At 38.9% G+C, this 1046183-nt stretch overlaps 11 protein-coding genes, 6 long non-coding RNA genes and 1 pseudogene across 101 annotated transcripts; 11 read left to right on the top strand and 7 right to left on the bottom strand.

Annotated features, from left to right (window-relative positions):
* Positions 1–61897: 61897 nt before the first annotated feature.
* PPM1A (protein phosphatase, Mg2+/Mn2+ dependent 1A) lies at positions 61898–113455 on the bottom strand. Of its 16 annotated transcripts, none has more exons than XR_014820225.1 (8): positions 108940–109015; positions 108628–108668; positions 77435–78288; positions 74513–74630; positions 70310–70418; positions 68799–68856; positions 68626–68721; positions 66690–67899 (listed from the first exon to the last, which is right to left on the bottom strand). XR_014820225.1 is itself a non-coding variant. In XM_084982750.1 (7 exons), exons 3-7 carry the CDS (start codon positions 78266–78268, stop codon positions 67870–67872), a joined length of 1149 nt encoding a protein of 382 aa, XP_084838876.1. In that variant the 5' UTR covers positions 78269–78288; positions 108628–108668; positions 108928–109015; the 3' UTR covers positions 61898–67869. The 16 variants fall into 16 exon arrangements, 10 of the variants coding, with proteins under 10 accessions (XP_084838876.1, XP_084838882.1, XP_084838884.1 ...); XR_002335517.2 differs by lacking the exon at positions 108940–109015 and adding an exon at positions 81511–81562 and having other exon boundaries at positions 108628–108776; XR_014820220.1 differs by lacking the exons at positions 108628–108668; positions 108940–109015 and adding exons at positions 105109–105199; positions 107968–108371.
* On the top strand, positions 107075–122170 carry LOC110259569 (uncharacterized). The gene is made up of 5 exons (XM_085020712.1): positions 107075–107079; positions 108120–108384; positions 108455–109699; positions 110959–111095; positions 116561–122170. Exons 1-3 carry the CDS (start codon positions 107075–107077, stop codon positions 109292–109294), a joined length of 1110 nt encoding a protein of 369 aa, XP_084876838.1. The 3' UTR covers positions 109295–109699; positions 110959–111095; positions 116561–122170.
* A 2138-nt stretch (positions 122171–124308) lies between these two features.
* LOC102157689 (uncharacterized) lies at positions 124309–187518 on the bottom strand. 2 transcript variants are annotated; one of them, XR_014820275.1, is made up of 6 exons: positions 187345–187518; positions 185114–185243; positions 173752–173845; positions 170773–170939; positions 150249–150476; positions 124309–127862 (listed from the first exon to the last, which is right to left on the bottom strand). It is a non-coding gene; the product is annotated as an uncharacterized LOC102157689 (long non-coding RNA). The 2 variants fall into 2 exon arrangements; XR_002335512.2 differs by lacking the exons at positions 124309–127862; positions 185114–185243 and adding an exon at positions 158722–158819 and having other exon boundaries at positions 150367–150476.
* On the top strand, positions 187318–206689 carry DHRS7 (dehydrogenase/reductase 7). 5 transcript variants are annotated; one of them, XR_014840050.1, is made up of 8 exons: positions 187563–187788; positions 194327–194479; positions 196760–196866; positions 197761–198000; positions 200043–200165; positions 201386–201601; positions 204001–204729; positions 205802–206689. XR_014840050.1 is itself a non-coding variant. In NM_001244160.1 (7 exon segments), coding segments are annotated over 7 exon segments (1020 nt in total). In that variant the 5' UTR covers positions 187318–187655; the 3' UTR covers positions 204049–204232.
* On the bottom strand, positions 205940–247654 carry PCNX4 (pecanex 4). 4 transcript variants are annotated; one of them, XM_084982477.1, is made up of 12 exons: positions 247185–247654; positions 236408–237152; positions 233446–233625; positions 232840–233354; positions 232493–232593; positions 232245–232367; positions 228396–228756; positions 225346–225449; positions 220063–221099; positions 219222–219408; positions 216975–217118; positions 205940–207978 (listed from the first exon to the last, which is right to left on the bottom strand). In XM_084982477.1, the coding sequence occupies exons 2-12, from the start codon at positions 237094–237096 to the stop codon at positions 207727–207729; spliced, it is 3693 nt and encodes a 1230-aa protein (XP_084838603.1). In that variant the 5' UTR covers positions 237097–237152; positions 247185–247654; the 3' UTR covers positions 205940–207726. The 4 variants fall into 4 exon arrangements, with proteins under 4 accessions (XP_084838603.1, XP_084838608.1, XP_084838610.1 ...); XM_084982482.1 differs by lacking the exon at positions 216975–217118; XM_084982484.1 differs by lacking the exon at positions 236408–237152.
* Positions 247655–276399: 28745 nt separating this feature from the next.
* Positions 276400–391561, bottom strand: LRRC9 (leucine rich repeat containing 9). 50 transcript variants are annotated; one of them, XM_021062222.2, is made up of 34 exons: positions 391407–391561; positions 385297–385411; positions 384884–384948; positions 384406–384624; positions 375585–375725; positions 374688–374751; positions 374314–374384; positions 370603–370785; positions 365454–365609; positions 359808–360004; positions 358746–358877; positions 351311–351487; positions 350858–350975; positions 346396–346528; positions 344440–344562; positions 343699–343814; positions 340469–340675; positions 333498–333617; positions 328784–328975; positions 327504–327629; positions 325718–325852; positions 324522–324699; positions 322253–322473; positions 314408–314530; positions 309092–309222; positions 304278–304386; positions 303470–303609; positions 298598–298734; positions 292377–292594; positions 290467–290535; positions 284781–284921; positions 280354–280498; positions 278686–278854; positions 276400–277768 (listed from the first exon to the last, which is right to left on the bottom strand). In XM_021062222.2, exons 3-34 carry the CDS (start codon positions 384929–384931, stop codon positions 277729–277731), a joined length of 4479 nt encoding a protein of 1492 aa, XP_020917881.1. In that variant the 5' UTR covers positions 384932–384948; positions 385297–385411; positions 391407–391561; the 3' UTR covers positions 276400–277728. The 50 variants fall into 50 exon arrangements, 36 of the variants coding, with proteins under 36 accessions (XP_020917881.1, XP_084838472.1, XP_084838412.1 ...); XM_084982346.1 differs by having other exon boundaries at positions 384406–384545; XR_014820061.1 differs by having other exon boundaries at positions 277625–277768; positions 327504–327625.
* A 40582-nt stretch (positions 391562–432143) lies between these two features.
* Positions 432144–656986, top strand: RTN1 (reticulon 1). Of its 3 annotated transcripts, none has more exon segments than NM_001244640.2 (9): positions 432144–432581; positions 537156–537929; positions 547732–548463; positions 646012–646219; positions 649013–649151; positions 650554–650623; positions 651135–651181; positions 651267–651325; positions 656114–656986. In NM_001244640.2, coding segments are annotated over 9 exon segments (2313 nt in total). In that variant the 5' UTR covers positions 432144–432340; the 3' UTR covers positions 656157–656986.
* LOC146406954 (uncharacterized) lies at positions 612902–617148 on the top strand. Its single transcript, XR_014820282.1, has 2 exons — positions 612902–615896; positions 616203–617148. It is a non-coding gene; the product is annotated as an uncharacterized LOC146406954 (long non-coding RNA).
* Positions 623017–623675, top strand: LOC146406953 (microtubule-associated protein 1 light chain 3 beta pseudogene; annotated as a pseudogene).
* LOC146406952 (uncharacterized) lies at positions 636126–649801 on the bottom strand. Its single transcript, XR_014820283.1, has 2 exons — positions 648960–649801; positions 636126–647657 (listed from the first exon to the last, which is right to left on the bottom strand). It is a non-coding gene; the product is annotated as an uncharacterized LOC146406952 (long non-coding RNA).
* A 12539-nt stretch (positions 656987–669525) lies between the features above and the next one.
* CCDC175 (coiled-coil domain containing 175) lies at positions 669526–743435 on the top strand. Its single transcript, XM_013985897.3, is given in 21 exon segments — positions 669526–669724; positions 671408–671493; positions 673611–673722; positions 678377–678512; positions 681119–681347; positions 690327–690449; positions 694057–694166; positions 701493–701574; positions 703156–703292; positions 705703–705813; positions 706627–706698; positions 707750–707885; positions 708443–708574; positions 711332–711470; positions 715481–715560; positions 729139–729291; positions 731083–731182; positions 734979–735022; positions 736606–736768; positions 743334–743404; positions 743406–743435. Coding segments are annotated over 21 exon segments (2412 nt in total). The 5' UTR covers positions 669526–669558.
* A 581-nt stretch (positions 743436–744016) lies between these two features.
* JKAMP (JNK1/MAPK8 associated membrane protein) lies at positions 744017–763145 on the bottom strand. 2 transcript variants are annotated; one of them, XM_021102711.2, is made up of 7 exons: positions 763063–763145; positions 760983–761074; positions 760284–760438; positions 754313–754519; positions 750697–750878; positions 746995–747071; positions 744017–744903 (listed from the first exon to the last, which is right to left on the bottom strand). In XM_021102711.2, exons 1-7 carry the CDS (start codon positions 763064–763066, stop codon positions 744685–744687), a joined length of 936 nt encoding a protein of 311 aa, XP_020958370.1. In that variant the 5' UTR covers positions 763067–763145; the 3' UTR covers positions 744017–744684. The 2 variants fall into 2 exon arrangements, with proteins under 2 accessions (XP_020958370.1, XP_020958375.1); XM_021102716.2 differs by having other exon boundaries at positions 760983–761056.
* Positions 745084–756882, top strand: LOC146406951 (uncharacterized). Of its 3 annotated transcripts, none has more exons than XR_014820271.1 (4): positions 745155–745291; positions 748816–748922; positions 755873–755952; positions 756792–756882. It is a non-coding gene; the product is annotated as an uncharacterized LOC146406951 (long non-coding RNA). The 3 variants fall into 3 exon arrangements; XR_014820274.1 differs by lacking the exon at positions 745155–745291 and adding an exon at positions 745573–745670; XR_014820272.1 differs by lacking the exons at positions 755873–755952; positions 756792–756882 and adding an exon at positions 745610–745670 and having other exon boundaries at positions 745084–745291; positions 748816–750009.
* A 97-nt stretch (positions 763146–763242) lies between the features above and the next one.
* Positions 763243–777295, top strand: L3HYPDH (trans-L-3-hydroxyproline dehydratase). 2 transcript variants are annotated; one of them, XM_021102703.2, is made up of 5 exons: positions 763243–763826; positions 766695–766864; positions 769835–769957; positions 770046–770183; positions 775274–777295. In XM_021102703.2, the coding sequence occupies exons 1-5, from the start codon at positions 763319–763321 to the stop codon at positions 775397–775399; spliced, it is 1065 nt and encodes a 354-aa protein (XP_020958362.1). In that variant the 5' UTR covers positions 763243–763318; the 3' UTR covers positions 775400–777295. The 2 variants fall into 2 exon arrangements, with proteins under 2 accessions (XP_020958362.1, XP_020958364.1); XM_021102705.2 differs by having other exon boundaries at positions 773746–777295.
* On the top strand, positions 777295–781001 carry GPR135 (G protein-coupled receptor 135). The gene has a single exon (XM_021102702.2). The coding sequence runs from the start codon at positions 779233–779235 to the stop codon at positions 780718–780720; it is 1488 nt and encodes a 495-aa protein (XP_020958361.1). The 5' UTR covers positions 777295–779232; the 3' UTR covers positions 780721–781001.
* A 5246-nt stretch (positions 781002–786247) lies between these two features.
* Positions 786248–871555, top strand: LOC102167425 (uncharacterized). Of its 3 annotated transcripts, XR_014820277.1 has the most exons (5): positions 786248–786517; positions 790442–790523; positions 859881–860170; positions 861882–861970; positions 869890–871555. It is a non-coding gene; the product is annotated as an uncharacterized LOC102167425 (long non-coding RNA). The 3 variants fall into 3 exon arrangements; XR_014820279.1 differs by lacking the exon at positions 861882–861970; XR_014820280.1 differs by lacking the exons at positions 859881–860170; positions 861882–861970; positions 869890–871555 and adding an exon at positions 841837–847952.
* On the bottom strand, positions 849730–1025442 carry DAAM1 (dishevelled associated activator of morphogenesis 1). Of its 5 annotated transcripts, none has more exons than XM_021102688.2 (26): positions 1025198–1025442; positions 954280–954498; positions 931934–932023; positions 905196–905267; positions 899435–899529; positions 896431–896764; positions 895406–895516; positions 895185–895288; positions 894004–894070; positions 893679–893796; positions 893104–893242; positions 892768–892826; positions 890885–891072; positions 890088–890384; positions 889674–889781; positions 882866–882895; positions 881514–881620; positions 874026–874110; positions 868946–869052; positions 866595–866683; positions 865561–865729; positions 862369–862476; positions 860433–860493; positions 857515–857646; positions 853785–853955; positions 849730–852485 (listed from the first exon to the last, which is right to left on the bottom strand). In XM_021102688.2, the coding sequence occupies exons 2-26, from the start codon at positions 954460–954462 to the stop codon at positions 852276–852278; spliced, it is 3234 nt and encodes a 1077-aa protein (XP_020958347.1). In that variant the 5' UTR covers positions 954463–954498; positions 1025198–1025442; the 3' UTR covers positions 849730–852275. The 5 variants fall into 5 exon arrangements, with proteins under 5 accessions (XP_020958347.1, XP_084838620.1, XP_020958345.1 ...); XM_084982494.1 differs by having other exon boundaries at positions 931934–932070; positions 954254–954498; positions 1025344–1025442; XM_021102686.2 differs by having other exon boundaries at positions 1025344–1025442.
* On the top strand, positions 1008809–1019146 carry LOC146406950 (uncharacterized). Its single transcript, XR_014820281.1, has 2 exons — positions 1008809–1013584; positions 1017131–1019146. It is a non-coding gene; the product is annotated as an uncharacterized LOC146406950 (long non-coding RNA).
* Positions 1025443–1046183: the final 20741 nt, after the last annotated feature.

The raw sequence follows: 1046183 nt of genomic DNA, 5'->3' as shown, positions 1-1046183 counted from the left end.
GTCCCCTGTGTCAAGCATTAGTTATCACGGCAGGATCATCACTCTGTGACTAAAAGACTGACAGACCTTTTGGTTTTGTTTTGCTCTTTAGGGCTGCACCCATGGTATATGGAGGATCCCAGGCTCGGGGCTGATTGGGAGCTACAGCTGCTGGCCTACGCCAGAGTCATAGCAATGCAGGATCCTAGCCACGTCTGTGTCTACACCATAGCTCACAGCAATGCTGGATCCTTTACCCACTGAGCGAGGCCAGGGCTTGAACCCACAACCTCATGGTTACTAGTCGGACTAGTTTCCCCTGTGCCACAATGGGCACCACAACTCCCGACAGACCTTTGTTTTGGGAAGTAAGATTGGATCATCAGCCAGTTTCTCTGTCCTTGATACTACTGCATTCAAGATGAGACTCATGGTTTGCTGAGATAGTCTCAAGCATCTGATTGGCTCTACCACAGTTTGGTTGATCTTTTTATCTTAACATGGCTTAGACATGGCATAGCCTATCCACATAGCTATTTCTCTCCTCTTTACCTTATGACACAGAAAGTTCCTGCAGAGGGGAGCTAAGCCACCCTGCATTCCTGCATTCCATAACCTCTCTGTTGAACATCAGGCAAGTGCTGGCCCTTTCACAGTTATAATCCTCAGTCACAGGATTAAATCTTCCAGCAGAGAGAGACACTTCACCACTTAGTACTATAAAGTATAATCATAAGAAAGGAAAGTTGAGTTGATGTGAGAACAGAGGAAGGGCATCCAGTTCAGAGTTGGGGGCCAGGGGTGGATGAAGTCTCAGGAGAAAGACCTGAGACCTGAAGGAGGAACAGGAATTACTCAGAGTGGGAGTTCCCATCGTGGCACAGTGGTTAACGACTCAGACTAGGAACCATGAGATTGCGGGTTCAGTCCCTGACCTTGCTTAGTGGGTTAAGGATTTGGTGTTGCCGTGAGCTATGGCATAGGTTGCAGATGCGGCTCGGATCCCGTGTTGCTGTGGCTCTGGTGTAGGCTGGCATCTACAGTTCCGATTAGACCCTTAGCCTGGGAACCTCCATATACCAAGGGAGCGGCCCTAGAAAAAACAAAACAAAACAAAATAGGAAGAATTACTCAGAGTGAATGGGCTGAGGAAGGCTAAAGGAAGAGGTAAGACAGGTAGAAGGAATATCACAGGAAGGGCACTGAGGTGAGAGTACACACACATCCATGGACCTGGAAGGGGTCCATAAAGCTCTTTGTAGTCACTGATTTTTCAGGGTAAAGATTTTATCCTTATTTGACTGGGGTTTGGAAATATACAGCCATAATCAAAACCAAGTTACAGGAAATGTGGTAGGAGTTACCTGTTCACATCACGTGCTGTGAGGTGTGGGGCTCTATGTGCACAGGAAAGGCTGTAACACTTTAGTGTAAAAGCAGCCTTGCAGTGGAATGCCTACTTAGATGCCTTCTCCTGCGTGATGACTTGGATGTCTGGCCTTAGGCTGCAGCCCCCATCTTCAAATTCTATCAGTCTCAGGGTGGCCATAGCCTGTTCACCTGCCAAGGAAGGTTTCCTGCTCTGTCCACATCCGGGCAGTGGTGACAGTAGTGACAGGTGTGAGAATAAGGTATTACTCAGGCATCGCCTCTGTGGAAGTCTAGAGGCTGGAGGGAGCATCCTGGCTCAGGTGGCAAAAGAATGGGTATCATTCAGTATGTGGTATTTGGGTAAGTGAGCTTGCTGGGGGGCCCAAAATGAGCAAAAATAAAAGTAGATTCTTTACGAGAACACAGGTATAGGGTATAGGGGCACCTCAGCCCTGCTGGCACCTTGCTGGGTGCAGGATTAGAATTTGTTGGATCCTAAGACTGAGCTGTGACTTGACCACCACCAGCAGCAAGGGACTAATGGGACTACTTTGTGGATACCTGTATGGAGCTTGGGCATTCCTAGAGGGGACTATGTAAAAGAAAGTGTGTTCTATGGCCGAGTAGGGAGAAGGGGACTTGGAGCCACTGAGATTTGGGCACAGATGGGTTTACATCCCTTCTCACCAGCTAGGGAAGGCCGAGATGTAAGTTCCATCCAGAAGCCACCAGCAGCATGGCTTTACATGATAAACTCCTAGAGATTAGGGTAGTGTGTGGTTGAATCCTCTGTGGTAATTGTTACATGTCTTCCACAAAATTAAGTTTTATAAATTTTTGACAATTTAATGACTGACTGCGTGTCTTTCTGTTTGATCTTTTTGGAAGGAAAACCTCCAGTCACAAAGGCATGAGGATTATGGTGACAGAGAATGAGATATGTATACCCCTAGGCATGTACTTGGAAAGAAACTCCCTGCGGCATTAATTTTTCTTAGAGATCTTTTGGACAAAAACTAAACGTTTAGACTGATCTGGTAAATAAGTTAAAACGTTTTGTATTAGAAAAAGCATGGCTATATTAAGGAATAGCATATTGAAAAGTAGGTTGAGGAATTCCCCTTGTGGCTCCGTGGGGTAAAAACCTGACTAGTATCCATGAGGATGTGGGTTTGATCCCTGGCCTCGCTTAGTGGGTTAAGGATCCAGTGTTGCTGTGAGCTGTGATGTAGGTCACAGATGTGGCTCAGATCTGGTGTCATTGTGGCTGTGTAGGCTGGCAGCTGCAGCTCCGATTCTACCACTAGCCTGGGAATTTCCATATGCTATGGGTGTGGCCTAAAAAAACCCAAACAAACAAACAAACAAAAAACCAAGCAGGTTAAATCTATTCATACTGTATAAGTGATAATGTGAAACAAAATATAAAGCAAAGATAAAGCAAGTGATTTCCAAGAAATATCAGACTTGCACTAGGACATTTAGAACCTTGCTTCCCTTTTCTCCTGGGGTCTGCATCTGCCCTGCCTTTAGCCAGTAGAGATACTTGAGGGGAAAAGTCTGAAAAGGCTCTGTTAGTGGGGAGTGAGAGGGTTCAGGAGATACAAGTTCTAACTTTCTGCTTTCATCATCATCATCATCATCCATCTTCTCCTTGCTGATAATAAGAGCAGCAATGAAAACAACTGCTAGTTTCATCAAATGCTTACTAAGGACTCTCTAGTTTTAATACCTTGTATATGCTGCAGCCCTCCACACACACGTACATCTTTTGAGGTATGTACAATCAATTTTTCAATTTATGATTGCAAACTGATGCACAGACTGCTGAAGTTGCATAGCAGCCACAGGTTGGAGCTGACTTTCAAACCCCTACAGTCTGGCTTCAGGCTCCACATCCAGCATTGGGACCTCAAGATGCTGATGAGCTCTGCTGCCCCCTGCTGGGGAAATAGGCTCTTGGTCCTAAGCCAAAGCAACCAGCTTTGTTTCAGTTATTGTATTTTGCATCTCTTCTTAAGTTTTATATCTTGTATCTCTTTGCTCAGTGTTTCCTGTATATTATCCATCTTTGCCTCCAGTTTATTTCCAGTGTCTTGCATCATCTTCAGCATCAACAGTCTAAAGTCTTTTTCCTGGAGGCTGAGAATCTCCTGATCACTTAGCTGTTTTTATGGTTTTTTTTTTTCTTTCTCCCTCATCTGAGTTATAGTTCTCTGTCTTTTCATTTTTATAGGTTTTTGGTGTGGTGACCTTTTTACAGATAATAGAGTTGTAGCCTCTCTTATTTCCAGTGTCTGCCCCCCTTGTGGCTGAAGTCGGTATGGGGGCTTGCTGTAGGCTTCCTGATGGGAGGGGCTGATGCCTGCCCACTGGTAGGTGGAGCTGATTCCTGTCCCTCTGGTGTGTGGGGCTTTGTCTCTGGGTGAGATTAGAGGTGGCTGTGTGCCTGAGGGGTCTTTAGGCAGCCTGTTTACTGATGGGTGGGACTGTGATCCCACCTGGATTATTAGTTGGCCTGGGGCTTCTCAGCACTGATGGGTGGGGCCAGATTTTCCCAAAATGGCCACCTCCAGAGAAAGGCATGCTGCTGAATATTCCCAAGGGCTTTGCTTCTGATGTCCTTCCCCCACCACAAGCCACAATCACCCTTGTTTTCTCAGTAGGACCTCTAAGAACTGCAGTCAGGTTTGACCCAGATTCCTATGGAGACTTTGCTTTGCCCTGGGACCCAGTGCACATGAAAGTCTGTGTGAGCCTATTAAGAATGGGGTCTCTGTTTCCCCAAGTCCTGTGGAGCTCCTGCGCACAAACCCCACTGGCCTTCAATGTCAGATGCTCCAGGGGCTCTTTCTCCCAGTGCCAGATCCCCTTACGTGGGAGTTTGATGTGGGGTTCAGAACTCTCACTCATGTAGGTGAGTCTCTGTGAAACAGTTACTTTCCAGTCTGTGGGGCTTCCCACCCGGGAGGTATGAGGTTGCTTATATCACGTATATCGCTCGATCGCCCCTCCTGCCTCTTGATGTGGCCTCCTCTTTGTCTTCTGGAGTAGGATATCTTTTTGAAAGTTTCCGGTGCATTTGGGTGAAGATTGCTCAGCATTTGGTTGTAAACTTTGTTGTTTTTAGGTGAGAAGTTGAGCTCCAGTCTTCCCAAAGCAACCAGCTTTGAATAGCACCAGTGGGGTAGCTGGGCAAGAAAACTCGGCCTTAAAGTTATGCTTTATATTGGCCATGCCCAATGAGCCCGTTAGTATTTTCTTGAGGAGAGTGTGAATGTAAAACAGAAAGAGGATAAAAGAGGCAGAGGCAATAAGGAAACAGTTCGAGGGGAAGCAAAACCAGAAAAAAGAGGCAGGGGGTGATGTCAGAGGAGGCACCAGTGCCCCAAGCCCCTGGGAAAGATGACATGGTGGCCGGGTCCCTGGAGGGCTCACATGTGCTCAGTATGCAACTGAGAGCAGCGTGCTATGCTTCTCCATTAGGCCTGGCTGGGCCACCCCTGATATGTTTCCTAGTTTTCCTCACCTTCCATGTAACCTTTCAGTCATCCCCTAGTACTCAGGTAGTTTGGTGCTCTCTTTCTTTTCAGTCTGGAAACCTGGTGTAGGTCCTTGGGCATATCCCTTCTTTCTGGATCTCAGGTTTCTTTTCAGTAAGTAAGGCAGTTGTGCTCTCAAGTCAGGGCAATACTGCCCACTGAGGGCAGTTGAATATGTGTATGTGCAGGGAAGGGGACAGTTTGATTGTCATAAAGACTTGGAAGGGGTTCCATTGACATTAAGCACAAGAAACCAGCCATGCTAAACATACTGCTAAGGCCATTAGTACCCCTGCTGAGAAACACTGCATGATTCAGAGTCTATACATTTGTTTCTTCTTATAAAAATATAGGTAAATCCATTTTAAGTTTTTTGAAGTTCTGTTAAATGGGCTTCTTAGAGTTGAATGTTAAAATGTTCAAGAGAACTGAAAAAGTAGCTCATGATTTATACAGAGCTTTCCAAACAAGCATTTAAATACTGGGTGATTTTCTAAAGGAAACAGCTTTGCTGTGACTGAAAGATTTCTGGCATGTTTCTAATGCCTTTGAGCTCTAAAGATCTAAAACCATGATCACAATAAACACAGATGTCCTGTGAGCCAGAAAGTGTTCTGTTGATAAAATTATATGGCATCATTTTCTTGAGTTGCAGGAAAAACAAAAAACAAAAAAAAAAAAACCAACATTCCTTTTCCTTGAGTCATGGGTACCTGATTTTATTATTTCTGCTAGTGAGGATGGATGGAATGTTTGACAAAGTCAGTTTGCAGCAGACTTCGTTAGGTGCCCTTTCTGTAGGTCCAGCTGTGGTTGCCTTTTTTGGCCCTCCTGGATCATCTATGAACCTATGACTTAACTTTTAGGCATTCCTTTGCCTGTGTTATATTTGTCATTTCTCAGTACTATGTGCATTATAATTAACAGTATTTTTTTATTGACTCACTTTTTTGATGGGTTTTTAAAAAAAATTTATTGGAGTATAATTGATGTACAATGTTGTATTAGTTTCAAGTGTATAGCAAAGCAAATGAGTTATACATATACACATATCCATTATTTTTTCCCATGTAAGATTTTACAGAACATCAAATATACCTTGTGCTATACAATAGGTCCTTGTTAGTTTTCTGTTTTATATATAGTAGTATGTATGTGTTAATCCCATCCTCCCAATTTGCTTCCCCCCAATCCCCACGGTTTCCCCTTTGGTAACCATAAGCTTGATTTTGAAATCTGTGAGTTTCTTTCTGTTTTATAAATAAGTTCTTTTGTATCATTTTATTAGATTCCACATATAAATAATGTTTGTCTTTCTCTGTCTAACTTCATTTAATATGATAATCTCAAGATCCATCCATGTTGTTCCAAATGGCATTATTTCATTCTTTTTAATGACTAAGTAATATTCTATTGTATATATATACCACATCTTCTTTATCCATTCTGCTGTCAATGAATAGATTTTTTCCATGTCTTGGCTATTGTAAATCATGCTGCAGTGAACACTGGGATTCATATATCTTTTAGAATTATTATTTTCTCCAGATATATTCCCATGAGTGGGATTGCTGGGTCATATAGTATTTCCATATTTAGTTTTTTTAAGGAAACTCTATGCTGTTTTCCATAGTGGTTGTACCAATTTACATTCCTGCCAACAGTGTAGGAGGGTTCCCTTTGCTCTGCGTTCTCTCCAGTATTTGTTATTTATAGACTTTGAAATCATTCTGACTGGTGTGAGGTGATACTTCATTGTTCAACTCACTTTTTAAAAACTTGTTTGCATCCTGAGTTACTTCTGTGAAATGATGGTTTGATAACTGATTTATATTTTTCAAACATGCATACTATGAAAAAATTTAGGAGTTCCCATCATGGTGCAGTGGTTAATGAATCTGACTAGGAACCATGAGGTTGCCGGTTTGATCCCTGGCCTTGCTCAGTGGGTTGAGGATCCAGCGTTCCTGTGAGCTGTGGTGTAGGTCGCAGACGTGGCTCAGATCCCAAGTTGCTGTGGCTCTGGTGTAGGCTGGTGGCTACAGCTCTGATTAGACCCCTAGCCTGGGAACCTCCATATGCCACTGGTGCAGGCCAAGAAAAGACAAAAAAAAGACAAAAAAAAATTTAAAGTTCATTTATGCACTACCTTAAATCATCTTGAATAAGTGTAACCATAACCATAACCATAACCTATAACAATAATATAAAGGATTTTTAAAAATCCAGATTCTGGGCTTCCTGCTGTGGTGCAATGGGTTAAGAATCCAACTGCAGCTGCTTGGGCCATGGTGAAAGTGTAGGTTCCATCCCCAGATGGGTGCACTGGGTTAAAGGATCTGGCATTGCTGCAGCTGTGGTATAGGTTGCAGCTGTGGCTCAGATTCAATCCCTGGCCCAAGAACTTCCATGTGCCGCAGTGCGGCCATTAAAAAAAAAAATCCAGATTCTATATAGAAAACAGAGGGATTAAAAGAGAATAAATAAACCCATGTTTGTAAAATGGGTACATATAAGTTTATGATAGAATTAAGCATGAGTGAGAATGTATGAGTTTGTGTGTGTATGTGCAGTCAGTTACATCTAATATTCATTGCAGCTTGATGTGGCATTCTGGCATTGACTTTCAAATACTTCTTAATAAGTAACTGGTGAAATACTCAGCCAGTGTCACCACAATGAATCACTATCGCTGTATCCAAAAGCAAAGAAATTTGACATGTGGGTTAGTCTGTTTTGGTTTATCTAGGGTGGATATACAACTTCTTTTAGGCTTTGGAAACCATTGAAACAGATCCTGTAGCAGAGACAAGGGAATAATAATAATGCTTGGCCATGGAATTGAAGGTGGGGAAGGAGGGAAGTGAGGACATGCAGGGGTGAGGGAGAATTAAAAAGGGTAATAGATTGTGGTCCCAGTGAAGGTGAGATCCAGAGGCTGGGCATTTCCTGTCTGACCTAAGAGTTCCCAGGAATGGAGACAGAAAGTCCAAGTTCCTTTAAGCCTCATAGTCAAACTCCTATTCTACCCATAGACCCACATTACTTGGGAAAGGTTTGAATGTGGCCGGAGACCCCTCTAGCAGATAAGTTCATAAGAAGAATTTAGACTTTTCTTCTATTTTTCAAATATGTGTGCTCCTCCATCAGCTGTGTCTTTCCCCTCAAAATTACTAAATGCAATAATAGCTTCACATGTATAGAAGACCCTCAACATGTCAGAATTCTTCCTAAGTGAAAAGAAAGGATCCTATTTACAGGAAACTAGTGTCAGCTCATTGTCAGGTTGACACTGTCTGTAGATTTTTTTCGACTCGGCTTCCTCTTGAAAGCTCCAAGCAGGCAGGGATTCTCACATGCTTTGCTCAGAGTCTGAGCACCAGAATTCAGCACATAGAAGGCTCTTAATAAGCATTTGTTGAATGAAGAAATGAACCTCATTCTTTCCTAGCTTCAATGAAAAACACTCCGGGCAACAGAGAAGAAAGTAAGGGAGCCTGGGACTCTGACACGAGTTGATGGAGAGACCAGAAGTCCCAGAGGGGTGGAGTCAGGAAGCTTTTCCACGGACTCTGCCACACAGGCCTGTCGAAGATTGAAGGCCAGACAACTTTACACCTCAGTTTACAGTAAACTGTAAAGCTTATCTGTAAAGCAGTAGGAACTGTCTCCTGACAGAGAGGGCTAAGGTTCTAAGTCTCTGAAATGAGGACAAGAATGACCCCAGGGTCTTGTTTCAGAGACTTAGAACCTTAGCCCTCTCTGTCAGGAGACAATTCCTACTACTTTACAGATAAGTGTAAAGTTGTCTGGCCTTCAATCTTCAACGGTCTTTGCAGCTTGAAAAGTATAGGAATGTTTGGCTGTTCAGTCCTCAGGCTCCCAAACCCCTCCCTTTTGCCCCAAGCCCAACCACAGCTCAGAAGCCTAACTCCATGGAAACAACCCAAATGTCCATTGACAGATGATTGGATTCGGAAGATGTGGTATATATACACAATGGAATACTACTCAGCCATAAAAAAGAATGACATAATGCCATTTGCAGCAACATGGATGGAGCTAGAGAATCTCATACTGAGTGAAATGAGCCAGAAAGACAAAGACAAATACCATATGATATCACTTATAACTGGAATCTAATATCCAGCACAAATGAACATCTCCTCAGAAAAGAAAATCATGGACTTGGAGAAAAGACTTGTGGCTGCCTGATGGGAGGGGGAGGGAGTGGGAGGGATCAGGAGCTTGGGCTTATCAGACACAACTTAGAATAGATATACAAGGAGATCCTGCTGAATAGCATTGAGAACTTTGTCTAGATACTCATGTTGCAACAGAACAAAGGGTGGGGGAAAAATGTAATTCTAATGTATACATGTAAGGATAACCTGACCCCCTTGCTGTACAGTGGGAAAATCAAAAAAAAAAAAAAAAAAAAAAAAAAAAGAAGCCTAACTCCCTTGCCCTGTCTTTCAGGAAGCTCAGCCCACTGATAGCACTGTCCAATTTTACTTTCATTATTTTAATTAAATTTTTGTTTAAACTGTATCTCTAGGAGTTCCTATTGTGGCTCAGCAGTAACGAACCCAAATAGTATCCAGGAGGACACGGGTACAATTCCTGGCCTAGCTCAGTGGGTTAAGGATCTGGCATTGATGTGAGCTGTGGTGTAGATCACAGATACCACTCTCAGATCCTGCATTGCAGTGGCTGTGGTGTAGGCAGGGCCGCAGTTCCCATTTGACCCCTAGCCTGGGAACCTCTGTGCCACAGGTGCGGCTGGAAAAGAAAAAATCTCTGTGACAACTTTTCTAGCTTTGTAAGATTTTTCCCATCTTACAAAATAATTCCAAATCATTGAAAAAAGTCATTTGACAGGTATCAGAAGGTAGTATAGATTGATTTACGGTTTGGAAAATAGGTTTACCACATGGAAATCATAGCTAGGACCCATTTCATACAAAATTAACCCTCCGATGTGGTTCCGCATCATCCTTAGTGTGTGACAGCCATTTCACTAGCCACGCGGTGAGAATGGAAGAGCACGTCCGCGCACACCCCTTCTGGGCGCCGAGCTTCGCAAACCAGGATAATTAGCCAGCCCCTGGTAGCCGGCAGAACTGGGTCCAAGTCGCGAGTGGGGAGCTGGGAGCCACCCCTCCCACCCCGTAACGCCGCCCGGGGCTGGGTGCTGGAAGATGTGGAAGATGTGGGAGCGAGTGAATTCGCCGAGAGCCCCGCCTCCCCTGCACGAGAGTTAGATCGGCCGCGAGCTGCCAGGGTCCAGCGCCCGCTCCGCTCGGAGCCCGGGCGCGGGCAGGCGGTGAATCCTGCAATCCCGAGCCCTCGCGGGCGGCAGCTGCACCCACGCCCGCCGCCTCCTTCGCGCACCCCCGAGCGCCCAGGGGCTGTCCGGGAGATTTGTCAGTGCGCCCTATATAGCCGCAGACAGCTGCCATCTGTTATGTTTAGAAACAACCCCGCGCCGCTCCCCCTTCCCGGTGAATAAGCCTGCCTCGGTCTTATTAAGCCAGGAAGTTATTTTTTAACGACTCCCACTCCATCTCGCAAGCAGGCTTTGCCCGTTAGGCAGCGGCTGTCTTGAGCGCGGAATCTTCCTTTCTCCCTGCCTCACTGCTCGGAGCGGGAAGCTGGATTCACTGCTAGCCTGGGCCTACAGGCAGGTGCTTCAGTGAAAAGGCTGAGTGAGAGAGCGCTTCCCTCCATGGGTTCAGTGAAGAGAAAAATCTGTGATGTGTGCACCATTTTAATGCATCGCATTTCAGTTCTGCAAATGCGAAGTGTAAATTGGGCTAGAATATGATTGTGAATCAGACCAGATGTCATGATTAATTTATCACCGTGCTCCAAATACATCAGCTAAAATAATATGATTTTAAAGTAATGGTTTCCCCTGCCTTTGTCTTTGTTGATCTCTAGAGAATACATCACCAGAGAAATAAACTAGGGTTCCAGTCTCTTCTTGCATTGGCAACGCATAAATATAATTAAACTGTTCTCAACCATGTTTCTTCCACCAATTGAGACTGAATTTGCCCACTGACACTTTACATCAGCTTGCGTCCCAATCTCGTTGACACACCGTGAGCTGCTGATAAACATTCAAGTGGAAATGAGCTTTTTCATATTTCAGGCAACATGTGAGATGCCTAAAGTTCTGGTTCCCCAATGACTGTTAGAATTTCCTAGGGCATTGCCACTCAAAATATGGTCGGGGAAGCAACCTAACAGCATCAATTTCAAAATTATTAGAAATGCAGAATCTCAGGCCCCACCACACAATCCTATGGAATCTAAAATTTTAGCAAGACCTCTGCATTAAAGTTTGAGAAGAATTGTTCTCATTTTTTTTTTTCAAACCGCAAATACTAAAACATCTATATGTGTTTAGTAAGTAGACAAGGTGATTCTTAAAAGCTGAGTAGTTAGGTTTGGAGGTCACGAGTCTGTAAGGTCTAGAGTTCAGGTGACTTTTATGCTTATGACATTAGCCAAAGTTTTGAATCAGTAAAATTGTCTTTAAAAGTTGGGTACAGGTGAGTTTATCTGTTTGGTCATCCATGAGTTACAGATACATGAGTGGTTATGAATTGTTTGGTTAAATAGCAACACATTTATTGCTCCAGTAGGGGAGCTCAAAACTGGGAAGATGAATTTTCTCCTAGTATAACTGGCTCATTCACTCCCAGACTGTGTAGGCATGAGAAAATCTTTCGCTTGGCGGTTAAAGCTGCCCTTCCCCCACTCCCCATTCACATAGTCTGATTTTTATTTATAACAGTACCTTTCATTCAGGACACAAAAGTCCTTTATGCTGATGCTCAGCACTGTTTACAGCTGTGCTAGATGACTAGGTCTAGTTCTGGACTTCACAGTAAAAGAGGGATGTGGATATCTTGGTAAAGGTTCAGAAGAAACTCCTAATGGTTATTTTTAGAATTCAAAGTGGGAGTTCCCATCTTGGCTCAGTGGAAGTGAATATGACTAGCACCCAAGAGGATGCAGGTTTGATCCCTGGCCTCACTCAGGGGGTTAAGGATCCGGTGTTTGTATGGTTGCAATGTAGGCCAGCAGATGTAGCTCTGATTTGACCCTTAGCCTGGAAACCTCCATGTGACATGGGTGCAACCCTAAAAAGACAAAAAATAAAATTCGAAGTGCATCTTGAAAATGTGTGGTATTATCTAGAAAATGGTCATCTGTCCATTGACATAACAACATGAAGAAATGAGCCTTCACTGCAGCTTGAGAGATCTTCACTTTCAGAGAAATAAATATTGTAGGAATACACAGAGGAAGAGAAAACAATGTCTCTGGAGCACAAGACCTCCACCTTGGTTAACCATTGCCTTCACCTTGGGAGGTTTTAAAAATCCCAGTGCTGGAGTTCCCGTCGTGACACAGTGGTTAACGAATCTGACTAGGAACCATGAGGTTGAGGGTTCGGTCCCTGCCCTTGCTCAGTGGGTTAACGATCCGGTGTTGCCGTGAGCTGTGGTGTAGGCCACAGATGTGGCTCGGATCCCGCGTTGCTGTGGCTCTGGCGTAGGCCGGTGGCTATAGCTCCGATTCAACCCCTAGCCTGGGAACCTCCATATGCCGCGGGAGCGGCCCAAGAAATAGCAAAAAGACAAAAAAAAAAAAAAAAAAAAAAAAAAAAAAAAAATCCCAGTGCTGATTAAACTGGGATTATTGTGAGTGGGACCCAAGCCTCAGCTTCCCAGGTGATTCTGATGTGCCGCTGAGGACGAGAACAGTGCTTCTCCAAGTGTGGTGTGCCTTGGCACCACCTGGGGATTTTGTTAATCTGCGGATTCTGATTCAGTAGGTCTAGGGTGAGCCCAGCATGTCTGTAATTCCAGCTAGTGCTCAGGTGATGTCCAAGCTTGGTTCATGTGCCAGGCTTTGAGTAGCAAGAGGCTAGAGGCCTTTGAAACCAGACTAAACTCTCTCCCAGGAAGAATCCAATCCACGATCTAATTTTTCAGGCCATCTCAGCATCCCTATGGCTTTATGATATTTGTCAACATGCAAGAAAGATAACTTCAAGCATCATATAAGCTGATGAAAAGAAAGTCAATATTAAGAATGCTGCTTTGGATGAAAATCTTTAACAATGGTCAATATCTTCCTGAATGGGAAAGTAATAGCAGAATTTAAAGGACAGAAATTTTCCCAGCTTTCCTGGACAGTACCACCATCCATTTTCTCATGTTATTATTTCCTTAGGGTGGCTTTGGTAGTAGCAGAGTTGTCACTGTGGTGTCTGGTCAAGTACAGATACAGGTGGTGTTGCTGTATCTGTGCTAGTAACATCTGGTCCAAAGTGGAGCCATCTCAGAACCTAGAGATTTCTCTGAGTTCTGGGCATAGGAGAACCAGCCACTTTGTCAGGAGATGCTATTCAGTTGTCAACATGATGGAGCAAGTAAGTAAAGCAAAGTTTTTAATTTAAAAATTTTAAACATATCCATAACCTAAATGTCAGGGCTTTACATGTACTATCTCATTTAGTCCTCTCAACAATCTTATGGGCTGGTTTCTATTATTATCTCTACTTACAAATAAGACAACATAGCTTGGAGAAGAGGAGACACTTGCCTGAGGCCACACGACTCCATTACTCAAAAGCAGCAGAGCCAAGATTGGAACCCACTTCTGCTTGACTTCAGAATCCCCAGGCCGAGGTCATCCATGTGATAACAGATCTTGCTTGCTGTTTGGAAGATTCTGTGCCACTATAAGCAGTGTGTTCATGTTTTCCCTAGGCTGTGGTCTAAATATTTTTTAAAAGCAGACTTTCAGTTTTTTAATTAGCCTGGTTCCCCAAAGATAAAGCTCTTTAAAGGTCAGATGTTAACTTAATCCTCTTTGGGTTATCACTGAAAAAGATCAGCCGAATTGACCTTGACAAAAACTGCCTCAGAGGCCTGGGGACAGACAGGCCTTCGTATCAGTGAACACAGACAAGCGCTATTATGGGAAGGGGCATTTTCTTTGCTTTTGATAGCAGGCAGATTTGTTTTTTTTGACAAGATTCTGAGTAAAAAGACTTAATCTCTGTCTTCAATGTGAATCGAATCCTGTCCTACTAACATTAGATCCTCAGCCTTGGGGAACACCAGGCTGGCCGCCGAGAGGCTGCATTAAGCCAACTCAGTGACCGTGAGAAGCGTGAGAAGCAGAGCGTGACAGGAGATGAATCATATCGCCAGAAAGGGTGGGCTCAGCACCTGCTCACTGGCAGAGCCTAACCAAGGACACAAGTCAGGAAAGGCCCAAGTCATTGTTCAGGTGATACTTTCCTAAGGACGGCCAGGGTTTCTAAGACATCAACCTAAAATTCAGAGTTTGCCAGAGAACAAAAATGAGTCAAATAGTAAATAACAACTTTATCCATGACAAACAACAAAGTATTACAGTTCTGGGCCTGTGGTAGGATAAGGATGTGGGCCTCCTGTCTCACCTTGGGCCTGCAACTCCCCCTGCATGGCTAGAATGGGAACAGCTATGACCACCATCAGCTGGTTGGACGCAGGCCCCAGCCTGGGCTAATCAGAGTCCTTTCCCGGAATTGCCCAGAGTCCTTACAGTTTTTTAAAACTGGAAGCAAAGAAAGGAATTTCTGCCTTCCCAGTGTTGTTGGAGGAGGGATTTAGGCTTTGGGGCTTCCAGCAGCCATTTTGCTTACCATAGGGATGAATCTGGTCCTCCCAGCACAGGATAAGAAAGGCCCGGGAGAGGTAGGGAGAGTACTCAGCTGTTCCTTCAGCCTGGGTGCCTTCCTAACCAGCCACGACTTAATTCTTCAACCATAGTTGCCTAACCTAGTTTGGTTAAGTTGCTATGGCTTGCCACCAAGAAAGTCCTGACTAGTGCAGGGGAAGTGTGTGAAACGTGACATTAGTCCTCCTCTTCGTTTTCAGTGTCCTCTCCTCTAAAGCAAACAAGTGGTATCTTCCTGCAGGGACATTGTTTTTTCCCATTCCAAAACCAGCCAGCTGATGGCTCCTTCCCAGAGGATCTGGCCCTCAACTCTCTGCCATGTGGCTTTAAGAAAAAGGAGAATTTCAAAATGTCTCCTTTGGGGAAAATCCACATTTTTTTTTTTTTTTTAAGAATGGAAAAAGGAGTGTATTTCAACTCAGTAAGCTGATGGATGCAGGTGCCTTAGAAGTAAGCAAGTCTTCCAGCTGTTGCTCCCATGATATCAGTGTTGACTTGAGAGGTTTAGAAGTGGAAAGGGATGGGCATTTATCAGATGTGCCTGACAATGTGTGAGGCACATTTTGCAGACTATCCTTTTTCATTAATCCTCACAATCACAGATAAGAGCTGCTAGTCCATTTTGTAATGTAGCTGAGAAATACTACATTAACTATTTTCTAATCTTTTACCCCTGTCCTTTCTCTTACCACTTAAACATCTATGGGGACTTTCTCAGTGTCCTCTCTATAGGGTAGAATCACTATCCCAGAAGACAGAAGGAAATTCTTAGTGTATGAGTTCAAAGGTAGATTTTTTTTTTTTAATCTGTAGCAGGTTCATCTGTTTTTCAAATATAAGAGCCATGCACTTGAATAATTTTTCTTTTTTTTTAATTCTAAAACCTTGTTTCTTAATACTAAGGGCTAAAGACAAGAGGACCTAGAGTCCAGACTGTATTCCATAAACTGGGGTCAGCAAATTACAGCTGATAGGGGTGAAATTTTTGTGAATAAAGTTTTGGAACACAGTCACTCCCATTTGTTTATGTATTGTCTGTAGGTGCTCTTGCACTAGAACAGCAGAGGTGAATGGTTAAAACAGAAACTACATGGACTGCTAAGCCTAAAATACTTACTATCTGGCCCTTTTTGGAAGGTTTGCTGAACTCTGCATAAACTGTGTAAAGGAGGAACACAAAAAGTGGTGTCTTCTCTCCCCACAAGAGATAAAGTTTGCCTTGCAGGAGGAAGGAAGAAATTTAAGAATGGCTGACTAGTGCTCAGAGCTTTCTGGGCTCTGGAGAATGGGCACAGAGCCCACCATCCTGAGCTAAGTCCAAAAGAAAGAATGGGAGATAAAAACCATAGAACAACTTGAATGAAATTGGAGCGCCAAGGAAACTTGGCCCACAGGTGTCTACATGAGGGGACTGGGGGCAGCCTCAACATAGAATGATGCATCTGGAAGTTTCCTGTGTGCCTAAAAAGGGCTGGAGGTGACTGAGAGGGCTAGTAGCCTGGACGAAGTCTCTCAGTTATGACATGGGAATGCTGTCAACAGATGGGACATAGATGTTGGAGACCCCAGCAGGACAAAAGCATCAGCAGAGTCAGAGCCAATATCCAAATGCCACCAAGGTCAGAGGCTGTCACATGTCCTTGATGCCCCACTCTGAAAGCCAGGATAATTCTTGGAGCCTCTCTTTCATCCTTGGAACTCAGGCTATATCCTTGGAGAGAAGATAGAGGATGGGGTCGTTGTCTAAGTGGTTTCCTAAAACCATTGCTGAGTGGCCTCTCTGGAGGGTTTATATTTACCTCACTGTTAGTGTCTTTTAGCTCATCCTTCCGAAGTTCTGTCTCAGTGAAGTGCCATCAGTAGGACAATAATACTAACTCATCTTACTCTTGCCACTCTTTAGCTGCTGTTGTCTGCTGTATTTCTTTCTTTTTCTTTTTTCTCTTTTTTAGGGCCACACCTACAGCATTCGGAAGTTCCCAGGTTAGGGGTCAAATTGGAGCTGCAGCTGCCGGTCATAGCCACAGCCACTCCAGATCACGACAGGAACTCCTGTTGTCTGTATTTCATTTGTGGTATTTCTTTGTAGTACACCTTTACATACCTGACCCCAGGAATTTCTTGAAAGAGGGGTAGATCGAGATTGTGAGGATTGCGGAGAGTGTGTAGGTATGGAGTGTATGGTCAGGCCCCCCAAGATGGCAGTTCTCTTGCTCTCTGTACATCCCCTATTCAATCAGTCCCTGCTTTACCTGTGTACCCTATTCACCTGACTCACCTTCCTTTTTAATTATAAAACTTAATCAGTAAGTGCCTTGTGTTCGTCCCCTGCTCCACCTGGTGATTGTTCTAATCCTTAGCCCAGAAAGGCTCCACTATGCTAGGTTATCAAAGGGAAACATCTGCCCAGGTGAGGATCCTTAACCCAACGAGCTATGAGGAACTGTGCTCCTCTGCTGGATTCCCTGGTTACTGATGAGCTAACCTGTTGTCAATTCCCCCTATAAATGGCAACCTCCTTCTCCTCAACCCTCCTCTCCCCAGGATGCCATGTTCTGCCTGCTGCCTGCCCTGCTCAGTGGGGTGTTGCTCTAGGACTTTGCTTCAAACTTGTAAGATTCCCTAATCAATAAATCTTTGATGTCTCTGTCACTGTCTCCAAGCACTTTCTTTGATCTCTTGGTTGGCAGTCATAAGACCTGCAGGCCTGTGAGGCACAGCCAAACATGTCCAGCATGATTACTACTCACCGTGGGTGCTTACTGAGCACTTGAACAAGGGCTGTGCAACTGAAGAACTGAACTTTTGATTTTATTTCATCTTAACTAAGTTGTAATTTAACCATAGTACTGGTTTAAGAGTCTAGATTATTTCTAGGTATCAAATGTACTAATGACACTTTTAAATTAAAAGGAGTAACTGAAGAAGCCTGGTTTGAGGGACAGTGGACATTGTGACCTCTGCTTTCTAGTCCCTTCAGCCTTGTCTCTGGAGTAAATTCCCAGAGTGTTTCTGGCAGGCTCTCATACATAATACAGATCAGAGAACCCAAATGAAGAAGCAAAACACAGATTGTTTGGCATCCGGATGCCTCAGGAGCTTTTATTTTGATCCTCACAGGCCATCTGGTGCTGGTGTGGAAGATGGACAAAGATCTGAGATGAGGAAACACACAGATCCACCCCTGCCCCCAAAACCCAAGGTAAGGAGCAAAAGGTGGAGGGGCAGGGTTGAGGCGGGGGCGGGGGTCATGAACATCCGCAGCTGCCTGGCCTCTAGGTTCCCTGCCCGAGCTCGCTGACGGTCCTGAGCAGCTTCCCACATGCAGCTGTACTTGCCTGCCCTCATCCCTTCTTTCCTCCCCATCGGAGCCTGTAATTACTGACACCAGGTGCACAGCTTCCACTCATCTCCTGTGACTTCATCGTGCATGGAGCTGTGAGGGGTAATTTGCCAACCTACATGGAAGCTTCTTTTTAAAAGCAGGATAGGTGGGGTGTAGTATTACATCTCTAGGAATCCTTAGACCACAGAAAAGGAAATGAAATTCACCTAGGGAACAAAGGAGTCTACAGCTCACTTTTCTTCAACCTTGTGGAATTGTATGTAGCACTTTGGGGTACAGAGGCTGTGCCCAGAATGAAGAAGGAAGTGTCTTGTTGCAGAAGTTTCTGGGGTCATAGCCCCAAGTGGGGCATTTGCTCCAATGCCAAATCGAGATTAAGGCAAGGAAGGAAAAGGCTGTGGTTCATGCACTTGGCAGATTGCCAGTGGGGACCAGAGTGGCTAAGTGCCTGGACTTAAAGACAGACTTTCTGGGTTCAAACCCTGGGTTTACCAGTTAGCAGTAGTGTGTCTGAATAGCTCAGGCTCTGAGCCTCAGTTTTTCATCTGAGCAATAGGATGATTATCAAGCCTATGTCATGGTGTTATTTGGAGGATTTAAATGAGATACTGCATGAGAAGCACTTGGTGTAGTACCTGGCACAAGGCACAAGGTGGTGCTTGTTTGATTGACCTTGTCTGGCTCTGTTTCAGAAGGGTTGTGGGAGAGAGTAGCCATGCTCTTTGAGGCATGTCCTTCTAAGCCTGTCACCTTCTGTATCTTGAAGGAGGGATTGATGCATCTAAAACTGGTTTCGTACCTCTCTGGCTTCTACGGGCCTCCATGCAAGCCTTTTTCCTTAGAGGGGTGGACTGAAAGAGACTTCTGCTTCCCTACACACATTTTCCTGGTCACAGGGCTGGGATAATGAGGTACAAATCCTAAGGGTCCCTGGCAGGTTGTCTGATCCTTTTTAAGGCAGTGCATTTTCCAAGGAGCCAATTCTGGAGGATCTGACAATCCTATTTTATTTACTTATTTTTATTGAAGTAAGGGTGATTTACATATTAGTTGCAGGTGTACAGCATAGTGATTCAGTATTTTTATAGCTTATACTCCAATAAAAGTTATTACAAGTTAATGGCTACAATACCCTGTGCTATACAATATATCCTTGTTGCTTATTTATTTTATACAGAGTAATTTATACCTGTTAATCTCAGACTCCCACCCGCCCCCTCCCCTTTGGTAACCATGAGTTTATTTTCTAGATGTGTGAGTCTTAACAATCCTGTTGTAGATATTGGGTTTCCCTGCCACCCATCCCCACCTGCCCTTCTGCGGCCTAAGTGCCTTTGATAAGTTTTCAGGATGCAAGTTCCTTGGCCATGTTTCTCTCTCTCAGAGAGACTTAGGAAGGATTTAGCTGCTCAAGGATTTTGGAATAAAGTGGAGTGGTGATGTGGGCCTGGAGGACACGAGAGAGGTTCAGACACCTGCCCTCAGATGAGAAGTGTGATGATCCTAACTAGTCCATAAGACTTCACCGTCATCTCTGGTAACAGATGAAAATATTCCCTACCCTCCACTTGAACAATCATGGTTCACAAGTTAGAAACTGGGCCAAATTTAGTCATATGGATACAAGCCATTCACAGCCCTTGAAAAGGCCCCCTGGCCAGTGCAGGCTATCACTGAGGGTGGCCTCTGCCCTCTTTTCCTCGTGCATTGAAGTGAGACCCCGGTACTGGCCTTTGTACTCCCAAAGGCTGAGAGCCTGACAGAATACACTGCAAAGGTGATTTCGGAAGGCATGCTTACATGATGATCATGAGATTTTGTGGTGGAAAAACTTATTTGGCCAATTTGAACTTAAGACCCAAATGGACTTTACAAGCAATGTCTGTTTAAAAATGCTACATAAACCATTCCTTGCCGCTCATTCACCCAGGTCTCATCCTTACCTGGGAAGCATACATCTGAGGCCGAGGGCTCACCCTGCCCGCAAATCAGTGGATGAAGCCCCCATATGAACCTTTCTCCTGCCACAGGGATCATGAGATTCCTGCATCTATCACTGTTCCAGAAGATCTCTGTTAGGGCTGGGGGCCCCTAGGGAAATAGCCACTTGCTGTTTAGGGGGCACTTCCAGCCAACTACTATGGTTTGAAGGCATTGAAGCTGCCTCAAAGAACCCAGCAAAAGAAGTTCATCTGAATTAACACATTCCAAGAAAGATAGCAGAGCTATGCCCATTGAGGGTGGTGTCAGCTGCTGACAAGCCAAGGAAGGTGGGGGGACTAGAGAAGTGAGTGCATCCAAAGCTTTAGGTTCCAAGTGAGCACCTCTCATTAGTGCAGCCAAAGTGCTCACTGGGCTCAGGCAGCCCTGGGGGAATAGTTAGTGACAGCTCCTGTGAACACTGCCCCTGCCCTGGTCTCTCCCATTTGCAAAAGCAGCTGAACCTCCTCAGACTGGTTGTAGCTGCTCTTGAGTCCCACCCAGTTCTGCTGGCACAGAAGTGGGTGGGACACAAGAACATGCTTGGGAGGCTGCAGGATAGGGCTTGATCAGCTATTTATTGGTGACAACTACTGAGCTCTCCTGAGGGAGCAGGCCCTGAGTTAAGCGGTTGACCTGAGGGCAGAACTAACAGTTAGTGTTGCTGGACACTACCATTTTTCCACTCCCCTGTTCATTCACTGGCTTGCCTTATAACCATGTGTAGCATCTATCACTGTTCCAGAAGATCAAGAATCAGGTCTTTTCCACACCTTTATCTCCTACACAGATTAGCTCAGGCACTTGCTTGTACTGTTGAGAATGTGAAGTAACATCCCCCACTAATGTGCTGGATATGATCTGAGCCCCTGTCACACTCAGAAATAATCTTGACTTTTCCTGCATGACCTTGCTACCCTGGGTCAGAGGTTGGCACTAGAATCTAAGGCAGCCATGCCACAGCTCAGCAAGGCTCTTGAGAATGGATGTTGACTGGCCAGCCAATCAGATCCTCTCTTGAGGAATGCAGATTACAGGTCTAATGGAGGGAGTTCATTAGTTGGAAGCAGCAAAGGTTGTAGAAATAAGCAGAGTCATGAATGTAATGGAATCTTGAAAGTGGCTGCTCATGAGTAAGAGGCTGGAGCTATTCTATTCTTGAATGATGTAACCTTGAGGCTTTGTCTACCTAAAATTACATGCTATATTTAGATACACATTTACTCTTCAACCATCATCCAAATGTATAAATACTCTTAAGAGTTTGGGAACCTAAACCAGAATGAAAAACAGCCAGTGTCTTAGCGAGCGCACTGTTTTGAAATTCAGGACAGCCAAACACCCCACTACCTGCACTGTTCATCTCCTTTCCCTTCCTCACACGATCTCACATGGCTGACTGGAATGGGGTTTCTGGCCACGCGGGCCAGCAATACCTAGACCAGAGGTCATTGCCTTGCTCTCCAGAGGGGCTGAGTGTTGAGAAATGGAGCAATTGGATAAGGTGTATCTCTGGCCAGGGAGGAGCAGTCCCATGTTATAGTAGATTCAGTATGGGGTCTACTGCTCCCATGTTGTGCCAAATAATAGATGCCTTCTAATGTGTAAGTGCTTTCTGTCATGTCTTAGGCATTTAATTTTTTTCAGATATGCGTTGTTGTTTTCTCATTATAGTTTGCTTGTTTCCAGATAATTGGGAATTGACTATGTTCAGTGAATCTACATATATCCATACGTTTCCACGAAAAGATACAAACATGTTTACATGTCAGGCATTGTCAACAAATATGACATTATAACCAACAATGACCGTATTCTAGAAAGTAAAGGCTTTGATCCAGCTAATAACATGACCAGTTAATGACATGATTAGCAAGAGGGGTTTAAAAAAATCAATTGATGCTAAAACTGGTGAGTGAGAGTTTGATGAGGAATTGACTATTTACACAGTCTCAATCTCCCCCAAATTATTACATTAGCTACATTTGGGAACACAATGACCCAAAGGGAAAAGCAATGACCTCACATTGGAGAAAACCGGCAGGTGTGTCACCCTAAGTGAATAATCAAAGGCACTTTCACCAATAATGGAACAAATTTGTAACATTTGCCTCCCAAAGGCATACACTAAGGAGGCTTTGACCTCAGTTCTCTGGTGGTCCTGTCAAAACTGCATAATATGAAACTAATAATGAGAAGATATTGATCAAACCCAACTTGAGGGATAGTCTCAGAATGATTGGCTTCTACTCCTCAAAAGTGGCAGTCATTAAAGACAAAAGTAGGCCAAGGAACTGTTCCATAATGAGGAAATTATTTTTCATAATTGGTTTTGTTGCTAGCTTTACAGTAATCTTTTTATTGAGGTGTGACTGATGTACAGTAATATATACATTTCAGGTGTACAGCACTGATTTGCAATCGTTAAATGTTATATTCCATTTCTAGTTCTTATCAAATATTGGCAATATTTCCCATGTTATACTATGCATCCTTGTAGCTCATTCATTCTGTACATGGTAGTTTGTACATCTTAATCCCCTATCCCTATATTGCCTCTACTCTTGTCTCTCTCCCTGCTGAAACCTCTAGTTTGTCTATGAGTCCGTTTCTATTTTGTTATATTCATAGTTTGTTTTACTTTTTTAAATTCCATATATAGCTGATATCATTGTAGAATTTGTCTTTGACTTCTTTCATTTAGCATAATACCCTCCAAGTCCATCCATGTTGTTGAAAATGGCAACATTTCATTCTTTCTGAAGGCTGAGTAGCATTCCGTGTTGATATATCCACCACATCTTCTCTACCCATTCATCTGTTGAGGGACATTTTGGTTGCCTCCATATCTTGGCAATTGTAAATGCTGCTATGAACATGGGGGGCATGTATCATTTTTATAATTTTATTAAAGTATAGTAGATCTACAATGTTGTGTTAATTTCTGCTTTACAGCAGAGTTACTCAGTTATAGATAAATATATATTTTTTCATATTCTTTTCCAGTATAGTTTATCTCAGGGTATTGAATATAGTTCTTTGTGCTGTACAGTAGGACCTTGTTGTTTATCCATCCTATATATACTAGTTTGTATCTGCTAATCCCAAACTCCCAAAGCTTTCCTCTCCCAACATATCTCCCCCTTGGCAACCACAAGTCTGTTCTCTATGTCTGTGTGTCTATTTCTGTTTTGTAGATATGTTGATTTGTTGTATTTTAGATTCTACATGATATCATATGGTATTTGTCCTTCTGACTTACTTTGCTTAATATAATCATCTCTAGGTACATCCATGTTGCTGCAAATAGCATTATTTTGTTCTTTTTTATGGGTGAGTATTATTCCATTGTATATATGTGGCACATCTTTTTTAATCCATTCATCAATTGACAGACATTTAGATTGTTTCCATGTCTGAGCTATTGTAAATACTATTACTGTGAACAAAGGGGTGCATGTATCTTTTCAAATTAGAATTTTGTCTGGGTACTTGCTCAGGGAGTGGGATTGCTGGACCTTATGGCAACTTTATTTTTAGTTTTTTAAGGAACCTCCATACTATTTTCCATAGTGGCTACACCAATTTGCATTCTCACCAACAGTGTTAAGAGGGTTCCCTTTTCTCCACACCCTCTATAGCATTTGTTATTTGTACACTTTTTAATGATGGACATTCTGACTGGTGTGAGGTAGTACCTCATTGTTGCTTTGACTTGGATTTCTCTAATAATGATAATTAGCTATTATGAGCATCTTTTCATTTGCCTGTTGGCCATCTGCATGTCTATTTAGGTCTTCTGTGATTTTTTTTTAAAGACTGCACCTGCAGCACATGGAAGTTCCTGGGCTAGGGGTTGAATCAGAGCTGAAGCTGAGGCCTATGCCACAGCCATGGCAATATCAGATCCAAGCCACTTCTGTGACCTACACCATGGCTTGCAGCAATGCAGGATCCTTAACCCACTGAGTGAGGCCAGAGATCAATCCTGCATCCTCAGGGAGACAATGTCAGGTCCTTAACCCACTGAGCCAGGATGGGAACTCCATTCTATGTATTTTTTGACTGGGTTGTTTGTTTTTTGTTTATTGAGTTATATGAGCTGTTTGTATATTTTGAAAATTAAGCCCTTGTTGGTTGCATCATTAGCAAAGATTATCTCCCAGTCTGTAAATTGTCTTTCTGTTTGTTTTCTTTGCTGTGCAAAAGCTTATAAATGCGATTAGTTCCCAATTGTTTATTTTCGCTTTTATTTCTGTTGCCTTGGGAGTTGGTACAATTTATGTCAGAGAATGTTTTGCCCGTGATCTCTTCTAGAAGTTTTATGGTGTCATGTCTTATGTTTAAGTCTTTAAGACATTTTGAGTTTATTTTGTGTATGGTGTGAGGGTGTGTTCTAACTTAATTGACTTACATGTAGCTGTCCAACTTTCTAAACTGCTTATATCCTTGTCTCCTTTGTCAAAGATTAATTTACTATAGGTGTGTGAATTGATTTCTGGGCTCTATTCTGTTCCATTGATCCATATGTGCTGTTTTCTGAAGTCTGGAATGATTATCCCTTCTGCTTTATTATTTTTCCTCAGGATTGCTTTGGAAATTCTGGGCCTTTTATGATTCCACATGTGTTATAGGATTATTTGTTTTAGTTCTCTGAAAAATGTCATGGGAAATTTGATAGGGATCACATTAAATATGTAGTTTGCCTTGAGTAGTATGGTCAGTTTAAAAATATTAATTCTTACAACCCAAGAGCATGGGATATCTGTCCATTTCTTTAAATCATCTTCAATTTTCTTTATTAATGTTTTGTAGTTCTCAGTATATAAGTCTTTCACCTTGTTGGTCAAGTTTATTCATAAGTATTTTATTATTTTTTGATGTGATTTTAAGAGGGATTATTTCTTTACATTCTCTCTCTGATATTTCATTGTTAGCGCAAAGAAATACAACCAATTTCTGTATGTTAATCTTGTATGCTGCTACCTTGCTGAATTTGTTTATCAATTCTGGTGGGTTTTGTGTAGAGTCTTCAGGGTTTTCTGTATATAGTACCATGTCCTCTGCATATAATGACAGTTTTACCTCTCTCCCACCAATTTCAATGCCTTTTATTTATTTTCTTTGTATTATTGCTATAGGCAGGACTTCCTAAATTATGCTGAAGAGAAGTGGTGAGAATGGGCAGCCTTGTCTTGTTCCAGATTTTCCTGGGAAGGCTTTCAGCTTTTTATTATTGAGTATTCTATTGGCCGTGGGTTTGTCATAAATAGCTCTTATTATGCTAAGATATGTTCCCATTATACCCATTTTGGTGAGGGTTTTTATCATGTATGGATATTGAATTTTTTTTGTTGTTGTCTTTTTGCCTTTTCTTGGCCGCTCCCGCGGCATATGGAGGTTCCCAGGCTGTGGGTCCAATTGGAGCTGTAGCTGCCAGCCTATGCCAGAGCCACAGCAACACAGGATCTGAGCCGCATCTGTGACCTATACACCACAGCTCACAGCAATGCCGGATCCTTAACCCACTGAGCAAAGCCAGGGATCAAACCCACAACTTCATGGTTCCTAGTTGGATTCGTTAACCACTGCGCCATGACAGGAACTCCTGGATGTTGAATTTTATTGAATCCTTTTTCTGCATCCATTGAGATGACCATGTGGTTTTTGTCTTTTCTTTTGTTGCTGTGGTGTATTACATTGATTTGTAAATGATAAACCATCCTTGTGAACTTGGGATGAATTCCACTTGGTTGTAGCGTATGATCTTTTTTTATGTGTTGTTGGATTTGCTTTGCTAATATTTTATTGAGAATTTTTGCATGTATATTCATCAAAGATATTGGCCTGTTGATTTTCTTTTTTTCTTTTTTTTTTTTTAACTTTTTGGGGAGGCTTTTAACCCAATGGATTTTATTTATGGTTGTACAACAATCATCACAACCCAATTTTACAGCATTTCCGTCCCAAACCCCTAGCCCATTACCCCTCCACTATCTATCTCCTTTGGAAACCACACTGTATTTCAAAGTCTGTGAGTCAGTATCTGTTCTGTAAATAAGTTCTTTGTATCCTTTTTTAAAATATTGCACATATAAGTGATAGCCTATGACTTTGTGTCTCATTTTCTAACTTCACTTAGCATCATAATTTCTTTTTTTTTTTTTTTGTTTTTTTTTTTTTTTAATTTTATTTTCCCACTGTACAGCAAGGGGGTCAGGTTATCCTTACATGTATACATTACAATTACAGTTTTTCCCCCACCATTTCTTCTGTTGCAACATGAGTATCTAGACATAGTTATCAATGCTATTCAGCGGGATCTCCTTGTAAATCTATTCTAAGTTGTGTCTGATAAGCCCAAGCTCCCGATCCCTCCCACTCCCTCCCCCTCCCATCAGGCAACCACAAGTCTCTTCTCCAAGTCCATGATTGATTTTCTTTTCTGAGGAGATGTTCATTTGTGCTGGATATTAGATTCCAGTTATAAGTGATGTCATATGGTATTTGTCTTTGTCTTTCTGGCTCATTTCACTCAGTATGAGATTCTCTAGTTCCATCCATGTTGCTGCAAATGGCATTATGTCATCCTTTTTTATGGCTGAGTAGTATTCCATCGTGTATATATACCACATCTTCCAAATCCAATCCTCTGTCGATGGACATTTGGATTGTTTCCATGTCCTGGCTATTGTGAATAGTGCTGCAATGAACATGCGGGTGCATGTGTCTCTTTTAAGTAGAGCTTTGTCCGGATAGATGCCCAAGAGTGGGATTGCAGGGTCATATGGAAGTTCTATGTATAGATTTCTAAGGTATCTCCAAACTGTTCTCCATAGTGGCTGTACCAGTTTACATTCCCACCAACAGTGCAGGAGGGTTCCCTTTTCTCCACAGCCCCTCCAGCACTTGTTATTTGTGGATTTATTAATGATGGCCATTCTGACTGGTGTGAGGTGGTATCTCATGGTAGTTTTGATTTGCATTTCTCTTATAATCAGCGATGTTGAGCATTTTTTCATGTGTTTGTTGGCCATCTGTATATCTTCCTTGGAGAAATGTCTATTCAGGTCTTTTGCCCATTTTTCCATTGATTGATTGGTTTTTTTGCTGTTGAGTTGTATAAGTTGCTTGTATATTCTAGAGATTAAGCCCTTGTCAGTTGCATCATTTGAAACTATTTTCTCCCATTCTGTAAGTTGTCTTTTTGTTTTCTTTTGGGTTTCCTTTGCTGTGCAAAAGCTTTTCAGTTTGATGAGGTCCCATGGGTTTATTTTTGCTCTAATTTCTATTGCTTTGGGAGACTGACCTGAGAAAATATTCATGATGTTGATGTCAGAGAGTGTTTTGCCTATGTTTTCTTCTAGGAGTTTGATGGTGTCCTGTCGTATATTTAAGTCTTTCAGCCATTTGGAGTTTATTTTTGTGCATGGTGTGAGGGTGTGTTCTAGTTTCATTGCTTTGCATACAGCTGTCCAGGTTTCCCAGCAATACTTGCTGAATAGACTTTCCTTTTCCCATTTGATGTTCTTGCCTCCCTTGTCAAAGATTAATTGACCATAGGTGTCAGGGTTAATTTCCAGATTCTCTATTCTGTTCCATTGGTCTGTCTGTCTGTTTTGATACCAGTACCACACTGTTTTGATGACTGTGGCTTTGTAGTATTTCTTGAAGTCTGGGAGAGTGATGCCTCCTGCTTGGTTTTTGTTTCTCAGGATTGCTTTGGCGATTCTCGGTCTTTTGTGGTTCCATATAAATGTTTGGATTGTTTGTTCTAGTTCTGTGAAAAATGTCATGGGTAATTTGATAGGGATTGCATTGAATCTGTAGATTGCTTTGGGTAGGATGGCCATTTTCACAATATTGATTTTTCCAATCCAGGAACATGGAATATCTTTCCATTTTTTTACATCTTCTTTGATTTCTTTGATTAAGGTTTTATAGTTCTCGGCATATAGGTCCTTTACCTCTTTGGTTAGGTGTATTCCGAGGTATTTGATTTTGTGAGGTACAATTTTAAAAGGTATCGTATTTTTGTATTCCTTTTCTAATGCTTCATTGCTGGTATACAGAAATGCAACTGACTTCTGAATGTTAATCTTATATCCTGCCACTTTGCTGAATTTATTAATCAGTTCAAGGAGTTTTGGGGTTGAGTCCTTAGGGTTTTCTAGGTATAGAATCATGTCATCTGCATACAGTGACAGTTTGATCTCTTCTCTTCCTATATGGATGCCTTTGATTTCTTTTGTTTGTCTAATTGCTGTGGCTAAGACTTCCAAAACGATGTTGAAGAGCAGTGGTGAGAGTGGGCATCCCTGTCTTGTTCCAGATTTGAGTGAGAAGGCTTTCAGTTTTTCCCCATTGAGGATTATATTTGCTGTGGGTTTATCATAAATGGCTTTGATTATATTCAGGAATGTTCCCTCTATACCCACTTTGGCGAGGGTCTTGATCATGAATGGATGTTGAACTTTGTCAAATGCTTTTTCTGCATCTATTGAGATGATCATATGATTTTTGACCTTTTTTTTGTTAATGTGGTGTATGATGTTGATTGATTTGCGTATGTTGAACCATCCTTGAGAACCTGGGATGAACCCAACCTGGTCATGGTGTATAATTTTTTTGATATGTTGTTGGATTCGGTTGGCTAAGATTTTGTTGAGAATTTTTGCATCTATATTCATCAATGATATTGGGCGATAGTTTTCTTTTTTGGTGGTATCTCTGCCTGGTTTTGGAATGAGGGTGATGGTGGCCTCATAGAATGTCTTTGGGAGTATTCCTTCTTCTTCAACCTTTTGAAAGAGTTTAAGGAGGATGGGCACCAATTCCTCTTTATATGTTTGATAGAATTCACCTGTGAAGCCATCTGGTCCTGGGCTTTTATTTGTAGGGAGTGATTTTATGACCTCTTCAATTTCATTTCTGGTGATTGGTCTGTTCAGTTGGTCTGTTTCTGCTTGATTCAGTTTTGGCAGGCTGTAAGATTCTAGAAAATTGTCCATTTCTTCCAGATTGTCAAACTTATTGCCATATAGTTGTTCATAGTATTCTCTTATGGTTTTTTGTATTTCTGCTGTATCCGTTGTGATTTCTCCTTTTTCATTTATAATTTTGGTGATTTGGGTTCTTTCTCTCCTCTTTTTAGTGAGTCTGGCCAGGGGTTTATCAATTTTGTTCACCTTTTCAAAGAACCAGCTCTTGGTTTTATTAATTTTCTCTATTGTTTTTTGAGTCTCTATTTTATTGATTTCTTCTTTGATCTTTACAATTTCCTTCCTTCTGCTGACTTTAGGACTTCTTTGTTCTTCTTTTTCTAATTCATTTAGGTGGAGGGTTAAGTTGTCAATTTGGGATCTTTCTTCTTTTTTGAGAAAGGCCTGTATTGCTATAAATTTCCCTCTGAGCACTGCTTTCGCAGCATCCCATAGATTTTGAGAGGTTGTGTCTTCATTATCATTTGTTTCAAGATAGTTTTTAATTTCCTTCTTGATTTCCTCATTGACCCATTGGTTTTTTAGTAGCATGTTGTTTAGTCTCCATGGAGTAGGTTTTTTCTCTTTCCTTTTCCCATGGTTGATTTCTAATTTCATGGCATTGTGGTCAGAGAAGATACTTGAGATAATTTCTATGCTCCTAAATTTATTGAGATTCGCTTTATGTCCCAATATGTGGTCAATTCTTGAGAATGTTCCATGAGCATTTGAGAAGAATGTGTATTCTGATTTTTTTGGATGTAGTGTCCTGAAGATATCAATTAAGTCTAACTTTTCTATTGTTTCCTTTAGGATCTCTGTTGCTTTATTGGTTTTCTGTCTAGAGGATCTGTCCATTGATGTGAGGGGGGTATTTAGGTCTCCTACTATGATTGTATTCTCATCAATATCTCCCTTTATGTCTGTTAATATTTGTTGTATGTATCTGGGTGCTCCTATGTTTGGGGCATATATGTTGATGATAGTAACATCCTCTCCTTGGATGGATCCCTTAATCATTAAATAGTGTCCTTCTTTGTCTTTCTTTATGTCTTTTGTTTTAAAGTCTATTTTGTCTGATATGAGCGTTGCAACTCCTGCTTTTCTGTCATGTCTATTGGCATGAAATACTTTTCCCCAGCCTTTCACTTTCAATCTATATGTATCTTTTGTCCTAAGGTGAGTTTCTTGTAGGCAGCATATTGAAGGTTTTTGCCGTTTTATCCACTCAGCCATTCTGTGTCTTTTGATTGGGGCATTCAGTCCATTGACATTTAAGGTGATAATTGATAGATGATTATTTATTGTCATTTGATCCTCGTGTTCCAGTTGATTCTATGGTTCTCCATTCTTCCTTTCTTTTTTTTTTTTTTTTTTTTTTTTTTTGGTTGGATGGTCTCCTGTTATTATCTGCTTGAGTGTTTTTTTTTTCATTTTTTGCAAATGCAATATTTGGTTTTGGCTTGTGGTTGCCCTGTTTTTTAAGTATGCTAACCCCTTCCCATAATTGTGTGTTTTAGCCTGATGGTCCTGTAAGTTCAAACACTTCATTATTATATTAAAATTAAGAAGAGAGACATACATACAAACAAAAAGGATTATTTACCTCCTAACATCCCTTGCCCACATTTTATGGTTTTGATGACTCTTTTATTTTTTTCTTTTTAATTTTATTTTGTTTGAAGCATGTTCATGATTAAATCTGTATGCTGGCTTATTTGAATGACTGCTCTCTGATTGTATCTTCCTCTGTCCTAGTTCTTCCTCTTCTTCTTCTTCTTTTTTTTTTTTTTTTTTTCTTTTTTCTTCCCTTTCCTTCCTTTCTTTTGGTTTAGAGAAGCCCTTTCAATATTTCCTTTAACCTGGGTTTTGTGTTGCTGTATTCTTTAAGTTTTTGTTTGTTGGGAAAAATTTTTATTTCCCCTTCTATTTTAAATGATATTCTTGCTGGATAAAGTATTCTAGGTTGCATATTTTTTCCTTTGAGCACTTTAAATATCTCTTGCCATTCCCTCCTGGCCTGTAGTGTTTCTGTAGAGAAATCAGCTGATATTCTTATGGGGGTTCCCTTGTAGGTAACATTCTGTTTTTCTCTTGCTGCCTTTAGGATCCTCTCTTTATCACTAACTTTTGCCATTTTTATTATGATGTGTCTTGGTGTGGGTCTGTTTGGGTTCAGTTTGTTTGGGGCCCTCTGTGCTTCTTGTATCTTGAATCCAGTATCCTTTAGATTTGGGAAGTTTCCAGCGATAATTTCTTCAAATATATTTTCCATTCCCTTATCTTTTTCTACTCCTTCTGGAATTCCTATTATGCGTAGATTGGCTCGTTTTATATTATCCCATAGGTCTCTTATATTGCTTTCCAGTTTTTTGATTCGGTTTTCTGTCTGTTGACCAGATTGAGTGATTTCCATTATTCTATCTTCCATATCACTGATTCGTTCTTCTGCATTATTCATTCTGGTTTTTACTGCCCCTAGTTCAGTTTGCATCTCTGCAAATGAATGTTCTAGTTTTTCTTGGCTCCTCCTTATATTTTCTAGCTCCTTTCTGAGGGTATCTGCATTGCTGTTCATATCTTCTCTTAATTCCTTCAGTATTTTCACTATTTCTCTTTTGAACTCCAGGTCTGTCAGACTGCAGAGATCAGTTTCATTGTTGACTGTTTTAGGTGAGTTCTCCTGTTGGTTTGACTGGGGGTGGTTTCTCAGCTTCTTCATCTTGCTTGTTGTCTTCTTTCTCCTGAGGGAGTTGTACTCTCCGTTATCGGGTAGTGTTTGCCTTGTCACTGCCGTGGAATATTTCCTGAGGGCTGTCGTTGTTGGTCAATCTTTTTTTGAGGCAGTGTGGCTTTTCTGGAGTGTTGATGGGACTAACAGTGTTTCTTTGAAGCAAAGGAGGACTTCCTGAGGGCAGACAGGACTGGGAGGTCCACCCCACGATGGTAGCAGATTTCACTTGGTTCTCAGCACCCCCTGGGGTCTTGGGCGGGTAGCAGGGCCCTTGGAGACTCAAGAGGTTCCTCCCCAGGGCAGCCCGATTCAGAAAGACCGTCTGAGATCTTTTCCCGATTCCGCCAGGCTTGTTGCAGCTTTTCTGGGCTGCAGGGGGTCCTGCCTGGAGCTGGCAGTCCTATGCAGCTGGTCCACTAGGTCTCAGCACCCCTTGGGGTCTTGGGCGAGTAGCAGGGCCTTTGGAGACTCAAGAGGCTCCTCCCCAGAACAGCCCGATTCAGAAAGACCGTCTGAGATCTTTTCCCAATTCGGCCAGGCTTGTTGCAGCTTTTCTGGGCTGCAGGGGGTCCTGCCTGGAGCTGGCAGTCCTATGCAGCTGGTCCACTAGGTCTCAGCACCCCTTGGGGTCTTGGGCGGGTAGCAGGGCCCTTGGAGACTCAAGAGGCTCCTCCCCAGGGCAGCCCGATTCAGAAAGACCGTTTGAGATCTTTTCCTGATTCGGCCAGGCTTGTTGCACCTTTTCTGGGCTGCAGGGGGTCCTGCCTGGAGCTGGCAGTCCTATGCAGCTGGTCCACTAGGTCTCAGCACCCCCTGGGGTCTTGGGCGGGTAGCAGGGCCCTTGGAGGCTCAAGAGGCTCCTCCCCAGGACAGCCCGACTCAGAAAGACCGTCTGAGATCTTTTCCCGATTCCGCCAGGCTTGTTGCAGCTTTTCTGGGCTGCAGGGGGTCCTGCCTGGAGCTGGCAGTCCTATGCAGCTGGTCCACTAGGTCTCAGCACCCCTTGGGGTCTTGGGTGGGTAGCAGGGCCCTTGGAGACTCAAGAGGCTCCTCCCCAGGGCAGCCCGATTCAGAAAGACCGTTTGAGATCTTTTCCCGATTCGGCCAGGCTTGTTGCAGCTTTTCTGGGCTGCAGGGGGTCCTGCCTGGAGCTGGCAGTCCTATGCAGCTGGTCCACTAGGTCTCAGCACCCCCTGGGGTCTTGGGCGGGTAGCAGGGCCCTTGGAGGCTCAAGAGGCTCCTCCCCAGGACAGCCCGACTCAGAAAGACCGTCTGAGATCTTTTCCCGATTCCGCCAGGCTTGTTGCAGCTTTTCTGGGCTGCAGGGGGTCCTGCCTGGAGCTGGCAGTCCTATGCAGCTGGTCCACTAGGTCTCAGCACCCCTTGGGGTCTTGGGCGGGTAGCAGGGCCCTTGGAGACTCAAGAGGCTCCTCCCCAGGACAGCCCGACTCAGAAAGACCGTCTGAGATCTTTTCCCGATTCGGCCAGGCTTGTTGCAGCTTTTCTGGGCTGCAGGGGGTCCTGCCTGGAGCTGGCAGTCCTATGCAGCTGGTCCCCTAGGTCTTAGCACCCCCTGGGGTCTTGGGCGTGTAGCAAGGCCCTTGGAGACTCAAGAGGCTCCTCCCCGGGGGAGCCCGTCTCAGAAAAACCGTCGGAGAATTAGGTCGATCTATTCACGGCCTGGCTAGGCTTGTTCTAGCTTTTCTGGGCTGCAGGCCTTTTCTAGGGGGCTGGTGGTGTTTGGTGCTGCTCTGTGGAAGTGTAGCCCCTCCAAAGGGCAAGCAGGCCTGTGCAGGGAGAGCCCCTGCGGTGGTAGGCTTCAGGCAATTGTTGAGGCCAGCCCTCCTGGATGGCAGGCAGCCCCAGGTTTGGCGAGAGCGTAGGGGGTGGCGGGGGTGGGGGGAGGGAATGCACTGGGAAGCACAGCTTTCTGCTAGCTAGCGGGCCTGTAAGCTTGCTGTGGCGTGGGGGGTATTCTATGGGGACCCACCCCTTCTTCTCTCCCCTCCCCAGCACGGGCGCAGACCAGGCTCTTCTCCCAGGTTCCCTCTGAGGCGGCTTTCCACTTCCCCGCCCCTAGAGTATTGCTCCCTTCCTCTGCGACAGCTTTGTTTTCTAGTCTCCCAGGCAGTCTCTGCCCCGTCAAATGGTTTAGAGACCTCCCAAGCAGTTTCCGCTCTTCCCCGCCCCCCTAGCCCGGGGACTAATCTCTGGAGCCGAGGTCTCGGTGCCCAGCCCCCACCCAGGCGGCGCCCCCCGGCCCTTTCTTGGGGACTAACCTTCGGAGGCGAGGTCTCGGTGCCCAGCCCCAACCCAGGCGTCCCCCGGCCCCCTCTCGGGGACCAACCTTCAGAGCTGAGGTCTTGGTGCCCAGCCCCCACCCAGGCGTCCCCCGGCCCTTTCCCGGGGACTAACCTCTGGAGCCGAGGATTCGGTGCCCAGCCCCCACCCAGGCGTCTCAATTTTTGGTGACTGTGCCCGTAGTTCAGATGGTCCGTTGGGTTCTTGATCGTTTTTCCGTACTCCGACTTACTGCTACACTCTTCTCTGCATCTGGAGATTCCTCCGGTTCGTTTGATCTTTCCCCCGGTAGGAGACTTTCCAGGGTGCGGGATCCCTTTCTCCTCCGCAGTTCCCTTTCGGGAGCGCCCGTCCCGCTCGGATTCACCTTCTCTCACTCTCCTCTTTTCTCCCGTTCTGCCCAATAATGTCACGAACTTCTTGCCGTTATTGGAGTTTAGGTTCCTCTGCCAGCGATTGGTTGTTGTTCTGTGCGAGTCATTTCTTCTGTAGATGTGCTTTTTTTGTTGTGTTTGTGGGAGAGGGCGAGCGTGTCCCCCTACTCCTCCGCCATCTTGTCCTCCCGCCCCCGATTTTCTTTTTTTCATAGTGTCTTTGGTTTTGTATCAGGGTGATGGTGGCTTCATAGAACGTCTTTGGGAGTGTTCTCTCCTCTTCACTATTTTGGAAGAGTTTGAAAAGTATAGGTATAAGTTCTTTGTATGTTTGGTAAAATTCCCCAGTGAAATCATCCAGTCCTGGACTTTTGTTTGCAGGGAGCTTTTTTTTTTTTTTTTTTAATCACAAATTCTATTTCACTTCTAATAATCAATCTGTTCAAGTTATCTATTTCTTTTTGATTCAGTTTTGGTGGTCTGTTATGTTTCTAGAAAGATGTCCATTTCTTCTAGCTTGTTCAGTTTTTTGGCATATAAATTGTTCATAGTATTCTCTTTTTTTTTTTTTTGTATTTCTGCAGTATTGGTTGTTATTTCTCCTCTTTCATTTCTTATTTTATTTGGATCTTCTCTCTTTTATTCTTGGGGACCCTGGCCAGAGGTCTGTCAATTTTTTTTTTTTTTTTTGCCATTTTAAAGAAGCAGTTCTTGGTTTTATTGATTTTGTTACTGGTTTTTTTAAACTTTTATTGAAGTATAGTTTGATTTTTATTGAAGTATAGTTGATTTACAATGTTGTGATAATGTTGTGATAATGTTTTCTGTACAACAAAGTGATTCAGTTATGTATATACACACATCCATTCTCTTTCAGATTCTTTTCTCACATAGATTATCACTGAATATTGGGTGGAGTTCTCTGTGCTATACAGCAGATCCCATTGGCATATCATTCCATATACCTCAGAGTGTATATGACAATCCCAAACCCCCAGTTCATCCGTCCCACCCCCACATGTCCCCTTTGGTAATCATAAGTTTTTCAAAGTCTGTGAGTCTGTTTCTGTTCTTCAAATAAGTTAATTTGTATTCCTTTTTAAAAAACTCTACCTACAAGTGATATCATATGATGTTTGTCTTTCACTAACTTCATTTAGTATGATAATTTCTAGATCCATGTTGCTACAAATGGTATTAATTCATTCTTTTTATGGCTGAGTAATATTCCATTGTATATATGTACCACATCTTCTTCATCCATTCCTCTGTTGATGGACTTTTAGATTGCTTCCATATCTTGGCTATTGTATATAGTGCTGCAGTGAATATTGGGGTGCAGGTATCTTTTTGAATTATGATTTTCCCTGGATAGAAGCCCAGGAGTGGGATTGCTGGATCATATGGTAGTTTTATTTTTAGCTTTGTGAGGAACTTCTGTACTATTTCCCATAGTGGTTACAACAATTTACATTCCTACCAACAGTGTAAGAGGTTTCCCTTTTCTCCACACTCTCTCCAGAATTTATTGTTTGTGAACCTTTTGATGATGGCCATTCTGGCTGGTGTGAGGTGGTACCTCATAGTAATTTTGATTTGCGTTTCTCTAATAATTAGTGATATTGAGCACCTTTTAATGTGTTTTTTGGCCATCTGTATGTCTTTGGAGAAATGTATATTGAGAGTTTTTTCCCATTTTTGATTGGGTTGTTTGCTTTTTGATGTTGAGCTTCAGGAGGTCTTTGTATATGTTGGAGGTTAATCCCTTGTCAGTTGTTTCATTTGCAAATAATTTCTCCCATTCTGTGTCTCTTCATTTTGTTTGTAGGTTACTTTGCTTTGTAAAAACTTTTAAGTTTATTTAGGTCCCATTTGTTTATTTTTGTTTTTATTTGTATTACTATAGGATGTGGATCTGAGAAGATACTGCTGCAGTTTGTCTTAGAGAATGTTCAGACTATGTTTCCCTCTGAGTATTATGGTATCCAGTCTTATATTTAGGTCTTTAATCCATTTTGAGTTTATTTTTGTGTACAGTTTTAGAGAGTGTTCTAATTTCATTCTTTTGCGTGTAGCTGTCCAGTTTTCCCAGCACCATTTATTGAAGAGACTGTCTATTCTCCATTGTATATTCTTGCCTCTTTGGTCACAGGTTAGTTGACATAGGTGTGTGGGTTTACTTCTGGGCTTTCTGTACTGTTCCGTTGATTTCTACTTGTGTTTTTGTGCCAGTACTGTACTGTTTTGATGCTTTGTAGTGTGAAGTCAGGGAGCCTGATTCCTCCAGTTCCAATTTTTTTTTCTCAAGATTACTTGGGTTATTTGGGATCTTGTGTGTTTCCATATAAATTAAAAATTTTTTCTAGTTTTGTGAAAAATGCCATTGGTAATTTGATAAGGATTGCATTGAAACTATAGATTGCCTTGGGTAGTATGCTCGTTTTGACAATATTGATTCTTACACTTCAGCAGCATGGTATATCTTTCCATCCATTTGTGTCATCTTTGATTTCTTTCATCAGCATCTTACAGTTTTCAGAGTACATGTCTTTTGTCTTTTTAGGTAGGTTTATTCCTAGGTATTTTATTCTTTTTGATGTGATGGTAAATGGGATAGTTTCCTTAATTTCTCCTTCTGATATTTCATTGTTGATATATAGAAATACAATAGATTTCTGTGTATTAAATTTGTATCCTGCAACTTTACCAAATTCATTAATGGACTCTAACAGTTTTCTGATAGTATCTTTAGGATTTTCTTTCTTTCTTTCTTTCTTTCTTTCTTTCTTTCTTTCTTTCTTTTCTTTTCTTTTCTTTTTTCTTTCTCTTCCTTTCCTTTCCTTTCCTTTGCTTTCCTTTCCTTGTCTTTTTGCCTTTTCTAGGACTGCTTCTGCAGCATATGGAGGATACCAGGCTAGGGGTCCAATCAGAGCTGTAGCCACTGGCCTACACCACAGCCACAGCCATGTGGCGTCCGAGCTGCGTCTGTGACCTACACCACAGCTCATGGCAATGCCAGATCCTTAACCCACTGAGCAAGGCCAGGGATTGAACCCACAACTTCACGGTTCCTAGTTGGATTCGTTAATTACTAAGCCACAATGGGAACTTCAGGATTTTCTATGTATAGTGTCATGTCATCTGCATGATGACTTCTTCCTTTATAATTTGGATTCCTTTCCAATTTGGATTTTTAGTTCTTCCTTTCCAATTAAATGCCTTTTATTTCTTTTTCTTCTCTGCTTGCCATTGCTAGGACTTCCAAAACTATGTTAAATAAAAGTGCCAACAGCAGACATCCTTACCTTGTCCCTGATCTTAGTGGGAATTCTTTCAGCATTTCACCATTGAGAATGATTTAGCTGTGGGTTTGTCATATATGGCCTTTATTATATTAAGGTAGGTTCCTTCTATGCCCACTTTCTGGAGAGTTTTTATCAGAAATGGGTGTTGGATTTGTCAAAAGCCTTTTCTGCATCTGTTGATAAGATTACATAGTTTTTATTCTTTAGTCTGTTAATATGGTGTATCACTTTGATTGATTTGCAGATATTGAAAAATTCTTGCATCCCTAGGATATATTCCATTTGGTCATGGTGTATGATCCTTTTAATATATTGATGGATTTGGTTTGCTAGCATTTTCTTGAGGATATTTGAATGTATGTTCATCAGTGATATTGGCCTATAATTTTCTTTTTATGTGGTATCTTAGTCTGGTTTTGGTATCAGGGTGTTGGTGGTCTTATGGAATGAATTTAGGAGTATTCCTTCTTCTGCAGTTTTTTGGAAGAGTTTCAGAAACATAGGCATTAATTCTTCTCTAAATGTCTGATAGAATTCACCTGTAATGCCATTTGGTCCTGGATTTTTGTTTGTTGAAAGTTTTTTCTGTTTCTTCCTTATTTAGTCTTGGAAGATTGTACCTTTCTAGAAATTCACCCATTTCTTCTAGTTTGTCCATTTTATTATCATATAGTTGCTTGTAGTAGTCTCTTATGATCTTTTTTATGTCTGTGATGTCCATTGTAACTTATCCTTTTTCATTCCTAATTTTATTGATTTGAGTCCTCTCTCTTTTTCTTGATGAGTCTGGCACACAGTTTTTCAATTTTGTTGATATTTTTAAAGAACAAGCTATTAGTTTCATTGATCTTTTCCATTGTTTTATTTGTTTCTAATTCATTTATTCCTGCCCTGATCTTTATGATTTCTTTTTTTTTTAAGATTTTGTGTGATTTTATTTTATTTTTATTATTATTATTATTATTTTCCCACTGTACAGCAAGGGGGTCAGGTCATCCTTAGATGTATACATTGCAGTTACAGTTTTTTCCCCCACCCTTTCTTCTGTTGCGACATGAGTATCTAGACATAGTTCTCAATGCTATTCAGCAGGATCTCCTTATAAATCTATTCTAGGTTGTGTCTGATAAGCCCAAGCTCCCGATCCCTCCCACTCCCTCCCCCTCCCATCAGGCAACCACAAGTCTCTTCTCCAAGTCCATGATTTTCTTTTCTGAGGAGATGTTCATTTGTGCTGGATATTAGATTCCAGTTATAAGTGATATCATATGGTATTTGTCTTTGTCTTTCTGGCTCATTTCACTCAGTATGAGATTCTCTAGTTCCATCCATGTTGCTGCAAATGGCATTATGTCATCCTTTTTTATGGCTGAGTAGTATTCCATTGTGTATATATACCACCTCTTCCGAATCCAATCATCTGTGGATGGACATTTGGATTGTTTCCATGTCCTGGCTATTGTGAATAGTGCTGCAATGAACATGCGAGTGCACGTGTCTCTTTTAAGTAGAGCTTTGTCCGGATAGATGCCCAAGAGTGGGATTGCAGGGTCATATGGAAGTTCTATGTATAGATTTCTAAGGTATCTCCAAACTGTTCCCCATAGTGGCTGTACCAGTTTACATTCCCACCAACAGTGCAGGAGGGTTCCCTTTTCTCCACAGCCCCTCCAGCACTTGTTATTTGTGGATTTATTAATGATGGCCATTCTGAATGGTGTGAGGTGGTATCTCATGGTAGTTTTGATTTGCATTTCTCTTATAACCAGCGATGTTGAGCATTTTTTCATGTGTTTGTTGGCCATCTGTATATCTTCCTTGGAGAAATGTCTATTCAGGTCTTTTGCCCATTTTTCCATTGATTGATTGGCTTTTTTGCTGTTGAGTTGTATAAGTTGCTTGTATATTCTAGAGATTAAGCCCTTGTCAGTTGCATCATTTGAAACTATTTTCTCCCATTCTGTAAGTTGTCTTTTTGTTTTCTTTTGGGTTTCCTTTGCTGTGCAAAAGCTTTTCAGTTTGATGAGGTCCCATGGGTTTATTTTTGCTCTAATTTCTATTGCTTTGGGAGACTGACCTGAGAAAATATTCATGAGGTTGATGTCAGAGAGTGTTTTGCCTATGTTTTCTTCTAGGAGTTTGATGGTGTCCTGTCGTATATTTAAGTCTTTCAGCCATTTGGAGTTTATTTTTGTGCATGGTGTGAGGGTGTGTTCTAGTTTCATTGCTTTGCATGCAGCTGTCCAGGTTTCCCAGCAATGCTTGCTGAATAGACTTTCCTTTTCCCATTTGATGTTCTTGCCTCCCTTGTCAAAGATTAATTGACCATAGGTGTCAGGGTTTATTTCCGGATTCTCTATTCTGTTCCATTGGTCTGTCTGTCTGTTTTGATACCAGTACCACACTGTTTTGATGACTGTGGCTTTGTAGTATTTCTTGAAGTCTGGGAGAGTTATGCCTCCTGCTTGGTTTTTGTTTCTCAGGATTGCTTTGGCGATTCTGGGTCTTTTGTGGTTCCATATAAATGTTTGGATTGTTTGTTCTAGTTCTGATCTTTATGATTTCTTTCCTTCTACTAACTTTGGGTTTTCTTTGTTCTTCTTTCTCTGGTTGCTCTAGGTATAAAGTTGGTTATTTTAGATTAATTCCTGTTTCCTGAGGTAAACTTGTATGCTATAAACTTCCCTCTGAGAACTGCTTTTGCTGTACCCCATAGGTTTTGGATCATTGTGTTTTAATTTCATTTGTCTCCAGGTATTTTTTATTTCCTCTTTTATTTCTTCAGTGTTCCATTGGCTGTTTAGTAGCATATTGTTTAGCCTCCATGTATATGTAGGGTTTTTGCACTTTTTTTTTTTTTTTTTTTTTTTAGGGCTGCACCTGTAGCATATGGAAGTTCCCAGACTAGGGGTCGAATTGGAGCTGCAACTGCTGGCCTATGCCACAAAAGTGCAGGATCCAAGCTGCATCTACAACCTACACCGCAGCTCACAGCAACACCAGACCCTTAACCCACTGAGCAAGGCCAGGAGCCAAACCCACATCCTCATGGATCCTAGTCAGGTTTGTTAACTGCTGCACCATGAAGGGAACTCCTCACACTTTTTTCTTATAGTTGACTTTTAGTCTCATATTGTTTGGTCAGAAAGGATACTTGATATGATTTCAGTTTTCTTAAATTTATTGAGTCTTTTTTCGTGGCCTAACATATAGTCTATCTTGGAGAATGTTCCATGTGCACTTGAAAAGAATGTGTTTTCTCCTAGTCTCAGATGGAAAGCTCTATGAATATCAGTTAAGTCCATCTGGTCTAATGTGACATTTAGGGCTCATGTTTCCTTGTTGATTTTCTGTCTAGATGATCTCTCCATTGATGTAAGTGGGGTGTTAAAGTTCCCCGTTTTATTGTATTACCGTCAATTTTTCCTTTTATGTCTGTTAACATTTGCCTTATATATTGAAGTGCTCCTTTGCCTTATATGTATTGAGGTGCTTCTATGTTGGGTACATATATATATTTGCAATTGTTTTTTCTTCTTCTTGGATTGATCCTTTGATCATTATGTAGTGTCATTCTTTGTCTCTTGTAGCAGTGTTTATTTGATTTTTAAAATTTTTGCAGCATGCAAAAGTTCCCAGACCAGTGATCGAACCCACACCAGAGACAACATTGAATCCTTAACCCACTAGGCTGCCAGGGAACTCCCAACACTCTGTATTTTAAAGTCTATTTTGTCTGATATGAGTATTGCTTCTTCAGCTTTCTTTTAATTTTCATTTGTATTTAATACTTTTTTCCATCCTTCCACTTTCAGTCTGTATATGTCTCTAGACCTGGAATGCATTTCTTGTATCAGTCTTGTTTTTGTATCCATTCAGCTAGCTTATGTGTTTTGGTTGGAGCATTGAATCCATTTACATTTAAGGTAATTATTGATACGTATGTCCTTATTGCCATTTTGTTAACTGTTTTGGACTTACTTTTATAGGTCTTTTTCCTTCCTTTCCCCTTTTGTTCCCTTCTGTTGTGATATGATGACTATTTTTAGTGTTGTGTTTGGATTCCTTTTTCTTTTTTGTATGTATATCTGTTATGCATTTTTGGATTGTAGTTACCATGAGGTTTTACTATAGCAGTCTACACGCACACACACATGATTGTTTTACATTGCTGATCTCTTAATTTCAAATGCCTTTCCAATATCCTGCATTTGTACTTTTCTTTTCTTACAAATACTGGTTTAGATATATTTCCATGTGGATGATTTCCTACCTTTACTGTATGTTCGCCTTTACTGGTGAACTTTCCCATTCATAATTTTCTTGTTTCTAGTTGTGACCTTTTCTTTTCCACCTAGATAAGTTCCTTTAGAATTTGCTGTAAACCTGGTTTGGTGTTGCTGATTTCTTTTAGCTTTTGCTTGTCTGTAAAGCTCTTGATTTGTCTGTCAAATCTGAATTAAAGCCCTGCTGGTAGAATGTTTTATGGTGTAGGTTTTTCCCTTTCATCACTTTCAGTATGTCTGGCCTGCAGAATTTCTGCTGAAAAATCAGCTGATAACCTTGTGTGGATTCCCATACATTCCCAATTCCCTTGTATGTCATTTGTTGCTTTTCCCTTGTTGCTTTTAATAATCTCCATTTATCTTTGATTTTTCTGATTTTATAGTGTGTCTGTGTTTCTCTTTGGGTTAAACCCATGTGGGATTCTCTGTGCTTGCTGGACTTCAGGGACTGTTTCCTTTCTTAAGCTAGGGATTTTTTCAGCTGTTATGTCTTAAAATATGTTCTCATCCCTTTTCTCTCTCACTTCTCCTTCTTGGACCCCTATAATGTGAATATTAGTGCACTAATAATAATTTTAGTGTCCCAGAGGTCTCTTAAACTTTCCTCATTTCTTTTCATTCTTTGTTTTTTCTGTTCAGCATCAGTGAATTCTAGTATCCTGTCTTTCAGCTCACTGATCTCTCCTTCTTTATCCTTTAGTCTACTGTTGATTCCTTCTAATGTATTTTTAAATTTCAGTTATTGTTTTCTTTATCTCTATGTGGTGTTTACAATTTCTAACTCTTTGTTTAAAATGTGTAATTTCTCACTGTGTGTATTCATTCCTCTTCTGAGTTCTTTGATCATCCTTATGATCTTAACCTTAACTCTTTCTCAGGTACATTGCCTGTCTCCACTTGATGATTCTTCTAGAGTTTTGTCTTGTTCCTTCATCTGGAAATGATCCTCTGCTGCCTTGAATTGTCTAAGTTGCTGTTTGTATTTTTATGTATCTGTTACATTTGTTACATTTCCTGACCTTGGAGAAGTGGCCTCTGTAGGAGACGTCCTCTGCATCCCAGCAGCATATTCCCCTCTCCTCACCCAAGCTACATGCTTTAGGGGTTCCCTTGGCAGCTATGTGGATCCTACTCTTATGGTGGGCTGACAGTGTGGGTGGTCTTGTAGGCTTGATTGCCTGAGTCCCAGTTGGTTGCCAAGCCCTGCCTTGTGTGGCAGCTACTGAGTGCTGGTGATGAGGTGGTTGACTAAAGTACCCCTTGTGACTAGTACTGGATCATTGGTTTTGGACTTAAGGTCTGAAAGACTCCAGAGTTGTTGCCTGTCCACAAGTGGGTTAGGCCAGGTCCTGTAGTTAGTACTGGACTGTGAGCAGTCAGAGCTGGATCCTAGGGTATGGTAGTGGGGTCCAGGGATAGCAGAGTTGGTGTCAGATCATTGATGGGTAAGGACAGTTCCTGACACAGTTGGGTATGGGTGTGCCAAATCTTTTTTGGCTTACTGGTGGGCCCAGCCATGGCCTTAGATGGTCCTAGGACAGGGTCTGGCCTGCTGTAGGGAGGTGGGATCCACAGGTTGCAGGATTGTGGTTTTCTTGTATCTGTTGCCTGTTCCCTTTTGGGTAAATTTGGTCTAGAGGCTAGTGCAGTCTTCCTGGAGGGCAGGGCTTATGCTTGCCCACTGGTGGGTGGAGCTAGTTTGTGGCCCTTTGGTGGGCAGGGCAGTGATTAGAGACATGTCTAGAGACAGCACAGCTCTCAAGAAGTCTTTAGGCGTCTGTCTGCTGATGGGCGGGGCTGTGCCCCCATCAAGTTAGTTTTTTGGTCTGAGGAATCCCAGTACTGGTGCCTATAAGCTGTTGGGTGGGCCAGTTCTTGGCCCTAATGAGCTAGATGGAGGATCCATAATGGCACCCACCCATACCAGTGTCTATGCAGTAGTAGGAGCTCCCAGGTATGGCTGCTGCCAGTGTCTATTTTCCCAGGGTGAACTGCAGCCATCCCCTACGACTCCAGAAGACTCTCCAAGAACAGCAGGTAGGCATAGCCCAGGCTCCTATCAAATTATTACTTTGGCTCTGGTTCCTGGTTCGTGTGATGTTTTGTATATGTCCCTTAAGAGTGAAATTTCCATTTCCCTTATTCCCCTGAAATTTCCCAAATTAAGATCTGCTGGCCTTCAAAGTCAAATATTCTGGGGACTTTTCATTCTGGTATAGGACTCCCAGGCTGGGGAGCTCAACATGGGACTCAGAACTTCTATTCCTGTAGGAGAACCTCTGCAGTATAATAATTAATGCAGTTTGTAGGTCACCCATCTTGGGCTATGGAATTTGATTATATTGTAAGTCCATCTCTCCTACCTGGCCTATTGTGGTTGCTTCTTTATGTCTTTATTACTAGAAGATCTTTTCAGGCTGGTTTCTGTCTTTTTCCTTGCTGGTTGTTCTTCAAATTGTTGTGATTTTTAGTGTGCCTATGAGAGGAGGTAGGCTGAGGATGTTTCTACTATACTGTCTTGGCTCTTCAAATGTTTTTTTTCTGCACCTATTTAGATGATCATATGGGCTTTTGTCTTTTCTTTAGTTAATGTGGTATATTACATTGATTTGTGAATGTTGAACAGTCCTTGTGATCCTGGGATGAATCCAACTTGATCATGATGTATAGTACTTTTTATGTACTGTTGGATTCAGTTTGCTAATATTTTGTTCAGAATTTTTACATATATATTCATCAAAGATATTAGGCTGTAATTTTCTTGTTTTGTAGTGTCATTGTCTGGTATTAGTATCAGAGTGATGGTGGTTTCATAAAATGGATTTGGACGTTTCCTTCCTCTTTAGGTTTTTGTAATAGTTTGAGAAGGATAAGTTCTTCTTTGTACATTTGATAGAATTCCCCAGTGAAGCCATTTGGTCCTGGAATTTTGTTTCTAGGGAGTTTGTTGTTGTTATTGTTATTATTACAAATTATATTTTACTTCTATTGATCAGTCTGTTCAAATTAATCTCTTCTTGACTGTTTGGGCAGGCTCAGTGTTTCTAGAAAGTTGCCCATTTCTTCTAGGTTGTCCAATTTGTTTGCTTTTAACTGTTCATAATATTCTTTTATGATTTTTAAATATTTTTTCTGGTTTTGGTTGTTTCTCCTCCTTGATTTCATATTTTATTTATTTGGGTCTTCATGTTAAAACTGGCTAGAGGAGTTCCCGTCATGGCGCAGTGGTTAACGAATCCGACTAGGAACCATGAGGTTGCGGGTTCGGTCCCTGCCCTTGCTCAGTGGGTTAAGGATCCGGCGTTGCCGTGAGCTGTGGTGTAGGTTGCAGACGCGGCTCAGATCCTGTGTTGCTGTGGCTCTGGTGTAGGCCAGTGGCTACAGCTCCGATTAGACCCCTAGCCTTGGAACCTCCATATGCTGCGGGAGTGACCCAAAGAAATAGCAGAAAGACAAAAAAAAATAATAATAATAAAAAAAAACTGGCTAGAGGTTTGCCAATTTTTGTTTACATTTAAAAAAGAGTTCTTGGTTTTATTGGGTTTTTTCTTTTTTTCATTTTTTACGCTTATATCTGTGGCATACAGAAGCTACAGCTGCAGGCCTACACCAAAGCCATGGCAACTATGGATACAATCTGCATCTTTGACCTATGCTGCAAGCTTGAAACAACACCAGATCCTTAACTCACTGAGTGAGGCAAGAGATCAAATCTGCATCCTCACGGACACTATGTTTCTTTCTTAACCCACTGAGCCACAATGGGAACTCCTACTGATCTTTCTTTTATTTTTTTATTTCTATTTTATTTCCTCTCTTTATTATTTCCTTCCTTCTGCTGACTTTGGGTTTTGTTTGTTCATATTTTTCTAATTCCTTGAGGAGGTGGTAGGTTAGGTTTTTTGAGTTTTTGTGTTTCTTGAGGAAGGCCTGTATTATTATAAACTTCACTCTTAGAACTGCTTTTGCCTCATCCTGTAGATTTTGTAAAGTCAAGACAAAAGATCTTTTTTCTTGAGGTCTTTTCATATCTCTTTGATTTCATCATTGACCCATTGGGGTTTTAGTAGCGTGTTTTTTAGTCCCCTTGTGTTCTTTTCACATTTTTCTTTCTGTGGTTGATTTCTAGTTTCATACCATTGTGGTCCAAAAAGATGCTTGAAATAATTTTTGTCTCCTTAAATTTGTTGAGGCTTGTTTCGTGACCTAGTATGTAGTCTATCCTAGAGAATGTTCCATGTGCAATTGAAAAGAATGAGTAGGGAGTTTCCACTGTGGGACAGTGGGTTAAGAATCTGACTCAATGGCTTGGGTTGCTGTGGAGGTGTAGGTTCAATCCCTGGCTTGGCATGGTGGGTTAAAAGGATTCAGCATTGCCACAGCTGTTGTGTAGGTCGATGCTGCAGCTCAGATTCAATCCATGGCCCAGGAATTTCCATATGCTGTGGGTGTGGCCATTAAAGGAAAAAAAGAGTTGCCATTGTGACTCAGCAGGTTAAGAACCTGACATAATGTGTGTGAGGATGTGGGTTTGCTCCCTGGACTTGCTCACTTGGGTTAAGGATCTGGTTTTGCCCTGAGCTGTGGCATAGGTTGCTGATGCTGCTCAGATCTGTGTTGCCTTGGTTGTGGCACATGCCTGCAGGTGCAGCTCAAATTTGACCTCTAGCCTGGGAACTTCCAAATGCCACACGTGGAGCCATAAAAAGAAAAGCAAAGAATGAATATTGGCTTTAAGGGATATAGTTTCCTGTAGATATCAATTAAGTCCAATTGCTCTTTTGTGTCATTTAGGACCTCTGTTGTCTTATTGATTTTCTATCTGGATGACCTCTCCATTGATGTCAGTGAGTTACTAAAGTCCCCTACCATTATTTTATTTTCAATTTCTCCCTTTATGTATGTTAGTATTTGTTTTATATATTTAGATGTTCCCATATTGGGTGCACATATTTATGAGTTGAATATCTTTTTCCTGTATTGATCCCTTTATCATTATATATTGCTCTTTGTCTTTCTTTATGGCCTTTGTTTTAAGTCTGTTTACCTGATTATGATTATTGCTACCCCTGCTTTCTTGTAGTTTCCATTTTCACAAAGTATCTTTTCCTAGCCCCTCACTTTCAGATGGTGTGTCTTTTGCCCTGAAATGAGTCTTGTAGGCAGCATGATGTAGGTTCATGTTTTTAAAAATCCAGTCTGCCACCTATGTCTTTTGAATGGAGCATTTAGTCCATTGACATTTGATTATTGATAGGTATGTATTTATTGCCATTTTAATCCCCATTGTTCGTAGTTCTTTGTTCATTTATAATATTTTTCTTCTTTTGTGGTTTGATGATCTTCTTTTGTGGTATGCCTGAGTTCCTTTCTTTTTGGTTTTGTGAATTTATTGTATATGTTTTATTTGTGGTTACCATGGAATTCTAGTGTGTTGACCCATAACTATAGCTTCTTGATTTAAATTGATGGTCATTCAAGTTCAAACACATTCTAAAAGATCAACATTTTTATACCTCCCTCCCCAACATGTGATTTTTAATGTCCTTTTTTCATCTTCATGCTTATCCTTTTACTGTTAATTGTAGTTATAATCACTGTTACAATTTTTTGATTGCTTTTTAATCTATGTACTGGCTTATTTAAGTGATCTTTAATCCTTCTATATATTTGGCCTTTTTATTGTGATTTTCCCTTTCCTAGAGATTCTTCAATATTTCCTTTAGGATAAGTTTAGTATTGCCAAATTCTTTTAGTTTTTGCTTGTCTGAGAAATTATTTCTCTCTCATTCTATTCTAAATGATAATCTTTCTGGGTAGAATATCCTATGTTGCAGGTTTTCCCTTTCAGGACTTTGCATTTTTCATGCTGTTCTCTTCTAAGCCTGTAGTGTTTCTGCAGAGAAATAAGCTGATAGCTTTATGTGGGGTTCCTTTTTAACTGACTCTTTGCATTTCTCTCACTCCCTTGTAGAATCCTCTCTTTAACTTTTGCCATTTTAATTATGATATGTCTTAGTGTGGGTCTGTTTGGGTTCATATTGTTTGGGGTCCTCTCTGTTTCCTGTACCTGGATATCTGTTTCCTTCTTTAGGTTTGGGAATTTTTCAGCCATGATTTCTTCAAATACACTTTCAATCTCCTCTTTTAATCTTCTTCTTCCAAAACCCCTGTTATGTTTAGACTGGCACACTTTATATTGTCTTGTAGATCTCGTATGTTGCTTTCATTTTTTTTCCATCTGTCTTTCTGCCTACTTTTCTGTTTGGATACTTTTCCATTATTCTGTCTTCCAGGTTACTCATTCATTCTTCTGTGTCATTTAGTCTGCTATTTATTGCTTCTAGATTGGTTTTTATCTCAGTAGTTGAATTGTCTATTTTTGATTGGTTCATCCTTATAGTTTCTAGTTTCTTGTTACAGCGATATGCCTTTCTATCAATAATCTTTCTCAGTTCAGTTAGCATTTTTGTTACCTCCTTTTTGAACTTGAGGTCTGGTAGACTGGTGAGGTCTGTTTCATTATTCTTTCAGATGTCTCTTGTTCTTGTTTAGTTGGGAATATTTCCTCTGCCTCTGTTTTACTTTATCTGTGAATTAGGAAAAAGTTACCTACTGTGACCTTGAACGGAGTGTTTTTATATGGGAGAGACTCTTGTCACCTGAATGTATCCATTTTTTTTTTTTTTTTTTTGGTGCAAGAGCTGGTTTCAGTATAGATGCCAGACATGTCTTTCCTCACAGCATGTTGGCTGTTATCCCTTTGATACTCAATACAGGGTATTGTAGGTGTTGTATCTAGAGCTAGTGCTGGATGTGAGGTGGGGCTTCCTTTCTGCTCCCTGGCTGTTACCACCCTGTTGGGGTGGGGTTGGCTGCCCAACTTTTGGAGTGGAAGCCCTGAGGGCCAGGTTTGATCAGGCTCTGTTGCCCTTGAGTATGTGCCATGCCCCAAAGGAGGTGAAGCAAGTGAGACCTTAGTGGTTACAGTGGACTTATGTGCTGCTTGTGTAAGCATCTGAGATTCTACTCAGAAGCAGCCCAAGGTCTTGTTCCTTTTTCTATTGTGTTTATCCCAGATCTTGTGGACGGCTGTGATATAGATTAGGCTGGGGCTGTAGGTCAGGGCATTGTGGTGGCAGGAATTGAGGTAGCTGAGTTGCCACCTGAGATCTGGGGTGCCTCTGTGGGAGACTTCTCCTAGGACCTGTAGGTCCCAGATCCAGTGCTAAGCTGCAGTGTGGAGTGAGCAGAGCCAGGTGCTCTTGCTAGGAGACAAACTGTTCCATACTCATGCCCAGGGCCTTTCTGCCTGAGATTCAGCACTTAGCCACTGTGCATTCTTGTGGTGCATGTGTGCTGATAAATGTCCACTGCAGCACAACTCACAACCCTGTGCACAAGCTAACAGTGGGTACCATTTTCTTATCCACTGCCTCTTGCACCTGCTGACAGTGGGCTCTGTGGCCCCACCTAGATCACATCCTAGGCTTCCAGGCTGTCTTTGCCTAGCTAGATTGTTTCTTATCCCAGAGCTTGTCTGCCCCAGATTCAGCCCTTCACCTCTGCACATTCTTTTTTTTTTTTTTTTTTCTCTTTTCTTTAATGGCTACACCTATGGCATATGAAAGTTCCCAGGCCGGGAATTGAATCTGAGCTGCAGCTATGGCAACACTGAATCCTTTAACCCAATGCACCAGGCCAGGGATTGAGCCCATGCCTCTGGAGCAACCCAAGCTGCTGCAGTTGGATTCTTAACCCACTGCACCACAGCAAGAACTCCAACCTATGCATGTTAGTGCCACCCCATGCGTGGGCTGTCAGTGGTTTCTGAGGTCTGCCAGGTTTATACCCCTGGTGCCTTGGTTTGTCTTTGCGAAGCTAGACCATATCTTTGCCTAGATCACATGCCAGGCTGTGGTATGGCACGAGTAGGGCCAGAGTGTTTTCCCCTTCAGATTGGGAAGTGCCGTAAAGGGGCAGCCACCAGTGCAAGGCTCTCACTGCCTGATTATTAGAAAGCCAGCATATGTGTGCTCCTCTCAGGAATCTAGGTTTCTCCAGCCCTTCTATCTCAGTGGGGAGGCAAGGGGTTTGTCTTCTCTCTGCAGGACCCCAGAACAGAGATGCCCAGATTGTGGCTCAATCTTTCCCTCCCCAGGGTTGAATGCCCACCCTTGTGCACCCTCTCTTTCTTATACATCCCTCTCAGGAGCATAGGTCCCAACCTGATGATGCCTTTTTTTTCTGTCCTACCTAGTTAAATGGAAATCTCACTTGCAGCTTTAGTTATATAGGAGTACTTCTGCCAGTTTCATTTAATTTTCCATGAGAATTATTCTACATGTGGATGTGTTTTCAGCATGTTTATGTGGGTTGGTGAGCTTTAGGTCCTCCTACTCTGCCATCTTGATCCCTCTCTTAACTTTGGTAATTTGATAGGGATTGAATTGAATCTGTAGATTGTCTTGGGTAATATGGTCATTTAAACAATACTCTTCCAATCCCCAAAACATGGTATATCTTTTCATCTGTTTGTGCCATCTCCAGTTTCTTTCATCAGTGTCTTACAGATTTTGAGTACAGGTCTCTTACCTCCATAGGTAGGTTTATTCCTAGATATTTTATTCTCCTTGATGTGATAGCAAATGAGATTTTTTTCCCTTAATTTCCAATAGTTTGTTTTTAGTTATAGAAATACAACAAATTTCTGTGTATTAATTTTGTATCCTGTAGTTTTACTGTATTAATTGATGAGCTCTGGTACATTTTTGGTGGCATCTTTAGGATTTTCTGTATATAGTGTCATGTCATCTGTAAATGGTGAGAATTTTACTGCTTCCTCTTATTTCTTGTCCTTGTCTGATCACTGTGGCTAGGACTTCCAATACTACATTGAATAAAAGTGGCAAGAGTGGGCATTGTTGTCTTGTTCCTGATCTTAGAGGAAATGCTTTCACGTTTTCACCATTGAGTATGTTGTTAGCTGGGGGCTTGTCATATACGGTCTTTATTATGCTGAGGTACATTCCCTCTATGCCTGCTTCCTGGAGTTTTTTTTTTTTTTTTGGTAAATTGATGTTGAATTATATCAAAAAGCTTTTTCTGCATCTATTGAAATGATCACATGGTTTTTATTCTTCAACTTTTTTTTTTTTTTTTTTGTCTTTTTGTCTTTTTGCCATTTCTTGGGCCGCTCCCGCGGCATATGGAGGTTCCCAGGCTAGGGGGTCCAATCGGAGCTGTAGCTGCCAGCCTACGCCAGAGCCACAGCAACGCAAGATCCGAGCCATGTCTGCGACCTACACCACAGCTCATGGCAACGCCAGATTGTTAACCCACTGAGCAAGGGCAGGGATCGAACCCGCAACCTCATGGTTCCTAGTCGGATTCGTTAACCACTGCGCCACGACGGGAACTCCATTCTTCAACTTTTTAATGTGGTGTATCACATTGATTTTGTGGATATTGAGAAATCCTTGCATGCTGGGATGAATCTCATTTGATCATGGTGTATGACCCTTTCAATATATTGAGAATGAGAAAACTTTAAAGAGACATGGCAAATGAATGCAATGCATGATCCTGGGTTGCACCTTTAAAAAAAACAGCTATAGTAGATATTTGGGGGTTAGTAATAAAATTTGAATGTGGACTGTAGATTAGGTAACTGTGTTTTATCAATGTTATATTTCCTAGTTGTAATAAATGTACTGTGATTATGGGAGAAAACATCCTTGTTCTCAGAAAACAAACATTAAAGTATTCAGAAGTAAATAAGCATAATGTTTCAAACTTATTTTCACATGGTTAAAAACATATGTCTAGAGAGAAATTGGGGAAGGGAGGAAAAGGGAGAGAGAGGAAAAAAAATGGAGCAAAATGTAAATAATTGGTAAATCTAGGTAAATGGTATTGGACATTAACTATCCCTGGATAGTACACTGGTATTGTACTATCCCTGCACCTTAAAAAATTTTTTTATACACTATTACCAAAGTTGAAAGTGAATGATATTTTTAGGGTCACCAAATAAGTGTTGATTAGGTGGCTGTCAAGGTGGCCATACCAAAGATCATGTTCTTTTTAGGAATCACCAGACCCCTCTCCAGGGACCAAGGCCACTTTCCACCTTGCCTGAGGAAGACTGCATGCATCTAAAAGTCTTCACCTAAAATAATGAATCATTTCTGTGTTCTGTTGTGTTGTTAATGACTCTGAGAGAAAATAAGTGAAGAGGTGTGTATGGTAAAGCACTAGAAGGCATGGCTTTGAAAGCTCCAACACCCTATAAAGCTGAAGAACTAAGATAAGAGACAAACTTGCCTCCCTAATTTAGGTCCCCCTCCACAAGCTATTTACTATAAACCCCTCAAAACTTATAACTTGGAGCGTGACCCTGGATAAGAGGAAGCATCACAGTTGGCCCAGACTGCCATGGGTGAACCTTGTCCCCTGCCCCCCAGGGCTCAGCAGGGCTAGTGGATTTGTGGTATCTGAGATCCACAGGGTTTTGCAGCCAGAATTTGACCTCTGACAAATATCTGCTCTCACTTTAAAGCACAAGAAAGTGGGCTAATGCCCTAGGGCTGACTAGCTTATCACAAAGCCACCACCCAGAAGCAGCTAGACTTATAGAACAGTAGACTGGCTTCTTGAAGATCAGGCCCAAGACCAGCTGGGAGGTAGCACCTTAACATGGGGTGCTACCTTATAAGATTCTTTTTACATTCTGAACCAGTGACAATATGGTTCTTTCTTCCAAAGCCAAATATGAAGGTTTAGAACTGTGCTGTCCAATAAGGTAGCCACTAGCACATATGGCTCTTCAATTAAAATTAAGCAAAATAAAAATTTCAGTTCCTCAGTCTCAGTAGCCCCACATGTGGTTAATGGTTACCATATTGCATAGCAGTATAGAAAGTACTGTTGGACAGCATTGGTCTAGAACCAAAGTGAGAGAAGTAGACCACTTGCAAAAAATTTACTCTCAGTTCTCATGACTGCTAGTTAAGGAACTTTGGTTTTCAAAGGAGGAATTGCTTACACCAAGGTACCAAACTATAATTCCATTCAGCTGGAAACTAACACTGCCATATATTTGGAGCTCCTCATTTTACAGGGCAAATAGATTTTTTAAAGGCTGGGGAGGGGGGTGTTATTTGTTGATAAATTATGCTTTGATAAGCAACTCCCAACTCTTGGCTTATAACAATATAGGTTTGTTTTTCTTTTGCATTATATGTAATTATGAATCAATAATTTTGGCTCTGCCCATGTCTTCTCCTCTCAGGGGCCAAGGATGATGGGATAGCCCCTATATGGGGGAGTGCCAAGCTCATGGCAGAGGGAAAAGGGCAGAATCACATAATAGAAGGCCCTTCATGGAAGTCTCTTAAGCTCATATTTATTTGGCCACAGGAAACTACATGGCCATCCTAATAGTAGTGGGATGGGGAAGTATCATCTTCCCAATGGAGGGTCCCATAGGAAGCACCCTTGAGAGAGGGCCACAGAGTATTTTGAACAAAACACAACAGCCAGGTGATTCACCCAGACCATTAAGAGGAAATAGTGTTGCTGATACAACATATAGTGGTGTGTACATACCTAAATGTTTCAGGTAACTTATATTATTCATATCCCACCTTGCCTACTGAGTACTGATAGTTGTTGGTTCACCATTTTATATGTAAGTTACTGAATAGCAAGATGCGGCTGTAACAGGACTAAAGAGTAGACATTACAGAGATATACTGGACTTGGGACATTGACAACACTTTGTACTGTCTCCCTTTAGGGAGGTGTAATGCATTTTTGGTAATTGCATTATGGGAATCAGGAACATTTGGGGGAATAATATGAATGAAAAGCATGTGGATGTGGACACTGGGAAACCGAAATGATTTATAGCAGACAGTTGCCATAAATTGTTGCCTAGCATCTACTTCCTCTTCCTAACTGTGCTTGGATTTGGGGTGGGGTGGGGGAGATCTCTTAGCATTATGTATTATCTTGGTGCATCACAAAATTTTGGTGTCTACCCCATTGTGAAGCTAAGAGGATAGATCCATCCTCTAATTACCTTGGTTCCTAACTATTCCCAAGCCTGGTTTTTTAGCCTTCCTATAAGTTTGTGAGTTTCTAATGGCCTTTCTATAAATTTCACATTTTGCATAAGTTATCTAGAATCAGGATCTGTTGCTTAGAAAGGAACAGCCCTGGAGTTCTGCCATGGTGCAGTGGGTTAAGCCTCTGACTGCAGAGGTTTGGGTCGCTGTGGGGGTGCAGTTTTGATTGCCCAGCCCAGTGCAGTGGGTTAAAAGGAGCTAGCATTGCCACAGCTATGACATAGGTTGCAGCTATGGCTTGGATTCAGTCCCTGGCCTGGGAATTTCCGTATGCCAGGGTGTGGCCATAAAATGTTAAAAAAGAAAAAAGAAAGGAACAGCCACTGTGTGACAGGCACTGTGCTAGGCGTTTTGTATACATTATCTCGGTAATTCTCACAGCCACCCACCAGCCTCATGGGGAAAACATAATAGCAAGAACTGCAGAACCCATTTGTCTAGACTAATGGGGAATTTAAAATGAAGAATGTAAGTGCCGTTATTACTCTAGGAATCAGGGTTGATTCTCACCAGCCAGGTAATAGAAGGGGGAAGAAACAGTTTGCAAATTTTCTGTACCCATTGTCAGCTAAGACAGGAAGAGAAAAGAAACAGCTCGATCTATCATTGTACATAGAACTGGTAATCTTTTCAATAAATGGTGTTGGGGAAACTATATCCACATGCAAAAGAATGAAATTGGGCCCTTACCTTACACAATATACAAAAATTAACTCAAAAAATCGAGCAAGGGCAGATTGTGATTTCACTAATGTGAACTAACTAGAAGAGGCAAATTCCTAGAGATAGAAAGTTGCCAAGGGGAGGGGAGAAGGAAGAGTTAGTTATGACTTAATGGGTACAGAGTTTGTTTAGAATGATGAAAATGCTCTAGAAATAGTGGTGATGTACTTAATGCCATTGAATATGGTTAAAATGCTAACTATTGTTAGGTGTATTTTACAAGAAAAAATTCTCAAAAGATAATAAAGTGGTACAGTCTTCTCTGATAGGTTAATTCATGTAGCTAATATTGACCAAAGCTGTTTGAAAAAGTAATTTTTTTCCCAGCTTGAGGATTTTTTTTATGGGTTATTTTAAATCATGGGGAGGTAAATATAATTACTAATATTCTTTAACTTATGCAATAGTCCATATAGATGAGAATTTCTATTTATCTTTTCCCTATACCACAGGAAAATTACTGGAAAGACTGCCACCATATTTGGAGGCTTAGGGTAGTTTAACTCAAAATACAGTTTATGGCAAACACAAAATATACTCTGCTGCTCCCAGAAACACCTGAGAGATGGGCCTCATCGCTAGCTAATGTTCCCTGAGTAGCAGATGCTCAGGGACACACAGCAGAGAGAGCAAATGGTTTCCACCTGAATTGACTACCAGGTCACAAGTGCAGGTGGCAGTGGAGAGGTCTTCGGCAAGAGGAGTTAGGACATTTCAGGGTTAGTGTAGGCCAGGGTTATTTAATATTGGTGAATAATTCTCCCCAGCAACATTGGGCAGGACAGCTAGAGCAGCAGAAGATGAAGTATCCAATGAGGAAGCAGGGCCCGTGCTGTTAGGTCTTGCTTTTTACTTTTGGGTTTTTGTTGTTGTTGTTGTTCACTGCTTATATTCAGAGAATTTCTACTCCTAAGAATCACATTTACTAAGAAGAAAAATAGATCACTGTTTCCCTCATGTCCTAGCCACAGCTGGTAGAGGTGACTGCTTTAGAATGGAAGCATTCTGAGAAAACAGTGTCTTGCAATGTTTAAAAATCATCATATTCATCATGAATCAAGTTGGGTAATAGCATTAGAAGCGGCTCCAAATATGCATATAATTAATTATACATCTGCAGATAGTAACATCAGATATTAACTTATGTTTTTAAAATTATAAAATGTTGTTCATTGTAAAAACTTAGAGACTGATAAATTATCAGATACTTGACTGCTTCTAGCTCTAAGTCCACATTCTAAATGTTAATGTTATTTTGTTTTGGCTTGGAGGGTGGTGGCGACAAAGGGTAGCAGCAGCAGAGCTAGAGCAAACAGGAAACCTCAAAGAGCTTTTCATGTGGTCCCCGCCTACTTGCTCCCACACGCTCGCCTCAGAATGCACAGTTCAAATGACACCATGGCTCCTGGCTTATGCTGGGCAGGTCATAGCCAGGCCAGCAAGTGTTGAAGAATGCCTTCTCCATGGATTCGTAGGTCTGCCAGAACTACTGCCAAGGCTTACTATAGTCCCTCTTTTTCCCAGAGACTCCAGAACAGTCTGCTTGGGTAGAGGACATAACAGATGTTTCTGACTGAACAATCAGCTGAAATTACTTAAAGACGGAGGTTTGAGGCAGCACTACACTGGGTGGTATGTGAGGGAAGGACAACTCCATGTGTTACTGCAATGCCACTAAGTATCAAAGATAATTTGAGATAAGCAATGACATATTCATAACAAATTTAGTGAAAGCTCTTCTCAAGAAGCAAAGGACATAAAAAGCTGGCTTTCTTAGGGATCGACCTTTATCAAAACTTCTCTCCTGTCCTTCTTAGGGAGTCTGAGTGTGGCAAGTTCCTAAGACCAACCTTGTCAGGGGCCTCAGACACTTTAGCTACCCAGCATTTCTTTTCCTTTGCTCATCTTTTTCCTCTGCTTATAAAACTCTTCCTTCTTAGCTCTATGGAAATCTTACCTCATCCTCAACACCGGGTGTTCCAACTTCATCTCCAAAGATGCAGTAACATTGACCTCTTTCTTAATGATTATAAGCACTTGGGACACTGCCAGGTGGTCCCAGCCTCTCTGCTACCAGCACTCATCTCTGAGTGAAGTTCAGATAAGACCACATCTCCTGGCAAGCACCTAACACCAATCTCATTTTCTACAGGTGCACACACACACAGGCTTATCCATCAAATGCATATTGCACCCCCACAGTAGTAATTAGGGTTGTTCACAAATATTCTGGCTTGTTCCTTTTAGGTCCCCTTGACATTAGATGCAAATTGCTTTTTAGTCAATGAATCAGTCCAGCTAGAGAGAACAGGTAAAAGCAAGTGTCTTCACGACCTCATGGTTTGAACCAGACAGGCATGTTCTTTACCAGCCAGGAGACCAGAGTGGCTCAAGCAGAGGGAGGGAGGTGTCTGAGATGTCACAGGGACCAGGTCATTTCCGGGACTTTGTAGGGAGGTCATATAAGGACTTTATCTTTTGCTGAGTGAAATGGCCATTTCAGGGATCTGAACAGAGGATCTCAGGAGGCCAGGAGGGCATTCACTAGGGATGGTGGTGGGATAAATTTTCAACCTAACCTTCACTGCTTAAGGATTTTTTAAAGCTTCCCAAGTTATTCTGTCTTGCTGTCAGGTTGAGAACCACTGCTTAGGAAAAGCTAGATAATCGATAATAAATGGAAAATCTGCAATTCTTATCTTAAACCTCATTTTAATTGCTTTCTTAGTGGAACATGCAAGTGACAGTTGACAAGTGAAGTTGAATCATCCTCTTCTTCCTCTAATATAGGGCCCTTGGAGGCACATAACGGAGGGAGAAAAAGATACTTGACTAATCTACCAACTAGTAATACATTATTGACTGCTGTAAAAGATGATTTATGTGGACTAAATTGACTCCACTTTGAATTTTCTAAAAATAGAATTTTCTTAACTTAAAAAAAATACTTTACTCTTTACTTTAAAACAACCTCTTCTTCTTGCTCTTAGCATTTATCTCCTTTTCTTCCCCCTCCTCCACATTCCTTCTTCCTCTCATGTCAAAAAAAAAAAAAGCCAACCACATTAAATTACTTCAAGTTAATGTCTAAGAAAAGTCAGATTCTGAGATTAAAAAGCATAATCCTTTTCAGACAAAATACTCAAAATTTTACACCTGAACAAATGATTTTTGAAGAAAAGTATTTGACTTTCAGTCTAAGAAACTAAAATATCAAAGCAGTCCCAACAGCTTTAGAGCACCAACTATGTGATCTTCAAAAATTGCCACCACATTCTTCCTTATCTCAAATTATGGACACTTGCCCTCCACGAAGTTTTCTTGGGAGCCCTGATACTCCTGAGATGAAACTTTTACTGACACAGTGGTCCCGTCAGATGCCAAATCCATCCTGTGGTGAAGCAGGCAGACATCTCTGAAGGTCAGGTGGAATCAGTAGCAGTAGTGACAGGCACTGTGGAGTTGACCTTGAACAAGGATACTGATACATGCATATATAATACACCTATAACCATACTGTCATGAAACAGTAAAGGATATGTATGTTTTAAAAATCAGGATAGCACATGACAAACCTTTATGATATCCAAGGATGAAGAATTCAGTGCCTTCAGAGTTTTCTGAAAAATAATTACAGGAGTTCTAAAGCGGAATGTAGGCTAGGAACTTACTTAAAACAAAACCAAAGGGGAAAAAACAAACAAACAAAAAATCCAAGGCAATCATTTTGATTTCAGACAGAAAAGGAACTAGTAAGGAAGGACACCAAGCAGGCTTCTCTTCTGTGATCTAGGGACAGAAACAGTTTCATTGCTCTTAATAATACCTCTCTCTATTAAGGATCATTGCAGCCAAGAGTCTGTCAAAATGTATCAAGAAAGGAAGACAGTTATAAATATTGATTTTATAACAGATGCATGAAGACTTTTATTTGCCTAATGGTAAGATTAAATCACTTCCCATGTGCTTCTACTTTGTCCAACCACTAGAAAATTTTAATTTTTGTTAGGAATGTTCTGGAGACTTTGTTTAAAAAAGAGCTCTAAGTTTTGTTAGTATGCAATTAAAAGATCAATGGCTAAAATAACTGAGAATAACTCTGCTCTTATAATGACATAAATTACACCTACAACCCCCTTTGACCTAAAACAGTCAAAAGCTCTCCTAGCAAACCCTTTGATTTTTAAATACTGGGCAATTTTAGTTACTTGGTACCAAAACAAACACATAGAGCATTTTTATTTTTATTTTTAAAAGATCTTTAGGAAGGGCATAGCAATGGCTACAACCAAAGTCAGAGTATTATTGTCACCTGGAACAAAGTTACAGTCTTCATCCACCTTGAACAAGGACTGCACTTAAGAGTATTATCCTGAGACTTTGTGATGCCTCAGTCATAGCCTGAATTGGATTAATACATCTCAGCATCCTTAATACAGTGTTTGAAAGGAACTCTTCAGTTGCCTCAATTATATAATTAAAAACCCATAAACATCATTTTCCCTTCATATCTTTATGCTTTATTATAATTCTGCCTGAACATTTAAATTCAGTATTATTCTCTTTTAGGGTCACTGCTGGAATAACATTTCTCAAAACAATGTCTATGCAGCAAGTTGCTCTATCTTAGAGCAACTATAAGGGCTCTATGAAAAGTTGAAATGACAAATAAGGGAGTGCCCCTTGTGGCTCAGCGGGTTACAAACCCCACTAGCATCCATGACCAGGTGGGTTTGATCCCTGGCCTCGCTCAGTGGGTTAAGGATCTGGCATTGCTGTGAGTTGTGGTATAGGTTACAGATACAGCTCAGATCTGGCATTGCTGTGGCTGTGGTGCAGGCTGGCAGCTGCAGCTCCGATTCAAACCCTAGCCTGGGAACTTCCATATGCCACCCTAAAAAAAAAAAAAAAAAAAAAAAAAAAGACAATAAGTTAGTAATTTAAATAAAAAGTTATCTGAAGAGCTTTCATTTAATTTCCAGGTAGGAATTAAAAATTTGGTACTATTTATCACACTTCATATCATCATCCAGATCCAGGGATCAATTCTAAGGAGACATGATTAAGCTGACATACAATGAGAAGTACAGGTGACCCCTGAACACCATGAGTTTGAACTGTACAGTCCACTTACAGGTGGATTTTTTCCACTAAATATGTATTACAGTACTACCCAATCTGTGGCTGGTTGAATCTGCTGATGCATAAATGAGGATTCAGAAGGCAGACTGTAAAGTTGTACTTGGATTTTCAACTTCACGGAGGGTTGGCACCACTAACTGCCGCAATGTTCAAGGGTCAACCGTACTGACTTGTAATCAGATCATTCAGGAACTAATTTCAGAAACTACTGAATCAAACCAGATAAAACTGCCATTTTGGTAGCAAAATGATCAAATAGGGATTCCCTGGTGGCCTAGTGGTTAAGGATCAAGCATCGTCACTGCTGTGGCATGGGTTCTATTCCTAGCCTGGGAATTCTGTGTGCCATGAGCAGCACAGCCATAAAAAAAAGGCCAATTTTGAAAATTTCCCTGGTTCAAATGTCTGAAAAAAACATATGTGTAGCCATAAGGAAAGCCATAGAGAAAATGACTTATCTGGAAGCTGGCACCCAAAGTATAGTAGAGAAAGACACACATATAGTGTGTTTAGCTAATTTACTATTAGGTAACAATACTATATTAACATGAAACAATCTTACAGAAAGTTTTTTAGATACTCTAAATCACCTTGTAATAGGTGTGAGAATAAATAAATATGAATCTTATGTAGAAAACAGGCAGCAGCAGGGCACAGATCTTTTACCACTCCCTGGTTAGGTGGCTGAATTTGTCACGTAAACCAGGTCCTATAGAAGGCAAGACATTCTTCTGGGGTAGTTCATCTGGTAGACTTTTTTTTTTGTTTTTGTCTTTTTGTATTTTAGGGCCGCACCCGTGGCATGTGGAGGTTCCCAGGCTAGGGCTCCGTTCGGAGCTGTAGCCGCTGGCCTACGCCACAGCCACAGCAATGTGGGATCTGAGCCACGTCTGCAACTTACACCACAGCTCATGGCATTGCCAGATCCCCAACCCACTGAGCAAGGCCAGAGATCGAACCCACATCCTCATGGATGCTAGTTGAGTTTGTTAACCACTGAGCCACGACAGGAACTCCCTCATCTAATAGACTTTGTAACTAGAATCAAAGTTTCTGTGATTTGATGGGAATTTCAAGTCTGAGCTATTAAGTGGTAACAATGACAACAAGAAAATACTACCCCAATATCAGTTCGCAGTATGTGATCAATTAAGGGAAAAAAACCTGAAATAATTTTTACTAAAAACAGAGAACCAAGCTTCAGTGTTCACAATAACAAAAACAAAACTACAGGACACATTTTGACAACTGAACAGATACTAGTTATGCATTAGCCAAATTGTTATTTGCCTCAAACTTTGTTCTAAGACTTGCTACCTTTGGTTATGAAGCCTCATTCCCATTTTCATTATACATTTTACAACAAACGAAATAGCTCTTGCAGTTCATAGAACTTCGCTTACATCCCCAATTCAATGTACTCTAAAATCCCTCTTTTCAGACACGAACACAGGACAGAGGTAGTACAATCAATTTTCAGAATGAGCAGAAGAGTGATAACCATCCTAAGTACACATAGGTCTCCTACAGAAAGTGAGCAGTACTCTGGGGATACTGGCTAGGTGGGGAAGTCCTTTGCAGCCCCCTGCTCATGCAACCTCAGCTCTTCAAGGGGGTGGGGCAAAAACAAACAAACAAACAAACAAAAAACCCAAAAAACCACATCCGTAAGATGACAACTGGAAATGTTCTTGGCAAGAGGAACAACTTAGGGCTTTTATTTGTGGAATGTTTTCATGAAAATAACCATCAATCTGAATTTACTGGCTTCCAGTCATTTTCCTAAAATCAGGAAAGGACCAACTCTAGTTCAAATTGTGACTATTAGATATAATTTTTAAGCAATTTAACCAAGAAAATTTTCTTAAGGGCCTCCTAATACAAATTTTCCAAGTTTCTAGGCAGAACAAAAATGCTGCTTGCAGTATCAGACAATCATAGATACACACACATTGTGCAATTGCCTGTTTATTTAGTGGTACCAGTTTTGCAAACTAGAATTATTTCTACTTTTCATCTCATACAATCTGCAACCATTCACAGGCTGAATGCAATTTCTTCAATGGACTTGAAAAGAAAAAGTACATTCTTAAAGTTAGAACTGAATTCACATGTTTTCTCTGGACCAGGAAATGGTACATAATACAACATTTACATTTCTGGAATTTCTTTAAAAGTCTGGATCACATAAACTGCAAACAGTGGGTGAATTACTGTGGAGAATTTTGTTATACACTGTGTTTAGGAGATATTTATGCAATTGTATTAGATTTACATGTATGGAATTTAAAAAGTGAACCTATATAATAATTCAACATGCTTTTAATATGTATGTGGTCTCTCCACTCATAACATTTATACAAATGAAATGAATTATTTCAAGAGTAAAACAAATCAACAAGTATTTGGGCATAACCCTATAAACAAGATATTTTTCCTATAGATATGCCATTGACTTAAGGGCTAACCATGTAAGACAACAGTCTCCATTTCAAAATGTCCATAGATGTGAAATAAACTGTAACCGAACATCTCATTTTGGCAACAAAGCAGCAAGCTAATCAGTTTTTTCCATGGTAGTTTTATTTAACAGAAATGTCATTAATCCTATACATTGGTGGCTGTATGTTAGATCCTATTTTAAACATTCTGCCCCAATAACTGGGGGCCCACAAGTCACTGCCAATACTGCAAATTTTGGGGAGCTAAGTACATTATATATGCATTTTCCTAGGATTATTCAGTCTCAAAGGGTCTGTGACCCTAAAAGTTTAAGAAGTATTGCTGCAATGAATTTGTACCTAATTAAGACAGGACTGATTCTGTTCTGTAGCTATCCATCTCCTAACAAATCTAACTTCAGATAGTACCATACAAATAAAATGTTACTAAAAGTCCTTTACTATATCAAGAGGACTTCATAAAAAGGAAAAATTATAAGCAGTTTTTCTAAATAATTCAATGAGAAAGCTATAATAGAAAACTGGGGTTTGGAACAATGAAAAAAATGAAGGATTCGGTTTTGTGGTGAAGAAACATTGCATTTATTTTTCTCAGTTGTTTCTATGTTAGAGAAGCAATAATTTTTATCATTATCTGCCTTCCAGGAAAAAGCAAATTATCTGCATAAGTAAAGGTTGATTCTTGCTGGTTTATATGACAGCTAGATCCAAGGAAGACCTTCCTATGGCTTTTTTAAATAATAGTAGTCTTCCTCTGTCCTCATGGGCATCTTCCCACCTTTCCGGTTCCCACATTTTCTTATTTTTGACCCAATTTAATATAGTATTAATTGGCCTTGGTGAGGTAATGCACTAAGCTTTCTTGCTCAATAAAATGGAATTGGCCGTATTCGGTCTAAAAAAAGAGACGCCACCAAGAGGGTAGTAGAGGAAATTAAGCAACATTTCCTGCAGGATAAGGGAGGAAAAAAGTCACGCCGTTGTTATATAAATTTAAACAACCTTTCCCTCCCCATCTAATAAAAGTATAAGTTGTCAACTACAGTTTGTTTTAATCCATCTGAGTGTTTTCTAATTGGCACACTCCTACCTGTTGGTACTATAATTAGGAAAACATGAGAGCAGAGGCCACTAAATATATTAGGCAGGTAAAAGGGAAAGAATCTGTGGCAAAGGGCACAAAAGTGGAACCCGGTGCCTCTCATCATCTCTGTAGTGTTCGATCAGTATTAACTAACACTTACCTGAGACTGACTACTCTCACCAACAATACAGTATTATACCGATAACATTTAGAAAATGCATTCTTAAATAGTTCAAGCATATTCTGAAGTATTGTATATAACATTTAAAACAATAAAACCCCCATTTCATGGCACATTATTGAAGGAAATTAAAATTAGGCTTCTAAAATTTAAAGTAAAAAGAATCTTTCTGATGCCAAAAAGAAAACTTAATTAAAAAATGTTCAGCAGTATTTTAAACAAAAGGATATGAAGCTCTAAAAGTTCCCTTTGAAGAAAAACCTCAAATGAGATTTATATACTGAAATATTTACATATTTTCAAATACCAAATCCTAACAATACTGTACAAATGGCAATCAAAACATTAGTTTAAATCTCTCAAACTTATGAATTAAAATTGTACACCATGAAGTTCAGAAATTAAAAAATCATAAGCAATTTCATCAGTTCTTTCAAAAACCAACTGAATTTCCATATGAATTTGTCCATAAAGATGGGCAATTTTTTGTTGGTTGTGCCAATGGCCTGCGAAAGTTCCTGGGCCAGGGATCGAACTCGTGCCACATCACGACCCAAGCTCTGCAATGACAACGCCAGATCTTTAACCTGCCATGCCACAAGGGAATTCCTTATCTTTAAAAATTAAAACACAGTACTCATTTGGTTAAAACTGGATGTTAACACTGGCAGTGTGTTTTCAGGAAAAGTTTTACTTAAATTTAACTCTCTCTATATAATTTTTTAAAAAAATGCCATAAAACTCCACCAGTATTTCTAACGCTAGAGACTTCTAAGAAATTCATTACCTATTTCTCTGATTATTTATTGTCAGCAGGAAGAGTAAAGGCCATTTGCAAAAGGCAACCAAGCATTCTGAAAAGAGGCTCATTAGACCAATTTTATTCCTATGTATTAAGCAAAAGTTTCTTGTAAATGAGATTTAACTTTGAGAAGAAAAGGGTTTTCAAGTGAATAAAGGAACTGCAAATGAGCTCCTTAGGGCAGAGACCCGCCTTGTTCAGGAACAGTATCTGGCAGACAGTAGGTGGGCAATAACTATTTTTTGGATGAGTGACCCAGTTATAATATTAACATACATTAGATTATAAATTCTATTCACATGTAAACTCCTTGCGAGCAAGGACATATGCATTTGTAAAAAAGGTGAGTTACTAGCTGTATTAATATATGGTCAACTGGATGATCACTAAAAGTACTGCTACCATTCAGATTATGTGAATTATATAGCTGATTTATTCTTTAATACAAATTTCTTAATGTTATGAAGTTAGTAAAAAAGTGGTTGGAGCAGTACACTAATTACATATCACTCTAGAAGCAAGTTAATGCATCATAATTAAAAATAAGTTTGAAACAGTTCTAAAGCTAAGAAAAATACCACTTGGATTGTTTAGCATTAATGCTAATATTAAGAACTGCTTCTCTTATCTGTAAAAGTATATTCCCTAAGAAAGTGGAGATTAAGAGAGTTCACCTTTCTAAAACAATAAGAGATCAGTGAAATTTTTTAATGTTAGGGTAACAAGAATCTGCTATACAAAATGAATTTCCTATTAAAAGCAGCAAAATGGGTTCATCCTGTTAAAACATTTAAATGAAAGTACATTTGAACAGTATATGATCACACAAGAACGTTTCCCCCCAAAGAAAAGAACATACAACACATTAAAAAGTCATTGCCCTGAGATGCTAATTAGCACACAAGAGGGGGGTGGGAAGTTAAGAATTTAAGTGGTACAAAAATGTAGTGCACAACAGTGGTGCAAAAGTGCCTTTTAAAAGTGTGGCTGGTTCCCCACCACCATTAGCCCCAGGAATCAAGAACACGCACAGTCTGCAGTTATAATGTATACTTCCTTCCTATATTTTTATAATGAAAAACTCTATCTACTATGGCGATGCTGACCCATGTAGAAAAGATTTAGTCTTCTTAGATTGTAATTAATAGTTTCCTCTCACTTCCAAGCCTAATTTCCACACTAATAATTTTAACAGAGGAATATGTGAACCTCTTTTTTAAATACTGTCAAAAACATCTCTAAATATGCCATTATGGTTTGAAATACAACTTGCCATCACATATTTTACTTATTATGCAAGATTTTGCATCTCAAAATCCAAATCATTTTTCAATTAAAAACTTCAGTCTACTTAAAAAATTAAACAATTATAGTAAGAATTTAGTTCAGTACTAGTCTGTTCATCTATTCTAGAAGTAATGGTATTCATTAAATGTACATTTCGATGTTTGCAAAGTCACAACTCAGAACATTATCATACTTTGCACTCTACCAGACTGACATTAAGCATTTATTTGTAAGTACGGAATTGGTTCTGTAATTCCAACTGTTATATGAATTTCTAAATATAAATAGTACTTGTTTTTCTTCATGCTGGATTAAGATATAAATTAAATACAATTAGGTTACATTTAATCACCTCACAAATACGAGGGATAATGAAAAAATTCTGCTGGTATGTAGCTACTTGTCTAAGACACTTCACATTTTCCCACTACTTTCCTAACTTTACATTAGGTTTAAGGCTATATATACAAATATGTGTATTTCCAACTTAGGGAAAAATAAGAGTTATACTACCTTTTATATACAAAGTTTTGATTTTGTAGTCCATGTTCTATTTAAGTCTTACATTTTAAATGTTTTCTAGTAGGGAATCTGCCTACTGAATGATTAAATTACATGGTGATTAAATACAATATTCAACCTAAAGAGAGAAAAATATCGAAGGGCACAGAACAGTAGTCTTTTCAATGTGACAGATTTTAAAACTTACTGTCACATGCTTAATCAGGAATTTAAGCCTAAATTAGATTAGGTTATTTGTACATCTACAATTCTTTAAACTTTTGAAAGTTACTTTTAAAGACCAACAACTAAATAATATCAGCATGCTATATTTCAGATCACTAAATACATCTTAACTATTGGGATTCTAAAGACATGGGCCAATTAAAAATCACAAGCACACACACAAACACACACACACCTACGATAGAGTGTTAGATTGTCAAGCTTTGACAATTATTTTAATTAAATGATAGGCAAATTCAGGCTGATACACACCTTAATGAAAAAATAAGCAGCTAGAAAGAAACCCATTAAAATATATTATGGAACAACAGAGACTTAAATCTTTTATAGTCATTCTAATAGAAGGGAAACAGTTCCATCTATGCCTTTGAGTCACAGTATTTTCCAATTAAAAGAGACTAACATCTTTCCCCATGAGAAATTTCTCATTTACAATGGCATGGTGTCTTAAAATAAGGACCGGGAAAAGGAGGAATTACACATACATGATTAAATGTCTTGTTTGTTAAATCAAGCTTTATTGATAAAATGGAATTCAGAATATCTTACTAGGAACAGCAGCAGGCCCAGCCAATCATGATAGCAAAAATGTGGCAGTCTCCCACTATTTGTAGGAAGCTGCTGCTTATCAATTAGTAATTAAATGTAAGACTTGTAAAAGAGGTGCAAAGAATCAAGGCATTTTAGCCTCAAGATTGATATTCTTATGAATATATTGTATTACCTGCAATACTCATGGCAACAAGGAGAGAACAACCTAAAAGAGAGTTAAATGTAGGGACCAGCTTTATCAACAATGCCAGTCCCACTGCTAAGAACATTGAGATAGTTTTTGATTAACTCCATGGGTGTTCAGCTTTGTAAAATTTTGGAATACTTCTCCAAATCACATGCACTTTTGAATTTCTAGCTGATATGGCTGCTGCTCTCCCTGTCCCAACCCCAAGGCCAGACACAAAATGACTTGAAAAGGCTATATATCTGTTGCATCACACAACAAGCCAAACATTTCTTATAACTTTGATAGTGATTTAAAGCAGTTCATAATTAAATATGAGCATTTTGTACAAGGACAATTATACTTTACAAAAAACAAAATCATACAACAAAAATTGCTGGAGTCTGATTTACAACATGAATTATGATTTAAAATCACGTTTACATAAGTCGCAAATTTACAAAAAAAAAAAAAAAATCAGCTCTGGGCTAGCTGTTGTACTGCTGACGTTCTCTGGTGTAATCATTCTCACCCACGTCATATATTCCTTACAAGTTGAGGATGGATGTTTAAAAGGTTCAGTGAAGTTGAGCTGTACTTTGCTTTGGAGGTGAAGGTAAACTTCATGGCCAGATGAGCAGTTTTACCACATATCATCAGTTGATGTAGAATCCTTCATAGAAAGGAAACAAAGCAAAACAAGAAACTAAATTAAAGCTTAGAGGTGCATTATTTTCTGGGTAATGCAGAAAGGTAAGGTTTTGTAAAGTTGAGCTTTAGAATATGTTTTCTAAAGTATATATAATAAGTATGTGTATGTGTGAATTGAAATATCAATATTTAATCTGTTCAAAGAATTGTTAACTTTGTTTTGTTTTGGAATAAAATATTTGAAATATGATTTTACCATGGGGCTGACCAAATATACTTCTAAACCAATAAAACTACTAAGGATTTTTTCTCTTCAATAAAACCCAATTTGTTTTTAAAACACTACACTACCTTTATAAATTTTAATTGCATAAAAGAGATTAAGACCAAGTAACAAAGAGTTTTGAGGAAGCTTCATAATGCAATGTATAAAATATTTCAAAGCCAGGCCCAAATGATCTAAGTGTCTTTATATAAACAGAATTCTCCACTTTAATATTTAAATGAAGTATACAGGGTTCTTCATAAAGCTATTTCCAACCAAAAAAAACTAATGGAGATGAACATTCTGAACTTCTATTGCAACTGCTTATAAAATTCAGAATAGTTTAAGATTCTGAGCAGAGATATTCCCAACCTCAAAAAAACAGTTAGTGAAGAAAACTGTGAAGTTGATTGCTTGCACAGGCATTAAAAAACCAGAATAATTAAAAGGGACTCCTCTTTTTTGAGATAAATGGCCACTCACCATGATTATGTCCTCAATCACTAGAACTGTGGTGCAGGCAGATTTCAGAGCAATCAATCAGGGGTGTGTGTAAGAGAATGGGTGCAATGAACAGCTCTGCAAAAACAGGTAGGAAGGATATGCATTTAGAGTGGAGGGGAAGGGAAAGCAGAGGGAGCTAAAATGTTACTTACAGTGTCATCATTTTTGTAAGGATTCAGTCTATTGTAAACGGCTTCAATTACATTCCGCCTAAATTTAGAAAAGAGCAGAAAGTTAATTCTTCAGAGTACAAAACTGTTTGATAATTCACAGGCCAGGTGTTCACTGAAATGTCAAAGATAATCATACACTTAAATTATTTTAGTTCTGTTTCTTACTGTCAATAAGTGAGCCTTATTTTAAAATGTTTGGGCCCCACAGTTTTAATTAGAGGTGAATTTATTCTAAAATGTAACATTCTACTAACGGAATTAATAGAAGACTAAAAGTCATAGCTTGAAAAAGAAAATCAGTCTATATGATCTATTTCTATTTGAATTGGTATTGAGTGGCTATGAGTCAGAAATGACAATGCAGTTCTTAAGATATAATACTAATATATTCTGGTTAAGAGCTGAATGTTAGTTTTGTAATAGAAATAACTTCAACATCTGCTGTAGTAAAATAATTTAGATATTTTACATTTAAATTTCTGCTTTTCACAACACCCCTTTTAAAAAGCTCTATTAAAACAAATGTCAAATATGAAATTTCCCTGGCAAGTCTAGGAATTTGTTTCTGAATACTATTTCATTAAAAATAAAGACTCAGTAATGTTATTTCTAAGTTACAGCCTCCATACTTCGAAAATTGATCTGAAGCAATTTTACTGGCAGTCATTTCACAGAAGGTCATTTTGGAAGCAACAATTTCCAAAAAACAAAAGCTTCAAACAGGAGGTTTACAATTACTAGTTAGTGAAGTGATGACAAAAAACATGAGGCTACACTTACAGAATACAGTGGAGAATCAAGGAAATTAGTCAATATATCTTTGTAGGTCAATTATAGGAATATCTGAGGTAAAAATGATTTAAGCCTTGAATTATAAAATTGCTTGACGTCTCCGTTTTAGTTTATAATGATGTAAGCTTAATATTTAACATGGATTAGTCCAGTTCTATGAACTAAAGTGCAAAGAGAAAAGAAGCAAGAAATGCATCCTATCTACTCTCACACCAAAACCCAACCAACCAGAATCAACAACCAAAAATACTTGGAAAAATCAGAGATGGAGAGAAATGGCCCACATGGAGGAAGAGAAATATGCTTATTCATGGGATGTTCAGTTATCCAAGTATTAACAAAATCAAATTATAATAATTAGTAGGATTAATACTACTTAGAATTTTATAGTACTAATTTAGTTTAAAAATTCTTTCACTGTATTATCTCATGTACATTATATGAAGAAATCAGTATAATCCAAGCCTCCACTAAAGAGAGCCTTCCATGTAATTAGTTACAGTGACATTCTGATATCTATTCTAAATAAGCACCATATATCATTAATAGTAAAAAACACTGAACTACAGGTTAAACATTTTTGAAGACAGAGATAACCATATCACTTTAGAAATTAGGTAAATACACATTTGACCAACAGACACCTAACATTTTCACAGACTGAGATAAATGGTTAGAGTACACAGACTGTAACTTACTTGCTTGCCAATTCACCCCCTGGTGGGAGGCTGGGGATGTTCTCACTCGCTAATGTGCGCATCACATGGACTAAGTCAGGGACGCCTTCCCCCTGCTTCTTTATGATTTCTGGGAATCAGAAGTACTTTTTTTGTAAGTGTTATCCAAATTTAATAATAGCAAAAACTGAAACAAAGATAACTTAGGTTTTTAAAGATGGCATTTACCACATCTGAGATTTTCTAAACTATTGTAAGAAAAAAAAAATCAAGTTGACCTTTGAAAATTTATGACAAAGGGATGTACAAAAAGACGCAAAAGAGGAGATACTTTCCAGATTAACTTCAAAGAATGAAAATAAACAAGATAAAAATGTGAATTTTCATATTAAAATCAATGTATTATATAATCAGGGATATGTGTGTACTAATGAGAATATTCCTCTTAAGATGCCAACTAATTACATCTGAGGAGATAACTCCTCTCTTTAAACTGGAAACATGTTTCCTGAACTTTTCCCTGAAAATACCGTGCACAGATTTTTTTAAAAATATTAAAAATTTCAAGATTTGAAAAAAAGAAAACTTTTAAGTATGATGGATTTATTGATTATATAATAACCCAAATCATATTTACATGTATGTTTATATTTACAAAATGATACTTAAGAAGTAGCATGTGCAGCATAAGTCATATACTTGAACACCATTCTCAGCCTAACTTTTGTCTAAAATATCTTTAAATATATACCATTTCCTTAGCTGATTAATTTGACCAGAGCCTATAGATTGGAAAAAGTCTAAATTACATGACAAATTTTTAAAAAGAAAAAGGTTGATAAACCATTAAGCTATATTTAAAATTAAAACAGTTATTAAATGGGTAGAGTGATATCTGCAGTGTTGCCACAAAGATGCATATTGTTATTTATACTACAGAATACCAACAATTATGTGCAGACAACTTAAAGTGCTCTCAAACTGTTAAGTACAAGAAGTCTTTACCTGGAGTTTTAGCATATTTATTCTAAATGCAAGATCATGCCAAAGGTATTTGTAAATTATATGTTCAAGTTCAGTTTTTTGTTTTTCAATGTTTACACTAAGAAATTTTCTTTGTCATCGCTGGGGATCATTCTAGTTCTCAATTTGTAAATACCTTTGAAAATAATGTATATAAAGATCTTTCAAACTTTGATCAAGTTTTAAAATATTAACTCATCATTAAAGCCACATATTAAAAGACAGAACATTGCTACCCGTATTTCTTTAAATGGCTCAAATTGTCCTTTTAGGATTAAGGCCAAATTTTACCGTCTTTTATTTTTTGCCTTTTTTTTTTTTAAACCAGTCTTAAATCTGAACAAAAAGCAAGGATCTCAGATTTGGTTTGCCAAGTTCCTTTATTGCATCATCTTTAACATCTAGTTTATTTATTCTACATGATTCTAATGCTGGAAATCTGCTGTACAAAAATAAAGAAATTTGATGTTTACCTAAACTGCACAATTTCACAATTTAAAGCTGTAACACACTTAACATACAGTCTTTGCTAAGCCAATACAATTATTGGGTAGGTAACTAGGTACAATATAAATGAACACTGATGATAAATTCAATCAATGATGGTTTCAGGCCTAAAAACATTACTTTGAATCATCTATATTTGACGTATCTTACATCTCCTTTGTTAAAATATAAAAATTAGGATATTTTAACTGTAAAGTAAATTACAGGAAGACAAATTCTTTAAAAAATAAGGCTTTCAAAACAGTTAAATCACCTTTTCCACACGGGACAATACATTTAAACTAACTGATCATTAATACTACTCTTGCTCCTTTCTGCTTAAAAAAAAAAGAAAAAGAAGTTTTAAGAAATATTCCTTTAATTGTTCTTGGACTATACATTTTAATTAGAATTGTAAAAAGACTGAATGCTTTTATTAACGAATATATATGTATAGAAAATCTATTATTTCATGTATATAAACACATTCTCCTCCCCATTGCCCTCCACAAAGTCCGAGGGATTCTATCAGTTATCTCCAAATTAGCAACTTTAAAGCTTGGGCAGTCAGAAGCAAATGAAAACACATACACACAGATATCCTCTTACATTGGCTTAAAGGGACCACAACATTAAGTGGTATGGTTTAAATTATGAGCTGAATTTTTTCATTAACACTAGAGTCAAGTATTTAAAAGACTACAGGAGGAGAGCTGAAAAGCCTTTGTTCTTTTCTGTGGTGTGGACAGAGAAGCCAAAAGTATTCAAAGCAAATAAAATGAGGTTTAGTAGGTCACAGCAATATAGTGAAGGCATGTATTTAAAAAAAGAAAAAAAAAGCTACGAAGTGCCCGTTTTGGAAGCTGAATGCAGTATTTATCACTTTTTAAGATATATAACAACTTTTACAATGCAAATAGTTACATTCTTTCTATGTTTTGAAATATAGTAATGGATTTAATTAATGTAATATTTATTCTCAAGTTGCAGTCTCATCAAAGCTATCTCAGTAAAGAATATTGTACTTAATTTATGACATAATCATCTCCAATTGAATGGTACAAATATAACACTTCTACATACCAAAAATATTGAATATTAATGTAAACTCTGTTCAGATGTCAATTCTGCTTGATAATAAGCAATATAAAACTTAATATAACAAAAGTATGTATCTAAAGCAATTATTTAGAATTATATCAAAAACTTAGAGTGTACACTAAAGAGAAAAATTAGCAATTCATTTCTAAAGTTTGACCTCATTTCATAATAAATATAACTAAAATACTTATTTCTTTAAATCAATAAACAGGTACACCCAAGTTAAAGTGCCAATAAATGAACTATCAACATCTCCCAATACAGAGTCTTCTTAAGGATTTATTTTTTCCACTAACAGTTTGAACCAATATGATATGACTTGGTAGCATTCTATTTTATCTTACTGTATTATATATAAATAATTTATATTGAAATGTATCATTTAAAACAAAAAAATTTCCAAGACCTTGGTAATAGTGAGGAAACGAACTCACTGAATAGTATGTCCAATGAATGAAATACTAAATAGTACATACACATACTAAATATATCACTATCAAGTAGGGGAGAGAAATGAAAGACAAAATATCAGCCCTAGACAGTAGTGAAAATCAAAACCAATCTTGATTCTAAACCAGACTAATTATAATTCACATAAAACAGTAAAAAAGGGAGAAAACAAAATTAAAGTGCATATTAATTTAAATAATGCAGGCACTGCAGGATATAATAGTGTGTAGGTCAATGTTTACATGCTATCAGAGGTCTTTAAAGTGCAAAGTAATGACATTAGGAGCCAAAATGTTTTTTAACACTATTATAGGCATGTCAAGTGTTCTGCTTAAAGAAACTGCATAATCTATATGCTTACTGTATATATGCAGTAAATTGGAATCCTCTGGGGAGACTTAATATTCATATCAGAGAGTAGCTGCATCAACGATCACTTAAAAGTTTTTCAAATGTGTAAAGGCATTATACTTGAGAGTTACAAACACCTTTCTAATTGTCTCAAAGTAATTTGCAGAATTATGACAACTAAACTTCTTGAATTCCCAACTCAATTCTTTTCTTCAGCGCTTACATTTCTGCCAGGTAGAGACCTAGTATGTCTTCTATTCAGGTTTATGTTGTCTAGATGAGGCAGTTTAATGGCTTAGGTAAGAAGCTTTCAAACAGTTTAAATTTTTAAAAGCTGGGGCACATGAAAGTTGTTAATAACCAGGCTATGATCTTTATTTTTTTAAAAGTCCAAAGATCTTAAGCTAATACACACAGCTTTTCACAGATAGTTTTCAAATTGTCACCATCATAAATAATCTGTTTATAATTAAATAAACCACAAATGAGACTTTCCTGGCATGAAATTATTTGTGCCGATGAATTAATTCATCAAGAATTTGAAAGCATATAAGTACTGTAGCCTTTTTAAACAAAAGTATCCTGAACAGAATGTACTGGGCCATACTAGTTATTATTGCAAATAAAACTGTGATAGGAGAATAACATATCCAAGCAGCTACTACAGAAATGCCCATTCCCACCTTGATCCACTGAACACTAAAGGTCAATCAAAGGCGTATATGTAAAGATCTAAAAGCTAAAATGTTAAAAGTTTGATTATGTTGAGGTTTTTCTTTAATAAAGCTACTTATTTTTTGTTAAATGATCCACCTTCTACTCTGCTTTCCAGGTACTTGTCCAACTCTGCCTCCTTCTTCACTGCTTCTGGTGATACTTTGGGTGCATTTGGAAAACAGATCAATATCACACTCATGTTGTCTCGACTTCCCTGGGAAGAAAAAAGTTTGAGAGAGTATTTTTCTTTTTGCTCTTCAAAGCCTTGAGAACCTTTACGGCCATGCCAACTATAACAACAATTGTTCTAGTGAAAATATATATTGTTTTAAAGGAGAAAAATATATTTATGCATATGTGGATGGGCACCCCGCATACATATAGAGTATACATGGTATACAGAATAACCAACACTCCAAATGACAGGAGAGAAACACTACAGGTTAAATTCTACTTCCACAATCATTTACAAAAATTCTATAAAACAAGTATTTCTGAACATTTACTGGTGGCCTTCTTAATGTGGAGAGATACTTAACACAAATACACATACACACATACATTCATCCAGTTCAATAAGATAGAAAATTCTTGTGGTATTCCTTACAACACTGTTTGACCTGTATATTTGACAAATTTACACTTAAAATGAAATAAATTGTGGGACTAATTAGTTTGCTTCATAGTAAGAAGTAAAACTACATATTTAAAGTTTACAAACCAGCTTTTTAACTTTCATAATTTAAAAAAAAGGCTTAACTTTTAGGCAATACATTCATTTTTTAAAGACACATAAGCATTCAAAATGCTATAATTACAATACTTGGATCAATTTTAGCTTCCCACAAATCAGACTTCCTCTTCCTAGTAGAAATTGGAGTTAACTTTTTTTTTTTTGTCTTTTTGCCATTTCTTGGGCCGCTCCTGTAGCATATGGAGGTTCCCAGGCTAGGGATCAAATCGGAGTTGTAGCCGCCAGCCTACACCAGAGCCACAGCAATGCCACGTCTGCGACCTACACCACAGCTCACGGCAACGCCGGATCCTTAACCCACTGAGCAAGGCCAGGGATCGAACCCGCAACCTCATGGTTCCTAGTTGGATTCGTTAACCACTGAGCCACAACAGGAACTCCTGGAGTTAACTTTTAAATTTTAAGTAGTTAATTCCCCTACACAGAAAAGTTGATGTATACCATTAGATTAAGCAAACAGTACAAAGAATTTAATATTAAAAAGAATTTTGGGAGAAATCTATATAAAATGTGGCAAATGATAAGGTACGGCATAATTTTTAAAATGGACAATGCAGAAGAGAAAAGGTGGAATCTGAATCATAATTTACTAATATCTGAATCTGACAAGTCTCTCAAGAAACCAGGTTTTAATTTATTTAACAAGCATTTAATTCTCAAGTATATAAAGAATAAACTTAACAAATGAATGCTATTTTATCCTTTTTTTAAGACTAAATGGGACAAAGAACATACGCATATTGTTTGGTTCCCCCCAAATTCAGAAATTAACAGTGTGCACTATTAAGTTGTTGCTCTATTGATTTTTGCAGGGCTGTACCTGTGGCACACAAAACTTCCCAAGCCAGGGATCAAATCTGAGCCACAGCTGCAGCTGGAGCCACAGAAGCGACAATGCCAGATCCTTAACCCAAAACACCACCAGGCAACTCCTCTATTGATTTTTTTTTTTTAACATATGCATTGGATGTTACATAAACTTGATTTGTGCTGTATGTTACATAAACCTGCTTTTTAATTAAGATTTTAAGTAGAGCTGTCAGTGTGAATGTAAAATTAAAAAGAATGTTATGTTGACTTTCTATTTCTGCATGCTAAAAGAAAGTCAAATACATAGCCTCAAAAGAGTTTTATAAAATCAGCATTTGTTAAACAAAAAAGCAGTTAATGAGCATTACTGACAAAACAGAACAGTGTGGTAGAAAGAACAGTTACCCTAAGTCAAGGGCTTAGATACTAGTTTTAGTGCTTCAACTAAATAAAGTAAATTGTATAATATTTTTTAACTTCTCTAGAAAAGGGAGCAGCGCATTGTTTACTAAACTAGGCACTTCATGTGTATACATTAACTCATTAATTTAATTCCCCGACAGTCTTATAAGTTAGATACTATTTTCTCCATTTAACAGCTAAGAAAGGAATTCCCTTGTAGTGCTGCAGGTTAAGAATCCGGCATTGTCTCTGCAGTGGCTCGGGTCACTGCTGTGGCATAGGTTCGATCCCTGGCCCAGGAACTTCTGCATGCTGCAGGCATGGCAAAAACAAAAGCAGCTGAGAGAAGTTGAACAATTTGTTCAAGACCATATAGTATAAAACTAACAGAGGTAAGATTTGATTACAAGAGTGACTCTTAAGCCTGTAGAGCCTTCTCTTGCTTATCTGTATAAACAATCCAATTTGATCATCCCATCACTCTGAGACAAGATAATAATCTTTTATTAAAAAAAAAAAGCTGATTTTCCAGATAGTTTAAAGAGCTTACCTGAAGTCATACAGTCTCATACCAAGTTCTTCTGACTCCATGTCCAAGGCTATTTCTAGTACATCACACCAAATGATCACTAAATTCTCTCTGTTGGTACTACAGATTCATTATACCATAGTCTCAAAGTACTTCCATAAGTGTACTGAGATATCACATGGCAAAAATAAATATTAAAATTCTAAAATGCTTTTCATTTATAGACACTGAGGTCTCCCCATTCCCTTTTTTAAACATGCACTTTGATGTAATATTCCACAGTATTAAAAAGCTCAAGTAGTCAAGATTATTACAAGACTAAACATTCAGATTACAACTATTATATTTTTGGTAATTGGGTAATTTATTTCTAAGAAGTATTACTATATTATTTTCATAACGGATGAATAGTACCAAAAACTTATTCCTGAGAAGTATTGGTTCTAAGATGTTAATATACTAGGATAATAATTAAGATGACATAAAATCATTTTGCCTTAAAAAAAAAAAAAAGTCTAGCTACCTTATACAAACAGGTGTCGACTACTTCATTGCAAACTTTCTCAAGGTCATCAGTGACTTCAAGTCTGGATCTTACAAAATCACAGAGCTCTTCATTTCCCATAACATCCCAAATACCATCACATGCAAGAATAATGAACTGATCATCTTCTTCAGATCTTTCAATATCATGGACTTCAGGCTCTGGTGAAACAAGCTGCTCGGTAGGACCTTTTCCATGGACACATTTGTAATCAAAGTCCCCAAGGGCCCTTGACACAGCCAAAGAGCCATTCACACGCTGAATCATCACAGAACCACCTGCATTCTGAATTCGTTCTTTTTCCAGCGGATTACTTGGTTTGTGATCTTGTGTGAAGAAGTGAACTTTCCTGTTCCTACAAAGTAAACCTCTCGAGTCTCCACAGTTAATGAAATAAGTATGCTGAGGAGATATTAAGACACCTACAGCTGTTGACCCACTTCTATCAGCACCATGTTTCTTCTCTGACATGACTCTCATGTGTTCATCAATTTCCAGAAAACCTGTTCTGATTCCATTCTTCACATTTTCCACAGAAGGTGCTCCTGCAGACCCTTTAAAATCCTGGTTATTGGTGATGTGATCTAACAAATGCTCACAGCAGTATTTGGCAACCTGAGAACCAGCATGCCCATCATATACAGCAAAGAATGACCATGTTTCAAGTCCACTTGGCAAACCAATCACAGCTGTATGTGCATCCTCCATTTCAACTCGCCAGCCTTGCATGCTGCTTAGCCCATATCGCAACCCATTACCCTGGCCTTGGGCGTTATGTTTTTCCATCTTTGGTTTGTCTAAAAATGCTCCCATTATGTCTTGATCCTCTAGGTCTGCAAAGGAAGAGAAACAGGAAAGTTAATAACTATCTTATAAACAAAATACATACACAACCCTTTTAAGAATGAAGGAAATAAAAAAAAAAAAAAGAAAGCTTTAAATAAGAATTCACAACTCTTGGAATAAGCAGACACTCATTATACTGTAGAACTGAAACCTGATCATTAACAAGAAAGAAATGGGGGAGAGGCTCAACAGGCATAGCTCAAAATGTCTTAACAGGTAAAGTATCTTGATAAAAGTAGTTTATCTTACACTTTCCCCAGAGAACAACCATTTAAGATAGAAAAGACTTGGCAATGGCCGTCAACTTATGAACCAAGTCAAGTGGTTAAGGATGCAATGAAAATGTGAATCTCTTAAGAGAATCTCAAAACTAATTTGTATGTGTATATTAGCCAAGAAAAGCCAAATGAATTCACAGGACATATCAAAAGCCTACTAATTTAGACATCTTAGTTTAACATTCAAGATTTCTCAAAGTTTGATTCCAAATGTCTAGTTTTATTCCTACTTATATGAACCCTCTGAAAAAGTAAAAAACAATATACTCACAACAATCAAAATTTGCATGATCCTTCAAGGCTTTGCTCATGTCAGTTCCCTTAACTGGAATCCCTTGCCTTCCTTCCCTACTTAGAAAAATAAGTACACCTATCCTTTAAAGTCTAGCTTCAATTCTACATTTTCCATAGGTTTTTCAGCCTTTGAGAAAGCCAGTAAGTTATTATATTGCTTAAGTGGTCCAACCTCAACTTTCACATTGCAAAGCAATTATATATACATGTAATGAAGACTGTTATATGGAAATGTTAAACAATTAATCTACTGTAACCTAATCTAGTTGTAATAACATGTATCATTATTATGCTACTCCATAACCATTAGATATAAAAAGTTTTGATAAGAAGATCAAAAGGTCTAGCACAACACTATGGACAAGCTTGAAAGCTCAGCTAATCTAATCCTTTACCAATAATCAAAAGCAAAAACCCAGAGTTTCTGTCATGGCTCAGCAGTTAACGAACCCAACTAGCATCCATGAGAACATGGATTCAATCCCTGTCCTCACTCATTGGGTTAAGAATCTGGCGTTGCAATGAGCTGTGGTGTAGGTTGCAGACATGGCTTGGATCCTGCTTTGCTGTAACTGTGGTGTAGGCTGGCAGCTACTGCTCTGATTAGACCCCTAGCCTGGAAACCTCATGCTGTGTGTACATCTCTAAAAAGACAAAAAAAAAAAAAAAAGCAAAAACCTCTGGTCTGGAATGAGCTTACACAAGGCAGGAAGATGGTCAGGATTTAGGTTGGTCTTTACTTGAGTAAGCCTAGTAATGTAGACTTGAGGGCCAAGTCATCACATGAGTCACAACTTAACGCAATCTGAAAGAAGGATAGAATGAGATTTAATGGAGGTAAAGGGGAGATAAGTAGGAGTGGGGAAAAGTACCTAAGTAAATCAGGATGCACTTAAGACACTAGGAGACTGATGACACTAGTGATGCTAAGCTCTGAGAAGAAGCTGGGAGAGAAAGAGGAAGAAGAAAAAAAACTCAGAAAGGAAACAGTTTCCTAGCAACCCCTCACCCCTTCTTTATCCTACCAGGACCAAACTATTATCCAGCAGAGAAGTCTGGCTGGCTGTGGTGTGATAAAACGGATCTCTCGCCTACTTGTCTGCCTCCTATGATAATTCCACTACTAGAGGGTAAATAATGAAAACTGGCCATGCTTCATTCCTTGTAGTGGTATTCATCAGATCACTTTTCTGACATCAAGTTGATTCACAATATGGCAAGGGTCTGTGTTTTGAGTTCCTGTGGCATAGGAGGTTAAGAACCCAATATTAGTGTTCATGAAGATGTGGGTTCAATCACTGACCTCACTCAGTGGGTTAAGGATCCAATGTTGCCACAAGCTGCAGTGTAGGTCACAGATATGACTCAGATCCAGTGTTGCTGTTGCTCTGGCATAGGCCTCAGCTGCAGCTGGCATAGGCCTCAGCTGCAGCTAAGATTCAACCCTCCTGGGAACTTCCATATGCCTTAGGTGCAGTCATTTAAAAAAACAAACAAAAAAACTAATGATACCTTAATAGCAGACAATGTTTAGGATGAATTCTAAATCATTCTGATGAGTGTTTTTATACAAGCATTACCTCAATTCACTCTCAACAACACTCTAAAGTGGGTAATAATACTATCTGCAATTTATAGATGAACTTTAATAAGACAAAAGAACATGGCCAACATCACTCAAAAGGTAAGTTTAGGAGAATAAGGACTCTAATTTAAGGCTGCCTGACTGTAACATACCATTTATATTAAGGCAATGGTCTCAATTATGGCTATACAAAAGAATTATCTATGGGCCTTTTGAAAAATGAAAATTAAAAAAATCAAATTTCCACAGTAGGTGTGGAACCTAGGCATCTGTGTATCTGTGGTAAAGATTAAATGGAATGCCTAGATAGATAGTGGACAGAAGATGATTAAGCCATGGTGAGGTTAAGTCATCTGCTGAAGGTCAATGGCAAGTTGCCTCATCTCTGTACCTCAACTCCTTTAGCTAGGCTAAAGCAGTGGTTGGAGGTATTACAGTTAGCCCTCCATATCTTCAGGTTTCACATCTGTACTATGCTATCTTATAGAAGGGACTTGAGCATTGGTGCATTGTGGTATCCACAGGGGCTCCTGGAACCAATCCCTGCAGATACTGAGAGATGACTGTATGCTTAAGACATTTGATACTACTAATCCAACATTCTTCATCTGTACAATGGGCATATTAATGCTTACCTCTGAATGTTGCTGCAAGCTTACATGAGAGAATGGATGTAAAGCAGCCACATGAAAGATGACAAAGTGAGGAACTCAGCAAGTGGAAACTATTTAATTATTACTACATTCCCACATACACAGCCATGTCTAGATTCTAATACTACCTAACAGGGGTCTCTTTTTATAGAAAAGTCCAGTAGTTATTTTCCACCAAACTACCAAACAATTCTTTGAAAATAAACAGGGCATGCTTTCTAAAAACAAAACCCAAACTTTGGAAAAATATATATTAGACATGTAAAAATAACAAACCAAGTCAATCATCTAATAAAATTTTAGGTCCAGCTCCACTGCAAATAGAAAAATACAGTTAAAGGCAAATTAATTTGTGGCTGGACTTTTACATACTGAAAATAAGTGATTCAGAAATCTTACCTCCTGGGATTCTGAGTAATTTGTAGAATCTTGGTCAAACAGCCAACTATTGCTACATAAATATAGCAGATAGTTATAGTTATTAGCAGAAATTATTTGCTTATAAATACTATGTTTACATAATCATTTCCCATAAATAGACTACTAATGAGCATTTTACTTAGTCAAATTATTAAATTGGCATATATCTACAAATATTAATAAATCCCAAGGGGATTCATCTTGTCTGTGAAGGGTTAAGTTTATTTCTAAGAGAAATTCTAGTTTTGGCCTAGTCTTAAAATCTCCTCTGAGCTCATGGTGCCCCCCAGAGTAGCATTATCAGCTGATCTGAACATTTCAATACAAAGTACTATGACAATCACAAGACTGAATTAATCTTTGATATAATCATAAAATTTGGTGACCATTTTTGTATTTTAAAACCAAACAAACTCCCAAATTGAAAGGCTGAGTTGGGAAGTATTCATTAAAGTTCAGCCACTGCCTTTTATTAGGCAAAACCGCTCTCACAATCATAACAAAGAGTCTTGAACCTGGTCATTTGGTTTAACCCACTCAGTAATATCTCAAGTTAAAAAAAAAGCTCCATATATAATTCCACTGTTAGGACTCCTAAGCAACACTTTAGCCCTGAAACAGAAGTTATTAAAACAACCATTTTGGCAGAGTCCTTTAGTAAAAAATTGAAGACTAAAACCCTACAGAGTTTTCTTCTGCTTACCTATGGATACACAGTCTAATATAGAACCCCTCCATGCTCCATTAGCAGAAGACAAAACAGACACATATAAACAATGTGGAGAAAATTATATTCTCTTAGTAATTGATATCAGAATTCTTCTTAGGGCAAGCCCTATTTTTTCTGAGAAACACCACTTTGATCAAATATGTTAAGGGAGGTAAGGATCAAAAGATATATTCATATAACAAAAGGTCACTGCTAAACAGGCATTTGAAGGAAAATAGATACTGTTAACTGAAGGACCTTTGTTTGATGAGCACTGAGACAAGTTTAATTATAAAAACAGGCAAGGAAAATCTGGATTAGATCTGCATAAAATAAGAAATCTAAAGGTTGGGGGAAGTCCACAGGAAAAAAACCTATATAGCAACAGACTCAAAGCATCTCAGGAGGGCAAGAGAGAAAAAATGGAATGCCAGCTAACAGCATTGGTAGCAGTGTATAATATGGTAATACCTAAGTCATTTGCAGTGTGGGATGGGATGGAAACTCTGCTGCTATGAAACCTTTGATATAATAAGCTACATGGCCCATTAATGCTTATATACAAATAGATTTTGTCAAATATGAGGACGAATAGTTAGCTGACCTCTGGAATGCATACTTACTAGATGATCGAACACTAAGTACTATATTGTATAGCTGGACTACAGTGAAGAAACACAAAGTCCTTGTGGCCATATCTCTCTGCAAAGGATAATCTAAGCTATACGAAATACTTTTAATCTCCCAAGGTATGAGACATGGTAATTTATAAACTGTATCTTGTAACTTAAGGCAGCTATCTCAAAGTTACCTATGGTAATGACAGATGAGCACATTATAAAACTTTAGAGCAATATGAAGAGGAAAAATGGTCAATCTTGGGTAATTTTTCTCCCATTTGAAGCCTGAAATGTCCCATTAATCATTACAAAAAAATAGTCACATATTTATATTTGCAAATTTGATTTTGATAACCTGTATAATTAATCAGAGCCAAATCAATCATAGAACTAATCTGTCTAAGCCTATTTTACAAATGAGAAGGTACAGAGAAATAGAACAATTGCCCAAGGTCATAAAGCTAGTTTAGCGGTAAGGCCAAGAATAGGACCTGGGTTTCTGGACTCACTCTTAATTCTCCTACACAAGCCATCCTGAATGCCTGCAAATGAAATCGTGGAAATCTAAAAATGCAAGTTTTTAAAAAGACAACACATAAGGCAGATAGGCAGGGAAAAAGGTCACAGAAGCAGGCAAAAAAGAATAGCATCATTTCTTTCTCCGTCTACTCTATATGTTTTCTAAACTTCTAACCTACTAAAGGTAAATGACCAAAAAAAGAAGAGAAAAGAAAGGAAGAAAAGCAAAAAGTCTAAACTTTTATTTTTTGCTTGGCTAACAGAAAATGCAGTGAACTAACTGCAATTTCTGGCAATGCAAATTTTAAACTAAATGAAATATACTAATGAGCAAAGAATAGGAGGAAGATGTATTTTTAAAGGTTCAGGAATTAAAGTGGGGGCAGGGAGTGAACTCAGTATTCATTGCTCTAAACTAGAAAATACTCAACAATTCATGAGGTGACACTGAATTAAAAAAAAAAAACACACTCTGAAAGTAGACTCATGGAAATGAAAAACAATTACTAAAGTAAAATTTTCAATAGAGACAATGATAGCCAAACAGACACCACAGTTAATACAAAAATCAACCAATAATGAGATCATGTCAAGGAATCCTTTTAGAACACGGGTCTTTCCCCATCCTGTTGATTCCAAACATACAAACACACCCATGTCTGTACCCATCCTATCCTCATACCTTTGTTAAAACAGAGTACTCTCTCTCCTCTCACCTAAGATAAACCCCTCTTACTGCTTTGGAGCCCATGCTTCAAAGGAATCTTAAATGACCTACTTGTCTTCCCAGGACCCCAACACAATCCTCTTTTACTCCTTTATATTCAACCTCTCCCTTTCTATTGGAGTAAAACTTCTAAAGACACTCAAATGCTAACCATTAAAAATAAGTCTTTGGGTGACTCATTCCCCTTTAGCTACCTCCTGCCTCTTCCTTCCCTTTATAGTTCAAGGTCGTTAAAAAAAAAAAAAAAAAAAAAAAAAAAAAAAAAAAAGGTTGATGCTCCAAACTGTTTTCTGAAACCAAAACAAGCTCCTCCAAGATGCTTAATCCAACAGACATTTTAGTCTTCATCTGACTGACTGCTTACAGCAACATTCAACACAACACTTCCTTTTGGAACACCCTTCCCATTTGCTTTTCAAGATGCTACACACTCCTAGCTTTTCTCCTACTCCTAGCTTTTCCATCCTTGTCTCAACAGGCCCATCCTCATCTTTTAAGCATTCAAGGCTTAGACTTAGGCCTTCTTCTCACTCTATGCTAGCTCCCAAGGTACTCTTTCACGTATCTTTTTTTCTTTCCTTTCAGTTTTTGCCAGTGGCACCATCATTCATCAAAGTGAATAGAAATCAAAAACATATTTTGGACACCTCTCTCTACTTCATCTCCCATCAGTCCATCATTAAATTCTATGGATTATACTTCATAAGTATTCTCAATTTGGCCAGTTTTTTCTCTAACACCACAGTCCGAGCTACCATCATCTCTCAATGCTGGTGTTATCAGTATCAGCCTCCCATTTTGTCTCTTCACATGCATGCTGCCCTCCCTCCCATTCACTCCACAAACTGCAGCCTAAGTAAACCTTTCATAATACAAAGTTCAGCGGTGATCACTTTGCAATATACAGAAATATCAAATCACTATGTTGTGCACAAGCAACTAATAGTGTTGAGGGTCAATTATGATTCAAACAAACTCAGACATGATTAATATAATCAACACTGCTATAATGTTATATATGAAAGTTATTAACATAGTAAATCCTAAGAGTTCTTGTCACAAGAAGAATTTTCCCCTCTTTTTTTATATCTACATGAGATGATGAATATTCAACTAAATTTACTTTGGCAATCATTTCATGATCCATTTAGGTCAAATCATTACGCTGTATGCCTTAAACTGATACTGTGCTTACATCAATTATATTTGAATAAAACTGGAAGAAAAGGGAGTTCCCATCATGGCTCAGGGGAAATGAATCTGACTAGTATCCACGAGGATGCAGGTTCAATCCCTGGCCTTGCTCAGTGGCTTAAGGATCCAGCATTGCCATGAGCTGTGGTATATAGGTCACAGAGGCAGCTCAGATCCAACATTGCTGTGGCTGTCGTGTAGGCCAGCAGCTACAGCTCTGATTCCACCCCTAGCCTGGGAACTTCCAAATACCATGGGTGCAGCCCTAAAAAGACAATGATATAAATTAATTAATTAATTAATTTAAAAAATTGGAAGAAAAAATATAATACAAATTTTACCTTTTCACATCTGCACTAAAAAGTTATTCAGTGGCTTTCCATTGTTTTGTGGAATAATGAACTGCTCAATATGGCTCACCTGAAAGCCCTGAGAGGTCAGGCACCCATCAACTTTCTCCGGACTTTCCTTGCTTCATAATGTTTCCCCCTTCCCAACATTTTCTAACACATCAGGGCTTTCCTTACAGTATCTAGTGATATAGCACCCAGTACTTGTTTGTCATGTTCTCTTCCTCCAAATAATATAAACAAATGCTACATCCTCTATTTAAAAAGCTATTCATTCATCTCTTACTCTTGTTAATTCATACTCAGCTCTTCAGATCTTAACTCAAGTAACTCAATTATCAGTTCTTCAGGAGAGCCTCCTTCAAATATTCCCTGGGTCAATTCTCTCAGGACAGAGCATACAGTAGATCTTCAATAAACACTTGCTGAATGAAGAAATAAAAGAAAAAGCAGGTGCAAATAATAAAAATTTTTGCAAAAAGAGTACACTCAGAGAACATAAAAAATAAGATTTTCTGATGGAGAAAACAGAAGCCATAATCAAATAAATAAATTTTTCCCTCAGTTGAAGTCTTCAAACTTACAAAGCTCACTGAATATCTAGCAGGATTAATTACTAAAACCTACCCTATTTACCCACAACTGAAGACATTCAAGGAAAACTTTAAAAAAATACTGTAATATAGGCTTCTAGGAAAATTTTGGATAATCTTCAATGGAAAGAGTATCAAATTTGTAGTCCTAGTCACCACCAAGTGTAAAACTGAATCCTAAAAGACAATAGAGAATAAACAAAGTTCTAAGAGTAAAGGTTAATGAACTTAAACTACATAATTATCTAAACTATTATTCATGTTTAGAGGGAGAAAGATATTTTAAGATATACAGGAGTTCCCATCATGGCTCAGTGGTTAACAAATCTGACTAGGAACCATGAGGTTGCGGGTTTGATCCCCGGCCTCGCTCAGTGGGTTAAGGATCCGGCATTGCCGGGAGCTGTGGTGTAGGTCGCAGATGCGGCTCAGATCTGGTGTTGCTGTGGCTCTGGCACAGGCCAGCGGCTACAGCTCCAATTCGACCCCTAGCCTGGGAACCTCCAATAGCCACAGGAGTGGCCCAAGAAATGGCAAAAAGACAAAAAAATAAAAAATAAACAAACAGAAACAGATTCACAGAACAAACAAGTGGCTGCCAGAGGGGAGAAGGTTGGGGAGGGATGTTGAGTGAACTCGGTGAAAGAGATTAAGAGGTACAGACTTCCAGTTGCAAAATACATGAGTCACGGGGATGAAAGGTACAGCCTGGGGAACACAGTCAATGACAAGGTAATATCTTTGTATGATGACAGATGGTAACTAGACTTACTGTGGTGATCACTTCATAACATATAGAAATACTGAATCACTCTGTTGCATACCTGGAACTAACACTGGGTTGTAAGTCAATTATACTTACATAAAAAAAAAATAAATAAAAATTTTAAAAAAGAAAGATATTTTAAGATATACAAAGATTGGAGGCATACATTCATAGTTTATGGAAAATTCAAGAAAAGGAGTTCCCGTCGTGGTACAGTGGAAACGTATCCGACTAAGAACAATGAGGTTGCAGGTTTGATCCCTGGATTTGGTGTTGCTGTGAGCTGTGGTGTAGGTCACAGATGAGGCTGGGATCTGACATTGCTGTGGCTAACAGCTGTAGCTCTGACTGGACCCCTAGCCTGGGAACTTCCATATGAAATGGGTGTGGCCCTAAAAAGAAAAAAAAAAAAAAAAAAAAAGGAAAATTTAAAAAATTCCAAACAAACAAACTTCTATTATGTTTTAAAACTAAGTTCATCTCCATGATTTGTCATTAGTTTAACTCTTTAATAACATTACACGAAAAGAAGTAACTTGCTTCTTAAAAGCAGTGATCTAGAAAAACAAAATCCCATATATATAACATAAAAGAATTTAGGAAGTGGCCCAATTAACCAATTTAATACTAGGGAGACACTGCTTTCATGACTTCAGAATTCTCATCAATAGCAAAACACATATGAAACATCAAAAAAAAAAAATCCTTTTAGTGACATTAAATGATCCAATATGTGATTCTGGAGAAGTCCTTTAGCTTAATGTCAAACTTTCCTCATTGATAAATAATCAACCTTGATTAGTTAACAAGGTAATTATTCTGAGAAATATATAAAAAATTAAGTGAGAATTAAAGCTCTAGGAATACCTAGGTAAATGGCATTACTACAGCAATACTTTAGTCTAAAATTATGCTAATGGATCCCCCCTTAAAAGCCTATTCTCAATACTAAAATGAAGATTCTAAGAGATAAACAAGATTATTTTACTACAGAAAAATCAACTTTTAAGGAATTAAAAAAAAGAAAAAAGCAGCTACCAACTAAGACTGCAAAATGATAGCCTGAATTTGACCTTTACATATATTCTAGCTCCTCTCCCCAAACATGCATTCTCCAGAGTCCTCACTACTCCTTATTGACCATATCTAGACCATTTCATCCACTTTTCCACCATGGCATCTTAAGTTTGCATCATTTGGTAAAGAGGATGGTACCTGTGATTGTAACGGCATACAATCCATGAGGATTTACTCTAATCTGATCTTTTGCTAATATGGCCACTTCATCCCAAAGTTGCAACATCTGTGGTGAGCAGAATAATGGCTCCCAAAGATATCAGGTCCTAATCCTGTAAATGTTTACCTCATTTGGAAATAAGAGTGTACAGATGTGATTAAAAAACTTCTGATAGGGTATGCGTGTGACGGGTTAATAGGGCTTAATGCTGGTGTCTCTAAATGCAATCACAAGTGTCCTTACAGGAAAGAGGCAGAAAATTTGATGCATACAGAGGAGAAGGTGATGTGAAGACAGAGCAGAGAGAAATCTGAAGATGCTGGCCTTGAACATTACAGTGATGTGGCTACAATCCAAAGAATGCTGACAAGTACAAGAAGCTGGAAAGGGCAAGGAATGCATTCTTCCCTAAAGCTGCCAGACTGAGTACATCCCTACAGACACCTTGCTTCTGGTCTGGTGAAACTGATTTTGGACTTGTGACCTCCAGAACTGTAAGAGGATAAATGTGTATGACAAATTAGAAACTACAGTATAAAAAGTATTAACAGAGCTAAGGAATGAAATTTAAGAAGTAAAACATTATTGTATTATTTTAAATAACATGAAAAGCAATAATGAGAGCAAAGAACCTACAGAAAACCATCTCCAAGGTGTAAAAATGGAAATAAGAGAAAAATCATCCAGTATGCAGATAATAAGAAGAGATAAGAGTAGATTAAAGATAGAAACACTGTAGATCCAACAGTTTATTAGTACACAATAAAAGGAAAATCAAATAATGGAAGAGAAATGAAATTTCAAAAAAAGGAAAAATTATTCTTAAACTGGAGGAAAATTTGAACTTGAGAATTGAAAGCATTCATCAAGTCTAGATAATTTTAGTAGAGACTGACCAATACCAAAGCATAATTTGGTGAGGATAATGAATTTTAGGAATATGAGAATTTAGACAAATATAACACGCCAAATAATAACAAAAACAAACCAGAGTGGCCTCGAACTTCTTTGCAATGTCAAATGATAGGCAACAATGAAGTAATGCCTACAAATGTGAGGGTAAAGGATATTTCAAGAACTCTAGACCTAGCAAAGTTGGCATTTATTATAAAGATAACAGGCATTATATGCCAGCACTAAAAAATTGTATCATCCATGTACAATTCCTGAAAAATCTGTTTAAAGACAGAGTTATGCTATCAAGTGGTTAATCAAAACAAGAAACTCAATAATGGAGATGTCCTAGTATTATATAGGGCTTTGAAGTGGGCAAAACATACTAAGCAAATATAACCAAAAAGAAATCAAGTGTTGCAATTTTAATTTCAGACAAAGGAAAGCATAAAGAATAAAGCAAAAAAGAGGATGGGTATCCTTCTTTAACTGATGAGGGTGTTGTCTAAAATTACAATTTTACTTACAAATTTTATGTGCTGTATTACTATTTTTTTGTCTTTTGTCTTTTTCTTTAGGGCCATATGGAGGTTCTCGGTCTAGGGGGTCGTATCGGAGCTGTAGCTAATGGCCTAAGCCATAGCCACAGCAACACAGGATCCAAGCCATGTCTGCGACCTATACCATAGCTCATGGCAACGCCAGATCCTTAACCCCCTGAGCGAGGCCAGGGATGAAACCCACATCCTCATGGTTCCTAGTTGGATTCGTTAACCACTGAGCCATGATGGGAACTCCTGTGCTATATATTTTTATGCCAGATAATTCACAGCAAACTTATCAAAAATACCATATGCTAAAATCAAAATGATATATTCTGTTCAAACACACTGAAAACATTAATTAAAATGAAAGCATTTATTGGATTCTATATTGAAAAACAAAAGCTTTAGAGTTTCCTAACACACCCCCACCCACCTCACCCCAGGGACCAAGTAAAAGGAAAAAAAGGAAATAGATGATACCACATTAACTGACTTTAATATAAAAGTAGATACTAGCAACAATAAAACTTCAAACATCTCAAAATTTCTTTAAAAGGCATGCTTTTTTATCAACTTTGCATTTAGTTTGTATATTTTTACAATTTCAGAATACTTTGAAACAACAGTAATGAGAAAAATATCACATCAAAGTCCATGAGATGTGATCAAATCTTCTTCAGGGAAACTCATACTCATACTTAGTAAAAAAGTAAAGGTTAGTATAGTAAATATTCAAGAAGTAAAAAGAATAGCCACGCATATACACAAAAAAAACCTAAGGAAAGCTAATGGAATACTTTATGAAAGATAAGGTAAATAGGATAGAGAAAAGTGAGTAAAATAATAAACTGCTAGTTAGCCTAATTAAGAAAAACTATTATTCAAACTTAGAAACCAAATGCTATACTCACCTCACAGATAGATATTTTTTTGTTGTTTTTTTATGAAACACACTGTAAAAATCTTTGTCAATAAATTTGAAAACATGGAGGAAATTGACAATGTTCTAGGAAAACAAATGATCAATTTTTTTTTTTTCAAAGAAGGAACAGAATAAAGATCAGTAACTCTGGAGCAAAATGAAAACATTATCAAAAAACTGTCCCTCAAAAAAGCTCTAGGGCTCATGAAAAACAAAAGCAAATAGGCTGAAGAACCATTCCAGGTTAAAGACAAAAAGATATGACAAGAGGAGTTCCCACTGTGGCTCAGCAGTAATGAACATGACTAGTATCCATGAGGATGCAGGTTTGATATCTGGCTCTGCTCAGTGGGCTAAGGGTCCAGCATTGCCATGTGCTGTGGTGTAGGCTGCAGATGTGGCTCATATCCTGCAATTCAACCAACCCCAGCCTGGGAATTCATATGCCACAGATATGGCACCCCTCCCCCCCAAAAAAAGATATGACAACAAAATTTAATGTGTGATTGTGTGTGGCTTATATGTATTTGTGTGTGCGAAGAGGACCTGCAAGTGTTGTGCAGAAAGGGAAAAAAGTTTATAAAACAAGTGTGGCAAAATGCTAACAACTGGTCATTTGGTAAATATGGAAGTTATATTCTATTTTTCGTATTTTCTGTAAGTTTAAATTGTTTTCAAAATAAAGTTATTAAAAATAAAACTGCATGAGGCAAGACAATTTCACAACCAAGATCTTTTTAAGCCTTAAAAGAATTACCTAAACTACTTAAAGAACAGAGAAGAAAACTTGCTGCTTTTTACGAACACATAATCTTGATATAAAATTTGACAAAGCACTAAAAACTAAAACTATAGTCCAGACACAAAAAATCCTAAGTAAAATATAAGCATATATTATGTAATAAAAACATGTAATGCTAGTTACTTACAAATTTACTGAATAGGGTTCATTTTAGGAATTGACATACAAGCCAAGATTCAGCAGCCTATTAAAATACAAGTAACTTCTCTAAAGTCCAAAGGAGAAAAACTATATGGTCATCTCTGTAGAGGCTAAAAGGGGTCTGATAAAATTCACTCCAAGACATGATAATACAAGTCAAAAAGGAAGCATATTGACTAAAACAATTCCCAAGAAAGAAGAAAAAGGATACCTGCTCATATCTCTATTACTCAGCAATGTCTAGAAAGTGATCAAAGTGATAAAAGATGCATAAAATTATGAGATCAAATTATTACTTACAGATAATGACTATATGATGGCAAACTCAAATCTAATATATTATTAGGAGAAAAGAAAGTTCGAGAAGGTTATCTGACTAAAGAAAATCATTTAAGAAAGCTATTAACAATAATCATTTAAAAATAAAGAAAAAATGCCAGTAAAGTTATATCTAAGAAATTAACAAGAAATATTCAGAACTTTTAGGAAAAGAGTCTCAGAATACAAGACACTCCTTTTCTTGAGCTAGGAAGATTCAATATTGTCAGGACACTTTTCATCCCTTTTACTAATAAGAAATTCAGTATCCTTACAACTGGGTCATTTTTGTTCCAAGACTTTGATGGAACAATTCCAAAATTCATATAAATGATTAAATGTTTGAGAATAGCCAAAAAAATTCTAAAAAACATGAGAATTTGTCATGCCTAATATTAAAACAATTTCAAATTATGGTAATTAGGAGTGAATACTATTGCAGGAATAAACTGATCAGTGGAACAGAGGAAACTCCAGAAAGAGAGCTGCAGGAACAAAAATTCAATAATTGATACTAGAAGAACTGGCCTATTCTACCCCTGATTTCCCATGGAGGGAAGCTGAATCCCTATTGCACATCTTAAAGTAAATACCAGGTGATTAAAGATTTAAGTTTGAAATACTAATAACAAAACCATACAAGTACATCTAGGTAAATAGTTCTATAATCTTATGGTTGGAAAGGACTTTCTTAGTATGATACAATAGCAAAAAGGAAAAGACTGACTCCAAAGGAATAAAAAAGTGACTCCAGAGTAATAAAACCTTTGCATTATAAAAAGAAAGCTCATAAGCTTAAAAGGCAAATATCTTTAAGTATTCATGATATACATGATAAAATTAATATTCGTAAAGTAACAAAAGTCTCATAACAAAATGAACACTTTAAAGAAATGGACAAAGAACATGAACAGACAATGAAATTCATAAAAGAATGTAAGTGGCCAATAAATATATGGAGCAAAGACCAATCTCACTAGCCATTAAAAATAAATTTATTTTTCACTCATTACTTTATCACAGATCAAAAATGAATAACATCCACTACTGACAAAGGAGTAAAAAAAATATACTTCTCATAGGTACAGGAGCAAACTGGCACCTTTCTGAAGGACATGTACAATATATACATGAATTTTAAGTGATAACTTCCATTTAAATAGTTTTATATAGTCACACTTTGAAGTGCTCTTCTATTCCAATATATTTTTTAAATGTTACTATAAAACAAAAAATTAAGATGACCAAGCCACCTGCTAAAGATAAACTCTTGAAATAGAAAGCACTTTGAGAAGCTGAAACTGTCTCAGTATAAGTAATAGAGATGCACAGTCCACAACCTGCAGGGATAGTAACTAAGAGGAAGTAAAAACACCTCCATCAAGGCTGGGGTAGAAACTAGACTCACTGAAATCAATTCCTGTGGCGGAGAGATTCTCTTTGCCTGTAAAATCAGTAGGGAAAGGTACTTATTAACCACTGCTGGGGAATTTAGTTTAAATGAAGTTACCTGCCTCTACAGCATAAGCATAGACCTCCTTTTGGTCTGTGTTTCTTGAAGAGATAACCCCAATCCTGATGGTTTCAGACTGGACATACCAGGGCCAAGACATGCAAAACAGCACTGAATGAGAAGGGTAAAAAGATGGGAGATCCCTGGTGGTCTAAAATTTAGGATTCAGTGCTTGGGTTCATTCAACCCTTGTTCTGGGAACTGAGATCTCACATTAAGCCACTGCATGCAGTGGCCAGGAAAAAAAAAAGTGAAAAGAAAGAAAACAAAAAAGCTCCCATTTAACAAGAGAAGGGAAAACCAAACTCCTAAACAAAACATACAAGAAAAACAAACTAAGATGCAGGGCCAACAAAAATCAACTGTAAGATTTCAATCTACAAGTAACAATCAGAAAATAACCTAAAATGTATATGTTTAGGGTCTTTCCGAAACTAAAAAGAGAGTAATAGACATGAAAGGGAAAAAAGAATAAAAAATAGCCAGAAAGCAAACCAGAATAGGTGGCAATGAGTGACAGAATCTGAACATGAGAAAAAGTAATCACTAAGAAATAAAAACAAACCGAGGCTGCATAAACTAGCTGAACAAAGTCAAGGTGTTAATTAGCAAATTGGAAGATGTTCCTAGGAACTGCCTAGAACATAACACAGGGATTAAGAAGAGTGACTGGAAAAGCAGTATTCAAAGATATAAAGGCTAAGGAATTTTCTAGAACTGAAGGAAGATGTGTATTCAGATCGACTATTCATTTCAAAGAGTACGTACAGATAACACAACATACACATACCCTAGGCACATCATGGTAATGTGTTCAGAACATCAAGTATGGTACAACAAACAACAAATACTAACATTTATACCACACTTGAAATATGCAGGGCTCTAAATGCTTTACGTATACTAATGTAATCACCACTACAACCCCTATGGTACAAATACTATTTTATTACCTCTCATTGAGAACTATCACAGTATATAGTGGTGACAGGATTCAAAAAAAGGATCTTTTTAAAAACTACCAGAAGAAAAAAAATACATAAAAAAGCATAATACTTAGGTAGAGACCATACTTCTCAGAGTTCCAAAGTTTGCCAAGTTTCCTATTTCAATGAAATATCTTGAGGGCACTGATAGGAAGGGGGAAAAAACTATGACTCAAGAATTTTTTATTTGCCAAAAAAATTGTAAAAATATACTTTCAGACGAAAACTAAGGACACTTATTATAAGCTAGTCTGTTGCTAAAAAAAATTACTAAAAAATACAGAGTTCCCATCGGCGTGCTCAGTGGTTAGGGAATTTGACTAGGAACCATCAGGTTGCAGGTTTGATACCTGGCCTCGCTCAGTAGGTTAAGGATCCGGCATTGCGGTGAGCTGTGGTGTAGGTCACAGACTCGGCTCAGATCTGGTGTTGCTATGGCTCTGGTGTTGGCCAGCAGCTACAGCTCTGATTAGCCTCCTAGCCTGGGAACTTCCATGTGCTGCAGGTGCAGCCCTAAAAAGACCAAAAAAAAGATAAAAATTACTAAAGAATATACTTTAGCAAGACGAAAGGTAAACCCAGGAGTGAGATACATGGAACAAGCACAGAAAATGGTAAAATATACTGGCTGATTTAATTAGGTATTAATTATAGGAAATGAAAATTTTTATGCTACAAAAAGAGGAAATAAAATTGTGGGCAATTATACATGATGGAGGAATGTTTGGTGTTTAATCAATTATAAGCTCAAAAAAAAAAAATCACCAAATATACAAGGAAACAAGTTGCCATGAATAGGAGTCAACATATAACAAATATAACTCCCTTAAGACTTCAGATATGGAAATCAATAAATATAAGATATAACATAACTATGTATGAAATGTTTAAACAAGATTTTTCAAAAAATACACAAAATATGAGAAATAAATTATTTTTAAATTACTAAGCAAATGGTAAAGAATTAAATGTCACTTTTGGAAATTAGAAAATAATTGTTGATATTAAACAGTCGACGGATGAGTCAAAAGATTGGAAATAAATGTAGTAATTAGCTCATTGAGTTAAAGAAATAAAAGTTGACTTCAAAAAACCTACAAGCAAAGGATGAAAGAGAAAGGTGAAAAAATTAAATTCTCCAAAAATAGTAAATAGCATAAAAATAGTGCATAGATGTAGGCTCTAAGAAATTTAAAACCTGGACATAGCAGTGCTCCTGGAGGCCCAAAACTATTAATTAATGATTTTTCTGTTCACGTTAACTCCCTGGAACACAGGAGTCATAGAGTTCTCTAGACTCTATTATTAACATTTATTCCACCAAGAGAATCAGAAGACACTTGCAAAATAATGGGAACTTCCTCTATGTAGCAGAGTTTTTTCTTTTTTTCTTCTTCTTTTTTTTTTTTTTTTTTTGGTCTTTTTAGGGCCACACCTGTAGCATATGGAGTTCCCAGACTAGGGTCCAATTGGAGCTGTAGCCTCGGCCTACACCTGAGCCACAGCAACATGGGATCCAAGCCAAGTCTGCAACCTGCACCACAGCTCACAGCAACACCTTATCCTTAAACCACTGACCAAGTGCAGAGGTGGAATCCACATCCTCATGGATGGTAGTCGGGCTCCTTAACCTGCTGAGCCATGACAGGAACTCCTCCATGCAGTAGAGTTTAATCTCATTTAACAAATGTTCCTCTGGCATCTCATATCTTTTAAATATACATAAATCATAGAACTCTTTAAATTTTCACACCTTACATTAGTTACAGGAAGAAGTTTCTTATAGGGTCCGTTTGCAGTTCACAGGGCCAAGTACTCTACAACATTCCTCCAATCTTCTTTAGTACTGAAAATATTTTCACAAGTTTCTCATGTTAAATATTCTTTTAATAAAAGCCGAATCATATAGACTAGTCAGTTAAATCAACAAATACTCAAGTTTCAATTCTACAATAAAAATAACCTATAAAATAGAGATTTATATAGAGGAGTTAAATTTAAAAATGCTTGTTATTAAAGCAAATTATACACAGATGTTTTGTAAACTTGGTTTCTAATACTAAAAACATCCATTTAAATCAGACAGCATATTGTATCTGTTAAATAATGAATCTCAATTGTTCTCAAGAAAATATCACCTATCTTCAGCTGTTCCTTAAAATATTTATATATAAAATATTGTAGGCACATTTCTGGTAAGGAGCTGAATATAGGATTTTAAACATATCATTAAAGTGGTTCCCATTGGTTTGCATTCCCTTCCTCCCAAATTTCCAGTTTGCTTATTACAGGACTTTACTGACTTTAAAGCTGTATGTGGGATTGTAGCTCTCTGGGGGCACTTTTTACTGAGTATCTCTAAAATCTCACTAACAATTCTAATCCAATCAGAAGTGCCTGATCTATCAAATCAGTTAAGATTTTCTTTGGCAGCAGCAATTTCTCTGGCTAATTCCAGAATTCTGAAGCAGCCCAGTATGCAGCACCCAGAATAGGATTCTGCCTCTCCAATTAGGAAACCCCAGGGGCACAGTGACATTTTCAGTCCCTATGGGATTCCTCCAAAGAATAAGCCCAAGGTGATAGGAGTTTCCCACTCTACACTGGTTCAAGCCTGAGGATCTTTGCAAAAACTAAAAGCAATATAAGACTATGGTTCAGCTTCAAAATTCCTACAAAGTTGTGCAAAGAAAAGAGCATTAAACCTCATCAGAAAATGGAATCATCATTTGTGCTTCACAGACATATGACTAAAATTCAAAATTAAGAACTGGAAATTTGTGAAATTTGTTATAATACATTGTACATTTTTGCCTTTTGTTTGTTCCCTCTAGGACTTAATGGTTTTTTTTTGTTTTTTTGTTTTTTGTTTTTTTGTTTTTTTGGTTTTTGTTTGTTTTTAGGACCATACCCATGGCATATGTAAGTTCCCAAGGCTAGGGGTGGAATCAGAGCTGCAGGTGCCAGCCTACACCCCAGCCATAGCAACTCAGGATCCGAGCCTCATTTTGACCTACACCACAGCTCCCGGCAATGATGGACTTTTAACCCACTGAGTAAGGCTAGGGATTGAACTCGCATCCTCAGGTTCACTACCTCTGAGCCATAATGGGAACTCCCAGGACTTACTATTTCTAAGCAGCCTCCAAGTCTTATACTTCTGCCCACAAAACCAAATCTTGAAAATTTTATACCATTTCTATTCTGGCTCTTTACTACCTTGTCCTTCCCAAGCCTGAACAATCTCCTCTGTTTTCCATCTCTTGCCTTTATTTCTTCCTAATTCTTAGGTTTAGGGGAGTAAGAAGGAAGAGTTCAGGCAAGCCATTACAGAGGAAAATATTACAGTGAATTCATGCAAATCTGAGTTTGAGAGGTAGAGAGAAATGACTACTAGAGCAATATATTAGGGAAGCTGAGGGGCTACTGAGCACTCCATAGTGAAAATCACCACTGGTGGTAAAGACCAATGGTACATATTCCTTTGAGGTGATAACACTAGTAAAGAGCCTGATTTTGGTTTAAATTTGGGTAGTGTTTCTAATTACTGAATAAATTTTTCCAGTCACAGAAGGAGGAAATAGCTATTACTTAAGTTATGCAAAAAAAAAAAAAGGTGAAATTATTCATTGCTGGCTATCTCATGAGATATACAAGATGTTTATAAAGGCTAGATAGAAATCACTGATCAAAAAGTTATCTAGAACCTATTTATATGAAATAGCCAAAAGGCAAATCTATAGAGACAGAAGAGATGAGTGATTAACAAGAGCTGGAGTAGAAGAGAATGGGGAGTGATCACTAATGAGAATGAGGTTGTTTCTGGGTGTGATGAAAATGTTCTAAAATTAAAATGACTGCACAATCCTGTTAATATAGTGAAAACTACTGAGTGGTGAACTTCATATGGGTGAGTTTTATGCTATGTTACATCTTAATAAAACTTTTTAAAATTTTATATGACTTTCCATATCTATATGATTCTGCATTAAAAAAAAGGTTTAAAAAGATGACTGTACATTATTTGTAGTAACATGGAAAATACTATATATTAAATTTGTTTCAAAGATTAAAAATGTTACCTTAAAATTTATCAGCTGCCCAATATTTCTACATCTTACAGCTTTAACTAAATATTTACTTCACCTATCCAATTAAATATTTACTTAACCTCCTTCAACAAACCAAATTTCATCCAAATAAATTCTAATGCAAGACTGCTATTGAGTTAAATACCCTAATTTAAATGCCCTAAATAAAAACCTTAAAAATGAAATTTCAAAAAATAAACCAAAATCAACCAAACTAATGAAAATGTCAGATAAAGTTCTTTTAGGCTAACTAGTATTTCCATAAACTCCATGACATAAGTCATTTTTTTCTACCAAAAATTATCCAAAAATATTTAGTCTGATGAATTAGGTAAAAATTTATAAGAACCCAAACCACAGTCAGTTTATATATATAGCAGCAGCAGTTTCAATTTCACTAAGTGTGTGTGAGACCAAGCTTGCCCCTTTTGATGTTTCCATCATGTTCCATCATTTTTAAATGTATTGCCATCTTCTAAACATGTGCTGTGATCTCAATCACATACTCCATAAGGTAGTTGTCTTAAATTTCTATAAAGGTATGTTCTGCAAAATTTTTAAGAATAAACTTTATAAGTACACAGTTGCCTGAAAAATAGCTAAGCTTAATGTAGTTGGTGAGTTCTAGTGACTCTAAAAATTACATACTGACCTACTTACCTGTACTAAAAGTTACAGTATTAGAAAAACATTAAAAGATTTAGACGACATAAAGCTATTTCATTTTTAAAGTTTTCTAAAAATGTTCTGGTATTCACAATCTCAATTTGCATCATCTATAAACTATTTTAAATTCTCAGTTTTGGATAACTTGTCTACATATTGAGAAGTGGATTCAATTCCAAGTTTTGTTTTTTAATCCTTGCATATTTGAGGATTCACTCTGACCCAGAAAACAATTAACCAACTTCCTCAGCCAATCCATCATTTCTCTTTTGCTTAAAGCAAACAAAACCCCTCATTTGTAAGTGTTTGCGAATAACCCTATATATTAAAGTTGAAAGAAGGGAAAAATAAAACATTAAATATGCTGGAAAAAAGGACCAAAAAGCCTCTAACACTTTTTAAAACAGCATCATTCACTGAGTCCATAAATTGTGATGTGAGATGTTTTATGTGTATGGAAAAGTAAAAAAAGGTTTTTTTCAAAGGTGAAAACTCTCTATATATACATCTATATGTATATGTATATAAAACCCCTATACTCTATTAGCCACATCTCAAATAATATGGCTCAAATTGTGTTTCTCCTACCACTCCTCCTACTCAGTTCCCTGTTTCAGGAAATAGATCTACTGTTAGTCATGAGCTCAAAGAATCCTGTGTTTTCCTTATCATAGCACATAAACCCCTGTGAATTGTCTCTCATTTTAGATTTTAAGATTCATGAGGAAGGAATCATGCCTCTTTTGTTCATAAGTACTTAGTACCTAGTGACACTTGATTAGTATATAGAACATCATCACGACTTCTCTGTCAACAGTTTGAAATTGTTCTCTACCCAGGAAAAAAGCTGACCTGCAAACAAACTGGTATCCTACCATTTCCATTCCGTTATTCTAAAGAATACATAGTTCTAATTTTTAAAAATTTCTACAGAAATAAATACTGGACCCTGCAAAAATGCAGTTTAACAGCCAAAATAGTGTACCAGAACATTGTTCATTCATGACCTCTAAAGGTTTCTCAACTTTTATAAGTTTCTCTTAATGAGAAACTCATTACTGGAAAATGACACGTGAGATATGCTGAAGGGGACAAAAAAAGAAAAGATGTAGTTTTGACCAGAGGTTAGAGCCTCTGCATTCTCCTTCTCTGGGCTATTTACTTATTTATCTTCTCATTCATTCAACATTCTGAATGGGTAATTTTTTTCAGTCTTTTCTATGTGAAAAGCAAAGTTTAAGGTAATTTAGACCCAAAAGAATAATTTCTGGGAGCTAGGAAATCCACTTTCAATGTATTTTAGACAAAAAATATCTTGAATTTAGTCTGGGAGTTTTATTGCATAAAATGAACAATCCCACTTGCACTTAAAGGAGCTCCTTAATTCTACTAACTGTAGCAAACCAATACGAGATCACTCTAGATGGGTGACTAGTTGTTAAAGTACTTGCTTATAGTATCAGAGAGCATTCATACAGAGACAATGAAGGTAAGAGATATGGAATAATACAGGGTTAAGTTGTGGGTTGATCATAAAACAAAAGCTGCCATTTCTAAGATCAGTCCCTTGATGTCCAAAACAGCCTAAAAGACCCTTGGCAAGGATGATGTTCTACTGCTTTATAAAAAGTACAAATTTTGTTTACTACCTATTTATATTCTGAAGCATAGTGGAATACTACAAAAATATTTTTCTAAAGTCTAAGTTTTGCAATTCTGTTTGTAAAACAAAACCCAAGTATCAATACACAATCAGTCCTTGCTTATCCTTATTGTTAATACTTTCATTTCTAAATGTAACAAAGTAGCTAAGCTGAATCTCCTATAGACAGAATATCAAATATGTCACAATTTTCTACCACTCATACTAAAGAAAAGGAGCAGTGCTAAGAAGCCAAGACATTCAGAGTTGGTAATGAATTACATTCTTATTCTTTAAAGCAGTACAACATGTCTTGAATAACATATTTTTAAATAAAATAATTAAGCCACACACAGCATGACTCAAAACAAAACAAATAAAAAACCTTTTTATCTATATCCCTGCCTGAGACAATCATATCACAGATGAATACAAAGCACCGGCCTAAATTTAAACTGGATTATCTGTGACCTATGCTCTTTCATAGTCTGCTATATTTCTGGCTCACATTCAATTCCTTGCCATGTGTTCATCAGAAAATGATCAAGGAGACTACAAAGATTACACAATCATATACTAAACACCAATTTAAAATGAATGAAAACTGGTCCTTGCTTTCAAGGAATTTAATAAATCTTAACATTGATATGTTCCATTTATAGTATAATCTCTATTGTAAGCCTCATTAGCTTGTATTTAAGACTATCTTCTTAACCTCATCAAGAATTTCATTTGAATAAAAGACTGATGAAATCACTTATGTTCGTGGGAGGAAAAGAAGTGAACATGAATCAAATAAGCGTAGTTAAGACAAAGCTGTGTATGGCTTGTAGTACTAGTTGCCTTATGGCTGTAACTTATATGCTTTTTATATTAAAAATTTTAATAGTTCTTGGTGAAAAGTTCCAAAGGGAGCTGATAGGACATGTGGTACTGTACTTTTCAAAGTTTAGTGTTACACTTCCACCTCAGATCCCAACTCAATCACAAGATTCACTCTCTGAGTACAATGGAACTATAGTCATACCCTTCACATACAAAGATTTTTCTAACGTATCTCAAAATGCTAACAGATTTACTTTCAGCAGGAGCAATGAAATTGCTGTGAGCTACATATATAATTACTTTGAAAAGTCCAAGGACAAATGTTTGCTTCTGTTACTAGATGTGAAACTTAACCTCTGTCTTAATTTCCTCATCTGTTAAGATACAGGCAATAATAGTATCTATCTCATATAGATAGAAAGATTTAATGAGATAGCACTTGAAAATTTCTTCCCCCCCCCCCTTTTTTTTTTTTTGTCTTTTTGCCATTTCTAGGGCCACACCTGTGGCATATGGAGATTCCCAGGCTAGGGGTCTAATCGGAGCTGTAGCCGCCAGCCTATGCCAGAGCCACAGCAACTCGGGATCCGAGCCGCATCTGCAAACTATACCACAGCTCATAGCAATGCAGGATCCTTAACCCACTGAGCAAGGCCAGGGATCAAACTCTCACAACCTCATCGTTCTTAGTTGGATTCATTGACCACTGAGCCACGACGGGAACTCCCTGAAAATTTCTATGATAATGTAAGTGGTCAGTAATGGTAGCTATCACTGTTACTTGCTAATGTCAAGGCTAAAAAAACTTAAGAGGCATACATGGAATCAAATTCATGATTCTGCTCTCATTACTATGATATGCCAACAAATGGATCTAAGCAGCCACAGACTGTCTAAATAAAATCATCCATTTAAAAAATTCAATAAAGGAGATTTTCACTATGCATTTTCTAAATACTGGAAATGGTTTAACAATTTGATAAGATTTAAAGTTTAGCTCAGAGATTTATATGAACAGACTATTCATATATTAGACATCTGTTTGACTCAAAAGTTGATAGTTATCTTCCTTTTTAAACTAATACACTGTCTAGTTACTGTGATTCCACAATTCCTGTTTAAAAGGATGCCTAGTTCACAATAATATTTTCAAATAATATTTTCTTGATGGTTATGAATGTCCTGTTAACCCTCAAAGCCAAACACAGTAAGTTAAAATCCTTAGGTCCAGAATCAGTCAACATAATTTTATATACCAATATAACAACTCTGCCACCTTTCAGATTTGTATCATCTTCACACTTAAAGTCCACGTTCAGCCAAAAATAACTCATAAAAAGAGAATCAGAAGTATCAGACATATCTGCCACCAGAAAGCTATTAACTTCTTCCACCACCTGCTACATCAATCACTCCCCTTCTCAGGTAGATTTTGCCTAATACTTACGAAGTATCTGAATGGCCACTCTCCATAGGCACTCCGCTAAGGTTTGGGCATAATAAAAAGGTTACGGCATTTTCCCCTTCCAAATTTTAGAATAAAATTGACAACATAATTATAATTAAAACACAAATACTTAGGAGTAAAGTATATGATCAAAGCTATACAAATAATAGATAACTATTGTAGAAGCACAGAGAGAGGAGAAATGAAACACTGGTGGTCAGGAAAAGTTTTGTAGAGGAGAAAACAATAGAAATGAGCTTTGATAAAGAAGAAAACAAAAGGTGGAGAAGGAAAGACATAATTCTGAGCTATCAACTAGCACGAGCAAAGATCCACTGAGAGAAAAGTACAGAGTGTGCTTTAAGATGGCAAGTGTACTAGTTTGGTTGAAACATCAGTCCTGAGTCTAATCATGGAAAGTGGCAGAGCCAAACCAAGAATTATAAAATTTATTCTATAGGTAAAAGGGAGTCACTATGTATACCAAGCAGAGAAGTAATGATGAAAATAGTATTTTAGGAAGAATTTTGTGATGATTTATAGAATGGAGGAGGGAGATGCAGCACAAGATGCTAGTAGGGAAGATCAGTTGGAGTGTTAAAACATGGTTTGGGTGTGAGGTAATAAGACCTGAACTATTCCAATACAAGTTTTCAACCTTAAATAACCCAGGACCCACATACAAAGCCTTAACACTTTTTATGAAGACTCCCTATTTTTTGTTTTACAAAAACTGAGTTAATTAAAATAATTTTGCATTTTTTCTGTAGTAGTATCTTCTTGTCCATTTCCAATAATGAACTGTAACTCCTCTTCAAAACACCAACCCATGTTCTTCCTCATTTATCATTCTAGTCTGAACATTCACCTTTGTTTTATTACTCTTCATCCTTTATTTAACCATCAACTCTCACATTAACCTAATGACTTCTCTCCAGTTTCTTAGTCAAATAAATCTACTCATACTCAACTCTCTTCCCATTACCTCTAAACTTTCAGTCTACTTACATACAAATTCTATATACCCACAACCTGTACCTCTTCCAACGTACTCAACCTCTTAAGAGTTTGTCTTCAAGGCTCACTGCTAAAACTATACTGAAAGACAACCCTTTCATACTCACTAGTTTCTATTCAGTGTGTCTCAAAATCTGATATACTCAGCAACCATTTGTTATTTCTTGACAGTAGAAAATATGTCAAGTGCCTTATGTGATTATCTCATTTAATCTTTAAGACTACTTAACGAGAAAGGTTTTTCCATTTGTCAGATAAAGAAATCTAAGGCTTAGAAAAATCAAGTAGTTTGCTCAAGATCACCCCACTGTGAAGTTTTACCACATTGTCTGGAGCCTTCAATGTGGCTCCATTGACTGTGTTTACTCAGAAAAAGTTCTGAGTCGTCCAATACAGACAAAAACCATTTGAGAATTAAATGGTTCTCAGTCTGAACAATGATAACTAAAGACATAAAATTGTTTATTTCTGTTGACTTCTGAAACTTCAGGAATGAGAAAAAGATCTTAACCTCTCAAATTTTAATGAATGTTTTAGAAGGGATTCTTGCATTGGTAGACATTAACTATATAAATTTGTAAAGTCCTTTGTAATTCTAGGAATCTGAATCAGAAGTGTTAACATTCAGCTTTTCATATTTTGCTTCCTAGGAACAAGGCTAATCTAATTGTGAGAAGTCTACTCTAGGAATATCTTGGAAATAATTTTTAATCTACAGATCTGATTTCTGGCATGTTGCTTAGCCTACATCTCTACATCTGTAACAAAGAGATAACATCATATGCTTTAGAACATTGAGGTGAAAATTAAAGCCTGCCACAAGCAAAAGGTCAATAAATTACAGCTTTTATTATTCAATTTCTTCCATATCTAGAAGTAGTTTGGTATCTTAAGATCTTAATTCAAATGACATTGGCCAGAAAAATCCAGACTTTCAATCCAAATCCTAAATATGAATACTACATAAACAAAATCAATGGAGTCCAAATAACCATATTAAGAACTATAAAACTCTATTTATTACAAAAATAATCATAAAAATCTATTTATTACCTAGACAGCTAGGACATACAAAGGTTAAAATCATCAAGGAATATATTCTGGAGACTCATAAAATAAAAACATCCATGGGGCACATCAGACACTGGAAAGAACAAAGGAACAAAGAATATAGGTAATCAACCTTTTGATTCTGATGTAATTTAACCCAAGCTACTTTCATGTAAGAGTGGTTAATAATCTTTGGTACAAATTCATAAAACTTTCAGGCTAATAGTGAAAAAATAAAGTAACTCAATTTTTAAAATTTCATCACCAACACATATGAGATGGAAGACAGAACACATTCTGGCATAAAGTTACTACCTTAGGTACAGGAAGGTGCAAACTTTTACCCAGTTGCCTCATAACACCTTTCCCTTCCCCCAAGGTCCACATACTTCTCTGGGCCACACCCTGTTATATCATCTTTTAACTCTAGGACTCTACTTGAGCCAATTTTCTTACAAAGCTGCTTCTTTCCTCTGATTTGACTAAGGATGGAGAGTAGTCAAGAGTATCACCCAGAGTCAGGTGCCCAGGCAAAAGTCAGCCATTCAAGGGATCAAATATCACCTTATAATTATTTCTACATGATCACAAATTCACATCATAAGAAATTAATCCAGCTCTCATGCATGAGCATTTCAGGGATAACAAGCTCTCTATGGACACATGCCAGTCTTTAGTTTTAAATTATTAAATAAATAAGCACTCATAGTTGAACTAGAATTAGCTACACATGCTGTTAGCCACTATAATAAAAACACATATAACAGTCTATGTGTTATCTCAACAAATTTAAAGACTGTAGGTTTTCAGTTACTGCTTGACAATATTTATCTTGTGACAATATGATGTTACTACAAATTTCTTTGGGGGGGGGGAAACAACCCTGTATCAGAGAACAAATTTTCAAGTGAAGGTTTATTAACAAGTCAAGATAAGCAAGACCCAGCTTGAACTGACACAAAAACCTTCACAATGTGATCTTAAAATGCCCTTCACGTCAAACTACCAAGGGTCTGTGCTTGTTCAAACCTGTAGTCTCAACCACCCTTTGTCTCTGTGGAATCTCTATCTGCCTTCCTCCCAAGAGTTTTTCTAGACTTCCCACTCCCAACAGAAAAAAAAAATCCATAAAGGCTACCTACAGAAATACCTTTTCTTAACAATACTGACCAACTTAAAATTTCTTTTAAGTAAGATACAATCCAGGAAGAAAATCAGCTTCAGAATGCTGAAAGACCTAAGTGCCTGGCACGTAACAGGCATTTAGTCAAAGCATATTGAATAATGTTAAGAGAATAAAAAAATGTAACAACTGTATATAGTACATTTGACAATATAATCTACCCCTTTGGCTTTGCTGATATTTTGGAGCATAGCCATGACTAAATAATTCTTATCCCCTAGTGCACTATTCCCTTCAACAGCTTATACTGTAATTATGGACATCGTTTTAGCTCTTCAAACTAAAATATAAACCACTTTTATATTATATGTTAACACACACACGTCCCATGAAAAAAAAAATCCTGATGATACCAGCATTCAACCATTTTTTTTTCAAATATATCTGAGGTAGATAGCCAAACTTTACCAGTTTTAATATACCTCTCCCATGATATAACTACTTCACCAATATGAAAAATGTTTAATGATATCTAATCAAAAAAGTCTTAAGATAGAGTTCCCGTTGTGGCTCAGTGGATTAAGAACTGACTAGGATTGGTGAGGATGTGGGTTCAGTCCCTGCCCTCACTCGGGTTAAGGATTTGGTGTTGCTGCAAGCTGCAGTGTAGGTCACAGATGGGGCTCTGATCTGGTGTTACCTTGGTTGTGTCTGGCATCTGCAGCTCCCCTTCGACCCCCAACCTGGGAACTTCCATATGCTGCAGGTGAAGCATTAAAAAGAAAAAAAAAAAAAAAAAAAAAAGTCTTAAGCAACTCCCATGTGCAGTTCATTATAATTTCCATAATGCGGTATTGCTGTAACTTGCAGGTTAAAAGTAATTGTCCCTATATCATTAAATGATTAAACAGATACATGTGAGTTACACATTAGAACAGAACTAAAACATTAAACAAGGACTGTTACTTTGTGCTTCAAACTATTGGCAAAAGAAACATTAAATCAATGAAGTAACATCTATGCTTATAAAACAGTTAATGGGGTGGGTCACTATGGCTCTTGTCAGTTTCCTAAACTGTAAAGAGTTACAGAACTACACTTTGGAAAAGGCCCAATATGTAAAAAGATAAATATATAAAAGTGAAGTTGTTCGAGTTAAATAGCAGTTGGAGAGCAAGCCCTGCTGGATTCCGGAGAGCTCTGGGACCCCTAAAGGTTCAGCAGAGCACTGTTAAATCAACCCTCTGACTCTTCAGAGCTCTTTGCACCTAAAAAGCAGTTGTGTTTAAAATCACAACGTGCAAGTTTGAAATGATTAAGCCTTTTTCCTCAAAATATTTTTAAATTTCTAATTTTCTTCAATAATGTCAAAATCATTTACTTTGAGAAAATAATAACATAGATTTTTTTACATTGCCCATACTCTTCCAATCACTTCACTTAAAATGCATTCGGCTCATTACACCAATCAGCAGGAAATTTAGGGTTGGGGTGGACAGGGCGAATAGCTTTCTTGGCTTGGACAACTTAAGTACGACCTTTGTAAATTTTTAAGTACCATGCGGTGCTTGAGGAAAAAAAAAGAAATACCTCAAGCGATGAAATTTTCAAAACATATCTAAAACCGCTGTTGGTAGAGGCCCTCCAGAGCCAGCAGTCTTTCAAGAAAATATTAAAAATCTACAAGCAGAAAAGTATCATACCTCGACCAAACTCTAGCATCAAGAACTTTTACTCACACAATTAACACGGTTTAAAAGACGAAAAGAAATCAGTACCATTTACTTCAATGAATTTGTTCAATGCTTTAGGAATGAATGAATTGGAGGTATCACTGACTTGAGTTCTAAAAAAGCCTCACTCTAAGCTCTACCCTCTATAAAACCTGAAGCAAAAACTCTCCAGAATTTGGTGTTTCAAGGCCAAGTCCGGTCCAAAGGAAGCTTCTCCTCTTCTTTCTCGCGGCCTCCCTCCAGGGGCTGGAGCCCGGGGTGGCCGGGCGGTTGGGGGCGCCGTACGCCCCCTCCCCGCTCAGGGAAAGTTCCGCGGGTTCATCTCCGGTCGGGGCAGGCCTGGCCCGCCGACGGCCCTACCCGGCCGAGCGGCCGCAAACACCCCGCCCGGCATCTGCACCCGGAGGGTCGCGCCCCCTCCCCGCGCAGCCGCCACAAACACCCCGCCCCCGCCTGCCCGCCACCGCCCTCGCGGAACGTTAACCCCTCGTAGTCCACCGCCCGGCTCGGGGGAGGAGGCCGGGCCAGGGGGTGGAGTTGTCGCGTCTCCTCCCGGGAGCGCCCGGGCAGACGCCCGGCTTGTTTACAGGCCCCAGGCTTTAGGCCTGGCCGCTGCCGCGCAGGCCCGCGCCGCCCGCCCGCCCTCGGCCCCAGCGTCGCGCTTACCCGGAGCAGCCGCGGGCAGGCAGGTCCCTGGTCGGCCGAGGCTGCGGCGGCCGGGGAGGGGGCGGGAAGGGGGTCACCGCGGCGGCGGCCGGCCAGGTCAGGCCGGGGAGGGGGCGGAGGAGGGGAGGAGCCGGGCTGCGTCCGGGCCCCCGGCTCTCGGCGCCCTCGCGGCTCAGATCATCCGGGCGTTGGAGCGGGAGGCGGAGAGCGGGTCCCGGAGGAGGAGGAGGAAGAGCCGAAGATTCATCGCTTACGCACCCCACCTGCCTTAGCGCCCCCCCACCCCCCCTCCCCAACCACCGGCTGCCGAGCTGCCGCTGCCGGAGCACCCGAAGCTGCGGGCCGGGCCAGTGCGGAGACCACAGCTCCCTCGCTCCCGCGCGCGCTCCCGCCCCTAGCGCCGCCGCCGCCGCCGCCTCCAGCGCGTCCCCGCGCAGGCGCGCTCACGACGGTGCCGTACTACCCCTCCCCCACGCCTCCGCCTGCCACGCTCCGCCCCGTGGGCTCAGAGGCCCCTACAGCTGCGGCGCGGCGGAGCAGCTGGAGAGACCCGGATGTCGTTGGGCAGGAACTGCAGCGCGCGCTGGCGAACGGGGGAGGGGTGCAGGTGATGTCACTGCCCTACCCAGCTTCTCTCGTAGCAGTGGCCTCGCCGCCCGGCCCCTAGGCAGAGCCACAAACGAGCGTCCGAATCCCGGAACGGAACCGGGACATGGGGCTTCCTGCCCTGGCCCTGGGGACTGGACAGAGGTGTGACTGTATGAGCCTCAGGAATGGGGATACTCTCCGAGCCCGGACTCGGCATCCCCCCTAGGGCGTCCGCGCCTCCTTTCGCTGGGCTACCGTCTGTCTGCAGATAGATACCCCATTCCCGGGGAAGACGCAGTCTACAGAGGCCGAGGACCGACCTTGTGCTGTCGACTTCTCTCCCTTACAGTTGCGGCCTGATCGCGGCCTAGCTGCTGCGGCTCTAAGGCATGCTTGTTGTCAGGCCACCGCCAGATCCCTCTCCCTCAAGCCTCCACACTTCCGGAGCCATCCTTGCCCCAGCGACCTCGGGAGACCTACGCAGGTGCTCTAGCCACACATCTCGGGTCCCAAAGGGCAGCAACACTCTCACCCTACTACCACCCACCCACACGCGAGTGCCCCTGATACACGCACAAGGCACATGCTCTGAGTTTCTGGTGGTTTTTCGTCTGTAGCTCGTGGGGTTCCACATTGTATTTATTTGCACTTATTAGACAGTCACGTGATTCTGTCACAGGGGACATCCAACCACCTCCAGTGAGGTTAAAGGAACGAAGGATTTTTCAAAATCTGGAGGATTATCAAAAATGTGGCAGCTGCTGCTATGAAAATTTAGAGATCTGTTAAACCCAGTTGCACGTGCAGGTGGCCAGAATCCAGTTTAGCTAGCTAGACTGCAGACAACCCGACCCACGCCGTTTGCAGACGCCAGGGATACAATGACAAACCCTAGGCGGCCAATGAATCAGAACTGGAGAGCAGTACATCACCAGCAGGGTTTCCCATTGGCTGGGATGCTTTCCCTCTCTTGTCAGAGGTTTAACCTGCTCAGGGATTTGACTTATACCACATTTCCAGGCACAGAAGTTTAAAAGAAAAATCAGTGTTTAAAAAAGATGCTCTTGGGAGTTCCCTGGTGGCCTAGGGGTTAAGGATCGGGTGTTGTCACTGCTGTGGCACGGTTTTAATCCTTGGCCCAGGAACTCCTACATGCCTGTGGGCACTGCCAAAAAAAAAAAAAAAAAAAAAAAAAGAAGAAGAAGAAAGATGCTGTGCTACATATACATAAAGAAAAACAAAATACTTCATTATAGGAGGCAGGTACTTTAAAAAGAGCAACCAGGAGTTCCCACTGTGGCACAATGAGACTGGGGCATCTCTGGAGTGCTGGGATGCAGGTTCCATCCCTGGCCAGGCCTAGTGGGTTAGGGATCAGGTGTTGCCACAGATGCCGTGTAGGTCACAACTGCCACTGGGATCTGATTCCCTCTCCAGGGAACTCCATGTGCTGCAGAGCAGCCAAAAAAGAAAAAAGAACACCTGAAGATGTTAGTCATAACGTGTTCCAGCTGATAAAAAAGTAGATTTGTGATAAGGCCTCTCCATTTTATCCTAAGAGCTTGTACCCTGCTACTTTGTATCTCCTAAAACCACTTTGTTGCTCCAACTCTTAGATCTAAAGCAACCTATTTATTCTGTCTCTGTCATTCAGCAAGCATTTAACTGCTTTTAAAACTGTAAATGCTATCTCATTTTTCCAACATGACTTTTTTGTGACGGTTCTGTTCCTTTCACTTTTAGACATGGGATCTAACAACAGGATCAAACAATATCACCAAAAGATCACTGGCAGGCTGCTTCTTCAAGGAACCCCCAAATCACCCAATATCTTGGAGGTTAGAATTTCTTAGAGTAAGATGAAGATGGATCATTTCCAGGTATATAAAGTAAAAATAAAGTTCACTTATGCATTTGGTCTCAGTATCATCTGATGACATATTTCCTATATTTCCTAATTCTCCCCATGCTTGCCAAAAAAAAAAAAAAAAAAAAAAAAAAGAAAGAAAGAAAAAGAAAGAAAGAAATGAAATTAGATCAAAGATCTTTGAAACTTTGCCTTATTGGAATTCTTAATACTTTGGACAAGTAGCAGCATGATTAGCATGCTAGTGGACTCATTACCATTCTGAAACAGAAAAACCCATGTGAAAACCACAATTTGAAATGCCCTTAGAAAACAAATTTTCTTATTCATAAGGCAGAGCCTGAGTCGCCAGTGGCACTATAGGAACATAGTGAGCTTAAAGGTCTTGCCTGTCTTAACCGCTTCCTTCTTTTAAATTTCCATATCTTTCTGCTCTCTGCTTTACACTTGCAGGAGAATCTGGGTCAATTATAGAAGAAAAGGTAGAAAAATAGGAACTATAGTATAAAGAGATTTTTAAGGAGTCTGCACAGTGTACCATAGACTGCTGATTAAGTTGTGCCTTTCTGCTATTTCTTATTTTTGAACACAAGTTACAGGGACATTTTGGTATGAACTAAGAAATTCATGGGGATAAGATTAACATTTTAAAATTTGGAACCAAGATTCTTAATATTGTCCAAGTAAAAATGCTTGATATAATATGCCCTTCCTTATTATTATACTGCATATTATATTCTCTAAATATTATGCTAACTATTCCCCAAATATTATGTTAAGGGAAAAATACTTAATTATTTAGAAGAGAGATATAGGAGTTCCCTGTTGTGGTTCAGTGGATTAAGAATCCAATATAGTGTCCATGAGGATTCGGGTTTAATCCCTGGCCTTGCTCAGTGGGTTAAGATGTGGCTCTGACTCGACTCCTAGCCTGGGAACTTATATAATGCCAAAAAAGAGAGAGTAAGAGAGACATGACACTGAAAAAAAAGAGGGTTAAAAGTTTTCTTTTCTTTTGAACCTACAAGGCTTTGTTTGGGCCTCCTACACATATTTGGTAAGTTCATAGTGAGTTTTTGCAAAACATCACAGAGACTATATTGCCATAATTGTACTTAAATAATTTTATAGGTATATTATAAAACTTTTTTTTTTTTTTCTTTTTAGGACTGCACCCACAGCACATGGAAGTTCCCATGCCAGGGATCTAACTGGAGCTGCAGCTGCCAGCCTACACCACAGGTATAGCAATGCCAGATCTGAGCCATGTCTGCAACCTACACCACAGGTCATGGCAACACTGGATCCTTAACCCACTGATCAGGCCCAGGGATCGAACCTGAACCCATGTCCTCATGGATACTAGTCTGGTTTGTTTCCATTGAGCCATAACGGGAACTCCCTATTATAGAACTCTTTTACTCTGCTTTGGAAATCTGTTTATTATTTCAGTTACAAAATAGGAAGAAGAGTTTCTGAAAGATTGGCTTTCAAGTCCTAAATATAACTGTTTGCCATTAGCCTAGTAATGGGAAGACCTGGGATGAGGACAGATGGTGAGGAATCTGAAGCTTAGTCCAATCAGTAGTACTCTCTCCTCTTTTCCTCCACAATCATAATTTTTTTTTTTAACAATTACATTTTTTTGTGAAACCAAATTACCATTGTGAATCTGTCCAGGAGAGTCACACTTGAGACAGCCTTACTTGGGCCTCTCAAAAATTACTGTAATTTTTTTTTTTTTTTTTTGTCTTTTGTCTTTTTAGGGCTGCACCCACTGCATATGGAGGTTCCCAGGCCAGGGGTCTAATCAGAGCTGTAGCCACTGGCCTACGCCAGAGCCACAGTAACACCAGATCTGAGCCACGTCTTCGACCTATACCACAGCTCATGGCAATCCGGATCCTTAACCCACCGAGCAAGGCCAGGGATCGAACCCACAACCTCATGGTTCCTAGTTGGATTCATTTCTGCTGTGCCATGATGGGAACTCCCTGAACTCAGTGATTTAAGTGACCCACAGGGGAGTACCTGAGAACCCCCTCAACTGAGTCATCCATCCACATACCACACCCAAGTCAGTCACTACCAAGAACCACAAAGCCAAGCAGATCACACATTCAACTCTTCCTCCTCCTCCTTCACTACCTGCTTTATGTTTTTTTCTTGCAAATATCCTCTTCTTTTGTCCTCCTCTTCTCTCTTTTCTCCTTCTTATTATTCTTCTCCCTTTCTTATGTTCTGTTTTTATCTCCTTTTCCCGTCTTTTCCCCATTTTTCTCTTCTCCCTTTTCCTTAGTGTAGTCGAAATTTCAGCTTCTTCTACCCACTTTCTCCTAAAGCAATACATATGAGCTGATAGTGCCCCTACACTAATTGTGTTGTGGGGAGTGTACCCCCACGTGGCCCTCCTTCCTCCATCCCCCCCCACCATATCAGGTTGTGAAAAACAGCTGTTTAAAGGACCATCCCGGAATGAAAAGGACTAGAGAATCTAGTCCTTGTGACATCACTGAGGCAGCCCCACTGGGGGGAGGAGCCAGAAGCCAGCAGTCTCCTGCTGCCACTGTGGCTCCTCCTGGGCCTTGAGAGAAACTTGGGCCACCATGAGCACACAGGTCAATCCCTGAATTATCTTTAGGGTAGGTTCTTGCCTCCAGAGAACTACAGAATGGCCTCAGCCCCATGACATCAGTGTGAATCTTGTCAGACATGTTCATCTGTTCAACAGCTGGTTATTGTGTGCTAGGCACTGTGCTGGATGCTGGGGGTAGTTAACAACATCCATAGGCAACATCCCAGCCCCCAAGGAGCTGATATTGTAATGAGGGATACAGACAAAGAAGTAAACATGGAAATTGTAGATTGTCATCAGTGCTATGAAGGAAATAAGGAAATAGATTGGGGAAATGACCTGAAACAAGTGTACAGAGAAGACTTTTCTTAGAAGGTAGCATTCAAGCTGAAGGATAAGTAGTCAGTTTTGCAAAGAATCAGGGGAGAGCTTTATAGGCAGAGGGATCAGCATGGACAAAGGGCCTGATGTGGGGAAGAGTTTGGCAGAAAATCTGCCCATGGACCAAAGAGAAGTTCAGCAAACTGAGGTAAATATCTCACAAATTTGCTCAAGTTTAGAACTGTAACGTAGAATATCTTGGGGCAGTTAATCCAATTTACAGTTAGGAGGCCACCTTGAGTAGAGGGGCACAATCCATACAAAATAACTTACTGAATTATTCCAGTCCCGAAAGCAAAGTAGCTTGAGATATCAAAACTAAAAATCATAGGACTTTAATTCAACTGTTGAAATTAAGAAGCATTCCACAAATTCAGAGAGGGGTCCCTTCAGACAATCCAATAGCAGCTATAAATGAGTAGAGTTGGGGAAAAAATGCTTTCCTCCCAATATAGAGAGCTATTCTTAATGAGTAAAGACTAGCAAAAATGTTGGACTTCTTGAGAACAATTTTTTGGGTGTTTACTGTCTATTGTGGGTACACTGAAGCTCTCAAACTAAAGCATGTTTTAAAAGTCCCAATATATTTTGTATCCTCAACAGTGATGGCCTGGTTGAAAACCAGTGACAAAATGGCCGTCATAATAAAGGATTTTTTTGTTTTTTGTGTTTTTTTTTTTTTTTTTTTTTTTGTATCTTGCTCTACAGTTTACAAAGACTATCACTTAAACCAATCAATGAATCAATGTTATCCTCACGACAACGCTTGGCAAGGGGTGGACTGTTCTCGTCTTTTACAGAAGAGAAAACTGAATGTCAGAGACCTAGCAATTGCCCAAGGTTATCAGAGTGTTAACTGGTACCCAGGTTTTGCCCTGTATCCTACAGATCATCCCTAGCCTTTATATGCCAGTAATAGGTAGCAAGGAGAGTTAGGAGTGGAATGAGCATGGATTTAGAGTCAATGGTGGCATCTGGAAGTGGGTTAAACTAGCTCATGAGGGCAGACATTTTTAGGATTTTTGCCAGTTGTTTATTAAACACAGCCACTATTAAAAATTAAATTATATAGGAGTTCCCGATGCAGCAGAGTGGAAACAAATCCAACTAGGAACCATGAGGTGGCAGGTTCGATCCCTGGCCTCACTCAGTGGGTTAAGGATCCGGCATTGTTGTGAGATGTGCTGTAGGTCACAGATGTGGCTCAGTCTGGCATTACTGTGGCTGTGGTGTAGGCTGGCGGCTGCAGCTCTGATTTGACCCCTAGCCTGGGAACCTCCATATGCCACGGGAATGGCCCTAAAAAGCAAAAAAAGAAAAAAAGTATATATATATATATAAAGTATATATATAAGTATATATATACATACATATATACACACACACATATACACATGCATACACACACAATTTATATATATAAACCCACAAATAAAATTTTTAAAAAGATCATATATTAAAACATAGCATTTCTAAATTATCTTAACATATGTTACTATTATCTATGCCCTTGAAGTACTTGAATGTGTTGTGTCTGAATGGTGGAATATCTCTTCCCAATACCACATTCAGTGACTTCACTTTGGGAGCTTGAAACTGGCTTCAGAAGAAGTATTCATAGAATGGAAATCAGCAAGTACCACAAAGTAGGTCTTGACTTATTGCTTTGTTGGTGGTCTAGACTTAAGAAAATGACCAAATTTTAATAATGGAAATCAAATTTAAAAGGCATATTGTGTCTATATCTGGTACATGATGAATGGCACCAAAACATTCAGTTCAGCAAAGTCATTCATGTTATTGGCAAGTAAGTTGCCATATACATCTTTGTTGTTTCATTTTTATCTTAAATGAAAATATTAACCAACAGGCATGTCAGAACTACATTTGAAGACCTGATTGTTAAACATCAGCACACCATTGGATCTGCTGCACTGTGCCAACTGGGCCAACTTATTGGCTCTATGACCTTAAGCAAGTCACTTATACTATTAGTCTTGGCTTCACTCTCCACAAAATAGTTCCCCTCTACTGTGAGATTTAGAATAAATGAGGTGCTCTTGACAACCACATCCTTCTTCCTCCTCACCGGCAGGCCCTTCTCTCACTAGAGTCTGTATATGGATACACACTCTCTCAGTCTCCCTCATAGCCTAGAGCAGCATCCCAGCCTATAGGCTGGCACACCCTGGTATATCTCAGATGGGTTATAGATGTGACAAGGGATTAATCCCTTAAGCCCTAGGAACACTCCAGTGAGGCTCAGCTGCTGAAACCTGAGATAGTCCCATCTGGCCACAAGCAGCCACAAGCAACCCCACGCAGGCATCAAAACGTTATTTTTTTATTTGTGTCCTGCTATGAAAAAGTTGGGAAGCACTGGCTTAAGGCATGGATGTGTGATGCAGTTTTGACTGACGGAATCTCAGGAGAAGTCATGAGGGGTTAGATCTCACAATGATTTTCCTCCCAAATAAAAAGAATGAAAGTCTTTTTTCAATTCTATGTTGTTATGTCTGTAGGTGCACCTGGAACTTCTGGGCCATCTTGCAAAGAACCAATGTAGGGAGAAGGGGAATGACAGCAAGTCTGGATCCTGCACATTGTTGAGCTATCGAACCATCCCTGCCTACTTTGGGAATTTCTATTTAAGGGGAATAATAAATTTTCCTCCTCTTTTAAGCTACTATTAAGTTTCTATTCAGTTATTGTAGCTAAAAACACCCAAATACATAGAAGAGCTGGTCCATCCCCAACACCTAGTGAGAACTCAGTAAGGTTAGTTAACCACCAAATTGGATCCTTTGCCTATATAAAAGCCATATGGTCAGATGTAAACTTATTCTTTAAACACTTGAGGGACCTTTTCAGTACTTAGATTCACTTTTAAAGTTCATCTTGGTTCTTTCTTTAAAGTGTTTTATTTTTATTTTTTATTTTTTTGTCTTTTGTCTTTCTGAGGGCCGCACCTTCGGCACATGGAGCTTCCCAGGCTAGGGGTCTAATCAGAGCTGTAGCTGCTGGCCTATGCCATAGCCACAGCAACACCAGATCTGAGCTGTGTCTGCTACCTACATCACAGCTCAGGGCAACACAGGATCCTTAAGCCACTGAGCGAGGGCAGGGATTGAAACCACAACCTCATGGTTCCTAGTGGATTTGTTTCTGCTGTGCCACAATGGGAACTCTGGAATTACTTTTCTTGAAGGATCCTGACAAACTAGAGCTTCATCACATGAGAAAGGTCATAGAATCCCTTCATGTTCTGCAGAGTAGTACTAGGACCAATGCATGGGAATTACTGAGAAGACAATTTTAGTTCAGTATAAAGGGAAGGGAATGAACTTGGCCTGGCCTAGGATGTACCAAACTCCATACCAGGGTTAATTAATAACCAGTGTTACTTAATTCTCACAATAACTTTGCAAAGAAGATAATATTTTTCCAATTTAAAAGAGGAAACTAAGACTAAGTAAATGAGCTCATTTGCAGACCTAAGATCTTCAGATTCCAAGGTCTCTGCTTTTTCTGTTGCCAAAGCTGACCAGGCCCTCTTGAGAGGACTTTCTTTCCCTTTGAGGCCCTTTCCACTGCATTTTCCTATCCAGGAAAACAGAACAATGGCAACAGTGGTGTCCTAACTGAAGATGTCTTGGGAGATGGGAGAGGAGTTATATTGCACATTACAGAAGCAGAATATTTCTAAGCTCCATGTAAAATCACCCCATATTCTAGAATTTTGCTTCCTGCTGTCACCTCTTTCATTCTCCTGCCTTTTCCCCTCTAGGAAAACTTCTCTCTTCTCTTCTCCTAACATACCCTGCTTTCTTTTGGGCACAGTCCTTACAAATCCCACATAGCAAGACAAAAACTAACATAACACCCATCGACCCCCATCCCACAAGTCCTTGGAGAGCCTCTTCATACTGCAATTGGTAAAAACAAGGCAGAGGCCTCTTTGTGGAGAAGTAGCAGATAGTCGGAAGAATCAGGTTAGCATCATAGACTGAAAACTTAAGAGCCTGGGACCAGGCAGGTGTACTCTAAGTGTGATATGAGGCTGGGAATAATACAATAAGCAGTGGTGAGAAATGAGGACAAGGAGAGCATATTTATTTCATTTGAAGTCATCTAAAACAATAATTGTTTAATGTTTTAAAAGTTTTGGAACCAAAAAGGACACTCAAAGCCAACCTCAACTCTGTGTGTTCTGTGGACAAGTTATTTAACCTCTTTTAGCCTTGGTTTCCTCATCTGGAACATGGGAATAATCACCTTGCAGAAACAGATGAGATCCTACACTTAAAGAACCCACCATTTTGCCCTATACCATATGTGTAGACACATAGGAAATGTAACCATTCCTTTTTTTTTTTTTTTTTTTTGGTAACCATTCCTTTTAAGCACTTTTTTTCTTTTTCTAGTTTTAATGAATCCACTTCCTTTATTGCAGTAAGCTCTGTACAAAGCAGCATCTGCAATACTCAATGTTAAAACCTTAGAAAAGCATTTGTGTGACAGTTATAGTACAGTATTATCAAAATAATACATTTTTCAAACAGTAGATAAACATCCACCAGACCTCAAATCTTTCTTTCTTTATTCATTTATTTATATAATTTTTTGTCTTTTTAGGGCCACACCTGTGGCATATGGAGGTTCCCAGGCTAGGGGTCTCACTGGGGCTATAGCTGCTGGCCTACGCCACAGCCATAGCAATGCCAGGGCTGAGACACATCTACAACCTACACCACAGCTCACAGCAACACCGGATCCCTAACCCACTGAGTGAGGCCAGGGATTGAACCTGCATCCCCATGGATAACTAGTCAGATTCATTTCCACTCAGCCACGATGGGAACTCTTGGACTTCAAATCTTTAAATTATTCTCCTATAGTCTTTAAAAATGTGTAATGTCAGAAAGCATAAATGAAGAATGTAAAAAGAAACTTAAAATACAAATGAAATAATGTAACAAATAAATATTTGATTTAATAATCAGCTAAAAACACCACCATTCTCTAAACCCAGTGAATTTTTACCTATAGAGATAATGAACTATCAGATGTCATTGCATAATTATTTATTTCCAAGTTATCACCAATGATTAGAACTAAAAATAACTGGCATCAAAATAATCAAATTCAGCATAATAGAATACAATAGTATAGCTTCAACACTAGCTAGGATCTCTAAGAATTAATTGTTGAAATTTATTAGAGCACTACAACAACCTTGAAAATTTTGACCTGATGTCTAGTGTTAAGTGAAAGTAATGCATTTTTTCTTTAAAGTGAAAAGCTTCTTACATTATTTCACAGACAATATTGCCCTCCCCCCATTATGCATATTTAGATATATTTTATGTACATTATATACATATGTATGATAGTATCATTTGGTTCCTATAGTATAGATCACAACAATGTTTTCCTGAATGGGAAAAAAAAAATAAGTGTACCTGTTCATATTTCAAGATAGCAGCACTCAGTTATACTCTATTATCCATTTAAAAAGTTCAAACATGGGGAGTTCCCATTATGGTGCAGCAGAAATGAATCTGACTAGTGAATGAATCCATGGGCACGTGGGTTCAATCCCTGGCCTCGCTCAGTGGGTCAGGGACCTGGCGCTGCCATGAACTGTGGTGTAGGTCACAGACACTGCTCAGATCCTGTGTGGCTGTGGCTATGGCCGGAAGCTGCACCTCTCCTCCAATTCGACCCCTAGCCTGAGAACTTCAGTATGCCACAGGTGCAGCCCTGAAAATAAAAGTTCAAACATGATATTGTCTATCGAATAATATGACATTTCTACTGTCTTTCCCCCAAATACTACAAAACCTCCAATAAACAGTACAATGCTATAAGTTATAAGCATATCATATATTTTTAATAATAACATACCTTCCATACAACATCTCTCCTATATCCCTAGATTAAGGTTCACACTCTATAGTTGCCAATTATAGGACTAACATCATCATTTTCAAGATTTTTTTAAACTTTCACTTCTTTGGCTTCGTGAGGCCTATGGGATTATATACATGATCTATGACAAGGATCTTCTGCTGGAGTGTCTTGCCTCCCTCACCAGCACTGACCCTTTTTGTGTATTTCATGCCACCTGCACTGAAAGTAATCAACCATTGGGTTATGAACCTAAACTCTAGATTGTTCTTCTCATAGTGTTCAAAAAAACTTCAAGCCCTATATTACATGTATTATAGCATACATAATTTTTTTTTAATTATATACTTGAGTCACCACACATTTTATCCAATCCATAGGTATTGAGCACCTGGAATATGCCAGACACTGCTCTAGATCCTGGGGATATTGTGGTGAAAAAGCAAGGCAGTTTTCATGGAGTTTACTTGGGGTCAATAGAAAACAATACCATAAAGTATGGAAAGCAGAGTGTGAGGTGGACAAGCAGTATAGGAGAGGGGGAAAAACAATTAAAAAAAAAATTTTTTTAGCCACACCCACACCAGGTGGAAGTTCCTGGGCCAGGGATGGAACCCATGCCAGTCGGTCAGCGAGAGGCTGTTAGAGAAGGTGGCAGTTGTACAGGCCTAAATGATGGGAGGAAGCCACCATGTGACAATCTAGGGGACGAGTGTTCCAGACAAAAGCAAAGGTCCTGGGGTGGGAGTGAGCTTGGCATTTCAAGGAACAGACAGGACTCTGGGATGTCTGGGGAGTGGCAATGGAAGGAAAGAGCTATGTAGGCAGAGTGACATTAGGCCACAGTAAGGATTTTGATTTTCTTTTAAGTGTGAGGGAAAACCACTGGTGGTTTTTTCCAGGGGAGTGATGTGATCTAATTTGTTTTGCTCTTGCTGCAGTATGGAGAAGAGATTTTCAAAAAGCAAAAGTGGAAGTAGAAAAATCCTTTCATATCAGTTTCATAAATCCTTAAAGAGGAAGTGAAATTGGCTTTCGGCTTTAAATGGCACAGAGTGATTATATTTTGGTGGTAGGAATGTTGTCTTTTAGAGAGCTCTTGTTACTATGGTTCATGTTTTCATTTTCTGAGAGCTATACTTAGTTATTTTTACCAATGACTCATCACATAACCTTCCTTTGTAAGTTTAGTGAAATGCAGTAAAGAGTACCTTGTAGGAAGAGCCAAGAGTAGGTAAAAGAGACACCCATGTAAGTGGTTCAATTTCAGGTGACTACTTAGTGTCCTCAAAAATATTCTCTAAGAACCTCATTACTCTCTCCCTTTCCACTCACCATTTTCCCAACACGTATTTGAAGGCTGAAGACTAAAATTCTACCAGTTAATTTACGCCTTGTGCTATCCAGTGAGGATGATAATTTAGGTGCCCCTTATCTCAGGCACACATTTACATCTTAATATGCTTTTTTTTTTTAACATCTTTTGCAGAGTAAAGTTTTAATACTCTAGGAGCAAGTTGCCTTGACATGCATTGGTGAGATAGAGTAAAAGAAATTTAAGAAAGGATTTGGTAAAGACCTTGATAACACCAAAGATGAATTCTACTTCCATAACCATGCCCAAGTTCAACCTTGCTCATGGAGCTATGAAAGAAATACATACACTTCACATATTTAGTCTTATGGCTATTGGGTTTTCTTCATTTCATTTAACGGTCACAGACTGGTAGTCTTCAAAGTAAACCTAGAATAAGCCTTTGGGAAAGGACGATGATTACATTTATGTTTAATCTTATTACCAGTACATTATAGATGCCCAAGAAATATTTAATAATAAAAATTATTATGGCTACTATGTTACAATTATAGAATCTACAGTCTCTAAATTGATGTGCCAAATAACAATTTCTGCCCAGAATGCCAAATTCAGCCTAAATACTAATGGTGTAAATCATAAGCACAGGAAAGAATAATCCATCATTCGAAACCAAGTACTGATTAATATCCTACTATGTGTCAAACACCATTAAACATGGAGAGGGAATGCAAATAATAGTTGCATAATATATTGCAAACCTCCTATTTACTAGACTATTAAATATGTTATAACAATTCTGTTAAAAGTAACTGTTGGAAATACTTTGTTGTTCAAATTACCTTTATGGAAATTTTAAGTTCTTGAAAGAAATATTGAATAAAATATATGAATCTGTACTTTTAAAGAACCATGTGTACATCTCTTTGGGATCAGTAAAATACTGACCTTTATCCAAGTAGGCAAGACATACAAAACTCTTTTGTGTTGTCAATCACAACAAAAGCACTGAAAGGTTAAAGGGAACAATGTGAGTACTTGAAACATGCGATGCCAAAAGAAAAATCTTGGCTTGATATAAAATACCAGTGACTTATAAGGCCTGGTGAGTCATGTGTATCATATCTAGGTTATGTACCCATAAACACTGGCTTAAAGGCAGTCAAGACTATTTAGACTGTCATCACTAAACTCATCATCACATGTCAGCCCTGCCTGAATTGAAAAGCAAAAAGCTAAAATACATAAACCCATGGAATTGACAACATATGAAATTTCTGCTGTCCTACACTTAAGTTCCCAAAGGCAATGTTACAAAAATGTGCTTAAAAGCCCAAGATTGTAATTCTATCTAATTTGGATTAGATAGATATTTCTTGGCTATTTAATATTTGTTTGAAGCCTATGAAGACAAGAACTTTCACTGATTTCTCAATAAAATGTTCTAGGTGATGTAAATCATAACCCCCACCTGTGAAAAGAATTGTTAGTCAAATACCAAGTACAGCCACTTGTCCTAATTCACAGAGCAAGTGAGTAGATAAAATTTGACTGCATGTGACTGTGGGGTTTTTTGTTTGTTTGTTTTATTGTTTTCTTGCTATTTTTAAAAATGTAAAACCAAAGATTAACATATAATCTTGGTGTCTATTCAGATATGAGGCTATACAAAGAGCCTCTTGCCTTGGGAGTTAGAACACAGGGTTTAGCCTTGGCCCTGATGCTATGCCATGATGAACTACTCAGGAAAGTCATTCCTTTTTTGAATTTCAAGTTTCCACATATGTAAAACAAAGGTGGTGAGCAAAATAATCTTTACAGTCCCTTCCAGCTTCAATATTCCACCACTCTAGCAAGGAAAAATCCTGACTCTGGAAACAGATGACTATTTTCCCCAGACTGGTAACAGTAACCCACATTTTTTTCTGGGGGAACTACTACTTCTCTCTCAGTGTAATTCTCCCCTCGGACTTCAGAATCTGGTGCAAGTTTGGGCACCTAAGTGGACCAATTAGAGTAAATCCCAGGAATTGTTTGGGAGACAACAGAGGAAAGATACCCTATTTCTCTATGATTGCTCGAAGTAATGGTGATGAGTGTTTCGAGCTTCTAGGGGTATGCCCAAAGCCAGCTCTTTTTCTGGAATGTTCAGTTTCTTGAGGCAATACCTTCTCTGTTCCACTAAGTCAGTTTGAATTTGGGTTTCAGTCTGTTGGTTCATAGATGGCACTGAAATTTCACACTCACATTAGGACTTGAACCCATGGGCTTGGACTCTAACACAGCCAAAACCCAGATTGGGACTTGAACTCACTGTTTTTTAAATTAAAATCACATACCCAATTTTAGGATTTACTGAAGTTCAGGTTCTCTATGGTTCAGCACAGAAGGAATTTAGTAAGAGGTAAATTGGTAGGTAAGAAGTAGATTTATCAAGAGAGATAGACCAAGTATGGGCCATCTCAGAGAGGCCCTGAAATGGGGGTGATGGTGGAGTAGGGTGAGTTTTTAATGGGATGAATAACTTCATAGGCTAATGAGTGAGAGGATTATTCCAACTATTTGGGGAGAAAGGGTGGGGATTTCCAGGAATTGGACCACCACCCACTTTTTGCCCTTTGATGGTTGGCCTCGGAACTGTCATGGAACCTAAGGGCATGTTACTTAGCTGCTGATGTACTACAATGAGCATATAATGAGGCTCAAGATCCACTGGAAGTTGAATCTTTGCCATCTTGGACCTAGTTGGTTTCAACCAGTTTTTGTTGTATCCTTAATGGCTATGTCATCATTTTTTTAAAAATTGTACCCTTCCCCCTTCCCTCCTGTTTCATCATGATAGGGGTAATCCTTGAAAGATGGGTTAGATTTTGATTAGTAGGCTGCTTCTTAGTGGGGAGAAAGCTATGCCCAGGATCCTTGAGATGGGAATGACTTCCTTAACTGAACTGGAAGTGAAGTGTGAAGTGACAATTAGGTATTTAGAAGGAAAAGTAGTATGAGACCAAATTGTTAAAGATTTTGAAAAACTCTAGGAGGACTTGATTTTTGCTTTTAATGAAAAAAAATTTTTTTTCTTTTTACAGTCAAACCTGCAGCATAAGGAATTTCATAGGCTAGGGGTTGAAACAGAGCTGCAGCTGCTGGCCTACAACACAGCCACAGAAATGCCGAATTGGAGCTGCATCTGTGACCTACACCACGGCTCACAGCAACGCCAGATCCTTAACCCACTGAACAAAGCCAGGGGTTGAATCCAAATCTTCATGGATACTTGTCAGGTTTGTTATCATGGAGCCACAGTGGGAACTCTGCCAGGAGGACTTTAGACTTGATGGTTATAGCAGACTTATTTTTCAAAAAAGGCCTTTATGATATTTATTTTTTGAAAAGTTCTCCCTTTCCTCTTTCAAACCTTGCCATTCTCCTATCAAGATCTTGGGTCATAAAAGGCAATACAGTTTCTACTTGATTCTCTTTCAGAACATTTACCCTTAGAACCACACTACCATGTTGTAAAGTAGCCCAAGTAACTTGGAAAGGCAATGTGTAGCTATGACACGTGTGTCCAGTTGACAGCCTATGTAATAAAAATTTGGCCTTTGTCCTCAGTTCCTGTGAAGTAGCCTCTAAATCCTTGGAATTTCCCAAGTAATAGGAGAGTCTTTGTTATTTGTCATGTTCCCTGATATCTTTTGCTGATGTGGTGACTAATTGTGGGCTCTTACACAGTTAAAATAAATTAAATGACTCAGGATAGAAGCTGCCCATGCCAGCAAGACCAACCACGTAATTAGAGGGTTAGAATTTTGAATTAGGTGACATTATTCCAACCTAAGGGGAAGGGAAGAGAGCTAGAGATTGAGTCACATGGCAGATGTTTAATTAATCATGCCTATGTTGTGGAATCCTAATAAAAACTCTGGACACTGAAGCTTGGGTAAGCTTCCAGAGTTGGAAATACTCTGCATATCTTCATACAGTGATGTGCTCAGAGAATGACATGTACTAACTCCAAGGAGTTAGGAAGCTTCACACTTGGAACTCTCCTCAATCTCACCTTATGTGTCTCTCCCTTTGGCTGATTCTACTTTGTATCCTTTAATTTAATCACAAATATAGCACTTTCCTGAATTCTTCAAGTCATACTACTGAGTCATACAGCCTGAGGGGCTGGTGGTAACCCCTGAATTTGTAGCCAGCTTATCAGAAGTGAGGATGGCTTAAAGATCCCCAAACTTATGACTACTATCTGAAGTGAGGGTAGTCTTATGGAGAACTGTACCCTTAACCTGTAACTTTGGCCCAATTCTGGGTAGCTGGCATCAGAAGTCATTGCATAACTGTAGCTAATGTCGAAGTTGACAGCAAGAATCAACCATCAGACATGTGAGGGAATAAGTCTTTAGCTGATTTCAGTGCTTAGCCATCTAGTTACTCCTACCTCTGAGCCTTCTAACTGAGGCCCTAGACAACCCTGTATTTGAGGGGTGTAGGGAAGATAATTTGACTGTTTAGTTTATAGTTCCTTAGATCAAAAGATCAAAGATACTCAAGGAGGAGTTCCCATCGTGCTCAGTGGTTAACGACTTAGACTAGGAACCATGAGATTGTGGGTTTGATCCCTGGTCTTGCTCAGTGGGTTAAGGATCTGGCATCGCTGTGAGCTGTGGTATAGGTTGCAGGCACAGCTCGGATCTGGCATTGCTGTGGCTCTGGTGTAGGCCAGTAGCTATAGCTCTGATTAGACCCCTAGCCTGGGGACCACCATATGCCATGGATTTGGCCATAGAAAAAAGACAAAAAAAAAAAATGATACTCAAGGAGGCATGCCCAAGAAGCAATACACAGGAAACATTATCCATTCATACAGATGATTTAGATAATGAAATTATGAACTTTAAACCTGATGCTGATGCCTTAATGGTATAAGACTTTAGGGGTTCTTGGGGAAGGGGTTAGAGGATTCACATGTGGGAGAGTCATGAATTATTTTGGTTAGAGGATAGACTGTGGCAAATTGTATTTTCCTAAAATGACCAAGACAATACTTCTAGTCCATATCCTCTTCTTGAACCTCACCATTTCCCCAATGAAGATTCTCTATTTCCTTGAAATTAGGAGTGCTTTTATAACTGCCTTAATAAGAAAATATGGCAGAAGTGACAATAAGTCTATTGATTAAAATGATAATCTTAGGTCTCAGAAGGTGTTACAAGATGACAGTGAAAATGGTAGAGTAAAAGCCTCTGAAAATCTTCTCCTCCATAAAAGCAATGAAAACCCTGAGAAAACTGTCAGAATCAGTTTTTTTTTTTTTTTACATGTGCAAAGAACTAAAGGAAATCATGTCTGCTAAAGTAACTAAAGGAAAGTGTATGAACAAAGACTCACCAAACAGAGAATATTAATAAAGAGACAGAAAATATAAAAGACAATGTACCTAAAATAGTGGATTTGAAATATACAGTAACAGAAATGAAATACTGACTAAATGGCTTCAATGCAGATTTCAGTAGGCAAAATAAAGAATCAGTGAACTTGAATATAGGTCAATTGAAATTATCCAGTCTAAGAAAAAGGAAGGAAAAAAAAAAAAGAAACAGAGCCTCAGATACCTGTAGGATACTATCAAACATAGAATATATTCATAGTGGTAGCCAAAGAAAAAGAAGAAAGAGAGAGAAAGGCAAAAAAAAAAAAATTTAAAAGATGATCTAAAACTCCCCTGACTTGGTGAAAATATTAATATGCACAATTAATAAGATTTGGAAATTCCAAATAGGAAAAACACAAAGAAATCCACACCTAGACAGAGTATGATAAAACTATCAAAAGCCAAATACTAAGAGGAAGTTTGGAAAGTAGCAAGAGAGATGACTTGTTACATATAGGAATTCTCAATAAGATTAACAGCTGATTCCTTATCAGAAAACTTGGAGGCAATAAGGCAGTGGAAGGCATAATCAAAGTGCTGAAAGAAAAGATCATCAACCAGAGTTCTATATCCAGCAAAACCATATTTCAAAACTGAAGGAAATTTTAAGGTGTTCTCAGATTAAGGAAAAAACAAAATTGAAATAACTCATTGCTAGAAGCTCTGCCCTATAAGAAATACTAAAGGGAGTCCTTTATGAAATTAAAGGACACTAGGCAGGAGCTTGAATTCATATACAGAAATAAAGAGCACTGGTAAAGGTAACTATATAGGTAAACATAAAAGACAGTGTATTTTTTTTTGTTTATAAATTAATTTGATTAAACATGTCCACGAAATGATAGAAATTGGCAGAATTTCTATTGGCCAATAGAACAAAATAACATGATCCACCTATATCTGTCAATAAGAAACACACAAAAGATTTGAAGATACAAATAAGTTGAAGTTAAAAGGATGGAAAAGAGGAGTTCCCATCATGGCTCAGTGGTTAACGAATCCTACTAGGAACCATGAGGTTGCTGATTTGATCCCTGGCCTTGCTCAGTGGGTTAAGGATCCAGCATTGCCATGAGCTGTGGTGTAGGTCGCAGGCGTGGCTTGGATCTGGCATTGCTGTGGCTCTGGCATAGGCCAGTGCCGTAAGCTGGCAGTGTAGGCCCTGGAAGAGACAGAAAGACAAAAAAATTTTTAAAAATTAAAAAAATAAAAGGATGGAAAAGATATATTGTGCAATCAGTAGGGGAAAGCAAGGTGAAAAGTCTCTACTAATATCAGCTAAAATAGATTTTAAGACAAAAAATATTATTAGGGAAAAAGAAAGATATTCTATAGTGATAAAAGGGTCAATCTATCAAGAAGATACAATGATTATAAATAAGTGTAAATTTAACTACAGAGCCCTAGAATACATGAAGCAAAAATTGACAGAATTAAGGGAGACTTGAATACTCACAATAATGCATAAAACAACTAGACAGAAGAGCATAAGAAAATGGAAGACTTGAACTACACTATAAACTAGAACTAGAAGATTTGAAAGATGCTATAAACCAAGTAGACTTAACATATATCTATAGAATACTCTACCTACCAACTGCAGAATACACATTCTTCTCAAGTACACACAGAACATTCTCCATGATAGACCATATATTAGGCCATAAAACAAACCTCAATAAATTTAAAAGGATTATAATCATGCCAATAATGTTTTCTGACCACAATGTAATGAAATTAAATTCAACAACAGAAAGAAATCTAGGTAATTCTCAAATATGTGGGAATTAAATCACACACTCACAAACAGCCAGTAGTTCAAATAAGATATATCACAAAGGAAACTAGAAAATACAATGAGATAATTGAAAACAAAGTACAATATACCAAAACTATAGGATTCAACTAAAGCTGTGCTTATAGAGAAATTTAGAGCTGTCAAGCTTATTTATACTAAAAAAGAAGAAAAATTTTAAATCAATAACCTGCTCCTCCATGTTAAACAAGAAGTAAACTAAGCCCAAGCAAGTAGATAGAAGAAAATATGGAAATAAATGAAATAGAGAATAGATGAACAGTAGAGAGAACTGACAAAATCAAAAAATTGTTTCAATGAAAGGATCAACAAAATTGAAAACCTTTAGGTAGACTAACCAAGACTCAAATTATTAAAATAAAGAATGAAAGAGAGGGATTTCCTATTGTGGCTCAGCAGAAACAAATCTGACTAGCATCCATGAAGATGTGGATTTGATCCCTAGCCTCAATCAGTGGTTCAGGATCTGGTATTGCCATGAGCTGTGGTGTAGGTCACAGTTGTGGCTCAGATCCCATGTTGCTGTAGCTGTGGTGTAGGCTGGCAGTTGCAGCTCTGATTCAACCCCTAGCTCGGGAACTTCCACGTGCCACAGGTGCTGACTGAAAAAGCAAAAAAAAAAAAACAAAAAAAAAAAAAGAAAAAGAAAAAGCAAAAGATTGAAAGAGACATTTCTGAACATTTTATAGAAATAAAGAGGATTATCAAGGAATACTATGAACAGTTGTAGATTAATAAATTAGATAATTTCTTTTGTTTGTTTTTCGTTTTTGCTTTTTAGGGCCACATTTGTGGCATATGGAGGTTGCCGGGCTAGGGGTCAAATCAAAGCTGTAGCCGCCGGCCTACACCACAGTCACAGCAACACAAAATTCAAGCTGCATCTGCGACCTACACCACAGCTCACAGCAACACCGGATCCTTAACCCACTGGGCGAGGCCAGGGATTGAACCCACAACCTCATGGTTCCTAGTCAGATTCATTTCCATTGAGCCATGATGGGAACTCCTAAAACAGATGATTTAGATGACATGAGATAATTCCAAGAAAGACACAGTTTAATGAAACTGATACAAGAAGAATTAGAGAATCTGAATAGATCGAGATTGAACTGGTAATTTTAAAATACCCTACAAAGAAAAGACCAAGAAGAGATGATGTCACTGATGAATTCTACCAAAGAGTTAAAGAATGACCTACAACAAATACTTACAGACATAAAAGGAGAAATTGATGGGAATACAATCATAGTAGGAAACTTTAACACCCCTCTCACATCAATGGACGGATCCTCTAGACAGAGAATCAATAAGGCAACAAAGATCCTAAAGGACACAATAGAAACATTAGACTTAATTGACATTTTCAGGACATTACATCCAAAAAAAAATCAGAACATACATTCTTCTCAAGTGCACATGGAACATTCTCAAGGATTGATCACATCCTTAGGCACAAAGCTAACTTCAACAAATTTAAAATATAGAAATTATTTCACGTATCTTCTCTGACCACAATGCATGAAACTAGAAATCAACCCCAGGAAAAGAAATGAGAAAAAACTGACTACATGGAGATTAAACAACATGCTACTAAAAAACCAATGAATCAATGAAGAAATCAAGAAGGAAATTAAAAAAATACCTCAAGACAAATGATAATGAAGATAAAACAACTCATTGGATGCCACAAAAGCAGTGGTCAGGGGAAATTCATAGCAATACAAGCCTTCCTCAAAAAAGAAGAAACATCTCAAATTGACAACTTAACCCACCACCTAAACAAATTAGAAAAAGAAGAACAAACAAAACCTAAAGTCAGCAGGAGGAAGGAAATCATAAAGATCAGAGAGGAAATCAGTAAAGTAGAGATTCAAAAAACAATAGAAAAAAATAAATAAAACCAAGAGCTGATTCTTAGAAAAGGTAAACAAAATTAACAAACATCTGGCTAGACTCACCAACAAGAGGAGAGAAAAAACTAAAATAAACAAAATAAGAAATGAAAAAAGAGAAGTCATAATGGATATTACGGAAATACAAAATAACATGAGAGAATACTATGAACAATTGTGTGCTAAAAAAATTTGACAAGATGGAAGAAATGGACAACTTTCTAGAGACTTTACAGCCTGTCAACTGAATCAAGAAGAAATTGATCAAATGAACAGGCCAATCACTAGAAATGAAATTGAATATGTCATAAAAACACTCCCTACAAATAAAAGTCCAGGACCAGATGGCTTCTCAAGTGAATTCTACCAAACATACAAAGAGGAACTTATACCCATCCTCCTCAAACTTTTCCAAAAGGTTGAAGAAGAAGGAACACTCTCAAAGACATTCTATGATGCTACCATCACCCTAATTCCAAAATCAGACAAAGATACCACCAAAAAAGAAAGCTATTGGCCAATATCTCTGATGAATATAGATGCAAAATTTCTCAACAAAATTTTAGCCAACGGAATCCAACAACATATAAAAAAGATCATACACCATGACCAAGTGGGATTCATCCCAGGTTCACAAGGATGATTCAACATATGCAAATCAATCAATGTCATACATCACATTAACAAAAGAAAAGTCAAAAACCACATGATCATCTCAATAGATGCAGGAAAAGCGTTTGACAAAGTCCAACATCATTCATGATAAAAACTCTTACCAAAGTGGGTATAGAGGGAACATACCTTAACATAATAAAAGCCATTTATGACAGACCCACAGCAAATATAATACTCAATGGAGAAGAGCTGAAAGCCTTCCCACTACAATCTGGAACAAAACAAGGATGCCCACTCTCACCACTGTTATTCAACATAGTACTCGAAGTCCTAGCTACAGCAATCAGACAAACAAAAGAAATAAAAGGCATCCAAATAGAAAGAGAAGAGGTAAAACTGTCACTGGATGCAGATGACATGATACTATATGTAGAAAACCCCAAGGACTCAACCCCAAAACTGCTTAAACTGATCAACATATTCAGCAAAGTAGAAGGATATAAGATTAACATTCAGAAATCAGTTGCAGTATACTAACAATGAAATATTAGAAAAGGAGTACAAAAATACAATACCTTTCAAAATTACACCCCCAAAAATCAAATACCTGGGAATACACCTGACCAAGGAGGTAAAAGACTTATATGCTGAGAACTATTAAACATTAATCAAGGATACTAAAGAAGATATAAAGAAATGGAAAGATATTCCATGCTCCTGGGTTGGAAAAATTAATATTGTAAAAATGGCCATACTACCCAAAGCAAACTATAGATTCAGTGCAATCCCTATTAAATTACCTATGACATTTTTCACAGAACTAGAACAAACAGTCCAAAAATTTATATGGAACCACAAAAGATCCAGAATTGCCAAAGCAATCCTGAGGAACAAAAACCAAGCAGGAGGCATAACTCTCCCAAACTTCAGGCAATATTACAAAGCCACAGTCATCAAGACAGTGTGGTACTGGTACCAAAACAGACATACAGACCAATGCAACAGAATAGAGAACACAGAAATAAACCCAGGTACCTTTGGTCAAATAATCTTTGACAAAGGAGGCAAGAACATAAAATGGGAAAAAGACAGTCTTTTCAGCAAGCATTGCTGGGAAACCTGGACAGCTACAAGCAAAGCAATGAAACCAGAACACACCCTCACACCATGCACAAAAATAAACTCAAAATGGCTGAAAGACTTAAATATAAGACAAGACACCATCACAGTCCTGGAAGAGAACATAGGCAAAACATTCTCTGACATCAACCTTACAAACATTTTTTTTCCGGTCAGTCTCCTAATGCTACAGAAATAAAAGCAAAAATAAACCAGTGGGACTTAATCAAACTGACAAGCTTTTGCACAGCAAAGGAAACCAAAAAGAAAACAAGACAACTTACAGAATGGGAGAAGATAGTTTCAAATGATGCAACCGACAAGGGCTTAATCTCTAAAAAATACAACAACTTATACAACTCAACAGCAAAAAAGCCAACAACCCAATTGTAAAATGGGCAAAAGACCTGAATAGACATTTCTCCAAAGAAGATGTGCAGATGGCCAACAAGCACATGAAACAATGCTCAACATCCCTGATTATTGGAGAAATGCAAATCAAAACTACCATGAGACACCACCTCACACCAGTCAGAATGGCCATCATTAAGAAGTCCACAAATAACAGATGTTGGAGGGGGTGTGGAGAAAAGGGAACCCTCCTGCACTGTTGGTGGGAATGTAAGCTGGTACAACCACTATGGAGATCATATAGAGATACTTTAGAAAACTATACATAGAACTACCATATGACCCAGCCATCCCACTCTTGGGCATATATTCGGGCAAAACTTTCCTTGAAAAAGACACATGCACCCGCATGTTCACTGCAGCACTATTCACAATGGCCAATACATGGAAACAACCCAAATGTCCTCTGACAGATAATTGGATTAGGATGATGTGGTATATATGCACAATGGAATACTACTCAGCCATAAAAAAGAACAAAATAATGCCATTTGTAGCAACATGGATGGAACCAGAGACTCTCATCCTGAGTGAAGCAAGTCAGAAAGAGAAAGACAAATACCATATGATATCACTTATATCTGGAATCTAATATATGGCACAAATGAACCTTTCCACAGAAAGGAAAATCATGGACTTGCAGAATAGACTTGTGGTTGCCAAGGGGGAGGGGAAGGGAGTGGGATGGATTGGGAGCTTAGGGTTAATAGATGCACTCTGTTGCCTTGGAATGGATTAGCAATGGGATCCTGCTGTGTAGCACTAAGAACTATGTCTAGCCACTTATGATGGAGCATGATAATGTGAGAAAAAAGAGTGTATACATGTATGTGTAACTGGGTCACCATGCTGTAGAGTAGAAAATTGATGAAACACTGTAAATCAGCTATAATTTTAAAAAAATAAAAATCACTATATGTAAAAAAAGAAGAATGAACACAAATCCTTCACAAACTCTTCCAAAAAAAGAGAATAGCTGGGACACTTTCCAGCTCATTCTTTGAGGCCAATGTTACCATGATACAAAAGCTAGACAAACACATCACAAGGAAAGAAAACTACAGGCCAACATCCCTTATGAGTAGTCAAAAAATCCTCATCAAAATACTAGGAAACCTAATCCAGCACCAAATAAAAAGTCAGTCATTATTATTATAGTTATAATAGTTTAGAATGCAAGTTTGTTTTAACAGCTTAAAATTAGTCAATGTATTACACCACGTTAACAAATTAAAGGCTCCAAACCACATTATCATTTCAAAAAAACATGAAAAAAGCATTTGGCAGAAATCCAACACTCTTTTATGGCATAAAAACTTAAAACTAGTAATAGAAGTGAACTTTCTAAATCTGATAAAGGACATCTACAAAAACCCACAGCTCAAATCAAATTTAATGATGAAAGACTGAATGCTTTGTCTCTAGGATGGGGAACAAGACAAGGAAATCCATTCTTGACACTTTAACATTGTGCTCGAGGATCTAAACAGGATAATTAGGGAAGAAAAAGAAATAAAAGCATTCAAATTGTAAAAGAAGAAGTAAAACTTTAAAAAATATGATATGATCCTATGTATGGAAAATCCCACATCCTTAAGAAAGATACCAGAACAAATACATGAATTCGGGAAAGTTGCAGGTTATAGGATCAAGAAAAAAATTAGTTGTGCTTCTATACACCAGCACTGAACAATACTAAAATGAAATTAAGAAAATAATTTGATTTACTATAGCACCTCCTTCCCAACAGCTCTTGACCTCCCTTTGGGGGAAGCTTTGGTGTAGGCTAGGCAGGAAGAAGTACTTGTCTCTTGCTGCAGAGGCTTAAGGGCCAGGTCCCCTCTGGCAGAAGAGTTGACATAGATTGGTCAATTTGCAGAATTGCAGAACTCTGAATTATTAATAAATACTAATGCTAGTCCAAATTATTTCCCTGGTTTTGCACCTCCATTTTTCCTTTTGTAAAGTGGAGACAATATATCTTTCCATGGTGTCTAACACTCTGCTTCACAGGCATGTTTGTTGTTGTTGTTGTTGTTGTTGTTGCTGTTGTTGTTTCTATTGTTGTATTTAGGGATGCACCTGCAGCATATGTTAGGGGATAGGGGTCAAATTGGAGCTGCAGCTGCACGCCTACACCACAGCCACAGCAATGCAAGATCCAAACCATGTCCAAGACCTACACTGTTGCTGTGGTAACGCTGGATCCTTAACCCACTGAGCGAGGCCAGGGATTGAACCTGCATCCTCATGGATAATAGTTGGGTTCTCAACCCGGTGAGCCACAACATGAACTCCTGCAAGCATGTTTTATTAATTGAGAATCCACATTGATAAAACATTTTGAGGTTACTGAGAGGAAAAGCACTATTATAAAACACAAAATATCATTGCTCTTGAAGTGGAGTTCCTAAAAGACTGTATCTTTATGCCAGTTTTTGGCTCTAGGTACTTTAAAGTGAAAAGCTGGCATCAAGGGAAGGCTGCATTTGCAATCCAGTACAGGCAACCATCTATGTCAATCTATGAGCATCTTTATATCCTGATTAAATTCTCTGTATCTGCTTACAAATGTGGTCCAATAAATTGTGCAAGCAAGGCTGGCATCATGACCATGTGGAGCTGTGTGGTCACACAGTTCTGCGGTGCCGTTTTTTTTTTTTTTTTGTTTGTTTGTTTTTTTGTTTGTTTGTTTTGTTTTTTTCCCACTGTACAGCAAGGGGGTCAGGTTATCCTTACATGTATACATTACAATTACATTTTTCCCCCACCCTTTCCAGTGCCGTTTTTTAAAAAGCTCTGAGCTTGATTTGATCCTTTGCTGTCATTGACTTGGAATTTTTAACAACTTTTTAACAAGGGCCCCACATTTTCACTTTTGTCCTGGGCCCAGCAAACTATGTACCTGATCCTGTGAATAAGACATATACCTAATTTTAAGAATCACATGCAAATGCAAAATTCCAAGATTAATTGTTTTTGTATATAATTTTTATTCATTTATTTTCTTAGAGAGAGTTAGTCACAAATATTTATTAAACTCTTACTATATGCTAGGGCCAGGAAATAATCAAGAGCAAGACATAGTCCCAGACCAATGGCATTTACATTTAGAGTTTTTCCAAACTTTTTTCACCATGCCCTAGCACAAACGGGTGTGTGTGCGTGTGTATGTAGAGAGAGAGTGAGCGAGCAAGAGAGAAACAGAGACAGAGAGAGAAAATTGCCTCATTTACACATAAATATATGACTTTTTTTGGGTTTTTTAGGGTCACACAAGTGGCATATGGAAGTTCTCAGGCTAGGGGTTGAACTGGAGCTGCAGATGCTGGCCTACACCACAGCCATAGCAACGAGGGATCTGATCCACATCTGCAACCTACACCACTGCTGTGGCAATGCCAGATCCTTAACCCACTAAGCAAGGCCAGGGATCAAACCCGCATCCTCATGGATACTAGCTGGGTTCATTACCACTGAGCCACAATGGGAACTCCTAAATATATGACATTTTTTAATATATCAATTTGTATATTATATACATTTATATAAAAAATAAACTGAAGAAAAATGAAACACATTGACACCCTTACTATATGAGATGAACTTTGATTTTCTTCATTTTTTTCTTTTTTTAATTGAAGTATATTTGATATAAAATGGAACTTTGATTTTATATATCAGTATTTTTAAAACTTTTGGTTATAATTTACTAATTTGATTTTACAACCCACCAATAAGTTGTAAAACCTTCTTGGGAGGAGTAACTAATGAATAAGTGAGCAACTACAATATACCCAGTATGATAAGATGGGGGGAAACTGAGTACTATAGGAGATTGTAAAATAAATTGCAGATTCTTCTGAGATCAGAATAAATCAGTCACATAAGTGTATGACTATTATTATATAAAGTGCCATGACAGAAATATGCACATAATACTATAGACTGAATCAAGTTAACAGGGAGGAAGCTGCTGGTGGTGGGAGAGGGGTAGATTTGAAGTTCTCAGGCAACTTAAAGTAATTCAATAGTGAATTGTTATTTTGTGTGGGAAGGTGGGTAAAGTAGTAAAAAAAAAAAAAATTATGGGGGAGAGGTGGGCCTCAGATGGTAACTGAGGTCCTTGCATGCCACGTCCAAATTTTACTGAAGGACATCGATGAGGCATGCAAGAGTAAGGGAAGTGATGGGTTTGGATCAGCATTTTGGAAAGATTATGCTGATGGAAATGTGGGATTTGTCCTGGAAGGCAGCAATCCAGGAGGTGCAGCATTATGCACACAGCTGGAAGTCACTGAGGAGTTTATCAGTATCTAAAAACATAATTGGAAACTGACAGGGTCAAAAAGCTAGTTGCATCCATTCCTGTAGCAATAATGACAAACCCAGTGTGACTAACAGCTGGAATTAAGGAAAAAGTCATAAAGTAATAAAATAGGAGGAGCCTAAGAAGCCATCTGAAGTAGATCCCTATCTTTGAACTTAACATATGTAGTAGACAGCCTTGCAAGAATGGCCACAACAATCACCACCTCCTGGTATTCACATCCTTGTGCAATCTCCCCACCTCCAGCGTGGGCTGGATCTAGGGACTCCTTTCTAACAAACAGAATGTGGCACAAATGATGTGATAACACTTCCAAGATTAGGTTACAAAAGACTGGAGTTTCTGTCTTCCAGGAGTTTTCTTTCACCCTCTAGCTTGTTTGCCCGAAGAAGAGAGCTGGCATGGTGCACACTGTCCTCTATATAGAGAGCTCCATTTGGCATAGAACTAAAGGCAGGCTTCAGCCAACAGCAAGCGAGGAACTGAGGCCCTTTGTCCAACAGTCTGTGAGAAACTGAACCCTGCCAACAACCACATGAATGAGCTTGGAAGGAGACCTATCCCCAGTCGAGCCTTGAGATAACTGCAGCTCCCGCCAGCATCTTGATTGAAGATCATGACAGCCCTTGAGCTAGAGAACCCAGCTAAGCCTCACTCAGTTAACTGACCAGAAACTGTGAGATAAGACATGTATGTTGGTTTAAGCCCAAGGTTTTGGGGTAGTTTTAAAGCGGAAATAGATAACAAATACAGTATCTAAGCCTATGATTTCTACCCTACCTCCCAGCAATATTATAATGTATTGGTACTTGAAAAATTTTTTTGCAACACAGTTCTTTCTATCTCCCAGATATATATGACATTTTTAAAAATCAATGTAAAGAAAAATAAATTCATCTTGATACAGTTTTGAAAATTTAACTACATTCTTTGATGTAGTTTGAGAAATCCTGCAGTGTCTCAAACTGAGGCTCTGTAATCAAAAACTAAAATGGACTGAAAAGAGATTTTCTTTTCTTTTCCAAAGACATCCAACTAACTAGAAAGTTTATTCCAAAACTGCTACTTGTGAATTGCCAGCTCTTAACTGAAAATCAGAATGTAGAGAGGACAGCCCTGCAAGTTACCATAGGCCTAAAAAGTCCAGAATTGTGAATAAGGAGGGCGTGCCATTAGTGTCTTACAAAATAATTCTTTAATTACATATAATATGAATATGTATGTATGTGTATATATGTATGTGTGTGTGTGTGTGTATACACATATAAAGTAAACATTCTCACACGCTTATAAATAGAATAATGACCCTGTGGAAATGTTAACATCTAATTCCTGGAAACTGCAAATATGTTACTTCAAACAGTAAAAGGAACTGCACAGATGTCATTCAGTTAAGAGTAATAAGATGAGAAGATTATCATGGATTGTCTTACTAGGCCCAATGTAGTTGCAGGCGTCCTTACAGGATGGAGGCAGGAGGGGCAGAATCAGAGAAGGAGATGTGATAATGGAAGCAGAGGTCAGAGTGATAGGAAGAAGGGGTCATAAGCCAAGGAGTCAGGTGGCCTTTACAAGATGGAAAAGGCAAAGAAATTGATTCTTCCCTGGATCTTCCAGAAGGAACATGGCACTACAGACAGATCTTAGTATTTCTCACCTACAGAACCATAATATATATATATAAATACACACACATATATACATATATGTATTTTTTTTTTTTTTGCTTTTTTTTTTTTTTAAGGGCTGTACCTATGGCATATGGAGGTTCCCAGGCTAGGAGTCCAGTTGGAGCTGTAGCTGCCTGCCTACACTATAGCCACAGCAATGCGGGATCCGAGCCGTGTCTGCTACCTATGCCACAGCTCACAGTGACGCAGGATCCTTAACCCACTGAGTGAGGGACTGAACCTGCATCCTCTCGGATAATAGTTGGATTTGTTTCCTCTGTGCCACAACGGGAGTTCCCTAAATTTGTGTTGCTTTAAGCCACTAGTTTATGGTTATTTGTTACAGCAGCAATAGGGAACTAATACATATACTTCTTTAGGATACTGGCTTGCTTTTTATTGCTATCAGGTGCTATTTTCTTTCTTTCCTTTCTTTTTAAAATTAAACTATAATTGATTTACAATGTTTCTTCAATTTCTGTTGTACAGCAAAGTGACCCAATCACACACAATTCCCTGTGCTGTACAGTAGGGCCCCATTGCCCATCCATTCCAAATGTAACAGTTTGCATCCCCAAACCCCAAACTCCCCGTCCATCCCGCTCCCTCCCTCCTCCCTGCCTGTCAACCACAAGTCTGCTCCCCTTGGCTGCAATATATTTCTGTTTTATAAATAGGATAATCTGTGCCATATTTTAGATTCCACAAATAAGTGATATTATATGGTATTTGTCTTTTTCTTTCTGGCTTACTTAGTATGAGAGTGTCTAGTTCTATCCATGTTGCTGCAAATGGCATTATTTTGTTCCTTTTTATAGGTGAGTAGGGTTCCACTGTATATATGTGCCACATCGTCTTAATCCATTCATTTTGTTGATGACTATTTAGGTTGTTTCTTTGTCTTGGCTATTGTGAATAGTGTTGCAATGACCATGTGGGTTTTGAATGAATATTTTGTCTAGATATACACCCAGGAGTGGGATTGCTGGATCAAAATGTAGTTCTATATTTAGTTTTCTGAGGTACCTCCATCCTGTTTTCCATAGTGGTTGTACAAATTTACGTTCCTACCAACAGTGAAGGAGGTTAGATATTTTCAAATCTAATTGAACAGTGTCATTTTATTACAGAAAACCAGCTGATTATCAAAATCACTTGGAAAGCTTTTTAAACACACATTTCCCTGAGCTTCATCCCCAGAGATTCTAGGCTGAGAATTACTGTTCCCGAATAAGCATTAATTGAAGGGAGAGCCCACTCTCATAGGATGATGGTTAAAGTGTAAATGGCAACTTTAAGCTCATATTTGGTTAGGGTATATTTGTAATGAGACTTTTAAAATTAATGAGACATTTTAAAACCCAGGCTCTGGACTTCTCCAGCATACACAGACTTTCCTTATAATCAGCTTTCTCTAATAAGTGACCTAGCAGCAAGAAAGCATCACTGAGGGCAGCTGATTGCAATCCAGTGATGATAAAATATACCTTGAGGGGATTGTGGTTAGGTACTGACACAGGAGTACCAGGGCCACACTGGAGAGGGGAGCGTGTTACAGACAGGCTGACTGAAACAACCAAAATTTATTGTTTTACAGTTTGGGGACCATAAGTCCAAGATCAAGGTGTCAGCAGGCCCATTCTCCCTCCAAAGGCAGAGGGAAGGATCTGTTTCAGGCCCTTTCTTCTAGCTTGTGGCGGCATAACTCCAGTATGTACGTGGTGTTCTCCCTGTATGTGTCTGTGTCCAAATTTCTCCTCTTTATGAGGATACTAGTCATATTGGACAGGGGTCCACTCTACTTCAGGATGATCTCAACTCATTACATTTGGCCTATTTCCTAATAAGGCCACATTCTGAGCTACTGGGGGTTAAGATTTCAACATATGAGTTTCAGGAGGATGCCGTTCAACTTGTAACAGGGATGTAGGTCCCAGGAGACTAGAAACAAGGCTTGACAAGGAGGTGGGCAGGATAATAATAATAGGTATCTTTATTTTCATAGGGACCTTCCAAAGTAGGTATCTTTAGCTCTGCCTCAGACATGATGAAACTAAGGCTGAGAGGGGCTAGGTAATTTCTCCAAGTGCATGCAGTTAGAGACGGCCAGAGCTGGGAGCATACCCAGGTCTGCCTGGGTTCAAAACCCAAGCTTTTAATCGCTTTGCTCTGCTTGATTCGCTTTGATTTCCAGGAATAGTCAAAAGAGCAGAAGACCTGGTTTCTAGGTTCAGCTCTGCTACATAATGAGCATAAGACATTCAATAAATCATTTAACTTCTCTAGGGCTTAGTTTTCTCTCCAGTAAAATGAGCCTAATAATAATATATGGGGAAGTACAAATACTTCATAAACTGTAAAGCATTCTGCAACTGTAATAAATGTTATTAAGAGCAACATCAGCACAAGGGAAAGATAATTAACTTGTTCTCAGTGGAGAATGATGATATATTTGTTTTCTCTAGGTTTCTAGAGCTTATGCTGCTTTTATGACCATCCATCCTCCCTGTGTGGTTCTTGCAACAGACCACATACCTGTCTTCTGATCTTTCCCCCATTTCAGACTTCCTGCCTTGAGTAGCTAAGTGAATTCCAGGTTGCTTTTTTCTTTTTTTAAACCAAATTTCCTAAGTTAAAACTATTGTTTTATTGAAACAGATCTTTCAACAACTGTGAAAAAATACAGTATCTTAGTTCAAGCTGCTACAACAAAGTAGCTTACAGCAGAGATTTATTTCTCAGAGTTTTGGAGGGTGGGAAGTTCAAGATCAAGGTGTTAGCATATTAACTGTGAGGGCCTGCTTCCTGGTTCACAGTCACCTTCTCACTGTGTCCTACCTGGCAGGAGGATTTGGAGAGCTCTGTGGGGTCTCTTTTACAAGGTACTAATCCCATTCATAAGGGCTTCACTCTCAAGACCAAGTTACCTCCCAAAGACCCCACTTCCAAATATCATCATTTTGGGACTTAGGATTTCAACATATGAATTTGGGGGGGTTGCAAATATTTAGTCTATAGCATAGAGAAATGGAGTTTAGGTCTCTTGTTAGAACTGTTCCTGACCTTTGCAAGTTGAAGATCTATTACCAAAGTGCTAAAAGCAAACATCGCAGTCAAACAAAAGACCAATTAACCCACTGGAGAATTTCACATAAATCTACTTTTTTTTTTTTTTTAGGGCCACATCCATGGCATATGGAAGTTCCCAGCCTCGGCGTCAAATCAGAGCTACAGCTGCCAGCCTACACCACAGCCACACCAGAAGCGAGCTGTATCTGAAACCTACACCACAGCTCATGCCAGTGCGGGATCCTTAACCAAATGAGTGGGGCCATGGATTGAACCCTTGTCCTCATGGATACTAGTTGGGGTCGCTACCACTGAGCCACAATGGGAACAACTCCTCTTTTTTATATTTAACCTTTGTTTACCTTTCTGATATTGGCAAAATACACTTCATTATAAAGGATTAGAAGATACACACTAGGGATTCCTGCTGTGGTGTAATGGCATCAGTGGCTTCTCTACAGCACCAAGACACAGGTTGGATCCCAACCTGGTACAGTGGGTTAAAGGATCTGGCTTTGCCACAGCTGCAGTATAGGTCACAACTGTGGCTCAGATCTGATCCTTGGTCCAGGAACTCCATATGCTGCATGATGGCCAAAAAAGAAAAAAAAAAAAAAGATATACAATAAGTGCAAAGAAAATAAACCTCACTAATAATCCCACATCCCATATTTCTTTTCAAGAGAAAATGAATCGTTTGAACTATGGTTATTTACAAAATATTGGACTTTCGCTGAACATTTTTCTTTTAAATAGTATAATATATCAGTACTATTTTTACATCTTTTAATATTCTTTAAAAATGATTTTTTTTCTTTCTCAGCTACAGTGTAGCATATGGAAGTTCCCTGGCCAGGAATTATATCTAAGCTGCAGCTGTAACCAACACCACAGCTGCAGAAATGCCAGATACTTAACCCATTGCTCCACAGTGGGAACTCCAGGACATGACTTTTAATTACTATACAGTATTCCATATTACAGATGTATTGTTACCCATTTAACCAACTCCCTATGGTAGAACATTCAATCATTTGTGTTTGTGCTACTCTAAACAGGGCTTAGAAGAATATTCTTTTACTTAAATCTGCACATTTCTAATTATTTACTTTGGATATATCCAGAGAAGTGAAATTAGTATATTGGAGAGATTTCTTCATACATTACTATACCAGTCAAGCAGCAGAAACCACTGCAGGAATTTACTACAAGGTGCTGGGCAGCCCACAAACTTGTCAGAAAAGCTAGAGCCTCAGGGTTAAACAATGGTCAGGAGCTGAGGAAGGTTGTGCAGCCACAACTCCAGCCAAAGAGTCCCCACTGAGCCAGTGAGTGAGGACTCCTCTGCCATTGCCACTGAGGCTGAATGGAAGCCTGCACTTGCTCTGCTGTCACTGCTGGCACTGAGGCTGCACATTGGACACAGGACATCAGACACCATGCTGGCACCACTGTCCCCAAAGCTCCTGGAAATTGAACATTGCTGCTGCAGCCAGAAGGAGTTCTGCTCTGTCCCAGCTTCTCAGCACGATAAGCAACAGACACACAGTCTTGGGTCAGTACATCTGAGTGCCTCGGCCTAGGGGCTGGCAATGAGAGTATCTGGTGTTCTCACCTTTTACAGAGAGGTGAGCCCTGCTTTCCACCAAGATCTGGAAAGTGGGAGAGTCCACTCACTGCCAATTTGATGGCAAAAATTAGATTTGTTTATTTATAACTTGCATTTATTTGTTTGCTAGAAAGGATGGACATTTTGGATCAAACTATTGGTAGTGTGTGACTCCTCTTTTTTAAACTGCCTAATTGTATCTTTTGATGACTTTTCTATTGGAATAGTTAGCTTCCTGATGGGGCATACAGCTGTCTCTCTCTCTCTCTCTCTCTCTCTTTTTTTTTTTTTTTTTGTAAGTGCTTCTTTAACAGTAAGACTGTCAACTCTTTAACAGCCATATAGGTTTCATCTTTTCCCCTATTTGACCTTTAACTTCATTTAGGAATTTTTAATGTTAGCTTTTAGAAGTTTACCTATCTTATAAAGTTAAATCTATCACCTTTCCCATTATGTTTTCTTACTTTGCTTTCAAATTTAGGCCTTCCAAAATCAGGAGTTAGATAATCAGGAGTAGTTAGATTTACCTACATTTCCTGGATAATCCAAATAAATATGAGTTCTCAATCTTCAGGTGAACTGGTCAACCTGTCATAAAGTTGCAGAAATGAGATCTACATCCTAGAATGTGGAAGGAATCCATCAAAATTCAGTAGAGGCAGCACAGGAGGGATATTCATTCTCTTTTGTTGCTCCTGGGGGCATGTTAAAGCTCACTGCAGAAACTGCACACAGAAGTAAACTGCTCAGTTAATAATGCATTCTACTGTAACTATATTTTAGTCAGCTTACGTATTACAAGAAAGCAAAAATGTAAGTGGCTTCTCATTCAGAGTAGTGGAACTTTCTAAAGGTATACTACTATCTAACTACCTGACATTTGAGTCTCCATGGCAAAACCTCCCTTTCCTATCAGAATAGGTGTGGATGACCCTTGGGGTGGTGGGATGGGTGTATTAAAACCCTGAAGAGGATTTGGAGAACATTAATATTGCCAGAGAAAGAAAAAGAAATACTCAAATACGACTTTCTACTAACCCTGAAGATGTTGCTTCTGAATTTCTCCCATGTTGTTGGTGTTGTTAACAGCTGGTCATGTGGGAGTCCCCATCGTGGTACAGTGGAAACAAATCTGACTAAGAACCATGAGGTTGCAGGTTTGATCCCTGGCCTCACTCAGTGGGTTAAGGATCCAGTGTTGCTGTGAGCTGTGGTGTAGGTTGCAGATATGGCTCAGATCCCAAGTTGCTGTGGCTCTTGCGGAGGCCAGCAGCTACAGCTCCAATTAGACCCCTAGCCTGGGAACCTCCATATGCCACGAGTGCAGCCCTAGAAAAGGCAAAAAGATGAAAAAAATAAAAATAAAAAATAAAATAAAAGTTCTCATAAAAAGGAAGAAAATCTGTAACTATGTATGGTATGTGGGCATAGCTGGCTGGAAAGATAGATGTTAACTGCAGGTATTCCTCGACTTACGATGGAGTTTTATCCCAATAAACCCACCATAAGTTGAAAATATCATAAGTTGAAAATGCATGTAATACACCTAACCTACCAAATACCATAGCTTATCGTAGCCTAACTTAAATGTGCTCAGAATACTTAGCCTACAGTTGGGCAAAATCATCTAACACCAAGCCTATTTCAGAATAAAGTTTTGGATATCTCATGTAATTTATTGAATACTATACTGAAAGTGAAAAGTGCAATGGCTCACAGGTGCCCAGTATCACAAGAGAGTATCATAATGCAGGAAAAGGATCAAAATTCAAAATCCAAAGTATGGTTTCTACTGAACGCATAGTGCTCTCTCACCATCGTAAAGTTGAAAAATTTTAAGTTGAACCGTCATAAGTCAGAGACTGTCTGCAGTGACTTAATGCGGCGATCATTTCACAATATATGTAAATATTGAATCATTATATTCTACAGCTGCAATTAATATAATGTTATACATCAATTATACACCAATTGAAAAATAAGAGGAGGAAAGAAAAGTAGGCTGGGAGTTAAATGTTTGAGGTAAGGTGGATCTCACTCATGGTAGCAGTAAGGAGACTGCTTATTGCCCCAAACCAGCGCCCAGTATATTGAGTAATGGAGACAGCATCTGTCTGTAGCTTAACCTACCTTCTGAAAAAAGTATATACCCTTCAGTCAACAATGTGCATGCTGCACTGAGGAAAGAGGAAGAGAAAACAAATCCCATCAGCTTGGTCTCTGGAGACCCATGTATCCTGTTACCTAGGTGGTAGCAGCAATGGAAAGCTGCCAGAGAAATTTCTGGGGGCTTTCCAGTGATGTTTTGTCATAGTCTGATGTAAGGTACTACGTGGTACTTTCCAAAGAAGCCAGCATTAATAGGGCACAGGACTAGCAGCATAAAGTACAAAGTCCTATCTTGTTCAATATTTCATCAAGTATTTGATGACCCTTACCAAACACCCACAATTCAGTATCAGTTTGCCTAGGCCCAAATCTCTTTTCAAGGAGTTCCTAATCTTCTTGGGAAAAGAACATAATGTTTTAATGAAAAAGCAATGCAAGAACATGTATACATATGTTCCAAGATGAAGAGCCTGGAAATACGGTCCATTTTTCTTATGATTACAGTAGATCCTCTATATCCACAGGTTCCACATCCACAGATTGAACCAACCATGGATTTGAAAACATTCAGAAAAAAACAATCAGAAAGCTTCAAAAAGCAAAAACTTGAATTTGCCATACCCCAGAAACTATTTACATAATAGCATTTACATTGTATTTACAACTACTTACATAGAATTTATATTATATTAGGTACTTAAATAATCTAGAGATGATTTAAAGTATAGAGGATCACGTGTGTAGGTTAAGCACAAATACTATGCCATTTTATATCAGGGACTTGAATGTCTGCAGATTTTGGTATCCACAGGGGTCCTGGAACCAACATTCTGAGGATACCAAGGGGTGACTATATTGCTTATATTCTACACTTTAAATAACTTAATATACAAAACACATTATGTGGCAAGACACTTTCTTGACCTATGAGCTGAATGTCTCATGTACCCACAAACCAATAACGGCTAAAGTTTCCTATTGCTTTAGAATGTCCATTTTACTCCAAGTACATACGGGCACCATTAAGGCAGGTACAGCAGAGAAGGTTCCTCACTTGCTTCTCACTTTGAGAATGTTATTGGATAGCCCCTGAGCCTGGGAGTGCTCCATCTCTCCATTCCATCAGCCAGACTCGCTCTGGCCATTCTCCTTGATCTCTCCCACCCCCACCCCAGCATATGCTGAAAACACCTGGGGGTAACAATTAGAGGAACAAATTGAGTCTGGGTCATTTGGAGGGTAAATCAGTTAAATCTGGAAGGTCTAATCCAGTTGAAGACTTTCCTAATGTGTCTTTTCTCACTCCAGCCAAACTCCTGTCCAAGGGTAAAGTTTGAAGCTCTATGGGTAGATTTCAGCCCCTTCCATCCATAGAGCTTGATCCCATCAGCATAAGCCTCAGAGAGTTCTGCTCCAACTTGGGCTAGTCTTGGTCCCTAGGTCAGTGGTGGGTAGCCCTGGCCATCCCTCAGTCACTTGTAGGGGTTTTTAACGATACAGTCCCAGTTCCTGTCTTTGGAGTTGCTGATTTAGGGAGTCTGAGGCTTGTCCTGCAAAATCTCAGGAGTTCTCTTGTGGCACAGTGGGTTAGGGAATCAGGTGTCCCTACTGTGGCTCTGGGCACTGCTGTGGCACAAGTTCGCTTCCTGGCCTGGAAACTTCCACATGTCTTATGCATGGCCAAAAAAACCCAAAAAACAACCTCCCCGCCCCGGCGAACAAAAACCCCTCTATGTGTCAGGGTTGAGGTGAGTAGGCATCCATTTAATGTAAAGGGAAAACTTCAAACAATTAGAACAGATGGATAGTGTAATCCTTTCTGTAAACTCAATGTTACTGGAAGTTTTCTGGCAGCTACCAAATTTATGAACAGTTACTCCTCTTTCATTGTCATAAAACATAATTATACCCAAAAGCGACTTTCTACATTGCCTCATTAATCTGCACAAATGTCTGTGGGATATGGGTCATTATTTTTCTCATTTTGCAAATGAGAAAAGTGAGATGCAGGGAGTGATTTGCCTAAGATGAAGTATCAAAAAAAAAAAAAAAAAAAAAAGATGAGGGCAGGAGGACTGTGAGGATTATTCCTGATCAACTACCGCATGTGGCCTCAATTCTGAAGACAAGCTCTGGCCCAGGAAGGTGGCTGACAGCAGAGGCCACGTGTCAGTTCATTCAGAGACCCTGAGATTTAAATGGAGATCATCCTGGGAAAGGGTGGAGTCACCAGAGCCAGGGACATAATGCTGCAGATTTTCTTTGCTAGTCCTTCCTACTCACCCACCTCAGACCCTTGACTCCTTGGCGGTCACTAAGGAAATGACTGCTCTCATTTACTAAGTGCTTACCATGTGCCCAGGACTTTGCAAACTGACTTACATGAAGTCATTTAATCATTACAAGGATCCCAGTGGGAAGATGTTAGATCCATTTTACAGGGTTTTCCTAACCCTAACCCTGGAAACTGAGGCTGAATGTCATGCGCAGGGTCACACAGCAAGACCAGGAATCAAACTCAGATGTATGCACGATCAAAGCAGAAGGGTTGCTTTTGGGGTGGTGATGTTCTGAAGGGCAGGTAGGATAGAAAAGAATTAGTTGCACCCTTGGAGGCTCCCACTATCTCCCTGTATAGGCCAGTGGATATTTGCATGGTTAGTCCAAGGGACCATTCTCAAGGCTATTTCAGCTCCAAAGATGATATATCATTGGGGCATTTCCAACCAGACCCATTACCAGGTATAAAAAGTTTAAGGATTCCTGGAACTTAACTGGCTGATATAGTCACAGCAGGCACAAGGTACAATGTGCTGAGATGGAAAGAACGCTGTGTGTGTGTGCGTGTGTGTGTGTGTGCACACGCGTGTGTACTCATGCACATGCACACATACGCATATGAGTGTATGGTATAGAGTTCTGGCCCCAATTGCCACTCTACATTTAAGACAGTCCAAAGAGGAAGAAGAACCAGGGCCTTTTGAGGACATGCTTTACTCTACAGATGAGACAGGCCATCAGACGCTGAGATCTAAAGAGCCTTGAAACTAGGTGGGGGAGCTAGTCACCCTCCAGTCTTGAGCCTCTTTGGCAGACACTCTCAGGTCACATCTGAATCACCAACCCACCTCTGAGGGCCCTAGAGCTTCCTGGGCAGGTCTGGAGCCTACAGGCTTAGAGCTGTAGGGAGGTCAAGACCTTCAAAGGGTACTCTGACCCCCCCACCTCATCCCACTTGGGAGCGGTCTAGTTTATAGCACACAGCACAAACTGCGTCCACTCTTGGTACAGAGAACTGTACTTCGGGTCTTGGAAGATGTCTTTGGGTATCCTACTCCCATGCTTTCTAGCCCTGAATATGACATCTGTGTTTGTCATCCTCCACTGTGCCCTCCCCAGGGCGCGGAAGCCTATGGGAACTAGGTGCTCTGGGAGGAAAGGAATGATGTCACAGGCCTTCTGCGCAGACAGCTGTCTTCAAGAGGATGATAGTTTGGCTTGAAGTTTTGAACTCAGACAGCCTTGAGTTTAAATCCTGATTCTGGGAGTTCCCACTGTGGCTCGGTGACTAAGGAACCTCGACTAGTATCCATGAGGATGCAGGTTCGATCCCTGACCTCACTCAGTAGGTTAAGGATCCAGCGTTGCTGTGAGCTATGGTGTAGGTCACAGATGCAGCTCGGATCCAGAGTTGCTGTGGCTGTGAGTTAGGCTGGAGGCTAGAGCTCTGATTCAACTCCTAGCTTGGGAACTTCCACATGCCACAGGTGTGGCCCTAAAAAGTAAATAAATAAATAAATCCTGATTCTGTCCCTCAGTAGCTCTTGGGAAGGTCACATGCTGACATTTGTTTCCTTCTCTGGAAAATGGGGGCACTGATGCCTGCTGTTCAGGGACTCAACACAGCCTCTGGCCCAGACCTGGCAAATGCCCAGCTGAGGTGGGGCACTGACAAGGAGCCTTGGGCCAAAGCAAATCCCATCCCAGCCAACTTCCTGCCACGATCCGGGCTCTATTCTCCCCCTCAACTGCAACCAGGAAGAAAAAACTCCCATTCTGCTTCCTTGCATAGCACTGTGCTTTCTCCTGCCACCTAATATTTGTTCCCGTGTCCCCTCTTTCTAGAACATTGTTCCCTTCATACCTCCTCCCCATTCATCTGGTTAATAGCATCTGCCTCTTGATATCCTCAGTCATCCAAAAGAGAACCTTTCAGGGATGCCCTGGCTCGGCCTTGCTTGCGTGCCTATTTTATTAATGCTTATAATAAATTCTACAACAAAATGTAGGGCCAAAAAACTGAAGAAAGGATATAAGCTTCATGAAGGTGACTGATTCACTCTCTGGTACCTGGCACACTCTGGGCCTCAATAACGACTCGTTGAAAGAATGAATGAATGAGAGATGCATTCACTTAAAGAAACATGTCTGTCACAGTGCTAGCACCCCTGAATACGGTACGTTATTCTGAGGGCATAAAGAGGTCATTGGTCAAATAAGTTTGGGTAAAACACTTGGGGTAAAACAAAGTTGGGTTCCTTCTCTGTGGGACTTCTCTATGCCTTAATATGCTAATGTGGGTTGTGAATTTCCAGTAGGAAGAGGGTCAAAACTGAACAAGCAGCCACATTTAATCACTTACGCCCCCTTTGTGAATGAGTTTAAACAAAACCTTTACTCAGGGAGTGAGTAAAGGGGAAGAGAGGCTGTGGGCTCTGAAGGCAAGGAGCTCGGGTCTATCGCTTGCCTGCCTCCAAACACAGGGCCCCTGGGCTCCTGGGAGCAACATCAAATCAAGTCTCATGAAACTGAGTCAACAGGGCCATTCACAACTCACGCCCTGCAAGTGAATCTTGGCCCAGAAATCTCAACCTGGACCCAAGTTCTCTTTACTGCTATTCTTACCAAAAGACGTCTTCCATCAGCAATGGCGGGATTTTATCTGTTTGTCATCTTCAATAAAATGTGATTCTGGCAACGTGGTGTAAGGTTGATATGTCCTAGAAAACAGACCTGTTCTCTGTCTGGTTTTGTTTTCTTTTATTGCTTTTGAAATCCGGCATTCCCCTTTTGGTTGCTGGCTTAGGCTACAGGGCCGTGCAGGTTTCACTCAAATGGAGTATCTCTGCGGAGCTGACAGAAAAAAAAACAAAACTGGCTAAAAGAAGGGTCAGTCCAGACCTAAAGATAATTACAATAGACATAAAAGGGTGACATGTAAACCAGATGGGTATCCAAAACCTGATTGGTTTCTACAGCGCAAATATTGATTTTGATTGTGAGCATGGGCCAATGCCTGAAACCTCACAATGGATGCAAGCATGTGAATGAGGTTGAACAGATCAGAGCTGAGATGTTGGCTCTGACCGCTGGTGCTTCCAGGATGTCACCTCGGCATTGAGGAGGGTATTCATAGGCAGGGCAAAACTGCTAAACAGGAGGAGTTTGTCTCCAGCCCCTCTTTTCCACATCCAGTGGGAAACTCGGGTTGCTCCCTCACTAAAGGGGCCATAGGTACGTCCCATTTCAGCCCTGGCAGCTAACTTATGTCCATCCTATTCATTCAAGGTCCTGATCCTGCCTGTAAAACTAGTGCTTTAAACATGTGACTTTCTCCTACATAAAGTATTTGGATGTTAACAAGAGTCTTCTGGCCAAAACCAGGCGAGTCACTCTAGTGGTGGGAAGTCAGGCAGAAGGATAGATACTTCAGGGCAACTTGTCCTTCAGTTCCTTTCAAGCCCGACACAGACACAGCTGTCTTCTCTGGCTCTGTAGGACTGGCGCAGTTTCAGATCTTTGCTGTGTGGTAAAGGCAGGTTAAAGGGCAACAGGGCACCAAATGGAACCGAGAATAGAAAACAGCACACAGAGATGGTATTTTGTCCATGGATGAAGGACTACTAGCCTAGGCAGCCAGGATTTTTCCAGTAGAGTTTTATACAATAAAATAAATGTGTTCTGTACTTTCAGTGTTTAAATAAACATGGAGGATTTATTTCTAGACATAATGTAAATCAGTGACATGGAAAGTTATGAAAAGAGAATCCATGCTAAAACTTCAGACCTCCTGGTTCCTGTCACTGCTCTGTGTGCTTAAACAACACCAATTTCTACATAAATAACTTACTTCTTATGCACTATTTGTAAGATATTTTACTCTAAGAATTTCCCTCTTTTTTTAAAAAAGAGGTACTGTTAATGTGAACCCAAGTTTATGGAAACTAACATGAGTAAACCAAGGGCAAAGTGCAATATACTATTTATTTTATTCTAATTTTCCCCCATTGGAGCTTTTGATCGCCTATATTTGTGTTTAAAACTACAACTGAATACTGTGACCCAAGATATTCCTTCCTAAAAATACACCCTGAAGTAGTGGCTTTCCAACCTTTTTTGACTTTGACCTGTCATAATAAATCGATTTTACCTCATGATCCAATACACACACACACAACTGAAATCAAAGTTTCATAAAATAAAACTTATTCTTGTTACATGCAGTACTCTAATATTTTCTATTATATTCTCTATTTATGTTTTCTTTCTTCTTTTTTAAAAAAATTGTTATTACTAACCACCACAGTTTTAAAAACACTGTCTTAGAGAAACTCTTGTGTGCATGTATATAAGAATGTTCATAGCAACACTGTTAGAAATGGCCAAAAAGTGGTAAAATGCATATGGCCAATGATCGACATTGTGTATAGAGTAATGGCAGGGGTTTAACTTGGATTGCAATATTAGGAAAGGACTTTCTGAGGAAATGACATTTACATTCAGACTAGAAGACAAAGCCTGGCAAAGACGACTGTACACTGAGCAGGCCTTGAATAAGCAAAGGACTTGGCACCTTCAAGGAATTGGAGGAGGCTAATGTGGTTGGGTCAAGGACAAAGCCAAGGGCAGAAATGCATGATGAGACAGGGATGGTAAGTTGGAGATAAATTAGGCAATGCCTTGAAGGCAATATTAATGTAGTGGATTTTTATCCACTGCAGCGGGTAGCCATTGAAGGATTTAAGTTGGGAAATGGCATGATTAAGTTTATCTTTTCAACCATTGCCCTGGCTCTTGAATGAAGAATGGATTAGAGAAAGGACAGAGAAAATCAGTGAAGAAACTACAGCAAAAGTCTTTGGTGGTTTGGATTTTGGTTAGAGTGGAAGCAGAGAGAAGTGGATTGATACACAGGCTATTTTAGAAGTGTCATCTACGGACTTGAGGATGCCTTATTTCTTTGTTTGTTTTTTATTTTTTGTCTTTTTAGGGCTGCACCTATGGCATATGGAGGTTCCCAGGCTAGGGATTGAATCAGAGCTACAGCTACTGGCCTACACCACAGCAATGGCAATGCAAGATCCAAGTCTCGCCTGTGACCTACACCAGAGCTCATGGCAACACTGGATCCTTAACCCACTGAATGAGGCCAGGGGTCGAACCCATGTCCTCATGGATACTAGTCAGGTTCATTACCCCTGAGCCACGATGGGAACTCCAGGGATGACTTATTTGGGACTGAAGGAGAAAGTTGAGTTTGAAGATAAGGGCTATGTCAAGGGTGATGCACCCAGTATTCTAGAAAGCACATCTGAGTAGATGGTGTCCTATATTGATGCAGATGACCAAAAGAGAAACACATTTGAGTGAGTCAAGAGTAAGAGTTTGGTTTTGTAAATCTTAAGTCTGAAATCCCTGTGAACTGTCCAAGTAGAGAAATCAAGTCAGCAGTTATCTATACAAAGCTGGAACTCAGCAAGGAGATCAGACTGGAGATATATATTTGAGAGTCAGCGGTCCATACAGATGAGGTCATTTTGGGATGACAGAGCAGAGCACAGGAGAGGAGAGAGCCCAGGATGGAGTCATGAGGAGGCCCAACATCATTCAGAAGCAGCTAGAGAAGGAGGAATCAGAACAGGAGTCTGTGGAGCCACGGCCACAGGGGTCTTAATATGCCAGGAGTGTGTGGTCTTGTAGGAGACAAATGAAGAGAATGATTTAAGAAGTGGCCAGGAGTTCCCTAGTGGCACAGTGGGTTAAGGCTCTGGCATTGTCGCTGCAGTGGCTTGGGTCGCTGCTGTTGCACAGGTTCAGACCCTAGCCCAGGAACTTCCACATCCCACGGTGTGTCAAGAAAAAAAAAAAGAATTGGTCAGTAATCAACAGTGTCAAATGCTGCTAAGAGGTTAAATATGATGAGACTGAGAATCATCTGTTAGATTTAGTAACATAAACGTCACAGTGACCTTAGCAAAAGTTGTTTTTCTAGATTGGTGAGGTAGAGGAATGAAAGGAAATGAGAGAAATTGAGTTAGCGAGTGCCAATAACTTGTGTACCATGGCCTGAGAAGGAGAGACGAGCAAAAGGAAGACAGGCAGAAAATGTATTTCAAGGGAAGTTTTTTTTTGTTTGTTTTTGTTTTTTGTTGTCTTTTTTCCATTTGTTGGGCCACTCCTGCGGCATATGGAAGTTCCCAGGCTAGGGGTCCAATCAGAGCTGTAGCCACCAGCCTACTCCAGAGCCACAGCAACGCGGGATCTGAGCCATGTCTGCAACCTATACCACAGCTCACGGCAATGCCGGATCCTTAACCCACTGAGCAAGGCCAGGGATCGAACCGGCAACCTCATGGTTCCTAGTTGGATTCGTTAACCACTGAGCCAAGATGGGAACTCCCATCAAGGGAAGTATTTTTGTTTGTTTTTGGTCTGAGGATGTTTGAATGCTGTTTATAAGGTGTGGGTGGAGCATCGGAGGCTAGGGATGCAAAACATAGAGGACAGCCACCAGAGCCAAGTCCTCGGATGGAAGGAGAACCACAGATGGCTGAACGGCTTCGGGTCAGAGGAAGGATATTCTCCTTTATTGTGGTAAAAGGAGGGAGAGAGTGTGTGTAGGTCTGGGAAATCCCATGGGATTGATGGTGGGGAGTTACTGGCTGATGATGCAAAGTGAGTCAGTTTTGGATGGTTTGGCTGCAAGACACAGAACACACAGCCCGGAGTGGCCTAAACAAATAAAGGCTCATTTTTCTCCCTTACTATAAAGTCCAGGACTGATCACTTAGAATTGTTAGACTTGAATGTCTTCATCTGGGAAGTTCCTGTTGTGGCTCAGTGGTACTGAGCCAGACTAATATTCATGAGGACACGGGTTTGATCCCTCGCCTTGCCCAGTGGGTTAAGTATCCAGCATTGCTGTGAGCTGTGGTGTAGGCCGGCAGCTGGAACTCCGATTCGATCCCTAGCCTGGGAATTTCCATATGCCGCAATTGCGGCCCTAAAAAGCTAAAAAAATAATAAAAAAGAATATTTTCATCTGAAATGATGAAGCCAGCTTTACATCCTAAGTTGCATTTAATGAACTTATTGTCCCACACTTGCCTATTAAGTAGAACTTGTATTTTTCAGAGGGCAGTGGAATGTACTTTGTGAAAAGTTACAGAAAGTAAGACAGAAAGAGGGGCATGAGATAGTGAGTGTACACAAGGATCATTACTGATTATGGTTAACAGGACTGGCTAGGAATGGTGCCTCCTGCGGTTATGCACTGTTGCAGCACTAATTGTTAAGTGCATAGTAGAACTCACTATAAACTCCAGTTGGGATTGTCTAGAACATCTAAGAGGAGGGGGGAGGTATAAATAAACTAGCCAGGAACTGTTTGTTACTGACAGCCAGTAGGACATGTTCACTTAAGGAAAAATGAATGTAGATTTATAATATCCCATCGTCTTTTGGTAAATGTTAGGTCTTTGTGAATGAAAAAAAAATAAAACATGAACTTTGATCCATGTTCTTTTTACTCTGAACTGTATCATTCACCTTAGTAATAAGTCAGCATGGAACTTTTCACCTCTTCCTCCTTAAAATACAACAAAAGATGAAAGCCAGGCATATTTTGAGACATGGATAAAGGAAAGTATTCACCTGACACTTTCCTTACTACTCTGAATGATGAGGATTCAGAGAGACTAGCTCTGACGCAGATTGGTATTTGCTAGCATGCATTTTACAGTCCTGAATATATGAATTCCAAGATGGACAGAAATCCCAGAGATTTACCATGGATAAAATAAGGTACACCATCTCCAACATTTTTTCTACATTGTCAAATAAGAATTGTCATTACTCCCACTGCCAAACTCAACAATGTATCTTAATTCCAAACATCCCAATATAGGCCAAATGCCCCATTTCTAAAACTGTGCTTCACTGTTAATGGAAATATGGTATAAAGACATGAATCTCTATTACGGGCTTATGGTGCCTTAACTAAAGAAAGCTTCTCTGGGAGATCCCGTCATGGCTCAGTGGTTAGCGAACCTGCCTAGCATCCATGAGGGCACGGGTTTAATCCCTGGCCTCACACAGTGGGTTAAGGATCTGGCATTGCCGTGAGCTGTGGTGTAGGTCACAGATGTGGCTTGGATCTGGTGTTGCTGTGGCTGTGGCATAGGCTGACAGCTGCAGCTCTGATTCGACCCCTAGCCTGGGAATTTCCATATGCTGCGGGTGCGGCCCTTAAAAGACAAAAAGACCAAAAAAAAAAAAAAAAAAAAAAAAGAGAGAGAGAGAGAAAGCTTCTCTGACATCAACATTTCGAAACAGCCCTTGATTTAGTATATCAGCACTTTTACTGCTGTGCATTTCCCCACAGTAAGGTTTTTTAAACATATGAATTTCTTTTGCACAGTTGAAGAAGGGTAATTGCGAGACAGAAGGCAAGAACTGAGCACACTAGGGCATTTCCGAGATTTCATAAATCTCATTATTTATGAAAAATAGCTGAGAATCTGCGATGATATTCCCTTGGAAGGGCTTTGTGTTCCCCTGAAGGTTCACATAACACAGGTTAAAAGCTGCTGGTTTAGCCCAAATGTGATTCCCTGTCACTGAAATAAAAGTAGAATTCTGTGAACGAGGGCAAACCTACAATGTTTACAACAGGAGGGCCTCTGAGAGTGAGGGGGAAGGGAGTCAGAGAAACAGTAGTGGCAGAAAGTGGGAATTAAGTCCTCTAGAAAGCAAAAAGTAAGATTGCTGGGCCACATAGACCACCCTCCGAAATCTGTAATGAGATCTTTTGGTGATACCAGTCTGGAGTGATTGGAGATTTTTTTTTATGACAATATTCAGTTGCTCAGACATTGACATGGGAGGTAGATGGGGTCCTGCAGGCAGATGCTGTGAAAGAAGAGGTCAAGTGAACCAGTGCATTTGCTGCAGGATCATTCTAACAGTGGGTCCAGGAATCTAAGCTGGTGTGGGGGGAAGGAGGGCAAAGGGTATGATGAAAGGGACTTAGGATTGGTAAAGTTCGATGAGCCTAAGCAGGAGAGCTGGAAGGAGGAGGTTATGGATGAGAAAAGGGCAGTTAAAAGTTGTGATTTGCGAGGTGATGAGTTTTTGGTGGTAAAGAGGAGCAGGGTGTGCCCATGGGTGGCTGTGGAGGAATGGAGGAGATCTTCAGGAATCAGGAGGTCAAGGAAGTAGGATGCAAGGATATCGATGTGCCCTTGCACAATGAGATCTTCGAAGGTAACGGTGGGAACAACGTGGCGAGGAGGGCTGTGAGCCAGGCCCTCACAGTGTGAGCAGGAAACAAAGGGGTGAGCAGCAGATTATTATTCCAAGGTGGGCGGGCAGGCTGTAGCCTGAGCAGGGAGAACCTAAGAGAAGGGTTTTTTTCTTAGAGTATAGGATGGAAAGAAATAGTCTGAAAGTGGCCCTGGAGAGCAAAAAAGGTAAGTGTCCACTTTCCAACCCTGAGGGGTATGGTGCTCATCAGATTTCATAAACGTCCCTAGGCTAAACAGAATCCCACCTCCCTTCCTGAAGATGCTGTACGCTGCAATTTCTGGTAGCCCTCATGGGGCTCACCCTGAAAGTTTGCATCCCGAACACTGAGAAATAAAATCAAAGTGGAAAAGATCTTTGAAAATTCACATTTTCTAAATGTAGAGAGACATATGGAAATGTCATGTACAGATGCTTATTTTATAGAGAAAACCTGAAGGAGTTCCCTACATTTGCCAACTTTCAGCCACCTCTTTTGCACATTTTTTTCCTAGATTTAGGTGAGATTTGGCCTTCTCCCTCAGAGATAGTGAAATACAACTTATTTTCTTCAATTCCTACCAGAAGAATAATTGTGGATTCAGTGGCCTGTACCTACTTCTTCCTATTCTTAAATGAACACTCGGCGAATGCCAAGTACTATGGTAGGTGTGGGTCAATGGCTAACAATACACAATCCTTCCCTCAAAGAGCTTAACTGATTAAAAAAGATACTGTACATTACCATTAGATACTTCATCATTTTTTTTTTCTTTTTGGCTTCCTCCTCGGCACTAGAGCTGACACCTATGCCACAGCTGTAGCAACGCCAGATCCTTAGCTTGTTGTGCTAGGCCAGGGATCAAACTGGCACCTCCACAGAGACAAGCCAAATCATTAACCCACTGTGCCACAGTGGGAACTCCAGATACTTCACTAATTTATTTGTCCATCCATACACTGATTTATCCATCATCCATCCATCCACCCATCCATCCATTCATCCATCCCTCCCTCCATCCACATGCAATTTGGGCATAGCACTGCCTTAGCCACTTTGATTGTTGTGCATCTACAGGGATCTATAAACTATCATTGTGAGTCTGAACAATAAAGATAATTTACAGTACTCCTTAAGGTAAAAAGCACATTTTACACAAAAATGCTAAGAGGCAGTGTAAGGTGGCCAAGAACCTGGATCTATCTGAAGTCAGATAGATTTGGATTCAAATGGACTTCAGGCAAATTTAATCTCTATGCTCTTCAATTTTCCCATCTATAGGTTGAGAATAACACCTATCTCACAGTGGTTGAAATTCAGCAAGATAATATCTGCATAGTACTTAGCAAAAAAGTACTTACTAAATGTCATTGAAAAATTATTATTAAGGCAAGTAGAAACAGACAAGACTGGAAGTTCTCTGGTAGCCTAGCAGTTAAGGATTCGATGTTGTCACTGCTGTGGCTCAGGTTCAACCCCTGGCCTGGGAACTTCCACGTGTTGCAGGCGCAGCCAAAAAACCAGAAAGAAACAGACAAGACTATATATCCATCACTCCATCACTCCTTCCTTGTCCTCATCACTGTCAACTTCAGAAGCAAGCACTTAGAAAATAAAGTATATGAAAATGCACATATGTGCACACACAGACTGTACATACACAAATCTGTGAATCCACAGGCAGAGTGGAGCCTGACAGCCCAATGGCTTCATGCAACCTGACAAAAGGCTTTTTCCAGAATGAGCTGTTCAGAGTACCAATAGTAAAATCCAGTTGTCTAACAGAATTAAAATTCCACTGGTGAGATGCTTTACCTGGGAGTGAAAAAGCCACTAGTCCACAGTCGACAGTGTCAGAATTTTGCCATGTTTCAGCTAATAGGTGCTTCACCATAAGATGTCCTGGCTTCCACCTGATTACCATAACAATGAGAGGAAGTTAATTTCTGTGGATTAACTAACACATTAACTTTTCCTTGGGCAGAGGCTTTACAACTTACCTGCACATGGGAATGGCTGTGGAGCTGTTAAACAGCTTCCATGCCAGATCTCATCTCCAGAGATTCTGACTTAATTGGTCCAGGATACAGCTTGGGCAAAAGGATTTTCTGAAAAACCGCCCAAGTGAGTCTAATGAGCAGCTAAAGTGGAAAATCCGTGCCATAAAGCCCAAGCTACAGCTTATGTCACAGGAGAATTCCCATCTATATTGCATGAAACAGATGGGGCCTGTACACACACACACATACACACACACACACACACACACATTCTCTCTCTCCCTCTCTCTCTCTCTCTCCAGTCACCTGCTCTCCTTGGAACCTCACTAAGAAGCCACAAAGTCTGTGTTTGGTCCTTACAGAGGTGGAGTGCAAGGCTGACCGTTTCCCATCATTGTTTAGAGCCCAGGAGCAGAGCTCATGGCATTATCATTCTCAGGTTTTTCTCTTTTGATACAATTGCAAAAGTGCCATGAGCAACAGCAGCTACTCTTAGCATGTGGAAAGCCGACAGCGTCTCTTCACAGGCAATGGTGAAGATAGGGCATATGGACTGTGAGGTCCAGAGTAGTGGCAAGGGCCAGATACAGGAGGTGTACATTCACTTTGGCCATGAATGGGAGCCATTCTGCTTTGCTCAGAGCTAGACACAGTTCTTCCTGTGGTTTACAGTGGAAAGCTGCTGATCTTCATCAGGGTAAATGATGGCTAGAGTGGAGATTTCAGACAATTGTGAATGTAGAAATCTCTTGGGAGACTTGTTAGAATGCAGATTCCTGGGCCTCAGCCTCTCGTCCCATTCTGATTTGCTAGCTCTGGGACAAGGTCACAAAGTCTACATTGTAACAGGTACAATAGGTAGTTTTTAATGCATGTGGTCCAGGAGTCACTGATGTTGGAGGACTCTAAGCAAATCAGTCATCAATTATACTTAATATGTTGAAAATATGAAGCTGCTTTTAAGTAGCACCCAGTCCAGTCACTGTTAAGGATCTATGTGAACAGGTATTCACAAAAAGAAGTGATAGAGGTCTCATTTGCCACTAGATTTTCAGCACCTAGAATAGGAAGAATGAAGGAAGGAAGAAAGAGCAAGAAGGAGAGAGAAAGAGAAGGCCACAAGAAAACAAAGACGCACAGATTTGTGAAGTCTGCTTGGGAAGAGAGAAGATGCAGTTGATGTTAAGCAAGTATCTGCTGAGTTCCCATCAGTAGAATCTGTACCATTCTTCAGCAGCCACACCTGAACACTGTCAAGAACGATCAGTCTTTTGATTGAGATTTTGAAGACCCTATTCCCCTGACTCAGCACATTTTCTCTTTTTCCCTTTTTCTTTTCCTTCTCCTACTGATTTTACTGTGGGCACCATGACCTGATTCTCAGCCCAGTCCAACTTGGCCTGCAGTCCTGAACACATTAGGGCATAACACATCCTAATTTGCTCTAAACTTTTCCTGCTACTCTGTGAGTGGGGCCAATATATCTGGCCAGGTGCCATCCATACGATCTTGGTTGGGCTTCTAATTGCCAGCTCTCATTTATTAAGTCTGGCAAGGTTTAAAGGTACAACAGGCACTAAGGAAGAAGATGCAGCCACGTTGCCCACGAAGAGATTACACCCAAGACTTTGATCCCCCCATACAGTGCTCAACACAAAAGGCTGTCATTGGCTTCAGAAGTTGGAATCAGATTCTCTCATGTGGTTCAAGATAATGAAGCCAAGAAAAAAAAGTGCACTTTTCTCCCTCACTCATTTTCACCAAAACAGTCTTGAGGAAGATTTAATTATATGGCAATGAACACCGATCACACAGAGCCTCACTGCTGTGGTAGTCTTTTCATGTAGATTTCTCATGTGCCAGTATCTTGAGGTCTGATGCTCTTAGAAAGACTTCTTTAAGATCTAAAGAATAAAGGATGCCCCCAAATTTGAGAATCTCTGAGTTCCCTATTAACCTGACAGTTGATCGACTGATTGTGAAATGCAATCAGGAGCAACAGAAGTTTAAAATGATTCCTGATAAAAGCAGACCACCACCAAAAGACATGGCAAAGGATATAAATAAGAACTTAATATAAAAACATGTAGTAAAATTTAATATACATGTCATCTGGCTCAGCAAATCTTTTCCTAGGATATTAATACTCTTGAGAGCAATTAGTTCAAGGATGACGTATGATAGAAACGGTAATGACCTAAATATCCATCATCTGAGTTTGTTGAATAAATTATAGTACAGCAAATAGAGCGGAATGCTATGGAACCATTAATAAATGGTTATTTACTTGATGAGATGGAGTGCTACATTTGTTGACACAAAGAGGTGTCCTCAATACTGTGTTAAGTAAAAACGCCAATGGCAGAACACTGTGATACAACTTTGAAAAATCTGGAAGAGACCCCTTACGATGTGGTAGGGTGAGAGGAGACTCCCACTTTCTCCTTTTTCTAGGTCATTAATTTTTTACAGTAAGTATCCATTGCTCTGATAATCAGAAGACCCACTAAAATTGTTCCACTCATAATCCTCATAATAAGAAATAAAAAGGGTCTGAGTGAGCCAGCAAGCATTTATGTAAAAGGTGAGCCACAACCTTTCCCACCTGGTATTGGAATTCAAGGTCAGCATCACTGTGCCAGTGACAAGTAGGGGAAGGGTTGGTAGACATGATGTTTCAAGAACTTTTTTGAAGAAATTCATAAGCCTGAAGATGAGGGGAAAGACTAAAAAGCTGTCTCCTTTTATGGTATTGTGTGTGTGTTTGCATGCCCTTAGACATAGCTTCTCATGCATCTTTTCCAATGAACCTCAGAGCCTCTGGGTGAATGTCAAGGGTACCAACTCTTTTCACATTCCCTTCCTCCCACGCTGATCCCCAGAGGAAGTCCTCCTTTTAGAATGCTCAGCTGCACCCAGCACCAGTCCTGGGAAAACCTTATGTAGAGGGGGCCCTCCCCATATCCTGTCCACAGGACCCTCTACCTCCTCCCACCCTCCTCCCATCACCCTCTGTCACCCGAGGCTACCCTCCAACTACCCGCATTTGTCAGTTGAGGTCCCCCGCCCCGTGACTTTCCTCTCACAGCCCTCCTTCTCTTCAGCCCCCAGAACAGAATTGTCTTCTATCCTCATCTCCCTGTGGGACCACAGTACCTCCTGTTATGTTGGGGCTAGTCTCTTGGTTAGGAGCAAGTGAAATCACCCCCACAGTATAGATAATAAACATCCTGACAAGTATCATGTCACTAAAGCTACTTATGCCTTAGAGAGTTAACCTGGAGTAATGAAATCTATAATAGTGGAATTTGTGCCAGAGGTACAGACTAGTTAGGAAGATATTTTGGGTAGGAGGAAGCTAGTTAGCCATAAAACAAGGACAAGAGCTGTTGTTTCCCTGTCACCCAGTCTAGGACCCTTCCCATAATAGCCTCTTGTTTTCTCCTATGTTAAGATTCAGCACTTTTAGCACTATTTTATAATCTAAAGAAAATTCCATCTTTCATCACTTTAAAGGGAAACAACATATTGCTCTAGAAGATGCATACGAAGCTGATTTGAACAGTGTTTTCAGTCATCATGGTGTCTCAACGGCTTATCATATTATACTGGTATTTCCAGTTTAAAGCAAAAAAATCAAAATGTGAATCCCTGCTACATTGTTTGACAGATTGTGAGCTCTGGAGCCAAAATCTCTGGATTTAGTGAGTGTATCATACGCAGCAGCTAGCTGAGCCACATACTGGCTTTGTGACCTTGGGCAACTTTACTTCAACTCTTTGTGCTCCCATTTTCTCTTCCATAAAACATGACAGTAAAAATACCTACCCGATAGGGTCACTGCTAGCATTAAGTGAGTTGGTGCATTTAAAAACACTCAGAAGAGGAGTTCCCGTCGTGGCTCAGTGGCTAACAAATCTGACTAGGAACCATGAGGTTGTGGGTTCAATCCCTGGCCTCGCTCAGTGGGTTAAGGATCTGGCGTTGCCGTGAGCTGTGGTGTAGGTTGCAGACGCGGCTTGGATCCCGCGCTGCTGTGTCTTTGGTATAGGCCAGTGGCTATAGCTCCGATTCTACCCCTAGCCTGGGAACCTCCATATGCCACAGGAGCGGCCCTAGAAATGGCAAAAAGACAAAAAATAAAAAATAAAAATAAAAACACTTAGAAGAGTTTCTGCTGTGGTGCAATGGGATCTGCAGCATCTCTGTGGTGTCTCTGCAGCCCCAGAACGCAGGTTCGAACCCCAGCCAGGCCCAGTGGGTTGAAGGACTGGGGCTGCCTAGCTGCGTAGGTCCCAACTGTGGCTTGGATCTGAGCCCTGGCCTGGGAACTCCAATATGCCATGGGTCAGCTAAAAAAAGAAAAATCAAACAAACGAACAAACACAGAGCAGTGCCTGACACAATGCACTCAATAGATATTCCGTATTAAAATCAGTTGAAGAAATCTAAGTTACATGTATATATACATTTAGTTGGATGCCTAAGTCAGCGAAAAAAATCTGTGAAAATAGTCAAAAAAACCTTTTATTTATTTATTTATTTTTTTTTTTTTATGGCCTGAAGCATATGGAAATTCCTGGGCGAGAGACTGAATCTGAGCCACAGCTGTGACCTATGCCGCAGCTGGGGCAACACCAAATCCTTTAAGCCCCTGTGCTGGATGGGCACTGAACCAGGTGGGAATTGAACCTGCAGCCTCACAGCGACCCCAGCCGCTGCAATTGGATCCTTAACCCACTATGCCATGGCAGGAACTCCTGAAAATAGGAAAACTTTTAAAAGAACAGTAATAAAATGAAGGCTTGCATTTCCAGGCAACATATGATATAATATACTGTAATATGTACATATAATTACAATATAGAAATACAATCCATTAATACAATCAATAAAACAAAGTGAGACTTAATGCAACAGTGAACAAAACAATGGGACAGAATAGAAATCATTGAAAGCAATCCCCAAACACACAAGAATTTAGTATTTGACAAAATTGCTGACATTTAAAATTTGGGAAGAAAAAGTTTAGCCACTAAAAAAGTGATGGTAACTTTTTGAGACACCATGATGATAAAAAATGGTAAACAATTAAGAAAAGTTGTCAGATTTACTCTCTTTCTCTCTCTCTCTCTCTTTTTTTTTTTTTTTTCTTTTTTAGGGCTGCACCTGTGCTGTATGGAAGTTCCCAGGCTAGGGGTCAAATTGGAGTTATAGCTGCCAGCCTACACCACAGCCACAGCAGCGAGGGATCTGAGCTGTGTCTGCAATCTACACAAGAGCCCAAGGCAACCCTGGATGCCTGACCCACTGAGCAAGGCCAGGGATAGAACCCTCATCTTTATGGAAACTGGTAGGATTCTTTTCCACTGTGCCACAATGGGAACTCCCAGATCTATTCTTTATAATTTATACCAAACCCAGGTTGATTCAAGAGTTAAATGTAAAAACAAAATGAAAACATAAAGTTATCAAAAGTAAATTATGGATCTTAATTATTAATCAACCATCAGAGTGAGAAAGGACTTAGCCTGAAATTAACGGAAGAAGCTACAAAGAAATGACTTGATTTGAATACACAAAGATGTATTGGTAGATTAACATTTTTTCTAATTAAAGATTTGGGAGTTCCCATCGTGGCACAGTGGAAACGAACCTAAGAACTATGAGGTTGTGGGTTCAATTCCTGGCCTTGCTCAGTGGGTTGAGGATTGGCGTCGTTGCCATGAGCTGCAGTGTAGGCTGCAGATGTGGCTTGGATCTGGCGTTGCTGTGGCTCTCGCAAAGGCTGGCAGCCACAGCTCCAATTCAACCCCTAGCCTGGGAACCTCCACATACTGTGGGTGTGGTCCTAAAAAGACCAAAAAGAAAGAAAGAAAAGATTTGTAAATAATGAGGTTAAGAGCCTTGATATATAAAGCTCATTTACAAATCAGTAGGAAAATACAGTGCACAATGAAATAAAAAATGGATAAAGTACATGGAAGGTTAATTCCCGAAAGAAGCACTTTAGTGGCTAATATATATTAATTGAATTAATACGTCAAGGACTAAAAGTTTTAAATGAGATACTATATTAAATTTTATTGCTTTTTTGGACTATAAATGAGGAATATAATTTATTAAAAGTTGATTATTTTTTAAATTTCTTTTTTAGGGCCGCACCCACAGCATGTGGAAGTTCCCAGGCTAGGGGTCTAATCGGAGTGGCAGCTGCCGGCCTACACCACAGCCACAGCAATGCAGGATGCCTAACCCACTGAGCAAGGCCAGGGATTGAACCTGCATCCTCATGGACACTAGTTGGATTCATTTCCGCTGCACCACAACAGGAACTCCTATACTTTTTAAAATTTTACATATCTTCTACGGAGAGCATGTGTTATTTTAGCTGAAATGTTAGTTGAGATAACTGTATTCTCACATGCAATTATCACCATCAGGATATTGACATTGATTACAATCTATGGATCTTGTGCAAATTTCTTATTTTATTGTAATCATTTGCACACACACGTGTGTGTGTGTTTAGTTCTATCTAATTTATCACATCTGTAGGTTTGTCTATTCACCATCACAAGCAAGATACAGAAGAGTTTCTTTACTGTTAAGAAGCCTCCCTTCTGTTTTCCTTTATTCCCCACACCAACTGCCCTCTTCTCCCACCCATCCTCCTGATCCCCAACCCTGAAAACCACTAATCTGTTCTTCATTTCTAAAATGTTACATTAAATCCTTTAAATAAATGTTTCAATTTGTTAAATAATTTAAAACATGGAATGTTAAGTAAATGGAATGTTAAATGTTCAAATGTTAAAAAACATGTGTTGAATATTGGAATGTTAAATGCTAACATTTAAATGTTAAATAATTGGAATCATACTGCATGTAACTTTTCAGGACTGGCTTTTTTCCCCCCTCTCAGCATAATTCCCTAGGGATTAATCCAAGTTGTTGTGTATCAATAGTTTCTCTCTCTTCTTCTTCTACTTTTTTTTTTTTTTTTTCTGGGTAGTATTTCATTGCATGGCTGTGTCTCAGTTTGTTGAACCCTCTAACTGCTGAAGGACCTCTGGACTGTTTCCAGTTTGAGGCTATTATGAATAAAGCTGCTATGAACATTTGTGTACAGATTTTCATTTTGACATAAGTTTTCATTTCTCTGGGATAAATGCCCAGGAATGGAATTGCCACATCTTATGGTATTTGTGTTTAATTTTCTGAGAAACTACCAAATTGTTTTTCCAGAGGGCTGGGTCATTTTACATTTTTTTTTTTTTTTTTTTAGTCCTTTTAGGGCTGCACCCATGGCATATGGAGGTTCCCAGGCTAGGGGTAGAGTTGGAGCTCCAGCAGTTGGCCTACACCACAGCCACAGCAATGCCAGATCCAAGCTGCATCTGTGACCTACACCACTCACGGCAATGCCGGATCCTTAACCCACTGAGCAAGGCCAGGGATAGAACCCCTGACCTCATGATACTAGTTGGGTTCATTAACTGCAGAGCCACGAGGGGAAGTCCTTTTTAAAAAATTTTGTTTATTTTTATTTTTTCATTTTACATTCTCACCAGCAATGTAAGAGTGATTCAGTTTCTCTGCATTCCTCACCAGCATTTAGTGTCATTAAGTTTTATTTTCACATTCTGATAGGTATACAGTAATAACTCGTGCTTTTATTTTGAATTTCTCTGATAGCTAGTTATGATGAACATCCTTTGATGTTCTTATTAACCGTCTTCAGTGAAAAAGCTGTTCATGACTTTGACCCCTTTTCTAATTAGATTATTTGGGGGATATTTTTAGTGCAGTTTTATTTGCATAGATTCTAGATAGAAGTCTTTGCTGGATATGTAGTTTGCAAATATTCTCTCAGTTTGTAGCTTGTTTAACCCATTCACATAGGCTCTGTCACAGAGCCAAGGTTGGTTTGTTTGTTTGTTTTTTCTTTTGAAATTCTCATTGATTTAAAAACCTGTCCAAAGAGTATTTGAGAAACTAAGTATTTCTGATGGTGAGTCAGGTGTCCTCATTGGTCATGGCAAAATGGAGCAACAACTCTCTACTCTGTCATTCTAGATTCCATTTAAAATGGATGGAGTTCTTCCTCCAGGCGAGCAGTCCCTGAGGCAGTTTCCCCTTCCTCTCAGAGCACACTCATGGGGCACCAATCTCTATGAGCCAGGTAATACACATGCCTGTGTTCATGACTCTTCATGACAGCGATGGACAACTCTGATTCGGATCCAGAAGCTACAACCTTGACTTTTCTGTTGTCCAGAGAAGGCAATGATATGAACTAAAAGAGGACTCCTTCTCCCAGGGCAGGGGGCATGAGCATCCAGGACCTGCAGAGAGCTGTCCTTTCCACTGCCTGGAGCCTTTCAAAGGCAAAGTTGCTGGTGGTCTATTTAATACCTTGCTTTGGGGAATTCAAAGATTACATTTATTCATAAAGTAGTGCTTCCGAACCATGCTCCTGGATCACCAGATCCTAGAGGTGGGTCCATTTCATTAACCAAGGACTCAACTAACTTCTCCAGCCTTCACGTTCTACTTCAATAAACTGAAAGAGTTTCTGTTTCTAGAAAGGGTGATTCTTGCCCTGACACACTAGAGTCTCCTCTCTTTCTTTTTTCAATATAAACTATCACGTATGCAAAGAAAGGAGTGTAAAATACAAAGGTGAAACTGTGGAGTGAAGACCTGCAAAACACCCTTCATCAAGGAAGAACATTGCCAGACTAGAAGCCTCAAGGTTCCCTCTCCAAACACAGCTCTCTCCATCCCCAGAGGTAACCACTATCTTGACATATGAGTTCATCATTCCCTTACTTTACTTCCCTAGCATTTTTTTTTTTTTTGTTTTTGTCTTTTTAGGGCTGCGCCTGTGTCATATGTAAGTTCCCAGGATAGGAGTAGAATGCAGGCCTACGCCACAGCCATAGCAACGCCAGATCCGAGCCACGCCTGCAATCTATACCACAGCTCATGGCAATTCTGGATCCTTAACCCACTGAGTGAGGCCAGGGATCGAATCCATGTCCTCATGGATACTAGTTGGATTCATTTCCACTGAGCCACAATGGGAACTCCCTTTACTTCTAGTTTTACCAATTCTGTATGGATTCCTAAATAGCATAGTTTAATTTTACCTACTTTTAAACATTTTATAAATGGAGTCATACCATATATCTTGCCTCTTTCATCATTATCTTTATGATCTTCACAAATTCTGATGAGTTTAAATGTAGTTTGTATGCTTTCATTGATATATATATGATAACACCATATATTAACCCATTTTTTAATCCATTTTTACTGTCGATGAACAATGATAATGCTTTCAGTTTTTAGTGAATAGAAATGTAAACTATAAACTTTCTTGCATGTGTTTACTGGTGCAAATGTGCCAATAGTTTCTCCAGGTTAAGTACCTAGAATGGAATTTCTGGGTCCTTGTGTATGGTTACCTCCAACTTTAGCAGATAATGCCAAAGAGTTTCTCTTCTGTCTCAAGAGTAGTCCCATTACTCCATGGGAGCAGTTATGCTTTTAGAGTTTTGGTGGAAAGACCTATGTGGCTGATGCTTTCATAGAGTGACACCCTTTTCCTTTGCTCCTATAGATCTATGCAGGTCAAAAGTAGCCAACTTACCTAGACCCCGGACTGAGTCTAACTCTCCCCAAAGACAACAGGTATCAAAGTCATCCTCACTGAGCAGGTGGCTATATTACCACAATATCATGGATGTGTTGCCAAAGAAAAGACATAATTTGGAACACAAGATAATTTTGTAAAGCATAAAAATATTTGTTGCATTGAATGACATTAGCAGAAAACAAGAACAAAATATTTACCAACAATTCTGTTACTCAATGAATCATACTGTTTTTCTGTGTTTCCTTCCAGACCTGGCTCAATTTTCTATTTCAATTCTTGACATAAGTACAGTCACAGATATAATTTTATGTTTTGCTCTGTTCCCTTAAAAGGATGCTATGAGCATTTCTTCCTACCTTGCTAATAAGCTTCTAATAATTATTTTATTTACTGTGCAATATTCTGCTGATAGTGGTAGTTCTGGAGGAGATAGTTGAGGCAGTCCTATTCTTCATTCCCCGCAACCAGCCTCAAATAAATATTCAGTGTAAGGAAAAAGAGTGTACTCTGTCTAAATGCAGCTTTAGGCCCCTTGGCCTCCCTCCAACAAAATTGTGTATCCCAAACCCCTTCCATGAAGAAAAGCTGAGGTTCTGCTGACTACCAAGGGTATGCCATAACTGACTTAACTGCTCTTCTGTAAATGAGCCTTCAGATTGTTCCTAATTATTTTTTTGTTTTTGTTTTTGTTTTTTTTGTTTTTTTGTTTTTTTTGTCTTTTTAGGGCTACACCCAGAACATATGGAGGTTTCCAGGCTAGGAACTGAATTGGAGCTATAGCTGCTGAACCATAGCAACACTAGCAATCTACTGAGCAAGGCCAGGGATCGAACCTGCGTCCTCATGGATGCTAGTCAGATTTGTCTCCACTGAGCCATGATGGGAAATCCTGAAATTTTAAATCATGCCCATTCATAGGGCTATTTTCCTTCCTTTGGGCTATTTCCCTTAGCATAAATTCTTAGAAGAGGGTTAATGAGTGAGAGATGAATGTTTTTTCCTGGATCTTTTTAAATTTTTTAATTAAAAGATATATTTTTTTGGCCATGCCTGCAGCATGTAGAAGTTCCAGGCCAGGGAATGAACTCGGGCCACAGTGGCAATGCCAGATGCTTAACCCACTGCGCCACAAGAGAACTCCTAGATCTTGATATGTAATACTAAAACACTTTACAAAAACAAAAGTGCAAAAACATGAATGTACATACTATATCAATCAAGGTCCTTAACTGCCAACCAAGGAATTTATTGGTCCTTTCAGAGGTCTGGAGAGTATGTCTTGAAGGCTCCTCATCCATAAAGGATGCCTACACCACACTATGGGGTTGTTCTAGAGAAGATTCTGTTGTCGTCATCAGGAGATACCACTGCAGCTCACCTGCTGAGTCAGGGCACTGCTTGATGGTGGAAACTACTGTCCCCAAAGGTGGACACCTCTGCTGTTATTTTATCAGAAAATGACTTCTGTCATGTTTCCCCCTGTTTTCCTCTTCTATATCAAACTTTCAATTGGATAGTTACATGTCTATATCTCTGCTGCAAAGGATCTTGGTAAAATGAGTTCTGTATTTTTTTGTAAGAGGTAGGACTTACAATTTGACAACTTCCTCAAATATAAAAAGATTGTTCAAAAGATGCTGGTGGCCACAGATATAATATGTGTCTGCCTTGCCTTCCATAACTGCCAGCATGAGACAATTAACTTGCTTTTTGTTAATCAGTTATAAAATAGTTCTTTCAGAGTTCCTGTTGTGGCTCAGTGGTTAACGAATCCGACTAGGAACGATGAGGTTGCGGGTTTGGTCCCTGGACTTGCTCAGTGGGTTAAGGATCTGGCATTGCCGTGAGCTGTTGCAGACACGGCTTGGGTCCCACGTTGCTGTGGCTGTGGCGTAGGCTGGTAGCTACAGCTCCGATTGGACCCCTAGCCTGGGAACCTCCATATGCCACAGGAGCAGTCCCAGAAAAGGCAAAATGACAAAAAAATAAATAAATAAAGAAGTAAAAAAATAAAATAGTGCTTTTTTCATTTATCTGATTACTAACTACATTTCTTTCACATTTTTATATACTAATTTTATATCTACTCACGTAAACAACCAGTTCACTTTCTTCATCTTTTAGAAACACCTGTGAATATAGTTATTAATATATTTCTCATGGATGTATGGGAAATTTTACATATATAGAGATTAACCTTACCTGCCAAAGTTTTTCATTTTCCAACATCCAAAGGTCACAATCATTTCTATGTAAGGCAGAGGTCAGGTAGGCTCAGCTTTTTGGCCTTTGTGTCCTTTTATTGCCATGATATTTATTCAAAGAAACAGCTAGTCTCTTGATATGTGCCCAGAGAATTCTAAGTATCTCTAAAAAAAGAAGAAAAAAGAATCCAAAATCATAAATATTTGTTTTAAGCCTTTGCCCAATTCATGGTTATTCTAGGAGGCATGAGAACATTACGTATTTAAGTGACTGAGATGGATTCTCATCCTGTCTCAGGTGGTATTTTTTTAACAAGACAGAGATTTGACCCTGACATTTTTCTCCCATCTTCACCATAGACTGATGAAACAAAGGAAATAATATATTTTTTTTATGTCTAATCTTTCATCCAAGGGATTATTAGTCTATAAACATTGACCTCTAGCTGAACCCAAGCTTTTTTTAAAAAATTATTTTTATCATAGTTGATTTACAACGTTCTGTCAATTTCTTTTGTACAGCAAAGTGATCCAGTTACACACACATATATGTATATATACATTCTTTCTTCTCATATCATCTTCTATCATGTTCTATCACAGTTGATTGGATATAGTTCCCTGTGATATACAGCAGGACCTCACTGCTTATCCATTCTAGACGTAATAGTCTCAAGCTTGAAGTCTACCTAAGTGTCCATTTTACATATGGGGGGAAAAATAGCTATTTCATTAAGGTTATGGATACTTTATGAACAGAGTCAGGAATTGTCTATTTCTCAGTTTTGGTCCCTTACTATTAACTAAATTCCCATATGCCCTTAACATAGAATTGTGTAGCAGCCAAATCACATTCTCAAGAGCCAGGGCATTAGGCGGCACTCTTTGGGGGCACTGGGCCAGGATCTCTTCTCTACCAATAAAAGCATAAAAGGTGCAGGCTACCTCATAGACCCCTGGACAAATGCCTAAATCTTCCTGGGTTGATCTGCCCATGTTTTCTGACACATATAGATTTGCCCCTGCTAATGCTCCCGGGGATTGGGAATGTCTGTGGAAGGCCTTTGTGGGATGAAGGGCACTTTTCACTACTTGGTGAACTGTGCGCTCCCATGGATAATAAAAATAAATCCAACCGACAGGATTGTGTTTCACAGAAGGGGTGGTAGACAAGGGAGCCACCAATCGAAAGTATCTAAAGCACCAAATTATGCCCCTGAGGAGTCATCTTGCATATCCTCGGTTCTGTTTCCATGGTAGTAAGGACTGCTTGGGATATTCAAAGGCAATTTAAATGCATTTAGGCCACAGCTTACAAGGGGATCATCTTAGGGAAATCAGGAGTAAACATTAACAGCTAGTAAAATAAGCAGTATTAAAAATCATACTGCATCTTGCTTGCTTTATTTAGGTGAAAAATTAAAAAAAATTTTTTTTGACATCTGGAAACTTAAATCTGTTTCTAACTTGGGCTTAAGATGACTCATTTCAAGACAGTCACAACTGCCATATGCTAAAATACAGAAATTTGAGGCTGCTTATTTTTTAAACTTGATTTTTAAGCTCAAAAGTATTAATTTGCATTACCTTTCTCCCCAAGGCCAACCTCAGAAGTGTGCAGACCAGGTACAGAAGGGTCCCCCCACCTGAAAACACAACTCCTCACTGATGTGTCAGGGTTGGATATTCATTTCTTTAAGCTCTGGTGACTTCTCAGCCTTTGAGAGTCTCTGAGGAAATTCAAAGTCCCCTCTGAGAAGAAGCATAGACTAGCACCTTAAAACATTACCAGTTGTGATCTGCTAACACTTTGGTAGGAACCGGAAAGGGGACTCAAGATGAACATAGAAAAAGGAAGATGAACTTGAAAGAAGAAGTGCAACTAGGAAAGACAAAAAGCCTATTTCTTAATTTTTCTTCTAGGGCACTGCTTGATTGCAATAATGGGACCAAAGCCGCATGTTGCTTTATTTATTTCATAATTTTCTTTAAACAGATACTTTCATTGCACTTGCTAGAGACACTATTCTATGCACTTTATAAATATTTGCTTGTTTATTTCTCATAACCATCTGAAGGCACTTTTTTTTTTTTTTTTTTTAATGGCCTCACCAGTGGCATATGGAAGTTCCCAGACTAGGGATTGAATCTGAGCCACAGCTATGATCTATGCTGTAGCTATGGCAATGCCAGATCCTTTTTAACCCATTGTGCTAGCCAGGGATTGAACCAGCACCTCTGCAGTGACATGAGCAGTCAGGTTCTTAACCCACTTGCCACAGTGGGAACGCCTGAAGGTATTTTTATTATCTCAATTGGATAGCTAAGGAAACAGGCACAGAGGTTGAGGTGAGGTACTGAGGGTCCTCATGAACCAGTTAAGAGGCAGATTTGAGATTCTGGGTCCAGGTCCAGATCTGGCTCCAGAACCACACTCTTAACCACTCCTCTCTGATCATATTACAAACCAGGAATGTTTTCAACTGTCTCTGAAGCTTTGGTGATAGAGGATGTAGATGAAGAGAGAGGTCAGTTTTTAATGGTAACAGCTATCTCTCTGAATTCAGCTTTCCAGTAGAGAACATATAATAATGTCTACAGAGAACCCTGGATAGGAGTCCTGGAATTTGATTCCCCCTCTGCTTGTGCAGCCTTTAGAGATTTACAGCAACTCACTGCCACTGTTTCCATCTTTGAATGGAGATTCTAATGTTATGGTAAGAATTTAAATGTTCATATAAAAGAGAGGTTGAATTCCCCAAGAGGGTATTTGGGCATTAGCTTGATGACCTATGAAGGAAACTTCACTTTTTGCTTCTTTGAAACCAGAGAATAGTGGGATGGGAGAAAAAAGTAGGGAACTCAAAGTATTTTGTGGAATCTGAAGCTCTTCAGATTCAGGCACCATGGGAATTTTCTTGGCCTGTGCTGTGAAGGTAGCATAAGCCTCTCTCTATGAGGGATGTGAGTTACTCACAATTTCCAGCCATACAATTGCTTCATTATGTCCACACCCACATTTTTCTATTTACGGCCGAAGAAAAGGCTCATTGTTGACGCCAAATCAGCACCTGCAAACAAATGTATCATAATTCATCTGAAATATCTTAGACTGTTCTGAGGAACAGTATATTTTATTTGAAACTGGAAAGCAATGTTTTCTTTTTTTCTTTTTTTTCTTTTTATGGCTGCACCTGTGGCATATGGAAGTTCCTGGGCCAGAGGTCAAATGGGAGCTACAGCTGAGGCCACAGCCACAGCAACACTGCATCTGAGGGGCATCTATGACCTATACTACAGCTTACAGCAACGCCAGATCCTCAACCCACTGAGTGAGGCCAGGGATCAAACCTGCATCCTCACAGAGACAATGTCAGGTCCTTAACCCACTTAACCACAACAGAAGCTCCTGGAAACAATTTTCAGTCATTATTTATTTAAGAAAATGGTCTTAAATATTTCTAGGGTATTAAAATACTTAGGTCTTTAAAGGTATTTAATCTTTAAAGGAATTGCAAATAATCCTTCACTACCCTCAAAACTGCGTTTTCCTTTTTTAGACGTTATGTATTTTCACATATTAGTAGTTTATCCACAGAAGCCTGGGTTTCTGGTCTCTGAGAGCATCAGAGGACTGAAGTGGTTGTAAGCCATTTTTCAGAGACCACTGCATTCCAAAGCCTCAATGGAGAGTGATTTTGGTCCCTCAGGGGACATTTCCTTTGCTGTAAATAGAAAACTGGTGATGGGATGTTGTTACTGGCATTTAGTGAGCTGAGGCCAGAAATGCTGCTGGATATCCTACAATGCACCAGACAGTTCCCTACAACAAAGAATTATCTGGCCCCAAATGTTAATAGCACTGGGATGGATAAACCTTGAAAAAGAGATGTTCGAAATGTTATTTGTAGGACTTTTTACATAGGCCCTTCATTTTATGCTGCTCGCCTTATAAACCTCCTTTATGTACAACTAATCAGTCCATATTGGAGCTTCCCAGCTGGCAAGGGTTCCCGGCAGGACTTCATGTTCAAAGAGGATCAGGGATCAGAAAAGCTCTATTTCAGGGCTTAAGGTTCCAAACCACACTAGAACGAATTTTGTGAGCTAGCCCAAGAAGCTAACCTTCATTCATAACTTAGAAAAGGTATTTGTGGGAGTTCCTGTTGTGGCTCAGCAGGTTACGAACCCGAGAAGTATCCATGAGGATTCAGGTTCTAACCCTGGCCTCATTCGGCGGGTTAAAGATCTGGTGGCATTGCCTTGAGCTGTGGTATAAGTCACAGATGAGGGTTGGATCTTGTGTTGTTGTGGCTGTGGTGCAGGTTGGTAGCCACAGCTCTGATTGGACCCCTAGCCTGGGAACTTCCTTATGCCACAGGTGTACCTCAAAAAAAAAAAAAAAATCATGCATTTTCCTCTGCCTCTGATTCTACAGATAAGCAGATCTGGTCAAAGCCCAAGGATGAGCTTCCAGAGGCAGACCTTCCATTACTGATAGGCACAGCCAAGAAGTCACTTCCCCTGTGGGAGGATGGCTGCTCAGCACATCTTCCCTGATCTCCAGGGTCTAGAAATCTAAATTTGGGGGAAGGAATAAGAAGCCTGGTCCTAGCCTTTTGGGTTCCTGTGACATTCTCCATTTGACTCCTAACTCTATTGATCCATAGAGAAAATGGGTAAGATTACCATTTCAGGGAGTTCCTGCTGTGATGCAGTGGATTAAGGATCCGGCATTGCTGCAGTTGTGGTGTAGGTCACAGCTGTGGCTCAGACGGCATCCCTGGCCCAGGAACTTCCATATTACTATTTCTGAAACTCCAATAATTAGTCATTAATCCATACAGCAATTCATTATTTCCACAGCTGTTTTTCAGCATCCTCGTGTGGCAAGTACAATATTAGAACCTGGGGGTAAAATTTTGAATGAGACACAACCTCGGCTATAGAAGTACTCACAGCCCAGTGGGAAAGGGAACAAGTCACGACATGGTATAAGAGGCATATCTAGGGGGTGCCTTGGGAACATGGGATCAGGTCAAGAACTCAAGTCAGTCTGAAAGGACCAGAGAAATTCAGGCTCTTCTCAGGAGAGGTAACATCTACTGAGTCTTGAAGGCAGAGGAGTTTTTTACACATTCAGACATGGGCAGGAGGATAGCATCTAGGGTGATGTTCATGTGGCTGACTTGGACAATGAGATGAATAACGGTGGTAGTAATTAGGAAAGAGAATGTAGAAGGAGAAGAATTTCAGACATTTCCTTGGCCTGGGTGTCACCTGGAGTTGTCGGATAACCAGGTAGCTCTAAAAATTTGGAGGGAAATGGAAAAGAAAGCCATGGTTTTATGGAAAACCTAATACGTGCCAGATACTATATTAAATGATTTACATGCTTTATTTCATTTAATTTTCCTCAGATTCTGTGAATTATGTGTTTTTATCTCCACCTTGCAGGTAAGGAAAACAAGGTCTTTTCTCAAAGCCATCTAATGGCAGAGCTGAAATTTGAATCCACGTTGTTTATGCCAAAGCCCAGGATCCTTCCAGCATCTGAGACCGCTTCTGGAAGAGAAGCTGGAGGTCAGGATTGGGGAGTCTAATTTGGAACTTTTAACCCAGAAATGAGGGCTTATTCTGTCTTTGCATTTGTCCTATTAAGGCCACATGTGGGTGTTCTTGTTGGGATAATGTAGTTTAATTTGCATTAGGTTTTTCTCTTTTTTTTTTTTTCCCTTCCTTTTTTTTCTTTGTAAGACTTATTCATGTAGCAGTAGGTTTTAATTACTATTTATTTTTTTCTCGTAAGTCAGAATTTAGGCTAGATCAACGGGTTTTCATGCTGTTACTCTGCTGGATAGAGCAATTTGCTGGCTGACTCCCAACCAAACACAGTTTAATCTGCTTTAATAGAAGTGTAACATTTTCACAGAAGTCAAACTGATCATGATAGTTGACCAAGCTTACAGCTTAAATTTTGTCTCAAAAAGATAAAAAGTTTAACTTACGAGCTAGAATTAGCATGCACATTGTAAGAACTACAGCTGGTGATGTCATAAAGAAAGCATGTACTTGAGTTTATTTTTGAGGTTGCCAAAGTAGGAAACTAGTCCCTGTTTACTCTGAAGAGAACTGACTCTCATTCTCTGGCACTCTCTCCCTGTCTCTCTCCTTCATCTTCACATCTATCTTTCTGTCTCCCTGACTCTCTTTGTTTTTAATGCACTGGAATTCATTTTTTTTCAAAACATGCAATTCTCAAAATTAGAAAAGAAAGGCTTTTGTGAGGATCATTTTACCTGACTACATTAATAGGCATGGAGAAATATCCAGACAGCTCAGATGTCCTGGTTTCCATGCAGCTTTCACAGAAATTCAGAAAAAATATCTAAAATTCTATTTACATCACCTTGGACACAATTGAGTCATAAACACAGATTATCCAGTAGAGGGCGGTGCTGATTTATTCATGAATGCCTTCAATAGTGGATGAAAAATTTAGTAAAAACAGCCTTTTTTTTTTTTTTCTTTAAAGGAACCCCAGATAGACAATAGGTAGTTATACCTGAGATGTTCTGAATTCAGCAAAAGTGCCTTTACTGAAAAGAAGGAGCCTGGTCATCAGCTTTGTTCTCTGAACAGCTCCATTTCTATGCTACCTCAGCCCAGGAACATTTCTGACTGCTAAAACTAGACTAAGATAGTGAAGACATCGCATCTCACTCCTGTAGTCCAAGCCCCCATCAGGGTCCCTTTGAAGACTGGTTAGGAGCTTGTGCTGGGGAAGATGATTCAGGGTATCAATGGTGCTTGGTGTCGAGCTGGTCCTTATGCTGATCTGCAGCTTCTATGGAGAGAAGGGTTTGAGGCTGCTACAATATGATAGATTTTGTGAGATTGAGCACAGAGAACAGTACATAAGGCACGGGGGAGGAATGAGGTGCTTTCCTTCCTTCTTCAGGAAACCAGGGGCAGTCTTGCATCCTGCAGACTATAAAACTTGCGAGCAGAAGCCTGGAACACCAGACTTGATGTTCTTGCAATGGTGGGTGGAAGAAGGTGAGTTTTCCACAATTCATTCTGCAGGAATCAATTAAGGACAAGTGGAGCAGAGGCAAAAGATTAGGGCAGATGAATTGTGGTTGTTGCTGCCACTCTGCTTTATGGGTCCATGTGAATTTTTCTTTCGGGAGGAACACCCAACTATAGGTGAGAGACATCTTTTTTTTTTTTTTTTTCTTTCTTCTTCTTGTCCTTCTCCTCCTTTTCTTTCTTCCCACGTCTTCAGCATATGGAAGTTCCCTATCCAGGGATCAAATCCAAGCAGCAGCTGCGACCTTCGCCACAGGTGCAGCAATGCTGGATCCTTAACCCACTGTGCTGGGCTGGGGATTGAACCAGCACCTCCCCAGAGACAAGTTGGGTCACTAACCCACTGTACCACAGTGGGAACACCAGAGACATTTTTTTTTTATGAGTACATCACAATATTTTTAAAAATTGAGAAGTAATTGACATAAAATGTTCCATTAGTTTCTAGTGTACAACTTAATGATTTGGTATTTGTATATATGGTAAAAATGATCACCACGTTAAATCTAGTTAACATCCACCACCACACAGTTACAATTTTTTTTTGTGTGTGATAAGAGCTTTTAATATACACTCCTGGCAATTTTCAAATATACAATATGGTATAACTACCTATAGTTACCATACTGTACATTGAATCATCATGACTTATTTATTTTATAAGCGGAAGTTCACACTTTTGACTATCTTCACCCATTTCACTCACCCCCACCCCTGCCTCTGGCAACTACCAACCTATTCTCTATATCTACAAGTTTGTTTTTGTTTTTGTTTTTAGATTTTGCATATAAATGAGATCATATGATATTTGTCTTATTTCTCCATCTGACTTATTTCACTTAGCATATGTCCTCATTTCATCCATGAGTATTCCATTTCATATATTAGCACATTTTCTTTACCCATTCATCCATTAATGGACACTCAGGCTGCTTCCATGTCTTAGTTATTGCACATAGTGCTGCTATGAACATTGCGGTGTGCAAATTTTTTACAAATTAGAGTTTTCGTCTTTTCCAGGTAAGTGTCCAGGAGTGGGATTGCAGAATCATAGCATAGGTCTGTTTTTAGTTTTTAAGGAAACTCCATACTGTTTTCTTTAGTGGCTGTGCCAATTTATATTCCCACCAACAGTGTGAGAGGGTTCCCTTTTCTTCATACCATATCCAGCATTTATTATTTGTAGACTTTTTGATGATGGCTATTCTGACCAGTGTGAGGCAAAATCTCATTGTAGTCTTGATTTTTGTTTCTCTAATAATTAGAGATGTTGAGCATCTTTTCCTGTGCCTGTTGGCCATCTATCTGTCTTCTTTTGAGAAATGTCTCTTCAGGTCCTTTGCCCATTCTCTAATGCAGTTATTTGTATCTTTGCTATTGAGATGTATGAGTTCCTTATATATTTTTATATTAACCTCTTATCAGAGATATGGTTTGCAAATATTTCTCCCATTCTGTAGGTTGCTTTTTCATTTTTTTGATGGTTTCCTTTCCTGTGCAGAAGCTTTTTAGTTTGACGCCACCTCATTTGTCTATTTTTGCTTTTGTTACCTGTGCTTTCTTTTTCTTCCTATTTTTTAAATTGATATACAGTTAATTTATAATGTGTGAGTTTCAAGTGTACAACAAAATGATTCAGTTATACATATGCATATATTCTTTCTCAGATCCTTTTCCATTATAGATTATTACAAGACATTGACTATAGTTATCTGTGCTATACAGTAGGTCCTAGGTTTTTTCCCTGTTATATATATAGTAGCATGTTATGTTAATACCAAACTCCTAATTTATCTCTATCCCCCATCCCCTTTGGTAACCATAAGTTGTTTTTGACATCTGTGAGTCTATTTCTGTTTTGTAAATAAATTTGTTTGTATCATTTTTTTTAGATATAAGTCATATGATATTCCTCTTTCTCTGTCAGACTTATTTCACTTACTATGATAATCTCTAGGTCCACCTATGTTGCTGCAAATGGGTTTCCTGTGCTATTGGTGTCATATCCAAAAAATGATTGTCCAGTCCATCCTTTTACTTTTAATCTGTTATATCTTTAAATTTAAAGTGAGTTTCTTACTCATGTACTTGGAGAACAGACTTGTAGTTGCCAAGGGGGAGGAGAGGGAGTGGGATGGACTGGGAGTCTGGGGTTAATGGTTGCAAACTATTGCATTTGGAGTGGATAAGCAATGATATCCTGCTGTATAGCATAGGGAACTATATCCAGTCACTTATAATGGAACATCATGGAGGATAATGTGAGAAAAAAATGTATATATGTGTGTGACTGGGTCACTTTGGTGTACAGTAGAAGTTGACAGAACACTATAAACCAACTATAATGGAAAAACTAAAAATCATAAAAAAATAAAATAGAGTTTCTTATAGACAACATTTAACTGGGTCTTGTTTTTTGATCTAGTCTGATAATCTGTGACTTCTGGTTTTTGCTTTTAGACTGCTTACTTTCAAAATTGATATTGATATAACTGGATTAATACCCACCATATTTGTTACTATTTTCTATTTATTGTCCTTATTCTTTATTCCTAATTTTGTCTTCCACACTTTTTCTGCCTTTTGTGGTTTTAACTAAGCATTAATATGATTCTATTTTATCTCTTTGAGGGTTAATTTTATGTGTCAACTTGATTGGGCTAAAGGGATGCCCAAGTAGCTAACAAAACATTATTTCTGGATGTGTCCCTAAGGGTGTTTCTGGAAGAGACTGCATTTGAATAAGGAGATGCTCATCCATATCACCCTCAGTGATATGGATGAGCATCATCTAATCTGTTGACGACCTAAATGGAACAACAAAGCTGGGGAAGGGGAACTTGCTCCCTGCTTAAGCTGTGACATCCATCCTCCCCTGCCCTCAGACATCAGCGCTCCTGGGCCTTTGGGCTTGGGTGAGGACTCGCACCATCAGCTCCTCTGGTTTTCAGGCTTCTCCATAATTAATTTCCTCTGACACACAAACATCTTTTTGGCTGTTTCTCTGGAAAACTGACTAATATACTGCCCTTTATTAGCATATCAAATACGTATTTTTTTTAGGTTTTTAAAGTAGCTGCCCTAGATTTTGTAATACTTATTTATTTATTTATTTGGCTGCGCCGCTGGCATACAGAAGTTCTGGGGCCAGGGACTGAATGAACCCTCTCCATGGCAGCGACTCTAACCACAGACGTGACAACATGGGATCCTTAATTTGCTGAGCCACCAGAGAACATCTGTAATATACATTTATAATTAATCCCAGTCTACTTTCAAATAAGACTGTACTGTAATGCAAGCACCTTATAATAACAAAATACTCCTACTTTAAAATGATTACAGATTCACAGGACGTTGCAAAAAATGAAACAGAGAGGTTCTCTGAACCCCTCACCCCGTTTTCTCCATTGATGCCATTTTACATAATTTCAGAGCAATAATGGAGCCAGCAAATTGATATTGTCACAATCTACAGTCCTGATTCAGATTTCACCAGCTTTACACATGCTGTGTGTACATGTGTGTGTCTGTGTGTGTGCATGCTGGCATGCATGCACAGTTCTATGCAATTTTACCACCTGTGTATATTTCAGTAAATACCACCACTGGCTAAATCATTCACTAAGATACATAAAAGGAAGCTTGAAATGAAGACTTCAACAAGGGAGGGAGAGAGAGAGAGAGAAACAGAGACAGGGAATCATATTGTGAACTTTTCATGTTTAAGAGATGCAAGATAATGTTGAAGTCAGCTAATCTAAAGAAACAATCAATACAGTGATGTGCAAAACATCATGAGGCCAGCAGGGCACTGAGATGTTCCTGCTGAGGAATCCCATGAGATTACTCAAGAGAAGGAAAACTTACATAAGAGAAACAGGACTCCCCAGATAAGACTTGTCTGCCTACAGAATATCAGAATACTGAACAGCAATCTGAATGCTATACATGAAGTTATGGCCCAGCAGATGCAGAGGGTGTGGAGAATCCTTCCCTTGAGCAGGCACCCTGGGCATTTGGGGCCAGACAGTTCTTTATTGGGTATGTCTTCAAGTGCTGCTGGAGCTTTAGCACATCTGGCCCTTGGCCACCCGGCACTATGGAAACAAAGCACATGGTATACATTTCCACAAGTATCCAGTGGCTGGGTCATGTCTCCAACCAAAAGCCACAGATCCCTTCTCATTCTAGAGGGAGAATATTCTCTCCCCAGACTCCCTTAGTCTCTGTTTCCACTCATATGGTCTGTCTGTCTGTCTTTTGTTCTTTCTTTCTTTCTCTCTCTCTCTCTCTTTCTCTCTTTCTCTCTCTCTTTCTTTCTTCCCTCTGCCCTTCCCCAACCCCCCTGCCCCCCGCCACCTGCCCCCAGAGACTGCCAACCTTGGAGGATCTGGATTTTCTAGGTTATTTTTATATATGCTTTTGTTGTGGAAGGTGACAATCTTCTTACACATAACTGCTTACCTCTTAGCTGATCTACTCTGATGGAACCTGAGCCCACACTATCAAAAGTGACCGTGACTAAAAGCAAGGAAGGCGGGTACCGTTCTACAACTGCTGGAATTGAAAACCTTAGTTACCAATTATATAAAATGCCTTGCTTGGGACTTCATTCAAAGCACTTTAATTACATACAGAAGTTTGATTTACTAAATTCTAACAACTCTTATTCTAATACCAACCTGAGTTGAAAACGTCACAGAGGTTTACTTTCAAGGAAAGGAGAATTTAACTCAATTCAAATGTATTGTTTGTTAAGCTAAATACTGTAGATCCTTTCAAAGAAACATCAGCTTTGCTATTTCATCTTAAAGAGCTTAAAGTTTCCTTGGGGCAATAATATATTAATCCTGAAAATAATTAGAGATTTCAGACATAGTTCCTACCAGAAATAATTGTAAAAAGAAGCAAGACTAGGGAGGAAGTGATATGGTTCCAGATAGCCAGAAAAAAACCTTCAAGAGAAGGATGAGAGTGGGGGTGTGCTGCTGGAGGAGGTTTGCAATGGGACTGGAAAGGGAGAAGGAAGTGCTGGTTAAGGAAATTTAACTACTGCAAGCAACGTTCTTCAAAACATTTCCAGATGAAAGAAAAGGAAGTGTGGTAAGCAAGACTGGAAAATAAAACATTGAAGAGGGAAGCCACTATCTCGCTTTCATGACTGTTTTAAAAGTTGTATCTGGCTTCCGCTGAAGCACAGCCTTTGACATCAGAGCATACAAGGTATTGCAGGAGTCAGAGATGATGGAAGTTCTGTTGCATCAACACCTAGAACTTTCTCCATTTGACTCTCTATTGTCTTCAAGCTACGACCTTGTTTCTAAGCACTCTAACTGGGTCCCCATAAGGCTTATGAATTGAAAACCCTCTTGCTTTTAAATGCTTAACAGATAAGAAGGTTACTGCTGTTGATGCTTGTCTGACATACGTAGGTGTTTAGGAAGAAGCAATTAAATGCTCTGAAGCATATTTCTAGTGGAAATTAATCAAGAATAGTATCTTAATATTTTATGAATTAGACAGAGGGGTTTTGATTACTTTCTGTTTTCACTGCATTGTGTACTTCAGGATGTGAATCATGGCTCGGGTAGGGGGAGATTTAGCACCAGACTAGGATTTATTTGCCAAAGGGGATACTTTTGCTGCGACTGAGTTTGTGTGTTCTCAGAAATCATGATGTATGGTACTGAACTATAGTATATGGTTTCAGTCTTTTTCTCTAACTGTGAAAGGCCCCTGTTCCAACTGAGGAACCACTGCTTTAGGTCATGGGGCCTTGCGTGATGGCCCTACTCTTCAGTGCAGTCCTGGCCTCATAAAAAGATACTGAGACCTAAGGAGAGAATTGGCTGCTGCTCTTTCCAAGTGGGGATGGAGATGGGCGCTTACATGACAGTGGGTCTCTCCTTGACCCTTGGCAGTTAGGTTTCTCTCTCTCTTTTTTTTTCTTAGAGCTGCCGATCTATACCACAGCAATGCAGGATCTGAGCCATGTCTACAACCTACACCACAGCTCACAGCAACAGTGGATCCTTAACCCACTGAGCGGGGCCAGGGATCGAACCTGCACCCTCATGGATACTAGTTGGGTTCATAACCCACTGAGCCACAACAGGAACTCTTGAGTTTCTCTGTTGATAGAGAAAATACTGTAGCTTATGTTTGAATACTTTTTTTTTTTTTTTAATTTGAAAAAAATTTTTTTTTCTTTTTTTGGCCACACCTGGAGCATATGGAAGTTCCCTGGTCAGGAATCAAATATGAGCTGGAGCTATGAACTATAGCTGCAGCAGCAAAGGATCCTCAACCCACTACACTGGGCCGGGGAACAAACCACCTCCACAGAGACAAGCTAGATCATTAAATCACTGTGCCACAACAGGAACTCTCTAAGTGTTTTTTTGTTTTGTTTAATTATTGGAATATTATATTTAAATGGTTAAAATTTGGTCAGCGCATGAATGGACTGATTCAGAAGGGGCCAGCTTTCCACTGCTTTACCTCTTATGCCCCACCAGCCTCAGAAGAATCCCTTCATTTGTTTATCTGTCTTTTATTTGTTTTGAACACTTTGGCTTCAAGTTTTGAAGTCAATTCTAAGCAAAATGGAAAGAGGTAACCCTGACGGACACTATTTGTGAAAAGAACTTGCTGAGTATCTTCACCAGAGACAGCAGATTCTAAAGATGGATTTTTCTCACTCATGAACAGAACAAATGAGGACATTTTGTACTGTCAAGATATTAGTTATAACAGTTATTTTTTTTCTGATGATAGTAACTGATTCTTTAGATGTATACTTGAATTCCAAAATTAATTATGCCTCTACTCAGGTAAAATAAAAGTTTTTTTAATGTTAAATTTGTACAATAGTTTATTGTTTTCATTTTCTAAGGCAAGAACTGCTGGTGAGGTGAAATGACTGTGTGGTTTTATCACAGCTTATACATTAGCCAGGGTTCTCCATAGAAACAGAATCAATGGAGATATACATACATTAGAGAGAGAGAGAGGGATTTATTTTAAGGAATTGACTCACACAATTGTGAGGGCCAGCAAATCTGAAATTTGCAGGGCAGGCCAGCAGGCTAGAGACTCAGGGAAGAGTTGATATTGCAATTCAAGTTCAAAGGCAGTCTAGGAGGCAGAATTCTCTCACTTCTCTGGACCTCAGTGGGTTTTTTTTGTTTAATTAATTAATTAACTTTTCTTTTCTTTTCTTTTCTTTTTTTTAACAGCCTTACCTGCAGCATATGGAAGTTCCCAGGCCAGGGATTGAATTGGAGCTGCAGCTGAGACCTATACCACAGCCATGGCAACACTTGATCCAGGCTGCATCTGTGACCTATGCCACAGCAACAGCGGATCCTTAACCTACAGAACAAAGCCAGGGATCAAACCTACATCTTCACAGAGACAACATCGGGTCCTTATCCCACTGAGTGACAATGAGAACTCCCCCATTCTTTTTTACTTTAAGCCTTTAGCTGTCTAGATAAGACCCATCCACACTCTAGAGCCTTTACTCAAAGCCTCTACTCAAAGTATACTGATTTAAGTGCTAATCACATCTTAAAAATAACTTCAAAGCAACATCTAGACTAGTGTTTGACCAAAAATTGGGCACCATGGCATAGCAAAGTCAACACATAAAATTAACCATTATAGCTTGTAAATTAATAAATGTACATAATTTATAATAAGTACATACCCTGGCGTGAATAAGACCAAAATTATCAGATTAAAAGATAAAGGTACAGTTTTGAGTCTTAGATGTTCAGAGCTCACACAGACCTCTTACTCCAGGACTGGATAGATCAGAGATCATATTCTTTGGGACGGGTTTTCCCAGCACTGGGCCTGCTGTCTCAGCTCCCACTTCTTAACAGCTATTTGCAGATCTGTCCTACCCACCCACCCACAGCTGGAGTTTGTGATGGAGAATCCAGTGTTCTGTTCTGCACACAGCCCCCACCTGCACACCTCTGAAACATCCCAGTTTTTCCCTATAAAACCTTTCCCCTCTAACTGACAACTGGGAGATGGTTTGGTGGATATTAGTCTGCCATCTTCCCAGGTTGCCAGCTTCCTGAGTAAAGCATCTTTATTTTTCCATGAACCCTTGTCTCTGGAAACACTGACTTTTTAGCAATGAGCACCTGAACTTGAGTTTGGTTCCAGCTCCAGCTGGTAATATTACTTTTAAGTACCTTATTTGGAAAGTCAATTATAAGAAAAAAAAGAGTGTGTATAAATGTATGACAGAAATTGACAGAACAATGTAAAACAATTACAATAAAAAATAAGATTAATAAAAAAATAAAATTGAATATGGCTATTCAGGAAAAAAAAAAATAAAAGCCTATACTGCAAAGGCAGCAAGCTAATAAGAGTCACTCCTGAGCAATATTATTTCAAGTTGTGATCAGGATAAACCATTAGTCAGAGTCAAGGTTTAGCTAAGGGCACATCTTCCTCCAGGAACCCAGAACAACGCCACAATGAATTTTTTTTTTTTTTTTTTTAGGGCCACACCCAAGGCATATGGAAGTTCCCAGATAGGGGTTGAATCTGAGCTGCAGCCAGCAGCCTACACCACATACACAGCAACAGCAACCCTGGATTTGAGCCAAGTCTGAGACCTACACCACAGTTCAGGGCAACATTGGATGGCAGCAGACCCAGTGAGTGAGGCCAGGGATTGAATCTGCATCTTCATGGATACTAGTTGGATTTGTTTCCACTGTGCCACAGTGGGAACTCTCAATTTTTTCATAATAATTTTTATTTTTTCTATTATAGTTGGTTTACAGTGTTCTGTCAATTTTCTAATTCAATACAATGCAAACATTCTTATGGCTTTCAGGTATAAGGAGAACTAGAGTTGCAGAATGTAGAAGTTTATAAACAAAATCCCTGCTTTTCAGGTTGGAGTCCAAAAAATGATAAGTATAATAGAAATAATGAAGAATAATTAATAATGATAATTAGTTATAATAATTACGAAAGAAAGGATTACTAGGATTACTGCGTTTGAGTCACTGTGTCCCTCACAGGCATTTTCTCATTTAAATTACATATTCTTTATGGGTGCAGAAATAATTTACTCAGGATTGCTGAGGGCCCAGCTACCTGGACTCCAACTGAGTTGGCTCAAATCCCCAACTGGTACTCCTAGCATTACGCTCAAGGTCAAGTGCTGCCCAAGCTGCACTTTCTTATTCAGCAATGGGGCCAGGGTCACTTTCAAATTTAGGCCAATCCCACTCAACCCTTGGGCTAATTCGGTGAGGGGGTGGGCTGGGATGGAAAACAAATTGGTGCTTTGTTGGGCTCATCTAAAGAAAGTTAAGAAGTGGGGAGGAAGAAGCCAAATTTATTCGTTGTAATATTTGTGCTCTTCCTCTCGACACAACTAGATCTTCGAAAACTATTTGGCCTCAAAACAACTGTTAACCGTTCTTGATTACTGTACCAAATGCAGTATCGCCAAGCATCTGTCATCCACGCCGTCTGCTTCTACTGCAACTCTTTACTGGGAGCCCTGGCAGGCGAAACCTAAGGAGCGATGACAGCGTCGGCGTCCCCCACGCCCAACTCCCTGAGCCCAGGGCGGCTCCGCTTCCAGCCTGCACTCCCGGTCCGCCCTGGCCAGGGGTGGGCGGGGCGACGGCTGCGCCGTTGCACTCGCGCAGTTGCGCGGCTCAGACCAGGTCCGGAGGGTTCGTGGGTCGCTCTAGCTATCTCTATTAGCTGTCTCCGCAAAGCAGGGCGTGCGCGGCGGTGATGAGCTGGGAGCTGTTTCTCTGGCTGCTGGCACTATGCGTGCTGCTCGCGCTCGTGGTGCAGCTCCTGCGCTTCCTGCGGGCAGATGGCGACCTGACCCTGCTGTGGGCCGAGTGGCAGGGGCGACGCCCAGGTGAGGACCCGCAGCCGCCTTTCCGGAGTGGACGGCCGGGTTCTGTGCGGTCGGTTCTCCGCCTTTCTCCGCGTCCCTCCGGGTGCATGGAACTTCCGGGCGACGAGGTTGCGCCTTTCCCGGGGGCTGCGGTTTGGGGAGGAAGGGGCCGAGGCGTTTTGTCTTCTGTCCTGGACCATGTGGACTTGCCTGGTAGCCAGAGTTAAAGAGCAGCGAGAGCGCTGGAATTGGCAGCGCACCCTCAGCTTTCTCAGTTCCTAACCCTGAGGGATTTTGATGAAGTGTTGGAGGATAATACTTTGCGAAACTGCGTTTGCAAAGGAACCAACCTCCTTTTGAGGACTAGTTTTTCTACTTCGTGAGGTTGTTCATCTTCCATTTCTTACGCTAGTCAGAGTTGTGAAATAAAATTTGAGATATTCCACAGTCACCCACATACTTGCCTATTTATTGCGTTAAAAGTATAACTAGCAAAAACTGGATTGGTGTTTTGCCAGGAGCAAGACTGTCATACTAAAGGGCGTCCTGCCTATCTCATTTTTTATCTGTGCCCTGCTTCATATTTGATCGTCATTAACTAAACGCATTCTATGTGCTAAACAGTGTTCACACAGAACTGTTCATTTACAATGACACTTATAAAGCAGGCATTATTAATCTTATTTGCCAGGTAGGGAAACATGTTCGGAGAAGTTCAGTGACCTGCCCAGAGCTAGGCTTTGGATTCATAAGGGCTGGAGGGAAGTGGGGTTTCCCCGGACCTAGTTTTCTGTATGAAAGAAGGTTTGCTTTGAAGTGATAACTAATTTGCTTTAAAAACGGGGCCAGGGAAGGAAGGGGTGCATATAGCTTCTGCAAGGGTGAAAATTGATTCTTAGGGACCGAAAAAAATCTTAGATGGTGTAGTGTTTTATGCCCGTCCAAAGCTCAACCCAACCTGACAAAATATTATCCCTTAACATTTCAAATTTTTTCTTGGGCTTTTTTGGGGGCGGGGTGGTATAGCTAGTATACCTCTGACATTGAGCTTATGGAAAATACATAACATATGCAAGATCAGGGCTACAAAATTATGGCAAATATATGGTTCTGACTGGCAGACTTTCTCCTAGTCATTTGCTCCATCTCAACAGATGAAATGTATATGCCTGTTGGCTGCTTTGTGGATGTTTGTGCTTGATCCTTAGTACTTTTTTGTTAACTTAGACTTCGAAATTTACATAGAAATACTTTATATTTTATTGTTCTATGAAAGTTATTTAACTGATTATTCAAGTGCTGAAAAGGAAAAAAATGTTGACAATATCTAGCAGCTAGTTAAATTACAAGTTATTTTCACATATCAAACAAAAGTTAAAAGTTAAGGTGATTAAAGGTAATTTTTAACAAATTCATTCAGTTTTGTCAGTGTTTCACATTTGCTGGAAAAATATCAACTTTGAAGGATTTTTTAAAATACACTTACTTTGCTATGTAGTTATGTAATTTGCTAATTTACATGTGAAGCATGATACCTTACAGTTCAGGTAAATACACTACAAGTTACTCAGCAAATAGTTTTAAAGGTAAAGTAAATGTTAATAGCTTTAATTTTTTCTTTTCTTTTTTTTTTTTTTTCCTGCACCCATGGCTTGCAGAAGTTCCTGGGCCAGGGATTGAACCTGAGCTGCAGCAATGATAACACTGAATCCTTACCACTAGGCCACCATGGAACTCTAATTTAACTTTTAACGTAATTTTAAAATTTCACCATTCTGGACTTCCCCTGGGGCCTACAGCATAACTACATGGCATTGTTTCTGCAACAGCTCTGGTTATATCCTTGGCCCTGGAACTTCTGCATGCTGTGGGTGAAGCCAAACACTTTAAAAAATTCATCTTTTTTTTTTTTTTTGCTGCACCCACAGCATGTGGAATTTCCCAGGCCAGGGATCAAACTTGAGCCATAGCAGTGACAATGCCAGATCCTTAACTTGCTGTGCCATAAGAGAACTAAATTTTACCATTCTTAAGCCTGTATTGACTAAAGAGTAAACTTTATAGATCTCCTTTTATGTATAAAGCTCAGATAGATACATTTAAATACATAAACAATATACAATATATCTGTGAGATTAAGTAATGAAAAAAGTTAAACGAACAAGAAGATAGATTCAGGTTCTCAAAATAGTTCAGACTGGAAAGATGGGCAGACTTTACTAAGGATAAAAAAGATTATCCTCATTTTCTTCTCTATGGGTTTATAATTTTTTTTTGTTATTTTAAAAATAGACAATAGACTCACATATGATCAACTTTTTTTTTTTTTTTTTCTTTTTAGGGCCGTACCCAGGCATATGGCATATGGAAGTTCCCAGGCCAGGGGTTGAATCAGAGCTGCAGCTGCTGGCTTACACCACAGCCACAGCAGTGCCAGATCTGAGCCATGTCTGGGACCTACACTGTAGCTCACTGCAACACCAGATCCTTAACCCACTGAGTGAGGCCAGGGATAGAACCTGCATCTTCATGGATACTAGTCAGATTCATTACCACTGAGCCACAATAGTAACTCCCAAGGCCAACTTTTTTAAATGCAAAAGGAGGTAAGTTGACTAGTAAAGCTCTCTCCCACCCTTATCCCTGGCCACCCATTATGCCTCTTTGGGGCAACCACCATTTCCTCCTCCCTTTTATGTATCCTTCTAGAGAAATTCTCTTCATTTTCAAGCATGTGTCTCACATGGTGAAATTTAAGAGTGACTAATTTTAGGTATTGCATGTAGATCCAGAAAAGTCTACAGCACCAGTCCAGAGTAGGAAAAGTGTCAACAGCAATGAGGTGAGGAAAACTCAGATTTTAGTTGACAGGCACCTCAGTTGAGTCAGCAGTGAAGGGAAGTGCCAGAAAAGATTAGGCAATCCTGGGAGACTTTTAGTGTCTGATGGAATAAACTGCAAACAACAGATGTCTTCTCAATACCTGCCTGTATGTGTTGGCCTTTGTGCTGGGCACTGGGGACATGGCAGTGACTGAGTCAGTCACTGTATGGGCCCTCACAAAACAACCCTTCTGGAGGACCAGGGAAATGATTCAGTCATGTCACCTTACTCTGAACTGTCCAGACGCCATGGGAATCTGGTGTCCTGCTCTGGTCAGCTCCTTTCAATAGGAACATGGATTAGCTGGAGCTTGTGCAGAGGGTGTAAGCAGAAGAGGGAAGAAACCGGATGCCATGTCATCTGAGGGAAGGTAGCAGAAATTGGAAGTGTTTATTTCACCTTAGAGAAGCAAGAGATGAAAGGACTTAGGGAGGACATAACAGCTGTCTTCAAATAGATGAGGGACCGTCCTGAGTAAGACAGGCTTGATTTATTGTTCCCGTACCCTGAGGCAGAACTGCCACCCTTGGCTGCTGGTCCTTAGGTGTTAAAGATATAGCACATTAGTATAAGGAAGAATCCTTGAATCCCTGGGAGGATTAGACTTGTCCAAACAAGGAGCCAGTGCCTCAGAGATAACTGGCTTCCTCATCCTGTGAGGGAATTAATTAGAGACTAGCCTGTCAATAGCCTGAGGAGCGCATTCTCAAACTGGGTTGGGGGTTGAACTGTAAGTTTCCTTCCAACTCCGTGAATCTGCTTTCAGAAGCTCTTTATGGGAGGTCATTATGTATCCGATTCTGCAGAATTAGTAAACAAACAAACAAAAAAGTTGGTGCTAAATTAAAATGTTTTCTTCTCCAAGGGTGGGAAGAAGGGTACCAGAATTGCAGTCGTACTAAGCTAAACGTCAGCCTGGGGGTTTTCATTGTTGTGTTTAAATAATATTTGCATGTAGGTGTACAAATGAAGAAATCTTTTATTAGTTCTGTGCTAGTTAGTAGATGGTTACAAAGAAATTATTTTCACTGTGGAATCTGAGTATTGCAGGAGCAACAAGTAGTTGATGAATGAATAAATGACTAGCTGACTATACATTCTGATATTTCTGATTAAGTCCATCAGGAATATGGCTCAGTTGGGGCTTTCCATACAAGTACACCAGTTGATAGGAAACCATTGTAGCCCAGACACAGTTTTGGGGATATTTCTGTCCTTAGTTCAGATACTTACATGAAACTTCTTTCCTGAGGACAAGTTGCATTTTCTTGAATGGCTAAGAAACAGTTGGATTCTAAAATACTGATCATATTAAAATGTGGGCAGTGTATGCTATTGGCCAGAGCATGGGCTTTGGAATTAGATATACTTGGACCCACGTTCTTTGTCTGCCGGGGTTCTTGGGTGTTTATTCAATAGCGATTTTTGGAGTCCTTTCTCTATGCCAGTTTCTGTGTGAGGCACTGAGGAAACACTGAGGTGAACAAAGGAGACCAGGTTGCAGCCTTAAGGACGTGTACAGTCTAGTGGTACAAATTAATTTCTGTAAACAACAATTTCCTTTGTTATAAAATTCAGATAATTCCTGAAGGTTTTAATAAGGTAATGCATTAAAGCGCATAAGAAGCAGTTAAAAAAAATGTTAAGCCATTATAGTTAGTAACCCCATTGCACCTGGCTGGAGAAATTAGAACACACAAGTTAATGGAGTGAATGTGTTTTACTGCCAAAAAGTCCATTTGTTAAATAATTTTAGCAACAATTACAGTTGACATTTTACTTATTAAGCACTGAGTATGTGTCAGACATTGCAGTGAGTGCTTTACATGTTTTAACTCATTTCTCTCCAACAACCCTATGACAGAGGTTTTATTATTAATTACATTTTCCAGTTTTGGAAAATTAAGGCATGAAGTTGTCACATGGGAGCATTTCACTGCTGTGTGTGACACAGCTGGAATTTGAAGCCTGATGGTTTCCAGAATTCATACTGAAAACCCAACAGTTAGGTTTTAGGTTTGCTTAAAACAGTAAACTAGTTCCCCAATTTTAACTTTCCTGATCTAAAATCAGCAATGCATATCTTTTTTTTTTTTTTTTTTTTATTTTTAGGGCCACTCCTGCAGTATATGGAGGTTCTCAGGCTAGGGGTCTAATCAGAGCTGTAGCCGCTGGCCTATGTCACAGCCACAAGGGATCCGAGCTGTGTCTGCAACCTACACCACAGCTCATGACAACGCCGGATCCTTAACCCACTGAGCGAGGCCAGGGATGGAACCCGCAACCTCATGGTTCCTAGTCGGATTCGTTAACTACTGAGCCATGATGGGAACTCCAGCAATGTATATCTTAAATAATAGGCTTCTTTGCTATTTTCGATAAATTACACATTTTAATAAATAAGGCACGCGGGAAGATGGCACTTACAGTGACTCTGCAAATTCCAGTGGACAGTGACTACTGTGCTGCAGTGCTAAATAAGGTTTTCATTGGAGAGGAAACCATTTCTGTAACATAGTTACAATCTTTAACAGGATCATACTTGGGCAGGCAGAGTGCATTTTATCTCTCTCTCATATGTATTTCATCTTGGGTGAACTACTAGATTCTCCCAAGATGAAAGCTCAGGCATTTGGAGAGCACTTTTACAAAATGACCTTTAGTTAATAGGCATCAGATATGACTGACACATGGGGAGAATGTGACTTTAAAAATCCAGGATTCGGAGTTCCCGTCGTGGCGCAGTGGTTAACGAATCCAACTAGGAACCATGAGGTTGCGGGTTTGGTCCCTGCCCTTGCTCAGTGGGTTAAGGGTCCGGCGTTGCCGTGAGCTGTGGTGTAGGTCGCAGACGTGGCTTGGATCCCGCGTTGCTGTGGCTCTGGTGTAGGCCGGTGGCTACAGCTCCGATTCGACCCCTAGCCAGGGAACCTCCATATGCCGCGGGAGTCGGCCCAAGAAATAGCAAAAAAGACAAAAAAAAAAAAAAAAAAAAAAAATCCAGGATGCTTCTACCGTACCCCAGAGTAGAACTTGCTACATTCAGACTTGTTATCAGTACCTCCATTGCAAGAAATGAGAATAATGGAATTGAAGACTGGATGGGACTCTTAGTGATCATCTTATCTGAATCCCACATTTATGAATAAGGAAAGTGAGTCCAGACACTTTCTATTTATTTAGCCATCCTTTTCTCTATCAAATATACAGATAAATACAGCCTTAGAGTCAGACCATGGTTAGAAGGCTTACCCTGAAGTAAAGTCTGGAAAACTCACCAAAAGTGTAGAGTCTAGAATACACAAAATAATGTTTTGGTTAACCGTTACTAATGATTTGTATCCATGCTTTTTGTGGGAAATGTTTTCTTAGGATATTTAATTTTAAGAGTTTAATTACTTTATTGAATTATGATTGTCATATAAAAACTGTCCATATTTAATGTATACAGCTGGATGAGTTTGGGGTTAAGCACACACTGGTGAGACCATCCGCACAATCAGGCCTATGAACATATGATGTTTCAGTTTTTAAGCTCCATGCATTATGTCTTCATAGTCAGTGATATTGTTTAAAACGGACTATGAAGACATAATGCATGTCTTTTTGGTTAATCTTTGATGGCTGTAACCCATAGCTTATTTTCTACCCTCAATCCCCACTCCTTTTTCAATAGAATGGGAGCTAACTGATATGGTGGTGTGGGTGACTGGAGCATCCAGTGGGATTGGCGAGGAGCTGGTTTACCAGCTCTCTAAACTAGGAGTTTCTCTCGTGCTGTCAGCCAGAAGAGTGCAGGAGCTGGAAAGGGTGAAAAGAAGATGCCTTGGTAAGTAAATCTAAAATAGCAGCAGTGCTTCCTAGAAGTATATCAGGACCCAGAGTCAAAATTTGGGAATTTTGGAGTTCCCACTGTGGCTCAACAGGATCGGCAGTGTCCCTAGAGTGCTGCAGTGCAGATTAGGTCCCCTGGCCCAGCACAGTGGCTTAAATATCTGGCATTTCCATTCCTGCAGCATAGGTCGTAGCTGGTCCATATGCCTTCGGGTGGCCAAAAAACAAACAAACAAAAAACCCCCAAAAAAACAGAAACAAAAAAGCAGGGGGAGGGGGAAATTTTAGAGGGAAGAGGAGTATTCTTCTGGGCAGTATACCCTGGTTCCAAATACTCCAAGTGCTTTCATCCGAATCCTCTTTCTTTTGTCATTTCTTTGTTAGCTGATCTGTCCTTTTTCTTCTCTTTTCTGCTACCTTTCTACTTTTTTGGGGCACTGATTCTTGGCATTGGGGAGTTATCATCAGTGCTCTGACACGCTGGTCGATTTTTAGTGACCAAGTAAATATCTTATATTTTCATCTTAGGGAAAGAACAGTTTGGTTCTTACGTATGACATACATGTATGTAACCATAGAAATTTAATTGGAAAGGATCTGGACTTGTTTTGCTAAAATATCAGATATTAATGTCATGTGGGATGGCATAAGGTTTTTATTATAAAGGATGAATGAACAGGAATGCATGCAGTTTGAAAAATGCAACATGGAATAATATTTCATATATATAGGACAACAATGTCAATTTTTGTTTGGGTTTAGGTGTGGTTATGTTCACAGTGAAAGCAGCCTCAAATAATAAAGTTATTATTTCTCATGGGACATTTAGTATATAAACTGAAATAATTTTGAATTTTCCAGTAGACTATGTTTTCGGTCAGTGAAAGAAAAAAACCTTTCTTTCACTTTGCTGATGAAACTAACCACCCAGAAGTAGAGTTGCCAAGGCCACAAGACCTTTTTCACAATACTGCTTTCCAAGACCTTCTGTGTTTTCACACTGGGCCACTTCTCATGACACTTGCTGCTCTACTGTTGAGACTTGCACTGGCAGAAATGAGGCGTAACAGTGTTTCTTAGCTGGAGTAAGGCTGTTTTCCTTTTATCTGTCAGATCATTGTTGCAAACTTTTTTTTTTTTTTTTTTTTGGTCTTTTTAAGGCTGCACCTGCAGCATATGGAAGTTACCAGGCTAGGGGTAGAATCAGAGCTGCAGCTGCCGGCCTACACCATGGCCACAGCAATGCAGGATCTAAGCGGAGTCTGTGATCTACACCATAGTTCATGGTAATGCCAGATCCTTAACTCCCTGAGCAAGGCCAGGGATGGAACCCGTGTCCTCATGGACACTAGTCAGATTTGTTACCACTGAGCCACACTGGGAACTCCCAAACTTTTCTTTTAAAACACTTAATCTTTCACAGTTTAATTCTTTTCCCATAAAGCCTTTGCACCTCTTATGTTTTCTCTACAAGACAATTTAGTTTCAGTTCTTTTTTTTTTTTTTTTTTTTAATTGGCTGCATCTGTGGCACATGGAAGTTCCAGGGCCAGGGATTGAATCCAAGCCACAGCTGTGACCTACGCTGCAGCTGCCACCAATGCCGTATCCTTTCAACCCACTGTGCTGGGCTGGGGATGGACCCCCCGCCTCTGTGACCTGAGCCATTGCCATTGTCAAATTCTTAACCCACTGCACCACAGAAACTCCCTCAGTTGTTCTTTTGGTGAACAGAAAGAGGAGCCATTATAGCCCAACATTTTTCTTGATTGGGAATTTTAGGATTGTGTCCTTTTCCTTATTCCTCCTGGAATCCTTAGCCTCTGGAAGGAAATCTCTGTGTGTCATGTGACTGGAAGATTCTGAACTGATTTTTGGCATTTTTTTTAATGTACTTAAAAATCAGCTAGTGAACCTATCATATAATAAATGTACAGATTACTTTTGTACTTCTAAATAAATCGATCTAAAATTTTTGCTTATTTTAGTTTCAATATAATCTCGATTTTTTTGCTGCAGTCTGTTCCAATGTTAGCCTGTTTATATTCATGTAAAAGAGAGCCAGTCTGCTTCCTATATACCCAGCCAGTATTTTATCTCAAGATGTTGCCATATAATCACCAGTCCCCTTCTTGGTCACTGAGAGAACCTCATCCACAAGGCCGCCGAGAAATAAGTTCATGGCCGAGTGTGGTTGTAGAATGGATGTTAAGTAGCAAGGAGCTAAAGTAAACTATTGTATGACTTCCACATTAATTTCAAGTGTCTTTATTTAGAGAATGGCATTTTGAAAGGAAAAGATATACTAATTTTGCCCCTTGACCTGGCTAATAGAAGTTCGCATGAAGTGGCTACTAAAGCTGTTCTCCAGGAGTTTGGTAAAGTAAGTAGAATTTTTATTGGATAAGTGATGCTGCTGCTTCTCTCTCTCTCTCTCTTTTTTTTTTTTTACAGCCACACCTGCAGCATATGGAAGTTCCCAGGCTAGGGATCAAATCGGAGCTGCAGCTGAGGCCTATGCCACAGCCATGGCAACACTGGATCAGAGCCACATCTGCAACCTACACTGCAGCTTGCAGCAATGCTGAATCCTTAACCCACTGAGTGAGGCCAGGGATTGAACCCACATCCTCACAGAGACAATGTTGGATTCTTAACCCACTGAGCCACATTGGGAACTCCTGGATAAATCTTGCTTTGAAGTAGCTGCAAAGAGATTCCCATCTATGGTGCTAACATTCAAAGGGCTTTAGGTAAATGGGTTCATGCAGTGAGATGAAGGCCCATAAGTTAGACCTCTTATCTCAAAGTGGGTGGCTTTATGTAATTACTACTTTTTTTACTTTAACAAATATTAACTCCTCCATGTAGAACAAAAGAAGCTAAAAATCTGTGCCTTCTATTTTTGTGACACTTATTGCCATAAAAAGTCACTTAAGATGGGAACTTAGGAGTTCCCTAGTGGCTCAGTGAATTAAGGATCTGGCATTATCTCTGTTGTGGCACAGTTTTAATCCCTGGCCTGGGAACTTCCACATGCTGCCAGTGTGGCAAAAAAAAAAAAAAAAAAAAAAAAGAAAGAAAAAAAGAAAAGGAATTTAATTCCATAGGTGGATTCTGGTTTTCATTTTATCTTTTTTATTGCTGACTCCTGGAAATAAATCAATTTGTTCCATTGATTCATAAAGTTAACATATAACCAGCCATCCCAAGGAATTCCAGCTGTCCATGTACAGGTCATCCCTCAAGTGCCCCTTTTCTGATTTTCTTTAACTAGATCGACATTCTGGTCAACAATGGTGGAGTATCCCAGCGTTCTTTGTGTGTGGACACCAGCCTGGATGTCTACAAGGAGCTAATGGAAGTTAACTACTTAGGGACGGTGTCCTTGACAAAGTGTGTTCTGCCTCACATGATTGAGAAGAAGCAAGGAAAAATCATTACTGTGAATAGCTTCATGGGTATTATAGCTGCACCCCTTTCTGGTGGATATTGTGCCAGCAAACATGCTCTTCGGGTAAGGCTGCCAAAATTCACCTCTGATAGAACTGATCTGAATATGTATGGGGGGGATATGGCCATCATTGTAAGATATTGTGGGAACTGGGTAGTGATGTAAGGAGGCAGAAAGAGAACCCCAAGGAGACCTTGGGTAGAAGATTTATCCAGAAGATGCTAAAAAAGACTTGAGCTTCACCTGCCTCTTCCTAATTCAGCAAACACATATTGAGCATCTACACTGTGTTGTGCACTGCAACAGATCCTGGAAGTATAAAGATGGTCAGATATGCTCCCTGCCCCCAAAAAGTGTGTGATTTAAATGACATCACCCTTTACCTCATCCTCATTTCTGCCACATCTTCATGGCAAATCTGGGGTCTACCTCTTGTTTCTTCTGCAAACAGTCAGGATTTACTTGCCCTCTCATTTCTGTGATGATTTTTTTCCTTCCTTATTGTTGTTGGTGTTTATTTTACCTGCATTTCTAAATAGATATGTCAGAAATAGAATCTTCCCACTGGATGATCAGTCCTGGGCTTCATACCCCACTGGGACTAGCTTTGACTCTATTTACTCTGATGTCATTGGAAGAAGAAAAGCTAGTTCAGGCAGAGGCTGGGAGAAAGCTTGACTTAGCTTGTATACCTTAGGAGATATGAATATTAGAAATAAATGAATTTTTAATGTTGGCTTAAGAGTGGATATAAAGAAATGGTATTAAGCTATAACATGGAGCAAATTAAATCACATGACCAATAGGAAGAGAATGATTAAAAGAGACACTTGATTTATAATTAATGCTGTTGAAGGTCAGTTTAAGTAGGATGTTTCATTTTTGGAATAGCTGAGTGGTCATCACAATTTCATGAAAATTTGAAGCTCTGGTTCTTAAGAATCTGCTTTGTGCTGTGAAGAGCAGACAGTTGCAGAGGGTGATGTAACAAAATACTGCACTGATGATTTCCTCATACTTGGTAATGGGGTATCAGTTACTTCCTATAGAGCAGTCAGGAGAGTCAAGCAGGCAGGAGAGGGAAGGAGGCCACCTCATCTGCTTGGTAGCAAGTATCATGACATGCAGGAAGCTTTCAAACACACACAATGAGTTGTTTGTTCCATCCTGCTAGACTCCCTGTTTTATTACTGAATTTGATTGTCTGATGATACTATGTGGCAAGTTGAGACTCTAGTTTTACCAGTAGCTGAATTCTGAGACCAGGAGGCTTTTTTTTCTTTTTCGGCCACTCTGCGGCATATGGAAATTATTATTGGATCATAAATGAATGTACTCTGGGTTAGCTATTTAGGCTTTTCAATGTTAACTCAGATTATAACAGTATAGTCTTGGAATATTTCCTGATTTAGAAGAAAAGATGAGGGGAAGTAGATATTTACTCTGTTTGGTTTAGAAATGGCCAGTATCTTTGAAGTCCTGAGAGTCTAGCTTGTTTTTACAAAAGTCATGCGAGCAATCATATAACATTTTTAATTAACCATGTATTCTCTTACTACCCTAAGAAAGATAAATCTTGGCTGAAACTAATTGTCTGTTAAAATAGTCATGGAAAAAGTTGAACTGTTCTCTGTGACAGTTTCAGTTAAGTGCTAATCAATCCCCTCTTGCACCAACATCTGCACTTCAGGCCCCTTTGACAGATAAAAAGAAACCCAGCCTGGGTGATGATCAGTGGAGAACATGCAGTCCTAGAGTGGAGAGCCAGGGACTGGCTGAGAGGGTGTCTCAGACTTTCCCGGGGGAGCCTTCCACTTATCCAGCGCTTGCCTTCCATAAAAATCACTGATGGCATGGGCTGCCACTGCCAACGGGGTGAACCATTCATACCCAGAACAAGCCGAGAACCCTGTTCTAGATTGCGTCCAGTCTTAGAGTTAAAAATGCCTCATCTTGTGTAATTCCATTTCCTGTCCTTTACTGAGGCATTTCAGAACATATTTTGATAATGTGCTGCTATTGTCCTTCATAAAAAGTTAAAGAGTAATTTCATGCTAAAAGTAACCATGAGATATGTATTTGTACTTGATTTTTTTTCCTGATAGGGTTTTTTTAATACCCTCCGAACTGAACTTGCCACATACCCAGGTATAACAGTTTCTAATGTTTGCCCAGGACCTGTAAAATCAAATATTGTGAAGAATGCCCTAACTGAAGAAGTCACAAAGGTAAAATTTTCTAGTTGGGGAATAATCGGAATGCTTTAGTAGTTATATATTAGTGTTATAGTACTATGCCTCAGGGTTTTCACATTAGAACTGCTTATTAATTATTTATGACACTTAACTCATGGCATTAGGAAAACTGTTTAGGCTGGCTGATAGTGCTTTGGCATTCAGTTTTAATATAAGCTAAAGAAATCACCAGCATACTGCTTATATTAATCCACTATTAAAAGGGTTGTCAGTATTTTTAAAACCAGTTTCTATAAATTCACAAATTATAGCAACACTGAAAGGTTTTGTGTGGCTGAATTTTAGTACGTTAAATCTTACTGGGATTTTAAAGAGAGATTATGGTGAAGAAGCTTAGAAAAAGCCTTGCTGAACTTTGATAATTTTAGGTTAGCCTCACCCAGGCCTGTGCTCCCGGCAGTTCACAGATTACATGTAAGTGATCTATCAAATAAATAGTAAATGTCTCAGGAAGAATCCAGAATTACTCAATAATAAAAAATCTCTCCAAAGACCATGAAATTTTCCTTCTTTTCTATTAATATATATTTCTGCTGAGACATAAAGCTACATATGCTATGTAAATGTTTACATATACAATTTATATTTTCGCATTTCCTTTGAAGGGACTATGGTAAAATCGAATAAGCACTCTATTATAGGAATCAAGGACTTGGAATATAGACCTGGTTACTACTGAATGATCTGTATGAGCACAGATAAATTACTGCCTTTCTGGGCCTCAGTTTATTTATTTGTAGAATGGTAGTGGGCTAACTAGAATAGTAGTACCAGATTTGTTCAATACCTAGAAGCCACTTTTATCATCTCCCTCCATTTCATCCCCATGGGCTACATCTTTTATAGAATTTCATTTGCTAAATATGTTAAAAATTTGCTTAAAAATTTTTATTATTCAAGTGATGTGTATATTAAGATGGGTACAATTACAACTAAAAGCAAAGAACCTTTAATCTTTTATTTAGTCTGTGCAGCCTTATCTGGTTAAGTGTTATCAATTCCATCAGGCTTTTTAAAATATTACCAATAGCTTATAGACAATCTTAATACCCATGGGGACTCCTAAGGGGCAGGAGGCCACTTTAAAGGAGACCCTCATCTCAATGTCTTCTGGATCTTTTCTAGCTTAAAAGTTCTGTGAAATACCCTGGATAAATACTCATCATTCAATTACTTTTTGAAAATTTTCTTAGACTCTAGGCAGTGATGCAGACCAATCCCACAAGATGGCAACCAGCCGCTGTGCACGGCTGATGTTAATTGCCATGGCCAATGATTTGAAAGAAGTTTGGATTGCGGAGCAGCCTTTTTTGTCAATGGCATATTTATGGCAATATATACCAACCTGGGCCTGGTGGCTGACCAGCAAAATAGGGAAGAAAAGGATTGAGAACTTTAAGAGTGGTGTGGTAAGACCAATTTATATATTTCTTAATACCTATCCACTTTGTAGGAAAGTATGAAAGTTTCTAGTGCTTAAAAATTTCTTATTGATCTTCCACCAACTTCATGATATAAGTACAAAAGGTATACAAAGTTTTCTATCCTCCATGCATAACTGCTGGTTTACTATAAATTACTACTGGTCTTGGAGAAAGGTTTTCTACAAGGTAAATCAAAGACTGCCATTTTTTTTTCTACACTTACTGTTGGGCCAGTATATGTGCCACCAGTGCTCTTTCTCCACCATTTCTTCCTACAAACTCCTACTCACCCTACAAGTCTCAATATCCTACAAGTGTCACCTCTTTGGGTTGATACCTGACCTCTCCTCCCATTTCTCCCCAGGACTAGGTGCACCTTAGCCACTTCCCACACTATTAAAAGAGATGCACTCTCATGTGTAGTACTGCTTCCTTTGGTCTTGCTCCAGAAGCATTTTGCACATCTCAGATGTGCCTCTGTTCATGACTAGAAGAATACGCTGATCACTCATTCTTTCAGCCCTCGTTCTTACAGAAAAGTGAAGAATGTTATAAACTACTTCTGAGAAAATTGTGAGTTGAGCCAAAAATTATAGATCACATAGATATGATTATGCAAAGAAAGGTTATTTCTGTGAATGGTTTTTATTAAAATATTTCATTGATCACTACTTTCTTTTAGAAATGTTAGTAGGGATTGTATATAAAGAGAATTATAAGATGGGATCATGCCGCCTGTAACATTAGATAACCCCCCACTCTTTAAGTAGGCACAAAATGTTAGATATGTAATTTGTTCCAATTTTTTGAAGGACAGTTAAATGAATTAGTGAAAAAGCAAAAGAACAAAATACTTAGAGACTTAAAGGTTATAAAACTTTCATGATATACTAACATGTTTAGAGCTTGAAAAATCATGAAGGGGGCCATTCATTTACTATCAACTTGTAATGTGGGGTGCCTTGGGCCAAAACGTTTATAAGTATTTTGGTAAGGTTGAGACCTGGTCGTGTGGGATGGTTCTAAAGATCATCAGATACCATATCTGAGTTTGAAATATGGAGGACAACAGACATAGTGACATTGTGTCCAGTGATGGATAAGGGAAGGAAAGGCCACATTTTTAGAAAGGTGACACAGCATCCTGGTTAAGAGCATAGAGCCTGGTGCCAGGTTACCTGGGTTGAAATCCCAGCTCTACCCATACTCATCCCATGACCTCAAGCAAGTTATTTCTTGATAAATCAATCTCCCCATCTACAAAATGGACATTGCTGATGAAAATAGCACCTAGTCATAGGATTATTATGGGACTTAAATCAGTTGCATCTGGAAAGCTCTTTAAACATACTGTGGAGTGTTATGCCTATTAAGTATTAGCTGTTAATGCTTTTGTTTTGATGGCAGCAGAATGTTCAGTGAACAGATAGTAAAGATCAAAGAGTTAAGTAATATGGCAGAGAAAGAACACATTATAGAAATAATTATTTCAGAGGGAAAGAAACCAGGAGCTAGAGTTTCAGTCCCACTGTAGCAGTTGTTCTCTCAGGAATGTCCATAAGGTTATTTTGTTTACAGAATACCTAACTGTAAAATATAAACATCACTCAGTTAACCTAGGCATTTTATTATATCTAACATTTGCTAAAAATGATGATTTCTACCAGCATTTTAAAAATATTGCTTATTATGTGGTCTCACTGCTTTATCACTTTATGATAAACTGGACATTCTTTTGTTTCCCCAAAACTATTTCTTTACACAAAACCCTTTACACACAAAAAAAAACTTTAAAAAATTTTTCCTCACTTTTTTACTCAATTCTCTTCTTCCTCCTTTTCTCCCCACTGTTACTTTCTATTATATCCATCTCCTAAGATTTTATAAGTGTCTAAGAGAATGCCCGTATTATCCCAAACTAAATGGTTATCTTCCCAAATGAAATATCACCTCTTAGAGATTATTGAGCTGCCTTATTTTACTCTTCTGTCAGTATACTAAAAAAGTTCACAAATTATTTGAGAGTAATCTGTCAAATAATTTACTTCTAGATGCTCTGACCTACTCTTTGTATTTATTAAGGCAAGTCAGTGTAGGTGTGACGTGCTGATCTAGAAGAGTAATAAGAGATTTCAGCATTAGTGAAAGGGCATAAGCAGGTGCTAACCAATGACAGAGGAAATAATGATGCTAAGCCCATTAGAGATTTTTGTGTAGATCTAGAATTCTGACTGTGATTTTTATTCTAATTTAAGCATTTTCCCAGGTTTTATATAGATTCCCAGTAGTGAATCATAATGATATAGTTCCTCAAAACAGAAGGAATTAACTGTCAAAAACTGGGGTAGAAAGGACTGATTCATGTTTCCGTCACTCTGTTTTAGGATGCAGATTCCTCTTATTTTAAGATCTGGAAGAAAAAACATGACTGAAGGAGTATTTGCATTTTTCAAGCTACTGAACAAAGAAATGGAAAACATGAAAACAGTGATCTTTTAATGCACTGAAGACTAACTTGTGATTTTACTTCTTAACAGATACAACTTTGCTTTCAACATGTAATAAGTAACAAAAGACCATCAGAGCCTTGCAATAAAGATATTAATACATACTGCATTCCTGGGTAAAAGAGCATTTTAACATACTCTAGCATTTATGCTTAAAATCTAGGTTAGCAGAATGATAACCAAAGTATTATAGTAATGCATTTAACATAAATGCATAGAATATTACATGAAGCAGAGTGCTGGGTAGTGGGCAGATATAAAGATGCATTTGAGGAGTTCCCTTGATGTGCAGTGGGTTGAGGATCCAGGTGTTGTTACTGCAGCAGCTTGGATCACTGCTGTGGCATGGGTTTGATCTCTGGCCTGGGAACTTCTGCATGCCATGGGCACGGCACCCCCGAAGAAAGATGTATCTGAAATGGTCCTGCCTCCAAGGTGCTTACACTCTTAAAAGAGTTGACAGGTACAAATGACTATTTGAGGCAGTAGGTAGGACTCATAGCAACTGTAATTTATTAAAAACCTTTAATTTTTAATTAAAAAATTTTTTTTCCTTTTGTCTTTTTAAGGGCCACACCCATGGCATATGGAGGTTCCCAAACTAGGGTTCTAATTGGAGCTGTAGCTGCCAGCCTACGCCACAGCCACAGCCACAACCACGCCAGATCTGGGCTGCGTCTGTGACCTACACCATAGCTCACAGCAACACTGGATCCTTAACCCACTGAGCAAGGCCAGGCAATGAACCCACAACCTCATGGTTCCCAGACGGATTCATTTCCTCTGCGCCACGATGGGAGCTCCTTTAAAACCTTTCATATATCATTGCTCTGATGAGGTGCCTTGTATTTAGTTAGTCATTTATGCCTCATAACAGCCTTCTAAGGTAGATGGTATTATCTACCTTTATAGATGAAGAAAGAGATACCCAAAGCAAATAGGTGTTACTTTCCCAAGGTCACAGAACTAGTAAAGGGTAAAGCCTTGGTTAAACTCAACTCAGGAAGATTCCATTGACAACTGTTCACATTAGTTATTATTATTAATTTAACTTTAAACTTTAGCACCTTATAGTAGAGCATAGGCCACAACAGAAAATCAATAAATACCCCTTGACTACTTACTGTCAAGAGAGGAGAACAGGGGAAGAAAAACATGGCTCTTGCTTATTACCTATAGCCAAGGTAACACCCATAAAATAACCGTGAAATAGTTGTTGGAGAAGTTGGCAGCCACCAGGGTATCCTTGGGCACCAGGGAAGGTGTAAATGGTGGAGTGATACCCTGGGGACAAGTGTATGCATGGCAGCATGGGTATATCCTAGAAGCATGGTTATGAGTGAAGAAAGTAAATGATGAACTATAATACAATTCTGTTTACATACACCTACATTTATGTGAATAGAAGACAGTGCTCATTTTGCCCACAGGGGGTCCCAGATAGTGAAATTATTAAACACAGCCTCAAAAATTATGTTTGATTGGAGTTCCCATCATGGCTCAGCAGAAACAAATCTGACTAGCATCCATGAGCACACAGGCTTGATCCCTGGTCTTGCTCAGTGGGTTAAGGATCCGGTGTTGCTGTAGGTTGCAGACACTGCCGTGAGCTGTGGTGTAGGTCACAGACGCAGCTCAGATCCTGTGTTGCTAGTGTAGTGTAGGCTAGCAGCTACAGCTCTGATTTGACCCCTCGCCTGGGAACCTCCATATGGGTGTGGCCCTAAGAAGACCAAAAAAGAAAATTATGTTTGATACATTTAAAGATATAAAACACAAGACTGAGAATTTTCAGCAGGAACCTCGTGTCAACTGATGAATAGATAAAGATGTTTATTATATATACATATAAAATGAACCATTACTCAGTCATTAAACAAAATCCTACCACTTGAGACAACTTGGATGGATCTAGAGGCTGTTATGCTAAATGAAATAAACACCAATACCACATGATCTCACTTATATGTGGGATCTAAAAAATAAAACAAAAACAGACACAGATACAGAGAACAAACAGATGGCTGTTGGTGAGGGCAAAATAGCTTCTCATCTGTGATTTCAATCAACTTTGAACTGTGCAATACCTTAGTATTTACAATTGGAAAATATCCATGTTCAAGCGGACCTGTACAGTTCAAATACACGTTGTTCAAAGATCAGCTGTAATTGGTTTGACAATTTGAAGGTAGTGACCTTAATAAAAACTTTCTTTGGGGGGATAGTAGAGAAGGAATCCAGACTGGAAGGGTCTGAAAAGTCAATAAAGATATGGAAACTTGAGAAGAATGCAAGGTAAAGGGAAAGCATGGCCTGGCATTATTATAATAGTGAAAATCTTTAAACAACTTAAAATGCCCATTTGGGGGAGGGGTAGTCTAATAAATCGTTGTATCTATCGATGTTGTGCAGTCAAAATGATATTGCTTTCCCCCAAAATGACTAACACCAAAAATCTTGTGATTTTGTTAATTGAAATTAATCCAAAAAGCTATCCTTTAACATTACTGTATTGAACTGTTCCACATAATAAATGAAATAGTAATAAAAACCTAATTGGTACACATCCAGTAATTTCAATCATTTCTAAAGAGAATGTATTACTGTACTACTAACCTAGGATGCCACTATAGATCAAATAAAGGGTGCTACAGATGGCAGTAAAGTAAGGGGTAGAGGAAATTCATGTCTCAAATGATGTAGATTCATTGTTCATTCTCCTTACAAGTACCTGTAAATAGTTCCTAAGCAGTAAGAGAATGAAAATCCTAATCACATTCTGAAAACTTTTCTCCATCTCTTCCTGCCTTTAGTTCACCTCAGGACACAAGTAACTGGTAGTTCTTCAGAAGCAGTATATTCAGTTGAAAAGAAAGGAATAAAGGAGGCAGATCGACAGAATGGCCTCTAACAGTTATAATCAGATTACTCTAACATTGCTAATCCTGTGAGTATTCACAGGATGAATGGGAAGATCCCTTTTCCTTTTGGATATATAAAAAGGATACTTAGAAAAAAAAGAAAAGGAAAAAAAAGGGGAAGCTTTTATTAAAAATTTTTAAGGTTTCTAAATTGCAGTATATGTAAAGAAAATGAAAACGTATTAAATGTTAAAACAGCACAAAGTTTGAAAATACTATAAATTATATTTTAAATAAATATAGATACATAATGCAACCTTCAGTATGATCCATTATCATTACTTAAAAACACTGATATGTATATCTTTTAAGTATGTAAAAATTACACAGCTGTTGACTTCTCCAAGTCAAGTCACTTATCACACACTTAAAAGCATTAAAAAAATTCATTATATAATCTTATACAAATGTTTCATATTTACCAAAGCCCACCACAATCCATATGGCACAAATATTGGCCAACTACTTCTAACTTTTATGTTAGGCATAGAGTTGATGTTGTTTAAAACCATTAGCATATCTTAAAAAATGAGCTTTATAGAGCTTAGCTTTTTTCAGGCATCTGACTTGGGAGGAGAAGGAAGTTCAGTGAAGTTATGAGGAATCACACTGTTACATTTCTAAAATGAAAAAATAAAAACATCTCACTTGATGACAGTACATTTGCAGGGCAAAGTGGGCTCTAAAACAAATGTATATGGAGAGGTTTCGAAGAATAAATTGGATATCCCAGGGGAGGATCAGCTGCTTGTACTGTAAGGTTTCTTAAAAGTAGTGGATGAGCTTGTATACTGTAACGTTCCTCATCGTCATTTGTGGCGTAGAGCAATTCCCACGAAAGATTGGCCCACTGACCTCTAACTGCTTCAGCATTTAACTTCCCAACTTGGATCAATAATTCTTGAAGGGTAAGTACTCTCCCTGTGTAAACTCCCTGTAAAAACAAACAAACCAACAAACAAAAAAACAAAAAAAAACTTAGAGAAAAATTCCACTGTAGCTATTAGGCAAACTTAAACAGAAAGTGTATCAAAATGTACACACATGAACACATATACTGGGATACTACTCAACGTAAGCTTAAAAAAGAAAATAGTGCCATTCGCAGCAACATGGATGCAACCAGAGCTTATCATACTAAGTGAAAGTATGAGAAAGACTATACTATATGTTATCACTTACATGTGGAATCTAAAATATGATGCAAACGAACCTAAGAAACAGAAACAGACACATGGATAAAAACAAACTTGTAGAGGAGTTCCCACTGGTGTAGCATATTAAGGATCCAATGTTCTCTCTGAGGTAGTGAGGGCTCAACCCCCAGTCCCACACAGTATGTTAACGGTCTGGCATTGCTGCAGGCTGTGGCTTAGATTTGATCCCTGGCCAGGAAACTTCAATATGCCAAGGGTGTGGCCGAAAAAGATTTAAAAAGAAAAACAAAAAACAGACCTGTGGTTGCCAAGGCGGGGGGGGGGGGGGGGGGGGGAGGAGGGATTGGGGGAGGAGTGGACTAGGAAGCTGGGGTTAGCAGATGTAAGCTATTAAACATGGAGGGGATAAACATGAAGATCCTACTGAGAACTACAGTCAATATCCTATGATAAACCATAATGGAAAATAACAAAAAAAGTTGTATATGTTTATATATCTGAATTACTTTGCTGTACAGCAGAAATTAACATAATTTTGTAAATCAATTATACTTCAATTAAAAAAATGTACACACATGAGTTGCTTGTCTTCTGAATCAAGAATCCCTTCTGTTTGGTAACTTTCTGAGTAAGTATGAGAGAAAAAAATTCCTGGACAGCCACTGTACTCAGTTCTCTTTCATTTCTTCTATTTCCTCACCCTATCCAGCCTCAGCAATGTGTAAGTCACAAACATTAGCCAGTGAACAAGCATCCAATAGTCTCTTTTTAAAAGTTTTATTGAGACTAATTCACATTCCATATAATTTATTACTGTAAAATGTATTAATTCAGTGGCTTTTTTAGTATATTCAGGTATTTATAACTATTTCTACAATTTTAGAACATATTAATGATCTCAAAAAGAAACCCTGTCCTCTTTAGCTATAATCTTCCTACGCCTTAATTCCCCTACTCCTAAACAACTTCTAATGTATTTTATAATGTATAGATTTACCTATTCTTGGAAATTTTATATAAATGAAATCACATAATACATGGTTTTTTGTGACTGGTTTCTTTAACTCAGCATGTTTTTAGGGTTCATTCATTGCCGGAGTCCTGGTCCAGCCGAACCAGGCCCTCCTGAAGGATGAGCGGTGTCGGCGAAAGAATGGACACAGACCCAGAGTTTGTGTGGGACTGTCGTTTATTGTTTGAATCAACCAAGCTTATATAAAGTTTTTCTTTTGGCATGTGTCATACATCTGGTGATATTTACTAATTTTCCCCTCTGACAAATGTTACCTTATGACCTGGTACATGACCAGGTACATCTGGGAACACAATGTTCTTTTTGGGCTTTCCATAATTAAATGTACTCAGGTTAATGATCTAATTTTGTGGGTAGCAAAAGCATGAACTTACTAACTTTAAAAATGTTTTTATGTGTCTAAAACCTAAGGCCAAACTATATTCTATTAGTAAAGGTTAATCATATATATCAAAGGTTATTTTGATTCTTATAGAACTAGAAACCATAGCACTGACACACCTTAGGGTTGGGCCAATAGGCCTGGCATAGCAATATACAATTGACTGAAAGTAGGCAATTTCCTGACCTGAATTCGATTACATGGTGCAAACCGCACAAGTTTTTCAATAACTAAGGCCCAATATCTACCCTATTCATCAACTAGGCCCTAGCATAGAAAAGAACTACTTGCTGGAGCATGGAGACCTGTGCCTCAAGCCTCTATTATGCCTTCAAGATTCTTTCACAGGTTAAACAGTACCAGTCCAAATATGAAAGCATTCTATTAGGGGCTGTATTAGAGAGAAAAAAGGGGGAGTCTCAGAAATGGATGATGATCATAGAACAGGGGGATCGTAGGAATTTTTGGGTAAGCACTAGGCCCCAACGTCAACCCGCCTGGGATCTTTTTTTGGGGAACTTTATTTGACAGCAATTTCCCAGCTCTCACAGTTTTTATTAACAGCATAAGCAGGCAGAGAAGAATAAGCAGGACCATCGCTTTCCCAGACATGCTGTGCAGTCTGGGGTCCTTAGTCTCCTGGACTTTGTCAGCAGACAGACCTTCACGAATGGCTCCCAGCAATTCATGTTGTAGCACTTTTTGTAGCCAAATAATACTCCACTGAATGAATGAACCACTATTTGTTTATTCTTTCATCAGGTGATAGACAGTTGGGTGTTCCCATCTTTCAACAATTATGAATAATGCTGCTATATACATCCATGTACAAATTTTTGTGTGGATTTCTGTTTTCATTTATTTTGGGTATATGCTAATTCCTAGGAGTGGACCATGGTAACTCTGTGTTTAATTTGAGAAACTGCCAGATGTTTTCCAAAGCGGTTGTGCCATTTTACAGTTCTACTTATACTGTATCAGAGTTTCAGTTTCTCTATATCCTTACTAATATTTCTAACATTTTGATTTTAGATATCCTACTATGATGTGATATCTCACTGTGGTTTTGCTTAGCATTTCCCTGATGATGAAGGATGTTGAGTGTCCTTTCATGTGCTTATTGCTCCATTTGCATATTTTCTTTGAAGAAATGTCTATACAAGTCCTTTATTTTTATACTGGGTTAAGTTATTCTATTTATGGTCTAGCCCTCTAGCAAATTTTTCATTTAGTTCTTTTCTTATCATTTCTATCTCTTGATATTCTTTATTTGATATGAGATTGTCATCTTACCTTCATTTCCCTTTTTAAAGTGAGTTATAACTGAAATATATATTTATTTTAGGTATATAATAATTCAGTATTTTGATGTATTGTATAATAATCACAATAAGTCTAATTAACATCATCACTACACAGTTATAAGCTTTTATTTTTTTCTTGAGAACTTTAAAGATCTACTTTCTTGCAACATAAAAATACATGATGCAGTATTATTAACTATAGACATCATGTTATATATTACATTCCCAGGACTTATTTGTTTGATAACTGTAAGTTTGTAGTTTGACCAATTTTACCCACTCTCATCCCTCAACTTCTGGTAACCACATGTAAGATTCCACATATAAGAGATCAAATGGAATTGAGATCAAATGGATCTCTCTCTGACCTACTTCACTTAGCATAACACACTTAAGGTTTATCCATTTTGTCACAAATGATAATATTTCCTTTTTATGGCTGAATAATATTCTAGTCTGTGTGCATTTTCTTTATTCATCCATCCACAGATGAACACGTGAGTTTTTTTCCATGTCTTGGCTATTATAAATAATGCTGCAATGAATAAGGGGCTGCAGGTATTGTTTTTTTTGTTTTTGTTTTCCTTTGAATAAACACTCAAAATTGAAGTTGCTGGATCATATGGTAGTTCTACTTTTTATTTTTTGAGAACTGTAAATATTGTTTTCCATAGTGGCTGCATTCATTTTCATTCCTACCAAAGGTATATGGGAGTTCCCTTTTCTTTACATCCTAGCCAACATTTGTAATTTCTTGTCTTTTGATAAGAGTCATTCTAACAGGTGTGAGGTGACAGTGGTTTCGATTTGCATTTCCCTCATGGTCAGTAATGCTAATAAACTTTTCATGTACCTGTTAGCAATCTGTATATCTTCTCTGGAAAAATTCAGATTCAGGGTACTCAGATCCCTTGCTCATGTTAGAATCAGATTTTTTTTATTTTGCTACTGAGTTGTATGAGTTCTTTATACATTTTAATATATCTAATATACTGTATACTAACCCCTTATTAGATACATGTTTTACAAATATTTCTCCCATTTATATGTTCTTTTTCATATTCCTTTCCATTATAGGTTATTACAAGATACTGAATATAGTTTCCAGTGTGACATAGTAGGTCCTTCTTGTTTATCTATTTTATATATAGTAATATCTGTTAATTCCAAACTCCTAATTTATCCTTCCCCCCCTTTCCTTTTGGTAACAATGAGGTTTTTTTCATATGTCTATGAGTCTATTTCTGATATGTAAGTTCTTTTGTATCATTTTTTTTAGATTCCACAGATTCCACATGTTGGTCTTTACTCTGCCTTCCTTCACTTAGTATGATAATCTCTAGGTCCATCCATGTTGCTGCAAATGGCATTACTTCATTCTTTTCATGGCTGAGTAATATTTCAATGTGCATATATATTGAGGTGCTTGTATCTTTTTGAATTAGAATTTTTGTCTTTACTGGATATATGCCCAGGAGTGACATTGCTGGATTGCACAGTAACTGTATTTTTAGTTTTTTAAGGAAGGTCTATATTGTTCTCCATCGTGGTTGCACCAACTTACATTCCCACCAACAGTATAGGAGGGTTCCCTTTTCTCCACACCCCCTCTAGCATTTATTGTTTGTAGACTTTTTGATGGTAGCCATTCTGACTGGTGTGAGGTGATTACTCACTATAGTTTTGATTTGCATTTTTCTAATAATTTACAATGCTGAACATCTTTTCATGTACCTGTTGGCCATCTGTACATCTTCTTTGAAGAAATGTCTATCTAGGTCTCTTGCCCATTTTATGATTGGGGTTTTTTTGGTTTTTTGTTTTTTTTCTTGATACTGAGTTGTATAAACTTCCCTCTTAGAACTGCTTTTGATGCATCCCATAGATTTTGGATCATTGTAGTTACATTTTCATCTGTCTCTAGGTATTTTTGATTTCTTCAGTGATCCATCGGATTTTCAGCAGTGTATTGGTTAGCCTCCAGTGTCTGTGTTTTTTTGCAGCTTTTTTCTTGTAGTTGATTCCTAGTCTCACATTATTGTGGTTGGAAAAGATGCCCAATAGAATTTCAATTTTCTCAAATTTACTGAGACTTGTTTTGTGGCCTAGCATGTGTCCTATCCTGGAGAATGTTCCATGTGCACTTGGAAAGAATGTATATTCTACTGCTTTTAGATATAATGTTCTTACACATACCTATAGTCAATCTATTTAGTGTGTCACTTAAGATCAGTGTTTCTCTATTGATTTTCTGTCTGGATGATCTTTCATTGATGCAAGTGGGGTATTAATATTAGTGTGTTCCTGTCAATTTCTCCCTTTATGTCTGTTAATATTTGCTTTAAGTATTTAGGGGCTTCTATGTTGGGTGCATAATATTTTACAATTGTTATACTGTATATCATTTTGTTGGATTAATTCCTTGATATGTAATGTTCTTCTTTGTCTCTTGTTACAGTCTTTGTTTTAAAGTCTGTTTTGTCTGATATAAGCATTGCTACCCCAGTTTTCTTCTGGGAAAACAACCTCATTCATAATTGCATCAAAAATAATAAAATACCTATGAATAAATTCAAGTAAGGAGGTAAAAGTCCTATATTCATAAAACTCTAAGATATTGATGAAAGAAACACATGTCACAAAAGAAAGAGATACTGTGTTCATGGGTTGGAATAATTAATATTTTTAAAATAACCATATGACCCAAGGCAATCTACAGACTCAGTGCAATCCCTATAAAATACCAATGGCACTTTTCACATAACTAGACCATATAATTATAAAATCTGTACAGAAACACAAAAGATCCCAAATAGCCAAAACAATCTTGAGAAAGAATAATAAAACTAGTGGTATCAGTCCTTGAGTTCAAAATATATTACAAAGCTACAGTAATCAAACATATGGAAGTGGCATGAAAACAATACATAGATCAATGGAACAGAACAGAGAGCTCAGAAATGAATCCACACTTATGTGCACAAGTAATCTATGACAAAGGGGGCAAAAACATAGAATAGGAAAAAGACAGCCTCTTAAATGGTGTGGGAAAATTGGACAACTACATGCAAGTAAATGAAACTGGCATACTTTCTCACATCATACACAATTCAAAATGGATTAAAAAATTAGGAGTTCCCATTGTGGCTCAGTGGTTAACGAATCCAACGGAACCATGAGGTTGTGGGTTCGATCCCTGGTCTTGCTCAGTGGGTTAAGGATCTGGTGTTGCTGTGAGCTGTGGTGTAGGTCACAGATGTGGCTCGGATCCCGTGCTGCTGTAGCTCTGGCATGGGCCGGTGGCTACAGCTCTGATTTAACCCCTAGCCTGGGAACCTCCATATGCCATGGGTGCAGCCCTAAAAACACAAAAGACCAAAAAAAAAAAAAAAAAAAAAAAAAAAGACTTAAATGTAAGACCTGAAACTATAAAACTTCAAGAAGAAAATAAAGGTAGCAAGTTCTTTGACATCAGTCTTAGTAATACTCTCTCTTTTTTTTTTTTTTTTTGATATGTCTCCTCAGGCAAAGGAAACAAAAGCAAAATTAAACGGGACTACATCAAACTAAAAAGCCTTTGCACAGCAAAGAAAGTAATCAACAAAATGAAAAGGCCATATACTGAATAGTAGAAGATATTTGCAAATAACATAACTGATAATGAACTAATGTCCAAAATAAACAAAGAAACTCATACAACATCAAAAAAAACAAACGCACAAACAAAAAAAACCCCATGATTTAAAAATGGCCAGATGACCTGAATAGACTTTTATCCAATGAAGACATATAGATGGCCTACAGGCACATGAAAATATGCTCAACATTCCTGATCTTCAGGAAGAGGCAAATCAAAACCACAATGAGTTATCATCTCATACCTTTCAGAATGGCTATTATCAAAAAACAACAAATAACAAGAGTTGATGAGGATATGGAGAAAAGGAAACCCTCATACATGGTTGGTGAGAATTTAAATTGGTGCAGCCACTATGGAAAACAGTATGGAGATTCTTCAAAAAATTAAAAATAGAACTACCATATGACCCAGCAATTCCACTGCTGGGTATTTATCCAATTAGGAAAGATATATGCACCCCTACATTCAGTGCAATATTATTTATAATAGCCAAGATATAGAAGCAACTTGAGTGCCTATCAGTAGATGAATGGATAAAAGAAGATGTGGGATATACATATAATGGAATATTAATCAGCCATAAAAAAGAATGAAAGCTTGCCACTTGTGACAACACAAATGGACCTAGAGGCTATTATGCTAAGCACAATAAGTCAGAAAAAGACAAATATTGCATGATTTGCTTATACTTAGAATCTAAAAAACAAAACAAATGAACAAATGTAAAAAAACAAAAACAGAGTTATAGACACATAAACAGGTGGTTTGCCAGAGGGGAGGGGGAAAAGGAAGGGGAAGGAGGAAGAAGAGAATTAGGTGAAGGAGATTAGGAGGTATGAACTTAGAGTGACAAAACATTTTTTTTCTAGATATTTTACTCTTTTTGATGCAACTGTAAATGGACTGTTTTCTTAATTTTTCTTTCTGATAGTTTATTATAGTGTATAGGGTTTCTATGTATAATACCACATCATCTGCAAATACTGTGAGTTTTACTTCTTCCTCTCCAATTTGGATGCTTTTATTTCTTTTTCTTGACTAAACTGCTCTGTAGTTCTAATACTATTTTGAATAAAAGTAGTGAAAGCAGGCATCCTGTCTTGTCTTGTCTCTGATCTTAGAGGTAAAGCTTTCAGCTCTTCACTGTAGAGTATGATGTTACTTGTAGGCTGTCATATATGGCCTTTATTATGTTGAAGTTCATTCCCTCTTTCTCACTTCAGTGTTTTTTGGCCATGCCCATGGCATGTGAAGTTCCCTGGCCAGGGACTAAACCCAAGCCACAGCAGTGAGAATGTGGAGTTCTTAACCACTAGGCCACCAGGGAACTCCTCTTTATACTCACTTTGTTTTAGTTCTTTAATCTTGATTTCCTTCAGTCTTTTTAACATACATAGAATGGTTACTATGAAATCATTGTTAAATCTGATATTTAGTCACTCTCATAGGCCATTTCTGTCATCCCTTACCCCAGCACATGGATCAAATTTTCCTGTCTTTTTGTTTTGTTTTTTCCATGTTTCCTAATTTTTGTTGAAAATTGGACATTTTCGATAATACTGCAACAATTCTGAGTACTGATCCTCTCTACCCCCAACCCCAGGGCTTGTTACTGTTATTTGCATATTTGCTTAGTGAATGGCTTGGTGACTTCAGTGAAGTTAATCCTACCTTCCCTGCAAAGTGTAAAGTTTCTGAGACTGCTCTTCGGGGAGTGCAGCCTTGTGAAGGCCCACAGTTAAGAAGGGATGGCAATGGTTTGGCAGGGCTCTCTTTGTGAAATGCTTATACACAGCTGGTTGCTCTACATAGTCAACAATATCCCAGGACCTAAACTGCTCCAAAGAGTGATCCAATTCAATTTGGGACAAGAACTATTCTTTGAAAGAACAGTTTTTGAGGTCAATGTTTGTGATTTGTTTTGACCCCAGGAGGGCTCTTCTTTGCTGTTTCTTTCCCTAGTTCTCTCTGTTAATCTACCCAGCTTACAGTTTAGCTTAGATCTCAAATGATTTTGCCAGTTGCCTCTAATTACTTTTACCACAACCTCCACTGTTTTTGAGAACACCTTAAGCTTTAACACGTCCGCACTGTGTGCAAATGCCGTCAGCTCCTTTGGGAAGAGATCTGGAGCTTTTTTTTTTAATGGTCAGCTTCACCCGGGGGGCAAAATGTCTGACCTAGAGCTCTGGGACTGGAAGCTAAGACAATGGCATACTTCTGAGTGACACCTAAGCTTTATGACATAAGTGTTTGGTAGAAGAGAAGCAGTAAACTCAGCTCTTTCTGACTTGTCTCTCCCAGTGTGGAACCTCCACATGCAAGGGAGATCAGGGCCCCACCATTCTCAGTGGCACCATGTTTGGGTAAAGCCTCCATCCAACATGTTGGGGTGGCCAGAAAGAAGTTCTCACCTTTTGACTATACATGCCCAGAGTAAGAAGAGAAATGCTGAAGTTCTTCTTGTAGGAAAACAGCCTTTCAACTGGGAGCTGAGGAGAGAGGGAGCCCTGTGTTCTTGGCAATACCAGTCTGAGTGGAGTTTCTGTCTTGCTGAGCTGGGAGAGAATGGGTCTTGGTTCAAATAATGTGGACTCTAACCACTCTTCCTAGGTTTTAGATTTTTTTTTTTTTTTTTTTTTTTTTTGCTTTTTTTGGGGCCGTACTCGCAGCATATGGAAGATCCCAGGCCAGTGGTCAAATTGGAGCTACAGCTGCTGGCCTACACCACAGCCACAGCAATGTGGGATCTGAGACATGTCTGTGACCTACACCACAGCTCACAGCAATGCCAGTTCCCTGACCCACTGAGTGAGGCCAGGGATGGAACCCACATTCTAATGGATACTAGTCAGATTCATTTCCTCTGCACAATGGGAACTCCCTAGAATATTTACTTAAATAAATGTTTCTTTATTTGCTGTATGCCCTTAGAACCATTTCCAAGACTTTTTTGTTTGTTTGATTTTTGTTTGGTTTGGTTTTTTTAGGGCTACACCTGTGGCACATGAGAGTTCCCAGGCTAGGGGTAGAATCAGAGCTATAGCTGCCAGCCTATGCCACAGCCACAGCAATGCAGGATCCTAGCAGCATCTGTGACCTATAACATAGCTCACAGAAATGCCAGATCCTTAACCCACTGAGTGAGGCCAGTGATCCAGGCTGTGTCCTCATGGATTCTAGTCAGATTCGTTTATGCTGAGCCAGGATGGGAACTCCCCATTTCCAAGACTTTAAATGGTTGTTTTTTAAAAACAACTTTCTTCTTTTTCATTGGGAAGCACATTTGCAATAATACCACACATGGAACCCACAAAAAGTTCATAACACTGAATCTTTCATATTGTGTACACTTGATGACATTTTTTTTTTTTTTGGTCTTTTTGTCTTTTTAGGGCCTCACTCGTGGCATGTGGAGGTTCCCGGGGTTGGGGGCCAATTGGAGCTGCAGCCACCAGCCCACGCCACAGCCATAGCAACACCAGATCTGAGCCACGTCTGCAACCTACACCACAGCTCACGGCAACGAGAGGCCAGGATTTGAACCCGCAACCTCATGGTTCCTAGTCGGATTCATTTCTGCTGTGCCACAACGGGAACTCCTCAATGACATTTTAAATGTAATAAGAACAAGTACTAAATCTTAAAAAAGTCGTTCCTTAGAATCTCTCTGAATTTTCACAAGTCAGATTTCAGCAAAAGAAATATTTTGCCACTTAATGAATTAACTTTTTATCAAGGAGTCAAATCCAAAGTGATAAGTCATATACCTGAATTTCCCATGGAAATATGACTCATTTAGTCAAATATGCTATAGCAAACTACATTTACTTGACTATTTTACAGCTCAGTTACTGCAGAGTGGCCACATAACATTCTTTTTTTTTTTTTTTTTTTTTGGTCTGTTTTTAAAGTTTTAAAAATTTTATGTCCACACCCATGGCACATGGAAGTTCCCAGCCAGGGACTAAGTCCAAGCCACAGATGCCATGTAGCAACTGTGGCAACACCAGATCCTTTAACTCACTGTGCTGGACTGTGGATGGAACCTGCACCTCTGTGGTGACCGGAGCCGCTACAGTAAGTTTCTTAACGCACTGTTCCATGGTGGGAACTCCCACACAGCATTCTTTTTTTTTTTTTTTTTGTCTTTTGTCTTTTGTTGTTGTTGTTGTTGTTGCTATTTCTTGGGCCGCTCCCGCGGCATATGGAGGTTCCCAGGCTAGGGGTCGAATCAGAGCTGTAGCCACCGGCCTACGCCAGAGCCACAGCAACGCAGGATCCGCAGGATCCGAGCCGCGTCTGCAACCTACACCACAGCTCACGGCAATGCCAGATCGTTAACCCACTGAGCAAGGGCAGGGACCGAACCCACAACCTCATGGTTCCTAGTCGGATTCGTTAACCACTGCGCCACGACGGGAACTCCCCACACAGCATTCTTAATTGGCGTCTATTAAGTTTGCAAAAGTAAATAATCAGTCATTCTAGGACTGGATTATATTAGCCATAAAATCATAATTACAAATGCCTTAATACTGCAGTTAATTTTATTTATACCTAGAATGTTACCACTCTCACTAAATCTATTACTTTATAACTGATTCCTATTCTTTACGGTTAATATGTGAAAATGTTTAATGGGACATATTTAACCTTACCATATTAGGATCATACCCCAGAGAAAACAAGTATGGTTTTTCTTGTAAAACTGCTTCCTTCCACTTTTCATCAGACACCAAACCAATGTACCAGTCACTTTCATATTCTTCAAGACAGTCAGTCAGCTCTTTAAAGTCTTCTATTGGACCTAAACTTGCTTTATCAATCATTAGTTTCAGAGTATACCTAAAAAAAAAAAAAAAAAAAAGGAGAAATAAGGAATTTTAGAATTCTTAAAATCAACTTTATAGATAGATCTTGGGTTTTTTGGCTTCTTAGGGCTGGACCCACAGCATATGGAGGTTCCCAGGTAGGGGTCTAATTGGAGCTATAGATGCCAGCCTATGCCACAGCCACAGCAATGTCAGATCTGATATGCATCTGTGACCTATGCCACAGCTCATGGCAATGCCGGATTCTTAACCCACTGAACAAAGCCAGGGGATTGAACCCACAACCTCATGGTTTCTAGTTGGATTCGTTTCCACTATGCCATGATGGTAATTCCTCAATCCATATTTTATAAGACACTTAACTAAAATCATACACATTTCAGAAAAAAAGATCAGGGAGAAATGATAAGAGTTAAAGCAAAGAAATCCAGGAAGGCATGTAAAAACAGTTTCCCCACCTAACCAAGAAGTACAAACTAAAGGGCAATCCTGATATAATCATAATATATACTAAGTATTTTTTTCTTCATTTTTGGGAATGTAATTACTTTTTAAAATGATCACTTTTTAAAAATTAGAAATGGAGGAGCATATCCTTCTAGGTTATAAAAAAAATCAATATTTTTTCAGTCAATATTACAAATTGTATGTAACCAAAACAAATTACCTGAAAGCTTTCAGGACTAGTTGGAACAGTTCAGGCTTTTCTGTAAGCCAATCCAAGGCAACAGACCAAGGCAAAACGCCACTGTAAACTCTCAATATATGACCAGGACTAGGAGTCATATTGTCCACTCCAAATAAACTAAAATAACAAGTCACTACTGCATGAACATAAAATTCTTTCAATACTCTGTCCTTTGCAATTTCTTCCACTATACTTGAAGCATTTTCTTTTGAATGAAAACACTCCAAGTGCTTTAAAACAAACTGATACCAGTCTTCTGGAAATAACGATCTCATCTCCTTCACTTTGGAATTAGGCAAACAGTTAGACATCCATTCTTCAGGTAAGCTTAACAAGTGAGAATGAGAACAACTGAACTCCATGAGAGGGATATATGTCCGGTCTTCTTGCTCTCCTTTGTCAACAGCAGGGTATCCCAACACAACTGCTTGGTAAAGACTACTTTCAGTGACTGTGCTTGTAGAATGATTACCTACCCTCTGTGATTCTACTGATCCTGGTATAGGCAAATTTATAACTGGCAAAACTTTCACCTGATCTTTTTCTTCTTTTCCTTTTTTGATAGTTGGCTCCTCACCAAAAATATCATCAGACCAGTCATCCAAATTTTCTGAATTTAAACTATCTGTGTCTTCTAGGGATTCAGGTTGTGGTGAAGAATTCAAAGCAGGCAGGATTATTAGAGATGCTTTCCCTTTATTTTCAGTTTTTTGAACATTCTCCTGCATGCTGGATCTTCTGGAACAGAACTGAACAAGTATCCAAACAAGTACTTTAACAAGGTCACCTTTAAATTCTTTTAAGTTATCATGGGAATCTATTATGCCAGACAAGACACTCCTGGCATCAGAATAGAGTTTCACAGGCAAAACAGTACAGGGTGTCAGGACATTTCCAAAGTGTTCGTTAATGGAACATACTCTTGCATATTCCTCTTGTTCAAAGGCACCCTGAAAAACTTCGTCAACTCTTCGAGCTTCAGCAGTATGACAGGATGTTTCTTGCAATTCTAACCCCTAAGGAGCAAACGGAAAGTACTTCAGTTTATGATAATTTAATACACAGAGAAAAGTAACTAATTTTATAAACACTCATGGATTGAATTCTCATAATAAAAATATGAAAAATGCAAAAAAATTCTTTAACCCAAGAGCCACGCCCTAATTCAAATTTAATGACACTTAATATATTTGCCATTGAATAATTGAAAGATGCGGAGTTCTCGTCTTCGTGCAGCAGAAATGAATCCAACTAGGAACAATGCATTTTTGATATGAAAAATGCGGAGTTCTCGTCTTGGTGCAGCAGAAACAAATCCAACTAGGAACAATGAGGTTGTGGGTTTGATCCATGGCCCTGCTCAGTGGGTTAAGGATCCAGTGTTGCCGTGAGCTGTGGTGTAGGTCGCAGATGCAGCCTGGATATGGCACTGCTGTAGCTCTGGTATAGGCCGGCAACTGCAGCTCCAATTAGACCCCTAGCCTGGGAACCTCCATATGCTGCAGGTGCAGCCCTAAACAAACAAAAAAACAAAAAAAAAGAAAGAAAGAAAGAAACACTACATTATCATTTTAATAGTTATAGAAAGATCATTTGATAAAATCTATCACACTTTCATAATAAAGATGCTCAGTACACTAGCAATAGAAGATAACTTCCTCCACCTAATAGAGACACTTTACAAATGTTTTCTCAGGTCAGTCTCCCAAAGCCACAAAAATAAAAGCAAAAATAAACCAGTGGGATCTAATCAAACTGACAAGCTTCTGCACAGCTAAGGAAACCAAAAAGACAACCTACAGAATGGGAGAAGATAAGTTTCAAATGATCCAACTGACAAGGGCTTAATCTCTAGAATATACAAGCAACTTATACAACTCATCAGCAAAAACCAACTACCCAATTGTAAAATGGACAAAAGACCTGAATAGACATTTCTCCAAAGAAGACATACAGATGGCCAACAAGCACAGGAAGAAATGCTCAACAACACTTATTAGGGAAGGGCAAATGAAAACTACTATAAGGTACCACCTCACACCAGTCAGAATGGCTATCATTAGTAAGTCTACAAATAACAAATGCTGGAGAAGGTGTGGAGAAAAGGGAACCCTTCTACACTGTTGGTGGGAATCTAAGTTGGTACAATCACTATGGAAAACAGTATGGAGGTACCTCAGAAAGCTAAATATAGAACTACCATATGACCCAGCAATCCCACTCTTGGGCATATATCTGGATGAAACTTTCCTTAAAAAAAGACACATGCATCCATATGTTCACTGCAGCACCATTCACAATAGCCAAGACATGGAAACAACCTAAATGTCCATAGACAGATGAATGGATTAAGATATGGTGTATATACACAATGGAATACTACTCAGCCATGAAAAAGAACAAAATAATGCCATTTGCAGCAACATAGATGCAAACTCTAGTGACTCTTGTGCTAAGTGGAGTAAGTCAGAATGAGAAAGACGAATACCATGGTATCACTTATATCTGGAATCTAATATATGGCACAAATGAACCTTTCCACAGAAAAAAAACTCATGAACTTGGAGAATAGACTTGTGGTTGCCAAGGGGTAGGGAGAGGGAGTGGGATGGACTGGGAATTTGAGGTTTATAGATGCAAACTCTTGCCTTTGGAATGGATAAGCAATGAGATCCTGCTGTATAGCACTGGGAACTATATCTACTCACTTATGATGGAGCATGATAATGTGACAAAAAGATTGTATAATATATGTGTGACCAGGTCATCTTCATGACCAGTAGAAAATTGACAGAACGCTGTAAACCTATTCTTATAAATTTTAAACACAGTTGATTACTCCCCTAGAAGGAATCACTTGAAGAGGATACACAAGGTCATTGTTTACTATTATTTACTTATTTATTTATACATTTTTACAAAACTGCTAGATTGTAAAATGGTTGTATTATTATCCATGGAAAAAACATAAAATGTGACATCAGAACCTACTTTTAAGTTATGGCTCTACCAGATGCAAGTACGCAGTCTTAAGTAGGCCACTTACCCTCTTCAATTCCTTTGGCTTCTCTTTCAAAGAAAAATAATCTTAGCACATAGGGTTGTGAAGATTAAAGCAAGTAATGAAAGTGCTTTATAAACTTTAAAGTGTTATATAAATGTTAGTAGATGGTATAGTTAAGCAAGCCTGTATCCAAAACAATAAAGAAAGAAAGCAAAAAGACTGCCACCAAAAAGTATATCTTTATAGCATATATACCATGGCACACAAAAGATCAATAAAAGGACCCACATTTTAAGATATTATAAAACTATACCATTTAAAACAGAACTAAATTAAGCAATGAAAATGTCCTCCAAATTTTACATAATTTTTCTGCTTTCTCCTACTTGTCTATGTTCGACTAGAGTAGTAGTTCTAGAACATTAGGTGAGTCAGAATCAGTGGAAGGCTTCTTAAAACAAAGATTGCTGGGCACTCCCCCAGAGTTTCTCATTCAGTAGATCTGGGGTGAGGCCTAAGAATTTCCATTTCCAACAAGTTCCCAGTAGATGTTACAATCACTAGTCTGAGGAGATGCATTTTTAGAACTACTGGACTAAAGGAAGAGCGCTTTACTTACCAGCAATTTTATCTAATCTGCACTAAGACAAAAAAATTCACTCATTCGCCAAATATTTGTTAAGGGCCTATTATATGCCAAGCACTGATCCAGGGGGTTAAGATACATCCTCCAAATAAAAACAGAGATACTTGCTCTTGTGACATTTAAATTAGAGAGTGGAGAGACACGGGCATTCGACAATACAATTAATAAGTAAATTACATAGTTTACTAGAAGGTATAAATGCAATGAAAATGGAGAAAAAGTAAAGCACATAAGGAGGATCAAAATGCAGGCAGGGATGGGAGTGGGTATGCAATTTAAATAGGATGGCCATAGTAGAACTCATTGTAAGTGTGACATTTGAACAAAGCTTTAAAGGTGGTGAGGGAGTGAGCTGTGTGGTGATCCGAAGGAAGAGTATTCCAGGCAAAAGGAACAGCCAGTATGTTGGAGTAGAATGAGAGGGTTAAAACAGTAGATGAGACCAAAGAGGGAAGAGGGAACATTTAGGGCCTTGGCTTTTACTCCGAATAAAGGAAGAATATTTTGAGTAGGGGAGTAACATGATCTGACTTAGATTTTAGAAATCATTCCAGTTGATAACAGGTTGTAGGGGGGTAAAGGTGGAAATGGAGAGACCAATTAGGAAGCTATTGTAGCTATCCAGCAAAGGGATGAAGGCGGCTGAAAGCAGAGTGGTAAGAAGTGGTGGATACAGGACATGACTTAAGCAGAGCCGACAGAATTTCTTATTGGATTGGATGCAGGGTATAGAAGAAAACAAAGAGTCAAACACTACTGGACTAAAGCCCAAATGTTTTTGAGCTGGGCAACCAGAAGGATGGAGTTGTTAGCAAGGAATGGAGCACTCTGATATTAAGAGGTCAAGGAAGAGAAAAGGAATCATCAAAGGAGGCCGTGAAACAAGTCAAGAGATCACCTGTGTCAAATGCTGATGACAGATCAAATAAGATCTGATCTGAGAATTAACCACTGGATTTAGCAATGCGACAGCCATTGGAGACCTTGACTAGAGCAGTTTTTAGTGGGGTAATAAGTAATAGAGTCAAAACCCCAGAGCAAGTTGAAGAGAAAATGGGAGCAATCAAATGGGAGACATGATTAAAAGTGACTCTGGTAAGGCATTTTGCTCTGCAAGGAAAGAAAAAAACAAACAAAAAAACAGATTACTAGCAGGTAAGGGCAGTGGGATCAAAAGAAGGTTTTTGCTAAGTTGAGAAAGCTTATACGATACAGGAATGAAGAAAATACTACTGAGCAATGTTTTTGAGATGCTCAACTAGACAGGGATAAAAAGAATAAGACTGGATGAAAAGGGGCAAGTGTATTTTGTTACTATGCTCTATTACACGTCAAATACCAGTCTGCCTATCAATATGTGCATATTGAAATACACTTTAAAAAATCCCTAGGTTTTGAGGGCACAGTCTCTAAGACTAGCCTGCTGCGGCTCCCTTTGCCTGGCAAAGCTTTATTAGCTATCTTTTTCTCCTTCACTCCCCCAAAAAATCCCTAGGTTTTTTTAATAGGTAGTTAAAAGATACTCTTTCAAAGTGAGCTATTAAGTGTTTGTGTGTGCAAAACAAATAAAATTTTCACACATGTACTAGAGAGGTTTCAAATGCACACTGACCTTAATGTTAAGGCAGCAATAAGTATAGCCACACTCTAGAATCATTATCCATATCAAACGATCCTGAAAACGGCCCAAGTAATGAGATCCGGGTAAGATGAGACCTGAAACAAATTAGAAAAAAAAAAAAAAAAAAAAAAGTGAGTGACTGTTCAAGCTTATTTTATTTTACCATGTGAGTCTTTAAAATTGATAACACATGTGGAACTAATTCATATCTCTTTCTACCCTCTTTTTATATTAAGAATACAAAAAACTTCATTACATATCAGGGGGCATTAAATTAAGCTCTTTACAGGAACAGCTGGAAGATAAAATCTATACGTAATAATACATAAGAATTCAAGAATATATTTTCCAGAAAAACAACAAATTAGAACCTGCTATATAAAATCCTAAATACATGTTAACTATTTTAGGAAAACAAATTAAATATATTAAAGCCAACTTCACATTATTTAAAACATTTTGTACATTTTTACATACATGCATATAGAAATGTTTCGTTGTGTTAAAAATTTACATAAGGAGTTCCCGTCGTGGCGCAGTGGTTAACGAATCCGACTAGGAACCATGAGGTTGCGGGTTCGATCCCTGCCCTTGCTCAGTGGGTTAACGATCCGGCGTTGCCGTGAGCTGTGGTGTAGGTTGCAGACGCGGCTCGGATCCCGCGTTGCTGTGGCTCTGGCGTAGGCCGGTGGCTATGGCTCCGATTCGACCCCTAGCCTGGGAACCTCCATATGCCGCAGGGGCGGCTCAAGAAATAGCAAACAGACAAAAAAAAAAAAAAAAAAAAAAAAAAAAAAAAAAAAAAAAAAATTTACATAAAATGCTATCTACCAACTGTGTAAATGCTCTTAAAACTTAGTTTTTCTCTCAATACTGTCTCTGAGATATTACGTTGACTACAAACAGCCCAAAGTCATTTACTGTAACTGTACTGAGAATTCATTACATAGCTGAATTTAGTCATTTTCCTGTTAATAAACATTTCAAATGTATCCAATTTTTCACTGGCATAAATAATGCTGTAGAAGTGATCTCTGTGCCAAGTCTGTTTGTATAATGCATTATGTAGAGAAGAGCTAACATAGCAGAACTGACTGCCATCCTTTGAAAGGCCTGCTTACCAGGTTGTCCCATGGTTGGCACCTGGGCACTTGTATTTCAAGAGTTCTCACCACCCTAACTGGTAAACAGTCTCTCATTGTGCCTAGCCTGTGCAAAGAACACAGTTTATACTGAACACACTCGCTTTCCTTTTGGGAGTCTGGAATTTTGGTGTGTGGTAGGCAGAGGGTGCCTACATGACCAGCCTTCAATGAAAGCCTTAGGCATTGAGTCTCAAATAAGCTCCCTGGTAGTTAACATATCACACACACTGTCACAATGAATTGTGGGGGAATTAAGCATGTTCTGTGTAACTCTGCTGGGAGAGGTACCTGGAAGCTTTCACCTGGTCTGATTTCATGTGACTTTTCCTTTGCTGTATTTGCTCTGTATCCTCTTACTATAATAAATCTTAGCTATGAGTACAACTATATATTGAGTCCTATGTGTCTTCCTTGAAAATCATCAAACCTAGGAATGGTTTTGGGAACCCCCAAAATACATGTACGAAAGTTTCTCTACAACTGGAATCACTGAATCATGGATTCTAAAACTGGAATCCCTACGCCATGGAATACATACGTCTTTACTACAAACTATTATGTTTACTCTTCAAGGTGGTTGTATGAATTCACATATTCCCATCAAGCAGGGTTTAAGAGTTCCCGTTCCCCATTCCCTAGCCAATACTTGTTAATGTCAGCTCTATTTTACATTTTTGGCAATGAGATGTGTGTGACATGTTACCTCACTGTTTTATTTTCTCCAGGAAATACTTTATAATACACTTGTTGGTTGAATATAATTGTTTTGATGATAAAGTATAATTACCACTTTATTACTAAGGTATTTATTATTTCAGATGTGAATTTAACCTCATAGGTTATTTTTAAAGTGGCATTGCACCATATAATAAAAATATTGGAAATGGATAAAAGTATTAAAAGTGTAGTTATTTCCTATAAGGGAAAATGATTAGTTATAAAAAAATTTGTATCATAAAGTTTTTCCTAAATTATCTCACATAATAGATAATAAGCTCAACCCAAGTAAACATATCATTAAAATTCTAATTTTAAATTGCTACTCTCTGCCAGGAGTCAGTCTGCCAGGAAGTCATTGGACATATCTAAAACAATTTCAGGGGCTAAGGCATATGGAATGAGACCACACACTACTGTCATCAGCTTGTACCTTATCTAAAACCAACCTTGAGAAGTGTAATATAGTTGAATTTACAGTTAGTGTATGGTAAAATTAAAAGATTATCACAAAATTATATTTTCATTCTTTATGGATCAAAGCTATTATCTACTTGATATAGCTCATTATAAATTCATGGAAATTTTGAAAGATAAGGTGTTTTCATGTTTCATGGTGGGACTATAACCTGATTTTATTCAAGAAAATGTTTTTTAAAAAATTATCAAATCAGGAATTCCAGTTGTGGTGAAGCAGAAATGAATCCAACTAGCAGAAATGAATCTATGAGGATGTGAGTTTGATCCCTGGCTCCACTCGGTGGGTCGGAGATCCAGCATTGCCATGAGCTGTGGTGTAGGTCCAAGACATGACTTGGATCAGGCATTGCTGTGGCTATGGTGTAGGCCAGCAGGTTTGGCTCCGATTCAACCCCTAGCCTGGGAACTTCCATATGTTGCGGGTGTGGCCCTAAAAACCAAAAAAAAAAAAAAAAAAAAAAAAAAAAGGTCAATTCATCTTAATAAAATTTTCACTTAGTATTTCTATTTTATAACTTTATTGACCTTAAAATAAGGAGATATACTTCAACTTTGTGTTTAGTCTTTATGCCTATTCATCAAAGTATCAGAATCTGTATAACAGTTGGATCAAAAGACTGCTTTTCTATGTGTTTTTTTTTTTTTTTTGTACTTCAAATACATTACTGAGGATTTCTTAAGCACAACCCATTTACTTACCTAAACTTCCAGCTGCCATTGCAGACTGCAGTGCAGTGGTCAAACTTGGGACCATCTGGTAGTAATACACTGTATCTGCACACACGCAGGCTGTGGTGCCCACCACTCCTGGCCAACTCTGAACAGGTCGAGGAAACCCCACCAGGAACAAAGGAAGGGTGAAGAGGGGGAGTAAGGGGGATGAGAGTAGTGTAGAAAAAACTATTAAGAGCAACATGAATGGAGAGAAGACAATGTTGAGTATACATAAAGTGGTGGTTGATTTTCTACGTTTTTTCTCTGTCCAGGATGCCAAAAGTACAGTCACAGCAAACTGCAATTTAGAGATAAACTGAATCAGACGATCACGCATGATACCAACCTGTAGAGACATAAAAATAATTTTTTAATTCTTAAATACGTTTCATGGATCTTCAAGATCACATTAAGAAAACCTATGTAATTTTACTGTTGCTCCAATATTTTTGAGGAAATAACCCTTATATTAGATTCTTTGTGACTTGAAATAGAAAATCTGATGAGACCTATAACAAGAAGAGAAACTGAGTAAGTTATTTAAAAGATACCCAAAGAGATTAGCAATGAGATCCTGCTGTGTAGCATTGGGAACTATGTCTGGTCACCTATTATGGAGCATGATAATGTGAGAAAAAAGAATGTATACATGTATGTGTAACTGGGTCACCATGCTGTGCAGTAGAAATTTGACAGAACACTGTAAACCAGATATAATTGAAAAAAAATTAAAATAATTATTAAAAAAAAATACCCAAAGAGAAAAGCTGAGGCCCAGATGGCTTCCTTACTATGAAATACTACAAAATATTTACAGTACATACTCAATGCTACTAACATTTAAGAATTATTGGTATGAAATTCCAAACTCATTCTATGAAATCAGTTCTGTTATCTAAACCAAAGGTATGAAAGAAAAGAAACCTACAGATATTTGCATCACACAAAAATTCTCATCAAAACACTAGCTAATTAAATCCTGTAACATAAAGACAAGACTATGTACCAAGACTGAGTGAGATTTATTCCACATATGCAAAATTGGTTTAACAAGTGAAAATCAACATATTCCATCATGTTAATAGATTTAAGAACCAAAACCACATGACCATTTCTACACATAGAAAGGGCATTTGACAAAATCCAACCCCCTTCTTGATAAAAAGATTTAATTAGAAATGGAAGGGAACGCCCTTCCTGATAAAGAGCATCTATGAAGAATCCACAGCTGATGTCACATTTAATGGTAAAAGACTGACACCAACTTAATGGAGAACATAGTATTTCCTCATAAGATGTTCACACTTTTATGCATTTTGTTCACCTTTATACTGGAGGTTCTAGCCAGGGCAATTAGGTAAGAAAAAGAAATAGAAGACATCCGGATTGGAAAGAAAGAAGCAAAACAATCTTTACTGTATCTAATTTGCAGATGACATGATCTTATATACAGAACATCCTAAGAAATCCACTAAAAATCTATTAGAAACAATAAAATACTTCAGTGAGGTTTCATGGCATAAAATTAACAAGTCAATTGCACTCTATATTTGAGCAATAAAACCCCCCCAAATGAATCAGGAAAACAATCCATTATAACTAATTAAAAAGAATAAAATAGGGGATTTCCTTTGTGGCGCAGGTTAAGGATCTGGCATTGTCACTGCAGCAGTGGGGTGCAGGCCCCCCTTCCCTCCAAAAAAGAGTAAAATACTTAGGAGTAATGTTTGATCAAAGTATACAACTTATACACTGAAAACTACAAAACATTACTGAAAGAAATTAAAGAAGATATAAATAAATGTGAAGACATGTCATGTAGATAAGTAAGAACTAATATTTTTAAGATAGCAATATTCCTTAAATTGATTTACAGAACCAAGGCCATCCCTATCAAAGTCTCAGATGCCTTTTTGCAAAATCTGAAAAGCCTAAGCCAGTATTTCTACGGTAATGCAAGGGTACTAGAAGAGTCAAAACAATCTTGAAAAGAGAAAAAGTCGTAAGACTCACAATTACCAATTTTAAAACCTACTACAAAGCTACTGTAATCAGGACAATGTAGTACTGGCATAAGGACAGACATATAGATGAATGCAGAAAAAAAAATGGGAGTCCAGAAATATACCCTTACATTTGTTGTTTTATTTTTGATAAGGTGCCAAGAAAAGTCATTGAGGGAAGAATAATTTTTTAATAAATAGTGCTGGAACCATTGTTTATTTATATACAAAAGAATGGATTTGGAACACCAGCCCACATCGCATACAAAAATTAACTCCAAGTAGATTATAGACCCAAATATAAGAGCTAGAACTGTAAAACTCTTAGAAGAAAACATGATAAATCTTTATGATATTGGAGTAGGCAGTGTTTATTAGATATGACACCAAAAATATAAGCAATAATGATATCAAAAAAAGCAAAAAAAAGAAACACATAGATAAATTGAACTTTTATCAAAACTAAAACTTTTTTGCTTCAAAGGACATTATTAAGAAACCTAGATACTATAAAGATTATCAGGAAAGCAAGACATTATCAAGAAATCTAAACCTGGAGTTCTCGTTGTGGTGCAGTGGTTAATGAATCCGACTAGGAACCATGAGGTTGCAGGTTCGACCCCTGGCCTTGTTCAGTGGGTTAACGATCCAGAGTTGCCGTGAGCTATGGTGTAGGTCGCAGACGCGGCTCGGATCCCGCGTTGCTGCGGCTCTGGTGCAGGCCAGTGGCTACAGCTCCGATTAGACCCCTAGCCTGGGAACCTCCATATGCTGCAGGAGCGGCCCTACAAAAGGCAAAAACAAAAAAAAAAAACAAAGAAAGAAAGAAAGAAAGAAATCTAAACCTACAGAATGGAAAAATTTTTACTTATCATACATCTTACCATATATCTGTCAAGGAATTTGTATCCAGAATATATGAAGAACTCTTAAAATTAACAGTAAAAAGAAAAATAACTCAGGTAGAAATGGACAAAGAATTTGAATAGATAGTTCCTCAAAAAACATACACAAATGGCCAAAAAAACCTATGTAATGATACATCACTAGGATTCAGAAAAACGCAAAATCAAAACCATGAAGAGACAGCAGTTCCACACCCATGAAAACATTATAATGAAAAAGTCAGGCAACTGTTAGCGAGAACGTTGAAAAATTAGAATCTTCATACATTGTTAGTCACAATGTATTAATAGTGCAATCATTGTGGAAAATGTTTGGCAATACTTTGAAGTGTTAAAACATAAAGTTTATATATAACTGAAATTCCAATCCTAGGTAACTTACCTGAGAGAAACGAAATCTTATGTCCTACATAAAAACTTGCACATCAATGCTTATAGCAGCATTTATTGTAATATTCAAAGCAGAAACAACCTAAATGTCTATTATTTAATGAATGAATCAACTAAATCTGATATATCCACAGAATGGACAACTATGTGATAAAAAAGAATAAAATACTGATACATACTAAAACATGGATGAACCTGGAAAACACATAAGTGAAAGAAGTGAGATGCAAAAAAGACTACATACTATATGATTATATTCATGTGAAATGTCCGGAACTGGTAAATCCTTAGAGACAGAGAGCAGATAATGGTTGCTGGGGCTGAAGTGAGAGAGTGGATGGGATGGAAAGTAGAATGGAGAATGACTATTAATGTGTATGAGGTTTCTTGGGGTGGAGAGTGTTGCAAATGTGCTAAATTAGATCATGGTGATGGCTAAAAGGTTCTGAATATATACCACAGAAATTTATTCTTTAAGTGAATGGTTTTATGGTATATGAAATACATCTCATTAAAGCTATGAAAAACATATTTACCAGTAAGAGTCTGATTCCTGTGTCTAAGCTTCTGTTCCACCATGTGTCTGTACTGGAGATCAACAAGTGCACTGCTGATACAATGACTATCTCCAATAAAGCATTTTCTGTATTCTGCCATACCTGTAGTACACAAATTAACCACTTTATTAGGCCAAATTTGATAACCTGAGTAATCTCTCAGTGTAAACAAAATCCTAATTAAATTTGGGAAAAGGAAAATACTAATAAGTGCCTATTATGATTACCATTCTAAAAGCTCTTGTGAATCCAATGGAGACAGACACAGAGTGGAGCCTTTGTAAGGCACTGTCCATTGAAAGAAATGCTATCATAGCAAAAGGTGACACTAAGACAAGAAAAAAAAGAGACAAATTACACAAAGGCAAAATAACCCCTTATACCTTATTTTATTTTGGCCAATATGGATATTTTTATAATTACATTTAAGCAATTAACTTAAAAAACCCATAAACAAAGCAAAACATAAAATAAATACTTACATGCAATATATTATACAAATACAGAAATTCTGTAATATTTTTGTATACTTCCAAAATATAATCCAAGTTTATCAGATTTTTTATCTTCCTACCTATATTTATCAAAATCCGTCTGACAACACCAATCTTCACGAGCTTTGTTTGCTTCTCTAGGAATAAAGTCACAGTTTGCACATCCTTTGGATAGAAAGGGTTCCGGAAAATTCCAAAGATATAGACACTTTGAATTTCTTTAAGTATCCATAATATTATAAATAATATCATCAAAATATAGCCAACAATAGCCTGGGGACTGCTTTTGGAAATATGTGAGAAACCAGCAAAGTGATGTAATAAGCCAGTTTCCAAGAGAGCCAAGACTAATACAATGATGTAGAAAAGGAATTCCTTCCAAGTAAACTGTTTTTCCAAACCACTGGGTAAAGTCTTAGATTTGGTTTCAACTCTGTGTTTGGTCACACTGTGTCTGAAGAGAAAACTCATCCCACTTAGGTTAAGACTCAGTAAGAACCCAAGTCCAGTCATGAAAAGAACCACACCAACAGTGCTGGGGATGAAATATGATGTTATCACTGTTCCAGAGGAAATGATGAACATTATTAACAACCTGCAGAGAGAGAGAAAAAAGATTTGCTTGAAAAGAAAAAATGTTTTTTTAAGAATAAGTTACATATAACTTTAATATTTAAAATAATTACCGTAGGTGGGTTGACATAGATGAGCCTCCAAGGCCAAACTCTAAAACCTGCTCCATTGCCCATAAGAAAAGGGCGTCAGGTGGGGGTAGAGTCCCGAGTGCCCACAGAAAGGGTAAAAATACAAACAAGATGTGTAAAATCTGATTCATTTGTTCTAGAACTGGTATATTTACCATAAACCTACAATAAAAAGAAAATATTTAAATCATACAAAACAATACATAGAAGAGGATCTTTCCAGGAAAAACAAAACACATACACCTCCCTCTTTACCCCCACCTCCTCCCTGAAACAAAAGAACACTTACAGAAAGGCCCTAGTCCCAAACTGCAAAAGACAAACAAATATGTATAATAGCCCAGAAGCAACAACAATGGTTATAATAATGGTATAAATGTACTTGCTCACACAGATACCTGGATGATGCCAGCTAATGTACTCATAATTACATAATGTATGTCCTTCAAATTTTAAAAGCAGAGAGAATCAACACAAGGTTAAAAATGTGATGCTAAATCAGAGGATAATACTTTCTATAGTGTAGTTTTAAAATAAAATTCCTTTCATTCTGAGAAGAAAACACTCACATAACAAAAAAGAAACTCAAACTACACAAAATAAGCCATAGGAAGGTCAAGGAAAACATGTAGATTTGTACAGTTTTTTTTTTTTAGGACAACACTTCTCTTGCTAACATATTCAACGAAAGGATAATTTGTGCAAAAATAATGCACACTCAGGAAATATTTTATACAAGTTCTATTTTACCCTTTCCCCCTAAATCTTTTTGTTCATAAAGTAAACAACAGGCAATAGTATATACAAGTATTTACACACAGGGATATCATAAATAAATACAAGAACACGTAACTGAAGTAACCAAACACTGTGATTACTTTTGTCTACAATTTAGCCCCAAACAGATGATTACTGTGGTTATTTTATACAGAAAAAAAATGTTTAAGTCTAAAGTTTCTGATAATGAACTTTCTGATAATAAATACACATTTAAACCTGACATTATTGCTAAGTTTTCAAATTCGGGCATTTAACTGTAATATATTTTATAGTTAGTAAATGGTAGTGGTACTAAGAAACCACTCATAAAATAAATTCTCCTCTTACATCTTTGATTAGGTGAAGAAACACGGGGTATTATAGTGTCCTCTGGCCCATAAATGCAGCACGATTAGGAAAAAAATTGAGTTGGGAGTTCCCGTTATGGCTCAGTGGAAATGAATCTGATTGGGATCCATGAGGACGCAGGTTTGATCCCTGGCCTCACTCAGTGGGTTAAGGATCCAGCGTTGCCATGAGCTGTGGTGTAGGCCGCACTCCCATCTCTCTTCTTTTATAGTTTACTATAAGCAGTCAGGAGAAATCAAGCTGTTCCTTCCACACTTTGCTTAGAAATCTCCTTAGCTATATATTCAATTTTATCACTTTCAAGTTCCACTGTCCCCAAAACATTAGAAAATGGTTCAGCTAAGTTCTCTGCCACTTTACGCCAAGGACTGCCCTTTCCTCCAGTTTCTAATAACATGAGACCTCACTAAAATTGCCTTTACTGTTCACATTCTTAGCATGCATTTTAAAACTCTTCCGGTCTCTACCCATTACCCAGTTCCAAAGCCATTTCTACACTTTTAGGTACTTGTTATGAGAGTATCCCAACTTCGTGGTATCAAAATCTGTCTTAGCCAGCTCAGTTTGCCATAATGAAATACCATAGACTGGGTGATTTAAACAATGGAAATTAATTTCTCACAGATCGAGGATCTGGAAGTCTGAGATTAGAGTGCCCTCATGATCTGGGTATGATAAAAACGCTTTCTGGCTTGCAGACAGCTAGCAGCCTTCTCACTTTATCTCATATGTCAGAGGGACAAAACAGGCTCGCTGGTGTCTCTTCCTATAAGGGCACTAATCCCATCAGACCAGGGCCCCACCCTCATTGTCCTAATTAGCTCCCAAAGACTCCAAATACTACCACACCAGAGATCAGAGATTTAACATATGAATGGAGGGCTCAAACATACAAGGTTGCCTGTACATTTCACATTAACCTGTGAAAAAGAAAGCTGCAATCTATAGAACAGAGAAAGGTCAGATTTAGAAAAGGCAAAAAAGGAGTTCCCGTTGTGGCTCAGTGGAAATGAATCTGACTAGTATCCATGAGGATGGAGGTTTGATTCCTGGTCTTGCTCAGTGGGTTAAGGATCCAGCACTGCCGTGAGTTGTGGGAGCTGTGGTGTAGGTCGCAGACATGGTTCAGATTCTTAGTTGCTGTGGCTGTGGTGTAGGCTGGCAGCTACAGCTCCGATCTGACACCTAGCCTGGGAACCTCCATATGCTGCAGGTGAGGCCCTAAAAAGATGATTAAAAAAAAAAAAAAAAAAAAAAAAAAAAAAGCCAAGCAAAAGGAGTCACCAAACAATTCTGTTTAAAATTGCTATTTTCTATTTTACTCCTATAGCAAATTGATTTAAAAAAAATCATTATTCTATAAAGCTACTATAACAAAATTAAATAAGGTATTCTCTTTATCTTAAATCCACTCAATCTATGTATAGTATTTATGTGAAAACATTTTAAATTCTTCATTTTCCCCTCACAGAGATATTCCATCTCCTTTCACAGGTTTTAGCTCAGATGTCTTATAGAGCCATAGCTCCTTATTCAAAGTAAAACACAGGATTGAAATTTTGCTGATTTATCTTATAAACAGTTTTCTTTTTACTCTTCAATAAGATTTAATTACTGCTTCAGGATGAATGTTTAACAGAGATTAGTCCTAAGTGATTAATCATCAAAATAATGGTTTACTTTCAATTCACAGATTCACCCAATAGTTTGGTTACTTTTAATTCATAGACTCTTTGTTTTTTTAATACTAAGAAGAGTGCTCTTACTATACAAATTTAATAGTAAAGTAAGTTGAAAGTATTTGACAGCTTATTACCTGTGTGCAAGATCTACAGAAACAAAGACAAAAATATAAAGTGGTCTCATAAGAGGAGTGATTTCATAAGTATCCTGGGTTTGGAAAGTCGCAGTCTCTGTAGCTGTGTTTACAATTAATGAATATTCTCCTATACACAATGTCATCCATCCAAAGACAAATAGTAGAACAGTGCCTCCTGCACTGCCATACAGCTGTGTTACTCTATTTGGGAGCAAATACCATGTTCCAAGACCACACACTAACCCAGCAAGAACAGAATGAAAAACTGTATTGACTATATGCTTTTTGCCAGGAATTAGAAATTTGATGGTCTCAGCACCAACACAACTCGTAAATTCATGCTCGTCTTCCTCTGCTAAGATATTTGTGGTTAGCATTCTTTCTACTGTCACCGATTTGTTTCTGGCATATCTACTTGTGAACTGGATGACAAATGCAGTGAAAAGCATCAGTCCACCTGAAAGTGCTGCTGTATAATAATCTTCCAGGATGCCAAATTGGTACAAAAGTGTTCCTATTCCACCCAAAACCCATGGCATCAAAAAAAGGATAATCTGATTAACATATATGTAAGGAGGGGCACAATAGCCTAATTTGAGTCGAGGGCCTCCAAGAACAGTCTGTGGAAAGCGCTTCAGAAAGAAGTCCTGTTTGTAATCATTCAGCAGAGGAACATCTGGACTCATCCTTCTCACTCAGGATTATTCTGAAAGTCACATCCTTTTCTGTAACACAGCAGTCTCTAAGAAAAAGAAAAAAGTCGCTATTTGAAAATGTCATACTTAAAACATGGGGGAGAAAAATCCCACATTTCTCTTAGTTCCTTTAAGAGCAGGGTTTGTAACTTCACTTCTCTAGTTCCTTTCCATTGCCTGACACATACTTGGCACAAAATTAACAGTTGCTAAGCTGTTTTTTATTTGAAAAGAAATCACATTCACTATTAATTTACCTAGAACTTAGATAAACTTGCAATTTCTTATGTAACTCACATTTTCAGACTTCAAAGTCAAAGGAGAGTTCAAAAAGTCAGTACTCTCAACTCAACTCTGCTAGTGGTTTAACTGATCATTTCCCTGAGTGCTTCTGCTGTTTGTTTTTTAACTTTTTCCTCTATTACAAGGATGAGGAAAATTTTTCTACAAGGGCCAAAGAGTAAATATTTTAGGCTTTGTGGACCATATGGTCTCTGTAAGAATTACTCAACCCAGCTGGTGTTGCAGAAAAGCAGCCAGACTTAATACACACATAAGTGGGTATTAGTAATTATGTTTTAATATAACTTTACCGTATTTACCCAAAGAGGCTGTCGGCCAGATTTAGCCTGTGGGCTACAGTTTGCCAATCCTTGCTCTATACAGTAAGGATATTATCTACAATTCCTATGCATTGAAATGGAAACAGAAGTAGAAAATTGAAATACTAAGTCTAAGTCACAGCATTTAACAATTACAGTAAACTTACGATTCGGGGATAATTTAAAAAGTCAGACACTGCTAAAATAGTAGCATTTCAATAAAAAGCCATTGGTAGCTCAACCTGTAGTCGGAAGAACAATAAACTAGAAATCAAAAGACTCTGAGGGTTAGATTACATGCCTACTTCAGACCACTTCATGACTCAATTTTTAATCTTTCTGTTGTCAGTTTCCAAAATCTACCAGAACCAAGAAAACCTGAAATCATAGTAGTACTCATAAATGCTTTAGTCTACATTATTTTCATTTAAGGGACATAAAAATCTATGGATCAAATAATATAGATTCTCTTCTCTTCAAGTTTCCCCTTTCCTGGGATATACTCTTGAAAAACAGTGCCTGTCACAAGATCAGCCAGCAAAGCATTGTCTCAGGAGTTATATGTAAAGTTAGAAAAGAAAAATTAAGTTTAAAGGCATCTTCATAGAGGCAAATAGACCAACAGATTAGAATAGAGTGCAGAAATAAATTCTCATGTATATAGTCAAATACTTGAGAAGGGTGCCAAAACTGTTCAATGAGGAAAAAACAGTCTGCAACAAATAGAGCTGGGAAAACTGGGTATCCACATGTAAAAAGATAAAGTTAGATCCTTGCCTAACTAAAAAATTAACTCAAAATGGATCAAGGACTTGTGTATAAGACCTAAAGCAAAAAAAAACCCTTAGAAGAAAACATAGCATAAAGCTTTTAACATTAGATTTGGCGATGACTTCTTGGTCATGACACCAAAGGTACCCGTAGCACAGGAAAAAATGGACAAAATGGACTTCACAAAAATTGAAAAGTTGTGTGTATCAAAAGACACTATCAACAGAATGAAAAGGCAATCCACAGAATGGGAAAGAAAATAGGAAATGAATGTCCATAATACATAAAGAACTCCTAAAACTCAAGAACAGAAACACAATTTAATTCAAAAATTAACATAGAACTTGAATAGACATTTCCCCAAAGAAGATATACAAATGGCAATAAGCACATGAAAAAATGCTCAATATCACTAATATTAGATAAATGCAAATCAAAAATATGAGATACCACCTCACATTCATTAGGATAGATACGATCAAAAAATATAGAAAATACATGTTGGCAAGGATGTGGGCAAACGGGAACCCTTGTGTACTATTTGTGGATAGGTAAAATGGTACAACTGCTATGGAAAATAGTATGACAGTTTCTCAAAAAAATAAAAATCAAATTACCATGACCTTACAATTCCACTTCTGGATATATACCCCAAAGAACTGAAAGCAGGGACTCCAAACAATTTGTATGTCCATGGTAGCATTTTTTCACAATAACTAAAATGTGGAAGCAACTCAAGTGTCCACTGAAGGATGAATAGATAAACATCTATTCATGGTATAGTCATGTAATGGAATATTATTTGCCCCTAAAAAGGAAGGAAATCCTGAAATATGCTACATCATAGGTGAACCTTTAGGGTAGTATGCAAAGTAAAATAAGCCAATTGCAATAAAATAAATACTGTATGATTCCATTTATATAAGGTACTTAAAAGTAGTCAAAATCCTAGATAGAAAGCACAATGGTGGTCACCACAAGCTAAAGGGAGAGAAGAATGGGTAGTTATTGTTTAATGGGTATACAGTTTTACAAAATGAGAAGAGTCACACAGGAATAGATGGTAATGATGTTTGCACAATAATGTGAATGTACTGAATACCACTGAAATCTATACTTAGAAATGGTTAAAATGATAATATTTATGTTGTATGTATTTTACCATACACAGAAAATTCAAGCTATCTTAAAGTAAACTTTCTTCCAAACTTTCTTAAAAGAGTCTTTCTGCAATTCACTTCTACCCAACTAATATGAGTCCTGGAGAGAGCTTTTGGGCATCACGAAAGGTTTTTGGTCATTATTAAGAATTACTACTTTGAAGTACCTCTTTTTACACCATTGGAAAGTTCTTTATACTATAAAAACTTACCATCGTGTATCTTCTAGCTTCTGTCTTAGTTCTACACAGTAAGTCATAGCTTTTACTCATATGACAGCCCTACAAGTACGTACAACAGAATACTACCACAGGGCCGGGAGCTTCCTGGTGGCCTTGTGGTTAAGGATCTGGAGTTGTCACTGTGCTTGGGTTTGATCCCTGGCCCAGAAACTTCTGTGTGCTTGGCAAAAAAACAAAACAAAAACAAAAACAAAACCCAGAAATGGAACTTTATTGATTGATAGTTCAATTCTCTACTCAGTAGGTAAGTAAGAGTATGTTCCTGTGGGCGTGGGTAAACATTTTGATTTCAATTATCTAGGGAAGATGCTATCACACAGGAAAATGAGGTTGGATGGATGACCAGGGCATCTTGATAAACCTAGAAATTTCTAGGCATTTTGTGTCTGAAATTTCTCCAGGGCATCAGGTAAAAAAGCTGGTCCCTTCTCCATGGAGGCAAATCAGGAACAAGTGAGACAGCTCTCTGGGAAAGGAAGCCAGAAACTGAAGATACTTATGATTTGGCTGCACGTTACTACTCATGTTCATCTACCTTTGAGTACTTCTGAGTCGTCTGTAAATTTAATTTAAATGTTCTTACCCATTTGATGGAATACTGTGTGATTATATTTCAAACAGTGAAATATCCTGAAGAAGATCTACTGTTGTTACAGAAACACGGACAGATGCTCACAATATATTGAAAAGTAAAATAAACACACTGATGACTTCTTTCGTACTTTTAAAAACAAGGATGCATATTTGTGTGTATACATAGTCGTACTGTGTGCATAAGTAAAAAATTTCAGAAGTCATACACATTAGGCTGTGTTTGTATGTATTTTACATATAACATTTTGACACTTCTTCAAATCACCAAACATCCTCTAGAACTCTCGACCCATGCCCCACAAACACATCCTGTGCTTCTCCTTCTGGGCGCCTATGCTCATACCCTCTCCTTTGCCCAGGACGTCTTTTCCTTCCTTCCATAATTAGGAATATTAGTTAACTTTCAAGATTCAGTCTTTTTTGAAAACTGTGCAGAGTACTTAGACCAAACTGTGCCTCTCTTTTCTCTATATATCAAAACACTGCTTGTTCATTCTACTCATCCTGTAACGTGTAACAATAGCGGGCATTTATTGTACTGTTCACTTCATTATATGCTTCTTTTTATGTTTTTCTTTTCCCTACTAATAAGTTATTTGTGAGTACGGGTCAAATCTTGAGATACTCCTGATTCTCCATAACATTTAGAAAAATACTGTGGCACAGAAAGGCATACAGTACATTAATGCCATAGCTTAAATAAGGTGATCAAAAGTTGGAAAATATTAAATATTGCTGCTTAAAAAAAGGGAAGTTGGAAGTATTTACTGTTTTTGAAAACTTCTTTCAGTATATTGTCCCATTCGAAACAGCAAATCTATTATCTCTTTACTCTCAGTTTTTAAATATCTGGAAATTATCTTCATTTATTTTTCCTGTGGAATAAATACTGGCATCTATTGACAATATTATTGGCTCAGAGAAGATTCTGCCTAGAGTGGCATAGTATCCCAAAGCAATACTGGAGAGGATGGGCCTGAGGGAGAAACATGGCTGGGTTTTTCCCATGAGGAAATGGCCAGAGAGACTTTAACATGTCAGAAGTCCAGTTTTAATTTGCTCCTTGTCCCATGCTATACTTTAATTTCCTTCATTATCAGGAAGAAGGAGCTAGTTCTTACTGGGAGAGAAAAAAAGAGGAAGAACAGCAGGTACAAGAGGCAAAACAAGGCAGGAGTGATAATGAAGTGAGGTCAGAGCAAAAAGTATGAAGAGAATATAAGTTCCCCCAAGAAGGTGTAAAAGTGTTGGGGAGGACACTGGGATGGTGATTCATTTTAATGAGATATTAAAAGGCTGAAGGATATAGCATTGTTTGCCTGGCAGAACGTTTCTTGAAAAGGTGTTTATGGTCAAAGAAGTTTGAGAAACTATATACCAGACTGTCATCTTGAAGGTCACAAAGGATTTCCACAAACTAAAGACTCTGAGACATCTTTAGGTTAAGAAAGAATACCACTGCAGGAGTACTCTTTTGGTGCAGTGGGATAAGAAGCTAGTGTTGTCACTGTAGCAGCTTGGGTTGCTGCTGTGGCAGAGGTTCAATCTCTGGCCAGGGAACTTCCATATGCCACAGGTGTGGCCACCCCCAAAACCAAAAACACTACTGCAAACCTGCCTAAAACATGTCATTTGAGTTTTTCAAACTTATTTGACCTTGGGATCCTTTTCCCCCACGATCATGTGTGCACTGTTTAATGAGAACTGCTTTCAGAAACATCAGCCTGGGTTTCAATCAGGACATTAAAAATTTACCAGGTGTTGGAGTTCCCGTCATGGCTCAGCGGTTAATGAATCCAACTAGGAACCATGAGGTTGCAGGTTCGATCCCTGGCCTTGTTCAGTGGGTTAAGGATCCGGCGTTGCCATGAGCTGTGGTGTAGGTCACAGATGCAGCTCGGATCCTTAACTACTGTGGCTCTGGTGTAGGCCGGTGGTACAGCTCCAATTCAACCCCTAGCCTGGGAACCTCCATATGCCATGAGAGTGGCCCAAGAAATGGCAAACAAACAAACAAACAAAATTACTAGGTGAAGGAGAGTTAAAAAGATATAACAATTAGGGAGGAATGTCATGATCAAAAGAAAAAAAATTATGGAAATTTGACAGGTAGCAAGTACATCGGGTTGCACAGACTGATTTACAGTACAGGTATTTTTTTCTTAGTATCTTAAGGATAAAAGGGGATTGCATGACAAGTACTGGAAATTCATTCAGGCAAAAATGATAAATTGGTACTATAGACTTAATTACAGATCCTAAAATACTTAAAAAAAATTTTCTTTGTATGAAGCAACAGTTACATTTATATAGAGAGATCTTCTAAGTTGTAATCTTGATTGGGATCATTTAGCATGAAAACAATCGGAATAAATAAAACTAATTCCCTGAATGAGAATTTGGCATACACTCTGAAAGATTGTTAAAGACAGATTGATCCATTTATATGGCTGCTACCTCCAACATGTTAAGATGAAAAATGGCTCAAGGATTAGGGGAAAAAAATTAAAAACCTGTGAAAAGAGAAGTTAGGCATAAAGATGGCATCACAACAATGATTTAAGCCATATGGTTTCTTCATATGCTACTCTGAAAGCAGGCCAACAAAACAGCCAGAGAAATGTTGTTTTGTTTGGAATTCAAGTTACATTTCTTACACATTATCCAGAAGGCTAGGAAACACCAATTTGGCAATTACCCAGGAAGGAGTTCTTAGCTGCCAAAACTTTAAATCACATAAGATCTATCCTCTTACACTTTTAAGTGTACAATACAGTATTATTAACTAGTGACACAATGTTGTACAGTAGATATCCAGAACTTATCTTGTGTAACTAAAACTCCTGGTACATCATTTTACTCCCTGTTTCGAGGAGTCTGATGATTTTAGATACCTCATGTAAGTGGAATCATGCAATATTTGTCCTTCTGTGACTGGCTTATTTCATTTACCATGTCTTCAAGGCTCATGCATGTTGTGTCATATGGCAGGGTTTCCTTCTTTTTAGGGCTTACTAATATTTCATTTCATGTATATACCACATTTGTTCATCCATTTGTCACCTGATGGACACTTAGTTTGCTTCTATTTTTGGCTATTATGGAACAATGTTTTAGAGAACATGAAAGTGTAAATATATCTTTGAGATCCTGCTTTCACTTCTTTTGGATAAATACCCACAATGGAATTGCTGGATCACATGGCAGTTCTATTTTTAATTTTTTGAGGACTCTCCAAACTATTTTCAGTAGCAGATGTGCCATTTTGTATTCCCACAAATACCTGTGGAAAGGTTCCAATTCTACACACCCTCACCAACACTTGTTATCTTTCCTTCCTTCCTTCGTTTCTTTCCCTCCCTCCCTCCCTCTCTTTCGCTTTTCAGAGCTGCGCCCACAACACACGGAGATTCTCACCCTAGCAGTCAAACTGGAGCTACAGCTGCCGGCCTAGGCCACAGCCACAGCCACGCAGGATTCAGGCCGCATCTGCGACCTACACCAAAGCTCACGGCAATGTCTGATCCTTAACCCACTGAGGGAGGCCAGTGGGTGAACCCACAACCTCATGGTTCCTAGTCAGATTCATTTCTGCTGCACCACAACAAGAATTCCATCTTTTCTTGTTTTTATAACAGCCATCCTACAGGTGTGAGAAGTGATACTGAATCCACACATATTTACTGAGCACTATGGCACTGTGCCTCAACACTATTTTTGTTGTGCTTTCCAGAAACTTACTATCTTCTACTATACCTGTCAAATTTTATTAAATCTTTGCTCCTATATTTTTAATTTCTAAGAACACTTTTTAAATTCCTAAATGTTCCTTTTTATAGAATCCTACCATTATTTTATGAACATGGTCTATCTCTCTGAGAATACTCATTATTCATATGTACATGTGTGTGTGTAGATAAATGCCATTTATTTTTTGTAAACTGCTTCATAACCTTTACTTCTTTTCTACTGAAGTGTTCACTTTTTTTCTTTTTTTCAGTTTTTTGATTATAGTGGATTTACAATGTTCTGTCAATTTCTGCTGTAGGGCAAAGTGACCCAGTTATACATTTATATACATTCTTTTTTTCACATTATCCTCCATCATGCTCCATCACAAGTGATTAAATATAGTTAGTTCCCTGTGCTATACAGCAGGATCTCATTGCTTCATGTTTCTTATTAATTTGAAAAAAACTTTTACACATGAAGGAAATTAACTCTGATATATGTTACAATTCTTTTTGCCCCATTTTAATTTGCCATTGAAGCACAGTTAGAAGATGCCAGCGAGGATTAAAGATTATATTTCAGTAGTTTTCAGAGAAAGGTGGGCCTGAGAGGAATCTACAAATGTCAAAATAGGAAGCTGTTATTGGCTAAGCCAGCAGGGCAATGCCAGGTAGGACTGCTTGATAAGACAAAGAAACATAAGAGGGAGTTCCCATTGTGGCTCAGTGGGTTAAGAACCCAACGTAGTGTTTGATTCCTAGCCGTGCTCAGTGGGTTAACATCCTGGCGCTGCTGAAAGCTACAGTGTAGGCTGTAGATGCAGCTGGGATTCCATGATGCTGTGGCTGTGGCAGAGACCAAGGAATTCCTGGCCCAGGAATTTCCATATGCTGCAGGTGCGGCAGTAAAAAGAAAAAAAAAAAAAAAAAGAAACCTAAGAGGGCAAAGTGTCTAAATGAAAAGATTTTCACTGTCAAGAATGCAAAAATAATTCACAGAATGGGAGAAAATTTTGCAAATCACATACATGATAAGGAACTTATACACAGACTATAGAAAAAACTCTTACAACTCAATAATGAAAAAATATTTTAAAAGTGGGCAAAAGGATGTTAATAGACATTTCTCCAAAAATAATATACCAATGGCCAATATAAGCACGAAATGATGCTCAATAACATTACTCACTGGGGAAATGCAAACCAAAACCACAATGAGATGCCACTTCAAAGCCACCTGACTAGCTATCAAAAAGACTGACAGTAATAAGTACTGAGGAGGTTGTAGAGAAACCAGAAGCCTCAAGTGATAATTGTAAAATGGTGGTTGCTTTGGAAACAGTCTAGCAGTTTCTCAAAAGTTTAAACACAGACTTATCATATGACCTAGAATTTCATTCCTAGGTATTTACCCAAAAGAAATGAAAACAAGTCTATACAAAAAGTTGTACATGAACATTCATGGCAGAAATATTATTAGTAACCAAAAATGGAAACAACACAAACATCCATCAACAGATGAAATAAAATATGGTATATCCATACAAAGGAGTATTATTAGATTATAAAGAATGAAGTACTGAGGCATGCTGCAACATGAAAAGAACCTTGAAATCACAAATGCTAAGTGGAAAAAGCCATCACAAAAAAAGGCCACATATTGTATAATTCCATTTATATGAAATGTCCAGGATGAGCAAATCTATAAAAACAGAAAAGAGACTACTGTTTGCCCAGAGCTGGTGAGGATAATGAGAATTGGTGGTCAGGAGAGAGACTGCTAAAAGGTACAGTGCTTCTTTTTGGGACAATGAAAATGTTCTAAAATTGAATTGTATGGATTGTGAATTTTATCTCAATAGAGTTCTTAGAAAAGAAAAAGAGACAAGGTTCCCAATCTGGTTATTTTCTGTGACAGTTAATAACTAGTAGGCAGCTCTTAAAGTAGTAAATTTAAAAGGAATGGACAGGTGCCCAAATAATTAAATTACTAAAATGGCAACATCTGAACTAGGAGTCTGGCTTTGGATGCTATGATAAAGGTTTGGAGATTTCACATGGCTGGCAATGGGCACCCAATAATATAAAGGATGGTCTCTGCCCTAACTGCAAGAATGAGTTAACGAATCTAATATTATACAGCTGAATAAGAGAAATGATTGGTATAGTGCAGAAAATCAATTCGGAGGCCTGATAAATAACTTCTGATGGAGTAGACTGCATTGAAGTAAATGCTGGTCCTCGATCGACAGAGGGTTGCAGAGAGAGGGTAAAGATCAATGGAGAAGAGTTGTTCATGGTCAGGGGCCCATGATTTGACCAATTTGGGGGCAAAAGTGAAGATAAGGAGAGAATAAATACGGGAGTTTGTGAACTTCATTGGGATAACAAGGCCAACCCTAAACCATGACTGAAAAAGCCATTTTCCATTTCGCAAGTGTTATCTTAAAAACAGAATGCTACGAGTTCCCGTCGTGGCATAGTGGTTAACACATCTGACTAGGAACCATGAGGTTGCAGGTTCGATCCCTGGCCTTGCTCAGAAGGTTAAGGATCCGGCGTTGCCATGAGCTGTGGCGTATGTAGGTTGCAGACGCGGCTCGGATCCTGCGTTGCTGTGGCTCTGGTGTAGGCTGGTGGCTACAGCTCCGATTGGACCCCTAGCCTGGGAACCTCCAAATGCCACCAGAGCGGCCCTAGAAATGGCAAAAAGGCAAACAAACAAACAAAAAAAACAGAATGCTAAAACTCAAAAGGCTAAAGTAGCTTACAAAAGAAAGTTAAAAACACAGCGGATTGATACCTCTAGCCACTAGGTTTATCTCTTGTCTTAAAAAGTGTAATAATCGCACTTCAAAGTTTTATAATGAAAAATATAATGCACAGCAACTAGAGCTGCAAGAACAACGTGGCTCCGCACAAGCCTGGAAATTAAGGCGACCAAGAAGTTCCCAGGTGGGTATCGGGAACTGAACGTACCTCGAGTCACCCGAGGGAAGAGGCTACGCGAAGGCATCCCGGGGAATACATTTTTGCAGGTAAACCCACGTTGGGCGTTCCCGCCGGGAGGCTGCCTGCGGTCGGAATGTGGAGGCAGAGAAACTGTGGCGGTCGGGAAAACCAGCTCACTGAGGTGGCGTTGGGGACCGGCGGCGTTTCCATGGCTAACGTCAACTCCAGCGGGCGCCTCCCCGATAGGAATCCAGCGCGCTCGCGGGCGGGCCGAGCGCTCGGCTCGCCCCGCCCTCCGGCCTTAGCTCGCGACTTTGTGTTCAGCTTCCGGCTGGTCAGGCGAGGACGAGCTCCAGGAAAGGGGCACTTCGATCGCTCCAGGCCTTGGTCAACGCTCGCCTGGCAGGCGACCGTAAGAGTCATTTGGATTCTGGCCTCGCCTTGGGCCCAGGAGGGGCGGCCGAGATCCATCGCAGGACCATCTCTGAACTTTGACCCTGATCGCGCCCTACGCAAGAGCGTCGTTGCCCTGGTGACGACGTCCCGTCGAGGGGTAGTGCTCTCGAGCTGCGGGAGGCGCGGCCGCCATTTTGAGAGCGTGTGGTACCCCGGGATCGGACAGATGAGCCTGGCGGCATAGTGCAACCCCTACCGCTCAGGGTCCTCTGAAACTACGTTAACCGCAGCCTCACTTTAACCGTCAGCACCCAACACAGTGACGGTAATAAATGCTCTTTAGTATCAGCTAAACATGTACGTGTTCGCAATTGCACCTTTATTGCATTCCACGCCCCCCCCCGTGAGGATTTATGACTGCGTTTTAAAATAACAGGAACCAAAATATCCGTAAGTGAAAAATGCCACCAAAGTATCTGTTTAGTAATAAAGTAAGACAAAGTTACTGTGTTCCATCTGGGGAAAAAAAAAAAAGCTCTGGTAGACTGTTAACTAGTGGGATTGATGTCATCCGGGAATCTTTATGGGGTGACCACGAAGTCCCTAGTTTTGTCACTTTAAAAGGTAAACGTGTCCGTCCACCCACTGCCTCCATTTCCCATGAAATCCCCTAAATTCTGGATACTTTCCAAGTTCCTGGCAGGAGTTCCCCAGGCAGTTCCTGAGATCTTTAAATTGGTCTCAGATGATTTAGAGGCGCCAAAAGGGGAACGTGGAAGCCAATTTGTAGTTATCGAGGTACCCGAATTTCCCCAGGTGATTGATAATCTCCTAGTTTTGCATGCGAGAGACTGCTGATTGGCTTGGGGTCTTGTTTGGATCTCCTTATCTCAAAATTATTGAGTGCGCCCCTTTTTGTTTTTTCCGTGGCTTTATCGAAAGTGATGGTTTAGTTCTTAAGCATTTAGATTTGTAAGCCATAATGGGGAAAACCTTTTGGTGTTAATTAAAAGAAATCTGAGGCCTATAAAAAAGAAGATACAAATCTGTCCAGAGGAAAAGTGAGGTTTATTGAGGAAAGTGTCATGTGGAAGAAAACCCTGGGCAGCATTGATGGTGTAAGTATATGCTTATCTTCAAGGATACAATTTGCAGTGTAGTTGGGGGTGTGAAGAAGAAGTGTGCCCTTAGTCCATCCCTAATGTTTTCCAGTCTTTTGGGGACAACATAACCACAATCATCATTGGTCACCATTCCACATTAAGCATCTTTGAAGCATCAGCTACGACTAGGAAGTCAGCCTAGAATGGTTAAGAGCAGGGGCCTGGAAGCTTGAGTTGGAACTGTTAGGGCCCAGAGCAGACCACTCCAATGGCATATTTTGAATTAAAGTTACTTAAGAAATGGCCAATGCAAGAGGGACTTAAGAGCTTCATCTAACTGTCTCTGAAACCAGGAAATAAATATCTCATGTGAAAGGTACCCTCCTTGTACTGGGAAGTAGGAAGACCAAGGCCTTTTCAGAGGTAGGCCAGGAAATCTGTATAAACAAACCTTGTTATTTAATTTACTACCCCAAACCCAAACTCTATTTAGATTCTCCACTGATAAAGCACCCAAAGTGTAAGTTTCTTTGTCCTATTAAATCCTCACAAATGTATAACTATTGTGTCTTAAAAAAAAGCTGCCTCCTCTGGCCACTTCTTAGGGCCTATATCTGTGAGACCTCTGAGCAAAGGAATTAAGAGTTATTTCTTAATGACTGCTAATCTGTCTTGTGTCAATTTTATTATTAGTCCAGCCACAAGAACTCAAGTGGGATAGAGAGGGCAATTTCCCTCTCCCAGACGGAATCCTGACACTACTGTTCACTTTTTATGTCATGTTGGAGTTACTTAATATCTCTGGCCTTGTTTCCATATCTTGTAAAATAAGGCCAATAATAGATACAGAATTTGCCCTATAGGAAGATGTGTAGAGTGGATTAAATTGAATAATTGCTTAGTAAAGTAACTGGCATAGTTTAAGTGCTTAGTGAAGATGAAGCTATTATCTTTATGCAGAGAGGTTGTAGTCACAATGCCGATTTTTGCCACCCTGAATTACAAATGACCCAACCAGAATGAACATTTTTGTTGTAGAAATACCTGCTGTAGGAGTTCCCATCGTGGCACAGTGGTTAACGAACCCAGCTAGGAACCATGAAGTTGCCAGTTCCATCCCTGGCCTCGCTCAGTGGGTTAAGATCTGGCGTTGCTGTGAGCTTTGCTATAGGTTGCATACGTGGCTCAGATCTGGCGTAGGCCGTTGGCTACAGCTCCGATTAGACCCCTAGACTGGAAACCCCCATATGTCTTGAGTCCGGCCATAGAAAAGACAAAAAAAGAGACCAAAAAAAAAAAAAAGTACCTGCTGTAGGTATTTGGTAGTTAATTTTTTTCCCCAATATGTTAGTGCTGTGTACTTTCTTAGAATAAAATTAGTAAAGCTTATGCCACAAGCTTTTGGTTATTTGTGTGTAAAGTATTCAGTGTTTGTTGAAACAGTTCCTTGCCAGGAACCACACTAATTGCTGCAGATACAAAGTCAATTGAAAAATGATCCCTCTCCTAGGAGTTCCTGCCCAGTCGGTGGCACAGTGGGATGTGGGGGTGAGGTCTCTGTAGCACTGGGACACAGGTTCAACCCTGGGCCCAGTACAGTGGTTTAAGGATCCGGCATTGCTGAAGCTGTAGTGTAGGTGGTAACTTTGGTTTGGATCTGATCCCTGGCCCAGAAACTCCATGTGCCGTGGGGCGGCCAAAAAAAAAAAAAAAAATTATCCCTCTCCTAAAGAAATTTACCAAAATACAAGCTGGGAAACCATAAAGATGTCAGTAATTACTGAGAATGAGATAAGCAGATACGCACCTGAGCTATAGAAACACAGAAGTAGGACACAGAATTCACTCTGAGGAAGTTCAGATGAATGCAATTGAGTTTTAAAAAACAAGTAGAAATTAGCTTGATGAAAGTGTGGGAGAGGAAGTGTTCCAAGTAGGGGTATATTTATATATTCATTCACTCATTCAGCAAATATTTAGATCGTACAGATATTCAGGTACGTATGTACTTTTTAAAATCCTAACCTTATGCAGTAGCTTATTGTTATTTCAAATACGGAATCCAAACTTCAGAAAAGTATAATATGATAATATCTGGAATAGGGCATATATCTGTATGTCTCCAGGATTCATGTTTTTTTTCTGTTACCCTGCAGATTCTCATAAAACGAAACATTACCAAAAATCTGGAGCTGCTTCTTCAGCCAGAGAAGATGTTTTCCAGGCATTATCATGGCATACATGTTTTTATGTAATGACATTGTCCATTTTCAGTTCGTACCCAAGTCACTACTCTTGCCAAAAAAGTGGGGGGAAAAAAACGCCACCACCTACAAAAAAATATTTTGCCCCACTGCTCAGAGATCTTTGACCACAGGGCTCTGAAAATAACTGTGCAGAAATGCAGCACAGAGTAGGATGGGTTAAAGAGGAGGTGGAATGTCCTCAAGGAATTAGAAAGCTGACCTTCCAGGGCAAGGGAATAGAATTGCTAAAATTTGGTAAAGGGTTGAATTGGAGTAGGAGTGGGGTGCAGTGGTAAGGAGATCAAAGAAGAAAGATGAGCCCAACCTAGGAAAAGGGTCATCACAGAGTATTCTGAAATAAATAAGCACAGAGAAAGAATAGGTTTGGAAAGAAAGATAATTCAATTTGAGACGTGTTTGAGAGGCTTGTGGGCTATGTCTTGTTAGAAATATACAACTGGACCTTGGAAGAGAGGTGAAGTCACAGGAATAATACTTTACATTTAAAAAAAAGTGGAAATCACAAGATTTGAGGGGAATGCCAAGGTTTGGATATTAGTGGCTGCAAAGAAAAGCATCAGGAGAGAAGAAAGGGATTATAAAATGAATCATTTTTAATATGGCTGTTGAAATTCATCTTTTTATATAACAGTTCAGGATATGCATATAAATGCATACAAAGGCTAAGTGAATGGGCATGTGATGGGTAGAATTTTAGTATGACCCAGTCTATTCACAGGCATGTGGGTTGGGTGACATTAGGTAATGATATTAAAGATAAGAAGTAACCAATTGTTAATCTCAAAGTTTTGTACCGAAACTTCCTTTTATATAGAAGACAAATCTCATACCATACAAACATAAGTAGAACCATCAAATAAAATATAATCATAGCTTTGCCGTTAATTGGTTTTAAGCTTCATTATGAAATACAATATATTTTAAATTATAACTCTGAAAGTCTTACAGTAATACCTGTGAGAATTATAGGGTGAAAGGATAGAGTTTCTCAGGTTTTTGTGTTGATCAAGAATTTTGAATTTTCTTATCTAGCTTTTAAATTTAATTATTTCATATCAATAGTTCCTATATGAGATTTTTAATTTTAGGATATTTCAATTAATATTATTTTAGAAAGTTATCACTGATGGAATTTATTTTACATAGTTTAAAAAGAGAACACAGTAGAGTTATTGAGAGCCTGAAGATCACTGAAGGCTAGAGTTACATTTTTTAAAGTTATATTACATTTTGTAAAAGTTTATGAATATAACTTCACTGAAAAATTAAGTTTTAAGAGTAATCAAATTCTGCAAATATCCACAGGCATATTTTACAATTTGACTCTTTACAAAAATTATGTTACATGCAGATCTAAATTATGATGATTCCCCTTTATTTTGACATATAATTAAGAGTTGACTATGCAGATTTCATAATATTCATCCCCAGTGTTCTATATTAAGATTGTAACATCAATTAACCTCTTCTTTTGACAGTGTTGCTGAGAATATAGTATCTTATTATTAGTAATACTAATTTATAAAGCTAGAACCAAGGTTAGTAACCTCAAATTAAGTGTCCTTTTCCTGGCATTTGCCTGCTAACTTCTATGTTTATAAGTGTACAAATCACTTAGAATTGCGTGAATGTGATTTTCACTTTCCTATAGAATGAATATATAAGGAAATGCAATGAACAATTGCCTAGTAAAATTTCTGTTTGAAGTTGTAATTAAATAATAATGTGGGAGTGGAGGAGAGTTAGGTGTAATTTGCATAAAAATGGAGGAAAGCTTATATACCCTCTCATAATGTCTCCAGGATCACAATACCATTGCTATTGAATGGGAAAGTCCACACAAATTAGAATTACTTCCTACAGCTTGCATTGTGAGGCCCTCTTCAGGGCAATATATATAAAAACATGAAAATTGAGGGTTCCCAAAGTGGCTCAGCAGAAAAAAATCTGACTAGCATCCATGAGGATGCAGGTTCCATCCCTGGCCTTGCTCAGTGGGTTAAGGATCCAGCCTTGCTGTGGCTGTGGCATATGCCGCAGATGTAGCTACGCAGCTACAGCTCAGATTCAACCCCTAGCCTGGGAACCTCCATAGGCCATGGGTGCAACTCTAAAAAAGAAAAAAAGGCAAAAAATAGAAACATGAAAATTGGACGTTACTCCTAGATAAATAATTTAGGGGAAATGAAGCCACATTTGGCAACTAAGTTGTACATAAACTATAAATAACAATAATATCAATAATAACCAACTTTGATGGGATGGCCCTTTGGAGGGACATTTTGAAATTTAGCTTTGCTCTAACAAAATTTTAATTTTCCCTTTGATAGAGAAATTTTATCTTAGAAATAACACCTTACAGATATCTCCTTTTACAGATGTCTCACCTAAGTATGTAGCTATATTTGTCCAAAGATATACTTAGAACATTTGTAATAGCAAAATGCAAAATATTCTTAAATAGGAAATGGTTTTAAATGAATTTGATTAAAAAGCATGTACGTGTACACGGACTCCTGTGTAGGGATATCCAACTTCAGTAAAAAAAATTTTAAATTACATTAGTTTGTATAGTATGATCTTATGTGAAAACTAGATGTATGCATGAGCATACATTGCGTATACTTGTTTTTAAAGGTCATGTAAGAAACTAATAGAATTCAACCTCTGAGGAAGTTAACTCAGGTTTGATAGGAAGGGGACTTTTACTTTTTACCTTTACTCTTATGCTGGTCATATATATATATATATTTTTTTCCTCCCTTTCTGTGGGTTGTCTTTTCATTTTATTTAGGGTTTCCTTTGCTGTGCAGAAACTTTTAAGTTTCATTAAGTCCCATTTGTTTATTTTTGTTTTTATTGTCAATACTCTAAGAGGTAGATCTGAGAAGATGTTGCTGTCGTTTATGTCAGAGTGTTTGGCCTATGTTTTCCTCTAAGAGTTTTATAGTGTCTGGTCTTATATCTAGGTCTTTAATCCATTTAGAGTTTATTTTTGTGTATGGTGTTAGGGAGTGTTCTAATTTCATTCTTTTTCGTGTGGCTGTCCAGTTTTCCCAGCACCACTTATTGAACGAACTGTACTTTCTCCATTGTATATTCTTGCCTCGTTTGTCATAGATTAGTTGGCTGTAGGTGTGTGTGTTTAATTCTGGGCTTTCTATCCTGTTCCACTGATCTATATTTCTGTCTTTGTGCCAGTACCATACAGTTTCAATGATTGTTGCTTTGTAGTATAGTCTGAAGCCCAGGAGCCTGATTAACTCCAGCTCCGTTTTTCTTTTTCAGGATGTCTTTGGCTATTCTGGGTCTTTTGTGCTTCCAAACAAACTTTAAAATATTTTGTTTGAGTTCTGTGAAAAATGTCCTTGGTAATTCGATAGGGATTGCATTGAGTCTGTAGATTGCCTTGGGTAGTATAGTCATTTTGATAATATTAACTCTTCCAATCCATGAGCATGGTATATCTTTCCAGTTATTTGCGTCATCTTTGATTTCTTTCATCAGTGTCTTATAGTTTTCAGAGTATAGGTCTTTTGTCTCTTTAGATAGGTTTACTCCTAGGTATTTTATTCCTTTGGATGTGATGGTAAATGGGATTGCTTCCCTAATTTCTCTTTCTGCTCTTTCACTGTTAGAGTATAGAAATGCCGTCGATTTCTGTGTATTGATTTTGTATCCTGCGATTTTGCCAAATTCATGGATGAGTTCTGACAGTTTTCTGGTAGAGTCTTTAGGATTCTCTAGGTATATTATCATGTCATCAGCAAATAGTGATAGTTTTACTTCTTCCTTTCCAATTTGGATTCCTTTCATTTCTTTTACTTCTCTGATTGCCGTGGCTAGGACTTCCAAAACTATGTTGAAGAGTAATGGCGAGAGCGGACATCCTTATCTTATTCCTGATCTCAGCAGGAATTCTTTCAGCTTTTCACCATTGAGAATGATGTTTTCTGTGGGTTTGTCATATATGGCCTTTATTATGTTGAGGTAGATTCCCTCTATGCCCACTTTCTGGAGGGTTTTTATCAGAAATGGGTGTTGGATTTTGTCAAAAGCTTTTTCTGTGTCTGTTGAGAGGATCATATGGTTTTTATTCTTCAGTTTGTTAATGTGGTATGTCACACTGATTGATTTGTGGATATTGAAGAACCCTTGCATCCCTGGGATAAATCCCACTTGATCATGATGTATAATCCTTTTAATGTATTGTTGGATGTGGTTTGCTAGTATTTTGTTGAGGATTTTTGCATCATTGGTGAAATTGGCCTGTAGTTTTCTTTTTTCTTTTTTTTGTTGTATTTTTGTCTGGTTTTGGTGTCAGGGTGATGGTGGCCTCATAGAATGAGTTTGGGAGTATCCCTTTCTCTGCAATTTTTTTGAAATAGTTTTAGAAGGAGAGGTGTTAGCTCTTCTCTAAATGTTTGATAGAATTTGCCTGTGAAGCCATCTGGTCCTGGACTTTTGTTTGTTGGAAGTTTTTAAATCACATTTTCGATTTCAGTACTTGTGATTGGTCCATTCATCTTTTCTATTTCATCTTGGTTTAGTCTTGGAAGATTCTGCTTTTCTAAGAATGTGTCCATTTCTTCTAGGTTTTCCATTCTATTGGCGTATAGTTGTATATAGTAGTCTCTTCTGATCCTTTGTATTTCTGTGATGTCTGTTGTTTATGCTGGTCATATATTTTTAACAATGTATGTGTGGCTTTTATAATCTTTAAATCAAAAAATGCCCAACAAACAAAAATAAACTGACGATCAAAAACACTCCCTCTATCCTCTTCAGAACTCCACCAAGCTGCTATATAACCTGAAAACTGGCATAGTGGATTTTTGTTTTTATAATAATACCATTATCCAGATAATAATTTGGAAAACATAGTTGATAGTTTCTATGAATAAATGATTACAGTATTGATATTTTCATAGGCAGAAAAATGCTATATTATTTTTTAGTGTTGTATCACAGTTAAAAGTTACAGTACATTATTTAGTATGCTGGTAAATTTTGAGGTCTGGTAATCAGAGACTGCTTAGAATTTTGACTACCTCAGTGTTACATCAGTAGGAATTCTTAAAGTTAGTTCATTTTATACTAAATGAGAACTTACTGAATTTATGTATACATTCTCAATATTATTAGGATTTCTTTCTAATGTTGGATATAAAATCCTCACTTTAGAATATATGTAGATTATATATAGATTATATATTCATATAGATATATATGTAAAATACTTGTACATATTAAAAGTATGTTTTATATTACACATGAAATGAAAAATATGGGAATTCTATTTTATTGGACCAGCAATGTCTAAGTATTAAGTGGAAGAAATTTTCATATGTGGCTTGTCTTTAGCAATATAATTTTTAAAAGCACAATTTTTAATAAAATGTATACCAGTTATAAAAAAAGTTTACCAGAACGGCTTTTTCGGCTCTTAGTTTAAATGAAAACTAATGTATAAAAATGAATATCAGAACAATTATGAATCCTACCACATTAAAAAATTATTTCTATAAATTTCAAGCCGAATATTGGATTTATGTTTTCACATAGAAATTTTCCTCTTAAAAGACATTATAATTAGTAGAAAATGTATATACCAGTAAAGAGCAGCATGCAAGAAAGAGATACATTTACTGTGGAAGTAGCCATCTATTAAGAAATAAACAGTGAATCATATTTATCTGTGGTTTTTATATAAAACAAGCCTATGGATTTTTTTCCCTGTGAATTTTTTCGCTTATGACTTTTTCTCCTGGCAACAAAAATGAATAAAGTTTTAGAGACAAGCTTTCTTTTAAGGGCGTACATGCCCTGCCTAACACATGTAATAAAACCAAACCTCATACTCTCTACTGAAAAAAAATCAAGTGAAACCCACTAAGCAAGGGCAGAGATCGAACTCTCAACCTCATGGTTTCTAGTTGGCTTTGTTAATGACTGCGCCACAACAGGAAAGTGAAAACATTTTTTTTTTCTCCAATGGCCCAATTAGTGTAGAGGCATGCACTCTGAATTCCACAATCCAGTATTCCTGGACAACTTGTTCATCATTAGTATGCCCAAACATACTGTAGGCTAGAACACTGGGCTATGAAAATCTAAAAGTTGCATTTACTCTATGAAAAGACTTCCTTTGTTCATCTTTTCCTCAATAAACATTTTCCTTAAAATTATAATACATCTCAAAAATGCAAGCCTGAATGTGATGTAGATTCTTCCAGAGAGAATTTTTGTTCCCTTTTCTCCTGATGCACATAGCGAAGGGTTTGTCTTCTATTTATTTTTTATTTTTATTTTTTTTGCCTTTTTGCCTTTTCTAGGGCCACTACTGCTGCATATGAAGGTTCCCAGGCTAGGGGTTGAATTGGAGCTGTAGCTGCTAGCCTACACCACAGCCACAGCAACTCAGGATCTGAGCCATGTCTGCAACCTACACCAATATCCCATCCATTACCACCTCCTCCCAAAGAGAATGACTCGTTCTATTCAGAAACAAAAACAGCTCTACCTGTCAATATTCTGAAATACTTTGCCCTCTTTTCATAACCTCCATTTATTAGACAATATTTTCCTCACTCCTATCAAAGCATGAACTCAGTAACTTCTTTCTTCTTCCTTGTTGGATAAATGGACACAAGAACTTTTATTTCAGATGAAAATAGTGGAAAATTAAGAAAACAGTGCTCTGAGTGTGAAGGGCAAGGCCGGTGATTTTCATAGAATTAGAGAAAGCATATTTAATTGGAAATAATGAGATCTGGATTGTAATTTACTCTCTGCAACAAACTTGATAATTTAACATTGAACAAGTCACTTAAATTTACTGGACTTCACTTTCCTCCTTTAAGAGACTTGAGCTACATCTCTAAATTTCCATTTAATTTTGTATTTTTACTTTTGTATTATTTTGGTGTTAAACGTCTCAGGTATGGGTGGAAATAAAAACAGGCTATAACATTTTTGTGTGTGCAAATTTTTAAGGTGTTTTCTAAGTAACAATCCTTTAAAATAAAGAGTGAGGTTTATTTATTAAGCAGACGTTAAACAAAACTGACTCTCAGACTTAAACAAAACTGACTATCATCAGAAAACTAAATTCTGCTAACTTCAGCAGTATTGACCACTTTTCCTGGGAGAGAGATTTCTGTCAGTGTTAATGTAGGGTAATGTGTCACCTTAATCAGAGTTCATTAAGTGCCAACAGTTTACTTTCTGAGGAATCTGTCTTTAAGGTCAATTAAATAAAAATGTCAAAACCAGGATTGTTGAAGAGTTTTGCTATGTAATAGTCCAATTATTTTATGTTTAGCCTCTTTGATTAAAAGTAGTGGTCAAAAGATGTTGAAACCCTCAAAGGTGATTTTGAAGCTGGAGAAGTGCTGAAGCTACCCAGGCAGCAATCAGAAACAATTAGGAAAAATGTACCAAGTGCTTCATTCTTTCTCTAGGCTGCATTGCAAATTATATTTAATATTTCAGGCTTGTTGGCATTTTTAAATAAAGCCTCCAACTAAGCAATTTTCAAGACAGTCAAAAGATATTGCTTAAAATTTTCTTATTGCTATAGAAATGAAAAGAGTGATTGTCTATGTTGATTAGCTTGGAGATTGCTTTGGGAAGTTTGACAGTTCTAGTAGCATTCCCATTATAATTTACAGCCTATGAAGAATTGAATACTACATTGAACATCAGGATGGTTTAAAGCTTCTTTTTTATCTGATAATTTTATTCTACCACTTTTAACATAAAAAGGGAATCTTTGTAATGTGTATTTTTAAAGCAAATATTTATTTTTATCATGATTCTTTAAAAGTATTCTCAGATCAAATAGAAAATACATATGTAGCATAATAAATATACTAAAATATTTATTGATGCCACTTATGTGCAAATTTTTTTTGTGCTAGTTAGTTTGGCAGATACACTGATGAAACATTTAAAAAAAAAAGAAAAACATCATTTAATGTCAAAGGACTCAGAAAATTCTCAAGAAAAAAGAACAAAGAAAACTTAGAGCCAGCTGCATTTTGGTTGTGGTAAATTGAGTATGGCTGATACTATTTTATTTACTTATTATACATAAAACACTAAGTAGAGGCAGTAACCACCTAATGTTGTAAACAATGGCAAGTTAGGAAAATGGTCCCACAATAATATTTTATCTTTAGAAGGAAAGGTTATAATTGATGGAATTACATTACATTTGGAAATGATGAGGAAAATGTTTAAACAGTAAGAAAACCTACATACTGGAAAAGTATAGGAAAAGGTTATATACCAAGAAGACCTACATATTTTCATTTTTATTGACCTCTTAATTTGAGGACCAAATTTTTAATTGCTTTAAAATAAATAGTTTAAGCCAGTCCAGAATGCACTGGCTCTCCTAAATTAGCAAACAATAAGATTCAATGATAGTTAGGACTCAGTGAAATGGCATTCTCATTTGTTCATTAATGAATTCAATTAGTAAACATGTATTGTGTGTTTACTGGTTGATAAGCAATTTGTTAGAGAAGAAGGATAACATACCTCCCATCACAGCTCCTTCTGGTCAGAGTGCTGGGTTAGTACAAATCTGTATAATTCCTTTGTAAAAATAATTAGTGATATTTGTCAACAACTTTAAAAAAGTGCATACCTTTTAGTTGATTTGTGCATATGTTTGTTGCATATTTCTAATGATTTAAAATTGGAAGCAATTTGAATGTTCAAATGTTTGATGATTAAAAAATAGTAATATTTTCCTTAAGTTGAATGTAATTCAAACATTGAAATGATAATTATATTGAGTTTCTAATATCATGGAAAATGCTTAGATTTATAATGTGGAATAACCCCCAAATTATATAGAGTATAATTCTGTAAAAAAACACAAGTGAGAAAGCATTCAGATTTTTATAAAATGATAATTTTATTAGCATGTGTGGTATTTTAGATGAGCATTTCAATGCTTGTTTTTGAAACATGTAAATGAAGTGCATAAAGCAGTGTATTAAAAATTATAAAATATTTTTATGTCTAAAAGTATTCCCAAGCTAGAACCCTTGTGCATTGTGAATGGGAATATGAAATGGTGCAAATTCTCTGGAAGATGATACGGTAATTTCTTAAAAAATTAAACTTGGAATTCTCAAATAATCCAGAAATTCTGCTTCTGAATATTACCCAGAAGAATTGAAAATAGAGACCTGAACAGATATTTTTACAGCACTGTTCATAGCAGTATTGTTCACTATAGCCAAAATGTGGAGACCAACCAAGTGTCCATTGATAGATGAATGGATGAGGAAAATGTGATATTTACTTACAATGGAGTATTATTACAGTGGGTATAAGTTTTGCAAGATGAAGAGAGGTCTAGAGTAGATGGTTGCACAGCAGTGTAAGTGTACTTAATGCCAGTGGACTGTACAAATAAAATGGTTCAGATGGTAAATTTTATGTATATGTCACCAAAATTAAAAAATTTAAAAGGTTAAAAGTAAATTTTTCTTTTCTTTTTAGGGTTGCACTCACAGTATAGGGAAGTTACTAGGCTAAAGGGCTGAATCAGAGCTGCAGCTGCCAGCCTAGGCCATGGCCACAGAAACACCATATCCGCCAGATTTGAGTAGCATCTGCTACAGCTTGCAGCAGCACTGGATCCTTGATCTACTGAGTGAGGTCAGGGAGGGAATCCGCATACTCATGGATACTAGCCAAGTTCTTAACCTGCTGTGGAAACAGCTCAACTAGTATTCTTGAGGATGCTGTTCGATCCCTGGCCTCAGGCAGTGGATTAAGGATTTGTCCTTGCACTGAGCTGCGGTGTGTAGGTTGCAGATGGGGCTGGGATTTGGCATTGCTGTGGCTGTGGTATAGGTTGGCAGCTGTAGCTCTGATTCGATCCCTAGTCTGGAAACTTCCATATGCTGCAGGTGCAGCCCTAAAAGACAAGACACCCCCCCCAAACAAGAACTCCAAAAATGGTAAATTTTGTGTTTTGTATATTTTACTACAATTAAAAAAATACTAAGTGGTCCTGAAGTTATGGATAGATTTCTAGATATGTTTCAAAAGTTGAAAAGAGGGCTAGTTAATAGATTTGAGTATGAAACAATGAAAAAATTAAATGAATGAAGCAGTTTGAAAAATAATTTTTTTTTTTTTTGTCTTTTTGCCATTTCTTGGGCCGGTTCCCAGGCGAGGGGGTCCAATCAGAGCCATAACTGCTGGTCTACGCCACAGCCACAGCAATGCGGGATCCGAGCCGCGTCTGCAACTACACCACAGCTCACGGCAATGCCAGATCCTTAACCCACTGAGCAAGGCCAGGGATCTAACCCTCAACCTCATGGTTCCTAGTCGGATTCGTTAACCACTGCGCCACGACGGGAACTCCAGAAAGATAATTTTTAAAATGAATATCACCAAATTCAATTTTGTGTTATGCTCATACTAATGATTTGAAATCTGTCTTACTTATTTTTCGTGCTTTTCTTTTCTAACTGCATGTATGTTGATAGTAGGAAAACATGTAATTTTGAAAACAAAATGAGCTTTTTTCAGGACTGCACTCACAGCATATGGAAGTTTCTGGGCTAGGGATTGAATCCAGATCTTTTTAACGCACGGTGTGAAGGCTGGGGATTGAACCTGCAGTCATTCTGGAAGTTTGCCTTGTGGTGAGAACAGAGGTCCAGAGAAGTTAAGATTATATAGTAGGTAATGACAGATATGACTAGAATGGATCCCTTGACTTTTATTACAGTGTTATTTAAGCTTTATACCATATTGTGCAGGCCAGATTATAATATTTTTAAAAAATTAATCTTATGAAACAAATAATTCAACAAATAATTTTCTATTAAGAAATTCTTATATCAAACATGAATTTCCTATGGCAGGCTTATTAAATACTGTGTCTTTTACTTCTGCTTTTCATTTCCTCAAGCAAAACTTCTCAAACTTCAGCATTTTCTTTTCCCAAGTCATAGTTCCTTTGATGCTAAGAGAAGATGCATTTTCTTTACTTTTAAAACTAATCTATTTTATGAAATGATGGCCTAAGACCCTTCCTATCCCCACTGTAGGAAGTGAGGGAACCATATTTTTTCAAATTACCCTCTAATTGAAGGACTTAAAGTAGAAATAATATATCTTATGCATTGCATTAAGCCAGGACAGTTTTGATTGCAAATGACAGAAGTTGAACCCCTAAAAGGATTTATTAGCTCATGTAATTGAGAAGTCCAAGGTTAGATCTTAAGGAAAGATTGCATCCAGAGACTCAAATATCACTGTCAGGATTCTCTTCATCTCTTGGTTTACATTATTTTATTCTTCAAATAGATTCTCTCCTAGGGACAGTCAAATAACTTCAAAGGCTTCAAACTCAAATCCTCCCTATTAAGCAACTGCAGTGGAGGAAATAATTCTCTCTCGGTGTCCATATGTCAGTTTCGGGTTCTGTATGCCTAAACTTATCTGGCAGCCACAACAGTAACAGAGTTAAGGAGTTTCTCATAGGAATCTGAAGAAAGAGGGTGGGAAAATTTTCTGGGCAGACAAAAAACAGTTCTCGTAATATACCATAGCCACTTTGTAGTATATAAAGCTACTTAAAAAACTTCAGATAAATTAAATATCAATGTTCTGGTTCAACTCCATTAAAAAATTTTAAATTATTGAATGTATTCCACATTTATCTCCTTTTGGCTGCTTAGCATTTGAATCACATTCCTTTGTGGAATTTGCCACTGGGAAGGCAGGCCACATCTCCCACTGTGGAAGTTCAAAAATACAGGTGTTTCTTAAAAACTTTCATAATTAAAGTTTTGGCAAGCTACCTAGGTTTGGCCATCTTCCTGGAGATTTCAGCGTAAAGCATGAGAAGTGAAGAAGCAGGAATGGTAAGAATTCATTCTGATGGCAGCAGAAATGTCCAGGGCCCAGCAACACCTGTGTAAGGCATTGACATCCTAATTGAGTTGTTCCTGTGACATGACACTGCTTAAGATTCTCACCACCCAGCTCTCCTTGGAAATTACTTATTCTTTGAGCCTGATTTTCCAGCCTTCCCGTTGATTGTATGAGCTTTTCAACATCCTATCAATTCCTTTAGTAAGTAATTTCTCATCTAAGACATAGTTTATTTTATGCATTTCTAGTTCAATTAATTAGCATAGTAGAAACTTTGAACAGAAAACCAAAATAGTGCTTTTTTAGTAGTAAATTTTTTTGGTAATTATGCAGTTTTTATTATATAGTTATTACAATTGCCTGTGTGGAATGGTTACATTTCCTTACCAAAAATTGCTCTTAATTTTATTCTTTTCAAAATATGGCTTCATGATAAGTTCTCATAAAAGGAATGCATATTTTAGAATAAGCTATATTACTTGTAGATTATGTTATGAAAATAAAATAGAGAAGATTCCTAAGGTCTTCCTAAATTCCCAGTTTTATGTAGAATGTGTGAAATACAGCGGTAGTTGGGCTTACTCTCCTACACGTAGGCATCAGTAAAATGACAGTTTGAGAGGAGTTCCCATCGTGGCTCAGTGGTTAATGAATCCGACTAGGAACCATGAGGTTGTGGGTTCAATCCCTGGCCTTGCTCAGTGGGTTAAGGATCTGGCATTGCCGCAAGCTGTGGTGTAGGTTGCAGACACGGCTCAGATGCCACATTGCTGTGGCTCTGGTGTAGGCTGGTGGCTACAGCCTGGGAACCTCCATATGCCGTGGGAGCGGCTCTAGAAAAGACGAAAAAAAAAAAAAAATGACAGTTTGAGTCAGGAACATTGTCGAAATTTTGCGTTTCGAATTCCTAATTCATTTTTTTAAAGAAATAATTTTGAACATACAGAAAATTTGCAAGAATAGTACACCCAGCTTCCCCTAATGTTAACATTTTACATAACAGAAAAATGGTTGAAATCAAGCAATCAGCAATGATAAATGCTGTTAACTAATCTGCAGACTTTATTAAATTTTATGAGCTTTCCCACTAACGTCTTTATTCCAGTCCAAGATCCAGTCCAGAATCTCACATATTGAACTTAGTTGTCACATCTTCTTTTTTTTTTTTTTTTTTTTAAAAAGCATTTGCAGATAGGAGGAATTTACAGATAGAGGCTGCTTGAAGCTGGATGTGAGGAGAAGCAAGCCCTCTGTTTTACTTTGTTGTATGTTACCTGAAGGAGGGTTTATTGGGAATGCTGGAAGTTAGGGTGGAGGTGCTGAAATGGAGACCTTATCCAGATTTAAGATGAGCTAGAAACCAAGATTCCTAAAGAGGAATCATGTCACATTTTGAAGTAAGACCACCAGGGTAGAAGAGAATGGAAGTCCAGGTCAAGGAAAGAAGAGCACATGGGGTATCTGTCACATCTTCTTAGTTTCCTTCAATCTGTAACAGTTCCTCAGTTTTCATCATTCAGTACCTTTGACTTTTTTGAAGAGTTATTGGCCAGTTATATGTAGAATGTCCCTTAGTTTAGATTTTTCTGGTATTTTCTCTTGATCAGATTATGTATTTTTGGCAAGATTATCACAGAACTGATGTTGTGCCCTTATTAGTGCATCATATCAGGATATTGACATATCTTATTATTGATGATGTTAATTATCTTGTCAAGAAATTCTTAGAGATCATTCAAATATCCTTTTTTTTTACTGCCACTAATTTTAGTATCCATATATGATTCTTACCTGTGACAATTATTACTGTGGTGTTGCATAGACATGAGTATCCTTTACACATGTCAGTGTTTTTTTTTTTTGTTTTTTTTTTTTCCATAGTACCACCAAGCACTTCTCCAATTCTCAGGGGACACTAACTGGGTGTACTACAAATTTAACTTAATTCCGACACTGTCTGGAGATAGCATCAGATCCCACAGGGTAAAGACTCAGTCTCACAAGACTGGATGCACTTCAGACATCAGTTGCAAGTTTAGGTTGTTGCCTGTGCTTCTGACTGACTGGATATAAATTGCAGGTTCCTACAACTCCCTTGTCAGAATCAATTAATTTGCCAGAGTGGCTCATTCCACTCAGAGAATCACTTATGTTTACCAGTTTATTGTGAAAGATATTATAAAGGATATAGATGAAGAGGTCCATAGAGTGGGGTCTGAGTCCCAAGAGCAGGAGCTTCTATCCTCATGGAACTGCCTTAGGCCACCGTCCTATCACATGGGTATATTTACTAACGTGGAAGTTCATCAAAGTCTTATTGTTCAAGAGTTCTTATAGATCTTTAATCTCCAACCCCTACATCCCTTTCCCTTCCCAGAGGTCAGGAGATGGGGTTGAAAGATCCATCTCTCTAATCACCTGGCCTTTCTGGTGACCATTCTAGGTCATCTCATTAGCATAAACTTAGGGGTGCTGTTAAGGGGCTCCTTATCAATGACAAAAGATACCTCTATCACTTAGGCAGCCCCAGGCATTTTAGGAGCTTTATGCCTGGAACCAGAGAGAGAAACTAAATATATATTTCTTCTTATTCCACACGATCTATTGAATGGAGAAAATTATGTACCCTGATTAGAAATGAATATCTGTAAATGTGAACCTGATTGGAAATTCTTTTCATTAGTAGGTTGAAGAAATGACTGAGATGTTTCGTGAAAGACATAGGAAAAATTGTGTGGAAATGTTAAATTATTTGCAGCATTTTCTACTTCAGCTGAGAAAATCATATAATATGATTCAATTACCTCTTTTTGGGGGGGGGAAGTCAATATGATTCTTGATGGGAGCCAGGAACTACTGTTGTCAACTCGTAGTTTTTTGTTTTTTTGTTTTTGTTTTCGCCACACCTATGTCATATGGAAGTTCCCAGGCCAGGGATTGAACATGTGCCACAGCAGTGACCCAAGATGCTGTAGTGACAAAGTGACCTGCTGTGCCATAGGAGAACTCCTTGACTTGTAGTTCTAATCTCACTTTTCCTTTTGTGCAGAATAAAACTTTTTAGTCCATAGGTATGTAAGAAACAAGGAGTTAGAACTCCCTAAATCTCTAGCCAGTATGTATAAGCATATGTGTGTATATGTATATATTGCATTTCCTTTATTCATTAATCTGTTGATTGGCACTTAGTTTGCTTCCACATATTGTGGATATTGGATTAGTATTTTTTGAATTAGTATTTTTACTAATATAAAAATACTTCTGATATATACCCTGCAATGGATATTTTAGTTTTTTTTGAGGAACCTCTTTACTGTTTTCCATAGTGGCTGCACCAATTTATAATCCCATACACAGTGTTCTAGGGTTCCCTTTTCTCCATGTCTTAACCAACATTTTTTATTTTTATACATACATACATACATTTATGTATTTGTTTGTTTGTTTCTTTTTAGGGCTGCACCTGCAGCATATGGTTCCCAGGCTAGAGGCTGAATCTATAGCTGCTGGCCTATGCCATAGCCACAGCAACTCGGAATCCAAACAGTGTCTGTGACCTACACCACAGCTCACAGCAATGCTGGATCCGCAACCCACTGAGCAGGGCCAGGGTTTGAACCTGCATTCTCATGAATACTAGTTGGATTCATTTCCACTGTGCCACAATAGGAACTCCTATTTGTGTATTTTTTGATGACAGCCATTTTGACAGATGTGAGGTGTTATCTCTCTCTCTCTCTCTTTTTTTTTTTTTTTTTCCTATGCCTGTGGTATGTGGAAGTTCCTGGGCCACATATCAAACTGAACCACAGCAGTGACCTGGGCCACTGCAGTGGCAATGCCAGATAATTAACCCACTGCACCATAAGGGAACTCCCTCATTTTGGTTTTGATTTGCATTTCTCTGATGATTAGCGATACTGAGCATTTTTTTCATGTGACTTTTGACCAGCTCTTTACCTTCTTTAGAAATATGTCTCTGAAGGTCATTGGCCCATTTTATAACTATGTTGTTATTTTGATATTGAGTTTTATGAGATGTTTATGTATTTTGGATATCAGTCCCTTATAGGTCATATCACTTACAAGTACTTTCTCTCATATGTTGGCTATCTTTTCATTTTGTTGTTTCCTTTGCTATGTAAAAGGCTTTAAGTTTAATTAGGTACCATTTATTTTGACTTCTATTTTTTTTTGTCTTAGGAGACAGATACAAAAAAATATTGCTGTAATTTATGTCAGAGTATTCCATCTATGTTCTCTTCTAGGAGTTTTATGGTTTTAGGTCTTACTTAGGTCTGTAATCCATTTTGAGTTTATTTATTTTTATGTGGTGTGAGGAAATGTCCTAATCTCATTGTTCACATGTAGTTGTCCAGTTTTCCCAGCAACACTTATTAAAAAGACTTGTCTTTTTTCCATCGTATGTTCTTATTTCCTTTGTTGTAGATTAATTGACCATAATTGTGTAGGTTTATTTCTAGTCTGTTCTGTTCCACTGATCAGTATGTCTGTTTTCTGTGCTAGTACCACTGCTGTTTTGATTACTATAGCTTTGTTGTATAGTCTGATCAATTGAAGATTTGATAGGAGACTATATGTAACTGATTTTTTTGTTTTCCAAATGGTCAGGAAATAAATTTAAATTTTTATAAATTTAAAAGAATGATAAAAGTATGATGTCATGAAATAGAAGTGATGTAGTGTGTAGTAGGACAGCTTTTTGATTTATATCATTCTTTTTGTTATTTGTGTATTTACTAGGCTCTGCTATAACATTATTCATGTGTTTACCTCTTTAATACGTAGGCCATTTAGCTACAGTAAGCTCAATCACATATCCAAATGTATAAGTGGATTTATAATGGAATAGCACCTGTTTTTAAACACATAAGCTTATAAATTTTTAATATTTTTACAGACTTATACCTTCATTTAAAGAGTAGATTTGATTGTATAATTTTTTAAAAATCGTTTTTGTTCTTCTCTCCACAATCATCATGAAAAGACTCTTTATAATGAATGAAATTACAAAATTCAGTGGGAAACAAAACAGTAGGTAAATATCAGTAATTGATCTCAAGACAGAATAAACGGTTGTGATCCATTAAGGGAATTCAAGCTTCTTTAAATCAAATATGAATACAGTTACTATGGATACTAATATTCTGCTTTGTTTTCATTTGATTTTCCCCATCTAGGGTCACAATAGTATTCTTTTTTTTTTTTTTTTTTGGCTGCCCCATGGCATATGGAGTTCCCAGGTCAGGGATCAGATCCAAGCCGCAGTCGTGACCTAAGCTGCAGCTGCAGCTGCAGCAACAGTGGGTCCTTAACTCACTGTGCCAGTCCAGGGATTGAACCTGCATCTCAACACTCCCAAGATGCCGCTGATCCCATTGTGCCACAGCAGGAACTCCTAACAGTAGTATTCTTTATTTATTTTTGAATATAATTGAAAATAACTCATCAAAAAATATGTGGGATATAATATTAGAAATAAATACCTCACTTTTTAAAGTTGTTTTTGAATTATAAGAGAAAAGTGGTTTCCAAACCAAAACTAATTTCTTTCATTTTTGTTTACCCCATGCAAAAAGTTGGCTTTTTATTATCTTCAATAGCTGTCTATGGTGATGTTTAAATTCTGAAGTGACTGAAATAGTCATGTGGTAGGTACATATTTCCACTCTTTTTCTTAAGAAGCATTGGGAAAAAAAAATCTGAAAATTGCATTGTGTTAAAACAGTTCCATGATACTAGGAAATCTTCACTCTTTCTGAAGTCTGTTGCAGCTGTTGTTTAAATTCTTGATAAAGCTTAAAGAATATTTAGGTATTTAAAATTTTTAATAACCATTTAAGGATAACATTGTGTAGCCAACATTTTCATGGTTATTCTTTTTGAATGTTACCAATGGTCCAACTTGTTAATGTTAACAGGGCTTTAGTTTTATTCAGTTTCTATCTATAGAGGTTTTATTTATTTATCTGTTTGTTTGTTTGTTTATTTATTTTTTGTGGCTGCACCTGCGGCATATGAAAGTTCCTGGGCTAGGGGTTGAATTGGAGCTGCAGGTGCAGGCCTGTACCACAGCCACAGCAACTTCAGATCAGAGCCTTATCTGCGACCTATGCTGCAGCTTGTGGCAACATCTAATCTTTAACCCACAGAGTGAGGCCACCGACTGAGCCTGCATCCTCACAGACACTTTGTCAGTTTTTCGACCCACTGAGCTACAATGGGAACAATACTCTATAGAGGTTTTAGATTTATTTCCATAAAATATACTCATAGTTGCATTCAAAACTTAATATAACAAGATAATAATGCTTCAGTTTACTATACATGAAAATGTTACAACTTTCATCTAACTTGAAAAATTATTTCAGCATCTTAATAATTGAAGGAACACACACAAAAAGCAAGTCAGAATACAAAAGCACAAATCAGGAATCTTGGTCGTAAGGAATCTCCAAGGTTATATCCTTAATTCAGGCCACATTCTACACAATTTTCTTAGCTGCATTCCTACAATTGTAAATCATTCACAACTATCACCTGAGACACTGTAAATCATTGAAAATAAAATTTTATTTATTTTACTTACTAAAGCAGGAAAGTATGTCAATACATTTGACACAATTTTTCCCAAAACGTAGAATACAAATCTTCTGACTTCCAGCTAAGTAAAAAATTGCTATTCAATTATTCCAGAGTATCCTATTCTATGAGTTACATGTGTCATCTAGATTTGCTTTCTTTTTCAAGTTTTTATAATTATACATTTGTATTTTTGCCACTAACTTTAAATTAGCCTTTTTTGGGTTTGTCGTAGGAGGATAGGGAATTTTGACATAGTGTACTGATTGCTATGGACCATAATGTCAAATTGTTAAAATTATATGAGACCTATATGTTGTATTTTTACTTGCATGTGTATGTATATTGTGTATGTGGTATTGAGGCTACCCCAAAATATGTCTCAATGGGATATTGATAATTTTGAATTAAAGTTACCTAACAAATGACCTATACAAGAGGAACACATTGCCTCCCTCCTGTCTCCCTGAAGGCAGGAAATAAATCTCCCATGTGAAATGTGCCCTTGCTGTACCTGGAGGTTAGAAAGACATAGGATTCAGGGACCCTAAGCTTGTATAAGCAAAACCTTGTTTCTTTACTAATTACTACCCAAGCCCAAACTTTGTCTGAATTCCTTACTATTTAAGCATCCAAGCCCGAGTTTCTTTGTCCTGCCAAATTCTTACAAATTTATTTTTCTTTATGTAAAAAGATATAAAAGCTGCTTGCTTTTGGTCACTCTCTGAGCATCATTTTATAATCTCCTGTGTGCACAAGATAAAATGCTTTTCTACTGTTAATTTATCATGTGTAAATTTTATTAGTCTAGCCACAAGAACTCAAGGCAGGTAGAAGGGAAATTTTGCCCCCTCATCCCCGACAGTTGTACGTATACATTAAATTCATGATGAACACTATATTGTTGCTTAAAACCTCCAGTGGTGGCAATTTAAAGACTGTTTTGTTGCTAATAATGGTTTAATACCTAAAGCTGAACAGAGTTGGTCACAAGGTAAATTAACCAGGGAAATATACCAATTTTGACTTCATTTCCATCCTATTGAATGACTGCATTCATTCTCTTAAGATTTAAAGCTCTTCATTCTACTGTTCTTCAACACTCTATAGAATTCCAGCTTGCTTTTCACCTATCTTTTAACAGTTTAACATAGATGGCTGGATCAAGTCCATTGTTCCAATTGTATGTAGCTTAAAAAGCTCTGCAGTATTTTACTCTTTCCATTGTATCTGGCTTCCCTGAGTGCTCTGCTCAGGGCATTTTACTCCTATTCTGTTTTCTAAAGCCATTTATGCCTTTTCTTTCTGAAGACACTTGTTCCTCTGCGCACTCAAACTGACTTCTCCCCATTCTATTTTCTTAACTAAAAATGCACCATTAAGGTTGACTGAAATCATTTAAAGAACTTCAGAAAAAAAAAAGACCATAAGAAAGTAAGCTACCAGTGTTTGTAAATACCTGTTTTTAATCAAATTAATAGGATGAAATAAGAAATAATTGGAAACTTAAAAATGTTATTGATGTATTTTTTACAGATTAGTCTTTTTTGGTTGTTCTTTGAGAAACATAAAACTTTTGGGGACAGGAAGGGAATGGGGGCATTATCTTATAATTAAAGATGAAGTCAATAGTCTAAAGGTAGAGCCAAAATACTAAAATTATTTAAAACACTTTCTAGAAAAAAATTATATTTTACAATAAGCAAGATATAAAATAAAACATGCAGATCCATGATTAAAGTCTAGAGCTTTTAAGCCACATGACCTTAATATTTTTCTGTTTAAAATATATTGTTATTTAAAAATAAATGTAACCATAATGGTTTACAAAATCCTAAACTATACATGATTTATTTAATATCATCACTAACTTTTTTTTCCTTTTCATAATGGTTAAAAATGGAACTCTATTGATATGAAATATTTTAAACATTTGGAAGATCATTAGAATTATAAAATTAAAAACTGGAAGAAAATATAGAATACTATTTGTGCAAAATACTTCACATCTGTTTTCATTTTATTGTTTGATCAAAACACAGTTGTTCCCATTGTGGCTCAGTGGTAACAAACCCGACTAGAATCTATGAGGATGCGGGTTCAATCCCTGGCTCCACTCAGTGGGTTAAGGATCTGGCATTGTGAGCTGTGATGTAGGTTGCACTCGAGGCTCAGATCTGGCATTGCTGTGGCTGTGCTGTAGGCTGGCAGCTGCAGCTCTAATTTGATCCCTAGCCTGGGAACTTCCATATGCTGCACCTGCAGCCCTGAAAAAAAAAAAAAAAACAAAACACACACACACAATTAATTTTTAAAAGTTACCAAAATATTTTACCCTGATGGATTTTTATTCAGAGCATATAGAAATACTTTTATTTTTAATAATACAATATAAGGAAAATATTCTAATTTTAAAATTAGCACTGCAGAATCACCAGTATTTTATATGGAAAATGATATCAACGAATTTGTTTTTTGATATACCTAAAAGAGTATATAGTTAAGGTAAGGACTTGTAGATCACACATAAATGATAAATAATTTTATTTTAAGTAATTAACACTATCAAAGCTACTTCTAACTTCCTTTGAGTATATTATTCTGTTTTTAGGTTATAGAATTTCATGTTTTTGCTATAATATAATTTATTTTATTTTAATTATAAGGAAAAATCATCACCAAAACAAAATTTTAAGATTAAAAATGCAGATTGAACCTGAGAAATGTTTTTTTCTGTAGTTTATAAAAAACAATTTTATTTATAAATCAAAGAAAAAGTAATAATTCATAGTTTTATAAGATAAAGACTTGTGAAATAAAATATTCCCAATAAAATAACTGTGTACTTTTTGCCGACCTAGTTCTAAAAGGCAGCTGCAAACTTAAGTTGCAATTTAGTGTAGATTTTGCTTCAAAAATACTTAAATAATGTGGATGGATCTAGAGGATGTTATGCTAATACAAGTTAGAGATATAGATACCATATGATCTCACTTATGTGTGGAATCTACAAAACAAAACAAAATGAAAACAGATTCATAAATACAAAGAATGGGTGGTTGCCAAAGGGGAGGCATGTATGGGTAGGAGATGAAATAGACGAAGAAAAGTAGATTAAGAGGTACAAACTTTCAGTTATAAATAAGCCAAGGGACATAATATACAGCATAAGGAATATGGTCAAGAATATTGTAACAACTTTGTATGGGGTCAGATGGATACAAAACTTAGAGTGGTGCTCATTTTATAATGTATATAAATGTCAAATTATTGTGTAGTACACCTGAAAATAATATAATATTGTACATCACCTATACTTCAATTTTAAGAAAAAGACAGAATTTCAATAATGGAGGAAAGTACAGAGAGATGAACAAGAAGAGTGGTTAAGCACTTGGAGGTCATCCAAAGCTGTAGGTTTTATGGCAGGGGAATAATAATAATAATAAAAAAACCCCAGCTTCTATAGAAAAACAGACAGATTTGATTAGTTTCATTGAATAACCAGCAGAACTTGGCTGTAAGTGCTTGCTTCTACTCTTATAGAACCATAAATAATTTACTTTTTATATAAGTAACATTTAATTGGAGCTAAGAGCCTATAGCATAACAGTAAAATACATCATTTTAAAACATTAAATACTTCTCATAATGTATGATAGCTTATGAAAGAATAGTAAAATGACATTACTTAAACATAGGATTATTTTAAAACGTCATGAGTGTCTACAAAGACACATACACAGAGCCACACTGATTATTCTGTGCAAAAATATGTTCACAACCATAGTTAATTTTGTGTAAGTAGTAAAGAAATAAAATAAATAAAAGTTCTAATAAGCAGTTAGTTATAGTCAGTCTTCATAAATAGAGATCAGAAGATCACTTTGATATTATATATATTCAATTCAGCATTGTAGGCTCCTTGACTATAGTTAAAGTGCCCTAATTTTTAGCTTTCCAGGTTGTTTGTGGAATTGTCTTTAATTTAAAACAAGTCATATAATCATGGATATGACTACATGGAAAATAAATTTATCAAGATATTTTCTGGGAGGGGGTGCAAAGAACTAATTTTACAGTAGAAATCATATATTTTCCCTAATCTTGATATACTGAAAGAGAATGGATAGTTTACAGTTTTTATGCACATTAGGGCTCAATAACAGCTGATTTATAAACACATTAGGAATAATTAAATGTCAATTCATTTGTAGTAATCAAAACAATGAATTTAGGGTTGAAAAAAATCTAAGATTTTTAAAGCCAGTTTCTTGTAGTTCCTGTTCTGGTGCAGTGGAAATGAATCAGACTAGTATCCATGAGTATGCAGTTTCGATCCTTGGCCTTGCTCAGTGAGTTGGGGATCTGGTGTTGCTGTGAGCTGTGGTGTAGATCGAAGATGTGGCTTGGATCTTGCGTTGCTGTGGCTGTGGTGTAGGCCAGCAACTGTAGCTCAGATTTGACTCCTAGCCTGGGAACTTCCATATGCTACGGGTGCAGCCCTAAAAAGCAAAAATAAAAATAAAAAAGACACATGAAGACAATACATGTCAAATCTTCTTCATAGGTTTGTTAGTAGGATAAACCATGTAAAATAGACTAGTGGTTTATATATATTCAGCGTTCTTTTCTGGTTTTGTGATAATCAGTTGTGAAGTGTGTTATTAATAATTTAAAATTTTGCAGTTGGTGAATGGTTTACTAAAAAAAATAATTTAAAGCAGATCTGAAGTCATTTCTGTAAAAACACTTCTCGTTCAATTACATTTTCATTTATTTTGTTGACTAGCAAGGGGATGAAGTTATAGCTACTGCTTTAAGAAATGTGTGTAACCAATAGCTTAACCTACCTAGGCATTTACCTACCTAGGCATTCCCAGGGGAGTATGTTGTGCATCATGTCAGCATCATCTGCTCTCATGGCAGAAAAAAATTCAGAGCTACTGGGTCAAATTATCTTAGAAATCATCCCCTTCATTGCTTTTATATGGAATTATTGTATATTTATATTAAAATGTTCTTAAGGTTGAGTCAGTGTCTGTTTTCTGTGCAGCACCTAGCAATACCTAAATATATGTTTATTATTATTCTTAGTGTTACTATTAAATTATGTAATACAAATTTGCTTTCAAGAAGAAATTCAGATTAAAAAAAATTATAGTTCTCTTGTGACGCAGTGGGTTAAGGATCCAGCATTGTCACTGCAGCAGCTTGGTTTGCTGCTGTGGTATTGGTTCGATCCCTGGCCGGGGAACTTTCACATGCCGCTGGCATAGCCAAAAAGAAATTATAATAAAAATGATATTTCAGAATTTAACAGTATGTTCATAAAAATAAAATGATGGCTCTCAAATATATTACAAATGCATAGGAAAAATGGCTAAAAAAATGTCAAATGTTAAGTAGATACTGGATAATATACTGCTTTATACTTTTCTACTCTTATAAATTTTTCTCTGGTAAAAAACTGTTACTTTATTTTTCCCATCCAGTTTATTATTTACAAAGACACTTTTTATTATAAAAGTAGTGTATATTGAGTATTTCATTTACACATAATCATAAGAGAAAGAAAAAGCAAGATGATGCCACGTTACTAACAGATAGTGAAGAGCAGATACTTATCATAACACTGTACTAAAAGCAGCTGTCAAAATTAAAGGGCAACAAAGACATCTTCTGGACATCTTAAGAACTGCATAGTTGCTTTATAAACAAAGTTCTTTTTCTACCTTAGAGTAATAGTTGTTTAAAAACCACATGTTAAGAAGGGTAAAACCAATCTGTATTAGGTTTGAAATTTTATTTTATTTTTGAGGGATACACTATCGCGACATGGAAGTTCCTGGGCTTTGGGTCAGATGGGAGCTTCAGCTGCCAGCCTACACCACAGCCACAGCAACGTCAGATCCGAGCAACATCTGCGACCTACACTGCAGCTCATGGCAACAGTGGATCCTTAACCCCCTGAGTGAGGCCAGGGATCGAACCTGCATCCTCATGTATACCAGCTGAGTTCTTAACCAGCTGAGCCCTAATGGGAACTCCAGGTTTGAATTTTTAAAAATTACATGATTAAATTACAAACATACAGTATCTAAAGAAGAGAAAAGATACAAAATTGTTGCATACACATTGGAATTAGTTTCCAAAATATCCTTAAGACCATTTCCAGATAAATTATAAAATACAAATATTTTAGTAAAAATAATTTATTTTCATGTAGGGAACACATAAAATAATATGAAAATTACATGTAGTATTGAACCACCACTTGCAAAATTTAAATAGAATACTTCATGAATCATGGAGCCCATTGATAGAAAATATGATGGGCAATTTCATCATTAAGAACTGTGTTTAATACATTCAATACCATGTTTGATTGATTTTTTTCTATGCAGTGTATTTTAGAAAAATTATTTACAGTGAAATTCAGTTGAGTCCAAAGTTTATTTTATTTTATTTTTGTCTTTTTGCTATTTCTTTGGGCCGGTCCTGCGGCATATGGAGGTTCCCAGGCTAGGGGTCGAATCGGAGCTGTAGCCGCTGGCCTCTGCCACAGCCACAGCAACTCGGGATCCAAGCCACGTCTGCAACTTACACCACAGCTCACGGCACCCACTGAGCAAGGGCAGGGACTGAACCCGCAACCTCATGGTTCTTAGTCGTATTCGTTAACCACTGCGCCACGACGGGAACTCCAGTTGAGTCCAAATTTTAAATGTGTCCACTCTGTTTGAGCATGTGTTTTACTTAGCCTAAAATGCGCTTGTAAAATTGTATCACTATAGGCACATTTAATGAATTTTGAGTATAAAATAGTACACTTTTATTCTTAGAGCTTGAATGGCTAGGTGCACTCATAGTTTGGCACTTCCTTTAGGAAGTACTATTGTTGCCAGAATTTGGTCCTGTCTGTCAGTGCCGAATTGAAACACAGAGACAGAGTTCTGGGTAAAGGAGAAAAAAACAGCTTTATTGCTTTGCCAGGCTAAGGAGGGTCACAGCAGGCTAATGCCTTAAAGACTGTGCTCCCCTCCCCCCCAAATTGCGAGGAGTTTTAGAGTAAAAAGGAGAAAAACAGGTTTTCAGATAGGAATCAGGATTGGAACAAACATGCATTCTACTTTGGGGGAATCTTAGTCATCAAAGCTGGAGTCAGGAGATGTTCACGATGGTGTTTTTCTGGGTTATTGCCTAGAACAACAGGACTTGTGAAAAGGGCCTATTGATCAGAAATTAGAACAAACCAAGAACGTTCCTGGTAAACATCACGTGCTAATAATCTTTAGCGCACAGGCAATTATGCTCAGAGTGCCTAATCTTTACGGGTGATTTTGTTTAGGGTGCAATTAAGTCAGGAAGAAGGACAAAGAAAGACTCTAGGCTGTTCAGTTTTAAAGTATTCCTTTCTAAAAGAAGCATAAGGAATATAACTTTTCTCTTAGGTGTATAAGATGCCTATATTATTATGTGTATCCTTGAGAGGGAACCGGGATCCTGCCCCAAGGCTGTACTGTTGTTGCTCGACTGTTCCTCCCTTCCCTGATCTGCAACTGTCTGAAGCTGTCCCTAGGAACTCAGGAAAGGTCATGGTGGCCGAATGAGGCCCATTTCCTAAGAACAAGAAATGGGGGACATGGAAAGGCTTTTGTGCCCAGGAGCCCCACAGGCCCTGTCCAGTTTCACTATTGATGCCTATGATTTATTCTTAGGGCAGACCCAGTTTGAGGATTTTTTTTTTCCTGAAATATAGTCCTAAACTAATTTGTAGTTCAACTAGCAAAATTCAACCTGCATTAGTAATAGTGTGTTTTGTTAGAAATGTATGCTTTAACTTTAGGTAAGCCTAAATGAACAGATATTCTACAAATTAAAATATGCTTATTTCCTACAATTATGTTTTTTCGTATCTTTATATGACAAGCCAAAATGAGATTTTTGCAACTAAATGGTTTCCACTAAATATTTGATTTTTTAGACTTTGTTTTATGTCACTTGTATCTTTTCAAATTGTATGATATATTATTTCATGATTTTTCAAACATGAAATTCAAATGAATAATTAGGATAACCATAAAAAAGTTTAAGAGGGGGGATATAAAATAAAATTCACCAAGGGTGATAGAGATTATCTTCATATGGATCAGGTGCTTCAGTAACATAAGTAACATGATTGTCTTATATATATTTTTTCACTGACACTGTCTAATAGTTTTTGTACAACTACTAAACAGAAATAGGTTTCTTGGTGTATATTCATTTCTCTTTAGGCAGTTACATTCGATTTGATCTTGGAAAGTGGCTGCCGGGAATTCTGTCAGAAACAAAATAATTTATGAGTCAGATAATTGTGACGGTTTCTTAATGGATCAGCTAATTTAAGGTAATTCTTCAGTAAATAATTTTTATATTTTATATGTGTACAATTTAAAAAAGACAACACAGGAGAGAAAAATATCCTATTTTTGGCTATCTATAAATCAGGTTATCATGAGGATATAACCTATTGATATCAAAATATGATATCAATATAGTATACTCAATAAATATATACTCAGTGGGATACGACTGATTATAGCAGGGAAATCACTATGGCAGGAGCCAGGCCTAAGCTAGACCTGCTGCTAGATCACCTTTAATAGATGATCCAGAGCTTGGTTACAAAGAAGCTAGAGGACATGACAGCTGTTGAGCAGCAGAGCAAATTCTTAATGAGAAGTAGCAGGTTCTTTAGGCCTTCAGCCTGCCTCTAGGGCTTGGATCCAAACTGGAGGAAGGCAAGTGGGAATTATAAGGAGAAGTTTGAAGAATATACATAGTTCTCAGCCTTTGCGATTTCAGAGTTGAATTTATCTGTTGTTCAAAATATAAGTGAACTGATTTGCATATTCAGTGATTAGAAGTGACTCGGGAGAGAATACAATTAATAGTAGTTCCATAATTGTTTTAGTGTTTCCTTACCTAAGTACTGGGTGAACACTATTCTACTTTGATAGCCAACTCTAAAAAGCATTTTTTGAATTATGCTTTATATATACTGGACTTTGAGAAAGGTTTGGCAAATATGAGAGAAGAAGCCTTATGCTATCTGACAGTTTCTTCCCAGCTCACAGAGTAAATATGTGGTAGAATATAACAATATTTCCCATTTCTATACATGACAGGCAAATTCAGGGAGTTCTTTTTTATTTTAATGATGAGAAACAATGTCAAAACACAAAATAGCTTTACCTTTCCTCATCTTGGTTGCCCTGGTACATTTGTGCACTTGGAGATGCCATATTCTGATGTGATAAAAGAGATGGAGAGAGATTTATCCCTCTGAGTTGCCTAAAAGCTATTTCTGCATGGATGCTCCGAGGATTACTCATCAGAATCCCTGCATTCTTGTTTTGTTTGTCTGAAATTAGGAATTAGGAACCAATGAAAAGCATTAATAAATTAATAACTTCTGTTGTCCTTTAGCTGAATGTGTGCTATACATATTTCATAACATGAATTAAAAACTTTAAATAAAAATATAGAATTGAAATACATTTCTAGTACTTAATGCTGCTTAAATTTTTCTGAGCTAATGAACCAATTTGATACCTTTTTAGCAATTAAAAAATATAAATGTTCAGAGCTCGTGTGCTATTATAAATTTATAGAGAAAGTAACTATACTTTTCAAAACAAAAATTGGGGCAATACAGTCAGAAAATAGTAAAGAAACAGAACTTTTCCAGAAAATACTAAAAAGTAGTTGTACAATGAATCTTAATGAAAGATATTTGAGAAGAAAGTTATGGAGATGAATCCATGCCAAGAAAAAAGGTATTGAAGACATTACTGAAGATGACAGTGATGACACTGTACTATCAAGGAGGCCAATAACAATTTGGTATGTTCAGTTTTACTGATAGTTGTATCTATTGGGCAGAAGCATAAAAATTCTCACTGTGATTAAAATGTTGAAGCCATAAGTATGTAGGAGGATGAAAAATAAAAAATACATCTTAACATAGTAAATTATGTTTGGTTTCTTTTAACTGAGTTTCTTTTAAAAATAATTGGATAGAGAGATCTACTTTTTTTAGTAGGCTCTTAGATCATTTTATCACTATTGTGATGTTCAGTTTTATTGTCTAACAGTGGTCTGAGGTCAAGTGAAATGTTATAAAGAATGGAAGAGATGAGCCCTCAGAGAAGGAGCAGCTATTCCCAGTTTCCTGAAAATTATAGCCAGTGAAGATCTAGAATAAGGGAATAGCCTTGATCCAAACCTGAGCGAATATATATATATATATAATTCTATTATACCTGAGCGAATATATATATATATATCATTCTATTATATATATAATAGAATGAACCATTTCCATGCTCTGTCCTTTTAATATTCCCTTCCTTTAGAGAGCTATCTCTTGAAACTGTTCCCTATTGATAGCTTCATGAATATTTTACTAGTGGTTTCAAGGATAAAATTTGACCTTCTCCTTGTTAAGATATCCTTCATACTCCAAGACTCTGCTGTTACTAATATTTTTAAACCTCTGATTTCTTTTAGTAGGACATACTAATTAACTGGTTTTAGCAGTTAGTTCAGCTATGAAATACATAAAATGAAATAAAATAAATGTCAAGAAATAATTGTGCAAGTATCACAAAGTTCAAATTGCAAGCAAATGCTTAGTTACAACATATTGGAAGTTGAGCAAAACTAAAAAATACTATAGATTCTTTGAAATCAGAATGGTTACATGAAACGAACAAATATTCAATTTTAGCAAACGTAAATTTAAAATATGCAATTTAAGCAGTATTAGAAATGAAAGTGAGACTTTTGTTTGAAATTATGTGGGTTTTTGGTTGCCGTTGTTTGTTTTTTCCCATTCACTCAGAAATTCTGTCGAAATACCTTCAACTTCAGGAGTTAAAGTGAAGTCAGATCCCAAGTAATGGCTAAATCCACCAGGCGGAATTACATTTGTTATCTTAATGGGAGGAGCTTTCACTTGGCCAAAGGATCCACCATCCACAGGAGAGTTGGTAACAGGAATAAACTAATAAAATAAAAGTGAAGAATGCCTTACCTCCAAAACTCAAATCAATAGATTTAGCCTTTCTACAGCTCCATTTGGATAGTCAACTTAAATTTTTTTTAGGTCAGAGTTATATACTTGCCTAAACTCAGAGTTGCTATGAGGCAAAAACCGGGAAACAGATGATCTTTTGGGCTCTTAGCCTCCCTTAGAACCTTATGCTCTGTTTTTTTTCAGACTTCATTGTACTCATTACAGCAATCTAGTGTGGTGGCACCTCCCCCTTTCCAAAGGGTCTTAACAAGGTAAGTGTAGAAATAAGAAAATGAGAATTAAGCCTTTCCCCCTTTGTAATTTTTTTTTTTTTCTGAACAGTAATTTCTAGATGATAAAGAGTTTTGTTTTTGTGTACCTCACATTACCTCATCAGGTGTCTTACAGTTAATTAGTTTTTCAAAAACAAGTAAATAAAATGGGGACTAAGAAAAGCATCTTACAACAATCACTTTTAATCAGTGTGCTGACTCTCTAAATAGTGTTTACATTTAAAATTGGTTGAGGATTAAGAGGCTTTTAAAAGAATTTCAGGAATCAGCAAATGGAGGAGAGAAGTATTTTAGGCTGGAGACTCGGTTTTCCTAGAAATATAGGCCTTCTCTGTCTTGAGGAAGACTGACCTTGTTTTTACTTTAAAAAATATGAATCCTTAATATATGATTCAATTTATTTAGGGATATAGGCTTTTATCATTTGTGTAAAATTACTGATTTCCCTCATATTTCTGGAAGTGTAACCAAAATGCAGCTTCCTAATGAGCACTAAGGTATCAGGCCTTTTACTAAAGCTGGTCCCCAATTCCCTAATTCCTTTGTGGGAATTTCTGCCCGTCACTAATCTAGAATGTTGTCAGATTTTCTTCTGAAACCAAAGCACCAAAATGTTCTGGTTTAAAGGACAACTTTAGATTTCATTCATTCCCTCTTTATTTGCTGTTTAAAAAGAAAGAAGAGCAGCAATGAAAACAAAGAAAAAATACATTAGACTGAACTGATAAAGTTGAAAAGTATTCTGTTCTTATGTCTTTTGGATAGCTAAATGAAATAATAGCTTAATTTTGTTCTAGCCAGGAAAATAAAAATTATTAGTGCATCTTAACATAGATTTCTATAAGATAAAGACTTCATTTATCACCTTTATTTTACTACCATGTATAGATGAATTTAAAAAAAATCCCCATTTTTAAAATAAAATATTTATATATAGAATAAATGGAAAGATAAAGTCTTATATATGATACTGATTCACATGTCAAGACTAGGTATCTAGAATCACTTTAAACAACATCCTGGTATAGTAGTGGGAAAAATCTTAGTTTACTATATAAGAAATAGAAAGGAATCGCCAACAAGCAAAGCTTCTGAAATACTCATCCATCATTGACTAAAATTTGAGTTTATGGTTTTTTTTTTTTGCTATATTAATCCAATTAAAATATATATGGGAAGTGAGATCTTCAAAGTTGCTCTGAGTGATTTCTTTAAATATAATTTTTTTTTTTTTTTTTTGTCTTTTGAGGGCCACACCCACGGCATATGGAGGTTCCCAGGCTAGGGGTCTAATCAGAGCTATTGCTGCCAGTCTACACCAGAGCCACAGCAACATCAGTCAGAGCCGTGTCTGTGATCTATACCACAGCTCACAGCAACACCAGATCCTTAACCCACTGAGCGAGGCCAAGGATTGAACCTGAGACCTCATGGTTCCTAGTCGGATTCATTTCTGCTGCACCATGATGGGATCTCTGATTTCTTTAAATATAATGTAATGAGTATTTATGAAATTATATGGAATTTTTCAAATGTAGCCAACATTACCTTAAAACAGAATTTATAAATTTTAATGTGACAATTTGGATAGGTCTCTCACTGGAGGCCTCACATATGTGGTATGGTAGGCAGATGTCTATGTCCTAATTCCCCAAAGATGTTTACGTCCTAATCTCTAAAACTTGTGAATGCTTTATACAGCAAAAGGGACTTTTCAGGCATAATTAAGGATTCTGAGATGGGGCAATTATCCTGGATTATCTAGGTGGGCCCAATACAAGGGTCCTTGTATGAGGGAAGTAGGAGGGTCAGAGTGAAAGAAGATGTGATGATGGCATTGTTGGAAGAGGGCCTGGAGCCAAGGAAAGCAGAGATCCTCCAGATGTTTGAAAAGGGAAAGAGTACATTCTCTCCTAGAGCTTCCAGAAATTATGCAGCCCTGCTGATACTTTTGATTTTAGCTCTGTGAGACTGATTTTTAGACTTGTGACCTCCGGAATTGTAAGATAGTAAATTTGTGTTGTTTCAAGACATAAATTTGAAGTAATTTTTTATGAGAGTAATAAGAAACTAAACTTCCCCTCACTTTTCACTTCTGGAAGCAAGAAGTGACTTGCTCATGGAATATAAAAGCGAGAAAGGGAAGGAAGGCTTAAATCATTGAACTAAATTTTATTTGATTATTTGTTCTCTTTTTTAAAGACAATTGCCTGTGACAATTTTGGTAAATGACATTAGATACTGTTCTCTCTTAGTTATACAGATTAGTAGCTAAGTTTTTTTTTTTTACAAAGCATAGTTTTTAGGAAAACATTTGTAGATATAACCCACAAACAAACCAGATTCCTTTGCCTGATCTAGATAATCTTTATTAATACTGTAAAACTGTAAGTCTTGCAGGTCTCTGTAGCTTTTGGCAATAATAGAATCCCCTTGGTTAACTAAAAAAAGTGAGGGGTAATAAAAATTCAGGGAATAATAAGAATTATATATATAATTCTAGAAAATTTGAAACATGAAAGTACATATGCTCACCTGTCTTTTGATGAAGGGCCAAGGCCTATTCTGTAAGGAAGAGTCCCTTGATTGGGTATTTTATCTGACTGCTAAGTCCACCCTTAAGGTTTGTGTATAATTTCCAGTTTTAGTTTCTTTAAAGTAGCAAGAATTTAACATGTGGAGAAATTTGAATACAAGAAACTGTCTAGATTTTTAAAAATAATTTTCCCATGTATTTTGTCTGAATTTTTATAATTTTCCCCCTTATTTGGCAGTTTTTTTCCTCCCAACTTAATTTGACATTGTTTGTATAAATTGATCTTTATGCAGACTTTGCAAAGAATCCCATTTAGTTTTCATAGAAACATAGGAATAATAAAGTTTGTACTTATGTATCTATTTAAAATAAAAGACTAACATAACAAGTCTCTGAAAAAACAGTCAACTCTTAATAAATATGTGACTCTATTGCTGAAGGCAAAAGCGAGCTAGAGAGGAGCCTACTAGTATCAACCGTTCCATGTGTTCTGGGAATCAGTTTGTTTCATGAATGGAATGGAGAGTGTTGGTTAATCCAGTGAAATAAGTGAAAATATCTACAGTTGTCTTATCTCTTTCCTCTTCAATATAACTTTTAAAAGTAATCTTCGTTCATTGACTAGTGCCCTTATTCTCTGGCTTTCACTTATGTTAGTGATTCACTTATATTCTTACTGCCCCACCCTAGTCCATGTTGTCATACTCTCTTTCTTGGATTATTCTAAAAGCTTTTTATTGGTTTTCTTGCCTCCTTCCTCTTCTTCCTCAAACTTTGCAAAGGCACAGCTCTAGCAATGTTACTTCTTTGTTCAAAAACGAGAGCTTTTCTGTGTTAAATTTAGTTGTTTGAAGATGGTCATGAAGAATCCTGGTGGTCAGTGACAGTTTCCAAATGATACAGTTTTGTGGGTTCTTCTCTCTTTAACCTCTTCCCTGTTATGATCAGATACCCTATTAGGGTTCATGGGCAAAAGACCCAATTATTCTGCCAATATACAAGAAAAGAGACACGCCCCTCCCTTGTTAGATGAACTCTACATCTAGAGAGTTTGAGGTCAGTGTTCTTTCCTTCCCATCCTATCTCCTAAGTGGAAAGAGTGTGTTAGTTTTTGTTTATAAGAGTGTTATGCTGTAGTTTCTTACTTTCTAGGATTATCTGACATGGAGCAAGAGGAACATAGTTTTAAATGATTTGCTTTATGTCAAAGTATATTATTAGAATAGGGAGCTTTTCTGGCTATTCTGTGTGTGTACGTGCTCTGTTCACCAGATGAAGCTGCCTTTGACAGTAATCACTAAATATATACTAAAATAATCTTTAAAAACATTAGAGCTGAGGTTTAAACATTTAAGTAAAAATGCACAGGACATAGTATAGTGTTCATTTACTATTAAGGAATATATTTTAAAAGGAAAAGTGTAAATAATATAATTATTACCAAATTTTTCTTAGCTTGTAGTTCAGAGAAGTGAAATTCAGCTTTTGCCCTGTCATCTGAATTCACAGGGATTCCATCTAACATCTGTAAGTTAGGCAGTCGAAATATAAGCACATGGCGATGTAGCATTTTTCTACAAATCTGAATAAAGTTAGAAATAACAATTTATTCCTTTAAAAAAACTTTTTATTTCAAAGATTAACCTTTATAGAGAAGGAAATTTAGCATAGACAGCAAAGATGATAGATAACAGCTAATTTATAGTATTAAATGATACAAATATGAGCTCCCTTTTTAAAAGATTTCTCAATTCCATGTTTTGCCAAATGAAGATAAGAACTTTTTTTCCCCCTTTTTTTGGCCATGCCTGTAGCATGTGGAAGTTCCCAGGCCAGGGGTCAAACCCATGCCACAGCAGCAACCTAAGCTGCTGCAATGACAATGCCAGATCCTCAAACCCCTGTGCCAGAAGGGAACACCAAGAACTATTTTTTGATCTTTTTAGGGCTGCACCTGTGGCATATGGAGGTTCCCAGGCTAGGGGTCAAATTGGAACTGTGGCTGCTGGCCTATGCCACAGCCACAGCAATGCCAGATCCAAGCTGCATCTGCAACCTACACCATAACTTATGGCATCCCCAGATCCTTAACCCACTGAGTGAGGCCAGGGATCAAACCCACATCCTCATGGCTACTAGTTGGGTTTGTTACTGCTGAGCCACAATGGGAACTCCAGAACTTTTTTTTTAAACAAAGCTACCATTTGGAGGTTTAGTCTCTTTTTAGAGTATATAATAATTTTCATTGATTACAGACAATCCCAATTCATGAATAGGATTATATTATAAAAGTTCACTTATAAGTAATTAATTTGAAACTTGTATGATAATCTCCCAGAGGCACTATGGAGTTTAATTCAATATACTTCTATTGAACTGTGTGATTCATCACTTCATAGTGTTAACCTACTCTAAAAAAATTTGTATATGTGCATAATAAAGTGTGTAGAAAGAGTTACATGGTAGGCTTGAGGCTGTTATCTTAGGAAGAATCTGCTTGCAAGGATAGCTCCTGATAAGTGTTTGGTACTTGGATTTCGGAAGCTTTCTCACCATTCCTTAACTGATAAGAGTAGTTAATTATGCCCAGACTACTTAAATAAACAATACAATTTGTATTCAACCTGCCTTTCTTCTGGGAGTCTAGAATTTTGGTATGTGATAGGTATAGGGTATCTGTGTGACCAACCTAAACAAAAAAAATTTTTTGACCATAGTTGCAGCTTGTGGAAGTTCCTGGGCCAAGGACTGAACCCATGCCATGGCACTGACCCAGGCCACTGGAGGGACAACACCAGATCCTTAACCCACTGTGCCACAAGAGAACTCCACCCCCACCCCCCCAATTTTTGAATGCATTTAGGTCTAATAAGATTTTCTGGGCAGAAATATAACACATCTATTGCAGCATTTTTGTTGTTGGGTTAATGCTGTACACTTGTATGACCCCTTACGTGAGGGAAAGAGGATAAGGAGGCCTGCACATGGATTCCTCCAGACTCTGCCCATGTTTTTTTCCTTTATCACTTGGCTGCGTATCCTCATTATGTCACTGCAGTAAATCTAAGCCATGAGTTCAACTGTATGATAAGTTCCATGATTTTTAGCAAATCTAGCAAATTTCTGAATGTGTGGATGATATAGGGGGACTGACAACATGAAGAAGTATGCAGCAATATTTGAGATGACAGAAAGAGATGAAAGAAGGAAATTATCATCAAAAGGGAATGGATAAGCAATTTTTTTTTGTCTTTTTTTTTTTTTTTTTTTTTTTGCTATTTCTTGGGCCGCTCCTGAGGCATATGGAGGTTCCCAGGCTAGGGGTCTAATCAGAGCTGTAGCTGCCGGCCTACGCCAGAGCCACAGCAATGCAGGATCCGAGCCGAGTCTGCAACCTACAACACAGCTCACGGCAACGCCGGATCGTTAACCCACTGAGCAAGGGCAGGGACCGAACCTGCAACCTCATGGTTCCTAGTCGGATTCGTTAACCACTGCGCCACGATGGGAACTCCGATAAGCAATTTTTTAAAAATGTAGATGCATATACATTAATGGAGAGAGGTCTCTAAGACATATAAATTGAGTGAAAAAAGAGCACATTCTAGGCCGCAAAGCAAGTTTCATAAATACAAAGAATACATAACTAGATCATATCTACTGACAAAAATATATGAACACTAGAAATAAATGACAGATAACTAAAAATACCTCATAGATTTGAAAATAACATACATGTCCCTCAAAATTCAAGGACTGAAGAAACCTTTTGTAAAGCTGATTCTAAGAAATAAAGGATAGGAAAAACACTACATATCAAAACTTTTAGGAGTTCCTTTCATGGCTCAGTGGTTAACAAACCCCACTAGGACACTAGGATACATGAGGATGTAGGTTCCATCTCTGGCCTTGCCTAGTGGGTTAAAGATCTGGCATTGCCATGAGCTATGGTGTAGGTTGCAGACTCAGCTTGGATCCCACATTGCTGTGGTTGTGGTGTAGGCCAGCAGCTACAGCTCTGATTCAACCCCTAGCCTGGGAATGGCCCTAGAAAGCAAAAAATAAATAAATAAATAAAACTTTCAGGATGTTGCTAAAGCAGAATTTTATAACCTAAAATTTATCCATTTAGAAGAAATATTAAAAATTGATAAACTAGGAATTCTGCTTCAGAATTTTTTAAAAACTAAATTCTAAGAAACTAAAGAAGAAAATAATAATGGGTAGAAATTAATGAACTAAAAAAGGAAATATAAACTTGAAAAAACCAAAATATGCTTCTTTGAAGAGACTAATATGATGGATAAAACTTTAGCAAGGCTCATCAAGAATAGAAAAGAAAAAGGAGTTCCTGTCATGGCACAGTGGAAATGAATCTGACTAGGAACCATGAGGTTGTGGATTTGATCCCTGGCCTCGCTCAGTGGGTTTAGAATCCAGTGTTGCCATGAGCTATGGTGTAGGTTGCAGATGCAGCTCAGATCCCACATTGCTGTGTGGCTGTGGTGTATGCCGGCAGCCACAACTCCGATTTGACCCCTAGCCTGGGGACCTCCATGTGCCACGGGTGTAGCCCTAAAAACCAAAAAAAAAAAATAAAATAAAATAACACATTTAGGTCTAAAGAGGTGACAAAACACAGATATAGTACAGATTCTATAAATTCATGGAAGTACTATGATAGAAGTAAATTAAAACTTTAAATGAAAACTACAATTGTATTAAAAATTATAACTTTTCAATATTATCTTTTGAATAAATAGAAAATGACATTTATATTCTTTAAATAATTTGAAAAAGCAATTTAAAATGTAACTTCAAAAATATTAAGCCCAGATGGTTTTAGAGATAAGATCTAATTATCCTTCAAGGAACATATGAATCTTCTTTCGCATATATTAATTCATAGACTAGGAAAAGATGGAGAAATTCTCAGTTAATTTTATGAAGCAAGAACAGTCTTGATGAACTTGAATAGTGTAAGAAGACAAAATTATGGAATAATTTTACTTATTTCCATAGATACAGATATGCTACATGAAATTTTAGCAAATTGAATCCAATAATGTATAAAACATGACCAAGTAGTTTTCATCCCAGGAATTTAAGGATGGTTTAACATCAGAGTCTATTAATGTAATTTGCATATTAATAATTAAAGAGAAATACTGCATTATCAATTAGTTAAAATCCACTTTCCGTTCATTCTAAAAAACAAGTAGTAAACTGGAATTAAAAAGGAACTTCCTTAAACTGTCCAAGGTTATCTACCCATAACCTACAGCAAACATCATATTTAATAGTGACAGTTTAGAAGCATACTTTTTATTTATTTATTTTATTTTTTATTTTTATTTATTTATTTATTTATTTATTTATTGTCTTTTTGCCATTTCTTGGGCCACTCCCACTGCATATGGAGGTTCCCAGGCTAGGGGTCTAATCGGAGCTGTAGCTGCCAGCCTATGCCAGAGCCACAGCAACGCAGGATCCGAGCCGAGTCTGCAACCTACACCACAGCTCACGGCAACGCCGGATTGTTAACCCACTGAGCAAGGGCAGGGATCGAACCGGCAACCTCATGGTTCCTAGTCGGATTAGTTAACCACTGCGCCACGACAGGAACTCCAGAAGCATTCTTTTGAAGTCTGTGCGTCTATTCAACACTGTGTTAGAGGTTCTAGTCAGTACACTGAGAGAAGTAAAGGAAATAAAAACCGTAGGGATTGGAAAGAAATAGAGTCACTGTTCGCAGAGACTATGATAGTCTAAAGAGAAACGTCCAATAAAATTTATAATCCATTAGAATTAAAAAGAAAGGTCAGCAAGTTTCCTGGATAAAAAGTAATATGCAAGGAGTTCTCTTGTGGCTCAACAAGTTAAGGATCCATCATTGTCACTGCAGTGGCTCAGGTTGCTGCTGTGGGTGTGGGTTCAGTCCCTGGCACAGGGACTTCCGCATCCTGCAGATATGGCCAACAGAGGGAAAAAAGAGTAATATGCAAAAATCAGAATTTCTATACTCTAGCAACAAACAGCTAGAACAGTGTAAAAATATACTGTTTAAAACAACTATTAAACCAAATTAATTAGCCAAAGATGATTAAAACCTTTAGGAGAAAATGACACACCTTTATTGAGGACATTAAGTAAATGCAGAGGTATATGTTTATGAATAAGAAGACTGAATGCTATGAATATTAGGGGAGCTGCTTATTGCATTCCCTTGGTGGTGAAAATAGCTCTATAATGTGGCATTATTGGCTTTCTCAGTCCCTTTACCCCTCCACTCAGGGAAGTGGAGTGACTTAACTGATAGAACTGGAAAGATTCAACTGGGCATGTTTAGCTCCTCCTGTCTTTGCTCTTGAGGAGTGTGGATAGGAGAATGCCTTCTACTCCTCCAGAGAAGCTCTCCTCCCATGTGGAAAGGCCTCAGTCACTATTTCCTGTTACTGGGTGTTCAGATTACTCTTCTGGCATCTGTTAGCAGGCCCGTTTGTTTTTCTCACCAAGCTAAGGAAAATACTCTCACCTCTCCATCTGCCACTGTCATATTTCTCAATTTGTTCAGATGTTAGGTGAATAAGGGTGCTACGTTTTTGATCTCTTCAAAGATTCCAATTGGAAAGGTGGCAGATTTTCCCCCAAATTAATTTATAAATCAATGCAATTTCAATTAAAATATCAACAAGATTCTCATGTAACTTGAGAAGCTGTTTCCTAAAACTCATAGGAAGTGTAAAGGGCCAAGGATAGTCAAGACAGTGAAGAAAATAAAATGAGAAGGTGAAAGAGAAGGAAAATTAGAGGTGTTTACTCTACCAGACATCAAGACTTAATATAAAACTTTGGTAATTAACACAGTATAATATTGTTATAGGATTGACAACTAGGCCAATAAATACAAAGTGGAACCCAGAAACAGATCCTCTTGTATGTAACAGTACAGTTTATATTGTAATCAGGTAAAAGAAGAGACTAATCAATAAATTGTGCTTGGATAACTGTTTCCATATGGGAACAGATAAAATTAAATCATCATATTATATAAAAATAAATATATACAACTATAATTTAAATTAAAGTAAATTAACTAATAAGTTAGAAAAAAATAACAGACTCACCGGATTGCCATAAACTGTAAGCTCTCTGAGGGAAGAGATCCCATCAAGTTTTTCCAGTTCTGTCATATCCTATGTTAAGCAATAAGTTATTATTTGGTTAGACCCAACATCTTCAAATTATATGCTGATTTGAAGTAATTATATATTAAGTATGGATTGCAAGGAGTTTTTATGATTGAATCTTCTGAAGTGAGCTTGAGTGACAATATTCTATACTGTTGAGTAATGACAAATCTGTGTACTATTGATTCCAAATACATGATTGGTAAAGATGACATGCTAACATGGGAAATAGGCCATACATTTTGTTAGGAAGGGCCATATACTTTTCAAATGAATTATGATCTGTTCTAAAACTCAGGTTATATTGGTTAATTTCCAAGAGGATTGACCCAGTCACTTGGAAAAGAAGGTGAATCCAGTGTAAACAACTTCAAAGGTACATATTAAATACAACCTTAAACATAAAGGAGCATGTCATATTGAATGGGCTCCATCCTGACATTTGCTGGGAATATGTACAGTTGAAAACTATTTCTCTAGTTGAATGACTTGCCTTTGCTACTGTATGGGATTATTTGTTATCATTTATATAACATTGGTGAAAGTTTGCAAATACATTTTAGTTTTTGCAAAGTTACTTCTAAAATGCTATTTCTAACAAAATTGATTCAATAAGATCTGCTTAAGGTTGTTGCTAATCATAGTAATAAAACAAAGTTATTTATATGCTATTCCTATTTGGAATGTCAAATGGGCTTAGCTAGTTCATCTAGTAACTATAAAACTTTTTTAGACTTACTTTAGATCACTTGGAAGTAGAATTTGAGAAGCCACAGAAATGTGCCAAACCCTGTGTATCCTTGAAATTATTAGTAAATCTTGGTACTGGGTAAGGTCTCTGATTCATGTAAGTGTAATTTGACAAATACTTTGTATTAGCTCAGTGATATCACTGGAAGGAGTTCCCATAGGATAGCAATTTTCCTAATTTAGATTTCTTTGGAAGAATCATCACCAGTTTTGGCACACTTTATCTCAGATGAATATTGTATGAACCTCAGCGTATTGGTTATGTGTCATTTTCTCTGTATATATATTTCCTAGTTGCTGGTTGTAGAAAGGGGCATTGCACATGATTTCCTTGCAGCCTTGAACAAACTTTTATATCACTCCGGAAAAGGTTTCCTGAACTCTAGCAAATTGATTAAATATCTAATATGTACAAGGCATGAGGCTATATACTAAGACAAATGTGGTCAAGAAAGAATTGGTCCCTGACCTTAGGGCAGTTAGCAGTTCAATTTGTCTTCAAGCTTGCTTAGAGGTATGGGCAGAAATAGCAAAACTGATGAAAGGAGAGCCAACAAATCATTACCAAAACACTGAGAGAAATGTTAGGGCTGTGTAAGGTTACGTGTATACTGTTAACCCCCTTATCTGCATATTATCTCAGGAGAGAGTTTGGGCCAGCTCAGTTGGGATAGTGGCCTAATGGAAATAGGCTGAATTATGAGCAGGTGAAACAAAGGCAGAATACTAGCTAAGGAAGCTTTGAGTGGGGAGAGATGGAATATTAAAGCCAAGTCAAAGTCCATTATCAGGAATTGATTCAAATGTCAAGTACATATGTTAAATTTAAAGGGCCAGAGGCAGTCTGGGATTGAGATGCATAAATAGCTTAGACCAAGAGCAGTCATGAAAAAGAGATTTCTTAGAGGATCTGCAGGTGGATGTTGGTTGGGTTTATATCTAGAAGCAGGGTGAGTATTTATGCATTCTAGAGTATTTACATGTCATATAAATGATAAGTAATATACGAGTGACATTTTCATTGGAGTGTTTGGAAGCTTTATGTTCAAGGAAATAAGTCTTGTAAATCTCACAACAAAAAATCAAAATAATGTTACCTGGATTTTATTATATCCTAGGAAGAGTTTCTCTAGTTTTACCAAAGGTTGTAATTTACTCAGCTCTCGTAGTCTGTTTTCCTCCAGGTGAAGTGCCAACAGGGAGCTTGGTTTGGCAAATGCACTATCATTAAATGCCCTGATGCGGTTATGGTCCACTACTAATTCCTGAAGGACTTCTAAGTTGTCAAGCCCTTCCACTTGACTGATTTCATTTCCTGAAAAAAGATGACTCATCATGTGTCAAATGAGCCCAAACTTCCTGAATAAAAGTTACCTAACTTCATTTAAATATTTTTTATCAAATGGTTTTTAAAAAATGAAGTATTAAGAAGAACACATTTAAAGGAAAAACAGAGATGTAACTTACAGGAAAGTAGCATCATCATCAAATAATGTTTGGTAAAATTTCTCCTTTATGTGTGAAAGATTAAGATATGATGTACACACAGTGTACTGAATTGACCAATCTGTCCAGCAATTAAATGCTAAAATAGTTGATACTGACAAAAGTAGATTTATAAAAGTGCTACAAAAGACATGCTTCCTAAGTATATTGGATTATTCTAATTGGTATTCAAATAAGTATATCTAAATATTTAAAAAAATAAACTAATATGTTAAGTTAGAAGACTATACCTTGATTATGCTGTTCTTTCTCAGCTTGTTTTTACACTACAACTTAATTAAAAATTTAAGAATTCATTACATTCTTTAAAACCTCCATCTTTTCATTATAATCTATGGTTCCTCTCTACTATATCAATCAATAGTTTTATAAGTATGAGTGATAACTTATATAAGAAGAGAACCCTTGAGTTGACCAAGTACTTTTATACATGTTTTCAATTAGAGTCTCAAAATAGGACAGGGAAGATATCATTTTTTAATTATCAAAAAATTGAGGGTAAGAGAAATAGTCTTGCTCAATGACCTAAAAGTGGCAACACCAGGCCTAGCAGACCATTTACAATGCTGCTTCTATTATGCCATCCTATCTTTCACCACTATTTATCCTTGTTTCTTAAGGACTAATTCATGCACCCCCCACCCCCTAAAATCCATAGGTTGAAGTCCTGATCCCTAGTCCCTCAGAATGTGACTGTATTTGGGTCTTTAAAAGAGGTAAATAACATGCAGTGAGGTCACTGGGTGAGGACTAATCCAATATCACTGGTGTCCTTACATGAGGAGGAGGTTAGGATAGAGACATGGAGGGAAGACCATGTGCAGATACAGAGTACAATGACAAGCCGAGAAGGGAGGCCCTCAGAAGTGACCAAATGGACTTGGGCTTCTAGCCTCTGGAACTGTCAGGAAATACATTTCTGTTATTCAAGCCACCCAGTCTGTGGTACTGTGTTATAGCAACCCTAGCAAACTAAGATATTATTGAACATGTGATCCCAGTTTCTTGGAAGTCTTCTTTTTGAAATTTAACATAAAAATATTCCAAGAGATAATAGCTGAAAACTTCCCTAAAATGGGAAAGGAACCACTCACTCAAATCCAGGAAGCACAATGAGTACCATATAAAATAAACCCAAGGAGGAATACACCAAGACACATATTAATCAAACTGACCAAAATTAAAGACAAAGAGAAAATCTTGAAAGCAGCTAGGGAAAAGAAACAAGTAACATACAAGGGAACCCCAATAAGGTTATCGGCAGATTTTTCAGCAGAAACTCTGCAGGCCAGAAGGGAGTGGCATGATATACTTAACGTAATGAAAGGAAAAAACCTCCAACCAAGATTACTTTACCCAGCAAGGCTCTCGTTCAGATTTGAAGGAGAAATCAAAACCTTCACAGATAAGCAAAAGTTGAGAGAATTCAGCAACATTAAACCAGCCTTTACAACAAATACTAAAGCAACATCTCTAGGCAGAAAAGAAAAGACAGCAACAGGAAACAAAATTCCACAAATGACAAGGCTCACCAGTAAAGATACGAAATCATCCACGCACGATTATACCACCAAAATCAGAAATCATGAGAAGAGGTGAAATTTAACATATTTCATCAAATTTAAGACAACAACAACTGTTAAGATATGTTATTTTATGTATGTATGCCAAGAATGCCAAAACCCCCAAACTCCCCCCAAAAAAACTTGCTAGGTGAACTGTGATATGCCACCAATTAAGATATAATCTGATTTCAAGACGTTAAAATATAAAAAATAACTGTCTCTGAATTAATGAAATATGGGAAATTTACTTTATTTTTTAGAGAAAGTTGGTAATATCATAACCTTCAATAAAATTGCTTACAGAATTAAGTCACAGACTTTGAAACGTTACCAGTACCTGACTTATAAATGAAAAAAAGTTATCCAGGCTATATTGAGAAAAATGACTCAGTTGTGTTAATGTATTACTTTCATGAAATTATGTGCTTGGACCATCACTTTTAGTATTTAAGGGTCCAATGGTATTAAAAATCACATGAGATAGCTTTAGGTGCTGAATATTATTTATAGTAGTTTATTTTTGGCCATTATTCATTTTAGAATGCTCATTAAATATATTTAAGAAAGAAAATTCCAAAACAATGTTGGTAAATGTAATTTCAGGGATCTTATATTTCTATAAACTCAGCATTTGCCATTGTTTGAAAACTTCCCCTTATTTAACTAGATAATTACATTTTAGATAAATTTGACCTTTAATTCTTAAGATTCTAACTTGCTTCCCTACAGTCCCACCCTACCCTTTCCCAAAGACTTTATCTTTCCCACCATCTTGCAAATTTAATGCAACAGATGCAATGTAGGTTCTTAAATTCTCTGGTGGACCCTGGCTGGCATACCTCATCTTATCACTTGCTACATGTATGTAATCTCCTATGGCTTTTGCCCTCTTCCACCTTTAGAATGACTTCAGAATTATTTCCTCCTGTTCAGTATCTTTAACCTAACTTACCTCTTTTTAAAACCTTCAGATATGCTCATAACTTAATTAGCTACCATCTGATTTCTAACATTCTTTTCAGGGGCAGGTTTCTTGTGCATACAACCTCAGTCTGTTGTCTTTACTGTTTATCCAACCACTTCCTTCTAAGTTGTGTTCACTTTCGTTTTTGCTCTTCCCAGACTTCCAAACCTGATACTTTGAAAGTCTCCCTTTTATTGAATCCAATTGTCTACATCCAGTATTTTTTCATAGGTCTCATTCTTTTTGTCATCTGACTTTAGGCCTCTCATCCTCTTTTTCCCTGACATTTAAAGTCTACATTTCTTGGTTTTCTTTCAAAATTTTTTGTATGACTTCTTTGTTGTTTTTTTTGTTTTTTTTTTGGTTTTTTTGTTTTTGTTTTTGTTTTTTTTCCCTACAGCCTTCTTAATGCTGGAGGTGGGATGTGGAGGGGAGTTGTTAGGAGGCAGTGGGGTGGGGGTTGTGTCTCCACATCTCTTTTTGACTTTTCATTCTTTTGCTCTATTTATTTCTTAGGTAAGCACATATGCTGTGACTTCACCTGTCACCACCACTGAGATTATTCTAAAATATACATCTCTAGTTCTCACTTGTGGTCCAGTACTACTGCTTGAAAAAGTTCTTTTTTTTTTTTTTTGTCTTTTTGTTGTTGTTGTTGCTATTTCTTGGGCCACTCCCGCGGCATATGGAGGTTCCCAGGCTAGGGGTTGAATCGGAGCTGTAGCCACCGGCCTACGCCAGAGCCACAGCAACACGGGATACGAGCCGAGTCTGCAACCTACACCACAGCTCACGGCAACGCCGGATCGTTAACCCACTGAACAAAGGCAGGGACCGAACCCGCAACCTCATGGTTCCTAGTCGGATTCGTTAACCACTGCACCACGACGGGAACTCCAAAAAAGTTCATTTTTTTGTGTTTTTTTTTTTTTTTTTAAAGGGCTGCACCCATGGCATACGGAAGTTCCCAAGCTTGGGGTAGAATTAGAGTTGCAGCAGCCAGCTTATAGCACAGCTCACTGCAATGCCAGATCCTTAACCCACAGAGCAGGGCCAGGGATGGAACCTGTATCCTCACGAATATTAGTCAGGTTCATTACCACTGAGCAAAAACAGGAACTCCAAAGTTTTCATTTTTATGTCTCAAAGCTGTCACAACACTAACTAATCTTCACCTAGCTTTAGAACCTCCTTTTGCCCAATCTCTTATTGAAAGCTTAAAACATCTTGAACTCTTTTTTCTCTTTTTGTGTATCTAATTAGTCATTAAGTTCTAATAGTTCCTCCTTTTAAACTGCATTTGGACTCGCTTCTTACCCTTCCCACTGACACTACTGTAGCCTACACCCTTATTATATCATTCATGCTGGATAGAAAATGCATGTGCTTTGGAGTCAGAACTGTGTTTGACTCTGTACCACACCACTTACTAGTCAAAACTTAGGTAAATTATTTAGCCCACTGATATTGTTTCTTTTTTTTATAAAATGCATATAAAATTACTTATCATGTTGGGATGCTGTGATGTTTGAATGAGATAATCTTTGTAGAAGAACACCTTGCCCAGTGATTCAATAAATGACAGCCATTACTGTCAGAGTAAATTGCCTCGCTTCTTGCATAAGTCTGCTCCCTATTCTGATTTTTCATGTCTAGCAACAGGCTTCCCCTTTACATTATTAGATTAAAATACACCTTCCAGAGTCAGGTGTCTGCTTTTTGGAATGTCAGTGAATCTTTTAAAAGATCTGTCATTGTTATGCTTAAGTCTTGTTCTTTTAGGGATAAGTCTCCCTGTTCTTTAGCCAACACTTTTGATAGGCAAAAAGATGCATTCACTTTTTAAAATTTATTTTATTTATTTTTTTAATAATGATTTTTATTTTTTCCATTATAGCTTGTTTACAGTATTCTGTCAATTTTCTACTGTATAGCAAGGTGACCCAGTCACACATACATGTGTACATTTTTTTCTCATATTATCATGCTCCATCATAAGTGACTAGATATAGTTCCAAGTGCTATACAGCAGGATCTCATGCTTATCCATTCCAAAAGCAATAGTTTGCATCTTAACTTTTCAAAATATCTAGAAAAGACTGTCTTTTCTGGAAAGAAGTTACTATACTCAGATCATCAACACAGATACCTCTCCACATGTCTCACTAATGGGTCTCACAACGTTTCTTCTGTGTCCTTAAATAACTATTTAGGCTACTATTCCAAACCTTGTTTTTTCCTTATGTTACTTTTCTAAAAATTTACTATGCCTCCCTATTTCCAACTGTGAAGTAAACACTATCCATCATATTGATCATGCTTAGATGCTTCATAATTCTTAGAGAACAGCATACTCTCTGCTATCAGGTGTTGGCCCATGGACACCACAGTTGTGCCCTTGTGATTCTTCTCCTCCTCCCGTACTTGCAAAGCTCTCTGTCATGCTTACCTTTAACCTAAAGACTATCAGTTTTTCAAAGAGTCCTAGTTATGTAGAAGGGTTAATGTTTCAGTTTCTCTTTTCTCTAAACTTCTATTAAACTTAAGTTAGTAACACATAGTCAGAACTTAATTCATTTTTAGTACTTAATATTTTAAGTAGATATTTAACTGCGTTAGAGCAAGGATTTCAATTATATATAATTCCAATAATAGAGTATTTCTGGTGAGTTCCCTTTGTGGCTCATGAACCTGACTGGGATTCATGAGGATGTGGGTTCAATCCCTGGCCTTGCTCAGTGGGTTAAGGATCCAGTGTTGCCGTTTGCTGTGGTGTGGGTCGCAGATACAGCTTGGATCCCACTTTGCTGTCCTGTGGTATAGGCCAGCAGCTGTAGCTCCGATTCAACCCCTAGCCTGGGAACTTCCACGTGCCATGGGGGCAGCCCTAAAAAGAAAGAGAAAAAAAAAAAAGTATTTCTGTATCTTTCTTAGTACTTAGTACAGTTCTGGTGTTAACAGGTACGTCTATATTACTTTCTGGTTGCTTTCTAATTTTTTTAAATTTAATATGACATAAAAATAAATTATTATGTAATACTGTACATAGTCCTAGAATAATGTATTTTCTAGGGCTACAGAATATTGTCCTAGAATGCAATACTCTATAGCTCTAGAATGTTGCATTTATATTATTTATACAAATAACTCAAGAGAAACCCATTTGTGATTACTAAAACATTTCTGTCAATGAATCTCTTCTAATATTTGCTTTCAAAACAAGATACGAATCAAATCAGTTTTTAATAATAAAGACTTACTCATTAACATTGTTGCTACTCACCCTGCAGAAAGAGGAATTTTAAATTTCTTAGTCTGTTAAGTTGTAGCTGAATCAAATTACAAATTCCATTGTAGCCCAAATGAAGAACTTCTAAACTGTGCATTATTGGAGGCAAATTTTCACTGCTCATTATATCTCTGAAACACACATATAAGTTTGAGCCCATAAACTTCATTTCAAACCAGCTTTTTGTATAAACATAAAGAGGCAGTTTGGTATGTACTTACTATAAATTGAAATTAAAAAAGAAAAGGATGAATTTACTAATAAATCAGAATTCAACTATAATATGCTATCTCTATAATTTACATAATCACCTTTTCTTCTTTAAAAATAGTTTTATGTAGTAAAGAACAAAGAAGTTCAGAAAGAGTTACCTGAAATAAAAAGCAAAAGCTAGTGCAGTCAGACAAGAAAAGGAAAAAACAAATATATCCAGATTGGAAAGGAATTAGTATAACTGTCTTAATTCTCAGATGTTATGATCTTGTATGTATAAAATCCTAAGGAATCCATCAAAAAAACTTACTGCACCAATAAATGAGTTCAGGAAGATTACATGGTAGAAGATTAATCTACAAAATTCAATTGAACCTCAATGCAAAAGAACCTATCTACAAAATAGAAGTAGACTCACAGACATAATAGAGAACAAATTTGTTGTTGCCAAGGAGGAGGGGTGGGGGGAGGGGTGGAGTGGAAGGTTGGTTGGGATTAGCAGACGTAAGCTATTATACATGAAGGGGATAATCAACAAGAATCTACTGTACAGCACAGAGAACTACATTCAATGTCCTGTGATAAACTGTAATGGAAAAGAATATTTAAAAAGGGTGTGTATATGTATAATTGTATCACTTTGCTATACAGCAGAAATTAACACAACATTGTAAATCAATAACACTTCAATTTTTTTTTTTTTTTTTTTTTTTTTTTTGTCTTTTTGCCTTTTCTTGGGCTGCTCCCGAGGCATATGGAGGTTCCCAGGCTAGGGGTCGAATCGGACCTGTTGCTGCTGGCCTACGCCAGAGCCACAGCAACGCGGGATCCGAGCCGCATCTGCGACCTACACCACAGCTCAGGGCAACGCCAGATCCTCAACCCACTGAGCAAGGCCAGGGATCGAACCCGCAACCTCATGGTTCCTAGTCAGATTCGTTAACCACTGCTCCACAACAGGAACTCCAACACTTCAATTTTTAAAAAAATCAATTGAATTTCTATACATCAGCAATAAAATGAGAATGAAATTGACTTCCATTCACAATAGTATCAAAGGATTAAATACGTCACAAAAAATGAACGAAAGGAGTGCAAAATGTATGCACAGAAGAATAGAGTATGTTGCTGAGATAAATTAAGGATCTAAATAAATGGAGAAATATTCCATATTCACAGATTAGAAGACTCACTATTACTACTAAGGTGGCCCTACTAGTTCACCCAAAATCAATCAATAGATTCAGTGCAATCTCTATCAAAAGTTTTTGTTTTGTTTTTCCTCCAGAAAATAACCATCTCATCCTAACATTTATAAGTCCATGCAGATAACCCAGAATACCCAGAGCAATCTTTGAAAAAAAACCAAGCTGGAGGGCTTACATTTATAAGTTTTGATTTCAAAACTTATAAAGCTGCAATAATCATACTAGTCTGGAAATGGTGAAAAGACTGACACATAAATCAATGAAATATAATCCCATTGAGTCCAGGGAGTTTCCTAGTGGTTAAGGACTTGGCGTTGTCACTGCTGTGGCTTGGGTTACCACTGTGGCTTGGGTTTGATCCCTAGCCTGTATGTGACTGATGTGGCCAAAAAAAAAAAGAGAGTCCAGAAATAAACTTTTACATTTATGGTCAATTGATTTTCAACAAAGGTACCAGGGCAATTTAATGGGGGAGGAGGATAGTACATTAAACAGATGGTGCTGGGACAAATGAATATCCACATGCAAAAAGATGAATTTAGCCTTCATGTTTTACCTTACAACACATACAAAAAATTAACTCAAAATGGATCAGGGAGTTCCCATTGTGGCTCAGCAGTTTATGAACCCAACTAGTATCCATGAAGATGCAGGTTTGATCCCTGGTCTTGTTCAGTGGGTTAAGGATCTGGCATTGCTATGAGCTGTGGGGCTCGGATCTGCATTGCTGTGGGTATGGGTGTGGCCAGTAGCTGTAGCTCTGATTGGACCCCTAGCCTGGGAACATCCATATGCCATGGGTGTGGCCCAAAAAAAGCAAACAAAAACAAAAACAAAAACCCCAAAACAAAATGGATCATAGTCTTAAACATAAGAAAAAAAACTTTTTTGAAAAAAACATGAGAGAATCGTTTGATCTTAGGTTAGGCAAACAGCATTCTTAGGTACAACAACAGAGTCACAATTTGTATGAGAAAAAGTTGATAAATTGTACTTTATCAAAATTAAAATTATTTTAAAAGGCACCATTTATGAAATTAAAAAAGCAAGCCACACATTGAGAGAAAATACATGGGAGTTCCCATTGTGGTGCAGCAGAAATGAATCTGACTAGGAACCATGAGATTGTGCGTTTGATCCCTGGTCTTGCTCAGTAAGTTAAGGATCCGGTGTTGCTGTGGCTGTGGTGTAGGCCGGCAGTTGCGGCCCTCAAAAAAAAAAAAAAAAAAAAAAAGACAAAAAAATACATGTAAATCATTTATTTGATAAAGGGCTTGTATCCTTGTATCCACAATATTTAATGAACTCAATAATAAAAAAACAAACAATATAACTGAAAAATAAGAAAATTTAAACAGTCACAACATAAGATATAATAATGACTAATGAGCATATGAAAAGCTCCTCAACAACATTAGTTATGAGGGAAATGCAAATTAAAACCACAATGAGATACTTCTTCAACTCCACTAGACTGTAATCAAAAACACAAGCAAGTATTAGTGAAGATGTGGAGAAATTAGAACCCTCAAAACTTTTGTTAATGTGAAGTGGTACAACCACTTTGGAAAACAGTGTGGCAGTTTCTTAAAAAGTTAAACATTGGAGTTCTTGCTGTAGCACAGTGGTTTAAGAATCCAACTGCAGTGGCTTTGTTTGCTGCAGTGGTGCAGGTTGGGTTAAAGGATCTAGTGTTGCTGCAGCTGTGGCATAGGTCGCAGCTGTGGCTCAGATTCAATCCCTGGCCTGGGAACTTCCATATGCCGTGGGTATGGCCATAAAAAAATAGTTAAATGTTAAATTACCAGATGACTCAGGAATTTCACTCCTACGTATCTACCCCAGAGAAATGCAAACATAAGCACATACAAATACATCTACACAAATGTTTATAGCAGTATTATTCATACCAATCCCCAAAGTGGAAACAGCCCAAATGTCTACCAACTGGTGAATAGAGAAACATAAGGTGGCATATACTACTAACAGATGTTATAACATGGGTGAGTCTCAAAAACATGCTAAGTGTAAGAAGTCAAATTCAAAATACTACATATGATTCCATTTATATAAAATGTCTAGGAAACACAATTACCAAAAATGAATTAGTGATTTACTAGAGCTAGAGTCGGACAAGAGAACTGGCTCTAAATAGACATGAGGGATCTTTTTGTTGTGTGATGGAAGTGTTCTAAAACTGTACTGTGGTAGGTAATAGCTGCACAACTCTATAAATTTAGTAAAAATAATGCATTTAAAATGAGTGAATATGGTATGTAAACTGTACTTCAATAAAGCTGTTAAAAAACAAATACAAATAGTCCAGTATAAAGAATGTGTATAAATAAAACTTTCATAGCAGTTTTAATAAAAATAACTTCAAACTGGAAGCAGCCCAAGTGTTCATCAATGATAAATGGATAAACAGTATGTTGTATAATTTATATAATGGAATACTACTCAGCACTAAAATGAAATGAATTATGACACTTGCAACAACATAGATGAATATCAAAAGAATTATGCTAAGTGAAAGAAGCCAGATACAAAAGACTACTTAATATATGACTCTAATCATGAAATTCTAGAAAAAGGCAAAATGTTAGCGATAGAAAGCAGATCAGGGGTTGTCACAGGGTGTCGGGGGAGAGAATTGCAAAGAGATATAATGAAAGTTTTGGGGATGGGAATAGTTTGTGCCTTGACTGTGGTAAGGTTATATGACTAAATTTGTCAAAATTCACTAAATTGTACACTTAAATTGGTGAGTTTTATTTTATGTAAACTATACTTCAGTAAAGGTGATGAAAACCCAAGGAATGCCCCTCATTGGGAAAACTGGAATGGAAGTACTCTGACGTGGGGATATATATTTGCCTACCAAAAACGTGTGGGAAGATGGGAGGAATGTCTTCTTCATAAGTTGTTTTTCCATTGATCTTGGGGCATTAAGTAACCAGATAAATAATTTAGAAATAAAACAAAATGAAGGTTAAAAGAAACCTAAGTCCATGCTACTGAGTAGGGGGCATTTTTGTGGGTGGTATTGTTTTTGGGGTAGATGGTAATAATGATTGCACAACTTTTTGAGTATACTAAAACAATCAATGAGTTGTACATGAAGGTAAGTGTTATGGTATGTGAATTGTATTTCAATTTAAAAAAAACAAGGTCATAAAACATACAAGGTTTTTTCTTTTTCTCCCATTTTTTACAATATGGGTTAAAATGGAGGAAGCAGAAAAAAAAATGACGAAGGAGTATCTGGGCACCTTTTTAATTTTTTGTAAGTATTTTGGTAGCTTTTTATTTGTGAAGTTTGGCATGTAGTTATTAAATTAAGTATTAAAATAAACTAAAAGTATGCACTGCTGTCATTAATGTGACTAACTGCTTTTTAAGTTCCCAACCAAAATTATTTATAATCGTCAAAAAAGAATAATACCTGTTTATTTTTGCAGTTCCTTGCTGCCCATAGCCACTTGAAGGAACTTTCTGGTACAGTAGTTGTCTGTTGGTCAAATGAGTCTGAGGCTTTAGTCGGGGCATGATTGACTCAATATGATTATAGTTGAGGCATAAGACCTACAGAAAGAATCTGTTATTAATCAGCTATTAAAATATGAATGATGCTGTATGTATAGCTTTGGTTTGAGATGATCACCATCCTAACACCTATTAAAACATTATGGATAAAACTTGGACTATACAACAGAATTTAATATATTATGGTTAAAACTGACATAAATTTTTATGTCCCAAATTTTTGGGATTTGGCTTTACATGTGTTATTATCTGACATTCTGAGAAATGACATCATTTCTAACAAAATAATGGAGACCCTAGAAAGCTGCTCAGTTTCTCAATCTGTACTCCTGACTTCTCCAAGTCTTATTTAGATGACGTAATACTTTAGATGCAGAGATTGTGATTTCCCTAAGTTTGAAAGGTCTTAGCAGATGGCTCAGAGTTATAGGACTGGAAGCAATGAGGCAGCTTGGAGAATCGCAGTGTCCTCCCACTTCACACACTGCAGAGGCAACCTTCCCTCCCATATTGTAGGACAATTACATAGAACGAGGTCAACCAAAATAACTTTGGGAAGTAATACTTTTTTTTTCTTGGTGAAAAAATACTTTAGGAATAATTTATCCTCTTTAAAAACACAAATATACATTTTAATCCAAAGTAAAAAGATTACAGCTTGCGTTGAAAACCTTGAAAGGAAAAAAGGAAATTTGTGAGTGACTCACCTTCACATTAGGCAGATAAATTAATCCACTGAATGAGGTAAGATTATTGTTCTGTAGATTCACATTACACACATTTCTAAATTGGTCAACAGGAACCAAATCTACAGTTCTGAATTTAGACAGAGTAAATATAATTATAATTTTAATAGGCAAATTATATAGGTGAATCCCTCATGTATAATCTGAAAGGTGGTTTAGAAAATCTCATCTGACAAATTCTATCAGAAAGAATTGCCATAATATAAAATATGTGGGTCAAATGATCAGATAAATACACATTTTTATTGAGTATAAGTGTAAGAAAATGATAGACAATTTCATTGACTTAAAAACGTCCATTACCCACATAAACATAGCACTGTCATAAAAGAAACTTTAAAAATAAACATCTCCAATTTCTCTATAAATTCATATACATGTTCATGAAATTATAGTAAAGTCAATATGGTAAACCATAAGATTTTCAGGTTGTAAGCTGCAGAGGATATATATAAAATAGGTTATTTCTGAAAAGCCAGGAAGTGGTTTGGGATACGAAAGAAAAGGAGAAAGTAGGTAAGGTCTTTGAAAACAGTTTCTATGGAATCTCCTGAAAACTTTTATGGCATTCCACCTTGTAAGACTGTTTTGGTAATTAGTCAGAATGCTTGATTCCTAGCCCATAGCTTTTAAACTGTTTTACCTTCCTTTGAGCTATGAGGGAAAAGAAAATAAAACTAAATCATTTCATCCTAAGCATTTCTTTTTTTTAGATGTACCAATTTATTTCATTTGTTTATTTATTTTATTGAGGTATAGTTGATGTACAATTTTATTAAAGTTTCAGATGTAAAACAGTGATTCACAATTTTTAAAGATTATATTTCATTTATAGTTAAAATATTGGCTATAGTCCATGTTGTGCAATATATCCTTGTAGCTAATTTATTTTATATATAGTAGTTTGTACCTCTTAATCTTCTACACTTATCTTGCTCCTCCCCACCCCCTTATCCCCATTGGTAACCACTATTTGTTCTCTAGATCTGTGAGTCTTTTTTTTTTTTTTTTTTATTTTTAGGGCTGCACCCACAGCATATGGCATATGGAGGTTCCCAGGCGAAGGGGTCAAATCAGAGCTACAACTGCCGGCCTACACCACAGCCACAACAACACAGGATCTGAGCCATGTCTGCATCCTATACCACAGCTCACGGCAATGCCAGATCCTTAACCCACTGAGCAAGGCCAGGGATCAAACCTGAAACTTCATGGTTCATAGTCGGATTCATTTCTGCCGTGCCATTGTGGGAACTCCCTTGTGAGTCTTGTTTGTTTTATTTTTAAGATTCCATACATAACTAACATCATACAGTATTTATCTTTTATCCATCTGATTTATTTCACTTGGCATGATACCCTCCAAGTCCATCCATGTTGTGGCATTGCAGGGAGCTGAGAAGATGCAGGGACTCAAAGAAAGGACCTTGCCTGATGGCAGAAAAACCTGAAGGCAAATTCCTAACCAAGGAAGGGAGCTCACCTGAACGGTACATACCGAAAGTGGGCCTCTGGACAGAATAAAAGCTCACTTGAACGGTACATGCTGAAGGTGGGCCTCTTGGACAGGATAAAAGCTCACCTGAATGACTCAAGCTGAAGGTGGGCTTCTAGTCAGGATAAAAAGCCTGCCTGAACGGTACATGCCAAAGGTGGGCCTCTGGTCAGGATAAAAGCCTGCCTGCTCTGTACAAGCTGAGGGCAGGCCTCAGGTTACACAGCTCTCATTTTGATGTTTATGGGGAAGAATTGGGGCTTTCCTGGGAAAGCAATTTCCATGTTTGCGCTGGAGAACATGGATTGTTTCTCGGGTGACCTAGTCTTTCCTGTTTTATTTGTTATTCAGTTTTCCTCAGTCTTTCCTGATTACTTGCTTATTATTATTCTTTTCCATTCTTGTTTTCCTGTGGTGATTTGTGATTTAACAAAATTACAACAATAATATAATAAGAATTTTATCCTAAAGGACTTTCCCCTATTTTAATCCAACTTAGTTAAAACATAGTGTTTATCTATTAACTAGTTATATAGTAAACTTAAGAGTGAGGATTTTAATGAGGTTCATAGAAGTTAGACATATATTATTCTTGACCAAAAGACACCTAGCTATGAGTTATAGAAGCTTTTAAGTGATAGTTAGTTATATTTTCTTACAGTCTCCTTGCCATAACACTTTAAAGATAAGCACCAGTCTAAAAACAAGATTTGTGAATGCCTAATTCTTGTGTCCATGACCTCTTCAACTTGTGGAGACTTGCTGGCCATGGGATGATTTGTACTGAGTCTCCTTTCCACATGATGTATTGTACCTAATTGCCCTTAAATTGTACTCACTAAATTTAGTTAAGACAAAGATGTTAGAACATGATGTATAGCTGCTGTACCATGTAAAAGTTAACCAATGTACTTTTAACACTATGATATAATCTGTAGTGAAAAACTGTCTATATAATCAACCACTTATGCCAATAAAATTTGAGCAGTCCAGCACCCTGAAAGAAGGGACAAAGAGGCTGTCTCTGTTGCAAAAGCCGACGTCCGTCCCTCTCCTTTGGGAAAAAGTGTACACTCCCTGACCGCTGGAGCTGGCCTCCAGCAACATGGCATACATATATATTCCACATCTTCTTTATCCATTCATCTGTTTATGGATACTTAGATTGCCTCCATATCTTGGTAACTGTAAACAGTGCTGTTATGAACACTGGGGTGAATGTATCCCTTTTTTTTTTCTTTCTTTTGGCTGCCATGCCACATGTGGACCTCCCCGGCCAGGGATCGGATCCAAGCTGCAGCTGCAGCAATGCCAGATCCTTAACCCACTGTGGCAGGCGGGGGATCGAACCCACATCCCAAGATGCTGCCAATCCCATTGCACCACAGCAGGAACTCTGGGATGTATCTTTGAAAAACTGAAAAACTATTTTCAGTTTTTTTTTTTTCCCAGTTAAATATCCAGGAGTACAATTGCTGGGTCATATGGTAGTTCTATTTTTAGTCTTTTTTGAGAAACTTCCCTACTGTTTGCCATAGCAATTGCACCAATTTATATTCCCACTAGCAGTATATGAGCATTCCCTTTTCTCCACGTCACCAACATTTGTTATTTGTGTTCTCTTTGATGATAGCTGTTCTGACAGATGTGAGATGATATCTTATAGTAGTTTGATTTGCACTTCCCTGATGATTAGCAGTGTTCAGCATTTTTTCATGTATCTGTTGGCCATCTGTATTTCCTCTTTGGAAAAATGTCTCTTCAGTTCTTCTGCCCACTTTTAACCATTGTTTGGGATTTTTTGATGTTGAGTTGTATGAGTAGTTTATATATTTTGGATATTAACCCTGTCAATCATATAGCTTGCAAATATTTTCTCACATTCAGGAGCTTGTCTTTGCTTTTTGTCAATGGTTTCCTTTGCTGTGCAAAAGCCTAACCACATTTTTAAACAAATCCTCATTCCTGAAGTTACAATTATGTCATCCTTTATCCATTAATAAGTCCTTTATTCTTTTGACGTGTTTTCATTAGTTATTTCCTAAGTGCAAACAGTTTATGTTTGGAAAGGCTGCCACAAACATAAAAGACACTGTCTCTGTCCTCGAAAAATGGGATCCAGAAAAACTATAATAAAAAAGGGAAATTTCCACGATACAGTTAAGTGTGGTGGCATTTTAGATAAAGAAAAACCTATTTGAGAAAGTCAGGAATGACTTCACAGGGGAGAAAGATTGTAAAATGAGATTTGGAGAATTTTTGGCATTTGTCAGGCAAATTAGAAAGAAAGAGTTCCAGACAGAGGAACACCTGCAAGCAAAAGCAGAAACATCGAATAGCATTTTATGATTGGAGATTAAGAAACTAGAATATTTTAGAATTCCTGGGGTATAAAGAGTTATGGGGCAGTAAAGGTAAGGTCTTCTATGTCATACAAAGAGATTTAAAATTTTATTCTATAGATAGTAGAAAACACTGAACAATGTTGAAAAGCGAAGTGATCTGATAAAATTTGAAACTTAGAAGGCCGTATGGATAATGGATGGATTTGCAGGTAGTTAATATATGCAAAGAACAATAAGAAAAGTTTCTAAAATAGTTAATTCCCCTACTTAGGACAATGGCAGTGACTATGGAAAGAAGGGGGGTATTATGACATAGACTCTGTAGAATGTGGTGATTAATTAAAAATGTAGGACAAAGGAGAGAGAGAAATGGACCCTAGACTGGCTTGGTGAATATTGCAGTCTCCTAGAGGCTATCTAGAGAGCAACTGAATGTTCCTATCAGGAGCCTCGGTTTGGGGCTTAATCAGGGGGTCATTGTCATAAATTAAAACAATGGCTAAAGATGTCTGATTGTTAAGAATGCAGAAGAGAAAAAGAGAGGAGAGAAAAGAATTTGTAAACCAGGAGAGCAGTGACAACATTCATAAGAACAGTATCAGAGGAGTGGTGGCAGTAGAAGTCAGATAGCATTGGATTAGAGTGATACAATGTGAGGAACAAACTTAGTATATTCTAATTTCAAATGCTTAGCTTATAGAGAAAAAAGAATAAAGGGTCTTAGAGATGGATGACATTTTAGTTATAGTGCCTGATAATAAAAATTATTATGCATTTCAAAGATGGTCAAGTTAGCATGGGCTTTTGAGATATGGTAGATGATTTTCTGAATTACTGGTTATATTTTGATATGGTGTATAAATTATAAACCTTAGAAAAATAATAACTATATATTTAATGATAATATCAGATAGCATATAATGAAACGATTGTACCTGATGGATGATGAAGTCCAATTTAGTTCTTGCATTTGAGTGAAGTTTGAATGTCCCTGTCGTTCTGCAATCATGTCAGAAGTAAGTCTGCCACCAAACAAGTCTTTTGCACACTCAGTCTCTGATGGTTCCTATATATTAAGATATTTAGAAAATGATGTCCTAACAAATGACTAAATGACATGAATTCTTTCGTTCTGCGTCAAAGTGGAGTGGACTCAATTTCTATTTCCTACTAAGTGCAGCTAATTCCCTGGATATTGTATATAAAATAAACATAGGAGACTGAAAGGTGCAGAGAAGAAGGAAGACCAGCTAGCGACCTTGGAACCTTAGAAATGAGATGGTAGTGTTTTCTCTGGTGTGTTACTGTGATAATAATAAGAAATATCCACCCAGTCTTCCTGACCTGGCCATATGGTCAGGCAGGAGTGCAATGGAAACCTGACCTATTAAAAGGATGCCCATATGGGACACAGCCCTATGGAAATTTGAGGGGTAGGTTAAAGTAGGACACACTGATGCCCATCAGAACTCCCTTCCAATTTTGGAAGGTGATTGGAATCGACAAGCAGATAGCCCCATATGCTCACTTAAGGTGGCCACCTGGGTCTGTAAAATAGGTGGACATTGGGAGTCTACAGCAATAAGAAATGGACTGAATCTAGACGTGTTCCTCTTGCACCCTCTGAGGCACAAAATATCAACAAGAACTCTTTTGCCTGCCAGCACAAAAAACAGAGGCTGCAGATGGCAATGTGGCAGATTTCCTGTGGGAAGGCCCTGGATATAGCTGACGAGCCAGACTGAGGCTGGTAGCCCTGGGGGGCCACAAATGGGTCTTGACAGGAATAGATACTGACTCTGGACTGGGTTTTGCTTACCCAATGTAGATGCAAATGCTCATAGTGCTGTAAAAGAAATGGAACTGAAGATATTGCACCAATTTATACAGTTAATGTTATTTCTTCAGACCAAGGAATACACTGAGCCCATAATATCCAACAATGGGTAGAAAGATCTCCTCAGAGTTGTAGTTTGAAAGAATTGAAACAGGCAGTTAAAACGCTGGTTATCTCAGACAGTGGCAGATAAAAGCATGAAGGGCTGGCTTGTATGCCATCCTGAGAGTGCTCGCACTCCATGTGAACATGAGTGGGGCTAAAGGAGAATCCATGCTAGACATATGTATCTTTTTCTGGTAGATCTGGGGGAGAAAGGATGCTATATGCAGTTATTGCTAAGGGAGGATGAAGCTGATATAACCATTGTATCTATATATTTTTTTCTCTTCTTCCTCACATCACTTCAATTTTTTTTCCTACCTGATGTAGTGGTCACAGGACCACAGCTGTAACTACAAGTGCCAGAAACAGGGATGTTTCTTAAGAAAGAAACTGTAACTGTGTTTTTAAACCTTATGTCAGAATTCTTAAGGGCCTGATGAGGCTGGGTTTTACCTTCACCTGGTCTGCCAGAATTGGGGTCAACAATGGATGCAGCTGTATTTCCTGGTGTTGAAAAGAGACCACTAGTTTTGCCCCTATATAACTGTGCCCTATCTGAACAGGAGTGGGCTGAGGGGAGGTATTTGTTAGTCTGATATCACTGTCTGCAGTCTAGACCAACATAGTGGCTGAACCTAATGTCCCTTCCAAAGGTGTATGGGTATAAATGGAGAGGATGGGGAAGAGTAGTTATGGATAAAGGAATCAATAAATGGGTTATGTAATGAGGGAAATCTAATGTTACATTACCACATGAAGAGGCTTAGAGCAAGAGATGATATTATTTTAGTTCAGTTGTATCAGATGCCTAAAAGAGTAAAGCTATGTTTTCTGAGACCACTGCTGGTTTTAGAATCTGACAAGGTCTCCAGTGGAAGTCTGCAAGTCTGAGTGGCCTCAGCCTGGGAAACATTTCCATGATTATGGACTGGATAATGACTAAATGGGATTATAGTGATATTCCAGTCTCTTTTGAATTTTATGATCATTTTTGTTGTAAAGGATCTGTGTTCAGAGACCAGGGCATGGGCTGTGATACTGTGATTTATTTATTTTTGTCTTTTTGCCATTTCTTGGGCTGCTCCCACAGCATATAGAGGTTCCCAGGCTAGGGGTCTAATCGGAGCCTTAGCCACCAGCCTACGCCAGAGCCACAGCAACGCGGGATCCGAGCTGCGTCTGCGACCTACACCACAGCTCACAGCAATACCGGATTGTTAACCCACTGAGCAAGGGCAGGGATTGAACCCGCAACCTCATGGTTCCTAGTCAGATTCGTTAACCACTGCGCCACGACGGGAACTCCGATACTGTGATTTATAATAAGCAACATATATTTTGTCTTTGTCTACTGTTCCTGGCACATAGCTCCTAAAACTCTTCTATACAAGAGCCATAGGGACATCTTTTATTATAGTATTTGCGGGGTTTTTTGGTTTGTTTGTTTTCAGTTCCTGAAATAGCTCCAATATCAGAGTAACTCAATATTCACAAAAGGCTCCATTCAGCCACACCTGAATTTATCTTAACAAGGTACCTTTTGGAAAGTCCCTAAGAATGAAGGCTGGTTGCCATGGGAATCAACAATGCTTAGAGGGTTGGTATTTTCTTTTTTTTTCTTTTTTCGTCTTTTTGCCTTTTCTAGGGCTGCTCCCGCGGCATATGGAGGTTCCTAGGCTAGGTGTCCAATCGGAGCTGTAGCCACCAGCCTACGCCAGAGCCACAGCAACTCGGGATCCGAGCTGCGTCTGCGACCTACACCACAGCTCACAGCAACACTGGATCGTTAACCCACTGAGCAAGGCCAGGGATTGAACCTGCAACTTCATCGTTCCTAGTCAGATTTGTTAGCCGCTGTGCCACAACGGGAACTCCATAGAGGGTTGGTATTTTCAGTACCACTCCCTTCCCAGTATGATTATATATCCATGGAGCCTTAGTTACAGAATGAGACTCAGCTGGCCATGCTTTACCATTAAACAATCAAGTCACTTGGAATAAGTCATTTAAAGTCTCTTGAGTTCTTTGTGCTTATCCATAAAATAGAGGATTGGGACCATGTCATTTCTAAAGTGCATGTCCTTTTACTTCTCAAACTCTCTAGGTTAAATTGCTTTTCTACCTTCCTCTGCACCTACTTGTTGTGGCTTCTTTTCTTCTTTACATTTCCTAAATGGATGTATTAAAGCCCCACTTAGATTTCTTTACTTTCTCTACTCTTTCCTTATACAGTCTTACATATACATGTCAACTTTCTTCAGATTACTTCCAAATCTAAATAAATGTAAATTAAATGCCCCAATCTAAATTTAGTCCTGGTTTTCAATTGCCTACTTGCCATCTCCAGTCAGATGATCCACTGTCATATAGAACTTAGTGTGTCCAACACTAGTCATCTTATTCCCGAAGCTCCTTTTCTTCTTGTAATATTTGTTATAATGTCTCTTATTGGCATAGACCAAGCCTTGTAGACATCTTTTATTCTTCCCTTTCCTTCTTCTCAAATTTAATTGTTGCCAAGTTCTATCAGTTCTCCCCAGTACTTCTTTTAACCTTAAGCTCTCCATTTTAAAAATCATGCCCCTTGGTTCATTTCAGGGTATCATACTTCACATGCAGATTATGCTCCTAATAGTTTATCATCCTGTTGGTCTTGCACCTATTACTGTAAATACTACTGTTAAGTTTCCTACTATGTAGTTTTGAATATATTATTCCCTTAACTCAAAAATCTTCAGTGCTTTCCATTACCTCTCAATTAAAGTCTAAATTATTCAGTCTAGCCTTCTTGTCCCATTAGTTATATTCTAACTCATTCCACAAAGGATTTGTTTTATAGGAAGACCATATAATCAAATGGAAAATTGCAAATAATACATAGTGAAGATCAAGACTGAGAATTAGGAGTTCCTGTTGTGGCTCAGCAGTTAACAAACCTGACTAGCATCCAAGACGATGCGGGTTCAATCCCTGGCCTCGCTCAGTGGGTTAAGGATCCAGCATTGCCGTGAGCTGTGGTGTAGACTGCAGACATAGCTTGGATCCTGCATTGCTGTGGCTGTGATGTAGGCTGGCAGCTGCAGCTCCAATTCAACCCCTAGCCTGGGAACTTCTGTATGCTGTGGGTATGGTTCTAAAAAGACAGATGAAAAAAAAAAAAGGAGAGAGGGTGAGAATGATATAAGTTAGAATAGATCAAAACTAGGACAGATAGATCATAAGTCCTACAGGGTTTTATTATTGAACTATAAATTTGGCCCTGAGCTTTTAGGTAGTCAAAGTGAAAGGGAAAATAGGTAAATAATACTGTCCCTGAGGAGAGCATGACTTTTTCTCAGAGGAAAAAGTTGTTCCTATACTTGCTTCTAAAAGTACTTTCTCAGGTGGCCCTTCAAATGAGGGCATGGAGAGATAGGAAGGACAAGATGTTCAACAATACCACTGGAGTACATGCAATACTAGTTTCATATGACTGTTTTTAAAACATCCCCAGATGAAAGCCAATACCTAAATAAAACCCAGGATGCAAGATTCTAGAGAATTGTTAGTGTTCAGAGGAGAATGTTTTTGATTCTTTATTCTGAGGAAGGCCCTGAAAAAAGCAGGGTTAGAATTAGTAATCTTCTCAGAATACCTCAAAGTCCCAAATAACGAACTATCCCTCAGGTTTCTAGAAACTTTGATGAGTTTTTATTGTCTGACAGGGGCTAAGCAATGTTACACAGGGAACCTTTTTATTCCTCACACATTTGTTGTGCACTTAGAAGCCTGGTATGAAATTGCTTGTTATGGAATCCAAGTTTTCAGATATTGCTTTCAATTCAGTTCTATGTTCTGTGTTTTTTTTTTTTTTCACACAGTGTAAAACGTTATTTTTACTAGTATAGCTTACTAATAATGTTAGCATACAGTTTTTTGGTTCAAATGTGTTTTTTCTTAAAGCTTAACAACTGTATGTTTCCAGGTAACAGGAAGCTATTTTAGGCCCAGGAGGATGCAAGGTCTCTAGGGCAGTTTTTCTATCCTTATCATAAAATCATGCTCTCTGTTAAGCACTGAATTCAGTGGGTGCAAATGTAAGCAGCATCTTCCCTCCCCTGCCACCTCAATTTAAGACAATTAAAAATTGCCAGATGAGAAAAATTAAAAAACCCAGATCTAAAACGTTGCTTTGGAGACCTAGATTTTAATAAGCATAGTAAGTTTGGGTAACATACTAGTGATATAGTAACATTCAAAATGATTATGTCCTATGGATATGTTAATATGCACTTGGACCAAATGCCTGTAAGTCAATAAGGCAACTTACAATTGAGATTCCATCCAAAGCTTTTAGTTCTGGAAGATGAAATATTACAAACAACCGGTAGTTTTCTTGATTCCATACAATAATGTTTCCATACATGTCTAGAATGACCAGGTTGCATAAACCCTAAGTAACATAAATACATACATTTAAGGTGATATATATATATCTCACTCTAACAAGTTTTTTCCCCTTAAGAGTTTAATCAGCTTTGAATTTTTAACATTTGCATTACTCTATTATTTCATAGTGATTTGAGTGCTTTAAAGTGTACTTTTTAGTTCAGGGGTTACCTTTTCAGACTCTTAAAGTCTAATTTTGTGCAGTATTTCAGTGGTCTATTTTATTTGATCAGAATCCCTTTTGGATGCTGGTGATAAATGTGTTACCTGCGATAAAGGCTTGAGGAACTTAGCAAAGTTTAAAACATTATGCTTTATATAATAACAGTCTATTAAGTAGCATATATGTATTATATATAATACACACACACACAAATGTATATACAGATGTAACAATGAAATGAAACAGTTTAAAAACACAGTCTTCAGATGAGGGATAAAACTGAAGTCCTTCTGCCTTATAAAAGAGTAGCATCTCTTAAGAGAAAATGTACTTCCTTATTAGATAAGGTATTTTGATGTTCATTTATTGTGAAGGGAGGGCCCTGAGTAGGTATGGATGGGAGAGGTTAAGACAAGAGGGAATAAAACTGGGGATTAAGATGGCGGAATAGAAGGACTGGAGCTCAACATCACTCATAAAAACAACAAAATTAACAACCAAATGCTGAGCAACCTTCAATCAAATGGACTGGAAACTTTCAAAAAGATATCCTACTCCAGAAAACACAGAGGAGCCCACATTAAGAGGTAGGAGGGGCAGTTACATGATATAAGCAACCCCATACCTCCCAGGTGGGAAGCCCCACAGACTGGAAAGTAACTGTATCACAGAGACTCACCTATAGGAGTGAGAGTTCTGAGCTCCACGTCAAATCCCCATGCCTGGGGATCTTGCATTGGGAGAAAGAGCCCCCTGGAGCATCTGGCATTGAAAGCCAGTGGGGCTTGTGTGCAGGAGCTCCATGGGACTGGGGAAAACGGAGACCCCATTCTTGAAAGGTGCAAACAGACTTTCAAGTGCACTGAGTCCCTGACTGAAGTTCCTAGAGGATCTCCTGGGAAAACAAGGGTTGACTGTGGCTTGTTGTGGGGGAAGGGCATTGGAGGCAAAGCTCTTGGGATATGCGTCAGCATGTGTTTCTCTGGAGGTGGCCATTTTGGGAAAATCTGGCCCTACCTATCAATGCTGAGAAGCCCCAGGCCAAACAATAATCTAGGTGGGACCACAGCCTCACCTATCAGTAAACAGGCTGCCTAAAGACCCCCAGGCACACAGCTGCCTCTAATCTCACCCAGAGACAAAGCCCCATGCACCAGAGGGATAGGAATCAGTCCCATCTACCAGTGGGCTGGCACCAGTCCCTCCCATCAGGAAGCCTACAGCAAGCTCCCATACCAACTTCAGCCACAAGGGGGGCAGACACCAGAAGTAAGAGAGGCTACAACTCTATTGTCTGCAAAAAGGTCACCACACCAAAAACCTATAAAAATGAAAAGACAGAGAACTATAATTCAGATGAGGGAGAAGGAAAAAACCCCAGAAAAACAGCTAAGTGATCAGGAGATTCTCAGCCTCCAGGAAAAAGACTTTAGACTGTTGATGCTGAAGATTATGCAAGAAATTGGAAATAAACTGGAGGCAAAGATTGATAACTTACAGCAAACACTGAGAAAAGAGATACAAGATAAAAACTTAAACAAGAAGAGATGCAAAATACAATAACTGAAATAAAAAATTCATTAGAAGTGGCCAACAACAGAATACAGGAGGCAGAAGAACAAATAAACAAGGTGGAGGACAGACTAGAGGAAATCACAGATGCAGAACGATAAAGAGAAAAAAGATTGAAAACAAATGAGAGTCTCAGAGAACTCTGGGACAAGGTTAAATGCACCAACATCCATAATATAGGGGTGCCAGAAGGAAAAGAGAGAGAGAAAGGGACAGAAAAACATTCATAGAGATAATAGCCAAAAACTTCCCTAACATGAGAAAGGAACCACTTACTCAAATCCAGGAAGCGTAACGAATACCATATAAAATAAACCCAAGGAGGAACACCCTGAGACACATATTAATCAAACTGACCAAAATTAAAGACAAAGAGAAAATCTTGAAAGCAGCTAGGAAAAAGAAAGAAATAACATACAAGGGAACCCTGATAAAGTTATCAGCATATTTTTCAGCAGAAACTCTACAGGCCAGAAGGGAGTGGCATGATATACTTAACATGATGAAAGAAAAAAAATCTCCAGCCAAGATTATTTTACCCAGCAAGGCTGTCATTCAGATTTGAAGGAGAAATCAAAAGCTTTACAGATAATGAGAGAATTCAGCAACACTAAACCAGCTTTACAACAAATACTAAAGGAACTTCTCTAGGCAGAAAAGAAAAGGCCACAACCAGAAACAAAAATTCCACAAATGACAAGGCTCACCAGTAAAGGCATATATATAGTAAAGATACGAAATCATCCATGCACAATGATACTACCAAAATCAGAAATTGTGAGAAGAGGAGGGTACAAATGCAGGACACTGGAGATGCACTTGCAATTAAGAGACAAACAACTTAAAACAATCTTGTGTATATATATAGACTCCTGTGTCAAAACTTCAGGGCAACTGCAAACCAAAAATCTACAACTGATACACAAACAAATAAGAAAAATCAACTCAAATACAACACTAAAGATAGTCATCAAACAACAAAAGGAGAGAACAAGAGAAGGAAAGAAAAAACAGAAACAAAAACAAATCCAAAACAGTTAATAAAATGGCAATAAGAATATACATATTAATAATTATCTTAAATGTCAATGGACTAAATGCCCCAAGCAAAAGACATACACTGGCTGAATGGATACAAAAATAAGACCCATATATATGCTGTTTTCAAGAGACCCACTTCACTTCTAGGGACACATACAAATTAAAAGTGAGCGGGTGGAAGAAAATATTCCATGCAAACGGGAATCAAAAGAAAGCTGGGAGTAGCCATACTCATATCAGCCAAAATAGACCTTATAATGAAGAATATTTTTTTTTTTTTTGTCTTTTTGCTATTCCTTGGGCTGCTCCCGTGGCATATGGAGGTTCCCAGGCTAGGGGTCCAATCGGAGCTGTAGCCACCGGCCTACACCAGAGCCACAGCAACACGGGATCCGAGCCGCGTCTGCAATCTACACCACAGCTCACGGCAATGCCGGATCGTTAACCCACTGAGCGAGGGCAGGGACCGAACCCGCAACCTCATGGTTCCTAGTCGGATTCGTTAACCACTGTGCCACGACGGGAACTCCAGAATATTTTAAGAGACAAGGAAGGGCACTACATATTGATCAAAGGATCAATCCAAGAAGAAGATATAAAAATTTTAAATATCTATGCACCCAACATAGGATCACCACAATATATGAGGCAACTGCTAACAACATTAAAAGGACAAATTAACAATAACACAGTAATACTGGGGGACTTTAACACCCCACTTACAGCAATGGACAGATCAACCAGACAGAAAATCAATAAGGAAAAACAGTCCCTGAATGAAGCATTAGACCAGATGGACTTAATAGATATTTATAGGACATTCCATCCGAAAGCAGCAGAATACACATTCTTCTCAAGTGCACACGGAACATTCTATAAGATTGATCATGTCCTGGGCTACAAATCAAGCTTCAGTAACTTTAAAAAAATTGAAGTCATTTCAGGCATCTTTTCTAACCACAATGCTATACGACTGGAATTCAACAAGAAAAAAACTGCAAAGAACACAAAAACGTGGAGACTAAACAACATGCTACTAAACAACCAACAGATCACTGAAGAAATCAAAGAGGAAATTAAAAACTACCTAGAAGCAAATGACAACAAAGATACGACACTCCAAAACCTATGAGATGCAGCAAAAGCAGTTCTAAGAGGAAAGTTTATAGCAATACAAGCCTACCTCAGGAAACAAGAAAAAGCTCAAATAAACAAGCTAACTTTACATCTAAAGCAGCTCAAGAGAGAAGAACGGACAAGACCTAAAGTTAGGAGAAGGAAAGAAATCATAAAGATCAGAGCAGAAATCAATGAAATGGAAACAAAGAAAATCACACAAAATATCAATGAAATGAAAAGCTGGTTCTTTGAAAAGATCAACAAAAGTGATAAAACCTTAGACTTATCAAGAAAAAAAGGGAGAGGACTCAAATCAATAAAATTAGAAATGAAAAAGGATAAGCTGCAATGGACATCACAGAAATACCGAGAATCATGAGACTACTACATGCAATTATATGCCAATAAAATGGAAAACCTAGAAGAAATGGACACATTCTTAGAAAAGTACAATCTTCCACGACTAAACCAAGATGAAATAGAAAAGATGAATGGACCAATCACAAGTACTGAAATCGAAAATGTGATTTAAAAACTTCCAACAAACAAAAGTCCAGGACCAGATGGCTTCACAGGTGAATTCTATCCAACATTTAGTGAAGAGCTAACACCTATCCTTCTGAAACTATTCCACAAAATTGCAGAGGATGGGACATTCCCAAACTCATTCTGTGAGGCCACCATCACCCTGATACCAAAACCAGACAAAGATAGCACACAAAAAAAAAAAGAAAGAAAAGAAAACTACAGGCCAATTTCACTGATGAACATCGATGCAAAAATCCTCAACAAAATACTAGCAAACCGCAACCAACAATACATTAAAAGGATTGTACATCATGATCAAGTGGGATTTATCCCAGGGATGCAAGGGTTCTTCAATATCCACAAATCAATCAGTGTGACATACCACATTAACAAACTGAAGAACAAAAACCATATGATCCTCCCAATAGATGTGGAAAAACCTTTGACAAAATCCAACACCCATTTCTGATAAAAACCCTTCAGAAAGTGGGCATAGTGGGAACCTACCTCAACATAATAAAGGCCATATATGACAAACCCACAGCTAACATCATTCTCAATGGTGAAAAGCTGAAAGTATTCCCGCTGAGATCAGGAACAAGATAAGGATGTCCACTCTTGCCACTGTTATTCAACATAGTTTTGGAAGTCCTAGCCATGGCAATCAGAGAAGTAAAAGAAATAAAAGGAATCCAGATTGGAAAGGAAGATGTAAATCTATCACTATTTGCTGATGACATGATACTATACCTAGAGAATCCTAAAGACTCAACCAGAGAACTGTTAGAGCTTGTCAATGAATTTGGTAAAGTCACAGGATACAAAATTAATACATGGAAATCAATTGCATTTCTATATACTAAAAATGAAAGATCAGAAAGAGAATCCCATTTACCATCGCATCCAAAAGAATAAAATACTTAGGAATAAACCTATCTAAAGAGATGAAAGACCTGTACTCTGAAAACTATAAGACACTGATGAAAGAAATCAAAGATGACACAAACAGATGGAAAAACATACCATGCTCTTGGATTGGAACAGTCAATATTATCAAAATGACTATACTACCCAAGGCAATCTACAGATTCAGGGCAATCCCTATCAAATTACCAAGTACAATTTTCACAGAACTCAAACAAAATATTTTAAAGTTTGGAAGCACAAAAGACCCAGAATATCCAAAGACATCCTGAAAAAGAAAAACGGAGATTGAGGAATCAGGCTCCCGGACTTCAGACTATACTACAAAGCAACAATCATCAAAACCATATGGTACTGGCACAAAGAGAGAAATACAGATCAGTGGAACAGGATAGAAAGCCCAGAGTTAAACCCGTACACCTACAGTCAACTAATCTATGATAAAGGAGGAAAGAATATATAATGGAGAAAAGACAGCCTGTTTGCTAAGTGGTGCTGGGAAAACTGGACAGCCACACGTAAAAGAATGAAATTAAAACACTTCCTAACACCATACACAAAAATAATCTCAAAATGGATTAAAGACCTAGCTATAAGACCATATACTACAAAACTCTTAGAGGAAAACATAGCACAAACACTGTCTGACATAAATGACAGCAATATCTTCTCAGATCCACACTTAGAGTACTGACAATAAAAATAAAAATAAACAAATGGGACTTAATGAAACTTAAATTTCTGCACAGCAAAAGAAACCCTAAACAAAATGAAATGACAACCCACAGAATGGGAGAAAATATTTGCAAATGAATCGACTGACAAAGGATTAATCTCCAAAATTTATAAACACCTCCTACAGCTCAGTATCAAAAAAAAAAAACCCATCAAAAATTGGGCAGAAAATCTAAACAGACAAGTCTCCAAAGAAGACATACGGATAGCCAAAAGAACACATTAAAAGATGTTCAACATCACTCATTATTAGAGAAATGCAAATCCAAACCACTATGAGGTACCACCTTACACCAGCCAGAATGGCCATTATCAAAAAGTCTACAAACAATAAGTGCTGGAGAGGGTGTGGAGAAAAAGGAACCCTATTACACTGTGGGTGGGAATGTAAATTGCTGCAACCACTATGGAAAACAGTATGGAGATTCCTCAGAAAACTAAACATAGAACTACCATTTGATCCAGCAATCCCACTCCTTGGCATCTATCCAGAGAAAACCATGATTCGAAAAGACACATGTACTCCGATGTTCATTGCAGCACTATTTTCAATAGCCAAGACATGGAAACAACCTAAATGTCCATCGACAGAGGAGTGGATCAAGAAGAAATGGCACACATACACAATGGAATATTACTCATCCATTAAAAGGAAAGAAATAATGACATTTGCAGCAACATGGATGGACCGAGTAATTATTATGCTAATTGAAATAAGTCAGACAGTGAGACACCAACATCAAATGCTATCACTTACATGTGGAATCTAAAAAAAGTACACAATGAACTTTGCAGAACAGATATTGACTCACAGACTTTGGAAAACTTATGGTTTCCAAAGGAGACAAGTTGGGGGGTGGGGGGATGCACTGAGGCTTTGGGATGGAAATGTTGTAAAATTTGGTTGTGAGGATTGTTGTACATCTAATAAATGTAATAAAATTCATTAAGTAATTTTAAAAAAAGAGGGAGTAAAATTACTCTGTATCTAGAATGTAAAATGGTTTATTTTGTTGCTAGTTTTGATTAGGTTGACTCTGCAGCTCTAGAAGTAATTATATTGGGGGAATATGATGAAGATAAGACTGAAAGTAGGGAAAGATAAGAAATGGACACAAGTTTTTGGTAGGAGATAAAGCCCTAGCAATATGGTATCTATAGTAAAAGGAAAGAGGCCATTGCAAGAGACCCAGTGGTAGGAAATGGCTGTTGACCTTTAGGAACAATGAAGTCCTGTATTATGTTTGAAGTAAATTTCTCTTCTTTGCTGTAGTAAACTCCCATTTTATTCAAAACTTTAGTAAAACCTGCTATATAGCTGCCTTGAGTTAGACATTTCTTAGGGAGAATTAAAGAGAGCAAAGTTGGGCAGGAAGAGGATTGGATTATTTTACTTGAGAACTAAAAAAATTTACAAGTTTATCAACTTGGGGACATTATGATTACACATACATATAATTTGTATGTATACATAAGTGAATGCAAATACAGTATAATAACCTTGTTTTTCTTGATTTTTAATTTTCACATTTACATTTTTCTATATTTTCCAAATTCTGTATAGTGAACCTGCATTACTTTCATAGTATAAAGAAATTTTTTAAAATTCAGAAAAACAAAAACATTAGTACCCCAGATAGTCACCTTTAAATTGTAGATCTCCTGATTGAGAGCAATGTAGTTATTGCTTATGTATAATTCAATTAGAGTAAAAGCTTTTTGTAAACCACTCAGTGAAGTGATTCTGTTGTTCTCAAGAGAAAGGGAATGAAGATGAAGCATGTTATCAAAAGTATGCTTTTCCAGACCAGTGAGAAGATTATTATTTATGCTGAGATGGGTTAATTTAGTCAGCTTGGAAATACCTAGAAAAATAAGCAAATTTAAGAGAAGATTCAGATAGCACTGAAAGATTAATTTAAAAAATAACTGGTTAGTTGTTTTGCTGTTTGTGTTTTCCTAAGTTCAAATGGCTTTATGGATTTTATAGCAACAACCATGATTGTTTTCCCTTTGTTAAAAGAAGAATATAATGTGTTCTTAAGTCCTAGCTAATATATTAAATTCCAATTTTGGATTTCTAAGTACGGTCATTCTTTTAGGTGTTAAGGGAAGCAATTGTGTGGGAAATACCAAATGAAGCTTTCAAATAACCTTTAAATGATGTGCTTAATTAAGATTTTCACCATCACAATAATATAAAGCTCTACACAAAGCTCAAAATAACCAACAGCTTTCAAGGAACTAGAATATATTCTGGAAAGTACTCCTTACCATGGAATCATTTGTATTAAAAAGAACTATTTAGTCTACTTCTACTTTTATATGCTTAAAAGTACTCTAAGGCAGGACTTTAGAAAATGCTACTTCTTACCACAGCCTAATCCCTATATACATTATGTACTGGAGACATTTTATAACTCTAGGTAGGATGGTGCAGTTCAGAGATAAGAACTTTGGAGTCAAAGCTGGTTTCAAATGTGACATTACTAGATTGGGACCATAGGTAATTTATGTAAAATTATGTAACTTCTGAGCCTAATTTTCCTCATCCATGACATGGATATACTGAAATCTACTTCTGAGAGTTATGTAATTAAATGGAATGACATTTGAAAACTATCAGTTACAGCTTTTGGGAAATAAATAATCAGTCCTCAATGTATTTTATCCATGTTCCCCTTCAACCAGGCTTTATCATGGGACCATGAAATGCTGTAAGTAAATCAATCTAGGGAAAGTTAACAAAATCCTTAAATAGATATTAAGCCTATTTATTTCTGGAAAAAAGATGATAAATATTTGTTAAAGTTTACTGGGGTAGCTATCTTTGAAAAGTGGGTATAGGGAAAATACAGATTGAAGGATTCTTCCCTTCTATGGGTTTATGGAGGGGAATAAAAAGGAAATAGGGTTCTAAATTGTATATACAAAGCAAAACTAACAACCTGTTTTATGAGAAAGGAAGACTAGTGGTGGTTTCAAACACAGATACCTGAGCTACCTGCCCTCAAGTTTATTCAGCTGAAATTTACAGAGAAGCCTGTGAATCTGTATACTCAGTAAGCATCGTAAGTGATGCTTATGATCAAGCAAGTTTTAGAAACTATTGTTAACAGCCATTAAAATAAAGTATAATAAATGTTACACATGGTGCTTTTAAATATATTTAATACTTGCTTTTACATACGTAATTTTTTTTAAATAAAATTTTTTATTTTATGAAAAGGATAGTATACATATATGCTAAAAATTATTCAAAAGTGATTAAAGTATAATTTAAATCTCTTTCCAGGCACAACTTTCAATTCTTACCTTCTCTCCTTGACAAGGACAACCCTGTTACCCAAATGCACGTTCAGAAATATTCTGTACCTAGATAAGTATGCATGATGTATGTATGAACTTACCCAGGCATTAGTAAAGCTGCTTAATTTGTACTTGTCGTGGATCTAAATAAAAAGTTATATAGTATACTTGATTTTCAACCTCTAGTGAATAAAATGTTCATTTTGTTAAAAGTCTTCAAATTTCCAAATGTAACCTTAATTCCTCATTTTGATAGATGAACTGGGCTGGCTTATCTTTTTCAAAAGCATGCCTCATTCATTTATGTATTTACTCAGTTCCACAAATATTGATTATTGCCTAGTTTGTAATCTGTGAGGTTTGGTAACAGATGGTAAACACTGGTTCAGACAGGAGAGAGAAGGTGAAAGTCAGCTAGTTGAGCTTATTATATGTAGCAGCCACTCACAGATGCTACTAAGAATTGTTTAGAATACTTTAAACATTCTTGGAACTTCTCTGGAGATTTTCCTCTTCAGAAATTCCATCTTCAGTGTTACTCATTTTTTATACTTGTTAATGAGGCATTCATATTTTAAGACTTTCACATTCTCAAATGCCTTACCTTCTATCTTTGAGATGCAGTTTCCATCTAATGTGAGTTCTTCCAAGTTAACACAGGATTCCAAGCCTTCCATTTTAGTGAGATTATTGTTGCTGAATGATGCCCATTTCAAATTTTCCAATTTTTCTAAATTTGTGATTTCAAAGAGATGTTGCCCATCTAAATTTAAGGCAGTTATCTGTAGAATAATTAACATTACACGTTACTTCTGAATCAACATCAATAAATTCAGTCTTATAAAAAAGGCTAATGAATTAATTCAAATGTGGTAAATAACGTAAAAAAATTCCTTTAGGAACTAAAGATATTACAAAGCTCTTAGTTTACAGGAAAGTAAAATTTGACAAGATTATTACTCAAAGAGGGACTTGTATTATAGACACTGAGCTGTGCCAGTCAGATTCCCAGCAGTGAAAGTCTTATCTCAGCTGCTGGAAGTCCTGTTGGCAGAAATCCTTCAACTGTCAGTCCCTTCAGGGACAGCATCAGCTGCAGAGAGCTGCCTTGTCCAAGGTCACACTCCTTCAGATTGGCCCACATCCAGTGATGGAGGGAAAGAAACACCTATGCATCTCAGACTATTTTGGGACAGATTTAAAGAGCCATTCTAATTCCAGAACTCCCTGTGGGGCCAGTCAGGTCTGTCACTGTGCCTGCTTCATGGCTAAGTATCTATGTATATTCCATAATAAAAATAATGACACTAGGTAGCTTTCATTTTCAAGAGTCAGAATCTCTTAACTCAGTTGCTATCTTTGGCAAGAGGTATAAGGGTTCTTTATGAAGCAAGAAGCTGCTGGTGCCCGGTAACCTTTTCCCTTATCGTTGGTTGAATTCTGACCCATTCTCCTGTTCCCTTGCCTGGATTCTTGATTCCTTTTACCTTGCCATCCAAACTTTTGGCTTGATCTCTGGCTCTGAGAATAAGTAAGGTTCCTTACTCATTCTGATGTATTATCAGAATCTGCCCTTTGGTTTTGTAGTGTACTGTTATCCTAAATTTCCCATTCTACAGTGACCACCATCAAGGAGTAGCCCCTGTGACATATCTACTCACAACTTGATTCTCTTTTAATTCTAATTTGACCCTTCTAGCTTATTACCTATCTGTGCCTTCTTTATAATTCAAAGACCAAAGCCAACTAAAAATCAACTGAAATTAAGTTTTTATATTAGTTTTAAGAATTAGCCTTTACCTTCAAGTACCAGTTTCCATTTAGATGTGAATGTGGTCCTGATTTTGAAATCTGTGTCAGAATTTTGGCAGAAGGCCATATACTAAGAATCCGTGGTCTCTCCTCTTTAGTACTAGAATGCCGTAAGAGAGAAAACTAATAAAATAAAAAAACTCATGATGAATAAAGGAAATAGCATATAGAGATTCATTTATATATACTTAAAAGTATGTTTCCTAGATGAGTGGCCCAGTGAACAGTTTTAAGATATGACATTTTCTTTGCCTTAAAATGTTTTTAGTATCTAGATATACTTTGTATATTTTACCTATTTTTTGTTTTAGCAGACATTTAATCATTACAAAATAATATTTATAAAACTGTGACAGGAGTGTTTGTAATATAAACACCCATATAATCCGTTCATGAAGCCAGTTTAAGAGTTAGAATATTCCTACTACCCCAGAAGCTCCTTGCGTCCTTTTCCTCCCTTTTCCTTTTCCTTTTCCTCCCTCAGAAGCTCAACTGACTCATCTCAAGTGAGTCAGTCAGTGCCCCGAGAAGCAATCAGATGATCTCAAACTTTGTATTTACATTACTTGCTTTCTTTATAGATCTATGTTTCTATCCATAGATAAAATATTTGTCTTGTACATATTTGAACTTTATGTAAATTGAGTAATATGTATGTATTCTGTGATTTGTTTTTTTGTTTTTTAAGGTCCCAATGATAGTCTCTGATCTTTTATTCTAAAACACTTTTGGTTTTGCCTTTCACAATGAAGTCCTTAATGCACTTGTCCGGTGCCTTTTGTTGACTAGCCTCCCTGATCTGTACAGGCAGCTCTGTTATTTATCAAGTTTCCTTGTATGTGTTGGTCTATATTGGGCCTTTATATTCTGTTCTATTGGTCTATTTGTCTAACTCTGGCAGTTATACATTGTCTTAACAGGACTTCAGTAAGTTTTAATTTCTGGTAGGGTAAATCCCCAACTTCTTCAGGAGTTAATTATATTTTTATCAACAAAAATTTTCTTTCCTTCATTTTGACTAGGTCCAAAATTAAATATTACATTTTTTAAGGAATTAATATTCAAATACTTTATGAAAAGTAAATAGCTAGATAACTTGAGTGGAGATCTTTATGATCTTGAAGCTACTTTGACCAAAGTAGCATTCTTCTTTATTTTTTGGCCATGCCTATGGCATGCAAAGGTTCTCAGGCCAGGGATCAAACCTGTGCCACAGCAGTGACTATGCTGGCTGCTTAACCACTTGGCCACTGGAGAACTCCCAAAGTAGCCTTTTTAAGCTGGATAATATAGCTGTTTCCCCTCCCTCAAGTTAATAGGTTTTGTTTTTTCAGCCAGACACATATAACATCAATGCTAAGTAAATAATTTACAAAATGCTTTCTCAAGGCCTCTAAAGTTACCTTCTCCACAGAAAGTTGCTAATCTTCATGCAGGTTCTGGTGAGTTCAGGTTGACTAAGGAAAAAAACCAGTTACCCTAGAGGTATTTTGGGGGTAGTGTGCAGGGAAGAGAATCCATACTACCAGTTGGTATTTAAATGAGATACATTTAAACAAAAAAAATTTCAAGTGATATGATGCTTATAGGTTGATTTTTTTATTAGCACGCTAAAAGAGAATACAAAATTTCAATGGCAAAACAAAAGTGTGTTCAGTTTGCACTCAGAGCAAGTGAGCTGCCCTATGTGTGCAAATCATGACAGAAACCCTTTTTGGAAATATTATTTGTATATTCTAAATAGAACAAGAAATATTAAACAGTAAAATTCAACCTGAGTAATCTTTGTTCCAGCGATAAATTTCGTAGCTGCTGTTGCTTCTTCTTCAGAAACGAGGACTCCATCTAAATGAGTAAGAGTCTTTAATCTGCCAATAACACTCATCCTTAATGTGGCTGGCTTGGGAAAAATAACAAAAGTTAATTTTTACAAAATATTACATATGTTATGACATAGGAGTACTTCTTCATTCCTTCACATATAATTCAAATTATGCAACACCTAATTTATGTCTATAAAAATAAAGGCTTAAGTCTTTAAAATTAAATTATATTTAAGAATTAATCTGTTGTATTTGAATGTGGATAGTTGTACTCTTATAAAGGGAGGAAATCCTATAAGCTGTTGAAAAGTGACTGTGGTGAAAAGCGTTTAAAGAACAACTGCAGTGCCTCTTGTTTATCTAAATCAGCAGTTAGCTAGTCAGCTCCATGTGTGATCCAATACAGATCTTTAGCCTCTGACATTTAATTTGGCAATAGGGCTATAGCTGTACTGTGATCATTTGGGAAGTCTTTTCCTCTGGCAAAAGGAAAATATCCTTCAAAATACTGACCAAAAAAAGGAAAAAATACAACAATATAAACATAGTAAGATGGCCAATTTAATAGAACCAATCATGCTTTAGTCCCTTTTTAAAATGTTGAACCTAGTCTACACATTTTTGAAAAGCAAGGAAAAGAGTATTCTTTAAATTATAAAATTAGGGCTTATTTTAAGTACTTGCAGCTACTCTTCAACTATAACACTGAATACTGAAATTCTTAGCATGTATCTACATATTTTTGTGATGAGAAAAATTAGTGTTCAATCAAATTTTCTTTTATAACAGAATATAAAAGTTTATAATTCAGGTCTATCAGGTAATGTGAAACATTTATTCCCCTTTAATGGTATGTTTCTCTCATTGTATTCTATCCTTCTTTATTCCTATGCCTCATTACAGTAGGGTGGTTCCAGAACAATGAGCTATACTGAGCTATACAAATTCTCTGAAGGTTTGCAAATGGAATGGCATCTCAAAGTCTTAAAGTCATAATATTCTCAAACTATTAGAGGTCACAAAAAGTCTGAAATGAAATTACAGACTTTTTTCATAGTAACATTTGATTGATTTGATCCACTACCCTAAATTCAACTTATGAAATACTTAGAGGAAGTCTAGTGAGACAAAGATGGTTTGCCTATCTCTGGGTACTATTGAATAGTAGCAAGAAAGTGGCTTTGAAATAAAAATGACTGTTTGCTTTTTAATAAGCATGTGTGTTGCATACCTTTTGCCATGGATTGTGTCGAATATCAAGAGTGAGAAGGCTTGTAGTGTGTTTGCATAACACGTTTATTTCATCACCAGATTTCTTCAGTTGATTCCAGCTCAAGTCTAAGTGCTTAAGTTTCATCAGACCTCTAAATCCCTCAAGAGTTATCACATGGTTATGGCTTGCATCCAAATATTCAAGGTTATACTGCAACACATACAAAGAGAAGTAATGCTGTAAGGATCATGGTTTATATTTACATAGTTCTTTTCTCTCTGATTCTCCAAGTACTTTACATGCTTTTTGGTAATCTTCACAGAAAACCTAAAGAGTAGTTAACTGCAATAATGGTATAAATGTACATATTCTCCTAAAGAGCTACACATATTTTATTTTATTCATTCTCTTCTAATTCTCACTTCACCCTTGTGACATAGAATGGCAGTGTTTGTTTCCATGGATAAGAAGGCCGAGTAGAACTGGCAAGATAATTTGTCCCCAGCAAACAAAGAATTACCCTTTTTATATCTGGGCTTTTTTGTTTAAACCATTGAACCCATGGCCTAGTTAAAAATGGTTCTTCTTCAGAGGTAGAAACTAAACCTATTTCATTCTTTAAAAGTGTGTGATTTTTAATTATAATTTGTAAAAATCATGAAAGTAGCACATTCTTATTGGAAATCTGGGAAATATAGTAAATAAATAAAAAGAAAAAATAGAAAGCATCCATAGTTATATTGCTTAGAAAGAACTACTGAAAACATTTATTTTTTGCTCATGTATTTTTCTTGTGTAAAACAGATTTATTATTCTACTGTATAAATTTTTATATTCTTCTAACATGTTCACACATCCTTAAATATTCTTTAAAATGATTTTCATGATTGCATAGTATTTTAATATGTGGATTATTTGGATTGTTTTAAACATTTTATTAAGGATATTTATGTGGCTTCTAATTGTTGGCAATACTGCAGCAGATGTCCATGGTTATAAAACTTTAACTGAGACTCTGATATTTTTTCCAAAAAGGTTTTTAGAAATAAGATTACTGGTTTTAAGGATTTCTGCATTGTTAAGACTCTTGATAAATATTGCCAAATAGTTTTAAAGAAGTTGGTACCAGTTCAGATGAAGTAAACACATTAGTTAATGCTTTAAAAGAAATGGATGAAAATTTTAAAAATCAAATCAATTAAAAATTTAAATGAAGAGGTGAAAAGGACTCAAGAAAAAATGAAAACAGAATAAATATTTGACATATGGATAATGGAATCTTCTAAAGAAGGAAACCAAATCAAGGAAGGAGAAAAATTGCAAAACAACTTCTAGTTCAAAAAGAAATAAAAGAAAAAATGATTTAAATCTACATTTAAATCTACATTTTCAGATTTCAGTGAATCTGAAATATCTACCCAGGACAACCAATGCCAATATATAGTCTCATAAAACTATGAGAATTTAATGAAAACTAAAAAGTCCTTTGGACATCTAGAAGAAAAATAGCCTGTGACTTATAAGGGAAAAAATTACACATTCTCATTAGACTTTCCTACAGCAACACGTTATGCCAGAAGAAAATGAATAACATTGAAGATACCTAAGAAAAGAAATTGTGAGTCAAGGATTTTATATCTCACAAAACTGCCTTTTGAGAATAAGGACATAGATAAACCATTATCAACATGCAATAACTGAAGGGATATTGTTCCTATAAGTCCTTCCTGAAGAAATCTATAATAGAATATTTTTCAGACAATCAATGTGTTTGATAAAAACCTAAGCACTGGTAATGAGAACTGAATATACAATCACTAATTAAGAGAGAGTATAAGGGGTACAGTATGGTAAAAGTGAAAAGATACATATGTACAGTATCTTCTCTTTCTCACCATCCTGAACATCCTGAGTCATTTTTATTTAATTTAATTAATTTTTTTTGGATACTCCTGCAGCAGGTGGAAATTCCCAGGCCAGGGATCAAACCCATGCCACAGCAGTGACCAAAGCCACTGCAGTGACAAATGCCAGATCCTTAACTCACTGCGCCACAAGAGAACTCCCTCATAGTCATTTTAAGAGACACATTTATACATCAGATTCTTGATGTTTGAGGGGTTTATATCTAGCCACCTTGCTAATCCTGAAATTTAAAGACACCACTTGGGCATAAAATGAGTCCAGTTCCCTTATCTTCAAAAGGACCATGGTAGAATGTACATATATATGTGTGACTGGGTCACTTTGCTGTACGATAGAAAATTGACAGAACACTATAAACCAACTATAATGTAAAAAATAAAAAACATTAATAAAAATAAAAATATTACCACTCCAATAAATAAATACATACATACATACATACATACATACATACAACCATGGTAATATTCATCAAGTAAGTAGACTGTGAGGCTATGATGATGAAACAAATTTTTCTATTAAAGGAGAAGAATACTGCCACATTGTAAAATACACACTAGGCAGCTGGCCAAGTTTACTCATCTTGCATGACTTAAAGAGTTTACTCTTTAACTTTGTGCCTAAACAAAATTATAATGCCTATTATAACTTCTAGAACTGCTAGAAAATCATTAGAAAAAATTAAAAAAAAATGCCAATTTATATATCATCCTGGGACCTCTATTAAACTATCTTTTTTCCTCTGCTGCATACCAAATCCTATGAGCGATTCTGTTGAAAAGGACTTTGGCCTCATAGGCAAGTCTTTAATCCATTTTGCATGTGGCTGTCTAGTTTTCCAACACCATTAAAACTAGAAGAAATAGAAGCAGTATGCTCTTTGACGTTGGTTTTAGCAATGTCTTTTTAGATATGTCTCCTCAAGCAAGGAAAACAAAAGGGCAAAAATAAATAAATGGAGCTATATCAAACTAAAAAGCTTCTGCACAGTGAAGGAAACAAAATGAAAAGAGAACTTACTGAATTGGAGAAGATGTTTGCAAATCTGCAAATCATATATCTGAAAAGGGGCTGATATTCCAAAATATATAAAGAACTCACATAACTCAACAACAAAAAGCAAACAACCCAATTATGAAATGGGCAGAGGAGCTAAATAGACATTTTCCCACAGAAGACAAAACAGATGGCCAATAGGCACATGAAAAGATGTTCATCATTAATTATTAGGGAAATGCAAAACAAATCACAGATATCACTTCATGCCTGTTAGTATAGCTTTACCAAAAAGGCAAGAATTAACAAGAGAGGGTATGGGAGAAAAGTGAACCCTCATATACTGCTTGTGGGAATGCAAATCGATGCAGCCACTATGGAAAACAGTAGGAAGATTCCTCAAAAAATTAAGAACAGAACTACCATATGATCCAGCTTTTCCACTTCTGGGTATTTATCCAAAGAGTATGAAAACACTAATTCAAAATATGCACCTCTGTGTTCATAGCATTATTTACAATAGCCAAGATTTGGAAGCAACCTAAGTGCCCATCAATGGATGAAAGTATAAAGAAGATACGGTACATATATACAATGGAATATTACTCAGACATAAAAAAAGAATGAAACCTTGCCATTTGCAACATCGATGGACTTGGCGGTATTATGCTAAGGGGAATAAGTTAGACAAATACTACAAATACTGTATGATTTATATGGAATTAAAAAAACAAAGTAAATGAACAAATCAAACAAAAACAAACACACAGATACAAGGAACAGTGCAGTGGCTACCAGAGGGGTGGTAGGGTATAGGAAGAGTGAAATGGTTAAAGGTGGTTAACTGTATGGCGATGGATGGAAACTAAAGTTTTGGTGGTGAACACACTGAAATAAGTCGAAATGTAATATTGTATACATGAAACTTATATAATGTCATAAACCAATGTTACCTTAATTGAAAAAAAAAAGACTTTGGCTGACTAAAAGAAATAAAGGAGGAGGTTTAATACTAAAATGTATGGCCAAAAAGGCAAAGTGACAACTACCACAGTGACAGAAGTAGCAATGTAAGGGCCTGACAAGGTTGTGAGGGGGTAGAGAATGAGCAAGAGCTGAGAATGATGGTATAGTCTGAAAAGGTATGTCAGTGACCTGGGGCCTATGGAAACAGAGGATGCTGGGTTAGAGTTCTGGAACCCATATGTAATTATTTTTGTTATGTGATATTATATAGCAAGGAAAACAAAGCCAGACAAGATCCATATCTATGTGTACATGTGTATTACTGTATTTGTCCTATGATTTATGAGAAGGCAAACACAAGTCAAACAAGACCTATGTGTGTGTTTGGGTAAAAAGGACGAGGCAGAGAGAAAGAGAAAAAAACATACAGAAAATGAACAGACGTGAAGAACTGACAGCATTAGCTGTGAAGTGGTAAACTAGAAGGTGAAAAAATAAGAACTCACAAGAAGGAGAAAAAAGAAGTCAGAAAACAAGAGCAGAAGAAATTGGAAATGACACGTTAAAATGACATTTTAAAAACAAGTCTGGAGTAGTTTTACATTTATTTTAAAGTGGCTAGAAATCAGATGTGACCACAGGTATATATTTGGTTTGTAAATAGAATCTAAATCCTAAGACCCATTTTAGAGGAGTTAATATACTATAGTGTATGTCTGTCTGTTCCTGACTTGGACTGTGTAATCTTGAATATGGTATATAAGGTCATAATTACAAAAATAATTTATCCATTAAGTTAATAGTGTTATTTCACTTAAATAATTAAAAAAAAGACAGTTCTTACCAGGTGGTATATATCATCTAAACACGTAAATTCATTAAAGCTGATATTAAGTTTTCGAAGTCCTGTTAACTTAGAGAGATCTCTCAGTTTACTCAAGCTGTTTCCATGTAAATTCAGGCTCTGAAGTAAAATAAAATATAAATTAAAAAATAAGACAGGTTATATTCTAATCATAGTTATTTAAATAACATTAAGAGAGAACCAATGAGAAAAAAATCTAATTTTAAGGGTATAGTCTGGTTTTATAATCTAATTTTAAAAGGTGTAGTTTATAATGGCAGCATTGGACCTGGTTCTTAATTTGATTTTCACTTGGTCTAAGTTTATCAATAATTGGCACGAAATTCCTTTTATAAATAGTTAAATATTTTGTAAAGATATTCATTAGGGCAGATCTAGTTCTCAGGCCAGCTAGTGAACAATGTAGGCTCTGAAGAGAGAGGATAGCAAGAATACAGCCAGATGACAGGAAGTCACATGAGGGCACCAGCCAAAGGAAGAAAGGCTGAGGTGTTAAGTAGGAGGACAGAACATCAAAGAAGGAATTGAGAGAGTATCTAATAAGGCATTTCCTATATCAGAATTTGGCCCAAATTTTCCCTGCCCACTTGACCCTAGGCTATATAAAAATGAATTGTTATTATATTTTTATATTTACAGGAGACCCTGATATCTACCTATTTTTTTCTTTTAAAACTATATCATTATGAATGGTATCCAATGAAGATTATATGAAGATTTTATGTATAGGCTATAAAATAAACAGTGGCACAAGAAAATATACAATTGACCAAATTCTTCATAACAAATGGGTATTATGATAAAATCAGGTGTCTACCTCCCAGCCCTCTTCACTTACCACCACTGTCTTATACCCTTTTACACTGTGGGCAAAACTAAACATGTTGAATAGTGGTCAAAACTTTGCTAAAAGTAAGAAGGGCCAATTTATGTGGAATAGCTTACAGGTCACATACAGGTATGATCCACCACATGCATTTAACATGTCTACAACCTAATTCATAATCATCCCTTACCTGCTGGGAGGTCTATATTTTAAGTCCTGATTAAGAGTTTCACATCAACAGATGCTGCTTATTCCTTTTCCCTCTTTTTTTTTAATTGAAGTATAGTTGATTTACAATGTTTCTTCAATTTCTGTTGTACAGCAAAGTGACCCAATCACACACAGTTCCCTGTGCTGTACAGTAGGGTCCCATTGCCCATCCATTCCAAATATAACAGTTTGCATCCCCAAGCCCCAAATGGCCCACCCATTCCCACTCCCACTCCCCTCCTTCCTTGGAACCACAAGTCTGTTCTCCTTGGCTGTGATCTGTTTCTGTTTTGTAGATAGATTGCACAAATAAATGATATCAAATTGTACTTGACTTTTTCTTTCTGGCTTACTTCATTTAGTATGAGAATCTCTAGTTCCATCCAAATGGCATTAGTTTGCATTTTTTAAAAATTGTTATTTCCCCAATATAATTTATTTTTCTACTGTACAGCATGGTGACCCAGTTACGTATACATGTATACATTCTTTTTTCTCCCGTTATCTCGCTCCATCATAAGTGACTAGACATAGTTCTCAGTGCTACACAGCAGGATCTCATTGCTAATCCATTCCAAAAGCAAGTTTGCTTCTATTAACCCCAAGCTTCCAATCCATCCCACTCCCTCCCCCTTGTCTTTTTATGGTTGAGTAGTATTCCATTGTGTATATGTAACACATCTTCTTAGTCCATTCATCTGTCTATGGACATTTAGGTTTTTTCCATGTCTTGGCTATTGTGAATAGCGCTGTGATGAACATAGTAGTGCATGTATCTTTTTGAATAAATATTTTGTCTGGATATATGCCCAGGCATGGGATTGCTGGATCATATGGTAGCTCTATATTTAGTTTTCTGAGGTACCTCCATCCTGTTTCCAATAATGGTTGTACCAGTTTACTTTCCCACCAACAGTGAAGGAGGGTTCCCTTTATTCCACACCCTCTGCAGCATTTATTATCTGTTGACTTGTTAACGGTGGTCATTCTGACTGGTGTGAGGTGGTACCTCATTGTAGTTTTGATCTTCATTTCTCTAAAAATTAGTGATGTTGAGCATTTTTTCATATGCCTGTTGGCCATTTGTATGTCTTCTTTGGATAAATATCTATTTAGGTCTTCTGCCCATTTTTCAGTTGGGTTGTTTGTTTTTTTATTGTTGAGTTGTATGAATTATTTGTATATTTTGGAGATTAGGCCCTTGTCTCTTGCTTCATTTGCAAGGATTTTCTCCCATTTTGTGTTTTTTTTCATTTTTTAAAATGGTTTTCTTTGCTGTGCAAAAGCTTTTGAGTTTAATTAGGTCCCACTGGCTTATTTTTGTTTTTATTATCATTATTTTAGGAAGTGGATCAAACAAGATGTTGCTGTGATTTATGTCAAAGTGTGTTCTGCCTATGATTCTTAAGATATTTCTCAAACCAACTGCTCCATACCATCACCACTACCAGTGCCTTAGTTGAAACAATTATTGGTCCTCTGGACTACTACAATAGTTTGTACTAGATTTCTATCCCACCAGTCTGACCTCAGTTAAATCTAACCACAAGCCACCAAAGTTAGGGTCTTTAAAAACAGATTCTTAAAATAATCTAAACTTTTAAAATTGCCATCTAAAATCCATCCTAATGTGGCTATAATCTCCTGCTCTTGTAGCTAAGCCTCATGTATTTTCTTTGCATTCCAATCTAGGCCTCTCCTTCAGCCGTCACACCAACTATACACTAGCCACACTGAATTCCTCTGTGTTCCCTGAAGATAACCAGGATCTTTCAAAACCATATGCTTATAGATAGAATATTTACTCTGCTTCGAAGACAGAAACAACGAAGTCTCTCATAGCCTTCCAAATCCACACTAAATCCACATCTTTCTGTGGACTCCTTCCAGTAACTCCAAACTTCCTATATTTGTTTTACATATCTGTCTCCTTTACTAAATTAATATCCTTGAGGCAGGGAAAATAACTTATTCATTGAATCCCCAGTGCTTAACCTCATTGCCTACAATGTAGCGAATTCTCAGTAAATGCTAGATAAATAAATCAATGCAAAAGTCAGACTTATAACTGACAATGTAACTTTTAGTATTGTGCTGTAAGAAAATATAAAATTATATGTTACTGTTTTTTGTTTGTTTGTTTGTTTTTAAGGGCACATCTGAGGCACATGGAAGTTCCCAGGATAGGGGTGGAATCAGAGCTATAGCTGCCAGCCTACACCACAGCCACAGTAACACCAGACCAAGCCTCATCTGTGACCTACACCACAACTTGTGGCAATGCTGGATTCTTAATACACTGAGTGAGGTCAGGGATCAAACCAGCATCCTCATGGATACTAGTTGGGTTTGTTTCTGCTGAGCCACAATAGGAACTCCCTACTCTGGGTTTTATATTTCTATATATTTTATTTATTTTTATGGATGTCCTGGTAAAAATTTAGTGGAGAAAATTGAAAAGAAAATGAGGGTATTCCTGTCATGGCTCAGTGTTTAACGAATCTGACTAGGAACCATGAGGTTGCAGGTTCAATCCCTGGCCTTGCTCAGTGGGTTAAGATCCAGCGTTGCTGTGAGCTGTGATCTAGGTCGCAGACATGGCTCAGATCCCGAGTTGCTGTGGCTGTGGTATAGGCTGGCAGCTACAGCTCCGATTAGACCCCCAGCCTGGGAACCTCCATATGCTGCAGGAGTGGCCCTAGAAAAGGCAAAAAAGACAACAACAACAAAAAAGAAAAGAAAATGAGAAGTATGTACTCTGAATTTCTCTATAATGGCACAAGGAAAGGAGCAAAAAGGGTGTAATATCTGAATATTCTTCTCTAATATCTAGTATTCTTACTAGAAACCCTAGAAACCTTTTAAGCAATACAGGCAAATTTAAGATGAAAAAGCCCATCCATTCTTATATTGTGGGTGTTGACCAAATTAATACAGTCAGGTGGAGGTCACAGTTGACCAAGGTATTCTGAAGTCTTACTTTTCTCTTTGCTTTTTATCTTACAAACCAAAGATAGTGAAAAAAAGACCTACTCACTCCTGCTGTCTTTTTCACTTTTATTTAATGCCTTTAAATCTGTAGGCATACATGTTATGGAAGCTCAGTCCAATCAGAACACATTCATTTATTAAACCTTTCATTACCGAGGCCTTTTTATCAAAAATGTATTACTGAAATATGAAATCTTCCCATGTTAGGTCAGAAACAATTTCTCCATGTTATCTGCTAGAAGATTGCTTCTGTAATAAGTACACTGCACACTTATGAAAAAAAAAACTGTTGATGATATTACCTGCAAGTTATGAAGTTTTCTTTCCTCTCTAATAACTTTCTAAGGTAAAGACTTAATATCCTAAACTGGAAGATTCGGTGGATGCTAACACAGTTTTACCAAAGCAATCCCATAAACTTCCTTAAAAAGATTATCAAAATATTTTTATAAGCAGACTTAAAACTACTGACCTCACTTACTATTTTAAAAAATATTTTTGCATTCTCTGTTTTGCACAAGCACTTGAGAAAAAACTGTCATCATAAAAAATGGACTTAGAAATGTTACAATGGAGCAATGTAACTGACTTTCAAGATAGTTATTTATGAATTTTTAATCTGTATCTTAGCTTTCAATGCATACATAGAGAGTGCCACATAAGAATAACTTGTCTTCTCAAGTATTCATATTAATTTATCAACTAATATCAATTTGTTTACTACTTCTGCCAAATTCAGGCAAACAACCCACTGTCTCTGTAAGAACCACTTAGATATTCTGTTTTTGAACAAGTAACCAGTGAGTGTCTTTCATGCATGGTATTGTTCTAGATAATGGGAGAGTTGATGCTAGCCCACACAGTGTTTATGAGTAAATTAGCAAAAGGCATCCTTTCCTCAGGACACCTTTTATTTCCAGCTTTTAGAAAATGGTTACAAAAAGCTGAACTTTTTAGTACAAGAAATTTTAGCAGCAGTCATCAGAAAATTGTTGTAGTAAATATACTACTCTATATGTAAAAGTTGCTCCTTAGATGTGGTCCTTCTATGTGATGCACACTGCACGATCTCTAATTTTTGCCCTGATGCTGGAATATAAATGATTAAGAACAGCTATAGGCTCTGCCCCTGTGGAGTTTACAGTTTAGGAAGGATACAGAGCATATGACAAAGGAATCTTACCTAAACTCTTACATAGACCTAGAGGTAAGAGAAGGCTTTAATGCTTCAGTACAGATCCCAAATATGTGTGGGAGTTAACTAGGAGAGCAGGGTCAGGGGAGGACATTCCACGCAGAAGGAGTAGCAAGTGCAGAAGCTCTTTGTGGCTGCAAACAGGGTACATTTAAGAAAGAGAAAGGAGGCTGAGCACAAAAGCTAAAGGGAGGGTAATATGAGAAGATAACCTGGAAAGATAGGTCAGGGACCAGGTCATATAAAGCCTTATAGGCCCTATTAAAACTTTGGTTTTATTTTTAAAACAGTGGAAAATCATTTGAGGATTTCAAATAGGAGTGGTGATGGGTAACAAATCAGATTTGCATTTTGAAGACTGCTCTAGCTTCAACATGGAGAATGGATTGGGGCCTCAAAGTGGAAGCAGGACAGGGCTCTAGAACACACACACCCCCAACTCCCCAACACACACACATCTTATGTTGAGTTATACTCAGTTATATAGTGAATGGTGTCCTAAGAGCACATTAAAAGTATATAATGTGCATGTCGTTGTGCAGTGGTGCGATGGAGGAGGGAGTCCTATGGAAATAGTTTAGGTCATAGACAAAGGGTGTTTATACAGAATGGTGGAAGATTTAAAATGGACAGATAATCAAGATATGGAGGGAGGCTTAATATCTCAATTGAATTGTCTCAGTGTAAAGTAAGTTGCTTCAATAAATTACTCAAATTCTGTTGATTAATTTTGTAAAGATAAAGCTCCCATATTCTATGGTGATTAATCCTGGAAACTGTTTTGAAATTTACCATCTACATCTTAATCAGTTAAAGAGAGTTTATGTGTTATTCAGGGATAAAAGTCCTTGCAAATTAGAAGGCTACCTCTAGACCTACACTGTTCTGTATAGAGGTACTAGTCACATGTGCCTATTGAGCAGCTAAACTGTGGCTAATCTGAATTGAGATGTGTTGTGAGTATAAAATATGTTCCAGATTTCCAAGACTTATCATGAAACTATCTGTTAATGAATCTTCATAATGCCTGTATCCTTTTTTTTTGAAGTTGAAATACGTGTTTTATTTTTTGTTTTGAAGCCATTAATTTTAAAAATGTATTTTTAAAAATGAAAAAACATTCCATAGGAAAATAAGAGCATTAAATGTCTTTTTCTAGGCTGGAATGGTTACATTAAAAATCTAATGTATTAGCATCATTCAGTGATTTATCCCTCCATAATTTTGAACACCGTTTGCTATTTAACAGATGCAGCTGGTTGTTAAAATTTATAAATCACAAAAAGACACTGTTTTTTCTTGCTTGTTCTTGCCTTTTCTTCCCTCTATCTGTATAATAAGGATAAGAAAAACATCTCTTTTTAAAAATATTTTTTACCCCTAAAATGAAGAAAAAAGTAAGTATTTTTAAAAAGCGTCTTGAAATGAAAATATTTTGGATATATTGGGTTAACTATATTCTTAAAATTAATCTTACCTTGCAATTTAAAAAAGTTTTTTAACATGGCTAATAAAAAATTCAAACCTACATACATGGTCATAGTATGTTATTATTGGACAACTCTGATCTATAGAAGAAAAGGGCTGCGCTTAAGCATGCCTAGCACGAATAGCATGATGACTGTTATCATTAGATAGGTGGCTTAGTATCTTTAGATTTCATGTGAAAGCTTCTGACCAAACTCAACGTTTCTATCCCCCAATTAATTTATTCCTCATAATACTCACCACAATATGACTGTAAATGCTAGTCTTGGCAAGAGAAAGTATTGTTTTATCATCCAAACTAATAAGTTTTGGTCTGGGCTTGATCCTGGGATCCATTTTTATGACTTCATCATCAAATTTCAAATCCTGGGACAATAATGATCTTTCTGAACTTTTTTTGCTCTCTTCTAGAATAACGTTGAATGAAAATAAAGAGTGAGCCTTGACCTAAAAAATCCATTAAAAATATTGAAAATTTGGTTGCTATATTTATCATTTTGAAAAGTAATGGGCTATGTAGGAAAGATGAATTAACTTTACATTATATAGTTAATATCTGTAATGATAAGTATCACAAGTCTATGAGAATGGATTACAGTTGTGGGCTAAGAATGGGTGTGTTCATCCCCTCCTACTAAAAATTCCTTAAAACTGGCAAAAGACAATTTAAAAATATAATAGTGGCAAGGATACCAACAAAAGACTAGAAATTGTGAGACATAAATCAGAAGGGACTGAACTGACAGACAAATAGGAAGAGAAATGTGTGCACCAAAACATGCACAGCAGATAACCACTTCAAAGAGCAGATCCCAAGAAACTTGGTGATCAGAGTGAACAAGTGAAATAGCTGGAGGATGCTCTAGGTAATTATCAGTAACTGTAGTAAGAATTGTGGGTGAATGGTCAAGAACAGCATGAACAAACAGAAATGGCCCTAGAAAAACTCCAAATGGTTCATAAAATAATTTTTTAAAATTTGGAAGAAAAAAGCATCTATAAAAGAATAGGCTGCTATAGAAAATAATAGGGTAAATGTTTCAAAGTCAAAATAAAAACAACTAGTGAAATAGAAAATATTAAGTAAATGTATTGAGAAACCAAATGGATATGACAGCAAATCATATTAGCAATGTAGAAGCTAATATTGAGGAAATCTTACAAACACATAAGTTTTTTTTTTTTTTTTTTTGCCATACCTATGGCATGGAGAAGTTCCTGGGCCAGGGATTGAACCCGTGCCACAGCAGCAATCTGGGGCACTGCAGTGACAATGCTGCACCACAAGGTAACTCTACAGAACACAGAATTTTAAAATGGAAATGTAAAATATGAGAGAAAAAAATTAAGACATGGAGGATTAGTTTAAAATGTCCAATGTTTAACAAATAGAGGTTCCAGAGGGCTTAACAAAGAATGGAAGAGAGGAAATGATCAAAGAATTAAGAGAAGGACATTTCCCAGAAGTGAAGAAAGAACTGAATTTTTAGATCAAAAGAACTCCTGAAGTGGGCAGTTAATAACCTTACAATGGCCTCGTCAGTGTTCAAGTGAAAGGAAGAGTCACACACCTCTAACTTTAAATCAAAAGCTAGAAATGATTAAGCTTTTCAAGGAAGGCATGTTGAAAGCAGAGTTAGGCTGAAACTAGGCCACTTGCTCCAAAAATTTAGCCCAAGTTGTGGATACATGAATGATAAGAAAGCAAAATGGTCTTATTACTGATATGGAGAATGATTTAGTGGTCTGGATAGGAGGCCAAACCAGCTGCAACATTCCCTTAAGCAAAAGCCTAATCCAGAGCAAGGTTCTAACTCTTCAATTCTATGAAGGCTGAGGAAGGTGAGGAAGCTGCAGAAGAAAAGTCTGAAGCTAACAGAAATTGGTTCAGTGAAGCCATTTTCATAACATAGAAATGCAATGTGAAGCAGCAAGTGCTGTGGCACAGGTTCAATCCCTGGCCCAGGAACTTCTCCATGCCATAGGTATGGCAAAAAAAAAAAAAATGTAGAAGCTGCAGCAAGTTTTTTTTTTTTTTTTTTTGGTCTTTTTGACTTTTTTCTAGGGCCCCACCTGCAACATATGGAGGTTCCCAGGCCGGGGGTCTAATCGGAGCTGTAGCTGAAGGCCTATGCCAGAGCCACAGCAACATGGGATCCAAGCCACGTCTGCCACCTACACCACAGCTCATAGCAACGCCAGATCCTCAACCCACTAAGCAAGGCCAGGGATCAAACCCACAATCTCATGGTTCCTAGTCAGATTCGTTAACTACTGAGCCACGAGGGGAACTCCTAGATAAGATCATTAATGAAGGTGGCGACACTTAACAATAGATTTTCAATATAGATGAAACAGTTTTATATTAAAAGAAGATGCCATCTAGGACTTTCATATCTAGAAAGAAGAAGTCAATGCCCAGCTTCAGAACCTTAAAGGACAGGCTAACTCTCTTGTTAGGGCATCTTTTAGTTGAAGGCAGAGCTCATAGTTGCCATAGACAGAGATTCTTCTGAGGGATTTGGGCAAAGGGAAATTGAAGTTTTTTGAAAGGATTTACCATTTGAGATCCATTAAGAACATTCATGATATATGGAAATAAGTCAAAATATCAGTGTTAACAGGAAATTGGAAGAAGTTTATTCCGGCTCTAGTGGATGACTTTGAGGGGTTCAAGACTTGAGTGGAGGAAGTATTTGCATATGGTGGAAATAGCAAGAGAAGTAAAAGTGAAGCCTGAGGATGTGACTGAATTGCTGCAATCTCATGATAAAATTTTAATGGATGAGGAGCTGCTTCTTAGGGATGAGCAAAGAAAGTAGTTTCTTGAGATAGAATCTATTCCTGGTGAAGATGCTATGAAGACTGGTGAAATGACAGCAAAGGATTTAGAATATTACATAAACTTAGTTGATAAAGCAGTGGCAGGGTTTGAGGGGATTGACTCCATGTGTGAAAGGTTCTGTGGGTAAAGTGCTATCAAACAGCATTGCTTGCTACAAAGAAATCACTCATGAAAGGAAGAGTCAATCCATGCAGCAAATTTCATTGCTGTCTTATTGTCTTATTTTAAGAAATTGCCACAGCTGCACCAACCTTCAGTAACTACTATCCTGATCAGTCAACATGGAGGCAAAATCCTCTACTAGCAAAAAGATTCTGACTTGCTGAGGCTCGAATAATGCTTTTTTTTTTTTAAGCAGTAAAATACTTTTAAACTAAGGTGTGTATATTGTTTCTTTAGAACTTACTAGACTATAGTATGGTATAAAAATAACTTTTTATATGCACTGGGAAACCAAGACATTTATGTGACTAATATTCACTTTATTGTTGTGGTCTGGAACTGAGCCCACAGAATTTCCAAGGTATGCCTATATATATATTATAAACTTGACATAACATCATTAGACTTCAAATTACTGTTCTGTCTCATTTAGAGAATTCCAGTTTTAAAAATGCATTCATACCACTGTAATATACTCAAATTCTACGATGTATTCAGGCAAAACAAGGTCATGATCAAAGACAAACCACTTGCACTGCCGAACGCTGCAATCACAGTTTCTTTGTCCCATGATAGAATCTAGGGTAAAATCAAAAACAAAACACCACAACAAACAAACATTCTTCAAAATGAAACACAGTGTACTTTTTTCCCACTCTTAACATAGATTAATAAACAACAAACTCGGTGAGTTCCAAATACTATGTTATTGAATTTTTTTCCTCTTATATCTTCCCACCACCCTAGACAGTTTCTTAATTCCATGAATACTTATTAGTCACCCTGTTACTACACAGACTAGTAGAGTTTAATTTTACTCATATCTTTTTCCTTTTCATACTTTTTCACTTCTCTATTCAATGCTTGGCCATACCGTTTTGACAAATGTATTCCGCTAAAACTTTTGCTGTTCATAGTTGGGTGGGTTTTATATATTTTGAAATACATATAATATATTATATATGTATATGTATCTGTGTATATAAAATATAAAACAAACATAAAATTTCTACAGACACACACATATAAATGTCACTGAAGTAGGGAACAGAAATATGGAAGTTAATTTGTAGCTTGGAACAGTTTTTTATAGGGACGTTTATAAGCTTTGTTAGGTAGAGATTAAACTGTAAGCATCTGCATTAAATGAGAACATTTTGTACTCAGAAAGATGAAAAAAGATTCATCTACATGGAAGACATACTTAGTAAATATTTTCGAGGAATGAACACTGAATTAAGCATTGGATAATTGGCTTGGCTGATGGAATCCTGATCACGAGCTTGAACACTCTGGCCAAGGAAAACCTTTGTAATCAGGAGGATGCCTGGTATGAAAAAACAAAACATTTAAAACACTAATTCACTTCAGTAATTTTCTGTTATCACTTTATTTATTTGTTGCAAACTTGACTGTATATTCTGTAAAGGTAGAGATCCTGGCTATCTTGTTTGCCACTGTATAGCACATAGCACACTGCTTGATCTTTAGGTACTCAATAAATACTGAATAAAATGGTTATAAGAGAGGATCCACATGATTATATCAAGCTGAGCTTTACAGAAAAGGAAGGAAAGAACACAATAATTAATATTCTTATGAAGTAATTTAAGAAATTTGTTTTTCTTGTTACCTGGGTAAAAATTCATCTCTGTACCATCAGCACCTGGTACATAGCTTAGATCATAAGAGGCACTCAGTATATGGGTACTGAATGGATAAACATTTCCTTTTAGACCACTGGGAACCTTGAAATTTACTACATCTTAAGAATCTCTAGGAGTCATTGAATCCTATTAAGTAACTTCTAATTACTATGCATAAAGTATTCAGATGGCTTTTTAAAACCATGTATAAGTTACGAAATGTAAATTGGAAGAACATAATTGTTTCAGAAAGTACATTCCAGAAGGGTTAAGAAAAATATCATGAAGTATTTCTTAAGTGGGAATAGAGAGGAATTAGAAAAAAGGAGCAAATTTTTTTTTTCAAATAAGGAGTTCTTTCTAGATTCAATAATCTGCTTAATTTTCTGATTATTATTAACTGAATGAAAGACTGCAAAACACACATAATTTAGTTCAGCTTGAATCATCTTAGCAGAGCCATAGTCTGGAGCCCAGAGTATTACTCTTATAAAATTAATTTAACCAAATTACTGACTACCAAAATCTTCTGTAGATTGGCTCAGAAGAATATTGGTGTCCTTTACTTCCTGACCAGTTTTCTTCATTGTACATTCTTTGGTACTATGCATTAATACTTCATCTTTGTAGCTCTTCTGATAATTGTAATATTACATTTATTTGGATGATTATTAATGTTTATAAGCATAAAGAAGAAACTTTATCTAGTGTGCACTGACCAAATCCCTATCACCTAGCAAGTGCCTAATGCCTAGTAAGCATTCAATAAATACTGGTGGAGCTGAAGAATGAACAGTGGAAGAGACTGAGGCAAGAGGAGACATGGTGAATCCTCAATCTGTAGGGATCTGGGAACGTCTCTCAGAAGTGTCCTATAAACTGGCTCATGTACTTTTATTTATATATATTCAAGAGGCAAATAAAACACTAATAGCTGTGAATAAATTAAAATACCAAACATTTTTCTTCTATTAGGCAACTTTAAAGCTATCCATACATATCACAATTTGTCTTTAGCCCTGTTAGATTTATAACCAGCCTTTCTTATCTTCTTATATTTTGACAATTAAAAACAAATAAGGCCTACCTTCCTGAATGCTTTATATGATGATTATCATAGAAATGGGCTGAGTTTCTTTTATCTTTCCTATGAATTTGGGGTTTGGATGATGTGTGTGTGTGTGTGTAACATATTAAGTTTATTTTTAGAATGTGAACAAAAGGAGACTGTGAGAAGTGTTTATTTGATATAATTAGATTAAATACGAATAAGAAATGAGTCTCATCCTATTAATGCTGCTGAAAATAATCACTCAGTGAATATTTGTTGACAACCTGACTAAAGTAATACATCAGGAAATCATGTGTAAGTATAACTATATTGGTAAATTCTAATAAAATGGGTTTGAAAAAACCTCTCAGGTTGATAAAGCCAAGTATCAAAAATGTTATGAAAATAATAAATTTGAAGACTTAGAACTTAAAAGTTCAGAAACACTATATGTTTGTATTACCATGTCTGAAGAGCTCATGCTCAAAAGAGTTTATCTTCTCATCTTTGTACTTTTGCTGTAGAAATTCAATTCTGGGACACTCACACATACTTAGGCTGTTAGCAAGAATGACAGCCTCTTTTCTTAGAGGCAGCTGTAAAGACAAAATAAAGTCTGAGTATTTTTACAAGACTTATAATACTTCGACTTTAAGACAGATAGTTTATTATTTTATGTTTATGTGTCTGGACAAGGAAAATGCAGGTCAGACTCACTGAAAAGAAGTAGATAACCTTCATGTGCAACTTCATTCTGTAAAATCATTTATATATTTTTAATTTATGTGCAAATAGATTTATGAAAAGTAATACAGGACAATATTTGTTCCTGTAAAAGCAGCCAAAGTCAAAACTGACAGTGTGTGGTGTAGGAGCTATAGTTTTGCATATTTTCAATGATAACTCCACTAGCAATTGTGCAAACTCCCAAAAGAAAATTCTGTGAGAATTAGATATTACACTGAAGATTCTTATTTAAATAAATAATAGGAGTCCCCATCGTGGCTCAGAGGAAACAAATCTGACTAGTATCCGTGTGGACGCAGTGGGTTTAGGATCTGGTGTTGCTGTGAGCTGTGGTGTAGGTCACAGATGCAGCTTGGATCCTGCATTGCTGTGGCTGTGACATAGGCCAGCAGCTATAGCTCCATTCAACCCCTAGCCTGGGACCCTCCATATGCCACTGGTGTGGCCCTAAAAAGACAATCAATCAATAGTCTAAAAGTATATTTGGTCTAATAAATTCTCCAGATACATCTGATTTTGTTAATGCATGGAAATCTAACTAGAGTTACTTCTTTAAAGTGTTTTATAAGAAATATTCATATTACTTGCTATGAATGCAGATCTAAAAAAACAAACAAAAATCTCTATGCTTAGCAGTAGAATAAGCTAGAGCTAAGACAGATTATATGATCTATGCAAGGACTGAAGTAGAAATTGGTGAAGTCATTATTTGAACACAGGTTTATTCTTCCTTGTCACTATCTTGGAGTTTTGAAAATTATTACTAGTTTAATATTAGTAGCCAAATTATATAGAACTACATCTTTTCTATCAGTGCATTCTGAATTGCCTATATTTTTTGGCTGTGCCCACAGCATGTCAAAGTTACCAGGCCAGGGATTGAACCCACACCACAGCAGTGAACCAAGCTGCTGCAGTGACAATGCCAGCTTTGACCCTCTGTGCCGCAAGGGAACTCTGTGAATTTCCTATTTTCTTATTGAAACTTGTTATATAAAGAGATTTAAAAAAAATAAACACGAAAATATGACTGATATGACCACAAATTCCACCTTCCAGTAAGTATAACCTCATTCCAATGACCATTGCTAAATATCCATTAGGTAGAAGATATGTGCCTGGCTCTCTGCATCAGCCAGACACTGCCAAACTAAGCCAAATCCTCCTTCTAAACTGCTTACACAGCTCATCTTTTTAATCAGCTCTCATCTCTTAAATGATGCAGAACATAAGTATGTCTTTACTCACCGTGTGTACATCTTAGCATAGAAATTTAACTTACCTGATTTACATGCTACCTAGTGATTTTTCTAGCCAATTATGTTCCCCCATTTCTAAGATCATAACAATAAGAACAACTGATTGTGTGTGGAGAAGAAGGGCAGATTATTAAACTTTACTATCTGGTATTCTCTTGTTAAGAGGCAAGGTGAGGAAGGAAAAAGGAAACAAAGATGGGACAGTTAGAAAAATAGGAGGATAACAGTGTAGGGATGCTAAAGGAGAGTTTCAGAAAGGAAAGAGCAATCAATAGTATCAAAGTTTGGGGTTCTCCTGTAGTGCACTGGGGTAAAGATCTGGCACTGTCATCACAGAGGCTTGGGTCACTGCTGTGGCTCAGTCCCAGGCTCAGGAACTTCCTGCATGCTGTGGGCATGGCCCAAAATACATACATACATACATAGATACATAAAACCCTCAATTCTTCACTTCTTTCCTACTTCTCTTCCAGAAAGTACAGTGAGGGCACTCTCATTATACCACCCTGCTGAGACCACCATCATCTCTGGCCTGAGCTGCTACAGGATTTACCCTACACAATGCACCCGTCATTTGTTTGTACTCCTTCCAATCCATTCTCCACTGAGAGGCTGGAAAGCTTTTTTGGTGATTTTTTTTTTATTATTGTAGAAAAAAAAGCACAGGTAAAAGTTACCATTTTAACCATTTTAAGGTGTACAATTCATAAGCATTAAGTACATCTACAATGTTGTACAACCATCACCACCATCCATTTCCAGAACATCACCCCGCATTAAAGCTGTATATTCATTAAACAAGAACTCTGCATCCCTCTGTCCTCTCTGATTGGTAACCTCTGTTCTACTTTCTGTCTCTATCAATTTGCCTACAGTAGATATCTTATGTAAGTGGAATCATACAATATTTGTCTCCTTGTGTCTGGCTTCTTAGCATGTTTTCAGAGTTAATCCATGTTGTAACATGTATGAGAATTTCATTCTTTTTTATAACTGAACAATATTCTATTGTATATATATATATACCACATTTTATTTATCCATTCATCTATTAGTGGACATTTGGGTTATTTCTATTTTTTGGCTGTTGTGAATAATGATGCTATGATCATTGATATACAAGTATCCAAGAACTTTTTTTGTGCCTATCTCATTAAATCCTAACAACTTTGTGAAGTAGGTATAATTATTATCTTCGTTTTACAGAATGGATGAAACAGCACAGAGAGGTGAGGTCACACAGCTGGTGAGTAGGAAAACCAGAATTCTAATGCAGCAATATTTTCATTTTATGTGTGCCATGATGTGAAGAGTGAGGAAACACTGCTTTATACCATTGTGTTACAGCTGCTTCATCAAATGGGTGCAGGACTGACAGAGGTTGATTGGGTATTCTGGAGCTCAGGGATAAAGCAACATCTGAATCAAGACGGGGAAAATGAAGTTGATAATAGCACAGCAGTGTTAAGTGAATGAATTTTTTCAAAACGGAGAAGCCCTTGGAGAGTTTAAAACAGATTAAAGGGTGTATTTCAAGATCATCCACAAAAGGATCACAATATAAATTATAAGATGCCTAGAAAGATTAAATAGATAATCGTGAAAATAAAGTAATTCAGGATTCAACCAACTGTAGATTGAAAATATTTGAAAAAATAATCCCTTTAAGTTCCAAAAAGCAAAACTTGAATTTTCCCTGCTCCCAACTATTTACATTGTATTCACAACTCTTTACATAGTATTTCCATTGTTTTAGGTATTATAAATAATCTAGAGATGGTTAAAATTATACAAGAGGATGTACATTACTAATTATTAGAGAAATGCCAATCAAAACTTCAGTGAGGTATCATCATCATCCCACACAGGTCAGAATGGCCATCATTAAAAAGCCTACAAGTAGCGAATGCAGGAGAGGGTGTGGAAAAGGGGGAGCAATGTATATTTGTGCAGCCACTATGGAAAACAGTATAGAGGTTCCTCAAAAAAAATAAAAATAGAATTGCCATATGATCCAGCAATTCCACCCTTGGGCATATATTCTGGACAAACCTATAATTCAAAAATATATATGTACCCCCTATGTTCATAGCAGCACTATTTGCAGTAGCTAAGACATGGAAACAACCTAAATGTCCATGGACAGAAGCATGGATAAAGAAGATGTGGTACCTATACAATGGAATATTACTCAGCTATAAAAAAGAATGAAATAATGCCATTTGCAGCAACTTGGATGGACCTAGAGATTATCATACTAAATGAAGTTAAGCAAGAAGAGAAAGACATATACCTTATAATATCATTTATATGTGGAATTTAAAATATGATGCAATGAACTTACCTATGACACAAGCAGATTCACAGACATAGAGAACAGACCTGTGGCTGCCAAGGAGGGTGGGGTGGAGGAGGGTTGGATTGGGAGTTGGGGACTAACAGATGCAAGCTACTGTATACAGAATGGATAAACAAAAAGGTCCTATTGTGTAGCACAGGGAATTATATTCAATATCCTATAATACACCATAATGGAAAAGGATATGAAATATATATTCTATATACCTATATACCTATATATCTGAATCACTTTGCTGTACACTAGAAACTAACACATTATAAATCAACTATACTTCAATTAAAAAAAAGAGGATGTATATAAGTTAGATACCAATAGTTTGTCATTTTGTTTAAGGAACTTGAGCATGCTTGGATTTTGCTATTTGTGGGGGTCCCAAAACCTATGCCCCTCAGATACCGAGGGACTGTACCTTTCATGATAGCACCAAGCCTTTTGTGAAACAGTAGAAGTTTGCTATAGATATAAATGAAAAGATTGAGAATCAAACCATGCTTAATCAGTGGCAGGGCTTTCTTCACTAGGCAGAAAGCATTATTCTGAGTGACATTTTATGCTACCTTGCTTGTTTCACTGTCTTTGAATCCTTTTTCAAGTATTTGTAGCAGATGCTTTTTCTTCACTGTAACTTCAGGGTCAAAAACATAAAAAAGGCATTCCAACATCTTTCGATAGCTCCTTAAGAACAATTGAAACAAAAAAGTTTTAGAATTGATTTCTAAAAGGCTTAGTTATAAATAATATGACCAAATGCCCTGCCCAGGATATTTCCCATTTACACTGAATGTTTCAGTGTCATTATTAAACTTCAACTCCTCTTCAGTCTTAAAAAGATGTCCAATGTGGTTAAACTCTAAGGTCATTCTAGTCAAGGAAGATGAATGAAAAGGAACTATTTACTACAGGAATTTTTCAATATTGTAAACTTTTAAAACAGAAAGACTTTTTTTTTTTTTTTACAAAATAAAATCAGACTATTGTAAAAATGCTCCTTATGGAAATTAACTTCTTACTCTGAATCTTGCATATCTTCATTGTCCAAAAACTTTTGGAATTTCTCTTCAAATTTTAGTCTCAGAATACGGTTATTAACTTTGATGACACGTTTTACTTTCACTCCAGTAATACCATATGTTCTGAAGTCCCACGTACAAAAACGTGACAGAATTAATTCGTAGCAGGAATTAAACCTATGTGGAAATATGAAATATATACAAAGGTGATAATAGGCTTTCTTTAAAATGTTGAAAACACAATGTTACATAAGAAAAATTAGTAATAGCCCATATTTTATGTTTTTTGCTAAAGATACAATGTCATATAGTATAACTGTTTTGGGTCTTATTCCATCAACAAAAGAGATACTAAACTTTGAAACATAAAATAGTTATTTTACTAATTATTACACATTTATTCTGACTGAAAGTTGAAGCAGTTTTTATTTTTCACTTTCTTTTTTCTGGCTTTTGTCTTACTGGCTGCTTCTTTTTCCTGACAGACTTCTAAATGTTGGATTGCCCTGGGAATCAGTCTTTAGCTCTCCTCTTGTTTCCATAAACTCTATCCCTAGGTAAACTCTATCCCTAGGTAATTTCACCTGGCTCTTTGGCAATATATACTTTAAATATAATGTACATATTTATATATATGTATATATACATATTTATCACACTAATAAATTCTAACATTTTACTTTTAAGTTTTATCTTCTCCCCACTTAACTGATATGCCTACTTTTGATCATCTAACTACCTGCTTGATAATATTCACCTGGATATGTGATAGGCCTCTCAAACTTTAACTCATACAGCACACATGCCCCTAATCCTTCTCCTCCTGGGTGTTTTCCACTTCAGTACATGGCACCACCTTCTAACTGGTAGCTTAGGTTAAAATCTCAGTAATAAACCTTGCCTCTTCTCTTCCTCACTAATATCCAACTCTTTAGCAGGTCTGTTTGGCTCTGTATCTAAAATACATCCTGACTATGACCCTGTTTCATCATTGCCACTGCTATTCCCCAGTCAAATTCACCATTATCTTTCAGTGGGACTATTGCAGTAACTTCCTAACTAGGGATGTAGAAGTGAAAGAGGCAGGGTCTCTGCTCTCATGGATCATATAATTCAAGAGACTTGGCCAAAAATAAACAAGACAGACATAAAATCTAAACTGATAGTTGCTCCGAAGAAAGTGGCTAAGGACAAGGAATGGAGTGGGGAATACAAGATAGATCTTGGGTAAGACCTTTCAGAAAAGATATTTGAGAAAAGAATTGAAGAAGTTGGAGTCTGCTGTGAAGCGTTCAAGAAAACATACTTAAGTGCTCATTTACTCTCTGCTGCCCTCACCCGACCATGCTCACAATAATTCTGGCCCTGTTTTAAAGTAGCACAGAATTTAGATTAATTTGAGATTTAGGGAGTGGCCAACTGAATGCTAACAGATGGAAACTAAATTTTTAGAGGTAAGCACACCACTGTATACAGAAGTAGAAGTGTTATGTACACATTAAACATATAATGTTATAAACCAATGTTACCATAATGAAAAGAAAGTAAATAAAAATAAAAATAACTTTGGAAAAAAATGGATCAATTTGAAAATGAAGTTAAGTGCTCCTATATGGGATACATCTGCCTTTGAATGAGATGACTGGTCCTCACTGGGATAATCAGCCAGGGCCTGAGCATGGGTGTGGGCTAAGATCACATAGGTGAGCTTCCAGATGCGTTATCTCCCCCTAAGACTAACATTTACGCTCCTTATTTAGAGCATGTGCCTTTCTCACCAGCAAAACTGAACCAGTGCAGCTAGGAGCTGCCCATTTAATCCTTTCCTAGAGTTGATATTTAAACTGCCCAAACCAAACTAATCCCAGAGGAGCTCATTGTCTGATATAGGAGACAGAAATAGTGTTGTAATCCTGCATGATGTCATTAGCTAGTTCAGAGGTCTGGGTAACAACCAGATCATCATGTGAAGTGGGGAACCTACAGTTTCATATATAGAGGGATCATTTTCTGGATGGGCCTAGAATCAGTCCAAGTCACCTCTAAATAACATGTCCTGGAACCACTGAAGCTCTCACTATTGCTTGCACTATAATTATTGCTGCTACTATTATTATTGTGCTCTGATAGAAACTAGTGTTGTAGGCATTTTATGTAGATAAGGTTTTTGTTACATGGTAACAAAAGAGTAAGTAAGAATTGCCCTGGGAGGTAATCAAGAATAGACTGAAGTAATGAATGGACAGTTCCTAGCTTCTAGCCTGGTCTCCCAGGAATGCAAGAGCCAGGAATGGCACAGGAAACTCCAAGTAGTGTGATCCTTCCACAGAGCTTTTCTTTGGAAATTCAGCAGCTGATCCCTTCCTTACATGGAATTCCCAGCATCCTGAAGATAGTGCTAAGAGGACAAGGGCTCTGTGTTACCTGGGGGCACAGAAGTAAAGCAACTCATTCAGTCACCTGGCTCATCCAGAGGGCTGGAATACTGCTGGAGGAAGGAGAACAGATCTGTGCTGAGGTACTGAGACAATATTATCAATGCCTCATGGAGAATAACTTGTCACAGCATTGCTGAATATGTGCTACATGCCCTGGGGAGCATGTCAGTACTGGTTTGAGGTATACACATTTTAGTCTGAACCTTAAATCTTGAAACAATGACTCTCTAGGACTCTGTATAAAAAAATACTGAAATCTGTTATAACTTTCTTTCAAGGATTCCCATAGATTTAAGGGCAAAATTCAAATGACCTAGCCCTACCTACAAGACCCTTAAAGATCAGGCCCTTGTCATGTGGAACTCCTGAGTTCTTCAAACGTACTATACTATACAGAAAACTTCCTCTAACTTCCCCATTCTGCTTTGATCTTCACATAGCTGGCCCCTCTGACATTCTCCACATGTACAGTCATCCTAGCACTTACTACTGTTTCACTATCATTGTCTTCTATGCCAGATTGCATGCTTGATGAGAGCAGGAACTATATCTTATTTGACTTTTTTTGTTTTGTTTTTTGCCTTTTCTGGGGCTGCTCCCATGGCACATGAAGGTTCCCAGGCTAGGGGTCCAATTGGGGCTGTAGCTGCCAGCCTACACCAGAGCTGCAGCAACACGGGATCCCAGCTGCATCTGCGACCTACACCACAGCTCATGGCAATGCCAGATCCTTAACCCACTGAGCAAGGTCAGGGATCGAACCCACAACCTCATGGTTCCTAGTCAGATTCATTAACCACTGAGCCATGACGGGAACTCCTATCTTATTTGACTTTTATCACTAGCACCTAGTATAGAATGTAACTGATGGTAGAAGCTCAGTGGATGAATGCTGAGCAAGTGAACAAAGTTGAAAAGACTCAAAGATTAAAATGATGCAGTATCTATCTTCATTGAAACCAACGGAGTGAAAAAGTAATGGGTAAAAAAGTAAAACAGTATAATGTAGATGAGATACAACTCAGTGCTATGAAGATTCAAAAAGGATAATAATAACAGTGATGACTATAGCTGACAGAGATGACAAGAAAATTCTTCACAATGAATGACTTTTGATGTCAGCCTTGAAGATAAAGTTTTGACAGGCAATGATAGAGGGTTGACAATGTGAGGCATTCTGAGTGAGGAAACAAAAAATAAAACCACTTATGTGATGGTGTTCCAGGTATATTCCAACAGCAGTGAGGCACACACAGTTCAGCTACAGTGAAGGACATTCGATGTCAGGGTGAAGAGTTTGAATGTAATTTGGAAGGTAACAGGTTGCCACAGAGGCTTTTGTTTTGTTTTTACCAGAGTTCTCTTTGTGTAGGACGGGACCGTATGGGAAAATATTTAGGTATCTATGCTCATTGGCCAGTGAATTCCCAGTGCCTCCTACACACAAAGACTGTGCTTGATATAGCAATAATCTAAAAGAAAAGTCATGGGGGCCCGTGTGCAGGTGATTTTGGTTACAAAGGAGAGAATGAATGCAAGAGATATTGTGGTGAGAAGCTGTGAGTCTTAGATTGACTGGATGTGGAGATGAGGAAGAGAATGGAGTCAAGAAGGGCTTCAGTGATTGTTGTGCCTCCATGACTAAGAGGATGGTAGTGCCACAGACAGGCATGGAGAAGTGAGAGGGAAGGACTGGTCTGTGGGCAGAAAGAGGAAAACAAAAACAAAAAGATTAAGAACTAGGTATTTTCACATTACCTTGTCTAATCCTAGCAGTAACTTTTTGTGGTAGATTTTAATTTTTCTTATTTTACAGATGACATTCAGATGGGTTAAATAAGTGTTTCAAGACTATGCAGATAGAGTTTGAACCTAGGCTTTCTGACTCTAGCCCCACTGTAAATTTTATTACTTTATGGTTGAGTTCCCTGTTAAATGTGTTGGAGTTTGCCTTGCCAGTTGGACATTCACCTAGAAATGTCAAACAGGGAGAAATTTAGGACTGGGGTAAAGGAGAGAGATTATAACTATAAGTTATTTTTGAAAGTGCAGGAGTAGAAAATATTGTCAGGGAGAGTGTAAAAAGAAAATAGGAAATGTCTAAGTACAAAAAATTAGAGAGGTGACGTTACAAGGAAGGGATAGATAGCTAACAGCATCCAGAACTGCAGAGGTTAGGAGAGTGGGGGCCCCTCATTTCACTGGGTGTCCTCATTCACTCAATAAGATCTGAATGTGTGAGCATCCATAGTGGTGATATACATCATTGACTAAGATATTCAGCTATACAGAGAGATACCTACAAATGCTCATTAATATACAAGTGATGCACCCATTTAACAAATGTAGAATGCACATGATTTTAAATGGCTGCAGCTTACTAAAATCTATTAAAATGCACTTCAAAATCCTAAACAAGAATTAATAACTACTGTTAACTGACTTGCTGACTTAAACCATATCAAAACCAAAGATAAAACAGTATAAAACAAGTCTACATTTTTATAGCTCCCTAAGACAGTACAGCATGGAATGTTTATATATATAAAGTCAGATTAATTACTGAAAGTTATTATAGACAAAAGTGAACCTGTTAAATGAGTATCTATATAAAGTGATATAGAGACTGCAATAGTAGTTACCTATTGAGTTATGAATCTAGCTGGCCCTGTGCTAGATGTAATGACTTATAAGGCACATGAAACATTCTGTCTGTCCTCAAGGAGCTTGCAGAGTCACATATATTGTTTTGTGGTGATTGAAAGTTCTTTCTTTAAATAGTAAATGCCATGTATCTATAACCAGGTTGAAGCTTTTCAAGCACAAGGACAGTATTTTTGATGCTTTGGAGTCCCCACTTGATAAATGTTCTCTGATGTCAATAGATAACTCATTTGGCAATACATAGGTAAAGCATATGATCTGTAATGAAAATGCTATAGTGCCAACAATCTACGCAACAAGCAAGTCTCTGTAAAATAAGGACTTTTTAAAACTGAAAAATAAAGCCCTTTTTTTCATAAAAGAAATGAAGCTAAGAAATATTCAGTGATTTACAATTAGAGATCTGCAGTACTCTTTTACTGAAGAAATAAACATAGGCTTTTTTGATAGAAAACCTTTATGTTTTAATTCTAGCTTTACTCCAGTACTTTTATTTAAGTGCTAAATCATTGGCTTAAAAAATATTAATTAAAGTCAGTGTTTAATAAAATAACTAGATATGTACTACTCAGAGCAATTTAAAGCCCTTTTGTAGTTATTTCTTAATATACATAAAAGATCAGAGCTCAGGTGGCCAAGTTTGTAGTATGCTAAAAGTAACAAAAAGTCCTTGAAATTCCTCCAACATGTATTTGATTTTCACCTTAAAATGGATCGTTATTCTTATTAAAACCAAGTAGACAATTGTTAATGCTTATCAAAGTCCATCAAAGATATCTAACTACTATCAGGCTGAAATAATTACTTAAATGACTTTTTAGTTATTTTGTTTTACATATTTTTTTCACTAATCTACTTGTTTTGCAATGCATTAAAAAGAAACAAAATGATAAAAAACAATTCTGTGTAGGTTTAGTGAATATGAATGAAAGACTGTAGAATTATGCATACATCCTGCAGAGAGTTCTTATACTTGAAAAATCAGTTCATTCAGTTCTTATACTTGAAAAATCAAGGCCTCTACTTGTTTGCATGAGAACTGGGATGAACACCTTTTATACCTTTGTACATAAAAATCAAATATAGTGGGGAAGCAAACAGTGGTAAGTGGTGGGTAAATGGATGTACTGGTACAAAAGACAGTATTTTAAAAGATCCCTTTCTGCCTTGGGCAGAGTGCCTTACACTTTTCCACCAAATTACTCCGAAAGCCCTTCAGAACCTTTACTCACAGAGGTGAATTAGAGCCACATCTAATAGAATCAGGAGGCTTGGTTTAAAGTAACCCATTACAATCACATGTTTTTCTTTCCAAAAAGTTTATTGCAAGTTTTGCATTTTACTCCACAGAAGCAGTGTTTTTTAAAAACACTGACTGCGAGTAAAACCATCCTCTGGGGTGGTGATATGAAGTCCGTTCTGTAGCTTTATATGTTTCCTGGTTTCTTTCCACACACCCAAATTTGCAGTATGCTTCTAGGATTCTAGGGCAGTCTTTGGCTTGTTCAGTCTAAGGCCTCTTAATCTGGAGAAAGTGATTTCAGAAGTGTGAAAGTTATGATTATGATATTTTTTGTGCAAAGGATTTCTTTTTTAAGGATCTTTTGTTGTTGTTTTGTTTTGGTTTTTTTTTTGGTTGCACCCTCTAGTTGAGGCAACACAACCACTTCTTTGTTGCCTACCAGTAAGCCTTGATTTTAAGTGTGGATACCTGCTTCTTGCTTCTGTTTTGGGTGGCTCTCCCCATTTCCATCCAGATGGGCTTTTCACTGAATTTCTGGTTTTTCAGTGTATGCCTTGTTTTAGCTCATTAAGTCTGTGTGCTCCCTGACTCTAGCTAGCTCTAGACAACTGGTTTGACTTTGATCATGGACTCCCCTGGAAATTTAATAGGCAGCCTCTTCCAGTGTTTGAAGCCTACAATTGCCAATCCTGCTTTGCTATTCCTTCTCTGCTCTCACGTCTCACCCACTACTCAGAATCCAGGGCCATATTCAGTCCAGAAATAAACAGTATAAACATACATAAAATTAATACTTGGCCGTAAACTTCTAAATTATATTCTGCTATTGGGCAAAGGGAAATTGACTAAAGAGCAAAGAAATACTATTAGGGTGTTTTCAAGGGTTAGCTCATGGCAATAGTGTAAATAAACAAAGAAATGTATAGGTGCTAAAGTAGGTGACTGCCAGTTTTCAGTGGATGAATATTCTATATGGAAAGTGTTTTGAAAATGGGACATTTTAAGATTTTTACAAGTTGATATTTTGGTTGATGATCCTAAGCAATTAAAATTAGTTTTAAAGCTACAACTAAATTTCAAACAGATTTACCAGTCATCCGATCGAGTGCCTTCTTCAAAGTGGATATTTCCCACAGTCTCCAACTCAATTAACAAAAATGGGATCAATAAACTATGACTTTTCTTCTTTTGCTTTACTTCAATACGATAAATTGCTTCAATTCTATTAAAAAAAAAAAGCTATTCAAATGATGTAAAAACACAACATTAAAATTCATGATTGTTTCTTTTAAGCTAATGTAAGGCTTTTGCCAATGAATAGAGAAAGCTTGGTGTTACCAAACAGTTAAACCAAGTAAAAGACATTCTATTTTTGGCAATTAACAGCACTTCAAATTTTGTTAACTTCAGAACAAGTGAAGGTTAAAAGACTCTCCTGGCTCTGAAATGTATGGCTCTCATATCTTAGACAAGTCATAACATTTTTTTCTGCTTCAGTTTCTCAGAAAAATGTCAGTACTGATATTACCTATAACTGATTAGGCTTTTTTGAGGATTATATGCAATATATATATATACATAAATATATATATAAATCTTTTAGCAAAGAGTTTGGCAGAGTAAAAACTCAATAAATGTTAGTTATCATTTTGTTAGTATTATTATAGGGCAAACTAACTTATCACTTAGTGCCCTAGTAAATAAAAGAAAATTCACAGTATTTTTAAGTCATCTTGCTTTATGTTTCTAGTTGATAATCAACCTGAGTTTGTTTCTAAATGATTCCAAAGAACTGTTGTGTTTTGCCCAATCTCATCTATATTGTGAGTTTCTGCAACAGTAGCAGCTAATGTTAAAAAAAAACAAAAAAACAAAAAAAACTTAAATGTTTTTAGTTTGCAGATGGTAATGATGTGACAAGAAGCCACTAGGAAGTTCACTGTTCTTAGTATATTGCCTCTGCAAAACACTGTAGGCTAGATTTGAACCAGTGATGCTTATCTCTACTAAGAACTGGAGACACATTTCATGTTTTACTTCACACTGTAATTCTTTCCACTCCTAAAGAAGAGAACTGAATTCAACTAATGGTCAGAACATTCAATTCCCTCACGTTCCAGATTTGAACAACTAGATAATTCATTGAACATACTCATCTATTTTTTTGTTCCAGAATGTTACTCTTTCATTCAGGGCATTTAATTTGGTCACTATCTTCTGTTGAAGGCTTGGTTCTTCTGTGACAGTTTCACCATTCTTTGATTTTTCAAGCTCAGTTACTTTATTGTTATTAGATCTGTCATTGTGCACTTTGCCAGATCCTTTGAGTTCAGCCAGTTCCCGTTCCAACTGTTGAAATCATTGTGCCAGAGAGCAAAAGCTTTTAGTGATATATATTATTTATTAACTTAAGTTAGTAAAGTAGAAATCTAGATAATAAATAAGCTAAAATTCATAAAACATAGCAAGCATGTGATTATGACACTGGTATGGGTTCAGTCAGCCAATTTCTCTTGACTAAGTGAAAGACAATATTAAATACTTCAAACACAGCAATTCTCTTGATTGATAATAAAAAGCAAAAAAAAGATTTTTAAAATATTATCAATGAGTTAGCTTCTACTATAGCCAAAGTAAAATGATAAGAAGTGCTGGCTTTGACAGTAATCAAGACAGTGTGGTACTGGTACCAAAACAGACATACAGAGAACCCAGAAATAAACCCAGACACCTACAGTCAATTAATCTTTGACAAAGGAGGTAAGAATATAAAATGGGAAAAAGAGTCTCTTCCTCAAGTATTGCTGGGAAACCTGGACAGCTGCATGCAAACCAATGAAACTAGAACACACCCTCACATCATGCACAAAAATAAACTCAAAATGGCTGAAAGACTTAAATATAAGACAAGACACCATCAAACTCCTGGAAGAGAACATAGGCAAAACATTCTCTGACATCAACCTTACAAATGTTTTCTCAGGTCTGCCTCCCAATGCCACAGTAATAAGAGCAAAAATAAATCCATGGGGTCTAATCAAACTGACGAGCTTTGGCACAGCAAAGGAAACCAAAAAAACAACAAGACAATTTACAGAATGGCAGAAGATAGTTTCAAATGATGCAACTGACAAGGGCTTAATCTCTAAAATACACAAGCAACTTATACAACTCAACAGCAAAAACGCCAACCACCCAATTGATAAATGGGCAGAAGACCTGAATAGACAGACATTTCTCCAAGGAAGATATACAGATGGCCAACAAGCACATGAAAAAATGCTCAACATCACTGACTATTAAGAGAAATGCAAATCAAAACTACCACGAGATACCACCTCACACCAGTCAGAATGGTCATCATTAAGAAGTCCACAAATAACAGATGTTGGAGGGGGTGTGGAGATAAGGGAACCTTCCTGCACTGTTTGTGGGAATGTAAGCTGGTACAACCACTGTGGAGAACAGTATGGAGGTACCTTAGAAAACTATACATAGAACTACCACATGACCCAGCCATCCCACTCTTGGGCATATATTCGGGCAAAGCGTTCCTTGAAAAAGACACATGCACCCGCATGTTCATTGCAGCACTATTCACAATAGCCAAGACATGGAAGCAAGCCAAATGTCCATTGACAGATAATTGGATGAGGAAGATGTGGTATATGTACACAATGGAATACTACTCAGCCATAAAAAAAGAACAAAACAATGCCATTTGCAGCAACTTGGATGGAACAAGAGACTCTTGTTCCAAGAGACTCTAAGTGAAGTAAGTCAGAAAGAGAAAGACAAATACCATATGATATCACTTATATCTGGTATCTAATATTTGGCACAAATGAACCTTTCCACAGAAAAGAAACTCATGGACATGGAGAACAGACTTGTGGTTGCCGAGGGGGAGGGGAAGGGAGTGGGATGGACTGAGAGTCTAGGGTTAATAGATGCAAACTATTGCCTTTGGAATGGATAAGCAATGAGATCCTGCTGTGTAGCTCTGGGAACTATATCTAGTCACTTACGATGGAGCATGATAATGTGAGAAAAAATAATGTATACATGTATGTGTAACTGGGTCACCCTGCTGTATAGTAGAAAATTGACAGAACACAGAATAACACACAGTATTGTATAAACAGACGATTAGTGAGGACCTACTGTATATCACAGGAAAATCTACTCAATAGTTGGTAACAACCTATATAGCAAAAAAAAAAAAAAAAAAAAAGAAAGAAAAAAAGAATGGATATATTTATATGTATGACTGATTCACTGTGCTGTATACCTGAAACTAATATAGCATTGTAAACCAACTCTACTCCAATAAAATTAAATTAAAAAAAAAATTAGGAAGTTCTCGTCATGGCTCATGAGGATGGGGGTTCGATCCCTGACCTTGCTCAGTGAGTTAAGGATCTGGCATTGCTGTGAGCTTCAGTGTGGGTCACAGACATGGCTCAGATCATGTGTTGCTGTGGCTGTGGCATAGGCCGGCAGCTGTAGCTCCAATTTGACTCCTAGCTGGGGAACTTCCATATGTGGCCCTAAAAAAAAAAAGAAAAAATGCTGGCTTTGGTACAAAGAAAATGTTTAAACTTGAAATAATGTAAGTTATTATCACTCCTACTTTTAAATTTTTCAATATTTTTTCAACTACTTTGATATTCTTGGAAAAATTAACATAAAAATACACAAAAACATGGATATAAGGGTGCACATTTTTCTCTTTGCCTTAGTCTCCTATATGGCTCAGCATAGCAGTGTCTTTTTTTAAAGTTTTGATATTTGGGGGGGTTTGTTCATAATGGACTTTTTTGGCATTCATTTTTTTTTTAAATACTATATTAAAGTATATAACTTACCTTGATTATGGAGGTTTGGGGCCTTCCCTTAAATTCTGGGCCCAGGGTGGGTACCTCATTGGCCTCACACTAAGCCCAGCCTTGTATTCAGGATAAATTGTACTGTACACAGAGAGGTTTATACAAATTTGCTAAGTATCTGTACTCCTTTCTCTATAATGGTTATATCCAGCTGATAAAAAACTAAGTAAGCATATTTTATAAAAATGTCCATAGTTTATATAATCTATAGCTGTTATTTTTCACATATTAATAATCCATTTGCACATGAAAATGGAAGATATAAAATGATTTCCATATACTTGTTTTCCTGTGATTTGTATTCAAATAACTTAAATAGTGTTAGTATTTTAACTTTAAGAATATCTTTCTGATTATAAAGTGAATTTAAACCTGTTCATTTTAGAAAGAGTATTAAATATATTTAAAAGACTTGGTTTTTCAGAAAAGAAACTCATGGATTTGGAGAAGAAACTTGTGGTTGCCAAGGGGGAGAGGGAGGGAGTGGGATGGACTGGGAGTTTGGAGTTAATAGATGCAAACTATTGCATTTGGAGTGGATAAGCAATGAGATCCTGCTGGTATAGCACAGGGAACTAGATCTAGTCACTTGAGATAGAACATGATGGAGGATAATGTGTGAAAAAAGAATATATATGTATGACTGGGTCACTTTGCTGTACAGTAAAATGGACAGAACACTGTAAATCAACTATAATGGAAAAATAAAAATCATATAAACTTAAAAAATTAAAAAAATTAAGTTAGCATTGTCCTAACTCTTAAAAAAAAAAACCAAAAACTTGGTTTTTAATAGCTACATACTATTCTATTTTAAGAATGAAGAAGTCTTCCTCTTTTCTTAAACATTTAGGTAGTTTCCAATTTTTTTGTTATTAATAGTTCTGGGATGAATATCCCTGTATATAAATATTTATCCAAATATTTAGAATAGAGTGCTAGAAGTAATTTACTGAGTCAAAGGCTACGAGCATTTTTAGGCTCTTGATAATATATATGACCTGATTACACTCCCATCAATGATGTAATGAGTGTCACACTCATTCACCACGCAAAGTACTAACATGTGTCATATTATGACAAATTTATAGGTGAAAATGGTTGATTGTTATGTTATTTCATATTAAGAAATTAATAATCAGATTGATACCTTGTTTCAAATGAAGTAGTCAGTTTGTCAGTTTTTATTTCTTCTTTTGTAAAATGATAGTTTATGTATTTTTTTCAATTTTTCTATTTGGATATTTACTTTTTGTCCTGTTTTATTTATAAGCATCTTTATATGAAAGATACCACATTTGTCCATCATGTTAGCTGAAAACAATCTTTCAGATTGTCATTTATTGTTTATTTTAATTAATGATTCTTTTTAGTACAAAGCATTTTACTTTTTTTCAATCAAATCTAAATTCTATTCCTTGTGATTTTTTTTTACGGATTTATTTTTTATTTGTTTATGGCTACACTCGAGGCATATGGAAGTTTCTGGGCCAGGGATTGAATCCACGCTGTAGTTGTGACCTGTGCCACACCAGATCCTTTAACCCACTGTGCCAGGTCAGGGATCAAACCCAGGCCTCTGTAGCGACCCGAGCTACTGCAGTTGGATTCTTTTTTTTTTTTTTTTTTTTTTTTTTTGTCTTTTTGCCGTTTCTTGGGCCGCTCCCGCGGCATATGGAGGTTCCCAGGCTAGGGGTTGAATCGGAGCTGTAGCCACCGGCCTACGCCAGAGCCACAGCAACGCGGGATCCGAGCCGCGTCTGCAACCTACATCACAGCTCACGGCAACGCCGGATCGTTAACCCACTGAGCAAGGGCAGGGACCGAACCCGCAACCTCATGGTTCCTAGTCGGATTCGTTAACCACTGCACCACGACGGGAACTCCTGCAGTTGGATTCTTAACCCACTGCGCCACAACATGAACTCCTCTTCCCTGGGATTTCTAGTATTTCTCTTATTTGACAGGCTGAGATCAGTTAAATATATTAATCTATATATCTTTAGCTTTTTTATGTTTTCATTTTTACATTTGATTCTTTTCTCTCTACTGTATTTACTTTTGGTAAAGTAAACTAAGGATCCAGTTCCCCTACTCCCCTTTGTAACATCATTTTTTGAATAAGTCATTATTTTCTCATACTTTTAAAAAATTCAATAGGTTCTTATATATAAAAAGTTCTGTTTTGAGGTAAATAATCCTTCATTTTTCAGAATCTACTTTTAGTAAAGGAAATCAATTTATTCTAGATAAAAAAGCACATATAACTACTAAAGTTAGCTTGTTATAAAGTCTCCACCATGTTATACACCTTAATAGGTGTTTTTCTATACACCTTAGTAAAGGAATATTTTAGCACTTTAGACAAGAAAATGAATTTTAAGCACAGCCTGTTGGTATCTAATAAAAATGTGGTAAAATAAGGGGTTCTCATTGTGGCTCAGCGGAAATGAATCCGACTAGGAACCGTGAGGTTGCCGGTTTGATCCCTGGCCTCACTCAGTGGGTTAAGGATTTGGTGTTGCTGTGAGCTGTGATGTAGGTCGCAGATGCAGCTCAGATCCCGCATTGCTGTGGCTGTGGCATAGGCCGGTGGCTATAGCTCTGATTAGACCCCTAGCCTGGGAAACTCCATTTGCCTTGGGTGTGGCCCTAAAAAGCAAATTAAAAAAAATAAAAATGTGGTGAAATAAATCTAATAGATTCTATAATGCTGAATCATGTTAAATTATATTGCATTTAAAAACTTTATAAAGTAATAAGCCTAAACCTTTTTTAAATTGCAGATTTCTAAGCAGAGAATGAAGCTTAGTTAAACACCTAGAATCAAAACATTTTCAGGGCAAACTTATTTGAAACTTGGTATTGATTTTAAATGGTCACTGAAATTTTATAGTATTAAATCTTACATTTTTTTTCACAAAGCTGAATAATTTTATTCGTTCTTCTGGCAACTTCTGTAATTTACATTTTCGATCATTCAGTTTTTCAAGGTCTTCATTAAGATGCCTTTGAACAGTTTTTATGCGCATGTTGTAATACATTATTTTCTTCATTGCTGTGGTCTAAAAGTGAGAAAAAGCCAGAACATTAGCTGAAACAAAAAACATTACAGGTAATTAGTAATGGTAATATATGAGTGTGATATGTTGTATGTAACAGTTTAAAATTTTGCATGCTTAAAAAAATTTTGCATTTTTACTGATTATGATATTAGTTGAAATGATAATGGCTACGGAGATTTCTCTATTTTTTTTTTTTTTTTGTCTTTTTGGGGCTGCACCTGTGGCATATGGAGGCTCCCAGGCCAGAGGTCGAATCAAAGCTGTAGCTGCCAGCCTACACTACAGCCATAGCAATGCAGAATCCAAGCTGTGTCTGCAACCTCCACCACAGCTTATGGCAACTCTGGATCCAGTGAGTGAGGCCAAGAACTGAACATATGTTCTCATGGATACTAGTCTGATTTGTTAACCACTAAGCCATGAGGGAAACTGATTTCTCTAAATTTAATAAGCAAAATATATAATGTCAAAGATTTTCTTTGCAGATAATAGTTTAAGCATCATGCATATGTACATTTACTTCCAGGATGACAACTTAGAGACTATAGATAAAATTCAGGGAGTTCCCATCGTGGCTTAGTGGTTAACAAATTCAACTGGGAACCATGAGGTTGCGGGTTCGATCCCTGGCCTTGCTCAGTGGGTTAAGGAGTTGGCGTTGCCGTGAGTTGTGGTGAAGGTTGCAGACGAGGCTCAGATCCTGTGTTTCTGTGGGCTCTGGCGTAGGCCGGTGGCTACAGCTCCGATTCAACCCCTAGCCTGGGAACCTCCATATGCTGTGGGAGCGGCCCAAGAAAACGGCAAAAAGACAAAAAAAAAAAAAATTCAGTTTACAAAATAGTATCATTTAGCTAATGAGGCAGTAGTACTACTGAAGCTCACATATTCCTATTTGATTAATTTAGGGAAAAATAATTTTTCCAGGAAAAAATAGGAAGAAAAGCAAATGTAAATTATTCAGTTCATTGTTTAAAAACAAGACTGTGAAATAGGAATTCATGTAATTTTTTCAAATCTATAAAAGGATGCTCTAAGTGAACTTGTTTTATATTGAGCAAATTAGTAAACTGTCAATTCTAATCCAGTTATCTTGAATTCCTTAAAACCAGTGTATCATGCAGTTATTAACGTTTATCATGGTAAATTGCTTATACCCGCCATTAAGAAATACACCAGGTAAATGGCACTCATGAGTTATATTAGTCAAAAAGAATTAGCTGAGAAGAAAATAAACAAATCAAGTATATATTATAATGTGGCCCAGTTTTAACTATTTACCTGAAATAATGAAGGCATTTTTTATCAGGATATCCATACCTCAAAAAAGTTAGAAAAAAAATAATATGTAATTTATTTAGTAGATAGTCAAGATCCCAACAGAATTATTTGGTATAAAAGATGGAATGGAGGCAGTTCTCTTAAGGCACAGCAGTTAAGGATCTGGTGCTATCACGCAGTGATTCGGGTCAGTGCTCTGGCCTGGGTTTGATCCCTGGCCTGGGGAACTTTCTCATGCTATGGGTGGGACCAAAAAAAAAAAAAAGGAAGATGGAATGGAAACAAATATATGGTATGATGAACAGTCAAAAGAATCCCTTTTCCCACCCATATTTTGAAATTCTGAAACTGAAATCACTAAATTCTTCTGCAGAAAATAAGGCATTTATAACATGGAACAGTTTAGGGTGATGATTAACAGACTAAAAAGTCCTGATCAAGAAAATCTTGTTTCAGACTCACAGACATAGGTAACAAACTTGTGATTGCCATGGGGGAGGGGGAAGGAGTGGGATGGACTGGGAGTTTGGGGTTAGTAGATGCAAACTATTACATTTAGGATGGATAAGCAATGAGGTCCTACTGTACAGCACAGGGAACTATAGCCAATCTCTTAGGGTAGAACATGATGGAAGATAATATAAGAAAAAGAATGTACATGTATAAGTATGACTGGGTCACGTTGCTGTAATGGCAGAAATTGGCACAACTTGTTAAATCAACTATATTCTAATAAAAATTAAAATTAAAAAAAGAAGAGATTGTTTCTCAGGTACAACTAAGATAAAACTAAGGAAATGGCAAATTGTGTTTCTTGATTTGTTTGCCTCCTGGTGGTTAGTCAGGACCTACCTATCCAAGTGACTCACTTCCCTATCAACACCATTCCCTTGGTAACTCATCCAGTCCTTGGCTTTGTACCATCCTTCTGCTTTCAATTCCAGTATCTATCTCTCCAACCCAAGCAACTCTCTTAAATAGTAGTCTCATATATCCATCTTGGATGTTTAAAAGATTGCTCAAACTTTATTGTTTAAAATTAAACTGATTCTTCCTTCTAAACGTACTCCTCTCTTATACTCTTCCTCATCTCATCAAATAGCAACTCCTTCCCTCCTTCAGTTACTTGGGCCAATAACTTGAAATTATTCTCTACTTTTCCTCTCTATACTTCATAATCTATCAGCAAATCCAGAAGGTTTCCACCTTCTAACTACTATTAGAATCTGATTACTTTTTACTACCTTGTCTATAACATCCTCTATCAAACCATCAACATCTCTCATCCAAGTTTCTGGAATCTAACTGGTCTCTGCTTTCAGCTTTTCCCCCTAATCCTTTTAGTTCATTATCCAAAAGGATCCCTTTTGAAACATAAGTGGTCTTGTCCCTTCTCCATTCAAAATTTTCTAGTGGCCTCATATCACCCAAAGGAATAGCCAAAGTCCTTACAACGTTCTGTAGTCTCACATGATCTGCCCTCACCACTCCAGTATTCATTTTTCACTTCTTTCATTCCTCTTCACTTATTCAGCTCCAGTCATACTAATGCCCTTGTTGTTCTTAAGATATGAGAAGCATGCTCCTGCTCAAGGTCTTTGTACTTGCTGATCCCTGAAAAGCTTGCTCCCTTACTTCCTTCAGGTCTCTGCTCAAATGTCACCTTAATAATCCTTTCCCAACAACTTCATGTTAAAGAGCCAATAATCCTTCTTTTTCCCCCACCAACAATCTTGTTTCCTTCACCCTTGTTTTATTTTTCTCCACAGCACTTATCACCATCTGACATACTAGTTGTTTACTCATTTAGTTGCTTATTATCTGTCTTCTTTCACTGGAATGTAAACTCCAAGGAAGCAAGGGTTTTATCTGTCTTTTTCACTCCATTTCTAGTGCCTTGAACTGTGCTTCAAATGTAATGAGGCATTAAGTATTTGTTAAATAAATCAATCAGCCAATTAATTTAGTGAAGCACCTTTGCAGAAAGTACCTGATGAAAAACTATAGGAATGATCATGGAAATTTAAAAGACATGGTTGTCACTGCAAAGTTTTGCCATTATTTTGACTTAATATTGTTAGGGAAGACACTCCTCTCTGATTCCCCAATGGAGGACCTGCTGGTAGACAAGAACCCTAGCCCTTTACTCAATATTACAAGATAGTTCACTTCTTAGATTGGGGCAAGAGAGAGGATAGTCTCAGTTTTGAGAGAATAGAAGAGAGAATGGAACTTGAGAATCAATGCTCAGGCTAGCAAGAGAAGAGAAACAAGTTGATAAAGACATTCTTTCTTTCTTTTCTTTTTTTTTTTTTTTGTTTTTTGTTTTTTGCTTTTTAGGGCCACATCCAGGCTAGGGGCCGAATCAGAGCTGTAGCTGCCAGCCTACACCAAAGCCACAGCAATATCAGATCCAAGCCGCATCTGCGACCTACATTGCAGCTCACGGCAACACCAGATCCTTAACCCACTAAGCGCGGCCAGGTGTCGAACCAGCATCCTCATGGTTACTAGTCGAGTTTGTTACCACGGAGCCACAGTGGGAACTCCAATAAAGACATTCTTTATCTATGTTGAGATGATGGATGAGTCACAAGGAAAGGATGAGAGGGCTTCATGTGGGGGCATCTACATGCCTGGCACATTCTAGATACTCATAAACTATTTACTGAATGGTTTACTGAATGAACAAATGAGAATCAACAGACTAGAAAGAGTGGTAGAAATATAATGTGGAACGAATAGGAATAAACATGGTGATTCCTGCAAACTCTATACTCAAATTATAAAATCTCTGACCTCATGTCAAAGTAGCCCCTATACTGGGAGGTTGACAATTAGTGGCAGCCCAGCAAAAGCTCTCCTCAAGATTTCAGAGCTCTTTAAGATTTTTGGCAGTGTGGGTAGATCCATCAATATTTACAGAGAATCACAAAACATCTTTAATTAGATTAAAATCTAGCTAATCCTGGCATATTCAACCATGGATACTTGCTAATTTTGATATATAATATTCCAAATGAGAGGAGGTTACTACTTGTTTCATTTCTACTTTACTTGGGCTTAATTTGATTTCATATTATGAAAACAAAGCCTAAATAGAGTATATATAATATATAGTGTGTATATAGTGTGTGTATATATATATATATATATCAATAGTTCAATTATTCTTTTTTTTTTTGTGTGTGTCTTTTTGCTATTTCTTTGAGCCACTCCCATGGCATATGGAAGTTCCCAGGCTGGGGGTCGAATCGGAGCTGTAGCCACTGGCCTACGCCAGAGCCACAGCAACATGGGATCCGAGCCACGTCTGCGACCTACACCACAGCTCACGGCAACGCCAGATCCTTAACCCACTGAGCAAGGGCAGGGACTGAACCCGTAACCTCATGGTTCCTAGTCGGATTCGTTAACCACTGTGCCATGACGGGAACTCCTAGTTCAATTATTCTTAACACTCATGATAATTTTTTAGGCTTTCTTCAAGTTCTGTGTACATTATAAATGCTTTCTATTCACCTTCTAGTACTGTCATAAAAATGGAGATTCTAGTACTAATGTTTTCATTTGTATGAAATATCCAGCACATTGGGCAAAAGTAGAACTGGTGACAAGACTGACAAGATAATACTACCTACCACATGTTGACACAGCCAGAAAGAAGCAGTCAATTAAAGTTAGCTCACAGATATCTGATTAGGGATGCACTTACATCTGCCAGTTCCTTGATTTGCTTTGCTGATACATCAAATGTGTCAAGTCTTTGAAGGTAAGGCAAATGATATAACACATGTGTGGAATAATTACATAGCAGACAAACTGGATTGGTTTTATATTGAGGATCATTCAGACATAAATCCTTTAAGTGACGCAGCCTGGTTAAGTTGGTGAGGTCCTAAAACAACAACAAAAATAATGGTCAGTTAATTAATTGCAACTGTCCATTTCTTAAGGAGGCATTTGAACTTTTTAAGAGCACCCATAATTTAATATAATGCATTCTAATCATGTGCTTTACTATGTTGAGGTGATTTAAATACATAAAATGTTATTCTCTAGTGAAAAAGATGCTAAATACATGAAAAATAGATCAACAATAATTAAACAGCAGACTCTATATAACCATGCATATAACCTTTAAATATAAAAGGCCAAAGAATACTTGCTAAACCATGAATTCCACAGTAAACCTTGGAGCCCATTTACTCGTTAAGACACTGTTCCTTCTCTGCGCAGTCCCTTTGCGAACAAGAGCCCAAGTAGTAACAAGGCTGTAGGTCTGCAACACCCTTCATCATTCTTCACACTGACCATCTAGGAACACTGCTTGCTATCTTCCTCAGTCTCCAGGTCCGCTCCTCTCACCAAAGGCTATGCGACCTCTGTCCTGTTATAATTACCACTGAACCTACCGATTCTTAGGTTTTTTGGTTTGAGTTTTTTTGTTTGTATATTTCTGTAAATTTCCTTTCTGCCTATTAAGGGCAACTAAGAGCTAGCTAGCTTTCTCTTGAGGGCTTCATTTTCCTCACAGCCTCTCAGGGTAGGGGTTGATAATGCACTTCCAGAACAATGTGTCTCCTTAACATCTTTTCCCTTGAAGTTTAAGTCATTGTTTACACCTTCCTTTATTTGGCATCTGGCCCCTGCTCAACTCTAATCTTGTCTATTCTATTTAAACCCTGACAACCTGAAGTTTCAGAATGTGCCAGATCCTATTTTATCTTTAGACCTGCATTCACGCTGATGCCTTTTAGTGGACTGAACTTCACCCCAATTTTACCTCTTAATCTGTCAAGACTCAACTTAGGTATCATCTTCATCCCCTAGGCCTTCATCCCCCATAGATGCTCTCTATGAAGTCTCTTAGCCACTGGGCTTACCTTTATTATAGAATTTATTATACCCTATTGTCAATTATCCACAACATCTCACTGAAAATTAGTCTTGTGGTACCTGGAATGGATGGAAAGTGGCACAGAAGTTGTGAATCATGTTTTTATGAGATGTAACCATTATGATTACAGAAAGCCTTTCTAATTTAATGCCATACAGTGGATCTTCACAATCATTTTTATTCCTATTCTTTTGATGAGAAAATTGAAATAGGTTAATGTAATTAAATTGATAGTAATAATAATAAAATAGCTTATCTATTGAGTGCTTACTGTGTGTTAGTCATTATTTTAAGAGCTTTGTATTATTTCACTTCGACTTCATATTACCTTTGTATTGTGCTGCCTCTGGTTTGCGGCAGGGCCAGAAGTAAAAGACCTTTCTGTCTATGCAGCCTGTGCTCTTTACCACCACAACGCTGTCATGGCTGGCCAGGATGAGATGAACTTTAGCACATCTTCATGGCAGGGCGATACATTATCCTCCCAGCATTCTGCACTTTTCTGCAGCCTCCACTCATGTTTCTCTCTCTCACTGTTCCAGACACTGAGAATTTCTATTTTTTTTTTTACTTATTTTACCACTTAGGTCCTTCACAGCTTTGCTTGAAATATTCTTTCCCTAGGTTAACTCTCCTGCTTATGTCTCATTTGTTAGCTTAAATGTTACCTCCTACGGCATTCTGAATTTATTTTCATAGCTCCTTTTGATCTTTCATGCTGATGTTACTCAAATAAATCCCTTGATTTCTTATCTCCATGCTTGTGCATATTGTTTTTCTCATCTTGGGATGCCTACTTCCCACTGTGTTATAGGAAAAAACCCCTACAATGCTTGTTGAAAATCTGTTAACCCTTCAGTGTTCACATCAAAGATTTCCTCTTGAATTTGACCAAAAATGTTAAATTTTATTTAAATTTCTTTTCAAAGTGTGTATTACATTTCTGCTTTGTTCTGTTGCTTTTTGTTTTCTTATGTTCTTCTCTGGTTAAAAGAATGCCTATTTTAATATTGATCAATTCAAAATTATTTCTATAGTAGTAAATCTACTTACCTTTCTTCAATATTGTCTAGAGGAAATGTTTGAATATGCACTTTCAAATATTTTTACCCACATAAACATTGTCTTATTTGTTTTTTTCTCTCTCTCATATATGTGCTTCACAAATGTTTATTGAGATTTATTATAAGTCAAGTACTGCTTTAAGCATTGTGGATATAGCAGTGAACAGAACAGGCCAAGTTCCTGTACTCATGGAGTGTGTATTCTAGTAAGGGCTGTAGATAAGTGCTAAGAGGAGAAGTGAAAAAGGGGAAGAGTGATAGGAATGCTTCAGGTTGGGGAGAATAAGAGAGGCTGTTGCTATTTTACCTAAATTAGGCAGGAAGGGTGTCACTAAGAACATAACATATGAATAAAGTCCTAAAAGAAATGAGAGGTGCCATGAAGATGTACGGGGAAAGAATATTCTAGCAAGTGCAAAGGCCCTATGGTGTGTGTCCTTGATATATTCAAGGAACAGTGAGGAGACCAAAGTGGCTGGAATGGAGTAAACAAAGGGGAGAATGGCAGAAACTATGGTCAGAGAGACACTAGGGAGACTAGATTAAAGAGTTTGGTGGGTCACTGTAACTGGCTTTTACTCTGAAAGATGAGAAGCCAAGGGAGCGTTTTGAGCAGAAGAATGATTTGAGCTGACATATTTTTAAAGGAATGGGCTGCCATGTGGAGAACAGACTGAGCGTAGTGAAACAGGGGAGAACTGTTAGCAGGCTCTTTTTCCATTAGTGCAGGAAAGAGATGATGGTGTCATGAACCAGGCCGATAGTGATACAGGTGGTACATAATGGTCAGATTCTGGACATATTCTGAAAGTACAGCCAATACGATTTGCTGATGGACTGGATATAGGGTGTGAATGAATAAGAGGAGTCAAAAATGACTCCGAGGATTTTGGCTTAAGTTACTAGGAGAGTGGAGATGCCATTTAGAGAAGTGGAGAAGTCTGTAGGAGATGAAGATAGGGTGGAGGGGAAATCAGTTTGAGTTAGGCTAGGAGATATCTGTCATTCTGGGTAGTTGCTAGTGAAAGCAGAGATACCAATTTAGGAGTAATAAGTAGATAAAAGGTATTTATAGTTATAAGATGATGTGATTAGAGAATGGATGCAGATAGAAATGAGAAAAGATCTCAGACTAACTTGGGAAAATTAATATTTTAGATGCTAGAATAGGAGGAAAACCAAGAAAACTGAAGAGGTGTAGCCAGAATGATGAGAGGAGAACTAAAAGAAAGTGATATCCTAAAAGCCAAGTAAATAGTTATTTGTCTGGTTTTAATAGTATCAGATCATCAGAGCCAGTTTAGTCAGCTTATTCTAAAATTTCTGGGAGGAATACTGATTAGTCCAAAACAACAATTAAATTATTTTTTAAAATGGGAATATTTAGTCCATTTTCTGCAATAAGAGGGTTATGATCCAGGTTGATAAATTAAAAAAAATAAATTATTCCACTTAAACATACCTTGAAAGAACATATTTGGTTACCAGAAAGGTTTAATCTTTCCAGTTTTTCATTGGGATCAAGACATCGACCTTAAAAAAAAAATGAGAAAAAATTAAATTTCTTATTTTACCTCCTGCTCCTATCTTGTCATGTTTCTTAGTTGTATATGACCATCTTTTCTGGCATATAAATAAGACTAATGGTAACACTGCATGATTAGTAACTACTGACTGATCAATGTATAATACTTTCACATCCCATAATTAGAGATTTAGAAATGCTTTGCAAAGATATACAAAAAAGTCTAAGAGAAAGAAACCTAAGACTGTACTTTTCATTCTGATAAAAATTACCATAATACTGTCTCATATTCCAAATCAAAGTGTACATACCAATGCTGCTTATTAGATTTCCAGCAAGGTTGAGATCGCTTAAATTCTTCAAAGTTTGTAAGCCCTAAAAATTTAGACAGTACATAATTTAGAATAAATCATTAAAATCTATATTTATAAATCATCTAAGCTGTCTGGTTAGTTGTGCAGGTGTTCTCAGCACTTGGTGCCATTTACTTCACAAACACAAAAATAAATGGGTGTCTCAATGCAGCCACCTCTGTTTCTCTGGAACCCGGAGAGAATTACTGAAGGGGGAGGGAATGGGAAGCGGAGTGAAGAGGAAAGAGGAGGAAGAACAGAAGAAGAACAAAGCATATCACACAGAATATGTTTATAATCTGAGGCAAGTTATATATAAAACTTCTCTGGATTTTTTTTAACCTTCAAAGAAGAAATAACACCTTACTTCCCAGACATGGTGGAGAAGAAAATGTATACAAAATTCCATTCCTTCCTTCCTCTCTCCCTCCCTCTCTTTTTCTTTTTCTTTTCTTTCCTTTTTTTTTTTTTTTTGCTTTTTAGGCACACATGCACAGCATATGGATGTCCCCAGGCTAGGGGTCAAATCAAATCTGTAGCTGCTGGTCTACACCACAGCAACAGACAGCAGTGTGGGATATAAGTCACTTCGTCGACCTACAACACAGCACATGGCAACACTGTGAGCTGAGCAAGGCCAGAGATTAAACCTTCATCCTCTTGAATATTAGTCGGGTTTGTAACCCACTGGGCCACAATGGGAACACCTGAAGTTTTCTATATATTATATTATGCTACATACACATTAGTTCTTCTTAACAATAATTAAACTAGTTACAGATATTTCTTGGACATTGTGGTTAAACTTGCATAGGAATAATTGATTTTACATATAAAGCACTGAATTTATCTTACCTCAATGTTTTTAATTGCATTGTGGTTCAGCCAAAGAACCTCCAATCTGAATAATTTCTCTAAATTTTCTATTTTAGAAATTTTATTGTAATATAAATACAGTTTTTCTAAATTTCTGCATTCTTGAAGACCTCCAATTTTCTGTAAAAAGAAAGAGGGGAGACTGAATAGTGTTAACTTATGTTTTTGCATTAATCCCTTCAATAAAGTAGATTTTAACTACATTCTTTACAAATCAAATTTTCGGGGGTGGAGCAAGAGGTGGTGCTCACCTTCTCCCACAGATACATCAAAAAAATACATCTACATGTAAAACGATTGACACAGAATATCAACTGAATACTGGTAGAAGAACTTAAACCTACAAAAAGGGCAAGAAACTTTTGACATAACTGGGTAGAACAAAAGAAAAAGAGAGAAAGGAATCAGGATGGGACTGGCATTCCTGAGAGGGAGCTGTGAAGGAGAAAAGGAACCCACATCCTGGGAAGCCACCTAACTGACGGCAAGATCAGCCAAGTTAGAGGGACCTCCAAGTTGCCGAGAAAAGTGCAGCAGCTGGACTGAGAACTGCAAAGCAGAGTGAGAGCCGCACAGATCATCTGAACCACCAGCCAGGACACCACAGCCTGAGATGCTCGGGCAGGGGCTGGGCACTGAGACTTAGGCTCCAGAGGTCAGTCCCAGGGAGAGGACTGGTGCTGGCAGTATGGAGACAGCCTAAGGGGCTAAGGAGCAGTGTGCCACAGGCAGGGGAAAGGTACACAATGGGCTAGGGAGGGGAATGCCATGGTAGAGGGAAGCTGGAAGAAGGTTCGGGTCCCCAGGAGAGGCAAGAGGTGGGGAGGACCACCATAAGAAACTCCCTGCACTGGAGCATGAGTGTGCCTGCGGGCTCTTAGAGGGCGGGGTGGCTCTGCCACAGGCTACGGTTGGCAAGAAGCCTCTTGCTCATTTAGGGGAGACTGGGTACTCCTTGTGCAGGCTACAGGTGGCCAAGCACCTTTTGTGTGGGCTAAGGGCATGGGGGGGCTAAGTGTGATGTGATACCTCTTGCATGATCTACAGGTGGCAGGGACGAACCTCAGTGGTTGTCTCAGAGGCCAGAGGGAGGCATGGCTTGCCACCACTGGGGGCCTGTGAGTGGAGCCCAGTCACTTCAGGGGTTGACAAAAAAGAAAAAAAGAGGGCACTGCAACTAAGCATCATATACTATTGCTCTTGCTCCCCTGGGAACACACCTGCCCTGCAGCTGCCACTGCTAAATGCTCTGGGTGGCACCCAGACACTTGGTCACTGTCCCTTCTCAAGACCCTACAACTAGGAGCAGCTGGTGCAGCACCTCCTGCGTGGCCTAAGTGGAACAGGGTAATTCTTATGTGGTCTGCAGGTTGTGGGGGCAAACTGCCACAGTTATCTCTGACTCCAGAGGTGGGTGTGGCCCACCGCCACTGGGGATGCCTGAACAAAAATCAGTTGCAGCCCCAACCACCTCAGAGGGCACCACAGAGAAGAACATTGTGACGGAACACCACCTTTTGTTGCTCTCACTCCCCTGGGAGCACACCCATCCTGCTGTTGCCACTGCCAAATACTCTAGGCAGTGCCCAGACGCTTGATCATTGTCCCTTCCCAGAAACCTGCAACTAGGAGCAGCTTCTGCAGCACCTCCTGTGGGGGTGGCAGGATGAGGTGCTTCTTGCATGGTCTACAGGAGGTGGGGGCAAATCACCACAGTTATCTCTGGCTCCAGAGGTGGGAGTGGCTCGCCACCACTAGGGGTCCATGAACAGACACCACTTGCAGCCCATTCACCTCAAAGGCACCACAGAGGAGGGCACTGTGACCAAACACCACCTGTTGGTGCTCTCACACCCCTTGGAACACACCTGCCCTGCTGCTGCCCCTGACAAACACTCCAGGCAATACCCACACACCTGATCTCTGTCACTTCCCAGGATCCTGCAACTAGGAGCAGCCTATACAGCACCTCTTATGCGGGCTAAGTGAAACGGGTTTCTTTATGCATGGTCTACAAGTGGTAGGGGGAAACCACCACAGTTATCACTGACGCCAGAGGCAGTCGTGGCCTGCTACCACTAGGGGTCCTTGAACAGGCACCACCTATGGTTCCAGTTACCTCAGAGGACGGCACTGCAATCGAACACAAGCTGTTGTTGCTCTCACTCCCTTGGGAACTCACTCACCCTGCTGCTGCTACTGCCAAATGCTCTGTTCACCTTGGAGATCTTCCTAGAGCTCATTACCACATCCCAGGGCCCTGCAACTAGGAGAAGCCTGTGCCACCTTCCTGCAGGTCCTTGCTGCTGTTGAGAACCCAGTGACCAGGCACTGACTGCTGGCCCTACCCATTGCCTCCTTCTCCTTGAAAACACAATGAGCATCCTAGGGATAATAGCCTGCTCACACCAAAGAAAAAGAGAGCAAACATTCAAACTCCCACACCAAAAATAAATAGTAACCCCCCTGAAAAATACAAAGGGGTAGTACTCTTGCATAGAAGTAGCCTTACAAGACTACAGTTTGGCTTCCCCAAACTCACAGAAAAAGAAAAACACAAGCAAGATGAAGAAGCACAGAAACCATTCGCAGTTAAAGCAACAAGAGAATTCACCTAAAGCAGTCAGTGATGAAACAGACCTCTGCAGTTTGACAGACATTGAGTTCAAAAGGGAGACAGTGAAAATATGAAGGAATTAAGAGAGGATATGAACAGTAATGCAGATTCCTTTAGAAAGGAACTAGAAAATATAAGGAAGAGCCAAGAAAAACTAGAAAATTCATTTGCAGAGATGCAAACTGAGCTAAAGGCAATAAAGACCAGAATGAATAATGCAGAGGAACGAATTAGTGATTTGGAAGATAGAATAATGGGAATCATCCAATCAGGACAGCAGACCAAAAACCAAATGAAAAAACATGAAAGCAATATGAGACCTATGGGATGACATAAAGTGGGCCAATCTACACATTATAGGAATTCCAGAAGGAAAAGAAAAAGAAAAGGGGATTGAAAATATATTTGAAGAAATTATGGCTGAAAACTTTCCAAATCTAGAGGATACTGATATCAAGATACAGGAAGCACAGAGGGTCCCAAACAAGTTGAACCCAAACAGGCCCACACCAAGACATATTATAATAAAAATGGCAAAAGTTAAAGAGAGGATTCTAAAGGCAGCAAGAGAAAAGCAAAGTGTTAATAATAAGGGAACCCCCATAAGGCTCTTAGCTGGTTTCTCTACAGAAACACTACAGGCCAAAAGGGAGTGGCAAGAAATATTTAAAGTGCTGAAAGGAAAAAATTTGCAACCTAGAATACTCTATCCAGCAAGAGTATCATTTAAAATGGCAGGGGAAATAAAGAATTTCTCCAACAAACAAAAGCTAAAAGAGTACAGCAATACTAAACCCATTCTAAAAGAAATACTGAAAGGGCTTCTCTAAATTTAAAAATAAAAAGTAAGAAGAATTAAGAAGGAGGAAACCACAATTGGAAAGCACTCACTTAAATAAGCCAGCATACACATCTAAACATGAAGATGTTAAAAAAAAAAAAAAGACAACAAAATCATACAATGTGGGGAAGGAAAGTAAGAAAATACAGATTCTTTTTTTATTTAATGATGTGTTTGAGCCTATATGACTCTCAGGCTAAAGCAAGCAGATATAAGAAGGGGTTAACATACTTAAAAAACAGGGCAACCACAAATCAAAACCAAACATTACATTCACAAACACTGAAAAGAAAAGTACTCAAGCATAAAACAAATGGAATCATCCAACCAAAAAAAGAAGAAAAGAGAAACAAAGAATCAACTGGAAAACAAGGTTTAAAATGGCAATAAATACATATCTATCAATAATCACTTCAAATGTCAATGGACTGAATGCTCCAATCAAAAGGCACGGAGTGGCAGACTGGATAATAAAGCAAAAACCTTCAACCTACCATCTACCAGAAACTCGCCTTAGGGCAAAGGACACATATAGATTGAAAATGAGGGGATGGGAAATGATATTTCATGCCAATGGACAAGACAGGAAAGCAGGGGTTGCAATACTCATATCAGACAAAACAGACTTTAAAATGAAGACCATAAAGAAAAAGATGGACACTATTTAATGGATCCACTCAAGAAGAGGATGTTATAGTCATCAGTATATATGCCCCTACTATAGAAGTGCCCAGAAGCCTACAACATATACTAACAGACATAAAAGGAGAAACTGATGGGAATACAATCATAATAGGAGACTTATAACCCCACTCACATCAATGGACAGATCCTCTAGACAGAAAATCAATAAAGCAACAGAGATCCTAAAGGAAACAACAGAAAAGTTAGACTTAATCGACATTTTCAGGACATTACATCCAAAAAAATCAGAATATACATTCTTATCAAGTGCACATGGAACATTCTCAAGAATTGATCACATCCTGGGTCACAAAGCTAACCTCAACAAATTTAAGAGTGTAGAAATTATTTCAAGTATCTTCTCTGACCACAATACATGAAACTAGAAACCAACCACAGGAAAAGAAATGAGAAAAAACAGACTACATGGAGACTAAACAACATGCTACTAAAAAACCAATAGGTCAATGAGGAAATCAGGAAGGAAATTAAAAAATGCCTTGAGAGAAATGATAATGAAGACACAAGCACTCAAAATCTATGGGATGCCACAAAAGCAGTGCTTAGAGTGAAATTCATAGCAATAGAGACCTTCCTAAAAAGAGAAGAAAAATCTCAAATCAACAACTTAACCTACCACCAGAATTAATTAGAAAAAGAACAAACAAAACCTAAAGTCAGCAGGAGGAAGGAAATCATAAAGATCAGAGAGGAAATCAGTAAAATAGAGATTCAGAAAAAAAAAATAGAAAAACATCAACAAAACCAAGAGCTGGTTCTTTTGAAAAGGTAAACAAAATTGATAAACCTCTGGCCAGACTCATCAAGAAAAGAAGAGAAAAAACCCAAATAAACAAAATAAGAAATGAAAAGGGAGAAGTCAAAACTGATACTACAGAAATACAAAAAACCATGAGAGAATATTATGAACAATCGTATGCTAAAAAATTTGACAACCCGGAAGAAATGGACAACTTTCTAGAGGCTATACAGCCTGCCAAAACTGAATCAAGAAGAAATACATCAGCTGAACAGACTGATCACTAGAAATGAAATTGAATATGTCATAAAAGCACTCCCTACAAATAAAAGTCCAGGACCAGATGGCTTCACAGGTGAATTCTACCAAACTTACAAAGAGGAACTTATACCCATCCTCCTTAAACTTTTTCAAAAGTTTGAAGAAGAAGGAACACTCCCAAAGACATTCTATGATGCCACCATCACCCTAATTCCAAAACCAGACAAAGATACCACCAAAAAAGAAAACTATCGGCCAGTATCTTTGATGAATATAGATGCAAAAATTCTCAACAAAATTTAGCCAACTGAATCCAACAACATATAAAAAAGATCATACATCACGACCAGGTGGAATTCATCCAAGGTGCACAAGGATGGTTCAATGTATGCAAATAAATCAATGTCATACACCACATTAACAAAAGAAAAGTCAAAAACCACATGATCATCTCAATAGATGCAGGAAAAGCATTGGACAAAGTCCAACATCCATTCATGATAAAAACTCTTACCAAAGTGGGTATAGAGGGAACATACCTTAACATAATAAAAGCCATTTATGACAGACCCACAGCAAATATAATACTCAATGGAGAAGAGCTGAAAGCCTTCCCACTACAATCTGGAACAAGACAAGGATGTCCACTCTCACCACTGTCATTCAACATAGTACTGGAAGTCCTAGCCACAGCAGTCAGATAAACAAAAGAAATAAAAGGCATCCAAATAGGAAGAGAAGTGGTAAAACTGTCACTGGATGCAGATGACATGATACTATATATAGAAAACCCTACGGACTCAACCCCAAAACGACTTGCACTGATCAACAAATTCAGCAAAGTAGCAGGATATGAGATTAACATTCAGAAATCAGTCGCATTTCTGTATACTAACAATGAAATACTGGAAAAGGAATATAGAAATACAATACCTTTTAAAATTGCACCCAAAAAAATCAAATACCTGGGAATACAGCTGACCAAGGAGGTAAGACTTATATGCTGAGAACTATAAAACATTAATCAAGGAAATTAAAAAAAGATGTAAAGAAATGGAAAGATATTCCACGCCCCTGGGTTAGAAGAATTAATATTGTAAAAATGGCCATACTACCCAAAGCAATCTACAGATTCAATGCAATCCCTATCAAATTTTCCATGACATTTTTCACAAAATTATGAAATTCACAGAACAAACAATATGTTCTTGATTTATATATGGAACCACAAAAGATCCAAAATTGCCAGAGCAATTCTGAGGAACAAAAACCAAGTGGGAAGCATAACTCTCCCAGACTTCAGGCAATATTACAAAGCCACAGTCATCAAGACAGTGTGGTACTGGTACCAAAACAGACATACAGACCAATGCAACAGAATAGAGAACACAGAAATAAACCCAGGCACTTATGGTCAGTTAATCTTTGACAAAGCAGGCAAGAACATAAAATGGGAAAAAAGAGTCTTTTCCTCAAGTATTGCTGGGAAACCTGGACAGCTGCATGCAAACCAATGAAACTAGAACACACCCTCACACTATGCACAAAAACAAACTCAAAATGGCTGAAAGACTTAAATATAAGACAAGACACCATCAAACTCCTGGAAGAGAACATAGGCAAAACATTCTCTGACATCAACCTTACAAATGTTTTCTCAGGTCTGTCTCCCAATGCCACAGTAATAAGAGCAAAAATAAATCCATGGGGTCTAATCAAACTGACGAGCTTTGGCACAGCAAAGGAAACCAAAAAAACAACAAGACAATTTACAGAATGGCAGAAGATAGTTTCAAATGATGCAACTGACAAGGGCTTAATCTCTAAAATATACAAGCAACTTATACAACTCAACAGCAAAAACGCCAACCACCCAATTGATAAATGGGCAGAAGACCTGAATAGACAGACATTTCTCCAAGGAAGATATACAGATGGCCAACAAGCACATGAAAAAATGCTCAACATCACTGACTATTAGAGAAATGCAAATCAAAACTACCACGAGATACCACCTCACACCAGTCAGAATGGTCATCATTAAGAAGTCCACAAATAACAGATGTTGGAGGGGGTGTGGAGATAAGGGAACCTTCCTGCACTGTTTGTGGGAATGTAAGCTGGTACAACCACTGTGGAGAACAGTATGGAGGTACCTTAGAAAACTATACATAGAACTACCACATGACCCAGCCATCCCACTCTTGGGCATATATTCGGGCAAAACTTTCCTTGAAAAAGACACATGCACCCGCATGTTCATTGCAGCACTATTCACAATAGCCAAGACATGGAAGCAAGCCAAATGTCCACTGACAGATAATTGGATGAGGAAGATGTGGTATATGTACACAATGGAATACTACTCAGCCATAAAAAGAACAAAACAATGCCATTTGCAGCAACTTGGATGGAACTAGAGACTCTCATGCTAAGTGAAGTAAGTCAGAAAGAGAAAGACAAATACCATATGATATCACTTATATCTGGTATCTAATATTTGGCACAAATGAACCTTTCCACAGAAAAGAAACTCATGGACTTGGAGAACAGACTTGTGGTTGCCAAGTGGGATGGGGAGGGAGTGGGATGGATGGGGTGCTTGGCGTTAATATATGCAGACTATTGCTTTCGGAATGGATTAGCAATGAGATCCTGCTATGTAGCACTGGAAACTATGTCTGATCACTTACGATGGAGCATGATAATGTGAGAAAAAAGAAAGTATATGTGTATGTGTAACTGAGTCACCCTGATGTACAGTAGAAAATTGACAGAACACTGTAAATCAGTTATAATGGAAAAAAATAAATATCATTATAAATTTAAAAAAATCAAATTTTCAGAGTAGATTGCAAAATCAATACCCAGCAAAATGAACTAAAATTAAAAAACATATAATCTTTCCACCTAAATACAACTATTTGCAATTTTCATATTGTTTTTAAATTGTATTCAACTCTATACCTATTTGTATATGATTATACAATTTTATGGGGCTTTTTAAATTTATAGCCATCTAAAGTATTTTCATAATCTTTCAAATTATAATATTTAATAATTACAAAATATTTCATTATGTTTATAATAATTTTTTTAGAAATGACTGGGTAGCATATTCATTTTCAAGTTTTTAACTATTATAAATAATATTGTAACAAATAACCTTATGCCTACGTTTTTTTTCTGCTATTTAATTACTTCTCTAGGGTAAAAGTCTTAGAATAAAAATTTCTGAGTCAAAGTTATGTACCTTTCTCTGGCTCTTGAAATATTTTTTAATATTGCTTTTCAATATAGATATTATAATTTTCACACAACCAACAGTGTCATAGTGAACAATTCCACTCCTAAGCAATATTGGGTATTATTTGATCTGTTCTGATTCCTAAAAAATAGTGTCTGTGTTTTGGGTCTTTATTTCTATTTTCTTCTTTGTATAAATCTATTTTTATATTTTGTCCATTTGTCTGTTTCTGTTTGTCTTGTTTTACTGGGCAAAGGGTTTTATTGCAATTCATCATGAATGAATTCATCTACTTTGATCCATGCCTCAAGCATATATTTCAATGAATTATTTTTCTAAAGCCAAAGAATTCAGCAGAAATACTTCATGTAAGGTTATGTTTAGACTCACCTCTATGCAGCATTCGGCAATCCAAAGTTCTTTAAGCTGTAAACAAGTCTCTAGTCCTGAAATTTCTTTTATATCTTGAGCAACAATTGTGAGGCTTGTTAAATTAGGAAATAATGATAATCCAACTATACGAGGATACCCTGAGAAAAACATTTCCAATTTTGAAGTGTCTGATCCTTTTTGTCCGATCATCTCATAAGATAAACCATTGCATAAACACTGTTTTTAAAAAAGAAACTGGGTTATTACCTATTTAAGATAATAAAAATTATTTTTGCCATTAGAAATTATAAACTGTCAGTTTCACTGACGTCATTTTTGACTTAGAAAAAGAAAAGTAGTATGTGCATGACTTTCCCCTACTTCCAGAGGCTATAGAGTAGAAGAAATCTGTAGATAAGCTCCAGAAAGGAGTGTAAAAATGTTCCATTTAATATTCTTACAAATGTATTTGAAAAGAAACTTGGCTTTGACTCACCAGTTCTTTAATTATTTCTTCTTGGTTTAGGTCTTCACATTCAATCATCTTCCATTAATATGTCTCTTGAGGAAAATGAAAAGTTGAAATAAAATAAATACTAGAGCCATGCTGTATCATTGTAAAGGACCTTAAAACTACTTAGGTGGAACCACCCATCCGTGGCTTAAAATTTTCCAACAATATATTACCAACTATGTCTGGACCCCAAGGCAGTCCAATCTGTCTCTGAAGTTTTCCGTTAGAAAATTATTTTTCATTCTGAGTTTAATTCTGTCTCTACATTAATTCCTCCCCATTCGCTGTCATTCTACTTCTTGTATTCAAATAAAGCAAGTATAATTTTTCTTCCATACCATGAGCCTTTAATACTTGAAGAACATAATCATCTCTTGTCTGCACCTTTACCTTACCTCCAGTTCATGTCCTTTAGTTCTCTCACTAGAAAGATTCCTGTTTCTCTCCCTTGAACCAGCTCCAGTTCATTCTTCCTATTATACTGTGGTGTCCCAATCTGAACACAGTTCTCTAAGAACAGTTAGCAAAGAAGAGAATCCTCAGGGTTTGGTGATATACCATAGGCATGGTAATAAATGTATATTAAAATGAATTGATCAACTTCTTCTTCATTTTAGATGACATGAACTACTAAATACCTAAATAGCTTCAATAAAATTTAACCTAATTTTTCATAATTTTAATATAGTCATTATATTATTCCAGAAATATACTAATTTTAAAATATAGGAAGCATGGTTTTAATATGCAGACATGACAAAGCAAGATGTAGAAATGGTATGTATTTGTTTATTGTGATCTTACTTTTTATAATAACTCCCCTACAAATATGTGTGTGCATATTGTGTGTGTGTGGATATAGGTAGAGAGATATGTATGTGTGTATATGATTATGTATATGCAGGGAGAAAATATGTAAAGATACATACCAAGATGTTAACATGAGTTACCTTAGATACAGGTGAAAGCTGGTGTGGTTATAGTAGGCATGGGAGTTTGCACAGAAATGGATCTAGGCAAAAAATTGGAAAAAAAAACCCTACACTTTAAAAAAGCACGTTTAGTATTGTATAGTATGAATACATAACCATTTACTTATCCATTCCGCTGCTAGTAGACATTTGGACTGTCTCTAGATTAGAGCTAAATAGTGTTTCCCTGGACATTTTTTATCATGTAGGACATAGGTACATATTTCTTTGGGGTTTATACCCAGGAGTGGAATGAGAAAGAGACTGTTGTTGTATACAACATGGACGATTCTCACGAACACAATGTAGAGCAAAGAAAGACACATACATGATGAGAATATACTGCATGACTCTATTCCTATAAAATCTGAAAACTAAATCTATGGTATTACAAGTCAGGATAGTGATTACCTTTCAGGGATGATTGACTAGGAGGAGGTAAAAAATGGGTTCTGGAGTGCTGATGAAGATAACTATTTTGATCTAGGTGCTAGTTAAAGGAATTAATTCACTTTGAGAGAAAAAATTAGATATCTAATTAAGATTTATGTGATTTCTATATGTATGTTATACTTAAGGAAATTTTACTTAAATGTTTATTTTTTAAAGTATTTGCTTATTTTAAATCATTTATTCAAAATTATATACACGTGGTAGTGTATACATAAATTAAAATTTTAAGAAAAAAAAGATGATGACTTGAGCCTATGCGTTTACCTACCTTCTCTCCCCATGTCTTGCTAGAATGGTTAAAGAGCTAGGCAAATAAGAAAGGGACATGTAGCAGTGCTAGGATAAGAGCACTGGTGGCCAAAGATGTTGAGAAAGGTCTTTAGAATGAAGATAAAGCAGATGGCATTAGATTGAGAGAAAAGCCCACCAGTATAAACTAGCCCGAAATTCAAGGTACCAGAGAAAAAAATTTTACAAAACCATCCTAAAAAAAATCCCCCAAACTCAGAACAGGAGTAAATGGGAAGAAAGTGGTTGCGGACCATCCAGAATGAGCAAATCAAAGGATTTTGAGATCTGTATCAGGGTACTGCGAAGAGCCTATATTTGCATTCAGGCTTTGTATACTGGGGACATTGCCCCACTATGCTGAGGAAGGGACTTCAGCTAGCACCAGAGAAAAGTACAGCCAGAAAATTATCCTACTACATTGGAATATCTGCTCATTCACTCGGTCATTCATTTATGCATTAAGGGACTAATAGCTACCAGTTAGAGAATGATAGATGTGGGAGAAAAAAGTAGATTTCTTTGATAGGGTGGCATATGGAAAAGAACTGTGGGAAATGGAGGAGTATGGGCCATGAAGAATCTGAGGGAAAGGCATCCAAGCAGGGGGAAGAACAAAGGCAAACAAAGTAGGGAGAGAGTATACCTGGCATGTTTGTAGAATAGCAAGTAAAATGATGTATGTAGCTGGAGCCTAGTGAGGGAAGTGGATACTGGTAGGATGTGTGGTCAGAGAGGTACTGTGCAGCCAGATGGGGTGCTATCTTGTAAGCTCTCATGAGGATTTTGGGTTTCACTGAGTAAGCTGGAAAGCTAAATGAGGATTCTGAATGGAAGAATAACACAAGCTGTGTTAGGTTTTTAAAGGGATCAACCTAGCTACTCTTTTGCAAATAGGCTGTAAGGATTGAGGGCAGAAGTAAGGTCAGTCAAGAAGCAGTTGTAAAAACATAGGGATGGTGGCTGGAATAGGGTGATGGTAGTGAGGATGGGGAGCGGTGGTGAGATGATGGATCCGTACTGCAATAATACTGATTATTCCTTCCCTGCTTCCAGTTGGCATCTGTGTCTTTACCTTGTTCTTGGACAAGCCCCAGATCTCACAGCATAGGAGTGGCCAAACAAGGGAGCACTTAGCAAAGAACTACCTGAAGGAATTTAGATATTCCATCAGAGGCCCATACAGAGAGCAGGGCACAGTTTTCCCTCCTCAGGTTCATTTGGATGGCACCACAAGTAAAGGGGGGCTTTGCAGTCCCTCTTCCCATTGGAAGAGAAGCCCCTATATTTAATGTCTGTGAGCACCAAAGGAAAAGCCTTCCTACCACCACTCAAGATGCCCCCTTTTAGCACCCTTAAAGTCACCAAATAATGATCCAAGTTTTCTAGTCCCATCTAAGGATATCAAACTGCTCCCTTCATTACTCATTTAATTATCACATACGCTTGAGGTTAACTGTGGACTTTTTGTGTTTTGCCTTAGCTCTATCTATTCCTGTGGCATTATTCTATATTAATCACTGTGATTTATATTGTAAATTTCCACCTCATTTTCTTTTTTGGAAATTTCCAAGTTATTCTTTCGTATTTATTTTCCCCAAACATTTATGACTATTTTGCGTTTAGTTTTTAAAAATTCACTTGGGATTTTGATTGAGATTTGATTGTAAAGATTAATTTAGGGAGAACTTCCATCTTTACAGTATTGAGTCTTCCTCAAGAACAAGATAGAACTCTCCATTTATTCAAGGAGACTACTTTTTCTTGATAGAGAATTATGCATATTTGGGATACTTGCCTTTTCTCTCCCTTCAATTTATCTTCACCAATGCCCTTAGGAAAAACCTTATTGTAATTCAATAGTTAATTAGCAAAACAAAATTTAATTTAAAACCCCCAAATTCTATAATTTGCATAAATACATCTGAGTTATGAAATTATGCATAACTACATCTGAATGATGGTATTTACAAGTCTCACATGCTTTCTCTAGTCACAACTGGACCCAAAGTGACTTTTGATTCCATCAACAAGTGAGTGTCCTGACGCTCAGCTTGTAACCACTCTCCTGCACCTTGGGAAAGCTCTTTTCAGGGCCCACCCATGTAAGTAACTGCAGGTCTTCTCTAGCTCCTTCAGGGAACCAGGAGCCACTAGGAACTTCTATAGCTTTCACCCTTCAAATCTCAAATCCTGGACTGATCCAGACACCTCTGCTCTCAGCTCTGGAGTGCTCCTGGAATATTTCACATGACCAACTAGACATGTGAATTGAAGGCACTACAAATGCATGGCGTCTAACTTTAGCTGGATTCAACAACAGGCTTATATTTTCTTCTTCAACTTCCTCTCCTAGAGAGTAAGACCAAAGATACAGATCTGGGATTCAGGACATCAGAACTATTCTAACCTTTCACCATTCTTCTCAAGTTCTCTCTCTCTCTTAGCAGATGATCTTGTCCCCATATTCACAGAGAATAGTTATGCCATTGGATATACAGTCCTTAAATTCCCTTATTTCTTAAAATATACAGTTGACACTTGAACAATGAGGGTTGAATTGAAAGTGGGTATTTTTCCACGGTAAATACTAGAGTACTACATGGTCCATGCCTTGTTAAATCTTTGAGGATGCAGAAGAACCAAGGACAGGAAGGCCAACTATAAGTTATTTGTGGATTAACCCCCATGTTGTTCAAGGGTCAACTCTATTTTTTTCCCTTTCTGATTCTTGTTGTAGTAAAAGTATTCTTTCTCTTGTCCGAAATGAATCCCTTTTCCTGTGTACCTATCTCATCCTCTTCAGTCTCTTTCAGAACATTGGTCTGACAAATCCTCCTCCTTTTCATTTATTCCCATCTTTCCTTCTCTGAGGGTCTCTTTTCTCTCCAAATGTGAATGTTAGAGTATTACTATCTTTTTTTTTTTTAAAGTTCTCCAATCCTGTATTCTATGAATAGCTGATTTTAGATCCCTTTACAGAAAAACTTCTAGATAGAAGTCATTGGCATCATATTAGCATTAGCAAACATTAGCGAAGATAGTAGTAATCAGCAACACTTCAGTACCTCTATTCAGTTCTCAACTCAGTGCAATCTCAGTGGAGACACCTTAAGCCACCGCAGTTTCTTTTTCCAAGTCGACGATAATCTAATTGCCAAAGACACTGGACATGTGTCAGCTCTCAACTTAATCTGAGGTTGAGTTGGAATTTGCCGATGCTGGTGACTCTTTAAATTTTCTTTCTTTGGTATGATTTTTTTCTCCTTGGCTTCTCTCTACTTGTATTTAAAACCTAATTTTATGATTAATCGTTTCGTTCTTGATGAAAAATTGCTAATTTTTATCTTCCTCTTTTTTGTGCAACTGTCCCACTACCCACATGGAAAGCTCTATCTGAAAGTGTCTCAGATTCAGTTTGCCCAAAACTGGACTCATTATATTTTCCAGCCAGCCTCCTTCTCCTAATACATGTTTTCTCTTGGTAAATGGCACCATTCTTCTAATCATCCAAGTCAGAAACCTAGGACTCATGCTCAACCCCTCTTTTTTCTTTCTCCGACTTTTGCTCACTCACTGAATCTTTCTTCATATACTGCTTAAATGTTGATCAAGGTTTTTTTTCCCCCCTCCATTCTATCCAATTGCCTCTGCTTTGATTCAGGCTCTCATCACTTCAACTTAACTGATGCCTTTCTTGCAGTCCCACGTCCTGCCAATCCATCCTCTACACTACTGTGACAACCACCTCCTGAAAGGTAAATCCACTCACACTATTCCCCTTGGAAGGTATTCACAGTCTCCAAACTCGAACTCCCGCCTACCTCTCAAGTTCATCAACCACAAACTCCCAAGAGCACCTCAGGCTCAGGTCACAACTATAGTTCTCTGAACGGCTGGGATGTTTCTGTACTTTGGCACATACTGTTTCCCCTCCCTAACTTTCCCTGGACTTTATGGACATAAAACCTTTAAAGATTTAAGTCAAGGATCTTCTGAAGACTTTAATTCTCTCTAGTAGTATTATAATAATTCTCTTCCTCCCATAACTCCAGTTAAGGCCTGCATATGCCCTTATATACAGCACCTGTCCCACTGTATTGTGATGCTGCCAGGTCTTTCCCCCTTACATGTTCATTGAAGGCAAGGACAATGGACCCATCACAGTGCTTGGTGTTTCATAAAAATTTGTTTTTTTAATGGTTTGAATTAATTGTTATGCCACAGGGTCCTGTATGATACAACTTAAAGAAATGCTTTCTGTACATGACCAATTAGAGTATAACAATAATTCATTTCTACAAGACCATGTTTCTCTCTGCCATGAGAGCTGAGGAGGGTGTCATTGTGAGAAAAATCAAATTTCCTTTCTACAAACTAGAAGCCCTGTGTGGTCAAATTATTTCCTCCCTTGGGTATAAAGGGATCCAAATCCATCCATTATTACCGATGGGCCAAACAAATGCCTTTCCAGCTCTAGGTAAGCAGTATCAAGTTTGTCCAAGGAGTGCATCATTCCCTCAGTAAAGGCTGCACAGGCTGTGGGCCACCCTCCTTCTCCTCCTCCTCTTCAGCTTTGCTCCCATAACCTAGACTGGCTCAGATAAAGCCACGTTACTATCTCATTATCATCATTTACACTGCACCATTACCGGGGTCTTTTGACCTTAACTTTGCTTCTCTCTTGCCTTCCTCCTGGTGTGGCCAGAGAAGGAGGAGAGGGGAGCAAAGGACCCCCGGCGCCTGCCTACAGGTGAGATAAGCCCAGAGGCCACCAAGTGACAATCACTCACCTTATCTCAGAGAGAGGATGGATTTTGCAGCAATCCGAGACAGCAGACTCCACTCCCACCTCTTAATCCCTGTCTTGCTGCAGCAGGCACAACACCCTCTGTATCCTTGGGGCCTAGTGTGTACATACTACCCGCTGCGGTTGCCTAGGAAACCCACTCTCCGCCTCCGGCGACCTCCAAGTGAGGAGGGGATGAAAGGGGAGGGGAAAGCGATGGCCGACCCGCTTCTGGATCACGTGGCGGCGAGCTCCAACCAATCAGCAGAGGTAGGGGTCCACCCGGAAGACCCGCTGGTGCTCCTGGGAATTGGTGGGGAGCTTCTCGCTCACCGGTCTTTTGGTCCCTGCGTGCATCTTTTCACCTGCCTTCGCCGGACCTGAAGCAACGGCTTGAGTCGTTACCTCTTCCAGTTCTGACTCTTTCGCATTGAAAATCTCTGACTTTCGTGGCCGGGAAGAGCGGAGCCTCCTTGAACTTGAACCCCAAAGTCCTGGCGCTGTGATGTCACAAGGCAGGCAGATGGCCGGAACCGACCCCAGCCCTCCGAGTGCCGCCGTCCGCTGGCGGCTCGCCGCCTCCTCTGCCCTCCCTCAAAGTAGCTGAGTGTGGCCCGAAGTCGCTGAGCTCCAAGCCAGCCGAATCGAAAGGCAGAGCAGACAAAAGCCCTGGTACCCTGCGTAGAAGACATGGACCTTCTTAAGATCTTCCTGTCTTCACAGACAGGCTTTTGAGGGCCATTTAAGTATTCCAAAATATACAGGAGACAAAAAAATTTTACAAAATAAAGTATAAAAGAGGGAGAGGGAGGAAATTTTAAGAGTGGACAGAAGGGCTGGGAAATCAATGAACTTAGGCAAATCAAAGTATCTCCAGCTTTCGTTTCATTCCCTAGATCTGCACTCTCCAATATGGTAGCCATCCGCTTACCACAACTACGTGAAATGTAGCTAGTCTGAACTGAGATGTGCTATGAAACACACATCGTATTTTGAAGACCTAGTGTGAAAAAAAAGTATTGATTACGTTTTGAAATGATAATGTTTTTGATATACTGGGTTAAATAAAAATGTCATTAAAATTACAGGTTTTTTTAACCTTTTAAAAGCAGCGATTAGAAAATTTTAAATTACATATGTGATTCTATTATGTTTCCGTTGGACAGGACTACTATATTTTTTGAGATTAAGTTGATTTGTGTAGAATATTTATTCCTGCAAAATAATGTCTGTAGTACTCTTTTCCATCACCAGATGGCTGCCTCATTCAACAGACTATAATTTAAAACTTGCTCATGAAAAATAGAGTGCAGATTTTTTAATATATTTTCATTTCAAAATTTTTATCTGTAATATTGACCGTTGGTTAATGTATGTAAACATAGAAGATAAACGAACTTTATATCTCCTTTTTTAAAATAGAAATTTCAATTTCCATCTAAAATTAATTAAAAATTAATATTGTGGTTTAGGGTTTAAAAAAGTACCAAGAAACCTGATATTTATACTATTATTATTATCATCTCTGAAAATTTAGTTGAACAAGACGACCTCTCCGGGTAAATTTTTACCTTAGAGTGTAAAGTCTAAACCATGGTTTAGAAATTTAAACTTTTAGGTTAAGAAATCAGGTCAGAAATCAATTAGGTGAATTATCTATATCAATCTTCTCATTTTGAGAGATGCAGCTCTTTTACATTGAAATATAGAAATTATCTACTTTGATGTTAGTAATCCGTTGACTTTCCCAACCAGTAAAAGATGGGAAGAGATGTAACACAGTTTTCTTTATATTATATAAAGGAGTAATTCTATTAATGTATTTCTAGGTAAAGCTCAAGGATTTGGTCAGCAGTTGAGTCAGAGTTCCTGTACAGATTGATAGCCATTGATGAATTGCCAAACTAAAGCCTTTGTCCTTAAATTCTTAAAGGAAGAATTGCCTGTTGTTAGTTTATTCCAGGTGGTGTTTGGAGCAAAAGGAGATTACAGTTAAAACCATAGGAAGAATACAGAATCAGTTACCATTCTTGTTAATCTCCTTTTCTCATTTTAAAACTTCTTTATGGTGTGAAGTTATGTGTCTGTACAAGAAATAATAGAAATTGAAGGCACTAAACGTCAAGCAAAATAAACATTCTAAGTGAAATAATACTTCTTTTCATTCATCTCTCTGTTCATACTCCTCGACAAAAAAGCTAAAACATGTAAATTTAAATCCGCTCTATTTATGGATAAATGTATCTTGAACCTGAAAACAATTGGGAATGTACATCAGTACTGTTTACGGCATACTTACTGTGTCACCACCTGGATTAAAGAAGAATCATTTAAACAAAATAGAGGTGACTTTATAGACCTAAATAAGAAAATCTTTGTTAATTAAAACCTTTTGAATTGGTGGTTAAGTTGATTTCCCCAAAACTCTTTTCTTATTGGTAGCAAATAGTAGAGACATCTAATTAAAATCTGGCTTTGTAATGCCTTCAACTTTAATTCTGGAGAACCAAAAGTCTGGAGATTTCAAATGCTAATTTAATTTTTATATTCATATTGACATATGATCCTCATGGAAATTAATACTTTTCAGTTAATGATTTTATTAGATTATCTGTGAAGATTCACCGTCACATGTTTGAATTTAATATATCATGAAAACAGGAAGGCATCACAACTTTGGTAGTGGAAGAGATAATTATGTGGTGCTTATAATATAAGCAGGGGCCCTCTTATTACTAATGTCTGACAATGAATATATATTATTCAATTAAAAGTTAGGAGTTGTCATGAAATAAAGCTTAATTAGACCAACAGAATGCTATTTCTTTCTTCCTTTCTTTTCTTTTTATTTTTTCTTCTTGTCTTTTTTAGGGCTGCACTCATGGCATATGAAGGTTCCCAGGCTAGGGGTCTAATCGGAGCTGTAGCCACCAGCCTACGCCACAGCCACAGCAATGCTAGAGCCAACCTGCGTCTGCAACCTACACCACAGCTCATGGCAATGCAGGATCCTTAATCCACTGAGCAAGGCCAGGGATTGAACCCGCAATCTCATGGTTCCTAGTCGGATTTGTTTCTGCTGCACAATGATGGGAACTCCCAGAATGCTATGTCTAATGAGTCTATCTTAAAAAATGTTAATCTCTGTCCATGATTTGTTAAAATAATGCGTAAGCTTTTCTTAAAAGGAATGGAATGTAAAAAGGAACTTAACTCCATGTTAGAAAACATGGAGAATGGAATTGTAAAGAGGAACTTAACTCCATGTTAGAAAACATAACCTCCTCATTTTACCATCCTAGTTCTACTTGGATTTATCCTTTAAGGTAGCACATTGAAAGACAGCGAATTTAAGCAGAGATGGTCTTAATTCACTAGAGAGCTGACCAGTTCTTTGTGTGGGAAAATTCTTCCCTGTACCTTCTTTCCTTGTGTCTCTTATTTATACCCGAGGCTCAAAAAGTTGATTGTATTCCTCAGGTCAGAGAACATTATCATCATGTATCCTTATAATGCCCTTGTTTTATCTTCTATCCAGTCCCACCCCCATCCCAATAATAGGCACAAATCTATGTTTCTTATAAACCTTGAGTTGTGCATTTATTTTTGAAAAACAGGCAGCACTATTTTTATTTATGTAAAAGTTACTGTGCTGTAAATTGTATTCTGATTATTTTTCATTCAGTGCTATTTTAGGATCTATCTTTGTTTTTGAGTGTTCATGTAGTTCATTGTTTTTATATTCTGTACAATATTCCATAATGTATGTCTACCATGTTTTATTTTTTGTTTGTTCCTCTAGTGATGGGCACCTAGGTATCTTAAGGACAATGTCTTTGAGACATATGCCAGGAATAGAATTATTGGGCAAAAGGTAAACATACTTACATACTTCACTGAATACCATCTGATAACTCTCTAGAATGGCTGTCCCAGGTTTTCTTCCCACTAATAGTGCTTGAGAATTCTTATTCCCCTTGCTGGGGAAATATTATTAAAACCAAAATATCCTGGCGACCCAGAAAACCTCTCCACAAAGGTAGAAAGGAAAGAAAAAAAGTTGTATTACTGAATAAGCATTAAACTGAAATATGATTTGTATCACAGGTACTTCCCTGCAGAGATGGCAGACAGAAAGGAACCTAACCCTTTTATATAGCCAAGCAGATGCAACCCATCCCATATGTATTCTCAAATGATAACTATGCCTCAAACAAGAGGACTTGGCAGCATCATTAGTCATTGTTCATCCTAAATTCACCTGGTAATTGGGTCATCATCAGTGCTAGCCAACTGGCTTTATCCAAAGGAAAAATAAACTCATAATATGAATTTATTATAGCAGAGGTAGTTTTGGAACAAGATATTCATTGAAGTTAGCTCTTACCCGCTAACAGAAACTGGGAGATGGGGTGCTATGGAGAAAGACTCTTTAATTAAACTTTAGTAAGGCTGCCTTGAGTCATTTTTGATTAGGCCTCACCCTTGAGCCCTGTTCTTGGCTTTGTAAGACCAGTTTTAGCAAGAATCCTGCTGGATATCCTAGTGGGGAATCTCCCATCCATGACATCTGATCAAATATCTCCTCCTCCACCCTCAATATCTTACCATCCTGGTCTGCTTTTCTTAATAATCCTATTAAGTCGTTTCAGCCAGAAACCCCCTTATCCTTGATGTTTCCTCTAAGCGATATTTTATCCACTGACCCCTCCTAACCTTGCTCCTTGTCTTGTCCTCGCTTGTCTTTGTTGTATTCAGAGTGGAGCTCTATACTCAGGTCTCTCTTCCCCTATTGCAATAGTTCCTAAGTAAAATTTACCTTCCCGTCGTTAACTTCTCTGTAGCTCTGGTTTTCTTTGACGTTATCTTCCTTGATGATTCTATTTCAAAAACATGGCTCCTAGGTCCTTGAGAAAGACATTCCTGGGCTATAAAGTTCACAAGAGGCTTAGGTTTTTAAAAGGGACAGAGAGAGAATTTGCCATTACAGGTATTCTAAAGAAGTGCTCTTAAAAAAGAGGAGGAAAAGTCTCTTTAACCAGAGAAAATTAATTTTATACCAGAAAAAAATTAATTTTTTCTTTTTGAATTTGTATTTACCCTTACACCTATCTTTGCTGTTTTTTTTACTGTCTGCCTCTACCACTAGACTTCGAGCTCTGTGAGGGCAAGAATCACATTTCTCTCATTTCCCATTGTCTTCCCAGCATCTAACTTAGTGGCTGTCACACAGAAAGTGTTCAAGAAAGATTTGTGAAATGTTTGAATAGCAAGTGATATGCTAAGGGCTTTATATAAACAATCTCAATCTCATATTTTGATCACCTTGTATTAAGCCTCCAAAACATCCTTAGCATCTTATCCATCCTTCATTTTCTTTGGGAAGCAAGAAGTTAGCAAATAATTTTTTGTCTGCAAACTTACAGGAAATTCCATGTTTCTTCCACTTTAAGCAAACTAAGTGCTGTATGAAGACTGTGATTTATAAAACCCAAATTGATAATGATAATTTACTCTAAATGCCCAGTACCTTTCTCTGGAAGATAGTGTTTCTTCAAAATTCAAGTCCACGTGGAACCACACAATAGGATCTTATTTGGATTTACAGTCTCTATGGTTGTAATAAGATGAGGTCATACTAGATTAGAGTGGCCCCTAAATCCAATGCCTGTCCTTATAAGAATGGCATGTAAAGACACAAACACACAGAAAACCATGTGAAGACAGAAGCAGAGGTTACAGTGATGCAGTTGCGAGCCAGGGAATGCCAGGGATGTCTGGCAAACACCAGAAACAGGAAGAGGCGAAGGACTCTTCCTGACACCCTTCTGGGAGAGCATGACCTTGATCTCAAACTTCTTTCTTCATAGCTGTGAGAGAATACATTTCTGCTTTAAGCCACCCAGTTTGTGGTAATTTGTTATAACGGCCCCAGGAAACAATTGTAGGTGCTCTTAAGAAGGGAAAGTATCTTGCCCAAAGTTATACATACAGTAAGTGATCCAGAGCAGATAGAGCTAGAAATAAGATCAGAGTTGAGGGCAGAGCCAAGTTTGAGTCAGGCAGAGACAAGAAAGGTATCACCAAACCTATGAGGAAGGTTAACTCATAATAACATCCCTATACACACCATGACTGGTTGTCTTTTCTAGAACCTACCCCAGGTGGTCCAGCTCATTTCCTTCTCTCTATTTCTACATTACTGCCTTAGTTCAGGATGTAATTTCTCTTATCAATAGCCTCTGAATTATTTTTTAGCCACTAATCTCTGCTCACTACCCTATCTTCCTCATCACTTCCAGGGTTGTGGTCTTAAAAACCAGATCTGATAAGATTGTGCTTGGATAGACCTCTCTCACATCATCCTTTAATGTCTGTTCATTTGTGCATACATTCATTTGGCATATATTTATTAAACTTCCCCTGTGTGCCAAGCAATCTCTTAGACACTAGAGATACAATTAGTGAACAAAATAGTTAAAAAGTAAAGCAGAGAAGGGAGACAAGATGTGTAAGAGAGAGAGTGTGTGTGTGTGTGTGTGTGTGTGTGTACAATTTCAAATCAGATGTCCAAGGAAGGCCACTCTTAGTAGATGATATTTGAGTAATGACTAGAAAGAGGCAAGACATGAGTCATGATGATGCCTGGGGAAGAGGATACAGTACTGGATGTAGGGTGTGAAAGATAAGATAGTTCCAAGGGTTTTATCTGAGCAATTGTAGGAAGGACATGACATTTTCTGAAACGGAAAAGCTGCAAATAAAACAAGTTTTAGGGGGTGGGAAGATATTAGCACATAGACTTGGATATTTTAGGTTTGAGATTCCTATTAGACATGCAAGTAGAGAAGCTAAGTAAGAAGTTGGAGTTCAGGAGAGGTCCAGGCTGGAAATACAAATTTGGTTGTTATCAGCCTAAAGATGGTATTTAAAGTCATTAGACTGCATGAAATTTCCAAAAGAGTAGATGTGGGTAGAAAAGAGAAGAGACTAAAGGACTAAGCTGTGGGACACTTCAATATTTAAGTTAGGAGAGACAAGAAAGAAACAGCAAAGACTAAGAATCTTAGACAAAAAGGTGGGAGGAAAACCAGAAGTTAAGATATTATAGAGCCAAATGAAGGAAATTTAGTGATGATATGTCAAGGAAGATAAAGTCTGAGAATTGAGGTCTTCGAAGCTGCCAAAAAAGACTACGGAATGGGTTTAAGAAGAATGGAAGGAGAGAAATTGCAGACCATGAACATTACAGAAAACTCAAAGAGTTTTGCTATGAAAGGAAGAAAAGTGGGGCATGAGCTAGAGGAGAAGTAGAGTCAGTGAAAGTATTTTTCAAGATGGGATAATAATAGTATGCTTTTAGGCTGGTGAGAGCTATCCAATGGGGACCAAAAAGTGTCCAGGAGATAGAAGGAGAATGGTTGCTGCAACATCCTTGAGGAGTTGAGAGAAAGTGGATGTGCACAGGTCACAGGGTTAGTCCTAGCTAAGAGCTGGACAGGAGACCAGGTAGAGGAGCGTGGCACAGAAGTAGGCAGGTAGGTGTATGTGGTGATGGAGGTGTGTAAAGCCATATTCTCATGGTTTCAGTTTTCTCAGTGAAGTAGAAGGAAGGTCACCTGAGTGTAAGAATTTGGGAAGATTTTGAGGTTTGATGAGAGAGAAAAAAGTATGATTTAATGATCCAGGTGAGTGAGTGGACTGGGGCAACAGAGTATGATTGCCTAACAGTATTACTTTCTTATGAGTTTAGGGATCAGGAATTTAAGTGACACTTGCCAGTGTGGTTGTGATATTTCTCCATCCAGTGTTAGCTTGTGTATGTGCTACCATGGAGGATGGGAAGAGCTGAATTTGGCCAAATGTATATGCAGGAAAGTGAAAGAGGTCAGATAGGTTGAAAGTATATTCACAGGAAGGTTAATAGTGATTTGCAATTTAAGCTGGGTGTGGAAGGAAGTGACTTCATGAGGAAGATAAGGGGATAAAGGTGGTAGGATCTATGGCTTACGTATATCAGTAGGGTCACCCAAGAAAATACCAAAATTCTTAGTACTTCATAAAACACAAGCTCAGACTACCTCTTGCTTCCTCATCCCCACAACCCACTTAGCAGCAATGCTCTAGCCACACCTTACCATTTCCCGAACTTTGTGTGACCTTGTACTACTCTACTTTTTTGTATCCACTAGTTCCTAGGCCCTTAAAGCGCTTTTCCCCTACCTGCCTGCCTATCCTACAAATCATTTTCAATATCTTCATTAAGTACCCCATCAGAATAAGCTGTTCTCTCTTCCCAGCTTGCACCCAGATCTTGGTTCTTGCTTCCATTAAAGATGTAGCACCTTTATCTATTGTGAGTCTCTTCAACCAGACTGGGATCCTGATGAGTCAGGGCTACATCGCATTCATCCTTGCATTCTTATGGACTGTAACAAAGTAGAAACCCAAAAATAATGCCTGAATGAAAAAATTAGTGAATGAATATCACCAGGGCAAAGAACTACCACCGTAGTCTAGACCAAAATAGACTGTAAACCTATTGATTGTTGGCAAATCTATCTGATTATTAGAATCACTTGTAGAATGTTTTTAAGATTCTAAGGACATGTCCAGAGAATGTCATTTAGTAGGTTTAGAGTGAGGTTTACAAATTTATATTTTAAAAAGTTCTTCAGATTCTGTTAGTAATCAGTCATGTTAAGATATCCTGGCAAATTATCAAGCTCTAACCACAAGCCAATTCAATGACAAAGAAATTAGCTTCTTTATCCCTTTATTTTCCTTAGAATACAAGCACCCTTGGTAAAAATGTTCATGTTCTCACTGTCCTTCCCTGAAAAAACTGGTAAACAAATTAACAGTAAGATGATAGTTCACTCTAAGAATGATGGTTTTATCAATTGGATAACTGGAATCTCTTTCAATTATCTGGAAAAGATTCCTCTTCTGGCGCCATTTTAGGTTTCTAGGGAAAAAAATTTTTTTTTTGGCAACAGAGTTTATTCACCTTAATATCTTTTTGATATTAAGTGAAGAAAATCCAATTTAACTGTTCAAGAATTTTTTTTTTAAATATTGGCCTTCACAAGCAACAGATAAAATGTCCAGGGAAAGGAATAGGTTTAGGCAAAGCTCTACACCCAGGATTCATTCAAATGATAATATCTGGACTCAGAATTTCTCTATCATTCTGATCTGTGTTCATCTACTTCATTTTTTGTTTGTTTGTTTGCTTATTTTTTGGAGGGGAACATTTCCACATAGCTCCAGGCTTACATTCTGCCAGCTCAAGGACCCTAACAGAAAGAGGGTACCTCTTTCCCTAGCAGCTTCAATGCAAATTCCAGTATCCTGGCAGATAGTCGGGTCACATGCTCAACTAGAATGCCCCAATTGGCCTGGCTTGAGGGATGGGGTCAGGCCCACCAGAATCTCAGGGGCTATAAGAGGATTGATACCTTGAAGGAAGATGAAGATATTCCTACCAGAATATTGAATGCTGGGAAGGCAAAGTGCACAGACATGCACTGTGTAGAGAGAGTGGCTGTCCTCACAACCTTTATACCACCACATGTCCCCACATGCCCCAAACCAGGCCTGCGTTGACTGTATAGATTTATCCTCGTTTCTTTTCCATCTGTAGTATTTTACAATAAAATTTTTGAGCAGTTAATAGAGCAAGTGTGAGAACCTGCTCCCTACCCCCACCCTCACTGCCAACCTACCACAGGAGATTTGCTCCTCATTTCATCTGTTTGCCCAGCAATTGCTTAGGTGAATCTCCTGAATAGACCCAGACTTTCCCTGGGTGGGCTCTTGTAAGATCTAGTGAAAATAGGGGATGCTAGTAGCCTTTCTCTACAGATATACATCCATTCTCTCAATGACTTTTCCAGTATTGAAGCTGATATTTTAATCTCCATTTGTCTGCCTCATGTCTATTTCTCAGTTGGTTCCAAGCTTGGGAAAGAAAGAAAGGGGTATTACCTGCTTTTTAAAACCTAATTGTGTAGTTTGGGTTAAATGTATGTTTGTATAATCCAAATGTTTGAAATTTAAAATGTGTATTGACACTGAAAATGCCAGAGTATTCCATTACTCAGAAAAAGGAACTCTTCATTGTGGAAAAGTGAAAGTTTGCTATACTGTTACTACAGGTCTTCCTCTTAGCCACAGGTACACAAAAATGAAAGTATCTGTAGAAATTAGAGGCAGCCTGCTAGTAGAAACAGTTGATTTGCTTTACAGACCATGGTTAATGTGCATATCTGTGCACTTGACAAGAGGTCTTGGAAAGAGGTGTAGCACTGTTATTAAATACGGAGAACTGAGATAATTACTAGTTGTGGCCAGCACCATTTTGCTACCTATACCAGAATGATCATTATATAAGCCAGCCTGCAAACAACACCTGAGTAGAAGCAGAATTTTAATTGTGCATTCATAGGATGAACACCAAACTGAACATTAGATTTTAATGAACCTTTTTTTTACATTAAAAAATTAAAGTACAGTTGATTTACAATATTTTGAGATTATAATTACCTTTAAATGACCTTGTTAAATCAGATCCAGGACCTCAAAAATAAGCCATTCATGCCCTTGAAGATATTAGTAGCATGATAAAAGTTAATACATACATAATGATATTATTTCATAAGTATTTTTGTTTGTATATATGCATTTATAAATATACAGAAGAATTTACCTACGACAGTAGGTTTTGTATCAGAGTTACCAGAGGTAGTTTTTAAATTATGGTACTTCAGAGACCTTGACCATTAAACAGAATCACATTAAAAATAATCCAAGTTAGTCTTTCTTTAAAAGATACATTAGCAATCTTCCAGTCTCATTTTAAGAATCCCTGTTGGCAGAACGTTTACCTCCAAGCCTGACCTAAATCTGAAGTGCTATAGATGCTAGCTTCTTTGTCTTTATTGATCTTCAGTGAAGACAGCTACTGATTCCCATAATAAAAAGTTCATATTCTAGATCAGTCCTGTTTCGTACAACTAAAATATGGACCATATATATAATTTTATTTCTAAAATTATTTATTCATTGATTGATGTATAGTTAATTTATAGTATATCAGTTTCAGGGGTATAACATAGTGATTACATAGTCCCAAACCCCCAGTCCATCCCTCCTCTCCCACCTTTCCCCTTTGGTAACCATTAAGTTTGTTTTCAAAATCTGTGAGTCTGTTTCTGTTCTGCAGATAAGTTCATTTGTATCCTTTTTTTAGATTCCACGTGTATGTGATATTACATGATGTTTGTCTTTCAGTGTCTAACTTCACTTAGTATAATAATCTCTAGGACCATCCATGTTGTTGCAAATAGAATTATTTCATACTTTTTTGTGGCTAAATAATATTCCATTGTATACATGTACCACATCTTTTTTCTTTTTTTATTATTATTTTTTAATAGATATTTCTCCAATACAATTTTTTTTCTTTATCCATTTCTGTTTCAATGGATGTTTAGGTTGCTTCTATGTCTTGGTTATTGTGGATAGTGCTGCAATGAACTTTGGGGTGTGGGCATATGCATCTTTTCAAATTATGGCTTTCTCTGGATAGATGCTCAGGAGTAGGACTGCTGGATCAAGTGGTAGTTCTAAGTTTAGTTTTTTGAGGAATCTCCATAATGTTTTCCATAGTGGTTGCACCAGTTTACATTCCCACCAGCAGTGTAGGAGAGTTCTCTTTTCTCCACACCCTCTCCAGCACTTATTGTTTGTAGACTTTTTGATGATGGCCATTCTGTCTGGCATAAGGTGATACCGGCCAGATGGTAGTTTTGGTGGACATTTCTCTAATAATTGGCAATGTTGAGGATCTTTTCATTTTTTTTTTTTGGCCAAAAATAATGACTTTAAATAAATCCCAATTGCCTTTCCCACATCAAACTCTTTTTGATAAGTTTAATCATGGTTGTGATTCTCATTTAGAATTATTTCAGCAGCTCCTGGATTGGGTTTAGTGGGAAAATAAGTGAGAAAAGACTTAAGCTTCTAAAGTTGTAGATCAGTGAATGGAAAAGAGAGGATGAATGAAATGATTGCAGTTGAGATCTTTGTGTTCTTTAATTGTAGACATTTCTCCTTTCCTGACATGCACTTTATATCTTTAATTCTTCACATATTACTTTTTACTTCTTCTTAATTCAGTTAAGTGATCATTGAATTCATTGCAAACCTTGTTTCAAATGCTGCAGTTCTTTAAATTGCCATTACAATTTTTCCTATTGGATATTCCATTTAAAGAAAAAAAAGGCTTATTTTTTCAGGGCTTTAAAAAATATCCTTAGATTTTGCATTTTTTTTCTCTTGAGTTTTATTTCTTAGTTCAATTTAAATGAGTTGCTAAGCATGGGGAATGTTATTTGACCCATAAATACAGTGACTCACATAGAGCTATGCCAGACATTGATGAGCAGTGGTAATGAGTGACAGGTATTTCAAATCACAAGTTTATTGTGTTTATTTTCTTTGTAATAATAATACATTTGACTAACTTGTAGAATTTCCCAATATTTTCCAGTTTTCTCAAATATCAAAGCAATTTACCAGAGAAAGCTTTTAATTTAGAATTTCACCACAAAACTCTCTTAGTTATGACAGCTATACTCAAACATTTAGTCTCCTTTATACCGTTAAAAATTATTGAGGACCCCAAAGAACTTTTCTTTGAGTTATTTTGTATCAAATGCCAATTGATATTTACCATTTAATTCAAAATTACAACTCAGAAATGTAAAACATGTTTATTAAATAATTTAAAAAACACTTCATGTTGGAGTTCCCGTCGTAGCTCAGTGGTTAATGAATCCAACTAGGAACCATGAGGTTGTGGGTTTGATCCGTGGCCTTGCTCAGTGGGTTAAGGATCTGGTGTTGCTGTGAGCTATGGTGTAGGTCGCAGATGTGGCTCAGATCCCATGTTGCTGTGGCTGTGGCATAGGCAGGTGGCTACAGCTCTGATTAGACCCCTAGGCTGGGAACCTCCATGTGCTGCAGGAGCAGCCCTAGAAAAGGCAAAAAAACAAAACAAACAAAAAAATAAGAATAAAAATAAATAAATAAAAAACACTTCATGTTAACATAAACAACATGTATTTATGAAAAATAATTGAATTTTCTTTCTTTCTTTCTTTCTTTTTTTTTTTTTTTTTTTGGCTGCCCTGTGACATAATGGAGTTTCCAGGTCAGGGGTCGGGGTCAGGGTCAGGGTCAGGGATTAGATCTGAGCTGCAGCTGTTGGGGCAAAGTCAGATCCTTTAACCCACTGTGCTGGGTGAATTGTAGCTGTGTTCTGGCTCTGCAGAGATGCTGCTGATCCTGTTGTACCACGGTGGAAACTCCAAAAAATAACTATTTTCAGAAAGAAAAACTTTAATGAGAAACAAAGCATTGTTTTACATGTTTTAAAAATTCTTTACTGTCTAGAGTTCCTTTGTGGTGCAGTGGTTAATGATGCAGTGTTGTTATTGTAGCATCTCGGGTCACTGCTATGGCACAGTTCTGTCCCTGGCCTGGGAACTTATGCATGCTATAGACAGAGCACAAAAAAAAAAAAAAAAAAAAAAAAAAAAGAAAGAAAATTCTTAGTGTCTGATGTGAGGGAAGATGCATGGATTCTCCTGTCTTCTTTTGCAGTCAATATGTTATAGAATCTCAGACCGTGTAGCCTTATGCCCTCATGTGAAAGTGAGAGTGAAGGGCAAATAACATCTTAATATTGTTTTTTTTTTTAATTTTTATTTTCCCACTGTACAGCAAGGGGGTCTGGTTATCCTTACATGTATACATTACAATTATATTTTTTCCCCCAACCTTTCTTCTGTTGCAACATGAGTATCTAGACAAAGTTCTCAATGCTAATCAGCAGGATCTCCTTGTAAATCTATTCTAGGTTGTGTCTGATAAGCCCAAGCTCCCGATCCCTCCCACTCCCTCCCCCTCCCATCAGGCAGCCACAAGTCTCTTCTCCAAGTCCATGATTTTCTTTTCTGAGGAGATGTTCATTTGTGCTGGATATTAGATTCCAGTTATAAGTGATATCATATGGCATCTGTCTTTGTCTTTCTGGCTTATTTCACTCAGGATGAGATTCTCTAGTTCCATCCAGGTTGCTGCAAATGGCATTATGTCATTCTTTTTTATGGCTGAGGAGTATTCCATTGTGTATATATACCACCTCTTCCCAATCCAATCCTCAGTCAATGGACATTTGGGTTGTTTCCATGTCCTGGCTATTGTGAATAGTGCTGCAATGAACATGCGGGTGCAAGTGTCTCTTTTAAGTAGAGCTTTGTCCGGATAGATGCCCAAGAGTAGGATTGTGGGGTCATATGGAAGTTCTATGTATAGATTTCTAAGGTATCTCCAAACTGTTCTCCATAGTGGCTGTACCAGTTTACATTCCCACCAGCAGGGCAGGAGGGTTCCCTTTTCTCCACAGCCCCTCCAGCACTTGTTATTTGTGGATTTATTAATGATGGCCATTCTGACTGGTGTGAGGTGATATCTCATGGTAGTTTTGATTTGCATTTCTCTTCTAATCAGCGATGTTGAGCATTTTTTCATGTGTTTGTTGACCATCTGTATATCTTCTTTGGAGAACAGTCTATTCAGGTCTTTTGCCCATTTTTCCATTGATTGATTGGCTTTTTTGCTGTTGGGTTGTATAAGTTGTTTATATATTGTAGAGATTAAGCCCTTGTCAGTTGCATCATTCGAAACTATTTTCTCCCATTCTGTAAGTTGTCTTTTTGTTTTCTTTTGGGTTTCCTTTGCTGTGCAAAAGCTTTTTAGTTTGATGAGGTCCCATGGATTTATTTTTGCTAGTTTCTATTGCTTTGGGAGACTGACCTGAGAAAATATTCATGATGTTGATGTCAGAGAGTGTTTTGCCTATGTTTTCTTCTAGGAGTTTGATGGTGTCCTGTCCTATATTTAAGTCTTTCAGCCATTTGGAGTTTATTTTTGTGCATGGTGTGAGGGTGTGTTCTAGTTTCATTGCTTTGCATGCAGCTGTCCAGGTTTCCCAGCAATGCTTGCTGAATAGACTTTCCTTTTCTCATTTGATGTTCTTGCCTCCCTTGTCAAAGATTAGTTGACCATAGGTGTCAGGTTTTATTTCTGGATTCTCTATTCTGTTCCATTGGTCTGTCTGTCTGTTTTGATACCAGTACCACACTGTTTTGATGACTGTGGCTTTGTAGTATTTCTTGAAGTCTGGGAGAGTTATGCCTCCAGCTTGGTTTTTGTTTCTCAGGATTGCTTTGGCGATTCTGGGTCTTTTGTGGTTCCATATAAATGTTTGGATTGTTTGTTCTAGTTCTGTGAAAAATGTCATGGGTAATTTGATAGGGATTGCATTGAATGTGTAGATTGCTTTGGGTAGTATGGCCATTTTCACAATATTGATTTTCCCAATCCATGAACATGGAATATCTTTCCATTTCTTTACATCTTCTTTGATTTCTTTGATTAAAGTTTTATAGTTCTCGGCATATAGGTCCTTTACCTCTTTGGTCAGGTGTATTCCGAGGTATTTGATTTTGTGAGGTACAATTTTAAAAGGTATCGTATTTTTGTATTCCTTTTCTAATGTTTCATTGCTGGTATACAGAAATGCAACTGACTTCTGAATGTTAATCTTATATCCTGCCACTTTGGTGAGTTTATTAATCAGTTGAAGTAGTTTTGGGGTTGAGTCCTTAGGGTTTTCTAGGTATAGTATCATGTCATCTGCATACAGTGACAGTTTGATCTCTTCTCTTCCTATATGGATGCCTTTGATTTCTTTTGTTTGTCTAATTGCTGTGGCTAAGACTTCCAAAACTATGTTGAAGAGCAGTGGTGAGAGTGGGCATCCCTGTCTTGTTCCAGATTGGAGTGAGAAGGCTTTCAGTTTTTCCCCATTGAGTATTATATTTGCTGTGGGTTTATCCTAAATGGCTTTGATTATATTCAGGAATGTTCCCTCTATACCCACTTTGGCGAGGGTCTTGATCATGAATGGATGTTGGACTTTGTCAAATGCTTTTTCTGCGTCCATTGAGATGATCATATGATTTTTGACTTTTCTTTTGTTAATGTGGTGTATGATGCTGATTGATTTGCGTATGTTGAACCATCCTTGTGAACCTGGGATGAACCCAACCTGGTCATGGTGTATAATTTTTTTGGTATGTTGTTGGATTCAGTTGGCTAAGATTTTCTTGAGAATTTTTGCATCTATATTCATCAATGATATTGGCCGATAGTTTTCTTTTTTGGTGGTATCTCTGTCTGGTTTTGGAATGAGGGTGATGGTGGCCTCATAGAATGTCTTTGGGAGTATTCCTTCTTCTTCAACCTTTTGAAAGAGTTTAAGGAGGATGGGCACCAATTCCTCTTTATATGTTTGATAAAATTCACCTGTGAAGCCATCTGGTCCTGGACTTTTATTTGTAGGGAGTGATTTTATGACCTCTTCAATTTCATTTCTAGTGATCAGTCTGTTCAGTTGGTCTGTTTCTACTTGATTCAGTTTTGGCAGGCTGTAAGATTCTAGAAAATTGTCCATTTCTTCCAGATTGTCAAACTTGTTGCTGTATAGTTGTTCATAGTATTCTCTTATGGTTTTTTGTATTTCTGCTGTATCCGTTGTGATTTCTCCTTTTTCATTTATAATTTTGGTGATTTGGGTTCTTTCTCTCCTCTTTTTAGTGAGTCTGGCCAGGGGTTTGTCAATTTTGTTTACCTTTTCAAAGAACCAGCTCTTGGTTTTATTAATTTTCTCTATTGTTTTTTGAGTCTCTATTTTATTGATTTCTTCTTTGATCTCTATAATTTCCTTCCTTCTGCTGACTTTAGGACTTTTTTGTTCTTCTTTTTCTAATTCATTTAGGTGGAGGGTTAAGTTGTCTATTTGGGATCTTTCTTCTTTTTTGAGAAAGGCCTGGATTGCTATAAATTTCCCTCTGAGCACTGCTTTCGCAGCATCCCATAGATTTTGAGAGGTTGTGTCTTCATTATCATTTGTTTCAAGGTAGTTTTTAATTTCCTTCTTGATTTCCTCATTAACCCATTGGTTTTTTAGTAGCATGTTGTTTAGTCTCCATGTAGTAGGTTTTTTCTCTTTCCTTTTCCCATGGTTGGTTTCTAATTTCATGGCATTGTGGTCAGAGAAGATACTTGAGATAATTTCTATGCTCCTAAATTTATTGAGATTAGCTTTGTGTCCCAATATGTGGTCGCTTCTTGAGAATGTTCCATGAGCATTTGAGAAGAATGTGTATTCTGATTTTTTTGGATGTAGTGTCCTGAAGATATCAATTAAGTCTAACTTTTCTATTGTTTCCTTTAGGATCTCTGTTGCTTTATTGGTTTTCTGTCTAGAGGATCTGTCCATTGATGTGAGGGGGGTATTAAGGTCTCCTACTATGATTGTATTCTCATCAATATCTCCCTTTATGTCTGTTAATATTTGTTGTATGTATCTGGGTGCTCCTGTATTTGGGACATATATGTTGACGATAGTAACATCCTCTCCTTGGATGGATCCCTTAATCATTAAATAGTGTCCTTCTTTGTCTTTCTTTATGTCTTTTGTTTTAAAGTCTATTTTGTCTGATATGAGCGTTGCGACTCCTGCTTTTCTGTCATGTCTATTGGCGTGAAATATTTTCCCCCACCCTTTCATTTTCAATCTATATGTATCTTTTGTCCTAAGGTGAGTTTCTTATAGGCAGCATATTGAAGGTTTTTGCCTTTTTATCCACTCAGCCACTCTGTGTCTTTTGATTGGGGCAGTCAGTCCATTGACATTTAAGGTGATAATTGATAGATGATTATTTATTGCCATTTGAACCTCATGTTCCAGTTGATTCTATGGTTCTCCATTCTCCCTTTCTTTCTTTCTTTTTTTTTTTTTTTTTTTTTTTTTTTTTTTTTTTTTTTTGGTTGGATGGTCTCCTGTTATTATCTGCTTGAGTGTATTTTTTTTTCATTTTTTGCAAATGCAATATTTGGTTTTGGCTTGTGGTTTCCCTGTTTTTTAAGTATGCTAACCCCTTCCCATAATTGTGTGTTTTAGCCATTTACTTCCTAACATATCTTGCCCACATTTTATGGTTTTGATGTCTCTTTTTTATTTTTTTCTTTTTAATTTTATTTTGTTTGAGGCATGTTCATGATTAAATCTGTATGCTGGCTTATTTGAGTGACTGCTCTCTGATTGCGGTTTCCTCAGTCCTAGTTCTTCGTTTTCTTCTTTTTTTTTTCTTTTCTTTTTTCTTCCCTTTCCTTCCTTTCTTTTTGGTTTAGAGAAGCCCTTTCAATATTTCCTTTAACCTGGGTTTTGTGTTGCTGTATTCTTTAAGTTTTTGTTTTTGGAAAAAATTTTTATTTCCCCTGCTATTTTAAATGATATTCTTGCTGGATAGAGTATTATAAGTTGCATATTTTTTCCTTTTAGCACTTTAAGTATCTCTTGCCGTTCCCTCCTGGCATGTAGTGTTTCTGTAGAGAAATCAGCTGATATTCTTACGGGGATTCCCTTGTAGGTAACATTCTGTTTTTCTCTTGCTGCCTTTAGGATCCTCTCTTTATCACTAACTTTTGCCATTTTTATTATGATGTGTCTTGGTGTGGGTCTATTTGGGTTCAGTTTGTTTGGGGCCCTCTGTGCTTCTTGTATCTTGAACCCAGTATCCTTTAGATTTGGGAAGTTTCCATCGATAATTTCTTCAAATATATTTTCCATCCCCTTATCTTTTTCTACTCCTTCTGGAATTCCTATTATGGGTAGATTGGCCTGCTTTATATTATCCCATAGGTGTCTTATAGTGCTTTCCAGTTTTTTGATTCGGTTTTCTGTCTGTTGACCAGATTGAGTGATTTCCATTATTCTATCTTCCATATCACTGATTCATTCTTCTGCATTATTCATTCTGGTTTTTACTGCCCCTCGTTCAGTTTGCATCTCTGCAAATGAATGTTCTAGTTTTTCTTGGCTCCTCCTTATATTTTCTAGTTCCTTTCTGAGGGTATCTGCATTACTGTTCATATCTTCTCTTAATTCCTTCAGTATTTTCACTATTTCTCTTTTGAACTCCAGGTCTGTCTGACTGCAGAGATCTGTTTCATTGTTGGCTGTTTTAGGTGAGTTCTCCTGTTGGTTTGACTGGGGGTGGTTTCTCAGCTTCTTCATCTTGCTTGTTGTTTTCTTTCTCCTGAGGGAGTTGTACTCTCCGTGATCGGGCAGTGTTTGCCTTGTCACTGCCGTGGAATATTTCCTGAGGGCTGGCGTTGTTGGTCAATCTGTTTTGAGGCAGTGTGGCTTTTCTGGAGTGTTGATGGGGCTAACAGTGTTTCTTTGAAGCAAAGGAGGACTTCCTGAGGGCAGACAGGACTGGGAGGTCCACCCCACGATGGTAGCAGATTTCACTTGGCCATGCAGAGCTTGCTCTGGTGTTTTTAGGCTGTGGGGTTCTTGCAGGGGGTTGGCGGTGTTGGGAAGCTGCTCTTCAGGAGTGCATCACCCCCTGGGGGCTGGAGAAACTATCTGGGTCACTGAGAACCTAAGAAGCTCTTCCCTAGGGCAGCCCAACATAGAAGGACGGCCTGAGAATATAGGCAGATCTTTTCACAGTCTGGCCGAGCTTGTTGCAGCTTTTCTGGGCCGCAGGGGGTCCTCCAGGGGGCTGGTGGTGCTGAGCAGCTATTCCGCGGGAGTGGGGCACCCCCTGGGGGCTTGGGCGGATAGCAGGGCTGCTGAAAACCCAAGAGGCTCCTCCCCGGGGCAGCCTCTGGAGCCGAGGATTTGGTGCCCAGCCCCCACCCAGGCATCTCAATTTTTGGTGACTGTGCCCGTAGTTCAGATGGTCCATTCGGTTCTTGATTGGCTTTTCCGTACTCCAACTTACTGCTACACTCTTCTCTGCATCTGGAGATTCCTCCGGTTCGTTTGATCTTTCCCCCGTGTAGGTGACTTTCCAGGGTGCGGGATCCCTTTCTCCTCCGCAGTTCCCTTTCGGGAGCGCCCGTCCCACTCAGATTCACCTTCTCTCACTCTCCTCTTTTCTCCCGTTCTGCCCAGTAATGTCACGAACTTCTTGCCGTTATTGGAGTTTCGGTTCCTCTGCCAGCGATTGGTTGCTGTTCTGTGCGAGTCATTTATTCTGTAGGTGTGCTTTTTTTGTTGTGTTTGTGGGAGAGGGCGAGTGTGTCCCCCTACTCCTCTGCCATCTTGTCCTCTCTCACATCTTAATATTGTTATGAAATCAGTTTTGACCTCACAAACCCTGAGAGTCACTGGCCACACATTGAGAACCACTAGTTTAGAACAATATTTGGCCCAGGAAGAAAAAAATCTGTAATATTCATAATTGAAAGTAAATGAATTTAGAAATCTAAGCCTAGATGTTACTCCATTAGTTACTGGGAAACAATTTTACAATAATTTCTTTACTACTTAAGTTGTAGAGGTAGAGATTAGTTTTAAAATTCTGAAAAATTCCACATGTGTTTGATATTGTTGAAATCAAGTAATATAAGGATAGATACACACATTGAGCAGAACCTTAAATAAACAGTCTTTGGAAATTGTCATTTGTGATGTTACAATTTCAACTAGTTACCATTGTCATCTCGCTTATAGAGTCAGCACTGTACCGCAGAAATAGCTCAAGGTTTGAATTCTAACTTCAGAATTGACTTGCTCTGTGAATTTGGGCCAGTTACTTCACTCCTCTACTAAGCCTCTAAGCCACAGTTTCCTCATTCATGAAAAGGGAATAAAAGTGCCTGTACTGCAGAATTGTGAGGATCAGAAGATGTGTGTGTATGTGGGTGTGGGTGTGTGTGTGTGAAGTCAGAGAGCTAATATCTCTGACTATAACGATTAAGCCCCCATCTCACAGTGTGGGGCAGATGTTGATGGACAGCTACATTGAATTCCACGTGAAAACGGGTGAGGGCAGTGGTGAACTGCATGAGTTGGGAGGCTTTGACAAACCTTAGCTGGAAATGGACTTACAAAGATCCTGCTGAAAGAACATCAGGCCAAATCCAAGCAAGGTGCAGCAGTGGCATCAAAGGAGCATGCATATCAAAATTACTATGAGTACAGTGACACAGAAGCCAGACCAAGGTGAGCCCAGGGATGAAGGCCAAAGAGTAAGGTACCACATCACCAGAGAGGGGAGTCAGATGAAGTCTGGGAACTGGAAATAAGTAAGGACCTGGAGAGGGTGCAAAGAATCGTGGGAGAGAAACATCAGGTCCTGGTTGAATTTAGTGGGGGATGAAACCCTTTGAGGTAGTGGCTTGGCCAGTCACACAGCCCCATCCTGATCTGAAAGACAACCTGCCCCAAAGTTGCCATAGAGAAAGGGAACAGGTGGGGGGCTTTAACCATGCTTGCACCCAGGAACCAGACGGATCCGGCCTGTGTGAAGTGAACATTTCCCCTACTTCAGGCTGTCTTCCCTCTTCATTTTGTAACAGAAGTGCTCTTTCCTGTGGAGAACTCATTCCATATAAAAAAGTAAGGCTGACCCCACCTAAGGTGACCAGTCTTCCAGGTTTGCCTGGAACTAAGGGAATTCCCTCGTACATAGACTCTCAGCTTTAAAATTGGAAGAATTCCAGGCAAACTGGGACAAGTCGGTTGCCCTGCCTTACATTATAACTAACTCTCATTCTAAAGGATCTCACACATTATCCAAGTCAGACTGGTGAAAGTCCTCCCCAGGGCATTCTCCTCAGAGAATCATCAAAGATGAGTCTGTTGCTCCTGGCTGGACTAAGTTGGTGGGATGAATGTTATGATCTGCCAATGGTCATTTCACCCACTACGGGGAGAATTTCTGTCTGAGGGATAAAGATGAATCCTGATCCATGATGATCATCTCAATTTAGTTGAGCCTGAAGCAAGTCTAACCGGTGGCATGAACTTATAAATTCTCTCTTCAGTACAGGAGAGATGTAGAACCAGTGAACGGACCTTTGGCTTAATCTTTGGACAATTGGATGCTATTCGTTGTTGCAACAACCTGTTTTTTTTCATTAATGGAAACATAGCCCTCTTCCAGGTAATGCTTTCAGGCTTTCTGTGTTTTAGTGGGTAAGAACTTCATTTCCTGTATCATATAACTTTGGGTGGTTGGATGGGGCAAGGTATTAGGAGTGGTAAATTTGTGGATTAGGTTTGCGAAAATGCTGAATCAGGGCTAAGTTAGGAAAGATGCTGTTACAACTATAATTTTCAAGTTTTAGTGGATGCAGTGTCCATTAGGATGCTGGTTTGATCTCTGGCCTCTCTTAGTGGGTTAAGGATCTGATATTGCTCTGAGCTGTGGTATAGATCACAGGTGCGGCTTAGATTTGGTGTTGCTGTGGCTGTGCCATAGGCCAGCAGCTGCAGCTCTGATTCAACTCTCTAGCCCAGAAACTTCTGTATGCCACAGTACAGCCCTAAAAAAAGAAAAGAAGAAGAAGAAGAAGAAGAAGAAGAAGAAGAAGAAGAAGAAGAAGAAGAAGAAGAAGAAGAGGAAGAGGAAGAGGAAGAGGAAGAGGAAGAGGAAGAGGAAGAAGAAGAAGAAGAAGAAGAATTTGAGGTGATTCTTCTTCTTCTTCTTCTTTTTTTTTTTTTTTTTTTTTTGACATACCCATGACATATGAAAGTTCCCTGGGCCAGGAATCAAAACCAAGCCACAGCTGCAACCTAGGCCATAGCTGCTACAATGCCGAATCCTTAACCCACTGCCAAACCTGTGCCACTGCAAAGACAACACTGGATTCTTTTTTTAATATATATATATATACATAAATATATATATATATACATAAATATATATATACATAAATATATATATATACATAAATATATATATAATGATTTTTTTTATTATAGCTGATTTACAGTGTTCTGTTGATTTTCTACTTTAAACACTGGATTCTTAATCCACTGCACTGCAGCAGACACTCATGAGGTACTTCTTAAACTGCATATTCCTGAGTCTATTTTCAGTAAATCCAGCTCTGTAGGTCTGGGGTAGGGCCCGGGAATAAACATGTTAAGCAAGAGTGTCAAGTGATTCTGACGTAGTTGGTCTCTAGAACATGTTTTGAGAAACATTCCTCTATAGCATGTTCAGAACAATATGCTGTGGGGAGGGAAGGCCCTGATAGTAGTGGATGAATTAGAATTGACTCAGTGTGGAACATCCTTGTGATTTTCAAATGCCTTTCAGCCTTGATTGATGCTTGGCTTATGTTTCTTAAGCAGCTTGGGAAGCTTGGAAGTCAGGATGGAAAAATATGGCAGGAAGAATATTTATACATATATCCCTCCCACATCTATCCCATAATAGTCCATAAATCCCAAAAGTACTAGAAACTGTTAGAGCTTGGTGGTCTGCCCCAATCATGCATATGATGGAATGTCTTGTGGGAAGATGATTCTGGAGAATTGACTTTTACAGTCTCATATTTGGGTTGATTCAACTCATAAAAGCCAATGTTACCAGCAGTAATTCAAAGTCATATGAGAGAATGGACCAGAACTCCCTGGAATTGTGTGACAATCATCCAGAATATTATTAAATACCAATCCATCATGTAAAGAATGGTGTTTCTCAGTTGGGGCACTGTCACAAACTGGTTGGAAGGAAATCTCAGAACACCTGAATTTGTACTTTCAGAGGGATAAACATACCCCAGCAGAAGTGGGGCTCCCAGCACCAGGATGGTAGCTCCCATGGTACTCTAAGTATACTGAAGTGTCGATACTTCTAGCATATCTCCGGAATACTTTGCTTGGTTGTTGGTTTTTGGACAGAGTTCAGGAGAGCCATAAACCTTACTGAGGAAGCAAAATGCCAGCTCTGAGACCACAAATTATGAGACCTATAAGAAAAAGTGCAATATATATATTACATGGGATTACAGTCTTTTTTTTGTTTGTTTTGGGGTTTTTTTTTGTTTTTTGTTTTTCAAGGCCACTCCTATGGCATATGGAAGTTCCCAGGCTAGGGGCTGAATAGGAGCTATAGCTGCCGGCCTACACCACAGTCACAGCAACACAGGATCTTTAACCGACTGAATGAGGCCAAGGATCAAACCCACATCTTCATGGATCCTAGTCAGGTTTGTTAACCTCTGAGCTATGAAGGGAACTCCTGCGATTACAGTCTTCTAACAGTAGTTATCAGGAGTAGGTAGTTCTCAAGGTTGGCCTCTCATGTTTTCAGTTCTAGAGGGGCAACCGAGTCTGCTGCAGTGTTTGGCTCCTGGGGATGCCATTCACACAGAATGCAGTGGGCATTCAGCTCCATGGAATTTTCAAAGTATAATAACATTTGGAGCAATATTGGGTAGAAATAGATGTGGTCTTTAGTTATCAGTCAAAATGTATAGTTTTCAAAACTTCTTAGGTTGGTAGAATTTGTTGAGGAACTATGGAGTGACTGAGGCAGGTGCTGGATTCCTTCCTGATGAGATTCGTCCTTTGGTAGGGGCCTTATTATATCAGAGCTAGATTTTTCCGCTCTCTCTCTCCAATGGGGGCTTATAAATGGCATAGTGGCTTCCCAGACCAAATTCAAAGTGGAGGGAAAGATGGAGTCAGTTTAGCCTAAGTATATCATTTAAGATGGTGCTCAAGAAGGCCAACAGGTTTGAAAAAAATTGTAGAGACATCTGAGCTGGTATTTAAGGGGCATTGAATCAGCTTCAACCTGTAGGCACAGTAATATGGATAGAATCACAGCTATATCCTCTTAGGTAGCAGCCCAAATGGACTGATTATTCAGACTTTCCTTAAACTCGTTATCTAGAGTGGCTTTATTCCAATCCAAATGAGTGAGTTAATTTAAATGAGCAATCTAGTCCAAGATTAAGCTATGGCTTTAATATTGCCACCAAAGCTTTCAGACCTAGCCACCACCTCTAGGTGTCCTTCAAAAACCACCCCAATTAAGCTATGGCTTCTCCCTAGCAGCCAAGAAGGAGACTGTATTAATAACTGGGGATTTTAATCTCTATCCCTCCCGGAGAGATGATTTATGAGGAAGCACAAATTTCAAGGCAGCTGTGCTGAAGTCTTTGGGTCAAAGATTTTAGATAAATCTAGAGCCATGCCAAGAGGTTGGAGGGAGTCTTCTGTTTCTTTCCATTTTCTTTGGAAGGCTGAGGAGGAAAATTATAGAAGAAACAAGAGAAAACGGTGGTAGATTTCAGTCTTCAAAATATTTAGGTATGCTGTGACCTTTTACAGGGCCATGGGCTGGGGGTGGTATTCTTCTGTGTATCTTAGGGGTTAATAGGCAGAGTAGGCATGGACTTACAGAACCTAAGAGGTTAACTTTATTTTTAAAATATTTTTTATTGAAGTGTAGTTGGTTTACAATGTTCCTTCAATTTTTGCTGTGTAGCAAAGTGATCTGGCCACCCATACACACCTATTCTTTTTTTTTTTTCCTTTTCTGTTTCCATCATGTTCTAACCCAAGAGAATGGACACAGGTCCCTGTGCTGTACAGCAGGAACCCATCACCCATCTGTTCTAAATGTAAAAGTCTGCATCTACCAACCCCAACTCCCAGTCCATCCCCCCCTCTCTCTGCTCCCCACTAGCAAACACAAGTCTGCTCTCTATGTCCATGATCTTTTTCTGTTTTGTAGATAGATAGATCATTTGTGCCAGATTTTAGACTCCACATATAAGTGATATTATATGATGTTTGTCTTTTTCTTTTTGACTCACTTCACTTAGCATGAGAGTCTCTAGTTCCATCTATGTTGCTGCAAATGGCATTAGTTTTTCCTTTTTATGTCCAAGTAGTATTCCACTGTATTTATGCACCATATCTTCTTAATCCATTCATCTGTCCTTGGATATTTAGGTTGTTTCCATGTTTTGGCTATTGTGAATAGTGATGCAGTGAGCATAGGGGTGAATGTCTCTTTTTCAATGAAGGATTTGTCTGGGTATATGCCCAGGAGTGGGATTGCTGGGTCATATGGTAGTTCTATATTTAGTTTTCTGGGGTGCCTCCATATTGCTTTCTATAATGGTTGTACCAATTTACATTCCCATCAACAGTGAAGGAGAGTTCCCTTTTCTCCACATCCTCTCCAGCATTTGTTTTTTGTTGACTTGTTAAAGATGGCCATTCTAACTGGTGTGAAGTGGTACCTCATTGTAGTTTCAATTTGTATTTCTCTAATAATTAGTGTTGAACATTTTTTCATGTGCCTGTTAGCCATCTGTGTATCTTCTTTGGATAAATGTCTATTTAGTTTTCTGCCTATTTTTCAGTTGGGTTGCTTGTTTTTTGTTGTTGCTGAGTTGTATGAGTTGTTTATATATTTTGGATATTAAACCTTTGTTGGTTGCATCATTTGCAAAGATTTTCTCCCATTCTGTGTGTTTTATTTTCATTTTTTAAATGGTTTCTTTTGCTGTGCAGAAGCTTTTGAGTTTAATTAGGTCCCATTGTTTTATTTTTGTCTTTATTGTCATTATTCTAGGAGGTGGATCAAAGATGATGTTGCTGTGATTTATGTCAAAGGGCATTCTGCTTATGTTTTCCTCTAGGAGTTTTATAGTATCTGGCCTTACGTTTAGGTCTTTAATCCATTTTGAGTTTATTTTTGTGTATGGTATTAGAGAATGTTCTAATTTCATTGATTTACATTCAGCTGTCCAGTTTTCCCAGCACCACTCACTGAAGAGACTATCTTTCCTCCACTGTACTTGCCTCCTTCATCATAGATTAGTTGACCATAGGTGCTTGGGTTTATTTCTGGGCTTTCTATCTTGTTCCACTGATTTATATTTTTGTGCAAGTACCATACTGTTCTGAAGACTATAGCTTTGTAGTATATTGACGTCAGGAAAACTGATTCTTCCAGTTTTGTTTTTTTCTTTTTAATATTGCTTTGGCTATTCGAGGTCTTTTGTGTTTCCATACAAATTTTAAGTATTTTGTTCTAGTTCTGTAAAGAATACTACTGGTAATTTGATAGAGATTGCATTGAATCTGTAGATTGCCTTAGGTTGTGTTGTATTTTGACTATATTCATTTTCCAATCCAAGATCGTGGTATATCTTTCCAAGAGGTTAACTTTAGAGCCTACAGGTGCCACAGCTGCATAAAGGCTTCTATCCCAGGGCTGACAGACATAGAGAACATAAATCCAAAGACTGGAAAGCTAGTACTCTGGTTCATCTGGGAAGTAAGGTGGAGACTTGCAAGGTGAAAGAGGCTGAAGTGAAACGACGGAAGGCTGAGTCCCCAGAAAGGGAGCCATATCTGAGGGAGACACCAGAACAAGCAGGGATGGAAAGCTGAAGTCTCAGCCACTTTATCTCCAGAAGGAAAGTGTGCATCAATGCCAGGACCCAGGGTATCAGAGCATCTAGAGGTGCCTGGTGGAGACCTTAGGTGGATATCTCAGGACTTATGTGGAGATGTGTCTCATGGAGGTGACAGCCTTGCTTATTCTAAATAATCCCCAATGTGTCTTCTTCTAGTGGGAATCTTCACACTTCATTTGTTTGTTTAGCCATAATATATTCATTATCTACTACATGAGAGGCAATTCTATAAAATATGCATATAAATAAATGAGAAAAAAATAGCTCAAGAACTTAATGATTGCCTCTTTAACACAATATATTGGAAAAAGTTCATTTTTACAGGACCAAAATAACTTTTAGTCAACACGTATCAGTCTTTACAATGCTCTTTCACAACGGCACTCTTGGCAGCAGGAGTCAGCCCAGTAATGTTGTTTCTCAGCATTTCATAACCAAGCAGGGGCATTTTTGCCTGTGGCTCTGCATCCTTTGATTTTTTTGTTTGTTTTTTTATTCAGCTTGTGATTATTTCACTTTTTTTGTTTGTGTCAGAGCACCTACTTAAAATCTTGGAGCTATTCGTGCTTTATATGTGTCTTGCTCAGGTGCAGTGTTATATGCACCCTTATTTCTAGGATAATTTAGTTTTCAGAAGCCCAACTTTCTACAACTGTGTGAAAAATGTATCCCATTAATGGTAGTTGGAATGCTGGCATTTAGACTTTAGATAAACCAGTATTTATTATTGGATCAAAGTAGTCATTTTTTTTTTTTGCCTTTTTAGAGTCATACCTGCAGCAACATGGGATCTGAGCCATGTATGAGACCTACACCACAGCTCACGGCAATGCTGGATCCTTAGCCCACTGAGTGAGGCCAGGGATCGAACACATGTCCTCATGCCTACTTAGTTGGGTGTATTACCACTGAGCAGGAATTCTTGTATCAAAGTAGTCTTGAAGAGACACTAAAAACTTTCCCATTAGAATAATTTATAGCCATTTGTTGAGTGCTGACTATATGTCAGGCATTGTGCTGAAAACAAAATAATAGATAGTATTTATTAAGAACTCACTATACATCAGACACTATGCTAAATTCTTTATATTATCATGTCATTCAATCTTCACAACAGTTCTGTAGAAAATATACTATTATTCCAATTTTCCAGATAAGGAAGCTGAGGCACAGCTTACCTAAGGTTTCACAACTAGGCTATGGCAGAGCCAGTATCCAAATTCAAGGAGCAAGACTGCAGAGATCATGCTCTTAACCCTGAATGTATGATCCACTTCATGCAATCTTCACAGTAGTACTATGAGGTCTTCATTATGACTGCACTTGTACAGGTTATTATTTTTAATACAGGTATTAGAAAGTGAGGTTCTGGGGGAGTTATTTTCCTGAATTGGGTAGATTGGATAGTCACATATTGAACCCAGGAAGTCTGATGCCTCAAGGCCCTTATGCTTTTTCTTATTATACTGTGCTCCTAGTAAGTGATGCAATAGATATTCAAATCTGGCCTAATGTGAGAATCCCTAACCAATCCATTACTGTCCATCTGGAAATTCAGTCTCATGTGGTTTTGTTTGTTTGTCTGTTGATTTTGGTTAAGATTTGTACTAAGTGGGATAACTATTGTGGCCATTTAACATTTAGCTCTACCAGAGATATTGAAAAACTTTTAGAAATAGAATACTTTAAAATGCTTTGATGAAAGTTCAAGTTGATTATTCATTTGACAGTATTGCCTTCCAGAGAGAGAGAGCACATTAGGATGCTTTCAATAAAGAGCAGTCAGAAAGCTCTTTGTTAATTTTTGAATTCTCCATCTGAAGAATTAGAGTCTAGAAAAGCAATACAAATTGCAAATATTAGGCATACATGCAATCTTTCTTCTTCTGAAACCCTACTGTTGCCATCTTCATGCTTTGCAGATGACTCTGCCTTACACTTTACCACCTGACATGAACCCCCCTCATCTCCAGCTCCAACTTTTTCTCAATCGTCATTTCCCTTGTACCCTTTTTTTCCTATATCTGAAATAGAATTAGTTTCCTTACATTCTAATTTTTTTTTTGGCTGTGCCTATGGCAGGAGAAAATTCCTGGGCCAGGGATCAAACCTGAACCACTGCAGTGACAACACCAAGTCCTTAACTGCTAGGCCACCAGGGAAGTCTGCCTACATTCCAGATTTAACTCTTTCCTCCAGGGCCTATACCTTGTGTGGGGTCCTATGGAGAGACTAGACTGGCTATGGTATTTTTCTAGGCCATATGGAAGCTGGCAAAATTTAGATGTGGGTGTGAACTGTGGACCAAGAGGGAGGCCAGTGTATCAGAGGTTGGCATCAAGCATCTGCTTCAAGGAGAATCTTCAGGGCTCCAGGGAATCAGTCAGGATCCAAGGTAGTTGGGAACAGACCAGAAAGTGATGTTCTGCTCATCCAGAGGAAATGGCTTAGTATATAGGCAAGACAAAGAGAGGGGGCGGCTAGCTGTCTCTTTTGTGGCAGTAGGTACGGTAGGTAAGGAGAGTCAGGTGCTGATGCCATCTTAATGCACTGGCTGTCTTTCTTCAGTCTGCAGTTTTTTCCCTTCCCATTGTATCCTCCCCCTTAGCCTATACACTTTTTCCTGGGCTTTTCTAAAAGCCCGCACTTTCCTTTAATCCCTTTACTTCTTTAAGCAAGTATCACCTTTCTTCCCCATCACTCCTAGTGGTCAAATTTAGTGGCTGTTTCAGTTGTCATCATCGTCAGGCTCTCTGTGGGATTAAACACTGCTGAAGGTGCCCACACTTGAAACTCCTCCCTTGGATGTGATTCTCCCCCACTTTCCTAGATATTCTTTCTTTCTTCTTCTTAAATAAATATGTATTTCTTAAGGATGTGTTCTTGGCTGGCTTCTCAGCTCTCTATATACTGGCAGACTCATCCAACCCTATGACTTGGGTTGTTCTCTTTACCTAGATAACCCCTGAATCTCAATCACTAGCTTTGAACTGACATCCTTTTCAAATTTCTGTTTCTTAGATACCTTCACCTAAGTGTCACATCTGCACATTAAATTCTACTTGGCCAAACATTAACTAGGTATTTTTTTTTATAATCAGCTTTTCTTCCTGTGTTTAAAATTTTTCATTAGTGACATTTTGAATTATCTGTCCCCCCAAATTCTAGACCTTTTGGATCAATGTTTATTTTTCCTGCATTCAGTCAGGTACAAAATTCAGGTGACTGAAATATTTTTAATGCTTGTCTCCCCCATTTATATTATTATTTCATCTTTCCCTGTGCCTTTCATCAGAACAACTTTGATAGCCTGCTAGCCGGCCTTTTTACCATTAATTTTCTTCACTTCAAATCCATTTTAATTGATTATATTTTTTCCTGAATGATGTGTATTCCTATTGCATGTCTCATTAAAACTCTTATCTACAAAAAATAATAATCCAAACACCCTAACCTGGCATTCTAGGTCCTTCACAATCTGAGCTCAACCAATTTTTTATTTCTATTTCCCACTTTATGTACCTTTGCTCTAGAAATATATACTTAATAACTCTTCTCTGTAAGTGCCCTATAATTTCTTTCTTCCATGCCCTGGTTGTTCCTTAGAATAAAATAATATCTATTCATCAGCTCCTCATGTACAAATCCTATAACTTCCAAAGCCTACCTCAAATATCTCTTTTCCCAGGAAGCTTTTCTTAATATCTCCAGATGGCAATAGTGTTTATATCTTCTGATTGCCATAACACTTTATAAGAGACCTTTTCCTAATGCTAATCATCTTCTACTTTGGATTTTGATTATTCACAGGCACATTTTATTATCTCCATGCTGTGATTAGGAACATCTTGAAAAGCTGATTTAGAGAATTCTCTTGTGGTGCAGTGGGTTAAGGATCTGGCATTGTCACTGAAGAGGCTCAGGTTGCTGCTGTGGCTCTGGTTTGATTCTTTCCTGGTTCAGAAAAAAAATTGATGTATCTTTGTATTCCCAAAGTGTCTGGTACAAATATTTGAACAAAATTTATGGGACTAACCAAATATTTCATGTACTTCTTTATATTTCCCAGTATCCTCTGCCATTAGACTTGGAGCATATGACTAGTTCTGACCAATGTTTTATAAGAAGAAATATGTTAAACTTTCAGTATGAAGTATGTTGGAACAGATGAGAGTACTGCACTCTTTCTTCCCTTTTCCCCTTCTATGACAATTTGCAAGGACTGTGTTCCAAATGGTCTAGTGGCAAGTTGATGGAATTTCCATAAGCCTGAGCAATTATGTGAATCAGAGCTCCCCCTGAACTGAACTAGATGTGAGTCTAAGTAAGAGTTCTTTTGTGTTAAGCCACTGAAATTTCAGAGTTAATGTTACTGTAGCATAGCCTATCCTAACCTGACAAACAGAGGATGTGTTCAATAAATTTATAAATGAACAAATGAAGAGGATATCTACTGAATAAATTGTGTTACCAGAACTGTTCAAGAAGCTTGATTCACATTCTATAGGATATTCCAGTATCACGGTTGTCTGCACAGATTATAAGCAATCTACCATCTGATTACATTTTTTTCCTATGAGTATCTTAAAAATCCAGTTGGTAATTTACTATGTATGTAGTTTCATTTTTTTTTCAAGTATCAGAATTTGAAAAAAGGCATTAGACCTGCATTGCTCATTAAAGGGTATACATGAGGTTTTTCTGAGCAGTGAAGTATATAATCCTTACCTTCCTCTGGCTTACTGACAGCCTGTGGTGCTCCTTTAGGAACTGATCCCTAACATCTAAGACAAACTTGTATGTATAATTTACAAACAAAACTTAGTTGTATCTAAAGGATGCTGAAACTTTTAATATAACTTCTTTCTCAGATAATTTAGAAAAGAATAAAAAGTTTAAAGTGGAAAATAAGCATTTTCAAAATTGTAGAGATAACTCTGCTGCAATATTACAATGTACAGGGATTGTTGAGCATGTCCATAATTTGCGAAAATGTATTCAACCCTGGGGAAGTTAAAACATCTTCCTCTCTCTCTCTCTCTTTTTTCGTTTGGCTGCCCCTGCATCATGTGAAAGTTTCTGGGCCAGAGACTGAACTTATACCACAGCAGCGACCCAAGCTGCTGCAGTAACAATGCTTAATCCCTAACCCCCTGTGCCACAGGAGATCTCCCCTCTGACTCTTAACCCTGTGCAATTGCAACCCTGTGAGCTTTTCTCCCTAGGCAGTGTGACGTTTAGGCTCTAGTGTCTTCCTCTTATCAAAATCTAAGCTCAGCTTAATAAAGCTGTCTGACTACTCACTGTAAGATATTAATAATGTAAATACTGAGTTGCTTTTTGGGGGGATGCTGCCATTTACAGCAATATTAACCTTCCAAATTTATGAAGTCAAAATGTTGAATTTCCAGCACCAGTGACAAACTTGAGTAGGAGGAACATTTGGCAGTAAGATCTTTCTAAAGTCTCCAAAGTAAAGTTGCACAGGAAGCTACAATTCTGTTGAAGAATTATATTATTCCAGAGTATCATCTAGATGTTTCTGTTGATCAACTCTTTCTCTACATGAGATAGTTGGCTTATCATTTTAACAACAGAAAGCTAACCCCCTTGACTGATATTCTATAATGCTAAGTCTGTTTTAAAGAGACAGAGACCAGTGTTCTTTTTTTTTTTTTTTGCTTATTTACTCAAATGAAGTAAGTGTTTCTGTCTCTTTACTATGCGTAGGTATCCTTGACCATATTTACACTAGAGACTTTTGTTTGGAACCTTCTACTTTCATCAGGGCCTTCACTTAGATTATATTCCCAGGTATGATAGGATTATCTTGATTTTTCACTGTCTTGTACCTGTAACCAAACAGGGCTTAGTGAGATAGATGACCAATGACAGAACAATTCATAAGTGCATATAAGCCACAGAGTTTGTATGGTGCTATCTGCTCTGTGACACCAGTGGTCAAACTTGTATCATGGTGTATATGGAATTATAAATACAACTTGGCTCTGAGCCCTTTTATCTCAGTATTCCTCTTAATTCCCTTGGCACTCTTTTTTTTTTCTTTTTACAGCCACACCTGTAGCATATGGAAGTTCCTGGGCTAGGGTCCAATCAGAACTGTAGCTACAGCTTACACCACAGCTATAGCAACACCAGATCCAAGCTGCGTCTGTGACCTACACCACAGCTCACGGCAATGTAGGATCCTTAACCCACTGAGTGAGGCCAGGGATTGAACCTGTCCTCACAGAGACAACATTAGGGTCCTTAACCCACTTAGCCACAATAGGAACTCATCCTGTGGCACTCTTATGGAAAAGTAAGTTTTAGGTCCCCACTTATAGTGGAGTATCTATCTAGTTTCTAAATTTGATAGAAAGACAGCTTTATGGATAAAGAGCTCCAATAAAAGAGAGAAAGAAAATAATTTCTCCTCAGACCAGGCCAGCCCCAAAGAAGCCCCAGGAACCAGGGATTTCCTAACATATTTGTCAGGGCCAAAGATGAAGACCTACCATCTGACAAGACTACAGACTCTTGGAAGATGGTATGACCCTCTTCCCCAAGAGAGCTTGGTACCATATAAATAAGGACAGAGCCCCTTAAATGGGAACTAACTCCATAAAGTATGAGTCAACCACTAATATGGGGTTGCAGTGATTAGTCTAAAGTTAGAGGAAAACTGGTTTTTGGCTAATGCTTATACTGAGCTGTCCAGGGTTCTGACTTAAGCATGGTACCTCAGTAACTTTCCAACCGTTGGGCTTGATGCTGGTGATTTTGCTTTAAATTCTGAATACTTTGGATGTAGTTTGTGATCACTAATCTTGACTGCCTCTGTAGTTTACTTTGAGCTCTACTGATCTGGGCTACTGTTAATGACATACTGCATACAAACTCAAAAATTGACTTTATTGTGTCAGGACTTTTGAGTTGGAGAGCATTAGGTATAGTATCAGAAGATTTAGACTTTAATAACAGATGCATTAGCCATGTGATTTTGAGGAAGTCTCTGAAGATTTTTCAGGACCTCTATTTTCTCATCATTCTTGAAAAATAAAATGTGAAAATTATCTGCAACACAAATGAAAAGAGTACAATTCAAAGAGCATTTACAAATATTTGAGGAGTTCCCATTGTGGATCAGTGGTAACAAGGCTGACTAGTATCCATGAGGATGCTGTTTCCATCTCTGGCCTCACTCAGTGGGCTAAGGATCCAGCGTTGCTGTGAGCTGTGGTGTAGGTTGCAGACGTGGCTCAGATCCCAGGTTGTTGTGTCTGTGGTATAGGCCGGCAGCTACAGCTCCAATTCAACCCCTAGCCTGGGAACTTCCATATGTCTGCCACAGGTGCAGCCCTAAGTAGATAAGTAAATAAATAAATAAATAAAATTAAAATATTTGAGAAAAAAATACCTGATTAGAAAAGTAAACATGGGACACAAAAGGAAATTCACAAAACAAGAAAGATGAATTATCCACAAGGTATGTAAAAATTGATTCAGAATGGACCAAAGACCTAAATATAAGATCCAAAACTGTAAAATCATTAGACAAAAATATAGCTGTAGATGTTTTATATTGAGTAAGCAATGGTTTCTTAGGTATGATACCAAAATCACAAGTAACAAAAGATAAAATAGATGAATTGAATATCATAAAAATTAAGCAATTTTGTTGTACAAAGAACACCATCAAGAAAATGAAGTTACAGTTCAAAGAATGGAAGAAAAGTATTTGCAAATCATAGATCTGATAAAGGACTTGTATCCAGAACATATAAAGAACTTTTACAACTCAATATTAAAAGAAGAATAACCCAGTTTAAAGATGGGCATGGGGAGTTCTCTTGTGGTGCGATGGGTTAAGCATTCAACGTTGCCAGTGCTGTAGCTTGTGTCACTGCTGTGGAGAGGGTTCCATCCCTGGCCTAGAAACTTCCACATGCCATGGGTGTGGCCAACTCCCTCCCTACCCCCAAACCAACCAACCAACAAAAAAACCCCACAGTGTGATACTACTTCACACCCATTAAGACAGCGTAATAAAAAAAGACAGATAATAACAAGTGTTGGCAAAGATGTGAAGAAATTGAAGCCCTCACACTGCTGGTGAGATTTTTAAATGGGGAAGTTGATTTTTGAAAACAATATAACAGTTCCTCAAATAATTAAACACAGAGTTCCCATATTACCCAGGATTCTAGTCCTAGTTATATATCCAAGATAAAAGAAAAACTGCCTACAAAAACTTATATGCAAACATTTATAGCAGCATTATTTATAATAACCCCAAAGTATTGATACATAGTATAACATGGATGAACCTTGAAAATCTTATGCTAAGGGGCACAGATTATATGATTTCATTCATAGGAAGTGTCTAGAATAGGCAAATTTATGGAATCAGAAAGCAGATTAGTGATTACCAAAGACTGGATATAAGATGATGGAGGTGGAGAGCGACTGTGAAAGGGGTATGAGGTTTCTTTTTCGAGTGATGAAAATGTTTTAAAATTGATTGCGGTGGAATTCCTGTTGTGGTGCAGTGGAAATGAATCTGACTAGTATCCATGAGGATGCAGGTTCGATCTCTGGCCTCGCTCAGTGGGTCAGGGATCCAGCATTGCCATGAGCTGTAGTGTAGGTTGCAGATGTGGCTCAGATCCCAGGTTGTTGTGGTTGTGGTGTAGGCTGTCAGCTGCAACTCTGATTCCACCCCTAGCCTGGGAACTTCCATATGCCACAGGTGTGGCCCTAAAAAGCAAAAACAAACCAACAAACAAATTTTGATTAATTAAATATTGATTGTACAAGCATGTGAAGATACTTACAACCATTTAATTATCTACTTTAAATTGTACCATTTGGAAATTATACCTCAATAAAGGTGTTACTTCAAAAAGAAATACAAATTATCAAGAAGCACATGGAAAAACTCCAAATTCACTCGTCATTAAATAATGAAAAATTAGTAATTACAATGAGATACCATATCTTTTATCAAATTTTGGAAATTAAAAGTTGTGTGTGTGTATTAAATGTGATTGTAAACTGAAAAGAACTATTTGAAGAAAACTTACCTTTATCATATATATATTTCAGTTTGCTTCTCAAGCTCAGAATTCTTAAAAGATGCTTTGTGAGTCCAAAACATGGAGAATTCAAGTTACGGATCTCTGAATTCATGTTTTTGCCCAAAGAAATTAAAAAAATAATCAGTTTCCTCAGATGTGCAAATTAAGTAAGAAAACCAAAACTGGGTTCAATGTAAAGTAATCAGCTCTTCTTCCCACCCCTACTGGAGGACATTAGAAGCATCTATGTTTTATCCCCTTGGATGGCAGATTAAGTAAGAGCAGCCACTCCCCATGGACAGAAGGAGCCTGGTGTGTTTCAAATGTGCTATGCGACATTTGTGAATGCATAGTGGGCTTCTGGAGAAAACACGGCTGTCTCAGGCACCAGCCTGTAGCCTCTATAAATCAGTTTTAATCTAAACATTCTTTCACTGCATTGTAAATTGGCGAACTCTTCCTTCTCAAACTCAAGAGCTTCTATACATTGTGGAAGAGTGAAAACTGTGTTGCAGAATGAGCTGGATGCTCCATAGACAAGTTAAGTCCTGAACCAACCCCACACATAATGATTTAGGAAAAATTTCAGGCTCCAGTGTGTCTCGCCTTGAGCCAAATACTTATCTTACTAAGTTAATGGGAGTATTTCCACAATAGCATTCTTTCCTAAAAAGGTTCAAAAGTGGAGCCTTGGCTTGGGTGCTATAAGTTTTTAAATAAACCAGAGGAGGAAAATAATTGGCATATTCTCCCAAGCCCCCTTCACTTTCCTGAATGTAGCCATTGCTTATCTTTCTGGACACTCTTTTTTTTTTTTTTTTAAACTGAATCTGAATGTGATATAAGACTCTTTCTCAACATAGTGCCCAAGCATTCATTGTTAATCTATCATCGAACTCTATTTGCCATTCCTGATTGAGGCTATTCCAAGTTGAACTATGTGTGCTTGCTTACATGTGTGTTTTACTACTACTACTTAGAAGAACTTTTGAAGTATATTTATCTTTATGTAAAGCTCGCCTTTCAGAATATAAGAACAACTAGTAGAAACAGATCATTAGTCACTCAATATAGGGAATCACTCCTTATCTAATTTGCTTTGAATGCCTGAAGTGGTTACTGTTGACTTTTGGCCTTTACAAATATAAATACCCAGGTAAAGCTCTTGCCACTAGAAACCACTTTCTAGAAATAATTTTGCATGTGCTACTATTTCTTAATTAATAACATGCATTACCTATGTCAGTTCATTTACTGCTCCCCACATCCTTTGCAGAAGATACTATGAAAATATGAAGTTTACAGTTGAGGAAATTGAAGCACAGAACAATTAAGTAACTTTCATATTGAGGCTGGGAAGGACTTCATGTTGGTTAAAGTTTTACTTGTGGTATTCTTTCTGCTTGTCCCCACACCCTTTTCCCCATGGTACAAGGTTTGGTCTAAGTTAAAAAGCTAGTGTTAAAATAAAGGCTCCTCACCACATTCCTTCTTTTGAAAAAATGAACAAAAACTTCTTTTCCAAAAAACAATAGCTTCAGACAAAACCTGACAGTTCTTTTGTCTCAACTCTTCTTGCTGTGAATCCTTTAAAAGTGCCAACCCCATTTTTCTTTGTCTCAAAAGCATTTTAGAGCAACTCATAACTTAGAGCATTTATGCAAGCCCGAATCCCATTACTGACTGTGTACCTATACTTCTTCTAATTGGTCAAGCTTTTTCAGTTCACAGGGGTGCAAGTGTAAAATAAATGATACTGGTATACACTGATAATTTCAAACCATAGCATAAACTTGAAATTTCTTCACCCAAATAGGTAATTATTTGTATAATACAGTGGTAAACATAATGAATAAAGATAGTTGTGAAAGTTACTAAAACTAAACAGTATGAACACCTCTTTTCAGCAGAGCAAAATAGAATCATTTATCAAAATAGAATTTAAATGGGAAATGGAAATTAAAATTTTCAATCAAAATAGAAAATTTCAGTTTTCTCTAACAATTAAAACTTAAGTATACTTAACTGGCTATTTCTTCCACACATTCACAATTAGAATATTTGATCAGTATCTGACAAAATAAGAAAAAGAAGTAGAATCATATCCCCAGACTCCTTATCAATTTAGGCATAAGGAAGCTGTGATGCCTTCATAGTTACTCTGGTTTTTTTTTTTTTTTAATGATGACTTTCAATAGTGTTTCTCAGAGAAACAAAGTAACATTCTCCGTATTATTCTGTAGGTAATTCCCTTACCATAACAATTCTCAAGTGTTCAGTACCCACTGATAACCACTTAATATTATATCATTAGTTTTCTATGTTCTTGGCATGTTATCAATAATGAAACTTGGGAGAAATTTCCATCTGGTGTTTCTGATGCTTTGAGGTGTTCTAAACAATAAATTTGAAAAAAAAAAAACCCCAAAACCTCACAAATGTTATGTTTTGAGTAAGCTCCATGGAAAGACATCAGTGTAATAGCTTTTCACCTTAAAGGTTTCTTAGACACTCTCATTTTCCCCATGGAAAGACTTTGAAAACCAATGATTCATGATAATCAAGAATTTTTTTTTTATTGTTGAAAGAGTTAATTTTACAAAATAGCTTTATTTGGAGTTCCGCCTGTGGCAAAGTGGAAATGAATCCGAATAGTATCCATGAGGATGCAGGTTCAATCCTGGCCTTGCTCAGCAGGTTGGGGATGTGGCTTCGCGATGAGCTGTGGTGTAGGTTGCAGATGTGGCTCTGATCCCGAGTTGCTGTGGTTGTGGGGTAGGCTGGCAGCTGTAGCTCTGTTTTGATCCCTAGCCTTGGAACTTTCATATGCTGTGGGTGCAGCCCTAAAAAGCAGAAAAAAAAAAGGCTTTATTTAAGTATAATAGAGGTACACTAAATTGCACATATTTACAATAAATGATTAGATGAATTTTGACATATGTATACACCTGTGAAGCTGTCACCACAATCAAGCCAATGAACATGTCCATCATAATTTTTGAAGATATCAATAATATAAAATTTTAGTGAACATCATATCCTCAGGGGTATCTGTTACTAGTAGGCCATATTTATTGAGCCTACACATTTCCTCTAATTTATTGTCACTGAACTTCAAAGGATTGGGCAAAATTAGGCTTTTAACTTTAAGCATTTTTGAGGAGCATCTGCATGGTGCTGAGGTTAATCTTTGACTATATAAATAATAGGTACAAAACTCTCAGTATGCTTGTGATAGCTTAGCAGTTCCACAAAGCCTCACAGTTATCTTACCCCTTTGCCCTACCTTTTCTAGAGAAGGAGCAGTGGATGGGCCTATTCCTCCACCCTGTACGTTGGACTATGTGTTATTTTTTTCCAACCACATTGTCTTATAGACAGTTTAGGAACCAATAAATACAAATCTTGTTTGAAAAAAATTCATCTAAATAAAGGAATAATGAATTATATAAGCCAATTCACTTCCCTCCTCTGAGTTTGTTATCTGTGAAATATATTCCATCTTATCAGAGAGAGCTGTAAAAGAAAGTAGGGTGAAAAAAGCAGCAAGCTTCCTGGAATGTCCATCTGCTCAAATAGAATAGACTACACAGACAGTTTATAATATGGATTTGGCTCAGGGTTTCTGAAAGGAAACCTATGATAGCCTATTCGCCCTGAATGCTGGTAGGAATGAAGTTTTTGTTTTTTTGTTTTTTGTGGAACCTCTCCTAATTGCTCTTTCCTGTACTCCATTATTTTCAGCTGTTTTGGGAACAGTTTAAGGATGCAGCATTTAACCTTGGGGTTGCAGATTCTCTTGTCTCCATCTGTCAACACCCATCTCCTCCCCTGCCCGCGAAGACCAGGACCCTCCACAGATAATACTGATCACCCTCAGAACTGTGGGCTTGAGGACTCCAGCTTCCTTTCTTATCCTCAGGTCCCAGGACACCAGTCCGGGTTTAACTTTATGAGTTGGGAGGGCAGCTTGTCTAATCAGTCACGCTTCAGCTGGGAACTGCTTCTCTCCGCTCAGCCGCTCTGATTCCTCCCCAAATAAGAGGAAGGTTCAAGCGTATTTAGCACATCCTCCAATCTGGGCCTACTATTACAGCCCGGCGGCTGGCGTGAGCCAAGGAAGACTCGGACCAAGCAGGCCTTTTTCACCTGCGTAATAACAGCTTTGGGAGTAGCGAAGCGACAGCAAGAGCGGCGGCGCCGCCGGGAGTAGGAGGAGGAGCGCAGGCAGCGGCCGCGGTGGGGCCGGGAGGAAGAGGAGGGGGGAGGAGGAGGAGCTGAAGCGCAGAGAGAGACAGGCAGCAGCTCTGCCAGAGTTGCAGCAGCGGCGGCGGCGGCACTGACACCGCAGCTTCCCCAAGCCCCGAGTCTCAACGGGAACAACAGTAGGGAGCGCCTGCCCGCCGGTCCAGCCACCGCACCTCGGCTCCGCCAAGCCGCCGTCGCCCAGCCGGGGGAACTGCCAGCCATGGCCGCGCCGCCCGATTCCCAAGACGAGTTGCTGCCTCTGACCAGCCCCGGGTCCCAGTGGCTCGGGGACCGGGGGGAGGGGGAGGACGAAGCTGTGACGCCGAAAGGGGCCCAGCCGGCGCCGCAAGCAGGGGAGCCTGGCTCTGGGTTGGGCGCCGGAGCCAGGGAAGCGTCGCAGCTGGAACTGGGCTCGGGCCCCGCCCGGCCGCCGCCCGTTGCCATGGAAACTGCATCCACAGGTAAGGCGGGCGGGTGAGGCTGCCCCGCTAATGGCGTCGGGGGCTCGGGTCCCCCAGCTAGTGTCCCTCTCTGCAGCTCGTCTGTGCACCTACCTCACGCTCTCTATGTTGAGCACCAACCTTAATTCTTCGCCAACCAGCGACTGTAAATATTAGCGGACTGGTAGGGGACAGAAATTTTTTTTCCAGAGGCTCGAAAGAAAACAAAATACTATTGATTTTTTATTTCATTATGATTATTTTTCTGGCTTTCAAAATTGTCTTCAGAAGCAAACCACAGCATCCTGGCTGCTGGCGCGCCCGTGTACAAGTTCCTTCCTTCTGGCAAGGGATTGGGGGCTGTAGGACCCGCATGGCCAGTGGCAATGATTTTGGGGGGGCGTGTTTGCGCACAAGGCGCGCGCCACCGACTGAGGACGCTGACAACAAAGCGACCGGCAGGCCCGCTGCCCCTACACCTGGCCCCTAGACCAGAGCAGAGACGTGGCTTTATAGCTCTCTTAGCCTTTCCCTCCACAAATCGCCACACCCTACTCCCTCCCATTACCCTTCTCTTCCTCTAGCTCCCCTTCTCTCCCCGAACTAAATAGAAACTCCAAGGTGTGTCTAATTCAGGAGGGACAGTGTTGCAAAAGGGTTGGGAGTTGTGGTGGCCTCCGCCCAGAACCTTTCTTTTCTAATCGCCCGGAGGCTCCATTTCGCAGGGAGCTTTGAAACTTGCATCTAAAGAGTGGCCGGTCTGGCTGAGGTGTTAGCGGACTTAAGTGGTGGAGAGTGTAAGAGGCAGAGTTTACCATCAGTCTGAACCTGCTCGGGCGTTTGGAAATTGCCCTGAGGTGGTCCTCCCTTTGCCTGACTTTCCCTTTTGAGCTGGAGCGCGCGGGTGTCCAGCAGGAACCAGGAATCCTGGAGCATCCCGTCCATAGGATGCCTGAGGAGAGCTTTGGGGGAAGGGCTGCCGGCTTGGGTAGCTTTGTAATTCCAGGGGATGGAGTAGATGGTGCTGTGTTGTGCTGTTTCCCCAAGAAAGCTTTGCTGTGGTAGAATGAGAGTTGTGTAGTTTTGGAAATGTAGCTGTTGAAGGCAGGGTGCTAGTTGTTCCTGAAGAAGGGGAAGGGGTGCAGGACCTGGCATGCTGCTTTTGGCAACTGATTGGCTTTCCTAAGCCACTGCCTCTCTTAAGGGTCATGAGGAGTGCCTTAGGTAGTCTTATTTATGCTCTAGTACAAAAGATTTGAGCTGAGGAAGGAGGTTTAGGAAATGCATTAAATAAAACACATCAAAATTCTGAAGGAAAGAGAAAACGAAGGAACATATACAAGAAAAAAAAAAGACTCAACATCAGAAAACCAAATTTGTCATGTATTCGTTACTGTATGGGAGAGGGGAGGATTTAAGACTAAGAATGGCTGCCTAATCTCTCTCTCAACTTCACCTAAATGAAAACAAAACTCTTTATAATTGCAAAAGAAGATGACATAAGCTAATAGACAAAAGAAGGAGGTACTTTTTTTCCCGTTGGTTTACAATTACTATTCCTCACTGAGAATGTCGCATAGTACAGAACCTTTCATCACCATCACGGTAAATTATTTCTTTATAAACATTGTTCATCTCCCATGGGTGTCAACTAGGTGAACTAGGGAGTGGAAATTAAGTGCCCTCTGTTCAGTAACATACTATCCATTAAAATGAGCTGTTATATATAAAATGCTTAGACAAACTGTGGCAAAATAGGCATTTGTAATGTTTAATGTTATTATCACTATTATTGTAGGAGTATTTTACTTTATTTAATAGGGATTTCCTATTCTAGGCAACAAATACAATACTAAGTTTGGATAGAAGGAGAATGAAGGGAGGGGAAAGGAATTTTTAAGTTTATAATTGCTATTGATGGAATTTCTCATATAGTTGTTGATTAATGTTTTAAATTTGTATGTTTCTTATTTTGTAGACTGGATGGCTGTTCTAAGAGGCCCAGATACCAGAAATGATATCTAAAGAAATAACTAGATCTTGAAAAATCCAAATAAAATCTAGGCCAGCTTCCTTGTCTGTTATTTTGGCAGTTCTGTTGCAATAAGCAGAGTTAGCAGGTGCATCTTCAACTTAATCAGAGACAAAATCCAGAGGAAGCTTATTAAGTGCAGGGCTTTACTTTTAAAAAGAATGGTGCTCTTTGGGATTCAAATCAGTCTAAGAAATACTTTAGACTTTGAGTGTGATACACTGTAAACAGGTTTTGTTTCTTCTTCAAATGGAATTATAAAATGTAAGACATATATTAATGTTTTAAAAACTTTTTTTTTCTTCTGAAAAACACCACCAATCATGCCATCTGTAAAGAAATTCTGTTATTTATTTTTATACATCGATGATAATTAAAGTTCCTGAAGAAAGGTTTCCAAAATTATTTCTCAGTCATGTCCTGGAATGAATATATGTTTATACTTTATTAAATTTGTGCTGTAAAACTCCTTCAGTACTGTATTTCCAGGTATTCTCATTGCTTCTCTTGCTTTTGTGGAATGGAAATGTTCCTAACAGAAAGTAGCACTTTCTTCTAAAACCTGAATTTTTCATGTCTAAAGTTGATAATGGGCATGTGATATGATGTCTGTTGACAGGGGAACATTTAATACATCATGTGCAGGCTACAACATGTTAGATTGTTAGTCATGAATCAGTGCCATCATCTAATAACTTTATACAAAGGATGTTAAGAGAAACAGTTTTGTTTTTTCATGATCAGTTATTTTATTCCTGGAGACTATTCAAAAGGAACATACAATAACACAAGGATAGAAGAATGGCCCTTTGTTTAAAGGAAGAATTTAAAATAGAACATTTGAACAAAATGTAGTGGTAAAATGTTAACTCACTGGCCACTTTCGAAATTAGCTCATTGGAAGTTAACTCATTCATGCATGGAAGGCAAAATGAGAGAGTGGAGAATGATCTGGAGAAATTGGTCTATGTGATTTGCTTTAGTGATAGTGACTTATAATAATTTCATTAAATTTCTAGGTGATTGTGGAGAGGTATTTTCCCACTTTACTTGACCATAGTGCTCATAAATATATATTTTTCAAATGCTGAAGTTACTCTATTGGGAAAAAACTATTTTTAATTTATCGTGATTTAAATGCCTATCAGAATGTTTATATAATACTGTGTTTATTCTGTTTGATGTAATAAATGGTACCATCCACATTACCAATCTTCATCTAAAATCCATGGAGACAGGATTAACTCTCTAAAAATTTAAAAAAATTTTTAAAAATTTTGAGTCCTTCTGAGCAAGTCCCTTCAGAAGGTATAAATTTCAATCTTCTGTTTTCTTTCATCTTTTAAGAAAGCTACAGTTCTCTCAAAATGGGAAGGAACACTACTCTTGATTTTATAATATTTTACAGAATTTATAAGAAAAAATAGTTTCTAATGCACTTTATTTCTCTAGACATAGCCTGTGAATATAATCAGAAACATTTCTGGCAGTAACTGTAGTATGTGTCTTTTCATATAGGGAATTTAAATTAGGTTAAAATAAAATTTAGAAAGACATACTCTAAAAATACATTGATAAATAAATTTTATCAAAGCTTTCAGCATAACTTCCTCTTCATGAGCTCACTGTTCCAGGAAACCCATCCTACTCATTGTCCAAATACACCCTAGACCTTCCTGCTCCCATCTCTTTTCTAGGATGTTCATCTAATTCTGACTCAGAGTTTGGAATAGAGTTGTGGATTATTTTGCTCATTATACTGTCTATCTTGCATAACCTGGATTATGGAAAGTTTTTATTATCTTGTGATTCAATTCAGTTTAGCAAACATTTACTGAATGCCTTCTTTGTGTAAGGATCTCTGCTAAACACAGGTTGTGATTTCCTAGAACATGTGCACTTTCTGTTTCACATTATGATTTAGTTTAGTTGAACAGTTCCTTTTGTGTCATTTTTCATTGTCCTCATTCCCAAGTCATTGCTGGAAGCTTGATGAGAAAGGTATTATAATGATCTAACTACATGGGCATAAGTTAGTTTTCTGAGGTCAACATCGGATAAATAAATACCAGCATAGCTTGCTCAAAGTGCATAGCTGGGGGAAACAAAATCTGTCTGTCTGTCTATCTATCTCTCTATCTGTCTGTCTAACTCATTCTGTCTTCTTCATAAAAATAATTGTGACTGAATAGTACTCAGTGATCCTTGGATTAGTTATTTGTGCTTTTATTTTAAAGTTAAAGGAAATTATTATTTCAGTGGTGACTAAGGGACATTTGAAAAGGCACTGTAAAATATAGGTGGCAGTGAAAATAAAAGACATATTTCAAAAGACTAAAATATCCACCCAGGGATGCACTCAATAAAAATCAAGAATATGGTCAAAAGATGAAGGACAAACAACCAGTTTTATTTGTTTAAATAACATTCAAGGGCAAAAAGAATAAAAAGAGCATGAACTGGAGAGACTCACTGCTTGTGGAAGATGCTCTAGTGACGGTAATGGAAAGAGAGGAAAGAGCTTCTCAATTCACATTTAACCTGTGTTATTTAAAATATACTGTGATCACTTTGAAATGTGTAGAAATATAAAATCACTGCGTTGTGTAACAGGAACTTACATAGTATTGTAGGTCAATTATACTTCAAAAAACAAATGTATAGGAAAAGAGATCAGATTTGTGGTTATCAGAGGGGAGTGGGGGAGAGGAGGGGAATTGGATGAAGGCAGTTAAAAGGTACATACTTCCTTTTAAGTAAGTACTCAGGTTGTAATGTATGATAGGATAAATATAATTAACTGTTGTATGTTATATATGAAAGTTGTTAAGAGGGTAAATCTTCAAGAGTTCTCATCACAAGGAAAACATTTTTCCTATTTCTTTAATTTAGTATCTAAATGAGATGATGAAAGTTCACTAAAGTTATTGTGGTAATCATTTTAAAATAAATAATTAAAATGGACAGTGATTCTTAAGTTGGAAGATCTAAGACATATAGGATGAGAGACTGGAAGCCTAGGATAGGTCAATAGTGGGTAAAATCCCATTTCACTTCTCTGATAAGATTGGCTCTTTGAAGCCAACTTTATTTTATTTTATTTTCTTATTTTTTGTGTGTGTTCTTGCCATTTCTTGGGCTGCTCCCGTGGCATATGGAGGTTCCCAGGCTAGGGGTCGAATCGGAGCTATAGCCGCCAGCGTACACCACAGCCATAGCAACTCGGGATCCGAGCCTCATCTGCAACCTACACACCACAGCTCAAGGCAACACCAGATCCTTAACCCACTGAGCAAGGCCAGGGATGGAACCCACAACCTCATGGATCCTAGTCGGATTTGTTAACCACTGAGCCACGACGGGAGCTCCTGAAGCCAACTTTATATCTTATGGTATAGAATGTATATGGTGAGCATTTTACATATGATTCCTAGTATCTCTTGAGAATAAGACTAATTCTAGAAAAGTTGAAATGAGGCATGATTTTCAAAAACAGGAAAATAATGGATATTTAAAACTTATAAGCCAATATATTTGTTGCTGAGTGCTGGTAGAATTTAAGAATGCATTATTATGCCAAATACCTATAAACCCTTAGAAAAGAATAAATTCCCATTGGTTAACTAAAAAATAATGCCCATAAAACACATTTTACTGTTTTTCATGTTCTGAATCACCAACATATGCACAGCACTTACTATGCCCAGGAACTCTAGAAGGCAGTCAACTCTAATTTTGCAAATGGCACAACGTTTCAAAAGGTGGTTGATAATGGTAGAGAGTAGCCTGCTATTTAAAAACCTTTATTTTAATGTTAACCCCAAAGTGAACTCTTTTCATTAAAATCATTTTTTACTTTAATTTAAAAAATTTTGTTTTGGGTACATGCACATGATATTACATTTTTAAAGGTACAAAAGGGTATACAGAGAAAAGGAAGTCTTCTTCACATACAGCCTTCCAACCAACCATTGTCTCTCTTCAGTGGCAACCATTGTTATCAAATTCAGAAAGAGAACACTATTTAATTCATTCGTGATTGTATTATTATTATTGAACCCCTGCTATATGCAAGGTATTATTCTAAGTCCTAAGGATACAGTATGGAAAAGGACAAATGAAAGGCTATCTTCCATAATATATCTATCTGTGTGTGTGTGTGTGTGTGTGTGTTTAGAAAGGGAAATAAAGAAGAGGGAGGGGAGACAGAGAATAAAGAATATATGTCAAGTTATGATAAATCCTATGGAGAAATTTAAAACAGCATAGTGGAGTGAGAGGGGTAGTCAAAAAAGACCTCTTTGATTAGGTAGCATTAAAGCAAAGACTTGGAGAAGTGACAGGTCATGCAGATGTCTGGGAGAAGATCAGTTTAGGTAGAAGATATAGTCTGTGCAAAGGCCCTGGGTAAGAGTAATCCCTGAAACAGAGGGAAGTGAAGTGGAGTGAGCAAGGGAAGAAGGGTAGGAGATGGGCTCAGAGTGCAGGGTGAGGGCTGATGGGCATATTAGGTCCTGTAAGCTATTTCAAGAATTTTGGATATTATTCTGAGTTTGATGGGAGCCACTGGAAGGTTTACAGTAGAGGAGAAACTTGTTTAGAGTACAGTTTTATTTTAAATTTAATGACTCACTGTGTTGAGAATCTAAAAAGGAGGGGTAGAGGGGGAGGGATGTGGAACAAGAATGGCCAACTAGGAAGCTATTGCAACAATCAAGCAAGAGATGAGAGTGGCTTGCACTGGGGTGATAGCATTGGAGGAGGTGAAAGTGGGTGGATTCTAGATTAAGTGTAAAGCTAACAGTGTATCCCTAATGGGTTTTTTATGGTTTGTGATAGAAAGGAGTCAAGGATGACACCATTTTTGGCTGAGCAAATGTTAAGAATGGAGTTCCTATTAGCTGGGAGTGGGAAGACTTTGGCAGGGGCCGGTTTTAGGGAGAAGCCGGGAGTTTGGTTTTGGGAATGTTAAGTCTGAAATGCTTGTGATATAGCTGAGCAGAGATATCAATTAGGCAGAGTAGACATTGTAAATTTTAGAGTTGTTGGCTTAGATATAAGATCACCAAGAAAGAAAGGGTTTTTTGACAGCAAAGAAGTCAAAGAGTCCTGAGATACTCAAATATTTAGAGTTTTAGGAGTTCCTGTCATGGCTCAGTGGTAACAAACCTTACTAGGATCCATGAGGACGCAGGTTTGATCCTGGTCTTACTCAGTGGTTTAAGGATCTGGTGTTGCTGTGAACTGTGGTGTAGGCTGGCAGTTGCAGCTCTGATTCTTCCCCTAGCCTGGGAGCCTGGGAACTTCCGTATGCTGCTGGTATGGCCCTTAAAACCAAAAAAAAAAAAAAAAAATTAGAGTTTTAGTGAAGGAAACTGAATAAAAGTGGCCTAGTGATGTAGAGAGAGTTGAAAACATGTGATTCTGGAAGGCAGAGAAATATATGTTAAGAGGGATGGGTTGCCTCTGTCAAATGCTGCTTACAGGTTGGTTAAGATGAGGACTGAGAATCAACCATTGGGTACAATGAGAAAGCCATGAATTTGATGAGACTGTTTCATTATGAAATGTTGGGGGGAAAACTTTGGTTGGAATGGGGTTTTAGGGAAAGTAGGAAAGGAAAAAAATAAGAGACTGTCTTTAGATATAACTCTTTTGAAGGAGGAAACTAGAAAAATAGGACATAACTATCTGGGGTTGGAATCAAGAGAAAGTTTTATGTATTTTTTACTATTGGGGAAATTAAAGCATGTTTGTATGGTGACACAAATGATTTAATAGGGATGGAAAATGGATGGTACAGGAGAGAGAAGGGGCATTTCCTGCAACTATGTCCCTGAGTAGGTGAGGGGAAATGGATGAGAACACAGTGGAGGATTGATGTGAGATAGACAAAAGGACAGTTCATGGATATGACTGAAGAAAAGACAGAGAAGGGGACACAGATGCAGGGGTGGGGCTGAGTAGGGGTGTAAGTTCAGTGAGAGAGGAAACAAGGTCAATAGCAGAGTGAAGGCAGGAGTGGAGTTAGGAGGGGAGAAGGTATACAAGTTTTATGTAGGAGATTGGAAGAGTGAAAGGTCTAGGGGAAATTGTAAGAATTCTGAGCATCCCTAGTGCTCATGCTTGGGACTGATGGCCATGAGCTTAAAGTGAGACCAGTTATCATGCATGTGATCTTTTTTTTCCATCCGTGTTGATTTGGAGTAGGTAGACAGTTGGATTGGTTTTTGTTTTTGTTTTTCTAGCAGGCATGACAAGTTGAGCAATGGAGTTAAGAATGAGTGCATAAATGAGTGAGAATACAGACGGGTCATGGAATCTGGGGAGGAGGGAAGGACAGAGGGGGATGAAGCACAGTGAAAAGGTGATGTGAGCAGTGGGTTGTACGTGCTGACAGGTTGAAGAACAGGAGCCAGGGTATTAGAGGAAGGGAGCTGGAAGGAGAGGATTCTAGATAGAGCATTTGAAATGGAGATTAAGGAAGGGGTACAGTTATTGAGGGCATTGGGAGACTGAGATAGAGTGGAGGACAAGGTCATAAGAGGAGTGGTGTGCAGAGAATGACAAGGCCAGCTGTGAAATAATCACCTGCATGGTCACTGAAATCATGAAGAAGAACCATAGTAGAGATTGAAGAGTACAGTGAACCAGTGCTGATGTGTTTAGGAAAGGGCATAGTGACCTGGGCCTCAAAGCTAGGTGATTTTAGAGGGGAGGGAAGAATAGGAGCCTGTGAAATGATAAATTTCTGACCATAGGTTCTGCATATTCTTTTTAATATGTTCATAACTTAGAAGATGCAACTTAAAATAGTTCATTGTGGGGAATGGGAACTTTGAGGGTTTGTACTGAACTAAATATAAGCTAGAGGTATAGTGAAATTACTAAAATATTTCATGTAGTTTTAGGACATATTAATAGACGTCTTGGGCACACATTATATAAAGTAATAGTTCCCTAGATTCTGTTCTAGGCAGACCAAATTTGGAGTCTTGTACTAAGCAATGGGTGCCATGATTTGAGAGATACTATGGTGTGGTGAGCAAAAGGAGACTAGATCCATGTGGTTTCTAGAAAAAGTTTGTATTTGAGAAATGGTTGGAAAAAAAAGAATTTTGTCCAGAAGAGAATTAAAGGATATCTGAAAGTTAAATTCAAATATTAGAGAAAATGCTGATGAAGTAAAGACTTGACTGAGGTGATTTCACAGGGAAAAATTGGGACTGGTGGGTAAGTCAGAGAAACAGGTTTAGACTTAATGGAGAAAGTTCTAATAATTCAAATTGCCCAAAAAAGAGATAGATTGTCTCTCGGTTACTGATACTTAGGCAAAAGTGAGGTTGCTATTTACTGGGGGGGGGGGGGAACAAGAAAGTATTTGTTGTACCAAGATCTTCATTCTTTCATAAGAGAAAGTAATACTCTTTACCTTACCTGTGGTTGTTAAAGTATATTTCTCAAAAGTAAATAGCACACAAATGAAACCAGAAAGTGTTCATCACAAAAATCACAGTTAGCTTCAGATTGGCTTCTTATAAAAATGAAGTCTCCGCAGAATTTCAGACTTCTTTAAATTCTTCTCTAATTCTCCATTGTTGAGAAAAACTCCATAATGTAACACACTTGCTTCTTGAGAACTACAAATTTTATCCAACTTGATGTTATTAACAAAAGTGTGAAACATGATATTTGTAGGCATCTGTTTTATTTATTCTTTTTTCCTGAATTATATTTTCTATTTTTTACTTCAGACTCTAATTATATAAATTTTCAATATATTCTAAAATGTTTGGGAAAATCATTAACTAATACTGTAATGCTCACATCATCATATGATTCTGCCCTTAGTCCTCTGCCTCACTCTCTGTATATTTATGTCAAATTATTCATTGTAAAACTATGTTTGCTGAGTTACCCAATGATTTACATTTTTAGCTGAAAGGTTCTGCATCCTAACTTCCATAACCAATCCCCGAATGGATTTTTTAATTCATCTACTGCATGAGATTGTTATAAAACCATCTAGAGACCAAATTCTTGCTTCCTGAATGTGGGGAATTTGTTGAGTATCTTGCATCCTTAAAAGTACCAAGAATTTTGTTTTATGCATAGCAAGTCTTCATTCTAAAAAACAAATCTTGGGAGTTCCCATTTTGGTTCAGTGGAAATGAATCTGACTAGGAACCATGATGTTGCAGGTTCGCTCCTTGGCCTCGATCAGTGGGTTAAGGATCCAGTGTTGCCATGAACTGTGGTGTAGGTCGCAGATGCGGCTCAGATCCTGTGTTGCTGTGGCTCTGGCTCTGGGCTCTGTAGGCTACAGCTCCAATTAGACCCCTAGCCTGGAAACCTCCATATGCCATGGGTGCGGCCCTAAAAAGACAAAAAATAAAAATAAAATAAAATTAAAAAAACAACTCTTGGACAACAGAAAAGTGTGTGTATTCAAGTTACTGCTGATCTAGTTGATGTGCATAAGAATAAAAAGCAATGTCTTATGAACAGTCTTGTGGTTGTCTAGGGGGAGGGGGAGTGAGTGGCATGGACTGGGAGTTTGGGGTTAGTAGATGCAAACTATTACACTTAGAGTGAATAAGCAATGAGGTCCTGCTGTAGAGCACAGGGCACTATATCCAACTCTTGGGATAGACCATGATGGAAGATATTGTAAGAAAGGGAATGTATATATATATGTATGACTGGATTACTTTGCTGTATAGCAGAAATTGGCACAACATTGTAAATCAAGTATAATTTAATTAAAGACAAAAAATTTAAAAGAAACAAAAAAAGCAATGTTACATCTTCCTTTGACATGAATTTTTTTAACGGATCCTGAAAAAAATCAGGGCTTCTCAAAATATGGTTTGTAAACTACCTGCTTCACATGAAGCAATCCACAGACAACATGAAGCAAGCCACAGACTTTAACTCAAAGCAAGAAGCCTGCCAAATGCATGTTAAAACTTTAAGAATCACTGATTTACTGACTGTCCTCCTAATGTTCAGCATTTTGTTGGGATCTATAGGGAATGGAAGAGCATGAGCTTTGTCCCCTTTCTCCATGCCTCCAAGCTTACTGTCTACTTGGGATATGTGACTAATTCACATAAAACAAAGGTAAACAACTCAAGCCAGAATACAACCTGATGCTTAGATAGATGGTATAAGCTAAAAGCGCTGTAGGGATTTCATAATTTTATGGGTTCCAGAGTACCTGGTCTCTTGAAAGAGGTAGAATATAACTTATAAGGATGGACAGAATAGAAAGAAGCAGAAGTGGCAAAAAGGCAGTTTTAGGAGAGGGGAGAGACATGGGTGGTGATATGGAGATGAGCAATGACTAGGTCATTTTAACCCATCTCTTTGGGTGGGAGGAGACAGATTCAGGGCTTTGAAAGCTGTTCATGGGACTCTAGACTCCTTTTATATGGATTCTGGGACCTTTGAAGGAAAGTCCCAGAATCCATGTAAGAGGAGTGAGGAAAGTCATACAGGTGTCCCTCTCTATCTTTGGGTTCCATATCCACTGATATAAAGGGCCATTTTATATAAATGAGCAATCCATGGGTATTGGTATCCACACAGGGTCCCGAGACCAATTCCCAGAGAATACTGAGGAATGACTGTGTAAACCGTGTTAAGGAAGATTAGTCCAACAGTGACATACATGATGAACTCAACAGGGATGATCCTGAAACCTGCACTTTTGGTAAAAGCAGGCTGACTCTGTAACATCAGTTTCAGGACCTTGAGTAAATATCCTTGAGAATAAAGAGGAAGGTATCTGGGAAGAAAGAGGAGGAAAGATGAGCAGTTCACAGGAACATTCGATAGGACTTTGTGACAGGACAAGGGCGATGAAGGAAGGTATGAATTAGCTCTAAGGTTCTGTTCCTTTGGCTGGGAGAAGGATGTTTCTCTAGAGGGATGGGAGGGGAAACTGGTGGGAGAGGTGAGGATAATGCATTTGTATTTGTCATGTGAGGCTCAAAATGATGAAAAGCCATTTGAGTGAAATCTCCACTTGGCACTGTGGATAAAGGAATGGATTTTGGAGATGAACACAGGATTGTAGATACAGATTTAGAAAATTAGAAGAGAAGCCATAGAATAAATTAGTTTTTTGGAAAGATATTGTATAGTATGGGAAGAACGAAAGGCCAAGAATAGAGCAAGTGCTCCTTATCTCTTACTAGCTGAAAGGCATTAGGCCAGTTATTGAACCTCCCTGAGCCTCAAATTCTGTGTAGGTGGAACTAGGTCTTGTAGAGTGCCTGGCCATCAGATGATAACTACCCTCATTATTATAGGATCATGATGGCATGGTATAGAATGAGCCTAGATGGAGAAAGCACATTTGTCTAGTCATGGTTTTGGCACCTAATATCCTGTCAACGAGGGCAAATCTGCTTTATGTCTCAGTGTCTTCATATATAAAATGAGCACGATACCCTTGTCCTGGCTACCTTACAAGGCTGTTAAGATAAAATGAGATAACATGAGGAGGTACGTGCAAGTTGCAAATGGCTATGCATCTGTAAGGAACTGCCAAGAGGAAGCCTGGTCAGCTCTGTCAGATGCAGGAGAGAGGCCTAGGAGAACAAAAAATGAGAAACTAGAAGTTCCTGTTGTGGCTCAGCGGTTAACGAACCCGACTAGCATCCATGACGAAGTGAGTTTGATCCCTGCCTTCGCTCAGTAGGCTAGGGATCCAGTGTTGCTGTGGTGTAGGCCGGCGGCTACAGCTCCCATTGGAGCCTTGGCCTGGGAACCTCCATATGCCACAGGCGTGGCCCTAAAAATACAGGGAAAAGAAAGAGAAAATATTATGTCTCCTGGGCCCTAGGTGTTTTTTTAATAGAAAATGCTGTACTTAGCCAAATCTCAGTCAGACAGCAGCAGGGAATGGCAGGAGAGCAAGGGAGAATGGGGCTGGGGAGAAGTCGGTTCTGGCAAGCCACACTGAAAGACATGTTGGCTACGAAGACTGCAGTGGGAGTGGTAACCCCCCTCTGTTCTACTTGTCCTAAAGAGTGATCTGTGACTGGAGCAGGGCTGAGGTGTTCTCACGGGGGCCAGCTGGAGTGAGGGAGGGCAGCAGGTGGGGTCTATTCTGAATCTCCTGATCTGTAGAAAGGCAGTGATCCTAGGAAGCTGCCCCCTGAATGTGTGGAAGTCTGGAAGAGGAAGCTTCTCTCACAAAGAGGCTATCACAGTGAAAGGCAGCACCTGTACCCTATCCTCCCCTTTCACCCCAAGGTTAAATTAATGGCCCTCTGGGTTTGTAGGCTAGCTCTGTATGTTTAAAAGTCTTCTGTAAGTAGGAGTTCTCCTTGTGGCTCAGCGGGAATGAACCTGACCAGAATGCATGAGGACACAGGTTCGATCCCTGACCTTGCTCAGTGGGTTAAGGATCTGGCATTCATTGCTGTGAGCTGTGGTGTAGGTCTCAGACACGGCTCGAATCACACATGGCTGTGGTGTAGGCCAGGAGCTACAGCTCTGATTCTACCCCTAGCCTGGGAACCTCCATATGCTGTGGGTATGACTCTAAAAAGACAAAAAAAAAAAAGTTTTCCATAAATAGATTAACGGTTTTGGAAAGATGGAGTAGATGGCCATCTAAAATCATAGTAAATAAAATATTCTCTGATGTGAAAAATTAGTGTTTCTCAATTTCATAAAATGTAATACAATGTTTTAAAAAAGTACACTACTTTTATTATTTATTTATACACATCATCAAAGTAAAAACAAGGAGCTTCCTGTGCAAATGCAGCTTCAAAATCCTAAATCAACTGGTTTCTACTCCAACCAGATTGTAGCCCCTAAACACCATCATATATGGCAACTTTGGAGGTACTACTATTAGTGTTATTAATTTGCTTAGCAAACCTTTTATTGAAGATAATACAAAGCTAAGTTCATTCCAGCATGTTTGCATTATCAGAATTGAACTTGTGTGAGTTTATTTTTAGATTGAATCCATGGCATTAGGGAAGTGTTCCTATTTCATTTTACCATAAATATGAGAAAGAATAAATGCCCAGTATTGTTTCTTAGAAATTGTATGATCTTTTAAAGGCCAAGAAGTTCCCATTTATAATTTGGATGTCTGTATATCAGAAGTCTCAGAAATAAGAATTGATTTAATTTCTGTGAGTAATGTGGAGGAATTTTAAAATATTTTCTTTAAAGTAAGGTAATGCACTTTCTAGAAAAATGAGTCCCAGAAATATCCCTTCCTTAAGGTAAACATATATTAAGAGTAGGGATGATTTGCAGTGGGCAATCAAGACCATCTGTGTTACTTTTTTTAGTGTAGTAATCTCTGTGCTCAGTAGTTATCTAACTACTGGGTTATAATAATTTCCAGAAACATTGATTCTTAAAAGGATTCTTTATCAAAAGCTTTGCCATTATGCCAGATAGAGGACATCAAGGTCAACCTTTCACTGTCTAACTTAACACATAATGACTACCTTTGCACTGCGGTGGTTTGTGTGAAGATGTTTTTTGAATATTGAATTGATGTTGATATGTTCCATCATATAATCATATTGCTATGAATCTCGTGGAACATTATTTTCAGTTCATAAAAGGGAGTGTTGGTAATCAGTTGATCATAAGAGCCTAGAACTTCTTCTTTGTTTTTTTTTTTTCCCCTTAAGAAGGGCCCTGTTCTGCAAGGAAGAAAAAATCAGTAGATGACTATGTATAAGTAAAATGGGATTTAATTTAGTTGATTTTCGTAGTGAAATGAAAATGGTCAACCTCATAGCCTTGTTTTAAAGTTGTAACAATAATAGTAAAGGAAATGTTTGCAAGAGGAAAAAATTACTTATGAGCTCACTTTCTTGTAAAATCTCACTCTTTCTGCACAACTCTTAGTGCCATCCTTTTATAGTAGTTTAAGAACTGAATGAGCTAGTATTTGCAGTTTTTGACACATAGGGAGGGCTGTATAAATGTTTGCTATTCTTCTTACTGTTAATAATTCCTTATCAATTTTCTTTATTTGCATAATTACTACTAACATTCCTTAAGTACTTTAGAATGGATGAAACACTAATGTCCTTTATGGAGTGATCCTCATTTTACAAATGTGGATTCTGAACAAGGCCAAAGCCTCATCTCTGGCTCCCAAATCTCATGCCCTCTCTGTTGTACCACACTACCCTTCTGCCTTTGAAATCTAGTGAGAGGAAAAATAACACTTTTATAAAACAGTAAAGCCAGGACATGAGATTCAGCTTTATTTTTTCAGGGAGAGAAGAAAATAATAGGAGTCTCAGCTGGAAAGACTAGAGAAGAGAGGGGGCAACAGGGTTGGGAGGGGATGGTGATGGAGGAAGGAAGCTTGACTCCTAGAATGAACAGAGTTAGACAAAAGGGAAGGGAGTTGAGATGACATGAAAAAGGGAGAGAATTAAGGAACAGAGAAATACAAAAAAAACAACAACTGTATTTCTATTTCCATCTCTTTCTCTCTGTAAAGGAATGGATTTGTAAAAAAGGGGAAAAGAGAAGTAGGTAAGAAAGGTTTCCTAAATTCTAGAATCTGGAGTGAGTCCTGGTACTTGGTTTCACTCCCTTTGAAATTATAATTCACATCTTTTCAGTTGCTTAGACCCTTGACCCTCTAGTGACTTGTCTAAATGAGGAGACCCCAGCAGGCCTCTGGAGTTCAGGGGTAGGAGCTGTTCTCAGGGTGTTCTGTACAGGGCTGTCCAGAGCTTTCTCAGGCCCAGACCAGATGAAATCAGGCAGTGGACTGAGGCAGGCCTATGGGCCAAATGTTCCTTCCTCTGTCTGGGGATTTTCCCATGCACTCACGTTAACTTTATCTTATTTAGAGAAGAATTTAGCTCTGGGTTTTCCCTTAGATATGAGATTATTTGTACACTTTTTTTCCTATGCACAAAGAGACTGTGATTTGCAAATGCACTGGTCTGGATATGGATATCAAATGGTTAGTTGGTTTTTCTTTTACCATGCTCGAGTATAAAAATGTAAAAAGAGGAAATAGAGAAAAGTGAAGGAAGATAACATTTATTTAGCACCTAGTGCTAAGCAGGCAGGAACTATGACAAATACTTTATATACTTAGATTAGCTTAGGATCCACTGGCCTATTAATAGGTAGCAGAAGACTGCACTAATATTTAGTTAATCTGAGTAGTGGTGACAACTAACTTGCATAATTTTCCTTATTTGCTTCCAGCCAAGACCAGAAACCAGACATAGCTAAGGAGTCTTCTGGTGAGATCCTGCTAAGTTGATCAGAATTGGGGACCAGATATTGGGGTTCAAGTCCTGGTTGGTAACGCGTATGCATTTTCAGGAACGTTTATTTAAACCACACTCTTCTTGGGGCCTATTGAAGTAGTAAGCTATGAATCTGGGGGTCCTTCCTATCCTTGCATCAATGATGATTTGCATACACATACTTTTTTGTATTGTATCAAGTATAAGAATGTTTCTTTCCCCTTGTCTAGTCTGCAGGTCCCTTGGTATAGGTGTTATGTCCCCAGTAGTCTCTACAATCCCTAGCAGAAAGTCAAGTGTATCAGCGTCAGAATTTCATTGTTTCATTTTTTTTTCTTTTTACGGCCACACCTGCAGCATTTGCAAGTTCCTGGGCTAGGGCTCATATCAGAGCTGCAGTTGCCTGCCTACACCACAGCCACAGCAAAACCTGATCTGAGCCTCATCTGTGACCTATGCTTCAGCTTGTGGCAACACAGGAGCCTTAACCCACTGAGCAAGGCCAGGAATTGAACCCTCATCATCACAGAGACATTGTGGGGTCCTTAACCCACTGAACCATAGCGGAAACTCCTGATAATTTATTTTGTCTTTGATTACATAAATGGTCATAACACCATATTGGGATCATAGAACATTTTCATAAACTTTCAAAGTTCACAGAATCAATGACTTCATAGACATTAGAAGTAGGATTTGGATTTTTTGTGCATAATCCATGTGACCAATATTAAATCAATGACAGTGTAAGTTCTTGCTCCTGTTTTTATAAATTATAAAAAATAATCAGGAGTTCCCATCGTGGTGCAGTGGTTAACGAATCCGACTAGGAACCAGGAGGTTGCGGGTTCGGTCCCTGCCCTTGCTCAGTGGGTTAACGATCCGGCGTTGCCGTGAGCTGTGGTGTAGGTTGCAGACGCGGCTCGGATCCCATGTTGCTGTGGCTCTGGCGTAGGCCAGTGGCTACAGCTCCGATTAGACCCCTAGCCTGGGAACCTCCATATGCCGTGGGAGAGGCCCAAAGAAATAGCAAAAAGACAAAAAAAAAAAAAAAAAATCAGAAAAAAATTGTCTTATGTCATACCACTTTGAATTTCTTTTAAAAACTCTAGAGGAGTTCCTGTTGTGGCACAGTGGAAATGAATATGACTAGGAACCATGAGGTTTCGGGTTCAATCCCTGGCTTTGCTCAGTGGGTTAAGGATCCTGCATTGCTGTGAACTGTGGGATAGATCACAGACATGGCTCGGATCCCATGTTGCTGTGTCTGTGGTATAGACTGGCAGCAACAGTTCCCATTAGACCCCTAGCCTGGGAACCTCCATATGCCATGGGTGCAGCCCTAAAAGAAGACAAAAGACAAAAAACAATAAAAAATAAAATAAAAACTCTAGAATGTTAACTTAAAAAATAAAAACAATTCTTAACAGATTTGATTAAAACTATCTGATGATAAGTGAATTCTGTTAGCATTTTAAAAAGTTAATTGGATAGATGTCCTTAATAAGGCATTCAATTATCCTGAGAATTTACATAATATTATGCACTAGTTTGACATAATTGCCACTAGCAGTTCTTCCTTTTCAGCACCTGGCAACTCACCTGGCAGCTCTGCCCCCAAAAGTAGATGCTGCATTGAGGTGCAGACCATTACAAATTGGATCTTCATTTTCTGTTAGTAATAGGAATATTAATGGTGAATTAATTTTTCATTACTTTGTAGAGAACAAGACATTACAGTCTTTCCAGTTCAACTGTAGTCTCTTAAAGTCTGAGCAGTTACTTAAGATGAAAGAGGATCCAATGAAATGGAACTTAAAAGCAGGTTTGGGCCTGGTTAAAAATTTATTTCAGTAGCTCCCTGCAAAGACGGCCTGGCTAAGTCTTCATATGGGATTTGTAAATGAATTCAGGCACTGGGCCCACTTCCTGACTGCTGGGCTGGATGATCTGTGCCAGCTTCCTCCATCTCTACTCAGCCCTGCCTATGTATGTTGTTCTCTTTTCATATGGCAGGGAAGCCTGTGGTTCTTGAGTTAGAGCTGCTTGAAAGGGAATGTAGCATGAAATAGGGTATTCTCTGTTCCTGGAATGGTTCAGGGAGAGACTGCATGATTGCTTATCAGGGATGTTTAAAAGTAGGCTTATTCTTTTTTTTTTTTTTTTTTTTTTTTAAATTTTCCCACTGTACAGCAAGGGGGTCATGTTATCCTTACATGTAAACATTACAATTACAGTTTTTCCCCCACCCTTTCTTCTGTTGCAACATGAGTATCTAGACAAAGTTCTCAATGCTACTCAGCAGGATCTCCTTGTAAATCTATTCTAAGTTGTGTCTGATAAGCCCAAGCTCCTGATCCCTCCCACTCCCTCCCCCTCCCATCAGGCAACCACAAGTCTCTTCTCCAAAAGACAAAGACAAATACCATATGATATCACTTATAACTGGAATCTAATATCCAGCACAAATGAACATCTCCTCAGAAAAGAAAATCATGGACTTGGATAAAAGTAGGCTTATTCTTTAAATGAGAAGTTGGACTAGATTACTTCAAATAGCCTTTATACTCCTTTTGACTCAGGACTCCATGATTTTATGATAAAATCAGGGAAATGTTATATACTAAGCCCTGTGAATAACATTGTTAGGACACCTACATTTTTATATTGGAGCTTTATACCTTTGGCTAAATCTTGTATTTGAGCAAAACACTTGCAATCCAAATTAGTAAGTAATTTTAACAAAACATTTTCCATTTATTATTTTTATGGCATGCTTAGGTAAAATGCCATTGATTAATAAAATGGAAACATTGATTAATCATTATGTTCTATAAAACACTATTGGTAGACAAAAATATTTTACAATGTAGTGTTTATGGAGGACAACGGTAAAGAGACAGGAACTGATTATCCATTATTATATATGACATGCCAGGTATTATGCTAAATAAAGCATCAATTATATTTTATTGTGAAATATGATGGAAGGAATGTACATGATGCTATGTTAAGCATCTTACTGGAAGGGAAGGTTAGAAAAATTTTTTTACTGGAAGCAGTTCTGAAACTGAGATTTAAAGAATAAGACATGGGGAAGACTATTCAGAGAGAACAGCCCAACTTAAAACCATATTTCTCCCTTCTTGCTTTTTCAAAGAGGAACCCTTTACTTTTTGCCTCTCAGATTCTGGGTTTCTAGAACAATGATGAAGGGGTCCAGAGCTGTTTATTTGCATTTGTCTTTAAGCCTCTATTTGATTTCTGGTTCATAAGCAAAATTAGACTATGCAAAGTGGCTGCTCCTCTGAGAGTACATATGGCTTTCAGAACTGGACAAACTGTGCTTCTCATATAGGTATGCAGACACTTGGCTAAGGATCAAGGGCACTCAGAGATGGACTAGACAAAATCAATTTCCTCCAGTAGTAAGCCTTTTAAAACACTATTTTTGTTGTAAAATAAATGGCTGCACTGAGGAGAAAATTCACATGCAGTTTTCAAAATTGCGACTTTATTTATTTAGTTTTGCTTTCTAGGGCTGCACCTGAAGCACATGGAAGTTCCCAGACCAGGGGTCAAATTGGAACTGCAGCTGCTGGCCTACACCGCAGCCACAGCAATGCCAGATCAGAGCCGGGTCTTCGACCTACACTGCAGCTCATGGCAACACTGGATCCTTAACTCACTGCACGAGACCAGGGATCAAACCTGCATCCTTATGGATACTAGTCAGGTTCATTACCACTGAGCTACGACGGGAACTCCCAAAATTGAGACTTTAAATAAACTTCCTGCATCATATACCTAGGCTTCATCTATGAGCCCTTAGGATACATACTTGCTTTTCTTTTCCTATTGTGTGTACTTAGTTGGAAATATTTGAGAACTACTTGGCAGAAAGGTGCCTGAGTAGCTGTTCTTAGGTGAGTACTGAAACCCTCAGGAACAAGGTAGCAGATGAATGGGTGTGTGTGTGTGTGTGTGTGTGTGTGTGCACGTGCGTGCATGTACCTGTGTATGTGCATGCACTGACTCCTGGAAATAGGTACCGAGATGAGAAGAATGTTGGGATTGGTGAGTAATGTCTGCTATGGGTGAAAAATGGGGAGGAAGAGAAGCGAAGTTGGGCCAGGATTTATGCTTTAGATCATTCTATTTTCTTCCTCATAAAAGCACCAGGGAACCATGAAGGTTAGGGGAGACATCACAGTTCTGATCCCAGTTCTTTCCTTCCATCATCCTTGTTATGCAATACTGCTGACCTTCTATTATATCCTAACCTGGTTAATGGCTTGTAGTAACCCACCCCGGCTGGTTATGTACTGACATCTTATTACAGAGAGTTATCAGTGTTTTTGCAGTTGTTCCAAGTTCAGATGTTTAACTATATAGGCTTCGTCAATGGTATGGTTATAGTTCCAATTGCTGTTCCTAATCTACAGCTTTGTATGATGCTGGAATTTAGGAGATTTTTTTTTTTCTTCTCTGTTTTCTTTAGAATTGTCCATGGCAGTTGCCTGAACTAGCTTCTTTTTCTGGGTTTTGAAGGATGTCATAGGCTGGGAAATTGTGCAGGAGGACCTCTTAGGGAGAGAGTCCAGTGTTGTAAAGTTGACATGATGGGATAATGAGGGGTGGTTCCACCTGTGCCTGACCCTAATGGAGAAGGGAAGGGAGAATGGAGTGGTAGATAAGACTGGACTGTGAGAAACTTAAAGCTGTTGGATAGCATAGTAAGAGCCATAGATTTTATTCTTTTGACTGTAGAGAGTCATTTGAGGTTTTTTTCAGCGAGATAGGAGCTCTCTCAGATTGGTGTTAAGAAAGCACTCTGGCATGTGGAAGGTTGGAGTGGGAACAGGCAAGGAGTGGGAAGTGAGTTGAGAGGCTTCCACAGCAGTCCCGTGGGATATGGTAGGGCAGAAACTGTGGCGGTGGAGAGCAAGTTATGAAGTACAGATAGAACTTAGAGATGAAAAAGACTTAGAAATTATTTGTTTCTGGCTTGGACATGTGGGTGCATAGTAATGCTCTTAAGTGAAATATGGATACAGGAAGAGAGAATCAATGTAAAACACTTTCAAAGATAATAGCACTTCATTGCAAATGTAATGTACTAATATTAAAATTGTACATCACTGAGCTTATATTTAAGGTAATGGTCATCTGTAGGATTGATGATACACATATGGAGAAACCCATTAGGAATCACAAAGCAAATGCTTTTATGAATACTATAAAAATGCAAACTAGGGGTGCTTTGAATTTTTAGTTCTTAATTGATACAGGGAATCCACAGTGTCAAGGTCATGTATTAGGTGTTTACATTTAACTTGGGTTATAGATTTTACTTTATTAGAGCTTTATGATGTGGAGAAATGTTGACTAGTTCTACTGATTTTTTTTTTTTTTTTTGGTCTGTGTAGGGCTGCACCAGGTGGCATATGGAGGTTCCCAAGCTAGGGGTCAAATCAGAGCTGTAGCCACTGGCCTACGCCAGAGCCACAGCAATGCCAGATCTGAGCTGCGTCTGCGACCTACACCACAGCTCATGGCAATGCTGGATCCTTAACCCACTGAGCAAAGCCAGGGATCGAACCTGCATCCTCATGGTTCCTAGTCAGGTTCGTTTCCGCTGAGCCAAGATGGAATCTCCTCTACTGGTTGAATATAACTGGTTTGTACAATTGCATTCTTATAACCTCATTATCTAGCATCCATACAAAGTAACTGAAATTGTTAAGTCTTAGGAAACAAATGAAAGTTTGACAAGTTTTAATAAGATGCAAAAGAAACATCTTTGATAATATATTAACATATTTGATGATTTACTAAATAAAACAAAGAGGATTGGTTATTTATTCAATTTCCCCCGTGACTATCTTTTTGAAAATATTATTTATAATTGTGGAAAAATATACATAATATTTACCATCTTAACTATTTTTAAGTGTACAGTTCAATGGTATTAAGTACATTCACATTATTGTATAGTCATCACTACCATTTCTCTTTAGAACTCACTCTACCCAATAAATTCTAACTTCCTTTCCCCTCCTCTCCCCAGTCCCTGGCAACCACCATTCTATTTTCTATCTCTATAAATTTGACTATGCTAGGAGAGCTTATTACTTTTTGAGCAAGAGAAAATAACATAGTTTTCCTATAACCTGTTACTGGTTCTCTGGTTTGGCTCATATGTAAATGACTCATGATAAGAATAACCTTGGACAGGTTTTAAAGCATCATCGTGTATTGGGTTAAGAAAGTACCCAACACTGGTGATCTTTAGACAAGTCGTTCAGAGGCTGCCCAGCCTCAGTCAGGAGCTAAGGAAGAGTCAGCAGTCTCTTCTGAGAGGCTGCAGTCTGAGGAGCATAGTATCTGGGGTAGCTTTGCCTGAGTTTGAATCCTGGTTTAATACTTTCTAATCGTGCAATGTTGGCCAAGTCGATTGAACTCTGAGAGTCTCAGTTTCCTTCTTGGTAAATCAGTAGAACATGCCTTACAGTGTGTTGTTACAAGTAAAAGCATTTAGAGCAAAGCCTGGCATACAATAAGCATTTACTCGCTGTTAACTACTATCATTTCTCACGTGAGCTGTCACTCCAGATACCCTGTATTGTCAGTCTGAGCTGACCATGGATATGACTGAACCATGATTGTGGAACATTTTAAGACATTGCCAGTTTTTAAAGTCAGCTAAAACTGTTATATAAAATATAGTCTTGGTTAGTAAAGTTTCTAACGTTCTACTTTGGCCCTAATGTGTTTCTCCAGTCATGATAGTGGAAATATGAAGTAATGAACATTCTTGGCCTTAATATGGTGGCTTACAAAATTGAATATACTGTGCAGTCTTCAAAGACTGTGAATAAATGCATCACATACTAGAAGGATTGCTCAGGTTCCTCCATATCACAATAGAAACTGGGTATGAGAGAGAGAGAGTTGCTTTGTGTAAGGATTTTCCCCCTTCATTAGCTAGAATTTCCCTCGTCTTTCCCCAGAGCTTAAGTGGGAGAAACTAATTGCTCTAGTTGAAATATCAAGAGGTCTTCTCACCCCCTACCCCACTCTGTTAGAATTTCTCTTCCATTTTATATTCACAGATTCAGGGTTGTACTTTCTCTAAAAACAGAGGTTTTGACCTTTACTTACTCCCAGTATGTTCTAACTGACATGGTGAGGCAAGCAAGAATTGTATTAGCAACTCTGTATTCAGAACCTGGGGATAACAACTCACAAGTGAATACTTGATTCATTTTTCATGTTTGGAAGCTTTATGTTCCCTGAAGTCTCGCTATTATATCTCCATGGTCTAGAACAATGCTTGGCATATAAGAGTGTTCAGAACATGTACATTGAATGAATGAGGGAGGGAGGGAGTGAAAGAATGGCTAGTTCTCTTCCGTGGAGTCCTGGAGAGATTACAGGGAGACATCTAGAAGCAAAAAAAGTCTAAGCCCTAAAATTTCCAGGCACTTCAGTTAGTTCTTCTGTATTCAGAAGGTGTCATGTGCTTCATCACTGCACCTTGCTTCTTTCACTTCAGTGTTTTTCCATTTTAAAGCATGTTTTCTACATAATAATCACAAACTCCTCTTTTTCTTCTCAAATGAATAGCAAGTCCACTATTACAATCTCATTCACTTTCCTTCCCTAAAATTCTGTTTCTAAGACCTGCCTGATTGTGTTGTGAGAACACCCACAGGCTTTTTTTGTTCTTTTGCCCAGACAGGACTCACTCCTCCTTTGCTGAACCAGCCTGTATTCTTGCAGAGGCAGGGAGTAAGGGTGTCCCAGGAGGAGGCTGAGATTCTCAAAGCAGCTTTTTTTCATGGAGCAAATTAAGGACAAACACAAATCATTTTGGGATTTCGACCTAAATCTTAACCCATTTATTTTCTTAAAATAAATCTCTTTTTTTTCCCTAGTGCCTTTAAAATGTTTGTAAAAACAGCACTCTCCTGTAATCATTGCTTTCTAAATTGAAGACTTGAAAATAAATGACACTAGTGGCAAAACACCGATGTTATGCAGTTTATGAACGTTTTATGAAGTTTATCTAACCATTTATAGAACATAGATTCTACAAGTTTTGTGTTTCTTCCAATATCTTTAGTGACGTTTCACTCAGAATCTCTCTGCTCAAATCACGCATGCCTTCCTTTTTCAATCTGTTTTAGCTTGTCCTTCCAAGGGTGTGTAGAAACATTTGCTTAGTAGGCACTGAATAACAATAATAGCTATATTTATTAAACATCATCCAAGAGTCAGGCTCATTCAGTAATTTAACTTAATGATATCATTTAACCTCTCAAAAATACTGAAATGTAATTTATGCAGAAAAATAAACAAGTGTTATTTGTACAACTTAATGTATACACATCCGTGTAACCATCATGCAGATCAAGAGAGAATATTTCCATCATGCAGAAGGTTCTTTCATGCCTCTTCTCCCAGCCAACCCCCCTTTCTCAGAGGCAACCATTATTCTGGTTTTTATCAACACAAAATAGTTTTACCTGTCTTTGGACATCTGTGAAGGGAATGATGCTGTATCTGGCTTTTTTTGCTTGATAAGATGCTTTTGAGATTCATCCATGTTATCATCTGTAAGAGAGTTTGCTGTTTTTTTGCATTATTGTACAATAATCTGTAATATGAATAGATCACAATTTCTTCATTTGCTTGTTGATTGACATTTGGGTTCTGCCCTTGTTATTTGGCTATTATGAATACCTGCTCTGACCATTCTTGAAACATATCATTTTATGGATCTGTGGAAATATTTCTCCTGAGTGTGAACCTAGAAGTACATACTTCCAGGTATAGGGTAGGCCTGTATGCCTATATTTGGTTTTATTGGAAATTCCTAAACAGTTTTCCAAGGTAGTTATATCATTTTGCACTCTTATATGGATATGTGGAAGTTTTAGTTGTTCCACATCCTCAATCAGCATTTTTTTTCTTTTTTCTTTTTTGCTTTTTAGGGGCACAGTTGTGGCATATGGAAGTTCCCAGGCTAGGGGTTGGATCAGAGCTGCAGCTTTCGCCTACACCACAGCCACAGCAATGCCAGATCTGAGCTGCATCTGTAGCCTACACTGCAGCTCACAGCAATGCTGGATCCTTAACCCACTGAGAAAGGCCAGGGATCGAACCCACATTCTCGTGGATACTAGTTGGGTTTGCCCACTGAGTCACAATGGGAACTCTGTCAATCAGCATTTGTTCTGATCAGATTCTTTAACTTTAGACATTTTAGTAAATGTGTAGTAGAATCTTATTGTGGCTTTTTTTTTTTCACTGAAATGTATCAAGATATAATTTACATATAACAGAATACCCTCATTTTAAATATATAGTTTGATGAGTAAAACCTTATGACCACCACCCCAATCCATTTTTAAGTATAAATGTCTGTTGTTGCCAGTTATGTCAAGACATTTAATATGTTTCATATCATCTCTATCAACCCTTTGTAACTAATTCTGATTCTGTAGATAACTAAGCCCTAATGCCTTAAGATATTCATTGTTTGGATTTAGAATAGTGCAGGTTATGTACTATCTTTTGGAAATTTGAAAAAAAATATTGTTATTCAAATCATTTTTAAGTACTTAAATTTCTTGCACAGCTCTGGTTCTGAAAGGCTGTTCTGTATTTTTTTTTTTTTTTGGTCTACTTATTTTAATCATTCCTGAAAGAGGGATTTTAAAGTCTTCAATTATGATTGTAGATTTTTCTGTTTATTCCTAAAGTTTTCTCAGATTTTGCTTCATATAGTTGAAGCTTTGTTATTAGATGCATACACACTTATGATAAATTGACCCTTGCATAATTTTAAAACTATGCTGATACTCCTTATTTTGAAGGGTGCCTCCTCTACTTGCTTTCTTATGCTTATTGTTAGCATGTCTATCTTTGTCTACTCAACTTTTAATGTATCTTTATAAAGTATGTTTCTTATAGACAGTGTACCATTGAATCTGTTTTATCCAGTCTGACAATCTTATTTTTAACTAGAGTGTTTAGACACTTACTATTATGGTATTATTGATGTGGTTAGCCTTGTATCTGACACATTTTTTGGTTTGCTGTTTATTGGTCTCATCTGTTTTTTTTTTCTTTTGTTATTTTGTTTCTGCCTTTTTTTTGCATTAATAAAAATTTTATTACTGTCCGTTTTATTTCTCTTATTGTTTTTTTAGCTATTATTTTAATGGTTACTATCTAGCTAATCTCCTTAATTTATCAGATTCTACGTAGCATTTTAACCATTTAATCTTCTCATTTGCTCTATGATATATACATTATTATCCAGACATTTTAGATAGTTGAGGAAATAGGCCTCAAAAGAGTAACGAATAACCTATTTAAGGTCACATATAGGAAGAGGTAGATCAAAGACACCATATGAAGAATGCTAAATATAGTACTTAAATGGCTCTGATGATGGTTAGTTCAATGGGTCTATCTTTCCATATAGTTATTGTTTGTGCAAATTTTATTTATGAATGGCATTAAACAACTATTTGTGCTTATGACTTAGTGAAAGTTCCATGTGATTTGTCATCAGGTGTTTCTAATGAAAGAGATTAGTATTTGGGGCTGTAAGATTGGCTGCTTACTCATTAAAAATTTTCCTCAATCATGTGGAAATATTCTTAAGTTTCCGCTAGAGAGTAAGTCCATGGAAGAGGAATTACAGAAGAAAAATGGTGAATGTTCTGAAGGCCGGGCATGAAGACTATTTCAGTTTTTGGATTTGTTACAAGAGTGAAAGGCTGAGGAATTCCCTTCATGGTGCAGTGGTTAATGAACCCAACTAGGAACCATGAGGATGCGGGTTCAATCCCTGGCCTCGTTCAGTGGGTTAAAGAACTGGTGTTGCAGTGAGCTGTGGTGTAGGTTGCAGACGAAGCTCGGATCCTGCGTTGCTGTGGCTCTGGCATAGGCTGGCAGCTGTAGCTCCGATTGGACCCCTAGCCTGGGAACTTCCACGTGCCACAGGTGTGGCTCTTAAAAAAAAAAAAAAAAAGAGTGAAAGGCTGAAGTAACATAAAAATTAATAGTACTAAGTGCTTTTCATATATTATCACATTTTTTGTTTCTTTTTATTACTTTGTATCCATTAATTTGAACCTCTTCCCTTTTCTCACATTCTCTAGCTCCTGATAACCACTTTTCTACTCTCTGTTTCTATGAGTTTGTCTTTTTCAGATTCTGTGTATAAGTGAGATCCTGCAGTAATTGTCTTTCTGTGTCTGGCTTTTTTCACCTAGCATATTGTCCTCTGAGTTCATTCATGTTGTCACAAATGGCAGGTTTTCCTTATTTTTTAAGGCTGAATGATACTCCATTGTGTATATATGCCAAATCTTCTGAATCCATTTATCTCAGAGGACACGTTTTTCTATATCTTGGCTCCTGTGAATAATGCTGCAGTGAACATGAGAGTGCAGTTTTTTTTTTTTTTTGAGATAGTATTATTTTCTCTGAGTATGGACCCAGAAATGAGATTGCTGTATCCAAGTATTATCACATTTAATCCTTACAGCCATCCATGGTAGGTACTTTTTAATCTTCAGGTCGCAGATGAAGAAATGAAGGCACAGAGAGGATAAGATGTGCCCAAGATCACACCTCTGGAAAAAGATAGAGCTAATCAGGCTGCCTTGAAAGCCTGTGTTCTTAACCACTAAGAAAGTTGAAGGTGGCAAGGAGAGAGAATGGTAGGTTTTCGGTTTGTGGCTCTTTTGGATTCTATTTTATGTAAGCCTCACAGCTTTTTGAAGTCAATAAATGCAGTTATTACTTTAACGATAGGGAAGTGGAGACAGTGGTTAGGTAAGCTCAGCAACATCCAACATTGTTGTCAGTGAGGTCTGATGAGTCCAGATTTACTCCTGTGATGAGGCTGGACCCATCCTGGAGTGGAGCAGTGTCAGAAGAAACAGAACCATATCACATGAAGCACAAAGCAAGCAGTGATTTTCAAAGGCTGAAAGTGGTAAAGTTTGGAAATGATTCTGGATAGCTATTTTGAAAAATTTGAGACAATTAAATAAAAGATTAATTGTAGAATACTAAGAATTCAGATAAGGAGAGATAATAGAGAGGAAAAGCTAAGCTTACAAGGGAGTGAAAAACCAGTTAAGAGGGTTTTTTTTTCCCTCCATTTCGAACACCAAAATCAGATTCTCAGTTATTATTTGTATGAATTGAGAATTCTACAGGGGAAATTCATTGTGTAAAATGAACTGTATGTATTAGGGAGGAAAAAAAGCTGAATTTTTCCTGTGAGTCAGATTGAATTTGTTAAATTTTTAGCCTTAATTTATGGAAAAAAATTCCTGTTGCAGGATTGGAATTAATAAAGGTTGAGTCACTGGGTTTATTTCCATTGATTTTCTTGTAATTATGTAAATTGATACTTTGCAAAACTACAATACATTTTGCTGTAGGTCTGAACTTCTGCCTTTTTTAATCTTGTAAAACCAAAGTAAAACAAGTGTTTTAGAAGGTGCTAAAGAATAACAGGTAGTTGATCTGTGTTCCTCAGGTAAATTGAATTTGGGTGGAAGGAGGAAGATTATCAACTCTTTGTATTTCTCTGAGTTGTTTCACAGGTTACATTAAGCATGTATTACTTTGGAATAGCAATAGTTACAGTAAAATGAAAGGAAATCATAATGTATTTTATGAGCTGAAGCTAAAGACAAACTAATACATGTTTTAAATATTTTTAGAGGATGAACAGGGTTCCTGTAGTGAAAATACTTTTGTAGTAATAGATACACAGAATGTTGGTTTCCAGTGTAGACCTAGTTTTGTCTGCATGTATTTGTTAGGAATGTGAAAATATGGTAGAAAGCAAAAACAAAAACAAACCCCAAATATTATCTATTCAAATGAATTCACTTGATAATCTAATTCTATTGATCATTTTCAGTCTTTCTTTTTGAATCATATGAGGAATTTCAATGAGCAGTCTGGCAGATTTTGCCACTAAAAAAAAAAAGAGAGAGAGGGAGAGAGAGAAAGCCTCTCTTTATTTTTGTTGGGTGCTGTTTCCTTCTTTAGTAATATCTACTACACTACAAAATTGGTGGGAAGGGCTAAATAAATAAAACTGAACCATCGTAGAGGGTAATAGCAATATTTGTGACCGAGACAAGATTCACAGGCAATTTTCTATGTCAGAAGCACAGCTATGTTTTAGTGATCTCAATAAACTCAATCATATATGTCTGTAATGGCCAAAATGCTACATGTAATTTTTTTATGCACCCTCACAATTTTCACATGAAATCAAATCTTATTGTTCTGGTGACCAGTTATGTGCCCTGGAGAACTTTGATAAAAGAAGTAATCAATAGTTGTTTACACCCACACACATGACAAAACATTCATCATCATCTACTGTATACCAACTTATTTTTTCACTTTACTGGATATTTTTAACATCTTATGATAGTGCTAATTATTCTTCATCAGCATAAAGTCTACCTAGTATTCCATCCTATTCATGTCCTATAATACCAGGTTCATTATCATTGTAGATTTAGGATTTTTCCCTACTAAAATAAATATTCCTGGAATTTGAACATTATTGTATTTAAATCTTTGTGCACTTTTTTGGTTATTTCCTTTGAATGAGTTCTTGGAAGTGGAAGTTCTGAGCCAGAAGATGTGAATATCCTTAAGGCTTTTGATATAAATTGCCAAAGTTCCTTTCCGAAGGGTTGAACTAATGGGTATTTCCAACAGCACTATATGAGATTGTCTATTTATTCTTAAAGATTAGGTATAAGGTATTATCATTAAAATAATTTTATCAATTTATAGGTAAAAATGCAGCTATTTAATTTCTATTACCAATAAAGCCATATTTTTTGTTATGTTTATTGCCATCTGCATTTATTTATATATTCTTAGTTCAGACCTCTTTCTTGTATTTCTACTGAAGTGTTTCTCTTTATAAAAAAATCTTTATGTGTTAAGGACATTGACTTTTTCTGTTGCCTATATTTTATTAATATTTATCAGCTTTTTATTTGATGTTTTTATTTGATATTTGATATTTTACTGGTGATTTTGACATAAAGAAGTGTTATTCTGTGTGTGATCAAATCTATCATTTTCTTTATTTTTACGTTTAAAAATAATTTCTTTACCTTGAGATTAAATATATTCAATTTTTTTGTTTCTTTTAATGTTTCATTTTGTATGTTTCACCATTTAATCAATTTTGAATTTGTTTTGGTTAAGAAAACAAGTGGATGTAGAAACCCACCTTTATATCCAAGTTAAGCAGTTATCTCAGCATCATTTACTGATTATTTATTATCATCTTTTGATTTGAATTACTACCTTTACAATCTACGAATACTTGTTTTTTACTTCTATGAGTTTCTAAGCTTTCTGCTCTGTTATATTGATCTGCTTATTAGCACCTTAGTTCTGCACTATTTTAATTATTATAGCTTGGTTATGTATTATTATAAAATATAGTAAGGTGGTGTGATTTCCCCCTCAATTTTCTTTAATGTATACCTGGTCACATTGCCCTCTTATTCTTCTACATGACCCTTGGCATTTTTTTTCTTAGACTATAGATCATCCTTGATTTACGGAGGAGTTATATTGCAATAAACCCATAGTAAGTTGAAAATGACATGTCAAGAATTCATTTAACCTACTAAATATGGCAGCTTAGCCTCGCCTACTGTAAATGGGCTCAGAACACTAACATTAGCCTACAGTTGGGCAAAATCATCTAGCACAAGGCGCATTTTATAATAAAGCGTGGAATATCTCATTTAATTTATTGAATACTGTACTGAAAGTGGAGAACAGAGCAATTATATGGGCTCAGAATGGTTTTAAGTGTAGCGATAGTTTACCCTTGTGATCGCATTGCTGACCTGGAGCTGCGGCTCACTGCCCCGCCCAGCAAAACAAGAGAGGATTGTACTGCACATTGCTAGCCCAGGAAGAGATCAAAATTCAAAATCTGAAGTATGGTTTTTACTGAATGTGTTTCGCATCATTGTAAGTTTGAAAAATCGTTAAATTGCACCCTCCTAAGTCAGGGATAACCCATCCAAAAAAAAAAAGTCAATGAAAATTTTTTGATTGAAGTGGATATGTCTCTATTCAAATATTTTTTATGGTTTGTCAAGAGAATTTGACTTTCCTCCTTCTGTATATTCTGTACATTTCTGTGTGTTTTCCCTCTTCGCTTTCCTCTTTTTCATTTAGTACCTTTAAAGCTCTCCTATGATTGTGTCATCCCTGGGTTCACATTGACTTCTTGTCTCTGTAACCCACCTTTACCTAAATCCAAATGCTTATCCTCTTCCAATCCAGCTTTCAACCCCCGTTCTAATTTTATCACTCACGCTCCCCCAATACACCCCCTTTGCTCTGGATATACTGGACTTCTTGGCTTTCTTCAATGAGGAATTTGCCTTTCCTGTCTCCACCTCTTTATTCATATCATTTTCTCTGTCTGGAATGTCAACACTCCTGGTTTCATCAGTTTTTCCTGGTAGCAACAGATTGTAGCACACCCGGAGATGAAAACAAGAGAGTAAAACCCCTGGAAACCATGACTTAGGAAGAGTTCTAAGAGCTGACAAACTTTGGTGTGTTTCTTCTTGGAAGGTTTCTTAATGTCCCTAAGCCTCAGAGTCCTTATCTGTACAATGGGGACAACAATAGGACCCACCTCATAGGATTGTTGGAATGATTAAATGGGATGATGCCTATAACGTATTTGGCAGCATGCTTGGTACATGGTGAATGCAGAGAATGCTAAAAAAAAAAAAAAAAAGTTAAAGTTCTGATGTATGGGCAGAATAATGAATAACACCCATCCCTGAGGATGTCCACGTTCTAATGCATGAAAACTGTGAATGTTACCTTCTATGGCAAAAGGGACTTTGCAGATGTGATTAATAAGGACTTTGAGAGGGGAAGATGATCCTGTATTATACAAGTGGCCTAGTGGAATTGAAAGGGTCATTAGGGAGTCAGAGGCAGAGAAGATGTGATTATAGAAGCAGAGGTCAAAGTGATGGGATGAAGGAATTGAGGCAAGGATATGATTCTCTCCCAGAGCCTCCAGAAGGAACATGACCCCTGATGACACCTTGATTTTAGCCCAGTGAGACCCCTATCATAATAAAATGTATCATTTTATATTTGTGGTAATTTGTTGCTGCATTAATAGGAAACTAATACAATGCTGTGTAATTAATTTTGTCATCATCATCATCATCATAATTAAACCTTGAAAAAAACAATAGGATGTGAAGTTCCCATAGTGGCTCAGCAGAAACGAATCTGACTAGTATCCATGAGGACACATGTTTGATCCCTGGCCTCTCTTAGTGGGTTAAGGATCCAGCATTCCCTGAGCTGTGATGTAGATCAGAGGCGTGGCTCAGATCTGGCATTGCTGTGGCTGTGGTGTAGGCTGGTGGCCACAGCTCCGATTCAATCCCTAGCCTGGGAACCTCCATATGCTGTGAGTGCAGCCTTAAAGACACACACACAAAAAGTAATAGGGTGTGATCCAGTCTTGACATAACTAAAGAATTTTCATATGGGAGAGTTATTCATATGGGGGCAGAAGCAATGTCAATGGTTGGAAGTTCTAAGGACATTTTGAGACAGTTATAAAAAAGAAAACTTCCTAAGGTACAGTAAAAGCAAATTACTGATGTATTGGAGAAGTTCAAGCAGCCAAGACCTCTGTTGAGTTAGTTGTATGTGTATCCTGCAAAGGGTGGAATGACATTCTTTCATGCCTTCCCTTTCAGTTTATTTTCCATTATCTTGTCAGCAAAAGTAATCTCTCATGCACATTCTCTCAGCTTCATTCCCATTACTTTTGACTCAGGGTAATTATAAAATTCATTCATACTATGTGTATACTTATTTCACTCCTTTTTATTGCTGAGTCCATGTATGGATATACAATTTTTTTATCCATCTACTTTTTGATAGCCACTTAAATTGTTTCCAGTTTTTGGCTACTACAAATAAAGCTGCTATGAACATTACGAACAAGGCTTCATACAGATGTAAGCTTTCATTCTCTTGGGTAAATACCTGAGAGTAGACTGGCTGAATCATAAGGTAAGTACAATTTTAAGTTGTGATAAACTGACAAAATGTTTTTACAAAGTGTACTATTTTGCATTCCCACCATCTACGTATAAGAGTTCCAGTTCCTCTATGTCCTCATAATACTTGGCACTGTCAGTCTTTTTAATTTTGGTTATTCTAACATATGTGTAGTGGTATTTTATTGTGCTTTTAATTTTAATTTCCTTAGTGACTTCTGATGTTTAGCATCTTTTCTGTGCCTATTTTTCCATCCTCATATCTTCTTTTGTGAAGTATTTATTCAAATCTTCGCTCATATTATTATTTTTCTTATTGAGTTTTGAGTGTACTTTATATATTCTGCATGCAGTTCTTTCATCAGATATGATTTGTTTCTCACAGACTGTGGCTATCTTTTTACTTCTTCTTTTATTTTTGTTGTCTTTTGTCTTTTTTTAGGGCCATACCTGCAGCATATGGAGTTTCCCAGGCTAGCGGTCTAATCGGAGCTGTTGCTGCTGGCCTACGCCAGAGCCACAGCACCATGGGATCCGAGCCACGTCTGTGACCTACACCTTTACTATGTACCAGGTCTGATTCTAAGGGCCTTATATATATTAACTTATTTATTCATTACAGCCACTCTGTGAGCAGGGCCCATTACTATCCATTTGAACACTAAGGCACGGAGAGGTTAAGTACTTGCTGAGGTCACACCGCTAGTTAGGGACAGAGCTGCTGTTCAAATACAAGTGATCCAGCTCTGAATTAGAAAGGGGCTCAGAGATGATCTGGTGCATTCCTCTGATTTTAAAGATGAAGGAAAGGAGCCTGGAAGAGGGTAAATGATTTGCTCAGAGGCAGACAATCTCTAGGAGGGAGAGCTGAGGTTTGTCCTCAGGCACCTGTCACCCCATCCTGGGTTCTTTCCTGTGATGCTACCCCTGCTACCCTCTGTTGCCCAACTTGGGCTCCATAGTCCTCATTCAGCACTTTGCATTATAGCTGCCTGAGCCAGAGAACTCTCCAAGCTTCCTTGACTTTATGAGCAGACTCCATGGGTAAGAGAATTGGGTTGGTCTCATTGCAGCTTTCTGTTTGATCATTTCCTTAACAGCATACACTGAAGTCAGCACAAAACATCTTTAATGTTGGCACTGAAGATGTTAGGCTACTTTAAAATTCAGACTCTGATCCGATGTAGCTGAGAGTGCTTTCCAGCCAGCATTACTCACATTGATCCAGATTCCCTCTAATGCCTTCAGGAAGTCCTTCTCGTAAGAGCAGTCTGCTCTTGGCAGGCAGGCAGCTGAACCCGCAGAGAGGACCTCACACTTGCTCATTCTGTGGCTGACCAGTTTGGGTGACTGTATTCCTGTTAAATTCCTTTTAGAATTCCTCTGTTATAAGAAAATCACCTTAAGACCAAACATGTGCCCCAAATACCTGTAATTATCTTTCATAGAAAACTTTTCAAAAACCGGTGCCCAGTGATACAGTCTGTATTCTTGAGGACAGTTGTCATTACTGCTATTTGCCAATATGGTTGGTTTTCCTCTGGGCACATCTCTGCCCCTTAGAAGCTAAATATGGCTGCGTGATTTGCTTTGGCCAATTAAGCAAAGAGTTGTGTGTCTCTGCAGGGTGGAAGTTTTAAGAGCCAGGGCGTGGTTCACCACCTGTTATTTGTCCTGCTTCCTGGAGGCACAGAGGTGGAGCCTCCCTAAGCTTCTTGCTGGGTGAGGACCCCCAGAGCATAGCTAGCCTGCCTGAACATGTGGCATGAGCAAGAAATGAAATATTGGCTACCCCCTCACTCACATGTCTGCTTGTTTACTTGTTCTTTTCATACTGCAGTAACTTTAGATTTATAGAAGGTTACAAAAATTGTACCAAGAGGTTCCTTATACCCTTCACCCAGTTTTCTCCAATGATCCTATCTTACATAACTGTGAAGTGCTGCTATAAGTCATGTAGATTTGGGGGTTACCTCAGCATTATCTAATCTCAATGATAGTGTTTTTTTTTGTTTGTTTGTTTGTTTTTTTTGTCTTTTGTCCTTTTAGGGCCGCACCCACGGCATATGGAGGTTTCCAGGCTAGGGGTCCAATCAGAGCTGTAGCCGTCGGCCTACGCCAGAGCCACAGCAACACCAGATCCGAGCTGCGTCTGCGACCTACACCACAGCTCATGGCAACCCTGGATCCTTAACCCACTGAGCAAGGCCAGGGATCAAACCTGCAACCTCATGGTTCCTAGTTGGATTCGTTTCTGCTGTGCCACGACGGGAACTCCCAGATTTTTTTCTTTTATTTTTAAATGCCTACCATAACTGCAAGGACATGAAACTCTACCAAGCTCATATCACATTTTGATGGCCTCTCTTTTACCAAAGAGAATGCCTTCCTTTGTATTATAGTCAATCATGTATAATCTTATTCTCCTTCTGCCAGATCATAAGCTCCCTAAGAAAGCACATCTGATTTATCTTTGAATCCCTCCCAAACAGTACTCTCTGTATAAAAGACACTCTAAAATGTTTACTCATGAATGAATGATGGATTGCTGTGTAGTTGCTAGCCTCTTGAGGAGAAAGGATAGGAAATAAGAAGCTCACCTGGGGATCTACAAAGGACCAAATATGCTAAAATTCACCATCATTCATCTGCTTCAATATAGAGCTATGAGATCAACAGAGATATGGTGAAAGCCTAAGAGGTTGATGGAATGGGGTGAGCAGAGATAAGGCACTTACCATCCATCTGTACTCTGTTAGGCATAGGATTCCACTTGGTCCCTTTTTTAGGCCACCTGCTTCCTTATTGCTTATAGACTTTTAGTGCTTCAGAAAATTAATTTAGTACCATAGGTTTGTTTGTTTATTTATTTATTGGCTTTTTAGGGCCACACAAGTGGCATATGGAAGTTTCCAGGCTAGGGGTTGAATCAGAGCTGCAGCTGCTGGCCTACATCATAGCCACAGCAATGTGGGATCTGAGCCGTGTCTGTGACCTACACCACAGCTCATGGCAATGCTGGATCCTTAACCCACTGAGTCAGGCCAGGGATGGAACCCATGTCCTCATGGATAATGGTCAAGTTCATTACCACTGAGCCACAACAAGAACTCCCATACATCTCTTTAGAGCCAAGATTTTCATCCTGAAATCATAGTACTTCACCTCCCCCCACCAACTTTTAGATTTTTGTAACCAGCTACCTTTGGGCCATGGGGGTGAAAAATTACCTATCACTTGCAGTCAGCAGTGCATTTACTCCTGTAGTGTAGCAGCAAGCAGCTGGCCATGTGTTTCATGGCAAGGACCCTTCTGTAGCTGCATCTGTAGTAAGCCATTGCCTGAGACCGAAACTGGGAATAATTAGACCATTGGCATCTGATTTTAAGGCAGTTTTCAGTTACTCTGCTGCTGATATGTAAGTAGATGTTCTGTAGTCTTCCCTCGAGGCCACATAATACCTGCTCATCCTCACCAGTCTCTTCTTCTAGACTCTGTCATCTTCCCTCTGTGCTCCTATCCAGTGCCCTCCACAATTCTCTTAAGGTGGGCTTTGTTCAACCCAGAAATAAGCACAGCACTCCCAGGAGACTCAGACTAGTCAGAACATACTCTCTGCCTTCTGTTTAGGTACGACAGCTGGCCCTCTCTTTCCTTTCTAATGATACTTCAAAACTGAGAAAATGATTTGATCTTGGGCTAGACTTGATCATATTTGTTTAATTCTTTAGCTCTCCTTTTAGAATAAAAACCAAGGACAAATATTTGAAGATCTTCAGGACACGGTGGCAAAGATACAAAAAGAATGTCTGTGTCAGGAGAAATGATTCTGAATTATCGTTAAAGATGTAAGTTTACACTTGCTGGGCTACGTTCCAACGTGAGGGGAACAACGTAAACCTTGAACTCAAGAGCCCCCCTTGAACTCATTTACTGTAAGATAAATAGGGTGGTAACTTATTTTGGTCCTACATGGCTTATTAAACATGGAAATATCCTGTTCATTTACTTGTATGGGAAAACTTAAATTAGTTACCACATATGAGTGGAAGTAAACCATACATAGCCTGAAACTTTTAGGAGTATATCTTACAGAAATATTTGAAATCAAAAGACTAATTTCAAATGCAAATATATCCAGAGGGAGAGCACAGGGAATATTGAGTACAGAGGTGTCCTCAAAACAGTGTTGGGTATCAGACAGGGCTTTTATGGGTCATTTGGGTTGGCTGACCCTCGCTCTTTGTTGAAAGCAAGGTAGCAACTGGTTTAAGAAGGCCAAGCTTATTATTTGTGAAGGATAGGCAATGACTGAAGATTTCTCTTGAGGCAAGTCTGCCTGATTTATTTTCAGTTACAGCTGAATAGTCCTTGGAGCTGATGTAAGGAGTTATGGAGTCTATTGTGTTCTCAATAATGTTTCCATGACTAGTTGCTAGGATTGGGTATGCACTAAGTGTAGGCTGATGAGTGACTGGGTGGGCAAAATAAAATAGTCTGCCCAGGTTGCTATGGCAGCCAACTGGAGGGCAAGTCCAGTGAGAAAATGAACGCAAGTGATGCAAAGAAAACAACTGCAGTAAGAGCCACACACATGCATGTCCTTGTTAGCTGTAGACCCATTTAGTACCTCTAAACCTTTATTTGGCTAAGATGCATCTCACCAAGCATATAGCAGCTGGAACACTACTTCTTAAGAGGGGGCCCTCCCTGACCATCCACTCTAAATACCAACACCACCTCCTGTTACTACCTATCAGTCAAGTCTGTTTTATTTTATTCTTTGCACTCACCACTAGCTGGTTTTGTGTTTTGTGTTTTGTTTTTTTTTTTCCGTTTTGTTTTTTGTCTTTTGTCCTTTTAGGGCTGCACCCGTGGCATATGGAGGTTCCCAGGCTAGGGGGTCCAATCAGAGCTACACCATAGCTCACAGCAACGCTGGATCCTTAACCCACTGAATGAGGCCAGGGATCAAACCTGCCACTCATCGTTCCTAGTTGGATTTGTTTCTGCTGTGCCACGATGGGAACTCCATGATTTTGTGTTTTTGCTTATTTGTTTATTGCCCTTAGAATCTAAAAACAATGAAGTCAGGAGCCTATCCTTCCTCCCTGGGATCCTCAGATCCCAGATCCCAGTACAGAGTAGGAGTTCAAGAAACACTTGCTAGATGAAAAATTCTGTGTTGCTTGTGGGGGACCCTAATATTTTATCTATCTCTAAATTTTGAATTTCTGGCTTAGAAGCATTTATTGAGCAATTGTGGGCCACTGTGAGCAAGGAAATTATCCCTGTGACCTTTGTCTTCCTTGTCACTTACTCCTAGGAGCCATTAGCCAATGCAAACTCTCAAAGGAACTCAGGGGCTTCTAATTAGGGGCTTAGAATTGTGGTCTTATGGCCAGACTGGGAATAGATACATGGCAGACTGAATGTGGAGTTGAAAAAGACACAGCTTGCTAGAATACAAAACAGTTGTTATTAAGAGTTATGAAATTCTTACTATGTGCCAGCCACTATGCTGAACACTGTGTATACACTGTGTCATTTAATCTCACACTATTTAGAGAGGTAGATTCTATTATTATATCTGTTTTACAGGTGAGGAACCTGGGCACAGAGAGCTTAAGTAACTTACTAAAGGTCACCATCACAACAGCAGGGTGCTCTTGGCAGGCTGATGGCAGAACTGGCAGAGAAGGCCTCACACTTGATCATTCTATGGCTGACCAGTTTGGGTGACTGTGTTCTTTTAGAATTTATCTGTTGTTATAAGAAAATCATACTTAAGACTCAACATGTACCAAAAAATACCTGTGATTATTTTTCGTAGAAAACGCTTCAAAAATCAGTGTCTGATGATGCATGTGGCATTATAGATACTCACAAAAGAAACAGGAGACAAGGATCTCACATCAAGCATCAGGAAGAAATTGTGCTTCTGTGTATTGGGAAGGTTGGGTAAAATACATGGTGTGCTTACTGATTGGAGAAGTACATGGAGGTACTTCATGTTTCTCTCTAAGGACAGGTAGCACAAATGACCGCACAGTGGCAGGACAGGGGGCACTGCTAGAAGTAGTGCCTCAAGGAAGGGCATGAAGGTGGGAGATGGGAATTGGTACACATCACAGAATATGGAGAGCAGATTGCCTAGGTGGCTGGGGAAGAAAGCGGATAGGCAAGGGGCCCCTGGGGTCCTTCCAGGGGTGGGAATCAGCATGAAGGAAATGAAGACAAAAGGGAGACTCTAAGAAGGGAAGTAGGGTATTGAACAGGCTGACCACAGGATCAGACCTGGGAAGGGAGGAGTGTGAAGTCATTATGGGCTGAGAGGAGGGCTGAACATTAGAGAATTGATGAGGAAAGAGAGCAACAGTGGAGCACCTTTGTGTTCCTGCAAGGGCACAGAGAGGGTAGGTGTCCACAGGTGCCTTCTGCAGAAATGGAGGCATTGGTTGATGGACCAGGAACTGGTGGAGAGAGTGGGAGTCAAGAGGTGAAGACAGTATAGATTACTAGCTAAGAATTTTGGCTTGAAGAGAATGAGGTAGAGAGACCTAGGCCATTATAGGAGTATCCAGGGTTCAGGAGGAGATTTTTGAAGTCAGATGAGAGATTTAATTTTTTTAAGAGTCCTTTATTTATTTATTTTTTATATAATAATAATTATTTTTTCCATTATAGCTGGTTTACAGTGTTCTGTCAATTTTACACTGTACAGCATGGTGACCCAGTTACAAATACATGTGTACATTCTTTTCTCTCACATTATGATGCTCCATCATTAGTGACTAGACATAGTTCCCAGTGCTTCACAGCAGGATCTCATTGCTAATCCATTTCAAAAGCAGTAGTCTGCATCTATTAACCCCAAGCTCCCAATCCATCCCACTCCCTGCCCCTTGGCAACCACAAGTCTATTCTCCAAGTCCATGATTTTCTTTTCTGTGGAAAAGTTCACTTGTGCCAAATATTGGATTCCAGATACAAGTAATATCATATGTTATTTGTATTTCTCTTTTTGACTTACTTCATTCAGCATGAGAGTCTCTAGTTCCATCCAAGTTGCTGCAAATGGCATTATTTTGTTCTTTTTATGGCTGAGTAGTATTTCATTTTGTATATATACTACATATTCCTAATCCAATCATCCGTTGATGGACATTTGGGTTGTTTCCATGTCTTGGCTATTGTGAATAGTGCTGCAGTGAACATGTGGATACATGTGTCTTTTTTAAGGAAAGTTTTGTTTGGATATATACCCAAGAGTGGGATTGCTGGGTCATATGGTAGTTCAATGTATAGTTTTCTAAGGTACCTCCATACTGTTCTCCATAGTGGTTGTGCCAGCTTACATTCCCGCCAACAGTGCAGGAGGGTTCCCTTTTCTCCATACCCTCTCCAGCATTTGTTATTTGTGGACTTCTTAATGATGGCCATTCTGACTGGTGTGAGGTGGTATCTCATGGTAGTTTTGATTTGCATTTCTCTAATAGTCAGTGATATTGAGCATTTTTTCATGTGCTTGTTGGCCATCTGTACATCTCCCTTGGAGAAATGTCTACTCAGGTCTTTTGCCCATTTATCAATTGGGTTGTTGGCTTTTTTGCTGTTGAGTTGTATAAGTTGCTTGTATATTTTAGAGATTAAGCCCTTGTCAGTTGCTTCATTTGAAACTATCTTCTGCTATTCTGTAAGTTTTCTTGTTTTTTTTTTTTTTTTTTTTCTTTTTGGTTTCCTTTGCTGTGCCAAAGCTTGTCAGTTTGATTAGATCCCATTGGTTTATTTTTGCTCTTATTTCTGTGGCTTTGGGAGACAGATCTGAGAAAACATTTGTAAGGTTGATGTCAGAGAATGTTTTGCCCATGTTCTCTTCTAGGTGTTTGATGGTGTCTTGTCTTACATTTAAGTCTTTCAGCCATTTTGAGTTTGTTTTTGTGCATGGTGTGAGGGTGTGTTCCAGTTTCATTGATTTAGATGTGGCTGTCCAGTTTTCTCAGGAACACTTACTGAAAAGACTATCTTTTCCCCATTTTATATTCTTGGCTGCTTTGTCAAAGATTAACTGACCATAGGTGTCTGGGTTTATTTCTGGGTTCTCTATTCTGTTCCATTGGTCCGTCTGTCTGTTTTGGTACCAGTACCACACTGTCTTGATGACTGTGGCTTTGTAATATTTCCTGAAGGCTGGGAGAGTTATGCTTCCTGCTTGGTTTTTGTTCCTCAGAATTGCTTTGGCAATTTTTTTGGGGTCTTTTGTGGTTGCATATAAATTTTTGGATTCTTTGTTCTAGTTCTCCAAAAAATGTCATGGGCAATTTGATAGGGATTGCATTGAATCTGTGGATTGCTTTGGGTAGTATGGCCATTTTTACAATATTAATTCTTCCAACCCAGGTGCATAGACTATCTTTCCATTTCTTTACATCTTCTTTAATTTTCTTGATTAATGTTTAATAGTTCTCAGCATATAAGTCTTTTACCTCCTTGGTCTGGTGTATTTCCAGGTATTTGATTTTTTGAGGGTGTAATTTTAAAAGGTATTGTATTTCTATATTCCTTTTCTAATATTTCATTGTTAGTATACAGAAATGTGACCGATTTCTGAATATTAATCTCATATCCTGCTACTTTGCTGAATTTGTTGATCAGTGCAAGTGGTTTTTGGGTTGATTACTTAGGGTTTTCTATATATGGTATCATGTCATCTGCATTCAGTGACAGTTTTACCACTTCTCTTCCTATTTGGATGCCTTTTATTTCTTTTGTTTGTCTGATTGCTGTGGCTAGGACTTCCAGTACTATGTTGAATAACAGTGGTGAGAGTGGGCATCCTTGTCTTGTTGAGAGATTTAATTTTGAAAGGGAGAAGGCGATGAGCAATGCAGTGCATCTCCAAGGAAGCAGCAGGGAGGGCTTCTGTGAGCTGGAGGGAGACTTGTGCTCTGTAATGGGGGAACCCCAAAGACACCTCTTTAGTTATTCCAGAGCTATCACCTTGTGAAGGGAAAGTCCAAGACAGGAAATTCTGTTTCTGTTTCAAGTTGTGGAATGGAGCTTTACACAGTGCAGTGTGCAGCAGGATAAAGAATAAACATTATTAGTGCCTGTGACAATGACCTTAAAGAAAAAAGCTCTTGAGAAGAAATCATTTCTCAGAGTAAATATGAGCTGTCTTGCTCTAAGTGGTTGCATCTTAGCAGTAATTTATTACATGCTCTGTTTGGAGTAAATGAATAATGCACAAGAGTTTTGAGTCTTGAGCAATAAAAAATAGTCCGGATACACTATTGCAAGGGATGTATAATCTTGGCCTTGAAAGTTACTATTTCTGCTATTTAAAAAAGTAGCCAATTCTAACCATTGCAGAGCAAAAACTTCAAAAATACTGTATATGAGAAAATCAGACACAAGACAAATAAGGATAACTTTTCCTATCAGGATAAAATTATCCCAGAGAGAACTTGGCTGCCATTCTAAACTGTGGATTTTCTATATTTATTTCTTTGTTTGGGTGGACTGCCGTTATCCTAAAATCACTGAGTTTGCTTTACACAGTGAATGACGCCATTCATGGAATAACTTTCAGCATTTCCAGTCAGGGTTTTGCCAAAGAATATTTTCAAGTAGGCCCCAATCTGGCTTGCTAAAGCCATAGATGCTCTGATGTACTGTTGGTTGCAAAAAAATGAGTTAATAGGTTAAAAAATATGAGATGGAGTAGGACACTAGAGATGTTTATTTAGCTAGCCCTTGCTATAGCCTTGCTATAGTTACCATGTTGCGCATTGTGTTATACTTATTCACATCTGGTGTTATAATTTTCCATCTAATTACAGATAATCCTTCTTTACCACTGGACAATAACCCCAAAACTGAAACACACATTTCCATGAAGTTTCAGGCCTTTTTCAAGGGACAATGCCAAATCTATTATATATTTATATATGTCTTAGCCGCAAAACTGTGCTTCTTGTTTTATTAAATTTTTATCTCTTAAAAAAATCTAGCACTGACAGTTTTGAGTTCTGGGATCTTGCTCCATTTTCTCCATAAACCCTGTGATTTTTATCGGAATTTTGCATAGCGTGGTGCCATGGAGGGGTTTTGTTGTTGTTCGTTGTATTTTTTTTGGGGGGGGGCAAGGGCTATGCCCATGGCATGGGGAAGTTTCCTGGCCAGGAAGCAAACCAGGGATTGAACTCACACCACAGTGGCGACCTGAACCAAGTCAGTGGCAATGTTGGATCCTTAACCTTCTGAGCCACTGGGGACTTTGTGGGGGGAGGGGGCTGCTGTGATTTTTAAGGTGGTGGTGCTATGATTTTTCAGAATGCATGTCATGTTATAGCAGAACTGATTATGCATTGATGACCTCTAGTAGCGGTTTGTGCAATCCTGGCTTTAACTTCTTTGTATCAATGGTTGGCTTGTGAATGATTTAAGAATGGGTTTCGCAGTGAGATGCTGTTGCTGCAAGCTTCCTTCCTTTTCTCTTTCCTAACAAAGAAGTATTTATAGTGATTCTGATTTAATTGGTCTGAGAAGAGACCTGGCTATAGGTATTTTTTAAAACATACCCAGTTAACTCTGATGTGCAGTTTGGGTTGAGAATCACTGCTTCAGACTTTACCAAAAGTAACTCTTTGTGTATTTTATCCTTGAAATATATGCTGGCAAATGCCATAAGCTGAGACATGTTGAAACTCCAGTACTTTCATTCAACTGTGTAGCAAACCTCCCACATTGTATAATTTGTACTAATATACGTCTCTTAAAATATGCAGCAATAGTTTTCATGCATCTTCCAACAACATTTTCTGGCATGAGGCACATATAGCATTGAGCAGCCCTAAAAAAACTTTAACAATTGCCCCATGTTTAGGATGCTCCTATTTTAAATATCTTGTAAATTGTGGTGACTTGACACCAACATTAGCTAATATATCAAGAATTATTAGACACTCATAATGACGTTCATCTTTACCAATGGTGGATATAGATCCATATTGCAATTAACAAGGAAACGAATTCTTATGGTCAAAGCTGATTAAATTGTCATTGATTTTAGCTTGCATCATGGCTGCTGAAAAGATGGACTAGAAATGTCAGCCCATTTTCAGGTCATTTGTTTGTGTCATTACTGCTATTGTCAGCCTGTGTTTTCTTTTCTGGAATCTTTTTAAGCCAGTTGTTCACATTGTAAGGATTAGCCTAATAAAACAAGGTAGTATAATATGCACATGTTCTTAACCTGTGTTCATAGATTGTAATATTATAGCATGCTAAAAGCCCGCTACTGATTGAGGAGCATAGCACTTTTCCCTTAGGAATCCACGTATTCTGTGTGACACAGGAGAATCAAAAATACAGATCAAGTGAGATAGGCAGTGTTGATCTATATATTAGATATTAATAAAGTTAAATTATGTTTTCAATAAAACTTACATATTTATATATTCCAGTATATTTTTCTGGTGCCACAATGGATTGCCTTGTGTGCCTTTCTTTGGAGACCTGAGTACAAATAAAATTCAGGCTCTTGGAGTTCCCATCATTGCTCAGTGGTTAACGAATCTGACTAGGAACCATGAGGTTGTGGGTTCAATCCCTGGCCTTGCTCAGTGGGTTAAGGATCTGGCGTTGTTGTGAGCTGTGGTATAGGTTGCAAACGTGGCTTGGATTCCACGTTGCTATGGCTCTGGTGTAGACCTGCAGCTACAGCTCCAATTGGACCCCTAGCCTGGGAACCTCCATATGCCGCAGGAGCGGCCCAAGAAATGGCAAAAAGACAAAAAAAAAATTCAGGCTCCTGTCAGGAGATATAAGGGTCTCTATCTTTTGGCCTCTACCTCCTGGTCCAGTTGCAGTCTGGGTCAATCCCAGGTTGACGCTTGGCACTCCAGCATCAGTAAATCATTTGCTTCTCTGTGCATGCCATGTTTTGCTACCATGTCTCTGCTTATGCTTGTCCTCTTCTTCACCTGGCTGACTCCTAGGAACACTTAAGTATTCTGTTTCAAGTGTGATCGCCTCCCAGAAACCTTGCCTCCCTTATTTTTCAGGGTACCTGTAACATCTGAAGCATATGTCTAATGCTTCCTGTACATGTTAGTTTAGAATATGTCTTATGTTTTTACTTCCTCCAGAGACCATGGGTTCCTTGAGAAGCTTCTATCCTGCTTTCAAGCTCACAAGCTAGCCTGCCATAGTTTTATAGGAGCTGGCAGAGGACTGGGGACTCCTGAGTCAGGGACAAAGGATGTTTTTACTCACAGCACAGCAGGCAGCGTGTGCTTCGTGTTTGCATCAGTTCCCCAGTCCCCAGAGCAACCCAGGTGGATGCTGCATACAGTGGTTTGTGTCACAGCCCAGGAGCTTCAAGCTTAGGAAATCCTCCAGTCTTCTAAGGGACTGCCAGCAAACCTGCCCCACTTTTGCTCCCCAAGTGGGACATCATGTCCTAGATGGAAAACAAGCCTGCTCCTGCCTGGGGGGTAGCCTCTCCCTGTCTTCCAAGACTGCTACACAGGCATTCTTGAAAGAATAGCCAACAAGCTGCCAGTTCCTCATTGTAAGACATGAGGGGTTATGAAGAGACCCATGGAGAATTATCTCCCAATATTAATCTTTTCTCACCTATCACAGGGTTGGGAATGGACTGGGTACTCAGTAAATGTTTGTTGAAGAATGAGTGAAAGCAGCTGGAAATTTTTTAAAAAAATCTTTGAGAGGAAATGAAAAGGTCTCCATTTCAGAAGGTTTCCTTTCAGACTCCTCGGATAACATCCCATTTCTTTTAATATTAAAAAAAGTGTGAAATTCAAACATTCTTACTACCTTATTAGGGGCATCTGAGGCCTTTGTTATGCCCTCTGCACTGAGTCCACAGTCTTAGTTCAGCTGCTTTGATGGTTGGGCCCAAAGTGGGGAGACCTTCATAGGAAAACCTCTGGCCCAACTGCTAGGCAGCTTGAGAAACCATTCTTTCCTGTCCATTAGATAGGTTAAAGCTAAGTGCTGAATACTGATGCTCACAACAAGGAAAGACAATTAGCAGATTCATTAATTAGGCTCCTGTTTCCCCTTATATCCCACTAAGCCATTAATTTGTATAATTATGGGCTTTTGCTTTGGCTCAGTGATATCAACATAAGAAAGTATTAGCCAAATCTGATTCCCTAGTGTAAAATGTTGAGAAATTCGAACTTGTTTATAGACATGAAAACACACTTTTATTTATTACAAGCAAGAACCAATTAATAATGTACTTTAGGGTATATTGAAGCAGCAGTGCTCACAGGCTTTAAGCAAAACCTTTATTCTTTTCTCCTTACCCCCTTCCAGTCTGCTTTGTGGGGCTGGTTCTTCCTTGCTTTTTTAGATGAATGATTCCATAACTTGTCTGGTCACTCTGGGAAAACAAAATGTCTTCAGCTACCTCAAGTGGCAAAAAACATAATCACATATTTCAATCAAAATGTCATGTCCTTGTAAACTTCACCCCGGTTTCCTTTAAAGTTAACGCTGCCACAACTCAGGGCTATTCCTTTTGGGAGGCTGCAGTGGAAAAGGGGGCCAGTCAGTTTTTCTATTAATTCTGCCAGGTCCTAGAACAGCTTGTGACTTTTCAGGGTGAAAGGGAGACTGGAGAGAGGACGGATCAGGAAAGATTTCGCTTGAAGGGCACTGATATAAAAGTTGTGTTGGCTTCCTCTGAGTGTGGCAGGTGTTTATACTTTTATGGCAGATTATGGGTTCTTTGTAGATCACCCCTATCCCTAAAGATCTCTCATCTGCAGTTCCTTTGCATCTCTAGTGGATTTTCATATCCTCAGGACAAGCTTTGGCCTCATTTTGCCAGTCTCCTAGAAGTTCTAGGCTGACCTCTAGGGCTGAACCCAAGATAACCCTGGGCCTTCTTTCCTTTGGCTGGAGAAAGAGAATGCATTTACTTCCCAAACTGAACTCTGCACTCCGCAGCCATGTACCTCCTCACCAGCCACCACCCCTCAGTGCTCTGGGCACTAGAACATACACCAAGCTCGGATATGTTCTCCAGAAGACCCTCTCCTTTGACTTGAAATCACACCTTCATTGAAACATTCCCTTCAGTTGCTCATTCTCTCAGCCTCTCCAACTTTTATTGTGTTGAATGAGTTAGGGACAAAGAGTTACAAAGCTGGTTTTCCCATTTCCTTTGGAATATGGGAGTGCTAGTCACCTATTCTGTTCTCAGCCTTTGGGAGGCCTAGCCAAATCTGAAATAAAGAAATCTCGTATAATAATCTCATTTATCATTGAAAGGTAAAATATCAAAATATCAATATTGAAATTTATGTCAACTCAATTTTTTCTGCTAAATTATAGTCAGATTTTGAAAAATAAACATTGTATCTCCACAGATCAACTCTGAGGAGAAATATACATGATAATGAAAAAAGAAAAAATACAATTTTATGGGCTATAACTCATAATTTTATTAAATCAACATATATATTTACATATGTTTGTTGTTCATATTGTCCTCAGTAGACATCCTCTAATCTCAATTATGAAAGCCTCTCAAATAGGATTGAATTCAGTCAACAAAATGAAAGGTGTTATGCATTCTTTGTCTATGTTTTGTGCTTTTTCCTTCCTGAGTCTTCTTTGATTTCTTTGAGAAAGTACCTGATAATGTAGAAATAATAATGTCTCCTTTAGCTTTAAAAATCTGGAGGTATCATCTTGGAATCCTAACTGATGAAGAATAAAAGGCTTTCATGGAAAAAATATTTTGGATAGTATTTTTAGGCCAAACTTTCTTTTTTTTTTGTCATAATCAAGGTTTATGACACTGTAGGCCTTCTAGGAAAAGATTCATTTAGGGTTGTGATCAATTGGAGCGTCAGTGTTTAGTTCTAAGCTGTTGCATGATCTTCAGGTTTCATCATTTGCTATAAATCAGGGCCTTATGGGGAGATAGATGTGTGACTGTGGTTCGGTCCCAATCAGAATGTTCACAAAGAGAACTGGCCGCAAACAGGTAGGTTCTTAGGTGCTCCATGCTTAGGGGCCTGCCCTCTTCCCCTACCTTTCTTAAGCCTGTGAGCTGTGTGCCAGAAACTATTTTGGAATTTGGGGATAGGGTAGTGGGAAAAGGGAAGTCCTTGCTGTTATGGAGTTTACATTCTAGTGGGGGTTGGGGCGGGATAGTACAATAAACAAGGAAACAGTGTGAGAGAGTGTAAGTATCAGAAAGAAAAATGACCAGAAAAGGAGATAGAGTCTAGGACTTGGGAGTGCTGTTTCAGATGCAGCGGATGAAGGAAGGCCTCCCAGTGGATGCGTTCTTTGAATAGATGACACTATATATTTATGAAAAGATATAATATTCTTTGAAGATAGATTGCAATAATATATCTTAAATATAGCTATATAAATATATCTAGCATCTGTGGATTTCCTATTGTGGTGCAGCTGAAACGAATCCATCAAACAAGGAACCATGAGGTTGTGGGTTTGATCCCTGGCCTTGCTTAGTGGGTTAAGGATCCGGTGTTGCTGTGAGCTGTGGTGTAGGTCACAGATGTGGCTTGGATCCAGTGTTGGAATGGCTGTGGCATAGTCTGGCAGCTGTAGCTCCAATTATACCCTCAGCCTGGGACCCTCCATATGCCACAGGTGCAGACCTAAAAAGCGAAAGAAAAAAAAAAGGAAAAAAATCTATATCTATCTATATCTAATATCTACACTTAGATATTAGAGAAAATCTCACTATTTTCAGTTCTTCCCGTACTGTTCCAAGGAACATCTCAGTAATTCATGAGTAGCAGATGAAAAAAAGTAGCCCTTAATCGAATATTTTTGGAGTTAGACGCTGTTTAGTAAACTTCTGAGGCCCATAACATGCTATTCCATCTTCTGCAGTATTCCCCAAGTGTATCTGAGTACGGAAGCGTCTCCCAACTCACTCATATTCTAAGGAAAGAGATTTAGGAAACAGTGTCTGGACATGTCATGGACAACTGAAGTTTTTGAAGCAACTGGAAAAGGTACTAATGTTGAATGAAATCTACAAAAAATGATATTTTTTTTCCTCTTTGGTTTCATTTATTTACCAGTAAAGTCAGAAAAATTAATTAAAATCTTAATAAACAGAACTGTGCCTTTTTCTGACGGAGAGGCTAGAACATTGCTAGGGAAAATGTAGACCATGGTCTAGCAGTGTCAGCATCACTTGGGAATTTGAAATACAGCATATGGGGCCAAGTCAAAGACCTCTTGAATCCCGGTCTGTAGGCTGCTAGAAAAATACATGGCACTAGGCTGCAATAGGATGGAAAATGATTTTGTGCATATCATTTTACAGTGGAGGATGCAATTTAAATCTATCTGAATTTAAATCTATCAGAATCTGAGCTGTAAGAGCACCTGAGTTTGTATTTGCTTCAATGACTATTAGAAAACACAATCTGAATTCTGATTGTTAATACACACTCTTTACACATAATGTTTATATATAATTTCAGATGAGATAAGCATTTAGAGTTCAGTAATGCATTTAGAATTTACACATTTAGCATTTAAGATTTCCTTTAGTTACCATTTCCTATATCCAAGCAGCCAAAGCTAAAAATGAGGCTTCTAGTTTGTCCAAGAATTTCACCACTGGGGTGGCTTCACAAGTTTTGCCCTCCCCACATCTGACCATAACCTATACCAAAATCTCACTTCCTAAAATGGCAGCTAATTTCAATTGTGTCAACAAATCTCTTTTCTTAATTCAGAATGATGTTGCCTTCTTGCTAAGATAGGTCACTTTTACAAGGAGGAGAAATGGAGTTGGGAATTTCCAGGTGACATTTAATTCTCTCAGTTTTCACTGTTTAAAAAGAGAACCCACACAGCAACCCACCACCCTCTCAGTGAAACTGATAAAGATAACATGTCATTTACTCTGGGATAAACACACAGGCTAGGGAGAAAATAGCTGTTTGTCTAGGTGAAATCAGGAGGACAGGAAGCCTCCTATTCTCATTTGACTAAAAACAGCTGGAGAGAGGACACCTGTAATCAGAGTCACCTGGAGCTGTGCTTCTGGCAGCTCACCTGCTGCCTGTGGAAGGGGGAGGAGGGGGAGTCCATTCCACACAATTTGCTGTGCTGTGCATGACTTGCCTCTGATCTAAAGGACTTTACCATGGAGTGAATCCCTCTATGAGCTCATAATTCAATCCAAGTGGGAAGTTTCCAGACTTTTCAGTAAGTTTTCATCCTCTAAGAAGGGAATGTGTATCTCAGGGAATGAATGGCCTATTTCCCTCAAATGCCAGGTCTCCACAGTCAAAGCAAAGAATTAGGGCAACTATCCAGATAATTCAGGCCACCCAAATCTACTCTGGCCTGAATCATTTAAGTTAAAAGGCAAACTTCTTTGAAGGATCTGCTCCCCCATATAATTCAGAGGGGTCGAGATCCCATAGCATTTTCTGACCTGGAAAATTTGCATTATTGACTGCCTCAGACATGTAAGAAGTAAGAATATTAATGTGACCCACTTATATCAGTCTTCTGGTTCTTTCTGCCTGGATATATTATCCTTTTCACTCCATTCTAAAGAGCACTTTGCTTTCCTGAGCTTTCCTCCCTGTGACCGGGGGAAGACACAATAGTAAATAGCAGACAAGGTAGTAAGCAGGCAGGTGGTTTGGGGCTCTTGGAGAGTCAGAAATTTGAGGCCCCAGGAGTCAGTACTTTGTTGTCTGTATGTGATAGGGACTCTGTTTTCACACTGAGGGTTTTATGTATTTATTTATTTATGATTATTTAAATGCTGTTTTACGATAGTTTGGGCTTCACAGAAAAGTTGTCTCAGGTTTCAAATTCTTCTCACTGTGGGTCACTGTTACCTTGTGCTTACTGTGGTCCCATAGTGCCAAAGGGTTTTCCTCAGTTTTCCTGCTTCACTCTCAGCTTGCAGCAGGAGCTGCAGGTCTGTTGCAGAGAGGGAGTCTCCCCCCACCCCAGCCCCCCACCTTTGCCTCTCCCACATCATTAGACTTCTTTTGCTTATTACTTGGAGCAATGCTTGTGGTGGTGGTGGAGGTGGGAATTCTGCGGGTACAGCTTTAGTTTCCAGCAGGTCGTCTGTGTTTAGAGGTGAAGTGAGGCTTTCCCAGTGCTCTTACTCCTGTCCTCCTTAGGCTGTCAGACTCTGCCTGTGTCTCTGGCAGCCTTGGGAAGAATAGCCTTGTGTCTCCTCCTGCCATGCTCTACCATGCCCATGACAGTAGACCTTGGCTTTTTCTTGGTGCAAGATCCTGGTCCGCAAAGGCTTTCCCGCCCTTTTCCCAGGGGAAGGAGGCTCTTATTTCTACCTTTTTCCCAGAGGCAGTAGAGTTTTGCTTGAGCCTGGCAGTGGGAGCATTTCCTTCCTTCCCCTTCCCCAGTGGTATAAAGCATTTGCTTTGTAGAAGAGAAGAGTCTGTTGATGTGGTGGGTATTTCATGCCTGCCCTACCCTGACAGCCAAGCACCACCTGCAAATCTGTGCCAAGTGGGACTCTCATGATCTCCTTCCCTTTTCACATCTTTCTTGTGAGTACTCAGTGAGTGTCCATGGAGAAGAATGTCAACTCGCTGAATGTCTGGGACTCCTGCTTATTCTAAACTTGGGCACTAGCCTATATTCGGCCTCTACAAATTTGCTAAAACTCTAGTTTATTTATTCTTTATGGTGTCCATCTTTTCTTCCCGTGCTCTGTCAGAGGTAAAAGAATTTGGGTATCCTCTGTCTCCTGGGGGAGAACTTGTTCCTGCCGAAATTCAGCATAGTTCATTCATTGACTTAGAACCTATGCTTTCTGATGGCCTTGAGAAAATTGACGATTTTATAGATGATCCATATTTTTCTCAGTGTTAGAATGGGAATGATGTTTTCTGGAAGCTTTCTTAAGAAGAGCAGAATTCCCTCCTTCACAGTTATTATGATGAGTGAATTTTGATGAGTATGGCTCACCAACTTATTCTCATTCCATAGTCAATTTTTTTTTATTCAGTCTGAGTGTGCCGTCCTTGTCCTCTTCTATGAGTGCCATTTTGAAAGAACTTTTAATTCTTCTCTATCATCTCAGATCATGAGGTAATATCCTGAATTATATAAAGCAGATTCTATGTTTAGAGAAATAGTACATTTGTTTGTGCAGGCAAGTCATAATTCACTTGATCTCATTGGATAGAAGTGAATTATTTTACTTATAGAAAATTCAGACACATCAGTTGCCTGAAAAGTCTGGGAATTGTTTTTCAAGTGACCTTGGCAAGTCGCTGGCTATTATTGGGGAACTAAGAATCATCTGCTGTTACCATTTTGTTTGAGTCATTTTTTAAGACCTCAGTGTCAAATGTTTTATCTGTAAATGTATTAATTTCAACACTGTTGAAGGCAGAATAATGCCTCCCCTCAGGGTGCCCTAGTCCCTGAAACGTGTAAATAAGTTACCTTATATGGCAAAAAGGACTTTCCAGATGTGATTCAGTTGTGCACATTAAATTGGAGAGATTATCCAGGTGAGCCCAAGGTAATCACAAAAGTCCTGTTAAGAGGGAAGCAAGAGCATCAGAGTCAGGAAAGGAGAAGTCGTGATGGAAGCAGGGTCATCATCAGAGGAAGAGCCTGGAAGGTGTTACACTGCTACCTGTGAAGGTGGAGGATGGGGCCATGAGCTGAGGAGTGTGGGCAGCCACCTCTAGAAGGTAGAAAAGGCAGGGAAGCCGATTCTTCCCTAGAGTCTCCAGAAAGAACCCATCTCTGCTGACATCTTGATTTTAGGATTTTGACATCCATAACCATAAGGTGATACATTTATGTTGTTTAATCCACTGATGTGGTAACTTGTTACAGCAGTAATAGGAAACTAGTATAAACTTTGTAAGGCTAAAAGCCAATTTGCCTTTATAGCATATGTAAAGGAATTACCCAGCGGATGTGACCTTTTAAAGAACAATCAAGTGAGCATTTAGCTGGTAATCTTGAAATGGATCCTTTATAATATTACTTGAGCTGTTTAATGAATTTTGTCCTATGATTTTAGCAGATATAAATTAATGACAAATGATCCATTTAAACAGAAGAACAAGAGTCATTTTTAGTGGCCTCTTATCTTGGGATATTAAGCTTTTCCAGAGATTTACTGAGGTGTCCTGTTTTATCAGGGATAATAATAGATGACATCTTATCCTTATAATGGGGAACATGTTTCCTTTTTTTCTGGCTTAATATTTAATACACTGTCTCTTCACTTTGGACGTGATAGCCATGATGAGTGAATGCCTCTCTCAAACTAAGCCATTATTATTTATAGTGGCTTTTAATAATAACAACAGCAGTGGCAGCAGCAATAACAATAATGATGATAGTAATTTCCAATTACTATGAACCATATTAGACACTTACATTTATCTCATATAATCTTTATAACTTTAGAATTTTTCTTATCCCTATTTTGCAAGTAATTGAAGCTCAGAAACCTGATGTAACTTGTCCAATGCCCTGCAAGTAATCTGTGGAAGAGACAGATATGAACTAAGAGGCATACCTCCAAGTCTTGTGACCCTCATCGCTATAAAACATGGCTCCTTGATAGTGTTCTCAGGGATGGCACTAGGCAAAAGTAATGAAAAGGCAGAATTTTGTCTTTAATAAGACTCTAGTGCCTCTGCTTCCACATAAGGATAAGGTTGACCTAACATCTTAGACCAACGAAATGGCTCTAATAATGGGCAGACAGTTGGCAGCTTTCAGACCTTTTGATGTATCTCTCTTTTCATGGTGCTGAGAAGCATCCGTGGGTTATTCTTCTTACTAAATAGTAGGTTCTGGTTACTGGTTGCACAATGGGCTCTTGAAGTTCTGAAAAGAAAGTTCTCTCTACAGCTTCACAGGAGATGACTGCCGGATGTTGCACAGCCTTTTCTGAGTCAGAATCTACTGGGTCTCACCTTAATGCTTTCCAGTGTTGATTTTTTTTAAGTGGCACAGTAGATTGTGTTGCCAGTACAAATAGCCCGTTTGTAATAGGGAACTCAAGGTGGTTGTTGGGCAAGGGGATCTTCCTCCTATACTGTCATGTACTCTCTGTGCTTATAAAGCTGCTCAGAAAAGGGTGCGGGGTGATGGTGATGAAGATTTATTTCATGTCTAGCAATGGTTTGTTATGAGGATTTTGAACAGTTTCATCCACAATAAATCTTCCAAAATAATCTTCTGTGGAAGCCAAAAGCTTGTGTTACTCCAAACAGTAATGGGGGAAATGTTCTGAGTATTCAGGTGATTCCCTTGGAATGTCAAGGATTCATGCATTACAATAACTTTCATTGAGTTCATTGACAGTCTTAACACATCTGATCTTTTACTCATTCAACAGCATATTTTTTGGACTTTTATCTTAGACAAGGTACTATTCTAGGCACAGAAGATAGGAAAATGGATAGGATAAAATCACTGCCCCCCAGGATCCCACATTCTTGTGGGTGAAAGAGGTCAGCAAATTAACAGTGAGAAATAATGCAATGAATACAACCATAGATAGAGAAGGACTTCTTTGGAGAAAATTAGGAGTAACTACTACTATTTGAAGAGACTGGGGAAACTTCCCTTGTATGAGAGATGAAACCTCAGCTGAATCTTGAAGAATAAGTGTTAAACAATGAGATCAGGCTGAAGCTTATGTAAAGCCACAGAAATGTGAAACAGCATAGAATGTTCCTGCAGCTCCAAGAACTGATGTAAGGTTAGGATGTGATGTGTTACAGAGATGAGCCAAGTGACAAGAGCCAGAACATTATTAAAGTGCCATGTATCTTGCCAAGAAGTAGGGTATTTTCCTGTAAGCAGTGAGGACATTGAAGATTTTAAACAACAATCCAAAAATGAAATGAGCAGTGTTTTATTGATACCCAGCTTTGACTATAATACCAGACTGAACACATCACAGGGGCATAGATGTCTTAACTTATTATTCTTTACCTTCCCAGTCTTTAATACAGTATTTGGAACATAGTTGTGAGATTAATCCATGATTTTTGGATTGATACAGATTTTTTTTTTAACAATTGTGTTTATTTGAAAGCTCAATTCTGCTTTCATCTTATGTTCCTGAGTAAAGTTCCTCCTGGGGCATTGGGATAAAAACAAATGTATCTTCTGTGATGTTAGTCAGCAACATGAATGTGTATCTAAATCTTTCAGTCCAGGTAAACTTTATGCTGCATGTGTACCAAATATAAGTGTTACAATTGGCCATCTTTTAGCCAACTCCTTAATGAGATATTTATTTTAAAACTCTACAGGTGAATGCAGCTTCCTAGGCACTGGGGAGTTATTCACAATAAACCATGTAGATGAACCCCAACAGATAATACAGATGAATTTTATGTACTGGAACAAGTTCAGAGTTTTGGCTAAGGTTGCCACTGTCTATAACATTTAGCATGAATCTAGGTATTTCTAATTGTTCAAAAAAACAACCATCTTCCCATTAACTGGCCTTAGAGAGTAAATCCCCATATTTGTTATGCTACTACTTAAAAAAAATTTTTATTGTCACCAAGTGGAAACAATTTAGTGTAGTTCCAGTTTGTCCTATCAAAAATTAAAATTAGTCACAGAATATTGAAATTAGCCAGAGTTTGAACTTTAGTTGGTATGCACACAAACATACGCACAATATGGAATTATTTTCATGTAGAACTCAGCAGATGGGACTGAGATTCTGCTAGATTGGAGTGGGTATTAAGGTTTAAAAGAACAAGTGGAAATGATTTTGTAGATCGTAAGAGATAGATTATTGTACGCATAAGGGACAAACTGAGTTAAAGTTTGTGCAGGGTGCAGAACTGCTGGTTTTCCTTCAATATTCATTCTTTTCTTGCCTCATAGTGGAAGATATTTTAACTGCTGGTTTTCCTTCAATATTCATTCTTTTCTTGCCTCATAGTGGAAGATATTTTAGCTGGACATATGGCTGCCCAGATAAGGTGTACATATCTCAGTCTTTGTTTTGGCTAAATGTGGCTATACGACCATCTCCTGGTCAATAGAATATGACTTCAAGTGGTATATACTACTGTTATTGACCCTCCTGGGTCTGGCCCCAACAAAGGTGCTCCTGCCTGGGGGTGTCACGGTGTCAATCAATGCAATAGAATGAGATCTACCTTTGATCAGAAGTAAAGGAAAGCTTTATTTTTTGATCTAAGAATGGCAAGGTGGGAGCTCCCACCCTAGAACACAAGCCCTCCCTGACAGGTCATGGGTGGGGCTACTTTATAGGGGTCTCAGCAAAGAGTGGAGGCACTGGGGGGAAAGGAGAGGATGGGGATCTCTCAACAGCAGGCTGTGGGCTTAGCTGCCCTGCTCAGGCTCTAGCTCACAGTGTGCGGCACACTGTCTCTGCACATGGCCTGCCTCCAACATCTTGAATTGAATGTGGAGGCAGGGCTTCTGCTCAGAGCCTGAGCTGAGGTGTACACCTGGGGCCATTTGGCACCAGGAATTCTGGTCCTAAGGACCAGGCGCGAGGCTTCTGCAAGCAGCAGACCATGAGCAAGGGAAACTAGATGAAGGACAAAGGAAAAGGGGGAAAAAAAGGTCAGATTTCATTTTATTGCCCAAATCCTATTTTTTTATTTCTCAGAACTTGTTAATGGGCCTGCTGGTGGCACTACCTCCGAATTATGCCCTTAGAAAAGACAGTATGCCCCTTCTTTTCTCTTTTTTATTTTCCTCATCCTTTATCTAGAAACACGGGCTCGTTGGTAAGTCACCTTCACCATACAGATGATACCACATGCAGGGTGTACAGGGCATTAAGTTAGAAAGAACCTGGGTCCCAACATTATGGAGCTGCCATATTGGTTGTGGACTAAGTCACTGTTATTTTGAATTGTTGATGTAATGACCCGAACTTTATTCTAATACAGTTGGGAAGCAGGAGGAATATGTATTAGTCAAGTGCTTTTGTGTTGCAAATAACAACTCAATCCAGAATAAGGAAATCTATTGGCTAATGAAACTGGAAACTAGAAATAGGCTTCAGGGGTGATTTGGTACAGTGGCTTACAGTACCTTCAAGGCTGTGATGCTTTTTGTCCACGATTCTTTCCATCTGCCTTCCTCTGTAAGTCAACAAGCTATTGTCAGCAGCTCCTAGGGTTACATGCATTTGTGTTAACATCCAAAAGGCGAGGTGGAGTGTGGTGGGATGAGGAAAGCTTCTTGTTCGCCCACCATTGAACAAAGAAATTGAGTTTTGTTTTGCCTGGAACAATTCACGTCTACACCTGAATTAGTCACTATAGCTAAGATAATGCTATATACTTAGTGACTTATCTTTGAGTTATCAATAATTGTGGTAAAGGGTATATATCATCCTGGATAGCTTCAGTCAATGAGCATCCATGGGACTGGAGAAAGGGTCAGTCTGACTTGACATTCATGGCTATTAGTGCTGCTCTAAGGAGACATCTAGATAGTATCCACTGTTGAAGATGAGCAGACTTGAGGAGAGTATGGGGCTTACACAGCTGGGAGTGGAGTTTACACACTGTGGGGTAGGGCAATGTGTGTATACTTGGGTGAGGGCTGCTACAGAAAGTGTTTGAAAATTATGGTCAGAATTTTGCATATAACTTCGGCATGTGGGTTAAGGCTAAAAGCAGGCCTTGAAGAAGGCGGTTTTTGTCAGGAGCACAACAAATATAAATCAGTATAGTGGCCCCTAAGAGCATCTAAGAGAATGTATGTCTGGGTAGATTTTTGATCTTATTACACTGTGTGTGTGTCTGTGTAATCCTGAAAAGGTAATGGTGTTTTTGTGAATTCTCTACTAAAAAATCCTGGGCATAGGAAGTGAAACATATATAATCAGAGACATACCCACACACTTAGAAACAGTAATAAGTCTCTTACTAGATTTCTAAGGTTATAAATTGGGTATTTTGTTGTTGTTCCTCTTGTTTTGATTTTGCCTAAATTATGCAGACAGTCAACACAATCACCTACTTTGGCAAAACAGGCTTGGAATACAGCCAAGTGCTTCTGCACATGAGAAAAAAAAAAAGGTTGCATATAATAGTTTAACTTCACCTTTGATTCTAAGGGCAGCTGAAAGTAAAGGTGGAGATGTGGTTCAGCTGTCTCCATTGTAGAGTTCTGCTGTCACTTGGTAGGACTGATAAAACTTGGCAATCAAGTTTCTGTAGAAAAACAAAAAAAATCTTAATTTTGTCTAGAACAAAGTAAAACAATACAAATTGGTTAAAAATGTGTAATCTATGTTAGTTAATACTTAGCACCTTTGCTAATGTTAAGTTTTGTTTCTTAGTAAAATGGCTATGACGTGCATTATTCAGATTTTGCCAGTTTCAGTAATTTCTCCGTAGTATTGTCATGGCTTTGGGGCCAAAGTAGATCACTTGCTTAAAGCATTATTTTTAGAGCCTTTTTTTTTTTTTTTTTTTAAAGTCAGACTAAAATTGTCACATGATTTCAGTTAGGTTTTCTTTGTCTTGTGACTTTGCCATTGGCACATGAAGTAATATAGATCATTTCAATCCTGCTTGACACAGAATAAAAAAGGAGCTTTGGTGTTCATCCTGGAGGCTAGAAAAGAAAATCTTTTAACGATTCTCTTCATTCATAGAAATACATTTATTAGAACTCCCAGGAAATCTAGAAGGCATTACTGACCATTTCTTGCTTCCTATTAGTACTTTCTGAAGGATTCTGCCTTTAAATTCTATTTTGAGATCATGATACTCATCATTAAGTGTGACTGTGTTAGAAATATGTTGATAATATCTTGACATTCTTAATGAAATTAGACTGACAGTAAATACAAAGAAAGCACAAAATGGGGAATTTTTATTCTCCTTTTCAGAATTGAGCCTTAAAGAGTGTTGCTGATCCTGGTTTAAATTTCCTGGCGAAATTTAAGACAGTTGTTATCTTGTCATCTTTTTTTGTAAATACCTGAAGCTTACCCAGTTAATTAAGTCCAGTTCTCTATTTGGCTTCCATGTTTACTTACACTTGCACACACTTACATGCATGTATCTCAAAGATCTGTTACCTCAGAGCCTTTTTTTTTTTTTTCCCTTGAGTTGAACTGAGGGTCTTATGTTTTCAAAAACTGTTGAAGAATAAAACTTACTTAATGTTACCTTGGGAAGGAAAGATCCTGATACCTATATAACCTCAACTTGACTCCCAGGAGAAGATGGTAGAATGACACCAAATCACAGAATCTCCTTCTCCCAAAAGCTACTGGCATGCCCCAAATTGAATACCTTAAAAACCAGCAAAAAGGTATGCTGGCTGCCACCAAACAAAAGCAGAAGTACAGCTTCCTGCATTGTAACTAACAGCTGGGGAGAGAAAGGGGCATAAGACTCCAGGAAATGTCATGTCTCTTAATTTCATTCTTTTACTTCCTATTTTCTTGATGGAATAGAATGTGAATGGACAAAGTCCTAAGAAGTCTCTCCAGTACCCCTCAGTTTAGTTAGAAGCCCTGGAGAAGAATCTGAAAAGCCCTTCCTGTGTCCTCAGTGTCTAAGCAAAGGAAGAAACTGACCAGGTGTAAAGAAAGCTGAGAGGGAATGAAGAGTGATGGTAATTAGCCTGAACAAATTATCTCCAGCATTAATAGTGGTTTAGCCAGTTGGAAGATGAAGGGTAAAGTAAGTGAGAAAAGCAGGTTCCCAGAGGAAGAGGTACATGGAGTGTCCAAATGTTAGACCACAGTAGATGTTAATGGGGCCAAAATGGTTTTCTTTGGCCTCTGCTGGCTATGAAGAGGGTGGTATCCATTTTTGGGAAGAGGAGGGTCACACAGGGAAAGTAGACAATGGATCTGCCTAAATGAAGCTCTGTCTTTTTGTCTTTTGGGGAAATTGTCAGCTCTTTATTTATTAGAAGCAGAGATGAGAGCATTGGGCAGGTTGATTAACCATAGTCCCAGCTGAATTCACCCTGGATAGAACCTGGACTTCCTAACTCTCAGTCTGAAAATAAAAGGAGAAGGTAAAGAATGGTCAGATAATAAGGAGGAGAGCCAAGAAGCAATTATACTGTCTTAACAGAGGGCTGTTCAAGTTCAACATAAGCAAGGTGAAAGGAGACACATGGAAAATAGGCAAGGGTAAAAGCGAAAAGGAAAACAAAGGAGAAGAAGATGAAATAACAACAGGAGGGGAAAAATGTGTTAAGCTATGAAATGGAAACACATGATAATAATGTTTTTTGTCTAAAGAACTTTAAAGAGCATAAATCCAATAAAAAGGGAAAAAAAGACAAGATAATACAGCTATAAAATGAAATAAAAAGGGAAATGCCAGAGTCAAGGAAATTGAGGACCAATGCAATGTTGTTACCCCAGTGACAAATGACGTAGAAATAGGATGAGTAGGATAGTCATGGATAAAACCTGCAGTCAGATGACATGATACTATACCTAGAAAACCCTAAGGACTCAACCCCAAAACTACTTGAACTGATTAATAAATTCAGCAAAGTAGCAGGATATAAGATTAACATTCAGAAGTCAGTTGCATTTCTGTATACCAGCAATGAAATATTAGAAAAGGAATACAAAAATACGATACCTTTTAAAATTGCACCTCACAAAATCAAATACCTCGGAATACATACGCCGAGAACTATAAAACTTTAATCAAAGAAATCAAAGAAGATGTAAAGAAATGGAAAGATATTCCATGTTCCTGGATTGGGAAAATCAATATTGTAAAAAGGGCCATACTACCCAGAGCAATCTACAGATTCAATGCAATCCCTATCAAATTACCCATGACATTTTTCACAGAACTAGAACAAACAATCCAAACATTTATATGGAACCACAAAAGACCCAGAATCGCCAAAGCAATCCTGAGAAACAAAAACCAAGCAGGAGGCATAACTCTCCCAGACTTCAAGAAATACTACAAAGCCACAGTCATCAAAACAGTGTGGTACTGGTATCAAAACAGACAGACAGACCAATGGAACAGAATAGAGAATCCGGAAATAAACCCTGACACCTATGGTCAATTAATCTTTGACAAAGGAGGCAAGAACATAAAATGGGAAAAAGAAAGTCTATTCAGCAAGCATTGCTGGGAAACCTGGACAGCTGCATGCAAAGCAATGAAACTAGAACACACCCTCACACCATGCACAAAAATAAACTCCAAATGGCTGAAAGACTTAAATATACGACAGGACACCATCAAACTCCTAGAAGAAAACATAGGCAAAACACTCTCTGACATCAACCTCATGAATATTTTCTCAGGTCAGTCTCCCAAAGCAATAGAAATTAGAGCAAAAATAAACCCATGGGACCTCATCAAACTGAAAAGCTTTTGCACAGCAAAGGAAACCCAAAAGAAAACAAAAAGACAACTTACAGAATGGGAGAAAATAGTTTCAAATGATGCAACCGACAAGGGCTTCATCTCTAGAATATATAAACAACTTATACAACCCAACAGCAAAAAAACCAATCAATCAATGGAAAAATGGGCAAAAGACCTGAATAGACATTTCTCCAAAGAAGATATACAGATGGCCAGCAAACACATGAAAAAATGCTCAACATCGCTGATTAGAAGAGAAATGCAAATCAAAACTACCATGAGATATCACCTCACACCAGTCAGAATGGCCATCATTAATAAATCCACAAATAACAAGTGCTGGAGGGGCTGTGGAGAAAAGGGAACCCTCCTGCACTGTTGGTGGGAATGTAAACTGGTACAGCCACTATGGAGAACAGTTTGGAGATACCTTAGAAATCTATACATAGAACTTCCATATGACCCCACAATCCCACTCTTGGGCATCTATCCAGACAAAACTCTACTTAGAAGAGACACGTGCACCCGCATGTTCATTGCAGCCCTATTCACAATAGCCAGGACATGGAAACAACCCAAATGTCCATCGACAGATGATTGGATTCGGAAGAGGTGGTATATATACACAATGGAATACTACTCAGCCATAAAAAAGAATGATGACATAATGCCATTTGCAGCAACATGGATGGAACTAGAGAATCTCATACTGAGTGAAATGAGCCAGAAAGACAAAGACAAATGCCATGTGATATCACTTATAACTGGAATCTAATATCCAGCACAAATGAACATCTCCGAAAAGAAAATCATGGACTTGGAGAAGAGACTTGTGGCTGCCTGATGGGAGGGGGAGGGAGTGGGAGGGATTGGGAGCTTGGGCTTATCATACACAACCTAGAATAGATTTACAAGGAGATCCTGCTGACTAGCATTGAGAACTTTTTCTAGATACTCATGTTGCAACAGAAGAAAGGGTGGGGGAAAAAATGTAATTGTAATGTATACATGTAAGGATAACCTGACCCCCTTGCTGTACAGTGGGAAAATAAATAAATAAATAAATAAATAAATAAATAAATAAATAAAAAACCTGCAGTCATGGTTTTACTGAAGAAAGGTTTGAAATAATTAGTAGGTGTAAAAGGGAAAGATCGAGACTTACACATTAGAGGATAACAATTGTGGAACTTAAAGATGACATAGCAAAAAGAAAATTGGTATATATGAGTTAGAAAATAGAACACTTGGAACAGAAAAAAATACTAAAAGAAATTACTCCCCCCCCCGAATAAATCTGAAATAACTGATTCTCTAGATCGAAATAACATATTCTGTTCCAGGAAAAACTGATACAGAAGCCTCAATGCCAAGACGTATTCTTCCATTAAGCTTTGAAGCTAGAGAATGAATTCTGCAAGCATCTTCTTCACACATTAAAAAAAAAAAAATTACATGGAGCTCCTTGGTGGTTCAGTAGGTTAAAAACCTGGCATTATCACTGCTATGGCTCAGTTTGCTGCTGTGGCGCAGATTGGATCCCTGGCCCCAGAAGTTTCACATGCCTACCATGCAGCCAAAAAAAGCAAAATAAAACAAATTACATATAAGGAAAAATCAAATTCATCAAGGCACCATTCTCCAAGGCAACAATCAAAGCCAAAGGATAGTGGAGCGAAGTATGCAAAGTTCTGAAGAAAAAGAATGATTTGAGAATTTAATATAGTTATTAGTTTAAAATTTCAATGTAAATAAGCAAAAAAGAACTAAATCCCTATTTTGACTACTCAGATATAACTACTGTTATTGTTTTGTCACATTCCAATTACTTTTTCCTAAGTATGTATGTATCAGATGTAATGAAAAACTACATTGTTAGCATTTTAAAAGTTACATGATTACAGAGAAGTTAAATGTTCCAAGATACACATCTAGACTCTTAAGTTTAGTATGGGTAGCCTTCCAACCTTCATTTTTGTATTTTTAATGTATGCATCTTCAAAAAACATTTTTGTGTATTTTATTTAATGTATATAAATAGTATTTCTGTGTATGCATCACTTTGCAACTTTATTTTTTGGACAAAAATATTTAAATCTGTCCTCATCAACACTATTAATATTCCTTCTTCTTTTTGACTTCTGTATTTTACAATATTGTTGTAGATATTAGGTTGTTTCTAATTTTGTTAGTTTTACAAATAAAGCAGCACAGGACATCCTTAGGTTACACTTTAAGCACCAATGTGAACATTTGTCTAGGGTAAACATTAGAATTTCTGAATTGCAGAATTGGTACATTTTTTAGTTTGTCCCAACTGGGCATGTTATACCCAGCCAAATTGTTCCTGATGTCTAAGCCAATGGAATATTTTTAAAAATGTGGGATCTCCAGCATATACTTCCAAGAGAAACATCTATTTCAACCAAGTTTTCAAACTTATTTGCATAAAATTTTTCAAAGTATTCTCTTATAGCTCATTTTGTTTCCCTTTGCTAAATTTTCTTAAAGGATAAAAAGCATCTGATCATTTCAATATATGCCAAAAATGCACTTGATAAAATTCAATTCTTAAATAAAAGAATTTTTGGCAAAATAGAAATGAATGGCTTTCTTAACATTGGTTTGAAAAAACATAAATCGTACATTAAAAGTTTTCCCATTAAAATCATGAGTAGATGACACCTATCCTTATTATTTAGTATTTTCCTGTTTTGGTAAATTCATTTAGACCAAAGAAATAGACAATGCTAGAAAGGAGGAGGTAAAATACTGTACATCAGGAAAACCTGAGAGATAAATTAAGAGTTTGGGATTAACATATAATACTACTCTATATAAAATAACTGACAAGACCTGCTCTATAGCACAGGGAACTCTGATCATTATTCTGTAATAACCTATATGGAAAAAGAATCAGAAAAAGTTTACATTACAAGTACACTTTGCTGTAAACCTGAAACTGACACAACATTTTAAAGCAACTATACTCCAATGAAATAAATAAAAAGAAAACCTGAGAGAATCACATTAAAGAACTACAGATGTTAACAGAGTATAGTAAGATGCCACATTACATAATTGTTAAATACATAAATAATAGAAATCATGAAGGAAGAAGAGATTCTATTTATAATAATAACCAAATGATAAAAATTTTTAGGAAAAAATTAACAATATTACATAATATGCAAAAGGCTGGTATAAAATTAACATTAAAAACTTACCAAAGGACATACAAGAAGACTTATGTAACTTTGTACTTTATTCTTGAATAGGAAAACTCTGAAAGATGCTATTTTTCTCTAAATTAATCTCTAAATAAATGTGAACTAGAAATCAAGGTATCCATTTTGGAATGTGACAAAATCAAGTCCATCTGGAAAAGAAAATCTGTAAGAACAACCAAAAGATTGCATGGAAAAGAGGATGATAACCTGTCAAAATATGAAAATAAATGATAAAGCTCTAATAACCAGAACTCCTTAGGGCTGAAAAAGAAATAGGTCAGTGGAAATGAATACAGATTCTACAAGGAAACTCAAATTCCTATAAACACTTGGCATTAAAAAAATGAAGCATTTGAAATTAATATTAGAAAAGATGATAAACGGCCAATTTACTTAGCTGACAGAAAGAAGAAAACCTTTAAAAATAAAGAACTGGACAAATAATATGAACAGGAATTTCATAGAAAAAAATATATAAATGGCACAAATGTAAAACAAATACTGTGATTATATCCTTCAAAATAAAAAAGTCAAATAAAATGAGATGTTACTTTTCATGTTCTAGTGACATGCTTTGGGAGTTTGCTGTCAGTGTTGGTCAGGATGAGTGGAAGCAGGAACTCTTGTGCTGTGGCTAGGTGTGCAGATTAATACATTATTATTATTTTATTTTTATTTTTATTTTTTGTCTTTTTCCTTTTCTAGGACTGCTCTTGTGGCATATGGAGGTTCCCAGGCTAGGGGTCTAATCGGAGCTGTGGCTGCCAGCCTACATCAGAGCCACAGCAACGTGGGATCCGAGCCGTATCTGCAACCTACACCACAGCTCACTGCAACACCGGATCCTCAACGCACTGAGCAAGGGCAGGGATCGAACCCGCAACCTCATGGTTCCTAGTCGGATTCATTAACCACTGCGCCATGACGGGAACTCCTTAATACATTATTTTTAAAGGAAATTTTTGCAGTATTTCCCACAGAAAAAAAATGCACATACCTTTCAATTTAGCAACCCTATAACTGGAAATTTACCTGCTGAATAAATTTGCAAAAATATGTAAAGTTATGTGTATAAGGATGTTTATTGAAGTACTGTTATTATAACATGCTGACAAAAATGAAATGTCCACTGATAGGGGTACATTTATTCATTCAATAGAATACCTCTGAATCCATTAGAGAATGAGGCAGATCTATAATTGCATATGTGGAAAGAGCTCTGAGATGAATTATTTAATGAAAAAAGAAAGCAGTGAGAAAGATCACATGTAGCACAATTCCTCTGTGTAATTAAAGAGTAAAAAGTTTTGGCATAGGTATAGGGATAGAAAAAGGAATAGAGATTGTTTTAGGAATAGATTGTATATAAGAATTTCCTGGAGGGCACACAAGAATATGCAATGATGGGGTATCAGAAGAAGAGCAGGCATTTTCCCCCATTGTATGCCTTTTCCTGTTTGCATTTTTAACCATCAGCTAGACTTGCATAAGGGTTATACAAATGACCCAGCCTACATGGGACCCCAGCCACACCAGTCCTGCCATCAGCCCTTCTCTTTCTCCCTGTTAGGGGAGTACTATCTACCGCTCTCATGGCTTTTTCTTTACTTCTACTTCAGTGACAGGTGAAAGTTGCATAGAAGGAGAAGATCAGGCCTCACTTCTGTTACTAATACTAGTGGTCACTGACATTTTACTGAGTGCTGATTATGCTGAGTGCTTCCCAGACACAGACTCAGTTCCTGCTTACATAGCCCCATGAGACTGGTACTATTTCCTGTCCACTTGACAAAAGACGTATCACTTGAGACCAAGTGGATGGACCTGGAAGACATTATGGTAAGTTAGTCAGACACAGAGGATGAGTACTCTTTGGTTCCTCTTTGAGACATCTGAAATAGTCAAAGTTATAGGAGTACAATATAGAATGATGGTTACCAGGGGATGGGGGGGTGGAGATAATGGGGAGCTATTGTTCAGTGGGTATAAACTTATGGTTATATAAGAGGAATAAGTTTCAGAGCTCTGCTATGTCCAATAGTTAATAATATGGGGTTGTGGACTTAAAAATTTGTTAGGAGGGTAGGTTTGATGTTAAGTGTTTTTACCACCAAAAGAAGAAAAAGAAAAAGGAACACAGGAAATGTGTGAATGTGTGGAGGCAGTGGATGTGTTTAGTACCTGGATTGTGGTGTATACACATGTATACATATGTCCAAACTCATCAAATTACATACATTAATTATGTGTAATTTTTCTTTACCAATTATATGTCAATAAATCTGGAAAAAAAACAGCACTCTCAAGATTATAGACATGTGATTACTTGCCTAGGCCTCTCCTATCTAATAAAAGGCAGGTCAAGGGTTCAAACCCTGATATGCTTAAACTCTGCTAGAGCCTTCAATGCTATTCCACTACCTCTGTTGCACTCTTCAGAAGCTAGCTTGGCTCCAGGGAGAGTCAGAATTCCCTGGGCCCAGGAAAAACCACCATTTAAGACTTCTTTTTTTCTTGATGGGCATATGTTTTTCAGGTTCCAAACACTGACTCATACGGACTTTGGGAACTGCAACTCCTTTATAAGCAGAGGACCATCTGCACTGAGTGCTCTTTTTATGATATATGTACAATGGGAGTTCCTTAAGCACTTTTTTTGCCCCTCGATTGCTTTCTCCAAATAATTTCTGATTGCTCAGTTTTATAGTTGTCAGTATATTTTTGGCACTTCAGAAGCATATTTTCAGAATTACTTATTTTGCTTCAGTTCAGTGACTAGCTTCTGACATAACTCTTATCATTAAACACAGTCCCAGGCAAGTCACTTTTTCTCTGTCAATGGTTCTGTTGCTCAGACAGCAAAGGTGAAATAATTGGCTTGAAGTTTATGCTGACAATAGAATTTTAGCCTACATATTCATCAGACTCTTTGAACAGAAATTAAAGGGAAGTTTTCCGCAGGCTATAACTTCTTGCCTTTTTATGTTCTTCCCTCTTCTTTATCCTATACTCTTACCCTTTCTCATAACTCTGTGTGCCCTTCTCCTAAAATCTAGAAGCTGAGAGGGACCTCAACAAGACCAGTTGTAATCTTCCATATTAATAGTAATAGTGATGATGATGATGATGACAGTGCCTATTGGGTGCCCATTATGGACCAGTCATCATTGTAAGTACTTTATATACAATATTTTTTTTCTGCATATAAGAAAGAGAAACTCAGGCCTATACTTCTGCTACTGATAATCCTAATTGTAACTGCAGTTTACTGAGTTCTGTGTAGTGGGTCTTTTCACTCCATTTTGTAGTTAAATGGAGGCTCTAAAACGTTGCACCCAGAGTCACATAAATAGTGTCACTAGAATTCAAGCCTAGGCTTCTCTTACTGAAAATCCTTGGTTCTTCCCAGGGATTTATGTTCAAGATAGGATTTCAGCTGGGCCATTGTAGACACACACATTGGTTTAGTAATATCTACCAAGAAACTTGTCCCTTTTTCTTTTGTCTGTGGTCCTCATTGGGCCATTGACTTCTGTGGACTATTGATGGGATCTTCTACCTTCTAGATGGTGAGGCAAAGACCTTCTCTCTCTCTACCCTCCTTTTTGCAGATTGGAGAGGAAATTCTAGCTTATATGGTCAATGAGAGAAAGTACAGGAAAGACTTTTGGAAGAAAGACGAAAAGACTGCTTCCATGGGTGGCCTAGTTTTGTCCATACCTGTGGGACCCTAAGAACTCCCTCATATATATGCTTTCCTAGAAGATACCATTAAGAACTCCAACCCTGGAGTCCTGGTCAAACAACACAGACTGACCTTCATGGATGAAGTGAAAGGTAGAAGTGTCATGTATTGGAATAAATAGGGGATGTGAAACTAGACAAGACCAGTTCAAATTCCAGTTATACCACTTGTATAACTTTAAGCAATTTACTTAACCTTTTCAGACTTAGTTTCTTTATCTGTATAAGGGGGATAATAATAGTTATGGCATAGGGTGTATGATAGGGACTGAATAATAAAGTATGCAATGTTTCTTCAAATAGAGAGTATTTGTCATTTGATATGGAAGTCAGATTATTTGGAGAGAAATGTTAATTTACTTAAATAAATTTCCAAACAGATGGGAATGAAACAAATGCACTTAGGTAGAGACAAAGCACCAGATGATAAAATTTATCTTGGCACATAGATCTTATGTGTTTTACTTTTGTTATGATTTTTCATATGAGTCTTAGAAATGTACTTATATCATTAGGCACTAAAATTAACTTCTATAATGCAAGATGATACAGTTTTAAGAAGAAAAATGAAATTAGTGTTGTGGGAAGAATTAAGATGAAATAGCTTGAGCATTGATCAGTTTTATTGATTAGATTAAAACAATGATTGGAAAATACATTATTTTGTCAATGGAAAAGATATCCAAGGCAATACCTCTGCATTAGGGCTGATAAAAACTCAGCTATCTAGGAATTCATGCTGTGGTGCAGTGGGTTAAGTATCTGACCACAGCAGCCCTGTGGAGGCATGGGTTCGATCCCCAGCCTCGCGGAGTGGGTTAAAGGATCAGGCATTGTCTCAGCTATGGCAGAGGTTGTAGCTGTGACTCAGATTTAGTTCCTGGCCTGGGAACTTCCTCAGATGTGGCCATTAAAAAACAAACAAACAACTCAGCCATCTAGAACATAAGCCAACATTGTTACAATTGTAAGACATAGACACCTCTGTGTTTGAAGCAGTTACTGCAGGATTCATCCAGTGAGGTAACCCTGGATCAAGTTTTGCAGGGCTGTTGGATCAGTAAAAATAGGTAAAATTTGAAACAAAAGTGACGAAAATATGTACTTAATCAATTAGAAGATTCGGGAAGACTTTCTGATATTAAAATCTATCAATTAATAAGTCTAAGAAGTTTACCAGTTCCCACTCCAGTTTCTGTTCTGTTTGTCCCGAATAGTTGCAGCATCAAAAGTACCACTAATTACAGCCAAAGATACCATAATTAAAGTTGGAAATAATGAGAATGGAGATTTTTGAGACATATATAAAGAGATCAATAATCAAAATATATTGAATTCCAACAAAGTAATATAAAAAAGGCAAATCACCTAATAAAAAGCATGCAAAGGATATGAAAAGTCATTGTACACATTGCAGAGGAAGAAATGACAAATAGCTAATAAACATTTGTGAAGATTCATATCCTTTCTGGAAACCAGGAAAATGCAAATGCAAATTCAAATCATGAACATGAAATTTTTTTTTTTTTGGCCACTCAATTGGAAAATTTTAATATTGTAGGATTTTATTACCTATATATTTTTTAATGTAATTGTCTATACCACATTGTTTTCATTACTAGAGGTTTATAGTATATTTTGCTGGCTGGTGAAGAAAATGCCCTTCCATTATCTTTCCTCAAGGAAAGGAATAGCATCCCTTCCTGATACCCCCTATTATTTCTATGAGTATATTTGTCTCTGTCTTATTGCGAATACAGTGGAAATTTGCAGATATTTGTGATTGACTGACCAAAAACACATATTCATAATCATGTAGGGTGGTAACATAGCATAGAGATCAAGAGATAGGTCTGGATTAGAAACTTAGCTACAGGAGTTCCCATCGTGGCTCAGTGGAAATGAATCCAACTAGAAACCATGAGGTTGTGGGTTTGATCCCTGGCCTCGCTCAATGGGTTAAGGATCTGGCGTTGCTGTGAGTTGTGGTGTAGGTTGCAGATGCGGCTCAGATCTGGCATGGCTGTGGCTGTGGTGTAGGCCAGTGGCTACACCTCTGATTGGACCCCTAGCCTGGAAGCCTCCATATGCTGGGAGTGAGGCCCTCAAAAGACAAAATAAATAAATAAATAAAAAAGAAACTTAACTACAGTGTTCTTCTGTTGTTGTTGGTGGTGGTAGACAACTGATTTTATTAATGCCCAGAAAATATGTTCACAATGTAGTTTTATTATTTTTTATTTTTTTAATTGTTAGTTCCCCAACACAATTTTTTTTTTCCAGTGTACAGCATGGTGACCCAGTTACATATACATGTGTACATTCTTTTTTCTCCCATTATCATGCTCCGTCGTAAGTAACTAGACATAGTTCCAAGTGCTACACAGCAGGATCTCATTGCTAATCCATTCCAAAGGCAACAGTTTGCATCCATTAACCCCAAGCTCCCAATCCATCCCACTCCCTCCCCTCCCCACAGGCAACCACAAGTCTATTCTCCAAGTCCCTGATTTTCTTTTCTGTGGAAAGGTTCATTTGTGCTGTATATTAGATACCAGATATAAATGATGTCATATGATATTTGTCTTTCTCTTTCTGACTTACTTCACTTAGCATGAGAGTCTCTAGTTCCATCCATGTTGCTGCGAATGGCATTTACAGTGTTCTTCCCTTCTCTATCTTGCTTCCTTCATCTGTACAATCAGGTTGACAGAGCTTTCCTTCTATTGTTGTTGAGGATCATAAATGCAATAATATACGAAAAGTGTGCCAAGTGCTTAGCACGGCACAGGGGTGATGGTAGTTTGGGCCACTGCAGCCATCACTGAACCATCACTCAATGTAGCCCACAGGGTAGACTTGGCTCTGACCCTTTCCACCTCCCCTTTTTATATAATGATCAAACACTCATTCTTCTCTCTAAAAAGAGGATGCTCACAGCATAGTGAGGAAAGAGAAAAATTGCACTGACAAATAACTGTTGCAGTTCTACAACATTCTATAGCAGCTCCTTGTAAAAGGTACTGGTGAAGTTCATGCTTCTTCTTGAAGTAAGAGGGCAGCTATAAATGAGGGCCTCAACCTGAAGAAAAAAACCATTATAGAGCCTCTCAGGAAATCAGGATCCCATATTATTCTACCTCATCCATTTGGTTGCATTTTGACTCTTTATTGGCTCTTAATCATTAATTTAGGTAAGAAATTTGGGATAAAAAGCTGCCTTAACGCCTTTCCATTTCTGCACTGGTGTGCAGTGAAGTCCTGTTGGTGGTTTAAGATTGTTCTAGCTCTTCTAAGCCAGGAGAAAATTGCAATCTCTAAACTGACAGAGTTATTTAATCATTTCAACTTTAATTCTTGTTCCTGGCTACTTCTCATTATAGAAGAGAAGTCCCAAACCAGGGGATTAAAGTGCAAATGTATTTTCTCCTTCCCAGACATAGATTATTTGATAGTACTTCTGGATAGCTATCTTCTAAAAACAAGATCTGCGTGACCCACCTTTCTGTATTGTGAATCTATATTTTTTTATCATATCTTCATGAAATGTCTGTCTTTACAGAGATGTTTAAAAAGATATCTGTTATTTTATCATTTAAGTAATTTTTATCTTATCTACTCACTTAGCATTTTCACAGTTTTAATCAAGTCGGGTATCCAAGGAACTCAATGCAGAAAAGTAAATCGTATTTATTTATTTAAAATTTTATTGGAATATAGCTGACTTACTAAGTTGTGTTAATTTCAGGCACACAGAAAAATAAATCAGTTATTCATATAATACATCCATTCTTTTTTAGATGCTCAGAAAAATAGATTTTAAATGATAGGTACTTTAGAAATCCTATAATAGAAGTAGGGAGAAAAGGCACATGAAAATGATCCATGGTTATTTGGAAGGAAACTAAATAGTGACCAGAATGGAATATTTTATGGCTATTAAAATAACAAGTGGTTATGAACCATGTCAGAAGATGGGGCCAGATTTTGAAATAACATTGAGTAGGAAAAAGAGAGACTCAAGATTGTATCCTGATTACAACTAAGTAAAACCAGCATATATAGTAACAACAACTAGAACAGAACAGTAGCAAGAACATAAAACAGTTATTGACTGAAATTCTGGAGATTTTTATTTTTATAATGACATTAGAGCATATAATACAATTATTTTTAAAAGAAAGAAAATAGTCCAAGAGGTCTACTCTGGTTTTTGTTCTGGACTGCTCTGAAAAAGTAGAAAGGAGATAGCTAGGGATGGAGAGCCTGCGCTCTGGTGTCAGCGAGACCTAGATTCAGATCCCAGCCATCACCCCTCCCACTGTCCATATGACCTTGGTCCAGATAGTTCCATTTTCTTATCCACACAGGGAGGATAAGACACCAATTCCACAGGGTTGTTGAGGGACTAAATGAGGTGGTAGAAGTAAAAGGTGTTTTGCATGGTCAGCTCATTATTATGATGTACTTAGTACTTATTATATATTATTATAGAAATTCTACCTTCCATGAAGATTCCATGCCCAGAGTAGCATCCAGTAATCATGCTACAAGGAAAAAGGCATGTGAAATCAGAATTTGAGAGGCTTTTACCCTACCTCTCAGACAAATGCCTCCACATCTAACATCATATCTATTGCTGTTACAAGTTGCAAGTAAAGTGAACGAATATTTGTGGAACTAATGATTTTGCAGCACTTTCTTGTGTTTACCTTGTTCTCTATGATATAATTGAATTCATTGCTACCAAAATGAGCTTATGTTATAATTCACAGTCTCCTCAGTCCCTTACTTGCTAGAAGCAATGAGAAGAAGCAAATAGAAATGGAGTTGCCCTAAATAGTTAAAGAACAAGAGAAAAGGAAAAACTGGTGAAGTTGTATGAGAGCTGAGATCTGCAGTAGAGTTTGGTTCTTTACTTTCTGTAGCTGCTTCATTCAGTTAAAATGGTTCTGGTCCAGATTTTCTCTCGAATTTGATAACCACCAGTTTTGATTGCCTCCTGTGTGGTTGGCATCGTTAGGTAACACTTGATTCTATTATGGTTCTTCTTCCCCCAACTTCCTTTTGATTTCATGACAGTTGGACATAAATCCAAGATGGCATTAAGTTTTGTTAATAAACTCTCTTTAATTAATTGAATTTCTTTGCTTTTGTGGTTATGTTTATAGCCAAGAAAGGTAGATTTCAATACAAGCATTACATCTCTCTCTAGACCTGAGGATATAATCCAGCACCCTTTTCTACAGCTGATGGCACCTGCAAGTCCTCTTTCACAGCACAAATCAGTGTCTTCTGTCAGCTGGTTCAGCCCCCAGCAGCCAGAAAGCTTCTTGAGGACTAGGAGCATGCATTTTTATTTTTTTCCCTAGTACTTAAGCAGTGCATGGCGAAAGAGTGGTGAATGAAAGACCAAGGCCAGAATGTGCAAGGAATACCAATTAGAGCAGAGTTATGTACAGATTTTTCTTTCAAGACCTGTAGAATTTAAGGGTGGAAGGGAAACAACCATTGTGAATTTAAATCCCTGCCCTGCTATTGACTAGTGACGTAATCCTTGCTGAATCATTTAACATCTTTGCCTTAATGTTCTCCTCTGAGATTGCAGGGTGGAAGTAAGGGGAAGAAGAAAAGCAATGAGGTTGTGAGCATTAATTAAAGAACTTAGCAATATGGGGACAATTTAAATGTGTATGCACAGAGCTGAACTAGGTTCTCTGAAGATCAGGCACATTCTCAGAATCACTAAGCAGATTGGTTGGAATGTGCCCAAACACCATGAAAACGCCCCCTACCATGAGCATAATATATCAGGAGGAGAGTATGATTTTCTTGATATGATTGGAACCTTTTTCTGTTCTCTGTTGTTCAGAATAAAACTGTTGGGAATCATTGCTTGCTTTGCTGACTCCTGCTCCTCAGTCCACACCAGAAATGTAGGTTTGGATCCTTGGGATTCTGTCTTCTGGCTCTGCAGCCTTCCCCATGACCTCATTCACAACCATTAAGCTGAGGTTCCCCCCATTCATTTCTCTAGCCCAGTAGGCAGCTACTCATATGTTTTCTAGGCAGTTTAATTTCAGTGGACCCCAGAAGAATTTATTTTCTGTTTCCACAAGTCTCTTTCTGCCATTCCTATGTGGGAAAGTTGTATTACTGTCCACCCAATTAGCCATGCCCCAAACTTGAGGATCACCCTAGACTCCCCTGTCACTCTCAGCTTGTTATACTCAAGGGGTATCAGATCCTGTTGATTTCTCTTCCTTTAATATCTCCTTTATTTACTGCCCTCCATTTCCACTGCTATTGCCCTAATTCTGGTCTTTATTACCACTGTCCTGGACCACTGCTGTATCCTTGATTCTGAGCCTCCATTTTCCAGACTCACCTACTCCTAATCTGCCTATCTCTCTCCACTTCCAGATGACTTCTCTAAAATCTGGTCATATTTCTCTTGCTTAAGACCCTTCAGTGACTCCCTATAGCCACAGCATAATGTCCAAGGTCCTTATAAGACATATGAAGCCATCTCTTACTTGACCCTGGCCACTCACTCCAGACTCATGGACTATGTTCCTGTATCTTCCAATTGTTTCCTATGTCTCAGGAGGCCTCACTCTCATGGTCTTCTATGTCTTCTCTTCCAGGACACACTCTACCCTAATGCCCTTATTACTAATCTGATAAGCATGCACTTGCTTATATTTCAAGATATGCTGCCTTTTCAATAGATCAGACCACCCTCTCCTGCTGCATGCCTGCTGTATGCTAAACAAATATCCTAACCTGTATAACATTTTATTTGACGTATTTGTTTACAAACCTCTCTTGTTCAGGAGCTCTTTGGGGCACAGTGGGTTAAGGATCTGGTGTTGTCACTGCAGTGGCTGGGTCACTGCTGTGGCATGGATTTGATCCCTGGTCCGGGAACTTCCTTATGCTCCAGGCATAGCCAAAAAACCAAACCAAAACAAATAAACAAACAAAACCCCCCAAACCTTCTCTTGTTCAAATAGACTAGCGGCTGCTTCAAGAATCATGACTTGTCATTTTATTCCACTGTCTGGCACAGAGCAGAGCATGTGGTGGGCACTCCATAAATATTGGATGAATGCATGGATAAATATGGCCCCAGGCTCTCCTAACTTACTGTAACTTGGACAAATCATTTACTCCAGCAAACAGTGCCTTTTTATCTTTAAAAAGTTGCATCTAAAATATCTGTAGCTCAGAATTTTCTGAAAATTAAAAAAAAAAAGCTGGAATTCCTGTCGTGGCGCAGTGGTTAACGAATCCGACTGGGAACCATGAGGTTGCAGGTTCAATCCCTGACCTTGCTCAGTGGGTTGGGGATCCAGCTTTGCCGTGAGCTGTGGTGTAGGTTGCAGACGCGGCTCGGATCCCACGTTGCTGTGGCTCTGGTGTAGACTGGCAGCTACAGCTCCGATTGGACCCCTAGCCTGGGAACCTCCATATGCCGCGGGAGCGGCCCAAGAAATGGCAAAAAGACAAAAAAAAAAAAAAAAAGCCACTCATTCATTAATTCAATACATGGCTTAAACTACCATGATGAGCAAAAACATACATCATCCCTGCTGTCATGGAGCATAGGATCTAGTTAGAGAAGAAATTAGAAAACCACAAAAATAAATGTAAAATTACAACTGTGATCAGTACTTCAAAACAGCCACATGGGGCTGGAAAGCCTGTGATAGAAAGACTGACCTGTTCAGAGAAGTCAGGGAAGCCTTTCTGGAGGAGGGGATGAGTGAGAAGAGTTCTGAAGGATGGGAAGTTGTGTGAAGAGGAAGGACAGTTTTCTAGGCAGAGGACATCAGAGCACAGCATGTGCAAGGAACTAAAGCCAGCATGGCTGGGATGCAGAGAGCAAGGGATGACTGTGGAGCAGGGAACAGAGGTAAGTGGAGGTTGCACTGTGCAGCCCTGACTTGGCTCAGGAACAAGATAAATATTAGTTTTCCTAGTTTTGATTTTCTTTCATCTTTGATTTCTAAAGGCTTAGAAGAAAACTGGAGGGAAAAGATCTTTATTGCTTAAAATATACTGTCAATCTCATTAGACACCCACTCATTCCCCATGGAAGGGAGTACAACCCTTTGGTCCTAAGGCTACTCCTGAAAAAGGGCAAGAGGCCTTGGATTCAGAGTCCAGAATTAAAGCATCCTTCAGCTGAGCCAAAACATGCCATCATTGACTTTCATTTTATTCCAGAAAGTGATAGCTTGCAAGAAGTGCCACCAAGTTAATGGTCAAGGGAAGAAAGACCCAGTGGGAAGTACCAGTCACAATAGAAGGGCATTTAGACAGCAAAAGCACAGGGTTGGCACAAATTTAACAGGAAGTTACTTACTAGGAAAAGAGGAAGTGTTGAGGGGTAAAAAGTCTGTGAGCCATGATGAAAGACAAACAGGAAAAATGCAAGCAGACTCCCTGTGATTTTAGGATATGCCTCTAAACCAAGGGAAGATGGAAGACCCATCATGCTTACGATGATGATGTGCAGAGTCAGCTCTCCTCTGATAAGGGGGCATCAGAGAAATAAGAGAGCAAGGCAGAGAGTCCCCCTGCTTCTCTGTGATAGGGACAGAATTCTGATGCTGAGGTTCCCCTGCTGAGGGATCACGTTTGGTCATATTGACACCTTCAGTCTTCTTAGGTGAGGGACAGGTGGCCCTGAGATGAACACTGGGCATTGTCGCCTGAAGCTATGGCAGGTGGATTATTTTTAGTTTGGTAACTATGACTCAATAAATAATTTAGGATATCTGTGGGAGTTTCAGAGTGCCAATTAATCTCACTCCTTCCCCTGAGTTCTGAACTAATCCAGTCAGATTCAAGCCAACATAGTTGCCTTATTTCTGGAAAACCTGGATTGGAAGGCATAGCCTGGACCTGTGATGATAAAATGGGCTTCTTACTCTTCTTCCTGCACTGAACTTTCCATCCAGTCCACAGCAGAGCTTCCTACTGGGTGAAGGAGAGGAGCCATATGCAGCTCAAAAGAAGTATCAGAGAGGGTGAGAGGCAGCTTGGGGTAGGCTCTTGATTGAAGATCTTAGTTCCATCCAGCATAGGAAGGCTTGGCTTCTTCTCTTGGGCAGGGCAAATGAAGTGGAGAGTGGGGCTTAAGAGGTTGTGTCTCTTTTCCCCAATCCCACACTTCCAAGATGAAGAAAGTTCCTATTTTGTGAACATGTTCAGAAATGAGGAGGAAGAGCAATGGCTTAGGAATGTTTCCACACAAGTGTTGGTGCAAAGCATTTATTCTCCAAAATGCAATAGGCTTTTGGCTGCAGAGTAAAAAGTAAGGTAATGGAAATGAGCTAAACTTGATTATAATATGGCATCTTATTGAAGCAAATTTTATTTAATTTTTTTATTATTGTGTCTTATTTATACTGATTGATCTCTGCAACTCCCCAATTTAAAAACTCTTGTTCATGGTTGTGAGAAGAACAGTTCAGACTTCAAAAGGGTTCTCTTCTTTATTTCGGTTATTAGAGACAACTTGTTCCATGGATTAATAGTCTTTTTAATAAACTAGGCTACCAGTCCACCATTTTTATTGTGTATCTGTGGGATGTATTAAAATATACATTGAAATAGAGGACCTTGATATTTGTCATAAAATACAGAGCACAGAGTGTCTTATTGTTGGTCTGGAGATGCATCATCTGGTATTTCAACTCAGTTTCTGTGTTTTCTTAACCTCACGGTGCCTCAATTTGTTCATCTGTAAAATAGGATTAATGAATAATACCTACCTATTATAAAGGCTGTTATAAGAATCAAGTGAGTTGATACCTGTAGAGGATTTAGAACAATGCTCGACACAGAATAAACAATTCATGAGTGTTAGCTATCATCATCATCATTTAGTGAAAAAAAAAAGCCTCCTAGAGAGATACATCATGTTTGAAACAGTGTGATATAATTTAGAGTAGTGCTAGCTGCTACATAAAAAAAAAAAAAAAAAAAAAAAAAAAAAAACAAAGCCAAACACATGCAGTTGGTCAAACACAGTAGAGGTTTATTTCTCATTTACATAAAGCCTAAAATGTGTGTTTCTAATCAGTGTGCAGATGGCTCTCAAATGCTGATTCATGAACCCAGATTCGTGTCATATTTTGATTCTACCATCTTTAATATAAGGTTTTTCAAGGTTATGTGGGACAGAGACATTCAGCCAATAGACAGAAGAGAGGTGGCTGAGATATTCCCTTCTTAACCACCTCTGCTTAGAGGTGACACACATTTCTGCCTACATTCTGTCACATGGTCTGACCTAGGGAGGGAGCTTGGAAATGCGGTCCCTGGCTGGGCAACTACATCCCAGCAATTCCTGTTCAGTATAGAAGGATAGCATGAATAGGTGGACAGGCAGTCATTGTTGCCATAGCTTCTAAGGAGGTTTCTGTTTATTATTGCAGCATTTCCATTTGAAAGGTCCATTCAGTGAAGTAGCACAGAAGTGGTTACTTGGCCATCATTGCCTCTTCAAGTAATGAGAAAAACATAGTTCTTTAATGATCAGGAAGATTTTCTGGAGGAGTCTTTCTGATCATGCAGTCTCCCTGTGGGGATATTTGTGAATGTTTTGTGAGTTGACTCTTGGCTGACTACCGCGTCACTCCTAGACTACACTGTGCTGGCGGGGAAGTATTGTGACCAGGTCTGTGCACATTGATTGCAGCTTCCTCAGAAGGAAACATTAAGAATGCATGTGTAACAACCAGATTCAAGATGAAAGTTATTTGAATTTCATTGACTTCACATGCTTTCTTTCAAGGCCTTTGGGGAGTGGGTAGAAACAAAGTAAAGAATTGGACTGTTATGAACTGATTTTGATCAGTGTAGAGGATACTGCCAAATACCTTTTTTCTCAGTCATATTTTTGGCTTGAATTATTTCCCTAATTACTTCAGCTCTCAATTTTGCCCATGTTGACACAGCTAAAACAGTAGGTGACACAATTAAAACTGCAGAGGTTGAAAGAAACCAACCCTTCAGAGCCAAATTATAATAATCTGTACAGTGTTTTGTAGATTGTAAATCACTTTCATACACTTTTTATTGAGTTGATTCCACATTCTACCAAGTGGGATGTGGAATGCTTTGGGGGAAAATTCAGCAATTTTAAAAGTCAGTTTAGTAAGAAACTCAAAAAACGTTGTTTGCCATAGAAAAATAAAGAGCTGTGCTATCATTAACTCAGCAGTTGCATTATGTTTTAATTCTGCTTCTTAAGGCATTTAAAGTTTTCTTTTAATTTAAGTTTACCTGGCAGCTCACTACAGATACTCTTTTACTCATAGCATAGATACTAGCCCTAGATTTGTAAATCTGATGTTCTAGTTAGCAAATATGTATGCAGTCTTATCCCGATCTTTTAATAATAGAGAATAACAGCAACTCTCCCTTATTAGCACAAAAGAAAGAAAGGCATAAGTGGATAAAACCTTCAGCTAATCTAAAATCCTATTTCAGTCACGATATTCCATTTTCCTATTTTTTTTTCCTGAAAAATGTAAAAAATAAAGTACCAAAGGATGGGCTGAATATACATTCCTTTTCTTTTCTTTAAAATTTTTTTTGGGGAGCTCCTGTTGTGGCTCAGAGGAAACAATCCTGACTAGGAACCATGAGGTTTCAGGTTCAATCCCTGGCCTTGCTCATTGGGTTAAGGGTCTGGCATTGCTGTGAGCTGTGGCATAGGCCAGCAGCTGTGTCTCAAATTAAATCCCTAGCCTGGGAACATCCGTATGTCAGAGGTGCAGCCCTAAAAAGCCAAAAGACAAAAAAATTTTTTTGGAATATAGTTGACTTACAAAGTTGTGTTAATTTTAGGCATACAGCAAAGTAAATCAGCTATATATATGTAACTATATATATCAGTTATATATATGTATGTGTGTGTGTGGATGTATATATCTTCTTTCCTTTTTAGATTCTTTTTCCATTCATTTCTTTTCTTGTCTCTTGTCCTTTTCTTTTAGTTTCTTGGGTGAGATAATGAGATGGTCAAAAGCAGGAGAGAAGAAAAACATTTAATGAAAATCCAAAATAAATCAGTTCCTGAACACCTGAGAAACGACAGTGCTCCCACCTACTTTTACTTTCATAGGCTTGTCCCATTAAGTCTTAGACATAGAGGTATGAGCTGACAATTCAGGTGGGGACACTGCAGTGTCTTCAAGAGACTCTTCATTTGATGGAAAAACTACGTCTGATATGCAATTATGAAAAAAAATGTCTTTCATGAGCTAAAGTCTTAATCCAAAATGATAATAAGTATCATTGGTTTAAAATTAGTTTGTTTTGTGCTGGTTTATTTAGCATCAGAAAATACGTTATAGATATATAATAATTCGTCATTTATTGAAATAGATGCAGAAAGTTACATGATATAGTACTGTATTTCACTTTTTTCTTAATTGGATTTAATAAGATTGTTTTACCTATAACAAGAAATCAATGATGAGAATATTTTTCTAATATAACTAACTAGGTAATGAGACAATTTATAGCTAATGAGATAGAATGCCCTTACATCTAATAGATTTATGTTTTACTGTCTTTGGGTTTCTTACCTAAGAAGCCAGTTAAAATACCTAAGGAAAGGTTAATACAGGGAAAGCCTAATTTACGAACTCCTTTAAGCTAAGGAATTATATTCTTAATTAACAAATCCACCATTACATTAATTTATAGCAAACCGTCTTAACTTTATTGCTTTAAAATTTTACTGTAACATTATTCATTAAAGATAGAATGCAGGATAAGTTGGCCATAACTTGAGCCTCATCCAAGAGAGTGCAATGACTGATTCCCCAAGGAGCTCCATTATCAGACTGGGCCACTTACCTGGAGTTCATTCACAGGGATTCTAGAGACTAAGCCACAGTGTTTCATAAGTAATATATCTTTTCATTTTTTATAAGCCCTAAAACTTCCATCTCTAAATGGGCAAAAGGCTCCTTTATTGATTAATAAGGATATTATTAGTAGGTTGTCCGCATTCTTTGAGAACTGAGATGGTAAATAATGAAGGACAAGGGCTGTGTCTCAGTCTCATTTATCTTGGGGAATGATTCTTTTTTCAGTCTGGGAGCTCCCTAGAGCAGAAAAGCAGTAAACTAAAAGATGCATAGTCATAGCTGCATGATTTAGCATCAGGTTAGCAGAGGAATCAGCCAGCAGCAAAGATTTCCTTTTATTGTGCCTTTTTTCCCCCTCTCTCTTGGCAAAGGAGAAGAAGGAATTAGACTGTCATGGAACTTAATTTGAAAAGGTGTATACTGTTATTTTGACCTTCTTTTGCTTCTTCATTAACATTCAAATTGCCTAGTAAAGTGCTGAGCATACTGAAGGTATGTTAAATGTCCTTGTTGCTAAATTGAACAATGGAATTGGCATGTAATGAGCACATTTGTAAACAAAAGTGACTAAGGAGTCAAAAAAAAAAATCTATGAGGAATAACACAGATTTAAAATCATCTCAGGATCTTTCTAAAAAATGTGGAAGCAGCAGGTTGATTCACACAGTCTGATTTTTTTAAAAGTCAGTTACATGATATAAAAACCAACAGATTTTTAAAAATGTTCTGTAGACAAAACAGTTGATTAAAAATTTTATTTTTCCAGCATTTGTGTATGTCCTCAGCCTCCAGATATAAAAAAATGATTTCAGTGCTGTCATCTTCAAATGTTCTATTTGTTCATATTTTGTGAAATTTTTTTTTAGTCTATGTATTCTCAGAAGTAATTACAAAAGGCAATAGCAATAAATGATTAATAATGTACTCAAGCCTAAAATAAAGTGGTTCTTCAGCAGTTTAAATGTAGGCATTCCTTCTCACTGTGTTTTTTATTGTGTCATAATTTTAAAAAGCACAGTACAAAATGACATGAATCCATACACGAGTAATTCTTCTGGGAATGTCTTGTCATATCCACAAGAAGTATACTGCTTATAAGCCTTTTCTTTACTGATAAGGGTAATTGAACAGCACTTCAGTGAAAATTTCGCCAGATGGCATAAATTACCCCATTCCACTGTTTATTTGAAGTTTACAATGGGAATATTCACAGTAAAAGAATAATCTTTATGACCTCTAGCAACAGTTTGGCATTTTATTATGAAACATTTTCATGGCTTAAGGTACAGTGTTCTGTTGCTAAAGTGCCTTGCGCGCTGCCATGTGTATGCAGCATGTGGGAGTTTAATAAATACTATTTGACGATAAGGCTTAATTTAGGCGTGACATTTTATGAATGCTTATGATTCACATACCTCCATGGTGATCACAGATGCATTTGGGTTTTAATTTTGTAAAAGTTAAGGAGCCACTTGGCACCTTACAAAGCAATGCCTGCACTTCTTGCACAGTTCAGACTGACGGGTTTACTAGCAACTCTTACTTATTCTTAGTCCACTGGATTGGTAAGAAGCCTGCTGAAGACAGGTGGAGGCCTGTGGTGTTTTTGGATTCCATGACCACAGGAGGTTCTCTGCTCTACCCAGCCATTTTGCAAACAATAGGCCAAAATATCAGTTGAAGAATGAGAATGTAATTGGGTTATCTTAAGTGCATCAGGCTATTAGAAAAATAATTCAAAATATAGACCTTGTTGATGATGGATGACTTCGGTATAGGAGGGAGCTCATGTCGCTATACAATTCTTTGTTTTTGTTTTGTTTTTTCCTCTTTTTTCCCAGTTACGCATACATGTATACATTCTTTTTTCTCCCATTATCTCGCTCCATCATAAGTGACTAGACATACTTCTCAGTGCTACACAGCAGGATCTGTATTGCTAATCCATTCCAAAAGCAATAGTTTGCATCTATTAACCCCAAGCTCCCAATCCATCCCACTCCCTCCCCCTCCCTGTTGGCAACCACAAGTCTAACTACACAATTCTTAAATAAAATATTTAAGGCTGCAAGTCTTTGGGGAAATAAACCTGCTTTGAAAATTTAAGTGTTTATTTTCATTTCTGAATACCTGTGCTGGAGCTAATCACTATTAATTTCCATGAGTTTCTAGCTTATGAAAAATAAATCTTTATGCATATATATATGAATAAATCCTAACATTAAAGTTTTAGATGATAAATTCTGGGAAAGAACCATAGAAATGAGTAGAGTTCTGAAACTATTGAACTGGCCTTAATGCAAACTTGATACATGTCTAGATCCCAGCTATCTAAATAAAAGGAAATCATGCATTAATCCTTGAAATCCCAAGTGCTATGTTGTTTTTGGCTTTGCTTTGTTTATTTGTTCTATTGTGTTTCCCATATGTGGCGTCCGCTGTACCGGACAGTCTTTTTCTTAAAACTAGGACATTCCCATGGCTTTGCCTATTCTGTGCTCTCTTGCTGGGGAAGATGGGACTTCTGACTCCTATTGCCATCCTGTCCATCCACCCAAACACCAGCTCCTCCATGTCCCACACATCAGAAAGGACCACTTTGTCCTCTGTGTTTCCACAGCACATTGTCCTTCCTGTACCTTCTGTTCATTACCTTTCATCATCACTGTAGCCAGTATAGTGTAAAGTCCTGGAGGGCAACAGACTACGTCTTAACTAGGTCTCATGTGACCTGCTTATTGATGTAGTGTCCTTTGCAGAATGGGTTCATAGAGACCACATGATGAATCAAAGTGGATTTTTTCCCCCCCAAATCAGCTAAGAGGTGCCTAGGCCTTTGATGTTGTCAGGGATTGTGTAGACTCTTGTGTAATAAAGGCAAAGAGAAATAATCATTTTTATTTTAATTTTTTTTTTGCAAAACAAAATCTGCATGGCCAGTCTTATGAGACGGCAATTCAGGTGTTCTACTTTCTCAGCTTCATGCATGGTGGGATGGGTTCTGCAGGGAGTAGGGCTTGCTCCTTCCGCGTTCCCAGCAGAGTTCTCATCAATTATTCTGGAATTCTAGAGGAAAAACACTCTGGGAAAAGTGTCCATGAAACGTTGTTTCATTTATAATGAGGTTTAATGGTGAATCTTTTTATATTTCTGTTCATGTTGTAGAGCCTCAGAAACACTTGCTATGGGGAGTTCCTGTTGTGGCTCAGTGGTAAGGAACATGACTAGTATCCATGAGGATGAGGGTTCAGTCTCTGGCCTTGCTCAGTGGGTTGGGGACATGAGATGTAGTGTAGGTCACAGATGCAGCTAGGATCCTGCATTGCTGTGGCGGTGGCATAGACCAGCATCTACAGCTCCAATTTGACCCCAACCTGGAAACTTCCATATGCTGCAGGTGAGGCCCAAAAAAGACAAAAGGGGGGGGGGGAGAGAAACACTTGGTATATATTGATACTGACTTTATTCAGGTGCCAAATCAAAAAAACATCTTTCTTAAAGTGCATGTATTAATAGTGTTTTGAAAAACAACCTAGTGGAGGTTACATGACTTCATGTTAAAGAATTCCCAGCTGTCACTCTTTCCATTTAACATTTTCTAAATATCCTAGAGAGAACTTCCATCCCTTTTAGTCATTGTCTGCATCAGCTCAGGCTGTTATAACAAAACACCATAAAATAGGATGCCTATAAACAACAGTAATTTATTTCTCACAGTTCTGGAGGTAGATGACACCTCTGGTGAGGGCCATATTCCAGGATGCAGACGTCTTGCTGCCTCCTGACCTGAGACAGAGCAGAGAGCAGCTAGCTCTTTAGTGACTTCTAAAGGGCACTGATCTCATTTTTTTCATCCATGGGGGCACCACCCTCATGATCTCATATTATTCTAGTCACTTCCTTAAAGCTCCACCCCCAATACCATCACATTGAGGGGTAGGGTTTCAACATATGAATTTGGAGGGGACCCAGTCTATAATAACAATGAATACTTACAAAATTATCAAGCAGGATAACATCATGATTAAGAGTAACTGCTTTTAGGAGTCCAACTACCTAGGTTCAAATTCTTCTTCACTACTTATAGGGTGACCAGCTTGTCTTGGTTTGGCCACGACACTCCCAGTTTTAGCAGAAAATTCCTTGATCCTGGGCGAACTAAAGTGATTGGGACCTTAGAAATTTGATGCCTTGCTCAAGTCATGTACTTTCTCTAATTCTCAGTTTTCCTATCTATAAAATGGGAATAGCAGTAGTGCCTGCCTCAGAAGGTTGTTAAAAAGCTTAAATGAGTTAATGTATGTATAGCAATAGCACAGTGCTTAGCACCTAGGAAAGTTAAATAAGTCCAGCTATGGTCATCCTTACTAGTAGCTTGTATAATTTCTTTAATAATGAGACACACAGAATCAAATAAAAGGAAAGGAAGAAAATGGTTTTAACACATTAGTGATTAAGCTCAAGGCCATGACACAATCATTTCATGGGTGAGCCTCCTCTGCTGGGAAGCTGGGGTTGGGGTGAGGGTAAGCAGATATGAAGCCCTCTCAACACAGTACAGGGCTCTGTGGCCTACGGGCAAAGATAGCAAAAATAGACCAGATCAAGAGCCATGATGCATCCACTATTCTGAGGTAGAGCCGCACCTTAGTTTGCCTCTCTAGCCCTTGTGAGGACAGGAAAGATGAACTAAATCCTGATTTTAGTCATTGGACCATGACCACATTTTTGGAAGAGCTGTTTTTAAAGATGCAGTTGTTCTGAGGTCCTTTTTTTTGTGTTGCCAGAGAAATAAGTTCACGTTACTGAACTCATTACGTGAGAAGCACCATGCTAGAGATACAGAGACCATAGGACCATTCTTGCCTACAAATATCTCCCAGTATAATGTGACTATAAGGTAGAAAGCCATTCAGTAAGGTGTGTCACTGGCTGGTTAACTGACATATGTGACTTTTCATATATAAGTGACAACTGTGGTACATTCTGAGAGATAAAGCACCCGGATAATGGTCCTATCCTAGGGCTTTTATGCAAATATATAGTATTTGCACTCTGGCCTATGTGCAGGAGTAAGAAGAACAAAGCAGTAGAAATAGGAAAAACTGAAGGATGCCGTTATGTTTCCTTTTGTTTACCAAAGGAAAACAAAAAGTTGTATATTGCCTCTTTTCATCCTTTAGTTCCCAGCTTAAATGCTACCTCCTTAGAGTAGCCTGAGCAATTATCTAAAGTAACCCATCCCTCCCCACTGATAACTTTTTTTTTTTCTTATCCAGTTGTTTGTTTCTTTCAGAGCACTTGTTATAATGGATTAGTTATTTTACTTATCTACTGTATTAGTTAGGATATAGGCTAAGCTTCTATAACAGATTTAAAAAAAAAAGTGGCTCAAGCAAGTTAGAAGTTTATTTCTCTTTTATTTGACAGTCCAGAGGCAGGTGAAGAGTCAGGCGAGGGTCTGCTCCGGGGCTCCCAGTTCTGTCTTGTAATCTCGAGCGTGTTGCCTTCACCTGCATTGTTGAAGCTGGTTCAAAGAGACCATGTTCATGGACCAAATCATGCAAAGGGCAAAAAAAGTGGAGGGCAAGCAGCTTCTTCTTGAAGGACGTGATCCAGAGGTACACAGCTCACTTCTGTTCACATCCCAGTCACATGTCCACACCTAGAGGGAGGTTGGAAAATGTAGTCTTTACTGGGTGGCCATGTGCTGAAGTTCCTTGGGGGGAGGTCTGTTGCTAAAGAGAAGAGGGACAGGATAAACATTGGCAGACAACTAGCAGTCCTTGCCATGCCTGCATAGTTGTGGGTTTTTGTTGTTGTTGTTTACTGTCTGTTTGGGTCCAGGGACTATAAATCTGTTTTATTCGCTGTTATTTCCCCAGAAACTGGGATAAGTGCCTAGCATATAGTAGGCACTCAGTATATATTGGATGAATGAAGTGAAATAACTGAACACTGACAACTATCATCTGTTAGACCATAATTGGGTTTGGCTTATCTTCATAATACTCATGGTATTACTAAATAGCTACTTTACAATGTTCATGTAGTTATTGATTGGCAAGATTATAACATGGTGATTGGCAGGCACATAGCAAGTATTCAACAAATGCTGTTTCCTTACATTTCTTTTAGTTAGGAAGGAAAGATCCATGTGTAGGACATAAATATATATGTTAAGAAATAATATTGAGAGTTTCCTTGTGGCTCAGCAGGTTGGGGATCTGGCATTGTTGCTGCTATTAGCTTTGGTTACAGCTGTGATGCAGGTTTGATCCTTGGCACAGGAACTTCCATGTGCCATGGACACAACCAAAAAAAAAAAAAAAGAAAGAAAGAACATATAACATTGAAATAATCTTTACATTCAGAGAAGAAATGTGAAATATTAAAGAATTTACCTTAAAGGATATCTTTGCAAAAATCTGGTCTCTCTGGGTCATCTACAAATGATGACCAACAGCCAACAAGCAATGGGATAGTTCTGTTTTAATCATTGGATTCCTCTCAAAAAGTAAATGCATCTTATTGGCATCTGACTCACCAGCTTCCAGGTAAATAAAAAAATATGTTGAGTTCCATTGTGGCTCAGCGGGTTAAGAACCCAACATAGTCTCTGTGAGGATGCAGGTTTGATCCCTGGGCCTTGTTCAGTGGGTTAAGGATCCAGTGTTGCCACAAGCTATGGTGTAAGTCACAGATGCTGCTTGGCTTCTGTGTTGCCATGGCTATGGTATGGGCCTCAGCTTTGGCTCCAATTTAGTCCCTAGCCTAGGAACCACCATATGCCACAGGTGCTGCTTGTAAAAAGAAAAAAAAAAAATGTTGAGTAACATACATGAGTTTGGAGCAAAAATAATAAAAACAAAGATAGAACAGAAGGTATGTATTGACTCTTGCCTGTTCATACACACTTAGGAAAGGGAAAGCTTGATTCTGTATTTTCTTTCCAATTGTTCAAGAAGCGTTTATTTTGAGTGCCACTTTTGTGGTACCTAACCCTAACACAACCAACTTTGTGTTGAAGGGCAGATTAAAATTCCAGCTGTTAACCAAAATAATAATAATGCTTAAATGGAATTGAGGCCCAGTTTGTTTGTGGCCCAGTCTATTAATTCAGTCCTTAACTAGAACAAAGTATATTAGAGGGAGTTATATTAGAGGGCTTCAAACACCAGATGTGGGAGATAATGTCTTGCAGATTATTTTTAGGAGTTTTTAAAAAGCTCTAAAAATTTAATGCTTATATTAAATTATTGACAGCAATTGGTTGCTGGTTCCTCTTCCAGGACATGTTTGGTTTTGGCTTCTGCTTGCATTCTGTGAAATCTTATAGGACAGAGAAATGCGGTGTCTTCTGCAAGTTCTTATATGTTTATGGTGTTATCTAGACCATTTTAACTGTTCACATACTAGTTTGTTTAGGGTGTCTATTTTTTTGCCCTCAAAGGTGACAGATCCATTTCAAACTACTCAAAAAAGATGACAGTGATACAGTGTCCAAAGTTTAAATGCAATGCATAGAAATTAAAATAACTATATGAATATATTTCTCTAAACTTCAGAACACCAAAAATTCTGTCCTTGGAAATTCATTACCTATAGTTTAGCCTACACAGATCCTCCACATTCTTCAGGACTGAGCTCAAATTCCTTCATTTCTGTGAAACTTCCCTGGCCAGGCACTTCTGTATTAAAGGGTTTTCTCTTGAACCCACCTTCTCTGGTCTCCTTAAGAGCTGTGCTCTCTGGAGCCTAGAACTCCAGGCTACACTTAAATGCAAGTCCTGATGGATGTTCACTATTTTTTCATGGCATATGCTAGAACCACTCTTTTTCTTAGACTTTGTGTACTGATATATATTTTTTAAAAAGTTATCGTGATCATGTAATATTGCTTTTATAGTTAAAAAAAATCAAAAATTCATTGACATGACTCCCAAGTCTATATGCTGCCATCATGGGAGCTATTACTGGAGTAAGACTAATTGCTTTAAAACAATCACTGGATCCTTATTTCCCACCATTTCAATGAAACCCTCATACTGGCTCAATAATCCCAGCCACCCTTTTGGCCTGAGTTCCCACTGCTTCCTAAGCTCTCCTGGTGGAGTTGGGATTCTTTCCTACTACTTCTTCTTTGCTATTATTTTTGCCCGCCCCCCCGCCACCACAATATTTTCCTACTGCTTCTCTGTGCCTCTCTAAAATCATATATATGTATTTTTAAAGCTTCAGTGCAAGTTGCACTTTCCTCACAATAGCAGTCCTTATCCACATTTCCAAAAACATAATGCATTTTTATTGATCATCATGCAGGTAGGTTGTACTGGAAAAATGCAATATAATAGTTATCCCCTTCAAATGTATAGTTGATTGAAATTTTGCATTGATGTCAGAAATTATGTTTTGAATTTTTTCCTTATCATTTATTGTTCTTTTCCTTCTGAGAGATAAAAGGGAAGAAAATAAATCTTTTATTTATTTATTTATTTACTTATTTATTTTTACTTTTTAGGGCCACACTTGTGGCACATGGAAGTTCCCAGGCTAGGGGTTGAATCAGAGCTACAGCTGCTGGCCTACGCCACAGCCATAGCAATACAGGATGCAAGTCATGTCTGTGACCTGCAGCACTGCTCATAGCAATGCCAGATCCTTAACCCACTGAGCAAGGCCAGTGATCGAATCCATATGCTCATGAATTCTAGTTGGGTTTGTTACCACTGAGCCACAACAGGAACTCCAGGAAATCTTTTTTTTTTTTTTTTTAATTTAAGGTTGCAGCTGGGGCATATGGAAGTTCCCCAGCCAGGTATTGAATCCAAGCCATGGCTGAAGACCTACACCAGATCGTTAACCTATTTCACTGGGCTGGGATCAAACCTGCTTCTCCCCAGTGACCCAAGCCACTGCAGTCAAGTTCTTAGCCCACTGTGCCACAGCAGGAAATCCAAGAAAAGAAATCTTGATATAGTTTCCTGACTGAGCACTCAAGTCACTTGGATCAATATTCCCAAACTCTGGCACATCAATGGCTGAGTTATTGTCTTGCTTTAAATACACAGTTTATCTCTGCCCATCGATCAGATAGCTAAGAGGAGCAAAATGAATACCGTCATCTTTCTTCTCTTTCTCCCTGATTAGTACAGCTACTTCTGGGCTCCATTTTCTGTACATTTTAGGGGAATAAATTTTCTATATATATTTTGATTATGACTACATGTGGGTGTGTGCTTGTATCTGTGCGTTAAAGTCAAATGGTTTGCCTTTGTGTTTACCAAACATCTTAAATTCCAGGTTTATGCTAATTTGTCCCAAGATGTCATTTACCTGTTTCTATTTTTATAACCCGCATTCCACATGAGATTATGTTTAAAACTAGGAATGCTCAAAACCCCAAATTAAATTTCAAATATTCCATGACTAGAGGAACATAGGAGTTAGATTTTGAAAACTTGGGGAAGAGAGCATACTATATAAATGCAGAATGGTAGCTAATGATAATCACATTATCAACCCTTCCCAGTCCAACCCCAAAAAGTGTCCTCCTGCCCCGGGTCACTCAGCCAATAGAATGAGACCGAGTTCTGTGGGTGGGAAGCAAAGGAAAGCTTTATTCTTTGATAAAGAAAGGAGGGGTGAGAGCTCCGTTTTAGAGCACATGCTCCCCCCACATGGAGGTCGGCGGGGCTTCTTTATGGGGATCTGGGGAGAGGGACAGAGTTGGGGGCCGAAGCAGCTCCAGCTGCGTAACCTCAACTTCCCAGTGCTGGGCTCAGCATCTCTGTGCACGGCCCTGTCGCCGCTACCGCTGCCGCCGCCACACTTGAATTGAGTGTGGTTTGCAGAGCTTTTGCTCAGGCCCTGAGCTGACGAGTGAGCACAGCCATTGTGCACCAGGAATTTTGGTCGAAAGGGCCTGGCGTCAGGCCTCTGCACATAGCCCCTGAGAGCAAGGGAAACTAGATGAAGCCCAAAGGAAAAGAAAAAAAAAAAGGTTAGACTTTCTTACCCAGATTCTATTTTTATTTCCTGGTAATTGTTAATGGGCTTCGCCAGCGACAAAACCATTTGGTCTCCTTTAATCCTCAAGGCAGTTCTGAGAATAGTGCTAATAGCATCTGCTTTGGAGTCAGATTGCCCTAAATCCAAGCTCTGAGCCTGTCATTTCTGGCTGTGTTCCTCACGGTCAGTGCCTGAACCTCTTTAAGCTTCAGTTTCTTCATGATAGTATGGGTGTGGTTTTCAAAAAAAAGCCTCCTGGACTGTTTAAGCTTAACATGAGATAATCCATTTTTAGCTCCTAGTAAGCATGCAGTTTAAATGTTAGTTGTTATTATCTTCCTTTTGCAACAGGTTTCCTCAGAGATTAATGACTTAGGAAAAGTCAATAACATGATGGAGATGGAACTTCAAGTCCTCTGACCCCTAAGACTTTCCTGTCACAGAGTGCCACACTCAGAGCACCCTCATACAACACACCACTCAGTGTCCTGCTCACTCTGTCATGTCAGGCTACTATACAATACCTTGCAGCACACATCATGTCCTGCCACACCATGGCATGCCGTAACATACTTCATACCATGTCCTGCCGCATCACGTGTCATGTCATCTTTCTAACAGAACTGTCCCTTACTTATCCTCATTTGTCCTTCCTTATGCACTTCCCCAAGCCCGTCACTTTACATGACATCATTTTAGATCCCAGTGACCTATGTTCAGTGCTCAACACTGGCACAAAATCCAAGACTTTCAGCAGAAGATGCATGTCTCAGGCACAGGTCTGTGTTCATCAGACAAAGGACTCTTTTTTTTCAGGCAAGATACAGTAAGGGCTGGGGGCAGCCCTACAAGGGTAGCCTTATGCTGTGTGAACATAGATTTCCCTTATAAAGCACATTCTTGTGAGAAACCCTAATTCTAGCTTCATCTTGATTTTGTGGATTATTGCAGACTGAGGTAAATTCCCTTTCTAGAGTCTTCTTCAATCATTTATAAGTGGTAAATGCAGGTTAAATGAAGGTAGTTATGAAAATTCTTTGCATCTGACTTTATTTTTTAATTTTTTTCTTTTTTTTAATTAAAAAATTGTTTTTATTAGAGTATAGCACACTGGGAGTTCCCGTCGTGGCTCAGCGGAGACGGATCTGACTGGGAACCATGAGGTTTCAGGTTCGATCTCTGGCCTCCCTCAGTGGGTTAAGGAAGCAGCATTATTATGAGCTGTGGTGTAGGTTGCAGATGCGGCTTGGATCCTGCATTGCTGTGGCTGTGGCGTAAACTGGCAGCTGTAGCTCCAATTCAGTGCCTAGTCTGGGAACTTCCATATACCATGGCTGCAGCCCTAAAAAGAAAAAAAAATAATAATATAGTATACCACTGATCCTGTTGCACCACAGTGGGAACTCCTTGCATCTGACTTTAATGTCTTTCAAACTTATGAAATGAAACTTATAACACCCAGTGCTATGGCTAAAATTGCAATTTGAAATTATGAATTATTTTTTTTAAAGCTTATATGCTCACATATCTTAGTTGGCTACAAATACAACATTAGCACAGAGAGTACAGGGCAGAAAATGTAAAGGTTTATGAATGAAAATAGGAAGTTTAAGTCAAGGGAATCAAATCTTGGAGTGGATTGCTGTTTTGCTGTCCATCTCTATCCTCATCTGCTTCTAGTCAGTTCCAGGTCAGATTTTAGAGGGACAGTGACAAACTATAATATCCCCTGGTTTTAATGACGAGTCTGGAAACATTGATTTACTCCAAGTATTGATCAAACAAAACCTATGTGCCAGCAAATATGCTTCACATGAGGGAAACAGTGACACACAAGGTGCAGTTCACGTCTTCTAGGAGCTCCCAATGTGAAAACAACAGAACACGTGAAAGAGAGAATGAAGAAGGTTCTAGCCTGAACCACAAAACCCAAGAGAGGGCATTTCTGCTTTAAATCCTTGAACATCTGTCATGTGGAAGAAGGAAGCTGGAATCATAGTTTGTGCAACACTATTGCTGTCATCCCACATTGTTTTTTTCCTTTGCTTTTAAATGAAATTAAAAATTTTAAGAATAATACATTCATTTGGTTGAAAGAAGAAAATAATTTTTTAAAAGAAGTACATAATGAAAAATATCCCTTCCACTTTCGTTACTCTCTATTTTCTCACTCCCTTGGGTAATTAGTTTCTTGTGTATACTCCCAGGGTTTCTTTATGCAGATACAAACAAATGTAAACATATTCTTATTTTTAGGTTTTCTTACATGAGAGTTAACATGCTATACATCTGTGTCTGTATGTCTGTATCTATAACACACACTGCATCTTTAACAATATTTATTTGAAAATCTTTCTATATCAGTACATTGAGGTCGTCTTCATTCTTTTGTACAACTACTCAGTATTCTATGTGTAGAAGTACATAGTTTGTTTAACCAGGCCCTGATGATGATTACTTGAGCTGGTTCCAAATTTTGTTATTTCAAACTATACTGCAATAAATAGCTTTGTTCATATTCATTTTATACATGCGCAGGTATGTCTAGAGAATAATTCCTGTAAGATTGCTGGTTCAGAGAGTAAATGCATTTGTAATTTGGATGGCCTCTGCCAAATTGCCCTCCATAGGGACTGTATCATAGTCCACTCCTACCAGACTCCTTTCAGTATGCAAGTGCCAGTTTTCCTTCAGCCTCGCCGAAGAGTGTATTGCCAAACTTTTTTGAATTTTTCCCTATCTCATAAGGGATAAATGTCCTTTTAAGTTTCTTTTAACTTATATTTTTATGCTCCAGTGACATTTATATTGCTTTTTTTTTTTTTTTTGTCTTTTGTTGTTGTTGTTGTTGTTGCTATTTCTTGGGCCGCTCCAGCGGCATATGGAGGTTCCCAGGCTAGGGGTTGAATCGGAGCTGTAGCCACCGGCCTACGCCAGAGCCACAGCAACGCTGGATCCGAGCCGCGTCTGCAACCTACACCACAGCTCACGGCAACGCCGGATCCTTAACCCACTGAGCAAGGGCAGGGACCGAACCCGCAACCTCATGGTTCCTAGTCGGATTCGTTAACCACTGCGCCACGACGGGAACTCCTATATTGCTTTTTAATGTAAATGTTTATTCTTATCCTTTGCTCATTATCTGAAAAAAATGGATTGATAATCTTTTTCTTCTTGTTTCTTGCACCTCTTTATGTATTAGGGAGATTAGCCCTTTATGTGCTGTATTGTTTTCTGATTATTTGAGTTATATATTTCTACTAATAGACTCTGAAGACAAACTTGGACTAAAGGCTGGAAGCAACAGTGAAGTATAAAGTTCAATTTTAAAAATAATAATGAACTCAATATATATCAGGCATGATTCTTAGTGCTTTGATTCCACTATCTCATTTAGTCTTCACAACAATGCTATGAAGTGATAATCATTTATTAACAGATGAGATGGAAACACAAAGGCATTAGGAAATCTGCCTTAGGTCACACAACTAGTAAGTGTTGGAGTCTGTATTAAAAGTCATGCATTCGACCCCACGACCTATGCTCTTAACTACAAACATTTGTTAATTACTAATTTGGTTTGTGTAGCAACCAGTGAGATCCTGTGAATGAAAATATCCAAACTAAGGTGATGGCCAATCCAGAATTTTGTTGAGGGGAAGAGTTTGCACAAAGGCACAGAAGTTGAAAATCTTCTGTTCATGGGCTTGAATAGGTGTGTTTCTTGAGCAGGCTCAGAAATAAAAACCATAAAGGCATTCTGGGGTCTCATTGATGATCCTGAATTATAAGCCAAGGGATGGACAAAGATGTGCACCAAAGGCTTTGGAGTAAAGTCATGACATGGTGTTTTAGGGTGCTTGTGAATGTTTCAGCTGTGTACAAGGTGGTATAAGGAAGAGATGTGGCTGGAAACCATAGAACATTGAAAAACCTAAGTAGAGGGTAAAAGGGTCCAGCTGGGGAGGAGCCATGGGTGGGAAGTAAGGGAGAAATTTCATGTAAGAAGGATTATGAAGGAGTTCCTGTCATGGCTCAGTGGAAACGAATCTGACTCTTCTCTCTGAGGACGCAGGTTCGATCCCTGGCCTTGCTCAGTGGGTTAAGAATCCTGCATTGCCATGAGCTATGGTGTAGGTTGCAGATGTGGCTTGGATCTGGCGTTGCTGTGGCTCTGGGGTGGGCCAGCAGCTGCAGCTCTGATTCAGCCCCTCGCCTGGGAACTTCCATATGCCACGGGTGGGGCTCTAAAAAGCCAAAAGCCAAAAAAAAAAAAAAAAAAAAAAAGAAGAAAGAAAAAGGATTATGAAGATTAGCTAGATGATTCTATGTGGTGGGAAGGACCAAAAGAACCATTAAAGTATAAACAGAAATTTATAGTACACATTATTTTTTTTTGTTACTACCAATGTATACATATAGCATTAAGGAAACGTGACCAAGAACAATTGTTTTTTCTCTTTGGAAATCGAAGAGCAAAGTTCTTCAACGAATGATAAAAAGATTGAGATTTTTTCTTTTTTTGTTGTTCCAAAGGTAATTCTTTGCATGGTGAAGATAGCTTAAAGCTTCTTCTGTATTGAAAACGTAAAGAGTAGGATATATCTGAATTAGGTGGGTGGATTAGATAATGGCAATGGTTGTATAATTCTGTGAATATACAAAGACTGCTGAGTTGTACAGTTTAAGGGTGAATTTTGAGGTTGTGAATTTTAAGTCAGTAAAGCTTTTATTTAAAAAAAAAAAATAAGCAATGGGAAGTCTAGGTAGGGTTTTCTTTCTTTTTTTCTTTTTTTCTTTTATGGCTGCACCCATGGCATATGGCAGTTCCTGGGCCAGGGATTGAATCCAAGCCAGAGCTGCAACCTACACCACAGCTCCAGCAATGCTGCATCCTTAACCTCTGTGCTAGCCCAGGGATTTAACCAGCCCACAGAGACAAGCCAGATCATTAACCCACTGTGCCACAGGACCTTTTCTTAAAATTTAAGTAAATTATAAATAAATATTAACTCCCCCTCTTCGACCCCTTCCTTCCCCCCCCAAAAAATTGGCATCCCCCACCCCCAGAAGGCTGCAGATTCACATTTCCACCTTTGGACACAGGCAAAAAAAAAATCCCTACATTTTGAAGCTCATTGGAACTTACACTTCCATTGCATCTCAGGACTTGCTAGCTTTATTCTTTCCAAGGTCCTGCCAAGAACTCTCAGGAACTTAGACAGTGGTTTGCTGCTGGGCTAGGTATTTTTCCTCTAACAGAATTTTCTGATGAATTGAAAATTCTACAGGCAGTGTAAGCCCTGACTCTTCATAAGGGAAAATCCCCAAAACTTGCTGAATCATTTTATAATAAACATTAATTTTACAATCTTGACAGCTAAATCTGTTATTCTGGCAGGGAAGCTTTAAATAAGGTAGTGAGTTGGGGAAAGAAAGAGTAGTTACTCATATTCTTAAACCCAGAGTATGTCATCAGCGTTGGCTTTGATTCTTTTGCTGGATAATGCAGGCTCACCTTTTCATTTTTACTTGATTAACCAATTAGATAGACAAAATCTTAAAGAATGGGTGTGCTTGAATTTCCCAGCACCCATTTGTCATGTTAAATCAGAGGGTACTTAATTTAATTTAATTTAATTTTTATTTTTTGGTGTTTTTTATTGATTATATATGCATCTATATTAATATACAATTAAGAACATATTAATTCTACACAACATCTAAGGCAATTACACCTTCTTTTCTGTGTGCTGCTTATCTACTTTGCCTATGTTTCTGTCAGATCTTTGGTCTTTTCCATTCTTGAACATTAAGAGTTCTTTACATGTTGGGAAGATCTGTCCTTTTTTTTTTTAACTCTGAAATTTTATTTTTATTTTTTACAGAATAAAATATATACATTTAAACACAATTACATTCACACAGATTATTATATCATGGATCTTAAGAAACAGATTAAGTGACTCCCTCTGGAGAAGTGGAATGGAAAATATGCTGAGACAAATAGGAAGTTTATTCTATACTTTATCCCATTTTGTATGGCTGTCATCCTTACTATTTAGTATTATCTATTACATTTCAATTTCTCTTTAAAAATTAGCATTATATTAAAATTGTTATGCAACTAAAATTTATAAAGAAAACCTTATATACCATTAAATATTTTATATAGAATAATAAAAATAATAACTTAACTGGTAAAAATAACAAAAATAATATACAGAGGGTACTTAATTTTAGAAGGAGAATGTTTTCTAGGTGACACAGAGGCTCTGGGAGCCTCCCTGGCATATCCATCCCTCATAGATGGCTCTGCTGTCAAATGTGTCACAACCTCCATACTGTGGGCCTTCTGATTTCTTAGCACTTAGACAAGATGAGTGGGAGTTTCAGGGAAAAAGCCTCACAGCCTAACCTTTGTTCAGGCTACTACCATCCATCACATGGGCAGTCTAAGGGCAAACATTCTGGGGAGAATGAATACAGATTCACTTTGGGTCACTTTTCCTAGTCTTTGTTTCTTGAATTTTAACATACATCTTTTATCCTACTCCCACTATCATTCCAGTTTTTTATATGCCCCCCCTTTAAGAAATTTCTCAATTTAATGGGACTCTTGTCCCCTATACCTGTTAATGTTGGCTCTATTCAAACAATAATTGGTGTTTTTGTTTTGTTTTTATTTTTAATCCAGATGTTTCTCTAGTGAAGCATATCTATCTCTGTGCTCATAAAACCTTTCATATAATCATTCTTTCTTTCTGACATTCTCTCTGTTTCTGTGTCAGTAGAGTTAAGAGGGTCTTTATTGAGTTACAGAAGTATCATCTTAAACCATAGACCCTTATCTTCATGCTGAGGAGTCAGCATGAGCTCCAGGCACAAGGGAGAAACCTCATCCATGGGCACTGAACACCCTCTTTCCTTTTCCGTCTATTGTCTTGGTAAATGTTAAGTTTTCTTGCTTAAGTCAGTCATCACCACGTTCATAAAGGATCTATCAGTTGCATCACTAGAAAGTACCTAACCCACAACTGCTTGCTCATGGAGCTGTGCAGATAGCCCTGGCCTTGCACACTTGGGACTTCAGCATCTAAGACTGACCCCAGAGGGTAACATGAGTGTGGATTTGCTGTATTTAACTCCTTCGACCCAAATGACCTTGATCACATGTCACTAGATAAGATAAAGTTCCAGATGGACAGATGGTGCATATTGCAAATGCAGGTGTCCACAGCTAAAATACAGGTGATTGTAAAACCAACATCTCTCATGTATTGAGTGTGTAGTATGTGCCAGGAGTAGGACTAAGTGAATTATTTTATTTAATCCCCATCACAGCCCAATAAGATGGGAACTATTATCTCCCCAGCTAAACAGAAACTCAGAGAGGCTACCTTGCCCAGAGTCTCACAATTGATAGTAATAGAGCCAGAATACAAACCTAAGCTGTAGACCAGCAACTGAATGAGCTTGACTCAGTGAGAATGAGTCAGATTCAAGAATGCAGATTATGTGATCAAAACTTTCCTTGAGAAAAGCCAAACCGTTGTTGGTAAGTAAGTCATCATTCCTTAGTATTGCCAGAGAATTATAAAAAATAAAATCAAACACCCACCATTTAGGAGATTAATTTGTCTAGCTTGTGATTAGTATTTCTGACCTAGGGCATTGATGGATACAAAAGCCTGATTTTATCAGCACATGTGATTTAATGGCAATTGTTTTAGCTTATTTTTATTCTTTCTTCCACTTAGCTTTTGACTAGAGATAGTGACCTATGGATCCTTCAGCTTTTATTGTAAGTACTTTCCTGAAAATTACTTGTAAAATGAAAATTTGAAAATCAATCTCATTTTAAATTTGCCATGCCCTTCTGTCCAGCCACCTCCCGTGAGGCCATATGTGAGCCCATACATTAACTGTCGTGTGCATCTGCCTCCACATGAATCAGATTTCTAGATGGCCAAGGAAAGAGAGACTGAGGAAGTCAGATGTTCCAGGAATCTTTGGTTACATAAAGAAAGTAGTAATTTCTAGGCTAGACAAGGAAAGCCCTTTTATTTAAGGGGATTTGTCTCTAACAATGTAACAATATTGGTTCCTGCCTGGGGCAACCAGCCTGTGCTCACTGCCTCAGTCCCCACAGCTGCCAGCTCTGCAGGAAGCGCTGACAAGGATTAATTGGCTTTCCTGAGCCTCAAGGCTCAGTTATGCTTCCCAGTTCCAAGGATCCCACAGGACTCTGCTCTCATATAATTTGCTATCTAGAAGGACTTTCTGTTTTCAAGAGTTCTATCTAATAGGCCCCATGTAATGTATACACATTTTCAAATTCAGTTAACTAAACCTTGAGAATCTTTCAGGGTATCTAGCTCAATTTAAGATATGGGACATGACCACATTCAAAATATTTAGATTATTGGTTACTTTTATGAGGGCTCTGACATGGTCCCATTTAAAATGTCTGATTTGCGCAAAAGCCATTGTTCTTCTAGTTGGTAGTGTTTGTGGACTGTAACAAAGGAGTCCTTCCAATTTCATGCTGGGTTCTTTGAGCAAGACAAAGCTAGTAAGATGAGAATTTCATGAGTGGGAGTTCTTCCCAATTATTGATTCTATTTAGAGTCTCTTGAATAATGTAGATGAGATCTAGTCTATTCCCTCAATTATTACCATATATATGGGAAGCTGCTATTCTCTGTGACATCACCTAGAGGAGAAATACATGATTCTGTCGTACAGGTAAGGAAGAAGTAAAGGATTGTGTCCCGCTATGGTGGCAGCCAGTGGGTTTAAAAATCATAGACATTTGGAAGAGTCTTCTGCTGTTGTCCCATCCAGTTTTCTACTAAATTCCGGTTCCTGCCTAGACAGATGCTGGGCCTCTTTCTATCTGTGTGCCCACTGGGATCAGAACACTCTTGTTCCCCAGAGGCAGCTCCATCCCATTGTTAGATAACTTGAATTCCAGATCATTCTTTCATATAATAGATTTTAAAAGTCCTCCTTGTAACTTGTATCAGTCAGTCTTAGTTTGTTCTCAGTAGCTGCATGGAATATCTGCTCATTGATTAATTGATTGGTCCATTCATTCATTTATTCATTTTGTGTTGGGTGCCTACCATGTTCAATATAGTGTGAAAAACATGAGTCTCAAACTCCAGGAACTGACAGGTTAGCAGGAGATAACATGGGATATAGAAATTGTATGTCACATATGTGACACAAACAGTATAATTAAGCGCTACAGGAAAGGTGAGGGAGAACACTAGAAAGGAGTCAGGTCTCGACAGCTGTGGTCAGCAAATTCATCTTGGAGGAGGTAGCATTTAAAGCTGTTTACCGGAGTTCCTGTTGTGGCTCAGTGGTAACGAACCCAACTAGTATATCCATGAGAATGTGGGTTCAATCCCTGGCCCTGCTCAGTGGGTTTAAGGATCCGGCATTGCTGTGAGCTATGGTGTAGGTCACAGTCATGGCTCAGATCCTGCATTGCTGTGGCTGTGGTGTAGGCTGGCACCTACAGCTGCTATTTGACCCCATCCTAGGAACTTCCATATGCCACAGGTGCAGCCCTAAGAAGAAAAATAAATAAATAAAACTGTTTACCTTTAATAGCTTGAGGTTGAAAGGTGGGGATTTGGATGTGGAGACTGTAAGGATTAAGTTTTGGAGAAGTGATGGGTAGTTTGTATTGGCCAGAGCTCAGAGTTTGAATTGGAGGATGAAAGACAAGGCTAAAAAGGCTGGCAGAGTGTGAGATTGTGAAGGGCTCTGTATGTGTTGAATGGAGGGTAAATGAGATGAGTAGTGGAGATGGGGCTATGAGGCCAGTTGACATTTACACTGTCTCAGATGCCAGACTGCAGAGTTTAAGGATTATCCAGTGAAGCAAGGCAGAGCCCTCGGGCCAACTGCTGAGCAGGTGGCAGTTGTGTTTAGTGTGATAGCTGGTGACAAGAGACATTGGGCTGTGAGGGCTATGTAACATGCCTAGTATAGGTGTTAAGGGTCAGGGACCCTGTGGTGGCCCCTGCATTCGAAGCACCAAGTGAAAGTTGAATGCTAATGACTGTGACACAGCCCTGGAAACTATGCTGTCTATTCTCCAGGAGAGCATCCCCTCCCCATTCCTCACACCTCCAGACTATTTATATCCAGCGACAAACCCTTCCTTACTCTCTGATGAAAAATTACTTATTAACATGTAGAAGTGGTTCCAGGTAATTGTGGAAAAGAGTCCCAGGATCCAAATGTCTGAAGTGAAATATTTCAGCATTCACTTCCCTGCCTCCAGTGAGGTCTCCATGTAGGCTAAGCCGATATAACGAAAGAAACTTTAAATATCCTTTAGAATAAATATGTGTGTGCACACATGAATTTAAATGTAATAGCTTTTTCGTTGGTCATCTGTATGTGGTAGACAGTAAGACCCATCATTACTACTATTACTGCTGTTATTGAGTTTGTTTTTGTTTTTGTCAAACTTGAAAAGCAAGGCTGCCATATGCAAAAGAAGTATAATTAGAAGACAAACCGAAATGAACCGCTTTGAACTGGTCACTTTGAACTTTTTTGTTGCTTACAAAGTTAGGCTACTTGCTGAATAAAGTGAACGTCACTAGCAATTAGGGGAATGTTTCAACCTGTCTTCTCCCACATTCCGTTATTTATTCTTCATTCTACACTTAAAAATTACTCCTTTAATTTTGCAAATATTTATTTATTGAGTACTTACTATGTGCCAGGCCCTGTTCTAGGTTTTTTGGGCTATGTTAGTGAATCAAACTATCAAAGATTCCTGCCTTCATGGAGCATACCTACCAAGGGGGGACAGTCAACAAATAATGAATAAATAAGTTAATCATATAGTATATTAGAAGGAGACACGTGCCACAGGAAAAAGAGAAAGTAGAGAAAAGTAGGAGGGAACAGGGTTGCCAGGCAGTGTGGGGCAGGTTGCAGTCTAAGATAGAGGGGTCAGGGTCACCTTTCTCACAGTGACATTTGAGCAAGGACTTTATGGTTGGGAGGTTAGATCTGCAGGTATCTGCATGGAGAGACTGCAGTGGTGCTGAGGCAGAAGAGTGCTGGAAGTGAAGAGGCTCTGTGCTTTGCCATCCCCCTTGTACTAACAATGGCTCATGCAACCAGGAATAAAGCTAGGAAAAGGCAATAGCTAAGTTTATTTGTAATAAGATTGATTCAAGATTACTTTAAAAAAAAAACCTGATTTAAGGAGGTACAAAGGACATGAGGGGAAGTTTTCTGACTCTTAGACTGCTTGGGTTTGATCGCTGGCTCTACTACCACTGTCTACCTGGGCAGTCTTGGGTGTGTCCTTCAGCCCCCTGTTCCTCAGCTTCCTCATCTGTAAAATGAGGCTAATTATAGTACCTAGTTTCTAGGACTGCTTTGATGATTAAATGAATCTTATTATTTAAAACTTGGAATTATTCTGACACAAAGTAAGCTATTAATATTATTATCAAATATTAGCTATTAATGTGATTATGCTACTGTTACTACTTTTATTGCTTTTATAAATTAGTGCCCTAGGCTGGAATATTCTTTGATTGCCTCTTAAGAGCTGAGTCTATGTGTGTGTTTGTGTGTGTGTGTGTGTGTGTGTGTGTGTGTGTGTGTGAGATCTCCTGAGAGTGTGGGGCTTAATTTAGAAAATAGTTTATCTTACTGCTTAGCACGTGATAAGGCATCAATAAATGTTAGTTTTCTTCCTCTCTGGTAGTATTTTACAGCACAGAAAAATAATAGAGTGTTTCCTTCTTCTGCATTCTATTAATGGATTTTTTGCTGGCCTATGAGTAAAATGAAGACCAGGTGAAAACATTCTATAGACTCAAACTTGGAAACTTGTTTTGCCCTAGTCACCACCAGTGGAACCATGAAATTCCCAGTGGGTCATTTGAATATCACTGGAAGGCGAAGGATGGGCAGTGGTGGGTAACTGAGGAAGAAGACAAAATGAGGGGAAAACTGAAGAAATAGGGAAGGGGTCCATTAAGGTGATTCCACTTTGCAGTAAGGCCATCAGAACACTAGGACTTTCTTTCTCTGAGGACCTTTAACAAGAGAAGGGATGACATCAGTCCAGGAAGAGCAGGAGTGCCTGAATGAAAGGGCTGCACCAGAGGGTCTCTTGAGCAGCTCTTATTCCCAATACAAATCTGAATTAGTCTGTATTTACATCTCTGTTTAAAGAGTCATTAATACTTTATTGTTATTATTATTATTGTCTTTTTAGGACCACACCCGCTGCATATGAAAGTTCTCAGGCTAGGGGTCGAATTGGAGCTGTAGCCGCTGGCCTATACCACAGCCACAGCAACGCTAGATCTGAGCTGCATCTGCGACCTACACCACAGCTCACAGCAGTGCTGGATGGATCCCTAACGCACTGAGCAAGGCCAGGGATCAAACCTGCATCCTCATAGTTGCTAGTCAGATTTGCTTCTGCTGAGTCATGATGGGAACTCCCTAATACTTTAGCTGTAAAGAAGGCTTCTGTTGAATAATACCAAGTAAGAACGAGTAGCTGTTTTTTGAGGTAGTAGATATTGAGAAGGAACTTTCTAGTCCTCTGAGGTCTGTCCCCAGCTTCTCTGGGTGTGGCAGCTTATGTGAACCTTTGTAGTCTGCTGCCAGGAAGATACTAGTGCTGTTCTCTATCAGGGAGACAAAAAAAGCAACCTGAGAGTGTTCTGGGGGAGCTCTGAGGTCCTGAGGAGAAGGGATGCTGTGTCAGCAAAGGCCAGGGTGGGCAGTGAGTGAAGCAGGAGAGAGTGAAGCCAGGCACCCACTCACTGTCTGCTGCTTTGACTCATAGGTATGGCAGATGTCTCCAGGGCCACGGATCATACCTTTGCAACAGCAGCAAGAGATGGGGGAGGAGTGTGTTACACGTCTCTGATTTCTGACATTTGTTACCCACCTCGGGAGGATTCTACATATTTCACTGGAATTCTTCAGAAGGAAAATGGCCACATCGCCACTTCAGAGAGCCCTGAGGAGGTGCGTACCACTAGACCATCCTTCCCAGATGTGCCTGTGACAGAGCCTCGTGGCTTCTTTAGTTCTGATTCTGGGATAGAAATGACTCCCGCAGAGTCCACCAAAGTGAGCAAGATCTTAGCAGACCCCATAGACCAGATGAAAGCAGAAGCCTGTAAATACATTGACATAACTAGGCCAGAGGAGGTGAGAGATCAGGAGCAATGTCACCCCAAGGCAGAAGAGAAAGACTTGGACCTTAAGAATAAGGACACTGAAATCTCAGACCAATCCGAAGAGGCCCGGGAAGCAGAGAAACCAACTCCTGTGGAGGGAAAAATCCTCAAGGACCATTTATTTGAAGAATCAACATTTGCACTGTATGTAGACGATATCTCTGAAGAACAGCACAGTGCTCCTGTGGTCACTGCCCCTGTCAAAATCACGCTGACTGAGATTGAGCCTTCTGTCGACACTGCTACCCCAGAGAAGACCCCTGAGAAACAAGATATCTGCCTGAAACCAAGCCCTGACACAGTCCCCACAGTCACCGTCTCAGAGCCTGAGGATGACAGCCCAGGATCCGTCACTCCTCCGTCTTCTGGGACAGGTAAGGGAGTGGGCGTTCCCGACCCTGGGACAACCCAGCATATGGAAATGTAAACATTAAGAAATGGAGATTTGCTTTCCTAAATCTCAAATTTAACATGTAACTTTTTCAGTCTGGTGTCCATTGTACAAAGATTGACATCTGGGATCTTTTTGAAAAAGTCCTATCTGGATCTTTTTAAAAAAGTCCTATCAGATTTGTTTTGTAAAGTGTTTCTTTCTTCCTTTGAGGGAAGAAGTTAAGATAACACACACTGGAGACATTAAAATCCTCCTGTGGCTCTACTGTCCAGACAGAGACCGACCAGACTGACCAGACAACCAGACCTGGGTTAGCTCTCCTTCCTGACCTCCAGGCATCGTGGAGAGAGCACCTTGACTGTTCTCAGACTGGCTGGGCTACCTTGGATGGGCCATTTAACATTCCTGGCCCCAGTTCCAAGTTCGAAGAGGGGTAGGGTGGATTTTAGGTCCTTTTTTGGGGAGAGGGGATGGGCAGTGGGAGTAAACCTAAACAAGGGGTCCCCCCCTTCAATCTCAGCACTGCCATTTTCATCTTTTTACTTTATCGAAGTTCTACATACAATTTTATTTTTTAAACTGAAGATTCTGTTTGGTTAGAATATGAAACGTTCCGAATTCACTAGGCTATGATCTTTTGCACTTGAACCTTCTACTCTGACTCAAGGCAGGGTGTTGTTAAACCACGTCAACATGTCCTCTCAAACACAAAAGAGACCTCCCATACCTGAGTGAAAGGTCAGAGCTTCCCCACCCATGCTGTGCCACCATCCTGGGTGGGGTGGTAGGAGTGGAGTCCCTGTACCTCTACAACTCTCACATGCGCACAAGGCATTAGGATGAAGAGGACAGTGAGAGGTCCTTGCATCTTCCTCTGCCTCCTATGACGCTACCCAAAAGTAATGTAGAAACCTTTTGATTTTCAAAAAGCAGTTTTCAGTGCCTCAGGTTAAAAAGCATCTACTAAATTCTTAAAACAGAGCTAAAACTTTATAATTAGGAGTGATTGGTCTAAATCCTGATGATGCAGTAAGTCCAGGTGTTAGAACAGAGTGTATTTAATGGTGGTCCTTCCTGTCCTGTTTCCCTAAAGATTTGAGCATCAGTTCCCCCTCCCTGAGCTTCCCCAACCTTACCTCACACTCATTAAACTATAAATACAGCTCCAAGGACCTTAAAAGATTCACTGCACCAAGTTCCTGATTTTCAAATTCATTTCTTCACTTAAAGACTATCTACACACTTTCTTTTGGTCAGGCACTCAAATAGGCACTGGGGATGCTGGAGTTGAAAAGCAAACAAAAACCAGTCCCTTGGAGTTCCCGTCATGGTGCAGTGGTTAATGAATCTGACTAGGAACCATGAGGTTGTGGGCTCGATCCCTGGCCTTGCTAAGTGGGTTGAGGATCCGGCATTGCCGTGAGCTGTGGTGTAGGTTGCAGACGCGGCTCGGATCCCGTGTTGCTGTGGCTGTGGCTTAGGCTGGTGGCTACAGCTCAGGCTGGTGGCTACAGCTCTGATTAAACCCCTAGCCTGGGAACCTCCATGTGCCATGGGAAGCGGCCCTAGAAAAGGCAAAAAGACAAAACAAAACAAAACAAAACAAAACCCTCGAAAAAACCCCCCAAAAAACAGTCACTGCCTTCCAGTGGGACAGATGACCAGGGAAACAGTCACACTCCAGTGTGACTTATCCCAGCTGACATGGTAGGGACATATCTGTGTCTCAGAATATTCTTGTGGTCTTTCTGGCAAGTATGTAAAACACTTGTGTTATTCCATGTCATAAAGGTACTGACACTCTGAAGATATAAGCTACATTATCCACTCTGTTTACAGAGTTGTCTGTTGGTCAGCACAGAAGAACTTCAGCCAGACTTCAGGAAGAATGAAAGACCTCAGCATGTTTCAGGCCATTTACATGATACATATCTTATGTGAAAATTACAGTTTACAGAGCTGATAATAAAAACTTAATACAAGGTTCATTAATTATGAGGTAATTTTCTTTTGTCTTTCTTCAGTAGTCATGGCTCTTTGGGGTTCTGGAGCATCTTCAGAAGATGATAGAGTCATATTGACATTCATGATCTTGGAGTTTAATGATCTTTGGGTGCCCACTTCATGGCATGGGGTTAAGAAAATGGTTTTCTCTGCAATTCCTCCAAATAAACATTCTAAGCCAGATTTGTTTAAGAAAGAGACAGTCCCCTGTCCCATTACACAATTACCTCCCATGTTCAGCTCCTCTCTCCACTACACCCCACATCATAACACCTGAGTCATAAGATGACACATAAGAATAAAATTAACGGGAGAGATAGGAGGAATCAACTTGCCATTGAGACTTTTCTCCTTGTTCTTTTTATCCCAAGAGGTTACCCTAACCCCCTCCCCATCTTGTGTGTTCTTGGCACCATATGATACTCCACCATAGACAGTGGAGGATTTGGGCTTTATCACTTCTGTTGGGTCTTGATTCATGCTGCTATTTCCAATAGGTGAGATATACACCAGGAGTTACATATAAACCTACATAGAAACTGAGGGAAAAGAAAACAAACTAAACAAAAGGAATTCAGTTTATTATTGTTTGATAAGTAAGGAAATTATCAACTAACTCTGGGAAATTCCAGTTATATGAATTATGCAGCAGTAGGAATTTTAATTTAGAACAGTTTTAGCCACAGATCCTAAAGCTTAAGCAAAGAGGCTAATATATAAGCTTCCTTCAATTCTAATAGATTATTCCATTTTGTAACTTTCTCCAACATAATTATTTTCATTATGTTAAATAATATACTCTGAGGTACAGAGACAAAAATTCTTACACCTTAAATATTGGAAGTTTCTCCTAAGCAAAGATCAGTCATGATTACTACAAGTGTTCTAGGAACATACGGTAAGTGCCCTGATGCACCAGACTGTTAACCTATCAGCAACATGTTGTTTCTGACGCAAACACCCAGAAGTGTGTTATGGTGGTCATGGATATTCTTTGAGGTGTTATCCTCAGGAAGGTCATCATAAACCTCAGCTTCCCTTAAAGAGAAATAAACACTAAAAGGTAAATCAATTTAAACCCTTTGAAAACTACTGTTGCTATTTCCTTACATTGATGTGATTCTCTGACCCATTTTGAAAATTTATTCTTTTATTCAAAAGTACTCACTGAGGAACTTCTGTATGTCAGGCGTGTGCTGGACATCAGCGACATTATAGTAAGCCAGATGTCTAAAGTCCCTGACCTCATGAAGCTCACCGCTGGTGAGAGAAGATGATCAAAGGAAACACAAATAAATAGTGTAATTTCATGGCGTGTGAATACTGTAAGAATGTTGAGTGTGAGAGGGTCAGTGATAGCCTCTCTGAGGTGACACGTGATTTGAGATCTGAATGAGAAGAAGCCCACAGTTCGAAGAAGGGGGTTAAGAGGAGCCCCAGGATGGTACAAAGGATCTGGGAGAAGTATGGCAGAGAACAGAGTTGGAGAGGTAAACAGGGACCATATCACTAGGGCTTTACATGCAAGAATAAGGAATTTGAATTTTGTTCCAGATGCAATGTTGGAAACCATTGGAGGGTTTTAATCTGAGAAGTGATGTTGTTCACTCATTATCCTTTCACTTAACAAATATGTACTAACCATTTCATCTACGCCAGTCATTGCTCCATCATTTCTGGAGATGCAATGATGAAACACAACAAGGCTCCTGCCTGCATGGAATTTGCCTTTTAGTTAGGAAGACTTACATACAAATAAACAAATATGTAATATAATATCAGGTAGTTACAATGATTATGAAGAAAAATAAAGCAAGATAGAGTATAAGAGAGTGATGGGGTGGTACTGAGGAAATGATGGTTTTCAGCAGAGACCTGAGTGGAGTGAGGGAGCAAGCTGCATAGACAGTTGAGGAAAAAGTGCCAGGCTGAGAGGATAGCCAGTGCAGACCCAGAGGAGGAAATGTTCTGTGTGTTCAAGGAGCAGCTGAAAGGTCAGTGTGGCAGGAGTGGGGAGAAGGAAGGGAAGAGTGACAGGATCAGATTAGTGTTTTCAAATGATCCCTCTGGATGATGGGTGGAGTGAAGGGGAGACCTGAATGGCAGCTTGGTTCACAGTTAGACACTGGCATCTGTGACTTGGTAGACTGGCCCATGTTCATCTTCCGTTTTATCCTTCCGGATTATATCATCATAATTAGCAGCAGCAACAAATGCATCTCCCCATGTGGGGTGTTCTAACCTTCTCAGTTTCTATATTCTATTTAATTTTTTTTGTCTTGTTTTAGGGCTGTGCCTGAGGCAAATGGAGGTTCCCAGGCTAAGGGTTGAATCATTTTCAATGACTGTTTCTAGCTTTGCTGTGTTAGTCCTGACACATAACCAGTATCTTTGCTAGAGGCCCATAAGTTTTTAACAAGGGTAGGAGAACTTCTGTTTTGTTCCAGATGTTTTCCTGATTCCTCCTAGCACTTTGTTCAACTTTTAGTTCCCTTTAAGAATTGAGAGCAATGTCTACAATATCTGCTGAGTCCCTTTTTATTCATAATAAGGATGATGATTTTTAAAGTAGTACCTTTACTTGCCCAAGTTGAAACTTATGAGGCCCTCTTCTCTCATCCCCTACAACTGTCCAATACCATCCTTACTCCTGAGTAAATAAAGCAAGATCCTCATACTTTTTGTTTCTGAATATTCTAACACAGTGACTTTCAGCTAGAAGTAGGGTTGCCAGATAAAATATGGGTATTTCATGGGGTATATTTATACTAAAAACAATTCATTATTTATCAGAGATTCCTTTTAACTGGGTACCCTATATTTTTATTTGCTAAATTTGTCAACCTTAACTGAAGGAAACCTTTAGAGTCACCCTTGGAGTTACAAAATACAGATACCTAAGCCTTATCCAGACTTATTTTTACTAAGTCAGAATTTCTGAGGGCAGTTCTGAGCCATATACCTGATTAAGAACTGCTGTCCTAAATATTTGAGCTAGTCCTTACTTTTAGTCAAGTACTTGCTGTGTGCCAGGCACTGCACTAGGTTCTGGGGATATGATAGCAAACAAATGCCTTGCCTGCCCTTTGCCCTGATGATGCTTTCAGTCTGGGGTCAAGGAGGATGGGAGAGGGTAAAGAGACACGTTAATAAAATCATCACACAAACAGATACAAGCTGCCCACAGGCACCTGGTTGTGCATAATGTGTGGGTACCACTGTGCCTCCTGAATGAAACAGCATCAGGCTGGTTTGCACACAAGGTGGGCCACCCTGCAGGGTCATTTGTGACCTTATTAGCCCAATATCCTGCCTGTCAGCTTTGTGGTCTCCTAGGAATGACGTACAAGTAGGAGTTTGGTCAGTCCAAGAGGTTTAGGTGGTTAGACAGAAGCTGCCAGCATGAGAAGTTGGAAGGATGTTATAGAAAGGGAAGAAATACCCAAGATAAGTATTTTCTTCTCCCATCCCATCAAAACAGCTCATTGTTCTGACTTCCATGTTTCTGTAGATGGAATTCCTATTCGCTATACTCACCCAGACTCACCATTTCTGAGTGATCTCTGGCACACCATTTCTTTCTCACTTACCACCTGAAGTAGACCCAAAGTCTGTGGTTTCTCTCTCTTCAGTGTCTCTTGAATTCTCCTGTCTTTTCCATCTGTGTGGCTACCATAACTCATTAGATTGTCATAATTCCTCCTCTCAGCTATTGAAGTATCCTCTTAGTAGGTCATCCTCCTTCTAGTCTTTATTTTATAAGTTCATCCTAACCCTTTGAGGACCCACCAGAGCCTACCTAATAGAATGTTGACTTTAAACTAGCTTCCAGGGCTTTCGATGATCAGGGGCTTGCTTAACTTTCCAGTCATACGTGGTCTTTTGTTACCAGCTTATTTCACTTAGCATACAGTTTTTGAGGTTTAGCCATGTAGTAGCATGAATGAGTATCTCATTCCTTTTTATGGCCAAATAATATTCCATTGTATGGATATATCATATTTTATTTATTCATCCATCAATTAAGGGACATTGGATTGTTTTACTTTTTTGGCTGTTCTGGATAACTCTATTATTAACATTGTATATAAGTTTTTGTATAGATGTAGGTTTTGAATTCTCTACTTAATGCATGGACTTTCTGGGTCATATGGTAGTGCTAAATAGTTGAGTAACTGCCAGACTGTTTTCCAAAGCAGTTGTTCCATTTTCCATTCCCACCAGCAGTGGACGAAGGTTACAGTTTCTCTATATCTTTTCCAACACTGTTACTCTCTGATTTTTTTGATTCTAGCAGTCCTAATGGGTTCAAAGTAGTAACTCATTGTGGTTTAGATTTGTACTTTCTGGTGAATTATGATGTTGAACATACTTTCATATGCTTTTGATCATGTATAAATCTTCTTTGGAAAAATTCTATTCAAGTCTTTTGCCTATTTTGAACTGGGTTATGTGTCTTTTTATAATTGTGTTGTAATAATTTTTAATATAGTCTAGATATAAGTCCCTTATAAAGTATATGATTTGTAAAATTTTCTCCCATTCTTCAGATTGTGCTTCCATTTTCTTGACGGTGTCCTCTAAAGCACAAAAGTGTTTAATTTTGATGAAGTCCCATTTATAGATTTTTATTTTGTTGCTTATATTTTTGATGTCATGTCTAAGAAACTGTTATATATAGTTCAACATTACAAATATTATTTCTATGTTTTTTTCTAGGGTTTCTGGTTTTAGCTCTTCTATTTAGTTTGGATCCACACAGAGTTCATTGTTACATGTGACATGCAGTAGGGATCCAGCTTCATCCTTTTCCATGTAGTTATCTATTTCACTTTTCCTCTCCCTCTCATTCTCCAAAATATAATTTACCCTATCTCAGAGCCCACCACCTTTTTGAACAGATCTAGCACAATATAGTGATAAACATATGGAACATGAAGACTTGAATTCAAATTTAAGTCAAATCATTTCTAGCCATGTGGTTATATCATTCAGAATCCTGTCAGGAAGCAAAGGGACACACTCAAAGGTTGTAACCGGAGAAGGTTTAAGAAGTGGCTACTTACAGATGTGTAAGACAGTTAAGAGAACCAACAAAAGATGGTAAATCACTCAAGGACTGGGGACATTAGGGATCTATTAACACCCACCCCCAGAGGAGGAAGGGGAGGGAACAGCACTCCCAAATCCTGCCAAAACCTACAGCTTCAAAAGCAGCAAGATGTATAAATACCCAACATTTCCCTCCTCCCACCCCTTCTGTTATTCCTATTGGCTGAAAACAACCAGAAACCATAGGGGAAAGTACTCCAGGCAATACCTTCCATGTAGGTCAGCCTCTCAGAACAGAGAACAGGATAAAGAAAGACAGGACTTAATCCAATGCAAAGATAGAAAAACCAGTACAGGGGTCTTGGACAAGTCACTTAACCTATTGCCATTAGACTTGAAGCGCCATATATGAAGTGCCTGTGAGCAGATGCTCAACAAATGGAGCTGTGACGATGCTGCCACTGGTAGTATATAGACCATTCCTCCATCCCCTCTACTCCTTGTCTTTTCCCTCCTCCATATGAACTACCATTGAGAAGTAATGTGGCTTCTACACTTTCATGCTATTTGAAATCAAAGAACTATGTGTACCAATTATTAAGAAACTAACATATTAAAATAGTGTTTAGGGTCATGCAGTTAATCTTTTTACACATGAATTGTGTGAGAGATAATGAGGGAGCTATTGGTTTAAGTTACTAAGAAACCCAACATAAATCATATTTCTCCGCTCAAAACCCTCCAATGGCTTCTTATTTCACTTAGAATAAAAACCCTATGAGATTCAATATGATGATTCTCTCTTCCCTGCTTGTGTTTGACCTCTTTTCCTATTATTCTCCCCCTTATTCTCTTTGCCCCAGACATAATTGCCTCCTTGTGATACCTAGAAATCATTGCAGCTCCCTCCTCCAGGCTTTTGCACTATCTGTTCCCTCTGCTTGGAATGCTTTTCCTCCAGATAGCTTCATGAGTCACTCACTCACCTTCTCAAGTGTTGAGTATAGGTTATCTTCTCAGTAAGGCTATCTTGACTACTCTATTTAAAACTGCAGGAGTTCTCACTGTGGCTTAGCAGAAACGAATCTGACTAGTATCCATGAGAATGCAGGTTCAATCCCTGGCCTCACTCAGTGGGTTAAGGATCCGGCCCTGCTGTGAGTTGTGGTGTAGGTCGCAGCCACAGCTCCGAGTTGCTGTGGCTGTGGTGTAGGCTGGCAGCTCTAGCTTCAATTCAACTCCTAGCCTGGGAACATCCACATGCCACGGGTGCAACCCTAAAAGACAATAAATAAATAAATTAAATTAAATTAAACTACAAACTCATCCCCACCCTGTCATAGCCCTCTTGATCCCTTTACCCTACACTACTTTTTTTTTCATAGCATTTAACATTGTCTATGTATTTTAATTATTTATTACAATTATTTATGTATTGTGTTCTTCTCCCACTGGAATATAAGCAAAGATTTTGTCTCCTGTTTCATTCACTAATACATCCCAAGTGCCTGCAAGAGAGCCCAACATATAGTAAGTTCTCAATTAATAATAGATGAATGAATGATATGGATAAAGGATAAAATCAGTCTGCTTTATGGAGAATTAGAGAAATCTAAGATGTTTTATCCACTGGGGGGTTCTCACACAATCCTAAAGTGACAAATTACCTAGCCATAGTTAGTCTTATCCTCCCTAAATCCCTCCCAGTGACTTCAAAGCTTTGAAGAATTACACGTGGTTCTTGCTCACAAAAGAGCCATAAACCACACTGTCTAGGATATTCTGAAACAAGGCCCTGTTTGTATGGGCAAGGGAAAAACCAAGCTCCTGAAAACTGTTGTAATGGCAATCCTGGGTAGTTTCATGTAAGACAGAACGACCAGCAAGATTGCTGATGAGATTTGGCAACCATATGGATAAACAACAGGCAGAAAGCAGGCATTCACCCAGGGGACTGGGGTGACTCTTGGGTTTCATTGGTCTCAAGAAGAGGTGAAGAGAGGAAAAGGAAAGATAGTGGGTTCTACCATTAGAGGCCCTGTGGGATTATGTGGTATGGTAATCTGCACAGCCAGTTTGGTGGGACTGGCAAAAGCGATGTCTTATATTGCTCCATGTTGTTACACTTTTCACTAAAAAAAAGAGTAGAAGTATCGATTCTTATGGGATATGTAAACTCGTAAGTCAAGATATATACAAGGATCCAAGTTAGCTTTCTTTGTCTTATTGAAGGAGGGAACATGAACAGAAATAGATAAGGATAGTGGATGATTTCAGCTTTCTTGACATTGTTGGGCCAAATTAGGGAGTCACATACATCAGATTATCTGATGAAATGTGTGAAATTGAAAACTTCCCTGAGAGAATGGATTAGAAATTAAAACCATGACTTCTAGAATCTTTGCCACATTGAAACAGAAAAAAAAACTAGGTGCTATTGCTAAGAAATTCCTGGGTCATTTTTAAAAATAGCTAGATTGAGATGGATAGGTATATCAAACACTGATTAATTGGGCCATAACAGTAATTAGCCTTTTAGTTCAGGTGGCCTGTCTTTCTAGCATAGCCCTGGAAACAGACTATTTTTGTGTTAATGAGATATGTGTTTTTTAAGAAGCTAGAAAATATCTCCTCTAATGGAATTTTGTTTTATTTCTTCTCTTTCTGTCCATTTGTCTGTCCTTATGTGTGCCTCTTTGGCTCTTCTTGGCTCTGTGGGACGACAGAACCATCTGCCGCAGAATCCCAGGGGAAATGCAGCATCTCTGAGGATGAGCTGATCACTGCAATTAAGGAAGCAAAGGGGTTATCCTATGAAACAACGGAGAGCCCACGGTCAGCGGGCCAGGTGGTGGACAGGCCTGAGGCTAAGGCCAGGTCTGGGCTACCCACTATTCCCAGCCCCCTGGACCACGAGGCCAGCAGCGCGGAATCCGGGGACTCAGAGATCGAGCTGGTATCTGAGGACCCGCTGGCTGCAGAGGACGCGCTGCCCTCGGGGTACGTGACCTTTGGTCACGTGGGTGGCCCGCCACCGTCTCCAGCCTCGCCGTCCATCCAGTACAGCATCCTGAGGGAGGAGCGTGAGGCTGAGCTGGACAGCGAGCTCATCATCGAGTCGTGTGATGCCTCCTCTGCCTCGGAAGAGAGTCCCAAACGGGAGCAGGACTCGCCGCTGATGAAGCCGGGTGCCCTGGACGCCATCCGGGAAGAGCCAGGCGCCCGGGCAGAAGAGCACGCCCCCAGTCAGCGGGGCCTGGTGGAGTTTCCCTCGGCTATCCCCCAGACAGGCCCCAAGCTGCCCCCTGGAGACGGAGCCCCTGCGTCCGAGGAGCCGTCCCTGCCGCCGAAACCTGTGGAAACCGCAAGTTCCGACCAAAGCTCCCCGGCCACAGGGGTCCCTGGGCCTCTAGGTCCTGGTGTCGCGCCCCCTCTGTTGTTTCTGAATAAGCAGAAAGGTAAGATGATGGCTCTCTTGAGTAGAGCAGGCTGTCTGCTTACTCTTCTCTGCCAATGCTCTGAGGTTTCCAGTACCACGGTGGTTCTGGCTCAGCTCTGTACTCATAGTCCACCTAGTCAAATAGCTGAGCAGAGAGCAGTTCAAGGGGAGTGGGGAGGAGGTGAGAAGACTCAGATTTGCAGCTGGGACTTTTGTGGCAAAACTACGTGCTCTGTGGGAGTTCCCTTGTGGCCCAGCGGGTTAAATATCCTGTGTTGTCACTGCCGTGGCTCGGTTGGCCTCTGTGGTGCAGGTTTAGTCCCTGGCCTGGGAACTTCCACAAGCCACAGGAGACGCCAGACACAACCAACCAACCAACCACATGCTCCGAGCTGCCCTGGGCTGGCTAAACCTGAGCATCCCAATAATGAGTGGTTTTGTATGCACTCCAAGATCTCCTGAGTGGAGTGAATGTGTACCTCCTTTCATTCCAGGGCTAGGTTTCCTCACTTGAGAAGGGATAAAGTTTTGTTATTGTCCCTAAGCAATATCTAAAACTAATTTGGATTCTTTTGCCAACACTCTGACTGTGGTAGGAGAGGACCCTGCAGCTTTCAGAGAGCCTTGGGAAGCAGCATTAGCCTGAACAACCTGTGGTTCCTTGTGGTCTTGAAGCAAGAGAGCTTGAGTCATTCAGAGTATGGGTTCATATCACTATATTGTAACAGGCATGGGTTTCTGTTTTATCCTGTAACTAATGTCCTCATAGTGAAATAGTCATCATGTGCACAGTGCTGTTCAAATATATTTATCCTCAAAAGTAAGTAATAAAGAGAAAATGGTTAATAAAGAGAAAATGGTTATGGGCAGGGTCCTTTCCTTCGTTAGTGAATTTGAGAGACAGGTATGACAGCTGGGACTGACTGAGTGACCAGACATCTGATGAAGAGCTAAGGCAATGGAAAACTGAAGCTGTAAATGCAAAGTCTTCAGAGCGTATTTTATAGCTGAGTCTAGTGTCATTCTAATCTCTGTGCAAGTTGCTCCATATAGCTTGGACCCTCTGCCGCCAAGTTCAGACTTAGAAAGGAGAAAGTGGCAGTCTTTTCGAACATTTAAGGCATGCCAGAGTGAATAGCCTCTGCTCTCCTCTGCACTGAGGGGCCCTTTGAAATCCAGTCTCCTACTGAAACTCAGTGCTTAGCTTCATTATTTATGAAGAGAGTCTAAAAGGCCATTCTGGGGCAACCAAGCACTGGAGGTGCTGGGTAGATGACTCAGTGCTGCCAGCAAGATATTTGAGCCCTGAGGTTCTTCTGCAGCTCCACCTCAGCAGGTGGGAGGATTGGTAGCGGCCAGCCTCCCTCAGGCTGTTCTTAATCACTGTCAAAGGACAGTAGGATTGTGCTCAAGTCAAGTGTGACTCTCCTCAGCAGTGAGGTCAGGTCAGCTTCTGAGGTTTCCTGCTTTTGTTCACTGAAGCCTCTGGCAGTGTGAAAGCACTCAGTTTCATGTATTCACAAATATGCTCATCTCCCTGGCTTTGGAGTTATCCTGCTGATGCTGGGCTAAGTTTTAGGAAGGTCTAGAAGTATTTAGAATAAGTTTTGGCACATATCTGATGGCATCATAGCACATATTGTCAGGGAGCATCAGGCTTTACTGGCATGTACATGCCCTAACCTGGTCTATTTTTCGGAGATTTCACACCTTTTGGAGACCTATTCTGCTCTTACCCTGAAAACAAAATGTGGCTCATCAGATTCCAGTTTTTCTCTGACCTCCTGCGACCTTGTCATTCTGCTCCCCCATCCCCTCCAGGTTGGCGTGTTGTGAACATTAGACTCTAACAGGATACGTGAGTTTTTTTGTTGTTGCAAGGTTAGCCGTGCTAGTAATGTCTAGGTGAAAAGCCAATTAAAAGTCTCAATAAAACACTAATACCCAGTGTAACTCATTAGGATGAGTTTGGTATTTCTTTTTTTTTTTCTTTTTTTTTTTTTTTTTTTTTTTAGCTTTTAGGACTGCACCTGTGGCATGTGCAAGTTCTCAGGCTAGGGGTCAGTTTGGAGCTGTAGCTGCCGGCCTACACCACAGTCAGCAACACAGGATCCAAGCCACCTCTGCGACCTACACCACAGCTCACAGCAATGCTGGATCCCTGACCCACTGACCAGGGGAGGGATCCAGCCTGCATCCTCATGGATACTAGTCGAATTCATTTCCTCTGCGCCCCAACGGGGGCTCTGATTGCAGAATCTTTTATTAGGGCGTGCTGTAGGGTTCATCTTCTAGGCAGCATTCTTCAGGAAATAGTGGTCTCTGGGACCTTATCTCCATTCTCTGCATTCTGATTACTTTTCCTTTCAATTCAAAAGCATAACTTTGGACCAGCTACATGATGCATATTGCGTGGGAGCCTTTTAGGAATGTCAGGCTCCTTCCCAGACTTACCTACCACATCAAAATCTGCGTTTTACCATGATCCCCCAGTGATTCCTAGTCATATTAAAGCTGGAAAAATGGTGTTTTAGACTGTGAAAGTCAGCTTTCACATTCCAGCCTGAAGCTGTTCTGATAAAGGTCACCACCAACAACCTTCTTACCCCACAAAAGGACCTCTTTTCTGACTCATCTTTCTTGTCCTCCCTGGTACTTTAATGTCACACTGTTGAACAATCCTTAAAATATAAGTGATTAAATAATGTATGTTCAAAATAATAAATTTAAATTGTAAGAAATGGTGTCTCCCACCCCCCAAAAAAGGTTTTTCTACTCAAGCCTCATATTCCCAAGTCTCAGAGATAATCACAGGCTTCTGTTTTGTCTTATTTTGTTGTTCTTCTTCCTTCCAGAAGTGTTCTTTATGTATTTGGGCATACACAGTTTTTTGTTTTTTGTTTTTATTGCACAAATGGTATCATACTGAACAGACTTTTGTAACTTATTTCTTCTAGCAGTAAAATCATGGGTAATACCTGCTAACATGGAGACTACGCTCATCTTCTGAAAACGTTTTCTCCCTTACTTCCTGATGTTTCTCCTTCCTGGTTGGCCCTTCAGTCCCTGACCTCTTTCCAGTCTCTTTTGCTACCTTCCTTCCAATTCCTCTGTCCTTCTTACCTCGTTTCTTTGCTCTTACCCACACGGTTTTCCAGCCACTCCCTCATCTACTGTAGCACTTCCCAGATTTCTGGCTTCGAAGAAGTTTTCTGTTATGGGCTCCAAGCCCATTTCCTCTCTCTTTATTGGACATCCTATAGACCACCCTGCTCCCCCTCCCTGGCCCCATCAGCCTCCAATTTAGTACATTGAGGTTATTTATGAAAATCTGCTCCTTTCCTTCTTCTGTCCCTTTTCTGAGTAAACAAAGAGATATCATTCAGGCTTCACTTTGGTGTGAACATTCAAATCATGTCTAGACCTAAGTAATGACTCACGGGCCTGAGAAAAAGTTAGAAGTACAATCTGGTTGTAAAACTTCAGTGGAAGTCTTGCAGTAGTCTTTAGTTATAAAAATTACCATCCAAATAATCCAGTATGTCCTTAATATCTGAAAAATTATCAAAAAAGAAAGTACAAAATGTAAAAATTCTCTATTTGGATCTTTCAACAAGGCATCCAGTGACTCCAGTTTGAGAAATACTGGTTTAAGCTAGTGGTTCCCAAAGTGTTGCCTGTGCACCAGGTACCCCACAGTCTCCTGGAGTGCTGACTGAAAATGCAGGTTCTCACTCCGCCTCTGCCCCCAAACAATAGAATCAGACCAAATGGGTTTAACTTTACACTTTAAATAAGCATCTAAAGAAAATTTGGTTGTAAGCAGATGAGCTAAGCAGCCTAGACCTGTAGTGAAAAACATGTCAGTGAGCATGCCTGGGCATATGGTGATTTTTAATGAGAGAGACTGAGAGGCTCTCAGCTGTTTCCATCCCTTCCTGTGCCCTGGGAGGCAGGCCTCTGCACCTTCCCTCTGGGCACCAGCTGTAGCAGCCAGAACTTGTAGGGCTTAGCCCCCCATGGAAGGGAAACACTTATCTCCTTGGGGAGTAATTTACAAGAAGGCTCCCAGATAGAGGGCTTATCAAAGAGACCTAGCATTTATGATGTTTATTATCACTTTTCATTTATTATACCAGATACTGCTTCTGTCCTAGAGTATTTTGGAGAGAACCAAAATAAGTGTGACTCATTTACTTTTCTTCCTGAAATTCTATAAGAAAAAAGTTATACTCCAGACCCATATTTGTTTGCTTCCATGAGACTGATTTCATGAATCAAGCCATAAAGATTTTGGACAGATTCTTTCTTTCACAATGCAGATTTCAGAATTGGCCTGAGGACTTATGCCCCTTCTGTCGTAGCTGCTCCCCCTGTCCCAGCTTTCAGCAGGATGGACCAGTAAGACTAGATAAAGCCTGGTTTCTGTGAGGATGTATGCCATGTAAATATTTAGATGGAGATACTGAACCTTCCGTTTATTCAGAGATACCAAGCTACTTTTTGGACTTTGCCCAGTGATAGAAGGTTCTCTTCTTGTCTAGGCATCACAGAATGAGGCTGCCAGTAGCCAGTCCACCTCATTGGCTTTTCCTTCTGAGTCACAAGACTAGTGTTGTTCCAGATTGCATGTTGATCTTATTAATTTTTTTTGTCTTTTTTAGGATACCCCTGTAGCATATGGAAGTTCCCAGACTAGGGGTTGAATTGGAGCTGCAGCTTCTGGCTTACACCACAGCCATAGCAGCGCCAGATCTGAGCTATGACTGTGACACACCACAGCTTATGGCAACGCTGGATCCTTAACCCACTGAGCCGGGCCAGGGATTGAACCTACGTCCTCATGGATACTAGTCGGGTTTGTTACTTCTGGGCCACAGGGAAGTTTTTGATCAGATTTTTAAATGGTGGCTTCAGGACACTGGCAAGATTTCTTAGTCTTGAAGAGAGTTGCTCCAAATCTTGGTGACCTGAGCGCTTACTATTTCTAGGGACAGATATTTTTGACACTTTATCCACAGGATATATATCTAGATACAAAATGGTTGTTGTAGTATTTTGATGCTACTTCTCTGGGATACAGTGTATCCTAACTCCCTAGTAAATTTTACCTGGGAAGACAATGAGGCATAGAATAGCTCCTAAGATGGATCCAAGTCAAACGTGCCTGTAGAGATAGAGTTCACAGGTGGCAAACATTTTGGTGCCTCTAAGAAATAATGACCCTATTTAGATAGTGATCCTGATTCACTCTCTAGTCCCTTTATCCCTCATATAAATCATCCTTGCTGACTGATGCCGTTCTGGGGCTTGGAGGATACAATTTACATACCTCTAAATTCAGCACCAAGATTGGCTTCAGGGGATTCTCCATCCCTTCTAAATGCAAATCTCACTTTCCTCTAAAGTCTGGGTGGAATACTCACAGTTGTGGTCTTTGCACTTTTGGATTTTATCTCTGCAACCTCAAAAAACACGCTGTAATACAGATGAAATAAATTTTACCCAAGGTTCTGCCAGCTCCACCAAAGCAAGACTTTACCAGTTCATCTGTTCATCCTTTCTTTGATTCAATCAGTATGGCATACTGCCTGCCCAGCACTAGCAATATTGTGACAACCAAGGCAGACCTGAATTCACTTGTAGGACTTACATTTCGGTGGGTGGGGTGGGGGGACTGACATTAAATAGGAAATCAACAGAGTCATGTGTTCTCTGAGAGAAAACCTGACAGTAGTGGAACTTAGGTAAGAGGATCAGAGGAGGAGGGAACTGAGGAATCAGCTTGGCAAGAGATAATTAAAATTCTGGATAATAGAAAATGCAAAAGCCACAGGCAGGAAAGTTATGGGAGCATTCTAGAAACTGAAGAAAACAAGTCTATATTTAGAGTGTGGTAGGCCAAGGGGGAAAAAAACAGGGGTAGGAGGTTGACTGTACCCTTTCAAACACAAACTATGGTACAGAGTTTGGTTTTTATCCTAATCATCATAAGAAGCCATTTTAGTAGTTTAGGTATGAGATGACAGTGACTGGGAGAGGGTGGTAGCAATGGAGATGGAGAGGAATGAATGGGTTTGAAGTGTATTTTGGAGATTGACCTAATGGGACTTACTGATACATTGGATTGGCATTGGGGTGACGTTATTCCCACCGTCTCTCAAATTATATATTAGTTTTTGTCACCATAATGATTACAAATAGATGCAAAAATATTTAAAATAGGAAAAATACCACAAACTTTCATGCTGTTTTATTAGTCATTGAAGCCAGTTTTTTATGTTTGCTATTGGAAAATCATCCATTTGGTTTCTGATGGCACTGCAGTATTCTCTCACAGGTTGAGCTATATATCCGGTATATCCCATGGCCAAGCATCTGGGGCCATAATGTTCATCCATGTATTTTGGTGACATTGATGTTCAAGTGGCCAACCCTGGAATGACGGTCAAAGATAGTATCTGTTGGGGTTAAATAAGATATATAGTGGAGTAGGTAGGGATGGTGGGCAGCAAGTTGGTTCTTTAAAAAGAATTAGATATAAGTTTGCCTAAGGCCAGGAACTCACAAAAACTTCAGAAAGGACAAAGTTCAGTCCAAAATATGAATCAAAATTGTACTAACAGGCAAAGAAAGAGTAGAGGTTAAAGTCAGAGAAAAGGTAATTTAAGGCAGACACTCAAACTGGGGTCTGAAGTGGGGACAGACATACCACTGGGTCTAGTTAACTTCTGCTCAAGCCTAGAGGTGACCATAGTCTTTCTCTGTGGTTACTCAGTGCTTTCTGACTCAACCCTATTACTATAATGATCCTTCTGGGTTTTAAATGACCTATGCCTGAGAAAGTGGTCCTCTTCCGCCAGGTAAAGTATTGATCCAGGAATCTTCTTTCTTCCTGTGGAAACTGGGAGTGTGTGGCAGGGAGAGTATAATGGGGGCTCCGTGGAACCATTTATTTTTCTAGACCATGTTTCTCAAAGTGCGTTTGGTGGGCCATGTACCTCCTAAGCCATTTGTTAAAATACAGATTCCTTGGCTCTCCCCAGAGTCTCCAAGGAAGGGGCTAAGGAATATGCTGCATTAAGGGGCTCCCTGGTGAATCCTAGGCACACCAGAATCTGAGAATTGTTATTCTAGGGCTGATTTCTCAGAGCCCTCAGAGTTATCTTAGGCAGGTTTCTCCATCTAGTGTCCCATCTTTTTCCAGGGCCTAAGCCAGAATCCTGCAAGATGAGTTTTCTGATTGACCTTAGATGTTAGTTAAAGTGGTTTGTGTGTGGGGTTTAGAATGAAATTTATACTGTTAACTCTGAAACTTCCAGTTCCTCATGGGAGAAATGGAGGGAAGATAATGTGAGCACATTCTGGCCTTGCCAGCTCACTTTGAAAGATGCCACTGCTATGTCCTCACCCCAGAAATCTTCCAGAACAGAGACCTTAAAAGGACTAGTAGGGACACAGATAGTTAACCATTCATATTCCCAGCATTATGGGGCCTTCTAGGTTATAGGAGTCCTCTAGGTGGCCTTTGTCCATAGCTTGGAAAATGCATGGGAGAGGGAGAAGGCCTGAGGGTGGGGTTGAACTGTACACTTCTACTCACAAATGGGGAGCAGCAAGCTTGACTTTCTTATACAAGATCAAAAAATTTCATGACTATTAATAATAATTCAGTTCAAGGCTGCGTACTCTGGTGAATACAGCATTCTGTTTTAACTCTTCCCTTCTGGCCGGTACCTCATTTTCTTACAACTTTTAGCTGAACACTGAAATCTTGGATGATTTATCTATACACAGAGCACTTGCAAAAGCAGAATATGCTTTCCAAAAATGACTTTTTTTTTTAAACTTTTCAAACTTACTTTTGTTTACCTTCCCCTATCATCTCTAGGAGATTTGATGCTGCACAGAGGAAGTCACGTAAAGTAGAAGAATGGCTTTCATAATGATATTTCCCATTCACTGTTAATGTCTGTTGCCATCCAGTGGTTGTGATGGAAATATTCAATCTCTACTTTTTAACCTCATCTCAAACCACCAGGGTTTGAAATTCACAGATCTCCTGAGTTAAAGTGTAAAAAAATAAGTATTTGAATGATTTTATAGTGTCCACATGGCTGGACCATTTACATGGTGATTGATCATTTAAATTATTATCTGTATTTTCCTTGGGACAACCATAAGTACAGAGTCCAAAATATATTCCTAAATTGGTAACTTGTTTTTTAATCAGAATTAATTTTAAGCTAGGCCATCTGGGCTGTGCCAAAAAAATATAACATCATATAGAATTTATGAACCAGAGTTTTGTACTAACTGGAGTTTTTGTACCAATGCTCTTCTTTTCAATTGAAGTCAAGGTTTGAGGTACAGCAGTTGTTCTAGGTAATGTTGCATAAATAGAAGAACCAGAATTTGAGATGAGATCTCCTGACTCTCATCCAGTGTCCTTTTCCAAATTGATTTCCAGGTAGTTGACTTGTTTATAAGCAAACCTAAATGTGTTTCTGTGGTAAATTGCTTCAGAATTTGGAGAGTAAAGATTTACTGTTTTGAACATATATTGCTGTGAATGCAATGGTACACTAAGCGCAGCTAGTTCAAGCGGTAGTGTGATCAATCAGGTGGAAATTCAATTCAGTCACCTGAAAAGGATTTAATTTTTTTAATATTTTGGGTTAGCCAAGTGATGGTTGAATCGTTTTACACAGAGTGATAGTTTTCTCAAACATTAGATATAAATAAAATTATAAGTAACTTGGTTCTAGATAATTTGATATAAGTGAAATGGCCTTGTTGCCAGCTTGTCCCTTTGATTTTCTTTCCCTTCCCTTTGTTGGGGTCCACATTTTACAGGTCTTTCTTATTCCTCTGAAAACAGAATTTTGAAATTTGGGGCAGATTTTATATATCCCACAAATCTGTGCTCTAATTACAAAGCCAAACATTTTGGCTTTAACTTTGATTTCTAAATCCCCTGGTTTCTGTGGAGACCACATTTTCCCCTCAGATCCTGGTAGTATGGCTAAAAACATCAGAGGCCATGCCGATGGAGAAATACCAGAGACTGATGGCAAAGTCTTCTTTGAAGGAGACACTTTTCAGATTTCAACTTTACTGTTCGTCTTTCAAATCTGGGCTGATTTGCTTCCAAGATGAGATGTAAGATCATTCACCTAACTGTAAGTTTTGCCTCTCCCGTTGTATATGTATATAATATTTACTGTTGTGATGTATATAATGCCCATTTTGTAACAGGTAAAGATGGGTCACTTTTCACCACATCAATTCTTCGTCTTCTATGGTGTAGAGTTGTTGCTGGGCAATGACTGCTCTGTCAGGGACTGCATTTTCTAGCCCTCTTTGTATGTAGTTGAAGCTTAAAGCCTGATTGCTATCAAGGGAATGTAAGTGAAGTGATATGGGTCATATCTGGAGCAAACCGATTAAGATGCAATTGTGCCTTTTCTTCCTTCAAGGCTTTCTTTAAAAGATGACAAAAGGGAAGAAACCTGGGCCCCTGATCACTGCTTGGAAGAAGGCTGCCTTCTAGTGAACACTAACATTGATGTATTAAGTTAGCCCCCAAATAAATTTCTTCCATGTTAAGCCACAAAATTTGGGTTTTTTTTTTTTTGTTACCATAGCCAGCCTCATCCTGACTAGTATGATAACCCATGATATAATGGTGAGGCTGAGAGAGAAGATCTACAGTTAGACTGTGTGTTGGGACAAATGCCTCATAGTTGTATCATTTTGTGTCTTGCCTCTCCTTCTCTGTACCTTTCTCCTTTGACTCTCTCTTGCTGGTGCTAATTGGCCCTACTGTTAGAAATACTGGTAGAGAAATTCTGAGCAAATTAGAAAACCTCAAGATGTTTTATTGCTCATCAAAATCTTAACATATCTTTAATAACCATAAGATGAGTAGCTGGTATCCTCTGGAGTTATGCAAAGAAGCAGCTATGGTGGCGACCATCAGGTCCACCAGAACAGAGGCACAAAAAGTTTGTGTGTGATAGACCAGTGATGGAACTGGAGACGTCCCATTGTCAAGTGCTAGACACAGGCGAAATTGGGAAATAGGCACAGTATCTTGGGGTCCTCCCATCACTAGTGTATTCCTGTCCCACAGCTACTCAAGACCCCCTGTAGCCCAGTGCTCCTGAGTTCCCCCATTTCCTTTTCAAGAATAAATCTCCTGTGTCCTATTTCCTTGGGGTCCTTCATGCTCTTCATTTTTTTTAGAGTGCACAAGGGAGGTTTAATTTAGCAAACCAATTCTTTTTTATGTGTTAGTGAGCTAGTGTGTAATCCCTTCTATGTAACAGATCTCCAGAAGGCTCTGAAAGAATGAGTCACCCTAGGGTAACTGGTCTGCTCTAGGGAGTAGTTTCCTCAGTTCAAGACTCTGTTCTCAGTAGCAAGTGTTCTGAAACACAAATATATCTGAATCTGATATAAACCACAATGCCCATATACAGTTTACCTGGGGATGTACCAAGGGAACTATACCCTAGTGTGGAGATCCACCTCATTGTTGCCTGGTGAGCATGGAATTGTGTGAGAAGAGTGGATTGTTTCGTTGGAAATTTCCATCACACTTTGGGGGTCTGTGGACTGTTCTATTCTATAAGAACTTTTTTTTTTTAATTTCCCCAATACATTACTTTTTTTCCTGCTGTACAGCATGGTGACCCAGTTACACATACATGTATATACTCTTTTTTCTCATATTATCATGCTCCATCATAAGTGACTATACATAGTTCCCAGTGCTACACAGCAGGATCTCATGGGTAATACATCCCAAAGGCAATAGTTTGCATCTATTAACCCCAAGCTCCCAGTACATCCCACTCTCTCCCCTCCCCCTTGGCAACCACATGTCTGTTCTCCAAGTCCATGATTTTCTTTTCTGTGGAAAGGTTCATTTGTGCCTTACATTAGATTCCAGATATAAGTGATAGCATATGGTATTTGTCTTTCTCTTTCTGACTCTCTTCACTCAGTATGAGAGTCTCTAGTGGACTTCCTGTGTGGCTTACAACATAACTACTTGGTGTTGCTTCTGCAGTGGCTGTGGCTTGACCCCTGGCTCGGTAACTTCTCTTTTCTAAGATCATGAATCCCTGACTAGAATCAGAACAGCTACTCTCAGAGCCCATTCCTAAGGTACTTCCCTTCTGGTGGCTCCTTGTCTAGAGTCCCTTTCTCCAAACTCCATTATTTTGACTGTATATCCCCCTCTTCACGGAGGCTAGGAATCATGAGCCAGCTGAATTTGGATCCTAGTTCTACTATTTATTGCAAGCTGTGTGATGTAGGGCAGTTACCCTGCCTGCACTTCAATTTTTACATCTGTTCAAAGGAGATATACTTGCATCAGAGGATTCTTGTGATGATTAAATTATATAATTTAGATTAATTATATTCTCATTTTATTACTATTTAAATATTTATGTTAATAATAATTAAACAATGAGATGGAGCTTTGGAAAAATCTAGTTCAGTTACTCATTTAGTTCAAGAATTCTTTCATAGTATTTCGACAAGCTTACAGATTTTCTTCATATGTTACAATTTAATGGACTGCTTTCCAATGGTTTATACAGAGTTGACTTGATCTCACTAATAAGCTATTTCTCAAGCTAATTGTTGGACAAGTTGACTCTGGGGAGGTTTCTTAAAGCCAGTGGACCCAATTTATCATCTTCTGTTGAGTATTTTTTTTCCAAAATGTATATGCTTCGGCCCCACCCTAAATACCCCAGATTATAAGCCATGGGTATAATGTCTTTGGATTAGTAATTTTAGTATTCCTCGGGTGATTTAAAATGTCCATCAGCAGTTTACAGCCACTGAGTTGATGCAACCCATGATGTATGGCTTCCTGTTAGTCCTGTTCATTGTCTCTCCCCAAGCTCCAGCATTTGTACTTTTTTGATTTAATTGGTTTGAATTAGGCCATACTGTAATGAGAAACCCTCAAATCTCAATGCCTTAGCTCAACAAAATGCTTATTTCTAGCTCACACAAAATCTAATGCTAGTTGATGGGGGTTCTTTTATGCAAGTGGATCCAAACCCACTCTCTCTTGTGCCACCAAATACCAATATATGGCTTCCCAGGTCGCCATGCCTGGAGGAGAGAGAGCTGGAAGAGCATATTAGCACTTCAAAGCCTCCTCCTGGAAATGACACATGATCACACACTTTGTTTCAATGTTGCATCTCAAGTGCTTACAGTGGTGCCTGGTAAATTTGTAGAGACTCAGTGAACATTTGATGACTAAATGAATCGTGACTCCAAACACATAGATGAAGCCACTGAAGTATGTTATGGGATTTTATTGTATGTCACTGTGTTTTATAGCTTGTGCTCTTTCCCAAGAGATCATTTAAATTGTATTGAACCCAGTGAAAGTTTTAAAATTATAGGCCAATTAAGAAGAGCGTATTGTGTGTGGCTCCCCTGTTGTTACTCATGAAGGTCATCTGTTTCTTGGCTATGCTCTCCTAAAGTGATCAGCCCAGCAAAGGGCAAATGGAGTCAGCAGAGAAAGATGCTTTCTGAGGTTGAGCTGACATAGCCAATAATAGATTTGAGTTGACAAAGCAAAGGTGATATCACCGTAGGCCAGGGTTCAGCCTTTCTTTGCTGAGCCCGTGGAATTTGTACCAGATCAGTCTATTGAAACTTTATAACCCTTACAAAATGGGAAAACTTTCTGCAGTAAATGCTGCTTATTATTTTGAATACAGTAGAGCTTAACTGAAAACAAAGCTTGTTATTAAGTTTGGTATAAAGACAGACAGTATTATATGGTGATTAAGGCATGAGCTCTAGAGTAAGGCATATTTGGGTTTGAACCCTGGTGCACCATTTATGGCCTAAAACTTCCCAGGCTTCATCTGTAAAGTATGACTAGTAATTCCTACTCCCTTGAATTGTAATGATATTTAAATTGACTGCATTGAATACTGTTTTTATGCTGCTTAGATTAGTAGAAGACCTGGCTCATTATAAATGGCAGCAATTATTATCACATTCTATGATTGGATCATGTTTTCTGCACTAGATAAGGCTCCTGGGCTACAGTTAGTAATGGTAGTTACCAAGAATACGGGGGACTGTTGAGGCAACAGGAGGGATTCTTAATGGATCAGCCCCTTGGCCTTCCAAGGCTGGCTGTATGGCAGGCCTACAGAGCACAGCCATGGCAGCCCAGCCATACACCTGAGCTCCATCAGCAGCTTGCCCTCCTTCTGTGTGCTTAGCATTCCTGTTCTCTGAAATGGAGAGGATCTGAGTGGGCAGCTTTATCACCATCTGATGCTCTCCTTCACACCTCATCTCATCAATATTTAGCTCACCCCCCAACACTAATCTACTCAGGCTAGCTATGGATTTCTCTCAACACAGAATGACCAGGGGAGCAGCAGCTTAAGCTGAAAAAAGCATTAGGGCTACTTCGGTTTAAAAGGGATTGAGGAGTTCCCATCATGGCGCAGTGGTTAACGAATCCGACTAGGAACCATGAGGTTGCAGGTTCGGTCCCTCCCCCTGCTCAGTGGGTTAAATGATCTGGCGTTGCCGCGAGCTGTGGTGTAGGTTGCAGATAAGGCTCGGATCCCACGTTGCTGTGGCTCTGGCGTAGGCTGGTGGCTACAGTTCTGATTGGACCCCTAGCCTGGGAATCTCCATATGCCGCGGGAGCGGCCCAGGAAATAGCAAAAAGACAAATAATAATAATAATAATAATAATAATAATAAAATAAAAAATAAAAAATAAAATAAAATAAAAGGGATTGAATTCATGGCAAACTTGGAATGTTGCAGACTTCTCTTCCCCATTTCCCAAGGCATGACTTAGAAAATTCACCCTTCTTATCTATTTTTAAGGGCAAATTACTTTCTAAAAATCAGATTCTTTAGGAATATTTGAAATAATACTTAGGGGCAAGGATTAGCCACATTCTTGTGATGATAAACATGGAATCACCCCTTTAGAGGGGATAGACAAATCCTTGAGGGTTTATTGGTTTCTTATATAAAACGCTTCAGATGACTGCCATTTCTCTAAAAAAAAAAACTCTTCCATTTTTGTTTTATGCTTTCACTTATCCTGAGTAGGAAGGAAGCTTTGGTATGCTTCATATTCAGGGCAGTCTCCTGTTTGCCTGGTCCCCTATAGGCTGGCAGACTGGCACCAGGCAGGGAGCAGGATTTATGCAGTATTTCTGTCTCCATCTAGGGAGGTTTCTTGCAATATCTGGCTTGTTTGGTGCCCTTTCTTCTTCGTTGTCTACCATTTTCATGATTTCAAAAATAATTGTGCATCAGCTTATTCCAAAAATTCATACAAGGTATTTCGCAAGCTCTGACAAAGACTTGTCATCCTTAAAACAGTATGTATTTTAATCGTCCTTTAAGGAAGACAAGGTTAGGTTGATTCTTCAAATACTCTTATTTATGATTTAAGTGAGCACTAATGCTTCTATTTTTTAAAGATATTTAAAATAGATTATTATGGAGTCATACATACGTTGAGGAGAATAATGAACTTCCAAATATAGATCTACAAAATTTAACATTTTTTTCATGTTTGTTTTATCTACTTTTGGGGGAGCATTTGAAAATTAAGTCACCACCATCAGAATATTTCAGAGTACATCTCTAAACATAGGAACATTTTCTTATGTAACCACAGGAGTAATGCCCAGTTTGCATTCATATTCCCTCAAGAATCCTATAATTCTTTTCAGTTGGTCACTTTTAATTAGCCAATGAGAGAACTCTCTTCTGTTTTCCACTGTATTAACTTTAATGAGAACATGGAACAGTGGAAGTTTCCCTTGGCTTGTATTTTATGATGATCAGATGTATTTCCTCCCCCCCCCCCCAGTATTTAATTATGAAAATTTTCAAGGATGCAGAATAGTTGAAAGAATTCTTCAGTGCACACCTGTATACATGGTTTTGTTTAAACTCTCTGCCTTTTGGGGGTGTCTGGGATGTGGTATTCTTTATACCTCAGATTCAGTGAGAAAGTGAGTATTCAATGACTTCTTTTTAGGTGGAAGACTTTAAATAATATTGCAAAGCAGATGGATAATATGCTGATTACTTTGTATGGTTTATAAATCTTGAGCGTATCTTCTCCAATTGGGTAGCCCATGCCAGTCTATAAATATTATTAAGACTGACTTTCAGTTGACAGTATTTTTCTGGGACGTCCCCAGAGAGCCAGGTGCTGCACTGTAACAGCGGCATCACCGTTGTAGGTTAAGTGAGAAAATGATGAGCTGTTTCATCTAATAATGAAGCAGTTGGAACAGGCAATGTGTTTACACCTTATGCAATGTCAGTTGTATTTCAACATTATCCAAAAATACCATGCAAAGGTACTTGGAAAAGAGAAAAACAAATCTGGTTTTTAAAATGTCTGTCTGAGGGTTTCTGCTGTTGCTATGGAGATCAGAGAAGCAGATTTTCACGGCTTTACCACACTGAGCTTGCTTTTGAACAGATTCATGAGACTGTGGACTTTTTCCCCCCTCCTATTCTGGGTGGTTTTGTTAGACATAACCTTTCCTGGATAATATTAACATATCACTGTGTGAAAGCACATTAGATGCTAATGCTTGGAGTTGTTTTTAGCAGAACGGTTTAACAATACCGGATTCGTTTTTCCTTTGCATGTTTTTAAATAGAGTGACTCCCCTAATCAGTGTTAACATAGAGCTCAGCTTGGAGCATAAGGAAATGTTAGTTTAATATTTTAGTGCCATCTGCTGTAAGTTTCATGGCATTCTACTCCATCTGGTTTATTTGCAGCTATTCCTCCCCCTTTTTTTAGTTTTAGTAGAACAAGGCCTGTTTCTTCCTATGAGGCATTTGTCAGAGGAATATGTTCCCTTGGCTCTAGGTGTTCATTTCCTGAAGACTTCTATTTCGGCTTAGTGCAGTGTGCGCGTGCGTGCGTGCATGCATATATGTGTGAGAATTAAGAAGCAGTTAACACATTCCTAGACCTCTGCTTTATCTCAAATCACAGCCTGGTTCTTGGTAAGTGAACATTTATAAATTCAGCAACATCATTAAATAAGTAATTATTGAAAACCTGTTACATGCCAGGCTCTTTCCTAGGCACAATAGAGGTTAAGGAGAGCATGGAGAACAAAGGAGATGCCCTGCTCCCATATACGTTCAGTAAGTGCAGGAGACTAACATATATGCAGGGAAACACGTATTACAGTATTACGTAGCGGTAAGTGCTATGAAGTAAAAATTGAGCAGGTTAAGGGGAGCTATTTTAAATAAGATGGTCAGATATAGAAGATAGAATTAAACTATTGCCCTGGACGCCTCTAATGTTAAGGTTGCTAACAAAGACAACAAATGTGCCTTCTAACCTGAACCTTGAGGTTCCTATTAAAGATAGAGTCATCTTATTGTTAATCAGTTGCCTTTCAACATTAAGCAGAAACATTACACAAATGAAAAATCTGTTTTTTTGAGAGCTGTCAGACAGTTTCTACCATTGCTATGGAACCAGGTGGACCTTGGAATTTAACTCAGGTAAGCATTTCTGTAATTCCCCACATGATTGGAACACTTCTCTGTGTCTAGTTCTTTGCTAAGTTTCATGGAGGTCACCAGAGGATTTTAAGTCAGAAGCTGCTCTCTAAAAGTTGCTTTTGAGTGAATGCTTCACCAGCTCTCAACCCATCCAGGGTGTAGAATAAATGCAAATGGAAATTTAAATAATAACACTAGGTACCATGGTGATTAACTCTCACTACACATGTTGTCAGTCTTAAGTACAGTCATACTGGGTTTCAGAGGAGAGAAAAGTGTTAAGATGCCCAGTGAATTTCTCTTTCCCACACTCTTTAAAGATCAGTTTGAGCTGAACATTGAGTTCATGGAGATTACTAACATGCTTATCATTAGAAACAAAAGAGAATCTAAATTATGCAATTAGAACTATGACCTATCCATGTGGAGTCCTCTGTGTGTGTATGTATGTGTATGTTCACGTGGATTCATCCACTTACATGTGGACATGCTCATTCATTCATTCATGAATCAAGTCTCTAGCACCCACTGCATATAATCGATGGGGTTGTGTGAGGAAGCAAAGAGGATACGATATAGTCCTTGCCCACAAGGCATTTGTAAGGACAGGCATATAAACAAATTAATGCAATAACGTGTTGGAGTGATAAGAGTCCTAGTTTTCCTAGCTCTGTCTATATGACTGATTTACATTGCAATGGCTGAAATTTTGTATGAGTATTTTGATCTTTCTGGGCAAATTTTCTCATATCTTAAAAAAAATCTGGGACAGAGAGAAGTATTAGCAGGGTAATTATTACTGTTCCTTTCTTACTTTGAGGAGAAAGATTGAATTGTTCTGAAGTGATGACAGTATTTGTTTCGGCTTACTGTGAAATGAGCCACAGAAATTGAATCATTGCTTTAACAGCTTGAGTGCCATCATCAGATGCTGTAGTGATAGTACACCAATGGGAAATAAGCAAATGGTAAAAATGTATTTTTTCCCTGTTTTCCTGTTTATATAATGCACTTGGTTGGAGTCAGTAGATAACTTTAGAGACTCATTAGCTCTCTGTATAATTAGATATAAATGTTCACCTCAGTAGAGACTGATCACAGGGTAGCTGTCAAGTGAGAGGGGTGAGTGCTGTACTTACTCCTAAGTGTGCAAAGCTCCTATGCCCTGTGCCTAGGAGCTTGGGGTAGCCTGCATAGAAGCAAAAGAAAAAATGGGTTTGGGAATAGGGGGAAGCTGCTGAATGTCTTATTTATCCTCTACTCACTGGAGTGCTTTTCACAAGGCTCTTCTGGATATAAAGGAGAGATTTAAGTCCATCATACTACCCTTACTGTATATAAAATTTCCATCCAGTTGAGTAGCACTTTCAAAGCTGTAAATGTTGCTTTTTATTGAGTGTTTATATTGATGATCCAGCTCTCTGATTACCTACTTCTCCTCCCTCCCCCCAATCCAATATGCTCAGTTGGCAACAAAATGATATTTTTATGGTCTCTGGTACAGGCTTTGTAGAGGTCACTTTTCCTCCTGATCATGTGTCGGGAAAAATCAGTAAGTAGCAGCAGCAGCATGTCAGACTTCAGGATTAACACTGGCTCTTCCCAGATGCTTTCTCTGAATTTCCATATCTTTTCTCCTGTCTTCTCTCTCACTAGCTGACTGTTTGATCATTTCTACAATTTCCTTTACTTCTGTACTGTCTGCACAGACAGCGCTAAATTCAGAAAAGAAAAACCCAGCCATCATTTCATTCTGTTATAGGGACACCCTGTCAATGGAAACAAGGACTAGTGTGTAGATTCTGTTGACTGTAGCCCTTTGGAGCTCTGAAAGCTGACTTTTAGGTGCCAGCAGGTTTTCAAAACTCTGACTATTTCTGTTTCTCTTTCTCCTGATGGCAGACCATATTGTACCCACTGCTCTTTCATTCCATCTTCACAAAGGCATAAGGAGTAGTTTGCTGAGAGGGAACATTGTTACATACTGGATGGGATTTCTGAGCAATGTTGTACAGTCTTCTTAGTAGATCTTTGAACTACCCAGAGATTTGACTATTTGAGGGTTGTTCATAAAAGAATTTGAATTCTGGGATTTTTATGGTAAGACTGTGATATAGCCAGAATATTTACATTCCCCCCTCCCCTGCGAAATTCATATGTTGAAATACTAATTCTCAGAGATAACAGTATTAGAAGGTATGGCCTTTGGGAGATGCTTAAGAAACCTTTGCCTTTCCAAGGCTGCAAAATGACTCCTGTGTTTTCTTCTAAGAGTTTTATAGTTTTAATTCTTACATTTAGGTCTTTGATCAATTTTGAGTTAATTTTTTAATTTAGTGTGAGATAGGAGTCCAACTTCAGTCTTTTCTATGTGGATATCCACTTGTTCCAGAATCATTTGTTAAAAAGACTATTTTTCACTGAAGTATCTTGTCATCCTGGTCCAAAAAAAAAAAAAAAAAAAAAGATGACCATAAATGTGAGAGTTTATTTCTAGTTTATCAGTTCTAGTCTATTGATCTATATTTCTAGCCTTATGCTAGTACGATACTGTTTTGTTTAACGTAGCCCTGTAGTAAGTGAAATCCGTAAGTGTAAGTCTTCCAGCCTAGTTCTTCTTTTTCAATAATGTTTTAGCTATTCTGGGTCTTTTGCATTCCATATATATTTTAGAATCAACTGAAAAACAAATTAATAGATTGCTTGGACCTTGATAGGGATTACTTGAAAGGGACTATATTGAATCTGTAGTTTGGGGAATATTATCATGTTAACAATATTAAGACTTTTAAATCACAAACATGGGCTACCTTTCCATTTAATTATTTAATTTATTTCAACACTGTTTTGTAGTTACCTTTGTATAAGTCTTGCACTTATTTTATTAAATTTATTTCTAATTACTTTATTCTTTTTGATGCTTATCATACCATCACCTGTTTTTTTAAAATATGGTTTTATTGGAATATAGCCACATTCATTTGGTTACAAATTGTCTTTGGCCCTTTTTTTTTTTTTTTGCTGCAAGGGCAGAGTTGAACAGGTGCAACTTAGACCATATAGCCCACACTCTCTGTTTCTTTACTGGAAGAATTTGCTAATCTTTGTTTTAGAATATAATTTATTTTTGGAAAATGCTGATCTCTTGTTTTTCTCCTCTAGAGATGCTATGTTTTAAGATGGAAGAAGAATCAGAGTTATCTTATTTGATGTTGAGAGATCCAAATTACATAGGATAAGATGGGTTTTGGAATTAGTGAAACCTAGGTCCAATCCTAGGCCATCACCCTCTATTTGATGTCTTTGAAATTCTGTCTCTTCTCTTTGAAATTTTAGTTTCCTTTTCATAAGAAGGCAGAAGGTGACTTGCTAAAGTGATTTGTAAGAGCAAATGTCAAGAACTGGGCCCAGAACTCAAAACTTCCACATATTTGTCCATTTTCGTTTCCACCCCTTGAGAGTTAAATTCTGACCAGGAGATATAAATTAAAAGTTGCTTTTCCCCTATTTCCCTCTCTAAATTCTTAATATCAGCTTGTTAGATGTGCCTTTATTACTTATTTATGCCATTTCTTCTTCATAAAAATTTAAGTGCAGAAAAATATGTTGGTTACCCAATATTAGATGATATTGGAACAAGTTTTATTTTCCCTTTAAGAAAAATATCATACCTCCATTCCTTAGTAATGACATTCTGGTTTGGCTCATAAACATTTGTGGTAGCCCTAATGAGATGAAAAACATAGTTGTTATAGCCACCAAAAGCATATCTCCTGCAGTATCTATTTTGTTTGTATAGATGACAACAGTCTTCCAGCTGGAACAGATTCAGATGGGTTTTCTCTCGCTCCATGACTTGAATCTACTCCAGAAGAATGTTGACTATACCAAATGGATCAAAATATTACTCAAAAGCACTGCTTTTAAAGGTAAAATATAGACTTCCACTCACAACTGAAAGTTTCAAAATGCTTCAGAAAGGTAACCCAATGGTTATCTAAAAACAAAGATTATGTGAGAAACAAACCTTAAATCTAGTGCCTACAGAAAAATAGATGGCTTTCTTAGTCACAGTATTTTTTACCTTGATTCTTAATGCTTTACAGAAATTAAGTGTTGTAATCTATTAATAAAATGGCAGGATGTTATGACTGCTCATCCTTTAAGTGGGATGTAATATTAGAAATGATTACCGTTGAGACAATGTTATCTTTTTCTGTAAATCAGGGAACCGCCATTTTTTAAAATATGACTGATCAAAGAGCTCAGAATCAGAATTTCTGGGTTAGAAGGAACCACTGGAAAAATGAAACAAAACTTTATGAACATTCTCTGTGACAGGGGACTCATTGCTTCCAATCTGACTTTCTATCCTTGGTCAGTTCTGAAATTTATCTCACATGTTGATGCTACTTATCCATTAATCCTATTATGTCATGTCAGGACATAAAATAAAAAAAAATAATGACTGTCATAATAACCTTGAACTCTTGCTTTTCCAGATTCTAAATTTCCATTGCTGTCAGCCAAGACAGATTGGTTTCAAGTCTGTACCATTTATCCCCTTTTGTATGTTCCCTAGTTTTTCCAACCCCCTTTTCTGAGTGTTATGCAGAACATCTTTCTGAGTAGTATATGAGCTGGATAGATCATTCTGTAGCAGGACACTATGGACACTTAATTTCTACCAGTTCAACCTAAAGGCACATTGCCTCTTTGTCAGCCGCATCACACTGTTGACTTTTGTTGAGTTCACATTATCTAATACACATACATCTTTACTTATATATGCTAGTAAAAAAACTACATTTCCTCTATCTAGTATTATTATGGTTGACACTTTGAGTGGAAGTACTAGACCTTGCATTTTATTGCTACTAAACTTGGTCTTGTGAGGTTAACTGTATTTTTCTAGACTGTCAAAATTTTGGAGCATTCTTTCACTCCAGTGCATTTGCCATCTCTGACAACTTCTGCATTATCTATGTGTATGATCACTAGCTTCCTACCTAACATGGATAAAAGGTTTGATAGTCTAAATCCTGTTAATGGGCTATTAAAATCTTCTCTTCAGATTTAAATTCAATTCCATAAGCATTTATTCAGCATGTACTTGGTAACAGACAGGAGTCACAGCTGAGAATTTTTTTGCTTAACATTCTCAATAAGAATTTTTTTTTTTATGATTTTTGTTTTTTCCTTTATAGTCGGTTTACCGTGTTCTGTCAATTTCTACTGCCCAGCAAAGTGATCCAATTGTATCATATATATATACACACACTCTTTTTCTCACATTATTATTCTCCACCATGTTCCTTCACAAGTGACTAGCTATAGTTCCCTGTGCTATACAGCAGGATCTCTTTCTTATCCACTCCAAATGCAGTAGTTTGCATCTGTTAACCCTAGACTGCCAGTCCATCCCACTCCCTCCCCATCCTCCTTGGCAACCACATGTCTGTTCTCCAAGTCCATGATTTTCTTTTCTGCGGAAAGGTTCATTTGTGTTGTATCTGAGATTCCAGATATTAGTAATATCTTGTGGTTTTTGTCTTTGTCTTTCTGACTTACTTCACTTAGTATGAGAGTCTCTAGTTGCTGCAAATGACATTATTTTGTTCTTTTTGTGGTTGAGTAGTATTCCATTGTATATTTATACCACCTCTTCTTAATCCATTCACCTGTCAATGGACATTTGGGTTGTTTCCATGTCTTGACTATTGTGAATAGTGCTACAGTGAACATATGGGTGCATGTATCATTTTCAAGGAAAAATTTTTCCAGATATATGCCCAAGAGTGGGATTGATGGGTCATATGGTAGTTCTATATTTACTTTTCTGAGCTACTTCTGTGCTATTTTCCATAGTGGTTGTACCAATTTACATTCCCACCAACAGTGTAGGAGGGTACCCCTTTCTTCACACCCTCTATCCAGCACTTGTTATCTGTGGACTTATTAATGATGACCATTCTGACTGGTGTGGGGGTGGTACCTCATAGTAGTTTTGATTTGCATTTCTCTAATAACCAGTGATATTGAGCATTTTTTCATGTACTCGTTGACCATCTGTATATCTTCTTTGGAGAATTGTCTGTTCAGGTCTTTTGCCCATTTTTCAGTTGAGTTTTTTTTTTTGCTGTTGAGTTCAAAAGGTGTTGGTATATTTTAGAGATTAAGCCCTTGTCAGGTGCATCATTTGAAACTATTTTCTCCCATTCCATAGGTTGTCTTTGTGTGTGTGTGTGTTTTTTTTTTAATGGTTTCCTTTGCTGTGCAAAAGCTTGTCAGTTTGATTAGGTCCCATTGGTTTATTTTTGCTTTTATTTCTGTTGACTTGGGAGACTGACATAAGAACGCATTTGTAAGGTTGATGTCAGAAAACATTTTGCTTATGTTCTCTTCTAGGAGTTTGAAGGTGTCTTATCTAACATTTAAGTCTTTCTGAGTTTATTTTCTTGCATGGTGTGAGGGTGTGTTCCAATTTCATTGATTTACATGCGACTGTCCAGTTTTCCCAGCACCAATTGCTGAAAAGACTGTCTTTTTCCTGTTTTATATTCTTGCCTCCTTTGTTGAAGATTAATTGACCATAGCTGTCTGGCTTTATTTCTGGGTTCTCTATTCTGTTCCATTGGTCTGTATGTCTGTTTTGGTACTAGTACCACACTGTCTTGATGACTGTGGCTTTGTAATAGTGCCTGAATTCTGGGAGAGTTATGCCTCCTGCTTGGTTTTTATTCCTCAGGATTGCTTTTGCAATTCTGGGTCTTCCATGGTTCCATATAAATTTTTGGATTGTTTGTTGTAGTTGTCTGAAAAATGTCATGGGTAATAGGGATTGCATCGAATCTGTATATTGCTTTGGGTAGCTGGCCATTTTTACAATATTAATTCTTCCAACTCAGGAGCATGGGATATCTTTCCATTTCTTTGAATCCTCTTTAATGAGAATTTATTTTTTTATGGCTGCACCCATGGCATATGGAAATTTCCCAGCCAGGGACTAAATCTAAGCCACAGCTATGTCCTACACTAGAGCTGTAGGAGTGAATTCCTTTAACCCCTGAACTAGATCAGGGATGAAACCTACTCCTCTGCAGCAACCTGAGCTGCTGCAGCTGAATTCTTAACACACTGCACCACAAAAGGAACTCCCACAGTGGAGAATTTAATGATAAACAAGATAGGATGGTAGTCTCAAACAAATCATCACTATATGTAGAGAAGGACATCTAAACAAATAACCATAGTATACAGTAATGGCACAGTAACAAAGATGTGAACAGGGGACACAGAGGAGAGGCCAGGAATTACCTGAGGAGGTTCATGATGAGGTGATATTTGAACCAATCTTGAAAGAGGATGAGGTGTTTGTGAGAGGAAGGGAGAAGAGAGTCTGAGTGTTATTCATTAATTGACATTTATTCACAGCAAAGCAAAATGTTGTTTTCCTGAGAGTTCTTCCTTTGGGGAGCAAGTAGACCATATGAGATTCTACCACAATAAATAATGTTAGCCAACCTCACCTAAACTTGAGGATATCCAGTGGTTACTTCACAAAATTGTAGCAATCATATTCTTTGAGAATGGGCAATTCCATTTAAAAATTCTCTACATCTTGGAGTTCCCATCATGGTGTAGTGGTTAATGAATCTGACTAGGAACCATGAGGTTGTGGGTTCGATCCCTGGCCTTGCTCAGTGGGTTAAGGATCTGGCATTTCCGTGAGCTGTGGTGTAGGTCACAGACACAGCTCAGATCCTGCGTTGCTGTGGCTGTGGCGTAGGCCGGCGGCTACAGCTCTAATTAGACCCCTAGCCTGGGAACCTCCATATGCCCCAGGAAGCGGCCCTAGAAAAGGCAAAAAGACAAAAAAAAAAGAAAAGAAAAGAAAAGAAAAATCTCTAGATCTTGTGTTCTCCTGATATTTGCTCCTTGAAGTTGATTAGGAGGCTCTAACTAATTTACTGTACCTTAAATTTAAGGTTTAGGGTCCAAGAATAGGAAAAACTCTTTCTTTTAATTTTTTTTTTTCTTTTTATGGCTACACCAGTGGTCTACGGAAGTTCCCAGGTTAGGTGTTGAATTGGAGCTACAGGACTACACCACAGCCACTGCAACACCAGAACTAAGCCACATCTGTGACCTACACTGCAGCTTGTGGCGATGTAGGATCCTTAACCCACTGATCAAGAGTAGGGACCAAACCCACATCCTCATGGAGACTCTGTCGGGTTCTTAATCCACTAAGCCACAATAGCAACTCTAAAAAAACTCTTTCTTTCTTTTTTTTTTTTTTTTTTGATAGAATCACTTGCTTTTTTTTTTTTTTTTATTTTCCCACTGTACAGCAAGGGGGTCAGGTTATCCTTACATGTATACATTACAATTACATTTTCCCCCACCCTTTGTTCTGTTGCAACATGAGTATCTAGACATAGTTCTCAATGCTATTCAGCAGGATCTCCTTGTAAATCTATTCTAAGTTGTGTCTGATAAGCCCAAGCTCCCGATCCCTCCCACTCCCTCCCCCTCCCATCAGGCAGCCACAAGTCTCTTCTCCAAGTCCATGATTTTCTTTTCTGAGGAGATGTTCATTTGTGCTATCTATTAGATTCCAGTTATAAGTGATATCATATGGTATTTGTCTTCTTGATGGCCTATTTTTATTGACCTAAATCTCTGATTTGTGACAGACTCATCTATCTTGGAGGAACAACTCTTGTCCAGATTACATCCTTCAAGAGCTAGGGTATAATAGCTTCAAGCTTCTTCTACCATTATTTAGGACCCCTGAGAATCATAGTCAGCTGTCAACTCTACATCTTGATAGAAATTCAGAAATTTGTTGCTGGCAACATATGGATTTGTCACCAGACCTTCCATCCCTAGCCCCATGATTAGGTAATGGAACTGTAGTCAATTGCATTTTCCATTTAGTATCTCTACAAGGACGATCAATGCAGCAAAATATTTTCTCCTTTAAAAGCCACAACAAAAATTAAAACAGCTTTTCTTCTTTTGCAACAAAACCTAAGGATGCAAAAGAACTTGTCCTTCTATTAATCTATGCTACTGACCTTTTAAGTGGTGTTTTGGCCCTAAGAATGATGAGTGACTTGGGCAGAAAGCCATCTGAAAACATCAAGGTAATTCTGCAGTGGTCCAGTCATTCAATTAGTTGGAAGTGACCATGCCATTTAGCAATGATCCTGCAACCTTAAAAGCAAAGTCATTCCACCTGCTGCCTCAGCAAAAAGGAACATGACCTTGTCCTCTGCCAGGCAGGTAAATGCAGGTATTAAATTGCCATTGAGAGTGGAGAAGTATAGAAGTTTATTTTTTTCAGGTTGATGCCTAAATCTTTTTTTTTAACTTTTTTATTTTATAATGATTTTAATTTTTTCCATTATAACTGGTTTACAGTGTTCTGTCAATTTTCTACTGTACACCAAGGTGACCCAGTCACACATACATGTATACATTCTTTTTTCTCACATTATCATGCTCTACCATAAGTGACTAGATACAGTCCCCAGTGCTACACAGCAGGATCTCATTGCTTATCCATTCCAAAGATGCCTAAATCTTTTTAAAAATTTTTTATTGGGTATAGTTAGCTTACAGTGTTCTGTTAGTTTCAGGTATATAGCAAAGCAAATCAATTATACATATAAATATGTTAAAACATAGATAAATTTTTGGAACCTATCTAAATAGTTGTTCTAATGTCAACTTCACCTGCTAAATTTGTCTAAATCTCCAGGGAAGCCAAGAATAAAATGAGGGCCCTAAGAAATAATATTTTTAAACCTACTCTAAATTTCTGATAGTTTGCTATTCTTTGTCATTTTTGTCATGGTTTTAAATTATAGGTTTATCCCTCTATTCATTCATTAATGATTATGTTCCTGAAAGAGTATAAGCTGGTGGAGGGCATGGGCCATGTTTTGTTTGTCATTGTTCATATGCTCACTACCTATCACAGTATCTTCCTTGACCTGAAGGAACTCAGAGTCCAGTAGAAAAAAAGTGATGATTACTTGTTGCTTCTTCTTCCTCTGCTTCTTGAGCCCGTAATCTTGTTGGTATTGCATACATCAGCCTAGGGCTGAATATTCCTGGAGTGTAGTTCTTAAGGCAAGGTGAGTGCCAGAGAAGAATCTCCTTTCGTGATCCCTTTCCTCTGGTCAACCCCTATTCAAAGGCAAAAGTGGAAGCAGCATTCATAGACACATGTCTGAGATGAGAAATAGTGAATGTAACACATGTATTTTCCCTCAATCTCTTCTTTGTCTGTAATTTAAATGATTGATAGGAATTCCATTATGTGTACATTTATTATTTCACTCATTTAATAAACATTATGAAATGCCTATATTTTGCAAACCAGGGACCACATTAAAATAATGAATAAATAAAAAATACAACAAACATATCAGCATTCCTTTCAGTGTGGTTCCCTATAAGGCTAGGGGATAGTGTATTAGCAGATAGCAAACTGGAAGGATGACTGGGGTAACTGAGGATTTACCTGCTTGAAGAGGTATACATGGTAGCAACTGAGAGTACCTTTGGGTTCTGTTTCACCACTAGTCTGACATCCCTTTGGCTCTTCCACATAAAGGCTGCTTAAGATCACCACTCCCTTTCATCATTTTCAAGTGTGATCTCGATCTCTCTCTCTTTCTTTCTCTGTGTATAAATAAATAAATAAGATCGGGGGCCACATCAACATATCATTTGAATGTTTTTCTATAAACTCAATCTGTGAAGTGTTAGAATTTTTCTGATATAGATAGGTAAGTGGATAGCTAGATAGATAATATCCAGCTAAACTGAAACTGTGCTGAGATAATCAAAAGTAGATTTAGAAACCAATAGTTAAAGTCATAGACAAAAGGAAAGAATTATTCTTAATGTGTATGAGCAAAAAAGATGGCAGATTCTTTGTCACCTACCAAGTCATTGAATTCTTCAGCCTTATCTAGTTTCTAACAAAGAATTCCTGGATCTCAGTGGTTTACAAACAAAAAATAGTTTCTCTTCTGAACATTGTCAGGATTTGGCTCTGATAATCTCTTTTAGGCTTGGCCCCATGTGTTTTTTTTTCATTTTGGAACCCAGACTAAAAGAGCAGCCCCAACCTAGGACATGCTATTCTCTTGGTGCAAGGGTGGAGTGAGTGGGCCCAGCCAAGCCACACAGTCACAAGAAGTTTCTACTCAGATGTGGAAAATGAGTGTTCCCTCACATCCCGTCAGTGGAAGCATGGGACATAACCAAGACTGAAGTCAATGTGTGGGAAGTCAGTGAATAGGAAGACAGTGATAAGCAGGATGAAAGAAAGGAGGAGCAGATAAAGTACACAAATAATTATGCAGTCTGCCAGTCAGCATTAAAACTCCTTGGACTCTATGGCCCTCAGCTACATTGCTATAAAAAAATGATGTTCTGTTTTGAAAACAACTGAAAATAAAAACCTTTAGTTCACTGTATACTGGGGAGATTTGTGAGGCTTTAACTTATATACAGTACTATACTTGAAACCTTAAAGAATAGACATTCCTATAATCAGGATTCTTTTCATCCACATGGCAAAACTTTTGGGTTAAGTTCTTTTACAGTTACTAGGAGTGATAATTTTATAACAAAGCAGAAACCTTCTGATGTGCCTTTAGGTAAAAACTAGGATGACCAGCTAAGAACCATCCCAAAATGTAATATGCTGTTTAAGTAGACATTCAAGCGGAATATTGTCAGTGTTGCCCAAAATAGTAAAAATGGAAATTATCCAAGAAACCATTTGTGTCTTGAGCATTATTTGAATAATGTCCACATTAGTGACTAGTGTTGACATTAGGGTAAAATACTTTTTTAAAATCTATAATTTTGGAATTTTATAAGTTTAAGTCAGCATTAATCCAAGTATCTTTTTGACCATGATGAATATTATCTAGAAAATGCAGAAATGTCTCATTTCAAAGTAAACATTGATTGCAGAAAAGTCAACTATAGGACCTTGCAACAATGCATAAATAATTTAGTTATTCCAAATGAAGGATTGAATTCAAGGTCTGAGAAAATATATTGCCAATGAGAGTATTCCATATTATTTAAAATATTTTTAATATACTGTTTTATATGTCAGGGTGACCAGTTAGAAGAGATAAATCCAGTCAGGTCTTGAGACATGAGACACTTTGCAGTCTACAGTGATACTTGTTGACTGAACCTAAGGGCTTACAAAGAGCACACAAATGGATTCAATTATGTCTACAAGTGTGAACAAGCTAAATCTTTCAGTCTGGAAACCTCAGTTTCTTCTTAGGTATACAGATAAAATAATTGACTGTTGGTATATGGCAGTCGTTTTTTATTCATGATGAGTGGGAAGACACTCCTCAGATGCAGAGATACAAATTAATCATGTTCTTTATTATGATGATCTGTATCCTAATCAGTCAGTGAAAAGCCCCTCTCTTATTTTGTATTATTTGATTTCACCTCTTCTTTCTCCTTACTCACTCCCATTCCTGTCCTTCACAATATCCATTCTGATGGGAGTGATATCCTTGGGTTTGTATGTATAAACTGGCTGTTTGGTATAGGTGTTTTTAATTTTAAAAAGTGATAGTGTGCTGTAATTCGCATTCTGCTTCTTATATTTTCCACTTCAAATGTATTACCAAACAGTGGTATATTTTCACCTAGTTCCTTGCTTCCAACTACTACATAATATTTCATTGTATGCATCCATCAGATTTTACTTATGCACTCCTTGATTCTTGATGATGGATTCCTAGGAGGCTTCCAACCCCCCACTACCATTCATATACAGCAGTGTCACAAATATCTCACATGTGTCTTCTTATAGATCTATGGCAGAGGTTCTATAGTTATACATTATATAATGGGATTGCTACTTCATAGGTATTTGCATACGTAATTTAACTAAAGACTGCTAGGTTTTTCGCCAGATGGCTTGAGTGAGTGTACATTCCTGCCAGCCAGGAATGGAAAGGTATTATTTTCTCTTCCTCTTTGGTCTTGCTAGCATTTGGTATTATCTGAATTTCTAATTCTGATCAATCTGACAGCAATAAAAAATCTCTCTCTTTTTCTTAGTTACAAGTGTGGTTGGCATTCTCTCTCTCTCTCTTTTCATTCTTTTTGTTTGTTTGTTTATATCATGATTTTTATTTTTTTCCATTATAGCTGGTTTACAGTGTTTTGTCAATTTTCTACTGTACAGCAGGGTGACTCAGTTACACATACATGTATACACTCTTTTTCCTCACATTATCATGCTCCATCATAAGTGACCAGACATAGCTCCCAGTGCTACATAGCAGGATCTCATTGCTAATCCATTCCAAAGGCAATAGTCTGCATCTATTACCCCAAAGCACACCATTCATCCCACTCCCTCCCCATCCTGCTTTGGACACCACAAGTCTATTCCGCAAGTCCATGATTTTCTTTTCTGTGGAAAGGTTCCTTTGTGCCATATGTTGGATTCTAGATGTAAATAATATCATATGGTATTTGTCTTTCTCTTTCTGACTTACTTCACTCAGTATGAGAGTCTCTAGTTCCATCCATGTTGCTGCAAATGGCATCATTTTGTTCTTTTTTATGGCTGAGTAGTAGTGCATTGTGTCTGTATACCACATCTTCCTAATCCAGTCATCTGTCAGTGGACATTTGGGTTGTTTCCATGTCTTGGCTGTTGTGGATAGTGCTGCAATGAACATGTGTGTGCATGTGTATTTTTCAAGGAAAGTTTTGCCTGAATATATGCCCAAGAGTGGGATTGCTGGGTCATATGGTAGTTCAATGTATAGTTTTCTAAGGTACCTCCATACTGTTCTCCATAGTGCTTGTACCAGTTTACATTCCCACCAACAGTGCGGGAGGGTTCCCTTTTCTCCACACTCCCTCCAGCATTTGTTATTTGTGGACTTCTTAATGATGGCCATTCTGACTGGTGTGAGGTGGTATCTCGTGGTAGTTTTGATTTGCATTTCTCTAACAATCAGTGATGCTGAGCAGTTTTTCACGTGCTTGTTGGCCATCTGGTATATCTTCCACCCTGAACGTGCCCAATCTCATCTGATCTCTCTCTTTTCTTAATGGCCACACTCATGGCATATGGAAATTCCCAGGCCAGGGATTGAATCCAAGCTGCAGCTGCTATCAGCACTGCAAACCTGCACCTTGCAGCAACCCAAGCCATTGCAGTTGGATTCTTAACCCACTGTGCCACAGTGGGAACTCTGAACATCTCTTTTTATACTTATTAGCTGTTCAGGCTTCCTTATATGTGAATTGGCTAGTTATATTTGGTTTTCCATCTTTTTCTTGTTTATTCTCTGATGGTTTATACTTCCTTCTAGTTTGTTCATCTGCTACTTAGTTCTCTTGGGCAGTTTGCAGAACATAAATCCTAATTCTGATGTAGTCAAATATACAAAATTTTTACCTTGTGATTTTTGCTTTTTGCATCATGTTTTAAAGAAACATGTTTGCAAGCACAAAGTGTTATTTTTTAATTTAATTTTTATTTTGTATTGTAGTATACTTGATTTAAAATGTGTTAGTTTTGGGTGTATAGCAAAGTGATTCAGTTATACATACATCCATTCTTTTTCAGATTCTTTTCCTATATAGATTATTGTATTGAATAGAGTCCCTCATGCTATATAGTGGGTCTTTGTTGATTATCTGTTTTATATATAGAAGTATGTTACGTGTTAATCCCAAAATTCCTAATTTATCCCTCCTCCCCTCCTCACCTTTCTACTTTGGTAACCATGAGGTTGTTTTTAAACTCTGTGAGTGAGTCTATTTCCATTTTGCAAATAAGCTCATTTGGGAGTTCCCGCTGTGGTGCAGTGGGTTAATGATTGGCCTGTTTCTGTGGCATTGCCAGTTCAGTCCCCAGCCTGGTGCAGTGGGTTAAGGATCCAGTGTTGCTGCAGCTATGGTGTAGGTTGCAGGCTTGGATTGGATCCCTGGTCTGGGAACTTCCATATGCTACAGGTGCAGCTGAAAAAGGAAAAAAAGTTAATTTGCATCATTTTTTAGATTCCACATAATAAGTGATACCATATATTTGTTTTTCTCTGATTTACTTCACTTAGTTTACTAATCTTTAGATCTATCGATGTTGCTGCAAATGGCATTATTTCATTCTTTTTTATGACTAACATTCCATTGAATATATGTATCAGTATATCCGATGAAATATTTATCCATTCCTCTGCAATGGACATTTAGGTTGCTTCCATGTCTTAGCTATTGTAAATAGTGCTACAGTGATCATTGGAGTGCATGCGTCTTTTCAAATTATGTTTGTTTGTTTTTTTTTCCTAGACATATGCTCAGGAGGGGAATGGCTGGATCTTATAGTAGTTCTATTTTTAGTTTTTTTGTTTGTTTGTTTTTGTTTTGTTCTTTTTTGTCTTTTGTCCTTTTAGGGCCTCACCGGTGACATATGGAGGTTCCCAGCTAGGGATCTAATCAGACCTATAGCTGCCGGCCTACACCAGAGCCACAGCAACACCAGATCCGAGCCGCATCTGCGACCTACACTACAGCTCAAGGCAACGCCAGATCCTTAACCCACTGAGCGAGACCAGGGAACCTCGTGGTTCCTAGTCAGATTTGTTTGTGCTGCTTCTCCACAGGAACTCCTATTTCTAGTTTTTTTAAGGAACTTCCATACTATTCTCCATAGTGGTTGTACCAATTTACATTCCCACCACTATTCCAGAGAGTAGGATAGTTTCCTTTTCTCCACATTCTCTTTAGCATTTATTGTTTGTAGACTTTTTGATGATGGCCATTCTGACTGGTATGAAGTGATAGCTTATTGTAGTTTTGATTTGCATTTCTTTAATAATTGGTTATGTTGAGCATCTTTTCAAGCACTTTTTGGCCATCTGTCTTCTTTGGAGAAATGTCTATTAGATTTTCTGCCCATTTTTTATTGGATTGTTTGCTTTTTTGATATTGAGCTGTATGAGCTATTTGTATATTTTGGAGATCAGTCTCTTGTTGGTCACTTATTTGCAAAAATCTTTTCCCATTCTGTGGGTCGTCTTTTCATTTTGTTTATGGTTTCCTTTGCTGTGCAAAAGATTTTAAGTTTTCTTAGATCCTATTTGTTTATTTTTGCTTTTATTTTCACTACTCTAGGAGGTGGATCCAAAAAGAGTTACTGTGATTTATGCCAAAGAGTGTTCTGCCTTTGTTTTCCTCTTAGAATTTTATACTATTTGGGAGTTCCTGTCGTGGCTCAGTGGTTAATGAGTCTGACTATGAACCACGAGGTTGCGGGTTTGATCCCTGGCCTTGCTCAGTGGGTTAAGGATCTGGCATTGCTGTGGGCTGTGGTGTAAATTGCAGACTCAGCTCGGATCCTGTGTTGCTGTGGCTCTGGTGTAGGCCAGTGGCTAGAGCTCTGATTAGATCCCTAGCCTGGGAATCTCCATATGCCATAGGAGTGGCCCTAGAAAAGACAAAAACCAAAAAAAAAAAAAAGAATTTTATACTATTTGGCCTTACTTTTATGTCTTTAATCCATTTCGAGTTTATTTGTGTTTGTGGTGTAAGGGAATGTTCTAATTTCATTCTTTTACATGCAGCTGTCCAGTTTTCCTAGCACCACTTATTGAAAATACTACCTTTTCTCCATTGTATATTCTTTCCTCCTTTGTCATAGATTAATTTACCATATGTGCATGGGCTTATTTCGGGGCTTTCTGTCTTGTTCCATTGAGCTGTATTTCTGTTTTTGTGCCTGCCAAACTGTTTTGATGACTGTAGCTTTGTAATACAGTGTGAAGTCAGGATACCTGGATCCTCCAGCTCCATTTTTCCTTCTCAGGATTGATTTGGCTATTTAGGTCTTTTGTGTTTTCATGCAAATTTAAAATTTTTTTGTTCCAGTTCTGTGAAAAATGTCATTGGTAATTTAATAGAGATTGCATTAATTGTGTAGATTGCCTTGGATAGCAGAGTCATTTTGATAATATTGATTCTTCTAATCCAAGAATATGGTACACACGCGTGCACACACACACACACACAAGATCATTTTAAGTTGGTGGTCTCTTAATTTCAAATGCATTTCCAGTACCCTGCATTTGTACTCTCCTCTTCTCATGATTGCTGGTTTTGATATCATATTTGTGTGTGTATGATTTCCTACCTTTGCTTTATGTTTTCCTTTACTGGTGAGCTTTCCCATTTCTAGTTTTGTCATTTCTAGTTATGGCCTTTTCTTTTCTACCTAGAGAAGTTCCTTTAGTATTTTTTTTGTAAAGCTGGTTTGGTAATGCAGAAATCAGCTTGTCTGAAAAGCTTTTATTTTTTTCCATCTAATCTGAATGAGAGCCCTGCTAGGAAGTGTACTCCTGGTTGTAGATTTTTTCCTTTCTTCACTTTTTAAAATATATTATTCTACTCCTTTCTGGTCTGCAGAGTTTTTGCTGAAAAATCACCTGGCAACCTTATGGAGATTCCCTTGTGTGTTATTTGTTGCTTTTCCATTGTTATTTTTTTAATATTTTCAAGTTCTTAAAAAATCATAATATAATTTTTATTACAGTTGCATTAAATTTATATGTTTAATTAGGAGAAAATTGACACGATAATCTTAAGCTGTTCATTTATTCACACAGTATATATCTCCACTCAGTTGAGTCCTTTATTTATTTGTTTATTTATTGGATTATTCAATGACTTTTAAAGTTTTTGTATATAAAGATCATGTACCTTTTTAGACTAATCCAGTAGTTTTCATTGTTATTGTAAATGCAACAACGTATTTTTTGTTGGCTATTTTTGGTTCAGAGGAATGCTCTTTATGTTTGTATCCACACACATATATACATACATATTTTATATCTGACAAGTTTGCCAAACTCATGTATTAGTTCCATAGCATGTCTCTTACATTTAAACTTTCTCCATTAAGTATGATGTCTGTAATTTGATTTTGACATACAGTTTAATCAAAAAGGTTTCCTACTATTTTAGCTCCTCCAGTATTTTTCAGTCAAAAATAGGAATTTAACTTTAAATACTTTATCTGCATCTAAGGTAAGCATGTGATTTTTCTCTTTTGGTAAACTAATGTAGTAAATTAAACTGATAAATTTTCAAAAGTTAAATGATACATTCCTGAAATCAACTCTAGTTTGATTTATTACTCTTTTATATAGCATTTTTAATATATGTCGATTAGCTGATATTTGTTTATAACTTTGATATGCATGTCACCATTAACACTTACAGAACATTTACTCCATATCAGATACTGGCCAAGGACTACATATATTGACTCATTTGATCTTTACAATTTATGACATATGTACTAACATTTGTCATTCTCATTTTGCTGACGAGGGGACCAAAGCACAAAGAAGTTAAGTAAAATTCCAAAGATCACACAGGTAGTCAATGGTGAAGCTGCAGTTGGAACTCAGAGAGCCTGGTCCTGGAATCTGTATTCCTGCATACTGTGCTTTACTGATTTTCGTAAATGAATGGAATCTGTAATCTTTTTTTCTTATACTACCCTCATCTCATTTTGGAATCAAGATTATACTTGCAACATAAAATGTTGTGGATAGCCTTCCCTCTTTGTAACAACTTACATAAAATAGGCATCATCTAGTCTTTGAAAATATGGCAGAACTGAAATGCAAAACTATCTGACCATCTGGAATATATGTGTTTTTTTTTACAGACGAAGTCTTTAATTGCTATTTAAGTTCTTTGAACAATATTGTTTAGGGTAAGATTTCAAATTTTTTTTTTTTGGTCTTTTCTAGGGCTATACCTGTGGCATACAGAGGTTCCCAGGCTAGAGGTCTAACTGGAGCTGTAGCTGCTGGCCTATACCACAACCATAGCAATGCCAGATCCGAGCCACATCTGCAACCTACACCACAGCACACAGCAACACCAGATTCTTGACCCACTGAGTGAGGCCAGGGATCGAACCCACAATCTCATGGTTCCTAGTTGGGTTTGTTTCCACTGCACGATGATGGGAATTCCACAATCTTTATCTTTTAATTGGAGTCTATATGCAATAGACTATATCCAGTAGATTAGGAATCTCCATCCCAGTCTTTCCCCTGTGGATGCCTATCCTCTCACTCTGTATTGCTGTCTGCTGTGCACACTGGAACTCAGACATTGCTCTCCTTTGAAGGATTTATCCGTCTCTATGTGACCTTCCAAGATCTGGCAGCCTCCTTTTTCTTTCTGTGGCATCTCCAGAATTGGGCTTGGAGGAGAGAACAAGCAGCTAGTATAAATTCACAATCTTATTAGGTTACTTTGTGTTATATAACCAATAGTTGGCATATATAACTATAAATTTATTCATAATGTTGGGAACTTGACACTCAGTTTTGAGATTGTAGAAGGTGTAAGAATATAACAAAATTTTCTTTTCAACTTGAAGCTTTGAGGTTCTAAGTCGTCATATGGCATTTTCTCAGTTTTGTAATTGATGCACTTTAATGTTTTTGCACCATGCAGATCTTCCAAATTATTTTCAGAAACTTGAAATTAATGTTCCTTGAAAAAGATATTTAAGTATTCTTTGTCACATGAAATATCTTGTGATGCAATTCTGACTCTCAAAAGAAGAGTGCTCTGTATAAATAAGTACACACACATTTACATGTATTATTTCTTCCTTTTATTCTTGTGGTGTTTGTCAATGTTTTATGCCCACTGAGAGTGAGTTCCCCCTCTTTCCCACCTGTCCTTTCCCACCTGTTCCACCTCTCTGTTTCCATATAGGTAGTCTACTACATGTAACTGTCATGCTAGCATTACCTTTATTGACTGTGATCAGTTTTTTATTGAAGTAAAAAATTTCCTGGTTTCTGAAACAAGAGAGTGAGGAATAAAAAGCCAGGTAATAAAACAGCTGACTAAAGAAGACAAATGCAATGAAGGCCCTATGCTGAAAGGTGGTATTTAGAATTAAAGTAAGGTTTCAGAACCAAAAGGACCATTTTCTTTGAGATGCATCTCCTTAAACCAAACTGAGGTGTGAGAAAAGGTAAAAGGATCTAGAAAGTCATTGTTCTGAGCATATTCTGAGTTCATCTTTGGATGTATTGCTATGAAGCAGACTGATTTCCTTTTTTGGCTGAGCTCATTTATGGAATAGACTAGCCTTTGTTTGGATTCTCAGTGATTCTTTTATTATATGTATTTTTCTGTGGTAGCATTGTCTAAATGCCTTACAGGCAAAAAGTAAGGCATAGGTAGAAAAACAACTTTGCTTGGCAGCATTCATATTGAATTGGACTACAAGAGATAAAGCATACTTTGTGAAAAACAGTAAAAATCAGGAGCCATATTCAATTAAATGAACATAGAAATGTTTAATAATATTCTAGTAAATGCCACACAAAGTGAATTGTTCAAATACTGATCTTCAAGGTTGCTCATTATTTCTTTCTGGTCCTTTGTTTTGGTGCTTGCCTCTATAGGCTGTTCTCCACACGGCGGCTACAGTGGTATGATTCAGAGGATGGCCTAGTGATCAGTTAAAAACCTTCCATTCATTATCTTTCCAGTGCTCTCAGAGTAAAATCTGAACTCCTTACTGTGACTTAAAAGATCCTGCAAGATCTGATTTCTGCTTGCTTCATACCATTCTCCTTCTCATACACCATTTTCCAACCACACTGACCTTCTTCACATTTCTCTAGCACACCAAGTTTGTTCCTGCCTCAAGGCATTTGCAGTAACTTTTCTCTTTGCCCAGCATTTTCTCCTTTCCTGATTTTTTTAATGGCTGTTTCTGTCTTTTTACTCTGTTCTCAGCCTATATGACACCTTCTCAGAGAGGCCTTCTATGACCGCTAAATCTAAAGTAGCCACTGAGTTAGTTGCTTATGCTTTATCTTATTTTACTTCTTTCTCTGAAGTGGATTTACTAAATTCTGGGGGAGGCAGCAGAGTTCTAGTTATGTAATATCCATAGGTTCTAACTCTGTTAAAGAGGCGTTAGACATTTTATGCAGGACACCCTGATTTTCAGATGGTGGCAGAATGCTATGGTACTAAAGATAACCTCAGAATCCTTATGTGTTAATACTGGTTAGAAACTTAGAAAATCATTATTAGCCCTCTTCACTTTAAAAATGAGGAAAGGCAAATACCATATGATATCACTTATATCTGGAATCTAATGTAAAAGCACAAATGAACCTTCCCACAGAAAAGAAAATCATGGACTTGCAGAATAGACTTGTAGTTGCCAAGGGGGAGAAGGAGGGAGGGGGGTGGTTGGGGAGCTTGGGGTTCATAGATACAAACTATTGCCTTTAGAATGGATTAGCAATGAGATCCTGCTGTGTAGCGCTGGGAACTATGTCTGGTTACTTATGATGAAGCATGATAATGTGAGAAAATAGAATGTGTACATGTGTGTGTAACTGGATCACCATGCTGTACAGTAGAAAAAAAATTGTATTGGGGAAATAACTATTAAAAAATAATAATAATAACAAAAATAAATAAAAATAAATAAATCATAAAAATAAAAATGAGGAAAACTACACAAAGATGTTAAGTGAATTTCTGAATCATTATAACTGACTTATAGCAAGGCCAGGAAGAGATATCTATTAATAAAACAATGGTTACATATTCAGAGCAGACTTTGACAATAGAGTTAAGCTTTTAGCAGGTTTTAAAAGATATTCATAATGGTTTGAGGGACTCTCAGTTCAAGATGGCAAATCAAGCAATTGTGTCCACCTCCCCTCCTTCCCATTTTCCCACTGAAATGACAGAACATATTTTAAAAGTAGTAAATTTGTATAAGCACTGGATAATACAAACTACTGATATCAGTGGATAAGAGGTTTTGAAGAATTTTGAAAAATAGGAAGCAGATCAGATTGGATTGGTAAAGGAATTGCAGAGTAAACCATAGTACAGATACCAGCTCTTTGTGCAGTTTATGCCAAGAAAACCCAGAGAGGCTCCCAACTTAACAAATACCACAGGCAAGATAGCTGGGGTGAGGTGGGGGGGCTCTCTGTGTACATCAGAGTTTAGTGAGGGAGCAGGACTCACACTCACCCCTAAGCAGGGTTGGTAATGGGGCTTGAGCCCTTTGACTATATAGCTAGAGAACACCTTTCTAAGGAAAGTACTCCTTCCTGCTGGGAAGGGCATTTTTAAAGAGAACTATGTTTTCAGAGAGTTGGAACAAAGCTAAAGCAATTCCAAACCTCCACAACAGATGCAGAGGGAGGAGAAAAGAGAGGATAAGCATTTCCCTTCAGAAACACTGAACACTTCCATTCCAAGGCTATAGTCGTCTTGTCTGGTAATTGGGAATCCTGAGTCTATGAGTCTGTTTCTTGCACACATACTTAATAGCAGTGCTTCTTAATGCCAGTGCATATTAAAATACCTGAGGAGCTTAAAAAGAATACTGATGACAAAGCCCCACCCTTGATTTAATTGGCCTAGGGCAGGGCCTGGGCATCTGCATCGCTAAAAATATCCTGATGATGCCAAGATGTACTCAAGGTTAAAAATTACTTCCTAACTGGGAAAGCTTGCCTACTAGAAAAACATGCCTATCAATAATATATAAGCTATCTTATTAATAGTGTCCTTCATTCATAAGTAAGAATCACAAGATCATCACATTTCAGTAAACTTAACTTCATGTAAGCTACACCTCAATGCTGTTTTAAAAAGGATAAAAAGGAAAAGAAATCACTAGTGACAGTGTACAGGATACATACTACCCTAAAATATGGCACTTGGGCATGCTGAATATTCCCAAGCTGAAGGTATGTGAGAAATGGCATGTGCTGGGTGGACTTTCTGACTTTCACCAGAAGTGGGTCCTAAGACCTTATCCATACCTGGAGGGAAGGCTCATTCTTATCTCCAAGGACCAAGGGATATAGAGAAGAGTCTGAATGAATAGGCCTTGCTAAGTTTCCCCCAGGTTACACTTACCTCATTCTACTTTCCATAACTTTCCACTCTTCATCAAACCTAACATAAAAGAACTCAGGTTTAACCATTTCTTAGGGTCTTCATTTCCTTATGAAGGCTTTGTGTCAAATGGAACTTTTTTAAAGTGTGTGCTTTTCTCATGACTTTGTCAGTTTTAATTTAATTTTCAGACCCAGCCAGAGACTCTAAGAGAATTGAGGAAATCTTTTTCCACTTCCATAGCAGATTTTGAGGAAAACCAAGAACATACAAGAAAACCAAGATGGGAAACAAGCTTTTTTAAAGGACAGGTGGATAAGTGATCAAAAGGAAATAGAGATAAATCAAATAAAATGGATAGAAGAGGTGGGAGAATCTTTAAAAATCTATAATTAGTATCCTTACAGTGACTTGAGCAAAGCATTTTAACCACAGAATGAAAGCAAGCTGCTGTGAATGAGGGATGAGGAACAAAGGAGAATGAGTTCCTAGAAATTATAAATATGATGTTTAAAAATTCAGTAGATTAGATTGAAGAGTAGAATAATAGATAACGGCTACTGACCAAGCTGGTGATCTGAATTTGATATCAAATAACTCCCCCTGAAAGGTAAAACAAAAAAACTTAAAAGATGAAAAATCACCAAAAATATAAAAGGCCTGGAGGCTACACTTGGAGGTCTGTCATCTAATCAGAGTTTCAGAACAATGGAAAGGAAGGAGTAGTAATAACCAAATTACTGATAATAACAGAGCAAGAAAATTTCCTTTAGCTTTAGAAAGATAGGACTCTTCAAGCTGAAAATATATGTAGGAGATACACAGCTACACATGATCTGATGAAAGTATAGAACTGTAAGAATAAAGTACTTTTTAATATTCCAGAGTGGGGAGATTAAAGGAAGAATAAAGAATGAAAGAAAAAAATCTGTCATACAGTATATTTCTCATCAGCAACACTGTACATGAGAAGACAGAAGAACAGTAATTTCAATTTTGTGTGCAGAAATGATTTTGAGCCAGACTTCTATACCCACCCAAACTATTATTCATGTAAAAATGCAAAATCAAGATATTATGACTTGCAGAGTTGGAAAGTTTTTCAACTCAAGTATGCCGTATGAAAAAAAAATTCTCAAGGAGAAAATCTTAACATAAGTAAATTCAAGGAAGAGGAAAGAGTAAAATATAAGAAAGAGTGGTAGCTGAATATGACCTATAAAAGCGTAGAAAGTTGAAAAGGAGTTAGCAGAAAATGTATTGGATCTTAATGTTTGAGCCCTTTTCCTGTTGAGCAGTAGGGAATTTAGTGATATAGATCCTCCTGCTCTTTCTTTGAGCCTAAACACATCACTTATTTCTGCATAAATATTATTTAAATAGTTATAAAACAATAACTCTATATATGCCATAAGTTTTAGAATCACATCCATGGTTAAGACAGAAAAGCCCTAATTATAGCTCTTTAAAAATAGTATAAATTTTATGAACCTTGTCACTAAAAACAAAGTAAGTTCCCGTTGTGTCTCAGCAGGTTAAGGAACCTACATTGTCTCTGTGGGGATGCCAGTTCAATCCCTGGCCTGGGCTCAGTGGGTTTAGGATCCAGTGTTGCCCCAAGCTGTGGTGTAGGTCGTATATTTGGTTCTGAACCGGTATTGCTGTCTGTGGCTGTGGTGTAGGGAACTTCCTAGCCCAGGAACTGCCACATGCTGCATGTGGGAGGAGGGGGGAAATAAAGTGAAAAATCTGTAACTGGAAAGGAAATGAGTAGTAGTGGAGGTACACTAAATTTAAATTTTTTTGTGTTATAGATATCACCTGAAATTAGTAAATCAAGAAATAATTGCAGAAAGGTCATTTAAACAAATCATAGTAACCACCATAAGTAAAAGTACCAGAAACTAAGTAAGAAGAATGAGTGGAGTGAGGAAGATTTAAAGTTTTTTTTTAAAAAGCCTTATTCTAATAAAATTCAGAGTCTTTCTCAGAGGCAATTGCAAACTAAATATCCACTCTATATATTTAACCTGACTCACTACGAAACTCCAAATGCAGAAGCTTTCTGAGCCTGTGAAAGTTAATCATTAAAATGATTACTTTTGAGAAACTACCCAAGGTACAATACTTGATAATCAGTATGGCACAAAGACTATCAAAACACTGGGGTACTATTCATAGTAAAGGGAGTTGGCTTTGACAAGAATAGAAAAACCAAAGAAGAGTAAATTAGATGGGTCATCAGTTTTCTTTCATGGCAGACAAAAGCCACAAACACTTTTCTGACTAATAAGGTCAACTACCTGAAACCAAAGAGATTAAGGAAATAAAGAGTAATTCTACAGCAAGAGAAAGGAGCCCTTCAAGGTCCCTGCTATTGAGCTAGAGTATCTAATCTTTCAGGAAATAAAAATGAATAAACAGATTTGTAACTTGGCTCACCTGGTTTGAGGAACAAAGAAAGTTTTCAGAAGTTGTGGTAAACCCCATCGTTTGCAACATTCAATCCTACAGTGAATGGATCTTAGGAAAGTATATCAGTATATTGAAAAGTGTTCTGGGACTGGCCAGAGATATACTCTAACCAAACTTCTTTCAGTTTTCTAAAAAAAAAGTTAAAAAAAATACTAGTCTTAAATGGTTAATAGATTGACAGATAAAGATTTATATTGAATCTACATCATTTCAAATCTGAAAGACATATTTTCTGTCTCAACCATATTGTAAATGTGCAGCTTTTCACTTCCCCTATCTGAGGATGAGTTGGAAATATTTAGATTTTTAAAAAGTCATAGTGATAACTCATGAAAATTTATACCATCTTTGTACATTTTTAAACTAATTAATGTATTTATTCAGTGAATAAAAGCAAAACATGGATGTCAGTTAGTGACTTCAAATAGAAACAGAATATGAGATTGAGTTTGGAATAGGCCTCAGTATAAAACTCAGAGAATGCCTTAGTGAGAGAGGATAGGATTGACAGATTGATACATCAACCACAGGTGAATATCAACAAATATTTTGGGTCATTTGACTTTTTAAATATTAATCAAGAACTGAAATGTTACTTCTCTAGCTATAAATCAGATTTCTACTCCTTTCTCTTGCCTGTATCCTTAAGCACTGAATAAGCCTACAAGTAAGACTTCTATCAGGCAAATCAGTGCAGCATCAATTAGAAATCAATTTCTGGAAGTGGACTATAATGAGACTAAATATTCCCTACTATCAGTCATTTTAAGTATGGATTAGGAACTCAGAAATTATCCACTCATATCTCAAAGCATCTTTAAGGACTTTTAAACCATGTGCTCTCTGAATATGGTTGATCTTGCTCCATGGAAACATAGAGTTGTGTTTCTTATGAAGTAGCATGCACTACTTGGTGGAAATTATGAGTTACTTTTACTGTTGTAAAATTTCATCATTCAAATCACTGTAGTCAAAACACTGCAATTTTAATTGGTTCAAAACATACTTACTAAGTACCTACTTTTGCTACGTTCTGAAGATACAAGGATGATTATGATCTAATCCCTGCCCTCTAGCAGTTCAGGGGAGACAGAGGTATAAATAAGCAAGGGCAGTAAAAGTGATGGGAATCCCTCTGTGGAGGCAGAAATGTCTGTATACCAAGCATCAAGCACAGTGAATGGCATGGTATTGGATGTTTAATAAATTTGATTGAATAAATAAAATATCATGAAGATACACACACACACACACACACACACACACACACACACACACATATAAGAAATGGTCATGCCACTGAGGAAGGGAAATAAGAGGAGTTGAACTTTGAATTAAGTTTTAGAAAAAGTGTAGCTTGGAGAGAGATGGAGAAGATGAAAGGATTCCAGTTGAAGAGAAAAGTATGTGAGAAGTCCCCAAAGGAGGAAATAGCATGTGGCTTCAGAGAACCAGATTAGTTGTGTGTTCTTGGAGTGTTGGATGTTAGGGTGAAGCCATGGAGATGTAGTTGGGCAAATGGGAGGGAGCCTGATCAGGTAGGTCATGCATGCTAAGCAGACTTCTAACTCCTTTTAAAGAGGAGTACCAAGATCAGATTTACATTTTAGAAAGATTTCTCCATGGTGAAGGATAGACTGGCAACCAGAAAGATGGTTAGAAGATCATAACAGAAATCCTCTGAGAGGTGATGAGGCTCTAAACTCTAAACTAAAATAGGAACAGATTAGGGGATAAATTTAAAAGATTTGGGAAGTAGAAATCAAGGTGTGAGGGTGGGCAGGAAGGGGACAATAGGTGAGAACAAAGAATCGGAGGTGATCCTTGTGTTCTGACTTGATTGACTATGTGAACAGGAGTGCTAGTTACCAAAACAGAGTCTGAGGAGAAGGTGATGCAGGCAGGATGAGTTCACAGATGTCTATGAGACATTCAGGCAGATATATTTAGTAAGTAGTTAATGACAGAGTCTGGGACTTGGAACGAGATCCAGGCTAGAGATGCAGAATTGGGGGTGCATGTTTCTGGTAGTAACCATGAACATGGATGAGATAGTTCAAGGGGAAACTATAGAATGAATAACCCAGAGTCATTATTTCCCAGTGCCTCCTGCAGTGTATGGTCGAGATTTGGGGATGGAAATGATATGACCCTCATTTTCAATAATCATTGGAGCTAGAAAAAAGAGCTGGAAGAAAATAGAATGGAGAAGTAGAATTTAGTATTATCAAATTATCATTAAGGTTTGAAGGTTTTTTTCTACTGAGAGGTAGTAACTCCTAGAGAGAAAAAATCTATTTAGAACCCAGTAATTCAAAAGCAAAGAAACTGATGTTTATTAGTCTGTTCATATGTAAAATCAAGAATTGTCCCTAGAACATAATTTTCAATGTGTTTGATGAATGGGTACATGTAGAATTCTAAATTGTATTCAATAAACATGTGATGAATAAAATAACTTTTAGGGGACTCAGGTGCAATCCCTGGCCTCGCTCATTGGGTTAAGGATCTGGCATTGCTCTGAGCTGTGGTTCAGGTTGCACATGTGGCTCAGATCCAGTATTGCTGTGGCTGTGGCATAGGTCAGCAGCTATACCTCCAATTCTACCCCTAGCCTGGGAACCTCCATATGCCACAGGTGCGGCCCTAAAAAGACAAATAAATAAATAAATTTTAGTTTTATTTTTATGAACACTAAGAATGAAAGGAGAGACAGAGAAAAGAAGAATGAGAAAGATAGTGATATACAATCTATTACTATGTCTATTAGATACAATGCTATTAATTAAGAAATGTATGAAGGGCAAAAATAACTATCATCCACAATACAACCATCTAGGTAACCATTACCAATTTCAACATATTTCCAGTATTTTTCTATATATAGTTTTAAACACTTTTACATATCATCCTCTATAATTTTGTATGCTGCTTTTTTAACATCTTATGGTAAACATTTTCCTAAGTTATTAAAAACTCTTCATAAACATGATTTTTTTTCTTTTAAGGCACACCTGTGGCATATGGTGGTTCTCTGGCTAGGGGTAGAATCAGAGCTGCAGCTGCCAACCTATATCGCAGACACAGAAACACAGCTTGCAGCAATGCCAGATCCTCAATCTACTGAGCGAGGCCCTAGATTGAACCCACATCCTCATGGACACTGTCAGGTTTTCAACCTACTGAGCCACACAGCAGCTCCATAAACATGATTTTTTATTCTTTAAATCATATATTTGTTGTGCTAAAGAAAAAAATGTATTATATTAAACACGCAACTATAAATTTTTTTCTGCAGCAAAGTGATTCGGTTATGCATATATTTTTTTCAGTTATTTTCCATTATAGGTTATTATGAGATATTGAATAGAGTTCCCTGTAGTATACAGTAAATCTTTATTGCTTATCTGTTTCATTTATAGTAGTTTGTTAATCCCATACTCCTAGTTATCCCTCCAACACTTTCTTTTCCCTTTAGTAACTGTAAATTTGTTTTCTATGCCTGTCAGTCTGTTTTCTATGCCTGTGAGTCTGTTTCTGCTTTGTATATAGAGTCATTGTATTATTTTTTAGATTCTACATGTAAGTGATATCATATGGCATTTGTCTTTCCCTGACTTACTTCACTTAGTATGATATTCTCTAGGTCCATCCATGTTGCTATAAATGGCATTGTTTCATTCTTTTTCATGGTTGAGTAACATTCCATTGTATATACCACATCTTCTTAAACCAGTTATCTGTTGATAGGGACCTGGGTTCTTTCTGCGTCTTGGCTATTGTAAATAATGCTGCTATGAACATTGAGGTACTTGTATCTTTTCAAATTATAGTTTTTGTCTTTTCTGTATATATGCCCAGGAGTGGGATTGATCATATAGTAGTTCTATTTTTAGCTTTTAAGGAACCTCCATGCTGTTCTCCAAGTGGTTGCACCAATTTACATTCCTACCAACAGTGTATGAGGGTTCTCATTTCTGTACACCCTCTCCAGCATTTGTTTGTAGACTTTGATGATAGCCATTCTGACCAGTGAGAGGTGGTTAATAATTAGCAAAGTTGAGCATTTTTTCATTGCCTGTTGGCCATCTGTATGTCTTCTTTGGAGAAATGTCTGTTTAATTGATTGTGTTATTTGGTTTTTTTGATATTGAGTTATGTGAGCTCTCTGTATATATTGGATATTAACCCCTTGTCAGTTGCATTGTTTGCAAATATTTTCTGCTGTTCCATAGGTTGTCTTTTCATTTTGTTGACAGTTTCCTTTGCTGTCAGAAGCTTTCAAGTTTTATTAGGTCCCATTTGTTTATTTTTGCTTTTATTTCTTTTGCCTTGGGAGACTGATCTAAGAAAATATTGCTATAATTTATATGTAAGAATGTTTTGCCTGTGTTCTCTTCTAGGAGTTTTATTGTGTTATGTCTTATATTTAGGTCTTCAAACCATTTTGAGTTGATTTTTGTACATGATGAGGGAGTGTTCTAATTTCTTTGATTTACATGTGCTGTCTGACTTTCCAACACCACTTGCTGAAGAGACTGTCTTTTCTCCATTGTATATTCTTGCCTCCTTTGTCATAGATTAATTGACTGGTGTGGGTTTATTTCTGGGTTCTCTATTCTGTTCCATTAATCTATGTGTCTGTTTTTGTGCCAGTACTATGCTTCATTAACATGATTTTTAATGACAGCATGAAGATGCCCATACCTTCCAATTATTTGCTTACATATTCTTTTATTATTTAACATTTAGGTTTTTGTTTTTTCTATATTAAATAATTTTCTTGGGATAGACTCCTGGAAATGGAATTGCCATATTGAAAGGTGCTATGGTCTGAAAGTTTGTGTTTCCTTCAAATTCATATACTGAAATCTTGATGCTGGACATGGAGCTATTGAGGGAGAAGCGGGGGTGTGGGAGGTGCTTATTAGGGAGTCAGGGTGAGGCTCTCAGAAATGGGATTAATATTCTTATAAAAGGGACCACGCAGAGATCCTTCACCCCTTTTACCATGTAGAGACACAGCAAAAATACACTGGCTATGAACCAGGAAGAAGGCCCTTAACAGAACGTGACCGTGCTGGCAACTTAATCTTGGACTTCCAGACTATAAGAAATAAATTTCTGTTGTTTATAACCTGCCCAGTTTATGGTATTTTGTTAATAGAATAAGATAAAAGATATGAGGAGTTCCCACCATGGCTCAGTAGAAACGAATCTGACTAGTATCCACGAGGATGCAGGTTTGATCCCTGGCCTTGATCAGTGGGTTAAGGATCCGGCGTTGTGAGCTGTGGTGTGGGCTGCAGGTGCAGCTTGGATCTGGCGTTGCTGTGGCTGTGGCACAGGCCAGCGGCTACAGCTCTGATTCGACCCGGAGCCTGGGAACCTCCATATGCGTGGAAGCCACCCTAAAAAAAGACAAAAGGAATAAAAAAGATAAAAGATATGAAATTTTTAGGCATTGCCAAAATGTTTTTTAGGGAAAGGATTTCAATTTACACTTGTCAGCTTTATTTGGCAATGCCATGAAACATATTATAAAGCCTATGTTTGGGATAACTGGGAATTGGCACTATCCTTGCACTTTATTGATTCAAATATTCAATATACAACATACCAATATTATGATCAGTTCAAATTAGTGTAAAGGTGACTTTATTGTAAACAATCACTGCATCAGTATTCTTTTTTTCTTTTTCTTTTAAGTAAAGTTAATTCATAATGTATTAGTTTCAGGTGTACAGCAAAGTGATTCAGATATATATATCTATATATAGGTATATAGACATATATATATATATAGATATATATATGTTTTTATATATATATATAGATATATATATGTTCATATATATATATGTTCTTTTTTAGATTCTTTTCCACAACATGTTATTACAAGATATTGAGTATAGTTTTCTGTGTTAACAGTAGGTCTTTATTGTTTATCTGTTTTATCTATAGTAGTGTGTATATGTTAATTCCCAAATCCTAATTTATCCCTCTTTATTCTTTTCTTAACATTTATGCAAAGAATCTTAAAATGTAATTCAAAGTACAGTATAGTCCACATTTTACATGGTCATTAAGCTTGGAAATGCCTCTCTAAATGAAAGAAACAAGAAATATTTCTCTAACTGGTATAGATAGGAAGAGGATTTTATTATTTTTTAGTGAAATTAAAAAGTACTTAGCAACAGTTGTTTATTTTTGAGGGGTTTTATGGTTTCTTTTTTAAAAAAGAAAGTATCCCATTTATTTATTCAAGAGCAAAGCTTTTAGGAAGCAGTAGCCAAAGGCTATATTACTAACTTGATTGTTCCAAAAGAAGTGCTGCTCAGCTGCCATGGTGATAGGTACCATGGAAATAGACAGACTTTGTCAGATGTATTGTAAATGCTTTGGGGTATGAGGGCAGCATTTGCAGTGAATGTTTTATTATTGTTACATTGTGGAGGTTGTACAACATACCAAGGCTTATTTAGATTCTGTTGATAGGTCTGACCTAGTTAAAAAGAAATGTTCTATTTAAGAAAAAATGTACAAAAACAAACTCCAACCTATTAGACCTAAAATAAAATGAGAGCAATTTGCAAGACTCACAGCCTTCTTTTATGAGAATAAGCAGATCTGTGTGGAAACGCTAGAAAATTATATATTATACCAAAGAGCTGTGAACTCTGAGGTGTCTGTGGCGATAGGTGATAGGTAGCATGTGAATAATTTAAATCCATAAATAGTCCTCAGACTTTAGCTAAACAGTTCACCTTTTCCTCATTGATCAATGCAGTGTTAATTTTTATAATGGCAATGTGAAATTACTAACAGTGGTTACTAGTGTTAATATCTATTTTGTGTCCTGCTTTTTTCCACTGCTCAGCCCTCTTTAACAGCCCACCGTAAAGGTACAAATGACTGGTACCATAAGCATATACATTTCATAATGGGGGAACTAGAGAAGAATTAAGATTGCATGGCCTCAGCTGACAGGGGTGGAGTTTGAATTGAGAAAAGTTAGAGCCCCAGCTTATTTACAAACAACCTTATTTACAAACATTGATACAATGGAAGACAAAACCTAAGTCAAAGAGTGTGTGGGTTATCATCATAGCTGTTTAATAGATAATGCAGTTTAGCAGAGAACACTACACTGCCATTTACTTTTGGAGCACCTACGCAACCATGATACTTAAGAGGGAAATCCAGGCTACTTCCCTGGTTTATACACAGGTCATCTTTACAATTACACTAACACATGTTCCTCAATACAGCTGAGTGAGGAAATATGTTGGCCATTTTCTACTAGGTTCTTACCTGTCCCCCGTCCTTCCCAAATAGAGTTATCCTTTGCAAGCCAATCTCTCACTTTCTAAATCCTAGGAAACAAGAGCTAGATTCTGTTCCTTGCCTTTTGAATTTACCGCTGGACTCAAGAACAAAATATATTTAGATATTAAGACTTTGCAACTATGGTTATGGTTCTTAAACCTATACATGCAGAATAACCTGGGGAGCCTGTTAAAAATGCAGATTTCCAGCCTCCCCATTCTGATTTAGGAGACCATATTTTAACAGTCTTTTCTGATGCTTCTGAAGCAGGTGGTCTGTGTGTTGCACTTTGAGACACTGAGAAGCAGCCTGTCCATCTGTTAGAGCCTCATCCATACCTGCGGTCATAAGCTTAATGGCAGCAGTAGGGAGGTTAGAGAGGTGGCACTAGTGAGAAGGGAGGCCTGGGCCTCTGGGCCTGGGAACCCAACAAGGAGCCTTCTGCCCTTGAGGTCCCAGCATGTGCCGTGACCCAGACTGGACTCGTCTATGTGTGAAAGAGCAACAAACTCTGGGTTTTCACAGAGGAAGGAGCACAAGAGAGAAAAACAGGGATGCCATGCAGTGATCTGCAATTTGAGTAATTGGCCCCTGAGTTGGTGAGAGTCAACTGTAATTACCTAAGTGTTGAAATCAATTTTATTCTCAAATGTATTGAATACCAGAACATATATTAAACAAAGACCAGGCCTCAGCCTTTTAGAGAAATGAAGGGTTTTATAACTGTGGGTGGCTTCTTTCTTGTTGTTAGGAAGGCCTGGCCAGAGTAGCTGAAATAATGGAGTAGGCCACTTGAGCATTAACATGCAGCCCTTGAATAAAATTTGCAGAAAAGCCCCCTTTTCTCACCACCCCCCTACCCCGGCACCACCATAGCCCCTAAGCTTTGGCAGCCTTTCAAATACTCTCTGAGCCCACAGCAGGGCTTGTCCTCTTAGCTTGTTTTTCGGGGCTTATATGACACCCTTGTTCCCTTCTTGGCAATTCAAGCAAAGCTCTCTATCTGTGGCCACAGCAGTGGTAGTCATTGTCATAAATAGCTTGGACCAATTTATCTTTCTAGAATGTCTAGAATAGCATTTAGATGCCAAGATACTTGGAGTGGGAAAAGAATGCTATTTTTATAAGAAATCCTATTTTAGGGGATTGTTCTAACATTAAAAAACAGAAATGGGCCATATGGTTTGTTAGGAATATACTTGCAAAACTAAAATCCATATTACTGCCTATGTGAGTGGGGTAGTTAGCCATTTCCCCACTTTCTCTTAAATCAGGTTATGATTCTTGAGTTACAGCCACCTCTTGAAGCTAGAAGGATGTGTGAGCCTGGCCAGGTACTTTGCGGTGACTCAAGGGAAAGCCAGCACAGTCCTCATTTGTTTCCATCTACCTGTGGAAGCCACGTCCATATCTTCCTTTGGCTGAGTGATTATAACCCCCTGCATCATCTCCTTCCACATGGCCAGATTGTTTTGTTTGATAGTTTTATTTTGGTAATTAAGAACTCCAGGGAGTTCCCGTCGTGGCGCAGTGGTTAACGAATCCGACTAGGAACCATGAGGTCGCGGGTTCGGTCCCTGCCCTTGCTCAGTGGGTTAACGATCTGGCGATGCCGTGAGCTGTGGTGTAGGTTGCAGACGCGGCTCGGATCCCGCGTTGCTGTGGCTCTGGCGTAGGCCGGTGGCTACAGCTCCGATTGGACCCCTAGCCTGGGAACCTCCATATGCCGCGGGAGCGGCCCAAGAAATAGCAACAACAACAACAACAAAAAGACAAAAGACAAAAATAAATAAATAAATAAAGAACTCCAGTATTAATGTTGTTTAGTTTGATTTCCTTTTCCTACTCTAGCCACCTAATGCCGTATTTGGCCCCGTGACCTACATTTTAAACTGTAAACCTCTGTTCATGCCTCCTAAAAAGAGTGGATTTTTTTTGGTTTCTTTATTTCCTGCTTTCATCCCCAAACTATAACTACTATTTACTCATTGACCAGAGTGATGAGGTACCATCAACCCTGGGAAAAGATGTTCTGAATAACCTTCAGTGAAAAACAAATGAAAAGAGCCTTTGCCTGTTTAGAAACTCAAAATCTGAGGAAAATCAAACTGATATATTTTTTTAAATTCAGCGAGGTAGCAATTCTGACTACATCAAATCAATATAACTTCAGTATCAACACATATGGGTATGTTCTTTATAGAAGGACTCAAAAGTCTGGGACTCTGGGGGAAGTGGGGTAGCACTTCAGAAGGAAGAAAGAGCAATATCTAGAGACAACCCTTTGGTAGCAGCCAGCCCCTCTACCCTCGAGAAAACTGGAGAGCAGTGGAGTGGGGCACGTGTGTAGATGGGTGGTGAGATCTGCCTTCCTAAGCCGTATAGATGAATATGATGAATCTCCTTCCACCATCTGAATTCATAATGCCTTTCCAAAATACCTCTTTGGACTGCTCATTTTACCTCTTAGAGAATAAGCGTGTCTGACCCTCATTACTTTTCTGTGCTGTGGTTATTTATCACGTTTCATGGATTTAAGAACTAGTGGTTCACTTTTTTCAGTGCTTGAAAATGACCTGAGAAACCTGGTAAAAGGCAAATTCTAGGATTTCATTCCCATTGATTCTAATTTGGTTGATCAGGATGGATCGAGAAATTTTCATTTTTGGTGAATACACCAAGTGATTTTAAAACTGATGGTTAAGTCAACAGATATACACTGCCCTATCATTTGCTTCCTTTTACATTCATCTTTCACAGTCCTGACTCTTTGGGGGGGCACTTTTCCAACACACAGCATATTTGTGCATGTGTCCTTGGCCCTCAGATGTCTTTTCCAGTCATCAGTCAGCCAGGTAGACCACTTAAACTTTAGCTTCTCTCTTGGGCTTCTCACAGAATCCCATTATTGGTTTTTTGTGTCAGACTGACTCCTCTCTCAGGCCATAAAACTACTGGTAATTAATTGAACCTGTTCCCTAATTGCTGCCACAGTAATTATAAATAATGATGATATTCTCAAGGTCATTTATGTACCACAGAAAATGAACAGTAGCATTTGCTTTATACACAAGAGCTTCTAAGGACCTAGTATACAGAAGATGTTGACTCACTAATCTCTATAGTCCATCTGCAAAAACTAGATAGAATTACTCCTTCCAGGTGTTCCCTGGTAGCTCAGTGGGTTAAGGATCTGGTGTTGTACTCCTGTGACTTAGGTTGCTGCTGTGGTGCAGGTTTGACCCCTGGCGCTGGAAATTCCACAAAAAAAAATTGTAAAAAGTTTTAAAAAGCTGAATAATATTCCATTATTGGTATAAAACACACACACACACACACACACACACACACAGAGAATTACTCCTTCCACTTTCCAGTTGACAACTGGTCCTAGTGTGCATTCCAATTTCATTTTTTTTCTATTAATCTTGATTTAGAAAATTCGTTTAATGGATGTTTATAGACTACCATATATCAAGCACTATGCTAGGTGCTAATGATACAGTGATGAAAACTGCCCTCATGAGGCTTACAATCTAGTTGGAAAGCAGACAAGAAGACAAAAGTAATTATGAACACACATATGGTGGCACCTAACCCAGTATTGAATGGAAGGGGCAGGGCTATCAAGGAGGCATCTTGAAGATTGAGGTTGGACTAAACTTTGAATATGTAGACCCTAGATCATGTTCTTGATTGTTGGTTTCATTTAAGACCAAATTCCAAATTTTTCTTATGATTTTTATCTTAATTATAAAATTGCAATGGAAAATAGGTAATAAAAATAACACAGTTAACTGAAGACCTGGGGTATTGGAAGTGGACCCCTCTGAGTTTAAATCTGAGCCCCACCACTTACACATGGTGTGATTCTGGACAAGTTACTTAGCCTCTCCAGATCTTAGACTCCTAATGTATAAAGCATAATCAATCATCTCTAAATTACAGAGTTGTTGAGAAAATTAAATGAGATGACATATGAAAAGCATCTAGAGGAGTGTCTGGAACACAGTAAATACTCAATAAATGTTGGAGTTATCTGTACTCTAACTATTGTAGGTCTCAAGTAATTAATTTTTAAACCTTAATGAGCCTCTTGATTCACAAATTAGCATTCTGGATTCCTGCTGAGCACTCTGACTTTTGATCCAAACTTTGTGGCCTCTAGGACTTTGCACATGGCATCCCATTTTCCCTTTCCTTTCTTACCCTCCTCCCATGCCATGTGTGGTACGACTTAGTTTACTAATCCTTAAAGACTCAGCTTACTCACTTACTCCAAGTTACCTCCCCTGACCTTCTTGACTGTATCTTGATTAGCTACCCCTCTTGTGGGCATCATAACTCACTGCCTTTCTCCATAATGGTGTCTCTCACACGTTTTGATAATTGTATTTGTGCTCATCTACATACCCCACCAGCCTACCTGGCTTAATGTGTGACTTGCCTTTTTATATCTGGCCCTGGAAGAAAGCCTGGCCCTTGATAGGTTTTCAGTAAAGTATTTTTGAATAGATGGATAGGTAGATGGATAGGTAGATAATTTCCCCCAAATTTTATTTATTTATTTATTTATTTATTTATTTATTTATGTATTTATTTATTTTGCTTTTTAGGGCTGTACCTGCAGCACATGGAAGTTCCCAGGTGTGAGAATTAACATGTCTTTTCTATCAAAGTCTTGGTTATTCCACTTTGTTCCTACTTCATCTGAGACACCCTCCTCCACCCCCCTCTTTCCCTCTTCTCCCAATAACAATTTGTTTCAAATTAGCCAACTGAGAAGAATGTGCACCCTGACCTGACCAATGGGAAGGGGACAGATATACCACCTATTAGGGATAAATAGGGAGGGTCTTTTCTTCTTCACATGCGCTTTTTGAGTACCTGCGCCCTTCTGCAGAAGTAAAGAGCCTTGTTGAGGTCGCCGTGTGTTCATGTGTCTCACTCTCTGACACTGACAGTCTGAGCCAGAGCCATTTTAATCCTCCAACACAGGCTAGGTGTCGAATTGGAGCTACAGTTCTGGCCTATGCCACAGCCACATCAACGTGGGATCCAAGCCATGTGTTCAACCTACACCAAAGCTCATGGCAACATCAGATCCCTGACCTACTGCGAGGCCAGAGATTGAACCTGCGCCCTTATGGATACTAATCAGATTCGTTTCTGATGTGCCACAATGGAAGCTCCCAATATCCCCCTAATTTTAAATGAAGAATGTATTTAGTGCGTATACTCTAGCCTTATTGGACTCCCCATTATAATTTTTTACAGATCACTTATCTTTTCACTCTTTGCTATTTGCAAGTTTTTAAGTACTTCTTATTTATCTCTTTTTCCAGTTTTCATCTTTTTTGCCCAGGCGTCCTGTCATTTGCATCTTTCAAATTAGAATCATTCATGTTCACTATGAAGCTATAAACTCCCTTCATCATGAAAAGAACTTTTTTTCACTGTGGAAAATGAAAATCTTTCACTATTTTTAATACCACACACACACACACACACACACACACACACTCACGTACTGTGAATACAAGTAATATTAGGGAAATCTTAATAAGATTGGGGGATTGAATCAATGTCTCTACCCTGGTATGCTATTTTATTATGGTTTTGCGAAATACTGTTACCAATGGAAGAAACTGCATAAAGCATACAAGGGATCTTTTTATTTCTTGCAACTGCAAATGAATCTACAAGTGTTTCAGTAAAAATCCCAAAGAAAACAAAAACACTAATTCAAAAACATATCTACACCCCTGTGTTCTTAGCAGCATTATTTACAGTGTCTAAGCAACCTAAGTTCCCATCAGTAGATGAATGAGTAGAGATGTAATATAGAAATATACATAAAGATAGACATAGATATATGCATACAAGGAATATTAGCTTCACAAAAAAATGAAATCTTGCCATTTGTGACAACATGGGTGGACCTAGAAAATATTATGCTGAGTGAAATAAGTCAGATAGAGAAAGATAATTACCATATGATTCCACCATTTCTTACATGTGGAATCTAAGAAACAAAGCAAATGAACAAATATAACAAAATAGAAACAGAGTCATAAATACAGAGAACAAACAAGTGGTTGTCAGAGAGGTGATGACTGAAGTAGGTGAGGGAGATTAAAAGGTATAGACTTCTAGTTATAAAATAAATGTCTAGAGATGAAATGTACAGGGTAGGAAATATAGTTAATAATAATGTAACATCTTTGTATAGTAACAGATGTTAACTAGGCTTATGGTGGTACATCTTGAAATGTTTAGAAACTTCGAATCATTGTGTTGTGTATCTGGAACTAAATAGTGTTGTAGGTCAATTATATTTTAAAAAAAGAACCAAATAGAAAAAGAGATTAGATTTGTAATTACCAGAGGCAGGGGTGGGAGGAGGGAGAATTGGATGAAGGTGGTCAAAAGGTATAAACTTTCAGTTATAGGATAAATAAGTACTAGGGATGTAATATACAACATGATTAATATAATTAGCACTACTGTATGTTATGAAAGTTGATAAGAGAATAAATCTTGACCTCTCATCACAAGGGAAAAACATTTTTCCTTTTATTTTGTATTCATAGGAGATGGTAGACATTCCCTAAACTTCCTATGGTAATCATTTCATGATATATGTAAGTCAAATCATTATGCTACATACCCTAAACCTATAGAGTGCAATATGTCAATTATATCTCAATAAAACTGGAAGGGAAGAAAAGCTAAAGGTAAAAAAATAAATTAAATAAATAAATAAATTGAAAATGAAAGTAAACAAAACAAAACAGGAATTCCTGTCATGGCTCAGTGGAAACAAATCTGACTAGTATCCATGAAGACACAGGTTGGATCCCTGGCCTTGCTCAGTGAGTTAAGGATCCCACGTTGCTGTGGCTGTGGTGTAGGCCAGCGGCAACAGCTCTGATTGGATCCCTAGCCTAGAAATCTCCATATGCTGTGGGTGTGTCCCTAAAGAGACAAAAAGATAAATAAGTAAATAAATAAATAATAAAATAAAATAAAAAAGAAATCAAAGCCGTAAAGAAAAACCAGTGAAGTAAATGTGCCATGACAAATATTAGTATTGTTTCTCTGATTTTATTTTTTTTAATTTTTTTTTTAATTTTTTTTTTTTTTTTTTAGGGCTGCAACCTTGACATATGGAGGTTCCCAGGCTAGGGGTCAAATCAAAGCTGTAGCTGCTGGCCTACACCACAGCTACAGCAATGCTGGATCTGAGCCGCATCTGTAACCTACACCGCATCTGTAACCTACAGCTCATAGCAATGCCAGATCCTTAACCCACTGAGTGAGGCCAGGGATCAAACCTGTGTCCTCATGGTTGCTAGTCAGATTCGATAGCTGCTGAGCCACAACAGGAACTCCTGATTTTATATTAAATTTGTCTTTGAGCTTTTCCTGATTGGGCAGGAAAGTCAAGCAAAAAGATGTGCTTTGTATTTATTCATTCAACAAATAATCATCTCTTAAATAACTATCATTAATAAAATGTAATTTATTTGAGAAGAGTTACACATACCTTGATATTAATTTGAAAAATAATTTTCCACATAGTGTGTCCTTTAGGTGGATTATGTGAAACTCAAAGCACCATAACAGAAAGGTAATAATTCTCCTTGGAATATAACATTGTTTTAAAATAGCATCCTTTAAGGTCCTGCACTGGCTTAGTTCAAGCAGAGGCAACTCAATTGCGCTTTACTTTCTACCAGAGAGTGGCTGTTTATGTTGAGGTCCTCTGTCTGATCTCACAGTCTTCTGAATTGACCCCTAGCTGCTAGCTACTGACCACTGTTAAGTGCTGGCCTATTTGCATATGTGTGGTGATTATTATCCTTTTCCTGCCCTTGACTCTGAGCTCAAGGAAGTCAAACAACCTGAAGTAGTCAGACCAGTAAGTGTCAGAGACAGAACTCTTTCCACTGCAGTTGCTGCATCTTAACCAGACTGGTGTAGAATCCCAAAGCCTAGAGGCAAAGTGAGACTGGAGACTCCCCAGAATCACACTTCCAACTAATCACTCCTAATCCCTGCAGCATGAGTTTATCTGGTATCCATTTCAAGAAAAAGGCAGGAGCTAGTGTCAGAAATATAGTATCTAAGCTTTCTTATTTTTATTTTGTGGGCAGAACAAAACATTAAACATATCTTATCCTCTCCTTCATTGAATTATGAGCCCACATCCAGCTCCATAGAACAGACACTTTGGGCAAGCTCGGAACTGTCCCTTACCTCATGATTGACTTTTTCAAGTTCAGAAACTTAAGACTCTTTGCCCAGCACATGGCATCTCTTGTGCAGACAGTGGGTGATTGTTAGGATACATCAATAGGCATACAGTATTCCGAATCATAGCCGGTGTTCTAAAGTGGGGCAAGCCCAGGGTTGAACTTGACTCTGCCTGCTGCTTACAGGTTCTGGGGCTGAAGTCAAGTTCCCTGATCTGAGCCTAAGTTCCCCCTTAGGTAAAAGGGGTGTATTAGCAGCCTTTCTTTATAAATTTGTGGTGAGGATTGAACGAGAGAATCCATGCGAAACACTTAGCCCGGTGTATCTCACTTGGTATATGTTAATAAACGTGTATTCTTAGTGGTATTGTTCTTATTCTTTTAAGTGTGGAGGTTTCTCTCTCGCTTTTGATTTATGTATGAGTTACATATAATCTTCATTCCATGTTTTCTGACAGATGCAAAAGGGGAATAAGGAGAACTTTTTTCACAAACTCCTGATAGTTTGTCTTTAACTGCTGGAGATTTTAAAAAACGAGAAGTAAAAATCCTCTTACACAAATCTGATAGAACTATATAAAGAAGGATGTTTAAATAGGGAAGACTTTGACCCTTGACATTTTCTCCTTTCGTTTTTACAAGTTTGACTCTTTGACATGTATCTTTGCAAAACAAACATCTCTTTAAAAACTTAAATTACAACCTTCTCTCCTCCCCATGTACTCTTCCAACAACACCCAAGCACAGACTGAGCCAGTGTGTACTTCTGCAGAATCCACCACTTAGAAAATGATAGGATGGAGTGATGTGTGCTCATTGTCAAAGCAGTGACTGGCATTGGTATTTCTTTGTGTGGTGGCCTAGTTAGAAACTCCTGAAGGAATCATGCAGGCATAACTTGCCCAGTTTGCCTTCATTTTCATAGGAATTGCATAAGAAGACTTGGTCAGTAATCACACTGATATTATATAATCATTCTAAGGAAGCCACTTCTTGGTTATAGGACACACCTTTGCATGCTTAAAATACGCATACAAAAATATGCTAGATATTATATATAGCATAATAAATTGGATGTCATTTACCTTTTTTTGCATAATAGCTTAGTATATGATCACTTATTTATCATATACTAGCACATATTTTTTTATAGTCAAGCAAATGAACAGGTTGAAAGATGACTGTGTTCCTATGGCGGCATCGAAACACAATGAAAGAGATTGGGTAAAACATGCCAGAGTTCTTTTCACTTCAAGTTTAACATCAGATGTCAGAGTTTTGCTGAGTTATCATTTAGTCACTGTCTCTAAACTTGAAGACTATTTAAAACTATTAACATTTGGAATATTAAGTTAAAGGAAAAATAATTGAAGCATAGCTCTATCATTATTTTATACTCAAAGAATAAGCTTTTGCTAAGAATACTGGAACAGAATCAAGAAGTGGCCCTAACTCTGTCACTGAGACCAGCAGACCTGTGAGAGGACTCATCTGTCTAGATCTCCAGTTAGCCAACTTTAAAAGCATTCCTCCAGGGTCACCGGAAAACAACTGAGTCATTCTAGGCGTCTTTTAATACTTATATACATTAATTTTTAGCCTGAGACTTGCTATAGCCCTATTATAAAAGAATGAATGCCTTTCTGGTCCCTGAAACTTCTAGACTCACTGTAATACAGATAACATCTCACACATTTTTTTTGCTTGTTAGGGCCACACCTGTGGCATATGAAGTTCCCAGGCTAGGAGTCAAATCAGAGCTGCAGTTGTCAGCCTACACCACAGCCACAGTAACACAGGATCCGACCCATGTCTGTAACCTACACCACAGCTCATGGCAGCAGCTCACGGTAACGCTGGATCCTTAACCCACTGAGTGAGGCCAGGGATCAAATACTCATCCTCATGGATACTATTTGGGTTTCTTACTGCTGAGCCACAATAGGAACTCCAACATCTTACACATTTTTGAAAAAAGAGGTTAAATGATTATTAGGTTAGCTAAGAGGGGAGAGGTTTTCATATTTTAGGAAGCATATTGATTCAGTCTAAATGTTTTTATTCCTTTGAGCTTCTGTGGTTGTGTGCTTTAGAATTTTGCTATGGGTTTGTCATAACACATTTCTTCATTATAACTGACTATTCTTGTCCTTTGCTTATTTTTTTTCATAATACAAAGGGCTCCTCTGAAATTTCAAATGTAAATAGTGAGACTCTGGTTTTGTGGATTCAGGTTGTCTCTTGCTGAGAAAAAAATTCAGTATTGCTTCAACAGCCTAGACTTTCAAATTAATATTTTTAAAATTTCCTTCTAGATATGTTACAAGTGGTTTGTAAGATTTCAACTGTTTGCAAAAATTTACTGCTGTGCTGTAAATGTTTAATGAGATCATTATTTTTAATCCAGTTTCTGGTCCTTGTTCACTAATGCACATTCAGCAGAGGAAACTTTTTTTTAGTGACTTTATACTAATGATGCACTATTGCAAAATCATCAGTATCTTCCATCTATGATGATTTATTAAGAAGGTTTCTTTTACCTTGACTGTATAAGGTAAATTTTTACAAAAAGCATCCCATGCATTCAGTTCTTTCATTTGGTGTATCTTTCTGTCAAAGTGGTCAGTGATGACCTTCAGAGAAAATATCAAGCTCATTAATGGTGAGAGGAATAAGCAGAAAATGGAAGCAGAAGGTGGTGGTGTTCTTCCCTTACAAGGAGTCTGTAAAATGAAGAATGGACCAGAAAAAACTGCTAACCCTAATACTGAATTTGTCCATGAGTTTATCCATAGGAATGCTTTTGGCTACAATGATAGAAAATCCAACTAGCATCAGTGTAAATCGTAAGGATATTGATTGTTTTACTTAATAAGTTTAGAGGTAAGAGATTCTAGAGATGTATGTAGCTCAATAATGTCAGGGTGCTAGACCCTTCACAGTTATTATGACCTTCTCCTCATGACCTGAAGATGACCACAGTAGTTCCAATCATCATGCCCTGATAGAAAGCTTGGGGGCAGCCAGGGTCACAAAAGAGTTCACCATATTTTTCATCAGGGAAAAAAAATCTTTCATAGAGCTCTCCAGCAGACTTTTCTTTCTATTTCATTGGCTAAAACCTGACTCCATTGCCACTCCTATGTGCAAGGCATTTTGGAAGAACTATGTTCATGTCATATAGCTCTATGTTACTATATGTTTTTTTATAGGCTCCCTGGTAGAAGGAGAACACCAGAGAAGAGGGTTTAGAATGATTGTGGCATCTACCACAGTGGGGCCAACCAAAATGTTACAGTATTCAGTACATTCAGTCTTCTCAGTTACAACCTCAGCTAGCATGCTCCACATTTCCCTTTCAGGCCTTGTCAGTTTTCTTAGAGTAAATTTGGCCATTATTTATTTTCCTGAAAATATCAGAACATTCCTTTACAAAAACAAAATAAAACAAAGATGTTATGTTGTTATACCTTTCACCCCAGCCCTTTCTTTCCCCCTATATGCAAGATTCCCGTTCATGTCCCAGCACCAATTCAAATTCAGCATGCTGAAACTAAAACTTAACATGAACCTGTGTTGAATTAATTAGCAGTAGAAACATAGAGAATAAAATAAAACATTGCTGGTAATGATGGTAGTGAGAAGAAGGAGGTTGTGGAAGACCATAATTTCAGTGATCATCAGTTTTATTTAATTTAAAAAACAATTAATGGAACTTCTGGTGTGGACAAGATAGCATAGACCTATTTCTCCCCATTCATTTCCACTAAGCACAGTTATTAACCCTGGAGATAATAGAAGAGACAACCAAAGGAGAATTCTGAAGGGTGAAAAGAGGCAAGCTGTTTTGGACCCAGGACTGGAGGAACAATGCCAAGGCAGGATGTTACATGTCCCCCACTCAACAGAAGGCTACCCATACCTGGTATTTTCTGATTCTCAACCTGGCAACAGTAGGAAGCCTAGGTAGGTTAATTCTCCCTCAGATTCAATGGGAATCTTTCTGATAACACCAGGCTAGGCTGGCAAAGCTGACAAAGTAAGGTCAGTCAGGAACCCTGACAGTAATAAACATCTAGGGGAAATAATCTCTTTCCTTTCTAGGCCTGAGAGTCTCCCTTTCTGCCAAGAGATACTGAGGTGGGCAGGCAGAACCACCAAGAAGAATCCAGCTACAGCAAGTGACCCAGTTCTGGAAGCCTCATTGTTCTGTGGGCTTGAGATTTTTCCTCCCTGGTAGTAGATACCAGGGCAGCTGGGAGGCACCAGTGGGGGGATCTCATCATACCACTTCCTTACTGAGACACTGGTTGGCCCCATCTGGTGAAACCTTCTTTGCTGCCTCTGGAAGCACCAGCAGAGGCAGTGGGAGCCCCAGCAGAAACAAATTAAAAAAAAAATTGCAGACCAAAATACTCTGCTAGGGCTTTAAACTATCTTGAGAACTATAGTTAACAAACATTGATCAAGATCCAATGCTAAACATAAAAAAGAGTACCTGCCTACTAAAATAAAAGATTTAAATAGGAAATAAAGACTCCTGACATAATAGATAAATGTCTAAGGCACAATAGAATATTATCCATCATACCAAGAACCAATAAAATAACAATTTGAATGAGAGAAAACAAGCAACTGATGCCAATACCAAGATGAAAAATATGTCGAAATTGTCTGGAAAGTATTTTGAAGCAGCCATCATAACAATGCTTCAACAATCAATTACATGTCCTCTTGAAACAAAGGAAAAATAATCTTAGCAAAAAATAGAATATAAAAATAGCCAAATGGATGTGATATAACTAAAAATAGAAAATTTTTAAAAATTGCCAGATAGCTCAATACTAAAGTGGAGATGACCTAGAACAGAATCAGTGAGAGTTCAGACAGAACAATAGACTTCACTTAGTGTGAACAATTAAAAGAACATATTTTGGAATAAACTATATGAACAGAGCATCAGGGACCAGGAAATAACAAAAGACCTGTGGTTTGTATTATCATAGACCCAAAAGGAGAGCCAAAGGAGTAGGACTAAAAGAACATTTGGAAATAATGGCTAAAAACTAACCATATATAACAAAATATAAGCCTAGAGATTTAGCAAGCTGAGAAAGCCCCCAAAAGGATAGCCCCTCCAAATCTGTGTCAAGACACATCATAATTAAACTTTTGATGATTGAAGACAAAATCTTGAAAACAATTAGAAATGACATCTTTGGGGGCAGTAATTCAAATGACAGCAGATTTCTCACCTAAAATTATGGAGGCCATAAGGAAGTGGCACAATATTTTAAAGTGCTGAAAGAACTGTCAACTATTAATTCTGTACCCAGTAAAACTATCCTTCAGGAATCAAAGAGACATAAATACATTCCAGATAAAGGAGATAGCCCTAAAAATCTTCCATGCTTTGCCTAATCGTTTCCCCTACCCCACCCTTGGCAACCACTGATCATTTTATTTTCTCCATTTCAAATGGTTTTCCCTTTTCAAGAATGTCATATACTCAGATTCATAGTGCACAGTTAATGGTTTCTTAATCAGATTATTATTTTTTCAAGTACAATCAATACAAAAATTAATGTTGGCCTCCTCAGATGCATTTAATTTTATTGTACTCTGGTTGATTTTGTGACTTTTATTCATTTGTTACTTATTATTCACAAACTCCCCTCTTTCCAAATACATGTGAATTATGTGTCTTTTTTTGCTCTAAGCATGAAATGTTTTGTGTGTGCTTGAGAAAAATTAAAATGAGGGTCATGCTAATTCTTGTGAGTCAACCACTACTGACTGATGGGTAGTGAGACAAGAAACAGAAAATCTAGTCACTTGTGGTTAGAGGACAGAACCATTTGGAAAGCAAGACTCAGGAACTAATCCCTAGTAAAAGAAAATAAACCTTCAAATACAATCATGCCTGGATTTTGTGGAAATGTATAGATTGCAGAAACCAATTCAAGTTATGTGTTTAAAAAGTCTAGCATGGGAGATTCTGAGAAATGTGATGGGAAGGGAGGACCAAGCGAGGGATAGCGATAAACTAAGGTTGTCAAGTAGCTCTAGGGAGCAGTTTTGGCCAGAGCCAAGGAGTGTTACTGTCAGTAGAAGCTGAGACAGAGAACAAAGCTGGCCTGGAGGGTGGGCTTAAAATCAGTCCAGGCTACCATGTAAAGTTGTCAGGTTGTGCCCTTTGCAGAAGTGCCTGGCTATAATGGCAAATGAAGCTTGATTCCAGCTCACACTGTTCACTTAGCCTCATGCCAAGGTGCAGCTTTGCAGCCACCTGGAAGAATACACTTATTGTAATTTTTTCCCCAAATTTCTGTTTTTAAATCACAGTATAATTCACATACTACAAAACACACCCTTTTAAGGTATAGAGTTTGGTAATTTTCATTATATTCACAAAATTGTGCAACTATCACCACTAATTTTAAAACATTTTCATCACCCCCCAAAGAAACTTTGTACCCATTAGTAGTCACTCCTCATTCCCCCCTTCCTTCAGCTCCTAATTGACTTCCTATCTATAGACTTGCCTAATCTGGACATTTCACATAAATGAAATTATACAACATGGGCCTCTATATGCATCTTTCTTTCTCTTAGAATAATTTTTTCAAGTTTCATCCATGTTTTAGTGGATATCATTACTTCATTCCTTTGAATGGCTGAATAATGTTCCATAGAATGGATATGCCATTTTAGTTTATCCATTCATTAATTGATACGTATTTTATTGTTTCTGTTTTTTGAGCTGTTATGAATAATGCTGCTATGAATATTTACATACAGGTTTTTGTGTGGAGATATGTTCTGTTCCCTCAGGTATGAACTTAAGGAGTGTGGTTGCTGAGTCATATTGTAACTCTATGTTTAACTTTTTCTGGGACTGCCAAAAAATTTCCAAAGTGCCTTCACCTTTACATTCCCAACAGCAATGTGCAAATGGTTCCAATTTCTCAGTATCCTCACTGACACTTGTTATTTTTCATCTTTCTTATTAAATATGTTGTAGTGGGTATGAAGTGACACTCCATTGTAGCCAGATTTGTCTTGACCTAATGACTATCAGCATCTTTTCATGTTAGGTCATTTTTATACGATTTTTTTTTCATGGATGATTGGTCATATTTTTTTCAATAAATATCTATCCAAATCCATTGGACATTTTTAAATTAAGTTGCCTTTAAGTTGTTGAGTTTTAAGAGTCCTTTTTATGTTTTAGACGTACTTTTCTTGTTGGATACTTGATTTATAAATATTCTCTCAGTCTATGAATTGTCTTTTTACTTTCCTGATAATATCCTTTATGCAAAAACTCTTTTTGTTATTTTCTTTTGGCCACATCTGCAGCATGTGAAAGTTCTTGGGTCAGGGATTGAACACACACCATAGCTGTCAGAGCCACAGCAATGACAATGCTGATACTTAACCTGCTGAGCCATGAGGGAACTCCACAAACTTTTTACTTGAAGTAAAAAAAAAAAAAATTCATCAAAATTGATGAAGTCCAGTTTTACATGTTTTTTTTCTTTTATTCCTTGTGTTTTTGGTGTCTTATCTAAGAAACCCCTGCCTAATCCAAGGTTGTGAAGATTTATGCCTGTGTTTTCTTCTGAAAGATTTCTGGTTTTATCTCTGATCTATTTTGAGTTGTATTTTCATATATAAACTAAGGTAGGGTCCAACTTTTTTATTTTGCTTATCCATTTGTCCCAGAACCATTCTTGAAAATACTACTCTTTTCCCCATTGAATGCTCTTGGCACCCTTTTCAAAAATCAGTCAACCATATATGTAAGTGTTTGTTTCTGGACTCTTAATTCTATTCCATTGATTTATATGTCTAGTCTTATAGTACCACACTGTTTTGATTCCTATAGCTTTGTAGTAGTAAGTTTTGAAATCATGAAGTTTGTTTTTCACCAACGTTTTCTTTTTCAAGATTGTCTTGTCTATTCTGTCCCTTGCATTTCTGTATGAATTTTAGGATCGAGTTGTCAATTTCTGCAAAAAAGCTACATGCGCACACACACAGCCTTCCTGGGACTTTGACAGAAATTGTATTGAATCTGTAGATTGATTTAGAGATTATTTCTAGCTTAACAATATTAAGCCATTCAATTTATTGACAAAAATATCTTTCTGTATGTCTTTCTATTTAATCCAACAATAAAATTTTTAAATTTCTTTCAACAATGTTTGTAGTTTTCAGAGTACAAATTTTGCACTTCTTTTGTCAAATTTGTTCTTAAGTATTTTATTATTTTTATATTACTGTAAGTGGAATTGCTTTCTTGATTCACTTTTGGGTTGTTCACTACTAGTGTATAGAAATACAATTGACTTTTTTATACTGATGTCATATCCTGCAAACTACTAGGCTTGTTTATTACCGCTAAGTTTTTGTGATTCCTTAGAATTTTCTGTATACAAGATCATGTTGTCAGAAAACAGATAATTTTACTTCTTCATCTCCAATTTATATTACTTTTGCTCCTTTTTCTTGTGACTGGCTAGAAGTTCCAGTACAATATTGAATAGAAGTTGCCTTGTCTTTTTCCATATCTTCAGGGGAAAGCTTTTAGGTTTTTTGCCACTAGGTATCATGTTAGCTCTGAGTTTTTTAGCAATTACTTTTATCAGGGTAAAGAAGTTTCCTTCTATTTTTAGTTACTTTTTTTTAAAACCATAAAATGGTATTGTAGTTCTCAAATGCTTATTTCTGCATTAATTGAGATGACATCATGAGGTTTTGCCTTTACTATTTTAATATGGTTTATTGTTTTGCTGTATTAAATTGCTTGTTTTAACCCTGGGATAAATCCCACTTAATCAGGACTTATCCTTTTTATATGTTGCTGATTCAGTTTATCATTATTTTGTTGGAGAGTTTTGCATTTATAATCATAAGGGATATGGATCTATCATTCTCTTTTCTCATGATGCTTTGTTTGGCTTAGCATTAGGACAACACTGACCTCATAGACCAAAATGGAAAGTTTTCCTATACCTTCGTCTTTTTGGAAAAGTTGTGAAGGATTGGTGATAAGTCATCTTTAAATTCACCAGTGAAACCATCTGAACCTGGGCTTTTCTTTGTAAAAGTTTGAAAATTACTAATTCAGTGTGTTTTCATCTCAATCTATTGATATTTTCTGTTTCTCTTTGGGTCAGTTTTGGTAGTTCTAAAAATTTATCCTTTTCATCTGGGTTATCTAATATATTCATCTGCAGTTGTTCACAGTATTTTTGTTTTTAATTCTGTAAGTTTGGTAGGAATGTCTCCTCCTTCATTCCTGATTTTAGTAATCTGAGACCTCTCTGGATATTTTTTTCCAGCTAAAAGTTCCCTAATTTTGTTGGGTCTTTCAAAGAACTCATTTTTAGTTTCATTTATTTTCTTTCTTGTTTTTCTCTATTTCATTAATTTCCACTCTAATCACTATCACTTTTTTTTGTTTTGTTTTGTTTTTTGTTGTTGTTGTTGTTGTTATTGAGGGTGCAGCATATGGAAGTTCCCAGGTTAGGGGTCAAATCGGACAGAGCTACAGCTGCCAGCCTCTGCCACAGTCACAGCAACATGGCATCCAAGCCGTGTCTGCAACCTACACCACAGTTCAGGGCAGTGCTGGATCCCTGACCCACTGAGCAAGGCTGGGGATCAAACCGGCATCCTCATGTATTCTAGTCAGATTTGTTTCTGCTGTGACACAGTGGGAACTCCTAATCTCTATTACTTCTTTCATCTGTTTGCTTTGGGTTTGTTTTGTGCTGCTTTTCTAGTTTTTTTTTTTTTTGTCTTTCGTCTTTTTTTTTTTGTTGTTGTTGTTGTTGTTGCTGCTATTTCTTGGGCCGCTCGCGCGGCATATGGAGGTTCCCAGGCTAGGGGTCCAATCGGAGCTGTAGCCACCGGCCTACGCCAGAGCCACAGCAACGCGGGATCCGAGCCGCGTCTGCAACCTACACCACAGCTCACGGCAACGCCGGATCGTTAACCCACTGAGCAAGGGCAGGGACCGAACCCGCAACCTCATGGTTCCTAGTCGGATTCGTTAACCACTGCGCCACGACGGGAACTCCTTTTCTAGTTTTTTAAGGTAAAAGATTAGGTTATTGATATGTTCTTTTTAAATATAAAAAGCTATACATTTCTATCTAATTATTCTTTAGCTATACCCTTAACTTTTTGTTTTTCACTTGTTTTGAAGTGTTTCCTAATTTCTCTGTGATGTCTTCTTTGACCCATTAGAAGTACTTATTTACAAGTGTATTAATTAAATTCAACATATTTGTGAATTTTCAAATTTCCTTATGTTATTAATTCCCTTCTGGTTAGACAATATATTTTGTCTTTTTCTTTTCTTTCTTTTTTTTTTTTTTTTTTTAGGGCCACACCCACAGCATATGGAGCTTCCCAGGCTAGGGGTCAAATCGGAGCTATAACTGCTGGCCTACACCACAGCTCACGGCAACACCTGATCCTTAAACCACTGAGGGAGGCCAGGAATCAAACTTGCATCCTCATGAATGCTAGTCAGATTTGTTTCCACTGAGCCATGACAGGAACTCCAGACAACATATTTTGTATGGTTTCTATCTTCTTAAAATGTTTCGAGTCTTGCTTTATGGCCTAATGTATATTCTATCTTGGAGAATGTTCCATGTGCACTTGACAAGAATATGTATTTTGCTGTTGTTGTGTGGTGTGTTCTACAGATGTCAGTTAGCTCTAGTTATATTATAGTGTTATTCATTTTATAGTGTTATTATAGTGATATTCTGTATAATTCTATCGATTGTTGAAAGTAGGGTGTTGATGTTTCTAACGATTGTTGTTTAATTGTCTATTTCTCTCTAGTTCTTTGAGTTTTTGTTTTATTTAGTTTGGAGTTCTGTTGTTGGGTGCATATATATTTATATTTTTGTCTTCTTGATAAGTTGAAATGCATATATGTTACTAACTCAATAATACACTGTTAGGATTATTGCCTCTCACTCGTGTCTTTTAAATAAATGAATAGAAAAAAGAGAAAAGATTAATTTATACAATTTATTTTATTCATCCATGTATTTACTCTTTCTAGAACTCTTTCTGTGGATTTTAGTTGCTGCCTTGGGTAATTTCCTTTCTACCTGAAAGACTTTCCTTAGCATTTTTTCTAAAGCAAGTCTGCTAGCAATGAATTCTCTCTTTGTTCATCTAGGAATATCTTTATTTCACCTTCGTTTTCACAAAATAATTTTGTTATATATAAAATTCTTGGATGATAGTGTGTGTTTCAGCATTTGAATGTCATTCAACTTCTTTCTCATCTTCATTGTTTCTGAGAAGTCAGTCATTATTAATATTGATACTTTTATGTAACGAATCATTCTTCACTTGCTGTTTCAGTGTTTTCTTTCTTTAACAGTTTGGAAAATGTATGTCTAGATATAGGTCACTTTATATTTAAATTACTTGAAGTTTGCTGAGCTTCTTAAATGTTTTAGAGTTTTTGAAATCAAATTTGGAGATTTTTCAATGATTACCTCTTAAAACATTCTTCTGTCACTTTCTCCTCTCTCTTTCTGAACTCCTGTTATATGTATGTTGATACACTTGATATTATACCATAATCTCTGTGGTGTTGTTCATTTTCTTTAAGATTTTTCTTCTGTTCTTCAGATTAGATCATTCCTATTTATGTATCTTCACATTCAGTACTCTATTATGCTAAATTACTTACATCTGCTATTGAGTACACCTAGTGAATTTTAATTTTTATTTATTGTACTTTTAATCTCCAAAATTTCCAGTTGGCTCCTTTTAGAGTTTCTGTATCTTCATCAGTATTTGCTTTTTGTTGACTCATTGTGATTCTATTTTTTTTTTTGCAAATTCTTTAAATGTTATTTCCTTTTAGTCTTTAAATATATTCATAGTAGCTTCTTTGTAGTTTTTGTCTACTAAATCAATATTTGTTCTCATTCAAATTTTATTGATTGCTTTTTTTCTAAATTATGGATCATAATTTCCTGTTTCTTACATATCTAGTAATTTTTTAATTGAAAACTAGTCATTTTGATTCTGACTTTTTAATTGAGAATTTGTGCCATTATTTGGATTTTTCTTTTGTTTTTGTTTTTAGTAATTTTCCTGGACTTAATATGAGTTTCCTGACATGATATTTCTGCTCAGTATTATTTTAATTTTCAGAAAAAAAATCCTGGCTCCCTAAGTTTCCCCCTTGTGTTTACAGAGTTTAGCAGACAGCTAATGATTGCTCTGTGCTTTCACATTTCAAGTCATCAGTAAAGCTTCAGTCTGAAACCAATGGATTTGTATATGATCTGAGAAACACATTTGAAGTTCAGTCAGTTTTCAAGTCTTTTATTGAGAACACCTCTGAGTGTGGATTTTTCAACTCCAATCTAAATCAGGAGCTGTGTGTTTTCACAGAGAATCTAACCTTGGTAACAGTAGGGTGGGATGGGGATGAAAGAAGTCCTGATCGAACACACAACAAATTCCCACTTTTCTTACCGAAATATTAGCAGTTTTTTAAGTGTAAATGCTTCTCGGTTTGATTTTGTGTTTAGTTGATTTCTAGAGCTGTGAAATGGTTGTCTTTGGCAAGTTTGTCCAGTTTCATAGTTGGTTTTCAGAGATAATTTGGCGGCTTCTTTACTATTGCCAGAAGTTATGTTACATATATTCTTTTTCAAGTTGCATTTTTTTTAACTTATTCTATTTTCAGAGTTAGGTATATTAATTTGTGAAATCCTAGTTAATTCTTTTTAACTGCTATATAGACTTCCATTATATGAATAATGCAGTTCTTCAATTTCCCTACTGAAAGTTTAGTGACATTGCTGTAGTGGGCAACTTTCTCATATCTCCTTGTGCACAAGTTTGAGATTTTTTTAGAGTAGATACCCAGAAGTGGAATTGCTAGGCCACAAGGTATGCATTTCAGCTTTACTAGAAATTACTAAATTGTTCTACAGATCTAGCATTATCTGTTTTGCTGTTTCTGCGTCTTCACCAACACTTAGTAAAATCAAACATTTAATTTTTTCTAGTTTCAGCAATGAAAATATTTCATAGTGGTATTTATTTTTATTTCCCTGATTAGTCAAAAAGCACATTTTTATTGTGTTTACTGGCTCAAAGTATTTCCAGTTATAGGAATTGTCTATTGTATTTTTTCTTGTTCTCCTGTTGGATTTCTTTTGGTATTAATTTGAAGACATTCTTTCCCTATGTCTTCTTGTGGCTTTTCTTTTCCCTTTGTTTATATTCTCAATTATCAAACTTGAGGGGTTTAATGTAATCCAAGTAACCACAATTTTCCTTTTAAATTTGTGACATTTCTGGAATTCCTGTTGTGGCTTCGCAGGTTAAGAACTCAACTGGTGTTCATGAGGATTTGGGTTCTATCCCTGGCCTCACTCAGTGGATTAAAAGACCTGGTGCTGCCACAAGCTGCAGTGGAGGTCACGGATGCAGCTTAGATCTGGCATTGGTGTGCTCTGGTGTAGACAGGCAGCTATGGCTGTGATTCAACCCCTAGCCTGGGAACCTCCATATGCTATGGGTGTGGACCTAAAAAGACCCAAAAAAGAGTGAAACTTCTACCCTTTGGTATTATGAAGCTATATACTTTCATTTTTCTAAAACTTTTATTTTCAGACTAAATCATTAAACCATTTGTTATTTTTTTTATTTTTTTATTTTATTTTTTTGTCTTTTTAGTTATTTCTTGGGCCGCTCCCATGGCATATGGAGGTTCCCAGGCTAGGGGTCGAATTGGAGCTGTAGCCACTGGCCTACGCCAGAGCCACAGCAACATGGGATCCGAGCCACGTCTGCGACCTACACCACAGCTCACGGCAACGCCAGATCCTTAACTCACTGAGCAAGGGCAGGGTCCGAACCCACAACCTCATGGTTCCTAGTCGGATTCGTTAACTACTGCGCCACGACGGGAATTCCTGTTATTTATTTTTATATACAGTATGAGTTAGAAACTTAACTCTTATAATTTTTTCTTATTCCAGATAGTTAGCCAATTATTCTAGCAATTTTTTTTTTTTTTTGTCTTTTTAGGGCAGCACCCATTGGCACATGGAAATTCCCAGGCTATGGGTCAAATCAGAGCCACAGCTGCCGGCCTATGCCATAGCCATAGCACCACCAGATCTGAGCCACGTCTGTGACCTACCACAGCTTATGGCAATGACAGATCCTTAACCCACTGATCAAGGCCAGGGATGAAATCTGCATCCTCATGGATACTAGTCAGATTTGTTACCACTGAGCCACAATGGGAACTCCCTCCAGCACCTTTTATTGACTAAGTCTTCCTTTACCACTGAATTATGTCACCATTTCAAATGAATTAATATATGTAAATTACTGAAAACACTGCCAAAGTGTTTTATAGGTAGTAGTAACAGTAATACTTCTACTACTATACCGATACCAAAATTTTTTATATAATTGGTTCATTTATAGGTTTCTAGTTGGTTCCATGAGCCTGTTTAACTATTGTTTATCAATATTATGTTTTTTAAATTATAATACTTTTTAATTTTTGATACCCAAAAGATGGGAATCTTTTTTTTTTTTCATTTGTCTTCTTTCTCTTCCCCTCCTTCATCATTTTCTCTTTCAAAATTGTGCTGTTTTTGGCATTTCCTTCCTCTACTTGAATTTTAGTATTAGTTTGTCAAGAACTATGAAAAAGTTTGTTTTGATTGAATTTTTTTCTTTTTTTACTACTCAAATGAATTTATCACATCTGTAGTTGTATAATGATCATCACAATCCAGTTTCACAGGATTTCCATCCCACAACACAAGCACATCCCCCCACTGCCCAAACTGTCTCTTCTGGAGACCATAAGTTTTTCAATGTCTGTGAGTCAGCATCTGTTCTGCAAAGAAGTTCAGTCTGTCCTTTTTTCAGATTCCACATGTCAGTGAAAGCATTTGATGTTGGTGTCTCATTGTATGACTGACTTCACTTAGCATGATAGTTTCTAGGTCCATCCATGTTGTTAAAAATGCCGGTATTTCGTTCTTCTTAATGGCTGAGTAATATTCCATTGTGTACATGTACCACATCTTCTTTATCCACTCCTCTGTTGATGGACATTTAGGTTGTTTCCATGTTTTGGCTGTTGCAAATAGTGTTGCAATGAATATCGGAGTACATGTGTCTTTGCGAGTTGTGGTTTTCTCTGGGTAGATGCCCAGGAGTGGGGTTGCTGGATCAAATGGTAGTTCTATTTTTAGTTTTCTGAGGCATCTCCATACTGTTTTCCACAGTGGTTGCACCAATTTCCAATCCCACCAACAGTGTAATAGGGTTCTTTTTTCTCCATACCCTCTCCAGCAGTTATTGTTTGTAGACTTTTTGATGCTGGCCATTCTGGCTGGTGTAAGTTGGTACCTCATAGTGGTTTGGATTTGCACTTCTCTAATAATGAGTGATGTTGAACATCTTTTCATGTTTTTTTGGGCCATCCATATGTCTTCTTTGGAGAACTGTCTGTTTAGATCTTCTGCCCATTTTTTTGATGGAGTTGTTTGTTTTTTTGGTATGGAGCTGCAGAAGGTGTTTGTAAATTTTGGAGATTAATCCCTTGTCAGTTGATTCACTTTATTTTGAATTTACAAAATGATTTTAGGGAGAATTTTCATCTCTGTAACAGTAGGTCTTCCTAGCATCTAATATTTTTTTATTTAAGATTCCTTTATATCCTTTTTAAAAGGTTTTATACTTTTTTCCTTACGTTTCTACAGAATTACATGTATTCCTAGTATCCTTATATATTTGTTACTCTTATGATAGGTAATCTAGCTGTTATATTTTACAAATAACTTTCCTATTTTATGTGAGTACAGTTTTTGTATATTGAAATGTGTCCAGCAATACACCATGACTCAGTTTAGTTCCTGATTGAAAAGATGTGATCAACCTATCTTTTTAACGAAGGAAAGGTTAACCCGTTCTGTGGGAAATTAGCATCAGCTATCAGTTTTCATGGTGGTTGTATACAAAATACCCATTATACTATAAAAAATTCTTGGTATGTAAGGCAAGAATATGTGACTGATAAACAAAAAAGAAGCAGACCCACAGATCCTATCAATATGTGGATATTGGAGTGAGATAATATTTTAAAATAACTATTATGGTAGTTCCCTGGTGGCCTAGTGTTTAAGGATCCAGCTTCATTACTGATATGTCTTAGCGAATGCTGTGCTGTGGGTTTGATCCCTGGCCTGGGAACTTCTACATGCCGCAGGAGTAGCCAAAAAATAAAATAACTATTATAAATATGTGAAACAGGATGGAGAATTTAAACCAAGAAATGGAATTATTAAAAGAAAATCAAGTGAATTTCTTAGAACTGAAAAATGAAATTTCTGAAATTAAAACCTAATTGGATACATTTAATAGGTCTTTGGACACAGAATAAGAGAGTTAATGAACTTAGCTCAATAGAAATATTCAAAATGGTGACTGAACAGAATAAAATATGAAAATAACATAACAGATTATAAAAATGTATGCTGTTTATAAAAACATATAAAGATACAGATGGTTTGAAGAGTGAAGAATGGAAATGATATATGCAGACACTAATCAAAAGAAAGGTTTTGAGGGTATCTCCATATCAGCCAAACTAGACTTTAAGTCAGGGAGTATTACTAACGATAAAGGTGGAACATTTCATAGTGATAAAAGGATTGATTTCACTGTAAGACGTGAGAATCTTAAATCTATAAGTGCCCAATAACAAGCTTCAAAATATAAAAAGTAAAAATTGACAAAATTGAAGGGAAAATAGACAAATCAACTTCAAAGTTAGAAGTTGTGATGTATTTCTTTTAATATCTGACAGATACACAGACAAAAAATTAGTAAGGAGCTAGATTATTTGAATAATACTGTTAACTAGAAGAGATGCTGCTTTCATAGTCAGAGCCATTGCTGTGGCCTGGAGCTGCAGAGACCCTCCGCCTGGCTGCCCTGCCCAGCCTGTAGCACCATGCCACCAGAAAAAACCTTCAAACAACGTCCAGCCTTTGAACAAAGAGTAGAAGATGTCCTCCTTATCCAAGAGCAGCATCCTACCAAAATCCTAGTAATAGTAGAACTATACAAAGGTGAGAAGCTGCTTCCAGTCCTGGATAAAACAGAGTTCCTGGTGCCTGATCATGTCAACATGAGTGAGATCATCAGGATAATTAGAAGGCCTTATAGCTCAACACTAATCAGCTAATCAAGCCTTCTTCCCTTTAGTGAATGGACAGAGCATGGTGAGTGTGTCCACACTTATTTGTGAAGTGTATGACAGTGAAAAGGCTGAAGATGGATTCCTATATGTGGTGTATGCCTCTCAGGAGACTTTCAGAATGAAATTGTCTGTGTAAGACTAGAAAAATGCATCTGTTCTAGAATTTTAAACCCTTACCAAGGATGTTACCAACTGAAGTTGATTAGTTCATCTAATCACAAATCATCAGAAGAGTAATGTTCCTGCCTAGGAGTTTTAGAAAGTTGTTTTTGTACTTCACGCAGAAAAACTGAGCTCCAAAGGAGCCCATTCAGCTTTAGAAAACTTTAATATTTAACCTAGCCTGTCTTGTTTTCAAATTTAGAAGTTTAAAAATAAAATACTTTGCATTCTAAGCTGCCAATGAAATAGACCCTAAAGGTATTTTAATATCCTCTCCCCAAAAGGAACTTGCAATTTGAGCATTCAAAAAGACATTTAAGTCTTCTCTTGCGGTTCATAAATCCTGCCAACTTTTTAGGAAAGATTTCTACTCAACCAGAAAGCTCTCCTTAAGAGGATCTAAAAGCATAAGTTGTCAGGCCTAACCAATGCCCCCCCCCCCACGCATTTGCCATAATAATTAGCAAAAAATGGGGTGAATGGGGGTATAGAGGAAATACAAAAACTGAGCAGCTGTCTAGGGCTCTTGATTGTTAATAAGTGTATTTCACATCAACCTTCTCATTATGAAGTTCTCATTTGGTCTGTTCTCTGAACAGTTAGTTACATAGAAAAACACCAGTGCTCAACAGGAACTTTGAATAATTTATAATTTTGGTCAAGTTTCTCAAAAGACCCAGAGAAAGAGAATGACATTTCTTCTGTTTTGGATATTCTCTTAAGAGCTCAATATAGTGTCTGATTTAGTAAGTAGCAAGCAGTTACATCAGTTTCATTCTTTAGCACAAAGGTAGAAAACCACAGAATACTGAAACTAAAAGCAATAAAAGATGCACTTCTTCTGCCTTTTGGCTTAAAACTGTAGATGATCTATGTTTTATGTTAAGTGTGTGACTAAAATATGTTATCAAAAAGTATTTTAGAGTATTTTAGTTATCACTGTTAGTTCAAGAAACCGTCTGAATTTCCCCACTCTAATGTGCATGTCAGCTTGAAAACAGCAAAAGGAAATATATGTGCTTCACAGATATTTATGTCAAAAGTTAAACATTTTCAAAGTCCAACTAGAATAAATAACCAGTACTTCCTACTACCTGCATGGGGTTCACTATTTACTATTTTTGTGGGAGCTGTCTCAGAAAGGTCACAGACCTACTCTAGACTACAGAGTAGCAGATCACCTTGTGTATTTAGATGTGTGTGGAATACCTGTTCCTGTAGTGGTAGTTATTTACTATAATGGAGGAAGGAAAAGCAGTATTACTGCATATGGGCCCTCAACCCCAATCAACTACTCTTCCCACTGCATGCATCTATCTCCATGACTAATTTTTAATGATATATATCTATTTAAAATAGTAAATATTTTTACATTTACATTTAAAGTATTAAATATTAAAAATAGATACATAATATAAATTCTTAATCAACCTGCCATGTTTAGACTGTACATATAATTATATCTGACATTCTTATAGAAAATATTGTTAATTAATATGACCTAATTGACATTTATAAAACACTTCCCCTTAAAACTTCAGAATATACTTTCAAGTCCACTAGACATATATATCAAAATACATCATATTCTAGGCCCTCAAGCAATTCTCAACAAATTTTAATGGATTAAAGTTATACAGAATTTGTTACCTGACTACAGAATAATTAATCTGAAAATAAACAATAAGGATAGTTAGAACAATCCTCAAAATCTTACAGTGTTATATAATCAGTGGTCCAAAGAAAAAACTCAGAATGCCTATTGGAAAATAATTTTGAACAATAGCACTGACATAATGAATCAAAACTTGTAGGATGCAGTTACAGTGTTTAGAGGGCTTTTTATACTTTGAAATATCAGAAAAGAAGAGACAATGAAAATAATATAAGCTTCCATTTTAGGGAGCTAATAAAAGAATAGCAAGTGAAAGTAAAAGAAGAAAATAAGAATAAAAATAATACAATAAAATAGAGAGCAGATATACAAAAGAGAAAAAACAACAAAATTTTATTCTTTAGAACCAATTAATTATATGATAAACCTCCAACAAAATGATTAAGAAAGGAGATAAAGCAAAACAAATATCATAAATGAAAAGAAACATGTACATGGCTGAATTCTTGCAAACATTCTAAAAAGAATATCGTCTTACATGATCTTCTTTGGAAAATATTGGAGGGATTAATGCTTTTCAACTCATTTTGTGTGACCAATATAACCTTGATGCAACAACTTAAGCAAGATATTACAAGACAAGAAAGAGGACAGTATATCCTCATGAATACAGATACAAAATCTTTATTTAAAACATTAACAAATTGAATCCAAATTGAACAGCAGTGTATAAAAAGGGTGTCACATCAGGGCCATATGAAATTTATCCTAGGAATGAAAGTTTGATTTAACATTCAAAATGCAATCAATGTAATTTATATATTAATAAAGCTGAGAAAACCCATGTGATCATCTCACTAGCTTCAATAAAAGCATTTGATAGAATTCAATATCTGTTCATGACAAAAACTTAGAAAAATGGTGACAGAAGGAATTTGTCTTATTCTGATAAAGAACAGCTAAAAAATTCACAGCCTGTATTATACTTAATGGCGAAATTTTGAGCACACTTTCCCCCCTTAATTTAAGAATAAGACAAAGGATAGTCCCTGTTATCACTTCTATTCAACATCATACTAGAAATCCTAGCCAATGCAGTAAGTCAAGCTAAAGAAATGAAAGTATAGATTGGAAGGGAAGCAATAAAGCCATTTTTATTCAAGAGAAGATATGCATATATACAGTTTAAAAGAATATACATACAATTAAAATCAGTAAGTAAATTTAGCAAAGTCACTATTATAAAAATTTATTAATCTGGTATAGCTTTTTCCATTTCTACTTAGAACTTTTCTGTCAGTATGTTTTAGGATTTTCTTTTGTAAACATCCTCTGGCTAGATCTTTTTCATCCAGTCTAAGAGCTTTCATCTTTTTTTAATTTAGATATATTTAGAAGTATTTTTAATACTTTGTGCTTTTTGTTTATTAGTTATTTTCCTTGCTTATCATTTTCCCTTTTTCTGACTAATGTGATTGTATTAATTACCTCATTTATACATGTTATTCATTTAGAAGTTATATGTTCTAGTTATTTTCTTTTAGTGGTGACCCTTAAATATTTAACACATAAATTCGACCTTTTCATAGCCCAAATATCTCTATCTTCCTCCTGAACAATAATAGGATCTTAGAGTGCTTTTACTCTTATCACTCCCTAATACCTGTGTTCTATTTTGTTAACGTTTGTTTCACCTTTCTTTTTATAACCCTCCCCCCAGATTAGTCATCATTGATGTTTATGCTCAGCACTCTTTCATGCATTTCACTTCTTCTTTTTAACTGATTTTAGGTTCAGTTTTCTTCTTTCTGGAGTTCTATCTTTGGTAGATTTTTCTGCAGAGTCTGCCACTAGTAAATTCTCTTATTTCTTATGTATTTGAATATGCCTATATTAGTCTTCTTGTGTACAGAATTCTAGACAACTTTTATTCTTCCTCACTACTTTGAGGACATTATTTCATTGTCTTCTGGCTTCTGTTAATGAAAAGATTGCTGTTGGTCTAACAATTTCTCTGTGGTAATCTGTCTTTTTTTATACCTGCTTTTAAGATTTCACTTTATTTTTGGTGCCTTGCAGTTTCGCTGTGATATGGGTCAGCATATTGATTTCTTTCTTGTCTTGCTCAGGGCTAGAATTTGTCTTTTATCAATTCTGGAAAATTCTCAGCCAAATATGGATGAATTATTCAACTTCTCATGTTACTCTTCTTAAAACCCTGCAGTGTCCCCCTCATTTATTGATAGTATTACTATCACAGTCTGGCCTCTGCACATTTCTGTAATTAATTTTCCACATCTGTCTGCCAAGAAAGCCCTTCACTCAAACTGACGATCCTATTTCTTATTCATAACTCAGCTTAATTACACCTATTCATAAGCCTTTCCTGAAACCTCTGCCCCTAAACATCCTCTGTTTTGTGTATCCACTCTTTCCTACTCATATGATTTGCTGATTGCATTTACCCATTTATGTGTAAATCTTCCCCCAGTAGACTCATATTTTCAGTGGGCACTTCCCTTTGCATTTACAGCCAGGTGCTTTATATGGACTCTATAAACATTTGTAGATTGACTGACTAAATGAATCAAGAAGATGAAGGTAAACACTATCTACCTCATAGGGATCTTGTAACAATGAAACAAATATCACATGAAAAGGCAGCTGGCAAGTAACAAGTGCTAATCTTTTGTTTGTATTGAAGATAATTTGTGCATGGTTTTGGTACAGTAGGTCATGTATCAAATTGCTTGTTCCTTTAAATTTCCTTATTCCATATGGCACAAAGCAGAGTTCTTAGTGTTCTTTGATCATAATAAAGTACTTTTTTTGGAGGGGGGCTTCTGTGCCTTTCCTTCCAATTGCTATACTTACCAGAACATTAAAAACAAACAAACAAACAAACCAAGGAGTTCCGTGAGAGTGTTTGATGTAGTTTACCAGCTGTTATTTCTGTCCTGAAAACTCAGTGCATCTGTAAGTGCTCTTCTTCCATACATCTTAGTGGTTTTCTCCTCTCTTCCATTGGGTGTCTGCTCTAATTTTATCTTAGGCCTTCACTGACTCTCCTTATAAAACAGCAAATATCCACCCACCCCCCTCTCTATCCCCTTTTACCCGCTTTATTTTCCCCATTACACTTTTCCACAAGTGAAATATATATATATATATATATATATATACATATATATATACACATGTCTTTTATTATTATTTGCCCCTCATACACTCTTCTTCTTAAAGATAGGAACTTTGCTTTATGCTTAGAGCAGTGTCTAGAATACAGTGGATGCTTAGTAAGTATTTATTAATAAATGTAGGTGCCACCGAATCCATCAGTAAAAGTACTGATGCTATAGTAGACAAAACACAATACAGCCACTCTGGACATGGTAGCCTTCAATATTCATCTTCATCTAGGATGAGATTATAAAATTTGACTATTTTACTTCTCTTTAGGAGAAACTAATGCATAGTTTCATCCTGAAAGCTAAAGAAATCGCTTCCTCTCCTGGCAGCACCTAAACCAACTTCTGAGCTTGCTGCATACAAAGCCTATCTGTTCTCTCCTGGTTTAAAGACAGTAGAGGTTCCTGCCCAATTTTAGCAAGCTTTATTTTGCTTTCTGTTTTCTTTCACTGCTTAAGGACAATTTACATATCTTTTCTACCCATTTTATCATTTTGATCTTGCCAAGAGCTTTCAATTAGTACTTTGTGGAAACTTGTGCAAGAAAGCACACCTGCCTACTATGGGAAATAAATTCTTACTATTTCATAGATATAGACATCTAAGCCTATAACTCATTTATATTATATGAGAGAGAGGTCCAGGGATGATAAATGATTGCTGAAAGCCATATCACTAAAGTTTGTAACACAGGTAGGCCTAATACCCACATCCGCAGCCAAGTTCCTCATACTCTTCTGCCTGATTGATTTTCCTTTATTATGGTTTTAATGCGTTTCTCTTACCTCCTGTGCATTAGTTTAAAGCCCCCCCAATTCTTATTTCACCAGTGTGTGTCTCTGTCTGTGGCATCAGACATTTCATCTCTTCAATCTTCAACTATCAAACTGCTATATTTCTGGGGGGTGCCATCAAGCTTCTCTCTCCAGATTTAGCATGACTGAAGAGAAGGTGGTCTTTCAGCTAAAATGACATTCCAAGGTCAACTGTGTGGCCAATGAAAACTTGTGTCAAGAATTCTGACACAGCTACCCTCCACCTGAGAGAGAGCTTGCCTCTGCCTCCTCTTCCTTGCTAGGGATGTACTGCTCCCAGTACTTACTATCAGATTAGTAACACACACACTGGCTTTAGCAACATGACACTAAATACTCACCGCTCAAGATACCTGGGGCACCTTCTGTACTGAAGCTGATGTCTGGGGCTATCATTGGATGGGCAGTGCCTCCTAGTGGCCAAGGCTCGAAAGGTTTCCGACTGAAAAGTGGCCAGAACAGCAACAGCCTACCTGGCAGCTCTTTCTCTCTCCATGCTTCTGAGTCTTGTCCCCACCAATTTGCAGCTTGTTCAACCCCACATTATGTGGTGAGAATTTGTAATTAAGTGCCAGTCTTTTCAGTATTTTGCTAACTGAATTCTCAACATGACCATGATGATGAAAAAAAATTGGGAGGTGGGGATGGATAGGGAATATAAATATAACAAAGTCGCTATCACCTTTAGAGCAGGTCAGTTTGAAAAGTGCTTTGTAATGATGTGGTCACTGTTTTTCTTTCCCATCAGCCCCAATAGAAGCTCTGACAGTCTCATTCCTATAGACTTCAGATGCCTAGAAGTGCCAAATCATCTTCCTGAAATCATTTATTAAGCTTTCTTAATTTCACATGTGTTACAAAGATATATAGAAAGGCTTAGCCGGTTTCTCTGGAAGCTTGTATTCTAAAAAAAAAAATGCATGCCCCTAATGACCATATTTTAAAGTATATATGCTTCATAAAATGAAAGATAAGTCATGTCTGCAAGTATAACCTTGATATTGCTGTCCTTAGGCCCTTGCTGGCACAGGGTATACGAATGTAGATTTGAGTCTGGAAAGGAATACCTCTGGGAACTGCTGAGGAATTGTGAAGGCTACATTGATCCATGAGGGAGAGAGAAATTCTGTGTAATGAATAAGGCCCTGCTACAACAAATGAGGTGGGGACTCTTTCTTCTATATGCCCTTGCGTCTCCCAAGGCATCTTTTGTCCTCATGCTGTGTCTTGTCTCTTCAGGGATCCCCTTCACCAGGACTTTTCCAAGACAGTGCCCAACTTCCAGTCCTTCTCTGTGCTCTTCCTACTTTTTCCACATCAAAACACATCACCTATCCCCTGTCCATTTTCTCAACACCTTGGAATATAATCCGATAAAGTATTTCATGCTAAGAGTTGAAGAGTAGATCACTGTGACCCATTTTTCTCATTTCCCACTGACATTTGTGTTTAGCTGAGGACCACTGAAACCCTTGACCCACTGGGCTTGGAAACCAACTTTATCTCCCCAATTATACACACCACCCACATCCATCATCCCTCAACACTCAATCCCAAATACGATGTTGCTGAGAAAAATGCCCTTTGCTTCTCTGAATTCTCTGTGGATGTCCCCACAACTGACTACTCTTGGAGTATCACTGCAGTGACCAATAACTCCGTGTACCAGAGTCCAAGGGCTTTTGACCTGGAACCTAAAGGCACCACATTCTGATATTATTTATTCACCCCACAGACAAAGTTGGAGAAGATGGGCAACAGGAGAAAGACACAAGGCTAGGGTTTCTTTGTGGTGATTGGTGCATGCCAACAAAAGTTTTGGATAGCCATGGACTGTTGCAAAAGAGGAGAGAGAATCTCGCAGTTGTTTGGAAGATGGCAGGCAATTAAAATGAAGTGTGGCCGGAACATAAATGTTGGAGTGAGTGAGCGAAGCGGACAGCTAGGGGACATGATACTAAAAGCCTGAGATTTATACTGCCATCAACTATGTCTTATACAACAAGTTTCTTGGGTTTCTAAGACATTTCTAGAAAATGCACCATGCCATTCAGGAAGTCCCAGAAACAGCCTGTTGTACTCTCGTTGCTACCCTTGGCCCTTTCTCCTCTCTTCTCCCAAACCTCCCGGCGCCTGGCGGCTTTTGCGCCTTCCCAGTCAGAACCGGCGTAACCGTCTCCAGAGCAGCACCCCCAGGGCGGTGAGCCAACCTCTCCGGTCCAGCGGATCCCGCATCCCCTTGCGCGCTGGCAGCCAGGGCAGCCGGGGTTGCGCGGTGCTGATTCGCTGCCGCGGAGACTGCGGCGGCCGTGACGCGCCGCCCCTCGCCGCGCGCGCCGGCTGGTGCAGCCTCAGTCAGTCTGCAGCCGCGGCCACCGCGAGCACCGCTGCAGCCAGGGCACCGCCGCCTGAGTGCCCGCTCAGCGCCCCCGAGGACAGCTACGGCGAGCCCCCGAAGCCCGAACGATGCAGGCCACTGCCGATTCCACCAAGATGGACTGTGTGTGGAGCAACTGGAAAAGTCAGGGTATTCTCTTTATTTCAGTTGTGCATGCCTGCGGCACACGGGAACCCCGGGACCCGGACTCGGCCATTGTGCATCATTTCACCTGTGGGACCTATGCATGCTTTTATACCCAAGAGCTTTCTTTTGGGGGGAGTAAACTTGTTATGTCAAAAATCAAAGTGGATGGTGTTTGATTTTTTTTTTCTTTTCCTATCTTTTTTTTTTTAAACCCCCACCCCATCCCTACCCCTTTGTTTTCTTGTTGTCATGCTAATATTTTAAATAATGCATCTTTTGCCTCCTCCTGGAGCTCTTTTGGGATCTGCTAACCATTCAGTACTTGTTTAATCTCTTCTCATTCCCAGAGTTAAAATGCTTTCTTATTGTTCCAAGCATCCCAGTGCATTTAATTCCTGCCAAAAGGTTAAAATCTCCTGATAGAACCATTAACCATTAACCGTGAAGGCAGAAGTGCATCCTTTTAAGAGGGACACACCCATTTCAAGGTTGTTATTTGTGGTCACACAAAGGAAACTGGAAATGGAGAGTAGCTCTTGAAATCCCGAAAATATGATGGCGTAGACACATATTAGGATGATTCACTTTGAAATATTTCGGGGTTTTTTGTCTGTCATTTGGGGTAACCTGTAACTACTGTTTAGTGATAATGGGTATATGTGGAACAAATGGAGGGAAATGAAAAAAAAAAAAAACAATGCCAGTTGCCCTCTGGTATAACAGATTTATTTTGAAACAGTCCATATTAGCACTGGGTGTGGCCACCCTCCAGCCTCGCTTGGATTGCTTTTCAGCCATTTTTATTCAGCCTCTTACTTCACACATCTCCATCTCTCCTTTGTTACATTAAGATTCTCTTTTTCACCTCACTCAGTATGAGATTACTAGGAGAAAGAGAGACTTTGCAAGAATGAACTCTGTGTTGTAACCTTGGGTATTTGTAATATGAAGTGTCTTTTAATATTTAACAAATACGGTTCTGAAGAAGGCGCGTTTGACTTAACCTGCAGGGTTGCAGCATCCCTCAGGGGACCAAGAATACTCTGGAGCAGAAGATGATTAAAAAAGAAAAATCTGGCATCTTCCCCTGTATTGTTGCATCACAAAAAGAATAGGATGCCTTTTCATCTTTAATGCCCCATGGAGTTTTTCTTTGGTAAATTTTTTAAGCAAAGAAAAAGTAAATATGAACCTCAGAATTTGCCCTGCCTCTTATTTGTTGGTTGGGTGGCAACAACATAAAATACAATGGTCTAGTTCAAATTATGTGGGTCTATTGGAAATACAACTGTCAAAAGTAAATTAATGGACCTAATAAATTTAAAAGCCAGGTAGTTAGAAATGTGTGGCAATTTAGGGGCATAGTTTTACAGAATGCTGACAACTATGTGGACTAGTATATGTTTTGTACAGGAAACAGCTGTGAAAATCCTTGGTAACATTTCATTCTTATTCTGTAGATTCATCCAGTTTATTCTCTATAACACACTCAACAAACATCCACGTCTTGATAGAATACCAAGTTTAGGTGGACATAACAGAGTTGGTATTTAGACTATGCTTATGGATTTCCTCTATTCTTACCACAACTAGGTACCAAAAATGGCAGATTTTCTTTCTTATTTGTGTAGGATTTAAGACACGATTTCATCACAATCCTATCTGTTTTGCCTGAGTTGACATTCTTACAAGGGTTTTTTTTTTTTAACATATGGACATTTATAATCAGAAAATAATACAACATACCATAATTTGTCCATTGAAGATAATCATTTACACGTCCAGTATACAGCTGCTTATGAAGATTAATGCAGGATCATTGAGGGTCTTTTACACTCTGTGACCTTTGGTAGTCTTCAGTACCATTGATTTTCTTTTGCCAGATAGAACAAAGCCATTATCCTAAAAATTGACTAAAAACTGGGGGTGGGGAAGGGTTTACAGGCATAAAAGAAAAATAATAATGATTCCTTTTTCTTCCTAGGAGAACTTTCATCTAAACTAAAATCTACAATAAGATTCTTGTTTAACATTTTCAGCATGTCTTCTTCACTTGTTCCCTCATTATCAAAAACTGTTGTTTTTAACACTGGCTACATATTAGTTTCACCTGGGAAGCTTTAAAAAAACAAAGATTCCTGGGCCCCACCTCTGGAGGTTCTGATCCAGTTGAGCTAAGCATGAATATTTTTCAAAAGCTTCTCAAGTGAGTTTAATACTTAATCATGGTTGAAACCACTTCTGTGTAATAATTCATGTATTATGTCATGGTAGCCCAATCCATCACCAGCGGAGCAAGGTCTGATGTACAAATCATGAAGTGGGTATCATCAAGGAGTAGCTGTGCATGTAGTTAAAAAAAGTCAGGGTAACACTGTTGATAATGCCCTCCGTAAGTGTTAAGAAGTGAAAATTTTGCTTGGAAAAGAGAATAAAGAAAGTGAGCTTCAGATTTCACCCATATTATTAAACATTCCATTGAGAAACTGCAGCCTATTGAATATAGCATGAACACTCTGCTGTCCCTGATACAATGTGTCCTAAAAACTGTAGCACACATACAAAAGGAACCTTATATTTATTTTGCTAATACATATGATTTTAGCTGTAGACAAGAATGCGTAGAGAGAAAATAAAGTCCACCTTATACTAATTACACAGATTCTGTTTCCATTTTTTAAAAAAACGATACTCATACCCACTTGATTAATAGACCATAGCCTAGTCTACTCAGTAAGGATGAAATGATAATAAGACAATAACCTAATAAAACATGGCAATATACATGGCAATCTTCACATTAATAATGGTTATTAAATACTATTATTTATTGGGCACTTTTATGGATTGTTTTACTAGCATCCTTGCATTTAATATTCACTAATCCTAAAATGTAAATTTTATTATTATCCCATTTTATAGGTGATGAACTGAGGCTTCTGCCAAGGCACACAGCAAGTGATGCCAAAGGCTGGATTCAAGCCTAGGCTCTCTGACCCCAGAGCCCCTTGATTCTTGTTGCTCTATCATCTTCCTCCTCAGTAGATGGTTTCTACCTTAATGGTTTTTCTAAAAATGCACATTATCTTAGTAATGGGGGTGGGGAATTAATAACCCCTCACACTTACATAGTTTTCATTTTGTCAGACATCTTCTCATTTGAACTTTCCATTTCCTCGTGAACAACATGAGGCTCAAAGAAGTTGAGTGACTTGCCCAGAGTTTTTTGATAAATGACAAATCGAGTAGTGGAAAGTGACTCTGGCCTCAAATGCAGAACCCGTCCCATCTCAGTGCTCACTGCCTCTTTCATTAATGCCAAGTTACAGAAAATGAACTTTCCTCTACTTCTTCAAAGATATTTTCACACAGGTCATCTCTTTAAAGACAAAGCAAAACTGAGCAGTTGAGACAGTGATCTTGACCCATTTCTGCCTTTGTCATCATCATCTCCATCACTGTCAATTCATTAAAACTTCCCCATCAGTATTATCCATGTGTTGGTCATTGTCCTACACTTTTGTTATGTGTCTTAATCTCATGTCTTCCTGAGATTGTGGAAACACTCTCGAGGGTAGTCTGTTCTGAAAGATGCTAGTTCAAAATGGCCAAGCTTCCCCCAAATACAGAGAAGGAATATCTGCTTTAGCCACAGGAATTGAAAGAAATGCTTGTGTTTTGAAAATGGCATGTAGTGAAGACAATTTTATACACAGGCATAAGGACAGACCAATCCCTCCTTTTACCAAAAACAGCTTTTTATTTGGTTCAGTATTATTAGAAGACTTGTGCAAACATTACAGCATAAATAATTTCATTTACAAACTCCCTCTCTGCAGATTCTAATGAGATCTATTGGGAAAACAGGCTTACTCTAAGGATCTGGGGATTTTTTTCTTAATGAAAGAAAACTCTCATTATACAGATAATATATCAAATGTGGGTAGTTATTACTCAATTGAAAAATAAAATCAGCTTTTTCACAGTGTATTATCACTTTCAAGAGAAACTTTATAAGAGAATATTTGAAAATTTGGGGAAATAATAATGGCTTTATTGTTTTTCTGAAGATAATACATGCACTTGTGAAACTTCCATTTCTGCAAAAAGAGGTTCAAGTGAATGAAAGCCACAGATCACCCAAAGTCCTACCACCTAGGATTAATTAATGTTAATATTTGCTGAAATTCTTACAGTATCTGTATACCATATAAAATGCATCTAGATGGCTAGGTAGGGAATCTAGATGGCTAGGTAGCTTTTATAAAACAAGATTGAACATATATCAAAAAGTATTTAAAATAATTTAATAGAAGAAACTGACATGAAAGAGTTGCTGAACTTCAAATACTTATTTCTTTACATTATGAGCTATTCCTTACTAAAATTAAGAAAAAGACTATGACGCACATCAGTAGGCTAGAATTATCTTTTAATTATATGTTTTTGTTTTAGATGATACAGATGGGCTCTCTGCAGAGTGTTTTTTTAAAGGAAGATTCACCATGGGTGAGACAGACTGACAAAAAATGCTGATCTATAAATCAACTATAATAAAAAAAATTTATAATTCTAAAAATGTCAGTCTAAATCCCCATCTTCAGGTCTACGATTTTTCTCACATTTCCATGAATTAACATTTCTTTCCTCAAAAAAGACTATTCCTGATACTCCATCACTAAAGCATTATGATTTACTATATAGCAATAGAGATTGTGGATGAAATTTTCTGTCATAATCAGCAGTCGCTTCCTTCTTTATCATTTTTAAAAGGTTTCTCTCTCCTTGCCTCCCTCTCACTTTATATTTATATTATTTGAAGCAATATTCTTTACCCAGTTCTTTTTCATGTGGACTAGTAAATACATTCAGGAACAGAATCTGTGAAGTAATTGATCTATTTTAAATTCACTTTAAGTAGAATTAAATTCTAAAATCCACTGAATCCAGCAAACAAAAGCTAATATGGGTAGATAGCTTTCAGAGTATCACCTTTCTTTTTGGAAATAATTACATTTACATCGCCACCAAATTTCCCATCCTTTTCAACCTCATATAGTTTTGTGCCTGTTTGACCATGTACTATTTACATACTGTCACCTTTCCAGCTCTTATGAAGGTACACACAGCCTTTAAAAGAAACATGACTGCCTTATAATTAATCTCACAATTTGAAAGCTAAGAATTTGACATTAATAATTCCTTAAAAACCATCTTCTGCCTACATGACAGATAATAATAATAGCTACATTAAAACCTTGATAATTATATTCTAAATTTATAGCATATATCTCAAATGAGAAAATAAAATTGTTAAGAGTTTTAGAACTTAGAAGTGTAGAGTTCTATTTCCCCCCAAAATGTTCGAGCTACAAAGTTAAACTGGGACAATTATATTATTGTTTCAAAAGATTAACATCTTTAAATTCTTCCTTATTTCCTGTATTGCCAAAAGGCGGGGAGTGGGGGGAATAATTCAAGCATTACTTACAAGTTCTTTGCCCAAACTGGTATTAATTTTGAACAAAAGAAAAGTAGCAATGTAATACGTTTTAATGTTTAGAATTTATTGTAGTTCTACCCATTTCACAATGGGCATGCTTCAAATGTGGTCATATTTTATCTCCTGCCTTCAGAAACATTTCACCAAACCACAGATCAAATCTAGCGGTAATAGGGGGTCAGGAAGGACATAATATTTTATCACAGAGCAAAGGTACAGTGAGAGAGCATTCTTTTTCTGTGTCCTATGTCTTAGTTCAAGAAATATTTTAGCCATTTTGGTCTCTGTCAAAAATCTTAAAATAAATTCTTAAAAAATAAAAGTCCCAACAACAGTCTACCTCCAAGGTTCTCCTCTATTCAAATACATTGATGGATTCTAGGAAGGAATGGCCCAGACTTAAGATTTTCTGGCTAATTATGACTGACAAACCAACCAGGGAACAGCTGTCTGTTTTGATCCAGTCAGAAAGCTTATTAAAGAAAGAAAAACTACACAAAGACATTTATTAGTCAATACCTTGAAAATCTTTCTGTGTGCCTCCTGCAACTACCATGTGCCCAAAGCCTGTCTTTCTCTCCATGTGGCCATCTCTTCCTTTAATCCCAAATGAGCTCATTTGCTGGAGGTTTAGCAGGTGCAGCTGATGCACTGTCTTAAATACTGGGCCTTGCTGGTTCATTTCCTGGTCAGGCCCACTCTACCAAGGTGCAAAGGCCCAAGCATCATTGTATTTACTTCCACGGCATGGAACGTAGTCCCAGTAGCTAGAACTAGCAAACAGGAATCACAATTAGCTGTTAAACCCAGGCCAATGTAAACCCTTCATGAGCGTAAAAGTAGTTTATGCCATCAGTCTAAGCTGAAGAGTAGTCATTAGAAGAACATGTTTGCTTTTGTCTCCCATGGAAAAAAAGTCCCAAAGATTGCTGCTGGCTGTAGTTTTGGCAATAAAATCTGTCACTTCCCATTGTTCTGCCAAAGCTCATTTAGAGTAGATCATCTCTGTGGGGCAAATGCTGTGGTCGTTACATGGAACACCAGGCTTAACAGTCATGGAATTCTTTAAACATCTAGAAACAGTGTTGGCATTTTTCTCTTAACAGTCGTATTGGCTACATTTAAGAGATGTAAAGGAAGGACCTGGAAAATGGAATCATTGTCATGTCTGTATTCGTTAACGTGGCAAATGAAACTCATGAATTAGACCAGAAGATGTTATCTTTGAAGGTCTCTGAGTATGCTTAAAGTGTTCTATCACGTCTGTTTCCATTATGTTTCTCTGGTTTGATGGAAAAATGAGGAAATAAAGTAGAAAAAGTTACTGCTGTTTCTTAACTTTTTGTGGTGATAATTTTGGTTGCCTCACAAAAAATGGGCTTTTCTATTACTGCCCTAGACAAGTAAAGAACTGAAGTCTTTCTAGCTTTCTAATCCTTTTCACAAGGTAGGCAATTGTAGTCAATTATTGGAACCTTGCTAAAAAATAAAATCAATGCGTATCATTTTTCAACAGTTCTTTTGTTGAAATGCTGATATAATTTGTGAACAGGAATTTCACATATTTTCTACCTGGCCTTTTAAAAAAGAGCATTAACTTGTCACATAACAAGTGGTGCAATGCTTTTTGAAATATTTTCTGGACCACGATGAAATATAAATAAATACATTTAAGAATATGGTGCAATAATGCAGATAATTGTGCACAATTTATTGCCATTTTCTATTATCCCTTTTTTGCCTTATAAATAAAATATGAATAGCTACACCACTGTCTTTTCAGTTCATACATTTTTAATAAACTTTGTAAATACTAGAGTCACTATTGGATCATTTAACTCAATACATTTAAAATAACATCCCATCCAAAAAACTGCAGATAAGGCTTTCTTTGTAGAAATTTGATATAGAATTTTATTTCCATATAGCTATTAATTCAAACCTTAGATCACTTCTCCTATTTTATTGTTCTGTTCTTGGTTGGATTATAGAAATGAGAGTAGCACTGATTTCAGCATTTAGGATAGGATTCTTCAAATCTGCTCTATCTGCCAGTCCACCCTTGGCTAAATTAATTCTAGGTTAGCCCTAGGCAGGCTGTAGCATGTGCTTCCACCTGTGGTTTGGGGACTAAGATGAGCTCACCAAGCCCATTCTGTTTATTAGATTAATAGAATTTACTAATCTCTCATTTCATTGCATTGCTCCTTGGTTTTTAGCAAAGTAATTTAATTTTTATAATTGGCAAAGCAGTACAGTGATTTACCTGTCCTGGTGAATATGCTTAGTGAATGAGTACTCAAATGTTTAAATTCTCACCTGGCCTTCCTGCAGAGGGAGGATATGGAAATAAAGAGACAAGCTATTGATATTTTGCTGTATCTAGAGGCTATGTGTGATAATTTGTTGCAGTTATAGAGATTTTTTTTTTCTTACTTGGAGTTTATTCAAATACTCATTTTTTTTTAATGGATAAGGTACTATAAAGCTTCCTACACAAGTTTACATCACTTTAAGCAAAATTAAAATGTGAAAAAATAGGCATTTGCACAGCAGCTTGGCAACACAGAAATTCTCTTCTGTGATCACACTTCATCACTTCCTCCCCTTCCTATCGTCAGAGCTTCAGGCTGTTCACTGGCACTCTGGGCACACACAGCCATTGCTGTTCTTCCAGCCCATCAGTTCCCAAGGGTCTTAACTGCCTTTCATTCCCATCCTGAGCCCAAGACTGTTCATTTCAGTTCTGTCCTCTTGAATTGTTGACTCCTCTACCCATGCTCCTTGTGTCAGTTCACAAATCTGAGTCAGCCCCGCCATCCACAGATCAGAACACCCAACCTCTCTAACCCTGTTGATTGCATCCATAGAGATCCTCGACATTAACCAAACCCTCTTTACTTTCATTGATTTCTTTTCGAGTCCTTACTGTATTTTTCTAGATCAGTGCTGTGCAGTAGAAATATAATACAAGCCACATATGTAATTAAATTTTTTCTATTAGCCACATTAGAAAGTAAAAAGAAACAGGTAAAATTAATGTTGCTAATATATTGTATTTAATCCAGCATATCTAGAGTATTAGCCTTTAAACCACAACAACAAAATCAATATAAAAAGCATTTAGATACTTTTTACATCCTTTTTTGTACTAAGTTTTAAATCTGACATGTAGTATATATTTGCAGTATACTTTAATTGAGACTAGCCACGTTTCAAGTGCTTATCAGCCATTGTGGAATGCAGGTCTGGATCTCTCCTAACTTCTTCAAGCCCTACTCCCATCCTCCTCAGTTTCAGGAGGAACTCATGACTCTCTTTCCAGGGAAGACTTGGGTACATCTACTTCAAGCCACTACATGTTGTTCCCTTCCCACCTTAGCACATATTTCTAGCCATGCTGATACTTTGACAAATGTTCATCCATCTTTACCCAGCCTTTCATTCTTCCTTCTTTGAAAAGAAAGAGCTGCGAATAATCCCATTCTTTCACCGCCTTCTCTCAGACTTTGCTCAAATATCTCCTCTTTCCAGGATCTTCACTCCTCACTAATACTCCCAGGTTTGCTCAACTTAAGTTTTTATTGTCGCTATTCCCCCAACTACCATTCTTTTTAACATCTTCTTTATTACTTTGAACTTGCCACTACCACCCCAACCCTTTACAATATGTCTTTCATCCCCACTAACACTTCATACCTCTCTCTGCCCACTTAGGAGTGACTTCTCAGTCTTCAAAACCAGTGGTCCTTTCTCATTTCACACTGTAGCCTACCCTTTCTGAAAGTTTCCTTCTTCTTGACTGCCATAACCAACACTGTTTGGGGACCCTTTCTAATACCCAGACAGGGCTCCTTTTAGAGCTTCACTCAATCCTTTGAATCCTAAACTATGGTTCATCCTCTCTTGCAACCCTTAGTCACTCCTCTCTTGGAGGTTCCCTTTACTTTCATGTCTTCAATCATTATTTCCACTCAGAATGCACACAAATAGAAATAGTCAGTTCTCTTAACCAAATGTCAGTTCTGCATTTCCAGTTGCATACTATATATATCCATGTGAATATCATTGGGTACATGATAATAAAGTCCACTTTAACTCAAGGCTACTATGACAGAGCCTATAAAAAGAAACCATTTTATTCCCAGGCCTCTAAAAAATTAGTTAGTATTGTGGGTAATTATTAGTCTTATCTCACTTGTGATCCCTATCCCCTCTCTGCCCCAGCTGTGTCAAAATGCTCTGCTTCAATGTCATCTCAGCAGAACCTAGAGGTATGAAAACCAGTGTCAGTTTTTTCCTAAAACAGTGCTCCCTCAGATTTCCTATTTTTGTCAGTGATACTAATCACTCTGTCACGTCACCCAGCTTTGAAATGTTGTTTTCACCCTTAATTAGTTCTTCCTCCTTTCTCCCACAGCTAATTACTCACCATTCTTGTCAATTAATCCTTCATAATATTTCCTTTTATCCGCCCATCTCCTTAACAAATTGTTCACCACATTAACAAACCATCCCACATCCTTTTTTTTTTTTTATCAATTCCAGTACTGTCCCTTCCTTGAACTCAACTTTTGCCATCTCTGATAATACAAGATATATTGGCATTGATGCAGTATTTCTAAAAATGATTATTCAATCTTCCCAGCTAAATCTTAAGTTCCTTAAAAACAGGAACAAAATTTTATGTTCTCTCCATTCCTATTCTTACTAAATAAACAGATAACCAATAACTGTTTACTGTGATTTCCCTGAAAGAAAAAAATTATTTTCACTATAAATGTCTAGCCCAGAAAGCAGATTTAAATATAATCGAGTTGCCCAAAATTAATTTGGCATACTTTGGGGGACATCTAACATCCAACCACATGATGTGAAAGACACAACTGTTTTGTTTTGGAAAAGAGCATCCACCTTAGGGTTTGACCTTGCTTCTCCTATTAACTTGTCAGTATACTAGTCTCTTCTGGCTTCCTCACCTGTTACATACCTGTCTATTGGAGTTTATTGTGAGGTTTAAATGAAGTAGTATCTGAAAACGCTTTGAACATTTCGGAATCTGTGTAGAGACAGTCATGCCACAAAGTACCCAGAACCAACACACCACTGACGGTTTAAGACAAAACTTTTGGAGTTCCCGTAGTGGCTCAGTGGTTAACGAACCTGACTAATATCCATGAGGATGCAGGTTCGATCCCTACCCTTGCTCAGTGGGTTAAGGATCCAGCGTTGCCGTGACCTGTGGTCACAGACATAGCTCATATCCCACATTGCTGTCCCTGTGGCTTAGGCTGGCAGCTGTAGCTCCAATTTGACCCCCTAACACCTGGGAACCTTCATATGTTGTGGGTGCAGCCCTGGGGAAAAAAAAAAAAAAAGTTTTGTTAACCTCCTAATTAGAAACCTCCAGTGATTTTAGCAAGTTGACTGAAAGATCTATTGTGCATTATATCATACTAATGTTACTTAGTTAACAGTTAATGTTCTCTGCCCACAGCTTCTTCAAGAAAAGCCCCTACCTGGTGCCTGCCATTCTCAGGCTGTTTGAACAGAGCTCTAGAGATGCAGAAGGCTTTTCTAGAGGTCACACTATTTTTAACAGGTGTTATGCAATTTGTTAAGTGGGGGTTCACTTGAAAATAGCAAATTCTGTCTCTTCTTTGTCTGAAAACTGCTTTCAGGGTCTCCTGTGCCCTTTACATCATCTCAGGGGTGGGTGAGCCTACTGTCCCTAGCATAGATCATGCTGTCTTATAATATGTTTGTTCTAAATGTGTCTTTCATATGAATCTTGGGGCATCATAAAACAGAAGATTACAATTTATTTATTTACATGTACGTTTTCTTTTTAAAAAAAATATATTTATTTTGACATCCCTGGCATGTAGCACAAAGCATGACACTTAGTACTCGCTCAATAAATACTGAATAAATGAACAAATGTGAAAGAGCTAAACACTGCAGATAATAGTGATATTTTAGTCTCCTTTTTATTCTCCTTCCCCCATCCATTATGCTTAGCAGAATATATCCTAGGAAACTCCTAGGCCCCAGGGGCCTTTAGCCCTGCTGATCTAGACTTAGGCCTAGGCTTACCCCTATTTGTTGTCTCCAGATCCACTTAAACCTAAGGGAAACTAGACTTCCTTCAGGTGCCCAGGGATTTCTTGTGTCATGTCTTCCAAAAGATCCCTCTTCTCTGCCTGAAAAAGATTATTACTTTGATGCTCTATTCTCAATAGACTGTTCTAAGATGAAAATCATTTAGTGAAGTCATTCAAAAATTGTGTTAATTGACAATCCAGTGTTTAATGTTTTATCCCCTTCTGGGTCTTTGCATTAAAAAGAGATGAACAAGGAGTTCCCATCGTGGCGCAGTGGTTAACGAATCCAACTAGGAACCACGAGGTTGCGGGTTCGATCCCTGGCCTTGCTCAATGGGTTAAGGATCCAGTGTTGCCATGAGCTGTGGTGTAGGTCTCAGATTCGGCTCGGATCCCACATTGTTGTGGCTGTGGCGTAGGCTGGTGGCTACAGCTCTGATTAGACCCCTAGCCTGGGAACCTCCATATGCTGCAGGAAGCGGCCCTAGAAAAGGCAAAAAGACAAAAAAATTTTAAAAAATTTAAAAATAAATAAATAAATAAATATGACCAAGAAAAGAAAAAGACAACCAATACTTTGAAGATTAATCCAACAAATGAATTTCCAATAGTGGAATATCAGTGTGACTGGTGATTTGGGCCTGGGAAAAGAGAGAGACTTTAGAGCAGCAGTGCTTTTCTTTTGGTCCTAGAAACCAACCTGCAAACTGGCACTACATAAAAGAAAAAAAAAGAAAAACTTTGTTTCACCTCTTCGCTCCTTCCTACATTGTGGAAGTATCATAGGAGAAAGTAAACAAATTTTTCCCCAACAAAATTGCTGACTACTATAATCTTAGTGAGTTAATATCATTGGTGTATTAGGTAGTGGTGAGTAGGGAGTAGGTGGGAGTGAATGAGAGATCAGTTCAAAAGTGAATTCTCTCTCCAGCTTCAGATTGCTGGGGTATCCTCAGCATGTTATAAAAGATCTCCCCTCCCACATGAAGGCCCCGATTTACTCTCCAGCCAGCCTGAGGTAAGTCTGCTGCCAAGGGTTAATACTTTGCAACATTCCTTGTATCCCCTCGATAGTGTTGGGATTGTCACTAGGCTGTGTGTCCTTTTCAGTTCTGTTCTCTTATCTAGTCATGAACCTGAGTATGATGAGAGCAATTCCCTGCTTTCTTCAAAGCAGTCATCTCCATTTTCCTTTGAGCAAATGACTGGCGCCTTAAAACAGGTGCCTCCAGGTATGCTACACATGAAGCTGGTACTGTAAGCAACTGCCACTTTTATTTGGTTATGAGATAGGAATGTTGCATCTTACTTTTCGCTTTCTGAACATTTATTGACATATATTACATAAAAACCATTTGTCGTGACTATGTGGATAGATCTCGAGGGCCTTGTGATGAATGAGATAAATCAGAGAAAGACAAATACTATATGATCTCACTTATATGTGAGATTTAAAAAAGCTAAACTCATAGAAACAGAGTAGAATGGTGGTTACTAGGGCTGGGGGTGGGGGTGGCAAATTAGGGAGATGTTGATGAAAGGGTACAAACTTGCCACAAGTAGGTAAATAAGTCTTGGAGATCCCATGAACAGCAAAGTAAATATGGTCAATGGTACTGTATTATAGACTTCAAAGTTTCTAAGAGGCTGGGTCTTAAATATTCTTACCACAAAAAATAAATGATAATTATGTGAGGTTATGGAGGTATTAGCTAATGCAGTGGTGGTAATAATATTGCAATATGCAAATATATCCAATCAATGTGTTGTACACCTTGTTATATCTCAAATGTATTTCTAAATTTAAAAAAATGTTACTTGCCTAATTAGAGAATAAATTTGCATTCATTCTTCAGTAAGTCCTCTATGCTTTTTTCATAATCTAGTGCCTGGAATACTCAAAATATTTCTGTTTTGTATCATATTTGAAGCACCATGGCTTTATTCTTTTAAATTTAATTTTTTGTTTCTAATTAAAAAGAGGGAAATGACTGAATGATAGATGTGATATAGATCTTAAAGCTTGTATTCCAGATTTTTAAATCACAGAATGTAAGTGAACAAATCATATGGTCCAAAATGGTTTAATCCACATGTCAGCTCCAGGGATTCTTGAGATAGCTACTGACACTTCTGTTCTGCTCATTTTGGAGGCAAGTCATACATATCTCTTATTCAGAAGCCTTTGGCATTGGCTGGAGTCTCCTGGACCTGCTGCATTGTTTCTGAAGACTCCACTTGTCCAGAACCTCTGTTTTCATTGTTGTTGCCCCTTCTCAGCAGGAGGGACATGTGTGTGACTGACATGCTTACCCGTAGGCACCACTGAGACACTGAATTGTACGCAGGGCATCAAGATGCTTCACAGTGTCCTCCACATTTCAATCTTGTTAGAAAGTCACATAATTCAGGCCACTATACAGGTGACGTAGCCCACTGAGATTCACTCACAGAGATATTGTCACTAGAGATTCAACAGCCTTTTCTTATCTGTGAATTTATAAACTATTCTTGGGGCTGGAAAAGCAAAATGGAATGACAGTAGGTGCCCTGGAATAGCACTGTGTCTACTCACCTGTTTAAGAGCCAAAAGCTGGTGAGAACCTGTAGCAATCACGGCTTTGTGGAATGAGCCATAGCAGCTCCCCCAGCGGCAGTGCCAGTGTTAAGTGGTGTGTGTGTCTCTCCCTACAGCTATTGACCTGCTGTACTGGAGGGACATCAAGCAGACAGGGATAGTGTTTGGGAGCTTCTTGCTGCTGCTCTTCTCCCTGACCCAGTTCAGCGTTGTGAGCGTCGTGGCCTACCTGGCCCTTGCTGCGCTCTCGGCCACCATCAGCTTCCGCATCTACAAGTCTGTTTTACAAGCTGTGCAGAAAACCGACGAGGGCCACCCTTTCAAGTGAGTGTCCCCCCTTGACGAGCCCTTGCCCCGCCTCTCACACGCTCTTTCCTCGGCCTCAAGTTCAGCTCCTGTGCACTTTGGGTCATGCTTCTCTGACACCTGACAGGTCTCATAGAGTCTCTAACATTCTCTCTTTTAATACCTAATATTTCTGGTAAATTTCTAAAACAAACTCAGTTATTCTATGAGTTTATAGAATATGCCTATTCTGACACTTACTGCTTTATTGAGCTTTATAAATTTTAATTACTACTAATTGAATATTAAATATTTATCTTTAATGTAAATATAATTTATATAACATAAATTCTTTTTGTGAATTTATGAAATGTGAAAAACATTACATTTATATTTAATATTAATTTTATACTTGTTAATAATAGTAATCCTACTTCATTATATGTATACAGTGTTTTATAATTTAAAGAGTGTTTCAAGAGTTTCCTGGTGGCTCAGCAGGTTAAGGATCTGGTGTTGTCATGGCTGTGGCTCAGTTGCTGCTGTGGCACAGGTTTGATCCTTGGCCCAGGAACTTCTACATGCCACAAGCACACCTAAAAAAAGATAAAATTAAAATTAAAAAATAAAGACTCTTTCAACAATTGCTACTCCCAACTCTGTGAAGAAGGCAAAATATTATAATCTCTATTCACAGATGGAAAAAAACCTCAGGTTCTATTATAAAGCAACTTGCTCAAAGTCACATGGCAGTAAACAGCACAGAGTCAGGTCCAGGGTGTTTGGATTTTTATTTCTATGCTTTTTGTGGAAGTTTAATATCAAAGGGCCAACCTTCTGAGGAATGCAAGCTTCATGAATAGTGCATCCTCTTGTATTTTTATGTAGGGAAAATCTGACTAAATGAACACTGAAGAAGAGGACTTTTTGTTGCTTGTGTACATGTGTGCGTGTGTTGTTGTTGTTGTTGTTGTTTTTGTTGATGTTTTGGTTGCACCTGTGGCATATGGAAGTTCCCAGGCCAGGGATCAACCTATGCCATAGCTGTGGCAACACCAGATCCTTAACCCACTGTGCCACAGCAGAACTCAGAGGATTTTTTTTTTAAAGGCAATATATTAAGAGGATATATGAAATATTGCACAGGGAGATATTAGCACTGACAGCTGCATGCTACCTGACTCTACCCCACTTTACTCCTGATTCTAGCTTATAAGGCCCACGTATTTTAGCACTGACTCTCAGAGTCATCCCCTCGCCTGTTGCTGACCCCAGAGTATAGGTCCCACTCCTGCACTGAGTGGTGTCCTTACCTCCTGTAACTGAGAGGTATTTCTTCATCCTGGATGAGACTTGTGGATGCTGCTGCATAATAGCTTCTGAGCCAGCCTCAGAAATTCACGGGTGATGCCTCTGAATTCTTCTTGACTGACCGTCTCAACCAGTCTGTTGAATCAAGGCCTCAGAGAACCATGCTCTTAAAAAAGAGGGAAAAAATGCCTGTGTTACGGAGACTTGCTGACAAAAAGGCAAAGGCTGTGTATCAGATCTCCTTCCCAGCCTCTGGTTCTTGGCCTCAGTGTCAAACACAGTAATGGTCTGATCATTCTCACCCTTGGGAGGGATTCTGTATTCTAATGCAGACTTAGGGGTCTTCTGGGCTATAACTTGGCTGCGCATGCTTGCATCCCAAAGGTGGGAATGTCATCTTACAAGGGTGAATGACATGTCTACTTCAGTGACTCTAGCCTGTGACCAGTATCCATACCTTAGAGTCCTGCCCTGCCCCAGCCTCTGCTCTCAGCCATCTAAGAGAGGCCGGCTTCTTCCACATTTTTCCCAAAGCTGGCAAGTTACACTGAGGACTTATCTCTCACTTGACTTATTTCTTCTGTAAACACTAGGACTAAGAGTCTACAATTAGTTCAACTACTTTATCTTCCATTAGGAGACAAAATTTAAAATTTGAAGTAACAAATGAGATTTTCTGTTTTTTTTTCTAAAAAGGCACACAGGTAAACATAAACTCCTTACAACTCCTTCCAATTCTGTTTGACTCTTTTCCTCTCCATTCTCAGAATTAGGAGATCACTAGGAATATCCTCTAGGTGGACCGTATGGCAGAGGAAGGGAAGGAGAGAGAGAATAGACCTCTGGGTTGGGGCATGGGGCATGGCCAAAACAGGAAGGTGGATTGATTTTTATATATTTCAGGAGCCTAGTTCATCTACCCAAGAGTTCAGTTTAACCATTTGAACAAATGGAAAATACAATGGCTAAAATACCACTCTTGCTAGAACCAGCGAGCATTTTAACACAGCCCAGGTCAAACTTGCATCTTTCAGAGCTCTCTAGATGATCCTGAAAGTACTTTTCAGAATTTACATATGAAATCTTAGAGTTTCGAGGACAAATAATAATTGGCAGCTAGGATTTTCAGATATTTTAATTATTAAAAAAAGAATTCATTCATCTTCATGCAGCCAGGAGGAAATGAGGAATTTCACAATCGCCTGGTGGGTCAGAGACTTGAGCAAGTGAGCTGATTTGGGACTGACTTTTCTCTGCTCCCACCCAGTTGCTCTCAGTTATCAGTTCCCGCTATAGTGTTGCCTATGGGAGACAGAAGCAATCGCAGTGCTCCAATAGGTGCCATGACTCTCCTGTTCCTCAGTGCACTGGCTGTGGGGGTAGGGGTGGTGCCCTGCAGCTGCTGGCTGGTATAAACCCTTCAGGATGACCTGGTAGTCATCCTCAGAATTGGAGGAAGAGAACCTACCTGTTTGATGATTCCCTGTGATGGAGTTCTCTGTGGGGGTGCTTTGTTGACAGGGCCTACTTGGAGCTGGAGATCACCCTGTCTCAGGAGCAGATTCAGAAGTACACAGACTGCCTGCAATTCTATGTGAACAGCACGCTTAAAGAACTGAGGAGGCTCTTCCTTGTCCAGGACCTGGTGGATTCCCTAAAAGTAGGATTGCTCAAGCCATCCCATTTCACAGTCTTGAGTTTTGTTTTCCCTAAATGTATAGTGTTATAAACTACCATGTGACGGAGAATAAAATAACAAGTGCTAATTGTATTCTAGAGTCAGAAAACCTGCAGCTGAATGGTACCATGGAGCTCATTCAGTCTAATCCCCTCATTTTACAGATGCTGGAACTGTGGCTCAGAGAGGTTGGGACACTTGCCTGAGGTTGCCCAGAGAGTCACTGACAGAGCTGGGATCAAACCCAGATCATACAACTTCTAGTCCTGTACTTTTTACAACACTCCAGATTGCTGCTTCTCCTTACCGCTTTCAATTCCCAAGTTAATTTCCTAAAATTAATTTTAAAATAAAAATTTAGTGTAGGGAATGTAAAAATTCTTTGAAAGAAATACCAAACTCTGCTAATAAGACGTGTAGGCTGTGAGACAAGCACCTGAAGGTTCAAGGACCTTGCAGTGCTGAGTATTATTCCTGGTGTTTTCATTGAACTCGCTGGGTTTTTTTTAATAAGCTGCTGCGACCTCCCTTACATGTAAAACATCAGAGGGGCGGGGAGCCCAGGCGGGGTTGTTGTGAGTTCCCCGGTCTCCCAGAGCACTTTGTGCACAGCAGGCAGGGCTGCTCCATAACTGAGGAAGAAAGAACATAAGAAAAGTGAGTGATGAGGCCTTGACCTTCAAGGTGCTTTACTGGAATAATTTCTTGGCAAGTAATGAGTAAAAAGAGACAGCAGGGAAATTGTAATTACTCACCATAGGGCTTTTAAGGTGAAATTTCTCTTTATGATATCATTATATTATAATATAAAAATTGTGAACTAGAATGGGGATCGGCAAACCTTATCTACAAAGAGCCATATAGTAAATATTTTAGGCTTTATAGGTTACACAGACTCTGTTTCAGCTACTCAACTTTGCTATTATAGCAGGAAAGGAGCCAAAGACAATACATAAACGAATGACTGTGGCTATGTGCTAATGAAACATTGTTTGTGAACACTGAAAATTGAATTTCAAATCATTTTCACATATCATGAAATTTCACATATTATTCTTGTTTTGATTTTTTTCAACCACTGCAAAATGTAAAATCCATTCTTAACTCATGGGCCCATACAAAAACAAGCCAATGGCCAGTTTGCTTACCTCTACCCCAGATTATTATTTCACTGAGTCCCTCAAATCTTACAACAAAGAGGTCCAAAACGTTCTGAGAAAAGTAAAGATTAGATCATCTTTCTGTGAAGAGCTTTAAATGCTGTTATATTTCCCATTGAAATCGTGATGTAGTTTGCCTCAAATTTTAATATAAAGAAGTCAATGAAATGAGACTTCTCTGTCATGATGGTGTTAGAAGCTCTGATCATCATTTCATTCTTTAGTTTGCAGTCCTGATGTGGCTCCTAACCTATGTTGGCGCTCTCTTCAATGGCCTGACCCTGCTGCTCATGGGTGAGGACAGATAAGTGTGTTATGTCTCCCTTCATAAACTCTGAGAACATAAAGCTTCCTAGGCTGTTAGCTTGGTTGGATGGACTCCTAATAACAAATACCAGATTCTCGGAGTACAGAGCCTTTCCCTGACCATCATAGTTCAATTAAAGGGCACACTATATATGACACAATAATAATGAATTTCTTAATCTCAAGGTTTTTTTTCTTTAACCATAATTGGCTTATTTGGCTTCAAATATATATATCTGCTTCAGTGGCAATTATGTATAGAAATTCATATTCCTCATAGGAGGGCATTCCCTCCGTCCAGGAATAATGACTTTAACATCTGTGAAGGTCTTAGCCATATTTTTGTTTTCCTCATGGACTAGCCCTGCCATCTTTTAGCTAGGATGCTGACTACTGTAGACAATGTTGTGATATTATATAACTATATAACTTGCATCTATAAGTTTATTCTTACTGATGGCTCTCAGAATTTTAATACTATATTTGTTTTTCATCCCAGCTGTAGTTTCAATGTTTACTCTACCTGTAGTGTATGTTAAGCACCAGGTAAGTTCTATGCGGTATTAGTCATTCTTGTTAAATTTTGACCTTGTTAACTTTGGATGTGCTCATGATTTCTTCCTCTTGGTAGGCACAGATTGACCAATATCTGGGACTGGTGAGGACTCACATAAATGCTGTCGTGGCAAAGTAAGTTACATCGTGCAATTCTTAAAAAGGAGAGACATCTGAGTCAGGCATTTGAGTGGATTAGGGAGCAATAATAAGAGGGTAATAAAATAATGGGTTGATTTATGATCATTCACTTATGAGCCATATATTCACACCCTTCCCAAATATATCATTTCAGAAATTAAGTATTAATTTTAAAACTCCCAATTAAACAAAATTTTCAGTGGTTTATTTCAGAGATCATGATGAGTAAGTTTTAATGAATGAATGATATTAAGCTTTACCTGGGGACTGGCTCATGTCCAAGAATAAGATGGGTTGGAGGTAAGAAAGAAGTCTGTTTCAGAAAAGTAAAATTAATTTATAACAGCTTAATTGAAATAAAAACAGCAATTTAACATATTTTCAATATTTTAAACAATAAACATCATTAACTTTAAACCATTGAAATTATTTTTAAAACGTAAAGCTTTTTTTAATCTTTAGAACTTTTGTCACATTTTAAATTACATCATTTCAACTTAACATTAGTGTGCGTTTGCTTATTTTATTAACACCATTCCTTTTTAAACCTGTCTTAAATAAACTCTATTTTATGTCTGCTTTCTATATGAGGAGATAAAGATTCCAGTTATAAGTAGCTACAGTTAATATGATCATTAAACTTAGTAGTTTTCCTTAATCCTTAATTTAGTGTTTTTAGCTGTGTCTTCATCTAAAATGATAGTTTTTATGTTGTCATTATTATTCAATATTTTGTTTTAATCAAAAGCTGACCTAGGCTTCAGCTACAATAAATATCTCAAAAAAGACCAGACTTTTTTTTTTTTTTTTGTCTTTTTAGGGCCACACCCACGGCACATGGAGCCTCCCAGGCCAGGTGTCCAGTTGGAGCTGTAGCCGGTAGCCTATGCCACAACCACAGCAACACTAGGTCTGAGCCGCGTCTGCAACCCACACCACAGCTCACTGCAATGCTGGATTTTTAACCCACTGAGCAAGGCTAGGGATCGAACCCACATCCTCATGGATACTAGTCAGATTCGTTTCCACTGAGCCATGTCAGGAACTCCAAGACTAGACTTCTTTTGACATGAACTCTCTAGTAATCTTAGAGGTATGTGGCTAGACCTAGGTGATGGTCAGAATTAAAGGGAATTATTTTAGATAGTCAAAGTTGTATGAAACAAAACAAACAAATAAAAAAAAAACAAGCACTTAGTGTTCCTCTGCCATTTGATTTGTGTATAATCAGTTACAGTTCTCTCCTGAAATATATAAAGATTTTTGTTTTTTACTACGTATTGCTTATACTCTTTCTTCTTAAATTCATGGTAAATTTGGATCTGTATCAGATCTACAGCACATTTCAAAATGCCTGAAATTATCATTTTAGACACAAATGCAAGTAATACCTAATGAAAAATCAACAAATTGAGGGTAAATATTTATTATTTTGTATTAAGAAATGGCAGCATGGTATACTATAAAACTTGGTGGTTGCCAAAACATGGGGAACTGTTGAAAATATGAATTCCCAGACTCTACATCAGATTTGTGGAATAAGAATGTCTAGGATAAGGGGCCTGTGATCTCTGTTTTAATGAACTCCCTAGGTGACATTTTGGCAGTTAGAACTATCTTCAGAAACTACAGCAAAGAACATCAGAATAGGAGCTTGGAAACTGGATGACAAAAGATCTGGTCCTCAGCTATCCAATATTTAGTTTGGGGATCTGGAACAAATCACATTTTTCATTCGATCGATTGGTTGCTTGCTTCCAAAAAGAGACATACCTGTTATGTTCTAGGCACTGTGTGTAACAGGCACAGAGAATATAAAGTTCAATGAGATGATCCCATCCTAGCAGAGCTCTCAGCCTACAGGTGCAGATAAAACCATAAAGAAATAACTCTAAGACAGCATAAGAATGACGATAGAGTTGTACAAAATTATTAAGGCCAGGGAGATAAGGAAACTGCTGTTCCCACCTGGAGGGAATAATAGAAAGCCCCTACAATGAGAGTCCTTGCTAGCATAGGTGGGTCCTGTTGCCGATTTTTCTGTGTTCTCACATAGCAGAAGTGAAAGGAAAAACTCTCTGGGTTCTCCTACATAGGGCACTAATCCTATTCCTGAAGATTCCACCCTCATGACGTAATCACCTCCCAAAGGCCCCACCTCCCAAAACCAACACATTGGGGGTTAGGTTTCAAATGTGAATTCGAGGGTGGCAGTGGGAGGGTGAGACATTAACATCCATTCTGTAGCAGCCCTGAAGGATGGATAAACACTCATCAGGTGGATGATGAGGGGAAAGACATTGCAAGAAGAAGTAATACAGGTAGAAGCAGAAGCATGAAAATGTAGGACAAGTTCAAGAATCAGTGAGTCAACCAGCATGTATAAAGTTTAAATGAGTAGAAAGGTCAACTAAAAAGGGTCTAGAAAGAGAGACTGAGGTCAAGTATTGACTCCTCTAAGAAGTTACGACTCTGACTCAAAGGAAACAGCCTGTCTTTGATGTTCCTATGCAGAGGGTGATGTAATCAGACTTGAGTTTTGCACAGATTACTATGACAGTCTAGTGGGAGGAGAATTTTAGAGGAAATGTGATCAGCTAAGAGGCTATCAGAATTCAAACAAAAGTGATAAGGCTTAGGCCTGTTAAAATGGAGAGAAAGGAGAGATGGCAGAGAAATATGATGTATGAACATATATGTATACAATGTCGTTGGTTAAATTAAAATTGGAAATCAGAGTTCCCGTCTTGTCTCAGAGGTAACAAACCGAACTAATATCCATGAGGACATGGGTTTGATCCCTGGTCTCGCTCAGTGGGTTAAGGATCTGGTGTTGCCATGAGCTGTGGTATAGGTTGCAGACACCGCTCAGATCCCACGTTGCTATGGTTATGGTGTAGGCCAGCAGCTGCAGCTCCAGTTCGAGCCCTAGCCTGGGAACTTCCATATGCCATGGGTGCATCCCTAAAAAGAAAAAAAAAATAGAAATCAAGGATGTGAAAACAAATGAAAAGTAAACATATTAACCATGAGGACTAATATGGTTTCTGTAATTGAGCTTCATTCATATTTGGCTCTGAGCTTCATGGTAGCCAAGAATAAACAGAGAAACTGGGTAAGTTATATTGTTCTTGTTTATCAAAAAGGAGGAAACAGCAGTTCTTTAAGAGAATGTTTTGCCTAACACTAAATTTTGAAGATTTCTTGGTGGGCTCTAACCCCTAAGGCTCCTTCAGTCTCTGAAATTCTGATTCCATGTTAGAAAAATTACCAAAAGAACTCACACAATTTTAGTTAAACCATTAAAGACATGATCTTTGGAATCAGACAGACTAGTTTGAGTCCATTTCTGGCATTTTTTTTTTTAGCTATATGAGTTCGTCACAAGTGTTATTTGACTCCTTAGGCCTATTTCCTTATCTATATTTTGAAAAGATCGTGTCTGTAAAATACTGTTACAGAGATAGGAAGCACTCAGTTAATATTAGATGATCATGACCATGGTCATCTTCCTCCTACTGCTTAGAGATTGGCAGGTGTGGAGACAGTCCCAGACTGGGTCAGGTGACCTTGGTGCCCTCCCTCCTCTATACTGAGTGGATGGATGACCAGGTCATTTAACCTTTCTATGTCACAATTTTCCAGCTCTAAGCAATAACATCTAATAATGCTTATTAGAGTTTTGAAAGTAAGGGAAAAGGGTGAAAAATTTTACAAGATAAAATAAATATTATAGAGGAAATAAATAAGGTTTAAATAACTGAAAATCTAATAATGAATCTGCCTCAGATGAATACAACTCTCCATGTCCTGGTGAGTTATATTCTAGGATGATAAAATAGCCTGAAATTGGGCAGAAACTGTCTTTATTTTCAAGTGAAAAGAACAGATTCTATAAATCACTTTTGATGAATTGAATGCCTACTCTCAAGCAATTCTAGAATGAATTAGTAAAAATGTAGGTAAATACTCAGATCGTTCTATGATCACTAAACTGAGGGATCATACAGCCTGCTCTAGCCAGCAAGACTTTGGATTTCAGTAGAGTACTTGAAAAGTCTTCTTGGTGTCCTTGAGGAGAAAATGGAAATGGTCCAGGTAATAGCACAATTGGTAGAGTTCTAAAAAGTCGAAATAGCAGATTCTAAGGATGTTTGTTAATGCATCAAATATCTGTCCAGAGTGAGGTGTAATAATGTGACACAGGGCTCTGCTCTTGACTCCATTACTTTCCATCCCAGTACTTCACATGATTATGTGAAGAAATCAGTCAATAAATTGACATCTTTATATGCCTAAAATGCTATAATTTAAGGGATGTGGTGGAGTTCCCATCGTAGCATCCATGAGAACACAGGTTCGATCCCTGGCCTTGCTCAGTGGGTTAAGGATCCAATCTGGCATTGCCGTGAGCTGTGGTCTAGGTGGCAGATGCAGCTTGCATCCCAAGTTGCTTTGGCTGTGGTGTAGGCTGGCAGCTGTAGCTCCGATTCGACCCCTAGCCTGGGAACCTCCATATGTCAAGGGTGTGGCCCTAAAAGAAAAAAAAAAGAAAAGAAAAAGACAAGGGATGTGGCTTCCTTGGGTTATTCATTAGCTAATTTATACTTTCTTATTTTTGCATAGAAATGTATTTATAGACACTCATACCTAAAAATCATCTTTTGGAATATTTAGCTATTTGGTCACTTAGCTAATTAAAGTAACAACACCTAATGATGTCATAAAATGATTTCATTAATAACACTTGTAATTTACTACCTTTTGACATCATCTTTTTAGGATTCAGGCTAAAATCCCAGGCGCTAAAAGGCACGCTGAGTAAATCGATATCCCACCGGGGACTGGACATCAAGAGGAATGTCTGAAGTGGTAACAGCTCTGTCTTACATGTTACTGCAAATTGATTGTTTCTCCCCCCAGTACCATAATCTTAGAGACAAACTTTAAAACAGCTATTTTTAGGCTGTTCCTGTACTCTTAGGATATTTGAGTCACTTGTGTCAAGCACTAAAGTATAGAGAAAAGTGTATTAGATGTGGTTTTTAATTTTGTGTTGCTGAAAAAAAAAGTGCATGATGGCGAGAACCCAAGTTATCTTTCTTTTGTCGGTGTTCTTCTCCTCTCTGCAATGCTTCTGTAGCTTCTCATGTTTCCTGTGGCTAGGCTTTTCTTGCCCAGTGCACTGATGCAGTAGTGGAAATCGCTTATCTGTCTTGGGTTGCTGGTTGGATTAATCTTTAATAACAATATATAGACTTGTAGACTAATGTTTAAGTTTTTCCAACACACACAACATGAAAATAAAAACAAGTCGACCGTACTTAGGATAATCAGTTTTGTATAACTTAAAATAATTAAATAAATGAATAAATCCAAAACAAACATGCAGTACTTTTGTTGTGTGAGACGGATGGACTGATTTACATGTATGGTAACTAAAAAGTACCAGCATGTTAACTTTATTACAATTTGTATTACTTTCTCTGTAGTTCCTAATGGACTTAATTATGGACTCTGGATATTTGCACTTATGTACTTGATACTGAATGCATAAATAAATGTTACTAAATGTAGAAACTTCTCCCTTTCTTCTCATGATCTTACCAGAAAATGCAAAAGCTCTAAGAAATAAAATCTCATGTGGACATGCTGGACCAAGCTCTACTCGTTTCTAAGACCATGTAATCCAGCTCCAACCTGATCCATGGCTCCTCTGTGTTATTAATAGAAATCCCTAAAGATTAGTAAAACTGGGAAACACTTCATATTGTCCTCTGTAAAGTTGATGCAGATAACATAAATAGTTTTTTAAGGCTTGAAAATGATATGAATCCTTCCGTAAACTTCTTATAATAGTATGCAATGCAACACTGGCACAAAGCAATTATAATTGCTATGAACTCACTCAGTAGTTATTTATTGAGCATCTACTCTGTGTCAAGCATGAAGAACAGGGCTCTAAATAATAGAGACAGTAGTTCCTGGCCTCATCAAACTAAGTCTTCTAATGATTCCATATTACTTTTTGCAGAAGTTTAGTTGCCTATATTATGTCACTGTTAAAGGCAAAAGTCAAACATGATGAGATAGAAGTGGATGAAATAAAAATGGAAGAGAAAAGGAATAGTTACTTACATAAAGCTGCCTTTGACCAGTTTGGACTTGGGTTCAATAAGTACTCATGGAGTAACCATTCTGTGCAAAGTGGTGGATGACAACACAGGCAACTACTGGACACTGTGTCAACAGCCGAGATGGAGGGACATGGGCGGCAGCTATATGGAAATTCTCACAAAGTAAAAGGCAGCATGAAATAAGAGCTGCACTATAAGATTAGAGTAACAGAAGGATTCTCAGAGGAAGTAGACTTTGGGGCTCTGGGTTCTGATCTGGCTTTTTCCAGAAGGAGAAGAAACAGTATGAAGAAAGAACATGTACTAAGGTGCTAAGACATGGAAGCACATGGCATATGCAGAGAATAGTGCGTAATACACTGAATTGGGGTATAAAGTGCTTAGGTGGGAATGCAGTACCAAGTAAGGCTGAAAGGGTGGGTCAAGTCCATATTAGGAAGAAACTTGAACGCTAAGGATTTCGTGCTTTTTTAGATGTGAGAGAGTCACAGAGACACACTGAGGGTGCATGATTCTGGAGATTAGACCAATACAGGAGACAAATGTGGCATACCTAACAGCAAATGGTGACAAAAGACAAGGCTTCAACCAAAGCAGCTACAGTGAGAATAGAAAGGAGATATTCTATATCATCCCAGCATGCCTAGTGCCCAAATGTGCACAGAGGAGCCACTAAGAGAGATGATGTGGAGGTGGATGGGACTGGAGTTGGTGACTGACTACGTGTAGAGACCAAGGCTGACCCTGGGAGTGATGCCTCCTTAAATTTTGCACCATAGGCACCTTGCTTGCCCTGCTCCAGCCACAGCTCTGTTGAAGGCTAGCTGATCAGAAGAGTACAATACCATTTTTCAGGTTAGAAAACTCAGAAGGGCTCATCTGGAGAAGGAAGATGATAAGCTTGGTTTGATGCCTGCTGTTTTTTATTGTTACAAGACACAGAAGAGGATGTGTGTGAAGTTTCTTCCAAATATATTTACTGTGTCAAATTAATGTTCTTCAAGGTCTGCATATACAGCATTTTCCTCCCTCCTAGCTGCCTGGAATTCCTTTAATAAGCAGTTGCTTATTCAGAGTATCTAATGAGGAATTCTGTTTGCTGGCAGCAGTGGTGAAGAAAGTTTCCTGAGGAAACTCCAGCCTGACCTAATGATAAGTGTGGATATAGAAATTTAAAAGATGGAACATGGAGTACATATGATCCTGCTTCTACAGGAAGCATCAGTCAAAATGATATTTGAGATGATGGAAATAATGTGAGGACCCAATGAGCAGGTAAGAAGTAGACCAAGAATGGGGCCTTCAGGGACCCAGGATAGGTGAGGTTATCCTGAGAGCTGTGAACAGTAGAAAATTCTTATAGCCTACACATGAGTTAAGCAAGCAGGTGGTGAGTAGGTGAAGAAGTTGTGGTATGTTTTATGGATCATTTTAGGAAAAAGGAAGTAGTGCAGTTGGTATATCCTCTGTTCTTTCCCTACCTGTATCAATTTCCTTGTATTGCCCTAACAAAGTACCAAAAACTGAATGACTTAAAACAATACATTTATTGTCACAGTTCTGGAAGTCCAAAATCAAGGTATCAGCAGGGCCATGCTTTCTCTGATAGCTCCAGGGGAGAATCCTTCCTAGCTTCTTCTGGCCTCTGGTGGTTGCCAGAAGTCTGTGGCATTCCTTGACTTGTAGACATATCACTCCAGGCACAGTATCATCTTCTCCTTGTGTGTCTTCTTCTCTCTGCATCCAAATTTTCCCTTTTTATAAGGATACCAGACATTTTGAAATAGGGCCTCCTAATAACCTCATTTTAACTTGATTGCCTTTGTAAAGACCCTATTTCCAAATAAGGTCATATTTTGAGGCACTGGGGTTTGGGACTTGAACATATCTTTTATCACGGACACAATTTCAACCCATTGGACCCCGCTGAGCCTTATAATGGCTCTCATGTCACTGTGAAGACTTATCCTTCTGTGCAGAGCCCAGACCTGTTTGCTCACTTGTTTCTCACTGTAAGGAATTCCTGCTGAGTGGTGGGACAGCCTGAACAGAGAACTTAAAAATAAAGAGATTGAATTAGTAATCAAAAACTTCCTAATAAAAGCCCAGGACTAGATGGCATCAGGGCTAAATTCCACAAAACATACAAAGAATAATGAATACCAATCCTGACACTTTTCCAAAAAACAAAAAGAATACTTTCAAACTCATTTTATGAGGCCAGCATTACCCTGATACCAAAGCCAGGTAGACACAAGAAAAGAAAACTGCAGGCCAATATCTCTGATGAACATAGATGCAGAGATCCTCAATAAAATAGTAGCAAACTGAATTCAACAGCATCACCCAAAAAATTATGCACCATGACCAAGTAGAATTTATCCCTAGGTTGCAAGTATAGTTTAACATATGCAAATATATCAATGTTATACACCACATTAACAGAATAAAAGATAAAAATCACATGATCCTCTCAGATGCAGAGGAAACATTTGACAAAGATCAACATCCATATATGATAAAAACTCTCATCAAAATAGGAATAAAAGGAAATTTCTTCAACAAAAGAAAAATCATTTATGAAAAGCCCACAGCTAACATTGTAATTGATGGGGGAAACTGAAACCTTTTCCTCTAAAATCTGATACAAGTCAAAGATGCCCACTCTTGCCACTTCTATTTAACATAGAACTGGGAATACTAGCAAGAGTAATCAGACAAGAAAAAGAAATAAAAGTCATCTAAATCAGAAAGGAAGAAGTAAAATCATCTCTCCTTACAGAGGACATGATCCTGTATGCAGAAAACCTGAAAGATTTTACACACACACACAAATTATTAGAACTAAAAAACAAATACAGTTGCAGGATATAAACTCGACATCCAAAAATTGTATTTTTTTTACATCAACAATGATCTATCCAAAAAGGATATCAAGAAACTAATCCCAGGAGTTCCCATTGTGGCGCAGTGGAAACAAATCTGACTAATATCCATGAGGATGTGGGTTTAACCCCTGGTGTTGCTCAGTGGGTTGGGGATCTAGCATTGCTGTGAGCTGTGGTGTAGTTTGCAGATGCAGCTCAGATCCCACATTGCTGTTGCTGTGGCTGTGGCCAGCAGCTGAAGCTCAGATTTGACCCCTAACCTGGGAACTTCCATATGCCACAGCCCTAATAAAAGGGGGGGGGGAAAGAAAGAAAAGAAAAAAAAAGAAAAAACAATTCCATTTGCAATAGCATCAAAAAGAATAAAATATCTAGGAATAAACCAAGGAGGTAAAAGATCTACATACTGAATACTATAAGACATTGATGAAAGAAACTGAAGAAGACAAAAATAAATGAATATTCATGTTCATGGATTGGAAGAATTGATATTGTTAAAATGTACAACTATCCAAAATGATATATAAATTCAGTGTAATCCCTATCAGATTCCAAAGGCATTTTTCACAGAGATAGAAAATGCAATGAAACCACAAACCATGAATATCCTAGGTAGTCATGAGAAAGAAGAACAGAGTTGGAATTATTATCTCTCTGATTTAAAACTATACTATAAAGCTATAGTAATTAAAACAGTATGATAGTGGCATGTAAACAGACACATAGACCAGTGAAACAGAATAGAGAGCCCAGGAGTTCTTGCTGTGGTGTAGTGAGTTAAGAATCTGACTTCAGAGGCTGAGGTCACCATAGAGGTGTGGATTCAATCCCCAGCCCAGTGCAATGGATTAAAGGATCTAGTGTTGCTGTAGCTGCAGCTGCAGCTCAGATTCAGTCCCTGGCCCAGGAACTTCCATATGCAGCCATATAAATAAATAAGGAAGAAAGGAAGAAAAGAAGAAAGGAAAGGAGGAAGAAAGAAAAAGAAAGAAAGAAAGATGAAAAGATAGCTAAAAAAAAAAAAAAAGAAGAAGAAGAATAGAGAGCCTAGAAATAAATCCGTGCATATTTGGTCAACTAATTTTCAACAACAAAAATTGTCTTATCTTTGCATCCTCTGTGTGGGAGAGAACACCCATAATAAGTATATTCCCAACAGAGTGGTACTTTCTTCAGGGACTCATGTATTCTGTCAGGGTATCTGCATAAACTCATTTGGGTACCCAATTCATAGTAGAATTTGTAACTTCCATTGGGAAGAATAATTACTAAACCAATAGCATTTTTTTTTCATGGCCTTTTAGAGTTTGTTTTTTTTTTTTTTTACCAGATAAAGTGCATTTCCTTTTTTTTCCTTTTTTACAAAAATTTACCGTATTTTTATTTTTTGTTCTTTAATTTCTAAATTGGTTATTATATGAAATGTATTTAGCCAGTTAACTAATTCAATAATTTTGCTGCATAATTTATTAGTCAATAAAGTTATTTTGAAGCTATGAAAATGAAACTTCTTAATAATATAGCAGCATTGAGCCAGACACTGTGCCTGGTGGGCTCTTTACAAAACACTTCTTCTAATTTTCAGAATCTCAAAATCCTACATGCTTAATATTTTTATTTTTATTATCCAAATGAGGAAGCTGAATCTCAAGATGTTTAAAAAGCTGACACAAGTTTACACAACTAGTAAGTGGATCATGTTTGTCTGATTTTGAGGCCAAGACCCTTTCCACTGAGAGCACTGTCTTTCCTGTGTTTCTCTGCCCCCTCCCTGTGATCTCTAACTCAGGAGCTATGCTTCAACAAGACTGTTTGATTGCTAGTAAAAACTCACTAAAGTATATTAATTATAAATAGGTATTATTGGAACAACACGATGGTGTTCCAGGACTTACCCATAGGGGTTTGGGTATTTTTCCAAGCATAGTTTTGCTGCTCTGACCTTTGTGGTTTAAGACAGCAGTGCTTCAATCCAGGCATTACCTAACAACCCTGTCATGAATAGTGTCAGAAAAGAAAAGTGCACAAACTTAAAAGAACTCTCTATCACAGCTAATTTTACATACAAATTCATCATGAACCAGAATGTATTCATATTAGAACAGGAGGGGAAAAAAGAGTAATAGTTGGAGCCATGGTGACAATTATTTAACTCCAAAGGCTCATTGATCTAGCAGAATCCAAAGTTCTCATTAAATCATGGTTAAATAAGAGTTACCATTTAAAACTAATTATTAAGCAATAAAAATAAAATTCATTAAGAAGCAACATTTACGTGCAGCTTAATCTGGTGATTCAAAATGTCCTTTAGGGTCTTGTAATAATAGTGGCAAGTAATAATTTTATGAATGTAAATTCTTGTTGTATCAGCAGTGTGAGATCCTAAGAAAGTCGCCTTTTTCCCCAGTATTTTTCTTGTCTACTAAACCTAAACTGCAAGAGGTTTTGAGCTCTATATTTTTAAAAAATTCTGAACATATGAATCTTTCCTATTACATGCAAATTGCTATGCTATGTGCTATAAGAGATTAAAAAACTGAGTAAAATGCAATCCTCATTTTTAAGTTCATAGTACACAGATGACAACAGTAACTAAATATATGGAATTGTTTGTTTTGTTCTAGATATTGTTTTAAACAGTTTCACTGTATCAATTTATTCTCAAGACTACTCTAAATTAATGTCCCATTTACAGATGAGAGTATTGAGGCATAGAGGCTATACAAGTATTTAGTAATAAGACTATCACATGGAAAACTATTAGACCACTCAGTCTATGATAATTACTAACCATGAAAAATTTGAATAAAGTGCTCTAGAGGCTCTAAGATTCTTGGGATCAAGAAAAATTTGTAGATGAGGTAGCTTTTGAGATGAGCTGACAGTACAAGTGTGTTTCAGTAGGCAGGGAAACCACCTGCAGTGTGCAGATTTTGATTCTAAACTGGTTGAATTTGACATTCTGGAAGCACAGGCAGATGAGAATGTTTAGTCCACAAGATTAAATGAAGAGGAGAGGTCAGGCAGGATATACCACCTGAGAGTTATTTGTGTAAATTCAACTCTATTCAAAGGAAGAGTTGAGAGAACCTGAAGAGAGAGATCAAGAATGGAGTCCACACAGCCTGCCCCCTTTTAGCAAACAGGAAAAAAAAAAAGACAAGGAATCCAGGGAAGGAAGAGAAGAAGGAAGAGCAAGAACAAATTAGGAGGTGAGTTTCCAAAGAAGGGTTGGGGAGAGCCAGGCAATTGTGTCAAATACTACAGGGAGAAGGTGTGGGGGGATGGGGCTTGGGAAAAGGCCATGAGAGGATGAGGGGAAGGCAATTTAGAATTCTGGGTGAAGGGATATGTTACAGCCCAGATGTAGACCACACTTTTAAAAAGTTGGGTAATGAAGGGAAGCAGAGAGGTAGGGCAGCAGAAGGGTTTGGGAAAGGCATGTATTTAGTACAGAGATAAGTGGGCATGAGGTTGGAGGAACATGTGGAAGACACAGGAGAGGGAGGAGCTAATTAAGGAAGGAGAAAGGAGGGAATGGGATTGAGAGCTGCCATGGCTTGTATTTTTAATTAAATGAGCTTTGGAAATTCTCAACTACAACCATATGTGGAGGGAGTAGTCCTCCAGTATTATCTGCCATTTGCTAAGTTTGTTAAGGAAAAAAAAAAAGAGAGAGAAAACAGATTTTTTAAAATCAAATGGAGAGTACCTGCCCCAAATCATCTTCATATGAATCATCTAATACACTTTAAAAAAATAAAAATTAACTAAATTGAGAAAAAAATAAGGAAAATAAGAACACTGCTACTTAAAAGATCATGAAGGATAACTTGATCCCCTTGCTGTACAGTGGGAAAATAAAAATAAATAAATAAATAAATAAAAGAGATCATGCATGTTAGAAGAATCTATTAAAATGCTAAGTGTTAACAGTCATCCACTGCTACCTTTCTAAAAGAGGACACTACTTGAAACGTCAGTGACTTCAATTAATAAAAAAAGACATTCTTGCTAAACATGGCATTGGTTGTTTCAGGCTCAATTTAATTTGTGATTACTCTGCTGATGCTCACTTGAAAAAAATCAAAATGCCTGTAATTGATGGTGATATTCTATTCTGTGATAAAATGTTTAGGCAAAAATAAACTGAATTACCTAGCAGCTGCCAGCAGGGAGCAACTTAGACTCAACAGTATTGTGCAACATATTCATATTGCATTCATATTGAGCATCTTATTCAGAACAGTATTGTCTGCAGCATAAAACCAAACTCCTGAGCTTGGAATTCAAGGCTCTTTATAGGGAAATCACAACCTAAATTTCTGGCTGGGCTCCCGCTTTTTATCTCCATTCACCCCATGCCCATTGGGTACACCTCCCTGGCATCCTATACAATCCAGAGCATGCCCTGCTGTCATCCTATACAATCCAGAGCATGCCTTACCCCAGCCCTAAGCCCCTGCCCAGTCACAGAGACACAGGGCAGCTCTAGCATAGCAGACAGTGACCAGTCCTGGAGTTAGGATTGTTTTGCCATTGTCCAACTCTAAGGGCCTGACCCAAGGTTATCCTCCAGGTCTTTAAAACTCTCAGAGAGATTTTCTGAAAATTAGGATAATCATTATAATCACCCTGGAGAGTTATGATAAATATTAAGTAAGGCATGGCAACAGTTACACAATGTGTATTTTCTAAAACCACAACCTGCTTTGTAGGTATGCTTCCAAACCTGTCCTTTGTCCATCTTCAAGGCCATTTTCTTAAAAACGGGGGCCAAATCTTATCCATGTGTTTAATCAAAGCACTGATTAGAGCATTTGGTATGCAACAAAGCTCAATACACACTGACTGGATTCATCAGAGAAAGTGAACTTTTTGGGAAAACAAGAGGAAAGGAGGATATCAGGAAAGAAGACAGCTGACTTCGGATTCCTGCCTCCTCTCTCTCCACTTCCTCCTCATATTACTCTTTCCTCTTTTTGCCTAATCTCTCTCTGACCTCTTTTTCCTTTCCACTAAGAGAATAATAAAAGAATCTGACTCCTTCATGTCTCCCTTCCTCAGAGAGACCTTCCCCAGTATCACATATAGGTCTCTTGAATAAGATCAGTGCCCAGCGCAATGCCCAACACACAACAGGCACACCCTAAACACGTGAACCAGTGAGTCTGATGCCAGCACATATATGGCCACACCTTTCTCCAGTGCCCTGGCACGCATCTTTCTCTGCAGGGATTCAGCCTCAGAACCCTCCCTAATGGAGCACTCCAGGAAGCCACTGCTATCCAGGAGAAACACCACAGGAATAAAACCAGCTTCCCACCTCTGAAACTGCAACTGTTTTGCAGTAATCGTCACTAAGGGTCAAATGACCAAGAGGTTTAAGGAAGGTAAGAGTTGCAGAAAGGACATTAACATTTGTATTTCAGAAATGTTTCTGATTTTCCATTGAGTAGAAGTAAAAGCTGGGAAATAGTATGTGCTCTGTGGTAAGCACACTGTTATTCTGTGTAAGCTTCAGAATGTAAAATCCAATTTTACAGATGTAGAATGGGGATTAAGAGGTTAACTACCTAAGCCAATCTAAGACCACCACAAATGATGCAATTGGTGTTTGTTTTGTCCCAAGAAATTGCTGATGATGGATAAAAACAAGCAGTCAAGAGACCAACTTGAAAAGGAGGCCCCTTATCAGGTGTTGTTACAAACACTGGCATGGGCTGCCTTCCTTGGAGATGCCCTGCTTTGTCTGGCATAACTCCATCTGGGGCAGTAGTCCATCTGTTTGCTTCTCCAACCATCTGGCATTACCTAGGGGACAACTCTTCCTGCCATTTTACCACAAATGATTGTGTAATAGAGTCTCTGTAGCTGAGAATTGCAGCCTGGTCACAAGACAGATACTTTAGAAGCTGTAAGAAGGCCAAGGGGTATGGAATCTTTTTTTAATGTATAACCAGCTTGCAGACCTAGGCATAAAGCCAATATGAAGGTTTAAATGGGAGAGATTCTACTTAGTGGATGAGGATCACAATACCCTTTCTCTTCAATGCTAGAAGCGTCACAGATTCACAACTCCCAGGAAAGGTTCATCTAGCCAGCTGGTTTGGAAGTAATGCTGGAGTTGGCAAATAATTACTTTTGGAGAATGTACATAAGTCTGCCATTCCGTGGGTAAACCTCCAGCTATTCTGAAGCCTCTTCTCTCCTGCCACCTCTACAGAGGCTGGAAATCCAGATACCTACTATCCGAACTCCCTTTCACAGGTGATCTTGTGATCTAGTCCTGCCCATTGAGACATAAAAGGACTAAGACTAGGACTCTGGACAGATTTCTTTCCCTAATGAAATGGACGAGGGGCTTCCATAGGTGGTGCCTTTCTACTCCTTCCCACTTTGTATAAGGGCATGACATCTGGGGCTACTGTGACTATGAAGCAACAAGCCTGAAGATGAAACACAACATGCAAACAATGGCAGGGCATTAGATATAAAGACCCCATTGACCAACCATGATGGAGAGGCAGGGCCACGTGCCCATATTAGTCACTGCATTTGGCACTGGTAGGGTCAGGGTGAGAAGACAGAGCCTCTTTTTGCTAGAATTCTTACTTCTGAGGAGGATTTGAGCATGGTCCAGTACCAACCATCACAGATCCCGAAATGCTGAGCACAAAGTACTGAAACATGCAACCACTTCCTTTATGTGAGATGTTTAACACATCACCAAAACTGGGAGCCTGGCTTGGTCTAACCCAGGGTCTAGAAATGCAATTCAGGGTCTAGAAGTTGAAGTCTTTCCTAGAGGTAATAGATTTATATAGAGGTAGCAACAAGAGCAATGTCATCATCAAATACCTTAAAACCAGTTATGGTTGTAGAAGCTGTCCTGTCCAGATACACATGGACACAGGATTGTGTATGTTCCTGTGCATCTGAGTTCAAATTCAGGCAACAGATGGGTCCTCCTGGCCCTGGTCAGCCGCAGGGGAAACAGAAACGAACTTGCTTACTATAACTAAAAATCAGTGTCAGCATGGGACCAGGGTATTCTAATATACTGTTCTGCTACTGAGTGAGTCTGCCTGAAAAATGTTGACTGGAAGAGAAAAGTATCTGTTTATGTTACCAGAGTAAAACAGAAACATGAGAGAAGTGGGACATGACTTTTGATCCAGTGAATACCATCTGTGGCTACTGAAGGATCAGAAAGCTTTTTTATTTTTTATCTTTTAATTTTAATTTTTTTTGTCTTTTTGTTTGTTTGTTTTTGTTTTGTTTTGTTTTGTTTTTTAGGACTGCACCCACGGCATACGGAGGTTCCCAGGCTAGGGGTCTAATCGGAGCTATTGCTGCTGGCCTACACCAGAGCCACAGCAATGCCAGATCTGAGCCGCATCTGTGACCTACACCACAGCTCACAGCAAGCCTGGATCCCTAACCCACTGAGCGAGGCCAGGGATCGAACCTGAAACCTCATGGTTCCCAGTCAGATTTGTTTTCACTGAGCCAAGACGGGAACTCTAGAAAGCTTTTTTAATAAGCTCAATTATTTTAGGTTTGTGTATTTATTTTTTAGGTTTTTTTTTTTTTGTAGCTTTACTTTCTTTTCTAATTATAAAGGTAAACATGCAATGTCCCCTTAGGGACTGACCTCATTCATAGACAATAGAGAGCAATGTGATCCAAGTGAGGTGATGAATGGGAAGAATATTCTAGTGACAGCATAAAGGTTGGCTTAAAGTAGTCCAGTCCAGATAGTCCAAGAAGAGAGGTATTTATCACAGGAAATATTCTACAAGGGCTGTAGAAACCAAAAGGAAGTTACTTAAAGAAGATCCCACAGACCAGAAAGCTGCCACAAACCAGTACCATGCCCATGCGCCTGCAGTGACTGATAAAGAGCTGGAGACTGCTGGAGGCCTGATTCCCACTCCTGCCACCTCTGGAGCCACTCAAACTGCTGGGTTGTACAGTCAACTGAAACTGCCACTCCAGGAATGGCTTCTTTGCCAGCTAATCTCCCTCTAGCGTCTCCAACCAGACGATGAGGGTGTTTGAGACATGAAGTTGCTAGGCACCTGCCCCTGCTGCTCAGAGGAGAGCACAGAAGGGCCGGGATGGATCTGATGCCAAATCTTGCAAAAGAGGGGGCCCAGGAGAGTGTTCATTGCCAGCATATGGTTCTCCCTGGAGGAAGGAGTTCTGGATTCTAGAGCTAGTTCTGCTGTTGATGTGCTATGTCCTCTCCAAGGCTGTATAGCATAGTGATTCAGGGCCTAGGCTCTGTGTTGTCATATGCAAAGTGGGCAATAAAACCTACCTCAAAGGATTGTTATGAGGGCAAAATAGGTTACAGTAGATAAAGAATTTAGGACAGTGCCTGGAACATAGATCCATCCAACAAATATAGCTATTGTCATTGTTACTTTCACTCTGATTTCAATTTTGCCATCGTTAAAAAAACTTAAGAAGGAGGGGGGTTAAATCATCTTTGCTGCTCTCTAACCAACCAGTGAAAAGGGGAACTAAGAGTTATACTCAATCTGAGCCTCATGTGGGCCTGGTTTTTGGAGACACAGAGAAAAATAATGTCCTAGCCTTCAAAAAGCTTACTGCGTAATGAGAAGGCAGAAGATCACTGATTCAAGGTAAAATATGTTCAGTGGTAGAAACTATGCAGGGAAAGTTCTAGAGTACAGAGACAGGTTTTGTAGCATAGTGGAAAGATCTGTACACACTTTGCTTTAAACCCCAGTTTATCCCCTTGTGACCCTGGGCAATTCACTTAATCATCCCTGCCTTAGTTCCCTAGTCTGTAAAAATGTAGATAATAAAAGAAATTTCCTGATAAAGACATTGTGAACATTAAGGGAGCTGCACCTAAAGCTCCTCCTATAGTATCTAACACAGAAATGCTTTCAAAGATGATTCCCCTGGTTCAAGTGTGCAGGTGTTTGAGTACAAGGCGTGAGCTAAAGAAATGGAAATGGAAGGAGGAAAGGACAGCTAAAGAGGGTCTCATCCTTACAAGATCGCTCAATTATTGTGGATAAAATTAGAGAACCGGCGAGGTACCCACCCCAGGTGAGAGCCTCGAGCTGGTGCGCAGCCTCCGCGGCTTCCGAGGCGTCCTCGTTGCCCCTGGCAACTGCCAGTCCTTCCCACCGCCCAGGAAGCGCCACGCAGGAGCAGCAAGATGGCTCTGAGCTCCTGGTCCCCAGAGCTGGGGTTTGGCGGCAGCGAGAAGGCACTAAAGGCAGCAGCCACTGTCTCCACTGGCCCCTCCCTGGAGTTATGCACCTTTCCCTCCACGCTGGGATCCTCAGTCGCTGCTGCCGCGCTGGAGCAGCTCTTTGTTGTGGGTAAGAGGCCCGTAGGTTCCCAGAAGGACTTCTCAGAGGTGGCGCCCAGGCAGCACTCACTGGGAAACCTTGTGGGGACTCTCTTCCCAGAACCTTCTCCAGCTCTTTGTGGGAGAGAGGGGCAGCGGTATGGGACCCAGGGCTCAGCTCTGTGACTTGAGCCAGCTCACACTAGTAGCTGGCAAGTCCCAGACAAATCCTGGACTCCCAGGCCCCTGCCATTTGCCTGTGACTGGAGTGCCCACCTGCATTTAGATTATACACTGAGTTGTAGCTTGCCCCTTCTTCCCTTTTCTTTGCGAGTTCATTTCCTCTAACACTTTACCATGGCAAATGGGCAGGTTTAACGGGTAAATAAGAAAGGGATGGTGAAGAATCTCCTACCGCGTTAGGCAAGGACTTGTGCATTAGGCATAAATAACTTTTTCTGCGAATAATTTCTGGACCCATCATGCTTTCTTGCCCTGAGTGTGAGTTATAAAACATGTAACTCTTCAGCCCATTTGCTAGTGGGAACACACTTGGGCTCATTCACTTCATAGAAGATAGGAGACAGCAGCCAATGCCTGTCCCTTCCTAATATGCACCTGCTTAGAAACTTGGTAACTAATTTTCACTTGGGTTGTGAGCTTAGTTCATTAAGAGAATCCACATTCCCTGAAACCGAAGGCAGAAATTGCTATTAACTCTTCTGAAAGGTGAGGATGGCCACTAAAAGCATAGCCTCTGGAGTCAAAGCACTTGGTTCTGAATCCAAACTCTATCAGTGATGGACTCAGTGACCCCTAAGCACATGACATAACCTCGTCTTAAATTTCTCATCTGTGTAATGAGAATCATCATGAGGTTATAAGAATTAGCTTAGATTATACATACATGTAAAACACTGAGCACATCAAACTCATCGCACACATGAGCAGGCAGGCCCCAAATCCATTTAGACAGAATCTGCAGAATACAATGGTGACAAAGCCAAGGTGAGTGAAGCTTCCTCTGTTCACTCTTCTCTTCCTTTTATCTTTTCTTTTTCCTTCTTTCTTCCAATTCTGCATGTGTCTTGTCTTCCTTACCTTTGCCAACATTTCCCAAACCTGTCTTATCATGTGCTGTGGACTTGACAGTGTGGGAGAGAAAAGGCAGTATCTTTCATATGTCAATGAATGAAAAGGGTTAGAAACTCTGCCTACCTCAGATCTACTACCAGTTTTACAAATATATATTCTCATTCCATGATTAAAATATTGGCACAGAAGTGAAAATGACATAATGGATTTATAAAGAATTTTAAAAATGCTTTTTTCAAAATAGTACATTTAGGATATATGTATATGTGTGTGTGTGTGTGTGCATATATATGTTTATGTATATGAAAACATTCTTAAACCTGTATCATAGGCATGTTGTCTTTATCCTTTTCATAAATCTATTGAATTCTTTTTGTGCTATCCTATACAGATTCCTTCTTTCTACCATGAGTGATACAAAGATGGAATCTTCAGAGGAGTTTGTGTTCAAGAAGCATAAAGTATATATCTAAATAAGAACACTATAAACAGAGAAATATCATGTGCTATAGAAATTCAGAGAGAGATGTAATTTTCAGCTGAGTAAGCATTTAAACTAAAAGGGTTAAATAGGATTTGAACAAATAAATAAGAGGTTTAATTTTCTAATTTTTTCTAGAACAATCGCTGCAAAGTGACTATTTTAAATGCGACGAAGAAGCTAAGACCTTTCTTAAGGATGTTGCTATCGCTGTTAAGAAATTGGTATTGTATTATCCATAAGTGCTACTTTTTCAATCTTCTGCTTGTTTCTTCATCAAACCTTAATTTAGCACCAATTCTGTTCAAGGTACTTCAGTAGATGAATAGGGAAAATATTTGCCCCGAATGAAAATTTCTCTCAGTTTATTAAGCATTTGCACCTGTGGATTGCTGCCCATGCCAGGCACTGAGTTAAGGACCTGTGCTATGAATGAGGGCAAGACTGCTCAGGTGGGAGTTCCCGTCGTGGCGCAGTGGTTAACAAATCCGACTAGGAACCATGAGGTTGCGGGTTCCATCCCTGCCCTTGCTCAGTGGGTTAATGATCCGGCGTTGCCTTGAGCTGTGGTGTGGGTCACAGACGTGGCTCAGATCCCGCGTTGCTGTGGCTCTGGTGTAGGCTGGCAGCTCAGCTCAGATTCGACCCCTAGCCTGAGAACCTCTATATGCCGCGGGAGCTGCCCAAGAAATGGCAAAAAGACAAAAAAGAAAAAAAGACTGCTCAGGTGAAGAGACCCTGGTGATATCAGAGCTCAGTTAAGGGGTGGACCACATGGGCAAAGGTTTGTGACATCAATATGTGAGCATTGCTTAAAAACAGCAAACAACCTCTAGGATAAATGGCACACATGTGCCACTTTTCTCAGGTTTCTGTAAGCAATTCCATACGAAACTGCTGAAAGAGTATTTGGCAGCTACTCCCTTGAAGTAGACAGTGATTTTTCAGTGAAAACAAACAAGGACCTTTCAATTATACCTTGGCTCCTTCAAAGATATTTAAAGAATTTCTTTTGAAATGTTACCAACATATCTCTCTTTGGCTCTAGATGGTGTTTACAGTGCTTCCCCAACAGGGTCTGAATAGTGACATCTCTTTATTTGATTTAAAAATAATAAGAATCTACTACATATCAAATATCTGAAAGTGTAGAAATAAAGCTATAAAAGTAAATGAGCTTGAATCTACAGACTACTGAGAAAAGTTAATCTCATTACTTCATAATTATATTTTATGTAAATATATGTAGTTGTGCATGTATACTACAGAATTGGACTTTATAAGCCCAGCTGGTTTAAGTACATATATGTAAACCCTGGGAGCTGGTGTGTGTTGTACTTACTATGGCCCTGTGGAAACCTTTTCTGATTTGTTCTTGTAGATATGTCTTTCTCCAGGACTTGAAGGGGTCAAAATATTTACTGTGGCTTATTAAAGTATCTACTATGTCTCCATTTAATATCCAAGCTGTGAAATCACTTAAATAGAGTCCTCCCAGTTTTTTTAAAGTAACACATTTTCATTATTATAAAAGCATTTGTGTTTGTGCTGGAAAATTTAGGGAAACAATAGACAAGCAAAAGGATTATAGTAAAAATCGCTATGATCCTACCCTAAAATAATCACGATTAATTCTTTAATGAATGTCTTTCCTAGTTTCAGGATATAGATAATGCGTGTATTAAATTTTATTTTTTATAGGAAAGTGATCATACTAGACATAAAATTATGCAGCCTGCTTTTTTATTATTCATAAAATATAATGGCAATTTCTTAGGGCACAAAATAACTATAGCCGTTGTATAGCCATTACAACAAATTTGTTTAAAAGATGTTTTATCTATTTTTTCCTCTATCAGATTTTTTAATGTTTTTTACTTTTTTAAAATAGCCCCATATATACAGGATATATATATCCCTACCTATTTGTTTGGACTTTTAGATATGTATAAGAAAACCATTGTTGTTTTTATACCTAATCATACTTTTATAGGCATTTTCCATTTTTTAATTAAGTAGTTTTCTTTCTCAATGTCTCCCTTTTTTTGGAGTCTTTACTTTTAAATTGATTGAAACTACATACAGGAACACATACACATAGGGAAAGATAATTTCTGAATAGAAGAGAATCAGCAGATATTGAAAGATAAATTAACAATGACACTTTAAAAACTGATTCGAGAAGTATTTTTCCCACTTTCTATTCCAAATAAAAATACTAGCAAAAGGTATTTTCTGAAAATCAGATTTAGATCTTTTAAAATATTTACAGGGCATTGTTTAGAAAATCAGTCATTATTTTAATGTCTTAACTGTTTAAATATGTAATTTACATTTTCAGGAAGAAATGAGAAAAACCACAATTGATCTTCTGGAAATTGAAAGCATGGAACTCAGCAGACTGTATTTTCTATTGGAAACTATTCCCAATAGTGTTAGCAGAGAATTGGAAGGTACTTTTAAGGTTATCAACTGTAGAAATTTAGTTTATCTTATAAGAAAATAGAGCACAGTACTTGTAATGAGATTAGTTTAATAGTTATTTCATATAAAAATATCTAGAAAGAGTATACAACACAAATACAGTGAGATACATAATAATTTTCCTTTAATTTTTTAGTGGACATATATATATATATGCATATATAAAAGACTTGAATTTATATAATTATCCATAGACGGGCTAAAGATATATAGATCAGCTCATTCCAAATTGATATTTATCCAAATAAGTTAGGCAGCTTGACTGACCTTAACCATTCTAATTTCTCTTTGAGTTTGGCTACCGTAGGTACCTCTTGTAAGTGGAATCACACAATATTTGTTCTTTTGTGACTGGCTTATTTCACTTGGCACATCTTTAAGGTTCATCCATGTTGTAGCATGTGGCAGAATTTCCTTTCTTTTTAAGGCAGAACAATATTCCCTTGTATGTGCATAACATGTTTTATTTATCCATTCGTCTATCAACGGACTCTTGCATTGTTTCCATCTTTTGGCTCTTGTAAATAATGCTATTACAAAATAATAATAATAACAATAATATAAATAGGTAATAATGCATTACAAACATGGATATACAAATATCTATTCAAGTCTCTGCTTCCAATACTTCTAAGTATAAATGAAAAGAATTGCTGAAGTGTATGGTGACATGGTAAGGTTATGTTTAATTTTTTGAGAAGCTGCCACAATGTTTTCCACAGTGGCTGTACCATTTTACCTTTCCTTGCACAATGCATAAGCATTCCAATTTCTCCACATTCTTGCCAGCACTTGCTATTTTCTATGTTTTGTTTTGTTTTGTTTTAATAATAGTCGCCCTAATGGATATGAATTGGTATCTTGTTGTGGTTTTGATGTGCACTTCCCTAATAGTTAGTGATGTTGGACATCTTTTCATGTGCTTATTGGCCATTGGTGTATCTTCTTTAGAGAAATGTCTGTTTGGGTCCTTTGTCCATCTTTTAATCAGGTTGTTGTTGAGCTGTGGGAATTCTTTATATATTCTGAATGTTAACTCCTTATTAGGTATATAATTTGCAGATATTTTGTCCCATTCGATGAGTTGTCTTATCACTCTTGTTACAAATGACTTATGTTATTTTTTTCAGTTGATTTTTTAAAATAATGACTTTTGATGTACCTCAAAAGTTTGAATTTTGGTATAGTCTAGCTTTTATTTTCATTTGTTGCCTATGCTTTTGGTGTCATATCCAACAAATCATGTGTAAATTCAATGTTGTAAAGATTTCCCCTATGCTTTCTTCTAAGGATTTTTTAGTTTTGTCTCTTACATTTAGATCTTTGATCTATTTTGAGTTAAGTTTTCTATTTGGTTTAAGTTAAGGCTCCAGCTTTATTTTCCTAGTGGCCAGGAGTTTTGATGGAGGCACACAGCTCAGTTTCCCTGCAAGAATTGCCCTAGACAAAAGAGACAGGCTTCTTTCCAGGTTCTAGTCTTTTCCCAAGTGCCACCCATATTCAGTGATTGCTCACCAAGAGATACAAGGGTCTGTCTCCCTCGCTAAATGTAGAACAACTCTAAAATGTCATCACAACTGCAAAGCTCATCATCATTCAAACCCCTAACCCTTGCCCAACCCTTATTTCCTCAGAGGAGCTGTTCCTAAGAGCTCCACACACAAATTTTAAAATTTGTTTCCCAGGAAGCCCAACCTAAAACAGTAGTCTAAATAAATAAATAAATGATTTTTTTTTTTTTGGCTGCACACATGACATGCAGAATTGTCCAGACCAGAGAATCAGACCAGAGTCGCAGCAGCGACAATGCTGGATCCTTAACTACCAGGCCATTAGGGAACTCTAAAAATTATTTTCAAAGTAGATGTTCCAGTGATCCATTTATTGCCTCATAGCTCCAAATCTTCCTTCATTTTCTCTTCTGTCATAAGGGAGCTGAGCCCTGTGAATTTTCCCCTTTGTCTGCTGGCACAGTGTTAAGCTTTGTCAGTAGAGAGCATTGGAGGGACACTGGAGGAAACGGGTCCTCCTCCCATTCTGGTGCTCAACCTGGCCAAATCTTGCAGTACAGGTAGCTTCTCCCAGCAGTGTGCAGCAGCCCTCACACCAAGCAGCTTCCTTAAATACCCCTTGGGCAGCTTCATGATAGATTGCTACCATGAGGCACCTCCCTGTGAACAACCGCCATGGTTTTCCAATGAATTCGGAAGTACAGCAATTCCCTGTGGACAGCCCTTCACCCCAAGACCCCCAGAAGCCTATTTTTAGTAAATTCTGCCAGCCTAGCATTTCATGTACTTCTTTGCCATCCAATGAGCCACAGCCCTCTCCAGTGAGGTCTCGATCTCAGGTCTGGAGGTGCCCCTTCCTAGAAGGCACTCTCTCTCAGCCCTCAAGATAGTGCTGCTCCTTATGCCTGGTATTCCTGAATTCTTTAGAGCTTTGTTTACTTTCTTACTATTCATTCCCTCATTACTCTAACCCTCTGTTACAGATAATAATTTTCTTTTTCCATTTATTTTTTAAAATCTTTTTAGGGCCACACTCACGGTGTATGTAAGTTCCCAAGCTAGGGGTCAAATTAAAGCTGCAGCTGCCAGCCTATACCACAGCAACATCAACACCAGACCCGAGCCATGTCTGTAACCTACACCACAGCTCATGGCAACATTGGATTCTTAACCCACTAAGTGAGAGAGTCAGGATCCGGAGCTGAAGTGGGAAACTTTTCCTGAGGGGTTTGTCCTCTGGTCTGAACTGGTGCAGGGCGAGTTAGGGGGTGGAGGTCACTTACAGAAGATGATGTGGGCTGATGAGGGATGTGTGGTGCTTGCAGAAAGCTGAGAAGAGAGCAGAGATCCAACCCACGTCCTTATGGATAGTAGTAGGGTTTTCTACTTCTGAACCACAACAGGAACTCCAGATAAGAATTCTTTATATTAAAATTTCCCCCATCCAATTTACTATAAGATTTCTATCTCCCAATTAGACCCTGAGTGATATAATCAATTATAAAACAATATCCACAGTGTTAGTGTAGTTTGGCAGGGAATACACAACAAACTCCCACATGCAGAGAAAAAATAAGACTTAAAAGGGTCTGTGCTCAGGCAGAATTAAGAATAGTTTTGTTTTCTTTGGTTGCTTTTCTTTACTGTCTAGATTGGGTTATTTTTATAAGCAGGAGAAATATTTTGGAAGGAAAAATAAATGCCATGCTCGCTTATAAGATCCATAAAGACTTGATACATAATGAATATTTAACCAAGTAAATTTAATAGGCCTTATGTTTTAAAGCTTTTCAACTGTAAGTATTGTCCTTGGATGGGTAGCATCAGCATCACCTGAGAGCTTGTTACAAAATGCAGACTTTCTTGGTCTACCTCAGATCTACTATGTCAAAGTCTGTAGTTCAGCCATATCCCCAGGAGATGCATATGCATATTCAAGACATAAAGTTTGAGAAACCCTGCTACAATGAGTAATTTAACTAGTAGCCTACAAAAAATAACCTAGCTCTCTCAGGGGAGCTATTGGGCAGTTTTCAGGGAATTTGTTGTATAGAAATAAGTAGCCCAGTACCCTTTTAAAAACAGCAGTGTTTAAAAATTCATGCATTTTTACCATCTATCTATCAAGCACTTAGGTAATCCTCTGAAGTCTTATGTGAATACGACTGATTTATTATTTACTAGTGAATAATTCATTCTTTAACAGGCAGAATTCCCCAGAAAGCAGAGCCAGAAGCAATGGCTTTTGCACTATTATTTTATCAGGAAGTACAATACAAAGAGGAGGAGGATGGGATAAGGAACCAAAGCAGGGAGAAGGGAGAGCTAGTATGAAGTGCAATGTGATGTTCATTGCCACTAATGGGAACTAGTTAGGTATGAGAATATGCTCCCAGGACACAGGGTCATCTCTTTTCAGGAACACCCAGGCACTGGCTTCTGTCTGCCATTGGTTCACTGCTTGCATACCTCCTAAACTTTGGGTTACATGTGCATGGGTGGGGGTAGGGGTGTCTAGGAAGTCCCACAGTAGAGGCCATATGGAAGTCCTAGATAGGAGAGAAGTGTATAGGACAGACAAGAATCAGACTGCACTAGTAGGAAGTTGTTCAGAGCTCATTGAAAGCTGGTCACTGACCGTAGCAGTAGCTAAAATAAGGGAACTGATAGGTAAGACTGAGAGGATCCAAAGGCATAAGAGGTGTCTGGTACAGGAACATGATCAGAAGAGTATTTCAAAGAAAGACAAAATTTATGGAGTTCCTGTCGTGGCTCAGTGGTTAACGAATCCGACTAGGAACTATTAGGTTGCAGGTTCGATCCCTAGCCTTGCTCAGTGGGTTAAGGATCCGGCGTTGCCATGAGCTGTGGTGTAGGTCGCAGACGCGGCTCAGATCCCGCAGTGCTATGGCTCTGGCGTAGGCCGGTGGCTACAGCTCCAATTAGAGCCCTAGCCTGGGAACCTCCATATACCGCAGGAGCAGCCCAAGAAATGGCAAAAAGGCAAAAAAAAAAAAAAAAAAAAGACAAAATTTATCATTTGAAAAGTCAGTAGCTACAATTGTGCTGTTTCTCACATAATTGAGTAACATTTCTTCCATTTACTTTTAAGAATGTGTCAGGGATGCTCGAAGATTAAATCTTTTTGAGATAAATCAATTACACTTGAAAATTACCAGGATAAATAATGAAATAGAGTTTTGGAAGAAGAAAATACTCGATCTGAAAAAGATGAATACAACTCTGGGGTAGGTATTTTTTGTTTGTTTGTTTAGTACTTGAGGGAGTCAGTATCTGGAGTCAAGTGGAAAACTTCTCCTAAGGGGTTTGTCCTCTGGTCTGAACTGGTGCAGGGCGAATTAGGAGGTGGAGGTCACCTACAGAAGATGACCTGAGCTGATGAGGGGTGTGCGGTGGCTGCAGAGAGCTGGGAAGAGAGCAGTCAATTTTCAACCACTGCAGCCAGGAGACCTGTAAAATTTCAGATAATTCAGCTTGCTAGCAGCAACTGTGTGCAAATCACACACTGCCTTGCACCCTATCTCCAAAGGTAGAAGCACATAGTGGTTTTCATTTCATTTTTAGTGAAATCAAGTTTACAAACCTCAACCACCAAAGTGAGAAATCTTGCTGGGTAGTGTATTTGCATGTATAATATCAACAGATATATTGTAGCTAGTTTAGGTCCTTAAATACATTCAGTCATAGTCTACTGGAGGGCTGAGGATGGGATTGTTTCTAGATTTTATCTGTGATTAAATGAGAGCTGCTTACCTGTTAGTTTCTTTTCTTTATTCCTCAGTTGTGTTGCCAGCACCTCCCCTGTGGGATGGGCCTCATTTGCTCCCTCTGTAAATCAAAATGGGGATTGCAAATCTTGATTTACCCAGGAGGAAGATATATATTCTGGGGAGTCGGGGGGTGGGGGGAAACACCAAAAACCTTGAAGAATAGCTCAGCACTACGAGTAGATTTGCAAGACTGAGGTATAAATGTCTAGAGTTTGTTAGAGTAAAAAATACTGAAAGAGCACTCATAGTTAAAAAAATATATATTGGGAAGCTAAAATAATCAGAAGGCTACTTGGTGCACAGGATATCAAAGCGTCAGTATTTATTAGATGGGAACCTCAAGGCCCAGGGACAGTTTCCCAAAGTAGGCCCTCAGAACACCTATTCTGGGAGATGCTCCATGGAAAAGTTTGTGATTGCCTACATTTGAGAGACCGCATACCCTAACTCCTGTTGGGGATTCACACTGCAGATTTGTGCATGGTGTGTGCTAGCCTCAATCGCCAGAGACCACTATAAAAACTATCAATTTCTAAATAACCAGGAAGATAACATCCAGGTTGGAATACTCACATCAGTTAGCCAGCACTATCACACTTCTATAGACCAGCAGTTCTCAAACCTGAGTGTACATCAACATCACCTGGAATGCCTGTTAAAGCACAAATTACTGAGACTTCCACCCCAGATTTCTGATTTAGTAGGTCTGGGGAATATGGATAAGAATTTGCATTTCTAACAAGTTCCTAGATGTTGCTGATGCTACTGGTCCTGACTACTCTTTGAGAATCACTGATCTAGAGAAATCTTTGTGGAAAGCCAAATATAAACATAAGGTGGATTGCCTGATAGGCTAGCAATAGCAAGCTGAAGTCACTTGTTGTATCCATTTTTCAAAGAGGTATATCAAGGTGCCCACAGGTGGTCCTCAGACACTAGACATGTGCAAGTCCTTTAGGAATGGGGGAGGGAGGTTTCCTTGGATCCTACGTTCAGTTTCTGAGAGTTCTCCCAACTCATCAACATACACCTAGTCAGATGTATTAATTTGACTTGTTTTGTTTTATTTCCTTAAGTGTACTTGATCCTTATTTTGCTTCATTCTTAGAAAGTGTCCTCTCCTAAACCTACAAAGCACCCATTATCTTATCCCATCTAGCCTAGGCTTCTTTTAATTGCCTTTCTGTGGTGGAGTTGACTTCTGGAAAATAAGCTTACCAACAACCTGTTTTTATTTTCCTGAGCCTTTGCACACAATCCCCCTGAATTAAAGTGTTTAGCCTTGGAGTCTAGTACAAGGATAAAGGTCTTTACATTGTAGGTGCTTTGAAAAAAAGGAAAATATAGAAATAGCACCAATGGTGCCTCCTCAAATCTTTTCTTGTTAGCCCTGGGGTAGATATTTCTTACAATCTTATAGGCTCTTCTTCCAATAGATGTGGCCAGTAATGGATATGTGAGGTTCATGTCTCCTCCTGAACTCATATTTGGCTGCAGCTATGAGAAGATAAGAGGGTTTAAATTAGATTTCAAGCACACTCTGAGAAGTGTAGACTCAGAGCCCTCCTCCTCACCTCCTGTCCATCAGAGGAGTACTAGTTTTCTCCTGGGCCCTCTCTGCAGGACAGTGATGTCAGAAGGTGGCTGGAGGGGTGATGGGATGTTTCTCATTCTTTGACTTAACCACATATCTCAGGATGTTAAGATAGCTGGGACAATGCTATGTATCAAACTGGCCAGATTCCATTCACCTGTTTAAAACTGTTTGTGAATCCTTGTGTGCTTTAAACCAAAATAGACCATAGTTAACCACCTAGTGTGTGAGGATAGGTGAGGTGAGGCAGGACCACAAGACCCCCCTGCAGTGGTAAACAGTTGGAAGATTCACACTTGTGTTTCCTTCTGTCCTTCATCTCAACCAAGGTTAAACAATCACAAATAAAACTCTAAAATAAGTATCCCTTCCAATTTCCTTCTTTACGGTGGTTCGTCTCACCAAACAGACTTTAAATTTTCTTTTTTGAAAGCCCTTTTCATGCCATAAATGGTTCTTTTTCTCCTAGTGAACAGCAGGAGTTGCTATCAAGGCAGCATGAGAAGATTGTCCTGTCACTCAACCAGGCCATGAAAGAAAAAGCTACTACCACTGTTTACATCAACGAGACTTATACCCAAATTAACTCAGAGAAGGAAGAACTAGAGTTGCAAAAACTATATCTTCAAGAAGTAGAGGAGCAAATGGAAAAAGAAAAAGCAGAATATTTGAAAAGAAAAAAACAGTTGAGTCAAGAGGTAAGTGGCATGATTTATTTTTAAAAATAGAGAATTACAGGAGTTCCTGTTGTGGCTTGGGGGTTGAGAACCTGACAAAGTGTCCATTAGGATGCAGGTTTGATCCCTGGCCACCCTCAGTGAGTCGGGGATCCAGCATTGCCATGAGCTGTGTTATAGGTCGCAGACACAGCTCAGTCCCGAGTTGCTCTGGCTGTGGTGTAGGCCGGTGGCTGTAGCTCTGTTTCAACCCCTCTCCTGGGAACTCCTATATGCTGCATGTTCAGCTCTAAAACAAAGAAACAGACAAACAAACAATTGTACAGAATTGAGGGCAGGAAATAGGAAATAACTTATTTGTCCTTGAAGCTAGCCTGTGCTCCCCACGGTATCTTCTACAGGGATAGAACAGAGACTCAAAGACACTGGTACCCTGTGGGGAAGTCATTTGATTGTGTAGTAGCATCTCAGTTCATGGGAAGGAATATGAGTGACAGGAATGGTAACTCTGGGCTGGCTCCTTGCTCAAATGCAGCCCTATAGGGACTAGGCATTTGCTTCTGTGTCATTTGGCTGCCTTTGACAGTTCTGAGGCCCTGTCTCTATAGATAGGATCAGTGAGCTCACCTCTGCTGGAACTTGTGCCTCCTGCTGAAGGAGTCCAAGAGGGAAAAGCCTCAGAGGGGCAGGCAGAGCCAAGGGCCTTGTCAACTGAGGGAAAAAAAAAAGTATAACCTAAAAGTTGTGAGTTTTATTTAAGGACCTGAAGGGACAGCTCTGAGGAACTGTTCCAAAAAGGTAAAGGAAGAGCCAGGATATGTAGAAGTTTTTGCTGAGATAAAAAAATATAGTTGAACATCAAAATTGCTAATCACAAAAAAGACATCTCGAGTTAACATTTTACTGCTTTTCTACATATGAGAAGATGTAAGAGTCTGGGCTCATTGAAATCATTACTTTGATATGCATCTTTTTTTTTTTTTTTCTTCTTCTTTGGCCGCCCTGGGGCATATGGAGTTCCCGAGCCAGGGATCAGATCAGAGCCATAATCGATACCTATACCTCAGCTGTGGCAACAGTGGCTCCTATAACCAGTGTGCTGGGCTGGGGAGCAAACCTGTATTGGGGCTACAGAGTCACTGCTGATCCCATTGTGCCACATGGGGAACTCTGGATATGCATCCTTTTAAAAAAAATTTATTGGTGTATAGATGATCTACAATTTTGTGTTAGTTTCAGGAGTATAGCAAGGTGATTCAGTTGTATATACAAATATATCTCTTCTTCTTCAGATTCTTTCCCCACATAGATTATTACAGAATATTGAGTAGATTTCCCTGTGCTATACAGTTGGTCCTTGTTAGTTATCTATTTTATGTATAGTAATGTGTATATATTAATCCCAAACTCCTAATTTATCCCTCCCCCTCATGTTTCCTCTTTGGTAACCATAAGTTTGTTTTTGAAATATTTGACTGTTTCTGGTTTTTGAATAACTTTTTTTCTATCATTTTTATTAGATTCTATGTATAAGTGATCTCATATGATATTTGTCTTTCTCTGTCTTTACTTAGTATAATAATCTCTAGGTCCATCTATGTTGCTGCAAATGGTGATATGCATCTTAAATATCTAGGGCCAGCATCCTGTTTTTCTCCATCCTGAATTCCCCTCAGGGCATATCATCCAATGCTGCACAGTGGCTGATGGCTTGATGGTGGGCAACATTTGTTGTCTACTGAAATGGCAACATTTTTTTTTGTCCCCAGCCCCAACAGAGAAGGGTATGTTGAGACCAGCAGTTTTGTGAGAGTCAGCAAGGATAACTGCTGCATCCTGAATTCTTAAGTATTCACCCTCAGAATGGCTTCTGATCGATTCCTCTTTGTGCTACTTCAGGTTGTCCCAGGAGAAGCAGGGCTGTCTCCATATTAGGTGCTCCCAGCAACAGCCTTCTTTTCCCCCAAGCATTGCGGGCCTAGCCTAGGATGAGAATTGCCACTGAGCTCCTGATGCTGCTCTCTCCATCATGAGAACTGGGATCACTATAATGCAGGCAATTGGATCTGGCTTGCAACTCTGCCATATTGAGTGCAATGTGTGTGTGTGTGTGTGTGCGCGCGCACGCGGGCACAAAGAAAAAAGAAAAGAATGTTTATTAAATTGGATTTCTTTAGTCTTAATTAAAATGTAGTGGAGTTCCCTGGCAGGCTAGCAGTTAAGGATTAGGCGGTTGTCCCAGCTGTAGCTTGGGTTTGATCCCTGACCTGGAACTTCTACATGCCCCAGGCACCACCAAACAAACAAACAAACAAACAAAAAGACCCACAGTGGAATACAGTCTGGCAGTGAGCAACCTTTTGATGCAGGACAGAGAAATGTCACTTCCCAGGAGGTGCAAGCCTCTAGGACAGACTGTCAAGTAAAGGTCCTTGGCTTCTATAGGAAAGAATGCAAGAGTGAGCCAAAATAAAGTGAAAGCAAGCTTATTTAGAGAGACACACATTCCTTAGGCAGAATGTGGACCATCTCAGAAAGTGAGAGTGGCCTCAGGTTGTGGGGTTGGTTAGTTTTTATGGGCTGGGTAAATTCATAGGCTGGCAAGTGGAAGGAATATTTCATTTTAGGGAAGGGGTGGGAATTTCCAGGAACTGGGACACCACCCATTTTTTTTTTTTTTTTTTTTGGTTCATGAGAATTTATTTATTTTTTTTAATTTTTAAAAATTTTAAGTTTTTATTGAAATGTAGTTGCTTTGCAATGCTGTGTTAGTTTCACATATACAGTAAAGTGATTCAGATATATGTATCATATATATATATTCTTTTTTAGCTTCTTTTTCTTTTTTTATTTTTTTACAGAATAAAATACATACATTTACACACAATTACATTCACACAGATTATTATAACATGGATCTTAAGAAACAGATTAAGTGACTCCCACTGGAGAAGTGGAATGGAACATATGCTGAGACAAATAGGAAATTTATTCTATACTTTATCCCAATTTTATGGCTTTCATCTTTACTACTTAGTTTTATCTATTACATTTCAAATTTTCTTTAAAAATTAGCATTATATTAAATTGTTATATTATACAACTAAAATTTATAAAGAAGAAAGCCTTATATACCATTAAACATTTTATATAGCATAGTAAAAAGAATAACTTAACTGGTAAGCATAACAAAAATAATACACCCTCTGAAAATAAGTAAAATATAAAATGCATAAGTTGGTTAAAAAACAGTGTAACTATATAAATATGTCCTCACAATTTGTTCCATCTCATTGATTCTTCAATAAAGGCATTACACCATTCTAGGTGATGTGATAAACAAGACATTATAAACTTTACATTGTACCATGGAGAGAAATGGTTATTAATAATACAATTGTAGAACTGTATTATTTAATTGTATAGTGGCATTATTTAATTATAATTATCATAAGTTCTTTGATGGAGGGGAAATCAGAATCAGATCTGAGAAGACTTCAGCATTCCAAGAATGATGTCAAATGACCCCCTTCATGGTGGATTATGCACTTATTTACTATGAGATATATTTCTTCTCCAGAGATTCCTTGTTTGTGTATCAATTGTAGATTTTTGTTTGCAGTTATTCTGAAGTTTTGATGTAAGAGTCTATATGTATATGAGATTGTTTTAAGTTGTTGTTCTCTTAATTGCAAGTTCATCTCCAGTGTCCCGCATTTGTACCCACCTCTTCTCATGATTTCTGATTTTGATGGTATAATTGTGCATGGATGATTTCGTATCTTTACTGTATATATACCTTTACTGGTGAGTCTTGTCATTTGTGGCATTTTTGTTTCCTGTTGCTGATCTTTTCTTTCCTGCCTAGAGAAGTTCCTTTAGTATTTGTTGTAAGGCTGGTTTAGTGTTGCTGAATTCTCTCAACTTTTGCTTATCTGAGAAGGTTTTTATTTCTCCTTCAAATCTGAATGAGAGCCTTGCTGGGTAGAGTATTCTTGGCTGGAGGTTTTTTCCTTTCATCACATTAAGTATATCATGCCACTCCCTTCTGGACTGCAGAGTTTCTGCTGGAAAATCTGCCGATAACCTTATTGGGGTTCCCTTGTATGTTACTTGTTTCTTTTCCCTAGCTGCTTTCAAGATTTTCTCTTTGTCTTTAATTTTGGTCAGTTTGATTATTATGTGTCTCGGTGTGTTCCTCCTTGGGTTTATTTTATCTGGTACTTGTTGTGCCTCCTGGATTTGAGTGAGTGGTTCCTTTCCCATGTTAGGGAAATTTTCGGCTATTATCTCTTGGAATATTTTTTCTGTCCCCTTCTCTCTCTCTTCTCCTTCTGGCACCCCTATAATATGGATGTTGGTGCGTTTAACATTGTCCCAGAGTTCCCTGAGATTCTCTTCATTTTTTTTCAATCTTTTTTCTCTTTTCTGTTCTGCATCCGTAATTTCTTCTAATCTGTCCTCCACCTCGCTTATTCGTTCTTCTGCCTCCTGTATTCTGCTGTTAGCTGCTTCTAGTGAGTTTTTTATTTCAGTTATTGTATTTTGCATCTCTTCTTGTTTAAGTTTTATATCTTGTATCTCTTTGGTTAGCGTTTCCTGTAAGTTGTCCATCTTTGCCTCCAGTTTATTTCCAATGTCTTGCATCATCTTCAGCATTGACAGTCTAAAGTCTTTTTCCTGGAGGCTGAGAATCTCCTCATGGCTTGGCTGATTTTCTGGGGTTTTTCCTTTCTCCCTCATCTGAGTTATAGTTCTCTGCCTTTTCATTTTTATAGGTTTTTGGTGTGGTGACCTTTTTATAGATAATAGAGCTGTAGCCTCTCTTACTTCTGGTGTCTGCCCCCCTTGTGGCTGAAGTTGGTATGGGGGGCTTGGTGTAGGCTTCCTGATGGGAGGGGCTGATGCCTGCCCCCCCCCCCCGGGTAGGTGGAGCGGATTCTAATTCCTCTGGTGGGTGGGGCTTAGTCTCTGGATGCTGCTGTGTGCCTGAGGCTCTTTAGGTAGCCTGTTTACTGAGGGGTGGGGCTGTGATCCCACCTGGGTTGTTGTTTGCCCTGGGGCTTCTCAGCACTGACTGATGGGTGGGGCCAGATTTTCCCAAAATGGCCACCTCCAGAGAAAGGTAACTGCTGAATATTCCCGAGAGCTTTACCTTCAATGTCCTTCCCTCACAGCAAGCCACATTCACCCCTGTTTTCCCATGATGTCCTCCAAGAACTGCAGTCAGGTTTGACCTAGGTTCCTGTGGAGACCTCGCTCTGCCCTGGGACCTAGTGCACATGAAAGTCTGTGTGCGCCTTTTAAGAATGGGGTCTCCATTTCCCCCAGTCCTGTGGAGCTCCTGCGCACAAGCCCCGCTGGCCTTCAATGCCAGATGCTCAGGGGCTCTTTCTCCCTGTGCCAGATCCCCACACATGAGGGTTTGATGTGTGGCTCAGAACTCTCACTCCTGTAGGTGAGTCTCTGTGAGCCAGTTAGTTTTCAGTCTGTGGAGCTTCCCACCAGGGAGGTACGGGGTTGTTTATATCACGAAATCACCCCTCCTACCTGTGGATGTGGCCTCCTCTTTTTCTTCTGGAGTGGGGTATGGGTTTCCAGTCCATTTGGGTGGAGATTGCTCAGTCTTTAGTTGTGAATTTTGTTGTTTTTAGGAGAGAAGTTGAGCTCCAGTCCTTCTATTCCACCATCTTAATCCCATCTCTGCACCACCCATGTTTTGACCTTTTGTGGTGGGCCTCAGAACTGCCATGGCACTGGTGGGTGTGTCACTTGGCTGCTGATGCATTGCAATGCATGTATAATGAGGCTTGAGGTCCACTGGAAGTCAAATCTTCTGCTGTCTTGGGCCTCGGTGGCTCTAATCAGTTTTGTTGTATTCTGTTTCTCAATGGCTTTGTCCCCCTCCTCATTTTTTTAATGGTTGTGCCTGCCATCTGTCTTTCCTGTCTCAATTTGGTTCTTGTGGTGATTGGTCTCATGATAAGACTATTCATAAGTTCTGCTCAGGTCCAAGAGTTTCTATCCTTTGGAGCACCTACATCTTCAGAGACAGTTTTACACTAAAACTGTGGCTTATTTTTCTTGGGTACAGATGGCTCAGCCCTAATTGTCCTTAGAACAGGCACTTTGTGAAGTTGCTGACAAGGAGTCCCTCAGGCAGTTTGCAGCCACTAAACAGAATTGATGAAAGCAGAGCTCCCTGGACCTTTTCAGGGGATGAAGCTAGCTGTAAGTCATGGAGTCAATTCATATCCATGACTCCCATTACTGGGTTACACCTACTTGGATTTATTGTTATCTCGATGAAATAGTGTCAGGGCAACAAGGACCAAAAGAGGTTTTCCTATTTTCATTCTCTACCCACAACAATGCTGAAAGGACTTCATTTCACCCACTATTTCCAGCCCTCTGCTGGACTGTTCTCTCTGAGCAAGCTGGAGCCCCCATGCTGGAGGGGATCACTTAAGTTATAGGGGAAAAATGTGGGATGTGTCTTCATGGACACAGCTGAGGGACGGCTTGCAGGGCAGTGGGGGTGAGGAGTGCAAAACCATGTCCCTTTTCTTTATTTCCCCTGGGGCTGAAGCAATGGTCATTGGTGGCATGGAATCTGAGCTTTGCCCACCAGAAGAAAGGCTCTACCAGGCATTGGATTTTGTCTGTTTTATTCATTGCTGAATCCTAGCACCATGATCAGTTCCTGGCAAATCTCACACATGGGAAACATTCTATAATATTACTTTATTGAATGATTGAGTTTCTAACTTCATTTTAGGCCTTAAAGCTAAGACCTCCACTCCTTCTATTCTTTAATATAAGTGTTAAATTCAAGAAAGGAAGCCCAGAGGGGCTTCAGATTGGGAATTTCAGAACGTGATAGGTTATCCTTCCTTTTTTGAATAGTGTTTCTCAGGGATCCACAAACTCTTTCTGAAAGGGGCCAGAGGGTAGCTGGGCTTTGTGGACCATATACAGTCTCTATGGTAACTACTCAACTGTGCCATTTTAGCACAGAAGAGCCAAAAGGACCAACTAAATCAAAGAGGTAGTGGCTGGATTTGGCCCACATGTAGTAGTTTGCCTACCCCTGGTCTATTTCTCTGGGAAAGGGCACCAGTTAGGATACTTTCAGTGCAAATAGCAGAAGCTCTGACTCAATCTAGTTTAAATAGTAAGGGCCTTTATTACCTTACACAATTGCAATTCCTGAGGTAGGGCAGATTCCAAGAGTAGTTAATGCAGTGGCTCTTCCCTCCTTCACCTTTCATCCTAAGGCTGGTTCCCCTCATCGTCACAAGATGGCTGCCAGTGACAGCTGCATGATATGCTTCCTTATTCAAGTAGAAAGAAGAAAATCTTTCCCAACCAAGCACAGAAATCTTCTTGCTGTGTCCACTCCAGCCAGATTAAGACTTTTCCCACTCTGGAACAATACTGGATCCTAAGGGAATGCCTTGTGCCAGTGGGCTAGACCAGCTGGGATATACCACCAATGTTCAACTACCAGTGTTCACTAAATGCATGTGATATGCCATAGTTAACAGCCTGTTAATTCCCTTTACCTGCTAAGAAAGGAAAAACTGTTTACGACTGACCCATATGGTCTCCCCTAACACAAAACAGAACAGATTTTTCTAACACTATTTCTACAATTGCAAGAGCTAAGACATTGGCAGAAGGCTGAGGCCAAAGTATGAGCACAGAATTTCAATTTTCAACAACATTTGCTAATCACCATGTTTCATTCAAATGCAGCTGTGCCCTAGTGCAGAGGTAATTGATAATGATCACATTCATTCAGAGCAGTCACTTTGGGTGAATTGGAAACCACCCAAATATGTGTTCTCATAACTCTTTAATACGGAGTTAAATATGTATTCTCACGCCTTACTACTCTCCTATTTACTTTGTTCTTTATAATTCATTTTGCCAGACCAGTTTGTAATGTGTTTGATTTTGATAAGGTGACTGAGTAAAATTGGTATTTATCTCCAACAGATCGGTGACCCCTCAATGGGTTCTTTCCCTAGAGCTGCAAATCAAATCAGTTTCAGTATAGCCGATCAGAAACTCCACTCATAGGTCGAGAACTGGAGAAGGGAGAGCTTGTCCTCTAAAACCACCTTCCCCTTGAATGGAGGACAGTAAGGGAATTTTAAGAAGTGTAAGGCAGAAGTCCTCAGGGCTCTAGAAAAGGGGCGGAGATTTCCAGAGACAGCCCCGGGGGGGGGGGGGGGGGCAAGCTGGAGCATGCGCAATCCTCCATGCTTTTTAGCGCAGGGTGTGAATTGTGCTGAGCGGAATTGGCCCAGTTTGGGTGGAGGTCTGAGCATGGAAATGAAACAAAGCTAACTTTAGGACACCTCCAGGTCTTATCTGCGTAGACACACATTTCCTTTGGTCAGTGCACAGCCAGTTCTGGGCAGTTGACTGCTGCATGTTGCTTAAAGCACAGCTATGGAGTGTCTCTGCCAAATATCAGGTGTTTTTGAAATAAACGGAGGTAAATCAAGGCAAGGATCGTTTAGCTCTCAGGGACTGGTATGAGTAACAAAATGGTAAATTGTCCTGGATTGTGAGTTGCCCTTTCATGATTTTGGTTTTGTTCTGTTTAATTTCCCATTAAATAATGTGAATTTAGATTTCCAAAGAATTTTCCATTCTTTACTTTGACTCTCCTGATGTGCTTAACACACTGTAAGTCTGGTAACCAATTTTAGTAGTAAGTTTTACAATGGCAGTTACTTTTATAATTTGCTATTAATTAATGATCATTATTTTATTCTAAATGTACTATTTCAACATTTTATAATTACAGTTTTGTCCTTGTGGTTCATTATTTTTCCTTTGCTTCAAAATAAGCAAGACTTTTTGATAATAGATTGAATATGGTATATTTAAATTAAATATGAATTAGGTTGAAAAATTAAAAAAAAAAATCCTAAACTTTGTAGTCCTCAAACATTTTGAGTCGGCTTATTGTGTTTGTTACTACAGATTGAGGAATATAAAGAACTCTGTGAATTTAAGAGAAAGGAGACTTACAAAAAGAAGAAAGAATTGGATAAATTAAAGCTTAAAGTGACAAAAATGAGAGAAACAGTTACTACCAGCACAGTGGTGAGAAAGAATATGTTTTTTCAAGCCTGACGCCATGCACCTCAATATACAGTGCCTTCAGTATAACTGGTAGCAGATCTTTTGAAAAAAGGAATTGATTTAATTCATCTTTATGGCATTCTGGGGAGAATGTTTTGGCATGTGAACGTTTTCTGACACTCTGTTTAAGTGTTAACAGTGCAATTGTGTATTCCTCTTTAGGAATATGATGGAAAGAAGGAAGTTTGGAATGCCTTAGGTACAAGTTGCATTTAGTGAGCCAAAATACTGCAAAAATGATTTAAAAAAAAATACAAAACCAACCAAATGTATATAGACCCATATGTAATGTTTCTGTGAAACTGCTTTATTTTACATAACAAAGTGAATAATCATGGGCAGATTCCTTAATTTTGAATGTGTAATAAAACAGAATTTAGGCTCTCTGTTTATATTTAGTACAGGAGCTTTAATATGTGAAGGGAATTTGGGAATTTGTCTATTTGAACTAGAAAATGCTTCAGAGTTCTGCACTTTTGTTTTTAAAAACTGGTAACATTGATTTAAAGCCAGGAGTCTATGATAAATATTTAAATATGAAAACTATCCTTATTTTAAAGATAAGAAAACTGAAGTTTATGGAGGTGACAGTAATTAAAGAGGTTAACATTTTCATGTTAATTAAAACAGAAGCACCTGTTAATCTATCACAATTAGGTGAATTGAGTCTTATTGTCTTCTGTTTTGAGAATTGTGTGTAAAACTATATGGGGCAAGAGAACTACTAAAACATATTTCTTATCAGAATGTTGAGTTAATTCCATTATACTTTGTGTTGGGTGATTCTGATCATTTTAGCTACGATATATCTATTGTGACATCCCATTACAAAACATAAGTAAAATCAAATATTTGCTGCAAATATGTACATTCGAAAAGATCTTTATCTGGGAGATCCCATTGTGGATGAGTGGGTTAAGACCCCGACTAGTATCCATGAGGATACAGTTTCAATCCTTAGCCTCACTCAATGGGTTAAAGATCTGGTGTTGCTGCAAGCTGCACTTAGGCCACAGATGTGGCTTGAATCTGGAGTTGCTGTGCTATAGTGTAGGCTAGCCCAGGTTCAACCTTAAAAAAAACAAAAAACCAAAAACAAGCCCCCAAAACAGCAACAAAAAAACCAGATCGTTATCACTTTTTAAAAATATCAACAGAGTAAGGAAGCATGAGTCAGGCTATGCTCAAAGGAGAACACAGGGGAGTTCCTGTTGTGATGCAGTGAAAACGAATCCGACTAGTATCCATAAGGATGCAGGTTCCACCCCTGGCCTCACTCACTGGGTCTGGGATCCAGTGTTACCATGAGCTGTGGTATAGGTCAGAGACACAGCTCAGATCCCAAGTTGCTGTGGCCGTGGTGTAGGCTGGCAACTGTAGCTCTGATCAACCCCTAGCCTGGGAACTTCCACAGGCCGCAGGTGTGGCCCTAAAAAGCAAAAAAAAAAGAACACAGGGTTTGTATAAAACATTTTATCTGTATGCCTAAGCTCATAACTCCAGTTTGGGCCTCATAAATTATGTCAAGCACAGCACAAGCATAGCTTGGGAAAATGCAGCATATGTTCTTTAACCTGTACTTCTAAGATCTCTAAGGCCAAATTAGACAAGGCTTGAGGTGGCAGGGATAAACTCGCCTCCAGTGTCATTCGCTACCTCCCCTAATCCAGCGCCCCACCCCACCTCACCTGTGGAGAAGAGTGTTTAAAGCGCAAACTTCAATCTGACAGATACCTGGGTTTGAATCGTGGCTCTACCAACCTGGTTTCCTCACCTGTAAGGTGGAGGTAGTGGGAATTCCCGTCATGGCTCAGCAGAAACGAATCTGATTAGTATCCATGAGGACGTGGGTTCAATACCTGGCCTCACTCAGTGGGTTAATGATCCCTCGTTGCCCTGAGCTGTGGTGTAGGTCACAGACATGGCTTGGAGCTGGTGTTGCTGTGGCTGTGGCATAGGCAGGCAGCTGTAGCTCCTATTCGACCCCTAGCCTGGGAACTTCCATATGCCGCAGGTGTGGCCCTAAAATAGCCAAAAATAAATAAATAAATAAATAAATAAATAAAGGGGGTAATAATATTGCCTACTTCCAAGGGCTTTGTGGCGATGGAATCAGGTCATGCCTATAAGGCTTTTAGCTGAGTGCTTTGAATTTGGTTAAGTTTGTTGTTATGGTACTATTGTTGTTATTGTCTGAGATTAGAAAACAGATTTTGGCTATGGACTGAGACTTCAGGGAATTTCAGGTTTATCTTCATGTGGTACTTTTTTTTTTTTAATTTGCTTTATGGACGTTCCCAGGCTAGGGGTTGAATTGGAGCTACAGGTGCCGGCCTACACCACAGCCACAGCAACTCAGGATCTGAGCCGTGTCTGTGACCTATACGACAGCTCACGGCAATGTCGGATCCTTAACCCACTGATCGAGATCAAGGATTGAACTGGCATCCTCATGGATATCTGCTGTGCCACAACAGGAACTCCCATGTGGTGCTTTTAGTTTAGAAAACTCTGCAGCCAAGTCAAGCTGCTGTGATGCTGGCAGAAGAGAATAACGGTGTGTACTTCTGAAGGTACCCTACACATGCAGGGCAGAGAGGGCCGAGAGCTAGAGGTTAGGGGTATCAGGCTGGACGAGCCTTCAGCATATAGTCACTAATCCTGATGATTGGTCAGAGTCCTTTGAACATTCTGCTAATTTTTGATGGCAGTTCTGTGATTTCAGAGCATTTTTAACTCTGGAACTAGTTATAGCCCACGAGTTCAGTCATGTGAATGTTTAGAGAAAAAAGTAGTTTGGAGGAGCTTTCACCCACCTGTCTTACCTGGTATGACCGGGAGCACCTCTACACCCCCAACAGGTGTTTCTCAGGCCCCACACTGATGTTCAGGGTTAGGTGGCATTGAATAATCCATCCATGATAATTCTATGCCAGAGCAAAGGAATTTGTTTAATCAGCTTTTCTCTCAGCTCCATTCTCCCTCACAAGTTTAAATGTAGAACCAAGTTCTGATAGGTTTGCTTTCACTTTTTGTAAAAGCAAACTGTTTTGTAAAAATACTTGTTTCACTATGGATTCTCTCCACCCATATTTCCTTCTTTTTAATCATGCTAATGTTTTTTCATAGTACCCAATCTTTCCATTTCCAAAATACTCATTAATTATTAAGAAAAATTCCTTTCTGCATAAACATATCAAGGAAGGCAAAAGACCCACTTTGACTTTTACTCATCCTTATATCCTGGAATGATATTTTGAAAATAATTATGAAAATATATGTTTAATTTGTTGAAATTATAGTCAAAATGAATTCATGTCTTGAAACTTCTTTTTATAGTTTTCACATTCCTATTGCTATAATTATTTTTCTTTTCTGATGATTTTAGAATTTTTCTGTCTCTGTTTGTTTTATAAAGAAAGAACTAGTATAATGATTGCTTTTTCTTTTAACTAAAGGACACTCCCAGTGTAAAAGTTGAATAGATGATACCTGAATATTTAGTGAATTTAATGCTGTCATGGATCACTTGGCAATGAATGCCATAATTTTATTGAATTTTCAACAGGTTCTTAGTGATCACAATTTAGAGATAGCACGATTACAGGAATCCATAAAATCTTGGGAAAAACAGGTTGAAGACATGAAGAAATCCTGTAAGAACCTAGAGGATAAAATGTAAGTATGATACTATATATATATGTATTTGTAATTTTTTGTGACTGAACTGAAGGCATATGGAGGTTCCCAGGCTAGTGGTCGAATCAGAGCCTTAGATGATAGCCTGTGCCACAGCAATGCCAGATCTGAGTTGCATCTGTGACCTAAGCCACAGCTTGCATCAATGCTGAATCCTTAACCCACTGAGCGAGGCCAAGGATCAAACCAGTATCCCCATGGATACACAGATTCTTAACCTGTTGAGCCACAATGGGAACTCCCGATACTATAATTTTACTGAAGCATTTCTAGATATCATGTTTCTTTCACTTAAAAAAATTTTTTTTGATTTACAATATAATTTTATTCATTCATTCATTTACTCATTTTCATTCAGTTGCTTCAAAGTTTTTAATTCACTAACTACTGTATGCCATCCTGTAAGACATAATGGTGAACCTCGAGAATTTGTGGTCTTATGGGAAAGAATTCTATTAAAAATTACAGAAATATTTTTTTAAAAAAGCGGTTGACCTGAATCTTAGTCCATTTAATTTTTCAGGGTTAGGAGGATTTGAGAAAAAATTTAAATGTTAAAAAAAAGGATATAAAATAGTACAATAAACATATGTTTCCATTATCATACCTACCAGCTATTATTTTTTTATTTTTAAAAGAACTTTATATCATAATCATGAACACATATATGTATTTTTTAAAAAGTTTCATTGAAGTATAGTTGATTTATAGTGTTGTGATAATTTCTGCTGTACAGCAAAGTGATGTAGTTATACACACATTATTTTTAAGATTCTTTTCCCACATAGATTATCACAGAATATTGGGTAGAATTCTCTGTGCTATGCAGCAGGTCTCCACTGGCCAACCATTCCATATATCGTGGTGTGCATATGCCAATCCCAAAGCCCCAATCCATCCATCCCCCCTCCCCACTTTGGTAACCATAAATTTGTTTGCAAAGTCTGTGAGTCTCTTTCTGATCTACAATTAAGTAAACTTGTATCCTTTTTAAAGATTCCACATATGAGTGATATTGTATGATGTTTGCCTGACTTAATTTAGTATGAAAATCTCTAGGTATATCCATATTGCTGCAATTGGCATCATTTCATTCTTTTTTATGGCTGAGAAATATTCCATTGCATATATGTACCACATTTTCTTTATCCATTCCTCTGTCAATGGGCATTTAGGTTGCTTCCAAATCTTGGCTATTGTAAATAATGCTACAGTAAACATTGGGATGTATGTATCTTTTCAAATTATGCTTTTCTCTAGATAGATGCCCAGAAGTGGGTTTGCTGGATCATATAGTGGTTCTATTTTTAGTTTTTTAGGAACCTCCATACTGTTTTCCATAGTGACTGTACCAACTTATGTTCCTACCAACAGTGTAATAGGATTCCCTTTTCTCTGCACCTTCTCCCGCGTTTATTGTTTGTAGACTTTTTGATGATGGCCATTCTGACAGCACTAAGGTGATACTTCATCATAGTTTTGATTTGCATTTCTCTAATAATTACCAATGCTGAGCACTTTTCATCATGTGCTTTTTGACCATCTGCCTGTCTTCCTTGGAGAAATGTCTGTTTAGGTCTTCTGCCCATTTTTTTGATTGGGTTGTTGATTTTTTGATATTGAGCTGAATGGGTTGTTTGTATATTTTGGAGATTATCCCATGTCAGTTCCTGCAAATATTTTCTCCCATCCTGTGGATTGTCTTTTTGATTTGTTTATTAATATGGTGTATCACACTAATTGATTTGCAGATATTGAAAAAATCCTTGCATCCCTGGGATAAATCCAACTTGATCATGGTATATGATCCTTTTAATGTATTGTTAGATTCAGGTTGATAGTATTTCATGGAGGATTTTTCATTTATATTCATCAGTGATACTGGCCTGTAATTTTCTTTTTTTGTGTGTGGTATCTTTGTCTGGTTTTGCTATCAGGGTGATGATGGCCTCAGAAAATGAATTTGGGAGTGTTACTTCCTCTGCAGTTTTTTTTTTGGAATAATTTCAGAAGGATAGGTATTAACTCTTCTTTAAATGTTTAATAGAATTTTCTTGTAAAGCTGTCTGGTCCTGGACTTCTGTTTTTAGGAAGTTTTCAAATCCCATTTTCAATTTCAGTACTTATGATTGGTATGTTCATATTTTCTGTTTCTTCCTGGTTCAGACTGTACCTTTCTAAGAATTTGTCCATTTCTTCTAGGTTGTTCATTTCATTGGCATATAGTTGTGTATAGTAGTCTCTTATGATTCTTTGTGTTTCTTTGACATCCATTGTAATTTCTCCTTTTTCATTTCTTATGTTATTGCTTTGAGACCTCTCCCTTTTTTTCTTAATGCGTCTGGCTAAGGGTTTATCAATTTTATGAATCTTTTCAAAGAACCAGCTTTAGTTTCATTGATCTTTTCTATTGTTTTCTTCATCTCTATTTCATTTATTTCAGCTCTGATTTTTATGATTTCTTTCCTTCTACTAACTTGAGGTTTTACTTATTCTTTCTCTAGTTGCTTTAGGTGTAAGGTTAGATTGTTTGTGATTTTTCTTGTTTCCAGAGAGAAACTTGTAGTGCTATAAACTTCCCTCTTAGAAGAGCTTTTGCTGCATATCATAGGTTTTGGATTATTGTGTTTTCATTTTCATTTGTTTCTAAGTATTTTGTTATTTCTTCTTTGATTTCTTCAGTGACCCATTGGTTGTTTGGTAGCATATTGTTTAGTTTCCACAAGTTTGAGTTGTTTGCAGTTGATTTCTAGTCTTATAGGGTTGTGGTCAGAAAAGATGCTTGATATGATGTCAATTTTCATAAGTTTACTGAGGTTTAATCTGTGGCCCAAAATGGAATCTATCCTGGAGAATGTTCCATGTGTACTTGAGAGGAATATGAATTCTGCTGCTTTTGAATGGGATATTCTGTAAATATCAATTAAGTTCATCTAGTCTAATGCATCATTTAAGACCTTTGTTTCCTTATTGATTTTCTGTATGGATGATCTGTCCATTACTATAAGTGGGGTGTAAAAGTCCCTCAGTATTATTGTGTTATTGTTGATTTAAAATTCATTAATATTAGATCAAAATTATATTCTTTTATTTTATGAAAATTTGTGTGATTGTTAGCTTTATAGAACAACTTCTTCATTTTGAAATTAACCAGTCTTTTGGAAAATCAAGGGGAAAAATAGAGGATGACATAGTTTAGGAAAATGCAAAGACTTTTGAATATGTATTGTCCTCACTTCAGATCCTGACTCCCTACAAATGAATATGTCCCAGGAGGAAAGCACCGCCATAATACTACAAACTCACCTAACCATGCTGTTAGAGTTATTGTTCTTTTTTTTTTTTTTTTTTTTTTGTCTTCTTGCCTTTTCTAGGGCTGCTCCTGTGGCATATGGAGATTTCCAGGCTAGGGGTCTAATCAGAGCCACAGCCACCAGCCTATGCCAGAGCCATAGCAACGCAGGATCCGAGCCGCGTCTGCAACCTACACCATAGCTTATGGCAATGCCAGATCCTTAACCCACTGAGCAAGGCCAGGGATTGAACCTGCAACCTAATGGTTCCTAGTCTGATTCGTCAACCACTGCACCATGACGGGAACTCCAGAGTTATTGTTCTTAGTCAAGAGGGATCTGCAGAACTTATTGAGAAAGTAAAGGGAACCTCAGGGCAAAAACTTTTACCCATGGGAAATATTCTATCCATCCCAAGGCCCAAAGTCTTTGCTACTTTCTGCAAAACTGTTTGTTCTTCTATTTACATGCTGTTTTCTCTTCTTGGTGAGCCCATGGCTAAGTATGACTGTTCCAAATCCTCTGTGTTCACTTGTCACTGATCCATCTTAAGAGATTGACCAACAGCTCTCTCCTAGGATAATTACCATATTTCCCAGCAAAAGCTCTTTGACTCAACTCTAGACAGGAAGGTCAGGTCTTTTAATATGAATATTACTTCTGGGCTTACCTTCAGGGTTTGCTGATAGTTTAAAAGACAAATTGTGGATTAAGCAGATACCCCAAAAGACAAGTAATTTCATCTGTGAGATCTTGTTAAAATAAGGCTTTAGAAAAAAAGGTTTGACTATAATTCAAATTATGTCTTCTAAAACAGTAATTGCACAGTACAGTGCTACTCTGCCATTAAATATGCGTAAAATAGGCATACCATAAAATATGCAATAATCTTTAAACTCAGTACCAGATTTTAAAATGGCAAGCTCGGAGTTCCCACTGTGGCTCAGGGATAACAAACCCAACTAGTATCCATGAGGATGCAGATTTGATCCCTGGTCCTGCTCAGTGGTTTAAGGATCGGTGTTGCTATTAGCTGTGGTATAGGTTGCAGACATGGCTTGGATGCTACATTGTCTTAGGCCAGCAGCTACAGCTCTGATTAGACTCCTGGCCTGGGAATGTCCATAAGCTATGGGTGCAGCCCTAAAAAGACAAAAAAAAAAAAAAAAAAAGGAAAGCTCAAGTAATACATTAATTAAAACTCAGAATAAAGAGTCTTTTTCTTTAAAAGTGATTTGGGAATTTTAGTTGATACTTTAAAAAAATAGGCAAAGAATCATAGTGGAAAATATAGATTACCTCTTAAATTACTTTTAGGAGTTATGATGAATTTGTAATCTGTATTCATGTTATTTAACTGGTGTTAAGTATATGTTCTAGAAGGAAATTGAGATTCACTTATCTTTCACTTTGAATGGCTCATCTTTTTTTTAATGCTGTCTTTTCAAGAGTTTTCATGTGGAATCTTACTGAGGAAAAGTGCTTTTGACTAATTTGTGATTGAGGATATAATTTAATTTAATTTTTATTTTATATTAGAGTATAGTTGATCTACAATGTGTTGTTAGTTTCAGGTGTACAGCAAAGTGATTCTGTTATACATATACATATATCCATTCTTTTTCAGCCCTTCCCTACTTTTTATTAGTAAAGCTTTACTTTTTCCTCTTTACCACTTGGTAAATTAAATGGAAATTCTCTATGTTCTTATTTTCTCATCTAGTTCATTTTCTCTGTGGGAAGTGGGAAAAGGCAGCTTAGCTCTTGTTTTATGGATGTGAAAAATCAAACAGTGTTGTTTCATAATATTCTGTAAGATTCTTTAAGAAAAAATTATACAGGAAAATAAAATAATTTGTACTCAACTTCCTATTGATCTGTAAGTTTTAATTCCCCTCCTCACACCTCAGTAGTATTTTGAGGTCAAAATATTGAGGAAAACCAAAAATCACTCAACAAGTTTAAATTCTGTATGTGGACAGTTAAAAGTACCTCAAATTTTCCACAAGTCCACAGGACTTTAATCATCTTTCTTTGTTATTATTGATAACAAGCATTATGTGTTTACATAATAAAGCAAATCAGTCCCTATCTTTCTAAATTTCTGTGACCTTTCTTTGCCAATCAGCTAGTTTTCAGCACAAGGGATGTGGAGTATTGGAAGCTAAATATTTTATATAAATGAAATTGTATTGTGTCCCAAATTATGTACTTGCCATTACAGTGTAGGAAGCTATGAAAATTATAGATGGCTTTTTTCATTTTCTACTATTTAAAAAAATTTTCATTGGAGTATAGTTGACTTACAATGTTATATTAGTTTCAGGTGTTCAGCAAAGTGAATCAGTTATGCATATAAGTATATCCATTCTTTTTCCCCATATAGGTTATTACAAACTTTTGAGTAGATTTTCCTATACAGTAGGTATACCTGCTATACAGTAGGTTCTTGTTAATTGCCTACTTTATATAGTAGTGTGTATATGTTACTCCCTCCCACCCTCCCAATATAGATGCTTTTTTAAAGGGCTGAAATAGTTTCAGGTTTGTCAAGGTTACCAGTGACTTCCATCCTGCAAAATTTTAGTGATCTTGTCTACTCCTTAAAATGTATGAGTTCTTAATCAAATTTGACACAGACACTCACTTCCATCTTCTTGAAGTACTTTCTTCAGTTGGCTTCCCAAACATCACATTCTCTTATTTCACTTACTCTATTGCACTTACCCTACTTGTACTATTCTTCTTTCTGTCTCTAAATTTTGGAGTTCTCAACTCTTCATGATTCTCTGTTCTCTACTGGTACTCTCCATACATGATTTCATTAAACCTCAGACTTTCTATTCTACAGTGACTCCCAAATTTATATATCCAGCCATGATCTCTAAATGGATATAGTCTACAGTTTCTTTGCCCTTTCCATTTGGAGGATATCTCAAGTATAACATGTCCCAAACAGACTTCTTAATTTCCCATCTCTCTGAAATAGGTCTTCCTTTCATCTTCCATATTACCATTTACCTAGTTACCCCAGCCAGAAAAACAAAGAGTCATCCACCATTCCTGCTTTCCCCATTACTTAACCCTAACCTAACAAACCAATTAACATAACCCTAACCCAGCTCTAACTCCAGTCAAATCTGAAGCCATGTCCTCTTGCTTTCATCTTCAAAATATATCCTGATTCCCAGCTATCACCACCTCCACCACTACAATCTTAATCTGAGCCACCTGCCATTATCTCTTCTGGATCACTGTCATAAACTCCTACATAGCCTGTCTTCCTATACTGTTGTCTTTTGCTACTAAGTAGCCAGAATTATCTTTACAAGATGCAAATCAGTTCATATCACCATTTTCCTTTAAAAATTCTCCCCTGGTTCCCTTCAAAATAAAATCTGAACCTCTACTTCAAGACCCTACATGATGTGGGCTGTGTATACTTCCTCAGCAATTTCACACTCCTTTCTTCATCATATACAATAAACTTGTTGCTTTCTCAGGATATTGTCACCTGCTGTTCCTTCTATATGAAGAGCTCTTCCTTAAAAGCATCTCATCCTTCAGGTCTTTTGCAAGTTATCCCAAGAAATGTTCCCTAATCACCTATCTATAGTACTATCCTCACTCTCAAGATTTCTCTATCCTTTATCCTACCTTGTGATCTTTGGAACATTTAACACTCTCTGAAATATGTTTATTTTTTATAACTTGCTTATATTCTGAGTACTCCACTAGAGTATAATTTCCGTGAGGGTAGAGACTTATCTTGTTCTGTATCTCTAGTACCTATAACACCTTCAGAGCATATTATTCAAAAATTGATTCTTAATTAATATACAAAGTATTAATATATATCAATTCAAAAGAATAAAAATGATTATTTAATAAATTATAAATAAAAACATTGCATAGGTAGATGGGGACTGGAAGTTTCTGATGTCAGAAATAAATGTGGCTTTGCTGGAAAACATGTCCTAATAGGAATTTATTTGGCTTCCTTTGTTCATAGGCTTTTTTTTAGGACTAACAAGGAAAAACTGGATGATGCATCTAATGTTGAAAAAAGTGAATTATTGCTGAAGATAAAACAGGTAGGAACATAGAAATGATGACTTTAAAATTATTTTTAGTTAATATTTTAAGTATATCTGAAAATGTAAAAATTTCCATAAGTGGCATTTTCATTAACCAATAATAATCCTGGTCATTCACAGTGACTGATTTAAAGATTTAATCAGTAAACTGGAAGGGAATAATGGAAGTCAACTAAGCTAAACAGAAAAAAACAAAAAAAAAGAATTAAAAAAATAAACATAGTTTAAGAGACCTCTGGGACAATATCATTATACTAATATTCACATTCTAAGGATCCTAGAAAGAGAAGAGAGAGAAAGAGACAGAGAACATAAATGAAGAAATAATAGCTGAAAACATCCCTAACCTGAGAAAGAAAATAGCTATCTAAGTCCAGGAAGCATAGAGATTCCCACAGAAGATAAATCCAAAGAGATTCACACCAAGACACATTGTAATGGAAATGGGAAAAATTAAAGATAAAGAGAGAATCTTAAAAAGCAGAAAAGGAAAAGCAATTGGCTATGTACAAGGCAACTACCAAAAGAATCAGAAAACAATCAACAAAATGTCAGTAAGTACATACCTATTAATAATTGCTTTAAATGTAAATGGACTAAATACTCCAATAAAAATACATAGAGTTGCTGATGGATTAATAAATAAATAAATATATATGCTACCTACAATAGACTCCCTTCAGATAAAGGCACACAGACTGAAAGTGAGGACATGGAAAAAGGTGTTCAGTGCTAAAGGAAATAAAAAGAAAGTAAGGACAGCAATACTAATATCAGAAAAATAGACTTTAGATCAAAGGCTATAACAAGAGAAAAAGAAGGACAATACATATTGGAAAAATGGATCAATTCAACAAGAAGAAATAACTATTGTAAATACATATGCACCCAACATAGGAGCAGCTAAATACATAAAGCAAATATTAACAAACATAAAGGGATAAATTGAAAATAACACAATAATAGTGGGGGACTTTAACACTTCAGTTATATCAATGGACAGATAATCCAGACAGAAAATCAATAAGGAAACAAGAGCCATAAATGACACATCAGACCAATGGACTCTCTAGATATATATCCGTATATACATCCCTTCCTAACCTAACTTGCCTACTTCATTTGAAGCAATTCAGTAGAGACATCCAAACACAAAGTTCTTCAGAACACTGATGGGTATTATCCTTTGTTCTTGAATAGAAATATTTAACAATAGATAAGCATGATATCCAGTCAGAGAGGTTTTGAGCAAGAGCTTCTGTTGATTTTTACACTTTCTTTTCCCTGTGTAGTTTATCTTCTGGGAAAAGGACATACAGATCTTGCTGAATGATCCCAGTTTATCAATCCCAATCCTTATTTCAGAATGAATTATTACTTTATGGTTTTGCATCAGTGTTTACTACCTTTCTATACTTTTGTCATAATTTATAGGAGAGTCCCCACAACATTCATGGTATTGTCATTGTGTATGAAGTAATATACTCAATGCTCTAGAGAGCTACCCCCATGACTGTGCCCTGAACCCCTCAAAAAAGCCATGAAGCAAATCTTCTACTTCAATTCCTTTTTTTCTAGGTGGCTGAAAAACTGAACAACTGTCGTTTAGAGAACAAAGATCTACAAGAGAGATTGAACACTGTTACCAGACAATATAAAATTGTCTTAAATGAGGAGAATAAGGTTTTCATGCAGAAACGGAAAATTCATGTTGAGTATGTTTCTATCCATGATCCATACATGTATCCACATGCTATAGTTATGCTTCCTTTGCTATCAAAATGGTCACTCTCCACTTAAGCTTATTCTAGTTTTAAGATCTGTTGACAATAAAATATTCTTTACCCAATCATAAATAAATATACTCCTAATTCACCTCTCTATATACTGCATAATGTTTTCCTCATGTGAGCCAGACAGAACCCATAAATACTAAATCCGCTATTTTTACTTCTAAGTCAGATTCTTAAAAAAGAATAACCATGCCTTTACTCTAGGAGACTGTCTTTAAGAAGTATGAGTTCTGTTTTCATCAGAAACTGGCTCTGCACCTGCATTTCCTATCTCAGAAAAAGATTTGGTCATTGACACAATCCCCTAACTCAGAGGATGGGAAATTATTCAAGGAAATCCCTTGAATAATTTACTAAAATTATTACTAAATTATTACTTTACTAAAACTCTGCTCTAGCATCAAGGCTTGTCAATTCCACCTCTCAAGTAGTTCTCAAATATATCCTATCCTCCTTTCTAACTCCCTTCTTTTCATTCCTTTCAGCCTCTTTGGTTTGGCTTTCCTATCAAAAGTTCTTTCTAGGCATTCCCATTGTGACTCAGTGGAAATGAATCCGACTAGTATCCATAAGAATGTGGGTTTGATCCCTGGCCTCACTCAGTGGGTTGGGAATCCTGCATTGCTGTGAGCTGTGGTGTAGGTGGCAGACTCAGCTTGGATCTGGTGTTGCTGTGGTGTAGGCTGGCAGCTGTAGCTCCAATTCGACCCCTAGCCTGGGAAACTCCATATGCCATGGGTGTGGCCCTAAAAAAGTAAAAAAAAAAAAAAAAAAAGTTTTATACTTTCTTCTCTACCACCCCTGACTTGTCTGCTTCCCTTTCACCAGAATGGTCCTTCTGAAAATCTCTCTGTGGCCATTCCTTTTCCATCATTCACTGCATTGTTACCAGCTGGGTACAAATTGCCTTGTCAGTTGTTCTGTCTTACTCAGCACTGTATTCCCAGGATCTTGCCCATTGCTTATGAGGTAGTGGGCATTCACCAATGTTTTCCTAGTGAGTATTACAGAATAACATCTTACAAGCATGAAGTATGTAAGTAATAATCCATTATTACACTCAGAGTTAAGCTATATGGAAGTGTAATTATGGGGTCAAGGCCCACTTGTGTGCAGCTGAATTTATGGTCAGTGTTTTAGCATTTAAATGTTATTGCAATCATTTTATCTCATCCAGTTGAACAACCTACTAAGAATGATACTTTAGTATTCTTCAGGCAAAATCTTTCCTCAGATTAATACCAAGTTCTCAGTTTGAATCATAAAATGTACTGATTACAAAAACAATTGTAACACTAAAGCATTTTTGTTGGGTTTTGTGTTCTTTAACGTGGGATACCATAGCAAATTACCATGGACTTTGAAGCTTAAACAATAGAAAAATTTCTCACAGTTCAGGAGGCTGAATGTCTGAGATCAGGGTGCCAGTGTGGTCAGGTTCTGGTGAGAGCCCCCTTTCTGACATGCAGATGGCCAGTTGCCTTCCTACTGTGTCATTACACAGTAGAGAGAGAAAGAAAGCAAGCTCTCTGATGTCTCTGCCTAAGAGGCCTCCACCCTCATGACTTCCTATAAGTCAAATCAAAGACCACAGAACTGGGGGCCAGGGCTTCACCATATGAATTTGTGGGGGCAGGGGGACACAATATAGTCCACAACAGTTTTGAAGAAGACGAGACACTTAAAGCATGTCCTGTTATAGGCACGTTCCTGTCAATGTCTGGAAATTTGAACAAAAACATCTCATTATTCTCTCTGAAACTTAGAGACAAAAAAATAAAACAACTTTTAATAAAATACCTCATGGCTACCACCTACTGGCTTGAGCATGTTACATCTTCGTTAATCCTTATACTCAGTGAGATAGGTATTGAGATTCCCATTTCTTGGAGGGGGATCCTGAGGCTCACCCACAGGTGAAGTTTCTTTTTAAGGTTACACTGCTGGGAAGAGGTAGAGCCCTATCCAAAGTCAGCCTGATCGACTCCTTCATCTTTTACAAAAGAATAACAGAACTGATAAATTCATTCAAAGAGACATACCTACTCAGAGGGATGAAGTACTATAGACCTGTCCTTATGGTTTTATGGTTGCTGTTGCAGTTAATGTGCCTTTCATGGCTCAAAGAGTTTCATAAGTTTATATTTAGCCACGACTAGCAAAAAGACTTTGTTTCTATTTTCAATAGTTTATTTGGTAGCTAAGTTCATGAATTGAACTTTGCAAACGACTTTTTAAATTCTTGTTTTTGATTGCATATTTTATTATACTGAGAAATTAAAAATGATTATTTCAACCTTCGACAAATGATAACTGTTATTTTTCATGGTAGAAATCAGAAACAACTGGCATTTATAGCTCAGAAAGAAAACTTCCTATCAAAAAGAAGGGTGGACATCAAAAATATGGAAGAAGGACTTATCACCCTCAATGATCTTCATCGGTATGTTTGTTGCCTTTGAAATTTTTAATCTTTATTCCTCTGCATTTATGTTTTTAATCAATGGTGATAGTAAATCTATGTCAATTGCTCATATACTATGGAAGAGGAGGTTCCTAATTGGCTTTCACTGTTTGACAGCCCAGATAAGTTGTTTTCATTGATTCTTTTGTTGAAAGGTTAGCCAGGAGCTGAATTCTTTGTAAGCTGCTTCTGATATCTGTGTTAGAGCCTTCACATTCCCCTCTATCCCAGATTCATAGGCACATCTTCCATCCTTAATTACCACTCATCCCTAGTTCAAGAATCTGTATTGACTTTCTAAGCTATACATCGCATCAAATCAGCACTCAGTCTAGAATCCAGATTCCTCACCATTTTGTTAATCTTCAGCCCTCCTTTGTCAGAGAGTTACTTCCCTTCGTGTCCTCTGTATGCAGGAAGTTTGCCTAAGGCCGCTAGAATCCTGACTTGCTCCTTTCCTCTATGTCTTTGCACATGACGATGTCCTTTCCTTGGTAAGATTGTACCTCCATCCTGGCATCCCATGTTCCTCCTTCTATAAAACATTATCCACTAATAACCTTTCCTCAACTATCTCCTTAAAATATGTCCTTACATATTCTTGGGTTCAATACTTGCAAAGGCAGTTTGCACTTGCAGAAAATTGTAATTGTCTATTAGTCTGTCACAAGCTTTGTTTTGTCTCTAAATTAGATAGTAATTTTATTGTACATAAGAATTATGCAGAAAGTCTTTTATACCTTTTAACAGCTCCCACAAATGCAAAATCCAATATATTTTTCTTGTTTTTAGAGCAACAAAGGAAGTATATCAGAAACAAATAAGAGTCCTGAGTGATAACCGGCAAAGAGAACATGAGAGATGGTAAAACAAAAACAAAAAACAAAAACAAAAACAAAAACAAAAGCCTACTTATATTATAAGTAGTATAGGTTATCTTAATTAGCAGTTCCTCAGAGTGTCTGTCAGTTGCTAGAGTCCAAGGAAATTGTTCTCCCAAATTAAATGATATGAGTGCTCTTGGATCCAGATGTGTTTGTTTGTTTGCTTTTTTCATCACTGAACAGAACCAGAGGTTTTCATTCCAATCATGTGTAGTCTCCAAAGAGTAAAATTGCCAAGATCTGCACAGTGCCTCTTGCTTATCCAGGCTTCTGTGTGGACCAGTGAGGGAGGTGATCTGCAGGCCAGAGGCGAGTGGTCAAACACGCAGGTTATGCAGATGGACTGCTTTGGTTGCTCTGCTTTTTACTAGCTCTGTGATGGGGCTAAGTTATTTAATAATGTCTCCGCTCCCATCCCTATAAAGTGAGGAATGATAGTAGCACCTACCTTAGTGGGTTGCTGTGGGTAAGATCCATGTAAAAATATGTAGCTCAGGGCCCAGCGCCTAGAAGACACTTGCAGAAACTTAGCTATATTTTTGTTGTTGTCATTGTTATTATTACTATTCATCAAACTCCAATGGGACATTTTTATCCTTTTCTAATTATACAGATTTTTAATATTATGGTGGAGAGAAAAATTTGAGAGCCCAGCAGCTCGAAATCCCTTACTAGCATTTTGAGTAATTTGTAACTCCATTAGTATTTCTGTCTGAGACTTATCTTTTTCCACCTACCCCTGGATCTTCCGCATTTCTGTCCTTTACCTGAAGCAGGCAAGCTACCAGGCTACCAAGTGTGGTTTGCGCATTGTCCTATTGGATGTACCAGCACAACTTAATATGTAAAGATGGCATTGAATCAGCTAATGTCCTGTCTTATTTTTTCAGTTAATGTGCCTAGTCTACATCATCAACAGCACAAACAATTTTGTATAATCATAATAGGATTTGTTTTGTTTTCAATTCCTTCATCTTTTCAGGAAACTGTGAGGTCAGTTTGATGATAACACTTTCTGTTCTAATCTCTAGTATTATAACCCAGTGGAAAAAAGCTTATTTGCTAAAGAAACACACACGTTGGGCCATCCAGATAAAGGCTGAAATACAAGAAATTATAGGTGAAATTCAGGATGCTGAACTGAGACGCAGTGGATTATTGCAAGAGGTAAAGGCACTTAAGAGGCTTAGTACTGGCTAGCTATATTGCTTGTCAGTAACTCTTCAATATTTCATTATACTTTCCTTATTAAAAGGTATTTTCCTTTCTGCTGATTTCAAGTTTAGAGTGAATTATGTAACTTCAGAAATGTATCCATTTGCTATATATTAACTATCAGAATTTAGCAGAGTAGCAGTTCTCAGCAGAATATGGCTTTGAAGCATAAAACTAAAACTTGAGAATGGCATTTAGAGAAACTATCTCTAAAAATAGAGACGAAGCATCATTTATTTAGCGCCTATATTTATCTTCTGCCTACCCTCCATCCCCTGCTACTCCCATTCCCCATTTCTTCATGTCATTTATAGATACTGTTTGGGGAAGGAATTAATTGCTGGAGGGTGAAAAGATCCCCCTCCAGGAGAAATAATATAACCTGAAATCAGAGCCAAGTCTCCTACACAGAGATGTTAATTTACCTGGCTGTTTGAAAATGTTGTAAATGTTGTATTGCACACTATAAGATAAATGATACATTCTCTTTTTTTCTTTTTCCCAATTAGACCAGTTTTAGAGAAAAGGAGATCCATGAATTTTTGGCACAGATTGAACAACTTACATTACAATTAAAACAAGAGGAGGAGGAATTTGTTGTGAAAGAAAAAAAGTTAATTCAAGAGTTGAGCATGTATGAGGTAAATTTTATTTTACATCTAAGAACGATTTTAGATGGCTCTGTGTGTGTGTGTTGGGGGGTATTTCCTGCCATTCTGATCAGTTAAATGTAAAGTAAATCTTCTGGTATGAGCAAGCCTGCAATTGAACTCAGAATCTTACTTCTTTTCCTAAAAAAGAAATAGAGCAACTAGAAATCTCTTTCTTTTTTCAGTTAAAAAAAAAAATTGCACACTCCAAGTTATTAGGAGAAGGCTGGCAAAGTCCGTAGAGAGAGGTGGCATATTGGAGAAAACCATAGACCGCTGAAACAGGAAAGGCTGAGGAGAGTAATGAAGGGTGAGGGAGGCCGACCTCAGACCTCCTTAAAGAGAGGCCATTATATTTGCCAGAGAACTGCCAAGAGCCAGCCTGGGATAAAATAGAGCAGGGATGCTGAGGAAGTGGAGGGAGAAGGCACTGAAAGGCCCCAGGGGGCCCAGAGAAGGCAGGTCTCCAGACACACAAGGAAAACAAACCTTTTAAGGAGATGGCGTTACCTGGACAGGCAAGGCATGTTTCTTAGAAACCACCGTTGGTGGAGGAGCTGAGGAAAAAAGGGATGAGAGGAGAAGGCTTCAAGGCTTGATTCAGTTTGAAGACGGAGGAAAAGGCCTGTCTGTACCCAAAGAGGAGCTTTATTTGAAGGCACTGGTGCCTGGCTGTAGCAAGGGAGTAGGTCCTTACATGTGAGCAGTCCTTATATGTCAAAGTTCAGATCTTACCAGATCCAAGCCCACTCCTCCTACATCGCACACACCCTGCCAGGTCCTGCAGAAACTCTCTGCAGATAACTGGTCCCAGGAAAAGCCAATTCTTTCTAAGATGAGTAGCAAAAAAGAAGCAGATACGTCCTCCACACAAAAAATGTTATGAGAAAAACAAGCGAAAGGAGAGTGAAACTTTCCAGCAAAGGAAGCACCCTTAGAAAAATGGTGCCGGAAAGACGAAAACTGTGACTCAACATTCCTCCATGAATGCAGAATAAATCATTTTATAGAGGTGCCGAGGAAGATCAGCCATATGGAAATATAGGAACTCAGAGAAGAGACGTCAGAAGGGGATGGCCAGAAATAGGAAGAGGAGAGTTGGAAATTGGCACCACTCAGGGAACAAACAAGAGAAAAAAAGCATTGCACAAATCATACAAAATCAGAAGGAACAGAAGGGAGGAGAGGAGAGGTGGGAACTATTTCTCTTTTAGTTGTAGACTCCCGGGGTGCCCAGGATTTTTCTAAGTGCTGAAAAACAGAAATTTTTAAAAAGAGTTTAAAAAAAAAAAAAAAAAAAAAAACCCAAACCGAAGAACTTTCCCTTATGGGGGTGGGGCTTGAAAATAAACAAGATAAACAGTAGACCCCCCCCCCAAAAGGAGTTATGAACCTAACTAGTATCCATGAGGATGGGGGTTCAATCCCTGGCCTCCCCCAGTGGGTTAAAAACCCAGCATTGCCGTGAGCTGTATGCCTAAGAGATGCTGGTTCCTATTTGAGCATGGGGCTTCTCAGCCAGGGAGGCCTTCACACCTCACCCCGTGGGTCTCTTTCTCTTGCACCAAGCTATCACTATTAATAGAGCTAGTCTCTGGTTGGCTGTGTTCTGAGGACACCTCCCACCAGAGAAGCATGTCTGGGGGTCTTCTGGTACTTCGGGATTCCTTCAAATTATGTATATATGAAACTTAGATAAAAATAAAAAATGAAAATAAAAGTCTTTAAGAGTAAACTGGGTCAAGTATGGCCTATTCAAATCTTAAGAGTCTGGGTATCTAGTTGAGAAGTCTCCCTGACATGGTTATTACAGAGGAGAAAATCTTTCCCAGTACAGGCTGAAGGAAACAGGTAGAGGAAAGGAAGGGCGGGTGTGCCACCTTCAGCATGAGGGTGACATCTCTGGGTGCAAGTGGCAGCTTCCATTCTCATCCGCTTCCAGACGGGGGAAGGAGGAGGGACCCAGGGAGCACATACCCCTTCCTACTGTAGGAGCAGGACCAGAAACCTCATGTAGCACCCTGTCCATGAACCCGTTGGTATACCCTCCTGCAGGGGAAGCTGGGAAATCACTCTAATTGGCAGGTGTATGCTCAACTAAAACTCAGCAGTCCTGATGTTGGAGGATGGGGGAATAGATTGTAAATGTCAATTGGCTGTCTTTGCCTTAGTCACCATTTTAAATCCACCCTGACTTCCTAAGAGAGGTTCAACTATATTCCATCTGAAATGAAATAAAACCTGAGTTTGAATATATAAGCAAGCATTTCATGTTTTGTTTTGGGCACTTTTAACCCCTGTAGTGTGGAATTATATCCGTTTATTTCTACCCCTCCCCATTTCTTCCTTACAGCCACATTTCTTAGAGCTTGTGTACATTTTGTTTTGCTGCCTGGTTTTATTATTTTTTCCATAAAATATCAATAAATAGAATTATTCTCAGATATGTTTTAGGGGATACATCTATGGTAGCAGTATTAGAACCATAGCAGTAGGGCTATAGACCTGAAAGGATCTTTGTAGAGTCCAGTGAATTTAATCTCCTAACACTCGAGATTGATAGAAAGCCCATGAGTTGACTGATAAATGTTGGCTGATAAATGTTCATTAAATGTTTCTATGCATCTTAGGATAGGAGGAGACCAAGATAGACAGAACTCTCCCCATCAAAGACCTGACATGTTATTCTAGAATAGGGTGGAAATTCTCCACAATCATACCTCACAATCAGCTTTACTGTCTTTAAAGCAAAGATTTGTTCAGGAAGCGCAAATTAACAAAGTAAAGGAAGATGAACTGGTTGAGTGTCTTCCACAACTTCATGTGGCAGAAGAAGAGTACATGGACAAAAACAAAAAATTTGAAGAGCTCACTGATGTCATTACAGGTACATATGAAGCAGTAATTGACCTCAAGCCCAGGTAAGGTTTTCACTGTTGTGTTCTAACAAAGGTGGGTCATTCATCACAAGCCAGTGTTGAAATTCTCCAATCTTTTCCCATCAGCATTAACTCTCTATTCTCTAGTTTTTGCATCTTCCACTAATCTCCTGTCCTCCATACCACAGTACTACTGTTACTCTTGTCAACCTTTTCCTTTTCTCTTTTAAAGATGTTTAAAATTAAGAATTTGTAGCAACCATATTACACAGTTTCTCTCTGTACTTGGTAAAGGTAGTGCCAACTCCTTCATCTCCTACTATGTTGGGGAATTATTTGTTTCTTAACATGAAGCTTATCAGGTAGGTACTCCTCAGATTTTTTCCATAACCTACCCCTGAGGCAGAGATGGATAAGAGTTTATCCGAGATCTGGGGGCTTCATAGAGGATGTGAAATGTGTCTGAAAGTATGCATATTTTGCATTCTATTGCATGGCACAACCGTGTGTGTTTAATATAAAAGCAGTTATTTTCTCCACAAAAATTGGGTGTGGTCATCCAACCCTGAACACAAAAGTTCACAAATCTAGAACCATCACTAGAGGTGTAAGTCTTGAACTTGGGGAGTAAAGGATTTAGGTTATTAAGCAGGACGACCTCTAGAACTTCTTTCTTCTAGATGATTAAAGAAGTGCCATTGGAATCAGAAGGCCAGACCAAAATTACAGAAAATACTGGAACAGGAGTATATAAACATGCACTGCAGTGGAACTGATCACCTGGCAAAGACGAATATGGGGACAGGAATTTAAAGAGTGTGTCAAAACAGGGTAGACATATGGAAACTAAATATGTCCAAATGTGAAATAAACAAGTATTCAAGTGAAGAGTGGTAACTGTCAAGGAAGGTGGATTTTTAAGAGTATAAGAATAGTGTAAGGGTACGTACCTGGGTCATTGGTCTGATCCCCATTCTTCAGTTGATTTTCCATTTTTGCCAGGTTTTCATTTAGTCAATTTAGGTTTTCTTGGTCTTTTACCAAGACTTACAATATACATGTTCCCAGTTTTCTACTTCCCTAACCTTCCTCCATGCCTTCTTGCACTAGGTGGAGGCTTATAAGAAACCCTGTGAGTGTGAAAGTAAGCTATATGTTGCAGTCTGTTGTAAGGACTGATTCTCTTAGATCAAAGAAAATGTGGGTAAAATACTGAAGAAAGAAGAGAAAAGAGGGGCAGGTAGAAGAAAAGAAGGAAAGGGGGCCTACTAGCAATGTGCTTCAGCGAGTAGGAAAATGTACTTTACCTGCCCTCAGTGAGACTTAGAGAGGGTATAATATATAAGGGCTCAGTACACAGACAGAAGAATGCTGTGATGTGGTTAAATATGATGGATAAAACACACGCTTCTATCTTTTCTCCCTAATAAAACTTCATAAAAATATGTGCAAAAGGTTGTTTTAAAGATATAAACTGTTAAGTGCAATGAGGTTGGCAGAGAAGACATCAGCAGAGAATAAATATCAGCAAAGTTTTGGAAGGTGTAATGGGATAAAGCTATTAGCTGAAAGAGAAGTGTAAATAGCAGGTGCTTGCAGAGAATCATGGCATGAGAGCAAGAAGTTCTCTCTATAGGACTAGGGACATCCTTGACTCAGGATGCTGTGAAGCCAGAGGTAAGTCATGGAGCTAAAGATGGGCTGCAAGTCTTTATAGCAAGCAGAGCAGCTAGACCTCCAGGTCAAGGTCCTCTCTTAGGTACAGCTGAGTATCGTTCTTCCCCAATGCCAGCAGAGAAATTGGGTCAGAGGGTTTTAAACTTCAGGATATCAGATGTGGCTGAGGGCAGAAGACAGATGCTGTTTTGCGACCCTCTTCCATGGCTCAGCTTGTTGAAGGCTGCCAGCCAGTTGTGTTATGACTCTTCTATAATCCCTTCCCCACCTTGAGAAGATGATTGGATTCTTCCCCAAGGAAACTGAACAGTTTGAGATAAAAGCCTCACAGAATCTAACATTCGAGAATCCTCCAACAGCATGGCTGGTCCCTTCCTGATCACTGTGCAGTGAAGCCCACCTAGGACCAAACTTGTTGGTCCCTCACTCTTAATTAGGATAGGCAGATCACCAGACATCTCAGGAAAAACTCCAATGTGAATGGCAGAAACTAAATCACACAGGAAATAGAGAATATTATTCTATTATTATAGAGAATATATCTTAAATGTATAGTCTTAGAGAAATAAAATAAGATACTGCATTTATGAAAAGAGAACAAAGTGCTTAAAAGAAAGAACATCCAGAACAACAAAAAAATAGCTCTTATAAATAAAAAATATGGGAGTTCCTGTCATGGCTCAGCGGTTAATGACTGCAACTAGTGTCCGTGAGGATGCAGGTTCAACCCCTGGCCTCACTCAGTGGGTTAAGCATCTGGCGTTGCCATGAGCTGTAGTATAGGTCGCAGACATGGCTCAGATCTCACGTTGCTGTGGTTGTGGCATAGGCCGGCCACTACAGCTCCAATTAGACCCCTAGACTAGGAACCTCCACATGCTGCAGGTGCAGCCCTAAAAAGACAAAAAGACCCCCCCCCCGAAAAAAAGATAGAAAAGAAATGAAAATATAACTAAAAATTTAGAATTCAATAGGAGGATTATAAGAAAAAATATGGAAATCTCTCCAAAAATAGAACAAAAAATTAATTTACAGGATAAAAGGGTAATGAAATTATAAAATTATTCTGAGATATCAAGTATCTAACTAATAGGAAGGCCAGAAAAAGAAAAAAAAAGGAAAGCATAAAATTATCAATTAAATAATAAAAAAATATTTCTCAGAACTGGAAAATATGAGTTTTCTACTTGAAAGGGCCTGTCAAACCCCCAGTACAGTATATGATAGAAACGACTAAGCCACATCACTGTGGTATTTCAGGAGAGGAAAAAAAGAGAAGATCCTAAAGGTTTCTAGGGAGAAAAAGCAGATCTCACACAAAAGATTAGGTATCAGAATGGTTCAGACTTCTTAACACCAGTATCACACTAGAACTTAGGAGGCATTGCCCTCAAACTTTTGAGAGAAAATAATTCCCAACATTAACTAGATACCTAAGCAAACTATCAGTCAAGTATAGATATAGAATAGAGATATTTTTAGATATACAAGATCTCATTTACTCATTCTCAGGAAACTACACAAAATTTGCCTCAACAAGTAGAGGAAATTAATGAAGAGAAGGGGGAGCTATGAGAAAGCAAGAGGTCCGACATGAGGCAGGTGCAAGGGGGAAGTTCCAGGAGGTCAGCTGAGCAGTAGGACTAATGAAAGTGTATACAAAGTAGCAGGGACGGGCAGAGAAATGGGACTGATGGGTTACCTGACCAAATGGGAAGTCATGTTCAGAAAAATTTTACAGGTATAGGTTTTGAAATGAATTAGTGATATGGATGTGGAAAACTAAGCAATTTTTTTAAAAGTGAGGCAAAAAAGAAAAAAAAAAAAACTATGCCAAAAAGGAAATATAATCCTACTACACCATTTGTCTCACTAGTGAACAATATTTACATTGTCATAATGATCCAAAGAGTTAAAATTCACTTAAATGAAATCCACTGACTTGAAGAGAAGGTTAGAGGGAAGCAAGGTGGGTTGTGGGTGTAGGTGGGAGGTGTGGGGATGGAAACAGCTCTGTCCTCCTCTATGTAGCAGGAAGTACATAGAAAATGTCTTAAAATGACAGATCAAGAAATAGCTATATAAGCATGTTTTAAGAAAAAATTTTTAAAGAAAATGGAAGAAAAAGAAGTTAAAATGAGTTTAAACTGGTTGATTCTGAGGAGTCGAACCCTCAGGCTGCACCGAGTGGATGCAGCACTGGAGAGCACCTGATTTCCAGTTTTTGTTACAAGCCTTACAAAAATATTTGGCTTTCAAAACCAGGCATGTGTCTTATTTTGGTTACTTTTTTTAATTAAAGAATATTGCAGATAGTCATTTTTTTCTCTCTTTTTTATAGCACAAAAACAGGATCACAATTTACTGAATGATCTCATTTCTCAACTGTCGAGAGACTTTTTACAATACTTGAACAATGCGGTAAAGAATCAATGTTATTTGTTCTTTCCTTCTTTTATTAGAAGACTGGTGTATATATAGATAGTAATACTTAACCTGCCATCATTAGAGTTTTTGATAAATTCTCATTTTTTTTCTTTTTTTAAAAAATTTATTTTTTTTCAGTTTTAACAGATTTAGTTTATTTTATACAGCTCATTTTCATTATTTTTTGATTTTTAAATTGTTTAAATTGTTATTTCCCAAATACAATTTTTTTTCTACTGTACAGCATGGTGACCCAGTTACACATACATGTATACATTCTTTTTTCTCCCATTGTCATGCTCCATCATAAGTGACTAGACATAGTTCCCAGTGCTACACAGCAGGATCTCATTGCTAATCCATTCCATTGCATCTATTAACCCAAAATTCCCAGTCCATTCCACTTCCTCCCCCTCCCCCCTTGGCAAGCACAAGTCTATCTCCAAGTCCATGATTTTCTTTTCTGTGGAAAGGTTCATTTGTGCCATAAATTAGATTCCAGATATGAATGATATCATATGGTATTTGTCTCTTTCTGACTAACTTAGTATGAGAGTCTCTAGTTCCATCCATGTTGCTGCAAATGGCATTATTTTGTTCTTTTTTATGACTGAGGAGTATTCCATTGTGTATATATACCACATCTTCCTAACCCAATCGTCTGTCAGTGGACATTTGGGCTGTTTCCATGTCTTGTCTATTGTGAATAGTGCTGCAATGAACATGCGGGTGCATGTCTTTTTCAAGGAAAGTTTTGCCTGAATATATGCCCAAGAGTGGGATTACTGGGTCATATGTTAGTTCTATGTATAGGTTTCTAAGGTACCTCCATACTGTTCTCCATAGTGGTTGTACCAGCTTACATTCCCACAAACAGTGCAGGAAGGTTCCCTTTTTTCCACACCCTCTACAGCATTTGTTATTTGTGGATTTATTAATGATGGCCATTCTGACTGGTGTGAGGTGGTATCTCGTGGTAGTTTTGATTTGCATTTCTCTAATAATCAGGATTGTTGAGCATTTTTTCATGTGTTTGTTGGCCATCTGTATATCTTCCTTGGAAAAATGTCTATTCAGGTCTTTTGCCCATTTATCAATTGGGTGGTTGGCTTTTTTGCTGTTGAGGTGTATAAGTTGTTTGTATATTTTAGAGATTAAGCCTTTGTCAGTTGCATCATTTGAAACTATCTTCTGCCATTCTGTAAGTTGTTTGGTTATTTTCTTTTTGGTTCCCTTTGCTGTGCAAAAGCTTGTCAGTTTGATTAGGTCCCATTGGTTTATTTTTGCTTTTATTTCTGCGGCTTTGGGAGACTGACCTGAGAAAACATTTGTAAGGTTGATGTCAGAGAATGTTTTGCCTATGTTCTCTTCCAGGAGTTTGATGGTGTCATGTCTTATATTTAAGTCTTTCAGCCATTTTGAGTTTATTTTTGTGCATGGTGTGAGGGTGTGTTCTAGTTTCATTGATTTGCATGCAGCTGTCCAGGTTTCCCAGCAATACTTGCTGAAAAGACTATCTTTTTCCCATTTTATGTTCTTGCCTCCTTTGTCAAAGATTAACTAACCATAGGTGTCTGGGTTTTTTTCTGGGTTCTCTATTCTGTTCCATTGGTCTGTATGTCTGTTTTGGTACCAGCACCACACTGTCTTGATGACTGTGGCTTTGTAATATTGCCTGAAGTCTTAGAGAGTTATGCCTCCTGCTTGGTTTTTGTTCCTCAGAATTGTTTTGGCAATTCTGGGTCTTTTATGGTTCCATATAAATGTTTGGATAATTTGTTCTAGTCCTGTGAAAAATGTCATGGGTAATTTGATAGGGATTGCATTGAATCTGTAGATTGCCTTGGGTAGTATGGCCATTTTTATGATATTAATTTTTCCAACCCAGGAGCATGGAATATCTTTCCATTTCTTTACATCTTCTTTAATTTCCTTGATTAATGTTTTATAGTTCTCAGCATGTAAGTCTTTTACCTCCTTGGTCAGGTGTATTCCCAGGTATTTGATTTTTTCGGGTGCAATTTTAAAAGGTATTGTATTTCTATATTCCTTTTCTAATATTTCATTGTTAGTATACAGAAATGCGACTGATTTCTGAATGTTAATCTCATATCCTGCTACTTTGCTGAATTTGTTGATCAGTGTAAGTAGTTTTTGGGTTGAGTCCTTAGGGTTTTCCATATATAGTATCATGTCATCTGCATCCAGTGACAGTTTTACCACTTCTCTTCCTATTTGGATGCCTTTTATTTCTTTTGTTTGTCTGACTTCTGTGGCTAGGACTTCCAGTACTATGTTGAATAACAGTGGTGAGAGTGGACATCCTTGTCTTGTTCCAGATTGTAGTGGGAAGGCTTTCAGCTCTTCTCCATTGAGTATTACATTTGCTGTGAGTCTGTCATAAATGGCTTTTATTATGTTAAGGTATGTTCCCTCTATACCCACTTTGGTAAGAGTTTTTATCATGAATGGATGTTGGACTTTGTCCAATGCTTTTCCTGCATCTATTGAGAAGATCATGTGGTTTTTGACTTTTCTTTTGTTAATGTGGTGTATGGCGTTGATTGATTTGCATACATTGAACCATCCTTGTGCACCTGGGATGAATCCCACTTGGTCGTGATGTATGATCTTTTTTATATGTTGTTGGATTCAGTTGGCTAAATTTTGTTGAGAATTTTTGCATCTATATTCATCAAAGATACTGGCCGATAGTTTTCTTTTTTGGTGGTATCTTTGTCTGGTTTTGGAATTAGGGTGATGGTGGCATCATAGAATGTCTTTGGGAGTGTTCCTTCTTCTTCAAACTTTTGAAAAAGTTTAAGGAGGATGGGTATAAGTTCCTCTTTGTAAGTTTGGTAGAATTCACCTGTGAAGCCATCTGGTCCTGGACTTTTATTTGTAGGGAGTGTTTTTATGACGCATTCAATTTCATTTCTAGTGATCAGTCTTTCCAGCTGATCTATTTCTTCTTGATTCAGTTGGCAGGCTGTAAGTCTCTAGAAAGTTGTCCATTTCTTCCGTCTTGTCAAATTTTTTTAGCACACAATTGTTCATAGTATTCTCTCACGGCTTTTTGTATTTCTGTAGTATCAGTTTTGACTTCTCCCTTTTCATTTCTTATTTTGTTTATTTGGGTTTTTTCTCTTCTCTTCTTGGTGAGACTAGCCAGAGGTTTGTGTATTTTGTTTACCTTTTCAAAGAACCAGCTCTTGGTTTTATTTTTTTTTTATCTCTAGTTTATTGATTTCCTCTTTGATCTTTATGATTTCCTTCCTTCTGCTGACTTTAGGTTTTGTTTGTTGTTCTTTTTCTAATTCATTTAGGTGGTCGGTTAAGTTGTTGATTTGAGATTTTTCTTCTTTTTTGAGGATGGCCTGTACTGCTATGAATTTCCCTCTGAGCATTGCTTTTGTGGCATCCCATAGATTTTGAGTGGTTGTGTCTTCATTATCATTTGTCTCAAGGTGTTTTTTAATTTCCTTCTTGATTTCCTCATTGGCCCATTGGTTTTTTTAGTACATGTTGTTTAGCCTCCGTATAGTCAGTGTTTTCTCATTTCTTTTCCTGTGGTTGATTTCTACTTTCATGCCATCATGGTCAGAGAAGATACTTGAAATAATTTCTAAATTTTTAAATTTGTTAATGTTAGCTTTGTGCCCCTGGATGTGATCAATCCTTGAGAATGTTCCATGTGCACTTGAGAAGAATGTATATTCTGATTTTCTTGGATGTAATGTCCTGGAAATGTCAATTTTAAGTCTAACTTTTCTATTGTGTCATTTAGGATCTCTGTTGCCTTATTGATTTTCTGTCTGGAGGATCTGTCCATTGATGTGAGTGGGGTGTTAAAGTCTCCTACTATGATTGTATTCCTATCAGTTTCTCCTTTTATGTCTGTTAGGATTTGTTGTAGGATTTTGGGTATTCCTATATTAGGGGCATATATATTGATGACTATAATATCCTCTTCTTGAATGGATCCTTTTACCATTAAATTGTGTCCTTCTATGTCTTTCCTTATGGCCTGCATTTTAAAGTCCATTTTGTCTGATATGAGTATTGCAACTCCTGCTTTCCTGTCTTGTCCATTGGCATGAAATATATTTTCCTATCCCCTCACATTCAATCTATATGTGTCCTTTGCCCTAAGGTGAGTTTTTTGTACACAGTGGATTGAAGGTTTTTGCTTTTTTATCCAATCTGCCACTCTGTGTCTTTTGATTGGAGCATTCAGTCCATTGACATTTAAAGTGATTATTGGAGTTCCCGTCGTGGCGCAGTGGTTAACGAATCCGACTAGGAACCATGAGGTTGCGGGTTCGATCCCTGCCCTTGCTCAGTGGGTTAACGATCCGGCGTTGCCGTGAGCTGTGGTGTAGGTTGCAGACGCGGCTCGGATCCTGCGTTGCTGTGGCTCTGGCGTAGGCCGGTGGCTACAGCTCTGATTCGACCCCTAGCCTGGGAACCTCCATATGCCGCGGGAGCGGCCCAAGAAATAGCAACAACAACAACAACAACAAAAGGCAAAAAGACAAAAGACAAAAAAAATAAAAAAATAAAAATGCTGACTTTTAAAAAAAAATAAATAAAAAAAATAAAGTGATTATTGATATATATGTGTTTATTGCTATTTTAAACCTTGTTTTCCAGTTGATTCTTTGTTTCTCTTCTCTTCTTTTCTTTTTTTGGTTGGATGGTTTCCATTTATTTTATGCTTGAGTATTTTTCTTTTCAGTTTTTGTGAATGTAATGTTTGGTTTTGATTTGTGGTTGCCCTGTTTTTTAAGTACGTTATTCCTTTCCTATATCTGCTTGCTTTAGCTTGATAGTCATATAGGCTCAAACACACCATTAAAATAAAAAAAGAATCTGTATTTTCTTACTTTCCTTCCCCACGTTGTATAACTTTGATGTCTTTTTTTTTTTTTTTTTAGCATCTTCATGTTTAGATCTGTATGCTGGCTTATTTAAGTGACTGCTTTCCAATTGTGGTTTCCTCCTTCTTAATTCTTCTTACTTTTTATTTTTAAATTTAGAGGAGCCCTTTCAGTATTTCTTTTAGAATGGGTTTAGTATTGCTATACTCTTTTAGCTTTTGTTTTTTGGAGAAATTCTCTATTTCCCCTGCCATTTTAAATGATATTCTTGCTGGATAGGGTATTCTAGGTTGCAATATTTTTTCTTTCAGCACTTTAAATATTTCTTGCCACTCCCTTCTGGCCTGTAGTGTTTCTGTAGAAAAATCAGCTAAGAGCCTTATGGGGGTTCCCTTATAATTAATGCTTTGCTTTTCTCTTGCTGCCTTTAAAATCCTCTCTTTAACTTTTGCCATTTTTATTATAATATGTCTTGGTGTGGACCTGTTTGGGTTCAACTTGTTTGGGGCCCTCTGTGCTTCCTGTATCTTGATATCAGTATCCTCTAGATTTGGAAAGTTTTTAGCCATAATTTCTTCAAATATATTTTCAATCCCCTTTTCTTTTTCTTTTCCTTCTGGAATTCCTATAATGTGTAGATTGGCCCACTTTATATCATCCCATAGGTCTCATATTGCTTTCATGGTTTTTCATTTGGTTTTTGGTCTGCTGTCCTGATTGGATGATTCCCATTATTCTATCTTCCAAATCACTAATCTGTTCCTCTGCATTATTCATTCTGGTCTTTATTGCCTTTAGCTCAGTTTGCATCTCTGCAAATGAATTTTCTAGTTTTTCTTGGCTCTTCCTTATATTTTCTAGTTCCTTTCTAAAGGAATCTGCATTACTGTTCGTAGCGTCTCAATTCCTTCAGTATTTTCACTGTTTCCCTTTTGAACTCGATGTCCGTCAGACTGTGGAGGTCTGTTTCATTGTTGACTGCTCTAGGTGAATTCCTCCTGTTCCTTTAACTGGGAATGGTTTATGAGCTTCATCTTGCTTGTGTTTTTCTTTTTCTGTGAGTTTGGGGAAGCCAAACTGTAGTCTTGTAAGGCTACTTCTATGCACGAATACCCCTTTGTATTTTTGGGTTATTATTTATTTTTGGTGTGGGAGCTTGAATATTTGCTGTCTCTTTCTTTGGTGTGAGCAGACTGTTATTCCAAGGAAGATCAGTATATTTTCAGGGGAAAGGAGGCAATGGGTAGAGCCAGCAGTCAGTGTCTGGTCATTGGGCTCTCAACAGCAGCAAGGACCTGCAGGAAGGTGGCACAGGCTGCTCCTAGTTGCAGGGCCCTGGGAAGTGGTAATAATCTCTAGGCAGATCTCCAAGGTGACCAGAGTATTTGGCAGAAGCAGCAGTAGGGTGCGTGAGTTCCCAGGGGAGTGACACCAACAACAGCTTGTGTTCAATTGCAGTGCCCTCCTCTGAGGTGACTGGAACCTCAGGTGGTGCCTGTTCAGGGATCCCTAGTGGGACCGGGCCATAACTGTCTCTAGAGTCAGTGATAACTGTGGTGGGTTCCTGCTACCACTTGTAGACCATGCATAAAGAAACCCGTCTCACTTAGCCCACATAGGAGGTGCTGTACAGGCTGCTCCTACTTGCAGGATCCTGGAAAGTGACAGAGATCTGGTGTGTGGGTATTGCCTGGAGCATTTGTCAGGGGCAGCAGCAGGGCAGGTGTGTTCCAAGGGGTGCGAGAGCACCAACAGGTGGTGTTTGGTCACAGCACCCTCCTCTGTGGTGCCCTTGAGGTGAATGGGGCTGCAAGCAGTGTCTGTTCATGGACCCCTAGTGGTGGCGAGCCACTCCCACCTCTGGAGCCAGAGATAACTGTGGCGATTTGCCCCCACCTCCTGTAGACCATGCAAGAAGCACCTCACCCTGCCACCCCCACAGGAGGTGCTGCAAAAGCTGCTCCTAGTTGCAGGTTTCTGGGAAGGGACAGTGATCAAGCATCTGGGCACTGCCCAGAGAATTTGACAGTGGCAACAGCAGGGCGGGTGTGCTCCCAGGGGAGTAAGAGCAACAAAAGGTGGTGTTCCATCGCAATGTTCTTCTCTGTGGTGCCCTCTGAGGTGGTTGGGGCTGCAACTGATTTTTGTTCAGGTATCCCCAGTGGCAGTGGGCCATGTCCACCTCTGTAATCAGGGATCACTGTGGCAGTTTTCCCCCTGCCACCTGCAGACCATGCAAGAAGCACCCTGTCCTGCTTAGCCCATGAAGGAGGTGCTGCACCAGCTGCTCCTAGCTGTAGGGTCTTTGAAGGGACAGTGACCAAATGTCTGGATGCCACCCAAAGCATTTGGCAGTGGCAGCTGCAGAGCAGGTGTGTTCCCAGGGGAGTGAGAGCAGCAGTATATGGTGCTTGGTTGCAGTGCCCTCTTTTTTTCTTTTTTGCCAACCCCTGAGGTGACTGGGGTCACAGGTGGAACCCATTCACAGGCCCCCAGTGGTGGCAAGCCATGCCTCCCTCTGGCCTCTGAGATGACAGCCAAGGTTTGTCCCTGCCACCTGTAGATCATGCAAGAGGCACCACATCACACTTAGCCCCCTGATGCCCTTAGCATACACAAGAAGTGCTTGGCTACTTGTAGCCTGCACAAGGAGTGCCCAGTCTCCCCTAAACAAGCAAGAGGCTTCTCACCAACAGTAGCCTATGGCCAAGCCGCCCCACCCTCTGAGAGTCTGCGGGCACACACACACTCCAGTGCAGGGAGTTTCCTATGGCGGTCCACCCCTCCTTCTCTCCCCTCCTCAGCAATGGCGCCCTGCCTCTCCTGTGGATCCGGACCTTCTCCCGGGTTAACTCTGCTGTGGTGTTCCCCTCCTCAGCCCGTGGCATACGGCTCCCCCGCCAGTGGTACACTGCTCCTTAGCCCCTCAGGCTGTCCCTGCACAGCCAGCCCAGTCCTCTCCCAGGGACTGACTTCTGGAGCCTGAGTCTCAGCACCCAGCCCCTGCCGAGCATCTCACACTGTGGTGTCCAGGCCGGTGGTTCAGATGATCCATGCGGCTCTCACTCTGCTTTGCAGTTCTCAGTCCAGCTGCTGCACTTTTTTCGGAGACTTTGAGGTCTTGCCGACTCAGCTGATCTTCCCAGGATGTGGGTTCCTTTTCTCCTTCACTGCTCCCTCTTGGGAATGCCAGTCCCATCCTGATTCCTTTTCTCTCTCTCTTTTTTTCTTTTGTTCTACCCAGTTATGTCAAAAGTTTCTTGCCCTTTTTGGAGGTTTAAGTTCTTCTGCCAGCATTCAGTTGATGCTCTGTGAGAGTCGTTTTACAAATAGATGTGTTTTTTTGATAGCGATTGTGGGAGAAGGTGAACGTGACCTCTTACTCCTCTGCCATCTTGCTCCACCTCCCAAAACATTTGTTTTTAAATAAATTTTTTATTTAAAGTATAGTTGATTTAAAGTTTATTTGAAGTATAGTCAATTTACAATGTTGTGTTCATTTCTGCTGTACAGCAGTGTGATTTGTTATATATACATACACATACATTCTTTTTCATATTCTTCCCCATTATGGTTTATCCCAAGATATTCAATATACTTCCCTGTGCTGTACAGTAGGATCTTGTTTATCCATCCTATATATAATAGGTTCCATCTACTAATCCCAAATTCCCATTCCATCCCTCCCCCAATCCCCCTCCACCTTGGCAAGTCTCATCTCTATATGAGTCTGATTGTGTTTCCTGGATAAGTTATTTGTGTCATATATTAGATTCCACATGTAAGTTATAGCTATCATATGATATTTGTCTTTTTTTTCTGCTTTACTTCACCTAGCATGATAATCTCTAGGTCCATCAATGTTGCTGCAAATGGCGTTATTTCATTCTTCTTATGACTGAGTAATATTCTATTCTATATTACACACACACACACATATATACATATATATATATATATACACATACACACATATATGCACATACATATATATATATATATATATATACACATACACACACATATATGTATACATATATATATGCCACATCTTCTTTACCCATTCATCGGTCAAAGGATATTTAAGTTGTTTCAATGTCTTGGCTATCACAAATTGTGCTGTAATGAACATTTGGACGCATGTACCTTTTCGAACTGTGGTTTTCTCCAGATAGATGTGCAAGAGTAGCATTGCTGGATCAAATGGCAACACTGTTTTTAGTTTTTTTGAGGAACCTCTATACTGTTTTCCATAGTGGCTGCACCAATTTACATTTTCACCAATAGCATAGGTGGGATCCCTTTTCTCCACACCCTCTTGAGCATTTGTTGTTTGTAGACTTTTTAATGATGGCATTGCTGACCAGTGTGAGATGGGACCTCATTGTAGTTTTAATTTTCATTTCTAATTAGTGATGTTGAACGTCTTTTCATGTGTTATTGGCCACCTGTAAGTCTTCTTTGGAGAAATGTCTATTTAGGTCTTTTTGCCCACTTTTTTATTGGGTTTTTTGTTTGTTTGTTTTATACTGAGCCACATGAGTTTATATATTTTGGAGACTAATCCCTTATCATTGCTTTGTCTGCAAGTATTTTCTCCCATTCTGTGGTTTTGTCTTTTCATTTTGTTTAGGAAAGCTATGCAAAAGCTTTTAAGTTTAATTAGGTCCCATTGGTTTATTTATTTTTGTTTTTATTACTCTAGGAGGTGGAGTTGAAAAGATATTGCTGCAGTTTATGTCAGAGAGTGTTCTGCCTATGTTTTCCTCTAAGAGTTTTATAGTGTCATGTCTTGTATTTAAGTGTTTAAGCCATTTTGAGTTTTTGTTGTGTATGGGGGGGTGTGTTCTATCTTCATTGACTTACATGAGGCTGTCCAACTTCTTCCCAGCACCACTTGCCGAAGAGACTGTCTTTTTTCCGATGGATATTCTTTCCTTCTTTTGTCAAAGAATAATTGACTGTAAGAGTGTGGGTTTATCTCTGAACTGTGTTCTATTCCATCGACCCATTTGTCCATTTTTGTACCAAAACCATGCCATTTTGATGACTGCAGCTTTGTAGTATTGTCTGAAATCTGGGAGGGTTATGCCTCCTGCTTTGTTCTTTTTCCTCAAGACTACTTTGGCAACTCTGGGTCTTTTATGGTTCCATATAAATTTTAGGATTTTTAAATTACTCAATGAATTTATTACATTTATAGTTGTACAATGATCATCACAATCCAACTTTATAGGATTTCCATCCCACAGCCCCAGTGCATCCCCCCACCCCAAAATGTGTCCTTTGGAGACCATGAGTTTTTCAGTGTCTGTGAGTCAGCATCTGTTCTACAAAGAAGTTCAATCTGTCCTTTTTTCAGATTCCACATGTCAGTGAAAGCATTTGATGTTGGTGTCTCATTGTATGACTGACTTCACTTAGCATGACAATTTCTAGGTCCATCCATGTTGCTAAAAATGCCAGTACTTCATTCCTTTTAGTGGTTGAGTAATATTCCATTGTGCACATGTACCACATCTTCTTTATCCACTCCTCTGTCGATGGACATTTACGTTGTTTCCATGTCTTGGCTATTGCAAATAGTGCTGCAATGAACATCGGAGTACATGTGTCTTTGTGAGTCATGGTTTTCTCTGAATAGATGCCCAGAAGTGGGATTGCTGGATCAAATGGTAGTTCTAGTTTTCTGAGGAATCTCCATACTGTTTTCCACTGTGGTTGCACCAATTTCCAATCCCACCAACAGTGTATTAGGGTTCCTTTTTCCCCACACCCGATCCAGCACTTATTGTTTGTAGACTTTTTGATGATGGCCATTATGGCTCGTGTAAGGTGGTACCTCATACTGGTTTGGATTTGCATTTCTCTAATAATGAATGATGTCAAACATCTTTTCATGTGTTTTTTTGGCCATCTGTATGTCTTCTTTGGAGACTTGTCTGTTCAGATCTTCTGCCCATTTTTTGATGGGGTTGTTTGTTTTTTTGGTATGGAGCTGCAGAAGGTGTTTATAAATTTTGGAGATTAATCCCTTGTCTGTTGATTCACTTGCAAAGATTTTCTCTCATTCTGTGGGTTGCCTTTTTGTTTTGTTTAGGGTTTCCTTTACTGTGCAGAAACTTTTAAGTTTAATTAAGGCCATTTGTTTATTTTTGTTTTTACTGTCATTACTCTAAGAGGTGGATCTGAGATGTTGCTGTCATTTATGTCAGAGAGTGTTTGGCCTATGTTTTCCTCTAAGAGCTTTATAGTGTCTGGTCTTATATCTAGGTCTTTAATCCATTTGGAGTTTATTTTTGTGTATGTTGTTAGGGAGTGTTCTAATTTCATTCTTTTACATGTAGCTGTCCAGTGTTTTCCCAGCACCACTTATTGAACAGGCTATCTTTTCTCCATTGTATATTCTTGCCTGTTTGTCATAGATTAGTTGGCTGTAGGTGCATGGGTTTAATTCTGGGCTTTCTATCCTGTTCCACTGATCTGTATTTCTGCCTTTGTGCCAGTACCATATGGTTTTGATGATTGTATGGATTATTATTATTGATAGGATTATTTATTGTAGTTCTGAGAAAAATGTCATGAATAATTTGATAGGGATCACATTAAATCTATAGAGTGCTTTTGGGCAGTGTGGCCATTTAACAGCATTAATTCTTCCAGTCCAAGAGCATGAGATATCTTTCCAACTTTTTGAACCATCTTCAATTTCTTTTATTCATCTTTTTAAAAATATATATTGTTTTTAAGTCTATATTGTTTTGTGTTGCTTTTAAACTTAATATTTTTTAAAAATTAAATGTATAATAAAACATTATCATAAATAACTCTGTTTAGATACACCTTATTCTTTTTTAACATCAATTCTGGACATTATTAACCTTTTAAACTTTTTCCTATCTGAAGGGTAAAAGTTTTCATCTCTTACATCTCATTGTTTGATTTGCATTTATCTTATTAGCAATGAGGTTGAATGTCTTTTTATCCCTTTATCATTTGTATTTTCTTTCTCTAAGTTGCCTGTTATATCCTTTGACTAGTTTTCTATTGGGTTTGTCTTTTATAGTTCTCAGCATGTATGTCTTTTACTTCCTTGGTCAGGGTTATTTTTTGATGCGATTTTAAAGGGTATTGTTCTAATAGTTCATCGTTAGTGTAAAGAAATGTAACCAGTTTCTGTATGTTAATCTCGTATCATGATACTTTGCTAAATTTATTTATCAGTTCTAGTAATTTTCGTGTGAAGTCTTTTGGGTTTTCTATATATAGTATCATGTCATCTGTGTGTAATGACAATTTTATCTCTTCCCTTCCAGTTTGGATACCTTTAAGAAATTCACATATTTAAAATTTATCTGTTTTGAAATTTTTAGTCACAGGATACAACATATGTGTGTGTGTGTCTGTGGAGTGAGAGAGTGAATGAGAGAGAAAAGAGAAAGAGACTTTAGAAGCAATTAATGTGTAACCTGTAACTGTTGAATAATCACTGGAGGTGGAGACAGTTTCTTTATTTACAAGGTAGAGATTGGATTGCGCTTTCCAGGTTTCTTTTCAGATCTGTTGTTCTGGTAAATTCCTATGAAGACAAGGATAAGTGGGCAAAGGTTGCAGGGGTTGAGGGAGTGAAAGAAATGGGAGCAGGTAAAATAGATGTTTACTACCTTTTAAAATTTTATAATCAGTAGTTAATGATCAACATATATATGTGGGGTTGGTTAATTAAAAATAGAAACATTCTATTTGTGATTCACTGATATCAAAAGTAACTTAATACATTATAGAAGTGGAAAAACATGAAGGGGAAATTTATTAGTAAGTATACTATATATACAATTCCATTTTTTAATAAGATGCTGCTAAGGATGGGTATACAATGTATAAAAATACGTGATTTATAACAGTATAATGATTAAGAACTGACTAGAGGAGTTCCCTGGTGGCTCAGCATGTTATGAATCTGGCATTGCCACTGCTGAGGCTCAGGTTACTGCTGTTGATGAGAGTTTGATCCCTGGCCTGAGAATTCTGCATGCCACAAACAAACAAAAAGAATTGATGAGAGAATTCAGTAGAGAATGCTGCAGAGAATTCTGAAAAATCCGTAATGTGATATTATTCTTCTTTTGGAAATATTAAATCCTCCCTGAAAAAGCCTCACTAAATTCCACTCTCCTCTTCCCTATTTATGTGAAGCAATTGTTCATAATATATATCCAAGTATATTCTATTGTGTGATATGGTTCGAACAACTTTGGATCTTGGGATCCATCGACTCACTTCCCAAAGTCCATTAGCATTAGAATTTAATATAAAGTTTTTCACGGGAAGGTGTCTGTAGCCTTTGCTGATGGTCAAGAAATTACAGTTGACCCTTTAACAATATAGCTTTGAATTATGTGGGTGCTCTTATATGCAGATTTCTTTTCAATGAATGCATTCTATAATACTACACGATCCATGGTTGGTTTAATCAGTGGATGCAAAACAGAATACAGAGGACCAACTGTAAACTTATGCACAGATTTTTTTTTTTTTTTTTTTTTTTTTTTACTGTGCAAGGGTTGGTACCACATTGCTCAAGAGTCAGCTATAATTAGAACCCTCTCTAAATGTGGTCCAGATAACCTAATACACTGGTGCCCAGATAATTGAACTCTGTGAGATAACTATGGATTTTATGTTTGAGCAGAAGAAAGTGAAGCAAGAATTAAAACAATTACGAGATAATGAAAGCCATAGAATCAAAACTCATTTTGAAATTCTAAAGAACTTAGAGTATGAAATCTATGTACATGACCTAAAAACAGATGCTTTGCTCCTGGAAAATAAAAGGTTAAAAGAGGTAAGTTCAAGAGCACTTCACTTGTGCATTGGTCTTTGTTGATTGGTCTATACCTGTACTAGTTATCAGAGAAAAAAGAGAGAATAACTCTCAAAAATTTTTAAGTGAAAAAAGGATTGAAAATTTTTTTATTGTTATTTCCCCAACACAATTTTTTTCCCACTCTACAGCATGGGGACCCAGTTACACATACATGTATACATACTTCTTTCTCCCATTATCATGCTCCATCCTAAGTAACTAGACATAGTTCTCAGTGCTACACAGCAGGATCTCATTGTTAATCCATTCCAAAAGCAGTAGTTTACATCTGTTAACCCCAAGCTCCCAATCCATCCCACTCCCTCCCCAAAAGGTTTGAAATTTTAATTGCTATTTCAGCAAAGGGTGAACAAATGGATGACTGACTTTGTGAAAGACTGATTCTAAAAGTTCTGTTTTGGGATTCAAGTTCCATCTTCTAGCCCCTGGATGACCCCATGCTTTCATCTTAGTCATTAGCCACTTTTTGTTTTGATGATCACAATCCTTAATTCAACAAATGTTTTAAGCACCACACCACTGAATCCCAAACTTGAAGAGAGGTACAGTGAATATGAATAGGAGTTAGTATCCCAAGCCCTTAGAAAGCTCACTATACAAAAGTATAGTTACCATTCAGTTGTTAAATGTGACTATCAAGGGCACATATACACAATCACCCAGAGCAAGAGCATCTAATCATACCAGGTGAGGAGCTCAAGGGAAAAGTCTGACAGTGTTGTTAGCATAGCAGTTGGACTTAACACCTGGGAGATGGACAAGATTCCTCCGGGATTGTGTACTGAATGAGAACAGTGAGATGTGAACAGAGCTCTTGGGAAAGACAACTTTGAAAGAGTAAACATTGGAAGAAAAGACCAAAAAAGCTACTAAGAGAGGGCAGAGAGGTAGGGGAGGCCAGCTGAACCAGACAAGTTTGTGAACAGTGATCCACGTTCACAGAGAGCAAGACGGATGACTTGGATTTGGCTTTGGGTGGCTTTCATTTGGTTTACTCCAAAACCTGCCAACAAGCCATGCAAAGACTGACACAAGATCAAGGCTGCATATGGGACCCTCTAATCCATGTTTATAAACAGTCCTATAGAACAATTCTGTGTCTACTCCTCCTGTGGTACTGGGCACTCTTTCTATGATTTTTATCAGCAGTTTCTATCTAGTATCTGACTATCTCTCTTTCAAAGCTGAGCCAGTACCAACTTCACATCCCAAAGCCTATGCTTTTAGAGTTTCCACAGATTTTAGAGTTTCTGAGCATTGGGTGGTCAGAACAGAAATCCAGGACTTTAATAACCAAACCATTGCCACCACCACTGCCTACCCAATGAAACATCCAGCTAGAGTGAGCAATACCGCAGGGTCTCCTGATTTGATCATATTCCTTTCTTGAGGTCTTATGAATTCTTCCAGGAAGACAGCATCCCTGCCTTGTGACATGTACTGAACACACATTTTTCAAAAGGATCATTTTCCCCCCTGTGGACACAATTCTGCATTTAAGCAGAATAACTTTTATTTTTGTGGTAAATTCAGAATACCATGTTTATTTGGGTGCCGAAATGCTTACTAGGAAGCAAGATCCTTTATCTCCCTCACCAGAAGGTAAGCTTGACAAGGGCTGCATTTACCACTGTTACTCTTGCATCTAGAATGGAAGGTAGCACAGAGGAGGGGTCAATAGATATTTGCCAGGTGACTGGATGGAAAAGTAACTTTATAGCCAAAAGCAATCACATCTTTAATTTCCAGTATATTGAGTACATGAAGAAAAACATAGAGAAATACAAAAATGACGAAGACCTCAGGTGCACCTCAAGTGATCTATTCTGTCAGCTAACAGCTCTTAACAGTAAGTAATGGGTCATGGGTGACCTGTACATATACAAAATCAAGTTTTGTTTAAATCCATTTTACTGATTTGCATATAATAAAATGCTCCCATCTAAAGTTCAGTAAATTTTGACAAATGTGCATATCACTGTAACCACTACTACCACAACAAATATATGGAACATTTTTATCGCTGGAAACATCCCTCATGTCCCTTTGTAGTTGATATCCCACCCTGCCTCCAGTTCCTCAAAACCATTGATCTGTCTTCTGTCTCTAAGGGTTAGATATAAATGGAATGATAGAGCATGCACTGTTTTGCACCTGACTCCTTTCACTCAGCAGACTGTTTTTAAGTTCCATCATGTTGCTGCATGTATCATTGGTTTGTTCTTTTTTATAGCTATATAGTATTCCATTATATGGATATTACCATATTTGGTTCATCCATTCACCAGCTGAAAGACATTGGACTGTTTCCGGCCTGTGTTTACTATTTGTTTATAAGTGGTTTTTGAGAATTTTTATCCTCCTTTCTCTTGGGTTAATACAAAGTTAGGGAATTGCTGGGCTAAATTGCAGGTTTAACTTTGTAAGAAATGACCAGTTTGCCAAAATGGTTGTACAAATTTATAATCCAACTAGCAATGGAATACTCCATATCTTTACTAAAACTTAAAATTGTCGAAACACTTAAAATTGTTAACATTTTACCCATTTAATAGGTGTGTAATGATATTTCCTCTTGACTAAAGTTTCCTATTGATTAATGTTGTTGAGCATCTTTTCATGTGCCTTTTGGCCCCATATTTCACCTTTGAGGAGGTATTTTGAATCAGTTATCTATTACAGCATAACAAATATTAAAAATCACTTACTTTGCTCACAAATTGGCAATCTGGTCAGAACTTAGTAGAGACAACTCATGTCTGCTCTACATGACATCAGTTGGGGCAGCTTGATGGCCAGGGACAATTTAGCAGGTGGAAACCAGAATCATCTGAAGAGCCACTCACATGTCTGGTGTCGATGCTGGCTGTCAGCTGAATTCAGGACAGACCATTAACCAAAACACCTCCTTGAAGCCTCTCCATATGTGCAACTGCTTGTCTGCTGTGTTCCAAAAGCCAGCATCCCAAGAAAACAAAGTGTAAGTTCATAGCATTCTGGGACTTGACCTTGGGAGTCGGAGTGCCACTTCCACAATGTTCTAATGGTTGAGGCAGTCACCCAGGCACAAGGGTGGGGACTGAGGCATCACCCTAATGGAAGGAGTGTTAACATCATGTTTGGGGAAGAGCATGTGAGATGAAATACATTGTGGGTCCATCTCTAAAAAATATAATCTGCTGCATCTTTGTCCAAATCTTTTGCTCATTGCTTTGTGCTGTTTGTATTTCTTATTGAGCTAAACTCTTTATATAGTCTGGAAATGGATCCTTTTTCTGTCTGAGGCTTCACTTTTCATTTTATTTTCTTTTTTGCTTTTTAGGGCTCCACCTGTGGCATGTGGAGGTTCCCAGGCTAGGGGTCCAATTGGAGCTACAGCTGCTGGCCTACACCACAGCTCATGGCAATGCCAGATCTTTAACCCACTGATAGAGGCCAGGAATCGAACCCACAACCTCATGGTTCCTAGTCGGATTTGTTTCCACTGCACCATGACGGGAGCTCCCACTTTTCATTTTCTTAATGGTGTCTTAAAAGTAAAAAACTTTCTTTGGAACAAAGTCCAGTTTATCTACTTGGTCTTTTAACATTGGTATTTTTTGTGTCCTAATACGTTTTTGCCTAGGCTTAGGCAAAAATGCACAAAGGTCTCATAGATTTTTTTCCCCTATGTTTTTTCTAGTAGTTTTTAGTTTAGCTTTTGTGTCTAGATCCCTGATTCATTTCCAGTTAACTTTTTTGGAGTCCCCTTTGTGACTCAGCAGTTAGCAAACTAGACTAGGATTCATGAAGATGCAGGTTCGATTCCTGGCTTTGCTCAGTGGGTTAAGGATCTGGCATTGCCGTGAGCTGTGGTGTAGATCACAGATGCAACTTGGATCCCATGTTGCTTAGCTGTGGTGTAGGCTGGCAACTACAGCTCCAATTAGACCCCTAGCCTGGTAACCTCCATATGCTGTGGGTGCGGCCCTAAAAAGCAAGCAAACAAACAAAAAAATTAACTTTTTGTGTGGTGTGAGGTAAGGGTTGAAATTTCATTGTTTTTCTCTTATGCTTATTCAGTTGTTCTAGCACCATTTTTTGAAAAGACTTTCCTTTTAGCATTGTATTATCCAAACAACTTTTAAAAAATCAGTTTCATGAATCTGTTCCTTTATTCTAAATATCTGATTTTACACCAATACCGCACTGTCCTGCTCACTATAGCTTCACATTTAGCCACATTTGTGCTTCCCTGTTAGAATTGTTTTTGTTATTTTAAATCTTTTGATTTCCATATTAGTTTTAGAATCAGCTTATTAATCTGAACACACACATACCTACATACCTACTGGTATCCTAATGGAGTTTGTGTTGAATCTCTAAATCAATTTGAAAAGAATTAATACCTTAACAGAATTAAGACTTCCAATCCAAAAACACAGTATGTATCTCCATTTATTTAGAACTTCTTTAATTTTTCTCAGCAAGATTTTGCATTTTTTAGTATTGTTTCAGAGGTCCTCAAAACTACCCTCAGTGTCAATGATTAACTGGAAGGATTCATAGACTCAGAAGTTGTTATATATGATAATTATTGTCTATTTCAATTAAGAATAGCAAATAAAATCAGCAAAGGGAAAAAGGACATGGAGGAAACTAGGTGTCCTTTCCCTGTGAGGTTTGTGCAACAGTGATTTTCAGCACATGCAAAGTTGTATGGGCAGGGGGAGCTCACATGGGTTTGGATGGGCCTATGTGACTGACCTCAGCTACTCAAGCAGCTACAGGATTCCATTTCTGCTATATAGCAAAGTGACCCAGTCATATACATATACATATATTCTTTTTCTCATATTATCCTCCATCATGTTCCATCACAAGTGACTAGATATAGTTACCTGTATACAGCAGTATCTCATTGCTTACCCACCCCAAATGCAATAGTTTGCATTTACTAACCCCAAACTCCCAGTCCATCCCACTCCCTCCCCCTCCCCCTTGGCAACTACAAGTCTGTTCTCCAAGTCCATGAGGTTTTGTTTTTTTTTTTTTTTTTTCTGTAGATAGGTTCATTTGTGCTGTAAATTAGATTCCAGATATAAGTGATATCATATGGTATTTTTCTTTCCCTTTCTGACTTACTTCACTTAGTGTGAGAGTCTCTAGTTCCATCCATGTTGCTGCAAATGGCATTATTTTGAATGTCAAACCAATCTTCCACTCCCAGGATTAAAACCCACTTATTCAAAAGCTATTATTAAGTTCACTTGTTGCTGGATTTGATTTGCCAATCTTTGAACAGATGCCTGCATCTCTCTGTGAGATTGCCTTGCTCTGCTTGCACTCTGGACTGGAAAGTGGCCCTGCAGAGAGCCCAGTGACCATAGGGCTCCCCTCATTTGTCTCCCTCCTTTCAGGTGTCACAGTCTTGTGCTGCCCATTCTCCGGTATCTGAAAACTGGATATTAAATGCATTTGTTTAATATATTTAACCCCATTTTCTCCTTGTTTATATTGGGGGGGCAAGTGTGATTCAGTTATTTTGACATTGGAAGAAGAAAATTTCAGATAAAAATAATTTTTTAAAAACAAATTGTATTACTTTTAGAAGAATATTCAAATTATTTCAGTAACCTTTGCATTTAAAAAAATCTTCATTTTAGCACAATATTCAGATTTGTGGGCTGAATTTAAGACTACACTTAAGGTAAGCCTTTTTGTATTATCTCCATAAGTATCATATTTCTAAGATAGTCACCTATTGTGTGTGTGTGTGTGTGTGTGTGTGTGTGTGTGTGTGTGTGTGTGTTTGTGTGTAAGGAAGGTCAGGATTCCAGGGAAGTGGCAGAGCTTGTATGACTATCATATCCTAAAATGTGTTCTCTGTGCTGTAAAAAAGCACATTTCAACTGAGTAAATGTTAAAGATCTTCTTGGCTTTATTCAATGCTTCATGAATCAGGCAGCATCCAAGCTAGCAGTTAGGAAGGAGCTTTGACCAAGGGGGAGAGGGAGGGACTGGGGTGGACTGGAAAACTGTGGTTAATAGATGCAAACTATTGCCTTTGGAATGGATAAGCAATGAGATCCTACTGTATAGTACTGGAAACTATATCTAGTCACTTGTGATGGAGCCTGATGGAGGATAATGAGAGAAAAAGAATGTATATATGTGTGTAACTGGGTCATTTTGCTGTATGGTAGAAAATTGACAGAACACTATAAACCAACTATAATGGAAAAAATTAAAATCTTTTAAAAATTATTTAAAAAAAGCAAAGAAAGGAGCTTTGAGGAGCTGTACAACATGAATTTATAGGCAGAAAGGAGCAGGAAAAAGGAAGCTATACGAGGCAAAAAAGCAGGTTGGCTATTGCAAGGTTGCTTTCCTTTAGAGGATGGCAGGGATCTGTGAGGTGATTCCTGAATGACTGGTTTAAGATTCCTTTTCTAGGAGAACTGGAATGATAAGTAAAGCCTGTTTGGTAATGTGGAGCTTGGTGTGAGCAACTCCATTTGGGGCATGTGGTCTTATTTTTAAGAGTGCCAGCCGTCACTGTGAAATCTCAATCCCACTTAATTCCCCTTTAAATGGGAATGTGAGGAATGACATTTTTGATTCAAGCACAAACTGAACACAGATTCTTGTAGACCAGAGTTGCCAGTTCTGAGCTCCATCTGTCCTCCATGTTTTATCAGGCAGACACCAACCTTTCCCTTCCCTTCCCCGCCTTGAGAGGCAGGTAGATTGGAGCTCAAAGCCTGGTTCTTATATTTTCTAAGTATTTAAAGTTTACATGTGATTATTGCCTAACCCTTAAAACACTGGATAAGGGAAGGGTTAAAAGTGCCTTTTTTACATGAAGCTTCTGAGGCTCAGAGGGTTTAAGCAACTTGCCCAAGACCAGTTAGTGAACTTACAGGGATTTAAAGCTCAGATCCAGCCTAATTCCAAAGTTCTTTCTCTTCAGTTTTAAGCCATTCTGAATCTCCTCTGCAATTCTCTGCTGCTCCTAAGATGAACTGGCTTTCTATGCCACCACCACTACCCTACCTAGTTAAGAATGGAAGATCTGTGAGCATTCCATTAAATCTTCTAATTTGCTAATCCATTTTCCTGAGATATTTTGCAGAATTTTGTGAATTTTCTTTGTACAGACACTTATTTTATATGACCAGTACCAATTTTGCATATGTATTTTTGTCTTGTACATGATTCACTCATACAAAATTTTTAATTTATTTTGTTGAAATTTATATTCACATACCCCCAAATGCTGTTTTTTTAAAGGAATTGTTAGAGAAAGGTAATGAGACCTTGCAAGAAATAAAAAATCTAATAGACAAACTGTGTGAAAGAGATGAAAAAATTGAGCAAATCAGTACTTGGCTACAAGGGAATCTTGAAGAGCTGCGTTTTCTTATGCAACAGGAATCACAAATGGACCTTCTCAGTAAGTGACACCTCGATAACCTCTATAGCTTTGGGTAACAAAAGAACTTTCTTTTATTTAACTTTAGCTGGTGACATCAGAAAAAAAAAAAAAAACTACTGCCAACCAATAATTTAGTTATCCCCAATAATCCATTCTTAATAATGTCACCTGTATTCAGTGAATGCTGATTTTCGTTGGTGGGGTTGGAGCTGGTGATGCAATAGTTTCAGGCAAGTTTCCCATCAGAATGAGTCACCTAAATAAGTGAATCTCAACTTCTTTCTGAGTGTATGGCTCTTTTAGAGGTGACTGGGGTTTAATTTCAAAGAGCATCATCATTAGATAAGCAATTTTGAAGGTGAGTTATAGAAAATGAAGTGAGATAAACATAAAATGAGAGAAAGTGATAGGAGTAAAAACATCTCAGAGTTTGGAAAAGCCAAGAGTTCTGAAAGTATTGCTTGACCAAAGAAATAGTCAAAAGCAGCCAATGAGGAATTTTGTGAATGAACCTTCTTATCAACCTAAACGCTGTCTTGGTGGTCCTGCTTCAGCATGGTGATACTTACTGTGTTTTAGTGCATAAGGGTCCCTGGAGAGTCTTGCTTCACTCTGTATTTTTTTGCTAGGCCAAGCCATCCCTATCAATTGTAGATCAAGCAAAATTTTAAGAGCCAAATCATCCCTATGTATCCGTTGCACTATTTTCACATGAGAAAATCTTCCATTTCTGTCAGAAACCTGATGGAATCTTTGCATTGGAGCAAATTTAAATAGATGATATTGAAAAGCTAGACCTACTGAGTAACTTATATCACATTTTGTTTTTCATGTATTTTGAGAACTATCTTTTTGATAACCTATGGAAAGTAGAAGATTGTAGCATGAAAATAATGGAAGGCCTCCCAAAAGAGAACAAGCTTTTTTATGCCTTTTTACAAGGCATAAAGCTTGGTGGAGTAAGGGGGTCAGAATCACAATCCCTTGCTTTTGGTAGAGATTCAGAGGCAGGTGGAGGAGTGGGAGGGGTTTAATGTGGAAAAAAAGAGGAATTCAGGAGTGTCTGATTGGAGGTTGTTGACATGTGGAAGCTAATAACAGGCTAACTAGAAGCAGGAAAGCCTATGTGATTGATTAGTGAGCATATGTGGCTTTTCTCTGGTTGGTCCTGAGTTAGAAGAAGGGTCATAAAGTTGATGGTTATTGAACAGGTTATGACTGTTCTGGGCCAATTGCGGAGGCTGCGATTCAGAATTCTGTCATCATGTATGATCTGGCCATTGTCAGTTTGTATACTCAGTCTCTTAGCATGAATTTTAGTTTTTACTTCCATTTTCAATTTAAAGTATCATGTTCAGATGACAGTAAATTGTGTTGGATGAAAACCAACCCCAATAAAAAAATAACTAATAGGCCAATCCAGGGGGTTCCCATTGTGGCTCAGCGGAAATGAATCTGACTAGTATCCATGAAGACGCTGCAGGTTCGATCCCTGGCCTTGCTCAGTGGGTTAAGGATCTGACATTGTTGTGAGCTGTGGTGTGGGTTACAGAAGCAGCTCCAATCCCACGTCGCTGTGGCTCTGGTGTAGGCTCCAATTCAACCCCTAGCCTGGGAACCTCTATGTGCCGTGGGTGCGGCCCTTAAAAAAAAGAAAAAAAAATAATAATAGGCCAATCCAGTATATGCCATTCATTTTTATTTCATGCAAATGGTAGGGTCATTTAATTAAAATTCAAGTGCATTTGACAGGCAATCAGTATATATGACTTAAACTGCCCTTATTCTAGATAGCTGGAACAAGTTAATATTTATCATGAAATATTCCAAGTATAAAAAGTATAAAAATCATACAGACACACACATACACATACCAGTTTACCTGTATATCCACTATCAAGCACAAACCTTAGTATTTTGCCATGTTTACTTATGATATTTTTCCCCCAAGAACGAAAACAACAAATGTAATCACAATCCCTTATGTACTGCTTAATTCCATTTCCCTCTCTCCTTCATTTCCCAGAGGGGTAAATAGCATATTTATTTTATTTATATGGAGTATAGTATAGTTGACTTACAATGTTCTGTTAGTTTCAGGTATATAGCAAAGTAAATCAGTTATGCATATACATATATCCATCCCTTTTCAGATTCTTTTCCCATGTAGGTTATAACAGAATATGGAGTAGAATTTTCTGTGCTGTATAGTATGTTCTTGTTACTTATCTATAGTAGTATATGTATGCTAATCCCAGCCTCCTAATTTGTCCCTCTCCCCAATGTTTCCCCTTTGGAAACGTTAAGTTTGGTTTTGAAATCTTTGACTCTGTTTCTGTTTTGTGAATAAGTTCTTTTGTATCATTTTAAAAATTGGACTCCATATATAAGTGATATCACATGATGTTTGTTTTTGTTGGACTTTCTTCGCTTAGAGTGATAATTTCTAGATCCATCTATGTTGCTGCAAAAGGCATTATTTCATTCTTTTTTATGGCTAATACTCTGTTGTATACATATACCATATCTTCTTTATCCGTTCATCTGCTGATGGACGTTTAGGTTGCTTCTGTGTCTTGGCTATTGTAAATCATGCTGCAATGAACATTGGGGTGCATGTGTCTTTTTGAATTATGGTTTTCTCCAGATAGATGCCCAGGAGTGGGATTGCTGGATCATATGGTACCTGTATATTTAGTTTTTTAAGGAACCTCCATACTGTTTTCCATAGTGGTTGCACCAATTTACATTCCCACCAACAGTAGCAGGGTTACCTTTTCTCCACACCCTTTCCAGCATTTATTGTTTGTAGAGTTTTTGGTGATGGTCTTTTTGACCGGTGTGAGGTGATATTTCATTGTAGTTTTATTTGCATTTCTCTAATAATTAGTAGTGTTGAGCATCTTTTCATGAGCTTTTTGGCCATATGTCTTCTTTGGAGAAATGTATATTTAGGTCTTTTGCCCATTTTTTAATTGGGTTGTTTTTCAATAGTGAACTACATGAGCTGTTTGTATACTTTGGAGATTAATACCTTGTCAGTTGCTTTGTTTGCAAATATTTTCTCCCATTCTGTGGGTTGTCTTTTTGTTCTGTGCTATGCAAAAGTTAAGTTTAATTAGTTTCCATTTGTTTATTTTTGTTTTTATTGTCATTTTTCTAGGAGGTAGATCCAAAAAGATATTGCTGTGGTTTATATTAGAGAGTGTTATGCCTGTGATTTTCTCTAAGAGTGGTATAGTATTCAGCCTTACATTTATATATTTAATCCATTTTAAGGTTTTTTTTATATAGTGCAAGAGAATGTTGTAATTTCAGCCTTTTACATGGAGCTGGCCCATTTTTCCAGCACCACTTTTTTGAAGAGACTGTCTTTTCTCCATTGTATATTCTTGCCTCCTTCATGGTAGGTTAATCGAATATATGTGCATGGGTTTATTTCTGGGCTTTCTATCCTGTTCCACTGATCTATATTTCTGTTTCTGTGCCAGTACCATACTGTTTTGATGACTGTAGGTTTATAGTATAGTCTTTAGTCAGGGAGCCTAACTCCTCTAGCTCTGTTTCCTTTCTCAAGTTGCTTTGGCTATTTGGGGTCTTTTCTGTCTCCAAGGGGTCTTTTCAGTCCCAGTCACCTGCCTGGAAGAAAATCAATGCCTCTCTTTGAATTCTTCCTCCTATTTAGGAGAAGCACACCCTCTCCACTCTCCCACCTCAGGCTGAAGACAAAGCAAAAGCTCACATTCACTACTCAGGATTTTATCCCCTGTTTGTTTGGGCCTTGCAGATAACCCTTACTTGCTGGCATGTTCAGCTCCACATTGAAAAGGAAATTTATCACTCCTCCTAGGTTTCTTGATGTTTTAGTATACAAGGAGGGCTTTCTGATTAGTCTACTCATCCTTCCCAGAAACCAAAGTTCATAATAAATTGAAAGACTTGATCATCAGTGGTAATAGTACTGTAAGCAGAGCCTCCTGCATTACATCCTATCACTACCTTGAGTCATTGCCTAGAATACTCTTCCCTATGCTACAGGGTTTAGAGCTGGACTAACAAGGTCACCTCCAAGGAGACATCTTACAAGACCCTCTAATGTAGACTGTCTGTCGTAGCACACTATTTATTTCCATATGAGTATTTTTATAGCTAGCAGCTATTTTATTTGTTTGCTTGTGTTTTTGTCTGTCTCTCCTACCACATCATAAGCTTCATGAAGGCCTGTGCACTTATTTCCAGTGTATAGCACAGAACGTCATACATAATAAGGTCTCAATAAATGCTAGTAAAATGAGAAGATAAATGAATATTTACTTTTTTAGACTTTCCCACCTGGACAACCCAGCAATATATCTTCTTCCCCTTTAAATGATAAGGTGACTGTATCTAGAATCCAGCTATGGGCTCAATTCCAGAAGATGCCCACCAGGGGGAGTCAAGCTATCTCTTGGCCACTCTGGAGCACTCCTACTTCTCCAGCTGCAGCTGAGGGCTGGTACATTGAGATTTGGCTCTGATGTAGACTCTGGATCATAGATTCTAGATTCTAGAGCAGTCAAGGACCTCCAAACTGTGATGTGATGATTAATCCACACCTAAGAAGCAGATTTTAAAAGTTCTGTTTGTATTCAATATTTTGTTATCTTGTAAAACTTATATTTGTGTCTGTGTTTAATATTATATGCATCATTATATATATATAGTATATAAATAAATTGGGGCACATGATATAGGCGAAGGGTCAGAAGAGTTTGGAGAGCACTTATCTCAGTCTCCTGTGATCACAGTTTCACTATAACCAAACCACAGACCGTAAGGATGAGAGCTGTGGAGAAAGGAAGCTTGGAGCCTTTTAATTTCAAACTCCTCCCCAGTTGTTGCCTATTTTCTCAGATGTTAACAGTGTTGTGGAGATTCCTGGGCAAGTCTTACTGTCTGCAACAGGGAGTCAGTGGACTGCAATCTTGGGGCCAAACCTGCCCCCTGCCTACTTTTATAGGGCACAGACCTAAGAATGGGTTTTATATTTTCAAATGGTTAGAAAAAGTCAAAAGGATTCTATTTCCTGATAGCAGAAAATTGTATAAAATTCAAATTTCTATGGTAAAATTTTACTGAACCCTAACCACGCTCATACATTCACATATTACACATGGCTGCTTTTGTGCTACAGTGGGAAACACTGTGACTGAGACATTGTGGCTCGCCAGGCCTAAAAAATTATCTACTACCTGACTTTTATGGAAAAGTTTTGCCAAACTCTGAACTAGAATGTTGCATCTTCTCCTTCCATCACTTATAGAGTGAGAGAGCTTTCCTGGCAACATGGCAAACCCTAAGGATCACATCGGCAGAGACAAATAGAGAATGAGGGAAGAGTTCCTTGTTCTAGGCCATGCAATGATGAACAAACTCTGTTACCCAAGGAACAATTTGGGAAAAGTTAAATGTTCTCATTTTGTCATTGGAAGTGAAAATAATGCCACTTGATTTTATAAGAAAAAATATTTTCAGTCACTAGATCACTAGGAGAATTTCTATTTAAAATATCAGTACTATTTGCAGCCAATGGAATGTTCCTAACTGGGTACACTGATACTTGAAATTCCCTGTTTTTTAGGGTCCATCTGTGTTTCACTATTAACTCTCAACTTGAATTCAGCAAGTATTTATTGAATGCCTCTTCCTTGCCAAGTACCGTGTTAGGCTCTAAGGTTACACTGGTGGATGAAAACAGAATCCCTGGCCAAATGGAACTCAGGGTCTAGTACAGAAGTTGGCACATGTTAAAAGACCATGATATTTTTAGCCTTGCCATCCATAATGTCTCTGCAGCAGCTACTTAGGTCTGCCATTGTAGCAGAATTGCACCCGTTAGTGTGCCCACCTCGATACAGTAGAAGAATCGGGTATCATACAAATGTATGGAAAACCTTTTGTGATGGTGAATTTATAGGTAGGGCATGAGAACTATGAGAGAACCCAAGAGGGAGAGAAACTTGACCCAGAAAGGAATCAAGGGTTTTCAGAAGGACTGAAAGCGAGCTAAGATGTAAAGGAGAATTTCTGGGTTACCTAACTCCACTTGTTTCTGTTCCGGGAGCACGTGGGCTTTGAAGGAAGGTGGCCCTGGGATCGAGCCTCAGCTCTGCTTCCTACATGTTATTTGACCTCTGCTCTTCAGTTCACCTGGTTGTAAACTATGGGTGGTAACTAACAGGAATAATAAATAAGGCTTCAGACACAAATTAGGCACTGAGATTCCTGAAATCTGCTGCCCTGCTGAGGAGATAATAGTCAACCTTGGCCCCTAGGCCAACCCAGTCTATCTCTGAGCCACCTGCTGTCAGCTTTTGGACATTTCAGAAGCACAAGCTCTATCAGTGTAACAGCCCTCTCCTGCCACCTTCTGGACACAGTAGGTCACTGCAGCCCTGCAGGTCCCCTGGCACCATCGCCCCTTCCCCAGATTTACACCTAATTGAGAATTCTTTGGGCAATTTCAAATTGTAACCGACACTAATAACCACCTAAACCTAAGTGAGATACATATAGAACTTTTATATTTTATTTATTCCTACAGAAAAGAAGAAGAAACACAGTCCTATCAAAAGAATCCATTTCCCAGTGGTTGAATGTACTATGAAAAAAACATCAACAAAGAAAAACTAGCAAAATAACTTAAAAGAATACAACTGTCATGAATTCAAAAGGTACAAAACTACAGAAAAAGTAAGTGCACTTTATTTCATATTTTGCAACTGTCAATGGAAGTCTTTTAAAAGTTGGAGATTTAACAAACTCATGCAACCATCACCAAGGAGCAGAATCAGAAAATAACCTTCTAAATAATACAAATGAATAAGCATGGTCAGATTATTAAGATAAGTGAAAAAAGTATTATTTTGCTCCTATGTTTGCAACCATGACTCTCCTGAAGGCTTCAGAGCATAACTACTAACCAACCACAGAAAAAATCTGTTTATATACTGTATATATTCTGTATTTTGTTAAATCTAAGAAGCCATCAATTGTAACTAATGCATCCTAACTCAGAGATGTCACAATGTGACAAAAAAAAATGTCTTAGGATTTATAAAATATGGCATGTGTATATATCCTTCAAAAATGAGACATAAGAGGAAGGAAATATTTGAGTATGCATATTTATTCATTTGGGAAAGAGACACTAACTTTACTACTTAATATTTCAAATTATTTCCACAATTAGTGTGGCAAATACAATTAAATACCAGACGTTGGAGATTTTTTTTGGTAGTTTAGCTTTTTATTGTTTTTCTTTACAGGAACAGGAATAATCTGAAGATGTCTTCAACCAAACCACCTATGAACAGAATATAAATTATACTCTATTTTTGTAATAGCTCAAAATACTGTACTGGTGAAAATAAATAGATAACAAAAAACAACGTACTTTATGTCCATGTTTGCTATCAGACCCCACCAATACATGTCTTTATAATTCGCTTTGCTTGAAAAACAAATTGAAACACAACAGGAATGCACAATTACGCCAATGCTAAGGATTTCAGATTATACTTATTACAGTTTTTCTAAATAAAAATGGGAACTGTGCTAGATACACAGAAATATGATTTTGCTCTAAAGAATAGCTGAATTGTCACAAGAGGCAAGTGCTTCCTAATAGGCTCCTAGAGTAACCTAAGAGTGTGCTGTGTGTACTGTATTATACTATGTAACATAACAAACAGTATAGTATTCTATGATGTGATAATTTCTATCATATTACAAAGTCTAAGTCAAAAAACAAAACCACACAGCAAAACTCCCCCAAATATTAGATGCACTGACAGTTATATTCCTATGTATGACAGAAGAGTAAAATACACTTTTTAATTTCTTTACGTTTTTATTAAGAACACTTCTTAGGGTTTTTTTTTGGCATTTTACATTCAGTGACCATTGGCTCCTTCTGAAAGTATCCGTGAAGGTTCAGTAAATTTTGCAGTGAACAAGTAAAACAGAGCTGGAGTCGGCACCAGTGCCAAAAGGGGTAAATCTTGCTCAAGTTTATCCACTCTGGAAATGGAGATTATTCCATAGGCATGAAGTAACCAGTGGCTGAATAGAACAATGAGTCTTTTCTTTCTGACCAGAAGATCATAGCAGTTCTACGTAATTTTAAAAAAGAGAGAAGAAATACAGATCATTGTGCTGAATCAGCTATATATTTTATTACATTTTAACTTAAAACATATTATTTTCACACAAAATCGTAACCTCAGAATCACAGACTGTCTAAGGCCAAAAGGACCTTAGAAATCACCCAGTGTTGCTACTGTACTTTACAGATGAGGAAACTGAGGCTCCCTATGTATAAGCACTCAACAGCAGCACCAAGACCAGAGCCCATGCGTCTAAGTCCTGGTCTAGACCACCATTTGACCCTGGACACAATGGCTTCTTCCGAAAGATCTGCACTGGAAGGGGAGTGCCACGTGACGTGCCTTCCTCCTGCCCTGATCCACAGGAGCTGCATCTATGGGTGAGAAATAGGAGGTACGTACACCCACCTTCCTTAACCCCTAGCATCCCTAGTCTGCTGCTGGGATAATTAGAAGGGAGCAGAATTGACATGTATTTCTTTTTCATCTTTAATACCACTCTATAATATACAGAAATTGGAAGCACCAAATTATAATAAAAGTAATATCCAAATGTGCTATTAAACACACTGAAAGGTGATTTGCAATTGGTAAATTAACAATGTTCCCTCATTAAATGGCTCATCAACTCACCTGGAGCTTGACAGTCTTTTCCTGATTTGGATCCCTTTTTCTGATTCATGCTAACTGAAATGCATGGACTTTTTTACAGGGGGGATTCCCAGTAGCAGAGAAACTAATGTAATTCAAGCTAATGGAACTTCCCATAGTAGGTATGGATAATAAACAAAAATTCAAAAACTTCATTTTACTCAAATATCCAATCATTTCCCCCTACAAGTATTTCCCTACAGTTGATCAAGTGCCAAAACTAATTTGCTTATCTTCTTTAATCAATTATATTGCAATGTCGATTAAAGATTAAAAAGGCGAAATGGGGGCAGAAAACAAATGGAGACCATGAAACTGTCTGTCTAGTTCCTCTACTACTAGTCTACCTAAAGGTCACTATGATTTCTAGGTAGGTTCCGCCACCCCCACCCCCCCATTCTTTCACTAATGGAACAGAAACAGGAGCTTCGACAGCAACCCCTCCAAAATAAGTTAATGACATACTTTCTCTGGGTTGAACCTTCCTGTTTTATGAGAAAGGAAGTTCCCATTGTGGCTCAGCAGAAATGAATCTGACTAGTATCCATGAGGATGCAGGTTCGATCCCTGGCCCTGCTCAGTGGGTTAAGGATCCAGCGTTGCTGTGAGCTGTGGTGTAGGTCGCAGATGTGGCTCCGATCTGGTATTGCTGTGTAGGCCAGCAGCTACAGCTCCTATTCAACCCCAAGCCTGGGAACCTCCAGATGCCACAAGTGAGACCCTAAAAATAAATAAATAAATAAAAAGATTTATGAGAAAGCATATATCAACTGTAGTGGGCAGCTGAAAACAGCACATAGGCACTGGATTAGCAAGCACAGGATGGAAGAATAATACTAAGACACGTTACACTTTGATTCCTTTAGTTTCCTCTCAAAATAAAGAGTTCTTTCTAACAGTGGCCTTCCACTGAAATACTAAAAAGTTAGAAGCACAGAAAGGACATCTCAAAACATGAATAGTATCAGAACTAATGTGAGTGTTAATGCTATTTCCAAATCACCAAAATATTATAGACGTGAGAGGGCAAAAGTACATTCCAAAATCAAGAAAATAAAATTAGGGACAGAACATATAAGGGCATGGAATGCACAATGTAATTATTTTTAAAAAGTCTAGAGTTCTAGATTCAACAAAGCATTTTTATGCCTCCCTCAAAAGAGTATTAAATAAGGTTCAACATTTCAATAAAACATTTTCTACGTGGATAAATGATAAACAATTTTTTTTCTCTTAATGTTCTGGATAGTTAAGCATCACTATTTCACTGATTTCCCAAGCAAATAGTCTAGTATACAACCTTTCATCAACAATGAGCTAAAAGCTACTGAGTGATACTGTTCAGCCAAGGATTACTAAGCCAGTTGTAACATATATCCACTACTCTTCCATTTGTCAAATCTGTTAAAAAAAAAACTTCTAACAAAGGTAAAAAACATGTCTTACCTCTATTTCTGAAGCCGACATGTACACAGCCAGGGTAACCAGAGATAATACTAATATAATGTATGGGAAGGCATAATCTGAAAGACAAACATTGGTAGTATGTTGAAATAAATTTTATGAATCAACCATTAAAAAATTCAAAAAAAAGACAAAAAAAAAAAAAAAATAAAAAAAAAAAAATAAAAAATTCAAACAGTATAATTCTTTCCATAGATCAAAACCTTCTCAACCAGTCCTGTGAGAGACTGAAGCCCTAATGCAGGTACCCTAAGGCAGGTGTCAGCAAACCTTTTCTGTCAAGAGCCAGACAGTGAATATTTTTGGCTTTGTGGGCCATGCAGTGTCCGTCTCGGTCACCTAACTGCAGTTATAGTGGGAAAGCAGCCAGATATTACATAAATGAGTGATGCGTCTGTGTCCCAATAAAACTTACTTTATAAGTCTGTAAGGTATAAGTTATTTAGACAATAAAATTCAAATTTCACATTTCAAGAAATACTACTCTTCTTTCTTTTTTTCCCAGCAATTAAAAAAATGTAAAACTATCCCAGCCAAGCTTTGAAGACGCCTGCTTTAAGGCTTCTGCTGCTGTAAAGAATTAGCTTCTCTCCTATATATCTAGAATGACAGTAGTTATGTATCAAACTTGGGAGAAGTAGGAAAATAATTATACAATTTTCTATATTTTGTGATCCAGATGAGGAACTTAAATTGAGAAAGGCTATATATAAGAATAACTCAGCTTTAATTATTCTTTAGAAAAGGTCATGTGTCAAAAAAAAACCTTGAAGGCTAAATGGATCATTCAGTGCTCTTAATGTCAAAATTCTAGACATTTCTACTTCAAATATAGATAATATTAAAATAATACTTCAAGTGAAATTTCTTCTTAAAAAATACCACCTTTCTCTTAAAATGTTTTAAATAAATTTATAGCTCACTAAAACAAATGGACGAATTAAGAAAAAGATCTCAAATTATTTTTATATGATTATTTTAAAACAATTAACTTCAGTTATTAAAACTATTAGTCATTCTACAATAAAGTGGAAACCATCTGGAACATTTTCAAATCTTAATTAAGGATGTGACAGCCAGAAACTCTGAATTATCTATGCAGGCCTGATTCCAACTTACTAAATAACTGAAGGACTTGTCTGACATTTAGAACCTTTTATTTCCTAGACAGTGATTAGGTCCTAACCAGCCATTCCAAAAAAAAAAAAAAAAATCCTAATTAACTTAGAAATAGCTAAACATTGTTGCTAATGATATCAATTTAAGAGCTGGTAGTAAAAAGGAGAAAGAGGAAGTTTCCAACAGGGCCCAGACTTGTGGGGAATAGAGCGAGGTTCTGGGCTCAAGGCAGGATGTAGAGTGGTTCTTACTCTAGGGTCTAAAACGATGCAAATTTTGAGCAACTAGGTATGTCCTTAGTGCCTGGAAAGCTGCATTTTAGTTCTGCTGGTGGTTCAGATGCAGATCGTACTTAAAAACTGGCTTCAATATTCTTTCAAACAAGTAAAAGTTTGTCACTGACATCTTCCCAGGTCCCCTCTGTGACCCTCTCCCTAGACCCTGCTATCTTAAGCCATCAGAAGCCTCTTTGCTCTACTTTGCTCAGAGCTGCTAAATTCCCTTGTCATGGACTAAATGTTTGTGTCTCCTCAAATTCTTATTGGGGAAATCCTAACCCCTAATGTGAGATAAACAGCTGAGGCCTTCGGGGTGATTAGGTCATGAGGGTAGAGCTCTTATGAATGATGAAGGGGATTAATCCCTTATAAAGGGGACCTCAGAGAGCCCTCTCCCCTCTTCCAGGTGAGGACACTGAAAGAACACAGTCATCAGTGAGCCAAGAAATGAGTCCTCACCAGGACACCACATCTGCTGGTGCCTTGCTCTTGGACTTCCCAATCTCCAGAACCGTGAGAAATAAGTCTTTGTTGTTCGTGAGCCATGCTGTGATCTATCGGTTATAGCAGCCTGAACTAAGATAACTCCTACAAACCAAAAATTACATTTTTTTCAACATCATAAAATTATGAGTTGATATGATACCCTCTGTGATTAAGCTCAACAGACTGCATGAGTTTACACTTAGTGCTGATAAACAATAACTGTTTGATCCTCCCTATGAATGTGCTTTGAATGGATGCCATTTGGTGTAGGAAAAGGTATCTCTCAATATAGGCAGCAACACTCTCTGATGGTCTCCTTAGGTTAACTTTCCAAACCTTTCCCTGCTTTCCACAGCTTTTCCCTTCCTTGCATTTTGTAACCAAGAGGTTCTATACAATAATCAGCTGCACTCTACAACACCGGGATTTGAGGGCTGACAATTCTTAAATCTTTACAGCCTAGTCAGTTCTCCCAAACTTGTCTAGTATAAACAACTACCTGTACTCTTGAATATTCCATGAACACCTAAAACTGAATTCAGTTCTCACCAGCAATTGCTTCTTTTAACATTCACTGTCCATATATTTATTGGTTACTCAGTCAGAAAGCTCCCTTATCATATTCTCCTCCCATTCCCTCAACCACTGTATTTAATTAGTTACCCAGTTTAGTTAACTCTGTCTTTGAAAGAGCTCTCCATTCCGGTGTTTCTCTGCTTTAGGTCAGACAGGCTCAGCTGACGGCAGTAATCTCTTAACTGAGCCCCAGGTTCTCTTCCCTCCAGCCCATCTTCTACCCTGCTACCAAGGCGTCTTTCTAAAATGCAAACCTAGCCATGTCACTCTTCCTTCTGAAATCCTTTTAAGGGTAGGTCTCTAGTTCTGGAGCAAGAACAGCAACCTCAAATGCTTACAGAGGTCAGCCAGGAGGATAACTCAAGTGGGCCGAATCTAAGAAAATAGGAAATGGTTAAGAGCCAGAAGAAACTATAGATGTTCAAACACCATCAGGCCAAAAGAAACACTACATTTGTAAACCAGAATATGAGGAATAAGGGACCCCTGACGAGTCTCCAGTTTCCTCTTCCCTTGGCCTTACCCTCAGCTCTACCCTCACTTTGAACCAGGTTCATGACTAAGCTACCTTGCATCATGATGCCATCTGGCACAGTTCCTTTAGGCCAGAGGCTTGCCCTCTGCATCCTGCCGTCTCCGTATAAAGATGGTATCCAACATCCCTACAATCGGTCAGTGTCACACATTCAAAAAGTACCACACTATGTTTCTCAGCTATTTACAGCTTTCCTAGAAGTATGTAAGCTCTTTTAACACTAACTTTTTCTCATTCTTCTTTTGAGTCACAGAACAGTCTAAATGGTTGCTGAATACATGAATGAATGGTTATATTAAAATAAAAAATATATTGAGGATTTTTTTTTTACTGTATCTAAAAGTTTTTCATAAAGGAACTCAGAAAATGAAGACCTAGCTTAATGGTAAACAGTATGTATTATCGAGTAATTTCTATCTAGTATATGTAAAATCAGTTTTTGGTCTTTAATTTATACTCAGGTTTTTAAAATCTTCCTATTAAAAGCTACAAATACAAAGTATCTCTAAACAGAAATAAGTTTTGATTAGAATGATCGTATTTTTTTAGCAAAAATATATCCTATGGTCTATTTTCAAGGATAAAAACAAAAAACTAGTCTAAAGAAAAAAGTTCAAAATTATCCTCAGAGAAAATATTGTTTATCACATACAATAAACATATTTCATTGACTTTACCCGTCACACTTACATAAAAGGCCTCCACCAACTGCCTGAAGCACAGTTAAAATTGGGAAGAAGTAAAGTGCAGCATAAATACTTTTAAATCGATCAGACTTCCCTAACCCACAGGCAATCTTCTTTACCAGAAGAGGTCGGAGCAGCATCATTAATACCAAACAGAATGCGTAATAGATAAATACAATGGTATATCTGGAAAACAAAAAATTATAACATCAAAAATGTTTTCAAATATCTTTTTAGTATTGATTATTTTAAAACCACAGATCCTAAAAACAGCCTATCCATCAAATACTCAGACTGGTGGAGAGTTGGCCAAAATAGGGCTGGAAAGTGTAGGCTGGTTCCTTTCCGGTAGGTAGTTTGAAAATGTGTATCAGAAATCCTAAAATGTTTATAACCTTTGGTCCAGTTTTACTTGCAGAAATTTATCAAAGGTAAACAATCAAGTATATACAAAAACCTGATAAATAAGCATTTTTATTGAATCAGATAATAAAACTCAGGAAGAAAATAAATATTCAACAATAGGAAATTGGTTACATTTTAGAGTAAATCTTTGCTGGGATACTATGTGGACATTAAAAATCTAGTTATGAAAGAAATATTAATGACAAAAGTAGCTGTGCTCATACATTAAGTATCAAGAACAGGTTACAAAATAGCATGTGATGGCATAACCTTAATATTCTTTTAAAAACTATTCTATAAAAATACATACGTACAGAAATGCACCTGGAAAGACATTTTTAGCAGTGATTATCTTAAGAAATGGAATTACTGATTATTTTCTTTTGTGTGTAGTTTTTCTATGTTTTTCAAATATCCTATAATATACTTTTTATAACCAGAAAAAAAGCTGCAAAAAGACCTCTCTGAATCACCAGTCTGTAGTTTCTAGCTCTTCATTTAGAATAATATGATTTCTATGCACATATTTATAACTTCCTTTTCATGAGAATTTTCATATTATTTTTACTCAAACCATCTCCCTATGCAGGGGAGAGTCACGGGAAGCAAAGAAGTTGTCTCAAGTAACTGACTACATGCCTCCTCTCCACACAGCAGGATGATACCAGGTCCCTGTGCTCTCATGATGCTTTCAGGTCCAGCCCTGTACCACACTGCACTATTACATTTCTGACCTCTTAGATGATGAGTTTTTTTGTTTTTGTTTTTATCTTGTTAGGCTACTTTCTACCAATACCAAAACAAAATCTATTTCTACAGCTTGTAGTTCCTTAAGAGCTCCAAAAATATTATTATTTTATTTTTTAATTATTTTTTTTTCTTTTCCAGCCACAGCATGTGGAAGTTCTCAGGCCAGGGATCAAATCTGAGCTGGACCTGCAGCAGTGCTACAGCTGCAGCAATGCCAGATCCTTAACCCACTACACCAGGCCGGGGATCAAACCAGCACCTCCACAGAGACAAACTGAATCATTAAGCCACTGCACCACAGCAGGAACTCCAAAAGATGATTATTTTGATCAGAAGGAAACTATCTTGCCTTATGTTGCCTAAAGAACTAGGAAACTCGTCTCTGGAAGCAGTTACCCACCCCCTCTCCAGCAGAACTCATCTTCCACCTCCTCCCCCTCATCCATGCCCCCGCCACTTACTTATGGAGATAGGATAAATCTGACAAGCTAAAGCTAATTTTTGTTACAATAGTAATTACTACTCATTGTCAGTAATTCATAGTTTTGGTAAATGCTACTTTTTGCACTAAGTTTTTGATGACAGAAACTTGCATATTTTTCCATATCTATCTCATGTCTCCTCAAAACTACAACTACCAGCAAAAGTACTCTGATATTTTTCAGTTCATAAGGAATTTATATACCAACAGAGAAGATATGCCCCATTAGTTAATGTAATAGTGTTCCAAAGGTTTCTGATAATATTGTGCCATTACTTTTTGTTGACTCACAAAAGAAAAAAATCTTTTGTGAGTTGGTAGTCTGACAGCTTTCTGAAATGTTTAGGCCCAGTCTAGTCATATATGTAAGTTTAAATGGTTACATAAAGTACAGAACATGTATAAATCCAAATGCTAATACTACAAAATCTTCTCATACTTTTAATAAAACATTGTTTTGTATAATTAATAGAACAAGGCAGACAGGCCATCCCACAGTGACTATTGGCAGAGGTGCTGAGGGGAAAATACCTAAATTCAAAGATGCTGAACAGATGGAAAATGTCCTAATCAATGAAGTTGTGCAATGATTTTGATTGAGCGCTGTGACGAGACTCAGAGGCTATACCTAACTCAGCAGGATAAGTGCTGTAATAAATTAGAAGTGGTTGTTATGACTGAGAATGAGAGCTGGGAGCACCTATTTGCCATCTCTGTTCTAATTTCTTATTTTTTCTTGACTCTCCTACTGTAGGATTTATAGATAGTATGAGAAACACTATAGATGTGACTAGCAGTAAATGAGCCTGATTTTGTTTTAAATAAGATGGTTATACATCTTGTTTAAATATAATATCTGATTCAGTTACTAAGTTCTCTAAATAGGACCAGGTTAAGTTCCACATGTCCTTAGGACAATACATGATAAGAAAACAATCAATGCTGAATGTTATAGCTCTATGAAATCAACAAAGAACATACCATCAATCTTTTAGATAGTTTATATATATAAATTATAAGTCTGGCTGTCTATATATATATATATAATTTATACATGCATGGAATAAATAGTTTGCAGAACTTAAAGGTAGGCAGGTAGGTAAGATTTTTACATCTCTGGATCTCGTTTTTTGAAGATTACCTTTTTACAGAGTGTGTTTTTGACACTTAGTTCTACTAAGAACTTACACAAAAAGGACTATTTTATTGAGCATATTACATAATGGTAACTTGCTACAACTATGAGAACATAAATACTAGATGTTTCTATTAATACTTTTACCAAGAAAAACACATGAAAATGAACACCAACAATTCACAGAAATTCTATAAATGTAGTCTGACATAATTATTATACAGTCTGTATAATTATTATACAGTCTTATGAACCTGATATTTTTAAAACAAAACATTCTGGTGAAAATGACAAACATTTATTTGGGAAAAGAAGAGAGAAAGAACATTAATCCAAGAACTCTAACGATAATGCCTCTTGTTGCTTCCTACATGTAAGGCGTTTATTTTATCCTCACAGTCTCCTTATAAGGTGTCATTATCCCCATTTTTACCAGTAGGAAAGCTGAGGTTACAAGAGGCTCTTAACATGCTCCAGTTAACAGCTAACAGACCTGAGATTCAAACTCAAGCCTGTTTTTAGCTCCAAAGCCCATATTCTTTCCTATTATTCAGATATCACTTTTCTGCATATCAAAAAGGTTTTCCTTATCACTCCCTTTTTAAGAAACAGATGTAGCTGATTTTAGAAGTGCTTAGATGCACTTCAACACTGACACAAAAACACACTATTATACTAAAATGCATTTCAATTTCCTATCAGACTGTGTATTGCTTAAGAGCAGAAAATCACTTCCCTGTGTCTCCCCCAGCATCTAGAAGCCATTCACACTGCTCAATCTGCTGAAATGAATGAAATCTGTAATTACCACTTTTTAAAAAATGATCTTAAGTCTAAGTACATACTTACAGTGGGTAGACAGCTTCATGAGTACAGTGTACTGTGGTAACATAATCTGGACTTGGGTTGTAAAGCATCGTGTACCAGTCGGAAAGCATCAGTACTCGACATGAACGGATGTGAAGCACTCCGACTGGATCACTCACAAGAAGGGTGATGAGGGCTGCCGCACTGCACTCACACAGTGCAGTGATGTGCTGGAAAAGTGCGCTGGAACTAGAAAAGCAAAGGAAGCATGTTCACCAGGAAATTCTCAAATTTTAGTGGTTTTTAATAAGACCCGTGTATGCTTCAAAGAGAAGTTTGAATTGACAAATCCTGAAACTAAAAAGTCTTCTAAGTAGGTAAGAAAGCCAAACACATATGAAAACCACTTCAGAAGAGTTTAACCTTGTTTACTAAAAAGGAATAAATGCTCATCCCAGATAACACTGTGCCAGTGTTGTCTAAATGTGTAGAGGACAGGATACTTATCTTCAGTATCTCACCGAATTATTAGAAATTTCAGGAGTTCCCATCATGGCTCAGTGGAAACAAATCTGACTAGCATCCATGAGGACACAGATTCAATCCCTGGTGTTGCTCAGTGGGTTAAGAATCTGGCGTTGCCATGAGCTGTGGTGTAGGTGGCAGACATGGCTTGGACCTGGCATTGCTGTGGCTCTGGCGTAGGCCAGCAGCTACAGCTCCAATTCAACCCTTAGCCTGGGAACCTCCATATGCTGCAGGTGCGGCCCTAAAAGACGACAAAAAAAAAATTCAAGTTATCTATATATCATTTTAAATGATCTTCAACATAAAAGGTACACAAGCAATTATGTGTAATATATATTAGTTATAAAATACCATAAACATTGTAAGCTCACCACCTAACTCAATAACTAGCACATTAACAACTTATATCTACCTCTGTTCTTCCCCATTCCAGATTCCTGTCTCACCCCTGGAAATAACCATTCTTCTACACTGTCTTCATTGGTTTTTCTAAATAGTTTAATATATTATTCCTACTGTATTTATGTTTCAAAATGAATATGTAGTTTTACTTATTTTTCAACATGAGAAAGTGATGTAAACTTTCTGAGATTTTTTTCCACTCAAAATTACATTTCTAAGATTAATTCATGGTCTTGCTTATAGCTTATGTTCTTTAAATTTTAACTGCTGTATAATATTCCACTGTGTGACCTTTCCATTATTTGTCCATTTATCTGCTTTGTTAGTGAATATGTTGTAAATGCCTTCCTCTCAGTTTGTGGTTGAATTTTCATTTTCTTTGTGAGGTCTATCTTATGAACAGATATTCTCAATTTTAATACAGTTGGCTTTATCAATTTTTAAATTTCTGGTTAGCAGTTTGGATTAGGGTGAAGTATAAATAAATGATAAACACCTGCTGGGGATGCCATGGTTTGGCTTTCCTGAGTTCAGTGATTCTTGTAATTGGTAGGATTCTGGAAGCTATACCTATGGAGATGTTATAGAAAGACTAGCTCCTTTGGAGCATAAGCCTTTTTTAAGCCTAGATGACTTCCACACCTACTCAATGTAGATCTCATCTCCTTGCAGCCGAGGTAAACTGCTTCAAAAGCTACTGCTGACAAGGGATGTCGCATGCTGTCCTGCTGGCAGGATGTGTTGCTTCTGAGGTGAGTGGTGCCCGGTGTGACCTATGATAGTCTTGTAAGTCTGAATGTTCAGTTGAGCCCAGGTGGATTTCTGTAGGTATTTGAGATACATATTATAGCTTCTCATTCTATGCTCCATGTCTTTTAACATATTTCAAATTTTCCATCTCTTTTTCTCCCAGTGCTGCATTCTTTTATTCCTTTATACATATACATATATTTTCTAATGACTAATTCTATCTTCAACTGTTTAATCAACTGATTGATCCATCACTTTTAATTTAGGCTAGTGCAAATTTTCATTTCTGAAAGTTTCTTTTTTTGGTGCTGTTATTTTACCAAATCTGTTTGTGCATCCCTAATAATCTCTTGTTGACTAAAGATCTTTGTGACTGCACCCTTTATTTAAGCATTATGAAGTTACAAGTTCTGTACCTGAAAGCCCATTATCTGTAGCATAAATATACTGTTTGTTATAGCTACTGTCAGACATAGTTCTTATTTAATAATCACAGATAATGAGGTCATTAATATAGCTTAATAAAGAAGGGTCTAAATTGCAAATGAGGAAGCTTCCAACAAAGAGGATTTGCTGCTCTTGCCAGCAGCCTTGTCCACCACGGCCTTGGGCTTTAGACTCTTCGAGAGTCTAGTTTAGCCCTGGCTGCCCAAGATTCAGTACCCAGACAGAACTGCAGCTATCAGCAGTTAACCTCAGGCAACCCCCCAACCCTATCTCCGGCTCTGTCACTCTGGCCCCAGCTCTGGCTGGGTTTGCTTGTTTTCCAAAAAGAAGGGTTCTCGGAGATCCCCCTATTCCTATAAGACCAGCAATGTCTTCAATGGTATGTCTCTTCCAGACTTTAGTTATTTCATGCAGAAGCTCCTAATTAGCCCACATCCAGAAGCAGAACTCCTGTGCCATATCACACAGATGAAGACACTAAATATGTAAGTTAACATGTACTCTTTCATATTATATAATCTGATCTTTTGCTTCCTTATAGAATTCATATTTTTAAAGGCAAAATCCCAACCTCAGCATTTCTTGCCATGATGTTAGCAACCTCCTTAATGGTCCCTTCTTCTCATGCTCCCTTTAAAGCCCTCTGCAGTCAACCACATGATCTTTACAAAATGAAATCTGAATATAGAACTCCCTTTATTAAACTACTTCAGTGAGTCCCATAGGTCTTTCAGGAAAAATATTTCCTATGAGTATTATTTTCCACACTTCATGGCCGTACTAAATGACTGCATTTCCTCACACTTCCATTCATCTGAGCATGCTTCATACTCCACCTCAAAACACATCTCACCTATCTGGCAACAGGTGTACCCTTCATGGTCAGCTTTGGGGTTATCCCCCCTCCCCCAAATCTTATATCCTGATCTCACTTAGTCCCTATTTCTCAGCACCCTCAGCTCTCATTTCTTGGTTATATGGTGCTCCTTCTTGGCTCTAAACTTGGGCACATATTTTTCCTGTTGTCTGACAGACTCTTTCTTCGATTCCTCTCTCAAAAACTTATTCATTTTTCAAAGTTCGGACATAAGTCAGTTTTTTATTCTGTGACATTGCCCTATTTTGAGAAGACAAAATTAACTTCTTCCTTCTTTATGCCAGGTGCATACCTCTATTATAGCGCCTCACATATATTGTGATGGTCTATCTCATCCACATTTAGTCATCTCTGAATCCCACAACCTAGTATAGTACTTGGTGCACTGAAAACATCCCTAAAGATTGTTGAATGAATGCCTTTGAAAAGTTATAAATTATATAAAAAAATTATAGAAGCAGCACAGCTTCTGGCTGTATTACATACAAGTATGCATTTTGTGCCTATTTCCACGCTGGCCTCAAGGAAAAACAAATTTAACTAAACTCTGGGGAAAGCAAGTGTGCCAGAAAGGGAAGTTTTTATTAGTGTCTAGTCCATATATTCTCAATGGATGACAGAAGTGCCAAGGGGACAAGAATTGATCCTTGGGTATAAAATAACATTACACTTTTTATAGAGAGAGCACATGTATACATATCCTATGCAAACCAATAAATAGTATGTCTGTGATATTAAAATTTCATGGGGTAGGTGGAATTAGGAAAAAAAAGGTAACTAAAAAGGTTCTTTAAGGAAGAGACAGTGAAAGAAAGGTTGAGAAACACAGGTCTAGCCTCAGACAGTAAAGCCCCTACTTCTTTGATTATAGGTAAAACATCTCAGGAAAATGCAAAAGATGGCCCTTGTGTTCCTTGCTACCAATTCCCCAGGCAAAGCATAGCTAAGTAAACTCCTTTTTTTCTTTCTTTTTCTTTTTTTCTTTTTAGGGCCACACCCGAGGCATATGGAAGTTCTAGGGCTAGGCGTCAAATTAGAGCTAGATCTGCCAGCCTACACCACAGCCACAGCAACACCGAATCCTTAACCCACTGAGCGAGGCCAGGGATGGAACTCTCATCCTCATAGATACTAGTCAGGTTCTTAACCTGCTGAGCCAAAAAGGGAACTCTGCAAACTCCTTCTTTTTAAACCTACTTCTTTTCCTGCCCAAGCATTGATCACACCTCTGCTTTACCCCCCAAACCAAAGCTCTACTCTCGGCAAGTTAAGATTCTCCCTCAAAACATAGCTGATATTTTAGTTCAAATGCATTTGGTGAGGTACCTCCATTAACCTCACCTCTTCTCTACTCTGAGCTGAGAAGTTCTAATAATTAACTGAGCAAAAATTTTAAAAATTTTTAATAGAGTCTTCTGAAAAATAACAAATGCTTTTCCAGTGTAAATAATCACTGTGGACTTAGTAGGTAGGTCCAGAAAAGTGCTGATTCTATTCCCATCTGACCATTCTTTCCACTTCCATTCCCACCACTGGAGCTGGCCGTCGCAATTTCTTGGACCACAGCCTTCTCACACATCTCACCTCTAACCCTCTCTCCACAGAAGTTATCTTCCTAAAATACACAACCAAGATGCTACTTCTCTAAATCAAAACCTTCACTAATAAATCATTCACTCAGCAAATACTAAGTGCACATCCATCATGTGCCAGTGGTTGTACTGGTCTCTGGAGATTCCAGGCAGAACAACAGCAGTGCTGGCCACTGCCCTCATGGAGCCTATGGTCAGGGTGGGGAAAACATTACAAGAGGAGGCAAACATAATGACAAATTGTGTTGAGTGCTAAATACAAAGCAAAAACAACAACAAAAAGAGAGTGCTGTTAAAAAGGAAAAGTAAGGAGGACAGACTGACTTTAGATTGGGTCAGGGAAGGCCTCTCCAAGTAGCTGTAATTTAAACTGAGATCTGAAAGGAAAAAAGGCAGCTAGGTAAAAAGCTGTGGGGAGAAGAGAGTATTTCAAGCAGAGCAGAGTTTGGGGAAAGAGACAGGACCGAAATAAAGCAAGAAAGATGCTGAGATGTTAGAGAAACTAACAGGCAGGATGGCTGAAATGTACTGGCTGAAAAGGTAGAAAGTGGTTCCTCATTCCCAGGGGAATAAGGTTCACATCATCAAGAGCTCTCACATTCTGGCCTCAACCCCCTTTCTTACTCCCCTTTATATTACCTTTCTCTCATACACAATCCACCATTTCACCACCCAACTACAGCCATTCTCACCCACTACAGATCACGCATTTCACACTTCTATGCCAGTGTTCATGCTGTTGCGTCTGCCTAGAATGTTCCTTTTTTGAAGTGTTTCAGATGCCACCAGGCACAATTTATCTCTTCTATTCTTTGTGATTCCAAAGCATTTTGTTTATAATGCTTTTATATACTTTTTGCTTAATTACATTTGACTGATTTATATTAGAATCAGTTGTGTGTGCCTTTGTTTTCTCTACAAGACTGTGACTATAAGCCACATCAGTTATGTTTTTGTTTCCTCCCCTGATCTTCTAAACATAAAACACAGTGCTCAACATATTTTTATTGATTTAATATTTTACTATGAGTTTTTTTAACGAGATTGCAGCTATAACATTTTAACTACATTATACCAGATTACTAGTATTAAATTAAACTGCAAAGTATTTGTTTTAGAACAATAAACAGTTTGTAATCATAGCCAATACTTTGTAGAAAACCAATAAAGATTATAATTAAGAAATAAAAATATACATAAAATCACTCAGCATGAAACAAAGGATATTTCCCTTAATATTTACTGAGGTATGCCCTATCATTAAGTTTTCTTGCCACAGTCAAAGGTAATCAGAAGATAAAGGAAAAACAGGTTGGTCACTTTTAAAACAATAGAAGTAAAATTGCTTGATAAGGTCTTATAAAAGATAATTATTCCAACATCAGTCCATCCAGGAAGATTCACAGAAAGTGCTAACCTCTTTTTCCCCGAGTACCATTCAATGAAGAACCAATGTAAAACAAGAGGAAGCATAGCCATAAATCCAAGATAGAGCCAGTCATACAGTTCTGGAGACTCTGTGCAAGGCTGACAATATTTCTGTGCATTTGTTCTCTGTCCTCTTGGACATACCTACAATATATAAGAACAGTATTTTATGTACAGATATTATTTTAGAACCTTAACGCCTCCCCCACAAATCATTCACTGACATCCCACTTCAATTTAAACTTCTATTTACATGTGCATCTAAGAGAGAGTATAAGTAAAATAAAAAGCAATCTACACTGTATTTGCTATATCTGTATAATGCCCTTAAATGACTCTCTTTATTAAGTCACCAAAATGGTTGAACAACAAAAACCTAGTTATTCACACAATGAAAGTAACTGCAGAGAAATGCTCTGGAGTTGTAAATGTTAACTTACAGTCCAAGTCACTGTACTATATTAATGAAAAGTTCATTAGAAATTATTATAAAATTATCAAATTAAAAAATAGTAATTGTGACTGTCAGAAGATGTATTATACACAACCAATATAACAACACAAATAAGGATTTTATTAATGCCTCCATATTCTAAGTTGAGTACATTGAAGAAAACAGTTTCTACATGACAATATTTCAGAAGCAAAAAGGTTTCACAAATGAAATAATATATAAATGTTCACTTACCCCACATTCTCCATATATTTCTGTTGAGCCATTTTTAAATAACAGGGTCTTCCCACAATAAAGTCCAAGGCATGCTGGTTGAATATCGACAGCTTTTTAAAAACAAATGCCAGTATAGTAACATCTCTTGTGATTATAAAAAATAAATCAGTAATAGCTGAAAATTTGGCCGAAGTATCTCAAGACAGTTTCAATTTAAAAATATGTATTAGACAAAAGTCTTGATGCATTTATTTAAATTTTTCCTTTTACCCTGTGACACTGCAGAAAGTCATATGGAACCTTGTAGCTAATATTGTTCCTAAAAATTAAGGTCCCCAAACAGCAGAGCACACTCTGTCCTCAGAACTCAAAGCCTACCTTGGTTGGTCTCCAGTGGCTCCAGCCAGCCACTGCCCTTGATTAGATGGTCTAGAATTTCCCTTTTTTAAAACTAAAGGACTTATCAATCACCACTTTTTATTCTGCACAGTCAGGACATTAAGTTGACACAGACAAACACACACACACGAAATCTATTATCACCTTTCTTCGTGATAGAACACATTTTAATACCAGAAAAGCAGAAGGGACACATAATTTCAGAACATAGGTAAGGACTTTAAAATAAATACATTCATAAGAAGCTTAGTAAATTGTCCTAACTTCGGTGATTTTTGTGGAGGACAGGTGACAATTTCGTCAAGGTGGCGTAGGCCTCTGACCAATACTTGGGAACCCCTGCTTTAGAATCAACCCCTGATGTCAAGGCTTGGAGAACCTAAAAAGTGGCTCCTTTTTACCTAAAAACTCAGAGCCTACAAACTGTCATTGACCTCATCTACAGGAAGAAGTTATTGAAGGAAGGTTTTTGTTTTTGTTTTTAATATATCAGTGACATCTGATTCCCTTTGATCATGGATTCACTCATCAGTAAACATGCATCAAGTGTCTGATTCCACAGGTTAGGGACCACAAAATACCCACACAGGAACACTACAGAGTCACTCCGTCAAAGAACCTACACCCCAGTGTGGAATAAATCCCAAACAAATGGGGTCAAATGTGAGCTAGTTTGAGAAATTATGCATTTTATGACTATTCTTGAACAACCCTTTCCGAAATTCTTCATGAATTCACAATCTAGAGACTGCCTGATCCACTATACCCTTTCTTCTTTCAAGTTCAAGTAGACTTTTTCTTTCTTTCTCCGTGTGCTGTTGAGAAAGACAGAAATAGTACTTAAATGCCTCAAGCTTAATATTTTCACTTTTGCCAATTGCCGACTTCTTAAAAAATCCATAGGCTTCTTTACTTAAAACTTATTTTTAAATCAATCGTAATACACCAAGTGTAATCATAAGGTTCTAAACTTATAGATGGAAACGAGTTGTTTCAGATTTTCCAAGACAGCAGAAGTTAAGAATTGGAAACTTCTTCTATACTGGTTTTGCACCTAGTAGATGCTTAATAAATGCATCTGGGTGTAAACAATCTAAAGTTTCCCAAATCCAAAGCCTGAAAACCGGTATGATAAACTGAAAGCAACAGCTTATCATCGACCAAAAAAACCCCTGGCTCCCAGGGTCCGCTCATTTTTTCCTTTCATTTCCCTTATTAAAGGAGGTCTAAAGGACTTTTTTTGCAACCGTCTTGCTTCTTTGTGAAGGGCCCTAAAAACTTACGTTAGATGCTGAAGCAGGACACAACAGTTATGCAGCAATTAGTTTCTGCTTCCTTTACTGTTTTCCTGCACTTACTTACGCCCTTGCTTTAAATGTCGAGTCAACCCACAGGAATGTTAAACAAAGGGACTGAAACAGAGGGGCTGAAGTGACATTCTGAACAAACAACAAAGGTCTGGCCTTTCCCCTGCAGTAGGCAGCCGTTCTCCCTCTGCAGTCGGTCTCCCCTCTGCGGCTAGTGAGCAGCGCAGCCCATCCCCATCCCACCTCGGCCCAGCCGACAGCGGGTGGAAACAAGGGACAAAGATTCGCTGCTATTCGGAGGCCACCCGCTGGGGCCGAGCCCAGAGCTGGCAGCATAGGGAAGAAGCAGGGACTAGGATGAAACGCTTCCCAGGACCTCGGCGACCACTCACCCATCGGCAGCTTGTAGGTTTCCCGGGAGAAGCTCCGGGATCAGCCAACCCCGCCACAGCGCCCGGACATCCGGGCCAAAGCCGCCTCGGCGGCCCCGCCTCCTGGTAACCCGGTGACCGTCCCGAAGCCCCGCCCCGCCTCGCGCTTCCTGGTATAAGCTCCGTGGCCCCGCCCCCCCTGGCGCGGACGACGCGAGTGGGCCTGCGGCTTAAAGCGCCGGTGGTCGCGTAGTGGTTGATCTCCCGGTCGACGACAATGGCAAGCAGGCTGCCGGTGGCTCAGCTGCCTCCGCACGACCCGGGGACGCCGGCGCTGTCCGTTGTGGACATGCACACGGGCGGCGAACCCCTGCGAATCGTGCTAGCGGGGTGTCCGGAGGTGGCTGGACCCACACTGCTGGCCAAGCGGCGCTACATGCGCCAGCACCTTGACTACGTGCGGCGACGGCTTATGTTTGAACCCCGGGGGCACAGGGACATGTACGGAGCTGTGCTGGTGCCCAGCGAGCTGCCGGAAGCGCACCTAGGCGTCCTGTTTCTGCACAACGAGGGCTACAGCTCCATGTGTGGCCACGCAGTGCTGGCGCTGGGCCGCTTCGCGCTCGACTATGGCCTCGTGTCGGCGCCCCCGACCGGCGCCCGCGAGGCCCTCGTCAACATCCACTGCCCGTGCGGGCTGGTGACCGCCTTCGTGGAGTGCGAGGGCGGCCGCAGTCGCGGCCCGGTGCGCTTCCACAGCGTCCCAGCCTTTGCGCTGGCCACAGGTAACCCGTAGGACTCTTCCAGCCCTGCAGCCCTGGACCCAACTAATTACATTAACTCTCTCTAGGCTGGAACTCACGCACGCAGCACAACTAACCCACTCCACAAGCCTTTGCAATCAGTAAGAAGGTAATCCTAAATCACTGCAAATGTGTGACAGCATCTTAGCCTTGCGAATTTGTGTAGTGCATGCAATTTGATTATCCTGCAGATCTGTCCACCTGTGGTTTGGGGAGAGCCTTGAGGAGTGCAGAATTCCGTGTTTCCCTTACTCAGCGCCTAGTTCCCCACTCGTCAGACATTCCTAGAGATTTCACAGTTGGATGAAGCAAGGTCCACTAGGGTCAAGGAAAGTACAAAAAACAGCCGACCTACCGGGGCTCCAAGCTGGCTCAGAATTTGCTTGCTAACATGTTATTACCCCCAGACAAGTTAGTAGACACAAGTTACTAAAACTCGTCTGCAAAAAGTGTTTTGCCCACTTCTTAAGGGAAGAATTAAAGAATCAAATCTTCTCAAGAAGATATGGACGTTGCCTTTAGAATAGAAACAGACGTTGCCTGGGTCCAAATCCTTATACCTCCTTAAAGTTGTCAGCCTTTGTCAAATTACTTCTCTGTGCCTGTTGTGTCCTCGTTTGTTAACTCACTGAGGTTTTTTTTGTGAGGGTTTAATGAGAGTATATACAAGGAACTTAGAATTTTAAAAAATATATATTTTCTTAGAGACAGAAAGACTGCAGAATATTTAGGGTTGCTAGTTCTCTAGGTGTGCAGAGCCTTTCAAAGGTTTTGGTGGTTTCTGTGGTACAGAGCCTGAATGTCATGTGAAATGGAGTGTCTATGCCTGTAATCCTTACAAAGAGGGAGATTCCTACAAATTCTATGAGTAAAGGCTGAATTCTGTCACTGAGGATGCGTTAGTAGTCTGACTGAAGTGAGCTGGAAGCTGATTTAGTCCAGGAATAGGGGTATCATTCCTTTTCTCCAGAGTCTTCAGGCCATGCACATCCTTCTGTTAATTTGATCTTGATCTTCCTCTTGGATTTGAATTCCAGATTAGCCTGATTATGACTGCTATGAATGATGCAGTGTTAGCCCAGGCATTTGAGTCTTATAGCAACCTCAGGCTGCTGAATCACACAAGTTGATAAAGAATACCACTTTGGGGAGTTCCCATTGTGGCTCAGCAGTTACCGAACCAACTAGTATCCGTGAGGTTTCGGGTTCAATCCCTGGGCTCGCTCGGTGAGTTAAGGATCTGGAGTTGCCGTGAGCTCTGGTGTAGATCTCAGACACATCTTGGATCCCGAGTTGCTGTGGCTCTGGCGGACAACTTAATTTCTGAATTCAAGACCCCACTCTACCCTGTTGGTTGACTTAGTCTCATTGCTCCACGTGCTGCCCCCTTTTCTGATGTATGCGTGAGCAAAGGTTTCTCAAAGGTGCCAAGTCTTGGAAAGGAGGGCCTTAACAGCCTGCAGGGTAAGCCAGCAAAACCGCATCTCCCTTGGCCATGTGACCTGCCCTGTCCTCTGCCTCCTGCTTCTCCTTGCTGTCTCTGCCACACCCCTTAGCCTCCTTAAGGTGCCCTGGGAAAGTCCACACAGGTCCTCTGCACTCAGAACCTTCAGCCTCTTTTCTTGGTCCAGAGGTAGTTTCTCTGTTGACCAGGAGAAATATTCTCCCTTTGGGACACTCCTTTGCCAAACAGTCACCTCCCCTGATAGCTTAAGTTTCTATAAAACAAAAGCATAAAGACCTGCTTTTTCCCCTGCCCTGTGCCTCCCCCAGAGGCTGTGATCACCAAGCCCACTTGAATTGGGGAGGAAGTAGGGGAGGGATAAAACAGTTTTAATGTCCCCAAGTCCCATCCCTTTGGAAATACAAATTTAGGATTTCAAATAACAGCATTTCAGGAGAAACTTTGGGTATGTCAGAGGTATAAAATACCCACAAATAAAAACCCTGATGCAAAGCTACAATAACTTTATTCTTGGTATTCGCCTGCAGGATACTTTCATGACATGAAAATATCTAGATAAATAAGTGTATATAACATATAGTAGATAAGTATATATAACATATATATATAGAGAGAGAGTATATAACATTACAGCTGAAGAAGACCACTTTGTGAATAGACTCCAAAATCCTTATTGTTTTAAACCATTCCCAATAGTATGAGAAGGGACCTACATTTTCTTTGTAGTTTTCACATGTTCATGTCCCAGGGTTTTCTCTCTCTCTGCCTCTATGATGTTTTCTAGAAAAGATCCTCAGATTAGTTAACAAAATATGTAAGTATGATTTAGGAAAACATGGCACTCGTTCTAAAACTTATGCAAACCTCACTAAGTTAAAAATAGAGAGATGAGGAGTTCCCGTTTCGAAGCGGAAATGAATCCAACTAGGAACCATGAGGTTGCAGGTTTGATCCCTGGCCTTGCTCAGTGGGCTAATGATCCGGCGTTGCTGTAAGCTGTGGTGTAGGTCACAGATGCAGCTCAGATCTCGTGTGGCTGTGGCTGTGGTGTAGACTGGCAGCTGTAGCTCTGATTTGACCTCTAGCCTGGGAACCTCCATATACTGCAGGAATGGGCCTAAAAAAACAAAAAACAAAAACAAAAGAGAGAGATGCTTTAGATAAGAACTTTAAATAAGTGTATTTCTCTACTTTTTAATTGAGTGATCTAAAGTTCTGTTGTTATTTACCAGATGCATACTCATTTTGAAAATGGATTTTTGCTTCATTCCTTTTTTATGATGGGAAAAAGTGACCCCCCTTCCCAAATACACATATTTAAAATGCTGTGAATTTTATTGCTGAAATACTAAAAACAACCTTATTTTCAAACACATCTTTTTTAGATCTCCTAGTGGATGTTCCTGGTCGTGGAAAGGTAGTGGTGGATATTGCATATGGTGGCGCATTTTATGCATTTGTTAGTGCTGAAAAGTTAGGACTCGATGTATGTTCCTCAAAGACAAGGGACCTTGTGGATGCAGCAAGTGCAGTGACAGAAGCCGTGAAAGCCCAGGTCAGTACAGATGCTGCTATGGGAACAGATGCCCTTATCAACTTAAAAAAAAAAATAGCACAACCTAAAAGCTGAGAGTTAAGTTTTATTGGGGGCAAAGTGAGGACTATAGCCCAGGAGGCAGCATTTCAGATGCCTCTGAAATACTGCTCCAGAGAGGCAGGAAGAAGGTCAGTATACATGTGATTTTGGTGAAGGGGGAGGTACTTGCAACCAAGCACACATTTTGCTGAAGGTTGCTGCTAGTCTCATGAAGGTCACTACTCGTCACAAGGAGCAGACATCACCATGAAGGATTTTTGTGCTATTCTAGATATGAGGAGATACAAGAATTGGGCTCATAATCTTCTGAAAATATCTAACTATGTGAAGACCTTTTTTTGCCAGTTTCCTCAGAACACAGAGCACTCCATTCCTGATCTCCACCCTGAGCTCCCCGCAGGGGGTGCCGAGGGAGGGTCAGCAGCTGCAGCAGCTCACAATTCAATCCGATTAGAGGCAGAAGGCAAGTGCCAATCTCCAGTTCATACCCTCTTCTGTGGCATGGAGTGAATATAAATGACTCTTCTATACAGAAAATTAAATATCTTCTATATTCAAATTATTACTAGTACTAAGAATAGGATACTAGCTCTACTTTTAGGCTCTAGAGCAAAACTACCTGGGAGTTATAACTTTGCTACTTGTAACTTTTGTAACCTTGAACACATTATATAACCTTCACTGCCTCAGCCTTGAACGAGTTGCATAACCTCCATGTGCCTCAGTTTTCCCATTTGTAAATGGAAATTATGAAATACATGCTTTGTATGGTGTTGTAAGAGTAAGTCAATAAATGTAAAGGACTTGTAACAGTGCCTTGCTATAGTAAATGTTCAATAAATGGTTACTACTAACTTTAATAATGCATATATACTAATTTAATTTGTGGTTATTTAAACATAGAGAAAATGTATCATGCAATATTCCACTAATTTGAAATGCTTTGCTATGTGTGGTCATTCTGCAGAACTTGAAAATAATGAATGTAAAATGTAGCTTACAAAAGAGATTTCATTCAGTCTGCTGAGACTCTCATTTCACAGAGAACATTAATTCCTATTAGTGAATTTTTCCTATATTACTAAGAAGTTACTTAAATAACTACTCAAGTAACTCTAGTTTCTTTTGAGAAAACTATTGTTAATAAAATCAGTATAAGTAAATAATTCTAGAATATTTCATTTCTAGCAAAAGTCTGCCATTTTATCTAATTGGGACCTATGAATAAAACTGATATACATATTTGAGTGTTTTAGCATTTGAGAATTCAGTTATCATTCTAAGTAAAAAATAACAGTAAAGATAGAATCATGTATTTGTACCGATAATTATTTATGGGCTCATTTAATATATCTGAAGTTTTAACATAATTTATAACTTAAGTAACAAAGTGAAAGATAGTATATCCCTGTTTTAAATTATTTTTTCTGGACTGTGAATGCCAATAGGTAGAATTATTTTTTCATAGTAACTTCTGAAACTCTGAATTTACATCATTCTTCTGTTCCAATAAGCAGACAGCTAATAATTTGAGTTAAAAATTTGACCTAAAATAATTTGACCTTGTTTTTAACAAATTCAAAAGAAAAAGGCATCGTTTTCTTAAGAGAAGGAGTAATTTTGAACTTCTTATTAAAGGTAGGACTTCTCACCAAGGTAGCCCAGGGTAGACTTTTGAAGAAGGAGGGATTCTGAGAAAAAGATGAGAAGTTCTTTTAGTGATGAAGCAGACAGTAGGGCTACTGTGAATTGCTGACCATTCATACTGTTCATACAGATTTAGGCAAAAGCCACGAGTCAGGATAGGCAGTTAAAGGCAATACAACGTAGGTCTATCTTTCTTCCTTCTTTCTTTTAACAAATATTTACCAAGACCTTATTGTATGTCAGACTCTATGCTAGAGGCTGGAGACCCAGAGGAAGAACAATCCCCCACCTTCAAGGACTCAGTCTATTGGGAGAAGCACCCCCCGGCAGTGCAGTGTGGTACTGTGTGCTGCATGGAGTGGGGAGCAGGGGCTTCAAGGGGACAGATAGCATTATGTGGGCCTCTTTAGCTGTGTTATAGATGGACTTTTTGGATTTTAAGAATCCAAATCTGTTCCACTGATATAAATGACAACTAAGTGGAAGGTAGTGGAATGGGCTGACTCTAAGAATACACATGGAAGTAAGATGATAGTCATTTTGGTCAAGCTAAGAGACATTGCAGAAATCCAGGAGAAGTTAAACCATGGCCTCCAAGAACAGGAAGCCCTGCACATGTGGGCCTGACCGGGCTTTACCACTGACTTGACTTAGCTACTCTGCTTTTCTGTGTCTACCTGCTGCTTTTTATGATACGGACTTCATCCTTTGCAATAAATCTATTTTTCCCCCATCCAGTTATTTCTCTTACCCAATAGCTTCTGCGTTCTTGCACATTTTGTTTGCTCATGGCCTCTGGCAGTTCTGTTGATGCTGTTAATTTTAGCTCTAGATACTCACTGCTTAATTTTTCCGCATTATCCCCTCCAAGTTCCTGAGAGAGAACTTAGCCTTAGCTCCTCCTGTTTGAGCCTCCTTGGCCAGTCTGTGGATTGACTCTCTTGGGGTCAGTGCTTCAAAGTGTGTGTGTGTGTGTGTGTGTGTGTGTGTGTGTGTAAAATAGGACTGTTCCTTTAGTAGAGGCTAAGTGCAGGTTGTGTGCAGGACAACTTCCTTAGAAGGGACTCAAAATATAAGAATTGGAACTTCCAATGATTAGATAAAAACTGTCTTTATCTAGACAAAGACATACCTTCTAGTATTTAGTACTGTGACCCAAAAGATATTTTTAAATGATAAAGATGAAAAATTATGTCTGAGTACCCCATATATATGCATTAAAAGATAAACTTGTATCAAAATATTTATTTTATATGTGGTTGATGCTTATTTTATTTTCAGTTTAAAATTAATCATCCTGACAGTGAAGACCTTGCCTTTCTATATGGAACTATATTAACAGATGGAAAAGACACTTATAGTGAGGAACCAACCACCAACATCTGTGTGTTTGCAGATGAACAGGTATTAAAACTGGAATTTTTAGGCACACAAGCAGGGTAATATAGAACTAGAACACTGAACATTCTTATCCTCATTTATTCTGAAACAGGTTGACAGAAGTCCTACCGGCTCAGGAGTGACAGCCCGAATTGCTTTACAGTATCACAAGGGGCTGCTAAAACTGAACCAGACCAGAGCCTTTAAAAGCAGTGCAACCAGCTCCATATTCACAGGGAAGGCTGTGAGGGTGAGTGGCACCATTTGCTTCTCATCTGCAAATGTGTTCCTTTTGAGACCTAAATTGAGTGTTAGGTAAGTTTCTTCACGTAGTTCTTAGAAGAGGATTTTAAGATGGGTCTGTAAAAATGTCCCTTCACCTAGGACATTGGTCGTCAAAATGTAGAAAGGACCTTGGGGTCCTATACATGCGTTCACAGGGTCAAAATTATTAATAATACAGAGACATTGCTTTCTTTTCATTCTTTCACAAATGTACAGCCGTGTTCTTTGGGGGCAGCGTGATATGTGGCGTCCCAGCTGGTTGAATGCAGAAGCAGATAGGAAAGTCTAGCTGCCTTCTGTTCAGCCAGACATTAAAGAGGTTTGCAAACATGTAAAACAATGTCGTATTTCTCTTTTTTTTGTTGTTATGCCAGATTACTTATTTTCACAAAAATTTGGTTTTTGTTACATGTAATAGGTTTATTATTTTTAAATGAATTCATGAGCAAATGTCTTTAATTCCCAATATAACAATTTTTTTTTTTGGTCTTTTGGCATATAGAGGTTCCCAGGCTAGGGGTTAAATCGGGAGCTTTAGCCACCGGCCTACACCATACCTCACAGCAATGCCTGACCCACTGAGCGAGGTCAGGGATCAAACCTGCATCCTCATGGATGCTAGTCATGTTTGTTTCTGCTCTGAGCCATGATGGGAACTACCAACAAATATTAATTGATATAACCTAAATAAAAAATTCTTTGAGGTCCTAAGATCTTTTTTTTTTAATTGAAGTGTAGTTGATTTACAATGTGGTGTTTCAGGTGTACAACATAGTGATAGTGTTTTTGCATATTATATTATATTCTAGGTTATAATGAGATGTTGAGAATAGTTCCCTGTGTTATACATTATATCTTTGTTGCTTATCTTAGATATAGTAGTTTGTATCTATTAATCCCATACCCTTAATTTGTCCCTATCTGCTTCCCTCTCCCCTTTGGTTACCACAAGTTTGTTTTCTTTATCTGTGAATGTTTCTGTTTTGCATTTACATTTATTTGTATTTTCTTCTGAGTCCGCAAGTGATGTCATATAGTATTTGAGTTTCTCTGACTTTCACTAAGCATAATAGCCTCTAGGTTCATCCATATCACTGCACATGGCAATATTTCATTCTTTTTATGGCTGAGTAATATTTCTATGTATGCGTGTATACCACATCTTCTTAATCCAATCGTCTGTTGATGGGCGCTTGGGTTGCTTCCATGCCTTGACTATTGTATATAGTGCTGCAGTGAACATTGGGGTACATGTATGTTTTTGAATAGGTGTTTTCATTTTTTCTAGATATATACTCTGGAGTGGAATTGCTGGATCATATAGTAGTTCTATTTTTAGTGTTCTGAAAAATATCCATACTGTTTTCCATAGGAGCTGGACCAATTTTCATCCCTACCAGCAGTGTGGGAGGGCTACCTTTTCTCCACATCCTCTCCAACATTTGTTATTTGTATACTTTTTGATGATGGCCATTCTCACCAGTGTGAGATGATACCTCGTTGTTTTGATTTGCATTTCTCTAATAACTTAATATGCCTGTTAGTCATTTATACATCTTCTTTGGGAAAATGTCTATTCAAATCTCCCCATTTTTTTTATTGGATTGTTAGTTCTTATATATGTGTGCATGTGTGTATGTCCACACACACACACGCACGCGCATATATATAGTGTATAGTGTGCGCTCTCTCCCTCCGTGTGTGTGTGTGTGTGTGTGTGTATAGTTGTATGAGCTGTCTGTATATTCTGGAGATTAAGCTCTTCTTGGTCACATCATTTGCAGACACAGACATTTTCTCCCATTCTGTAGGTTATCTATTCATTTTGTTTATGGTTTCCTTTGCTATGCAAAAGCTTTTATGCTTAGTTAGGAGCCATTTATTTATTTTTGCTTTTATTCCTTTGCCTTAGAGAACTGATCCAAGAAAATAGTGCTACAAATTTATGTCAAAGTGTGTTTTGCCTGTGTTATCTTCTAGGTGTTTTTTTGTTTCATTTGGGTCTTGAAACCATTTTGAGTTTATTTTTGTGTATGATGTGAAGGAATGTTCTATTCTCATTGCTTTACATGTGGCTGTCCAGTTTTCTCAGAACCTCTTGTTGAAGAGACTGTACTTTCTCCACTGTATATTTGTGCCTCCTTTATTGTAAATTGACTATAAGTGAATGGGTTTATTTCTGGGCTCTCTATTCTGTTCCATTGATCCATGTGTCTGTTTTTGTGCCATTGCCTTGCTGTTTTGCATACTGTAGCTTTGTAGTATTGTCTGAAGAGGGTTATGCCTCTTGCTTTGTTCTTTTTTTTTTTCAGGATTTCTTTGGCAATTTGGGGTCTTTCTGGTTCCATATAAATTTTAGGATTTTTGTTTTAGTTCTGTGAAAAATGGTCTGGGTATTTTGATAGGGGTTACATTAAACCTATAGATTGCTTTGGGGTAGTATGGCCATTTTAGTAATACTAATTCTTTCAATTCAAGAGTATGGAATATCTTTTCATTTCTTTAAATCATCTTCAATTTCCTTCATTGATGTTTTATAGTTTTCATCATATAGGTCTTTCATCTCTTTGGTTAAGCTTATTATTCATAGGTGTTTTTTTAAATCTGATTTAAACAGGATTGTTTTTTACTTTCCCTTTCTGATATTTCATTATTAGTGCATAGAATTGTGGCAGTTCTGTTAATTAATCTGGTATCCTGCAACCTTGCTGAATTCGTTTGTTCTGATAGTTTTAAGGTGGAGATTTTAGGATTTTCTATATAGTATCATGTCAACTGCACATAGTGACATTTGTTGAGATATGTTCCTTCTATAAAATTTTTAATATGAATGGATATTGAATGTTGTCAAATGCTTTTTCTGCATATATCAAGATGATCATGTGGTTTTTGTCTTTCCTTTTGTTAATGTGGTGTATGTATCACATTGATTTGTGTATGTTGAACCATCCATGTGACCCCGGTATAAATCCAGCTTGACCATAGTGTATGATCCTTCTTATGCATTGTTGAATTTAATTTGCTAATGTTTAATTGAGGATTTTTGCATCTATATTCATCAAAGATATTAACCTATCATTTTCCTTTTTTGTAGATATCAGGGTAATGGTGGGTGAGATCCTCAAATCTTAGGGCATAAGGGGGTAATGAGATCAAAATGTTTGAGAACAATTGAATGAAATTAGGTTTTGGATTTTTTGTTTTTACTCATAGGAATGTTCCATTTTATATAATAGGATGCAAAAGTCCTGAAAAGTTATAGAAAGTAGAATTTTTGTAATGGAATCAAATTTTAAATGTACTAGCAGAGCTAACTAATGAATTTACTCACAGTAGTTAGTGAAATATAGTGCAGGCTGATTAATTTGCATCTAGTAAATTAAAGAGTCCTTTAATATAGCAAACTGTTTATCCTAATATAGCTGTTTTTAAAGTTTGTTTTTTCTGTATATTGAGTCTTCTTTAAGTTAGGATTCCTATGTAATATAGTGATCTTATGGGTACCAAACCATTTATTCTATATGCAGAAATTTGGAATACATTGTCTTCAGGTCTGAGATTCAAGATAAAATAATAATTGCCAGCATTTATTGGTTGCTTCACCATGCATCATTTTCTAAGCTAAGTACTTTATATATATATATATATATATAGCATGTCATATAATTCTCACAAGAATCCTACAAGGTCAGAACTTTTATCATCTTTTTTAAACAAATGATTAAATGGAGAATTAGAGTTTAGGTAACTTGCCAGAGGTCAAATAGTGAGTAACAGAGCCAGGCTATGAAGGTGGGTCTCTCTGATCAGACTCTACACTGTTAAGCACCATGTTTTACTACTCTTAGACAAAGCAAGTTTTCAATGAGGCTTTATTTTATAGCAGCTTTATAAAAAAGATAATAAACTTACCGTACCCTAATCTAATAATTGACATTTTTACCTTAGGATTTATTCTCATTTTTAAAAAATTAGAAAATAAAGATACCCTGTAGTTAAGATTCAAAGTTTATTTCCTTTATGGTTACTAATTATATTTGCCAGAATAGCTTCCCCTGCACTGCCCTCCTTCCCTCTCTGGGCTCTTCCAGGTTCTCTGATGCTGTCTTCTCAGTGTCTTCTCCTGCCCTTCCATTTAGGGGCCCCCAGCAATTTATCTTTAGCTTCTTCTCATCTGATCTGCAACTTGATGCCATTTCACCCACTTGAGGGTGAACTCAACTCTCAACCACCCAAGCACTCTCAAACTTTCAGCCCTACCATGCTTATCCTGTGCCTCTCTCCAAAGTCTAACAGTGTGCATTAAACCCATCTCAAGATTATTGTCCCAGAGATCTCTCAAACTCAACTTGTTGAAAAGTCCTTCCTTCCTAAATGTATTTTTCTCATCCCCCGGTGGTGCCCCCTTCACTTCCAAGCTAGCATCTATGGCCATTATTTAATTCATCACATCAGTCCACAGGTCTAAGTTCTATCTGCAAAGTGTCTCTATATTTTGTTCTCAATTCTCACTAAAGACTACCTTCCTGACTCTACATTCAATTGATGATTGAGGTTACCTCTTAATAGGTTGCTGCGTTTCTAGTCCCTCTCCTTTCCAATTTGTCCCCCACTTTACAGCTAAGCTTACCTAAAAACACAAATCTTATCATGTCACCTTCCTTAAAAACCTCCCATTGCCTAGATGATTAACTCTTGGGTTTTCTTTAAAATGATAAAGATTGAGAATATAGGGAGTTCCTTTCGTGGCTCAGTGGTCAATGAGCCCGACCAGGATCCATGAGGATGTGGGTTCCATCCCTGGCCTCGATCAGTGGGTTAAGGATCCAGCGTTGCCGTGAGCTGTAGTGTAGGTTGCAGACATGGCTCAGATCCCACATTACTTTGGCTGTGGTGTAGGCCGGCAGCTGTAGCTCTGATTCGCCCCTAGCCTGGGAATCTCCATATGCTCCAGGTGTGCCCTAAAAACAAACAAAAAAATAGATTGAGAATACAGCTTTGAGTCTAGATACAATATGAAGGCAGTATTTTGATACTCTCATCTTCTTTTCTCAGGAAACAAAATGTGGTGATTTTAAAGCTGTCATAGTGGAAGTCTCTGGACAAGCCCATTACACAGGTACAGCGAGCTTTATAGTAGAAGATGATGACCCACTGAGGGATGGGTTTCTTCTCAAGTGACTTCTGTGACTTTTAAGGGCGTTCTTTTTAAAGAAATTATTGTAGTTAATTTTTCTCTGAATTACCTGGGAAACTATATCCAAATTGTACATGTAAGACAACTTCTATTCTTTCTAAAATAGTACACTGTGGCTAAATATAAAGTCATTCCTCATATTTGAACGCTTATAGAATACAAAATGCAGAATACTTTTCTTACTGTTCACACATCGGGTAAAAATTAAAACTTAGTTCTTGTTACTCTTAAAATATTATTCTCTGGTAATTCTATGATATTTTGTATTAAATATGAATAATAGCTTGAATTGTAGCCCTTACAACAGTGAATCTTACAAGTTCATTATTTTGGCCTTCCAGTTTTTGAGTAAAATAATGCCCTCTTCCTAAGCAGGATGCAAGGGAGATGGATTATCACAAGGTCCCCAACACTTGGCAGTCATAACCCGGGAAGGAGTGGGGTGGCAGCTTTTTTGGGGTGGAGGATGGTGTAGCTGCTGCCAGGATGTCCTCTGTGCTACAAAGCCCAGCTCCTACACCCAGGTAACTGAAGTCTCAGACTCATGAGAGACAAACAAGAATCAGGTTTTTGATGTATCTTAACGGCTCTTATAAAAGGGGTCATTTATTGCCTTATTCAAGTTCAGGTACACAGTAGAAGTTAATCAATGAATCTCTATAGTCTCATGCTCTACCAACTATAGGTCAGGTAGATTTAAAACATGAAAGAAATGTTACCTATTGGCATTCTTGCTAGTTAATTGTCTGTGAGCCTGTTAAAACTAAAATTTGGTCATCCTCAGTAATTATAATATGAAGTATTAAAAACTATTCAATATGTGATTCTCACAATATTCAGTAGACTCTTTTATATTTTGATTTTTACAGCTGCACCTGTGGCATGTGGAAGTTACCAGGATAGGGTTGAATTGGAGCTGCACCTGAGGCCCACACCACAGCCACAGCAACACCAGATCTGAGCCACATCTGCCATCTACACTGCAGCTTGAAGCAATGCTGGATCCTTAACCCACCGAGTGAGGCCAGGGATCGAACCCCCATCCTCATGGATACTGTTCGGGTTCTCAACCCCCCTGAGCCACCATGGGAACTTCCCAGTAGACTCTTTTGAGATAAGAGTATTTCTTTTTCTGAGCATACAGACAATGAAATAATTAATTCATTTCAACTGGCTGTGTCAACCAATTATTAGGTCTGTAATTGAATTACCTGGCCAAAATGAAGGCTCTAAAGTTCTTGATTTCTATAGTAAATACACAAAAACTAATGTTTTCCACTCCTTATCTATTAAACTGTGTAGCAAAGAATTCTCTTATCTCCAAAAAATAACACTCACTTGATATGATCAGTCTCCTCCAAGATCTGAGATTTTGAGAGATACGAGGTTTGAAAAACGGTTGAAGCAGATTATTCCTATAGAGCCCAAAGATATGACCTGCAGTTTGCTTCTGCTCCACCTGCAGAGCTTCCCAACCTCTCCTGTCCTTGGCAGTGTTAGACCCCCCCCCTTTTGAATATGCCTCCTATCCTCCCAGTAAATCACTTTTATGCCTAAATGAGCCAGTACACTCACTGTTTCTGTTGCTTACATTCAAACATCCTAATCCTAATCCTCCTTAAGATATTTTCTCCTTCACTGTAAATGCCTTAGTTCAGACTCTTTCATTTCTCCCTCTGGGCTATTACAAAGCCTTTTCTTAACTAGTCTCCCTGCTGCAAGATTCTCCTCCTCCAGTCATTTTTGTTTTGAAACAACATTAATGACATTGTAAAAATTTTTTGTTTGCCTAAAACTGAAATGTTCTTTGGGCTGGTGTTCTTTGTTGTTTCTGAAAACCTAGCATAGAAAGGAATTGCTAAATAAATTAATCATACATATTTTTGTTACATATTTTTGTCTTCAGTGAGTCTGAGCTGAGGTTGCCTACCCCCTACCTCAGGACATCTGCCCATATCTGAAGGCATTTTTGGTTGCCACTATTGGCATCTTGTGGGTAGAGGCATGAGATACTGCTAAATATCTGACAATGCATAGGGTTGCCTCCACAACAAAGGATGACCTGACTCAAAATGTATATAGTGCTGAGACTGAGAAGCCCTGTCCTAGTTAACCACCTAAAATGAATTTTTATTTATTAGTTTCCAGTAGGATATTTTTCCTCACTGAAAGAAGTACCCCAAACATTAATATGATTGATTCTAAGATCTGCAACAGTATACTATACTAGTTATTTTTTAAATTAATTAATTAATTTTTATTTATTTATTTATTTCTGTCTTTTCTAGGGCCACACCCGAGGCATATGGAGATTCCCAGGCTAGGGGTCTAATCGGAGCTGTTGCTGCCAGCCACAGCAACGCAGGATCCTTAACCCACTGAGAGAGGCCAGGGATCACACCCATGCCCTCATGGTTCCTAGTCGGATTCCTTAACCACTGAGCCACCACTGGAACTCCTCATTTTTTTTTAGATCATTGTTTCTGGAAGTGCATCGGGAGCACTTGCAGGTCATGTGACTAGGCTCCACCCCCAGAGCTTCAGTAGATTTGGGGTGGAGCCTGAGAATCTGCCTTTCTTACAACCTCCCAGGTCCTGTTGATGCTGCTGGTCCAGGGTCCACACTTTGCAAACCACTGCTTTAGAGAACCCAAGGGTTTATCACACTTTCCCCCATTAGAGACCATGCCCCAAAAACTTGAGATGCAACTTCCCCAGAGCACGCAGGCCCCTCCTTTTGCTGTATCTCCCACCAGATACCTGAAGCTGCATGCGTGGTAACCACCTGACTGGCAGCATCTTAGACTCAAAACATACCTTGTTCCAGAGAATTTATGAAGGATGCAAGTAGGGCAAGGAGACAGTCACACTCCCCTCTCCCCCTACATGTGGGAGCCAGTTATGGGTCTGAGGTCCCGGTCCTTGAAAACAATGTGACATCCTACCTCCAATATCCATATCCTAGCTCCCCAGAGCACTAGTATCAGAATCACCTAAGGGGTTTAGATTCTCGGGCCCACCCTTGGTAATTCTGGGAGTCAGCCAGTCAATATCCATTTGAATAAGCCCACTATATGTTCTCAAAGTGTGGTCCTTGGACCAGCATCATTACCACCAGCAGCTTGTTAGAAAGCCAATTTCTCGGCCAGGACCCCAGACCTAGTGATTCTGAACCTCTGGGGTTGGGCCCAGCCACTTAGGTTTTAACAAGCCCTCTTGGTGATTCTGTTGCATGCTAAAGTTTGAGAACACTTTGTTTAAATTTTCTGCCCCCCCACCAAGTTTAATGTCTCCGGATTTGGATTGTTTTCCACTTAAGATTCTACGAAAAGCACACACACCCCCTCCCTGGGCCTTCCCCTAGGACATCTGTATCCAACAAGGGAGGTTGAGAGTGAACCCTTGTTGAATTTGGTCATCTGTATGAGGGCCAGTCCCGCTTCATCTAGCCGGGCAGGGTCCCTGAGGAGGTCGACGTAGCACTTGGAAGCCCAGCTCCCTGGCTCCCTGGCTCCCCAGCTCCCTGGCTCCCCAGCTCCCTAGCTCCCCACCTCCAGGACAGGTGATGTCCTGGAGCGGCTTTTCGGGGAGTACTCCGCTGGCCGGCGGCCCGCCCCGCGCTCCTGCGTAAACACGCGGTTCCCTGGGCAACGCCTGGAACGCATGTCAAAGGCTTCACTAGGTCCCGGGCGACCGCCACCCCTCCGGCCAGCGCGACTCCCGGCAGAGGTCTCTGGCCCCAGCCCCCACCCACCTCGGGCTGGTGGCCGCCTGCCCTGGTGCGGGATGATTAGACCCGCGGCAGCCGCGGGACCCCATGGAGGAGCCGTCGCCGCCGCCAGTCCGCCCGCTAGTGACCACGGCCTTGTCGGGCAGCCCACGCCCCGGCGCCCTCTCCGTGGCCGGCAGGCCTGGAGGGACTTCCTCCGCGGCGACGGCGGCGGCCTTGCTCTCCTTCAGCACTGCGGCGGCCGCGGCGCTGGGGAACCAGAGCGTCGGGGGCGGGGGCGACAGTACTGGCTCCTGGGCAGGCGGCGGCCTCGGCGGGCGCGGGGCGGCGGGGGCGGTGGGGAGGCTGCCACTGGACACCGAGGCGGCGCCGCCGCTGTCGCAGGGGGCGGCGATGGCGGCCCAGGCGCTTGTCCTCCTGCTCATCTTCCTGCTGTCTAGCCTGGGCAACTGCGCGGTGATGGGGGTGATCGTGAAGCACCGGCAGCTCCGCACTGTCACAAACGCCTTCATCCTGTCCCTGTCCCTGTCGGATCTACTAACAGCGCTGCTCTGCCTGCCTGCCGCCTTCCTGGATCTTTTCACGCCGCCCGGGGGCCCGGCGCCCACTGCTGCCGCCTCCCGGCCCTGGCACGGCTTCTGCACAGCCAGCCGCTTTTTCAGCTCGTGCTTCGGCATCGTGTCCACGCTAAGCGTTGCCCTCATCTCGCTGGACCGCTACTGCGCCATCGTGCGGCCACCGCGAGACAAGATCGGGCGCCGCCGCGCGCTGCAGCTGCTTGCGGGAGCCTGGCTGGCGGCCCTGGGCTTCTCCCTGCCCTGGGAGCTTTTCCTCGGGCCTCTAGAGCCCCCGGCCGCGCAGAGCTTCCATGGCTGCCTGTACCGGGCGTCCCCGGACCCCGCGCAGCTGGGCGCGGCCTACAGCGTGGGGCTGGTGGTGGCCTGCTACCTGTTGCCCTGCCTGCTCATGTGCTTCTGCCACTACCACATCTGCAGGACCGTGCGCCTGTGGGATGTGCGCGTGCGGCCGCTGACCACCTACGCCCGCGTGTTGCGCTTCTTCAGCGACGTGCGCACGGCCACCACCGTGCTCATCATGATTGTCTTCGTCATCGGTTGCTGGGGGCCCTACTGCTTCCTGGTGCTGCTGGCCGCCGCTCGGCAGGCCCAGGCCACGCAGGCCCCCTCGTTCCTCAACGTGGTGGCCGTCTGGCTGACCTGGGCCAATGGGGCCATTAACCCAGTCATCTATGCCGTTCGCAACCCTAACATTTCGATGCTCCTGGGGCGCAGTCGTGAGGAGGGCTACCGGACTAGGAACGTGGACACTTTCCTGCCCAACCATGGCCGGGCTCAGCAGGCCAGAAGCCGCAATCGTTTTCGAAACCGTTATACCAGCCGCCTGGGGGTCTGCAGCTGGATGTCTTCTTCCAACCCGCCGAGCGGCGCGGGAGGGGACGTGGCCATGTGGGCTTGCAAAAATCCAGTCGTACTTTTCTGCCAGGAGGGGCCGCCAGAGCCTGCAAGAGCCGCGGCCAAACAGCCTAAATCCGAAGCTAGGGATACCAGCCTCTAAGAAGCGTTGGGATGCGCAGCTCGTGAAGGCAAATTGTCACCAGCGTCATATGACACAGGATTCCGGGGAGAATCGTGTATTTCGTAAAGCCAAACATTTAAGAAAGAGACCTAGGGGAGAGGTTTACCAAGACAGTGACCCTTCCTTCAGAAGTGCCAAAAGCAATGTAAAATGCAAAAATTAAAACTATATTAAACCACACAACCAAGCGTTGTGAACTGTAAGTGCCAAAAATGACAAAAATAAAATTCACAATTATTGAGAAGCTCATATTACAGGAATCACACTGTGAAACAAAAAATCATTAAATGCAACTGGTGTCTGTTCAAATATATAGTGTTTCAGGAAAGAATGGAGACCTTAAGAATTGCTTGAAGGCCCCTCTAAATCACCAGCATTCAGCAGAACTTAAGATTTCTAGAACTTGCACCTCTGACACATGCTTTGAGTACTTAGGTTAGGAGTAGAAATTTCTTATTCTTACACACTTCGCACACTTCGGTGCATTTCTTTCCCGCCCCAACCCCCTCCCCCACCCCCAATCTTTGGGTGAAATTTTAAGTTTATATCCACCTAAAACCATTTTAGGATTTTGAAAAGGTGTTTTCTTACTATAAAATTCAACCATTTGAGGGACAAATAAAAGCAAATAAAGTGTGGCTATTTTAAAAAGTATTCCAAGATTATATTTATAAATTAATGGCCCCCATCTGACCCCTAAATTATCTGCCTTGGAAGCTTTGAGACTTGAAACTTAGTCTAACCAGCAACTTTTGTTTCTAATGATTTAGAGTTGCCACTCTCAGAAAGCTTTCCTGGTCTTAAAAAGATAACTTTCATAGTAGAAAAATCTTTGCTTTTGAGATAAATTTGATTTTTGATGCAGCCAAAAATGTAATTTGAAGTCAAGTTGATTGAATCAGGTAAGTAATGCATATATACATATATGACAGCACTATAAAATAACAAGCTTGGCTAACCTATGTAGCTTTTAGCTAACCAAAGATGCTTCCAAAGAGGAGTTCAGAAACTATCTTAAGAAGTGGCTGCATTCTTGGAATAAACAAAGCTCTCCAAGAAAATCATGTTCTCCTACATTTGGAAGTTTGGGTACATCTGTTTAAAAAATAGTCACTTTATAGACATGACACTTAAAATAATGTCTTTATTTGAAAGGAGATTGGCTGTGGGATTATTATATATAATGGAGTATTCATAACAGGCATAAAGTCTGAGAGGTACTTAAGTCAAGCTAGAAATACCTTCAGAAAGTTGCGAAGCAAAGACACTTTTAAAAAAATTTAAAGCACAATTCAGGATTTGTGTGGGTAAAATTTCTCACATTAAATGCCACTGTACATAGAATCATTTACTGGAAATTTTAAAAGATGTTCTCGTGTTTTGCTCTCTTTTTTTCCTCCATCTTGCCTCTCCTTTCGTCAATATTTCACAGCTTTAATTGAATATGTCCTTTAAATTGGATATGAAACATGAACTCTCATATAAAGATTTTAATGTGAAATGGCCACCTTTTATGAAGGATTTAAAAATCTTTATTCTTGATTTTGTGTGTGTGTGATAGATGGGTATATGCCATTATTTTGTAATCAAAAATGGAAATATATGATTCTTGCCAGAGTTAAAGATGTTTTAATTTTTTTACCTTTCTCAAGGCATCACTGCAACCAGAAGTTTATAAATTATCTGCATATATTTTCCTACACTCGCTGTAGTCAAAGTAGATCAGATCATCTCTCCTTAGCGCTCATCATAAAACCTACACAGGCAGAGCAGCTGAACTCACGTTTAACAGATACCCTGTTAAAAGCAAAAATAGTTGTGTATTTTTCACACCATGAAAAAATGAAAGTCATGTCAGATATTTAGGGGGAAATGAAAGGTATTATAGAGCAAGAATTCAGCAACTGTGCATGAGGCAGAAAGAGATCTTAGAGGAAGGAGGTGAGCATGTTGCAAAATGGGGTAGTGCCGGAGAAGAACTGAAGGAAAGCATTTAAAAATAAACATAACATGGAATAAACCTGCCCCAGTGGGTGAAGGGAAAATCCATGAGATTGGAAGTGACAGGTAGTGGCATGAAGGACTTTAGGCAGAAAAGGCATTCTCACCTTTCACTTCTGGTGGCAGGGGGAGGAAGTTTTAGGACAGGGGTGGCTTAAGGAGGACATTGTTCTGTTAGTGGTTCTAAAAGTTGTAGTTAGCAAGAACTAGAGGGGAGAGAAAGTTGCTAATAAGTTACTAAACCATTTACAGCATTGTGTTTGTTTTTAAGTTTGAAACTATACAGTGGGTCAGTGGTAGAACTAGAACTTGAATCTCAGAGCACCATATTCCCTTCTCTTACCACCACAAAGATCAATGGATGGAAACTAAGGATAAGTTATGGTACCACCCTCACCACCATCATCACCATCACCACCACCACCACCAGCACCAGCACCACATACTGTTTTTATTTCAAACTTTATGTAGGGCAACTTCCTGGCTGCTAAAGTAACTAAAAGGTAGAAATCACTATTCCTGCCTTAAAAGGGCAAACAGCCTAATTGAGGGCTTTGTGTTTTAAAAAATTGGCCACAATCCGTTTGCCTGTGGGGAAGAAAAGGTGTAGCTTTTTCAGAAGTGGTTATCAAAGAGAGGAGATGGATTTGGAAACAAAAGACATGTAGATAAAGGCCAGGAACCAATCTGGTCCACTTGTAAACACTTAGGGACAAAAATTAGTGCCTTGAATAAATGTGAAAGAATGACTCTCAAATAAATATGACTTAGGCCTTCCTCATGACTTTTTAGGAAAAGGGGAAATAGTAGCTAAGCTGTGCAATATTAGGATGTATTAAGTATTGCTTAATACATAAAGGCCAGAATGTAATCTCATTCTGCTCTCAGTTTGAGTATTTCATTTAAATTAAAAAGTCCTACTCAGCATATATTATTAGCATATTATTAGCTCATTTAATCCTCAAGCAACCCTCTAAGTAGGGGGAGAAGGAGCTATTATTATCACATCACCCATTTTACAGATTAGAAAACTGAACAACAGAGGTGCTATGTGATTTGTCTAAGATCACACAGGAAGTAAGTGCTAGGAGTAAGACTTGTACAGAGCAGATTGGTGCCAGAAGCCCAATCTTTTTTTTTTTTTTTTTTTTTTTTTTTAGGGCCGCACCCACAACATATGGAGGTTCCCAGGCTAGGGGTTGAATTGGAGCTGCAATTGCTGGCCTACACCACAGCCACAGTAATGCGGGACCCAAGCTGCCTCTGTGACCTACACCACAGCTCATGGCAATGCCGGATCCTTAACCCACTGAGCGAGGCCAGGGATCCAACCCGCATCCTCATGGATATTAGTTGGGTTTGTAACTGCTGAGTCATGATGGAAACTCTTAGAAGTCCTATCTTAACCACTGCATGGTACAGCCTCTCTAATTTGTAAAAGATAATGGGGAACCTGGAAAAGAGCTTGGGAAGATAAAATACAATTGTCAAAGGGATGGGAAGTGGATATAAAATTTCAAAGAAAATATTTGATTTGAAAACAGCTGTATAAGGTGTGTATGTGTGTTTTAAATATTTGAAGAGATTTTGAGAAGTTATGTTTTGGTGTAATCCTAGCCCTGGATGACTCCAATCATGGGTCTTCTCCATTCCGGCACCAGGGTGGCTGAGCACAGCTGGAGGAAAAAGCTAGAATCAGGCCAATTAGTACTCTCTGCACCTAGAATCCCTTGCCTCAGCCGGCCACCAGACCCCGCCACCCTGAACCTCTTCTCTCTCTCTCTCTTATTTATTTATTTATTTATTTGTTTGTTTATTTATTTGTCTTTTTGTCCTTTCAGGGCCCGCACCCGTGGCACATGGAGGTTCCCAGGCTAGGGGTCTCATTGGAGCTGTAGCTGCCGGCCTACACCACAGCCACAGCAACACAGGATTCAGGCTGAGTCTGTGACCTACACCACAGCTCATGGCGATGCGGGATCCTTAACCCACTGATCGAGGCCAGGGATCAAACCTGCAACCTCAAGGTTCCTAGTCGAATTCGTTTCTGCTGGGCCACGACGAGAATTTCTGAACCTCTTCTATTGTCAGCTCACCTTTTCTGGCTACTTAGTGCTCCTTCAAACTTCCTCTACTCAAACTTTAAAGCAGTTCTTCCCTCTTGGAAGATTATTTTTGCTCCCGCTTCACGAAGAGAATGGAAGCCATACTTTCATGTTTTGGCCACCAAATGGAACAAACTAAACTGGATTTATACTAGTGCTCGGCTCTGTCTTCTCAATAGTGAAGAAGCTGTTCCCCTCGCCAGCCTCAAGAACCTCATGCTACCAATTATCTCCTTTCCACAGTATCCTTAGCCTTTTCTGAACCAAATTCTTTCCATGAGCATGCTCTAAGCCCTCACTTAAAAGGAAAAAAACAAAACTTCTCCTATTTAGCCACCCATTTTCTCTCCCTCAGCTCCCTCCCTTTAGCTAAACTTGTCACAAGTGTTGCCTACACTTTAACAGACCTAAATTCTAGTTCCAAATATTCATGGTGCAAGAAAGTCCTCTCTGTGCAACTCAATTTTTTCCCAATCCCCCATTCTGCCACATGGCAGAGACTTGAGATGGCAGGATCCAGGCTCTCCGGGCTTTTTTGGCACCAAAGCCCAGGTGAGCACCAGTATTCATTGATCAGCCATCTGTGCTGGCATCCCCTAAGGCCCCATCAAACTGTCGGGTCACATCCACAGCAGGCTGCGTGAATGAGCCCCACTTAGTCTGAGAGGACCCAGCTCTAGCTTTAGACAACTTTAGGGCACCTCTTTGGATGCAGGAAGATTTGCTCCATTCTGCACCAACGGAGGGCTGCAGCAACCCTTATAATGCTGTCTAAAGATTTTTTTAAATTATTTTTTAATAATATTGATTATTTGAAACTTTTTTTTTAGTATTGTTGGGTCAATTAAAATGATCCATAAAGTAGGCTTGGAGGGCCTATGTATAGAAGTGAGAATCTCTGTGACCTGCTCCCCAGTGAAACAAGTGGAGCTGATGAAAATTACTTAAAAAGCAAGCATTTGAAGTCTCTAGAGATTGTCTTAAAAGTGAAAGCATGGGTGATGGTCAGTCATATCCATTTCATCTGCTTTCACTAATCAAGGGAGCTTTAAGACTTGCAGGTTCCCTGCAGCATGAGGCCTACAGAGCAAGGTGTTTGCCTGAGTTATTGTTCAGGAACTTGGAGTCAGCTGCCTCTCGTTTGCACTGAGCCACTTAAGAGTGGGTGGGACCACCCGCTCTCCAGTGAGGCCTATGGGAGTGTGTGCTCCCTGACCTTTTGATGTCAGAGGCTGGAAAACCACCCTGAGGTGGTACAGAGGCCTGTAGGCCAGTTACGCCTGCGCAGAGCGATGACAACATACCTTTTCCCAATCACCCGCCCCGCTTCCCACGCCCCCACGCCCCCCACGCCTCAGACCGCCCTCCATCTTTATTCGTTATCCCAACAATACCCAGGCGCTGAACTTTGGGAGGCGGTTTTGAGGTTTGCAATTGTCTTCTCGCTTGGCTGCTTTGCGAGAGCATTCTCTTTTGCATCACATCTCAGTGCCTCGGCCTTTGGCATGCTGTGAGTTGGGCAAGACCAACCTGGTTCAGTAATGAGAGCGTGTAGCAAATGACGAAACAGTAATGTAAGAAAGTCTCCTATCACTCCGTAAGAAGAGCGAGAGCGTGTGGAATTTGAATTATAACCCACTTCAGGTTATGTGATGGAAACTCCACTTCAGGTGAGTACAGCCAAGAACCCAGGGCTCCCCCTTTCCCCAGCTCCAGTCCAGCACTGGGAAGAACAGGTAAGGAGAAGCTTTAATCTTTCTAGCTGCATGTTGCAGAGATTAAATCCCAGGTGATTGCAGTCATAGGGGTTGGATGTTCTCTTCTGCCTGGCCCCTCTCACAGAGTGGGTGCTTAACCTTGGGGCGGCATGCTGGGAATACTGGGGCCGTGACTGTCCCCACCGGGCTCCATGTTAGGAAAGATTAAGAGAAGCGGAGAAGATGGGCGCCCACTGTCCCCACTCACTGCCCTGCTCTTAAAGCAGAGTATCATTCCAAAAGACGCAGGCACTCCAAAGAAGCAGACTTCTGTCCTCACCCAGCTTCAGAGCAGTGCTCAGGTATTGTGGTCAGTGGTGTGAATCTGAAGCTGTCCCTAGAGAACTAACTGAATTTGAAACAGAGTGTAGGGAATTCCAGTTAGTATAAGGGCATTCCTGGAAACATTGCATTTTTGGTGGTAAGCAATTAAGGGGGGCCTGGTATCTTCTTTAGAGATCCAAGCTAAACTGTAGGTCAGCTAGTTTACCAGAGAAAATCAGGGAAAGTGATGGAAATAATATATCATTTGATGAGCAATTATACTTCTCCCAAAGTAGTTTATAGAAACATTCGCAAATATGGGCAGAGCTTTAGATACAAAGATGATTATCACTGTTTCAACACTGGAAATTAAAACACCCAATAATGGGTAAATAAATAATACATTCTTACAAAGAGATACTATGTAGTCATGAATTCTTTTGTGTATATTTTAATAAGTTGGGAATATATTTTATTTTCTTTTTATGACCACACCTGTAACATATGGAAGTTCTCAGGTTAGGGCTCAAAATCAGAGCTGCAGCTGCTGGCCTACACCATAGCCAAGGAAATGCCAGATCTGAGCCTCGTCTGCACCGCATTTTGCAGCAATGTTGGATTCTTAACCCACTGAGCAAGGCCAGGGATCAGACCTGCATCCTCATGGATACTAGTCTGGTTTTTAATCTGGTGAGGCACAACAGAAACTCCAAGAGGCTCTTATTTTAACTTAAGCACGATTCTGAACTTAAAGTTCTATGTAACACCTACTTTTTTTGGTAATGAATGTGCACACATAGAAGAAGACTAGATATAGCAATTCCTGTCATGGCACAGCAGAAATGAATCTGACTAGTATCCATGAGTTGGCAGGTTCGATCCCTGGCCTCGCTCAGTGGGTTGGGGATCTGGCATTGACATGAGTTGTGGTGTAGGTAGCAGATGAAGCTCAGATCTGGAGTGCCTGTGGCGTAGGCCAACAGCTACAACTCCCATTTGACCCCCTAGCCTAGGAACCTCAATATGCCTCTAGTGCGGCCCTAGGAAGCAAAAAACAAAAAACAGAAAGGAGTTCCTGTTGTGGCTCAGTAGTTGACAAATCCGACTGGGAACCATGAGGTTGCGGGTTCAATCCCTGGCCTTGTTCAGTGGGTTAAGGATCCAGCTTTGCCGTGAGCTGTAGTATAGGTCGCAGACACAGCTTGGATCCCTCATGGCTGTGGCGTAGGCCAGCAGCTACAGCTCTGATTAGACCCCTAGCCTGGGAACCTCCATATGCCGTGGGTGTGGCCCTAGAAAAAGACAAAAAAAAAAAGAAAAAGATTAAATATAATAAATATATCATAATGTTAACAGTGGCAGGATTGTTTTATATTTCTGGTTGTACTTGTATTAGTTTCAGAGGGCTGCCGTAACAAAGTACCACAAACTAGGTACCTTAAAATAGCAGAAACTTTCTGTCTCAAGTTCCTGGAGGCTAGAAGCCTGAAATCAAGGTGTTGGCAGGGCTGTGAACCCTCTATACTTGTAGGGAAACCACTTTTCTCTTTCTCGCTTCTGGTGGTTTCCTGGTACTCTCTGGCATTCTTTGGCTTGCAGCTGCATCACTCTAATCCTGTCTTCACTTCATCTTCCCGCTGTGTTTATCTGTGTGCTCAGGCTTCCCTTTTCTTAGAAGATCGGTTCTACTGCATTAGGGCCCACCCAAATCACCTAATCTTAAAAGATTACATTTGCAAAACTCTATTTCCAAATTAGGTCATACTTACAGGTACCCAGGGTAGGTCTGAACACAATTCAACCCATAGCTGTACTGGACTACATTTTCCAAATGTTCTACAGTAATTGCACAGTCATTATCAGGAGTGGCTAAGGAATCCAACTTAGGGGTCACACTAACTAACCTCCACCACTTAATAGCTTTGTGACATTGAGCAAGTTGACCTCACAATGTTGCAGTTTCTGAGAGTGTAAAAAGAAGGAGAATAAACACTACCTTAGAGAATCGTGTCTGTGATGTGCTTAGCATAGTGCCTGATCCTTAGTAAACATTCATAGTAAATGCCCAGCTATCATTATGGTTGAAAGAACAATAACAGACAAATGCTACAGAGAGAAAAGTAGGACAAGGATTGAAAAGAAAAAATTAGAAGGCAATTAGTGACTGTAATGAGTTGTTTTGCGAGCCTGCCTGTAAAAGACACCAGATACTTTAGTGGAAGCGAGAAACTGAAGGCAGCAGGTAGAGGCCAGTCTCTTAAGGATTTATATTGAGAGTAGAGGAAGACAACCAGAGGATACATGGAATGAAGTTTGTTTTATATTAATTGGGGTGTTTAGAACTTATTTAAAGATAAAGAGGAATATATGGATAAAGAGAAAATGAAGGTAAAAAGACAGTGAAAATTAGGTATTGAGGGGGATAGGTAGTCAGTTTTCTAGATAAGTGTTTAATATTCAGAAATTTGAATATCAAGGATTTTTAAGGCTTTTTTTTAAAGGGCCACACCTGCAGCATATATGGCAGTTCCCAGGTTAGGAGTCGAATTGGAGCTGCAGCTGCCAGACTGCACCAAGCCACAGCAGCACAGGATCCAAGCCACATCTGTGACCTGTACCACAGCTCATGGCAATACGGGATCCTTAACCCACTGAGCAAAGCCAGGGATTGAACTTGCATCCTTTCAGAGACACTGCTGTGTCCTTAACCTGCTGAGCCACAATGGGAACTCCTTGAAGGCATATTTTTATTTTATAATTTTTTAACCCTGGAAGTTTACCACCCGTCCTTTTTTGGGGAAAGATTTAGTTACTTTAGTGTAGCTTTGGGTTAACAGTAAAGTTGGGAAGTAGGTACAGAGGTTTCCCGTAGACCCCTTGTCTGCACATGCATATAGCTTGCCCCTGTTGTCTGTATCCTTATGTGGACTTGTTACAATTGATGAATCTACATTGACACATCATTCCAAGTCCATAGTTTATATTAGGGCTCACTCTCAGCATTGTGTGTTTTATAGGTTTGGACAAGTGTATGATGACATGTATCCATCATGATAGCATCATATGGAGTAGCTTCACTGCCCTAAAATCTTCTGTGCTCCACATTTTCATCCCCCAACCACCAACCTCTGACAAGCTGTGTCTTTTTACTGTCCCCTGTACATTTGCTTTTTCAAGAATGTCATATAGTTGGAATCATGTAGTATGTAGCTTTTTCAGGTTCACTTTCACTTAGCAATTATTCATTTAAGATTCCTCCTCATCTTTTCATGGCTTGATAGCCCATATCTTTTTAGCATTAAATATTATTCCATTGTCTGGATGTACCACAGTTTATTTTTCCATTTACCTACTGGAAGGTGTCTTAGTTGCCATTTCTATTTTGGGAATAATGAATAAAGCTGCTATAAATATCCATGAGAAGTCTTTTGTGTAGATATAAGTTTCTAACTTATTTAGGTAAATACTAAGGCACATGATTGCTGAACTGTAAGGTTAGAGTATATTTAGTTTTGTAAGAAACTGCCAAACACTCTTGCAAAAAGACTGTATCATTTTTTCTATTCCCACCAGCAATGAATGAGAGTTCCTGTTGCTGCACATCCTTTTCAGCATTTGGTGTTGTCAGTGTTTTCGGCTTCAGCCATTCTTATAGGTATGTACCTGCATCTCATTGTTTCAATTTGCATTTCACTGATGACGAGTGAGGTAGAGCATCTTTTCGTATGCTTATTTGCCATCTGGATAGCTTCTTTGTGTCCTCAGATCTTTGGCCCCTTTCTAAAATGGGTTGTTCATTTTCTTATTGATTTTTAAAAATTCCTTGCATACTGTACATAAGTCTTTTATCAGATGTGTCTTGTGCAAATATTTTCTCCTAGTTTGTGGTTTGTCCTTTATCTCGATCTTTTCAACACTTTTAAAAAAACTTATTAATTTGACTGTTTTAAGACTATGATGAAAAGACTGAACTGTTCATATTATTAGGAGTATTACCTCTCCTTAAGGGGCATTTTGGAAATTGGGGAAGGGGGGGTCATTTTTATTGTCACAATGTTACTGTCACTTATTAAGTGGTATCCAAGGGTGCTGAATATCCTGAAAATCATATGAGAATACTGCTTGAAAAAGAATTGTCCCACATCCCATACAATTATCAAATAGCCCACTAAACATCAAAGTAGCTAATAAATCTATGAATCATTATGTAATTTTATAACTTCTGATCAAGTCTTCATAGAAACTCAGTGTTGTAAACATGTTTTAATATATCCTGGGAAGTTTATTTAATTGCAACTATTTTATAAATAAAAAAAGTATGCATGTTTTAGATTTTTATTGAGCAGTATTCACCATTTAAGAGAACTACATCACAATTTGCTCCACTTCTTAAGGTAATGAGCTGTGAAGAAAATAATGTATCACTACATTTGTAGCTATTGTAATCACCTGATTCTACAGTTAGGCTTAAACATCTCCTTCATTGTTTACTTTGTGATAAATTATCAGCCACACAATAACATGGATGAATGCTTGGCATTTTGCCCAGAGAAAAATCTGGATACAAAAGAGTACATGTTTTATGACTCCATATGAAGTTCTAAAATAGGAAACATATATTGTGAAAATAAATTTCTGGTTCTCTGCAGAGAGTCCCCACACGTTCCTTCGCTATGTCTGTCTTTTCCTTTAAGCTCAGCATAATAGGTGTTTTATGCTGTTTGAAACTTTTAATCTATTGGAAGTTCTTGATACTGCTTCTAACTGGATTACAGTTTGTATTTCCTTTCCTTTTTTCCCCCCCTTGTCTAGTTATCTTTGGTTATATGTTTGACACTGAGACAGTGCATTGTAGATATGGATTTTTGTTTTCCTTTAAAGAATATTTTACTAAACTACTAGTGGATCTCTTTTCTCTTTTTTTTTTTTTAATCTCCTTTCAAACTTTGAGCCAGTCTAGTTTGGTCCTTAGTCCTAGATTATGACTTATTTTGAGGCATGATTTTCATTGCCAAGTTATGGTCTTTGTTTTGCCTTTAAACAGCCAATATGCTTTGTGAAATCTCTCCACTCTGGACTATCACTCCAACATCATTCAGTCCAGTATAATTTCAGGTGTCTGTGTTCCTTCATCTCCCAGTTCTATAGTAGTCACTTTCTTAGACCTTGTGGTAGTTTTTTTTTTTATATATATATGTACACATATGTTCTATAACAAATATCTATGGGAGAACCCCCATGCAGACTTCTCCCAGCACATAACTCCTTTTTTCCCCTAATACACTGGTTCTGCAAATGCCAGTCAGGCCAGCTGCCTTGAACTCTGACCTCTACATTCTCAGCTTGGGAAGACCACCTTTTCCTACTTGGGCTCTGCTATGAAAAATAGCCAAAGGCAGAAAGATGGAATAATTTATAGAATTCATATGCATAAAGGGCTCTTAGCATGATGCCTGCTCAGAATAAATGGGCAATAAGTGCTGATTTTTATCATGAAATCTATATTTAATACAATTTATAGCTGCAAGTTTCATTAAAGAAAAATATATTTAGTAATCTCATTTTTGAAAAACAACCTTGCACTGAAATCTGAAAATATGTTTATTAAATAATTCTAAATGATTTTTTACAAAACAGTATAATTATAGGGTTCTTCAGTTAAATAATTGATCCCATTATATTTTTAAAATACTCTTATATTTTTAAAGTACATGATAAAAATAAACCAAAAAGAGCACTATTTGGGGTCTCTGTTGAAGAGAGGGGCAGGTCCCTCCACTTGACCTTGGACTGAGTAAAATCATTGACCTATTTCTTTACTGTGATGGACTCTCAGCTTTTTCAGGCCTGTTGTCTGGGAGGTATTGTCTTTTTTGCCCAGTAGCCTTGGAGTGAGGCCTGAGTTCCTGGTCTGGGCCCCTGAAAACATACTGTGATAGGAATAGTTCTAAATGGTATGTTTGAGTAGTTTTAAAAATTTATATATATGGAAAAATTCAGTCAAACTGTAAGCCAGTCTTTACCTTTTCATTTTTTATTTGTCTTTTTAGGGCTGCACCTGCAGCATATGGAAGTTCCTAGGCTAGGGGTAGAAACGGAGCTGCAGCTGCCAGCCTACACCACAGCCACAGCAACGTGGCATCCAAGCCATGTCTGCCGCCTACACCACAGCTTACGGCGATGCTGGATCCTTAACCCATTGAGCGAGGGCAGAAATCAAACCTGCATCCTCATGGATATTAGTCGGGTTTGTTACCACTGAGCCATGAGGGGAACTCCTACCTTTTCTCTTTTAATCATAGTGTTATATTAGCTCTTTTGGATTTAGATACATTTTAGTATTTATATACTGTTTTATCCTTTCCATATATGAATGAAGGAGTGGAGGATAATCTTATATCACTGCTCCCTAGTCCCTGACTGTTGCTTCTTCAGCTGGATCTCCCTGTATCATCAGTCAAGACAGCAGAAGCCACTGGAATCTAGCAATTGTTATTAGGTTCATTCATGAAGTTGAGCTGCCTGATCTGAATGGCTGGTATCTCTTTCCTAAAGCACTGGGCTTTCTTTGTTAAATTAGGCCACCTTTATTCTCAGAAATAAGCTCTCTGGTTAAAAGTGGAGAAATAATTTCTGCTAGATCAAGGCAAAACACACACCCAATTAATCTAATGTGTTTTCACGGGTCCACTATGTGTGCCAGTACCAAAGTCAACAGTCATCACTCACCTTGTTGTCTTCTTCTCCTAAGAACTTAACAATCAACTTAAGGGGGAAAAAAAGTTACCCCTGCTTTACTTTTAGCTATAAGGATGACAGACAAAACAAAGGAGAGAGAGCAGAGTTCACTCTTCTCTGATAGTCAAACACAGGCAGGTACATATTTTCTTGGGAGCACTAGTATGTATGCTGCCACTGTGAAGGGGGAAAAAATTAAAATAGCATTTTACCTGTCACTTGACAGACTGAAGTACTATTAACTCCCCACAAGGGGGCTCCATTATCAAACAATTTTCAAAGAAGGAACTGCATCAACCATTCTAAGAGGGGCAGGTTTAAATACATTTAAATGAAAAAAAAATTTTTTTAAATAAGTACACTTAAATGCTTTGACATTCTCATTGATTACAGTTTGATTCTCATTATAATATAATGTATCATCTTAGTGCCATGCAAAGTTAAGGCAAATGTATCATGTGCTACCACCCATAATTTAAATTAAGCTGAGTATATAGAATAAAAGTCTTTTTTGTGAGACAGAGATGGTAGAAATATGGTAATTGCTAAAAAAAGATTTAAAAGGGTCTGAGTTACTACATTTCATTTAACAAAGTTGTCACATAGGTTCAACTTCAGCCAGGTCAAATAGGAATAACCATTGGCTGAAATTCTTTCCCTTTATAAGGCAAAACGTTATACCTGTTTAGTAGATAGTTGCTCAATCAGTAACACATAGGGCCATGGCATTGTTTTAATATCACTCTTTAAAACTGAAGAAGTGAATACTTTAGATGATGTAATGTCTTAAAACATTAGTAATAACATTTCTAAATGGCAAAAATTTAGTTGAATAATTTCAATAGGAAATATAGACTAATTATTTATACAATTAAGGTCTTTATCAACAAAAGATATTAAAACCAGATTATGATTTAACATCAGTGTTGCAACTTTTTCTTTTGCCTCCTTAATTCTCTGAAAAGAACTTAGAATAAATGTGACTTGTGTTATACATGTTCAATTAACTTCATGTTTAAATCATTTGGTTCATACAACATGTGTAGATGAAATGTTGGGGCAATTGAGAAAGACAAATTTCTTATATGGAAAATAAAATGAGGCTTGTACGTTTGGAGTTTCAGTCTTCTAAGACTTTCTAAGACTTTATTCTTTAGAGAGTGGAATTTTGGCTTTAGCTAGCATTTACTGAGTACCTGAGTGTAGGTCCTTTGGTTATGTCACTAATATCTGTGGGCTAGATATTACTATACCCATTCCACAGATAAAGAAACAGATTCAGGGAGTGGGAGGGATCGGGAGCTTGGGCTTATCAGTCACAACGTAGAATAGATTTATAAGGAGATCCCGCTGAATAGCATTGAGAACTATGTCTAGATACTCATGTTGCAACAGAAGAAATGGTGGGGGAAAAACTGTAATTGCAATGTATACATGTAAGGATAACCTGACCCCCTTGCTGTACAGTGGGAAAATAAAATTAAAAAAAAAAAAAAAAAAAAAAAAAAAAAAAAAAGAAACAGATTCAAAGAAACAACTTATTCAAGATCACATAGCCAGCTAAACAATTAGAATTGGAAGTACTGTATTGGGACCCCCAGCAGGGGTGAGGGGTGGGTAGGGATGGCGGTTTGGGAGTCTGAGAGAAGGAGGCAGGATGACATGAAATGAGGGTACAATTTTATCTGGGAACTCTCAAGAGTATGGTTTATATCAGTTAGCATGCCTCCCTTGTTCTCATGAGGCTGTCTGCTGCCAGATGGAGCTCAACATTTTTTCCAGTTGGCATTTAAGCATCAACATTATATTTGAAATGTAAGAATAAAATTGACTTCCTGTGATAACATCTTAAGTGATAACTGGATGCCCAGGCAACTAGCTTGTGAATATCTGGTCGCTCTTCCTAAAGATCAAGACTGTGTGTGGCTGGCTTTACTGACAGAATAAACCTAGTGGCTATGTCTCAGGTGGCCTGGGAGCCAAGTGGTCAGGAACTAAGACCCACTAGTGGCCCCTGTGCCCCTGGAGGCACCTGGGTTCCTTGGGCCTGTAACACTATGAACTTCCCTCTAAGAACTATTTCTGCTGCATCCCATAGATTTTGTATGGTTTTGTTTTCATTGTAATTTGTCTCCATATTTTTAAATTTCCTTTTTGATTTCCTTGTTGACTCGGTTTTTTTAGTAGCATGTTGTTTAGTTTCCATGTTGTCAGTTTTTTCACATTTTTCTCCCCTGTACTTGATTGCTAGCTTCCTGCCATTGTGGCCAGAAAAGATGCTTGGAATAATTTCTGTCCTCTTAAATTGGTTGAGATTAGTTTTGTGCCCCAGTATGTGGTCATTCCTAGAGAATATTCCATGTGCCTTTGAAAACTTATATTCTGGAAAATTTACTTTTTTGGATGTAGTGTCCTGAAAATATCACTTAAGTCTAACTGTTCTATTGCGTCATTTAGGATCTCTGTTGTCTTGTTGATTTTTCTCTCTAAAAGGTCTGTCTGTTGGTGTGAGTGGGGTGTCAAAGTCTGCTACTATTACAGTACTCCCATCAGTTTCTCCTTTTGTGTCTGTTAGTATTTGTTGTATGTATTTAGGGGTGCTCCTATATTAGGGGCATATCTTGACAGGTATATCCTCTTCTTGAATTGATTCTTTTATCATTAGTGTCATTCTTTATCTTTCTTTATGGCCTTTGTTTTAAAGTCTATTTTGTCTGATGACATTGTAACTCCACTTTCTTATCATTTTCATTTGCGTGAACTATCTTTCCCCGTCCCCTCACCTTGAATCTATGTGTGTCCCTTGTCCTAAGACGGGTCCCTTGTAGGCAGCATATTGTAGGCTCTTGGTTTTTTTTTTTATCCAGTCTGCCACTCTATGTCTTTTGATTGGAGCATTCAGTCCACTGACATTTAAGGTAATTATTCTTACAAACATAATTATTGCCATGTTTAACCTTGTTTTCCAGCTGATTCTCTTTCTCCTTTGTTCCTTTTGTTGTTGTTGTTGTTAGATTATTTCCTTTTATTTTATACTCGTGTCCTATTTTTTTTTTTTTTGGTTTTAGTGAATGTATGGTTTGTTTTTTATTTGTGGTTGCCCTGTTTTTCAAGTATGTTAAACCCCTTCCTAGATCTGCTTTCTTTAGACTGATGGTCATATAGGCTCAAACATTCTTTAAAAAAAAAAAAAAGTCTAGATTTTCTTACTCTGCTTCCCCACATTTTATGATTTTGATGCCCTTTTTTACATCTTCATTTTTATCCTTTTGCTGGTTCCTTGTGTTTATCATCACTTTTACAAACAGGTTTGGGTTTTGGGGTTTGTTTTTGATCTGTATACTGGCTCATTTAAGTGACTAGTTTCCAATTGTGATTTCCTCCATCCTATATCTGACTTCTTTATTATTTAGAGGATACTTTTCAGTATTTCTTTTCTTTTTTTCTTCTGGACACACCTGTGGCATGTGGAAGTTCCTGGACCAGGGATTGAACTCGCACCATAGCTGGGACCTGCGCCACAGCTTTGGCAATGCCATATCTTTAACACTCTATGCCCCAAGGGAATTTTCTCTTTTAGGAGAACTTTAGTATTGCTATATTCTTTTAGTTTTTACTTGTCTGAGAAATTCTTGATTCCTCCTATTTTAAATGATAATATTGCTGGGTAGAGTATTCTAGGTTGAAGTTTTTTTCAGTTTTAGAGCTTTGAATATTTCTTGCCACACTCTTCTGGCCTGTAGTGTTTCTATAGAAAAATCAGCTGATAGCGTTATGGGGGTTCCCTTGTAATTAATTTTGTTTTTCTCTTGCTGTGTTTAGAATCCTCTCTTTAACTTTTACCATTTTTATTATAATATGTCTTGATGTGGGTCTGTTTGGGTTCAACTAGTTTGGGTCCCTCTGTGCTTCCTATATGTTGATATCTGTTTCCTATAGATTTGGAAAGTTTTCAGCCATAATTTCTTCAAATACATTTTCAATCCCCTTTTCTCTTTCTTCCTCTTTTGGGATCCCTATTATGAGTAGATTGGCCTGCTTTATATTATCCCATAGGTCTCTTATATTGCTTTCATTTTTTTTCATTTGGCTATTGTTCTGATTGGGTGATTTCCATTATTCTATATTCTAAGTCACTTATTCATTCCTCTACGTTATTCATTTTGCTATTCAATGTCTTTAACTCAGCTTTCATATCTGCAAATGAATTTTCTAATTTTTCTTGGCTCCTCAAAGTTTCTAGTTCCTTTCTAAAGTAATCTGCATTACTGTTCATATCCATTCTTAATTCCTTTAGTTTTGTTTTTGTTTGTTTTTTGCTTTTTAGGGCCATATCCGTGGCATATGGAGGTTCCCAGGATAGGGGTCTAATCAGAGTTGTAGCTGCTGGCCCACGCCACAGCCACAGCAACACCAGATCCATGCTGCGTAGATCTGCGATCTACACCACAGCACACAGTAACAGCAGATCCTTAACACACTAGAGCAAAGGCCAGGGATCAAACCTGTGTCCTCATGGATACTAGTCAGATTCATTTCTGCTGCACCACAATGGGAACTCCTAATTATTACCTCCTTTTTGAACTCAGTGTCTGTTAGATTGCAGAGGTCTGTTGCCTTGTTTGCTCCTTCAGGGGAATTCTGTTCTTTTAACTGGGAATGGTTCCTGTGCTTCCTCATTTTGTTTATATACTTACTCTATGAGTTTAGGGAAAACAATTATCTACTATGGTCTTAGAGGGCTATTTATATGTAGGAGCATCCCTGGGTATTTTGTTATGGCTTACTATTTTTTTGGTGTGAGGGCTGCTTTTGGTTTGTATCTTTGCTGTCTCTTTCAGAGTGTGCCGGCCATTATCCCCTTGATAGGCATGTGCTGGTGTATAGCCTACACTTATTTCCAGGGAGGTGGGGACAATGGGCATCTTGTTGCCTGGCCCTTGGCAGTGGCAGTGACCCCCAGGGAGGTAGGGGGAGTGCCTGGGGCCCTTGGCAATGGTGGGGCATGTGCATTCCCAGGATGTAGGGGCAATAGGTGGCATTTGGTTGCAGGGCCCTCCGTGGTGTCAACCCCTGGGGTGACTGGGGGTGTTAGCACCTCTGGAGTCTGAGACGGCTGTGGTGGTTTGCATCTACCCCAGTAGTCTGCACAAGGGGCACCCTACCACCTGAGAACCCACACGTGTGCAGGAAAGAAATTCCTATGGTAGTCCTGCTCCCCTACCCCCCACTCTCCAGTGGCTCCTTGCTTCTCTGGTGGGCCCAGGGCCTTCCTCCTCCCATACGCCCTCAGTGGTGGCACACAGTTCCCTAGCCTCCTCAGGCTGTTTCCACATAGTCAACCATAGTCCTCTCCCTAGGAGTGATCTCTGAAGCCTGACCCTCAGCCCCCAGCCCAAGTGACTCAGGCTGTGGGCCCGGCGGTGGTACTAGTCATCTCTGTGGTGGTACAATCATCTGTGCTTTGCCCTCCTCAGACTGGCCATTGTGCTTTTTGCAGAGGCTTTGAGGCTCCCTGTCTGTCCAGCTGATCTCTCCTCAGTTAGGTGGCCTCCCACTGTGTGAATTCCTTTCCACTTTCACAGCTCCCTCTCAGGAGTGCTGGTCCTATCCTGATTCCTTTTTTTCCTCTTCTCGCTCTCTTTATTTTTCCTTTTCCTACCCAGTTATGTGGAGGTTTTCTTGCCCTTTTTTGGAAGTCCAATGTCTTCTGCCAGCCTTCAATAGATGTTCTGTGGGTTTTTTTTTTTTTGGATGTGTTTGTGGGAGAATGTGAGCTATGTCCTATTCATCCATCATCTTGATCCAGGATCCTCTACCTGGTTTCCTTGGGGATGCTCAGGCTACCTGAATAACTCCACCCCTCCCTCTGCAAGCAGACTGCCCAGCCTGCAGTCAGTGGGGTAAACCCGAATGGCTGGGGAGGGGCCTCTCCAGTCTCTTCCACAGGAAGGACAGGAGACTGATTAAATCTTGCTTTTATTGCTTTTAACTAGTAGGCAGACCTACCTCTTAGGAGGAAAGAGAAGATTCTCCCATTTCTTTGGAAATAGGAAGTGAGTCTTTTAGTCTTATGTTAAGGCTAAAATAGATTATCTGCATAGACTGCCTCTGGGAACTGGGATTGGTCAGATTTTCTGAGAAATTGTGCATAATCAAAGGCTAGATGGGAATGTTTTTCAAAGGTGTATTCTTTCTTTTAATTATGTGAGACACACAACAAGATACCATGCCCCTTAAATATTAAATAAAGTCATGTCAATTCAAGGCATCCTGCATTTGAAAGTGTAGAACAATAGGGAGTTCCCGTCACATCTCAGGGGTTAACCAACCTGACGAGTATGCATGAGGATGCAGGTTCAATCCCTGGCCTCACTCAGTAGGTTAAGGATCCAGTGTTGCCGTGAGCTGTGGTGTAGATCACAGGCGCACCTTGGATCCCTCATTGCTGTGGCTTTGGTGTAGACTGGCAGCTACAGCTCCAGTTGGACCCCTAGCCTGGGAACCTCCATATGCTGTGGGTGCAGCCCTGAAAAGACACACACACACACACAAAGTAAATAGAAATAAACTACTCTGGACTTTTAAAATATAGCACTGCCTCAAAAAAAAAAAATTCCAATTTAACCTTTTCTTTTGGCTCTCCTAATTAGGGTAATGTTTTTGTATTACTGCACGTCTGCATATTTTAAAGGAGCTGATAAAACTAGATGTGTTCCCATATAGTCTACTTGATTAGCCTATTGGCAAAAATTTTCCCGAAAAATGTGTGGAGGAAAAAAGTCAAGAGTGTATTTTGTTTTGAATCAATAATTGGAATAGATGTGGGACAAAAAAAAAATAATAATAATCTGAAATTGACCAGTGTTGGATTTAGCACGAAGTAGATAGCCTGACAGTCTATCAAAAAAAAAAAAAAAAAAGAAAGAAAGAAAAGAAAAGAAATGAAAAAAGAAATGAAAAAAAGAAATGAAATACTTTTGTGTACTGAAGCATTTAAGTCAGTAACAGAGGTAAACCTGAGGTCAGTGCTTTTGTGAGTTCTCTATAGATTCCAGATTGGGTTCTTTGTTTTTGGTGCCAGAAAGAATGATCAACTTTGTGTATCTACAACTTGCCTTTTAAATGATTAAATGCAGGTGTGGTAGACAAATATTTAACAACCAGTATGGCATAGACAGAGATACTAGATGCATCCTGGCTAAATAAATATCGATAATCTTTATGTTGGAAACTGGTAGGTAGTGCCCATGGAATGAAATTCCCTCCTTGGTCCATTTAAAGATTAAGCTACTCCTTTGGAAGAAGGTTAATGTGACCACTTGTTCTCAAATAGCTTAGCTAATGTGGGAAAAGAGGAGAGGATGTTTCTCCTGAAGAGAGTCTCCATTTTTGGAGAACTTGTAAACATTTCTAAAATAACGTGTTGGTGTTCGGGTCATCAACACTGGGTTAAAAAGATATAGGGCATGCAATTCAAAAGCATGTCTGTGTGCTCAGTGTCCATTGAAACATCGAGAACCATACTGTGCGACACGTGGAGAAAGTAGTCAAAGGGTGGCAGCCCTCTCAGTGCTGACTTCCCAGTGGGAGAATCTAGCAGTGCTTTTGGACTGCATTGCAGACAACCACACGTTCTACAGAAGGCAGCACTGCTCTTACACAACAGGGAAGGGAAGAGGAACTTTGTTTCTCATGGTCCCCTGGGCATCTTTTAGTGTTGTCCTGCTGACCTTGACAGTAAAGCAGCAAGTGCCCTGAGGAGGACATAGTGAGCAGAGGTTAGGGTCACACAGTAAGGAGGATCTGAGTCACCTGAGCAGGTACCTAGACTAGCTGACATTCTAGCCACGGGTGAGGAGGATTGGGGATGTGAAGTAGAGAAGCATTGCATGCAGTTCTGAGCTCAACTGCTGTAGTGGGATTATACGTCATCCCACTAATTTTATCCTATCAGGTTCTCAAAGAAAAGAGACCAACCAGAATCCCAAGGAAGCTGTACCAGAGCAAACAAATGGTTTATACAAAGCAGCTGAATCCATGCGGTGTGGTGTGAGGGGTGAACTGCAGAGGGCACTGTGATACCCTGTCCAGATGCCCCCTCTGGTCCAAGTCACTCATCTTCGGGGTTGCAGGCATGTTACTTGAGATGGTTCATAGCTAATCCCTCCCCCAGGTGATGAGAATTGCCTCACCAAAGGTATGCCCACCTCCAGGGGTAGCCTATATCCAATGACTGGTCAAGGTCAGTGTACAGAAATCCGGGTCTCTTACCTTCATTTGGGGCAGCTTGAAGGACCATCTCAGCTCTTGAGCTCCTGTGGGCTCTGCTGAGTCCTTAATTGAAATTTCATCCTATTTCAACTACTTCTTTCATCAGTCTGCTTGCTTAGCGCCTCACAATTTTTATTCCTGAGAATAAAAATACACTCTCTACCATACTCTACAATAAACTTCCTGAAGACAAATTTCTTTTCCTGGGCAATATAAGAATTTCCTATTAACTATTTTAAACGTAAGGAAAAGTATGTGTGTGTGACACATTTTATCGAAACTATGCTAGAAATATGCTATGGTTGAGTTTGTTAACTAGATTAGCAAACTTCAGTAAAACAAATGTAAAGTTCCAGCAAAAGAATATTTGGTAATTAGTTCTAAATCACTGGACAGCCATTCTAAACATGCTGTTTTAAGGCTGTGCTTTAAAAGTAATTAATATATGTTTAGCCAAATCAAATAAACTATTTTAGTTCTTTTCATAATGTTTGAGACTAATAAAATAAACACCAGTATGTTTTGCTTTCAGTTTGCCATGTTTTTAATTTATCAAAAATTTTAACTAAGCTTTGTAGTCATTAAACACATTTTTAGGCCTAATATTTATTGTTTTTCAACTTCATGCTTTCAATAGTTTGGTTTAATGTGTTTAATATGACATGTTTCAAAATTCCTTGAATTATTATTTTGAAGTTTTCACTTCTCTAAATGGGAGATTCTGTGTTATATGCCTTAAATTTCATTTCACAATCACATTGATATGAATGAGGCCTGAGAGAGAGTAAATGATAAAGCAACATTATAAAAGCTGTTCAGCATCTTTGTTTTAACAGCTTTGAGATATGCCATATGTTTACCCTTTAAAATATACAATTTATGGGGTTTTAGTAAATTCTCAGACTTGTGCAACCATTGCTACTATCTGACTTGAGAACTTACTCATCACTCTAAAAAGAAACCCCACACCCATTAGCAGTCACTCCCCATTTCCCTCTCCTTCCAGCCTCTGCCCCCACTAACCCACTTTGTCTATGAGCTGGTTTATTGTAGACATTCCATACTAATGGAATCATACAACATAGGTTTGTGTTAGTGTGTGTGTGTGAGTGTGTGAGTGACTGGAGGCTTTTGTGTAACCCATTAACCATATTTTCAAGGTTTATATGTTGTAGCATATCAAAACTTCATTGTTTTCATTGCTTTACTCTTCTTATCACTGAATAATGTTCCATTGTATGGATATACCACATTCTGTTCTTTATTTAATGAATGGGTTGTTTTTAGGGGGTCGTTTTCACTTTTTAGCTACTGTGAATAATGCTGCTATGAACATTGTGTATGAGTTTTAAGTGGATGCGTGTTTTAGTTTCTCTTGGGTGTATACCTTGGAGTAAAATGTTGGGCTATATAGTAACTTTTTTAATATTTTGAGGAACTGCCAAACTTTTCCAAAGTGGCTGCACCACTTTCTATTTCCATCAGCAACATATGAGGGTTCCAGTTTCTCCACGTTCTCCCCAATACTTACTATGGCTTATTGTTTTTTTGTTTTGGTTTTTTTTGGGTTTTTTAATATTAACTGATCTACTAAGTGTGAGGTGGTATCTCAGTGTGCTTTTGATTTGCATTTCCCTAATGACTAGTGTCCTGTGAGGCGTTCCCATTGTGGCTCAGCGATAACAAACCCGACTGGTATCGATGAGGATGGTGGTTCAATCTCTGTCTTCGCTCAGTGGGTTAAGGATCCCGAGTTGCTGTTAGCTGTGTTATAGGTTGTAGACACAGCTTGGATCCCATGTTGCCATGGCTGTGGTGTAGGCTGGCAGCTGTTGCTCCAATTTGACTCCTAGCCTTGGAACTTCTATATGCCTCGAATTCGGCCCTAAAAAAACAAAACAAAACAAAAACAAACAAAAAAACATTTTCTTGTGAAAGATAGTGAAGAAAAAAATGGAGGTTTAACTTGGAAGAAAGAATATTTTGGCAGGAGGTCCTGATAGCTATCTTGAAGTGTTAAAATAGAGAGGTAGAATTTAATTTATTATTACAAATGTACAGAGAGTTGATGTGAAATAGCAGCCTTTAGCTCTTTGTTCAACAGAGGCAGCGTTTAGCTCTGTGTAAATGGAATGGCTCATGGATAGGTTGGGGATAGGTCTCCATTCCCTATGGATGTTCAAGCAGATGGTATAGAAGGATTCTGGAGGGCTACTCGAATATGCTACAGTTTGTAAACTTGTGTGGCAAATTTACAAAGTGTACAGCAATTTTTTTTAAAACCCCGCATACATAATCTTGGTAAGAACATTGTTTCAGATCCAGTCATTCACATGTTACTAGGAACTCTGGAAAACAGTCTAACACCAGTTAGAGCCTGTGAGATGTGGAGTGCATTGGGATGAAAGAACAATACAATGGTAGGTTCATGCTACGTCCACCTGTATTAGTCATGCTAGAAGCCACCGGAAAACTACTTTCCTGATTGCTGAGGATCACAATGTCTTTTCTGAATGCTTTCAAACTACTGTTTAATAATATCCTAAAGAATCTTTCTAGGGTATGATATGTTCTGAATTTCACATTTTTGAAAACCAGAACTTTTGCTATTCTGATGCGTATACTGTAAATAATGGTGATAATTTAATTTCTGTTATATGTATGTGTGTGTATGTATACAATCAGTAAACTATGTGTTGAATGAATCAGTGGTGATTTCCCAGAAAAGGAAGTGATGCCAGAAAACATAAGTATGATACAGAGGAAAAAAGAGAGAAGAGCATGGACAGCTCTAAATAAATCTATTGTAATTCACTTGACTCCTGGTTTTCCAAAATGTAAATAGAGAAAAATAAGGCTATTGAGCTGAAATCTTACTGAAGCCAAAACAAATTACAGAAATGCTTAATAAATGTTCTAAAAGGATTCCTAAAATGGGCTAGTCTACCAGCAGAGCTCAAAAACTCAAGTTATTAGAGGTGATGCAACACCTTGCTATGGGGGTTTACTGGTCTTTTTTGGTAAGTTTTAAAATGCAAAGTCTAATACAGTTTATAAGAAGTAAATCTTTCCTTCAAAATAATATCTCAATAAAGTTATAAGAGAAAGCTCTTAATCTATCTTATTTCTCCTTTCTCCTCCTCTATTTTTTATTTTTATTTTTTTGTCTTTTGAGCTTTTAGGGCCACACGCATAGCATATGGAGGTTCCCAGGCTAGGGGTCCAGTTGGAGCCACAGCCAGAGCAATGCCAGGTCTGAGCCGCGTCTGTGACCTACACTGCAGCCCACAGCAATGCAGGATCCTTAACCCACTGAGCGAGGCCAGGGATCAAACCCTCAACCTCATGGTTCCTAGTCGGATTGCAGCCACAACAGGAACTCCTCTTTTCTTCTCCTTTAATACATTTATGGTACATTAATTTATGGTATGGTAAATTAAGGTTATCCATTTCCTGTTGTGGCTGTAACAAACGACCACAAATGCTGTGGCTTAAGATAACATAAATTTATTAAAGTTTGGGGGTCAGAAGTCTGAAATGAGTCTTGGAGGGCTACAATCAAGGCATTGACAGGGCTGATTCCTTCTGGAGGTATCACAGGAGAATCCATCTCTTGCCGTTTCCAGCGTTCCTTGGCTTAGGGCCACATCATTCCAATCTCTGCTTCCATCATCACACTGCCTTTTGTCTCTGGCCTCTTTCCTCTCTTGTGATTACATTGGGCCTACCTGAATAATCCAGAATCATCTTGCCGTTTTAAAAATCTTTAAGTTAATCGTATTTGCAAAGTCTCCTTTGCCATGTAATGTAACATATTCCATAGGTTTTGGGGATTAGAACATAAACCTCTTTGGGGCATCATAATTCAGTCTACCTATAACCATATTTAATATTTGTAAAATAATACAACCTAAATCATTTTTGGAGTTATGTATATGCCACACCAGCCAACCAGACAACCAATTGTCTCTGTTGATACTGATTATCTCTTGCTTACTTTCACTGTCTTATCATCTAAATACTCAGTTAAGAGATGTGAACTTAAAAAACAGCAGGTTCACTTTTAGCACTGAATCCTGTACTGAATTGTGGTATCTCCTCAAGTGCCTTTGACTCGATTGGAAAGGAGGAAAGTTGAGCTTAACCTCAACTGGTGCCTGGCATTTGCCTAAAAGGCATCATGACAGCTTCTTGAGTGATAATGTGGATCATTTCTGAGCAGGACAAACCCACTGGCAAGTGACATCTAAGTAAGAGCTGTGGGGTTACTGAGAATCATAAGATGGAGTATCTAGAGATGTCACCTTTTTTGATAACTTAGAAAATACTGTTAGGAGTTCTGTAGTCGCTCTGCAGGTTAAATCTAGCACTGTGGCTCTGATTACTGCTGTGGCACAGGTTCAGTCCTTGGCCTGGGAACTTCTGCCTGCCATAGTCTAAGAAAACTGTAGACTCCCATGCAGCTTTATGAAATATAGAGCCTGTGTGCCTTTTAGCCAGTTTTCCCCAATAGCAACATTTTTCAAAACTGTAGTACCGTATTACAACCAGCATATTGATGCTGATGCAGACTAGATAAGAGACCTTTTCATCACCATCAGAATCCTTCCTGTTGACGTTTTGTAGCCACATCCGTTTCCCCTTCCACAGCCTAAATCCCTGGCAACAACTGATCTGTTCTCCACTTCTATAATTTTGTCATTTTAAGAGTGCTACATAAATAAAACCATACAGAATGTAACATTTTGAGATTGACTTTCTCCACACAGCATAATTCTCTGGAGGTTGACCCAGGTTGTTGCATATATTAAGAACTGGTTCCTTTTGATTGCTGAGGAGTATTCTGTAGTATGAATGTACCACACTTGGGCTTTGATTAACCATTCATCTGTTGCAAGACATCTTGATTGTTTGCATTTGGGGGCTATTACAAATAGAGCTCGTGTGAACACTTGGGTACAGGCTTGTATGTAAATGTAAGTTATCACTTCTCTGGGGTAGATACCCAGGAGTGCAATTGTTGGGTTGTATAGTAGTTACTTATGTATTTAGTTTTTAAAGAAATTATCAAGTTATTTTCCAGAATAGTTGCACCATTTTATATTCCCAGCAGGAGTGTGTGAGTGATTCTGTTTCTCCCTGTACTTGCTGGTATTTGGTATTCTGATAGGTAGGCAGTGATAGCTCATGGTTTTAATTTGAATTTCCCTAATGGCTAGAGATGGTGAGCATCTTTGCATGTGCTCATTTGCTTATTTCAGCTACCGTCTCCAGGGCATCCTTTGTGTCGCTCTTGAGATGCACATGCCAGCCAAGAGAGCTAGGCTCAGGGCCTGTAACCTCCGTTTCCGCCAAAGCTGCTCCATTTAAAAAAAAAAAAAAAAAAAAAAAAAAACATTTTACTGATTGGGCTTCCAAACAAGATTTCATTTAAACAAGGTTTCCTTTGCTAAAGGAAAAAAAAAAGTGTGCAATCAACTAATTTCATCTATTCCACTGATTATTTTGTGGGAAGTGGCTTGATGTCCCACTCCCTAGACAAAAAATTCAATTTGCAATTATAACTGCATTCAAACAAATTTATATAAATATATACACAAAAGCCAACTGATTAAGCCAATGTGTGTTCTTCTTATACTTTCTTTTTCAGTGAATGATTACAGGCTGACTTTAAGTTCTTTTTTTTTTTTAGTCTTTTTAGGGCTGCCCTTGAGGCATATGGCTAAGTGTCAAATCAGAGCTAGAGCCACTGGCCTATGCCACAGTCACAGCTATGTCAGATCCTAGCTGCATCTGTGACCTACACCACAGCTCGTGGCAACACCGGATCCTTAACCCACTGAGTGAGGCCAGGAATAGAACCTGCGTCCTCATGGATGCTAGTCACATTCATTTCCAGTGATCCATGATGGGAACTCCTGACTCTGAATTCTTAAAAATGAAAATTGTATCTCTCACGAAGTTAGAAATGGCTAAGACAGCTCTCATTGTTATTCTGGCAGACAGTTTCCTTTCCTGCAGGACCAGCACATCAATTATCCTTCCACCTGTCAGGCAGGAAGGGCGCTAGTGTGGGAGGATAAAAAGTGAGTGAAAGCTCTCATAACTTGCTTGTAATACCTTGGATATAATGTAACACCTAACAATGACCGCAAATATGTGCCAGATGCCTGCTTACTATAGTCTGATTTTGTGAACCTATAGATTAGTTATTAGGAAATAAAACTTTCCCAGGGAGCGTGAGTCACGCTCACTGAAATCATGTCTTCTGGAGGAGAGTTCCTCTGGGGACACTAGGATTTTAGCTTTTTCTTCTCATGTTCAAGTCCTCTTGCTTTTTCCTAAAGGAGAGCTCTTTTTGGAGCAGAGCCAAAAAACGTGTCACGGTAAAACAAACCAAAACAGGCATGATGATACCCCTGCTGCTCTTGCCCTGGGGCTTCCACAGCCCAGTGGTGGTGGGAGCCTTGAGTTGGTGCTCCTGGAGGGGGAGGCACAAGGCCATCACATGGCTGGGCTGATGCTTACTTGTTGGGGATAGATGGCCTCAGCGAGGCCACACGAGGTGACAGGATGCTGCTGGACACCAGCCAGTGTAAGCTGCCTCCTCCTGGGGGACAGAGAGACCGAGGTCACTCCATCCTGGCTCCACAGGAGCAGCATGACCACCTCAACCTCTATGGGAGGCAACTGGGGCTCTCGGCTGCCCAGCCACGTGTGCGCAGAGGGCTCTCGGAAGGAGCAGGAACTGGCCGTTGTGGAATATTTTTCTCCCATGTCCTCATCCACCCTGTTTCTTCTCCCTGAAAAGTCAAGGGTAGGCCTGCTCAAAAGAAAATCAAAATCCAGCACATCCCTGTGTCTTCGTGCTGCACACGTACCCTCCCCAAATCCTGCAACCCCCACGGCTTTGTTAGAGGGCCTGGGATATGGTAGTCAGAAGACTCTGGAAATATTTCATGTTGTTGGCTTGTGCCAAGTTTTCCTTTTCTCTGTGTGTGGTGGAAGGCCTTAGTGGAGGATAATCGCTTTTGGAATCATGTTTTTACAATCCCACTGGACCTCAGGTTCTCTAGTCCAAGTAAATGGTGAGGAGTGTTTGCGTCAAAGTAGGACCGGGGCCTGCTGGCTGAGTACACCTTGGGGAAGACCTTCTGCAGCCTCAGCTCATGCTTCATTGGACTCCCCTGCCCGAATCCAGTCAGAACCTCAGCAACACTGGAAGGTGGAAACAGGGTGCTGGCCAATTCCATCTTTCCCATGAAAAAGCTAGTGGTGTTCCCAACAAACTCACTTGAGCATCAATCAGACGATCCAGGACTGGCAAAGTATTCATGCTTTTTCCTAGAAGTAGAAGGCCTTAGTGCCTAAGAAAATGTGAAACATGAGCCCATCCCCAAATAATTACGGAATCGAAGCAGTTACAGTATCCACCTGGGCTGGCCCTTCCAAAGTGTGGTTGTGAGTTTTAGCAGAAGAGCACTCTTGTTCTAAAGTAGTACGTGATCCATTTCTGTCCTGGTTCCCAAATCATCTACATGTATCACCAGCCAGAGAAGCGAGACCCTTTGAAAAGAATGATTAAGAACTGAAGCTGGGCTTCTACAAACATATCTCATTGAATCTTCATAAGCAGCTATCAGGAAGGTACTGTGACAGGCTCCAGTTCACATATGTGGGAACTGAGGGCTGGTAAGCTTGAGTAACTTTCCCAAAGCTGCACAGAGAGCGAGATGAAGTGCTGGAAATGGAACACGGAGTTGGGCTTCAGAGCTCTCATGCTTAACCACCCAGTTACACCGCCAAGAAAACCACTGCCAAGGGTTGTGAGGCTCAGATGAGAGGTACTGATGGACTAGGGCTGAGCAAGGGGGCTGAGACTGGAAGAAGCCTCCTAGGGGTTAGAACCCTGTGCTCAATCCTGAAGGAGCTGGAAAGGGCAAGAAGGGTCAGAGGTCAGAAATGCAAAGATTCACCCAGAAAGGGAATTGGGATATACAAATACACGTGGGCAGGGGGAGTACAGCAAGGCAGAGAGGGAAAGCCGAGTGTGCCCTGTGCTAGGATCATTGAATTTTGGTTGAACTGAGCAAGAGGGTGGGGTGGGGGATGAGAATTAAAACTGGAGAGCTTTCAGAGTTCCCATTGTGGCTCAGTGGTTATGAACCCAAGTAGTATCCCTGAGGGTGTGGGTTTGATCCCTGGCCCTGCTCAGTGGATTAAGGATCTGGCATTGCCATGAGCTGTGGTGTGGGTAGCAGATGCATAGATGTGTGGCTGTGGTGTAGGCCAGCAGCTGCAGCTCCAATTTGACCCCTAGCCCAGGAACTTCCATATGCTGAGGGTGAGGCCCTAAAAAAAATGAACAAAACAGAACAAAAAAACTGGAAAGCTTTCTAACTCATGCCAAAGAAAATTTAATTTTGATGGTTAAGGGTAGCCAATGAGGATTTTAAGCAGAGATCAGGGTGAGAAATTTAGCATTTCAGAGAGCTCACTGTTGGTATAGGGAATCTGCAGGAAATCAGGGTCCAGGGTGTGGCAACAGAGTCATTTGTGAGGTGCAAGGGCTAGTTAGGAGCTAGTGCCTAATGCAGTAAGGACCAAGAGTACAGACTGAGTGGCAGTGGAGTGGACAGGAGGGAGCTGACTTGAGAGCTATTTAGGGATGGGGAAGGACCCTGACAGGTAGAGAAAATGGGAAAACCAAAGGACAGAGTTTGGGGGATGAAATAATGTTTACTCATTTCATAATCCACGGTGCTGGTGTTGGTTTAGCCGGGAAAGCAGGAGAAGGAGATGGAGAAAGGCAATGAGAGCAATTTAGAACAGAATTGAGTTTGAAGTGACAATGGGGCACCAACTGGGGTTTGGCTAAAGGAGTCTGTGGCTCAATGGGTATTCCTGTCGTGGCTTAGCCGTTAATGAACCTGACTAGCATCCATGAGGACACAGGTTCGATCCCTGGTCTCGCTCAGTGGGTTAGGAGCTGGTGTTGCCGTGAGCTGTGGTGTAGGTTGCAGACATGGCTCAGATTCCGCGTTGCTGTGGCTGTGGTGGGCAGGCAGCTACAGCTCCAATTCATCCCCTAGCCTGGGGACCTCCATGTACCTCCATGTACCAGAGAATGTGAAACTGACACGACTCTAATCACACAACTGTGTTTTTCATTTGTTTTTTATTTTTATTTTTTTTTACTATTAAGACATTGCAGCCCTCTGGGATGGAAATGTTCTAAAATTAGGTTGTGATGATGGTTGTACAACTGTAAATATAATAAAATTCACGAATTAAGAAAAAAGACTCAGCAGCCTTTTGTGGGGCATTGACAGTAGATTAACTCAAAAGGAGGGAGTTTGCCAGGTGCTCAAGAAATGTGGGTATGATCAAGAGAGAGGTGACCATGAGAGACCTTGGGTCAAGGTTGGCTAGAAAGTGAAGTGAAGCTCATAGGGGTTGAGGTACAAAACCACACAACTCTGTGGGAGCCCATGAGGGGGTGCTTAGGGCCTAACTCCATTCTCCAAAGCCATAAAAGGAAAAGTCTCCAAATATGCCCTGGCCAGGGAACAGAGAAAACCCCCACAGAGCCAGGACACTCGTTGTAATCTTAATAAAACACGGTGGTTCATTTTTAGTTCCAAACTAGTTTACCAATTACCCGAGTCAAGTGACTTATAAATCTGTAGATTTAAATTCCTTATTTAGGAAAGGGACTATTTTTGAGAAGTACTGTAATAAAGAGCTTTGAAAACTTTAGAACCTCAAATATAAAGAATCAGGGATGTTGTAATGAATACTGCATTTGAATACTCTTTTTTTTTTAAATGTAAAGTTTCTTATGGCTGAGATCAAGTCTGATAAACACTTCAACTTAGGCAAATAACGACGGTAATAAAATATTATGCCATTGCAAAACATACTAAATGCCCAGGCTTCTGAACTTTTCCAATTATTTTCCTGTAAATGCTCTTGTATGGGGATAGTTTCCCCCAGGACAGACTATAATTTAAAAAACTCATATTCACTGCAGTCCTATAAATTACTCTTTCCCCTTAATGTTGGCAAGTAGTGATTTATTTTAGTCAAATTGCAGATCTGACTAGGCATACTTTACTGTGTACTTCCCTAGGGCAAGTAAGATTGTTTTAGTGTATTTGGGGGAAGCAGAATAGCTATTATTTTCATAAATTAATTTACACATGAATTCTTAGTTTACTCTGGTTTGTCATATATTTTGTACAAAATGGCTGTTATGTTTGCATTATCCATAACCAACTGAAATATACAAGACTAGTAATAAAAAAAATTGGGGGGCCACATCCACAGCATGTGGAAGTTGCCGGGCCAGGGATCAAAACTGCGTCATAGCAACAACCCAAGCTGCTAGAGTGACAAGGCCAGATCCTCAACCCACTGTGGCATGGGAAAATTCTCGTAATTTATATTTTTAGAATAGAGCTTTATCGTTGCTAAATATTTTCAAATTATCTTTTTTTGCTTTTGTAATCCTGATTATGAAAGGGCATTTATATAATTTATATTTAAAACTCCCTTTTTCATTGACATGGAATTTACTTTAATCCTCCTCTCATCACAAATTTATTGAAGAAGGACAGAGGAAAAATAGGCTGAAATAGATGTGGTTTTTTAAAATCAAATATAGAAGTATTTGAAAATGTGGACTTCCCATTGTGATTCACTGGTAATGAATCTGACTAGTATCCGTGAGGATGCGGGTTTGATCCCTGGCCTCACTCAGTGGGTTAAGGATCTGGTGTTGGTATGGCTGTGTTGTAGGCCAGTAGGCTGCAGCTCTGATTCTACCCCTAGCCTGGGAACTTCCATATGGGGAATTTCCATATGCTGTAGGCGCAGCCCTAAAAACACAAAAAGAAAAAAAGAAAGAAAATGTATCCAGAAACAAAATACAGAATGGCGAATGCAGCATAAAATGATGGACTACTAAATGGTTTGATGGTTGGGTGGCGTGGGGGGAATCCAAAGCCATGAAATGCAGCTGTGTTATCACCTGAGGAGTCTGGGTACTGTTTCCACAGGGACCATGGTGGTGAACATTGTAGGGATCTTCATTCATCTGACAGAAAAGAAATTACTTAGTAGAAAGAATGCTGGCATTAGACAAGTAGAGGTTCACCTTGCAGTTCAGCCACTTACTAGATTTTGTCCTTGGTCAACTTTAACTTAGTCACCATTTGCTTGTCTGAAAATTGGAAGTAATTACCTCTAGGACCTTGTGAGAAGCCGTTGTTAGATGTTGAGAGTATTAGCACCTGGAAAGCTTGGTGCACAGAGGCCTCCTGCCTTAGTGGGTCCTAACTTCATCTGGCCTCAGGTTCTGACATCCCCAGTGACAGTTTAGGGAGACATCAAGTAAGATTTTGCTAGAACTTGAAGGGCAGATGCCACCAACAGACCACCATCCTTTGACTGACTACAAACTTTAAAATGTGGAACTATTTATACTTTGAAAGCCTGATGCAAAACATGTTGATGGAGAAAAGAAGCTTGTTCTGGAATTTCTTTAAATTAGGAAGAGTGGATGGCGCCATTGATCCCTACACCAATGCCTTGTGATAGAAGCCTCCCCCCCACCCCCAAGCATCACGACTGAATTTGGAAATGTGACTGAAAATGCAGACTGAAAAAGCAGTTGGAATGATCAACATGGTTATTTGAGGTATAGAGGAGAAAAATCTCTTTTCAAAAATAGCTGGGCTTTTAACTCCTTTGCTGTCACATCCTATCCAAGGACTAGCAGTGTGATTATTTCATCTGTTTATCAGAACTATCAAAAAATCAGTCACAGTTATACCATTGGTTGACCTCCACAGCAGTTGTTCATTCCTCTGTTTCTCATCAGTTTGAGTCTTTGCGGTACTTGACAGCTTGTAAAGGATTTTGCTGTTGGCAACCTCCTTAGGCATGCATGCAAGCCTGGTTGCATGGATTTCTCCTGAGTTTTTATTTCTTGTCATCTTTATGGTAATCTCACCTCTCCTGAGAAGATCTGTCACCCACCGCCTCACTTCTACAGATAGTTCTTGGCAAGTGCTGCCAGAATCTCTCACCTGGATTCTCTTCCACAGTCCATTTCTACTTGTCTGCTGGACACCTTCACATGCATGTCTTACAGTTACCTTGAACTCCTCAGAGCCACAGCTGAACTTATCTTCCCCCTTAACTCATTCTTCCTGGTTGATGACATCACTGTTCCCTCGGGGACACAGGCTCAAGAGCTTTGGCTTCTCTTTTGCCTCCAAAATGTAAGTAGTCACTGTGTTCTATATAGTTTGCCTTTATAAAGCCTTTCAAATGGACTCCTCATTTAAATGTTTGTACTCTCCTTTATTTCAGATGCTTATTGCTTTCCCCCAGGACTACTGTCATATCCTTCTGAAGAGTAGCCCAGTTTATCCTATTCAGTGTGCTCTTGTCAAAGCACAGTTCCAGTGGTGGTACTCCTGGACCCTGACATCTTTGTGACTTCATGATGCCTAGGGATCTAAGTTCCAGCTTCCCATCCCACATGAAGGCTCTCTGCACCGAGTCCAACTCACTTTCTGCTCCATTATATCTGCTTATATTCCAACCAAACCGCCTGAAACCAACTTTTTTTTTTTTTTTTGGTCTTTTTTTTTTTTTTTTGTCTTTTTAGGGCCACACCCACAGCATGTGGAGGTTCCCAGGCTAGGGGTTGAACTGGAGCTGCAGCTGCTGGCCTACACCACAGCCACAGCAACGGGGGACCTGAGCCATGTCTGCAACCTATACTGTAGCTCACGGCAACACTGGATCCTTAACCCACCGAGCAAGGCCAGGGATTGAACCTGCATCCTCATGGATACTAGTTGGGTTTGTTAACCACTAAGCCATGACAGGAATTCCTGAAAGCAACTCTTTATTGATCACTGTGTTGTAGACACAATGATAAATGTTTAAAATATATCCTTTATTGGAGTTCCTGCTGGCACATAGTGAGTTAGGGGTCCATTGTTGTATCTGAAGTAGCTTGAGTCGCTGAGGAGGGCTGGGTTTGATCCTTGGCCCAGGAACTTCTGTATGCTACAGGAGTGGCCAAACATATCATTTTTTAAAAATTTTATTGGAGTATATATTTGGTCTGCAACATTGTATTAGTTTCAAATGTAGAGCAAAGTGACTCAGCCATGCATATATACATATTCACTCTTTTTAAAATTTTTTTCCCATCTAGGTTATTACAGAATACTAAGCAGAGTTCCCTGTGCCATACAGTAGGTCCTTGTCACTGACCTATTCTGTATGTAGTAGTATGTATATTTGAATCCTAAACTCCCAATTTATCCCTCCCACACACATTTCCCCCTTGGCGATCATAAGTTTGACTGAAATCTGCAAGTCTTTTTCTGTTCTGTAAATAAAGTTCATTTGTATCATTTTTAAAAATTAGATTCCATATATAAGTGATACATTAGTCTTTGACTAATGCCACTTAGTATGACAATTTCTAGGTCTATCCATGTTACTGCAGATGACATTATTTTGTTCTTTTTTAAGGCTGGGCAGCATTCCATTGCATATATGTACCACATCATCTTAATCTATTCATCCATTAATGGACATTTAGATTGCTTCCATGTCTTGGCTATTGCAAACAGTGCTGCACTGAACATTGGGGTATATGTATCTTTTCAAATTACGATTTTCTCCAGATATAATGCCCAGGAGGAGGATTACTAGATCATGTAGTATTTCTGTATTTAGCCTTTTAAGAAAGCTCCATACTTGTTTTCCATAGTGGTTGTACTAATTTACAGTCCCACCAACACTGTAGGAGGGTTCCCTTTTCTTCACAACCTCACCAGCATTTACTGTTTGTAGACTTTTTGATGATGGCCATTCTGATTGGTGTGAGGTGGTATCTCATTGTAATTTTGATTTGCATTTCTTTAATAATAGTAATGTTTAGCATCTTTTCATGTACTTTTTGGCCATCTGTATTCTTTGGAGAAATGTATATTTAGATCTTCTGCCTATTTTTTGATTGAGTTGTTTGGTTTTTTGATATTGAGCTGCATGAGCTGTTTGTATATTTTGGAGATTAATCCCTTGTTGGTTACTTCATTTGTGAATATTTTTTTTCATTCTTTCGTTTGTCTTTTCTATTTGTTTGTGTTTCCAAGATAGATCATTTAATCCACATAGTCTATGACGATATTATTTTGCCCTTATGACAGTGGAAGAGATTGAGCTTTGGAGAATTCAGATAACTTGTCCAAAGTATTATGGTTAGCAAGCAGCACTGGGAAAATTTAAATCTGATCTCTCCAAATAGACACTATGCTTTCTTGCTTATCTGCCTTTACTCATGTGTTTTCTTTCATGTGCAATTCAGTGATGTCTTCTCTCCATACATTTATATATCAAAATCTTATCCTCCAAGATGGATATCAAATGCTACTTCTTCCTTGGAGTCTCTCCTGACATTCCCAACTAGTAGTGTTTTGTCCTTCATCTAAATGGCCACTCACTGGTACATGCCTGGCATTCGTGAGTGGCGAGCTTAACCAGTCTTCTCCTCATCACTGGCCTGAGGGTTTCATGGGGACAGTGGCCATTTTAGTCACACTTTGAACACACAGCCTGGTGTATTTCAGAGGCTTGCTGTTGAAACGAATTGTCCTATAAATGAACAGGAAAGATGCAAACTAGTGTTTGCAAAATAATGGCAAGAAGTCCCCACATTCCAGTCCCTGTGCCTTGTTTAGGATCACAGTGCTCTGTCTAGCAACTAAGCAATTAAAAATGACACAAAGGAAGAAAGGACATCTTACTGAAAGGTTGGCTTTTGACGTTACTTGGTTTGTACTTCTGAAAAACATAGATGCTTTCGTAGATAATTAGTGGAAACAGTTGTTGACCAGCTGACTCTTCTCTAAGTCAGAGGTGACTTATTACCCAGTTCATGTTTTGGCCAGAGAATTACGTAGTGATATGGGCCACACAATGGACTCTCTTCTATGTATGTGGTTGTAATATTAACTAATATTAAGTAACCCTCTGTTTATCAGTTACGAAATCTGAGGGTGTTCAACATTGAAAAGCAGTCAAAATGATAAGACCTAGCCATTCCACTCCATAGCAAATATGTGAAAATGCACATGCACACACAGAAACTTGTGCAGCATTATTCATAATTTGCCCCTTAAGGTGGAAACAATCCAATGCCTATCAATTGATGAAGGGATAAACAAAATATAGCAGTATCTATACAATTAAGTATTATTCAGGAATAAAAAGGAATAAAATTCTGATATACACTATAACATGGATGAACTCTGAAAACTTGTAAGTGAAAGAAGCCAGTCACAAAAGACCATATGATGTGTAATTGCATTTATATGAAATGTCCAGAATAGGAAAATCCATAGACACAGAGTTGCATAGTGGTTGCCTAGCACTGGAAGGGAGAGGAATGGGGGAGTTAGGGAGTGATTGCTAAAGGGTGTAGGGATTCTTTTTGGAGGAATTAAAATATTCTAAAATTGATGGTGGTTATGGTTGCACAGTTTTGTGAATATACTTAAGCCGTTGAATTGTACACTGCAAATGATTGAATTATATCTCAACAAATCTGTTATTTTAAAAGGCTGCCAAAATGATTTCAAGGATTATCATGGGATGACCACACATGCTAGTCAACCATTTAAAACTCTGTAATAAAAAAAAGAAATTCAACATTTCAATAGGCACCTATCAAACTTCTGTAAACAGATTATAAGGAAGTAGAAGAGATGAAAGGGAAAAAAGTGTTTGGTTCTTTGTGCCGTGCTCTGGGACATTTTACTTGGAGCAAGGATTATGCTTTTGTTTCTATCAGTCAGGAAATACTTTTTCAAAAATGCTTTTTCATCTTCTATATCTCGAAAAGGCAAAAATGAATATTTTATCATTTGGATCCTGGGGAACTTTTATTTTTAGCTTTAGGAATAATTTTAAAAGGCAAGTAACACAAATGAGCATTTTTATCCAGATAGATATACTTGTTTTAACACAAACAGTTTTAAACTTATCTAAGAGTGTTTAGCAACTGAGCTATACATGGAAACTATTTTTTTAAAAAAAGGAAGAAAGCAAGCAGCAGTGATCTTAATGACTATTACGTACTCCCAGCCAGCTGAGACTTGACAGAACATTGGACTATGGAAACCCTCTAAGTGAAGAACATGGGAAATAGTCTATAAATAGGAAGAATATCAGTTATTCGCCAAAACACACAGATTCTGGGGTGACCACACAGACAGGAGTCGGAACGGCATCAGGATTTCTGACAAGCAGAATGAGCCTTGGACATGCAGATGGCAATAAAGATATTAAGTTCTCCTGAGCAGATGTTAGGGGCTCCCTTAGACTTCACCTCTGCCTTGGTCCTTTTCCAGCTCTGCAGAGGGGGAAAGCTGAGCCTGGGAAGAGGGGAAGGCGGCAGGGTGAGGCGGGGCTTTGGCTCCAGTGCTGGGCTCCCTGTGCTTTCAAAGCCAGCGCACGTGAAGGGAGTTGGCAGGGACCCTCTGCTTGCATCAGAGACGCCGAAAGTCTGGAGAGTCTGGAGGACCCCAGGCCATTGTCCACAGAGCAGCATGGTTCTGTCTTGTTCACCATCCAGAGGAGGGTGCCTGTGTCCACTTGAGTTTCTCCCAACAAACTTACGCTCAAGTCCCTCTGAGGTTCTCGTCATTTCCAAATGTCCTTGATCTGATCTTTCTGTGTCTGGGCACATACCATTCCCTTGAGTCAGAATTTCCCTCCTACTCATCCTTTCAAACTCACCTTCTCTGCAGAGCCTGCCCAGCTCCCTCAAGCACAACTCGTCAGCTCCACCTCTGTCCTCCCCAAGCCCCCCACCCCCAACACAGTCCTGGTTCTCCAGCCCCAGACAGTCAGAGTCTCAAGGATTACGTCTATATTTTTAATGCTTTATCACTTAGCATGTCTGGTATATAGTTAGTACTTAATAAATGTTTGTTAAATTCCACCAGATTGAGATTCTGATAGGCAGCCTGAGAAGAGGGGTGACTAAACCAGCTGCTTGGCCCAGCAAGAGCTCTGTGTGTGTGTGTGTGTGTGTGTACGTGTTATGCTAAAGGATTGTTAAACTGAATAGCCAAAACTGACTACCTCTCATGGGAGTATTCTAGGCAGCAGTTTAGTTTTCTGGGGTGGCTGTGACAAAGTGCTGCAGGCTGGGTGGCTTAAGTGACAACAGTGTACTTTGTTCCTTCTCATTCTGGAGGCTAGACTGAGTCCAAGCACTGCAGGGTTGGTTTCATCCCAGGGCCTCTCCTTGGCTTCTAGGCAGCTGTCTTCTCCTTCTGTCTTCACAGGGCCTTTCCCGGGTGAATCCTCATCCTAATCCCCTCTTCTTACCAGTCTTACTGGGTTAGGGCCCACCCCCCGGGACCTCATTTAACCTTAACTTCCTCTTTAAAGACCATGTCTCCAAATACAGTCACATTTGGAGGTATTTGGGGTGGGGACTTGCACATAAGAATTTTGAAGGGTTGTAATTCAGCCCAAAGAAGTGGGTAACCACCTACTTTGCCTGAGGTTAAAACTGGTGCCTTGGACATCAGTCCTGTAAACTCTGTATCTCCCTTGAACTTGAATTCAGATGGAGGCAGTGTTGACAGACCCTTCAAGCGCCCATTTAGAGGATAATTAGAAGTGGCAAGTGGGAAGGCTAGACGCTACCGCAGATTTTCTTTTTGCTCTTCTCCATGCTGCACAGGCTATGGGGAGCCCTAGCCTGAGGACCTTTCATGGGATGTCAGGAGGCACCTGGCCTCTGACTCTACTACAGCCTTTATTTCACAAGCTGCTTTTATGCCACAAAAGAATGTGTCATCCCAAGTCTATGCCAACATTTGCTGTCATGGCTTTCTGCAGGGTACCACCCAGCACGAAACCAGTTTAGTGCTCATGCATGAGCCTGGAGAGGGAAAGACCAGCAGAGGGCTCTGTACTGTCCTGAAGAACTTAAACTGTGAACAGCTAAAGGCATCTAGCATCAGCGCTGGACTGAAAGTTAGGCTGGTCATAGCACATTATGCAAGGAGTTGTGCCTCCAAGGGCAGGTGTCCTTTCAACACTAGAACAAAATCCTTATAATACAGTGACATGGTGCAGAGTGGATTCCTCCTGGAGAGAGTAATACTGAAGTAATTTCCTGAGCTAAGTCTGGGTTTAGAGGGTTGCCATCCCAGAAATGCTCTTCCACTCCTCTTGTGGATATTTCCCCAAGTGAGGTTCTAGGCCACTGATGCCAGACTCACCTGGGGTTCTTAAAACTAAGATCCTATGCACTTTACCATGACTGAATTGGGGTCTCTGGGTGGACCGAGGAAATGGAGTTTTAATTTTTGCCTGTGTTATTCCTACTCAAAAACTAACGTGGGAACCGGCGGTATAGTAACTGCCTGGAAATTAGGAGAGGTGCTGCCAGGTAAGTGGTTATGCTTGGACTGTGGCCTCATGATCCACTCAGCCTTCCCACAGGTGTGGCTCCCTGGGGCTTAGGGAGACTGAGAGTCACGAAGTCTAGGTACCAAGGACCCAGCTTCTGATTCACCCTCTGGGGCTCTGCCCACAACTCCAGTTTCTCTCTCTTCCTGATCCCTTTGTTCTGCGAAGTCACAGCTCAGATCACCCCTAATTTAAAAAAGAGACGTGTCTAAAAGTTTTCTAATCCGGAAATTACTCAATGTCAATGATGCATTCAGTCCAGGGAACCATTGTGCCCAGCTGCTGGGAGTGTAAACAGGTAACCTCCCTTTCCAGAGGGCATTTTGGCAAATATGTCATGAGACACTATGAATCCTATCTCCAGGAATGAACCCCAAGGGCAAAATGAGAGATCCTGTCAAAGACTTGTATGTAAGGATATTCATCAGAGCCTTATTTATAATAGTGACAAATGTTCACTATAGGAAACTTGTCAAATTCATAAAATTAAAATATTGAGAGTTATTTAAAATCCTGCTGTCACAAAACATCTAACAGATAAAAATATATTAAGTTTAAAATAAAAGGTGAAGATTTCTCTATGTATATAATTCCAGTTCTCCAATTCTCCTTCCCTCACCACCCCCCACAATATCTATCACTATATGAAGAGAAATATATTTAGCTGTTAAAAATGATTATCTTTAGGTCAGGGGTTTCCACAGGGAGATAAAAGGGTAGGAATCCCAAGGACGCCATCACCCAAATCTGTAAACCCATATCAATCTATTGCCTTCATCTTCACGTAAGCCGAGATCAGCCAGCTTGTGTGAATACAAACTTGGATTTGGGGCAGGGGTGGCAGTGGGTGATTAGGAACCAAAACACTTAGGGCAGTGGCTCTCAAAGTTCAGTCTATAAAAGGCTTACCTGGGGAACTGGTTCAAATGCAGAAATTCGCCACTTAGAGAAATTTTTACGTAAGAGTTGGAGGCTTAGTAATCTTCATTTTTTTTTTTTTCCAGAGCATATTGTGGGTGGACTAGGGTAGAGGAAAGCAAAAAAGGAAACTATTGGCTATGGAAACTCAGCCTATGGGATGTTTCTTTGTCCTTTCTGAGTAACAGCTTCCGGTCCTGAAGACACAGCTGGTCCGCCTGGACTCCTCTCGTCCAAAGTCCCCCATGTCCTGCCATGTCAGTAATCACCTGTGGTTCCTTCCATCTGATGACTGTCTTCTCAGGAGCCTTGGGAGGTCCCAGGTTCCATCAATCAACCACTACCATGACTGGCATGGGGAATTTCCTTCCTCACTTAGGAGCTGGGGGCATTTCCTCTTCCGGTGGCCCACCTTCTTATGTAATCTTCCTTTTTAATATAAGCCCCTGATGGGAGTTCCCTGGTGACTCAAAGGATTAAGGATGGGGCATTGTCACTGCTGTGGCACTGTTTACTGCTGTGGTGTGGGTTTAATCTGTGGCCAGGGAACTTGAATGGGTGTGAGTTAAAAAAAAAAAAAAAAAAAGCCCCTGATGGAATTTGGCTGCAGGTGACCTGAGGCTAGTAGCACCTGGAGGAAGTATAAGCTAGTGGGAGAACCCCAGAGGAGATCTAGGGAAACAGAGGGCACTGGGAAGCCATGGTGAGGGGCAAAGAAATAGGCACCCAATTTTAACATATTCCTTTCTGTTCCATATAAATCAGGACTACTTAACTATAAGTGCCAGGACTCTCAGAAAGTCAAAAAGCTCTGTAGGCTAACCTTGAGGATGTGGTAATCATTTAAACATGATTTCCATTGCAAAATATGTTTCAGGTTTTAAAAATGAACTCCCATCTGAACTTTAGGAATCCAATATGTTCCTGTCCTGATGAGAGTCTGTTCCAACCACCATTGCCATAAGCCTCCCAACCCTGATGTAACTCTTGAGATGCCCTTCAGTTTGTCTCATTGACTTTAGCTCATTTATCAAAAGAGAAAAAAGATAAATATGTTTATTGAGGAAAAAGGGATAGATAGTTCACCATTAAATATGAGAACATTCAATTTTAAGCCAAAAAATGAGTCAGATTTGAGCCTCTATATTTCTTTTTCACAAAGAGCTTTAGAGTTTTGCCTTTTGCCTTTTTTAACTCAATGAATTTTATTATATCTATAGTTGTACAACTATCATCACAACCTAATTTGACAACATTTCCATCCCAAACCCCCAACCCATCTACCCCAACCTGTCTCCTTTGGTAACCATAAGTTTTTCAAAGTCTATGAGTCAGTTTCTATTCTGCAAATAAGTTCATTGTATCCTTTTTTTTAGATTCCACATATAAGTGATAGCATATGACATTGGTGTCTCACTGTCTAACTTCACTTAGCAAGATAACTTCTAGGTACACCCATGTGGCTGCAAATACTGTTATTTCATTCTTTTTTATGGCTGAGTAATATTCCATATGGCTGTGTATATGTACCACTTCATCTTTATCTACTCCTTTGGTGATAACATTTAGGTTGTTTCCATGTCTTGGCTACTGTATATAGTGTTGCAATGAACACTGGGGTGCCTGTACTTTTTTGAGTTATGGTTTTCTCTGGATAGATGCCCAGGAGTGGGATTGCTGGATCAAATGGTAATCCTGTTTTTAGTTTTTCTGTGGACTCTCCATACTGTTTTACATAGTGGTTGCACCAATTTACATTCCCACCAACAGTGTAAGAGGGTTCCCTTTTCTCCACACTCTCTCCAACATCTATTGTTTGTAGACTTTTTGATGATAGACATTCTGGCTGGTGTAAGGTGGTACCTCATAGTAGTTTTGTGGGGTTTTTTTGTTTTTTGCCTTTTGGAAGTTCCCAGGCTAGGGGTGGAATCGGAGCTATAGCAGCTACACCACAGTCACAGCAATGGAGGATCCAAGCCGTGTCTGTGAGCTGCACCACAGCTACACCATAGCAACATCAAGTCCTTAACCTATTGAGTGAGGCCAGGGATCAAACCTACATCCTCATGGATACTGGTTGGGCGCATTACCACTGAGCCATGGCGGGAATTCCCCTCTTGGTAGTTTTGATTTGCATTTCTCCAATTATTAGAGATGTTGAACATCTTTTCATGTGTTTTTTGGCCATCTCTGTGTCTTCTTTGGAGAATTGTCTGTCTGGATCTTCTGCTCATTATTTAATGGGGTTGTTTCATTTTTGTATTGTTTGTTTGTTTGTTTTTTGGTATTGAGCTGTAGGAGGTGTTTATGTGTTTTGGAGATTAATCCCTTGGCAGGTGCTTCATTTACAAATATTTTCTCCAATTCTATGTGTTTTCTTTTAGTTTTGTTGAGGGTTTCCTTTGCTGTGCAAAAACTTTTATTTAGGTCCCATTTGTTTATTTTTGTTTTTATTGTCATTATTCTAGGAGGTGGATCTGAGAAGATATTACTGTGGCTTATGTCAGAGAGTGTTCAGCCTATGTTATCCTGTAAGAGTTTTATAGTATCCAGTCTTATATTTAGGTCTTTAATCCATTTTGAGTTTATGTTTGTGTGTGGTGTTAGGAAGTGTTCTCATTTCATTTTATGTAGCTGTCCAGTTTTCCAAGCACCACTTATTGAAGAGACTGTCTTGTCCATTGTATATTCTTGCCTCCTTTGTCATAGATTAGTTGACCGTAGGTGCATAGGTTTAATTCTGGGCTTTCTATCCTGTTCCACTGATCTATATTTCTGTTTTTGTGCCAGTACCATACTGTTTTGATGAATGTAGCTTTGTAGTAGAGTCTTAAGTCAGGGATCCTGTTTCCTCCACCTCCATTTTTCTTTTTCAGGACGACTGGCTATTCCGGGTCTTTTGTGCTTCCAAATTTTAAAATATTTGTTCTAGTTCTGCAAAAAATGTCATTGGAAATTTGATAGGGATTGCATTGAATCTGTAGATTGCCTTGGGTAGTATAGTCATTTTGATAATATTGATTCTTCCAATCCAAGAGCATGATACATCTTTCCATCTCTTTGTGTCATCTTTGATTTTTCATCAGCATTCTATAGTTTGCAGAGTACAGTTCTTTTGTCTCTTTAGGTAGGTTTATTTCTAGGTACTTTATTCTTTTTGATGTGATGGTAAACAGGATTGTTTCCCTAATTTTCTTTCTGATCTTTCATTGTTAGTATGTAGAAATGCATTCGATTTCTGTGTATTAATTTTGTCTCTTGCAACTTTACCAAATACATTGATGAGCTCTAACAGTTTTCTGGTAGTGTCTTTAGGATTTTCTAAGTATAGTATCATGTTCTCTGAAAAGAGTGACAGTTTTACTTCTTCCTTTCTAATTCAGATTCTTTTTATTTCTTTTTCTTCTCTGATTTCCATGGCTATGACTTCCAAAACTATGTTGAATAGTAGTGTCAAGAGTGGATGTCCTTCCCTCATTCCTGATCTTAGTGGGGATTCTTTCAGCTTTTGAGAATGATGTTAGCTGTGGGTTTGTTGTATATGGCCTTTATTATGTTGAGGTAGGTTCCCTCTGTGCCCACTTTCTGGAGGTTTTTTTTTTTAATCAGAAATGGGTGTTGGGTTTTGTCAAAAGCTTTTTTCTGCATCTGTTGAGAGGTTAATATGGTTTTTATTCTTCAGTTTGTTAATGTGGTGTATCATACTGATTGATTTGCGGATATTGAAAAATCCTTACATCCCAGGGATAAATCCCACTTGATCATGGTGTACAATCCTTTTAATGTATTGCTGGATTTGGTTTGCTAGTGTTTTGTGGAGGATTTTTTGCATCTATGTTCATCAGTGATATTGGCCTATAATTTTATTTTATTTTATTTTGTTGTGGTATCTTTGGTTTTGTATCAGCACAATGGTTGCCTAATAGAATGAGCTTGGTACTGTTCTTTCCTCTGCATTTTTTGGACGAGTTTCAGAAATATAGGTGTTAACTCTTCTCTAAATGTTTGATAGGATTTGCCTGTGAAAAAGCATCTGCTCCTGGACTTTTTTTTATTGGAATTTGTGTGTGTGTGTCTTTTTGCCTTTTCTAGGGCCGTGCCCACAGCATATGGAGGTTCCCAGGCTAAGGGTCTAATCAGAGCTGTAGCCTCCAGCCTATGCCAGAGCCACAGCAACATGGGATCTGAGCCGCGTCTGCAACCTACACCACAGCTCATGGCAACACCGGATCCTTAACCTGCTGAGCAAGGCCAGGGATCAAACCTGCAACTTCATGGTTCCTAGTCGGATTTGTTAACCACTGAGCCACGACGGGAACTCCTATTGGAATTTTTTAATCACAGTTTCAATTTCAATACTTGTGAGTGGTCTGTTCATCTTCTCTAGTTCATCCTGGCTTAGTCTTGGAAGATTGTGCTTTTCTAAGAATTTGTCCATTTCTTCTCGGTTGTCCATTTTACTGGCATATAATTGCATGTAGTAGTCTCTTATGATCCTTTGTATTTCTGTGATGTCTGTTGTAACTTCTTTTTCATTTCTAGTTTTATTAATTTGAGTCCTCTCTTTTTCTTGATGAGTCTGGCTAAGGGTTTGTCAGTTTTGTTGACATTTACAAAGAACCAGCTTCTAGTGTCATTGATCTTTTCTGTGTTTTTCTTTGTTTCTATTTCATTTATTTCTGCTCTGATCTTTATGGTTTCTTTCCTTCTGCTAATTTTGGTTTTTGTCTGACCTTCTTTCTCTAGTTGCTTTGTAAAGTTAGATGTTTATTTGAGATTTTTCTTATTTCCTGAGGTAGGCTTATATTGCTATAAACTTCCTAGAACTGTTTTTGCTGCACCCCATGGGTTTTGGATTATGTGTCCTTTTGTCATTACTTTTTAGGTATTTTTTAATTTTCCTCTTTGATTTCTTCAGTGATCCATAGGTTGTTAAGTAGCATGTTGCTTAATCTCCACGTGTTTGTGTTTTTTGCAGTTTTTTTCTTATTATTGATTGCTAATCTTATAGTATTGTGGTCAGAAAGATGCTTGATAATGATTTCAATTTCATTAAATTTACAGAGATTGATTTGTGGCCCAGAATGTGATTTACCTTAGAGAATGTGTACATTTGAGAAGAATCTGTATTCTGTTGCTTTTGGATGGAATATTCTGTAAATATCTATTAAGTCCATCTGATCTAATGCATCATTTAAGGTCTGTGTTTTCTTGTTGATTTTCTGTCTGGATGATTCATCCATTGCTGTAAGTGGGATGTTAAAGTCCCCCACTATTATTGTGTTATTGTCAATTTCTCCTTCTAAGGTTGTTAGCAGTTGCCTTATATATTGAGGTGATCCTATGTTGGATACATATATATTTAAAATTGTTATATCTTCTTCTTGGATTGATCCTTTGATCATTATGTAATATCCTTCTTTGTCTCTTATTATTTATTTTAAGGTCTATTTTGTCTGATATGAGTATTGTTACTCCAGTTTACTTTTGATTTCCATTTGCATGGAATATTTTCTTCCATCCTCTCACTTACAATTTGTTTGTGTCCTTAGAACTGAAGTGTGAGTCTCTTGAAGACATCATATATATGGGTCTTGTTTTTGTATTCTTTCAGCCAGTCTGTGTCTTTTGGTTGGGGCATTTAGTCCATTTACATTTAAGGCAATTATTGATATGTATCTCCGTATTGCCATTTTATTAATTGTTTTGGATGTGTTCTTGTTCTTTTTTCCTCCATTCTCTTATTCTCTTCTCTTGTGGTTTGATGACTATCTTTAGTGTTGTGGATTGCTTTTTCTTACTTGTGTGTGTATCTATTGTAGATTTTTGGTTTGCAGTTACCCTGAAGTTTTGATATTAGAGTTTATATATATACAAGATTGTTTTAAATTGTTGGATCTCTTAATTGCAAGTGCATCTCCAGTATCCTGCATTTGTACCCTCCTCTTCTCATGATTTCTGGTTTAGGTAGCATATTTGTTTGTGGATGATTTCCTACCTTTGCTATATGCTTGCCTTTACCAGTGAGCCTTGGGATTTGCAATATTTTTGTTTCTAGTGGTGGCCTTTTATTTTCCACCTAGAGAAGTTTCTTTAGTATTTTTTGTAAAGCTGTTTTAGTGGTGCTGAATTCTCTTAGCTTTTGCTTGTCTGTACAGCTTGTGATTTCTCCTTCAAATCTGAATGAGAGCCTTGCTGGGTGAAGTAATCTTGGTTGGAGGTTTTTCCTTTTATCACTTTAAATATATTAAGCCTGCAGGGTTTCTGCTGAAAATCAGCCATTAACCTTATTGGGGTTCCTTGTATGTTTTTTGGTTTTTTCACTAGCTGCTTTCAATATTTTCTCTTTGTCTTTTATTTTGGTCAGTTTGATTAATATGTGTCTCGGGGTGTTCCTCCTTATTTTATATGGTACTCATTGTGCTTCCTGGTTTTGAATGAGTGATTCCTTTCCCATGTTATGAAACTTTTCAGCTATTATCTTCAAATATCTTCTTTCGCCCTTTATCTCTCTCTCCTCTTTCTGGCACCACTATAATACGGATGTTGGTGCATTTAACATTGTCCCAGATTTCTCTTAGACTGTCTTCATTTCTTTTCAATCTTTTTTCCCTTTCTGTGTCAGTGATTTCTACCAGTGATTTCCGATTTGTACTCTTGCTTCCTGTATTCTGCCGTTGGTTCCTTCTAGTAAATCTTTAATTTCAGTTACTATATTTTGCATCTCTGCTTGCTTAATCTTTAAATCTTCTCTTTCTTTGCTCATTTTCTTGTAATTTGTCAGTCTTTGCCTCCAGTTTATTTCCAAGATCTTGAATCATCTTTACTATCATTAGTATAAAGTGTTTTTCGTGGAGGTTGGTAATCTCCAGATAACTTAGCTGTTCTTCTGTTTTTTTTTTTTTTTCTTGTTCCTTTATCTGAGTCATAATTCTCTGCTTTTTCATTTTGTATAGATTTTTTACGTGGTCTCCTTTTTGCAGACAATAGTGTTGTAGCCTTTCTTGCCTCTGACCTCTGTCCCCCTTATAGCTGGAGCTGGTATGGGGGCATGCTGTAGGCTTCCTGATGGGAGGGACTGGTGCCTGCCCACTGATAGGTGGAGCTTATCCCTCTGGTGGGTGGGGCCTTGGTTGTTATTAGAGGTGGCTGTGTGCCTGGGGGGTCTTTAGGCAGCCTGTTTACTGATGGGTAGGTCTGATTTGTTGTTTGGCTTGGGGCTTCATCAGTCCTGATGGGTGGAGCCAGATTTTTCCAAAATGGCCACCTCTAGAAGAGATCATGCTGATGATTATTCCCAAGACCTTTTCCTACATGTCCTTCCCCCACAAGAAGCCGCATTACCCTCTGGTTTCCCAGAAGATCCTCCAAAAACCTCAGGTAGGTCTGACTCAGATTCCTATGGAGTCTCTTCTTTGCCCTGGGACCCAGTGCACAGGAACACTTGTGTGCACCTTTCAATAATGTAGTCTCTGTTTCCTGCAGTCCCATGGGGCTCCTGCACACAAACCCCACTGGACCTGAAAGCCAAGTGCTCTGGGGGCTCCTACTCCCAATGCCAAGTTCCCAGGTGTGGGAACCTGACTTGGGGCTCAGAACTCTCACTCCCACGGGTGAGCTTCTGTGATATAGTTACTTTCCAGTTTGTGGGCTGCCCACCTCATGGGTATGGGTCTACTTATATAAAGTAATAGCTCCTCCTACCACCTCAATGTGGCTTCTTCTTTGTCTTCTAGAGTAGGATATCTTTTTTGATAGTGTACAGTCTATTTTGTTGAAGGTTGTTCAGCAGTTGGTTGTAATTTTGTTGCTTTTATGAGAGAAGGTGAGCTCTAGTCCTTCTACTCTGCCATCTTAATCCTGTCTCTCTAGAGTTTTGCCTTTTGGAAAAGGATAGTATGAGGAACAGTAGTGTAGCTTAAAATTCTGACCAGCTTTAGATTTAGTCTTGAATTGGGAATGGTCTCTCACAATTTTATAAATTTCGAATTCAGTAACTCTAAAGAAAAAGTTATTGAACAAATTTCTTTTGACAGGCATAGAATAGGAAATAATAAAAACTGCCAACGTTGAATACGTACACAAAGAATGTGATGTCATAGAATTGGGTGGTAAGAATAAGTTGTTTAAAGGGAAGAGCAGATGTGATTTGGAGACAGGTGTGAAACTGTTGGCAACAGGCGATGAGTTGAGATGGCAGTTGTTTCTATGTCTTTCTTGATTGGGTACAAATGGTGGTTAGATTAAAGGGACTCCTAAGATGCCGCTCTCTCCTCATATTTTAATTCAGTTATGAAATAAATGAGCATAATATCAAAGTGATAGGCCCCACGAGCTGAACTAGATGATCACAGTTTGAACTACCAGGGATGAAGGGTTTTTGGACAAGATTTATGATGTTTCAAACTTTAATAACAAAATCTTTGGTTTAAACAGCCCTTTTACTGGAGCAGAAGTAGAGTCCCAGCCCTCAGTCTGCTGAACACCCCAGATTAGATATCTGTATCAGTTAGGATTCTGTAGTTCCAAACAACAGAATCTGACTCTGACCAATTTTCAGAATCGTTAGGAAAGCTGAAGAGCTAAGCTTCAGAAAGGACCAGACCCAAGGAAGCTCCTGAGTTCTGGGTAGCAAGAACTAATGGCAGTCTCTCTCTTCAGAATTGCCACTGGAACCAGCTTTGTTGTTCCTCACTCTGTCTGTCTTGCTTAGGTCACACATCCATCCCTTGATCGAGGTAGTGGGAACATTCTGATTGAACCCCTGGGGGCAGAGAATAGTTATCAGAAGAAGGGAAGTTAATACATACAAAACGTATGTCCACTGCAATAGTCTCTTGAGATTTCCTCCAAGCCCAGGATTCTGGGATTACTATCCAGTATCAGAAAATTCTCCCTGCAACGGTGAGCCAAAATGGCCCTGAGACCTAGCTGCCAGTTCTGTTCTAATTCATTCCTTCCTCTTTTCTCTCTTTCTCTCTTTCTTTTCTTTTCTTTTTTCTCTTCTCTTCTTTTCTTTTCTTTTCTTTCTTTCTCTCTCTCTCTCTCTTCCTCCCTTCCTTCCTTTTCTTTGTTTCTTTGTTTCATTCATTCATTCATTCATTCACTCATTCATCTTTTTAGGGCAGCACCCTTGGCATATGGAGGTTCCTAGGCTAGGAGTCCAATCTGAGCTATAGCTGCTGACCTGTGGCACAGCCACGGCCACGTGGGATCCAAACCACATCTGTGACCTACACCACAGCTCATGGCAATGCCGGATCCTTAACCCACTGAGAAAGGCCAAGGATTGAATCCATGTCCTTGAGGATGCTAATTGAGTTTGTTAACCACTGAGCCATGACAGGAACTCCTTTTATTTTTTATTTTTTTTCTGTTCTAATCTCAAGTTTTAATCTCAAAGAATATCATCGTCAACATAGAAGTTAAAAAAAGGTGGATAATGGCAGTGTCTTTAGCAGTTTTTTAAAACTGAATATTAAGGGCTCAGTCTTTTTGGTCAGATTATGGTTCAATTTTGTGTACCCTTGGGTAAGTTTCTTACTTTTCCTGAGCCTTAGTTTCCTCCTCAGTAAAATATGAACTGTTGGGTTGTTTTATGAGAGATGCTTATTACAGGCCTAGCCTTATAAATTGTATTTATTGGTATTCTAAAATGAAATTTCCTTTCAGATGTTACTCATAAAAACTTACATGGTTTTATTATAATGAGTTATTTTTCATAAATTCATTAAATCTTAGAGACATAGTAAACAAATATTCTTGATTCTCAGCAACTGAGCCCAAGGGACTGAGGAAATGAATGGTGGCAATTCACTGAAGCTGCAGATTTGTGTTCCATGTACATAGACAATATTACAGGGACTGTATGTAGGTACAGTGGTATGTAGCTGGTGTTTATACTTGACAGCAACTGGGGAAACATGGTTGAAATATTACAAACATTGCAAATCCTCACTCTGAAGACTTACCCTGGCTTTTCCTGAAAAGAGATTTTTTCCATACTGACTTCCAGATAGTGGTGTGGAAACTATATTTCTATAGAATTTTGATATAGAACCCAAATCCTGTGTCTCCACTGTCCTTTGGCAAATGGTAGCTGTTCCTATGACTCTTCAGTACCTCACTGTGATGACTAAAGCACATGTGCATTTCAAGCCAACAGTGTGTACTGGGAGTTATGAAAGCACATGCTTCCAGAAGCAGTTCACTAAAGAAGGATTTTAAAACAAAAGAGGGGCTGAAGTCTGGGGAGAGAATTGTGACTTAGTTCGTCACAAGCACCTTATTAGGAATGGGACACGGCAAAAGGAACTGTTCCTGATGCAGATTTCCAGATTATCTCTGGCGTGACCAGAATGATGTCTGAGAGAGAGATCCCTGCCCCTGCATTGAACACACTTCCTTCCTCTGGAGTTGGAAAGTTGGCTTTTCCCTCCTAGAAACAAGTGTCGGTATTGAAAAGCTCAGCATTAACCATCCAGAATTCCCCCATCCTTTACTTCTAAACCAGTGAACCCCAAACATTTGTTGACCACCTACCTACCTAATTTTTAATGTGACACTGTGATGCCCACTGGAGCTTTCAGAAGAAAGGGATGATTCATCACTTCCAGTCTCCTTGGGAAGACATGTAAACCCATGAGATACTAAGACCAAGTAGAAACCAGTATGAAATGAAAACCCATTATCACAGCTCACAGGCCCAGTTGGGCAGCTGGACAGCTTTGTGAACTTTGCTGCTTGCTTGGCAAAACCCCTTGCTCAGCTGGAGATTTCAATCAACAAGCTTATCTGTGCCTAATGGAACTGTGTCCAAATTTGTCACTAGGCCATGTTCGAAGGCACAGGCAATTTGTTGAAGTCATTTCGGATGCAGGAAATCCTGTGTTTACTACCTAGGAAATACTACATAAAGGTTGGGATTTTTTTCCCCTTGTAATGCTCTTTCGAATTGAAATTTGGCAACAGAGCCACTGCTGATAAGAAGGACGTTGTTCAGGAAATGACAATATGGTGCTAGCCAATTATACACAATGGGCCTTTCTTCCTCGTCCCCATCCTGGTTCTCTAAGTTAGTTGATAGAATCGCTTCCTTCAAGGAGTCCAGTCACTCACAGGTTCACATCTTGAGCAGCAAGGACGTCAGAGAGGAGTTGCCATCTCTCTGGGCGTGTCTGTTAAGATGTAAGAGAGACATGCCTTGAAAATACTGGACTCATTTGTAATGATATTGGAGGAGAATGTACAAGAGGGACAGTGAGGGAGTTCTTTGGTGGCTCAGTGGGTTAAGGATCCAGTGTTGTCACTGCTGTGGTATGGGTTTGATCCCTGGCTTGGGAACTTCCATATGCTCTGAGCATGGCCAAAAAAAAACAAAAACAAAATAAACAAAAAGCAAGCAAAAGAGGGACAGTGAGAATCACCAGGTCTCAGTTAATCCAACTAAACCAACTAAATGGAGATAAAGTAGGCCCTTTCCAAAGTCACCAGCTTTGCAATAACATCTGTACTTGTGACTCATGAGCTTCCTCTAGTCAAAAGATCAGGGGTTGCAGACAAAATCTGGTGGACATTACACAGTGTGAAAAAGATGTATGTTAGTATATCTAAAGGAAAGACATAAACAGAAGACAGAGCCCCTGGAAGAAGAGGAGTAGAGTCATCAGGATGTATCCAGCACTGTCCACAAATCAAAGGTCTTGAAGTATTATGGTCCCACCAGCAAGGCTATAACTAGTGTGGGCAACAGTTCCTCCTTTAATTAACTTAGCTATGAGGCATCCCTTGACGACTAATTTTGTTTTCTTTCAGTTTATTTTGTAGTTTCTTCTTCTTCTTCTTTTTTTTTTTTTTTTTTTTTTTTTTTAAAGCTGTAGCTGTGGCATATGGAAGTTCCCAGCCTGGGGGAGAATTGGAGCAGCAGCTGCAGGCCCTTGCCACAGCAACAATGAATCCAAGCTGCATCTGTGACCTATACCACAGCTTGTGGCAATGCTTGATCCTTAACCCACTGAGTGAGGCCAGGGATCGAATTTGCATCCTCCTGGACTCTGCGTTGGGTTCTTAACCTGCTGAGCCACAGCAGGATTTTCCTGTTTCCTCATTTTTAAGTTAAACTTTTGGTTGACCTTTAGTCTTTTATTAAGAAAGGGAGACTTCAACAAACCTACCTTTGCCTTTGAGCATAGTCTGGGCTATGTGCTGTGTGTAGTAGCTGTGTTTTTATATGTAGCCATTGTTAGATTCATTATTTAATAGAGTTGCAAAGTTTAGCAAATAAAATATTAAGACCCCCACTTATGTTTTAATTTCAGATAAACAACAGATAAACTTTTGGTATAAGTGTGCCTCAAATATTGCATGGAACATACTTATACTAAAAAATTATTATTATTTTTTTCTTTTTGGGGCTATATATGGAAGTTCCCAGGATAGGGGTCAAATCGGAGCTGTAGCTGCTGGTCTTGGCCACAGAAATGCAGGATCTGAGCTGAATCTGTGACCTACACCACAACTCATGGCATTACTGGATCCTTAACCCACTGAGCGAGGCCAGGCCCGAACCTGCATCCTCATGGATACTAGTCAGGTTTGTTACCTGTGAGCCACCATGGGAACTCCCCCAAAATGATTTTTATCTGAAATTACAATTTAACTGGGTATTGTGTATTTTATCTGGCAGCTCTATTATAAACAGGTTTTCAATGTAGTTTTAGTTAACTTTTGACCCAGTATCTCTTAGATTTTTCTCCCAAAATTGTTGTAATATTTTTTAAGCTTTTTTTATGACTTACTTTTAGGACTGTATCCATAGATAAGTGGGTGTCAACTGGGAGACAATTTACTCCCCAGGGGACCCTTAGCAATGTCTGGAGATGTTTTTGGTTGTCATACCTTGGGAAGGCATGCTAATGGATAGAGGCCAAGGATGCTGCTGAACATCCTATAAAGCACACAACGATCCCTACAACAAAGAATTATTTAGCACAAAATGTGATAGTTTCTATTGAGAAACACTATCATAAATGTTTGAAAAGAGGGATTTTCAAATATATTGTTGTTTAAAATGCATCTATTAAATCAACTTCATCAATTGCATTATTTACATCATCTGTATTTTTTTGCATATTCAATCTATCCAAGAGAGTGGCATATTGAAGTCATTCGTTCTACTGAACAAATGTTTATTGAGGTCCTCTAGTGTGTCACACATTGTTCCAGGTGCTGGGAATCCTCAGTGAACAAAACAGAGTAACATCTCTGACTTCATGGAGCTTTTTTCTAATGGGTGGGGTTGGATCAGGGGACATAATAAACAAATGCTTATATAAAATATATGATAAGTATTATGAAGAAGAGAGCAGAGACTAGGGATGGGTTCTGAGATATGCATGGACTGTAACCACAAATTGAAGTGGCAAAGAAGAAAGACCTCAGGAAGATAACAGAGAGAGTGATGTGATATCTGTGGAAAGAGAGTTTTAGGCAAAAGAAACAGAAGCGCCGAAACTGTGATGTAGGTCAGTGCTTGGTATGATCAAGGAAGAAGAGGAAGCCAAGGGAGGAAGGGGGAAAGTAATGGGGATGGTGGAGGCCAGAGAGGTGATGGTGCTGGACGGGATGTCCAGACCATTTAGGGTGAGGGTGCCATCGTTAGAATTTTGCCTGCCTGCCTCCTTCCTTCCTTCCTTCCTTCCTTCCTTCCTTCCTTCCTTCCTTTCCTCCCTCCCTTTCTTTTTCACTTATATGTGGAATTTTTAAAAAAAATTTATTATAGTTGATTTACATTGTTTCCATCAGTTTCTGCTGGATAGCAAAGTGACCCAGTCATATATCTATACACACTCTCTTTCTCATATTATCTTTCATCGTGTTCCATCACAAGTGATTGGACATAGTTCCCAGTGCTGTGCAGCAGGACCTCATTGCCCATCTATTCTTTTTTTTTTCTCTCTGAAATTCTTTTTTTAAATTAAAGGATAGTTGATTTACAATGTTCCTTCAATCATTTCCGCTGTACAGCCAAGTGACCCAGCCACCTATATACACCCATTCCCTGCCCCCCATCAGCTTCTTACCCAAGAGACTACAGTTCCCTGTGCTGTACAACAGGGCCCCATCACTCAGCCATTCTAAATGAGATAGGAAGTTTCTGGGTAGATTCAACATATTGACAAGATTTTACATACATTTTGAAAGCATCACTTCAGCTGTTGAGATTAGATTCTGATGGGGGGCAGAAAGAGGGGAGGCTAAAGCAAAGAGACTAATTAGGAGGCCACTGCCATAATCTAAGAGAGCGAGGATAGTGCTTTGTCCAGTGGGTAATGGTGGAGATTGTGAGAACTGATTGAATTCACTAGGCACACTGAACATCACTGGAGGGAATGCAAAATGATATAACCCCTGTGAGGGGAATTTAACAGTCTTTAACAAAATGACATAGGTGTCTGCTCTTCAATCCAGTGATCCTAATTCTAGTAATTTATACTGGAAATAGACCTCCAACAATAATGAATAGAGATGCACAAAGTTCTTTATGGCAGTGTTACATGTAATTGGAAAATATGTGAGAATGAACTACATTATGTGCACAATGGAGTATTATGCAGCTGTTAAAAATAAAGTTGAAGCTCTGTCAAAATGGAGTAGTTTCCAACAGATATTAAGTGTAAAAGACTCACTGCAGAAGACATGTGTAGTTTGCTACCTTTTGTGCAAAAAAGGAAAAATAAGTGGACATGTGTATTTATCATTATGAAAGAAATAAATGTTAAAGTCGGGTACCTACAAGATAGGGTGGGGTGAAAGGGACGCAGGAGAGTGATGCTTCTGAGTATAACTTTTCATGGAGACTGAATGGATCTTAGTAGTCTACATATTCAAAAAATAAATCAGTAAGAACAACAAGGGGAGAACATCTAACTAAAACTGAAAGAAAATAGAAACAAATGCATCTCAGTGTATTTCAAATGATTACTGTAAACACCCTGAAGGTGGAGAAAAAGAGCCAATCCAAACAATTTTTGAACATGGTTTTTGATTATTTTTCTCAGTCTGGAGCAGAGGGGCATGTGGGGAGAGGAAGTATAAAAAAGAAGTACAACAAACAAATTTGGCACTCTTTAATAGCCCAGTTTTTTGTTGTGTATATAAGGAGCAATCTTGATGCTCCTTTAGATTCAGGATAAGATGGAGTAAATGAGTAAAAGTGTGTTGATATGGTTGGGAGTTAGGGTTCTCAAAGTGGAAGAAGGGACATACAAACACAGAACAGGGAGGCAATGAGGACCCTGTGGGGATGGAGCAGAATTTGAGGTCCTGGTGTTAGTCTTTATTTCTGGTGTGTATATGTGTTTAGGTGCACATGTATATTTGTTAGTATGTATATGTGGATACATACATGTATACATTTCTTCACTCTGTCTATGGAAATTGTCAAGAAGCAAAATTAATCTTGGTCTCTAATGCTGTTCCCCTGTAAAGTCATCAAGTTCCTTGGAGAAATATTTCCCTCCCAGGCTAGGGCAGGGGAGGTCCAAGATCAACCTGGAAACTTGGGTTAAGCTAGAAAATTAGAAAATGCTTTTTAACAATAGGACATATTACAAAGATGCAGGAGCGGGCTCTAAAGGGCTTTCCCTAGTCAAATCTAGAACAATTTGAGCATAAAAACATTATAAACCGCTGGACAAAATAGAACTTTTATGAGCCCATATTCATCACAGAAAATTAGCAATGGAGGAGGTGGGAGGGATCTTGCTCACAGTAGAACACTGATAGAACACTGAGGTCAACGGGTAAATGTGGAGAGAATACTAGAGCTGAACTATGTCATCATTTTGCAGCTATCACAGTAAAGATCAGTTAAGCCCAAAATGCTTGATGGATGCTAAACCCAGGGGGAATTTTTGATAAGGATCAGACTGCATATTAATTGTAAATGAGAACAAATCACTGTAATTATGCACAGAAAAATTGGATGGTATCTCGGGTGATCAAAATTTATGTTACCTCTGAGGGATAGAAAAACACTGTGTCTCCAGATGTGATTCTTTGATATCACCTATGCTGTATTCCAGCTAAGAATATATAACCTCAATGTAATAAAAAGAAAAACCAGTCAAACTCAACACAAGGAGAATTATAGTTTTAAAAAAAAGTAGGCGGGGGGACCTCTGTTCCTTGGCTTGTGGCCCCATTCCATCTCCAGAGACAGAAGTCACATTACTCCAGCCTCTGCTTCCATCCTCACATTTTTCCTGACCATCCTGCAGGTCTCTTGTAAGGACCTTTGTAATTACATTGGGCCTACCTGGATGACCCAGGATAAACTTCCTGTCTCAGAATGCATAACTTAATCATCTTGGTGAAGTCCTCTTTGCCCTGTGAGGTAACATAGTGATGGGTTCCGGGGACTAAGACATGGCCATCTTGGTGGGGGCCATTATTCTTCTATCCACAGGACTGTTGTTCAAAAATGTCAGTGTCATAAGAGACAAAGGCTGACGAGTATAAGGGGCTAAAGAGATGTGACAAGTAAATGCAATACCTTATCTTGGACTGGATCCTTTCTTGGATTGGGAGGAATGTTATAAAGGACATTCATTATCATATCAGCTGACAAAATTGGAACATGGGTGGTTGATTAGATAAAAGTATCAATGTAAATTTATAAATTGATAGCTGTATGGAAGTAATGTAAGAATATATTCCTGTTAGGAAATGCACACTGGAGTATTTGGAAATTAAAGTCCATAACACATGCAATTTAACCTCATGGTTCAGAGGAAAAAACTGTGTACACACACACACACACACACACACACACATATAGATATATTCTTTATTGATTCTTTTGTCAATGGACATTATGTTGCTTCCATGTCTTGGCTACTGTAAATAGTACTGCAATGAACATCAGGGTGCATGTATCTTTTCAAATTAGGGTTTTCTCCAGATACATGCTCAGGAGTGGGACTGCTGGAGCATATGGTAATTCAATATTTAGTCTTTTAAGGAACCGCCATACTGTTTTCCACAGTTGTTTCACCAATTTACATTCCCACCAAAAGTGTAGGAAGGTCTTCTTTTTTCCATACCCTCTCCAGCATTTATTGTTTACAGACTTTTTATGATGGCTACTCTGACTGGTGTGAGGTGATAACCTCATTGTAGTTTTGATTTGCATTTCTCTAATAATTAGTAGTTTTGAGCATCTTTTCATGTACTTTTTGGCCATCTGTCTTCTTTGGAGAAGTGTCTATTTAGGTCTTCTGCCCATTTTTGAATTGGATTGCTTGGGTTTTTTTTTTTTGTTATTGGACTGCATGAGCTGTTTGTATATTTTGGAGATGAATCCCTTGTCAGTTGCTTCATTCACAAATATTATGTCCCATTTTGTGGATTTTCTTTTCATTTTGCTTACAACTTCCTTTGCTGTGTAAAAACTTTTAAGTTTAATTAAGTCTCATTTGTTTTTGCTTTTGTTTTTGTTACTCTAGAAGGTGGATCAGAAAATATATTACTGCAGTTTATGTCAGAGGGTGTTCTGCCTATGTTTTCCTCTAATGATTTTATAGTAACCAGTCCTATATTTAGGTCTTTAATCCATGAGTTTATTTTTGTGTACAGTGTTAGAGAGTGTTCTAACTTCATTCTTTTACATGTAGCTGTCCAATTTACTAGAGTTACTTCCTGAAGATATTTTCTTTTTTCCACTGTGGGTTCGTCCCTCTTTTGTCATAGATTAGTTGACCATACGAGCTTGGCTTTATTTCTGGGCTTTCTACTCCATAGATCTATTTCAGTTTTTGTGCCAGTACCATACTGTTTTGACAGTTGTAGCTTTACAGTATAGTCTGAAGTCAGAGTGAGCCTGGTTCCCCCAGCTCCATTTTTCTTTCTCAGGATTGATTTGACTATTCAGGATATTTTGAATTCCCATAAAAAACTTTTTGAAATTGTTCAAGTTCCATGAAGAATGACATTGGTAATTTTATAGGGATTGTATTAAATCTAGAAATTGCCTTGGGTAGTATAGTTATTTTGACAGTATTGACTCTTCCAATCCAAGAATATGGTATAACTTTCCATCTTCAATTGCTTTCATCAGCATCTTAAGAGTTTTCAGAGTGCAGGTCTTTTACCTATTTTGATAGGTTTATTCCTAGGTATTTTATTATTTTTGATGCATTGGTAAATGGGATTGTTTCCTTAATTTCTCTTTCTTATCTTTCATTGATATATATATATAGAGAGAGAGAGATGCAAGAGATTTCTGTGTATTAATTTTGTATCCTGCAGCTTTACTGAATTCATTGATGAGCTCTAGTAGTTTACTGGTACTGGAAAAGTACCAGTTTAAAGTTTAGTAGCATCTTTAGGATTTTCTATGTATAGTATCATGTCAGCTGCAGACCATTACAGTTTTACTTCTTTTCCAATTTGGTCTCCTTTTATTTCTTTTTCTTCTCTGATTGCCATGGCTAGGACTTCTAAAACTGTGTTGAATTAAAGTGGCAAGAGTGGACATTTTTGTCTTATTCATGATCTTAGAGGAAATGCTTTTAGCTTTTCACCATTGAACATGATGATAGCTATGGTTTTGTCATAGATGGCCTTTATTTATGTTGAAGTAGGTTCCCTCTATACCCACTTTATGCAAAATTTTTTTTAATCATAAATGGGTTTTTGAATTTTGTCAAAAGCTTTTTCTGCATCTATTGAGGTGATCATATGGTTTTTATTCTTCAGTTTGACAACACTGATTGATTTGAAGATATTCAAAAGTTTTTGCATCCCTGGGATAAATCCCACTTGACCAAAGTGTATGATCATTTTAATGTATTGTTGGATTGAGGTTGCTAGTATTTTGTTGAGGATTTTTGCATCTGTGTTCATCAGTGATATTGGCCTGTAATTTTCTCTCTCTTTTTGTGGTATCTTTGGTTTATTATCAGGGTGATGGTGCCTTCATAGAATGAGTTTGGGAGTGTTCCTTCTTATGCAATTTTTTGGAATCATTTCAGAAAGATAGGTGTTAACTCTTCTCTCAATGTTTGGTAGCATTTACCTGTGAAGCCATCCGGTCCTGGATTTTTGTTTGTTGGAAGTTTTAAAATTACAGTTTCAATTTCAGTACCTGTGATTGGTCTGTTCATCTTTTCTATTTCTTCCTTGGTTCAGTCTTGGAAGATCATACCTAAGAATTTCATTGAGAATTTTTGCAAATATGTTCATCAGTGATATTGACCAACATTTCTTCTAGGTTTTACATTTCATTGGCATATATTTGCTTGTAGTAGTCTCCTATGTGTTTCTGTGGTGTCAGTGTGACTTCTCCTTTTTCATTTCTAATTTGATTGATTTGAGCTGTTACCCTTATTTTTTCTCTTGATGAGTCTGGCTAAAAGTTTATCAGTTTTGTTTGCCTTTTCAAAGAAACAGCTTTTAGTTTAATTGATCTTTTCTAATGTTTTATTTGTCTATTTTATTTATTTCTTCTCTGATATTTATGATTTCTTTCTTTCTACTAACTTTGGGCTTTATTTGTTCTTCTTTCTCTAATTACTTTTGGTGTAAGGTTAAGTGGTTTGAGATTTTTCTTTTTTCCTGAGGAGGTAAGATTGTATTGCAGTAAACTTCCCTTTTAGAACTACTTTGCTCCATCTCATAGGTTTTGGATCATTGTGTTTTCATTGTCATTTGTCTCTAGGTATTTGGTTTCCTCTTTGATTTATTCAATGATTCATTTGTCTTTTAGTGGCATCTTGATTAGCCTCCAGGTGTTTGTGTTTTTTAATTTTTTTCTAATAGTGGATTTGGGATTTTTTTTTCCTTTGGCTGAACCAGTGGTATGTGGAAGTTCCTAAGCCACAGCAATGACAACACTGGATCCTTAACCACTATGCCACCAGGGAACTCCATCTTGTTGTTCATCTGTGATCTCATGGCATCGTGGTCAGAAAAAATGCTTGTTATGATTTCGGCCTTTGTTAATCTATTGGGCTTGCTTTGTGGTCCAGTATGTGATCTATCCTGGAAAAGGTTCTATGTGCAGTTGAGAAGAATGTGTATTCTTCTGCTTTTGGATGGAATGTTCTATAAATATCAAGTAATTTCATCTGGTCTAATGTATCATTTAAGACCTGTGTTTCCTTATTGATTTTCTGTCTGGATGACTTCTCCATTGACATAACTGGAGTGTTAAGGTCCTTTTATGGGTGTTAGCACTTGCCTTATTTATTGAGATGCTCCTATGTTGGGTGCATGTGTAATTATAATTGTTATTTATTGAGATGCTCCTATGTTGGGTGCATGTGTAATTATAATTGTTATATCTTCTTGTATTGATCCCTTGATCATTGTGTAGTGTATTTTGTCTCTTGTGACAGTCTTTAAAGTTTTTATTAAATTATAATTGATTTACAATGTTCCTTCAATTTCTTCTGTACAGCAAAGTGATCCAGCCACACATACACAGTCATTTTTTTTTTTCTATTTTCCATCAGGTTCTTACCCAAGAGACTGGATACAGTTCCTGTGCTGCAGAGCAGGACCCCATCACCCATCCATTCCAGATGTAACAGTCTGCATCCACCAACCCCAAGCTTCCTGACAGTCTCCCTCTTCCCCCTCCTTCCTGACAAACAGAAGTCTGCCCATCATGTCCATGATCTTTTTCTGTTTTGTAGATAGGTTCATTTGTGCCATATTTTAGATTCTGCATATAAGTTATATCATATGGTGTTTTTCTTTCTCTTTCTGACTTACTTCACTTAGTATGAGAGTCTCTAGTGCCATACATGTTGCTGCATTTTGTCCTTTTTAATGACTAAATAGTATTCCATTGTGTATATGTACCACATCTTCTTAATCCGTTCATCTGTCAATGGACATTTAGAGTGTTTCCATGTCTTGGCTATTTTGAACAGCACTGTGATGAACATATGGGTCCATGTATCTTTTTCGATAAAAGTTTTGTCTGGATATATGCCCAGGTGTGGGATTGCTGGATCATGTGGTTGTACTATATTTAGTTTTCTGAGATACTTCCATGTTGTTTTATGTAATGATTGTACCAATTTACATTCCCACCAACAATGAAGGAGGGTACCCTTTTCTCCACACCCTCTCCAACATTTGTTATTTATAGACTTACTAATGATGGCCCTTCTGTCTGGTGTGAGGTGGTACCTCATTGTAGTTTTGATTTGAATTTCTCTAATAATTACTGATGTTGAGCATTTTTTCGTGTGTCTCTTGGCCATCCATGTGTCTTCTTCAGAGAAATGTCTGTTTAGGTCTTCTGCCTATTTTTCAGTTGGGTTATTTGATTTTTGCTGTTGAGTTGTATGAGTTGTTTAAATATTTTCAAGGTTAGGCCTGTTGCATCATTTGCAAAGTTTTCTCCCATTCTGTGGATTGTCTTTTCATTTGTTTAATGGCTTCCTTTGCTGTGCAAAAGTTTTTTAGGTTTAATTAGTTTAATGGGTTCTTGTGACAGTCTTTAAAGTCTATTTTGTCTGATGTGAGTATTGCTGCTCCACCTTTCTTTTGTTTTCCATTTGCATGGAATACCTATTTCCATCCACTCACTTACAGTCTTTATTTGTCCCTAGATCTGATTGTATGTTATTTGTTGATTTTTTTCTAGTTGCTTTTAATATTTTCTCTAGTAGACCACATATATATGCTTCTGTTTTTGTATCCGTTCATTCAATCTAGGTCTTTTGGTTTGGAGTATTTAAACCATTTAAATTTAACATGTTCTTATTGTTATCTTATGAATTGTTTTGTATTTTTTTTGTAGGTCTTCATTCTTCCTTTCTTCTTTTGCTCTCTTCTCTTGTGATTTGTTGACTACCTTTAGTGTTGTATTTGATTGCTTTCTCTTTTTGTGTATCTATTGAGATTTTTGGTTTGTGGTTACCATAAAGTTTTGATATAGCAGTTTTTGTTTTGTTTTGTTTTGTTTGCTTTTTAGGGCCATGCCCATGGCATATGGAGGTTCCCAAGCTAGGGGTCCAATTGGAGCTACAGCTGCCAGCCTATGCCACAGCAACATCAGATTGGAGCTGTGTCTGCAACCTACACTACAGCTCACGGAAACACAAGATCCTTACCCACTGAGAAAGGCCAGGGATCAAACCCTCAATCTCAATGTTCCTAGTTGGATTCATTTCTGATGTGACATGACAGGAACCCCATCAATTTCTAGTTTGGATACCATATTTGTGTGTAGATGATTTTCTACCTTTACTCTATTTTTGCCTTTACTGGTGAGTATTCCCATTTGTAATTTTCTTGTTTCTGGTCATGACCTTTTCTTTTACACATAGAGAAATTCCTTTTAGCATTTGTTGTAAAGCTGGTTTGATAGTGTTGAATTCTCTTAGCTTTTTCTTGTCTGTGAAGTTTTGATTTCTCCATCAAATCTGAAGCCTTGCTGGGTAGTGTATTTTTGTCTGTGAAGTTTTGAGTTCTCCATAAAATGAGAGCCTTGCTGGATAGTGTATTTTGGGTTGTAGTTTTTTCCTCTTTCATCACTTTAAGTATATTGTGCCACTCTTTTCTGACCTGCAGAGTTTCTTCTGAAAAATCAGCTGATAACCTTATATGATTTCTCTTATATGTTATTTGTTGATATTCTCTAGTTGCTTTTAAAATTTTCTCTTTGTCTTTAATTTTTGTCAGTTTGATCAGTATGTGTCCTGGAATGTTCCTCCTTGGGTTTATTCAGCATGGGACTCTCTGAGATTCCTGGGCTTGAATGAATGTTTCATTTACCATGTTAGGGAAATTTTAGGCTGTTATCACATCAAATATTTTCTCCAGCCCTTTCTCTCTTCTCCTTCTGGAACCCCTATAATGCAAATGTTGGTACATTTATTGTTGTCCCAGTGGTCTTTAGACAGTCATAATTTCTTTTCATTCTTTTTTCTTTATTCTGTTCCACAGAAGTGATTTCCACCAATCTCATTTCCAGCTCACTTTTTTCTTCTGCCTTAACTTTTCTGCTGTTGATTCCTTCTAGTGTATTTTTTTCTTTCAGTTATTGTATTGTTCATCTGTGTTCTTTAAATCTTCTAGGTCTTTGTTAAACATTTCTTGTGTCTTCTCAGTCTGTGCCTCATTTTTTAAAAATTCATTTTTATTAAAGTATAGCTGATTTAAAGTGTTGTGCCAATTTCTGCTATACAGCAGAGTGACCCAGTCATACATAGAGATACATTCCCTTTCTTATATTATCTTCCATCATGATCTATCCCAAGAGACTGGATTTATTTCCCTGCACTATAAAGCAGGGCCTCTTTGCTTTTCCATTATAAATGTAATAGTTTATCTACTAACTCCAAATTCCCAGTCCACCCTACTCCTTCCCCACTTCCCCTTGGCAACCATGAGCCTGTTCTCTGTCTGTGAATCTGTTTCTGTTTTGTAGATAGGTTCATTTGTGCCATATTTTAGATTCTACATATATGTGATATGGTATTTATCTTTCTATGCTTCATTTAGTCTTATAATCTCTAGTTGCATCCATGGTGCTGAAAATGGCATTATTTTGTTCTTTCTATGGCTGAGTAGTATTCCATTGTATATGTGTACCACATCTTCTGAATCCATTCATCTGTCAATGGACCTTCGGGAATGCTCACCCTGATGAATATTCCCTGGGGCTTCTGCAACTAGTGTTATTGCCCCCATAGTGAACCACAGCCAACTCCTGCCTCCCCAGGAGACCCTCCAAGACCCACATGTAGGTCTTTCCCAGGATCCTGTAGAGTCACTGCTTTGCCCTGGGTCCCAGTATGTGTGAAATCTTGTTTGCGTCATCCAAAAGTGGAGGTCTCTGTTTCCCCCAGTCCTCAGGCCCCACTGGCCTTCAAAGCCAAATGCTCTGGGGACTCCTCCCAATGCCAAATCCCCAGGCTTGGGAGCCTGAAGTGGGGCACAGCACTCTCACTCCTGTGGGAGAACCTCTGTGATACAATTATCTTCCAGTTTGTGAGTCACCCACCTGGTGGACATGGGATTTGATTATAAAAGGAATGTGTAGTTCCCACCATCTCACTGTAGTTTCTTCTTTGTCTTTGGATGTAAAATATCTTTTTTTTTTGTTAATTTCCAGTCTTTTTTGTTGATGATTGTTCAGCAGTTAGTTGTGATTTTTGGTTTTTGTGAGAGAAGGTGAGCTCGAGTCCTTCTACTCTACCATCTTGTCTCCAATCCTGTGGGAAGATAGATTGCTGGCTCATTATGAAAGATATATCTCAGAACAGCCCAATGGAAGAGATGCAAAGGGAAGGTATGGAGTAAATTCTTAGAGCTTCTGTGCCTTTTCCTGTCTGCCATACTCCCCAAATTTCCATGTGTTCCTAGTTCTGGACTTCTGATGGTATCTCTGATGGGATGGATGGTCATTCAGTCTGAGATGTTAGTGCCTCTAAGAATGGGTAGATTTCATTTGTAATGAGACATTCTGTCCAACTGCTGTTAGTTAAAGGAGTTTGGAGGTTCTCTACAGGTTTGAAAAAGTGGAATCAGTGTTTTGGTGACTTTGACCCATTGTTTGCAGCCCTACCTTCTGGTGAAATATATTATAAATTTTCTCTCTGCACATATTCGAGGCCAACTGTCATACCTCCTTCATAATTTGTTTTGTGAGCCAAAAGTTTGTCAGTGGATTCTTCTGAGCCAGTTTTTAAACTGCCTTATGGGATGCATTTTCATGGCATTTAAAATGCATTGTCTGGGAGAACACAGCACTCCAGCTGTGGCCACTCCTGTGAAGAGAGCAGTGGGCCCATCCAGTGGGTTTGATTTTTTTTTTCCTTCCTCCTTTTCCAACCTCTTTCTGCCTTGCCATAACTTGTACAGAGAAAATCCATGCCAATGGAATACATAGATTTTATGACTAAATGAACACATGTGGTTTTGGTACATCCTTGATAGGATTCTGAAAATCTGTGTTATTGTAGTTGCTTGGTAAAAAAGGGAAAACCCTGGAATGAACCCCTTTACATTTCTTCTCTAAGCAGTTGCACAACTGTTCAATAGTGGAATCAGGGCAGACTTTAATTCTAGTTAGTAAGTTGGCTGAAGTGAGGTCCTAGCACCCAGGGACCAGGACCTCAGAGGCAGGACCATGGCATCCCGTGATGAGAAATTTTAGAGCTGCTCTGCTTTTCCCAAAAAGAGAAGTGAAGGCATTGAGGAAGCTCTCGGCAGTGCCAGCTCATGTAGGCTGGCCACAGCCAATTCTGGAACTCTGACTGATCAGGTTCTAGTGTGTCACTTAGAAACTGGGGCAAGGACACTTGTGAGCAGTCTTCTGTGGGGAGTACTTTAATGTTTTAATTTTAACTGCGGGTCATTCCAGGAGTGATCATGGTCACCTGCACCAAATGCTAGTGAAGGAAAGTCCATGCCACTTGCCCTCAAACCATCCTTTCTCCAGAGCATGTGGTGAGGTGCCCTTCCCCACTGCCTTAATCCTTTGTCAGCAACTCAGTGACAGAGGGCCAGCATGACCCGTCCTAGTTGTTCCTCCAGCAGACTTGGAAGGCCAAGCTCTTGTATGAACTCACCAGCCATAAAAATGTCAGGTCACTCAACAGCTGCTACATTTCAGGGTCGAATCACTCACATTCAAGGCAGTAGGAGAAGACTGTTTTCTGTAATAGGCTTTTAAAGAGAATTCCAAATAATGTGGCCTTTATGATGGAGGAGTAACTAACAAAACTGGTTTGGGGGAAGGAAGAAAGGGAGAGAGGGGAGGGGCAGGCTCTTCCCGGGAGCCTGATGACAATCACCTTGCAGAAACTATCTTAATCTGCAAATCCTAAAGTTTATGAGCTGGGTAGACTAATAAGCATGACTAGCTCACTAGTGACCAGCCCTTCCTTTTATTTCTGCACCACACCCCCCAACCCTGCCCCAGCTTCTGAAGTGAAGAGCTGAGAAATAAGGTCCTATTGGTCTAAGAGTTAACCCTGAGCTTTTAGAGACTGGGCTGAAGTCTCAAAGTGTTTTTGGTGATACACCCAGATGTGAATAGACTGGGGCAGTCAGAGGGCCCCATAAGTTATCAAAGGGAGTTTAGCTGAGGGGTGTGTGTGCAGAGGAAGAGGGCAACATTGCATGGTTTGGTAGGGAAGTGTCTGGCCAGCAACTGGTAGGGATACCTCCTTCTCTTCCTGTCCTGTCTTCCCGAGTCATCACTCAGCATTGCAGTCACCTCCTTTCTCCAGGCACCCCTCCCACCCCAGGAGCGTCAGAGTGTCCCTGAAATCTCACTAGTCAGGACTGCTTCTCTAACACTAGAGGCGGGGGTGGGAAGATGGGGGCGAGAACATTAAGGGGATTGTAGAGTACTTTGCCACAGAAATGTCCTCACATGACCATAATGGGTGTAAATGAAATGGGAGAAGGTACTAAAGATCAGTACAGAGCTACTGCCTTTCTTCCTCCACCCAGTGAAATAAACCACAGGCAAAGAAGCAGAGAAAACACATGCTTTATTTAAATGACATGGGAAAATTATACTTTGGAACCTTTCTTTCTTTCCCATGAAAAGCAAAAACACATCAAGATTTGATTAAAATAATGATCTCCATTGTCAAAACCCCCTAGTGTGCAATCCTGTGTTCATGTTGTTTGTTTGTTACCGTGGAAACACACAGTTGATTGCTATGGACAAAAGCATGTGAGGAAAGAGGCCAAAGGTTAGATCTGATATTTTCTGGACAAGACAAATGAAAAGCAACTGACTGGTCTTTGCTATGGAAAATATGAAAATCCTTATAAACTTCCTTCCCTCCAGGGGTTCCAAGCTTTCTCCAAGATAAAGATTTTATAGATTTTTTTTTTTTTTTTTTTTGTCTTTCTGCCATTTCTAGGGCCGCTCCCACGGCATATGGAGGTTCCCAGGCTAGGGGTTGAATCGGAGCTGTAGCCTCTGGCCTACGCCAGAGCCACATCAACGCGGGATCCAAGCCGCGTCTGCAACCTACACCACAGCTCACGGCAACACTGGATCATTAACCCACTGAGCAAGGGCAGGGACTGAACCCACAACCTCATGGTTCCTAGTTGGATTCGTTAACCACTGCGCCATGACGGGAACTCCCAAGATTTTATAGATTTTAAGCCATCTCTTAATTATGGACTCAAAACATTTTTAGACTTCAGTAGAGTTCCTGTTAATAGAGGGAATAGAGATATAAGCCAATACACAGACTATAAATCTCAATGTAGTGATAGAAGAACCCTAACTTGAAATCCAGTTGTTCTCCAAGCCAGTGCTTATGGAACTAAATGGCATCAAGTAGCTGTTCAAGGATGGGAGCACTACATTTAGGTTTTCCGTATCATAGGTAACAGGTGGTGTTTCTTATCAAAAGTAAACAAACAGCAAATTCCCCCTTTTAACAGGTGATCTTTTAAATAATTCTGTCCAAACTGGTTTATTAAAGATGATTCTTTGGCCTGACAAAACCCATGTGAAGTTACAGAAAAGGAACAAAATCCTGAAGAGTTTGAACAGCTTCACCCCCTGAGAGAAGCACATTTCCCTTGGTGATGATTTTCTAGGGAAAACTGAAGACATTCAAGTAAACATAATGATCCAAAAGTTTCGTGTTTTTCCTTGTTTCTATCAGTACACCAAGGGTAGCTGAGGGTTGAGGGGATTCTCTTGTAGCCCTATCCTCCAGTATATAAACACGCAATGGAGGGATATAAAATGTGCCTACCTGGTAGAAGGGTCTTTCCCCCCCAAAGGCCAGTGTAGGAGAACAAAGTAGCTCTTGGATACTGTGCCATGTCTAGTGACTGGCTAGACTAGCTGGTGCACAAATTATAAGGACATCATGAGTCCATCATCCCAAAGAGCAAAAGTGCTTGGGTCCTTGAGCAACGCTGGGAGAATTTGTCATCAACGTGACTTCAGATTGGGTTGAGGATGGCCCAGAAGCCAAAGGGATGTGGGGCCAAGAGAAGGCCCCAATTTTCAGAGGACATAAGACACATTCCTTCTTCTGAACAGGTGAGGTTCCCCATGTTGACTTAGATACCATAAATCCATTCTAGAGACAAGAGATTCTTTTCTGTATCTCTAGTTGAAGTTTCAACAGTAGCTCCACCATGAAACTGTGTAACTGTATACAGAGTTACAGAAAAAAGTTAGTTAACAGGAGGAGGTAACATATGGTAGTCTGTGGACATACTGAAAGCTGCCATAGCAGAAAATTACACCCTTCTAGGTCCAGTCTGTACAAGTTAAAAAAGTATCATTTCTGATTTAGTAAACAACTTTCAGTATTTAAATTTAATAGTGGGAAGTGCCAAGAAGTTTGTTATGGTTCTGTTTTAATAATTCATAGGAAGCATACACATACACCTAATGAATTCATCTCTTTATTGCATTTTGCTATTAAAAAAATGTACAGTCTCATAACACATACAACATTTTTTTCTTGGTACTATAACAACAGTCTTGCACCTAAAGACTAAGTGGTTCCAACTACTAAGCTAATAAGATACAAGACATATAATTAAGTTTACAAATTATAATGCTTTTTCTTTTTGGCATTAATTTAAAAAAAACAAACAAACAAACAAAACTTTAAAAATACACACCCAAGAGAGAAAAGTGGCTACTTACACCAGCACCAATCTAAAAAGTAGGTTGTTTTCAACAATGGCACGTGGAATTACCTGCACACAGCTTTCGGGGAAAGAAACCCAAAATGGAAATGGTAAAGGAGGCCCACCAGGAAGGCCGTATCAAAATGAGGGTGATGCAGAAGGGCGAGAGGAACATGTGACACAAACTTGCTCTTTTATGCAACTCTCCCTTCACTTGTCCATTCCTTAAACTGTAAAACAAAGCCATTTTCAAAGTACAGTTCCAAACTTGAGCCCGATCAAGTTCTCCTGCTATAAATAGAAAAGAATATATATAGAGGCACTTTAGTTAAGGAATAGACAAACCCACCAGCATGTCCCACTCCTCCTCACTTCCAAGCTTTTATTGAGGAAAGTCTCTGTCTGCACTTTTAACGGGGTGTACTTGCAGCCCTTGGTACCTAGGAGTTGGGGGAGTGCGATGTCTGTGGTGTATTTGTGGCTGTTTTATTTGCTAGAGTCATTCACTTCCATCTAATGTGTAGAAAGTTGCTAAGTTTGTAATGAGGGGGAAAAAACATAAAACTGGGGCTCTTGCCAACTCTTAGAGCACTATTTCACAGCTTTCACATAGCGCAGAGACGTTGCCATCTGCGCTAAGCATTATAGTTTATACAAATTATTTTTAAATAGCACAATTCCTGTACAGCACACACATTGGTATTCTGTTCACCCCTTAACATCCCCAATAGGATGGAAGCTCCTCGGGGGCAGGGGCTCTGTCTTGCTTACCACTGTAGCCCTACCATGCCTGGCACATAGTAGATGTTTTAATAAATATTCGTTAATTGACTGAAAAACTCAATTTAGTGAGTAAATAATGTTCTAGTGCAATAGGACAAACTACTCTCTCCACAGGAAACCCAACCACAACAGGATCAATGGAAAGAAAAGAGAGACTCTTAGCCCCACCCCACCCCCCACTACAAATAAATAAAGCAAAGCAAAAAAAAAAAAAAAAAAAAAAGTAACAGTCCTCTTTATATATCATATAACTTAAGGATATTAAGAATTGGTAGGTTAATGGTAAGCATCTATATTTTATTTTCTAATGTTCATTGTTTTCATTCATTTCTCCCTGAGAGCTTTATCTTTTGGACTGAAATTTTACAGGTAGCGTTACTGACACACAATTTAAAATGACAACATATAAACAGCAAACCACTTCAAACATACTTAGAGATAAATAGATCTTGGCATCGCTGTTGGTGGTGTTGACATTTTGTGCATTTACTAAGTATTCTTTAGTCCAGACCTATATTTACAGAAGATGCAGCTTGTCCTACAAAACAGAAAATGTCACACACACAAAAAAAGGCACCCTATATTAAAGAAATTTTTATCTTTTCAGAAAACTCCTTCTTTTAGGTCTTGGGTGGGAAATTTTATTTTTAAAGTGTATCTATCTGTATTGTTAGGACAGTAAGCACATTCTGGTAATTTTGTTCTTTAACCAGAGCATGGATTGCATTTAGATAAATAGTGTTCTTTCCAAAAGCAATGTAGAGAAATCATCAAGAGTGCTTGGCAGAGAACTTGATGAAATTAGGGGGAAACAAAAAATGATGTCCATGTTTTAAACACATTTTAAAAAAAACATCCTGATTGACATACTCCGTAACGCAGATTGTGTGCAAGATGTTCTCAACAAACATTTACAGACTGCATCCCCACATTAGAACATCAGACACTCTAAGCTGGTCCGATCAATTACTGATGCAGTGCACCAGCATCACACCGTCAACTATCAAAAACCATTTTAAATCTATATTTTTCCCACACTAGTTTCACCAATGAAAATAATCTCCAAGTATACCAAATAACCAAGCTTGGAAACCATAAAATATTTCTCAAGCTTTTTTGTTTGTTTGTTTTTTCTTTTGTTTTTCTTTTTAGTCTAGGGAATGTCTCTGTTTCTCTCTTTCAGGAGAGAGTTTTGTGCTTCTGAACAGTCGTCGTTCAGGGGAAGATGAGCCACACTCAATATGAATGCATATACAAAGGGGTTCTGAGCACATACATAAACATAGATTTCTTTTTCTTTTTAACCAAACATATAGGTCTCCAGACAACACTCAGACTTCTATATACATTTCTTAATATATACACACACATACATTTACATACACATTCACACATCCACTCACTCACAGATGAAAGGAGAAATTGCCACTGTTTGGATTGCAAGGCAGTGTAATGAAAAGTTCTAGTCACTTCAAAGGGCTGCTAATGAGCTTTCTAAAAATGTTTTCCAGGAAAATTAGAAATTGAGTTTTGTGACTGGTCTCTCACGGCTGCTGTCTGTCATCTGGTTGGTAATACGCTTGCGATTCCGTTTGAGTTTAGAAAGGTCTTTGTCAAACACTTCTCCTGAGCGCAGAGCTGAAACCAGGTCATCAAACTCTCCACCCTCCTCACTGTTCTCTTTCGCCTTCCTCATTTTCCGTTCCCTTTCACGTTGTTCTTTGAGCTGCGAAAATGGAAAGCAACCTCTTAGAGAAGTGTCAAAACACTGTATTTTGCGTTCAGTGGAGACGAATTCTGTGGAACATGGCCGAGGCTCGGTCACAATGAGTCATGTTCACTGACAACTGCCGTCCCTTTTGTATGTCACAAGAGAGGGTGATTGGGATGTGAGATCTCATCATTGAAGCAAGGAACAATGAGGAGTTCCCATTGTGGCTCAGGGGAAACAAATCTGACTAGCATCCAAGAGGTTCGATCCCTGGCCTTGCTCAGTGGGTTGAAGATCGGGCATTGCCATGAGCAGTGGTGTAGGTCACTGATGCGGCTCAGATCCTGCGTTGCTGTGGTTGTGGCATAGGCTGGTGGCTACAGTTCGGATTTGATCCCTAGCCTGGGAACCTCCATATGCAGTGGGTATGGCCCTAAAAAACCAAAAAAACAAGGAACAATGAAAAAATTGACCATCTCCTTTGTGATTACACTCTCACTGTTTAGAATCTATGTAAAACTCATGATAGTCTAGTTTTTTAAAAAAAAGGAATTGAGGCTAGTCACTCTTCTATGATGGAATGAGAAAGTTATCTCAGTTAAACTGACCCCAAATATCGGCTGCTTTGATGGTATAGAGACTAAAGCCAAAGCTCATTAGGCCATGCTGCTGACATCAAAGGCCTAGGCTCTTCTGACTGTGGATGCCTGGAACCCACTAAAGAGTATGTTTATGAAAAGCAAAATAATACGCATACATTATAGAACATTTAGATCTTCAGATAAACACAGGGGAGAAAAATCATCCTTAATTCTATCAAGAGATAACCATTATGAACCTTTTGGGGATATATCCCACCAGCATTAACACAACTTTATACACACACAGATATTTCATGTAGAAATAAGCTTTCTCACATCATTAACTATTCTTTAAAGACATGAAGTTTAAGGACTGCCAAATATTCCATTATGTAGCTATTACAACATTTAACTAATGCCCAGTTGGTAAATACCCAGGTTGTCTCCAGGTTAGGGCTTATTATAAAGGTTATTGGTCTCTTCATGCACATTTATGATGATTGAGTTCTTTAGAATGATTTCTAAAAAGTGGAACTGCACGTCACAGGATGTGGATGTAATTTTTCAGGCTTTAGATATATACTGTCACATTGCCGACTTTCCACTGATGGAAGCTCCCAAGAGCATCTCTGATGCCCGCCTTGTCAGCACATCAGAATGCTTTCTGAAAACCAAGGAGATGAGGTGACAGAACGTCCAGGAGGTGGAACTGGCAAGTTAATCACCCTCCTACCTGAGCCTCTAAGCGCGCTCGGCGCTCTTCCTCCTCCTTCTTCTTTCTCATGTTTTCATTCTCTTGTTTGGCTTCTGACACAGCTTGAAGAAACTGATCAAAAATGCCAAAGAACTCATCTGGCTGTATTTTGCCAGCCTCTTCTCCAAAGTGTTTCACTGCTTTAGTAAACTGGAAAAAAAGAAGGTTTTACGAAGTTCAGTGTTCCATGGGAATGCCATGATCAAATAAATATAAATCTCTCTAGAGGGGCTAAAGCTCAAATTGAGTCAAATATAGGGCACGGGATTTATCTCTGGTTGTAGAACATGACTCTCATTTCTAAAGGAGGAAATTTAATACTCCTTGACTTTGGAGACCATTGATTCTTCTCCACCTCATTTCAGCTTAACACCTATGATTACATCCTATGACTTTTTATTGACTAAAACAGTAGTAAAAACAAGAAAGCAGAATATGGTAGGGCAGAGCACTAAGGACGTAAAACTAATGGCAAACGCAGCAGGGGTAAGGGAACTTTGTACTTTTAGCTTTTCTTTGAAGTACTTTAATATCACTCATCGGTGCCATGTGGTTAATATCAAAAGCAAATGGGATACATTGTTTCTTAGTTGTTTTTCCTAATCGTAAATAATGCTGGTATTACTATATTTCCTGGGTCTCGATTAGAAAATAGCCAATTATGGAATCATTAATACAACCCCAAATCCATGACTGAGAATAGAGTTTTATTCCAAATCCTTTGTTTTAAAACCCCTTTCAAGGCAAGTCTTTTTAAAAAACAGCTAAAATGCAAAATATTAAGGGAGAATTTTTTTTTTTTTTTTTTTGTCTTTTTGCCTTTTCTATGGCTGCTTCTGTGGCATGTGGAGGTTCCCAGGCTAGGGGTCTAATTGGAGCTGTAGCCACCGGCCTACGCCAGAGCCACAGCAACACGGGATTCGAGCTGCTTCTGCAACTTACACCACAGCTCACAGCAACGCCAGATCCTTAACCCACTGAGCAAGGCCAGGAATTGAACCCGCAACCTCATGGTTCCTAGTCGGATTCGTTAACCACTGAGCCATGACGGGAACTCCTTAAGGGAGAATTTTTAAAGATTAAATTTAAAAATGCATTTGGTAATGAAATAGCCTGTCTTTTTAGTTTTTTTAATAATTCAGTGAATTTTATTTATAGAGTTGTAAAACCATCATCACAAACTAATTTTAGAACATTTCCATAGCAAACCTCCAGTCACCCTTCTCCCTTACGCCACCTGTCCCCTTTGGTAACCATAAGTTTTTCAGAGTCTGTTTCTGTTCATTTGTATCCTTTTTAAAGATTCTACATATAAGCGATATCATAGGATGTTTGTCTCTCACTGTCTGACTAATCCTTAGTATGATAATTTCTAGGTCCAACCATGTTGCTGCAAATGCCAAATAGCATAGCCTGTCTTTTTAGCTTTACCATTTCCATTTTTCTTTTTTTCTTTTCTTTTTCCATTAGAGCTGATTTACAGTGTTCTGTCAATATTCTGCACAGCAAGGTGACCCAGTCACACATATACATATACATTCCTTGTTCACATTATCATGCTCCATCATAAGTGACTAGATGTAGTTCCCAGTGCTATACAGCAGGATCTCATCATTTTTAGTTCTTTTGGTAGTTATCTTCGTAACTCAAGGTAGTGCGCTTACAAGTGTCTTAGCGTTATTAACAATGTTCAGTGCCAGTCAAATTGCTTTTTAGAACTATATCTCCTTCTGAAGGATCTAATGCTATTACTCCTAAGGTACAATAGATGGTATTTCTAGCTTCAAGGTCAAATTTTCATTCCTTAGGCCTAATCAACTACTTAAAAATTTTCGACTCTTTTCATTTTCCTCACAATTAGACCATGAAGTATTTATACAGTGCTCTCCAACTCATGAGTTTCTAATTGCTTTTATTTTTCTTGTCTTACTTTATTATAGTAAAGTTTTTCTGACATTTCAGCAATAGGATCTATGTAAAGGATATATTGTCAATATTCTTAAATAACGCAATTTTCAATTGTTTTATATAATTATTTCATGTATTTAAATTTATAATGTTCTCTTACCATTTTTCTCTTCACTGAGACAGTCTCAATCTTTTACTTATTTGGAAATATTTATTAGAAACTAGAGCTCTTTAGGGAAAAATACAACATTCTTCACAGACCACACAGTGCTCCAGCTTGCTTCATGATTTTTTCGAAAAATTTTGGTATGAACAAAACAGCAATAGATGGCTTACAACTTGAGTTTCTGAAACACTCAAGTTCATGTACTTCAAGCCATCCTGAATGATCTTTTTATATAGGAATTCTAGTGATGATGAAGGCATGTATATTTTAGTCTTAGAAATCTGAAGAAAACTAGTTCCCTACTAAAGTTCCCACACGAAAATAATAAAAAAGTAGGTGTGCGTGTAAATAAAAAATTAACTCTTCAACTGATTCTTACGAAAATGTTTGAGCCCTTGATGGAGTAGGTACCATTTTGCCTGGTTTGTGGGGGTGGGTATCATAGCAGTGGGTGCTGACATCAGTTTACTGATTTCAATCCGAGGTTTGACCTCTAACAGCAGTTATGCAAGCATATCTTGTCTTCCATTTACTTTAATAATACTGCAGGTGGGGTTTCATGTTGAGACTAGCTAGCATACCTTAACACGGTCTCCTTATGAACTTTAAGCCAGTATGTGTGTTATCCATATCTACAACTGAATATGGGACCACAGAAAAATGGGATCCATTCCTCAGGTTTCCAGGGAAAGATTCAAGTTAAAGCAAAAGAGTGTTGTTGCAGGAGTTGCCATTGTGGTTCAGTGGGTTAAGAACTTGACTAGTATCCATGATCCCCGGCCTCACTCAGTGTGTTAAGGATCCAGAGTTGCTGCGAACTGTGGTGTGTAGGTTGCGGTATCTGCAGCTCTGATTAGTCCCTTAGCCTGGGAACTTCCATATGCCATAGGTGTGGGAGAAGAGAAAAAAGGAAAACAAAACAACAACAACAACAAACCAAAGAATTGTTGCGACTGAGAGACAGGTGGTGTGGAGAAATTCAGTAATAGGCTGTGTAGCAGCTTAATGTCATTTATTAACAATGAGAAGGAGATGAGAGCATGTGCATGGGTATATGAATGTGTATGTATTTTGGAAGAGGAAATAACCAGGGAGAGACAGAGATAGGGTGAGGGGGATGTTCCAGGTGTTGGCTATTTGCCAATGAAAACTTTTTTTTTTCCCTTATGGGAAAAGCAAAGTTTTGCAACAACAAAATTCATTTTTTAAAAAGTGTCATGAAAAATAATGCCCGTTGCAAATGAGGTTATGAGTTAAAGTGCCTCCCATTTAATAGGTTCTAGAGATTTAAAGAGGGAACATCCTAAGTCTCTATGCCAGGCGAGCATCTTCCTTATAAGTCCCTGTAGCACGTGGCCTCGGGCACACCTGATCTCACATTTCATTTTGCCCTTAGTTTTCATCACCTACTTTTTCACTTTCCCAGAGATAACTACTTTGATCCAATAACCACCCAGAGGAAACTATCAAAGTATTTCCTGGTTTTACACCATTCAGATATTTCAAGGTCTTACTAACCTAAGGCAACATAGGCCAGTGAGACAAACAGGGTGTGTTTCAATTGATCATGGTCCTAGAAAGGAAAGTCTACTATCTGAAAGTACCAGCTCTGTCAGTGCTCAAGGGGAAACTTACCAGCTCTTTAGCTTCTGCTAGAAGATCTTCAACATCAGAGAAGCTGAAGCTGGCGACTGTGATGAACTGGCTGACAACGGACACAAATTTATCTCCAGGCTGAGGGGGCTGTGACTTCTGATATTCCAGCTCCTTAAACACAGGAAATGGACAATGTTAACGTAGACTTCAAGTGCACACACACCTTGTCTTGTTTTCTTTATACTTCAGATTAAGTCAGAATGGCAAACATGTCAAAACTGCTGTAAAACATCTTATGACAGAGCAGCTGCCCTTGCGCCCATCCGGCCAGGGCCAGGCCCATGTGTGCACACACAGCTGCAAAATGCAATTTAACCAATCATCTGAGTATTTCATTGGCGTGATTATTGGTAAACTGGCTTTAGAATGTCAGCAGATGAGCATCTAGATGAAATTAATAGACGTTAAATAATAGAGAGCAAATTGGATTCACAGGGTATGTTACTGAAAGCAGGGGCATTTGACTGTTGATCCTCTGTGCTCAGAAATCTGGCGCCTTGATTTTTTTCCATCTCTGCCAAGTCTGCTTACTTCCTAAACTGTAATATCTAGGTCAGCAGAATCTCAGCTGTGGTGTTTGGCACCATTCTTCTCATCCATACCATTTGGATTTTGTGAACAGCCAGGTAGGAGTATTAGTGTCTTGTTGACTATCCACATTCTCCATCACCATGGTGATGAACACAGACTATTCAAGTCTGATTTCAATAATAATTTCTACCATTGCCAGATGCATCTTCTTATTGAATCCTACAAAACCTCTTTGTACCCCAATTGTACAGACACATCAAGTAAGGTTCAGAGGACTTAAATTCTTTGCTCAAAATCAAGTAGTTGATAAGTGATAGAGCCAGAATTTGGACTCAGGTCTGCCTGACTCCAGGGTCTCAGTAGCAACTCTTCTGTGTACCTATTGACGTAATCTCTATTTTCTTCTATACCTGCTTTGGCAGGATGGTGGAGGTCAAGGAAAATGATCTGATTCATCTCTATCACTGATATAGTTTTTAGCCATGGCAAGTAACCTGGGTCTTAGTTTCTTCACTCATAAAAGGAAGGCAATATATACATCACCATGGGAATCAAATGACATAAAGGAAGTGGAAACACTTATAAATCATGCTACTTGCTTAGACTGAAGAAATTGCCATGGTTCTAGTATTTTTTGGAAAGAGAGTAAGTATGTGTGGTACAGAGATGTGAAAATAATTTTAAAATGTTTCATGAATGTATAATTTCATAAGAATTCTGTCCTTCATACCCCCAAATAAATTTGATCAATTTGTGCAAAGCACCATTGGGACATGTGACTATTTGGACAGGTTCAAGTTTGCCTCCCCCAGTATTTCTTTCCTCTGAACATTTAAGCTGCCAGGTGGAGGGGGAGGCTCTGTAGCCCCTTTTCCTATGAAGAATGTGTCACAGTGTACAGGACCAGATCTGGAGAGATTTCAGCAAAATGACCTTTAATGAAGCCCCTAGACATATAACTTCTTGTGACCCCTCTCTCATGCCTTGCTCTGAACTAGCTGGATGCAGGGGTCAGAGCATCCATAATCAGGCTTTAGGATTGTCCAAACTGCCATGCTAGTCTCAAGGAAGCTCTCCACCAGGAGGAAATAGCATCAGAGTGCAGACAATAAAACAAGCCTTGTCCCAAAACTGCCCTCATCCAGTTTGGCCTCTGAAAGCCAAGGACCATCCTCCTTGCTCACTCACAGTCTCTCAGCACCCTGGGGCTAGGATTGAAAGAGTTCACTCAGCTCCTCTCCTGTTCTTTTTAAACAGCGACCCATCTAGTCACTTTCTTCCTCAAAGAAAAAGAAAGAAAACCTTACATGCCCTTAAGCTTATTAAACCCAGAAAAGCTTAGGCATTGTGATTTTAATTTTTATTAGAGCTATGTCTTTAATGAAGTCACCTTACTTTCTATGGCAGTTTTACTATGACAAGCAAGGAGGAGGTCCTCCCGGCATTACTGATAAATGATTTGCGAGGGACCTCCTTCACCCAGTGCCACGCCAGAGCTTGTCTGCTCTCCCGAGCCAGGCTTCTCACCCCGACCTGCCTCCACCCTGGCAGCAGCCCCCATGCAGGACTCATGGGCACTGCGCTCTCACAGTCATGGTTAAGTCCACTGGCTCCTCAGCCTCCAGCAGTCTGACCTGCTTTCCTTCCACGGAGCCTGGGTCCAGGTCCCCCAGTATACCTGGGACATCCACCCTCCTCCTAAGTCACAGCTCAAAGTTCATCTTATCCAGAAGAGAAGCTTCCTCACACACAGCCCACCATTCTCACCATTCCCCAAGCCTCAGGCTAACCGAAATCCCTCCCTTCTCCTCAAGGCACTTCTGTCATCACTTAACTGGAGGTGAAGGTCTTGGCCTAACTGCTCTCGGTCACAGCAACAGCTAGAGGGCAAGATTCTGAGTTGCTGTGACTCCCTCACCACGCGAATGGACGGTTTCCCCAAAATGTCTGCTCAACTAATACTCCCCAAAGGACCAAGTCAAAGACAATAGCGAAGTCCTGCTGCTCTACTGAGAGTGAGCATCATCTGTCAAGAGAACAGGAACCCAGAAAGGACCCTGAAGGTCCCTCTAGCCCAATCCACATCACGAGTCCTGCCTCACAGGTAGGAAAGGGGTGGAACTCTGAGCCCAGTTCCCCAGCTGCTGCTCCCATGACACCCCTGTGATGTCCTGGTGGCTGCCCCTGTGTCACCAGGCTGAACACAGCTGCCTTTGCTTCTCTGTTGTGTGTGTGTGTGTGTGTTTTAACCTCTATCCCGAGCATACCAGTACAGCACATGGCAAGGCAGCCAGCACGTCCTCTGCTGCACATCATCGCCGGCAGAGAGCTAGTGAGGGGGATTCTAACAAGAAACAGATACTCACCATCTCTACTGCTTTCAGGCCATTTCTCAAGGTGCTTATTTCTTTGTCCAGCTCAGTCATGCTGTGGGAAACGGCAGCAGTTTAGGAACCAACATGGGACTTCATATGTTGTTTTAAATATGAGTTTAAATGTTTCATGCTGGAAGTCCATATGAGTTTATTTTTAAATGTTTAAAATTCCCTTCAGTATTGAGATCTCAGAGGCAGCAACATTTTAAACTTAGGGAATTTAGGTATGGAGTTATTATTATTATTATTATTATTATTGCTTTTCCCAGTCAGTAGGTATATTTTATAGGCTAAAAAGAGCAGAATAGAAATATCTTCCAACTGCACAGAAATAGCTCATGTTTCAATCTCATAAAAATCTCACTTAAGCAAACTACTATATGTGGAAATAAATTCCCTGCCATGTCTGGCTCCCTTTCGACAAGGAAACAACTGATCCACAATCATGTTTGTATTGTACTCTTTCTTCATTACTGTAATGAGCTTTCACAAAAGCTCTGTACAGTGAATATTACAAGGTGATGGCCCACATTTCAATCAACAATAATTTTTCTTAAAGTTGTACTAACCAGTTTCCATTTCATTGTTTTTTGTTTGTTTGTTTGTTTTTAGGGCCGCACCCACAGCATGTGGAGGTTCCCAGGCTAGGGGTTGAATCAGAGCTCTAGCCTCCAGCCTACACCACAGCCACAGCAATAGGAACACAGGATCCAAGCCATGTCTGTGACCTACACTACAACTCATGGCAACAATGGATCCTTAACCCACTGAGCGAGGCCAGGGATCAAACTGCATCCTCATGGATACTAGTCAGATTCGTTTATGCTGAGCCACGACGGAAGTCTGACTTCTTTTTTTAACTGATAACATTTCCTTGGCTTCTCCCATAATTCTTTCTATTTGACAGCTTTTACACATTAGAGATTACGTGTGAATTACCTGAGAATTAAGTTGTAAAGAAATTCACTGATACTTCATTTACTTTAACATTATAATTTCATGTCTTACCTGACATTTCTAACAAACTCTACAGAGGGGAAAAAAATTGGTCTGCTCCTCCTACTTTTCAAAATCACTACAAAAAGATGGAATATGTTTAAGGGGTGGGGGGGTACAGAAGAAAGAGCAGCAAGGAAGGTGCCTGCCCCTCAGTCTCTGAAAAGTGGTATGAAGTTTGTGGGGAAAGTTGAGCACCTTACCATGTTATTTTTAGTTCCTTCGTTTGCATAAAGACTGCTCTCCATTAAGAGGTTGCTTGGTTTCTGGGAGTGTGTGCACATGGGAGAATTACTAGCAATGCCCTGACCTGTGGGCTTTCTATGTGCTTACCCACCCATCCTCATTTAACCAAGGGTGCTCCCTCTGGTATTTCAATAGAACCGCCCTTTCTAATTACAAGTGGAATTACCACATTCCTTTCCTATACTCTTCATAATGCAGAAAATTAGGTGCTGTGGAAGTTAAAGGCTGCATCCAGGAGAATTCCAAAGCAGTCAGACCAAACACACACTGACCCTGGACCAACACAGGTGAGAACGGGGCAGGTCCACTTACACACAGATTGTTTTCAATAATGATGTACTACAGTGTTACATGATCTGTGGTTGACTGACTCCTCAGATGTGGAACCCTGAATCTGGTGAACTCTGTACAGCAAGAGTCCACAATGAAGTTGGATGCTGGATTGTCAACTGTACAGTAGGGGTCGGGGGTGTGAATTGGCACCCTTGACCCTCTCGTTCAAGAGTCGACCATATATTCCAAACCGTGTAACGCATCTGAGTTATTTGCATATGATTCAAGCTTCATTTCATGTACGTTTAGGAGAAAGCAAACAGAAGGACCCTCTTCTTGCAGTACTGTCTCAGCAGCTAAGGTAGAATCCAGGCGATTTAATAAACTGAAACAATTGGCTGTAAGTACTTACTTTACTTTTGCTGCTTGAGGAATGTCCCGCAGTTCCTCATTTAGATTGAGAACCTTGGGGTATTTACTTTCCACAATAGTTATGAGATAGTGCAAAAGTGTAATGTTCCTACAATTAAAGGAGAGAGTATTAAGCATCGTTAATACCTGCATATGACTGGTGTATTCAAGTGACTGATCCCACAAGAATGCTGTAGTCCTGCATTACTTTCAGAATGTGGAGGTTCCTCTAAGGTAGAGATTCTCGAGGGAAAAGGAGGAGAGCCTACACAGGATTTACATAAATTGATGTCAAAAGGAAGCACACAGCCTTGAAAAGGGAAGGGCAGGGGCTAAGGATTACATTTTTGGCCTGTAATGGGGATCTTTCAAAATGTGAGTAATGCGATGGGTGATGGAAATGAACCTGAACCACTGCCAGCACATCCACCCAGATACCAGGTCCACCCTTCGAGCTCATAACAAGCCGGGTGGGCGGGGTGGGGAGTGAGGGATATTTAATCCACAAAAGAGGAAAGTACAGGGCTGAAATTCACTGATGAGAATTACTGACACCTCTCAGTTAAGGTTTCTTTCGATTCAGTGATAACGTTTCCCCCCTCTGACTCATCTGTTTTGCCACTGCAGCAAAGGGGTAGACAGAAAGTTAGAAAGCTCCCTATTTCAGGGCCAGGCCGGTGCCATCATGGACGTGATTCCCTTGCGGCCAAGAATCTGCTTCCTAATTTTGGCAACACTTCAGCTCCTAACTGCATAACCTGCTCCCTCTTCCTTGGTGACAGGGCTGAACCCTGATTGACCCAGGATGGAAAGGCAGGCGTCTGATAACATTATCTATGAGGCCACGTGGGAGTCTGGTACCGTGTCCTGGACCCCAGATGCCTCGGCCAACCTGATTCAGTCACTGGAATGAGGTTGGGGCCAGGCATGGGTATTTTTAAAAACTCCCCACTGAGTCGAACAACCAAGACCAAGAACCGCTTAGTCTATGGAAAGTGACCATGTTCAGGAGGACACAAATGCATTTTTTAAAAAACATTTCCATAATTTTTAAGCAGTTTGCTAATTCACAATGCAGTGTCACAACAGTCCCTCCCCCACCTCTAAAATGGAGCAGAGATGCCAAACAATTTTTTTTTTTTCCACATCTATGCAAACCATTTCTGGTTACCCTTGCAGCTTCCTAGAAGTCATTGCAATCCTGTTCCTCTGAGTCAACTGGCCCAGGTGGAAAAAAATTCCCCCTTACTTTTCTTGCTCTCAATAATCAGAAAACCATTGCTCAGCCAAATAGCGGCTAATATTCTAGACACTGGTTTTGCAGCTGTTCAGCTGTATTATACCACTTCAATTTTGCCCTTCACAGAATCTGTGGGTCTGCTGTGTGCTGGCTGCGTGAAGGGGCAAAATCCTATCTACCATTGCGAGAAGAGTAATGCCATTTTCCTTCATTATTTCGGAAAAATGCTTTGCTAGAGAAATTTATTTAATTCACCCTACATACCTTTTATAGTGTAGAAAAACTTAAAACCAGAGCGGAGCTTCCACATTTGTTTGCTATATCCAAGTAACACCTCATTTGAGGATAAATTCTTCAGTAATAATAATGAACCAGCCTCACATTTGATGATTCTTTCATCATTACCAGAAACAAGCCTTTAATGCATAGTGAAGAGGGATGAGAGATCAGACGTGTTTTAAATTTGTTTTGAAAAGGCTTGTGGATTGGATAAATGTTGTAGTAACATTAGCTTGAAGAAGCAGATAATAACGTCGTCAGTATCAGGTTATCAGTAAATGTGGGTGTAAAGGGGTGGAGGCAAGGGGTATGAAGAGCGCCTGTGCGAGTGTGTGTATGTGTGAGAGAGAGAGAGAGAATAGGACTGAATAGGTAAGGGGTCCGTCCTCCCAACCCCCAAGCTTGGTTGAAGAGAACACCCTTCCTTAAAAAGATGGCTATTCTTTATATGCAAGTAAGATACTGCAGTTACCTATTGCACCCTCTAAGATCTGTCTGCTGGTGGAGGAGAGCTGTGGGCTGACCACTAGAACAGTTGTCAAATACCTGTAAGGCCAAACACGGTACTGGCTGTGACCTCAGACAAGCTAAATGAGCCGCCTGACCTTGCCTCAGTGTTTTTATCTGACAACAGGCGATACAGCACTTGGCCTGTAGATCTCACAGGCAGTTGTGACAATCAACTGTGAAAGGGCTCTGAAAGGATCAAGTGCTTGCATTAAAAATAAGGTGGCCATGATTGAATGTAACTGCTGCCCTTTGTTAATCTCTTTCTATACAATGGAAAAATAAGGCCTACCCTGCAACTGAACACAATGCTTACTTCTTATGGGATGGATTCAGGGTTGCCATGACACTAACCTTATATAAAATTCAGAGTAAAAAGCCTTCCTGGTTAGGAATAATTACGGTGAACAGCCCATATTTCTAAAAAGAATTTGGATACAGAGAAGTTGACTGTAGAAACAAATTTCTTCAAGTCAGTGAGAACTGTAGAGATACATGGCTCTCAGGGGAGCAAGAGTTACCTGCTTCATGCCCTTACCTGTAAATGACATCCTGGTGTTTCTAATAGGAATCTGTTCACCTAAAATATACTTTCTAGGAAGCATTTTAATGAGTCTTGGGATGAGCAGCTGAACACCAACAACCAAAACACATGTACATGTGGTCATTTTTTCACATAGCTGCTAGCTGTAAGGTACCAAGAAAAACATAACCTACAATGCCACAAGCTTCACACTCTATCATCAGCTGTTAGTTTTTTTTTTTTTTTTAATCTCTGGAAGGGGAGTGACAAGGAGAGGTCATGAGGATGCTCGTAGGATGCTGGTAATGTTCTCTTTCTTGATCGGGCACTAGTCATGCCAATGAGTTCAGTTTGTGAAAATTCAAATTGTACATCTGAGTGAACTTATCTTTCGTGTTTTATGCTGTAATACAAAGTTTACCCAAGAGAACCCAGAACACAAAAAACTTGGGCTAGATGATATCCCTGTGGAATGAAAATGAAGACTAATTGGCCCAGCGGGACTTGGGGATGCACGTAGTGATGAGAAGGAAAGAGAGGAGTTGATGCCGGAGAAGGAATGAGCCATGCAGACCAGATGCTTCAGTGTCAGAGGGTATATAAGGTTGAGCTCTGACCTAAGCACCTAGGCCCTCCATACTTACTTGTCAATACTGGACTTTGTGTCAGCAATCTTATTTAAGCTGGATATCTTGAATCCATATGCATTGCCTCTTTGGCCTTTATTCATGTAGTTTCCAAATGCCAAAACTACTTCTAGCAACTGCTTCAGGGCACTGCTTCTAAACACCTCTTCTGAGCCAGAACGAATGGCTTCAAAACAAAGCACACAACAACAAAACCGTGACAACCAAGACTTTTCAATGATACCCATCCCAAATCCACACACTTGATAGCAGACACTGAAGATGTACGATCAGGTCCTTAGACCACCCGGGAGCACTTTCTAAATCCCTGACTAGAAGCAAAGAGCAAGGGACAAGAAGAACCAGTTCAAGATATTCAAGAGACCCAGAGGCAGCTGCATGATCCTAGCCTTTCTCAGTCTTTTTCTTGGCCGATGGCCTGACCGTGAGCAGCTAGGAACACACAGAGCAGCAGCTGCCTTTACCACTTTCCTCCTCAAACCCTTTCCTGCCTGGTGTGAGTCAGCCTAACAGGACTATTGATCACTTCCACTGCTTTAAAGGCTGGGCAAACACATGACACGTCACAGCTGGTGGGTGTCATCAGGGCCCTGAGGCCAGCCTGCACTTTTGTGTTCCTCAGTTGCTCACATTTCAAACATCTAAAAATTTAATGGCCTCAAAATCAAACCATATAATAGCCTCAAACCTTCCCTTAGAAAAATCTAGTAAGGTCTTACTGCAAGAAAACTAACTGTAGGTTTAATGCTAGGAGTGATAAGTTAAAACAAAAAATTCTTCATCAACACCCAGATATCAGAAGCTCTATTCTTCAGAGTCCAAAGGGTGTGCTGTGAGCTTCAGAACCCAAGCTAGGCCAGTGAGCCAAGTACAGCCCTTAAGTAATTATCTGCCAGAATTCCAACAGATTTCAAGCAAAAAAAAAAAAAAAAAAAAAAAATCACCAAGGGCATCATCCTATTTACTACATGCACTTGTCAAATGGGCACTTAAGATAAATGTCATTTCCAGTCTGGGCAGCTTGACTTTACCTTCTACTTTGGGTTTCACTTCTGCCACACGCTCTGCAAACTTCTTTTTGAAGTACAGCGATTGCAATCTTTGCTGATAATGATTAATTCTGTAAGAGCAAACACAGACTAATGAACATTTACTTAACATAGCTAATTCACTCAATGGCTATGGAGGCTGCAGTACCTTAGAGCACCCACAACAAACACACACAGTTCCTTCCCTGGACACAACAGGGCATGTGAGCCCACTTGTTGCTGCCCAAAGAAGGGGGGTGTTGGGGCAAGTGTAGCAGGTCCTCAGCTACAATCAGCTTAGGCAATTGCTCAAGGAATGGGAGCACTAACTGCTGTTGACTAAAGCCCCCTTCTTTTCCTCAGAGTCCCAGTAGCTCTCGAGAACAGAAAAGAGATGAAAAGGAATGAATCGTAAACAACAACCCCCTCACCCCCCTTCCGCAAGTAAAGGGCTGTTTCCTGCACTCCTCCGGTGCCGCTTCACTTTCCACAGAGTTGCCTTTGGCATAACTCTAGGGTGAAGCTTGTCTCCAGCATCCTCTCCTCACTCATTCTCCAAACCTTCCTCTTTCTTCACAGTTAGTACCTGCTCCTCTTGGGGCTGGAAAGCTCTGCCTTCCAGGATATATTTCTGAGTGGGTAAGGGTAGGCGTCCTGCTCAGGCCTTTGGAAATCACTGCCTAATCTGCTCTCTGGTGGACACTTTGGTCCAGTAGGACCAGGGATCATCCCTCATCCAAAACTATGCCCTATAATCAGGCAGCCCAGGTTCCACTCTTACTAGGTGATCTTGAACAGGATTCTTAACTCTTTTATTCGATGGCAAAGACTACCTCCCTGCTGACAGCTCTCCCAGGAGAGCTGATGGGAAGACAGAGGCAAAAATCTAGACAATCACTAAGTGGCAGCTATTACTACAGGTAGCATCTATCTGCCCACCTAGGGTTGCTAGGCACACATGTCAAAATGTCAAAACCAGGAGTTCCTGTTGTGGCTCTGCGGTGTGGCTCAGTGGGTTAAGAACTGATGTAGTCTCTGTGAGGATCCACGTTCGATCCCTGGCCTCACTCAGTGGGTAAAGGATCTGGCGTTGCTGTGAGCCATGGCATACGTCACAGATGCAGCTTGGATCCAGCATTTCTGTGGCTGTGGCATGGGCCTCAGTTGCAGCTCCGACTTGACCCCTAGCCTGGAAACTTCCATGTGCTGCAGGTGTGGCCATAAAAAGAAAGAAAAAATTTCAAAACCACTCTTTGTTCTACAGTAGGATACAAAATGGTAGGCTGAAATGAAACAACAACAGAAGTTAAGTCTAGGTACAAAAGAAAAGCCGAGTGAGAGGCACGTTCACCTTGGCCACATGTGCAAGCCTTTGGCAGGCAGGGAATAGCTCTGCCTTGGGGTTGACTGAGAGTTTCAGGATCACTGGTCCTTGTCTAATGCAGAATCAATTTGCTAGGCCTGGGATGGCAAATCAACTCTGCTCACACGCCAAACTCAATTATGGAGCAGCAGCTGCCGCAGGGCCTTCTGGAGAAGGGCTGAGACAGCGTGCCAAGGCTCGGTGGGAAGAGTGCCATGATCGATTAGTGATGTCTGCCTGTGTCACGATTGGACATTCAGACCCTGGCTGTTTAGTTATGTGGGCTCCAGGTTGCTATGTCTGAGTCTGTTTTGTTTGTTTGTTTGTTTGTTTGTTTCCTTTTACTATTTTACAACCACTTTGAGATCCTGAGGTACAAGGTGGAGTGAGCTAAAATCTAAGTGATCAAAGTGGCGAGGAGAATGACACTGACTAGAACTGGGAAAAGTTATGACTTGATTAGGTCAAAGTACATGAGCCAAGAGGCTCAGAAATAGAGGTAATTGTGAACAAACCCTGACCCTGGCTCACCCAAGGGCAAGAACTCACATAAACAAAACAAATTCCATACAATTTAGTCTTGAGAAGATTTTGGAATTTAAAAAGGCTTCAAGTTAAGCCAGGTTAATTGGCCCGGATAATTCAACAGGAATCAAAAGTTTAACTTGCTGGAGTTCCTGTGGTGGTACAGCGGAAACAAACCTGACTAGGAACAAACCTGACTAGGAGGTTACGGGTTCGATCCCTGGCCTCTCTCAGTGGGTTAAAGATATGGCATTGCCGTGAGCTGTGGTGTAGGCTGCAGAAGTGGCTTGGATCCTGTGTTGCTGTGGCTCTGGCATAGGCCGGCCGCGACAGTTCCAATTGGACCCCTAGCCAGGGAGCCTCCACGTGCTGCAGGTGCGGCCCCCCAAAAACAAAACAAACAAAAAGTTTAACTTCCTTAGAAAGGCAAGAGGCATCTTTGCTTTTTATGCATTTTCAAACTCACCTGCTCATCTCAAAAAGGAATCTATCAGCCTTGGCCATCCGATCCAGTTCATGTTTATGTTCCTCCAGCAGGTCAATGTCACTTTTTTCAGGGACAAATTTCAAGAGCTAAAAAGGACATGCAAATATTAAAACTGAGGTTTATAATTTAAATTCTTGTCGCACTGTTTCACCCTGAGGTGTTTAACTTGACCCAGGATGAAATTTTTAACATTTGTTTAATTTGTAACTTCACCTCACAGGTGACTATTAAGATAAACTAGGAGCGATTAAATCTTTCTATTTAGGGGGCCAGAAGGTACACACTTCCAGTTATGAGACACATCAGTACCAAGGATGTAATGTACCACACAATGGTGATAATGGACACTGCTGCATGGTAGGTATGAAAGTTATTAAGAGAGTAAATGCTAAGAGTAAAAAAATTTCTTTTACCCTTAAAAATCATATCCATGAGATGATGGCTGCTAACTAAACTTACTGCAGAAATCATTTGAAATTTTAAGTCAAACCATTATGCCAAACACCTTAAACTTATAGTGATATATGTCAATTATATTTCAATAAGAAACTTTCTATTTTTACTTGAAAGCAGTTAAACTGGTGTATGATCATTTCTGGCACCCACCTGTCCTGTACTGCCTCTCAAATCAGAATCAGGAAGTTCTTTACCAGGAACCACTTTACACAGACCACAGAGGACCTTGGAGATTCAGCCTTCTTGTGAGATGATGATACAACTGAGGTCCAGAGAGAGAACCCAGGATTACAGAGCAATTATGAGTTTGATCTTCAGAAATGGAACCTGGGTCTCTTGACTTCCAGTTCTACGCTTTTTTTTTTATTACATCATGTTGAAATGAGTAATTCTATGTGTATTTTCCAATTTGCTTATTTCTTTGACTTATCTAATTCTATCTTTTTTTTTTTTTTTCCTTTATGTAGGGTGAGAGTAACAGAGCGGGATCTAAGTTTTTGATGCTGTATTTTCTTTTGGAGGAAGAAATGAGCATGAAATGTGGAAGAGATAGCAATAATACTTAGAGCTTAAAAAGTACTTCTGGATGTGTCTGATTTCCTTTGAAGGCACAAACGTGTATCTGCATGGAAAAGCTCAGGCTTGTGTGCTATTTTCTTGAGCAAATATCCCTGGACTTTTTTGTTTTAATGACACTGAGCCTCTGGATTCTGAGGTCCTCTCCAAAACTAATGCTGGCATTGGATGGTTCATTTTGCAGTTTTTCAAAATTTTGTTTAACTAGGGGACCTTAGAAAAGGCAGTCAGGGTGCCACCAGCAAGGAAAGAGAACTGGAACTACAGGGAAGAAGGCAATGGTGTGAGGTTGGAAATATATTCCAGGTAGAGTGCATATCATGCTGGGGTCCAGAACGGGCAGCAAAGCATTTAGGCAGGAGGAAGAGAGGCTCTAATGGCAATGGGGGAGGGTGGCAGTGGGCCAGGTCAGGGAGTAGCAAGGGCCTTCTAAGAAGTTCAGTCTTTACTTTGAGGGCACCGGTGTGTAACTTAAGTAAGGGGATGAATTTGCACTTTAAAAAAATCACTCTGCCAGCAGAACAGAGAAAGAATTGGGAAGGATCAAAAGTATTGGGTTGCAAATTAGCTTGCTGATATAGTAATCCAGGTGAGAGCTGATGGTGGCCTGAAATGGGTAGTGGGCAGATTCTAGAGCTATTTACGGGGTTTGAATAGAACTGGCCTGACTTGTTGATGGGTGAATTGTGGTGGACAAGGGTCAAAAAGATGAGGTCCAGACTTCTGGCTTAGGCAACGATGTGGAGAGTGTAACAGCAAACCTAGGAAGAGCAGGCTGGAGTAGGGTAGGTGGGGAGACAGTGAATTTAGTGTTTGAAATATTGGCAAGAGAACCAAGTAGTAATTTCTAGTAGGCATGTGGACAAATGGGTCTGAAATCCTACAGAAATCTGGAAGACAAAGCATTGGTGTGGGTTATAACATGCATGAATATAAGGCAGCCAGGGGAATATCAAGATAAAAAAGGCAGGGCTGGAGATAAGCCAGCACTGACGGGCCAAGGACAAGCAAGAGGGGGACCCTTCACAGGAGGCAATGGAGGGGCCTACATGGAGTTACAGCACCAAGAGAAGAAGGTGGTTCATCACGGGGCCAGTGAGCATTGATGTCATGCACCACCAAGAAGTCGAGGAAGATAAGGGACTGCAGAGTGTCCCCTGGCTCTGTCAACAGGAAAGTGAGTGTCCTTAGTGAGAAGAGCTTTGAAGAAGAAGGACTAGAGCAAGGTGAGGAAAAGCAAATGGGTGAGTGCAGACAAGCTTTTCAAGAACTTGCTGTGTCAAAAAGGAGAAAATGGGAGTTCCTGTTGTGGCTCAGTGGAAACGAACCCGACTAGTATCCATGAGGACTCAGATTCGATCCCTGGCCTCGCTCGGTGGGGTTAAAATCCAGTGTTGCCATGAGCTATGGAGAAGGTCACAGACAAGGCTCAGATCTGGTGTTGCTGTGGCTGAGGCATAGGCCAGCGGCTACAGCTCCATTAGACCCCTATCCTGGGAACCTCCATATGCTGCATGTACTGCCCTAAAAAGACCAAAAAAAAAAAAAAAAAAAAAAGTGGCAGAGAGGGATGTGTAGCCTTAAGAAGTGTGTATGTATGAAGGGCTGGGACTTGAACATGTGACATACAGAGAGGGCGAGGTGGGAGACTGAGGGGAGAGGGGTAGGATCCTCTGACTGGGTGGGGTCCCCAAGGAGAAAGAAAGGAAGGGTCGGAGCCGAAGCCCCGTCAGATGGAAACACTGGACGGGACAGGCAGCATCGTACTCTTCCTCAGAGCAGGAGGCGAGACAAGGGAGGAGGAAGAGAGGACAAAGCTTGTTTTCCCATTTGGATTGTTTCCTTCTTGGGAACAATCCTTTCTTTCCTGGACAAGGAAATTCAGTTCTAGTTTCATGGGACCCCCCAGAGCTGCCCCCCGGAGCCCACAGGCCCCTGTTCGGGATAACAAGTCACCAACTCTTTCTCGTTACAAGAGTACGGGGGCAAGGCCCAGGCCTCCTCAAGGCAGAGTCGAGAACAAGTAGTACAGACGGTGTATAGGCAGTTTTGAGAGGAATGAAGAGTCAGGGGAACACTGGGGATGAGGAGAAAGGTATGCTTTCCAAGAAGAGTGTGTGGGAGTTCCCGCTGTAGTGCAGTGGGTTAAGAATCCAACTGCAGTGGTTCAGGTTTGATCTCCGGCCCAGGAACTTCCATATGCCATGGGTGAGGCCATTTAAAAAAAAAAAAAGAGGAGTGTATGGATCCCATCTGAGATCTGAACTCAGCAGCTAAAAGCAGCTGGAGAGGAAGGGATGAAAGTGGCTCAAATGCAGATCATAATGCGGAGTAAAGAAAGGGGAAGGAGGGTAGAAAAAGGAAGAAAAAAAAAAAGAGCTTGGGAGACAGCAGACTGAGACACGCAGAACTATCCAGAGAGCCCAGGTCAAAAGTATCCCACTTGGCCAGATACTACTTCAGTAGACTGATCTTCTTACTTGTATTTATTTGAAGTATGTTCTATTTGTACTACAAGCCCTTTTGGCAAGATTTTGAAATCCTTCCCCTCAAGGAGAAACTTTGCTGGATGCAATCTCACAGTAAACAGATCATGTGGAATTTTAAACGTACGACCTTGTCGATAGAGGCTGAAAAGCTAGGGACTAAAGCAGCTTTCTGCCCGGTTCCTCACTCTGGAGGAAGCAGCTCCTGTGAAGGCTTGTGGAGCGCAGGGTTGCCTGGGAGCTGGGGAGGGGCAGAGGGCCTGCACTCTCTGGGGGCGGAGACAATGTTTTGACTGGTATTCTGGAGTGGGGAGTGCCAGAGGAGCTGCAAAATGCTCAAAAAAAGGAATTTTAGGTTTAGCAATACTTTTAAGCTATTTATACACAGAGCATCCTAACAGACTTGGAGACATAGTCATTACCTATTTTGGGAACTAAATCAAACCATATACAAGGACACAGGAAGAGTTTTTCCTGGGCTGAGTGTGAGGGTTCTTACCCAGGATGACTGTGGAGGCAGAGGTGTCAGGGAGGGGCGGGTCCATTGAGTTATGGTGACACTGCACAAGTCATCCCCTCCCGCCCCATTGCCTTGCAACTGAGGCCTTCTGAGCAGACAGAATTGACTTAGGAGACTGTCCCCACAAAGCACAGAAAAGCTGACTTAGGAGACTGTCCCCACAAAGCACAGAAAAGCTTAGGCCCAGAGTGAGAGATCACTAACACTCCTGGGCTACCTGCTGGTGCAACACCAACAGTATCATTCGGGAGAGAACTCAGCCAAGCTGCTGAACAACACGGGACACAGTGGGAGGGGCTGCATGGGGTGTATCATGGAAATGACAAGAGGCTGGGTCACTACATCTGACTGGTTGGTGCCTGGCCATGAAAAATACAAATTATCTTCAAATACCAAGCACAAGGATGTATACCAATTGCATATAAATCTATCCCATACTTGCTAGGCAAGGCATTTGAATTGACTGCCACTTCTCATACAACTCACAGAGATAAGACCAGCCCCAAGCAGTTTACCCCCCACCTTATGACACCTGAGAGTGTTTTGATGAAGATGACAGTGCTAAGGGTTTCACAGTGGCTTTTGTGGTTGTGAGAATGGTGAGCCAAGACCAAGACATACTTGTGTCATGGCTTAAGCACTGAATCAGTATATGCAATGCACTCTGTGATCTCACAGGGCTGAGAGTCTCGATATCCTGTGAAATAGATGCTTTCCTTCAAAGCTAGTAGATTATAAGACCTGCTAAGGAATAACAAGTGTGACAGCAGCAGGAGAGACAGATTCTGGCGCCGAGGGTCCTAGGCATTTGATAAACTCGGGACCATCCTTCTCACCCATCATTTTGAGAAACAGGAGACTCAAGTCATAATGTCTTCTAACAGAGCCACATGGAACCTTGGTTCAACCTCCTTGATTCTGAGGCAAGGATATGGTCTACTGGCAACAACCAAGTCTCCCCAGGATACCCCTCCAGAGAGTCTGGGGTCACCTGTGCTCTGAGAGTTGCCTGGCAGCTCACCTGTTCCAACATGTCCTTGGGCAGATCCTCCTGCTCATCCATGGTGAGAATTGCCCGTTTGATTTCATCATTGGATAGTTTCAACCTGGAGAAAGAATATTTGTTGTTAATTTTGAATATCAGAAAGTTAATACAAGATAACTCGTTTTGCTACTCCAGCTGCTGATCTTCAAGTGCTGTTCTTCTCAAAATCTCTCAGGGAAAGCTTATTTCCTGGCAGTGTTGCACCTAAAAATAGTTTTCTGAAACGGCTTTAACATTCTTTCGGGGCTTTGTAATGCTCTGCTGACACACAGAACAAAGCTGTTATGTTCTACTATTTAGTTTCCTTAAGCAAGGGACTAGAAGATGAGACACAGGGAAAATACCCATGTTCTACCATTTTCTTTAATACATAGTATCCATGAATTGCAGGAAAAGAGAAAAACTGAAGTCTTAACTTGAATATATGTCCGGAGTGTTTAAAGTTTGCTTTCATATTGAAAATGAGTTTTGAGAAGGTTAGTAGGATCGATGTTACTGTTAAAACTTGAATAGTTAAAATACAAAATAAAATGTATGGTTGAGGAGTTTTCATATACATGATTTCATTTGGGATTCAAAAAAACTGTGATGATTTTTTTTAAGGGAGAAGCTCAGGCTCAGAATGGCTCTGTGATTTGCCCAAGGTCAAACACAAGTGGCAGAATCTAACACAAACCCAGGACTTTCAATTGCTAATCTTCATCTAGTTAGTATCTACCTTTTCTTATCTAGGTAGTATCTCTTAGGGAAGGATTTGAGCAAAAACACATTTTTTTTTTCTGGTTTTTGTTCTACCATTACTTCATATGATTTACTAATTTATAATAAAGATTTATGTTGATTATTTCAGGACAACAAAGAGTTGACTGTGACAGAGATGAAATTAAAACATACTTGTAAGTGTATGTTTTTATTAGACAACCAAAAGTCTTAACCACAGCAAAAAAATCTTAATCAGATTATTAGATGTTACAATAGGGTCATTCTTTTATTCTATTTTGCAAGCATCAGACTCTGATTTATTTTAAAAATCTTACTTCCTTATCAGCTACCACTAATGTGTTATTTTAACATTATTTGATCTACTCTTCTAGTTTATGAATTTCAAGAAGAATCATATATAGGACTGGGGATAAAGACACACACAAACACAGAGAAAAGCATAGAGCCTTCACGCGTAACATTTGAAGGAAGGGGCTTTGGCATCAGACAAGCCGTGCCCACGTCCTGGCTCTGACATTTCCTTTCGATGTGATCTTGGAAAAAAAATTTTTATGCAGCCTCTGTTTTTTCATTTATAAACAGGAGGTAATAACAACTACGTGGGAGTTCCCGTCGTGGCTCAGTGGTTAACGAATCCGACTAGGAACCATGAGATTGTGGGTTCGATCTCCGGCCTTGCTCAGTGGGTTAAGGATCCGGTGTTGCTGTGAACTGTGGTGTAGGTCGCAGACGCGGCTCAGATCTGGCGTGGATGTGGCTGTGGCTGTGGCTGGCAGCTACAGCTCAATTGGACCCCTAGCCTGGGAACCTCCATATGCCACGGGAGCGGCTCTAGAAAAGGCAAAAAGACAAAAAAAAAAAAAAAAAAAAAAAAAAAAAAAAAAAAAAAAAAGGATAATAACTATATTTAAAAGGAGGGGCAGTTGTGTGTGTATAAAGTGAAATAATGCATGCTAAGTGTTTGGCATAGGTCTGGCCGTAGAAAGGGCTCAATAAACTATATGCATATTCTACACAGACTTTTTCCACATCAGAAAAAAAAAAAAGCAGCAGCTTATGTAACATCACTATTCATATGCAGCTATGGGACCATTAAACAGTGCTTAGTAGGGTTATCATGAACCTTCCCCAAGTGCTTTCATATTCACTATTTCACCAGAATTTCCTCTCTGTCTATAGCACCCATCAGGTCTATAGGTGGTTATGTTTGGGAGAATCAAATGACAAGCTGAAACACTCCACACAAGGGCCCATGGAGCACACATGGTCGCTTGTGCTCTCCTGGATAAACAAGAGGGCTGGGTGAGTGCAGGGCTGGCCACAAAGCCCACGAAGGAGGAGAGAACCCGGGGGTGGAACTGGGCAAAGCCCAGCCAACACTGGACACCTCTGCCTTATCCTTTTTCTCCAGAATTTGATGTGATCTTATTAAAACCATCCATCCTGCCACTGAAACTGAATGCTGTTTCATGTGTCAATAAATAGGTGGGTGAAGGAACAAATCTGGGAAGCTCATGGTGTGAATACCATTCCATTCATGCTTTCAAATCCAAACAGAGCCCCTAGCAATATGCCAGATTGCCTGTGTTCTAAAATAAGACCTGTTCTATTGCCTAGTCCAATTGTAGTGCCATCACAACTCCTGGGCTGTGGACAGTGACTCTGTACCTGGGTAGGTGTCTCTAGAATGTTTTAGTGATTCTAAGGACAATCATTCCCATGAACATGTCCACTAGAACATCCTGATGGGAAACCACAAACTTAAGGGACCAATTTAGCCAAGCTGGTACGGGTGAAACATACAAGAGAGGAAAACTGTATCCTGGCATCAAGGTCCCCATCATACAGGCCGGGTAGCCCTAGATTCTGGAACACCAGAGGCTCCTGAGTCAAGTACAGGCAAACACCGTGGTTTTGCAAGGCCAAGGAGGGGGTACATCAGGGAAGGTTGAAACTGCCACTAATGAAAACCAGCTGGCTGTGAAAGAGTCTAGAGGCATCACAAAAAAAGCTCTGCTTATTAAAAAAAAATTAGTTCTGTGTCCTTTTCACACCAAGCTGAAGAAACCGCTTTATGGTGCCATTCTGCTGAGTCCTTCTGTTTTGCATTTAAGAGAAAAGGAGTTGAACATCAGAGTGAGAACAATACTTGAAGTATCAGATTTGCATTTCATTAGCTCCCCATATGGAGCGCAGAACTTCTTGCCTTTGAAATTGTATATATTTATGCTTCTCAACCCCCAGAGGCTGTCTGGACTAAACATGAGCTCTAATTCATAACAATTTTGGTTCCTCTTAATGTGGCCCACAAAGAGCCTGGAGACTTTAATGGGTAGTACTTAAGAAAATCTACCTGTCAGCATCCTGCCCTGCACGTGGCCAGTGGGAGCAGACAAAGAGGCTGTACCTCTGGGGAAAGAGGAGACAGCTACCCAGCCCTCCAGGATAGCTCCATAGGTTGCCAAAGTGTGCTTAGTATTGCCTGTCATCCATGGAATGAGTCGCTAATCTCTGTAATTTAAGGACCCTGCCAATTCTAACCTTTTAATTGCTTTTAAAGCTTGGCAGTGTTCTGGTGTACGGGAGGATGGCAACTGGTGAGACATCCTCTAGGACTTTCTTTGCAAGGCAGGAAATAAACCGGCCATTTAAAAACAGTATTTAACTCCACCTTGCTCAACCCAAGTATTTCAAAAATTTGCCAAGAGAATTGGAACATCCAGGCGTAATTAAACTAAGTTAAGGATGGCTGGCTGGCTCAGCCTTAGCTCTGCTTCAGTGGATTTAAGCCAAATCCCTCTACTTTAAAGTAGCTTTTTGTGGCTTACTACACCCCCGCTGTCATGTTAAGTGAGCATCTGGAAAAAAAGAATGGCAGAACACTTCATAAAAGTGTATTTTAGGTATTTTTTGCAATGTAAGCCAGCTTCCAAGTTTCATCTTCTTTTTTTTTTTTTTTTTTTTTTAAACGGAAGGGAGAGGGCTGGTTTAGGGAATAAAGCAGAATGAATTTTAAATTGCCACATGTTGCCTATATACAAACAGCAGAGAAGCTGTTTGCTTTGCCAGGGGGCTTGAAGAATGGGATTCTTGTTCTCAGGCACATTGTGTCCATTCCACTCACTGAAAGGCAGGGTCCGTGGTGGCCTGGAGCTTCACACCTTCCAGACAGCCTCCTTCTGGGAGCTTGGAGTAACCTGGCTACTCATGCTGTGAGCACATGAAAGATGCCTGCACTTCCTCCCCACTGCTCTCTCTTCTCCAATCAAGGCCATGGTAGGTCCCCTGAACTAAGGGTCTACAACTTTCACAGTGTAGGGGTAAAAAAGAGCTTTTAAAGAGAGCCAAGCACTGCAGATATGTGTTCTTCTTACAATACCTCCCACGGAACACGCCATGGGCTCTCACTGTGGTGGAATTTGGTGCATTGCTGGTAATTAAATTCCCAGTCAGCAAGATAAGAAACAGAGGGTCACCAATCTTTGGGAATGAAATAAGCCGAAAAGAAGAGAAAGAGTGGAAAAGTGTGGAAGGTAGGAAATCTTGACATAAACTTGGAAACGCTCCTCCCCGTTGTTCCCACAACAAAATCAGTCTCTAAGTTCTAGTGACAGTTTTCATCTCTCTCCAGTCTGTCCCTCATCAGATCCTAGCTGGGCAACAGAAAGAGCCTTTTAACTGATGGCTGCTCGTGCGTGCCTCCAGCTCTCGACACCTTCCAACCTATTCCGCAAACCTGTGACACCAAACTTAAAACCTTAATAAGACAGTGTTCTCCTCCAGAACAGACTGCACCAATTCCGGATCCCCTCGGTACATAAATGGGTCACTAGTGGAACAGCTGCCACATGCTAGGTCTTGTTCCTACAAGCCCCCTGGAAGGCTCCCACTTTCCTCATCTCCACTTTACAGACTGACCCTGGACTGACTCACCAAGGCACCAGGCCTGGATCGCAGGCACTCCTGCCTGCTCTCATTTAAGGCATGAGATAAGCATCTGCTGCAATTATAGGGCTCTTGCCATAGCTCTGCTTGTACCCTGCTGTGCCTTTGCTCCTGTGGCCTCCTTGGAACTGGCCCCCCCACCTCCACCCCTGTAACCATGAACACCCTTCCAGGCCCACTTGCTCAGGGAGACCCTGCTGCTGCCCCCTTCTTTCACCTGGCTGGGACTCCCCGTCTCCTTCCTGCCAGGCCAGTCTAAGGCTACAATTGTTCAGAAGTCATCTGGCCTGCATTGCCGTTTTTCTCCAATTAACCATGTGCTTCCAAAGGCTACAGTGCTACCTTAAGTCTTGGGACAGCCTATGGCAACCAGCACAACGCCAGGCAAATAAACACTCCAAAGTGATAACTCTCAAAGAAAAAAAGTATCAAAGCAAGTTTTTACATCTCTTCCCTCCGTTAAGGCCCTAGCTTTTGTGTGTAGTAAGGCACTGCCAACGAAACGGGGAGAGCAAAAGCAAGGTAAACTGCAGACTGGTTAAACGACTAAATAAAAATCAAATTAATTCTGCTTAATTCCTTTTACCCTGAGCCCTGTGCTTTCCTGACGAGAGAGTAAAACTACTGACCTCTGAGCAGAAAAGCATATGGTACTGAAGCCTCTGCTGGGAGGGTGGGGGGTGGGGTGTTTAGAGCCTGCATTAAGGCCCATTGACCATAAGCTCAGGTCAGCAACACTTTGTTATGTGTAATGCATTTTAAAATAACGCTCATTGTAATGGCTTCATTAAATTGGATGTTAACGGATAATTCCACAGATACGAGGCAAGTTCTGAAAACAGTCTTCTAGAGAGTTTAGACACATTCAAGTTCTAACTCACCTTGGCCTTTGACACTTGATGTAATGGGAATTACATACCACAAATCTGAAACAATTCCTTCATAATGGGATGGGCAATTTGCCAGAAAGAGTTATAACTGTATCTATAAGTAGTGTAATTATCCTCAGTGGCATCTTGTACTGAGAATAATCTGCCTATGAGGAACCGGGTCATGGTTTTTGCTCTTATGAGCGCTTAAATACTATAAAAATTCAAAGTGATAGCTCCCTTGGCCAAGTTGTTTTAAAGTGCTCCTTTACACTGAAAAAGCACAGAATATGGGGGGAATTCTAAGGTTTTTTTAAAAAAAAATCTTCCTCTAATTTTCATTTAATTTTGCTATTAAGTAAGAATATTTGTAAAAAGAAGTTGTCACAAAATAAATTGTACATACTATGGGAAAAAAATGAGCAGACCCTTAAAACTGCTTTCAAGGGTGTCTTTCTGAGCTCAGGGAGCAAAAGTGGGGATACACACAGGGCCTGGCTCTGTACACAGCTTCCAGCCAGAGGCAGAAATACAGAAATACAATGCTAACAGGATGGTTTATGTTATTTTACTAGTTGTGTTAAAATTCAAGGAGCTCACTAAGGTTCAGCTTCTCTTTCATTTACAAGAAAGGTTTTCTCCCTAAAGTCATATATGTCCGGCTATCAATCCAGCTTCCATACTGCAAATCAAGCAGCAGTGCTCTGTGTTAAAAGAAACTCACTCTAAGACCATGTGGAAAATCAGAACTACCTAGTACTTTCCCTCTTTACTCTCCCTGAAGAAGTCACCTTACACCAGCCTTGATATACACACAACCTTCTTTCCAGAATACAACCAATGTCCCAAAGTGCAGGGTTCTTTACATTTTCCTTCAACTCCTCAGCATGGGTTATCTCTGCCCAATGCGAAAGTCCCTTTTAGAGAAAAGAAACTGGATTCAGAAAAGCGACTTGAAATGCCCAGGACGACCTGACATGTTGCCTGAAGCTACAACCTGATTCCAGGCTCCAAAATTTCCTTTCTTCTTTTCAAGCTCCCAGGCCATGTTGGTTCACCAGTTATGAGAAAGACTCTGGCACGGGGCTAAACTGGATAAATTAGCATTTCACTGAGGTTTGAGATTTACATATCTTTTTAGTCATAAAAATATCCAAAAAGAGCATGAAATGATATAATTTCTAAGTATAAAACAGGTAACTTTAGAAAGCAAAATAAAACAGCCTTCATGCCTTTATTGTGGGTGCTAATTCTGTGACAGAATTACTCAAAGGCCTATCTCTAAAGCTGAGAAATGTAAATAACAGTAAAGTCCATTTTACACACTCTCAGGACAAACAAAAAGATTGATTTGAGATGTTTTGCTTTTGTAAATATAAATGTCCACGGAAATTAAATCCCAAGACACTAGGCATCCAGCTCTGACACAGTCAGTGAGGGATAGGAAGCGCCAACAGTCCTCTGTACTTCGGACAGAAGAAAATCTGAGAACTTCACCTTCAGCAGAGTCCAGTTTTAAAAGAACAAGTGCAGGAGTTCCTGTCGCGGCTCAGTGGTTAACGAGTCTGACTAGGAACCATGAGGTCATGGGTTCGATCCCTGGCCTTGCTCAGTGGGTTAAGGATCCAGTGTTGCTGTGGCTGTGGCGTAGGCTGGTGGCTATAACTCCGATTGGACCCCTAGCCTGGGAACCTCCATATGCTGCGGGAGTGGCCCTAGAAAAGGCAAAAAGACAAAAAGACAAAAAAAAAAAGGATCCAGTGTTGTCACTTCTGTGGCATAAGTTTGATCCCTGGCCTGGGAACTTCTGCATGCCATGGGCATGACCAAAAAATAAATAAATAAGAACAAGTCCAAACATGTGGTTTGGAGTCACATGATAGAAAAGTTGGTCCTCCCAGAAACGTTTAGACAACATCAACAATACCTTGATAGAAGGATGTTGCAATTCTGAGCTCTCCGACCATCAATCACCGAAAGCTCTCTGACTTTAAGTTTGGAGCCCAGTGTGTCATCAATGGCATCTGCTTCTTTCTATAAAGAGCATGAAAGAAATCCATCAAAGTCAAACAAGGACATTCCAACTTCAAACACACACTGTTCCTTTATATTCACCGTATACACGCAAAGCTGAGATGGTAAGCAGGGGTGTAGGGAGGTGGTGGAATTGAAACAAAGGCTAAAATCTTGTTGACAAAGGAAAATAAGAAAAGCTGACCACCCACATTTGAGAAAGCATTCTTTGGAAGAACAAAGTGCTTCTAAGTTGAAGATGCATAAATTATCAATGAGTGGTGCCCTCCTTTTGTCCCCCAATCCTAAAGGAGAGCAGACAGAAGGACTGTCACTATGAATCAAGCTCAGCTGAGGCTTGCCACTGCCAGTCCAGCCATTTGCAGGGCCCATTCACCCCAGAGCCATTTGCCTTCTCAACATTGAGAAAGCTGAACAATAAAACCTCCTAAATGTCTTCATGTGTAACAGGAAGCTCCGAGGCCCAGATTGTACCTTTCATTACCCTGGAGCCTGATGGATAACGGGGAGGGTACAGTTCAAGGCATTAGTTCAGTTTACTTCAATTAACAATAAAATGCTACTTGCGTACCCTGCTGCTGTACAGAGAGCTGTAAGCAATCAGGGCCATCATAACTTATGGTAGAAGAGGCACAGAACGATGATACATAAAATACTGTTTGGAACCTGGCATCAAGGGGAAAACATAGACGGACTTGATAAATGGAAAGTTTGATTTGATTAGAGGTCAGGATCAAGTTAAAAAATAGATCATGGCATTTAAAAACGTCAGGAAATCAATGAGTTCTGGAACTGTATAACAGGTTAGGAAACAAGACAATATGGACTTTTTAATAAGAGGCACCATGTGTCCAAACTTTGTTTCTTCTCATGCTGAGATTTCCTCTAAATATTTAGTTAAGACTTAAAACCCAGAGTTCCCATCGGTGGTTAACGAAGGTGACCAGCATCCATGAGGACACAGGTTTGATCCCTGGCCTTGCTTAGCAGGTTAAGGATCAGGCGTTGCCATGAGCTGTGGTGTAGGCCAGCAGCTACAGCTCTGATTGGACCCCTAGCCTGGGAACCTCGATATACCTCGGCTGTGGCCCTAAAAAGAAAAAAAAAAAAAAAAGTGTTGAAACCCAACATGGAATTAACAAGGCATTGGATCATACTATCATAAAAACAAAAAAACAAGACATTTCGGGCTTATGGTAAGCCAAGGAATTATATTAAGCAAGGTTTGGGCATTAGCTTACTTACCTGCTTGGAGTTACTGTTCACAAAGAAATCCTACAGCCATGGCAGAGGCATGGAAAAGGCAAATCAGATACATGCAGTTCAGAAATCGCAGCAACAAATGGGGGAAAGTCAAGGAGAGCAGTGACACAGAGTAAGAGGTGGTTCACACCTCTTGGAGCCGCAATGAGCATTGAGGAAGATGAGAGGGTGAACATAACGTTGAAGAGCACGATACTGAACATTCAGGGTGAAAGGAGAAGACACCATGTGAAATTCAGAAAAGAAAGGACTTAAAACACTGGAGGGGTGAAAGGAACAAATCCTAGAAAGGGTCACTGGGCTCTGTTTATTCAATATGATGATTTTTCACTTGAAGCAGGAACCTATCAACTGGTTCCATCAACTTGAGAGAACTATTCTCAGTGTCATGTACTAGCAGCACAATACGCCTTATTTATTTATTTATTTATTGGCTGGGGCCGGGGGAGGGGGGGGACAAGGGTGTGCTGGAATAATCTCTGATCCTCTCATTCATAAGAAAGGATTAAGAAAAGACAAAAGACAAGTTCAACAATATAGGTCAGTAATATCAGCCCTCAATACCCCTCCAGAGCCCAAACAATGCCTGTTGGTGCTCTGGGTAGGTCTGAAGAAAAAGACAGAACTTGCAATTAAGAGACAATAAGTGATTCATGTGCTGTGCAGCCACTGGTAGTTGTGTCCCAACTGCCTCCGGACTGTTCACACGTACCAGGTCAACAGCCTCTGTTTGAAACAGTTCACAGAAGAGACTTGGCATGAAGAAGGGAAAGAGGAGAAAGTAACTGACAGGCCATAAGAAAGTTACAGCTGTCTTTGCATATTTTTGCCATGATGGAATGAAAAAAACTTCGGTGTGCAAAACACACCCTGGCTTTTGGGCCAACCATTTGCACAACCAGCATTTATTCAGCAGATTCCTGATGGCCCTGCCTATCCTGGCTGTGCTGCCAACACCAGTCTTACACAGATGAGCTGTTTCACATCACTCTTCGAGGGGGAAACTGTATCCCCCGCCTTGCTCCTCCCATATGAGAAGCGATGACTTTTCTGGAATGGCATTTAAAAAATAAATTGATGACGACAAGGAAACTGTCTTCTTCTCTAATGTCACAGTTTTCTTTTGTCCCTGTTTTAACTGTTAATTTTTCTACTCTGAAACTCCTTGGGACTCTTTCAGTGTAAAAGCAGTTTCTCCTTTCAAGGGCAGAAGAACACTTTGGTGACGTGAACTCCATGAGGTCATCCTACCCACATGCTTTTCTCTGTTCAAGAGATAAGTTGCACGTTGAATCAGCCCCTGCTCTCCCTGCCTGGCCTTCAAAGAAGAAACCTCTATGAAGGTCTCTGGCAACTCATTCTCCCTAAGTTTCCACCATCAGGAAATGAAGACTTCTGACCTCCACCGTAGTGGGCTATGGAATCGGACAACCAGCATGTACTAGGGATGTGACTTGGGGCTCAGTTTCACCATCTGTAAAATGAAGTGAACAACTGGATTATTATCGTGAGGATTACATAGGATGGTGCCTGCAAAGCATTTTATACAGTACCTGTCACATATTTATGAGCTCAACAAATTACAGTTATTATATTGAGCCATCATATGTTACAATTATTGTATCTTTCAAGCTGATGATCAAGTCCATTTATCATCTATTGCTCTGCTTTTCAGCTGAGTTGAAGAACAGCTGGTCAAGGTCTCCTACTTGTAACCAGCAGCTACAATAAGGGTAACAGTTAACAGCCAAGAAAATTATCTTTTGAGAGAAGAGGATGCGGAATGCCATGGGCAAGTTTGGTTAATTGGAGGTCTTGAGATTCCCCTTCTTTAAGAGACCTTTAATCAGCACATTTTAAATAAAATCACAAAGCTTATTTGATGGGGAATGTTAAAAATAACAATGTGTCCACGCCTATTTCAAATAAGTTAACATTCTTTTTGAAGCTTTAAATTATTTCACTAATTGGCTGGGCCAAACATGATAGAATTGTCTACATTTGGCTCCACCTAACAGGATGTCTGATTTTTCCACATGATTTTTAGTGTAGGGCTTAGCGTTTGGAAAATAAAAAGGAAGTTGGGGCTTGCATTTTCATGAGCCAGTGCTGATGATTCCTATAGATAGGATTCTACCATGAAATAGTGACTCAATGTTTCATAGAGAATGATAACCTTTATGTGGATGGTTCTTAGGCTTTTTGAGGTTGAGAATTGTCTGTAAACCTGATAAAAGCTGGAGATCCCTCTCCAGAGAAACACACACACTCATATTTATATAAAACCCTGTATTTAATGAACTCTTACCATGTAGTCCAGTTATAGAAGTTCTACCTTCTACTATGGTCCTAAGAAAAACAACTATTTACAATTTTCTCTTCTGCCTTCATGGGCCATGGCTAAGGACCAAGCTCATTGAAATCATTATCCTAGGAGTTCCCGTTGTGGCTCAGTGGTTAACGAAACCGACTAAGAACCATAAGGTTGCGGGTTCGATCCCTGGCCTCACTCAGTGGGTTAAGGATCCGGCATTGCCGTGAGCTGTGGTGTAGGCTACAGATGTGGCTTGGATCCCGCATCTCTGTGGCTGTGGTGTAGGCTGGCAACTACTGCTCCGATTGGACCCCTAAGCCTGGGAACCTCCACCGGCCTTGGGTGTGGCCCTCAAAAGACAAAAAAAAAAAAAAAAAAAAAAAAAATCAATATCCTAAATCATATAAATTCAATGTAAAAAATATACAGAATAACAAGAAAGTAAAAGGAACAAAAAAGGAAAATTCTTTGACCATTTATAAAAAAAAATCAGAAGATACTCGTGAATATTCCAGATGGAGACCCAAGAACGACGTGTATATTACATGTTAGCAGGAGGGTCAGATTCTGGAGGCTGGGATAGGAGTTATCCTTTGTTCCCTAAGTCAGAGCAGAGAGGCTTTGAAATGTTATACTCTGTGCTGATACAGGACCTGTAAAGAAGGGGTGTCCCCAGGCAAAGCACATGGAAGAGGGCTGGAGATGGTCTGCTGGTCCACTGTTGCTCCCAAGATAGGACTCCCTTTAAGTAAATGTAGCACCTTTACTTCATTTTCCCTCTGTCAACTGCGTGGATAGGGACAATGAATTTATGACGTCCCAAGATAAAAACTTCCCACAAAACGAAGGTGGTTATTGCTTAACTGTATCCGAAACAGTACTACTGTGCAATGTGCTACATTATGTATTAAAATAAGCCTTTTCTGGCTGGTCTGGAAATCATGTATACTATTATTTCAGTGAGAAAAAGAGGTTCTGAGATTCAAGAAATTGACTTTCAAATGAACTTTGCGAATGAGAATTGGGGAATAACTGCACGCTCTTAAATTGCATTTCATGTGGCATGTAAGCTTACACAATCAGCTCTGCACACCTTTGATATCTACACTGGAAAACAAATCCTGACTAGAAATGGTCTTGTTCTTAAAGCTGGAGTTAAGGAAAATCCTTTACAAAGCCTAACCTTCACAATGAATAAGACCATGGTGTAAGGACAAAGTGAAACTGAGAATTACGCTCCTTGTAGACCTATATGGACACTGAATACACACTGAACCATATTTTATTATCTATGACACAGGAATAAGATTCACTTCAAAGAGGTGGTGTGAGGATTAATTATATGAATAAATGAGTGTAAGAGTTCCTTGAGTGCTCACTTTTAGGATTGATGAGATTGGGAACTGTGTATATGGTACTTGGCACCAAAAATGTAATGGATACTTAATATTGATTATCATCTCGTAAATCTGTATTATGCTTAGCGACAGATTTTCCTCACCTCTGCTTTTATACTGAAAGTTGCACTGTAGACCTGTGCAATAGTTTAACACAGCTGTATCCTCTAGAGTTCTTCATGTGCAAAGCAGACAGTATTAATATCTGTTGTTTTGAATGACTGAATATTTCTCAAATCAACAGGTGTGTACACTTGTTTACATCAGATCTCCCCTAAATGTCATTAATCAGTGCTCACCTGTATTATACTAATCTGAAGCTTGAGATTTTTTTCAAAATCTTACTCTGTGTAGTGTTCCTATTGCACACATGCAAACAGTGGTATTCATGTGTTCTTTGCCTCTCTGAGAAATTTACGTGGCCACACAATTGGCTGAAATCCAGAGAGGTTGACTAGGGCCTTTATAGTGCTGGAGAGAAGAAAGAGGATAGGAAAAATGGTACCCAGTATTCATTTGGGAGAAGGAAAGAGAGCAGCTCAGGTGTGACAATGATCGCTGCCAAGATGAGAGTGAAAATGCATAGGTCATGACATTGCCGTTAGTTATGAAACGGGGGACACTCAGCAACAGGCACCCTCTCTCCTTTATATTATGTGTTCCCCCTAGAATGTCTTCATCTTTCGATTTTCTGCCTCTCAACACTCAGTAAATTCAATGGAATGGCTCAAATTAACTTCATTTGGGAAACACACTTATGGTTTAAGAACTCTCACCTCACATTCTTACACCAAGTGGGGAAACGTACTTGAATCAAGCTGAGCAGGTATGTTGAAATTTTTTTCCGCGAAGTGTTATTGGAAATGTCACAAGCGATTCTACTTACCAGTCTATTACTTAGCATTAAGTACAACTGAAATGTTCTGGTCTATCCTGACTGGCAGGACTACTGATTATTTAAAACAGCAGTTGGTTGCTAGGAGACAGTTACCCAATTGCTAGGCTTTCTGCAACCCCATCTCCCAGAGCTCTTGAGAACTGTCCACATATTTTTCCCAGAGCATTTTGGCAGCATCCTTCTGCACCTTCTGCTGTAAGCCAGTTAATTATGAATCTTGTAAACTTGGCTCTTTCAACCACCTGCCTTCATAATAAATGCAATCCACAAGCTCAGACTTGAATAGCATCGTTTGGAATAACTGCTGTTCTCCCTAACTTTTATTTACTTCTCTAAGTTCCCCAAACCTTCATTTTAGGCAACTAAAACAGACCACTACAAGTGACTGAAATGGAGGTAGGATGTCAATGGGATGTGTAATGAGGTCAGAAGATTATTTGAATCTGCCAGGAAATGTCCTACTTCGTGTTAAGGCCCAGAGGAAACCTTCCTGGGACAGTGAAGAGAGAGAGGAGGCCTGGTGCGGCCACCCAGGAATAAGCGTGGACCAAGCATCTGCCTTGCAAGAGTTCTCAACACATCCTTTGTGTGTCCTTTGAAAGATAAGGTGTCCTGATTTCAGGTGGGCAATGTTTTATCTTCTTTTTCTTTATTATCCTTTATTTAACGTGTGTAACATTTCTCAAGTTGGCCTTCATACTTTTGGGGGAACCCAGCTGAGAGCTCCTATTTTACAGTCATGCTGCCATAGCAGGCAACCGCTTGCATTTCTGTAGTTTATTAAAATAAAGGGCACCGCATACATGTTCCCTCATAAGTGAAAATATTCCAGCTAAAGACATACTACTTTTTCTATTCAATGTTGGTTGCATCAAAGGCCATTTTGAAAAAGAAAACCCTCTGCTTTTGTTTCTCGTCAGTCTCACTCCATCTTCCCCCTCGGTGCTTGGCAGTTCTGTTCCGAGACACTCTTTCTTGGGAAGCAGGCCAAGCCGAAGCAGACTAGGAAGTCTGCTGCTTGTCTGAGGATGCTCCACCCTGGGCATGATTCACGTGGGAGTTAAGGGCCTCCCAGCAAAGCCCAAGGAAAGCCCCTGCGCAGATGCCCGGCATCCGCCTGTTCCTGTTTAAGACACACTCTGCTCTCATTATTTCTCTCTCTCGGTCACCTTAGACCCTTTCTCCTTACACTCTGGGACTTGCTGTTTTCCCTTCCCAGGTCTCCAGTTGGCTGTTTAGGAACCTCACGCCACCTCTTCCGTGTTCTTCTGGGACCCTCTGCACGGAGCCACCTTGCTGTGAACTCTAAGAAGCCCTCTTGAGGAATGACTCACCACGCAGACATGACCGGGGTTCATTCAGAGAGTGACGCTGACCTCTCGCCCATGTCAGCAAGGACCAAATCACACGTTTTCACAACTATCACATTGCTCACTTTTTAGAAGCTCCTCGGGTCCTGTTTGTCCCATTGCCACTCCCACACTGGCTCAGCCTTCATAGCCCTACTTCTGAGTCGCTCAATCATGCTCATGACATAAATTAAAAACTTTTCTCTGGGCTCTATCTAGCTGCCAAATTACAGTCATCTCCCAACCCCCATACTTCTAAAGGTCCCATCTATTTCAAAACACAGTCCTTCTGACAATAACCATCTGATGTATATATGTGTGTGTGTATAGTTGCATATATACATATATATATATCATACATATATGGATATATATATATATATATATCATACATATATAGTCAGATATAACTAAAATAGTCTTAGAAACAAATACTGTGAGGAGGCCACACCACAAGTTAGGTAACTCTCCCACTAATATTTTTACCTGGTGACCCCTTTGACTAAGCACAAGTGACAATAAGATTCAGAACTCCTTCCACCAATGAAGTCAAGGATGTGGACACACACCAAGGTATGAAGCTCCCTAACAAGGAACTGAAATACCTTTAACACGCACATGCACACACACACCACACACACACACACAGATAGGCACCTAGACACACATGCAGACTCACGCACCATGCTCTTTGCAGGAAGATAGCAGGGTAGACCAAACAGCCTAGAATTAAGATGCTTATCATATCACGGTTATGGTAGATGGCCCAGGGATCGTGTACAGGAACATGAATTTTTAATTATTTTAGCATCTGGAGGGCACATGCTATTACCTGCTGTCTTTGGTAAGCTGAGAAAGTTCTTTCCAGGTCTTCAAGATCTAGAATTTTGAAGACTTTTGTATCATCAATTTCAGTCCATACTGTTCCTTCCAATTTGTTCTGCAAACAACAAGTTAATAAATGCTGGGGTTTACAGTCAGACACAAAAAGAACAGATGTTGCTCTTTTTTAAAAAGTGCCATAATCCCCAATGTTTCACTCTACCAGATGCTCAGAATGAGCTGGCTTCAAATAATGTGTTATTTATTTCAGAAGCTTTATGACTTAAATATCTGAGCAGTGAGAACCCCGAGACCATACTAGAAAATGAAATCGCTAGACAGCCAGGCATGTGCCCCTGTCAGGGACAACACAGTGGACTGTGAATGCCAGCCGTTAGTGGGAAAGCTGGACCACATGGCTCACCTCAGGCAGCTTCGACCAGTTGAAGGATTTCAGGGCATTTGTGGGCTGAGGAATGTTCTTCTTCTTGAGTGCCAGACCCAGTGGAGCACCAGGAGGTGGCATGATACCCCCCAGGGGAGGCGGCCCTGGGGGAGGAGGGGGGCCCCCTGGAGGGAGGGGAGGGGGCGGAGGAGGAGGCATCCCTGGCAGAGGTGGGGGTGGGGGGGGAGGGAGGAGAGACCCCGGAGTAGAAGAAGGAAAGGGTCCCCCGGGGGCTCCAGGCGAGGCTCCGCCTGGGACTGCAGCACAGACAGCTCTCTGAAATAAAAATAGGAAAAGAAGATCAATGGAAGAAGCAAACTTACTGGATGACACTGAGGGTCTGCAACTTTGCCTAACATGTATATCATAGAGAAGGTCATGCATCTGAGAGTGTGGGTTTAAAGGGGCAGTAAGTTGAAGGGACTTGTGTGGGGCAGGCACTCCAGTGCTTGTCTGGAAAGGGCTCGCATGTCGCTCACTTCTGGAGCCACCCTACAGTTTGGTTTTCATGAAATCAGTGCTTGTTTTCAGAGTTAACAGGGTTTCCTTGCCCATGTGAGAGGATCTGATTGTAGAACACACACCACAACTGCCTCTGCTGCCTAAGGAGTGCGGCAAACCAAGGGCGCAGGTGCTAAGCCCCTGGGATGGGTCAGGAGATGCTCAGGCTTTACTCCGCCTGGCAGGACTGTTTACTCAAGGATGGGGCTCCAGAATAAGTGAGGCCCCGCAGCTGCCTGGTGACAGGGGACCCGGCCTGGGGTCCGCAGCCTCACCCTGCTGAGCTCGTGGAGCTGGGCCGTGAGGTCTGCCACCTGCTGCTTCACTTGCTTGTGCTCTGTGGTCTCCTTCTCAAGCTTCTCTTTCATTTTATTTAAGGTCTGCATCATCTCCTCCTTCTCCTGGGTCTTGGCATCACATTCTCGTTCTTTCTTTTCCAATTTCTGTTGCAACTCATTGTGCTCTACATGTGAAAACAATTGGACATAAAAATGGGGAGCTCTTCAAAGCTGAAGCATTTTCTCTGAACAGAAAATTGACTGAGAGTGAGTGTGAGACTCTTTATTAGATAAACATTCCTCTGCTTTAACAAAAGGAGCAATTTGTGGGCTTAGTGGCACTGGTGCTCAGAGGGGCTTCAGATAAACAACTTTTATCAACTACAATCTGTAAAGGCTGAAGAGGCTCTCCAGTCAGTCTAGAGCAATGCTCTGTGGAGGTGAATGGTGCCTGTTTGGCATTTAATTCAGAACCTTGTCCTAGACACAGCCCTTTAGTCCCACTAGGGAAAATGAATATTATCAGGGCCTCTTTCCACCAATTAGAAATGAGAATGAGGAGTTGCTGTTGTGGCTCAGCAGTAATGAACCCGACTAGTATCCATGAGGATGCAGGTTTGATCCCTGGCCTTGCTCAGTGGGTTATGGATCTGGTGTTGCTGTTAGCTGTGGTGTAGGTTACAAATGCGGCTTGGATCCCGAGTTGCTGTGACGTAGGCTGGCAGCTGCAGTTCCAATTCGACTGACCCTAAGTACCCCCTTCAACTTGTACATCTGAGCTTCCACATTCTGGGATATATTCCTACAGTACCACTCACTGTCCCCCTTCTTAGGTATAATCTCTCTTTATCCTAACTTTTAGTTGCTGTCTCTATTCTTCCTATAGCAGTTTCTGGAATTTATTTATAAAAATGTATGTGCAACCTCACTTCTTTGAGAGCAACCTGAATTCATATGAAGAACTCAGAACATCACACTTGGTATTTTCCCCTATCAGTGGCGAGCCTGCTTTTCTGCTCAACAGAAAAGGACAAAATGTGATGAGAGGAAAGGAAATGCTTCAGCATCTCTTGGACCTTCTTTTCAACACACTGAAGGTGGGGGTGAGTGCTCTTGTATTTCACTGGCTGTGACTGTATCACTTGGACAGGGAAGAGGAAGTCAGTTCAGCAGCCCAGTGAAAGAGCAGTGGCTAGAGTATGCTTGTTTTCTCGATGGGTCCAACTTTAATTGCTAATATTTTTAAGGAGGGGAAAAGTTACATCCATTCTGTGAGTGGCTGGCCTAATGATGGGCATAAATGACCCCCTATGTGATCTGATGCTGAGTGTTGCTACCAAAGACATACTGAGATACTCACCAAGCTCTGGCCTATTAATATTCCATAACACATCCATCTACAACGGTCAGTGATTATCTTCATGAATTCTCTTTTTATAACTGGAGCCAAACTAAGGTCACAGGGAGAACTGGATCACTAAAACCAAGAGGCCTATACTTCTCTTTTAAAATTCTGGGTTCTCCCTGGGGTCCCTTATTATATTTCTTAAAACCCAGTGTGCTCTAAAAGTTATGGGGAAGGTTGGGATGAATGGTAGTTAAGAAAATTTGAAGTAATGGATACGGAACAGCAAATGTTTCCAAAAAATTTACATGGTTATAATAAAATGAGGAAATATTTGGGAATCAGCGTGACAACTAAGATGGTTTGATTCAAGAAAAACCAGGCTAAGTGCCCTGAAGACATGGAGGGGAAAGACTGTTTATGCACCAAAGTAAAAAAGTAAGAAGATTCAATGCAGCTTTCTAAAATATACAGTAAGGAGAGTTGTCCAATAACCAATAACATGGCTTCTTCTCATCAGGACCTCATCATTTACCTTTTCTCATTTTTTCCGCTTGTTCTTTCCACTGCTTCACTTCATTTTCATTAACCAACCTGTATAATAGTTAAAGGAGCATTCATTACAAAAAGCACAAAGACCCACTGCTAAATGCATGCTTTCTGGGTACAAAAATTGTTTACTGCAGAGAAAATCCTCAGCATGCTTGAAACCCATTTTGAACCCAGATGTTATGTAGATATATGACATGCATACGTATAGGAACTCAAGGGTGACCTCTAGAACATTTCAGTTCTCCCACTTGCTATTTTGAAATAAATGTCCTACATTGTCACTATTATCTCAAGGGCTGCCAAATAAGAAGAAACTTACATCCGGACGACATTCTTAATATTAAAGTTTTCCAAAGGCGTGGAGTCAGGGTCTTGACCTTTGTCGTTCTGAATAACTATTTGCTGTATAATTCTATCCAGCAGTAGCCAGTACTGAACGGTGTTGCCACTTCTCTTGTCTAAAAAAAAAAGAAAAGAATGGTGGAAATACTTCAAGTGGTTTCTAAACTTGGATGAGCATTTTTCAACAGTGGTCATCCACCAGAGCCACAGAACCAGAGAGATGTTTGCAACATCTGCACCACCCCTTCCCAAAATTTCTGAAATTCTGACAGGCAATGATCATTTATATGATTGAGGGGCATTTTCTACCCCTTTCTAAATGTACTGTAAGGCATATATTTATTTTTAAAATCAAAGTGAGTTATAATTCATGTCATTTTGAGAACTTCACAACACCCCTTAAGCTGTGTGGAGACACACTGGGCTGTCACAAAACCAAGGTCGGGAATGCCTGGTGTGCACCCAACCTAGTCCACACTCTTCAGAAGACAGAGGCCTTTGGCTGATGTCTAAATGTTCACAGACACTCAGGTAAGTCACATATACACTCACAAGGCATTTGGAGGCAGTGGTGCAGGATGGACATGAAGTGAGGGTAAGCTTCACTGTGGGTCAGCCTCTTCCTGGTCAGCTCAAACATCTGAGTAGCACTTTTTGTGTCTATGTGAACCTGTTTCATATGAAAAAGAAATCCAAGTCCAACATCCAAGTTCATCAATTTCTACAAGGTAAGGTAAACAAATCCAAGGCAATCTAGCCACTTAGCAAAACAGAAATTTGATTTTGCTCTGGTTATATGTCAACGCTATGACACACATTACAACAGGGAAATCTATGAACTGCTGAGTCAAATCAAAATAATTGTAAGCATACATACCAGTTCAAATCTTTTGGCAAATTCTAGTTCATCTTCATTTCGGAGCATTTCAAAAAAATCTAAATGCCTGAAAGTCAGTTAAAGAAAAGCTATTAAAAGTAGAACATCCTACAAACACAGGCACATGGGAATCAGGACATTAATACTATGGCCTTTCCTAAATTTTCAGATACTTCTAAAAGAAATAAGACAACAAAATCTGAATGCCTTCCCTTAACCATGTTCTATCATCTAAATGAAATGAGATCACTACAAGAGACAAAAAGCCTAGGATGCCTAGCACATAGAGGCCAAGGCATAAAGGTTTATCAAATCCCAAAATAATCAAATCCAGGTTCTACTCCCAGAATCTATAGAATGAAAACCCGATATAACTAACTTGACTGACCACTCAACTAAAGATTACAAAACAAATGTTCATGCCATTCACTTATTCATTCAAATATTTATTGAATATTGACACCAGGGATGATGAGTTCTGTGAAGATAAATACATCAGGGTAGAGGGAATAGAGATGATGGGAGGTGAGGTGAGGAAGGTGAACACCAAGGTTGGAAAAGGTGTCTCTGTAGGGAACAAGTCATCTGGACATCTTTGGGAAGATCTTTTAATGCTGAAGAAATAGGTGCAAAGGCCTTGGGGCAAGGGTATTTTGACATGTTCATGGAATATCAAGGAGAAGAGCATGGTGGAGTGTGTGCATGAGGGGGAAGAGTAGTAAAAGGCAAGATCTGAGAGCTGGGAGGATATGTTAGAAATTGTAAAATGACTGCAGACAAGAGCAAATGAACAGGAAAGTGGAAATTAACATTCAGAGATTGTCTATCAAAGGTGCCCAGTGATTCCACATGGTTTACAGTCAACTTTCTTAACAGCTCTGAAAGAGAGCAACAAACAGCAGCATCATTATTTCTTCAGGAATAAAACCAGTAAAGTTCAGAAAAATTGAGTAACTTGACCAAAATACACAGCAAGGAAGTGGCAGGACAAGGATATGGATTCAAGTCTAAAGTCAAAACTACACAAGTTCCCTAAGCAATGTGCTGCTTCTTCCATTGAGAGAAGCCTTACTATAAAAACATCTATTAGCCGGCAACATTTTGGTTCAAGTTCCTTAGGTCACAAGTAGTTCACAGACGGACTCTATACACACAGCAAAAGCATGAACAGTCTGACTTACCTATCTAATGTTGAATTTTCATGTTCCCTTAATTTATCTATTACAGGTTGAATTCCCAACATCAGAAATTCATAGCGAAGATGAAGTCTAAAGTCCAAACTTTCCTGAAAGTAAAAGGGTGATGAGTACATATATAGGCTCTTTAGACTAGATAATCTGTAATCTTTTAAAATTATTCTTTAATAATGTATATTTTAAATTGAGGTACAGGAGGCTCTTACCACTCCTGCGCCTTGGCTTAGCACTGCATTGATGAAGGACATGATGGCAGTCTTGAGGCTCACTTCATCTCGATACCGCCCCGTGCTTTTATCCAGGTCATTAATTAACGTCTACCAAGGATGCAAGCGTGAAAACAAAGGGCTGAATATAATTGCTTACCTTACACTCATTTTATTCAGAACTTAATTTTTAAAAACTCATGTTTAATCACTGATCCATAGAAAGCTAGCTTTTCCCCTTAAGATTAGTCCTAAAAACTTTGCTTTCAAAATTCTTACATCATCTATGTTCAAATATACAATTAAACAAAGTACAAATGACTGTGCTTGGTTAATTCTGCTTGCTTTTTATATTTGAGTAGAAATATGGTGACATACTGTCACTGTTTATATAGATCCTAAATCAAGAATGGCAAGTCATAAAATTTTTAGGGATCGCCCATTTAGTGGATCAAAAAGCGTATAATATAATGCGTAGGAAGCAGGGCTATGTTTTTAAATTCAGAACAGTGATCTCCCCTCATCCTCAGGGGGTATGTCCCAGGATCCCCAGTGGACGCCTGAAACCATGGATAGTACTGAACCCTATATACACTTCTACAGAGACTATGTTTTCCCTATATGAACCGCTGAATGCTGTGTACAGTGTGGCTACACTAGACAAAAGGATGATTCACATCCTGGGAGGGACTGAGCAGGATGGCCTGAGATTTCATCATGTTATTCAGACCAGCTGCACAGTTTAAAATTTCTGGAATTTTCTGTTTAATATTTTTACACCACAGTTGACTGTGGGTAAATGGCATTGTGGAAAGCAGATCTGCAGGTAAGAGGGGACTACTGTAAATCCACAACCCTGGACTGATTAACTACAGGAAGAATATTCTACTCTCTGCCTAAGAGGAAGGAAATGCTTGAAGTCACGACGTGAATGATCACCACAGGGGGAAATCTCAAGTTCTGTTTCCCCTTCAGGGCAGGAAAAGGCACTGTCGGGAGGCCTGAATGAAGAAGGAAGCACCCACCTGAAAACGGGTTCTTTCGCTGGCATACTTCTGGTAGTGCAGCATGGCCTGCAGAACCTTCTTGTGGCCCCCGGGAACCAGGCACACAGCGCCCAAGATTTCCAGCACGGCTACCTTCGTTTTAATGTTCTCTGTACTCAGACTCTGAGCAATTACATTAATACTCTCAGAATGAGCCAGGACGTGAGCCCGACCTTGAGAGTTGTTCATGAGTGCCTTTATACATCCAATGAGAGAGGTATGTATTCGAGACTCCGAGGTCTCGTAGTCCATGGTCTTTAAAAAGTTGAGAATACATGACAGGCCATCCAAGTCGATGAATCTGGTTACAAACCTGTCATAAAAAGAAGGATGAAATGTACCAGACTTAAGTCTCTTTGGAATTAAAAAAAATTTTTTTATAGTTGAATTACAATGTTGTGTCAATTTCTGCTGTACAGCATGGTGACCCAGTCATATATATACATATGTATATACACAAACACATTGTTTTTCTCATTATCTTCTATTATGTTCTATCGCGAGTGACTGGATACACTTCTCTTTGGAATCTTTTAATAGCTCTTAATGGAAAAGTTTCAGGGCAGGAGTAGGCAGGAGAAAGTAAGAAGATGTAGCTCTGAAAGTACCAAAAGAAACACCAGATCCTTTAACCCACTGTGCCGGGCAGGGGATTGAACCAGCGTCCTGGTGTTTCAGAGATGCCACCCATCCCGTTTCACCACAACAGGAATTTCGCTGATGAAGTTTTCTTAATTGGGCTCTTCCTTGGCACAGACCTAATGGTCAGTCTAACCAGAAGTGTGAAAAAAATTTCCATTTGAATTAATAAAATCTTAACTGATATAATCAATTAACATATCTTATAACCACAGAACATCAGGAACGAGAAGACATTGAGAATATCCACCTGAGGTTAAAGTCATCTGCTGATCTTGTGTTATTATAGCATCCAGTCCCCACGTACTTTTATGTGTTGGCCACTGACCAAAGGCTGCCCCATATCCATGAAAGTCAGAGGGCATCCTTAAACTCTACGATAATAACTTGCCAAATTATATTTCCTTAAGGTTTACAGCAAAAACATTCTTTTGTATGACCTGATACATGGCATCCCAATATATAAAGCAATACTTTATTACTGTGCCCTAATCTTATTAATATTTACATTACTTACTTATTGTAAAGTCAATCAATAAGAATAATTCATATTGCACATCTGCAGGTTAAGCCTCTGAAAAGTTCAGAAGTAACATAACCTACTGATGAAACCACTCCAGAATTTCCAAACTTATTTAGCCTTGGATGCTCATTAACATCTGAGAATTCAGAACACACATACAGAAGGAAACACTGTTAAGACAGGCTAGAAAACTTATGTTATACAACTGTATATAATTTTTGAGGAATCAGTGGATTTTTCTTAGCATTTTACAAACATAGTGAATCTTTATTTTCCAGCCATCACATCGACCACATGATCTAGATACAGCCAAGCTTCATTCATAGCACTTGTGCTAATAAAATGTACCTTCAAGCACCCCCATCTCCCACCAAAACTTAGAGGCATTAGTGGAAAATGAAGGTGTGAGAGGTAAAAGTAGAAGCTGATTGCCCATCCCTCTCTTTCTTTTTTCTTTTTCTTTTTAGGGCCGCACCTGCAATATATGGAAGTTCCCAGGCTAAGGGTAGAATCAGAGCTGCAGCTGCCAGCCACAGCCATGCCAGATCAGAGCCACAACCTATTCCACTTGGATCCTTAACCCACTGAGTGAGGCCAGGGATAAAACAAGCATCCTCATGGATACTATGTCAGGTTCTTAACCTGCTGAGCCACAATGGGAACTCCATTAGTTTGCCCATCTATTTCTTTTATTACAGTTTTATTCAGATATAATTCACATGCCATAAAATTCATACTTTCAAATGTACAATTCGGTGGCTTTTAGTTAATTGAACCATGGATGAAATACTTTAATTATTGAACATTCAATGAATTGTCTTCAATTAAAAGATATGCAGACTTAAGCCATTAAATGGCTAAAATTAAAAAAAAAAAAAAGAGAGAGAGAGAGACTAAGAAGCATTGGTAGAGATGGTATAGATGGAGGGAATGTAAAATGGTGCAACCACTTTGGAAAACCCCTGGGCAGTTCCTCAGTGTTAAACATAGTGTTGCCACATGACCCAGCAATTCTACTCCTGATATACAGGGAAGTGAAAGCTGTGCAACACTGTCACTATCTGATTTTAGAATACTCGAATCACCCCCAAAAGACCATTTCCCTCTCTCTCTGGTTCTCTGTATGGATTGGCTTTTTATGGATATTTCATATAAATGAAATCACATAATAAGTGGTTCTTCGTGTCTGGCTTTTTTCACTTTGCATGATTACTTTCAAGGCTCATCTGTGTTGGAGCATATATCAGTATTCCATTCCTTTTAATGGCCGAAAAATATTCCATTGTGTGGCTATATTGCATTTTACTTATCAATTCATCAATTGATAGAATTTAGGGGTTTCCAAATTCTCGCTACTATAAATAATAGTGCCATACACATACAAGGTTTTAGGGGACATATTTTCACTTCCCTTGGCTATACATCAAGGAGTAGAATTACTGGGTCACATGACAGCACTATGTTTAACACTGAGAACTGCCTAACCATCTTCCAAAGTGGTCACACCATTTTACATTCCCAACACCTATACCATCTGCACCAATGCTTCTTAGTTTCTCTCTCTTTAATTTTAGCCATTTAATGGCTTAAGTCTGCATACCTTTTACCAAAGATAAACAATTTATTGAATGTTCAATAATTAAAGTATTTCATCCATGGTTCAATTACATGTTTTTAAAACTTCCTCAAAAGTTTGGCTAGTGTTAAAAAAAAAAAAAAGACAAGAGAAGGAAGAAAAAAAGAAGGGAGGAAGACCACAAAAAAAAAAAGAAAAGAAAAAGAGAAGAGACAAGTAGTACTTGCAACCCAATAAAAAATCACCTCATTGGTTTCGTCCTTAATGCTGTCTTCAAACTCTCAATAGTTTTACTTCTCTCTTCTTCCTCTTCCTTCTCTAAAGCCAGCAGAGATTTTCTCTATGCAGAGAAAACAAAGTTACTTTTCAATTTCTCTGTTTTAATTATGGTACAAATAAGACAAGCCCACAGATTACAGGCTACTATCACTTTTAATACATATAATCAATAAGACTACAACTAAGATTTACTATAAGCCAAAAGGTAGAGCAAAAGCTTCAAGAATTCCACAAATTCATTCTATTGCAGATTAGTCCTTTAGAATTTAGGTAATGCTTTAAGGAAATGTTGAGAAATCTTAGAAGAGATTAAGTTATCCAAACACTTATATAACCATTCCATAACTACATTCTGATGAAGATATTACTATTTCCATTTGATAGAAGATCAGACCTGCAGTTAAATGTAACATTCTGGCAACTGAAGCTAATAACATTATCACATGATCAAATACAGTCAAGCAGCAATTTTCCCATGCTATTGCTCCCATCCCTCAGCAAAAAAAAAAAAAAAAAAAGGAATCTTTTATACTTTTTCTTACATCAAATTATTTTTTAAGAAGAATAATTAAACTGGACCTGATATAAAGATAGACAATTCCTCCAGAGGAAATACTTATTACATACCTAGAAATAATTCAACATCACTTGGAAATCAGGACATGGAATGTGAGCGGTGTGTGAGTGTGGGCTCTCTCCCTACCCAGGGGTCTACTAGAGCAGTGCTATTCAAACTTGAATGTGGCTACAAATCGCCTGGGGATCTTGTTAAAATCCAGGCCCTGATTTGGCACATCTGAGGTGAAGCCTAAGATACTACACTCCTGACAGTTTCCCATGCAGTGCTGATGCTGCAGTATGTGGACCCATTTTGAAGAACAAGGCTCTAAGGAACCCAGTCTCAGTTTGATATTATAAAGTCATGAATGCCAGTAAGTTTCATAGACTTGTTGAAAAGTCTTTTCCTTTCCTTTTACCCCATGATAACTGAAATGTCCTAAATGTATCCCTAAGTCTTGTGGTCCTGGGTGCCTCCATCCACAAAACCACAGGCACCCCGCCTTCCTCCTCTTAACATGTGCTTGTCCAGTTTCAGTCTTTTTACCTGTTATCAATTCTGATAAAATGCATGGTTGGGAAACAGATTGGGGTATTGGGGTGGGGGGAAGCACTTGGCTCTTGTCCACATGTCTCAGTGATCCAGTCTCTCCCTTTCTTTCAGGACCACAAATCATCAAGGGGGGACTTCGTGTAAATTTTTCAAGTTAACACTATAAGCATTAAGTAACTAAATGCTTACTAAAGCCTAAATTTGACTTCACAATTAGGAAGGTAAAGCCCAAAGCAAACATGTATCAGTAGCATTTATGGCAACTGAAATAAAAATCAGTAAAGTCTGGTTTTGTAAACTTGACATTGTTTCTACTAAAGCTGTTCTCTTGCTGGTGAAACTCCTGGACAGCTGTCACCAGAGGATGGTAAGGGAGAAGCTGCATGCAGAAATAGCCAATGAATTTCTTTACGGCTGTGTGAGACCCATCTCCCGGAAAATTTAGCACAAATCCAGCCAAGTACGTTTAATCTCCTGTGGCACAGCTGAACTGATTTAGGCTCTTAAGCAATCACTTTGAATCTGCAGCTCAGAATCAAGATTTTTGTGAACATCACTTCTTGTCCTTAAACTTAGTCACGCAAAACCCTCCCACCAAATTAAAGACTACACACGTTTCTTACTGTGGTTCATTAATACTAAGTAAAGATGTGCATATTTTTCCTTTTAACAATCTTGGAGAGGGTGGAATAGCCAAATAAAGGCAGACTACATTAAGTCTCTCCCCAAAGGCAATGGGAGATTTATGGAGAGTCAAGAAATTTAAATTGTTACTTTCTTTCCCAATATAAAGACTATTACTTGCCTCCCCAAACAGAAGACAGTATGCTCTTTTCTTTGTGTAATAATATTAGAGTTGCATCGAAGATTTTTACTATAGTGAGGAAACTGAGGCTATGCAGATGAACCTGATATTCTAATGTGACTTTTCAAAATGAAATAATTTATATAACGTTCAAGTTTTCAAGCTTTACATTCAGCAAGAAGTCTAAGTTTGCAGCTTTTCCTAGAAAGGGGAGATATGCCTACATTTCTGAAGATGGCGGCTAGGCCAGACATCCAGTCTGCGCCTTGGCATATCCTGGACAGGCCTGTGGCGGCCTTTTTGGGTGCTCTACACATTTACTAAATCTCTGCTCACATGAGAAGTGGGCAAAGGACAAAGTGCATCCTGGCAGAGGATCTTCTGGTTAAAGCTGCTAAGGTTTACACTAGAACAGACAGGGCTGAGAGCGATGCACAAATTGGGCACAGAGACCACTCCTGGCTAGGAGTCTGGAACTAAGCTCCTGTTTGAAACATTTCACTGGTGTGAAATCAGTAAGCCAACCCGCTAAGCACGCTGAACTTCACCTTACATTCTCCCTCCCTGAGAGCACATGTAGAAGCCGCACAGCAAGAAAGCCCAGGTCTTTCTGGAACACACACTCTTTTATTATACTGTTTTTCACTCTTTTAAAGCCAACAGATCACTCGGGGGTCCTTTAAAGAACAAAGCATTTTTGTTAAGAGGCTTCTGTAAAGTAACTGAACTTGTTCCACAAAGGGCTTCACAGACCAGTAAGTGCTGTGGTTCTCAACCTGGACTGTTTATCAGACCCTCCAGATGCCTGCCCCCATCTCAGAAAAGCTGGGAGGTGGGGCCGTGGGTGGGATTACCAGACCTCTTTTATGTGCCAAAGGATTCTAAAAACTGAGCCAGTGAGAGGCAAACTGGAAAGGAGTCTTTGAGCTGAGATGGACAGATGTAGATTCCAGCTCTACTATTTCTAATGAGATGACCTTGGGCAAGGTGACCCTCCTCTGAGCCTCAGGCTCCTTATCTATTAATAGTACTTGTAGCACAGGGTGCTTGTAAGGACTGAAAACAGCATGTAAAGTGCCTGTTATACTGCCTGTCACAGATGTACACAGCAGCAGCAGTTGCTATAGATGCTGAAGACAATGGATGATGACAATGTGGATAAATGGCCTTCAACAATTTCTGAAGCAGAGAGCCAGAGTGTAGCTGCCAGGCCATGAAAGGATCTGGAGGAATCACATGCCTTTCCAGTCCCCAGGGACCATGTCTTAGGATTTCTGCTGCATGCTGTCAGGATTCTTTCAATCAGAGAGACCAACTAGAACTACAGGAGGAGGCAGTGGCAACAAATATGGTGAGCAAGACAGAAGACTCAGCATTGGGTTTCTGGTCTTATCAGGCCTCCTTGTTCCTTTATGTACGCAGGAGGAGCCCTCTTTATTTCATCGTCTTTTACCCTTAACCCTGGAAAGATGCTGGCTCTGTCCTTATAGGAGCATTAGAAAGTTTTGTTAGGTTTAAAACCCATAAAGAATAGCAACGTGACTGTCCATTTAACAGCCTTGAGAGGCTCCTGGAAAGGGCTTTGGATTAGGAAGCAAATATAATTAAAATACAGACAACTCATGAGTGTAACAAAAGATTGTCCAAGGAACTGGACGAAGGAGAAGGGAGGCCCTTAGAGAAGTGCCACATGTTGGCACATCACAGGCCAGACCTCACTCTGGACAAGGCCTGGGCTTCGTCGCTAACATACAAGTTAACCTAAGTGCCCCAAAATTTGAAGAAAGGAAAAATCCATAGTTATTTAGTAGTTCTCCATTGATGGAAGTGAATTCACTAACAAAGGGGCAACTTCTCTTGTTAGACATCAAACAAAGCTGACTTAATTTGAAAGCGAGACTATCTGCCTGACAGCTCTTTCGTTCTCTACTAGCTAAGAACAAGAATTCGGAAAATAACCTTTACGTACAGGAAATGTAAATGGCTCAACATTACTAGTGCTTAGGCAGATGCAGAGAAAATCCCTGATGGTCATTACAAGCCTCCTGTTTTGCTAACATATTCACACAAATGCTGAGATCACCCTTTTCTCATCCTTGCCATGTATAGGATGCCTGGTATAAGGATTTGATAGCTATCTTCTGTTCTTTTCTGCTGTGTTTTTAGGCGAGAAACCCTTGAGGCAAAAGCTTATGCAGTTCCTTCTATAATTTATACAGCCCTGTTCACGTTCACAGGCTGTTTATTATTCACTGTGTGACAGCAGAAGAAGCATCTTCAAAGAAAAAGTCAGAAAAGAGGAAGTTACTAAAAGTCAAGGCCTCAAAGTTTAGCAAAAGCGTGATGGTTCACATATTCTAGTCAGTTTTTAACTTTTGCAGCAGCAGCAAAAATTAGACAATCTAAAATGTTTGCTCTATGAGATAAGAAACTAATTCTCCACAAGGACTCTGGGGACAGCAGGAAAGGGAGAGGTATGGAAAAGTATTATGGAAGCTATCATCTGCTTGAACATAATAAACTCATAGTTGGACCTAACAGATTAACTCTTAAAATTCTGAGTTTGCCCACTGAGGCAAAGACTGCGCTACTGTGGACAACATCCACTTTTTAACAACATGATTAGAGTTTAAGCTATTAAGGCTCAAATGCTGATGACATGTTTTCTGCTGTCATTTCAGCTGGATCAACAGATACCCCTCACTCAGATCCCACTGACATCACCAAGCCATCCAACGTGATCAGAATGCATATTTTAGACATTGACAATGCATTTTTAGCAATTACTGACCCCCAAATCCCAAGTACTGAAGATTTCCCAAGGACATCTCAGCATTATTATTATTATACCTTTTCATTAAAGCACTTATTCAATGAACTTCTTTTGTTATTTGTGTGAGTAAAACAGTACCTTGGTACCCTGTAAGATCAAGAACCCGGGAACCAAGAAAGTTCTCAATTTAAATTTTTAAAAAATGGGAAGAGAACAGTGAAGGAATACTTGCATTGTACAATTTTTATTTTTTAATTTTTAAAAATTTACGTATTATTTTTGGCTGCAACTGTGGCTTGTGAAAGTTCCCAGGTCAGGGATCGGAACCTACACCAGAGCAGTGACTTGAGCCACTGTAATGAAAATGCTGGATCCTTAACCCACTGCAGCACAAGGGAACTTCTCGTTGTACTATTTTTAAATGGTATTAACTTTTAGGAGTTCCTACTGTTGCTCAGCAGGTTAAGGACAATGCTGTCTCTGTGAGGCTGTGGGTTCTATCCTTGGCCTCCCTCAGTGGGTTAAGGAACCAGCATTGCTGCAAGCTGTGGTGAAGGTTGCAGATGCAGCTCAGATCTGCTGTTGTGGCTGTGGAGTAGGCCACAGCTGCAGCTCTGATACAACCCATTGTCCAGGAACTTCCATATACCGCAGGTGTGACCATTAAAAAAAAAAGAAAGAAAAAAACAGTATTAATTTTCAGAATGGTTCTGTCTGTTCAAAGTTCCAAATGACTGGTAAGAGCAATTGCAAGTTAAAGTTGAACAGAAGCCAGATTTATGATAGTTCCTCTAATAACAATAAACTCACTTATATTTTAACATGTGCTAATTTTATTTAAAACATACTAGACAAAATCCTTTCACCAAGTATCACTCCTGCCTCCATTTTATCCCCCAACATTGAGTGTTTGGAATGGAGTTTGGAAACATAATAACGTTTGGTAATTCTTACTCAAGTGAGTTTATTGTGCAACTGTATGCTTTGTACTCAACTTGCATTTTAAACTGGGTGTGGAAGAGCAGAAAGGATACCTACAGCAGCCATGGAATTGAGCTGATCAATGTAGAATTCAGGCCAACTTGTTGCTCCCTTGTTTTCTTCCTGGTCCTAAAGAGGGAAAAAAAAAAAAAAAAAAAAAGTGATGTACACCAGATGTATATATGCAACAGTCATAAGCACATCTGACCCCCAGAGCCTCTAGACACTGGCCCACATAAACCATTAGAAGACACTAAGATATAAGATATTTGTCTTTTAATGTTGGCCTTAAATCATCAGACCATCCCCTTGACCCTTGACTAGGGTGGTCTTCCTGATCCACAGAGAGTGCTGAAATAAGAATTAGATGTGACAAAGGGGACATTTTCTGAACTATGGATCGAGGAGAGATTAAATGGGAACTTAGCCACATGTAGTACAATGCTTTTCCTTTAGGGGCACAATATCATTGAGGGTCTGTGTTTGCTGCAAGGACAAAGGTTGTCTAGGTCCTGTGTCATACTGGCTACATATTGCTGGACTACACATCTGGGTGAAATCTGCAAAAGAGGGAGCTTGTGTTTTTTTTTTTTTGTCTTTTGGCCGTTTCTTGGGCAGCTCCCACGGCATATGGAGGGTCCCATGCTAGGGGTCTAATTGGAGCTGTAGCCACCGGCCTACACCACAGCCACAGCAACTCGGGATCCGAGCCGAGTCTGCAACCCACACCACAGCTCACACCAACGCCGGATCCTCAACCCACTGAGCGAGGCCAGGGATCGAACCTGCAACCTCATGGTTCCTAGTCGGATTTGTTAACCACTGTGCCACGACGGGAACTCCAGGAGGGAGCTTGTTGTACAGTGACCAAAGGATTTGGCCAGTGGTTAACTAGACTTTTTCCATTAATTTATTCAGGCTCCAGCAGACAGTAAAAATTCTGAAGAAGGGTTTCATTGGAAGACCAAAACTAGGTACTGCTTAACATGAGGGGGGTAAAATAAAGCCTAACACTGGATGGAAGGTAATAAAATGAACACACATTAGTCTCAACCCTTGCGCTGAGGCAGCTTGTGGGCTAGAGAAAATGTAACACGTTTTAGTTGAAGAGAACTGAAACCTAAGGAATTCAGGAACCCATTCCTAAACTGCTCCAGCCAATCTTGCGTCTTACAAACCAGGTGACTTAAAGCCAACACCAGAGCTCCCAGGACCTCTTTGGGTGGGAGAGCTGTGCCAACCTGAGCCCACACCTCCCCACTAATTCAGCTGGCTGGGGCCTCTGCTCCATCTGAGCATGGAGTCCACTAGAAGCCAGTACAGACCGCAGTGGTGCAAACCGGCATGGCTTTAAGTCATTTGTGTGATCAAACTCAAAGAGCAAAGTTTCAGCTCTTCTCTAGCTCCACATTCAGAGAGCACCTTAGCACAATCCCTATCTCCTATCACCTTGGAGAAGAGCTGGGCCAGGTACACGGAGCTGCTACTGGACAGTGAAGTAGTTACTACCTATTTTCTGGTGTCAAGATCCCAACCCTTAAGTAACAGTGTCAAGGTGGGGCTGGCTATTTATTTCAGTCCTGTGCTTTACTTAACAGGGAAACTAAACACATTGCTCTAATGCAATGAACAATTTCAAAACTCTTCTTTAAATAGTTACAAAAAGGGGGCAGGTAAGCATTGCTTACACTGTCTTAAAAGCTGGCAGTAACTGATATCTGAACCCAGGCAGTTGCATGAATTTCATCTGGAGACTGAACAAGCCAGATGATGGGGACAAGGGCTATAGCAGCAGCTTTGAAGTTGGACTGGATTACACTTCCATGGCTTTAAAAAGCTTAGGAAATCTGATGAGTCTTTAGAATAGCCTCTGATTATTATTTAACATGCTAATAAAATAGCTACAATGGTAGTGTGAATGTTGAACCCTTCTCTCCCCTTAAAACAGAATCTCTGAGTTACAAAAAACTCACTGTTACCAATGTATTCAGCAAGCCAAAACCCACAGTGCTATTCAATAGTATTTGAACCTATAAAATGAAACAGAAGGTGCCAGATCTTTCAAGTCCCTCAAACTAGGGCAAATTTCCAAAACTACAATAAAATCACATCCCATGTCTGGGGTCTCATGAGAACGTGTTGTAAGCTTAATAGTCATAGTTATGAAACAGAGATCATTTTAGAAGCTTAAGATTAATATACAGAGAAAAATCTTTTACACTTTGAAAATGTTTTTAAAATAATGTAAACAGACTAAAAGTAGATCTAGATACTGCAGTCACAATAAGGGGGAGAAAGTTTCATGTTTATTTTACATGCCTCAGTGCTGAGAAAATCAAATGAGCTAACGTATATGAAAGCTTCTCATAAAAGTACTAAGTGTTATCACTATATCCCTGGAGGTGGTCCTCAGCAGTCTTCATTTTAGCAAGGCATCTTCACTTTCCCCTAGGCAATCCTGGTCCTGTTATCCAGATGTGTGCTACAGTGGCCAAGAGAAACTCATGGGCACAAACTCTCCCCCTCCTTTGTGTGGCTACTAGAGTCTATAATGATAAAGGGACACATGCCAGGAGATGAATGCAAGTGTACTCCGAGGTCCCTTCAAAACACTGGCCATGGAGACTTGCCGAAAGAGAGATTCTCTCCTAAAAAGCCATGAGAGGGACCAATGATGGAAAAGCAACATGTATAACACTCCTGGAAGGCAACTGGGTCCTATGGATTACCAACCTCTAACACATTATCCTTTGAGCCATCTGCCTCCATTCTATTTACTTGCTCTGGAGAAACAAGTGGAAAAATACACAAGCTTGTGTAAACTGTATTATTGTAGTTATAATAGAAGCAACAGCAATATCCAATGCTTAGAGAGCTTACTGTGCATCAAACACTGTTCTGAGCACTGTGGTCTTTGTTTAATCTACCCTGTGAGAGTAGGTGCTGTTACTACACTCATTAGTGGAGAGGAAACAGAGGCAAAGGGAGGAGAGATGAGATGCTAAAGGTCATCCTGCTGGAAATTCAGAGGCAGTGGGAAAGAATCATGGCAACCTCTTTCCCAAGATTAGACCTCAGATTAACCACAAGCAAAAACACTGAGTGCAGAGCTGGCCTTTTGGTCCCCCACTTCAAAATAAGAGATTCAGACATGGTTAGTGGCCAAAAATGAGCTCATTTCCCCCAAACCCTTATTGCTACTTTTGGTACATTCAACATTTCTGATTATTATTCTCCTAAGGCCTGATGTTTTACCCGAGTTACCTCTGAACCCTCCCTCTAGACTCCATCTGTGGGACCTCTATCAACACCTCATCTATCTATACGTATGCATGCAGACAGTGCTTAAGAAGCTCTTGCGAACCTATTCTCCTATTCTGCTATACACCTCATGTTCTAGGCGGTCTTCATGGGGATTTTTTAAGCACATTTGAAGATAAGCCAATAGCACTGACCAGTGGTGGACACTGAATTGTAAACAAAACCCTCTCCAAACCATACACATCTAACCCTGCTTGTCGCCATGTCCATCACTGATTCCATTAGAACTTTTCTCTAAGACGCAGGAATTCTGCCATCATTCTATTCTTTAAAAAAGTTGCTTTCCCCTTCTCTAAGAAAGATTGTAGAGGAGTTCCCGTTTTGGCTCAGCGGGTTACAAAATCCGACTAGTATTCATGAAGATGTGGATTAGATACCTGGCCTCGCTCATTGGGTTAAGGATCTGGCATTGCCACAAGCTGCAGCATAGGTCACAAATGCATCTCGGATCTGTTGTTGCTGTGGCTATGGCATATTCCACTCCTAGCCTAGGAGCTTCCATGTGCCATGGGTGTGGCCCTAGAAAAGAAAAGAAAAAAAAAAAAAAGCCAGATTGTAGATAACTCTCAATGATACCCAGAGAAGGTTGTCTTATAGTAATACAAATTCTAGCAATCACACGGCAGGCATGTGGAAGTTCCCAGGCCAGGGGTAGAATTGGAGCTGCAGCCACCAGCCTATGCCACAGACACAGCAACGCAGTATCCAAGCTGTGTCTGCGGCCTATACCACAGCTCACAGCAACACCGGATCTCCAACCTACTGAGCGAGGCCAGGGATGGAACCTGCATCCTCATGAATTCTAGTCAGGAACATTAACTGCTGAGCCACGAAGGGAACTCCTAGCAATCACATTAAACGCTCCTTTTATTCTACCTACAGAATGGATAATTCATATTAATATCCAGTTGTTTCCTCTTGAAAATGTAATAAGCATTTAGGTTTATATGTCCATCTTTAGAAGGTCTATTAGAAAATTAGAATTGAATTGATACAAACATTTTATGTTATTAAATTCTCCACTGATAATTAGCTTTTGAGAATATCTGCAAACATCACTTATATTCAGAGAGCTGGCATGACCAGATAAGGCCATGCAAAGATGAGAGTCTAGAACTTGCTTGGCAGTTTACTCAATCAGCATTTATTGGTAAATTTAAATATCTTTGAGTCTCGTTTTTCTTCTGTTCAAAATAAGAAGTGAGACCAGACTGTTTCTGTTTTCTTCTTTTTTTGTCTTTTTTTTACAACTGTACTTGCACCACATGCAAGTTTCCGGACTAAGGGGTGAACTGGAGCTGCACCTGCTGGCCTCTGCCACAGCTTATGGAAAAGCCATATCCTTAACACTCTGAGGGAGGTCAGGGACTAAACCCACATCCTCACAGACACTACGCTGGGTTCTTACCCACTAAGCCACATTGGGAACTCCCGAGACCAGACTGTTTCTAAAGTCCCTATAAGCTCTAAAATTCTATATAGCTCTAACAATTAGATGTCATGAAAAACATGGTGTGCTACTATACTTAGTCTGAGGAATCAATTTCTAAAATCAATAATTTAAAGTTTATGCTGTTCAGTGATTCAGTTACAAAACCCTTAACTTTCTACAGCTACTTCCTTTACAAGGTAATCAGAAGGGGAAAGTATCCTCAACATTAGTTATTTTATTATTTCTCTAATCCAACTCATCCTGTTTTCTTAGCAGCTTGATAGTCATCAATAAGGGTATTCATGGAGAGAATTCCCTGTTGGATGGGTACTTGGACAGTCTGCCTTTGCTTTTAGCCTGTACCGATTACAGCTTTAATCCCTTTTCTAGGTTTTCCCCTTTGCTCCTATAATCTCAAACTCTTAAGAAACAAAAACAACAGAACAGAACAAAACAAAACAAAAAAGCTTTTCTCAAAAAGGGAACATGTCAATATGAGGGACCTTCAAGAACACTGACTTTTTAATTTAAATCAGGCTCAAATAAACTTAGAAGGTAAAAAAAAAATACAGTCTTTCTAACCTCACTTTATATTCAACTGGCACATTTTTCATTGCAAATCTCTGATCAGTGGCTACTAAGAAAAAAAATCCAAGAGATTCTCTCCCATCCTCTTTAAGTGCTCAACAGTGCATTTGTTTTTCTGAGCCCATAAGGATACATTTTGCATTATTTGTTTGCACTCTTTCTGAGGTAAACATTCACAGCTCTATCCCAGACTTCTGTCTCTCATTTCACTACTATATTTCTACCAATCCAAGCAGACTGAATTCCATTTCCACCACCATCCGCAGACATGTATTTGAATCCTCAGCCACTTACTTATGACCTTTAGTGGCTTCCAGGCAGGCAAGGTAAATAACTTCTGTGTGTGATTCAGTTTTAGTTCCCTTTTCTGTAAAAGGGGTACCTACCTCATGGGGTCATTGTGAGGATTTAATAAGTTAATACAAGTAAATAAAGCACTAGGAACAGTACATATAGAAATGTTCAGTAAATATTATTAGATAGGATGATAATGATACCATTCCAGAATCTCTAGCTACGGTCGGGGTAAATTTTGGCAATAACTGTTCAAATTTAAAACATACACAGCTTTTTACTCTGCAACTCTACTTTCAGGAATTTTTTTTTTTTTTTTGGTCTTTTCTAGGGGCACACCTGCAGCATGTGGAGGTTCCCAAGCTAGGGGTCTAATTGAAGCTGTAGCCACCGGCCTACACCACAGCCACAGCAACTCGGGATCCGAGCCGAGTCTGCAACCTACACCACAGCTCACACCAACGCCGGATCCTTAACCCACTGAGTGAGGCCAGGGATCAAACGCACAACCTCATGGTTCCTAGTCGGATTCGTCAACCACTGAGCCACGATGGAACTCCCTACTTTCAGGAATTTAGCCTATGATTACATGTTCACACTTGAACAAATACATGTTACAAAGATTTTTTTTTCCATTGCAGTGCTGTTTGAATTTGCATATAATAAAGTTAACAAATATATAGAAAAGGGAATGGCTGAATAAATTACTTTGGAGCAGTAGCAAAGAGTGAAGCAGAGTTGTGTAATGATATTAAAAATGACGGGCGATATTACAGAGGAAGAAAAAGTTTTAAAATATTACTTCCCATCTAGAGAAGAAAAATATGTACACTATACACAAACATTTTTGGAAATAGATACAAATAAAATTTAATAATGGATACTCCTGGGTAGCAGTAGGAAAAATCTTCTACTCATAAACTTTTGTATAATTCAGACTTTCATTTTACTAAGAACATGCCCTGCTTTCACAATTAAAATAGGAATATGGTGAAAAGCATTACATGTTCTGTTAGGATAAGAACTTTGCTTTTTCTAAGGTTTTTGACATGAAATATATCACATTACGATTCTGAAACATTTGGGGTGTTTTCTTTTCTTTACCCCTGGAGCACCCTTCTGCTCCTCACAGCAAATATTTTAAAACATTTCTCTTATTACCTTCCCTTACCAGATTTTCTATTTCTAAAACAGGCTATAACCCTAATATCAGCTATTTATACAGAAAAGAAACTATATGGTTTGGGCTAAGAGTCACATACCTGAAGCATGCTAACACTGTCTAAAATTTCCACACTCACATATTTGTGTCACAAACAATTTCTTGGTGGCAGCTGAAGTCTTTCAGTATATAAGTGGGTCTCAAAGTACAACCTAAATTTTAAAGTTTGAAAGTAAAGGATACTTCTTTTGAAATTACCACAGCACACATTTTCAACAGGATCAAGTAATAATATGTAAGAACTGATACAGTTTTTTCTTTAGTTTAAAATGCTCTTAGTAAGGCCCAGAATAGACCATGCAAAGGTCAATCAATTGTAAAGGACATGTTCTGTGGTTGTTCACTAGACCACAAATCACAGGCTGGAGCCACATGCACTTGGCCAACTAAAGCCATAAATCACCATTCACTGTTAAAAACTCATGAGGTTCTTAGACAACACTACTTAGGAAAGAAAGACACACTCTTTCACTACCTAAATTGGCTAAAAATCTTCTAGCAATAGGTAATAGTACCATCAACTCAAAAATAGTAGATACATATTAAGGTTTAAATGAATTTCAATAGCAGAAAGGTACAAAGTAAATTTCATTCTGATAATTTTCATTATAGGACAAGGGCAACAAAATAGTAAGAAAACCTGTTCCAGTTTTAAAGAAAATGCTATTAGAAAACACATTAACTATGATAGTACAGGCTCAAGAAATTCTATCCCTTGTGTAATGATCAAGATAGCCACCTGTTGCATTAAATTATTGTTCCTATTCTGGATTTCATGGGTTCAGCCCTATATCCTAATGAGTACAACAGATGTTAAATAAATTCACTCTATACCTAGAATTTTTACAGAATATTAGGCAGAAAGGGGCACACAGGTCAAAATATTTTATTCTATTAGTTATGTCTCCGTGATGTGTGTGGCATCTAATAACCTCAAGCGAATGATAGGAAACAGATGCCAACATGGGTGAGACCTGGTCCAAGGAACAGGGAAGGAAGGGTAGGTAGGATGGAAGACAGAAAAATATTTTGTAGAAGGCCTTGCTAATAACTTCTACTAACTTTCCCTTCTAGCTCAGTAATAGTATAATTAGCATCTTCTTGAAAGATGGCCATGATGCAGTGTGAAACCACCAGCTTTTTCTTTAAAGGGACAGATTATATATATTTTAGGCTTTGTAGACCACACAGTCTGTTGCAACTACTCATTTTAACCCTGCTCTTGTACAGTGTAAAAGCAGCTATAGATAGCACTTAGAGTCAGCCCCGCCGTGTTTCAGTAACACTTGATTTACAAAAGCAGGTTACCGGTCAGATTTGACCCATGGGCCAGAGTTTGCCAGTCCCAGTGCTAGATTAAGCTTGTCTCTCAAGAGGGTGGGAGTACATCAAAGTTCTTACTTGGTCATCAGCTATTTTTCATGCTTTGTCCCTTCTCAAAGCCACTTGCTGTCCAGCAACCCCCAGCTATAAGTTAGGATAAGCTTCATAAAGTGTGTGGAATTTGCCCAATACCTTACTTTTTTTTTTTTTTTTTGCTTTTTAAGGGCTGCACCTGCGGCATTATGACCTTCCCAGCTAGGGGTCGAATCAGAGCTATAGTTTCCAGCCACACAGCCACAGCCATGCTGTATCCAAACCGCATCTGCTCGGACTCGGGTGTCTCTAGGGTCAAAGACTAGCTACACCACAGCTCATGGCAACACCAGATCCTTAACCCACTGAGTGAGGCCAGGGATAGAACCCACGTCCTCATGGATCCTAGTCAGACTTGCTTCCGCTGAGCCACAAAGGGTACTCTCTACCTTACACTTTTTTAAGGGAGGAAACAGGACATGCCATGCCTCAAAAATCTACCTTCTTACCAAGCTCACTGCTCTCTGAAAGTAGTTTAATCTCACTTTTTAAAATAGCACAGAATCATTAGGTCTTTTAAATCCCGCTATATGTCTCCAACTCTTTCCATCTTGTTCTTTTGGGGGGAAGAAAAAAACTCAGGAGGTCAACAAAACTTTATTCCTGGGACTGCTGCTTTACTCAGTCCTTTCAACACCTACCTCTAACCCCTAGCAGTGGGATAAAACTATATCCTGCATCCAAAGTTTGCCTGAGGCAGGCAGTTGATTTCAAAAAATAATTCCTATATTGTCATATTTCAAGACAGTCATGTGGTTCTTGGGACTGCCGACCCTGGTTACATTTTTTGGCCACTGCCACAATTATACACCAAATGTTTCTGCTGCCAAAATCCGGTTGGGCCCACACCAGGGATGATTACAGAACAGCAGCTTTTTCATCTGCCAGGAAGTCTAACACCTCCTCCTAAGCCTCAGAATGTCAGTCATTTTCTGGAAAGACTAGAGGTTGACCTGCAATAACAACAGCTTTAGAATCACAGAAGAAGAGCAAGCCTCCTTCCCCATTTTTCCTAATGCTACAAACATCTGTATGTTTTTAAGGCAAGCTATCACATAATTAAAGAGCTAGTCTTTGACCCCAGAGACACCCTCGTCTGAGTGTCTTCTCACAGGGGTTCCTTACAGAAGGTCATGGACAGGTGATCGATCATGTGTTCTCCGAGAGGAGGCTTCATTCAAGGGGTCCACGATGATTTGGAACCACAACTCTCACTGACTATTGGAAAATTCACCTCATACTGAATTGACAGATGTCTCCTTGTAACTTCTTGGCCTTAATTTTGCCCTTGGGAACAAGTCTAACTTCCCCACTGAACAATGATCCAGCAAATATTTAAATCAATATTATGAATATGTAAAGCTATTACGTCCTCCCAAAATCATATCCTAACCAAGCCAAAAGTTCTCCACCGGCTGAAGAGCAAATGTTTATCTTCCCCAATTCCTGAATATATCTCACATCTTCCATAAGTTCATCACACTCTCATGTCCACCACTTGGAACTCCTGTAACTCCACCTGAATTCCTATGATATGGCTCTTCTCATGTGCTTGTCAGGGGTGCTCAACTCTGCACAGTCTCTACTGGGAGGGCACCTGCAAAACCTCTGACCAAAATGTCTCCCCATAAAAAAACAGCATGAGTTCTTGCTTTTCTGAGGTCCACGACAAGTAACATTCACGATGTAGAATAAGAGATACATGTCATATGAACACAGAGGTAAACACGGATAGCCCTTGTTTTATCAAGCAAACATATTTTGACAATGTTAGCCATAAACTCAATAGTAAAATTGTTTTTTTTTATTATTATAAGCCTGGGGCCACTTCATCTCAAAAACATAAACATAAGTTAACAGAAACGAAAAGGGTGAATGGGACCTAGGCTCACTAGCTACCAGGAAACTTGGTGGGAAGTTTTAACCTCCTTTATAGCATATTTTTCAGTTCTCTGGATTATGCATCTGCTGCCCCTCATCTTCTCCTGTACATCCAGCCCTTCAAACATCATAGGAACTTATTCCATGCATGAGGGCTGGCATCTCTTCTGACCTCCTGAGTTCTACTTCTTCTCTTTCTCCCATGGATGCAGATATAAAGTTCAGTAAAACCAATCTGTGATGCATGTTTTCCCACACAGAGCATCCCACTATATCATGTACTCATTTAAAATATGAGAGATTTCAGATTCCCTAAAATAAGGTAGTTCCTCTATCAATTTTCTTAATTAAAATTCGATGTCGATGATAATTTTTTTAAGGTAAAATCATGGCATGAACTCTAGTCAAAGATTTTGTTGAACTAATTAACAAATGGGAGAACCGGTAAGATGTTACAAGTACAAAGGAAAAACCAAAGGGCAAAGAAATATATGAACATCGATTTACAAATAGATGCAAAACTGGTCAATGAAGTAATAATCACAATTAGTGTTTCAATGGACAAGAATCATTTGCTATCCTTTTTTTAAAACAATTTGCATATTTATTAAATAGCTCAACAGCAGTGAAAAGTGGAGATCACTATGAAGGTTGCTACAGACAGAATATTCAGCCAATCTTTTCTGGCCTTTCGATTTAACTACAGTTTAGCGGAACAAAAGATGCATGACTAGCACTTCTCGTTGAAAAAGACAGAGTCTACAAGGGTGTAATGTGGAAGCCAAGCTGTATGACTAACACCTTGCACCAGACTCCTCACACCCCAATTACCCAAACGATCAGGCTTGCCCCAGGCTTTTGCTAAAGAGCACCTACTCCATCCTGATTATTTTACCTCAATTCCACCTCTTTCCATTGCCTTGTCTGAGCTGTTTGTACATCCCAGAGTCTCTGACTTGAAAGCACTGAGACTACTGGACTCTATACTCTGATGCCCAAAAATGCATCTAGTCCTCTATCCTCCCCAGAAATTTCTTGGGCAAATAGGTGGAGTCCCTCTATACCTTCCTGCACTACTCATCAGAAAGAGCTGTGTGCTCGGTGAGTTTAGACCCACTCCCCATCTCTCCTAGCACCATCACCATCCAGAAGGAAAGCACTGTTCCTTAACAGTTTAGGCTGGAGCCAGAAGCCAGGTACAAATAACACACAGTCTAGCTTGGGAGCAAGTATTAACACTATATTGCTATATTACCATATTATATCATAGGCAAGGGCAAGATAGGAATAGAATCCCTCTGCTCATCCAGTTCAAACTTTTCAGTGCTGAACTAAAACTAAAGTCATTTGCTTTCCTTCTCATTCATTTACTCATGCAACAAATATTTATGGAGTTGTTTAGTGGTCTCTACACTGTTTTAGGTGTTAGAAAAATGAATAAAAGAACAAAGCTCCCTGCTTCCCTTGCTAGTGATCCACAGATACAAGACATATAAGAATATGTTTCCAAACTTTAGCACTGAGTTTCTTAGATCACAAACTTATTTTGACAATAGGTTCTCATCTTTCTAAGAATAGCTACAAAGAATTGTACCCATTTATAGTTTTACTCCTCCTTCTCATCATGATAAAAAGACATAGTCAAATATTATTAACTCTTCTCATTTTTACCAAACTCCAGTCTTTATAAATACATACTCTTTCTTTCTTTTCTTTTTTTGGCTTTTAGGGCCACACTCTCTGCATATGGAAGTTCCCAGGATAGGGCTCGAATCAGAACTGCATCTGCCAGCCTACACCACAGCCACAGCAATACCAGACCCAAGCCACATCTGCGACCTACACTGTAGCAACACTGGATCCTTAACCCACTGAGAAAGGCCAGGGATTGAACCCGAGTCCTCATGGATACAAGCTGGGGTCTTAACCCACTGAGCCACAACAGGAACTCCTATCCATGCATCTTCTAACTTCAAAATAAAAATCAAGTGTAAGCATTTCTAAGTTCCACTGGGAAAAAATGCTTTGAAATATTTCCTCGATAACACAAAATATTACATTGTTTTTATTTTTATTTGTTTGTTTATTTATTTATTTTGCTTTTTAGGGCCGCATCTGCAGCATATGGAGGTTCCCAGGCCAGGGCAAGAATCAGAGCTACAGCTGCTGGCCACAGCCACGCAGGATCCGAGCCATGTCTGCTACCTACACCACAGCTCAGGGCAACGCCAGATTCTTAACCCACTGAGCGAGGCCAGGGATCAAGCCCGAAACCTCATGGTTCCCAGTTGGATTCATTTCCGCTGGGCCACGATGGGAACTCTTACATTGTTTTAAATGTCACAAACTTTATTCACAAGAGTATAAATCAATGAAAATTTATTTGAGTGACCTGAAATGAGACTTATCAGCACATCAAAAATCAGGCTTGTGCTACTTCTCAGCCAGCTATCGTTTTTGCTCCCCCAAAATCACCCACCCCAGAAAAGCAAGAAAAGCGTGCCACTTTAAAGACATCTAGTCTCTTGGTGGGGAACATCAGCAATGAAACAAAAGAGCTATGTGACTTCAAGAGTAAAGAAACCAGCTGCATTTCTTAAACAGCTCAGAGGCCCAGTCGGTTCCAACTCCCTCTTCTTTCCTGAAAAAGCCTTGGCTGACTTTATAGAATGGAAATCTTAAAAGTCATAAGCTATAGGATCCTGGGGGAAATGCATTTCATGTGCTAATACAGCTAAGAAAATAGCCACAATCCTTACCTAGAAATAGGAGCTGAGACGTTACCATCCACCTCCCAAACTACGAGACATTTATTTTATTTATTTTAACAAGTCATTTCTTTGGCAAAGCACGTCATGGCATGGAATATGACTGGAGCCTAAACATCTCAATCAGTGTAACTTCAACATCTGACGCCAATTTTAGATGACAATTTCCCTTCATTTTCATGACAAAGAAAAAGAAACAGTCTGCCATTATTATTTTCAGAAATGATACAAGCCCGTATTCCCCTGTTGCCTAAGACACAAAGGTGTACAGTGACATAAAACAAATTACTTCTATGTAGCTTATTAAGTGCTGAGTCTTTGACCCACATGTCATCGTGCAGGTACAATTTAGTCCAGCTGGTTGGTAAATTAACATGTTTGGGCAGACATCCCTAAACCCTTATGCAGTGTGGAAATCCAATCAGTGGTGTCAATGGCCTTTGTGGCCTCACATCTTGCTACCAGATTTGCTACCAGACAAGCCTTTCAGAATGTCGTAAAGCAGGTTTTGATGTTCTGTAACCTGCTCTTGGGAAAACAATCAAAGTGTGTTTATGATTTGCAATATAATGCTTAACACGAGGCCATAAAGAGAGGACTTTGGAAAATAGTAATTAAACTATGAAGGGAATCAGGAGAAACAGTAAGCCCATAAAGGTGTATTCTATTCAGGGAAGCATTCTCAGGGTGCCTGTGAAAAATGCTTCTGCAGGGTTAACTACTGTTCCCTAAAAGGAGAATCACAGCCATATTTCTGATTTTAAGACATCATTGACTCTACAGCATACTACTGAAATAATGACAGTATTTTTGGCAAAAGAAAGAAAAAGGAAAAGCATCAGTTGAAAGATATCACTATGTTAGAAATGTCTAAATGTGAGGACCTGGGGGGAGAACATCTTAGAAACTGAGGAAATGAAATGCTTTTCCTTAGGGATGGGGATAGATAAAAGGACGCCATCTTAAGAGCACTCCAGTCACATGCTGTTTCATTGTGAACTGAAGAATAACAAGAGAATTTAGGACACTAATTAATGTTGGTATTCTTAGGCAGACTTTCTACTGTAACCTGTTTCTAGTTCCACACATACCTCGGTTCCTGGAGTGTAAGGCATTTGGAGAACCCCAAACAGAAGTTACCAGAGAACCTTCTTACAATGGAAGCTCAAAACTTCTTCCTACTTCCCATGCACCAACCATAATGTGGATTCAATAACATGAGGGGTGCTAGAGCTTTTAGTGAGAAGAATGAAATGAATATATATGGAAAAACTCAGGAATTTTTCTTTTTTCCCCCTTCTTCGAGCTCTCTTCCAAAGTGGATACTTCCTTCCTATCTCCTGGAGATGGTGATATCAGGCAGATTTACTTTTTTATGAAAGTCCCTAAGTACCATAGCACCTAGAGAGTCTGCAGAGAACCAGGGAGAGAAGGAAGCATGGAATGTGACATTTACACACAACCGTAATCTAGGTGCAAGGAGAACTTTCAAGGGCAAGGAGGGTAAATATTTGCTACATATGCACATTCTCCCATCATGTGTCATGGCAGACAGTGTTAATCAATAACCACTCTATTCATTTTGAGACCATTTATAACCTCCAAATGCATCGGTCTGGAGTGCTACATGTCCCTGGGCTGGTGATAACCGCAACAAGCAACTAGCTCTGGATTCTCAGATATGAGATATCATGATACCCTTTTCCAGAGATAGAATGATTGCTGAGAACAGTTATTCCATGTGCAATTCTACACCTGCAGATTGCAGAATTTGGGAAATGCAATGGAGATTTGCCAATGTGCTTCAACACACACAGACAAAGGGCTCAAAGGTATTCACACACTTGCATTTAGAACCTTGGTTCCACGACGACGGCACTGTTGACAAGTACTCTATGGCAAAGATGAGAACTCCAAGATTGTCAGGTACTCCAAACTCTGCAGTCAACACAGGGATGTGTCTTACAGCTAAGCTGAAAAAGGAACCTGCTTAAGAGTCAAGATTTGGAAGCCAAAGATAGCCGCTTTGTGGTAGCTGAGAACTACTGCCCTCCCAAGGCCTCCATTCAACCCCACAGCTCCAAATCTCTTCCAGGGACTGGAGAGGAAGCTGGAGTGTTCTCCATACTGCAGCTCTGAGGTAGGCGTGGGTGACAAGGACAGAGTGAAAGCTGTGGGAGCCACTTCTCTATCCCTATTCCAGAGCTCCACACAATTCCCCTGACTCCGTGTTAATTGGTTTGTCCAACTAAAGTATCTTACTTTGTCTTGGCTGTATACTGCTTATTTATTTTTATTGTTGTTTGAAAGATTATAAATGAATTCAGAACACAAGGTCTCTCCCTCCCACCCTCATCTACCCTAGTGTTCCCTAACTAGAGGGAAAAGCAAGACCTTGGATAAAGGGTGTTACTCACTGAAGAAATGCAAGAATGAGGAAGCACAAAATAGAGAAGGCATCCACAAGGCAGATGCATATCCACCGGTTTTTACAACACTGCAAAGAACAAAGCAGAGTGAAGCACCTGGAGACCGAAGAATCAACAATCCCCAAATCCATGAACTGACTTGTACGTAGAAACTAGCTCAGAATTTAGGCCGAGGATAGACAGACATCAGAGTACCTGGCTCAGTTTCTCCACTGCTGAGGGAATCAAGGGGTACCAGAAAGGGGAGACACTTTCACAATTTGTGTAAAGAGCTGCTCAAGACAAAGGTGCTTTGGTTACAAGAGGAGAAAGAGACCAGTTGTGCACTTTTCAGCCACCGCCCAAGTGCCTGACTATGCAGACGTGCTGATTCTGCACCTGCATTTTAGTCACCCGCCAGGGAAGTGGCGGATGCCTCAGAGGAACTTCCTGTGTTTGGTGATGGCATCTATCAGTCAAGAGCTAACTGAAGATGGAAAAGCAGTTTGCTTGGGTCTGGACCTGAGGATGCAAAGAGGTCGAGGGGAGAGGAAAAGGGAACCACACACAGAGCAGTTTCCTTTGTAGTCAAACCAAATAAACACAATGCTGAGTGAACTGTCCATTTTTAGGTCCTCCTAACATTTTGTACTGCTGTCCAGCTTTATGGGTATTTAATGGAATTCTTTTTCTAAACCTTGGGTTTTCCTTTTTTTAATGAAATATTTACTTTCTATTCCAGGAATTTTTACTTTAATTTGATTTGCTGAGATACATGTGAGAAAACTGCAGAACTTCAATGACAGTTTCTTGTACCAGAAACACTAAACTTAAATAAAACAATAGATCAGGCAAGCAGATACCAATGCCCACCAGGCAGACAATACCAAGCCTTCAAAGGTTGGCAACTAAATCACTGCAGGGGTAAATTGCTACAGCCACTATAGAGAGCAATCAAAGATGAAAATGTTCAAATCAAATCAAATTATTACGTCTAGGTGTCCATTCTGGAGAAACTCTTGAACACATACACAAGGATGTTCAACCCAATTTTTAAAAAAAGAATGAAAAATTAGAAATAAGCATTATCCAAAGGGGGATAAAAATAATTAAACTGTGTCCATGTTCATATAATGGAACATTACATTGTAGTTAAAATGAAGAAGTACCACATATTGTCTATGAATATATGCATTCAGCATAAGATAATAAGTACATAAGCAAGGAAAAAAAAATACATGCCACCTTTAAAACAGAGGTCCACCTTTGGGCTTCAACCATATTTATAATGTTTTATTTCTTTCCTAAAAACCTATGGAGACTATGACAAAATGTTAGCATTTTCCAAACATGGGTATTTATATATTGTGCACTTTTTTGTAAATATAAAAATTTCACACACACATGAAAATAACCAATCAAGAAATATTAGTTTATCTTATGACCTGGGGAGAAAGTTATCAGAAGTTTGAGAGTTTTCTTTTTAAAAATTTTAGAAAATGACAATTTATTAGAACTCAGAATGTCCATTTTGGTAATTAGATTTAAGGTTCATAACAATAACAGCCACTATGGAAAACGGTATGGAAGTTTCTCAAAAAACTAAAATAGAGCTACCATATGACTCAGAAATTCCACTCCTGGGTATCTATCCGAAAAAAACAAAAATTCTAATTCAGAAAGATTCATGCACCACAATGTTCACAGCAGCATTATTTACAATAGCCAAGGCATGAAAGCAATACAAGTGTCCACCAACAGTTGAATGGATAAAGATGTGGTACATAACTATACAATGGAGTATTATTCAGTCATAAAAAGAACAAATTTTTGCCACTTACAGCAACACGGGCAGACTTAGAGGGTATAATGCTAAATGAACCAAGTCAGACGGAGAAGGGCAAATAGTGAATGATATCACTTACATGTGGATTCTAGAAAATACAACAAACTAGTGAATATAACAAAAAAGTGAACTCACAGATAAAGAGAACAAACTAGTGATTATCAGTAGGGAGGGGTAAAATAGGGGTATGAGAGTAAGAGTACCTGGTATAAAATAAGCTATAAGGATATATTACTGCACAACACAAGGAATATAGCCAATATTTTTTAATACTTATAAATGGAGTATAACCTTTAAAAAGTATGAATCACTATATTTACAACAGTAACATATATAATATTGTACATCAACTATACTTCAATAAAAAAAAAAAAGACTCCTAACAAAAACAGTATCTGCAACTGGGTTAAAATATTCTTTTATTATCTCCTCAACCCTAACATTAGCTTAATTTCAGAAATCACACACTATTAGAACACACTGTTGGATTATAATGCTGCGACTTTGAACAAATTCTGTTGCTGAAAAGAGACCTTGTAAATCTGGTTCATTCTGACCTAATAAGTTACTCATTTGTGAAAATTGACTTGTTTGATGGAATCCCTTGGTGTCTTGTCCTATAAAGCAACTTTCCCCTGTCACGAACAACAGCAGTAGCCATGTTTTCATCTAACAGTATTCTTTAGCACTCTTATTTTGAAAACTGACTAAATTTATCAATCACTTCCCTCTCCTAGGCTGCAAAGAAGGAACTTTAATTTCATTTTACAACTAGCTTGACCCACAAACATGTCCACTTCCCAGAGTTTAACTGGGGTTCACAACTGCTTGCCAGGCAAGCCCTAGGGGGTGAGCACCTCCACTAGCTGCCCCCTGGTCGGCAGGGACAGAAGCCCTGTGGTGACATGTGGATGAGAGGAAGAAAGAGGCAGAGTGGGTTTGACTTCCTCTGGGTCTCTCTCTTCCCAGACATAAATTAAGGGTGTTCCTGAAATCAGGTTCAGGGCTCTACCCAGAAGCTAAGGTAGAGCCACTGTCCTAGAACTTTAGACATGAAGGGGGCCCCCTTTCACCAATTACTGATACAGTAAAGCCTTTTTCGGTCTCTTCCCTTATCTACATCTTCCAATGTATCCTCCTAATTGACCATCTGCACCTCTGAAATGTCCTGTAATCAATGAAGGAAGAGGTGCTTCTGAAATCATCACTGCTGTTCTGAGAAAACCAGGTATAGTTATTTACTGACTTGGAACTGAATGCCATGCTGGCATGTGTGGTGAACATGCAGAAACTCAGCCCACACCACTGCTTCGATTGTCACCATTATTGATACTGCCAGTGACATAAGCTAACATCACCATGCCCCACATTCTCTGACAACTTCAAAATCATATTGTCTCAATTGTCACAAAAATCTTATGAAATTGGTCTCATCGTACAGAGAAGAGAGAAGTGAAAGGGGTTAAGAAATACACCCCAGGTCATACAGCTAGCTAATAAGTGGGTATCCTGCCTTCTAGGCTTACCCTTTGGATGGCCTTTATGCAAAATTTTTCTCATAGCTATTACTTGGCTTCTATTTATGTTAGATAAAAATAGTGTCACACACACATCACGCTACAGTTTAGAATGATTATGAGGGACAAACATAATTTAGGAAACTTGCAGGCAGATCCATCAAATAAAAGCCTTTTGGAAACAATCCACCCAAGAGAGGTCCTCTCACAGGCAGCATCTCAAGCTGGAAAACAGAGGATGCTACACAACCAGAATGTAAAACCCCAACAGAATCTAGAAGTTGTCTGCATCCTTTAGATCTATCACTTCACCAAGCGCCAAAGAAGAAAGATAGATATGTTTTGGTTCATTCAAGTTTGTTTACTGTGTCTTCATTAATGAAGCTGAGTCAACATTAACAAAAATACCAACTGTGAGTTCAAGAACATTCTGGACACTCCAAGGTAGGAGAGGCAATGGGCACAGCTGGAATAACAGAATTGGCAATGCTAGGAAGAAAAAGTACCCCAAACTGGTATGATTAAACAAAGTGATTATAGGAAGCGGAGACAAATAAATACTCATGAGTCAACTGGCCTTTATTGGAATACAATGTTGGTTTAACACTGCCAGAGGGAGAGGGCCCTTGGATTTTGGACTCCAATTCTAAAATGTGTTGTTCATTTTGATAGCACTGGCTTTTGTAATAAAAAGAAAATAAGTACAGAAAATGGGTCACTGGCTGAGATTACGCTACCCAGGGGGGAAAAGGGCCATGTCAAATATGCCTTCAGTGGGTTTCTGGGCACAAAACTCAGGCTACCTTATCAGGGCCAGAATTACCATGTTTTCACAATCACTGCCTAAAGAGATAAATGGTATTGAAAAACTCTGAGTGGTTTACAGATTCACCTTTGTTTTAATCCTCCCAGGGAAGAGTAAATAGTCTCTGAGCTTAAAAAATAAAATAAAAAAGCCAGCATTGTCTTGACAACACAAGCACTGGTTGCATTCTAAATGAAATTTATTTTTCTTCCTAATTTGAAAGATAAATCTGTGGTGGCTTTGTAATGTTCGAGTTGGTGAAGCTGACTAACCTACATCCATTCTTGTCGGTTTCTGGGTAGGATAAGCCACAAGAGATTCTCCTGGGACACGTGGAGGGTGGCAATAAAGCAATAGCCTTTTTGTAGTCCATAGGTGTTGTCCTTTAACTGCTGGATCACCGTGTTGGTGTGGAACACAGGCAGGTCTGTAACTGCTGCACCTTCCCCTGGATCCTCCTCCAGGGTCTCATGAGTGGTGTGTGTGTGCATGCTGAGCTCCATAATTAATGGCTCAGGCTTCTGCAGGACACACATCAGGATCAGGCAATGAGAACTGCCACAGCCTTGGGACTGTCCCTGTGGTCTCCAGCCTGTCCTTGCTCCCACCCACTTTACATCCACCTCCTTCCCAACTGGCAGCTCCAAAGACATGAAGCTCCAGCATTAGAAGCAAAGTCAGCAGCTTTACAGATGGTGTTTAGCCAGCCTCCATGATTACATAAGGGTTCATCTCTTTGGTCTGTGTTTCCCCCAGCAGTTCTGGTTTTCTGACTGAAACCTGACAGATACAGAGTATACTGTATGCTTTTTTTTAAAGAGAAATTTTATTTTTACAATCAGAAAAATAATTATCCCAAGGTAGGAGGGAAAACAATGCACTGCGGAAAATCTGACAAATATATGTATAAAAGGAAAAAAAGAAGAAAAAGAAACCACCCACAATCCCACCAAACAATGGTTTCTGTCTCTCTGACCTCTATATCTACTCTTTTGCAAACTTTTGATTGTACTGATTATGGTTTTATATCTTTTTTTAAACCTTATCATTATACGCCGAGCAGTTTCCTATGTCATTAAAATTTCTTTGAAAACATGAGTTTTCGATGGCAGCAAGATAACGGTTATGGTTGTGTGCTATAATATAATATAACCACCCCCCTTTAAGTTGTTTGCCATCATTGGCTTTCAGAGAGAACACTGCAAAGAATTTCTCAGACCTACTTCTTTGCCTACATCTTTCATCACTTCCATGGGATCAACTCCTGGAAGATGCATGTTTCAGGCTCTAGATACATGTTACCAAATGGTTCTGACCACCATCTTTAGGTCAATCAGCATCTCAAACCCAGGCCAATATTCAAAATATTTATCAACAGCCTATGGCATGGGCATCAACAAATCAGAACAAATTATGGAATATGAGAGTAAGGTCCTGGGGTCCCTTATTTATTATGCCAGGAGTTAACCTGGCTCTGAATCGTGGGTGAAGTCTGGTGGGCCCCTGAGGGGGATGGTGACATTGTCAAGGCAGTTTTTATTGGGAGGGCTTGAGGCAGCTGTGCTTTACAAAACTGGAAGGTGGCAATATTTTGACAGATAATGGTCAAACATCAGCCCAGGTGACCCAATGAACATCAGCCTGAGTTGGAGCTTTCACCTGACTTGACTTCTCCGGGCTGAAAAAAACTCAGTTATTTCAGTGCCCCACCCCCACCCCAGTGACTTCATTTCCAAAAGTTTAAGCCTCTCTATAGATTTCCTAATAAGCCCTACAAATTGTGTTTAGTAAAGGTCAGATGAGGCCAGCCATCTAAACTTGACCTTTTGGGAGTTCCAATTGTGGTTCAATGGAAACAAACCTGACTAGGAACCATGAGGCTGTGGGTTGAATCCCTAGCCTTGCTCAGTGGGTTAAGGATCCGGTGTATACACAGATTATATACATCTGACCTGGTCTAGGTCACAGACACGGCTCGGATCTGGCGTTGCTGTGGCTGCGGCGTAGGCTAGCAGCTGCAGTTTCAGTTCGAGCCCTAGCTTGGGAACCTCCATATGCCTTGGGAGTGGCCCTTAAAAAAAATAATAATAAAAAAATAAAAATAAACTTGACCTTTTAAGCACTGGAGCAAGGGACAAAGAACAAAGTACAAGAGGGAAAGTGTGTGGTGCATGTGACCATAGCTCAACTGTTGGAAAAGGAGCCTGTTGCTAGATGAGGGATGAAAGCATGACAATGTTGGCTCCCTGCTGGCACAACCCTGAGATGCGGCAAAGTGGCGAAGAAACTCATCTCAGTCACCCCAGAGCACGGTGGCTCTTTCCTCTGTGCCCCAGAACCTGTTTCCTTACCCCAGCATGGAGCTTATGAAAAAACTTGGCCATTATTTGATCTTATCTGCTTCTTCTCCCTGGACCATCCACTTCAGGAATTCTGAATCTTGGTTTCATCATCCTCAGAATCTAGCCAACAGTCTGCCCCAGAGAAGGTAGTCAGTACATGTCAGGATGAATTATACACCAATGAGCCCTTTACCAACTGCATTGACTCACTGAGCAAAGCACCAGATCCTCAAAGCCTTGTACTCATAAGGAACAGTAATGTTTCAATCTGGCATTATATACACATATCCTTGAAATACACAGATAAGACAGGCAGTTTCAGAGCCTGAAGATATCAATTGTCCTCTAGTTACTGGGCTTCCCTCATCTACTCAGAGAAGTAGATGGGGAACGATAGCCCGATTATATTTCTGATCATTATTACTTCTGCCACCAACTGGAATCCATTATCAGGGTAAAGGCTGGAGACCAAACCAGGTGCTTCTAAAGAAGTCTAGCAGTACAGTTACTGACATTTAGTTGTCTTACTTTTACAGGCTCCCTCTCCCGAATCTTGACATCTAGCAAAGTGGGTACCTGAAAACCCAAAGCCCACTCTACTGCCTATTCAAACAACTACATTTAAGAAGGAAGAGAAGCAGACCTGCTTCTCTTCCTTCTTAAACCTTCCAGGTCGAACACACAGCCATTGCTTCTGGTCCCAGCCTACCCACTGCAGCTTTTCATCAGGAGACTGGAACAACCAGAGGATTAACGTACCCTCATCCCCTTTGTCGTCTACCAGCTTGTTTGCCTTACGGTTATGGAGAAGACCAATGGTTCCTTTCGTCTACACTTCTACTACTTTAGCATATGTTCCTTTCACTCTGTGTTCTGATCAAACCACTGCCTCCTCATGCTCTAAACACAGGAGGGCCTCAACTCTCCGGGGTCTGAAAGATACTGAGGACCATTCATTTTGTGTGTGTGGTGAAAGGAGAATTCCTTCTTGTGGAGTGGTGTGGGGATGTGACCCAGTACAGGGAGTGAATAAAAAGCATCAGGAGGGTTTTCAGCCAGTTTTCCTAAATGTCTTTGGAACATACCAAGCACCAGATCCCACAAAGCTTAACGGCTCAACTGCAGCCAGGTTAGACAAGATTCTTTAATTAAACTAGAGTCAAACATAAACTCAGCAGCAGAGTAAAAGCTTGCCTTCTCCAAAGTAGACCTCGAAAGACATCGAAATGGAATATGGAGAATCCAGAGCCATTTACTTAAGTCTTGACTTAGGGATCAGAAATGGAAGGAGGAAAAATCAGGGGCAGTTATCAAATTCTGATCTTTGCTGCTTCAAATATCTGATATTACTATAGCCAACTGCATCTAACCCTATTCACTTACTTTATCAACTCTTAGGCTCAAGGAGGGGGGACAAGTATTTCCTGGACCCTTGTAAGGACTGGTTAAGTGACACAACTAGTGCAACTGCTCCTGTGAAGAAGTCTGATTAAAGAAGATTTCTGCCTGCACTGACAGGATTGCTGTTGCCATAACACAACATGTATGCCATCTTAGCTTCTCCCCCTTACTTTTCCCAGGGTTTAAAAATCATGTTAACAATAAGCAAATACGGCACGGCCAGATGCCTTTCGTGGTCAGATGGTGCATTGTTTAAAAAGCTTCAGTTTAAAATCCAAAAGATTGTTAACAGATGCAGTTTCTGGCTGGAGACTGGGAAAAACCTCACTTAAACAAAAGAGTATGTTGTGATTGGAACTAAATAGGGAATTACCTTTAAAGATAAGAACCACAAACATTTCCTATTTGAAAATACCCCCAGCCCCACCAACAGAACCCTTTTTTGGGGCCTTTCATAAAAGTTAAAAAACGAGACGGTGGATTGCTACACACAACAACCCCATGGCTGACCAACCAGCCCAGTCACTTGTATAGAGTTGTGTGGACTTTCAACAAAGGCCGTGACATCCATCTCTTGCTCTCCCCCAGATTACTCAATTAGGCACCATTCCAATTAATTTCTTTCCCGTTCTTTTAGCCCTAGAAATATTTTTTGCAGTTTTCACTTTGGCTCTGGAAATGGGTTTTCAACCAAAGGACTCAGAGCGGTTTGAGAAATGAACACAGAGCTTGATAAGCAGAGAGCCACGGCTGGGACTCAGGGCCCTAGTGGATGGAAAAGAGCCACTTGGCCGAGAAAAGCCTGGCCCCATCTTCAGTTCCCAGTCCTGTTTGCCTCCACAATGCTGTGTACTTTTACACAGAAAGCCTGCTTTTCACCAACTCATGTGTCTGTTTCTGTTGGCCTTCATGGGCCCTTATTCTACGGCTTCACTATGTGTGAGAACATTGGTGATGCCATAGGTTCTAATCTTGAAAGATGGAAAGTCTGAAGGAGCCACAGGGGTGGAGCTTTCCCTTGGCCTGAGAAATGGATGTGGTTGGTCTTGCTGGTGACAAGCCAGATTTGAAAAGGCCACAAAAGAGATGGTCCAAGGAAAACAGTCTGTTCTTGGTGTTAAGGACGGCCACCATGGGTTTCGTTCTGAGAGAGGGAAACCTGTCCTGTAGGGGATCACCTTCTCTGGAGAGAGGCAAACTCGTGTCCTTCTCATGCCTAGGTTTTTGTATTCTCTTATTTCTTTTATGACAGTGCGCCCAACAATCAGTTTCAGATCAAAGGCACAGTAGAGCATTAAGAGTCTGAGAAGCTCACATCAAGAAAATCCTTAGTCAAGCCATTTTAAAGTAAGGCAGATCTATAAGCCTGTGGGATTCTCCAAAGAGTTAAGATGACTTTCCCACTCAGCCACCCCACTGCTAAGTAATAAAAGGAACCCACGCTATTGGAATGAAGCTCACGGGGGAACTGCTTTCCCAACGATCAGTGCAATGGGGCCAGGTGGTCACAGGAAGAACCCATCCGTCAGGAAATGGGGTTCTGAGGCCAGTGGCCACATCCAGATCCATCCACCTACAAAGCCAACCCTGCCATGCACACAGGAGACAAAGTTTGCTAGGGGATTTGATAGGCCTGGAAATTGAAAAATGAGCAGCAGCTGCGAGCCCAAGGTCATTACTATCCCCAGGGGTTCGCCTTTTCGATCTAAGGGGCAGTAGTTTCCATGATTAACTTCGAATTGCTGTCAAGGGTGTAATAAAATCTGGGAAAGAAGAAAACTTTCCCCTCAGTAATCTGCTCCCATTTTCCTGCCGTTTCCCTTCCTCCAGCGCATATTCTCAATCCCCACTTCATGTCGTTTCCTAGTTGCAAGAAAAAAATCTGCACTCGGATGAGCCAAAATAGACAATGTCCTCTGTGTACTCAGGCACTTAAGGATTTTCTTTTCTCAGTTCCAGGGGCCAGGTCTTTAGGACAGCTGCATGAAAAGTTCTCTTGTTTTCAAGACTATACAATACCATCACTTTCAGAACAGAACATTTTATTTTCATTTTAAAATTCTCTCATTTTGAAGTCTGTTTTCTAAGCCATGACCATCAGTTCAATGGAAGAGAGGTTTTCTAGTTGGTAAGATGTGCAGGAAGAGAAAAGGAAGAGGGCAGATTCTTTTGCAAACACATCTCACTAGTTACCTCTGCATTAAGCACCCTTAAGGCTCCAACTTGATCTGATGCGACAGTAGCTCAAAAATCATCCTGATATGCCTCTCAGCAAAGGCCCCTGGAACCAAACCCCTCAACTACAACGGCTCAGGTAGAAAATTAAATGTGCTTTATTTAGACTGTTTGAGAGTTAGGTATAACACTCATGACAACTCAGTGGTTCACTCATCATTGCTTTGCTTCAAAGTGTCAGATGCCAGTGTTACAAAGGTGAATAGGACATGGTGCTTCCTCATCAAAGGCATAAAGCCTGGCAGGAAAGGGGCGTGCCAATTACATAAGGCAGCTGGGGAGGCAGAGGCAGAGGTGCCACGATGCAGCCATGGGGGCAAATGGAGACCCAGTTCCCTAAGGAAAGGTCTCCCTGGCTGACACTGTGTCTTGACAAGATGTTGGACTATTATGTTTCCTCGGGGAGGAAACATGTCTCTGAGGTGCAAGCCCTGTCCTTCCCACTTTCCCACCTTGATTCAAGTCTCTCTGGGAACAGAAGAGAAAGTGGCAAAAGGTGGCCATGAACAGAACCGGTTCTCCAAATGGCTGTGAGAACAGTCTAAGATTATGCCACAGGCTTTAAAAGAGGGCAGGGGGAGCTTTACTGAAGGAGACACAGTCTGGGGGGGTGAGGCCCAGTGCCGCACAGAGTTAGGATTTTTTCACTGCCCTCTTTTCAATGCCTTTTCTCTTCTCCTCCAAAGGTACCAGAACCTCAGCTCTTATCTCTGCCCCCCACCTCCTGCCCCAGAATAAGACTGCATTCCTGGCAGGAGGGTGTGACCCTATAGCTAACAGTGGGGTGTGAGGGGGATTCAGGTGGGTCACTCTCAGACTCAGACCTAAGAGTGGGGTGGGGGCTTTGCCTTCCCCTTGCCTCCATTCCTGGTCTGGAATGAGACATAGCTCAAGAGGCCCCTCACACCACGAGGACAGGCCATACCTTAGGGTGAGAAGGAAAGTTGTTAGAAGGCAGACCCAGAGGGCTGTGAACTATAATCATGAACCACAATGCACATCCTAACCTACCTACGTATATACTTAGGCAGAGCAAAAGAAAACACTTCAGTTTTCCGTAAGCTGATGTTAATTGGGGTCTCGCTTACATGGGGTCACAAAAAATGGCGTGAGGTGAGGGGTGCAATGAAGTGTTGATAAAAAACAGCATCCGAGGAGATGGCCCTCGGACACATGTAGCACCCGGGACACCACAGGACACATTCCATCTGGTTTTTACATTGTAAAGAACTGTCTGAATTCTGGTGGTAAAATGGGAAAGCAATGGGCACCAAAAAAGACAACCTTCCAGTTAACTGTAACCAAAATAAACATCTTACCTTTTTCTTGCTGCAGTATATTTGCCATTTTTTCTCTGCTGGAAGTGCAAACATGGCTTCCCTGTGTTTGTCTGTGAGGTCAAGTTCATCCTGAGAAGAAAAATAGTAATTGTTATTTCACAGAGTAAATGTTACTCCTACCCAGGAAGTTATCAACATCATCAGGGTGAGAAAACACCAACACATAATTAAATGAACTTGGGAAAGACGAAGAAGCTAGGTGCAGGTGCACGTTATCATCATTAAGAAAGCACGTTAGCATCATTCACCGTCGTGGTGAAATGGTTAACAAATCCGACTAGGAACCATAAGGTTGCGGGTTTGATCCCTGGCCTCGCTCAGTGGGTTAAGGATCCGGCGTTGCCATGAGCTGTGGTGTAGGTCACAGATAAGGCTCGGATCTGGCGTTGCTGTGGCTATGGTGTAGGCTGGCGGCTACGGCTAGGGCTCTGATTAGACCCCTAGCCTGGGAACCTCCATATGCTGCAGGTGCAGCCCTAAAAAGATAAAAAGACCAAAAAAAAAAAAAAAAAAAAAAGCAAGAAGTCCTTGGCCTGGGCACCAGCAAGCTAGAGGGACGAGGCACATCCCTCCACTCACAGAAGGATGGGGAAAGTGGGTTGAGCATTCAAGGCCATTAAAGCGGCAGGGTTTGGAAGGATTTGATCCTATTACAGATTAGGGTCTGGTAGAGGTGGCTCCACAAACACTATCAGGATGGGTCCAAGGGAGAGGATGAGAGGCTGGGGGAAAAGAGCCAAAAGCCAGAATGTGGGACTGAAGTGTATGGGGATTCCTGACCAGCTGAATTGAAGCACTGGGTTTGTGCAAAGGATCAAAGGATGGAAAGGTTTGAGAGGTTAGGAGGGGCCAGTTTGTGGGAGATCTTAAATGTCATACTAAGATGTTTCTTTTCTTGACCAAGAAGGGCCAATGAAGGTTCTGAGCAAGGAAGTGATATCTGGATCCCAGGAAGCACCACCAGTATTTATTAAGTACCCCAACGTACCAAGCACCGGGCAGGTGTTTTCTCCTTTAGGTCTCATAAAGACCCTCAGAATTCCATGCATGATGATGTCCTCCTTGTGATAATGATACCTGTTGTAGTATAGCTGGGGGAGAGTCTGGGGGAAGGCTAGGTAAGTCACCTGCTCCAAGACCACACGCCTGGTAAATGATGGGGTGGAGTTTAAGCCTACGGCTGTCTGACTCCAGAGCCCAGACGCTTAGCCTCCCACATCAGTGTCTGGAAACATGAATTATACAGTGGTGTGCTTAGATTGGACACCAAAGGAAGGCAATTTATGAACATCCATAACTAACAAACAACAATGGGAGTATGACTATCAAGTGTATGGAGAACAGTTACTAGAATTTAATAACTCAATCCATGGTCAACATTATTAATGGTATTGAGCTTCTTGTACACTTTTATTCTTCTAGGAAATTTATCTAGTTAAGGGCAGCAGATGGATGGGTCAGAGACATTTTAGTTATTTATTTTTTACTTTTTAGGGCCGCATCTGGGGCATATGGAAGTTCCCAGGCTAGGAGTCAAATCAGAGCTGCAGCTGCCAGTCTACTGCACAGCCACAGCAAATCCAGCTGCATCTATGCCCTTCTAATCCTTCCACATCTGAGCCACATCTGTGACCTATACCACAGCTCACGGCAACACTGGATCCTTAACACACTGAGCGAGGCCAGGGATTGAACCCTCATCCTCATGGGTACTAGTCGGGTTCTTAACTCGCTGAGACACTATTGGAACTCCTGTAAAATTAATCTACATTCTTCAGCCTGTCTTTTGAGATCTTCTGTTTATAACACCAAATTAATTTGCCAGGATTGCTACTGGTGATCCTCTTATGCCCTATCTTGTTAACACCTGCACCTCCAGGGCCTCGCCACGCAAGGTCTGCTATGTGCTGGCTGCCAGGGGAAATTCTTCCTCTCCTTAAGCCTCTGCTTCCTCACCTCCAGGATGGGCATCATTTTTCTTGCGGGGCTGTGTGAGGATTAGCACCATCAACTCAGCAGACATAGGGAGGAGCAACTGTACTGCGGTTTAGTTCTCTCATCATTTAAATACATTTCAGGTGCTATTGTCTTTTAAGAGTAAGGTAAACAGTTAAGTCGCTAAAACACACACACACTATTATACCCTGACCATAAGAAACTAGTTAAGAATTTCAACATTGAGCAACCAGGGAAAGAACGAAAAATATTTAGAGAAAATTGCATTATAAGGGAATATGTTAAAAATGTTAAAATGCTGGCATGCAACCGTTACAAATGTGCAGTAATTATTTTTATTCCTTTCTTCCTTTTCTAATATCCTGTAAGTTATACCTGTTCTCGTCCACTGATGAATACAGGGGAAATGGTGACACAAATCACTTCCCAACAATTACGGTTTTCTAGGGGTGGCATAAAGATCAGGTCAGTCATTCAAACAGCTTGATAACAGGTGCTTAGCTTGGAGGAAAGGTTTGCAATTTGTGAAAGAGAACAGGGCTCTTAATATAGCCCCCTTTACTATACTACAGCACTGTGTTTCTGCTCACTGTGCGGAGGTGTAAAGAAACCTGTGAATACTAAAACCTAGAAATTCACAGCAAAAAGTATTAACATTATCATCTTTTTCTGTTAGAGTCAGAAAAACTTCTGCTTCTGCTGAGACACAGAAATGATGGATTTTGAACATGCCAGTTGAACTAGGACTCAGGGCACGTGGTTTCATGCAAGGAGGGAACGGCCACAAGATAAAAAAGTATTTATTAAAAATTGCTATAGGGCCTCTGGATATAACTTTGTAAGAAAATGGGAAGGAACACATGGATATCAATAAAGGTAACAGCTAACAATTATTGAGGACCTTCTGTGTGCTTAGTAAGAGTGTTCTATATGGATTAATTTAGTTTGCCCTCACAATTATCCTATAATGTGGGTAATGTCACCCCACTTTCCAGGAAACTGAATCAGAGCAATTAAATGGACTGCTTGAGGTAACTAAGGTAGTAAATGGTACCAGAGGAACTTGAGGCTAGACTGTCCAGTGCCAGGGCCCATGTTCTTAAACACTAGCCTGTTCATTCATGTGCTCGTTCAGGCAGAAGGGAAATAAAATAATCACACAAACTGATGCTCACACATGGAGCTGAGAGCTGTGATCCAGAGATGCTTGCTCTGGGGAAAGGTAGGGCCCTGAAGGCTGTGAGTGACGGGAAATGAGGTCTGAGAAACGAATAGGAATTAAATCCATCAAAAAAGCACTGCGGGACAGTGAACAGAGACTTGCAGGCCACTGTGAACTTTGGTCTTTATCTTAAGAGCAATCAGAGGTCACTGGCAGATCTGAGTGAGGAGAGTGACATAGACGAAGTCACTGGGAGTGTCTAGGCACAATGCCCAGTGTAACGAGACCCCCGCCCCTCCATTCCAAAAGTATCTCTGCTCTGACTCATTCTCTTTTAATAACATAACTGAAACAAGCATGCAAGACTCTAAGACTATCACACAGCTTTAGAGCTCCATCAACACCTACTCAGTGAATGCCCTACCCCCTCCAGGACCATGGCCAGACATTATAAAGAACGCCAAGATGAATAACACCCCAATTTCACGAAATGTAGATTCAAGTTAGGAAGACAAGATGATAGAAGTCTTCAATGTTTGCTCTTCTTTTCAGGATAAAGTCCAAATTCCTTTGCTGGTAGGTAACTCCCTTCATGATTTGGTCTTTACTGACTTGTCCCACCTCCCCTCACCTCACCTCCTCCTCCAGTAGCCATTTTTTAGCACTTGGGATCACAAGTTGCCCACTTCTGAAACTTTTCCACATCGTGTTCCCTATTCCTGGAGAGCCCTTCCCACCATGACTAAAGGTCAATCCTGTCTACCCGAGCTTTTACAGAGGATCAGCTATTCCCCCCCAGGCAGCTTACCCTGACTTTCCTGGGGTGGGCAGCCCTCTCTGCTCTCCTAACCTCATGGCATTTATTACTTTGCTGCAGTTATGTTATTAGCATATCTGACCCCCTTTCTAGATTCATCCCCAGAGGGCAGGAATGAAATTTGTTCTGTTCATCTTTGCATTAATTTCCAGTTCCCCAAACAATATCTAACATAGTTGAATTTCAAAAAAAAAAAAAAAAAAGGAAGGTGAGGGAAGGTAAGGCAGCTGGGAAGGAAGGAGAGAGGGGATTATTGTGGGACACGGTGAAGATCAGTGCATCTCGATGATTAAACCCCATTTTTTTGGGGGGGGGCAGTAAAATGTACATACAGTAAATGCACTGCTTTAAGAGACACATCTGTACTTTAGAGACACTTAAATACACATTTCTGAGTTTGGCAAAGGTATACACTGAAGTGGTTCTTGCACTTTACACTTTTGAAGCTGGTTGCACCATTTACTCTCCCACCTACAATATATGGCATTTGCAGTTACTCCACATTCTCACCAACATTTGGTGCTCTGTCTTTTTAATCTGAGCCATCCTAGTTTACTTGAAGTGATTCAGAAGTCAGTTGCATTTCTGTATACCAGCAATGAAATATTAGAAAAGGAATACAAAAATACGATACCTTTTAAAATTGCACCTCACAAAATCAAATACCTCGGAATACACCTGACCAAAGAGGTAAAGGACCTATATGCCGAGAACTATAAAACTTAAGAAATCAAAGAAGATGTAAAGAAATGGAAAGATATTACATGTTCATGGATTGGAAAAATCAATATTGTAAAAATGGCCATACTACCCAAAGCAATCTACAGATTCAATGCAATCCCTATCAAATTACCCAGGACATTTTTCACAGAACTAGAACAAACAATCCAAACATTTATATGGAACCACAAAAGACCCAGAATCGCCAAAGCAATCCTGAGAAACAAAAACCAAGCAGGAGGCATAACTCTCCCAGACTTCAAGAAATACTACAAAGCCACAGTCATCAAAACAGTGTGGTACTGGTATCAAAACAGACAGACAGACCAATGGAACAGAATAGATATCTCAATGCAGTTTTAATTTGCATTTTCACATGGATACACCTTGTCACACATTCACGTGCCATTCACACATATTCTTTTATGAGGCATCTATTCAAATCTTTTGTCCACTTCTGAGTTGCCTGTCTTATTGCTGTCCTTTGCCAGAGGTATGTATTGAGTGTATTTTGACTAGCCTGGGCCTGCTCATTTTGTTAACCATCTATTTTGATCACTAAGTGGGGTTTGGGGGATGAAATCTAATTTATTAATATTTTTCCTTTTAGAGTGAGTGCTTTTTGTCGTCTGCAAGAAATGTATGCAACATGCAGATGATGTTCTACGGTTTGTTCTGGAAGCTCCTAGCTTTAGTTTTGCCTTCATGTTTGAATCTACACCCCATCTCATGGACACCACTCCTGTGGCCTTTCTTTAGTTACAAAATGCATGGATTGCTTTTGGCTTCTTTCTTTTCCAGCTACTTGCCGTCATTTAAGATACATTGCTGGGCAAGTTGGGGAATGAAAGCACAAATGATCAAAGGAGGAAAAAGAATTGATTGCAAACTAATTTGAAATTGTCTTACATCTTTAATTTCTTCATGCTCTGAAATTGTTTCAAAATAATATTACAGCAAATTTCTTGGACTTCCCTTGTGGCTCACAGCATAACTACTTGGCATGGCTTCTACAGTGGCTGTGGCTCGACCCCTGGCTCAGGAACTTCCATATGCCGCAGGTGCGCACCACATGTTGCATTTCTATATACTAACATAAAAAAGCAGCAAGAGAAATTAGGGAAATCATCCCATTTACCATCACATCAAAAAGAACAAAATACCTAGGAATAAACTTACCTAAAGAGACAAGAGAGCTGTACTCTGAAAAATCTAAGACTGTGATGAAAGAAGTCAAAGATGATACAAATAGATGGACAGATATATCATGCTCTTGGATTAGAAGAATCAATATAGTCGAAATAACAGATTCAATGCAATCCCTATCAAATTACCAATGACATTCTTCACAGAACTAGAACAAAGTATTTTAAAATTTGTATGGAAACACTAAAGACCCCAAATAGCCAAACCAATATTGAAAAGAAAAAAAAAAAAAGGAACTGGAGGAATCAGGCTCCCTGACTTCAGGCTATACTACAAAGCTACAGTCATCAAAACACTATGGGGGAGTTCCCATTGTGGCACAGCAGAAAGGAATCCCACTAGCATCCACAAGAATGAGGGTTCAACCCCTGGCCTCACTCAGTGGGTTAAGGATCTGGCATTGCCATGAGCTGTGGTGTAGATCACAGAGTTGGCTTGGATCCTGTGTTGCTGTGGCTGCGGCATAAGCCAGCAGCTGCAGCTCCAATTGGACTCCTAGTCTGGGATAGGCTTCTATATGGCACAGGTGTGGCCCTAAAAACAAAAAACAAAAAACAGGGAGTTCCCTTGGTAGCTCAGCAGTTAATGAACCCTACTAGGACCCACTATGCAAATTTGTTCCCTGGCTTCACTCAGTGGGTTAAGGATCCAGCGCTGCTGTGAGTTGTGGTGTACGTTGCAGACACAGCTTGGGTCTGGCATTGCTGTGGCCTAGGCCGGCAGCTGCAGCTCCAATTTAACTCTTAGCCTGGGAACTTCCATATGCCATGGCCACAGCCCTACAAAGCAAAACAAACAAAAAACAGTACAGCACTGGCATAAAAACAGAAATTAAGATCAATGGAACAAGATAGAAAGCCCAGTAATAAACCCAAGCACCTATGGTCAACTAATCTATGACAAAGGAGGCAAGAACATACAGTGGAGGAAAGACAGTCTCTTCAATAAGTACTACTGGGAAAACTATACAGCTGCATGTAAACAAATGAAATTAGAACATTCTCTAACACTATACACAAAAATAAACTCAAAATGGGTTAAACACCTTAATATAAGGCCAAATGCTATAAAACTCCTAGAGAAAAACATAGGCAGAATGCTCTTTGCCATAAATCACAGCAACATCTTTTTTGATCCATCTCCTGGAATAATGACAATAAAGACACAAATAAACGAATGGGACCAAATTAAACTCAAAAGCTTTTGTACAGCAAAGGAAATCATAAAAAAATGAAAAGACAACTCACAAAATGGGAGAAAATCTTTCCAAATGATGCAATTAACAAAGACTTAAAATAATATAAAAAAAAACTCATACAGCTCAATATCAAAAAACAAAACAAAACAAAACAAAAAACCCAATCAAAAAATGGGCAGAAGAACTAGACAGACAATTCTCCAAAGAAGACATACAGAAGGCCAGCAGGCACATGAAAAAAATGCTCAACATCACTATTAGAGAAATGCAAATCAAAACTACAATGAGGTACTAGCTCACACCATCAGAATGGCCGTCATTAGTAAGTCTACAAATAACAAACGCTGGAGAGTGTATGGAGAAAATTCCTTCACTGTTGGTGGGAATGCAAATTGGTACAACCACTATGGAAAACACTATGGAGGTATCTCAGAAAACTAAATATAGAACCACCACATGATCCAGCAATCCCATTCCTGGGCATATATCCAGAGAAAACTTTCATTCAAAAAGATAGGAGTTCCCGTCGTGGCGCAGTGGTTAACGAATCCGACTAGGAACCATGAGGTTGCGGGTTCGGTCCCTGCCCTTGCTCAGTGGGTTAACGATCCGGCGTTGCCGTGAACTGTGGTGTAGGTTGCAGACACGGCTCGGATCCTGCGTTGCTGTGGCTCTGGCGTAGGCTGGTGGCTACAGCTCCGATTCAACCCCTAGCCTGGGAACCTCCATATGCTGCTTGAGCGGCCCAAGAAATAGCAACAACAACAACCAAAAAGACAAAAAAAAAAAAAAAAAAAAAAAAAAAAACAAAAAGATACATGCACCCCTGTGTTCACTGCAGCACTACTCACAATAGCCAAGACATGGAAACAATCCAAATGTCCATTGACAGATGAATGGATTAAGATGATGTGGCATGTATATACAATGGAATACTATTCTGCCATTAAAAAGGACAAAATAATGCCACCTGCAGCACCATGGATGGAAGTAGAGATTCTCATACTAAGTGAAGTCAGAAAGAGAAAGACAAATGCCATATGATATCATTTATATGTGGAATCTAAAATATGACATAAATGATCTATCTATAAAACAGAAACAGATCATGGACATGGAGAGCAGATTTGTGTTTGCCAGGGAGGAAGCAGGGAGAAAAGAGGACAGATGGAAGTTTGGGGTTGACAGATGCAAACCTAAAAAGAAAAAGAAAAAAAAAGACTTAAAATTTTTATTTTGATACTTAATTTGAACACTGAAGAGTCAACCATGGAAAACCAAGTGATCAGGATCACTGTATCTCAGTATCGCTCTATGTGATTTTTTTTAAAGGAAAAAAGTAAATCTATAAGAGGCAAAAGTAGATCATTGGTTTCCTGGGGCTAGAGGCCAGAGCAGAGACTGACTGTGAATGGACACAGAGGAGATGAAGTGATGAAAATGTTCTAGAACTGGATTAGGGTGATGGTGGCACAACTGTAAAAATTACTAAAACACACTGAAATGTACACTTACAATGGGTCAATCCTATGGCCTGTAAATTATATCTCAATAAAGCTTCTTTAAAAAAAAAAAATCAAGCCTGGCTGCTGGAGCCCCAGGAAAACAGAAAAATTAGAGCAAATAGAGCTTTGTGTACATAAAAAAGACTGGATGAACATTAGATAAACCAGGGAGTCAGTTTAGATGTGAAACTGAAAAGAAATGTATGAAGAGGAGGGAAAGGGAAAAAAGTGGGCCTCTTTGGAGCAAGTGGTTCAAATGTTACAATTTCAGACACAATTTTTGTTTGAGACCAAGATTGTATACATGAAATTTTCTTGTGCTTTCCTTGAAAATTACATAGATCCTCCTAATATTCATTTCATTTAGGTCAAGAGATGGACAATGTTTCCTCCAAGGCCCAATATGAGGTGACATGTTAATCTTAAATCTTGAAGAAACTTTTCAGTGTTCTGTGTTCTTCTGAGCAGTGGTGCCAGAGAAAAATACTGATTCCTTTGTGAGCTAAGAGCTAAGCTTTTCACTAAGATTAACAAACAGATGTAGTTAGCCCAACACCAGGAAGCATCCTGGTCACTTCTTTTACTTTTCCTCTGCTCACCTCGGGTTTTGTTTTTCCTTTTTGCAACCCAGCTATGTCAGATAGTGATTTGGGGACTGGCGATTAATGCAAAGATGAATCAAATAAATTTAGTTCCTGCTACCCTACCTGATACTTCAAGGGCCTAGTTCCTTTCATCGGCCAAAGAATTTTCTTTTCATACTATTTTTTCCTGGATAGAGTTTTTAAAAAGTTAGAGGAAGATGATTCAGAGAATGACTTAAAAAAAAAACATCTGCACCAAGCCTCATCCTTCTGCACAGAAAGCTCAAGTTTCTTAAAAACTGAAACCAACAAGCAAAACCCTAAAGGCTTTTCTTCTTGGGGAAGATACTAATTATGTTTTTCATATTTTTATAAAATATTGAGAGTATATATATTTATAATATCTTGGAGAAATAGCAATAATTAGACATCTTTTATTAAGAAGAAAAGAAATATGAAGGAAGCCCAGCTGTGGGAACTAAAGTTCTAGGCTTTATTCCTAACAAAAGCATATTATCAAGCTCCAATTCTAAAAGATTCTGTACAAAGAAATCCCACCAATCCTACACTCTAGAGTCAGCAGGCAGCTCTATAGAGAAATCTCTATAAATCAGAAAACAATTGGTGCAGCACAAATAAATCTAAGGAAATGGATTGATTTGCTAGATAAAGCAAGGGAAGGAATTTTGAAATAATATACAATAAGGGTCTTGAATGAACTGAAAAGCTCTTGTCAGAGATGTGAACTAAACTAAAATATGGGATTATTTATGACACCTGCAATGCAATATTTAAAGCATTTTTTTTCTTTGACAAGCTAAGTCAACAGATTTTAGCAAGCCAGCAAAACATGAGTTTTCAGCTAAACAGAGAAATTTCTAATGAAAGAATTCAGATTTCTTTTTCTAAGGAGCTAAGCTAGCTCTTTATATTCACACGGAAGTAGAAAGATAGTCCGTGAATGCTGGGGGAAACAGAGATTTAATAAATGAGGAGATGGAGAAACTAATACAGACAGACTCTTGGTTACCCTGCCAATCAACCCATTGTTTTGTGTGTGTGTTTCTGCTTTGGGTTGTTTGGGGTTTTTTGTTCTTGGATTTGTTTGGCTGATTTTGGTTTTGAAATGGTTCTTGACCAGGTAATCACCCATCTGACTCAGTGTACAGAGCTCACCGAATTTCTAACATTTTATGACTCAGACAAGGCTAACTTTTCTCCTTCAAATTAAATACCCCAGGTATTTACCCTCAGCAAACAGGCCCAAGGCACCCATTCTAATCCCACCCAACAAAGATTTCCCACAGGCCCAGCAGGCAGCAACCCCCAGGTTCACCTCACATAAACCCAACATCAGTAGTGTCTTCTCTGGATTTAGCCCTCTCCCTTGTCAACCCCTGCCTCCCACCTCAAAACTCAGCACTATCAAGTATAAGCCAATGCAGCAGGACAAGTGGCCAGGTCTTAAGTCACATGATATGGTGATAAGTACTGCAGTGCAGGAAAAGGCCAGAAAAAGCCAACAGAAGGCCGAAGAGTGACACTTCAGCAGCAGGAAAACACCACTTTTATAAGTGTATAGAGAAAATGTACTATTCAGCTGCAATAAATCATTATATTTATGAACATCCATCCTCACCATGGCAAATGATCATCATATCCAGGAGTCATGAATTGCCATGAGAGCTCTTAAAATTTAACCACAATGACCCTGAGCACAGTATTTTATTTTCCAAGTGGAGGTTTGAAACCTGAAAGTTAGATAAGACTTCTGTTCATTAAATAGAGGTGCATTCAGTGAATTATTACCTGTCCTAACCAGTCAGGAAAGACATAAATGGAAAACAACAGCGAGTTTTAAATCCCTAAAGGGATGTGTACACACAGAGAACAAACCTTGAAGGTTCTCAGCCTGTAAAATTTCTGCCAACATTCTTAGTCATTTTACACAAAATACCACAACATGACTCACCACCACCTACACAGTAATGTTCTGTGTCTGATAGATGTGTTTTCACTAGATACATAAAAATAAGTGAGAATGCCCCAAAGCAGAGGCTAATAGAAATAATTTTTAGTTTCTTGCTACACATAGTTAGCTGTTTTATACTATTTCTTTCCTACCTTGAGTAGTAGGCAATGGAAACTATATCCAGTTTGCTAGACAAAATCTGCGGCTAAATCTGTAGGCTTCTTATTGGGCTTCTTTGTGCGATTTCCACCACAAACTCCTTCAAGTAACTTTTAAGTAGTCTGCATCACCAGCAGTTTCTATGTACTCTAAAATAAATAATTCTGTTCTAAAGGTATGTTCAAATCATCTCTCGATATCCAGCCAGCCACTGAAATTCCCAATTTTTATGGTCATAATCTAATACAAAGTCTGCTGGCAAGGCTTAATTGAGACAGTTTCTAAGCACTGTTTTCCTTATTGAATGGAGGGACTTTTGTTTCCTGAGCACAGAACCAGCTTGTAAATGTGACAGATGAGAAAGGTACCCTAAGGCCCTGTGCGCAACTAAGCCAAGTTCTCCACCTCTCCCTCCCTCAGTGACACCAGCAATCCCCACCTGCTCCGAATGCCTGATAGAGACTTGTTTGGCAGCTCAGCTGACCCTTTTAAGTTTTAATTGGGTCAAGAGAGATCCAGCACAATGAGTCTCTCTCCACACGGCAGCTATTTATTTATGTCACCATATAATACAGGGTAGAGAGCTAATAAGGTCAGACAATATTCCCAAGCATTTTAACCTGCTACCCTTCACACCAGCCACAGTGACTTACACCCAGATAAAGAGGATGAGTAAAGAGAATGACAACGGTGGGCAGGGACGCAGGAAGAGTGCAGGGCATCAGCCCAAATCTATTGCTACTACTTCACAATAATTCAGAATTGGAACCCAACTGCTGGATTCAGCTGTCATTACTTCATACACTCATGCATTTGCTCAAATACTTCCTAAGCATCTCATGTGTAATCCTTCAGTAGTTAATTATTCATTCAGGCCACAAGCATTTACTAAGCACAGACTGCTCTGGGCCCTGGGGATCCTGAGGGTGAAAAAGTCATATGTGATGCCTGTGCCATGGTGCTCTTTGACAGTGCAGTGGTGCTTGTTCACAGTGGATTTAACACAGTGAGTGTCCAAATGGGAATTAACTCAAACTGACTGCTTAAAAGATGCCAAAGTGTGGAAAAAAATGATGGCAAAGGACTTGCTTTTTCTTCTACATCCAAGAAATGCCACCTTTTCTGAAAACAACCCATGTATGTATTCTAAATGAGTTTTCAGCCCTTTAATTTAATTCTCAAATGTTACATTGTGTAATGAAATAAAGAGCTAGCAGCTATAGGATGTTTCCAGAGGATTCATTTAAAAATTGGACAAGAGGGGAAAATTGCAACTTTTTTAGGGATTTGATTTTCTAAAACATATATTACACGTGTATTTTTCCCTCCATCCATGAGCCAGAAAATCATAACTAAAAGATGTAGCTGGTACTGAGCTCCTACAACATGAATCAGGAAACAGTGTGAAATTCCAGAGGAATTCTGGGAAGTGAAGGTGAGGGAGGGAGGATTCCTCTCCCAGACAAAAAGAGTCCAGGATAGTTTAGAATTGAAATACATGATCCACGTATTGGGCATTCACCTCCTGCGGGCCATGTGACACATGTTTTGTGAGAGCAAATAGTGTTTAGATGATTCTCAGTGCTTCAATATATATTCTCATGTTCTGTTATTTGTACACACTGCCAGACTGTTCTAGCCATTAATGAAATGAATTTTCAAAATTACACTTGAAAGTGTACCTAAACCACACTACTTATGCAGATCAAATTATCCTCCAGTCTTTAAAACTTATGCTGGTTTGTATGGGGATGTATAAAGAGTCGGTGAGCAAGTGCAGTATGCTGACTTTGTATAAATCTGCACGTGGTAGCCTGAGGATTAAGTTAAATAATCAGATTTTAAATTGTAGCAAAAAGCTCTAAATATATACATACAGCTCAGTGTCTCTTTAGGACTCATAATAATGAAAATCATCAAGGCCAAGGGGACTCATAACATTACTAGCTCACCTGTCTGGTCCACTGGCATGAAACATCTTTTCCCATCCCCTCACTTTCAATCTATAAGTGTCCTTTGCCCTAAGGTGAGTCTTTTGTAGGCAGCAGATTGAAGGTTTTTGCTTTTTTATCCAATCTGCCACTCTGTGTCTTTTGATTGGAACATTCGGTCCATTGACATTTAAGGTGATTACTGATAGACATGTATTTACTGCCATTTTAAACCTTGTTTTCCAGTCGATTTTATGTTTCTCTTTTCTTCTTTTGGTTGGATGATTTCCATTTATTTTATGTTTGAATACTTTTCAGTTTTTGTGAATGTCCGGTTTTGATTTGTGGTTGCCCTGTTTTTTAAGTACGTTAACCCCTTCCTATATCTGCTTGCTTTAGCCTGATAACCATATAAGCTCAAACACATTCTTAAAAAAAAAAAGAAAAGAAAAGAAAAGAAAAAGAATCTAATTTTTCTTATTTCCCTTGCCCACACTGTATGAATTTGATGGGTTTTTTTTTTCTTTTAACAGCTTCATGTTTAGATCATATGCTGGACTAGCTCAGAGATGGTTTTGCAGTATTTGCATTAAAAAAATAAATAAATAAAGTTCGGCGTTCCCACTGTGGCACAGTGGAAACGAATCCGACCAGGAACCATGAAGTTGCAGGTTCAATCCCTGGCCTCACTCAGTAGGTTAAGGATCCGGCGTTGCCACGAGCTGTGGTGTAGGCCAGGAGCTGCAGCTCCAATTTGATCCCTTGACTAGGAACTTCCATAAACCTTGAGTGTGGCTCTAAAAAGGAAAAAAAAAAAAAAAAAAAGAGGCACCCAGAGGAGTTCCTACTGTGGGTGCAGTGGGTTAAGGATCAGAAGCACCCAGAAATAAAGGTATTCATTAATATCAAAGTATCTAAAGTGAGATTTTAAAATATGTAAATTTAACAACTTGGAGCAAAGGACATTTGGAATGGTCTTGGTGAGATAAAATATAAAGTTAGGACTAGAAGGAATAAAATGGTTTTGTGGTTTTACCTTTTTTCTGGATTTAGTCAATCAGAAGATAAGAAGGAAACTTTAAAAACCATGTTGACCATCTTACCGTCTCTAAGCTGACACACCTCAACCAGTTCAAAGAAAAGTATGCTGCCCACTGGGATGAAGACATATTGCCCTTTCTTGATTCCTGGATGTACAGCAAAGTTCTATCCAAAAGTACAATAGATATAAGCAAGCAAAACCACCTATATCAGCATCACCTGTATCACAAAGCTTCAGCTGTCCTCAGGGCCTAAATAATTTGTTTATAAATTTCTGGGTTTTTTGGTCTGTCCGTCTTTCTTCCTTTCTTCCTTCCTTCCTTTCTTTCTTTCTTGTCTTTTTTGTCTTTTGAGGGCTGCACCCGTGGCATATGGAGGTTCCCAGGCTAGGGGTTGCATTGGAGCTGTGGCTGCCAGCCTACACCACGGCCACAGCAACCCTGGATCAGAGCCGTGTCTGCAACCTACACCACAGCTCCTGGCAACGCCAGATCCTTAACCCACTGAACGAGGCCAAGGATGGAACTGGCAACCTCATGGTTCCTAGTGGGTTTTGTTTCTACTGAGCCATGATGGGAACTCCTTGGTCATCTTTAAGTTCACTGTACATAGGCAGCAGTGTGCTTCTATCCCATAGGAATTTCAGCACTGAACACACTGAAGCCCATATTTACATTCCCACTTCCCTTTGCGATGTACTGCATATTTTCATACCATTCCAAACAGTCCATGTTCTATGAATTCATCAAGTTGATTCATCCAAAAATGCCAGTGTCAAGGGAATATCTGCTCACTACTTTTTTCTCTTCTCTAACAACTAATTCTGTCCTTCAGCTAAACAGAATTTTCTATTTTAACCATTATAGGTTTGTCAATTGAAAAGAATTTTTAACTGATCAAATTTAATATCAATTCTTTCATTAGACTATGATTTTCGGCTTCCAGATAACTGAACACTTGGAGACTATTCTGGATATATCTTTGATATCTTTGAAGTCTTTATACAGCTTGATTTCCTCTGCTTAATTACCAAGCAATCCTTTACACTCCAATTAAGAAACGATAGGTTAAAATTAATCAGGTTAAAATTAAATGTTCTGGCTACCCATTTTTTTTTTTTTTTTTCATCTTTCTTGGAGACAAGGAACTGAATAGCTCCTGCAAGAAACCCTCTATTCTCAGTCATGGTCTTCATATAAAAGGCAAGTCTTAAAAATAAAAGAGATAAAAAGTGTTGAAACTTCTCATCAATTCTAGTGATAAAAGAAGAATTTTATTACTAAAGAGGGCTTAAAAATAGCCCCAGTAATCAAAGAAATTATGTTTACAGCCTGAAAAGATGAGTAACAGTGCACACAGCTAGTAAAAGAACAAAATTTTTACACTGGTAAATCTGCAAAACTAACTTGGATTCCTGTAGCTCCTTTCATACCAAAGTGACTTCAGAACATAATGAAAAATGAAGAGATTACTGATGTGGGTTCTCAAGGGAAATCATTTGGCACAGCTTACCTTGACCGTGAATTCATGTAACTCAGATACGTCAACTAAATTCTCATTCCTACTACCTTCATTTCTCAAATTCTATGCTGTTACTAATGTTGAGGGTGTGCTCAGTACTTACTAAAACTGACCCATAGTAAGTGATTATATTTATGAAGATACGAATCTCATCAGTTTATGGTGTCCATTATCACTACCTTCCCCATTCAGATATTAATTTTTTTGCCAATCCTCAATAGTATAAATGGTGATCATTTATGAGAAATCACAAATTTCTCAGTAAGCTTCTTTAAAATATTTTACGTTTCATGGAAGGCACAGCATCGTGTAACATATTATCCCAAAACATTAGACTCACTGGCCAAATAAATGGAATACTAAACACTGAGTTTGAAAGAAGGCAGATTAACCAGAAAACAGTGTAAATGGAACTGGTAACATTTCAGGTTTAGGCAAATAATACTGCCTGTTATTTACAACTAGCTATAAATTCAGTGCTATATGCTATTAGATATGAAAATTTTCCTCTAGTAAGTCTGTGAAACTGATTTCAAGTACACTTCAGAAATAATAACCAGTCTTGTCATAAACCCGGTTTTTCACCTAAATCTTGGCCAGGAAAAGCAGTTGTATATTCTGATGTTTCACAAGGCAAAAAAACTGAGGGAACATGTGAGGAAATATCAGTTCCAATATAGCCATTGCTATGAAATATTCTGCAGGAAAGAACTTAGTCCATCAACTCTTGGCATATTCGAGTCTCTATATTTGGATAAAAAATCAGAAGGAAGGGTACTAGCAAATTCTCTTTCTTTTCCATTTCAAATAAAAGTAGCCAGAGGAAGTGTGCATTGAAACAAGGCATCTTACCTCAACAACTGGACCCAAAGGAAAACATATTCAGAATCTACCCAAGGAGCCATGCCACTCTTTGCTAAACTTACTGACACCTTGCAGAGACTGCAATGAGCAAGGGTTATTTTTGTAAATATAACCAAATAGCAAAATATTTTGATGTACTTTGGTATATTTAGTTCACTGAGAAAACCCATAAGAAAGCAGATGTACTGTCCCCTGTTCAAATAAGAATCTGAGGGATATAATTAAATCAATACAATCTTCCTCATCACCCTTTCCTGGCCCTCAGAACTCCAATCCTCCCAATCTTCTATTTCATGGTCTGTCTACACTTTTTAGTTCCTTGAGGCTTCCACATTTTCTCTCTTACCTGTAAGCCCTCTACATGCTATTTTCACCGTCTATGATACTTTTTTCTCTCCTCTGCCTGGATAGTTCTTTCCTGTTTTTCAGGTCTTCATTAAATATCACTTCCTCCAGGAAGGCTTCAAAGATCCTTCCACACCAAGGCTGTGAGGCTTGAGGGTAGTTGTCAGTAAGCAGCATCCTCTTTCCCCAACAGGAATGGGATCAAATGCAACTAGATGAAGTAATCAAGCAAATGGAGAGCAAAATACCTTCCTTTTTATTCCTGAACTAGAGTTGGAGAACCCAACTTTCAACTGCAGATGAGTGGGGTTGCTGAGATTTTTAAGGCTCAATTACTCACCCAGCAGTTAGGGACAACTGGACAACTGCAGAACTCCCCAAGGAGGTTCACTCCTATGAAATTTATAGCAGAATGTGTGCTTTCTGAAAGCAGGAGATGTGCAGAGAAAGAGAGAAAGAGAAAAGGAAGAGAGACTGAGCCATGCATATTCCAAAAAGGAGATGGAAAAGAAGAGAAGCCAGGAATGTTACTTCCCAGCAAAAGAGCTAAGTGTGATGGAAATCAAACCTCTGAGTCAACTCCCTCCTTGTGGGGAAAAAAAAAAAAAAAAAGGTGGGGGGAATAAAGTTTCTTCCCCAACAAAATGTACTTCTGGAGCAGCCCCTCTCACAGCCCTTGGTCACATCAGACAAGAGCACATGTTTAGTTGCCTGTTGCCTCTGCTAGACCTTCAGCCCTACACATCATTAAGGAACAGTTACCTCCGGGCCTGGTCCAGAGCTGGCACTTAACACACACACACACACACACACACACACACACACACACACACAACCATCAAAAGAATGATCTGTCAATTGATGACACATTCTTCTGTTCATTTCAAAGGAAATCTTCCATTGTTAACATTCAAGTGGAAAAAGTTACTTGAATAAGAACAGTGTATAGAGTGGTCATGCCCAGCACTCTTCAAATAGGTTGGTGGGAATTATCTAAGACCTAAAAATGACAGACTTTAGAAAAGACAAGATTTCAGATGAATCTTATTTTATGGGAACCATGCTGAGTCTCAGATTGGTTGTGTTCTTGCCTTGTGGCTGAGGCAGAGGACAAAGCAGAAGTGGAGTGGGGAGATAGGGGAGGTAATATAGGACAAAGGATTGATGCTCAAAGGCATCATATAACGGTTAGCAGACACTGCACTAATTCTCAGTATTTTATTTTAAATACCCCAAATCATTTAAAAATTGTTGGCAGATGACTTTACTTTCTATCTGGCAATCTACACAGACACATAAAAATTCCCAAGCTACGCATCCTCAGGTCTCCAGGAGCTACCGACCCACTTAAAAGCAACCGGTCAATCAGTAGGGAGTGGAAAATAGCAAGAGTTGGCAGAAATACGGGAAACTGGAACTTTCAGACACTGCTGGTGGAAATGTCAAATGGTGCACTGCAGCCACTTTGGAAAAGCATCTGGACGTTCCTCAAAAGTTACACACAGTGTTACATATGACCCAGAAATCCCACTCTTAGGTATATACCCATGAGAACCGAATATATTTCCATGCAAAAACCATGTATATAAATGTTTACAGCAGCCTTACTCATACTAGTTCAAGACTGACAAAAACTCAAATGTCCATCGATGATGAATGGAAAAACACAATGTGGTAAGTCCATGCAAGGACCTAGTAGTCAACAATAACAGGAAAGGAAGTCCTGGTACATGCTACATCATGGATAAATCCTGAAAAGATTAGGCTAAGGGAAAGGATGCAGTCACAAAGGACCACATATTATATGATTCCATTTATATGAAATGGCCAGGATGGACAAATTCACAGAAACAGAGAGTGCATTGGTGGCTACCTGGGGACAGTAGGGTTGGAGAGAAATGGCAAGTGATTAATGGGTAAGGAAGCTACTTTTGGGAGTGATGAAATGTTCTAAATTGTATTGTAGTGATGGTGCCACTACTGTGAATGTACCAAAGCCCGTGAATTGTACACTTGAAATAGGTGAATTTCATAGGATGTGAATTTTATCTCAATAAAGCTGTTATTAAAAGGGGGATGGGGTGGGACTGGGACCTCCAAAAACCACTGTGTCCTGAAATCAGAGTGCTCCTGAACGTCCCACTTGTGGCAGGAACACCGCTGGCGTATGAGGCTCCTCAGGGCCCACTTTCTTTAAAGATTCACATGGCCAACCTCCCATCCAGGCTTGTTTTATTTAAGACATGATAAGGTTGCACTGAGCAGTTCTGAAAGCAACCTATTTGGTATCACTTTGAAATACATCAAACGAATGACTCATCAGAAGAGGCAAAGGAAACTAGCTTACAACAACCGGCTCTGATGAGATGCTTTCCAACTGATAGAAGGAGAATGGCCTGCAAGTTCCAACCCACAGTGGCACACTCACAGCAGGCAGATTAGCTTTCAAGAAAAGGGAAAACCTGGATATTTGCCTGGGGTGTTGTGCCCAGAAAATACCTACATTATCTCCTATCCCTCTTGCTGCACTAGGATGTGGGGCATAAAGCACCCATGGCGAGGTGCCAGCCTTTTAAAAGAAGTTGTCTTCTTTCATCTTCACACTAACCCTATCACAGATATGGTATTATCCCCATTTTATAGGCGAGGAAATCCAAATTCCAACAGAAACCATCTCAAAGGAAGTTAGCCTAGATTGCAGAGGGCTCAGACTCCAGAGGCCACCCTCTCCTGTGCACAGGCAGAGGCAGAACTGCCTCTACGGCTATTCAAGAGAACCTAGGGCAGAAGTTTTCAGTGGCTCTGAGTCCACCTCCCTTGCCTCAGGATACCCCTGCCTGTTGGATGGATTTGTGGTTTAAGTCCCTGAAGTCAAGAGGAGACAAAAATCCATCCATCACTCACAGGAGGGATACAAACCTCAAGATAATTTGTTTTCCAATGGTTTTGGCTTCAAGTTCTGGTGTGGCATTGGCTTTTTAACAACTAACAGCTGTAGGCAATTTTCACACAGAATAAAGACATCAATAAGGCAGAGAGCGGAATTTTCTCCCATATGAATACAGACTCATGAGCTGTCTTCAAGATGTACATGGAGCTGCCACCACACAGGCTCTGGCCTGCATCTCACCTGGAGAGGCTGACGGAATGCAGCTGAGATAACAGTGGAGATGGAAGCTCTGAGGGCACTAGCTCTGCCCACCAGCTCCACTATGACCCAGGAGGCCTTCAGCTACCAGCAGCATCTGTCTTCTTCTGACTTTGGTTTTAAAACACTTGAAGTGGGAAGTAACACCAAGCCCATCAATGAATCATTACTGCCTTTCTTGACAGCCAGCATAATACATGATTCACTACCCATCCTGGGGAGAGGACAGCATCCTCCACCCATCCCAGTGACCTCAGCCTCGGCCATGGGCCTCGCAGTGCCAGTCCCACAGAAGGGTGGGTGGTAAATCCTTACTCTGTCAGCTTAGTAGTGGTCACATAATTTGTGTTGGCCAAAGAAACGTGGGCAGGAGTGACATGTGTCATTTCCAAGCATAAGCTTAGAACCTACTAGCAGTTCACCATGTCTCTCTTTCCCATGCCACAGGGCCTGGGTCTTGGTCTTAAGTAGAAGATAGCATGGAGCAGAACCATGGCTGACCCACAGTGGACATGTGGCAATGGCAAGAGAAAAGCCTCTGCTCTTGTAACCACTGAGGTTTTGCTATCACAGGATAAACTAGCTGCAGATAATGGAGACAGCCATCAGCACAGATCCCCTCCACTTCTCACTTTCCACCCCTCCTCAAAACTCACCTCCTCCAGAAAGTCCTCCCTGACCACTCTCTTCATCGCCATGTTCTAAGCTTCATAACAGACTTACACACAATCTGTGCAGAGGTGCATGTGCTTCCTCCTTTGGTGGCATTAGACCTTCACACCATTATACTACTTAACAGCCAGCTCTTTGGGAGCAGGTTCTAGTTTTCCATTTTAAGCCTCTTCGTGAATATCTAGAACAGACTTCTGCATGCAGTGGAAATGGGAGAGGATAGAGATTCCTTACAAACTGAAAATATTCAACAGCATCAAGTGCATTATGCTGCCAAGAGTCGTCTCTTCTTTTTCCCAACCAATTCTGGTTGGTAATTGGCCCATTAATCCACTAGGGAGGCCAGAACTCAAACATCAGCTTCCTAGTACTCACTTTTCTTGGCTTATCCCACAAGAAAAGCCTATAGGTGAGTTCTGGTCAATCAAAGCTGGAACAACACGATCAGTTCAGTTAGCACCCCTGGAGTGCAGTGGCACAGCCCACGTTACTTTCTTGACCCAAGAGTCATGTAAAATGATAGCAGTCTCTTGGATCCATCAAGCAATATAGGCAGTCTGATGAGAATTAACTCCATTATGAATCGCCGGTGCCCACCAAGGGAGCAGAGAGTGCTCCTAACATTTATTGCGCATCTGAGAAGGGGCAGGCGTTGGGCCATTCCCGCTCTGCATTCTTCTCACTTCAACATTACATCACACCTAGGAGAAGTTTTTTTATTTTCTCCACTACTTTCCAGAATATCGGCTTGAAAAAGTCACATGCTTTTTTCCACACTGAGGCAGATAATAAAGTCAGAGAGTAATTTGAACCAAGGTTTTCCCAAAGCCAGTACCCTTGACTGTGCCATTAATATCCTTTGCAATGGAGAATGGAAAGAAATACTACTTGACAGATGCTTGAGAAACTAAGTTGAAGAGAACACCCACACTTCTTGATGACTGGATCCTCCTCTAGGTATGTCTCTCACTTCAGTATAGATTCTAACATATGATAGTATCTATGAAAGGTTTCCCACAACAGTTACTATTGCAATCCTATCATTAGGCTAAATAATTATACTGTATTTAGGTAATAATGCCTTTCATCCAAGGATCAAGGACAGGAGGGATGGCATGACTAATTTTTAAAACGACACCAATATCACACACTGGGTGTGGGAGGAAGCATGGGGGAATCCCAGGAGGTGTGAGCAGACGAAGGAGTTAGTTACGCACACAAGTATAGACTCGGGGGATGGGGAGGAATTAGAAAGGGCAACTTAGGATGCAGCACTGCCACATATTTGAAGCCCTACAGATCTAAATACCTGCATATAAAGCACCAGCAAAGCCCTCTGATGTGACAAGGCAAAGCTTTTCTCTTTCCTTCTCCACAAGCTCAGTGTTGGCAGGGAGCAGCTATGAGGGACAGATGGAGGCTGTTTCATTGAAGAAAGGCAAGCCCATGTCTGACCACACCACACTACCCAGGTTCTCACTTCGCGCCTCCCAAACACCCCCAAGACAGAAGTCTGAGACTCACCACAAGCTCGCTGAACATGACGTCCAGCTCCTCCACAGGGGGCATGGGTAACGCTGGCTCCATGGTCTGAAGCGCAAAGTTGCTATCATTTCGCAGCCGATACGTGATTTCTGGGTGATCATTATTTCGGAAACAGCAGAAGATGAATGAAATCCCCCGTCCACCTCTTTTCCTTGGGGCCATAGCTGAATTCTGTTCTATTTCTTGACTGATTAAACTCTACAAAAAAAAAGGATAAGACATGGTAAAGAGGACAAAAATGGAATATATGTATGTGTATTGCAAAAATGGAATATATATATATTTAAGTCAGACCAATTCAAGAAAGACCTCCCTGTGCTGGAGGCAATGTCAGCAGGGCATAGAGGCCAACCCACAGAGGGCCTGGAGTCCAGTTGGGCAGAAAGCACATGTCCTTCTATTCACGTGTTGAATGTTTCCTTTGACCCACTGTGGGGCACAGAGTACAACTCCTGCCACTCCATCCCCTGGCATCTGCTCCAGTCGCATTGGGCTCCCCTCAACTCTTTGTACACTATGTGCTCTTTCCTGCCCACCCATAATGTCCTTGTCACTCCCCTGCAAGAAAGCCCTTCTCTCCCTTGCCACCTAAGAGATCTCTTACTCATCCTCTAGGGTTGCTCCTTTTTTTTTTTTTTTTTTTTTTTTTTAAAGATTTCAGGATATTGTCTTTTATTAGGTTTTTTTTTAATAATGATTTTTTTGGTATTATAGTTGGTTTACAGTGTTCTGTCAATTTTCTACTGTACAGCAAAGTGACCCAGTGTCTCTCTCTCTCACACACACACACACACACACATTCTTTTTCTCACATTATCCTCCAACACGCTCCATCACAAGTGATTAGATATAGTTCCGGTTCCTCATTCTTTACCCTCCCCAAGTAGAATGGATAATATATATGCTAAGGCAGATCTACCCACTCCAGCTCAGGACCCAGTCTAAGCTCCTTGGGAGTGTGTCTTCCTGTCAGGCTGTGATAACTCAAAGCAGGGGGACAGGGGGAAGGGGCTATGCGTCAGGCAACTTGGTGGCCCTGGTGCCACATACAGCACCAGGAAAATAGAAAGCACTTAGTCAATGTTCACTCTATTAAATAATTTAAGTACTTAACAAAAGACTTAACATGAGCTAGACATGTCAGAGATTTTTAAACAGAAAAGATCAAATGAGTTCATTGGAGGGATGGTCAAAAGAAAAGATATTTACATAATAGAATACTACACGCTCATTAAAAAGAACAAGGCATCTGTATAAATAGATATGGAAAGAAGGTTCAAGATGCTATATGATATATATTATATACTACAGGATTAGATGTTTTAAAGCATTTATGAATATATGAAAGAAAGTGCTAAAGGCAGTAACCTTCAAAAGATGGAATTGGAGAACTACTCCTTTTTACTTTATACTCTTTTCAATTTGAATTTTTACCATAAAAATATTTTTTAATGATTGTATAGTTTTTGAAGTTAACTATATGATTTGCCTTGAAAAAAAATTTTAAGTTATACTGTTAAGTGAAAAAAAGCAACTCAAAGAATAACGTGTATAACATGGGCCCTAATATCTTTTAAAAACAATCTCATATCAAAACCTAAATAATTTACATGTAACTGCGTAGCAAAAGGCCTGGAAGGATACACCGCAATTTCCTAACTCTGAGAGAGGAAGGGGACTTGGAAAAAGCAAGAAAGGAGACATACTTTCTTATGATAATATGTTTTATAATGAGAGCATATCCCTGTAAAACTTCTGTGGGTTTTCAATTTTTAAAAAGAGACAGAGTTGAAAGGGGAAAAAAAAAAGAAAGGTGGATTATGAATCAGCCCTTGGTGAGTTGCAAGGGCAGAGGAGGAGAGGCACATCAGAGCAGGGGAGATGGTGGGAACAAAGACTAAAGATGTGAATTCCAGGGAGAAGCCCCAGAGAGTCAGAGTGGAAAGGAGGGCTGGGGTAGAAAGGCTGCAACCCAGGCTGAGCCTGGATTTATCCCACCAGCAACTGAGAGTTGCATTTAAAGGTCCCCTACTCTTCTCTCTTTAAAAAAAAAAAAAAAATTAGAGAACACAGATATGATTGGATATTGATTACTGTCATTCTTGAGTGCTATGGGCAGGTGACCTTGCTGGAGAAGCTACAGTGACGGGGTGGGGGGCGGGGAGGGGCACCATCGTGAGTACACCATAGATTGTCAGATGATGGATTGATGTCCCCATCCTGACAAACATAGCACGTGCTGAGAGACAGGACTGCCATGACAGCAGGCTCTTTCTGAGATGGAAGAGAAAACCTGAGAGAAGGCAGAGCCTGCAACCATCCTTGAACTGATTTCAAGGCTGCTCCATAGAGACAACATAGAGCTGTGTCACTCCCAAGGCTGAATTTGAAACCAATCGTATTTTTAATTTATTTTAAGGGCACTCCATACTGTTCTACATAATGATTGTACCAATTTACATTCCCACCAACACTGTAGGAGGGTTTCATTTTCTCCACACACTCTCTAGCAATTATTGTTCACAGACATTTTGATGATGGCCATTCTGGCTGGAGTAAGGTGGTACCTAATTGTAGTTTTGATCTGCATTTCTCTAATAATTAACAATGTTGAGCATTTTTTCATGTGCTTTTTGGCCATCTGTATGTCTTCTTTGGAGAAATGCCTATTTAGATCTTCTGTCCATTTGTTGATTGGGTTGTTTGGCTTTTTGGTTTGTTTTGTTTTTTGATATTGAGCTGCATAAACTATTTGTCTATTTTAGAGATTAATCCCTTGTCCATTGCTTCATTTGCAAATATTTTCTCCCATTCTATGGGTTGTCTTTTTGTTTTGCTTATGGTTTCCTTTGCTGTGTAAAAGCCAACAATCCCACTCCTAGGCATATATTCAAAGAAAACCATAATTTGAAATGATACATGGAGTTCCCGTTGTGGTTCAGTGGAAACGAACCAGACTAGGATCCATGAGGATGCAGGTTTGATCCTTGGTCTCACTCAGTAGTGGGTTAAGGATCTGGCATTGCCCTGAGCTACAGTGCAGGTTGCAGACACGGCTTGGATCCTGAGTTGCTGTGGCTGTGGTATAGGCTGGCAGCTCCAGCTCCAATTCGACCCCTAGCCTGGGAACTTCCATTGCTGCAAGCATAGCCAAAAAAAGAAAAAAAGAAAGAACAAAAGATACATGTACCCCAAAGTTCACTGCAGCCCTATTTACAATAGTCAAGACATGGAAACAACCTAAACGTCCAATGACAGAGGAGTGGATAAAGAAGACGTAGTACATATACACAATGGAATATTAGCCATAAAAAAGAATGAAATAATGCCATTTGCAGCAGCATGGATGGACCTAGAGATTATCATACTAAGTGAAATAAGTTGGACAAAGACAAATATATGCTATCATTTATATGTGGAATCTAAAAAATGATACAAATGAACTTACTTACAAAACAGAACAGACTCATAGACTTTAAAAACAAACTAACAGTTACCAAAGGGGAAAGGCGTGGGGAAGGGAGGGATAAATTAGGAGTTTGGGATTAACATATAAATACTATCATATATGAAATGGATAATAAAGACCTACTGTATAGCACAGGGACTCTACTTAACATTCTGTAATAACATATGGGAAAAGAATCTGAAAAAAGAATATATATATATGTGCATGTGTGTGTGTATATATATATGTATAACTGATTCACTTTGCTGTATACCTAAAACAACCACAACACTGTAAATCAGCTATAGTCCATCATAAAATGAACTTAAAAAATAAAACCAATGGGTAGAAGATATAAGGATACATCAGAAAGAATTTTCTACCATCTACGACTGGGATAGGATGGACACGAGGAGTCCCTGACTCTGGTGTCTTCAGACCACAGTATCTGTTAGAAATGCCTAAGATGTAAGGCACCCCAACTCTTAGCTGGGAGATAGGAGAGGGATTAGAGGGATTAGAGATATTCAGGAGGTATTGATTTCAGCTTCTTACTCCAGCTCTGCTTTTACCCCTTTTGGATACTGACATATTAGGTGTCGATCTTATTTTATAAAAACGTCCTGTGGCTACTCACTGAAATTACATAACCGTGAAAAGGCCACACAACAGCTTCCAAGAGGCATCAAGAGCTGGCCCCTGCCTCCCTCCCCACCTCATCACGTAGCATTCTTTGTACCGCCACAGCACTTCGACTACACTGGCCACGCTGTCTCAGGGTCTCTGCATCAGCTATGTCCTTGACTGGCATGTTTTGACCACATCTGTGCATGGCTGGTTCTTCTCATCATTAAGGCCTCAGCATGAATTTCACTTTCTCAGAGAAGCCATCCTCAACCACTACATCTGCCACAGTCCTACCAGTAAGTGCCATGTAATTATGCAGGAACTATGCAGAGGAGAATCCAGTCCCTGATGGATGAGGGATTCTAACGGGTATTAGAAGCAGGGCATTTAGGGAGAGGGAACAGTACAAACAAAGGCATGACTTGACAAGGGGCATGGATACACACGGAGTGAGGGGTGGTATGGTACTGGGCTGGGTGGTATAAAGCCTGGGGGAAGGGGGTCTCCTCTTCCTACTCAAAACCCACCAATGGCTCCCCAATACCCTTCTAAATTGGCTTTCAGCGCCCCATCAAGTCCAATTCCAACTCACTGTTTCTATATCTTCTATTTCCTCAAAAGTATCCTATGCTTTAGCCTATAGACTGTTTTCCACGCCCCATAAATATCTTGCACTCCCTTCATCTTCCATCCAGGTGGTCCACTCATTTCTTCTGCCCTAATATTTGTCACCAATTTGCCGACAGTATCGGGCCTGAGAGGACCCAGCGCAGGAAGCCTCATCCACTGCTGCTGGTATATGAAATATGGTTCAACATTTGTGAAGGGCAATTTATCAAGGCCTTAAAATAGTCACAATTTTTAACCTAGTATTTCTCTTTCTGGAAATATAGCTTAAGGATATAGTCAGACATATTATCAAAGGTGTTTTCACAAAAATTTTCAAAGCATACTCTATAAGAGAAAATAAACAAGGGCATAAAATAGGTGCTAGTAATAGAGAACTATATGAAAAGGGTAAATTATGGTACAACTAGATGACAGAATACCACGCAATCCTTTGAAAAATAATATTTAATACAAAGATCTATGGTATAGCACAGAGAATATAAATGGAATATAATCTATAAAAATTTTGAGTCACTATGTTGTATACCTGACACTAATATAATACTGTAAATCAACTATGCCTCAATAAAAAATTAAAAAGGAGTATCTAATGACATGCAAATACTTACGGCACATGAAATAAAGAATAGGTATACAATGTCCCATTTATGTCAGAAAAACTATCCATATATGAGCAGGAAAAAAGGACAAGAGACACAAACCAAAATGTGAGCAGCAGTTAGCTCATGTCAGTTGTATGAATTACCTTTTTCAAAAAAAAAAAAATCCAAAATATTTTGTACTTTCCAAGTTGTTTCACAATGAACACACACTACTTTCACAATTAATAAGACTGAAAAAAAAAAACAACACTTTATGATTATCTGTTTAAATGACAGAGGAGGGGGAAATGTACATACAAAAATGTTCCTATCAAAAACATCCAAGTTATGGTGATTTCCACACCAGCTTCTCAAACTATCGGTGGTAAAGGACAGTTTTCCCTCCAATCTGTTACAAGCATACTTCTGTAAAATATAGCACAAATATCTCAGCAATGTCAAACTGCCATTAAGACTTCCTCTAAGTGTGCAATTCTTGCACTTTACTAACCAGCACAGGGAAGCAGCAATGACACTGATATACATCCAGAGGTGGAGATAAGACTTATCTCATTAAACTGTAACAGTACAGTTTGTCTCCAAACAGTGTTTGTCTCCAGTGTGTACCCTCAGGGCAAGAACCACATCCCACTCAAGAGTCCTACATACCCCATAACTCCCGTTGTGTAAACTTGAAGACAGGCTGTTCAGGCTACTGTCAAGGTCTGACTGCAAGCACATGTGTGTGTAAGTGGGGTGAGGGAGGCAGTGTTCCGGCTGCTCGAAGACAGGGTCAAGAAAATAGGAGTTCCTTCATGGCTCAGTGGTTAACAAACCCGACTATTATCTATGAGGACTCGGATTCAATCCCTGGCTTCGCTCAGTGGGTTAAAGATCTGGTGTTGCAGTGAGCTGTGCTGTAGGTCACAGACTCAGCTCAGATCCCGCATTACTGTGGTTGTGGCATAAGCTGGCAGCTGCAGCTCTGATTCAACCCCTAGCCTGGGAACCTCCACCTGCCTTGAGTGCGGCCCTAAAAACCAAAAAAAACCAAAAAAACCAAAAAAAAAAAAAAGAAAAGAAAAGAAAAGCAAGCAGGGTAAGAGCCCAGCTCATGGGGGCCCAAGCACGTAAGAACCAGCTCATGGGGGCCCACAGGTCATGCTCAGCCTTCAAGTTCATTTGCAGGCAGACTTGCTAACCTACCCATCTGAATGTGGTCTGGGCCCTGTTAGCATTGAGACCTCCCCCCGCCCCATGTGGCACAGCCAACAGGTATGATAATTTGTGGTTGGGTCTCTCTTCACCCATTGAAGACTCACTTCCACAGGGAAGAGTGCCCATGACATGTGCTGTTTAGTGCCTCACACATGTAGGAGGATGACCAATGTATTTGAGAAACAAATAAGAAAAGCAATTACTTGACTTTTGCATTTTATTTATTCATTTATGTATTTATTTATTTATTTTGTCTTTTTGAGGGCCGCACCTGTGGTGTATGGGGGGGTCCCAGGCTAGGGGTCTAATCGGAGCTGAAGCCACCGGCCTACACCACAGCCACCACAACACAGATCCGCAACACCGCATCTGTGACATACACCACAGCTCTCGTCAACGCCAGATCCTTAACCCACTGAGCAGAGTCAGGGATCAAACCTGCAACCTCACGGTTCCTAGTTGGATTCGTTTCCACTGTGCCATGACGGGAACTCCTGACTTTTGCATTTTAAAGTTAACTTATACCCAAGTTATACTACATTCTGGCAGTACTGAAGAGGGGTGCAGAGGAGTCATTACAATCTAAAAAAAAGTAGTCCAAAGCATTTTTCAAGTCTTAAAAAAAAATGCCAACAGTTCTACAACCAAAAGTATATAAGGGGTCTTGGCTAGTTTCTACAATGGGTAGTAAGACACAGAGCCTATTACATTTTTAAGGACCTGATTTAAATCGCTTTAATAAGGACAAATATTGCCTTTGATAGTTAATCTGTGTTCAAAAGCTACAGTAAAGACCAAGTTTTTAAGCTGGCTCCTCTGTAGAACCCCAAATACAAAGTCTTCCACTAAAGTCATCCTTAAACTGTAGACAATAGCAAAACTTATATTTTTACCACCAACCATTTTTTAATGTACTTATTTTCAGAGCCCAGTTTCCTAGATATAGACCAAAACAGGAAGTAAAATTAATCATTTCACTTGACCCCTAAGTGGCACAGGCGTTTCCAGGCAGTTCTCTCACCACTCCAGCACTTCACTAATGAGTGATCCCAACAACTGCCTGTGCAGAAGACTCTAGAAGCATACTCCACCCATCACTTCTTTCCATCATCCCCATTTGACAGATGAGACTTCAGAGGAGAGCTGGGAGGGATCAGGGCAATCAGGAAGAGAGTAGCTTGAGAGAGACTTGATTTGCTGGTGAAGCTAGAGATGTTTACTGGGAAAAGCCTTATTGGGAGTGGGGTAGGCTTGGCAAAGGTCAGAGGACCTGCTTGCTTAATTCAGCTCCACCCTCTCCAACCTCAAGTCCTTAGCTCTGTCTCCCCTCACCTCTTACTTGAATGACCACAATAGCCTCGACTCTTCCTGACCCAGTTCCCCAGCCTAGGGGTTGACATACTTTTTCTGAAACTTACTAGATAAATATTTTAGACTTTGTGGGCCATTAAGCCTCTATCACAACTACTCAACCCTGCAGCATCATGAGAGCAGCCAGAGACATCTGTGAGTATGGGCATGCCTGTGTGCCAATAAAACTTTATTTGTAGACACTAGAACTGAATTGTGTATAACTTTCTCAGGCCATAAGTATTTTTTTTTAACCATTTAAAAATGTAAAAACCATTCTCAGCCCATGGAATATACAAGAATAGGTGGTAGGCCCATTGAGGTCCATGGGTTGAAGGTTATCAACAGCTACCCTGGTCCATCATGTTTATCCATTTGTCATTAAGTCAAATGTTTATCCAGTAGTGATTAGGTGCCAAACACTATGCTAGGCACTGAAGAAAAAGGGGTGAAAATGACAGAACATGCCCACAGCAAGCTTATTTGATTTGAAGAAGGCAGGACAAAAAAAAATTAAGTAAACTAAAACACAATTTCTGATTGGTTAGTGTTACAGCAGATGCAAGAAGAAAAAGAAATGGTGAATGGTGGAAGGGGACAGCTATTTTATGTAGTAGTAGTAGTAGTAGTAGAAGTAGTAGTGGTGGTGGTGGTGGTATCCTTTTAGAGCTGCACCCTTGACACATGAAAGTTCCCAGGCTAGGGGTCGAGTTGGAGCTGCAGCTACCGGCCTACACCATAGCTAGAGCAACATGGGATCTGAGCTGCATCTGTGACCTACATCGCAACTCACAGTAACACCAGATCCTTGACCCACTGAGCAGGGCCAGGGATCGAACCCTCATCCTCATGGATACTAGCTGGGTTCATTACCACTGAACAACGACAGGAACTCAAGGACAGCTACTTTAGATGGTGTGATCAGAGAGGGGTGATTTGTGTCCTGATGCACAGATAGGACCCAGTCTGCAAGTTGTCAGGGTAGAGAGGCTTCCAGGAGTGAGTCCACAAGCCCAGGGCAGATGGGGAACTTGGCATGTTTGATTGGGGAGAAAGACCGGTGAGGCTGGAGCACAGTGAGTAAGGGGAGTGTTGTTAAGAGAGCTGAGGCTGGAGGGGGCAGGGCCCAAACCCCAGGGCCTCATACACAGGGTGAAGAGTCTGGGATTTATTCTCAGCACGTTATAAATCCGACTGTATCACTCAGCTCTGTAGTGTCTCCTGGATATAGTCCAACTTCCCAGCATGGACCACCAGACCCTTCACGGCCTGCCCTTTCTGCCTTTATTTTCTACCCTCTTTTCCCACCCTCCACCCCACACCACACACACACACACACACACGCACACGTCTGAGGCAGCAGTCACACTTCTGAGCCCATCTCTCCACAGTCCCCTTAGCCCAGGGCACGCTTTTCCTTCTTTACCTGACCATTTTCCACTCACCAGTCAAGACCCCCCTCAAAAACTGCTGCTTTTATGAGCCTTCAATTTCCCAGAGGAGGTCACATATTTCTTTCCACACTTTTAGTAGTGTCATATACATAGCTGAGCGTTTTTCAGTTTTCTGGGTTTTTTTAAATTCCTATCTGTTTCCCCTACTAAACAATGAGATCCCAAGGACAGGGACCAAGTTTCATTTAGTCACTGGCACACAGTATGTTCACAGTAAATGTCTGTTGAAGGCAAAGGCACAAGTGAACAGACGGTCTCATCTCTGAACTTGGAGATGGTGTGACTGGGTGTTCTTCCCACAGTTGCCTGGAGATCTGTTTTTCACAACTGCCAAAATATTTGAAGGCAGTCAGATCACCAAGTACTCTTTAGCCACATGTCAAGGTTTCTGATGTTGACAGTAGCTTTACAAACAGGCTCATCCTCAGGGTACCTGCAGCTTTCCTAGAGAAAGAAATTTCTTTTTGGACAGACTAGCTGGTGCTTGGTTTTCTACCCATCCTCAAGTAAGCTCCACTGGAAAGAGACCCACTGACAGAATCTTTTAGACATTTTCCCGACTCCTTATATTTAGTGAATACTTTTCCTAAGATGTATTCACTTACTCAGCTATCCTACCGGGGCCTCCTCAATAGGCCAGGCTCAGTGTTAGGTGCTACAGAAAGAGATGAAGAAAACTCACAACTAGGTGCGACATTCAGGGGGCAGTGAGGTTGTCTTTGGTCCAATGAAGAAGAAATGTATAGTTACTGAAACCAGGGGCCTGTGTTTCCATGTCTTGGCCCCATTTTAATCAGATCAGCCTGAGGGAAACGACGAATTCCACCATGACAGCTGGGCCCTCAACCAGGAAGCACCTTCTCATCTCAGCTCCCGGCACTGGTGCCAAGAGGAAGAAGTCACTTCTGGGACATCCAAGATGCAATCGGTCTATAATATTACAGATGACTATTCCTAGGCCGTGCACAAGGAAGCAATTAAAAAGCTACTTAAGATTCTGGAGCAGGTGCAATTTGCAAAGAATAAGAAATTTAACCCATCTGTGGCCTAGCTCAGAGTCATTTGCACTGCTCTTTACCAAAATAAACAAAATTCTCAAAGTGATAAGAGTCAAAAAAGGACGTCCAAATTTTCAGGAATGTTGATGATTATGATGATTAAAAAAATTAACTGGAGAACAAAAATAGTCCACAAGAAAACCCCTCTTTAATACTTAGCTTTTGATAATGCCAAGTTACAATATGTGCATGATATGCAAAGTTCATTCTCCACAAAGCTTCGTACAATCAGTACCTGGCATATGGGATAACTTTAAGGTCATGTTAAGATAGATTTGCACTGATACATACATCATTCTAAGAGGCTCATCAGGAACTTAGGCCACACATTTATAGGACGGCTGTCCAGACTAAGGGATTCGCTCACTGGCCACGTTACCAAAGTTTTCCTCTAACCAAAGGAGGTATAGAGAAAACAGCTTACATGCTGGAGAAAGGGAAAGAAGGAGACGGTGAGTTAAACAGTTGAGCATTTCTGCATGGACCACAAAGTGCAGTGGGGCCCAAATATGTTGTGCCCCACGTCTATTATTTTAATGTTGACAGCATTTCACATTGCATCCTCCAATTATAATTTCACCACTAAAATACTGTCATTGTTGCTTTATTATCAATTTCTCTGGAATTTCTGAAACAACGTCACAGACACAAAAAAGAAGGATAGGAAAGAAAATTATGCCACAAGAGCAACTTGAAAGAGAAAGACTGGGGGAACCCTGAGTTTTAATCACCAAACCTATTGTTTTCAGAGCTACAATTTACTTCATGTTTTGCCTTTTTCCAAAGGGCCGTGGCATATGATTTGGGTTTCAACAACATGTTACTGTGAACCCAAATTCTCTTATCAAGAAGAATGTGAAAGGAAAAAATTGCTTTGCTTCTTTCCTTGGCCATCTCTCTCCCCTCTCACATTCCTCATGTCTGGTTTCATTTCCCAAGCACACCAGATGCCAAATACTATTTGGAGTTTTAAAAACTGATGGGATGCAGTCTAAAGGCTGTAGGAGAAGCATTTGAAAGGGAATGCGTTTTCCCCGTAAGTTTCAACATCCTTTCCATCAGGAAACGGAAAGGGCATTTCTCAGTAAGTGTGTCCAGTGGAGGGATAGCCCTTCCCATACACTTGGTCACCAAAGGATGTTCTAATAGAGCACTTCTTGGGGTGGCTCCTGGAAATTCATCCAGTGGGTCTTTTCAACACAGTGACTGTTCTTTTAGTTATCTATCTATCTATCTTTTTAGGGCCACGCCAGTGCATATGGAAGTTCCCAGGCTAGACACCACAGCCACAGTAATGCAGGATCCAAGAGGCATCTGCGACCTCACAGCTCACCGCAATGTTAGATCCTTAATCCACTGAGTGAGGCCAGGGATTGAACCTGCATCCTCACGGATACTAGCAGGGTTCGTTACCACGAGCCAGAACAGGAACTCCTGCAGAGACTTTTCCAATGCAAGAGAACAGTGAGGGCATGCCACCATCAACAGGGACACTAAAACCCAAACATTCAAAAGAGCTACTGGCACCCGGAAACACTTCCTGCTCCACTGTCTAAGCAGGGCAGCAGAAGCAAAGTACACTCCCTCCCCTAGTGTTTGCCTGCATCATCGCAGGCCAGGGTTGGGGGGCAGGGGAGGGGGGGCTGCAAAGTGGAAGCCAGAATCAGCCCCTTCCTTTCCCACTTCCTCCCAAGATAAGGGAGGAAGGAACCCAAGTGGAGTCCATGCACACCCTTGAGCCAGAACAAGCCTTCGCCAGCACATAATTAACAGACTTGTTCCAGGCCACAGACCCTGCCAGAAAATAGCCCCTCCTCACATAAAGAGCAGAGGAGGGGGCCTCTGGGTCTTCACCCTGAAAAGCTGGCAACAGCAGTTCTGTCATGACTCAGTACTTTTGCTGTGGGTTTAGGCATAAATCCCTAAAGCCAATATAACACAGTTCTCGGGAGTCAGGACGTTTGTGCTGATCATGTGACAGAAACCAGTGTGGAAGCCAGGACATCTCGTCTAGATCATCTGGGAGAAGAGCCAAACCAAGTGTCACTGGAGCTCCCCAGCAAAGCATGGCCACACCAGGGGGCCTGTGCCCTCAGCCTGCTGACCTGTGGCTGGTCTCTGAACAAAGTCAATAAACAAATTTAAACCCAAGCTGAAAGAAATGCAAATAATTTTCCCGTTTGGGTTTCTAACTCCCTACCTTAGGGATCCACTCAAATTCTATAATGACAAATTGAAATGTGTGGGTTACACAAACATAAGAAGCCACAACTCAATGGCCAGCTTTGTCACATCAAAGCTCTCACTCTCCCAAGAGGCCAAGTTTTGTCCTTTAACAAATATGTAAAAGAACCGCAACTTTCCTTGGATGATGTTCAAAGAATGGACCAATTGAGTATTACTTATTGTTCCCCTGAAAATTTTATTAAATTTAAGTATGTTTTAAAATACTGAAAGAAGATGTTCTGAGTTACATAAGTATTTTCAAATAAATACTTTTCTCCTTATTTGGGAATGGGGGTTGTGGGGGAGAGTGGTGACTTTCCTGAATCACCTAGCAACTCTTTCAGGAAGGATATGACAGTAGGACATCACAGCCACCAGAAGAGTCACTGTACATTGTAAGACACTAGCAATCAAATCACCCATAGTCTACCTGCGCTGGTCCTCTGCTGACCCACCTGATATAACACCTAAAACTAGAATCCTCACCACTACTGATCAATGTGGTGCCTCTTAAACTGTCTCCCCACCAACATGACCACGATTTAGGTACTTAAGGTTTTAGATATTGCCAAACAAGCTGCCAACTCTTTGGTGCCGTTCACACAGAAAATTCAAATGACATTAAAAAGATAATGTCTAAAAAGAAACACACTAGTAAGCATTTTTTGGAAGCTCCTTATAACTGAATTCATTCTGGCAAATTCTGAGAGAGAAGAGGGTGAACAGATACATATAGTTGACCCTTGAACAACAAGGGGGTGAGGTATTCTGATTCTCTCTGTAGCCAAAAATCCACATATAACTTCTAGTCAGTTCCTCCTATATCCATGGTTCTGCATCCAAAAATTCAACCAACTGCAGATCGCTTAGTAGGACTGCAGCACTCACTGTTGAAAGAATCTGCAGAGAAGTGGACTTGCTCAGTTCAAACCCATGTTGTTCAAGGGCCAAGTGTATTTGGATTGAACAACTGTGTTTTCCAAATGTTAGAGCCAAGTTTAGTGTGATGGAAGATAAACAGGGGTACTCTAGGCCAAGGCCTCACGACACATACTCCTGGTAATGCAGAAGTCCCTCTCTCCAGGGAGGCCACAAGAGTGGTCCCCTGGGAAAGTGAGCACTGCTACTGACCCTCACAGCCACTAATCAGATGCTGTTCAGTCTCCTCCCTTCTCAAAAAGTACAACTACATTTTACCACCAAGGCCAAGTTGGTATAATTTTAATTTCTCCACAGGCCTCTACAAATAATACTGAGGCCTGACATCTCAGGGAAACTACAGTTCTCTGGACTGAAAATAAAGAAACAAACACTGGCCCAGAGGGATTTGTATGTTCATGGTTACTGAAAGCAAATCTTAAAACTATCTGATTACCTTCCTCTTTTCAGTTCTTCTAGCTACTTTTATGCCAAGATTACTTTATTGTAATTGCAACAAGAGAAAATAAAACAAAAGACCCAGCAGAAAAAAAAAATTCTGGGTTAAAATTAGCCTCACTTGCTGGTAACAACCAAGAAACTCCCATCTTTCTCACAACATATGTAGCTTTTCAGTTGGGGAAAGCTGATGAGCAGATACAATATGACAAGCAGCCATGGAGTCGTGACCCTGGGTTCAAATGGTTCAAATACCAGTTCTAACCCTTCTACTGGTGAGTGGCTTTAAAAAAAAAAAAAAAAAAAAAAAAGACTTCAGCATCCCGAAGTCCTCCATAAATGTCTGATGGATTTTTAAATGAACAAAACAAAGGGAAATGAGAACTATGTTAAAAAGCTGGAGGGGTGGATTTATATTTGTTTGCTACTGTTTGGTAGAAATATGTTAACCGGATTCCTTTCCCTGACATTCCTGTGTATATCAGCAGAACAAATTCCTGGAATGAAGCTGGTTTAATCTCTATAGGGCAGTTGTCACCACTAAATCAAGGGCTCTGCAGGTTAGTCAGCTTATCTGCAAATTGTGGGAAATTCTCTGAGGGTATGGGGGCAGTGTGGAAAAGGCATTAAAAAAAATTAGCCTCCTATATATTTTGAAGCATTCTACAGGTTTACTATTTCAATCCAACTGCTTACAAGAAAACTACCACATAGCACACCCAACTGAGTCACCACTAGGATGCTGACATGTGCAACACTGACCTGATTCCCCTTCACATTTTCCTCAGTCACTGATCTCATCTATTTGTTATGCTACTTTCAACATCTGAAAGCATGTCATCTGCCCAGAAAGTCACTGAGAATTGGTCACCAAGGCAGAAAACCTACTGTAAGCACCCGGAGCCACTGGCTTTCACAGTTTTGCCTCAGAAAGAACATTCTGAACAAGTGTGGAGATAGCCACAGTTTGCCAACACAGATGTGAAAAATATTTATGCAAAGCTAAGTATGTGGTGATTCCTGAATTCACAATTAGAGTGTGGTGAGCTGTTTACTAGATAGATGCTGAGTCTCCCTACATGCCTGCTGCTCTGAGGGGCCCGTTTGGGGCAAGGCCAGTACCACACCTACGCTTGGGCTGTTCCCAATGTGTCCTGCTCACAAGAAGAAGAGGGCAGCCACCCAGAAATAATTAGGACAGATGATGGAGTCACACTATGAAAACTGAAACTCACTTTGGAAGAGGAACCCTACCCTTCATAAAAATCCTACCTATAAATTTTCCATAATAATTCTTCAATAGAGGCTTATGGAGAGATGATAGTAAAAGCTTCCATTGAAGGCAACTTCAAGTGGAGAAAGAAGGCAATAAAGATGTACTCTGGCCCCCACCTGCTCAGGTACTGTGTGGCTCTGGGAGATTCTGCCCTTAAATCAGAATCTCCCAGCCCTTCACAAGAGACGCACATGCCTCTAATGATGCGAAGCAAAGCAGGACTGTCATGTCAGCCTATGAGACTAACTTCCAAGGACACAACACTAAAAAAGAGACTGAGAGAAATAAAGCTTTGATGTGGAGTTTCCCTATCATGCTAGGAACCTCCATAAGCACTGAAGATGTATAACCCTCCAAAATCAGAATAAACCTTTTTATAACTGGGGAGGAACAAGGTAGTTGGAAGAGAAGACCAGTTTAAAAAAAACAAAACAAAAAAAAAAAAACATGCCCTACAATGGGCCATCTGATCCACATCTACAAATTCCTTGATTCCACACCTAGGAATTAACCTACAGATATACTCACACATGAGCAAAGAGGTATATTAAAAAGGGTGTTCACTACAAGATTATAAGAAAGAAAACAGGATTTATTATTTGTAACAGAGAATATCTAAATGTCTTTCAACAGGTGAATGTATTAATAAGTGTTAGGGGCCCCACAGTATAAAACACTGGTTCTCATACGCTACTGTCAAGGCTCTACACCATACCAGTCATACGAGAATCTCTGGTACTGGGGGCCCAAGCTTGGGTAATTTTCCAAACTCCACAGTTATTCCACTATGCAGGCAAGTTTGAGAACTAGTGCTATAAAATCCTATGCCCAATTTCAAAGAATGTGCTAGGTCCATGGATACTAACAGGGAAAAATCTAACATATTCAGAGGGGGGGAAAGAGAGAAAGAAATTGAAAGTTGCATAATATCACCATTTATGTTAAAACTTAAAAATGTATCGGTAGCTACATGCATGTGCACGGGTGCACACACACACGCCCCACTATATATATGTGAATGCATAGAAACACTTCCAGAATTGGAAGTATTAACCGTAAGGTCACTAGAGTATTTAGCCAAATACTTGGCACATGGAAGATGCTCAGTAAGTGGTTGCTATTACTTCCATGTGTGTCCTAGATTTGGGCAGCCTTTTGGAATAGTTTCAGTAAATAATGAACTCTCATGAGTGCAGTATGCAGATACAAGTATTCTGTTAAGTGAGCAACTTTGCGAGACTTCTCAATAAAACTGCGTCAAAATTCTAAGGGTATACCTGAATAACTCATTAGATGTTATTTTGATTCTTTTATTTAAAATTAAAAACTTGCGGAGTTCCCATCGTGGCTCAGGGGTTAACGAATCCAACTAGGAACCATGAGGTTCTGGGTTCGATCCTTGGCCTTGCTCAGTTTGTTAGGGATCCGGCGTTGCCATGAGCTGTGGTGTAGGTTGCAGATGTGGTTCAGATCCCCGAGTTGGTGTGGCTGTGGCATAGGCAGGTGGCTACAACTGCGATTGGACCCCTAGCCTGGGAACCTCCATATGCAGTGGGAGTGGCCCAAGAAATGGCAAAAAAAAAAAAAGACAAATAAATAAATAAATAAATAAATAAATAATAAAATCACAGCTTGCTTTGTGCATGCGTGAAACCTATGCCCCAAAATGCTGACAGCATCATTGTCAATATTATACTGATGTGGAGATCCACCAAAATGACCTATTTGAAAGGTGTTCTATATTAGAAAACAAATCTAAAAATGTCAATGTAATGCTAGACATAATCTTGATGAACACATAGAGGAAGAATATTCCCAAAGCTGCAAATAACAAAGCTGTTGGGATAACAATGTGACAAACTTTTTAAAAAATGTTTTGTTTCAAATTCTGTGTGTTGGAAGAGGCAATTATTGGAGAATTTCTGGTTCACTAAAGCCATTATGTTGGAAGTTCTTCGGGCAGTCACAAGGCTGGTTACAACAGAGGTTGAGAAGTTCCATTATGTTTTCCTTTTATTTGGCTCTGTTTCAATGACACTGGTATTGTGGATCAGAAATCATAAAGGCATCACAAATTTAACCAGAACAGAAGGCTTCAAGATGCTCTTACATGAAGGAAACTTAGTCCTTGGTACGTTTTAAGATGCAAATATACTTTAAAATTGTATTTTTATAAAAGTGAATTCAGTACAATTTTCACAAGTCTTCTCTACTTTCAGGTACTTTAAGAAAAGGTATGACTAATCCATATTTACCTGGGTGCCGAATGTTTGCCTTCAACAACTTTAAAGTTGGTTTCCAGCAATTTTCTCTCAAGTACATGCTCCTGAGCATCCATCTTTAAAACTGAAATGTCTGTGGTCCTCTTCATCAATCAATAAAAATATAATTGCATTGCTCGTAGAACCAAATGAAGACATGGTGACTATATCAATTTAGAAGAGGCAAGAGATGGTCTTTCCAGGACTAAGTTAAGATTTTTATTAAGAAACTTTATGAAATTGAGGTCTGAAGGTTGACAACAGTCCTATGAGATAAGATTCTAGTTATTTCCTGGCCACACCTTCCAAAAGTTTATGTAATTGAAACCTGATTCCTTCAAATATGACTAAATATTCATTGCAAACAGCTGGAAAGAAAATCAGTGAGGCAGAAAACTGCAAAATGATTACCAGTATACTGATATCAGTTCCAGTGAAGTAAAGTTACCATTAACCATTACTTTGGAAGCAAATGCCCACTGTAAAAGAAAAAATAAAATGGATTTGTCTGAGATCATTAGAAGATACTAGGAACATAGCACAAGCAGCTCATAGACAATAATGACACAGTCTGAATAAATCAGCATCAGTCAATACTACATGCCTATCGAGTTTTAGGAAAAAAATATCTAAGACAGCAGAAACCTGTTCTGATAGCTGTTAATAGGCTCTTTCAGCAATTGAGTTCCACGTCACTTCCAGAAATCCCGGATAGCCTGGGAAGAACTGGATAATGATGCCACTTCAAGAAGCCATATAAACGTAGAGCCTTAAAGAAGGACAAGACAGATGAGGTATGTGATCTCAGGAAACAAAGTGTTTTCCTTTAAAGATGCACTTCACAACTGCCTAACCTGCACCCAGTGAATGTAATGTCTAGACCTTGAGGATGGGGGAACAAGCAGAGGAAAGCTATGAGAACTAAGTGGGCACATGTCAAGGACACAAGAGCGTGTATGCTGAGCAGGGGAATTGATGAACATAAACTGTCTTTTCATTAGACAAAGCTAATAATCAACTCAAATAGAAACTATCAGCCGCTACAATAAAGAGCATGTTTTTTCATTGGTGACTTCCCTCCACGTGATAAATACCCTTTGCAAGTTATTCACATAGCCTAGCAATTCTGAAACTGCAGGAGCAGAACAAATAGCGAGGAAGGATCTTCACTAGATTTTCATCATCAATCTTTCTTGATTACCACACTCAAGATTTAAGCCCAGACCAAAAAAAAAAAAAAAAAAAAAAAATTCTCCTACCATCCTTGAAAAGAAAGTGTGAAGGAAACTGATACTATCATATATGCCCACTCCACCCAACTCTGTAACTTTCTATATAATTAGGTGAGAGCAGTAATTGCTTTATTGGGTAATTCAAGAAAACTAGACACTACAGAGACTGGCTCTCTTGCAAAATTTGTTTTAAATGAGATAAGAAAAGTTCTGTTTTAAATTGTTACTTTAACTCACTTCCCAAGCCTGGAGTAGTTGGACTTAGGTTACTATTTGGACTTCATATTCTGAGGAATATTGCTAAACAAGCAAAAGTTATCATGTCACTAAATCTGTGAATCTATCAGTACAGGACTGGTTAAATGATATACGATAGTATCAGTTTCCTTCACACTTTCTTTTCGAGGATGGTAGGAGAATTTTTTTCCTGAATTACCCAATTTAAAACAGAACTTTTCTTATCTCATTTAGAACAAATTTTGCAAGACAGCCAGTCTCTGTAGTGTCTAGTTTTCTTGAATTACCCAATAGTGTTATGAAATACTATATGGCCATTAAAAAGAATGCGCCATCTTTTCTGATGTTCAGAGTTTTAAATAAAACCTCCAGTTTGCATAATAACCATACTATACCATAAATGTAAGAAGGATACACTTATTTAAGTATACAAAGAAATGGTCCAGCATGTGATAAAATAGCAGATACAGAAGCCCATGAAGAGTGGCTCCTTTTAGAGAATAAAATGGTGATTGGAGAAGGAGAGAAATGTGCTTTCATCTTAGTCCTCTCTGGGGTTTTTGTTGTTGTTGTTCCTTTTTTTAGCATGGGCTTGAACTGTGGGGTTTTTTTTTGGGGGGGGGGGCTTAATTATCAAGCTGTTTTCTGAAAGTTTAGAAAGGTTTAGCAACATTTGTTTGCAAACTAGTCTTTTTAAAAATTAAATAACTCTCAATTATCAATTCTCTTTAATATGCCAGGTACTTTCAATGCCCTTTACATCTATTCATTATCTTGGTTATTAATCAGAGATAAGCCTGAGTCTTTAAGGATCTCTTTTTGTCCTCTTGAGACCACAGCCCACTGACACTGAGTATCTATGCTCTGACCCTGGTTCACAGAAGGCTTTCATTTCTGCACTTTTCCACTTCACCACACCCACCCCTACAATTGTTAGTTCTCGAAATGAAAACAATCTGTTCAACTCTAAGACATCAATATAAGCAATGATTTTTTTCCTTTAAACTTATAATTAATTCAGAATGGTGTGGGGGAGGGGAAACTACCAAAGACAAGACTGTGTATCCTTTCCGTGCCATCTTATCACCACAGCAGCAGAATACATAGCTGCTCATTTCCACCAAAACTGTACAATTCAGAATCATCTTAAATCCACTATATCTTTGGCTACAGAAGTAAATATTGCTGCCTTTATCTTCAGAACATCTACTCTTCAGGTGGCAAGTCCAGGAACATTACATAAAAAACTAGAAGTGTCTAAAGAAAATTTTGTTAGGTATTTATTCACAAGTTTGATCCAAAAGGAATGAATTTGCTTAGTAATCCAAAGCCCTATCTCCTAAAGCCCAGTTTTAAAGCTACTGAAAGAGCAGTACAGTGTATCCTGTTTCATGGCTTCTGACCAACCTTAAATAAGCAAGCAAATCAGTAATGGAAAAAATCAATTATAAAAGAGCAGTGATGGAAGCCTAACAGCTGATCCCCAAAAGATGAAGGTGAACATTGCCAACTACTTTTTAAAGAAGGATGAGAAAATTAATGCCAAGAAAAGAGGCAGTATAACACTGAAAAAGACCTCAAAATGGTCCGGAATGTTAGGCTTTGTATTTCAAGAGAGCATTCAAGCTACTTGAAGACATAACAGAAAAATGCTTAACCCTTACTTATTCATGCATACCATCACCTTTCCCCTGCATTCCACATCTCTTTTTTCCCTCCAAAAAATCATCATTTACCTTACAGGTATCACTCTCCATTCCACGAAAATAATCAACCAAGACAGTCTCTCTGGGTTAGGCCTCCCTACTAATCAACAGCAGGAACCAGAGCTGTGATCAATCTTACTAATCTGGCTCCTGACTCTGCTGTGGCTACTCCCTCTCCACAGCCCCACCTCACCAGGCAATGGCAGGTACAAGGCAAAAAGCCAGCTCCTTTGTGGAAAAACATGCAGGTGAGCAACCATGCTTGCTCATACCAGAAAGGCCACCAGGACGGAGATGCCCACAGATAATCAACCTAAACACATATACACACACACCTCAAACTAGTTTTTCCTCATAGGTACAATTCACAGGCAGCCAAGAATCACCCCCGTCTCCATACACTTATACACCAATCCCTAACACAATTCTGCATGTGTGATCATTTATAGATTGTTATTCATTCATTCATGAGCCTAGGGTGTGCCCACTCCCCTGTTTTGTGTTGGGATACAAGCATGAACAAAAGGAATGTGGACCTTGTCCTCACAGAGCTAGTTCCTGGGTACCTGAGCCCCAGCTTCTCAAGCCATAGCAACATTCCAGATTCTGCTCCATGAGAAGACCGATGGTAAGTGAGTACAGGGAGTGGTCCATTTTCCACCTCATCTTTGACATGCAAGAACAAACATTTTTACTTGCTTCAAACAGCAATTCGCTGTTTCCAGCGACTTTCACATTCCCTTGAATATGGAGCACTCAGAAAAGGAAGGAAAAGGAAGTAGAGGGTGACATGTGTATTCCTGAGAAAGAGGGAACATAGAGTCACCCCCAGGAGGCTAATGTATGGAACTTCAAACTAGACCCTGGACTCCCACTTCTGTTCATCGAGGATTAACGGCTATGGGGATTACACTACAAACAGCTAGGAAAAAGGACAAAATACATGAAACTGAGAGAAGGAAATTCCAAGGGGAGGTGAGACCTACTGTTGCCCCACCTTGCTCTGGGCAGTAGTGCAGGAAGAGGAAACCCAAGCCAGGATCAGGGGTCATGCTGAGATGTGAGTCAGAGACAAATTTCAGGGAGACTGAGGTAGCCAGAAATCTGCAAATGGCTCCCCTCAAATCACTGGGTGAGTGCTGCTTTGTGTATGGATGAGAGCCACACATTCCCACCAGCCTGAGGAGAAAGCACTCAGACTGGGGAAGAGTCTCCAACCAGGTCCTAGTCTCAGGCTGCTCTGGAATAAGCTTAAGAGCAACCTCAGAAGGCTCTCACTGATCCCAAGCAACGTAACTGTGTGCCAGAACAAAGGCCAACACTCTTTAAAGGAAGTCCTTAGGGCAGAAAGAAATTGATACCAGATAGAAATGTGGATCCACTCCGAGCAATGAAGAATGCTGGAAATGGCCAACCTGGGGGTAAACAGAAAACCAGACACTGCTTCCGAGTTTCCCTAGTCAATGACCTATAGGACGTATTTTTGTATAAATCCCCTGATGACACCGACAGGGTCAGAAGGTCAGGATCAAAGCTCTTCCCAAGTTTACTACTAACTATCTCTTAACCTCAGTTAGGCTCCTTACCCGAACTACTATTTCCCCAGAATGATATCCTCTCTTGAATCGGCATCATGTTATACAATGACCATGAAAGTGGTTTGAAAATGTCAAGGATTCAGCAAATATTTACTGAGTGCTTTTTATGGACATTTCTAAGCCCTATATGTCTGGACCTCAGTTTCTTCATCTGTAAAATAAAAACAATGATAGTATCCAGGCCACAGGGTTGATGTCTAGATAACAAATAACTAAATATATGTAAAGTACAAAGAATAATGGACATACTAAGCTCTTACAGATGTGTTTTTTATCATTATCACTGCTATTATGATACTACTACTGCTTTTAATACTAATTAATGCTATAACTGCTAATTAGTTCTACAAGGCAAATGAAGATGAAGAGGACCAGTTTGGGTTCTTGCCCTCGGAGTTTACATGTGAGCTGGATCCTAAGGAAAACAATGCTCTGGAGATAATTTCTTAAAATTTTGCCTGAGAAAACTGTGAAGATAGTTGGAAAGACAAAAAGATACTAGTCTGAAGGGAGACCTAGACTTAATCCCAGCTCTGCCCCTGAAGTAGCTCCATGACCCTGGTTATTTAGCCTGTCAGAGCCTTAGTTAATCCTTAAGGAAATAGAATGAGAATTTTTAAGATCCCTTCCAGTTCTAACATCTGGCAAAGTGAACCAGAGGATCCATTCTAAAAGCACATTTTTTTTTTCCTGCCTTTTGAGCAGTTTAATCCTCAGAGTGTCAAATACCCCAATAGAAAACAATTAATTTTCAGGAAAGGAAGTGTAAGATTTAAGAAAGTGAGAAAGAAGAAATAAGCTCCAGAGCTAGAATCTGTATAACAGTTTGCACATAACTCCCAAACCAAGAATACCTGATATATTCTCTCTAAAAATGGGAAGGGGTGCAAGAGCCCCATTGCTGGGTGGGCCAGGGCTTTGACCTTTGAGAAATTAAAGAATATAATTAGAGGAACAAGGGAGTTCTTCCTTCTGATTTCAGTGTTTGAATTGGCTCCAATAAAATAGAATTCTCTCTCCTGTCTATAATTCTGTAATTGAGAAGTGACATGATAGTACACTGCAGAAGTTCCTTATGCCTGAGAAGTAAGCACAAGTACATAAACAGCTTTTCTGACCTATTCTTTAGACCAGCAGGGACCACACTGGTAAGCTATCAACTACAAACATAAAAGCGCCCACAAAATTCCCTGGTTCAAAACTTATCAAACAGATAATCTTAGCTAAGTCTCAGAAAACAACATTTTCCTTTTTGGTAAAAGTCATTCAAGATAAAGGTTCCCCTGGAAGAAATAGGAAGTGGCAGCACCCTAAGAAAATGAATCTATGGCTGACCTTCCAAAAATAGCTGTGAAAGGAACTTTGCTTAAGTTTTCCCAATATTTTACAGAGCACGAGCCAGAGATTTTTCAGTCTTTTAAAGTAAAAAGCCTGTTAACTTTATTGAAGAGAACATGTTGTATAACAGTAAAAAATTCTCTTTGTACATATACCAAGATATTGCACATGATCTCAGGCAGGAACCAGATCCCTGCAGCTCACCATGGGCCTCAGCCTGAGATCTCTAGTTTAAACTAACACACAACCAAAACACACTGAAGGAGTCCTTAAAGTACACACACACAGAGACTGAAATCTGAGAGTTAATCGTGTCTGTCTTTGGGACTTCTGATCACTACCTGAAATGGATGTCTATCTGTCTGCTTCACACTCCTCTGGGAACGGCTCCATCTCCTCCACATGTGATCCTGATGGAGTAATCAACCAAGTGGTACTGCCTCTCCATCCATCAAGGTGGGCCCATGGCGTTGGCTTGACTAATCACGGCACTTCACCCCCTGGACTGAGTGACTGATCTAGGATAGGCACATAACACAAAGAAGACTAGAGGTCTTTATGTGGATGGATGGTGCAGATGAAAGGGTTGCTGTCTTTGCCTAGAATCAAGATATGTAAGGACCATATACACCTGGAATTTGCAATAGCTACTTTTTCCACTGTGTGTTGGAAAATGCCCAAGAATGAAGCCAGCATAGGCTAAAGCAGAAACAGAGATGTGACAAGGGTGCTAGGGAGATAGAGAGGCTTTAATGACATCATCTAACGTCTAGTTCCAGCTTTGACGAAGCCTCAAGGCAAACATCCCTTGAACTTCCCACTGCATGATTCAGTAAACTTTTTTTCCCCCTTAGGCCAATTTAAGTGGAATGTCTGTCCCTTAGCAATGCAAAGAACACTGATTCATGCCCCCACTTGACTAAATGAGATGGAAACTGTAACTTACTAAGTCCCTTCCAAATGTGGGGCATAAGCATGTATCATTTCAGCTAATTGTTATAGTCACATTGGGAAGCAGATAAGCTATCACAGTTTATAAGATACCAAGATAATTTACAGAACTAGGAGATGTCAGCAAGGGTTCAAACCCTGCCTGTCTTGTGTCAAAACCCATTCCCTTTCTACGTGCCACACCCCCTCAAACCACAAGCTTTTTCAAGCTACCGCTTTTCAACCTAATAATCAAGCTACAAATCCAAATACAAACGTCTCATTTTAGAGAAGGCTCTAAAGATTTTTCTGCTCACATATCATTATGAATAATATAACATTTCTTTTCTCAAAAGGTTCCTATTCTGGAGATAAATTTTGCGAGACTGACTTTCCAGGAATCTTAAATAAACCTACAGGGGGACTTATTCCTTGAAGCTGGGAAGTAACATGTGTGGTGCGGAAAAGTTACTAGAATGTAATGTCACCATCATTGCTAGGCAGGGAGAGCATTCAGAAATCACCAGCATTTCCCTTTCTCAAAGACAGGCCACAGTCTAAGACTTTAATACTCATCTCTAACTCTGTCACCAGAAGTTGAGTTTGAGAGAGAAGTTGTATGGCAAGGAATGTTCAAAAGTCTAGCATTAAGCCTGCAAAAGAAAATGTCACAGGGAGCTATCAAACCAGGTGAGGGATGAGGGGGAGGGCAGTGAGAAAGAAGAGATTGGAGAAACTGGAAAGGCAATGGCAAGGGGTGCTGAGCAAAATTCAGTCTTCTCCTCTGAGCACAACATCCATTAACTCTCTCTTTCTACCTAGAAAAAGAACTAGCAAGGCAGTAAGAAGCTATGTTTCATTGGGCCTTACCATTCACTCTTTTTGCAGGATTTCGGTGTAACAGGTGGAACTTGAGGCCCCTACTTGGGTAATAGCCAACTGTCCTAATTATAAGCTGGATTACTTAGTTCACAGAACCACAAAAAAATCTAAGTGTTAAAACCATAGGGTGTAACCTTCTTTTATAATATGTAATAGTATACTCCCTTCGTAAGGTAATTTAAGGTTCTGGAAGTAGTTGTATATGCATCATATCATTTGAGTTTCCCAACAAATTTTTCCTGAGAGAGGGAGAGGCACAGACAATCGGAGACTGTTTTTATTTCTACTTTACAGATGAGAAACATCCTTGAGTATTGAAGTGACCTCCACAAGATCAAAATACTCCCAAGCAGCAGAGCAAGGACCTGAATTCAGGCCATCCTTTTCCCAATATTATGCACCCCCATCCTGCCCATCCTAGAATCAGCTCAGGAAGAGCAGCCTAAGGCTTTTTCACTGCATCATTTAAATTATGTGTGATACAGATGATTACTATGCATCAACAACACATTTGATGTTTTAGAGGGCAAGGTAGTATACTTCCAAGAGGTGTCTAGATCAGCAAAAATCATACAAATGCAGCTATTCCAGGGTTTTATTGGGTCAACTGCAGCTTTACTTCCTCTCCCATTAAGCAGCTATTTGTTGGCACTTACAAGGGAAGGATTAAGCACACAAAATTGAACAAGCCCCCCTCTGTGCCTTTCAGAAGTGAAGTAGTTCAAAGGGAGAAGCGGACCAGCAGATGCATTCTGACAACACAGGGGAAGGAGAAACTATACCCAAAACGGTCTCCACGGGGGCAGAAAACAGTGAGAGAAATCGCACTTGGTTCCAGTCATTCAGGAGCACACCGTCTAACAGACGAGAGACTCAGGAAGGCAGCAAAATACAGAGCACTAAGTGCCACAAAAGAGGTATTAAGGGAGTCAGAGGCCATAAAGGGCACTTCCAATTAGGATGACCTCAGGAATTTCTGAAAAAGATAAAATATGAATGGGCCTTTAGAGAACTGATACATCCTAGCAGGACAGAGGGAAGGGGCTACAAACACCAGCTGCCCGTTCCCTGTAGAGAGACATCCTAAGACATGCTGGGTTCCATTTGGGGCTGTGACAGCCACTGAGCTAAGCACAGGAGCGGTGCTGGGCTCCTCCGAGCTTTCTCTCATTCAGAAGGCCAGAAAGGCATCTCATAAAACAGACACGCAAAACCGATAAAAGACAACAAGGCACTCATCTTACTAGGACCTGAGCCATGACATTAAGAATAGGAATTTCTTGTGCTTCCAATATTTCTAAATAGCCTTTGTGCCCACTGATGGAAAGATCACAGGATAAAGAACAACTATTCTGCTCTGCAAAACTGTCAGTTACATCCTCGCAAGTCATTCCAAACAGACCTTTTAGTTTGAAGGAGGAGCAAGCTGTGAGCGTATCATCTAAAAGCATGCTAACAGCTTCAAAGACGTATATGGGCTTCACTCATTCTCCCAGTACCAGTAAAACTCCAGCCAGCATATGTGCTTAACTAAAAATCACCCCAAACTATAAGAGACTTGAGAAATCATCTTCATTTTACAGATACTGCAGCTGTGGGAGATTAAGTGACTTCCTCAAGGACACACACTAATTTAAGACACAGCAATTAAGTAAGACTCAAGAATGATTCTGAATAGATTCTTAACTGGGCAGCCTGACCTAGCAAATCAATCTCAAAATCAAAATTTTCATCTACCAAAATTAAAAAAAATATATATATATATGAACTTTTTTGGTTTACAATGATGCTGTTTTAAGCATTGTTTGAAATTTCATCAAGAGCTATACAATCTAATTCTAATTACTTAGTAGAATGAGTCAACTTTGATTGCATTCTTTTCAATTCTTTCGGTCAAAGAAAAAAAAAAAAAAAAAAGTAGAAACCTAGCTCCAGAGGCAAACTCAGTGGCATATCATCTGTGACTATGTGATCTTTCAAATAACTGAATGAGCTTTTTCAGAGACACTTCCCCACTGACCAGCCAGCTCCTGCTTTGGGGAGCAGTGTGGGAAGAAGGATGAAGGTCCAGGACTAACAGTTTCCTTGGCCACTAGGAGAACTGAGCCATGTGGTAGGGTCTTATTAGAGACATCAGGGCCTGTGTCAATCCTGGGACAAAGTGTTTTATAGACTGAAGTTTTCTAAAGTATGATTCATAAGTTCAAGTTTTCTTAAGTATGCCCAATGGCATATAGGTATCCTTGAGTTTATTCTCCCTTCAGAAGAAAAGTACATAAAGTACTCCATAATTTCAGATCATTCCACTTCCTCAATTTGCTGCATTAGTCTAAACTGACCCCTATATTGACTTAGCTTGGCCAGGGGTGATCAAAATAAAGTTTTTCAACTTTCAGTTCTTATAAATATTTCTTCTGATATTTCCACTGCAATGCTAGATCAGTAGTTAACCGTTCTGTTCCAACCCTCTCTAATACATATTCCAACACATACATATGGGATGTTTCTCTTTTGGAATGTTCCTATCATGCAACAGATAATTTTCACTACACTTTCCCTTCTGGCAGAAGAGGAACAGCTATTCATACACTTCTAGTTGTAAACCAAGTGAACTGAGCCTCCAATTAAAACAGAGAATCTTCAGATCCCACACTCTTTCACATATATTCCAGAATGTGTAGGTTAAAAGTGATGAGCTGCACATAAGTGCTGGGCAAACTACAGCCCTTAGGTCAAAGGTGGCACCCCTTCCTTCACCCACAGTTTTTATAAATAGTTTTACTGGATCACTCACAGCCACACCCATGTTTACAGATGAGGCTATGGCTGCTTCCTGCCAGGGAGATATATGGGGCCCCACAACTGGAACATTTACTATCTATCGCCTTACAGAAAAGTTTTGCTGACCCCTGGTCTATACTAAGTACATGACACCAGAGAAGTTTGGGGAGGTTTTCAAAAATGCTTGCATTAAAAATAAATTCATTTACCATTTCATCACCTTTGAGGCCTGTTCTAGGCACAGGAGACCCATAAATGAACCAGAAAGATGAGACTCCTATCTTCATGGAGATCATATTCTAGTGAGAAGGGACAGACAAACATAACTATTCTAATTTTGGATGGATAAAACAGGATCTTAGAGAGTGGCCAAGGATTCTGATGGGCTAGTGATTCTTTATAAGATGCAAAGTCTTGAAGATGATGGCTGAGAAGATGCCGTTGGAACTGATATCTGAATGCCTGGAAGAAGTCAGGCATCCAGAAATCTAAAGAAAGACTATTCCAGGCAGAGAGAACAGAAAAGGCTGAATGGGAGGAAGTGCTAAGATGCTCAAGAAACAAAAACGTGGCTAAGGCACCTGAAGCCCAGCAGACAAGAGGAAGAGGCATGGGGCAAGGTCAAAGGGCTCAACAAAGGCCAAGTGGGATGAGTAATGAGCAAAATCATGATTCTAAGAAACTTCCACCTTCAGATCCTTATCTACTAAAAAACACTACTAGACAGAAAACTAACCCTAGTGTAAGGATCACTCTGGCACAACTTTGCCACAACTTCTTTTGATCTGCTGAAAATTACCTGAAGCTTCAAATGCCTAGCAGCTCAAGAAAGAATGCTTTGTTAGAGGCAGTTTCTGCCAAGGAAGTGATTACTCCCTTCCTGCACATCCCCCCTACCCCTCAAAAAAAAAAAAAAAAAAAACAAGAAACAAAAACTGACTGCCTTCTTCATTGTTAAAAGCACTTTATGTCATTTCGAAAGTGATTTTTTTTTTAAGAAAGGGAATTTCCCGTTATTAAGCATAATTAAGCCAATTTTCCTAAGTCTACCAGGCTAGTCACTGGATAAAGTGAGGCGAAGTCTGTCTCCTGGACACCTCTGCATACCAGCTGCATGCACGTCCCAACAGAAATCTTTCAAAGCAGTTGGCTGGTTTCAACAAAATGTAATATTCCTCGAAAGCCTGTAAAGATGTACCAGATGGCTTGGTTTACCATCTCCAAACTAAATGAAGGGCTGTTTCAAGGTAGAAAATTTCAACGTATTGGTGAACAGCCACCAAATTAACTTCCTTTGTCAATGCCCTTTTCTCTTCAGTTTTTAAGAGGATTTACCAATGTGTAAAGACAACTTTCCACATGTAGATCCAAGAATAAAAGAAATTCAGAGCATTCAGAAGAAAGTCCAAGTCAGAGGTACTCTGATAAAACCATGAGTGTCAGTGAACAATCTAAATCTAGGAAGAATAAGTAGTTACAAGATATTCTTAAAGGCATGACATCCCACTGGCCTTCAGAAGACGTGGCAATGCAGAGACCTACAGAGCAAGCTCTCCTCATGGTGAAGATAGGTATGGATGTTTGTGAGCACAAATGAACAATCTATAGAAGGACAATGCTGAAAAATATGTAGAAGCATGAACCTTCCAACAGTATTTCTGGAGCAAAGCCAGTGCCCAACCTCCCAAAGCAATTAACTTCCAATCAGTTTCCTCCCCTGCAAAGTGGGGATAAAACAATACTAACCCTCAAGTCTGGTGGACACTTTATACCAAGTGCTCAATAAGTAGGATATTTATCAAATGTGCCAGCCACTTCACATACCTTAGGTCCCTGAAGCTTCATTAGGCCAAGAAGTCTGTACTGCTGTGCCACACTTACGACTGACTAGAAATAAAGGCTGAGAAGGGTCACATAACTTGCCCAAAGATATTCAGCCAGTAAATGGTGGCACCTAGATTCAAAGCTGGCTGACTCCAAAGTCTGAGCTCTTAAACACAAGTTTCATATTGGGGGTCCAATCATATATTTTCTTAGACCTACTCAGTGTTGAGGAATAATAGTAGCAGCTAACGTTTGTTAAGCACTTTATACATCATGCACTGAGTTCTTCAAAGGACTATCCCATCAAGTTCTAACTACAAGCCTAGAATGTGGTTTTTATTATTGGCATTTATTTTCAGTGAGGATCCGGGGCTTAAGGATTAAAGTATACTGCCCAAAGTTACACAGCTAATAAATGGCACAACAGAGATTTGAACCCTGGTTGTCTGGCTCCAGAACCAAACTCTTAACCATGAGACCAAACAGTCTCCTTAACAAATAAAAATGTTTTAAAATGTAGTTTTACTAATTACCAAATAGGCAGGCATTCTGTTAACATAGGCTTTCATTCCCAAGCAGAAACAGTTTGCCAGGGTCCCACCACTCTCCGCACTTTCTCCAACACCAAGGCCGGGAGTCAGTTGCTATTTTCATCATTATCACTTGCACTTAATTAGGAGGAAGGTAAAAATAACTCTTTGGCTTGCGTTTCTCTTAAAAGTGGGAAAATAGAAGATGAAGTGCCATATGTCCAAAGAAAAACGGGAGACAAGTGGAAATGAATATTTTTGAGTGTTTAATATACATAATGAATGACAGGTTTCCTTCCTGTGCTCAGTTATATTACCTACCTGGTAGAAAAAAAATTGGACTTTGATCCATCTTAACTTCTACATCATTGTAAGCCGCAAAAGACATGCTGACAGCAAGTATATGGTTGATCAACAGAGAAAACTTTTAATTCTGAGAACAGGAGGATGAAAGGAATCCCAAGCGCCATAGTACAATGCTTCTTAAACTCCAATGGTTGATTTAAATAGTATCTTTTTTTGTTTTTTCAGTGTCTAATTTGCTTGGCTAGGAAGAAACCCAGGCCCAGGAAGAGGCTCCATGTTACCCTGTGGAAGATTACTGCCTCCCTGGGTAAGGACTGCCATTTGTAACAAGAGGCCTCTAAGTGTCCCTATTAGCCACACCACAACGACCATCACCTTCACCACCACCACCCTGCTTGCTCAGCTGCAATGTTTGCTTCCAGTTACACTAGTCTTAGGCTACCCCAGCCAGACTTCCAGTTGGTAAAGGCTCCTTGAGTCAAGTTCCACTACGGCCACCTGTGGGGACCTATTTGTAAGGAAGGGATAAAAGGCCTACCCAGACACTCACTCACTGTTCCACAGAGAAACAGTGAGCTTATCATGCGGTTTGCCTCATATGCATCTCAGCTGAAATTCCATTTGCAAGGGGAGGAGAGCTAATGACAGACCTTAAATTCAAAATCAACTAAGGTTTACACCAGTAAGTTGGCAGTGCTAAGTTAACCCCTACCACTGTTCTATCATTTTAAACATTCTACTATTAAAATGGGGATTGGGGAACTTATTTGGTGTTTACTGCAAACCCAAGAAAAGAGCCCTGACCACCCATCAGGATGGAAATACCATCCAGAGCCACAGCTTTGCTGAAAGGCCTGAGAGAGTTTGCTAAGAACAGAAGACAACCTACAGGGTAGGATAAGCCTCCTTCCTTTGACTTTCAAACAAGAAGTGTTATCAAGCAGGTTTCATATAACCTATTTACGTTTACCAAATTTTCAAAATTTAGGACTACACTGTTGACCACATATTACAAGGTAAATGAATGGATAAACATTTCTCTTGTATTTACTTCAGAACCGAGAGCAGAGGAGTTCCCTGGTAGCTCAGGAGGTTAAGGATCTTGTGTTGTCATTGCTATGGCTCTGGTTACAACCGTGGAGCAGGTTTGATCCCAGGCCTGGGAACTTTCACATGCTGTGGAAAGTTGAGAGCAGACAGAACATTAAAAGGGCCAGGATGGTTTATAAGTAAATGTTAAGTCTTCCTTTTAACCTTTTTTGCATATTTTTTAATTCTTGGTTTTATCTCTCTTTAAGAACCACGTGAAGTGAGTTTCTAAAATCCTACTTACAAAACAACAAAAGTTAAACGATACCATGGTATCAAGAAGATCTCCAAACGCAATGGAAAACAGACTACAAAAAGCATCCTCAGCTCAGTGAAAACCAAGAGTGTCTTTGGCAAACATGCTAAATCGACACCTTCCGCTGCTTATGTGCAAAGTTGGGCAAAATGGCACATGCCAAGGAAACACCCAGAAAGGAAACTTTCAAATCAGCTCACTAAATGCTTCTTAGTTTCAACCCCTGCTGGCTAATCAGAGCTACAAATATTCAATCTAATCATCATTTTAAAAAAGGAATTCATTAGACTACTTCTCTAACATTTTCAAAATGTCATATAACTTAAAAGAATCAACAGAGGAATGCCACGGTGGCTCAGGGGTTGAGGATCTGGCACTGTCACTGCAATGGGTTGCATCTTTACTGTGGTATGAGTTCAAAACCTGGCCCCGGAACTTCTGCAGCCCCCTCCCCCCCGGGGGGGTCAGGCAAAAAAAATTTTAAAGTCCATGGAAAATTACAGCATTTGAGAACTGAGGGGGGAAAAATGGAGAGTATTCATTCTACCAATAGATGGCCACTGGGGAAATAAATTACTTGAAACCAGAGGTAAATCTAAAACAAAGTAACCTTTGATCTACAACACTTTGGGGAAGGGTGGAGGAAGGTGCTGGCTAGGAAGACATACAGTTGATTGAAATTACAGACTGACATGTGTACTGAGCATGCTGGCCTCCAGGTGGTTCTGGGCACAGAGAAAAATAAGGAAAAGCCATCAAGCACAGTACATACAAATATGACCCCAGCCCCGAGGGAAAAAATCTGAGTAATGAAGCCCAAATATAGGAGTGCAATCTAAAAATAACCCTTCTGCTTCTACAGTTATTTCCCTTTTAGCATCCATTCGAAATGTGTGGGAAGACGAAACAGTTTAAGTGAATTTTCAGATAGCACCAAATCAAGTGATACTCTGAACCATTTTCAACCAATAGTAAAAATGTCATTTTCCCTCTCTTTAGTTTTCTCTTCTGAGAGAGCAAGAAAGAGAGAGAGAGAGAGAGAGAGAGAGAGAGTGTGTGTGTGTGTGTGTGTGTGTGTGTGTGTGTGTGTGTGTGTGTGCGCGCGCGCGCGCCGGGGGGGGGGTAGGGACGGGACACTGGGCAAGAATGTCACTTCTAAATTCTCTGAGAAGCTGATATTATCTCTAGGTAAAATATCTTAAAATTCAGCTTATGTCATGGGAAACCACTAGATCCTTGGAATTGTGTCAGTGAGAACCACTATAATTGTTTTTTTCCATAAAGAATGATGAATAGAGGATGACAGAATGTTGACACTGTGATTACATTTTCATATCATGCCACAAATTTAAAAGATTTCAGTATTACTGCCAGGGTGTTCCCGCCCCCCTTTAAGAGTGAAAAAAAAAAAAAAAAAAAAAAAAAAAGAAGAATGTGGTAAGAAAGCCCAACTCATGAGCCAAAATATGTTGTAATTCCAGCACTTCTTCAAGCAACACTTAAAGGGTTATCTACTGGTAACTAGCTTCTATGCTCTGTGCTACTCCCAATCAAGGTGAACCTTTTCCCCAGTGGTGTAGAAATAGACAGCCTTACTTCTTTTTTCCACACTATTTAAAATGATATAACTAGGAGTTCCCGTCGTGGTGCAGTGGTTAACGAATCCAACTAGAAACCATGAGGTTGCGGGTTCGGTCCCTGGCCTTGCTCAGTGGGTTGACGATCCGGCGTTGCTGTGAGCTGTGGTGTAGGTTGCAGACGCGGCTCGGATCCCGCATTGCTGTGGCTCTGGCGTAGGCCGGTGGCTACAGCTCTGATTGGACCCCTAGCCTGGGAACCTCCATATGCCGCAGGAACGGCTCAAGAAATAGCAAAAAGACAAAAAAATAAATAAATAAATAAAATAAAATGATATAACTACAATGGTAATGCAAAAAAGAAAAAAAAAGTAGAGTACCAAAGGATCCTACTGCACTACCTAAGAATGCCTGCCTTTGGAGCATTGAAGACCATGCATTCAATAGTCCTGGGAGTGCACAGTGCTGTCTAGCATCGATGCTGTGACAGCAAACAAGAGCTAATCCCTGCTCTCAAGAAGAGTCAGGATTAGTGTAAGAGCTCACAGTGTGAAGAGCTTGCTCTGATCAAGCTCAGGAGCACCAGCTCTTGTCTGGGACGCTGGGAAAAAACCAGCCCAACTATGAGGTTGTTACCCATAACTTATGCAGAGACTCTAGGTAGCAAACCCTCCCATCTTTCTGCATAGGTTGAAGGCTACAGGAATGTTCAGCGTTGGAACAAATAAAATCCGCAAATCACACGTCTGATACCTGGCCATTCCAGACAAGACTTTCAGAACCTTCACACAAACCACAGACCTCAAAATCACAGGGCCAGCTGTCTCGGTTAATCAGGGGAAGAGACAGGAGGGTGACCCACATAGAGAGCCTGTAATGGAGAGCCAGAGACAGTCCCCGCCTTTGCTGAAAGCACATTCTCAGGAGTGAGGCGCAGATGGAAGAAAAGGAAAGCTACCCTCACACTTTTCCTGCTCACATGTAAACCCCTTTCTGCATGGGGGTTCACTTTCTGAAAGCACCAACAGTATTTGCAAGGGAATCTGGATAAAGAATCAGAAGCTAAAATTAGAACAAAACAGAATTATTTTAAAGATATACCATATATTCATCAGTGTGACTATAGAGAAATGAATACTTTGACTCAAAAGAGTGGTTTGGTGGCTTTACTGGAAATGCTACAGACCTATGCTGGACACTTTTATTAAAGAACAAAAGTGGGAAATGAATCTGACAGAAACAGCCAGAGATCTGGAAAGGTAGAAACCACGCCCTTGTGTAAGACTGGGGGAAACCATTCACACTGTCTGCTTCCTGTGACTGGTGCGGGGCAGGGCCAGCCGATGTAGACACGTGCGGCTCTTTAAAATGACATGGAGGAGTTCCCTTTGTGGCTCAGCGGTTAACGATTACGACTAGCATCCATGAGGACATGGGTTCAATCCCTGGTCTTGGTCAGTGGGTTGAGGATCCAGCATTGCCATGGGCTGTGGTGCAGGTCACAGACTCAGCTCAGATCTCACTCACATGGCTGTGGCTGTGGTATAAGCTGGTGGCTACAGTTCCGATTGCCACCCTAGCCTGGGAACCTCCACATGCTGCATGTGCAGCCCTAAAAAAAGACAAAAAAAAAAAAAAAAAATTTGACACAGGGATGCTATTAAGTACCATGGCCCATTTCCAGGTTCAAGATTTTCAAGACAAATGCCTCAATTTTCCCCTCTATAATCTTTCTCAACTTCTTTTCCTCTTGTTAGTAAAAGGGGAAGGGAGGTTTAACCCATGCTAGCAGATTCATGCACAGAGCAGGTAAGTTGCCCCCTGATTTCAGAGAACTGAGAATCCTGCTGGAATCTATTGTTATTTTTGCCTGTCTAGCATACTGATTTTACAGCCAAAGACCCATCCCTATTCCTTACACTCTTGGTGTCTCACCTCCACGCCTCCACCCCTCCACCCCTGCCAACAAGATGCCAGTGCTGAGCAAGGACTTAAAATTGGCCCAGTAGACTTCTCCTTCCACTGAGTTGAATGCCCCAGGGAACAGCCTACCAAATGGACTCCAGGGAACATGTCCCAAGCTCTGCTCTATTTGAAAATAATAAGAGGTACCAGGTTGACCTTTTAAATCCAAAAAAAAAACAAAAAAACAAAAAAAAAAAACAAAAAAAAAAACCCTCAGTCAGCAAAAATATATTTTTGAGGCTATGTTCCATTAGATTCCTTGTAGTTGTTCCTAGCTGTCCCAGTGTTGTTAAGGCTTGAGTTTCTTGATACATTAGAAGAAGGTCTGCTGAGTATAAATATCAATCCACAGTTATACACAAACAATGTGTTACTCTTTTTAGTAGCAAGATCTTACATTTTCTACTACTGTGCAAAATGATTCCATGGGCTCTTTTTCCTTTGATCTTCACAAGCACACCTGTAAGTAGACAGGGAAGCCGGGGCATCATAAAACTCACTACCAAAAGGGAAATTAGATGGAAATTCCCCAGGCTGAGAGCTAGTAGAGGAACACCAACCCAGGGATAGGCTCACATCAAGATCTCTGCCGAGCCAAGCCAGCATTCTATTGCATCCAGAATCCAAAAGCCACACTGCATTTCAGTCCTAGGGGCCTCACTGCCTAATGGGAGAAACAGGGCTACACAAACTTGTCGAGGAAGGTGGAGGGAAGAAGCGAAAGCAAAGAATGGAGGCCCGAGTGCTACCTTTTGTTAGAGGAAGAAACACGGTTTCATCCATGTTGCCTTACTAACCATATTCATCATGAGAGCTATTAATTATCACTAACAGATTCACAGTAAATATTGTGGAAGCAATGAGTGTGGTTCACGAGGAAACCATGTAATGACCAAGCTGATTGCTCAAAACCAGGCAAACGTACTTTCAGTACAGAATATTCAATGTTAACACTTTTAAATGTTAACAAAAATTAAAACAAAGAAGAAAACCACATTGAACATGTTTGCTCTAGAGTTACTCATCTGCCAATTATAGCTTAAGTACTATAGGTTAAGTATTTATAGCTTAACATAGGTAATAAAGTAAAACATACTGCCTTTGCCTTTCAAGAGCTGAAAATTTAGTTACATTCCATGACATGCCATCAGTTTTTTGACGTCCATGACTCTCATCCTCAGATCATTCTATCTCTTGCCAGAAGCTTCTGGTAAAACAAAATCCCAAGAGGAGAGTCCTTTGAACTTGGGTCAAATGCTTAAAATCAAGAAAAGACTTCAAGGCAATATTTTTTATTGTGGTTCAGTGATTGGAAATGGATGCTGTTCTGGAAAAGCTGGGTTTTCAAATCAAATAATACATCCATAACAGGAACCACTCTTGGGTCCAAACACAATCTATGGCTAGCACCCAGACAAGGTAAGTATATAATAAGGAGCAAGAGGTTGGACTAGTTTAGAATGAAAAAAGGCATGGCTAGAACCACAGACCCTGGGGCAAAGGAGTGGGCACCAACGGAAAGCAGGATCCTGAGAGCAAGAAGCCAGAGCAAGTGAGGACTGAAAGAATCAAAACGTTTGACAGCCAAGTTCATGTTCAAACCAAACCTGTGTATTTATATGTTCATGAACACACAGAAGACATTGGCACTAACTCTCAGCTAGGTCTAAGACCCAGTTCTAGGAAGCAGAAATCCCAATTTCCTAGACTTTAAGTCAGAGTTTTATTCTTGGAGGAAAGAGTATTATATAAGTCTACATACAAACTTACTGTGGACTAAAAAGGAGCCAAAAGCCAGCCGATCTTCTATGTTCTATCTCTGTCCAACAGAGCAGCCACTAGTCAAGTGTGGCTAACGAGAGTCTGAAATGTGGCCACTGTTAACTGTGTTCCTTCTAAGGTTGGCATTCAGTAGTGATGGTGCCTATCTCAAAATTATAACTAAACTTCTCTCTAAAGTTTTTTCACTTAGGCCAAGTGTGCAGGACAGGAATTTAACACTCCACCACCACCCCTCCCTCATCATCCTATCTTCAGAAACTCTGTTGGTGAGGTGTGAAGATTTTGTTTGTTTGTTTCTTTCTTTTTAGGGCCAAACCTGCAGCATATGGAAGATCCCAGGCTAAGGGTCGAATCGGAGCTGCAGCTACCAGCCTACATCACAGCCACAGCAACACCAGATCCAAGTTGGGTCTGCAGTGCCAGATCCTTACTCCACTGAACGAGGCCAGGGATTGAACCCAAGCACCCTCATGAATACTAGTCGGGTTCATTACTGCTGAGCCACAACAGGAACTCTTTTCTATTAAATACTGTTTTCCTGCAGGAGGGAAAAATCTACTCCATAGCACTTAGCCAGTTCTTGGCATAATCCCTGAGGAGACCTGGCATGCTGTAAAAGCATCCAGGTCCCTGTTCCCTGTTGTCTCCCAGGACAAGCAAGAGCATTCTCAATTCTTGTTACAGCACTTCAAGAAGCAGCTCTGAATTCTCTTCTTCATGAAGGATCACTCCTTCTTTGTTCTTTTGTTATTTCACATCTGCTGATAAACAGCCACATATGGTTGGCCGCTACCTTACTGGACAGCATAGGACATGTTTTATTTAGAAGAATCCGCCCTCAGACTTCCCCCCATAACTCCAGTTATAAGCCACGCTGATGTAATCAGAAGCCCATCAAAGGTGAAAATGTCACAGAGAGATAAAAGGATGATGTTCTGTAGATAAGCTGTAATGCAGAGAAATCCACTCATGATCCTGAGGATGAAGGGAGCTGTATGAAGTGCTGTGGTGACTGACGCTTGATCAGCCTTACTGCCTCAGCCATCAGTCAAACACGCTCACAGGGGCTGGACCTGAGGCCTGGTATATCACACAGGCTGCTTCTCTGGGTCCACTATGGTGAGTAACAAAAAAAGGTGCATATACTGTTTGGAAAGAACCAGTTTTCCACCCTCTACCTGCATGAGAAGCAGCCTTTTTTAGACAGTTCTATTTCTCCCAAGACTAGGTCACACACAATGTCAAATGAACTAATGTGTATCAAAGATCGGTTTTAAAACTTTTTTAACTGCTGGAAACTCCTATTTGGGGGAGTTTGGGAAAGTATCATGAACTCTGAATCCAGTCAAAGCACTGGCTAGACCAAAAACAAGTCAAAAGAAATATGTAAGTATTGTATATATTTAGAATTCAATTATTTATAGCACCAATTGAAGTTATTAAGCTAGACACATTAATTACTGCAGAAATTACACAACGGGCTCTCCAATAGAAAAAATACATCAACTGTTATTCTAACAAAGTATTCTAATGCTTCATGGAAATGTGAAATTGACCCTTAAAATGGATGTACTTAAAATCTTTCTTTCCTAATCTATGACACTGGGGCTTAAAAGAACGGGTAGACAATTTCCACCAATGTAATAAATAGACAGCTGTCCAGGAGTTCCCGTTTTGGCTCAGTGTTAATGAACCCGACTAATAGCCATGAGGACATGGGCCCCACTCAGTGGGTTAAGGATCCAGCATTGTTGTGCGCAGTGGTATAGGTCACAGACACAGCTCAGATCCTGAGTTGCCATGTCTGTGGCTTAGGCCAGCAGCTGCAGCTCCAATTTAACCCCTAGCCTGGGAACTTCCATATACCCCATATGTGGCCCTAAAAAAAAAAAAAAAAAAAAAAAAAAGACAGCTGTCCAAAATCCACACTCCACCCCCCCCCCCAACTGCCACATATAGGTACATACCTACAACCTCATTTTCAAGGAAGCAAGTTCTTGATTTGACAGAGATAATATAAGACATTGAAGTAACGTGCCTGAGGTGGGTAGTGTTTAATGAGGGGAAAAGAACCTGACTTCCTTTCCTGATTTGAGCAAGGCATTTCAGGGGGGGGACTCTGGGAAGTCAAAGGAAGATGACTAGCCAGTGCTTAAGGAGGAGACGGCCAGCTAAACCAGGCCTGGAGAGGCCCCAGGGACCAACACCAGCTTCTAGACACTACCTGGATGTAGGGAGCCCTACCCACAAGGAGAGTAACAGAGGCTCATGCTGAGTGTGTTAATGAAAATCTGGAGGGAATCTACCCTTGCAACCATGATTCATAATGTTCTTTTCTGTGAGAAAATAAATGGGGGTGGAGGGGTGGTTAACAGCCATTATTTGCCACAGCCTGGGGCTCCTCTCTGGTTTCCTATTTCAGTTACCTGAATCAAAAAATATATACCCTTTTCTGGGAAAAGAAAAAAATAGGGGGAACGTGAGAAAGGTGGACATAGGTTTCAGCAGGCAAAAAAATCTGGTTGCCAATGTATGACCAAAAGTAACCACTGCCAGAAGACAGTGAGCGTTGTCAGTTCTGTGTACCAGAACTAGTAAGTGACCTTTCTTGGTGTTCCCTTCTCTGACTATTCCCTGATCCGGCTACACAGGGCAAAGGAGCTGGTATCTTGTCTTTGGCTGGTCTCCTGGGCCATGTCCAAGACCTCCGGACTTGCCTGCTCACTGCCATGGTGGATTACGAAAGGCCTTATTATCCTGAGCTCAGACAGAGCAAACACAAACACCCCCGCCTGGGGCAGGCCTATAACAAACCTGAGAAGCTGCAGTCTGCAGAAAGCATGGTCTGGGGCAGGCCTGCCAACGGCCCGAGCCAGCTGACCAGCATCCAGTCATCACTTCTTTTCCAAATACCAACTGAACAAACCTTGATTCAGCTCTTGTGTTACACTCTGGTGGAGAACAGCACAGAGGAAGCACCAAGAGAATGATTTTAGAGAAACTATTCTGGGCATGGACCAAGTACATCTTCCTGTGGAACTGTTAGTAACTCAGGGGTCCTTTGTGTTTGCTTGAACCTTCCAAGCCTAGCTGCAAAAAAGACATACTTCTTTTTTCTCCTCAGGGAGAATAAAAGTAGGAAAGTAAAATTACTGGTAATGTCATATCCAGTCAAACAGGAAGGTTTGTAGGCTCTAGGCTGAAAGGTTTCCAAAGCTACACTCAGCCAATCTGAAAATAATTTATTTGATTTTCATTTGTTTCATTTCCTCCAAAGTTACCATTCAGCTTCCGACTCCCCCACCCACCAAGACAAGAGGAAACATTCAGTAAACACAACAAAAAAAGTGTTTAAGAAACATTTGAACTGTGGAAAACTGGAAACTTCGTTCGCTGCTGGGGGGAATATAAAATGGTACAGCCACTTTGGAAAACATTTTGGCAGTTTCTCAAAGTGTTAAACATAAGAGTCTCCATATGACCTGGCAATTCACACTTTCAGGTATTTACCCAAGAGAACTGAAAACATATGTTCACAGAAAAACTTGTACATGAACGCTGACAGGAGCACTGTTCATAATAACCACAGAATGCAAACAACCTAAACATCCATAAATAAACAAAATGTGGTGTATCCACTAAATGGAGTATTATTTGGCAATAAAAAAGGATTAAGTACTGATACATGCTATGACATGGATGAAGCCTTGAAACCATTATACTAAATGAAAGAAGCCAGTCACACAAGATTATACATTTTATGACCTCATTTATATTAAAAGTCCTGAAGAGGCCAATCCATATAGACAGAAAGCAGATTAATAGTTGCCCAAGATGGAGATGGGAAAGGGGGTTGGATAGGGTACAGAGATTACAGCCAATGCCTATGCAGTTACTCTTTGGAGAGCTGAAAATGCTTTCGAATTAGATTGTGGTGATGGTTACACAAGGCTATGGATAAACAATGAATTGTAAAAAAAAAAAAAAAAAAAAAATTAACTGTACTCTAAAACAAGTGATTATATAGGTGAAATGCCTCTCAGTAAAGCTGAGGGGAGAAGGAAGGGAGGAAGGAAGGTGGGAACGAAAGATATCAGAACTGAAGTGTCTCACCTGGAATGGTAATTCTTCTCAGGGTATTTTTCTTTTAACTTTTTAACTCGCTATGATCTTATCAGTCAGAGGGAAGGAGGGAGGGAGGGAGGGAAAGAAAGAAGGAAGGAAGGAAGGAAGGAAGGAAAGAAGGAAGGAAAGAAGGAAGGGAAAGAAGTAGAGGAAGAGGAACAGAAAAGTTCCCTGCTTCCCCCAGTGATAATATCTTACCTAACTATAATACACTGTCAAAAGCAGGAAATTGATATTGACACATTACAGTTAACTAGGCTACAGAACTTAGATTTCTAGGCATGCCTTTTAAAAACAGCTGCTGGATAAAAATCCTTGAGGTTACATCCCTACTCTTTTTGCCCGAAACAGCAGTCACTTTGGTTCTGATTATAGCAAGCTAGTCAATAATTCCAGCAACAGAGATATGAGTGGTGGCCGTGTTAACAACCCCCAGTCCCCAATTTGCTTGAGAGGAAAATGAAGTTATCATTAGTGAACAATTCCCACCAAAGCACATCATTCACTTTGTAGATACTTTGAAGGTCCTTCAAGTTTAAGATGGTTCCTCACCAAGCTCCTCCCCTGAAGGGAAGCTGGTGAGCCCCTGGCGTGCTGGTGATGAGCTATGATAACTAAAGCTCTACTAAGTCTTTCCTTAGGTGGTCAAGAGTTTGCATTTAACCATCCTAACTTATTCTGGAAAAAAAACAGACTTGTTAAAGGACTCATATGAGACAGAAATAGCTTCTGTTAAAGACAGGAGATAGTTTCCAACAAAATACTCTCTTATTTATTTAATTCTTTTCTTTCTTTTATTTCCTAACTCTGGGCACTTCTGCTTTCAGTAAAAAAGTGAGCGGGGTCCAGAGAAAGTCATTTCAGTTTCTTAGCATCAGGTCTAGTAAAACAGTCGAGAAAGGAGGAGGTTGAAACTGTTGACTGAACTGAAATGGTCAGCTTTTCACTTCAGAAAAACATCTCTGCTCGGGAGATGACCTTCCCGAGGTGGGCGAGGAAGCAAGCAGTCTGTCGGGGTGATGAGGGAGGGAGAGACCATCTAGGAATAATCTGAACAGGAACACTGAACAGCCCACACCCAGGTATGAAGCTAAGAGCTACACAACTCCCTTTGCCAACTGTCACCAATTTGTTCCAGTTATTCTGGAATCACCTACAGCCCCAAATGTGTAAGGTAAACTAAGGTAAACAAGTCGCCAAAACCACAGTGAGCCTTAGAAGGACATTTAGCTTTAAGCTAACATCCCAGGCAAAAAAAAAAAAAAAAAAAAAAAAAGTAGCCCAGACCAGGTGTGTTAAATATCATATCTGGCTGATGTCTTTTGTTTTTTTTTGTTGTTGTTGTTGTTTTTGTTTTTTGTTTTTTTAGGGCCACACCTGTGGCATATGGAAGTTCCCAGGCTAGGGGCTGAATCAAAGCTACAGCTGCTAGCCTACTACACAGCCACAGCAACTCAGGATCCAAGCCATGTCTGCAGTCTACACCACAGCTCACAGCAATGCCAGCTCCTTAACCCACTGACAGAGGCCAGGCATCGACCTCATGTATCCTCATGGATACCAGTCAGATTTGTTTCTGCTATGCCACAACAGGAATTCCTTGGCTATTATTTTGATGGCATGCTTATTTAAAAATGACAGATGACCAATGCAGAGAAAGGAGTCTTGCCTGAGGTTGTCCTCTGACAGCAAAATCTAGGAAAGACCAGAGACTCTGCTAAGATACTGGTTAAAATCAGGACAAAGTAAATCATGCCACAAACACAGCATGGAGACGAGGCACAGGGAAAAAGAGAAACTGTCTTCTGTCCATAGCACCACTCATTACTGTGTTAAAATAAAATTAAATTTAAAATAATATGAAGTTTAAAATAAAATTAAGTTTAAAAACAAAAAATCCTTCCACCCATCCCAAAGCGTGAAAGAAGCCCACACCCAAACCTTTACAAATATGCACACTACATAACCTTTTATTCAAGGGTGGAAACAGATTTGAGTTCCCTGGTATTACAATGTAAATAATTTTTCTTTCCATGTAAGTATGTACTGCACTCAGAGCTGGCCATGGTGTCAGCAATACATCCTCCACTGTCCTATGAATAGCAGCTTGGGTAAGGGGATGGAGCATGGCCTACAAGTTGGACCACGGTGGTCCTTATCCTGGCTCCAGTGTAAGAGGGTAACCCCAAACAATGGGCAAAATGTGTAGGTAGGATTGCTGATGGTTTTCAAATTTTTTTTACAGCTGTGAATTTGTCTAAATGAAATCCCAAGGACAATCCCAATATATATAAGAAGAGTCTGAAGAAAGCAGACCAGATAGAGCTGGAAGGGGTGTGGAGCAAGGGGAGCTCTCCTGGTGCATTTCCTGGAATCAGGACTTCACAGCACATGGAATGGAAACCAATGAGATCTCTTAAGAGAAAAATTCTATCCTACTTTAAAAACCTAAACTAAAACCAAGCAAAAAAAAGATGAAGTAATACAGAGTAATGGTTTCTAATGCCTAACTCTAGGTAAGTGAGGATGAGGGGTGCGGGGGTGGGGAGGAAGTATTACAGGGTGTCTTTCATTCGTAAGCATGTAAATGTTTCATACAGTTTTGTGTGCCCACTTTTCCAAATGAACTGTGACTAATAAAACTGAAGTTCATTGCAAGTGTTACTGAATTCATGTTCATGTGGGAATCTATATCTATATATATCTATATATATATACTTTTTTTTTTTTTTTGTCTTTTTGTCTTTTAAGGCCACACCCGCAGCATATGGAGGTTCCTAGGCTATGGGTCAAATTGGGAGCTATAGCTGCTGGCTGACGCCACAGCCACAGCAAGGCTAGATCCAGGATCCGAGCCACATCTGCAACCTACACCACAGCTCACGGCAACACCAGATCCTTAACCCACTGAGTGAGTCCAGGGATCAAACCCACAACCTCATGGATGCTAGTCGGACTCATTTCCACTGCGCCACAAAGGGAACTCCCTATAATTTTTTTTTTTTAATCTAAAAAGGAATCATCACATTGGGAAACACTGCTAAAAAGTAAGCAACTTGAATTAAACAAAATAATAACTTAAAAAAAAACTTACAGTGGCCTTTTTTATTTTAAAGATTCTACTTTACAATGTCAAACTAGTTAGATTTCCTTGTCTGTTTACTGTACTTTGAGATAGATTCTGAGCCGTGTCCAAGCTGGGTAGGAAAGATTAAGTTCTAGATAAACACTGTTTGCCATGACTGTGGAGGGGTAGGAAGTGGGGGAAGGGACATGTGTATCTGACATCCAGGGCTGTGTCAGATAATCATCTAGGATGGGACGGCAGTGGCAACTTGAGTTCTAACTCTGATTCTGTCATTACACTAAATTACTAGGCAAATTACTCATTCCAGGTTTCAATTTTGCCATATCTAAAAGGAGACATCCTGACTTCTAACTCAGAACACTCAGCGTCAACTCAGACAGTGAATGTCGCACTCCTTTAAAAAATCCTGCAGACAAAACTGTCATGGAACTAGTGAGCTAATCTAAATGTCTCCATTTTACATATGAGGAAACTGAAACCCAAGAGACTGTGGACCAAAGTGACACAAGTCATAGCCGGCTAAAGAATCTGCATTTCCCTGCTGGCAAGTTTTCTACATTGTGAGCCGTAATATGTGCTTTGAAACTTCAACTCAATTACTTATATTAGTTCTCCTTGGGATAATCGATAATTTCAAGCCTTTCTATTCGATATTATTTTTAAAAATTCTCACTTCAAAAAAGATCATGCCTCTCAACCATATGATTGTACAAGATAAATTAAATATTATTGTGAAATTAAGTATTATTGCTATAATATGAACCTATACTTTGTCCTTTTAAGCCTAGGTATTAAAATTGTTTTTCAGCAGAACAAAATGAAATAAATATTTGAAAACCTCACTAAACACAAATCAAATAGCAGTTGCCAATCTCAGTAGAAAATTGATGTTACTATACCTTACAAATTGTAAAAGCCTAAACCACTTAGGACCAGCCCCTGTAAAATATGAAACCTACATAAAGTTATAAAATGTGAGTCCACCATTCACACAGTCCACCTAAAACTTTTTTAAGAAGAATTCACAGAGAATGGCTGAATCAGAAAATGACAGAGAAGCCCTTTATGCTTTCAAAATGACTTTCTGTAAATTCATAAAATAATACAGAACTCCTTACCATTAACTAGAAAAGTACGTTTGAATAATTTTAGCCTAGAACTTAACCAGCCACAGAATAAAAGACTTTATAATCTCTATTCTGTTTCATATTAAAGATATTTCACAAGATTTTGCCATTGAAAATCAAGAAAATGTTATAGAAAAATTAAGTCGTGGTCTATTGTACATTAGAGGACAGATTGTGTGAGTGAAGTGTCTGACTCTTTACTTAGAAAGGCATTTGGTACTCTTGGAAATTTGGCTCCAACAGTCAATTTTATAATGTTATCAAACCACTTGTGATGTGAACGGTGTCTAGGAATGAATGGATCTGCTGGGGAGAAATACCCAGGCTTGCAGGCAAGGAAGCATGAATTGCTGTTTCCCCTTCATCTTGGTCCTTACTCCAGAGACTCCTTCATAATAACAACCTCTGCACCACTGGGTCAAACCCTGTCTCTCAAACAAGCACACAGAGACTACCAGCCAAAGACTGCCTTATGAGAAAGCTCCACAGAAGGTGCTGCACATTTTGTTACTTCTTGAAGGAAGACACCCACAGCGCCTCAGAGTTCCAAAAAAAAGGATGTAAACAGAACCATGATAATTCCGAATAAATGTGTAATCTATAAAATATGCTGGGAAATATGCATAATACTCCATAATAGGTTATCATAACTATGCAAAAATTAGTTTCAAAACACGAACCTCTCTCTCTCAATGCCTGGAAGAGGATTTTTTTTTTTTTTTCTGTTTAAATCAAAGCAAACCTAAAGCACCTAATGTAGGAGAAAAGCCACATTCCCACAGTACTGACTTCTGATATATTGACATAAAGACAATCAGACTGTGATGAGCACAGAATTGTTGTAATATTAAGTGCTTTATACGCAATGCCTTAAATATCTTAGGTAAGCATTCCAGTATCTGTTTTGTGACCCCATTAAAAAACAAAAATAAAAAACTGGGTATAACATTTCTTTAATCATGTAAACTATTCTAATATAAACTCCTGCCTCCCTCCTCATAATATTTGGATTATTTCATTGTTTGCCCTCCTATTCTTCCAAACATCTTCAACCCAGTGGAAAAATTACTTGTTATCGCCCTGTTCTCTCTGCCCTCAGAAAAGCCTTCTCTTTAGTAGTCTCACTATCAGAAGAACCACTAAGAAACCACCAAGCCAAACTCCAGGAAACACAAATTGGCCATAAAGTAAAAAAAAAACAAAAAAAGGTAGGAGCTGACCTAAGGTTTCCCTCCAGATAATGAGGAAAGGGCTTATTAACATAATTGATTATTCAAATCTGTAGCCAGAGACTCTTAATCACAGAGATACACTTTAGGTCATTTAAAAACTTGCCTGGAGATTTCTCAAGTTTTCTGCTAAAGGGTTCCATGATTATTCATACATTTGTGAAAAGTCCTGGGTGTTTCATATTTGCATTTTATGATCTATTCAAAACAGTGGGATTTAAATAGATAAATGGGCAAAAGGACCATTTGTGAAAGGAAAAAATAAAAAATGGCCTAGAGAAAAAAGTTCTATTTAACAAATTTTTAAAATGCAAATTAAAACACAATGTGATAGCATTTGTCAGTTGTTCAATCACAGATAACTATAAGTTAATAATATGCACAGCATGAACACGAAATGGAAGACATTTTAATACCCTAATTCAGTGTCAACTGGCAAAACCTTTCTTGAGGACAATTTGGCAGTACTTAACAAAAAAACTTTAAAATTACATACATTTTTGACCCATTTATTTCATTTCTAAGAAAACATATCCTGAGAAAATAAAAATGTCCTAAATAAAGATGTTCATAATTTTTAATGGAAAAACGATTACCCTATTACTGCACATAGAATGGAAATAAATGCTGCCATCTATGAAGTTTATTAAAGGTTTTAAGAGCATCACACCCATTAGGATGGCTATTCAAAAACAAAAAAAAAAAAAAAAAAAAAAAAAAACAGGAAATAACAAATATTGGCAAAGACACGTATTTTGTTGGTACTAAGGTAAAATGGTAGAGCTGCTAGGGAAAAGAGTGCAGCAGTTTCCAAAACTTTAAAAATAGAACCACCACATGATTCAGGCTCTGGGTATATTCCACCTCTAGGTATATATCCAAGAAAGGTGAAAGCATGGTCTCAAAGAAATATATGCACATCCATATTCACAGCAGCATTATTCACAATAGCTAAAAGTTGGCAGCAACCCAAATGCTGGGTTGAATGGATAAACAAAGTGTGGTATATACAGTGAAGTACTACACAGCTTTAAAAAGGAAGGAAATCCTGCCACATGCTACAGAATAGATGAACCTTGAGGACTTGCGCTAAGTGATATAAGCCAGCTATAAAAGGACAAACACTTACATGAGGTATCTCAAGTACTCAAGCTCACAGACAAAGAGAGAAGAATGGTGGTTACCAGGGGTTAGGGAGAGAGGGCAAAGAGGAGTTGTTTAACTGGTACAGAGGTTCATTTCTACAAGATGAAAAGGTTCTAGAGATTTATTTCACAACAATGTAAATATACTGAAAACCACTAAATTGGGAGTTCCCGTCGTGGCGCAGTGGTTAACGAATCCGACTAGGAACCATGAGGTTGCCGGTTCGGTCCCTGCCCTTGCTCAGTGGGTTAACGATCCGGCGTTGCCGTGAGCTGTGGTGTAGGTTGCAGACGCGGCTCGGATCACGCCTTGCTGTGGCTCTGGCGTAGGCCGGTGGCTACAGCTCCGATTCAACCCCTAGCCTGGGAACCTCCATATGCCGCGGGAGCGGCCCAAGAAATAGCAACAACAAAAAGACAAAAGACAAAAAAAAAAAAAAAACACTAAATTGTGTACTTAAAAAATGATTAAGATGGTAAATTTTATGATATGTTTTCTACCACAATAAAAAGAAAGTTCTAATAACATGAAAAAGGCTTTGAAAACATCTAGGTGAGTAAAGAATGCAAAAGAGTATAGATAATATATAATAAAAAATATTTTTAAAACTTCATAAAGATACTTTCCCTTAATGTTATTAACATTATTTTTGCCTTTGTAAGATTTTTCATACTTTCCCTTTTTCATTTTTTATATAGTAACCTGTATTAGTTGTACAATTAAAAAACAACCTTTTGGCTCAATAGTTTTAGAATAGCCTTGAAATTTCCCCATGCTAGTCAGGACATTTGTCAGAGAAGGGACTATTGTTAGGGGAAAAAAAAAAAACCACAAAATTTAGAAATGTGCAAAAGAGATTACTGAGTATCTTTCCAGAAGAGTTTATTTGTGGTCTAGCAGGTCCTCCAGGGATTATCTTCAACTTTTTTTTTTCCTTCTAACTAGGCCAGTGATTCTCAAAGGGTGATTTAGGAAGCCCTGGAGAGACTCAGATCTTGTCAGGGTGTTTACAAGTTCAAAACTATTTTCATATTGTTAAGATGTTATTTGCCATTTTTTCTTTCATTCTTTTTTTTTTTTTTTTTTTTTTTTTTTTTAGACTAGGGGTTGAATCAGAGATGTAGCCACTGGCCTATGCCACAGCCGCACCAACAGCAATGCCAGATCTGAGTTGCATCTGCAACCTACACCACAGCTCATGGCAATGCCAGATCCTTAACCCACTGAGAGAGGCCAGAAATCGAACCTGCGTCCTCATGAATACTAGTTGGGTTTATTAACTGCTGAACCACGATGGGAACTCCTCTCTCATTCTCTCAACAGGTGTATAGTGGGATTTTTCAAAAGCTTCAATATTCATGATGAAGTCATTCAACAACATGAATTAGGTTTCATTATTGCTCTTTTCTTTAATGAAAGAATAATTTTAAAGTTTCTCAATTCTGCTTTCCAATGTGATTACTATATTAAATACAAACAATTTTTGTTGGAGTCTTCAATATTTAATAGGATCAGAGTGTCCTGAAACAACAAAGTTTGAGAATGTGCTGAACCAGACTATTCCGCAATTCTGTAGGGGTAGGAATTAGCTTGTAAAAAAATACACAGCAATGTGGAGGTTTTTGTCTATAACAAAATAAACGGATTTGGCCTGCTATAGATACAATTGATTCATGTAAATATATAAAAAATATTACATTTTATAGCCCTTATTATATTAACATTTGGTATCCACTAGCAAATTTATTTCAGCATTTTTGATTGTTGTTGGACATACATATTCCTCATATTTTCCTTTGAACTGGTCTTGATATCGTACTGGTCTCTTCATTACTTAACATGTTAAATAAAAACTGTTGACATGTTTATTTTATAATTTTGAGAATATTACTTTCCAACTCTTGAAAGTTATTCTTTAGCATCAATTATCTACAAAGAGATTAGTTTCCATATTTCAAGCTGTAAGACTAATAAAACCAGAGAGCTTAATAATTAATAAAGTTCTAAAACAGAAAGCACCAGGCCCAGATAGGTTCACTGATGAATTCTACCAAATATTTAAGGAAAAAAAATCACATCAATTCTCTACAATATCCTTCAGAGGATATAAGCAGAGAGAATAATTCTTAACTCATTCTACGAGGCCAGCATTACACTAATAACAAAGCCAGACAAAGGAATTACAAAAAAAGAAAATTACGGATCATTATCATTTATGAACATACAGGCAAAAATCCTCAACAAAACATTAGCAAATTGCGTCAAACATGTATAAAGAATTACACACCAAAATGAAGTGGGATTTATCCCAGGTAAGCAAATCACATGATAATATCAATGGCAGAAAAAGTATTTTACAAAATCCAACACCCATTCATGATAAAAACTTTAAGTGAACTAGGAATAGAGGAGAACTTTCTCAACTTGACAGAAACTATTCACATGCAAAAAAAATCTATAAGATATAAGGTTAATAATAAAAGTCAATTGCTTTGGAGTTCCCTAGTGGCCTAGCACATTAAGGCTCCAGCATTGTCACTGCTATGGCTCAGGTTTGATCCCTCACTAGGGAACTTATGCATGCCATGGGTGCGACCAAAAAAAAAAAAAAAAAAAGCAGAAGAAGAAGAAATAGTCAATTGCTTTCCTATTTACCAACAATGAATGAGTGGAATATGAAGTCAAAAACATACTACCATCTACATTAGAATCCCCAAAATGAAATACTTAGGTATAAACCTAACAAAAAATGTACAAGATCTATATGTATGGGGAAACTAAAAAACTCTGATGAACAAAATCAGAGAAGAACTAAATAAATGAAGAGATATTCCATGTTCATGGGTAAGACTCAATGTTGCCAAGATGTCAGTTCTTCCCAACCTGCCACACTCATCTGTCTACATATTGTCTCTGGCTGCTTTTCCCATAACAGTGGTAAAGCTGAATAGTTGACATGGGCAGCATAGCCTACAAAACCTAAAATATTTAACATCTGGCCTTCATAGAGAAAGTTTTATATTCCTGTTATAAGTTTTTAAGATCTTGATTAAAGAAAACTTAAACTAGACAGCCTCTTCTACTTTCAATGACAAACATAAAATTGTTCTCTTGAGGCAGTAAGTGTTAGAGTTTTTAAAATGGATTATCCCAATGGTGAGCCTTCTTTGAGGACAAAGAATATGTCTTTGGAGCACCTAAAGATATGAAATAACTAGCAAAGATGTATTATAGAAAACCAACTACTTCATGATCTTTACAATTTAAAAAACCTGGCTATTTTCCAAAACTCAAAATTGAAATACTTTCTTCCTTAATTTTTTTTTCCTTTTATGGAAGCTAAAATCCAATTTAACAAAAACACTAAGGCTAAAGGACTAAACAAATCCAAGTATCATTTAATGAATCTATATGTTGCATATTTTGTTGCATATTTTTCATAGGAATTTAAACTGGATTAATTCACACATTTTATGTAGTATTTATTTTTTGCTTCTTAGGGCACACTTGAAGCATTTGGAAGTTCCCAGGCTAGGGGTCAAATTGGAGCTACAGCCGCTGGCCTAGCCATAGCAAAGTAGGTTCCAAGCTGTGGCTGTGACCTACACCATAGCTCATATCAACACCTCATCCTTAACCCACTGAGCAAGGCCAGAGATTGAATCTGCATCCTCATGGATCCTAGTTGGGTTCTTTACCACTGAGCCATGATGGGAACTCCAATTTACACATTTTAGACTACTCCTAATAAGAGAAATCTGACATACTTGCCTACTCTCGAATATATCTCCGAATATCTACATATACATGGATCTAGTAAATTATGTCTATACATCCTAATTACCAAATAAGCTTTTTCTACCTCCAGTGACCACACAGGTCCATGGCATCAATTATTTTCATCTTAAACTAATTTAGAGGAAACAGGAGAAACAGAGTTGTTGTACCATGAAGTCTAGACTGAGGAAATGTTATAGGGCAAATAACCTAATTCCTTCCATAAGTAAGATGCAAGGAAAAACACTACATGGGATTTAGAGAGGGTTAAATTTTAAAAAACTGAAGTGTATAAACCTTATTTGAATCCTAAATTGAACAAATTTTTTAAAGTCAACAATAAATTGGAAAATTGATAAAATGTTTGGTAATTTTAAAGAAATAATACAAAACTTTTTAGGTATGACAATCATTGTAGGGGTTTTTTTTGTTTTGTGGGGTTGTTTTGTTTTGTTTGCCACACCTGCGGCATATGGAAGTTCCCAGGCTAATTTTTTATTACTCTTGATGTTGTTCCTCTGATGTTCCAAGTTTGCTTTTATCATTTCTGTTCTGCTTAGAACTTTATTTTTTAATTTTTTTTTTTTTTGCTTTTCATGGCTGCAGGTACAGCATATGAAAGTTCCCAAGCTAAGAGTCAAATCAGAGCTACAGCTGCCGGCCTACACCATAGCCATAGCAACGCCAAGATCCCAGCTGTGTCTGCAACCTATATACCACAGCTCATGGCAATACTGGATCCCCGACCTGCTGAATGAGGCCAGGGATCAAACCCACATCCTCATGGATACTAGTCAGATTCATTTCCAATGTGCCACAATGGCAACTCATATAGTTATGTTTTTAAATAAAGTCCTGTGGTTTTTTTTTTTTTGGACATACACTAAATATTAAAATATTTACAGATGAGGTTATAAAATGTCTGGAATTTACTTTAAAATAATCCCAGAGTTGATGGAAAGCAGCTGGAGGTAAAAATGAAAGATTAGTCATGACCTGATAACTAATGAAGCCGTGGGTATATGGAGGATTCTCATATTAGCTTTATTAGTCGTTCCATGTGTTTGTGAATAAGAAATTTTAATAATAAGACTTTTTAAAAAAATCTTCATTTTCACTCTACTTGAAACAAGAAAAGTAGGAATGGAAAGCAATAAACCTGAAGGGGAGACATTTTTAAAAAAATAGAGCAGGGGTCTGAAGCATACTTGGGAAGGGTCATTGATCTTTGGATTTTGGATTTTCACCTTAATAATCATCAGCAGTATACTAGCTTAATTTCTGTTATCTGGTACTAGAAGCAGAACTTTAAATGCCACCCCATAACCTTCTGAAGGTGACTGGAACCTATAAATATGATATCACTCTAGTGATTATGTTACCTTAAATGGTCAAAGGAAGATTATCTTGGGTGGGCCTGACCAAATCAGGTGAGACCTTAAAATCAGCCTTTTCTCTGGCTGAAGGCAGAAAAGAAGGCACAGAGATGTGCTCTTGCTAGCCTAGAAGAAATCAACCATCCACATGTGAACCTCCCCTATGGACCATGTGGCATGAAATGTGGGTGGCCTCCAGAAGCTAAAAGCAGTCCCTGGCCAACAGTTGGAAGTCTTCAGTCTTAGAGTTATAAGAAAATTAATTCTGTCAACAACCAGTGAGCTTGGAGCAATCCCCTGAGCCCCAGATGAGAACGGCAGCCTTGGATAACACGTGAGTTTTACCCTAGAGAGATCCTGAGCAGAAAATCTGGCCACAGCATGCCCAGGCAGACTTCTGACCTGGTGGGGGTTTAAGCCGCTAAAATGTGTGGTAATTCATTACGCAGCAATAAAACTAACATGTGTGGAAAAGAACAGTACCACAATGTCTACCTCTACAACGAGTTTATGATCCCAACGGCACCAAGTGAGTACCTAAACATTCAGCAATTTAACTTGTAATGCAGTGTTTCTCAAAGGATCATGAATCCTAATTTGAGAAACCTTGAGCTACATAATCCCTTATAAATGAAATATTCTTTATCCAACACACACAGTTAGCTGTACAGGCAAGATTACATTCTTGAGGTCTTTTTACAGTGTGAAGGCTTCTACAGCAGAAAAAATCCTGCAAAATATTCAAATGGAACAAAATTAAAGCAAACTGTGGCTAGGCTAAACGTACCACCAAAACCTTAGCTTATCATCACAGCAGGTATAAAATAGTGCAAATCTTTCTATCCTTGAATGCCCTAGCTCATGATTAGGAGCTATGAAAAAAATAAGAACTACATTCCATTACAACAAAAAATTCATTATAACAAAGGTTCTCATGGCTTAGGTGGACCATAAATATTAAGGACTTCTCATAACTATTCTCTATTCATGTTATACACCTATTTAATTAGAGAAGAAAATTGAGATGTACAAGAAGAAAATAAATAGAAAAGTAAATCATAGATGTTACTTCTAAGGTCTAAAATTTTGTTTCTAAGAGTTTACTTTGATTCTTTTTAGCTTGTCTTTTTTTTTTTCTGGAAATTACAGCTTTGTTGCAATATAATTCACACACCATAAAATTCATCCATATAAAATGTACAGTTTTGTGGTTTTCATCATATTTACAAATTGTATAATCATTATTAGTAATTTCAGAACATTTTCATCACCCCTAAAAACAAATCAAAAAAAAAAAAAACTGCATTCTTTTTTTTTTTTAACTGTCATTCTTTCTTTAATGCCTTGTCATGCTAAGAAATTTTCCTCCAGTACCAGAAAATACTGGCCATCTATGACTTAAAATCAGTATTTAGGGAAGAAAAGAACTGAGGGTAGAAGATTTGCTCTGTAAGCCTAACAAATATTGGAAAAAACTGATTTGAGGTTGTAAAGTATTGCCCCCTATAACCGATACTGTGAACATTCTTGTGTTAACATGGACATGATCCAAATAAGCAAAACATAAAATCGCTTTCCAGTGAAAGCAAAGAATCTCTCATTGGGGAAGAGTCTTCACCTATTGCACAACATAATCTGTTTATTTCAGAAGTTAAAGACTTGATCTGAACTTCAGCAAAACAAGAGTTCTGTATTTCAAAGAGAAAAATCTGGGACTTAAAAGAGGATTCTGAAATGTTCACACATCCAGTATCTAACATTTTTTTATCTGCCAAATGAATGAATAAGTGCTGCTTTTTTTTTTTCTTTTTGTCTCTTTAGGGCTGCACCTGCGGCATATGGAGGTTCCCAGGCTAGGGGTCGAGTCAGAGCTATAGCTGCTATACTACTCCACAGCTACAGCAACGCCAGATCAGAGCCATATCTTTGACCTACACCACAGCTCATGGCAACACCAGATCTTTAACCCATTGAGCAAGTCCAGGGATCGAACACGAGTCCTCATGGATACTAGTCAGGTTCGTTACCCACTAAGCAACAACAGGAACTCCCGAATGATGCTTTAATGCGTCACTTCTACAGCTTATGAGATAGCCCATAAAATGCTTGGTTTATTTTCCCCTAAAATAAGGACATGATCCACTTGCCCCTGCTATGCTTGATAGAAATTTGGATCTGATCTGAAATTCGAAGTAAAATCCAAGAAAAAGGAGCCGTTTTGTTGTACTTCCCACCTTTGGTATTTATAACTCTGGGACTGTGAAGTCCTCCAGGACAGCCCAAGGCATAGGTTAGGAAAGGAAACTTGCAACAAACAAATCTACCTCATGTTTAGACTCCAGAGAAGAGTTTGATGGGAAACACTGAGTTAAACTTAGCTGGGAACTATCTAGATCATTCCTAGGCTCTAGATTTTTCTAGAATAGAAGCTAGTAAGAGCTTTTACTACTACTCTCCCATCCACTTTATCTCAAGGGCACTCATGATATTGGCCATTTGTGATTGGGTGATTTGTTTCATTTTCTTTTGAACAACAGGTTAATATGCAAATTCAACCCTCCCAGGGAAGCATCTTGAAAAGGAGAGGATGACTTCCACACGTTTTTTCAGTAAAGACCGCCAAAATATAAAAAAGCTTCAAGATTATTAGAAGCATTAGGGTCCCTGTATTAGGTAATGCACACTCTATCACATGTAGAAGACCTATCCTTTTCACAACATTCAAAATTCTAGGAAAGTAACCAAAACAGACACAAAATATGTGCATTTTCAAAACCTGTGCATTTCACCACCCAGCCATCCAGGCCCAGCACACACATACAACTATAATCACATTTCCCAAACACAAGGATCTTGTGCTCTTCCCATTGGTTTTCAGTCCTGGCTAAACATCAGAATTACCTGAGGAGCTTTAGGAATCTTGAAGATTGGGGAATTCCCCTTGTGGCTCAATGGGCTGTGAACCCGACTAGAATCAATGAAGTTGCAGGTTTAATCCCTGGCCCCACTCACTCAGTGGGTTAAGGAGCAGCATTGCTGTAAGCAGTGGTATAAGTCACAGACATGGCTTGGGTCCTGAGTTGCTGTGGCTGTGGCGTAGGCTGGCAGCTGATTCAACCCCTGGTCTGGGAACTTCCATATGCCATAAGGGCAGCAATAAAAAAGCAGAAAAGAAAAAAAAACAAAAAGAATCCTGAAGATTGGACCTATACCCCAGATCTACTGAATCCAAATCCCTAGGCATCTTTTCTATTACTCTTTATACAATTTTTAAAGGTTGCATTCCATTTACAGTTATTAAAAAATACTGGCTATATTCTGCATGTTACACAATGTATCCTTGTAGCCTAAGTTACACCCAATAGTTTGTACCTCCCACTCTCTCACCCCCATATTGCCCCTCCACCCCCTTTCCCCACTGGTAACTACTTTCTTTATATCTGTGAGTCTGCTTCTCTTCTGTAACATTTTCTAGTTCTCATTTTTAGATTCCACGTATAAGTGACATCATATAGTATTTGTTCCTTCTCTGTCTAATTTCACTTAGCATAATGCCCTCCAAGTCCATCCATGTTGCTGCAAATGGAAAATTTTTGTTTTTTTTTATGAGTAGTACTGAGTAGTAAGTATTCCACTGTGTGCATATGTGTGCATATATATATACATGTACATATATATGTATACATACATATATACACGTACATATATATGTATACATACATATATACACACCCACAATATCTTCTTTATCCATTCATCTGTTGATGGACACTTAAGTGGTTTCCCTATCTTAGGTATTGTAAATAATGCTGCTATGGGCATTGCGGTACATGTATCATTTTGAATTAGTATTTTCGTTTTTTTCACATAGATACCCAGGAGTGGAACTGCTGGGTCATATTGTAGTTTTATTTTTGGTGTTTTAAGAAAACCCCATAGTGTTTCCCACAATGGCTGCACCAATTTAAATTCCCATCAGCAGCATACAAGAGTTCCCTTTTCTCCACATCTCAAAAAAGTTTGCCATTTGTGGTCTTTTTTGATGATGGCCATTCTGGCAGGTGTGAGATGATTCTTAGGTGCCTCTTTTTAAAAACCACCATGGAGAATTCCAGTGTCCATCCAGGACAGAGAACCAACAAACTGATTTAGGAAGAAGACTGGATCCCTTCACCTCTCTCTCTGAGAGGAGCCTTCAGTTTATGTTTTAAAAGAAACTCTGTGCTTCCCTAAGAATTATCTTTGCATTAGTTGCTCAAGGACTGAGCTTAAGTTGATTAAAACTTCACAGCATCCTCCCTCTGTGCCCTGAAACTTACCAGTGTTTTTCTGAGAAGCAAGGCAAGGTTGACAGTTGCCAAAGCTCAAGTGCTTGAATCAAGTTTTAAAGACATTCTTTTTTGAGGAAAAGAGAGGGGGAAAAAAAGGAACATCAGACTGCTGCTAATCCTTTTCACAGTTCTTCCCACCCTGCGGAGTTGAGAAAAACTGTCATTTTTAAAGGCTGATGGCCTTCTTTTATATAAAGCATTTTGGCCTCTGACAATAATGACGGAGTTGACCTTTTCTTTCCCCAAAGCCTCATCTTCCCTATCCACAGATAATTTTACTGACTTACCAACAACACAGGCTCTGGGCTTCAAAGCTGTTTACCCACCAGCTCTGGTGGGCTGGCCCTGACCCAGCAGCAGTGTCTCACAGAGTCCCCTGTTGTGACCAAGGACAGGTCCTTAAGTTGTGACTGGCCTCCTGGGCAGTGTTCATGGAAGAATGGAGAAGTGACCTTGAAGGGTCTAATCCACTGACCTTTACTTTGCTCTAACCAACTACCCAAATAAATAAAAAAACAGCAGGGTAGCTCAGTTTCACAGATGAATTCCAATTTACTCCTAAATACCTAATGTTAGGGGTCTAATGTTTAAAGTTCCCAGGTCATCCAATGTCTGTCAACGGGGCCTGATTTTTGCCTCCCAGAGGACATGTGGCAATGTCTAGAGACATTTTTGGTTGTCACAATTAGGGGTAGAGTTGATACTGGCATCTAGTGTGTAGAGGCCGGGGGGGGGCTGCCAAAAATCCTACAGGGCAAAGCACAGCCCCCACCACAAAGAACAACCCTGTCTAAAATGCCAGTAGTGCTGAGACTGAGAAACCCTGGATTCGGTCATCTGCCAGCCCACTACTGGATAAATGTCTGAAGAGACTCTCATTCCAATTTAATTTAGTTTAAGATGAAGGATGGAAAACTCAAATGCCTTCAAGGGTCAAGGGGGTGAAGAAATAGCCCATAAACAAAGTGGCTGTGCATATGGCACTAGGTGAGATCAGTGATAGATTAGAGTGTAAATGCTCACTAAAATCATTCCCTTTTTACAAATAACTCTGTACTGGCCAAATAAACATGGCGGCTGGCTATAGTTTTCCTTTGTGCCAATGGCAATAATCAAATTCTAGTTGAAAGGGATTATCAATTTAAACAGATCTGGATGGTCACCTAAGACTCTGTCTAGGCTCATCCCTTCTATCTTACAGAATTTCTTGAGCCCCAGGACTGGAGGAATGTGACTAGAAGCTGTTCTGTGAGAAGAAAAGACCAAAGATCAGATCTGGAGGATTTAGCCCCAGCCAAGAACAGGGCCTCTGAAACACTGTGCCAAGTGCAGTCACCAATGCTGGAAACTCAGATAGTGAAAAAAGTGAGTTTCCTCTCACTGATCTTCATTCTGGGGAAACCCAGTGGACACTGACATAATAATGCCATAAAAGTGAAGTCATTATTTTAAGATAAAACCGTTCTCTCTCTCTTTTTTTTTTTTTTTTTTTTTTTTGGTCTTTTTAGGGCTGCACCCTTGACACATGTAAGTTCCCAGGCTAGGGGTCGAATCAGAGCTGTAACCGCCGGCCTACGCCACAGCTATAGCAATGCCAGATCTGAGCACATCTGCAATCTACACCACAGCTCATGGCAATACTAGATCCTTTATCCCACTGAGTGAGGCCAGGGATCGAACCTGTGTCCTCAAGGATGCTAGTCAGATTGGTTTCTGCTAAGCTACCACAGAAACTCCTGGTCTCATAAAATTTTAGAATTTTCACATGATTTCACGGATGAGGAAACAGAGGCCCAGGAAGTTGAAAGGAACTGCCAAGATTACCCAAATCTGTTTTTGTTTCCCCCCCCCCTTTTTTTGTCTTTTTAGGGCCACACCCAAAGCATATGGAGGTTCTCAGGCTAGGGGTCTAATTGGAGCTACAGCTGCCAGCCTACACCACAGCCACAGCAACGCCAGATCCTTAAGCCACTGAGCAAGGCCAGGGATGGAACCTGCAACCTCATGGTTCCTAGTTGGATTCATTTCTGCTGAGCCAGGACAGGAACTCCAAGATTACCCAAATCTGAACCAAAAATCAGATGTTGCTTCTTTTTCCTCTGTGCAGTTGCTAAGCAGCAACCAAAAGGCCAAAGGATTTCACTCAAAGTAGCAAACATTCATGTCTAAACTCTGTACCAACATAATAAGAAAGCTATTTGTAGATGTTAAGTGTAAATCTTTCCCCAACAGAAAAGTCATTCATTAATCCGTTTGCCCCAAGTCATTGTTTTAAGGTCTCTTCCACATGATGGAATAATTAAAAGCAGGTTATCTATCCTCCTTTCGGATCAAGCTGAAGGGAAGAAGGCCAAGTCAGCAAGTGGAGCACAAGCAGGAAGCCTTAACCTGCATTCCCCGTGATGCATGCTTTCCATTGGAGCAATTCCTGGCCTGGGAGACAATGTAAACAAAGGCCATCCAGAGGGAAACAAATGATAAGTGAAACCAATAACTTCCTCTGTCCTCCGCTCAATTTACTTTCCCCAACTTGGTCCATGAGGAACCCAATCTGAGCTTGGGAGCATTAAACTGCCAGCCCTTGCCTCTCTGCTGCCACAGAGCTCCCTACTCTCAGGAGGAGGTTAAGGGGAAAGACCCTTCATTACCTCAGTGTGTGTGGCTCCCCTTGTCCAGAACCTGGCCCCAGGGGAGAGCCGACTCCCTCTGTCCACAGGGAGGCTGTGAGCACAGAACTGGCAAAGAAATAGGTCACAGGTCCTTCAGACTCAAATTACAATCCAAGGAGTGCAATAGGAAAAGGGAGGGTATGGAAGAAAGGCAGCTTCAGTCACAGCCTGAAAATAAAGTGGGTCAAACTAAAAATATTATATATACATATATATATAAACATATAAATCAATCCCTTAGAAAATGTCAGGCAAAGTAGTCTTTTGCCACGCTTCCTGGAACTGTACTTGGAAGCGTCACCTACTGGTGGAGGGTCAAGTCCTAAATGGGTCATAGAGATTTTCTAGTCCAATCTAATCTCTATTCTTGATTTTTAAAATACAAAAATAGGGAGTTCCCATTGTGGCTCAGCAGAAACGAATCTATTAACCATGAGGACACAGGTTCAATCCCTGGCCTCACTCAGTGGATTAAGGATCCGGCATTGCCGTGAGCTGTGGTGTAGGTTGCAGACGCAGCTCTGATCCCCCACTGCTGTAGCTATAGCTTAGGCCGGCAGCTGCAGCTCCAATTCGACCCCTAGCCTGGGAGCTTCCACATGCAGCCCTAAAAAGACAAAATTAATTAATTAATTAATAAGGAGTTCCCATGATGGCGTAGCAGAAATGAATCCAACTGGGAACGATGAAGTTGCGGGTTCAATCCCCGGCCTCATTCAGTGGATCAGGGATCCGGCGTTGCTGTGAGCTATGGTATAGGTCGCAGACACCGCTTGGATCTGACCTTGCTGTGGCTGTGGCGTAGACCAGCAGCTACAGCTCCAATTAGACCCCTATCCTGGGAACCTCCATATGCCACGGGTTCGGCCCTAAAATGACCAAAAAAAAAAAAAAAAAATTAATAAAATAAAATACAAAAATATAATAACAGGCCTTTCATTTAACCTTCTGAGGACACACTGCAGTCTCGGCTATCGGCTTCAATTACAGCGAGATTCAGTCTGCACCCTCCCAGACTTTCAGTCTGAATAACTGCTGAGTACTGAGCAGAGAGGGGGTCAGGCGTACCTCAATATTGACACTCGCAAACAGAATGTGAAACAAATGGAAATGTTATTGTTGTTTCTTTTGGCACCAGGATCTTAAATCGAATACCCACCATTAATATAGTAAGGGAAACTGCAGCAACATTATTTAATTCCTAAACCATTTACCTTCGCCAAAACCATACATTTTCTATATTCACAATTTTACCACCTTTCAAGAGTAGAGAATGCAGCAAGGACCTTTAAATGGTTTGATTTGTCCATTTTATTTCCTTTCCCTTTTTACAATAAGTTTTGTAATAAATTCTCAGGATTTAGAAGGGCCCCTAGTCTAACCCTCTTGTCACAGAACTGAAGGTTTTAACTTCTGTCTAGACATTTCACTGCTCAGTTTTACCAAATCTCTATGAAACAGTTACAAATTTAAGCCTAGACACATATGAACAATCTAACTCATCTGGTGAAGCTTACCACGCTCCTTTACTCTTCTTCCAGGGTGCAAACCTGCAAAAGCTTTATGGGAGAAGAGCGAAGCCCAGAAGGGTCATCAAAATACATGCTCATGACTGTGGTCACACCCAAGAAAAGGAAAAGACCAAGGCTGTGTTTAGGAAGCTGCCACTAGAGCTGAGCTACTCTGCACAGGACAACACCTGTCAGAAGCATATACATATTTCCTTGGCAAACTGCTGATGAAGACTGCCTCTAACTTACGGGATCTGTAAAAACTAAGACCTTTATCAGTTCATTTTAAAATATGGCACCAACCTTTGCCCTTAGTGATGATGGCTATGCACTGATATATTCACAAGTTCTATCCACTATTTAGACTTCTCTGTGACCAAGAGCATGATGAGTTTAAAAAAAAAAAAAAAAAAAAAAAAGTTGACTAGGATTACAAGTGCAGTTTGTGGTTCTAAGATAAGGCAAAGCTAACCCACACCCTTGACCTGATTGTATATCACTAACAAATGAGCTTAGCCAATAAGTCAGAATATAAGAATTCATCTCAGAAGAAAACAAAAAATGGAAATCTATATTGCCCAGACAATGCCCAAAACTTGAATCTGGGCTATATACACTTGGAAGTCTAAATTCATACAGTCTATCAGATGGGCAATGTTTGCCAATCGTACAGATTTTTTTTCCAGAAATGAGAACGACAAAGACCAGTTTAATAGGTGACCCTAATTGTGTGCCTGGCAGAAATACAAGGAACCTTCAACTCCAATCCTGGTGCAATTTATAGAACAGAGTAAGTTCAGGTTATTACTAAAGGTGAATGACATACTTAGGAAATGTAACACGGTGAATTTTTTTAAAGAAAGCTTCTGAAATCAACATCTATTGAATGAATATTATGTTTGAGTGGCTTAGGGGCTAACACATCTTTTGTTTTCATTTTCCTTTCCTGGTAATATGCTGTGATGGCATAACTTTCTTATTATTTCCCTAAATAACACAGTTTGTGTTTTATTCAATTGTCTTCATTAAATATTGTCAAAGTGGCACAATATCCAGTATTAAGCTAAATAAAAGATCTATTTTAAGTCAGGAAATCACACAAACTACATTGGAAATTGAATTTTCTTCCCTAGTTTTTTTTTTCCCACATTTAATTCACAATAGTGGCTATGGTTTAAAAGAACTGCAATTGTATATTTGGCATCACATTTGCTCCACTGTAGAAATAAGTCTCTTTTCTAAAGTGATTGAAAAAAGAGCTTATTTTAATATGTAAGGATACACAATATTAGATTATACATTTGATTACTGTTCAAGTTTTTGTTATTTTCTTTTCAAAAGAGCTTTCACAATTTATGTTGAGAAACAACAGGGAGTTGGGACGCTAAGAAGTCAAAGTCTTCTTCTGCAAGAAAGACTGTGTAAAGGGCCCAGTGGGCGCCTGAGCTACAGAAGGTGCTTCACGGATGGCCTTCTTAGTTGAGGAACTGACAGCAGGATTCAAGCTTCCTGACTCTCAGCCCAGTGCTCTTCTTAATACTCATAGGGCAACAGCCATTTAGTGTGTATTCATTCTGTGCCAGTGGAATGATACATTAAAGGGAGAGACAGAGTTCCCTGGTAGCCTAATAGTTAAGGATTATTAACCAGTGGCACAAGTTCAATCACAAGCCCGGGAACTTCTGCATGCCACAGGTGAAAACAAAAAACAAAAACAAAAAACAAAAAAAAAAAAAAAAGGAGGGGGGAGATAAAATTATTTATTTAAAAAAAGAAGAAGTTATGGGATTCTTAACTCTCAAGACAGGCTTCTGTGGCCCTACTATAGGTGAGAAGGGCTTTCTGCAGATAAGAGATTCAACTTACTGACGAGTTACCTCCATTAACAAATAGGGGCTAATGCTGGACAGACCTCAAAGAGATTCAGAGATGGCAAGTAAAAACATTTCTTTTTCAAATAGCCTGCCTATCATTCAAGAGCAAAAAGGAGGGAGTTCAAAAATTCTTATCATTCAAAGAAGCAAATGCAGCATTTTAAATCTCATGCAACATTTTCTCTTCCAGAAAACCAGACTGTAAGAAACTATTAAGTGAAGAAGCATTTTTACTCTCAATCAACTCAGCTCTTCTTACTGACCCAGCGCTGTTTCAGAATTAAAGGACATAAAGGAAGCTGTGATTCCTCCAACTTGATGGAGAGAAAATTACAGTATATAGGAAAACCAGAGGCCAGGCAATAGTGAGGGGCGTAAAGAACTAGACTGCCTGGGTCCCTAACCTGGTCTGCCAGTTACAAGCTGTGTGACCTGAGCTAGGTGAGTTCCTTAATTTCTTCATGCCTCAGATTCCTCAACTGTCAAAAGGTAAGAAGAGTGCCTACCTCACAGAGCTGTAGAGAGGAGTCAGTGGTTGAGCTTATGCATAGTATTAGGGAAGGCCTGGCCCACGCTTAGCACCTCACATCCCTCGATTATTAATATCACATGAGCTGGGAGTATTGTTGTGGCCAGGTTGCAGGCTCTAAGGGGAAGGAGCAGGGGACGCTGGTGAAAGCTGAGGATAGGCAAGGAAGGCTTCCTGAAAGCTATGGCACTCATGCTGGACCTAAGAGCACAAGGAGAATTCAGATGCTCAGAAGCTGGCACATGCCAGGTGAGGGGAGCCATTACTGCAGAAAGGCAGGGACAGGGTAAGAACCAGGTGTGCTTAAGCATCAACAGGGAAAATAAGCTCACCAAGGCTGAGAATGTGCTTGCCAACCTCAGATTAAAGGGGGGTTGGGGCTCTGTGTGCTGTTGCTATGCTCCTAGGACTTAAGTCATTTTTACACATGCATACTATGAATGCAAACTCACTTTAAAACACTCAGTTCTCTGTTTTTGGAACAGAGGGAAAGATGCCAAAAAAATTAAAAAGGTAAACCCCCCCCCCTTTTTTTGCTGCAGCAATAGTCTGCTGGAGTGGAATGTAGGTCACCAAAATCAACTTGGATCTCATCTTCATGAGTCCCTCTTTCGGGCGGTGGGGGGTGGTATTATGTGGTGGCTTGAAGGAAGGAGAAAGAGAGGCACTTCAGATCCACCCTTCAATTCTGATCTCTATCAGCCACTCAGCCCCTCCAAGCACAATCAACATAAAAAGACAGTACACTTGATGTAACTTCAAGAGCGGTATCCTAGGTCGGCACCAGCCTGCCCTGCCTACCTACAGAAACAGCCCTCCTTACCAAGGTCTTTGGTATTACCTGTGCTGTCAGTTGCCACTAACCTGAGCTCTCAGGAAAACCACTATGATCTGATGCCCTAAGTGTTTAAGATATATATTCACTTCAAACATTCCCTTCATTACCAAGTTAGAAATTGTAATGCCAAAATAAGTGATAGTAATCCACTATCCGAAGAAGAAAAATCACAAAACAGAAGAATTTTCATTTTGACTGTCACCCCCTCTAGAGATTAAACAACTTTGCTAACCTAGCTTGAAAAAGCTTTGTTTCCTGCAATATAAGGATAAACTTAACACTTGGAAATACCAGGAGTGTGTGGGACATGAAGCCAGGGAGGGCCAAGCAGGCTCTATGATGATTTCCTGAACCAAAGACCTAAGGCTTTCAGTGGTACCAAGCTTTGTTGGAAGAGCTTGTTTCCCCTGATCCAACAGCTATAAGTTTTTAAGTAATTTCACAGAAGACCTCAAGATTCTCAAGCCAAAGCCACTCTATATCCCCAAAATATTTACCAAATGAAACACTTTCAATCTTAACGTTGTTTTGTTTGTAAACACCTTATTTGTTCTGATGACCACTAAACACTAAACACTAAAAACAGTCTTTTAAACAAGTAGCTCAAACAAAACCACACACAGACACAGGAATTCTTAACACCCAGAGGCGTGTCCACAAAGCCAAGAAAGCCAGGATTCAAATTCCTTGGCACCTATTCACCGAGCTCCTGTAAGCACCACCCAAGGACATGACCCATTGCACTCTCTTTACTATCACACCTTCTCACAAATTCACACTCCTGAAAACCCACAGACAGAATCCAGCTTACTGGATGACAGCTGAATGCTATGAATGCTGCAAATATTGGACAAATGTCTTTTATCCTCTTTCCCTCTCACATCAACCAGCCTGAACAACTTATTCCCAGCCTGAGCTTCACCCCAATGCACGTCCACTCTTCTACCCAAATGGTGCCTCAAGAAGCACTGGCAGCCTGGCAAAGTCTCTAGTCAGGTTTTTGCCTTGGTCTCGCTCCCTCTTCTCCTGTCATACACCTCCTGAGGAAGTTATCTGGACCAAGGACAGTCATGACTGAGAGAAATCTAGAAATATCTGGTTTGGGATAATAGGAACTATATTAAGAATTACAGAGGAAAAAAATCTATGTGGGTGAATATATTCCAAAAGCAAACAGATTACAATTTGACTATTTCAAACATATGGAAGGCCTTTTATATCTCAAGTCACATGCTATACAGGAGTTTTGGTTTATGCTGAGGTGAAACTGCTTGGCAGAAACCTAAGGAAAATTACAACTGCTGACAGGAACTATCAGTGATAAGAATACAGATCTTGGATCTCCAAACATGGTTCTACTTGTTAGTATTGATTCCACAAATATTTATAAAATAGCTACCAATAGCCAAACACTGTTTTAAATGCTGGACAGACAGGGATAGATAAGACAAAGACTCTGCTCTTAAAGACCTTCAGGGAATGGAGAAAATCACACACTTGAATTGTTCAGAGTCAAGAAGTAAACAGAAAATTGAAGGAGATTTCAGTCAGTGCTAAGTTCTATGACAAAAACAGTGAGTGACAACTTCTGCTCTCGTTTCCTCACGGGGATATAACCACCTACTTAAAATGAGATGATGAATGTCAACTACCTGGCACATGGCATCCCCCAGCATTTAGTTGCACATGAATGCACATCCATAGACACTCACAGATGTACACTTTGCTGCTGTAATTGCAATACCTGTGTTAATCCACTTTGGTAGGAAATGAAAGCAGAAGGTAAGCAAAATGTATGCATAATTCAATTATTGTTAATGCAATTAAATTACAAATAACTACTCAAGAATCTATAAAGAGTCAAAACCTAGACAATTCTAAAATAAAAGGATAAATAGAAGTCCAGATACTGAGATCATAGTAGTAGTAGCAGTATGACTAATACTGTAAATACTAATGTGGATGCCTTGCTCACTTTGAAGGATTACCATGAAGAGCCAGGCTATGTTGTCATACAGGTAAGGCTCAGAGGTATTAACCTGATGTCACAGTGTCAGGAGTTGGGTTTATACTCTGAAAACTATAAGATGCTGATGAAAGAAATCAAATATGATACAAACAGATGGAAAGATATATATACAATGATCTTGGATTGGAAAAATCAATACTGTCAAAATGATTATACTACCCAAGGCAATCTACAGATTCAGTGCAATCCCTATCAAATTACCAAGGATGTTTTTCACAGAACTAGAACAAAATATTTTAAAGTTTGTCTGGAAGCACAAAAGACTCAGAATAGCCAAAGCAATCCTGAAAAAGAAAAATGGAGCTGGAGGAATCAGGCTCCCTGGATTCAGACTACACTACAAAGCTACAGTCATCAAAACTGTGTGGTACTGGTACGAAAACAGAAATATACATCAGTGGAACAGGATAGAAAGCCCAGAATTAAACCCACACACCTATAGTCAACTAATCTATGACAAAAGAGGCATGAATATACAATGGACAAAAGACAGTCCCTTCAATAAGTGGTGCTGGGAAAACTGGACAGCTACATCTAAAAGAATGAAATTAGAACACTTCCTAACACCATACACAAACATAAACTCAAAAGGAATTGAAAAGCTAAATATAAGACCAGCTACTATAAAATTCTTAGAGGAAAACACAGGCCGAACCCTCTCTGACATAAACGACAGCAATATCTTCTCAGATCCACCTCCTAGAGTAATGACAATAAAAACAAAAATAAACAAATGGGACCTAATTAAAATTGAGTTTCTGCACAGCAAAGGAAACCCTAAACAAAATGAAAAGACAACCCACAGAATGGGAGAAAATATTTGCAAATGAAGCAACTGACAAGGGATTCATCTCCAAAATTTATAAACACCTTCTGCAGCTCAATACCAAAAAAACAAACAACCCCATCAAAAAAAAATGGCAGAAGATCTAAACAGACAATTCTCCATAGAAGACATATGGATGGCCAAAAACCATGTGAAAAGATGTTCAACATTATTATTAGAGAAACACAAATCAAAACTACTATGAGATTCCACCTTACTCCAGCCAGAATGGCCACCATCAAAAAGTCTAAAGCAATAAATGCTGGACAGGGTGTGGAGAAAGGGGAACCTTATTACACTGTTGATGGGAATGTAAACTGGTGCAGCCACTATGGAAAACAGTATGGACAGTCTGCAAAATCTAAACATAGAACTACCATTTGATCCAGCAATCCCACTCCTGGGCATCTATCCAGAGAAAACAATGACTCAAAAAGATACTGTACTCTGATGTTCACTGCAGCACTACATAGGATAGCCAAGACATGGAAACAACCTAAATGTGCAACGACAGAGGAGTGGATAAAGATGTGGTACATATATACAATGGAATATTACTCAGCCATATAAACGAAAGAAATAATGGCATTTGCAGCAACATGGATGACCTAGAAATTATCATGCTAAGTGAAATTAGTCAGACAGTGAGACACCAACTTCATATGCTATCACTTACATGTGGAATCTAAAAAACAGATACAATGAACTTCTTTACAGAACAGATACTGACTCACAGACTTTGAAAAACTTATGGTTTCCAAAGGAAACTGGTTGGGCGGTGGGGGGATGAGCTGGGAGTCTGGGATGGAAATGTTATAAAACTGGGTTGTGATCACTGCTGTACAACTATAAATGTAATAAAATTCATTAAGTTAAAAAAAAAAGGAGTTCGGTTTAAATTCTCATCTTTAGATTTTTTTGAGAAAAATAAGACAATGAACAACTCCTTCTTAGAGTTAAGATTTTAGACCTAAAATCAGCTTTAGGAAAACTTCTGTGCCCCTCTCCCATTACCAAGACCATGGTCCCTAGAAGCAGAGGGCTCTTCCCAGACAGACTGTGGTAGCCAGTAAGAACAAAGCCTGTGCAGGACCCAGGCTTCCCAGATGCTAAACCTCTCAAGGACCTGCATCCTCTAGGCAGGTTTTTAGATTTCATGAAAACCACAAGGGATGGCAGTGACTTCCAGAACTCAAGGTCAGTTATTATTTGTCCCTAAAACCCTCCTGTGAATTGCATCTAAGGCAAACTGAGGGCCTTCATTAATGACCAGGGAGCTCTTTTCACGTGTAACAGAGAATTCCCTCCTTGAGAACGCTGCCTCCAACACTATTAGGAAAATGCAGGTAGCCTGAAAGGGGGAAAAGATCTTTCGACTGCAATTTTCTGAGTTTGCCTTAGGAAAAGGGCTCTTAATAGTTTTTTTCTGGGGAGGGGGGTTGGAGAGACCAAGTACATGTAGGCGAGAGGGAAAGGGGTCTAAAAACTCTGTCCAAGCTATTTACAAGAGAATGTTCAGAGCCCTGGGCTGAGAAACCGGTGACTAGGAGAGAGCAGCTGGGCCCAGGAAGAGCATCTGACCACACCCACTGGCCACGCCCTCCCAGCTGCCCGCAGAGCCACATCGAATTGAAACAGCAGTGGGAGCAGTTAAGATTCCGACGGCAGGAGTCGCCATGGCAACGGGATTTGTCTTGCAGGCAAACTCCGCTTCAATTCACTAGGTCCTTCTCGAGCCTCAAGAAACTACCAGTTCAACGAGGGCAAAACGGCCACGCGTGGCGTTCTTTCTTGACGCTTTCCTGCGTAGGTGGAGATGGGGGGGTGGGAGATGGGGAACCAGGATTGGAGTGTATTCTATTTCTGGGCCCAGTGAAATATTTCATGGCAGCAAGAGACAGAACACTCCAACCACAGGCTGTGAGCAACTTGAGAACAGAGCCTTTAGCAAAGATTTGATGAATGAGTGAGTAAGGGAAAGAATAAGGGGGCTGGGAAAGGGAAATCCAGAGGACTTCACCGGCCTCGCTCAGGTGCCCGGTCGGAGAGCAAGAGGATCACAAGCATTTGGATTTTCACCACCAGCTGGGAAAACCGATTATCCACCGCTCTTGCCCCACTGCGAGTCTTATCGTTAGATTATTCCACACTCCGCACCGCTTTTCCACCTCCTAGCCCAGCGCTCCAGGCAGACGCTTCGTACCAGCTCAGGTGTTATTTGTCGAGGGAACCATCAGTGCAACGGGCATCAAGATGCCCCCTACCCAGAGGGATGCGAGGCGGGAGTGCTCTGCGGCGCTTGGAAACCAGTCAGCAGGCTGCGCAGCCTCCCCTCGCCGCTGTCCGACAACACCCCTCGCTCTTTCCGCAACGCGGTTTCCCTCTAGTCTCTCGTTTGAGATATTTAGCTCCCAACTTTACCTAAATTACAGTCACTTCATCCCTTTCGAATGAGTCTTGAGATTAGGGTGCCCGGGATGGTAGGGGTTCTGCTGGGATGAGTAAATGAGTCTCTCCTCCTCTGTCGCCACCTCTGAGTCCACCTAGCCTGCCTTGGGATTCTCCCCTCCCGGAGCCTCACCGGGCAGCAGCTCCCGACAGCAGCAATGTCCACAGCACCCAGCTGGGGCCACGACCCCCAGCGCCCCAGCCCCAGGGTGTCAGCAGCAAGGCGGCGAGTGGTACCCCGCCGGCTCTCTTGGCATCTGAGCGCCTCAGAAAGAAAGAAGGGAGGCACCCGCGTCCTCGGGGGCGCCTTTCTCCAGTCTCGCTTTGCTTTGTGCCGCGCTTGCAGCCATTTTCCCAAACCGAGCTTGGCAGCTGGAAGCTGTCTAGGTCCTGTTCCCACCCAGACCCAACCTGAAGGACGGGTTTAATATTTACCTACTGGCCCGGGAGCTCCGGGGAGGCAACGGGAGGGCGCGCCGCGAACCCAGCGCCGGGCCCGAAACAGCGAGCCCAACCCCACGCCACCGCGCGGTGCCACTTAATGAATGAGTGCAGCGAGCGACGCGGCACGTCCCCCTTACCTGAGCAGCCCCAGCATTCTGAAAAGGCGGTTCTGAGCTTCGGGTACAATGGGCTCCCTTAAACAGTTTCCTTCACAGCCGCTCGTAGGTTACCAACTCGCAGGTGACATCACCCTCTCCTCGCCTGATAGGATACAATGTGGCGCCCACTGCGCATGGACTCCCGGGTCGCTTCTGGGAGTTGTAGTTCGTGTTCCACAGGCAGAGCCCGGGTAAGTGCGATACCAGGGTTCTTGGAACTACACTTCCCGACACACTCCCGGCCTCTTCGTCCACGCCCCCTAACCCCGCCCCCGCCTCGACCCGCCCCCCCCCGACCCGCCCTCCAGCCTTGCAGTGTTAGTCCGGGTAGTTCAGAAGCTGAGCTGAGGACGCAGCGGGTTGGGAGCAGGGGTTGCGGGTGGGAGGGGAAGTGGTATCCTTAGGTCGTGCTCTTTGACTTGACCTCCACTCGGCCCCATGCGGGCTCCGAGGAACCAGAGGGGTCCGGGACTAGTGCGCACTAGCCCCGCAGCTCTGAGCAACCTGGTTCCGTTGGCCCCGGCCGAAAAGAGAAGATTAAGCCCTTCACTGCCTCCCCTAGGCGTAGCAACTAATTAATTGGGTTAAACGCAGTCGAGGAATTACCCCACGACCCAGAGGAAGGCGGACGCGGACCCTGAAGGACAGAAATGCCCCTGTGCCCCACTTGGTACAAATCACCTCTCGGTCTTCTCTTTCCTTCTCCCATTTAACGGAGTCAGGGTGACCAACCAGATCTCTGGGAACAGCTTAGTCGCCTGAGCCGACAGAATAACCTAGGGTGTCGCTAATCAAAATGCTGTGCAACAGACTAGATAGTCGCCTCAACCCTCCGTCTGGGAGCCTGCTGCTGCTGCAGAGATAATACTATCGCGCAGCCATGCTTTTGTTCTTCCCTGCAGCAGACTTCCCGCTCGCTCATGGCTCCCAGGAAGACAACATCCTTGCCTAAAGTTTTAATAAATAAATATACGTATACATGTACTTTTAAATACACAACACTCTCAACTTGCATACCTTTCTCTTCAAATTTTTTAATGACCTAAGCGAAACAACATCATGCTGTTCAAGAACTGCTGTGATACTAATACACCTAAGTGTTTATTTAAAGATAAGATGTGCAGCAGAATTCTGAACCTTCAATAAAATTTTATTTTTAATATGTAAAAATTTGCCTTGGAACTTTTCATTATTCAATGAATATCAAACATTATAAAAAATTAACACTGGTAAATCTCTTGATGTGTTTCTAAATGAAAAAAAAAATCTTTACGTCTAGTTATTCCAGTTGTAAAGGTAAATTATAATGGCATTCGATGTCGTAATCACATATAAGGATCAGCTCACACCCTTATTTCTACAAGCAAAATCTCTAGAGACTACCTCTCATGAAAAGAAAGTTCACAATTAAGATTTCAAACAACTCTCCACCTAATTGTTGGTGAAAGTCTTCTTATTTCTCATATCATCCTGCAACAATAACTGGGGTTCAAGAGAAAAATATTCATGGATCTAGTTGAAGATCTCAGGAAAGAAGGAAAGGCTTTGTTTGCTGAGAGGGATTTTACTACTGAATTCTGCTTTTTCTTTTAACAAGCCAATTCCTTATAGCCCAGACACATTTTTCTCCACTGAGGGAAGATAACTTTGAATGTTGCTCTCCTGTTCTGAGCTATTCCATCCATTTCAAATATTGTCTTAAGTGGAACCTAGACAATACAAATGTTCCATTGGCCAACAGATCAAGAGTACAATCAGTGATATTCTAGCTAATGGGTAGACTTAATGCATTGCAGTTCATTGTGGGAAAAGATTCAGAAAGAAACTTGACCTGGGGTGAATCTAAAAGCTCTTCCAGTTCTGTAACTTTGTAGAGCTTTTAGAGGGAAATACAATCAGTGCGCCTGAAATGTATTGAGTCCAATTGGATGTGGAGATTCTTTATAAGTCAGGATTTAGACTTACAGATAAAAGTATATTATATTATTGTGGTACACTCTGAGGAGTAAGTTTATAGAATAAATCACCTTAGAGCAAGTTCTCTTGAGTCTTCAGTAATGAAGGAGAGGATGAAGTCTGCCTAAAGAAAAAATTCCATTCTCTGTAGCAATTAATATTATAGGGATGTGCCATGTTACATGTCCATATATAAAGGACATCATACACAATAGATAACAAGCACAGAAATGAGCAGATGTACACATGTGAAGCTGTTCTTCCTACTAAATAGATATAAATATAGATAATAAATATTGAAAGATAGGCATCGTTTGGAAGCATTTTGCTATGTGCGATGGATTTGAGCTTATCCCTGCACACTATTTTCATTGGTAACCAGGAGAAACAAAGATGGCTCTTCAGCACCAGAAATGCAGTCTGTGGTCCTGGGACTAGAGGAAGCTTAACAACATCTATGGAGACTGAAGGGAACACACTTCTCTCCCTCCCTCTCTCCCTCTCTCTCTCTCTCTCTCTCTCTCTCTCTCTCTCTCTCTCTCTCTCACACACACACACACACACACACACACACACACACACACACATTCACAGACATTTATTGTGTGTGTATTTCTTTTTCCGTGACTACATAGTCTCATAAACAATTGAAAACACTGTTCGGCTTATAATTTCGAAGGATTTCTTTACTTTTTTCTTTTCTTTTTAAAGGACAGCTGCTGTTCTAGAATGATCTGATGAAAGGTCTTGTCTAGTCCCATAATCATTTCCTATTAATTAGGAGCCCATGGGACCACTGGAAATAGATTTAATTGACCATCTACACGTGGAGGAAGGGGAAAGGCACCATGGGATATTTGGCTGATCTTTCAAAATAATACCTCTCAGTTCTGATTACAAGGCTTTAGTCTAGATGTTGAGCTTTAGATAAGGGAGGAAATGAGATATCAACAGAGAAAGAACTTTTTAAGTCTGTAGCCTTGCATGTGTTTTCACACAATAGCTTGGTGTTTTGCAACAACTGAGGTTGTGTGCTGAGGCCAGGTTTGAGATCATGCCCTTTTCCCACTTCCCAGCAATATCACTCTGCTTGTTCCATGTTGGTTATTCTCTCTAAGCTTCAGTTTCCTTCTTTTTCAAATGGAGCTAACAATAAACCTACTTCACAAAGTTATTGAGGACTAAATTAGATGAGACATATAAAAACACTTTTCAAATTGAAAGTAATTATACCAATGCTGGTTCTTGTTATTATTTGCAGCCCCCTCCTCTGAAGATTACCTCAGAAATGTCAGCCCTGATTATGGAACAAGTTGATAAAAACCTAGTGAAATTTTAAAAAATCTTAATCTTAAGAGATGATTAGAAATGATACGGTGTGCATGCATTACCTCAGTAATTAGAAAGTTGGCAAAATGTTCTTTGAACAAAATGAAAACTCCAAATTAAACAGTGCTACTCCTTGGCTGGATTTCAGATCCATATCTTGTTCTTCCACAGCCCCAGGCTGTCCTTGGTCTCCCACATCACCTCCCCCAAGCTTCTGGGGCTGGAGAGTCACAGCTAGGAGACTGGAGGCAGGAGGAAGGCAGAAGCCAGGGTATTTCTACACCTCCACAGGGTATGTCAGCCACATTTTCCCTGTTGGACTAGTTCATCGTGGTTCCAGCTTCTTCCAGGTCACCTTGGCCTCTGTGAATGCCATCTTCTCCCTTTGTCCCTCCAGCCTAGGGGTGGAGGTAGCTTCCTGCTGTTGCTAATCTCTTGTATATTTGTCTTCTCAGACCTTCTATCATCCATGTGACCTGTTCCTGTACTATATTTGTTTTAAATACTTAGAATTTTTGTTGTTGTTGTTGTTTTGTCTTCACGGTGGAACACTTAACTAATATACTCATGTCAGTTCAAGGTCTTTTGGGGCAGGCAACAGAAGCTTTCTATGGTCAGTTTATGCAAAATAATAAAAGTGCTAAAATTTCTTCAAAAGATTCAACAACCAAGGCTCCACCTAAGAGCAGGAGTCAGACCAGCTCTAGGAACCTAAACAGTAGTGGGTTTTGGACCTTCTCTCCAGAGCATTGCTCTAATGCATTGCCCAGTCTCTGTGTGTCTTTGTTTCAAATTTCAAATTCCTAAAAGAAACTGATTGTACTATCTCAGAGTGACTATCCCTGACTTAATGATCTATAGCAGTGATTCCTCAAGGATGGGCCCCAGATCAGCAGCATTAATATCACCTGAAAACTTGTTAGAAATGCAAATGCTTGAGCCCCACGCACAGACCTGCTGGAAACAAAACTTTAGGGCTGGGTCCCACAATCTGGGTTTTAACCAGTCCTCAAGCTTATTCGGATATTCATGAAAGTTTTCAAACCACTTGTCTATGGCAAAGATTACAAGATCATGTGGCTCAGACAGGATCTCTTGGGACCTATCCTTGTGTATCTGGGAGTCTTCTCAGAGAGGAAAAAGTGTTGTGAACTTGGCAGTTACCCCTAAGAAGTGTCAGGTAAAACTGGTACATCTGTCAGGATCTTAACTGTAAAAATTGGTTCTTCCTCTGAGGGAAAGGACTTCATAGCATTCTGAACCAACTACATTAATTCAGTCACTGCAAAGGCATTTGGAAAAGCTTCATGTCACTGTGTTTAATTGAGAACTCAGAAAAACTGAAAAACCAGCACTGAGGCAGGACAAGGGAGATGGAATCTTGTAGGAATCTAAGGACAGTAATGTCCGGCCACAGTAACAGAGGATGTGAAAAGAGCTCCAACCACTCAAAACTCTCTCCAGACCAGTTGCATCTGAACAGTGCCTGAGAATTCAGAAACAGAAATTCTTCTTTGACTCCTTTAGCTACAGTCCCTGTATCAGCTTATTTACAGCTGGCTTTCTCTTAGCCCATCTATAAGCCCTGTACTTTTCAATTCTGTAGCCACTGGCCCCCTGTTGCTATTTAAGTTTAAATTAATTAAAATTAAGTAAAATGTAACACTCAGTTCCTCAGTCACAATAGCCACATTTCAAGCCATGAAGCCATATGAGGCTAGGGGACATCACATTGGACATCTCAGAAATAGAGTATTCTTGTCATTTCAGAAAGTTCTATAGTGCCTCCCTAAACTTTACCTCATGAACTTTCAGATCTTGTCATGCTGAAACCCACCTTCCCCCCACCACTCTATTTTTTCTGGGTCAAATTCCAGAGAAAAGGAAAGAATGAAAAAGAGAGGAAGAGAGAGAAAAAAGAATTTAATTGTTTCAGTTCACCATGTTAAGCCAAATCATAACATAGATCACTAGCCATTATGAAAAAGGCACATAGCCCAACACAAAAATGGCCAAAAATGGGAGTTCCCATTGTGGATCAGCAGTTAATGAACCTGACTAGCATCCATGAGGACACAGGTTCCATCCCTGGCCTTGCTCATTGGGTTAAGGATCCAGCATTGTCATGAGCTGTGGTGTAGGTTGTAGATGTGGCTCGGATCCTGTGTTGCTGTGGCTGTGGTCTGGGAACCTCCTTATGTTGTGGGTGTGGCCCTAAAAAGCAAAAAAAAAAAAAAAAAAAGCAAAAAAAAAAGGCCAAAAATCTTGAATAGGCACTACATACAACCACACTCTCCCCCGTATCCAGATAGTCAATAAACATATGAAAAGATACACAAATTAATTAGTCATCAGAGACATACAAATAAAGGTCACAATGGAATGATACTACACACTTACCAGACCAGTTAAAATTAAAATGACTACCTATATTAAGGATCAGCAAAGATGAGAAGAATCCTACACTGCCAATGAAAGTATAAATTTGTATAACTGCTTTGGAAAACTCTTTATTAACATTCACTAAGAGTGAACATACACATACTTTATATCGCCCAGCAATCCACTCTTAGAAAAAAAAAAAAAAAAGCAGATTTGTGTGTATACATATGCTCACCAAAAGACACTTTTTTTTTTTTTTTTTTGGTTTGGTTGGTTTTTGTTTTTTTGTTTGTTTGTTTTTGTCTTTTTTAGGGCTGCCCCTGTGGCATATGGAAGTTCCCAGGCTAAGGGTCAAATGGGAGCTGTACTGCTAGACTATACCACAGCCACAGCAATATGGAATCTGAGCTGAGTCTGCAGCCTATACCACAGTGCACGGCAATGCTAGATCCTTAACCCACTGTGCAAGGCCAGGGTTCAAACCTGCATCCTCATGAATACTAATTGGATTCATTTCCACTGAGCCATGATGGGAACTCCCAAAAGACACATATTTGAATGTTCACAGCTATGCTATGGTTGCCAGGCAATATTTGGGATATACTTATACTAAAAATAATTTTTGTTGTTTGTCTGAAATTCAGCTTTAACTGAGAGGTCTGTATTTTTATTTTTTAAATCTGGCAACCCTATTATAGCCACCAATGAGAAACGAAAAAATTGTTTATCAAAAGTAAAATGCATAAATAAATTGCAGCACGGACACATAATTAATACTGTATAACCAGAGTTAGCAAACTTTTTCTGCAAAGGGTTATGCAGTAAATTTTTTAGGCTTGTGGACTATATGATCTTTGTTACAACTACACAACTCTGCCATTGCAGCATAAAATCAGCCACAGCTGTAAATGAATTAACATGGCTGTATTTCAATAAAACTTTATTTACAAAAACACTTAGCTTGACTATAGAAAATAGTTTTATAGGCTATCCCGCAATGAGAATGAACAAGTCATGTCTACATGTAGGACTATGAATGGATCTCATAAAAATAACATTGAGTAAAAGAGTGTATATTGTATGATGACATTTACATAAAATTCAAGGTCAAGTACAACTAACAGTGGTTTTAGAAAATAATAGTACATTCAGGGGATAGTAATAGAAAAGAACATGAAGAAAGTCTCTGGGGAGTTGGTATTCTTCAAATTACGAATGTTTCATTTTGTGAAAATTCATCATGCCATACACTTATTTGTGTGCTTTTATGTATGTACATTACATGAAAATAAAATATGTGTATAAATTAAAATTTAGGCCAGTTTATCTCAACATCATGACCATAAGAAATTATTTTATGAATTCTGGTACCCAAGTTTTTTATAATAATCCTAATTGAAACAGACATTCATGGGAGTTCCCCTTGTGGTGCAGTGAAAACCAATCCGACTAGTATCCATGAGGATGTGGGTTCAATCCCTGGCCTTCCCCAGTGGGTTAAGAATCAGGCGTTGCCATGAGCTGTGGTATAGGTTGCAGAATCGGCTCAGATCCTGCGTTGCTGTGGCTGTGGTATAGGCTAGCAGCTGTGGCTATGATTTGACCCCTAGCCTAGTAACTTCCACAGGCCTATGCCACAAGTGTGGCCCTAAAAAGCAAAAAAACCTAACAAACAACCAAAAAACCCCACCAGGAATTCATGTTATTTATAGAGAATATTTATAGAAAATATTGATCCTTAAGGTGGTAAAAATCTCTCCTAAGTTTACAAACCAGTGGAATATATTAGAATTTCTCTCCACAGCTCTTCTTCTCTTTCAAACTCAGGATCATTTTATTTTATAATTGGCTTATTTTATTTAAAAATATACCTTGAGGAGTTCCCAGTGTGGCACAGCAGAAAGAAATCTAAGAACCATGGGGTTGCGGGTTCAATCCCTGGCTTCGCTCAGTGGGTTAAGGATCTGGCGTTGCTGTGAGCTGTAGTGTAGGTCGCAGATGCAGCTGGGATCCCATGTTACTGTGGCTGTGGTGTAGGCTGGTGGCTACAGCTCCAATTAGACCCCTTAGCCTGGGAACCTCCATATGCTGAGAGTGTGGCCCTAAAAAGACAAAAGACAAAAAAAATAAAAACATAAAACATACATATACCTTGAGAATTTTCTATGTCATTGGTTTTTTTAAATGTTTTACATGTAAAGGTTGCATTTTAAGGACTGCATGATGTTTTATCATGTGAAAGTAACTAATTTTTTATTTAATTACCTATTATAGAATATGTCATTTTGCAGCTGCATGCAAAGCAATGAAATTAGAACACAATCTCACACCATGCACAAAAACAAACTCAAAATGGCTGAAAGACTTAAATATATGACAGGACACCATCAAACTCCTAGAAGAAAACATAGGCAAAACACTCTCTGACATCAACATCATGAATATTTTCTCAGGGCAGTCTCCCAAAGCAATAGAAATTAGAGCAAAAATAAACCCATGGGACCTAATCAAACTGAAAAGCTTTTGCACAGCAAAGGAAACCAAAAAGAAAACAAAAAGACAACTTACAGAATGGGAGAAAATAGCTTCAAATGATGCAACCGACAAGGGCTTCATCTCTAGAATGTATAAAAAACTTATACAACCCAACAGCAAAAAAGCCAATCAATCAATGGAAAAATGGGCAAAAGACCTGAATAGACATTTTTCCAAGGAAGATATACAGATGGCTAACAAGCACGTGAAAACATGCTCAACATCCCTGATTATTAGAAAAATGCAAATCAAAACTACCATGAGATACCACCTCACACCAGTCAGAATGGCCATCATTCATAAATCCACAAATAACAAGTGCTGGAGGGGCTGTGGAGAAAAGGGAACCCTCCTGCACTGCTGGTGGGAATGTCAACTGGTACAGCCACTATGGAGAACAGTTTGGAAATACCTTAGAAATCTATACATAGAACTTCCATATGACCCCGCAATCCCACTCTTGGGCATCTATCCGGACAAAACTCTACTTAGAAGAGACACGTGCACCCGCATGTTCATTGCAGCCCTATTCACAATAGCCAGGACATGGAAACAACCCAAATGTCCATCAACAGATGATTGGATTAGGAGGATGTGGTATATAGGCACAATGGAATACTACTCAGCCATAAAAAAGAATGACATAATGCCATTCGCAGCAACATGGATGGAACTAGAGAATCTCATACTGAGTGAAATGAGCCAGAAAGACAAAGACAAATACCATATGATATCACTTATATCTGGAATCTAATAGATAGCACAAATGAACATCTCCTCAGAAAAGAAAATCATGGACTTGGAGAAGAGACTTGTGGCTGCCTGATGGGAGGGGGAGGGAGTGGGAGGGATCGGGAGCTTGGGGTTATCAGACACAACTTAGAATAGATTTACAAGGAGATCCTGCTGAATAGCATTGAGAACTTTGTCTAGATACTCATGTTGCAACAGAACAAAGGGTGGGGGGAAAAATGTAATTGTAATGTATACATGTAAGGATAACTTGATCCCCTTGCTGTACAGTGGGGAAAAAAAAAAAGAATATGTCATTTCCAATATTTTGATATTATTGAGAACTCTGATTACACATCCTTGATGTTCAAATGAGCCCATCCATGAGTATATTTTCAGAAGTAGAAATATAGTGTAGGCGGCTATAAAGGCTTTTAGTGCTTTTGATACATAATGACAAATTGACCAGATACTTGTTTTTATTATTTGTAGGTATTATGGTTGGTGTTTCCTATTAACCCCACATGTATCTGGTAAACCCATGAGAGAATTGAATCATGTCCTGAAAGCAGCTGAAACTGAAACAATCTCTAATAATGATAATGGGGTGATTGAAGGAGCCACCATAGGAGCAAAGTTCCAAGGAAAAGGGAAGTATGTCTGTTGTCCACAGTTATCCGGCTTCCACAATGTGCTAGGTATATTCATTTGCTGGGGACATATAACAGAGTACCATGGACTGGGTGGCTTAAACAACAAAAATTTATCGTCTCACAGTTCTAGAGGCTGAAAGTTCAAAATCAAGGTGTGGGAAGAGTTAGTTCCTTCTGAGAATTGTGAGGGGAGGATCTATTCTGGGCTTCTCTCCTCGGCTTGTAAATGGCTATCTTCTCATGTTTCTTCATGTCATCTCTCAAGGTGTGTCTGTCCCTGTGTCTAAATTTCTCCCTTTCTAAAGATAACAGTCACATGTGATGATGAGGTCACTCCAATGACCTCTCTTTAGCTTGATTACCTCTGTAAAGACCCAATTTCCAAACAGGGAAACTTTAAGGTACTAGGGGTTAGAATTTCAACACAAAAACATTTGTTTTGCTTGGGGCAGAGGAAGAGGAGAGGAGGAGAACACAATTCAACCCATAACACTAGGTAAACCCAAATAAGAGAACACTGGCTTTCTTGATCTCAGCACCAGTATTATACACTAGCATATCATAGTCACATAAATTTTAAAGCAGTTGAATATCTGATTAAGAAATATAGATAAGATCAAAAAACCAAAGATAGCAACCTGAAATTTCTCAAGAATAACAGAAATAGAAAAGAAAGAGCACTTTCTGCCTTATATGTAGAAGACTTAACACCAACGTTTTCTAGTTTTGAAGGCTCTCTTGCCTCCAGGTACCCAGTGCTGTCTGTCACTCTTGATCAAAAATTCTCAGATGAAGACCCCATGGATTTTCCATTGGTAAAAATCCTCTGGCCATACATTTTAGACAAACTATCCCAAGTTAGCTTTCAAAATATCCCCTACTGAGGGTGTCATACAAGTTTCATTTTCTTTTTCTCTTTAAACATCACATCTCTGCATGGGCTCTTTAACACTAAAATGGGCAGTTCATGTGTGGCAAAACCTCGTCTACAAGGAAAAGATGGGCTGGGTGTCCCATGGGGAGAAAGAATTCTGTTTACTTTTTTCGGTTTTGTAACTTGCCTCGTTGGAAATTATCCTGGAGATATATTCTTCTTTGTAGCTGAAATATTACAGCTTGTAGGATTTATGTTAAGAGTCTTGTTTCACAGCAGGTTGTGCTAGCTCTTAGGCACTGGATTTGGAGATTAGGCATGACTTTAGTCCTGTATTACATGAGAACCTTGTGATGTGGAATTTCTCATGGAAAGCCACACTCCGATACAATGTGTCATGGCATATTATCTTCGCAAGAGTATTTTCTCTTCACCAAACTGTGATTGTAACCTTTTCTCTGTCGGGTTGTCTGTGCCCTCTCCCTGTGTCTCAAACTCCTAAGATAATATTTGGGGTTGTCAGAAGACTAGCCACCCAGTTAAAGGGGGAAAGGAGATATTGGAATGCTTTATTCTGGCTTTGCTTTCCTGCAAGTGACAGGTTTTCTTCTGTGGGATTTATGTTATTGTTTTAGAAAATTATACTCATTTAAATCCAAACCTAGTTAAAGCAAGTAAAATATGACCCTGTTACTTCTCACTCATGTAGCAATGATTCTGAATAACAGTGTAATATCCCTCATATGCATGTTAACTATGTTGGAAGCTCTTTCACCTCTGACCACAAACCCACTCGATTTTGCAAGTTGAATAGCTTTGAGTAAGGTCAGTGCTAGGATGGGAACCTCCAAAGAAAACCCAGATGTCTCAGAGATGAAAGCAGGATTTTAAGTAAGTTTCATCATGTCCCTAATACAGTAGAGGAAAATCCCTGCAACCATCATTACAGAAAGCCTTTTCATTATGCACTTCTCTGCTTAAAATGTGCAGGTGACGCATCCCCTGGTCAATGCGGATCTACATCAGTGGTGTGTTGGAACCTATGGCACTGCCTCACACACAAAAAAATTCCTGTGACCTTTCAGGAATTTTGTGAGCCAGTTGTTAGTCACAGTTAACAGTAAAAATTAAAGTACATAAAGTTACAGTTAAATAAATTATATTAAAAATAAAGTTGATAAATACTCAGAACTCATCACTTGTTAATTATTACTATATTTTACTATTATCGGATCTTGAGCTTCCACCTGAATCTGAATGGTAGAAACTTCATCATGGTCTCCTGCTACACATTTCTTCCCAACTCTGCATTCACTGACCTCACACTGGTAGCTTGAAATCAGTCACTGTGTAGTTACATTATAGAAACCTGCAAATGCTACAAAGGAGGGCTCCCCTACCTGATCCAGCTGTTGGACACTTACTGGTGTCTTCCTCTCTGCATTTGTCACAGAAGAGAAGAATCCTCCTCTAACCGCTATGCAATGTTCCGTATTTTTTCTCTCCTGATTTCTTCAATCTGCTTGTCGTGTCCTAGAAATAGAGTACATATGTCATTACACTCAACTGGGACAGAAGTGTGGCATCAGGTCCTGAGCTGAGAAGAGCCCAGTTCCTGATTGGGTTTAGGGACCTGAGCATTTTTGCTCTGACAGGAAAGAGGCACTTGGCGATAGGGTTAGTAGGGGGTAGTGGTTTTGAACCAGGAAGAGAAGGAAGTCAACTTGGGGCTGTTGTAGGTATCAGAGGGAATGCAAAGAGAATTCTAGAATAACAACACCAGCTCTGACGCTGCATGACTACACAGCAGCTTAGAACAAGGTCATGCATGCTATCTTTAAAAACATTTTTTTTTTTTGTATTTTGTCTTTTTAGAACTGCACCCATGGCATATGCAGGTTCCCAGGCTAGAGGTCTAATTGTAGCTACAGCTACCAGCCTACGCCAGAACCCCAGCAATGTGGGATTTAAGCCACATCTGTGACCTACACAACAGCTCACAGCAAGGCTGGATCCTTAACTCACTGAGGGAGGCCAGGAATTGAACCGCATCCTCATGGATCCTAGTTGGGTTCATTAACCGCTGAGCCATGAAGGGAACTGCAATAAAAATAATCTTAAAAATACAGTGTGGAGAGTTTTTTATGAAATACATTTATTCTTTACTCTGAAATACATTTGTTCCTTATTCTGGGATCGGGGTTAACATCACAAGAATAATAGAGACAACTTGATTAAAAGCATGAAACTATTACCCTGTATACATAGGTAGTTTATATCTTATATTTTGTTTCAAATTCCACTTTGTACCCATTTTACCTGCTTGCATTAGGGAATACTTCTTTTTTTAATTTAATGTTGTAAGTGGTGATCGGCTTTTCAGGCTAGACCAAAAAAGGAACTACATCTCAGTATTCTTGGAGTGGAGTCATAGCGTTAACATTGTTAGCCTGATGTCCGAATGGCAGGAGAAGGGGTAGTCTTAGCAGGAATAAAAAAGGGCAGAAGAGACAACAAAAGCATACTCTTTGCTTCTCTTGAGCCAATGGATGGCGCACTAGGAAAATCAGAACCAGTGAAGTCTGCCCCATCCATCCCCTCACTTACTTTATGCCTTGGCCCACAGTATCTGGTATCCCTTCTCAGCAGGCTCCCCTTCCCTCATGGCAGGCTGCCTTCTCCACCATGGTACCTTCAAAGGTTTGTCTGAATTGCCAAAGTGCTCCAAGTTCCAAAAAAAATCCTTATTCCCTCGTGGCTTCGTAGCGCATCTGTCCATTTTTCCAACATGGCTGGCCTCAAGTGCCATTGGACAAGTTTACACAAATGTGTAAATGACTGATAGTCCCTCATTTTGCAGGATCATTTGAATTTTTAGGAATGGATTTTGCAGACATAAGTTACTTCTAAGTGGCGATATATTCTGAAATATAAAAAACAAACAAAAAGATTACAAAAAACCAAGAGAGTAGGAGTCAGGGGAAGAGTGTTGAACAGGAAGGAAAGGGGCACAGAGCACACTGCAAGCTAGTTGCTTAATCCTTTCAAATGTTTGTGTGATTTTCACAAACTGCTCCCTTTGACCCACAGATTTCCCTGAACTGGCCAAACTTGGATTTGAGCTAATCCTTGTTTTGGTAATTGTCTGCTGGTACAAGCAGCCCCGGAATAACAAATGTTTCAAGATTAAACGTTACAATCCTCTACATTTTTTCAGATTCATACTTGAAAAGCTCCACATTTCCCACGAGAGATTTTTATGGGAACTATGGAGCTTCCCGCCAGAGAAGAGGGATGGTATGAGTGTGTATGTATGTATGTGTGTGTGTGTGTGTGTGTGTGTGTGTGTGTGCACGTGCACACACAGGTGCTGGAGTAGGTTTCAGATTATGGAAGCATGCGCAAGATATTTATTATTTTGCAAAAAGAGCTCAATATGTAATTAAACATGCAACAGATTCTAGGTTTGCCCAGTTTAGAGCTTAATCAGCTCTAAAATTTGAACTCTGTAATTCCTTCTGTCCAGCTATTCCCTTCTCAGACCGAGGTCTTCTTGCTGTGGTTACTAAATATATACTCCTTTTACAATTCTAATCTAATTGCTGCTTTTTTTCCTAGTTGAAAGGATACTTACACCCAATGCTTTTCAAAAAAACAGGTGTTTTCTGGTGCTTGAATTGCCTTTTGATCTATTGTTCAGTTACCCAGAACCCTCCATTATCATCTCTCAATCAGCCACTACTCATTAACAATAAATACTCATCAATTAGCTATCATTGTTCATCTATAAACCTAAACATCAATGAATGGCCATAAATGTTGATAAACAACTGCCAGGTGTAAACAATAGAAGGGAGCTTGCACAGATGGTGATCATTGTGGGTCAAATCTTTGTCTTGCACTCATGGTGGGTGGGGAGCCATGCAAAACACAGAAAGCAACATGGCTCCTGACCTTGAGGAACTGAGAAATTAAAAAAATAAGAGTGCATCTCTCATTTCACCACAGGGAACTTCATCAGAGAAAGGGGGAGAAATCTCAGCAATTTGAGCAAAAGTCAGAGAGAAGTGTTTCTGAGACAGAAATTGTGCCTCTGTTTGGGCTTAGCTGAAAGGCAATAGAGTTACTACTTGCCACTTATATTTTCAGGTAGGTGGCACCTGCTTACTTTTTCATTCTAGAGCACTATTGTCTGATAGAAATTTTATATGAGCCACATGTGTACTTTGAGATGTTCTAGTACCCACACTTAAAAAACACAAAAAAACAGGTGAAACAAATTTTAATTATATATTGTCACCAAATATGTTCAAAATATCTTTTCAATCTGTAATTAAATAAAAATTAATAATTGGATAGTTTTCTTTTTTCTTTTTCTTTTCCTTTTTTTTTTTTTTTTTTTTATGGCCACACTGGCGGCATAAGGAAGTTCCCACACTAGGGGTCGAATTGGAGCTGCAGCTTCTGGTCTACGCCACAGCCACAGCAACTCAGCATCCCAGCCTCATCAGCGACTTACACCACAGCTCATGGCAATGCCAGATCTTCAACCCACTGAGTGGGGCTAGGGATCACACGCATATCCTCATGGACACTAGTCGGGTTTGTTACTGCTGAGCCACAACAGGAACTCTCTAATTGGATAGTTTATACCACCCCCCCCCCCCCCGCAACACACACACTAAGTCTTCAAAATCAGTGTGTATTTTACATGGACCAATTCAGACTAGCAACATTTCAAGTGCTTGATAGCCACATGTGAGTAGTGGCTACCTGCAGGGCAGTGAAGGTCCAGAACATTCCACTCCAGAGAGTGCCCTATGTTACTAAAGCTCATATTTACTGAGGAAGGGAGACTCACTTTCTGATTCCCTCTCCACCTCCTACAGTCCGACATCTGCTGGAGGCAGGAAAGAAACAGGGTAAATCATGATGAAAGTTTTCCAAGGAGCAGTTTAGCAATGCTTGGTATCACTATGCAGTCCTCAGGGACAGAAGAGAGTCCTTGGTCAAAGCAGACTTTCTTAATGATGGATCAGAAGAATTCCCTGCATTCTAGGGAGTCTGATTTATGTTTCTGCATGCTCATCGCCCATGAGCCTGCCCTGGTTTTTTGCAGTCTCTTCTGGTTTGGATTGAGAGGAATTCTCTGATCCATACTATCTTCCTTATCTTTCCTATCCATGTCTACCAAAGATAATTCAGCCTAGAAGAATTTCCTTCTGTCTCTGGTCCTCTTTAAAATGCCAAGGCTTGGCTTCCAAGGGTGTGTAACTGATAACAATAGCTTCCACCTCTCTGGTGTTTGGCCCTTTCAAAACAATCTCAGCGGTGCTATGGTGGCTTATCCTCACCTACCTTTGTTAGGACTGGCACTGTGATAAAGAATCCAGGTTTCTGAAAAATCTCAGTGATTTGGTGAGTAGTTTCTGGCAGAGGTTTTCAAGTTTAAAGTGGATGGGAAGCTATGAGGATGTTTGTTACTGCTGATGCAGGGCATCTAGCCCTGAGAGGTTTGTGCAGAGCTCCATTTTTAAGAAGCAATGCAGGTAATTCTGAGTCAGGTGGCTTGGTACTCTTCTGCTTAGAAATACTAGTGGGTACTAGAACCCAGGTTCCTACACATGGAGGTCACTGCTTTGTGTCCTCAGCTGTGCTACATTAGAAAGTAATGCAATAAGTCACTTGCACTTTCATAGGAAATCATATTGCAAATCCTTTTTGCCCATCAGAAGGTTTCCCTGGCAACATAATATTCTGTGTCCTTTTGGGAAAAGGAGATGCTGGAAAGTTTTTTTTTTTTTAAGATAAAAAGGATGTATAGAAGCTAAATAAAAATGGAATATCACCTAGGGTGATACTAGGTTTGCCGCTAATTTATCTTTCTTCCTTATCCTTGCTAGTCTTTTTTTTTTTCTTTTATTAATATCAGTACTTAATTACTAAGGCTCTCTGTATTTTATTTTATTTTATTTTATTTTGTTTTTTGCCTTTTGTCTTTTGAGGGCCGCCCCTGTGGCATATGGAGGTTCCCAGGCTAGGGGTCCAATCGGAGCTACAGCTGCCAGCCTATGGCACAGTCACAGCAACACCAGATCTGATCCCCATCTGTGACCTATACTACAGCTCACGGCAACACTGGATCCCTAACCCACTGAGTGAGGCCATGGATGGAACCTGCCACCTCATGGTTCCTAGTCGGATTCGTTTCCGCTGCGCTACAACGGGAACTCTGGTAAGGCTCTCTTTAGGTAAGTAAGAAAATACAGATAAAACAAAAAGAAAGTTACCCACAGAGCTATCATTTAAAAATGTTTTCTTCTTTTTTCACAAAATGGATTCCTAAATAAAGATAAATTCTGTTTGTCTCTGCCTTTTTCTCCCTCCATTTTAATCTTACAATTCATTTTAAGTTTAAAAATGTCTTCATTCACATGATTATTGCTTTTAATGATTGTTTCTTCTCTAGGTTGGAACTTTAAATTTTGTTTTTTGTTTTTCGTTTTTTTTTGTTTTTGTTTTTGTTTGTCTTTTTGTCATTTCTAGGGCCGCTTCCTGCGGCATATGGAGGTTCCCAGGCTAGGGGTCAAATCAGAGCTGTAGCCGCCGGTCTACTCCACAGCCACAGCAACATGGGATCCGAGCCTCATCTGCGACCTACACCATAGGTCATGGAAATGCTGGATCCTTAACCCACTGAGCAAGGCCAGGGATCGAACCCACAACCTCATGATTACTAGTCGGATTCATTAACCACTGCCATGACGGGAACTCCTAAAGTTTTTTTTTTTTTTTTTGATAGACCTTATTTATTTATTTAGAACAGTTTTAGGTTCACAGCTAAACTGAGAGAAAGGTACAGAACTTTCCCATACACCCCCTGACCTCACACATGGATAGCTGCCCCCATTATCAACATTCCTCCCAGTGGTACATTTGATACAACTGATGAACCTACACATCATAATCACTCAAAGTCCATAGTTTACATCAGGGTTCACACTTGCAGTTGTGTACTCTTTAGGTTTGAGAAAACATATAACAACATGTATCCACTATTACAGTGTCATACAGAGGAGTTTCACTGCTCCCCAAATCCTCTATGCTCTCTATCCATTCCTCCCTCTCCTGGTACCTAGCAACCACTGATCTTTTCACCATCTCCAGTTTTTATTTTTCCAGACTGTCATACAGTTGGACTCATACTCTATGTATCCTCTCAGATTTTTCTTTTCCTTTCTTTCTTCCTTCACATCTTCTTCCTCCTCCACTGTTTCCCCCCTCTATTTTTTGGGGGGGCTATTATGAAGAGTTCGTGAATGTGCTTGTCCTTATGCATTTGCCTTTGTGGATATGAATCTTTTTCTCTAGGTTAGATACCAAAAAGTAGAATCACTGTCACAGAGTAAACATAGTATTTTTTTAAATAGATAGTGTCAAATTTGTCTTCCAAAGTAGGTATACCAAGTTAGCTTCCTATCAGCAATATATATCTATATTTTCAGAAACTTGACAAAACTTAACATTAGAAAAATGTAAAAATTTTGAGTCACATGAATGAAAAATAGCATATTGTTTTGAGTTTCTCAGATAAGTAGTGAGGTTAAGCATCTTTTCAATGTTTATTAGCTAAACAAACATTTATGTACAACTATTTGATTATATTCTCAGGAAAATTCTTGCTTGGTCAAAAGGCTTTTGTTTTAAGGCTTTTAGAACAGGTTTTGAAATTTCCTTCTAAAAATTTTGTAATTTATATTGTCAAAACCATGTTAAATTATCTATTTTCCACAGTCTCACAAAATTGCATTATTCATTTTAATCTTTGCCACGTAGACAAACAAAAAGTGTCCTTGTTTTAATTGTTCATTTCTTTGATTATTGGCAAGGTTAAATATTTTTTCTTTTTTTTTTTTTGTCTTTTCAGGGCTGCACATGCTGCATATGGAGGTTCCCAGGCTAGGGGTTGAATTGGAGCTGTAGCCACCGGCCTATGCCACAGCCACGGCAATGCCAGATCTAAGCTGCATCTGCGACCTACACCACAGCTCACGGAAATGCTGGATCCTTCATCTACTGAAGCAAGGCCAGGGGTTGAAACTACATCTTCATGGATACTAGTCAGATTCATTTCCTCTGAGCCACAACGAGAATTCCCTATTTTTTCTTTTTAAAAAACGTGTCCATATATCTCCTAGAGATCACAGTTTATAACTTTAGCCAACTTTAATATTGGGCATTCTTTTTCTTATTAACTCACTGTCATATAATTTACAAATGTCTTCCCAGTTTAACATCTCTTAACTTTGCTTACAGTAGCTTAGTTAACTACACATATTTTAAAAATTTTTAAGCATTTAAATCTAACATATTTTCAGCTTTCTCTTTTTTGGGGGCCACACCCATGGCATGTATAAGTTCCTGGGCCAGGGATTGAACCAGTGCCACAGCAACAATCTGAGCCACAGCAATAACAATGCTAGATCCTTAACCGGCTGAGCCACACAGGAACTACTGCTTTCTCTTTTAATAGCTTTAATTTCTTATCTCAAAATGTATATTCATTATGAAAAATTGTTAAAGTGCAAATAAATTTAAAAAGTAAAACCGGAGTTCCCGTTGTGGCTTAGTGGAAACAAATCTGACTAGTATCCATAAGGATGCAGGTTCAATCCCTGGCCTTGCTGAGTGGGTTAAGGATCCAGCATTGCAGTGAGCTGTGGTATAGGTTGAAGACATGGCTTGGATCTGTTGTTCTTGTGGCTGTGGTGTAGACCACTGGCTACAGCCCTGATTGGACCCCTAGCCTGGGAACCTCCACATGCCGTGGGTGTGGCCCTAAAAAGACAAAAAAAAAAAAAAAGACCCCCCCAAAAAAAGAAGGAAAGAAAGTAAAAACCAAAGTAATTTTACTATATAGAGATAAGAATTATTAATATTTTGAAGTATATCCCTCCAAATTATTTCTATACATATGTAATATTCACACATGTTTTTCTTAAAGAAGAAAGAGTAATTTAGGAGTTCCTGTTGTGGCACAGTGGGTTAAGAATCTGGCATTACCATGGCTGTGGTATAGGTCACAGCTGTGGCTCAGATTAATCCCTGAACTGGGAAATTCCATATGCTGTGGGTGTGGTCAAAAAATAAAATTAAAAAAAAAATTAGAAAGAATCACTTAGAACATATCATTATATAGCCAAGACATGGAAACAATTAAGAAGATTAAGAAGATGTGGTACATATACATATATACAATGGAATAGTAACCACTCAGCCATAAAAAGAATGAAATAATGCCATATGCAGCAATATGCAAATACCAAGTCATACTAAGTGACATTTCACTTAGAGAAATAGAGATTCTCATACTAAGTGAAGTAAGTCAGAAAGAGAAAGATGAATACAATATCATATAACTTTTATGTGGAATCTAAAATATGAGCCTATCTACAAAATAGGAATAGACTCACAGACACAGAAAACAGACTTGTGGTTGCCAAGGGGGAGGGAAAGGGAGAGAGAGCAGGATGGACAGGGAGTTTGTGGTTAGTAGATGCAAACTATTACATCTAGAATGAACAAGCAATGAGGTCCTCCTCTATAGCACAGGGAAATATATTCACTCTCTTGGGATAGACCATGATGAAAGATAATATATGAAAAGGAATATACGTGTGTGTGTGTGTGTGTGTGTGTGTGTGTATAAAACTGAGTTATTTTGCTGTGCAACAGAATTTGGTACAGCATTGTAAATCAATGACACTTTAATAAAAAATAAATTAAAAAGAACAAGAAAACAGCAAAAAACTAAAATGAAGACTATAAAAATGGTCTGTGGCAGAAAAAAGAACATACTATTGTAATTTTAAAATCTTAAACTACATTAAATGTTATTAAGAATTATAAGTTATAATACTATGTGGTATTATATTGGAGGATGTACCATCATTTAGTCAGCCAATCTTCCATTTTTCAATATTTAGATTGTTTCCAAATATGATTAGTTTTGAAAGAGAATCTCTCTGGGTTCCTTCATGGGAAAAGCAATCTTTCATACACTCTTTCCAAGGGGAGAAAGTGCAGTCTTTCTACAAATGTCAATTCATTCTAGGAGTGAAGATTTACATTATCCTGTTAAATAGAACGATTATAGTTCCTTCCCTTTAGGCTCAGTCTTGGTTCTGGAAATCCTAAAAGTAAGGTGAATGCGTTGGGTGTCATGCTTCCGCCACATTCTCCAAGTCCTCAGTTAGCAGGTCCTGGCCATCTACCTGAATGGTGGCTTCTAGAAGTGTGCACTGCCAACAGGCACATGATAAAATGCTCAACATCACTAATTATTAGACAAATGCAAA

This window comes from Sus scrofa, chromosome 1 (assembly GCF_054392235.1).
Source record: "Sus scrofa isolate SSC_HxYL_T2T_F1_AM1 chromosome 1, Sscrofa_HxYL_maternal_Yorkshire_Landrace_v2.0, whole genome shotgun sequence".
Taxonomy (NCBI): Eukaryota; Metazoa; Chordata; class Mammalia; order Artiodactyla; family Suidae; genus Sus; species Sus scrofa.
The sequence above is the reverse complement of the archived record's forward strand: the minus strand, read 5'-3'. Positions and strand labels throughout refer to the sequence as shown.

What these genes read in the sequence shown, in the direction of transcription:
- PPM1A (XM_084982708.1), bottom strand. Translation starts at nt 113,432, where the DNA reads ATGTATTGCTTTAGGAGAAAGTGGGTAGAAGAAGCTGAAATTTCGACT. An exon ending in AAGAAAAAAACATAAAGCAG is followed by an intron (nt 78,289 to 113,230) that starts GTAGTGAAGGAG and finishes CTTCCTTTGCAG; the next exon opens with ACCTAGAGGATCAAGACATA. An exon ending in TCGACACCTGTTTGTATAAG is followed by an intron (nt 74,631 to 77,434) that starts GTAGCTAGACTT and finishes TTTTCTTCCCAG; the next exon opens with GGAAGTCGAGACAACATGAG.
- JKAMP (XM_021102711.2), bottom strand. An exon ending in AAATATATGGAGAATGTGGG is followed by an intron (nt 760,439 to 760,982) that starts GTAAGTGAACAT and finishes TATATATTGTAG; the next exon opens with GTATGTCCAAGAGGACAGAG. An exon ending in AGTTGGTGGAGGCCTTTTAT is followed by an intron (nt 747,072 to 750,696) that starts GTAAGTGTGACG and finishes TTTGTCTTTCAG; the next exon opens with ATTATGCCTTCCCATACATT.
- GPR135 (XM_021102702.2), top strand. Translation starts at nt 779,233, where the DNA reads ATGGAGGAGCCGTCGCCGCCGCCAGTCCGCCCGCTAGTGACCACGGCC.
- DAAM1 (XM_021102688.2), bottom strand. Translation starts at nt 954,462, where the DNA reads ATGGCCCCAAGGAAAAGAGGTGGACGGGGGATTTCATTCATCTTCTGC. An exon ending in CCAAGGACATGTTGGAACAG is followed by an intron (nt 869,053 to 874,025) that starts GTGAGCTGCCAG and finishes TGTCCTTTTTAG; the next exon opens with CTCTTGAAATTTGTCCCTGA. An exon ending in GCCTGAAAGCAGTAGAGATG is followed by an intron (nt 857,647 to 860,432) that starts GTGAGTATCTGT and finishes CCTGTGTTTAAG; the next exon opens with GAGCTGGAATATCAGAAGTC.
- PCNX4 (XM_084982477.1), bottom strand. Translation starts at nt 237,096, where the DNA reads ATGAGTCCAGATGTTCCTCTGCTGAATGATTACAAACAGGACTTCTTT. An exon ending in ATTGCTGCCTTAACATTAAG is followed by an intron (nt 221,100 to 225,345) that starts GTCAGTGTGCAT and finishes TTTGCTCCTTAG; the next exon opens with GGGTTAGAATTGCAAGAAAC. An exon ending in CTAGTCCTGAAAGCTTTCAG is followed by an intron (nt 219,409 to 220,062) that starts GTAATTTGTTTT and finishes TTTTTTTTTTAG; the next exon opens with GTATACTCTGAAACTAATGA.
- LRRC9 (XM_021062222.2), bottom strand. Translation starts at nt 384,931, where the DNA reads ATGATTGAATGTGAAGACCTAAACCAAGAAGAAATAATTAAAGAACTG. An exon ending in AAATCAAGGAACTGGCAGAT is followed by an intron (nt 365,610 to 370,602) that starts GTAAGTGCATCC and finishes TCTCACTTTTAG; the next exon opens with ACCACAGCAATGAAGAAAAT. An exon ending in GGCAACCAAGATGAGGAAAG is followed by an intron (nt 277,769 to 278,685) that starts GTAAAGCTATTT and finishes TGTTTCTGACAG; the next exon opens with AATTCCCGGCAGCCACTTTC.
- LOC110259569 (XM_085020712.1), top strand. An exon ending in GAGGGTCGCGCCCCCTCCCC is followed by an intron (nt 108,385 to 108,454) that starts GCGCAGCCGCCA and finishes AACCCCTCGTAG; the next exon opens with TCCACCGCCCGGCTCGGGGG.
- L3HYPDH (XM_021102703.2), top strand. Translation starts at nt 763,319, where the DNA reads ATGGCAAGCAGGCTGCCGGTGGCTCAGCTGCCTCCGCACGACCCGGGG. An exon ending in CAGAAGCCGTGAAAGCCCAG is followed by an intron (nt 766,865 to 769,834) that starts GTCAGTACAGAT and finishes TTTTATTTTCAG; the next exon opens with TTTAAAATTAATCATCCTGA. An exon ending in TCACAGGGAAGGCTGTGAGG is followed by an intron (nt 770,184 to 775,273) that starts GTGAGTGGCACC and finishes TTCTTTTCTCAG; the next exon opens with GAAACAAAATGTGGTGATTT.
- DHRS7 (XM_085016469.1), top strand. Translation starts at nt 194,344, where the DNA reads ATGGTGGTGTGGGTGACTGGAGCATCCAGTGGGATTGGCGAGGAGCTG. An exon ending in GGTGAAAAGAAGATGCCTTG is followed by an intron (nt 194,480 to 196,759) that starts GTAAGTAAATCT and finishes GTCTTTATTTAG; the next exon opens with AGAATGGCATTTTGAAAGGA. An exon ending in TTCTCCAGGAGTTTGGTAAA is followed by an intron (nt 196,867 to 197,760) that starts GTAAGTAGAATT and finishes TTCTTTAACTAG; the next exon opens with ATCGACATTCTGGTCAACAA.